This window comes from Sminthopsis crassicaudata, chromosome 4, assembly GCF_048593235.1.
Source record: "Sminthopsis crassicaudata isolate SCR6 chromosome 4, ASM4859323v1, whole genome shotgun sequence".
NCBI classification, from domain to species: Eukaryota; Metazoa; Chordata; class Mammalia; order Dasyuromorphia; family Dasyuridae; genus Sminthopsis; species Sminthopsis crassicaudata.
The window spans coordinates 395,242,664-396,244,339 of record NC_133620.1 but is presented as its reverse complement, the minus strand read 5'-3'; the positions used below and the strand labels follow the sequence as shown (position 1 = coordinate 396,244,339).

General features: G+C 34.1%; 3 protein-coding genes and 1 long non-coding RNA gene across 16 annotated transcripts; 3 read left to right on the top strand and 1 right to left on the bottom strand.

The window, feature by feature from the left end:
* The first annotated feature begins 27,203 nt into the window (after nt 1-27,203).
* AKT3 (AKT serine/threonine kinase 3) lies at nt 27,204-437,478 on the top strand. Of its 4 annotated transcripts, XM_074262534.1 has the most exons (15): nt 68,561-68,721; nt 91,474-91,904; nt 119,047-119,108; nt 241,405-241,530; nt 274,848-274,959; nt 279,410-279,554; nt 289,237-289,368; nt 324,878-324,943; nt 326,302-326,370; nt 353,785-353,907; nt 361,000-361,128; nt 374,582-374,796; nt 380,807-380,894; nt 428,291-428,393; nt 433,541-437,478. In XM_074262534.1, exons 2-15 carry the CDS (start codon nt 91,876-91,878, stop codon nt 433,624-433,626), a joined length of 1,485 nt encoding a protein of 494 aa, XP_074118635.1. In that variant the 5' UTR covers nt 68,561-68,721; nt 91,474-91,875; the 3' UTR covers nt 433,627-437,478. The 4 variants fall into 4 exon arrangements, with proteins under 4 accessions (XP_074118636.1, XP_074118635.1, XP_074118637.1 ...); XM_074262535.1 differs by lacking the exons at nt 91,474-91,904; nt 119,047-119,108 and adding an exon at nt 27,204-27,816; XM_074262536.1 differs by lacking the exons at nt 91,474-91,904; nt 119,047-119,108 and adding an exon at nt 157,943-158,026.
* A 15,161-nt stretch (nt 437,479-452,639) lies between these two features.
* On the bottom strand, nt 452,640-699,325 carry SDCCAG8 (SHH signaling and ciliogenesis regulator SDCCAG8). The gene is given in 19 exon segments (XM_074262533.1): nt 452,640-452,830; nt 454,895-455,021; nt 523,225-523,356; nt 535,329-535,437; nt 537,536-537,663; nt 570,076-570,218; nt 612,320-612,340; nt 612,343-612,438; nt 617,859-617,993; nt 625,903-626,055; nt 638,480-638,618; nt 652,731-652,913; nt 653,836-653,900; nt 662,028-662,156; nt 670,079-670,192; nt 673,051-673,164; nt 676,793-676,881; nt 676,997-677,152; nt 698,791-699,325. Coding segments are annotated over 19 exon segments (2,490 nt in total). The 5' UTR covers nt 699,134-699,325; the 3' UTR covers nt 452,640-452,716.
* Nucleotides 699,326-699,503: 178 nt separating this feature from the next.
* CEP170 (centrosomal protein 170) lies at nt 699,504-866,974 on the top strand. 10 transcript variants are annotated; one of them, XM_074262532.1, is made up of 20 exons: nt 699,953-700,086; nt 742,617-742,762; nt 768,409-768,498; nt 772,924-773,002; nt 783,023-783,081; nt 783,176-783,338; nt 786,780-786,914; nt 793,876-794,355; nt 801,875-802,041; nt 802,225-802,518; nt 820,805-820,954; nt 824,710-824,836; nt 826,824-828,668; nt 838,691-838,925; nt 847,958-848,105; nt 849,733-849,885; nt 860,917-861,005; nt 862,557-862,650; nt 863,254-863,305; nt 864,600-866,974. In XM_074262532.1, exons 2-20 carry the CDS (start codon nt 742,658-742,660, stop codon nt 864,887-864,889), a joined length of 4,755 nt encoding a protein of 1,584 aa, XP_074118633.1. In that variant the 5' UTR covers nt 699,953-700,086; nt 742,617-742,657; the 3' UTR covers nt 864,890-866,974. The 10 variants fall into 10 exon arrangements, with proteins under 10 accessions (XP_074118624.1, XP_074118633.1, XP_074118632.1 ...); XM_074262531.1 differs by having other exon boundaries at nt 772,924-773,005; nt 783,026-783,081; nt 847,958-848,135; XM_074262530.1 differs by having other exon boundaries at nt 772,924-773,005; nt 783,026-783,081; nt 801,872-802,041; nt 847,958-848,135.
* A 14,671-nt stretch (nt 866,975-881,645) lies between these two features.
* LOC141541402 (uncharacterized) lies at nt 881,646-891,881 on the top strand. The gene is made up of 2 exons (XR_012481777.1): nt 881,646-882,061; nt 891,290-891,881. It is a non-coding gene; the product is annotated as an uncharacterized LOC141541402 (long non-coding RNA).
* The last annotated feature ends 109,795 nt before the right edge of the window (nt 891,882-1,001,676 follow it).

Genomic DNA, 1,001,676 nt, shown 5'->3' with positions numbered 1-1,001,676 from the left:
GGACAAGGATACAACAATTTTCTTTTTAAATTTTAAGTTTTGACTTGTTCTCCTAAGAGTATGATAGTTAATAAAGGGAACATCCAAAGTCTCTCCCTATCAAGAGTCTACATTTTTCAAACTTTTTTTTTAGAGAAACTTGTTTCAAATTTAATTTTCAGAATTATTCTTATTAATTATACCCCACCCTATTTATTCTATTCTCTCTTTCCTTTTACTCTGAATTTCCTCAAAAGTGTTTTACTGGGGCAGCTAGGTGGTGCAGTGGATAAAGCACCAGCCCTGAAGTCAGCAGGACCTGCCTTCAAATCTGGCCTCAGACACTTAACACTTCCTAGCTGTGTGATCCTGAGCAAATCACTTAACCCCAATTGCCTCAGCAAAAAAAAAAAAAAAAAAAAAAAAAAAAAAAGTTAAAACTGTTTTACTTCTATCTCTTCTTGAAATCTGCCCTCTCTTCTGTCACCTCCCCTTCTTATCTGCTACCCCTACTATCCTGCACAGTAAGATAGATTTCTATATCCAATTGAATGTGTATATGTTATGCCCTCTTTGAAACATTTCTGATGAGATTAAATTTCACTCACTCTCCCTTAGTTCCCCCCTCTTCCCCTCAACTCTAAAAGCTTCATCTTACCTTTTAAATGTGTGATAATTTACCCCATTCTACCTTTCCCTTTCCCTTTCTTCCAATGCATTCCTCTTTCACCCTTAATTTTATTTTTTTTATTATCATTCCTTCAGATTCAACTAACACTTATGCCTTCTATTTATATGTATTATACTCAGTTTTGCTGGTTATGTGATTCTTGTTTATAATCTAGATCCTTTGCCCTTCAGAATATCATATTCCAAGATCTCTGATCCTTTAATGTAAAAGCTGCTAAATGATATGTTTTTCTGACTGTGCTCCAAGGTACTTGAATTGTTTCTGTCTGCCTGCAGTATTTTTTCCTTCACCTAGAAATTCTGAAATTTGACTATAATATTCCTGGGAGTTTTCATTTGGGGATCTCTTTCAGGCAGTGATTGATGGATTCTTCCATTTCTATTTTGCCTTCTAGTTATTACATGCCAGGGCAGTTTTATTTGATAATTTCTTAAAAGATATACAGAAGCTTATTTTGATCACAGCTTTCAGGTAGTCCATCAATTTTTTTTTCAACTTTGGCAATTTGCAAAAGTCTTTTTTTTTTTTTAATTTTTCAAAACATATGCATGGATAATTCTGCGACATTAACTCTTGCAAAACCTTGTGTTCCAATTTTCCTCCCCTTCCCTCAAGCCCTCCCCAAGATAGCAAATAGTTCAATATATGTTAAACATATATATGCATACATATTTATACAATTATTTTGCTGCCCAAGAAAAATCAAATCCGTCTGGAAAAAATGAGAAAAAAAATAAAATTCAAGCAAAAAACAACAAAAAGAGTGAAAACACTATGTTGTGAATCACACTCAGTTTCCATAGTCCTCTCTGAATGCAAATGGCTTTCTTCAACACAAGATCATTGAAACTAGTCTGAATCATCTCATTGTTGAAGAAAGTCATGTCCATCAGATTTGATCATTATATAATCTTCTTGTTGCTGTGTACAATGGTCTCCTGGTTCTGCTCATTTCACTTAGCATCAGTTCATGTAAGTCTGTCCAGGCTTCTCTGAAATCATTCTGCTGATCATTTCTTACAGAAAAATAATATTCCATAACATTCATATACCATAACTTATTCAGTAGTCCATTAATTTTTAAATTACCTCTTCTAGATCTATTTTCCAGGTCAGTTATTTTTCTTTTTTCTTTCTTTCTTTCTTTTTTCCTTCCTTCCTTCCTTCCTTCCTTCCTTCCTTCCTTCCTTCCTTCCTTCCTTCCTTCCTTCCTTCCTTCCTTCCTTCCTTCTTTCTTTCTTTCTTTCTTTCTTTCTTTCTTCTTTCTTTCTTTCTTTCTTTCTTTCTTTCTTTCTTTCTTTCTTTCTTTCTTTCTTTCTTTCTTTCTTTCTTTCTTTCTTTCTTTCTTTCTTTCTTTCTTTCTTTCTTTCTTTCTTTCTTTCTTTCTTTCTTTTGAAATACTATGGGAAAAAACAGAAATGCTATGGGAAATTTATTGTTGCACAGGAAGAATTGGATTTAGAAGGTAAAAATGACAGTGTTCCTTTTCTGGATGTAGCTGATTCTGTCCATCATTGATCAATTGGAATTGGATTAGCTCTTCTCTATGTTGAAGATATCCACTTCCATCAGAATACATCCTTGTACAGTATCATTGTTGAAGTGGATAATGATCTTCTGGTTCTGCTCGTTTCACTCAACATCAGTTGATGTAAGTCTCTCCAAGTCTCTCTGTATTTCTCCTGTTGGTCATTTCTTACAGAACAATAATATTCCATAACATTCATATACCATAATTTACCCAACCATTCTCCAATTGATGCACATCCATTCACCTTCCAGCTTCTAGCCACTATGAAAAGGGCTGCCACATTTTGGCACATACAGGTCCCTTTCCCTTCTTTAGTATTTCCTTGGGATATAAGCCCAGTAGTAATAGCACTGCTGGGTCAAAGGGTATGCACATTTTGATAACTTTTTGGGCATAATTCCAGATTGCTCTCCAGAATGGTTGGATTCTTTCACAACTCCACCAACAATGCATCAGTGCCCCAGTTTTCCCACAGCCCCTCCAACATTCATCATTATTTGTTCCTGTCATCTTAGCCAATCTGACAGGTGTGTAATGATATCTCAGAGTTGTCTTAATTTGCATTTCTCTGATCAATAGTGATTTGGAACACTCTTTCATATGAGTGGAAATAGTTTTAATTTCATCATCTGAAAATTGTCTGTTCATATCCTTTGACCATTAGAGAATGGCTTGATTTCTTATAAATTAAAGTCAATTCTCTGCATATTTTGGAGATGAGGCCTTTATCAGAACCTTTAACTGTAAAAATGTTTTCCCAATTTGTTACTTCCCTTCTAATCTTGTTTGCATTAGTTTTGTTTGTGCAGAAACTTTTTAATTTGGTGTAATCAAAATTTTCCATTTTGTGATCAATAATGGTCTCTAGTACTCTCTTGGACACAAACTCCTTCCTCCTCCACAAGTCTGAGAGGTAAACCATCCCATGTTCCTCCAATTTATTTATGATTTCGTTCTTTATGCCTAAATCTTGGACCCATTTTGATCTAATCTTAGTATGTGGTGTTAAATGTGGGTCCATGCCTAGTTTCTGCCATACTAATTTCCAGTTTTCCCAGCAGTTTTTGTCAAATAATGAATTCTTATCCCAAAATTTGGGATCTTTGGTTTGTCAAACACTAGATTGCTATTTTTATTCACTATCTTGCCCTGTGAACCTAACCTATGCCACTGATCAACTAGTCTATTTCTTAGCCAATACCAAATGGTTTTGGTGACTGTTGCTTTATAATATAGTTCTAGATCAGGTACAGCTAGACCACCTTCACTTAATTTTTTTTTCATTACATCCCTTGAAATTCTCGACCTTTTGTTGTTCCATATGAATTCTGTTGTTATTTTTTCTAGGTTATTTAAATAGTTTCTTGGAAGTCTGATTGGTATAGCATTAAATAAATAGATTAGTTTAGGGAGTATTGTCATCTTAATTATATTATGTCTATGATTTGCTGTTTTACCCAATCATTCTTTAGTATAAGATTACTTAGTTTCCAATTATTTTTTATCTATTTTCCCCTGGCTTTTTATTAAATGTAATTTTAATTGCATTGTGGTCTGAAAAAGATGCATTTACTATTTCTGCCTTACTGCATTTGATTTTGAGGTTTTTATGCCTTAGTATATGATCAATTTTTGTATAGGTTCCATGAACTGCTGAGAAGAAAGCATGCTCCTTTCTGTCTCCATTTAGCTTTCGCCAAAGATCTATCATATCAAACTTTTCTAGTATTCTATTTACCTCTTTGACTTCTTTCTTATTTATTTTGTGGTTTGATTTATCTAATTCTGAGAGTGCAAGGTTGAGATCTCCCACTATTATAGTTTTGCTATCTATTTCTTCTTGCAGCTCTCTTAATTTCTCTTTTAAGAATTTAGATACTGCACCACTTGGTGTGTATATGTTTAATATTGATACTGCTTCATTATTGATGCTACCCTTTAGCAGGATATAATGCCCTTCCTTATCTCTTTTAATTAGATCAATTTTTGTTTTTGCTTGATCTGAGATGAGGATGGCTACTCCTGCTTTTCTGGTTTTGCCTGAAGCATAATAGATTCTGCTCCACCCTTTTACTTTTAGTTTGAATGTCTCACCCTGTTTCAGGTGTGTTTCCTGTAAACAACATATAGTAGGATTTTGACTTTTAATCCAGTCTGCTAACTGCTTCCTCTTTATGAGGCAGTTTGCCCCATTCACATTTATGGTTAGAAGGACTAATTCTATATTGCTTGCCATCCTATTAACCCTTGCTTATGCTTTTCCCCTTTCCTTCCCTCTTACCCCCCTACCCAGTATTAAACTTGTGAACACCACTTGCTTTTCACAGCCCTCCCTTTTTAGTATCCCTCCCCCACCTTAAAGTTCCTCCCCTTATTTTACCCCTTTTCCTCACAATTTCTGTATTCCCTTCCCCTTAACTTACTCCTTCACTTTCACTTTTCAATGAAGTGGAAGAAGTTTCACCATAAATCGAATATGTCTATTGATACACACTATGTTCATCTCCCTCCTTTCTTTCTCTCAGATATAATAGGTTACCTTTGCCTCTTCATGAGATGTAGCACAATCACTTTACTCTTTTTTATGACATAATTTCCTTTCCACCTCTAGTTTCTAGGACAAATTATACATATGTTTTATACATATTTTTATAACAGAAGTATAGTTCTCAAGATTTCTTTTTACCTTTTTAGAAATCTCTTGAGTTCTGTATTTGAAGATCAAACATTTTATGTAGATCTGGTTTTTTCATCAAGAATAGATGGAATTCATTTATTTCGTTAAATGTCCATCTTCTTCCCTGGAAAACGATGCTCATTTTTGCTGGGTAAGTTATTCTTGGCTGCATACCAAGTTCCTTAGCCTTTCAGAATATCATGTTCCAGGCCCTGCGTTCTTTTAATGTGGACGCTGCTAGATCCTGGGTTATCCTTATTGTGGATCCTCCATATCTGAATTGTTTTTTCCTAGCAGCTTCCAGTATTTTATCTTTTGTCTGATGGTTCTTGAACTTGGCCACTATATTTCTTGGTGTTTTGATTTTAGGGTCCCTTTCAGTAGGTGATCAATGAATTTTTTCAATGTCTATTTTACCCTCTGTTTCCAAAATGTCTGGGCAGTTCTCTTTGATAATTTCCTCGAAAATAGTGTCCAAGCTTTTTTTTTCCTCGCATTTTTCAGGGAGTCCGATTATTCTCAAATTGTCTCTCCTGGATCTGTTTTCCAGGTCTGTTGTCTTTCTGGTAAGGTACTTGACATTCTTTTCAATTGTTTCATTTCTCTGGTTTTGCTTGACTACCTCTTAGTTTCTCCTTGAGTCATTCATTTCTACTTGTTCCATCTAATTTTCAATGATGTATTTTCTTCACTCACTTTTTTAATATCTCTTTGTAATTGTCCAATTGAGTTTTTATCTTCTATGGAATTTTTTTCCATTTTATCCATTTTATTTTTTAGAAAGCTGATTTCTTTTTCCAGCTCACTAATCCTGTTTTCCTTGGAGTTGTTTACCTTTTCCAGCTCACTAATCCTGTTTTCCTTGGAGTTGTTTACCTTTTCCAGCTCACTAATCTTGTTTCTCAATGATTTGATTTCTTTATCCACTCTGTCTTTGAATGCATGGGATGACTTCTCCAGGCTCTCTTGCCAAGCTTCCCTTTCCTTTTCCCATTTCTCTTCTAGCTCTCTTGTGAGAGCCTTTTTGATTTCCTCTAGGAGATTCTTTTGTATTGAGGAGCAGCTCATATCGCCCTTAGGGGATTCCTCTGGGGACAGTCTTTTTAGTCTCCTCAGTGTTTGAAGTCTGCTCTCTCTCCATACAAAAGCTGTCAATGGTTAGAGCCCTTTTGAATTTTTTGTTCATTTTGTCAGAGCGGGAATCAAAGAAAACAAATTGACAAGAGAAACAATTGGTCTGTTTTGGGGGGGATGGGGTTGGATGGTATTAATGGGCTTCCTCTACAGACTGGGGGGAGGTCAGCAGAGAGGCACTAACAGAACAGCGATGACTGTACTGAGTCTGTGCTCTGAGGCTCTGAGAACGCACTGAGCCACTCCAGGTGGGGGTTGGGGGTGGCCGGGATCTGAGAGATGCTAGCTTTCCGGGTTTTAATGTTCACCTCTGGTGTTTACACCCTCTCTGCTGCTCCTGGCTTGCTGCCAAGACGGAGCATCCACACTGGGGTAAAAGTCTTTTTGAAGAAAGACAGAGATCATACCCCTCCCCCCTCCGGTCTGAGCTGTGTGAGCTGTCTGTCTCCCTCTAGCTACCTGCCCTCAGTCTGCGCCCAATCTGTTTGACCCTCCCCCGAGCAAACACAGACCTTCTCTGGCGAATTTCAAGGATGTCATCTCTTGGTGATTATTTGTGGATTTCTTTCTGGTCAAGCATTAACTCTGAGGCTTGTCATGAATTAAGTCCTGAGAGAAAACGAGGAGCTCAAGCAGCTGTCTGCCTCCACGCCGCCATCTTGGCCGGAAGTCCCCTGACTATTTCTTTGACCTCTTAACCATATGGGGCTGAGAATCCTGAAAGCTGCTGCTGTTGCTACTGCTACTGATTCAGTGTCTGTGTTCCACTCTCATCCAGGTGGAATACACTTTTCCTGCTGACCTTCCAGGCTGGAAAATTGATTCACTCTATCTTATTGTAGATTCTGAAGTTCTAAAATTTGTTCCTAGTCATCATTTAAGGGTACTTGGGTTTGGGAGAGATCTCATCTGAGTCCCTGCCTTTATTCCACCATCTTTTAATTATAGTGCTTTTCTAACATACTGTATTTTTAAAAGAAGAAAAAATTACTGAACTTGTATTTATAAATATAGACACAATGATTAATCGGTTTAAAAATTAAACCATAGACTTCTGATATATTAGTTGGGACTTTTTAAAAACTCACCATTTTTCCTAGTATTTATCTAAAAACAGCTAATGTTAAGTTATTTTTACAGTACATCAATTTAAATACTTTTCATGTATTTTCATGTCTGAGGGTAACAGAATTTTAAAATTTGAAAGGACTTCAGAAGTAATATAGTCAATAATAGTCAATACTTGAAAAAGAATCCCTTCTACCATATACTGAACAAATAGCCATCCAATCTTTACTTCTACCAATTATTGAGAATTTCCTTCTTCTTTGGAGAAGCCAGCCCCAGTTTTGCATAGTTCTAAATCTTAGAGAGTTTTTTTTTGCTTAAAAATGCTTTTCTGTGACTTCAACCCATTGTTCCTAATAGAAGTAGAATAAATAATTTCCCTTTTCCATATAATAACATTTTACACACTTAACAAGAGCTAATACTTCTCTCTGATTAGTCTTTTCTTATCTTGGCCAATCTAAATATTGGATGATTTCAGGATTTAGACCTCTCCTGAGCCAACACTTATTTTATGAATGAGAAAACCCAATGTGTAAAATTAAGTGATTTGCTCAAGATCATTCTGACAGTAAGCATCAATGGCTGGATTTGAACCTAGTCCTCTGACGCCAGAAACATTCTCTTCCTTCTGCATCATACTGGTTGTTAGTCTTCTAACCTTCACAGCTTCTTTCTGCTAAAAGGACTGCAACTTTACAATGTTCTTCCTATCATTGTCTATCTAGAATGGAACATAGTATATCAAATAATCTGAGCAAGGCATGATACATGAGATGTCTTGGCTCACACATTTTGGGCACTATTTCTCTGCCTGAAAAAGGAACCAGAAGAATGTAGTAGGCTACAAATGTAGGAGCTAAAATATTTTAGAATAAGCGCATGCAAAAGCAAGACATGATGTGAAATAATAGGAATACTAGCCTTAGATTTAAAAGACCCAGTTCCATCTTTTCTACAACCAGTTGTGTTATATCACAAGGTAAACTCATCACCAGGAAAATTTACCATAATAGAGATTGCTTCAGTTCGGCTATCAGTACTCCTAGTTGTTGTTGCCTTTCTATTTGGATGGCTAGAGACAGAAAAGAAAAGAAAAGAAAAAGCCTCTTCCCATAGCTTCCTTTATATGGGCTCAAATTACCAGACATCTCCTCAGTTGACACCAAATGCTTTTGCTTTTGATGATTCTACTATCATCTCTATCATGCCCTGAGCTAAGTACCCTTTGTTACTCTTCCTCACCTCCTTTTCCTTCCCCTCACCCTCTTAGCAGAGTAGCCAGCAAATAGTTGATATTTAATAAATGTTTATATTGTCCCATGTCATCATCCAATCCTCCCCCTGAAAAAAAATTTTTCATCTTCTTGGGCTTCAGTTTCATTGTTGTTCAGAATTGTCTAATTCTTTGTAATCCCAATTGGTGTTTTCTTGACAAAGACACTAGAGAGGTTTGCCATTTTTTTCTCCAACTCTTTTTACAGATGAGGAAACTGAGATAAACAGAGTTAAGTGACTTGCCCAGGATCACACAGCTGGTAGGTGTCTGAGGTCAGTTTTGAACTGAAGAAAAAGAGTCTTCTTGACTCTAGACCCAGTGCTCTGTGCTCTATGGCACCACCTAGCTTCCCTCATTTCTTTATCTATAGAATAATAGCGGAAGCTTGAATTATTGTGCCACAGTTCTCTTTTATTATCCTGACTCAGTTTCCCTAAATTGTCCTGCCTCAGTTTCCCTAATTGTTCTGCCTCAGTTTATAATTGTTCTGTTCAATCCTGCAAGACCACCCCTCCCTCTTAATCAGAATAATTGATAAGGATAAAAGATCTTATATTTTGAATATCGGAATGCCTCTCCCCAGCCCAAGTTATCAGAATATCAGGTATCATCTTATCAAGATGCCTTTCCCCATCTCTGCGGTAGCTCTCCCCATTATGTCATCCCCATCTTTGGTGGCTCATCTTACCCTGTCAGAGTCCTATTCCCGCTCTCAGCACCCTGACTCCGCCTCGGTCTACCTCCTGTGTCTGAGCCATGTGTATATATGTCATTGAGAACTCAGATTGTTTGCTGGATTCTTGGAGACGATAGTTTCATTCAGCCCTGGGACCAAATCATCTATCCATTTGGTCCTAGTAAATCTCTCCCTTTCAAATAAAATATTAAATTGTTCTCTAATCTCTATCTTGCCTCAGTTTTTCCAGCATTACATTTTTGGGGCCCACCGAGATATTGGAAAATGAAAGCAGGATTAGAAAATAGAAACATTCCGGTCTCTGCCTTGGGCCTCAGGGGAGCTGGAGCTCTGAGGTCTTAGCCTGGAGAGGCCAGCCCTCTGGATTTTTTTTCCCAGAGTCTCCAGGAAAGAGAGTAGTTTTCTGCCACAACTGTGCCTGACAGCTGATGGTGAACACCTCCATTTGGCCAAGGGAGAATCTGGTCTGAAATCCCTGCAGGATAAGTTTTATGTTCAGTCTGATTCTGGGTCCCCAGAAAAAGTTGGGCTGAGGAGCCATACAACTCTGGGAAGTGCCAATAGGATGCTATGTTGCACTATCTGGTTCTGAGTACCTTTTAGTACTATCTAGTTATCTCTAGGCATTCTCTGTGAAGGCAGAGAAATGTAGCAAACTGGGGCTTGGAAGCCTAAAAAGGCTCCTGTTTGGATTCTGGGAGGGAAGACTCTCCAGCTGCAGCAACTACCCTCAGGACTATTCTAAGGTTTCCAGATAGCCCCTAGTCTGTGTGTTAAATGTTTTGCTTAATGTTATAACTGCACAGTTTATGTCTGTGTGATTTGTCTGTCTGTTTTGTTAATTTAAAAGCTCTGTTAAGTTTAAGAACAATGATTAAGAAATTCCCAAATTGGTTATTTCAATGTTGCAACTGAGCATAGTATAAACATTTGCTTGTGATTTTTAACTTTTTAACCTGTTGTATTAATTTGTGAGTAAAAGAAACAAAAAGGCAGATGGTTTTTCCTTGGAGCAGGTTTCCAGAACCTGCTAGAGTAAAGGGCAATAAAACCGTATCTGACTGAAACTTAGTCAGGAGAAAACATTTGTTAGGAATTTTAGGATGATTCTGAAATTGTGAGAAATAATTTTACTATTGCCTTTGCATGCCAGATTTGTTCTGAGTATTCTTTTATGCAGTTTTAAAATTGTGAGAAATAATTTTACTGTTGCCTATGCAGGCTAGATAAGTATAAGATCTTAAAGGAACAATAGTTTGTTAAAGAAGTTCTGTTAACTTGCCTGAAAGGGGTCATATGCCTCTAATTAGGTAAAGAAGGGTATGGCTTTTCTCAAAGCTCCAACTCTGGCCAAAGTTGGAGTTTAGGAAAAGTCCATTGGAAATAATGGCCACATGGGGCCAGAAAGAAAAAAAAAATGTGATGTTTAGTGAGATTCATTATTTGAAATATGATAGCAAAAGCAGTTTTATATTATTGAGAATTTAAAGCTGTATTTGATTGGATTTTAAGTTAAAATATAGGTTATTAAACAAAATGCTGGTAGCTTACCTTAGGGGAGGTCCTGTTTGTATCTCACTACTTAGATGGTATGTTGCTTTCTAGACGTATTGGGTAATTTGTAAATTATGAGTTATGCCTTAAAATTTTTTTCAGCTCTGTTGGATATATGTATAAGTTTTATGAAATTTGGTTCAAAGTTATTTGTGAATCTTGAAGTTTAAAGTTTAAAAAAAAGATTTAAAGACAAGGAATAAGAAAGATTGATTTGCAAAAGAATTAATAGTTTAAATGGAATATCTAGTATTAGTTTGGGAGTGTTTAAAGTGTGTTGGAGAAGGTTTGATCAAGTAGGCATTGGGAGGAGAGAGACAGAGTTAGGACAGGAAGAGATGGTGTGAGAGGAGAAAGAGAGAAAAAAATTGGCTTTCCAGAAGTAGGGAACAAAAAGGGACAAACCTCATTTTCCATGGAAAAGGAGATATCCCATGAGGTTGGAGCCTTTCTTTAGCTGGCAGATTGGATCCTGGGGTAAATGGCATCTTTAAAAGGTTAGCTGTGAGAAGTTGGGGTTGGGAAGCATGATGGAATAGGGGAAGGGTGACAATCTAATCTTCTTCCCCCCATTAAGATAGTGGCTTTTTTTTTTTTAAACAAACTGAAGTTCATTACTGGTTCAAATATGAATTGCTTCTACTGCTTAATTGATATTTTTAAGAATCTTTCAGATTATTTTATGTAGAATTGGGTATTCTGTATAAGTTTAATTGATTGTATCCTGAGGTTATGCCCATCATTTAAAGGGCTTATGAAATTAATAGTTTTTCCTTGTCCTTTTGAAAATTATTCTGTTAAATATGAAAGATAACTTGTGAACTTATTGAAACAAATTTCTTATTGTTATCAATGTGAGATTATGGTATTTCTAAAAGTTTTAATATTTTTAAGAACTTCTTGGATTCTTTTATGTGGTATTAGGATATTCTATCTAAGTTTTAATTGATTGTATTGGGTTAGCCTGAGGTCATTTAAAGAGCCTCGGAAAATAATATTTTTTTTGTCCTTTTGAAAATGTTTCTCTTATGGACAATATGCAATTTAGAATATTTGTGTAATGGGTATTTTAAAGCAAAATTATTTGTATGCATAATGTTCACTTATGAAACTGTCTACTTACTGAGAAATTCTTACTGTTATAAATAAAAGGTTATGGTAAATATCTGTTGAGGATTTATCTGAAACTTTGGTTAATGGGATTTGTTATTGGAAGTAAAGTTTCTTAGGCTTATAGTTAATGCTATTTGGGAGTTTTAAAGCTCCACCCTCTAACAGTTAATGGAATAATTAACTGCAGTAAAAATGAATTAAGTTTTAACTGCTTATGTTATGTTATAGTTGTGTCCTTGCAATTTTTTCCTTCTGTGACTGATTTCTATGATCAGAGCAATGGTCAATAGAAACTATTACAGCAATTCAATTATGTCATACCTTGTTATTTCCAATCTGGTTATATGTCATGTCTTGCTGGTTATATGTAATCATTATATCCTAAATACTTGGGCAAATGAGTATTTAGTCTGATCATCTATCTGTTACTGGATATTGTGTCTGGATATTGAAGTTTTTTTAAGGTTTCTAACTAATGAAAGGACAAAAGTCTAACAAAAGTCTATTGGGACTATAGCTGACAGCCATTTGCCTGTCTTGTGAAAAAAAAACCTATTAAGCTGCTGGCAAATTCATACTGGCCTCTTCTCATTTTGTATCAGTCTGTTCTAACGTTTATTTGTTAGATTTGTGTTTTTTGTCCTAGATTTTGGTCAAATTACAGGTATTGACTTGCTTCTGAGACCTAGATCAGCTTTGATTGCCAGCACTCCAGTACACACCACACATATTCTTTGCATGGACTGAGAGTCTCCTGCTAGTGCCCAAACTGAAGCAATTTTGAATGAAGCTTTGTCCCATACCCTTGATGGACTGATATAAGGGAATTTAGGAACTCTGATTGGATCATCCATTACTGTGTGTTTAAAATGTGGGATGGATTTGTTAAAATTGTGTAACTATTGCTGTATGTTTGAGGGAATTTTAGGAAACTTACTGTACTAGTCTGTTATGTATAGGAATTTTGATTCACTCTTAGGATTCATATGTAGAATAGTTATTTAATAATTCCTTTTCTGTGAGAAAAAAAAAGGGAAGAAGAAACTGGTTAGGAAATTGGGGAAACTGATGTATTTTTTAAGGCACTTCAGCCCCACTCCCTATCTCATTAGTTCAGATTGAGTTGGAAATCCCTTAAACAGTCCTTTTTGTTTTTACTCCTTGCTTAAAATTTACTGGACACTTATTTGCTGTTTATGTTTTAATTTTGAAATCCCTTATTATGCTGGAATTGCCCTGGCAGACTCAGTTTTGGGGATTATTTTTTTAGAAACAACCAGAAATCAGACACCTGTCTGGGAGTCTCTCTGATCTGTTTCTCCACTCCTGTTACCCCAGTTCCTTAATTAGTATTTCAGCATTCTCAAAGAACCTTGCAATTGCCTCTAATAGTTCGGGATTGCTTGCCTTGGTCTAACTGCATAATTTACTCAGAAATCTGAATCCTAGTAGCAGTTCCTGTTCTATAGTGAGGGGACAGTGGAGCTACTCTAGGCCCCACTTTTCCCCCCTTTTTGGAATCCCTAACAGACTTGGGGTGCCCCTCTTAGGAGGGGCAGCTGGACTGTCTCAAGTACTGCTAATTCCTATGTAAGCAGAGGCTGAGTTAAATGCACAAATGACTACAAACCTAACTCACAGTGAATTGTCCATCTCAAATTGGATTCTCTGGCTGAGATGTTACCCAACTGCAGAGAACCTGACATGCTTGCAACAGGGAGCCTTTTGTAATGCTGATTAACTTTGAGGTTATCAAGGAGAGACTTGTCTTTGCCATAAGTCCTTATATTTTTTCTAATTTTATTTTAATTTATTTGCTTTACATAGGGTTGGTCAAAATTATGGTGCCAAGACCTATCTAGAGGAAGGTAATTCAATGATTTAAATATTCAGAAGAGAGTGTGGAATGTTGTGCCATAGTTCTCTCAGTTTCTCTAATTATTCTGCCTCAGTTTATAATTGTGCTGCTCAATCCTGCAAAACCTTCCCTCCCTCTTAATCAAAATATTTGATAAGGATAAAAGATCTTATATTTTAGAATATCAGAATGCCTCTCCCCATCCCAAGCTATCAGAATATCAGATACTGTCTTATCAAGAAGCCTTTCCCCATCTCTGGAGTGCCTCCCCCCCCCAATTATGTCATCCCCATGTCTGGTGGCTCACCCCATCCTATCAGAGTCCTGTTCCTGCTCTCAGCATCCTGACTCCACCCCTGCCTTGGTTCTACCCCCTGTTTCTGAGCCACATGTATATATGTCATTGAGAACTCAGATTCTTTGCTGGATTCTTGGAGACAATAGTTTCATTCAGCTCTGGGACCAAACCCATGGATCCATTTGGTCCCAGTAAATCTTTCCCTTTCAAATAAAATATTAAATATTCTCTAATCTCTATCTTGACTCAGTTTCTCCGGCATTACAAAATAATGTTTTATGGTTCACATAAGATTTTATATACATACTCATACCATCATCCATTTCCCAGTGCTAAGCCTTTATCTTGGTTCTCCCCCATATTTGGAATGCCCTTTTTTCTTCATCCCACCTCTTAAAACCTTAATTTCCTTTAAAGATCAATTTAAATGCCTCTTCCTACATTTGGACTTTCCTAAAATTCCCCCTTAAGTACTGTCCCTTCTCAATCCCATTAAATTACTTATGTTTATTTTTATATTCGTATATGTGTTGATGTCTCCTCCTAGAAAAAAAATGTAAGCTTTCTAATTTCATTTGTTTTTATATCCCCAGTATCTGGCATATAATAGGAGCTTAATTTTACAGAAAAGGAAAGTGAAACTCAGAAAGAGGATAAATGACTTGCCTAGGTTTCCTTAGCTCAGAAATGTCTGAAATATGATTCAAAAAAATATGATTCAGTTTTTCCTGGCTCCAAGCTGAGAATTTTATGCACCACCAATTACCTTTCAAGTGTATAAGATCCTTTCCAATTCAAAAGTTTTTGTTGTTGTTTTGGGTCAGCCTTGTGATTTCATTTGTATGGGGTATGCCAGATGCTAATGCTAATGATGATTGTGACAATGATAATACATACTTGACTTAATAAGTGCTTGTTGAGTTGACAAATAACTAGCATTTACATAGCTCATTAAGGATTACAAAGTGCTTTACTACATTATTGCATATTAATGAAATGAGATTTATATCATTATTTTTGTCTGGAGCACTAAGAGATTGAATGAGGAGAAAGGCAATAAGTCCTACATAAATAACAACTATTATTATTAGTTCAAATCTAACTTCAGATATTTTCTAACTGACCCTAAGGAAGTCACAACTTCTGTCTGACTTAGTTTCTAGGATGTATGGGATCTTCAGGAGGACTAACACCTTTGGTATGAGGATTTGGTAAGCTCTTTCAGGGCTGCTCATCCATCTCAGGTGTCTACTTTTCCCCAACTCTCACTTGTGGCTCCAGAAGCTATAGCATGCTCAGTGGTCAGATCCTAGAAGTTATTTCTACCTATTTTTTATTATATTGTAAAATACTTAACAGCAGAAGTCACAAACATGCCTATTATTTTAAAATATTAAAAGACTTTGCTGATAGTATTAACAGCTAACATAAATCTTTAAGGTTTGCAAAGCATTTATAACATAAATACATATGTATGCACACACATATACATATACACATATACAAACACACACACATATATAAAATATTATTTAATACTCCTAACAACTCCCTGAGGTAGGTATTGTTATTATCTTTCTTTAGCAGGTGAAGAAACTCAGGCTGAGTAAGGTTAAACGATTAGGAATTCAATTATCTAATGAATAAATATAAATTAATTATCTACTTTCAGTTTTAAATGGAATGATAAGCCCAAGGCCACAAATACAGAACTTTATGGTTTTACTTTCTAAAGACCCTACTTTCTAAAAGTGCCCCTCCTCAAATATAAAATCAAATAGTACTTCAGGTATTTCCTAGAAAAATCTCTGTTCAAATATAGAGCAACCATGGGAAAACAGGGACTTTTTCAAGCATATGGCAGGCACATTGTATTGGGAAGGGATTTTTTGAAAGGTGAGTAGGGAGAGACCCACACAATGAATATGACTAATGTTTAATACATTGTTATTTGGTTGGAGTGCTTGGTCTCACTGCATGATCCATTTTGACCTGGGAAGCACATCGATAAGAATATTCTTTTGAATGAAAACAGAAAAGAGACAAAGAAACTTTAAAAAGCTTAACCTTTTTTGAATTTTTGTCCTAAAAATGCAGAACAAAGAGAACAGGCTTAGCTTTTATAATCCTATAGACTAAAGCTATGAAATAACTGGAAAATTTATTAGAACATATGATAGTCTATTTCTTCATGATATTCACTCTATATCCCAGGATTCTCAAGTTCTAAGTCAACAATGGTTCAAGTGAAAGAAATTGTCTATCAAACAAAATGTTATGAATGATCACTGAATATTTTCATAGAATTAAAGGTTTTTTATTCTTGGTGCCAAAACACATAAACTCTTTTATGCTTCCTCTCTTTAAATGATCTATTAAATAGAAATTTAAATTAAATTGAAGTAAAAGAATCCTTAAAATTTGTGGATTTTAAATTGTCATTGTAAGTAATAATATGTGCATTTGACAATTTGTTATTATCCAGAAACAGAGGAGGTTACTTTGATTTCTTGAAACACCTGCTAATCTTCTAAATATATTTTTCTGTTAATAACTGATCACTTTTTATATATGTAAATATATACACATGAATAGAAAACAGTGAAAATGCTAATAGCACAAAGAATATGCTCATCAAATTCCCACCTACTATAAGAGAGAAACCAGAATTATTTGACGGCACCTTTAAATTCAGATATTATGAGTAAATAAGTATAGATGGATTGGTGAAAAACAAGTCAGATACAACTTATTTTTTCTGTTGATTCTGAAAAGAATTATAATTTATAAATTATATATTAAAATAAATAACTACTATATTGTTGATGAAATCTTCTAGGACTAAAGACATTATCTACAAAGGCTAAATATTGCTAAATAGTTATTTTGGTCAGTGCCTGAAACTTAACATCAGATGAATCCACAGTCGGATTGCCTCTGAAATGATTGAACAACAAAAACATGTCCTAGACCCTGTGCTAGGATTTGGGGACACAGACAAAAGGAAGAATTTCCATGCCCTAGAAGAATTTATAATTTATGAATATATAGACTGATAAGCTGAAAGAGTCAGGAAAGCTTTTATGGCATTTCAGGTAAGCCTAGAAGGAAGCTAGAAGGGAAGGAGAAAGGAGCTAGAGTATTAGAAGGAATTGTGTTGTTCAGTAGTTTCCATCATGTCCAATGCTCTGTGACTTTATCTTGGCAAAGATACTGTAATGGTTTACCATTTTCTTCTCTAGTTTATTTTACAGAAGAGTAATTGAGTGACTTGCCCAGAGTCACATAGATAAGAAGTTATTTGAGTGGATTTGAAGTCAGGCTTCCTGACTCTAGGGCCAGCATTTTATCTATTGCAAGGAACAGTAAGAAGGTCAAATATAAACAACTATTATTTTTAAAGCCATTATCAATCTGATTGTAGAATATCTATCCAACCTTATTGAACATTACTCTCACTCATTCTAATGTTCTTGACAGTACATGACATTTCATCTCTATTCAATGCCTTTATATACATATACATTCATACATGTATATATATTCCCCTTTGTACCTTGTAGAATTCCTAGTTATATTTCAAAAATAGCTAAAGGGCCTTCTACAAGAAAACTATCTTGATTCTTTCTAATAATTTCTAGATGATAATGTTCATCCCCCAGAAATAAATCTGAATTTACTTTTTGTACATTTTATATTTAATTGTCTGTGAACTTATCATTTTCTTGAAATAAAATGTAAGCAAGTTGATGACAGGAATTATTTGATTTTTGTTTCTGTAAACACACAGTCTCTCATGGTATGTAGTACGTAGTAGTAACTAAATACATGTTTAATGAATGAATTATTTTAGAAACTCAATAAGAATTTTCTAGCTGGGAGGAATATAGAGGAAAAAATGCCTGCTAAACTTTGAGATAGGAGAGACTTGGATTTGAATCCTGACTCTTTTATTTACTATTGATGTAACACTAAACAAGTTATTTAACATATCTAGACTTCATTTTTCCATCTGAATAAAAAAAAATAATATTTATAGTACCTGCCTCAAAGGGTTATTGTAAGGAAACTACATAGTAACTCTTAAAGCCATATGTAAATGAGCTATTATTATTGCAATCATTACCAGGATCTAATGTAACTCCTCATCTTTCAGAGCAGAAGTTCATATAATTTGTCCTTGGTTAAAAGTTCATTAATAAGCAAAAGAGATATCATATAAATTGCAGTTGATTATATTTAATGAATTTAGTACACTGGTGTCTACAGAAAGAGATATTTACTTAGGCTGTGACTCATTATTACTCTGATAGCCCAAAAAAGATTAAAAATAATTTCCAATGGTTTCTCAAGTTATAATCAAAGTACAATTTAAGCACAGAATTAAGATTATCCTATTACCTAAATTAGTCCTCAGTGGTGAAGTACCCCAAATTGCCAGAGTTAAAGTCCTTCCTGCATGGCACAGTGGATAAAGACTTGGACCTAAAGTCAAGAAGGTATGAGTTCAAATTTGATCTCACTGTGTTACCCTGGGCAAGTGACATAACCTGTTTGCCTCTGATTCCTCAACTGTAAAATGGAGACAATAAAATAATTAACTCCCAGGATTGTTGTGGGGATAAAATGAAATAATATTTGTAAAGCACAATGCCTGGCATATAGTAAGAAGTATATCCTTCTCCCCACTTCAATTTCTACTATTAAGAAATGTAAACCCTAAAATATTGACAATCCTTTTCAAATAGAAGGCATTTAAGAAATTTTTATCATTGTTCTAGGTATTGTACTTAAGGAGTACAATTTACTGAATGAGAGGGATAAAAGGAAGGAAGAGGGTTGTATACATTGATAATTATGTAAAGTAATTTGAGGAGGGAGAAAGACTACTGATTGGATAGAGGAGGGAGAAGTCTGAAGGTAGGGAAGTCTCTTTAGCAGCTGAGAGTAGAAATATTTGGGAAACATTTGGAGAGAAAGTGAACTTGATGTGTGGGAGATGTCTTGGATAAATGCAAGATGGAATGAAAGATGGAATGTCAAATTCAGGGCATCTTTGTACACTGGTTCAGTTAGCTAGAATGGAAAATAAGTGAAGCAGAGACTAAATAAGGCTGGAGAGATAGGTTAGAATCATATTGTGGAGCACCTCAAGAGTGTCATATGAGTGGAGAGAAAGAGACACATAGGAATTCATGAGATATGGCCACAGACTAGATATGGGAAGATAAGGAAGATTTACAAAAGACTCTGAGGTTATGATATTCTGGGTAATTGAAAAGATAATAGGGTCCTCCACATAAACAAACCAATTTTTAGAATAGGATTAGGAGGGAAAATGATAAATTCCATTTCGGGTTTCTTGAGTTTGAACTGCTAATAAAAAATCCAAATGCTGATATCTAAAAGATAGTGGAGGTTTCCAGTAGGCAAAAGGTGATAAAGTACAAAATTCTAGGAGAGTGATTATGGTTGGTTTATTTATCTCTACCTATGAATAACTGGTAGAGAGAAGGTCCAGGACAGAGAAGAAAGGACATTAATGCTTAGAGAAGCATTTAGCTAAAACTTAGTTAAATAGAGAAGAGTAGAATTAGGTGAGAGTATTGTTATGGAATCTAAGGAAAATTAATATACAGAGTGGGGGAAGGGAGAAGGGTACTAGTTGATCATGTCAAGTGTTCTGTAGCCTCTAGGAAATATTCAAACATTAGAAAACTTCAGTGAACATTACTGAATGAAGCAACATTCACATTTACTAGCAAAGATAATAGCAGTGCATAGAATTACATGTCAAAATGACCAATTTAAGGATTTAATTTTGTTTTCAAAACTTATTATTTCTTGGAATGCCATTCATGGAATTTATATAAAGTATATTATGTACATAAATTTATTTATATTTATTATATTTGTAAGAAAGCTCAATTGCAGCAGACAGGATCACGAACACATAGCTATATCATGGCAATAAGTTACAAATATGATTAAATGGTGACTGCTTTTCTCCTCTGTCGTCCTGTCATTGATCCTGAAAATGCTAACCTTAATCTTCAAGTTGACTTTTCATCATTTCCTTATCTTATTTTTATATAAGTGAATTCTTTTGAATCAGTAATACCTCCATGTTGATTGTTAACCTTTAATTCTCTCTTTTTTTAAATAATAGTTTTTATTTTTTCAAAATAAATGCAAAGATAGTTTTCAACATTTACCTTTGCAAAACTTTGTGTTCCATATTTTCCCCTCCCTTCCTCATCCTCCAGGCAGCAAGTACTCCAGTATAGGTTAAACATGTACAATTCTTCTAAATATATTTCCACATTTATCATATTGCACAAGAAAAGGCAGATGAAAAAGGATCAAAAATGAGAGGAAAAAAAGAAAGCAGACAACAACAAAGAAGATGAAAATATCATGTGATCTTCATTCATTCCCCTCCACTTCTCTCTATCACAAGTTAATTGGAATTGACCTCATTGAGGTGATTATCAAATCACCTCATTGTTGAAAAGAACCAAGTCCATCACAGTTGATCATCATATAGTCTTATTGTTGTGTACAATGTTCTCTTGGTGCCACTCACTTCACTTAGCATCAATTCATCTAAGTTTCTCCAGGCCTTTCTGAATTATTCTGCTAATTGTTTCTTACAGAGCAATGATATCTCATTATATCCATATACTATTATTTATTCAGCCATTCCCCAACTGATATATATCCACCCTGTTTCCAGTTGCTTACCACTACAAAAAGAGCTGCTACAAACATTTTTGCACATACTGGTCCTTTCCCCATTTTTTATGATCTCTTTGTGATACAGATCCAGTAGAGCTACTGATCCATCCAAGCATATGCCCAGTTTGATAGCCTTTTGAGCATAGGTAAACCTTTAACTCTCAAAGAGAACAGCTACTTGGATAAATCACCAGGTCTGGATTCAGGAAGACCTGAGTTAAACCTGGCCTCAGACATCTACTAGCTGTGTCACTTCAAACAAGTCAGTTAATCTGTTTGTCTCAATTTCCTCATTTGTAAAATGGGGATAATAACAGCCTTACCTCACAGGACTGTTGTGAGGATCAAATGAGGTAATATTTGTAAAACACTTAGCACAGCATTTGAAACGTGAATCAACTGAATGGTTGATTAACTCTTTTCCTACCTGTCTAACCTCTCCTTGGTTTCATTTGCTGGATCTTCAACCAAATTATATCTATTAACAGTAGGTACTTCCCAAAACTGTCGTAGCCCCTTTTCTTTTTTTGTTAACACTATTTTACTTGGTGATCTTGTCAGTTTTCACAGGTTTTTCAATCATCTCTATGCAGATGACTCAGTCCATTTGTCCATTCTTAATCTCTCTGCTGATCTCAAATCTCACTTTTTCGACTGCCTATTAGAAATCTTAAACTGTATATCCTCTAGACAATTTAAATTCAATATATCTCTTTCCCCTCAAATCTTCCCTTCTCCCTTAATTTTAGCATTATGTGGAAGACACTACCATTCTCTCACTCATCTAGACTCAATATCATCCTCAGCTATTCCTTCTTACCTCCATACTTAATCAATTGCCAAGGTCTGTTGATTTTCTCTTTGTAGAATCTCTCATATATCTTTTTTCACCTTCTCTCTTCTGACCCTGCAACCATTCTGGTGCGGGTTCTCATCTAGCCTATGTCAACAACAGACTAGTTGGTTTCTGTGACTCGTCTTTATCCACTCCAATCCATCTTCTATTTCTCTAATGAAATTGATTTTCCTAAAGGTACTGGTATTATCATGTTGTTCTCCAGTCAACAAACTCCTGTGGCTTCAGTATCAAATGTAAAATCTTCAGTTTGGCTTTTAAAGTACCTCAGTTTTATGAGTGAAACAAGCAGAACTAGGTATACAGTGTACACAGTAACAGCATAGATCCAAGACAATTTTAATAACTTTGGATGGAAAATGCCAACTGCATCCAGAGAAAGAATTATGGAGACTGAATATAAGTCAATATATGCATGCTATGTTTACTTTTTTTCTTTTTCTTCTATTTTTTTTTCCCTCTCTCGTGGTTTTACCCTTTTGTTCTGATTTTTTTCCTCACATTATTCATAAGAAAATATGTAAAAATATAATGTACAAGTGTATAACAACAAAACAAACTAATAAATAACCACCATTGCTTTTTATGCACAGGGGAAAATAAAACATATTTTTTTAAAAAGTACCTCATAATCTGGCCCCTTCCTGCTTTTCTCATCTTCTTACATGTTACAACCTCTTCCCCTTCCCAATCATAGCATAAACTCTACCACCAGTGATTCTGGCCTTTGTGTTCTCCTTTCACAAGATATTCCATCTCTTAATTTCAGGATTTCTTATTGGCTCTCTCTTGGAACTTTCTCCTTACTCAGCTTCACCTTTTGGCTTCCTTGGCTTCCTACAAATTTTAGCTAAAATCCATTTTCTGCAAGAAGTCTTTTCCAATCCTCCTTAATCTCAGTGCTTTCCACCTGAGATTATCTGAGATTATCCTGTATATAGTTTATCTGTACATAATTGTTTACAAGTCCTCTTTCTCATTAATAATGGTATTTTTGCCTTTCTTTCTATCTCCAATGTCCCCAATTAGTACAATACCTGGCATATAATAGGTACCTAATAAATATTTGTTAAAAAATTGATTGACTAGCTTTAATAAGTAGAGTCCAAGGACACTTTAGGGATATTTCTGGGGATGATCTTATTGCTGGAGGGGGAAAGATAAGGAGAAGCTTACTTGGAGTATGATACTCCGGGACAGGATGTATCTTATCTGTAAGTAAACTTCCTATTTTAACTTTTTTTTTTCCTAACTAGCAGCTCAGCTTCGTTGTTTCCACCCAGCAATTAGAAGTTTGTGGTCACCCTTTGAATTTCAGTGCTCTTGGCTAAAGATCTTGCTGCCTTACCTCACAATTTTACTGCTATTTCATAATTTTGAGTTTTTCTCTTTAATCCAATTGATTCCAACAGGATATCATACCTGATCAATAGAACTTGAAAATCTCCCACTATCTTCTTCTTGAATAATATCTATGGCTATTTCCAACTTTCTCTGTGAATGGAGGAAAAGTTTTGCTCCTTCCCTTGTTCTATTCTATTCTTCTTACATTCACATAACCACCAGGTTTCAGAAAAAAATAAAACTAACCTCTTTCTCTTATAAAAGAAAAAGAGGGGCAGCTAGGTGGCACAGTGGATAGAGCACCAGCCTTGAATTCAGGAGGACTGGAGTTCAAATCTGGTCTCAGACACTTAACACTTCCTAGCTGTGTGACCCTGGGCAAGTCACTTAACCCCAGCCTAAAATTAAAAAAAAAGAAAAAGACTTCTGTTTTGGCAGAAATTGTTTGTCCATTCTTGCCACAATCTCAGGACCATACAATTTAGAACTGCAAAGAGGAGAGAACTAACATTTGTTAAGTATGGTACCAAGCATTGTGCCCAGAGTTTTACAAATTTCATCATTGTGTTGTCCTCTTACTACCACCACCACCACCACCAAACCAGCACCAGCACCAGCACCAGCACCATCACCACCACCACCACCATCATCATCATCATCATCATCATCATCATCATCATTTTCTTAGTGCCAAGCACTTTGTAGTTATTTATGACAAAACAGTGATAGGTATCATTTATCCCCATTTTACTGTTGAGGAAATTGTGGCACATAGAGGTTGTGCTTCAAGGAACTTAAATAATCTAATGTGACACCTTCATTTTATATATTAAAGTCTAGAGAAGCTAGTTTAGTATCACACAATAGTAACAAAAGAATCTGAATCTAGGTTCTTTGGTCCCAAATTAAATACTTTCTATTCCAATGCCAATTTATTTTATTTTTTATGCCAATTATTTTCAACCCTTTATAAATTTTCTCACTCAACATTCATTTAGTTGCATGCTGAGAATCAAATAGAAGTCTAAATATAGTCCAAACTTAAAATGAAAATGCATGAATAAAAATCTCATCGCTCACAATTGTTTTTCCCCAATATGCACTTTCCTTATTATATACATATTAGCTGTTCAATGTACTATGTCATAGGTAGGGACATTTCTAATAGTTCTTGTGTTGTGTGCTGTGGTAAAAGGGACAATACTTTTGTGGAAGGGGATCTCTGAATGAAGACTTACTTAACTGGAGCACAGTAAGGGAGTAAGATTGTCTCATTCCTGGGGTCTAAAGAAACCTGATATTTTATTGGTGTTATGAAGTGGTATATGAGTATACATTATATGACAGGATATTATATAAATGACAATTCATGACATTATTTTAGTTTGTTTCTTGTCCTGTTCTTCTGTTTTCTCACTAAAAGGTGGAAGGAAATCCCTCCTTCTCTGAAGAGATGTACTCTCTATGGTTCACAACATTGCTCGGTGAAAAGAGGAAATATAAACTATGTATGGCTGCTTCTTCATGATATCCTAAACTTCTCCAATTCTATCAATTCAGTCACAAGTGTCAATATTAGCAAACTTTATATTAACAGAAAAAAAATATTTTAAATGTTTTGAACATGTAGAGCTCTACTATGATTTTGCTATAAAAACAATGCAAAGTAGAAGAAAAATACAAGAACTTTATATTTAAAAAACAATAATTTGTAAAGAAATCCCAAACAAATCAATTATGGATTATTATATTTTAATTATGAATATTATAGTAAGTCATTGTTCATTCTAAGATTCAATACAACCTGATACAGTGTAACAAAGAAATTTTGAAACAATGTTGGTTCGAGATAAATTTTGTTCTCTCTCCAGTGTCAAACAGGAAACAAAACAAATTCCCAATTAATAGGGTGATTCAAAACAGTATACGTTTACTCAATGTTAAATTTTTTTCCTAAACTTTAGAATAAACTTTTAAATGGTACTTTCTTAAGTAAATAACTATTGTCTACAAAAGGTCAAATTCCCATAGAATAATTTTTTTATCTTTAAAGCAAGGAGCTTATTACTATACAGATATTTTATAGAAATGTTTCACCAACAAGAAATGGATTATAGGTCTGATTAATGTGACATGAAAGTATATGAGGACAACTAGAGAATGGAAAGTATTTCCAAAGTTTTCTCTTAAACTGCTGCAGGATAAAGAATTGTCACTGCTTGTGCTGGTTTTTAAAAAATCATATTTAAATTTATAATGTGGAATTCTATTGATCTTAAAAATAAAATTGATTTCTACTACTTGCTTGGTAATTATATAGAAAATATGTGGAAGAGATCAAAGTGAGGTAGGGGGAATCTAAAACTTCATTGATTAGGTAGGTATTTCTTGATTTTGTATTCTAACCAGAATCAAATAATTGTTTTAGGAGGGAACAAAATTTCCAAAAGAATGGGTAATGAAACCTTAACTTAAGGACTCTATTTCTCACAATTCAAAATCAGTAAGAAATTTAATTTTGTATACTTTTTAAAAATCAGTTTTCATTTCCTGGAAGTCCATTCCTAAAAGTTTTGTAGTCTGAACTAAAACTCCTTCTTTACAAGCCTTTCCAGAGCCTTCTTTATGTTAGTACTTTCCATCTGCTGATTATCCCCAATTTATTCTTTACAGTTGTTTGCATATTCTCTTCCCCTTTAAATTGTAAACTCTTTAAAACTAAACATATTTTTGGGCCTCTTTTTGTATACCCAGTGCTTACTTAGCACTTACTTAGTGCTTCTGACACATAATAATTGACTAATAATTGTTTATTGATCGCCTGTCTAGCGTATTAAAAATACATACATACTCTAGTACTACTCTGAGTAGAATGAGACAAGTCATGATGGAAATCTTGCTGGAAGATGCCTTGAGCCATATTTTTGAAGGAGGTGTAATGAATGAGCAGAGGCAGAGGGCACCCATTCCAAGAAAACAGAGGATGTCACAACAGTGGCAGAAACAAGCAAGTAATCCATGTTGGAAAGGTGCAATGTAATGTAGTGAGATTCGAGAGGAAGAAAAGCATAATGATAAAGTAATACAAGACTGAGGAATGATCCCCCCCAAAAAAAAAAAATTAAAGCAGTATAGTAGTACTTGTTTCAAAGTAGACCATATAACTTCAGGGTAAAGAATTTTAATTTTGCAAAGTTTACACATTTTAAGTATTCTACTCAAGAACCCATAGGGATTTCCTTTCATTGCAAATAAGTAAAAAAAACACAACACTGTAAAGTTAATTTAATAAAAGTCTATCTAAATTCCGAATCAGGAAAATCAAATCATTCTCGACCCTTTTGAGAAAGGTTCAGCTCCAAGACTGAGTCCATTCACCAATACAAATTGGTAAAGCATCTGCTTTCATACAATTCTGTAGAAAATCTTGCTATTTTGAAGTGCTATTTTGAGTGGAATTAAATAAAGGGCATATGATATTATCCCGCACAGATTCAAGGTGGTCATCCACTTTTGGGTCTATGGCACATCTTTCCACCCTACATTTTCAATGCCCAATTCTTCCCCTTTCTAGACTTGGTTCTCCTAGTGTGTGGATGCCCCGTCAAGCTCTCTTCGCTGCCAGAAGAGGAAGCCTAGCGTAGTTAGAGACCTGCAGGTGTCTAGTTCCCTCCGGCTCAGCGACTGGAGTCTGCAGGGTGGAGGACTGCAGAGGGAGAGACGGGAGGGGAGAAGATGCACTTTCACTGTTCCGAGGGGATGCATTTTAACTGCATGCAAAGAAGTGGGGGAGATGAGGGTGGGAAGGGAAGCGGGTTGTCTCAATCTGGGCGTCAAACCCCGCCATGGGCCTCGGAGGGGCGGGAAGCGAGGGAAGGCGCATGAGGGCGAAAGCGCAGAGAAGCCCCGGCTTGAGAACGACCCCCCCCTTCATTCCCCGACCCGGGTCTGTCTGGTGGGGAATGTTCTCGCGAGAGGGCGGGGGGAAGCGGAGGGCTCTGTATGTATGTGTCTGTTTGTCGCGCGCCCGCGCTCACGTGCAGTGGAGGAGCCCGGGCAGCCCCGGGTGTGGGGAGGTGGGGGGAAGCCGAGGACGAGGATTCGGACGGAGAGCGGAGGGGAGGAGGCGGCGGGGGCGGGCCGGGGGAAGGGGGAAGCCGCTCTCGTCCGCGCGCCGCGGTGAGCCAGTCCCTGACGTCAGGAGTTTTCCTCAAAGTCAACAACAAGCCCCGCGGCGGCGGCGGCGGCGACGGCGGCGACGGCAGGAGCACGGGCTCCCGTCCCGAAGGAAAGGGAGGAGGAGCAGACGGTGGCGGCCAGTGTTCTCGGAGAGGAGAAAGAGGAGGCGGCGGCCGCATCTCATCCCGCGCCGGCCCCGCACCGCCCCAGCCCTCGGAGCGGACTCCCGTAGCAGCGGCCGCCGAGGTTCGGGAAGCAGCCTCGCGGAGGGCGGGGCTCGTGGGCTGGGGCGGCCCCAGCTGCCTCCTCCTCCTCCTCCTCCTCATTCTTCTCCTCCTCCTCTTCCTCCTCCCCCTTCCCATCCGTGACCCAGGCTCCCCTCCCACCCTCCACCCCCAGCCCGGGTGGTGTTTTCTAGTGATGAATTGAATTTGTAGCCGATATCCGATTCCCATGTAGAGTCTCCGCCTCCCTCTCCTCCTCCGGCTCCTCCGCCGCCGCCGCCTCCTCCTCCCCCGCCTCGCTCCCTCCTCCCGCTCCCGCCGCCGTCGCCTCCTCCTCCTCCTGTTCCAGCTCTGCGGCCGGGCCGGGCTCCCTTCCTCCCTCCTTCCCTCCCCTCCAGCCCGCCCTCCCGCCGGCCACACCGGGCACTAGGGGGGCGTGAGGCACTGCGGGGTGGGGGGCGGACAGGAGGGGAGGAGGAGGAGGGAGGGAGGGGGGACCCCCAAGTCACCCCCTCTCCTCCCCCCGCCCCCCGGCTCCATCCTCTGCCGCCGCCGCCGGAGCAGCCGCGGTGCCGCCGCTGCCGCCGCCTTTGCAGGTAACAGCCTCCCCCTCCCCCCCATCTCCTCTGTCTTTCCTTTCCTCCGCTCCCGCCGCCCCCCCCATCCTCCCCCTTCTTCGGGCGGGGAGACGGCGGCGGGGCGGGGCGCTGTAGGGGGGGGGGATGTCTGGGCTGTCACCGCACCGGTGAGATGGGTGCCTGAGGCCGGCCAGCGGGACCGGGAATGGGGTGGGTAATGGAGGGATGGGGGGGGCGAACCGAGGGCAGGTTGTGGTGAAGGGGAGAGGATGGGGGTGGCCCCGCGTAAATGACACTCACTTGACATCCCCTTTCCTCTCGCTCCCCCCCCCCCGGAAACGGGAGGAGGAGGGAGGGGAGTGTGAATGGAGGGGATGGGGGGGAGGGTTATCTCTGGCCTAGCAGTACCGTCAGTGTCTGCCTCAGCCCCCAAAGCTCCTGCCTCTGCGCCACGCTCCCTCCCCTCCCCCCCTCCCGACCCGAGGCTCTCACCCGAGCCTACCCCGCGCCGTGGGCAGGGGGCCGCCTGGCCGGTCCTGGGGGAGAGGTTATATAATATGCCCCGCATCCCCCTGGCGTGTGGGTGTGTGTGTGTGTGCGTGCGCGCGCGTGTTTGGGTTGGGTCTGTGCGAGGGTGACTCCCGTGACTCCCCAGCGCCCTGTTTGCTTGTCTAGGGTGGGGAGGAAGAGGAGGTGAAGATGCCCCGCCGTCGTGTTTCTCCCTCCTCTCCCACCACCCCAGCGTGCACCGAAGGCTGGGGTTGTAAACGTGTTTGTCTGTGTTTTTAATAGTAGTGGGGTTTTGATCCACTCGGGAGTTGTGTGCTAAGAATAGAAATGTGCGGAAGATGCTGGGTTTGGCTTCTCCAATGATGCTGCCGCTATTAGCGGCGGCGGCGGCGGGTAGCGGCCGCTCTGGCTGCAAGTAAACAAACCAGTCGTCGTCCTCCTCGTCCCCCCCACCCCCTTCGTCCTCTTCCTCTTCGTCCCCCCCCCCCTTTCCTCGTCCTCGTCCTGCGCATAGGGTCTGCATCAGCAATGATGCTTGGTGGGGGCCCTTGGAGCCCAAAGTTTATGCCTAGTTGATTGGTTCGCAGTGAAGATCAAATCGTTATCACCTCTCGTTTGGGATTTCCCTTGAAAGTCACAACTCTGCTGCAGATAGTGAATCTGACAGGGGACAGGGTTTCAAATAACTGTACTTAGTGTTTACCCGATGAAAGCTGGGTAGATAACACATTTTGAAAGTCAAGTGCAGGATGACTCCAAGATACAGAATCAAATTCCTATGTATGTAGCATTTGGTTGAAATCCAAAATAATTACTGAAGTTTCTAAATGAAAAATCAAAGTATGAAATCTACTTAAAAAGTATGGCTGGATCAGCCACTGATAACAGTGAAGGGTTTAGAACTTAATGTAAAACAATTGGTTTATAATAGATAGTACATTGTTACATCAGTAATTTGCATGTCAATATCAGAAATATGTTCTGTATTATGAAAAGTATATTTTTATCCTGAATTCACATTAATGTTATGCATTGTAGTGTTCATTAGTTTTCCATTCAAAGTAAAATTTCTCTTGGAAAAATTTCTTCCCATAAGTTTTTGAGTAATCTGTGGTCAGTTATAAAATAATAGAATAAAGCTAGAGTAGAATAAGGTAGAAAAGTGCCTAAAAGACTGATACTCTTAAAGTTGTAGGATTTATAAAGGCTAGTCATCAAGTGCTTGAATGTCCCATGTGAATATGAACTTATAAAAGTTTCAGTAAACATAATTGGAGATACATGAAAGCAATTTTAAATGCATATTAAATAAATTACTAGTGTTACTTCTTTTATAGTGATTTGACAAAGTCATTTATGGTATTATTTTAGTCAGAAATTTCCTTTTATATAATTCATTATTTTGAATTTGAAATTTGACTTGAGCATATTCAACTTCCTGAGTTGACAGTATTTTTGATTAGATTCAGCTTCCAGTTATAGTGATTGCATTGTGTGACCGAGATAAACATTGGAATTTAAATGAATTTTAGTTTTTAGTTTTATGGCTATAGTTTAGGTATTCAGTGCATTTTTTCCTTAAATGTTTCAATTAATTAAATTAAATTAATCTTGCAGAAATGACTTGCAATTTGTGACTTCAAATTTTTATGTTCCTACTATTAATTTTTCTGTAATGATTATTTCATTTCTTTTAAAAACTCAGTTCCATTTTTTGATTTGAAAACCAAGTATTGCTATTGCTCTTTGATATGTGAAGATCAAACTGTAAAAATTGTTTCAAATGCTTATTTATAAAACTTTACGTGAAAGCTGTTATTTTCATATTTTCATTAAGGTTTGATTCAAGACTTTTAATGTTTGCATTTTATTTAAATGAGCATTATCCTTAGAAATCCATTAAAAATAAAGCCTACAAATGTGGAATATTAATGTTAGCTAAATTTTGTCTGGTGCACTGGCATTTTATTATTTGCTTCTTCTATTGTGTCTAGCATAGTGATTTATACATAATAGGAATTCAGTAAATATTTGTATTGATTATTTAATTGAAGTTCCCAGGTTTAATTATTATAGCTTCTTCATGTACTGCTTTTAAAACAGGAACATACCTCTTAAGACTTACATGAAAGAAAGTCAAGTACTTCTTTAAGGTCTACATACATGTGAAGAGGTAGTTTCTTTTTCTCTAAAGAAAGTTTCTTCAGTTTTAATTGTATTTGCTTCTAGAAAAGGTGAAGACATCAATGTTATAAGTTCTGCCTTTTTCTGATTTACATAATTGTATTTATAACACTGAAAAATAAAGTATTGTAGGTCAAAATATTTAGCTATGAATTGATAACAGAATACAAGGGCCAACATTCATTTTGACTAGTTTGAACCAGTACCTTTATTTTGTATTTTTTTTTTTTAGTTTTATTAAATCGGTGTGCAGTTGGAATTCACCTGTATGCAAGACTTTTTGAATCTGAATATTTAAATTATTTCAAGTTGATTTTTTTTTTTTAAATGTACACTGGAAAATATTCATCAAGTTACTATTTTGTAGTGTAGAATTATGGATAGTGATTATAAGGTATTTATAGTATATGTATATTTCACATATTTATGGAAAAAGTAGTCCAGATCATATGATGTTATGTTTTAAATTATGTGACTATGGATTTGGTCTGGTTTTCTAAAATCTATTAGTTTTAATTAAGTAATGTGACTTTTGTATTTAAATTTCTTATTTACTCTTATTGTAATAAACTTTATAGTGAAAATGTTGTGTTGGTAATGTAGGATAGTAATTCCTATAAAAGCAAATAAACAGAAATGAATCTTGATGGTTTTATTGAATAATGTATTATAATTCCTTTTTCTTCAAGTGTTTTAAATGTCAAATGAAGTTCCTTCAGTGCTTCTTAGCTCTTTATTGCAGTACCCTAAGTATTCCTTTAATTAGTTTTACTTGATATGAGTACTAGCTTCCAATAAACCTACTTCAGATTTTTATCCCTATTCTAAATAAATGAAGTAGTGGATTTTTTTTTTTTTTTTAAAGTATGCTTTCTTCTCAGTACACTTATTTCATTTTAGCTGCAGACAGCTCTGTTTCCAAATGGAATTATTACCTTGCCCTATACAATGAGGGAAAAAAATACTTTGTATCCATTGTTAAGGTTTACTAAACCTTATGGGGAATTTAAAATAAAAACAAGATTTGGTCTTTCAGGACAATCAGAATCAGAAATTCTTTTCAAATTTTAGGAGATGGGATGACAGCATAATGGCACTTAAGCTCAACATTTGACAAGTGAACTTGCATTCTAATTTAATTCTTGAATCTTTAACCTTTTTCCATGTTTGTCACCCAAATCAGATTCTCAGTTCTTTTGTGCAGATAACCCTATGTTTTACTGCTTTGTAATCCTCTTGGCTTCTGTGTGTAGCACAGTATTACAAGTTTAGCCGTTCAGAATACTAAAATTATTCATTTGGAAGAAATCTTAAAAATTTTTGAATGCCATCCCCTTTATGACGAAGAAATGGGTATTAAGAAGTTAGGGGGGTTGGTCAGAGTTAAGGAATAGTTGATAACAGAGATGGGATTAATCTCCAGAGTTCCAATACAGTATCTTTTGAAATGTTATTAGACGCTTTCCCTTCCTGCCTCTCCCCAAAAGGAAAAGATAAATCCAATCAATTTCAGTGATAGCAGATAGGTCAGTTTAATAGTTTATTTGACAAATATGCAGACAATAACTGGCTAGTTGAATTTTTTTAAACTTTTGAATTAGTTGTTTTCAAAATATAGACAAAAATCATGTCATGATGGAAAGCAAGAGAGATTTAGTAGGATTTTTCAAGTTATATTTATATAAGTGAAATAATAATAGTATGAGATTGTGCCAGTATGAGATTCACCATTTTTAAATTGGTTGTGTTACCAGTTGTTGAAATGAACAATGAAATAAATAGTTGTATCCATCAGGAGTCTAGTGAATCAGCTGATGTCCATCAATTTTGGTTGGTTGGTTGTTCAGAGGAACCAGAATTACTTGGAATGCAGTAAAAGATAGTAGAAACCATGATAAAGTTTGTTTCTTATTTCATTCACATGATTAAAACTAAACAAAAAAAAATGAGATGAGGAAGAAGAAAAAAATTCTTTGTAATGACAAATATATCTAAATTTCAAAGTGTTGGGAAATGAATTGTGTATTTGACAGATAAAGTAACTTTTCCTCTCCAACCATTTAACCTGCCCATAGATAATTTTTTTGCTATTGATACAGTCTGAAAAATTCAATGATGGGTAGAACTATGGAATGTTTTTTAAGAATTGGATTTATTTTCATTATATTGTAGAAATAAGAAGGATTAATCAAATATTTTTTACAATTATTTTCTGTGTTTGATATAGTTTTTTTATATGGTTAATCAAGGCTGTGTTCTCAACTTTTTCTTATTTTGGAGTTAAAAATACCTTTATGTTTTTATCCAAATTTACTGTTATATTCTAGAGAACACTTTTCTCACTATAATTTTAATATCAATAAATGTACCTTTAGTTGAATTATAGCAATTCTTGACAGTTTGTTTTTTATTTCCCATAACACTAAAATAATTATGCTAGTTGCTTTGGGGTATCTAGCTAAAGAATTAAGGCATATTTAGGACTTAAATATTTTTAAAATAAAAATTTGTGGACTCTGATATTTGGCATATTAAAAATACTAGCTTCTCTTGGATTGGTAAGGATCTAGTTGTCACTTTTGTGTGAAAAATAGTTCAGTATATTTGATAATCATTGTTACTGAGAGTCAGAAGGTATTGATTCACTGTTAATTTGCTGTGAGTCCTTGCAATATGATGCTATACTTCATTGAATAGTTTCCTTATTTGCAAGATGGGAAATTTGCTACCTGCCACTACCTATTTCATAAGATTATTATCCTGTTGAGGAAAAGAGCACTGGATTTGGAATCATAAGACCTTGGTTCATATTCTGGCATACTTCTCCTAATTTCCTTGTCTATAAAATCAGGGGTTAGTTTTTGATGACCTCCCCAGGCTTCCAAGAACTTAAATAGAATGTAAAAACTAGTATATTTCTGGATAAGGAAAATTTTTTTTATATACGTAGTACTATTATTTTGAGGAAAAGAGAACTCTTAAAGAGATAATGAGAGCAATTCTTCAGCATTACTTTAAAAAAATACTTTAAAAAATTACTAGAAAATGTATGGTTGCATACAGCAAGAAAATATGGGATTTATTTATTTCTAGCTTAAAGAATGCCTCTGGAACTTTGCTGTTTAGCTGTGTTTTAATTTGTAAAAAAAAATTCATTTATTTTAGGCTATTAGAGATTAAGATTAAATCGGAAATATAGAATGTTTTTTAAAGATTTGTAACTGGTATTAGATTGTAGTGGAAAGAATATTAGTTGTGGGATCAGAAAGCTTTGGTTTGAATCCCATTCTGTCCTAGTTGTATGATATTAGGCAAGTCACTTATTATTATTCATCTTGAAAATGAGAGTTGAGATATGTAGTTTCTAAGATACCTAAATTCCTCTACTGGAATTTAGATAAAATTATTTTCACTACCTCACTTGAACATATAAATCATTTAATAATTGCTACAGGTACTATGCCAGGCACTTTGGAAACAAAGACAAAAGAAAAGAAAGAAAAAGAATTTAAAAAAAAAGACACAAAGAAAAGAGAAAAACATAATTAAAAAAAAACAAAAACAAACAACCCCTGCTCTCTAGGACCTGGCATTCTACTTGGAAGTGAAACACTATGTTCACTGATAATTAAATACCAAAAAACAAACAAACAAAAAAAAAAAACTCCTATAAAATAAATACAAATGATAAATATTAAGGGAATGAAAAGAGCATTAACATCTTGGAAAATCCTATAGCAGGTGACACTTGAGTCAGTCTTTGAAAGAATTTCCAAGACATGGAGATGAGAGTGAGAGAAGATACAAAAGTTAAAATAAGAGAGAAAATGTTAAGTGGAAACAGAAGTAGGCTACTTTGGCTTTGTGTGAAGGAAAGTAATGTAAAAGTCTGAAAAGAGAGCTTGGAGTCATTCTAAAGGAAGAAACCTGGTTTTTACTAGCTCTGCAGTCAGGGGAACCTAGCTTCAGATACTGCTACCTATGTGACCTTAGGTAGGTCATGTAAGCTCCTTGGACTTCAGTTTCTTCATTGAAATACAAGGGGGTTGGGCTAGATGGTCTCTGAAGTCACTTTTAGATCTAGTTCTGTGACTTAAAGGCCAAAAAAGGGAGCAGTCACCAAGCATTTAATACCAGGTACTCTGCTAAATGATGAGGTTACAAAAAAAGACAAAAAATTGTTGCTTTTTCAAAGAGCTCACAGTTTGAGAAAGATAAAAGGTCAAACAACTGTATAAACAAAATATGTAAAGAATAAATTGAAGATAATCAACAGAGGGAAGGCTCTAGCATTAAAGGGGAATGGAAAAGACTTCTTCTAGAAGATAGGGTTTTCCTTGAGACTTAAAGGAATCCAAGAGGTGGAAATGAAGAGAAAGGAAATTCTAGCCAGGGAAAATGCACAGAAATGAAACATAGAATGTCTTATTTTTTCTTGGAACAGCCCAGGGCAGTAGTACTATTGTATTAAAATATATGGAGGAGTTGGGGTGCAGTGTATAAAGTGTGAGAAAACTGGAAGCTTAGGAGAGAGCCAGATTGTGAAGGGCTTTGAACACAAAAAACAGGATCAAAATAAACTAAAAAGAGAACTAGAGTAAAATTATGATAAAGAAGTCATTCACTGTCTTGTGGCGAGTGTTGGGAGGCTATTGTCAGTGGAGAGCAGAGTGTCTTGGCATAAAATGTAAGAAGATTGGAAAATCGAAGGTCAAGTTATAAAGGTCTTTGCTAACAGAGCATTTTATATTTGATCATGTCAGTGATAGAGAAATATTATTGAATAGTGGGGTAACGTAGTGGCATGTGTTTTAGGATCAATTTGATGAATGGAGAGACTTGATAAATGGAGTTTGTGCTGCATTTGAGAAGCATCTACTACTGAAGCTTCTTGATTTGGGAATAATAAAGTGAGGTGTATAGGGATAACCTAATGGCAAGATGGGTTGGAGAGGGCAAAGACTATAGTCGAAGACTAATTATGAAGCTGTGATCATAAAGAAGTGATAGATGTATGAGAGATGTGGAGGTAAAATTACCAAGTATTGGGCATCTGATAAAATTTATGGAGTGAAAGAAAGATGAAGCAAAGATGACTCCCGGTGTGTGAACCTGGGTAACTAGAAGGGTGGTCCTGAGCTGCTAATCCTGCTCTCTAGATAGTCCCTCTCTCTCCACTGTCTCTTTTGGTTACAACCAACTGTTCCTGAAGAAAGTCACAATACAAGATTTTATTTTATTCATAAAAAGTTGTGGTGCATAATCTTAAGCAGAACTTTACTACTTGACATTTCCATTGAATTTTATTGACTTCCTTTTTTTATTCCCCAGAGTAAGCTTTGAAACCCTTTTCCAAAACACCTCCTTATCCACCCAAATTACCTCCCTGCTCAAATTATAGTAGATCACTTAGATTTGGAATGGCTCTATGGTATGTTGGGAAGAGCTTTGGATCTGAAGAGCCATGATAAAATTCTGCCTTTGATCTAGTTAATGCTTTGGTTAACTTAACTTTAGTTTCTTCATTTGTAAAATGGGACATTTTCAATTAATTTAACAGCTCTTTGTACTTTATAATCTGTCCTGACTACAGTCACATCCATGCAAGAGAATCATAAAGTTGAGGCGGCATTATTTTCAAAAAAGATGTTTTTTACCTTTTAAAGCTGCCAGGGTTAAGAAAAAAAGCTACTTCATTTGTGCAATAGAAGAAACAAACTGATTTCTAAATACATGGGCTTCTTGAGAGACTGTTTTCCTTAATAGATAATCACAATAGAAATTTTTTCTTCTGTTAATTGGTTTAGGTTTTGTCATTGCTCTGCCTTATTTTCTTTTTTCTTCCCCCCCCCCCCCACATAGCTAATGGTTATAGTCAAAGAGATTGTATGTGTAAAGTACTTTGCAAACTATAAAGAACCATGTAAACGATACCTGTTATTACTATAAGAGCTTCCATCACAGAAAGTATTGAAACCTTGCAATGTATTCTCTTTGAGCCTATTTCTTTTATTCCTCAAAACTTCTGTATCATAATTTAATCTCTCCTTGTCATCTGGTCATAAAAGAAGTTATTGTGTTTATGACAAATTCTTGATCCTAATGTAAAAGAATGAAAATTAAAATGTTGTTAGAATCAAATCAGTTTAATAACCAATCTTGGTACCAGAGAAAAGAGGAAGAAACATGCTTTTCCCCTGTTAATATATGAGGAAGGGGGAGACAGTGGGTATAGTGTTGTGCATATTTTGTCAGAGATAGTTTCCTTGTGCTTAGAGTTTAGCTTACATTTTTGGGATGAGTCAAATGTTTTATATATATATATATGTTACATATACAAATCCACAAAATATATAGAAATTAAACACTGAACTAGTGATATAATCTCTTAGTGATCTAGCTAATTCTCTTAACACTAACTTGCAGGGGCAGCTAGGTGGCGCAGTGGATAGAGCACCAGCCTTGAATTCAGGAGGACCCGAGTTCAAATCTGCTCTCAGACACTTAACACTTCCTAGCTGTGTGACCCTGGGCAAGTCACTTAACCCTAGCCTCAGGGGAGGAAAAAAAATTTGGTGCCAGCCTTCATTGGTTTGAATTTCCTCATGGAAAAAGTTCTACAAAACAGTGAAGTTAGAATACCAGTACCAAAAAAAATTACTAATTGAGGGAGATAGGAATCTACCTATACTTAATGTTTTTGCTTTCATTCTATCCACTTTTTTTTTTTAAACTAACCAAAATATACTTCCTTGCAATCCACCTTCCACTTCTCTGTTGAAAAAGAAAGACAAAACCCTTGTAACAAATATGCATGGTCAAACAAAACATTTGGCCATGCCCAAAATGTGTCCTTTAGTATATCACCTCTCTGAGATCTAGATGTGTATATAAACAGCATGAGAATCCTGGAATTGTGGTTGGTCATTATGTTGATATATAGTCAATATGTCATTACATTTTTCTAAGTTGTTTGTTACTGTCTTTCTTTTTGCTTGTATTGGTACCTTGGCACTTGGTATAATGCTTGGCATGTTTAGTAAGTGTGTTTCCTAATTTATAATATTGGATAAATTGTTCTTCTGGTTTTGTTCACCACTTCAGTTTATATAAATTCTAGGAAATCTTCACAGGTTTCCTCTAAAACCTTATCCTTCATTATTTCTTTCAACACAATAGTATTTCATCACATTCATATATATTACTTTTTGTTTAGCTTTCCCCAGTTGATGAGCACCTTCTTTCTTTTCACTTCTTTGCCACCTTAGAGATATTATTAACTATTTTTTGTACATATTGTTTCTTTCCCTTTGCCTTTTTTAAAAATCTTTTTGGCAGTACAGACAATAATGGTGTATAAATTGTACTCTTTAGGCATAATTCTAAATTGCTTTCCAGAATTGTTGGACTAATATATAGATATATAATTTCACTGAGCATGAATATACCTGTTTTCCTGTAGTTCTTCTAACATTGCTTATTTTTGTTTTTTGTCGACTTTGCTGCCAAATTGGTGAGGTGAGATTAAATCTGAGAGATGCTTTAATTTGCATTTTTCCAACTATTAGTTGTTTAGAACATTTTTCTATGTGGCAATTAATTATATGAATTTCTGGATTATGGATAAAATTTTTGAAAATTGAAAATTTGAAAATTGTCTGTTGTAGATAGAGCAACAGCCCTGAAATCGGAAGGATCTGAGTTCAAATTTGAACTCAGTCACTTGACACTTCCTGGCTGTGTGATTTCAGGGGGGGAAATTGTTCATATTCTTTAATTACTTTTCAGTAGGGAATGGCTCTTATCCTTGTACATGTGAATCAATTCCTTATATATCTTAGAAATGAGACCTTTTTAAAGAAACTTACAACCTACATTTTTTCCCATTTTTCATCTAATTTGTTTTGTTTGTGCAGAATCTTTTTAATTCTATGTAATTAAAATGATCCCTTTTTTTGTTTGTTTGTTCTTTATGCTCCTTATATTAATCTCTTCTCCTATCTTTAAATCTGGAGGGTAATTTCTTCCTTGCTTCTATGGTTTGTTCATGATGTTATCCATTATGTCGAAGTCATGTACTTATTTGGGGCTTATCTTGGCATGAGATGTTGGTCTATACCTAACTACTGTATACCAAGATAAGCCCCAAGATAAGATATGACTGCTTCCCAATTAGTCCAGCAGATTTTGTGAAATAATAAACTATTTGGGTTTATCAAAAGGGCAGGGGCAGCTAGGTGGCACAGTGGATAGAGAGCATAGGGCTTGGAAATCAGGAAGACAAGAGAACAGCTCTGCCCTCACACACTAGCTCTGTAACCTTGGGCAAGTCAATTAACATTTGTCTCATTTCCTTTATCTGTAAAAGGAGGAATAATAAAAGCACCTACTTCCCAGGGTTGTTATAAGGATCTAATTTGAAATAATAATTGTAAAATGTTTTGCACAGTCACTGGCAAATAGTAAACAACTATATAAATGTTAGATTATTTATTTATTAATTTTAAAATCACCACTATCAAACTAAAAGGTCTGTGTTTGTTTTCACAATTAGTGAATTGACATATTTTATCAGTGTCATAACATTAGATGATTGCTGCTTTGTAGCATAGTTTGAGTTTTAATATTCTTAGGTTCTGTTTTGAGTGTTTTTGCATTATTTCCCTTGAGATTCTTTAATATCTTTTGCTCTTTCAGATGAATTTTGATATTCTTCAGGCTCTATAAAGCAATCCTTTGGTGATTTGACTTGAATGACATCAAATAAGTAAATTAATTTAGGTAGTATTTTAATTTTTATTATATTGGCATAACCTACTTATGAGCAATTTATTTCTAGTAGAATTTACATCTATTTGTGTAAAGAGTATTTTGTGGTTCTATTCATTTAATTCTTATATATCTCTTAGAAAGTAGACTCCTCCAAATTTTATAGATTCTGTAGTTCTTTTGAATGAAATAACTTTTTTTTTCCCTTTTCCTGATGGATTTTATTGGTAATATATAGAAATGTTGATGATTTATGTGGTTTTATTTTTTTTTATCTGTCAACATTGCTGCAGTTACTGTTTCATTTTATATTTTAGTTGACTCAGTTTTTCTCAATAAACCACCATCTTTACCAAAAAAAATTTGTTCTTTTTAGTTATTCCCTCAATTTCTTTATCTTGTCTTATTGCTATAGCTAGCATTTCTAATATTGAAAAGTGGTGGTGCAGCTAGGTAGAGCAGTGGATAGAGCACCAGCCTTGAATTCAGGAGGACCAGAGTTCAAATCTGGTCTCAGATACTTTATACTTCCTAGCTGTGTGACCCTAGGCAAGTCACTTAACCCCAGCCTTCCAAAAAAAAAAAAAAAAAAAAGTGGTGATGGTATTATTGGGTGTCTGAGCTTTACCCCTGATCTTAATGGAAAGACCTCTAATTTATTCCCTTTATATATGATTCTAGCTCCTGGTTTTAAATAGAAATTATATAAAAGAAAGATCTGTTCGTTCCAGTATGAGATAAATGTTGTCAAAAGCTTTTTCTGCATTTATTGATATAAATGACATGATTTTGGTTGGTTTTGTTATTTTATATAAGTATAAGCTGGTCAGTCATAGACCTATATTAGATATCATTTTTATTGTATTGTATTCCTTAAAAGATTTGCTTAATTTATTTGTTTTTCCACATTTGTGGAAGCACACTGTGCTGATTCAGTACATGACTAATTTTTATGATGGCGCTATACTCAGCAGTGATATTATAATGGTTTCTTTGATAATATTTTACTTTAAATGTTTGCTCAGTATTCATTAGGGATATTGTTGGTTTCTTATTTTGATACTTCCTTTTTTTTATATAAACACCATATTTGATTCATATGAGGATCATGGTAAGACTTCCCCTTCTTTTTTCCCAAACAGCTTATATAGTGTTAGAATTTTTTTTTTTAAATAAAAATGAGTGATAGGATTCAGCTATAAATCTATTTGGTTTCACGGTTTTTCTGTTTGATAGCTCATTTATGGTCTTTTCAGTTTCTTTTTCTGAGATTGGCTTATTTAAATCCACTGTTTGTTGCTCTATTAATCTTGACATTTTACATTTTTGTAAAAATTCATCCATTTCATTTAGATTTTCAGTGCATTGACATATCATCAAATAATAATAGTGTATAATCATTTGTCGTGATTTTACCTTTCCTATTTTTTGATGCTGCTAATTGATTTTCCTTTTTGAAAATCAAATTAACTAATGGTTCATATATTATTACTTACTTTTAAAACAGTTTGTTTTATTTATTTTTCCTTTTAAGTTTTGTTGCTCTCTTTTGTGATTTTCAGGATTTTTATTTGGGCTTAATTGATTTTTTTTTCTAAAAAAATTTAAGTGTAAGGGCAGCTAGGTGGCGCAGTGGATAGAAGCACCAGCCTTGAATTCAGGAGGACTAGAGTTCAAATTTGGTCTCAGACACTTAACATTTCCTAGCTGTGTGACCCTGGGCAAGTTACTTAACCCCAGCCTCAGGGGAAAAAAAAAATTGTCATTCTCCATTTGTTGATTAGTTCTTTCCTTTTTATTGATCAAAGTGTTTAGGGATAGAAAATTTTCCTTAACAACTACATTGACTACATTCTAAACATGCAACTTGTTACACATAGTATATCATTGTTGTAATCTTTAATGAAATTATTTTTCTAAAAATTTTTTTGATCTCCCAGTTTTTTAGGATTAAGTTATTTAGTTTTTAATTTTTAATAATTTCTTCAGCAGCTCTGTTTTTGACATCATTTTTATTGTATCGTATTCCTTAAAAGATTTGCTTAATTTATTTGTTTTTCCACATTTGGGGAATCACTGTCCTCCAGTACATGACTAATTTTTATGATGGTGCTATACTCAGGGGAGAAATACATGTTTCTTTCATTTCCCACTTAATCATTTATAACATGATATAACAACTAAGTTTTCTAAAAAACTTTCAGGTCTTTAACTTCTTTTAGATTTAGGTTTTTTTTTTTTTTTTCATTAGATTTATTTAGGTTCAAAAGTATTAAATAGAGAACCCCCACTACAATATTTTTATCATCAATTTCTCCTTATAACTTAGTTGAATAGGAACAGCCCAGGCAGCAGAACTAGACTGAATGGCCCCACTCATCCGCCTGGTCATTCTTAGTGAGGCTTTGCCCTGGTCTCAAGGACAAAAATTAGGGGAGTGGAATTTGGAACTGGGAAGATTTAAAGCTGATGAATTTCAGGAGAGCAAGTTGGGATGTGTGTGTGGGGGGGGAGGAGATCTTTGCACACATTGTGAACTTGACTGATTCCAGAAGCTGGATTCTTTGCCATTTAGTGCAAATATGTTTAATATTTATATTATGTGTTGTACCTTTCAGCATAATGTATTCCCTTATTTATTTCTTTTAATTAAATCTGTTTTGGCTGATACCTTGAGGTCATAATTGCTACCAGTGCCTTTTTAAAAACCTTAGCTGAAATATAATATATTTGCTTCAATTCTTTAAACTCTGAATCTTCATATCTTAAACGTGCTTCTTGAAAGCCCTTTACTCTTTGTCTAATTCTGCTGTCTAATCTGAACTGTTGTCTTTCCTTTTATGGGCAGATCCATCCCATTCACAATTATGATCACTATTTATCTCCCTCCATTCTATTCTTTTGTCTTCCACTTTAATGAAGAAGATAGTAAGCAAGAAATAGCAATATGCTTTAGGTTTATTGCAGTCTGCTTCTGTTCCCTTTGTTCAAAGCCCAATCATAAGTTCTTGCCTGTTAATCTCTTTTATATCTTTTTCTGGAGTCTTGTTGTTTTGGGATTAATTCCTTAGCCTGTTCTCCTACTTAATCTCCCTTACTTTCTTTCACTCTTTCCCTCCTGCTTTCTTACTAAATGAAACCTATTTCTGATCTTTTGTAAATATGCTTTCCTTTTTTGACCAATGTTGATGAAAAAAAGATGTCATTCTCCATCACTCTTTCCATGTTGTATAGTCTTCTTTTTGTGCAGATCAATTATGTGAAATAATTTTCCTTGCCTTAATTCTTATGCAGTATACCCCAATTACATTTATTTTTTTTTAACCTTTTTCTTTCTTCTTTTAAGCTCATCATAATACAACAGCAGCTCTCCTTGGCTCTTTTATTAGACTCCCTTTATAATCTTTGATGATATGGTTTGAAGGAAATATATTATAATAATCTTATTTTAAAATGTAAATAATTCATTCTTGTTTAGTTTCTTATTTCTTACTTGTATTTTTAATTTGCATCTTGACTTATATTTATTCTTGACTCTGTTCTTTTCATCAAGATTGCTTGGAAGTTCTCACTTTAATTAAAGTTTCATTTTTTTCCTCCTGTAGGATATTATTTTTGGGTAAGGTATTCTTTACTGTAAGCCTGTATATTTTGCCTTCTGGAAAATCACATTCTAAGATCTTTTTGACTATATAAGTGTGACTGCCAGATCCTGCATGCTTCTGACTAAGTCTGTGGTACTCATAGGAAGTTAGGAAGTAGAAATGAAAAGGGAGAACCTTGAAGAGCAGCTGATGAAAATGCTGGAGATGGAATACAATAAAAATTAGGAGGTAGAGTACAGTATGTGAGGAACAAGATTTATTTCAGAAAGTGACTGGTAGATTCTTTCTGCTTTCTCTTTGTCACATAGTTCTGAAAAATTTGGGTAGTTTTCTTTAATGATTTCTTGAAATATTATGTTAGAGATTTATATATTTATCTTTTATTGATGACTGTCAGATAGTCCCATTGCTTCTTAAATGCTTTCAACTTGATTACTTTCTGAAACAGTAATTTTTGATATGGGATGTTTTAGTTTTCTTCTTTCTTCAATTTTTTGGCTTTGTTTTGATATTTTTTATGATGTCATGGTGGGCACCTTTCACAGTTTTAAGAAATTGATTCCCTTGATATTTTTGATGTTTTCTTCTTTCAGATGAATTGTTATTTTTTGTTTTTTTTAGCTTTGTAAAATCACACTGAATAAATAGATTAATTTAGTTTGAATTACAATTTTTATTATACTGACTTGTCCTATTCATGAGCAGTATTTTCCCAGTTGTTTAAATCTGATGTTATTTGTGTGAAAAGTATTTTACAGTTGTGTTCATATGGTTTCTGGGTTTGTCTTGGTAGGTAGATTCCAATGTATTTTATATAGTCTACAGTTATTTTAAATGGAATTTCTCTTGTTGCTGGACAGTTGATAATATAGAGAAATGTTGTTTTTATGGGTTTATCTTGTATCTTGCTACTTTGCTAAAATTGTTAATTATTTTAAGTAGTTTTTTATTTGATTCTCTAGGATTGTCTAAGGGTAATATTGTATCTTTTACATTGATAGCTTTGTTTCTTCATTGCCTATTCTAATTCCTTTAATTTCTTGTTCTTATATTTCTATAGCTAATTTATCTCATCCAGTATTAATAATAGAGATGATAATGAGCATCCTTATACATCCAATACGATTTGGGAAGACTTCTTTGTATCTTATGCCTTTTATAGTTAATACTTTGATACTTTATAACAACTCCATTTATTTGTATGCTCTCTAATGTTTTTAGTAGAAATGGATGTTATATTTTGTCAAAAGTCTTTTCTGCATCTATTCAGTTAAATATGGTTTCTGTTGATTTTGTTATTAATATGGTCAGTTATATTGATGGTTTTCCTAATGTTGAATCAACTCGTATTCCTTGTATAAAACCACCCGATCATAGTATGTGATCCTTGAGATATATTGCTGTAATTTCTTTGCTAGTATTTTATTTAATTTTTTTGCATCAGTATTCATTAGGGAAATTGGTCTACTTTCCCCCCTGTGTTTTAGCTCTTCCTGGTTTAGGTTTTAACCTAAATTTTTTTTTTTTTGTTGTTGTTGTTGTTGTTGTTGTTGTTGTTGTTGTAAAAGCAATTTGGTAGACTCCCAGTTCACCTATTTTTTTTTTTTTTAATAGTCTATATAGTATTTCTTTAAATGATTTGTAAATTTTGCCTATGACTCCATCTGGTCTTGAACATTTTTTCTTATGAAATTCATTGATAGTTTGTGTAATTTCTTTTTCTAAGATTGAATTATTTAAGCATTTTATATCTTCTGTTGATTTAGGTAATTTATACTTTTGTAGATATTCACCTATTTCTTAGAGATTGTCAAATTTATTGGTATAAAATTGGACAAAATATCTCCTAACAATTGCTTTAATTTCCTCTTCATTGGTAGTGAATTAACCCCTTTCATTTTTGATAGCTTTCTCACTTTTTTATTTATTTATTTATATTAATTTTTATGATTATAACATTTTCTTTGACAGTACATATGCATAGGTAATTTTTTTTTTTACAACATTATCCCTTGTACTCCCTTCTGTTCTGAATTTTTCCCCTCTTTCCCTCCATCCCCTTCCCTAGATGGCAGGCATTCCCATACATATTAAATATCTTATAATATATCCTGGGTACAATATATATGTACAGAACCGAATTTTGTTGTTGTTGCAAAGGAAGGATTGTATTCAGAAGGTAAAAATAATCTGGGAAGAAAAACAAAACAAAACTAAAAAAAAAAAAATGCTCACAGTTTACACTCATTTCCCGGTGTTCCTTTTCTGGGTGTAGTTGTTTCTGTCCATCATTGATCAATTGGAATTGGATTAGCTCTTCTCTATGTCGAAGATATCAACTTCCATCAGAATACATCCTCATACAGTATCATTGTTGAAGTGTATAATGATCTTCTGGTTCTGTTCGTTTCACTTAGCATCAGTTGATGTAAGTCTCTCCAAGCCTCTCTGTATTCTTCCTGTTGGTCATTTCTTACAGAATAATAATATTCCATAACATTCATATACCGTAATTTACCCAACCATTCTCCAATTGATGGACATCCATTCATTTTCCAGTTTCTAGTCACTATGAAAAGGGCTGCCACAAACATTTTGGCACATACAGGTCCCTTTCCCTTCTTTAGTATTTCCTTGGGATATAAGCCCAGTAGTAGCACTGCTGGGTCAAAGGGTATGCACATTTTGATAACTTTTTGGGCCTAATTCCAGATTGCTCTCCAGAATGGTTGGATTCTTTCACAACTCCACCAACAATGCATCAGTGTCCCAGTTTTCCCACAGCCCCTCCAAATTCATCATTATTTGTTCCTGTCATCTTAGCCAATCTGACAGGTGTGTAATGATATCTCAGAATTGTCTTAATTTGCATTTCTCTGATCAATAGTGATTAGGAACGCTCTTTCATATGAGTGGAAATAGTTTTAATTTCATCATCTGAAAATTGTCTGTTCATATCCTTTGACCATTTATCAATTGGAGAATGGCTTGATTTCTTACAAATTAAAGTCAATTCTCTGTATATTTTGGAGATGAGGCCTTTATCAGAACCTTTAACTGTAAAAATGTTTTCCCAATTTGTTACTTCCCTTCTAATCTTGTTTGCATTAGTTTTGTTTGTGCAGAAACTTTTTAATTTGGTGTAATCAAAATGTTCTATTTTGTGATCAATAATGGTCTCTAGTTCTCCCTTGGACACAAACTCCTTCCTCCTCCACAAGTCTGAGAGGTAAACCATCCCATGTTCCTCCAATTTATTTATGATTTCATTCTTTATGCCTAAATCTTGGACCCATTTTGATCTTATCTTAGTATGTGGTGTTAAATGTGGGTCCATGCCTAGTTTCTGCCATGCTTTCTCACTTTTAATTTTATTAATCTCTTTTTTGATTTTTTTTTTTTTTTAGGATTGCAGTTTTGTGTTTAATTTAATTTATTTTATTTTATTTTAATTTAATTTAAATTAAATTTAAATCAGTTTAATTTAAAATTTGTTCTTTTGCATACCTAATTTATTGACCTGCTTTTTCTCTGTTTTATTAATAAGCAATTAGAGATATAAAAATTTCTCCTAAGTACTGCTCTGGGTGCATCCCATAAATTTTGATATATTTTGTCATTTTCTGTAGCGAGCTGTCGTCTCTAGAAGCTGCCGGATCGCTCTCTGGGAAGAGATCTGCTGTGTCTACTCAAATCTCTCAGACAGATTCTTCTTCCTGTAGTGAACCGTTGTCTCCAGGCAGTTGCTGTTAACTCTTGTCCTTAGAAGTGACTTCCCTTCCTGCAGAGAGCCCCATCAAGCCTGATGCAATGCAGAGTCTTTTCCTTGAATCCTGGCTCTGAATCTCCTCCAGCTCTTATCCTTCTCCAGGCAGACTCACTTTCCAGGCCCACTGTTGCTTTTTATCCTCCCAGAGAATGGGCGTGGGATAATGCAAGGGCTTCTGGGAAGAACCACTTCAGCCAATGGGCTTGCTCCTTCTATCAAGTCAACCTGAGTTCTCACCTTGTAATTGTCCAACCTGAATTCTCACCTTGTCACTATCCAGACAACCTCAGTTCTCACTTAGTAATCCTAACATCTCCCCCTTTCTTTTGATTTAGAATCATAGGACAGTCATGACCTTGAAACATAAATCCATCAATATGGGAAGTATTACAGATAATTACATAAATTACATAAGCACATAGTAACATAGTAATGTAACACATGCTAGAAGTATATAACATAATCATAATCAAATAATCATAAATTGAAAATTTATAAATGTCCATAAGTCCATTGTCCATTAGTCTCATCTTGTGTGAGGAAGTCCAATGATTCCTGCTGGTTTTTAAAGTTCTTTAACAGTCTTCTTATTATCCATGCTCTTTCAGTGTCAAATGTTTCTTAGATCTTCTCCTTTATTTTGAGGTCTTTCTCTTTTTCTGTCTCTCTCTGATGGACAAGGCGAATATGACTCGTTGGCACCCATCTGATTCCTTCTCCTGCTGAAGAAATACAAGCAAACCCTCTCCCCCAAGCAGTTAACCTATCTAATTACCTTCTATTTACCACTTTCTAAATCTCTTCTCATCATCTGGCAATTACATTGGAATTGTTTGCACTGGATACAGCCATGTTGGTTTAAAAGGCCTGTATTCTCCCCAAGTGTAATCCATTTTTGCAATCTGATTGCCTTTTGACTCACTTATCAGGTAATCCCTTTCTGCCATGTGATTGCTTTTCTGCTGGTTGATTAAATCAGAGTCCTGGCCTTCTAAAGGTTCTTTGGATGTAACATCAGCTGCCATCATGCCCAAGTCTTTTTTGCCTGGGGCCCTGGACCTGGGCCCCTCATCCCATTTCCCTGAATTATTCTACACTCTGATGCCCAATGGAGTCCTCTATTGCATTTTGGACATGGGGTTTTAGGTCTTCTTTCACCCTGTCTTCTCACTGTATCTTCATACCTACACTGAGCTCTTAGATGCCCAATTTTTCCACATTGAAAACATCACCGAGTTTCTCTAGAAGTCCCTTGCCAGGAGGGACCCTGCCTTTCCACATTCATCATTGTCCGGGTATAAAAAGCATTTGTTTCCACTGTAGCACAGCGTCTTATGATCTCCTCTAAAGGAGCATCTTTGTCTAATCCCCATATAATTCTTTTGCAAATCTCATTGGCATTTTCCTTAGCCAGATGTCTGGTCATTATTTCTGTAGCTGCATTTTCTCCAATAGTTCTTTTGACAGCAGTTTGCAAACGTCCCACAAAATCTGCAAAAGGTTCATTGGGACCTTGCTGTATTTTAGTGAAAGCCTCTCCACGATCTTTCTGTCCAGGGAGGACACCCCAAGCTTTTATTGCAGCCTTAGCAATTTGTTCATATATTGTCATGGTATAATTAATCTGTTCCGAATTCTCTCCATACTGACCTTCACCAGCTAAGTGCTCAAAAGTGAATTGTGTGTTAACTCCTATTTCCAAATTGCATCTGACTTGAATTTTACATAATTCATGAAATTCCGCAAGCCATAATAAATTTTCTCCAGGTTCCAGACATGTCCTTGCTATGGATTTCCAATCATTTGGGGTTAGGACTTCATAAGACAAACCATCTAGTAACATTTTGACATAAGCTGATGTAGCCCCATAAAGGGTACAACCTTTTTTCAAATCCTTAATTTTATTCAAATCTAAAGGTGCATATCTTCTCCTTTTTTTACCTACAGAGTCAATCTCTTCAATCACAGGATATGCATGTATAAAATCACTTATATCCTGTCCTTCTCTCTTAGCTTTAACCAATGCTTTTTCTAATCTTGTCATAGGCTTAGGCTGCTTCACAGGCAATTCTGTTTGTGTTTCTGCCTCTTCCTCTCCTCCTTCTTGCTCCACCCCTGAAGGGTTAATTGAGGGAGGAGATGGGAGGTGCTCCTGTTGCTGTTGCTCAGAATTGTACTTAACTTCATTGTTATCTGATTCATCCTTTTCACCTAGTTTAGTTGACACTTCCCCATTTTGCTCCTTCATCTCTTCCTTTAGAATAACATTTTTTAAAGCCATTTGGATTAAATTGTAGGTATGAATTGTATCTTTGGAAACTGAGTTTGGTCTGGAACCAAAGGGTAAAATGTCACAAAGGTAATTGTACTGTTCACCTAATTGCTCTCCTACTAATTTCCACTCATCTGGATCCAATTCTTCTTCCAGAGAAAAAGAAGGACATATGACCTTCACAGTTCTTAAAAGTTCAGTAATCTCCTCTAAAATTATAATCAAGCCTTGGCTTTTCATAACCTTGATGATGCTCTCTAAACATTTTCCTTGAACAGAAGGTGTTTGCCCCATTTCACTATAAGAGATTGCTGGTTTAGCCCTTAACAAGTTCCTTATTTATCTATTAGCACGCTCACTTAATCTTTAACAAAGTTTCCTCGTTACTCACGGTTCTGGGTCAGAGAGACTGAGATCTAGATCGGAAGCTTTTCCACTGGAATCAGGACCGTGTCTGTCCCTGTTCGGGTGCCAAATTGCGAAGGTCTGGTCTAGCTCCTCTTGTCAGGATAAGCAAAAGTCCTTGCCCCACGTTGGGCGCCAAATGCAACGAGCTGTCGTCTCTAGAAGCTGCCGGATAGCTCTCTGGGAAGAGATCTGCTGTGTCTACTCAAATCTCTCAGACAGATTCTTCTTCCTGTAGTGAACCGTTGTCTCCAGGCAGTTGCTGTTAACTCTTGTCCTTAGAAGTGACTTCCCTTCCTGCAGAGAGCCCCGTCAAGCCTGATGCAATGCAGAGTCTTTTCCTTGAATCCTGGCTCTGAATCTCCTCCAGCTCTTATCCTTCTCCAGGCAGACTCACTTTCCAGGCCCACTGTTGCTTTTTATCCTCCCAGAGAATGGGCGTGGGATAATGCAAGGGCTTCTGGGAAGAACCACTTCAGCCAATGGGCTTGCTCCTTCTATCAAGTCAACCTGAGTTCTCACCTTGTAATTGTCCAACCTGAATTCTCACCTTGTCACTATCCAGACAACCTCAGTTCTCACTTAGTAATCCTAACAATTTTCATTAATGAAATTATTGATTTTTCTGATTTATTTTTTGACCCATTCATTTTAAGGGTTAGATTATTTAATTTCTAATTATTTTTAATCTATTGTCTATCATTGAATGTAATTTTTTTCCCATTATGATCTGAAAAAGATGCATTTTCTACTTCTGGTTTTCTACATTTGATTGTGAGATTTTTATATCTTAAAATATCTATTTTTGTGCAAGTGCCATATACTGTTGAGAAAAGGTATATTCCTTTCTATATAGTTTTCTTTAGAGATCTATTATCTCTACCTTTTCCAGAGTTTTATTCACCTCCTTAATTTCTTTTTTGTTTATTTTTGGTTAGATTTATTTAGTTAAGGGGACGGGAGATTTTGGGTCCTCCATTACTATAGTTTTATTACCTATTATATTACTCATTTAACATCTTTAAAAATTTAGATGCTATGCTATTTTGGTATATATATCTATTATTGATATAGCTTGATTGTGATACCTTTCAGCCAGATATAGTTTCCTTCCTTATATATCTCTTTCACTTAGATCTTTTTTGCTTTTGCTTTGTCAATTGCTACCCCTTCTTTCTTTGCTTCAGTTGAAGCATAATAGACTCTGATCCAGCCCCTTACCTTTTCTCTGTGTGTATCCCTCTGCTTTAAATGTGTTTCTTATAAACAGCATATTGTAGGATTTTGCTTTTTAATCCATGCTGCTATGTACTTTTTTGGGGGCTGGGATGAGTTCATTCCATTCATATTTATAGTTGTAATAATAACCGCCTGGGTATTTTCTTTCAATGCTATTTCCCCCTTATTTATCTCACTCCTTTCTCTTTCCCTAAACTTTTCCTACTCACAAGTATTTTAATTTTGATTATTACTTTCCCTACTCTTACTTCTCTTTTATCACTTTCTTTTCCCTTTGTATTGTTCCCATCTCGTTTTACTTCCTTATAGGGAAAGATAGATTTCTATATCTGTCTGAGAGTATGTTATTCTCTTTTTGAGCCAATTTTGATGAGAGTGGGGTTTAAGCTTTGCCTCTTATTCTTTCATCTTCCTCTCTATTATAACATCTTTTTCATTCCTCTTTTATGCAGGATAATTGACCCTATTCAATTTCTTCTCTCCTTCCTGTATGGTTTTTCTTATCCCTTTATTTTTAGGGGGGGGGTTTATCATCCCATCAAAGTACCTTACATCCATATTCTCTGTCTATATATTTCTGCTAATTTCTATTGTAGTAATAAAGTTCTTAAGAGTTACAAAAATATTGCCATATAGAAATTTAATCAGTTTAATTAACCTTATTGAATTTCTTGTATTTTCTTTTTTTTATTTCTTTTTAACCTTTTTATGTCTCCCTTGAATCTTTTATGTGAAGGTCAAACTTTGCATTCAACTCTCATCTTTTAATTAGTGTTGTTGGAAAGTCCTCTATTTTATGTAATGCTTATATTTTTCTCTGAAAGATTTTTTTCAGTTTTGCTGGATAGGTAGGTTGTAATTGGTTGTAATTCTTTATCTTCTGATTTTTCACATTGTAAGCTTTTTTTTTTGTTGTTTTGTTTTGTTTTTTGTTTTAACATGTCAATTACTGTGTAATCCTGACTATAGTTCTGCCATATTTTAATTGTTTCTTTTTGGTTACCTGTAAAACTTTATTCTTGATCTGTGAGCTCTGCAATTTGGTTGTTTTCATATTAGGATCTCTTTCAGGCAGTTATTGGTAAATTCTTTCAATTTCTGTTTTTCCTTCTAGTTCTTACATTTCAGGATAGTTTTATTTGATAATTTCCTGAAAGATATTTTACAAGAACTTTGATTAGGTAGGCCAGTAAGTCTTTTATTATCTCTTTATGGGAGTATTTTCTAGGTTAGTTATTCTTCTAATGAGAAATTTCACATTTTCTCCCATTTTACTTTTTTGGTTTTGTTTTATTGTATCTTCATGTCTCATAGAATCACTAGTTCATACTTGCTCAATTCTGATTTTCAAGGAATTATTTTCTGCAGTGAGTTTTTGTATTTCATTTTCCATTTGGCCAGTGCTATTTTTTGGGGTAGTTATTTTCCTTGGTAAATTTTTGCATAACTTTCCCCATACTATTGACTAGTTTTTAGTGAATGTTTTGCTTTACACTCATTTCTTTCCCCAATTTTCATTTTAAAAAACTTTAATGTTCTTTCAGGAATTCTTTTTTTGTTTGAGATTAAATTACATTTTTCTTTTGAGGCTTAATATGTATCAATTTTGATTCTGTTTTCTAAGTTTATTCCTTGATTGTCCATATCACCAGAGTAATTTTCTGTAGTTAAATTATTTTTATTTGTTTTTATTTTTTCTCATTTTCTTCTGATTATTTTTGTCACTTGGTGTTTTTATATGAGAGTTGGGCTTAAGTCCTGTACTGTCCCAAGCTTTTCATGTTAGGAGCTTAAGGTCTTACTGCTGACTTAAACTGGGCTTTAAGGCTTAGCCTCTTGTTTTCACTGGAGTTTAGGTTATCTTTGTAGCATGTCCTGTAAGTATGTGGCCCTCTCCCTGTTAGCCTCTCTTGGATGTGAGATTCTGATGGGTTGCTATGATAATGGAGTCTTTCAGGTGACTGGCCCTGGAGGAGGATTCCCCTTGATGGTCTGCCCTGGGGAGCTAAGATTTGTTGATGGTTTGCTATGGAAACAACACCTCTCTGCTGGCATGCTCCTGGGACCATTTATTAATTCTGGGTCTAAGCTTCACTACTGGTCAGCAATGGGGTCATGGCTTTGCTGGGGATTTGTTGGGGGGTAGGGTTGATAGGGTGGGACCTTTCTGGACTGCTCAGACTGCTGATTTTCCTAGGGGCTGCTAGTTTACCAGAGGATGGGGCATTGCTAATGGATTGCCCTGGTCTTGGAGCCTTGCTGTAGACCTCTTCTTGTGAGGTTGACTGTTGCTGCTGCTCTTAGACTTCATATGTTTTTTCTACAGTTGATATCTGTACTTGCTCTTTGCACAAGATCAAGACTCTGTTTGCCAGATCTGGGACCTCTCTTTGCCCTATTGAACAACTGCTAGCTCTCATCTATTACGTGTGCTGGAAGGCTTCATGTTTCACAGCATACTTCTGTCCAGATTTGGTTCATTGTCCACCAACTTCTCTAATCTTTGTCCTATTACTTATACTTACTTGTACCTTCAAAAAAACAAACTGATTTTTTTCCCTTTGGATTTTTTGGTAATGATGTTTCTTTGTTGAAAGTTGGGCTATACTGCTTCCTCTTTCATCAAATTGGATCAAATTCCCTTGTGATCTACTTCCCTGTACTTATTGATTTACTGTAACTGTTCCCTGAAGAGTCATTGATGACTGGATTTTAAAAAATTGAAATAATGAATTTATTTTAAAAAAAACATATGATACTTGTTGAATCTTTCACTTCTAGTAGACTGGGACTGCCCTATGTTAGGTCTTCATTCCTTCATTAGTGTTTGGTCTTTATAATTTTGCTATATGTACTTTGGAGTTTTTGATGTGTAGTTCTTTCCATATAGTGCTATAGTTATTATATTTATTGTTTTCTTGGCTATGCTTCTTTCATTTTTAATGAGTTCATATAGATCTTTCCATGATTCTCTGTCCTCCATTCTCCCCCCCCCCCCTTTTTTTTTCTCTTTCTCTTTTTAAAAACAACACAGTAATACTCTATTGGGTGCCCAAATGGCACAGTGGATAGAGGGCTGGACCTGCAGTCAGGAAAACTTGAGTTCCAATCCAGCTTCAGATATTACTAGCTATGTGTGATCCTGGACAAGAATCTTGTTTGCTATAAGTTTCTTCATCTGTAAAATCAACAGGGGAAGAAAATGGCAGAAATCTCAAATGGGTTCACAAAGAGTCAGATGTGACTGAAAACCAACTAAATAACAACATTCTTAAATTCATGTGCCATAAATGGTTTAAATATTCTCCATTTAATGAACATCTACTTTCTTCCCAGATATTTTATACATTTTGTAGTTATTTGGAATGGGATTTTCTTTTCTATTTTTGCTTCTAGGATTTTGTTATTAAATGTAAATTCTGTGGATTTTGAGGATTTATTTTGTAGTCTGCAACTTTGCTGAAGCTATTGTCTCAGTTTATTTGCTGATTGCCTAGAAATTACCATCCTATCATCAGCAAATAAGGATAAATTTATCTCTTCTTTACATGTATTTCTTTCTTTAATTTCTTTTTCTTGTCTTATTGCTATTGCTAGAATTTGCAGAACTGATTCAAATAACAATTGGGAGACTGAATATCGTTGCTTTTCTCCAGTCTTTATTGGGAAAGGTTTTTAGCATATTACCATTGCATATAATACTTATTTTTAGTTTTAAATTTTTTTATGATGTTAAAAAAGTTTCTTCTATGTATATACTTTGTTACATATTTAGAATAAAAGTTATATAAATTTATGAAAGGGTATTGAGATCATGTGGGATTTTTTTTAAATTTTGGTTTTAATTCTGATTGTTTTTACCAATATTGAGCCATTGTTGCATTGCTAATAAAAATCTCACTAGGTCAAAAATGATTCTTGGATAAATCATTGTAGTCTGATAGGGATTTTGTTTAAAATTTTTTTTGAGATATTGTTCATTATATATTTTCTTTCCATTTCTATAGTTTTCTTTCTGTATTTTGTCTTTCCTTGTTTTAGGTATTAGAGCTTTATTTGTCTCAAAAAAAAAGATTCTAGTAGTGTTCTTTTTACAATAATTTTTTGTGTGGGTACTGATTATTCTTTAAAAGTTGCATAAACTTCTGTGAATACATCAGGTTTAGGAGTTTTTCTTTAGTAGTTTCTTTATAGCTAGATCTATTTTCTTTTCTGAGATTTCTTCTTAGGATATCTAGCTGGTATTTTATACTTTTGAAGATCCTCTTTTTCTTTTGTGTCCTCAGTTTTGTTAGCATGGACCTGTGCATTAATATGATTTGGTTATTCTTTTTATGTCTTATGGTGGTGTAATTTTATCTTGCAAATTTGCTATTTTATTGATTCCATTTTGTAACATCTTTTTAAACAGATTAGCTAAATAAAGATTTGTTAATTTTATTATTTAATAGAAACAACTTTTTGTTTTATTCATATTTTCTGTTTTTTGTTTCTAATTTATCTATTCCTCCAATAATCTCCTCTTTTTCTCTTTTGTTAAGATGTGTTTATAGTGATGTGATTTTCCCTTGAGGAGTACTTTACATGTATCCTAGAAAATTTGGTATGATGTTTTATCATATGCTTTGATCTGTATCCAGACTCATTGGTAATTTCCCTGTAGGTAGATAGCATTTTTTATTTTTTATTTTTTTTTAGTCCTTTGGAATTGTTTCAGATCATTACCTAAGTTATTCACATTTAATTATCATACATTTTTGCTATTACTGTTTCTGCTGATTTCATTTTGCATCAGTTATGTCTTTTCAGATTTTTCTGAAAGCATCCTGCTTGTCATTTCTTCTAGCACAGTAATATTCCATTATAATCATATACCATAAATTGTTTAGACATTCCCTAATTATGGGCATCCCTGCAATCTTCAGTTCTTAGCCACCATAAAAAAAGATGTTCTAAATATTTCTTTTCCTTTTTACATAGGTTATTTTCTTTTTTATTTTGATCTTGTTGGATACCTGCCTACAAGTGATGTTGCTAGGTTAGAGGGCATGTATAGTTTTATAGTCTTTCGGGCACGATTCCAAATTGTTCTCCACAATGGTTGGATCAATTTACATTTCTACCACCAGTTTTGCCACATCTTGTCCAACATTTGTCATTTTCCTTTTCTGTCATGTTAGCCACTTTGATGTGTGAGGTCATATCTCCGATTTGTTCTGCTTTGTATTTCTCTAATCAATAGTGATTTAGAGTATTTTTTCATTGATAGCTTTGATTTCTTCTGAAAACTGGCTATATATTCATATTATTTCACCATTTATCAATTGGGGAATGACTCATGATCTTATACATTTATCCATATTTGAGAAATGAGACCTATATCAGAGAAACTTGGTGTCAAAAATTTCCCCCAATTTTCTGTTTGTCTTAGATTAGATCTTGGTTGCATTGCTTTTATTTGTGAAAACTCTTTAATTTAATGTAATAAAAATTATCCTGAAATATTCTTTATATCTTATTGGGTCAGGGATTCTTCCCTTATCCATAGGTCTGACAGTAAAGATTTCTATACTCCCCTAATTTGCTTATTGTTTAAATAATATACCCATTTTGACCATATATTGATATATACAATGCTTTCCCAGAAGTTTTTGTCAAATAATGAGTTCTTGTCCTAAAAACTTGGATCTTTACATTTGTCAAAGACTATATTTTTGTGGTCATTTACTTTTTGTGAATTGTGTACCTGATCTACTGGTAGATCTATTGATCTTTCATTCAATTTCTTACCTAGAACCAGGTTATTTTTAACAATTACCTCTTTTGTAATACAGTTTGAGTATAGCTAGGCCACTTTCTTTCACATTTTATTTGATTGAGTCCTTTGACATTCTAATCCTTTTGCTTTTCCAGATGAATTTCATTATTACATTTTTTCTAGCTCTACAAATAGTAAATGGATAGTTTGATTGGTGTGCCAGTGAACAAATAATTAAATTTAGATATAATTGTCATTTCATTATGAGCAATTAACATTTTTCCACTGGCTGTGTGAAAAAATGTTTTGCAATTGTATTCATGTAGTATCTAGATTTGTCTTGGTGAGTAGACTCTCAAGTATTTTATATTATGTACAATTATTTTTAATAGAATTTTTTTTCTGTCTTTTCCTGCTGGATTTTGTTGATAATACATAAAAATGTTGGTGAATTATGCGGGTTTCTTTTTATATTCTGCAATTTTGCTAAAGTTGGTAGTTTCAACTAGGTTTTTAGTTAATTCTCTAGGATTTTTCAAGTATGACATCATATTGTCTGCAAAGAATGATAATTTTGTTTCATTATTGCCTATTCTAATTCTTCCATTTCTTTTTCTTCTCTTATTGGTATAGCTAGTATTTCTAGTACAACATGGCATAATTGGGTTGATAATGAGCATCTTTGCTTTATCCCTGATGTTATTGAGAAGGGTTCTACTTTTTCCCATTTACAGATAATGCTTGCTGATGGTTTTTGATAGACACTACTTTTCATTTTAAGGAAAGCTCCATGATTGTTTCCTATGCTTTTTAGCATTTTTAATAAAAAAATAGTGTTGTATTTTTCCAAAGTTTTTTCTGCATCTATTGATGATGTTATATAATTTCTATTGGTTTTGTTATTTATATGGTCAGTCATGTTAATTTTTCTTTTGCATTGCTGGTATAAATCCCATTTGGTCATAATATATGTTTTGTATAAGTTTTTATTATTAGAATAATTGTTCTTTAAATGTATGATAGAATTTCGCCTATAAATCCATGTGGTCTTGGGAATTTTTTTCCTTAGGGAACTCATTGACTTTTTCAATTTCTTTTTCTAAAATTGCTTATTTAACTTCTATTTTTTTTTTTTTTTGTAATGTGGCCAACTTATGTTTTTTTAGATATTCATCCGTTTTATTTAAATTTATTTATTTATTAAATTAAATTTATTGCCATAGAATCGGGTAAAGTAACTCCTAATTGTTGCTTTAATTTCCTCTTTGTTCGTGGTGAATTCGCCCTTTTTTATTTTTTGATAATGGTAATTTGGTTTTCTTCCTTTTATAAAAATCAAATTCACTAGGGGTAGCTAAATGGCACCTTTCAGTGAGATCTGAGTTCAAATTTGACTTTAAACACTTATTGTGTGTTTCTGGGCAAGTCACATATCCTCTTTTTGTGGTTTCCTATCTATAAAATGGGGATAATAATTAGCATCTATCTACCAGAGTTGTGAAGATCAAGTGAAATAATTTTATAATACTTATTAGCACAAAGTAGGTTCAATATAAATGTTAGCTCTTATTTTTAGGATAGTATTATTATTATCCCAAATTGTTTCCCAGAATGATTGTACTAAATTTTTAGTTTCCATTTCTATACAAACCCTCTAGCATTAACTATTCCAGTATTTTGTGTTTTTGTTTTTTTGCTGTCCTTTTACTATTTATGGTAAAATCTCAAAACTTTTATTCTGTATTTTTCATTAAATTAGTGATTTAATGATGCTTTCTTTCCTATGATTATTTCTAGTATGCAATTCTTTTTTCTTGAAAATTCTTTCGTTAATATCCTTTGACCATTCCTCTGTAGTTGAAGAGAGTTTGATCTTACATATTTCTGTTGTCATCCCTAATTATAGATATTTGTAATAAAGTTTTTTCCTCAGTCAATTGCTTTCCTGCTTATTTCACATATAGTGATTTTCTTTATATAAAAGTTTTTGACTTTCATATAAGTAAAACTATTTGGGCTTTTGCCTCTTCTTTGTTGGATAAGTATTCATACTCCCCATAATTATGAAAGATATTATCATGTGCTTCTTTCCTAAATTTTTTATGGTATGCACGATAATATTCAAATAGTTTTGGATTTATTGTGGAATACAACGGAAGGGGTTGGTCAAAGCTTTGCACGTTGTTTTCTAGCTTTCTCATCAGTTCTTAGGGAATTCTTTACAAGATTATTTATGTTATCAGATTTATCAAACATTGGGCTATTGAGTTTCATGATTTCTTATTCTTCCTTATCTAGTCTGTTCTGTGGATTTATTTTTGTAATTTTTTAACCAGTACTAAGTTGTTTTGATGATTATTTATAATAAAGTTTAAGATCTGTATGTGTTATTCTTTTATCTTTTTTTTTTATTATTTACATCAATAATCTAACTTTTGTCCTTCAGATGGTTTTACCTATCTCTGTAAAATATCCTTTTGGCAGTTTGTTTAGCATAACATTAACTGTAAATAAACTTTGATAGTATTGTTATTTAATTATATTGTAATGATGCAGTTTTGAGTCCTGAAAATCCTTTAGTTATTTAAGTTCTTTAGCTATTTTGTTTTTCAGCTATTTAATTTTCCTTGCTTCTCTGTTTATATTGTGAATTTTATTTTTATCACCTATGTATTCTATGTATGTCTTTTTTAGAAGCTATAGATTTTGAGTGGTTTTTTTTTTTTTTTTAATCTTTCAGCCTTTTGTTCTCCATTATATTAAATTGTTTAATCCAATTACATTTAAAGTAATAAGAGCTTGGCTTCAACTTGTGGTTTATGTGTCTAATTTTTTATTTTTCTTGAATTAAGATTTGTTTTTGTTTCCTTATATCATTTTTTTTTTTTTTTGGCTGAAGCAATTGGGGTTAAATAACTTGCCCAGGGTCACACAGCTAGGAAGTATTAAGTGTCTGAGATCAAGTTTGAACTCTAATCCTCCTGATTTCAGGATTGGTGCTCTATCCACTTTGCCACCTAGCTGCCCCTCCTTTATAACTTTTGTGAATATTTTATCAGTAGGATTATTTTTTTCTTAAATTCATGGACTTCCCCCCCCCCCCTGCATGCTCTTAATACCTTCCCTTGTTCCCTTTTATCTATTAATTTTTTTTCTGAATTTTGGAATTTTAATTATGATTTCACATTTTCAAATTATACCATTTTGGGCTGCATTTTGAACTCCTTTTATGTTTGAAATATATTTATTTTCATGTAGTTTCATTTATACTGTAAGCTTGTTGAGGTCAGTTGCTGACTTTTGCCCTTCTTTATATCTTTTTGTATCTTAACACAGTGTGCACATAGTAGGCACTTAATAAATGTTTATTGATTGATTTTTCTTTTAATTGTCTAATTATTTTTCTTTTTTTTCTTTTTTGGTCCTTTTGTATTCATCATAGCATTATAGTTTCTGAACTTCTTCTAATAATGAATCTCCATTTTATTACTTTTGTAAATATTGCCCCCATGCCCTTTTTCTTCCCTTGTTGTACCTCATTCTTAGAAGAATCAGTTCTTGAGGGAAATGAGAGAAGTATAGCGTCATGATGGACGTTTCCATGTGTCCTAAATTCTGCAGCCTTTATTCATCCTTTGCCTTTTCCATGGTCACTTGCAAACTCCTTAACCCCACCCCTATTTGCCATATAGTTGCTTCTCTAGGTTTATGTCCTTTCCACCATTCTGGGTACCACTTGCCCCCAGTAGTTCATAATTCCTTTGTTCTGTGTCAGGGTTATTATCTATGGATAATACTTTTCAGAGGAAATCATTTCTCACTTTCTGCAGATTAGACCCATTGTATTGTCTCTATCTCACAATATAGAATAAATCTCTTCCTCTGTGGGAGTGCCCTTGAATGGGATTCATTCCTCTCATTAGGTTGAAATCTTTCTCTTTCTTTCCTTTAAAAAAAAAAATTCCTTCCTTTGCCATCTATTATATTCTCCTCCAACACTTCTTCCTGAGAAACTTTGGGAATTTTCTTCCCTTTCTTCTTTACTCATGGATGGGGCTCTAGTTAGTGTATATCAACACTTTTCCAACTGTCTTCTCTTTTCACTTTTATTCACTTTCCCATATTCTTAGAGGTAGAAGCTGGGCAGAGGTTGTGGTGTTTTAGGCCTATTTTTCTACCATCTCTTCTATTCCTTTAAATTTTGCTTTCATTTTTATCCCCTAATGTTCTGTTTTTTTTTTTTTTTTTTTTTTTTGTTTGTTTTTTTGCTCTTACTGTTCCCTATGTTGTTGTTTTTAATTATCTCTAGAGATAGAGTACTCTATTTCATTATTTTTTTCCTTGGTAGTAGTATTTAATTTTCATATCTTTATATTATTTAAGGTAATGTCCTTTTAAAAAGTGATTATTAGATTCATATTTGCAAGTTAAGTCATTTTGGGTTGCTTCTCCACTTTTTTACTGGGTGCAAAATAGTCTTGTTATTTGATTTTCTTTTTCTTAGGTTTGAAGGCCTTTATCTTCTTTGCAGAATTGATTGTCATTGAAATTGTTGGATTTGACTACTTAAGTATCTTGAAGTTTGGAGCATAGGATACACACATATATTTATATATATATAGGAGATGATATGGAAATTATTCAAATTGGTGCTTTGTTTTCTGTGTAGAGAAGTTCATAGTAGTTTTTTTTTTTTTTTTAAAGTATTAATTCCTACATTCTGATGTTTAGGTGTTTTGATTTGTCCTCTTCTTCTTGGAGTACTACAATAATTCTTAGTTTCTATGCGTACTGTTTTTGAGATTATGGATTTTTATTCATATAGAGAGCGTGTGCTCTTGTATCTTTTTCTTTATTCTCTGTTTACTTCATTATATTTGTATTTCAGATCTCTTGTTTTTTTTTTTTTTCCCCCCTGAGGCTGGGCTTAAGTGACTTGCCCAGGGTCACACAGCTAGGAAGTGTTAAGTGTCTGAGAGCAGATTTGAACCCGGGTCCTCCTAAATTCAAGGCTGGTGCTCTATCCACTGCGCCACCTAGCTGCCCCAGATCTCTTGTTTTCTCTAGCTTTTTTTGGAGAGACTATAGATTCAGGTTTTTCTATTCTGCTAATTACTTCTGGCCATAAATTTTAATAATTTTTCCCTTCTAAATTTTCTTATTTTTAGTTTCTTTTCTTTCTTTCTTTTCTTTTCTTTTTCTTTTTCTTTTTTTTTTTTTTTTTTGGAAATATTGTGGTTCTATTCTGTCTTGGGGTTTTCTTGCATTAGACAATTTGAACCACTAAGTTGACTGCCATTTCCCAGAATCCTACAGAGACAGCCCAGAACCCTGATGCTTTGAAATAACAGTGCTTTCAGCCTGGTGTTTGGAGCTATCATCTTGGGACACAATCCCAGTAGAGCTGTAGCCTGGCACTTCTTTCCTCAGGTCTGATAACTGTGGCTTTTGAAGAATCAGAAAGTTCTTATTTGCAAAGTTATTGTCCCCGTGGACCAACATCAGAAGTAGATAAGATTTTATCAGTAGAAATGACATTAAAGAAGAGACATCAAAACCTGGTTTTCTCTTATACCCTAAGGACTTTTTTCATATTATTTGCAGCTGAAATTTTTCATCTGTCTTCTCCCCCATAAGAATGTGAGCTCCTTGAGAGTAGGGAATGATCTTACTTTTTTCTTCAAATCCCCAGTACCTAGCATAGTACTTTGAACACTGCCTGCCCTCTTTTCATTTTTCCCTTCCCTTCCTTCCTTTTCTCTCTCCTTTTCTTCTTTCCTCTTCTTTCCATTCCTCCTTTCATCCCTCACTTCCTTTCTCTCTCTTTCTCTCCCTCCCTCCTTCCTTCCTTCTATTTCCAGCAGGTATTGGTTCAATTTCTTTTGTCTTGTAATAATTAGAGAAGTGATTTTTTTGAGTTTTTATTACTCATCCCTATGATTTTAGTATTTTTTATTTAAATCCTGCTTGTGCTTCACTTTTTTTTTCCTTTTCATGATTTTTAAAATTATTTTTTATTATTTTAATAGTTTTTATTTCCAGATATATGCATGGGTAATTTTACAACATTGACATTTGCCAAACCTTTTGTCCTAATTTTTCTCCTCCTTCCCCCTCCCCCCATGGCAGGTTGAGCAATACATGTTAAATATGTTAGAGTATAAATTAAATACAATATATGTATACATGTCCAACAGTTCTTTTGCTGTACAAAAAGAATCGGATTTGAAATAGTGTACAATTAGCCTGTGAAGGAAATCCAAAATATAGGCAGACAAAAATAGAGGGATTGGGAATTCTATGTAGTGGTTCATAATCATCTCCTAGAGTTCTTTCGCTGGGTGTAGTTGGTTCATTTCATTACTTCTGTACTGGAACTGATTTGGTTCATCTCATTGTTGAAGAGGGCCACATCCATCAGATTTGATCATCATATTGTAGTGTTGTTGAAGTATATAATGATCTCCTGCTCCTGCTCATTTCACTCCGCATCAGTTCATGTAAGTCTCTCCACGCCTCTCTGAAATCATCCTGTTGGTTATTTCTTACAGAACAATAATATTCCATAATATTCATATACCACAATTTATTCAGCCATTCTCCAATTGATGGGCATCCATTCAATTCCAGTTTCTGGCCACCACAAAGAGGGCTGACACAAACATTCTTGCACATACAGGTCCCTTTCCCTTCTTTAAGATCTTTTTGGGATATAAGCCCAGTAGCAACACTGCTGGGTCAAAGGGTTTTGTGCTCCATTTTTTAATTAAAGATCTTTCTCTTACAATCTTTGATGGTTTTAGTCTTTTTCCTTGTATTCTACTATTTTATGATTCCTCCCTCATTTGATGATGTGCATATTTCTTAGGTTGGAAAAAAAAAAAGCTGCTACAATTGTTTCCCAAGTTGGAGTATTTTCCTTTCATTGGCTTTGGGTTCCTATGTTAAGTTGCTTCTGGGTGGACAACACTGCTCCTAACTGATTTACAGGTCTCTTCTTCAAACCTTGTAGTTGCGCACATTGTATTGTTGCTACAATTCTGTCAATTGGCTCTTTTCTGACTCTCTTGGCAATAATACTGCTATTGCTGCAGCATTCTAGATGACTCATATCTGAATGTCCATCTCCAACTTGTCCACTGAGCTAAAGCTTTTATCTCCAAATGCCTATTGAATCTCTACATCTGATTGGCCTCTTGTTATCTCAAACTAAACTTTGCATGAACCATTTTTTTTCACTAATAAACCTCATCTTATCTTTCACTTAATTATTCTTATCAGTGGCAACTGTATCAGTTTCCTGCATTCAAATCTCTGTGTTCCTTTTCTCTAAATTTCATATTCAAATTGTCACAGATTTCTAAAGATCTCTCTTTTTTAACAGTTCTTTAACAAAGGCGTGAGGTCTTTGTCTACTCTTCTTCCCCAATCTGTTCTTAGTATTCTGCTAGGTTAATCTTTCTTATTATTCTATCTAGAATTCTTAAGTGACTCTATATTGCCTCTCCATTAAACTTCATATTTGCTTAATTGATATTCAAGATTCATGCTAATTTGACATAATTATCTTTACCAGGTGTTTTTTTTTTTTATATTATTTTCTTTTTATGTATGTTATGCTAGAGCTACACTGTACAGAGTTCCTGTTATGTGAACATACTCTGTAGGTACATTTGTTCTTATACTTCCCTCTATCTAGAATACCCTCAGGAATACCCTCAGGAACTGTTTAATTTTTCCCAATCCATTTTAACTCAAGCCATTTTAAAAAATGTAAAATATTTTCTTCTTATTCCTTTCATGTATCCAGTAAGTCAAAGAAGGGGGAGGAGGGAATTAATGTTTATTAAGTGCTTTCTTTGTGCTGAGTGACTGTGTAAGGGCTTTACCATTGTTTCATCTAATCTCCACTTACTTAAAGGTGCTATTATTCCCACTTTACTGTTGAGGAAACAGGAAGACTATGTTTAAGTGACCTTCCCAAGTTCACATAACTATTATGAGTTACTGTTTCAGTATCAGTTTTCTAACTTGAACTTCTTAGAATTCTTAAAAAAAAAAAAAAAAGAGCCTATTTCTTATCCTTCTACTAAATTGTAACCTTAATATTAACCTGTTTGATGAACTGTTCACCAGTTACAGTATTGGTTAGAGGACCATCAGGTCTTACAATATGTTTTATCCTTTCTTAGCTTAAGTTTTTAGACAGTTACCATCTGTTTTGCTTTTAAGGATCACACCCTGGACCATTTTTCATTTATCTTACTATAGAATTCAATATATCTATATATCTCCTTGAGAGCATAGACTGTCTCATTTTACTATTTATATCCTTATTGCTTGAAACATAGTAAAGTTTAATAATTACTTATTCATTTATTCACGAGAGCTAATGTGACATATCTAAATGTTTGTCCTTTAATAGCTTAAACGTGGTTTATCACATAGATACTTAATACGCTATCAAACATAGCTTATGTTTCATGTTTAAATTAAGTTGGGGTTTGTTTTTTGGGGAGTAGACGTCTCTGAGGCATCTCTTTTTTTTCTTTGATTCTATTCAGTAAATCAAGTGTTTGCAGAGTAACTGCTATGTATATAGTGTAGAACACAAGACAGGCCTAAAATATGGTCTGTGCTTTCTTCTTTTTTCTTTCAATAGTATTTTATTTTTTTCAATTTCAGTATTCATTTTTGTAAAGTTTCAAGTCTCAAATTTTTCTTCTTTTCTCTTTTTATATTCCTCTTTCTTGCTCTTCCCCAAGACAGCAAGTAATCGGATAAGTTAAATATGTACAGTTGTACATATTGTGAAAGAAAAATCAGAATAAAAAGGAAATATCATAAAAAAAAAAAGCAAACCAAAAAAGAAAGAAAGAAAGGGAAATAAAGTGAAAATAGTGTGCTTTGATCCACATTCAGTCCTTATAGTACTTTTTCTGGGTGTGGATGGCATTTTCGATCCCAAATCTATTGAAATTGTCTTGGATCATTGTATTGCTGGGAAGAGCAAAGACTGTCATTCAGTTTTGCTGTTACTGTATATAGTGTTATCCTAGTTTTGCTCACTTAACTAACATTAGTTCATGTAAGTCTTTCCAGGCTTTCTGAAATCTGCCTGCTCATCATTTCTTAGAGAACAGTAATATTCCATTCCGCTATTAACTTACTAATTTCATTACATTATTACATGTAACTTATTCAGCCACTTCCCTTATACATACATATATACATACAAAAAAAAATTTGTTTAAACATATTTGCCCAAGTTGGTCTTTTTTTTTTTTTTTTTTTTTTTGGTTTTATGAGCTCTTTGGGATACATACCTAGTTAGAGGCACTGTTGGATCAAAGAGTGTATTAGTTTTGTAGCCCTTTGGACACAGTTCCAAATCACTCTCCAGAATAGTTGGATCATTTCACAACTCCACCAACAATGCATTTTTTTTAGGGACCTCTTTTATTGAACGTATCATCACAGGATTATAGAATCTTAGAGTTAGAGTGACTTTCAAAGATTATCTTTTCTTACCTCGACTCCAGTCTTGAATACGCTCTACAAAATTCATGATAAACAGTAATCATTTATCTCTTTTTGAAGACTTCCAAATACTGAGAATTAATTGTCTTTATGAGACTGCTTATTTAATTTTGGGACATAATGGTTAAGGAACTTTTACTTAATTTGGGGCATAATGGTTAGGGAACTTTTCATTAGTATTAGGCTGAAATTTTTCTTTTGGAAAGAGAAACTTAGAAATTTATGTAAAACTTTATTTCATTGTAAAGTTAGGGGAAAATGATGTTTTTGAGCAAATTAAAGAAGCCATTTATCAGGTTTTAAATTTTTTTTAAATTTTATTTTTTAGTCAATGATATGGAAGTAAAGCTAAACTTATTTTTGTTTTGTTAGTGTGGTAGTATCGGGTTTGAGCAGTGGTCTCAAAGTATAGATAATAGCAAGGGGTTGTGGTCAACCAGTCAAAGAGTAGAAGATTAGTTTTATTTCACCCTCCCTTCCATAAGCCAATTGTTTACAACATAATTATACTTAATCTACCCATAATCAGTCAGCACTTCAGACTTTCTTCATTCTTGGCTTTGCAAAATCCACTTTTCCTCTTTGTACATCAGTTGCAGTTAGGGTACCTATAGTAGTAGCTTCAGATGCCACTGGAAAAATTCTACCTACATTTTGTCCCCTCCCCTTGCTTCTACTTCTAGCTTGTAACTTCCTCAAGCTTTGGGTTTTAAATCAGTGATTCTTAAAAAGAAAAAGTAAGAAAAGAAAATTAAAAACTACACCTTCTTCCTTCTTTTTTATTTTGTATATGACAGAATGAGTCACACAGATAAGCAGGCATGAAGTTGTGAACTATATTACAGATTTCAATGTATTTTCATTGTCCTAAACTTACTCCTTTTCTAATTATCCTATTTCTGTTGGGGAACCTGCCTCCTTCTAGGAAACCAAGTTTCCAATCTAGGTAGCCTCTAATGAATGGTTCAACCTTTTTCATCTTGTATGTCCAAGTAATTATTAAACTTTGATGTTTCTATACCCACAACATTTTGAGGATCTATATTCTTTCTAATCACATAGCCACTATGTTAGGTTAGGCCCTCATCACATCAGCCTGAATTACATACTATGTACTTATGTTTTATGTACCATGTTTGTAATTGCTTCTATTGTCTCATATTTATTTATTCCTACTCCAATTCTTTGCACAGCTGCCAAAGAAATTTTCCTAAAGTGTAACTCTGACCTTACAGTTTCCCTTCTCCTCCCCTCCATTGCAATAGCTCCCTCTTTAATCTAGGATCATATAAATGTTGACATTTACCCTTTATAATCGGATCCTCACCTTCCTTTCCACCCCTATTTAATGTTTTTTTCTCCTTCCCACATTCTATAGTCAAACCAGTCTTGGAAGCTAGGTGAGCCAGCAGGTGAGAATCAAAACCTCTTCAAAAAGCCTCAGAAAAAAGCTGTGTGACCCCCCCTAGGCAAATAACTTAACCTCTATCAGTCTCTATTTCCTCCTCTGTAAAATGGTAATAAAATAATATCTAGGGCCTAGGGTTGTTTTGAAGATCAAATTAAATAATATTTGTAAAATGCCATAGAATGCTTTGATGATAATGATGTCAAATTGGCCATGCTGTTTCTCACACACAGACAAAAATACAATTAAAATATACAAAAATGAATAGGAAAGTAAAGGGTGATATCTTCCATTAAGCAGAATCATATGAAGGACAAATTATCTAAAATTATTTTGCTGAGTTGAACTGAGAACCAATTCACTTTTTCTTGTTTTTGTGTTGTGTGGTAAAGAGAAGAATATTACTTCTGTTGAACATATTGCATGTTCATTGACTTGTTATCTGTATTTGGTGTTTGTTATGTGTATCTTTAAAAAAGTATATCTTAAAAAAATTTTTTTTTTTGCTGTTTTGCTAGGTGTGTTACTAACAAACAGCAATTATAAGTGTGCTTATCCTGTAAGACATACACAAGAATTTAGATTACACTTTAATCTCCAGGAACCTTAAAATTTGTGCAGTTGGTATTGAGGGACTGGTAACATTAAAGATTTAGAGTTTAAATAGATTAGTTTAAGTGAATCACTACAGTCAGAAAGCTTTCCTGAAGACATGTAAAGTCAACATTTCCATAAACTGAACATATCTTGCAAATGTATACTGGTTTATTTTGTAATCACTTGTAGAATGTTAGCTATGAAATGATGAATTTTTTTGCCATGTATGGTAACTCATAAAGACTTTTCTTCTAATGTTTTGAATGACTATGACATGTACCTGTGGTGATAATTTACACGCTAATGAAGTGATGAATTCTTGTGTTATACCTGAAAAATTAAAACATTTAGCTTGGTTGCCTGAAATTATACAAATTTTGAGGAAAAAATAGGAAAAAAATTGTAAACTATTTTCAAACATTTATTTTCTATTCTTTAGAATCCAAAGCTTTATGTATCACTGTGATTTTCTTAACATTGTTTTTCAAATCAGAAATTTCATTATCAGTTGAAATATGTCACAAGATCAGGGAAGTACATTCGTTATAAAATTATTGAATAAATAAATTCTCTAGTTTGAAGAGCCAAACTTTTATGTGGGGTCAGGCAGTTGAAGACATTTACAAAGAATTGGTTGTTTGTTATTGCTGTATGAGTTGCAAGAATGGAAAAAAAAAGAAATTCTTTCTTCAATACTTCCTTCCAGGCTGAGTCATCACTAGAGAGTGGGAAGGGCAGCAGCAGCAAAAGAGAATCCAAACCCCAAAGCTGATATCTCAAAGTATCTTTTCTTGAAGTTGAGGGCTCAGAGAGGAGCCATCATGAGCGATGTTACCATTGTGAAAGAAGGTTGGGTTCAGAAGAGGGGTAAGTGCTAAACAAAACTGAAAATACGAGTAAGAGTAAAAATTAAATTGTTGGTAATAATTAGGGGTCTGTTGGGAATTGCTTGAAAAGAAAAATGTAATGCCTGGCATTTTATCTCACCCAGTTGACAAAATGAAACTTAAGATCTTATAGTATACTGTGTTTTCTAATTGGAAAAAATATTGTTATGCATGGACAATTTAGGTGTTGGCTTATATTTGAAAACATAATTTATGATTTGGCTACAAGTCAGACTTGACTTTTTGACTTTCAGTTGTACCTTATATATGTATTTTGAAGAAACTTAAATGTTTTGTGTTTTTCCAATGTGGTTCAAAGTGCTCCATTCTGAGTAAGTGACTCAGAATGACTCTTAACAGATTTAAAAAACACACACATACATACACACATGTATTTATAATTGTTCATAGTTTCAAATGTAGTGCTTGGGACCTTTGGATGCTCTATTTAAAAAAAAAATTAATGGGCTTTTTTAATTTGGGGGAGGCAGGTGGATGGAAGATAATCAGTATATATGTAGATCAGTAGAAACATGCTATAGATGATTGAGTCAAGTCATAGATGATAACAGATTTTTAAAAACTTGTATTTTAATTTTTATTATTCTATTTAAAATATTTCAAGAATAAAAATAACTTAATTTAAACCAAATAATTTAAATGTCATTTTATTGGCATAAAAATGAAATAGAAAAATGATATAAAGTAAAAATTTAACTTAACTGTAATCTCCATAAAATCACCTGAATATGGAGTAAATGTGTATTATAGAAATCTATTGATTTTAGTATAGTGGCTATGTAGTTACAATTTACTCACATACATTGAGTGGGATAGAACTATTTCATTCTCAGGATTTCAATGTTCCAATGTAGCTATCTTCTGTGTCAAAAGTTATTGGTAGGTATAGATTAGTTAAGTAAAACAAATTGATAATAGTGAATGAATGTAATATTTTTCTATTGAGAAAAGAGAGCTGTATTTCATCGTCTATTTTTCAGAAACAATTTGGACATTTAAAAAAAATCCGAGTTTACATGCCTTTTATCTGCTATTTTCTGAAACAGTAATAATAGGTAATCTGAATAGAAATATACACAGTTAGTTATTGAAGCATATTATATAATTTTCAGTATTATAAATAATTTAAAATATACCTTCAAAGTTTGGAATTGTATTCAGAACATACATTTGAAATCTTCTTTAGAAAGTACTTTTTCTAGTCCTAAATTTTGCTTGTGTTTTCTCTATATCCATGACAACTTTGATGATCTATTAAATAAAACTTTGCATTGGTAATATTTTACCACATTCTTGACTATTGCAATTGAACTACTGAAGAAAAATGTGCAAATTTTGCCTTCCAATTAAGAAATCATTGTTTGGAATCTTTTGGACACTATTGATTATATTATTAGTTAAGATATGCAATTTGTGATTTAGAGATAGTCAGCTTCATAAATAGATAGTTTCTTTCTGGGTTTTGAATACATCTTGATTCAATAGCTCCAAATTCAGCCCCAAACAAGCATGATATACATTTAGTTTAAAAGATGGGTGTTAATTTTATCCCCTAATATCAACATCATAACAGATTTCTATATTATATGTTCTCTGGACTTAATATAATTTTTTTTTGCATTTCTGATATAAATATGAAGCTAATGAATTACATACTCATTTCATATCAGTTAATCTTGAAAGACTAATTTTTTTTATTTTATTTTTTTAAGGAAATAGATTATTTCCTGATTTTGGTTACTAATGATAGATAAAATCCCTCCACATGAAAGAATTAGGATTATATTTTATAACAATTTAGTAGCAATAAATATCTAGTTAAGTGGTTATTACAGGTTTTCTTCATCCTGGATATTTACTCACTAGATTAATGTCACTGTAGTTCCTACCTCAGTACTAGTTTGTGCTTCACTCTGGGAGGCTGATCACTGAAGGTATAAAGTGCACAGTAAATGTATATAGGCCTCAATGTATTCATTTGCTGATAGTGATCAGTGTATTTTCTGAAGTGAATGCTAAGCATTTTGTTCTTTAGGTCTAATTTCTTTCTTTCTTTTTTATTTTATAATTATAACTTTTTTTTTTTTGACAGTACATATGCATGGGTAATTTTTTATAACATTATCCCTTGCACTCCTGTTCTGATTTTTCCCTTCCTTCCCTCTACCCTTCCCCTAGATGGCAGGCAGTCTTATACATGTTAGATATAGTATATTCTAGATACAATATATGTGTGCAAAACCGAATTTCTTGTTGCACAGGAAGAATTGGATTCAGAAGGTAAAAATAACCTTTAGGTCTAATTTCAAAGGAAATAATGCTGATATTATTCATCTTTAGAACTCAGTATAGTAACAATGTGAGTAATTTAGTGGATATAAAAAAGTTGCAAATCATAGAGAAATGTAAATTGACGTATTGTAAATGCAGGATTTTGCTGTTTTTTTGTTTTTTTAAACTGCTTTTTGGTGGTTGTACATTTAGGTATTATTTATTTACATAAAATTGGTTAAAATTTCTATTAGAGATTAATATATTCTTCAAATTATTGTCTTGTAATCTTTTTTTGTAACTAACTTTGTATAATTAAGCCTTAATTTTGGTAGGTAATTTGTGTTTTGCTCTAGGGCACCAAACTTAGAGGAGTCTGACCGCACTTGTAGTTCTTTAACAGGTAGAAACAACATAACTTTCTACCTAGTTAGCAAGAATAATTAATTAAAATGGGAATTGACTTAGATGGTAGGCTGCAATGAGCTGCTCTTCCTATTTTCACTTTTCATTTCCTTTTATCTTCCTCTACCCCCTCCTTCCCCCCCAATCCATGTTCTCCTTCCCTCATTAATTGAGGATATGACATTTTCCTTGGGAATGATTTTTGATACTTTTCTCAATCACAAAAGATCTTAGATATAGCTCTTTTGCATAATTACAAGACTTTTATTGCCAAGAATTATTTAAAAGGGTGAGGAAATTGCAAACATGTGTTTACTTCTTAGAACCATTATATTTAATGAATTGAATTGAATCTTAATGCTGTGTTCTTTTTTTGTAACCTTCGAGTGTTTCCATGTGATAGGGATTTCTTTCCAAAAATAAGTGATTTGAATTATATTGTACCTTGCAATATAGTTGTGTCACTGATATTTACGAACATTGTTCTCTGAAAATATCTGTCTCTCAAGTACTAATATGATTCATTTAAATGTTGTCTTTATGGAGATTTGTGGACTAAACTAGTAACAGTGGCATCAAAATAATATTGAGAATTAAGAATCTCTAAATAATCTTGCTGAATAAACTAATCCATTTTACTGTGTAAATTAAGATATTGGTAAATACTAAACCTTGGAAGTTTTAGTATTTGATCAAAGTTTTTACTTTTAATTGTGGCCTAATGAAATCTTAAAAATATATAGAACACAACTGAGATTCTTTTGGATTTTATTTGTGTAGAGATGTATGCCTTTTGTTTATATTTTATTCAAATCATGACTTCAGAAATAAGTTACTCAAGTGATTAAGGAGAATGAAAATGATAGCACCATTTCCTGTTTACTACACAGCAGCAAACTTTTCCCATAAAGAGTAGTGCAGTTTCATTGTAGAAATGACTGTATGATCACATGGTATGTTAGAAAAATTCACTTTGATTTTTGGGATTATAAATGGATCATAGATATGTGAAAATGAAGTGTTATTGTCTAATTACATTGAAAGCCTGAAATTTAGCTAATGTTTTGCTGCCCCAATATTGCCAGATTTTTTCAAGTAGCTCCAACTTTAAGAACTCAGCATATTCTTGAGAACACAAGAGAGTGTGATCTTTGTTTCTTTGGTAGTCTTTCTATTTGGTGTCCATTAGTTTAGGACACATTGAGTTTCTCCATATGATAGTGTGAAGAATAGAAAGACAGGAGATCTGCATTCATATATAAATACCATAACTTTTTGGGACTCTTAAAAGTACAGTTTCTAGAGTTTTTCTAGCATTTCCTTGGAAGATTTATAAAATATGGATATTACTATTAGTTATGTATTTCACAAAGTTGTTTTAAAGATCAGATAAGAAGATACAAAAATTATCCTGGGAAAAAAGTGAAGGGCCTTTACAGAATTTGGAACTAAAAAGGATCCTTGAAATCTAGTGCAGTTCCCTCAATTTACAAATATTGAAACTGAGACTCTTGGAGGTGAAGTGATTTAACCACATTTGATCATGTAGTAAACATCAGGGTATGAATTTCAACCAAATTCAGGATTCTGTTCATTATACCACACTTTGCTTATGTAGAAATTGTTACTAATTTTCTTCTAACTAGTCTTTAAAATATTGGCATTCTACAAGCTATTCTTGTTCATCTTTTTTTCTCTCTAAACTCATTTCTCCAGCAATCTACCATCATAACCTCAATACATTTTTATGTGGCCAGTAGTTATCTCTAGCCCTGATACTTCGTTGTCTTGAAAAACATGAATTTAAAATCTAACACTTATGTGGCCTTAGACAAGTAAATTCTTCTTTATACCTCATTTCCTAAAAAAATAGATTGATGATGGGGCAGCTAGGTGGCGCAGTGGATAGAGTACCAGCCTTGAACTCAGGAGGACCTGAGTTCAAATTTGGTCTCAGACACTTAACATTTCCTAGCTGTGTGACCCTGGGCAAGTCACTTAACCCCAGCCTCCAAAAAAAAAAAAAAAAAAAAAAGATTGATGATCTCTTGTTTTCTTCTAACTTTTCTTTTCTGTGATTCTTTTAGCTCTAGATTTTAATTTATAACTGAGTAGATTAGAAAAGCATTTGTTAAGCAACTAGTATATATGCCAAGCACTTGGTTAGGTGCTGGAGATACACATAGAAAATCAAGACATTGCATTCTTTCAAGAAGCTCACATTCTTACTGAGGTAGATGAATACAGGAAGATTAAGTACTGGTTTACAGAGTCATTTACAAGCGTTAATCTCATTGTATCCTTACTATCCCTGATAGGTTAATGCTATCATTATACCCATTTTATGGAATTCAGAAACTGTAGCAGAAAGCAGTTAAGTGACTTGACCATAATCATATAGCTAAGTAAGTGTCTGAGGCTGTATTTGAACTTGAGTCTTAATGAGTACAGTTCCAGCATTCTATCCCTTGTGCCTACCTGTTAGGTTCTTACTAAGTGCTAATTAGATAATGAGATATTAGGTTCTTACTAAGTGCTAAGTCGGTACTTAACAATTCTCTTGTTCTAGTCTTTACTAGGAGTTGAACCCCTTTGAATTCCTGGGGAGGAACTTGCATGCTTAGGAGGAGCAAGTTCATTGGTTGAAGTAATTTTTCCCAGAAGCCCTTGGGTTATCCCACGCCCATTCTCTGGGAGGATAAAAGAGGGCAGCTCTGGAGGAAAGGAAGAGTTTTGTCTGGACGAGACTTGAGGCTGCTCTCTGCAGGAAGGGAAGTCGGCTCTCTACAGGAAGAAGAATCTGTCTGAGAGATTTGAGTTGACACAGCAGATCTCCTCCCAGAGATCTTCTTCCATTTCAAATCTAATCTTGCCAATCAACAAACATTTTTAAAATGCATATTATGTATAGTATCATTGTGTTAAACTCCAGCAATACAAAGAAAGGCAAAAGAAGTTTCTGTTTTCAACATAGGAAAAAACCCCAAATGGGTCCATATAAGGCAAATAGAATAGATGGAAGGTCTAATCTTTACCAGTTCATCCTTCAAACCACTTCTGAATTAAACTTTTCATTATTAGAGACATTTTTTACAGAAGCTGAATGACCACTTGTTTGAAATGCAGTAGATAGACTTCATATTTTAGGTAGGAGGTTTGGATTAGATGATTTCTCAGATCCCTTCTATCTCTGAGCTTCTGTAATTCCTTTGGAATGTATCAGATCATATGATTTCAGAAATCAAACTCTTGGAGTGCTTCCCTGTTGCCTACAAATAAAGTACAAGAATTATGAAGGCAGAGCCTTCAAAGCCCTTCACAGTGTCCACAAAGAGTACCTCTTTCTTTCTAATCATACCACAATGTTAATCCACTATGAACTTTGTGCTTCAGCATAGTTGCTTTCCTTCTTATACATCCTTTCCTTTCTCTTAGAATCCCTCAGTAATGCCTGGATTAATCTTTGCTCCATATGTCTGAAGTTGTGCCTAAATCAAATGTTTAGAAAAACTTTTTGTTAACTTCAGACAGAATTTCTTTTTCTTTTTCAAACTTTTCATGGTACCTTGTTTTACATTTTAGTTATTTATATATGATTATTACTCCTATTAGATTTGAAGTTCTATTAAGAAAGTATCTCACTTTTTTTCTAACTTAGTGCCTAGTATATAGTATTTAATATGTTGGTTAAATTGAGAGCTCTGAATTGAATTGAGTAAAGAAAGAATTGGCTTTGTGCAAAAATAAGAGTTAATATTTAAATGCCACTTCATAACTTTATATATATGTATATACAAATATATATACATAAGTATGTGTCATTTATGTATTTGTGTGTATAGAAACAGAAGAGAATTTTATGTGAAACCATGAATTTCTTTTATGAAAGCTTGCTTATTATAAAAAGAATATAATAAATGCAATGCACTATTTTCAAAGTTTTCTTGTTTGTCTGAATTCCTTCTGAACTCCTTTTCTGAACATTTAAAAATGCTCGAATGACTTTTTTTCCTTTTAATTCTTTTTGTTGTTGTTGTTGTTGTTATTGGCAACACTATTGCCTACTTCCTTTTCCTCCTCAAATACCCCCTCAGTGAATAAAATAAAAGCACAATCCTATTAATAAATAAGTGTAGTTATGCAGAATAGCCCCAACATGTTTGTCATGCTTAAAAATATATGTCTAATTCTACATCTTGAATGCATCACCCCAGTCTCAGGAGTTGGGTAGCGTGCTTCATTAGTGATCTTACAGAATTATTGTTGGTCACTGCATTTATTGAAATTCTTAAATCTTTCAAAGTTGTTTCTTTACTATATTATTGTTATTGTTTTTGCTGACATGATCCTGTTGTGAGTTAATGTTTTCCTAGATTTGTGAAATCATTTCTTTCATTTCTTATGAAATAATACTTCATTTTACTCTGTAATTTATTCAGCCTTTTCTCAGTTGAAAGCTTATTCCTCCCTTCCTTCTCCCTTCCTTCCTTACTGTTCTTCTTCAGGTTTCATTAGGAATTTATTTAGTTTCCTTTGTCTTATAATACTTATTTAGAGAAGTCCTTAATAAATGTTTATTGAATTGATTTCTTATGTGCAAAGTATTTCTTAAAAACTTTAAAAAAATTTATGGTTTTTCTAGAAAGCTTTATTTAGAAAAAGTACAATGAACTTATCTCTAATTTCAGTTTGAACTGAACTAATTGATTACAACTATAATTGAGAAAAAGGTGAGAAATCAAATAAATTGTCAGTTTTAAAATATTATTTAAAATTTTTGACTTTTGTTTTTTATCAAGAGAATAGCATTTAAAAATTAATAAATCTTGACACTTAATGAGGTTTGTTCTGTAGGATCATTTTTTTAAACATTTCAGAAATATAATACATCTCACCTAATATTGATTTTCCTTAGTTATACTGCATTTTTTATTAACCTTGTTGCATAATGTTTCATAGGTGGATTGTTTGGTTAATGAGACTGTATTAGAGTCCATTAGTTAGCAAGAAGCTCCTATGGCAGAAAAGATGACTAGGTATACTGTCATCACAGAAGGAGGAAGCCAAACATCAAAAATCTTTTCACAGTTGTTGGGCTGAGTGGAATAATGTGTAATTCTTTGAGTTGCCCTCCATGCTATATTTGGAAACCCTCTAGTGCTCTTTCTTCCTCAGTTACTTAGCTCAACTGGCTAAGCAACTGTCTAAATTGCTATAGGGAGCAGCGAGAAGAGAGTACTCATGTTTTATGTGCTATAAATAGTTAAAAACCTAGTAAATTTCTGACATGGAGAATTGACAGCTGCTGTATGGTAAGCTGAAGAAAAGTAATTAATATAGAGAGGAATGCTTTGAAGATTGAAGTATAGCTTCAAATTACATGGCAAAGCAGTGGAATGTTGAGCTATAATAGTAGAAAACAAGACAGTGCTTTTTCTGCAAGAATAGTAATGAATGGAGTATTTTTTTTTTTAAAGACTATGTTGAGTTAGATAAGAACTCTTAGCGATCATTGAAAACAGTGGAGATGCCGCAAATAGTACTTATGGCTGCACCTGAAGTTTCCGTCTTGGAAGCATAGTAAGGACTATTGCGAAAACTTAAGTCTTTTGACTGAATCTTGATGTATAATCAATCAATAAACAATTATTAAGCATTTGCTATGGGCCAGGCAATGTGCTAAATGCTAGGGATACAAAAGGAGATAAAAGACAATTCCTTTCCTCAAGGAGCTCACCATCTAATAGAAGAGAGATTTCATGTAAAGATACTGTATACAAAGCAAGCTACATACAGGGTAAACTGGAAATAAGTAACAGGGAAGGCACGGGAATTAAAAGGGATTGGGGAAAGGCTTCCTGGGAAGTCAGTAGGTGGAGTAGAGGAGCAAATGTTTCAGTCAGGGGAGATAACCAGAAAGAATGCTCAGAGCCTAGAAATGTAGTGTTTTGTAAATGGAACTACCAGGAATCCTTTGTTACTGGATTGAAGAGTATGTGTTAGGGAGTAAGGTGTAAGAAGACTGGAAATGTAGGAAGGAAATAAATCATGAAGGATTTGAACATCAAACAGTACTTTATATTTGATCCTGAAGGTAATAGAAAGCCACTTTTTAAGTAGGAGTAAGGAGTGGGGGGGGGAGGATCAAATTCATTCTTTGGGAAAATCATTTTTAATAGCTGAATAGAGAATAGATTGAAATGGAAAGAGATTTGAGGCTGGCAGACAGAAACTCTCCCCCTCCTCTCATCCTTCCCATTTTAAGTAATTCAGATATGAGGTGAGGCTTACAATAAAGTAGTGGCAGTATCAGAGAAGAGAAAGGGGTATTATTGGATGTGGGTTCATGAAAGATATTGAGGCGTTGAGAAGTGACCCTTAGGTTATGAGCCTGAGGGCCTGAGAGGATGATGATAGCCTCTATAACAGAGTTAGGGAACATCTGGGCCATGGGCCATATAACGTCCATGAAATCATTGCTAAGACAACTATAGGCAATGATGAACTGAAAGCTAGGCACAACAACCTCCCACTGCTTGAGTTCTATAATTTGATAGTTATATAGGGCCCACAGAAGATGTTATAAATATTCAAATGGCCCTTGGCATTAAAAAAAAAAAAGTACTATAAAGTACTGCTTTATAGTAGTAGCTACTGTAGTAGAGAGGACTTAGGATAACAAATTCTCTTTGCGGCATGGTCAAATATATATATTTATTTTTATCATGACAATTATTATAAGTTATATGTTTATAGAATCAAAGCATTTAAAACTAGTAGAGGAAACCTCAGAGATCTTCAAGGTCAAACTTCTCATTTTATAGATGATGTCCCATTTATTAGTATCCCAAGCTTAAAGTTATATGAAATGGCTCTCCTATTTCTTTCCAACTTATCTTTTCTTTAGACTTTTCCATATGTCTTAATGGTACTGTCATGCTTCTAGTCACATGAATTTGCATCCTTAGCCATATCCTTGACCCTACTTTTTCCTTCAATTTCTAGTCATACCAAATGTTGTCATAATTTCTTTGTCCTTTCTATATTCTTTCTATATTTTTATTATAGCCTTTTGTTTTTCAAGATATATGCAAAAATATCAACATTCACACTTGCAAAATCTGGTGTTCCATGTTTTTCTCCCTCCCTCTCCACCTCCCCTTTCCCTAGACAGTAATTCAATATAGATTAAATAGGTGCAGTTCTAAATATATTTCCACATTTATCATGCTGTATAAGAAAAATAAGATCAAAAAGGGAAAAAAAATGAGAGGGAAAAAACAACCAAGCTAACAAGAAGAAGAAGATAGGTGAAAATACTATATTGTGGGAGGTGGCACCAAGATGGCAGAGTAAAGACATGAAATTGCCTAACCTCTACCCCAAACTGCTCCAAATTCCTTTAAAATAATAATTAAAGAAATTTTAGAGCAGTAGAACATTTTCCAGCTGAAGGCTACTTGGAAGGTCAGCAAAAAAGGTCCCTGGAACCAGGGTGGGAACCTAGCATGTATTCCCTGTGCAGGGTGCACCAAGGCCAGCCCACTCAGACTCCAGTGTCAGAAGTATTGCTAGAGGCTTCTGGGCCACTCTGTCTGGGAACACCAGGGAGGACTTGGAAAGCCAGTAGAGAGGGCAGTGGCACCAGGATGGAAGTCCAGCACACAATCCAACGCAAGCAGGTTGTTTCAGCACAGCTTTAGTCAGCAACAGTTACAATGGAATGGGGGCACTCCTAAGAGGTTCAGGGCAGGAAAAAAAGGCTTGTGATCAGGTCCTCAGAAGGATCTCTGAAAACAGCTGCACAAAGCCCCTGAAGCTTGGGACAGTACATCCTTCACCCTGGAAACAGAGTCCTACTTTAGAGTTAAAAGCTGAGTAATAAACCAGGAAAATGAACAGCCAACAAAAAAAGTTTCTGACCATTGAAAGTTATTATGATGACAAGAAAGATCAAAACCAATGCAGATGATGATAACAGAGTCAAAGCTCCTATATCCAAAGTCTCCAAAAAAAGTAAGAATTGGGCTCAAGCCAGGGAAGAACTCCAGAGCGATTTTGATAATCAAGTAAAAGAGATAGAGGAAAAATTAGGAAAAGAAGTGTGATCCAAAAGGAAATTCAAAAAGGAAAAGAATGCCTTAAAAAGTAAAATTGGCCAATTGAAAAAGGAGGTAAAATCACATTGAGGAAAATAATTGCTTAAAAAAAATAGAATTGAGCAAATGGAAGCTAATGACTTTAGGAGAAATTAAGACACAATAAAGCAAAACAAAAAAAAATAAGGAAAAAAGTTAAATATCTCATTGAAAAAACAACTGACCTGGAAAATAGATCCAGAAGAGAGATAATTTTAAAATTATTGGTCTACCTGAAAATCATGATCAACTGTCCTGAGATTCTAAGACCAATGGGTAAAATAGAAATTGAAGGAATCCATCAATTACCTCCTGAAAGAGATCCCAAGATAAAAACTCCCAAGAATAATGTAGCAAAATTCTGGAGCTCCCAGGTCAAGGAGAAAATATTGCAAGCATCCAGAAGGAAGCAATTTAAGTATAATGGAGCCACAGTCAGGATAACACAAGATTTAGCAGCTTTTACATTAAAGAACCAGAATGTTTTGGGACTATATTTCCAGAGGGTAGGATTACAACCAAGAATCCACCTACACAGAAAAACTGATCTTTCAGAGGAAAAGAGGTCATTTAACAAAAGAGAAGATTTTCTAACTTTGTGATGAGAACTAAGTGAAAAACTTTCAAATACAGGTTCTCTGGAGAAGCATAAGGAGGTAATCAGTAACGTGATATCATAAGGGACCCAATAAGTTTATCTGTTTACATTCCTATAGGAGAGGAGGATTTCTTGTTATTCATTAAAACTTTTTCATTGTTATGGCAGTTAGAAGGAGTATATATAGATAGAGGGCACAGGTGTGAGTTAAAAATGAAGGGATATCTTTTTTTTTTTTTTTTTTTTTTTTAATGATGAAACTAAGAGGTGAGGGAGAAAAAGGGAAAGGGAGAAATGGAATAGTCCCATCTCAGAAAAAGGAGTAGAACAAGCTATTAACCAACCCCCTAAGAAAAAATCCCCAGACCAGATGGATTTACATGTGAATTCTACCAAACATTTAAAGAACAACTAACTCCAATGCTATATAAATTATTTGAAAAAATAGGGAATGAAGGAGTCCTACCAAATTCCTTTTATGACACAGACATGGTACTGATACCTAAACCAGGTAGATTGAAAACTGAGAAAGAAAACTATAGACCAATTTCCTTAATGAATATTGATGCTAAAATCTTAAATAAGATATTAGCAAAAAGACTTCAGAAAATCATCCCCAGGATAATACACTATGATCAAGTAGGATTTATTCCAGGAATGCAGGGCTGGTTTAATATTAGGAAAACTATTAGTATAATTGACCATATTAATAATCAAATTAATAAAAACCATATGATCATCTCAATAGATGCAGAAAAAGCATTTGATAAAATCCAACATCCATTCCAACTAAAAACGCTTGAGAGTATAGGAATAAATGGACTATTCCTTAAAATAATGAGCATATATTTAAAACCTTCAGTAAACATCATATGTAATGGCAATAAACTAGACCCTTTCCCTATAAGATCAGGAGTGAAACAAGGTTGCCCACTATCACCATTACTTTTCAATATAGTACTAGAAACTCTAGCCTCGGCAATAAGAGCCGAGAAAGAGATTCAAGGAATTAGAGTAGGAAATGAGGAAATCAAATTATCACTTTTCACAGATGACATGATGGTATACTTAGAGAACCCCAAAGACTCTGCTAAAAAGCTATTAGAAATAATTCAGAATTTTAGCAAAGTTGCAGGATACAAAATAAATCCACATAAATCCTCAGCATTTTTATACATTAACAACACAATCCAACAGCAAGAGATACAAAGAGAAATTCCATTCAAAATAACAGTCGATAGTATAAAATATTTGGGAATATATCTACCAAAGGAGAGTCAGGAATTATATGAGCAAAATTACAAAACACTTGCCACAAAAATAAAGTCAGATTTAAATAATTGGAAAAACATTCAGTGCTCTTGGATAGGCCGAGCGAATATAATTAAGATGACAATACTCCCTAAACTAATCTATTTATTTAATGCTATACCAATCAGACTTCCAAGAAACTATTTAAATAACCTAGAAAAAATAACAACAGAATTCATATGGAAGAACAAAAGGTCGAGAAGTAATGAAAAAAAAAGTGAAGGTGGTCTAGCTGTACCTGATCTAGAACTATATTATAAAGCAACGACTGTTGCCATTTGGTATTGGCTAAGAAATAGACTAGTTGATCAGTGGCATAGGTTAGGTTCACAGGGCAAGATAGTGAATAAAGATAGCAATCTAGTGTTTGACAAACCCAAAGATCCCAAATTTTGGGATAAGAATTCATTATTTGACAAAAACTGCTGGGAAAACTGGAAATTAGTATGGCAGAAACTAGGCATGGACCCACATTTAATACCACATACTAAGATTAGATCAAAATGGGTCCAAGATTTAGGCATAAAGAACGAAATCATAAATAAATTGGAGGAACATGGGATGGTCTACCTCTCAGACTTGTGGAGGAGGAAGGAGTTTGTGTCCAAAGGAGAACTAGAGAACATTATTGATCACAAAATAGAAAATTTTGATTACACCATATTAAAAAGTTTCTGCACAAACAAAACTAATGCAAACAAGATTAGAAGGGAAGTAACAAATTGGGAAAACATTTTTACAGTTAAAGGTTCTGAAAAAGGCCTCATCTCCAAAATATACAGAGAATTGACTTTATAAGAAATTTATAATAATTTATATATTATATATAATATTTATATATTTATATATATATATAATTTATATATATAATATATATATATAATTTATATATATACTATATATTATAATATATTAATATATAATTAATAACATATTGTAATATATAATATAATATATATAATTTATTATAAGAAATTTATAATAATAAATAATATAATATAATTTATAAGAAATCAAGCCATTCTCCAATGGTCAAAGGATATGAACAGACAATTTTCAGATGATGAAATTAAAATTATTTCCACTCATATGAAAGAGTGTTCCTAATCACTATTGATCAGAGAAATGCAAATTAAGACAACTCTGAGATATCATTACACACCTGTCAGATTGGCTAAGATGACAGGAACAAATAATGATGAATGTTGGAGGGGCTGTGGGAAAACTGGGGCACTGATGCATTGTTGGTGGAGTTGTGAAAGAATCCAACCATTCTGGAGAGCAATCTGGAATTATGCCCAAAAAGTTATCAAAATGTGCATACCCTTTGACCCAGCCATACTACTATTGGGCTTATATCCCAAGGAAATACTAAAGAAGGGAAAGGGACCTGTATGTGCCAAAATGTTTGTGGCAGCCCTTTTCATAGTGACTAGAAACTGGAAAATGAATGGATGTCCATCAATTGGAGAATGGTTGGGTAAATTATGGTATATGAATGTTATGGAATATTATTGTTCTGTAAGAAATGACCAGCAGGAGGACTACAGAGAGGCTTGGAGAGACTTACATCAACTGATGCTAAGTGAAACGAGCAGAACCAGAAGATCATTATACACTTCAACAATGATACTGTACGAGGATGTATGCTGATGGAAGTGGATATCTTTAACATAGAGAAGAACTAATCCAATTCCAATTGATTAATGATGGACAGAAACAGCTACATCCAGAAAAGGAACACTGGGAAATGGGTGTAAACTGTTATTTTTACCTTCTGAATCCAATTCTTCCTGTGCAACAAGAAATTCGGTTCTACACACATATACTGTAATATATTTAACATGTATAAGACTGCCTGCCATCTGAGGGAGGGGGCTGGGGGAGGAAGGAAAAAAATCTGAACAGAAGTAAGTGCAAGGGATAATGTTGTAAAAAATTACCCATGCATATGTACTGTCAAAAAAAATTATAATTATAAAATAAAATAAAAATTAAATTTAAAAAAATGATGAAACTAAGAGGTGAGGGAGAAAGGGAAAGGGAGAAATGGAATGGTGCAAATTATCTGCCATAAAAAAGAGGCAAGAAAAAGCTTTTACAGTAGAGGGGAAGAGGGGGAGAAGGGGGAGTGAATAAATCTTATCCTCATCAGAATTGTCTCAAAGAGAAAATAACTTACACATTTAAATAGAGGTATATAAATCTAACCTCTAGGTAAATAGAGGGGTGAGACAGGGGAAGGGGGAAAGGGTGATAAAAGAGAGGGCATTTGGGGAGAGGGAATTGTTAATACTAAAATTTATGGAATGTGACAGGTGAAAGGAGAGAGAGAATAAATGAATGTAAATACAGTTAGCAATAGTAATTATAAAATGAACTATAAAGCAGGTTTCTGTGATAAGTCCTCATTTCTCAAACATAGAAGCAACTGAGTTCAATGTATACAAGTCATGCCCCAATTGATAAATTATCAAAAGATGATCTGTGCTCAGAGGGCTATAAAATCATGCATATCCTTTGACCTAATACCACCCCTAGTTAACATAAATACCAAAAGAGTTTTGAGGATAAAAAAGGAAAATAACCCATATTTTTAAAAAAAAAATTCTGTCAACTCTCTTCTTAGGGCCAAAAAAAAAAAAAAAAAAAGGAAATCAAGGGGATGCCAATCAATAGAGGAATGACTTAATAAATTGTGTGTGTTTATAACAGCATATTATTGTTCTTTGGGAAATTATGAGCAAGATGCTCTCAAGAAAAAAAAGAAGCCTGGAAATCTTCCATGAACTCAAGCAAAGTGAAGTGTACTGTATACAAAATAATAGCAATGGTCTGGGATGACCAGCTGTGAATGATTGCTATCCTCAGTAGTACAATCATTTGAGACTACTCTGATGATTTATGATGAAAAATTCTAGCCATACCCAAAGAGTGAACTGATTGTGATTATGTCTTTTTCTTTTCTCTTGTTTTCCTTTTTCCTTTCTCTTTTTTAAACTTAATTTTTCTTGAGGGTTTTTATTTTCCTTACGGTGGGAGATGTGTTTTTTTTCACAACTTGACTTTTATGGAAATGTTTTGCATAACTTAACAAGTGGTTTCTTAATTGTGGGTGGTGATAGGGGAGAGCATCTAGAACTCAAAAATTTTAAAAGCAAATGTAAAAGGGGGCAGCTAGGTGGCGCAGTGGATAGAGCATCAGCCTTGGATTCAGGAGGACCTGAGTTCAAATCTGGTCTTCCTAGCTGTGTGACCCTGGGCAAGTCACTTAACCCCAGCCTCAGAAAAAAAGAAAAGAAAAAAAAAAGCAAATGTAAAAAAATTGTTTTGATGTAACTGAGGAAAATATTAAATAAATAAAATTTTAAAAAAGAAAATACTGTTGCAATCCATATTCAGTTCCCATAGTTCTCTCTCTGGATGTAGAAGTCTCTCTCCATCACAAATCTATTGGTATTGGCCTAAATCATCTATCATCTCATTGTTGAAAACATGCTGTTTTAAAAAATAATATTTAAATTTTTTTCCCACTTGTAAAAACAATTTTAACAATTTTTAAATTTTTGGACTATTTCAATAGCCTTCCAATTGGTTTCCTTGCCTTGTGTTTTTCTCAGTACTGTTACAGCCTCTACAGAGCTGACAAAATGATTTTACTTTTAAAGCCCAGTTCTGACCAGATCACTCCTCTGTCCTTAGTAGGACTCCATTGACTCCAATGACTCCATTGCCTCTAAGATCAAATATAAAATCCAGTTTGAAATTTAAAGTCCTTCACAACCTGGTCCCTTCTTACCTTTCCACTCTTCTTATATTCATTCTTTTTCATTTACTCAGAAATTTTGTTAAACTAGACCATATGCTCTTCTTCATATGTGACACTCCATTTTTGTAGTATATTTTTACTGGCCACCGTTGTTGGAATGTTTGCTATCTTCACTTTTTGACTTCAACTTTCCTCAGCTTCTTTCAAGATTCAGCTTAGGCTCCATCTGGTATAGAAAGTCTATCTTGGTTAAGCTCCCTTCACCTTCATACTTCCATTTTATAATTTGTTGCTTATTCTGTGTTCCACCTTGTTCACATATGTTTTCCCTTTGCACTTGGGATTTTTTTCCGATTTTAATTCTTTGGCAACTATAGCCAATTAGCAAACATTTAGTAAAGGCTTACTATGTTCAAAGCACTATCCTAAGCATTGAACATACAAATACAAACAAAAAGACAACCCCTCACCCTAGTGAGCTTTCAGGGGGGGGGGGAGAGATACATAAAAGGCAAATTGAATGAGGGTTACTAGGGAAGTGGAGATACTCAGCATGGTGAGGCATGATGAAGAATTCCAAAGAAGTACAAAGTGATAGGAAATAAAGATATAGTTCGCTTGGGAAACTTCCTTAAATGGAGGTTCTGAAAGAAACCTTCACTCTCCAGAGGGAGGAACCCTAAGGCAGAGAGTAACTTCTAAAATCTGAGTTTCAGGACTAAATGATTTCCAGGATGAAAAGATTTCCCTAACATGATGGAGAAATCCAGAGGAATCTAGCTCCGGATGAAGTGATCTTTCAGAATGAAAAGAATATTGGAGCAAGATGCAGAATATCAGAGGAGTATACCCTTGTAGTAAATAAAGAATTCAACTATTGCATACACTACTAGAAAGATATTGGTATAAAAAATGGCCATTTCTTTGAAGGAGAAATTTGAAGTCTTAAAGAAATTCCTAAAGACAATCCAGTCTACTCTTCTTCCCTGCTTCAATTCTGGACCCAAATCATTGTCCATACCCTGTCAACTCCTCTGAGTAACATTTTTAAAGGCTTAAAATAAAAATAATCAAGGAGATTAATCATATAGAAACAGTAGTATCAAATCTCTACTAAACACTGTCCAACTGAGTATCATATTTTGGATAATAGAAATTCTTTATACACTTGGTTTTTCCCATACACATAGTTTGGTCATACTCTTTTGAATGATTATGGATCTGATTCAGCTTTTGTGATGTTCTAAGGCTAAAAGCAGTTATCAACTCTCATCTTTAAGCAATAACATGTGGACAGCCTCACTATCTATACACAATCTCTTTTCAATATAATTTCTGTTCTGGATTTCCTCTGTGGATGTGGAAAATATTTTCCTCTACTTTAAAAAACAGATTTTATTGATATCTCTTGTTTTTACATATCCTAAATATTTGCTGTTATCCCTCCTTATCCCAGAGAGCCATCTCATATCACCAAGATTATTTTTTCAAAAAGGAAAAAGAAGAGAAAGCAGAGAAAAGAAAGTAAAAAAAATCCCTAATTAATACATAAAGACACCCCTGTCATTATATATAATGTTCTACACCCATAAATCTCCTATTTCTTCAAAAGAATAAAGTGTTGTCTCTTATCTTTCGAACTAAGCTTTTTTCTTTTTAAATAAATTTGCAACCTTTGTTTTTGAATATTTTGATTATTTCCATTTATATTGTTTTAATTATATGTATTGTTTTATTTCATTAGCCTTTTTCCAATTCCTAGCTGCTACAAAAAGTAATACTATAAATATTTTGTTAACTATTGAGTTTTTTATAAGTGACCTTTTTGTGATAATATGTGTTCAACAGTGGGATTTTTAGTTCAACAGGGATAGACATTTTAGCCATTTTATATACATAATTCTAAACTGTATTCCAGAATGACTGTACTATTTTATAATTCCATCAGCAATTCATTATTGTAGTGTACAAACACTATTGCTGTGCATGCATTTTGTTTTATGTTACACCTGATATTAATAATTACATGTCCAAAATTGTCGTATCTTTCAGGGAATCTTTGTCTGGTTTTAACATAATTGTGGGAAATGCTACTTTACCAAATCAAATATGTATTGATATGTCATATACATGTCATATGTATTCATAGTCAATAGAGAAGTACAATAAGATCTTGAATTCCCTACATCTTGTAGTCACCTGTGTAATGGTAAAGATGTGTTAAAAGTGTGGAATGAGAGACAGATTCCAGGATTATGCTACAAGAAAGTTGAAATTGCCCTCTTCTTCAAATGGGAGGGTGAAGGAAGAGAAGTTCTGGACCATTCTCTCTCAAACCATAAATTAGATTTTCTAGTGCTGTCATCTTTTGAGCAAAGAAAGATCATATATGAGTATTTGTGCCAGTATCTTGTCTTTTAAAGAATACAGAGAGAAGGGCCCCCTAGGTGGCGCAATGGATAAAACACCAGCCCTGAAGTTAGGAGACCCTGATTTCAAATGTGACCTGAGTTACTTAACATTTCCTAACTGTGTGACCCTGGGCAAGTCACTTAATCCCGATTACCTCAGGGGAAAAAAAAATGCCGAGAGAAATGGCTCCTCCACTCCTCTGACAAAACACTGTTTGGCTTCATCACCCCCAACTAGTCCTCTGTCTATGAGGATATGCTTCAAAGAGAGGGACTCCTTGGATGCTTCCAAATGAAGCCTCATTAATAAGCTCGCTCAGTAAACTTATTAAAGAGTTCAGTAAATTGAAAAAGAATTATTATGTATGTATACATGTACACATACAAATATAAATAGACTTGGTGCCTAAAACATGAGAACATTGACATTACTGGTATGTATACTATAATTAATTCTGTGGGATTTCACAAAACAAAAGTTTTAGATTCTTCAAAATGCATTAAAATCAAATGGAAAAATAATTTTGTATTGACTTCTCTTAAGAACCTATAAGAGGATGACCAATTCTCTGATTGTTCAATTACCCATTCTATATAAATTAGAGTTTTAAAATATGCGTTTCAATTCTGGCTTTGTTCTAAGGTATTTTATTCCTAGTGCTTTAATCAAGATAATCATTTTTCCATTTATGCTTTGTATCATCTCTAGAGCAGGATAAGGAACATGGATCCACATTTGATCACATAGAAATAATACCAGAATTTTCCCACTATGAGATTATATAGTAAGCTTTTTCACTTGTCCAGAAAATTGATATTAAAATCATCCTAAACATACCCAACTTTACATACATGTTTTAAATTGGTGCTAGTTAACAAAAAAGTAAAACTCATAATTCTAATTGATAATGGCTTCTAAACCCACGTCAGTTTTTTGGGAAGTACTACACCATAATTTTAGCACATCAACATTTCCATTATAAAATTCAGATTTTCTGAGATTTATAATTTGGCAGTTTGAAATTTAATTAGATTGAAATGTGGTATAAAAATTATTAGCACACAGATAACATTCCTTATGAGTCCACAAGGTTGAATTTTTTGCCAACTCAGCCAAATTTTATCAAACAAAATGGCCAAAGTAAAAACATTTTATGGACATATTTACACAGACACATTTGATTTTTTTACATTAAAACTGAAAAAAAAAAAAACCCAAAAGATACCAGCAAAGTTAATTTTTAAATCATTGTTAAATTTATTTTTGATTTTAAATCATAAATAATCCAACCAAGTTAAAAAATGTAATGATCAAGTCAGTAGTAGACACATTTCCTTGAAACAAGAATCTCTTAGCTAGAGGTCTCAAACTGCTGGGTTGACCAAAGCAAATACCACCTTTCACCTTGTGTAACATGAGTTGAGTGTTTTGGGGGACAATTAAATAACTTAAGGTCTGAAAAACTACTTTTTATGTTTTTAGTTTAACTTTCTTTACTCTTGATCTTTAGGGAAAAGAAGAAAAAACATGGGAAAAAAGTTTTATATGTTTGTTGTATATATGTACATTATATGAATGGTATTAATAATGTCTGAGGCAGTATTTGAATTCTGGGCTTCCTAACGTTAAGCTCAGTGCTCTATCCACTGCCTAGCTGCCTAGACTAACTTCATATCCTTTTTCAACAAGATTATAAACTATAGTGTGGAATTGCCATGGTTAAATTTTTATCCTGATTTTAGTAAAGTTTTTGATAAACTATGCAGAACTTAGCACCATGTTTGGTGCAGAGTGGATGCTTAATTAGTGTTTATTAACTATTGATTGTCTCCTAATATTCTTGTAGAAAAAAATGGAGAGTTATGTGTTAGTGATATAAGCAGATTTGGAATTGGTTGGATTACCAGACTCAGAGTAGCTGTTAATGGTTCAATATCAAATGCTCTAATGTAGTATTTCAAAGATCTGTTCATGACCCTGTGCAATACAGTTTTATTAATGGCTTGAAGAAAGCCATATAGTATGCTCATAATCTGAAGATACCAGCAAAGTAGGAAGGATACTAATATAGTGTATAATAGAAACTATATCCAAAAATCTTGTTAGTTGCTTTGGACGTAATCTAATAAGATGAAATTCAACAAAAGTAAATGTAAAGTCTTATACTTGGGTACAAAAGAAAAATCAAGTTTACAAATAAAAGAGGAAAGATTTGTGAGTAGACAGCATTTTTCCCCAGTTTCTTTTTATTAAAGTTTTTTATTTACAAAACATATGCATAGGTAATTTTTCAACATTGACCCTTGCAAAACTTGTGTTCCAAATTTTCCCCTCCTTCCTCCCACTCCTTCCCCTATATGGCAGGTAATCCAATATATGTGTGTGTGTGTGTGTGTGTGTGTGTATACACACACACACACACATATATATATATTTATGTTAAATCTATGTATAAATATGTATACAGTTATCTTGCTGCACAAGAAAAATCAGATCAAGAAGGAAAAAAAAATCAGAAAGAAAACAAAATGCAAACAACAGAAAGAGTAAAATGCTATGTTGTGTTCCACACTTAGTTCCCACAGAACTGTCTCTGGGTGAAGATGGGTCTCTTCATCACAAGACCATTGGAAATGAACTGAATCAGCTCATTGTTGGAAAGAGCCACGTCTATTAAAATCGATCATCATATAATCTTGCTCTTTGTTGTTGTGTAACAATGATTTCCTAGTTCTGCTCATTTCACTTAACATCTGTTTATGCAAGTCTCCCCAGGCGTCTCTAAAATCATCCTGTGATTATTTCTTCTACAACAATAATATTCCATAACATTCATATACCATGACTTATTCAGCCATTCTCTCTGAGTGTTGAGCATCCACTCAGTTTCCAGTTTCTTGCCACTACCAAAAGGGCTGCCGCAAACATTTTTGCACATGTGGGTCCCTTTCCCCCTTTAAGATCTCTTTGGGATATAAGCCCAATAGAAACACTGTTAGGTCAAAGGGTATTCACAGTTTGATAACTTTTCCAAATTATTCTCCAAAATGATTGGATCTGTTCACAACACCAACAACAATGTCTTAGTGTCCTAGTTTTCCCACATGCCCTTCAACATTCATCATTATCTTTTCCTTTCATTTTAGCCAATCTGAGACAGCATTTAAAAAAAAAAAAAAAAAGATGAATTTTTGTTTGTTTGTTTGTTTGTTTAATTGGATTACAAGCTCCATTGTGACTTTGTAGCTAGAAAGGCTAATTTGATCTTTTGTTGAGTAGTATAATGGGAATAAGAAGAGTGTACCTCTAGGAGTATGGAGGTGGTAATCTCATCAAATCTATATCTGACATACATAATTGGAATTTAATGTTTGATTCTGCATACCATGGTTTAAGAGAATTTATTGATAAGTGGTAGAATATCCAGGAATGTAGCTAGGATGGTGAAGGACTTTGAATTCATGATAAATGGACAAAAGGGAAGAGAGTAGAGAGATTTTGTTATCCCACACTGCCATATCCTGCCTCATCTTCATCTTCCTTCCTCTGAAAGTCCTTTGGGTTTTGCATGTTTCCTGCCTGATCTTTACCCTCCAGAAGGAAGAGGAAAGGAGAGAAGAGGGGAGGAGAGTGCCTTATCATTCTATGTTGCCATCTTGTACCTAGATTCTAGAAGTCTCTTGCATAGTCCTTAGCCTCACTTGGAAGAAAAGAATATTTATTCTAGTACTGCTTCTGTAGAGAGGAGAGAGGATGCCATTCCAGCCATTCCATCTCAGGCCCTTTTGTTTTCTGCTTGCTTTCCAGACTCCTTTATGAAGAATTGAAGTGTCATTCATATAGCAGCCTTCTACATCTGGGGTGAAGGGAGAGAGGGTACCATTCCATCAAATTCTCAATCTAGTTTCTTGCCGTGGAAGAAGAAGACTATCACTACTCCTATTCTAAGTTCTTTTTGTCTCATCCATACTATCTAAGACTCTGAAAGGATTCCATCCTGAGATTAGAACACTATCAACACTGATAATATTTTTTAAAAATTTTAATTATATTTTCCAAAATACATTAAAAGATAGTTTTCAACATTATCTTTGCAAAACCTTATGTTCTATAATTTTCTCCCCCAATATATGTTATATGCAGTTCTTCTAAACATATTTCCACATTTATTATGTTGCAGAAGAAAAATCAAATCAGAAAGGAAAACAAATGAGAGCAAGAAAAAAACAACAACAAAGGTGAAAATACTATGTTTTGATCCCCATTCAGTCCCCATAGTCCTCTCTCTGGGTGCAGGTAGCTCTCTTCATCATAAGTCTATTGGAACTGGCCTGAATTACCTCGTTGTTGAAAAGAGCTACATCCATCAGAATTCATCATCACATAATCTTCTTGTTGCTCTCTTAGTTCTACAAATTTCACTCATCAGCAATTCTTGTAAAACTCTCCAGGTCTTTCTGAAATCATCCTGTTCATCATTTCTTATAGAACAAAAATATTTTATTACATTCATATACCATAAAAATGTTCAGCCATTCTCCAACCAATGGGCACCCATTCAGTTTCCAGTTTCTTGCCACTACAAATACGGCTGCTACAAACATCTTTTGCACATGTAGGTCCTTTTTTTATGATCTCTTTGTGATACAGAGTCAGTAGAGGCTATTGGATCAAAGGGCTATCAAAGCACAGTTTTGCAAAATGCAAAAAAACACATATGCAAAAGTTACTTCATGTAATCCTCATAATAATTCTGTAAGGTCAGTGCCATTATCATCTTTATTGTATAGATAAGGAAATTGAAGCTAAGAGGTTGAATCTGGTCACATACCTGATCTTAGATGGGATTTGAATTCAGGGTTTCCTGATACCAAATCTACTACTCTCTAAATGCTTATCTCTTTTATCATACATGATTATGAACACTCAAGATGACTAAATGTTTTATGAAATGTTGTTTCTTAGTACACATGATGACATTATTTCCCTTGTTTGCTTTTCTTAATAAAATCTGAGAACTCTTCTTCCATTCAGATTCCGTTTCTTTCATGTTTTGATTTCATTTACAGGAATATTGGGAATATTAATGTTATCCTTTTTGTCTTGTAGTGTGTGAACAAAAATCTCAAGAATTTCAACAATTAAATTTACATTAGTAGCATATGAATTATGATCTTTGGTGTTTTTTTTAATAATTATTAATGTGATTAAGATTTTTGCCTCTTCTTTTCACCATATTCCTTTGGGATTGGAAGGACTATAAAGCACTATACAGACGTTTTTGTCTGTTTTCATGAGTTACTGGAATCAAATAAAAATTAATTACTTCGTTAGTTTTTGGTAGTAGCATCTTAACTTTTTCTATCATATAAAAACCAATGAAGTGTAAATTTCTTGAAAATGTAGTAATAATTTTTCACTTGTTTTTTTTAAATAATTAGAAGTCTTAGATATTTAGTAGTCAACATTTATTCACAACCTGTCAATGATATTGTTCACAGATTGTCTGAAATATTGAAATAGTTTAACACACTTCTAAGAAAGACAAAGTACAGGCATCTGTTAACACTGAGTTGAAAAGTATACTGAAATTGATTTCCATTGTTTAAGGATACTTTTTAATGTCTTTTTAATATGCCAATGAGACTCAATCCTTTCTAAAATAATGTCCTGGGTTAGTGTGACACTTAAATATGAAAAAAGCACATATGCATGTTTGATTCTTAAATTGATTGTTCTTAGGCATTTTCATCTGAATAAGAAGTTGTATAAATACTTTTTAAAAAAGTATCCATATTATGATCCTTTTCTTGGGCAAAAGTCTTAGGAGTAAAATAGTCTATGGGGGTGAAGCAATAAGGAAAACATTTTTTACTTTAAAAACGGACTTATACATATTTGTGTAACCTTTAAAGTTCTGGGGAACAATTTAGATTTTCCCTGGCAATTTGGGTTTCCACACTAAGATTACATTTTATTCCCTTAGGATATTCCTAAGGGTTTGGTGATATTTTTCTGATGTTAATAGGTTTGAACCTCCCCCTTGTGGTATGTTCTCTTAAGCTATCTCCTTCTTCTATGTATTGATTATACTTCATTAGCATTTAAGTATCATTTAACCAATTAACAAAAGTCAGCCTTTTACAAAGAGATACTTCACTAAAAAGATACAGTAAAATAGAATCTTCTGAACATTCACCTATACCATTTGATTCTTTAGGAAAATGGACTCAGTCTCAGTGATTGCTACAAAGTAGATGCATATTCTCTCCTTTCCCCCTTTCTAATTCTTTATAGCTAATAGGCAGTGTTATTGCTCCTTTGCTTATATAAACTAGCATCTTGGTGACAGTCTGCTTGCTGGTTTCTTTGGGCTGTTCTTTTTACTAGACTCAATTGCTCATGAACTCTGGTCTGGCATAGACTCTGGCTCTTTGATCCCTATTCTCTCACAGGGTCACAGCCCATATCTGTTTCATCTTCAATACTTTTTCGCTTGAGGCAGGAAAGAAGGGACAAACAAGGGTATTATAATAATAATAATATTTTTAGTAATGATAATGGTAATAATTTTTAAAATTGCAAAAATAAAATAGCAGCTATCTTTGATAGCACTTAAATGTTTGCAAACCACAGCTATACTGCAAGAAAGAGGCTATTTTTCCATTTTACATATGAGGAAACTGAGGCTGGGAAATATTAAGTGACTTGTCCAGGGTCACACACAGCAAGTGTCTTAAGACGGGTTTTGAAGTCAGGCCTTACTCCAAGGCTGACCTTCTCTACTGTGCCCATGCAGTTGCCTCAACAGGCAACTTCTGCTATGGTTTATATTTGCGTCTTTGGATAGTAATGGTGTTCACCCCATCTGAATGCTCATGGTGATTATTGCCTCCATACTTTTATTGAATTTAGCTGGTAAAGTGCAGTTAAATAACTGGGATTTTTTTGTATGTATGTTTACTTCTGGCTCAGAATATAATTATAAAGCTTTTTCTCACTATAGAATAAAGGGGACTGGAAATAATCTTATAATATCTACAGATACTCCATGGCCCATAGAGGGATTAACATGTGAGATGTGCTTGTCAGGGCTGGGCTTTCATAGAATAGGCCTTGTTACACCTGTTTTGAAGTTAATTTTGAAACTTTGTTGTTTTTCCTTTCTCTCACAGGATCTTAGTATATCCTTGTCTTCTCTTGATTCTTTTCCATGTTAATTCATATACACTATGTAACAGGGACAAAGATGTTTTGCCTTAGTGACAGTAATATAGAGGAATTTTCCTATTCTTGCTCCTAATGCCTCCTCAAAGTTTCTTAAAAGCTTCTAGATAATATGCCTGATGTTAACTGACAAAGACATGAAAGGAATTAGAATAGCATATGAAAAGTGGTTGGTGTGCTTATCCACACTTCAAAATTTTGGACTGAATGAAAGGATATAGAACCTATACTTTGTAATGGAGAGACAAAAGAAATTTACTAACTTGATTGAATTAGAAATGAACTATTAGGAAAGGTCTTGATAGGTTCCTGAGGGCCTTTTTGTGTCTTTGTGTTATTATGGGTTTAACAAAAAAGCTAAAAATATGGTGATTAGTTTCCACAGCATGATGGACAATGAAATCATACAAAATATTGACCCAGTTATCCTCCCTTCTCCTGCTACTCTCCCAGGAAGGAAACTTCAGCAGCAGAGTAATGTTCCAGTAGATGGCAGCAACAATTCAGGAGAGAATCATGGAGACAATGTGAATCTTGAGTTAATGGTGGATGCTAAGGCAGGGGCAAGGTTAGATAGCTGAGGCAGTATCAAGGCAGTTACAGGGAGGGAATTAGGAATGAAGTTAAGTAATAGTAAAGAATGTGGCATCATACATTTATAGCTGGAATGGACCTTAGAAGCTATCTAATATATCTCTTTACTGTCCCCTCCTCAGATGTAGACTGAATCCCAGAAATGTAAAATGACAAAATCAGGCATGTCATTATCAGGAAGGCAAATAGAAGGATTCAGTATTGATGTTGAGGTCCTTAAGATGCTACTATATAGGTGAGTGCTCTTGCACTGATTGTTTTAAGATTTAAAACACTGAAGAGCAGCCTCTGAATGAGAGCCATAATAACTCAAATTCAACCCAACTATCCACAATTGAAAAACTAAGTGGATGAAGAATGCTTATGTTTAGACTGTGCTATCTAGTTGTAAGTACAGCTTATAGAATTGACATGAGCATATATATCTTGAATAATCAACTGGATTCAGGATAGATTAGAAAGAATAGATCAGAAAATTTCTGGTTTTAAAGAATAAAAATTTCCAGATTAAGAGCTTTGTGATACCATCTTATGTATCATTGTTCACATTTTCTTTAAAATACTTATATTTTCTTGTTGTGTTTAAACAATCAAGAATTTTTTTTTCTGATTCCCATAGATGTTAGTGCTTCCCCCCCCCCAAATTATATCAGATTTATTTAGCCATTGTGAGTGCAGGGATTTCTTCCCTCCCTCCCCCCCATTCTCTATGTCCTCACTACCTAGCATAATGCATTGAACAAAATAGGTGCCTAATAAATGCACATTGGATTGAAGCAAAGCATTGTCCTATGGTGATTTGTTAAGACACAATGATCCTTTGGCACTTTGATTGGAGGTTGTAGTTTTTCTCATTTTGATTTAGTAAGTGTTTGGGTATTTTTTATATTCTTTTGAAAAGTTTTGTAATTTATTTTCATTGTATTTTATTTATACATTTGTTATTTATTTAAAATATTTTGGGATTTTAATATTTGATTTGCTTATCATTATGGTCTTTCAGAATTCTACTAAAAATACATTGTGTTTTTACTTGTTTTACATAAGCATTTAAATAATGGTGGTGCAAAATACAGCTGAAATAGATGTTAGATTTCATTTACTCCAATTTCCTTAATTTTGCAGATAAGGCAACTGAGGTCTAGAGATGTGAAATGGATATCTCAAGGTCTTTGAAATGAAGCTACAAATTCTGATTCAAAGTTCAATATTCTTTCTATTGCATGACATTGAAAAAAAATTTAAATAAGCTCATCACCATAAGATTATAGATTTTGAATCAAAAAGAATATATATATTCAAGCTTCTCAATTTTTCAGATGAAGAAGGTGAGGCTCAGTGAGATTAAAATCATTTGCCCAGATTATGCAGACAATATGTGTTAATTTCAGCATTTGAACTTGGCTTCTATAATCCCAATTGTACTCTTTATACTCTACTTTTGCAACCTCAAATGTATTCTGTTACATAGTTAAATAGATTTTGATTGAATAGCTTAGTGATACTTTCAAATTAATTTGTATTTTGTTGGCCATAATTTCATCTACATACATTTGAAAAATAATATGTATTTTCATGTTATGTTTTTCAGCCTGCAAAAGTGTTTGGTTTTTCATTATATAGTTACGATTTTTGAAGCTGTTTTGCAGCTTTAAAAAATTAGAAATCTGATTGAAGTGATTGAAGTTTCAAACAATTAGATTCCATATTCATTTTAAAAATTTCAGTGCAACAAATGCAAAAAAATCCATTTTTATAGATATATTGTGGGAAAAGAATCAGGTCTTTTACAGTTTTATTGGACATTTTAAAGTAATTAGATCTGTGTGAATATCCGTTTCAAAGCATTTTTTTCAAAGTAGGTACAAAAGAAGCATTAATAATAGTTTCATTTCCATACTGATACAGGTGGCACTTTAATAGATGGGTTGTTGAATTTAATTCTATACAGAAACTATTGACACAGCATCAGTTATTCATACTACACATTTTGAAACTAAATAGATTAAAATAATTGTTGGATACATATAGATTTATGGAATCTTTGTAATAATGCTGTGTAGTCCACAAGGGATGATCTGGTCACTTTTGTTATAGGAATCCCAGGCCTTGTGATGAATTTTTTTTTACCTCCATTTAAATGTTTATAATCAATGAAAGAATTAAATTTATATGTAAATAGTATATGGAGGAAGGAGAAAATAGGAGAATAGCTTACATTTTCGGGGAAGAAGAGATATTACTGACATTTAATCTGGTAAGCTAAATGACACAAAACTGCCATTGCTGCTTTTTGGTGCTTTTTCTTCTTTGCTGCTCCTTTTAGATCTAAGGTAGGAATGATAAACCAGAGTTTCTGGTAAATACCATTAATGTTCGGAAGAAGGCAAACTTGGATTAAAAATATAACACGCAAATTTATTTTGGTGAATTAGTGATTCCTCAGTATGATTATTCCTTTCAGTCACAAAGATCATAATCCACTGTGGGAAGTCAATTGGTGACATTAAGTCCAGAGAGCAAATCATGACAAAAGGGATAAAAATATGACTCTCTACATTCTTTGCTGAGGTAGAATCAGAGAGATTTAGAAATATCTCATCTAGTTCACCATCTTAGACATCTTATATATTATACATCTTGAAAGAATGAAACAGAAGCATATATATGCTGTGTGTGTGTGTGTGTGTGTGTGTGTGTGTGTGTGTGTGTGTGTGTGTGTGTGTGTGTGTGTATATATATATATATATATATATATATATATATATATAGAGAGAGAGAGAGAGAGAGAGAGAGAGAGAGAGAGAGAGAGATGCATAGACATATTATCTATTTCCCTTTGTTTCATTTCTGTGGCTCCATTATATCAAGAATCTGAAATAATATTGCAATTATTCTAGGTAAAATTTGATTAGAAAATTATATCTCATTTACAAAATGCTATCAGCCAGACAAATGGTTTCTAGGCTTTCACAGTATAAGGATTGCTCTACTATTAAAAAAAAAAAAAATTAATGTTCTTTACATAGATGTAGAGCTGAAAGAGACCCTTGGAACTATTTGGTCTGGTCCCAACTGAGAATCAGTGAAGTTAGATAATTTATCTAAGTTTACACATGTAGTAAGCATCAGCATTAAGATTTGAATTTACACCTCTGACCTCAGACCCAGTGTTCTTTTCTCTTGTACCATACTATCTGTTAATTGAGTAAATATATTATGACAGAACTTATTTGATCTGAGATGAAACAGCTCAGTTTAAGGAACATTTGTTAATTCCTCTTAAATATACAACAGTTTCTGCCTTCAAGGAGTGTAGATAAGTGGAAAAGAGCTATACTTGATTGATTGTTACATAAATTATAATGTGATTAAGTGCATAGACTTGATTGGCTTGTGAGATATAAGGAAAGGAAAGCATATTTTCTATTTGAAGAGTAATTTGAGAAAACTTTGGGGAAAAGGTGATATCTTAGATTCTGGACCTTCAGACAGAGTAGGAGAAAACAGTATAGGTCAGCTGTATCCTGTTAGAAAAGGTAGAAAGGTAGTATTATGGTCCATATCTCCTTTGGGTTGAAAGTGAAATTTTTAAAACATTCTCTGTAAAAGATGTAGAAAAAGCGAAAAATGAAAATGAAAGACTTCTACCTAAAAAAAACCACAAAAAACTCAGGAAGAATTTAAGAGACCAAAAGAGAAATTGACCGACTCTGATACACAAGGTTAAAAGAAAAAAACAAAACAAAACACCTTTATACCAAAGGTGAAAAATGTTAGTATAAAGGCAAAACAACAATAACAAAAAAAACCCCAGTTGCTTGGGCTGACACTTCATTTAAGACAGAACAGAAAAAAATTGTAGACCTTCAAATTTAGAAGACTCTTGATCTCTCTCCTCCCTCTTAAAAAAATGGGGGGGGCAAACTAAGTAAGACATGCTTGAATTAACTGAGAATTACATAAAAGACCTTTCACTCTCTCATCTAAAAGAAACTTCACCTAAAGATGTTCATGGTAAAGGATAACTCAGGTATCTATGGTGAAAGAAAATAATAAAAGGGCTTAAAGAAAAGGTCTTCAACTTGATTTGGTTACCATTATATGGGAGAATTAGGATTCAACTCCTGAGGCCTCAGCAACAAAAATGGATAAACAAAAGAAACAAAAAATACTTTAATGATGGCAAGGAACTTGGAAGAGGGGAAAAACTCAACACCTGTAATCAAAAGGCAAAAATAGCTTGCTTGTAAGAACCTTAATCTTCTTTGAAGAAATGAAACAAGATTTTGAAAAAATATTTAAAAAAAAATGAGAGCATATATGTATACACACACACACACACACACACACACACACAGAAAGAATTGAGATAAAAGAATCAACAGCAACTCGTCAGAAGAGGTATAGAATTTTATTCTAGTCTCAAACTCACAAAAAATCAGAATGAACCAAATGGAAATTAATGACTCTGAAAAATAAGCAAAACAATAAAAAAAAAAAAAAAAAGCAAAGCCAAAAGAATAAGAAAATAGAGGAAGATCTAAACTTGAAAAACTTGAAAAGAGATCAAGGAGAGATAATTTGAGAATCATAGGATTATCTGAAATCCATGACTAAAAAAAGTTTTCTGAATATTGTATATCAAGATATCATTAAAGAAAAGAACTCAAACCTAGTAGAACAAGAGGCTGTGTAAAAATAGAAAAAAAGACTAAATGAAAATAAAATTTGAAATATAAATATTGAAGTTAAAAGAAAAAAAAAGTGAAAAATTCAAGTGGATTTTGTAACAATTAGCCAGTTAAGTGAAGCAAACAGATAAGTGGTACAGTAGATAGAGCATTTGATCTGGAAGACCTAAGTTCTAATTCACCCTCAGGTGCTTATTAGCTATCTGACCCCTGGCAAGTGATTTTTTTGACCTCAGTTTTCTTAGCTGTAAAATGGGAATACTAATAGCACTTATCTTCCAAAATTGTGAGAATTAAAAGAGAGAATGTTTTCAAAGAGTTTAACACAGTGCCTATTATGTGGTTAATTGTTTAATAAGTGAGTTTCCCCTTCCCTTTCTGTGGAGAAGATAAGATGGGGAATGTTAAAAAAGTTCAATCCTAATGTTATAAGTGGTCATAGAAATTGTCAATTAAGACAAGGGATCTATAAATAGTTTTTTTATTATTTGAAGATGCTATAAAAATGAGGAAGAGAGAAGAGGATACATAAAGGGAAAAAGAGAAAAGATAAATAAACTTGTTAAGACTTATAATCAAGTTGTGCAAGTTGAACTATATGCACTTAGGGAAATAAATGAGGGAGTGACTCTCACTTGAACTTTAGTTTCTTCTAAACTGGTCAGAGGAGAGCAGAATACACTTTTTTTTTGGAGAAATCATTTAATGAAACAGGAATATGGATAGGAAAAGGGAGAGATGATCTAAGGAAGAAAAAGCTATTAAGGGCCTACTATGTGCCAACCACAATCTTAAACACTTCTTACTCATTGTTGGGGTTTTGCCACACCACTTGTTGCAGTCTCACTGGAAACCGAAAGTTTCTTACCGCGCGCTGCTAGCTTCCTCCAGCCTTCGGACGTCTCCGGCCCCGCTTCTCTGAAGCGGGGAATAAGCAAACAGAGAGCCAACATGTAGCAGAGCTGTTCTTTATTGTCTGCTCCCCAAAATGTCTCCCCGAGCCGTTGCTGTTCCCTACTTTTATACAGAATCTTCTTGGACCCTCCCCGATTCCTCCCTTCATGGGCGGGGCCAGCTCCTTTAGCAATGCCTAGCTGTTTTTCTCCTTATATGGCCAGGCAACTCATAGTTCCACGCATCTACTGACACATAGCTCTATTAGTCAACCCAGAACCACATCCTGGAGATGACTGACATTAGGGTGGCTCCCTTCCACACAGGGGGCTCAGTTCCAGGTCCATTACAACCCATAACAACTCTGAAAAGTAGGTGCAATTATTATCCCAATTTTACAATTGAGGATACTAAGGAAAATGGAGGTTAAATAACTTGCTAAGCATCATATAGCTAGTAAGTGTCTGAAGCTTTATTTGAACTCATTTTCCTGACTCCAGACCAAGCGCTCTATCTATTGCACCACCTAGTTTTTCTTCACTAGGGGGAATAAAAGCCTGGAGCAAAAGACTATTTATAAGCAAAATAAATGTAAAGCTTGAAGAAGGGATAACAAAGAGAAAAGTGAAAAGAAAAAGGCAAAAGGTAATAACTTTGAATAAAAAAGGGAGTGAATAGTATAGAAAAGAAAATACAAGTCAATGAATAAGCATTTAAGAACTTACTATATAGTGTTTCCCCACACTGAGCTAAGTGCTGAGGATACAAAATGAGGCTACAAAATACTTAAACAGTTTGTGCCCTGCATCCATCTATTGGGGGAGTCCATAAGTAAACAAGGAACTAGAATTAGGTGGGTTTGGGAAAGATTTCCTTTCTACAATGAACTTCTTGTTGGGATTTGAAGGGAAGCCAGGAAGTGGAAATGAGGTGGATCATGGTAAACATGGGGAAGAATCACAAAAAATGCCTGGAGCCTAGAGATGCTTTTCATGGTACAGCAGGGAAGCTAGTTTTAGAGTCTGTGGTGAAGAGTAATATTTAAGAAGACATGAAAAGTAGGAGTGGGGCTTTGAAAGACTTTGAAGGACAAAAAGAGAATTAGAAGAGACTTATTGAAAGGATTACAATACAAAGGGGAATAAACAATTAACTGTCATAACTAAATGTGAAGGGGATGAACTCAACAGTAAAATGGAAGAGCTTAGCAAAAAGGATTAGAAAGCAAAATTCAGTAATATTTTGTTTACAAGAAATGTTCAAAACAGAGTCAAACAAGAGCAAAAAACTACAGCTCTATGAACATAAAAGAAGAGGAAGCAATTAAAATCAAAAAAGACAAGATCAAAAATAGAGATTTAAAATAATAAAAAAGAAAAACTACATTTTCCTGAAAGTTAATTTCAATAATTAGTATATATGTGCTCAGTTGAATAGCTTCTAAGTATTTTTTAAATGAATTGCAAGAAGAGTTGGAAAGACTAAAATAATAGAGGATCTCAATTTATCTCTTGTCAGCTTTAGATAATTAAACAACAACAAAAATAAATAAGAAAGGAAATAAGCATCCAAATAGAAGTTTTAAAAAGTATATATAAAAGAACTTTGGTGATTGATTATTGAATAGAAATAAAAAAGAGTAGATAGAGTAGCTCTGCTGTGCATGACATCTTTGCAAAACATTGATCATATCTTAGGACATAAAAACTTAACAAATGCAGAAAAGCATATGTACTATATATATATATATATATATATATATATATATATATATATATATATATATATATATATATATATATATATATATAATTTTTTATTACACTGCAATAAAATTTATGAAATAAATTGTTGTCACTTTTAAAATATTAAAAATCAAGAAAAGATTAAATAATTTAGTCCCAAAGAATTATTTATTCAAGGGAAATGATCAAAATGACATTTTATTAAAGATGGCAATGAGATAATATTCCATAATTTTGAGGATGTGACCAAAATATTCCTTATGGAAAATTCATATTTCTAAATAATCCAAATTTTGAAATAACAAAACACATGAATGAATGAAACAGTAGATTGGGAATACAACTAAAAATGTTAGAAAAAATGTTAAAAAGCCTCAATTAGGGCTCAATTAAAAAGTACTCAAATAATTACCAAAGTATAAATCCTGAAAAGTACTTAATTTAGTTGAAAACACATTTCTGAGTCGTAAAGAGCAGAAAATCAAATTACCAGTATTAAAAAGGAAAATTTGCAACAAATGAAAAGAATAAAGGGATAGTTACAAACTATTTTGTCTATATACAAACAATATTAACAACTTTTCATGTTTATGAAATTATAAAATATTCCAATTAACATGAGAAAACTTAATATATAAATATAATACTCCAAATTACTACAGTTAGAGAAATGCTAATTAAAGCAATTCTGAGATCCTACCTCATATTCATCAGTGTGGCAAAGATAACAAAATAAAAAATGATAATTGTTGGAGGGGATGAGGAGAAACAGATACAAAAGTGAAACATTGTTGGAGTGTAAAAAGCAGGAACATTGGAGAAATATACTTAAGGCACAGTATGATTGATTTAGTCCTACAACAAGGTGTTAACTCTGTAGAATCGATAAGACAATGGTTATCTAATTTTATATGTGCTTAGTACTTAATATAGTTCTACAAGATTGACATCTATTCTATAAGATTGACACCTATGATGATGTAATTATTATTTTTTTAATAATATTATCCCTTGTATTCATTTTTCCAAATTATCCCCTCCCTCCCTTCACTCCCTCCCCCCCCATGACAGGTAATCCCATACATTTTACATGTGTTACAATATAACCTAGATAGAATATATGTGTGTAAATGCCATTTTCTTGTTGCACATTAAGTATTAGCTTCCGAAGGTATAAGTAACCTGGGTAGATAGACAGTAGTGCTAACAATTTACATTCACTTCCCAGTGTTCCTTCTCTAGGTGTAGTTATTTCTGTCCATCATTGATCAACTGGAAGTGAGTTGGATCTTCTTTATGTTGAAGATAATCCACTTCCATCAGAATAACTCTTCAAACAGCATTGAAGTGTACAGCGATCTTCTGGTTCTGTTCATTTCACTCAGCATCAGTTGATGTAAGTCTCTCCAAGCCTCTCTGTATTCCTCCTGCTGGTCATTTCTTACAGAATAATAATATTCCATAACCTTCATATACCATAATTTACCCAACCATTCTCCAATTGATGGGCATCCATTCAACTTCCAGTTTCTAGCTACAACAAAAAGAGCTGCCACAAACATTTTGGCACATACAGGTCCTTTTCCACTCTTTAGTATTTCTTTGGGATATAATCCCAATAACAGCAATGCTGGGTCAAAGGGTATGCACAGTTTGATAACTTTTTGGGCATAGTTCCAAATTGCTCTCCAGAATGGCTGGATTCTTTCACAACTCCACCAGCAATGTATCAGTGTCCCAGTTTTCCCACATCCCCTCCAACATTCATCATTATTTGTTCCTGTCATCTTAGCTAATCTGACAGGTGTGTAGTGGTATCTCAGAGTTGTCTTTATTTGCATTTCTCTGATCAGTATGATTTGGAACACTCTTTCATATGAGTGGAAATAGTTTCAATTTCATATGATGATGTAATTATAATAGAGTATATAAGAGCCAACAAAGACTGGACAAGAGACATTTGTGGTGGTTGGCCTGTCCTTTATTTCTCCACTGAGACCAAGGCCCATCTGAAGACCCTCCAGAAAGCTAGTCTGGCCCCAGGCAAGGAAACAGACTGTAAAAGAGACAATAAAGACTATTGTACTTTATCCCTGATTATTCTTGTGGTGAAACAAAGGCTGGTCCCAAGATCTCCAGAAAGCTAACCAGAACATTACATTGGGGGACTTATGAGTATAATCATAATGGAAAGCCGTTGGGAAATTAGAAATACATAGATACTAAAAAAATGCATGACTTTGACTCATCTATCACTGCCAGACTTATAATCAAAAAAAAAAATAATAAAATAAAGAAAGAAGAAAATGCCCTTTATGAACGAAAATATCCATAACAATATGCGCCACCTCACTGCTTTGTTGTTTAGTTTACAAACTATTCTATTATGCTTACTGTTCTCAGCATTAGTTTAAAAAATCTTATATTTTTAGGGGTAGCTAAATGGTACAGTGGATAGAGCATCAGCCCTGAAGTCAGGAAGACCTGAGTTCAAATTTGGATCAGACATTTAATACTTCCTAGCTGTTTAACCCTGGAAAAGTCATTTAACCCCAATTGCCTCAGCAAATGAAACAAAACCAAAAAAACTTATGTGATATTGGAATGAATTATTTTAATATTTGATATATTTTGCTAGTAAAATTATCACATCTTTTGTTGATTTTCTTTTTTGGGAAGGGTAATAAAGTTTGGTTATGGCCTTTTCAATTTGCTTTCTAAAATTGGATTCTTTAAACTTTCTATTTCTTGTTTTGTTAATCTGAGCATTTCATAATTTTGCAAATATCCATCCATTTCATTTAGGTAGTAATTTTCTGGTATATAGTTGGGCAAAATACTTTGGGATAATTTATTTTTTATGAATTCCATATCATTTTTGATACCAGTGATTTGCTTTTCATCTTTATTTTCAAAAAAAATCAAATTAGCTAATGGTCTGTCTATATGTACACCTTCTTCTCCCACAAAAAATCCCCAATGTCTTATTCAAAAATTTTTCTTTATTTCAGTTTGGTAACCTATTTTGGGTTTTTAAAACTTATATTTTGATGTTTAATTGGAGTTTTAAAAATGTATTCGCTTTTTGTGTTTTTTTAGTTTTATGATTAGTACACTGATCTGTTTTTTCTTTTATTGATGAAAATATTTAGAGATATAAATTTTTTACTTGTAAGAATTTCTTTGATTGCATCCTCAATATTTTGATATATCTCTTCATTAATATCTGTGCTTCTTCCTTTGATCTGCTAGTTCTTTAAATCTCCATTTAATATCTGATCCTTTCATCAGCAGTCTTTTATTGGCTGTGTCTGTTTCATTGAGTTTAATAAAAAGTATGTTTATTATTTCTTTTTTTTTTTACATTAGTTTGAGAACTTTTATGCCCTGATCAATGAACAATTTTTGTAAATGTATTATGCATATATGAAAAGTATGTATATATTCCTTTCTGTTCTCATTCATTAATGATATATAAGTTTAAAGAATTCTATTCAGGTACTTAATTTTCAAAAAAAAATGTCTGTATTTTAAAAAGGTACACTGAAGCTTTCAAATATTAGTTTTCCTTTCTTATATTTTTCTAATTCATTTAGCTTTTCCTCTAGGTATTTAGTACTTTGGCATCTAGCATATATAATTTAAGTATTGAAATTCATTGTCTATGTGGCCTTAAAACATAATTCTTTTCCTTCTGTTATCTCATTTAATTAAGTCTCTTTTTGCTTTGGCTTGTCTGGAATCATAATGGCTATTCTTTTAAAATTTGAGTTCATCTGAAGTATAATAGATTTGTTCCAGCCCATTATTTTATTATGAATCTTTATGTTTTAAGGGTATTCGTTGTGATTAATTTTTTGTCTCTCAGTTTGTGGATGAATTCATTCACACTCATAGTTTTGATTATTATTATTACCTATTCTCACTCATACTTTTAAGTTTTTTGATTCTAGTGCCGTATTTTCAATAGGTTCTGCTTCTGCTTCTCTTTCTATTCTGTCCAGATCCCAGTTATACATTCTTCCTTTATTCTTCCTTTCCTCCATCCTCCCTTCCCTGCCTTCCTCTCTACCTCCTTTGCTTCTTCCCTCCCTCCCTCCTTTTTTCTTCCTCCCTTCCTTTTCCCTTCTGCTATAGTCTCTGATGTTAGTTTTGCTTATAATTTTTTGTAACATAGTCTTCCTCTTTTTTTTTCTCCTCTCTCTGTTGAGTTAAATGTTATTTTTTCATCCAATTCAATGTGTGTGTGTGTGTGTGTTTGTGTGTGTGAATATGTGTGTAAGTGTGTATTATGTTTAAGACACTACTTGATTTATTGATTTAGTAACCTTAACAACAAAAGGCCTCATCTTGTCTGTCCTGACCTGACTTGTCTGTGATGACTGCCATCAAAATCTCGTGTTCACTGTTTCTTTTGTTAGATGAATCATCTCTTAAATTATAGAATTTTGTCTTAAATTATAATCAATTATAATTATATATAATATATGTGTATATATTATATAATTATAATAATATATAATTATATTATAATTAAATTATTTGTCTTAAATCTCGTGTTCACTGTTTCTTTTGTTAAATGAATCATCTCTTAAATTATAGAATTTTGTCTTAAATTATAGAATTTTGTCTGGAATTTAAGTTAAGCTTACTAGTGTATTTTTGGCAGACTACATTCTCTTCATTTTGAAAACCAAGCCAATGGTTTTCCATGATCTTTGATCCCTGGCAATCATTTCTTTTAGTTTTTTTCAACTCCTTGTGAAATAATTCAAATGGGCCTGATGTTTGGAGTTATCATGGGCACCCAGGTAAGCATTTATTCTTTCTATATTTTTTTATTCATTTATTCATAGTGGTGGAGAATCTTTTTGTCTTTTTTGAGAAAACAGAAGCAAAATAGAATTGAATGTTTTCGTCTTCAAAAAGTTTTCTGTTTTCCTTGTTCTGTGACTTTTTTTTTTTTTTTTTTTTTTTGGTTCTTCACCTCTTTTGAGCAGTATCTTATTCAATCTAACTCTTTTTTTTCCAATATCAGATACTCAGATGGGTCTGTGAATTGATCAAATTTAGAAGTTTCCTGTTTTGGTGCTGACTTTGAAATCCACCCATATTACCTGTGTTGTATAGTTCTTGTCTGTGTCTTATAAATTTATCATAGGTGAAGGAAGGGAGGGAGGGAGGAAGGGAAAAAAGAAAGATTTATTTTAGTACTTACTATGTACCAGGTATTCTGCTAATTTTACAAATATTATCTAATTTCATCTTCATAACCACCCTGGAAGTGAGATATTACTATTATCCCTTTTTTACAGTTGAAGAAACAAGTTAAGTGATTTGCCCAGGATTACACAGCTAGTAAATATCTGGGACTGGCTTTGACCTTAGATCATTCTGATTTCAGACCCAGTGGTATTCACTCTACCCCTTGCTATCTACTATCATTTATTTTGCTGGAGACCTTCCTTACTTTCTCCAGATATCTCAAGGATACCTAGGGAAACATTTGGACTATCTCCCCATTTTCCTTTGCTTCTACCACATAATGTGTGTGTGTGTGTGTGTATATATATATATATATAATTTATTCTTACCACATATTTCTCTGATGGCATGATATATCTCAATTCCTCTTCCTCTGTTTGTTATTGGTTATGTGTTGCAATCTTTTCATACCCGTTTTGTATCTCTTCATTGCTTTATACATGCTATTTGTTTTCAGTTCTTTAGAGACTAGTATTACATGTCTTATAGGGCAACACCAAGTAGGATATTGTTATTAAAATGATGGAGCCTTTGCTTTCATATGAAGCTCAGGATCCTTAAAAGGAAATTTGCTATTTCTTGAAGGAAATCCAGACCACTTAGGCTCCTTCTATTCAATTCTGAGCCTAACTCATTTTCCATTTATACTGCTTACCCAGTACTACTGGGATAAGCTTTATAGGTTGTCTCTTCAAATGAATAATACAATTTTAGGCAATGAGAAATCTTCATTTATTTCTTTCCTATGGTCTGATCAAACTCTTTTGGGTGATCACAGATCTCTTCTAGGAGCCTTTGCAGTAATCTAGGAATTAATACAGTGAACCTAATATTATCTTTAAATGGAGCCTTCTGGATGACCTTATCATTTACATGGAAAGTGGAATCTTCAACTTGAACTCTTTGCTGGATTTCCTCTGGCATAAATATACATCAAAATCTTTCAAGATATCTTTAAAGGCATATTTAACAGAAATAATTTGGTTAAATTATCGGATCATAGCTAGCAGAAAAAGTGTAAAGCTAGAAATCATCTTAAGAGTCTGTCAGGTAGTCTTTGCTGTATTGAGTCAAATACTTTTATACTTTTTTCCTAATTAAAATAAACCCACAAATTAGAAATTTAAGTTAACAGCCAGAGACATATTTTTATTTTAAAGTAACTAGTAAGATTTTGAAGGACTCTCTTCCCTCCCTCTTCTTCCCTCCCTCACTCTCTCACTCCCCTCCTTCCTTTTATACACCCCTCCCCAATCATCTCTTTTCTTTAATTTTTTCCCCCTGAGGCTGAGGTTAAGTGACTTGCTCAGGGTCACACAGCTAGGAAGTGTTAAGTGTCTGAGATCAGATTTGAACTCGGGTCCTCCTGAATTCAGGGCTGGTGCTCTATCCATTGCACCAACTAGCTGCCCCCAATCATCTCTTTTCTAATGATTTAGAAAGAGTTCTACATTATTAAAGTGATATAGTTATCCCAAAAGTCTTAGTGCAGTTTTAAGATTTTTTTTTTTTTTTTTTTTACTGTGCATAAAATTTAATAGCTTAAAACTGCATTAACACTTTTTTTGGGCATACCCTGTGTATATAATATTTCAAGATATTATATGCTTCTCTAAGAAAAAAGCAACAACAATGATACTTTCAAACTGAAAAATAACCAGTATGTATAATATATAAAAGTTTTTTAAATGGCTTTTTTAAAAAACTGTATCTGTTTCTCTTTTGGATGTGGACCTGAAAATATATCCCTGCTTGAAATTTCCATTGTGGAAATTTCTTTTATTTGTATAGATGGAGAAATTATGTGTAATGTGTGTATGTAGATAGATAAATAGATTTTGGAGTAATATGTGTTATTTAGGTTAAGTGATTGGCCCAAATATCCTACTCACAGGTAGAAATTGAACTAAGATCTTTCTGACTTTTCAGGCTGCTTCTGGGATATAGCTATCAGTAAATGAACTAAATCTGCTTTAAAAGGAAGGAATGTAGAATATAAAATACTATTGAAAAAAATTTTTAAAGGAAGGAATAACCTTGGTGCTTACATAAATAACGTCGTTATACATGCAAGGACAGTGAGGGTTCCCTAGTACAGGAAATGATTAAAAAAAAAAACCCAAAAAACAAAAAACTTGTTGGCAGAATAGGTCACATAGTCCTTGACCTTTATATCATAATACTTTGAAATTTTCTTAAATATTTTGCAATTGGATAATAAACATCTTGATCTGATGAGAGATTTATTCTAGATTTTAGTCTTTGTAAAGAAAACTCAATCCAATTTGCTAAAAATATAGCTTAGTGTTTGGTAATGCTACTTTTAAAAAAAGAGCTTGTGATTTCCTTACAAATGCATAAAATTATAGAATGAGCTTAGCTTTATTAGCTGATAAACATGTTGATTCACTTGGCTCAAAGCTTCTAAATGGAGCCAAAGGGGCACAGATTGTTCTTTACCCCACCCATTGGTAGAATGTTTTTCCCCCCTTTCCTCCAAAGGGAGGGACATAAACTGGAACAAATGATTATTCTCCTTTCATCTATTCTCAAGAATGTTTAGGAGAGAAGGGGAGAACAATTTTTCCCTTTCCTTTTTTTTTTTTTTTTCTTTTGCTTGAGATAGGGAACATAGATGTTTTAACAGTATGGAAAAATTTGCAGGTCTTCATGGAGAAAGGAATGTAATGTATAATGGAGCAATAGTGACTTGGCTGATGCTTATTTATCATATTTCTGTTCTACAAGATGCATTTATATGCAGACATTGGGAAATATGTTTTAAAGAGTTGAGAGAAAGGGTAGATTGGATCCTGTGATTTAGGATTCTCCTGGGTAAGCTGGATATTTTAATATCCTAAGGGAGAATATTTTAATGAATGAATTTCTAATGACACAGTTGTGGTGAAGAAGATTATTTAAAGGGATGTATGTATAGTATGTATGTGTATAGAGCCTAGAGCAAATTGATTTTAAAGGGACATCTACTGAAATACAAGAGCAAATAACTGAGGATCATTAAAATTCAGTAGCATAGTTCAGGAACATTTTGACCCAGAATGAACTAGAACTGGACCATAATGCTTCTTTGTTACTTTAATTGTTAGGTATTACAACTATCTTTACCAACTCATTTTGTGCAGCTCTTGTCTGTATCTTATAAATCTTCCAGAGAAATACTTCTTAATATGGTAGAGGCCTTTCTTTTACTCCTTTAATATTGTGTGGACATTAACACAACACTTAAGCTTCTATCTCTTAATCTCTTTTGCTTTGGCTAATTCATCTTGTTTTCCAATGGTATATCTCTGAATGATGTAATTTATATGAGAATATCAGCGTGGATATATTTCTTATCATAGAGTGGTATATCAACTCTTCATTGGTTGTCAACAAGTCTTTCATTTTTAGAGAACCAGTAATTATATAAATATTTGCAGACTCAAAAAAAAAAAAAAAAAGTAGTTCCCTCAAAGGATTTGTAAAGAATCACAATCTAATTTCTATTGCTTATTATTTAAAGTTTTATATCTCTTTGGAAGAAACTTTGGTAATCTTACAAAATTCATTTTGGAGAATTTTATTTAAAAATAACAGATTTGATCTCAGACACTTAACACTTCCTAGCTGTGTGATCTTGGGTAAATCACTTAATCCCAATTGCCTCAGCCCTCCCAAAAAATTGAAAACATGTTTAAAGTCATATATATGTTTACATAGACATAACTTAGAGATACTGCAGATTTGTATTCCAACCATTATAATAAAGTAAATGTCACAATAAAGCCCAGTATTTATAAAAATAATATTTATTCTATATTATTATATATACTTATGTCATCTAAATATATTCACATATGCATATATATGTAACATGTATATTATATTTATGCTATGCTTTAGGATATTAAATATTTAATAGTATTATGTCTAAAAAAAAATCAGCATACATACCTCAGAATTGAATGGTAGTGGTGATAAAGACATCCTTGTTTCACTTCTGATCTTATTGGGAATGTATCCAACTTCTCTCTGTTACAAATGATATTTGCTCATGGTTTTAGATAGATGTTTGTTATTTTAAGGAAAACTCCCATTATTCCTATGCTCACTAGTGTTTTTATTAGGAATGGGTGCTGGTTATTCAATATTGTACTAGAAATGTTGGCTTTAGCAATAAGAAAAGAAAAAGAAATTAAAGGAATTAGAATAGGCAATAAGGAGATAAACTATACATTTCTTTTATATTTTATATATTATTTATATGTATCTGCAGATAATGTGATATTATACTTAGAGAATCCTAGAGAATCATCCAAAGGCTACTTGAAACAATTACCAGCTTTAGCAAAATTACAAGATATAAAATAAACCCATACAAATCTCAGCTATTCTATATATTACTGACAAAGCCCAGCAGTAAATGATAGAAAGAGAAATTCCATTTAAAATAATTGTAGACAAAATAAAATATTTGGCTGTCTACCTGCCAAAAAAAAATCCAAGAACTATATGAACACAGTTATAAAACACTTCTCACATAGATAAAGTCAGATCTAAACAATTAGAAAAATGTCAGTTGCTTATAGGTAGACTGAACTAATATAATCAAAATGACAATTCTGTCTAAATTGGTCTACTTGTTCAATTCCATACCAAACTGCCAAAGCATTATTTTATTGAGCTAGAAAAAAATAGCAATTCATCTGGAAGACCAAAGTCAAGAATATCAAGAGGATTAATGGGAAAAAAAAAATACAAAGGACAGTGGCCTAGCAATACCAGACCTAAAATTATATTATAAAACAGCAGTCATTAAAACCATTTGAAACTTGTTAAGAAATAAAGTTGTGGATCAGTAGAATAGGTTAGATACAAATGACACAATAATCAGTTACTATAAGTAATCTAGTTTTTGCTAAAACCCAAAACTCCAGTGTTTGGGATAAGAACTAATAGTTTCACAAAAGTTGTGGGAAAATTAGAAAATAATGTCAAACTCAGAATAGATAGATATTTCACACCCCATATCAAAATAAGATCAAAATTGGTATATGATTTGTGTATAAAGAGTGAAACCATAAGAAAATCAGGGGAACAAGGCATAGTTTACCTATCAGATCTTTGGAGTAGAAAGAAAGGAATCTATGATCAAAGAAGAACTAGAGAACATTATAAAATGCAAAATGGACAACATTGATTACATTAAATTAAAAAGTTTCTGCACAAACAAAATCCACACAAATAAGATTAAAAGATTACAAAGCTGGGGAAAAAATTTTAGCCACTATTGATGAAAAAGGCCTCATTTCTAAAGTACATAAAGAACTGTGTCAAAATTATAAGAATTCTAGTCATTCCCTAATTGAAAAGTTGTCAAAGGATATGAACAGACAATTTTCAGATGATGAAATTAAAGCCATCTATAGTTATATGAAAACATGCTCTAATAAATTAGTGATTTACTAATTACTATAGAGAAATACAAATTAAAACAGCTCCATAGCACTACCTTATACCTTTCAGATTGGCTAAGATAACAGAAAAAGATAATGAAAAATGTTGGAGGAGATGTGGGAAAATCAGGCCACTAATATATTTTTGGTGAAGTTGTGAAATGATCCAATCATTCTGAAAAACAATTTGGGACTATGCCCAAAGGGCTATAAAAGTGTGCATACCCAGCAGTGCCATTACTGAGTCTGTATGCCAAGGAAATCATAAAGGAGAGAAAAGGACCCACATGTGCAAAACAATGTTTGTAGCAGCTTTTTGTGGTACCAAAGAATTGGAAAGTGAGTAGATGCCCATCAGTTGAGGAATAACTGAATAAGTTATGGTATATGAAAGTAATGGAATATTATTCTATAAAGGTGATGAACAAGCTGATTTTAGAAAGTCCTGGAAAGATGTACATGAACTGATGATGAGGGAAACAAGCAGAACTAGGAATATATATTGTACACAATAACAGCAAGAATGTACAATGATTAACTGTGAAAGACTTTGTTCTCAATGGTTCATTGGTCCTAGGCAATGTCAATAGAAAATGCCATCTGCATCTAGAGAGAAAACTATGGGAATTGAATGTAAATCAACATAGGCTATGTTCATTTTTTTCCGTTTCTTCTGTTGTTTTTTTTTCTTATGTTATTTCCCTTTTGTTCTGATTTTTCTCTCCTAACACGATTCATGAAGAAATGTATATTTTAAAAAATTAATGTACATATGTAACTAGAAAAATAAAGAAAGCAATTCAATGCCTCAATTTTAAAATATTACAAAAAAATTATAAATAATTATTCAAGCCTTTAGTGAGTTATAATCTTTTTGCTGTTGGAGGATCTTGGTTTGATTTTGATGGCTGCTGAGTGATCAGAGTGATGATTGCTGAAGGTTGGATGGCAGAGGCAATTTCTTACAATAAGACAAAATGAAGTTCGCCACATCAGTTCCTTATTCCTTTCATTTGAACACTTAGAGGATTATTAGGGAACATTATTTCAATATTGTTGTGTCTCAATATGGAATAGGGAGGCCCAAGGAACAGGATAAAGATAGAGGAACACTCAGTTGGTGGAATAAACAGAACACATGCAACATTTATTGATTGTCTACCATCTTATATGAGTACATTTTGTAGTGCTGCAAAACAATGACAGTAGCAACATTAAAATTCACAGATCACCACAACAGATATAATAATAGTGAAAATTTTTGAAATATTGTGAGAATTAAAATGACAGAGACACTATTTGGTCACATGCTATTGGAAAACTGCTTATAAATTTGAGAGTTGTCAAAAACCTTTGATTTGTAAAAACACAATATCTTTGGAAGTGCAATGGGCATACCTCTAGTTAACCATCATGCTTTATGGAAGAATGAAATATACCTTTTTTAAAGAGTTATTTTGAAATATAAACAAAGTAGTAAAAGGGAAAGTTTTAGATGAACAATGGTTTTCTTTTTTTAACATTAATGTTTTTGAAATTATATATAAACAAAAATATTTAAAATTTTAAAAAAAACTTTTGATTTCCATATTTTCCCTTCCTTCTTTTCCTTTCCCCTCCCTAAAACAGTAAAACAGTATATAGATTTATACATGTGCAGTTATGAAAAACATTTCATTATATGAAAATCCAGATCAAAAAAATCCAAGATTAATAAACTTGAAAAAATATGCTTCAAGCTTCATTCAAACTTTATCTATTCTTATTCTGGAGCTGGGTAACATTTTCCATTATTAGTCCTTTTGGAATTACTTTGGAGGTCACTTTATTGCTGACAATAGTTGTCATTCACAGATGATCACACAATAATGCTCTTACTGTGTGTATTTGCCTCCTCATTTTGTTTTAATTCATACAAGTCTTCCCAAGTTTTCCTGAAAGCATCCTGTTTGTCTTTTCTTATAGTACAACAGTACTGTATCACAATCATATACCAAAGTTTGTTCGGCCATTCCCAACTTGATAGGTATCCCTTCAATTTCCAAATAAACACCACCATAAAAAGAGCTACTATATACATACATACATATATATATATATATATATATATATATATATTTTTTTTTTTTTTTTTTTTTTTTTTTTACAAATAGATTCTTTTCCTCCCTCCCTTTTTGAAACTCTCTTTGGGATACAGACCAACTTGAAGAAGAAGATGATGATGATAATGATGCTAGTGAGCATTTATATTTCTCTTCAAGGTTGACAAATTGTTTTACAAATATTATCTCATTTGATTTTTCACAAGAACCTTTGGAGCTAGATGGTGCTATTATTCAAATTTTATAGATGAGGAAACCAAGACAGAGGTTAAATGATTTGGCCAGGGTTACATGTGTAATAATGTTCTGAGATCAAATTCAGACTCATTTTCCTGAGTTGTTTCCACTGAGCCACTTGTTGCCAAAAAAATAGTCCATGCTCTCAGGGAGACATGTAAAACAACTATACAAACAAGATGTAGATGGGATAAATTGGAGACAATTTCAGAGGAATGGCACTAATTGAAGGATTAGAAAAATTTCTTATAGAGGGTGAAGCTTGACCTGAAACTTGAAGCAAGTCAAAGAATCTAGAGGTGAAAATTAAGAGGAAGAGTTTTAGGTATGGAAGATCAGTTTGACAGTTGACTGGAAGATATATTTCCAAGGTACTAAAAATGGGATGGATCCTAAAATGTAAAGGAACAACCAAAGATGAAAGATTCTTATGGTTGTGCCTAAACTAAGTCACTGAATAAATATTTTTTGAAATAAGTGTTTTTTTTTAAAAAAGAACTTTTTTTATGTAACTTGTCCTTAAAAATATATCATTTAAGAAAGCATCCTGAGGCAGAGATATATATTCTGGCATGTGCCAGGTAAGTCAAATCACCAGCAGTACCTTCTAGATGATTACCTCTTCTCATACTTCTATGAGTAACATTACTCTTCCAACCCTCTCTACCAAAACTTCTGAATAGGACAGTGTAGAGGGTGCATTTGAAAGTAAAGGAATGGATTAAAGTAATTGAAGATTTCCAAACCATTCATTTCCCAAAACAAAGCAACTCGGTGAAATAGGTGGAACAAGTGCTTTTTTTGGGCTCACAGAAAGAGTAACCTATGGAAATAGGAATCCACCCTCAGTTTTGTGCTTATATGCTCAGAGCTCTTTTCTGCTTATATTCAGAGATGAAGTGACTACTGATTTGGAAATAAAAGAAAATGTTTTGAATAATATTAAAAAGTTTAAAGGACTGTCCATTAAGATGAAAAGAGTTTTACTAAGTGTGGATACAGTACAAATATATATTTTTAAAAATCCCTGTCCTCAGAAAGCTTACACTTTAATAAGGGAAGACAACACATATGGAGAACAATAATCAGAAAAGAATGTTTTTGTTAGCAAGTCATATGGATGATAAGTGGAGTTAGGATAATTGATTGACAAATCCTCTCCAGGACTAATATAGCTGATTTAATTATTGTTTATGCAGTGAAGGCTGCTAAGATGACAGAGAACATCTTGGTAGTTCTAGGGGGCGCACCTAGACTTGTTGAATTCTCACCAGGGGCCCAATGTGGTAATTAAATGCCTTATTGGAGAATAAAGTTAGAATATAGTAGCATGACATGAGGATGTCAGGAATACTTCCGAGATGTCAGTTATTCATTATAGTGATCAATTTAATTATTAAGAAGGCAATTTATCTTTATTACAGTGCCTTAGGGGAAAATATGAATTAAAATTTTACAATGATTTTCTAGCAATAGACAATGGGTACTGGATTAGAAATCAGAAAATCAAGTTTTGCCAAGTCTTTGAAATTTTCTTATCTTTACCCTCTTTATAAGATATGGATAATTATACCTAACTGTGAGGTAGATTTTTTTTTTTGTAAATATCAAAGAAAAGCATATTTAAAGTGCTTTGGGGGAAAAAAACACACAGTATACAAATAAATGTAAAATCTTTCAGTACCTTCATGGTGTGGGTACTTCTGCCACCAATGTTTATTACAGCTCCTTCCTTCTTTGTGATTCTTTGTGAATTGCTGCAATTCCTCCCCTCCCAGAGTGTTTACTTGGTGGCCAACCTTCTCAAATTTTCAAGTTTAACTTAGTTGGTCCTTGGAGAACAGACATTTGAAGTTTTTCTAGCTTGATAGGCCTTGCCGGAGTTTATCACGTCCACCCTGCATGAAATCATTTGCTAAGGCAACTCTAAGGAATGACATAGCAACACTCCACTACTTGTGTTATATATAAGTTGATAATTTTGTATGACCTGCAGTTGATGTTATAAATATCCAAATAGCCCTTGGCATTAAAAAAAAAAAAAAAGAAAAGGTTCCCCAACTATCTTGTGTTGACATAAGCGTTAAGAACTTTTAAAAATTATTTCATGCTTTTATAAGGCATTGAAGTGTAACTGTAATAAAACTAGTTTCAAGATTTAAAGAATAGATATTCCATTTCAGAAAACTGGATTCTTCAGAGTACTCCTGCTGCCATTCTGAATAACTGAGTTATTGTCATTTTTATTAGATGTGTTATATTTTATTACAAGTGATGGTTAAAATGCAAAGACCTGGTAAATATTAGTGTATTTAATGTGTTTTGGGGCCATCCTGTTTCTCAGAAGGAACATCTAGCAGACTAATGTATCAATCTGAACCTGTGGAGATTCACTAAGGTATCCCAGTCTAATTATCCTTTCCATTATGAGAAAAAAAAGAGTTGGAAGAAATAGTGGGCAACAAAGACATTAGAAGTAGTGATGAAATGAATTTCAATTGATTTGAGTGAAAGTAGGCAAGAGGCCCAATGATATTCTTCCTATTTTTTTTTTTTTTGGATTTGTGCTTAACAATTAGCAAAAAGAAAATAAAACAATTATAGGTTTATAATTAGTTCTGAAGTACTTTTTGCCCTACCTCATTTATAGGCCTATTCTTCCTCTTCAGATGATATTATTTTTATTTTTAACATCTTTACTATCAGATATTTAGATTTATTGTTATTACTAAGATTTATGATATTATTTGGAATTATGGTGATTTTTTTTTATCCAAAAGTTATTTCATAACAAGAATTTTTCTGCTTTTGTTTAGCATAACCACATACATTTCAGTGTCTTATATATCAGATGGATTTTGGTGGTGAAGAGAGTCCAGGAGAGCAGCAGCATCTTTTAAGTCTTTATTGACCAAGAGAATTAAGGTTTTGTTTGTAGAGCTTCTAAATTTATTCTTTGAAAATTTTTGAATTTTCTACTATTGAGTATCCTTTCATATAATGAAACTTAAAGAAATTTTGCTCTACATTTCAAATTTCTAAATTCAGATTTTGCTTTTTAAGCAAACAAGTAGATTAGGGCTTCCAAAATTATCCTTTCTAGATCTATTAAGAATCCCATATTCTGTTATTTTTGGCAATAATTGTCTCCACATTTACTTTATAGAGACCTCTTTGGTGGAGCCTACAGGAGGAGAGGAAGCACAAGATTCATAAGATGGCGGGCGGGTGAGTGATTGAGAATTTGGACTGGGAATTGAAAAAAATAAGCAGTCATTGCTTCATAGCAACAGAAAAAAAAAATTGAATGAATATGGTTATCTTTTAGGTGACTTGGTGTGGGCCATAAAGACAGTGTATAAGACTTGATTCTTTTTATCCTAGTCTGTCATAGGAAGGGGGTTCAATTGTTGGAGCATTTGAACTAATAGTGTCTGGTAATTTGTATTTTGTGATTGTGGGTGGAGGGGGCTGGGAATACCAGTGTTAGATCCATGTGTTTAATGATAGCAATAAAATAACATTATTGAATGAGAAATTGTCAGATAAAATTAAGGTACATATTTTAATGGAAATTTTAGGGTTTTTATTTTTAAGGAAATACAAATTCTATATTTTGGTATATTTAATTTTAGTACCTTGGCAAAAAGACACATAAGTTCTGATTAAAGTATCATATGCTAAAGAGAAATTTAGAGAAATTAAAGACACAAAATTACAGTATCATAAAAATAGTAATAAATTCTATGGTCCAGAAGAGAAAAAAGTAAAATGTAAATTGTAAGCAAGTAGATTTACTTTAGTTCATGTAGCAGCAATGAAAAAAAACAAAAACAAAAACAATCTTAAAGCTATCCAAGAATAATGGTGATGAGTATATTTTGGAAGAGAAGAGAAAATCAAGTGTGATTGTGTGTGTGTGTGTGTGTGTGTGTGTGTGTGTGTGTGTGTGTGTGTGTGTGTGTGTATGACCTGCAATTCTGGGATTTTTAAATTGTGTGTAGTTTAAATTATAATCAACTTTTAAAAAATAGATCAGTTTTTAGAGAAAGTGGTTTCTAGACTTCATGTTTGAGAATCTATTTATTGGTGGAAATAAAAATTTTTTCTTTGTTCTCTAAATAAGATTTATTGATGCTTTCACACACACAATCATTTATAGAGATCATACACACACATTTCCTATTTCACTGAACCTTCCTATAACAAAGAAAAATCTATTAAGCAAATCCAAAAAGTTAGCATCTGTTTTTTGCAAAATTTCACAGCTTAAAGACCCTCAATTTGAAAAGAAGAAGTTTCATTTCATCATTGATTTTCTAAGACTAAGACTGCTCTTTAGGATTTCTGTTTGGTTTCCTTTTATTGTTTTTTTTTCATTTACATTTTTCTATCTATTTTTATACACTGTTCTTTTGGTTCTGTATACTTCATCACTTATTTCATTTTTCTCTGAATTCTTCATATTTTTGTTTCTTAGTATATAATAATAATTTGCATTAACATGGCACAGTCTGTCCTACAGTTCTTCAACAGGTACCTGATTTTTCTCCATTTTCTTTCTACCACAAAAAAATAATGCTATGAACACTTTACAATATATAGGGAATTCTGACTTTGATCTCTTTGTAAGGGTATGTTCCTAGTAACAGAAGCATAAAGTTAAAGTTTTTTTTAAAGTGACTGTTAGTTTAGTGTCTTTAATATTTCAAATGCTTTTCCAGGATAGTTATAAAGGTTCACAGATCTAACAATAGTATATAAATATACTATGTCTTTCCTCAAGTCACTCCAATAATAACTGTTTCTGCCTTTTATCTTCATTGTCAGTTTGATGTTTATGAAGAGAAATATCAAAATGGCTTTAATTTGTTACTTTTATCATTAGTGATTTAGAACAGTCTACAATTCTGTTGAAAATAACTTGTATTTGAATCCTTTAATTATGAATCTATTAAGGAATGACTCTTGGTCCTATATTAGTGGCATTTTCATGTATTACCCTTTGTCAGAAATATTTAATACAAATATTTTCCCCATTTTATAGTTTCTTTTATTCTAATTTCATTACTTTTATCTTTTCTAACATAAAATGTCAATTTTATCTTTCATCTGCTATTTCATTAAGATTTTCTCTATCTTGTGAAAATATTCTCTTCTGTTTCTTAATTTTGTTTTTATGTGGCTTTTTATATTTTGGTTGTGTATCCATTTGGAATTTATTATAGCATTTTAGATAAGATGCTAGCACAAATACAATTTCTGTTGAACTGTTTTCAATTTTTCCTAGTTCTCACCTAATAGATAGTCTTCTCCCTCTCCCCCTGGAATTTGTATTCTTTGGTAATATAAAAATTTAAAATACAAAACATAAGGCAATATGTGATTATTTTTCATACTTGCTTATCTTTTCCACTGATCTCATTATAATTGGTGAAAAAACATTTTTTGTCATTATTTGTCTTGAGAGTCTAAATTTCTAAATTAATTTTGTTATTGCTTGGTCTAGTTCCATGAGGTAAGCCCTTGGCAGTTTCATTGGTATAGTACTAAATCTGACGGCAATATAATTTTAATTATATTGCTACTGCCCAGCCAAGAATGATGATTATGGTTTTATACTTGTCTTGGTATCTTGCTATGTTGATACCAAAAGTGAATCTTAGTACTTATTTGAATGAGATTTCTCTATTAATTTCTTTTGTTTTAAAAAATTTATCTCTATATAAATGCTAATGATTTTATTTTATATTTCGATATTTTACTAAAGTTTTAATTACTTTGTTTTGTCTGCTATTACTTGGTATGGAGCTAGTTCTTCTATATAAACCATCATGCCATCTTCAAATAGGGATAATTTTATTTTCTTTTTGATCTTGTGAGGAATATTATTATTATCTCCATTTTAATTTGAAACTCAGAGAGCAATTAAAGTCATTTTCCCCAGCATCAAACATCTAGGAAATGGTGAAGGTCTTCCTGACTCATAATCTTGTGTTTTATCTACTGGGCTATCTAGCTATGGACATACTGGTTTTATTCCCATATTTATTGGGAAGCTTCCAACATCCTTCCATTGCATATAATTTTAGATGGGTCATTTCATGTCTGTGCTTTTAAAGGTTTAGCATAAAAGACTACTTGTATTATGGTTGCTATCATTTCGTTTTGCTAATTGTTTTCCTAGTGTGGATCCATCTTTATATCCATAGTATAACACCATCTCAGTTATAAGGAATACATCTAATCCTGTAGTAGTTTCTGTTAACTGCCATATAACCAAAAGACCCCAGGATTGTTTGATCTCCTTTTCTGATCATCATATTAACTAGAGCCTAGAACTTCTCTCTTACTTCTCCTCCTTATTTGTTACCACTAGAATCAAAGATCCCCTACAGCCTGCCCCTAGGGAGTTATTCTGCACAACCTTGAATGAAGACTAGATCAAGATTTCAAACTTGTCATCATCAGCTGTTATTTTCTAAGTTATAACAACCAACTGCTCCGTGGCTCTCCTCACAATCTCCATGATTCATAGTTCTAGGATGTGTAGATCAAAATCCATACTTATCCATATCCATTTCTCCTAAATTTCCTGTCCCACTGAACTCATTCATTTTTCTCTCTCTGGAAGCCATATTCTATGGCTACACACTTTTCATCTCTTTCTAGTATATCAGAAACCTGGTTTCCTCCAAAGCCTGCACATCTCTTTACTCTTTTCAGTACTAAATTTATCTGTCCTGATGACTGGCACATTGGATCTAGAGTAGCAATGCTTCTTTTTCTTTAGTGACACTTTCAGACTCTTCTACAAGCATCAGTTAGTAACCTTTTGTCCTTTGAGGTTCATTTTAAGGTGTGGTTAGGGGAGGATGGATGTGTAAAACCTATGGATATGCTGGCATCTAAATAATTTTTCTTCCTTTATCAAGGAGCTTGTAACTTAAATTTGGGGATAGTTATACCCTTGATTTTATTATTACACACAATTCTTACCACCACAATATGTAATTTTGATACTTTTCTCTGTGACTATAGATCATCTTTTTGTCTCCTCTGAGTCTTACCTATTCTTAATTCTCAATATCACCTCTAATATCTCTCTCTCTCTCTCTCTCTCTCTCTCTCTCTCTCTCTATGTGTGTATATATATATATGTATATATATATATATATATATATGTATATATATATATATATATATATATATATATATATATATATATATACTACTATACTATATCCCATTTTTTTCAGGCTGTCAACTTGCTCTGGCTTCACTCTCCTGCCTCCAAAATTCTTACTTGGTGGCTAACTAGATCAACTTTATTTTGCCCTTCAATCCTTGATTTCCTTATCCCTTTGTCCTATTCCTGCTTTTTTTCTCAGTCTCAATCCTGAATTATTTTAACCATCTGATTTCTCTATTCCTGTATTCCATATTGCTGAATTTTGTAGACTGCACCCTGGCCTTTCTCTACCATACCTCAGCCTTCATCTTGAATTTCAACATAGCCCTGGAAATCACTTACTGGAAATCTCCTTCAGCTTTTGTTGGCCTCTCCCTCTGAGTTGGATGGATTCTACCAGAACCTTAATTTATGGAGGATGCGTAAAGGAGGGATGTCTCATTCTTTTCTGGGCTGCCCTCTGGGCTTCTTCTGTAGCCCTATTTCCCTTTGCTTCCATTCTCTTTTCAGCTTCTTTTTTACGTGCTATCTTCATTCATTGGAATGTTGGCTTCTTGGGGGCAGGAATCATTTTTCTTTCTACTTGTTATTTGTATTTCTAGCACTTGGCACACTTTCTAGCATGTTGCTGTTGCTAAGTCATTTTATTTTTTAACTATATCTTACTCTTTGTGATTCCAGAGTCACATATGTTATATAATCTTTCTGATTTATACTATTTCTGTTTTATATTTAATATTCTATCTTTTTTGAATGTATATTTTATTTTGCTGAGCAACCTCACCTCTAGAAATAATCAAGTCACAAAGAAAAGGAGCATGGTGTGTTTTGGTAATTAACTGTCTCCTGAATCATGAATCTTGATTCTACATACCTTTTTTAGTTCAAGGCTTGTTCAGTTGATTAAGTCTATGTTTATACCTTTGTCTCCATCCAACTTTAAATGCTATTCAACCTGAGTTTTTTTGCCCATTTTCTTTTTTTTTTTTCCTCTGAGGCTGGGGTTAAGTGACTTGCCCAGGGTCACACAGCTAGGAAGTGTTAAGTGTCTGAGACTAGATTTGGACTCGGGTCCTCCTGAATTCAGGGCTGGTGCTCTATCCACTGTGCCACCTAGTTGCCCCCCATTTTCTTAATATGGGATGTAGTACTAGGAAACCCACCTTCACTTAGAGATTATCATTTCCTAAGATAATCTATTTCCAAGAAAAAAACTTACTATGAACTCTTTTAACTTTCACACCCTGTGAAAACGGGCTTTAATGTCCTTTTTTTCCCCTCTAGTATTTAGAATAATCTTTCATGCTTTTATATGTATAAAGCCCCTTCCCTCTCTAATCCATCTTCCACACAACTGCCAAGTTGATATTCCTAAATCACAGAATTACCTTTTGCATAAATTTTTGTAGCTTTTTCCTTCTCTAAGATAGAGAAGTCCTTTTTCATTTGACTTTCAATTACTTTCTAGGTTGATATATATACATATATATATATATATATATATAATTTTTTGTCCCCTCATGTCCTCCTAGTCAAATTGATCTGCTTGTTTACTATATATGACATTTATTTCTTATTTCTTCCAAACTGTTTTTCCTTTATGACCAAAATGTTCTATCCTTGAAATCCCTAGCTCCTTTCAGGATTGAATTCAAGTGCCACCTACTTAAAAAAAAAATCTTTCCCAATTCCATCAGTTGTCATTGCTCCTTATAAAAAATAATCTTTTGAATTCATTTTGTGCTTCTTGCGTTAATTTATCTGAGTATGTTACTTTCTTATACCCTGAGTAAAATAAAAGCTCTTTTAGGTCAGGGACTTTCTCACTTAGGAGTATTTATTCTCAGCCTCTAGCATAATGCCTGGCTTGTAGTAGGTTAGAGCTTTACTTTACTTTAGCCTTATGCCATAGCCATCCTCTTCTCCATTATACATATTGGGACACTAAAGAACTTAGAAACATTTAAGTTAGGTGGCAGTAAATCTTTCCTCCCCTCTTCCTCATTAGAATGACTTTTTTTTTAAATAAATTGTTCATTGATTTGTGTGTATAAAAATCACACTTCACTATTTATTTCTGTGTTGTATATTAAATTACTTCAAATTCACTTTTAATAAATACTGCCTTGAAGTACTGTTTGAGATCTGGTTTTTGAAAGGCCTCCTCTTCCCTTCCCATTTTTTTCATTATTACCTTTAAGACTCTTGAGCTTTGGTTTTTCCATATGAATTTCACTTTTTTTCCTTAGCTCTGTAAAATAACACTTTGGTCATTTGATTGATAAAGTATTAAATGAATTTAGGTAGTTGTCATTTTTATAATATTGTATTGACATACCTCTCAGCAATTAATTTTTTTCAATTATTTAGTTGTCTTTATTTCTACAAAGGTTAGGAAACTTAGGCATTTTTTTTAATTTGGGAGTTTTTCATTCATATTCCTTGAATATAATACTTGTTATCTTTATGTTACAACTTTGATTATAACATTTGGGGTGTTTCTTTTAGTTTTGAGATTGTGGGAAGGGCATTGCTTCATCTTACAAATCAAAAGACCCCATTTTGGGTATCAAAACATTTCTCAGACACATATATGCTAGTAGATATAGTATTATTACATTCTGAATAAGAAAAGTCATAAAAACTTAGGGGTTCTTTAATTTTATTTTATTAATCATACCAGCAGTTGCATACATTTGAAAAAACAATAATTCATATTTGTAAGACATGTTTACCTTAATCTTTAAAAGAGATGTTCTTTTTATTTGTGAGGTAAGTCTGGATTTATATAAAATCATAAAGAAGTTTTTTTAAAGCATTTTCCCACTTCTCTTTTTAAGACCTTGCCCCTTCATTCATGCCCATTCATTCCTTCCCTGAGTGAGCCTAGTGACCTTACATCTTAGTGTGCATATAAAACATTTTTATTGTAGTTACCTCTGGTACCTGCCTACCTTGTACTTTTCTGTGCCAGGTATGCCCCTTCCAGAATTTAAATAATCCATATGTTCGACTAGACCTTAGAGTATTGCTAGCTGCGCGAATCTCATGAAGAATCAACTAATAACAAATGATAATAGCTTAATTTGTTATATTTACCAGATATAACTATATTTTATCTGATTCCTAGAAATCAAGCCTTTGTTTCTTCCACATAAATCTTTAATGACATAATTTCAAATACTGTGCTATATAATTTCTTTTACATGTGTTATGATACTTTGGAATTCCATGTGAACTTAAATTGCTTGTATCTCAAGAAGAGGTATACTGGAATTTGGGATCTCTTGTTTAATACTCTTTAGAAAGTGAGGACTGATAGAAAAGTTTGGGAATCATCATTCAAGACTGAACATTTTTTTCTATTAACATTTATGAATATGTCATAAATGTTTATCGGCCTTGTAGTTGCAATTAATAAATTCTTTTCATATTGAATTTTATTAAACAATCTCTTGCAAGTATACTTATTCTCATGTGTACAGATAAGCTATTTTAGTAGATACAAAACAAAAAAGGTGTTAATCACCTCTTACACATATGTGAGTACTAAGTATTTGCTTTTCTCACAGTGTTAACTTGTTGGAAGATTTCCTAGCTGCTGTTCTCTTAGCTGGTCTGCCGTTCTGTTTGACTCCTCTGTGGAAACCATCAGGCTACTTTCTGTTTAGTAATTGAAAAACAAGATGATATTAGTAGTTTTATTTTTCCATTTCACCTCAAGAATTTGTATTTTGTATTTTTTCCTCTCTTTAATGTGTGAGCTTATTCTATGGTTGTTGCATTTGAATGTAAAAAAAATGTATATGATGCAGAAATGGACAAGATGGAAACTTACTGTTATTGTCACATAAAACTTTCCGTTTTATTGAAGATATGCTCAGGAGTATGAGAGCCTGTAATAGAGTTAACAGTAAGTGAAAGAGGAAAAATATTTTATGGATGATTCTTTTATGACTCATTACATATTTTCATCTAAACTTATTAACTCTATTTAAAAAAATAGAATTGAATAACTTTGTAATAATTTCTACCCACCCCTCAACATGACTGTGGAAATATTTGTATCTCTTTTGCTATATAATAGGACATCTTAAATGTTTTTCACTTGCTCCCCTTTTTGCCTGAGAAATTTTATGACCCTGAGTATATAAGTATGTAAAATAAGTATAAAAATCAAACATTTACTATTAATAAATCATAATTTTGTGGTCCCCATATTCAATTATGAGAACCTATAAAGGATTGTGAATCACATTTATCTGAGAATCTTAATATTATTCTTATTGAGTATAGCCAATTTATCTTTACATGGAGTTCCATGGCATAGCACATGCAATAGAAATTATATTAACTCACCTTTTGCCAGTGATGGCAAGTAGGAATGTCATAATTTTACTTTTTGGTATGTTAAGTTTCTTCTTTATCTGATATTTTACCCTTCATTGTATAGATTTGTAGTTTTTTTCTCTTATTTGGACTCTGAAAAAAGTTGTGTGTTTTTTGTTTTTTGTTTTTTTGGGGTTTTTTTGGGAAAAACAGTAATGTTTATTTTATGTTGGTGACATTGTTATTTGGTGTTGTGCAGAATACAAATAACTATTACCATGTTCAGTTCTAGGTATTATATGTTTGGGGTGTGTGTGATATGTTTAATAATATTTGTTTTTTCTAATTATACATAGAGATTTTTCAGCATTCACTTTAATAAGATTTTGAGTTCTCTAATTTTTTTCACTTTCACCCTTACCCCCACACCAAGGTAGCAGGCAGTTTTTTTATGTTATACTTGTACAGTCATATTATACATATTTCTACATTAGCAACATTGTGAAAGAAGAATCAGAACAAGTGGAAATAAACAAGAAAGAAAAAATTTTTTAAAGTGAAAATAGTATGCTTTTATCTGTATTCAGACTCCATAGTTCTTTTTCTGTACGTGGGTACTGTTTTCCATGATGGGTCTTTTGGAATTGGCTTTTATCATTACATTACTAAGGAGAACTAAATGTATCAAATTGATCACCTCACAATGTTGTTATTCTGTAGAATATTATCCTGGTTCTGTTCACTTCATTCAGCATCAGTTCATATTACATCTTTCCAGGTTTTTCTGAAATCTGCCTGCTCATTATTTCTTATAGGACAATAATATTCCATTACATTCATATACCACAACTTATTCAGCTCTCTCTATAATTGATGGATATCCTTTCAATTTCCAACTCTTTGCCACCACAAAAAGTTACATTAAATATATCTTTGAATTTGTGGGTCTCTTTCCTTTTCTTATGATCTCTTTGGGATATAGACCTAGTAATGGTATTGGTGGATTAAACATATGCATGGTTCGATTGCCTTTTAGGTATAGCTCAAATTGCTTCTCTGAATGGCCGGATCAGTTCACGACATCCACCAACCATGCATTAGTTTCAACTTTCATCATTTTCTTTTTCTGTCGTATATAACCAGTTTGATAAGTGTGAGGTGGTATTTCAGAGTTGTTTTAATTTGAATTTTTCTAATCATTGATTTAGAGTAGTTTTTCATATGACTAGATAGCTTTAATTTCTTCATCTGAAAACTGTCTATTCATATGCTTTGACCATTTATCAGTTATTTGACTCATTTCTCAATATATTTTAGAAATGAGACCTTCATCAAGGAGTCTTGCCCTTCAACTCCACTCAGAAACACTGTCTTGTTTGTCTAACTTAAGAGGAACACTTATTTTCCTTCAAGTCCTTATCTCTGCTTATAGGAATAGTTTGTCATTTCGATCTCTGCAATAACTTTTCTTTTCTTTTTTCTTTTTTTAATTTTCTTTTTTTTAATAATAGTTTTTATTTACCAGATATATGCATGGGTAATTTTACAGCATTGACAATTGCCAAACCTTTTGTTCTAATTTTTTCCCTCCTTCCTCCCCTCCACCCAAGATGGCAGGTTGACCAATACATGTTAAATATGTTAAAGTAAAAATTAAATACAATATATGTCCAAACAGTTGTTTTGCTGTACAAAAAGAATTGGACTTTGAAATAGTGTACAATTAGCCTATGAAGGAAATCCAAAATGCAGGCAGACAAAAATAGAGGGATTGGGAATTCTATGTAGTGGTTCATAGTCATCTTCCAGAGTTCTTTTGCTGGGTGTAGCTGGTTCAGTTCATTACTGCTCTATTGGAACTGCTTTGATTCATCTCATTGTTGAAAACGGCCACGTCCATCAGAATTGATCATCATATAGTATTGTTGTTGAAGTATATAATGATCTCCTGGTCCTACTCATTTCACTCAGCATCAGTTCATGTAAGTCTCTCCAGGCCTTTCTGAAATCATCCTGTTGGTCATTTCTTACAAAACAATATTCCATAATATGCATATACCACAATTTATTCAGCCAATCTCCAATTGATGGGCATCCTCATAGTTTCCAGTTTCTGGTCACTGCAAAGAGCTGCTCTGCAACAACTTTTCAATCTGTTCTCTTTATTCTTCTCAAACAGCCACTATGCTAGTGAAGCAGAGTGCATTGCACATAATAGGTACTTAATAAATATTAATTGATTGACTAAAATACATTTACTCTTTTATCTCCAGCTCTGCCTGGTTTCAACTCCTGCAGAACAAGATATCTCTGTACCAAGTACCTCCTGGTGTTACCTCTATCTTTCCCTTAACTCTATTAATCTCACTTTCTGGCCTCTTTGTATGTATTGTTTTTCACCTTTATAATGTAAACTCCTTTGAGGGGAGAGACTGCTTTTTAAATTATTATTATTATTTGCATCCCCAGCAGTTAGCACAAGTGCTGCCATACAGTTGGCATTTAATAAATGTTTATTGGATTTATTAGATTGATTTGACTTTGACTTTTTCACAGGAAAGATCAAATGGATGAAAAATGTCTATTGCTCAGATTTTAACATGCATTTGTATAAACATCCTGCAGAGCATATCCAACTATATTTGTATAAGTTGAGTGCAAAATTGAAAAGGAGGAAGAGAAAGACTGAATTGTTTTTGGGAAAAGCATAAAACTTATACGGACTCCAAAGCTTCCCATAACAGCAAAAATCTTTCATTTCAGTACATGGTTGTTTTGTGATAGCAAAACTGCACTATTGTCTCTGAAGAACTAAAGAGGAACATGATACAGAGGCCGTAGAAATGTAAATGGAGAGTGTGAGCAGGCTGCAGTATGTAATCAGTAAACTATTCTGAACATCAGAAGTGAAAGATGTGTTGTCAGACTAGTTATATAGCAAGAGAAGATGAGCTGATGGCAGCTTTTGGGAGGATGTGAATTAGAGGTTCACAAAATGATCACTCACAGGTAGATTGTGATCTTTATTGAAGAAAGAAATTCTGATGAAATTCCTAAATCAGTGAGATCACAGATCTATTTGTGTAATTGAATCTGATCATGTCATTCCCTCAGTAATCATCACTGCTGGCCGGTTAGGATCAAGTAGAAATTATTCTTTGGTATCTTAATACCCTGACTAATTGGTTCTAACCATTCTTTTTCATCCTTATTACATATATATATATTGTGTATACCACATCCTACAGCATATTTTCTCAATGTTCATCACACACAGCCCTCTGTTTCCTGTATTTACTTTTGTACTGGCTTGAGATGTACCCTTCTCTCCCTTTATCTCTTAGCATCTCTGGTTTCCCTAAACCTCAACTTGAATGTTAATGTTTCATGTACCTTTCTTGATCTATAGGAATCCATGTATGATTACTCACATGTGTGTCTGAACTCCTAATGGGCAGGAATTGTTTCTTATTTTTGTATTCCCATTTCTTAGCACTTAATAAATGTTATTTGTATGACTATATATAAGAAGTCCCTGACTTAATAGTAACTTAATCTTAGTAGTAACTCACAGATCTACCTTTCCCTTCTTACTGTATTACCAGAACTCCCTATATTCTTGATACGTGAATTGTTAGTAAAATAAGCAAATAAATAAGTAATAAATAAACAAACAAACAAATAAATAAGGCAAAGCTTTTAGATTCATCAGTAGAGAAAAGAAAGATGCCAGAAGAGAAGGAATGGTTTAAGTAATCCAAATCTAGGTATTACAAGCATTTAGTCAGTCAAAAAATATTTAGGTGCCTAGTACTTGGCAGTCATTGTACTAAGTATTAGGGTTCCTAAGAAAGACAAAAAGATAGTCCCTCCACTCCTGGAGTTCACTATATAATGGAGGAGATAGCAAACAGCTATGTATAAACAATCTTTTTACAGGATAAATAGAATATAATTTAATAGAAGAAGGGACTGTGTTTAAGAAGGATTGAGAAAGACTTCCTATAGAAGGTGGGATTGCTGTGTAGCTTTAAGTACTAGATGATTTTTCTGCACTAAAATATTTTGTTTGATTTTATCTAAAATTCAGTTAATTGAATGGCCAGAAATTCTATCTCTGAGAAGGTTTAAGAGAGTATCAGTCATTTTTCAACAGTAATATGCATCCCTCAGTTTGACTTAGAATTATAGTGCTTTACTACGATTCTAATTCCAAAGGTTGCTTCTAAACTCCAATTACATGATCCTAAATCCCACGACCAAATATTTAATCTCACCTCTTTATTTTATAGATGAGAAAATTGAGGCCCAGATACTTAGGGCAGACTCAGATTCCTTTTTATCCAAACACCTAGGTCATCTACATTGAGACAATGGAGGAAGGGAATTACAACTATATAGAGAGGGTAGTGATCGAGAAATGAAATATCATTTTGAAAAATTAATTACCCCAGACGTTAGAGCACAGTGACCACTTTGGGAACTTAGAATTTTCTAATATGAAAACATTTGCTTAATTAAAATATTTGTCTCATGCTATGTCCGTGCCTAGGAAAAGAAAGGAAAATTATCCTGTAGTACTGATACTGTTATGTAAAAAGTTGTTCTGCCAAATTTGTGTATGAATTATTGCTGAAAGAGCTAGAATTTGTTAGAGTAGTTAAAACTCCCCAAAGGTCAGTCATGTATATTTTCTGAACAAGTCCTAGTCTGGGAAAGGAGAAGGAAGAGCTTGAAATTTACTATGCTTAAAAACTTCTTGGTGATTCACCATTATAAAAATTGCCCAGAAGTGAACTTCTCTTGAAGACTGTGATTTCTTCTCTTTTTCTCACTTTGGTGATTTGACATGCTAGCTTCCCTGAAGTTAGCTGATTCACAGAAGTTTTAAAATCTGGTAACTTGCATGTCATTCTACAAGTCTATGCCCTTACAAAGAGGCTACCTGAAGAAAATTAAAATTATACATACTTCTCTCTTGACATTTTTCTGTTTCCCAAGTATAGCCATGAAATGATCTATTCTGTAAATGGATCTCATGTTTAATGTAACTTTTTTTCTTAAGGTTAATAAATAAATATAAACCAAAAATAAAAACATATGAATGAATTTATAATACTCAAAAATTACAGAATTCGACATCTGCCTAATGAGTGATGTTCTAAATGTTGCTAAATGATTAGTAGTAATTAAAAGGTTAAATAAAAGCTGAAGAAAGCTTTGAATTTTTAAATGTTTGCAACAGCTAGTAATATGACTGATGCAGACGTTTTTGTCAAAGTTGAAAAAGTTATAGCTAATTAATTTCTTGGGAGACATATGATGAAATTGTAGGTGTGATAACATATTTGAGTAACATATGGTCGTTATGGGGCACCTTTCTAATGACTGAGCAGCAAGTTAAATATAGACTTTTTAGTTTCTTTTCCTTCAATACCAGTTCTTTGTTACTATTTTTTTAAATGAATTTTTCTAACTAAAGTAGAGTGTACTTGGGATTAACCATTCAGAATGGAATTTTTTTGTGTGCGTTTTTAATTTAAATGTCATTTTAAGTTTATTTTAAATGTTGCTAATTTTAATTTGTCTTTAGCAGACATAATTTAATATATTTAAATATTAAATGTCAACTCTGTCAGTTGTCCAGTGAATAAACTTATAATTTAAGGTATTTTGACATTGTTTCATTTATATACTTTTTATGGGTAAGGACAAAACATCTTTAAGAGAACAGGTGTAAGATTACAACTAAGGTCTTTCATAAATTCATGTTTCCAAGAATGAATTTAAGATGGAATTCAACTAATTTTTGCCCTGTCCTAATGATAGTATGTAACATTTATGATAGTAAATTTTGAACTGATTTTTGAGGCAATTTAATTCTTCCTTTTATTCATCTTGCATTTGTAGTCTTTGTTTAAATTAATGTGAGTATAAATTGGTAGGTGGGTCAAAACTTGTCATTCATTCAAAATTATCTACAAAGAAATGAAAGTTTTGACTCTTCTGTGATTTAATTTCTTCTGTGTTGCAGAATTATCCACTGGAGGATGTTTTAGTTAACTTTTATTATGATATTACTGCTAAAGTGATGGTTAAGAAGACAAAATTAATCAACAATTGTATTCAAAATTAAAGAAATTCAGAGAAAGCAATATATATATATTAGGGAGGGTTGTCCACTTAAATTTCTACAAAAAGAACAATAAATATTCAATAATAGGATCAATAAACAGAAAACTGGCTTCCCTTCTCCCCTTCCCCCTTCCCTCCATGTTATTTTTTACTTAACACTATTTATCACATTGTTTATGAAGATCTACTTTATAGCTTTAAAACTAATTATTATAGATTGTTATAGCACAGTGTTAGAGCTAGTTTGAGCTTGAACACTTTTAGAATGATGTATCTAAATCTCTGTGATGATTTCTAGCAACATAAAATAAAATGAATAAAGGAATACATGAAGAAGTTAGTTTTACTTTTCATTGTGAAACAAACAGCTTTCAGTAAAATCTGAGTGCTCCTAATAAAATCTGGATTCAAATTCTAGCGTTGCAACTTTTCCTTGTGTGATTGTGGGCACCTCTATATGCTCAGTCCTACCTCTATAAAGTGAGGGATTTAATCTAATGACATTTAAGGTTCCATTTAGTTCGAGATCTATGACTTAAGTGATCCAGAAACATTTGGGGGGTAGCCTTTTGTTTTGACTGTTTTGACAACTTTCTACCAATTATAGTCCTGTTCTTAGAGCAAATTGTATGTACACAAGTGTCCACTAGGGGTTGCTGGAATATTTATGACTCAGGTGGCTTTTGACCCTTTTCCATGTAAAACAATAGAAAGGACATAAGTAAATTTTTGTTTAAAAAGAATGTAACTTTTTTATTCCTTTGATAAAATTTAGTTTGTGATACTTGTGAGTTTTCAGTTTTTAAGTTAAGGAGAATAGAGTCTGAAATGTTACTCAATGCCTATTACTCAATGCTTATTAAATAATTTGAGAAATTACTTTTGTATTTTGTATTTCTTTTGTAATTTATGCAATTAATCTAATAGCAACAATTTAACTGAAATGTTTGTAAATTTTATTAGTTAATGGTAGTTTAAATGGTATGAAATGCCAAGTTAGTATCTTAAAATAATTTATTTATTGATCATGCATTGGTAATAATGAAATGGTAAAAAAAAAAAATTGAAATAATGAAGTTGGAAATAATGAAATAAACCTTATATATTGAATGTCTTTTTTTTTTTTTTTTTTTTTTTTTTTTAAGTAAAGCATTAAATCATTCCAATAAAATATGTGTAGAAGATAGGCAGTACTTAATAGAGAATGTATGGTACTTTCAGTAGGAAGATTTCATTCTATAGCTGAGAAATAATATTAAGGTAGAATAATTTTTTTCATTCACAAATTAAAATGTCTTCCATTAAGGCTACTCTGCCTTTTTGTCATGAAGTAATTAAGTGGCAACTCCCTGTTCTAAAATTCAAAGTTAAAATTGACTATTAACACAAATAGGACAAAATCCTGAAAGCCATATTTTTCCTTAGAATATTCCTAGAACACAAAATGATTTCTGAGGATTTACATTTTAAATATAATATAAAAAAATCTTTACATTGCTATGCATAATTTTTGTTGCCAGATGTGATGAGGTTAGTGTTTCAACCATTCTTGTATCTTATTTTCAGAAATTGCTTATTAAGCCCTAAAGGGATTTGGGATTGAAGAGAAGGGTGTTAGAGAAAGTATGTGTTAAAAGTCTCATTAATACTATGAAAAAAGTCCTTTTTGTGAAGCATGATGAACTCTGTCACATCTAAGCATTTTTTGGATGCTTTCATCGCCATCTGTAGAGGGTGGATCATTGATTATGCATCAGTCAGATAAAAAAGATAATTTCGACATTATCTTTCCTTCTCTAAATATCTTCCTGCTGTAAAATAACATGATAGTTTGAGCAAATAATCACAAAATAGTTTCAAAGATGGGAGCAAAAAATATAAAATATATACAAAAAATTTAGACATTATTTTTTGTGAAGTGTAAAGCTGATAAAATTATTTCAATGAGTAGATTTTGAGGAGGAAAAATATTTTGGCCTTCCTAAATTAAGTTTAATAATATTAATGAACCAGTATTTTAAATTTCAGTCAGTTAATATTTATTTACCATATACCTGTTTTTTAAAAAGTTAAAATAAAAACTAAATTCTAACACAGATTTTTGTGGAAGTAGCAAGCTTATTTAAAAATATATGGAGTTTTAAAAGTAATAATTATGATGAATAGTTAGGTTTTAAAGTGTCCTGGCAAAAGTAGTTATTTTAACTTTTAGAGATGATCTTTGTTCCATAAGATCTTAAATAAGACATAATCCTGAAATTGTATTAGCTAGCTAATATATGATGAGAGATGTTTCAGGAAAGAAAAAGAAAAAAAAGTTAAGTGCTCCTATCTTCGTTCACATTTCTGAAAATGAAAAAGCTGTTTCTGGCATCTGCCAGGATTAACTACAATAAATACTTATGCTACCCAGATTAAGGTGACAGTATATTATAGAGTATGTTTAATTTAGATTACCTCCTCAATTCTGGTCCAGTAACATAGGCAGGCCTCACCTATAAAGCAGTTGTATAGAGACAAAGCATTCTTGCCCCACTTTACCATTCTGATTTCCTTGTCACTGGATACGAGTTGTGGATTTGTGAACCCTTGTAAATGTAGTACTCAATTACTAGCACAATGATTAATCCCCTTGAGAAGAATGCCCTGCTTTCAAGGCACTTTGTAGGTTCACATATGTTCAATCTAACTCTGAAGTTCCCATTGATGTTTCCTTTTTCTAAAGAAGTATCTGGGTCTCACTCTTTCAAATCACATTAGTGGAGGAGCAGCTAGGTGGCGCAGTGGATAGAGCACCAGCCCTGAAGTCAGAAGGCCCCGAGTTCAAATGTGATCTCAGACACTTAACACTTCCTAGCTGTGTGACCCTGGGCAAGTTACTTAACCCCAACCTCAGGGGGGAAAAAAATCACATTGGTGGATCAGGTTGCCAGAAGACAAAGGACAAGGGGAATGGATCTGAGTTTTAGAACTGTTGCTCATGAACTACTGGTTTGCTTTCCTTTGATCATCTACTAATAGTTTCAATTAATTTCAATTATTAACTGGATATAGAAAGAGTAGTGATATCCAAAACATTCCCTCCTAAACTTTTCTCTAGGCATATATGTGATCCCTGGGGAAGACAAGGCTTAAATAAAATACAAAGGCAGTAAAAGCCCACAAGTAGAGGATGTGTGGCAAAGTGATAACTCAAAATTCTTAGTTAATATGTAGCTTTTGCTCCTTACATAAAGTTCTCTGAAGTGCTTCTCTATGGTATATCTCTGCTGACTGGCATCCCTTTAGAGATCTCCATAGCTGGCATTTATTTTCTAGATGAAGGGGTTGTACTTTTTGAAGTTGCTTCTTCCTCCCTTAGGTATTAAAATGGAAAGGAAAGCTTATCATTGCTCTAACTAATTTTATAAGTAGTCCAAGTAAGGTCTCTTATCTTAACTAGTCATAAGTGCTTCCTGTGTGTTGTCACTTTTAATATAGTGGCTAGTAGACATTTTAAGCTTAACATGTTCAAAATAAAACTCTTCTTTTTCTAGTCTCACACATTCCTGTTTTTTCTATTACCATAGAGGGCAACACCATTTTCTCAATCACTCAAGCACAAAACCTAGGTATCATCAGTAATTCTCCATTATCTTTCACCCTTTGTATCCAATCCATTGTCAGGGCCTGTCAGTTTTACTTTGGAAACATCTTTGTAGCCCATTCTCTATCACTGCCTCCACTCTGATATAGAAACTTATCACCTCCTAACTAAGGTATTGCAATAACCTGCTGGGAGGTCTGCTTGCCTCAAGTATCTCATTTCAGACTTTACTCTATTCAGCCATCAAAGTGATTTACTAAAGTACAGGTCGAACCATTTCACCTCCATCTCCCCCACTTAAAAAGTTTCAATGGCCTCCCTATTGCCTCTTGGATTAAATATAAAATCCTATACATGGTATTGAAAGCCCTTCATTATCTATGCTTTCTCCCCATATAATTTTTTGATAACTTTTCTCCTCTCCATATAGTTTTTGATTCAGTAACACTGATATGTCCTGCCTCTTCTTTGAATAAGGTGCTCCTTTTTCTCAGGCTGTCTTTCATGTCTGGAATGCTCTCCCTCCTTTTTTCCACCTTCTGACTTCTCTGGCTTCTTTTAAGTTCCAATTAAAGTCCCAGCTTTTACAGGAAATCTTTCTGGTTCCTTCTTAGTTCTAGTGCAGGAAGTCTTTCCCGATCATTCTGAATTCTAGTGCCTTCCTTTTGTTAATTATTTTCTATTTATCCTAAATATAACTTATTATAAAGTTTTTGTTTTGTTGTTTCCCCCTTTAGATTGTGAGCCCCTTGAGAACAGGGTCTGTCTTTTGTCCCTTTTTGTAGCACAGTGCCTAGCAGAGAGTAGGCTCTAAGTGTGCTAAAAGTCCTATGATCCTTTCAAATTGATTAAAGACTGATCCTCACATTGCCAAGAGAATCTAGGAAAATTCCATGATATTTAATTAATTGATTAATTTGAGTGAGAGTTCTAGAACATCACCTATCTAATAGCTAGAGGATATATTTGATTCAAAGCAAATATATTTTTAAACAGAAGTAGCAGTAAAATATTTTCCCTATAAATGTGGGACAAATGCTTACAAATATACACCAACAGTGGAAAGAGTAGACATGGCATAGGTGTGACATGTAAACAAGGAACAAATGTGGTCAGAATGCATGTTTGTGAGAATGTACTTGCAGGAAATAACTGTTTATCAAGTATAGAGAGGGTTCCTTCTGTTATTATTATACTGGGTGTAGTCTTTCCTTGAATAAGTAGACATGAATTGAAGCTCTGTCATGTGTTGCTCCTTATTGGCCTCAAGTGGTTATTATGTACCAGGGGTCTACACAGGTTGCCTAGTCATTCCATTAGATGTGAAGATGTGGTAATTTCTGTTTTCCCCCTTCTGACTAGAATTTGCTCTCTTCCACACAAGAGGAGGAATGGTCTCTACCAGATATTTTTAAGGTAAATCTCAGTTCTTAATTATAGTTATTTTAATAAGAAAAAGAAAAAAATCTTAATGACTTTTTTTTTTTCTGATTATGAAAGAATCTTTGTTCTCAAAACCTAATTGAAATAGGTATTGTAATGTGCTGTTGTCTCCAGAAACTACCGGTTGCTCTCTGGGAGAAGATCTGCTGTGTCAACTCAAATCTCTCGGACAGATTCTTCTTCCTGTAGAGAACCGTTGTCTCCAGACAGTTGCCGTTAACTCTCATCCAGAGTAGTGACTTCCCTCTTTTATCCTCCCAGAGAATGGGCACGGGATAATGCAAGGGCGTCTGGGAAAAATTACTTCAACCAATGAACTTGCTCCTCCTAAGCATTCAAGCTTTTCCCCAGGAATTCACAAGTAAAAACTCCCAGTAAAGGCCGGAACTAGAGAACTGTTAAGTACTGACTTAGCACTTAGTAAGAACCTAATATCTCATTATCTCATTAGCACTTAGTAAGAACCTAACATCTCCCCCCTTGAAACATAAATACATCAATATGGGAGGCATTACACATAATTACATAGATTACATAAACACATAGTAACATAGTAATATAACACATGCTAGAAGTATATAACAAATAATATGATCAAATAATCATAAATTGAGAATTTATAAATGTCCATAAGTCCATTGTCCATTAGTTTCATCTTGTGTTAGGAAATCCAATGATTCCTGCTGGTTTTTAAAGTTCTTTAACAGTCTTCTTTTTAGCCATGCTCTTTCAGTGTCAGATGTTTCTTAGATTTTCTCCTTTGTTTTGAGGTCTTTCTCTTTTTCTGTTTCTCTCTGATGGACAAGGTGAATACGACTCATTGGCACCCATCTGATTCCTTCTCCATCTGAAGAAATACAAGCAAACCCTCTCCCCCAAGCAGTTAACCTATCTGGTCCCTTCCATTCACCACTTTCTGGGTCTCTCCACATCACCTGGCGATTATCTAAGAACAGTGGAGCTGCTTGCACTGGACACTGCCCTTCTGGTGGGTTATAAAACCTGTCTGCCGGAGCCAGTGCATCTTTGTCAAAAATTAGAAAATTAATGGTATAGAGAACTAAATTTAGAAGTTCTCTAGGATTACCTGTGGCTCCCCCTTTTTTTTTGTTTTTGGAGGAGTGTCTTAATGTCTCTGTTTCTTCTCTCTACTATTGCCTGACCTTGCGGTTTAAAAGGTATTCCAGTAGTGTGTAGAATCTTATACTGTGCACAGAAATGCGCAAAATGTTTAGAAGAATATGCAGGTCCATTATCTGTTTTTATTTCTTGTGGCACACCCATAATTGCAAATGCTTGGATAAGGAATTCAGTGACCACTAGGGCTGTCTCTTTTGCTATTGGCACTGCAAAAGTGAATCCTGAAAAAGTATCTACTACCACGTGGATGAAAATCAGACGACCAAAAGATTTATAGTGGATTTGCCAGATTTCATTGGGTCTCAAACCATGAGGATTCTTCCCTGGAGGGAGTATAGGAGCGTGGAAAGGAAGGCAAGCTAGCTACAAAAGGAGATTCCTGTTCCAGGCATTAATCTCTTTGGAACATACCAGTTAGCTAGTCCTTACTGACATAATCTATTTTTTTATTCTCTGGATTCTTATGTCCATAGTTAAGAATTGTCAGAAACTTCTTTCTAACTCAGTATAAAAATTTCTTGTAGCTTCTCACTTAAGGTCTTTCTGCTAAACTATCTATTTACATCAGTTTAGGACCAGCACTTACTGTTAAGGACTTTTCTGGTTCTTCACCCATCTATTTTTTCAGTTCTTGAAACTGCTTATGCTTTTTGAATTGTTTTTCTAGGTTCCTTTTGGAGAACAATTTGGAACTATGCTCAAAAAGTTATCAAACTGTGCATATACTCTTTGATACAGCAATGTTTCTACTGGGCTCATAGCCCAAAGGAGGGAAAGTGACCCACACGTGCAGAAATGTTTGTGGCAGCCCTTTTTGTAGTGGCCAGAAACTGGAAACTGAGTGGATGCCCATCAGTTGGAGAATAGCTGAATAATTTGTGGTATATGAATGTTATGGAATATTATTGTTCTATAAGAAATGACTAACAAGATGATTTCAGAAAGGCCTGGAGAGACTTACATGGATTGAAGCTAAGTGAAATGACTGAACCGGGAGATCATTATATACGCCAATAACAAGACTATATGATGTTCTGTTCTGATGGACATGGTTCTCTTCAACAATGAGATGATTCAAACCAGTTCCAATTTTTCAGTGGTGAAGAAAGCCATCTATACCCAGAGAGAGAGGCCTGTGGGAACTGAGTGTGAACCACAACATAGCATTTTCATGATATCTGTTTATTTTGGTTGCATTTCATTTTCCTTCTCAGGGTTTTTTTTTTCCCCTTCTAAAAATGATTTTTCTTGTGCCACAAGATAACTGTATAAATATGTATACATATATTGGATTTAACATATGTTTTAACATATTTAACATGTATTGGACTACCTGCCACCTAGGGAAGGGAGATGGTGGGAAGGAGGGAAAAATTTGGAACAGAAAGTTTTGCAAGGGTCAGTGTTGAAAAATTACCCATGTATATGTTTTGTAAATAAAAAGCTTTGATAAAAAAAATTAAAGAATTTTGCTACATTCTTCCCGAGAATAAGTCTTTTCCTGTGACCTTGCAAAGATTTTTAGCATAATACATTACACATAGTAGGCACTTAATAAGTGATAGATGATGGATACTATTCTTCCATATGCATAGTTCTCTGTTTTCTTCTTGATAGCACTTCCTATAGACCTCAACAACATTCCCAATTCACACTCTCCCCCACCTTCATTGTAGAGCACACTGCCTCATATTTTTACTAAAAAACAAAAGTAGGCCACTCACTGTTGGCTTCCTCTTTCTCTTTTTATGCATTTTAGAACTTCTTGATATTATGCTGTGTCCTCTCTTCTTTTACTCCAATTTCTGATCAAGATAGCTTTTTTCAATGTGGCTGATAGATCCTTGACTCATTCCTTCCTGTCTTCTCCAGCTAACTGGCCCAACAATCATTTCCCTCTCACTTTTTAACCTTTATTTTCTCCCTTACTTTTGATTCCTACAATCATTCTTAGTCTCACTTGTCCTTCATAAATCCTCACTTTATTTTAGCATCCCTTCAAGCTCTTGTTCTATGTTTCTTTCCTGCATAGCTGTATTCCTAGAAAAAAGTGACTATGGTTACTTCCATCTTCTTTCTCAGCCCTTTTCCCACTCTCAGCCCTTTTCAATTTGGTTTCCAGTACCATTACTCAACTGAAAGTGTTCTTTATATTTTCTAATTCTCTTATCTTTTTTTTTCCTTGTCTGTCTCTGTCTTTGTTTATCTCTTTTACAAATAAAGATTTTCTGTGAATATGTAGCATGGACATACTTCCCTACCCCCAATACCCAGGGGCATTTGTGCAACTTGGTTTTTAGCTTCACTTTCAGGAGTGGCACAGACAGATGGATCAGTATTCATCATTGTTACTCTTGAACTATGCCAACTAGGTCATTAGAGAATGATTGTCATGGACCGACTTCCACCAAAACTCAATAGAGACAAAGATTTCTGGTGGTTTTTTCTTCTGAATTTTGTACCATCTCTTTACTTCATAAAGAATAGACACAGCAAGGATAGAAGCAACAACAAATAGGTCCATGTTCTAGATATGAAGTCTGTTCTTGGAAAGAGTGAGTCCAAGGCCCTTCCCTGACTTGGAAGATCACAGTAGCATGTCCTCTAGTGAAAGAATCAGTGACCTTTTAATTGCCAAATTTGATGTCTTTTTCTGTGGTCTGAAAATCTTTCTTAATTTCTCTGCCTTTTTTGGCATTGTTGATCACCATTTCCTTCTAGGTATGCTCTCTTTTTTGTGTTTTTGTAATACTATTTTCTCCTTATTCTCCTCCTACCTGTCTGAGTGTTGTGTTTGTAATGGGTGAATCTGACAAAGGTCAATGCCTTGTTTGTTCAAGTTTAATGTTGAAATGAAATGAAGCACTCATAGGTCATTCGTAATCCACAAAAGAGGTTTTACTTGGCATAGCAGAGAAAGAATAGTACATTTCATAATCAGGAGACTGCATCAAAAGAAGCCATTTCAAAGGAAGGACAGCTTGATCCATGCCAACACTGTTCCAGGCCCCTTTCATTGTATACCCCCTTAGTATTTTCAAGAACTCCCAGGGGTTTAATTATGATCTCTATATTGATGACTTAAAATCTGTATATCCAGTGCCTTTTTTTTCTCTTGAAATATGACTCTTACATCACTTGCTAGTTATTTGACATTTCAAGTTGCATCATATAGCTTTATATCTATATTTATGTCTATATGTTTTAAACTCACATATTCAAACTAGAACCCACTGTTTTCTCCCATAATCACTCCTTTACAGAATTTACCAATTTTTATTAAGGCCAATACCATTGTTCCAGTCTCTCAGATTGGTAATTTTGATTTTGATCTTGTCTACTCACTCTCCCTTACCTCTCTCATATCCAGAGGTATTTCTTTCAGCATGATATATCTTACAATAAAAGTTCACATTATGATCACTTCTGTAGTGAACTATTGTAATGGCCTTGAAATTGGCCTCCTGGCTTCAATTCTTCTTCTACTTTAGTACATCTTCCTTCACATCCTGGTCTCAATCTTTCTTTTTAGTCTTATTATAGATTATGTTCCTTCTTGTTCATAGCCAAATTTCAGTCATACTGGTCCTGTCACTATTCCTTGTACACAGCTTTCCATCTCCGTTTTCCATGCCTTTGCTCTCCTTAAATAAGTTTCTTTCTTACCTCAGACTCTTAGAATCCCTCACTTTGTCCTCCTTAGTTCAAGCAGTTCTATATGAAGTCTTTAGTGATTTCCCCAGTAGCTACAGCCCTCCCTTCCTAAGTACCTTTTATTTATTATGTATCTGTTTAATGTATTACTATCTTCCCCAGCCTCCCCAGAAGCTCATTATCTTACTAAAGATAAATTAAGTAATAACAATGGATTGAGTATTGAGCCTGGAGAAAGGAAGACTTGAGTTTAGATCTGGCCTTAGATACTTATTAGCTTTGTGATCCTGGGCATGTCACTTTTACTCTACCTACTTCAATTTCCTCATTTGTAAATTGGGGAAAAGAATGGCACCTACCTCATAGTATTATTTTGAGGATCAAATGAAATATTTGTTTAAAAGAACAGGATTTAGCACAGTGCATAGCATATAGTAGTAACTATACAACTGCTTATTTTCTTCTTTCCCCTCAAATTATCTTGACTATAACTACTTGTATATTTTTAAAATTTATATTCACCTTATGTTGCATATATATATATATATATATATTTTTTTTTTTTTTATTTTGTACCTCCTTTATTTGAGTATAAGCTTTTTGTGATTAGAGATGGTTTCATTCTTTGTATGTCCAGGTATTAGCAACATACTTATACATAATAAGCCTTTAATAAATGTTTGTTTATTAGTTGAAGAGGATGTATTAAAAAAAAAAACTATAAGAATATGATGTGGGTTGAAGTCCCTTTAAGATTCATTTCTGATTCCCAACCCCCCCCCCCCCCCCCATGGTTGAAGAAGCTAGCACCTTTGATTCACAAATCTTTTTTTTTTTTTTTTTTTTTATTATTTATTCATTTTTCCAAATTACCCCCCCTCCCTCTATTCCCTCCCCCCGATGACAGGCAATCCCATACATTTTACATGTGTTACAATATAGTCTAGGTACAATACATGTGTGCGAATATCATTTTCTTGTTACACAATAAACATTAGAATCCGAAGGTACATGCAACCTGGGCAGACAGATATTAGTGCTAACAATTTACATTCACTTCCCAGTGTTTCTTCTCTGGGTGTAGCTACCTCTGTCCATCATTGATCAACTGGAAGTGAGTTGGATCTTCTTTATGTTGAAGATTTCCACTTCCATCAGAATACATCCTCATACAGTATTGTTGTTGAAGTGTACAGTGATCTTCTGGTTCTGCTCATTTCACTCAGCATCAGTTGATTTAAGTCTCTCCAGGCCTCTCTGTATTCTTCCTGCTGGTCATTTCTTACCGAGCAATAATATTCCATAACCTTCATATACCACAATTTACCCAACCATTCTCCAACTGATGGACATCCATTCATCTTCCAGTTTCTAGCTACAACAAAAAGAGCTGCCACAAACATTTTGGCACATATATGTTTCTTTCCGCTCTTTAGTATTTCTTTGGGATATAATCCCAGTAGTAGCGCTGCTGGGTCAAAGGGTATGCACAGTTTGATAACTTTTTGGGCATAATTCCAGATTGCTCTCCAGAATGGCTGGATTCTTTCGCAACTCCACCAGCAATGTATTAGTGTCCCAATTTCCCCACATCCCCTCCAACATTTATCATTATTTGTTCCTGTCATCTTAGCCAATCTGACAGGTGTGTAGTGGTATCTCAGAGTGGTCTTAATTTGCATTTCTCTGATCAGTAGTGATTTGGAACACTCTTTCATGTGAGTGGATATAGTTTCAATTTCTTCCACTGAGAATTGTCTGTTCATATCCTTTGACCATTTATCAATTGGAGAATGGTTCGGTTTCTTATAAATTAGGGTCAGTTCTCTATATATTTTGGAAATGAGACCTTTGTCAGAACCTTTCCTTTTAAAAATATTTTCCCAATTTGTTACTTCCCTTCTAATCTTGTTTGCATTAGTATTATTTGTACAGAAACTTTTTAGTTTGATGTAATCAAAATCTTCTATTTTGTGATCAATAATGATCTCTAGTTCTCCTCTGGTCATAAATTCCTTCATCCTCCACAAGTCTGAGAGGTAGATTATCCTCTGTTCCTCTAATCTATTTATTATCTCATTCTTTATGCCTAAATCATGGACCCATTTTGATCTTATCTTGGTATATGGTGTTAAGTGTGGATCCATATCTAATTTCTGCCATACTAATTTCCAGTTTTCTCAACAGTTTTTTCCGAATAATGAATTTTTATCCCTAATGTTGGAATCTTTGGGTTTGTCAAAGATTAGATTGCTATAGATGTACCCTTTTTTGTCCTTTGTATCTAATCTGTTCCACTGATCTACCGGTCTATTTCTTAGCCAATACCAAATGGTTTTGGTGACTGCTGCTATATAATATAGCTTTAGATCAGGTACACTTAGGCCACCTTCCTCTGAGTTTTTTTTCATTAGTTCCCTTGCAATTCTCGACCTTTTATTCTTCCATATGAATTTTGTTGTTATTTTTTCTAGGTCATTGAAATAGTTTCTTGGGAGTCTGATTGGTATAGCACTAAATAAATAGATTAGTTTGGGGAGTATTGTCATCTTTATTATATTCGCTCGGCCTATCCAAGAGCAATGAATGTCTTTCCAATTATTTAAATCTGATTTTATTTTTGTGGCAAGTGTTTTGTAATTTTTCTCATATAATTCCTGACTTTTCTTTGGTAGATGGATTCCCAAATATTTTATACTCTCAACATTTGTTTGGAATGGAATTTCTCTTTGTATCTCTTGCTGTTGCATTTTGTTAGTGATATATAAAAATGCCGAGGATTTATGTGGATTTATTTTGTATCCTGCCACTTTGCTGAAATTTTGAATTATTTCTAGTAGCTTTTTAGCAGAGTCTTTGGGGTTCTCTAAGTATACCATCATGTCATCTGCAAAAAGTGATAGTTTAATTTCCTCATTTCCTACTCTAATTCCTTGAATCTCTTTCTCGGCTCTTATTGCCGAGGCTAGCGTTTCTAGTACTATATTGAATAGTAATGGTGATAGTGGGCAACCTTGTTTCACTCCTGATCTTACTGGGAAAGGTTGCAGTTTATTTCTATTGCATATTATGCTTACTGAAGGTCTTAAATATATGCTCCTGATTATTCTAAGGAATAGTCCATTTATTCCTATACTCTCAAGAGTTTTTAGTAGGAATGGATGTTGGATTTTGTCAAATGCTTTTTCTGCATCTATTGAGATGATCATATGGTTCTTATTAATTTGATTATTAATATGGTCAATTATATTAATAGTTTTCCTAATATTAAACCAGCCCTGCATTCCTGGAATAAATCCTACTTGATCATAGTGTATTATCTTGGAAATGATTTTCTGAAGTCTTTTTGCTAATATCTTATTTAAGATTTTAGCATCAATATTCATTAAGGAGATTGGTCTATAATTTTCTTTCTCAGTTTTCGATCTACCTGGTTTAGGTATCAGTACCATGTCTGTGTCATAAAAGGAGTTTGGTAGGACTCCTTCATCCCCTATTTTTTCAAATAATTTATATAACATTGGGGCTAATTGTTCTTTAAATGTTTGGTAGAATTCACATGTGAATCCATCTGGCCCTGGGGATTTTTTCCTGGGGAGTTGATTAATAGCTTGTTCTATTTCTTTTTCTGAAATGGGACTATTTAAGCAATTTATCTCCTCCTCTGTTAATCTAGGGAGCCTATATTTTTGGAGGAAGTCATCCATTTCACTTAAGTTATCAAATTTATTGGCATAAAGTTGGGCAAAGTAACTCCTTATTATTTCTCTAATTTCCTCTTCATTGGTGGAAAGATCCCCCTTTTCATTGATTCACAAATCTTGATCAAAAGCACCCTTTTGAATTCCAATGATATTGGGGCCACCACCGGATCTGAGCTAACTTGGGCTGTCTCAGCCCCCACTCTAATGATCTGCTCAGGTTTCCCCAAACCCCTTCCTCCTTATCTAAAAACCCATTGAATTCTATTCAATTCTAACTGTGGCTGAAACCAGCCAGGAGCCTGGGACTCCACCCACCTTCAAAATTATAAAAAGGGGAACCCTGTAGCCCACTTTTGGCAGGAGCCCCAAACATGGCACCCTTACGTAGGCCATGCTAAGAGTTTCTGTCCACCCGGCATCAGCCTGGTCTTTCTACCTTCACCCTTACTTCCAAACCCCTACAATAAACCTTTTTTTAATCAACCTAGGTTTTTGGGCCTGTAAATTCCTTTACAGGGGACTCTGCATTTGTATCCTTGAACCGAAACAAAAGGGGTTACCCCTTACCTAACTCTCATCAAATAGGATGAGAGTAATAGGTTATTTAGGATTGGTAGAAATGGAGAAAACATCCACATTGATAAGTCCATAGATCCATTGGAAAAATGCTTAAGATTGGTCATATTAAATTTTAAAACTGAGACTGGTTTATAACTGAAGTTTTTTCAGAGAATTAAATTTGGCAAATGAATAAACCTTTATAAGGATTAATTGTTTAGCCTATTTTAGGGAAAAAATTAATTTAACAAACCTACTATTATGTGAAAATGAGGTAATGAACATGGGCAGTACATAATTTCCGTAACATTTATAGCATCAGCTACAAAGAAGGCTGAATTAGTGTCATCAAATACAAAGAATGTTCATTTCAATATCAAGGCTTTTCAGAAAGTACTGCTCATGGTTACTATAATGAATTCAACATTCAGGATCTGTATTATTTAAAGCTATTATGGTATGTTCAAACTTTAAGGAGGATGCCTTTTAATCTCCTGTTTTTGGATTTGACATTTTTGTTCTGTTTTTAGGACAGTATTTAAAAGTTTCCTTTATATTATAACATTCGAGTTCTTACATGAAAATTTAAGAGAAATTTAAAAGTATATCTACTAATAAACCAAATTATTAACTATGTAGGGCTTTTTTTAAAGGATTGAGCAAATCAAAAAAGATGTTTGCTTTTTCATAGAAATAGTTATAAAAAGGTAAAGGTTTTCCTGAATATAAATCAAAAGAAGAGAGAGAGAGAGAGAGAGAGAGAGAGAGAGAGAGAGAGAGAGAGAGAGAGAGAGAGAGAGAGAGAGAGAGAATATGAGAATGAGAATGGTTCAGTCTGTATTCAGACACAGTTACTTTTCTGGATGTGGATAGAATTTTTTCATCATAAGTTCTTCAAAGTAGTCATACATAATTGTACTTATAAGAATGGCATAGTCATTCACTATAACTGGTCATCCCAAAACATTGCTATTACTTTATATGTGGCACATTTCATTTTGTTTGAGTTCATGGAGGAGTTTCCAGGTTGTTTTTTTTTTTCCTGAGAAGCATCCTGCTCATCATTTCCCATGGAACAATAATAATCCATCATAAACACACATCATAGTTTATTAAGCCATTCCCCAATTGATAGACATCCTCTCAATTTACAATATTACCTTAAGAATAAGTTCCTTTTTTTTTTTTTTTTTTTTTGGCTGCACATAGGTCATTGTCTTTATTTTTTTCCCCTGAATCTCTTGATATTCATGCCAAGTTGTGGTGTTGTTAGGTCAAAGGATATGACGAATTTATCTTTTGAACATTTATTAATTGGAGAATGGCTCTTATTTTCTAAAATAAATTTGACTCAGGAGAAACTTATTTATTAAAGCTCATTATTTCATATATTTTCTGGAGCTAAGTAAAAGTGACAAGACAATACATGGTAATTCCTGGAAACTTTGCAATACTCCAATGAGTCCTTTGAGGGCCCTTGAGTTCCCAGGTAGAAAATCTATCGTGCCAATAGAATCAGCAAAACCCTTTTGAAGGACTTTGGGGAAAGACAAAAGGAAGGGACAAGGTTTATTAAACATAATAGAAGAAAATTATTTTAAATAATCATATATGGAGGAAGAGGGATGAGTCCTAAAGGTATGACAAGTGATCTTAAGCAAAAATTTACAAAGAAAATCCTTTCTAATTGACTCCTGGTCTATATTCTGTGAATCTCTAATCCTTTAATGACTTAGGCAATAATTAGGTGAGTCTGTAAATATTACCCTCTTGTATTCTCTTCAGTGACTTGATTTTATTCATCAGAATAAATAACCTAACTTAGGAAGAATACTATAAGTTTGCTTTGCATATTGAAAATACATGTTGAGTGCCTAGAAAAGGGAAAACTGTCTTGGTTATGGACTGCTCCTTTTGTAGTCAAAAATTTTAAAATACTGTTTTTAAAATGTTCCAGTTAAACTGCTCCTTAGTTACTTTTAAAATTAACTTTAGAGCTTGTTGTGATATGGGAGCCACCTGCCAGTGGCTTGCTGGAGGTTTAACTCAGTCAGACCTGTTGAATGGATCTCTTCATGTGACAGGATGATGATGATAAAAGGAGAGGCAGTTGAGTTGTCTGACCTCTTTCCTCTTGCCTCCAATTTATTTCATTCTCAGTACACAAGGAACAATTTCGAAGGCTGCTTTGCAACTCCTTCAAGGGTTATGATTCACAGCTGTGGAAGCTGTGAGAGAATTGACCTGTCCCTTCACTTAGGTGGCACGGTCCTTAACAATTCCGTTTTTTGTTTTATGGAAATGTGATTATTTTCCCCCACAGCATGGTCAGTAATTTGTGCATTGGCTGTTATCTATGTCCACATTCTGAGTCACATGCTCAGTCTGCCGGCTAGTGATAGCACTATCACCTCTGAATGGTTGTAAGGTAAGATACTATAGCAGGTATTGAAGCTTGTAAGATATCATGGAGGCAAATCAAACAGAGAAGAGGACTGTAGTCAGAACAAGCATTTTTCACAAGTCTTTTATCAGTCTCCTGGCTCAGCCTGGCCCACTTAATTACCCCGACTAAACAAGTTTTAAATAAAAGGTCTCTTATCCCTTTCCTTCCCTGCTGGTTACCAAAGGAATTCTGGGAGGATCCTACTCATGATCAGCTCTCAAGGGCTGCTGCTTCTTTGTTTCTTGTGATTCTTGTGCCCCACATTGGGCACCATATGTTGTGTCCGGATCAGCTCCTGGAGGATCTCGGAACCAGCGTTGGTCTCAGTGGAGGAATGAAGAAGGCATAAGACTCAGATGGTCAGAGATGGGAGTCCTTATTTTAAGTCCTCTCAGCCCTTAAATACCTTGGTATGATTACAGCACACTAAGTATGTGCCAACTAGAGAACCATTATATCTTATTACACTGAGCACCCTGCTATTGATATGTAAATGCCTCTCTTTATTGTAAGTATCCCTTGCTTCAAGTAGAACAGTGGTCAAACCCCCTTTGGTTTCTCAGGAAGAGTGAGAGCACCAAAGGGAAGTGGTCACATCCTCTCTGACTTCTCAGGAAGGGTAAGAGCACCAAAGGAAGGTGGGGAGCCAAACCAGACATTGTCAGCAGGTTCCCTTTGGGCTGAAGGGTCTTATACCTTACCTAGGTATAGGTATAAGGTATAAGAACTAGAAATTGAAGAATTGCTGATACAAGTTGTAGTGTATGAATGTAATGAAATACTATTGTGCTATAAGAAATTATGAGCAAGCAGATTTCACAAAAACCTAGAAAGACTTATATGAACTGATGTCGAGTGAAGTAAACAAAATCAGAATACTATAGACTGCAACAGCAGCATAATGCAGTGATCAACTATGATAGACTATGTTCTTCTCAGCAATATAATTATTGAAGGCAATTCCAAGACTCATGATGCATCCACATCCAGAAAAAGAACTATGAAGTCTCAATACAGATCAAAACATACTATTTTCACTTTTTTGTTGTTGGTTTTTTCCCCACATCATCTTTAGCATCTATCATTTTGTTTTTCCATCATATTAACCAATATGATCAGGTTGTGAAGTGGCACCTGAGTTGCTTTGATTTACATTTCTCTAATCATTAGTCATTTAGAGCATTTTTTCATGTGACTATATAAAGATTTAATTTCTTCATCTGAAAACTGCTTTGATGATTTATCAATTAGAGAAGGAAGTATATTCTTAGAAATTTGACTATTCTCTATACATTTGAAAAAATGAGACCATTATCTGAAATACTGATTGTGAAAATTATTTTCCATCTTTTCTGCTTTCCTTCTCACCTTAGTTGCATTTGGTTTTGTTGTGCAAAATCTTGTTAATTTAATGCAATTAAAATTATCCATTTTACCTTTCAGAATGTTCTCTGTCACTTATTTGGTCATAAATTCTTCTCTTCTCCAAATGTCCTTGCTCTTCTAATTTGCTTATGGTATCACTATTTATGTCCATTTTATATATATATATATATATATATATATATATATATATATATATATATATATATAAATTTTAAGTAGAATTGTCACTTTTATATTAGCTCCATGAGCAATTGATATTTGTCCAGTTATTTAGAACTGATTTTATCTGTGTGAAAAGTGTTTTGTAATTGTTTTCATATAGTTCCAGGATTTGTTTTGGCCAGCAGATTTCCAAATATTTGAATTCCAATTATTTTTAATGGAATTTCTCTGTTTCTTGCTGCTGAGCTTTACTGGTAATATATAGAAGTTCTAATGATTTTTGCGTATTTATTTTATATTTTGCAACTCTAGTAATTTTTTAGTTGATTATCCAGGATTCTCCAACTATTCCATATCATCTGTAGAGTCATAGTTTGTTTCCTCATTGCCTCTTCTAATTTCTTCACTTTCCTTTTCTTTCTCTTTTAGCTAAAGTCAATATTTCTGGTACAATATTAAATAATGAGGGTGATAATGGAAATCCTTGTTTTTGCTCCTGATCGTTTTGGTAGAGCTTCTAGATTATTCCCAATACATCTAGTGACAGTTTTAAATAGATATTACTTATCATTTTAAGGGAAAAGTCTATTTATTCTTATATTTCCTAGTGTTTTTTAAATAGGAATGGGTGCTATATTTTATCAAAAGCTTTTTCAGCATCTAATGAGATAATCATATGATTTGTTAGTTTTATTATTGATTTGATAAATTATGCCCACAGTTTTTCCTAATATTGAACCATTCTTGCATTCCTATCATATCCTATCACCTAATGTATTATCCTTGTGATAAACTGCTGCAATCCCTTTGCTAATATTTTATTTTAAAATTTGCAATATTCTTTCTTTTTCTTTTTTGGGAGGTAATTGGAGTTAAGTGACTTGATTCATCAGTACTCTTTAAGGAAATTGGTCTATAGCTTTTTTTCTTTGGTTTTATGTATTACATCAAGAAACATTAAATAATCAGTGTTAGCTCACTCAATGGGAAACTAGACTAAGATAGATTTGGTATTGGATCAGTGTTTTAACTAACTATTCTTAATTGAGAACAGATGAGTAAAACTTTGAAGGTTTTTAATCTCTCCTGTCCCAGTTTTCTATCCAAAAAAACAAGGTTATCTAAATGTTGGAAACCTTACTGTGGGAGCTCTTTCCACCAAAAAAATTATTATCAGCATCTGTTTGGGAGCTGATTGAGATTAAACAACTTTGGTATGGATCAAATAAGTGCCATAGATTAGATTTGAACTCTTCCTAATTTTAATCCGAAACCCACACTGACAAGTAGGACATAAAAAACAAACATAAGAACCTTAGTGATTGAGAATTAATGGCCTTTGACTTTCAAGTGGTAGATTTTAAATATTTTGTTGAGTTGAAATAGAGGTATATGGCTATTTATAGTAAAATAATAACAATTGTATAACTTTTTCCTTTATATTACCGTTTAAAGCCTACTTTCTTTATGATATTCATATTAAGTGGCTGGTAAATGTCATAAAAATGGGTCCTCTAATTCCAAAGGCAGTTTTAATCTGAAAATAAGTTAGATTAAGTAAATTGGAGTGGATTTTATTTGGAAAAGTTTAGGTGATATAAATATATTCTTATTTAAATTATAAATTTCTATATACAACATATAGCAATTAAAATGGTATGATACAGAAAATTATAATGAATATTATAAGAATTAAAACATTGCTTCTTTCAGCTTAATAAAATGATCATTAATTCAGACTTTAACATAAATTTCATAGCAACAAATTGAATTAAGTAGGAAGTAAAAATCAGTAAAAGGAATAAATAGATTTGTATTTTGTGGGAATAGTTATATTTGAAACCCAAACAGAAATATTAATATTAATATTATGGGGGTTTAGATTACTGGAGAACTGGATTAGTGAGGACATTCTGCCTTAATCTAACATGGGATGAAGAAAAGCTGTTTAAATGACATGGAAAATTCCAGTAGCAACTCCCAGTCACCTGAATAATGCCATTTAAGCTAGGTGAAAATATGAAAATGTGAAAATTGTGACTTCTAAAGACATTTTTTTAAAAAATAATTTTTATAAATAAAGGTCTGCATAAATGCCACTTAAAATGTTGAATAACATAATCAGTTTTGTGGTTTTTTATTTTCTGCCATTATCAATATGATAAAACAGTAATTCTTGGGAAAGGAAGAATTAACACACACACACACACAAAGATCAAGTAATTAAAGATATTCTTTCTTCTAACCTACTGGTCATAGATGAATAAAAAATAAATGATGAATAAAAGCAAGTTTATTAAGATGATATGGATATCAGAGAATTATGCCTTTCTTCAAGTAGTCAGACAATATTTTGATAAATATTTTATCATATCAAAAGTAAGAGAAAGAGAATCTTTATTTCCAAGTATTAAATATTACAATGATTTTTGTTTATAAGTATCTATTTGTTCTTCAAACTGGGTCACTTTGAGACCAACATGAGCATTTTTGAATGATAGTGGCACTTATTAATGTAAAAGATAGGGATTGAGCAGTGCTACAGATTGCTATTTTTAAATTTAAGGAAGGTGATAATACAGCTTTTGATAGGAAGATAAAGTAGATTTTAGTCAGTTATACAAATTCAACAAATACTGAATACCTATTAACTTCTAGATATTCTGATACTTTGCTACACTATGAATAAAAAGATTATATTTTTTTGAAATTTTTGATTCTAATAGATCCAATTTATTTATTTCTAACCAGCATGTAACAGGTTTTTTTTTTTTTTTTAATAAGAATGCAAATGATTTTTACTTTTGTATTTTGGAGTTTTAAGAGTTCCTTTTGTGAGATAAGCTAATCTGTAGTTTTGATTATGACCAATGTATGTCACAGAATAGGAAAATACCTGAAAATTTGTTGAAGTATTATACAAGATTGGATCAACAGGAATTTCTGGACAGCTTATTTTATACGTTGCTCAGGATTATCCCCTAGAATCCTGAGGGAGAAATAAGAGGCACCTCTGAGAACTCAGACTATCAATGTGGAAATGTTGAGTAAGTAGCCTTCTTGGGAGTGTTACCTTATTAACTAGGGCTGTTAGAGAGTGAATTGGTCTGCTCTTAGCTATTCTTCCCAATCCTGTCTAATCATTTCTATTCAGTAAATTTCAGAAAGTCTGCAATGGAAAGCTCATAAAAAGACAACAAAAGACTGGGAATGCATATATACAAAAGAAGTCTAGAAGAAAAGAAGCAAAAAACAATAATAAAATAAAATATACTCACTATGCAAGCAAAATATAGTGATAGAGGAGACAGAATGTATGAAGACAATCTAAAGATCAAGACTGTGCTGCAAGGTTGAACATGAGAGGAAAATAACAAAACCAAACCTTAATACCATAGTAAAGTAAAAGTAAAAAAGAGAACTGCCTAGAACTTTTGAACATAGAAAATTAAATACTAATTGAAAGACTTCATAGATCACCTCCAGGAGGAAACAAAAAACCTAAGACTGTAATCTAGTGGTTAAATTGAATAAATTTAATTCATTTCATAAACAAGTTCTATAAATCATTAAGAGAAAGATTTTCAAATAATCTAAGACTATTCTGCGTCCACTAGAAAAAAAGCAGAGGAAATGAACTATGTTCTAAAGAGCAATGGAGTTTAGGATGCAGCTCAGAGTGATTTATCATTCAAATCTGAACTTCATCATGCAGGACAAAATATAGACAATTGGTGATAAAGGAGAGTTTGAAATATTTTTAGAAAGAAAAGTGGAATGTGAGAGATTGCTTCTTGAACATCAAACAACACAAATGTAGAAAGTGAATAAATGCTTTAGGGAAAGATAGCAAGATTTCCTGACGTCAAATCCAGTGTTCTTCCCACTCTGTAACCTTTACTAGGTTCTCAAAAAGGGCAATTCATGTACTGAAAATGTTTGGAGACAATCATTATGTCACTGCTGTATGAAATCAATTTGAATTAACTTTCCCCACAAATATGTAGTCTTAAAAATATTTCTGGTCATTTTTGTACCAGTGATATAACATTCTTCATACATTGCCTTATAGTTTTTATATAAATAAGTAAAGATATTTTTCTTCAATCAAGAACATATATTTTATCCAGCTTTGTATTTTTTATCATATAGTGAGTGTTTTACATATATGTGCTTAAATAAGTGTTGAATATTTAGTTGAATGAGAGATTGGAAGAAGATCGGATTAGGGAATTAGGGAAGAAATTTCCTACTTAAGTGAAAAAGCTTGAAAACTGGATTCCTATAGAGAAGGTATTGAATAAGACCAGAAAAACCTCTCTTAAAGATATAGGGTGATGCATCACTGAATTGAACTTTAGAGTTAGGAAGACCTGAGTTCAAATTTGTCTTTAGAACCTTACTCAGTCAAAGGATATGAGCAGACAGTTTTCAGATGATGAAATTGAAATTATTTCTATTCCTATGAAAGAGTGTTCCAAATCACTATTGATCAGAGAAATGCAAATTAAGACAACTCTGAGATATCATTACACACCTGTCAGATTGGCTAAGATGACAGGAACAAATAACGATGAATGTTGGAGGGGATGTGGGAAAACTGGGACACTGATGCATTGTTGGTGGAGTTGTGAAAGAATCCAACCATTCTGGAGAGCAATCTGGAATTATGCCCAAAAAGTTATCAAAATGTGCATACCCTTTGATCCAGCAGTGCTACTACTGGGCTTATACCCCAAGGAAATACTAAAGAAGGGAAAGGGACCTGTATGTGCCAAAATGTTTGTGGCAACTCTTTTTGTAGTGGCTAGAAACTGGAAAATGAACGGATGTCCATCAACTGGAGAATGGTTGGGTAAATTATGGCATATGAATGTTATGGGATATTATTGTTCTGTAAGAAATGACCAGCAGGAGGAATGCAGAGAGGCCTGGAGAGACTTATATCAACTGATGCTGAGTGAAACGAGTAGAACTAGGGGATCATTATACACTTCAACAATGATACTGTATGAGGATGTATTCTGATGGAAGTGGATATCTTCAACATAGAGAAGAGCTAATCCAATTCCAATTGACCAATAGTGGACAGAATCAGCTACACCCAGAAAAGGGACACTGGGAAATGAGTGTAAACTGAGAGCATTGGGGTTTTTTTTGGGGTTTTTTTGTTTTTTTTCTCTTCCCAGATTATTTTTACCTTGCGAATACAATCCTTCCTTTGCAACAACAACAAAATTCGGTTCTGAACATATATGTTATACCTAAGATATACTATAAGATATTTAATATGTATGGGAATGCCTGCCATGTAGGGGAGGGGGTGGAGGGAAGGAGGGGAAAAACTCAGAACAGAAGGGAGTACAAGGGATAATGTTGTTAAAAAAAAAATAAAAAAACACAAAAAAAACTACCTGTACATATGTACTGTCAAAGAAAATGTTATAATTATAAAAATTAATTAAAAAAAAAAGAAAAGAAAAAAAGAACCTTATTCAGAAGCTAGACAAGTAATTTCACCTTTTTGTCTCAGTTTCTCTCCTGTAAAACAGGATAATAATAGCACCTTGCCTCTGGAATGAAAGAGAATAAGCATTTATTAAATACCTATTATGTGCCTGCTGCTGGGCATGGTTATTGGTGATTGTCCTTCATTCTTGAAGAAGACCAAAATGATATCATCACTGTTAAAGTTGAGTTAATCTTTGTCTAACTATGGGTTATTAGACCAATACAAGCTCAAGAATTCTCTGCCACAGGTCTGACAGAAATAATCCCTGTGAACATTTGGGGTAGACTCTAACTTTACACATCTCACATTTCTTCTGAGTTAATATATTTCTGCTTTGTTCCCAATTGATATACCCCTTCTTTGGGATGAGAGCACACCATTCTGGGCAGTCCTGTACCAGTGTGTTCCATGTTGTATAATCAGTTCTAAGGTTCCTAAGAGAGACCTTGAGAGTGTCCTTATATCACTTTTTCTGATCAACTTGTGAGCACTTGCCCTGTTAAATTCTTTATAAAAATCTTTTTAGCAAGCATATATTTGGCATTTGAACAATATGGCCAGCCCAACAGAATTGTTTCTCTGCAGTAGAGTTGAAATGCTTGGCAACTTAGTTTGATAAAAGACCTCAGTGTCGGGTAGGTGATCTTCAGAATCTTCCTAAGACAATTAAAATGGAAGTGATTTAGTCATAGTGCTGGTAGATTGTCCAGATTTCACAGACCATTCAGCAATGAGGGTTTCACAACTGGCTCTGTAGATCTTCAGTTTGGCACTCAGTCTAATATACCTCTTTTCTCCCACACTTTCTTTTGGAGCCTCCCAAACACTGAGCTAGCTCTGGCAATGCTTGTGTCAATCTCATTATCAATGTGGACATTCCTGGAAAGTGTACTACTAAGGTAAGTGAACTTATCCACAGCATTCAAAATTTCTCTATTTGTTGTAACTGATATGGATGGTGTGATGGTGTGATGCTGGCTGATGTTTTTTTTGGTGTTACTAATTAGGCCAAAATTAGTCCAAGCAGCAGAGAATTGATCCATACTTTATTGCATCTCAATTTCTTTGGCTGCATTGAGTGAGCAATCAAAGCAAAATGAAAAGTCATGCACTAGCATTCCCTCCATTTTACTTTTGGCTTTTAGCCTTTTCAAGTTGAAGAATTTGCCAATAGTCAATAGCTTATGTTGATGACATGTTTGTCCTCACTGAAGAAGGTGTTTGACACCATGGTTGAAAACATGGTAAAAGTCATGGGAGCAAGCACACAGCCTTATGACTGGGAAAGCTCAAGAGCTTTGTTCAAAACTCGGGCAAGCATGTCATCAAGTAATTGACATACTATATTGATAAACTTCATTGGGCAACTACATTTTGACATAATTTCCTGTAAGCCTCTTCTGAAGTCTTACTGACTCTCAGATAGATGATCTTTTTCCAGGTATAGGATATGCCTATTAAGGAGGACTCTGGCAAGAATACTGTCAGCAGTAAGATAGTGATCTTCTATGCCATTGCCACAAGAAAATCTATTTCCCTTACCTTTATAGATATGAACACTGGAGGCATCTTTGAACTCCTAGGGCATAATCTCCTCTTGCTATATAATCTGGAAATTTTCAGTCAGTTTTTGTTTAAGCAATGGAGCCTCACTTTGTAAATCTCCGTTGGAATAGAATCAGCACCAGGTGCTTTGCCACTGGAAAATAGTTTAATAGTATTCAAAATCTCTTCTTCAGTTGGAACTTTAGCTAGGGTGTAATTAATGTCAACCTGAGGTAAATGGTCAATAACTTCAGCATTAATTGATGATGGTCTATTGTGAACACTATGGAAGTGTTTTGCACATCTTTCTAGAATCATGTACTTATCACTAATCAATGTGACTCCATCAGAACTGAATAGTTGAAATGTACCATAGGTCTTTGACCCATAAAATAGCCTTAAATTCATTATAAAAAACATTTTGGGTTATCAGTATAAAACTGAATTTCATCTGCCTTCTAATTGAGCCAAGAATCCTGCATCATTCTTAAGTTTTGGTTTTACTTTTGATGATATTGACTGCTACCACCTTAAAGATGAATGAACCATCCTGCTGATACATCCTGTGGAGTTTTTGTTTTTCATCTAGCAGCTTCTGAATTTCCCCATCATTTTCATCAAAGCAGTCTTGATGTTTATGAGTGTTCTGACCCAGATATAAATGCAGTGCTAAATACCAAAGCTCTTGAAAGGGCTGGACAGCCCTTTTCTTGCTCCATGGTTGCCCACTCTGTTGGAATTTACCCTCCAAATTAGCAACAAAGTGTTCCTCTTAGAGAAGTGCTCATATTTATTAACATTAAATCTCCTGGTATTCTTTTTGCCTTGGGGCTGTCCCTTTTGTTGAACTTGAATATTTAGCTTGGAGAGGATATGTTCATTATCTGCACTTTGCTCCACACATTGCTTTTGTCACTTGCATCCTGAGTTGTCTCTTCTCCTTACAATTACACACTGTCTCATTTGACCCCTCCAAGTAACCATTGAAGGTAGATGATATTGTTATCATCTTTATTTTGCATTTGAGGAAACTGAGGCAGAGAGACTAAGTGACTCACCATGAGATATATAGTATATAGTATAGGAGATTGAACTTAAACTCAGATATTCCAAATTTCAGGTCCAGTGCTCCATTCTCTGTACTATCTGCTTTGTAAATCATAAAGTGCTATCTGAATGCTAAGTATTGTTATTTACAAGATAAAGTATGTAATTGTGTCAAGTAGATTGCTGGTATTTTATCAACTGACAGGCCTGGCCTGTCAAATTTGCCTTCATGCTATATCTTGGATATGCTTCCTTTTTCCTTCTCATTACTCTAGTACAGGTCCTCATCATTTCATGTCTGATCTTTTATAATAGCTTATTAATTGGTCTATCTGCCACAATCTCACCTCCAGTTCATTATACACCCAGCTTACCAAAGTGATTTCCCTAAAGTTTAGTTTTGAATATGTCACTCTTCTTATGCAGTAACTGTTGGCTTTTTATCACTTCAAGGATAAAGTACAAAATCCTTTGACATTCAAAACCCTTCATAATCTAGCACCTCTCCCTGCTTCCAGCCTTTTATGCTCTCCATCAATCCAGAGATACTGCTCTTTTTTGCTGTTCCTCAAATAAGACTCCTACTCTGGCTATTTCCATTGCCTTGTCCCTCATGCCTAGAATACCCTCCCTTTTCATCTATGCCTTCTGACTTTCCTGGGTTCTATTAAGTCCCAGCTAAAATCCCACCTTCTATAGGAAGCCTTTTCCTAATCATTCTTAATTCTAATTCTTTTTCAATTTATGATTTCCAGTTTGTACATGATTATTTGCATGTTGTATCCTCCATTAGATTGTGATTTCTTTGAGATCAAAGACTGTCTTTTACTTTCTTTGTATCCCCAGAGCTTATCATAGTGCCGGGCCTATAATAGATATTTGATAGAGATACTAGTTTATTGAAAATAATTTAATTTAGTTATGTGACTCCATAACTACCTTACATTTATACCACACTTTCAAAAACCTTCATAAATAACTCATCTCTGCTTAGATGATATAGTGGATAGACACTGGCCGTAGAGTCAAGAAGGACTTGAGTTCAAATTCCATGTCAGACACGTAACCTTATAAGCTGTGTGACCCTGAGCAAGTCACTTAACTCTTACTGCCTCCCCCCCCCCCAAAAAAAAAAAAACAACCAAACCAAAAAAACATCTAAAATATCTCATTAGATCTTCACATCAACTCTGGGAAGTAGTTGCTATTATTATCCTTTTACAGATTAGGAAACTGAGGAACAGAGAGAGGTTAATAGCTAACATTTATATAGTATTTACTATGTGCCAAGCATTATGCTAAGTATTTCACGGAAATATTGTACAAACATAGTAGAAATCATAAATTTATAGAAGGTGGGATTCACCAATGGAATCCAGGAAAGCCAGAAGGCAAAGATAAAGAAGGGAGAGCAAGGGGGACAAGCCAAAGGAAATGGCCAAAGTAGGAGATGCAGTGTCTTATTTGAGGAACAGCAAAGGGAGTAGAGTCTCTGGATTGCAGAATTCTAGAAGGATAGTATAAAGTTTAAGAAGGAGGGAAAAGTAGAACAAAGGAGGCTGGGAGAGATGCTAGGTTATGAAGAGATTTGAATGCCAAAGAAGATTTTGTACTTGATCCTTGAAGTGATAAGCCAAAAGAATTTATAGCCAAATAATGACAAATGTTGGAGGGGATGTGGGGAAATTGGGACACTAATACATTGCTGGTGGAGTTGTGAAAGAATCCAGCCATTCTGGAGAGCAATCTGGAATTATGCCCAAAAAGTTGTCAAACTGTGCATACCCTTTGACCCAGCAGCGCTACTACTGGGATTATATCCCAAAGAAATACTAAAGAGCGGAAAGAAACATATATGTGCCAAAATGTTTGTGGCAGCTCTTTTTGTTGTAGCTAGAAACTGGAAGATGAATGGATGTCCATCAGTTGGAGAATGGTTGGGTAAATTGTGGTATATGAAGGTTATAGAATATTATTGCTCGGTAAGAAATGACCAGCAGGAGGAATACAGAGAGGCCTGGAGAGACTTAAATCAACTGATGCTGAGTGAAATGAGCAGAACCAGAAGATCACTGTACACTTCAACAACAATACTGTATGAGGATGTATTCTGATGGAAGTGGAAATCTTCAACATAAAGAAGATCCAACTCACTTCCAGTTGATCAATGATGGACAGAGGTAGCTACACCCAGAGAAGAAACACTGGGAGGGGAATGTAAATTGTTAGCACTAATATCTGTCTGCCCAGGTTGCATGTACCTTCGGATTCTAATGTTTATTGTGCAACAAGAAAATGATATTCACACACATGTATTGTACCTAGACTATATTGTAACACATGTAAAATGTATGGTATTGCCTGTCGTTCGGGGGGAGGGAATAGAGGGAGGGGGGGTAATTTGGAAAAATGAATACAAGGGATAATATTATAAAAATATATATATATATATATATACATATATATATATAAAATAAAAAAATAAAAAAAATATTAAAAAAAAAAAAAAAAAAAAAAAAAAGAATTTATAGCCAAAAGAGTGATATGATCAGACCTAAACTTTAGAGAAATCACTTTGGTAGCTTTCTTTTGAGCCTTACCACAGTTCTGAGAAGTAGGTGCTGTTCTAGTGTCTATTTTACAAATGAAGAATCTGAACTATAAGTTCAGTTACTTGTCCTAGCTTCACAAAGCCAGGAAATGTTAAAATATACTTAAGGAGATATTTGAAATCAGATTTTCCTGACTCCAGGTTTCCTTGTTTTAACCAGTGTGACACCCGGTTGCCTCAGAGGTTGAAGTGTTTGAGATATAGCACCAGTACATGAGATTTATGTTGGCATGTGAAAGGTTGAGAGTTCGGTCATGTGAGGAATTCACAATGGCCCTTCTCTTTGGCAAAAGATAGCTTTATTTAGGAGCAAAGGTGACAGACAAAATGAAGATATACAGACATCAGAAATAATAAATGTGAAATAGAGTTGAGAAAGCACATAACAAGGAAAGGGATTTTTTGTTAGGTTCTTACTAAGTGCTAAGGTTCTAACAATGGAAAAGACGAGGTCTCTAATGGAACTTACAATTTACCAGGAGAAAGGAAATACTCCATGAGTGGGAGTATACCACTTATTGGCAGGCTTTATCAAAAAAGGGATTTAGCACCCCAAAAGAGTTATTAGCAAACATAAGGAGAAAGACACCATGAGGCTTGGAGAGAGAAATGAGGAGAAAAGCCACAAGGCAGAATGGGGCCATGATGGGCATAAATGAAAGAGGTTCAGTTAAGATGGCATGGGCTATGAACAGATTTATAGGGGAAATTTACTCTTGGGGGTTTGGCATAACTTGGATTTCTGACTGGATGCAGCAAGTTGGGATTTACCCAGGACCTCCACAGAGGGTGGGACTATTAAGATTAAACTGATCCTCATCAGTGCCCCTTCCTTGCCTGCCTCACAGAGTCATCTTATCAGTACTTCAGTCTTTCTCTGCCAACCCCACTTAGTGACTCAGGACTTTATCTGATGGATTTTACTTTTATTATTTTTAAAGTAATAAGAACAATGAAACATACTTAGGTTAGTTCTCTAAAGAGAAACAGTCTTTATTAGACTTCATTGTAGCTGTATTCTTTTGTATCTTGATGTGAAAGAACCTAAGGTGTTGACAGTGGAATACAGAGAAAGAATTTAGAGTTTTCTATCTCTATAAACAAATATTACATAATCAATTGGGTGTAACTTTTCAGTTGAATGGCTTTCTGACTATGGATACGTGAAATACGGTAGTTGGTTCATAGTCATTACTTTAGTAGTTATGTTTCCTTTACTCTGTGATTGTTTGGTTCTTAAAAAAAACCAAATCTTATTTCTCCTACCATGTAAAATGAATTTCTTAACACTGGCATAGATTTTGTGACATTATTTTAATTTAAATTATGTTATGATAAACATTATGTTCTGTGTAGATCATCACAAGAACTAAGTAAATTATTCATAATATTCATTTGATATTATAAAGCGAATTTTGTTTTTTCTGTTATTCAGTTAAAACACAAGTTGACATTCATTAATTATAAGATATTTATATCATATTCAATAAAGTTGGTTATATCAAAATGAGAATGGGATCGTGGTATTTTATATTTTGGAGAAATAAACAAGAAGTTAGATTTATATTTGTCATGTTTATCATAATGCCATTGGTAGTCTGTATTGTAATATTGTTCTTATTAGCTCATAATTTATTACCCAAAGTGCAGGAAAAATTTGTAGGTTTTACAACTAAAAAATTCTTCTAATAGAAAAACTAGACATTGTTTAAAATCATATTGGAAATAGTTAAAACAATTTCTATATTTTTAAATTTAAGTGCTTTATTGTCTTTTTTAAGACATGAGCTAGGATTCTTAGATGGATTTTTTTCATCTCTTAAACTTATGAAAGTAATTGGAACAGTTTATTAACTCCAAAGAAGCTTTTCTGTCTTAGGCCAATTTAATGATATGGGTAGTACTCTTACTTGGCATTCAGATCACAGTTAAGCACTGGTCAGCTTGTAGCCTACACTGAGTTTTAGGATTAGGCAAAGCCACTGACAAGGCAGCTCAGTTGTCAGGGTTGTTGAGAATATATTGTACAGAATTCTTTGAATACTTTGAATAATGGGGAGACTGAGTAGAAGTATTACTATGCAAATATAAATGAAAATTTTGTAGTGCTATTCTGTAAAAACAAACTTTTAAAAAAGAGCTTATTCATTGTTTCATCTTTTTGTTCAATTTGTATGCATCATAGATGTAATTGGAGTTTGAAATAAATTAGCTGCATAATTCACTAATCATAACACCAATCTGAAAAAATTTGACAAATAGAAATTTCGTGCTAATTTTTTGTAGGAAACCTTTTCTAATCCTCATTTGTTTAGTCTCTCCTTCTGATGATTATTTCCAGCTTATTCTTTGTATAGTTTATTTGTAGTTTGTGTACTGTCTCCTTCCTTAGACTGTGAGCTCCTTGAGAGTAGGGACTTTTCTTTTGCCATTCTTTGTATCCCTAGAGCTTAGTACAGTGACTGGCACATGGTAGGTTCTAAATTAATGTTTATTGATTCACTGGCTGACTGACTATAACTTGCCCCTTATTTTTTTATTTTTTTATTTTTTTGTTTTGTTTTTTTGTTTTTGTTTTTAAAGCTGATTTGAAGAACCTCTGTCTTTTTAATACATTCAATGAGGCAATATTACTCTGGTTACTGGAGCCCAGAGAATAATTTAGCCCTTCTGGAATGCTTTGATTGCCCCAATTAGTGTAAAGCCTCTGAAAGTTAAAGATAAAAAGCAGCTGAAGAGCTGTGTATAATGGTTGGTTAATCACTTCATTAGGATTCCAATGGGCTGTAATACAGGTGATATCATTGTTTATCCCACAATTAAAGAGAAAAAAGCATGGTATGGCAAAAATAGAACTTTTTTTTAAAGTTTTACATACAACAGACTTTCAAATAGACATCCCAAATTCTTTCTGAAGATGATTCCCTGCAAACAGTTTATCAGTTGTTAACAACAAAGATAGATGTGTTGTTTAGTTTTGATAGCATGGTATTAATATTGGCCATTTTAATTTAGGGGATTTTTATTGCCTCTTAGTGTTGTCTTTATTTGTTCATGGTAATTCTTATTCTTTTGTTTTCACTTTGTTCATTTTATATTTTTGGTACATATTTTACCTTGTTTGACTGAATTCATATTTATATTTTCTTTACTATTCCATGAATACATATTTCACAGGGTTTTTTTTTTAGCCATTCAAGTATCATTGAGCACATAATTTGTTTTTGCAAATAATGCTGTTATGTACATTTCTATGAATGCAAGTTCTGTTACTGTCAGTAACCCTGGAAATAATTCCTGGTAGTGGAATTGATAAGGTAAGATTTGGGGTACCCAAATGAAATTGAGGTCTAGTGGCAGGTTTGGAGTACAGGGGGTCAAATGGAGCTCCCCTGCAACTCAGGATTCGGCACAAGCATAGGGAGTTAAATAAGGTCTAGTGGCGGCACATGAGTCCCCTGTAAAGGAATTTACAGGCCCCAAAACCTAGATTGATAAAAGAGGTTTATTATGGGGTTTGGAAATAAAGTTAAAGTCTAGTTAATAAAAGTTGTTAAGTAAAGAGAAGAGGGCACCGGAAACAGTGTTCCGGTGACCAGAGAGTCCTTGGTGCCAGGCATGGTGCTGGCATATTTTGACCCTCTGCAAAAAGAGGACTCCAGCTTGGCTCTTTTATAATGAGAGATTTAGCTAAAGGGGCCTGTGGGTGGAGTCCCAAGATGGTTCAGATCTGATGGGGGCTGGGACAAGCCCAGATCTCCTATTGGAATTCAAAGGAGTGCTTTTGACCAGCATTTGTGAATCAAAGGTCCTACCTTCTAGAATTGATAATGCATCAGCTAGGAGGGGTTAGGAATCAGAAAGGAATAAATCAATCTGAAAGGATTAGTTTCTTAAAGGGACCACAACCTGCTTCATTCTCCCCTCAAGCAGTTAAAACTTAAATTCATTTAAGAGGAAAAAAAAGGACTTGGGGCAGAGTCTCTTATTGAGACAGAATTGAAGATTTTCTCCTTCAAGGATTTTCTGAGTTCCAGGTTCTCCTCTTAAGAATCTCTAGATCAAGGGGCAAGAACAATTTAATAAAATTTCTACTACAATTCCAAATTAATTATATAGACTAACTGAACCAATTCATAAATTATCAACAGTGAACTTTTGAGTCAACAGTGAGTTTTTCTTGTACTTTGCCATTTCTGCCAAAGTGGTATATATGAGGTTATTTTAAATTTTATTTCTCTAATTATTAGTGATTTTGAATAGTTATAAGATGGTTTATATTTCTTCTAAAAAAGCATTCATTATGACTTTGTTCTTATTTTTTACTTTGATGATTTTTTTCGCTTTTAAAAAATTAAATTAACTCTTATTAATATTTTTATTAGCTTTTTGTTTTCTCATTTTTTCAGTCTTGTTATAATAGCTCTTAATTTCCAGAATTTGAAACCCTGGGCTTGTTTAGGTATTACTTGTTGACATGTTGAGTTTTTGTTCTTAGTGTCATGAATGGTTCATGAATATTTTCAATATTTTTATTAACATAATTGCTTTATTTTTTGCAAGGATTATCTTAGATATATGTCATAAGTTTTTGTGTTTGGTCTTATAATAATAAAATTATAAATGTTGTAAATTACAAATGATATCTGCTGATATTCATTTCTTAGGTAATATCCTAGACTTAAAAGCTATAGGACATAGTTTGGGATTATAATTCAGCCATTTAATACTTTTGTAATCTTAACCAAATCACTTGATCTCTTTGGTACCAGTCTTATCTATAAAATCAAGGGATTGCACTATGTTAGATCTAAGTCTGATAAATCTGGGTTTTCTGTTGGGGTATTACTTATTGATAATAGTTTTTATTGTGTTATGTGATTTTGCCTTTCCCCAATTTTAGTGCTCTTTATTTTTTAGCATGTAATACTCTGTTTTTGTAAAATTTCCATTTGATGCCGAAAAATTAAGATTTTTAGTCATTAGACCACAAAAGATCATGTCTAGTTTTACTCAAATTTGATTCAGATCATTATCTCTTCTCTTGATTGATTTCAGCATTCTACACAAAGGGAAGTTTTGTTTAGCTTCATAAAAAGTTTTACAATCTTGCCCCAACTTATTTTTCTAGCTTTATTGTACATCACTTTCTCATATGAACTCTACAGTTTGATTGAGCCAATAGGACTTGTTTCCCAAAATTGACTGTTTTTTATGCATTCCAACTCTGTCTCATGGAAACCTCTTCCTTCAAGGTGCAGTTCAAACACCATTTTGCATATGAAGCCTTTATCTAAAGCCTATAAGGGCAGGTAGGTATTGTACGGTTTGGAGCACCAGCCCTAAAGTCAGGAGAACCTGTGAGGCGACTCAACAACAAAAAATGCTTTAGTTGCTGTTGTTGTTGTTTTTTTTTTTCCTTATTATTTTTCATTAGTTTTTAAAATTTTTTTTATTTTTAAAACATATGCATAGATAATTTTCAACTTTCACCCCTGCAAAACCTTGTGTTCCAAAATTTTTCTCCTTCCTTCCCCCCAGCTCTTCCTTTAGATAGCAATCCAATATATGTTAAACATGTGCAACTCCTCTATACATATTTCCACAATTGTCATGGTGCACAAGAAAAACAAAATCAAAAAGAATAAAAAATAGGAAAACAAAATGCAAGCAAGTAACAACAAAAAAAGTGAAAATACTATGGTGTGATCCACATTTAGTCTCCACAGTCCTCTCTGTGGCTGCAGATGGCTCTCTTCATCTATTGGAATTGGCCTGAATCATCTCATTATTCAAAAGAGCCACATCCTTCCAGATTGATCATTGTATAATCTTGCTGTTCCTGAATACAATGTTCTCTTGGTTCTATTCACTTCACAGTATCAGTTCATAAAAGTCTGTCCAGGTCTCTCTGAAATAAGCCTGCTGATCATTTCTTATAGAACAATAATATTCTATAATATTCACATACTATAACTTATTTAGCCATTCCCCAATTGATGGGCATCCACTCAGTTTCCAGTTTCTAGCCACTACAAAAATGGCTGCCACAAATATTTTTGCACATGTGGCTCCCTTTCTCTTTTAAGATCCTTAATCTCCTTTAAGGATGCAGGTCCAGGTCCACTCTGGATCAAAGGGTATGCACAGTTTGATAGCCCTTTGGGCATAGTAACAAATTGTTCTCCAAAAATAGTTGGATCAGTTTACAACTCCAGTAATAATGTATTCATTTGCATTTTTTTCATTCATTCTCTTGAAATTCTTAGCTTTTTATTCTTCCAGATGTACTTTTTTTTTTTTTCTAGTTTTGTAAAATAATTTCTTGGGACTTTGATTGGTATGACATCGTGTAACTTAGATTAATTTAGGTAGTATTGTCATTTTTATTATATTAGTTTGGCCTGCCCATGAGCACTTGATATTTTTCCAATTGATTAGATCTGACTTTATTTGTGTGAAGTGTTTTGTAATTCACATAATTCGTGACTTTGTCTTGACAGGTAGATTCCCAAATATTTTATGTAATCTACAGTTATTTTAACTCTAATTCCTTTAATTTCTTTTTTCTTCTCTTATTGCTAAAATTAACATTTCTAATATGATAATGAAGAGTAATGATGATAGTGGGCAACCTTGTTTCACTCCTGATGTTATTGGGAATGGTTCTAGTTTAAACCCCATTACAAATGAGGCTTGCTGATTGTTTTAAATAGATGCTACTGGTCATTTTAAGGAAAACTCCATTTATTCCTCTGCTTCCTAGTGCATTTAACAGGAATGTGTGTTGGATTTTGTCAAATGCTTTTTCTGCATCTATTGAGATGATCATATGATTTTTGTTAGTTTGGTTGTTGATATAGTAGTCAATTATGCTTATAGTTTTCCTAATATTGGAATCAGTTCTGCATTCCTGATATAAATCCTACTTGGTCATGTTACATTATCCTGAGAATAACTTGCTATAATCTCTTTGCTAATATTTTATTTAAAATTTTTGTATCAAAATTCATTAGGGAAATTGGTCTATAATATTCTGTTTTGAATCTACCCCAGGATTTTGGCTTTTAATCCAGTCTTCTGTCTACTTCTGTTTAGTGGGAGAATTCATCCCACTCACATTCACAGTTAAAATTACTAACTTTATTTCCTATCATTTTGTTTTCCCTCAAGTTATATTTTTCTCTTTTATTTCCTCTTTCCCCTTCTTCCCCATTGTTTTGCTTCTAACTACCAACTCCTTCAAGCAGCCCTTCCCCTCTTACAGCCCCTTGCCTTTCTTATCCTTTCCCCTTCTACTTCTGTTCTCTCTTCTATTAGTCTCCCCCTTTCCTTTCCCTTTTCCCCTCCTATTTCTCTATAATGTGAGACAAATTTCTCTGTGAGTTAAATATGTCTGATATTCTCACTTTGAGCCAAATCTAATGACAGTAAGGTTCACAAAATGCTAATTCCCCTCCATTCTTTCCCTCAATTGTAATAGATCTTATTTGTTTCTTCATGAAATGTAATTGACCCCATTTTATCTTCCCTTTCTCTAGTTTCTTTTTTATATCACAATAAAATCGAATTATACTTAAACACCTTCTAAGTATACCCATAACAGAGATACAGTTCTGAACATATCATCTTCCCATATAGGGATATAAACTTTAACTTTTAAAAGAAAAAAATATTTTTTTTTCTTTGCTTTTTACCTTTTTTATGCTTCTCTTTAATTCTGTATATGAAGATCATATTTTCTGTTCAGCTCTGGTCTTTTCATCAGAAATAAATGATTCATTGAATGTCCTTCCTTTTCCATGAAAAATATAATGCTTAATTTTGCTAGATAGTTGATTCTTGGCTGTAATTTAAGTTCTTTTGCCCTTTGGAATATCATATTCCAGGCCCTTGTGTCCTTTAAAATAGAAGCTGCTAGGTCCTGGATAATCCTGATTGTGACTTCTCAGTATTTGAATTGTTTCTTTCTGGCTCCTTACAGTATTTTCTCCTTCATCTGATAATTCTAAAATTTAGATACAGTATTCCTTGAAGTTTTCATTTTGGGGTCTCTTTCATGAGGTGATGGGTGAATTCTTTCGATGGCTATTTTTACTCTCCAGTTTTAGGATATCAAGGCAGTTATCCTGAAACATGTTGTCTTGGTGTAATGTCCTGGTTGGTTTTCCAGCCTTCATTTCAGCAGAGTAATCACCACAAGAATAGCCAGAGATAAAATCCAAAAGTCTTTATTGTCTCCTTGCTATCTGGCTTGGCTATCTTTCTGGAAGCCTTCAGACAGGACTTGGTTTCAGTGGGGGAAGAAGGAGGACAGTTCAGCCAACACAAAGGTGGGAGATGGAATGACTGTCTCTGGCTGAGTTTGTCCCAGCTTATATACTCTCTTATAATTACATCATCGTAAGTGTGAATCTTGTAGAATAGGTGTCACTCTTGTAGAACTATATTAAGTAAGTACGTGTACTGAATTAGAGAACTCTTAATCACCATATTAAACTAGATAACCATTGTCCTATCAATTCCACTTGTTGTAAGAATCCTTGCCTAAGTATATTTTTCCAGAGTTCTGGCCCATTATATCTTAGCTCTTTTTTCATCATGGTTTTCAGGAAGTCCTACAGTTCTTAGATTGTCTCTCCTAGATCTATTTTGCAGGTAAGTTGTTTTTCCAGTATGGTATTTTACATTTTTTTCTACCTTTTTCTTTTTTGGGGGAGGGGGAGGGGAGTTTTGTTTGATTGCTTCTTTAAGTCTCCTTGAGTCATTCACCTCCTTTTGCATTTGGCCAATTGAACTTCTAAATGAAATACTTTGTTTATTTAAATTTTTTTTTTTTTTTTACATTTCACAGAATTCTGTTTTTCAGCGAGTTGGTTTCTTCTTCCATTTCATCACATTTATTTTGTAAGGAGTATATGCTTTATCCATTTCGTCATATCTATTTTCTAAGGAGCTAGGTGCTTTTTCCATTTTTCTGAATCTGTTTTTAAAGGAATTTTCTTCAGATAATTTATTTTTCTTTTTCCAAACTCTTGCAAAGTTCTTATTTCCTTTGCCTATTTATCTTCTAACTCTCTTTTAAGATGCTTTTTGAATTCTTCTAAGAGAGCCTTGTGAGATGGGAATCAACTCATATCACTCTTGGAACTTCATCTGGAAATGATTTGCCTCTATTGTCCTCAGGTGTTGGGAACACAATATGTAACTTTGCTTTTCCTTGGTAGACCTTTTCTTCTCTTCTTGTGAGAGGATGATGGTGATTCAAGGAGACTGAGAGGTAGTTGCTGTTCTCAAATCTCCCCACTGAGAGACCATTGTGTTAGGTTCTTACTAAGTGCTAATGAGATAATTGATGTTTGAACAATTCTCTAGTTCTGGCCTTTAAAGGGAGTTTTACCCCTTTGAACTTCTGGGGAGGAGCTTAATGTTTAAAAGGAACAAGTTTATTGGTAAAATCAATTTTCCCACAAGCCCTTGTGTTATCCCATGCCCATTCTCTGGGAGGATAAAAGAGGGCGGCACTCTAGAGATGGAAAAATCTACTCTAGGTCAGAGTCTGGCCGGGAGATTGAGTTGAGACAGCAGATCTCCCAGAGAGTGATCAGCAGTCTCTGGAGACAACAGAACATTGCATATTGGCGTCCACAACATGGGACAAGGACTTATTCTGAGCCCTTCAGAGGAGCTAGTCCAGACCTTTGCATTTAAGGACTTATTCTGAGCCCTTCAAAGGAGCTAGACTGGACCTTTGCAATTTGGTGCCTGAATAGGGACCGACAAGATCCTGATTCTAGTGGAAAAGCCTCCAATCCAGATCTCAGTCTCTCTGACCCAGAAGTGTGAGTAACAAGGAAACTTTGTTTAACTTTGTTAAAGAGCTAAAGTAGAATTTCAGTGAAATGGGGCAAATGCCTTCTCTTCAAGGAAAATGTTTAAAGAGCATTATCAAGGATATGAAAAGCCGAGGATTGATTATAATTTTGGAGGAGATTACTGAACTTTTAAAAACTGTGCAGGTCATGTCCTTGTTTTTCTCTGGAAGAAGAATTGGATCTAGATGAATGGGAATTAGTAGGAAAGCATTAGGTGAACACCACAATTCCAAACCAAACCCAATTTCCAAAGATACACTTCATATCTACAATTTAATCCATATGGCTTTAAAAATTGTTATTCTAAAGGAAGAGAAGAAGGAGCAAAATGGGGAGGTGTCAACTAAACTAGGTGAAAAGGATGAACCAGATAACAATGAAGTTAAGTACAATTCTGAGAAACTGGAGCATTTCCCATCTCCTCCCTTCAGGGGTGGAGCAAGGAGGAGGAGGGGAAGAGGCAGAAATACAAACAGAATCACCTGTTAAGCAGCTTATGACAAGATTAGAAAAAGCATTGGTTAAAGCTAAGAAAGACAGGATATAAGTGATTTTATATATGCATGTCTTGTGATTGAAGATATTGACTGTGTAGGTCAAAAAAGGAGAAGATATGCACCTTTAGATTTGAATAAAATTAAAGATTTGAAAAAAGTTTGTACCCTTTATGGGGCTACATCAGCTTATGTTAAAATGTTACTAGATGGTTTGTCTTATGAAGTCCTAACCCCGAATGATTGGAAATCCATAGCAAGGACATGTCTGGAACCTGGACAGAATTTGTTATGGCTTGGGGAGTTTCATGAATTATGTAAGAACCAAGTCAGATTTAACACACAATTCACTTTTAAGCAATTAGCTGGTGAAGGTCAGTACGGAGAGAATTCAGAACAGATTATATATACCATGGCAGTGTATGAGCAAATTGCTAAGGCTGCAATAAAAGCTTGGGGTTCCCTCCCTGAGCAGAAAAATCAGGGAAAGGCTTTCACTAAAATAAAGCAAGGTCCCAATGAACCTTTTGCAGATTTTTTGGGACGTTTGCAAACTGCTGTCAAAAGAACCATTGGAGAAAATGCAGCTACAGAAATAATGACCAGACATCTGGCTAAGGAAAATGCCAATGAAATTTGCAAAAGAATTATATGGGGACTAGACAAAGATGCTTCTTTAGAAGAGATCATAAGACGCTGTGCTACAGTAGGAACAAATGCTTTGTACACCTGAACTATGATGAACATGGAAAGACAGGGTCCCTCCTGGCAAGGGACTTCTAGAGAAATTTAGTTGATGTTTCCAATGTGGAAAAATTGGACATCTAAGAGCTCAGTGTAGTTATGGAGGTAGAGTAAGAAGACAGGGTGAGAGAAGACCTAAAACACCATGTCCAAAATGCCACAAGGGTCTCCACTGGGCCTCCAAATGTAGATTGACCCAGGGAAATGAGAGGCAGGGCCCAGCTTCAGCCCCCCAAGTGGGGCATGATGGCATCCGAGGTTACATCCAGAGAATTTTAAGACATGATCAATCAGCCAAAAGGCAATCAGATGGAAGAAAGGGATTGAAAATTAGGAAAAATAGAGTTTTGTGCAGTAGAGACTACTGAGATACTCCCTAAAGAAGTGAAATCTGTTCCTGTTCAGCCTATGGATCCTTTGCCTCCGGGCACAGTAGGTTTGGCCATTTCACCTTCTAAGAGCGCTTACAAAACACTGTCTATTACACTGATGTGGGAAACTGGAGAATGTGTAGCTAATATCCCAGTCACTAACACAGGCAGACAACGTGTGATTTATCAACCAGGAGAAGTAGTAGCATCAGGCTTATTGTTATGTACCCCTAATAAGCAACCTGGTGATAGTCGCCCAGATTCTGACTCCAATGAACAAATCCAGGAATATATTGGACAGCAGCTGTGACAGCTGACCGACCTATGCTTACTATTTATATAAATGGAATACCATTTGAAGGATAGGTAGACATGGGTGCAGATCGTACAGTTATTAGAGGTGCCAATTGGCTCAGTCACTGGCCAAAGATTAAAGCAGACACCTACATGTCTGGGGTAGGAGGATCAATAGCTGCAGAAGTTAGTTCTAGGCCTTTGAGATGGATATTTGAAGGTGAAACAGGAGTTTTTACTCCTTTTGTGGTTGAAAAAATCCCCATCAATCTGTGGGGAAGAGACATTTTACACCAGATGGGATTACAAATAAGCACTTCAGCTTTTTAGGTAGAGCTACTGTTGAAGGCCTACCTGCACTTTCACCAGTTCCTATTCAGTGGAAGACTGATTCACCAGTGTGGGTAGAACAGTGGCCCTTAAGAAGTGGTATAAAATTCAGGCCTTATTAGACATAGTGAATGAACAACTTGACCAAGGACACTTGCGGCCTTCTCTAAGTCCTTGGAATTCCCCAGTATTTGTGGTGAAAAAGAAATCTGGAAAATGGAAGATGTTAACTGATCTAAGGAGAGTAAATAAACAGATGGAAACTATGGGAACTCTTCAACGTGGACTTCATCTCCTACTCAGTTGCCAAGAAAATGGCCTCTTTGGGTTATAGACATTAAGGATTGTTTCTATTCTATCCCTCTAGATAAGGAGGATTTGAAAAGATTTGCTTTTTCAGTGCCTAGTGTTAATTTGGCTGAGCCTATAAAAGATATGAATGGACAGTTTTGCCACAGGGAATGAAAAACAGCCCTACTATGTGCCAAATATATGTTGCTGCTGCTCTTGCTCCAGTAAGAAAAGCATTTCCAAAAGTTATATTGTTATATTATTTGGATGATATTTTGGGATGTGTGCACCTGAGGAACAAATGTTAGAAGCATGCCTACAAAAGACCATGGAAACACTAAAGTACTACAAACTGCATATAGCTACAGAAAAAATTCAAAGACATGCTCCTTTTCAATATTTAGGATATGAAGTATATCCTAAGACACTCACAGTATAAAAGCTTTCTTTAAGAACAGAGAAGTTGAACACCTTAAGTGATTTTCAAAAATTAATAGGAGATAGCCAATGGATGTGTCCAGTGTTAGACTTAACTACCAATCAACTGCAACCTCTGTATGACATTTTAAGGGGAGATGGTGCTTTAAATTCACCATGCCAGCTTACAAAAGAAGCACAAGAGCCTTTGAGAGAAGTTGAACTGGCTTTATCCAATGTGGTTGAAAGAGTCACTCAAAAACCCTTGGAAATACCAGTTTTTGCTACAAAAGAGGCACCCAGAGCAGTCCTTCATCAAGGAGACAGTGTGATTGAGTGGGTGAGCCTCCCAGCACAACCAGAACAGAGCCTTACTCCTTACCCAGTGCTTGTGGCTAGAATTTTATTAAAGGCCATTAAGAGAGTAGTACAATTATCTGGGGATAAGTCCTGAAAAAATATACATCCACTAACTACACTAACGCACAAATTAATGTATGCTGTGAGACCATCCCAGAAAGGGAAATTTTATTGGCCACAGCTCCAAATTTTGCACTTGGGTCTCCATTAAATTTAACCCAGCTACTACATAATTGACGATGGATTTTAGAAGAAAAGGTTTCTAAGGTTCCTCTTAAAGGACCAACAATCTTTACAGATGCCTCCAAAGAAAATATTTGTGCTGTATACTCTCATGATTTAACCATAAAGAGAGTAGTCAGGACTCCCTTTCAATCCACTGAGCAGAATGAATTATTTGCTATCATGCTAGCTCTTACTTATTACCCTGGAGATGTAAATATAATTACTGACTCAGCCTATTCAGTAGGTGTAGTACAAAGAATTGCTACAGCCCAAATAAAATTTGCAGCCTCTAATATTTATCAGCTCTTTAAGGAACTTCAAGAGCAAGTGAGAAAGCATCCAGGCAAGATTTATATCTTGCATGTCCACTCACATAGTGGACTTCCAGGTCCTATTTTTGATGGAAATTCAAAAGCAGACAGCTTTTTAACTATGTTAGCCAGTACCCCTTTATTTCAGGAAACACAAGAATCTCATTCTAAATATCATCAGGCTGCTCGAGCTTTACATTTACAATTTGGAATAACAAGAGAGGAAGCTAGGAGAATAGTAAAAAGCTGTACAGCTTGCCTTCCTTTCCACGCTCCTACACTCCCTCCAGGGAAGAATCCTCGTGGTTTGAGACCCAATGAAATCTGTCAAATGGATGTGATCCACTATAAATCTTTTGGTCATCTGTCTTTTATCCACGTGGTAGTAGATACCTTTTCAGGATTCACTTTTGTAGTGCCAACAGCAAAAGAGACAGCCCTAGTGGTCACTGAATTCCTTATCCAAGCATTTGCAATTGTGGGTGTGCCACAAGCAATAAAAACAGATAATGGACCTGCATATTCTTCTAAACATTTTGCATACTTTTGTGCACAGTATAAGATTCTACACACTACTGGAATACCTTTTAAACCGCAAGGTCAGGCAATAGTAGAGAGAAGAAACAGAGACATTAAGACACTCCTCCGAAAACAAAAAAAAGGGGGAGCCACAGGTAATCCTAGAGAACTTCTAAATTTAGTTCTCTATACCATTAATTTTCTAATTTTTGACAAAGATGCACTGGCTCTGGCAGACAGGTTTTATAACCCACCAGAAGGGCAGTGTCCAGTGCAAGCAGCTCCACTGTTCTTAGATAATCGCCAGGTGATGTGGAGAGACCCAGAAAGTGGTGAATGGAAGGGACCAGATAGGTTAACTGCTTGGGGGAGAGGGTTTGCTTGTATTTCTTCAGATGGAGAAGGAATCAGATGGGTGCCAATGAGTCATATTCGCCTTGTCCATCAGAGAGAGACAGAAAAAGAGAGAAATACCTCAAAACAAAGGAGAAAAATCTAAGAAACATCTGACACTGAAAGAGCATGGCTAAAAAGAAGACTGTTAAAGAACTTTAAAAACCAGCAGAAATCATTGGACTTCCTAACACAAGATGAGACTAATGGACAATGGACTTATGGACATTTATAAATTCTCAGTTTATGATTATTTGATCATGTTATTTGTTACATACTTCTAGCATATGTTATGTTACTATGTGTTTATGTAATTATGTGTAATGCCTCCCATATTGATGTATTTATGTTTCAAGGGGGGAGATGTTAGGTTCTTACTAAGTGCTAATGAGATAATTGTAGCGAGCTATCGTCTCCAGAAGCTGCCGGATCGCTCTCTGGGAAGAGATCTGCTGTGTCTACTCAAATCTTTAAGACAGATTCTTCTTCCTGTAGTGAACCGTTGTCTCCAGGCAGTTGCTGTTAACTCTTGTCCTTAGAAGTGACTTCCCTTCCTGCAGAGAGCCCCGTCAGGCCTGATGTAATGCAGAGAGTCTTCTTCTTTCTCTGAGAGTCCTCTCTTTTATTCTCCCAGAGAATGGGCGTGGGATAATGCAAGGGCTTCTGGGAAGAACCACCCCAGCCAATGGGCTTGCTCCTTCTATCAAGTCAACCTGAGTTCTCACCTTGTAATTGTCCAGAAAACCTGAATTCTCACCTTGTCACTGTCCAGACAACCTCAGTTCTCACTTAGTAATCCTAACATCTCCCCCTTTCTTTTGATTTAGAACATAGGACAGTCATGACCTTGAAACATAAATCCATCAATATGGGAAGTATTACAGATAATTACATAAATTACATAAGCATATAGTAACATAGTAACATAACGCATGCTAGAAGTATATAACATAATCAAATAATCATACATTGAAAATTTATAAATGTCCATAAGTCCATTGTCCATTAGTCTCATCTTGTGTGAGGAAGTCCAATGATTCCTGCTGGTTTTTAAAGTTCTTTAACAGTCTTTTTATTAGCCATGCTCTTTCGGTGTAAAATGTTTCTTAGATCTTCTCCTTTATTTTGAGGTCTTTCTCTTTTTCTGTCTCTCTCTGATGGATAAGGCGAATATGACTCGTTGGCACCCATCTGATTCCTTCTCCTGCTGAAGAAATACAAGCAAACCCTCTCTCCCAGGCATTTAACCTATCTAATTACCTTCTATTTACCACTTTCTAAATCTCTTCTCATCATCTGGCAATTACATTGGAATTGTTTGCACTGGACACAGCCCTGTTGGTTTAAAAGGTCTGTATTCTCCCCAAGTGTAATCCATTTTTGCAATCTGATTGCCTTTTGGTTGACTGATTGGGTAATCCCTTTCTGCCATGTGATTGCTTTTCTTCTGGTTGATTAAATCAGAGTCCTGGCCTTCTAAAGGCTCTTTGGGTGTAACATCAGCTGCCATCATGCCCCAAGTCTTTTTTGCCTGGGGCCCTGGACCTGGGCCCCTCATCCCATTTCCCTGAATTATTCTACACTCTGATGCCCAATGGAGTCCTCTGTTGCATTTTGGACATGGGGTTTTAGGTCTTCTTTCACCCTGTCTTCTCACTGTATCTCCATACCTACACTGAGCTCTTATATGTCCAATTTTTCCACATTGAAAACATCGCCGAGTTTCTCTAGAAGTCCCTTGCCATGAGGGACCCTGTCTTTCCACATTCATCATTGTCCGGGTGTAAAAAGCATTTGTTCCCACTGTAGCACAGCGTCTTATGATCTCCTCTAAAGGAGCATCTTTGTCTAATCCCCATATAATTCTTTTGCAAATCTCGTTGGCATTTTCCTTAGCCAGATGTCTGGTCATTATTTCTGTAGCTGAATTTTCTCCAATAGTTCTTTTGACAGCAGTTTGCAAACGTCCCACAAAATCTGCAAAAGGTTCATTGGGACCTTGCTGTATTTTAGTGAAAGCCTCTCCACGATCTTTCTGTCCAGGAAGGACACCCCAAGCTTTTATTGCAGCCTTAGCAATTTGTTCATATATTGTCATGGTATAATTAGTCTGTTCCGAATTCTCTCCATACTGACCTTCACCAGCTAAGTGCTCAAAAGTGAATTGTGTGTTAACTCCTATTTCCAAATTGCATCTGACTTGAATTTTACATAATTCATGAAATTCCGCAAGCCATAATAAATTTTCTCCAGGTTCCAGGCATATCCTTGCTATGGATTTCCAATCATTTGGGGTTAGGACTTCATAAGACAAACCATCTAGTAACATTTTGACATAAGCTGATGTAGTCCCATAAAGGGTACAACCTTTTTTCAAATCCTTAATTTTATTCAAATCTAAAGGTGCATATCTTCTCATTTTATGACCTACAGAATCAATATTTTCAATCACAGGATATGCATGTATAAAATCACTTATATCCTGTCCTTCTCTCTTAGCTTTAACCAATGCTTTTTCTAATCTTGTCATAGGCTTAGGCTGCTTCACAGGCAATTCTGTTTGTGTTTCTGCCTCTTCCCCTCTTTCTTCCTCCATCTCTGAAGGTGGGGTTGATGTGGGCCTGTCAATAATCTGTTCTCTAGGCAGGGTTGAAGCTTCTTCAAGAGAATCATACCATAATTCCTCATTTAAATCCTCTTGCTCTAGGGAAAGATCTTGATCTTTCCTTTTTTCCTCACACTTCCTCCTCTGTTCATTTTTAGAACTTTTCCTTCTCCTACAACTTGCTTGATAGTTTAAGGCTAATTGAACTATGTTGTAGATATAAAATACTTCTGCAGAAATTGAACGAGGCCCATTTTTTGCTTGAAATTCTTTCATTTCATATCCCACTAGCTTCCATTTATCTACATCTATCTTTTCTTCCTCTAAGAACCAAGGGGATGTGCGTCTTAATGCAGCCAAGAGTTTAGCAATCTGTACCCAGGTTACAAGTAAACTCTGCTCCTCAATTATCTTGATTATACTCTCTATAGTACCACTCCTGAATGGAGCTGAGGTTGCGTCTGGGGCTGAGGTTGAGTCGGCTGAGGTCCAGGGATTGAATATAGCTAACATCTGCCCCATTTCAGCTATAAGAGATTCCTGGTTTAGCCCTTAACAAGTTAAGTTCCTTATTTATCTATTAGCACGCTCACTTAATCTTTAACAAAGTTTCCTCGTTACTCACGGTTCTGGGTCAGAGAGACTGAGATCTAGATTGGAAGCTTTTCCACTGGAATCAGGACCGTGTCTGTCCCTGTTCGGGCGCCAAATTGCGAAGGTCTGGTCTAGCTCTTCTTGTCAGGATAAGCAAATGTCCTTGCCCCACGTGTGGACGCCAACTGTAGCGAGCTATCGTCTCCAGAAGCTGCCGGATCGCTCTCTGGGAAGAGATCTGCTGTGTCTACTCAAATCTTTAAGACAGATTCTTCTTCCTGTAGTGAACCGTTGTCTCCAGGCAGTTGCTGTTAACTCTTGTCCTTAGAAGTGACTTCCCTTCCTGCAGAGAGCCCCGTCAGGCCTGATGTAATGCAGAGAGTCTTCTTCTTTCTCTGAGAGTCCTCTCTTTTATTCTCCCAGAGAATGGGCGTGGGATAATGCAAGGGCTTCTGGGAAGAACCACCCCAGCCAATGGGCTTGCTCCTTCTATCAAGTCAACCTGAGTTCTCACCTTGTAATTGTCCAGAAAACCTGAATTCTCACCTTGTCACTGTCCAGACAACCTCAGTTCTCACTTAGTAATCCTAACAGATAATGAGATATTAGGTTCTTACTAAGTGCTAAGTCAGTACTTAACAATTCTCTAGTTCTGGTCTTTACTAGGAGTTTAACCCCTTTGAACTCCTAGGAAGGAGCTTGCATGCTTAGGAGGAGCAAGTTCATTGGTTGAAGTAATTTTTCCCAGAAGCCCTTGCATTATCCCACGTCCATTCTCTGGGAGGATAAAAGAGGGCAGCACTAGAGAGATGGAGGAATCTACTCTAGGTCAGAGTCTGGCCGGGAGATTGACTTGACAGCACATTTCCTCCCAGAGAGGGATCGGCAGTTTCTGAAGACAACAGAACTTTACACCATTGCATTGTCTGACCTCTCCAGGCAGCCCTCTTGTCTCAGAATGTGGAGAATTTCTCATCTCTCTGGAGGGTATCACTCCACCAAGGCTTGTCCTACTGCTTCTCAAGATTCACTGTGGCCAACCAGGTAGAAAACCTAGATGTTCTGAAGCTAGCTGGCCTTCAAGCAGCAGGTATCTAGTTCATCTCAGAGGGGCAGGGCCTGCAGAGCCGCTGCCTACAGGAATGTCTGAGGTCACTGCTGTGCACATGGCTTGGCAGGGCAACTTTAGGGGACAGTTCTCTTAACTACCCATGACCCATCTTCTAGACATTAATCCTTTCTAGATTGCTAGGACTAGCTATACTCAGTTGTCATGGGCTTTTAGAATCAATAGTAGTAAGATAACGACGAGCAGGACGGTCTCAGTAAAACCTGGATAATAGATATAGAGCAAAATGAGCAGAACCAGGAGGATGTTATACACACTAACAGTAACTATGATAGATATAGCTCTTCTCAGCAATGCAACGATCCAAGACAATTCAGAAAGACATGATGAAAAAGTGCTGTCCATCCCCAGAAAAAGAACTGTTGTAGTCGAAATGCAGATCAAAACCTACTTTTGTTCACTTCCCTTTATTTATTTATTTTTGGTCTGTGTCTTCTTTCATAATATGACTAATTATGGAAACATGTTTTGCATGACTTCACATCTTATAAACTTATCTCTCAAATTTCTTACTGCCTCAGGGAAGGGAAAGAAAAGCAAATTTGGACAATTTTTTTTTTTTTTTAATGGATGTTACAAGATTGTCTTTATATGTAATTGGGAAAAGGATCATTAAGAAAAAAAGAGAGAGAGGTTAGACAACCTCTGGGTTTGTCTTGGTGCAGGTAGACATCCAAATAGTTTATTTTATTTAGTTATTTTTTAGTGCATTATTTAGTTACTTTATTTAGTTATTCTCTTTCTATCTCTTACAAATAGACTTTGTTAATAATATTTAGAAATGCTGATGACTTATGTGGGTTTATTTTATACCCTGCAATTTTACTAAAGCTGTGAATTGTTTCTAGTAGGTTTTTGGATTATTTTCTAGGATTCTCTAAATATCATCATATTATCTGCAAATAGTGATAGTTTTATTTCCTCATTGCCAATTCTAATTCTTTTAATTTATTTTTCTTTTCTTATTGCTAAAGCCAACATAGTACAATGTTGAATAATAGTGGTGATAATGGGCATCCTTGTTTCAACTCTGATTTTATTGGGAATGTATAGTCTCTCTCCATTATAAGTAATGCTTGCTGTTGGTTTTAGATAAATGTTGTTTATTAACTTAAGCAAAATTCCCTTCATCCTTATGCTCTCTACTATTTTTTTAAAATAGAAATGAATGCTGTATTTTGTCAAAAACTTTTTCTGCATCTATTGAGATTATATGATTTCTGTTGGTTTTATTATTGATATGTTAGATTATGGTTATAGTTTTCCTGATATTGAACCAATCCTGCATTCATGATGTAAATCCCACTTGGTTGTAATGTGTTATCTTCTTGATAAGTTGCTGCAATCTCTTTGCTAATATTTTACTTAAAATTTTTGCATCAATATTCACTAGGGAGATTGGTCTGTAATTTTCTTTCTCTATTTTGGCTTTTCCTAGTTTAAGTATGAAAATCATATTTGTGTCATTGAAGGAATTTTTTACCTATTTTTCCAACTACTGTATTGGATGTAACTATTCTTTAAATGTTTGGTAGAATTCACTTGTAAATCCATCCAGTCCAGGAGATTTTTTCTTATGGAGTTCATTTATTAATTAGTTCAATAATTTTCTTAGTTTCAATTTTATTAATTTCACATTTGAGTTTCAGAATTTGGTATTGGGGATTTTAAATTTTTCCCCCCTATCTTTTTTAGTTGCATGCCCAATTAATTGATCCCTTCTTTCTTGATTTTATTAATATAGCTTTTTAGAGATAAAAAATTTCCCCTAAGAACTGTTTTGGCTGCATCACCTAGGTTTTGGCATATTGTTATGTTGGCATGTTGTCATTCTCTTGGATGAAATTATGGATCATTTCTGTGATTTGTTGTTTGACCTCATTTTTTAGAATTAGATTTCTTGAAGAATGCTATACAGGTTCTGTTTTTAGTCATGATCTTGAGGTAGGTCAATAATTTTTAAATTGTCTCTTCTGGATCTATTTTCCAGGTCAGCCATTTTTCCAATGATGTATTTCACATTCTCTTTAATTTTTTTTCCATTCTTTGTAGTTTGACTGATTCTTAATGTCTTTTACAGTCATTAGCTTTCATTTGCCCTGTTCTAGTTTTTATCATTTTCTTCAGTAAGCATTTGTCTCTTTTTCCATTTGATTAATTCAACTTTTAAAACTGTTGTTTTCTTCAGTGGATTTTCTTTGCATTTGGCCATTTGTATTTTTTAAGGAGTTGTCTTACTTTTCCAAGCTCGTTGACTGTCTCTTGCATATTGTTGTGATATGGGAGCCACCTGCCAGTGGCTGCTAGAGGTTTAACTCAGACCTATAGATTGGATGTCTTCATTTGAGAGGATGATGATGATACAAGGAAACTTGAGAGGCAGTTTCGTTCTCTAACTTCTCTCCTCTTCCCTCTGCCTCCAATTTATTTCATTCCCAGTGCACAAGCAACACTTGTGTAAGTAAAGGCTGATTTGCAACTCCTTCATGTGTTATGATTCACAACTGTGAAGGCTCTTGGAGAATTGACCTGCCACTTTACCTAGGCATGGTCCTTAACAGCATACCTCTGATTTCTCTTCCCAATTTTTCTTCTGCCTCTTTTGCCTTTTAAAATCTTTTATGAGCACTTCCAAGAAGCCTCTTTGGACTTGAGACTAATTCATATGACTCTTTGAGATTTCCTCTGTGGACATTTTGCTCTCCTCTTAATTGGTGTTTTGGTCTTCTATGTCACTATAACAACTTTCTATGATCAAGATTTTTTTCTGTTTCTTTTTTATTTTCTTTCCTTTCCCAAAGTTTGCCTTCTGAGTTGGGACTGGGTTCTACCTTAAGGTAGAACTACTGAACAAGGACTGAGGGTCTCAGTTGTTAATCTGCTATGATTAACACTGTGTGGTCAGGTCCAAGACCCCCTTCCCAGTTAACTAATCAGAGACATCACTAGGTACAAAGAGAAAGCATTTCTTTAATCCTTGCAGGGAAAGGTCCAGACACATCTGGGAGTCATCCCAATTCTGCCAGGGTTTAAAAGCTAAAGACTTGAGCCTTCTCATTGGATAGACTAAAAGGAGGTAATCATCTTTGACCAATGGTCACCAATGTTGGCTGCCTCCCACAGATCATGTCACTTCCTGCAAATTCCTGTATCTCAGAGTTCAAAGTTCATCCCTCTAGGAATCATATGACCTATCCAGGATCCCAGCTCTGGGAATAGAGATCATGTGACTCAATACTGAGAAATACTCATCCAATACTTCATCCAATCAGTCCCATTCAGTCTCCCCTCTTTCACCACTTTGAAGATTTCTTACTACAGTATATACATCTCACCTCAAGCAGTCCAGATTCATATGGGACAAAGGGACGAAGGTTTCATCTTCTGGAGCTGCTTCAGACTGACAAGGGTTGTATACCTGTCCCTACCCAGTGGGGTCTGGACTGAAAAAGGGAGATAAATGAGTTGTAGGCAGCAGCAGCAGCAGCAGCAGCAGCAGCATCTGGTACTTAATGTCAGAATCAGGTCTTAGGTGATTTGAGGTTGACCAAGTGGTTGGAAAAGATATAATAGCAGCAACCAGAAAGTCCTCCAGGACTAGGTTTCAAATTAAAATATCTGCATATTTGTATTGTGTTTTATATCTTCCACTGACCACTTGCTCTGATTTCAGACATTTGCTATCAGCTGTAGTTCCAAAAGATTTTATCTCTTACAGCAATTATCATTAATCAAAGCTACAGATGAATCTAGTTCTCAAGATCACAGAGATTCATTCTAGAAAGTTCACAGCTTATACAGTTTATCTTTCATATCTAAGTAGATGGTTCTAAATTCAAAATTATACAGATCATTTTGTTTTTAAAATACCCAATACAGAAAAAAAATTCTAAATTACATATTGTCCATCCTGTTTCTGCATAAAAGAAACTTTCAGATTTAACATTAATAGTTTCTTTATTTAAAAAAAAATTAAACTTTTGGAAATAATTATCAGAATTAAAATTATCTAAATTGTATTTAATTATCAAATCAGAATTCTGCTCTAGGTTTTTTTTTTTTAATCATATTCCTTAAACAAAGAGACCACTATATACTTAAATAACCATTAAATAATTTGCTCAAGAAAAATGAGATATCTTAGTAGAAATAAATTGCTTTCAGAAAACTTACAGTTCCAACAAAATTCTTAGAGCAGCTATAGACTTGAAAAATAAAACATTCAGTTATTAACACCACATAAATGTGGGCTGTTCCTTTAAACAGTAGAAGCAAGTAATGTTTGAACAAGGTAGGAGATGCAGTTTGTTAAAAAACAATGGTTACACTTAATGGAGGGAGGGGGATTAGATTGTCACCTGACAAGGCCCCTTTCCATGTGGTCACCCTTCCCCCACTCCATGCTTCCTAACCCCAACTTCTCACAACTAATCTTTTTAGGGTGCCATTTCCCCCAGGATCCAATATGCCAGCTAAATTCCCTCAACATCATGGCATTATCTCCTTTCCCATGGCAAATTGCAAATTCAATAGGGATTTGCTCCCTTTTGTCCCTATTTCTGGCAAGCCATTTTCCTCTCTTTCTTTCTCCTCTCACTTCCTGTCCCATTTTATCTCCTCCTGATGCTTACATGCTCAAACCTTCTCATACTTGAAACACACTCCCAAATCAATAACTCTTTTAACTAGATGCTCCATTTAAACTATTACTTGCTCCCTTCTCTTTAAATCTCTTTTTTTAAAAACTTTAAACTTTAAGATTTTGCAATTAACTAGTTTTGAACTAAATTTCAAAAAACGTATACATCTACCCAACAGAGCTGACAGATTTTTAAGGCATAACTCATAGTTTACAAATTACCTAATACTTCTAGAAAGCAACATACCATCTAAGTAGGGAGATATAATCACAACCTCCCCTAAGGTAAGCTACTGGCATTTTGTTTTAATAACCCATATTTTAACTTAAAATCCAATCAAATACAGCTTTAAATTCCCAATAATATAAAACTGTTTTTGCTATCATATTCCAAATAATGAATTTCACTAAATAGCATAATTTATTTTTCTCCTTCTGGCCCCATGTGGCCCTACTGCAGTCACGGAATAAGGAAGGAAAAGAAAGAAACTATCATCTTCTTTCTCTTTTTACTCTCTGCACGATCCTCCCAAATTTAGTTAAATTGCTTTGGAATTTTGAAATGACCAATTGCCAAATTCCCCAACCATTATTCCCAATGGACTTTTTCTAAATCAACAACTTTGGCCAGAGTTGGAGCCTACAGGAAAATCAGACCTTTCTCCCCCCCCCCCCCAACAAATTCTAGCCTACAGAACAAATGTTACAAAGATATTTTGCATAAAGACAAAGACAAAAATCACATGGAAGAGACTATCCCTTCCCCACTTTCCCACATACAACAAAAATACCCAACTGTACTTTCTTTTTTCTTTTTGCTCTGAAGATTTGAGTTGGACTGTCCCCTCTTAGAGCATTCAATCTCATCCCCTGGTCTTCAGCAAATGCACAGCTGACCCCCCAGTGGCTTGGCAGACCAGGGTCAGAAGGAGTTGCCTACCTTCCTAGCCAACCATAGGATGCCCCTTTTCTGTATCATTAATAGAACTCCTTAATCTGGCCCTCACCCTTTAATCTGTATCACCAAGGCCCACAAGGATAATTTAAGGGCACATTAACAGATAGTGCCTCTAGGATCATGCATGCATAAGTTACCTGGCTCTTTCTCACCCATGTTTCATCTTCTAAGACTTGTGTGCCTTCTGTTTGTATCTGAGTGTCTTGTCTCCCTAGGCCTTTTCTTCACAAAGAGGGAGGCTGAGAATCTGATCTTAAGGTTGGTTGAAGAACCCAATCTGGCACCTACCTTGAATCAAGATCCCAGACATCTCTCTGGGAAGCCACAGATCCCGGACTAGCCCCTAAACTGTGTGGGACAGGTGGGGTGCAAGACCCCCTTTTCAATGAACTAATCAGAGACAGCATCAGGAACAAAGAGAAAGCATTTATTTAATCCTTGCAGGGAGAGGCCCAGGCACACCTGAGAACCATCCCAATTCTGCCTTGTGCTCCTGGAACCTGGCCAACTTTCAGCTTGTCCAGGGTTTAAAAGCAAAAGACTGAGCCTTCTCATTGCATAGACTAAAAGGTCACCAATGTTAGCTGCCTCCCACAGGTCACATCACTTCCTGCAACTTCCTGTATCTTAAGGTTTTTAAAGTTCATTCCTCCAGAGATCAAATGACCTCTCCAAGCTCCCAGCTCTGGCAATAGGGACTATGTAACTCAATACTGAAAAATACTTTATCCAATCAGTCCCATTCAAGACCCCCTCACTGGCCTTCCTGGACAGTGTCTTAGTTGGGCTGAATACTATTATACTCCATTGAAATTGACCTTTATTTACATTTTCTCAGTCTATCTTGAGGTGGAAAATGGTTTCATGCTGTCACTCTGTTTAGAAGCTTGCTTTCATGTGATTTTTGAAGGAAGCTGGGAGAGCTTGCACAGCTTCCTGACTTTACTCTGCCATCTTAGCTCCACACCTGGAAGTCAGCTAAAGCTTATTTTAATGGTCATGTGTAATGTGCTGTCGTCTCCAGAAGCTGCCGGATCGCTCTCTGGGAAGAGATCTGCTGTGTCTTCTACTCAAATCTCTCCGATAGATTCTTCTTCCTGTAGTGAACCGTTGTCTCCAGGCAGTTGCTGTTAACTCTTGTCCTTAGAAGTGACTTCCCTTCCTGCAGAGAGCCCCGTCAAGCCTGATGCACTTCAGAGTCTTCTTCTTGAATCCTGGCTCTGAATCTCCTCCAGCTCTTATCCTTCTCCAGGCCGATCTGCTCTCTGCGCCCAGTGCTGTCTCTTTTTATCCTCCCAGAGAATGGGCGTGGGATAATGCAAGGGCTTCTGGGAAGAACCACCCCAGCCAATGAGCTTGCCCCCTCTATCAAGTCAACCTGAGTTCTCACCTTGTAATTGTCCAGAAAACGTCAGTTCTCACTTAGTAATCCTAACATCTCCCCCTTTCTTTTGATTTAGAACATAGGACAGTCATGACCTTGAAACATAAATCCATCAATATGGGAAGTATTACAGATAATTACATAAATGACCTTGAAACATAAATCCATCAATATGGGAAGTATTACAGATAATTACATGAATGACCTTGAAACATAAATCCATCAATATGGGAAGTATTACAGATAATTACATAAATTACATAAGCACATAGTAACATAGTAACATAACACATGCTAGAAGTATATAACATAATCAAATAATCATAAATTGAAAATTTATAAATGTCCATAAGTCCATTGTCCATTAGTCTCATCTTGTGTGAGGAAGTCCAATGATTCCTGCTGGTTTTAAAGTTCTTTAACAGTCTTTTTATTAGCCATGCTCTTTCGGTGTAAGATGTTTCTTAGATCTTCTCCTTTATTTTGAGGTCTTTCTCTTTTTCTGTCTCTCTCTGATGGACAAGGCGAATATGACTCGTTGGCACCCATCTGATTCCTTTTCCTGCTGAAGAAATACAAGCAAACCCTCTCTCCCAGGCAGTTAACCTATCTAATTACATTCTATTTACCACTTTCTAAATCTCTTCTCATCATCTGGAAATTACATTGGAGTTGTTTGCACTGGACACAGCCCTGTTGGTTTAAAAGGCCTGTATTCTCCCCAAGTGTAATCCATTTTTGCAATCTGATTGCCTTTTGGCTCACTTATCAGGTAATCCCTTTCTTCCATGTGATTGTTTTTCAGCTGATTGATTAAATCAGAGTCCTGGCCTTCTAAAGGCTCTTTGGGTGTAACATCAGCTGCCATCATGCCCCAAGTCTTTTTTGCCTGGGGCCCTGGACCTGGGCCCCTCATCCCATTTCCCTGAATTATTCTACACTCTGATGCCCAATGGAGTCTTCTGTTACATTTTGGACATGGGGTTTTAGGTCTTCTTTCACCCTGTCTTCTCACTCTATCTCCATATTTACACTGAGCTCTTAGATGTCCAATTTTTCCACATTGAAAACATCGCCGAGTTTCTCTAGAAGTCCCTTGCCAGGAGAGACCCTGTCTTTCCACATTCATCATAGTCTGGGTGTAAAAAGCATTTGTTCCCACTGTCGCACAGCGTCTTATGATCTCCTCTAAAGGAGCATCTTTGTCTAATCCCCATATAATCCTTTTGCAAATCTCATTGGCATTTTCCTTAGCCAGATGTCTGGTCATTATTTCTGTAGCTGAATTTTCTCCAATAGTTCTTTTGACAGCAGTTTGCAAACGTCCCACAAAATCTGCAAAAGGTTCATTGGGACCTTGCTGTATTTTAGTGAAAGCCTCTCCACGATCTTTCTGTCCAGGAAGGACACCCCAAGCTTTTATTGCAGCCTTAGCAATTTGTTCATATATTGTCATGGTATAATTAATCTGTTCCGAATTCTCTCCATACTGACCTTCACCAGCTAAGTGCTCAAAAGTGAATTGTGTGTTAACTCCTATTTCCAAATTGCATCTGACTTGAATTTTACATAATTCATGAAATTCCGCAAGCCATAATAAATTTTCTCCAGGTTCCAGACATGTCCTTGCTATGGATTTCCAATCATTTGGGGTTAGGACTTCATAAGACAAACCATCTAGTAACATTTTGACATAAGCTGATGTAGCCCCATAAAGGGTACAACCTTTTTTCAAATCCTTAATTTTATTCAAATCTAAAGGTGCATATCTTCTCCTTTTTTTACCTACAGAGTCAATCTCTTCAATCACAGGATATGCATGTATAAAATCACTTATATCCTGTCCTTCTCTCTTAGCTTTAACCAATGCTTTTTCTAATCTTGTCATAGGCTTAGGCTTCTTCACAGGCAATTCTGTTTGTGTTTCTGCCTCTTCTCCTCTTTCTTCCTCCATCTCTGAAGGTGGGGTTGATGTGGGCCTGTCAATAATCTGTTCTCTAGGCAGGGTTGAAGCTTCTTCAAGAGAATCATACCATAATTCCTCATTTAAATCCTCTTGCTCTAGGGAAAGATCTTGATCTTTCCTTTTTTCCTCACACTTCCTCCTCTGTTCATTTTTAGAACTTTTCCTTCTCCTACAACTTGCTTGATAGTTTGAGGCTAATTGAACTATGTTGTAGATATAAAATACTTCTGCAGAAATTGAACGAGGCCCATTTTTTGCTTGAAATTCTTTCATTTCATATCCCACTAGCTTCCATTTATCTACATCTATCTTTTCTTCCTCTAAGAACCAAGGGGATGTACGTCTTAATGCAGCCAAGAGTTTAGCAATCTGTACCCAGGTTACAAGTAAACTCTGCTCCTCAATTATCTTGATTATACTCTCTATAGTACCACTCCTGAATGGAGCTGAGGTTGCGTCTGGGGCTGAGGTTGAGTCGGCTGAGGTCCAGGGATTGAATATAGCTAACATCTGCCCCATTTCAGCTATAAGAGATTCCTGGTTTAGCCCTTAACAAGTTAAGTTCCTTATTTATCTATTAGCACGCTCACTTAATCTTTAACAAAGTTTCCTCGTTACTCACGGTTCTGGGTCAGAGAGACTGAGATCTAGATTGGAAGCTTTTCCACTGGAATCAGGACTGTGTCTGTCCCTGTTCGGGCGCCAAATTGTGAAGGTCTGGTCTAGCTCCTCTTGTCAGGATAAGCAAAAGTCCTTGCCCCACGTGTGGACGCCAATTGTAGCGAGCTATCGTCTCCAGAAGCTGCCGGATCGCTCTCTGGGAAGAGATCTGCTGTGTCTACTCAAATCTCTCAGACAGATTCTTCTTCCTGTAACGAACCGTTGTCTCCAGGCAGTTGCTGTTAACTCTTGTCCAAAGAAGTGACTTCCCTTCCTGCAGAGAGCCCCGTCAAGCCTGATGCAATTCGGAGTCTTCCTCTTTCTCTGAGAGTCCTCTTCTTTTATTCTCCCAGAGAATGGGCGTGGGATAATGCAAGGGCTTCTGGGAAGAACCACCCCAGCCAATGAGCTTGCCCCCTCTATCAAGTCAACCTGAGTTCTCACCTTGTAATTGTCCAGAAAACCTCAGTTCTCACTTAGTAATCCTAACAGTCATGCAATGTATGTAGCAGGAGGGGGAGGCATAATAAGGGGTATAAGTTGTAGGAAGGTAAGGAAAGAATGTTAAGCTCATTTTCCCAACCAATAGAGAGATGTGGGAGGGATTCTAGGGTATTTAGGGGAAAAAAAAAAAAAAAAAAAGCTGATCTGAGAGATGTGTGAGCTTTTCTCAAGCTTTGCACCCACTTTGTGCAAGAATTTATCTATCTATCTATCTATCTATCTATCTATCTATCTATCTATCTATCTATTTTAATGTTTGTGTAATAGGTTAAAAAAAATTTTTTTTTTGAATTTGGTTTGAAGTCAGTGGTTTTGTCATTATTATCTATTACTTTTGGGAAATCCTTTGTTCTTAGGCTTTTTTTCTTCCACTTTGATATCTTCCCACCCATTTCTTAATGCTTACTATAATTATTGAAGTTTTACTTAATAATTTTCTTTCTTTTTTCAGTTATTTCCATTGGACATAGAATTGTCTTGTAATGTTTAAATTTCTTTATTTAGCTTTTCCCTACCAACTTACAGAATTTGTTTGGCATTGGAATTGTTAAATCTCACTATACTATGTGACAACCCTGTAATCAATCTCTTTGATTGGTGTAATATTTTAGGTAGTAATGAAGTTCTAGATAGTAGTTCTGTATTACTTCTTTCATTATGGTGTTTAAGGTTTTGTATTTATTATGTTCTTCTTGAAGTTCTATGATCCTTTGTATGTAGATGTCTGTATACATTCCTTCTTCTTTCCTCCCCCCAAATCAATGGTCTTTGCTTGAATTCAAAACAAAACAAAACACCTTATGTTAATTTTGCTGTTTCTCTTCTTCCAGGTTGCCCTTCACTATATTTATATTTCCCATTTATACTTCTCTCTTTTGTCTTGTCTATTATTATAGAATCAAGTTTTTCTAGCCTGATTGTAAGACTATTCGGTTCTTACTAAGTGCTAAGTTGGTACTTAACAATTCTCTAGTTCTGGCCTTTAGGGGAGTTTTACTCCTGAGAACTCCTGGGGAGGAGCTTGCATGCTTAGGAGGAGCAAGTTCATTGGTTGAAGTAATTTTTCCCAGAAGCCCTTGCATTATCCCACACCCATTCTCTAGGAGGATGATTGAGGGCGGCACTTGAGAGATAGTGTCTTGTCTGGGCTAGACCTGGGGCGGCTCTCTGGAGGAAGGAGAGTCTGGCAGAGAGATAGAGTTAATGACAGCAGATCTCCTCTCCTCCCAGAGAGCGATCAACAGTTTCTGGAGACAACACCACATTACATAAGACCATAGCTCTATCAACTTACACTATGTAACTATGTGAGGAGATGCAAATACATAAATGAATAGAGGAAACAAAACAAAATAAATTGGAATGAATCCATGTAATTTATAGATAATGGTGTCCTGTTACTAATGGGAATATTTGTTGTACTGAATTTTGAAAAGGATTAGTTGATTTAATAAGGTGTCTTTTTTAAAAGGAAAGCTTGTAAGTACATGAATCAGCAATGGGCTCTGATTTTCGGAAATCCTGTTTCATTCTGATTCTTTGTGAGAATATGACTATACTAAAGTCCTTAAATTTGCCTGCTCTGTATTATTTTAAACTGGTTATCTTTTAAAATACTTTCCTCTGCCTTTTCTATTTCTTTTGCCCTAAATAATGCCTTTAGGATTGCTTCCTAGTAGCTGCTTTTTATGAATTGTATGTATCCTTTACACCAGCTATCTCCCCTAACCCCATCCAATTTGTGATGACCAAACTTTTTAATTTCGTCTAATCTATTTTTTCAGGAGTTTTCTTCAGTTTTCTGTTTTTCCTTTTTCAAACTCTCTTGCAAAGTTCTCATTTCCTTTTCTCCTTTTTCATCTAACTCTTTTTTAAGATCCTTTTTGAATTCTTCCAAGAGACCCTTGTGAGATAGGGAGTAGTAACTCATATCCCCTTTTGGGGCTTCATGTGGTGATGATTGCCTTTAAAATCCTCAGGGTTTGAGGTCTGTTCTTCTCTTTCTCCATAGAAGCTATCTGTGGTCAGAGTTCTTTTTGCTTTTTTTGTTCATTTTTTTTTTTAAGGTTGAGATGACTAAACTTTTTTATTCAAAAATAACCTGATTATTGTTCCTAACATATGGCTCAGCAATCTACCTACCTACGTTCTCCAATTCTGTTCTTTTGTCTAATTGTTTACATTTTCTTATTTTTCTTATCCTATATGATAACAATTTTATATAACATTTTTCCAATTTTATAAATTGCTTTGTATATATATCCTCTCATGTCTGATAAATGTTTCAAACTAAATATAACCAAGACTAAATTAATCTTTTCCTCCAGAGTTCTTTACTGCTTTACACAGTAAATACCTATTAAGTTTCTGCTGTACTGAAATAATATGATTGATTCTGTCCTTTTTATTGATCCTATTTTAAATTAATTTTTGTCCTTTAACTGCCTGTCATGATTCTTTGCCTCTGAACTTCATTCAGAAATTCAGATATTCCAAATTAAATTAATCCTATTCTCTTGTTAATCACTATTCTGTTCTTATTTTAAGAAAATCCCTTGAAGGATGCCTAGTTTGTCATCCAAAGAAGTTGGTCCACTATTTCTAAACACATAAGTGGATTCAAACCATGAACATTTCTTACTCTCAGTAGTCAAAGAGCAGATTGCTAGCTCTACATTCCTAATATCTAACCATTCATATTGGCCCCAAGCTTTAGAGCCGTAACTGCTTTTAACCAGTCATAACCTTCAGAAATCCTGTTCTTTGTTCCATACTCCCCAAACCAGTAAAGAGCTTTTTCCCCCTCATTTAGGATCTGATCTTAGTTTAGGAAGCTGAGATTCTATTTATTGTTAAATTCATGCTTTGCTAATAAAGTAATCATGCTTGAAACTTTGTGCTTCAGTATACCTTAATTTTAACTATTAAAACACCATCTCTGTATTACACAGGAATAAGTAAAAACCTTTAATGTTATTGGATATACAGTTTATAATAAAGTAGAGACTCCAGAACAGACATTATTATTTTTATTTTTAAAGTAGAGGAAACTGAATACTTTTATCTATTAAACAATTAAAAATGCAGATTTCTGTTCTTCACATCATGTGCTTTCAATCTTTTTATCTTCACATTCAATCTTTTGTTACTCTTTATTTTTTCTGTAATATTTTTAATACTTTCCCCTTCTTGGGGGCAGCGAGGTGGCACAGTGGATAGAGCACCAGCTTTGAATTCAGGAGGATCTGAGTTCAAATTTGATCTCAGATACTTAACACTTCCTAGCTGTATGACTCTGGGCAAGTTACTTGACCCCAGCCTCAGGGGAAAAAAAAAAAAAAAAGAATGTAAGCTTTTTGGTAAGAAACTTTTTCTTTTTCTCTTGTATTTGCATTCCTAATGCTTAGTACAAAGTCTGACATAGTAAGTGTCTTAATACTCCCTGCCTCTCTTTTCCTGCTTCCCTTTCTTCCTCTTTCTATCCCTTCTTTTTTCCCTGCTTTTCCCATTCTTCTCCCTACCCCCCAAGCCCAGGTATAGTCATTTATAGAAAAATTTTAAAAGTAAAAGAAAAAAGGCTTGAAAACTGGAAGAACAGATACACTTCTCAAGAGTTATGTCTTATTTTCCCATCTAGGGGCATAAACAGTTCAACCTTTAAATAATATGGTAGTGGTGGTGGTGGCGGTGTTTTTTCCCCCTGTTTACCTTTCTATGCTTCTCTTGAGTCCTATGTTTAAAGATCAAATTTTCCATGCAGTTTTGCTCTTTTCCATAGAAACGATTGAGTCTCCATTTGAGATCCGTCTCTTCATCTGAAAGATGATGCTCAATCTTGTGATGTAGTTGATTCTTTGCCTTCCAGAATATGATATTCCATGCCTTCTGATTCTTTATTTTTAGAAGTTACCAGATCCTCGATAATCCTGACTGTTGCTCTTAGATACTTGAATTGTTTTTTTTTCTGGAAGCTTATGATATTTTTTTCCTTGAAATTATAGTTCTAGAGTTTGCAACAATGTTACTTGTGATTTTTCTTGTGGAATCTCTGAAGGTGATCTATAGATTCTTTCAGTGACTGTTTTGCCCTCTGGTTTTTGAACATTAGAGCAATTTTCCTTGATGATCTCTTGAAGAATGCTATCTTGGCTCTTTTTTTGTTTTGTTTTGTTATTGCCTTTAGGTGTACCAGTCATTTTTAAATTGTCTCTCCTGGATTTATTTTCCAGGTCAACTATTTTTCCAATGAGGCATTTTACATTTTCTTCCTCTTTTTTCATTCTTTTTAGTTTGAGTAATTTTCGATATCTCATAAAGTCCCATTTGTCCAGTTCTAGTTTTTAACATGATTTTCTTCAGTTAGCTTTTATATATAGATTTTTTTCAGTTGATTTATTCTATTTTTCGAGATGTTGTTTTCTTCAGTAGATTTTTTTTTTTTTAATTTGGCTAATGGTATTTTTTAATGAATTGATTTCTGAATTTTCTTTTTTTTCATTTGGCCAGTTGTATTTTTTAAGGAATTGTTTTCTTCAGCGAATTATTGTCCTTTCTTTTCCAGGCTGTTGACTCTCTCTCTTGCATACCTCTCATTTCTTTTCCCAATTTTTCTTCTGCCTCTTTTATTTGCCTTTTAAAATCTTTTATGAGTACTTCCAAGAAGCCTCTTTAAACTTGAGACCCATTCATATCATCTTTTGAGATTTCCCATGTGGACATTTTGTCCTCTTCTGAGTTGGTGTTTTGGTCTTCCCTTGTCACCACAGTAGCTTTCTGTGGTTTAGGTCCTTTAATGTTTCTTACTAATTTTCTTCCTTTCTTTCCTCTTCTCCCCATTTTGTGACTTTTAGGGTCAAGCTCTGCTCCTGAAACAAAAGGGGCCTTGTTCCAAGCTTTTTGTTCTGCTCTGAGCTGTGGCTTTGAGCATAGGGGCCCCTTGGGTTTGGTGTCTTGCTCATAGCAAGGGGTAGCTTACCTGCACTCTCCAGTTAACAGCCTGGTTCCCACGGCAGTTTGCTTTCTGTGCTGTAACTTCCCCACTGCTCTTCTCTGCTGTTGAGCCAGGCCTGAGGGTCTGTTGTTGTTCTGCTGTGATTAAGATGCTCTCACTAGGGGCAGCTAGGTGGCGCAGCGGATAGAGCACCACCCCAGAGACACTTAACACTTCCTAGCTGTGTGACCCTGGGCAAGTCACTTAAGCCCAGCTTCAGGGGAAAAAAAAGATCCTCTCACTGGCTTTCCCAGGTACCATCTGAGCTGGGCTGGACATCCCTGGATCCCAGTGAAACTGATCTTTCTTGAAGTCCTTCCAGTCAGTATTGAGCTGGAGAGTAGTTTCATTCCATCAGACTGTTCAGAGGCTTTTTCATGTGCTTTTCAAGGGAAACATTGAAAGGTGGAGCAGCTTTTTGGCTTTACTCTGCCATGTTTTGAGGATCAAATGAGACAATTGTAAAATATTCAGCACAGTGTGTGGCACATAGTAGTTCCTATATAAATGTTGACTTTCATTAAAATGAAATAATATTTTTAGAGGAATTTGCTAATGTATATAAATGCAAGTTATTATCTGAAATAAAATGGGGATAATAGTGATGTAGTTGTAGTTCCAAATGATGTGGTTTGTAGGCACCAGATGTGATTTAGGAAAGCACCAAATATTGGGAGTTTGGTCACATGAACAATTCACAATGACCATTCTCTTTGGCAAAAGTATAAGTTTGTTTAGGAGAAGAGATTACAGACAAAATGAAGAGATACAATAGATAAAAAGAGTAGTGGTAAATATGAAATAGAGGTGGGAGAGCACATAAGAAGGAAAAAGAGATATTAATAACTTTTTATGGAAGAGATACAAGTTCCCTAGTGGAACTCACAATTAACCAGGAGAAAGGAAATACCCATGACATTATTTCTTGAATTTGGTCTAAACTTAAGACTTAGTTTTGTCTCATTTTGATACAGTTTATATGTAAAATCTGTACTTTATTAGTGCCATACTAATGTTTTAAAAAACCTGATCATTGGATTTTGATAATAATGTTTTACAATGAAGTGAGAATTTTAACTTTTAATATTTTGTCTTGATTAGATAAAGTGACCACTGGAGGCCAGCCTTTAGGGGTAGTTCTGAATTTAATTTCAACTTTTAAAAAAGGATGTCTCTCGAAATTTCCATATTTTGCCTCCCTTGATACTATTTTAAGGCTAGGTTGATTCCATTCAGATTGGCATGTTTGTTTGTGGTTTCATTTGTTATCCTGTATATATTTAAGTTGGAAGTGAAGTCAAGTCAATGCAACAAGCATTGATTAATCACCACTCCGGGCCAAGCATTCTAATTTGCAATGGGAAATACTCCCCCAAAAAGCAAAAACCTCCCTGTTTTCAAGCAACACACAATCCTAAATGAATGAGATATAGCCCAGTGCAAGCAATACATGTACCAGATAAATGGGAGATGATTCATTTATATTCCTTTGGAAGGAAGGCACCGACATTAAGGAATACTGGGAAAGGTTTATTTTAGAACATGGTTTTTTAGCTGATATTAGAAGGAAACGTAGAGGTAGAAGGGAAGAGGAAAATTCCAAGCATGAGGGATGATCAGTGGAAATGTATGACATTAGGAGACAGAGGTTCCTATTCAAGGAATTCTGAGGAGGCCAGAGTAGCTGAGTCACAAACAGTTTAAAGGATAATAATTTCATCTTGCTATTTTTTCATTTATCCATCAAGATTTTACAGTTTTTAATTTTTCAGTTCAAACCAGTGAATCTCTTGGTTTAATTTTATTGACTGTAATGCCGGAGACACTGAGGCAAGATAGAGATTAGAGAGTTTTTAATATTTTATTTGAAAGGGAGAGATTGTGCTGAGGGCATGATGCCCCCAGGACTGATGTCCAAAGTATCCAGCAACAATTAGGAACTGAGGCTGAACAATTCAGAGAAACCAAGGCAGGACAATTTAGGGAAACTGATTCAGGACAATGAAAGGGAACTGTGGCACAATATTGATCACTCAGGAAACAAGTTCCATTTGATCTTAACCCATTGACCATCCTTCAGTTTCCCATTAAAATATCTTTCTTTGAAATTCCTGGAATAAATTATTTCTCTGGATTTCTAACATGAAATCTTTTTGTGGGCACATAGCCTTAGGGTCAATTCCCAGAATTTAATGATTTCTGATAAATTTATTATATCTCATGGTGTCTTTTTAAAAGCCATCATAGTTTTCCCATAAATTGTTGTTAACATGCAAATTATCCGTTCTAGACTTCTGAACCACTCCTCCCAGATACTTATTTTTTTTATCAACTGAATGTTTATTAATATCTCTATACTTCTGCTTTAATATATAAAGTTATTTAATGTACTTCTTCCACCAAAACAAACTGCAGCTTTCTACATTTTATTAAATTGCTTTTCAAAGTTTAATTTGAATTAAAAAAATTATCATTTTGAATCCTACCTGGTAGTGAGTTTTGTAACTTAACTATACTGGCACTTGGAAAAGACTAAATCATTTGGTGGGTATTCAAATAGACCTTCTCTGGTGCCTCATTATGGTGTGAGTATAACCCAGAGTTTTTTTTAAGACTATCCCTATGAAAAACATCCTCTGTTATGGCTTACACTTTAGAGAGGAAAATCCTTTGTTATGAACATTAGAGTATCTAAAAATATTTAAGTTTCTCTGACCAGCATGTCATCTACAAAATGAGGAAGTTGGGAATGAAGATTTTTTTTTTTTTCTTTCTCTTAAGTAAATTTATGCTCTTAGTAAAGTCTTAAAATGATTCATTTTACTTGAAACATATGAATTGGCATCCATTGCTATCTGTACAGGTAGAATAAAGCAAAAGTGTAGGAAAGCTGCTAATTATAGTAATTGCAGCTGGTTTCAAAGTACTTCTAACAGTTTGTGCATAATGCTTACTTGAAAGCCTCAAATGGGTGCTAGTTGTGAAATAGAACACCTGTTTGTTGTTGAGCATGTGTTTATGCAGATGATTGTTGTTGTCAAAGCACCTTGATGCAGACTAGTCCTGTTTACATTTACATTCTCCCTGAAGGATTAACAGTGTTCTCTCAATAAATTTGCAGTCTATTCTCCTCTCCCTGGCTGCTGTTGAGAGGGTGGTGTGAAAGAGGCAACAAGTGCTTGCTAATCACTTGAATATACATAATTAGCGACAGTCTGGTGCACTGGATTCTTTGTACAGCCATAACAATACTGATTGGCAGCAACAGATAACAATGGTTCTGTCTAGTTGCAGTTGTTGAATGTATTTTGTTTTTTGTTCTCATTTTCTTGGACTTTATATTGTCATTATGCTGAAACTCCTCTCTTCTTCACTGTACTATATTAGTTTGAGCATTTTTGAGCCAGTAAAAATTAGAGGTTTTACAGATCTTGATATTGGCCAATAGCTGCAGTTCTTATTGAATTTTTATTTTAAATGAGTAAATCCCAAATACTTAAGCATTATTTCTACTTGATGGATAATTGAAATGAGTATCCACTGGTATTGAAACTAAGTTAAGTATCACCAGTTAATTATCAGTTTTAAACATGTACATCAGATGTACATGTTTAAATACATGTGTTTGTAGGGTAGGTCTTAGAATAATGACAGTTCTTAACTTCTTTACAGTGCTTTTCACAATATGACTAACTATATACTATTCGTTTTGGGGGCCTCTAGTTTCTGAATTGTACTACTCATTTGTCTCAGTGAAACATTTCATCACTTGTTTTAGAGGTTGCTTTTTCCAATCCTTTCTCCCTCTCTATCTGGAATCCTTAACTAACTTCAAGGCTCAGAACAAATTCTGTGTCCTGCAGCATGCCTTTTCTGATTCCCTCAATTGATACCTATCCCTGAATTATTTGTATTTGTTTTGTATATCTTTTGTAATTAGTCAAGTTAGCAAGCTTTTATTAAATGCTCACATGTTCAGTGCATTGTTAAGAACTGGGAATACAATGAAAGGCAAAAAATTGTCAATGCTCTTAAGAAACTCAAAGTCTGTCTACTCTTTATTTTATTTATTTATTTATTTTCTGAGGCTGGGGTTAAGTGATTTGCCCAGGGTCACACAGCTAGGAAGTGTTAAGTGTCTGACATCAAATTTGAACTCGGGTCCTCCTGAATTCAAGGCTGGTGCCTCTATCTGCCTACTCTTTATATTTTGTTGTTTATTTCCAGAGGAATATAAGTTCTTGTGGGTAGTGATTATCCATAATTCCAGACACAAAGCCTGATTTAGAGAACCTTAAAAATGCTTTCTAATTGAATTGAACCTGTTATTACATTAATTAATTAATTAATTAATTTTTTAAAAAATTTAAAAATTTTTTCAGCTTGAAATACAAATTAAATGCTTAAAGCTAAAATATTTACATTAGAAATATAGATATCTTCAGTAGTCTTGAAGGCACCCTGAAACTCTAAAAATCCTTGAAGGAGAAAATCTCTTTCAACTCTGCCTCAGAGAGGACCCAAGGGTAACAAGACAGTTTCATTTTTTTATCTAGGTGAGGCTGATTCTAGTCCTTAGGAAAAGAATTCCAACTATTCAAGAAACTCATTCTGTTCAAATTCCAGCTCAAGCTGTAACCCAGCTAGGAGATGAGCCAACTTGGGACTTCACCCCACTAGCCTCCTTCAGTTTATAGCCAAAGCTCCTATTATAAAAGAGCCAAGCTAAAATCCTCTCTTTGCAGAAGTTCCAAACATGCCATGCTATGTAATGCCATGCTAAGGAAGCCTCTGCTCACTGAAATATTGTTTTCCAGTGCTACTCTCTCTTAACCCTCACCTATTTCCCTAATGAGACTTTATGCCTCTCTGTTAGGATTTCTAACCTTACTTCCCAATCCCTATAATAAACCTCTTTTATGAATCTAGGTTTTGGGGTCTGTAAGTTCCTTTACAGAGAATCTCTGCTCTGCAAGAAGGGGGTTGCCCAAAACTCCCTACCTGTAACGTGCTCTCCTGGCAGTTACAATTACTAGTCTGTCCTAGACCCACCAGAGTACCTTTGACCACTGTCCTTTGCAGTGTGAACTCTACCTGGCTCGCCTCCTCTGAGGCCTTCTAAGGTCTCTGGCCACAATCTCTTGAATCTATAGCTTAATAACCGGTAGCGCACTCAAGAACAATCACGTGTAATCTTAAAAGCCTTTATTATACCTACTCACATAATGCCCTAACTGATGCCCTGACTTGTTGGTTCCCGGGTGAACACCTGGTCAGAAGACCCATGTGTTCACTACCAAAACCCTTACCTCTTTTGGCTATCCATCTTGGCTTGGCCACTCAGGCTAGGAGCCAGGGTGAACAGCAGGAGGTTAAAGAGGGCGGTTGCTGCCTGCAGTGGGCTTATATAGGGCCTGTGAGGTCACACACACAGCCAATCAGCGAGAGAGTCACCCATTACAAAACTATCTCAATATGGCCAGGATCCCGCCCAAGGGCAGTCCTAATATCCACAGAAAGTACTTCTGGGCCTCAATCCCGATGCACTGTGTCCGCCCATTTAAAGGGCCCTTACACCTACCCTTGCACCAAATCCCAAGGGGGTGCAGGGGAGCCAAACCTCTTCATTTGGTTCCCTGAACCCCAAACCTGCCACTAGACCTTATCATTTAACTTCCTGAACATCAGAAACCCTAATCTCATTTTGGTTCCCTAAATCTAGGCCTTATCATTTGGTTCCCAAAAAAAGGGGGAACCCCCAAAACTAAACCTCATCAGTCTTTCTTGAGGTACTGATGCAAAATTAGTTATAAATTTTCTCCTTTAACCCTAATATCCCATATCCACATCCCTTATTCTCATTTTTTTCTTAGAGATATCAATTTACATTTTCTCCACATTCCTATCTTGGAGACCTATTTAACTTCCTAGGAAGTTCTCTGTCTTTGTGTTTTCCCACCCTCCAAAAAAGTGCACAAACTTATTCTCCAGACTGGGTCCATTTTCTAATGATATGTGAAATGATTAGATTTCAAAATTCCTGGATTTTTTTTTTCCAGTTTATTTAGGTCTCTAACTAAAATGACTTTCACCTTGGTAAATGATATTTGAACTATAAGTGGAATGAGAGCATTTAAACTTACCTAGAGAAAAACTTTGTAATTGCTCTCTTTTGGGAGTTCTCGCCTAACAATAATATCCCAAACCAAGAATTGAGTTGCTTGTCCTGACAATAGATGATTTTTTTTTTTAAATTAAAGATTTTTATTTTTCAAAATATATGCATGGATAATTCTTTAACATTAACCCTTGCAAAACCATTCCAATCCCCCTCCTTCCCCTACCCCCTTCACTAAATGGCAAATAGTTCAATATATGTTAAACATAGTAGAAATTTATGTTAAATCTAATATATACTTATATCTTGCTACACAAGAAAAATTCAATCAAACCAGAAAAAAAGAAAAAAAAAGAAAACGCAGGAAACAACAATAAAAAGAGTGAAAATGTTGTGAATCACACTCAGTGTCCACAGTCCTCTCTTGGGGTGTAAATGGCTCTCTTCATCACAAGATAAAGAAATTATCTTTTTGTAAAGCCTTATTTAAAGTGTGTGCTTTGTTTTCTTGAAATTTGGAATGTCTAGAAAAACTCGGACATACAATCATCATATTTGCTCTACTGTGGGCCAAGTCACATGAATCCTGGTATGTTATTAAGGCCTTCATCTGACTCGAAAGTGTTTCATGAAACACACAGGCACCAAAGATACACTAATTATAAGAATTTACATGATGGGAGTGCAGATTTAACAGATTTGGAATCAAAGGATTTTTGTAACTTTAGGCAAATCACAACTTTTCAGTTTTAGATTCTTTGAAGTACTTAAACTCTTGAATCTGAAAACTTTTCCATATCTATATCCATAACCATACTAAAATGATAATATGAAATAATGAAATGAGAGCATAATGATTTGCCCATAATATCATTGTTGTCGAAATATTTTTGAAGCATAATATGGGCAATACTAAGATTATTCATTTTCAATTAAGTACAGTTTAAAATACATTCTATTTTAAGAAATCTGGCTCAATGTACTACATCCCACATTTATAAGTAATTGTGTTCATATGGCATACCATCAATCCTTGGATTGATTTGAGAAAATGACAGGATGGGCAGCAAGCATTGGTCTTGAAAATGGCTCTGGCCCTAAAAAGAGATAACATGCAGGATTTTGTATCTGATTAGGCCTGAATAGTGGGTGTGATTGGCTGAGAGAAATTGGAGCATTGATAAAATTGTTTCCTGGGGCAGGCTGGGAGAAGGCACTGATAGAGATAAATCTTGCTTCTAGACCCACTCTCTGTGGAGGTCATCTAGTCAGAAATCCAATTAGGTTAAGCCCCTGAGGGTCTACCCTTTGTGGGGAATTTGGGCAGTCTCGCCTTGGTCAAAAAGCTCAGTCACATCCTTGAAGCTAAATTTTCCCTATAAATCAGTTTATGGCCCATTCCATCACTGTTCCCCTGTTTTGGAACAGTCTACCATGACACTGTCTTCTGGTGTCTTTCTCCTCACCCTTCTCCTAATCTGTCAATGTCTTCTGGTGTCTACTCAATCCCACTTTCTCCTTTTTAGGGTGCTAAATCCGTTTTAGGATTTAGCCTTCTAGATAAGGGCATGCTCCAACCTATTGGGATATTTCTTTTCTATTGGGTACTTGTGAGTTCCACTAAGGAACTTGTCTTTTCCATCATTAATTATTCAAGCTCCTTTCTATGCTCTCCCAACTTTATTTTACATTTGCCATTCTTGGTGTCTCTTTTATCTCTTCATTTTATTTATAACCTCTTCTCCTAAATAAACCTGCTTTGTGGGACAATAGTGACCACTATAACAATCAGAAATCCGAGTATGAGTTTAGGAAAAAATGTCTTTCTTTCTCATTTGAAAGGGTGTGCAATCTCTGATATACAAAGTGGTTTTACAAAGAGATACCAGGAAAAATTCCCTTTTTTTATTCCCCAACTTGAATTCCCCTCCCTAAGCCCCTAGCTCTTTTCCCCATTGGTGGCTGGGGTTTCTAAAAAACGGGGTAAGAAAGCCTAAGCCTTGCGGGCCAGATGCAGCCTGATGAGGACGTTTATGAGGCCACCAGGTTATGGGAAATGGGCTGAGAGGTAGAGACAGAGTGTGACAGAGTGTGAGTTTTTGTTTTTACTATAGTCCAGCCCTCCAACAGTCTGAGGACTGGCCCCCAATTTAAAAAATTGTTAAGGGGGCAGAAGGTTTCCCACTCAATCCTGTTCCTGCCCCCAAGGAACTTCTAAAAGAGGTAGATAACAGTGGAAAGCTTGGGGGTAAAAGAACAAAAGATTCTTTTCAAATCTCAGGCCACCACGCCTGATTATAAAGCCCCAGTCCCTGCCCCTAAGGAGCTTACATTCTTATTATATTCTTTTGAATGAGATATGCTCCACACTACCCTGTGGGTTTCTATTCAATTTAAGTTTCATTTCTTCAGTTTCTTCAATAATTTTTATACTGTGGAAACCAAATGAATCCATTTCTCATACTACCTTTTGCCAAAGAGAATGGCCATTGTAAATTCTTCACATGACTGAACCCCAATATTTGGTGCTTCTCCTAAAGCTCAATACCTGGTTTCACATCATTTGCAACATCAGACACTTTATATCCAAAGAGCAGTAGGCAGTGTTGTCAGAGTCTTTTAATATATTTATTTACAAGTAAAAACATCAGTTTTCCATTAAAACAAAATGCCTATCCCATTTTTCTATTCTCCATGTAGATTTAACATCATGAAGGTAATATGGTAATGATAATGTTGAGGTTAGGAAAGGGACCCTAAAAGATTGGGGTTACAGACTGGTGTAGCAAGGTGTCTCAAAAGATTTGTAGGCTTCAACCCATTTCCTGGTCAAGGGACAAAAGTTGTTATAATGCCAATTGAAGTGGTCTAAATTCCAGAGAATTTAGCAAAGAAACCAAAGCACCGAGACACATTTATCTAGTACTTCATGTTATAGATATGCTAATTTTATGGTCCAGAGGTATGACCTAAGAGTAGTCTCTGGAATTTGGTCATCACTGACTAACCAAGAATGTTTTGTTGACAGATTGTTATTCTTAGATTGAGTGTGGGAATTAAGCAGGCTCCAAAGTCAGAAAATTAAAAATCACTGACTTATTGTTAGAACAGAAGCCCCCTAATTTTGGGGAACTCAAATCATTTGTCTCCCCTAAAAGCTATATTATATCACCGGGATTGGGATAACATATTCTAGTTTGAAATACAAGGCACATAAGAATTCACTATGGCATTCTCTTTGCCAGAAGGTACTTTTATTTACAAGAACTGGTTATGGACAAAATGAAGAAGTAAAATAGACACCATGAGTGGCAAATATAAAATATATTGGGACACCATTAGAAAGATTATAGTTAGCAAGGAAAAGGGTTTTAACAATTATTGGTGGAAAAGACCAGTTCCTCAGTGGAACTCATAATTAACCAGAAGGAAGGTGCCAGTTAAAGGAATATGCCATTGACTGGCAGGCTAAATCCATAGAGTTTAGCAGACTAATTCCAAAAGGGTTTTTCAAGGGAGGGGGATTATTCCAGTGATTGGCAAACTAACCTTAAAAGGGATTTAGCACCTTAAAAGAATTAGCTATATAGGAGAAAGACACCAAGAAGTAATAGGGGAAGAGGAGGAGAGGATAAGACACATGAGGCAGAATGCCATGGAAGGCTAAAGCAGATTTTAGCAAAGCTGACAAACCATGGGCAGATATAGAAAATTTCACTTTGAGGATCTGACATCATAACTTTCTAATTGAATACTGTAAGGTGGAATTTGCAAAGACCTCCTCTGGGGTGGAATTGTAATTGAAAAAAGTTTACTTAAGGCTGAGATGATCCTATCAGTTCCTGTTCTTGTTTGCCTCAAGGAATTATAATCTTATCAGTGCTTTAGGTTTTCTCTGCTAAGGCTTACCTAGCTACCCATAACATCATCAGTAAGAAAGAATGAAGTCTACAGTATTGGTGGGGATCTACCAGGAAATTGCCTCCATGCCAGAACTCAAATGTAACATTTTCCCATTTCTTTTTCTCCTCACTGCAAAGATGTCCAAGGATGGCATAGTAGTAGGATGCTTCATCTATATATATAATTCATACCCAGATTCTATTGTCAATTTCCTTGTTGTGAAAAGTTCTTACTAATCTCAATAAAAATGGGGCAAATCTTCTATTGATTTAACTCATTTGCACTAGTGTTTTTCTTTGTTGATTGAATCTGTAAATGACTATACCTCCAATCTGAAAATTTTTCTATATCTGCCAATGATTTCAAAAGAGCTTGCAGCATTTTTTTTACAGTAATCTCCCCCCCTTTTTTTTAGATCTGTTCATTATATTTATATAGAGAAGAAAACAATTAGGATTAATAGGTTTACAATTTACTTTAAGAATGAATGAAAAACATTCAACATTTAGTTCCCTTAAAATAGCATACTGCTTATTTGTAGTTTTTAACCTATCTTGTCCCTTTTCTTTAATCTCATCACATTTTTCCATATTAAAACGACTAGAATTGTCAATTCTGCTTCTTACTCTTTTCCTCATTTTCATTTTTATTTTTATATCTCCTGTGATTTAGAATTGGAAGGAATCTTAAGTATCTTTTAAAATATTCTTATTTTACTGATGACAAAACTCAGAGTCAGAATCAGAAATGATATTGTCCTAAAGTTACACAGTGACAGAGATGACTTAAAATTAGAACATTTAGAATTCTAGTCTCCCATTATTTTGGATCATTTGGATCAACAAACTATATAAACTTTTAGTTCCTCATTTTTTAATTTTTGCCTTGCCTCGTTTTTTTTACTCCAAGATGAAGCTTGTTATAATAATTAATTGCCTTTTGGTTTCCTGCTTTAGCATTCCATTTCTCTGGAACGAATATGGCATTTTGGGGGTTATTATTTCTAGAAGATGTTATAGGTCTTCATGAAACTTAACAACTTTGGCCTCTTCACCATTAGTGTTTGAAGTATAGACTTGGACTACTATGATGCTGAGTGGGGTTTGCCTTGGATTTGAACAGATTTTGTTCTGTCATTTTTTATATTACACAGCAGTATTGCTTTTCTCACCCATTTATTGGCTGTGAGGGCTACTCTATTTCTTCTAAGATATTCCCATAGTTGCACATATATTACTCACCTAAATTAAATTAACTTGTTTCTGGAAAGGCTGTATCAGTTGACTAATAATTCCCAGAAGATAATTGTTTTTGTTGCTACCACTCCCCTTTATGTTCTGGCTCCTCTGTTAATATGTAAAGTTAAAAAAGAAAAAGAAAAAAGCATGTAAGCTCTTTGAGGTCAGTGATTGTCTTAAACATTTTTTGTATCTATATTTTTATTGCTTATTGATTTTCATTCATTTATTTATTCATTCCTTTATCCTTTTCTGTAGGCCTGAATTACCTTTTCCCCTCATCTCACTCAGCTTGTAGAAATCTTTCCCTGTCCCTCTTGGTTTCTGCCTCCATGAAAGCTTACCAAATCACATGACATTATTGGTCATTTGTTTTGTGTTAGTAATTTTTCCAGATAGAATTTCTTCCATTAGATTGTATCCCTTATAGCACAAATCACCATAGATTTAAATCAGAAAGAAACCTTAGAGATAGTTTACTCTAATCCCTCCCTTTTACCCAAAACCCAGAGAGGTAGTGATCCCCCATGGTTATTACATGTGTTATAACAGCTGAAATTTGGATCCATGTCTTCTGCCAAATTCAATACTTTTCTACCATGCTATAGTTCAGGAACCAAAGAATAGAATAAAATTTATTCCCTTGTTGTGTGTAAAAGTTTTCCATTGGGAACTTATCTCCAAAATTATGTTTAGTGGTAATTGGAAACTATAATTCATGATAAATACATTAATTTTTACAAGTTTTTTAGTAAGACCTGTCACAAAGTAACATCAAGTTGTAGTGAAATGTTTATTTGAAAATTTTAGGATTTAGGATTTTTTTGTATTTATATCATTTGATTTTTGAATACTCTTTTCTTCTTCCCTTTTCATTGAGCTGTACTTGGTAACTTAGTAAATTAACAGAGAAGGGGGAAAAAAACAGTTCATCAAAATTAACACACACACAAACTGACTCGGAAAGTTTATCCAATATTCCATAACCATCTGCAAATATGTCTAAAAATTTGGGAGGAAGGTATATTTTCTTATTTCTTCTTCGGGGACAAATTTGCCCATTATAATTATACAGTATTCAGTTTCTTTTTTGTAGTTGATTTTCCTTTTATATATATTGTTATAGGCATCTTCTATATTATATTTTCTGGTTCTCCTTGATTCTTCATTAATTCATGTCTTTCTGAATTCTTTGTATTCTCATTTCTTATATGACACAGTTTGTTTAGTTATTCTTTTGAGGGCATTTGTTTTGTTTTTAGTTCTTTAACTCCAGAGTTTTGTAGTTGGATCCAGGTACATATGAACTACCTTTACTGACTCTGGTACACTGGTTACTTACTGTATTGCTCCCAGCCTCAGTTTCCTAACCTGTAAAATGTGGATAATAATAATAGGATTTACTTTACAATTTTGTTGTGAGGATCAAATGAAATAATATATTTAAAATACTAATGGGACCTTTTGCACAAGTTTGTTGTAAGGATCAAATGAGATAAAATATTTATAGTATGACTAATCTCGTTTTTGTCACATTTGTCAATTTCCTGATTGAAGGGGTGAAATTTCAGAATTGTTTTGAATTGCATTTTTCTTTTTGCTACTGATTTGAAGCAATCTCTCACATGTTTATTAATAGTTTTTGATTCTTTTTAGAATTACTTGTATTCTTTGCCCATAATCTTTGAGAAATATTAATAGTCATATATTTTCTTGGTTTCTTATATCACATTTTCATAGCTAAAGAAGCTGAGAATTAGAGGGATTGTGATCTACAGTAGATAAATCTACTAGAAATTATCAGTCTAGATTCTAAACTTGCTATCTGACTATAATTATGGTGAATTTTTCATTGTAACATGCTGCTGCCTACATTTTCTCCAGCTATGATTAACAATATTATTGATTAGTAATTTGTCACATGACCATTTTATATTGCTTTTTGTCATCTGAAAATAAAGTATGAACATTTTGTGAGGCTGTTAATGTAAGCAAACATGTAAGACTAAAGGTCTTTTCTGTCCCTTTAAACCTATGATACTTCTATACAGTCCAGTGCTTGCTTATAGTTTATTCTTTATGTTGAGTTACTTAATGGATTAAGAATAATAAATGTTTGCTGAGTGGGCAGTATGTATGTGTATAGCACTTATAAAGATCATTTTTATCCACAAATATGCTGTAAGCACGAGATGTAAAGACGCTTTCTTCTCTTTTTGTATATCACAGTGTTGGACACATAGTGGACTTTAGATTTTAAAAAAATCTTAACTATTTTTCTAATTATCTGCCTTTCTTCTCTTTCCTCTGACCTACTGAGTAAATAAATTAGGGAAAAAAAAACCCAATCCACAAGATAAAATTCTCATTCATAGCTGTATAATCTAGAAATACAATTTCTCATATTGGCTCTGTTGGGAGAAGGGTAGAATATTTTATCTTCCTTTTTTTTTTTTTTTTAGACTAGTGGCTTATCATTGCACTGATCAATGTTCTAAAGTCTTCCCACATTTTGGGGAGAGAGGGTGTGTAGTGGTGGTGGTGATGGTAAAGTATTATTATGTGTAGTTATTCTGTTTCTACTTATCTGTTCATCATGACTTCATAGTTCTCTCAGTTTCCTCTTAAATTGTCCATTTTTATCAGTTCTTATAGCTCAACAATATTCCATGTTACTTATATACCACTCTTTATAGGTCATGCCTTATATTCAAAATTTTTATAATATAAAAATAACTTCAAGATATATTTTCATAGATTTTTTTCTTTAATTTTTTAGGGGATTAGTCTTGCTTTGGTAGTGGTAGTGCTGTAACTGAATAATATGTACAACTTTTTGGGTGTAGTACTAAATTGCTTTCTAGAATGGCTAGACATAATTCACAGCTTTACCTACTATACAGTAAGTAGGGAAACTGTTTTCAACAGTTACTTCAACATTTATCATTTTCCTCCTCTGTCACCTTTTACAGTCTCATAAATGATACCTTAAAGTTGCTTTAAATTGCATTTCTTTATTATTAGTAATTGAGATCTTTTAACCTGAATATTGATAGCTTATATTTCCTTCTTTGAAAACTTCCATTTCATATTCTTTGGCCATTTATTTACTGGGGAAAGACTTATTCTTATGAATGAGAATTAACTCCTTATAGATTTTGTAAATGAGATCTTTATCAAAAACCTTTCTTGAAAGTTCCCCCCCCCACCATGTACTTAAAGAACTTTTGATTTTTACTTAGATTTGTTTATGCAAAATCTTTTAAATTTTATTTTATTATTGAAATTGTCCATTTTGAGAAATGGACAGGACAGAAAGTCTTTCCTGACTTTCTCTATTACTTGTTTAATCAGGAACTTTCCTCCTTTGTATATATCAATAAATAAATTTACTTCTTTTAATTTGTTTTTCTATCTAAGTTGTATATCCATTTAGAGCTTACTTGGTATACCATAGTAGACATTTAACAAATAACTTAATAATATTGGTTTTTGTTTTGCTATGGATTGAAATTTGGAAAGGAAACTCCTCTACAAATTCAGATCAATAATTATTTTCCATTTCTAACAGTAGAAGCTATTGTTTTATATTTTGTTTTAAAAAACCAATAGGTATGCAAAAAAATGAGGTAAAGTGATGATTTATTAATTATTAGAAATATGGGATTAGGACTTTATCTTTAGAAGAATGATTACCAGTGAAAAAAAAGAATATTAAAGCACTTAATTGCAATAGCTTATACATATTGTTTATAATAACATAAAGTTAACATTGTAAAGGACCACACCAATTATTTGCTTCCAGCTCTCTTTACAGTAAAGAAGCTGATGCCCATAGAGGTCAGTGACTTACTGAAAGTTATACCACTCTCTTGCCTCATTAAGAGGGGGGGGATATGAAATCAGTGCTTCTGCCACAGAAACCAATGCTTTTTAAGTGATTTTGTTAGGAGATATATTTTCAATTTGAATTTTGCAATAATAACTAAAAGAGCCCAAGACCTTTTGCCTTGTAAGGCAAATTTTATGTAATGTTTAGTCCCACAGTTTAGGTTCCTATAAGAAAAAAAATGTTTTATCTTTTGTTGTTGACTTTGGGGCTTTGAGCTTGGTTGGTTTTTACTTTAATATTATAAATATTTTTATGGTTAATGGATATGTACATATTTTTAGATTGTAGTTTTGTATGTAGGTATCTGAACCTTTAGTTGATGAGAGTTACTGATATGACACACCCCAGTTATCTGTAAATTCTATTTCACATTTAATTGGGAAGGGAGGGATGGCAGAGGAGAAAGAGAGGAAGCAATGGGGCTTTAAAGTAATCTAGCCTCAAAATCATAAATGTAATAAGTCATCTTTTCCGGGTCATATTAAAGAAGAAGACAGATTTGAAATATGGATTTTTTTTTTTTTTCTCCTGGTGACAGGCATCCATGAATAGTGATGAATCTAGGAAAACTTCTAGGCTAGACATGATCTTGACAGTTGGTGGACAGATGCTCCTGATTTGAGTGTGAGACTGAGGTACTCAGAAAGCACTTCAAAACACTCTCCTGTGCCAGCCAACTTTACTTTAGTTGTATGGGAGCTTAGTTTTTACCCTGGTAATAATGCTTTTTAAAGAGAGAATACAATAGGAACAGTGTGAAATATGTATAATTAATCATTCAGTTGGATGGCTATATAATTTATAGACTCCCCCAAATTTTGTTTTATATAAAAACTCATCATTTATATTAACAGGTAACCTAAAATAACATAAACCTGTAACTGAGTTTATATTGAACAATTTTTAAATAGAAAAGATGCTGTTGTACAGAGGTACTTAGTCACTTATAAAAGTTAAGTATGGTACTCGGTTTCCTATTTTTCTATCAAACTTGGAACTGAAAATTAAGGAAGATGAATGATATCATAAGGTTATATATGTAGAACATTATTGTGTAGACCATTATGGTTATTATTCTGTTTAGTTATATTTCATAATACTATTGTATTTTTTGTCCAGAATAGTAACTTTGCTACATTTGAAAATATAGTGAGTATTGAGTGTCTCCTTTGATGGGGCTTCTAAGTAAGGAATGCAATGATGAGGTGCTAGCCCATATTCAATCAAGATTCTTCTATTTTTGGAATTTATTCTCCCTGTTCATCTCAAAAAATTGACCTTCAACATGTGAAATTCTGAAGGGCCATCTGTTACATTAGACTTTGCCTAGGGGTGTCATGGCCACTGGAAATGATTAAGTTGAGTGAATGGGGAAGCCTCTTTATAACAAATTTTGATAATTGTATTGTTTTCTAGTTGTTGTTTTATTCATGTGCAAGATTTCAGAAGCATGCATGAAGTACATTTTCTGAATGAAAGAAAATGAGATTAATCTATTTTGGCAGAATTAGGATCTTGTATAAGCAAGCAAATTTAAGTTGCTGTTATTTGGATTCATATATTTTTTCTCTTCAGTTTTACATTATGGTGTGTTTGTCTTTTTTATGGTAATGACTGAATATAAGCATAATAAAATGGTAAAAATTTAAGCCAACTGTTCAGTACTTATAGCATGAATATAATAATTGTATTAAAATGTAGGAATTGTTCCTAATGTTAAACATTTAATCCATGAGAATAACATAATACCTCCTGTGACCTTTTAAACTATGTAAATTCTAGTAACTGTGAAGCTAAAATTTATTTTCTTTCAGAATTGTTAGAAATTGTTTGGATTGTATCATGCTTGGCTCTTTTAACGATTTTAATATGTAAGATGGAGAGATTTCAATTTGATACACAACTATCAAACCTTTCTTCCCCTTTTTAAACTTACCCTATTAAATTTCTATATACACTTCTTGACTCCTTGACAACAACAGTAAAAGAAAATGAATGTGGCATAGTCATTTTCATTCTGCTGTCTCTCAGAGACAATAGAAATATTGAGATTATCTTCAGCAAGTGTTTTGAAGACTTTACAAAGTTGTAGATTCAGAACTTTCTTAATTGGTATAAATTTGACTCGTTAACTGTGAATCATACTGCTCAGGAAAATTTTTTTTTTCCAGAAATATATTGGCTAAATATATGATATCTTTTTAGTATTAAAATGTTTTTTTAAATATTAGCTTCTTATTGGATCTTTAATGTAAAAGATAGTAAAGAAGTCAAAGACTTTCATATTCTTGAGTCCCTTATTATTTCTTCTTAGTACTCATAGTACACTTATACTACTGGGCATATTTCTTCTGTCATTAGGAATAGGAAGAATATCCTGAAAGATATTTAAAAAAAAAAAAAAAACAACTGGAGAAAGAGGGTAACTATGGATGATAAAAATCTGGAAAGGAGAGCCAACATGCTGGTTGACAGTATTAAAATTCAAAAAGATATTTGACAGGCTAAAATGATGAGCCAAGATGAATAAGATGAAATCTAGTAGAGGTTGATGGAGAAGATAGAAGTGTGTAGTAAGGATCACTGTTGCCCCCTTCTAATTTTTATCTTAGGAAAGGCAAAAAGGAATTTATTGCTTTCTCATGAGAAGGGACACATATACCTAGTGTGGATCAAAATAGCATCAGCAAGTGAGTGCAAAGGTGACCAGTCCTCAGCAAGTTTTTGTAGACCCTAAAGCAAGAATCCTCCCCACCGCCTGATTCTTTAGAGGTTACACAAGAACTTTTCCCAGCAACAAAAGAACAGGAAACAAATATGTTTGCGTAACAGGGAGGGAGACTTGTAGTCTCTACCTTCCCCCATCCTGAGTCACCAAGGGAAGTATGATGCGACTGAGGGGGCTTCAACAGTGGAAAGCTAGGGAAAAAAATAAAAGATTGTTTTCAAATTTTAGGCCATCACTTCCGATCCCAAAACCCAGTTCCTATCCCTAAGGAGCTTGCATTCTTTACTCTAGCCAATCACCCATGTCCCTGTGTGATTCAACCCTGCAATTTAAGTACCATTTCTCCAATTTAACCTTCACTACTGTGGAAACCAAACAAATAAATATCCATTTCTTACAGCCATCTTATTGCATTTTGCCTCTGGTAAAAGCTGTATCTGGAGTTTTCAGAAGGACATAGACAAATCAGAGTATATGTCTAAAAGAGGATGTCAGGATTAGTAAGATAACTCAAAACCATGCTCTATATGGATGAGTTGTTGGAGATATGGATGTTTAGAAGAAACTATTTTGTTGTGCTATAATTTCCTTTAATTGTTTTGCCTTGGTTTCCATGAATTATTCTGCCTCAGTATCTCTAAATTATTATGCTTTAATTCTGCCTCAGTTTCTCTAAATTATTATGCCTTAATTCCTTGAATATGTTCTGCTTCAATCCCTCTGGTTGCAACATCCCACTTCCTGACCATTAGAACTGATATAAATTAGGGCTATGAGCTCTATTAGCATTCCAGAGAGCCATAAATCGCAGATGACTTATCTAAGATACCTATATGGGACCCTCTGAATTAGACATCCTGGCTTCTAGCCTTTCAAGTTAACAAGATTTATGATCCTTCCTTACCCCCAACCTGTCAGAACTGAATTATGATCCATTCCTGGAAGTTCCTGCTCACCAGAACTCTAATCCCACCCTACTTTGTTCCCCTGATCACTGGAGCCCTATAAGAATCCCTGGAATTCTTAACTTGATGTTTTTAGATATGAGTTCAATCCAGCTCTGAGGCCAACATGGATCCTGTTTTGCCTCCAGGACAATCTTTCCTACTCAAAATATTAAAAATTCTCTTACTCTCTATCTTGCCTCAGTTTCTCCAGCATTATAATTTAAGAAAGGCTCTTTTAGAATTGTTTTTTGCATGGCCCTAGAGAGCACAACTTAGTGAAGAATGCCCAGACCAATTTTGTTTTCATATAACAAAAAATTGAATATAACCAGGAGGATGACCCTGAAGTTTATTAAGTTCTCCATTGCTAGGGGTTTAAAACAGACTACATGACCACTTATTTAGGATATGGTAAAGGCCCTTCTTGTCTAGATATGGGTTGAATTAGGTTATTGTTGAAGATCCTTCAACTTTGAGGTTTTATACTCTGGTTATATAATGTGAGGTACTGTGATATTACTGCTTCAGAATTGTTTTGTTCCCCCTAAAATGTTGTGTATAAAAGATCATGTATGTTTAAAATATGTATATATCAGATCTCTAGTTACAGGAAGAGTTTATGACAAGATATGACAAGAGTTTATGGCAAGAAATAGAGAACACCATGAAAATTAAAATGAGGTGTTTTTTGTTGTTGTTTGTTTGCTGAGGTAATTGGGATTAAGTAACTTGCCTGTGGTCACACAGTTTGTCTAAGGTTGGATTTAAACTCGGGTCCTCCTGACTTTAGGGCCTGCAATGTCACTCTATTCAAAATTTGAAGGAAAAGAGAACTGGGGGAAAAAAATTATACAGCAAATTTGTTTGATAAAGTCTCATTTTTGAAATATATAGGGACCTGAGCCAAATTTATAAAAAATATAAGCTAATCACTTCCTGTTAATAGTTGAAGGATATGAGTAGGTAATTTTCAGAAGAAGAAATAAAGCTATCAAGTCACATGAAAATACTCTAAATGACTCCTATTTAGAGAAATGCAATTAAACCACTTTGAGTTACTGTTTTACACCTACCAGATTGACTAATATGATAGAAAACAAAAATTAAAAATGATGGAGTGGAAAAATTGTGACATTAATGCACTACTAATGTAAACTAATCCAACTAATACAATTATGGAACTATGTCTAAAGGGCTATAAAACTCTGCATACCCTTTGACTCAGAGGTTCCACTACTAGATCTGTAGTTCAAAGAAATCAAAGAAGAGGAAAAATGACCTATTTGTATACACATATTTATAGCAGTTATTTTTTGGTAGCAAAATTGAAGGAATGCCTTTCTGCTGAATATTTGTTATAGTGATTGGAATACTATACTGGTATAAGAAATTATGAGCAGGATGATTTTAGAAAAAACCTGGGAAGACCTTTATGAACTGATATATGTACACTGGATACACAGTAATATGTACAGTAATGACGATTAACTGAAATATTTAAGTACTCTGAACAAGACAATTTCAAAGGACCCATGATTAAAAAAAAACAAATTATCCATTTTCAGAGAGGGAACAGATGAACTGAGTGTAGATTGAAGCATACTTTTTAAAACTTTAATTTTCTTTGGGAGGGATATGTATGTGTGGGTACATATGTATTTTCTCTTAAAACATGACTGACATGGAAATATGTTTACATTACTAAATGTGTATAATTGAAATATTATTGCTTGCCTTCTTAAGGAGTAGGGTAAGAGTGAGATGGAGATGGAGAATTTGGATTGAAAAATTTTAATGATAAAATTAACGTTTAAATTTTTTACATGTAATTGGAAATATTTAGTCAAATAGAAAAAGATAATGTAAACTTAACTTAACTTTATTAAATATGTTTGTAATGAATGACATAGACCAATCAGCAAGTTTTTTGGACGTTCTTTAGTCTCTTTAAGTTGTCCTTGTATCTTTGAGAAAGTTATAAAGACATTTTTGATTTGTTTCAAAAAATACAGTATTAATTTAGCTCCTCCTCTTTCTTCATTTCTCTGGTTAAGGATTAATTCACTTTAGCAAAAATTAAGTGGCTCTTAAACTCAAAGCAGTGTATTGAGTGGTGGGTATACAATCTTTGCCTTTAAGGAATTTACACTATACTGGAATTTCATGAAAGAAATTAAATCTGTTTTAAGACTTAGGGGTCTTGAAACTTGTATTTTGGCATTTTACCAGTATGATTGTTTAAGGATAAACTTTCTGTTAGTTAGACCTTCTTGTGACTAAAGACAAGCATCTGAATTACGTTCTAGAAATGAACTTGTTTCTCTTTTTTCTTGCCTGTGTCATAATAAAATTCTAGGGTCTCTTAATGTTTTTTTTTTTTTTTAATTAAACATCATTATTATTTGCAAGATTGTTCCTAGAGATGAAGATATTATTGATAGTGATCCTGGTGGTATGCATTTTTATTACACATGCATATTAAATAAAATAATAGGATTCTTTCTAATTATAATTGTCCATTGTTAGAACTCTTGAATCCTAGATCTTGAACATAACTTTACATCATTGGCAAATTTTTCAGTTATAATTTTATATAGTTCTGAATTGCAAGTGCTTTCTTACAAGTACATCATGTATAGTTAGTGAATCAACTCTTGATTTTTTAAAGCCATCTTGGCTATCTATTGCGACACACCTCTTATGCACTGTAATTCTTCTCGTTGCTGTTTGGAAGAAGTATAACTTTTGTGTTTTTGTTATGGTATAGGTACAGTGGTCCTCAAACTTTTTAAATAGGGGGCCAGTTCACTGTCCTTTAGACTGTTGGAGGGCCGGACTATTGTGAAAACAAAAACTCACACTCTGTCTCCACCCCTCAGCCCAGTCAAGAGCTTTTTTTCCTAAGTACTTTTTGGAGGCTCTTGTTATCACTATTGTTTTTAGATACATGACTTCCTGAATTTGGAATTTGTTTAATGATTTAGCTAATAAAATTTGGTGAAATTCTTTCTTAATATACCTTATAGTAAAGTGCATAATTATCCTGTCAAGTTTCAGACATTTTGCTTAAAGCATATTATAATAGAATGAGACTTATCAATTCCAAATATATCCTTTCCTTAACTTAATTTACACTAACATATATTTAACTTCTTCCTTGACCAAAAAAAATTTGAGTAATTTATGTATAATGAACATGTTAGTTATTTGACAGACAAACAACTCCAAGATATTTTAAGATAAAATCCAGCAGTTTTGTTTCCGTAGCAATATTGTTGTTCAGATTATTTCTATTTTTTTTTGTTTGTTTAATTATAATCTGTAACATCTACTGTATGACATTTAACCTTCATACCTTCTAAAACTACCTTTCATTTGTTTTGGTTTTGGTTTTGGTTTTGGTTTTGAGGTAAAGTGACTTTCCCAGGGTCATACTACTTGAAAGTGTTAAGTGTCTGAGGTTAGATTTGAACTCAGGGCTTCTTACTCCTTACTTCAGGCCTGGTGCTCTATCTACTGCACCAACTAGCTGCCCCAACTACCTTTCATTTTGGACCCATTAGTGTCAGATACTTTGATATCTATAACAAACTCTTCAACAGGATCTACAGATTGAATCTGGATATTATTTGGTTTCAGATCTATATGGCTGACATTATATAGAATTGTAGGTTTTACAATATGCTTTAAGTACATTTTATCATAAGAATGATCTCAGGGAAACTACCACAAGTTATTATCCTCTTTGTACTTATGATGAAGGTGAATGTCACAGAAGTAAAGAATTGAATCCAAGTCTTTTATAATTTCATGTTCAGAATCTTTTCCATTGAATTTTAACAGTCATCAAACATACTACACTTAAAGACTTGATCTTATCGCCTCTCCTGGATTCAACTATCATTTCTATGCTCATACTTCTAGAATCTATTTATCCAGTCCTAAAACTCTGTTGACCTCCAGTTTGCTATCTCACTGCCTTTTGTATACCTTGAACTGAAGCTTTTATCTTTCCTTCTCAAATCTTTCCCTTCCACACTTCTTTATTGTTGAGGAGGACACTACCCTTCTTTCCAGTTCCCCATCCTCAAAAACTAGGTGTGTTATCCTCTGACCCTCCTCCCCTAATAACCAACCTGTTGCCAAGACCTGTAGATTTTACTTTAAAATTGTAACAATTCTTACAAATATACCTTTTCTTCTTTGACAATGCCTTCGTGCAGTTTGGTCTGTCCTCCAAAGAAAGACCTTTCCCTATCCTCATCTGGTACACTAGCTCACCTCCAGAACACAATTAAAATCCTATTTAGCCACCTCACCTTATAGTCCTTTCTGACCTCCACAACCTTTCCATCCATTCCAATGATACTTAGTGTCCTTGAAGTTACTTGAATGAAACATTTTATCTCTTGACTCTGAGCATATTCACTGGCTATTTATTCCATCTCATCTCCATCTCTTGATTTCCTTCAGGTCCCAATTGATATCTTACCTTCTACAGGTAATAGTGGTTCCCAATCCCTTTTAATTCTAATACCTTTTCACTGTTATTTCCAATTTATTCTTGATGTAGTTTGTTTTTACATAATTATTTACATTCACAGACTGCTTTTTTCCTTTTTTGGAATCCCCAGTACTTAGCATTATACCTGGCATGTCCTATAGATTTAATAAATATTTAATAATTGATGTAATAAAAAATTGTTGTTTGTTTGACTTTAAGGAAGGCATTTTTATAATCTTTCTCCCTATTATCTTCTCAATCCACCCTCCCAGGTCACTCCCATAATAATAAACTCTGGTAGTTCCCTTTTACCTCTCTGATTGAATACAAATTCTTCTATTTACCATTTAAAACTCTTCACAACTTGCTTGTATCCTTGCCAACTTTGTTACATATAACTCTTCTGTAACCCAGCCAAACTGCTTGTGCTCTTACTCATACAAGATACTACATTTATTTCCTCTGTGCTCTTGTGTAGCAGCTCTGTCTCTTAAGGTTCCTTCAGGACCTGTCCGTTTAGCTAACTGCTAGTGCCTTCTCTTTCATTTCCCCTATTATATTTATTTTGCATGCATTTTGTATTTACTTATATGTATATGTTACACACTCCTCCCTGCCAAGTTCTATTTAAGGACTGGACTGTTTCATTTTTTTTGTTGTCTCCTGTAACTAGCACAAAGTCTGGTACATTGTATTTGATCTCTGCTTTTTGACTGATATTTAGTATTGCTTGATTCATTCAAACACTAAACATTAAGTTCCTTTTAATTGTAGTGCCTACCAAAGCTATATTGTAATGCCTTATCAAACAGTAAAGGTAACTTTGGGATCTTGAAGGTATACCAACAGAATGTAGACTCTGGCTTGTTCTACCAAACTGGAAAAGGCTCAAATATCCCAATTATAGATTTTGTATGATTTTTGGACTAGGGTATATGTCTGGAATCCCTTACCACAAAAACCCTGACATATACTTCCCTCTACCCCTTTCTGTTCTTCTTGGCCTTCCTCCCCCCACTCTCCATGGCAATTCATGAAGGCATCCAGATAAAAAGACTTTGGTGGCTTATGAGTTAGTTGCTTCAGTAGAAATACTTTTGATGAATTTCATGGATCCTTGATTATTTAAGTATTATGTATAAGAATTTGCTTCACAAAATAAATACTTAAGATACTGTGGCATTGATTTTGAAGAACCAAACCTTATACTGTGTTAGGCACTGTGATGTGATGGGGGACAATAAATTCTATAATTGAAGTTAGAGAGCTAAGGAAGCTGAAATGCTACCTTTGACATGGACTAGTTAGATGTCTGGGTGTGGTTAAGTTGTTTAACTTATCTGAGTTTTCATTTCCCCCTTTCAAAAGTGTAGCCTGTGATATCTGTAGTACTTAATTCACTGGATTGTTCCGTTGATTGAGTGAACCAATGCATACAAAGTACTTTGTAATACTGAAGATGCTAAAAATTTCAGCTGTTCATATTAATACTACAACAAAAATCTGATGGTATTGTCTGTCCTTCCTACAGAACTGAGATGTCAACCATTTTAATGTTGAACTTCATGTTTTTCCCCAAAATAACAAAAGTATTTGAAGTTGTTGTTTAGTAGGCCTAACTAATTGTGAGTTCATGTTTAATTGACAAATAACATTAATAACTCTCATATCTTCTTTCTTGTTTTTTTGTTTTTTTTTTTTCTACCTCCCGATTCAGACCAGATGAGTGAGACAGCTGTGGTACAATAGAAAATTACACTGGACTATGCTTCAGGAGATCTAATTTTGAGTCCTGTCTTTTTCACTAATGAGCTCTGTGAACTTAGGCTAGTAATGGTAACTTAAGCTGTCTGGAACTCAGTTTCCTCATTTGTGAAATGAGAAACTTGGACTAAATTCTAGTTTATAATGTCTCTTACATCTCTGACTGTCAATCTATTTGGGATAAAATGTAAATTCTGTTAAATTCTAAAGAAGTATAATAGGTTTTTTTTTTGCTGTTTTCTCCTCACTGAACCAAAGCAAACCAAATCAAACATCTAACCATAAGTATTTATGACAGGGAGAGGGGAAGCAGGTGAATTATAAAAATTTATACCCGTGTATTATTCCATTTTAAATTATAAGGAGCAGAAATGAAGATTGAGAAGAATGTTTATGCATGATTAAAATATAGTTTGTATCAGGTAGGAAAACACTGCATTTTTAGCTAAACAAATACACAGCAGAAACACAGCTGGCATTAACATGTCTTTTTCCTTGCAATTTACTTACTCATTATAGAAAAAAAGCAAATTATACAAATTCTTTTCACACTACTTTTGTCAGAAAAATATGGTGTTTTACTTCACATTGTAACTTGATCATTAATTTCATCAGTTCACTGAACTGCTTTACATACATTAACAGGTTTTAATATAATTTTGAAAAGTTTAGGTAATAATTATATATTTACATATCATATACTGTTATTGATTAAATGAGTGAATACTGGTTTAGTTTTTATATATATGATCTTTTAGTTATCAGTTTCTTTTTTAATTACTGTTTTAAAGGGTAAAATGTACAATCAAAAATCACATTTTGAAAACATATGTAACATAAAATGATTTAAATGTCAAGTTATCTGGTATAACTATACGTCCATTGAAAAGATTTCAGTCATTTTTTGGTCAAATATGCCAGGTGGTCTTCATAAAAGACCTTTTTAAACAGTAGTGCAAAGTTTTTGGAATAGCTCAGTGAGGCCATTACTGAAGTGCCATAGCTTTTTCTTCTGAAATTTTAAAAAAGGAGCTATACTTTAACTTACGATCCTAATTAAGAATCATTTTTTCATTCCTGTAAGATACCAATCATTTGTGATTGAGTTACAAAAAAAAAAATTTAAAAGTGGACTTGTTTAATTTTGTTTTCCATTTTACTAGATTGCAATGGTAGACCAATAAATTAAATCCAGGCAGTTCTATTGCTAATTATACACAACTTCTCTTGAGTATCAGATATTCAGATCCATTTTATGAATATGGGAGAGAGAATAACAACTGTAAAACAAAGCACTGTGCATGTAAGTGACTGTTAGCGTGCATTTCAGAAAGGATAAATGCTCACCATATGGTACAATTACTGTGTCCAAGTTTTCAAATTAGCTTCTCTCATCCTCCTTATTACTGTCTTTAAAAAGAGAGGAAAAAAACCCAACATGATTTATCTACTCTGCAGCAGAACTCTTGACGCAAAACAGCAGCCCAGTTCTGTCCAGTTTTTTTTTTTTCCTTAGCATAATAGAGGCTGTCGGACTTTTTTATACTAATTACTGTGTGAGCCTCAGATGAACCCCCTTCAATTCACAGGGCTTTGTTAAGGGAGGAGCTGTCAATGTGTCTGCCCGTTTGCAGCTGTGCTGTGGCTTTAGCTTGCTTAACATTATGCTGCTTTTTAGACTTGACAGAAGGGATTTTTTTTTTTTTTTTTTTTTTTTATTAAGGCAAAGCAGCCTTGTAGCGAAATGGTTTAAGCAGCTGCATTGTAGGGAAGCACAAAGAAGTTATTATTGTGTCTGTTTAGGGGGGTCGGATGGAGGGGGAGATATTCGGCTGCTGTTGATGCCGATTGTTGACTTGCCATCTGCCAGATAGGGAGAAGAAAAAAATGACAGCTCCAGCAGGGTGTTCAAGAGGTTGTTTGGAGAGACGCATAAACATGTGCAGATGTCGAACTGAATAATGGCTAGAACTTGAGACGGTTTATGATGCTGCTGATGTGTGTGCATATACAGAATGAATGTATGTGTAGATTTGGTTAAGAAAGGGTACATACCAATTATCATTGTTTTCTGCCTCCCTCCCCCATCCTTTTTTCTCCTCCTCCCCTCCCCGTTTTTATTCTGTTAATTAGTTCAGGAGTTTAATACTTCCTTTACCCCTCTGCTTGTTTTCAGTTCTAGGAAACAACTTCTCAAATAAATAAGAACTTTAAAAAATTTTTCTGAGTATTAAAGCCAACGTGTTTAGTACTTGTCTATAAATGATAACAGTAGCTTTTGATCAGGATGAAAATTAAGTGACTTCCCACTATCCTTCTCATTTATAACAATGCCATTAATAGTACACATACACCTATAATTCCTGCAAAACAAACAAACCAAAAAAACCCCCCAAAACTTAAATAAAACTGAGTTGATTTATTTTAATAAACAACCACTAGGGGCTAGGTAGAGACTACCAAATTTATTTCCATGTATAGTGCAATCACAATTTGAAGTCTTGAACAGGATATCACAATTTAGCTTATGTAACTTATTTTAGGAGCTGTTGAGCCAATGTGTAAGACAGGTATTTGTTAGTTGTGAATTATTTCACTGATATTTCTTTCCCACCTACTCTTGGCTATTAATTATGAGAGATGAAATAATCTTATTTTCTATTATACCATGTCTTGACATTCATTTTTATGTCTTTTATTTCACTTTCTTATTTCTTTCCTTTATCTTAATCAGTAATATTTTAAGAAGATACCCTAGTGCCAGGTAGACTTTGGAAATGTTACTGATTTTTTCTTGAACTTTCCATCACAACACTAAAAACCAAACAGCATAAAGGGAAAATAAGAACAAAATCATAAAAGTACTCGAGATATGTTTAGAAGCCTTGTGTCAACTTGTTCTGTTTTTGTCATTTGAGTTTGTTTGTAAAATATGATGGGGGGAAAAAGTTTTATGGTAAATTTATTTGAAGTGCATAAAGATGAAATTGTTTTAACTTTTAGGTATATATTTATTAATGTTTACATTATCAGTATTTAATGAAACTTTGGGAATGTAGTTGAAGGGCAGTAAACGAAAGATATTTTTCATCTCATTATTTATGGATCTGTATCTTTCTGAAGTAGATACAGGGTTTATGAAATGTTACCTGTGTTTTCTTTACATAAGGAAATTTTGTCTTGATCATGTCAGATAAACTTTGTTTAATTTTTTTTAATCAAGTGAATTGAAAAGAATCCACATGTAATGAAAATAACATCTAATGCTTTAATTAAAATTTTTTAATTTAAAAAGCATGTTTTAGTCACTTTAATTCTTACAATGGACATTACCTCCATTTTATAGGTGAGGAAACTTGAGTCTTATAAAGATTAATTGATATATTTAAGATGAGATAGTTAAGTGGCATTCTCTGGATGAACTGAAGTTCAAATTCCCAATCTTTCATCTTTGAGTTCCTTATTCTTTATCACCAGTATTATGTGATGGGTTAGACATTAATCTTTCTTTTTTATTTAACATGACTGGCTTGTTTGGAAGAACAGGATTCATGAATGGAAAAATGCTAATCAAGCACTTCTTATAAGTTAAAGTGCTGATTATACAAATAGGGAAATAGAGACAATCCTTGCTTTCAGGGAGTTCACATTTTATTGGAGGAGACAATATGTATAAGAATTCAATTGTAGGGTAGGTGAATAGATCAAGAAGTCCTAATTGTTTTCCTGGACTTGTCAAAGATTACATAATGAAAAGTTATTTTTATTTCATAGTTCTCATGTATTGTGTATTTCTTGATCAGTCAACAAACAGTTAATTAATTATCTACTATGTATTCAGTACTGTGCAGACAAAACAAAAGAGACTTAAGATAGTTACCTTGCTAAGTAGATGGAACAGGTGCAATCCAATTTTCTGATCCAGAAGTTCCTGTTGCATCAAGCACTGATTTGCCAAAGTGTGCAGTGAATGGCAGAGCAAAGATTAAAATGAAACTTCTTTGCTTTTTTCATCATATCTTTCTAGAAGGCCCATTACAAGCTAAACAATTTGATCAGGACTCACTGTACTGTGACTTTTAAAATTATATTAACTTTGCATTAATGCTCTCAGTTGTTGTGACCCAAGCACTTAAGTTCCTTCGTTCTCAGAGAGAATTGCACTATCTATTCATTTATTTTAGTAGAAAGTCATTTTATAAATTCAAAATTCACATTTTCACCAGACTATGGAAACATGTTACTACTAGCATAGCAAAATTTTAGTAAATTCTATTTTGAAAATAATTTCTTTATTTCAAATTATTTGAAAAGTTATGTTAGTACTTCATTAAATTTCCTGGACTGCTGTTTTCTCTTGGATGAAATGGGGGTGGGGATTTAGACTAACCAGTCTCTAGGGTTCCTTTCAGCTAGATCTGTGAATCTATAAGTTTGTTCCTATGCCTCATGAATTTTTTTTAATATCTATTTTGAAGAATTCTATCAGTAAGTATTGTTTTATCTTCACAACTTTCTTGTTTTACAGATAAAAAAAAACTCTAGCAAAATACATATACAAAAGAAAATCATGGGAATATTTTTTTTTTACTTTTATAAAAAGGTATAAAAGGAAATGCCTTATTGGTGTGAGGAAACTGTTAAATCTGATCAGAAATGAAACAAGTAAACATATGCTAAGAACTTACTATGTATTAGGCATTGTTGTAATATCACTATTTGTAAAAACAAATATTATCTTGCTTGATTCTCACAGCAGTCTTGGAAAGTAAGTGACATTTTTATCTCCATTTTATAACTGAGAAAATTCAGGCAGTGAGATTGAGTGATTTGCCCATCTGAACTGAGATCTTTTTTCCAGTGCCAGTGCCAGATCCACACCACCACTCTCCTTTAGGAGAATAGGGAGATTTATTTGGCTATTCCATTAAAATGCATTGTTATTATTTCTCTCTCTCCCTACTCTCCTACCCCAAATTTTGACCAAAACAATAGGAGTTTAGTGATTTGCCCAGAGTCACATAGCTAGTTTGTGTCAAATATCTGAGGCTGGATTTGAACTCAAGTCCTCCTTATTCCAGGACTGGTGTTCCATAATTACTGTGCCACCTAGCTGCCTTGGGTTATTAACTTTTTATGTTTCTTTAATAGAGTTTTTCCCAATAAGTATGTCTCCTTTATTGATTGATTGATTATAGGTAACTTAATTAAAAAATACAGGGTGGGGAAAAAAATGACCTCACATTCATGTTAAACTAGGTTTCCCATAATGTTCTCTCCACAACAAGCCTTAGAATTTATAAAGTAACTCATTTAAAGAGGTCAGATGTTGTGCCTGATGTCCCACAGGTGGTGATGATGAATGTCATCTAGGATCCAATCCTAGGCCTCCTGTTTTCAAGTCTGGCTTTGAAATTCTAGTTGTTAATTGTACTTGTGGATTTAATATTTGATCTAAAGAATACTTTACTTCCTATGTGTACTTTTAAGGTTACCTCATGAATTTTAAATCTATATCTGAATGCAGCAGTGGATGATATTAGCTTCAAAGATGTCAGTTTTTTAAAAAGTGTAATGAATTTAAGAAATCTGTTATATATTTGATGCAGTTATTGATACTAGTAAAATTTACAAATATCTAGAAATTACAGTGTAATTATATTAAAAAGTAACAAAATTTAAAGATTCGTAGATAAATCAGTCTTTATTACCTATATAGCAATATATACAGATAAGTAGAAATATTCCTTTAGGCTATTATTATGGAAATTTATCAGGAAACATTATAGCTAGAAGAAAATTTTTACCTATCAGAGAAACTTGACTTTGAGTCTTTTCTTGAATGACTCAAAAATTCAGAGATATTCAAGCTTCAGTTTAATATGAGTATATTTAAGTTGTCTTAGAAGGAAAAAAATAAGTAATGTAGTCCTTTCCCCAAATTCTGTTGACCAGTACAATTTAAAAAAGTATGCTTGACACTGATAAGCAGAGTTTCTTAGGCTTCTTGGTAAATGTTTTCTTTAATGGTTTTTATTTGGCTTTAAAGTGTTTTCTTTTTTTTAGAATAACTCATAGATAAGATCAGTATTATAGAACTTTTACTGACATAAGATGATTAAGAAAAAAATGATAAATAGAAAAAACCATTTTAGTGCTTGTTTTAAGCCTGGGCAAATCACTTGCTCCCTTAGCAGGAATAGGAAACACTGATGCAAAGTATATAATTGTATACTGTCAAAATGAAAAGTTCATGAAATAGTAGATATTGCTTCCTGGCTTCTCTCCTAAGTGATAGTTAAAACTAATTTTTACAATGGCCATGGGAACATTTCTTCATTTGTACTAGCTTCAGCTCTGTGAAGAGATTTCATTATATATCTATATTTTGCAAAAATAATTCAGAATTCATTGTAAACATAAAAGGAATTTCCTCTCCTATTTTACATATTACTTTCAAGTTTTAAAATAAAAGTTTTAATTTTTAACAAAATTTTAACACATGATTTGTATTTATAATCTCATACTTGTTATATAGAGGAGTCATAATTAGTGCTATATTACAAACAAGTATTTTCTTTCTTAAATAAGTAAAATTTATTAAATAAATGTGTTATTCTAGCTGTGCTAAAATACCTTTTTATGCTGTCCTGAATTCTAAATATGTTTGGGTTTTTTTTTTTTTTTTTTTTGAGCTATGTCAAACCTTTGACAGAATAGGTCAAAAGAATAGATAGCAATTCTGTTAGGACTGCTTCTTGAGAGCTTCTGAAAACTAAACATATTGACCATATTGACATATTGACCATAGATCACATAATGGTGGGTGATGTTTAAAGTTTTGTATTATACCTGTCATGCCCCTGGTTTCATTTGAGTAAGTTGCCCTGTAATCTATGCTTATGCTGAAAGCTCTTGAAATGAGTGCCAGAAGTCTTTTCTTTTTTATGATATATGAACTTTTGAGTGGTTTTAAAAGCATTTTACAGAAAACAAAAAGATAATTATTCATTTTAGTTTAAGCCAATTCTGTGTATTGATTAACTTTTCAAGAAAATGTAGAATCTGTATGAATTGTAATGATGTTGCAGATTCATTATGAGAATTGGATAGGTTCTGATTCCTTGCAATCCAAGATACATATATTTGCCTGCATTGGTATGTAGGTTCAGGGGATGGTTGGGGTGGCATCTGCCTTTAAGGAGAAAAATAGTATTCTCTACTTTCCATCTAAATATGATTATTTTTGGTTTATTCAAAAGTGATTCATCTAGAAAGTGTCTCCCACTTTTATATTAAAACCAAAAATGTGTAGATTAATGGTCTATTTTAGATATTTAATAAATATTGTAGCACATGTAGTATTTAGATATTCTAGGAAGTGTTCATGTTTTTCATTTTAGAGTGCTTTGGTTAATGGTATTAAAAATGTAGAGGCACTTTCCTCTTATTCTGATTTTTCTCTTAGTAATAGCTTCTCCTTTACAGGAAATGTTCTAAAAACAATTCTTACTATGTATTCAGCAATAGTTGTAATTATAGAATGATAAAAATACTTATAAAGAACAAACATAGCAATTTCAGTATTTTGTTAAGTGCCATGGTAGTAAAAATTCAGTTTCTGAAATTTCTATCCATGTGTTAGGTAACACTGCCCTCAGAGGGCCAAGGTAAGTAAATTCATTTTTTAACATTTAGATGCAGCATTTCTGGTATTTATCTGATTGTTAATTCCTCATAATTATAACAGGTGAAGAAAAACAAACATGCTGAACAGTTTAATTGTATTTAATTTCATTTATTTTTGCTGATATTGTTATTCTTTCTCATGTTTGTACATCATTCTGTGACAAAATGCTTAAACCAAAAATCAACTCACTCTAATGTCAAAGCATATGAATTGCCACATAAATTGCTCCAGTAGAGGATTTTGAAAAAAAATGCCTAGAGTTAAATTCTTGGAATAGGTTGTGGTGACACTTTGCTTCTATTTCTGTTGTATCTATTGGCAGCTGATTTTCATATATTGAAGCAATTTAAAACCTTATCATTTGATGATTTATTTTTTGTGTAGCTAATATATATTGAAACTTATTTTCTATTTCCTTACAGCATTAATGTAATGCTCTTTTCAAATATGATACAAATTTTTGGAAAAATTATCTGATCTGAAAAAAAGAACCCTCTTATTCCATAATACTTAAAATAACTAATATTGTTATTCATTGACATGTCTATGAATATAAAGCTTTTAACATTATTAATTGAAAGTTAATTAGCATAGTAACAGAATGGTGTAAAGAAAAGAGATTTACCAAGTTTATATTTTATATACCAAAGATCATGAATGTACTTTTTTCTCTATCAAAGAAATCACTGAATTTTTTTCATTCATTTAGCAGCCCCTGAAAAATGACTTTGGTCATTTAGTGGTTAATATTACATATTAATTAAATATTTATTAGTAAAACAAAATTCTTATTTTTTTTTGGTGATTTTCTAGGGTTTTACATTAAAAAACATTATTTAAAAATAAAAATATATATAAATTAATTACCATGATAATAGATAATAAGGGTAGCAGAAATAAACATAAAGAAAATCCCATATCAAAATCCCAACCCTCATTTTATCCAAACTATATGCCTCAGTTATCTCATTATGCTAATATGGAATAAAGGTTAAACTAAATAAATGAAAAGAAAGGTAATTATTAAATATCTATTATACACGTTATAGTTAAGCAAACAGGCAGTCATCTAGGGTATTACACAGATGGGGAATGCCATAAGGGAAATGTTAAATTTTTTATTAACGAATATGTTTGTAATAAATATTTTTAATTCCCTGTGAGCACATTAAAATAAATGATTGATAAAATCAGATTCTTCATATTTTAATGCCAGAAAACTCTACATCTATTGCATTTAATTATTTGTTTTGTGATTTGGTTGCAAGTCTCAGTGCCACTGGGGCCTAGTGCCCACATGGGAGCATTTTTTTCAACCTTTTCTTAGATAACACAAAGTAACTTTCAACCCTGATAATGAGTTCTCTTTTGCTGTGTAATGTCTTCTATATAGATAATTATTAAATATTTGGTTGATCCATAGTTTTGTCTTTAACCATACTTTTTAACCTGTCAATATTCATTTGTGTTTCTCCTTTCCCTTTCCTGATTCATCCTAGGATAAAAGTTTTTTAAGAAATAAGCAAATAGTTCAAAAGCATGAGAACAGAGGAGATATCCAAAACAGACTTATAATAATAAGGTATTTCATTCTTGGGTTCTACATTATGAGTTTGTGTATATGATAGGTGAGATCTTAGCAACCAGTTTTTTTTTTTTTTTTTTTAATCACTGTTGTGATGCACTTTCATTAGATAAACACAATGGGGAAATCTGTTTACAGTGAGGCTTCTCCATCTTTTTCCAAATTTTTCTTATGAAATAATTATTGTTATTTTTAACAGTTTGTAGAAGTATATATTTTTCTATAAATTGACAATTTTTCTGCAATTTTATTTGTTGTCTCTAGTGTAATTGTTATAAAATTGTTTGCTACATTATGAAGCCCATATTCTTTCAACTTTAATGTATTTATTTAAGTGCTTTTTTTGTTGTTTTAATTATTTTAAATATTGGAGGCAAAATGAAAATATCTTTAAAAATAAGGAAACTTTAAAACATCTTTTCATAGAATACCATTGTTTTGAAAGTTTCAAATTCTCTGACCAAGATTATTTTGTTAACATGATTCATGAGTTTCTTCAGTCTATTGTATAAAATTAGAGACCTCTTTCTACAATGCAATAAGCAGATTAAAAAGAAAGCATTGCTTTCACAATCTAGAAGGGAGTAGATGTAAGCAAAATAATAATTTAGCTTACATTTAACCCAGCAGGAAGCTGGGTACAGATTGACTAATTCTCCACAGCATATCTACTGCTATATAAACTAACCTAACAGTTTATTCTTCATTATATTGCCAAGATGTTATTTTTTCTGTTGGTTAGTTTGTGTAGACTCTTTGTTCTTAACTACAAACTCATTATAAAATATTCCTTTTTTGGGGGGGGTGTACAACTTGATTTCTGATTCCTTTAAGAAGATCATGTGTTGAGGTCAAAGTATATTTTCTATAAAATTTAAGCCAGTCTCTTGTTTACTGTGAACACATATCAGAAAATTTTTAAATAGTCCTATTTGAAATGAGCTATCACACCAGAAGAAAATTTCAAAACTGATTAAATACTGGCCAATCAACAATTCTAGGATCTCACAGAAGTTGGCATTCAAAGCATCTTGTGATAGTCTATGTGTAGGCATTTTTCTTATTATGGTTGCTTCAGCTTCAAAGGAAAGCATGAACCTTGGTCTCCTTAGGCAGTAGATAACTGAAAAGTATACTTAATATAAAAATGACAAGTTCATGCATTATGCAGTGGAAGCATGGTTTCCTGAATATAATGCAGCTTTTCAAAATAAGCATGAAGGAGCATATGTGGCAAAGCCGAGGAATGTGGGTGCATCTGGAAAGCTTTTAAGGCGCCTTGGAAGCACAGCACAGACTTCACCCAGACCGTCAGCATGTTCCATCTGGCCAGTTGCATTGGTGACACTGACCAGTACAAGAACAGACAAATCCTTCAGGGACTGCTTGCAACAGCTAGATAATCTGTGAGTGAGATCATTGCAAAAAGGAAAAGTAGAAGATTTGAGATTTGACCTCATCAATCAATATCTTCAGAAAACGATTTGAGAAAAAGACAAGCATGTTGAAAAACATGTGCAGTAGCTTAAAAATGGAAAATGTGAGGTATATTATAAATATTTTTAGATGAAAGAATATTACTGAAAATTGTACCTGGATCTTGGAGTAACTATCTCAGAATGTTTTTTCAAAGGAAACTTCATGTGGTCCTACATCATGGAATCAACATTGGAACAAATCCTCTTTTCATAAAATATCAAGAAATCAATGTGAGACCTAGAATTTAGTTTCATTTTGTTTTAGATGATAAATCTACAATCTAATAAATTTAGCAAATATTCATTGAGTACCTTCTGTGTACTAGGTTTTTCAGGTACAAAGAAGTATAACACAGTATATTCTCTCAACACAACCTATTTACTTGGTCTCCAGAATGAATGGATGAAGAAGTGGGTAAAGAAAGTCCTAGACTCTGAACTGTCATTGCTCAAATCACTTAGAATCCAGTCAAAATTTTAAAGTAATATTGAAAATGGTCATTGTTTTTTGACTCATATATAGTCTCTGTACTCATGAGATTTGGTGGAGTATTGGATGAGCAATAATATTAAAGGAAATGACAGGGGAGTGAGGTGCTAATGCTTTGTTGCATGTTTTGCAGCCATCAAGCATTTTTTGGAATAGATATCGACATCACTGCTCAAAGATGAATGATGACAACTGGCCAATGAATTGTGTTCCACAGACATCATCACAGAATTGAAAGCTCTCAATTTGCTACTGCAGGGAAAAGGAAAAAAAAATAAATGTGGACTTGCCTAAGAAATGAATGACAACTTGCTAAAATTTAGTTTTGGAGGGAAAAAAAAAAAGCACTTGAAAATGCTAAATATTTATTGAGCATTTACTATGTGGAAATACTTTCATTTTAAATATAATTTCAGGTTTAACTTCACCATTACACTGTTGACATATCCCTTTTAAAAAATTCAAAATTTTTTTGTCATGTCATGTGCATTTCTCCAAGATACTTATGGAACAGAATAATGAAGTCATTGAGAATAGTGTATTCTTCTTTTATCTGGACATTGAAACTCTTACTGGAGATGATTGAATTTTAGGGTTATCATAGTAATTTTAAAATTCTACGAGAAATTAGACTTAGTGTTTTTTATACTTGGATACTAAATGTTGATTCTATCAAACTATCAATATATTTTCCAATTACTATTTTCTTACATCACATGATACCAAAAAGTACACCATGAAAATTAAGTTTTTGTTCACAGTGATACTTATTTGTGAATCTTTTGTAAGAAATAGGAACTTAATTCTTCAGTATTATGTAGATAGTGTCTGTTGTACTCATCAATTACATCTAGACTTTCTATCTGTCATGAAACATGCAAATGGATCTTTACTGAGAGTAATAGGGCACATCCAGCAATAGCATACTGAGCCTTATCTTTTATTTGTGAAATTTTCCAAAGCTTTTATTTAAAGTATCTTTCTTTTTGATTAAATCAAATTCCTGAAATACTTGATTTCTTTGTATGATATATACTTGCACAAGGTTTTTTTTTAAATAATTAAAAAGTAACCATTTAAATAGATCTATATCTTTTATTCTTTCTCTGACAGATTATTTACTTTCTTAATATCTTATATCTGTGAAGATTTGGGCTATAACTTAAATAAAGAAAAAAAGTTAAGAAAAGCACATGATTCAGATCACTCTGTTATTTTGAAGTTGACTGCAATACTGGTGTTCTCCTGCACCAGTATTTATCTTATAAGATAAATCTACCATTGTATAAAAACTCTTATTAATTGAGAGGGTAACCATCTTCAGATTGAATGAAAGTTCTCATTTTATAGAAACACTGCTGAAAAAGTTCCATGATAATTTATGAAGATAGTTTAAAAATTTGGTAGATGGAAGGAAAAGATAGTTTAATTTTGAAAGGATTAAAAGAAAGTTGTCCTTGCATTCATCCTGGCAATGGATTCTAACAAAGAGGATGTCAGCATTTGCTTTTCCCTTGTAATTTCAATATCTTTCCCCTCTGTTTTGTTTTGTTTTTTCCTCTTAATCTCATGTTTGACTCTATTTCTTATGGCAAATAGAATTTGAGTTCTTTTTTAGCCTTGATAATAATGGTCATCTCTTTACAAAGAAGAGCTTGTAAGAAGCAAACATTCTTCCTGAGACAAACATTTGATTACAAATAGTATTTGCTTGATTTTCAATGGACACACAAGGATTAAAAATAGTAAACTGAATTTATAGGTGGTTATTTAAAACAAATAGGAAAAAGTACAATGGGATCATTTTTATGAAACTGGAACCTATTGATAGAACAACATTAAAATTCCGATGAAGAAGAATATAATCAATCTATCATTAGTATAGTATAAACCTTTTTCTTCCACCTACTACAAAATACTTGCTTTTGCTAATTCAGAGAGTCTTTGTCATAATAAACATGGTCTTTGATATTTTTAAGTAGCCATAGTGCCAGGATCATTTAGTAAGAAAATTCTGTGTCAGACATTATGCATAAAGTAGATGACTATGGGGAAAATACTGAGAATGACAATGTGAGATGTAAGTTAATACAAATTCACTAAAACTGAGAGGGTGCTAGAGTGGAAGAAGGATTGGATTTGGAATAAGAAGAACTCAATTGTAATCTTTTCCATAACTTCAGTGAGCCTGTTCTCATCTGTAAAATGGGATTTATACTTTAACTTAGCCATCTTTAGGCCTGAGAAGATCAAATGAAATGATGTCTTGAGAATTTTGTAAACACAAAATTCTGAAAATACATAGAAACTGTTACTATTGTTAAATTCAGTATAAAACTATCAGTCTCCTTTGTCAGGTTCTAATGGAAGAGATATTTCTGTTCAAGGTATGATTCTTTTTGCTAGCATTTTCCAAGATTCTTTGTAATACAAATGTTGGAATTCATCATCTGTGTCAAAATTAGAATGGTTGCAATCCATGCTTTTGCATGGATTTTGGTAAATTAGCAGATTTTTGGTAACATTAGTAAATTATTGAATAAACACTGTTAACTGATAGCACAACATTTAACATAATTTACTGCTAGAATAAGTAACTGAAATGTTTTAAAGTAACTATTCTCAACAAGTTTTATTCATTGTGATATCTTAACACCATAGCACCACAACCATATTTTGAGCATGACATATTTTTAATAATTTCCCATCAACTTTTGGGATTCTAAAATTGTGACAAGAACTAAAAAGTTTGATTTTTAATAACAGTAGCAACAAAAAACATTCATTGTAGCCACACTTATTTGTCATCTCTAATTTTATATAATTCAATTAATAATCATAGATTAAGCATCAAGAAGAAAGTACATGTTTGGACCAGTAAGTGATCATTACTCAGAGCATAATTAATGAAAGCAAGAAGTGTTAAGTTAGTGATGTCAGGATTGCTTATGCTCCATGAAATTTTTTTGGGGGGGTGTATAGGAGTCTGGATCAAAGATTACAATAATAGATGTGCAGAGAAGTATAATGTACTTTTATTGTCAACTTCAAGAGACCTCTATCAGGTAGAAACTTCTGATATCATGTATGCATTCCTTTCTTAGGCTTTATGAGTTAGATTTTTTTAATGCAATTAGAAAATATTTGAAAGAATAATATCTAGGTTATGAAAGCAAAAATTACTTTTTAGCTTCCTAGGGAATAGATAATTATAAAAAATAAAATATTTATACCCTGTGATCTGTTTTGCTGGTAGGTAATAATGATATGTTGAAGTTTCCAATATTTCAATAATTAAATGGAACTGTCTTATTTTGGAAAAAAAAATAATTTTAGTAATACAGTTGTGGGCGTTATTTATTTAACATTTTTCATGAATGTAGGGTACTGTCTTTTAACTTAGACCCTAATCAAGTTTACAGGTGTTGCATTTTTTTCTTGAATGAATATAGATGATTGATTTTGTTTTATTCTTTCCTTTTATAAACTGTTTCTGAAATATTTGGTTCACTATCGTACATTAAGAAAGCAGAACACTGATTGAATATCTTAAAGTGCTTCAAATAATCATCCTAAACACTAATTTTTATTGTACAATAGATAAAATTGGTGTGTATGCTTACTGATCCAAGGACATTGCTTTTTGAAAAATCCCTCGTTATTTACTTATGGTTTTTCTATTTTGATCAAATTGTAATGTAAGACATTCTTCTTAACATGAAAATTTTGGTAAGCTGTCTTTTGTCTAAGGTTTGATATTAATTTATGTGTAATTATAATATAATAGTACATTATAATAATATGGATTCATACTTTTCTGTACATAGATTTTTAAATAGGGATGTGCTTTTATTATATTTTCCTGGTTCTTAGCTCAGGGAATTAATCTTAAGTAATTGTCTCTTTTAACTGGCTGCTAGAAAATAAGAAAATTTAAGAAGGCAAGGAATTGTTATTATTTCACCTTTTCACTAGAGGGTTTTACTGTCAAATTTCACTTTCTCTCCTCTTATATACTACATTCTTTGATTACTATAATTTTGTACTTCAGTTAGATTTGGGTATGTAAGGACAAAACCATGGGATATAGGTAAGTGTTAGGTTCTTACTAAGTGAGTAAGCTCTAAAATGAAATCAGATTGTGATTTGCATTGTCATGGACTATAGATAAACTATTTAAAATTTTAAACTGTAATTTAGTCCACAGTGATAAATTCCCAGCCCTTGACACCATACTTTTTCATTTATAGTAATAATAACTTTCAGAAATATAATATTTAGCAAGGTATTAACATGTGGCATGATGTCTATTTTATATATTTGATTCGACAAATTAACAAAATCAAAACATTATTTGAAATTAGATAGCTATTAGAAAATTGGTTCAATAAAAGAGTAGGCTTCATAAGGAGAAATCTTGAAACCACAGGTTAACATGGCACTGGGATTATTTATGCATTGATTTGTCAGTCAAAAAAAAAAATAAATTAAAGGGAATAGTCCCTGACCACAAGGAACTCATATTCTATTAGTGAATGCAAACCTGAAAAGTATCTTGACACGTACAAAATATATACAGGTCAATGGAAAATAATTTTATTGGGAAAGGCATCACAAGCTCACTTTTTTTTTTTTTTTTTTAGTCCAACTCTGCTTTGTTAGGTTCTTTCAGAGGAACTAGCCCGGACTTCACACTGTTTCTTTAGTTTTTTTTTTTGTTTTTTTTGTTTTTTTTTTTTTTTTCTTTTTGTTTTTTTTTCTTCAGGCTATATTCTTTTTTCATAATCTCGCATCAGTCTTTCCTTTTTCTATTTTTTTTTCTCTACCACTCTGATCTATTTCTTTAAATTTTCTATAATTTCTTGTTTGGACTTGGAACCAATTAGTAATTTTCTTTGTGGCTGTGTTTGTAGCAGTTTTCATTGACCTGTCTTGAATTTATATCTGGTCTTCTCGCCACTGTAGTAGCTTTTTTGATCATGTTCCTTTTTTGTTCTTTGTTCATTTTCTAGCCTGTTTTTGATCTTGAACTTTATGTTAAAGTTGGGCTCTGCTTAATTTGGGGTATGGAGTCACTATGCCAAACTTCATGCTTTTTCATGATATTGTTTTCAGAACTCATTCTGGGGATTTACAAAGTTTTGATGCTTCTAAGATGGTAGGGGAGAGATGTAGTCACTCCTCTCCTGATTTGTGCTCTGATCTTTACTTAGGAAGACCCCTTGCTTCACTGTAGCTGTAGCATTCCTCTTAATTCTAGAACGCTGACCCTTGTTCTGCTTAATAAGTACTAATGAACCTTTCTGCCGTGCAACTGAAAGTAGGACTGTTCCTCCTTTGTGACTTATCACACGTACTCCTCTCCACCCTGGAATTGTAACCCCAAACGACTTATGGCAGTAGAATTACTGATCAGTGCCAGCTGCACTCAGTACCAGCAATTGGTCCTCTGGAAGCTCCTTCTGAGCAGACCCGTTTATCATCCTTATGCTGAAAGCTCCCAAAGCTACTGCTGCTTCTATTGGGTGCCATCCATCCACCATCCCCTCCTTACAGATTTCTCTTTTGGACTGCATAAGTTATGTCACCCTGCTGGGTTTTTTCCCCCCTTTTTTTGATTCTCCAAAAATTTTATTTGTAATGTTATTTTAAAGTTCAGAGAAAAATGTTGAGAGAGGTCATCTGGATCCCCACCTGTACTCAACCATCTTTCCTGCCTCCTTCAGCTGAGTCTTGAAGAAAACTAAAGAAGCTATGAAGTGGAGGTGAGGAGAGTGTTGTAAGTGTGAGAGCATTGTAGGTGTGAGGAGTTGATTTGGGAGATCACGAATTGGAGGTGAGGAGGAAGAATTCTAGGCTTAGGAGATAGGGAGTCAAAGTGCCTGAAGCTGGAAGATGAAATGTTTTGGGGTTGTTTTTTTTTTAATTAAAGCTTTTTATTTTTCAAAACATATGCATGGATCATTCTTCAACATTAGCCCTTGCAAAACCCTGTGTTCCAATTTCCTCCCTCTTCCCCCATGCCTTCCCCTAGATGGCAAGTAGTCCAATATAGGTTAAACATGATAGAAATATGTTAAATCCAATATATGCATACATATTTATACTATTATTATGCTGCACAAGAAAAAAAATAAGCAAAGAAGCAAAATAAAATGCAAGCAAACAACAAAAAGTGAAAAATGCTATGTTGTGGACCATACTCAGTTCCCACAATCCTCTCTCTGAGTGTAGTGTAAATGGCTCTTTTCATCACTGAACAATTAGAACTCATTTGAATCAGATGAAATGTTTTCTATGACCAATAGCAAAGAGGCCACTTGTCTCTAGTTCTCAGATTATGTTGGTTTGAAAGTGGGAAGGAAATAGGCTTTGATCATCAAACAGTATTTTATATTTGCTCTTTGGTCAGACCTGAACCTTAAGAAAACTGGTTTGTGAACGTAAGATGATGAACTGGAATATAGATAGAACTGAGGGAGGGAAGTCAACCAGAAGCCTATTGTGATATTCCAGATTGAGATAATCAAGTCCTTGGCCAAGGTGTTGGGAGGCAGAGGATATCTGAGTGATCTTAAAAAGAAAGAATCAGAAAAATTTTGGATTTTGGATGTCAATTTTAGTTGAATGTTGAGGTTTCATGTCAGATTGCAGAGAGGTTAACGATGTAGAATCAGTTGAAATAATAATTACAAGTTACGTTTCCAATGAGATGGTTTATTTGGAAAAATATATATATAAGCACTTTTTTTCTTGAGATATGAAATGTAAATTTTGCTAATTCTTATTTTTATAGAAATGATCAGCCAATGATATCTTGGAGTTATGTTTTAATTTTTTTTTTAAGGTACTTTTTGAGAGCTTTGAAAACCAGTTGAGCAATCATCCCTAGCTACTTAGCAGATAAAATATTTTAATTTTTTAGTATTTCTACTTAATGAATATGTGACTCATATGCAGGTGTTTTGAGTTTGTTTTCTTGCACTTAAGAATTTAAAATTCTCAAGGAAGATTGAAGTAAACAATTTTTTAAAAAATAAAATTTTTCTTGAACAAAAATGTTTTTCTTGAAATCATTACATTCAGTATTATTAAAACTAAGCACTCTTAGTCCTAAGTAGCATCCCCAATGCTCCAAAATCAATTTCAGTTACCCAGAATTTTTTTATGGCACTTGTGGTATCAAAATATTATGCAGATATACTGAGGTCATATGATTATAACTTAACTTAAATATGCCTCAATCAAATTATCAACCATGTACCATCTAGCTATCTATAGGAGAAATGATAAATTAAAAAAAATGTGGTGAGAACAGGACATTCCAGGTGGAAGGGATGAGATTAGACTTAGGGAACCAAAATGTGATTAGGGTTCCTGATGATCAGGGAGTTGAATGGTGAAGTTAGTGGCAGGTTCAGGGAACCAAATGAAGAGATTTGACTCCCCTAAATTCCCTTAGGATTCAGCATATGGGTAGGAAGTTTTGGGAATCCCCCTTTTTTGGCATTTTTCTGAGCTCAGAAACCATATATTGTCTGCATTATCCTCTCCACCTTGAAATGGATTTGGCCCTCTGGGTATATAATTTGTTAACCTCTAGATTAGAGAGATGCTCTGGAGGAAGAATTATCAGGATTTGGTAGTTAGTTCATCTTAAAGGGAATTTTGGATGATTCTTTGCTTTTGAGCCTATGAAACAGTTTTGAGGATTTTGCTATTATATTAGTTAAGTCAGAAGGAAGTGATTTTTGAGGAAGGACAAGAAATTTAACTTTTAGGTTAATAAAGGGACCTCTGAATGGAAACATATTAAGCAATTGAATTTAAGGGTACAGAATATCCAGGACTGTTAGAATTTATTAGGCTGTTGTCAAAAATCAGATTTATATCAGATATAGACCATGTTCATTAAATAGGGGTTAGAACATATAATGTTGGTCATTTAATTTGTTGTCAATTAGTTGCATGGTGTCTGTTTTTATTACTCAAGGAAGGCTTAAGATCATTTTATTTTACAAGGATGCAGTTTTGGACACTTTATGATGAGTTAATGTCTCAATAAATTATGCTATTTAAAAACCAATATTGCTTGAGTGGTCACTATTTCTTTTTTGTAGTATAGAAACTGGAATTACAGTGTGTACAACAATGCAGTGTGGCTGAAGAGAAATTATTTTGGCAGGATTTGATAGAGAAAACAATTTTGTGTGTGTGTGTATGTGCCCCTCCCACCCTTTTAAAGAAAATGACACAATTTGTTATAGATGGAAAAAATGTTATTAGGCATTCTTGTTGTGAGAAGTGTTTTTCATCAAAAATATTAATACTGTGTAAATAAATAATGAAGATTTGTTTTAATATATTGAAAATATGTTCTAACAACCATGTGATAAAATGAAAAACCTAATAAAATATGTACTCGAATGATTCCCCATATGAATAATGGTGCAGATGAATGCTCAAACTGTGAAATGATTTAAAACAAAACATGTTTGGTCTTTTATCGAATCTTAATTGTAGGCTCATGTATTTTCTTTTTTTTGAGATAAGTTGAATGAAAATTAGCCAACCAAATTTTTGGAGTCCAGTGTTATAGGATTTACATTGTACCACAATTTATTTTTCACATAAAAGCTGCTGTTCATTTCTTCAGAATTAACATGTGTGCTTTCCTCATGTAGGAGAATATATAAAAAACTGGAGGCCAAGATACTTCCTTTTGAAGACAGATGGCTCATTCATAGGATATAAGGAGAAACCTCAAGATGTGGATTTACCTTATCCCCTTAACAACTTTTCAGTGGCAAGTAAGTTAATTGCATTTCTATACTCATCCTTATATTTTTATTATTTATATGAGCTTATATATTGAATGCTTTATATAAGAGGAATGTAAAATACTTGATATGAGTTTCATAGCAGCATAAAATCTCCTTATCATTGTTGCTAGTCTTAAAAAAAATATGATTTGATATCCAAAAATAAATTTCCTATGAATTTGAATCTTATAGTAGGGGAATCTTTAAATCTGTATTTCAGATGTACCTAAAATAAGTAGGAGCAAAGACTTGAACTTAGGTGCTAAATTTCTGATAAAATATTGTGATCTCAACAAATTCATAGTTCTCTCATACTTTTTAATTGTAATAGAGTATTTTAAATTAGAAAATTAATAGCTATAGAAATTTTATATTCATTTATGTTTTTTCTTAATTTTCTAATCATTATCTCTGAAATTACTTCTATTTTAAAAGTATTTAGAAAATGTTAGCCATATTGTAAAATGGCACAAAATCAAACTAAGAGATTATTCACTAAGATAATCAAGCAATCAGTTCTTCAGACTGTGTGAATTTATTGATGAATCATTCAGAGTCTTTCTGTACTTATATAATAACAAAGAATATTTACATTTTCTCTGTGTTAATTAAAAAATTAAAAAAATTTCAAAAATTAATTGTATTTAGTGAGTTTTGAAGAAATAAGCATAGAAAAATCATTCTTATTGATATTAATAGTGTATTTCCATGTATTAACTCAATTTGGGAAAGAAATGAGAACTCTCGACTGTGAAACAAGAAAATAACATAGAAACCAAAATCAATAGTAGGACACTCCCTACTTTTTCTCATTTTTTTTTCAGTTACTTGCAAATTCAGGGTGGTGTGTGTGTGTGTGTGTGTGTGTGTGTGTGTGTGTGTGTGTGTGTGTGTGTGTGTGTGTGTGTGTTCGTAGTTTGTAGATTATAGATCTCGCTGAGATATATAAAGCCTAGGAAATGCTTCAGAATTGTGGATCCATTAAATAATCTTGGATGATGTAGTTGACTTTTTTCAAAAACTTTGTAAGTATATTATTAAGATCTCACTGTGTATTTAAATCTTTTAAACACACTGATGCCAGATGGATGTGGTGTTTTTAAAAATGACATCTTTCTCTCTTATCGAAAACTTCCAAGTTTTATTCACTCATAGAATCCTAAAATTAGACCTAAAGGGGACTTTAGAGATTACTTATCAGAATCCACATCCTCATTTTGCAGATAAGGAAACTAAGGCCCATTAATGTAAAGGAACTTGCAACTGGAAGCACAGATAAATAATAATAGAAACAGGGTTTCCTGACTCTCCCAGTTCAGTGCTACTTATATACCTGTTTCAAAAACACAAAATTTTTCTTAGATAAAAGTACTTGATATCTCTCATAGTCCTAGAAGTATTGTTTGTACTTTTTATTGACTTATTTTTCCTCAGATCTATTGTTTATTAATAATTCACATATCTAAGAAATGCCTTCATGGTATAATAGGAACATACTGAACCTTAGAGTCAAAGAATATGAATTTGAATTCCAGCCTTGCCATTTAAGTTGTTTGACCAATCAAGTTATTTAAACTTTCAATTTACTTATTTGTAAAATTAGGGGGTCAGACTAAATGACTCTTAATCACCTTGCAGCCTTAAATCTATATTCCTTTCACCTATTATATTCAACCTTAATGTATTACATTAGTTTCTATAAGTTTATGACACTGGCAATTGGTTTGCTTGAAATAATTTATAAAAATTTAGTAAGGCAGAGCTCCTTTATCCTTTGATCAAAATGCAGCATTTTTTTTGACCTTATGAAATTTCACACCCGAACAAATTTTAAAGACATACTGTATGTCATAGTCTGCCAACATCTGTTCCAACACTTCCACTGGCAGAATCTGAAATAAAATACTGCACTCTTGGGGAGAAATCCTTTTTAGTGACTGACAGTCAACTCATCCATGAAATAAATATTAGCCTACATCTGTAAGTCTTTCTATAACTGATATGTTAGAAGTAATTGGCTTCACTGACTTGAGTAAAGTAGTGTGAATTTAGCTTCTCTTTGTAAACTAATTCTTCAGATTTTAGACATTATTTCCATGAAATGGAAGCTAATCTAAATGTTCTACATGATTTGTCTTACATCTTTAATGAAAAATGGTCTGTAGTAAATACTTTAATTAATACAATTAAATTAATGTAGAATTAAATCACTCCATTGTACAAGACTTAAAAAAAAACAAGGCTTTTTCCCATGCAAAGACTTATTGCTATTCTTAGAAATAAATATTCCCAAAATAAAATAAAATTGAATATATAGCATTTCAAATTTTCATGAGAAGAGATGGATTTTTTAATATTTAAAGAATAAAATACATTTTTGTTGAATTTAAGAAGAAAATACAATCACTTCCACTAATACACACACATAAAATTTATGCCACCACTCCCTAAAAATCAACATAATGAAAGAGGAAAAATTGAATAAAAAAATGTGAAGAAGAACAAGAGTCAGAGGTCTGAGGGTTTTCTTCATTCTTTTGGAAGGGCCCATTATCAAATCACAACAGTCTGGTCCATGTGGAGGATGAGCCAAATCTTTGTAGTTCCTGGTGGGTCTCTTAATGCAAGGTGATGAAGAACCCAGAGTAGCACCAGGAGTATTAGCACTACAACACAGACAATAACAGTAACCTCTTCAGTATAGTCATAGATTTCCTCTTGTCAGTGTGAGGTGCTAGTGATGATCAGGAACATCAAGGACAGCACAGGGATACTTTTGATGCAGTCAGTAATTTGTCATTCAATTAGGATCATTTGTGATAAAGTAGCTAAGAGATCATAAGCTTCTTACCATGCAACTGATCTAATTAATAGTAAAGCTCTCCTTGTATTGCCCCTTACTTAGCATTCCTAGTACACTTACCAAAGCCTTGTCCTCTGAGAGTCATATCAGAGGAATAATATTTGTCCTTCTAGAGGTCTCTATAGATTTTCCATAAGGGCTAAATACAGACTTGTGGACAGTTAGGTGGCTCAGTGGACAGAATGCTGGGCCTGGCATCAAGAAGACTCATCTTTCTGAGTTCAAATTCAGCCTCAAATATTAGCTGGGTGACCATGGGTAAGTCACTTAACCCAGTTTGCCTCACTTTACTCATTTGTAAAATGAGAAAGAAATGGCAAACCTCTCCAGTCTTTTTGCCAAAACAAACAAACAAACAAACAAACAAAAAAACCCAAATAGGGTTATGAAGAGTCAGACAGGACTGAAACAACGGAACAATAATGAATACACATATGAGCATGTGCTGCAAAAACATGTAAAGAGCTAAAAAAGGAGAGTCTCCATAGTTCCACAAACTCAACTAATACATACACTTTCTTCTAAGTAAATGCCTACCCACCAGTCCCATACACACACACACACACACACACACACCATTCTATTAGAAACTGAGGCATCTTACAACAAACAATACTACTTCTTGGTTCCTCCAGTGTTTTCTGTGACATCTAAACTATTCCAGAGGCACAGAAGCCTGCCAATTGAGGGAGAAACTAAACTATTTCTCCACTGTATATAGAACTCTTGGAGAGTATTTGGTGACTAAGGCAGCTCTGTGTTGAGACTGGAAACCTCTTGCCCTGATATGCAATTGGAAGCAGGTTATTGAGAACCTCTTGGATTAGGTGGGCACATGGCATGTCATGGACTGGCACAAGGAGCTCTAATAGAGCAGGAATAGTTGCTTTTTTCCATAGGGGTACCATATAGCCTTTCCCCCAATATAACACCAATCTCTAAAATTAGGAAGATCCTGAGAGGGTTATGTTCGAAACTTATCAGATAAGTCTTCCTGGAGATTGGATACCAGACCAAAAGAACCCTTCTAGGATGGTACTGATTTGTCATAGTTAAAGGTTTTGTTTTTGTTATTTTTGGTCAATCAGATATATAACAATGCAATTTGACCATTAGCAAGGATTAATTTCTTGCCCTGAGATAGGAGAATATTATTCTGCCTGTTGGGCACAGATTGAGTGCTGTATTGATTTTGTCCAAAGCTAGAGGTATCAGGTGAACTTGTGCCCAATACAAGATTTTAAAAAATCTTTAAAGGTTCCCAGAGGTCTCCTTTACAATCTCCACAAAATCTTTCTTCTCCTTTAATTAAAATGACTTTTGGTTGAGTAAAAAAAAATTTAAAAGAAGGGATTAAGAGTAGGTGGAAGAAATTTGTAATTTCATTGTTTGAGGAAAAGAACTCCCAGTGAGGAGAATTATCCAACCACAGCAGATTAGCACCTGATCTTCAACTTGTAGTCTTAAAAGTTATTTGGGACACTGAGAGTTAAGTGATTTGTCCTGGGCCATATAACCATTATTACTCAAGAGTTAGGACTTGACTTTATGTTTTTAGTTACCAGTCACTCGAGGAACATTTATTAAGTACTTCTATGTTATTGGTCATTGTGCTAGGTGATGCGGATACACAGATCAAAAATGAAATAGCATCTACTCTGAAGGAGCTTACATCCTACTTGGGGAAATATACATGGCTATACACAATACATACATACACACATACATACATATTTAAGCATGTACCTAATAAATCGAGCCCCATTTGTTATCCCACCCAATTAAAAGCTTTGTTAGATTAGAATACTTCTTGTTTATATTAGTTAAGCACAAGGGTCAGTATCCCTGTGTTGTCCTTGATGTTCTTGGTCATCACTAGTACCATGGACCGGTGGGTAGGCATTTACTTGGAAGAAAGGGGATATTTTAGTTGAGTTTGTAGAACTACTGAGACCTTCCTTTTTTAGCCCTTTACATGTTTTTGTAGTGCATGCTCATATGTGTATTTATTGTTGTTCAGTTGTTTCAGTCCTGTCTGACTCTTCGTGACCCTATTTGTGTTTTGGGTGTTTTTGTTGTTTTTTGGGGGTATTTTTTTGGCAAAGAGATTGGAGAGGTTTGCCATTTATTTCTCATTTTAGGTCCTCCACTTAGAGCCAAATCATGTTATAAGAGAGTCATTTATATCACATATAAAAGAAGAGAGCTATTTCAAACCCAAATAAGAGATTTTCAGGGCCTGAATTACTGATGTTGGAGCAAACATGATCTTCCACATCACCTTTGAAAGACAAAAGTAGAATTGAACTTTGTCAGAGAAGAGAGAACTGCCAAGAAGTGTCTTCGAGTAGAACACACAGGATCAAGGAAGTCCTCAGAAAAAGTTAGTTCTTTTCCTCAGCTTCTATAAGGCCTGTCTGTGGACACACAACAGACTATAATTTACTGTTTATTTCTTTACCTGGATGCTTCCAATAAACCAAATTTGTTTCAATCACAGAGAAACCAGGGGCCAACAGAGGTAGACATAAAAGTAAAATTAAGCAGAAATCCTGTGTGTGAGGAGTTTTAACTGGAATTTCTGAGTGTGACTGAGTGCGGAACTTTTTGTCTAAAATCAACTTCTTAAAGATGATTGGAGGGGAACCAAATAAACCTTATGGACATTCTATTACACTGTAAACTTAAATTCATTATTGTACAAGAAGATTAAAATATGAAGAATAAATACGAGGTAGCTAAATTTTTTCTAAAATTTTGGCTTTAGGATACAAGTTGCTGGGGAGATTAGGAAAGACTTCCTAGGTAGTCTTACCTTCCGAGGTAGGCCTTAAGCTGTGTTTTAATGGAAGAAAAGTATCTGTGGAGTACAACTGAGCAGGGTTTGCATTTCAAGAATGAGGGGGTGACAAGTTCAGAGACAGACGAAATGACATCTGAGGAATAGAGAAGGCTGATTGCAGAATGCAGGAGTAATAGATATGGAGGTGAGTAAAAAAGGTGGAAATAAGATTCTATCTTAATAGACATTAAAAACCAAGCAGGGGAGTTTATTTTTGATCTTGAAGGTAGTCAAGAGCCACTAGAATTTATTTAGTGGTGGTGGGGTGTAGTCAGTTCTATACTTAAGGAATATTCCTTTCTTTTAGAAATTTCTTCTTTTTGCTGCCATGCTGATCTCCCAAATCAGATGTGGAGAACCTTTGTTATAAGGAAGAGTAACTATCCATTTGACTTCAGGCCTTCCATCTCCAAGTGTGCCTGTCCTTGAGGGAAAAGTTAGAGCAAATTCACTGGGAAGTGGGACTTTGATATTCTGCTATTCCTAATCTTCTTGCCTAATCTTCAGTCTTAGGAGGGAAGAAGAGTGAAATGGGGCCTCCCCTAAGACCATTTGTTTTCCATCTCATGCTGGAGCCCAATATCTGGCTTCCTCTAAGAAGAGTGGCAATTTCTATCCAATATAAACATTCTCACCTGCTTATGCTCTACACATTACAGTAACTTTTTACCCTTACAGGTCATTATCAACCCCATTGCCCACAATTCTATTCCCACCCCTCTTAACTGTCTCATTTTAAAATTCTAACCAAATGCTCCCTACTCCTTCCATTGTGCCCTCTGGAGTGCCTGTTCCACTATGCAACAAATTTCCCTTCACTTAAAATCTTTTCCTCTCCCACTTCTTCCATCTTTTAGCTCTTAACTCTTTTACCTGGCTCTCCACAGTGGCACATTCTCTCTGCCTGCATGTGTGTTTATTTTTCTCAGAGAAAAGAGAAAAGGTCAAGGGAAAAGAGTTGAATTATTTCTTGTTTCCCCATTGCTACCTCCAGGTTTTTCCCTTACCGGTATCAACTAGTAATCTTTTCTACTTAAAGATTCATGCCATTTATATCTCCCACTGAAACAGAATTCTAGTAGCTATTGTTTATAGATTTCCAAATCACTCCCCTTCCTTTCTCCAATGAATTTGGTACATGACATTTCTTTAATTCATTTACTTCTCATTACTCATTCTTTCCACTTTTTGGCATTCAAAAAGATTTATAACTCCTCCTACCTTTCCACTCGTACATGTTCCAGTCCAAAACATGTGATCTTACATCTAACTCTCTACCATGTACTCTTTGTTTCAGTGACACTGGCTATCCTAAAGTTTCAGGAACAAGACAGTTCATCTCTCAATTCCTGGCATTTTCTCGCTGACCCATGTATTTGTTCTTCCTCTTTGTCTCTGCCTCTTGGCTACTCTAGCTTTCTTTTAGTTCCAGTTAAGATCTCATCTCCTTCAGGAAGCTTTTTCCAGCCCCTCTTAATTCTAGTGCCTTTCCTCTTTTGATTATTTCCTGTATCTAATTCTTTTGTTCTTCCCTCACATTGGATTCTGGGCTTCTTGAGGGAAGCAACTATATTTTGCTTCCTTTTTTGTATCCCTAGTGCTTAGAATAGTTCCTCACACATAGTAGGTATTAAATAAATGTTTATTAATTAACTTCCAACTGCTGGGTATGTATTGTACTTTAATATGTTGACTAAATTTAGGACATATCCCTTATGGTTATCAAGACACACAAAACAAGTTCAAAAAGTTTGCAAAATCCTTTGCAAATTTAGTAGATGGTATTGAAAAAATAAGTTATATGATTTAATTAAGCATAACCAGTTATATATTTTTTATATTTGGGTCTATGTATGCACCCAGCTTGTTGAAGACTTTCTCTGAATTCAGCTAGATGTTAACTTATACAATAGATATACCAAGTCCATAAACCTTTGTTTCTACCAACATTTCTTGAAGCTGTCTCTTCCCCTTCTTCCTCTTTTCATTCACATAGCTGTTTACTTGGTCTTCCTTTTTCAAATCTTTGGATTTTTTTGAGGAATACTTTGCTTTTCCTCCCCCCCTTAATTTTCTTGTGTCTCTTACACATATATTTAAACAATGTGCAGTGTTCTTCCCATATAAACTTCTCAAGAGCAGAGACTACTTCACTTTGTCTTCACACTTCGAGAGTATATTGTAGTAGGCTGTTAAAAGATCTTGTTGATTGAGCACTGAACCCTACTCAGTGTTCTTCCAGCTCTGTCACCCTGTATAAGTTATATTCTAAAGGCCTCGTCCTGGAGAACTCAAGACTACCTCTATGCCAAGAAGAGGCACTGAATAGGGCTAGAAGATATTCCTAGAAATTTCACATAATTTGACAAAGATTTAATAAGAACCACTTCCATGGGGAGAAAATAGGCCTATATCTCAAGAGGTCTAAAGATTTTAGAGAAAATGAAGAGAATCCTTTTGAATGAGGAATAGTATACAATTGGGCAGAGAGGGCTGGTGAAAAAAAAAAGACATGGAGAAAAGTACGGTTGCTGTTTTAAAGTTTTATGGAGCACATTGCTCCTTTATCACAATGACGTTTCTGAACTATAATAAGGTCTTTCATTACAAGTTCAGCCTTTCTCATTCATTTGTTTTGTGCTTTGCTTCCTCTTTTACTAATTGCCTGCACAATAGCCTTTTAGCTAGGAAGTTTGTGTCATTTTTGACCAATTTGTTATTGTGTTCCTCTTTTCCCCAAATGCTGTAGAATCTATTACTATGGTGCAGTTTTAGAATAAAAAAAATAGGTAGAGTTTATTGAAATATACTAGAACAGTTTGTTGTTACTTGAATCACCCAACTAGCACCAGTCATTTCCCGTGAAAAGTTATCAATTAAGGTTTTCATTTGTGAAATGTTCTATATGGCATAGTAAGAAGTAAATATCTGAAGTAGACTACTGAAAATCTCTTGGTTAAAAATTATTTTTTCCGGTTATTATTTTAACTTAATCCTAGTGGTTTTACATACTTCTTTTAGTTATAAATGTAGATTTTTAAAGAATACAGATTGTAGAGAGCTAGCAAGGTTAGTACTCAAAGGAAAATTCCTCTATAAGAAATTATTTTATAGAAATATAGGGCATATAGAAAATATGCCCCACAGACATCCTTTATTTCATACCTACATCACAATTTCTCTTGATCAGCAATGACCAAATAACAAATATCTACTACTGCATTTGTAGTTCTCTGTAAGAAAATCCTGAACCTTTGTCAACTTATCAAACAAAACTTCTTCATTATTAGTGGTTCATTTGAATAAAAATTTAACTTAGCTTTTAATTTTTGTTAATTGTTAATAATAATAATGTTATTATATATTATACATGATAATAAAATTATTAATTTTAGGAGGAAAAGTGTCATCTAGTATTATGAAAGTCACAATATTCAACTTAAGTGCTTCATTATTGTATAGAGGTAATCTTGGACCCAGAAGACTGTAAGTGTACTCCAATCTCACCTATACCCTATGAAGCTGAAAGAACTTCAGGCATGGAGCCAGTGATAAGTCCTCACTGTCAACTAGGTTAGCTTTGTCAGATGGATTCATTATCAGATTAGTCACATAATGATGCATTTTTTAGTCATAGGACGTTTCAAAAATTATCTAGTAAGTTATAGGGAAGTTGCAGTCTACATCAGTAAGCATGTACTTTATACCAATGATGTTCTGGGATGTTAAAATGTCATGAAGACTTAGGTTATGAAGAAGTCTTATACAAAGTTTGCCCAATTTGCTTTACCACTTATACAAACAATTTAATATAAAGATGGGCAGAATTTGGAATAAAAAAACCTGATCTCAAATCCCTCTCTACTACTTGTTTGTCTTTAGGACCTTAATTATGAACTCTAAATCTTTTTACATCAGCTTATAATTTTTATTGCTTTGTCTGAAAACTGCCTGTTTGACCATTTATTGGGATATAATTTGTTTCTTATAAATTTGCTTCAATTCTTTATGTATCTGAGAATTGAAGCCTTTTATTGGAGAAATTTGTTCTTAGAGTTTATATGTTTTATATATATGTATGTATACATAACACACACACACACAGAGACACACAGAAATTTATATAGCATCCAAATTCTTAAAGGAAAAATTAAATAAATGAGTTACAAGAATAAACAAAGTGACCTCTACTTTTCCCTCTTAGAACTAAATAAATCCAATCAAAACAATAAGCAAAAAGTTAAGGAAATTAATAGAATTTTTAAAAAGATAGATATGATAGAACTTTGGAGAAAACTGAATGGGAATAGAAAGGAGTATATCTTATTTTTAGCTTCTTTACATGGCATCTTGATAATAATTGACCATTTTTGTGCAAAACCTCACAACCAAGTGCAGAAAAGCAGAAATATTAAATTCATTTTTTTTCAGATCATAATGCAATAAAATTACAATCAATAAAGGGTCATGGAAAATAGATTAAAATTAATTGGAAGTGAAATTATCTAATCTTAAAGAATGAGTGGATCAAAAAAACAAATCACAAACTCAATAATTTCATTAAAGAGAATGACAACTATGAGACAATATATAAAATATTAATGGAATTCAACCAAAGAAGTATATAAGGGAAAATTTATATCTCCAAACACTTTTATAGCAATAAAATAGAAAAAGAACAGATAAATTGGGCATGAAACAAAATTTAAAAAAAACTACAAAAGAAAGAACATACTAAAAATCCCCAATTAAACACAAATTAGAAATCCTGAAAATTAAAGGAAAGAAAAAATCCTTATTTCCCAGTTTGCTCATGGAATCTCCCATTATGTCTAAATCATGTATCCAGTTTGATATTATCTTGGAAAACAGTATAAAATATTAGTCCATACCTAATTTCTGCCAAATTGCTTTCCAATTTTTGTTAGATAGTTTGTTCTTGTTCCAAAACCTTGGGTATTTTGGCTTATCAGACACTAAGTTACTGTAGTTATTTACTGCTGTGTGTTATATACCTAATCTATTCCATTGCTCTATCACTGTCTCGTGGTGAGTAACAGATTGTTTTGATGATCAACATTTTCAAATAAAATTTTGAAGTTTGGTACTGGTAGGGCACCTTCATATACTTTTTTTCTTTATCGATTCCCTTGATATTCATCTTTTTTTGTTCTTCCAGATAAGTTGTTAACTGTTCTTTTTTGGCTGTATAAAATAATTTTTTGGCAATTTGAATGGTATGGTACTGAATAAGCAAATAAATTTAATTGGAATTGTCATTTTCAAGGTATTGGTTCAGCCTACCCATTATTAAATTAATATTTTCCTAATTGTTTAGAGATGACTTGTTTGGAGTGTTTTGTAATTGTGTTCATATAGTTCCTAGATTTGTCTTGGAAGGTAGACTATGACTACCAAGTATTTTATATTGTATGTATTTATTTTATATAATTTCTCTTTCTGTTTCTTGCTGCTGGACTTTATTGGTAATATATAGAAATGCTGATGCTTTATGTAGATATATTTTATATCCTGCAACTTTGCTGAAGTTGTTAATTATTTCAACTAGTATTTTAATTTAGTTTTTGGGGATTCTGCAAATATATCATCATGTTGTCTACAAAAAAAAATTATAGTTTTGCTTCCTCACTGACTATTCTAATTCCTCCAATTTCTTTTTCTTCTTTTATTGCTGTAACTAGCATTTTTAGTAAAATATCAGAAAGTAATGGTGATAATGGGCATGGCATCCTTTCTTTACCACTAATCTCATTTGAAAAGCTTCTAGCTTATCCCCATTATAATTAATGTTTGCAGATAGTTTTAAATAGTTACTACTTATTATTTTAAGGAAAGTTTCATTGATTCTCATGCTTTCTCATATTTTTCCTCTAAATTGTTGTATTTTTTTAAAAAAACCTTTGATATTTTTATGTGTTGCTCCAAGTTAGTATGTTAGTATTTTATTTAAATTTTTGCATCAAAATTCATTAGGAAAATTGATCTGTAGTTTTCTTTCTCGTTTTCTGTTCATGGTTTAGATATCAGCACCATATTTTTGTGATAAATGAATTTAGTAGTATTTCTGTTTTTCATATAGTTTGTTTTGGAATTAATTAATTGTACTTTAAATGTTTGATAGAATTCACTTGAAGATTTTTTTTCTTAGAGAACTTATTGATGGCTTGTTCAATTTCTTTTTCTAAAATAGTTATTTAAGTATTCTATTTACTCTTCTATTAATCTCTGCAGTTTACATTTTGGTGAATATTCATTTTATTTTGATCATTAGGTTTAATGTCATACAATTGGGTAAAATAATTTATAATAATTGCTTTAATATCTTCATTGGTAGTAAGTTCACTGTTTTCATTTTTCATACTGATAATTTTTTAAAAATCAAACTAATGGATTATCTCTTTTATTTTTCCCCATAAAATTAAGCTCTTGTTTTTATTAATTCAAAGTTTTTCTTTCAATATTATGAATCTTTTCTTTAATTCTTAAGAAATTATTTTCTTACTGAACTTTTGTATTTCTTTTACTGTTTGGCTTATTCTAATTTGTAATGAGTTCTTTGTTGATTTTTCATGTAACCAATTTTGGTTGTTTTTTTGGTTTTTGTTTTAAGAGTTCTTTTCTTCAGTGTCATGCCCTTTTTTTTCCCCTCCTTTTCCCATTTGTTTTTTTTTTTTTTCCGTGTGTGTGTGTGTGTGTGTGTGTGTGTGTGTGTGTGTGTGTGGCTTCTTTTTCCAAACTATTGGCTTTTTTCCATAATTTTTTTTTTTATCACTCTTATTTCTTTTTCCATTTTTTCCTTTACCTTTCTTATTTGATTTTTAAAATCTTTTTTTAAAAACTCTTTTAGGAATAGGGGGAACTGGTTTGTAATGTACATTTTTCTTTGAAGTGTTGCATATAGTTGTTTTGATTTCATTATCTTTTTCTAAGTTTGTCTTGACTTTCTAGTTACTATAGTAACTTTCTTTGATTATATTCATTTTTGTTGTTTACACATTTTTCAAGCCTATTTCTTTACTTTTAACTTTTAAGCAAAATTGGGCTTTGCTGTCTGGATAAAAGAGGCAAATGTTTCAGGGTTTTTTGCTGTTGTTTTCAGAGCTTCTTCTGGAGATCTGTAAGGTTTTGATTTTTCTAAGATGTTATGATATAAGGAGAAGTGTGGTCACTGTTCTCCTGGCCTGTACCCTGAGTTGTGAGTGATCACAAGCGTTTTTCTGTGACCTGAAACTGTGATCGAGGTCCCTGCTCCACTGTGGCCACAAGTCTTGTTATTCCTTATTTCCCTGAAAAGGTAACTCAGGTTCCTATGACCTCTGTGGCCACATGTTAATGCCTCTTTCTGCCTTGAACCTGAGACCAGCACTGCTATTACCTTGGGAGCAATCACAATTACTTTTCTCCATTCCGCAACCATAATTAGGTTTTCTGCTTGAAAGGGCCAGTGTGCCTACAGAGTCCCCTGTAGATATCACTCTGTCTTACCTTCTTACTTTCTGTGGACTAAGCTCCCAAAGTTGCTGCTGCCACTGATGATATAGCTGCTTTCTTATCTTATATTGAATTTTCTGGCCGTGACTCTGTGCTCTGAGCCACCACCATTCTGCTCACCTTCTAAGTTTTCTCCTGCTGAAAAACTGTTTCACCCTAACCTTTTGTTAATTTTGCTGCTCTAAATTTGATTTGAATCATTTTCTTGACTTATTTGGAAGGGGATTTGGAAGAGTTCAGGTTAATTCATGCCTTTGCTCTGTCATCTTGATTATGTTCCTGTTTATTCATTTTTTGTAAGTTACTGTAATATTTTGTAAAATATTGTAAGTAATTTGGCCGAGGTCACATAGGTTATAAAAAAACAGAACCAGGATTTCAGGTGAAAAATGAACAATAGAAAAGCTAAAGAAATGAAAAATTTCCCTTTTATTCACTTTTCTTTTTTTAACCTTATGCAAGGTAAATAGCCATATATTCTGAAGATCTTAAATTGGGATTGCTTAGAATTATTAAATTCAAATTTATGTTTATTAATGAAGAATAACTATTTTAGTATTTTACAAAAAGTATTTTTCAGTATGAATAGTTTGTCTCTAAAACATTTACCTTTTATAATTAAAAACAGAGATGCAAAAAATTATCTTATGTTAGATGCGTATTAGTGTTGGAAGAAATGTAGAATTATCTTGTCTTTTACTTCAACTCCCTATCTAAAACCTGAATTTCTTATGTAATTGCTTGTTCAGGTAGTCATACATATTTCATTTTAATACCGCTGATGATGGGGTTCTCCTTCCTACTCCCCTCATTAATACCCCTCCCCACCATCATTTCATATTTGGATGATTAATTTTGGGATAGCTCAATTTTTTGACACAATTGTACAGAATCACCTTCTCTCCTTGCATCTACACACATTAATCCTACCTCTCCATTCCAGAAACAAGCTTAATTAATTATTCATTATAATTATTATTCATGACAATCTTTTAGATATTTAAAGACTATTATCAGGTCTCTTCCATTAATTTATATAATAAAAACAATTTTAAAACTGCTTTCATTGAGCTTCCTCTTCTGTCCATTAACTTTTTTTTTTTTTGGCAATAACTTTTTAGGGTGGGGATATCACTATTACTACTGTTTTTTCTCTCCGACACCTGCCCTCTACTCCCATTATCTTGAGAGTAAGATGGTAGAAAAAGAAGTAATCTTAAAACAAATAAGCATAGTGAAGGAAAGAAATTGATTGTTTCCTCTTTTAATTCTTTCAAGTTAACTACCTCCAATTCATTCAGTTGAATCTCATTTGGCATGATTGTGAGACCCTTCCTTATGCTATTTGTCGTCTTCTGTATGTTCTACATATTATTACTATCTTTCCTAAAATATGGCATCCAGAACCAAATAATACACTCCAAATTAAGTCTAACCAGAGCATAATATAATAAATTTTCACTTCTATCTGGATACTGCTTTTCTTAAAATGTACTGATGTAAATCTTATCTGAACAAGAATCCTATGTATAGTATTCATGACAAGTATACACGTAACTTTTCCTGGAAGATTTTTAGTGAAAAGGACTTCATTACTTCCTAAGGCAAGTTATTCAATTATATTGAAATACAATGATCAAAATGTAGGAAAAAATACACAGACCTGAAGTTAAGATGTATTTGATGAAAATAATAGAGAAAGTTATTTGCTATGTACAGTCTAATGATTAAAAAATATTTATAGCCTTTGGACTTTAAAAAATTTTCCATTATATTCCATGACCAAAAAATAGCTTGGAAGCAGGTATCTCCCATGTACAAGTCCAGCTTATTAAGTTTAAAATCTTTCAATATAAATCACACTTAAAAATAATTTTAATAATAATTATGTACTAGGTAATATGGTAAATAATACTTCTATGTTTTTATTTTAATTTATTCTATGTTATATAAATTCCTATTATTTACTTTCTAGGGTATATATAGACATGTGCATATATATATATATATATATATATATATATATATATATATATATATATATATATATTTACACATATATATGTATATACATTTATATATCATTTATTTCCATGAATAATTAAGTACTTTGCATAACTTTTATATATTGAGTATTTTTCAAAAAGAGACAAAATATAATTTTTCTTGAAATTTAAGGAGAGGTAAATAATTTTCCTTGAAAATGTTTTGAAGTTTTATTCTATTCTTAGAAGATAGGTTTTGGTACTTAGAGATTTGACAGAATCTGACTACTGTGAGAAATGCTTATGTTGAAAATAGAAATAACATCTTTCTTTATAGTCCTTTTGTTTTTAAATTTAGGGATTTGGTTTCTCATGACCAAAATCACTTTGAAAATGAAAATGTTACTCTGGAAAATGTATGTTATTAATATGTAGAAAACTGAAACTTAGATCTTTCCTCATTTTCAGAGAACATCCAGTGTGTTATTGCCACTATATAGTAAGGCAATAAAGTTGAGAATTTAAAAAATTTAAAAATTTGTAATGCGAGCAAACTATATTAAAATTACCTGTCTCCTAAAATGGCATGTAATGTCACTTATTACCTCCTACCAAAAGTACTGTTAACTATTGGTTTATCTGCTGCCACTATTTAGTGGTCAAATTTATTTTCCCAAAATTCATCTGACTATGTCATCTCCCTATTTAGTTAACTTCAGTGGCTCTTTGGGCAGCTTGGTTGTGCAGTGAGTGGATAGAGTAGCTGAATCAGGAAGACTGGTTCATCTTCCTGAGTTTAAATTTGATCTCAGACACTTATTAGTTATGTTACCCCAGACAAATTACCTAATCCTATTTGCCTCTATTTGTTCATCTATAAATGAGGTAGAAAATGAAAAGGCAAATAACTCCAGTATTTTATCCAAGAAAACCCCAAAGAATATAACATGAGAGAACTATAACAAGTGGCTCTCAGTTATTGAATCAAATATAAAATCGCCTTTGGCTTACAAAACCCTGCATAACCTGATTTCCCTATCCTTCATCTTTCCATTCTTCTTATACCTTAAATCTTCTGTCTTTCTTCTCTATTCCAGTCTCTCTTTCCAAATCTTCAACTTGGAACTCTACAGTCTCTAACAAGACACTCTTCCTGATTGAGCATTTCCACTGGCTATCTATCATGTCTGGATTTCATTTTATTCAAGTCTCAACTAAAGTTTTCTTTTCCCCAATATAGTATCTTCCCTCTATTGATTATCTCCAATTTTTCCTATATAGATATAATATATGTGTGTGTCTTTTTATCTCCAATATTTAGTACAGTGCCTGGCAAGTAATAGATATTTAATTAAAATGCTGGTTGACTAATCGATCTCCTAATTGGTGGTCTTGCCTCAAGTTTTTTCCCCCACTTCAATTTGTCTTTCTTTTTTTTTTTCTTTTCTTTTTTACCTTAGTGATTTTCCTTGAAAGTTCAGATATTACCATTTCATTCCCATACTCAGTCAATTCTGATGGTTCCTATTTGCCTCTTAAGATCAAATATAAACTCATTTTGCTTTTAAAGTCCTTTATAATCTTATTTTTTATCACACTCATTGTTGATTATTTGCTTTCCAGCATAAAACAGTTCAGCCAAACTGATGTTTGTCAATGGAATGGTCTTCCCATCTCCATGTATGTGCAAGGAGAATGTACTATCACTCTTTACCTTTGTTTTATAGATTTTTTTTCCTGTTTCTTCAAGATTCAGCTCAAGCATCTTATTTTAAATGAACCCTTTCCAAATCATCCCAACTATCTATTATTCTATGTGTGCCTGTCTCACTTTATCTAACTTCCCATTTGTCTACACACACACACACACACACACACACACACACACACACACACACACACACACACACACTACAATTTAAGTTTCTTTTGTAATTCTTGTTGGTTTTGTTTTTTTTTTTTAATTTCATGCATTTGAAAATATTCTGAAACATCATTCATAGGCATTTTCCCATGAAAATATCAGTGTGGCATGTTCTTTACTCTGGTTATTACAAATAGCCAGAATTTAGGAAGTTCAAATAGAAATATTACACTTTTATTAACAATGCCCATAAGAGCTTAAAGTTTTCCATTAAAATGTGAATGAGCACACTGGTGATATAATTCTACTCTTCCCAACCCTCTGCCAGAAAGAAGGGAAGTTAATACTATCAGTCAGATTTTTGTTCTTTAAATTTTATTATTAATTCAAGTTAATTAGCATTAATGTTTTTCTCCCTACTCTCTTGCCCAATTGAATAATTCCAGCAAAAAGACTAAAATCTTCATTACAAATAGTTATATGAAGCAAATTCCCTTATCAGCTATGTCCAAAAATATATGTTATGCAGGATTTTTTAAACAATCACTTCGTGCCAAGGTGGGTTGCTGTCCTCTAGAGTACTAGTTCATCATCATTTCATTACTTAAGAGTCTAAATGCTTTCAAAGCTTTTCTTTATAATGTTTTTGTCATTGTATAAATTGGATTCTTGGTTCTGCTCACTTCATTCTGCATCAGTTCATCAAACTTTTCCCCTTTTCCTTTGAAACTTCCCATTACTTAATTATGATGGAATAATATTCTAGTAATGTATATGTTATAATTTCTTTAGTGATTCTTCAATAGGTGGGGACTTCTTAATTTTCATTTTTTTCGTAATATGAAGAAAGTTGTTGCAAACATTTTTGTCCTTTTTTTTTCCTTTTTATTTGGTCTCTTTGGGGTATATGCTTAGTAATGTTAGACTAGTTTAGTGACTTTTGGAACATAGTTCCAAATTGCTTTCCAGAATGGCTGAGCCAATACATAGCCCTACCATCTGCCTGTTTGTGAACCCGGTTTTCCATATGACCTCCAATATTTGTCATATTCCCCTTTTGTCATCATTGTCAGTTTGATAGGTGTGAAGTAGATCCTCACAGTTGTTTTAATTTGCATTTCTCTGATTTTTATTAAAATCTTTCTATAGACCAAATTATTGAAATAATTTGTGAAATTTCTTTATGCTTTGAAAAATGGAGATTAAATAGCTAATCAATGGGTATTTATTAAACATTCAATGTGAGCCAAGTACTATGGTAGATGATTAGTATGAAAATACAACAAGGTTATTGGACATAATATTATGAGCATATAGTGTAAAGACAATAAAGTATAAATAAATACAGAGTATTAGCTGGGAAAGAAGGAATTGACATTTGGAGGTATCAGAAAAGAAATTCTTTAAAATACCTATTCATATATTTTGATCATTTATCAAATTGAGGAACAGCTTTTTGTCAGAGAAATGTGCTTTACAGATTTCTCCTCCCCCAATTCTAAAGGACTTGTTATTTTAAAAATGTTATCCATCTTCAGAGAAGTAAAAAAATAAAACAAAACAAAACAAAACAAAAAACCTGAAGAATTCTGAATACAGATTGAAACATACTTCTTAAAAATACTTTTTTATTGCTTAATTTTGTTTGTGTTTTCTTTTGCAATGTGGCTAATATGGAAATATATTTGACATGATTTCACATGTATAAACCAGGCTAGGGTAGGGGAGAATACTTAGCAGGTTTATTTCTGAATTTTGTGGGCCTATTCCCTTCTTATAATGATTCTATTTCTTAATCAGTACTAAATCCTTTCAGTGTTTACTGCTTTGATGTATATTTTATGAAACAGTGCTATTTGATTCTTCTTTTTTTCTACTTTTTTCTTCCATTATTGCCTTTAGGATTACCTTGAGAAGTTTTTCCTTATTCAGATGACTTTGATGATTATTTGTCTATTTCTACAAAACAGTCCATTGGTAGTTTGATTGGTATAATATCAAATAAATTATTTGGGAAGTATTGTCTTTTTTATGAGATTATGATTCATTGTCAATGAGCAATGAAATTTCCCCCCATTTATTTCTCCATTTGGATTTGTATTGTTCCTGAGAGTGACTTGGTAGACTCACAAATTTATTTCATACAGTTTGTGGTTATTTTTAATATAAACTCTTTCTCTTTCTACTGGGCTTTATTTGCATGTAAGATTACTGATAATGTATGTAGGTTTATTTTATATTTCATATCTTTTGTTAAATTTTTTAGTTGTTTTAGTATATTTTAATTGATTGTGTTCTCTAAGTAAATCATTACCATATATATATAATTTTCCCATTTTAGAATATAAATAACTCTTCCCTACTTTGTCCTTCATGATTATTTTTGTTTATCTTCTTGTTTCTCTTAAGTCCTGTGATTTTACTTCAGAGTTTCTGTGAATCACTGGTCTTTTTATCAGGCATTCTTGGAAGTCCTTTATTTCCTTTTAAACCCATTTTTTTTCTCTAAGGATTATACTCAATTTTCTGGGTAAGTTAATTTTTAAGTATAAACCAAGACTGGACAGCTAGATGGTGCAGTGGATAGAGTGCTTGGCTTGAAATCAGGAAGACATTTTTATGAATTCAAATCTATCCTCAGACATTTACTTTCTATGATCTAAGCCTTTTTCTGTTGTCTGCTCATTTTACTAGCCTATTATTCGGCTTTTATCTCTTTGTTAAAGTAGGGTTCTGTTTTCCAGAGTGGAGCATGCATGCATTGTTGAAGCTTCAGGGATTTTGTGCAGCTACTTTCAGAGGTCTTTCTAGGGACCTGACCACAAGCTCTCTTTTCTGACCTGAAACTAACTATTCCCTGTATCTGTAAGATGTACTAAAGCAATAGTCTTTCCTCAGTATGAGTAAAAAGACCTATTGTGGGTTGGGGCCTCCAGAAGTTACCCCTGCCTATGCCCACTCTTGGTATGCTGATTTCTCAAGGCCTTCTCACTCTCCTGACAAACTTTTCCTCTTGACCTTTCAAGTGCTGTTTGGTGTCTCTGGGCTGAGGTCTAGAAACCGTCAATACTGCTGCTGATTCAGAGAATCATAGACCCATCCTGCTTTGCTGGTGTTAGGGCTAGGCTGGGGCCAGGCCAGACTGACATGGCCTATGCTGATGCTGCATGTTGAGCTGCTATCCTAGTGCCATAGACTTTTCCTGCTGACCTAAGTTATTTTCAGCTGGAAAATTGTTCTACTCCATTTTTTGAATATTCTGATGATTTAAAGTTTGTTGAAAATCATGCTTATTTGACTTTGGAGCTATTTTGGGGAGAGTGTGGTGAGTTTGTGCCTTTAGTCCACCATCTTGGTTGCACTTCCTCAGATACTAGTGATGTGATCCTAGACATGTTACTTAACCCTGTTTGTCTCAGTTTTCTCATTGGTAAAAAGAGCTTATGAAGGAATTGACATCACTTTATTATCTTTGCCAAGAAAACCCCAAATGGAGTCAAGATGAATTAGGAACCTAGGTTGAAACAACTCAACAATAAAAGCCAAGAATGATTTTTCCTTCTGCAACATTGAATTCTAAGTTCTGTGCTCCTTCATAGTGATGTCTGCTAAATTGTGTATGATCTTTTCTATGACTCCTTGCTATTTGAATTGTTTCTTTCTAGGTGATTCCAATATTTTTTTGTTAACCTGAAAGCTCTGGAGTTTGATTATAATGTTGTTGGGAGTTTTCATTTTATCCTCTTATTCTAAGAAAATATTTTCTTTTTTTTTATTATAGCTTTTTATTTACAAGATACACGTATGGGTAATTTTTCAGTATTGACAGTTGCAAAACCTGTTGGTCATTTCTTACAGAACAATAATGTTCCAGAACATTCATATACCACTATTTATTCAGCCATTCTCCAATTAAGGGGCATGCACTCAATATCCAGTTTCTTGCCACTACAAAGAGGGCTGCCACAAACATTTTTGCACAGGTCCCTTTCCTTTCTTTAAGGTCACTTTGAGATATAAGACCAGTAGTAATGCTGCTGGATCAAAGGGTATGCACAGTTTGATAACTTTTTGAGATACTTCCAAATCGCTTTCCAGAATGGCTGGATGTGTTCACAATTCCACCAACAATGTATCAGTGTCCCTGTTTTCCCACATCCCCTCCAACATTCAGCTTTATCTTTCCTTCTCATTCTAGCCAATCTGAAAGGTGTGTAGTGGTATCTCAGAGTTGTTCTTAATTTGTATTTCTCTGATTAATAATGACCCTTTTCATATGGCTAGAAATAGTTTCAATTTCTTCGTCTGAGAATTGTCTGTTCATATCCCTTGACCATTTATCAATTGGAGAATGCCTTGATTTCTTATAAATTACAGTCAATTCTCTATATATTTTGGAAATGAGGCCTGTATCAGAACCTTTGACTGTAAAAATGTTTTCCCTTTCTAATCTTGTCTGCAGTAGTTTTGTTTGTACAAAAACTTTTCAATTTGATATAATCAAAATTTTCTATTTTGTGATCAGTAATGAGCCCTAGTTCTTCTTTGGACATAAATTCCTTCCTCTTTCACAGGTCTGAGAGGTAAACTATATTGTGTTCTTCTAATTTATTTATAATCTCATTCTTTATGCCTAGGTCATGAACCCATTTTGACCTTATCTTGGGGTACAGTGTTAAGTGTGGGTCAATGTCTAGTTTCTGCCATAATAATTTCCAGTTTTCCCAGCAGTTTTTGTCAAAGAGTGAATTCCTATCCCAAAAGCTGGGGTCTTTGTGTTTGTCAAATGCTAGATTATTAAAGTTATTGACTATTTTATTATTTGAACCTAACCTGTTCCATTGATCAACTAGTCTATTTCTTAGCCAATATCAAATGGTTTTGGTAACCGCTGCTTTATAATATAATTTAAAATCTGGTACAGATAGGCCTCCTTTATTTGATTTTTTTTTTCATTAGTTCCCTTGAAATTCTTGACCTTTTGTTTTTCCATATGAACTTTGTTATTATTGTTTCTAGGTCATTAAAATAGTTTTTGGGGAGTCTGATTGATATAGTGCTAAATAAATAGATTAGTTTAGGTAGTATTATTTTTTTAATATTTTTTTGAATAAAAAGACCTATTGTGGGTTGTGGGAACAAATATTATATTTGCTTGCCCTATCCAACAGCATTTAATATTTTTCCAATTGGTTAGATTTGACTTTGTGTGGAAAGTGTTTTGTAGTTTTGATCATATAGTTCCTGTTTTCCCTTGGAGGAAGATTCCCAAATGTTTTATACTATTAGTAGTTACTTTAAATGGAATTTCTCTTTGTAACTAGTTGAATTTTTTTGGTGATGTATAAGAATGCTGATGGTTTATGTGGATTTATTTTGTATCCTGCAACTTTGCTAAAGGTGTGGATTATTTCTAATAGATTTTTGGTAGAATCTCTGGGGTTCTCTAAGTACACCATCATATCATTAGCAAAGAGTTATAATTTGGTAATTTATTACCTACTCTAATTCCTTTAATCTCTTTCTCAACTCTTATTGCCAAAGCTAGTATTTCTAATACAATTTTGAATAGTAATGGTGATAGTGGGCAACCTTGTTTCATTCCTGATCTTACTGGGAAAGGTTCCAGTTTATCTTCATTACATATGATGCTTACTGATGGTTTTAAGTAGATGCTACTGATTATTTTAAAGAAAAGTCCATTTATTCCTATATTCTCAAATGCTTTTAATAGGAATCGATGTTGGATTTTATCAAATGCTTTTTCTGTATTTATTGAGATAATTATATGGTTTTTGTTAATTTGGTTATTGGTATAGTCAATTATGCTAATAGTTTTCCTAATATTGAACTAGCCCTGCATTCCTGGTATAAATCCTAGTTGGTCATGGTGTATTATCCTGGACATGATTATCTGTAATCTCTGTTAATATTTTATTTAAGATTTTTGCATCAATATTCATTAGGGAGATTGGTTTATAGTTTTTGTTCTTTGTTTAAGTATCAGTATCATGTCTATGTCATAAAAGGAATTTGGTAGGAGTCCTCCATTCCTTATTTTTTCAAATAGTTTATGTAGTATTGGAGTTAATTATTCTTTAAATGTTTGGTAGAATTCACATGTAAATCAATTTGGTCCTGAGGATATTTTCTTAGGGAGTTCATTAATAGCTTGTTCTATTTCTTTTTCTGAAATGGGACTATTTAAGCAATTTACTTCCTCCTCGCAATTTACTTCCTCCTCTGTTAATCTGGGAAGTCTATATATTGAGGTAGTCATCCATTTCACTTAGGTTAAGTCACTCCTAATTATTGTTCTAATTTCCTCTTCATTGGTAGAAAGTTTTCCCTATTCATTTTTAATACTAACAACTTGATTTTCCTCTTTTGTTTTTCTAATCAGATTTACCAAAGGTGTATTTATTTTATTTTATTTTATTGTTTGTTTGTTTATTTTATAAAACCAACTCTTAGTTTTATTTATTAATTCAATAGTGTTTTTACTTACAGTTTTATCACTTTCTCCTTTTAATTTTAGAATTTCAAGTTTAATATTTTATTGGGGATTTTTAATTTACTCTTTTTCTAGCTTTTTAAGTTGCAAGCCCAATTCATTGATCTTCTCTTTCTCTATTTTATTCAAGTAAGCCTCTAAAGACATAAAATTTTCCCTTATTACCGCTTTGGCTCCATCCCACAAATTTTGGTATGATGTCTCATCATTGTCATTTTCTTGGGTAAAATTATTAATTGTGTCTATAATTTGCTGTTTCACTCAATCATTCTTTTAAGATGAGATTATTTAGTTTCCAATTACTTTTTAGTCTATTTACCCCTAGTTTTTTGTTGAATGTAGATTTTATTTCATCATGATCTGAAAAGAATGTATTTACTATTTCTGCCTTCCTGCATTTAATTTTGAGATCTTTATGTCCTAATATATGGTCAATTTTTGTATAGGTTCCATGAACTGCTGAGAACAAAGTATACTCCTTTCTGTCTCCATTCAATTTTCTCCAAAGATCTATCATACTTAATTTTTCTAACATTCTATTTACCACCTTAATTTATTTCTTTTGTGGTTTGATTTATCTAATTCTGAGAATTCAAGGTTGAGATCTCCTATTATAGTTGTGCTGTCTATTTCTTCTTGCAACTCTCAACTTCTCCTTTAGGAAGTTAGATGCTATACCACTTGGTGCATATATGTTTAGTATTGATATTGCTTCATTGTCTATGCTATCCTTTAGCAAGATATAGTTTCCTTCCTTATCTCTTTTAATTAGATCAATTTTTACTTTTGCTTGATCTGAGATAAGGATGGCTACTCCTGCTTTTTTGACTTCAACTGAAGCATAATAGATTCTGCTCCAGCCTTTTACCTTTACTCTGTATGTAACTCCCTGCTTTAAATGTCTTTCCTGTAAACAATATATTGCAGGGTTCTGGCTTTTGATCTAGTTTGCTATCTGCCTCCACTTTATGGGAGAGTTTATCCCATTCACATTTATGGTTAAAATGACTAATTCTGTATTTTCTGCCATCTTATTATCCCCATATTATGCTTTTCTTTTTCTTACCCTCTCTTCTTCCCTAGAAACTTTTCTTTTAAAAATTTTTGAAATATTCCATGTAGGTTTTTATTTTGGTCATGGTGTTCTTGTAATTTGATGATTCTTAAATTAGTTTTTCCTTATTCTCTTTTCTCATTTTTTTTCTATAAGATATATAATATTTTTCTTCTGTTTTGTCAGCCTTTTGTCTTTGTTTTAGTATTTTTTTGTTGTTGTTTCATGATCCCATTGCTCTATTCTTATTTTAGAGAATTTGTTTATTGGGAAAATTTTTCTACCACTTTTTCCAAGCTGCTAAATTTCTTTCCAATTCTTTCTTGCATAGGTCTCATTTTTTCCCCTCAGTTCTTCCCTCTAGCTGTCTCATTTCATTGGCAAAAATATTCTCAATATCTTTCTTCATCGTTTCTAGGAATTCTTGTTGCATTTGTGCCAAAGCCTTTCCTTAGGATTTTTCTTTTAGATTTGTTGGGGTCATTCTCTTCTTTTATCTTTTTTTTCCATGCCAACCTAATAGCTTTTTTGGTGGTTTTTGTGTGTTTGCTTGTTTACTCCTTTATCTAGCCACTTTATAATTTTGTACTTCATGTTGGGCTCAGGCACTATGAACTTCTGGAGAAAATGTCAGGATTAGTCCTATTTCTGCTTTCTTGGGTTATTGAGTGTTTTGTTCCAAGATTTCACAATTAAGGCTTAAGATCTGTGAGCTTTTATTGCTCCCAAAGTGGACTGATTCAGGGGAAAAAATACTGGTCATTAGTCCTGAATATTCCTTATCTGGTCTTGAGTCTGAGCATCAATAGATTGCTGCTGGACTCAATTATTTTATCTTCTTAGCATATTACTAGTTTAAAGTAATAGAAGTGTAAGCTTCTCTTTGATCTAGGGTTCTTCCTCTATTTTTTTCTCTATAGGCTGGAAGTGAGATTCTTCTCTTTCTGAGATACATTGCTGCAGTTGTTTTGTTTGTTTGTTTGTTTGTTTTGTTTTTTCTTTCTGTACTTGGTTCTTTGCCAGAATACTTAGAGGGCCTAAGACTACTCTGAGATACTGGTTCTCCATGTTGTGCAGCCTTAGGTGGTTAGTGAGCAACAGTGTTGCCTATTTGTGTCTGTCCCTTGTGTGTGTGTCCCCATGTAGATCTGACATGGGTCAGATACTGTTTATAGCTTTTCCTTGGGGAGAGAAGTGCTCTGCTCTTGTCCAGATCTTCATCAGCCTGTCTACAAACCTCCCTCTGTCTATTTTTATATGCTTACTGGGACTGTTACACATTGGGACTTTTTCTTGGATGTCTACAGTGGGATTCCATTTGGTAAATTTTCTAGATTTGTTTGAGGATATGTTGAGGGGGGAAACTCACTATACTTTTTCCTTCTCCTTTGTGATCTTGGATTTTCCTCCTTTTCTTTTTTTCTCAATTCCATTTGCTGCCACTTCTGGTACTGGTGTTTGTTTCATCAGTATTTCCTTAATTATCTTTTTCTCCATCATGATCTTTCCCCCTCTGCTTATTCCTTTCTTTTTTACTTTTGGGTTTAATGTATTTATACCACAATTTTTGCCATGTACGCACATGCATGAATGTGTTTCCACTATGAAAATGTGTTCTACATTTATGAGATAAGATGAAGTAAATTCACAAATATTCATTGTCTATTTTCCTCTATTACATACAAAAATAATTGCCCTGAACATTCCCTTCTGCCATGTTTAAAAACTCTGTACCTTTTGATTATATGATAATATTTCTCTTTTCTTCCTTTCTTTATCAGTATAATTCTCTCTCTCTCTCCTATTTCTGTTTTTTCCCTAAGATGATCATGATTGAGAAAACCTTCCATTTATCCCTTTGACCTTTATAATATGGTTCTAAGAAGATATGTTTATTATCCCAAAGTGAACAAACAACATGGAACAATTCATTTCTACATGGAATCTTTCAATTTCAACAAATATATTTATTTTGATTCTTAAATGTTTAATTTTGTCTTTTCATAAGGAATGCTTATGAATCCTTTAGTTAATTAAAGTCCGTTTTCCCCTCTTTTAGGATTATATTCTTATTTAAGCCCAGATATTTTGTCTTTTAGAGTATCATATTCCAGTCTTTTCTTTCTTTCATTTTGGTTGCCAAGAAGTCTTATGTAACTTCTTGAAACAGTATTCAAGTTTTATTATTATTTTTTGGTCATGATTTTTGGGGTGGCTGATTGTAATGCATTTTTTTTCTTTTTTTTTCTATTTTTTAAGTTGTTTCAGCTATTTTGTTTCTTACAGTTCTGTTTTTTTCCCAATCCTTTAATTTTATTTTAATGTTCTATTTATTTATTTGTTGTTTTATTATTGAAATTGCTTGTTGTAATTTTTAGAGCATTAAGTTCTTGTTTGTAATAAATCTATTCTCTTTAAAATTCTTTCTTCTTTAACTGTTTGATCTTTGTATTATTTTTTTTAATGTAGAATACACTTACAATTTATGTACCACTCATTTGACACTTGACACGTTTGTAGGCATTACTTGACATATCTCTTCAAAAGCAGTTAATGTTTCTTAGATTCTTCATAATATCTTGTATGTTATTGGCATGTTGACATGGCACAAATGCTGATGTCATTAAATTTTGACTATGCCATGTTGTTTTTGAATAGTAAGAATAAAATAACTGATTTTATTTCAAAAAACCTCTTAAGAATATTGTTTTATATATAGGTTTTCTTTTTGTTCAATATATAATTATTATTACTGAACTCATGGTAGTTCCTTGTCGATCTAATGCCATTTATTTTAAAATGGTAATTTTTTTTTTTTACTTGTAACAATGAATTTTACCTTTATTTTGGCTTTTTATTCTTTTCATTGGTTGATTAAAAACTGGAACTTAAATGGTTAAAATTGTTGAATTGAAACCTTAAACTTTTAAATAAAATCCGAACAGATGATCTCTAATTTTTAAAATTTATTTTATTTTTATTTTATTTTATTTTATTTTTTTGGAACTGGCAGGTTTCAGGCTCTCTAATTGGCTTCCCAGATTTACAGAGTAATTACTGCTTCAAGCAAACTTTGTCATCTGTGGTTCAGAATGGTGTAAAGTAAACAACGTTTTGAAATACAGCTTGTAGTTTGAGTTGCTCAGGAGAGTTTAACTAGCGTAACTAACTAATTTAAGTATGAGCCATAGTTCACTTGAAATTTAATAAAAAGTATTAAGCTGTGCTATATGATAAATAATAATAATTACTTTATATTTTTATAGTAATCATTGCTTATTTAGATATGTTGAATTATTTCTCCATATATAATATGTTCTCCATATATTTGCAAAAGTCTTTACAATTTTTTTCCTAAGGTTTTAAAATTATATTTGATTGAAGGTGATTGTGACCCTAGCAAAAGAAAAAATAGTTTTAAAAATCAAGTAATATGCTAGAAAGAGCTTGATAAAATCCCTTTTTTAAATATTTTGGGTCAGTGTGGTTTTTAAATAGTCTTAAAACTAATTGCTCCTTTTTATTTTTCTCTAGTTAGCATTTGTACATGTTTGTAATGTCTAGTTATGGAGAGCTGACAATAGAACTTAGAGAATTCATCTATTTCCTGACTCATTCAGTGTTTAAACAATAATTTAGAGTTCCAACTGTCTTTTGCTCTTTTGAATTTTAAACAACATTCTTTGAAATACATTACTGAAGTACTTCACGGTCAGTGACTCATTTAGCCAGGGAATGGCAACTAAAGTGGTAGCCTTGGGCTAAACTCTTAGCACTCATATATTCAAGCAATTAATACCCACTGAGAATTCAAAATGCTGTATTTTAAATAGTATTTAGAATGATGACTTTTAGAAATCATGTGTTGCACTAACCTTCATTTAATTGTAGTGCTTGAATGTTTTTGTTTCTGTTTTAATTTCAGAGAATTGTTTTGGTGAAATAATCTTGTAAGCTTCGGCCTTTAAAAAACTACATAATTTAACCAGATTAAAATATATAAAATGATAGGCTAGTATGCACACTTAAAGAATTGTTATTATTTATAGGTAGGAAAAATCTTGTTCTTGGGTTATATAAGATGGGATCTGGAAGTCAAAAAATGTGGCTGATAATTCTGCAAAACAGATAGGCTAAAAGAGTAAAACCACCAGTTGGTCTCTAGTGTGAAAACTAAAGTGGATCAGGTATCAGCAGTCAAAGGGTTACCCATCAAGATGATTCTTGACATTTAGCTAAGACAAAATTGAAAGTTAGAAAACTATTATTTTCTGTCAACTTTTCCAATTTCCCTTTCATATCTCTTATAATGCAATTCTGTGCTTAGATTTGTCTAGCGCCTTTATACTATTCTTTGATTGACCTGAATGCTACATTCCTAAGAGAAGAATCATGTTCCAGTGGAGTGAACACTAGATTTGGAACCAAAGTACCTGAGTTCATAGCTCACACCTGTTATTATCTATAATTTTGGACAATACTCCCAACCTTTCTGGATCATCTGGCTCTAAATCTATAGTCCTACTAGAACTCTGTGATAAGAATCATCCAGAATTTATTATTTGATACAGCTACCAGTCACCAAATAAACATGTAGAGATCGTTATTTGCAGATTTTATTTACTCTTGGAGCACAGGCTCATCTGTATGAAAAGTTAAAGAACCAATAGTATCAGCTTCAGCATTCTTATGTACAATGTGAATAAGTAAGCAACAAAGAAAAGTGGAATTTTACAGAAAGCAGGAGAGGAAGAGCTATACATGTTTTGGAACAAGTAACAGAAGGGGAAAGATACTGACATCTGCCAGCTGGTCAAAGCAGGAGCTGTGGCTTTTTTCCCAGACTTGATTCTGCAGGTGTTATGACCTTTGAATTTCCAGGAACAGTGTCTGGACACTCAAAATAGAGGCTTGGGCAGTGTCTTCTTTCTCCTAGTGGTGGCAAGAAGTCTGAGCCAGAGTTTTTCCCCCATAACAATCCTTCTCATCACAGTGGCAGCAAGAGGCCTGAGCCAGAAATTGTCTGGCACCTCAAATGATTTAAAATTAGTATTCTTCTATTCTTTATTTTAAAAACTACTCAGGTGTTTATTAACTGTTTACTATGTATGCAAGATTGTGTTAGGAGAGGAAGATGAAAATGAAGAGATTAAAAGTAAAAATTAGGCTTATGTGGTTCCTGCTCACAAGAAAGTTAAAATAAAGGTGAGGTCATAAATCAGATAATTTTTGACACTTTGCAAATACGTTTTATTCTATAGAGAGTGAACAAGTGTTGAACTTTGTAATATTAGCTAATTGTAAGTACAGTGGGAGATAAGAGTAGGTGAACAGATGTGCACTCTATTTATTAGACTAAATTCCATGAGGATAGACAGAGATTTTTATCTAAAATTATATCCCCCCTACAGTAGTCTTTTCAACATTTTAGATATTTAGGAAATATTTATCAAAATGAATTGAATAGAGAATTTAGGGGAGAATTAAGGAGATAGAATTTTATTGCAGGATAAGCAAGTCATAAGTAAATATGTGATATTTATACATTATTACTGTATAAATACACACACATACAATCTGTTCTTTTAAGCTTTTCCAAGAGAAAAAGAAATTCCTTAAAGTTTACTGCTTTTATGTTTATATAAATTGTAAAGAATTGAAATTGATTTTCATAAATAGTTTTTAGAATAAATGGACCAGTTGTAGAAATTGTATGTTGAGACAAAATGAAATATGAAAAGTTGAGAGTATTATTTATTTGAAAGAGAGAATGCCATAGGATACAGTCTATATAGTTGGAAGGACAAGTATGACTCAAGAACTGATAGGGTTTATGCAAGAACTAGAAAAAAATAGGGGGGTAAGTAAAAGCAAGTAGGAAAATAGATCAGATTTCCCTCTCATCAATCCTTTAACTTAGATCACATCAGTCCTTATGGATCTGTATTTAAACAAATTACTCCCTATGTTAATAATAATTGACATGCATATAATACTTGCCTTATTTTATCTTTGTCTAGCCCAAGTTTTTACCATCCATTACTCTTTCTACTGTATCACACAACTATTTTTTGTCTTACTATAAATGATAATTGTTTGTTCATTTACATGATACTGTATTCCAGGTTATAAGTGCTTTCTTTAGAAATGTTGTCTTGAACATATGTCTACTAAAGCACTACTTCCTCATCCACTTACTGGCCTTAACCCATTACTTTCATTTATTTATTCCTTTTAAAATCTTTCATTAAGTCATTTGACAAGTATTTATTGTGTGATTTCTAGATAATAAGGGGCTATGCTTGGGTACTGTATGTAGTACAAATTTATCATATGGTTTTTTCCCCTCTTAGAGCTGGACTTTAAAGGACATGAGGCTGTTAGGCAGAAAGAGGACTCGTAAGACAATTCCAGTTTGGGTAGAAAAAGATGTAGAATTAGGAAGGGATGTGGTAAGTTTGTGACACAAGAAATGAACCAATTTGCTAGGAAAGAAGGGGTTTTGTAGGGTATAACAAGAACTAAAAGCAAGTAAGAGTTGTGTTGTGGATAGATTGCTATACATACCAACTTGTTTGAACTTTATAGGAAATGTGGAACTATTAAAAGTTTTTGTGCAGGTAAGTAAAATGCATTTTTAAGAAGATTAATTTTATGTTGGCATGCAAAATTGATAGATGGAGGAATTCAGGTCTCTGAGAGTTTCAGGTAAAATTTGAAGTAGAAAAATGAATTGGAAATATCACAGTATTCTAAGCATAAAGTGATGTGTTAGCTTGACCAAAGGCTTATAATTTTCTTCTTTTTTGGAGAAATGATTGAAGGGACCACGAATCCAGGAGTTTCTGTTGTGTATACTTTGCAGTTCCTTATCAGTAAATAATAAATTCCAACATATAATTTAAAAAGCTGCCCTGTTTATATTTCCTTCCTTTGTACATTTTTAAAACAATGCTTCAATGACTCTTAGTTCTTTTAATTTTTGATAACCTTGCCCTGTAAATCAAATTGAGAAAAAGAATGAACAAAACCAAAATCCTTAGCAAATATATATCAACAATCAAAACCAGTTTCTGTATTGGCTATATCTGAAAATGTATGTCTCATTCAGCACCTTGAGTTTTCTGTTGGCATGTGATTCAGCAATATATGGTGTGCAGGAGTCAGCTCATACTTGCTTAAGAAATGATTTAAAATTTTTTCTGTATGAGCATTCACACCTCAAATCATAAAATACTATAGATTAGGATTTTATTTATTTATTGTTATGGTGATTGAATAGATTTAAGAAAGCAGCAGAGAAAAGTGGGTTGAGCAAACACTTCTCCCAAACTTGTTCTCCCTTTCCTTCCCAGAAAACCAGTTTAAAATGTAATATAATAACCTAAAATAAGTTGGGAATTATAATAAGGGAGGCTGGCAAATACTTAAATTAAAACTGTAGCTACATTCTCTGTGATAGCTAAAAAGTAGGAAAATAGTAGGTATCCATCAATTGAGGAATGGCTAAGTAAATTGTGATACCTGAATGTTATGGAATATAATTATGATATAAGAAACAATGTGTGTGATTCATAAAAGAGAAGCATGGAAAGATCTATAATGATTGATAGAGTTGAAATAAGCAAAGCCAAACCAATGCTATACACAGAGACAATAGCAACATAAATTGAAAGAATAACTACACGCCCCCAAATCAAAAGTAAATGTAACATCAAGATCAAGATAAAGTATTACTGGAGTAAACAAAGATGAGAAGAAACCTTCCTACCTTCACAGGTGTTACACACATTGCACATGGTTTTGAACTTTTTCAATGAATCAATCATTATGCCAATTTTCTTTTTCTTTTTCTTCTCTTAATTTTGTTCTATGGCATGACTTTCTAGGAGAAATATGAGAAAGGATACTTGCAATAACAGTGGCAATGTAAGAAACAGAAAATATCAATTTTTTAAAAATGAAGATTGAACTATAGCTGTAATTATTGTTTGATATACAGCATTTTGATTTCCATTAAACTCATTCAACAAACATTTATTGAGTACTTATATGCAAAATATTTTGTTAAGCATATATAATACAATTCTTGCTCTGAAGAAAATCTTTAGTCAGGAAGATGTGAAATATATAGGAATAAGTATAATGCAAGGCAATATGAGAGGAGGACCACAAAAATAGAATAAATGAACTGCTTTCTGAATTGATATGATTGGGTGATCAAAGAAGTCTTCTTACAAGAATTGGCATTTATTTTAGCTGCATCATTTAGGGTGAAGAAAATTTTGAAATGAGGAATAAGAGGAGGGGCGGATAGGTAGGAAGGGATGACATAAGTAAAGTATTAAAGTATATTCAGAGAATTTTGATTAGTCAGATTTGGACAAAAGAATATGACTTGGCCATAGTAGGAGGTCCCAATGACACAATATTGTAGTTCAGATTGTAAGAGGTTTTGGAAGCTTATGAGTTCCATTTTATTTGTAAGCAAAGCAAGGGGCAGTAAAGTTGTTAAAATTTTCCATAATACTTTAGTAGTTTGCTATGCAAAGTTATACATATATATCTTTTCCCCTATAATGTATAAATATATGCATTAAATAAAATACATGTATAAAAATTTTGCTGTTATTGGAGTAAATATATTTACAGAAACATCTTTTATTTCTAGAATGCCAGCTCATGAAAACAGAACGACCAAAGCCAAACACATTTATTATCAGATGCCTCCAGTGGACCACTGTTATAGAACGAACATTTCATGTGGATACTCCAGAGGAAAGGTCACTTTTTTTTTTTTTTAATTGGGGAGGGGTATCATTCAATCCACAAGTAGGTAATCTTTACCTTTATACCTATAAACATACTTTTGCAGAGTTGTCATTTGTTTCTTTGTGTTCTTTTTTTCAATCATGATAGATAAATAAGTATGAATTATAATAATACAGAAAGGTAAGAAATATTATTCTCTTCTTTTAAAAGTATTTTTTCTTTGTTGGATAATGTGAATTTGATTGTACATGTTCACTAACATTAATTTTTTTATGTTTGTTATCTGTCTTAGAACAATGCTACTTCAGTCTGACCTGTACGAATTTCTTGTTTAGCTTCTGTAGGACAAAACAATTTGAAATTTGTTTCAGACTATTTCATATTTATTAGATTCACAAATTTATCAGTAGTGTGTAGCTCATAAAAGAAAACAAACTTTTTGGAAATCAGACTTTCCCCCCCTATCTTCTGTTTCTCCACTTCAGTTTATCTTCCATTCAGCTACCAAAGTAAGGCTCCCCATTATCTCCAGGATCAAATAAATTTGTCTTGATATAATTTTTATGCCCTTCCATAACCTATCCCTCAACCTTGTATGTTTTCAATCTTTTTAACACTTTCTTTTAATGAAATTTATTTTCAGTTGCACTGGCCTTCTTACTGTTTGTTACAATTGATATTCTATCTCCCAAACCTGTTTTTTTTTAACTGGCTATCTGCCATGCCTGAAATGTTTTCAGATCAGTTAAATTTTCACCTTTTGCAAGAAGGTTTTCCAGGTCCCCTTTAATATCAGGATCTTTATTTAGTGTGTGTGTGTGTGTGTGTGTGTGTGTGTGTGTGTGTGTGTGTGTGTGCGTGCATAGAAACAGACAGAGAGAGAGAGCAGGCTTATAGTTTTTGTATTCTCTTCATCATCAGAATGTGAGGTTCTCGAGAACAGGGATTGCTTTTCCTTTTCTTTACATCCCCAGTGCTTAGTACAGTGCCTTGTAGATTGGTACATCATATGTATTTAATTTCCTGAGTATTAGCATTAACAAACTACTTCCATTGGAGAATTGATTAAATTCTGGATTGTCATTGTTCTGAGTTCAAATATGACACTTGAGGTTGTATTTATAAAAAGTGCTTACTTAGTATAATGCCTTGGGACATAGTAGGCATTCAGTAAATGTTTGTTCCTTTCTATCCCATGATATCCCCTCGTAAAAAAAAATGCATATGTGCATGTGCTTGCACACATACACACACACCCATTTGTGGTTTAAATCCTTAGGTAAAAATTGTAATGGCTCTCACTGGTGTGATCTGAGCAATGATGTTTACAGAGTTTAGAACACATCATGCAATTACACTAAGCACTCATTAATAAATAGCATATTATGCTCTTTGTAAGACAAAAACAATATTATTTTGTTTCTTTTAGTGGCTGTCTTTATCCCTCCTTTAGACAGTTATCTATTTCAGTTATTTCAGTTATCTATTTCAAACATTGAATAATCACCAAATCATTTATTGTTGACTTTTGAGTGTGTTTTTGCTGCTATATCAGGTGTTTGGAGAATTCATCATTCTTTTCCAAAATAGTGAAATCAATATTGCAAAAAAAACTTAAATAAAAAATATATTTATTATCTCTATACTATGCACTTTACTTCTATCTGTTCTATCTTCCCATTTTAGGAGTGAATTGAATTACTATTCAGATTGATCAAAAGCAACCCTTCTAAAGCAAACCTGAGGTGTTTGAAAATTATTACTGAAAACTTTTAAATTTACAATAGAAATTCTTTTTTTAAATTAATTTTATAATTATAAAATTTTTTTTGATAGTAGCATATGCATGAGTAATAAAAAAAAATTATCCCTTGTTCCAAATTTTTCCAAATTTTCCCCTCCCTCCCTCTACACCCTCCCCCCAATGATAGGCAATCCCATACATTTTAAATGTGTTACAGTATAACCTAGATACAATATATGCGTGTAAATCCAATTTTCTTGTTGCATGTTAAGAATTGGATTCCAAAGGTATATGTAACCTGGGTAGAAAGACAGTAGTGCTAACAGTTTACATTCAATTCCCAGTGTTCCTTCTCTGGGTGTAGTTGTTTCTGTCCATCACACAATAAAAAATTCTTAGGAACCACAGAGACTTCTGAACATCTTGTGTAAATTTATGAGGGAATGGAATATTCCATTTTTTGGTAGACTTCTCAGTTACTTACATAAGATTTAGAGCAGTAATATTGCTCTCAGTTTCTTTGTTGTTCAGATTGTGTGTGTGTGTGTGTGTGTGTGTGTTTTAATTTTAATTTTTTGCTTTTCTTTTTAAATATCCTAGGCAAATTCCATTATATTTTTTCCTTTCTTTGAATGTGTATTTCTTCATTCTGCCTTTTCCTTTAAACTGTTTTGTGCAAAGACCATAAGATTTTGCCATTTAAAATAGAATTTGAGATAAGATTCTTTTTTGCCTGGTCTGTTTGTTTTAGAAGTTTCTTACAATATTAGATACTTTTAGTTTAGTCCATATAGTTAATTTTTTTAGCTATTAAATTTTGGATTGATTTGGATTTTAGATATTTTGTTTTCTCAATAATTATGATGAGAGTTAGGAAAGGGGGAACCCCTTTTAGTTCAGCGCAAGGATACATAGTTAAATGAAGTCTAGTGATGGTGCAGAGTCCCCTGTAAAGGAATTTATAGGCCCGAAAACCTAGATTGATTAAACAAGGTTTATTGTAGAGTTTGGAAGTAAGAGTAAAAGGTAGGAAAACACCAGAGCTCCAGTGGCTCCACTGGTGGCTCCAGTGGGCAGAAATCCTTGACATGACCAGTGTAAGGATGCCATGTTTGGGACCTCTGCAAAGCGTGGACTCCAGGGTTGCCCCTTTTATAATGGGGGCTCTTGATGATCTTGAAGATGGGTGGAGTCCCAGGCTCCTGGCGGGTTTTCTGCCAGAGTCAGCATAGAATAGAATTCAATGGGTTTTCAGATAAGGAAGAAACTGTTTGTGGGAGTTGGGAAACCTGAGAAGATAGTGGAAGACTGAGAAAACCCAAGTTACCTCAGATCTAGTGGGGGCTGGGGAAAGCCCCGATATCATTGGAATTCAAAAGGGTGCTTTTTGTCCAGGATTTGTGAATCAAAAGATCCTAGCTTCTTCAGTCATGGGGGGGTTGGAAATCAGAAAGGTATCTTAAAGGGACCTCAACCCCCCATCAATTAGATATTAATTTGGTATTGTTCTATTCTGTTTCCCATATTTATTATACTATTCAGCTTCATTAGCATCTGGAAGTCTAGATGGCTTTTATAGTATTGTTGAGCTGAGGGAACCAGTCACCCTTATTTTAGATGTTTTATAGGAAGTGAGTTCAAATGATCCTGATTTCTAGCTCTTAACCCCCATAGAATTTCAGAGTAGCACATTATATTTCTAAAACTTAAGTCTGTTTTTAAAAAGAGGCTTAAAGTATTCTCTTTTAATTCCAGCTGGGCAATGCAAAGATCCTGATTATTATGCTTTTTAAAAGGATATAATTATACCAACAATTGAAATTTTGATGCAGTAAGCCATAATGTAAATTAATTATAGATAGTTCAGGAATTAATGGTACTGAGGTGGGGGTGAACTCTGAAATTGTGTCCCCTCTAGTCTGTAAAATAATCACTCTGAAACTGTTTCCTTTGATCTGTAAAAGAAGGGAGATTTGGGGTCACCCAGTCTGCAAGGAGGCATGTTTTCTAGATGGGCCTTTTTCTAAGATAAGCAGCATCATTCAGTTGAAAATATCAGGCAAATCACCTCCCATGAATCTTTTGGGTAGCCGTATCCCCATTCAGGAAACTCCAAATTCTGGAAAAAAAGTCTTCAAAGTAATTTCATTCAATTGGGAGATCTTGGTCTGATAATCAACTCAAATTGCCCCCCCAAGCCCCAAGATCTTCTCATAAAATAGGCTTCTGTTAACACATTCTTTGCAGATCTCCTCATTAAGAGAGAGCTTAGTGAAAAACAAAACTTCCTTTTTGCCACTAAGATTTCCTTTCATGAATTCTTTCACATTGAACCTGTGCCTCTGACCTCTGATCAAAGAGGGGATTCTCACATCAATTCTCTACCACTAGAACTGCATCAGTACTGCTTTTTGTATTGAAAAAAAAATTTAACTTCTATTATTTTGACTTCTTGATTACTCCCCTCCCTTCCTGTGTGCTCCCCCTCCCCCTCCCCTTCCCCCCTATACTGTCACACACATAACCACCAATCTTTAGCCTCTAATATTATACTCTTTTAGAATTAATCTTCTTTTCAAAACAAAATATATGTAAGTTGTCTTAGATTAATTTCCTTAACCGAGTTATACAAAAAATACAATTCCAAGTACATGGAAAGTATTTGTGCCATTTTTCCTAATCCTCTATTAATAGGAAGTTTCACTTACTATTCTTAGGGAAGAATGGACAGAAGCTATCCAGGCTGTAGCAGACAGACTTCAGAGGCAAGAAGAGGAAAGGATGAATTGTAGTCCTACTTCACAAATTGACAATATAGGAGAAGAGGAAATGGATGCTTCTACAACTCATCATAAAAGAAAGGTAGTAAAACACAATGATGCCTTGTTAGACTACTTGACACATTCCTAATTTGCCTAGAAGAAATATGCTAAAAAGTGCTATTTGTAAAAAAGGTGTCAGTCAGTTACCATATGATATGCAAACATATGGGTTACTTCTATTCAGGTGAGGCTAAACTCTCTCATGTTGTTTAAAAACAAATTGACTGCAATATCACTTTGTTTCTATGGTTCTGCACTTTTAGCACTGAATGTTGATGTGATTTTTTTGTTAAGGGATTGTGACTGATATGCCAAGAAGTACAAGGATACTGTTAAATACTGTATAACTTTAACTATACATTTGAATTTTTCTCCTTGTTATTTTTAATACTGTTTAGAAATTTTAAAATAAATGTCTTTCTCAAATGATTTGGTCCTTTTCCATTTGGCATTCTATATTCTTCAGAAATTAGAAACAGAAATGGTTCTGGTTTACTTCCTTGTTAGTGCCCTAACATCTCTGATGTCACCAGAAAAGTGAGCAGTCTGGGAAATAAAGCTTTTATTATATATATACATATATATATTTTTTTTTCTTGGAAAGCTGCTTCCCTTACCCATGGAGGATAAACAAAGCATTTTTTCCCTTTTGGTTTTAATCTACCAAATAATAGTTGTTCAGTTTATCTATTTTTATGATAGTGATACCTGGCTTCCTCCCCCCAAGGATTATAGAAAATTTAGAAGTAAATTACTTTGAATGGAAATAACATTTTAAGAGACATCTAGAGAAATAAGTATTGGTATTTTTATAATGCATTTGTTCTTAGTATAAGCTATCAATGATGAGAAGTAAACTGAGGTTCTAAACTGAAATGGGTCAGTTCCTTTTCTCTCTCTCCTTTCTTCCCCAAAGTTAACCAGGGTTCGGCAAAGGAATTTGCTACTTAGTGCTGTATGGAAACAAAGTCTTTATTGATAGTAAAGGGATAGACAGGCATTTGGCCTTTAGGAAGACCTAAACTGCCTGAAAAGGGAGCCGTCAGTTGATGGGCATTTGGCTGGTATACACCAAATGCAAAGATTTCATTTTTCAGCCTTCCTTATATACATACATGCTGACTAGAGTCATCAAAACAATGTTTGCACAGAGATGTTATCAAGAGGTTCCGGAGATATTTGTCAATAATACAAGAATTCTCTGTTGTAAATAAGACAAAAATTCTTTTTTGTTATCTCCTTCAGTCTCTCCCCAGAAAGGAATTTCAGATCATTAGAATGGGGGCTGAAAACCGAAACTAGCCCAAAGGAAGTTGAAGATTAAACAAGAAATATCAAAGGGGGCTACTGCCCCCAACATCAGGAGCTTATACTTGGGGGGAAATCTCAGCATCCTAGAATTGGAAAGGCCCTCCTCATAAGTCTCTTAAGATCCTCTACCCTTGGGAGCACTGAAAACTTGCAGCCCTCCAAAACTAGCTTTGAAAATAGAAACATGATAAGAGCAGGAAGCTTACCATAGTGCTTTCCCACCTCCTAAGGTGAATAGAGCCCCATTTTAACATAAAGATTGTAATGCCTGAGAAACTGAGCAAGATAGAGATTAGAGAGTATTTAATAATCTATTAAATAGAGAGATATATTGGGATCAAATTGGATCCATGGTTTGGTCCCAGGGCTGAATGAGACTATCTTCTCTAAGAATCCAACAAACAATCAGAGTTCTCAGTGACATATATTCACTTGGCTCAGACACAGAGGGTAGACTGAGGCAGGGGCGGAGTCAGGTGGAGTGAGCCTCTGGAGAGGGAATGACATAATCAGGGGGAGGTACCCTGGACATGGGGTGTAGCATCTTGATAAGACAGTAGCTGACATTCCAATAGCTTGGGGTGAGGAGAGGCATTCTGATATTCTAAAACATAAAATCTTTTATCCTCATCAAGTAATCTTATGAAGAGGGAGAGGAAGTTTTGCAGGACCGAATCAGACAGGATAATTAGGGAAACTGAGTCAGGACAATAAAAGAACTGTGACATAACAAGAATAAAGTGAAGAAATAGTTGGAAAAATAACAAAGCAAAACTTGATCATAAAAAATCTACTGCCATGACAGGGAAGATGAAGACAAACTTAGAACTCCTCAGTGAGGGGGAAAAAAAGTTACAAGCAAAGCCTCAGGAAAAAATGCTAATTAGACTCAAGAGCAGTTAGAATTTTTGTCAGAATTGAAAAAAGATGTAGTAGAGGAAAAATCTTGGGAGTGGGGGCGGAAATGGGAGGGAAAATTATGAAAAGAGAATTAACAGATTTGTAAAAGAGGTTAAAAAATGCTGAAGAAAATAAAATCTTAAAAAACAGAATTGGTCTAATTGTAAAACAAGGACAAAAATTCACTGAAGAAAAGAACCATTTTAAAAGCAGAGTAGACCAAAATGGAAAAATTGATGCAAAAATTCACTAAACAAAATAATTCCTTAAAAATTAGAATGAAATATCTGGAAAGTAATTTATTCTATAAGATTTCAAGAATCAATCAAATAAAGCTAAAAACAATGAAAAAAAAAAGAAGAAAATGTAAACTATTTCATTGAGAAAACAATTGACCAGAAAATAGATCAAGGAGGAATAATTTAAAAATAATTGGCCTACCTGAAAACCTTAAACAAAAAAGAGCCTAGATATCAATTTCAAAAAATTATTAAGGAAAACTGCCCTGATATTCTGATTCCAGAGGGCAAAATAGAAATTGAAAATATACTTATCACCTTTAGAAGGAGAACTATCTCATATCAAGGAGAAAATATTGCAAGCATGTAGGATGAAATTATATATTGTGGAGCCATAGTCAGAATAATATATACTTTAGGAGTTTACACAACAAGGGAGTAGAGGGCTTGGAATGTGATATTTTAGAGGGCAAAGGAGCTAATATTACACATAAATAACCTTTCATCTAAACTGAATATAATCCTTAAAAGGAAATATAGGTACTTCATAACAAAGGACTTACAAGCATTCCTGATAAAAACACCAGAACCGAATAAGAAATATGGTATTTAAACACAAGACTTTTGTGTTTCAAAAGAAGCACAAAAAGATGAAAATGAATTAAAACTATTTACATCATATTTGGGAAGATAATACATATTACTCCTAAGAATTTTTCTTATTATTAAGGCAGTTAGAAGAAATTTGTATGGACAGAGAACATTAATGTGAATTGATTTTATTGAGATAATCTCAGAAAAGAAATGTAGAGGTGAGAAAGAGGGTTACCCTGGAAGAAGAGAGGAAATCATCTCACCTAAAAGTAATGAGGGAAAGGAAAGGAGGAACCCCATTTCTCGGTGCATAGATAGTAAGAAAATCCCATGAGGCGCAGTGTCCCCTGTAAATGAATTTATAGGCCAAAAACCTAGATTGATAAATAAAAAGTTTATTGTAGAAATTTGGAAGTAAAGCTCAATTCGAAAGACACCAGGGCCAGAGGTGGCTGCTGGGTGGGCAGGAACCTTACATGGCTGGAAGGATACCATGTGTTGGCTGTGAGGGCTCCTGCAAAGAGAGTGCTCTGGCTCATTTCTTTTATACCTAGATGATGGGCAGTACCCCTCAAGTTCTTGGCGGGCTTTTCAGTTAGCTCAGATCAGATGAGGGCTGAGGGAAGCTGAGCTTATAGTGGGGCTGGGCCCAGATATTCAAAGGGTACCTTTGACCAGGATTTGTGAATCAAGGTCAGCCATGGGTTGGGCAATTAGAAAGGAATCTTAAAGGGACCTCAACCCCCATCAAAAGAAGCACACAAAGAAGAGTCTTTATAGTGAAGGGGGAAATGGGGGGGGGGTATGGCAGGCAGTGTTTAAACTCATTTTCATTGGAATTGGCTCAAAGAGAGAACAATACCTATACAAAATCTTGGTATAGAAATCTATCTTATCTATTAATGAAATAGGAAGGGGAAGGGAAAAAGAGATATGGGTGGTAGGCATTATAAAATATGGCAAGACCTATCTGAAGTGATAAGAACCAGGAAATCCTTATGTCAGAGTAACAGCAATGTTGTGATCCTCATCAGTTGTAAAAGACTGGACTAGTCTGATCATTTGGGGCAGTGAGATGATTCAGTAGATAGATCTGATCTTGGACCCTATATAGCTGTGTAACCCTGACCAAGTCACTTAACCCTGGTTACCCCAGTTTCTAATCTGTAACATGAGTTGGAGAAGAAAATGACAAACTACTGAAGTGTCTTTGCCAAGAAAATCCCATATGAGATCATGATGATTTGAACTTGACTAGAAACACTCTACAAAAAGAGAATTGATGAACTTTTAAGTACAAATTGAAGTATAGTTTTCTTGCCTTTTTTGGAGATATGCCTGTTTTCAAATATGTTTTCTGTGTTTTCTCATATATAATGAATATATTATTTGCCTTTTTAGTGTGTTGAGGAGTTAGGGAGGAAAGGAGAGAATCTGCAACTCAAAATTTAAAAAGAATATTTAAAATAATAAGTTTTTAAAAAAGAAAAAGTCATCAAAATACAGTTATTTCAGTATACAAAGAATGCCTTAATTTGAATTATGAATTTCCATTATGTGCAGGATAACTAGAAAATAATTTACAAAATGAAGGTGCTGGAATTAAAAGGATTCCTAAAGAAGGTGGGATTTTAGTTGAGACTTTAAGAAAGCTAGGAAAGCCATTAAGTAGAGATGAAGAAGGAGAGCATTCAAAATATGAGGTAAAGCTAGAGAAAAAGCCCAGAGCCAAGAGATGAGGTATCTTCTTTCTGGAGCATCCAGGAGGCCAGGATTCCTGGATCAAAGAATATGTGTTGGTCAGTGAGGTATAAGAAGAATGGGAAGGCTTAAGGTTAAGGGTTAAGTTTCGAAAGGCTTTGAATGTCTAACAAAATTATGTTATATTTGTTTTGGAAACAAGGAGCCACTGGAGATCACTGAATTGAAAGAGTATTGACATGATTGAACCTATGCTTTAGGAAAAAATCACTTTCCTGGTTGAATAGAGCTGGATTGGAATGGGGAGAATCCTGAGGCAGGTAGACCCATCAGCAGGCCAAGGCAGTATTTATTTTAGGCATGAGGTGATGAGAGAGTTTGCACTGGAGTGATGACCATCAGAGGAGAGAAAATGGATTTTATTGTTCCTTCAGTAAGACTCTTCACCTCCCAACTCCAGGTGTTTTTATTGGCTTTTTCTAAGCCTAGATTGCTCTCTCTCCTCATTTCCACCACCTGTCTTTTCTGGACTTCAACTTCCAGCTAAAATCCACTTTTCTATAGGAACTTCCTAATTACTCTTAGTTCTGGTATCTTCTATTTATCATTTCCAAACAATTCACAACACAGTTTTCCTCTGAATATCTCTGTTATTAAGGTTGGGGCTTTGAAAATGTCGTCTATTGAGAATCAAATTTCTATTTCTTATATCATTCTACTGTGCCAGGCTAGTATAGTAGTCTACTGGACTTGGAATTAGGGAATTTGAATTTACATTTACTTTTACCATGTTTTTACTTTTGGAATGTTGAGTATGTTACTTCATCACTCTGTGTCTCATTTTCCTCACCAGTTAAAAAAGGAGTTTGGATTAGATGAGAAGAGTTTTAATACTTAATGTAGTTAGGAGAGTAATTCCTTTAAATAAGTATACTCACAAAATTATCACTTTATACATGTCAGAGAATAATTACATAATTAAGTTACATAAATAAGATTTAAGTTTTAAATTTAAATTCTCTTATGTCATAAACTCAATATTTTTGAACAAACATTAAGAATATTTATACTATCATTATTTTCTAGGTACTTTTCATAGGAGGAAACACAAAGGAGAAGGGCAAGAAACGGAGAATTGATTTGTAGTTTTTGTACAGCATAGATGCAATAGTACCTAGATAGACAGACAGTACAAAAATGTTGCTGTGGTATGTTTGTTTTGGTAATTTCTGACAATCAGGAGGCTTATCTGGGGCTGTTGCTTGACAGAACGGAATTATCACTGCAGGTCTCTTATAATCTAGTCTGTTCTGGATTGGCTGAAAAATGATCCAAGAGTTATCCATTATGACATAAACTACTTATAAAATTATTAATTACAGGGTTTGGGATATATAATTTTATTTTTTAGGACAACTTTGCTGAAGTGTATCTTTTGTATCCTAAGTGGTATCTTGTTTTCTTTGCCTAAAAACAAAGATAAAATTATTTATTTGTAATAGAGTTTGAATTAAACTACTCTGAATATATACTTAATTTTAATATCTAAATTGTAAAATTAGATTATAGGTCTTATTTTTCTTCTCCTAATTGTGCCTTTTCTTTTTCTTTTATACTTTTAAATGGAATGTGTGCTTTCTTTGACTAGGAAATGTCAAAAGGAACATAAAGGATATAGAACATTAGATACTTTAGATAATAAGTCTTCAGAGTATCCAAGACATATAGCTTAATAAACTGGAATTATAATAATGAATTCTTAAAGACTGATTTAAAAGGCAGTTTTTATTCTCTCAATTTAAATAAAAATTTTTGTCTTGTCCTTGGACACCCAACACAAAGGAAAAACTTTACCTAAGCAGTGGCTAGAATACCATATCAAGTTATATTCAGATTGTAAATCCTGGACAAATAGTTTTTAATTTTGGCAGAAAATGAGCATTTGGTAACAGTGATGCTTTTTAAATATTCTGAAGAGTTTTGTCAAAATAGATCTGAAGTCTGTTTCTGACTTTGTCACTAGGTTTGTGGGTTTTTTTAACTAATATTTATTGCTATGCAAAATGCATATCACAAAAGAGGTTGACAATCAAATTGACAGAAGCTGTGAAATTCAAAATTAAGCTTGTCATATTTTCTTTTTACCTTATTATACCTAAGAATTTTAGTTCTTATGGCAAAATAACATATCAAATTTCATCTTTGTGAATTCAAAGCAATTTAGAGATTAAGTCATACTCAGTCTATGAATTAGATCAGAATGTAATTTGATATGCTAAAATATTTAGAACATATAATATACACATCATTTTATAGTGTTTTCAAATAACATATGAAGTACTTGCAACTGACACCTGAAACAGTAGAATATTGTGGAGATCTAAACTGTGTTGAGAATATTATCTGTGTAATTATACACAGTTTCATAATCTTTGTTTAAAAATGAGAATAAAAGTACTTAAAGAAGTTGGATTGTCCATTGAGGACATCTTAAGGAGCATACGCCTAGAGCCCTTCTGGAAACTTGTGGGTATATTATGGACATGGTGACTCCATATTTTGGTAGCATTTGAGACTCCTAAGCACCACATAGATGGAGGGAACCAAGGATTTCTTCATGTCTGTCACTGTACAATTATTGTTTCACCATGTTCTTGGAGTTCCATGAAATTACACAGAAACTTCTGGTCCTTATTTCCTGGGATGTCTTTTTTAGACCAGTTTGACCTATAATAAAATCAAGATGTTAAGAGTCAATAAACATTTATTAAGATTTACTATGTGTCAGGCACTATGTTAAATACTAGATATAACACAAAACAAAACAAAACAAAACAAAAAACAACAAACAATCCCACAAGATAGTTCTTGCCCTCAAGGTACATAAATGGAGGCATGATGAAGTCATGTGGCTATAGTGAGTTCCTGGAGATCATAAAATCCAAAAGATAAGCCAGGTAGGAAATAAATATGGTAAAGTTTTGGGGTGCCTGCTTCAAGGATTGGGAGAAACTCTAAGATGTCCACTCCTAGCCTCACCAAACAGAAGGAGGGAGAGTCACTAAGTTCATTGAGTGTAGTGTGAATTAATTTCATCTTGTGGAATGATAAATTTCTGGAGAAACTCATATTCGTGCTACACAAAGAATAATGATTCACACTACACAAAGAATAATGCCTATTCAAATGATGATCTTCTTTTAACTACATTAGACATTTAGATATCCATTTTTAATTATCATTTAGAAATTGGGCATGGCCATTAAACAAATAGCTTTTTTCACCCCCTGTACTACAAAATATATATTCACAATCAATGATATTTATCATTAACAAAAATTTTTGACTGCTATTGTATAAGACATTTTATGGAACTGCTGGGAACGTAGAAGATACAAAATATAATATTTAAGAATTATCTACTAGATTAGTAATAAAGGGAAAATAAAGTAAAAAAAAAATGTGAAGACAAAACAAATATCGTATTAACTATAAGATAAAGTCCAAGTACCTCACTAGCCTTTCATTCAAAGCCCTTTACAGTTCAATCTCTGGTTTCCTTTTCAAATTTTTCTCTTATCATTCTTCCACTTTAATCTTTCATGTTCCCCAAAATTATTCTCACTGTTTACCTAAATATTTCCCTTGCATTTCCATTTTCATGTAGGTACTCAGCTGGAATTCTACTTACTTAACTTCTCTATCAAAATTTTGTATGTTTTTAAAATAGAGAAAAGCTTAAATGCTACTATAACCTCTTTTTGAAAGTTTTCCCAAGCTGTCTAAGCATGACTAATATTGAACATCTCATTTCACTTTTAGTATGTATTTTAGCTATTTAGATACATATGTATGCATGCCTGCAGACCTTTGGAATTGTTTTAGACTTTTTCGTGCCCTCCCCCCAATAATAATAATAATTTGTAACATTTATGTAGCCCTTACTTTGTACCAGGCTCTGTATTATAAGTCCTTTATTATTTATCTCATTTGATCTTCACAATAACTGGGAGTTAATTGCTGTTATTATCCCTATTTTACAGGTAGGGAACCAAGCATTTAAATGACTTGCACAGAAACACATAGCTAGTAAATTTCTGAGGTCTGATTTGAACTCAGATTTTCCTGCCTCCAGGCCTAGTGCTCTTGGTACCACCCAGCTAATTCCATAAAAATCCAACATGGTATTTTTATTAGTATATATGTCCATTGATCAAAATGTAGTCATTTCCTCAAATAAAGCTTCATTCATTTATTTAAAAAATATATAACAAGCATCTGGTATATACTGGACCCTGTTATCAGAAGACTTAAAGACAAAAATGAAACAGACTCTACCTCAAAGAACTTACTAGGAAAAAATGTGACATACCCAAATGAGTCATCAAAGATAAAAGCGCATTTAAAGCAACAGAGGGGAGGGAGAACAGTTACAACTAAGGGAATTAGCAATGGCTTCCTACTGTAGGAAGTAGCTTTGAATGGACCCTAAAAGAACGCAAGAGATTTTAAGAGGAAAGGAGGGAATGTTTTCCAGAGGATGCCAGGCAGCATTTTCATATGTATTGTGGGTAGGAAATAAGATGTCATGTGTGGGAAACAAAAAGTATACTTTTTGGCTGAACCCAAAATGTATGAAGGAAAGTAATATGAGTTTATACTGAAATCATAAATTGGAGCCATATTTTTTAAATCTCTAAATAATAATTTGAGGCTTAAGTCTTATTTTGCTCTCTTAGTCATACAATGTTATAATGTCAATATTTAGTAGTCTGAAAATAGTTTGAATTTAGTTTTATATTTAAATATCTATTTGTTGTCTGTGCCTTTTTTATGTGATATTAAGAAAAATTTAAAACTTCTCCAGACATATCTATAAAAAGAGAGGTTTTAAAAATAAACTTTAGTTCCATGATAATTCTATGAACCATTCATTACTTATTTTTCATTATTTATTTTTCATGTGTCCCTTTCCAGACAATGAATGACTTTGACTATTTGAAACTATTGGGTAAAGGCACTTTTGGGAAAGTGATTTTGGTTCGAGAGAAGGCAAGTGGAAAATATTATGCTATGAAGATTTTGAAGAAAGAAGTAATTATTGCAAAGGTAAGCTATTTCCTCCTTCCATTAGAAAATTTATTTTTAGGAATCCTGTGAAATAGAAAATTGTACTCACTATCATGCAATAGATAAAATTGTGCTTCTATTAAAGTAAAATCTGATTTTTAATATTTACTTTATAATTTGGAAAATACATAATAACAATATAACTAATGATATTTTTAGAGAATAATGGTTTTGATTTAAATATGTCAAAAATGCAACATTATTTTTTTTGTGTAACTTATTGCGCCGATGGTACTAAAAACATTTTGCATTAAAAAGCACTGACATTCTGAATTCGATATAATACAGATTCAACATGCTATGATTAGAATTATTTAGCAAATTTATGCCCTTATAAGGAAGACAAAAAAAAATATCACTTTAAGGAAAATTTTACAAGTGATAACATTTATTAAAGGGGGTAGATTCTTGTGCTTATGAGGAAAGGTTACTAGTAAGTAGGCTTTGACATTCCATTGCATAGCCTTCTGAGCTCCCTTGATGATTATGTCAAATTTAAAACTTTTAAATAAAGCATCTTCTTAATTATTCTGGTCTCTGTCTCTTAGTACAGATTTATTTTATTTTAAATAAAATTTAATACCCTTATCAGTAGATACCCACTCTACTTGTTCTTGTGTTACCAAGAAATGATTTCCATTCTTATCAAGAATTCTGCCTTTGAGTCATTGTATATTATGTCTTGACATGGAATATTTGCTTTCATTCTGTAATGCCGGAGAAACTGAGGCAAGATAGAGATTAGAGTTTTTTTTAATATTTTATTAATTGGAGAGTTTAATTGACTGGACAGACTCTCGTCTCAAAGTATCCAGTAATGAATGGGGGAATGGTAAACACTTTTATAGCTCTTCAGACAAAGGAAAGGAAAAAGAGTGGGAAAATTAGAAACTTGTCAGGATGGGGGAAGTTATAAATTTTTACTAAAAGCCAGAGTCAGGATGTTTGAATAACAGAAGTAAAGATGTCAGTGAAGTATCCCAGATAGTCTTATCTTTTGGAATATTTTAGAGGGGCAGTGTCATAAATTCTTGGGGGCAGAAGGAGCTAGGAGTCAGGAAGGCTGATCTGCTCCTCATCTCCCATTGACAATTTATAAAGTTAGAGCAAATGGTCCTCAGTCTTAATGAACCAGGAGGATTTTATGACTTAGGGACTGAGGCAGAACAGTCAAGGAAACTGAGATAGAACAATTCATGGAAACTCAGTCAGGACAATGAGGGAAACTAGTGCAGGGAAACTGAGGTATAACAGCTCAAGGAGACTGTGGCATAACAATTCCTTGCACCAAACTGTATCTCTTCTTGATTCCCAAGTCTGTTCCAGCTTTACTACATTTTATTGTCCATTGTGTGTAAGTCAATATATTTGAGGCCATTGTTCTTTCCTGATGTAAATAAACCTGCTCTATGTTTACTGCCTTTGTTAGCCTAAGTGCTTGAAGACTAATTGAGAGAAATAAGCCATTAAGTCTTAACTCTTTGACCTAACTCAGTGGATCACTATTAATGTTTAATATACAGCTAATGTTCTCCTACTTGCTCCTCAATTTCTTTTTTTTTTTTTTTGTTTCTCTGTCCCAGACCATCAATGCATATAAGTAGCCATCCCCCCTGTAATTGTTTGACAATCTACTATTGCCATGGGAAAAGTTTGTTTAGAAAAAAGGAGGAGAATGTCTTGAAGTGAAAAAGAAACTGTAAAAGAGGAGATTTAAAGAGTAACATGATCTATATTAAGAACCATACCATAAATATATTACAAGAGAAGTAGATTACATATTTCTCTGGCCCATAGCTAGACGATGAATTCTTAATCCAGTTGGATGGAAGCAACTACAAAAGATAAAATAGATCATTTTAATTATATAGAATTTAGAAGCTTTTGCATATACTGGGTAGAGTACGAGACCTGGAGTTACTAGCTGTGTGATCCTGGAAAAGTCACCTAACCTCTGCCTGTGGCAGTTTCCTCATCTATAATATGGGAGTAATAATAGCACATAACCTCCTAGAATTGTTGTAAGGATCAAATTAGAATACTTGTAAAGCCCTTAGCATAGTACCTGGCACATTTTGACCCTTTTATAAATGTTAGCTATTATCATTATTATGTGTGAGATGAACTGGAGAGAGAAAGGAGCTCTCAGCAAAATAACTCCAATATTTTCAATCAAATATAAGACAGGTTCTCAGCTTAGAGGCTTGGGGAGGGGAGAGCCAGATTTAAGGAATGATAAAAGGTTTACAAAAGGTATGATAGTGGATATGAGAGTGAGTCAATTAAGAAAGACAACATTACTTTGCTACAGCTAGGATATAATTAATATTATGTAAAATTCATTTGTAGTGGACCCACTAAACAGGGTTTTATTATTTTCTTCAGCTTTGTTCAGCAGCCTATGAGTAAGAACAAAGGTAACATCTGCTGGGAATAATCCAAGGCTGAGGTTTGGCAGGGTAAGATCAAAATGACAGAATCAGAAGTAAAGGACTTGAAATAAGAGAACAGTATGGAGCTGAGCTGGCTTGCCAAGAGACCAGTAGAAGAAGAGAAGGACAGTATAATATTGGCATTCTTTGAAAGAAGAGATTGAGGGATCACAATGAGGACCAAAACCAAACAGGATTTGGGATTACAAGGCATCTGGGAAGGTGGAATGACAATAGATTGTGATAGGATAAAGAAATATTATAGGATGAACTTGGAAGTGGAAATAAGATGTCTGTAATATTTTCCCCAAAGAGTTCAGTGCTAGACATGAGGTCACTGACAAAAGAAAAGCTCCATGTGCAACAAAATATTCATAACAACACTTTTTATAGTAGCAAAGAAGTGGATGCAAGTAGAAACCTAGTTATTGGGAAATGACTAGATAAATTGAGCTACATGAATGTAGTGGGATATTATTGTCCCATAAGAAACTACAAGCATCCTGAGTACAAAGAAGATTATATGAAACTGATACCAAGGGAAGTAATCAGAGCCAAAGAAATAATATACATAATGATTATAACCAGAACAATAAATAACCACAAAATAATTCAAATTAAATACTGCAGAATTATAAAGGATGAACATGCTCTCAGAGCAGAAATATAATAACACACTTCCTTCTCTGTTGCAGAGATGGGAGGTCCACAAGTATAGAACATTGCATGTAATTTCAGATTTTTATAATAATTTTGCTGATTAATTCCCCCTTTCATTTAAAAAAAAATTTTGTTACAAGGAATGGATCTCTGGGGAGACTTGTGCTTCTCTCAGAAGAGATGTATATGAAGCAAATGATTTCAATAAAAATCTATTTACAAAAGAAACATGGTAGAAGGGAAAGCTAAATGGCACAGTGGACAAATGGGAATCAGGAAGATAACTTTTTGTGAATTCAGATCTGGTCTCAGATACTTCCTGTGTCACTGAACCTTGTTTCCTTCCATTTCCTCATCTATAAAATGAACTGAAGAAAGAAATAACACACCACCCTGTTATGGACCAGAACTCTGAAACAAGGATTCTTACAAGGTGTTAAATCAGTGGAATTGACTTAATAGTTCTCTAGTTCAGTACACGTATTTATTACTTAATATAGTTCCACAAGATTCACACCTTTGATAATGGAGTATATAACAGCCAGCAAAAGCTGAGACAGATTCATTCCATCGTACCTCTTTGTGGTGGCTGGAGGCTGAAGCACAGACCTTTGGACTCAGATTCATTCACTTCATCTCACCCTGCCTTGGTGGCTTCTGTCTTTATATCCATTTAATTGTCCTAATAATGAGAAAGTTGTCATAAGTTACAGGTATCATCTTCCCACATAGGAATATAAATAGTATATCCTTATTAAGTCTCTTATTTCCTTTTATCTTAATTAATTAATTAATTCCTATTATCTTAATTCTTTTTTTTTTTTTTTTTTTTTTTTTTTGCTTCTCTTGAGTCTTGTATTTGGAAGAAAAAAATTCTCTTCAGCTCTGGTCTTTTCATCAGGAGTGCTTGAAAGAACTCTTTCACTGAATCAATTTTTGAGTGGGTGATACTTGGTTGTATCCTACCTCCTTTTCTCTAGGGAATATCATTTCAAGCCCTTTGATCTTTTAATATAGAAGCTGCAAAACTTGTGGTATGTTGGCTGTGGCTCCACCATACTTGAATTGTTTCTTTTTTGACAGTTTGCAGTATTTTCTTTTTGGCCTGAGAGTTCTACAATTTAATAACGATGTTCCTGGGAGTTTTCATTTTGGGATCTCTTTCAGGAGGTGATTGATGGGTTCTTTCAGTTTCTACTTTACCCTCTGGTTCTAAAATATCATGACAGTTTTCCTTGATAATGTCCTGAAAAGGGTTGTCTGGGCATTATACTTTTTAAATTAAATTATCTCTTTAATTAAATTAAGTTAAATTATAGATCTATTTTCTACATCAATTGTTTTTCTGTTTCATTGTCTTTTTTTTTTTTTTTGGCTTTGTTTTATTGTTTTTTGATGACCCAGAGTTATTAGTTTTTTACTTTCTCAATTATGATTTTTTAATTAATTTTATAATTATAATTTTTTTGACAGTACATATGCATGGGTAATTTTTTTTTAACTTTATCCCTTGTATTCACTTTTCCAAATTTTCCCCTCCCTCCCTCTACTCCCTCCCCTAGATGACAGGCAATCCCATACATATTAAATGTATTACAGTATATCCTAGATACAATATATGTGTGTAAAATCAAATTTTTGTTGCACGGTCAGAATTGGATTCTCAAAGTATAAATAACCTGGGTAGAAAGACAATAGTGCAAACATTTTACACTCAATTCCCAGTGTTCCTTCTCTGGGTGTAGCTGTTTCTGTCCATCATTGATCAACTGGAACTGAATTCTCAATTATGATTTTAAGGAATTATTTTCTTTTGTGAAGTTTTGTGTCTCCTTTTCCATTTGGCCAATTCTGTTTTTTAAGTGAAAATATTTTTCAGTAAATTCTGCTTCAACTATTAGTGTCTTCAGCATTTTTATGACTCCTTTACCAATGTGCTGACTTTCCCCCCCCCCCCCCGTAATTTATTTGTTACTCTTATTTCTCTTTCAAATTTTTTCTCTACCTCTCTTACTTATTTTCAAATCCTTTTTGAGCTCTTCTGTGCCCTGAGACTAACTTGTATTTTTCTTTGAGGCTTTGGATATAGGAGTTTTATCTTTCCTATCTTCTTTGAGGCTTTGAATGTAGGAGTTTTGTCTTTGCTTTCTTCTTCTGAATGTGTGTTCTGATACACACTTTGAGAACCACTGCCATGAGTGTGTACAGGAAAGTGTTGTATAGTAACTCTTAAAAAAAACAGGCTGAAGCAAGATTCTGAAAAATTTTTGATATAAAGCAGAAGAGTTTGATTTGATTCTAGAGAGATAAGGAGGCAAATTAAGCTCTTTTAATAGGATATTAAAGTGATAGGACCTATAATTTAAGAATTATCAGTTTACTAGCTATGTGCAGCATAAATTAGAAAGGAGAAGATTTTAGGCTGGATGATCAATTATGAAAGAATTATACTGTTGGTGGTAATCAAAGATATGAAGACAAAAGTAGATTTGTTAAGTGAAAATCCTTTTTATTATATATATATATATATATATATATATATATATATATATATATATATATTAAAGCTTTTTATTTTCAACATATATGCATGAATAATTTTTCGACATTGATGCTTACATAACCTTGTGTTCCAAATTTTCCCATCCTTCCCCCATCCCCTACCTTAGATGGCAAATAATCCAATATATGTTATACATGTTAAAATATATTTTAAATCCAATATATGTAAATATATTTGTACAATTATCTTGATGCACAAGAAACATCAGATCAAAAAGGAAAGAAAATGAATAAGAAAACAAAATGCAAACAAACAACAACAAAAAGAGTGAGAATGATAAATTATGTTATGATCCACACTCAATTCCCACAGTCCTCTTTCTTGGGTGTAGATGGCTCTTTTATCATGAGATTATTGAAGCTGGCCTAAATCATCTCATGGTTGGAAAAAGCCACATCCATCAGAATTGATTGTCATATAATATTGTTGTTGCCGTGTACAATGATCTCCTGGTTCTGCTTGTTTCATTTAGCATCAGTTCATGTAAGTCTCTCCAGGCCTCTCTGAAATCATCCTGCTGATCATTTTTTATAGAACAATAATATTCCATAACATTCATATGCTACAATTTATTCAGCCATTCTCCAATTGATGGGCATCCATTCAATTTCCAGTTTCTAGCCACTACAAAAAAGGACTACTGCAAACATTTTTGCACATATGGGTCCCTTTCCCTCCTTTAAAATCTCTTTGGGATATAAGCCCAGTAATAATACTGTTGGATCAAAGGGTATGCACAGTTTGATAACTTTTTGAGTATAGTTCCCAATTGCTGTCCAGAATGGTTGAATCTGTTCACAATTCCACCAACAATGTATCAATGTTCCAGTTTTCCCACATCTTTTCCAGTCATCTTAGCCAATCTGAGAGGTATGTAGTGGTATCTCAGAGTTGTTTTAAGTTGTATTTCTCTGATCAGTAATGATTTGGAGCACCTTTTCATATAATTAGAAATAGTTTCAATTTCTTCATCTGAAAATTATCTGCTCATATCCTTTGACCATTTATTAATTGGAGAATAGATAGATAAGAATTGTTTTCTTATAAATTAGAGTCAATTCTCTATATATTTTGGAAATGAAGCCTCTATCAGTACCTTTCCCTTGTAATCTTGCCTGCATTAGTTTTGTTTGTACAAAAACTTTTTAACTTGATATGATCAAAATTTTCTATTTTGTGATCAATAATGATTTCTAGTTCTTCTTTGGTCATAAATTCCTTCCTCCTCCACAGGTCTGAGAAGTAAACTATCATATGTTTTTCTAATTTATTTATAATCTCATTCTTTATGCCTAGATCATGAATCCATTTTGACCTTATCTTGGTGTACAGTGTTAAGTGTGGGTCAATGCCTAGTTTCTACCATACTAATGTCCAATTTTCCCAGCAGTTTTTGTCAAACAGTGAATTCTTATCCCAAAAGCTGTGGTCTTTGGGTTTGTCAAACACTAGATTGTTATAGTTATTAACTATATAATATCACTCTTTATGTCTAAATCATGAACCCATTTCAACCTTATCTTGGTATGTGGTGTTAGGTGGGTCAATGTCTAGTTTCTTCCATATTAGTTTATGGAAATACTTTTTAAAAATATGGGAACGACAGATTTCTGGCCAGAGTTGGATTGTACATGAGTGCTGATGAAAAATATCTGGAGTCTTAGAAATATAGTCAATGGCTTTAAACAAAAAAAGGAAAGAAAGAGGAAAGTATTTATGTATATCAACGAAAGCAACTGCTATAGGCAGTAAGTAACTACGATGTAGGAAAAAGAACATCAATAGAAGCATGTGGAAATTTACACAGATGAAATCCAAGAAAGGTAACAAGAATGAAACCCATCATGTTACAAATCTTTAATAGAGTAAGAGCAACAGAAACTATCCCTAATTTAGAACTTCAGAGTTTATAGAGAGCTTGACTTGATTTGATTCTCACTACAATCCACTGATGTGTAGATACTCTTATTTTCCCCATTTTACAGATGAGAAAGGTGATAGTGATAGAGGTTGTTGATTGACTTGTTTCAGGGTACATTCTAAGTGAATATTTGAGGAAGTATTCAAGTTTAGTTCTTCTTTACTCCATCTCTGAATCTTTCCACTGTGCCAAGCTGGATCTAAAAGATCCCTAGTAAATCATGAAAATTAATCTGTTAGAAGTGGATGGAAGACCAGACTATGTCCTTTTTTTTTTTTTTTTTTTTTTTTTTTTTAAAATAAATAACAAACCTGGACCTTTTCCCTTGCAAAATCAGCAAGTTGAAAAAAATTAGCTTTTTGATATAGATCCCATCTCTATCTGTAGTTAAAGTTTTTCAAAGATTCTAAGTATTCATATGTCATTTTAATGTCTCTCCCAGGTTATGTAGCACAATTTATTTATAGTCATTATAAATTAGTGTGTAAAAAAAGTATCAACATGTTCTAACCACCAAGTTTTGTCACTCTTATTTTTAACTTTATATTTTGACAAGTTGCTTTTAAATTGCAATTAAAAATTATTGACATCTGTGTTTACTATTTTATCTTAACCATACCTTATCTTCATAGCAGTGATTAAATACTTTGTGAAAAAGAGCAATGCAAAATTTGCATTAAATAAATATTTTTCTGATTAAATGTAAAATATGGTAGAAAATTATTTTAAAATATATTAATACATTACTTTTATCCTAATTTTATCAAATGAATGTTGAGCAAGTATATTATTGTCTTTTATTTTTTAACATATCAATTTGTTAATCCTTTTGCAGAATTTAAAAGATTTTCTGTCATTGATAACAAATAAGAAATAGAAATTGATTTTTAAAAATATAAATCTGTTGGGCAGTATACTGTTGTCAGGGACCAAAATGATATTACTATGTTACAGTCAAGTTTGTATGTCTTACTATAGCTGATCAGATCAATAATGAGTTCAGAATGCTGTGCCACAAGACCGACACAGATATGAACATTTGGGATGGATTCTCTAATTTTGCTAATCTCAAATTTCTTCTAAGCTATTTCAATTCAGCTTTGCTCATAAGGCACAGTACCTTTCCTGAAGAGGGCACATCATGCTAGGTGGTCCTGTGCCAGTGTTTCCCATGTCATACAATCAATTCTAAAGTTCCTAAGAGTGACCTCAAGGGTATCTTTGTATTGTTTTTTTCTGACCATCTTGTGAGCACTTACCCTGTGTGAGTTCTCCATAAAATAGTCTTTTTGGCAAGTGCACATTTGGCATTCAAACAATGTGATCAGTCCAGTGGAGTTGTGCTCTGTGCAATAGAGTTGGAATTCCTGGCAGTTTAGTTTGAGGAAGGACTTCAATGTCTGATATCTTATCCTGAGAAGTGTTCTTCAGAATGTTCCTACAACAATTCAAATGGAAACGACTTGGTTTCCTGACATGGCACTAGAATACTCTCCAGGTTTCATGAGGTCAGTACAACAGCTCTATTGACCTTTAGTTTGGTAGTCTTGCCTCTCCCATGTGGAAATTTCCTTTGGAATCTCTCAAACACTGAACTAGATCTGCATATGTGTCAACCTCATTATTAAAGGGGACATACATCCCTGGAAAGTATGCTGCCACGGTAAGTGAACTTATCCATAGCATGCAAAACTTCTGTATTTGCTGTAACTGATGGTTAATGGAATATCTGTGTTTTCTTGGTATGAATTGTTACTTCAAAATTACTAGCAAAAGCAGCGGAGAATAGAGTGATAATTTGCTGCATCTCAGCTTCAGAAGCTGCTTTGAGAGCATAATTATCTGTAAACAAAAAATCATGTACAACACTCTCTCTTTTAATTTTGTTTTGTAATCTTTTCTTTTTTGTTGTTGTAATAGTCTCAATTTTAATTTTTTTATTAAAACTTTTTATTTTCAAAACATGCATAGGTAATTTTTCAACATTAACCTTGTGTTCCAATTTTCCTGACTTCCTCCCCTAAATGTCAAATTATCTAATACATGTTAAACATGATAAAAATATATGTTAAATGCAATTTATGCATACCTATTTATACAATTATCTTGCACAAGAAAATCAAATCAAAAATAAAAAAAAAAAAACAAGAAATAAAATAAAATTCAAAGCAAACAACAAAAAGAGTGAAATGCTGTGTTGTGATCCACATTCAGTTCCCAAAGTCCTCTTTCTGGATATAGATGGCTCTCTTCATCACAAGATCATTGGAATTGGTCTGAATCATTTCATTGTTGAAGAGAGCCATATCCATCAGAATTGATCATTGTATAATCCTGCTGTTGCCATGTAAAATGATCTTCTGGTTCTGCTCTTTCACTTAGCATCAGTTCATGTAAGTCTCTCCAGGCTTTCTGAAATCATTGTGCTGATCGTTTGTTATAGAACAATAATATTCCATAACATTCATATACAATAACTTATTCAGCCATTCTCCAGCTGATGGGCAGTCACTCAATTTCCAGTTCTTTGTCACTCCAAAAAGAGCTGTTACAAACATGTTTGCACATGTGAGTCCTTTCCCCTCTTTTATGATTTTCATAGGATGTAGACTCAGTAATGGCATTGCTGGTTTTGTAGCTTTTTGGGCATAGTTCCATATTGCTCTCCAAAATGCTTGGATCATTTCACAACTCCACCAACAATGCATTAGTGCTCCTGTTTTCCCACATCCCCTCCAACATTTATTATTCTCTTTTCCTGTCATCTTAGCTAATGTGGGAGGTGTGAGATAGTATCTTAAGTATCTTAGAGTTGTTTCAATTTGCATTTTTCTAATCAATAGTTATTTAGAGCATTTTCTATATGAATGTAGATGGCTTTCTTCAGCTGAAAATTATCTGTTCATATCCTTTGACCATTTATCAATTGGGGGAATGAATTATATTCTTATAAATTTGACATAGTTCTTCATATATTTTAGAAATGAGACCTTTATCAGAAATAGTGTCTGTAAAGATTTTTTTTCCTAATGTTTTACTTCTGTTTTAATTAATCTTGTTTGTGTTGGTTTTGTTTGTGCAAAACTTTTAAAGTTTATGTAATCAAAGTTGTCCATTTTACCTTTCATAATGTTGTCTAATTCTTATTTGGTCATAAATTCCTTCCTTCTTAAAAGATCTGATATGTAAATATACCTTGTTCTCCTAATTTGTTTATGGTATCATCCTTTTTGACCAAATCATGACTTTTTGGTCATGTCATGGCCAAAGTCTTTTTGACTTTATTTTGGTATGGGTTGTGAGATCTAGATCTATGCTGAGTTTCTGACATTATTTTCCTAATTTCCCAGCAATTTTTATCAAATAGTGAGTTCTTATTCTATCAAATACTAGATTGTTATAGGCTTATTGTCTCATGTGTCTCAAATCTATTCCACTGATCTATCACTCTTATTTCTTAAGTAGTACCAAGTGGTTTTAATGAATGTTGCTTTATAATATAGTTTCATATTTGGTAGTGCTAAGCCACCATTCTTTGTGTGTGTGTGTTTTTTTTTCTTTCTGTTAATTCCCTTGAAACTTTTGATATTCTAGATGGATTTTGTTATTAAGTAAAGTTTTGGCAGTTTGATTGGTTTGGCACTGAAAAAGTAGACCAATTTAAGCAGAATTGTCATTTTTATTATTTTAGCTCAGCCTAGCTATGAACAATTGATATTTTTCCATTTGTTTAGATCTGACTTTATTTGTGTGAGAAGTGTTTTGTAATTGTGTTTATATAGTTCTTGAATTTGTCTTGGCAGGTAGATCCCCAAGTATTTTATTTTGTCTACATTAATTTTAAATGGAATTTCTCTTTCTATCTCTTGTTAATGGGCCTTGTCAGTAATATATAGAAATACTGATGATTTGTATGGGTTTATTTTATATCCTGCAACTTGGCTAAAGCTGTAAATTGTTTCCAGTAGGTGTTTGGATTATTTTCTAGTATTCTCTAAGTATATCATCCTATCATCTGCAAAGAATAATGGTTTTATGTATCATGGTCAACCTGCCATCTGGTGAAGGTGGGGGGGAAGGGAAAAACTGGAACAAAAGGTTTTGCAATTGTCAATGCTGAAAAATTACCCATCCATAATGTCTTAAAAAGCTATTATAAAAAACAACAACAACAAAAAGAATTTCTTGGGAAAAAAAGAGTAATGTTTTGTTTCCTCATTGTCTATTCTAATTCCTTTAATTTGTTTTTCTTGTTGCTAAAGCCAATATTTCTAGTACGATGTTGAATAATAGTGATGACAGTGGACATCCTTGTTTCACCCCTGATCTTATTGGGAATGCATCCAACTTCTTTCCATTACAAATAATGCTTGCTGTAGATTTTAAATAGATACTGCTTATTATTCTAAGGAAAACTCCCTTTATGCCCATGCTCTCTAATGTTTTTAGTAGGCATGGATGTTCTATTTTGTCAAAAGTTTTTTCTTCATCTATTGAGATTATCATATGATTTCTATTGGTTTTGTTAATGATATGGTCGATTATGGTAATAGTTTTCCTAATATTGAACCAGCCCCGCATTCCTGGTATAAATATTATTTGGTCATGTGTATTATCCCGCTGATAAATTGCTGTAATTTCTTTGCTAATATTTTATTTGAAATTTTTGCATCGATATTCATTAGAGAGATTGGTCTGTAATTTTCTTTCTCTGTTTTGGCTCTTCCTGGTTTAGGTATCATTGCTATATTTATGTCATAAAAAGAATTTGGCAGGACTTCCTCTTTACCTATGTTTCTAGACAGTTTAAATAGTATTGGAATTCATTGTTTTTTTAAATCTTTGGTAGAATTCACTTATGAATACATCTGGCCCTTGAGATTTTTTTCTTAGGGAGTTCATTAATGACTTGTTCAGTTTTTTGGGGTTTTTTTGTTTGTTTTTTTCTAAAATGGGTCTATTTAAGTAATTTATTTCCTTTTCTGTTAACCTAGGCAGTTTATATTTTTGTAAATATTCATCCATTTCAGTTAGATTGCCAAACTTGCTACTGTACAGTTGGGCAAAATACCTCCTAATTAATTGCTTTAATTTCTTTTTTCATTGATGGTAAGTTCACCCTTTTCATTTTTGATGCTGATGATTGTTTTTTTCTTTAATTTTTGTGATCAAAGTAACCAAAGGTTTATTTTGTTGGTTTTTTTTCATAAACTCAACTCTTAGTTTTATTTATTAGTTTAATAATTTTCTTTGTTTATATTTTATTAATCTCCCCTTTGTGTTTCAGAATTTCTAATTTGGTATTGGGGATTTTTAATTTGTTCTTTTTCTACCTTTTTTAGTTGCAGGCCTAATTCATTGATCTCCTCTTTATTTTATTTATGTAACTATTTAAAGATACAAAATTTCTCAAGAACTGCTTTGATTGTATCCCATAAGTTTTGGTGTGTTGTCTTATTATTGTCATTTTCTTGGATAAAATTATGGATTATTTCTATGATTTGTTGTTTGGCCCATTCTTTGGCCATTCTTTAGAATTACATTACTTAATTTCCCATTAGTTTTTAGTCTATCTTTCCCTTATTGCATTGTGTTCTGAGAAGGAAGTGTTTATTATTTTTTTCCTTTTTGCATTTGATTAATGCCCTAAATCATGGTCAGTTTTTGTTAAGGTGCCTTGTACTGCTGAGAAAAAAAGTGTATCCCTTTCTTACCCTATTCAGTTTTCTTCAGCGGTCTATCATATTCAGGTTGTTATTAACTTCCCTAGTTTTCTTTCTTGTTTATTTTGTGGTTAAATTTGTCTGATTCTGAAAGGGAAAAGTTGAAATCGCTAACTAGAATAGTTTTGCTGTCTATTTCTTCCTGTAACTAGCTTAAAATCTCTAGAAATTTGCCTGCTCTACCATTTGGTGCATATGCATTTAGTATCATTACTACTTCATTATTTATTGTATCCTTTATCAAGATGTACTTTCTCATCTGTTTTAAAATAAGATCTATTTTTACTTTTGCCTTATTTGAGATCAGAATTGCTACCCCTGCTTTTTTTACTTTAGCTAAAGCATAATAAATTCTATTCTAGCCTTTTACCTTTATTCTGTTTGTCTCTCTGTACCAAATGTGTTTATTTTAAACAACATAGTGTAGGATTCTGTTTTTTAATCTACTATGCTATTTGTAGTTTTTCAACAGTGTTCCTTGGGGTTTTCCTTGTGGGATCTCTTTATGGTATCCTAAGTAATTACCTTTCCAGAGATGATTGATGGATTCTTTCAATGAGTATTTTCCCCTTTGATTTTTAGAATATTGGGGCAATTTCCTTAATTACTTCTTGTAGAGTGCTATCCAGACTCTCTTTTTTGGTCATGGCCTTTAGGTAGGCCAATGATTTTTAAATTGTCTGTTCTTTTTTTTTTTTTTTTTTCCCTTATTTTTTTAAATTTGTTTTGTTATTTATTTATTTATTTGTTTGTTTTGTTTTTTACTCCCCCCTTCCCCCGCTGGGGTTAAGTGACTTGCCCAGGGTCACACAGCTAGGAAGTGTTAACTGTCTGAGATCAGATTTGAACTCGGGTCCTCCTGAATTCAAGGTTGGTGCTCTATCCACTGCGCCACCTAGCTGCCCCCCTATATTGTCTGTTCTTGATCTATTTTCCAGATTGGCTATGGCCAATGAGATATTTCACATTTTCTTCCATTTTTTGATTCCTTTTAGTTTGTTTAACTGATTCTTGCTGTCTCACAAGGTCATTAGCTTCCATTTGCTCTGTTCCAATTTTTAATGTATGATTTTCTTCAGTTAGCTTTTGTATCTTTATTTCCATTTGGTCTATTCTACTATTTAAGTAATTGTTTTCTTCAATTTTTTTTTCTTCCTTTTCCAAACTGTTGGTTTTCTTTTGCAAAGCTTTCATTTCTTTTCTCATTTTTCTTCTAGCTCTCTTATTTGCCTTTTAAAAATCTTTTATAATCACTTCCAAGAAGCCTCTTTGCACCTCAGATCAATTCATATCATTCTTTGAGATTTTCCTGTGGGCATTTTGTTCTTATCTAAGTTTGTATTTTGATCTTCCCTGTCATCATAGTAGCTTTCTTTGATTAAGGCTCTTTTTTTGTTTTTTTGATTATTTTCTTTCATTCTCTTCCCTCCCTATTTTGTGACTTATATGGTTGAGCTCTGCTCCTGGAGTAAAAGGAATATTGTCTCAAGCTTCTTGCACAGCTCTGATTCGTGGTTTGGAGCATAGGAAGGTAGTCCCATCTGTTCTCACTAAGCAAGAGCTGGCAGTTTACCTTCCATGCTGGAACTGGAAGCCTACTGGTTTACTCTTGCTACTTACTGAACCAGGACCAAGGATCCCAGTTGCTGATCTGTTATTATGACCTTCTCTTTGGCTTTCCCAGGCACCGTCTGAGCTGAGCTGAACACCCTTTTCACCCCAATGAGACTGACACTTTTTGAAGACCTAATCTGTCTTGAGGGGGAAAGTGGTTTCATTCTGTCAGACTCTGTTCAGAATCTTAGTTTCATGTGATTTTGAAGGAAACTGGGAAAGGTCAAGTAGCTTCCTTGCTGTACTTAAGCCATCTTCTCTCAGCCCCCAGAATTCAGGATATTTATTTTGAAAATATCACATATATAGAAGTTACAAAACACTTCTCCCAAATGCCTTAGGGAAGATTCTCCCATATCATCTTGGTTTCTGGATAGAATAGTCTTAGACTTAAAAATGCTTTCTATGTAACTTTTGCCACATCAATTTCACTTCTGAATTCAGCTTAGGCAGTGGACAAGTTATTATGGCACTTTTTTGATTGCCTTTGATCTGTTAACATAATTTTATTGCTAGTCTCTAATTTGGGAATGGCTGGAGACAAAATAGCAGGCTAGAGACAGGAGTGCCAGCAAAAAAAAGTGGTGGTTTATTTTCAGAATGAGGAATGTGGTCTGCAAGCCCTCTTGAGAAGGGTTCCGCAGAGGTAAAAATTATATTATGTAAATCTTAAGTGGAAGGGTTGGGGATAAGGAATTCCAATTCAATCTTTACAATACAATTATATTGTATAATATACTACAGCTTAAACAGCAAGCCCATGAATTCAGGAGAAACAAGTGTTCTTAAGTCCTATGGGAACATTTCTTAATCAGAATTTTATGCTGGGACCAAATTCTGCAGTCTTTGATTTGCTGTCAGCAGGCAGACCAAACTGCACACGCTCTAAGGATTGAGTTCCATTGGCCAGGTCCCAGTTACTTGTAAATAATTATTAACATATAGTTAATTTGAAATGAATTCTAAGCAGTATGTATTAAGTTCAACCTAGATAATTTGGAGAAGCATTATCAAATTAGACATTGCAGGTTGACATTTTTTAACCACCCCAATTCACAGAGACCTTCTTTCTGCTAAGTTGCAGTGATTTTAATTATGTCAGTGGAAGGGATACTTGCCTTGATTAAATCACAGATTCTTGAAGTATTGAGATATGTTTAGTTTTATTGAAATAAAAGGTGAATTTTTAAAATTTGTCAGCAAACATTTTGTAACTAGTCTATATAAATGTGTCATAAAAATTGTTTTTAAACATATTTCAAAGTTTATCAATTGAATAAATTTGGTGCATTTTAGCATCTAACTTAAAAGTGAAATAAATGGAGATTTATTCTTGCTGAAAACACTTCTATATAGTTGGAGAAGGCTTTATTGTGGGGGAAGAATGTTTTGGAAACATCATCTCTTTTAGAGAAATATTTTAAAACTAAATAAAGGTTTGTTTTGCAATTTAAAATGAACACACAGTCAACCCTCAATTATCTGCACTAGTGAAGTGTAAAATTATTGTGGTTAATTGAAATATGCAAATAATTTACTTAGCAGATTTAGAGATGGAACCCAGTTTTTCATAATAAGAAAGCATGTTAAGGGAACTGAGTATGTGTCCCTGAAACTTCTTTAGATTTCAGTAGCTAGATTAAAGAATTCTAAACATATATTTTCCCTTCTCTTCATTCTTATGAAGAATTTAGTATAAGACTTCACTATGAATTATAATAAGCCAGAGTTTATAGTCTCACTCTAGGATTCCTTTCTCTGATCCACCAAAGCTTTTCATATGGTAGGAATTAATAAATGTTGTTGAATGTTATTGGAGTGCTAGACCTTTGCATCATTATATTCCACTAGCACTTAAAATGAATTCATAGTTCACTCTTAAAAACCTGCCCCACGTTCTAATTTGCATATTTTATTTATGGTGCTACTTTCTTTCAGTCATCTAGATGGGAGCGAGTTAAACACTTAAATTGTCCATAACCAAACTCATTATTTTTTCCCCAAATGTTTCCCTTTTACTGTCTTCTACTTTGAGAGCACCACTATTCTTCCAATCACCAAGTATCTAACACCTACCTCATTCACTTATCCATCACATTCATTCCAATGCCAAGTCTTATCAATTCTATCTTTACAACTTCTCATATTATATGCACTCTTCTCACCTTTGATAATGCCACCTAGCCTAGTGCAGGCCAATGATACCTCACACCTTTGGTTAAATCTCCCAGCCTCAAGCTCTCCCCACTTTAGTTAATTTTCCACCCAGCTACCACAGCATCCCATAAGTTATAAAGTGGTTTCCTGTTGCCTCCACAGTGAAATATAAAATTCTTTGTTTGGATTTTAAAATTCTTTATAAGCTATCCTATTCTTACTTTCTCATACCTTACTCTCTTTCAAGTATTCTTTGATCCAAGTACTTTGGCTTTCCTGCTGTTCCTTGCAGAAGTGCTCCATTTCTCAGTGCATTTTCATTGGCTGTCTTCCATGCCTGGAATTCTCTTCTTTCTCAGGTTCTCCTCCTGACTTCCCTTCAAAAGTCAGCTAAAATTTTACCTTATTTCCCATGTATGTATTCCCAGGTATTAATATAAATGCCTTTTCCATATCATTATCTCTAAATTATTTGTATGTGCCTTTTTTGTACATAAGTATTTGCATTTTGTCTCCTTCATTAGATTGTGAGGGCAATCAAGAAGGGCAGCAATTTATTTTTGCCTTTTCTTTATATCCCTAGCACTTAGTACAGTTCTTATGTTTATTAAATATTTAGTCAGTTATTTTTACTTGCTTCTTTTTATTCCATGTATCCCTTTCTTTTTTCCCTCAATAGTATTTTATTTTTCCAAATACATGTAAAGACAATTTTTAGCATTCATTTTATAAGATTTTGTGTCCTAAATTTTTCCCCTTTCTCCCTTACCTCCTCCGTCCCTAAGAAAGTAAGTGTTAAACATGTATAATACTTTTAAATATATTTCCATATTTGTCATGTTGCATGAGAAAAATAAGACCAAAACAAAACAAAACAAAACAAAACAAAAAGTGGTAAAAATCCTATGCTTTGATCCACATTCGGTCTCCATAGATGTTCTCTCTCTAGATGCACATGACACTTTCCATGCCAAGTCTATCAGAATTGTCTTGGACCACTGAATTTCTGGGAAGAACTTAAGTCTGTCATTGTTGATCATTGCACAATCTTGTTGTTACTATGTATAATGTTCTCCTGGTTTTGTTCATTTCACTCAGTCATGCATCTCTTGCTCTTCTTGGCAGTCCCTATTTTATGCATTACTCTTTTCTCTCTAATTTTATCCTATAGTAGTTAAGAAAAGACATTATTACCTCTTTCCCAATTGTTTCCTCTTCCACTCTTCTTTCAATTTTAGACTCTCCATCTCCTGCTGCACCTGTTCTTGGGGGTAGAGGAGTGGCACCCTCTACTTTGTGATGATTATTCTCACATCTTTTCATACCTTTCACATCCCAGTGAATGAATCCCTGTAGATCTTCATCCAAACTCTGTTTCATTACATCTCATCACCCAATTCCTCATTCCCATCCCTCTTAATCCTTCCATCCCAAAGTTTCATCCTAATTCTATCCACTCCTTCCACTGTAATTCTAGAATGACTGTTAACATGTGCAACAAACTTCTCTTCATCTTAAATCTATTCATTTATCACTCTTTCTATGTACCAGCACCTATTGAAATCTGACTATTCTGTAAGGCCACAGCTCTCTGACCACCCTCCCCATCACTGACTGAACTTCACTCATGCCTCTCAGCTTTTGGTCAGGACAGAGAAATTATAGTACATTTTGCTTCCCTTTGGTACTTCAAAGTTCTCCCTCTTTCTCCTTCACTGAGTAACCTCTTTTCTTTTGAGTTTCATGCTATTCGTATCTATCACCAAATCAAAATCCTGGTAGCTGTTGTCTACAGATTCCCTAGGTCACCTCCCTTCCTTCTCTGATGAGATCAATATCTCGCTTGCAATATTTCTCTCCTCCTTAACTCCTACCCTCTTAATAAGAGACTTCAACATAGATCTTGATACCCTGTTTAGGTTCTCAGTCTCCTCACTTCTGATAACCTACCCCTTCATCTTACACAAGGCACAAGGATGGTTGCACCCTTGAGCTTGCTGTCATCCACACACCTACCACTTTGATTCAACAATTCCAAAATTCTAACAAGGATCAGGAGCAGAATTTATTAGAATTTATTATTATAAATTAGAATTAATTTATTAGAAAAAAAGTAGAATCATTGATCTCAGAGTCAAACTTAAAGATTCAACCAAGAGAGAACTCTATATATATATGTAAATGCATTTGTATATATGTGTATATGTGTGCTTATAGATTTATATATGTGTAGGTATATATGTATGTATATAAATATGAATGTATGTATAAATGTACCTGTGCTTAACTGCTTACTGCTTGGGGAAGATAGAGAGAGATGGGGATGAAAGGGGGGAAAAAGAATAAAGTAAAAAGTGTACAGCAGAGAAGAAGACTACAAGGAAGCAAAGAAAAGATGGACAGTCATGAATATAATCCATTTTATATTATATATGCTTTTTTGAAATGGAAATTTATTATTCCATATTCCTCACTGATGTTCTGCTGACTACATGACAGTGTTTTGTTTGATTTTCCTTTTCTGTCTTTTTCTATTTTGGTTTTTTTTTTTGTATTTAGTATTAAATATATTATATGTATATATACATACATATATATAATTTTTAAAAGAATTTTAAAATTCTTTTTATCTAACCATACTCTTTTGATCTTTCCTGTCTTTTCTCTCATTACTCTATTCTTCATTCTCACTATGATCTCTAAAATCTATTCTTTCCCAAGACATCTTCTCTGCGTTAGCCACTCTATCCTTTACTCTTCTTTTTCCTTGGTGAACCAAATCAACTGTACACTGCCCTCTCTTAATTCCTAGTCCCCTTTTTCATGTCACTGATTACAACCAAGCAAGCCTCAGCTTTAGATCAATCCCACCATGCCTTGAAGCCTACAAATATGCTGCTGAATGAAGGAGAAAATCATACAACCTCTGGGTTCACTATATATTAATGCTACATAACTTCAACTAGGCCCTCACTGCTGCTAGGCAATCCTGCTATGCCTCTCTTATCAACTCACTGTCCCACTCTCCACACTTTATTATTCCTTCTCAAATCTTACCCCCAAAGAATTTCCTTCCTCTCCACCTACTTTTTCAATTAAGATCCTTGCCTCAGATGATGAAGAAAAAAGTTGAGGCCATTGACTGTAAACTTTTTGTCTTTTCTTATCTCTTATCCTCAAGTGATTTCTGCCACTTTCTTCACTTGATAAAGCAGCTTCCTTACCAAGACCAATTCTTAAACTTGTTCACTTGATCTTATTGCATCCCATATCCTTCAGTAGATTTCCACACATGTCATTCTGACTCTTTCACTTAAATTAAATTTCTCCTTTTCTCCTGGCTCATTTCCTACTGTTTCAAACATGTTTATGTCTCCTCTATCTTGAAAAACTCTCACTTGAAACTTTCATCTCACTTTACTATTGCCCTATATCTCTTCAGCCCTTCATAGCTAAACTCCTTGAAAAGGCCATCTGTAATAGTGCCTCTACTTTTTCTCCTCTCACTGTCTTAACACTTTACAATCTAATTTCTGATCTTATCATTCTACCAAAAATTACCTATTATCTTAGCTGCCAAATTCTATGACTTTTTCCTCAGTTCTCATTCTCCTTGACCTTTATGTAGTCTTTGACACTCAATCATTTTCTTCTCCGTCATAATCTCATTATATTTTCAAGACCCCATTCTCTCCTAGTTTTCCTGCCTAACACTTCATTTGTCCTCTTGGGCATTTTCTCTGGCTTTTCCTATCTCTGATATGGCTTCCCTTTCTTCATTGACTACTGAACTCCCCGCCTTCTCTTCAGTCCCAACTTAATTCCACTTTGCACAAGAAGCCTTTCCCAATCTCTCTTAATATATTCCTTGCTTAAAAACCCTTAATGATTTCCCTTTATATATATGTGATAAAGGAGAACTTTCTTAGCCTGGCATTCAAGGCGCACCACAATCCAACTCTAGTTTTTATTTCTACTCTTTATTTTACTGATTGACATTTAAAAATACTGTACTGTGGCCAAGCTGAACCACTGGGAATAGTGATATTTTTCTGTCCCATCGTATTAACTTTCTTTCTCCATGCACTTATTTATATTGCTATTTATATCCAATTTAGTTCCCTCAGTCATGAAAAACTTCAGTCATGGAACATTCTCTGAACACTTTCTTCTGCTTGGAATTCCTTATAACATTTTGGGTAGATTCTCTTTTGGAATCTTATATCAGATTTAATTGTGCATGTTTTCTCTCTTCTATTGGATTGAAAATTCTCTGAGAATAATCATGTCATTTTTCATCTATATATCTCTGTCATTCAGGACAGTGTCTGATGCATAATAGATCCTTAGAAAATCTTAGGAATTATATTGACTCTAAAGGACAGTATAATTTGGGGAATAAAAGCCTAATTCTGTGCTACTCCATTGAAATACTGTGAATCTTGTCTGGTCCTAATCTTTGCACTGGAAGTCTCCCATGTCTGTGACCTGTTCCCTCCTTTTCATTTGCCTTTCCTTGAGCCAAAAGTCTGTTCCCTCAAATTGTCAACTTAAATCTCTCCTCCCTTTGTTACATTCCGTAAGAACACCATCTACAGTTGATGCTTCTTTTTTTCCAATCTTCTAGCTCTCTACTGGGGTATATGGATTGTTTAGGGACAAGTAGCACTTCTGGTGTAAGGACTTGCCCAGCCCTTTTCATGACTGCTCATCCACCTTGCTGTCTACCTTCATCCAACTTAGCCATGGCTCTAAGAAGCTGTAACATTAGCAATGGTCACTTCATAGTAAACCAACTTGACAGACATGCTAGATTGAGGGTAACCCATAGGCTTCAGACCCATCAGTGAGTTGGAGGATATCTACCCCCATGCTTCTATGAAGGCCTCTCCCGGCAGAATGGGCAGATGACCGAGGGCCAGAAGTTAGCTAATTAGAATTTATTAGGCACCTCCATAATGTATGGGTATTCAAGGTTTGTTCAAAAAGGACTAGCACCTCTGGTTTGAGGATGACTACTGGCATTCACATCTCTTGCCTGTGGCTCCATCAAGCTGTAGCATAGACAGCAACCATACTCTGCAAACATATCTATAGATGAGCCAAAACAGATTGAGAATTACTGATGGTCTTCAAACCCTTGGTCAATAAGGGGAGGTGAATACCCTCTTGACTCTGCCTCCAAGAGTGTGGAATTGTGGGTTTCTGCCTTGTGAATCTCCCGGAAATCAATCCTAGTTCTGAATCTCCCGGAAGTGCATGAGAAGGCTTTTCCTTTAGACTTGTGAATCTCCCAACTGAATCCTGGCTCTGAATCTTCTCTCAGAGTGGGCTTGTCCTTTTATATGCTCTCTTAAAGGTATGAAGTCTTGATGTACAACAAGAAAATGGTATTTGCACACATATATTGTATCTAGGTTTTATTGTAACACATGTAGAATGCATGGGATTGCCTGTCATCAGGGGGAGGGAGTGGAGGGAGGGGGGGATAATTTGGAGGGATGAATACAAGGGATAATGTTGTGGAGAAAAATTGCTCATGCATATATACTGTGAAAAAAAATTCTAAAAAAAAAAAAAAAGGTATGAAGTCTAATGTGTGAACCAATGAGTGAAATCCTTTAAAATATAAACTCCTTTAAAGGTGTGAACTAAGTACATAAATACCTTCTAAGAATCCTAACAAGACAGAAGAAAACTCCCAAGTTCATTTGCTGCATCTTAGATGGCCATTACCAGCCATCTTTCATTTTTCTTTAATAGTATTTTATTTTCCGATTACATGTAAAAATAGTTTTCAACATTCATTTGATGCATTTCATCAGATTTTAAGTTCAAAAATTTTTCCTTCCTCCCTTAACTCCCCTCTCCTTGCGACAGCAAATAGTCAGATATAGGTTATACATGAATAATCATTCAGTATATTTTCATATTAGTCACATTGTGAGAGATAAATCAGAACAAAAGGGAAAAACAATGAGGAAAAAACAAATGAATAAACAAAAAGGTGAAAATGAATATGCTTTGATCTACATATAGTCATAGTTCTCTCTCTGGATGGGTAGGACTTTTTTCATCCCAAGTCTGTTGGAGTCTTTGTCTTGGATCTCTATATTGCTGCAAAGAATTAAGTCTTATCAATTGTTCATCATACAATATTTCTTCTACTGTGTACAATGTTCTGCTAGGTTTGCTCACCTCACTCGGTATTATTTTGTGTAATAAATACATAATACATAAATACATCATAATTTTATATAATCTTTCCAGGATTTCCTGAAATTTGCCTGCTAATCATGTCTTATAGAACAATAATATTCCATAACATTCATATACTGTAACTTAATCAGCCATACCTCAAGATGGGGTATCTACTCAGTTTCCAGTTCCTTGCCAGCACAAAAAGCTGCTACAAACATTTTTGTACATGTGGGTCCTTTCCTCTCATTTATAATTTCTTTATGATAAAGACCCAGTGGTCACACGCTGCATCAAAGGGTATGTATGTATAATTTTTAGAGCTCTTTGGGCATAGTCAACTCTTTATGCTCTCTCATCTCCCATATATAATTAGTTGCCAAGTCTTGAAGTACAAGAAGTTTCTTAAACTTCCTTCCTATGGCTTTGCTACTATTGTACTATATGCCTAATGATTTTTTTATTTTCCCAACCTAATGGCCTATTTTCAATCCTTATCCTTCTTGACTTTTGCATGACTTTATACCTAGACCACTGCAAAAGCCTTCTGATTAGTCTCCTTTAGTCTCTCCTACTCTCCATCTTCTATTCAGACTTTAAAGGAGTAAACATATAAAATTATATTTAATCTGTATCTCCTCATTTTGCAAGACGATACCAACTTTGGAATCCACACTTCAATATTCCCTTGTCATCTCATCCTCTGATTTGATATTTGATAGGAATTGGCTTGATCATTTCATTGTGAAGAGAGCCACATCCATCAGAATTGATCATCATATAGTCTTGTTGTTGCCGTGTATAATGATCTCCTGGTTCTGTCATGAGACAAATTTCTATACCAAACTAAGTATGTGTGTTATTTCCTCTTTGAGCCAAATCTAATGTGATTAAGGTTCAAACAATGCTCATCCTTCTTTTTTTCCCTCAACTGTAATAGGTCTTTTGTACCTCTTCATGTGACATAATTTATCCTATTTTTCTTCTACTTTCCTCTTCTTCTAGCACAATCCCTTGTGCACCCCTAATTTCTTTTTTGTCATCACTTTAAAGTCAACTTATACCTGCACTCTCTAAGATACCTCTTCTAAATGCTCTGACAAAAATACAGTTCTCAAGGGCTACACATATCATTATCCTGTGTAGGTATATAAACATTTTAACTTTTAACAAATACAATTTTTTTTCATTTACATTTTTATGATCCTCTTGTGTTTTATATTTGAAGATCAGATTTTCTGTTCAGCTCTGATCTTTTCATCAGAAATGATTTCCCCTATTTCATTATATGTCCATATTTTTCCCTGAAATACAGTGCTCAATTTTGCTGAGTAGTTTGGTGAATATAGTCCAAATTCCTTAACTTCTGGCAAGGCCTAATATTCTTTTGATTTTTTTTAATGTTGAAACTGCAAAGTCCTAGTTAATCCTGATTGTGGCTCCTTGATATTTGATTTGTTTCTTTCTGGATGCTTGCAGTATTTTCTCCTTGATATAATAATTCTGAAATTTAGCTATAATATTCTTTGGAGGCTTCAATTTGGGGTCTTTATCAAGAAATGATTGGTTGATTCTTTCAGTGATTATTTTACTCTCTTATCCTAGGATATCAGGTCAGTTTTTCTTGATGATTTCTTAAAAGATATTGTCTATGCTCTTTTTTCACTATGGTTTTCACATAGTCTAATAATTTTTAGTTTGTTTCTCCTGGATTTATCTTTCAGTTCCATTGTTTTTCCAAGTAAGTATTTTACATTTTCTTTATTTTTTAATTTTTTGGTTTTGTTTGATTACTTCTTAATTTATCATTGGGTCCAGTTCTAATTTTTAGTGAATTATTTCTTCAGTTAACTTTTTAAAAAATCTCCATTTGCATTTGGCCAACTGTACTTTTAAAGGAGTTGTTTTAATTCAATTATTTTTTTTGCTCATTTTGATAATTCTGTTTTTAAGAAGATATTTTCTTATCTATTTTGCCAAATTTATTTTTAAGGAGATGTCTTCAATTAGTTTCTGTCCTTCCTTTTCCAAACTGTTGGTTTTTCCCCAAAAACTTTCATAATTCTTCTGTGTAGTGGCCAGAACTCTGAAAGGGTATACTTGAATCTAAGACAGCAGGGTGCTTGTAGTTAAGTACCTACTGTGTGAGATGGTGGTTTCTCTATGCACGTACTTGATGTAATATGATGTGGTCAATCTAGTTGGTGTATACTTAGGGTAATGTGGTGATGTGATGTTCCACTGATGCACATGCCCAGTGTAGTGTGGGGATATAGTTGTGCTGGGGGTATTTAAGAGGAGTCCCAGGGACAGAGAGTTCTCTGAGCTGCAGCTCTTGGCAATAGCTCTCAGCCACAGAAGACTTCAGGCTTCATACTCCATTTTTGATCAGCCATGTGTCTACTCTTGCCTCCTTCACTTCACTCCCCCCACTAAGCCCAAAGTCTCAGGCTGATCCTGAGGCCACCAAAGAGCTAACCTGGATATTACACTTCTGCATAGTTCTCATTTCCTTCTATCTCTCTTTTAATATCTTTCTTTTTTAAAAAAGTCTTTTGAGCTAGAGACCAATCCCTTTGAGGATTCACCAGAAGTCATTTTGCCTTTTCTATCCTCTTCTGTGTTTGCATTCTGATCTTCCGTAACTCCATAGCAGTTATAATCATAGCTTTTTTTCCCCTTTTTTTGTTCATTTTAAAAAGTTGAGTTCTACCCTTAGAGCAGATTGTTCCATTGCAGGGGATGAGGGTTTCTTCACTGACTGTGCTGGGACCAGTGGTACTGCAGACTTTCCCACTGTACAGTGTGAGCCTGGCCAAGTCCCACCTTTATATTGGGGTTTGCAGACTTACAATTTGCTTTCTTTGGTGGCACTGGAGTTCTCACAACTGATCAGCTGGTCCTCTAACCTTCTAAACCCAGAAGAGAGTAGTCAGCACTGCTGTATTTTGTCTAAGAGTCTCCTGCCAGGTCCCCATAGCATTGGCCCACTGTGCCTACACTGGACTATATTTCCCCTGCCCAATTGAGATAATTCTTTTTTGAAATCCTTCCAAGATATATTAAACTGGAGAATTATTATGCTCTGAATGTTTATAGGTTCTGTCATCCAAAATTCTTTCAAAGACTTGAACTAGAGTTTATTTTGAAAGAAGTTGGAAAGAGCTTAGTCAATGTCCTGTCTATTCTGTGCCGTATTAGCTCTACCCTTCAGAGTATATCCCTTATTTATAAAGATAAATTATTGGGTTTTTAAAGTTACATTTATCTAAGCAATTCCTTAGATGATTTCCTCTGGTTCTAGAATATCAGAACATTTACCTTTGATAATTTCTTTTTTTTTTCTTTTTTCTTTTTTTATTTACAAAGCATATGCATGGGTAATTTTGCAATAGTGACCTTTGCAAAACTTTCTGTTCCAAATTTTCCTCTTCTTCACCCCACCCTCTGTCCTAGATGTCAGGTATTCCAATGCATGTTAAAATAGATGTTAAATCCTATATATATATATTTCCATACAGTTATTTTGTTGCACAAGAAAAAACAGATCTAAAAAGGAAAAAAAAAACCTGAGAAGGAAAACAAAAATGCAAGCAAACAACAACAGAAAGAGTGAAAATGCTATGTTGTAGTCCACCCTCAGTTCCCACAAATCTCTTTCCCTGGGTGTAGATGGCTCTCTTCATTACTGAACATTTGAAAGTGGTCTGAATCAATTCATTGTTGAAAAGAGCCACATCCATTAGAATTGATCATCTTATAGTCTTGTTCTTGCCGTGTATAATGATTTCCTGATTCTGCTCGTTTCACTTAGCATCAGTTCATATAAATTTTTCCAAGCCTCTCAGAAATCACCTGCTGGTATTCCATAACATTCATATACTATAACTTATTCAGCCATTCTCCAATTAATGGGCATCCATTCAGTTTCCAGTTTCTGGCCACTACAAAAAGGGCTGACACAAACATTTTTGCACATGTGGGTCCCTTTCCCTCCTTTAAGATCTTTTTGGGATATAAACTCAGTAGTAACACTGCTGGATCAAAGGGTATGCACAGTTTGATAACTTTTTGAGCATGGTTCCAAATTGCTCTCCAGAATGGTTAAATCTGTTCACAATTCTACCAACAATGCATCAGTGTCCCAGTTTTCCCACATCCCCTCCAACATTTGTCATTATCTTTTCCTGTCATCTTAGCCAATCTGAAAGGCATGTAGTAGTATCTCAGAATTATCTTGCATTTCTCTGATCAATAGTGATTTGTAGCATCTTTTCATATGACTAGAAATAGTTTCAATTTCTTCTTCTGAAAATTGTCTGTTCATATTGTTTGACCATTTATCAGTTTAAGAGTGGCTTGATTTCTTATAAATTTGAGTCAGTTCTAAATATATTTTAGAAATGAGGCTTTATAAGAATCTTTGAATATAAAAATGTTTTCCCAGTTTATCGTTTCCTTTCTAATCTATGTCTGCATTAATTTTGTTTGTACAAAACCTTAACTTAATATAATCAAAATTATATATTTTGTGATCAGTAATGATCTCTAGTTCTCCCTTTGGCCACAAATTTCTTCCTCTTCCATAGGTTGAGAGGTAAATTATCCTATGTTCTTCTAATTTATTTGTAATATCATTATTTATGCCTAGATCATGAACCCATTTTGACCTTATCTTGGTACACGGTGTTAAGTGTGGGTCAATGCCTAGTTTCTGCCATATTAGCTTCCAATTTTCCCAGCAGTTTTTGTCAAATAGTGAATTCTTATCACAAAAGTGGGTTTGTCAAACATTAGATTGCTATAGTTATTGACTACTTTGTCTTGTGTACCTGACCTATTCGACTGATCAACTAGTCTATTTCTTAGCCAGTACCAAATAGTTTTGATGACCGCTGTTTTATAGATAGTTTTGGATATGATAGAGCTAGGCCACCTTCATTTGATTTTTTTTTTTCATTAGTTCCCTTAAAATTCTTGACCTTTTGATCTTCCAGATGAATTTTGTTGTTATTTTTTCTAGGTCAGTAAAATAGTTTCTTGGAAGTTTCATTGGCATAGCACTAAATAAATAGATTAGTTTAGGGAGTATTGTCATCTTTATTATATTCTCTCGACCTATCCAAGAACATTTGATATTTTTCCAGTTGTTTAGGTCTGACTTTGTGTGGAAAGTATTTTGTAGTTTTGCTCATATAGTTCCTGACTTTCCCTTGGCAGATAGATTCCCAAATATTTTATATTATTGTCGGCTAATTTAAATGGAATTTCTCTTTGTATCTTTTGCTGTTGGATTTTGTTGGTGATGTATAAAAATGCTGATGATTTATGTGGATTTATGTTGTATCCTGCAACTTTGCTAAAGTTGTGGATTATTTCTAATAGCTTTTTAGTTGATTCTCTGGGGTTCTCTAAGTATACGATCATATCATCTGCAAAGAGTGATAATTTGGTTTCCTCATTATCTACTCTAATTATTTTAATCTCTTTTTCATCTCTTTTTACTAAAACTGGCATTTCTAATACATATTGAATAATAATGGTGATAGTGGGCAACATTGTTTCACCCCTAATCTTACTGGAAATGGTTCCAGTTTATCTCCATTACATATGATGCTTACTGACAGTTTTAAATAGATGCAACTGACTATTTTAAGGAAAAGTCCATTTATTCCTATACTCTTTAATGTTTTTAATAGGAATGGATATTGGATTTTATCAAATGCTTTTTCTGTATCTATTGAGATAATCATATGATTTTTGTTAATTTGGTTATTGATATAGTCAATTATGCTAATAGTTTTCCTAATATTGAACTAGCCCTGCATTCCTAGTATAAATCTTAGTTGGTCATGATGTATTATCCTGGAAATGATTTTCTGTAATCTCTTTGCTAATATTTTATTCAAGATTTTTGCATCAATATTCATTAGGGAGATTGGTCTATAGTTTTAGTTCTCTGTTTTCATCCTACCTGTTTAGGTATCTGTATCATGTCTGTGTCATAAAAGAAATTTGGTAAGAGTCCTCCATTCCTTATTTTTTCAAATAGTTTATATAATATTGGAGTTAATTATTCTTTAAATGTTTGGTAGAATTCACATGTAAATCAATTTGGTCCTGAGGATATTTTCTTAGGGAGTTCATTAATAGCTTTTTCTATTTCTTTTTCTGAAATGGGACTATTTAAGCAATTTACTTCCTCCTCTGTTAATCTGGGAAACCTATATATTATTTGAGGTAGTCATCCATTTCACTTAAATTATCAAATTTATTGTCATAAAGTTGGGCAAAGTAACTCCTAATTATTGCTCTTATTTCTTCTTCATTGGTGGAAAGTTCTCCCTTTTTATTTTTAAGACTAACAATTTGATTTTCCTCTTAACTTTTTCTAATAAAATTTACTAAATGTCTATTTTATGAGTTTTTAAATAAAACCAATTCTTAGTTTTATTTACTAATTCAATAGTTGTTTTTTTTTAGTTTCAACTTTATTAATCTCTCCTTTTATTTTTAGAATTTCAAGTTTGGTATTTGATCGGGGGTTTTTAATTTTGCTCTTTTTCTAGCATTTTTAATTGCAAGCCTAATTCATTGATCTTCTCTTTCTCTATTTTATGCAAGTAAGCCTCTAGATGTTTAAATTTTCCCCTTATTACCACTTTGGCTGCATCCCACAAATTTTGGTATGTTGTCTCATTATTGTCATTCTCTTGGATGAAATTATTGTGTCTATGATTTGTTTCACCCATTCATTCTTTAGCATGAGATTGTTTAGCTTCCAATTTTTTGGGGGGGTCTATTTTCCCCTGGCTTTTTATTGATTGTAATTTTTATTGCATTATGATCTGAAAAAATGCATTTACTATTTCTGCCTTCCTGCATTTGATTTTGAGGTTTTTATGTCCTAATATATGATCAATTTTTGTATAGGTTCCATGAACTGCTGAGAAGAAAGTGTACTCCTTTCTGTCTCCATTCAATTTTCTCTGAAGATCTATCATATCTAACTTTTCTAGTATCCTATTTACCTCTTTAACTTCTTTTTAATTTATTTTGTGGTTTGGTTTATCTAGTTCTGAGAGAGCAAGATTGAGATCTTCCACTATTATAGTTTTGCTGTCTATTTCTTCTTGCAGCTCTAATAACTTCTCCTTTAGGAATTTCCATGCTATACCACTTAGTGGCATTTAGTATTAATACTGGTTCATGATCTATGGTACCCTTTAGAAAGACATAGTTTCCTTCCTTATCTCTTTTATTTAGATCAATTTTTGTTTTTGCTTGATCTGAGATCAGGATGGCTACCCCTGCTTTTTTTAACTTCACCTGAAGCATAATAGGTTTTGCTCCAGCCTTTTACCCTTACTCTTTATGCATCACTCTGCTTTAAATGTGTTTCCTGTAAACAATATCTTATAGGATTCTGGCTTTTAGTCCAGTCTGCTATCAGTCTCGCCTATATGGGAGAGTTTACCCCATTCACACATTTAAAACTAATTCTGTATTTCCTGCCATCTTATTATCCCCAGATTATACTTTTGTCTTTCCTTTTGCCCTTTCCCTACTCCCCAGTATATAACTTATGAGCACCACTAGCCTCATGTAGCCCTTGCTTTTTAGAATCCCTCCCTTCCCTTAGAGTCTCTCACCCTTTCATATCTTTCCCCAACTATTTCTATTTTCCCTTCTATTTAGCCTACCCTTTCCCTTTTTGCTTTTCCCCTCCCTCTTTTTAGTAAGATGAGAGAATTTTCTCTGTAAACCAAATATGTCTAATATTTTCTCTTTGAGCCAGATCTAATGAGAGTAAAATTCACCCAATATTCATTCTCTTCCCTCCTTTCCCTCAATTATAATAGGTTTCCTTTGCTTCTTTGTGAGATGCAATTTCCCTCATTTTACCTCCACTTTTCCCTTTTTTCTGGTACAATCATCTTTCCACCTCTAGTTCCTTTTTTATAACAGTAAAATCAAATTATATATGCATTCTCTCTATGTATACCCATAACAGAAATACAGTTCTCAAGAGTTCTTTTTACCTTTTTATGCTTCTCTTGAGTCCTATATTTGGAGGTCTAATTTTTTGTTTAGCTCTGATCTTTTCACCAGAAATAAATGGAATTCATCTGTTTCATTGAATGTCCTACTTCTTCCATGGAAGAAAATGCTCAGTTTATCAGGGTAGTTTATTCTTTGCTGCATTCCAAGTTCCTTTGTCTTTTGGAATATCAGATTCCAGGCCCTTCAATCATTTAAGGTGGAAGCTGCTAGATCCTGAGTAATTCTTATTGTGACTTGGTATTTGAATTTTTTTTTCTGGCTGCTTGTGATCTTTTTTCCTTGGTGTGATAGTTCTGAAATTTAGCCACAATATTCCTTGGAGTTTTAATTTTGTGGTCTCTTTCAGGAGGTGTTCTGAATACATTTTTTCAATGGCTGTTTTACCTTCTGATTCTATGACATCAGGGCAGTGTTCTTTGATGATTTCCTGAAAAATAGTGTCTAGGCTCTTTTTTTCATCATGGTTTTCAGGAAGTCTAATAATCCTTAGATTGGCTCTCCTAGATCTATTTTTTCAGTTCAATTGTTTTCCCAAGTAGGTATTTTATATTTTATTTTATTTTTTCATTTTTTGGGCAGTTTCGCTTGACTGATTCTTAATGTCTTATCAAGTAATTCATTTCTATTTGTTCAGTTCTGATTTTTAGTGAATTATTTTCTTCATTTACTTTTTTTTTTACTTCTGTTTGTATTTGTCCAATTGAGTTTTAAAATGAGTTATTTTGTTCTGTGTAATTTTTTCCATTTCACAAATTCTGTTTTTTAAGGAGTTATTTTCTTTTATCCATTTTACAAATCCTGTTTTTTAAGGAGTTTTTTACCATTTCCAATTCACAAATTCTGTTTTCCTGGGAGTTTATTTATTTTTTTTTTTACCTTTTCCATTTCACAAATTCTGTTTTACTTGGAGTAAGTTTTTTTTCTTCTACTTTGTCAAATCTATCTTTTAATGAATGAGTTAGATGCCTTTTCCAAACTCTCTTGAAGAGTTTTCCTTTCTTTTCCCCATTTTTCCTTCTAGCTCTCTTTTGAGATTCTTTTTGATTTCTTCTAGGAGAACTTTATGTGGTGGGGAACAGGTTATATCACCCTTTGGGGCTTCATCTGGAGACAGTCTGCTTTTAGTGTCTTCAGGGTTTGAAATCGGTTCTTCTCTTTCACCATAGAAGCTATCTATAGCTTCTCTTTGCCTTTTTACTCATTTTTTTTTTAAATGTTGGGTTCTATTTTTAGGGCAAGGGAAGTTTTCCAAGTTTCCTCTACAGGCAACAGCAAAGGGGCTGTGGAGCAGGAGGGACTGCTCTGGGATCATACTGACTCACTTCTGGTGCTGGATGGGCGTGGCCAGGTCCCATGAGACTCTGGTGCTTTGGGGTTTACTCTTTACCTTTTGTGTTTATGTTGGATGTTTTCCTTCTTTTTAATTAATTTTAATAAAATTATTATTAAATTTTTTACAACATTATCCCTTGTACTCACTTCTGTTCTGAATTTTCCCCTCCTTCCCTCCATCCCCTCCTCTAGATAACAGGCAGTTTCATACATGTTAAATGTGTTATAGTATATCCTAGAAACAATATATGTGTGCAGAACCGAATTTCTTGTTGCACAGGAAGAATTGGATTCAGAAGGTAAAAATAACCTGGGAAGAAAGATAAAAATGCAAACAGTTTACAGTCATTTCCCAGTGTTCCTTCTCCGGGTGTACCTGATTCTATTTTTTTGGATGTTTTCTAACTTCTCTGCTGATATACTGGCTTTCCACCAGGGCAGAGTGGCTAAGACTGTGCTAGAGTCCTTCCCATAGAGTCTTCACCAACCGGAGTCTGCATTTACCTGTAGAAACCACACCCTGTCCCGGGTCTCTACAACATGTCATGTACAGGCATTCTATGCCTGGCCTCCCTCAGTGCCCAACCAAAACAGGCATTCTTCGAAATTATATCCTGCTGTTAATTTGCTGCACTCGCAATATTTATGAATTCTGCCATTCTAAAACTAATTCAGAGGCTGAATTTGGTAATTAGTTGAGGGTCCAGGGAGAAGATCAGAAAGAAGTGGGTGTGCTCTCTGCTATCTTGGCTCTTCCCCCCTGTAATTTCTTGAAAGGTAATGTCTATTTTTTTTTTTTTTTTTTTTTTTTTTTTAATATCATGGCTTTCAGATAGTCCAATAATCTCTAAATTATCTTTCCTGGATCTATTTCCTAGGTCAGTTGTTTTCGTAATGAGATATTTCACATTGTTTTTTTCCTTTTTCATTTTTTAAAAATTTTATTTTCTTCTTTCTTGATTACTCATAAAGTCATTATCTTTCAAATGCTCAATTCTAATTTTTAAGGAATTATTTTCCTCAGTGAACTTTTATACTTCCTTTTCTATTAGGCTAATTTTGCTTTTTTTATGGTATTTTTCTCCTCATTGGCTTTTTGTACTTTGTGCATCATCCTCATTTCTCTTCCCAATTTTTCCTTTACCTCTCTTACTTGATTTTCAAACTCCTTGTGCTCTTTCTTATTTTTCTTGGAGGGTTTGGAAGTAGACTTTTTGATTTTGTTGTCTTCTCTGTGTGTCTTTTGATTCATGTGATCTGGAAACTGTTACTTCCTTGTCACCATAGTCACTTTCTATGGTCAGAGTCTTTTCCAGTCTATTTTCAAACTTTTTGTTAAAGTAGGGTTCTATTTCCAGGATGGAAGATGCAATGTCCCATTGTAACATGCCCTCCTGTCAGTTACAATTACTAGTCTGCCCTAGTCCCAACAGAGTACCTTTGACCACTCACCTTTGCAGTGTCAACTCTACCCTACTCGCCTCCGCTGAGGCCTTCAAAGGTCTCTGGTCACGATCTCTGGAATCTATAGTTTAATAACCAGTAGCACGCTCAAGAACAGCCACGTGTAATCTTAAAAGCCTTTATTATACCCACTCACATAATGCCCTGACTTGTCAGCTCCCTAGTGAACACCTGGTCTGAAGACCCACGGGTTCTCTTCCTTACCTCTCGGCTATCCATCAGCTTGGCTTGGCTTGGCTACCCCAGGTTAGGGAGCTTTGTTAAAGAGCGCTAGGTTAAAGAGAGCGACTGCTGTCTGCAGTGGGTTTATAAAGGGCCTGTGAGGTCACACACACAGCCAAACAATGAGAGAGCGGTCACCCATTACAAAGCTATCTCAATATGGACAGGATCCCACCCACAGGGCAGTCCTATATGCACAGAGATTACTTCTGGGCCACTCAAATCTCTTGTTGCGCTGTGGTGCTGCCCATTTAAAGGGTCCTTACAATTCCTTTCTCTTGTTTTGCGGGAACTGCATCCTTACATCCCATGGTTCAGGATTTTGTCAACTGTTTTCAGAGATCCTTGTAAGTTCTAGTGTACTAATGCTTTCCTTTGCCCTGGTACTGTAAGCAGAACTAAATCCCTCATCTGAATATGAGCAAAACAAAGGAGTCTTGCCTCAGTGATAGCAAAAAGACCCTTCTAATCTTCTGCTCAGCTGATTCAGTGGCTCTCAAGGACTGCTCCTACTTTGCTGGGGCTGGAGTGTGCTTCTTCTCACCCTAGTTTGACAGATATTTCCTGCTGACCTTCCAAGTTGTCTTTAGCTAGAAAATTGTTTCAGTCTGTCTTTTTGTGGGTTTTGACTCTATAGCATTAGTTTAAAAGTCATTATTTAAAGATATTTGGAGGGGTTTGTGGAAGAGCTTGTTGAATCCCTGCCTTAGAATCCCTGCCTTTTCTTCCTCATCTTGTCTCTGCCTTCCTTGGATGCTTTTCTAAGCTTTTATGGACAGATCCTCTCATGGGAATCTGCTGAAGAATATCCTTTTGGCTAAGCAACAATTTGCCTTCCAGAATGGAAATATGTAGAAATGAGACATAGGAAAAGCACTTGATAGTAAATTTATATCTGTGTTTTGGTATAAGATGACTGGGGACTGAAACAGTCACCATGCAGCCATTTGAATTTCACAGTGATTTAACTATCTGGCTTCTTCTCATTACCATCATATCAAGAAAGGGAGCATGACTTTTCTTTTAAAATATTTTTTTTTCCCTCTGAATTTAACTTTGTGATTTAGAGGCAAATTAAAATCATAATCTTAATGCGCATGTTATGTAATCTTATAAATTTATCTTTTTCTTTTTCCAGGATGAAGTGGCACATACTCTAACAGAAAGTAGAGTGTTAAAAAACACTAGACACCCATTTTTAACAGTAAGTAACCTTAAACAATACGAATTTCTTTTCATCTTAAAACTTTGTTTTAATGATTATTCTATAAATTAATAAATAGACAAAAAATTTTAAATGCCCTTTATTTTAATCATTCCATTTGCTTAAAGTGAGCTTAAAAGAAGCTCTGAGTTTTTCAAAATTTTGGGAACATTTAGATAGGATCCCACATTTGAAAGGGACCTCTGATATCATCTTGTCCATTTAATTCACATGACTTTTACCAATCTGTATATATTTTGATTTGTGATCTTAATATGATTACCAGTGTTATATTAACATATTGAGAATCCTATTTGATTCATAATCTAAAAATATCAAAGAGAAAACTATCTGGGACTTTGAGAGAATGTCAACAAAAATTTGTAAATAAAAAGTCCACCTTAATTTTGAAAGCAAGACTGTAATATATTCATAAATAATTAATATTGCCTTAAAATAACCATTATAGAAATACATATTAGGCAAACTTATAGTGATTATGTCATAACTTAGCAGAGTATCAAATAGAAAAAATAAGAGGTAAGATATAGAACAATCATACACCAGGTATAAAACTAAGAGAGAGAGAGAGAGAGAATGAATGTGTATGTGTTTCTATGACATAACTATCCCTTCAATTAAATTGAGTACCTTACTTCTGCATTTCCTATGAAGTCATTTTGTCAGTCATGAAGTTCTGTTTATATTATAAATCCAAATGGGCCCACTGAAACTTAAGAAATTTTTCTAAAAAAAAAAAATGGCATTTGGGATTCTTTAGTTTATATGAAGCAGAATTTTACAAAGAAGTTTTTCTCCTATATTAATAGACCTATTTTTAATTTGTAGCTTGAACTATGTTAATGGCAGGTTATATAGAGATATATTTTGTAATAAATCCTTTTGAGTGACAATATTCATGTTGTACCTGTGTGCCATACTGGATTCAGTTAGTGAACTGAAATATTTAGAGGGAAAAAGTGATGGTGAAGACATTTTAAAAATCACACTCAGTATATTTAACTATCACTAAGAAAACGTGTCTCTACTGGAATAAAGTGAAAGTTGAAGTTCCAGGTAGCATGTATGAGGATTTTGGGGTCTCACAGTTAAGCACACAAAAATTTAAAATCCTATTAGTGTTAAAATTATTATAAGTTCAGAAATAAAGAACGTTTTTTCCATAAATACTCATTGTTGAGCTGGACAAAATTAGTCCAGATGCCTTAAGATCTCATCCATGCCCTTGAAATATGATATTAATGAAGTATTTCATAGAAGTTTTTAAGTTTCATACTTATAATGCTGACAGTGTGGGTCTACATTATGGACATAATTTTTTTCTTTTTTCTTTCAAGTCCTTGAAATATTCTTTCCAGACAAAAGATCGTTTGTGTTTTGTGATGGAGTACGTTAATGGAGGAGAGGTGAGTTAAAGAAATACGCTTAGCATATATGTATGTATGTTATCATTGGCATTCTTTTATATCCAGTTTATTAAAACATAGGTACAACAGCTCTTTATTATGTAGATTACATATAAATCAATATCTCTTACTGTTTGATAGTGACATAATTTTTTTTAAATAGATTTTCCAGGTGACAGGAAGAGAGAGAATAGTAATCATTTTGTCTTCATGGTCATTACTGCTGTGTTTAATTTTATAAAGTAATTTAACCCTTGTATGAGTGTTTCATTTCCTTTATCTCCTTGTGCATTTTCCATTTCTCATTTAAAATAAAACCTATTATCGGTATAGTTACTCAGAAACATTTTATTCTAGGAGAATTCTAAAATCCCTTATATAGTGTAGTCTGTAGCAATGATGTCAAACATAAAAAGAAAGAGAAGCCACTAATCCATACTTAAGAATCTGTGTGGGCTATGCAATTGACATAGTTTAAATCATAATGCTACCTGTGTTATATTGTATTTTTATTCATTTTGTTGAATATTTTCCAAATAAATTTTAATTTGCTTTGAGTTACACTTGGAAGTGTTGTGATTAGTGTGTTTGTCACCTCTTATTTATAGGAATAAATTATATTTTTTCCTCCAGAAAGAAAAATCTTACCTTGACTTGATAACCTAATTGTCTTCTGCATAGTTCTCTGAATCCATTGACTAGAAAAAAAAATTTATACTTCCTAAGTGCTAGCCTCTTTATTATTAATATTACATCATGGGTGACATAAAGATGAATAAGACTAACCTAATCTCATTTAACTTAAAATATCTACTAGGAGTGATAAGATGTATACAAACAACTACATTATAAAGTAAAAAGTAATTAGTTCTTAGATTTGTGTACAAGGAGTTTTGAAGAAGGAAGAGTTAAGACAGAGAGAGACTGGAAAAGAAAGTGGTCATGTAAATATTAGGATTTGAGTTAGACCTTTATAGATAAAGTAGTATTTGGACAGAGTAAACAAGAGAAAATTAGTATTATCAAAAGAGTTAATAATGTGACTAAAGGTAAAGAGGTAGCAAAGTATAGTACACACTATCAGAGAACTTTTAGGGATATAGAATTTGAGAAGTGAACAATTCTTTAAATAATGCCATGTCTGGAATTATGGGATTTCTCAATGGCTTAATATATAGGAATGAATTGACCAAACTAGTAACTCTGATCTTATACTGGAATGAAATGAGATACATACACATACACATGTGTGTATGTATATAAATACATAAATAAAATAGGTAAATACCAAGCCAGTCAATCAATAAGCATTTTTAAAATACCTCCCATGGTCCAGGAACTATTAGGTTTTGAGGATAGAGAGGCAAAAATGAGATAGTTCAAGATCTTACATTATATTTGGAGAAATAAGGTATAAACTATAAGACTTGAACAAAATTGACAAGAGGATTTGGGGTTGTGACATTAGCTGCTGGAAGAATCAAAAAAGGTCTCATATAGGGATTGATATTTCAGCTGAACTTTAATAGAGATTATGGATTCTAAGAGAGGGATGAAGAGGCAGTATGTTCTTAGCATGGAAGACAACTTGTAGATTAAAACATTGAGTGATCAAGTGTAGCCTAAAGTCAAAAGCTGAACATGTTTTAACTATAACACTTATGTGGTTCAAATCTTAATGTACACTTTTGAGTTTATAAAAGAACTATAATACATTTAGGATGTATTCTCATAAAAACTCCAACAATATCAATGAAACAAAAACCTGGACATTATTAATGATTGATCCCATCAGCCCCATCAGGTGTTGAAAGAGTAACAATTCCTATTAAAAATTAGGAAGAAGACTGGTAAACACTCTTGGAAGCCATAGTAACATGTTGGGATGCTATAGAAATACCCTTGAAGATTCAAACATCACTTTATTATACAACAATCAAGTCTCATTAAGAGGTTTGATGTTGGATTTGTCAAATGTAATCAAAAGAGGGTCAGCTATAGATGGAACCAATGAAATGAATGGAATCCAAAAGCCTATCATGAGCAGCATCCACATAGGCTTTGCCAAAAATATATCAATAAAGAAGTGCCAGCTTCTTTATACATACAACTCAGTTGTATTAATTTGCTTATCAGAGTGAATGGGTTTATGATGACACTTCTATACCAGGTCATTTCCACTAGAAATTAGTGGGATTTAGTGATTTCTGTAGATTTTGCCAGGAAAATATTCAAACAAAGGATTTGTACGCATCATTGAAGGGTGTAACAATTTAGTGCCTATTGAATAGTTCATAAAATATAACTTGATAACTAGATTTATACCTTAGTAGCTTCTTTTTTTCAAGGACTAGAAGTTGGTGAATCTTAATACTACAAATATTGACCTCAAAAAAATCTCAGAGAACTCAATAAACTTTCCTGGAATTAGATTGTTATCATAGACTAAATTGTTTTCACAATTCTTCAAGCATATAGTTAATTAATCAAAAACTTTAGAATAGCAATCTAATGAGTCATAATTTGTATTTGATTTGATTAGAATTCTGCCAAAGAAGTAGAATTCTGAGGATGTGTTCAGTGAATCTACATAATATGAATTTGGTTTTTTTTTTTGTAACTTGTTCAACTACACAATTGCACAGTTGTGAAGTCATTTTGCTGGGTCTGACTCTTCATGAGCCTGTTGACTCTATGTTGTCAAAGGGATTTTCTTGGCAAAAATACTACAGTAGTTTACCATTTACTTCTCCATTGGATTAAGACCAACAGAAATTTAAGTGCCCTGGTTTATTGTTTTGACCCCTGTTTTCAAAAAGGACCCTGATATCAAGGATATCAGTATGCTGTGACGTACAAGTGAGTTGTATTTAATTAAGTGAGGGAGGGGTGGGCAAGCCTGCCTCACTTTCCCCTCCAGAACCCCTCCAGGGTTCAGTAGCCAGATGTAGATCAAGATAGACTGGAGATGGCCATGTTACAAAATGGGAACCCTTGGCCTTTTTAAGCCAAGGTCTTCAGCAGGTCTCAGTTTGATTGAGGCCATACCCATTCAGAGATGAAGGGTAGGTAAGAGATGAGGCAGAGAGTGGCCTTTTTCACTTTGTCAAAACAACAACAGTAACTCCATACAGACGTGTGTGATTTGATTAGAATTTGATTTGTATGTGTGTGTGTGTGTGTGTGCGCGCACGCGCGTGTGTCTGTGTGTTTATGTGTGTGTGTCTGTGTGTCTCTGTGTATGAGGAAGGGAACCTTAAGATTTCTAGCCAAACAGAAACATTTACTTTTTTACATTTACCCTGGGCCAATCAGAGCCCAAACAATGACTAAATAGGATTTGACCTGGGATCTTTTGTTACTACAAGTCTACTAAGGGTCTGAGACTGGGTTTCAACTATATCTACTGAACCACCTAGCTTCTCCTTTCAACATTTTACCACTAGTTTTAAGACTTTAGAGATACCATATATAGCAAGAATGTCAGAGAGTATTAAGTTTAATATTAATGATAATAGTATAGAATAATAGTGGAAATATTAGGGCCCTGGCATGCTATGGTTCATGGGATCATGAATAGTTGGACATGATTGAACAATTAAACAACAATAAAATAACAAATATGAATTTGTAAAAGCATTCACATCTTCTGTAGTCCCCTGCCTCATATAATTTACAAACATTTTAATGAAAATAGTATATAGGAGCAAATAGTATATTGATATAGATAGAATATGTCAAAAAGTTCATTTGCACTTTCAGTCAACATTAAGTTTTATTTATTTATTTAATTTTTTAATTTTATTTTTTTCCTTAGGTTGGGGTTAAGTGATTTGCCCAGGGTCACACAGCTAGGAAGTGTTAAGTGTCTGAGACCAGATTTGAACTCTGGTCCTCCTGAATTCAAGGCTGGTGCTCTATCCACTGCGCCACCTAGCTGCCCCCAACATTAAGTTTTAACATCAAATCTTTGAGCTTAATTCTGTAGGTCAGGTAGAACTAGTAGATGAAGGTGACCCTAATCAATGCTTTGACTTTTCTCCAGACAAGACACATGGAATATGACATGCTTGTATATATTATGTGTGAATGAATGAATGATGAAAGACTTCCTAATATCCCAAAGTTCAATGGAAAAAAACATGTTGAAAACTTTTGTAATATTAAATATTACAGTCTTGGATTGAACAGGCTAAGTTAGTAGCTCATATCTTATATTGGAATGAAATGAGATACAGAGATTATCAATATACTAGTTTATAGGATTTATTAAATAGGATCAGTGTTGGTATATTTCTAGATAGAGGCCATGAGATTTCTAATGATGCATGATAATGGGATATTTTTATTATAGTGATGAATGACCAAATCTTTACTACCAATAATTATAGAATGCTGGTCCTCAAGGATCTTGGACTTGATGCAGATTTTGCAAGATACTATAGAAATTGTTTAACGTGTCACTGAGGATAACAAAAATATAACACCTATAAGATGTTTAAAAAAAGAGCAAGAATTATACCAGAAACGTGTTATCCTTCATAAAAGAAGTACATCTTTATACTACAAAATATCAACTTCAGAATATCCTTGAGAACCTAGCAAATAAATTATACTGTTAACAAATAACAAAAATCAAAACTTGCTAGCTATGATTCAGATATAACATTGACCCATATGAATTTTTTTTAAAATTGAATGTCTTTATCATTTTTTAAGTTCTGAACTGACTTCCTCCTTTCCTTCCTACTCTGCACTTAGGAAGGGCCATCATTTGACACAGATTTATAAATATATGTAAAACTGTACTATGCGTACTTCTATTAGTTCTTTCTCTGGAGGTGAATAACATCTTCCTTCATAAGTCCTTTATAATTGAGTTGAAAATTTATAATATGCAGAATAATTTGGTCATTCACAGTTTTGTTTTTCAAACTGTATTGCTTTTGCTATATGCAATGTTCTCTTGGTTCTGCTTACTTCACTTTTCATTATGTCATGTGAGTCTTTTCATGTTTTTCTAAAACCAATCAGCTCATTATTTCTTACAGTACAGTATCCATAATAATCATATACTAAAAACTTGATTAGTCATTCCCCAATTGATAGGCATCTCTTTAATCTCCAATTCTTTGCCATACAAAGAGAGTGACTATAAATATTTTAGAACATATGGGTTCTTTTTCTTTTTTCTCTAATCACTTTGGGAAACAGATGAGATATTATTCAAAGGGTATACAGTTTTATCATTCTTTGGGCATAATTCCAGAATAGTCTACAAAATGGTTGGATCAGTTCATTAGCTCCAACAGTAAATTCGTGTCCTCATTTTTCTATTTGTCATTTTTCTTTTGAGGTGTAAGTTGATATCTCAAAGTTGTTTCAATTTGCATTTCCTTAATCAATAATGAGTTAGAATCTTTTTTTTTTCATTTGGCTATATGTAATTTTGATTTCTTCATTGCAAAAATTCCTGTTCACATCCTTTATCAATTGGAGAAAGACTCATAATCTTATTTATTTGACAGAGTTTTCTATATATTTAAGATGAAACCTTTATCCAAGAAATTAGTTTTCTGCTTTCATTTTAGTTTTTGCTAAATTGGTTTCATTTGTACAATTTTTTTTAAATTTAATGCATCAAGATTATCTATTGTACATCTCACAATGCTCTGTGTAATTCTTGTTTATTCATAAATTATTCTCCTGTCAATAAGCCTGATATGTGCTGTGTTTCATCTTCTAGTTTTCTTGTGATATTTCCTTTCACACCTGGGTCATGCATCTATTTTACCTTATGTTGGTAAATGGATTCTTCCAGAAAGCTTTTCAGTTTTCAAAAAAAAAAAATTTTTTTTTCACTAAGCAGTGTATTCTTTTCCAACAAGTGTAAATCTTTATATTTATCGGACACAAGATTGACCCATGTGATTTAAATGGATTTCGCCTTATTGAATATTTAGTAATCTCCAAGTAGAATGAAAATTTTTCATAATTGTTTATTTATTGAAAGTAATCAAAATGATCTAGGAATGGAATAAAGTACAGATGGTGGCTTTTTCTGGAATAGTTTGTATATGAACTTTACTAAATATATGATTAGAAGAATTAATATGTTACTACTACTACTATTATTACTACTACTATCACCACCACTAACTTTAGATAAATTATGTTACTTGATGAATTCATGGAAAAAATATATGAATAGGAGATAGAGATGGTGAAGAGCATTTGGGTGAAATTCAGCAGAGGCAGAAATAAATATTACAAGATAGGATCATAGATTCAAAATACCACAAGGTAGTCAACAGAGGTAGATTTCATTGTATGTCCTCTGGATCTAATTTTAGTACCTATGCTATGTTTATAAATAGCTAGAAAAAAAGATGAGCTCATAAACTTTTCACTGAAAAATTATATAATAAGTTATGAGATACTTCATTTATTTGCACATCTGCTGGAGCTTATCTGATTGTTTCAGAAAATGAAGGATAGAGTGAGGGGAATTGTTATCTTGGATTTGTTTCTTCCAAAAAGATGAAACTGGTAACTGAAGTCGAAATGATGTGAACTTTGTACCCACAGTACAATTCCATCTTAACTTTTTTGACAGAAGAATATAATATGCCTTCTATTTTAGAAAAGTCAATATGAAAAAGACAAAGAAAAGAAAAGTACAATCTCTTTCTTTAAACTTTTATGAAATCCAATCCCAAATGAGAAAATCCTAAGAATGAAATTAAAAAACAAAACAGGAAACAATTCTTATGAAGAAGACGGGGGAATTTGTTTTAAGAGACTAATTTGAAAATACAAAAACTCATATACTGCAAGTTTGACACATTGAACAGTACATAGGACATAGACCTTAGAAAATTGGTATTTGAATCACATCTCTGATAGTTGCAGATGTTTAACATTTCATTTCACCAATTCATTTAACCATCTTCAACTTCAGTTTCCTTATTTAGAAAACAAGAATAATATTTTCAAAACCTCAGAGGTTTGTTGTGAGACTGAAAGGTTTAATGACGAAGTTCGACTATTCTGTTAAAAAAAAGAAGAAATTTCGTCTACCAAGTAAGATAGTAAAAAGACACACAGATTCAAGGTCAGGTAACAAGCCTGGGATGGTTCTGTAACCATATCAAAAACATTGAAACTCGAAATGAGATTAGGTTAGTAACAAATGCTTTTTTTAGCAATGGAAAAGGGTTTTTTTGTGGGTGTTTTTTTTTGGGGGGGGATGCAATAAGCAAAAGAACTATGAAAAGGATTAGGTTCACTGTACAAGGTAGATGGGACAATGATAATGACTTCTCTTTAATGCTGATGTTTTGTTTGTTTCAGCTTAAGAATAATTTTTGGACTAGAAATAGCAGAAGAGAAATGGCTAGTACAAAGTTACATGTCTGGTAGGTTAGAATTTTGTTATTATTTTTCTAGTTCTTTAAAATAATTTTTGGCAGTTTCATTGATATGGCACTGAAAAAGTAGACCAAATTAGGTAGAATTGTCATTTTTATTATTTTAGCCCTGCCTATCCATGAGCAGTTGATATTTTTTCAATGGTTTAGATCTGATTTTATTTGTGTGAGAAGTATTTTGTAATTGTTTTCATGAAGTTCCTGGGTTTGTCTTGGCAGGTAGACACTCAAATATTGCATTTATTTTATTTTGTTTATTGTTATTTTAAATGGAATTTCTCTTTCTATTTCTTGCTGCTGGGCTTTGTCAGTAATATATAGAAATACTAATGATTTGTGTAAGTTTATTTTGTATCCTACAACTTTGCTAAAGCTGTTAATTGTTTCAAGTAGTCTTTGGATTATTTTTTAGGATTCTCTAAATATATCATCATATCATCTGCAGAATGATAGTTTTATTTCCTCATTGCCTATTCTAATTCATTTAATTTTTTTTTCTTTTCTTATTGCTAAAGCCAGCATTTCTAGTGCAGTATTGAATAATATTGGTGATAATGGGCATCCTTGTTTCACACCTGATCTTATTGGGAATGTGTCCAGCTTCTTTCCATCACAACAAATTCTTGCTTATGGTTTTAGATAGATGCTTTTTATCATTTTAAGAAAAAAACTCTTATTCCTATGCTGTTTGGTGTTTTTGTAGGGATGAGTGCAATATTTAGATGAAAGCTTTTTTCACATCTATTGAAATTATCATATGATTTCTGTTAGTTTTGTTATTGATACAGTTGACTGTGGCAATAAGTTTGGTAGAATTCACTTCTAAATCCACCTGGCCCTTGAAATTTTTTCTTAGGGAGTTCATTGATGGCTTATTCAATTTCTTTTTTCTAAAATAATATTATTTAAGTAATTTATTTCCTCTTTACTTAATCTGGGCAATTTGTATTTTTATATGTATTCATCCATTTCAATTAGATTTTGTAAGATTTGTTGGCATACAGTTGGACAAAATAGCTCCTAATTATTGCTTTAATCTCTTTCATTGGTGATAAATTCATCCTTTTCATTTTTGATCCTGGTGATTTGGTTTTTTCTTATTTTTTCTCATCAAATTAACCAAAGCTTTATCTATTTTGTTGGGGTTTTTTCCATAATACTAATTCTTAGTTTATTAATTAGTTTGATAGTTTTCTTATTTTCAGTTTTATTAATTTCTCCCTTGATTTTCAGAATTCCTAATTTAGCACATAATGAGATTTAAATTTTTTTTTCTAGCTTTTTTAGTTGGATGTGCAATTCATTGAACTCTTTTTTTTTTTTTTTTTCTATTTTGGTCATATAACTATTTAGAAATCTAAAATTTCCACTAAGAACTGCTTTGAAAATAAAAAATTTAAATTTAAAAAATGAAAAAAAGTTCTGCTTTGACATAGGTTTTGTGGTGTTGTCCCATTATTGTCATTATTTTAGATGAAATTATTGATTGTTTCTATGATGTATTTGACCCAATTATTTTTTAAAATTCAATTATTTAATTTCCAATTGGTTTTTAGTCTATCTTTCCCTGGCCCCCTCCTGAATATAATTTTTATTGCATTGTGGTCTGAAAAGAAAGCATTTACTATTTCTGCCTTTGTGCATTTGATTGTGAGGATTTTATGCCCTAATATATGGCCACTTTTTGCATGGGTGCCATGTACTGCTGAGAAAAAGGTGGGTTCTTTTCTATCCCTTTTCAGTTTCTTACAGAGATCTATCATATCTAAGTTTTCTAAGATTCTATTAACCTCCTTAGTCTTTTTTTGTTTATCTGATTTTGAGAGATGGAGGTTGAGGTCCCTTACTAATATAGTTTTGCTGTCAATTTCTTCCTATAACTTGCTTTAAATTCTTCTTTGGAAATTTGGATGCTGTACCACTTGGTGCATATACATTTAGTATTGATACCACTTCATTGTCTGCAGTACCCCTTAACAAGATGTAGTTCACTTCCTTATCTCTTGTGCATCTGACTGTCAAATCAAGCATCCCAAATTTCCAGAAGCAAATCAATGCCATCCTGCAATGACAAGTATTCTACAATATAGTGGTTTCTGGGATTCAGTTTTCAGGAAGACTTCTTGCCTGATAAGAATGAACACAGTGCCAGCAGATCCATTGTGGCCCTTTCAAATTCCTTTCCCAGAACCAAGTAACCTTGACTTAAAGGTTTTTACTCCCACAAAACATGCCTTATATACTAGAGAAATACTTCAAGCTCCCTTTAATTGGTGTTTCCTTTGATCTGGGATAATTTGGGTAATTCCTTACCAAAAAGGACTTGGAGAAAAAGCAGTGATATTGAGTCTAACCCACAAGACCTCAAAACAAAGAGAGGAAGAAATTGTAATAATAAAAATTTAGACTTAATATGAAGAAAATATTAAAGTTAATCAAAAGAAAAAATTAGCTGATTTTGGAGGCATTAAGTTTCTTGAAATGAATGTCTTCGTTCTGGGGGCAGAGCCAAGATGGCAGAGTAAAGTCAAAAAGCTACTCCACCTTTCAATGTTTCCCTTGTAAAGCACATGAAAAAGCCTCTGAACAGTCTGATGGAATGAAACTATTCTCCAGCTCAATATTGATTGGAAGGACTTCAAGAAAGGTCAGTCTCACTGGGATCTAGGGGTGTTCAGCTCAGCTCAGATGGTGTCTGCGAAAGCCAGTGAGAATATCTTACAGCAAATCAACAACTGAGACCCTCAGGCCTGGTTCAATAGTAGAGCAGAGAAGTGGGGAAGCCCCCAGTTACAGCACAGAAAGAAAACTGCCAACCATGGGAACCAGGGTGTTGCCTGGAGAGTGCAGGTAGGGCTACCCTCTGCTGTGAGTAAGACACCAAACTCAAGGGGCCCCTGTGCTTAAAGTTATGGCTTAGAGCTGAACATAAAGTTTGGAACAAGGCCCCCTTTGCTACAGGAGCAAAGCTTGACCCTAAAAGTCACAAAATGGGGAGAAGAGAAGAGAGAAAGAAAATGAGCAAGAAACAGACAAGGATCTAAACCACAGAAAGCTACTGTGGTGACAGAGAAGACCAAAACACCAACTCAGAAGAGAACAAAATACCCACATAGGAAATCTCAAAAGATGATATGAATTGGTCTCAAGTTCAAAGAGGCTTCTTGGAAGTACTCATAAAAGATTTTAAAAGGCAAATAAAAGAGGCAGAAGAAAAATTGGGAAAAGGAATAAGAGGTATGCAAAAAAGAGTCAATAGCCTGGAAAAGGAAGGACAATAATTCACTGAAGAAAACAATTCCTTAAAAAATACAATTGGCCAAATGGAGGGGGGGGAAACACTGAAGAAAACAACACCTTCAAAAGTAGAATTAACCAAATGAAAAAAGAGGTACAAAAGATAACTGAAGAAAACCACACATTTAGACAACTGGGCAAATGGAAGCTAATGACTCTATGAGATATCAAGAATTGGTCAAATAAGCTAAAAAGAATGAAAAAATGGAAGAAAATGTAAAATGCCTCATAGAAAAACGTCTGACATAGAAAATATATGCAGGAGAGACAACTTTAAAATTATTGGTCTACCTAAAGGCAATGACAAAAAAAAAAAAAAAAAAAAAAAAAAAAAGGAACCTAGGTAACATTTTTCAAGAGATCATTAAGGAAAACTGCCAGTGAGTGATAGAGCCACCAACTGGTGTCTAATTATTCTTGTACAAAGTCAGGCCATCTCTATGAATCACTTCTCCTAGTGCTCATATGTGGCCCTTTTAATACTTGGCTCAACTTGCTTAGCTTGATCCTTTTCCCAGTGTCTTTTGGCCTGTTTGTTTCCCTATGCTGACCTGGACTAAAAAAGTACTATAATTTTCTTCTTAGATTTCTTTATTGGGACTCAGTTATGGTATTTTTTTCTAGATCTTTGTGAAATAGTTGTGTGGGAGAGCTCCACTGTATTTTTTCTGCTACTCTTTTTGGATGGTCTACTTTAAAGATATTCTTAAAATCTATTATTGAGTTTATATTTATGATGACTTCTTTAAAAAATAAAAACAAAAACAAAAACAAAAAAAATCTCTCTCATGTCCACTTTTGGGATTTTTTACTTCTTATTGGAATTTCTTTCCCTTTGTGTCTTTAGAATTTTATTCTTTCATCCTTCCTCATTAGTCTCCCAATAGAATTTTATGCCACATTCTTCAAATCAATTGTTCCAAAATATCAAAGTGTTTGACCCTGTGTTACTTATTATTTTAATCTGTGATTGCATAAAGACATAATCAGATTTTTTAGAAAATTTGCAGTTTTCACAAAGCCAGGAGAAATAGCTACTACATTGGGTAACAAATCAAGATACCAAAGAACCTGGAAAAATTAGAACAATAAAATGTAAAGGAGGTAAAGGTAAAACCTAGCATTTAGGATTTTTAAAAAGTCAATAACGATTAACATTTACATAGCACTTTAATATTTGCAAATAAGGAAAAAAAATTTGGTTTTTTTGTTTGATCCTCACAATAATCAGTTGTCTCAGTTTTATAGAAGAGGATGCCAAGGTCTAGAAGTTAAGTGTTTTGCTTATGGTTGTACAACCAGTGTCTGAGGCAAGATTCCAATTCAAGTCTTACTTATTCCAAAACCAACGTTTTTATTTACTGTGATACCTTCATTAAAATAGTGTACACAATGAATACAGAAATGTCAATAGAAAATATAATTATAGCTACATAATCAGAAATAAATAATATAAAAAGTATTACTTAGTATATGTAAGACTAACTGTGGTATATAAATATAATTGAATATCATTGTGTTATAATTGTGATGCATGTGATGTAAACAGAGCATATAGAACATGTAAAGATGAACATCATCTTTTGCAGAAAGAAGTAAGCTATCCCCAGGAAACAACATACACAATCTCTATAAGGTAAATAGAAAATGCAAAGAATAAAAAAATCAAAAGGGAATGGTGCAAAATTATGGTTTGAAAGATATTACAATCCTTTGGCAGAGAGAGAAGATCCACAAGTGTTATACATTTCTCTTCTTACAGAGTCAAATTCCAAGAGTCATTTCTTCTACTATTCACTTTTTAATTCCTGGCATTTAACTGAACTACTCCTTCCAAAGTTTGCCAATGACTTCTTAGATGCCCAATCCAAAAACCTTTTCTCAGTTCCCAATTTACTTGACATCTTTACATCTTTTTTACATTATCAACCATCCCAATTACTTGGACTACCTTTCTTCCAATTTTCTATGACATGGTTCTCTCCTTCCTTTCTGACAATTCATTATGATTCTCCTTTGCTAAATGATCTTACTTGTCACTAAGCAGTCATCCTGCAATGGTCTACACTAAGCCAGTTTCTCTTTTGTCTTTCTACACTTAGTGATTGCCCTTTGTAATCATCTCAGTTCACACATCATCTCTATATGGAAGTCTTTTAAATTTATATATATCCAGCTTATGCTTCTTTCTCAGACTTCAGTTCTACTTTACCAGCTGTTTGCTAGATATCTTCATCTATACCCTCTATTCAACATGTTAATAAAGGAATTTATATTTCTCCCCAGAATCTACCTAGTTCTGTTAACAAAACTATCACCTTTTGTCATCCACTTTGCCACTTTGATCAATTTTTTACCTAGACTATCTCAAGGTGTTTTTTTTTAATTATTTAAATCTTTTATTTTTTACAATTCTTCTTTCCTTATATATTTCTACTCATCTCCCTCTGATAAGTTATTCCTTGTAACAAGAAATAAAAAAGAGAAACTTCAATTAAGTAAAACTAATACATCAAATAAGTTCAACATTATACAATATTTTGCACCTATAGTATTAGTATTCTAACTGCAATGATGGAAGGTACTTATATTCACACTCACAAACACATACACACACATATATACATATTTGAGCAGAGAAATAGTTTGGTAGCTTAACTGTAAGACACATCAAGTGAGGACCTTGAATGTTAGGGAAAGGAGTGTGGACTTTATCATATAAGCAATAGAGAGAAAAAAAAGGGGCTTTTGATACCAAGGCTAGCACAATCAGGGATATGCTTTTAATCTGGCATTATAAATAAGATAAACTGAATAGGAAGAGAGTAGAGGCAGAAAGACTAATTGTAAGGATGGGTTTTAAAGATGATGAGTCTATAATATCCAGCCATACATTGAGGACAGTGAGCTATTTATTTTAGCTAGAGTATATGGAATGTAGTAGTATCAGATAGGTCTAAAAAAGCAAAATGATAGATGGTATGGATATCTTGAGTTGAAGATGCATATATGATCTTGGGAAACAGATCAGGAATGAAAGTCAAGATTTCTGAGTCATTTGATTAAAGATTATACTTAAAGTGATAGTGAGATTCCTTAAGAAGTTGTAGTTAACTTTGGGAAGAACATGGACAAGAATCTCACATAATGAGTGTGTATAGAAGGATTGTGCAGATTCATTTGCTTATTTGAGAGAGAATCATAGGATTATAAGTTTAGTTATGGGGAAAGGACTTTAACAATCATTGAGTCCAACTCCCTCATTTTGCAAATGAAATTGAAACCAAAAAAAAAAAAAAAGAGCCTTACATGAGGATAAATATTGTAAAAGGAAAAGCTGGAATTCAGTTAATTGATCCAATTTATTGAAATTGCTTATTAATTGGTTTTCCTACTTCTAGCCTTTCCCCTTATTAGTCTATACCCCACCCAAACAGCTATCTGATTATTCTGCTCATATCATTCCAAGTTCCAAAAGCCCTGTTCCTTATCAGATCAAGTACAAACTCCTTTGTCCCTTACATTTAGTGAGTGTAACAATCTGACTTGGCCCTACATTTCCATGTTTATTATTACTTAGTTCTCTCTATTATCCGCTACATTCCAGCCAAATTGGCATATCTATTAGTCCTTATTCATGGTATTCTTTCTTCTACCTTTGTGCCTTTGAACAGACTCTTTTCACACTTACTTCACCTCATAAATTCATTATTCTACCTAATTTCAAGCTCTGATATCCCATCCTATAAAATGCCTTTTGTGATCTCTTTTTCCCATACCACCAAATGTTTTTGATGAGATTGATATATATTTTGTATTTGCTTCTCTGTGTACATTTTCCACTCAAAACAAAATATTTTGTGAGGGAAGAGACTTTTCTAATTTTGTGTTTTTATCCCTTACACATAGCACAGTGCTTAATCTATAGTAAGTGCTTAAAATGTTTTTCAAATGAGTGAATGGATATGATGAATTAGTCATATTGCTATTTCCATTTTGTGGAATACATTCAAAATGCTTCTTGAAGTTTATTATTATTTTTGTGTACATTTTATCTCTATAGGTTCATTATTAACTCACATAGAAAAATTTTCATCTTTTGACATGATTTTTAGTTTCATTTCCCTCTTAAGATCCTCTTATTTTTCTTCACATTTTTCATTAGTTGGCTGGCAATTTGTCTTGAAAGAACTTTAACTTTTTGTAAGACAGAAGTGCTAGTAGTCAGAGCTCTACTTCTACTTACTTAGTAACTTAATGAAGGTGAGATTTGAGTGATTTTTAAATTAAAATCCATTTCTTGTCTATTGTTATCATTTTAAACTTTCTACTCAATTCATATGTTATATCCATTATCAAGAGTTTTTATAGCATATAACTCTATGCTATGGTTACTGTAATTATTAACAATATTTTAGGAGTCTGGTCAGAATTTTATTGTTTAAGCCAAAAGGATTCTGAAAACAGCGAATCAACTGTAATATATTCTTCAGAGTCTGTCATTAAGTTAAAAAAAAAAAAAAGGCCCTTAAAGTATGACTATCTTACAAAATGAAATATTCATTATCTTACATTTTCTGAAATTCAACTTGAATTAATACTGGATGGAATTAATGCCCAGAAATTTTAGCATGGTGATATACATTTAGCAAAATAAAAAGCAATATAAAACAATGCTTTAATTTAGGGATTCAGAAATGCAGTTTTGTTTTATTAGCATCTGTTGGCATCTATCAATGAATATGGTTTGGGAAAAAAAGTTTGACTAAATTTGGAAAAGGTAAAATTAAGCAAGTAAAATATTCTACTGTCATTATTTTTGCTTATTCTATCTTACCTGGAAAAATGGTAATTAATATAGCCAAACTATTGAATAAGACATTTTGATAAAAAATCCATATAAAGATTTGTATCTGCTTTGGAAGTATACAGATATGGAATGAATTGTTTTTTAATTGGAAAGTCATTGAAATTCATAAGTTCATTAGGCACAAGGGATAGCTTTTGCAACTCACTGTCATTCATAATTTAATGCCATGTGTATGTATGCTTTAATTTAAAGAGTCCATTTTCAACCCAGAAGAGGAAGTAGAAAATTGTCTTCTAGAATTTCCAGATTTTCTAATATTTATATCATTCTAACCTTAAGCTTAAACTTAATAGATTATCAACACCATTACCAGAGCTTTGCAGCAAATTAATCTTACAGAAAAATTTGTCACCTTTTATAAGATAAAATTTATTTTGGTTTCTGTTATGGGCTTGAAACAAGGTGCTAAGTCACTGGAATTGATAGAGACAATGCTTATGTACTTAGTACTTATTAGAGCTCACACCTTTAAGAGAGCATATGTAAGGAGGAGCTCCCATAAGCCCACTCTCTCGGAAGCTGAGTCAGTTTCATTTCAACTTCCACCTTTATGCTGCCTGGGAATTTAGGGACATTCAGAGCCAGGATTCAGTTGAGGAGATTCACAAGTTGAGGAGATTCACAACTCAGACAGAACTATAAACAGGAAGCTCTCAGGGCCAGACACAGAAACTCACAAGCCTAACTCTCCGAGGAGAAATCAGATTCATTCCCACTTCCACCGTTATGCTGGATGGAGACATTGGGAGGACGAGAGGCTGAAGCTGGCAGTGACAAAGGACTAGCAGCAAGAGCTCTGGGGAACGAAGGAGAGAGATAGGCCTCTAAGAAAGCTAACCTGGCCCAAGGAAGGAGAAAAGACTTTGAAAGAGAAAATAAAGGATCTTTAACTCTTGGTTGCATTTGAGATAATTATTGAACTGAACTGAAACTAAGGCTGCCTCCAGAAACTCCCCAAGAAACCTGCTCCCAGAGAAATTTACTTTTAAAGAGAATATTACAGGTTTCTACATTTTTGTTGAATGTATTTTATTGGACTCAAATAATAATCAAACGCACATTTTATATAAAAATGTGAGGTGATTTTAGTTTTTCCCCTTTTTCAGTTTACTTCTTTCAACTTACTATAGTGTTGTCTTTTGTGTGCCCATTATTTGTTGACATTTTTACATTAATTTTAAAATTGTAATAATCATTAAATTTAGCACTAAATAGCCATATTTATGTATTTAGTTCTGTGTTTAAAAAAAAAAAAGAATCTAGTCTTTTGATCCCCAATAAAGAAACCTCCTTCTATACAATTTATAGTTGCCTGAGACACTATTTGACTTATCCAAGGTCATTATTAAAGATGTCATAGGAATTATTTTCATTTTGCTTTTTGGTAATTAAAATATTTATTAAAAATGTTGAAGATTTGTGAATAAAAATACAGAAAACAGTCTATTTTGTATTACTTATTTTTTAAAACAATAACATTTTCCCTCTTTATATTTTTTCCCCATTTGTTTGAGGAAATGATCTTGCATTATTATATAATGAAAAAAGTATTTTTAAGCTACAAAGAGCCTGTTATAACTGCTTTGCTATGTATGTTTTAAAATTCTTCCAATTTAAAATCAATAAATTTTTTCATAATTTAAAATGATAGAACTTATTTATAATATATCACATTGCATTTAATTTTTTATGCATTAATATTACCCCTTTCCTGTCTTCCACCCTTCATCATTAAAAAAAGAAAAAAGGAAAAAAACTGACAAAGGTCATAAAATAAATAAAGGTGATATGATTGTCAATGAGATATTTGGGATATAGTATCTCTTTTTACTGCCTTGGAGCATTTTCATGGTTTGAGAAAGAATAGTAGAGGTAGGGCTCAAGAATTATAACCTATAGTTTGAAACTACTATTTATCAAACCTCCAATTGTAAGCTCAGGAACTCAGATATGATCTAGGACTCTTCCCTAAGGGCCTGCTTTAAATCTCAAAGCAGTTTTAATTCCCAAGCAGTTCAGTAATATCTGTCTTTCTTATTAGGATGAGAAACTCAGAGCTTCATAGATATAAATTACCTTACAGGTCATTTAATCCTGCCATTCATTTTTCCCAAAATTGTGGCCAAGAAAAGTCAAACACTTATTCAGGGTTAAATTGACTATTAAGCAGTAAAAAAAAAAAAAAAAAAGCTAAGTTTTGAACTCGAAAAGCAATATTCTTCCTACTAAATTCCTCACTGAAATTGTGCTTTATAAAGTTTAAAGTTAGATAAGGTAGTGTGGTTTTTTTGCATACTGATTTTTGTTTTGCATAATGTATGTCAGAATATGAATGGATAATAAAACATATTTCCTGAAATTAGCCAGAGAATTGTTGCATTAGGTTATTCTAAAACTGTAAGAATACTTTTATTAGTCATAAAATAATAATTTTAATTTTTACTATGTTGAATAAGTAATAATATTGAAACTACATGGGACAGGCATGTTTATTCATTCTATCTTAGGTTCAATTAGAGCTATCCGCTTCACCTTGGGTCTTTCTATTGGCCCCAGGGTGTGTTAATCAGCGTTATTGTACAGACTGTTATTCCTTATTGCTTAATTAATTAGTTGTCTTTAGGATATTCAACATCCTAGCTCAATCAATATTATGATAATGAATCTAATCATTGAAATTAATGAGACTTGTCTTAAACATATTGTACAATTCTCTGGATAGTGACTATTAAGTTATTACTAAAGATTTACAGAAAGAAAATCAATTTAGACTAGAATTTTTAATAGTTCTGAATTTGGGGAAATGCAAATATACATTAGCTGTAAAATGTACTGCATTGTACTAGTCTTAAAAAGAACCAGGATTACTATTCTAAATACAGCAATTTATTGTCACAGTAAACATTCTGATTTATGGTCAAATAAACAGATGTGCAAAAACAGTAGTTTGCTCACCATATATTTGCACAAAAGAGTTGGACATGACTGAACAGACTGAAGTACAACAATAGCTTATTAAGTTTAGTTCAGAACAAACAATACCTGAAGAATGGAAAAGGAAGGAATTCTAATTTTTATTATTAATGATTACTTACTATTGCCAGGCACTCTGCTACTTGTTTTTTTTATGAATATCTCATTTTATCCTCACAATAACCTTCTAAAGTAGGTACTATTATTATCCCGATTTTATAGTTTAGGACACTAAGGCAAGCATAATCCATTTAAAATTTTGCTCAAACTTGAAAATTCTTTTTAGTCTTTTTTTTTTTTTTTTTTTTTTTTTGCTGAGGCAATTGGGTTAAGTGCCCAGGGTCACATAGCTAGGAAGTGTTAAATATCTGATGCTAGATTTGAACTTAGGTCCTCCTGACTTCAGGGATAGTCCTCTATCCACTTTGCCACCCAACTAGGTGGCAACTACCCCCAAACTTGAAAATTCTAAAGGGAAAATCCTAGGTGACCTCATTTTTTCATTTGAACTACATAACTGCATATATTATAGGGCATCAGGTCTGTGTTGATTCCAATATAGATATTTTATTAAGATTTTTCATTTTAGTTTATTTTATTTTTCCCAATTATATGTAAAACAATTTTTTTTACTTAAAAAAAAACCTGAGTTCCAGATTCTCTTTTATTTCCTCCTCCAACCTTATTGTCCTCTGCCACTGAGAAGGCACATATGAAATTATGCAAAACATTTCTATAAAAGTTCTGTTGTAGAAAAAATCCTTCCTCCAAAAAAACTCTCAAGAAAAATAAAATTAAACAAAAAAAGAGTATGATTCAATCTATATTCAGACAAAATCAGTTTCTTCTCTGGGTAGAGATAGGATTTTTAATTATAAGTCCTTCAGAGTGGTTGTGGATTTTTGTATTGCTGAGAATAGCAAAGTCATTTATAGCTGATCATCCCACAACATTGCTACTACTTTGTATGTAGTAAATTTCATTTTGCATGATTTCTTGGAGGACTTTAAGGTTTTCTGAGAGTGTCCTGGTCATCATTTCTTATAGACCGATATTATTTCATCATAGTCACTTACCACAGTTTAGTCAGCCATTTTCCAATTGATGGATATGCCCTCAATTTCTGATTCTTTGTCCTGAAAAATGAGCAGCTATAAACGTTTTTGTATATGTAGATCCTTTTCTTTTCTTTTTTCTTCAACTTCTTTTGGGATACCAGCCTTGTAGTGTATTGTTAGGGTAGCCCTTTGGGCATAAATCATAGTTTTTGATAATTTATCGATTGGGGAATGGCCAAATACAAACATTTTAAAATCAAAACTTTTACATTATATACTTCAGCAACAGTACTGTATGATGATCAATTCTGATGGACGTGGCCATCTTCAAAATGAGATGAACCAAATCAGTTCCAGTAAAGCAGTAATGAACTGAATCAGCTAGACCCAGGGAAAGAACTCTGCGAGATGACTATGAACCACTACATAGAATTCCCAATCCCTCTATTTTTATCCGCCTGCATTTTTGATTTCCTTCACAGGCTAATTGTACACTATTTCAAAGTCTGATTCTTTTTGTACTGCAAAATGACTGGACATGTAAACATTTAACTTATACTTTACATATTTAACATGTGTTGGTCAACCTGCCATCTGGGGAAAGGGGTGGAGGGAAAGAGGGGAAAAGTTGGAACAAGAGGTTTTGCAATTGTCAATGCTGAAAATTTATCTATGCATGTATCTTGTAAATAAAGGATAATAATATAATAAAGAGGAATATTCAAAAAAATCAAAACTTCTACCTTAATTTTTATTATAGAGAAACATTTGTGAATTCCTTTTTTTTAATTTTTTTTATAATATTATCCCCTGTATTCATTTTTCCAAATTATCCACTCCCTCCCCCCGATGACAGGTAATCCCATACATTTTACATGTGTTACAATATAACCTAGATACAATATATGTGTGTAAATACCATTTTCTTGTTGCACATTAAGTATTAGCTTCTGAAGGTATAAGTAACCTGGGTAGATAGACAGTAGTGCTAACAATTTATATTCACTTCCCAGTGTTCCTTTTCTGGGTGTAGTTGTTTCTGTCCATCATTGATCAACTGGAAGTGAGTTGGCTCTTCTTTATGTTGAAGATTTCCACTTCCATCAGAATACATCCTCATACAGTATTGAAGTGTACAGTGATCTTCTGGTTCTGCTCATTTCACTCAGCATCAGTTGATGTAAGTCTCTCCAAACCTCTCTGTATTCCTCCTGCTGGTCATTTCTTACAGTAGAGTAATAGTATTCCATAATCTTCATATACCATAATTTACCCAACCATTCTCCAATTGATGGGCATCCATTCAACTTCCAGTTTCTAGCTACAACAAAAAGAGCTGCCACAAACATCTTGGCACATACAGGTCCCTTTCCGCTCTTTAGTATTTCTTTGGGATATAATCCCAATAACAGCAATGCTGGGTCAAAGGGTATGCACAGTTTGATAACTTTTTGGGCATAGTTCCAAATTGCTCTCCAGAATGGCTGGATTCTTTGTGAATTCCTTTTAACATGTAACACACACACACACATATATGTATATATATTATATGAAATTAAGCCTATACTTATGCTTAAAGTAGTATTTGGATATAAAATTCATTTTCGTAGCAACTCTGTATAGTTTAAACATTCTTAGAGAGTTGGCTAGGGCATTGAAAAAGTAAATCAATTGTTTAGATCTATAGTTTTCTAGCCACTCCTAAGTATTGCTTCATAACCTAGTATTTGTTAAATAAATGTTTAATATATACTTTTCAATCTTGCTTAATTACTTTCAAATTATCCAGTTTAAGTGGATTTTTCAAATTATTTGTATGCTTTTAGTTATTTAGTTGCATTCATGATTTTTACATTTATAACATAGTATGTGGAAAAGAATCTCCCTCTATCATTGACTATTTGTGGATTAGTAAAAGTCATTTGATACCAGACAAATATGGTAGAGTATACCTGTAATCCTTACAACTTTGGGAGGTTAAAGCTGGTAAATTGAGTTTGAGATATCTTAGCTGCAATAGGACTGATCCATTCTAAGCTGTGGCACTAATATGGTGAGATCAAAGACTCCAAAGTCTGTCTAAGCTGGGGCTGAATATCCTTTGGTAAGAAAAACAATAGGTTAAAGCTTTCATTCAGGTCATCATTGGAATCTACTCTGTGAGGGGCTGCTTGACTTCTAGCATGAGTGAGAAAGGGAGACTCACTTTTCATATTTCCACTACCAGCACCCCTCCAGTCATTTTGACCTTACCATAACTACAATTCATCATCTACAAATCAGTGGTTCCCTCTGCCCCCAAAAACTTATCCTATGCTCTATTTCAACTTATTTTTTTATTGTAGTAAGTTTATTTTTAACACACATTGCTTTATGAATCATGTTAGGAGAGAAAAATCAGCAAAAGGGAAAAATCATGGGAGAGATTTATTAAAAAAAAAAAAGAAGTGAACATGGCATATGTTGATTTACATTCAGTCTCCTTAGATCTTTTTCTTGATGCAGATGGCATTTTCTGTCAAGTCTATTGGGATTGCTTTGGATCACTGAGAAGAACCAAGTCTTTCATAGTTGATCATTGCATATTCTGTTGCTGTTATTGTGTACAATATATTCCTGGTTCTGCTTGTTTCACTCAGCATCATTTCATGTAATTCTTTTCAAATCTTTCTATAATCAGCTTGTTCATAATTTTAATAGAACAATATTTCATTACCTTCATGTACCACAAATTATTCAACCATTCCCTCATTGATGGGTATCCACTCCTTTTCCAAATCTTTGCTATCACAAAAAGAGCTGCTACAAACATTTTTTGCACATATAGGTCTTCCCCCCCCCCCCCCCCCCCGCTTTATGATTTCCTTGGAATAGAGACCCACTAATAGCACTGCTGGGTCAAATGATTTGCATAGTTTTATGGCCCTTTAGGCATAGTTCCAAATTGCTCTCTAGAATGGTTGGATCATTTCACAACTCTACCAACAATGCATCAGTGTCCCAGTTTTTCTACATCCCCTCCAACATTTATCATTCTTTTTTCCTGTCATCTTAGCCAATTTGCGAGGTGTTAGGTGATACATTTGCATTTCTCTAATCAATATTGATTTAGAACATTTTTCATATAATTATAGAGCACTTTAATTTTGTCATCTGAAAATTATTTCAGCTTACTTTCAAAATTATCTTAAACTTCAAAAACACTAACAATAAAACTATTAAAATAATTGAACACAAAACAGCACAGACATTTAAATAGGATGCACAAATAAAGAAAACTTTCAACAAATACAATCATATTGTTACAAATCTTTGATTTTTAATTTAAACTTGGTTTTCTCTATGATCTTGAACACTGAATGTATTTTTTGTTTTTTAATTCTTGTTTGTAAGTAAAAAACTGTTAAAGGGCTTAGCAAGATTTTCAGAGTTCTTCAGAAGCTCAGCATCAAGTCATTTCAGATAACTTTTTTTTCTTTGTCATTGACTTCATCTTTCTGTCCTGTGAAACTATAAAGGAAGGGCATAATTCATTCAAGTTTTTTAATCTATCCTTTTCCTACCTTCCACTGTTAGCAGCAATAAGAGCACAGAATATGTTTTTTTCTTCAATCAGACAGCTTCTTTCCATATGAAAACTACTTTTTTCCTTTTGCTCTTTTTTATCAGGGAAATTGTTTTTTTTTTTTTTTTTTTTATATATATATATATATATTTTATAATATTATCCCTTGTATTCATTTTTCCAATTTACCCCCCCTCCCTCTATTCCCTCCCCCCGACGACAGGCAATACCATACATTTTACATGTGTTACAATATAGTCTAGGTACAATACATGTGTGCGAATATCACTTTCTTGTTGCACAATAAACATTAGAATCCGAAGGTACATGCAACCTGGGCAGACAGATATTAGTGCTAACAATTTTCATTCCCCTCCCAGTGTTTCTTCTCTGGGTGCAGCTACCTCTGTCCATCATTGATCAACTGGAAGTGAGTTGGATCTTCTTTATGTTGAAGATTTCCACTTCCATCAGAATACATCCTCATACAGCATTGTTGTTGAAGTGTACAGTGATCTTCTGGTTCTGCTCATTTCACTCAGCATCAGTTGATTTAAGTCTCTCCAGGCCTCTCTATATTCCTCCTGCTGGTCATTTCTTACCGAGCAATAATATTCCATAACCTTCATATACCACAATTTACCCAACCATTCTCCAACTGATGGACATCCATTCATCCTCCAGTTTCTAGCTACAACAAAAAGAGCTGCCACAAACATTTTGGCACATATATGTCTCTTTCCGCTCTTTAGTATTTCTTTGGGATATAATCCCAGTAGTAGCGCTGCTGGGTCAAAGGGTATGCACAGTTTGATAACTTTTTGGGCATAATTCCAGATTGCTCTCCAGAATGGCTGGATTCTTTCACAACTCCACCAGCAATGTATTAGTGTCCCAGTTTCCCCACATCCCCTCCAACATTTGTCATTATTTGTTCCTGTCATCTTAGCCAATCTGACAGGTGTGTAGTGGTATCTCAGAGTGGTCTTAATTTGCATTTCTCTGATCAGTAGTGATTTGGAACACTCTTTCATGTGAGTGGATATAGTTTCAATTTCTTCCTCTGAGAATTGTCTGTTCATATCCTTTGACCATTTATCAATTGGAGAATGGTTCGGTTTCTTATAAATTTGGGTCAGTTCTCTATATATTTTGGAAATGAGACCTTTGTCAGAACCTTTGTTTTTAAAAATATTTTCCCAATTTGTTACTTCAGGGAAATTGTTTTAAAACTTCTTTCCAACTTTCTTGATTGTCTTGGAAATTTACTTTTAATTATTTCTGTAGCAGATATTGCACACAGGATCTGACATATCTTACATATTTCCTCTTGAGTTTGGAAAGGAACCACTTCTGTTTTCCAGATATAAATGCTTGCTAACTATAAAATAATTTTTTCCATAATGTATTTATGTAGCACTCACCTTAGACATATTTATTCAATACTGATTAATGACAATAACTATTCTTATATGGACGTTAACATCCATTATTTTACTTATCCCAGAGCCATGCAGAGTACCTTGTGTGTTGTAGTCAGTTATAGAATATTTGTTGAATTGATCCTATTGCTACTATGAGACTATATAATATACAACAGATATTAATCATCCCTCATTTTATAGGTAAGGATACTGAATCCTAGAGAGATGAGATGATTCTCAAAAAGGCAATAAAAGTTGATTGAAATCTCTCCTTTTTTCATTTTTCTTTTGCTGTGCCCACCAAGGCTGGCAACATGCCAGCATCTCATGAAACTTCATTAGTTAAAAGAACCAAAAATAAAAAAATTCATCTAATACCAATCAGTGTCGAGATCAATTAAAACTGGTTTCAACCATGAGACATTGACTACTGGGTGAGAAGATGATTTCAAGGTCCAATTTTTTGATGCCTAATGTTGGCTGTAGAAGCAATAAGAAGACAAAACGTTTTGCTTAATGGATTCAGGAAAATTGGTGCACAATGGCAAAGTGGTATAAGTGCTCTTGATTTGCAACAAGTCTTTCTGTGCTGAGGTTGCTCACAGTGTTTCCTCTTAGGAATCTTAACATTATTGATGAGTGATCAATTCAGTTAGCCATCTAGATCATTAATTCATGTGTTTTATCAAGGAATAAAAAGGAGTAAAATGCTTTGCACATTTTTATTTGTGCTAGGAAAAAACCTCAGACTACCAGAGACTTAGAGACAGTAAATGGGAGTAGTGACATTCAGACATAGTCCTTTAATGGCAGGCCCATTGTACTTTTGTCACATAATTTTTTGGGGGATAAATTATATATGTATATATTGTAGGTAAAATGATGGATAAAAAGACCAAAATATACAAAACCCCAGCTAACTCAGGGAGTAAATAATAAATGTTGAATGAGTGGTGTAGGCAAAGTATATACAATCAGGAGAAGAGCAAGTGTTATTAATTGAAAAAGTTGGTACTTAAACTGAGAATGAAAGTATTCAATTGACAGAGAAGAGGGTGTTTGGACATTTTTTGTGGAGGGAATAAAAAAACAGCAGTATATCAGGGAGAAATTAATATACAAGACATATACTATGTATAGTAAGTAGAGCAGTCTAATTAGAATTGAAAGTTTGTATAGAAAAGGAAAGACAAATAAAGGTATAAAGGGGACAGAGGTAATTTCTTTACCTCCTCTAATACTACTTTGCATATAGTGGCATGCATTTATAAATGGTTGTTGAATGAATAGATGAAAGACAAATTCAAGGTAGATTGTCTAGGATCATAAATACAAAGGTAAGCAATTTAAGTGAGGTTTCAAACAGAACAGATTGAAGTTATTTTACTGATTCTGGATTATTTTTATCAATGTATATAGAACTCTTAAAGACCATCTTCCCCATCCCTCCCACTCACCTCCAATATTTTAAAATATAAAAGAATGACTATTTTAATGAATGAGGCAGTTTTTTTGAGTAAATGATGCTAGCCTGGTTTTCCTAAAATTATATCATGATGCTATCTTTGCCTCCTTTTAATTCCTGCCGATACAAAATGTGAAAATGGACTTTATTCATTCATTATGTATATATAAAATCAAATAATCTAGTGAAAAGAGAAGAAAAAAGTTTATAAGCTCTCTGAAGGCAAGGACTATAGCTAACTTGGTTTTGCATTTCCTTTAGTGCCTCACACATAATAAACCCTTGCTTATTTGAATTAAATCAAATTGAACCATATTGCCATAATATTTTTTATCTGACACCAAATCTTCAAATAACTGAGAACATCTGGATTAGCAGAATTTTTCATTTTTTGGTATAGTTTAATGTCATGTCTATATTCAGAAGCAAATGGATGAATTCTAATGCAAATCAGTGAACAACTTGCTTATCTATAAAACAAGTACTTAAAAATAAATCTGCCATTGTCATACTGAATAAATTTAAATCATCTTTGACTCTGAAAAAGCTTTTATGTTTTTAATTGATATGTATTAGAAGTGGGCTAGTTTTAAAGCAAACTTTTATAATGGTTTTATAATTTAAAAATATTAGCCAATTATTTGTTTTTAAGGAATGGATAATTTAAGTAGTACATTTTCAAAATGAGAATAATAAACATTGAATACCAAATAAAAAGGAATAGCAAAGAATTTGCTCTGCATAGCTATTTTGTAGATCACTAAAATGAAGTTGAGAAATCACAATCTAGGGGAGTTTATTTTCTTGTATAATAATGAGTAGGTCATTGAGGAGCTATTTACTGATACCATTATGAACTTTTTGATTTTTCTAGTTAATTTTTTAAGCAGTGTCCAGATGAATGTCAACCTTTTTCCTGGTTAGTAGAAAAGTAATCAACTGAAAATCATATAACCCTATTTACGTTCAGTTATTTTAATAATATGATTCAATATCTCATTCTAATAAGAAAATGGTGAGAGACAAAATAAGAAGAGATACAGGATGACAATATAAACTTTTTTCCTCTGGTAACTGAAGGTTAAATGGGTAGCAAACAGAATGCCTTAAACAAGATTGGTATATTGATTAAAACGCTGATTTAACAGCTCGCAGTCTCCCCTTGGAAACCTGGAAAAGATAAGCCAGCTGCTGTCTAAGAGTGCTGAGTGTCCACTGAGAGTACACTATCTATCATCACAATATGGTGATGAGAGGTGTTTTATGTTTGTGTTAATTTCCCCCACTAAATCAGTAATTATTACAATCCTGTCCCTGCTGTTTACCCTGCAGCTGTTTTTCCATTTGTCGAGAGAGCGGGTGTTCTCTGAGGACCGCACACGCTTCTATGGTGCAGAAATTGTCTCCGCTTTGGACTATCTACATTCCGGAAAGATTGTGTACCGTGATCTCAAGGTAAAAAAAAAAAAAGTAATCAAATTTTGTTTTTTTCAGAGACTATGGGGACAAGCACAAAGTAATTACAAAGTTACACAGTTTTGAAAAAAAGCAGATTTGGTTTTGAGAAAAAAAACTGCTTGTAGAATTTGCTTCACAGCATAGAAAACAGTTTTATTTACTAGTATGAAGGCAGCTTCTGTATTTCTGAGTATTTGATGTGCAAATAAATGTCTCTTAACTATATGATCAATAGAAAAAAGTTTAATTTTTTTTTAAATAAATGCTTATCCTTAAGAATAATACTATGCATTTACTTAAAAATTAAGTAGATTCCATAGATTGGTAAAGCTCCTAAGATAATTATTTCTATTTGAGGATTTCATATGAAATCCTATACTTACAAAGAAACATTTATAGTAAATTATGATTTTTAAATAGGATATGATCTTAATTTTAGTTTCATTTGATTTTTTAAAAAGTTCTAACATTTTAAAAACATCTAGATACTAATAGTATTATATAGTTGCTGTTGATTTGTTCCTTCAGAAGCATTTGAGGATCTTTGTTAAAATACTTTCAGAATATGTTAAAGTTATACTCCCAACACCTTTATGTTCCAGCCCTTACTGATTTAAAAACATATATTGTACTATACTGTAAACAAACTAGCATGTGAAAATCAAGGTCTATAAAAATGAATAAATGAGCCAGTGCTAATTTTTGCTAAATATGAAATAGCAAATAATTCTTTTCAATTAAAAAGCACCCCAGTTTTTTATTTTATTATGATGTATTTGATTCACAAAAGTATCAGTCACAAATGACTTTTTAAGAATTCTTATTTTATATAATATGTCTATGTAGTTACATGTAAAAAATCTCCCATCATTTCATTCTTTATCCTGTGCCAATATTTCTCTACTAATTTAATTATTTCAGCTTTTTGGATTTTTTGGGTTGTACCCATATCATTCACCTTTAATTTCTGGATGGCAACACTTGGGAGAGATAGCTAGTACAGACAACAGTAGTACAAGATATTTATTTACAAAAATAAATAGAAGCATTTGCAATGGTATTTCAAAAAATAATGATAGGCTATTATTTTTAGGAAAGAACTATATTCCTCGTGATTAAAGAATGAGTAGTTGCATCAGAGCACTGTAGAAGATGGTGAAAGAGTTCATGTAGAATTCTATGATTTAGTTTATTTTGTCAAAGTTTTTAAGAAAGTTTCTCATATAACTAGAGAGAAAATGGAGAGATGTGAATCAGATAGTAATATAGTAAGTTGCATTCAGCATTGGTCAAATGATCAAACTCATAGTATATCATTAATGATTTAAAGTCAACATGGCAGAAAGTCTGTAGTGGAATATCTTTGCTCAGTAGTGTAATGTTTAAAATTTTTATTAATGATGTGGACAAGGGCAGAAATGGTATGATGGTCAAACTTGTAAAGGAAAAGGGAAGAGAAGAGGAAAGGAAAAGTTAGGAAGGGTTTCTAAACTGTATACTCTATATTTTCCACTACATTACTTTAAGTGACCTTAAACCTATGTCATATAACAATTGGTTGAAGGAACTACTAGTGATCTTGAGCCTGAAGGAGAGGAGATTTAAGGCAATACACTAGCTTTGTCCAAAATTTGTTCCTTTTGACCTTGGATGTCAGAAACAAGAAATGGAAAGAAGTTGTAAAGAGACGAATTTAGTCTTTGACATCAGGAAAAATTTCTTATTAAAACTGTCTAAAAATGGAACAATTTGCCATTAAAATGGTAAATTCCTCCTTCAACATGAATTTCTAGGAAGACATTTGATTTCTACTTATTGTATATGGGCTAGATTAGGTAGCCACTGAATTTCTCAAATTCTCTGACTTTGTGATATATTAGCTTAAGAATTATCCACATAGAAATGATTCTTAAATCCACTGAGACCACCAAGTGACAAAAAGAAATAGGGTCTTGGGGAACACTTAACTTGTATCTATGTTCTTTTGATTATATTACTTTAGACTTTATTTTATAGGTAAGTCTACTTTTTAAAGGGCACAATTTATTGATTTATTTTATTTATTTATTTTTGCTGAGGCAGTTGGGGTTAAGTGACTTGCCCAGGGTCACGAAACTAGAAAGTGTTAAGAATCTAGGCCAGATTTGAACTCAGTTCCTCCTGATTTCAGGGCTGGTACTCTATCCACAATGCCACCTAGCTTCCCCGAAAAGCACAAAATAAATGTGTTTGTATGTATGTAAATATATACATATCATACATACATTTACATGCACACACACATACATATTTACACATACATACATACATACATATTTATACTCATAACACACCATTCCAACTAATTACATGGATCCTAGATTTAAGCTAAAATAGACTCAAATACCATTTAGTACAGCTAAGGAAACTGACCCAAAGAGATTGTGACCCTCCTGGTAGTGGGGCCAGGATTCAAACTCAGGTGCAGCATAATTAGAGTGGAGAAGAGTTCTGGGGCTTAGAGTCAGGGAGACCTGCATTCAAATCCAGCCTCAGACATTTAATGGCTGTGTGACCCTGGCCAAATCACTTAAATTTGTGTGCCTTAGTTTCTTTGTCTGTAAAATTAGATAATCTAGAGAAGGAAATGGAAAATCACTCCAGTATCTTTGCCAAGAAAATTATAAATGAGGTCACAAAGTTTTAGACATGACTGAACAACAACAAAAGCTGTTCATTTCATATCTATCACTTAATCACTTTTTGTTGTTCTCCACTTGCCATTGAAGATATAGAACTAAACGAACAGTTGAATTTTCTAAAACACAGTGGCCAGTTCACATTTCTTGATCACTAAGGGTTCATCCTCACAGAGAATTCATTGAAATCTTATTTTTACAGTAGTAAATTGGAATGCTTCACACATATAAATAGGGAATAAAAAGTTGTCATAACAATAGACCTCAACTTCTTAAGGAAAAAGTTATAACTAATAGTTTGATATCATCATAAATGAACCTGGTAATAGGTATAGCTTTAGATAAGAAAAATCTAGGTTCAAGTCTTGTCTCCAGGGAGACTTGCCCTGAAACTGGGCAGTTTTGTTATCTTTAGTTATATAAGCAAGTTACTTAACCTTTCAAGGACCATGGTGGGGGCTTATCCATTTGCATCACAAGGTATTTTTTTTTACTTTAATTTTTCCATAGCAAAATGAAATAAATCTATTATAGCTCACCATACAAAAATATATTAAGTAGTAAATGAAAATCCGTAATATACACATCCAGATATATACAAAGTATCAGTGTTTGAAAAATATAGAAGGGATTCATTATTTAATAAAGTTATTTGAGAAAACTGGTTAGCAATTTGGCAGGGAATGGATTTAAACCTACAGCTTAAACCATATACCTTACTGAATTGTAGCCAGAATAGATTTTAAGGATTTTAAAAGGATGTAAGAATACAATAAACATGGAGAGATGACATGGAAGGAAAATGAAAAGGGCTTTTTTGAATAATAATCACTTGAAAAGATGTTCAACTTTAAGTTACAAATTAATAGCTTTAAATTGCAAAAATAATTAAAAGCAGTGGAATTAAATGTTGGTCTAGTTTGAGCAAATGGTATATTCATTCACTTTCTTGTAAAATTACAAATGTGTAGAATCATTCTGGAGAGCAATCTGACAATTAGAAAGAAACAATAACTATACATTTTGACCCAAGATTCAATGTTGCAAATATAGACCCTGAAAGTGTCTAATGGCATAATTTGTAGTTACCAAAAAAGAAATAACTTGAAGAAACCTAAATGTTCACAAATAAGGAAATTATTAAATACATTGTGGAACATTAATGTGACCAAATACAGAAATGTAGTTAATAACAAAAGTTTGGGAAATGTATAGAAATCTGGAAACACTGTTTTGAGATAATTATAAATTTTAAAAAGCAGAATAATCCACATCAAACACAGTGATATAAAAGGAAAATGAATGAAAATGGATAAAGAATCCTGATATAGACTGCAATGTACAGTGGCTAAGAAGTTAGTATGCTAATTTATTCATTGAAATCATATATATATGTAATTACAAAGCAAATTTATTTTTGTCATTTAGTATTTTTACCATAAATCATTTTTAAAAGTTAATAAAAAGCCTATTTTTGCTTAAACTTTATCTACATGTATTGATTTCATTATGAATAACTGAATAATATATAGAAAATATAATCTTAACAATAGCATTTTCATAAATAAGATAGCTTTATCAGAAGACTAGAATTTATTTTTATAAGAAATTATAGGGGCAGCTAGGTGGCGCACTGAATAGAGCACCAGCCTTGAATTCAGAAGGACCAGGGGTTCAAATCTGGTCTCAGACACTTAACACTTCCTAGCTGTGTGACCCTGGGCAAGTCACTTAACCCCAGCCTCGGGGGAGGAGGGGGAGGAAGAAATTATAGAAAAGTAACTGATGTAAAACTTCACTAAAGTTTTTGTTAATTTTCTAATCTTTTGGGTCATGGCCATTGCTTATCCCAAGATGTTTCTAAGTTTCTTTGTAGCTCTTAACATTACTTGAATAGTCATACATGGTCTAACCATACGTGGTTAGGTTACGCCTATAATTTAGACCTTTGTTAATTGCCGAAAAGATTTTGAAGTCCTAGGAATATAAGTATCTATATCTGGATCCCCAAAGCTGAGGCTCAGAGCATGGTTTCTTCTGTGGGACTCTTTCCTAATTGTAACAGTTTTGGGACTTTTATCCTCTCTGAAAGACTTTGTAGTACTTGTGGTTAAGAAGTCAGGCACTACAATTGTTTGTCTTATATTTGCTTTCATAAATTTCTGCCTTCTACTAGATATTTTGCTGCTAAAATGAAGAGAGGGCTCTCTGAGAAACCATTTATTGATGTGGTTTTAATAATCTTCCCAAACTATATACTATTAGCTTCAAGTGACAGCTATTAATCAGAATTCCAGAGATACCAATACTTTTTTTGAATTTAATATGATTATAACTATATATAATATAGGATAGTTGGAGATATAATTATATATAATTATATAGGATATAATATAGGAATATAATATGGATTATAAAAATCTTTGGGGGGTGAGATATATTGGTCAGTTTTTTAATAAGGTGCTTAAATAGATCAGTGATAGAATTTTTCTATTAGTAAAAGCACAAAGGTATAAATAAATAGCTTCTTTGCTCCAATCTGATATGATAGTTTTGGAGAGAGGAGGAACAGGCAAGAAAATTACCTAAGAATAACTACCTCATGACTTAGTATTTAATCTGAATCATAAAATCCACCATAACTACTGATAACATCCATTATTATTGCTTGTTAGGGCTTATTAAAGCCCTAAAAGTCAAAGATTCCTTCCTCATAGCTTCTCAAAGAAAACATGAAGAATAAATAATAACCCCTTAAATTATGATGATAGTTTAATATAGCTTCTTACAATTTTACCTCTTACAATCATGAGCCTGCCTGTTAAGACTGGTATAGACAGTCACAATAGGCATAAAATTCTCTAGCAATTAGTCATGTCAAAAAACCAGAATGAGCTACCTCAAGAGGCAGTGTGTCCTCCATCATTGAATATGTTATAAAGGACATTGTAAAGGATATTCCTATTCAGTTACAGATAGGACTAGATGTTTTCCTCTATGCCTTGCATTCATTTCCCATATCCAGTCTACTGCTGAGATCTCTTGTTCTTACTTGTGTCTTTTCATTATATCATCTCCTATCCTTCAATATTCTGTCCTTATTTGACTATTGCAAGAGCCTTCTGGTTAGTTTCTCTGATATAAGTTTCTTACCAGTTGAATTCATCATACCCTCAACCATCAAATTGACCTTTGTTAAGCTTAGATCTGACTCTGTCACCTATCCACACTCTTAGCTTAGTACCATGTTTGGCATGTTGTTGAGGCTTAATAAATGTTTACTGGCTGACACATTAATTGTAAAGATAAATCATAGGGCAAATAGGTGGTGGCTCAGGAGGTAGAGTGCTCGGCCTACAGTCAGGAAGACTCCTCTTCATGAATTCACATCCAATCTGAGATATTTACTAGCAGAGTGATCCCCAGGAAAATCACTTAACCCTTTTGGCTCAGTTTTCTTACTATAAAATGAGCTGGAGAAGGAAATAGCAAACCAATCAAATATCTTTGTCCCTAGATGGGATCACAAAGAGTTGGACACGACTGAAACACAATAATAAAAATCATAGATTCAAAATAACAGGTTTTGTGAGTAGAAGGTCTCATGACTTGAGTTGACTAGTTAATTGACTGATTACTGCTTCCCTTTTTGTGGTTAAATCTGTCAATTCTGTATCTAGGTATAGTTTTATTTACAGAATCACAATGATTTTTCACTTCTTACTGTAGATTTGACTCTGTGTGTTTGTATACATGTGTGTAAAATAAATGTGATCCATATATGTGTAATAAGAACAAATCAGAATCCTTTGTCTCTGTCTGTATTTATACCTACACAATTTACTTATGAGTCAAGGATGGATATTATCTCTCTATTTTTGTTTAATGTGAAAAAATGCATCAGAATTCCACTTTCCATACAGCTTTGGGTTTAAGTTGGATTTAAAGGGGGAAAAAACTGCAAAGATTTTGAAAAATAGTAGTTGGATTCCTATATCCTGTGGATAATTTTTAAAAGGATGCTTATCTAATTGAGATGATTTAGGAAAAGTTGTTAAGTACAAAATAGGAAGGGTTTATAAAAATTACAATCTTCTGTGTCTCTTAAAAATGGAGCTTGACAGAGGAAAAACTCTTAACCTTTCTAAGTTTCATAGTCTTGAGTTTTCACAACTTACATAAAAATGATTATTAAAGTTAATGTCTTTATTTTAGATGTCTATGATAATAATTCCGAAATATTTAATAATATACTTCTTTACCCTGTACAAAATAGGAACTTTATAATTTCATCCTTAATCTGTAGTCCTGAAAACTTTAGTGAACTTTGTCCACATTTCCCCCCTCCTAGAAAAATATGTATCTAAAACGAAAGACAGTTTTTAAACTCTCTTTCTTTCCTAATATACAGTTGGAAAATTTGATGTTGGATAAAGATGGCCATATAAAAATTACAGATTTTGGACTTTGCAAAGAAGGGATTACAGATGCAGCTACAATGAAGACGTTTTGTGGTACACCTGAATACCTTGCACCTGAGGTAGGTTATAGGAACTTAAAGGGAAAATTCCATGGTATCATAATTATTTATGACAAAATATTTAAACTTTTGAAAAAAATTTGAAAAATTAAAACCAAAGAATTTTATTTGATTTGTTCAAAATATTATTATGGTTTGATCAGTTCTTACATATTAAGGTACTAGCAATTCCATAATGAGAATTAAGGGTTTTTTTTTTCTTTTCATATGATTTATTTCTTGGATCTTTCTACCAAATATTGAATCATTACTTGGACTATCATATTTATCCCTGATAAATTTTGATTATATCAAACTATATAAGTTCTTCAATAAAACTATTGTTTGTGGTTTTAGAAACAAATAATCATAAATGATTTTACAACATAGGTGCTAATAGTATTTGACAGCAATTTATGTCACCAAGAAATTTCTTTTGCATATATCAAAATCATATAATATTCCTTAAAAGATATAACAGTACGCTGTTATTTACCTCTAATTATTAACATTAATCAAGACATAAAATATGAAGAAGTGTGTTGGCCAAAGACATTTGCCACTATTATGGAGAATATTCTATTTAGAATTGAGCTGTAGTAAGGATTTCCTAAAGATGTTAAGGTTCTCCAGATGCTGTTGTCTTTTGATGGCATAATGCTGATTATATCAAGCCTTGGAACATAAAGAGTCATTTAAGTGAGATCTATAAGCTGCCAAAAGAGTTAGGCCTCTCTACACTGGAAAAAAATAAATAGATGAGGAATGCCTATTTAGACTAAAATATGCAGTTGGATGGAGTTGGTCCCATCAGTATGTATGTTTTGGACAGACATTGCATAGACAGTGAGTTGGGCCCAGAACTGAACAGAAGGAGAAGAGCAGGCTGGATTATCGCCTTTGAAAATTGTGTGGTATGTTTAATGACTTCAAGTTTCTTCTTGAAACAAAGGCTCATTTAGAAAAAATAAGAGTATTCTTCTGGTGATGTTGCATGACTAAGATCCATGGAATTATACATTCACTGATAACATTGTTGAAGACTACCCTACGGAAGTGGAGCGGCATTTTATGAGGGTTAATGGGCTGCAACACAATTGCCAACCAAGAATAGTACAAAAGAAACAACATAAAGGATGTCTTAATATAAATGATTAAGAACAAAAGATCAACTGGCAAAGGATAACCTATGGATAGCCCAGGTGCTCTAGTGGAATCCCTGTAATGATAGGACTAGAGGTTTCCCCTGGAACTGAGTGGCAATTATATTTCAAAGAAATAACTATCAAGTCACTTGTATGTATTGTGGTACCAGAGATAGTCCTACCTTATCCTAATTAAGAACATTCTCTGTGGGTTTCCATTTTTTGTGAGTTACTAAGTTAAAAGCAATCCAAGATTTCTATGTATATGCATTGCTTTATTTCACCTTTTTACTGAGATAAAAAATTCAGAGGTGGGAAGAGAGTGGTTACTCCCATTCATTTTGCCATAGTAAGGTATAGTTTGTTATATAGTGCAGCTAAGGGGCAATTTTTTAAAACCGATTTAGTACCAATCTCAACATGTTAAAATAGATTTCCTTTTGAAGATTTATGGGAACTTATGGACAATATCCTCACAGAATAAGAGAGCTTGAATAGATTTCTGTCTAAATCAGAGGGTATACCTATTTTGAGGAGTTGAGAGCAATTAAAATATTCAAAATAAGAGAAAAAGTTTAAAAAGGTGAGATGGAGTACATTCCATACTGACTATATCATCTTGTTTAATGTCAAAGGAATACCTAGCTGTTTAAACATCTTCATAAGCAGAATGAGATGGGTATGACTACAGAAGCATTTATTGCCTTGGGACTTGAAGAGGGTAATATATTGCTTGAGATTGAAAGTTTTGAACTGCAGTAGCCAATTGGCAATCCTCACTAAGCCTGATACGAATGTTACATGCCTTCAAGAGGAGCATTAAAGAGCATACTGAAATAGTATAATGAAGTAATATTTGTAAAAATGCTTATTAGCCCAATGACTGACACGGAATCTTGTCCAGTTATGTCTGAATCTTTATGACTTTACAAACCATATCATCCAGGGTTTTTTTTCTTTTTTTTTTCCTTCCTCCCCCCCCCCAACTTCAGTGTCTTTAAAAAGAAAAGCCCAGGGCAGTTAGGTGGTACAGTGGATAGAGCACCAGTCTTGAAGTCAGAAGAACCTGAGTTCAAATCTGGCTTCATACACTTAATACTTCCTAGCTGTGTGACCCTGGGCAAGTCACTTAACCCCAATTGCCTCAGGGAAAAAGAAAAAAAAAGACTGAAGTTGTTCACCATTTTTTTCTCCAGTGCATGAAGGCAAACAGAGTTTAAGTGACTTACCCAGGATTACATAGCGAGTTTCAAAAGCTAGTTTTGAACTCAGGTCTTCCTAATTTGAGGCCCAGTGCTCTATCCATGAGCCACTTACCTGTTTTTTTTTAGCTAATACACAGTAGATCCTAAAAAATGCTTCCTTTTTCTCCTCCTTCCCAGCCTACTTAGAGTAGGTCAAAGCTTCCATGTTGGCATGGAGAATACATGGAGAATTAATAAGGAGACTCAGTCTCAAAAAATAAAATATACATACTAATAAGGACACCTACTGGATTGATCTTGAGGAATCAGAGGTCATAGTTTATATAATATAGCATTATTCAGCCAAAAAACAAAGAATGTTATAATTTAAAGGTCAAGGAATCATTTTTTTTCTATAAATGTGTTACAAAGGCTCTTTTAAAGAGAACATGATGATTGTTAAATATTGTGAAACAACTCTGGTTACACAATCTAAATGACTTATTAGCACTGATTATTATATTTCCACTGAAACATTCTAGTTTATTAGAGGTATAATTTGCATTAAGAAAATTTTGAATTTCCTGAAATCAAGTACTAATAATATTCATAACATTATTTGCAGAGACATCCAAAACATTCTTCCCTGAAATATGAAATATACTAGAATTAGAATTAGAATTTCAATTTCAGCTGATATATCTCTGAAAAATTCAGAGAACTCAGAGAAATTCAGAGTCTCTTGTATTAAGAATATATTTTGTGGGGCAGCTAGGTGGTGCAGTAGATAGAGCACCAACCCTGAAGTCAGAAGGACCTGGATTCAAATTTGTCCTCAGACACTTAACACTGCCTAGCTGTATGACCCTGGTCAAATCACTTAGCTCCAATTGCCTTAGCAAAAAAAAAAAAACAAAAACAAACAAACAAACCAAAAAAAAAAAAAAAAAAACAAAGAACATGTTTTGTTTCTTGTTTTTCAATTATTCATATTTTGTTAAAAAATCATTTTTATAGATTTTAATATCAAAATAAGATCACCTCCTAAAGGATTAGAAATATATAGTTTTGATGAATTGTCTCAAAAGGAAAATGGTGAATATCATTACTTTGGCTCCTGTTTGAAGTTGCTGATTCTAAAAATAACTAATTTTTCATAAAATTTTATTATGGACAATAATAGTGAGTAACTAAAGTGACACTTTTAACATGATGGTGGTTGCCCTGGGTTCTCAAAGGTTACTTGAGTAGAGTACTTGCTTTCAGAGGTTCTTCCATGCTGCTGTTTTTAATCCACAACATTTCATGAAGATTGTTTACCTTGTGGTTGAGATGTTAAGGAAGAATGTATTCCACAAATCTTTGAATTTTTGGAATATTTATCATCCACATCACTTAGATGACTCATCGTAGCTTAGAAAAAATTATGTTTTTTTAAAAAAGAAATAAAAGTTTGATTCAAGAGACTCATTATTTCTATAACATATTCCCTTGACTTTTTCCCCAGTGAAATCTACTCTTACTCCATTCTTTCTAACCCTCTATCTCTCCTTTAGTTTTCTTATCTCTGGTTCATTTGAGCCCTGAAAATAATGAATCTGTTATTTTCAGTGCTTAGTAGCTATAAGAATGGTAATCTTGTGCTTATTGTTTTGGGAGGAAGAGAGGGAAAAGAGGGGGGGAAAAAAAACAAAGTTTTTCAAATAGGTGAATTTTGAAAACTATCTTTACATGTCTTTGGACAAATGAAATACTACTTTAAAAAGAATAGTAATCTTGTCTCAGACTAGAAATATTTCCACATTATTACTATTTCTAACTGTTTCTTATTTCTGTTTACTCATTTCATGTTCTTATAGAATGGTATTATTTTACAAAATAAACTTTTTGTTGAAGGCTACTTCTTATTAAAGTCTCTTGCCTACCTTATAATACTTTGACATTTTAATACTTTGACATTGTTACAGTTTAGTCAAATGTTATAAATGTAAAATAATCAACGGATAAATGAAAGCATTCTACACCCTTTTGAGAAATTAGCTGCTTATATCTTTCAGATAAGTTACTTGAAATATTTTTAACATGTTCAAATTTCACATAGCCAAGATTGTTGTGTTCAATTGAAAAAGAATATTTAGAAGAATAATTTTTTTTCCTTGTCTGATTTTTAATTACATTTACGTTTGAAAGTAATTGCAGCTGGGTACAAAGATAAACATAATTAGTTTTTGTGTGCCATTCTTTGAAACTAAAATGTTAGAATGCCACTGTATCCTATTTTTCTTTGACAACATCAATTAATAAAGGCCAAGGCCTCTTCAGTTTGTAAAATTGATCTTTTGCTTTAAAAACTATGTTTTTAAGGGATTTTATAGATAGCCTTGGCAGACATATAAATAAGTGTAAGTATTACATGCAACATAGTAACATTTAAAATGCAGTAGTGGTAGAATTTTGAAAAGCTATTATGTTAGAATTTCTCATATTTACAAAGATTAAACTTGACCTGAAATAAAATTGACCCTACAAGTGTATTTTTTGCAATGAATATTGTATTTTCTCACCCGAAAAGTTATGGAATAAAGTAGAAATAACATGTAAACTCTTGCTGTTAAATTTACTATTTGGTATGGCTCTCATTGAATCTACACTGTTTTATGCGGTGCTAATTATTTAGAGTCTCAGCTTTGGTCTTGAGTTAGCAGTACCTGATCAACTTTCCAACTGTAAAACAGTTTGAAAATCAAATGTAGCTTACATGCAAGACCCAACAAAATTAAAAGTGTTAAGTACGTTTTGGCAGTTCACTTTTATTATGCCCAGTCCTCAAATGTACCAGCAGATAATCATCTGAATGTTAGTTATTTTTCACATGCTTATGTGATCACACAAAAAGTACATGCTAAAAAGAAGCAGATGGTGACAGATGGGGAAGGTTGAATAAGGTGGTTTTGGAAACCTAGAGAAATGTACTTCTGTAATCGTGTCAAAATAAAAATTATTTGATAGTCAAGTTAGAACTAACAGAAAGACATTACAAAAATGATTCAATTGTAAGGAAATGTATTTTAGTAAGGTTCAGCTGGTATTTAGAAAAACGTCTACAATTGTATTTCATCCAAGTGTAAAATATGATTTTTATTCAAGTAACGAAGGGCATTATTTTGAATTTTTTTTCTTACTTTTCTAAACACCTTTGGAAAGTACATTTACCTTCAGTTTTACCCAGCCTCTTTGGTGACTTATTTATACAATAACCTTAGCTTTGCCTTACTATAATAGAAAAACCTGAACTTACAACATTGGAATGGTTTTAATAACTTATTTTTAGTTAGTTAGAAATAATTTGCTCAAATATAACTTAATGCTCTAGGGCAAAATTTAAATAAATAAAATTTTGGAGATTAATAGATTTTGTTTATACTCAAATCCAGTGCTAGTAACTCAAATGTTCTTTATTTTTTTTATTAATTTTTATAATTATAACATTTTCTTTGACAGTACATATTCATAGGTAATTTTTTTTTTTACAACACTATCCCTTGTACTCCCTTCTGTTCCAAATTTTTCCCCTCCTTCCCTCTACCCCCTCCCCTAGATGGCAGGCATTCCCATACATATTAAATATCAAATGTTCTTTATGACTGATAAGAGGTTGAAGTACTAGGCAAATTAAGGGTAAAAGAGGTTATGTTGATTTTTTTTAATAAATAATTTAGTATTATATATAATAAATGTGATTGTTTTGTTTTTCCTTGGAGGATGCACTTATATTTTACCTATAATAAGTGACACAAAGTGTATCTGTCATTCTAAAGTATGAATATAGTCTAATCAGCATTTTATTTCTTGAGATTTTTTTTAAGGCTTCTAAAATTAAAGTCAAAAGAAAGTACATTAACTCCCCTAACCAAGAGGAAGAAATATCAGCATATATAATTTTGTGACAAGCATAAAGTTTTATACTGTCTTCCCTAAGAGTCCATAAGTCATGGTGAAATGGTGTCTTAAGGTTATGATTATGTTTTTACAAATTCCAAACTTTTTTGTGACAAGAAAAATCTCCAGCACTTAGCACAATGACTGAAATAAGTAGACTTTAAAAATATTTATTGACTGATGTATTTGGTCATGTTAAGTCAACAAGTCATCAAAGCATTTTATTAAGCCTCTCACATGTATCAATTCCTGTGGTAAGTTCTGGACAATACTAACATAATATATATATAAAGCTTTCTTCCACCTATACAAAAACATTTTTAACATATATATATATATATATATATATATATATATATATTCAAGAAAGTATTTAAATTTTCTAAGAATCTTCATTTATTGATAATTAAGTAGCATTTGTTTTCTTGAAGGCACTTTCAGATATTAATCTTCATGTTCCTATAAGTCTTATCTTTTAATCTGTGGTTGGGGAAAAGTAAGGGAAGAGATCACAGTGACCTTTTTAGGAGAGGTAACATTCATTTGAATTTTAATTCATATGACTGTCATCATAATTCATGATAGCACAAAGGCATCATGAGTGAAAATATTTAATATTTCATTTTCTTTACCAAACTACTATGTAATATTTATGGATCCTCCTAAACCACTACCTTTTCATCAGCTCTGATTCAAATATGAACTAAAATTACTTGTGTATCTAGTATAGAAGGAACCCTGTACAGTCTATAGCACCAAGGCAGTGTTTCCTTGATTTATGTGCTTAGCTCCCTTGGCTGTAATTCTCAGAATTCCTGTATCCATGCTCTTGCTTGGACAGCTTTATGATTCTGTAGCTTCTATATGAAGTCTAAATAAGAGCTTTTTGAAATCAGAGAACTGAAGACAAAATCATCACTTCTTCTGATCAGTCTGCAGCTTTCCTCACTGGTTTTTCCTAAAGTCTGATCTCATAAAAGCTATAACAAATTCTCTCTTGGGGTATTTGCAAAGATTAAACTAGTTGTGACACCAAAGGAGCCTGTGCACAATGGAACTGTAGGAAATAGGTACCTTTTAAAGTCATTTCATTGATAAAATTACATCTGAACCCATTTGACTTTTTTCTTCAAATATTTTTGCTGTTGAGCAGCTGTTTGCTTTTTATGTACATTGCCTTTGAAGTGTGTGTGTATGTATATTTGTATGTATGTACATATATATGTTATGGATAATCCCTACAACTTCGTACATTCTAATTCATAGCAATTTGGCATTTCATTTTCAGTCTCTTAGAAATTTTTATAGCAATTGAAAACTGTATAGGGGGAAATTTTTAAATGAAAAAAACAAAGAAGCCATATTATAAATGATACATCTTGTAGAAAAAAGGAATATATTCTCTATATTATATTATAAAGAGTTCAACTTCATGTAAAGAAATATTCTTTTTAAGCTAAATTAGAAGATCCTTAATGGTAATAATTTTGTTAACATGTACATTTGATAATAAAAGTACATGATGGGCTTATGTAGATAAGTCACCTGAAATACAAGGTTAATAGGCAACATTAAAAAAAAAATGAATTATCAGTAATTTTGTACATCTAAGTTCGCAGTTTACTTTCACAACATAGGTATGCAGACAGTTTGTTTAGATGTTTAATTTTTCCCCCCATCTGTTCTGTCAAAATTATTGATTGAGTAGTAAGTCACTCCAGGGCATGCATTATCTCCTTATAATTGCATGGTTTAGGTATACTGTGTGGCCTGTGAGCAAGATAAAAGAGATGTTCCTTCAGCCAACTTATAAATCTGAATTGGAATGAGAATGATTCATTCATTCATGATGTGAGGTGAGTCTTTTTTTAAGTTCCTTTAGTTAAATTTAATGTACTAAAAATGTCACGTTCTAAGGGTCTTTAATTTTACCATTTAAAATATAAAAAAATTTGTCTTAAGGGAAAAAAGCAATAGTTTTATAAAAGTCATTTAGAATGAAGTTTTAAAAAACACTTCTTTTTATCCAGTTATATAATCTACCTTTGGCCACTCTGAAGCTTTTATCTCAATATGGCAGAGAATGAAATAATTTCTGATTCTTAGTAAAAAAAAAAATTAAAAGAATAAAACTTTGCTTCTATTAATCAGTCATTAAGCATTTATTAAGTGCCTGTTATATGCCCAAAACTGTGCTGTATCCTGGGAGTACAGAGACAAAAATGAAATTAGTCTTGCTCTTGAAGAGTGGATCAGGGAGAGAAAACATATATTTAAGAATGTGCAGAATATGGGCCAAAAAGAAAGAACAAGGTAAATTGGGTGGATCAGGAAATGCTTCATGTAGAAGAATGTTAAGTAATATTCTTGTATTTTTATGTAACTTAACTGTATTATCATTGAGAGAAGACATGCTTCTTCCTCCCTCTTTTATTCCTATCTTGGAATCTGGCTAACTATAGTTGCTTCGTAAAGGTATACCAGTGACTGTTAAAGACTTTTGTATGGAGGGAGTCAATAAGCAGGATTGTTGTGTTTCATATACACTAATTATCTGTAATCAGAATTGCAACAAAGCATTGGTTCATCCTGGGTAAATTTTGAAAGTTGTAATCTCTAGAATGTGAAACTTGTGCAGATGATAGTGTCCAGTAGATGTTTTGAGCTTTCACTATAATACATGTAATTTAATTTAGCATAAAATATTAACACATCATTAAAGAACTAGTTTTCTCATCTTAATAATATGCTCAGCATGGCATGGTTAATAATACTTTAGTTTTGGAGTTGGGAAGAACTGAGTTCATGCTCTGACTTTTCATGTACTACTGAACTGTGTAACATTTAACTTTAGCGTCTCTAAGCAAGTCTTTAATCTTACAAATTGCACCTAAATTGTGGATCTTTTTTCATACTGGGTGTTCTTTACATCAACAAAGACACAGGTCTGGAAAACAAAGTATGCACTGATAATAATAACCACCATTTATGTAGCATGGTAGCACTTTAAAATTTGCAGTTGCTTTGCATATATATTCTATTTTTTTTACCTTCAACAACCCTGTGAGATAAGTGTTGTTGTTGTTATTATTTTGCAGTTGAGGAAACTAAAAGTAAGAGAGGTTAAATGATTTTCTCAGGGTCACACAAATACTAAATATCTGAGGTGAAATTTGACTTAACGTCCTCTCTTGGACTATTGTAATTTGAAATATAAAGTGAAAAAGATGTAAAATATATGTGGATTTAAAATTTTACTTTAAAGCTTTATGACAATGATTTTTGGAGCCAGGTTATCAGTATCAGAATTTTACTTGTATTGTGTGTGTGTGTGTGTGTGTGTGTGTGTGTGTGTGTGTGTGTGTGTGTGTGTGTGTATTTTCACAAGCCCCTATATTGATGCCTTATCCTGGTATAGAGGTGATTAGATGCTCCTGAAAGATATTTCAGGAAAGCACAAACAGGCAAATCTCACAAAGTTGTAAAGATGGTAAATGTGCCCCAGGATGAGTTAAAAGCCTTTATCTTTTGCCCAGCCTCAGAGCAATTCCATTTGGAAAGGTTTGTCACCTGAAGATTGGCCAACATTTCCCCCCCTAAGACAACAGCTCATTAAGATGACATACCAAATTAAGAAGGTTATGATTTTCTTTGGTGAAAGAAATATTAATGTCAACAAAACCACAAATTAAGTTTTAATGGGCATATTTTGACCTACAGCATTTTCATATCAATCGAGTAAATTGTATTTATTGGAATTTTACTGTATATTTTAGTATTTTTCACTTTTTTGTTACATCATTTGTTACATTTAAGTTTTAATTAATTCATATAACAATTAGGAAATAGTCCCAGGAGGCAGCTAGGTGGCACAGTGGATAGAACACCAGCCCTGAATTCAGGAGGACCAGAGTTCAAATCTGGTCTCAAACACTTAACACTTCCTAGCTGTGTGACCCTGGGCAAGTCACTTAACCCCAGCCTCAGGGAAAAAAAAAAAAAAAAGAAGGAAGAAATAGTCCCAGTTGAACCTTTTTGATGAGGAAAACCCACAGAGGCCAGAAAGAAAAGAGCCAGATATTAACATTGTATACCATTTAGTGTCATTTAAAGAAAGGTGATACAATTAAAGGAAAGAAGGAAATCTGTCTTTAAAAGATATAGTCTGTTGAATGAAGTGTGTTGTGTCATAAGTATATGAGTATGAAGTTGAACTGAAGTCTTAAATATCTTAAAAGATATAATTTGACAGTAAAGAATTCTCCATTAAAGGATTATGGAGGCTCTATGTTCAGGTTTTTTTTTTTTTTTTAATAATCTGTATAAATTGAGTTGGCATATAAAGCCAACAAAGAGTGCCTATTTTCCTCCAAATTAAATAATACTTAAGTTCTTATGAATATAGCTATAATACATGATTTATATATATATATACATAAATATACACATAGACATGAATATGCATACATATTATATATATATATATATATACACACACACAAACATATATATAATCCATCACTTAAAGATTGCATGCATGTTAAGAAGGAAACATTTATATTTTGGAAATTGTTGTTCATTTTATATTGTACAAGCTGTATAAAATCTATTTTACTTTAATTTGAAACAGATTTTTCTATAATGCAATTTAATTTTTTTCATTTGCTTATTTCTCTTCAAAAATAAAACCTTTTTTATGCAGTCACTTTCCCTTCTGGCTGTAAACCAGGTATTTAAACAAAAATAAAGGGTTGCCAGTTTTGCCAGCTGGGGATGAGAACCCGGCTGGTGATATGCGGGTTCGGGAGGCAGTTAATCCAGCTTTTATGCTTTTTATGGTTTTATGAAAAAAGAGGTTAAAAACCACATTTGGCTCTTTTTTTGGGACCACTGTTTTGTTGCTATTGTGGGAATGCAGTAAAAGATTTGCTGAGACCTAAAAATTTTTGTTGTTATTAAGTTAAATACTGTGTAAATTAGTTATGTCCCACATGCAGTATGCCTTTCTTATTGGCCATACATTATGTCCTTATGCAATAACCAAAAATCTGGGCCATTTAAAAGTTATGACTGGACAACTTATTCCAAGTTAAATATGCAAATAATCTTTTACTTTTTCACATTACTTTTTTTTTTAACTTTATTACCCCTAAGTTTTTTTTTCACGAGTGAAAATAAATGCTTAGCATTTAAAGTATTTTTTCCTCCAGAAGTATAAAGTTACGTTGTGAGACGACTTCTCCCTTATAATTTTTTACTTAGATTGTAAAGTACCAAAGGCTTTCTTTTTTAAAAGGAGGTGTTACATTCCTCCTTTCTTAAGGTAATGATTGTTTCCCTTAATTCTTTTTTTTTCCTGTCCACCAAAACAAAATGTAGTAGTTGCTTTCAGAATTCCTTAGATTCTGCCTAATCGAAATATTTTTCTTTTAAAAAGAATATTTGTAGGAAATAAAGTTGGGTGTGTGTGTGTGTGTGTGTGTGTGTGTGTGTGTGTGTGTAAAACGAATCTAGTTATTAACATAGCATCCACTCAGTAAATTCACATTTTATTAATTCATTTTAATTTCTTACTTTTGTTCATAAAAATTATTCAAATATGGGATGGCTCTTTGGTCTCTAGGTTTTGGTATAGATAGATAATTACTTTGTAGTCTATCCTTTGAACCCAGATTTAAACTTTAATTCAGACACTCTGGTCCCTATTCTTTTCTCCCTACCTCTCTAAGCAGTCAGAAACTAGAAAGAACATTGGATTTGGAATCAGTGGACCTGAGTTTGAATTTTGGTTCTATTTCATGTTATATAAGTGAATTTGGGCTTGTATACCACCTCTTTGGGCTTCAGTTTTTCTCATCTGTGAAATGAGTATATTTTAATAGATAACCTTTTAGTTCCCTTGGAACTCTAGGTTTAGTCTGTAATCCTTTTAATGATAACTCTTAGACTTCTAAAATGATTAAAAAGAAAAAAATAAAAGCATCATAAAATATAAACATTAAAAATCTGAACCATGAGCATAGCTGTATTAGTTTATCCTGTAGATTACTATGAACTCTTTTGAAATCATGGAGAATTTCTTTTAAGAAACTAGTTTATTCTATATAATGTCTTGGATCTGCATATTCTTTCCCTTTCTTTTTCATGTAATTGTTCTTTGATATTTTTTCTTCAAAATGTCTACTGGTATGAATGCTTTCTCCTTCTGGCTTAATATCTCTGGTAATTTTTTTCTCCAAAAGTAACAACATATATACATAATTATAAGATCATGTCTAAAAGGAAAGATCTGGTATTGGATGTTTACCATTTCCTTCTACATCATACATTTACAGAAAAAAATTTCTGAGTTGTATAAAAAAATCTCTTTTGTCTGGTTGCACATATCCATATCATGTAAAACACTGAAATAAAAAATGTGTTGTATTTAATATGGTTTTTCTTGACTTATTCAAGATAGTAAAATTTATTTTTAAACTTACTTTTATGTATAGCAAGATAATTTGAATGTCATTTTTATATACTAGGAATAAGTTTAAATGGATATTATATTTACTTAGCATAAAATTTTTGCCTTAATAAAATGGAGGTGTGGGCAATTAATATTTTCTTAATAAGCCAAAAGATGATGTGTTGAATTTCTATTTTTTCAAAGATTTTTCTTAAAAACTTCAACTGTTTAGGAATTTTGAGAGTTTAAAAAATTCATACAAAGGCTGTCAGTATGTATTCTTTCTTAAATTTTTTTTCTAGGCCCTATAAATAAAATCAGCTTGTTCTTTTTCTCTTCATCTTTTAGCAGGCGGAAAGTTCATGGATTTCACTAGGGAATTAAGGCCTATTAAAATTATTTCATTGGTATATCCTCAGACTAACCAGTGGCTTGAGATTTCACCAAAGGGAAATAACTAGCTACCACTGGCTGGAACCTTATTTCATTTTAATCCATTGGTGCTCTTATGATTGATTGACTTGACATGCTATATGGTTATGCTTGGCCTTTTGTATGGGTGCCCTGTGAATAGTTTCTGGTGTAACATGGGTCTTGTAACAGTCAAAGATGTGGTGGGATAAAAGGCCATGTGTGGGCAGCATCTCAGAGCTGCTCACCCAAGCATGGGAGGAATGGAACAATTTCAGTAAGAATGTGGGTTTCAGTGCAAGCCCTTAAACGTGGTTTAATTGTTTTCCTACTTTGTCTTTTAGGTCTTAGAAGACAATGACTATGGCCGTGCAGTAGACTGGTGGGGTCTGGGCGTTGTCATGTATGAAATGATGTGTGGGAGATTGCCTTTCTACAACCAGGATCATGAGAAGCTTTTTGAGCTAATACTAATGGAGGACATTAAATTTCCTCGAACTCTTTCTTCTGATGCAAAATCCTTACTTTCAGGACTCTTAATAAAAGATCCAAATAAACGGTAAGACTGAAATAATGCTTATAGAAAATAATTACACTCTTATGAAAGCTTTCCAGTCGGGTTCCTTTTGAAAAAAGTTCCAGATTATGCTTTTTTCATTTGACATCTAAGTTTAAAACATATATTTACTTTTTTTTTAAACCCAAACCTTATATTTCCTCAGTCTTCCCACAACATGAACATTAAGTAGAGCATTCTGAGCATCTGTATTCAGAAGGGCTGTGACACTTATGTTGCTGTCCATATTCCACTTGATGTTTCTTAAGTGTCCCCATGATTTGATTTCTTATATACCAGGCTACAATGTAGCCTTTCTTCTTTTGTGCTTCCTTTTCTTGGAAGTATTGTCATTTATAACAGATCAATATCCATCAATACTTCTATACTTTAGATAATCTAAAAAGTAGATAGTTGGAATATTTGAAAAACATGTTAATGTATATTTATACATAATTATATCTATATTTCATCTATTTAATAAACAGTTATTAAGAGCCTGCTATGTACTAGGCATTGTACTACACACGCTAGAGCATAAAGATAAATCTCAGCATATACCCTCCCTCAAGAAGTCTATGTTGTATTGGAAAGGAGAACAGGTGTGTGTGTGTATGTGTGTGTGTGTGTGTGTGTGTGTGTGTGTGTGTGTGTGTGTGTGTGTGTGTTTGTGCATACACACACATACATACCTTACATACATACATACACACATACACACACATGGCAACTACAGTACTGACAACTAGACCAGGAATTCTTTTAACTTTTTTTAGGGCATTGTACCACTTTGAAAATGTGATGAAGCCAGCAGGTCCCTTTTCAGATCATATATATTTTTTTAAAATAATAGCTTTTTAAACTTTAAATAAACTTTTAAAACTGGAAACAAGTTTAAGAACCTCTGAAACTAGAGAGAACATAGATCTTTTGTAGTAAGTGACATTTCAGCAGACTCTTGATGGTATCTAGGGGGATGCTCCAAGACATAGTGAGGAAAGAATGCAATCTAAATATGGTAGACAGTCTGTGCAAAGGCAGGAAATGTATAGAATGAAACATAGACCATTTTAACTGACATGTATGTGAAGAAGGATAATGTTAGAAAAAAGCCTTAAAGAGAAAGTTGAAATTCAGTTGTGAAAAACTTTTTAAAAAAAAAAAAAAAACAACACTTACCAGAAGAGTTTATATTTTGTATTCTTACAGGAAAAGGAGGAGCCATTAGAGCTTCTTGATCTAGTGATCATATAGTCACCATGCTTTTGGAATTTCAGTTTGGCCACTGTGTGTAGGAGAGAGTAAAGAAGAGAGCAAAAGTGAGCAGATAGTGGTGAGGAATTAGATGATTGGTTGTATTAGTGGAGAGAGGACATATGCAGGAGATGTTGGACAGATAGAATGTGCAAAACTTTGCAACTAATTGCTTATAGAAAATAAGAAATAAGGAGCAGTTAAAGATGATTTCTAAGTTGCATCCTTGTGTGACTAGAACAATGTGCTATGCCCTTAGTAGAATTATAGAAGTTAGGAAGAAGTAAATGAGGTTTTGGGGAAAATAATAAAAATAGCTAGCATTTATATAGTACATTAATGTTTGAAGTGATTTTACAAACATCTCATTTACTCTTTGCAATCTTGAATGTGGGTGCTGTTATTATCCCTCATTTTGCATTTAAGGAAAATGATGCAAATGTTAAGCTTCTTGCTCAGAGTCACATTTCAAGTGTTTTGAGTGAGGATTTGAACTGAAGTTTTCATGACTCCAAATCTAACATTTTATCTGTTGTTCCACCTGTTTTTCTGTAAAAAGGTTTTTTTTTGGGGGGGGCTCATATTATTTCTTCCCTTTATACCATTGAAGTACTACTTTATGTTTCTTTCTGGTAAATTCTTTTATTTAATTTTCATTGGCATATAAGGTTTCAGCCACACTTTTAACCTTTCTTTAAGAACTTGTCATGAGAAGAACCAGGAGATCTTTGTCCATGGCAATAAGAAGGTTATACAATGATCAATTCTGATGGATGTGGCTCTCTTCAACAAAGAGATGACTCAGACCAGTTCCACTTGTTCAGTGATGAAGAGAACCATCTTTACCCAGAGAGAGAACTGTGAGAACAAAGTGTGGAACACAACACAGCATTCTCACTCTCTCTGTTGTTATTTGCTTACATTTTATCTTCATTCTCATTTTTTTTCTGGTTTGATTTTATTTTTCTTGTACAACAAGATAATTGTATAAATATGTATGCATATATTGGATTTAACATATATTTCTACCATGTTTAACATATATTGGACTACTTGTCATCTAGGGAAGGGGGCAGGGGAAGGGGAGAAATTGGAACACAAGGTTGGGCAAGGGTTAATGTTGAAGAATTATCCATGCATATGTTTTGAAAATAAAAAGCTTTAATTTAAAAAAAAAAAAGAATTCATTTTATGACAGCATGGAAATTTTACTTATTATTATCTTTTATTTTAAATTAAGTTTATCCTGAAGTTCCATTTTGATCAGGACATATTTCACAGATTTTATTACTTTGAATAACAATGAATATTTCAGGCAGTCCATAGATGTTAGAAAACACTCTAAAAGGGCTGCATTTTTCTTTCACATAAATGTCAAAAAATATATCCATGATTTTGACTTGATTTTCTTGGTTGGCACCTATGCTTAGAAAGCATCTGTCAATGTGATGAGCTAGAAGGAGTACTTGATTTAAAACCAGAAGCCCACACTCTGCCATTTATAAGCCTTATGATCTAAGGCAAATCATTTTTGGATCTTCAGTTCCTTCATCTGTAAAAGTATCTGCTGTATCAGCCTCACAGGGTTAATTTCAGTTGTTATCATATTCACATATTTTGCTATCATAAATAAATCTTAAGTAACTATAAAGTTACATTAGTAATCTTTGAGAATTAAGGACTATTCTTGAAAGTTGAAAATAAAAGAAGGGCCTCTTCAGAGGAATTTTGTAGTTCAGTTTTCTCTCTTCTAACTTCTCTTTCCAAATTTCAACACAAACTTAATCTAACATAAACTTAAAATATTTTAAGCCTCCAATTCATTCATAGGTTGGCATAAGCTCATTAGTCTACAGCATCTGTCCTACATATTGATGGCTATATGTACACAGATACACACACACACACACACACACACACACACACACACACACACACACACACACACATATATATATATATACATATACATATATAATTTTAGGATCTTATATTTATAGTATCTTATATGTGCCAAATCATTCTTACTTTGGCCATTGGCCACCATGTACATATGTACATATATATATTTCTATATGTTTTCTTTTAGGAGTAACTTAGCCCTAGATTTATCCTTTTTATCTTATATTTGTATTGTCCCACAGCATTGAAAATATTTTTTAATGGAGAAATGTAAGACCTTAAATTTAGCATATAAAGGAAACTTAGAGATCATTTGGTCATTGCAATCTACATGTTTTGCAGATGAAGGGCCTGAAGTCCAAAGAAATTAAGTGTCATGTTAGGTCACGTTGTTATTGAACTAGACTAGATATAATCTCCTGCTTCCAAATCCAGCCAGCTTTTCACTGTATTAACTAACTCCTACCCTGAGGAAAGGGGCACTGATGTTTTGTTTTACCTGAAGCCAATAATACCAGGGGTTACATTTAAGATTTCTACTGTCATAGATTTAGGATCTGAAACTATCAGGGTTTTTAAAAACTCTTTTTTAATGTGTTACAAAGCCACAAAGATACATAATACTGTTAAAATGATCAGTACATGTGTTCCTTGAACTGAATAGAGACCTCTCAGAAAAAACATAATTCCATGTAAATATATTACATACTTTAAAGAAAGGGGGAATAATGGTTTCTGAGATATATGAATTTTAAGAGTTATGAATCTACAGATAATTGAGAATTTGCTTTGGGATCCATATCCTAGGATTTATAATTTATGAACACTAAAAAGAGAGAATTTATTTGAACTGAATGCCACAGATCAAAGTGGCTCCCTCTTTTAAGGAGTTTATATCTGTGATTTTATCCGTGTTTGAAGTTCTCAGGTGGGGGGGGGGAGCAGGAGTAAGAGGGAGGAGCAATTTCTCTCAGCCATACTAATAAGCAACTTCTCTTTAGTACATAGCCAGCATGTTCTTTGAGTCCCTGAGAAGTGAAATGGCTTGTCCAGGATCATGTAGCCAAACCCTGGTCTTACCAAAGCCAATTCTCTAGCTACAGTCCTATGCTGCCCTTCCTATTTTGTAACAACTGACAAGTTTGCAAGAATTTTACATATGTTGTCTCATAGGATTTCATAACAACCTTGTGAGATAGATATAATTATTATGCTCATTTTATAGATGAGGAAACTGAGGCACAGAGATTAAAAGATTTGTCCATACTCACAAAAGTAGCTTCTAAAACATAATTGCAAACTCAGACCTTTCTGATTCTACGTCTAACATTATGCACTGTGCCACCTAATTAATCACTAATTATTATATTAGTTGACTTTCAAGTCTGATAATAACACTTGTAAGTCATTTGGTAACTACAAATGAAGGCAACTATCAATATATAAACTTTTCATATTATGAAAGCATTTGATATATTTTTTTACTTCCTTAATTCTAAAGTATTCCTCGCCAGTTCTTTGGATATATTTTTAGATGTTGCATAATGTAGATGTTAAAGAATGGAAAATTCATTGACAACAGGAGGATGACTTAAGAAAATTTATAATTTTTAATGTATCAATTATGTAGACTTAAAACATCCACACTGCAAAAATTGTAGAAAACTATTAACTAGTGAAAGGAGATAGAAAACATTCTGAGTAAACTGTCATGAAAGTTTCTCAAAACATATTTCCTACTTCTATCCAAGAATCCAAGGTTTCTCTGCCCCCTTTTCAAAATACTTTCTATTGGGGGTCATTTCAGACTGTGAAGAAAGCCTGTCTACCTTCTCTTGGCCTGATTATTCCCTTTCAGCTTTCAAGAGATTCATATAGAAGTGAATTCTTCTATTTGATTCCTTCAGATTTTGTGTGCTTATAATACTAGCTCTGCTCTGGATTTTAAGAAGAGAAATGACCTATTTTTTAGTACCTCAATTTCTTTCCCTTTCTATTCTCCCCATATTCTTGGCATTTCTGAGAAGAGTTTGATTTCAGCTTTTTCATTGTCTCCTCAGAAATTCAAATAAGTCATTTAATTAAGCAACAAAATTATTCAGCATGTAATTATAAAGATATTGGTTTTCAAGGATAATGTGGGAAATCAATCTTGAGTGTATTATAAGCATACCTATTGTTGTCTGGATGAATAGTACCAAGAGCAAATTTCATCCAACCATAAGTTGGTATGCAGTTGAACTATATTTTTCAAAGAATATATTTTTATCACAATTGTGCTTAAGTAACAGTTATTGGTGTCAGCAACAAAAAGCATTTATTAAGTATCATCTGTGTATAAAGCACTTTGCTCAGCAAAGGGGGAACCCTTATGGAATAAAGCCTGCTAAAAATCAATTTCTTTCCTAACTACAAGTCATTCCCAACCACCATTTTGATACTTTGTTAAAATGTTTTTATGTATTAATATGTTTCAACATAGTAATAGTATGTATGAATTTAAGCCAGATACTGTTTTTTGGAAAGTGACTTAAAATCCTAAAATGAAAATTTCATAAATTAGTTTTTTTCCTAATGGTAGTCTTTTAATTAATTTTTCTACCCAGATTTTTAGCCATCATTAATGGCCTATATCTCAAGTCAAACATGATTTATGTATGGCCAAGCTATGTTTTGATTTGAAAATTGAGCTGGGGGGGGGCACATTTATGTTTTCAATTATGATGCTCAGAATGTATTCTGTTCTGGGAAGGTGCTTACTAATAGTTTGTCCAAGAATAGACTGTTATACAGTCTCAGTGAAACTTTCTTTGCTTATATAGTTAATATCTATTTAATCTTCTTTTTTCCCTGATAGCCTTGGTGGAGGTCCAGATGATGCAAAAGAAATTATGAGGCACAGTTTCTTTGTTGGTGTAAATTGGCAAGATGTGTATGATAAAAAGGTAGGAAATGCCTTATGGCAGAATATTCTATTTTGGGCTCATATGCTGAAATGAATGTACTACTAATTTATGAAAGAACACATGAGTTTTATTAGTTTACAAAAAATGTCATTGATTACTTTGAAGCTCAGATTGAAATTACCACTTAATTTCTTACCAATTTACTTTGGAGTTCATGATTTGGATGAGTCCCCAAACTACATTTTTCTTCCATAGTGAATATGATCAAGTAGTTGGTTTTCTTCTTGCTGATGTAAGAGAAATTTGTTCATTAGTTTCCTTTTTGTTTCTGATTTGGGAATCTCTGTGCATTTTGAAACATAAAGAACCAACAACATTAGATCTAATTACAAAACTTGCTTTTATTGCCATCTATTTATTATTCCTTATTTTTAAAGAACACTGTCATATTGGCTTAAACTCAACATCAGAGATAGAGTGTGATTGCTCTCAGCTGGCTTACATGTACCATTCATGAGTCTTCTTTGGGTTGCTTACAAGCCCAGATGAATTTATGTTAATATAGTATCACATCTTTCTCACTTAAACAGATATAACTCCTTTGCTGTCAATAATTTTTTTTCTGTGTTTGGAAAAGGAAAATTGTTCCTATTGTAATTCTTACGTGTATAATTAATCTTACTGCTAAGGCCTGGACATTGAGCGGAAGTATTTTAATTGATTTCGACATTTTGATTTATAGAAGCCTTTTTTAAAAAAGCTTAAAATAGTCTTTACAGGATTTAATAGGTCCTTTCCTATTCTGGTTTAATTCTTTTATTACATTTATTTCAAACTGCTGCCAATTTTATCATCTTTTTAAAACAACATCAACTAGTTATTTATTAACATTTAAATAAGCATTTTTTTATGTCAAGCATTCTAATTTCTTTGTGCTTACAGTAAAGCTAGAATGATGTCATCTATAATGAACACTTGTATTGCCACAGTGAAATCATATTAATATGTGTTAGTTTTTGTTATTATAGGCAATAAAAATGCTGTTATCCAGCTTGTTCCCTAGTGTTGATGAAATGAAGCAAAGTCATATGAAAGTTACATATCATGAAGTTATGCTCAAAGGTATTTTGAGAACAATACAAAACTCTTGCAGCTGATGAAGCTGTGTACATTTTCAAGACTCTCTTTCAATCGCTTCTGTCCACTAATGTGCTACCTTTAAGAAGTACATTAAGAATAAATGGAAGAGATTATGGAGAATTTTTTAAAAAGTCTGTTTAAGTGTTCTAAAGAAACTGAAGACAGAAACTAGTTTTATGTTCCAGAAACCTTATTTGTAGTCAGAATTTTCATTAGTACACAAAGTTAAAAGCTTCCACTGAATTCTGTCACATTGGCATATGTGGTCCAAATGATGAAAACTTAATCAAGTAGTGTGGCATTTCCTTAGGGTATTGTACACTGCTAGCAGTAATAATGGCCTCAAGTTTCAAAGCAAGGGAAAATAACAGTATTGTCAAGTCTTTGTGACACTGAATCTTGGTTCTGCCACAGTTGTAATTGCAGGTCCTTGAGAACTTCCATTCAGTCATCTTTGCTTATATGCTCTGCTCACTTCACTCAGCATCAGTTCATGTAAGTCTTTTCAGGTTTTTCTAAGATCCATCTGCTCCTCATTTCTCATAGAACAATAGTATTCTGTTACATTCATATAACACAGTTTGTTCAGTGGGTATCCCCTTGATTTCCAGTTCTTTACCACCAGAAAGAGAGCGCCATAAATATTTTTGTACATATGGGTCCTTTTCCATTTTTTATGATCTCTGCAATACAAACCAGCTGGGTGAAAGGATATACATAGTTCCAAATTGCTCTCCGGAATGGTTGGATCACTTCCCAATTCCACCAACAATGCATTAGTGTTCTGCTTTTTCCACATCCTTTCCAAAATTTATCATTTTCCTTTTTGGTCATATTAACCAATCTGATCCATGTGAGATGGTACCTTAGAGCTGTTTTAATTTACATTTCTCTAATTAGTAGTAATATAGAATATTTTAAGACTATAAATGGCTTTAATTTCTTCATAAGAAAATTACTTGTTCATATCCTTTGAACATTTATCAATTGAGGAATGACTTGTATTCCTCTATATATCTGATACAATTTTCTATATATTTTAGGCATGAGGCCTGTGATGTTCTGTTGTCTCTAAACTGTGATCCTTCTCTGGGAGGAAGTTTCTTGTTTTGTTTCTCTAGATTGTAAAGCTCTTATCAGAATGTCTCCAAATCCAAAGGTTAGTCTTCCAGCCTCCAGCCTCTCCTCTTCCCCAATGTCTCCAGCCAGCACAAAGGTAGACATGGGAGTGAATCAGACTCTACCTCCAAGAGTGTGGGATTGTGGGTTTCCCAGAATTCAATCCTAGTTGTGAATCTCCTGGAAGTCCATGAGCAGGCTTTTCCTTTAGACTTGTGAATCTGTTGGACTTGCGAATCCACTGAATCCTGGCTCTGAATCTCCTTGAGCTTCCCTAAAGTTCTCCCAGGAAGTCCTCTCGTTGCCCAGTCCAGACTGACTGACCCCACTGAATCTTGGCTCCTTATATCCTCCCAGAGAATGGGCTTGTGAGTACTCCCTGGGCTTGTGGGAGCTCCTTAAAGGACCAGTGAGTGAGCTCCTTTAAAGGTATAAACTCCCTCAAAGATTTGAACTCTTTTAAAGGTATGAACCAAGAAGATTACCTTGTCTCAAGTTCTGGCCCATAACATCTGTAAGAATCCTAACAGAAGCCTGTAATAGAAACACTGGCTATAAAGATTGTTTCCCAGCTTTCTGTTTCCTTTCTAATTTTGGTTGCATTGGCTTTGTGCAAAAAACTTTAAAATGTAATGGAATGGGGGGGCGGAGCCAAGATGGCGGAGAAGATACACGCCACTGTGTAAGCTCCTTTCTTCCCTCACAACCAACTAGATTTAATCAGCCTCAGAAATAGCGCTGGACTGATAGAATCCACAAGGACTGGAAGCACAACTTACCAGCTGAAGAGTATCTGGAGTTTCAGCAGGAAAGGTCAGCTCCCAGGGGAGGAAGAAGAGAGGCCAGCGCAGACGGTGGGGTAGTGGCACACTGCGCTGGTCGCGCTGGGGAGGGCTCTGGGATCAGAGAATCCACTGACATAAAAGAATCTGGCACAGGCTGTTAGCTCTTCTCTGCTTATAAAACAGCAGTTCAGAGGAGAAATATAAGCCACTTTAAAATTTAAAACTAGATTGGATCTTCCCGGATCCCAGGGGTGACTCAGCAGATCTCGGCACTAGGGGTGTGGCCTACAAAGGCAATCCAGGCTTTCGCCTCGGGGTAGTTAAGAGATTGAAGAGTGGGCGGGGCTGTAACTCATAGTGCCTGGCTCGGCTGGCTGGAGGCTGTGGAACGGAAGTCCCAGAAAAGCGGAACCTTTGAACTGGGGACCGAGGTTTCTGGCAGACACTTCCCAGTTTCATCACAGGGGCTTTTCACGTCACCTGCTGCAGACATCCACGCCCCACCGGGACACATAGGCTAGGCTTTGAGTCGCCTTAACTGTTCAGTCTCAACCTCAGGGAAGCCTCTAAAACACAGCGCCCTCAGGGCACAGCAGTGCTAGTCACCTCTGAGGCACTTCCAGGGAGGGGGTGGGGAACTCTCTCCCAGAGCTCTCTCTTAGCTCAGGTGCAGGGGCCACTGCATCCATCCGGTCTGGGAGGAAGCTGGTAAAGAAATAAATAAATAATTTCCTACCCCAAGGACAGACCCCAAAAGATTTTTTAAGTATGAGCAAGAAGCCCAAAAAAAACATAGATTCCTTCTACACAGAGAAAGAGCGGGTATCCAACCCCGAGGAAGTTAGCAGCAGAGAATCAGCAGATAACAACCTAAAGGGGAACGATTCCTGCCCCCCATCACATAACTCTCTCCTTGAAGAGACTATTAAAAAGTTAAGAGAGTTTGAAGAAAAATGGGGAAAGGAAAGGGAAGCTATGATAGAGAATAACAACGTCCTGAAATTGGAGTTGGAAAAAATAAAGATTTCACAGGAGATGCAGGGAAACAAAATTAGTGAATTAGAAAAGGTAAAAAAATCACAGGAAAATAGGATTTCTGAATTGGAGAAGATAAAAAAGTCCCAAGAAAATAGGATTTCTGAATTGGAAAAAGAAAATAATTCTCAAAAAAAAATTAGTGAAATGGAAAAAAATTCAATAGAGCAAAATAATTCATTTAAAAACGAAATTGGGCATTTACAAAAAGAACTAAAAACTGTGAAAGAAGAAAATAACTCCTTAAAAGTCAGGATGGAACAAATAGAAATGAATGATTCACAGAGAACCCAAGAATCAGTCAAACAAAACAAAAAAAAAAAAATGAGAAGCTGGAGAACAACGTCAAATACTTACTGGGAAAATCTATAGACCTGGAAAATAGATCTAGGAGAGATAATCTGCGGATTATTGGACTTCCCGAAAACTATGACCAAAAAAAGAGCCTAGATTCTATTTTACAGGAAATTATCAAAGAGAACAGTCCAGAGATATTAGAAACAGAGGGGAAAGTGGATGTTGAAAGAATTCATCGAACTCCTTCTGAAATAGACCCTAAAAAAAGAACACCACGGAATATTGTGGCTAAGCTGCAGAATTACCACACAAAGGAGAAAATCCTGCAAGCAGCTAGCAAAAAACAATTTAAATACCAAGGTGCCACAATAAGGGTCACACAAGATCTGGCTGCCTCCACATTAAAAGATAGAAGGGCCTGGAACTTGATATTCCGAAAGGCAAAAGATCAAGGATTGCAACCAAGAATAAACTACCCAGCTAAGTTTAGCATCTTTTTCCATGGAAGAAGATGGTCATTCAATGAAATAGAGGAATTCCATATGTTTCTAAGAAAAAAACCAGACTTAAACAAAAAAATTGATCTACATCCACAAGACTGAAGAGAAACAGAAAAAGGTACACAGAACCCTTGAGAACTGTAACGCTGTTGTGGGTATATAGAAAGTACGCATGGATAATTTGATTTTACTGATATAAAAGAAAAAAAAAGGAGGGGGTGTAGTAAAGGGAAGGGGGTAGTATCAGAAAAAGGGGAGGGAGTGATAAAAAGAGGGAAACTACATCCCAGGAAGAGGCATAGAAAATACACCATATCTGAGGGAATTTAGAGAGGGGGAGAATCATTGTGTAAATCTTACTCTCATCAGAAGAGGCTCAACGAGTAAATAATTGTCATATTTGTTTTTCAGAGAATTCTCTCTCACCTCATTAAAAGGGGGGAGAGGAAAAGGGAAAAGGAAAAGGAGAATAAGGGGAGGGAGAGGGGAGGGATACTAAAAAAAGGGAGGGCTGTGCGTCACAAGGGGGGTCTATAAATTAAATATTGGGGAAGGGGTTCAGGGGGGTCAAGGGAAAAAGCATAATCTGGGGATAATATGATGGCAGGAAATACAGAATTAGTAATTTTAACTGTAAATGTGAATGGGATGAATGCTCCCATCAAACAGAGACGGATAGCAGACTGGATCACAAATCAGAACCCTACAATATGTTGTTTACAGGAAACACACTTAAAGCAGGGAGGTACATATAGAGTAAAGGTAAAAGGTTGGAGCAGAATCTATTATGCTTCAGGTAAAGCCAGAAAAGCAGGGGTAGCTATCCTTATCTCAGATCAAGCAAAAGCAGAAGTTGATCTAATTAAAAGAGATAAGGAAGGAAACTATATCCTGCTGAAAGGTAGCATAAATAATGAAGCCATTTCGATACTAAACATATATGCACCAAGTGGTATAGCATCTAACTTTCTAAAGGAAAAGTTAAGAGAGTTGCAAGAAGAAATAGACAGTAAAACTATAATAGTGGGAGATCTCAACCTTGCACTCTCAGATTTAGACAAATCAAACCACAAAACAAACAAGAAAGAAATTTAAAAAGTAAATAGAACATTAGAAAAACTAGGTATGATAGACCTTTGGAGAAAACTGAATGGCAATAGAAAGGAATATACTTTCTTCTCAGCAGTTCATGGATCCTATACAAAAATTGACCATATATTAGGACATAAAGATCTCAAAATTAAATGTAGGAAGGCAGAAATAATAAATGCCTTCTTCTCAGACCACAATGCAATAAAAGCTACATTCACTAAAAAGTTAGGGATAAATAGACCAAAAAGTAATTGGAAACTGAATAATCTCATCTTAAAGAATGACTGGGTGAAAGAGCAAATTATACAAACAATAATTTCACCCATGATAATGACAATGATGAGACATCATACCAAAATCTGTGGGATGCAGCTAAAGCAGTAATAAGGGGAAATTTTATATCTTTAGAGGCTTATTTGAAGAAAATAGAGAAAGAGAAGATTAACGAATTGGGCTTGCAACTTAAAAGGCTAGAAAAAGACCAAATTAAAAACCCCCAACCAAAAATTAAACTTGAAATACAAAAATTAAAAGGAGAAATCAATAATATTGAAAGTAAAAATACTATTGAATTAATAAATAAAACCAAGAGTTGGTTTTATGAAAAAGCCAATAAAATAGATAAACCTTTGGTAAATCTGATCAGAAAAAAGAAAGAGGAAAATCAAATTGTTAGTCTTACAAATGAAAAGGGGGATCTTTCCATCAATGAAGAGGAAATTAGAGAAATAATGAGTTACTTTGCCCAACTTTATGCCAATAAATTTGATAACTTAAGTGAAATGGATGACTTCCTCCAAAAAATATAGGCTTCCTAGATTAACAGAGGAGGAAATAAATTGCTTAAATAGTCCCATTTCAGAAAAAGAAATAGAACAAGCTATTAATCAACTCCCCAGGAAAAAATCCCCTGGACCAGATGGATTTACATGTGAATTCTACCAAACATTTAAAGAACAATTAGCCCCAATGCTGTATAAACTATTTGAAAAAATAGGGAATGAAGGAGTCCTACCAAACTCCTTTTATGACACAGACATGGTACTGATACCTAAACCAGGTCGATCGAAAACTGAGAAAGAAAATTATAGACCAATTTCCTTAATGAATATTGATGCTAAAATCTTAAATAAGATATTAGCACAAAGACTTCAGAAAATCATCCCCAGGATAATACACTATGATCAAGTAGGATTCATAACAGGAATGCAGGGCTGGTTTAATATTAGGAAAACTATTAGTATAATTGACCATATTAATAATCAAATTAATAAAAACCATATGATCATCTCAATAGATGCAGAAAAAGCATTTGACAAAATCCAACATCCATTCCTACTAAAAACTCTTGAGAGTATAGGAATAAATGGATTATTCCTTAGAATAATCAGGAGCATATATTTAAGACCTTCGGTAAGCATAATATGCAATAGAAATAAACTGCAACCTTTCCCAGTAAGATCAGGAGTGAAACAAGGTTGCCCACTATCACCATTACTATTCAATATAGTACAGAAACGCTAGCCTCGGCAATAAGAGCCGAGAAAGAGATTCAAGGAATTAGAGTAGGAAATGAGGAAATCAAACTATCACTCTTTGCAGATGACATGATAGTATACTTAGAGAACCCCAAAGACTCTGCTAAAAAGCTATTAGAAATAATTCAGAATTTTAGCAAAGTGGCAGGATACAAAATAAATCTACATAAATCCTCAGCATTCTTATATATCACCAACAAAATGCAACAGCAAGAGATACAAAGAGAAATTCCATTCCAAACAAATGTTGAGAGTATAAAGTATTTGGGAATCCATCTACCAAAGAATAGTCAGGAATTATATGAGAAAAATTACAAAACACTTGCCACAAAAATAAAGTCAGATTTAAATAATTGGAAAGACATTCAGTGCTCTTGGATAGGCCGAGCGAATATAATAAAGATGGCAATACTCCCCAAACTAATCTATTTATTTAGTGCTATACCAATCAGACTCCCAAGAAACTATTTTAATGACCTAGAAAAAATAACAACAAAATTCATATGGAAGAATAAAAGGTCGAGAATTGCAAGGGAACTAATGAAAAAAAAAGTCAGAGGAAGGTGGTCTAAGTGTACCTGATCTAAAGCTATATTATATAGCAGCAGTCACCAAAACCATTTGGTATTGGCTAAGAAATAGAACGGTAGATCACTGGAACAGATTAGATACAAAGGACAAAAAAGGGTACATCTATAGCAATCTAATCTTTGACAAACCCAAAGATACCAACATTAGGTACAAAAATTCATTATTCGGAAGAAACTGTTGGGAAAACTGGAAATTAGTATGGCAGGAATTAAATATGGACCCACACTTAACACCATATACCAAGATAAGATCAAAATGGGTCCATGATTTAGGCATAAAGAATGAGATCATAAATAGATTAGAGGAACAGAGAATAGTCTACCTCTCAGACCTGTGGAGGAGGAAGGAATTTATGACCAGAGGAGAATTAGAGATCATTATTGATCACAAAATAGAAGATTTTGATTACATCAAACTAAAAAGTTTCTGTACAAACAATACTAATGCAAACAAGATTAGAAGGGAAGTAACAAATTGGGAAAATATTTTTAAAAGGAAAGGTTCTGACAAAGGTCTCATTTCCAAAATATATAGAGAACTGACTCTGATTTATAGGAAACCAAACCATTCTCCAATTGATAAATGGTCAAAGGATATGAACAGACAATTCTCAGATGATGAAATTGAAACTATTTCCACTCATATGAAAGAGTGTTCCAAATCACTATTGATCAGAGAAATGCAAATTAAGACAACTCTGAGATACCACTACACACCTGTCAGATTGGCTAAAATGACAGGAACAAATAATGATGAATGTTGGAGGGGATGTGGGAAAACTGGGACACTGATACATTGTTGGTGGAGTTGTGAAAGAATCCAGCCATTCTGGAGAGCAATTTGGAACTATGCCCAAAAAGTTGTCAAACTGTGCATACCCTTTGACCCAGCAGTGCTGTTATTGGGCTTATATCCCAAAGAAATACTAAAGAGTGGAAAGGGACCTGTATGTGCCAAAATGTTTGTGGCAGCTCTTTTTGTTGTAGCTAGAAACTGGAAGTTGAATGGATGTCCATCAGTTGGAGAATGGTTGGGTAAATTGTGGTATATGAAGGTTATGGAATACTATTGCTCTGTTAAAAATGACCAGCAGGAGGAATACAGAGAGGCTTGGAGAGACTTAAATCAACTATTGCTGAGTGAAATGAGCACAACCAGAAGATCACTATACACTTCACAATACTGTATGAGGATGTATTCTGATGGAAGTGGAAATCTTCAACATAAAGAAGATCCAACTCACTTCCAGTTGATCAATGATGGACAGAAATAACTATACCCAGAGAAGGAACACTGGGAACCGAATGTAAATTGTTAGCACTACTGTCTATCTACCCAGGTTACTTATACCTTCGGAAGCTAATAATTAACGTGCAACAAGAAAATGGTATTTACACACATATATTGTATCTAGGTTATATTGTAACACATGTAAAATGTATGGGATTACCTGCCATCGGGGGGAGGGAGTGGAGGGAGGGAGGGGATAATTTGGAAAAATGAATTAAAAAAAATGTAATGGAATCAAAATTATTCATCTTGCATTTCATAATGTTCTCTATCTCCTTTTTGTTCATAAATTCTTCCCTTTTCCATAGATCTGATAGGTAAACTATTCCTTGTTCTCCTAATGCTTATGGTATCATGTACCCATTTTGACCTTTTCTTGATATATCTGGTGAGCTGTTGGTCAATGGCTAGTTTCTGTCATAGTGTTTTCCAGTTTTCCCAGCAGTTTTTGTCAAATAAAGAATTCTTAGTTCAGAAGCTAGAATCTTTGGGCATATCTAACAATAGCTTTTTATAGTTATTGATTGCTGTGTCCTATGTACCTAACCTATTTTACTGATTCACCACTCTTTATTAGTCAGTACCAAATAATTTTGATGAATGCCACTTTATAATATAGTTTTAGATCTGGGATGGCTAGGCTACCTTTCTTTGCATTTCCTTGATATTCTTGACCTTAAATTCTCTTAGATGAATTTTGTTACTATTTTTCTAGCTCTATAAAATAATTTTTAGCAGTTTGGCATGGCACTGAATAAGTAAATTAATTTAGATAGAATTATCATTTTATTATATTAGCTTGGCCTACCCATGAGCAAATGATATTTTCCAATTGTTTAGATCTGATTTTATTTGTGCAAAAAGTATTTGATAAAGTTGTACATATAATTCTTGGCAGGTAGATTCTCAAATATTTATCTTGTGTGCTGTTATTTTAAGTGGCATTTCTCTTTCTATTTCTTGCTGCTGGGCTTTGTTGGCAATATATAGGCATGCTGTGATGATCTATGTAGCCTTATCTCATGTCTTGCAACTTCACTATTTAAAGTAGTTTTTTAGTTGATTTTCTTAAGTGTCATCATATTATCTGAAGAGAATGATGGCTTTATTTCTTCTTTACCTATTCCTTCAATTTCTCTTTCTTCTTTTATTGCTAAAATTAACATTTCTAGTACTTCATTGAATAATAGTAGTGATAACGGGCCTCCTTGCTTAATCCTGATGTTATTGGGAAAGCTTCTTATCTGTCTTTCATATAGATAGATAGTGCTTATTAATTTTTTAGATAAATATTGTTTGTCATTTTAAGGAAAACTCCATTTATTCCTCATGCCCTCTAGTGTTTTTTAATAGGAATGGGTGGTATATTTTTGTCAAAAGCTTTCCCATTTGTGGAAATAATCATATGATTACTGTTGGTTTTGTTATTGACTTGGTCAGTTATACTGATGGTTTTCCTAATATTGAACCAGCTCTGCATTCCTGGTATGAATCCCAACTGGTTATAATGTGTTATCCAGGTGATAAATTGCAATAATCTCTTTGCTAACATTTTATCTAAATTTTTTGCATTGATATTCATTAGGAAGATTGGTGTGTAATTTTCTTTCTCTTGTTTTGACTTTTCCTGATTTAAGTATTAGCACCAGATTGTGTCATAAAAAGAATTTGGTATCCAGATACCTTCTTTACCTATTTTTTCAAATAACTTATATAGAATTGGAATTAATTGGTCTTTATTAGAATTCAGTTGTGAATTCATCTGGTGCTGGAGATTTTTTTCTTAGGGATATCATTGATAACTTGTTTAATTTCTATTTAATTCTTGTTTAATTAAGTTTTTATTTCATCTTCAGTTAATTTGGTTAATTTATATTTTTGTAAATATTCATCTATTTTGCTTAGATTATTAGATTTATTGGCAGGTAGTATGGGAAAATAGCTCTTAATTATGTTTAATATCTTTTCATTAGTAATGAATTCAACCTTTTCATTTTTGATATTAGTAATTTGATTTTCTTTTTTTAAATCAAATAAACCAGTGGCTTATTCATCTTAATTTTTTTCACATAAAACAAGTTCTTAGTTTTATTTGTTAGTTCAGTAGTTTTCTTATTTTCAATTTTATTAATCTCTCCTTTGTTTTTCAGAATTTCTGAATTGGTATTTAATTAGAGATTTTTAATTTGTCCCTTTGCTAGCTTTTCAAATAGCATGGCCAATTCATTGGTCTCTTCTTTCTCTGTTTTATTCGTGTAAGCCTTTAGATGCATAAAATTTCTTCTGAAAACTGCTTTGGCTAAGTCATATAAGTTTGGGTATATTATTGTCTTATTATTATCATTCTCTTGGATGAAATTATTTACTATTTCTATTCATTGTTTGATCCACTTATTTTTTAAGATTAAATTATTTAATTTCCAATTCATTTTTAGTCTCTCTTTATATGGTTCTTTATTGCATGTAATTTTTATTGCATTATAATCTGAAAAGGCTTCATTTAACATTTCTGCCTTTCTGCATTTGATTGTGAGGTTTCTGTGCTTTAATATATGGTCAATTTTTGTGAAGATTCCATATATTGCTGAGGAAAAGGTTTATTCCTTTCTATCTCTATTCACTTTTCTCCAGAAGTCTACCATATCTAAATTTTCTAAAATTCTGTTTATCTCTTTAACTTCTTTCTTGTTGTGATTAGATTTATCTAATTCTGAGAGTGAGAGGTCGAGATCCCCCACTAATAATAGTTTTCCTCTCTCTTCTCTAAGAATTTGGATGCTATATCACTTGGTGCATATATATTTCATATTGATATTACTTTATTGTGTATGATATCTTTTAGCAAGATGTTAATTTCCTTCCTTATCTTTTAATTAGATCTGTCTGCTTTTGCTTTGTCTGAGACCTGGATTGCTATCTCTGTTTTTTTGTTTTTTTTTTTAAATTTCAATTGAAGGATTATATATTCTCCTCTAGCCTTTTATCCTTACTCATGCATATCTCTCTGCTTCAGATGTGTTTCTTGTAAACAACATATTGTAGGAGTCTGGTTTTTAATCCATTCTGCTATCTATTTCTGTTTTATGGGAGAGTTCATCCTATTCACATTTGTAGTTATGATTACAAGCTGTGTATTTCCCTCCATCCTATTTTCTTTCCTGTTTATATACTTTTTTCTCTTATCACCTGTCTCTCCTCAATAGTGTTTTGCTTCTGACCCATCTCTTCTCTTCTTCTATCCTTCCTTTTATCACCCTTCCTTCTTTCTCTGTCCCCCTTCCCCTACTGCTTCTGTCCTTCTTTCTATCCAGCCTTCCCTTTTCATTCTTCTTTCTCCTTATAATTTCCAAAAAGATAAGATCAATTTTATAACCAATAACCAATTAAGTTTCAAACAATGTTCATCCCCTATCTTCTTTCCCATTACTATAATAAATCTTTTGTGACTCTTCATGTGATCTAATTTATTCTACTTTATCTCCCCTTTCCTTTTCTTCCAGTACAATCCTTTTCCTATCCCTTAATGCCTTTTTTATATCATCACATCAAAATCAACTTATACCCATACTCTCTGTCTATATATGATCCTTCTGTCATAATAAAGATAGACTTCTCAAGAGTTAAAAGTATCATCTTCCCATGTAGAGATGTAAACATTTTTTCTTTCCTGTTTAACTTTTTTGCTTTTTTTGAGCCTTATATTTGAAAAATAAATTTTATTTCTGATCTTTTCATATTTTCAGTGAATGTCCATCTCTTCCTCTGAAAAAATTAATTTATTTTTTTTACTATAATACAAGCTTCTTTGTCCTTCTGAATATCATATTCCAGACCCTCCAATCCTTTAATATAGATGTTGCTAAATCCTTGGTAATCCTGACTGTGGCTCCTTGATATTTGAATTGTTTCTTTCTGGCTGCTTATAATATTTTCTCCTGACCCTATAATTCTGGACTTTAGCTATAATATTTCTTGGAGTTTTCTTGTGGGTTCTTTTTCAGGAGCGATTGATTGATTCTTTCAATGATTATGTTGTCTTCTGGTTCTTGGATATCAGGGCAGTTTTCTTTGATATTTCTCAAAAGGTCTATCTGAATGCTTTTTTTTTTTTTTTTTTTTTTTTTTTTTATCATGGCTTTCAGACAATTTAAGAATTCTTATTTTATCTCTCCTGGATCCATTTTCCAAGTCAGTTGTTTTCCAGTGTTAGCTTTCATTTGTCCAATTTCTTCTTCAGTTAGCTTTTTTACCTGCTTTCCTTTTTGGTTAATCCTACTGTTAATGGTGTTGTTTCTTCCATGGATTTTTTTTTTTGCATTTGGTAAATTGTATTTTTTTAAGGAATTGGTTTCTTCAGTCAATTTTTGTCCTTCCTTTTCTAAGCTGTTGACTCTTTCTTACATAACTCTTATTTATTTTTCCATCTTTTTCTTCTGCCTTTCTTATTTGACTCTTTTAGTAAGAGACCAATTTATATCCCCCTTTGAGGTTTTTGCTGGTAAACTTTTTTTTTCCTAACTTTTTTTTTCTTTTTCTTTCTTTTTTTGTGGGTTTTTGATTTTGAGCTCTGCTCCTGGGGTACAGCGGATGCTGTCCCAAACCTACGATGCAGCTTTGAGATTTGGAGTACTTTGAGCTTTGGCTTTGAACACTGGGGCCTCTGGTGTTTAGTGATTTGCTCACAGAGCTGGGATAGCCTGAAAGTCATGCCTGTTGTTGCCTGGTTTGCAGGGCTAGCAATTTTATTTCTGTATTGGGGACTTGAGCTTCAGCATTGGTCTGCTGTGCTGTTCAGTCAGAATTGAGGAGTCTTGATTGCTGATCAGTGTCATGGCTAATACCTTCTCACTAGATTGCCTAGAGACCATCTGAGTTGGGCTGTGCTTCTTTTTCACTCAAGTGAGACTGACCTTTCTTGAAGTCCTTCCAAGCCATCTTGAGCTGGAAATTGTTTCTTTCATTTGGTCTTTTTCTAGATTCTGATTTGATTTCCAATTGCTTCTGGGGAAAACTAGGGAGAGCTCAAGTAGCTTCCTGATTTCTATTATCTATGTTGGCTCTGCCCAAATATAAGCTTTAACATAGAAGGTTTTAACCTTATAATGTACAGGCATCTTTTCCTGACAAGGGAATGAAGAATAGCTCAATTAACACAAGGCTAAAAGGTAAGAAGGCCTTTGTTCTAATCTTGGAAATTTATCTTAATTGTGAACACAAGGTGATTAAAGAGTACCATGATCTTTGGTACTTATTAGCACATAGACTAGTTAAGATAAATTTTATTAGTCAAATGTAGAATCATAGCATTGAACTTAATCCTTAAAAAGAGATTCAGTAAGCTGGGAAAATAGCTGAATTGAATTCAGTATTGATAACCAGAACTGAAAGGACCATAATACAGAAAGCTTGAAACTGTGGTTCAGGAGTGAAGCCTCCCTCCACTCAATTCCTTAGAGCATCTCTTGGCACCACAGTGAGCAACTAAAGAAAAGTAGGGACGGGGCAAGGGCCTGAATGCTGAGAGGCTTTTCATGAGTCACTCTTTGGTTATATCCTCTCCAGCATTTTTCTAGGAATCTCAGAACTTCAGTCATGGTAGGTAGTTACAAAAAAGGTAATAGGACTCTTAGCCTTTTACCAGTTACATAGATGACAATATTATTGTTTATTGATCAGCCTTTATCCCTTCCTACAGAAAATGTAAAACATTAAAGATTTGTGCTTGAGCTAATTAATAGTCGAATTAATTCTTTCCTCATTTTTTTCTGAGAACTTGCTTTATAATACTCCAGAATTAATGGAAATTGGAGATTCCTTAGAAGCAAAATATGGGGTTACATAATTTTTTTTTGTTTTTTATTAATTTTACAATTAGAATTTTTTTTTACAGTACGTATGTTTTTACAACATTATCCCTTGCACTCACTTCTGTTTTGAATTTTCCCCTCCTTCCCTCCACCCCTTCCCTTAGATGGCAGGCAGTCCCATACATGTTTGTTTGTTGTTTTTTTTTTTTTTTTTTTTTCTGAGGTTGGGGTTAAGTGATTTGCCCAGGGGTCACAGAGCTAGGAAGTGATAAATGTCTGAGACCAGATTTGAACTCTGGTCCTCCTGAATTCAAGGCTGGTGCTCTATCCACTGCACCACCTAGCTGCCCCAGTCCCATACATGTTAAATGTGTTATAGTCTATCCTAGATACAATATATGTGTGCAGAACCGAATTTCTTGTTGCACAGGAAGAACTGGATTCAGAAGGTAAAAATAACCTGGGAAGAAAAACAAAAATGCAAAGAGTTTACACTCATTTCCCAGTGTTCCTTCTCTAGGTATAGCTGATTCTGTCCATCATTGATCAATTAGAACTGAATTAGATCTTCTCTTTGTTGAAAATATCTACTTCCATCAGAATATATTCTCATACATTATTGTTGTTGAAGTGTATAATAAATCAGGTTCTTCTCATTTCACTCAGCATTAGTTCATGCAAGTCTCTCCAAGCCCCTCTGTATTCATTCTGCTGGTCATTTCTTACAGAACAATAATATTCCATAGCATTCATATACCGTAATTTACCCAACTATTCTCCAATTGATGGACATCCATTCATTTTCTAGTTTCTAGCCACTACAAAAAGGGCTGCTTGCCACAAACATTTTGGCACATACAGGTCCCTTTCCACTCTTTAGTATTTCTTTGGGATATAAGCCCAGTAATAGCACTGCTGGATCAAAGGGTATGCACATTTTGATAACTTTTTGGGCATAATTCCAGATTGCTCTCCAGAATGGTTGGATTCTTTCACAACTCCACCAACAATGTATCAGTGTCCCAGTTTTCCCACAGCCCCTCCAGCATTCATCATTATTTGTTCCTGTCATCTTAGCCAATCTGACAGGTGTGTAGTGGTATCTCAGAGTTGTCTTAATTTGCATTTTTCTGATCAATAGTGATTTGGAACACTCTTTCATATGAGTGAAAATAGTTTCAATTTCACTATCTGAAAATTGTTCATATCCTTTGATCATTTATCAATTAGAGAATGGTTTGAGTTCTTATAAATTAGAGTCAGTTCTCTATATATTTTGGAAATTAGGCCTTTATAAGAACCTTTTAACTGTAAAAATATTTTCCCAGTTTGTTACTTCCCTTCTAATCTTGTTTGCACTAGTTTTGTTTGTACAAAAGCTTTTTAATTTGATGTAATCAACATTTTCTATTTTTTTGATCAATAATGATCTCTAGTTCTCCTTTGGTCACAAATTCCTTCCTCCTCCACAAGTCTGAAAAGTAAACTGTGTTATGTTCCTCTAATTTATTTATGATCTCATTCTTTTTTTTTTTTTTTTTTTTTTAATTTTTTATTTTATTTTATAATTATAACATTTTTTGACAGTACATATGCATGGGTAATTTTTTACAACATTATCCCTTGCACTTACTTCTATTCAGATTTTTTCCCTTCCTCCCCCAACCCCCTCCCCCAGATGGCAAGCAGTCTTATATATGTTAAATATATTACAGTATAATTTAGATACAATATATGTGTGTAGAACCGAATTTTTTGTTGCACAGGAAGAATTGGATTCAGAAGGTAAAAATAACAGTTTACATTCATTTCCCAGTGTTCCTTTTCTGGATGTAGCTGGTTCTGTCCATCATTAATCAATTGGAATTGGATTAGTTCTTCTCTATGTTGAAGAAATCCACTTCCATCAGCATACATCCTCGTACAGTATCATTGTTGAAGTGTATAATGATCTTCTGGTTCTGCTCGTTTCACTCAGCATCAGTTGATGTAAGTCTCTCCAAGCCTCTCTGTATTTCTCCTGTTGGTCATTTCTTATAGAACAATAATATTCCATAACATTCATATACCATAGTTTACCCAACCATTCTCCAATTGATGGACATCCATTCATCTTCCAGCTTCTAGCCACTATGAAAAGGGCTGCCACAAACATTTTGGCACATACAGGTCCCTTTCCCTTCTTTAGTAGTTCCTTGGGGTATAAGCCCAGTAGTAGTATGGCTGGGTCAAAGGGTATGCACATTTTGATAACTTTTTGGGCATAATTCCAGATTGCTCTCCAGAATGGTTGGATTCTTTCACAACTCCACCAACAATGCATCAGTGTCCCAGTTTTCCCACAGCCCCTCCAACATTCATCGTTATTTGTTTCTGTCATCTTAGCCAATCTGACAGGTGTGTAATGATACCTCAGAGTTGTCTTAATTTGCATTTCTCTGATCAATAGTGATTTGGAACACTCTTTCATATGACTGGAAATAGTTTTAATTTCATCATCTGAAAATTGTCTGTTCATATCCTTTGACCATTTATCAATTGGAGAATAGCTTGATTTCTTATAGATTAAAGTCAATTCTCTGTATATTTTGGAGATGAGGCCTTTATCAGAACCTTTAACTGTAAAAATTTTTTCCCAATTTGTTACTTCCCTTCTAATCTTGTTTGCATTAGTTTTGTTTGTGCAGAAACTTTTTAATTTGGTGTAATCAAAATGTTCTATTTTGTGATCAATAATGGTCTCTAGTTCTCCCTTGGACACAAACTCCTTCCTCCTCCACAAGTCTGAGAGGTAAACCATCCCATGTTCCTCCAATTTATTTATGATTTCGTTCTTTATGCCTAAATCTTGGACCCATTTAGATCTAATCTTAGTATGTGGTGTTAAATGTGGGTCCATGCCTAGTTTCTGCCATACTAATTTCCAGTTTTCCCAGCAGTTTTTGTCAAATAATGAATTCTTATCCCAAAATTTGGGATCTTTGGGTTTGTCAAAGATTAGATTGCTATTTTTATTCACTATCTTGTCCTGTGAACCTAACCTATGCCACTGATCAACTAGTCTATTTCTTAGCCAATACCAAATGGTTTTGGTGACTGTTGCTTTATAATATAGCTTTAAATCAGGTACACTTAGACCACCTTCCTCTGACTTTTTTTTCATTAGTTCCCTTGCAATTCTCGACCATTTATTCTTCCATATGAATTTTGTTGTTATTTTTTCTAGGTCATTAAAATAGTTTCTTGGGAGTCTGATTGGTATAGCACTAAATAAATAGATTAGTTTGGGGAGTATTGTCATCTTTATTATATTCGCTCGGCCTATCCAAGAACATTGAATGTCTTTCCAATTATTTAAATCTGACTTTATTTTTGTGGCAAGTGTTTCATAATTTTGCTCATATAATTCCTGACTTTTCTTTGGTAGATGGATTCCCAAATATTTTATACTTTCAACATTTGTTTGGAATGGAATTTCTCTTTGTATCTCTTGCTGTTGCATTTTGTTGGTGATGTATAAAAATGCTGAGGATTTATGTGGATTTATTTTGTATGCTGCGACTTTGCTAAAGTTGTGAATTATTTCTAATGAATTTTTATTAGAATCTCTAGGGTTCTCTAAGTATACCATCATATTATCTGCAAAGAGTGATAGTTTGGTTTCTTCATTACCTATTCTAATTCCTTTAATCTCTTTCTCGGCTCTTATTGCTGAGGCTAGCATTTCTAATACAATATTGAATAGTAATGGTGATAGTGGGCAACCTTGTTTCACTTCCTGATCTTACTGGGAAAGGTTCCAGTTTATCCCTATTACATATGATGTTTACTGACGGTTTTAAATATATGCTTCTGACTATTTTAAGGAATAGTCCATTTATTCCTATACTCTCAAGTGTTTTTAATAGTAATGGATGTTAGATTTTATCAAATGCTTTTTCTGCATCTATTGAGGTGATCATATGGTTTTTGTTAATTTGATTATTAATATGGTCAATTATACTAATAGTTTTTCTAATATTAAACCAGCCCTGCATTCCTGGTATAAATCCTACTTGATCATGGTGTATTATCCTGAGGATGATTTTCTGTAGTCTTTTTTCTAATATCCTATTTAAGATTTTAGATCAATATTCATTAGGGAGATTGGTCTATAATTTTCTTTCTCTGTTTTCAACCTGGTATCAGTATCATGTCTGTGTCATAAAAGGAATTTGGTAGGGCTTCTTCAATCCCTGTTTTTTCAAATAGTTTGTATAGCATTGGAGTTAATTGTTCTTTAAATGTTTGGTAGAATTCATGTAAATCCATCTGTTTCTGGGGATTTTTTCTTAGGGAGTTGGTTAATAGCTTGTTCTATTTCTTTTTCTGAAATAGGACTAGTTAGACTATTTACTTCTTCTTCTGTTAATTTGGGCAAGCTATATTTTTGAAGGTATTCTTCCATTTCATTTAAGTTATCGAATTTATTGGCATAAAGTTGGGCAAAGTAACTCCTAATTATTGTTCTAATTTCCATTTCATTAGTGGCAAGTTCTCCCTTTTCATTTTTAAGGCTAACAATTTGATTTTCCTCTTTCCTTTTTAAAATCAGATTTACTAAGGGTTTGTCTATTTTGTTGGTTTTTTCATAAAACCAATTCTTAGTTTTATTTACTAATTCAATAGTGTTTTTACTTTCAATTTTATTAATCTCTCCTTTTATTTTTAGAATTTCAAGTTTCATGTTTGTCTGGGGGGTTTTTAATTCGTTCCTTTTCTAGCATTTTTAGCTGTAATCCCAATTTATTGACCTTCTCTCTCTATTTTATTCAAGTAGGCCTTTAAAGATATAAAATTTCCCCTTATTACTGCTTTAGCTGCATCCCACAAATTTTGGTATGATGTCTCATTGTTGTCCTTATCTTGAGTGAAATTATTAATTGTTCTATAATTTGCTGTTTCACCCAATCTTTCTTTAAGATGAGATTATTTAGTTTCCAATTACTTTTTGGTCTATTTACCCCTAACTTTTTGTTGAATGTAGTTTTTATTACATCATGATCCAAAAAGAAAGCATTTACTATTTCTGCTTTCCTGCATTTAATTTTAAGATCTTTATGTCCTAATATATGGTCAGGTTTTGTATAGGTTCCATGAACTGCTGAGAAGAAAATATACTCCTTTCTGTCACCATTCAGTTTTCTCCAAAGATCTATCATACCTAATTTTTCTAATATGCTATTTACCTCTTTAATTTCTTTCTTATTTGTTTTGTGGTTTGATTTATCTAATTCTGAGAGTGCAAGGTTGAGATCTCCCACTAATATAGTTTTGCTGTCTATTTCTTCTTGCAACTCTCTTAACTTCTCCTTTAGGAAGTTAGATCTATACCACTTGGTACATATATGTTTAGTATTGATATTGCTTCATTGTCTATGCTACCCTTCTCTTTTAATTAGATCAATTTTTGCTTTTGCTTGATCTGAGATAAGGAGGACTATTCCTGCTTTTTTGACTTCACCTGAAGCATAATAGATTCTGCTCTAGCCTTTTACCTTTCCTCTATATGTATCTCCCTGCCTTAAATGTGTTTCCTTTAAACAACATATTGTAGGGTTCTGACTTTTGATCCAGTCTGCTATCCACCTTCGCTTAATGGGAGAATTCATCCCATTCGCATTTACAGTTAAAATTACTAATTCTGTATTTCCTGCTATCATATTATTCCCAGATTATGCTTTTTTTCCATGCCCCCCTGAACCGCTTCCCTAGTATTAAATTTATGGGCCCCACTTGCATCACGCAGCCCTCCCTCGTTAGTATCCCTGCCTCCTCCCTTTAAATCCCTTCCCCTTTTTTTGTACCCTTCCCTTATTACACTTTTCCTTTTCCCTTTCTCTCTCCCACTTTTTAATGAGGTGAGAGAGAATCCTCTATATTTTCTCTTTGAGCCAACTCTGATGAGAGTAAGATTCACACAGTGTTCCTCCCCCTTTCTAAATCCCCTCAGATATGATAGGTTTTCTTTGTCTCTTTGTCGGATGTAGTTTTCCTCTTTATATCTCCCCTTTTCATTTCTATTTCCCTTTTTTTATGTTATATCAGTAAAATCAAATTATACATGTGGATTTCATGTGTATCCACAACAGAAATACAGTTCTCAAGAGTTCTTTTTACCTTTTTCTGCTTCTATTGAGTCCTATGGTTGGAGATTAAATGTTTTGTTTAGATTTGGTTTTTTCCTTAGAAACAAATGAAATTAATCTGTTTCATTAAATGTCCATCTTCTTCCATAGAAGAAAATGCTCAGCTTAGCTGGGTAGTTTATTCTTGGTTGCATTCCAAGTTCTTTTGCCTTTCGGAATATCAGATTCCAGGCCCTTCAATCCTTTAACGTGAATGCAGCCAGATGTTGAGTGACCCTTATTGTGGCACCTCGCTATTTGAATTGTTTTTTCCTGGTTGCTTATAATATTTTTTCCTTAATCGATAGTTCTGAAATTTGGCCACAATATTCCATGGAATTTTGTTTTGTTTTGTTTTTAGGGTCTTTTTTCAGAAGGTGTTTGGTGAATTCTTGCAATGACTATTTTCCTTTCTGGTACTGTTATCTCTGGGCAATTCTCTTTGATGATTTCCTGTAAAATAGTATCTAGGTTCTTTTTTTCATCATAATTTTCAGGAAGTCCAATAATCCAATTTCTCCTAGATCTATTTTCCAAGAATGTTGTTTTTCCAAGTAGATATGTAATATTTCTTTCTATTTTTTAATTTTTTTGGTTTTGCTTGACTGATTCTTGATGTCTCAGGGAATCATTAGTTTCTATTTGTTGAATTCTGATTTTTCCACTTTTTTTTTTTTTTCTTCCTGAGGCTGGGGTTAAGTGACTCGCCCAGGGTCACACAGCTAAGAAGTGTCTGAGACCAGATTTGAACTCGGGTCCTCCTGAATTTAAGGCTGGTGCTCTATCCACTGCGCCACCTAGCTGCCCCTGAATTCTGATTTTTAATGAGTTATTTTCTTCATTAGCTTTTTTCACTTTTTGTGTATTTCCAATTGAGTTTTTTAATGAGTTGTTTTTCTCTATGGAATTTTTTTTTCCATTTCACTAATTTTTTTTTTTTTTTTAGTGAGTTATTTTCTTTTTCTAATTCACTGGGAGTTTATCTTTTCCAATTTATATTTCAGAAAGTTGTGACTCTCTTGCATAGCTTCTCTTTCCTTTCCCCATTTTTCTTCTCGCTTTCTTTTAAGATTTTTAATAGTCTCTTCTAGGAGAGCCTTTTGTGTTGGGGACCAACAGTTGTCTGGAGACCGTCTGCTATTAGTCTCCTCGGGGTTGAAAGCCTGCTCTCTTTCTGTATAGAAGCTATCAATTGTCCTTTTAATTTTTTTTTTTTACTCATTTTTTAAAGACTGTAGGGTCTGCCTTCAGGGCTAGGAGGTTACCAGCTTCCTCTGCAGAACAGGGATAGATGTCAACTGGCTACAAAAAGTGACCAGGTACTGGAGTGCTCTGGGAAATAGTTCCCCAATGGGAAGTGACTCAGTCCTCCATGGCCCAGCTGCAGGGGGTGTCCTGCTAAGATCCTGCTGTGTGGATTAATGACTGCCCTGAGGCAAGAGGCTGAGCAGTGAAAGTGTCACTATCCCAATCCAAAACCGGCTGTGGGGCTGTGGGGCTGTGGGGCTGTGGGGCTGCGGGTATTAGCATCTGACCAGCAAATAGCCCTGCACAGACCATAAGTATCTCTGCCCGGGAAGCATAGTCTCGCTCAGGAAATTCTGTTGCCCAAGGCTGAGCCCTCCCACTGTGCAGATTAGAGGTCCGTCCCCCCCTGTAGATTTGCAGTTGCCCTGACTGTACTTCAGAGTGCAACTTTCCAATTGAGCTAGTCTATGCTGAGTCCTTGGGGGGAAGGATACAGTTCTGGCATTTTTAGAGTACCTCTTACCTCTGGCTCTAATCTCTCTGTGGCTCCACTGCTTTATAATCAAGGCAAAGCAGTCAGCCTATGGCTACCCCTGTCCCTGGTCTGCTCAGGAGGCCAGTCTTTCCTATCTCCCTGCTTGCAGCTAGTCTGTTCTCGCCCCTCAGGACAAACCTGCTCTGGCAATCCTCCAGATTATCTTCATTGGACCTTTAATCTTCGTGAATTTCACCAGTCAAGCACTATTTTTGAGGCTGAATTCAAAGATTAGTAGTGAGGGCATGAGAGGAGCTTAAAGTGTGGAGTTTGCCTTCTCCTCCATCTTGGCTCTGCCCCCTCCCCTTTCTTTCTACATAATTTTCTAAACTTAAAATATCACCCATGCCAGGTGAGATAAATCTTTCAGTTAAAAAAAAAGAAAATTGACTTTTGCTCCCCAATATGATTGCTTTACAAAAATTAATAGGAATGGTAATATATATCACTGTGTCCTTTGCTTATCCTCCACCTCTGAAATTGTTCCTATTTTACTCCAAGCATTTTGATTTAGGAATTTCTAATTCCTCTTATGTTTGGTTCTTCCTCTAGATTTTTCCATTCTGCCATTACTTCTTCGTAGCGTCCATCTCTGATTCAGAAGGTCTCATACCTATTTGTCCATGGCTATCTTTCAGTGACTGAAAGGTTCCAACCTTAAGACTGTGTAGATAGAGTCTTCAGCTCCATCGTGCATCCTTGAATAGTCTTTCTGCATATGCCCTCCCTCACCTTGGGCTCTCTGCCTGTGCTTAGTTCATTTGAGAGACTTGACAGATTTGTTTGTCCCCTTTAAATGCCAAGTCCAAAGATAATATTCAACCTTATTGGATCAGCAAGGCTTTAAGCAAGGATACTTTTAACCCTATCAAGTGACTATAATAAAAATCTCCAAAGCGATCTCACATGTAGATGTAGAAGATGTTCACATTTAGTAAGAGAATGTTTTAAGTTGGAAAGGACTTTAAAGATCTTCTAGTTTCATCCTGTCCATTTAGAATTCAGGAAATGAGGGCTAGAGAAGTTAAATGAATTGTTGGAGTTTCTCTAGCTAAGTAATAGAGCAAGTACTCAAGCCCCAAATTTTCTGACTCAAAACACATCTGCTGTGTGGGGAGGTGTATTTTGTATTTTCCCTGTTGTTGTCCCTTGGGATTTACTAAATGTTGCTGAATTGAGTTTTTTAACATTTGACTGTTTTAGTTAGTGGATTTCTGGTCTATTGGGGGTATTCTCCTCTACAGATTACAGCTCTTTTTCTTTTTATATATTTCCAAGAGTATGTTTCTCTTTAATGCCACTTCTCTTATGCAAGACAATGTTACATAATTGACACAATTTTAGGGGTAATCTCAATTTGAACAAATATTAAAATATGCTGAGTTTCTTATCTCCCTGTAGTCTGCAGTACATACACATATTCGCCACACCCTCTTCCACCAGAGATGATTGCTCAATATAATAATGTTTAATTTTTAAAAATAATTGCATTAAATTTTAATAGATTAATTAACTAAAAAGACCAGGTACATTAATTGGCATAATTTTTTATTATCATTTTACTCTGAAATAATATTTATATTTTTTTTCTTAACCTATTTAATATTATAGGAGCCATTATTAAATTTAGATGGATGATAAATTGGGTAATAACATTCCAGACTTTTTAGTAGAAGGACTTATGTCACATATTTGGCCAACTATATATATAAATTGATTTGGAGCCATGCAGCGTTTGAATTGGTTTAATGGTGATTTACAAAAAAGGTGAAAAAAAGTCCTTACTTCGTAATTGTCTAATTTTTTTTTCCTTTTTTTTAAAAATTAATTTTATAATTATAAATTTTTTGACAGTACATATGTATGAGCAATTTTTTTTTTTTACAACATTATCCCTTGTAGTCATTTTTCCAAATTTTCCCCTCCCTCCCTCTACTCCCTCCCCTAGATGACAGGCAATCCCATATATTAAATGTGTTACAGTATAACCTAGATACAATATATGTGTGTAAATCCAATTTTCTTGTTGCACATTAAGAATTGGATTCCGAAGGTATAAGTAACCTGAGTAGAAAGACAGTAGTGTAAACAGTTTACTTCTGACTTTTGATCCAGTCTGCTATCTGCCTCTGTTTAATGGGAGAGTTTATCCGATTCACATTTACAGTTAATATTACTAATTCTGTATTTCCTGCCATCATATTATCCTGTGATTATGCTTTTTTTTCCCTTGTTCCCCCTGAACCCCTTCCCCAGTATTTAATTTATGGACCCACTTGTGACATGCAGCTCTCCCTTTTTAATATCCCTCCCCCCTCCTTTTAAGTCCCTTCCCCTTTCTTGTACCCTTCCGTTATTCCCCTTTTCCTTTCCCCTTTTCCTCTCCCCCCTTATAGTGAGGTGAAAAACAAAAAAGAGCCTACTCTGATGAGAGTAAAATTCACACAATGTTTCTCTTCGTCTCTAAATTCCCTCAGATGTGGTAGATTTTCTATGCCTCTTCCTGGGATGTAGTTTCCTGTCTCTCCTTTTCCTTTTTCTGAAACTGTCCCCTTATCGTTACTACTTCCCTTTTTTTATGTTATATCAGTAAAATCAAATTATCCATGTGGACTTTCTGTATATCCACAACATAGATACAGTTCTCAAGAATTCTTTTTACCTTTTTCTGCTTCTCTTGAGTCTTGTGGATATAGAACAAATTTTTTGTTTAAGTCTGTTTTTTTTCTTAGAAACAAATGGAATTCCTCTGTTTCATTAAATGACCATCTTCCATGGAAGAAAATGCTAAACTTAGCTTGGTAGTTTATTCTTGGTTGCAATCCTTGTTCTTTTGCCTTTTGGAATATCAGGTTCCAGGCCCTTCAATCCTTTAATGTGGAGGCAGCCAGATCTTGAGTGACCCTTATTGTGGCACTTTGATATTTGAATTATTTTTTCCTAACTGCTTGCAATATTTTTTCCTTTGTTTGATAGTTCTGCACTTTAGCCACTATGTTCCATGGAGTTCTTTTTTAAGGGTCTTTTTCAAAAGGTGTTTGATGAATTCTTTCAGCACCTATTTTCCCTTCTGTTTCTATTATCTCTGGACTGTTCTCTTTGATGATTTCCTGTAAAATAGAATCTAGGCTCTTTTTTTCATCATAGTTTTCGGGAAGTCCAATGATCCTCAGATTATCTCTCCTAGATCTATTTTCCAGGTCTATAGATTTTCCTAGTAAATATTTGACGTTATTCTCCAGCTTTTCTTTTTTTTGTTTTGTTTTGTTTGACTGATTCTTGGTTTCTCAGTGAATCATTCATTTCTCTTTGTTCAGTCCTGATTTTTAATGAGTTATTTTCTTCATTCACATTTTTAAAGTTCTTTTTGTATATGTCCAATTGAGTTTTTAAATGAATTATTTTGCTCTGTTGAATTTTTTCCATTTCAATAATTTTTTTTTAGTGAGTTATTTCCTTTTTTTCAAATCACAAATCCTACTTTCTTGGGAATTTTTTATCTTTTCCAATTCAGAAATCCTACTTTCCTATGATTTTTTTAACCTTTTCTAATTCACAAATTTTGTTTCCCTGCACCTCCTGTGAATTCTTTATTTTTTCCAACTCAAATTTCAGGATGTTGTTATTCTCTATCATAGCTTCTATTTCCTTTCCCCATTTTTCTTCAAACTCTCTTAACTTTTTAATAGTCTCTTCTAGGAGAGAGTTATGTGATGGGGGGCAGGTATCATTCCCCTTTACTGTGTTATCTGGAGACTGTCTGCTGTTAGCCTCCTCGGGGTTGGATACCTGCTCTTTCTCTGTATAGAAGGTGTCAATCGTTCTCTTCAGCTTCTTACTCATTGTTAACTCTCTGTGGGGAGTCTGCCCTTGGGTAAGAAATTTATCAGCTTCCTTCCAGACCAGATAGATGCATCAATCCTGTAAATGGACTAAGAGAGAACTCTGGGAGAGAGTTCCCCTCCCCCCCTCCCCGGAAATGCCACAGAGGTGGTTAGTACGGCTGCGCTGCAAGGAGTGTCCAGTGAGGAACCCCACTGTGTGGCCTAGTGACCAAAGCCTCCCTTGAGGCCGTGGATATTAGCAGCTGACGCAAAAAGCCCCTGCGTTCAAACTGGATGTCTGCCCGGAAACCATGGTCCCTGCTGCAGAGGTTCCACTGCTCTGGGAGTTCCTCTGCTGCTAGAATTCCACTGCCTCAGACTGAGCCCCCCGCACTATGTGGATTAGAGGCTGCTCTGGGCTGTGTCCCCCGCTGTTCAGGTTCTTGACTACCCCAAGGAGAAGCCCTGGACAGCAGAAGGCGGCTGCATAGCCATGCTGAGATTGGTGTTCGGTCACTTCCGGATTGGGGTGGTTCTAGGATTTGGCTTTATATTTTAAAGTAGCTTGATTCCTCTTCTGATCTGCTGTTTTATAAGCAGAGTAGAGCTCTCAGCCTATGCCAGATTCCTCTATCTCAGTGGCTTCTCTGATCCCAGAGTTCTCTCCAGCCCGTTTGGCACAATATGCTAGCACTTAACCCTGTCTGTGGTGATCTTTTTTTCCTCCCCTCAGAACCAACCTTTTCTGTTGAAATTCCAGATTCTCTTCAGCTGGTTAGTTGTGCTTATAATCCTTGTGGTTTTTATCAGTCCAGCGTTATTTTTGAGGCTGATTTAACTAGTTGTTAGTGAGGGAAGAAAGGAGCTTAGAAATTCGTGTGTATCTTCTCCGCTATCTTGGCTCTGCCGTAATTGTATTCTAAATTCCAACTTAATATTACTTCAAAATAGATGTACTATCCTAAAAGTTATAGTTATTACCAGCAACATCCTCTTTGTTTTGTAATAGATGGTAGCATTCAAATAGAAATAGAGCTTTGCATAACTATCATACTACTGCATCTGAATTGATAAAACAGAGAGTGGAAATCCAATCTCTAGAGCAGGGGTTCTCAAACTATGGCCCCCGGGGCCAGAGGCAGCCCGCCGGGTTATGGCAAATGGGCTGAGGGGCGGAGACTGAGTGTGAGTTTTTGTTTTTACTATAGTTGACCCTCCAACAGTCTGAGGGACAGTGAACTGGCCCCCTATTTTAAAAGTTTGAGGACCACTGCTCTAGACTCTAATTTTTATTTGGAGGATAACACTATAGTTAAATATAAATTCTGTTTTATGTATTTTCTGTAGCCCAAAGTGACCCAATTTTTTTATTGAGAATAATTTTTGTATATATGTATGTAATAATTTCAGAGCTTAGAATTCTTTCACATGGACTAATGAAAATTTTGCTTCTACGTTGAAATCTTCATGTAACATTATGAAATTCTTCTTGTCTTGGCTTCAGTTTAAGAAAATTGAATTCTTCAAATTTCTGTAAGATCTCATTATAAGAGGGCCTCACTATTGAATAATCCAATGACACATTCTAGCAGGGTTGCATCATAATATTATTCTTAATGTCATAAGTATAGTATTAAAGGAATATGTTCATTGACTAAAACTAAATTCATAATCAACCGTAGAGCTAGATATAGCATATCATGTTTTATCATTTTTGCAATAATATACTCTTAAAAATATTATTGATTGATAGTCCTTTTAATTTTTATCAATATCTTTTAACAGATGCTTACTTTTGAAGGCATATGGTAATTGACTACATCAGAAAACAAGTCACTGTTCTAAGAAGCATGTACATTTAAACATTAGGCATTGTCTGGGGAGAAAATTAAAGCAATGCTGCCCTATTTTCTCAAGACATTAAGAAAATAATAGTGGTAATATTTAAGTTGTTCTTGTCATCTTAAATTATATAAATAATAGTTTATTATAGAGCTATCAGTATCATCTCTGACAGTTGAAGGAGAAATTGGTTGCAAACATTATTGCAAATAGTAACTTTTGGTAAATAAAAAATACACTTTATCTATTGGTTTCTTCTGAATAGTGTTTATAAGTAACACAGAGAGAGAGATTTATGAATATTTTATTTAAATGATTTTGAATAAGGGCAATACTGATGTTTAACCTCAATTTATCATTCCACATTCCTTATTTACTAAATTTTAAAGTGGAAGCAGTTTTTTGTTTTCCACACAATCCTACTGTCTTCATACTTTAGTGGACTATACAAATATATTTTGACATTAGCTTAGAATGAAGTGATCTAGCACAGCAGCTTATTTGATCCAAAGTTCAGCTTGTGTTTCCACTGGAATGCAGCCCATCTGTTTTTCAATTTCCCTAGCCAATGAATTCTATAGTTAGGAGTTTATAGTTTGGAATTGAATGGATTTTCTTACCCTTCTTTTTTCAAATGTAACATTTTTTTAATTAGATGAAAATATTCAAGCAAAAATAAATTGTCTGAAAGTCATAATATTGAAAGAAATAGAAATCCTTGTCTGTGGGACCAAAAATATAGTTTTAGGTGCTCTTTTTGCATTTGTTTTTCTTTCCACAGGATGGTATAGTTTTTCTCATTTTTTAAAAACCATTTTTAAATGGACACATATCTCATAAGTAAGTATTCTGAACTCACTTTTTATACACAGGCAACTTCTGTGCTTCCTATCATGTCAGTTTTCATTTTCTTCTGGAGATGGTACCAAGATTCTAAATGCCAGTTCCCCTATTTCTTGACAAGATTTCTTCAAAACCCAGTAATATAATTAATTTTAGAGCGTCTTCTTCTAAAATTTAGGAGTTTCTTTGGAAAGCATCCTTAAAGGTGGCATATAGTGATCAGAGGGAGGCATTCTATAGAGTACTATCTTTGTCCTCTGGCAGTAAACCAGGTCTTTGCATTTAGGGCTTTAGGAAATCATTTAATCAGTTAGTTGTGAATATAAGTGTGAGGGAGCTGTGAAAAGAAATGGCTCATCATTTTTGGAAGTGTCAACTAAAATAAAAGGGGTTGTGGGGGTTTGAATAGTATCAATCCTACTGGACATAGGAGCTATTTCTTTTATTATTATTATTATTATTATTTTCTTAGTTTTGAACTTTATTGTTATTAGCTTATATTTTGTACAGAGTTCTATTTTTGTGGTATCTCTGTTAGTTACATCTTACTGATTGAAACAGATCTTGTGATTTTCAAATCAACAAATACTTGTTAAGTAGCTGTAATATATGAATACTTTTTGAAATTTTCTGCTTGGTATAAAAGAAATAGAAGGTTTTAAATCTTAGAATTTTAGAGTTAGAACCTATCTAACAGATTATCTGGTTTGAAAAGTAGAGGCAGTAGGGAGCCACTGACATTTATTAAGACAGGAAGTAACAAGGTTAGTATGTCTTAGCATCTGTTTTGCCAGCTGTGTAGAGGACAGATTGGAGAGGAGAGAGAATTGGAAGCAGGCAGAAAGACCATTTAAATGACAGTTATAATAGTTCAGGCTAAGGATCTGGCTATAAGGAACAAGGGAGAGGTGTTGGAGGATGTTGACAACTGATTGTATGTGGGAAAGAGAGTAGAGAATGAAAAATAATTCCTAGGCTGTGAATCCAAGTGATTCAGCTGGTGGTGCCCTTCACAGAGATAGGGAAGTTAGAAAGGGTAGTTCTAGTCACAGTCATTCTTTGAATATACTTTTGAAATGTCCATCAGAGATTTAGTGAAAATGTCCAACAAACATTTGGAAATATGGAACTGGTTATATAGATTTAAGTTTTCATTTGCATAGAGATGAATCCATTGGCACTGTTGAAATCACCAAGAAAGTGTAGAGAGAGAAGATGGTTTAGAAAAGTGCTGTGAGGTACATGGAAAGGCTATGGGACATAGACAATGCTAATGCAGAAGAGACTGATTCAATCACATGGACAGACAAAATCCATAACAGGGATTTCATGAAGAACCTTGGGCACAGAATTATCCAGAAGAAGGGAATGTAATATCAATAGGGAAATCAAAAAGAATGGCCTTTCTACAGAAAGGCCAGTGGATGTCACAGTGAAAAAATGTTTAGACTGCAGTTTTAGTTGGTAAATTCAGTAAATACTTACTTAGTAATTTCTCTTTGTAAGATATGAAAGCAAAATCATCCCTGCTTCTCAAGGAGCAGACAGGAGAGACAGAGACAGACTCAAAAACATTAACAGTATGGAGAGGACTCTGAGGTTCTATGGCCTTGGAAACTGAATTACCATGTTAATAGCTGTCAGTATAACAGATATAGAAAGTGAAAAGCCAAGCTCTTGCCTTTAGATGCATTTGCTGTTAGAGAAGATATTTTGAGAGAGGCAGTCCCAAAGTAGAATCTCCTACCTGGAGATTAAAGTATCATAACAGCTTGGGAATGAGGGTGAAGGAAGAGTGGAGAGAAAAGTGTTATGGAACTAGAAAGCCTATTTCTGCAACTTTTAAGTTGATCCTTTATCTGTCAAATTCAGAAAGGTTAGGATCCATTTTTGAACTCAGATGATGTTGGGGTGGAGTCTTTTTTAAGATGAAGTCAAATATTCTTATTTGGAAACATTTAAATCATTACAGCTCAACAGATTTCCTTTCATTTTCCTTTTGGGATTGCTTTTGTTTTGCTATACAAAGGAAGTGCTAACACTGATGAGATCACTATAATGATAGAAGTATAATAGTCTGGGTAAATATCAGTTGGGCCTACTCTTTATGCTCATATAGGACTCATATAGGATTCTTGAATGTATACCTCTCTTGAGATTACCTTTTACTTATTCTGTATATGATTTCCACAAACCTAATTATTTTCGATTTTAGCTTTTTCCATTAAAAAGTGAGCTCCTCTTCTGGGAACCAAAATGGCGGAGTAAGAAGTGAATCGCTTTAACTCTCCTGTGTTCACCTCTAGGAAATCATAAAATAATGTCCCAAGACAGGTTCTGGAACAGCAGAACCAGCAAGGTGGTTGGATGGAACAATCTTTTAACCCAGGAAACATGGAAAATCTGAAGAAGGGGTCCATGTCACTCAGGTAAAAAAGAGGAGCACAGTCTGGGACAGGAAGCTTCACAAAGAGCTGGTAGCAAACCTCACCTCAGCAAACTTGTCAAAAGATTCTGAAGTCTCAGTATGGTGGAATGGGAGAATGCCAACACTTGGACTCCCCACATGCCTTAGCCCAGCCAAGGGAGCTGGTAGACTCTAGTTCAAAGGTCCATCATGTGTTTTGGTGTAGCTTAGGCAACCTTAGGAAATGAATATCAAAGTAAAAATTTAGGAAAACTATCAACATAATTGACTATATCAATAACAAAACCCACAGAAATCATATGATTATCAACATAGTTGCTGAAAAAGCTTTTGATAAAATACAGCATCCATTCCTATTAAAAACACTAGAAAGTATAGAAATAAATGGAGTTTTGTAAAGTCTGGGTCAGCTCCCTTGAGGCCTCACAATCAGCCAGAGCCAGGATAGGCAAAAGCACTTGATCTTTAGGTGGAAAAGTGAAAGAGACAGACAAAACTGCCAGGAGTTTTGCTAAGGATCTAGAGTCCAGTATCTCCACCTTTCTCCTCCTCATCCTATAGCCAAAAACTAGAAAGTTTAGCTATAGAAATAAGAGAAGAGAAAAAGAAATCAAAGGAATTAAAATGGGCAATGAAGAAACAAAACTATCATTCTTTGTAGACGATATGATGGTGTACTTAGGGAACCCTAGAGCATCAACTAAAAATTTACTTGAAATAATTAACTTTAGCAAAGTTGCAGGATATAATCTCATGTAAATCATCAGCATTTTTTCTATGACTAACAAAACCCAGTGACAAGATAGAAAGAAATTCCATTATAAGTAACATTAAACAATATATAATACTTTGTAGTCTATCTGTCAAGACAAATCCAAGAACTATATGAACACAGTAACCTAAGACTTCACACAAAATTGGAAAGATATCAATTGCTTACAGATAGGCCAGGCCAATATTTTAAAAATAGTTGTACCTAAGTTGATTTACTTATTCTATAATTATAGAGTTAAAAAATTATAATAGAATTCATCTAGAAGAACAAAAGGTCAGGAATATCAAGGAAATTAATGAAAACAAATAGAAGGGGCCAAAATGGTGGAGAAGACACACGCATCATTCTAAGCCCCTCTTCTACCCTCACTACTAATTACCAAATTCAACTTCTGAAATAGTCCTTGACTGATAAAATCTACGAATATTGGGAGTACAACAAATTACCAGCCGAAGATAATCTGGAAGATCGCCAGAAAAGGTTTGTTCTGATCGGGCCGGGAGCAGCCAATGCAGGCAGGGAGGTAGAACACAGAGGCTAGCTCATTTGCAGGACAGCTACTATCCATACATCTATCCCTGCTCTGCAGAGAAAGCCAATAACCTCCTTGCCCTGAAGGCAGACCCTAAGGGCATTAAAAAAATGAATAAAAATGCCTAGTGAACTCTAATTATACATAGCTTCTATACAGAAAGAGAGCAACATTACTGTTCAATATTGTATTAAAAATTCTAGCTTTATCAATAAGCGTTGAGAAAGAGATTAAAGGAATTAGAGTAGGTAATGAGGAAACCAAATTATCACTCTTTGCAGATGATATGATGGTATATTTAGTGAACCCCAGAGATTCTACTAAAAAAGTATTAGAAATAATCCACAACTTTAGCAAAGTTGCAGGATACAAAATAAACCCACATAAATCATCAGCATTCTTATATATCACTAACAAAATCCAACAGTTAGAATTACAAGGAGAAATTCCATTAAAGTAACTGCTGATAGTATAAAATATTTGGGAATCTATCTGCCAAGGTAAGGTCAGGAACTATATGAGCAAAGCTAAAGCTACAAACACTTTCTACACAAATAAAGTCAGATCTAACCAATTGGAAAAATATTAAGTGCTCTTGGATAGGTCAAGCAAATGTAATAAAGATGACAAGACTACCTAAAACTAATCTATTTATTTAGCACTCTACCAATCAGACTCCCAAAAAACTATTTTAATGACTTAGAAAAAATAATAACAAAGTTCATATGGAAAAACAAAAGGTCAAGACTTTCAAGGGAATTAATGAAAAAAAAATCAAATGAAGGTAGCCTAGCTGTACCAGATCTAAAACTATATTATAAAGCAGTAGTTACCAAAACCATTTGGTATTGGCTAAGAAATAGACTAATTGATCAGTGGAATAAATTAGGCTTCACAGTACAAAATAGTCAATAACTTTAATAATCTAGTGTTTGACAAACTCAAATACCTCAGCTTTTTGGGATAAGAATTCACTGTTTAACAAAAACTTATGGGAAAATTGGAAATTAATATGGCAGAAACTAGGCATTGACCCTTACTTAACACTATACACCAAGATGAGGTCAAAATGGGTTCATGGTCTAGGCATAAAGAATGAGATTATAAATAAATTAGAAGAACATAGGCTAGTTTACCTCTCAGATCTGTGGAAGAGGAAGGAATTTGTGGCCAAAGAACTAGAGATCATTACTGCTCACAAAATAGAAAATTTTGATTATATCAAATTAAAAAAGCTTTTGTATAAACAAAACTAATACAGACAAAGATTAGAAGAGAAGCAATAAACTGAGAGAACATTTTTACCGTTAAAGGTTCTATTTTGATCCATTTTTGAACTCAGATGATGTTGGGGTGGAGTCTTTTTTAAGATGAAGTCAAATATTCTTATTTGGAAACATTTAAATCATTACAGCTCAACAGATTTCCTTTCATTTTCCTTTTGGGATTGCTTTTGTTTTGCTATACAAAGGAAGTGCTAACACTGATGAGATCACTATAATGATAGAAGTATAATAGTCTGGGTAAATATCAGTTGGGCCTACTCTTAGGAAAGCACAGGTTTAAAATCTCCAATTGAACACCAAATTGGAAATCTTGAAAATCAAAATATTAATATTGAAAGTAAAGACAAACAGCAACAAGGAAAAAAAGCTGTTGATAATAACAAGCAATGATAAAATTAAGAATTAGCTAATTTTATGAAAAAAATCATTAAGATAGATTAGGCATTAGTTAATTTGATTTTTTTTAAAAAAGAAGAAAATCAAATATTCAGCATCAAAAATAAAAAGGGTGAAGTCATCACCAATGAAGGAGAAATTAAAGCAATCAATAGAAAATATACTCAATTATATATGTCAATAAATCTGACCATCTGAGCAAAATTGATGACTTTACAATGACAAATTAACTAGATTATTAGATCAGAAAATAGAAATCCTAAATAATTCTGTCTTAGAAAGAGAAGTTGAATAAGCCATTAATGAAACTCACTAGGATAAAATTCCCTGGGGCCAAATTCTTCCGTGTGTGTGTGTGTGTGTGTGTGTGTGTGTGTGTGTGTGTGTGTTTGTGTGTGTGTGTATCTATCTATCTATCTATTTATTTATTTGTTTGTTTATTTATTTTTGATTGATATATAATTTGCTGAGGCAATTGGGGTTAAATAACTTGCCCAGTGGGTCACCAAACTAGAAAGTGTTAAGTGTCTGAGAGCAGATTTGAACTCGGGTCCTCCTGACTTCAGGGGCTTGGTACTCTATCCACTGTGCCACCTAGCTTCCCCTCTTCTCAAATATTTAAAGAACAATCAAAACTATTTTAAAAAAATAGGGTTAAGAAAGAATGCTCCCAAACTCCTTTTATGATACAAATATGGCACTGATACCTAAACCAGGAAAAATTTAAGATTGAGAAATGAAATTATGGCTCAGTTTCCCTAATGAATAGAGTTAAAGGTTCTGATAAACAATGATGGACAGAAATAACTACATCCAGAGAAGGAACACTGGGAAGTGAATGTAAATTGTTAGCACTATTGTCTATCTACCCAGGTTACTTATACCTTCGGAATCTAATACTTAATGTGCAACAAGAAAATGGTATTTACACACATATATTGTATCTAGGTTATATTGTAACACATGTAAAATGTATGGGATTGCTTGTCATCAGGGGGAGGGAGTGGAGGGAGGGGGGGATAATTTGGAAAAATGAATACAAGGGATAATGTTATAAAAAGTTGCTCATGCATATATACTGTGGGAAAAAATTCTAAATTAAAAAAAAAAAGGTTCTGATAAAGCCCTCATTTCCAAAATATATAGAGAATTGACTCTTAATTTATAAGAAATCAAGCTGTTCTCCAATGGATAAATGGTCAAAGGATATGAACAGACAATTTTCAGATGAAGAAATTGAAAGTATTTCTAGCCATATGAAAAGATGCTCCAAGTCATTATTAATCAGAGAAATGTGTATTAAGACAAGTCTGAGGTACCACTACACACCCCTCAGATTGGCTAGGATGACAGGAAAAGATAATGCTGAATGTTGGAGGGTATGTGGGAAAACTGGTAGAATTGTGAATACATTCAACCATTCTGGAGAGCAATTTGGAACTATGCTCAAAAAGTTATCAAACTGTGCATACCCTTTGATGCAACAGTGTTACTACTGGGCTTATATTCCAAAGAGATTTTTAAAGAAGGGAAAGGGACTTATATGTGCAAGAATATTTGTGGCAGCCCTCTTTGTAGTGGCCAGAAACTGGAAATTGAGTGGATGCCCATCAAGTGGAGAATGGATGAATAAATTATGGTATTTTAATGTTAGGGAATATTATCGTTCTGTTAGAAATGACCAGCAGGAGGATTTCAGAAAGGCCTGGAGAGACTTACATGAACTGATGCTGAGTGAAATGAGCAGGACCAGGAGATCATTATGCACTTCAGCAACAATACTATATGAGGATCAATTCTGATGGACCTGGCTCTCTTCAACAATGAGATAAACCAAATCAGTTACATTTGTTCAATAATGAATAAAACCAGCTACACCCAGTGAAAGAACTCTGGGAAATGAATGTGAACCACTACATAGCATTTCCAATCCCTGTTTTTGTCCACCTGCTTTTTTGCTTTCCTTCACAGGTTAATTTTACATTATTTCAAAGTCCAATTCTTGGGCAGCAAAATTAACTGTGTGTGTGTGTGTGTGTGTGTGTATAATTTAACATATACTTTAACATAATTAACATGTATTGATCTACCTGCCATCTGGGGGAGGGGGTAGTGGGAAGGAGGGGAAAAGTTGGAATAGAAGGTTTTGCAAGGGTGAATGCTGAAAAATTACCCATGCATATATCTTATAAATAAAAAGCTGTAGTAATAAAAAAAAGAAAATAAATAGAAGGGAAGATCACCTAGCAATACCAGATCTCAAACTATATTTATCATAAAGCAACAGTCATCAAAACTATCTGGTATCCAAGAACTAGAGTGGTGGATCACTGTAAAAACTTGGTACAAAAGACACAGTTATCAGTGACTATTGTAATGTAGTATTTGATAAACCAAAAGACTCCACCCAGCTTTTGGGATAAGAACTTACTATTTGACAATTGGAAAACAGTTGTAGGACACAAATGACGGGTAGAGCAACATCTCATACCATGTACCATGATAAAACCAAAATGGGTGCATGATTTGTACATAAAAAGGTTACTTCATAAGCAAATTAGAAGAGCAAGGAGTATATATTTTACCTAGAAAATCTATGGAGAGGGAGATAATTCGTGATCCAACAAGAAATAGGGAGCATTACAAAATACAAAATAGATCATTTTGATTATATTATGTTAAAAAGCTTTTGTACTAACAAAACTAAAGCAATCAAAATTAAAAGGAAAGTAGAAAGCTGGGAAACAATCTTTACAGCAATTATCTCTGATAAAAGCCTTGTTTCTCAAATATATAGAGAACCAAATCAGATTTTTAGGAATATAAGCCATAGGCAAAACATATGGTCAGTTTTCAGATGAAGAAATCAAAGCTATCTATAGGTATATGAATAAGTGTTCTAAATCACTTTTGTTTATAGAAATGCTGTAAGAGGTCCTGCCACCCTTCTCCCCCCCCCCTCAGCAGCTCTGAATGGCTCAGGTAATCTGAGGGTAGCCTTGTAAGAATGAACAAGATGGTGATGGGAGGAAGGGGCTCCACCCAGAGGAGTAATGTGGCAGTTCCCAGGAGAGGCATGCTGGACCTTAGAGGGGAGTACCTTGAATATCCTAATTAGGAAAGGAATGCACGCGCACATCATATCTATGTGTAGCTTCCTGTAGATATCATACTACTACTATAGTACAATAGGCTAGGATGTGATTATGTATGAAGTAGTAACTAGAAACAAGCACCAAGATTATATAAAAGGACCTGCAGTCTTTGTAATAAATAGAGTCTCACACCACCCCGGCTCTCGCCCCTCATTGCTTACAGTCTCATCATTTCAGGTAGATAGGCAGTGTTGGTCACATATGGCCTGTTCACTTGCAAGTTGGAGCCGTGACCCCTAACAAAATGCATCTCAAATCAGTTCTTAGATTCCACCTCACACCTATGAGGTTAGCTAATAGGATAAAAAGAGAAAGTCATGAATATTGGAGAGGATGTAGGAAAATTGGTTCACTAATGCACGATTGGTAGAGTTGTGAACTGATCCAGCCATTCCAGAAATCAATTTGGAAGTATGCCAAAAAGGCAACCAAACTGCATGCCCTTTGATCCAATAATACCACTACTAGATCTATATCCCAAAGATATAAATAAAAGGGAAAAGGACTTACATGTACAAAAAAAAAATAACAATTTCTTTCCAGTTTTGTATGTCATGTATTTACATTGTTGTAATCATCTCAACTTCTTGTAGTTATTATTGTTACTGGACCCAGAGGACTCTGGAGTGGAAAGTGAGGCAGGTGACCTTGCACAGCCCTCCCTCACTTAAATCCAATTCACTTGTATGTTATAGTGTCACCTCCCTGATGTCAGGGTTCTCTTCTAGAACAAACAAACAATGACCATCTCAATTATTGTTTTCTTTCTTACTTCATTTTAATTGGCATTTCTCTTTTTATCAGTAAATTGGAATATTCTTTTATATTGATAATAATATTTTACATTTCTTTTGAGAACTGTTCGTATCCTTTTATCACTTGGATATCTCATCTGGGAAATATGATGTAAAGTATTTTTTCCTTGTTTGAGCACTTCCTTTCTTATTCTGGATGTAATGATTTTATTTCTGTAGAAACTTTTCAGTTTCACATAATCAAAGCTACTTATATTGTCTCTGTGATTTATCTGATCTGATTTGTCTGATCAGTCATTCAGACACACTAACTTGACTCTAACATAATATCATTTTGGTCCTCTGAGAATGAACAACAACTACTATTCAATTGAGAGATGACTGAACAAGTTGTGGTATATGATTGTAAGGAAATACTATTGTGCTTTAAGAAATGATGAGCAGATGATTTCAGAAAAACATGGAAAGATTTAATGTAAACTGAGTGAAGTAACTAAAACCAGGAGAACATTGTACATGGTTTAACAACATCATTGCGTGATGATCAACTATGATTGACTTACCTCTTCTCAGTAATGCAACAATCCAAGACAATTCCAAAAGATTCATGGTGGAAAATGCTATGCACATCCGGAGAAAGAATTGTAAAGTCTGAATAGAGATCAAATTATACTATTTTCTGTTTCTTCTTTCACAGCAAGACTGATGTAGAAATATGTTTACTTGATTATATGTGTATAATCTATATCAAAATATAGGGGGGAGAGGAGCTCAGTTCCAATTTGAGTTAGAATTACAAAAAAAATGAATGTTGAAAACTATCTTTTCATGTTTTGCAAAAAATTCATTGAAACACTATTTACAAAGAATAAATAGCTTACAAAAATACATTTTTTCCATAGGAAATATATGTGTAAGTCATGTTTTGATTCTTCCTAATTGTTGACTGAGTCTTTGATTATTTGCTTATATTTTGATACTTTTTAAGACTTCATCATTACATTGAATATTCCAGAGGAATGTTACTTTTTAGGTTTTAAGGATTAGAAAGTAGTGTTTATTTTAGTTCCCTGGTCCATCACTCATTTCACTGGGGACATAATTTATTAACTGTATTCTAGCATCACAGGATTTGGCCTAGAGAACTTTCCATAGAGGTAAGCATATGTTCTGACTCCTTATTAAAAGACTTGCTGCTGGTTGGTTTATTGATCCTTGTGGTTTGAAAAATTATGTTGAAGATGATTGCTCTCTGGGCCAAGAAGAGCCATCTCCTAGGTAATCTATAAGAGCCTTAGAAAGCTTTACTCTCTTTTGCATACATTGATTTGGGAATGCTTGTACTCCCCTAGGACAGATGAGATAGTCAAATTTCCTGCCTTTCCTGTTATCACCCCAGAAGAAATAGTAACTCTGCCTTCCAGCCATTTCTGACACAATTCCTTAAGTTGTAGGGACCAAAAGACCAATAATTGAGTTGGAATATGTGTACATTGATAAGGAGCTAAAATCTATATCCTACTGAAAGGGGCTAAAGTACCTGCTCATTTCCCTGGGAAATATTCCAGTCTCCCCCACCACATAAATGCATTTTCTAGACTATTAGTATGACCTAATTGAAATGATTGAACCCCAGAGAAAAATTTGCTCCCCAGCTGGAAATAACTTTTATTTTTCATCAAATTCCTTTTGGAGTCATCAGAATTGATACCAAGAGTAGTAGTAACAAATGAAGACATATACATGCATACTAATTAGAGGACTAGTTTGGCAGACTTTAAATTATATTTGTCTCTGCTAGTATTTAGATACTGAGCTTTGTGTCCATCTCAGAATATAAGGTAGATTTTTATTCAGTACTTATTCTTAATTACACATTTTGGCATACCAATTAGAAATCTTTTCCTCTTGTGGTATATTAATCTCTTTTAATGCACAGAAGCAATTCTCAAATTAACATTTGTTTTGGTTAAAATTATAATCTTCCAGCAGCAATATTTTAAAAAGCAGAAATTTAAAGCTTAACAATTTAGGTTATAAATGGATATTTTTTCCAATCTAATATTCCCTCATCAACAGAACAATATAAAGTCTTCTGTACCTCTAGACTCTCTTTCTTTCTTATTAGCCTATTCAACCACTCTTGGACTCTACCTATTTTAGAAAAGATAGCATAATCACATTCCTCAAAGCAACCATCTGGCAAAGTTTTTCCATAAAGTTTAATGTCACAGCAGTAATACAACAATGAAGTGAACATTAGTTATCTAAAGACAAATACCACAAAAGAAAATACTGTTGTATTTTGCTTTGCCATTAAAGTTGTTTAATCTGTGATGATTGTACAGTTGTATACATGTTGATTTTTTTAAAATTTGGCTACTTGTAGGATAGATACCTTGGTTGAGATTTACATCATATGAAAATAATTGCTGAAAAGGAGTATATATAGTAGATTCTCCTTTGCTTGTAATATTTAGAGAATCAGCATTCCATTTTTTGTTGTTGTTGTTATTCAACTGTTTCAGTTGTGCTTGATTCTTTATGACCCTATTTGGAGGATTGGTTTTTTTTGTTTGTTTTGGTTTTTTGTTTTTTTTGGCAAAGATACTAGAGTGATTTGCCATTTTCTTTCTCTAGGCATTCTGGTTACTGATATAATGAAATATAGTCATTATCTGTTACCAAACATGTACAGTAATATACAGATTCTTGGATTTGGGGACAGGTAATCTGAGTTAAAATTTTGCCCATGCTCCTTTAAATAAGTTACTCACCTCTTTGAGCATCAGTTTTCTTTTTGTAAAATTAATAAATTGTAGTGGATGATTTTTGAGGGACATTCCAGCTTTTAAGTCTGTGATGCTATGAGCTATGATCTTATACATAGATATAATCCATACTTCACTGCTTTGGGTTTTGCCACTTAATTATTTAGTGCTGCTTAATAAATCCTCAGGTCTCTTAGTAATACTTGGTTGATGATCCTTCTATGGACACAAATCCTATGGATCCTTCCTATGGACACAATTAGCTTTTGCTGTTCCTTCTAATGCTGTGTAATCCATTCCTATATTTCATCTTATTCCCGTTGGAAACTGAAACTCTTTGGGAGCCTCTGGGACCTTATATTTTGTATTCTACTGCCTATCTTTCCTCAGAAAAGAGTAGTTAGAAGGGAAGTGGGAACCTTCTCATTGCTCTGACTGTGGTATTAAAGATGTGTTCCAGGCCCTCACAACTGATATAAGCATGCATTTTCTCATAGAAGTAATATTATAAATGGCATTTTGATCATGTAGTACCAAAAGTTCCATGGATCAGCTTTATCATTGGTTAATTTAGATTTGAGAACCCTGCTAACACTTTTTATTTTCTTTCCCTTTAGAATGTGAACACCTTCAGGGCAGGAGCATGTTTTGCCTTTCTTTGATTCTCTAGTACTCATAATTCTAGGTCATAGAAGAAGTTGTTTAATAAATGGTTGTTGACTGATATATATATATATATATATTTATATATATATATATATATAAATATATATATATATATATATATATATACATACATACACACATATACAGTTACTGGTATATTGAGTCCATCTGTCATATATGTTTTTGCCCATTTTATAGGGCTTGGAGCGAGTTTATCATTAAAAACACTTCTTATATCTAACTTGATAACATATTGTTGACCATATATGTGATTTATTTCATCCAGATACCTAAATGATATAATCTATAGAAAATAATTCTCTGTTTTGCATTTTAGACATAAGAATTTTAGAAAAAAATTTATTAGAGTTTAGGTAATAGCCTAGGAATGATGCCAAGTTTTAAAATGTTAGTAAACTTTAGAGAATTATGTTCACAGACCATTTAATCCTATGATCTCTTAAGAATTTTCTTTTCTCTCTTTATAAAGACGAATTGAAATAATCCAAAAATTCTCTTCCTTCTCTTAGTCTGATCACTTCAAGGAACAGTTACTCAGGGATTCTAATCATTTCATGGGGAAGGCCTGGATAGACTCAGGGAGAAATTAGTTAGAAACTGCTTAAGCTTTTGATAAAAATTATGTTAAAAAAAAAAGTAGGACATTATATCAGAATTGACAGGTAAGAAGAAAATAAAGACATGTCTAATTGAGATTAATTAGCCCAGAGACTTTTGATTAAAATATTGAAAAAATGCTTTATTATTAGAAGTTCTAAAAGAAGCTTTTAAGAAGTTATTATTGTCACTTTCCAACAGCCCCAATCCCATTGGGATGAAATATTTCAAAGAAATACAGTTAAAGTAAAACAAACTGACTCACTGACTGCCTAATTTTCCAATAGATGTTTTTTCTTTAGCTTCTACCCTGATTCTTTTCTCATTTTAGAGAAAAACAGTCAAAGAAAACTGACCATTACAGCAACCACTTGTATCAGCATATGACACATTGGATATCAAAAGTGTTCCCCCTACTGAAAAGAGAAATATGGCTTGATTTATGATATCTTTGTTAAAGTTTCCAAAATATATTGTGAAAGAAATCAAGGAGTACCTGAATATTGTTTATAGGTTGGAAATTCCCAAATCCTTTGACTAAAAGAAAATATACTTAACATGAAGGTGACTGAATATAATTAAATCTTTAAATTGAGAATCATTTCAAAATTTTGCCATACCTAAGTCATCATTTTATATAGTATTTTCTTTGTATAGTGCTAGGGAAAAAATGGAATTATTTCAGATTTCTGATAATTTGGATTAAGTGTAAAGAAAGTATATTGTCTTTTTCTTTTCCTGACGTATTTTTTAAAGCCACCAAATCACTACTTGACTAATAATGTACTTCAATACTTAAAAGCTTCATAATCTTATTAATGTGAAAGTGTCCCTTCTATTTCTTACTAAACAGATTAATGCATTACCATGAGACAATTAATTAAGTAATTAATGCTTCTGAAATGAACCAGGCTGTTAGATGTATATGCACTATAGACAAGATTTCTATCACCAAGTCCATTTTTAGCTTTTCCAGTTGCTTGAATTTGGAGTCTCCTGAACCCAAATTCATCTCCAAAGCCATAATGAGACAAAATTCTTCAGTCTTCATTTGCCGTGATATTTCTGTAGAAAATGAGAGTTTTGATCTCTGATGACTTGATTCAACCTCTTTAGTCTCAGACACGTCCCCTCCTCTTCTAATGTGAGGTGTAGAAAAAAACACTGGATTTAAAATTGGAGTCTGAATGCATCCCTGCAGAATTGCCATTCTTTGCTGGCCTCCACTGTCTCCTATGTAAAATGGCTCTAAATCTCTGATTCCTCTTCTTCCTCTTCTCCTTTCTCAGTGTGAGTGACCACCAAAGCTCTGCTCTCAACCTCCCTCTGTCTTTGACCGTAAAGACAGAGATATAGATGCAAATATACCTGAGTTCTCCCAATTGAGGCATCTCTCCCTCTTTCTTTCCTATGACCTCTAATCTAGCCTTTCCAGTTATCTATTGCACATTTCTCCTGTGCATACCTGCTACTGACCTCATCTTCTCCCCAATTTGCACTCTTTTTCTAATTTTCTTTTTTAAATTGATCTTTTTGGTCATTCATTCTTGAAACCTTAGAGCTTTCCTGAGATCTTCTCTCTTCCTCATTCTCCACAGCCAGTCATCAAGCCCTTTAGGGTTTACTTCAACAATTTGCATGTACCTTTTCCTCATAAAATGTTATCACTTCACCTAGGCCCTCTACTTCTCTTAGTATTCTATAATCTAATATATGGATTTTCTGTTTCCTGCCTCCACCTCCTTTAATCCTCTCCTCCCAAAGCTATCAAAATAACCTCTCCAGCACATGGTCTAACTATGTCACTGCCCTGATCAAAAACTTCTAGTTACTTCTTATTTACAATAGAATAGATGAAAGTATAGAATCCCTAGATTGGCATGGAGACAGGCAGACTAAATGACATGCCCAGGGCCATATGGATGATGTTTAGAGCAGAATTTGAACTTAGGTCTACCTAGGTCCTGTGGTGGGCTCCACTGTGTCATCTGGCTGCCCCAACTTTAGAATGCAAGGCTCTTGATTCTAAATCCATAGTCATATATGAGCAAGAGTACACCATGGAAAAAGCACTGGATAGAGAGTCTCAAGATCTAGGTTTGAATTATGGCCCTACCATCCATGTAACCTATTCAAGTCTTTAAAATGATCAGACCCATATTTCCTCAATGAGGTATCAGACTCAAAATGTATAACACTTTGCAATCACAAAGTCCTATAGAAATGCATTATTTTTATTTTAAATTTATTTCTTTTGATCACAAATGAATCATTTTACCATGCCATCAGATGCTTTTCATGGGTATTTGGGGTAAACTTTGCCCACTCTTTCCCCATCCTCACCCTTGGTAGTACCCTTAGTGCCAAGTCTGTCAAGATATTGGATAGCCAACTTGAGTTAACCTCCCAAAACTTCAGTTTGCTAAAATTGATCTCATTTACCAGGCAGTAATAGACTTTGTAAACTTAAATCAGCCTGATAGTATCTAACAGGCAACTTGTTAGTTCTAGGAATAGAGACAAAAATGAAAGTTTCTGTCCTCAAGGAGCTCACATTGCATGGGACTATTTATTTGAAAGTTAACTATCACAGCAGAGACTAAAAGCAGGGCTAATCTTTAAACTGCCATGGACAGACTACCTCAGGTGCACCCTGAAAGGCATCATGCATGTGTGTGCAGTGTTGAACTTGCTTCCATGTTGAAGAAGGTACACTTCCCTTCTACCTACTGAGTTGCTTTCTCATGTCAAATCATTCTGATGGAACAGTTAGAAAGAAATTTGTCCTGACAGCTTCTGTAGGTTTGCCTTGGTCCCTGGCAGAAGGCCCTATTCTAGGTGGGGGGATTATAGGGTACTGAGAGGGCAACCACATTATTTTATAGTATCTATTAACCATTGATAAATAGAAGCAGGATTAGATTAGGTCCCAAAAGAGCGCTTAGATGAATCCACAAGCCTCAAATGACAATTTGTGTATTTGGTTCTGAGGGGGAAAAAAAAAGATGAACGAGAAAGGAAATGAAAATTGCTTAGTTAAATGCTTGTCAAGAACTGAAATGTTGTGGTTTACTTTTAAAATGTGTTTTGAAATACCACCAAAACCTTTTATTATATTGACTGTCTATTGGAATAGTTTAAGTAGATTTACATTGTTGTTTCACATAAAATTTGATATCTTAGCAGTGACAATTTTTGATCAAAAGGCCCCCACACTAATTTGATCATATAATGTGGAATTCTGCTTTGGAGAAATTTTACCAAACACACCAATTTTGACTCTCATTCCTTTTCCCTCTCATATAAAAATGTTGTTCTGAAAAGGCCTTATTTTCCTCATGAATGAATGACTTTATATATGGTCTTTCCTTTATTTTTTCTGCTCAAGACATCACAATTTTTATATTAAAATAAAAGGAGATGTTTAAACAGGTTTTATCTGGATACCAGGACCAGCTTTACAGATAGTTGTTCCATTGATCATTTTTTTTTAATAGCCAAGGGAGCTGAAAGAGCATATGATCTCAACCTCTACCCAAAATTCTTTCTCTGTTCCTTCTCGAATTTTTTTCCACCTATACTGATCAGAGACAGTTGCATGGCAGAAATGTTTATGCTTATATATCTTATTAAGATAAAAAACAAGTTAATTTGCTTTATGAAATTAAAAAAGACTTCCTGCCAGTAGATTGAGGAAGTTCTATTATGAAAATATACTTCTCTTGCTAAGAAACTCAACCAGATAGCATAAAAATCAAAGGTTCATAGATTTCAAGCTTAAAAGGACCTTATACTCTATCTAGTCCATCCCTTCATTTTATAGATGAGAAATGGAGGCCAGGAAAAGTGAATTGACTTGTCCAGAATCACCATCTGAGACAGGATTTGAAGATGGGCCTTACATGAATAACACTCTTTCCCTTCCTGTCTCCCTCTCTCCCTCTCTCTCTCTTTCTCTCTCCCTTTATCTCTCCCTCCCTCCTTCCATTTGTCTCCCTCCTCTCTGTGCTAGGGAAAAAAAAAAAAAATATATATATATATATATATATATATATATATATATATATATATATATATATATATATATCAGTATTGACTCTTCACCCTGCTCCCTAACTAGGGAGAGAGAAGGAAACCACTCTCAAGTTCATTTCCTATCACAACAGCCAAAGTATCTACTCCTCTGCAGCTTCCTCCAAAACTCCTCTGAGTTGAAAAAATTCAAAAAAATTGAGGCACAAGAAAACTAAAGTAGTCTCATGCTCATACAGTGAATCAGCCAAATAGCCCTCTGCCAGCCACATCTAACTCACCATTTGGTGAGTGACTATATCTGTGTGGTACTTGCTCTTTGTTGTAATTAGCTTCACTGATGACACTTTGTTTCTTTGCTTCTTCAGCTGGTACCTCCTTTTAAACCTCAAGTAACATCTGAGACAGACACCAGATATTTTGATGAAGAATTTACAGCTCAGACAATTACAATAACACCGCCTGAAAAATGTAAGTAAATAGTAAGTAGTAAGTATAGTAAGGAAGGCACTATCTAGGATGGGGAAATCGAGCAGCATGTTTTACAATATAAAGATATTTAAATCTGAATTCAGCAGCAGGGTGAGTCTATTTATCTTAAGAATGTAGTCTTTCAATGAAAGTGGTAAATAAAATTAAAGATAAATAGAGAAACAGAAGGGAGAGAGCATTCACACACACACAAACACACACACACACAGTGAGAGAGGCAGCCAGACAGACACACATGGAGAGAGAGGAAGGGAGGTCTAGTTAGGATGAAAGTTTAGGATGAAAGATTATAACCTGAAATAATTTGAAATGTATCTGTCACTGATGCTTTCTTACTTTTTAACCCCTCCTGATTTGCTGCTGCACTACACTGCAGACCTCTAACCAGCAGTGTAAATGTGTTGTAAGCTGTTGTGATGCTTCAGATACCTTGTATAAGACACTTGAAGTCTTCTCTGATGAATCTGGAAGAGAAGCAGGCCCTGAATAAATGTACTCTAGTGGAAGATTCATTTTATCCCTGTTACTATCTGCTGCCAATTGCTGTTTCTCAGGGGTATGTGGATGTCACCATCAGTCCAGAAAAAATCAAACTTTGAGGAAATGAAAGAATTTTCAAAGAGTAAGACTATTTTGCACATGTAAAAGCCATGTCACACTATTTTAAGAAAGAGAAAAAGCTTTACCAGGTAGCTTGGGCCCAGCCCTCCTGCTTATGATCCGCAGTATTTAAAGATTTTCAATTTGCTGTACATTTGTTGATTTCACAATAGCTCTTGAAGGTAGATATTTCTATTTTATTGATGAAGAAAGGGAGACAGAGAGATTAAGGGGCTTACCCAATGTCACACAGCATCCAAGATAGAATTTGAAGCCAGATTTTTCTGACTCTCAAGTCCCAAAGTCTCATCCACCATGGTAACCAACTGCCTTTTACAGTAAGATTTAGAGTTGGAAGGAATCTAAGAGATTTTCTAGTTTCTGCTCATTTTATAGACAATGAAAAAGAGTTATTTGCCAAGTTTATACAGATCCCAAGTAAGAGAGCCAAAATTCTCTCCCAGTTCCTCTAACTTCAAATTCAGTGCTCAACTTCAACTTCAAATTCAGTGCTCTGACATCAGAAGGCATTTTTAATCATCTCTAGAAGACAATTTGAATTTTATACATTTGTGTTTCAGAAATTTTGGATAGGGGCAGCTAAGTGGCGCAGTAGATAGAGCACCAGCCTTGAATTCAGGAGGACCCGAGTTCAGATCTGGTCTCAGACACTTAACACTTCCTAGCTGTGTGACCCTGGGCAAGTCACTTAACCCCAGCCGGGCTGGGGGGGGAATTTTGGATATTAACATAAATTATAAACTCAGAGATCTCAAAATCTTTGAAGAATATTGGTTAGAATCTCAGAAAGATAGATTATAAGTTAGAAGAGTGAGATACATGAAACCCCCTCCCCCCAACTAAAATTCTTAGATAGACTTCTCAGCATCCACCCCCACCTGTAAGCCCGTCCAAGGCCGAGCCTGACCAGACAGGTACGGGCCTTGCCACGAGGCTCAGATTTCTGATGTGGCGTCCTTCCTGTGACATGGCGCTCAGAGATGGCCCAGAGACTACACAAAGACCCCTTGGATGAAATGGGACTCACGTTGTCCAACTGACAAATCTTGATGGGTACTTGGCTCCTATCCAGGAGATTCATGGAGGAGATCAAGTTGATTAGGTTCAGGAAAAGTTTTGTATCAGTCTGAGTTAAGAAAGAGATGATTGCCTCTCTGGTTGTGCTTTTTTGCTTAGCAGAGAAGGAGATGCTGAGTCTGCCCAGGTAGTGCTCCTGCTAGCCGTCTGGCTCAGATGCCAGTGCTGCTCTTGGCACCGGCTGTCAGATTATTTCTTGGTTCTCTATTGTAGAGTAATAGACTCATTGCTCATTAACTGCAGCCCCTGCATTGTAAATTGCCTTTCCATTACCTTCCGTGCATGTGCTGTGGTCGATGGGCATGTGCACTAAATGATGTTGTAACTCTAATCATTGGCTCTATCTTAGGCTCTCTCAAAGGACAACTGAAGGAGATTCAGACAAACATTGAACTGTGATTACAAGTAACATAATCTTTACTCCATGCCGCTTTAAAAAACAGAGCTGGTAGAAATCCAGGGTAATTCTTCTGGCTGTGCAGAGGCAGGCACAGAAGCTTTGTTCATAAAAGTCCACAACAGTTCCACTGGTTAGCGATTGTCTTCCCATTCACCGCTTCGCTCTGAAAATGCAGAATAAAATTATTTTTTTTTATTATGGACCAGCAGTTGGAGAGGCAAAAATTCCAGCTCCGACAAACAGCTGCAACAGCATGCCAAATTGTCCTTACTGTTGTTAATTAATTGAACAGATTTTGAAGACAAAGTATTATGTTGTTGGATCCATCGATGGCCTGCCACCTTTACTGTACTGAGGGATTTTCCTTGAGATCTGGTGGTTTGGCTTTTGTTGCCATAGAATTCAATTTGTTAAATTGATCAAGAAAACCAGGTAGTTTTCCATGTGTCCAGATACTAAGTAAGAGCAGTTAATATTTCTATATTCATCAATCCAGGGATTTTGCCTAAAGATCATCACTGGCATTATCTTTGTCAATTAGTTTTTTTTAACTATCAAGCCCACATTAAGTATCCCTCTGAATCTTAAGGACAGCCATATCCACATGTATGTACATACTTCATATATGTACATGTGCATAATTCTTCCTGAGGTCATATGTCATTACAACATCCAAGCCTGGAGATATAACCACGCTAGTCATTTTAAATTCCATGTAGTCTCCAATCCTACATTAGTACAGTAATTAATGTCTTGCTAGGGCAGAAGGACCTCTTCCTGCCTCCAGCTTCTCTTGAGGGCTCTTTTTATGTTTTTGCATTATCCCTCACTGCAGGGATGCCCGATGGAAGGTGAGCAAAGGGATAAAATGCTAAGAAATCACAGCCGTGTGACATCAGTAGGAAGCCTGGTGTCCCAGTAGGTGAAAATGCCACAGATAATGTAGCATGTGGATTTTCTTAATTAGAAAAATATTTTTATGAGGACAAGAAAGTTGCCTTCTCTGAATTCATAAGTAACGTAGAATCCTGTTGGCAGTGATTTGAATCTTCAGCAGAAGACGCTATGGGGCTTATACACTAAATGCAGGACTCCTTCCTGTCCCCTCATCAGAGGGACTGTCCATGTTGGACTCTAAGGCTGCTTTCTGTGGAGGCCTAATAAGATTATGACCTGTTTGTACTTCTCTTTGACTATGAGAGTTCAAATTACAGGCTTTCTACATCTTGAGAGTGCTTGAAATTTCTCAGCAAAACAGAGTTGTTTATATGGAAAAACTTTTTTAAAAATATGATTGACTCATGTTATAAAGATAACAGGGATTTTGGCTTCTGTGTCTTTATAGAATGAAGAATTTTATACATTGTGTCTCAACAGATATTATTCCCTACCCCTCATGAGACAATGAGTTCTGTGACATCCAACAACTAATAAGATATGTTTGTTATATAGCTTTCTTGGTAATGAATCATCTGATAAGAAAACAACATTTCCCCAACTAAAATAATCTACAGAAAATTAAAGTGGATTACTTCTAGGAAAGCAGATAGATGCTAATGGCACAGGCATTAGGTAGAAGGAAATTTGAGTCCTGCCCTAGTAGTACGAAGAAACATAGCCCCGAGACTTGGAGAGTTCTTGAACAAACTTCTAGTGTGTTATTATTCTATCAGGCCTACTATGCAGTTAATAAGGACCTGGTATCCCAAAATGATGAGGAATAGATTCTCATTCTTTTTGGGTTCACCCACTACCTTTATTACCAACATTATACCCATTTGGCTTGTAATATGTTGTTGTGTGAGTTCAGTTCTGAATGCTTCATTACTTCCCTCTTTGCCCTGGAAATTTGCTGTTAGATAACACACATGATGTGGAGGTGGTACAAGCTTGTGCAGAGCTTCTTTGATGAGATGCTCCTCCTCTTTGAGAGAGAAACTGAGGCACAGAAAGAAGGAAAGAATGTGCCTGCACAGGAGGAAGAGATTGGCATCAGGAGGTCCCCAACAAGTGTTTAATTTCTTGATTACTGCTTGATAGCTGTGCTTTGGGGTGCATTGTAGACACCCAACTGTAAATAATGTCACAATTTCTTGGATATTCTGGATTGAGAATTAAAAAAGAACAGAAAAATTGAGGCTTTATAAAAACAGAAGCTTCTCTTTCCTATGTTTTAGGAAAATATAAAGCATTCTTTGTTCTATAGCAAGGTTATTAAATGTCATATTTGTAGAACATGGTGCAAGTATATTATGAAGTATATTACAACAGTGGCCTAAAATGTGTCTCTTACTCTGTTTTTCCTGATATTTGTAAAAGAGGCAATAAAATGGCCAAGACAAGAGGAGGTTGGGAGAATGAAGTATCCCTGAAATGAACTGGGTATATTCAAAAGAATTGGGACTCACATAATGAAAAGGATAAGTATACAAAAGACTATTGAATAGACAATTATGACTGATTCTTCCACTTATACAGCAGAAAGAATAAAATGAAATGTGCTTTAAGGATAGAGGTAAGATTTAATTTAATGCTATGAATTTTTTGTTAAGAAGAGGTATGAATCACTAAACCTTTATGGAAGAAAGTAGTGAGATAGCAAATCCCTGAATATCTTTAAAATATGAATAATAAATTGTTATATTAATAGAAACAACAGAAGTACTGAATATGAGGACATTTTAAATGGAAACACTACTTTTTTAGTCATTTTGTAGATTTATCAATATAGTTCTCCTTGTTGCAGCTTACTTGCCTCATGAGTAATATTTAATCTTCACTGTGTGTTGATGTAGAATATTATAATAAGATGCTATTTAGTTAGAGGCTCTAAGTTTGTGGGGGAAAAAAAAGTAATCCTTAAAAAAGTCCAGTTGTAATTTAATGAAGAGCACAAGTATACGTAAGCCATGTGGGTTGGAACTTGATCCCTCTTTTGTGGATATCAGGGAAAACATAATCCTTGAGGTAAAGAGACTTTTTGTTGAAAAATTAATGTGAAGTTCAAAGTGTTATTTCATCCCCACAGATGATGAGGATGGTATGGACTGCATGGACAATGAGAGACGACCACATTTCCCACAGTTTTCCTACTCAGCAAGTGGACGAGAATAATCCTCTTGAGTTCTGCTGCACCACTGACATCCTAGGTCTTTTACCAACAGTGATTCCTGGGCATCACCACCAGTCCTAGCCATTCGCTGAGATAGCAGGAGCACTTTCAGACGTCACCCCCAATCCAGAGAGACCCCTCCCTCACCCCCGTCACACCCTCTCACAGGCACGCACACACAGAGACACAGACACACTTGCCTTTTTGTTTTTGCATGAACTTTTATCTCAGTCTTAAGGTCTCATGCTATTGCTGCTACCGTCTCACTATTATAGCAACCCTAAGAAGTAATTCTGCAATCTTTGGAAGTCATGAGTCCTCCATTGTACGTCTGTGCACCTGTTGTCATCTTTGGTTTCTCCCTCACCTCAGAGGTTAAAAAACAGATAAATTGGTTCTAGATGCATTTCTTAACTTTCTAGCAGGTGATCAGAATATCAATTAGACTAAGAAGACTTAGTTCCTAATGTTTTCTTGCATCTGTTTGTGCTGGTCCAAATAAGCAATTTGGAGAGGGTGGTGATATGCTTGTGCGAAGCTTGGATTAGGGCATATAAATACTTGAAGCAGGTATATGTCATTAACATCTGGCTGGAATTCATTTGGAAAGCATTTGAGCAAAGGACTTAACTGTTGCTATATATACATATATGCAAATATATGTATATATATATACACACATACATACATACACATATATATATGTGTATGTATGTATGTAGATAGATAGATATACATTCCTCATTGGCTACTGCTGAAGAAGTAGAGGGGCTAGAGTTGCCCAGTGTCACACTTAGGCTTCCAGATTTCATGTGCAATCATGGACAAATAAGCGTCACACAACCAAGGGATGAAGGTGGCATAAACTCAGCATTGTTAAAGTCCCTTGAACGGTTTAATGAAATGATTTGCACCAGAGAGCATTTTTCCATGTGCTTGGTATTTTAAATTTTTTTCCTTCTTGATGTACATCACACCTGATGGCTAAAGAATGTAGACAGGCAGAGGGATCCTGCTTTTCACCAAAACTTGTGCACCAAGAGAAACAGGTGTTTGCCTTCCATGTTTTAACTTTTACTTTGTTTTATGTGAATTATCTTTTCACAAATATTAAGATCTTTGAATGTCCTTTGGGGTTGGTTTTGTTTATATTGCAGTAGTATTTATTTTTTTAGTGATGAAGATTGCGTGTGTCCTCCTAGCAGATACAGCTGCAACTTCCATAGATTAGGCTTAAAGCAGTTTAGTTTGTCCTACATGCAAAGGAATGTACAAGCTGATGAGAATCATGCACTTTTTTCTCCTATATGGACATTTTGACAAGGCTCTGAAATTGTATACGCTGCATAGAATTTGGCTTCAGGGGAAGACAGATTGTCATTTAACCGCCTTGGTGCTGTCAATGGAGAGAGCCCAACCACCAGTACCAGGGAGTTAACAAAACAAACCAATGTTTTGCTCCTTGGAGAATTAATGTATTATGAAAGCCAGGCAGCAGAATAGAAGTGGTGGTCTGTTTGGGGCGAAGGAAACGCTTGCAAGTGGTTTGATACCAGAGTGAGGAGGAGAGAAGCACTTTACTTGGCGTACTGAACGTGAAGAGAGCGGATTGAAGACAGCAGCGCTGGCATGTACCAAGTAAGAAAGCCCAGCGTGTCTGGCCAGATCATGGTACATTAATCACTGAATTGTCATCAGGGAAAAAAAAAAAGAGCACCTCCAAGTTTTCTTTTTCTGTATATACTCATGTCCCCAAATCCCAACACTTTTTACTGAGTGGGGCATGTATGCAAACCTCATCTTTCTCCTTTATTAATGATCTTCATATTTAAACCCTCTGGTGCTAGGAGCTGAAGTTTTCCACAGTAGCCTATAAAGCCTACAGGGCTAGAAGGCTGCTTTTACTACCAGTAGAGGGAAATCCTTGCTCCATAGGATTATCATTGAAGTATTCTGGTTTCACAATGTTAGCAGCTCCCACAGTGACAAATGGCAGCATTATGTAGTATTATGATTGTGTGTATGAAAGAGCAAGTGACTTTTAGATAGAAAAAATAATATTCATATGCAGATGTCTTAGCTGCTTGATGCTGAAAGTACAGATTTAATGTGAGACCACTGCTGGCAGTGGCTATGCTGGGGCTGACAAGGGGGATAAAGGGCATTTTATTAAGGCAGCTAAGACATATTCAGACATAGACTTTATTCTAATTTTTCGTATTTCTGAGTGAAGTTCATATTTAATATTAAGTGGTCAATTTAAGCAAGGGATATCTCACTTTTGCTTATACTTATGGATTTCATCTTTTTACCTGGTGATGTATTATTGAGTTTTCATCTTTGGAAATGAAAGTAGGAATAGTGAGCACATCCTATAAGTTGTTTTGCACTCATTCCATAAGAAAGTACCAGATGAGCCGAGGACATTGAGAGCTGGGGACTGGCTGACAGACCATCCTGAGCATTTGCTCCTTTGAAATGCCCTCTGTGGACCAGCAGAAAGAAAGCCTGTCGCCCATATGCAAGGCACATCCACTAGTTTTGTTTTTTTCTGTTTTGTTTTTTATTTTTAAATCTTGAGATAAGTGTTCTTCATGACCTTGGCACAGGACACTTCCTAAAGATTAATGACTGGCTCTGACTGAGCCCCAGGCCATCAGCTTCTCCCAGCTGGCTCTTAGTCTCTAGCAACAGCCTGTGGTTCTCTGAACCCTGTGCTTAGCCACTCTGCTTCTGTAATCGCATAGTAAAGTTTGCATTTGAGTTTGATGAAATATTGGAAAGCTATTTCAGGTTGAATTTGAAAAAAGGAAAACTGTTTCCCGCATTGCTTTGAAGAAAATGGATGACTTATTCAGGACAAACAGAACATCTCTCTGTTAAAGAGTTTGGGAATCTCTAATTTTGTGCCCCAAATCATGTAAGCTGGGAAAAAAGGATGAAAATAAAGAAAAAATTGCAATGTTGAAAAGAGATTGGGGGGACTTGTATTTGCTCACAATTGTACTTTTAGAATTCTGGCAGGTAAAAAGGCTTTGGGACCTGGAAATCTTCAGTCATGGGATATTTCAGATGTGCTTGACTCCAGTTTGTACTGACTGTCACTTGAGAGTGCCCTCTTGTACTGCAGCCATCTTTGAGGAAGTCGGCTCTTTCTGTTTGGACTGGAGGCAGATTTGCACAGCTTTGCGTTCTACACTAACTGCATCTTCCAACACATTCCTGTTGCTTAAAAACATTATTCCAGTATTGTTTTCCATTTCCCACCCCTGGTTTCTAGCTTCTTAAAGCTGACTCTTCTTGCAGGGGCCATTGTGCTTCTCCTAGAGTACACAAGTAAGGTCCTTCCTTACTAACTGCAGGGTCTATCTATTACACCTCAATGTACACACTTTGCTGCTACTGTTTGTACTGTCTACAGTAGAATTTCCTTATCTTGCTCCTGGTAGTGCATTACAGGCAAGCATGAACTGTAAAGTATTTATTTAAATAAATAAATAAACAACCATAAATGACACCTCTAAATTGGTAATTGAATTACCTCCCTGTAGCTTTAGAGTTTGTGACATTTCTTGACCTTGCTAGTTCTTTTATTAGATCTGTGCAAGATCTAGTCATCTGGTTAAGGATTTTAAGCAGACATGACTATGAACCCAAGGAACTGTATTACTCTTACTGTCGGTCATACTTAAACTGTTTATTTCCTTAAGTATATGACCCACAAGGATGTGAAATAACTACAAGAAACTGTTTTTGTACACTGTACATCCTTAGTATTTTTACACGTATATGATAGGGATGCACATTATTTTCCTTCGTACAGACAGCTTAAATAAAGCACTATGTCAATCTGCTACTTCTCTGTTTATTATTATTGGCTGTTGTCTGTCATTTCTGAAAGATAAAGGTGGATATTTTTCGGCAAAAGAACTTTTTTTACAGTTATAATATTAACCACTGAAGATTAGGCTTCTCTGTAATAGAAATGTGATAGGAAGACATGAAATTCAGATGCAAATTAACCCCCCCCAAAAAAAATTTATTTTACTTCATTGGAGCAACTGCATTCTTTTACTTTGTTTTTCAGTATGGATTGCACCTAGAAAAGATAAATAGAAGTGGAGAACATATTCTTTCTACAGTGATAATCACGTAGCCAGCCCTGTCTAGGGACTGCGGGACAGAGTATTCTCATTTAGGAACTCATCCAGTTCCATGATTTCCAAAATTTTAGTCTCCACAGTCCTATGTAGATAATCATGCCAGCTTTGTATCTTTGAGAATGTTCTTGGTTTTCACTTTTTATTGGATATTTAAAGGCTTGACAGATGACAGATTTGTATGTAGGTCAGCAGAAGTACACTCCAGTTCACATGTAGAATCCTTCTAGAAGGTGACTCTTAAGGGATCTATAGTCTTCCACATGACTGTTTCTAGTATAATCTCATATGCTGACCAATGTAAATTAACATCAGTATTGTGACTGGGCCACATAAAAGCATAGACTTTGAGGACAGTAACATTCAAGAGTTGAAGGATTACATATTGTCAGATCAGATCCAAAGATACTCTTATATTTGCTTTCTTTAAACCTCTGGAGTTATTTCAGAAGACCAAAATGCAAATGTCTTAAGATTCTATTAAAATAAGATATTTAAAGTGACTTTTTGAAACTGTGTTGTTAAGAGTAAAATTAAGAATAATTGATAATCCACAGGACCATCTCAAAGGGGTTCCTCAGGATGGAGCGTGGCTTTTAACATCTATAGACACAAGAGTCAGATATTCTCAGGGCATGTTCAAGTCACTGTCTCCATACCTGATCTGAATATTTTTGACTAAACATTTCCTTATTGCATTATGACCAAAGTTTTAAAAAACTACTGATCAAAGATTAGGAGTGTGAAAGAGAATGAATGACAGTCATCAGCTCTAGCCTTGTTTTCTCATGTTGCACTTAAGTGCTTTATTTAAAAGAAGAAAAAGTGCTGGATTTGAAGTTGAAAAACCCATGTTTAAATTCTGGTTCTACCAGTTAAATCTCGTGTCACCTCAGGTAAGTCATCTCTCATCACTGGCCTCCAATTCCTCAGCTGTGAAATGTAAGGGCTTTTCAGATCTAACTCTGTTTCTCCACCTGACACTGTTTTCATCTCAAAACGTCTGAAGTATTGAGTCTCCAGTAACAAAAATTTCTATTAACATATCTAATATTGGATTGAGTAACTTAATCTCTTTGGCCTGAATTGTCACATTTGAAAAAAGAATAGTTGGTCTACATGCTTTCAGCACTTAATCCTGTGATGAACTCTACAAATTCTAACCTCTGTTCCTGTGACTAACAGACCATGCTGTTCTTTGTGCAGATCTGAGGTCTCATAGGAGTGCACTAATCAGCACTATTATCATTACTATTATTAAATTATTAAAATTAATTTTATTATTGGATATAGAGTTTTCTAAGATGTTGAACAAGATAGTAGCAAGTGGGAAAAATCTAGGCTATACTACAAAGAAAGAAGGCAGAAGAATGAGGTGGGCCAGGGTATGGGAAGTAAATTGTTTTTTACACAATTACTTCTTTGAAATGTGTACTTGGTTTTTTTTGGGTTTGTTTTTTTTTTCCAGTTTAGTGTCTATCAGTCACCATAGGTAAAAAGGTATCATTAGAACTAGAGGCTAAAAAAAGGTCGATTTTATTGAATTTCACGCACATCCTAAGAGTATAAAAGTGATCATTACAAAAGTAGCCTCAGAGCAGTGCCCAGAGCTGATCGGCCCACGTGGAGCACACGCTCCTTAGCCAATGTCAGACTTCAGTTTCAGTCCATCCGCACTGTAGGAAGCATTCTAGGAAACTGACCCGACTCTGGCTCCATTGGAGTCTGGCGAGAGGCACGGCACGGACAGCTTCGTGATGCATCACAGCATGGGGAGACACAAAACAGATGAATATGAACATCTCTTTGCAAACGATTTATTTCTGTTTCATCCAGGTCTGCAATTAGATTGTGGTGCGCTCAGCAACTGGAAGACAAACAATAATCAAAGTTAGTTTAAATGGCTTGTGTTCCGTTGATTGCCTTGTGACTCAACTTCCTGGTGTAATCACCTTTTCCTGCAGTTAAATTATCAGAAAGTAAGTTTCAGAAGTTAAAAGTGGAAATAGTATATAAACAAATGCTATCACAAAGGTTTATGCTTCCTCTTGACCTTACTCTGTCTGCAGATCAAAGACTTCACTCCATCTGAATACAAACCAAACTATTTTTTATGCTCCAAACCTGAAAAACAACCTGTGCTCTGGAAGTGTTTGTGCACCACATATATCAGTGTGGTTTGGGACTGGGATCAGGCCCGATCTCAGCTGCTTCCCCTTTCCAGAAATGAAGACTCTGGTTGGTTTGTACTGGATCTGTTTACCAAAAATTGTTCAGACCGTACAGAAGGCAGTTAACTGGAGAAAAACAGGACATGGGGTGTGTGCAGCTAACCACACTGATTGACAGAATCTCCCCTAACTTTCAAACTGGGTCTCTATGCATTTTCATTGACTTTGATAAAATTCACATGGAAACCTTTCCTGTGTCCTAGGAGAGGACTTTTGTGCATATTGTACCTTTAGCATCAAACAGTACCACGCAATTCCCTTCCATAGGTTTAAAATCACAAGATCCGTTTCAAAAGATTTTTTTTAACCCCACTGAAAACAAGCTTAGTTCCACTGAAAGGGCTTAATGTTTGTTTGACTCTTTGCTGATATGGATGGGGTACTGAATACATACCAGGGATTCCCAAGTGTGCCGTGTCCTAGAGTTAGTACTGTAAAGGAGATCACTGACAAATAGTAAATCTGTTTGTCAATTCATTCAAAAAACATTCAGTAAATACTAGGTGTAAAGCATTGTGGGGGAAACAACCCTCAAAACCCTTAGTAGTAGTTCCTAAGAATAATGCACAATTGAAGAAAAAGGGTTAAGTCAGTGGTAAAGGATTGCACTGCAGCTGGGATTGGCTGTGCTCCACAGTTAAAGTGGGAATAAATCATTTGCAATGAAAGAGGGGTTGCATTTCCCTGCATGAGCATTTTATATACTGGATCAAGTCAACACCTCAGGCAACATCACAGATGTGGAACCAATGCCATTTTACTTATTGAGCAATGCTCACTTATTGGGAGATTCCAAAATCAAGCAAGCAGTTAAGGATTTAGAATTTAACTCAAAGATCATGAAAACTAACTTCCTAGGGATATTGCTTTTCTTTTAAAAAAAAAATAGATAATTTTAATTTCATTTAGGGGAGAGGACAAATTCTGCAGTCTGAATATTTGTTGTATTACTATATTATGTGGTGTTTGTTTCAATTTAAGACAATATATCAAAACCTACAATATATGAAAAAGCTGTCATCTGCATCATATAGAGACAAGGAATAACTAACTGATTCTGTTCTCAAGGAGCTTAAAATCTTACAGAAGAAAAAGAACATATAGACACATAACTATGATGAGAGAAAGATGAGGTAAAAAAGAAATGGGCAAAGGGCTATGAGAAATTTGAGGGAAAAAATTAAAAGGTGTGTTAGCACAGGCTACAGTCGCATCTATACACTAGACGATTAAAGGAAAACCTGTCTGGTGGATAAGCCTGGTGGCCTCTGACTAGACTCTGATCCCAATAGCAAGCAGAGGCCTGACTTTGTAGCTTTTTCTTCTTTCTGTGCTAGGAAAATACACAATGATTAACTCCCAGGTAAGCTTAGCCAAGTGTAGGAAGCAGAAACCAGTACAAACTTTGTGCAAAAATATTTCTAGAGTTAGTTAAGAACTTTATTTTTGTTGTTTGTCATTGATAGGTTTGGATGCCCTTTTCCAAACAATTCTAATAGAATTGTTGTGTATGGTAGCTCAATTTAGAAATTAATTAGTATGCTCAATACTAATGAGATTAAAAATATTTCTTTAGTAATCTACTGTTAAGCCCCATTAAATATTTTTATGGGAAAAAGAAAAAAGAGAAAAAATGACCTCATAAATGAAAGCTGGAAGAGGGCTCGCCCTCAGTGTGGTTTCTTGGGTTTCCTTTTTTCTTAAACTCTGCAGAGGCAAGGCCTGCGGTCTCAGAGCGCTCACTACTGTCAAGTCTCTCACATGCCTGCTGACAGTCATTTTTGTCAGTTCTGTTGTTATGTGGCGTGAGTTGGGGTCTGTGTAATTTACTTATAGTCAAGCAACTCCACTCAGTCTACAAGTATTTTGCTACAACTCAAAAGTGCAGATATGAAAAGTATTTTATTTATTATGGCAGACACAAGTTACATGGTTGTAACAACTCCCAGCCTTAGTCTTTCCATGGAGCTCCCTGATAAGAAAGCTTTATAAAGCGATCCCATGGTTTAGTCTTGGACTATGTATTTTTTTCCTGGTAAACTGACTAGGTTAGTTGACTGAATGAGAAAAGTGTTGAACCAAGAATTGGTTCAATTTCCAATATTAGTCCCCTTTAGAGATAAGAGGAGAATAGGGAAGATATTTTTTCATCAGAAACAGTGATAGCTGACTAACAGAAAGCATGACACATCAAATAGCAGGATTTTTGTTTTAAATGAAAAGAATGAAAAGGACCTTCATAAAACATTAAAAGAAAAAAGCATTCTCCAAAATAAGTCGTCGTCCTATTGCTTGACTCCAAGAGCACTCTAGAGGTTTATCATCATGTGTCCCATTCTGTGCCAGCATTCACATGATCTTCCACATCGGTAAAATGATACTGGAGCTTCTTAACTCAGTAAGAACAAATGAAAATGAAGTCTCTAGCCTAGTATCTTCTTTGGCAAATGTCTACTTTTTAAGGCAGAGCCTTTTTTTATTTGATATGAATCAGCAGAGTAATGATTCCCTATTTAAAGATTCCCTCCAATATGTTGGGTCTTTAGAAGAGAATAAATATATTGGTCATGGATCTCACCTTGCCTCGGGGACACAGAATTCCGTGGCTGACAAAAATCAACCTCTTTTGCACTTGGAATCCATTAGACTGAGGTTCAGTTGCCGACTTAGGAATTTACTAACTTTAGCCCTAGGTTATGTCTCAGTTTCCTCATCTATAAAATGGAACTGATGAGCATCTAGGTGTGCTATAAGGATCAAATAGGAAAATAGACATAAAAGTACTTTTCAGACCACTGAAGCGTTTTCTTTTGTAAGCTAGTGTCATGTCAGAATTATGTCCAGATGAGGATTTCTAGAAATCTGCTTCTGTCCACTGCACTATTGCAATTATCACAAGCTAATTAGTTTCTGGTCTTCCTATCAGAGAACAGAGTACGTGGACTTTGGAAGGTAGGCATTCATCATATCCAGAAACTTTCAACCTCTTTGTTTTACAGCACTGTGACTGAAGATGCTAAGAACCGAAAAACAAACAAAATAGATCTTGTTCTCTCTGCCCTTGGCAAGTTGTTACCACCTTTTAGAGAGTGAGGATCCATAGCAAGCAACAGTGAAGGGGGGTGAGTGGGTTTCCATCTGTACTAGGCTCCCTGATCTCCAGCCTCTGGTATGGAGAGGAGAGGTCAGGCTCAATGAATGAATGATCTTTCCTCTCACTAAAATGCCCCCTGAAGAGGATAAGGAAAGTGATAGGAGAGCAAAAGGTCCAGGTCCTGCAGTACAGCTTCTGTCTCCTGCTGCTCCGTCTCCTATTCCCCAGACTTCATAAGGAAAGAGAGGGGAGAGCAGGAGCCTTCCATTTTTGTACAGCATGTCTCAGTCTCTTGCCTTCTCTCCGGCATCCCCTAATGAATACATACACACTCCTGGACATGCTCTGTACGTCCTGGGGATTAGGAGTGCCTGTTTGTTGGCTATCATCTAAATCCTGTTCTCCATCCCTCAAAGCCAGATTATTTCTCTCCCCTCATCCTTCCCACCCCAAAGTCCCAAACAAACACTGTGTGCCCCTTCCAATGTGCCCTCTCGAGTGCCAGTTACCATCTTAAATCTTTCTACTCCTGCCCTCTGGCAATCACTGAGATTGTTTCCTGCTGATACACCCTCCTCCCTGGTCACTGGGGTGCTGGTTGCGCTCATTCCTCTTGGCTCACAGGTGTCCTCCTTTGAGGACAGACCCCTTCCTTCAAGGACAGTTGTATCTGGCTCACAACCTTTGTCTCCTCCCCAACTCCTACCCTCAAATTAATTTGGCAGCTTCAACTCACACAATGATGCTTCGCTCTAACAAACACCCTCATCATCATTCAGTTCCTCAACCTCCCTTTTCAAGGTCTACTAACTTCACTTCCCTCCCACTCCTGCCAGTCATCCCTTTAATCTTACTACCAGTCACCCTAAGACACACCGCCTTCATGTTCAAGACCTCTGAAATCCTCCTGTCTGACCATACTCTGTGGTTTCTGACCCACCTCCTCTTCTGCCTTCCTATAAAACCTAGTTTTGTCTGTAACTGCCAATTCCTCAGCCTCTCACTTCTCTTCCAGGCTATCACCCCTGCTCTTACTCCGGCCTTTTTTCCAGCCCAACCCTTTGTGAACCGGCTCAATTCTACACTATCCCCTTCTCTGGAGCCAATGCATCCCCATCATGATGTTATTGTGGCCTGCACAACCTCAACCTCAGTCGCCACCTCCATTCCTGCATACCTGCTGCCCAACAAAAGTGAAGAAAAATGTCACAAACTATTTTAATGGGTCCTGCTACACAACCTCAACTAGACCCTCACAATTACAAGGCAGTTCTCCCTTATCTGCTCCCTGCCCCACTCTGTACGACAGCTTTCCCAAACTTCACTTCCATGCCTTTCGCAAACATCCCATGATTCCCACTGCCTTGTCCCTCTCTCATCTGAGAACCTTGCCCCACATGTTTTAGGAAATAAAAGAAGAGGCCATTCATGGGCATTCTTTGCTCTTCCTTCTCACCCCCTATCTACCAAATGCCTTCTCCCACTACATCTTCCTTCATTCCCCGCCCTGCCCTCCCCCCTTCCCCCCCCCCCCGGGCAAATGGTGGTCATACTTCTTGCCAAGGCAAACCTCTCTACCTGCACAAGCAATCCCATTCCATCCCATCTATCTCATAAGATTCGTCCTCTAACTTCCCCACTCTAACTTTTTAAAAATGCTTTTTATTTTATTTTCAGTTCTATATATGCTTCCTCCCTCTACCCTTCCTTCTACGGTCCACTGAAGTCATGCAAAATATTCCCACAGTAGCCATGTCACAAAAAAAGCAAGAAAAATAAAGACATTCTGCAGTCAGAGCTCAGAGAATCAATTTCTTCTGTATACTGGCTCCTTCTCTACTGTCTACAAATACACTTATGTCTGTCCCCTGCCTACCCCCAAATCCTACTTGATCCTTCCATTCCCACAAGTACTCTTATCTTCTGCCCTTTATGACTGAACTTGAGGAGGACATGCACAATCAGTGCTTCGGCTTCCTCTCCTCTCCCTTCAGCCCTGCAGTGTGACTTGTGACCTTAAAATTCCACCAAAACCTCTCTTTGATTTTCCAAAGATCTCTTAGTTGCCATGGCATTTCTCAGTCTTCATCCTTTATGACTTATCTGCAACCTTTGACACTGAGGACCCCCCTCGATAATTCTCTCGTGGGGCTTTTGGTACACTTCTTTCTCTTGGACCTCCTCCCTGCCAGACCTCTCCTCAGCCTCCACAACTGTGTGATTATTCTGGTCATGCCCACCCATGCCCCAAAGGCTCTCTCCTTGACCTGCTTCTCTTCTCCCTCCATACTAATTCACTTGATCTCATCAGCTTCCAAGATTTAATTATCTTTATGCAGCTGACTTGGTCTACCTATCCTTTCCACTCACTTTTCTACTGACCTCAAGAGTTTTGTGTTTTCTCTAAATGTCTTCCAGCTCAAACTGGAGGTCCAATAGACTTCTTAAACACAACAGGTCCAAAACCGAACTCACCATCTTTCCCCCTAACTCCCACCCCATCCTCTCAGTCCTGCAGGCTCAAAGCCCAGGGGATGTCCTCAAATCACGCTCCTATCCTTCATATCCAATCTGTTGCTGAGACAGTGATTTCACTGTTGCAAAATCCCTCTCATACATCCCCTTCTCCCTTACCTTGTTACAATGTCCTCATCACCTCCCATCTAAACTATCCCAATAGGCTGATATTGTGGTCTGCCTGCCACAAGCTTCTTCCCACTCCAGTCCATGCTCAATTTAGCTGCTAAAATGATTTTCTAACCATGTCATCCCCTCCCACTGATTTCCCATCAATCAATCACCTCCAGAATCAAATGGAGAATCTTCTCTGAGGCATCCAGAGTTTGTGGTCAAGCTCCTGCCCAGCCTCCCACCCCAATATTATCTGATCCAGTGATCCTGGCCCCTCTTGCTGTGGCACAAACAGGATATTCTTGTGGCAGTTCCTCTGACTGCCCCTCAAGCCTGGAATGCCATCTTCTCTCATCTCATCTCGACCTCTTGGCTTCCTTCAAGTCCCATCCAAAATGCCACTTTCTACAGAGTGTCTTTCTCCACTCTATTTAATTCTAGTGCCTCCCCTCTTTGTTATTTCTCTATTGTCCTTATTCCCTAATATAGGGGATGTTATTTTCCTATTCTGTGAACAGAATACTTGTACATTTTGTGTCTCCCTCACTGGACAGTGAACATCTCTCACTTTTCTTTGTAATATCAGAACTTAGTGTAGTGTCTAGCACATAACAGGTGTTAAATAAATGCTCATTGGCGGACTGCATAGTCAATTCAAGATTACATGGGGGACAACTAATTACTTCCATAGCTTATTACTTTCCTCCCCATGCTTTCGGCAAAGTGTTGGACCTAGGTCATGAGGGTACAACTCTGTTTATTTTAATCATCTCAGAATTAGTAATAATCTATTGGGAATTATATCATTTTCCTTCATTTTCCCTTCTGGTCATTTGGGATTCTTGAAATCAATATGAGCATGAACTTCCCTCCTGTTCTGTTTTTTCATCTCATTACTAATCTTAGAAGCTTCATAATCCCAATTGTATTTTATAAGTAGTTGGTAAAAAGAACCCAACTGGCCATAGTCAAAGTGGACTCAGGTCATCCTCCAAATCTTGGTTAAAATGTGTCCTTAAGAGTTGTTTTCCCCAGTTCAAAAACATAAAAATCTGGGTGTCTTGTTTTGTGCAGAGAATCTTGCTCAATCTACCTTCCATCTTGAGCCCACAAGTACCAAAGAGGATCTTTGGCATTCTCCCATTGCCATTGTATGTCCCCCAAGGGCAGCAGCTGCCTGGGGAAGGGAGGACACAGAGCCTTCTGCATCTTCTTTAGCAGTTACAATCTGCTGCACCAATGAAAGCTTCTGCCAGGAAGAAGGCATCCCATGTCCCATGTCTTCAAGACCTGAGACTTGGCTCTTTATATCCCAAGGAATTACAGATCTGCAGCAGGCAGAGAAATGCAATTACCAGGGAATGAAAAGATTTCCTTGCACGTAAACAGAAGATTGGTCTTTTCTTGACCCTTGTAATATAGCACCTTGGCTGAGGACTTTGTGCTTTCGATCACAGCCTAAAGCCAGTGAGAGATCGTAGTCCAGTTCTCTTGGTTTATATGTTGTGAGAATGGAAATCCAGGCAGGGTGGATCAGAAGGCTGCACAGCCTTTGCAGAAGAGAGGCGGATCACACTTATTGATGGATGTTCCACTACCTTTGTCTCATAGTACGTGCCAGCTGAAGAGGGCTCCTCCAGCAGCTGGTAGCATCCTGAGTCTGGAGTCTTACAGGCTTCCTTGAATCACAGAAGTCACGAGAACTTTCTCGGCACACAGGCAGGTGTCTGTGTTGTTATATGAACCACGTTTCCATGGTAAATAGATTTTCAGAGCTCCCGAGGGCTAGACAGTGTCTCTGACAGCAGAGAGTGGTGCCTCTGGCTGCCTCATGTTTGAAAGCGTTAAAAATAAAGGCAACGTTGACATTTGGGGTTGTAATGTGATGGAATTGCAGTCTTTTAAAGGCAAGAACCACTTATCTCGCTACATGTAATATTCAGTGTTTTGTTCACTTGTCTAATTGGATTAAAATATTTAGCTCCCTTTAAAATCTTGATTGTGAATTTGTATCACAAAATGTAATGTCTGACTTGGGAAGCAATAGATGGAACAAATGTATCTGAAGCAATATAAAATTCATTTTCCTTGCATGAAACTAAAGTTTGAAATTACTCACTCTTGGGCAAAATGAACTGTCAAAGGAAGAGCAGGTTTGGCTTAAATGGAAGCCTCTGTGCATTTCAATATTAATTATGCATAAAGCCCCAGTTTAAAAAGTTGCTAAAATGCACAGTATTTGAGATATATGTGGCAACTTCTCAGCAGGTCAGAGGATCTTGAAATTTGAAATGCAGTGTAGGGGTCTTATTTCTGCCTTCAAAAGCACCCTGGCAGCAGGGAGTTAATGACATTTTAGCTGCATATGTTCAAGTTTATTTTAAAAAATATGCAACAGTCACTTTGGTTGACAGTGTCTTGTACACAGTTTTGAAAGAATCAGGGCAAACTTTAACAGAGTCAGTTTTTATTTGAAAAATATTTTCTGGGAATGTATCAGTGTTTATTTTTGAGACTGACAATTCGGGTGAAAATCAGAATAAAAACAAAAAAACAACAATTTGGTTGAAATCAAATTGTTTGTTTTCATCTATTTGGAATTCTTTCCAAAAAATCTTGATTCAGGAGGAGGCTTTTTTTGAGTTTATTCAGCGTATTTGCTGTTATATTCAGGCACCATCTGTCCTGCAGGTAGCTAACTTTGTGAAAGATGGTTCTAAGGCAGCAAGGTGTAAGCTGAGGGCTCCTAGAAAGAAAGCAGGTCTAAGTGTGGTGTCGAGTAAAGAAGCTGAGCCATGCTTGCCTAGGTGTCCAATGCTTGTGATAACTCTCTCTAGCCAGGACCTCTTCAACCAAGTTTCCTCATCCACAGCTTCCTCACGTGCCATCATCTAAATCCTATGCCCTGTCAAAATTGTTAACATCCCCAATAAGTCTCTCTTTTTTCTTTCATTGGTTAATTTTTAGTTTGCTCATTGATTGGTTTGGAAGCATGAGATAATGTGGATCATTTTCAAAGTGGCCATATGTAATTGTCAAGGCTATTAATAAACCACTAATTTAGGTGACTATTTTAAGACAGTTTCAGAATCCTTTCAATAAAAACTTGTAGAAATGACTAAAACTGAAGAGACTTAAAAGGGAATAACTTCCTAGAATTAACACTTTAGATGGGATCAAATATCCTGTCTGGGATATTTGTTGGGTTACCAGAAAATGCAAAAAGCAAAATAAGTAAAGCCATATCCAAATTAAATTTTTAAAAAAGCAAACATTAAGAAAATCCTATAAATGTATAGATCACTTCTGTTTTTCCTTCCTCCCTCCCCCGCTTTTCCAGATGTCAAACTCCCCATGAAAAGACCCTTAACTCCCCACCAGCTGGCTCCCTACTTCCTGGCCAGCTGTTAAAGCCTCCAGGCTTTGAGTCACAAACCTCTGACCCTGCTCCCAGCTGTCAAGCTCTCCAGATGACTCTCTTTCTCTCCCTCAGCTGCCAAAGTCTTCCTCAGTTCCAGAGCTTAGGTACTTTAAGATAGAAATATTGTCCTTCCTTAAGAGGTCAGAAGAGGCTGTGATAGTTCATATTTTGCTCAGAGGAAAAGATAGTAAGAATAGGAAACAATTTCAAGCTTGTAGTGGTATAAAAGGAGGAAACAGAGAAACTGGTTTGTATATTGGAATGTTTCCAGAGATACATAGATTGATTATTCATGCAGTTAATTCATACAAGAATTAATGTATCCCTTTTTATGATATTTAAAATTTCTGTTGGAGGAGGGGTAAGATCTTGTGCTCAAAGATGAAAATCCTAAAGCCCTCTCTGTAATGAGAAGCCCCACAGGATTGAATCTGATCAGCCCTCACTAGGCTACTTAGCTGTTCAATAATACCACTGAAGGGAAATATGGGAATTCTCGTTGGCCAAAAATAATACTGACGTGGTTAAGTCTCTGAATGTCTCTTTCTGTTAGGTATCTTATGGTTCACATTTCAGAATTTAAACAGAAGTAATTTAATATAGCCTGGTTCTACTCTCTTACACTGGGCAGGAAAAGAAATCATTCTCCTCTTCCTGAGCCCAAATTCTATCCAATAAAGGCTATGGACTTTGGTGGTATAAACCCATAGCTATAGGGCCCATTGGCACCTAAAACTTAAATCCATCCAAGTGACAGCACCTCTATTTCAGAGCAGAGACATGTGAACAAACACCTGGATTCTTGGGTGTAGAGATGGACAGAGATTTGGTTCAATTATACTTTGCCTACAGGATGCAGATTTTTATATAGCCAAAAGACATCTCAGTTTGTTTCTGAGTGAAAACTTGTCTGCTAATGAAATGACCAGGTGGACAACCAGGACACTACATAAAATGTAACACTTGGCAAAACATTCCAAATTATTGTTGAAATATGGATGTTGCCTCTGGCTTTTTACTTTTTAATGTGTGGTGGTGTTTGTATATGTTGTGTGTTTTTAATGGTCATATGCCACCAGCCCACATTATTCTAAGATAGCTATGTAGGAAGAGAGACTAGAGTGTCTCATCTGCGACATTGAAGGGGCCGTTTGCTGTAGGTGACATTTCAATTGAAATTTTTAAATGTAAAAATCATAAATTACTGAGATAAATGAAAGTGGATGCAGTATCATATAACTATAAGATAGTTATATGTAATTCACCTGACTATATTCAACCATGGACAGAGATGATTATTGCTGTTGTCATATTGACATAAAACTTGCAGGTCTATACTGTAACTCTGTGAAGTGTTTATTATTCTTGATTTACAGATGAGAAAATTGAGTCAGTGATTTATACAGAGTCACATCCCTAGCACCAGAGCCAGAATATAATTCTCTTACAAACACACACACACACACACACACACACACACACACACACACACACACACTCTCTCTCTCTCTTCTTTCTTTCTCTGTCTCCCTTTGAAATTATGCTCTTGAAATCTTAATTCTGTTATATAGCTCAGCAGAGTGTGTAGAATTTAGCCATGCACCCAGTAAAAATAAAGAAATAAAAAGCCAACATTCTTGATAACAATGACTGTATCTTTCTTGTTCCAGGGCTGTCATCCTGCCTTCAAGAAAAAAAAAAGGGGGGGGATCTTAATATACCAGAAAGCAACATGGTGTGTGCTGTGCAGTCATATGTTTATGTTAAATAGCTGTCTTAGTTGTTTTAAATGGTTCATTGGAAGTTTCACTAACATGAAGCCCTTCTGCACTCTAGAATTCAACGAGCTTGTTCAATTGTAAAAATCCATCACAAGAGGTTGAAGCACACTGACACTGCCTGAGTCAAGTCTGGTGCCATTCCTGGGTGACAAACAGCCCTTCAGTTTATGGCTTCAGCTGAGAGCTTTCAAACCTGGATGGCTGCCTCCTCTTTGAACGCTCAAGTTTGCTACAGCACGAAGCCAAAATTTATCTCTCCCAAATTTCTTTTGTCATGTTCCTATTAAAATAACTCCAAATGTAATATCTGAATTTGAAAGGTTCCTTTAGAGATGAGCCAGATGGGCTGGTATCAGATACCACGAGCTGGTCAAATCACTTCTGTTGCTTCAGGCAGGGGAAGAAAGCCCTGCTGGCTGCTTCCAGAGGATGTGCTAGTTTTTTTTCTGCTGCATTTTCCTGAGAAGCTCACATAGTCCATGGGGCAATTAGGAGATTCTTAAAACCTTAAGAAAAGTCCTTAAAAGCACAGATGATTTTTACATTTAAAACTGACAGTGCTCAGGAGGCAGGAGGGGACTTAAAAGGCAAATCAGCTATTGCTATGGTCAAGTGAGGGAATGATTTTTGAGGCCAAAATTTGCTTCCATGGAGTCTCTCCCCCATTTGTTTGTATGGACGGGCTTTCAGCTGCAGAATAGCTAAGAGTTTTTAGGAACTTAATCTTGAGATGACAAGTGTCCAGGCCTGGAAAGGTGCATGCAACCTGGTAGCCTTCCCTCCATTACCCTAGGTAGGGCCTAGCTCTGGCTCTTGAGGTTAACAGAAACCTCCCTGCCTCCAGGCCTTGTGGAAGACACTGGGAATGATGGCTGACTGGGCCAGAGTCAAAGGCCTTTCTCCTATTCCTGTTGGCCCTGGTTCTGTGCCTTTTTCTCTCCTTCATGTCTGTCACTAGCTCTCCACCCCACAGAGGGATTTAGGGTTCCGGAGAGTGGGCCGGTGAGGAATTCTGTGCTGCACTTCCTGGGACAGATTGGACAGTCCCTAGAAGAGGGGATCACAAAGGGGAGGGAATCACATCGGTGCCCTGGAGGTCTCTGGTTCCTGAAAGGATGGAAGAGTTCTGTTGACATATTAGTCTTCAGTTATGTTGTCCCTATTAATAATACAAATCTACTTACTTTGATGAAAGTTTAATAAGAACCTGCATGTAATCCTATTCAGTAAATGAGAATGACTTTCAATTGGTGACCTCATTACCCTCAAAAAAAGTTCTAATGGGATGACAAGCACAGCAACTCTGAAAAGAACATGCACAGGACAGCCTGGCATAGGATTTGGGAGTCCAAAGCCTCAGATTCAAATCCTGATATCATATGTCATTTTTGTTTTGAAATTTCCTTCAACTTGCTGAGTCTCAATTTCCCCAAATGTGAATTGAGAGATAATAACTAAACCATATCATTAATAATAAAAATAATAATAAATGATGGATAATAACTACATCAGTTTATATACTTCCCAAGGTTATTTTAAGAAAAGGCCTTAAACAATGAAACTTCATGTAAAAATGAGCTATTGTTATTCCCACCCCATATCTTCACTCAAGCTGTCGCCTCTACCTGCCCTCCTCTTCCTTTTGACTTTTCAATTCCTCCCAATCTATAAAAGGACCAGTCCATGTACTTCAAGAGTATAGTGATGGGAAACATTTTAATTATGTGTGATAGTCTGCCGTTATACAGTGATGTGGAAAGAGCACCAAAACCCACTATGTAATCAGGAGACTTCTCAACATATTCGATGAGCCTGTAATTGTAGAATGAACCAATGAGGTTTGATCCAGCAAATCCAGATCGGCAAATCGAAAAATTTCCTTGAGTACCTGTGGTGTAGAACAAAGCTTCTTAAACGTGGGTCATGACCTCCACATGTGATCATGTAACAATGTAGGGGTTGTGAAATTATGATTTATCATCAGTAAATGCTTGATTTCTATATCTAATTTATATACCTATATATCCAGGGTCATGTAAAAATTTCTTGGATAAACAGGGGTTGTGAGAGGAAAAAGTTTCAACAGCCCTAGAATACAAAATGCTATTTTCATCTGGTAACAAGAAAAGCACAGAATACAAGAGGATTTAAATCCTGGGATTTTTCACTCGGCACTTTTGTGACACTGGACAGGCCCTCAGTTTCCTCATCAGTAAAATGAAGAGTTTAGATTAGATGCCTTCTGAGGTTCCCTCTAACTCTAAATCTATGATACTAAAATTAAGTGGAATATAGTTCAAGGATTGATTTTATATCAATCTACAAGCATCAAGTGCTTAGTGTGTTCAGCACTGTGCTAGGCACAGGGCCAAAAGTCCCAACATAGAAACTATTTCAGTGAGATTCTGTCCTCTTAAAATGACACTGATCTCTTCTTCCAAACTCAACAAAAGCTCCTGGTCATCAGTGTTTTTATACAGCATAAAGGTTTTACAAAGCCCCTTTCCCAAAACAAATCTATAAGGTTAATTATGGATAATTGTAGCCATATTCAATATAATGAAACAAACACAGGGAAATTCAATGACTTTGCCAGACACTGCAATGCAGGACTTCCATCTATTAAGATCCCTCTTTTTTCAATTAGGGGGCTTCTCCCTTAACACCAAATTTAAAGCGTTAGTGATACTACCTGATAACTGTGTCCTGTTGTTTCATGGGGTATAAAGAAAGGAGAACGGACTTAATAAGATATGGGTTCAGATCTCAGCTCTTGCAGTTATTGTGTGACTCTTGATAGCTTCCTGCTCTTGGCCTCAGTTTCCTAATCTGTAAAATGTGGATACCCTTTTTCACTATTTACCTCAAAAGAAAGTGCTTTGTAAACCTTAAAGTGCAATGTATTTTTTTGAGTTATTCATTTTAATTTCAATGTAGTTGGTTTGGATTCTAATTAGGTTGTAAGCTCTTGGAGGGTAAGAGACTGTATAATTAGGTTGTAAGCCCCTGGAAGGTAGGGTACTATAATTAGGTTTAAGCTACTGGAGGGTAGGAGACTATATAATTAGGGTTAAACTCCTGGAAGGTAGTGGACTACATAATTAAGTTGTAAGCTCTCCTGGAGGGTAGGGGACTATAATTAGGTTAAGCTCCTGGAGGGTAGGAGACTATATAATTAGGTTGTAAACTCCTGGAGATTAGGGGGCTATAATTAATAAATTTCTGGAGGGTAGGCAGCTATATAACTAGGTGGTAAATTCCAGAAGGTAGGGGACTATAATTAGGTGGTAAGCTCCTGAATGTAGGGGACTATATAATTAGGTTTCAAGGTCCTGGAGGATAGAGGACTACATAATTAGGTGGTAAGCTCCTGGAGGGTAGGAGAATATATTATTAGGTGGTAAACCCCTGGAGGGTAGAGGACTACATAATTAGGTGGTAAGCTCCTGGAGGGTAGGAGAATATATTATTAGGTGGTAAACCCCTGGAGGGTAGAGGACTACATAATTAGGTGGTAAGCTCCTGGAGGGAGGGGATTATATAATTTAGGTTGTAAACTTCAGGAGAGTAAGAGACTATAATGAGGGGTAGAGGACTAAGATAAACTCCTGGAGGGTAAGGGACCATCATAAGATTGTAAGCTCCTGGAGGGTAGGGGACTATTCATGTCGGAAACATTTCCTTTATTTCCTGCAGGGCCTGGGGCCCTCAAGGCTTGCAGAATGTTTTGGTCTTTGAAGACTGGCTTGATTTCTAAGGCAGTAGGGATTGGAGGAACAGAGAAAAGGTTTGGAGAAAGCTGAGAGAACTGGACTAGGAGGAGAGGAGGGAGGGAGAACAAGGCAACAAGGAAGGGGAAGTGGGGGGCAGGGAGAGCTCCTAGCGACTGCTCTATGTTGGCTTCTTCCCTGGATGCTTTCTCCCTTGGGCGTGGGGACTGGGGAGTGCGTACCTGGGATTTCAGTTTCTGCACCTCTTCCGTTAGAGTCTGCCGCTCCATGAAAAGCTCGTTCTGCTTCTTGAGGAGGAGAACCAGCTGTTGGGCAGTGGACTGGCAGTGCCTATCCAGCTGGTTTAACCTGGAGAAGAAGATAACATGGCGTCAGAGGGGCTTCCCAGCATGGAGCACTGGCCTGCTTTCCTGGGCCTGGCACTGATGCTAATGGGCCAGAAGTTTCCACATAACCCTCAGGTCCTCCCAGAATTGGAAGAATGGGATCTCAGAGCCCACATTGCAAACTACGGCTCCACCAGGATCCCTCTCCTTGTCAGTGCTTTCTCCCTATTCAAATGATCTTATCTTTAATTAGCTGGGTAAACTTTTAATGATCTCCGATGAACATCCAGGAGAACCTTTTTTTGTTTTGTCGTTGTATCTCCAGCACCCAGCACAAGGTCTTATGTAGAACAGAAGCCAGAGAGACCGATCCATACCCAAATAGAATTCAACATTATAAAGTATCTGATCGTTTTTCACTTAGCTTTTGCGTGAAGATCTTTCTTTAATGAGGGAGAGCTTCTCAGAACAGAGGTCCCTACCCCTTTTTATCTATAAATTGTTCTGGCAATCTGATGAAGCTTGGGGACCTTTTCAATTATTATCAATACCATCTCAAAATAATGCAATTGCCTAAAAGAAGACACTTAGCATTACAAGGGAAATCAGTAATATAAAAGAGTTATCAAAATGTTTCTTGCAAGTTCCCAGAACCGCTGAGATCTATCAACAAACTTCACTTAAGAATTGCTGCTCTAGATGAAAACCACATTTGGAAAATAGCAATTATTACAAAGTTGATAGGGCCTTGATTGGACTTGGAAACACAAAGACCTCGATCCAAATCTTGCCTCAAACACCTACTAGTCATCCTCTGTGCTCTAGGTTCTTAGTAAATCTGAGGAGGAGGTTCCCTTGGCCTCTAAATCTATGATCCTTTGATCCTTAGCTTTAATTTACTTGTCTGCATCATCCACTGCTCCTAATTATGGTCTCTTGCTCCAAGTTGCCTTTCCCACACCACTAATGGCCTTCAGGTACTTGGACTAAACCCTTTTCCCTCAGAAGTACATACACAGATACCCCAACTCTTCTCTTCACCAGCCCAAGCATCCCAATGCCTTTTGCCATTTGGAATGATCTGAAGCTCTTCACCCTCCTAAGCCACCCTTTTCTGACATTCGTGTAGTACTGAACACAGGATCCCATGTGGGGTCTGACTAGGATGGGGGAATATCACCCCCTTATTCCCTGGAACAGTGTGCCTCTTCTACGTAGCCTATTGTCACATTAGCATTTTGGCCAATATCACACAGTTAATTTTAAATTTTAGTCCACTAAAGTCTCTAGATATTTTCACAAGTTGCTATCTGGTCCTATTTGCTCAAAATTTGAACTTTTGAACCCAAGGATAAAAATATAATTATTAGTGTTAAATAGTATTGTATTTGGTTTGGCCTGGTATTCTAGTTTATCAAAATCTTTTCAATTCCTTCAATATATAAACTATCTCTTCCAGTTTGTCGTCAAATTCAACTGGGATATTCAACTGATGTTCATCCCAGTAAGTTCTGAAAGTGTGGTCTGGGGATTCCTAAAAGCCTTTCAGGGCGCTCTAAGAAATAAAAAACATTTATAATAATATTAGATAAGGTGCTTTAATTTCCAATACAGTAAGTATTGAGAGACACAATACCCCAAAACAAAAGCTCTCTGATGGGGGTAGGGTGGGAATACTCAATATTTTTTAAGAGTGTAAAGGGGTCTTGAGACCAAAATAGTTTGAGAATCACTGATTTAGCCCACAGCTGTCCATCTCTTCCACAAGGATAGCATGACATAATTTACCCAATGTTTTGCAGAAATCTAATTATCAATAGAATTCCCTTAATCTGCTAGGTTAGTAACCCAAAGAATAACAACAACAAAAATGAAATGAATTGTTGAATCTCATTTTACCAATGTAGAAACTCAGGTAATCTAATCCACACGGACAAAAGACTCTCATTTACCCCTTTGCTGACAGAAACATCTAGCCTTAGACTGTAGATAGACATCAGTGAGAAAGAACTTCATACCTCTCTTGACATTTCTAAAGCTTACAAAGCTTTCCCCTTGCATCAAGGCAAAATCTGCCATGCTGCATTATCATGTATGTGTGATGGAAACCCCTGATACTAAACAGATGATGAGCTAATATTCCCTTGACAGGCTATCAGCCAGCAGTTCAGAATCGCCCTCAGGTACATGTGGTTCTTGGAGAAGACATCAATCAGCCTGACATTTGTCTCTCTTCACAAGCCTCCAAAATCTGAGTGTAAATTATTCTTAATGAAATAGCAATTAGAAAATTTTAAGTTGAGAAAAACATGAAATACTAAAAAAAAAAGGGGGGGGAAAGTGTTAATAGGAAAACTACTTTTATTCTTGAATTTAATATGCTGGAGGAGGATGCAAATCACATAAAATCTTAAAGGTTGGGAGTGGAGAGAAGATGCAAACTGTGAACTAAATGTTTTCCATTATTAATCATTTAGTCAATCATGAGCTCCAGGACCAATGACCAGATGTCTTCAAAAATTTATTTGTCCTTCCTACTGCTTACGAGTTCTACTTTCTAGAGTTGCTAATTCAGTCAAATTCTTAGCCTTATTTATACATTGACTGCTTCTTCCTGCTAACAGGACATCTGTCTCACCCCTTTCTTTTATATTGGATCAGAAATGTAGCATTTAGGTAACATTAAATTGCACTGGCATTTACTCTTCAAATTCCAAATGACAAATCCCAAAGCATTGTTGAAAAAGGGCTCCCTTTATTTTGTATTTGAAAGTAAGTTCACTTTTTGTAGTGCATCAAAATACATTTTAGATCTGGTGAATGGAATTACAGGCTTAGAAATTTAAAAGTAGAAGAGAATGGGGTAGCTTTGTGTACAAAACACAAACTATAAGTCCTGGCTGGCATCAGTAAGTTTTCCTTGAAGGTGTATTTAACATTTATTTTTCATTTTTTTCTCTAATTACATGTAAAAACAATTTTTAACATTCATTCAATTTTGAGTTCCATATTCTGTCTTCACCTTCCCTTTCAATGAGATGCAAAGCAGTCTGATATGTTATACATGTGTAATCATATAAAACATTTCTATATTAGTTACTTGGTGGGGAGGAAAACTTGAACAAAAAAAGAAAGTGAAAAATAGTGCCCTTCAGTCCATACTCAGATGCCATCAGTTTTTTCTCTGGAAGGAGATGGTGTTTCTCATCATGAGTCTTTCAGACTGTCTCAGATCACTATAATGCTGAGAATAGCTAAGTCATTCACATTGATTATCACATAATAATTGCTATTCCTGTGCACAATATTCTCCTCACTTCACTCTGCATCAGCTCATATAACTCTTTCCAGATTTTTCTGTAATTATCCACTTGTCATTTCTTATGACACAAGAATATTTCATCACCATCATAAACTACAACTTGTTCAGCCATCTCAATCGATGAGCATGCCCTCTATTGCCAGTTCTTAGTCACTACTTTTTTTAGAGCTAGTAGAAATATTTTTGTAAAAATAGGGTTTTTCCCCTTTTTTTGGAACTCTATGAGATACTGACCTAGAAGTGGTATTGCTCAATAAAGGATGTTCAGTTTTATAGCCCAAGAAAGAGATGAAAAGTTCTTTAGGAGTTGATATTACAAAATGGCCCTGTCTTGCTTAAGCCACAACAAAGATCCCTGACAGTTTTCCACCTTGACCTGCCTAAAATGAGAGAACTGGCAGCATAAGAATAGTATTTCAGGGAGGTGAAAATGGTTTAAATTAGAATTTGAGGATGTCAAGATTAAATGACCTAAAATAACATTTATATTTTACAGATGAGGAAACTGAGATCTAAAGAGAAGTGGCTTGCCCAAGATCAAATAGCCTGTTAATTATACCCAATTATAGATATCTATCTTTTTCACAGATAAGTCTTGTGAATATAATGTTCTGAATTAAAATTAGATTATATTTTCTTGATTCTGGTTTTCTGTTTGTAGAAGAAAAAAATAGTAGCCTTCTAGGGAGGTAATGGACATTCTCAACCTGTGTTTTATTTCTCCCTCGTTTTCTGGCTTGAAATCAATCAGCTTTTCCCTTATAGTCATTATGGAAACCAAAGGCTAAGAGAATCAATGTATTTAGACCTAGAGAGGACCTTTGGGAAGATAGACTAAATTGAACAAAAACTTCCTTCTTTTAGTCTGATTCTTTCCCTTCCAAACAGCATCCTAGAAACTATGTGGATGAGGGTGGGAAGGATAATGGAAAGTCTACATACCTTCCATCTCCAAGGGAGCCATATAAAAATCATATCTGATCCTCCCCAGTATGGAAATTTTGGTTTGGGGACCTCATTTCACTCTCTCTCTAATCTATAAAACCTAGACACTGAATGGAGCTCCCTCTGCTTAATTTCTCAGCAACAACAAAACCAACAGAGCAGCCTGCACTTAGATTTTGGGCACTTACCTGTCCTAAGTTGATCAAACAGTGTAACTGCTCTGCCTCCACCCACTTCATGCAATTCTTTCTCAATGAATCTTCTTATCCTAAGACTTCAGTGGCAAAAGACTAAATTCATTTGTAACCATGGGTTTAAAAAAAAATGTGTATATACATATACACATGCGCACACATCTGAAATTAGTTTGGAGTACATATGTGTGTGTGTGTGTATACACACACACACACACACACACACATATGTACTCCAAACTAAAAATTTTTTACCAAGTTTCCTAATCAAATATAAGATACACTAAATCCCTGTTGTGATTCTCTAAGATTCATTCTTCACTATAGCCCAAATTAATAATGCCCTTCTTACCCTGTGTTATGTTTCTCCCTAGTTCTCTGGCTTAAAATCAATCTGCTTTTCCCTTATAGAGTCATTATGGAAAACAAAGGCTAAGAAAATCAATGGATTTAGACCTGACTATTTTAATTCCCTCATTTAAGAAATGTGAGAGCAATTGTGATCAAAATCATCTGATGTTAATCAATAATAGAGGAGTGGAGCAGCAGAATAGGCAAGACAAGGCAAAATCAAAAATAATGAAAGTCAATAACCTAGTGTTTAGTAAATCAAAATAGAAATTATTTAGGTAGGAATGTATGATTTGATTAACAATGCTGTTAAGAACTAAAAAAAATCTGACAAAATTAGGCTTAAACAAAAAATCATTTGTCATATTCCATAATCAGTTCAAAATAAATGTGACTTTTATATTGAAAATCATAACATAAAAATAGGAAGAGAAGCAGATTATATATACCTTTTCTTAGAGCCATGGATAGGAGTGTTCTTAACCAACAAGAGACAGAAACAATTACAAAGGATAAAAGCATTATTTGATTATATGAAATTTAAAAGCAGCTGCACAAACAAAATTAATTTATTTAGAATATGAAAGAGTAGTCAAATGGAAAAAAATTTTTTCTCAAACAAGAGTTTGGTATCTAAGACATATAAATAACTACCAAGTATGTGGGTATATGAAAATGCTATTCACCTATAGTTTACCTAGGTCAAAGAAAAATTTCAAAATAAAATAGTTATTTTAAAAGTTCCCACATATTCCAAATTTATTATAGCAATATTTTGTGTAGATCCCATTGGGTGGAGAATGGCAAAACCAATTGTGGTATATTGGTATATACACCACTGTAAGGAAATGTTAACATATTATATGAAATGAATATGATTGATACAGAGATGCATGGAAAGCTCCCCATGATCTGATGCAGAGTAAAGTAAGCAGAGCCATTAAAACAGCATACATGATGGCTACAATCATGTTAATGGAAAGAACCACCAAACAATAAAAAATAGTAATGAGAACCCCACAAAAATGAAAGGAGAATATATCTTTATCCCACTCCTTTGCAGAGATGAAAGGCATACAGGTTTTAGACATTGTATATGTTTTAGGATTAGATTTTTGCTGATATTTGCTCTTGCTTTTTGTTATCTGGAATTGCCCTCTAAGAGGGGAAGGGGATACTGGAAGAAATGTGATGATAAAAGATATCAGTAAAAAAAATGTATTTTAAAAATGAACAGGCCCAGGAAGGAAAGGCAATTTGTCCAGTCACATAGCTGCTGAGCCAGAATTAAAACTCCACTTTCCTATTCCAAATCTAATGCTCTTTCCATCACACCAAATGAGCGCCATCTTATTTCACTCTGAAGCCACAATCAATTATCAATAGAAACCACATGCATGTTTCCTCCTAAGGCTTCATTACAAAGACTAACAGCTTACCAGCTCAGGGACACTCACTATCCTTCAAGCCTAGTGTGATGTTGTGGAGATAAATGCAATGAGTTTAGAATCAGAAAAGTGGGGATCCAACCCTCAACTGCTACTTATTACTATTAGAAGACTGAGCAAAAACTAATTTAGAGATAATTCTAAAATTGCAGATCTGGGTTCAAACAAACATTTTACCAGACTCAGGAAGTGTGAGAAGGCAAGAGAGTTCACTCAGTACGGATCTGAGTGTTTTAATGGCTTGGGAGGACAAGCTGAGGCAACAGTGATATGGCAGTCCCGAAAGAGAATGTAATTTAAGATGACATTAAGAGAAGTCTCATGCTCAATGATGAGATGATTTCTGAGGCCCCTTTAACTAAAGTCTTTACTTCTCTGATCTCCACAGTTTATAATGCTGGGGAGAAAGATACTGATGATGCTGGAAAACAAAGAGACCTCTAATCCCCTGGTCTATGAACTGAACATATTTATTTACCACTTTTATTGTGCACCAAAGGGGATAGAGAGCTAGCCTTAGAATCATGAAGATGGAGATTCAAGTCAAAAACCGGACACCTAATGTATGGGTGACCCTTAGGCATGTCATGTAATCTCAGAGTTTTCAAGGCAACTCTCTAAGACCATGAGTTACAGAACAAGTTCCACTCTAAGGCAATGAAGAGAATTTCTCATTATCCCTATGTCAATGGAAGCAAAATCTAGTAACCACCTCCTCCCCCCCATGCCCCTCAAATTAAAAACCTCCTCTGTGGAAGACATCGGGCTAGGTAGGCAAAGGCAGATATGGTCTCTGGAGCATTTTTTCCAGCCAGACATTTATATTGGTAATTCATCAATTTGTGGCTAAGTATACTACATAGATATGGGATAGATTTTTCCCTCTTGTAAAATATAAAGGGTTAGATTATTCCATGAGCAGAGCAACCAGTAAGCAAGAGCTTCTTTTGAAGAATAAGATCAAATTACGTGTGTGACATTCTCTACCAAAAAAGGCACTCAGGGCTATCTCAGTCCCTGTGGATATCTGTGCATTGATTGGGCAGGAAAATGGTCATGTTCAGTAAACTGTTGAGATTTCCAGAAATTTATTTGAATCCAGTAAGCTCATTAAAGCCCCAACTGTTGAAAAGAGCCAATAACAAACCCCATTCAGGGAAGCACTATACCTTGCTCTGTAATTAGAAATGAGTCCAGCTTATGTCTGAATAATCTCTGTATGAGGATAAGGGAAGAGTCACTAAAAACTTCCTTATTCAAAGACTGAATAATAAGGCTTGAAACATTCCTGAGGGAAAGTGACACTGATTATATGTTTTGATACTCTGCGCAATATCTCTATCACTTACTGATTTTGCTTCATTTTTAGAGAGCTGAGTAGGAGTTTACCTTGATTATTCTTTAATCTATTTCCAAACCTTTTCAAAAATTCAACGATGTCACTTATCTTAAAAAAAAAAAAGTCTTTCTATTGGTCACTCAATATGTATATCAATTAAAGCAATGGTGGACACTGAAAAGAGGGAAAAAATACTGTTGTAATGAAATAGATTTGGGGAAAATTAAGTCTTGATAAGGAAATATATTTTACCTAACTGTTCAAGGGTTATCACCAAGTTTAGAGAAAACTGATTTTTTTTTTAAATGACAAAAATACTGTTTTCTAATAAGTCCTGCCATATATACTGAACAAGGCCAGGCTACATTTTCTAATGAATATCACATCATTACAGTACTAACTCCTTAAACATAATCTTTGTTCCTTAAACCAAATTCTTTCTTCAATTCTCCATTCTTCCCCTTTTATTTTATTTTTTTGATATAACCAGTGATGAATCATATATTATTCTAATTATATACCCTCTTAGTCAAATATACACTGGCACTTCTCCCCCTTAGTCCCCCAATTTGACATCTAGACTCATATCTATTTCTGTCCTACATTAAATATCCCTCTAGCTCATATCCATGATCTCTTCACATTCATTCTTAGTGATTCACAAGCTATACTACAGTTTTTCCTTTCTTGTTCCACCACCCAGCCAAACTCTCACATGTGGATGTGGATCTACTATAGATGTCTTGCCTGACACTTTTGTTTTGAGCAGTTTCACCTACATGCCAAACATATATTTAAACAAATAGTCTAGTAATAATATCAGGAAATAGAGCCAGAATAGTAGAGTGATTTTTATTGTAAGGAAATTCCACAGCTCTGGACATATGCAAAAAATGTAAATGAACAATATGCACAATTGGTTATAGTGAATATGATGGGCGAAATGGGTATATGATATACAAGAGAAACACTGATTGCCTATTTCTTCTTTTTGCTTCATAGCTATCAAAAACTGTCCTCTTCTTAACTCTTCCATCGTCATGATCTTGTATTAATTACCTCTCCCCTACTAATCAAATCTTCTAGCAACTTCCTTTTCTAGTCCATTCTCCCTGCTATGAAGCTAATCTTTTCATTTAACAGATCTGATCATATCTCTTATCTGATCATATCCTTCCTCCATCACTAAAAATCTTTGGAGGTTCTCCCTATTACCAACCAAAAAATAGTTTCAAACTCTTGACATCAGTCTTGCTCCTACTACCTTTCCTTATATCACATTACTTTTTTTCACACACATTTCCTGCACTATTCCTCCTTTCTACCATATTTGCTCACATGACAGGAATGCCTTTTCCCACTACATCTATAAGCTCAAATCTTATTCATTCTTCCAATATCCCTTAAAGAACCATTTTCTCCAAGAAAATGTCCTGAATATTCTGTCTCTTCCTTTAACTTCTACGATGCTATGTATTTATTTATGATGCACTTATCTTCTTCCATGCTCACTCTAAGACTCCAACATTTCCTCAACCAAAAAGCAGGTCCAGGGACTGCTCATGTGCCCTTCCCCCTTTCTGTCTTCACATTAGCCACCTGTCTAGACTCAAAGAGCCCCCTGCAATAGATTCCGAGAGAGATAAATCTCGGGCAGATAAACTGGTTGGTGGTTAGATGATCTTCTCCCTGTTATTCAGGAATCAATCAATCAAAATTACCTTTACTTTTATAAAAACAAACAAACAAAACAGCCCCCCCCCCCCAGTTCACTGCTCTATGGCTCCCTCAAAATCCTACAGGTTCTACATCTCAGGTTCTCAATGGCCACCAGACCCACCCATCCATGCTGGTCTCATGGGTCCCTGGACTACTCCGCCCTGTCCTTCCACCATGCTCTGGAACTTCCAATTTGTTGTTTTTAAATGCATTTCATATCAAATGCACATGTATGCATGAGAGGCACATGCTGTCACAGACATGTCTGCTTGACTGCTTCTCTGCGTTCATATCCCAGCTCTGACACTTAGTATAACTTAGGGCAAATCTCTAAAGATTAGTTTTTCTATTTGTAAAATGAGAAGATTGAGATTAAACTCAGTTAACTCCAAGTTCCCTTGAATTTAGGATCTTTGTTACTGTATCACGAGTTGAATTTTCTATATACCCGTGGTTCTCCTGCCTCCTTCCATCCCCTGAAAATGTAAGCACTTTGAGGGGAGAGATGGTTTAATCTTTGTCTCTGTACCCCAACACTCAGGACAATGTCTCACATAGATGGTAATACATTTTTTTATATTGAATTGATCTCCAGATTAGGAAAATAAAAAAATCATCAGATCATCCAATGCCTCCATCACTGCCCTCAATATCCCACAGGCCATAGCCCTGGGCAGCCGTCAGATCCTGGCCCGTTGGACTTTCCTCACAAAACATTGTCTAGCAAAGTACAAGGCTTCTCTAAATCAAGACATCAAGTCTGGCCATTTTTTTTTCTTGTTTTTTTTCTTGTTTAAATTTAAAAATGTGGACGCAACTAGCAGAATTGTGAGTTCCTAGGAAACCACGTACAGTCTAGCTACAGTGGAGACCAGTCAGGTTTTTCTCTGGGAAAGGCATCAACATCAAAAAGGAAAAGATTGAAAAGATTGCTGCATGTACTACTGCAAATGACCCCAGGCTTTGCAAAATACACAATGTGGATGAAATAACAACTAGGCATCATGCAACACTTCAAGGATCACAAAGTGATTTTTTTTTTCCTGTAAAGTGATCAGTAAAAAGTAATTTCCATCCCCATTTAGCAGATGAGGGAAAGGAAAACCTCAGAAATATTAACTGATCAGCTCGAGGTTGTGCAACTTATCATTTTCTCAAGGCGAGTGCCAAGTTCTAGCTTAGGCCTCCGGATCCCAAATACAGGCAGGGCTCACATGTTCATCCCTGGGGGCAATGACAAAGAAAAGCAGTCACAGATAATTCCAAATACTGGATTCTGAAATCACAAAATCTCAGAACTAGCAAAATTTTGCGGGTTTGTCTGAGCCCAAATTGCAGGTACACGTTCTACCAAAAACAAACCTGTGCACGTGTTCATACATCCATGCAAATTGTTAAGACATGTATGACCTATAAGTTTGACTACAGAACAGATGTGCCTTGCTTTAAATAATAAATATATTAGTGCAAAGTTCCATATAAATCAAAGCCTGTAAAATGACTTCCTTTTGAAGATACAAAAGGAGTTTGCCACTTCGTTAAAGGAACCCAATAGAGAATTCATTTTTTTGGTAAAGAAAGCAGTCGTCCCCATTTGGCCAATTTCGTAAGTTTGGACTCTGTTTAACTGCAAGAATGTCCCAGTACTACTTTGGCAGGAAGAAGCAATGTTAAAAGAATAGGAAAAGGAGATCTATGCACGTCACAGAAGGTATTTTCTCCTACAAAATGCTTTCCTGAAAGCTCTATTTTGGAAACAGAGTGGGGTAGAGAGGCAGTTGGTCTCATGAAAATGAAAATTTTCCCCACATCTACAGTATCCCTTTCTGGAGGACAAAGGACAAAACTAGTAAGGTGTCTAACAGTTCTCATTTAGGTATTAAATCCACAAGGCTTAGCTTCTTCTTTGATGTAACTGTGCTTTAATTCATCGTGGATTACAGGTTTTAGTAAACTCCATATTCAGCAGAAGTAGAGACATCTGGCTTTCCTCTTGCTGGTAGAAAAACTGCCTCCATGAGCTTTTGGTTTTTTTAATTTTCAACTGAAAATTAACTTTATGGTAGATAAACAGAAAGGTGAATCATTCTGCTCCTTTTTTGAAATGTCCTTAACCCCTACTCTATAAATTCCCATGGCTCCCTATTACTTCTAGAGTAAAACAAATTCTTCCACTAGGAATTTAAGACCTTTCTCTAGATTCACTAGACTCACTCTAGCTTTCTCGTATTATTTTTTATTTTATTATTTTTCTCGTATCTCCCACTCATGAACTCCACAGTGAGCCATGTTAACTTTCTTCTTGTTCCTCAAATTCCATTTTTCATCTCCATGCTTTTGTACTGGCTAACTCAATGCCTGGAGAATATTCTCTCCTCACCTTTCCCTTTCACAATCCCTAGGTTCCATTTAGGATCTGCTTATGACATAGAAAAAGTTCGAGACATTTCAGACTATCTAATCATTTTATTCATTTGGTAGTGGATGATTAATAAAAGGGGCTAGTGGCACTCTTGAATACCAAAGACTCCTCATGGAACTCACTCAACATTTATATGTCCTTGGAAGAAGTGGGTATTCCTAAGGGTGGAAATTAATTCTGATTGGTAAAACAAGTAATGAAAGAATGTGTATTATCATGAGGAATGGTTTTATTCTAATGAGGGTCAGGAGATAATTGATCTCATTCATAGACAAAGAGATTTATTTACATCCTTAGCATACCATATAATCTAGCAAAAGGGGGAATTCACTTCTACCCAGATCTAGTTGACTAAAACACAATGGGCTGAAATTCACCAAGTCAGCTAAACTGAGATTTTTTTTTTTTTTTTTTTTTTTTTTACCTTTGGATCTGATCTAAAATTTTCCAATTAAGTGAGTCTCACCCAATATTTTCTTCTTATTATTAGCCTTGTACTTCAAAGGCTATCTGAATAGCCTACAGAGGTTGATTTCTAAATGAGGAAAAGGAAGGGGAAAAACTTTGGTTCTAATTCAATAACTGGCTATTAATATAGGAAAGAAATAATCATTTCTCTTGCCCATATGAAGCCTTTCCTGACACTTTCCCATCCCTAACTGGCTACCTTACTTTGCATTTATTGTGTATATAATACCTATGTGGGTAATGCTGTCCCAATAGAATGTAAACTGCCTGAGGCCAAAAACCTGATTTTTTTTTCCTGTATAAATCCAGTGCCTAAGACACAATAGGTATTTAATAACTTTAAATGCTGCTTAATTGACTAATTGGTTGCTATCCTGATTTATTGCCAATATTGAAATTCCAGCAGATATAAAGGCCCTTGATTTGTCACTTTTCCATGTGATGAATTTCAATGAAGAAATTACATTAATTTAAAATAGTGTATTTTACTCTGAGATTTGAAAATTGGTATTGTTTTATATTATTTCATTAATTACATTAATGAATTAAAAACCAGGTATAACTAGTGAAAGTGGATAAGGATAACTATTACTTCAGTATCTGAATTTAACTACTGCTCTAGTGGTTGCTCAAGACTCAAGAGCATCCATCATTCAAAGGTGAAGGCAGTTTCAGATGGTTAATTTTAGATTTCCCAATGCCCAGATCTAACTCTGTTCAATGATTACTTGAATAGCTAATATGTGGTGGGCAATTCTAGAAATCATTTGCTCTTTAATTATGAGAAATTAGATTCCACTTTCATTTGCTATCCTATCAAATCCTTCTATTCACCACAAAGTCAGTTTTAAATATTTGTAGCTGGAAGTATATATGTTTATATAGTGTGTTTTCTGAGAAGAAAAAAAAAAAAACTTTCCCACTGCTTTCCAATACCTAACTATTGAAATAGCCTCCATAATTCATCTCCTGGCCTCCAATTTTGCTCCTCTGCAATGTTTCACAGCCTCTATACCCATACTTCTAAAGCTCAAGTCTGATCATGTATTCTCCTATTCAATGACTCTAAGAGCTCCTAAATGTCTCTATAATCAACCACAAACTCCTCTGTTTGTCACTTAAACCTTCCCAATTTAGTTCTAACATACCTTTTCCATTATTACTCTTTTTTTGCACACACATTCTTGCTATTTCTCACTCGTGTATTTCCATTTCATGATTTGGTGCCTCTGCAAGGCTGCATCTCCAGCTAGAAGGTGCTCCTTCCTCACCTCCACCTCTTAGTCTCATGAGTTCCTAATGCCCAGCTCAGATTCTGCCTTCTTCCTCTGTCTCTGTCTCTGTCTCTCTGTCTCTGTCTCTGTCTCTCTGTCTCTCTCTCTGTCTCTCTCTGTCTCTCTCTCTGTCTCTCTCTGTCTCTCTCTGTCTCTGTCTCTCTCTCTCTGTCTCTCTCTCTCTCTCTCTCTCTCTCTCTCTCTCTCTCTCACACACACACACACACACACACACACACACACACACACACACACACACACACACCTTAACCATTTAACCTTATTCTTCATTAGACTTTTTTAGCCAGAAATGGCTCTGTGGTTAGAGTACTGACCCTGGAGTCAGGAAGACTTCAAATTCAGCCTCAGACACAAAGCAGCTGTATCACCCTAGGCAAGTCACTTATTCTCTGTTTGCTTTAAACCACTGGAGAAGGGAATGGCAAACCCCTCTGGTGTAATTGCCAGGAAAACCTGTGGCCTTGGAACTAGTGGCTGGCTGTGCTCCATATGTCATGAAGAGTCAGCAATGACCCAAGGACTCAACAATCGCCTCTTTTTCATCCTGTTCCCTGCATTCCCTGACAGCTGGCATAAGCTCCTCCTTACCCCTACCCCTCAGAATCCTTCTCTTTCTCTAAGTACCAGTTCCTTAAGACAACTCTCCACAAAGCCTTTTTTCATCTCTTCAGCTGAAAGATGTTCCATCTTCAAATTCTCTAGGACATACTGTCTATAAAAATTGGTAGCATTTCCATAGGATTTTAGGGCTTGTAAAATGCTGCATGTACGGTCTCCCATAACAACCTTGTGAGGCAGGTACTACTATTACCCTCACTCAGAGATGACAAACTCAATGAGCTGACCAGTGTCACACAGCCAGTGTCAGAGGCAGAACCTGAATATAGCTTTACCTGATTCCAAGTACAAGTCTGCTTTTGCTTTCCTCAGTAAGGCTCTCAAGGTCACAATTGCACTCATCACTATCTCTCTGCTATTATTACATATCCCTATGTATGTCCTCCCAATCAGGCCTGAGGATTCTAATGGAGAGGGGAGTGTATTAGTAAATATACCTGTCTTCCCAGTACCAGGACAGTGCTTCCCATACAGTAAGCTGAATTGAAGCATTGTGCTCCATCTCCATGAGGGCAACAGTTATATTTTCTTTTATTAATCAATAGTGAATGCATAATTGAGACATAGCATGGTGTAGTAAGACCTGACTGGGGTTGTAGTCTAGACACTTGCTAGCTATGTGTTAATACCAGAAATATGTTACCTCCCCTCATGGAACTATGGTAAAATGAACTTATCTATATACAGTACTTGGCAAACTTTTGAGGGATTCATGCAAGTATTTATAATCACCATCATCATCATCATCACTATTATTGCCATTGTTACAACTTCATACACCTGTGAAATTTTCACCTTGCAATATAATCTCCATTTAGAGACAGAACTCATAATAAATTTGGATCAATGGGTGAATCTTTATGAATAGAAGCACAAATACATTTGTGATTATTGTCTCATGTATTTGCATTTGAATCTTCATTTGGGACACAAATGTGCTCAGAGCTTTTGGATTGGATCTGTGATTTTATTGATATGGGGAACTCTCAATAAAGAAAAGACTTCTACTAATGCACATGGTTGCTTTGTAACCCAGAAGGGCAGAGCATTGTGTAGGGGAATAGAGAAGGTAAAAGTGTTCAGGGCAAACCAGTATGTATCAGAGAAGGGTCTTGAATTCAGATTTTCCTACCTTTCAGGCCCAATTCTCTATCCACACTACCACATTATCTCCCCCAGGATCAGATGTGCTTAATAAATTACTGTTGACTGATAGATCCGATAAAGTTCATTCAATATTAATTTCTTAAGCATTTACTGTGTGCAAAGTACTATTAAGTGTTGAGGGGTGCAAAAATTACTTACTGCCAGATACCTGCTTTTGGAGAGATCGTAATCTAGAAAAATCAATTCCTGATATTTCATATAATTTTTAGAGTTGATAGAACCTTAGAGATCATCAAAGCAAAGCTAAACTCCAACTCTGGTTCCATTTCTCAAGAAATTCCCACAAGTCAAAAGAGAGAGTGAAAATAGACCTGAAGCTCAAGTAAAACTTAGTAAACATAATCTTTAATGAAATCAAAAAGTAGAATGAATACAAAGAGTAGAAAATGCTCTTATATAAATCACTCTTATTAAGTGACTTATATATATGCCACTCACTATATATTAAATCATTCTTACTATAAAGTGGCTTAAAATCATGGCCTCACTGTAGCTTTGTCAGTGCTAAGTGTCGGAATTATGACCCTGAACAAGAATGCTTATCCTGAAGGCGATGCTGGTTGGGTTCTAAGGGAGGATGCAAGGCCATTAAGCCGCTCTGGTCTCTCTTATGCCCACAAGCCTGTGTCGGAAGGAGGGAGAGATGCTGTTGCTTTTGTGCAGCCGGGTGATGGCTGTTGCTGCCCTTGATGCCTCCCAGCCCACCTGGCTGCCGTGGCCTAGTGGAATCAGAGGAGACCCACAGCCTCTCAATCACCAGGCTCAATCACCCGACTGCCTGCCCTGGCACACCTCTTAATTGGGTTTTAATCGAAGTAATCTGATAACTAGTCCTGGCTGTCCATGCTGGGACCGTGGGTACCGAAAGCTTCCTATTTAGCTCCTCTTGGAGTCTACACTGAGGCAGCCTCCCTGCTGACCCTTGTCAAAGAACCCCATCTGCTGGTTGCCACGGTAACTGAAGGGACTCATTGTAAGCAGGGAATGTGTCTCAGAAATAAAACGGGCAGCCAAAGGAATTCTGCTATGAGTAATAAATCACTTAGTAAAAAGGGGGTCCTTGCACAACTCTAAATGTTATGGTAATATGATTGTACAATTTTTCCAGACAGAGGATTCACAGTAGATCATGAAGATTGGCTCTGCTAACAGGCTGGTCTGAGAGTCAACAGAATCCAATACCTACAGAGCAATGTATGTGGAAGCATGAGGAAAGAACACCTCTATTAAATTACTTCCTAAGATTTGCACAGAAAACCCTAAGAGAATTCATTTTGGAAAAGTGAGAATATTACTTTGTCCAGACCTGCCGAGGTGTCCTGTGGCAGAAATTCCTTCAACCATGAAGATTAGAAACCCACTGGTAATGTGGTATTGGAAATTCACTTGGGATGTTGAAATGATGTCTATGGATCAAAGTCACAACTTGAACTTTGGTCTTTCGAACTCCCAAGATAACCTCTCTATTTCCCATACCACATTGCCTCTCTTATGCTCTGGGTGCTAGAGAGACATAAAGATATGTTTCTGGATGGAGAAAATGGATAGAGACAAAAATATGTTGTGTATATTCCCCCCAAATTATATTAGAAGTCAAGTGTGTACATATACATACACAGATATATACACATATTTTGCATGAATATTAAGCTTGCCTTGAGATGAAGGCTACAATGAAAGCAAACAAGTAATTAACTCATTGAACATAATCTTTGACAAAATCAAAAATTAGAATGAATACAAAGAGAGTAGAAAATTCACTCTTATATAAAGTAACTTAAAATCATAACCTCACTTGTAGCTTTGTCAATGCTAGGTGTTGTAATTATGATCCTAACTAGCATTATAGGGGAAATAACTGGTTGTTAAGTGTATAATATTAGGTGTTCCATAGGATCATCAAAGAGAAAAGGGTATTAAATTATTTTCTATAATATATTTCTCATAATATAGGGGAAATTTTTTCTTAATTTTTCTTGGTTAAATATGAGAGAAAAAGGTGAGAAGGGAGTAAAATAAAGACCATCTAGTGTCCAACTCACTTTGAATGATCTTGTAATATATATTTTGCTTTTTGTCCCTGGGAGTTTAAGGATTATTGTGTCTATTACAAAGCTTCTGAAGGTGCACTTCTTTTATAGAAGTGTTGCTTCTATAAAATCATATATCCCAGTTGCAGCTCTAAGGTGAGAATATGTTACCTATAGGCTGATTATCATAAATTTATAACTTTTGTAAAGCTAAAAATGATTTTAAAGATCACCTTGAAGAAGGAAAGGAGGGAAGGAAGAAAGAAGGGAGGGAGGAAAAGAGGAAGGAGGAAAGGAAAGAAGGGAGAAAGGAGGATGGAAGGAGGGAAATAAGCATTTAGAAAGCACCCAATATATGTAAGGCACAGTGCTAAATTCTTTAGGAATATTATCTCATTTGATCCTCACAACAACCCTGTGAAGTAGGTGCAATTTTTATTTCCATTTTTACATATGAAGTAACTGAGGTAAATAACCTCATTGTGTATTTGTCATAGAGCCTGGCTTTTATGCTTCTAGGCAGTTAATAAATCCTTCCTTCCTTCCTTCCTTCCTTCCTTCCTTCCTTCCTTCCTTCCTTCCTTCCTTCCTTCCTTCCTTCCTTCCTTCCTTCCTTCCTTCCTTCCTTCCTTCCTTCCTTCCTTCCTTCCTTCCTTCCTTCCTTCCTTCCTTCCTTCCTTCCTTCCTTCCTTCCTTCCTTCCTTCCTTCCTTCCTTCCTTCCTTCCTTCCTTCCTTCCTTCCTTCCTTCCTTCCTTCCTTCCTTCCTTCCTTCCTTCCTTTCTTCCTTCCTCCATTCCCTCCTTCTCTCCCTCTCTCTCTCCCTCCCTCTGTCCTTCCCTCCTCCCTCTCTCCTTTCCTTCCCTCCTCCCTCTCTTCCCCTCTCTCCTTCCTTCCTTCTTTCCTTCCTTCCTTCCCTCCCTCCCTCCTTCCTTTCTAACTTCCTTCCTTTCTTCCTTCCATCTTAATTGACTTGTTCAGAGACACACAGCTAGTAATCTCAGCTAAGGCTACATGTGAACTTAGGTCTTCTTGACTCCAGACTCAGCACTGTGCCACAGTTACCTCAATTCCTTCATTTTAAAAATGAGGCTCAGCAAATATAATAAAGATTAAAATGCTACCTAAACTAATCTATTTATTTAGTACTATACCAATCAAACTCCCAAGAACTATTTTACTGACCTAGAAATAACAAAATTCATCTGGAAGACAAAAGGTCAAGAATTTCAAGAGAATTAATGAAGAGAAAAACAAATGAAGGTGGCCTAGCTGTACCTGATCTAAAACTATATTATAAAGCAGTGACTGTCAAAACCATTTGGTACTGGCTAAGAAATAGAGAAGTTGAATATATTAGGTTCACAGAATAAAATAGTCAATCACTAGTATAGCAATCTAGTATTTGACAAACCCAAAGACCCCAGCTTTTGGGATAAAAATTCACTATTTGTTAAAAACTGCTGGAAAACTGGAAATTACTATGGCAGAATCTAGGCATTGATCCACACCTAACACTATATACCAAGATAAGGTCAGAAGAAGAAAGAAGCCAAAGAAAAAGGCACTTGGGTTCAACTGAAACGTTAGCCTGCTCCACCCAGAGAAGCACACTTTGTGAGAACCAACGGCAAGCAGCCTGAGCTGTTGGAACCAATCCCCTATGAATTCAGGGCATAAATGACTATTTAAAAAAAAAAAAGACCAATAAAGAAATTATTGGATTGTGGAAAAAAAAAAGAATTCACGTCATTCTCCAATTGATAAATGGTCAAAAGATATGAACAGACAATTTTGAGATGAAGAAATTGAAATTATTTGTAGTAATATGAAAAGATGCTCCAAGTCATTATTAATCAGAAAAATGCAAATTAAGACAACTGCTGAAATACCACTACACACCTGTTAGACTGGCTACAATGACAGGAAACAATAATGACCAATGTTAGAGGGGATGTGGAAAAACTGGGACACTGATACATTGTTGGTGGAATTGTAAATATATCCAGCCATTCTGGAGAGCAATTTGGAACTATGCTCAGAAAGTTATCAAACTGTGCATATCCTTTGACCCAGTAGTCTGGGCTTAATATCCCAAAGAGATCTTAAAGAAGGGAAAGGGACCCACATGTGCAAAAATGTTTATGGCAGCTCTTTTTGTTGTGGCAAGAAACTGGAAACTGAATGGATGCCCTTCAGTTGGAGAATGGTTGAATAAGTTATGGCATATGAATATTATGGAATATTATTGTTCTGTAAGAAACGATCAGCAGGATGAATTCAGAGAGTCCTGGAGAGACTTACATGAACTGATCCTGAGTGAAATGAGCAGAACCAGGAGATCATTGAACATGGCAACAAAAGACTATATGATGATCAGTTCTGATGGATGTGGCCCTCTTCAGCAATGAGATGATTCAAACCAATTCCAATTGTTCAGTGATGAAGAGAGCTACATACATCCAGAGAGATGCCCGTGGGAACTGAATGTGGACCACAACATAGCATTTCCCTCTTTCTGTTGTTATTTGTTTGCATTTTGTTTTCTTTCTTAGTTTTTTTTCCTTCTTGATCTGATTTTTCTTGTGCAGCAAGATAACAGTATAAATATATATATATACATATATGTGTATATATATATACATATACATATATATATATATATATATATATATATATATATATATATATATATATATATATATATATATATATATATATATATATATAATTGGATTTAACATATTTAACATGTATTGGACTACCTGCCAGTTAGGGGAGGGAGTAGGGGGAAGGAGGTGATAATTTGGAACAGAAGGCTTTGCAAGAGTTAATGTTGAAAAATTACCCATGCATATGTTTTGTAAATAAAAAGCTTTTAATAAAATTTTAAAAAGGAAAAAATAAAAGAAGACAAAAAAATAAAAATGAGGCTCAGGGAAGTGATATGATTTGGCAAGAGTCTGGTCAGTGTCTAAGGAGATATATAGTGCTCTTTTAACTAAACCACAATACCCAATCTGGTCATCAATCAAAACTAGGAAATGAATTTTAAGAAAAATTACTCAGAAATGCTCCTGGTTTCCACTTAATCCTGTCTATCAGCATTCCTTGGTAGGCCAGGAGGGTGACAGGGGAACGACTAGCCCTGGATGTCACATTATTTTCTTTTTCCCCATTCTCTCTTTTTCACATGAGTACACCAGGGACTGAGGAGCTAGGGGCAAAAAAATCATGTGATAGGAGTACACAAGAAGCTATGGTGGCAACCATTCATGCTATACACCCCTTCCCCTAAAGCACCAGGTTCTCCCGTTAGCAATGGGTAGGCAGTGAAGCAGGGTTTCGGTTTTCCCTCAACTTTTTTTTTCCATGCTCATGGGATGCTCTTGGATATAATTATCCATCAAGACTATTTCCTGTTATTTTTTTTCTTTTTTCAGAACAACTGCTACCCAGAAACACATTAGGGAAAGAGGAAAAAATTAACATCTTTGATCCTGGCAATAAAATATTTCAGCTTCAATGTTTCAGCAAATTCTATCTGTTCAAAGAAATAGGGAATGGTTGTGTGAACAGACTAGAGGCCCTTTATATTTTTTGTGGGATAGAAGCATATCCCTAAGGATCACTCATTTCTCATTTCCCTAATCCATACTTTTCAACAGCTGTGCTACTTTTAAGCCTTTAACAGAAAAAAAAAATCTACCTTTCACAAATTATAGTCTCTCTGTTGACCCACATATCTTAAGAGTTCCTTCTGGTGGGACTGAGGGAAAATCAATTAACCTTCTCCCTAAATCAATTCCCCTCCTCTGCAGCAATTTTTTGCCAACACTTTCAGCATGGCCAGTACTGTGCACGAAGTCAAATAGATGTTTTCCTGGGGCTGTTTTACCCTTCTTCTATGACAACCCTTTGCCTCCTTTTCTTTTTAGGCCCAAAGGCTGGGGGCGGGCAATCCTGCTCCCTCCCAGGATACACTTGGCAGGGCTTTGAACCAGAGCTCCTTGTTCCTGGAGAAGTGTGCTGCTGGGGGGAGAGAGATGTGATGAGCCTCCCATTTGGGAGGGGGCTGGGGAACAGAGCATCTGGCTCAGTTAGACATCATGGGGACTGTCAGAGGTCTGGGGTTTTGGCAGAAGGGAAGGGATTAAACAGAGAAGGTGGCAGTTGAGAAGGAGATATGAATGAAGCCTTCATTAACTCCCTGATGAAATTGTAAACAGATAATCTGAGTAAAGGGAAGTTTTGTTTCCCAGTGATGTGAAAGGTGCTCGATGACTTATATTTGGGTTTGTTGCTTGTTAGTAACTTACTTATAAATAAATAAATGAATCATTTGTTGATGAGAGTGTTGGGTCTCAAATTTCAGTCAAAAAAAATACAAAGAATACAGTTCTTTGTTGATAAAAGTGTAAAGCAATATGATAGGCAGATTTTTTTTAAGTGTCTAGCCTAGAATTTATTTCTGTCTTTGAAACCATCAAATTGCTCAAATGAATTTGCTGATAAATTGTGAGAATTTAATTCAAGGAGGATGAAAGAGGGAACCGTCTTTCCCAGCACCCAAATCAACACAGGAAATTTCTCCACCCTTTCTTCCCACTTAAAAAAAAAATCAAAACCCAAACCTCAAAAAACAAATTAAATTTGCATTTGTCTCTAAGTCCTAGAAAACTGGACTTGCAGGTTCCATGCAAACACTGTGTAAAGTCTTGATGAAGAACCTTCCTAGTTTCCCATGCATTGTTGATCCTGCCCCTTACAAGCTCACATTGTTTCCCTTATAAATTCCAATTCCAAATGCTTTGTCTCTGTTCACCATCCTTCTTTCTTTTTCCTTCTTCCAATCTTCAGACACTGGAACCTTTACATACACTGCCACTCTGAGACAGCACGGAATAATCAGTATATTAATTCAACTCTAACACAATCTGCCCAACCTGAACTCTTTCCTTCAGAAACAGTTTGCCTTTAAAAAGAAACTCCCAGCATGAACCTCATAAGAAGCGACATGAAGACAGTGCATGTGGTGCTTGGGCACACGGCATAGAATTAAAAGAGAATTTTTCACTTTGTTTCCTCAATGCCATGTGCGTAATGTACATGTGGACCAAACTGACATCAGACATTTAAAGAAAGGGAGAAAAAGGAGGGAGGAGGAGGGTGGTAGGGGAGGAGGGGTGCTGATAGGAGGGGGAAGGAGAGGGAGAAAATATGTTGATAAAAACAGTAACTTCTGTTAATCTACATTTTTCAGTCACTGTCTTAATTAAAAATGTTAAGAAATATGTTACGGTTTAATTGTACTGTTTTGGTAAATTCTAATGCAGAAAAATTTGGACTCCAGCAATTTGAGTGGCAGCTTCTAATCCCTATGGCAGTGAATCTTCCTATAGGCAGAGAGAATTACTCAAACACAATCAAAAGAGAAAAAATTGGGGGCAGGAGGATGTCCTATTGTGTAGTTTACATGTTAAATAATCACAAGTGTTTTCTTTATAACAAGCTTCTCCACACAAGACTGTAATATGAAGAAGTTACAAAGTCGTAATAAAATCCCAGTTCTTAAAATGGTGAGCATGACATTAACCCTGGGGAAACAAGGGGAAAACTGTTTGGTAAAATATGAGGAAGAATGAAAGATTTGTCCCATCCCCAACTATAAAGAATTCCAAGAACAAAATGACACTATTTTAAAGTTTTAAATGAGAAGATTGTCCTATGGAAAAGAGAACTAAAGCTAAAGTCTCTAAACTGAAGTGACCTTTGTTAAGATGACAAAAAGAATGTGCCTGAGCAACAAGTGCATTCAAAACGCTGACATGTAACCTGAATTTGGAGTTCTAGATTCTGTACCGTCATTCAGGAGCAGAGCTGACTTGTATAACTACCAGCTTTCATTCCTCTGCACTGTAAAGACAACTTTATTATATTTATAATCTGTTGTTTATAGATTAATGAATGGTATCATTCACAAAACAAAAACTAGAGATAGTTCTGCTCAGTCCAAAGGAGTTTTCAGGAAGTGATATATTCTGTAAGTTTCCTGGTGTTTTAGGAGATGGCAGCTGATTCACAAGGTGGGGGAGGGCAGAGGGCTCCAAGGACTGACACAGGGACATTAATTTCATCTCCATATTAGCAACTCCTTGCTGACCACAGCTCCCAGAGACCGTAATTTTGGGTCAGCTGTCTATGTCACACTAGGTGGTGGACACAGCTTAGGTCCTAAAGGATGAGATTCACAATTTTTGATCTGTGCCCTGCCAGAATTCGCTTAGGTCGGGTCCCAAACGGTTTGGGGAGACATAATCTGAGTGTATAACAAATGACTGGATTAGTCTGGTCAACCAACTGGTTCGAGTCATTTTGTTCCTTGAAGCCTAAATGTTTCTTTGACCAAAATGAGCAAATCAACTGATCATTTTGCTACTTTGAAACTATGACTCAGAGTATATCCAGAACATCAGATCTAGTCATTTATCACGTAGGGAAATCAGTGTCAGCTTTTCACTGATCAAAAAGGTATATTTTTCATGGACAGTCACCCTGAAACTGTTACAATGCAAAGAAATAACTTTGGAAGATGTTTTTAAATTGCCTACAAGCACAGATGAAATGAAACTAGTATCTGACTAAGAAAATACATCAATAAGGTTTTAATAAGTTCAGTTGTATGTCACTTTGGGAAGTCTCACAGCCCCTTCTCCCTTTACTCTTTTAAAGCAAGAGACCTGAACATAGAAGCCTTACTGATGACAAATGACATCTAATTGGTATGACACTGATATGTAGTATTTTGAGATTTAAAAATAAATCTGTCTATATATCTATTTTTCCCATTGGGATAGGAGTGAGAGTGGGATGTGGGGGTTGGGATTTCAAATGGATTCCAAATCTCTGGTCTCAAGGTTAAGTGATTCTATTATTTCAACTGATTTATAGTCTAAGTGCTATTTTTTTTTATTTTTATTTATTTATTTATTTATTTTTTTTGGCAAGCGATCAAAATATAAACTCTGCACAAGAACTCAACCATCCAAACTCTTCTAAAACAAACAGCACAGGTAAGAAGTGAAGGATTCTCTGAAATCCTTTTCCTTTACTACTGGGCTCTATTTCAAAGTTGATATTTAACTGCGGATGAGGCTGTGACAAGCAGGGTCTTCCTGCGGACGTCATCTCCTCTGGATCTCACGGACAGTAACTAATCTTGTTCCTACTCCCCACGGTCTCTGCTGGGGCATTTACTCCTGTAACTTTCACCACCTATGCAGCGACGATCAGTGTAACTGCCTTTGAATCCTGAGCAAACAGACTAAGGAACTCAAAACCACTGGACTGCGCCGCGGTTCGGGGGAATGAAAAGTGGGAGCAAACCCCGTCAGCTGCCGGGAATAGGACCGAGTGATCCGGAGAACGGGACTTCGGGTCAGCAGATCGGTAGACCGGGCTCTCTCTCCAGTGTGGAGCAGAGAGGATTTGTTCATTTTCATTAACAACCGACGACGGAGAGAGGATATGGGTGCTAGGGAGTTAGAAGCAGCCAGGAGCTTAATTATTAGTTAAAAAGTTCAGAGTCAAGTCTCCAAGTTTCCAGTACATTAGAAAAAGAATACATGATAATGGGGGGAGAAAGAAGCAGTACCCGCCTGAGGGCCAATTGCCTCTCCAGCAGCGGTAAGGCTGTTCCGAGGCTTGCAGTACCATTTGTTCCATTACACAATCTCCTGAAGCCTTTTAGAGAGAGCTAAAACAACTGCCTGTACCAAACACGACACATGGCTTTCCATCCCGACTCTGCGAATCCAGACGCTCCAACCATCTTTCTTTAAGATGCCATATGGTTGGCAGAAGCCTGTAGATCTAACAGCACATCTGCTTGCACGTCACTTCTCCCTTCCATCCCCCACTGAAAGAGAGATGGAGAGAGAGGAGGAGAAAGAGGAAGGAAGAAAGGGAGAGCGAAGATCTGTGTCTAGCCAAACACCGAATACGGGCATTCACGTTCGCACGCTTTGTATAAACGCTGGAGCCAACTTAAGGTCTGTTAGAAGAGGGACGGAAAAGAATCGAGGACTGGCTCCTCCCGTAGTAGGCTCGCCCAGCAGGGATGTAAAGTAGGTTAGAAAAACAAAGGGGATGGGGCACAGTCTTTCCAAAGGGGATTACTTGAAACCCATTTCATTGCACTCTCCTAAGAAGCGTATTGAGCGCTTTCTTGCCACGGAGAGGAAGAGCATCCTTTTCTTCTAGATGTGTGTGGCTTTTTTTTTTTTTTTTTTTTTTTTAGTTGTTCTTTTCACTCAGAGGTAGCCAGACAAGCTGAGAAACCGGCGCGTCCCAAATCCTGCTTTGTGAGCAAGCCCAGAGAGTCTGAGTGCTAATGAGCCTTCGGGAGCACGCCGACACCCCGCTTTTTGGGGATGAGGGGCAAAGATTACTGACACTGGTGAAATCCTGGTTGTGCTGGCAGGCAGGCGCCCCGCCGGCCCCGCTGGGATACGGCCCCCACGAGACGGGCTGCAAAAAGGACCAAAAGAACAATAGGGAAAGCCCCCCAGACTCTGGGTCCCTGACGGCTCCGTTCTGACCATTTATAACTTCATGCGCTTGGCGGCTCCAGCCAATGGGCGAACAGGTCTCTCCGAGCCTCCCTCGGAAGCCTGCTCCCCCGGGCCGCAGTCCGAGGCTCGCACCTAGGACCATCCGGCAGGGGGCCCAGCGGGACTGGGGCTGAGACACAGCCGGGGCCAAGTACCAACCTTGTGGTCGCAGAATCAAGGGACACGGGGTAGTTGGGAGGTGAGGCTCTCCATCTCTCTGCTCTACCTCCAGTCTCTGTCTCTTCAGGTCTAAAGCAAAAAAACAAAAAAACAACACACTTTGGCTAACTACCTGCCGGGGTGGGACCATTCAAGCTCTAAGGGACCCTGAGCTGCTGTTGGGATCGGTGTGATGGCAATCCAAGCACTGAAACTATGCTGAATAGCTCATTAATCAACAAGTGTTTATTTAGCCTTCCCTGTGGGCCCGGTACTGGCCAAACACACTGAATGAGTAATCTGCAAGAAAGAAGCTTAGGACATGATGGAATATAGATGTATTCATGCGAGGTAGCTAAAGTTCTACAGGGATATCCATATTTCCATAAGGACATAGGAATCTCTAGAGATAGATAGAATCTAAAGAGATGAGTAACTCTACCAATATATTGAAATATGTGGTTCTAGCTTGTCTTGTCCATGAGATTATAAGCTTCTTTTCTGCAAATAGCGATTGTTTCATTGAGTAGGGGGAGTGTCTATATTATGTGTGTGTATACACACACACGCACCATATATCATAGTAGTCTCTTTATGCCTGTCTATGAAACAAATATTAAACTAAATGAACCAATCGCTATTTGCATACATGCCCCCCACTTAATATATACACACATTATACATATATGTGGACAATACACACTTACATATGTGGACACACGTTATACACACATGCGTATATGCATGGACAATAAACACATATATACATGATAGACAAAGAGAAGCAGACAAATACATGTGCTATGGTGGGATAGAAGCTCAGGGGTTAAATATATAGATCTGAAAGACAATGGCATAGACATGACGAGAGACAGACAGACACAGAGGGAGGGAGGGAGAAGTAAAGTACGTAGGACAGAGCCTTGGGCCATACCCTAAGTTAGAAGTCAGGATCTGGATGACAAAATGACAAACAAGACTGAGAAGGAGCAGTTAGAAGGTAGAAAAACCAAGATAGAGCAGTGTCACACAAGTCTGGAGAGGACAGAGTGGTTGACAATGTCAAATGCAACAGATGGTTTGAGAAGGATGAGGAATGAAAAATGGTCATCAGATTTGGAAATTAAGAGATCACATGATTTTATGAACAGTGATAAGCAAACAGCAGCCCCCAGAACTTGAACCTGCTGCCCAAATACAGCCCTTGCCACAGCCTTTGCCACAGCCCTCTTTACCACCAGCTCCAACCATCAATCCCCTTCTAATTCAACTGAGAGAAGAGATGAGGTCAGAAGCCAGACTGCAAAGGATTGAGGAGAGGAAGTAAAAAAGAAAGTATAGATAGTTGTTTCTGGAAGTGACTAAAGAATGAGAGGACACATATAGGATAAGAGGAAACTTCTCATCTTCTAAAGCCATAGACCCTAAAAAGCACATGAATAAAGATGGATATCTGAGCATATAAAAAGCAAACTGATATGCCTAAAATCTCAAAAAATCATGATAGCAGATTAGCTATAAGAGAACTACTCTGTATTGAGTTTACCAGCAAGAAAGTATAGATCTTGAAGAGTCAAGTCAGAGTTTAACTGTGATCTCAAATGCAACTGAAAAATCCAGGTGACTAAATTAAAAACAAAAGATGAATTTATAACTTTAACATGAATGTATATATGTATGTGTGTATTATGCAAATAATAAAACATCTTAGAAAAAAAAGGCCCTAAATCTTGGACCTTGGTGCTGCTTTTCATCACTGTCTTGTCACTCCTTGCCACTCTCTAATTTGCCAAACCCACCATTGTTGTGGTCTTCCATTAGTGCACCATTAAAATGTAATGGAGCTGTTAGGGTAGGAACTGTCTTGTTGCCTCTATTTGCATCCTCAGCAGGAAGCAGAACAGCACAATAGATTCATGTGTCATTCATTATGTCATTAATACAGACTCTGCCCCTCTATCTATCTATCTATCAGAAGAGCTGGCTCTGAGTCATGGATCTCAATCTTGAGCAAGTCCATTAAATTCCCCATTTTCTTTAGCTACAAAATGAAGGCAATGGACTAAGTGCATTTTGCGAATTTCTGTTATCCAAATGCTGCTAGAACTTTTAAATTTCCATATCGCTAAAGTAAGGAAATTATCCCTTAGTCTTCAAATCCAGAAAGTTTTACTGAACCAACAAAGGCCACCTGCTAATGATGCACACACACACAACACACACACACACACACACACACACACACACACACATACACACACACATACACACACACGTGCATGCGTGTGTAATTACCCTCAAGTTATGGGGCTGATATTTGAACATATCCAACACAATGGGAATGCAAACATCAAAATGAGAACTGTCTTTCTTCAGAATCATCATGGTAGCAAGCTGGTCACTTCCAATGTTGTTCAGGACATTTTGGAGGCTCAAGATCTCTCATAACCCTAAAGTAGATCAAGCCTATAGGTCTAAGTTTTGGTTTCTCATAACCATGGACTAGAGTAGATCAAGCCTATAAGCCTAAGATTTCTTCAAAATCATGTGGTAGGGAAGGGAAAGAAAGATTTATAACCTGTGAACATTCCAGTTCCTAATCAGGGAACACAACCTATATATCCAATCAGAATGTATATGAGGGGTACTGGGGGTGGGTCTGGGTTTTTTCTTGGGTACTCTGAATAAAAGTTGCAAGTGGGCATGGAGGGGGTGCAGCTCTCTCCTGGCTCCGGACACATCCCTTTTGCTCGGAGTCTGGATGACCGCCTGGCCCTCATGAGGTTCTAATAAAGCTTTTGTCTTATACCTTGAGATGCCCCTGAGAGTTTAATTTGGATAAAATTGTCCCACACAAGGCCCTGTGACATTTTCTTTTGAATACTCAACCATGGCAAAGCTTCATTATTTTGAGCATGAATTTGATTTCAGGGAAAATCTAGAAAGTCAAAGGTAGTGTAACGTGGTAGTGGTGGGGAAACAGTTACCTTGGAATGCTGGATTTAAGAGTCAATGGATCTAAATTTGAATTCTGAGTTCTGAAACTTCGATCACTTCACCCATCTGGCACTTTTCTCAGGGGACAGAGAGAGAGGCTGTATTCACAGACCTGTAAGACCCATCTGAGATATCTATCTTCAAGATGATCTTGTGAATCTTAAGTCTAGTGAATAAGACCATGCTGGTTAAGAGGATATTTGGATAAGAGGAACAAAAGATAAAACAAAACTGAGATGTGACTGCTTGATTCTGGAGCCAATACCATAAGAAGAGTTGTTTTTTAAAAAATTATTATTATTTAAAAAAGAAAGACCTTTTCTGGAACAAACCTTTCATCTTTTAAGGTGACTCTCTGAAGGAGACAGCATGGTGTTTTTTTTTTTAATGTTTATATTATGATATGTTTGTTAAGATATCATCCTATTAACTTATATCCATACTTGTAGAGGGAAGGGAATAAGTATTTACACAGTACCTACTATGTGCCAGGCATTCTTCTAAGTGCTTTTTACAAATACTATTTCATCAGTTGATCCTTATAACAATCCCAGGAGGTAGGTGCTATTATTATGCCCTTTTTATAGCTGAGGAAACGGAAGCAGGTGGCAGTTAAGTAACTTGTCTACAAAGTGTCTGAGGCTGTATTTGAACTCAGTTCTTTCTCATTCTAAAACTGGCAATCTATCCACTGTAGACATTATCTGTACAGTACAACTTGCTTGTATTGGATCTAAGGAATAGTATTCCCCTGATAAGAGATATGAAAACTCAAGAATTTTAGAAAGGTTTTTAAAATATTGTTCTTTGAAATGCCATAAAAGTTTAAAGTGCTTTTAATGCCAACAAGTTAGTTGTTTTCTAGAGCTTCTCTAATGTATGAGCAGTTGGGGGCATACTCACATGCAGTTATTTTGGTTAGATCATTTCTGTTACATCTCATTCTGTGACTCCATTTGGAGTTTTCTTGGCAAGGACACTTCCTTTTTCAGCTCATTTTACAGGTGAGGAAACTGAGGCAAACACAATTAAGTGACTTGTCCATGGTCACACAGCTAATAAGTGTCTGAGGCTGGGTTTGAATTTAGAAAGAGTCTTCCCAACTCCAGACCAGAACTCTATCTACTGCACCACCTAGTATATGCTATATGGATCCAAGCCTTCTTGTGAGGTCTCTTACTACATTTCTTGCAGCCAGCATTGGAAAGGTCTCTTCACAACTATGGCTCTAGTGTGTGCATGAATTTCAAAAAAGAAAAGAAAAAAAGCACAGTTTGATATTATGTTTACAGAAAGTAATGCTTAAAAATTTAAATGAACCATGTAACATCATGGCTTGGAAGGAAAAAAGGAAGGGAGGGAGGGAGAGAGAGAAAGAGAGAGGGGGGAAGGAGGGAGACAGGCAGGGAGGGAGAGAAGGAAGAAGTAAGGGAGAGAGGGAAGGAGGAAGGAAGCTAAGAAGGAAGCTAGGAAGGAAGATATCGCAATGAAGATGAAAAAGAGGAAAGGAAGCAAAAACTATGTTTTTCTTCAGGGTTTGGTTAGTGAAGAAAGGGTTTATCAAAAACCTTGAAACTTAGAAACTTTGTGACCAACCATGATCTTTCAGAGGAGTCATGATGAAACATCTTTATAGAGAGATGATGGACTCAGATTATATACTGAACCTTTGATACAGCCAATGTAGGAATCTATTCTGCTTGACTATATTCACTATATATGTTTGCAAAAAGGAATTTTCTTTTTCTTTCCTCTTCAGTTGTAGGAGATAAGATAGGAGATGGAGAGAAGGAAGGAAGGGGAGCAGGAGAAATGATGAATTTCCTTAATTAAAGAAATACAATTTATTTTTAAAAAAGAAATATTTTGTTGCTTTCCTACCGGGGGATGATTCTCTTTCAGGGGAAAGCTCAAAAGAGCTATTTTTCTTGGCTATCAATATGAACAGCACTGGAAAGATATCTTGGTACTAGTCACTAGTCAGATGTTTTCTATGTATGTAAACTCACCTTGTCAAAAATCTTTCAATTAGTATTATATTCAATTTTAAAAATTGGACATCTGTAATTTGTAAGATCAAGAACTAAACTTTTTAGGATTGGGTTGGTTTCAATGTTAAATCTTTTATTTCAATGCAATTTCCAATTTCAAAGTAATTTTGGAGTAACATCAGGATATGATGATGCTGCGCAGCCAAACATTGTAATAATGCGTGTTGGAGACATAGTCAAAATTTAATGCAAATCAAGAGCACTTAAAAAAAAAAATTAATGCCTATCACCCTGGGCAAGTCACTTAACCCTATCTGCCTCACAAAAAAAGGAAGAAAAAAGAAAAAAAAGATTTAATGGCTATCTCTATTATAAAAGAGGTACTTTGTACACAGAGATTATATTTGAAGATGGCATGATTTGGCTCATAGTATATACAAATTTGTTTGATATATGGGATAAGTTATAAACATGAAATTTCATTACTCTTGAATTCCCTAGGGGAATTCCCTCTACCAATGCAGGTCAGTATCTTCTCAGTAACTTAGGAGCTTCCTATTTCAGAGAGATCAAACTAATTGTCTGTAAAAGCTCAAGTGCAAAATATAATAGGGAAAAAATGTTTAACAAAATGGATGGAAATGCAATACAACAAAGATAATGTTAACTTGTGTTTTTTAAATCTATTTTCATTTGAATATGACATTATTAGTTTAGCACTCTGAGAGGTCATTTGCCTAGAATCACAGAGTCAGTAATTTTCAAAGATGGACTTAGACTCTGGCCCTCTTGGCCCTGAGACCAGCCTTCTATCCACGATACCACAACTGCCTCTTTTATAAAATACAGCATATCTAAAATATAAATTATATAGGTTTGATGTATATCTATATCTATATCTATATACAGACATATATGTGGGTAAGTGTGTGTGTATGTAGGTTGAGAAAGTAAGTGTGTGTGTGTGTGTGTGTGTGTGTGTATGTGTGTGTGAGAGAGTGAGAGAGAGAAAATATTGTATATTCCTTAGTAACATAATTTTAAACTATTGTGAGATTCTTTGAAGGAGTCATACATGGCATAATAAATCAATATATAGCATATGTAAAATTTATAGGAACAAAATTACTGGTATATATTTGGAATCTGATCTAACATTAAAAGAATAGTTTTCTACCAAGAAAATATTGCTAAGAAAACATCACTTCGATAAAAATTAGTAGTCTAGAGAAGGCTTCCAAAATAAAAATTATTTGTAAAAGATGTTGGAACATTTGGAGATTGCTGTTTAGATGATGTGAAGAAATGTGAGTGAATGTAACAGAAATCTGGATTTATGGTTCACATATGTGCAGAAGTAGAGCATTCTCTTCAAATAAAGCCACTGTGTTTCTGATGCCAAAGCTACCTTTGTTACTGATATCACCATAAGAGAATGTTATATTCTGGGATAGTTTTCTTCAACAGACTTTGTTCTCATACTGCCTCATGTCAGGATTAAAGTCTCCTTCATCTGATTCCTTCAAGATCAATTTCTACAAGTCAAGGCTGTCTGCTCCAGCATCCTCTGCTCTCAGTTCCTTAAATCCATTCCTGTCACATGTAAATTTAGGCCAAGAGAGAAATTAAAAAAAAAAAAAAAGAAAAGGAAAGAAAAAGAAACAATCCTGACAGACAGTGCAATTTCTTATATTCCTTTAAAACTCATCTTTTATCACCTAGTTGGCCAGTGGCTTCTAATGTGGCTATGAAAGCACATCTCAGTCAATCTTTCCCAGTTCTGCTGGGGCTCCAGAAGAGGACATGTAACTTGTTTGGGGTTAGGAAGGGGCTTTCTATCTTACATTTATAAAATCTAGTATATATTGGGTTTTTTGGAAGATACTTAATACATGTCTCCAGCAATCCTCTTTAATACTGGATGCTTTCTTTCATGCTCCCCACACACTGGAGAAGCTAGCATACTCCTTCCTCTTCACTGCCATTTCCAGATCCACCCCTATGCACCTCACCTTTGTGGTTCAAGCAAACAATTATCTACCTGCATCCAGGGCATGCTGCCTCCTTCTTCAAAAAGGTTTGTACATGTCTGAGAGTCTTCTGCTCTTTTCCAACCCCTGCCCTAATATCTGGAGGACTCCAAATACAAATTAGTAATTGAAAAATTCTGGATTCTCAGTTTATTAACCTCCGTGAAGTCTGTGGCACCTTCACTCTACCTCAAGCGTCCACATGAATTATCAAACCTATGTTGGTCATCCCCTATAACTGTGTTATTGCTATAATCTAGGACAAGGTTTGATAAACTACATAAAAACCATAGTTAGATCACAGGTCACACTAATTTAGGATGGTGGGTTGCAGTTGACCTGTGGACCACTGTTCTTTGCTTCCTGATTTATATTTCTGAAAGTCCTTTCTATGATTAATCTCTTTTCTGCTTCATATTTCCTAAACCTAATTTGTGTCAGCATTACTTCCCCCAGTCCCTCTACCCCTCTTTACTGTCATGGTCCATCCCCCTTGATCTGGTCTCATTTTCCTTCTTTCACTTATTGATGGTTGACCAATCCCATTATGGACTTTCCTCTACCACTGAATTCTTCCCTTCCTCTTTTATAGCCACTCTCACCTTGCCAAACTTCAGCTTTGTGCTGTTCTTGATCTCTGCTCTCTAGTTTGCTATGTGCTAAGTTCTCTTTTTACTTCTTCCCTCCTAGATCTTTTCTCAAGGGGACTCTGTCTTAAGTTTTTATTCTTCTCTACTCCACGGCTAAAAATCCCTTTTCTTCCTCTCTCATCTTGATCTCTGATAAAAGTTTTTCCAAGACTGGCCTCTCTACCTGTGCTTATATGCCTACAGGAGTTTGCCTCTTCACTCATTCATTCTTGTTCATTTGTTGCCTTTCCCCTCTTTTTGCCCACCCCCTTCATAAAGTCATTTATTTAGCGGCTCAGAGGTCATCAAATATACCTCACAGTCCCCTTTTGTAACTCAGAAACTAGGACTCAGAAACACTGTCACCTAACCAAAGTGACACAATCTTCTGTTACCAAATCTGGTATTCTTTCCTCCATGCTATCGTTACTTATCACTGCTTCTTTTCTGCTCACTACAAACTGGTCTTGTAAATTTAACACCTTCACTTAACCCTACAAGTCCTTTAAGCTATTCTCCTGTATCTCTTTTTTCATCTCTGCACTCCTTTTCATTCATTTAATCAGAATTTCAACTCCAATACTTGAGTTTAGTACTCTAAGGTCGCCACTTGTAGCTGCTAACAAGCTCTTGTCCCTTTTCTTATTCTCCACCTTTCTGTGGCTTTTGATATTGTTAAAAAAAAAAAAAAACTCCCTTCTAGAAACTCTCTCCTCTTCTGATTCCAAGAGACTGTTACCTCATAATTTTCATCCTGTCTGACTGCTCCTTCTCAGCATTCTCTTTTTAAGAACATCCATCCATCGCCCGCCTACTAATTATGAGCATCTCCCAATGCTCTGTCCCTGTCTCATTCTTTTTCTGTTTCTACACTCTTTTTTGATTTTTTTTTAGCTCTCTTGAGTTTAATTACCATCTCTCCACAGATGACTCCCAAATATCTATATCCAGCTCTGAATGCCAGTCTCACATTGCCAACTGTCTGCTAGACATGTCCACATGGATGTCCCACTGGTATCTCAAATTCCACATGTCTAAAACAGACCTCTCATCCAACCTCCAAGTTTTCCTATTCCCTTGTTTCTATTGAGGGCACACTATCCTCCTAGATGACCAGGTTTTATAATCTCTGTGTCATCCTTATCACTTTTCTCTTCTTCATTCCCTTTATTTAATCAGTTTCTAAATTCCACTGGACTCTGTAACATCTTTCCCACATCTCACTGTGACCCATTCTCTTCATTACTAAAGCTTCTATCTTAGTTAAGGTTCTTGTCTCCTTTGGATTTGGACTCTTAATTATGCTTTATACTTTTCATCTTTCTCTTCTCCAATTCATCTTTACCAAACTGCCAAAATAATCTTCCCAAAGCATCTGGCTATGTTACTCTCCTACTCAAGACCTTTCAACAATTTCCTTTTTGTCATTACAATAAAACATGCACTCCATTGACTGGTATGTAAAGCCTTCCATGACCTGATTCTTAAGAAGTCGTCCAGACTTATTTTATATTACTTCCCTTCACACACTCTATATTCTAGACAAACTGATTTTATTAGCTACCCAAATGTTACATGTCCAGATTCTCTAGATCTCTTTCTTGGGATTTCTGGATGCCTTTTAGGCTCAAGTTTGGTGCCACGTCCTAAATGAAACTATTTCCTTTCTCCTCATTTGACTGTGTTCTCTCTCTTTTTAAATTATCTTATATTTATCTGTTTGTAGTGTTTGTATTTTAGTACCTGATTCATAAGTATATGCAAAACAGTTTCTTTCTGTTTTTATTTGTAGTCCTAATGCTGAGTTAGTAAAGTACCTGGCATCCAATAAATGCTTAATCAATGTTTGTTAAACTGAACTGAATGGCAACCACTATTTTATGGGAGCAGAACATCACTGTTAGTATAAAAAAAAATCAATGATCAAAATGATGTTATGCTGTGGTCTTCCTACATAATCGCATATGGGATAAAAACAGAAAACATTGGATTTGCTGTTTGCATATCTTCATTAAAATGACCTAGGAGCAATATTTGGTTGTTCCCCTTTAGATCGGCTATTATCACAGCATAATATGTCATAGGCTTCTTATTCTGTCAATAAACCTGATACTGAATAACTTAAAATAAAAAGCTATGCTGTCGTCTTTACTACTAGAAGACTAACAATTCTATGTTCCCTACTTTCATATATCATATACCCACATATCACACATTTAAAGCTGGAAAGAACCTTGGAGATCATATAGAACAACTTATTCATTTTATAGATGACAAAAATGAGGAATAAATAAATGAAGTGCCTTCCCCAATTAGGTTCACACACAGGTGGCAAGAGGCAAATGTAAAGGCAACCCCAGATTTAAACCCAAGGTCTCTGATTCTAAATCTGACTTTTTCCAAATGTATAAGAAAAGGTTACTCAACAAAATGAGAGATACAAAGAGTACAGGCAGACAGACAAACAGACACCGAAACAGAGAAATAGAGACAGAGAGACAGACACAAAGAGAGACAGAGACAAAGTGACAGGAGGGAGGGAAGAAGGGAGAAAGAAAGAGAATGATAGTGATGAGATGTGGTATTTATACATGAAATAAAAATATTGGTTTTCCATAGATAACAAAACTGACAATACAAATGAAGAATTGTTTGTGAAGAAAAGTAATTATCCTATTGGAATATCATTTTCAAAATCTAGACAAATTTCAAACTAAATTTCAAATATACATAAATGATAGTGTCTGAAAAATATCTATGGCTATAGATAAAATATATAGATAAAAAATCTTGAGATAAAGACTAAATCATGAGAGACTTTCTAGATTGACACCTTTTACAATTCTTTTTTTTTTCTTTCTTTCTTTCTAATCCCTCTCTCCCTTCAACATCAGATCAAGGATACTAATTCAATAAATAAATAAAATTCCACTGTTGGGGTATAGCCTCTTTGAAATTAGATATGCTTCTTAAACTGATATAGCAGATTATAAACAATCCAATATATAATTATACAATTATACAATAAACAAATATAAATAAGCAGATAAATAAACAATAATATTTTTATAAAATATACGATATTTTTTCACCCCCAATTAAAGTATTTTTGTACCTATTAGTTCACTAACACCCAGTTTTTCCCTTTTACATTGTTTTTCTAAGTTTCAGATCCACTCCAGATGATTCTCTTAAGTCTAATAGTTCTTTGAGTTCCAGTAACCAGCAGAAACTTAGTTCTGCTGGAATTAATTAATTCCAGTTAATTCTAGGCCTGCTGAAGAAGCTTTGAACAGTTTTCTTGGCCATCCTTACTTGGATGTTGTTATCCTGGTGAAAGTTCACTTGTTGTCTCAGAAGCTACCCTTTCACTCATGCTTGCCATGATAGTCCAGGAGTTTTGTGGTGGCTGCCCTTCAGTCTGGGAGCCGCCTGGTGTGTTCCAGTCAGTCCCTTTTTCTCATTAAGAGGTATAAAGTTAGAGGATAGAGGTTCACATCTCAGTTCCAATACTTCCCTGTGTGTTCTTGACCAAAATCACTTCATTGCTCTGGGACTCAAGTTTCCTTGAGTATTTTCTCTAGAATATTATCTCTACTTCTCAGAATTTAGTTCAAAATTATATGTTTTATCTCGTTCAGGCTAGGAAAAGTCATGAAATGTAAAGATAAAAGAACAATCCATGAACTTCTAACGTGGAATAAAAGCTCAGAAGAGATGTACTTTCAGACATTTCCATTTAACACAGTAGCCGACATAAATTAATAAGCAAAGATCCTAACCCTAAACTGGAAAAAACAATATGAAGTAACATATAGTATGAAAGTTTTACCACTAAAAATATACATCTAGACACATTTGTATCCTCAATATCCCAAATATGGTATGAGCAGAATTTGAATGAAAACAGACTTTCAGTAAAGGCAGGTATCACCCCCTTAGAATACACTTGCTTGATCTTTTTCATCAATTTCTTGTTTATTGTTCTACCTTACTTCCTACACACCTCACAGGGTGTTGTGAGGATTAGTTAAGTCAGTGAAGGCTTGAGATTTTCTAATGAAAGGTGTTATGTAAATACACAGTATTATTTTGTTTTTATTCCAGCATTACTGGTTTGAAATAGTTCAGTGTGTGCAAATATGTTTAATAATGTGTATTAATTTGATTTCCATAAATAGGGATCTCTAGGCATCTGAAGAAAGGAAGTGTCTGGTACTGGGATTTTACTAGCACAATGAAATAACTGATCCTAATCCCAACTGACTAATCAATCCTCTTTGGCCCTTTCTGACAGCCAAGATCACAATCCAGATGCCAAAATGGCTACTCTAAGGTGGCAGTCCTGGGATGTCCTGCAGTGCTAGAGGTTGTACCTCAAAAAGTAACACTAAACTCTTATCTCAAACAGAAAACAGGAATCAAAGAGTGTGCTGAAGCACTTCTACTGCAAGCAATTAGGCAAGGCTCTCAATGACACCATTTTCACAAATTCAAAGAAACACATTATTTATCTCCATACCTTTTATAGTTGTAAAACCACCTCATTCTATATGGGTGCCACCAATCTTTTGATTTTTACAGTTCTTCCCTCTGATCTTTTGTGATACCTCAACCCACTATATTAACAAACCTAAACCAAAGAAAAGGGTCAATCCTCAGCCCTTTTTTCCTAATAGCTAAAAATGCATCTATTCTCAGCCCAGCCACCTACAACTGCTGATTTTGTATCTAAATAAGGCAAAACTGATAACTCCCATCAGACTGTGGGCCTTCATATCAGAGATAATTTTTTTAAACAGTATGTGTGGGAATGTGAATACTTGGTAAAATGTCCCTTTCTCTCCTCCCCCATCACAGATGTTGAAGGGTCCTCTTCCATGAAAAATGTATTAAAAAGAGCAGCCTACAGCTCTATCATGTAGATGGATATCACGGAATTGCTGTCTAAATTCACAGCTTTTACAAAGTGGTGAGTTTAGTGAGAAAGTTTCACTGTTGGGTAAATTTAATATCTTCTGTGTCTTCATTTTAGCTCCCTATACACGAATCAGCTTAAAAACATCCCACCCACAAGATCTGCCACATGGACCAGCCAAAAAGGTTCAGAGGATAGAAGGATTTCAGGGGCAATTCTTTAGACAGATAGCAGGAACTTTAATATCTAAAGTACTTCCCCTCATGAAGACAGAAAAAAGAAGCCTCTTTGCCAAGAACTCTCCATCATCTATCCATTCTGTGCTTAGCAACATGTCTGGCACATATTGGACACTTAAGGAAGGCTAGCTCTCTGACCAATATTCTTATTTTCTTTCAGACCACTTTCCCCTCAGTTATGCTCCTTGAGAACAGGAACTATGTTATTTTCTTTTGTATGCCTAAGCTCTTACATTGTTCCCTGAACATTTTAAGTGTTTAATAAATATTTATTTAAACTGAATGGGAAGAGTGACCAAAAACTTTCCTTGAATGTTAGTTTATCTTAGGATAATTTAAATTGTAATCTACTATTCACAAATATCAGAATCTGATGATGCTGAAATCTTCCAGTGGTATTCATTACGTACCAGGTCTATCACAGAGAGAACACCAGAAAGAACTGGTTAAAAACTTGGTAGCAATAGCACAGACCGTGAGAATAATGGTATGAGAAGACATGAATTAAGAGTTCTTCTTTTGGAGTCCCTGATATTTTCAAAAAATATTTTGATAGCTATATTCCAATATAATTGTTTCCTTTTTAATCATATATATTTTCTTTTAATAATTTAATAACATTGTTCTGAGCAGGGGTTCAGAGGTTTCCTCAAAATGGAAAAAAAAATAAAAAGGTCCATGTATGTACATCACACTTATCAGAGATGGATTAAATGATAAATGATTCACTAGCTATAATGCAAAATGATAATGAAGACTGAAAATTGTATATATGATCAATAACTCTTTTTATAATCTTCCCTAAGCTTTTTTAAAACTTTGCTACCTCTCCAAAACCAGACATTCCCACTATGAAACAGTATACATCATCCACACTGATATGATGTGGTGGGTTCTAATTAAAAGATTGGGAACATAGGATGGAAACATGGGCATCCACATGGAAAGGGGGCGGAGGAGTTTTCTTCCTATGAAGCTGAAAACTGTTCTTTCTGCTTTTTATTCATCTGAAAGCTATATTTACCAGCAGCAAATAGAACAAAAGGGAGTACTACAGGGTAACCACTAAAAAAGAGGGTCTTGGAGTTTTTCAAATTAAAGTAAATTCATAGACAATGATCCAGGCTGTTAGCATCACTGGGATGCAAGTCTGGATGTAGGTACAGAGTAAAGGGGTAATGTAGCACAAACCACTCTGAAGATTATGCAATTGGAACTCCAACAGGTCAAAATTTTATTCACTTTAAAAGTCATACATGTAGATGTTATATATGCATATGTACAAGTTGCATGCATATATATGTATATGTAAATATATATTTAATATAATTCATATTATTATAGCAAATTTTTATATGAAAAGTGATGTAATCAAAAGGATCTTGGATTGGTAATCAAGAGACAAAGATTTTAGTCTTGACTCCATCATTGGCTTGCTACATGTGTGACTTTGGGTGGGTCTCCTAGCCTTTTTTTGGATTCAGTTTCCATATTGATAAAACCAAGTAATTGGGCTAAATAAAATGATCACTGAGCTCCTTTTCAGCACTGAAATTCCAGGGCAATCTGAGAATTCTGTGCTGTAAATCTTTCAACTTTACAGACTGGACATTCCTCAATGCTGGAATGAAGACTAAGACTTTGGGTTCTACCCTTTGAAACACTGTACTAATGGGGACCAAAAGGTTAGCAATTTCTTTCAGCTCACATGCTAGAATGATCAGACTGACCCTACACACTTTCTTTTTGATCAACCTTATATTTGACTGCATTTTTAGTAAATTATCCATGTAGTTGTATTTTGACAGCTCTCTTTACAGCAGTAAAACAAAATGTGTGCATCGCAAATGGCAAAGATTCAAATTTCAGCTCTGTTTATCCAAAATAGCACTGAACTGCTTCTGTACTTATGCTATACTGCCTACAGATTTACGGAAGGGGAGACAGATGGGATGAATTTAGCAGGGAAACAGCTGTGCCTTGAAGAAGAGACAAGCAAAACTTTTGCTATCAGGCTTCATTATGTATCAAGGTACGAGTAAAATGTGTATCCGTAAGGCAGCCAAAAAAGTGTTTTTCATTTGACTAGTGATAATTACCTTTTCTCAACAGCTGACAATGTTCTAAATAGCATTAAATAGGTATAATAATTAAGCAATAAGATACAACAGGCAGTAACTTGCTGGGGATTATAGCCCCCCTCAGGTGTATTGTGAGTTATAAGGCCCAAACGGCAACTGATTTCAGCTGCCTAAGAAATAGAGCCAACCCCAAGTCATCACTGCTGGGAGGGGGGGAAATGGGGAAAAAACCCATGTTCCTATAGAACCTTTCTGGAGGTGTGGATGGCTAGAGGTGTAGTACAGGATTGGTATCAACAGGGACAATATTAAAATGTAGGGAGGAGAGCATTTTACCATAAGTCTATTCACATGGTTTCTTAGTAATGGACTTAAATCATTTTATCCCCTCTCAGTATCATTCAGCTACAGATCAAACCCTTTTAAATTTTGTGGAAACACAAATGCAAGATATTCTTTTGTGAATGGCTTCCATTAGTATTAAGATGTTCAAATAAGAAAGCTAGATCTCTTCAAAATAAAAAATCTCTTCAAAATTCAGCCTAACACCTTATAGACTCAATCAACAGAGTGCTAGTTACATTATAAAAAAAAAAAAGCAGGGGGAGAAATAATTACATTTTTAGCAAGAGAAATGATGCTCTGCTTATTAACTGTAATTAAACTTTATAAAACATGGTTCCTTGGGAATAAGGACTTTGAAACAGACAACCAAGAAACAGAAACATGTAGACAACACATGTGACTGTCCTAACCACAGTGTAAAAGGCACTACTATTTCATGAACTTATGCATAAAAAATCTTTTCTGCTGCACTAGTGGCTAACACCAAGCTCCACCCATATCAATGACATTATTGTTGTCATAGCAACGAAGGGGAAAAAAGGCAGAGAGCGCCTAAAAAAAGCACAAGAGGCGAATGAAATAAGACGAGTATGTGCCATAAACATCGTATGTGATCATGAGATGTGGCGCCACAAAGCTTTCACTGACAAGCTGGGGATGACCACATTCCTCGTGAGTGGTAATACAATGCAGAGCGCTAACATATTCAAAAACATGTTCGAAGTGTTCAAAAGCAGCCGTGAACCCTTTCCTCTCGAGTCAAAGCTGTCTCAGTTTACTCTAAGCCCTGTGTCCGTACGTGTTTCCTTAGACATGACCATCCACTTCTGCAAATGGGGACAGTTGGTTGGGTTACCTCCCCCCCCACAACAGATGCCCACAACTTTTTATTTTTCATCCTCTTTGTATATCCTTTCTTCTATTTGTTTTTTCTATAACCCTAATCTCTACTCATGGTAATGTTTTAATTCGACTATTTCTCAGACCCCACCAAATATGTCTTACCTTCTTCTTGACCTCCGATTTAGGATTATTTGCTTATTATTATTATTATTATTATTATTATTATTATTATTATTATTTCTTCTTCTTCCTCTTCCTCTTCTTCTTCTTCTTCCTCTTCCTCTTCCTCTTCTTCTTCTTCTTCTTCTTCTTCCTCTTCTTCTTCCTCTTCCTCTTCCTCTTCTTCTTCCTCTTCCTCTTCCTCTTCCTCTTCTTCTTCCTCTCCTTCTTCCTCTCCTTCTTCCTCTTCCTCTTCTTCTTCCTCTTCCTCTTCCTCTTCTTCTTCCTCTTCTTCTTCCTCTTCTTCCTCTTCCTCTTCTTCTTCTTCTTCTTCTTCTTCTTCTTCTTCTTCTTCTTTTTTTTTTTTAATTTTTTGCTGAGGCAATTGGGGTTAAGTGACTTGCCCAGGGTCACACAGCTAGGAAGTGTTGAGTGTCTGAGACCAGAATTGAACTCCTGAATTCAGGGCTGGTGCTGTATCCACTGCGCCACCTAGGTGCCCCTTGCCCATTATTTTCTAACTCCAACCGAAACATTTCCTCTTTAGAATTAATATTATGAATTATCTTTCTACAACTCTCCAGGGATTGCCATTTATTTTTCCTACTCCTCTTGTCTCTCTACTCATTTATTACCAGGATAAAATTATTGATAGCTTTTTAATATTCTAGTACCATTATCATTAATTTCTCCTTGGTTAACTAATCAACATCTCTTACTAATTCACTTTAACTAAAATTGGTATTGTATATTTATTTACCATATGCAAAGTGCTATCTTAGGCACCAAGAGTGATATAAGGTTCTGGTGAAAACAAGAGGACAGAATTCCCTCTTGAGAACTTGTAATCATGCTGAATATTTTTACTATGATATTATATCTTAGCATGAAGGTACCATGAAAGCTATCTGTTAAGTTTAAAGCAAAATATTTAGCAAATTGTTTATTCAATAGTAAGCATACTCAGAAGAATATGTGGAAAAGAACAGGAGCATGTATTTAAAACAATTTTTGAATTCTATGTTTTCTCCCTCTCTTCTCTCCCTAAGTCCCTCCTTAATAAAGCAAGCAACTTGATATAGATTAAAAATGTGCAATCATACAAAACATAATTTCCATGTTAGTTGTGTTCTAAAAGAAAAAAAGACCAAAAAATCCCAAGGAAAAAAAAGAAAACTTTTGTTTCAGTTTGCACTCAGACTCCCTCAGTTCTTTCTGGAAGTAGATAAGTGTTTTTTGCCATAAACCCTTTAGAATTGTATTGGATCATCGCATTACTGAAAATAACTAAATCATTTGCAGTTGATCATCATAGAATATTCCTGTTACTGTATACAATGTTCTCTTGGTTCTATTCACTTTACTTTGCATCAATTCATCTAAGTCTTATCAATTCATCTAAGAACTTTCTAAAAGCCAAGAACTGCCTAAGCAAAAATCAGCTCAAGTGGTGAAAGCAACTTTCCTTTTGTTTATAAAAAGAAGTCTTAGTAACAGCAAGAAGTTTAGTGCAAAGGTCTATAGACTCCAAACTCTTAGAATGAAGGAAAGGAATTTCCAGAAGAAGCCAAGAAGCCTGGGAGCAGAGCACTAGGATCTGACCAGGAAAGGATAACTGTTTCTCTGGCTGAATTTCCCTAATACAAATGTTATGTATTGAATGATGACAAAAAAGCAAGACAAAAGGTTGTAATGTCTATGTGCATTATCCCTTGAATAGCACTAGATTCTGTTAGATCATTAGATATACTTAGATATATCTTCATCTACTTAGATATATCTTCCTAGAAGAGGATACACAGAAGTCATTTGGAGGCTCTCTTTATAAATGCTTGGAAATCTTATTTCAGACAAAGAAGTTTTCTTCATGCTTATGAATCTGCAGAAATTATTTAATGACCAACTATAGGCAATACTTCCTCATAGGATAAGTTGATTATCATCATAGTTTTGGGGTTTGTTAATGTGATAAATGGTAATAATAACTTTTGATTACTACCTAACAGAGTGGGTGGTAAGTACTACATGAAATTTTAAAAAAATATGCTTGAAGTTATAATTATATAACCACAAAACCTGCTGTCTTTTTGAAACAGAAGTTTTGAATGACAAATCAACTTGTCTAGGACAAAAGCTTTATAATGATAACCACAAAACATTGGATTAGATACTGCACTTTGACATTGTCTGTCAATATTACAAATGTCATTTCGGCACGAGAACAGAGACTAGCAGAAGGTTGAGAAACAAGTTCAATTTTTAAAAATGGATTTTGCCGGTTAGCAATACTAAGTTTTGTTTTTAATTTCAGGATTTTAGGTCCTGATAGGCAGAGCAAAGCAGATGCCTTTTTATTTTAAGGATGAATTCTTCTGTACATTTTGCACATGGCTCCTACATGACGTTTGGAACTCTTAGGCCTGAAGGTCCAAGTAAAATGAGTGGGAATTTGAGAAATCTTTCTATCCTCTGCTGGATGCCTGACAGTGAATTCTGTGCTTTGAAGCCAAAGCCAATTATGAAAAGATGTGGAAATTCAAATTAATTACATTTTGCTTTTTTATAATTTGCACTGTTGATGTGACACCCCCTTAAAGTCAGCAGCACACTGGGAACAAAACCAGTATCCTTAGTGTCTACTTGAGAAACAGTGCTGACAACTGCTGTATAAAAGCATTTGTAAGGTGCTTTTCATGAGGAAGAGTTATGAAGTAAATGATAAAACACTTGCTAGAAATGAAGATGCATTTAACAAAAAGAGAATGTACAGTTTTATCGATTGATCTAGGAACAATGGCAGATACTGTATTTGATTATGGTGTTGTAGGAATCAAACTAGAGAAGTGAGGAGAGCTAGGTACTAACCATATGCCCAAGATCAAGTCACATTAATGCTCTCAGCTTTAATTCTTCATAAGAGATTATATACATCCATCTTATCTACTTAACAAAGGACCCAATGGAATAACACATGCAAAGAGCAGTATAACAAACATAACAAATATAATATCTTTAAAAAACAACCTTGCTATGTTGCCCTTAACAAGGCTGAGCCAAGAGGCATCTAATTTGTATTTTTTAAATCAGTCAAAATCTTTCATCAGACATTGGGAAGAAGGTTGTGCCTATTTTAAAAAAAAATAAACAATATTCTGAAACATCTCTCTTCAGTAGTATATTATCGTTATGTATAGATTTGAAAAATAGTTGCTTCCATATAACAAATTGAAACTAAAATTTGTTTTGTTCAATTAAATTGTTGAATGAATGAAAAGAGTTCAAAAGCACTCATTTCTTTTGGCAGTGATATAAATACAGGCAGTATTAATGGCTCACTGGCTATTTTTTATATTAAATGTTTTAATAGGATTACATTACAGCTTAACCAGATTACATGATATTACTACAAATTTGTAGCTATCATTTTCTTTAGAATTCCTTACATTTTGAATCTTCCCTATTCTGTTGGGATTTGGGGTATAGAAGTGCTGAAGCCCAAAATATATTTATTTGGGTTTCAGGACTCTGTGTACAAGCAACAAAGTGTTGGGGTTTCATAACCAAATGTTGGGATGTAGGAGTATTGGACCCAAAAGTATATTGGGGTGCCACAAGATGTCTCAAAAGAATTTGTCGGCTTAGACCATCTCCAAATCAAGAAGCAAAGATTTTATTATGCTGCTAACAGCAGTATAATCCCTATGGGGTTTTTAGCAAAGAAAAAGAGTTTTAGCAATTATTGAAGAGAAAGACAATACCTAAGTTCCCTAGTGGAACTCACAATTAACCTAGTTTCTTTGTGTAGGAGAATGAAATTTTATAATATCTTCAGATTTTGTTGTTAATGTCCAGCATTGTTGTTTTGCTTCTTTCTTGTTTATTTGTTGCCTGAGAAAAGCTAGTTTTCTTTGTAGGAATGTTTTGAAAGTCTCTTTTTTTATTCAAAGTTTATCTTTTTATCATTAACAGTAAGCACAGGTTTGCAGAGTAGACTACCAGGATTGTACTCTTAAGGTGCTTTGCTCTTTGGACTATATTATTGTGTTCTTTCTAATGATTTCTGATAGGTGTTATTCAAATTTCCTTCCTTTTTATATTTGAAGGTCTTCTGGTTGCTAGTAGAATTTTGTGTTTGTTAGTATAATTGTGGATTTATTCAAATCATTAAATGGTTGGAGTTTGCAGCAGAGATTTTTGGTTTGGTTTATTTTTCTAGTGATAATCTGTGGATTCTTTTGATTGGCACTTTATTTTCATTCTTCAGAAATACTGGGTAGCTTTCTTGTATTATTTAGTGCATCATGGTGTTCAAGTTAACTTGTGTTCTTCTAGAAGAATTATAACCCATAAATCATTTCTATACACTCTGTCTAACATATATTGTGTTTATATGCAAATCACGTTTTCTCTTTTAATTGTATTTCTTTTTTGCTTCTCTTCTTCCAAATTGTGTTTTGCTCCTGTGCATCTGCCTTTCCATTCAATTATTCTTGTTTGTTTCTTTGCTGAGAGTTTCCATTATGGATTCAAATTTTTCTATTCTGCTAATTATTTCTCCTATAAATTGCCAAAACTTCTGCTTCATTTTTAATCTTATTTTAAATAAATTCAGGAATATCCTGCTGTGGTTCCATACTTTCTTGGGAATCCACAGAATCCTATCATCATCAGATGCTGATTCATTTTTTTTGTTTTGTTCTACAATATTTGTTTATAGAAGTCTGGATTCTTTTACCTGATCTGGAGACCAGATATCTTCCCTGTTGGTTTATTTGCTTATAATCTCAAATTTTAATTGAATGTTATTCCTCCTGAGATCCTTAGTCATTTCAATCATTTTTGTATTATTATAGGTCAATATATGATTCATGCCCTCTATGTGATTTCTGAAGGGGGGGGAAGGCAGGCAATCAGAATTGACACCAGGTGGATGCCAGGCTCTTTGATTCAGGCTTAGTGGAGTGCCACACAGCCACATGCCCAGGGATTCTCTCAGTTCCTCAATTCTCTGGCTGAGCTTTATCAGGACACAGAACACTACTGACAGAACTGCAATGGCAATTTTCTACTTTTACAATTTCCTTGGCAATAAGAGTAAGGTGAATGGGAGATTATTAGCTTTCTCTGTTTTCGGTTCATTTAATTGTAACCTTATTTGGCTCCTAGCTGTCCTAGACTGTGGAGATAGTCAACAAATAATTATTAAGCACCACTTACTATATGCCAGGCATTGTGTTAACCAATGAAAATACAAATATACAAGCAAAAAGAAACAATCTACCCACAAAGAGCTTGTATTCTAATCAGAAAAGACAACATAGAAAAAGGAGATGAAAAAGTCTGGAAGAGTAGAGAAATGAAGAGATGGCTCCCCTGGACTCCCTCCTTAAGTGGACTGCTGGGAGAGGACATCTAATCAGAGAGGGGGCCTCAGAGACAGAAGTTCAAGAAAGAAAAGTTACTTGCCCATAATGAAGGAGTCTGAGTGAGGCTATGCATCAGAGAAAATGTCTAGCCCACTATCTTATTAGGCACATTATCAAAGAATTTATTCATCCTCTTAGCACCATAGCCCAAGAGATTTTTCATCTAACACCACATTTTCCTCCAGTTGTGCAGAATTCTATTTCTTTGATGTGCTTATCATATTTCCATTTGTATTAGCCATAGATCTTGTCACCGCCATTAAAATGAACAGAGTGCAAAGCATAGAGGCAAGAATCTTGAGTTTAAAGTGTACCTATGACACTTCCAAGGTGAATGATCATGGCCAAGTCATTTAACTTTTTCAGACTCAGTCCCTTTCTCTCTGACTTGGAGTAATATTACCCATAGTACTTACCTCATAAGATTTGTTATGAGGCTTAAATGAACTTGTATAAAATATAGTGTAATGAATAGAGTGCTAGGATTAGGGACAAGAAGACTCATCTTCCTGAGTTCAAATCTGGCCTCAGACATTCACTTACTAGCTCTGTGACCCTGAACAAGTCATTTCACACTGTTTGCCTCAGTTTCCTCATCTGTAAAATGATCTGGAGAAGGAAATGGCCAACCACTCCAGTATCTTTGCCAAGAATAGAGTCATGAAGAAACAGACACAACTGAACAACAAGAACAACATGTAAAATGTGCTTTGCAAAATTTGAAGTTATGAATTTCAGCTGTCATTATTAGGGAGGTTATTATAAGTGGTGACTATATGTTTTTATTACAACCTAAATGTTCACACAATGCTCATACATAGTAGAATTACTATGTAGTCTTAAAAGACATTTTTTTGAATGAAAGAACTAAAGCAAAACACATGCCACGGATCCATTCAATTCTTGGATATTTGTCGCAAGTTATGATAAGTAACTGCAAAACAAAATTTAAAACTATTCACTAATTTAATAATTGTATAACAATATAGGTGACCAAAAAAGAACCTTGACATAATATTAAAAGATATAATCAAAAAAAATTTCCTGAAGTGATAGAATACAAGGAGGAAGAGTAGAAATAGAAAAAATTCACCAATCATTACCTCAAAGAGATCCTGCAAGGAAAACACATAGCAACATTACTGCTAAAATTTGAAATCCCAAATCAAAGAGAAAATTCTACAAGAAAAACTTCTATTTCTATTTACTAATTCTTTTTCACTGCCTACAAACATGAAAATCTTCACTGAATCCTACCATTCTTTCTATTGTTGTCCTCTAACTCTCCTTCGTTGCCAAATTCCATGAAAAAAGTCATCTACTATATTTATCAGCACACTCAGCTGAAATGGATCTCTTCAAAATCACCAATTATCTCAAACACCATTCTGCCATTTTTGACACAGCTGATTTGCCCTGTTCTCTGAATATAGACACTCTCTTTTAATCCTTCCCCAATCAGTTTGAATATTCCTTTTCAATCTTGTTTGCTGGAGCTTCATCCAGATCAGCACACTAACTATTGGTGTCTCCCAAAGGTCATCATGGACCTTCTTTTCTTTTCCCCATACACTATCTTATTTGATGATCTCAGCAACTCTCATAGATCCAACTTTCATCTGTAGAGAGTTGGTTACCATCTACATATCTAAACCCTCTAAGCTCCAGTCTCAAATTTCACTTGCTTTTTCTAGTCCAACTCCCAAGACCTTTGACGCCAGATTTAGTGCCTTTTCCTTTTCACTATATATCCTGCCTGAAATGTTTAATATAAACACTATTTTCATTACATAAACAACCCATTTGAATTCCTTTGAGAAAAATAATAATGAATTTTCTTTGTAACTGGAAAATAAGATATATCTGTTTTATAAGTCTGAATTTTAATATACTAGGTTTACTTAGAGTGAGATAAATCTGTTATATCTTTGTCTTTCTAACAAGCTGGATTTGGTGGGAAAAAGACTTTAAATTAGAGAAATCTTACTCAATTCTTTTCTAGTCTATACTAGTCACTCTAGTCTATACAAGTGAGTTTGGCTATATTGTGTTATTCAAACAGTCATAATTGGGCAACAAATATATTCATAAAAAAAGTTTTGAGATTTTTTTTCTTTTGGATCTTGAAGAAAATATTTAAAATCTTGTCATTTTTATTTAAATTTCTACTCTGGTAAAACAAGGAAATTCAGATTTCTCTTATATTATGAAATCATAAAATTTTATTCATGATTTCTTTACTTTGATGTGATGTACTTATAGGCATTTAATAATACATTCCTTGATTTAAACACGTGGCTTTTTCACCACAATAATTAAAATTCTATTTTAGTTACATACCTGGTGGACTAGGTTTAAATTCTGGAAATAAGAGCTTTGAATTTTGAAATTCAATATTACTGAAAAACAAAATCTGGATGATGTCAGAGAAAATACTGGCTGTGACCTTTGAGGGATAGTGGAGAAGAGAAGAAATGCCATAAATCTGGAAAGGAACAAGTATCAGATTGTCAAAATGGGAATAGTCTTTGAAAATTTATTTTACCATCTCTGATCTCATCAATGTGGGTCTAATCATGTATATTCCCACTACTAACTTCCTCCTTATGCTGTGTAGTTCTTGTCCATTTTCTCATCCTTCCTAGACCGGAAGGACCATCTACCTAATAGACTGTAGTCTTTTACCAACATGGCACTCAAGTTGTTATCTGTTAAGTCTTGCTCTCTCTGTAGGATTTTCTAAATCCTTTACTGACCATATCAGATGTTAGCTTTTAATATCACAAAAAAAAAAAAAAATCACTGTTGGTGACATGCCTATTTATGCCCATCATATGCACAGATTTGATTTGGAGTATACAATGTTTGATGGTTTGTGATCATATAGCAAACATCACTGTATCTGTTAAAATCGTGTTTTTCAGTCAGGAAGTCAGTAGCATGAAATTTCCAAATGCAATCTAGCCTGCTCTCTTCCTTATTAGCTTCAAATCTATAGCTTATCCACACATTTTCCATTTGTAATGACAATGCAAGACGTATGTAGTGATAGGATAACTTATTAGGTTGTCCACCAAATTGCATTTTACAATCTATATAATAAGCATTCATTATTCATCTGGGGAATACAGACATCTGCGGATAGACAGTCTGCAATAGATAGCCAATAAGGAATTACATGATCTGCTATAAATAACCAATAAGAACAGGAGTAAAGAATGCCATAAAGGATTCACATGACAGAAAAAACTGAATGGACACATCTTAAAGTGAAGGATGGCAGATTGTAAATGGATTAGGTACCGTTGCACATAAGGAATAAGTGTAGAAGGCCTCCAGCATTTTGGATGAACCCATTGTGGCAAACTTTTTTGGGAGAACCTGGATGAGAGGCTCATAGGATAGGTAGATATGATGGCTTACAATCTATATCTTTGTAGGAAACTCTCAACTGAATGGGATCACTTATCATTATGTGTAAATGAGATGTTATTATGCAACGTGTAGACTATTTCTTCCCAGCTTTGTGTCACTGATAAACACAAGAATGTCATCTATAGCTTTAAGTTGTTAATGTTAAGTAACACAGGCTCAAGCAAAGATGTCTAAAGCTCTCTACTAGAAACATCCTTCCATGTCAACAGTGAGTAATGATTTCATTTGGAGTTTGATTATTTAATCAGTTCTGAATCCCCCTAATTACTATAATCTAATTCGTATCTCTTCATTTTTGCTACAAGAATAACATAAAGACATTTTGTCAAAGACCTTACCAACATTTAGGTTAAAGTAGATACTGTTCATGCTATCATGGAAAGAGTTCCTGAGTTAAGGCCATTTAAGACACTTAAACTCTTTAGGTCTCTGAACTTTTTCTACTTTTTCAGTCTCTTACACTGTTATCCTCTCCACATACTTTACTATCCATTGACTTTAGTCTACTTGTTGTTCTTTTTTTAACAAAATGTTCCATTTCCAGGTACCATCTCTTGTCAGATTCCAAATTGCTTTCCAGAATAATCAGCCCATTTTACAACTCTACCAAATATTCTTTAGGTTCAAATAATTCCACAGCACCCCCAACATAGACCCCACTCTCATCTTTTGTGATTTTTGCCAATTTGCCAGGCATGGTGTAGCTTTAGGGTTATTTTGATTTACATTTGTTATTATTAATGATTTGAAGTATTCTTTCTCACTTGGTTGGTTTTCTGCAAACTGCTTCTATTCATTATTGAGTTAAGAAATTAAAATTTTCCCCTAACTGTGAAAAGTATGTAACCTATTTCTCTTTCAATTTTTACATTATGATCTTTAATATTCAGAGAATGTATTGATTGTAAATTTATTGTAAATTAATGGTAGAAAATGTTGGTTTAAATCTAATTTCTGCCAGTCCGCTTTTTAGTTGTTTAGTTGTTATTTTTCCCCCTAACAGCTCTTATCTATCAAAATGGTAGTTCTGTCCTATGTTATCTGTGGTTTGGAGCTTATCCCAACTTTGACTCATTTAATTCAATTATTTTTTATTCTAACTTTTCTAATTTGTTCCACTGCTCTTCTTTTCTTTCCCGTTTTATTTGTTTGTTTGTATGGTTGGTTTTTCATGTCCTTTTGATAATAATTTTTTTTTCCTGAGGCAATTGGAGTTAAGTGACTTGCCTAGGGTCACATAGCTAGGAAGTGTTAAGTATCTGAGACCAGATTTAAACTCAAGTCCTTCTAACTTCAGGGCTGGTGCTCTATCCATTGAGCAACCTAGCTGCCCTCGGATTTTGTTTTTCTTAGGTAGAAATGCTATTGATTTTTGTGGGTTTGTTTTCCATGTTTCCTTTAGTGAATTTAATTAATTTCTCAAATAAGTTTCTTGGCCATTTCTGTAATATTTTCAAAGTAAATCTTCATGTTATCAGAACACATCGTTTTTCTATTCTTTTCCCAATTTACGCTTTAAGTATCTTTGATTTATTTATGCCAGCATTTCTAGAACTATGTTAAATAACACAAGGCATCCTATCTGTATTCCCTTTGGTTAGCAATGAAACTTCTAAAACTTGTTTCCACATTGCATAAAATGCTAGCTTTTTTTATTTTTAGATAGATGCTTTCATTATATTTTAAAAGATTCCTCTATGTCTATACTTGGTAGTCTTTTTAGCTAATGTTGCATTTTGTCAAGGTTTTTGGGTAGCTATTGATTTAATAGAGTGATTTGGGGTGTTTTTGTTTTAATATGATCAATTATATTATTTGTCTTTCTACTTTTGAATCATATTTGTGTAGCAGATATATATTCAGCTTTAATAAAATGAATGATTTTCAGGGGATGATTTTCAGGGGATTGATTACTGTAATAAAATGTTTTATTTCTCAATTTTTATAAATAATTTATATGACGGGTATTAATAATTTATTAAAAATTTGAAAGAATTCTGTAAATAAATAAATCTGAAACAAGGGTTTTTTTTTAATTTAGTAGTTTATTTGAAGCTAGTTTAATTTCCTTTTCTAAGATTGTTTTTAATATACTCTTTTCAAAGTCAAAAATAGTTATTCCTTTGGACTCTTTCTCCTCACTTACTACCATTATCCAAACAATTCACAAGGTTTACTGGCTCTTTCCCCATAATACCTCTCACAGCAGTACCCTCCTTTCATTCACTCAGTCAATACCTTCCTCACTCAGGCCTATAATGCCTCTCACCTGGACAACAATAATAGCCTCCTAATTGATTTCCAAGCTTCAGGTCTTTCCCTTTTCATGATATTTCTAAAGGGAGGACTAATAACCTCCCTTTCCTCCTCAAGAAGCAACTGTGGATTCCAATGGCCTCTAGGATAAAATTAGATTCCACTGTTTGGTACTTAACATTCTTCAAAATGTAGTCGAAAGCCTATATTTCCAGGAATATATTACTGCACACTTCTTTACAATGTCTATGTTCCAATCAAATAAGTCTCCCTTGGTGTTTTGCCATACACATTTGTGATATGGCATGTATGTATGCCCTCCTTTCTTACCATATTCAAGTCAGGTGCTACTTGATCATCATTCTGGCTAAGGTATAATTATTATTTTTCTTTACTCTATGCATTTAGTATTTGTGCTCTTTTCTTTTCCCCCAAGAGAAAGTAAACTCTTCAAAAGCAATAATTTTGTTTTTATTTTTCTATTTAGCTAAATGCCAGGCATATAGCAGGTTCATAAATAAATGCTTCCTGTATGTATGAAGGAAAGAAATTTAGTTTGCTTCCAGTTTTTTTTTCAATTACAGATAATATTGCTAGGAAAATTTTGAAACACATAATTCTTTTTTGGTGTTTGATAGCAATGTAATTATTAGTTCAAAGAGCATGATTATTTTTATAATTTTTACTATGCTCTCCCCAAAAGATAAAATTCTATCAGCAATGAATGTCAGAGTACATGTTTCTCTACACCCTGGTCAGCATTAAGAGTTATGAACAGGGTATTATGCTATCCAAGCTGGTATTTATTCAAGCATATTTTATTAATTTAAAAAATTTTTTTCTGGACTATCTTGGGAGGGAGGGAGAACACACCTAGGGGGTATATGTGTGTGTGTGTGTGTGTGTGTGTGTGTGTGTGTGTGTGTGTGTCTGGGCTATCTTGAGAGGAAGGATAGAACAACCTAGATATGTATAATGTGTATATACACACACACATATACACACCTAGCTGTGTTCTCGTATACATACCTAGGTGTATTTTATCCTTTCTCCCAAGATAGCCCAGATATCGATAGATAGATATAAATATAGATATAGATATATGAAAATAACTTGAAAGTCTGAAAGAATTAATGGCATATAAGACCAAAAGAAAAAAAAGCAAGAGGTATAGAATCATTTAAAAACAATTCTAATATCTGTGATTTTCCCTTAGTCTTTACTCCAAATTGAACTGTGTCCACATTTTAATTTACAGCATTTTCAGTTCAAGCATTCCCATGAAACTTAAATCTATATTCTTAATTGTAATATATTCAGGCATTCTTAATAATGTCTTTCTTTTAAGATTTGAAAAGAACCTCAGAGGCCATTAAGTCCAATCTGCTCATTTCACACTTGAGATTCAGAGAAGTTAAAAGAATTTTTTACAGTTCCATAGCAAGAAGCACCAGAAGAAAGATCTGCACATAGACTATGCAGATTCCAAGCACAGCACTACACTCTTACCATTACAAAATTCTGCTTCATATACTGTTTTTAATACTATAGGAATAAACTTCCAAGAACCCTAAAATAATCGATTTTTTTCTTGTGGAATGTAGTGCCCCTCTTGTCAGAAACAGAAATCTGAGACAAATGGAGTGGTAACGTACAGAATCAAAGTACCCCCAAATTTTAGATGGATGCAGGTTCATCTCTGAGATAAAAGTCTAAATTAGAATAGGTCAGGGTGCCCAAAAGCTAGTCCAAGTCCACTGCTAGTCTGGACTAGTTCTTGATTTACAATGTCTACAAGTGCATTGATCAGTTCTTGGGTCTAGCTAGGAGTTAAATATAACACGGCCTTGTTACTCTCACTCAGAGGCAATTTATATTTCTGCGTGAGATAAGGGAAGTATAATCAATGAATCTATGCAATCTTTCATCTACCTACCCATCCATTCACTCATTCATTCATTCTCCATCCATCCAAAGATTCTAAGTAGAATGTATGTCACTATCCTCTCTTACATTTAGGTAACTATAAACTCGATCACAAAATCTTAAAGTAATCCTAAGAGATCTTGAAAGAGTTGGTATAAGCTTGAAAAGAGTGACTCAGGATATGCAGTAATCTGGTAATATAAATGGTGACATGGTAATGATTAACAATTCTATTGTGACATGAAAGACTATCCATTTTTGTGAAGACATTAGGCATAAATGGTTTGCTAAATGAAACAGTAAAAACAAGTTGAGTGGAGAAGTGGGAAGAGGTAGTTAAAAAAAAAAAAAAAAAAAAAAGAGATGATAGATGGAATGACATTCTCCATAGCCATAAAGAATGTTACATTGGATTAGATCCATGAACAATCTTCTATTTTGTTCCCCAAAGTAGCCTTAGGGGATTGTTCACGGCCTTTCATGACACATCCTCATAGGTTAGGAGATATCTACAAATCCTTTTAATAACCAGCTATAATCCATTAATTTCTCTAAATCCTCTTTTGAGCCTGTTTGGCTTTTCTACCTGTATGAGGTCTCATAGTAACAGGTCCTGCAGTGATTTTCTGCAGGGAAACAGACAACTAGTTTCCCCCTGTTAGTCAGGGACATTGTGCTCCAGAGCAGGCCTGTAAGGTCACTTTGCATTGTGTATAAAAGTGACTTATATATAGTAGACAAATAAATAAAAAGATTTGACCAGATAGTTTCTAAGGCCTCTTCTAGGACTTAATCTGAATTATATTGGACTGAATTCTTCCCGGTGAAACAATGACCTCCCCTCAGCTCTCTAATAAAGACATTCTGATGTTGATTGGGAAATGGTGTTATAGATGTATAGCTGTCACATGATGGTGGGACTATGACTTGCCCATTAGTAAAAGCATTTGAAAACTATGCTGAAAGGCCTTCTATAGATTTAATAGGAAAACTAGTCCTAGGAAATTCAGACTTTGGCCATTACTTAAAGCTGACTTGTCTGATTTTGGAATTCCCTCTGAAAGTAATCTAATTCTCATCTGCCTCAGTCCCAGTTGAACTCCCATCCTGACCATGTCTCACTGGGACATTCTTTTCCATCTCCCTGCCTTCTTTTTTTTCCCTGTTGGATTGTTCCTAAGAAATCTTATAGTCTGGAAAGAACTATGCAAAATTTAAGTCATAAGATCAATGTGAGTATCAATCAGTATAAAACAGACACTGTACTGTGAGTCAGGAGACCCAACTATGGCTCTACCCACCTTCCTGTGTAATAGACAAGTCATTTAACATCTCTTGGTCACATTTTCCTTTTTTTAAAATTAAGGGACTGAGCTAGTTAGACCAAGCTAGTTATCCTGCAAAGACAAGGCCATTTAGTATTCTTTTCAAACATTTGTTTCATTTAGAGAAGTGACGAAAGAATAAAATCTTTAAGAAAAATATTTTCATTATAAGAGTAATCATATATTCTTTGTGGGTGTGTGAGATAATTGGGAGCAACTATACATATATATAAATATATACATATATATATATATATATTCTTATGAAAAATAAAATAAGGGGCAGCTAGATGGCACAGTGGATAGAGCATCAGCCCTGAAGTCAGGAATACCTGAGTTCAAATTTGACCTTAGACACTTAACACTTCCTAGCTGTATGACCCTCAGCAAGTCATTTAACCCCAATTGCCTCAGCAAAAACAAACAAACAAACAAATAAATAAATAAATTATCTGGATATTTCAAAGTTGACACAAAAAACCCGAAAAATCAACCATTTCCTAACTTCCTACAGTTAACAAAACCTAAAGTTTGGCTGAAAAATCCATGTCCAAGAGAAAGTAAATGGCATTTTAAACCAACTCATTTGAAGCTCTTACTGATTTACATTTTACACTGCAACTTATAGAATGCAATAGCTCGGGGAATAATAACAGAGAATGCCAAAAAAATTTCTAAGTGATTTCTAGGTGAAAGCTTCATTTGTTTTGAACAATTCTTTTTCAAAAGGAGCATATACAAGGAAAAAATAAACCTAAAGAAACAGGAATAGCTTTGTGCAAATAGGCAGCAGAAAAAATATAATCAAAATAATGAGTCTTTCTGGAGAAGGTAGTTTCTTGAACAAATGTGTTTCCAAATCATCAGAAAATTATTAGTAATAATCTTGTTTTAAATGATGCATGACTTGCATAATTCTTTTCATTTTAATTATGAATTAGACAGAAATATTTCTAACATGCCCATTATGCTACAAAAATATGCAAACTGGATTCATGTACAAAGGCAAGAGGCTCAAATAAAAATATACATTAGCTTTCCAAACAGCCATTTGCCATTTAATTTAGTATGACAGTGGGAAAATATAACATAAGTGTAATATTCAGTTTATATCCTGTCTTGGATTGTATATCATCTTCAAGTTTGTTTTATGATTCAGCTATTCCAAGATGCTGAAAATATGTCATTAAAAATTAATGTGCTATCTTTTACAAAATACAAATTTTTTAAAATGGGGATATAAATAAAAAAATAATGAAAATAGCAAGCCAATTAATACTGAAGAGGGAGAGGAGGGATAAGAGCAGAGAGAAAGAGAAGAGAGAATGAAAGGGGAAATAGGAGGGAGGAGAAAGAGAGAGAGAGAGAGAGAGAGAGAGAGAGAGAGAGAGAGAGAGAGAGAGAGAGAGAGAGAGAGAGAGAAATTTTAAACATCCGATTTCTATTCTAGAACATGTATGAAAACAGACAGCAGAAGCCAAGTATGAGCTCAAGCTCTGACAGAATTTGTTTTCTTTGTTTCCATTATTTTACTCCATATTGCCTAATAATATTTCCTCTAGCATGCAATATTTTCCAAATAACACTACAAAAAATCAAAACTATAAATAACTGGTAGCATGAAAATGCTGAATTCTGATTGTTGACTTCTGCTATAGGGCTTTTCTGCAATGTAGGATAATGTAGAGATGAAGAATTCCCATTGCCGTATCCCATTTTCAAAGCCACACAATTGTGGGTACCAACCTTCTCCATCATCTCCCCATCTTTTCCCAACCATGACCTCATTAGAGAATATTTTTTCCTTGAAAGCAGTGTAAAATATTGGTTTAAGTAATGCATTTTTAGTCTATTTTAAAATAGCAATAATAAACAAGGACTGCCATAATTTTTCAGCAGCAGAGGGGCCAAACATCCCACAATCCTACATAAATGCTTTTTCTGAGCTTGCTTTTGTTATAAAGATCAGAATATATAAGATAGAATAGAATGGTACTATCTACTTCACTCTTTTATCCTCTTTTCTGTGGAAATTGGGAAACTGAGGGAAAACCATATTCTTATCAAACATATAGTTATGGTGACATAGCTGCCTCCACAACAAATTAAAACACAATGGAATCATCCCATGCCAAAGATAATAAGGGAACTATTTTCAAAATAGGAAAGATTTGTTTAACACAGATTATAAAGATACCTCTTTGCATTAGAATGAGTGTCCTTCTTTATTTCATACTGATTATTTTCTATAGAATTTAAATTGTACATAAAATTATAATTGCTAGCTTAATGCAAATTGATTGTCCCAATTATTGAGAAAGGATCTGAATTTTAATGGTCTCTTTTGCTGGACAGATGCCAGGCAAATCAGCAAAAATTCTAAATATCTCCAACTGTGGAGGTATAGGAGAAGCAGTTATACAGAGAAGGAAGGGTAGTTTGTTTGGCTGCTTTTTTTTCAAATGAGCAAGCTTTTGTCAGGGATGAGAAAATCAGCCTAACTTCCTCTGATAAAAGACTCTTTGACACAGTTACTTTGGGGTCATTTAATTTCATTTTGAAAGACGGCTAAATCATGTTATTGGGAGAACAAGTTTTTGTAGCAATGATAACTATCCATTTGCAAAGCCAAATATTCTTTCTATCTATGGATTAGGTTAGTCATGAAAAATTTGCCTTCTCTCCTAAAGGTAAAACCCATATAAAATGAGGCACATATTGTGTAATGTAGACATGGAGGAGGCAGGGTTGTTACAGCATTTCAATGGAAGGTGCAAACACAGCCGAGCCTCTTGGCTCAGAGTTCAAGCTCAAACATATCTCATTTTTATAAATCCAATGTCTACAAAGGAAAATAAATCTCCTTCTTATTTATAGTAACAGGAAAGAGCAGACTCCAGTTGTCTTGTGACCCAGATGGTTATAACGTTTTTATAGTTAAATTACAACCACTGATGCCTTAGGGATAGCTACATCTGCCCCAAATCCTGTAGGATCCTCTTAACCTTAGTTATCAGAATCTTAGATATAAAAAAAAACCTCTGCTTAATGATGTGATAAACTCTTTAGTGCATACACACCTTACCACAAAGCTACAGAATAATTTTTAGAGGATGATGGAAGCTCCCATAATAGTGACATTTTAGTAACTGAAAAGAGATGTTTTAAATAATACTTCAACATTTAAAATGACCTCTCTTCTCTCCTAGAAAAGGATAGTCAAGATTATCAGTTCAGATTCAGGGGAGTAAACAAAAATTCCTATTAACCTATTTTGCCTGAATTAAGTTTTCAAAATCCTAAAGAGCTAAGTCAAATATTTAATAATTTTATAAAAGTAAAAAAGTGAACTATTATTGAGAATTATGAAAGCAATGAGAAAGTAAGAGACATAGACTTAGAGATGCAACCAGTAAGAATACTTGGCTCAGAAGTTTTGCTTTATTGTATTGTATTTCCTCTTTTCTTGATACCAATTTTTGTTTGTTTGTTTGTTTTGTTTTGTTTTTTTCGTGGACACCACACATCATTAAGCTGGTAGGGAAGTTTTCTAGAATGCTTGTCCAAACTGATCTAACCTTAGCTCACACACATAATTTTCTTTTCACCAAGACTTTATGCTTTATGAAGAGCAAAGTCTACTTTTAGTTTTTTTTTTTATAATCAAAGGTAAATTTAACTCTAACCTCATTTTTCTAAATATGAAAAGTCCCTGGATTATAATGATATTTACTCCAACTTCAGCTACCAGAAATTGCAGAGAAATCCATAAAAATTATCTCTGCTTTATAATATGAGAAATCACTTAGTAATATCATTATTATATACCCAAATCTATACCATGGATATTATTGTGGGCTTATGGGATCAGAAACTGTTGTAAAATGAAATGTTTTAGGAACTAAAAGCTCATTTTTTTTAATGAGGTTTTAATTTTGAAAGAGCTCTACTTCTTTCCTTGAAAAGCTGGAAACAGTAAGAGATCAAATGATGTGAAAATAGGGAAGGGAAAAGACACAAAGAAGGTACAGATAAATTTGGAAAACAACATAATAATATAACATAAATTGTACATTTGGCATCTAAATACTAACTAATCCAATGCTCTGCCCCCACAATTTGCAAAAGACAGGCTGCTTGAGTTCCATTTAAGCAGCAAGTGTCAGTAATATATCATTTAGATGGATACCTATTTTATTTTAATGTCACATTTGGCTAGCAAATAAGCATTACAATTTACATTTTCTAGAAAAGAGTAACTGAAATGCCACTTTAATGCTTTCTGTTAAAAGAGATGCCTTTAAAAAATATCTTTTTCTAATCAAACTAGTGCGTTTTCCTTCTGCAATAAGAAAAGCACACAACTCTCCATTTTCTTTTATAGAAATTCTGTTCCCCTCCAGGAAAATAGCTTTAAAAAAATAGCTTCTAATCTCAGAAGAATTTTTTTGGGATCAAAAAGAGATGCTCATCTAAAACTGAAATTGATCTATATAAATCTCTATCAGCATCAACTTTGCATTCCATGGTTAAGAAAAACAAACTCTAACTTTTTACTTCTTTTCCACATATATGTGCATTCTACTAAATAAACAAAAACTAAATAACGCATTCGTGTTGTTGTTTTTTTTTCCTTCAAGAGTAGCTAGACATCAATTAGTCTGTTCAAAATTCCTTTCTTATATAATAAGGGGAAAAAATATTGGTATACTCGCAGTGGTCCTCAAACTTTTTAAATAGGGGGCCAGTTCACTGTCCCTCAGACTGTGGGAGGGCCGGACTATAGTAAAAACAAAAACTCACACTCTGTCTCTGCCCCTCAGCCCATTTGCCATTACCAGGTGGGCCACATCTGGCCCACAGGCTGTAGTTTGAGAACCCCTGCTCCACAGTATGCCCCATTACCTCTAATGCAATAGATAATGCTATAAGTACTTGATTTGGGAATTTAAACCTTTCATGGCCATCATATCAGAAACAAAAACAAAACAAAACAAAACGAAAACCACCAACTATATTGAAGCCTTTTCCAGAAAAAGCCACTAGTATAAACCCAAATCCAGGCCCAGTGATTTTCTGAGCACATTACTTAGAAGTTTTTAATTGGTCAAAAGCTTCATGACTCACAACTATACTTCTTTCCTCAGCAAAGTGAAAAATACATGCATGAGAATAATTAAGTTCAAAAGTGCTGTCTCTGCCTCTGACTATATTTTGGGATGCTTCAAAAATTTCTAAATATTTCAATGAATGTGCCTTCATTAAGTACCTACCTGTGTTAGCCACAAGGTTCAAAAAGACTAAAAGAATAAACAATCCCCATCCTATTTATATCCTTTCACTACAGCTCTCTCCCTCTGTAAAAACTGACATTTCAATGTCACCAAAAAAAAAAAAAAAACTTTAAGAGGGAAAAGAGGGAAAAAATCAAAAATACATTATTATCTTTAAAATTCAAAGATATTTTTAAAATCTAATTTTCATGTATTTCATTAAGTAATATTTTATTTAAAAAAACACCTCACAAACTAGCAAACTCCTGCCCGAAAAGACAGAAAAACCTAGAGGCCAGGCAAAGATCTGACATGGGGCAGCAACACTGTGGGGGCACGAGCATTGGAATCTCAGGCTTTCCATTTGATTGTCTGGCTGCTATAATTCTGGACAATTCATTTATCTATTCTTGTTGGTCTCAGTTTTCTTGTGTATAAAATAAAAGATTTGGGCTAGAGTAGCTCTAATCTATGGTACTAAGAATATAACATATAATAGTGTTTTAAAGTTAAACAAACATTTTTTAATCACCACAACTCTAACTCAAAGTGCTGCAAAAGTATTAGATCTAGGAGGGTGCTCTGGACCCAGTTCTGTTTGGCTTGTGAGAGCCAATTGTTTAAGTTTTCAGAGTGGACATTTTTAATTCAGAAATTGGCAAATGCTACAAGTCAAGTCTTGATTTATTATTTTGTTAATAATGAAGATAAATTTAAAAATGTGTGTGAATACATTTCTGTTCCCAGAGAGTTTTGTTGCTAAACATTTATCAGCACACTCTTAGTTATATCCCCTTTTAACAGATGAAGAAACAAATTCAGAAAAATTAAATGGATTGTCCTTAGGCATAAAGCCAGAAAAAGTTCAGAGTTGAACCAAGACTCCTGAGCACACATTTAACATTCTTTCCATTATAATTAAGTAGTGCCATAGGGACACTATGTAAAATCATCTGATTATTATTTATGGTATGTGTGCAGTCATCCTTTTGGATTTATTTAGCATTGACTCCAAAAAATCTAGCATTCATCATTAAGAATAAAAGGAAGTAAAACATAGTCTTTGCCCTCAAAAACTTGAAAAGTAAATTGCAATTTAAAAAGAAAATGACTCCTTGTAGATCCACATACACACATGAATTCAGAGGGCACCTAAGTAAATGCACCTGAAATTCTGTTAATGGACCAATAGAATAAACTGGCTCAGGATTTGTTAAGGAAGGCTTTGTCCTGGAGGTGAATTTCAAGTGGAATTTTGGAGGAAGAGGAAAATGAATCAGTTCAAGAATGGAGAGCACAGATTTCACAGAAGTGTTTTTGGCTAAGTTGGCTGCCTGAAGGAAAGACAGACTATTAACTAGTTCCCATGTGCTTGCTCCAGCAAAACCTTAAAGTTTATAGCCGACTAAATAATGATCAAGAAGTCTGGTGAAAACCCATAGATAACCACACAGAAGCCTGATAGCCTTAGGAAAAGGGGTTGCCATAAAATGAGGTCTGCCTTCTGCTGCAACCAGAGGAGGGCTAGAGATACATACACAGCCTATGAGACAAAATGTCTGGAGACAAAAAAGAATGAGGGACCTCTGAAGAAAGTCTCAGAAAACCCCAGGATGAGAACTCCAGATGGGTCAGAGAGCTGCAGCACCCAACCAGAAGAGAGATGCAGCCTTCACATTGGGACAAAGGAAGGCAAAGTTATGTAAGATCCCTAACACTTTGCCCTGAAACACCAAAGATTCCTGACTATTCTAAGCATTAAGTCTCAAGATTTAGGGTATCCCAATTGATAAATGGTCAAAGGATATGAATAATTTTTAGATGAAGAAATTAAAACCATTTCTAGACATATAATAAAACATTCTAAATGACTATTGATTAGTGAAATGTAAATTAAAACAACTCTGAGCTACTCACACCTCTCAGATTGACTAAGATGACAGAAAAGATAATGATAAATGATCTAGGGGATGTGGGAAAACTGGGACACTGATGCATTGTTGGTGGAATTGTGAATTGATCCAACCATTCTGGAGAGCAATCTGTAATTATGCCCAAAGGTCTATCAAACTCTGCATACCCTTTGATGCAGCAGTGTCTCTACAGGATCTGTATCCCAAAGAAATCATAATAGAGGGAAAAGAACCCCATGTGTACAAAACTGTTTATGGCAGCCCTTTTTGTAGAGGCAATGAACTGGAAACTGAGTGGATGCCCATCAGTTGGAGGATGACTGAATAAGTTATGGTGTATGAATATTAGGGAATATTACTGTTCTATAAGGAATGATGAATGGGATGATTTCAGAAAATTCAGGAAAGACTTATATGAACTGATGCTAAATAAAGTGAGTGGGACCAAGAAAACATTGTACACAGCAATAAAAAGATTTTGTTATGATAAACTGGACTTGGCTCTTCAACAATGAAGTGATTCAAAGCAATTCCAAAAGACTTGTGATGGAAAGAGCCATTTGCATCCAGACTGAGCTATGGAGACTGGAAGTGGATAAAAGGATGCTATTTTCACCTTTAAAAAAAGATTTAGGGACTTCTAACCCTAAAAAGTAGAGAACAATTCAAGAACCTTGGGTATTCAAGGTAGGACTAGGCAGAGTTTATAAGCCCAAAAATGATATAGATAGCAGACAGAGGTCTGCCCTGATGTAAAATCTCAACTCTGGAACTAAAGCTGGAGATTTGAGTAAATTAAAGAAAACAAACCCAATACAAAAATTATTACAAATATAGAAATTCCTTGAAAAAAGGTTTTTTTTAACCCCAACCCCATAACAACTGCAATTAGATACTCAAAAGGGGAAAAAAAGAGTTTTCTATAGGTCTACACAAATACTCAAAAGAAATGAAGTAAGAAATAATCAATATCTTAAAAAGGAAAGTGGTAAATCTTATTCAATAATTATGCTCCCTGTAAATCAAAACATATTTCCTTATTCTGAAAAAGGGAGTAAAAAGGGAAAGGACTAGAAACCAAGAGAGTGTCTTAGTTTGTCTTGTGCAGTCAGTGAATGGTTGAAAAAATTTGGTCCTATGAAGATAATGGAACACTACTGTGTCCTAAGAAATGATGGAGTTAATTTCAGAGAATCTTGGGTAGCATGAACTGATGCAAAATGAAATTAGCAGAACTAGGAAAATATTTTATACAAGGACTACTGAAGTATAAAGAAAACAACTTTAAAGGTCAAGAATTCAGATCAATGTAATGACCAACCATGTCTCTAAAGGATCTATAATGTATTTTTCACCTCCAGACCAAGAAGCAATAGACAGGTGAAGACATACATTTTTGGATATAGTCAGTGTATAGATTTGTTTTGCTTGGCTATATTTATTATTTTAGAAGAACTGTTCCCCCTAACTTTTTATTATTTCATTGAGGAAAAGGAGAAAAGACGGGCTTAGCAATACAATAATGATTGCCTAAAACATAAGGACTGTTGGAAGATTTTTAAAAATGTTCTCTTTTAAAGAGAATGGAAATACAAAAGGAAGCACAGACAAGTAGGATGGTTTCCAAAGTAATATGTAGATGCCATATACTTTGGTTCAAAATGGAGATTCACAGTTTAATAGAAAATCCTCTATTTTCTGCTTTACAAAAATGTTCTTTTTTTGTTATTTAAGTTCAGAATAAAAAAAAAATAAAGCATCACATGAGGAAAAAATGATCTGAGGGTACCTCATGAAGACTGGGAATGACACATACAAGATGTAGATAACTAAAGTAATCCTTAGGAAGTAAGCCTTTGGTACTGTAAGACTTCATCAGTGTTCAAGATGGAATATGACAGGAGATGAACACAGTTTAATGTGGGGGCTGAGCAGGGCAGAAACAAGGGCTTCAGGGAAATAAGAAAATGTAGAAGAAATTTGTGAGGATCATAAGCAAAGACTAGTAATCAATGGTTCAGTATCACTGGGAAATAACTGAGAAAAACTGTGACAGATGTAGGTAACATGCTGAGAGCAGTCTCACAAGGACTGATCTGAGATAGATATTATTTACTGCTTTTATCTATGATACGGATTAAAGAATTGAGAATATGCTCATTATGAATGCAGGCACACTAAACTGGGTGAAGATGTTAACAGCTCAGAAGACAGAAATAGAATGAAAAGTGACTGTAACAAATTTGATAAATTATTCACCAAAAAACCCAAGATACTGTTCAATACTTTAAGTGAAATATTACAAGTTAAAAATTCAACAAACTTTGGGGCCAGAAATAAGCTACACAAATCTAAGCATAAATCCTATTCTTTTGGTACAACTGATCTCAAGTAGATGGTAAGAAAGCAGAAACCAATGAAAAGCAATCTGGTTTGAAAATCCTTCAAAACAGTTTGGTTTTACTTTCTAGAAGATACTTTTCTTGATTCCCTCATTTCAGAGGCTTGTGCTCTCTTGAAATGACCTTGGATAATATCACATATACTTTGTATTTTTTTCTCTGTATGGTCTACTGTATTCCCTCAGTTAAAAATCAGCACATTTTGTCTCTGTGTGCCTAATTCCCAGCACAGTGCCTTGGCCATAGTAGGTAGGTAAAAAAAACATTGCTGCATTTATTTTTGAATCTGAGGATATAGGTTCAAAGTCTAGTTCTTCTTACCATCTACAGGATCTTGGGCAAGTCACTTCTCTCTGAGCATTGTCTGCCTCATTGCAAAATTAGAGATTCCTACCAGATGGACTCTAATCATTCCTTCCAGCGCTGAATCCTGTGGTTTGTTGTTATAAAATTCCATCTCTTGGATACCAATATTTCTCTAATTATATTGCCTGATTTTTTTTTTGCAATAACCCAAAAGGAACACAAAGGGGCATAAGCAGCAAGTGATTTGTGCATGAAAAGGGACTTTAAGACCTATCTGAGGTGAGCTGATTTTGTAGCAATAATGGCAAGCAAGAAATAGAATATCTAGTGATACATTATCACATTGAAGGTACTAAAAGAAATATGAGAAAACATTCCAGGCATTCTTCTATCAAGATTTTATGAGAACACATGGGCAAGAATCACAGAGGAGGAGAAGGAGGGTAAGATGGTGGCAGTTGTGGGATCTATATCATATAATATATCTACTAATAAAATCATGAATTCATCAAGGTTGGAGATGCAAAGTTGAAATTCAATACATTCCTTGGTCTTAAGAAGTTTATAAACTAATTAGGGATGGAACATCCAAAATGCATTATGTAACATTACTTGGAAAAATATTACATATGTAGCAGAAGTCAAACACTCCACCAATAAGCACTGATTGGTGTCAATATGCCAGCCACTGTGTTAAGTACTAGAAAAATAGCAGAAAAGATTTGGGGAGGAAGGAGTTCCTAGTACTTGGGAATATCAGGAAGATCTTATAAAAAAGGTGACATACAGATCAAATTACTGTTAAGTAATTTTAAGTTTTGAGAACATGTTTTTAAAAAAAGTATTTTGATATGAATCTAAAATAACTTTTTTTATTTGGGGGGCAAGAGAGAATTAAATGACTTATTCAAAGAATTACACAGCTAACAAATATCTGAGGCCAGATTTGGACTTAGGCCCTCCTGACTTTAGAGCTGATGTTCTATCTATTGCATCATTTTGTTGCCCCATAATAACTAATTTAAAATAGATAATACTGATAATAATAGCAAGTCCATAGTTCTCTTAAAAACTTATGTTACCTCACTGAACTTCATAACAAATGGGACAGAGAAGTACTTTATACATTTTTCTTTCATTTTGCAGATAAGGAAGCTAAGTAACTTGTTTTTGACCATAAAAGTAATAAATATATCAAGTGGTATTTCAACTAAAACCTTCTTGCTCTACCCACTATACCCCTCAAATCAAAAGCATGCTTGTTTAAAACAAAACACACGTGCTGAATAAGAAAAGTAACTTCTGGTCCATGTCAAAATGGTGTTATCCCATCAATTATTCATTGGCAAAGAACATAATTTGTTCAATGAACAATCAGATAAATAGTAAAATCAACCTACAAAAGCAATGCATATTGAGTATTATTCTAAGCCTTCAGTGAATGATAAAAAACAAAAATGGAATTGCTATTGTAAAATAGGAAAAGAACAGCCTGTGCATAGACAAGCATCAACTAATAGGCAATGATGATATAGTGCCTTCTTTTAAATATAATTCCAACCATTCTTCAAGTATCATCTTGTTTTTTTCCAAATATAATAAGGGCAATATAATGCATAAGGATTGATTAATAGAACATAGTACCTTAGCTTCATTCTGTCATGTATTTTTCCGTGCTGGATACATTGATCTTCCAATTCATTATTTCGTTTCTGCAGCTTTTCAAGTTTGTCTGTCATGTATTTGTTTTCATCATTAAGCTGGGAAACTTCACACCTAGAGAAGTAAAATCAGAAAAAGGTGATTTTAGCTAGTGATAGCTTCTACAAATACTCTCCATGTTAACATACACTCCATTACTTAAAAGAAGCAAAAAAAAAGTTTGTCAATTAAAAAGTCTCACCTGAGCAGACGAGTGATAAATCAGAAATATTAGTGGATATTACAACGCTTACTGAAGTTCTTTGCAACTGTAAAGATAAAACATCTGGATGGATGGATGAATGGATGAGATATTTACCCTAAAAGCCATCGGTCAGATGCCATCATGGCTACATTTTTTTCTTTATATATTTAGCTAATAAATGTCACCTAATTTCTAGAGCAATAAGTTTCAAAACTCATTCATCAAACATTAGTAGTTCTCATGATAATGAACATTTTAAAAAAGTTTTCTTTTAGACAGTTTCTGCCTTAGGGCAATCTTTTTTTGAGAATTTATTAAACTTGAACTATTCATCTAAGTTGGGATAAGAATTTAGATGTGTCCTGAACAAACTTAACTTATCAATGACTTCCTCCAGCCAATCTTTTACCTTTCAACTGCAACCCCTAGTTTGAGCTATCCCATATGCATGAAACTATCTCCTTTCCTATCTATCATATAATAGTTATATCATTCTTTTGGACAGAACTGAGATAGTATTTGTTCAGGGAACTCCCAGCATAGTAATGCCTTCTAATAACATACACTGGCAACTCTAGTGCATCTTAGAGAACTGGGGCCAGCACAGTCCAGGGGACAGGCAGCTGATTCTGGAGTCAGGAAAACTTGGGTTGGAGACCTGTCTCTGACACACCCTGGCTCTTTGACCCTGGGCAAGAGATCAAACAGCTCTTCAGGGTTCTAAGGGGTAGAGTTGTTACTGATCTACAGTGAAGGTGTGAGAGAAGAATTTTTCTTACCAGGAACAATGAAACCATAACTTTAGAACAAATGATGATGATCATTATAATAAATATATCATAAACATAAAATAATACATATATAATTATATTATAATAATCATTATTATTATGGCTGACTTTATGTAGTACTTTAAAGTTTACATAATTTCATTTAAGGACCATCATCATCAATCATTTTGACTCATGTCTTGCCACTGAACTCCTGAAAACTTCAGAGGAGAGAGTGAGGCTGATGAGTTTGCACAGCTCTGTCTCACTTAAATCCACTTCACTTGGGAATCAAGACATCATCTTACCAATGTCACTGTTCCTCTTCGAAAACAAAGGACAAACAACAACAGTATCATTTAGCCTTCAGAGCAACCCTATGAGGTAGACATACTTATATTTTAGAGATATATCACTTCACCTCTTTTGATTATACTTCAAAATTCAATTTAAACCCCAACCTTACCCATTCTTTTTTTTTTTCCTGAGGCAATTGGGTTAAATGACTTGCCAAGGATCACACAACTAGGAAGTGTTAAATGTGTGAGGCTCAGGTCCTCCTGACATCCAATGGCCTTTTTTCAGTTATCACCTTCCTTGACCTTTCTGTAACATTTGACATTGCTTATCATCTCTCTTTCTGCATTTTCATGATTCTATTTTCTCTTGGTTCTCCTCTTTCCTATCTGCCTATTTCATCAATGTCAGGGGTTCTGAACTTGAGATCCAAGAAGCATTAAAGAATCTTTGGATAGATTCGAGGGAAGTCTGTAAAACTTGACTGAGAAAAAATACATACATATTCAAAATAACATGTTTTCTTTGTAATCCTATGTATTTTATTTTGTTCATTGAAAACATGCTGAGGGGCAGCTAGGTGGTGCAGTGGATAAAGCACCAGCCCTAAAGTCAGGAGGACCTGAGTTCAAATCTGCTCTCAGACACTTAACGCTTCCTAGCTGTGTAACAGTGGGCAAGTCACTTAACCCCAAATGCCTCCTCAGGAAAAAGAAAAAAGAAAAAGAAAGAAAGAAAAACATGCTGAGAATGGATCCATTGGTTTTACTAGACCACCAAAGGAGTTCACAAGACAAACAAAAAAAAAGTTTAGAAACTGAGTTCTAAATCTTCTATGTACTGCCTCCTCTCTTTGACTCTTCATTCCACGTCACACTACGGTGTCAAATCAGTTGCCAAATCTTGCCATTTCTCTAAAACATCTCTCACCTATCATCCTTTTCTTTCCTTATCCAACTACCATCTTAGTTTAGGCCCTAATCACTTCTTGAGATTCCTAAAAGAGTCTAATAGGTCAACTCTCTTACCACTCCAAACAAACTTGCATACTACTACTGCCAAAGTGATTTCCCTTAAGCAAAGAACTAACTAGGTCACTCCTGTACAATCAACTACAGGGGCTCTATATTTCTTCTAGAATTAAAACCTTTCATAGTCTTGCCTCAATTTAACTTTCCACTTTCATTGTTCTTTACTTCCCCTCTGGTATTTGTGATCCAGCAAAATTGACCTTCTTTCTCTTTCTCACAGGTGATATTCCCTTCTTTCCGTTACTTCCATACTCTATATAAGCCATCCTCTATACCAAAGCTTCTTAAACTGTGGGTCATAACTCCATATGGGGTCACATAACTAAATGTGGAGGGCATGTAATTATGATTTTTTAGTAGTAAATGTTTGATTTGTAGACAGATTTTATATACCTATATGCCCATGGCCATGCAAAAATTTCTCTAGTGAAAATCTGGAAAGATTAAGAAGTCCAGCTCTATACTCAGAATCTGCTCTGCTTCAGCTACACACTATTAAAACCTGACTTTTCTTTCATGACAATTCAAGCACCACCTCCTTCTACATTTGAGGACTTTTCTGATTCTCCCCAATTGCTCAAGTGTTCTCCCTTTCAGATGATTGTGTATTTAACGGCTTCAGTCAACAAATGCATATTGATTAACAATCTCCTCAGCTCCCATGACTTTAATTTTGGGAGGCACTCAGTTATGCATCTAGCTCTATGCTCTCTCTCTCTCTCTCTACTGATCTCCAGCTCTGTTTAATCTCCATTAGGACTATCTATGCCTAGAACATGGTAAGAACTTAAAACTTTTTCATTAAATTTATTCACTCATTCACCACAAAAAGCTTCTTAGATATTTCCATCTGAATTAATCGTGTATTTCAAACTCAACATGTCCAAAATTGAACTCAAGTAAAGAACTTTAGATATATTCACAGCAAAGTTCACCCAAAACACTACCTGAAATATTGGAAAGAATGCTGAGATTGAAATCAATAAGACACTTAAGGTTCTGTCTCTGACACCTAGTAGCTATTTGTTAAGTGGGTCACTTAACATTTATCAGCTTAATTCAATTCCCTAGGACTAATCTACTAAAACAAAGATGGTTGTGGGGTGCTTGATGGAAGAGAATTCCCCAAGTGGACAAAAATTACAAATTACTAATGTATGGGCAGGAATATGTGAATAGATCACATTTATTCATGCCAATTTCATTATATTAAATTTGGCTAATATGGATTGAGGACTGGAAAGTCACTGCCTTTCCAAAAACCATCCAGATAATAATGTCCTCACCAAACCTCAAAGTCTTTCAGATTAAGCACCTATGACCAGGGTTTTAACTATATTTTCATCCCCCAGTGACTCCTCACTTTTATCTTTCATTAATGCCAGGACTTTCCTAGTTATTATCACAATGTAATTCAGTAATAGCAAAAATAGCAACAGCAACCACAAAAAAAAATTCACAGATTAGCAAATAATCACAAATCCATTAATTATGATGTGGCAGGGATAAATGAAAGGGAGAAGCTATCTGGATCTTTAACTATATCTTACAGACATTAATTATGAGGTAGAGAAAAGGTACAGAATTTGGAGTCAGAAAACCTGGGCTCTAGTATCACCTTTGTGACCCCAGGAAAGTCATTTCACTTCTATCTCAATTTTTTTTAATCTATAAAATGGAAATAATAATACCTTTAATGCCTATCTTTGGTTCAAATGTGATAATGTTTGTAAAGTGATATGATCATGTTGGATCTCTGTCCTTCAGGTTTCTCACAATGGTTGTTTTCTTCTCTGAACTTAACATATTCTAAATTGTATTACAGTTACTTATGTGCCAATCTTATTTTCCTTCTATATTAGAAGCTTCCCAACAGCAAGGCATATGTCTAGTTTTATCTTTGCATCTCCAGTACCCAACATAGTCAGTATCTCATTCATAAGATGTATTTAATGGGGTCATTTAATTGAAATGATTGAATTTACCAGCCAATTTTTCCAAGTTAAAAGCTATATTTGAGGAAATAGAGAGTACATGTATTTTAAAACTTTATACAATCTACTATTGTGAGAAAATCTAGTTTATTTTAAAGTTTTTAATATATAAATTTGTTTTTCTGATGTTTTTATAAAACAGCTAAATTTATAATACAATTACAATAAACATGAGTTGTAAGATATTTTATTGCTATAATTAGAATTACGATGATTGCTTTTTAAGGGGTGTTATATCACCTTAATTTTTATCTTTTTAAATCATGGTTTATTTTTTGGTAACAGTTTTCATGGACCAACGTTATTCTCCTGCTGTAGAATGTAATTTCTGTTTTATCCCAAGATAACATCAACCAAACATGCAGGAAAAATAGTTCAACCGAGTGTGTGTTCTTTACTTCAATTAAACTCACACAGTTGGATACCTACTGTTGCCAAAACAGTAATATAATTTATACATTATAGTCCACACAGTAAAACTACACTAAAAGTCATTTAACAATATTTATAACATCATAAAATACAGTGTTAAAATATATGAACTGCAATATGTACCAAAATTATAAAATTTGTTTCTCATCATCAGTGATTAAAACCAGGATCATTGCTCTAGCTTCAATACTCACAACCCTGGTGACAGATTAGAATTCAAATCTTAATGATCAATTTACAATTAACAAGATAGAAGTGAAACAAATTAAACCAACCATTATATATAATGAGACCCAATGGACTCCCATTGTTTCCCTTAATTACAAAACGCAAATCACAAATACACAATGGGCAGTATAAGACATCAATCCACAAGCCTAGCAACTCAGAAAGTGACAATCACAGAAAAAAAAAAAAAGTAGAAGAAGTAAAACCATGGAGACATCAGCTATCTGACTTTTTTTTTGCATTTATAAACACTAAAAAGTGGGGTTGGAGGGGGTGGGTAACCAGAAGAGCAAAGCTTATCTTCCTCTGGCTGGAAGAGATGCTCTCCTAAATGGTCAAAAGTCTTCTAATGTTAACTTTGAGAACAATGTAAAGTACTACTGATTCATATTTGTGAATGGTGAGAAGAAATAAACTGAATTTCATAAAGGAAAGCCACAGTGACAGACTGACAGCAAATTATGTTTCCTCCCTTTGAAACAAACTTAATTTTAATATTTGCTAGATGAGTCTATTCTTATAGGTTCACATAATACCAGTAAATGACGAATTTAATAAAATAATGCTAGTTGGCATTTTAATACCTTTTTAAAGGTTTGCCAAGCAATTTTTATACATTCACCCATTTGACCTTCATAAAAACGCTGTGAAAACAGATGTCAGATGTTCCTGACTTTGGGCTTGGTGCTCTATGCACTGAACCAATTCTTATCTCAATTTACAGAAGAGGAAGCCAAGACTGAGAGAGCATAAGTGACTTGTAAATAGTAGCATAGCTAATCAGTCCTTCCTAAGGTAAGACTATATTTCGGTCTTCCTGGCTCCATTCTCAGGGTTCTCTATCCATTACACCAGAACTTCTTAAACTTTTTTCCACTTGAGACCCCTTTGTCCAAGAAATTTTTACATGACCACAAGCATATCTATCTATCTATCTATCTATCTATCTATCTATCTATCTATCTATCTATCTATCTATCTATGATAGATAACACAAATCAAACATTTGCTGATAATAAATCATAAAGTAATTTATTTTAAAATAATTCTTTGGTATAAATATAATTTATTAAAGATGAGAGCAAATTTGCTTAATAGTAAGATGGATATGCTTCATTTATTTTACTAAAGAATTCAATATTGGCAGAATATTTGAAACCTTTTACTATTGCCTAATTTTTCACAACCCCATATGGGGTCACGACCCAGACCCACAGGGTTGGAGCCCTGAAGTCAGGAGGACCTGAGTTCAAATCTAGCCACTTAATGCTTTCTAAATGTGTGATCCTGAGTAAGTCACTTAACCCCAATTGCCATATATACACAAATAATAATAATAATAATAATAAAGAAGCTTTATACTATGCCACTTTGCTACTTCACTCACACACAGAGGCTGCAGGACATAGAATATTTATTTATTTTTAAATAGTTTTTATTTACCAGATATATGCATGGGTAATTTTACAACATTGACAATTGCCAAACCTTTTGTTGTAATTTTTCCCCTCCCCCCCAGATGGCAGGTTGACTAATACATGTTAAATATGTTAAAGTATAAATTAAATATACTATATGTATACAGGACATAGAATATTTAAATAATTTTAGTGTTAGAAAGGAATAGCACCCATAGAGACTTTCAGAGAGTAGTACCATGTTGGAGATTAAACACCTAGTGTGTATGAAGCACCGTGCTTTGTACAGATAGCTATAAAATAAAAAGACAAAGTCAGTTTTCAAGAAGGTTACATACAGTTGGTTTCCTTGGTGGGAAAGAAGATATACAGTGTTCCAAAAGTCATGGTACAGGTTTAAGCTACTAAAACTTAATAATTGGAACCAACTCAAAATACTTTTGTCGCACAGCCTACCATAAGAGTGGCAAAATATAGAGGATATAAGGAGATGAAAAGTCCAATATACCAGTTTTCCTACTGGTTCTGAAAAGCATGTACTTAACTGCCTAGATCTATTAGTAAGACAGATCATTTAATTTAGTGTGAATCACCTTATGTAGTAATGGACTGTGGATAATATAGAAATGTATCACTGAAATAAGGGAAAGAAAGTCTTAAAAGCAATCATATGTGCTTTATTTTGATGACAAGTATATAACAAATGTCACCTTTCATAAGAATTTATCAAATTCTACCTTTAGGAAAATCTAGAAGGAAATCTCTTATTACACTAAAATAAATATTTTGGGGCACTGGCCTGTTGAAATTTTAAAAGAACTCATTAATTCATTTAACAAACCCTTACTGGTTATTTCCTATGTTCAATCTCCCATAAATTATACTTATATGAAAGCCAAATAAGTCTGATGTATTTTTTTAAAAAACCCATAAAATGTGTCTCATTTCAAATTGCAATGAATATAAGGCACTTTTGAAGTTAAGCATAGGATATATACAGATTTCCTTCCTGTACAATAAAAAGAGAAATAAATAAAATCGATCTTAAAAAAGAAATAATCTTGGACTTTTGATGCAATGCTGACTATTTCAGTCTTCACACATGTTTCTCCTAAGGAGCCTAAAAGCAGAATTGGGCCCATTTTCTGAAAATCATAAATATAAATTCCACAGAAAGATCCACAGAAATCAGGTGAATAGCCTTAAAAAAAGAAAGAAAGAAAGAAAGAAAGAAAGAAAGAAAGAAAGAAAGAAAGAAAGAAAGAAAGAAAGAAAGAAAGAAAGAAAGAAAGAAAGAAAGAAAGAAAGAAAGAAAACTACATTTTCTTTATTTCTCTCTTTTTACTGACATTTAGTTTTTGTGGAATTTGGTGTTTGGAATTCTTGCTTTCTTTGCTATAGAAGATGATAGAGGACAGGATGAAAATAATAATGGCTCAGGTTGTAACAAAATTACTTAACACTTCTTCATTAACTGGTATTTGATTCTCAAACAACCCTTCTACAAAACAAATAGTGTGAACATCATTTCCCTCATTAGAGGTTATACCAGAGGACATCTTAGGTCCCTTGCAGCTCTTATAATCCATGATATTATACAATAGGAACACTGAGATTCAGAGAGGTTAACTGAATTAATAAAAGGTCACAAAACTCAATGTTCTAACTGGAACTTCCAACTCAAGCATACAGGTGTCACATTGAGATATGGTGCAATGGGAAGCATGCAGCGTTTATGTTCAGAGTAGCAGGGTTTCAATTCCACTCTACCATTCATGAGTTTTGGGACTCTAAGTAAAGGTTTTCTCATCTGTAAAATAAGGGGGCTGGATAAGATGACCCCCCTCCAGAAAAAACCAAAATCATGATCCTATGATCCAATGATTCCCAGTTCGTAATGAATTTCCTTAAGAGGGGAAAAGAATTACTCAAGTAAATAGGAATGTGGAAAAAACGTACTTTTTTGTGAGGTTGTAAAATATAAAGCAGTGGGTGACAGACTAGAGGGTTAAATTTGGAGTTAATTCAAATCTCGCCTCAGATATTTACCAGCTGTGTGACTCCAGGCAAATCACTTAACCATTGTCTGCCTCTGTTTCTTCATCAGTAAAATGCGAATCATGATAGCACCAATCTCCCAATTTTGTTGTGAAGATCAAACAAGATAATATGTATACAGCACTTTGCAAATTAAAATGCTATATATAGAGGCAACCAGGTAGTGTAGTGGATAGAGGACCAGCCCTGAAGTCAGGAGGATCTGAGTTTGACTCTGACTTGAGACACTTAACACTTCCTAGCTGTGTGACCCTGGGCAAGTCACTTAATACCAATTGCCTCAAAAAAAAAATTCTACACATAAATAAATGCTAGCTATTATAATTTTAGAGGCATCTCAAAGTTGTGTTTTTTTTAAAACATGTTTCCAAAACGAAAGTCAATCTCTTTTGCATCAAGGGTGTTTGGTGATGAGGAAAAATCCAACAACTTTACATCATAGATATATGGTATGATGAGAGCTAAATTTTCAACAAGTGGAATTATGGAGAACTTTATATTTTATCCCAGAGATAATAGAGAATATGAAATCTGTGGAGTATGTGAATGCTGGGATAAGACATATACTTAAGGAAAATTGCTTTGACAGCTTTGTTGAAGATGAATTGGACTGAGGTGAGATTTGAGGCAAAAAGGAGAAGGTAGCTATCAATGGCTAAAATTATAGAGAAGTCAAGAAAGGTGAACACTAAAAATACCACCAGATTTAATATATATATATCTTATACATTCATATTACAAATCATATTCTGCATTATACACAGTATATTTTAGAAATTAAATGTATTATTGCTTAAATTAATCAAAAAACCACTTTTAAAATACTTTTTAAAAGGAGAGAGCCTTGACTGTGGTCAGGAAAACATGAATTCAAATTCAGTCTCAGACACTTCCTAAACTGTGTGTCTCTGGGTAAGTCATTTAACACTTGTTTCCCTTGGTCTCATCTGTAAAATGGGAATAATAACACCACCTACCTTCTAGAGTTGTTGTGAGGATCAAGTGAGATAATAATTGTATTGTTTCTGGCACACAGTAAATGTTATGTAAACATTACTTATTATTTTTATTGTTACTACTACAAAGTCAAGATTAAGACCACAAGGAATCGGAGGCTGGGAGAAAGACACAAATTTTTAAATGAATAGATTAGATAAGGAAAAAGGTGGGAGAGATATATTAATAATTAAGGATATTTGGTGGCTTAGAAATAGTTTCACCTGGTTATTCTAGATCTCTGTGAAACTGATGCATATCCAATCTGCATCCCCATAAGATCCTGATAATTATTCTTGCCTGAAATTCTGTTATTATCCCTTTGACCAGAATTTTTGCCGTTATTATTTCACTGATTTCTTTTGAAAGAAGTAGCAAATGAAATGCAGCATCCCTATTTTAAATTGTTATATTCAGATATAGTGAGCTAAAAATTCCAAACATGATTTTTGAATTTTTATGATTCAAGTTAATTACATATAACATATATGTTCTGATGGTTGCTTGTATCATGCATCAATGAAAGTAAATCAAATGTCTCCAATCAATCAACCTAAAAAACTCCAAAACAACTAGAGATTCTTATGTTAGTCTTTTCTTTGGAGAAATAAATGAATTCCTATGACCTTGCCCCATCATAAAAAAAAACCCAAATCTTTAATTAATCTATGAAAATGGTACAAGTATCTTCAGATGGTGAGAGATAGTGGAGAATAAAAGGTCCTTGAATGCTATGGTCCATGGGCTCATGAAGAGTTGGACACAATTGAATGACTGAACAACAAGAAGAAGCAAATCTCTTCATTTCTTGTTCTCCATCATCCCTAATTAACATGCTTTCTATATGGTCCATGTCTGGTTGACAGTATGCCAGTTCCAGAATTCCTTGTGTCCTGCCTGAGTTTCTTTTGAAATCAGTTTGATAGTCATATGCTTTTCTAATTAGTCAAAACCAATCACTGTATTGTCTGATTAGACATGAGGGACTTTGATCATACACAGACCTTGTAAGAGGAAAGAGCAAGGCTTTTGGTACTCCTGGATTTTGTAGCTGCCCAAGAGAGATGCCATTTGCTAGTTTGCCACTTGTAGTTGTTGGATATTCAAGAAAAAAAATGTTCTAATCAAGAAGTAGTGTTCTGATGCTCTTGGAATTTTCTTTCTCAACATGGATACACAAAACATTGGGAGAAAATATTCTGGAAAAAAAAATGGAAGAGATGCAGATCTCTAGAACTATCTGCTTTATTTTATCAGATTGTTACATTATGTAACATTTATATGTAACATTTATTTTGACTTTCTCTTTTATAATGCTCAGTGAATTTTTGTACAATCCATGAAATTCTTTTTATACTCAAATTACATTTAAAAATTAGCTAAAAATTTAGCAAATATTGCTGTAGGAGGAATTTTAGGAATTAGCTATTTGTTTTGTAAATGAGAAGGAAGCTCATTGATTTAAACACGATCAAACAGTTACCTAGTATTAGATTTGGCATTGGTAGCCCAGTTTCTTCTCAGGTACCTTCAAAACTGCATTAATTCTTTCTATTTAACTAATGTACTTAGATTTGTATAGAAGATCTTTAATAAATACTTGTTGAATGATTGATTATAGTACCTAATCTAACCAAGGAAAAATAAATATTCTCTGGGAACATATGGCTGGCTATAAAAGCATGAAAAATAATTCACATAAAGGTCCAAATAAATAACAAGCTACAAAAGAGCATTGGCATTTCTCTGGTTGCTTCTTCCATAATAAAGCACATTTCAGAAATGATTGTGTTTCTGAAATATCCCCCTTCTATTGAGAGGAAACACCCACAATTAACTGAAATATATGACTAAAAGTTACTTCTTATTTGTTCATTAGGAGAGAGTGCTGATAATTTTGGTATAAAGTTGTTCTTTTTTAAAGTAAGATATTTACTGTGTTTCTATAAGAATATTTTGAAAAAGGAGAGGCAATAGACAGAATCAGGAAGACTGGTGTTGATATCCCTCTTTTGAAGTCTGTAGTTATATGAACCTGGGCAAGTCACTTATTTGGTTTCTCACTGTCTCAGGCAATAATACCCTAATTATTTATCTATAGGGTTATTGTGAGGAGCAGGTATGTATGTAAAGTACTTTACAAACCTTAAAGTACTATGTAAATGCTAGATATTACTATTATTATTACAATTTTAATCTATTAAGACTTATAAAGGTTTGTATTTCAGTTGAGAGAGTTCCACCAACATTAATTGAGAGTTCCCACAAACTGATAACATATTCAACTCCTTTGTGCACTGGCATATTTTGCTAAATAATTTTCCTTCTGAAATTTTCTCTTCTGTAATTACCCATTTCTTGTATCTGTTTTAGGGTGGTACATTGACAACACACACACACACACACACACACACACACACACACACACACGCAAAACCAGTAATGCAGATACAAAACATTCAAAAAGAGAATAGCATTTATTTTAAAGAATATTAGCATCCATAAGAGACAGTTCCATTTAATTATATAAAGAGTAGACAAAATGATTGTTCTACTTTTCAGAGGATAAATAATAGAAATCTCACAAATAAAGTATTATATGACCTATTTTGGCTTACCTGCTTTTGTCTGTGATTTCTTCCAATTTCTGGGCTAACAGACGGCATTCTTCTTTCAACTTTGCCATAAATGTATTCTGGGAGCTCAGCAATGAAAATCGTTCACTTTCTAGAAATAACAATATTCCCCCACCCCAAGCAATTAAGATGATTATGGTTGAAGCTTTGCAATGTTACCACATATGAAAAAATAGAGACCTTGTTTTTAATAGGTCATTTTCAGTGACTCAGATTCAAAAGGCATTTTCTACTTTTGTATAAATTTCCTGAGGAATTCAGTTTTGTAACTATCACAAAACTAACAAAGGCCTCAGTCACATATATGCTGATCAAATTTTTTAAAAATACATATCAAAATACCTTTGCAAAGCAACAGATGAATATCCTAATGCTAGTTATTTACAATGATTATTTGATTATAAATTCAAAGTTATCTAATTAGTTGTTCACAAATATAGAATGAGATAAATGAAACTTATTAGATAATTCTTTGGTATAATGCAGTTACTTCATGCACCATTTATGCTCATAGGTTTTCCCTATTGTATAGTCTTTTTATTCCTCAACTTTGAACAGGAAAGTATTTGCTTTCCCCTTTCCTCCTCTGTTCCTCCCATGATATTTTTCCCCTTGGAATATTGCTTTGGTAGGAACTACTTCAAAAACTTATTGATAGCACCTGAAGAAATGGAAATTACCTGTTAAAAAATGTGTTCAAAGAAGTGTTAAAGATGGTAAATTACTCTGGATCAAGCCTTCAGATGCTCTGCCTAAGGCTCCGTAATCACTGGGCCTCTGGTAGCAGTGGCAGCTTGGAAGAATTTATCCCATAATTTTTTCTCTCTCATATTGGTGGCAAAATAACCCATTAGGTCAAGTCTAGTCAGAATTTATTATTGTTAGCCATGGGCCAGTATAAGAACATATCTTTTTTTTTTTTTAAATTTGAAAAGATAATTACACAGCTCAATAGAATATAGATCAAAACTATATAGAACTAAGTTATTTAGCTAAAATCCTTTAGTTAATTTCTCCACAAGATGGGTAATATTAACCTGTGCATGCATGAATTATCAAACATTCTATATGAAGCATACAATAAAACATATAAGCTTTAGGTATAAAATAATTATTGATTGATAGTAGTGTACAAAACAAACTTTCTCAGTATTCTAAAAGTAACAATAAAATTTTTAGGAAAGAAATGACTAATCTTTTTCTCTGTTAATGGTACAACCTGCTTATAGAATCTATGGCACGAAATTCTAATAACTAATGGTTTTGTTTTGACCAATACTATCTGTAAACACACCCATCTGGACACTGAAAAGTTCTAAAGGTGACTGTGTCTGAACAAATCAAACGGCAGAGTTTGAAAGTACATTTTATTTTCAAATGAAAGGTAAAGAGTTACTGGCCAACTGAGTTTGCAAAAAGAAGCCAATGTGATGAAAGACGGCAGTTTTTAGCCAAGCTGCCAGCTGTGGTCAATGCCTTGTATTAGTGAATTTTAACAGCAGTCGCAATAACTTGAAGAATGCAAAGGATTAAACATCCTTTCTAGATTTGTTGGGGGGGGGGAGAGAGAGGGATCATACAAATGCTAAAAATGTTCGAGGCTGCAAAGATTAAATAAAGGAACATATCAATTTGGAGGCACTGAATTACATCCAGCTGCGACAGTGAATTAAGAACCGATTAATGGCTAAAGCTTTTCTCCAGTTTGGATGCTGAGGCAAACTCATTAGGCTTTTAGAGTAGCTATAATGTGTGTACTGTGGGAACTGTTCAATGCTATTCAGGAGACTTTAACTGTAAGCTCAGAGCATTTCCCGCAGAGCTTCTGATGCTATTTTCTTTATATAACATGTGTGCCTGAAAATCCAGCCAAAAACAAGCCCTTTGTTTTTCTACTTTGTTGTGGTCTCTCTCAGCTTTACGTTTCTTGAACACAGGTAAATAAACTCATAATCCAGATGGTGCAACAGATGTGAGAGCAGCATTCTGAAATCAACAGACAGTGGGCAATACTTTCCATTTTCTCTTTTAAACGCTAACTAATATGTAATTCGGAATCTCCGGTGTCGTTAGCATCTGCTCCCTTCGGCCAGCCAAAGGTTACAGGTGTTCCTGATGTCATTTCACAGTGAGGCGTGGGCCTAGCTTGTGAGTGAGTGCCCAGGCTCTAATCCTTCCCGACCACCTACCAGCTTTCTCATGCTGGGCTTCCATTTGCTGCATCTTCTGTGTCAGCTCCTGCTCTCTTTGCTGGGCCTGAAGGGCTTGGGCCTTTGCGTTACTGCTAAAGCTCTGCTGAATGCTTTCTTTTTCCAGCCTATAAAACAGAGGAAAAACACAAAAATTTAGCACTCACATGCACAAAGCCCCCACAAACAAAATCCCCCATAGTCTCACAGATAGCTGATACATAATAAATTGTTTAGCATAAAAGCATTTCATCTTCATCATAACTAGCCTCCCTCTTTTAGGAGAAAAAAATATTGACCTCCTACAATGTCAAATATTTGCCACAAACTTACTCTAAATGGACAAAAAGTAGAGTATTAAAAGTAAGGCTTTACAAATTCATTATAGCATAATCAAACAGTTGCTTAACACCTTCATTCAAAGCATAGTATTATTTATTAATACATGTTCATTTTAATTTGTTCTGTCAAATACAATGTGGCTAAAATGATGTTACAGATGGACATTGAATTCCACATTGAAAATGATATAAATGGACACTCAAAAGGATGACTATGGGAAGGTCTCATGATTTTTATGGTAGTTCAAATTTGGTCATAACATTTTAGTCTAATGTAGATTAGGAATGTGTGTTTTGCATCTTTAGTTAATCTTCTGCCATCCCCAAATGTTTCCTATTCTGATGCTGGTGTCGAAGGAGCCAGTAATTCAAAATAGCATGAACTTATGGCGAAGATAGAGAGTCTGGCTCCCTTTTCACATCACAAAGTTTTAATGAAAACTGAAATAATGGGAGGGAATCCATCCAGGAGCAAGTGAATGATCCTCTAGTGCCAAGTTGGTCTGTTTTCACTTACACATATTGACCCGTTGTGCTACATAAAGATAAGGAAAAGATGAAATTATAACTCTAGGGGTGGGATGAGAGGCGGGTAGGAAGGAGAACCATTTCTCTCAGGGTTGTGCATTGAAATCTCTTTTTAATGGTTTTAAAGGAGAGAACGTGAAGAAAACTAACAGACTGCTTTCTTTATTCCTCAGAAAAAATTTCCAGGGGCCTCTTGGGAATATGGATCCATAAACACAATTAGGAAATCAACTCTAAGACTTTACATAGAGCAATGTGTTTTATATCTTTCTAAATTCATCATGTGAGATTATGAATATTGTTACTTATGTTTTTGCCTGATCCTCAACTAATTTAAAATAAATTCTATGATGGTCCAGGGCTGCATTTTATATTGATAATAATTCAAATTGAACACTTTGAAGTATACGAAATAATTTTCCTCAAAACAACTCCATAAAATAGGTCATACAAATATTATTCATGTCATGCATGTCTAAGACTTGGAAATTGTTAGCATTATGTACACTATAAAATATTAAAATGATATTGATAAATAATAAATAAAATGTAGAAATAAAATTATATATGTCAGCTGTTATCATTATACATGTGGAGAATGTTATTGTGAAAGCAGCCCTAGCTCTGGAGTCCCAAGATCCAGGGCCTGAGCCTTGTGTGACACTGGGCACATACATCACTTAACCTTGCTTGATACATTTTGACATTTGTAAAATGAGGTGATAGCCTTTATATTCTCAGCACCTGTTATAGAGGGGATAATTAGCACTGTTTAGCAGTAAGAGTACATTTATCTCTCGTGTATCTTGCAACTTTAGATGCTATTATTTAGATTCTATTATTCCCATTGGAGAAACAGGCTCTGACAGGTCAAGAAATATGCCCATGGATCAACTTTGGTGGTGACCTGATCTTACCTGGCTCACTATACCATACCACAACACATAATTTAGTGCACTGCAATAAATCATGCTTAATATTTATTGACTATGGAAGAAATTAATGAATTCAATGTTCTACTGATGGTGGTATAGCCTCAGATGACATCACCAACTGATATCAATAGAACCTAAATGATATCACCATGTAATATAAGCATATCACATATGTGGGACTGGTGTTGTATGAGAAATAGAAGAAAATATTATGAGTTTTTTTTAATAGCACTTTCTGACTTACACAGATACTTCTACATATTGAACTATTTGTAGGAATTTCTCATCCATGCTTCCTTAATTTACTAATTGGGTTATTACATAGCTTTTGCCAATCCTAAACATAAATATTTTGAAAAGGCTAATATTATTGGCCCAGTATTGTTTTGGCACTTTAGCTCCTAGATTCTAACAGTTCAATATGTAGGATGGTGTTACAGCACCAATCCCAGGATGATAATGCACTTGTGCTTTACTCAGATAGAATCTTTGGTGCTTCATATTGAAGGTCCATGTTAATGGGGGAAATTTCCTTGGACAATATTCAGAATCTCACCTATTGTCAAATTCTTCACCATTGCAGTTTAAATCCATTTGAAAGTTATTTTAAGATAAGGAACTGAATGTAGTCATGTCAGGTTCAGGTAACTAGTCAATCAATCAATAAACATTTATTAAGTACCTACATATGCCAGGTACTTGCTAAGCACTTGAGAAACCAAAAAACTCAAAAGACAGTCCTGACCCTGGAGAGACAACATGCAACAAGCTATATTCATAATATTTAACTAATATTAGTTAAATATTAAGTAACTTGTATTTCCTGATCCTCTCTCCTTCCTCTCCTTCTTCCCCCCCTCTCTCTCCTTTCTTCCTTTCTTACTCTCTCCCCCTCTCTGTCTCTCTTTTTCCTCCTTTTCCCTCCCTTCTTTCTTTCTTCTTTCAACCTCTTTCCCTCTCTCATTCATCTTCAGGCTCCCTTATCTATTGGCTACTTTCTTGCTACCTAAAAACATTTTTTTGACTCTCCATTCTTTAAAAACATGCTCATTTGAACCTACCAGACCTACTTGCTACTGTTCTTTTTCCTTGCTTTCGTAGCTGAACTCTCTTCAGAAAGAATTCTACCATGAATGTCTCAATTTTTTCTTCTTTCACTCATTTCTAAGTCCTCTGCAATTTTATTCAACTAAAACTCTCTAAAATTACCAACAATTTCTCAATTGTCAAATGTAATCTCTCTGACACCTTCCATCCCTCTTTTCTGCTGGGATATTCACTCTTCTTCAAGGTTTCTCCTCTCTTGCTTCCCAAACAGTCCTTCTTCGTCACTGCTGGACTATCATCCCTGGCTTTTAGCTTAGTATCTGGTATTTTGCACTTAATTTAAAAAGAAGCCATTTTCACTAATTGTAGGTGTCCCCCAAAGTTCTGTCCTGAGCACTCTTTTCTTCTCCTTCTACACTATCTTGTTTGATAATTTTATTAGCTCCAATAGGTTCAATTATCATTTCCATGCAGATGATTGCTAGATATATATATATAGCTAGAACTCATTTTCCTCCTGAACTCCATTCTTGATTCATCAGCTGCCTTGTGGAAATTTTGAACTGGATGTTCCATTGACAATTCAAATTCAATATGTGCAAAATATAACTCAATCTTTCTGCCCAAGTCCTCCCATTCCAAACTTCCCTATTACTGTCAAAAGGCACCATCCTCCTTCCTGCTTGTAACATCAGTTTCATCCTTGAATCCTTCCCCTCTCTAATATGTTAATGAACATGAATAATGTTGCCAAGTCTTTTTTCTACCTTCTCAACAGGACCCAAGAATATCGCTTTTTCATTCGCATGCTGCCACTCCAGAGTGGTACAGTCTCTCATCATCCCATGCCTGGACTACACAATAGCCTGATGCTTGGTTCCTGCCTTAAGTCTCTCCTTGCCCCTAATTTATCCTTCAATAAATTATCAAAGTGATTTTCTTGAAGTACAGCTTTTACCACATTCCCCCTCTACTTAGTACATTCTAGTGGCACCTTATTATCTCCAGAATCAAATAAAAAATGTCTGTTTGACATTTAAAACCTTTTAAAACATGGCCCTTTCCTACCTCTTTCTGATCTTCTTACACTTTATTCACCTCTACATAATTATATAATCTAGATCCAGTAGCTTAATTGTTCTTTCTTCCACATAAGACATACTCCCCCAACTCCATGCTTTCCCTCAGTTTAAGTCAGCAATCTGACTTCCCTCATGATGCAGCTTAAAATCTACCTTGTGCAGGAAACTTTTCCCGGCCATTTCTCTTATCCTCATTCCCCTTTTCCCCACATTCTTTCTATCCTCTTAATGACTTGTCTCTGAAATACTTTCTTTTTACACTGAGTATATCTTGTATATAAACAGTTATTTCCCCCATTAGAATATGAGCTCTTTCAGATAGGAACTACATTTTTGGCTTTCTTTGTATCCCTAGTTTTTAGCACAGTGCTTGATATATTGTACTTAATAAATTTTTTTGACTGATTGATAAAATGATATATACATTTCTCAGACAAAGAAAGGGCATGGATTAGTTTTGATGATTATGCCTATTTTTATAAGAGAAGACTTTTATTTTGGGAGGCTGGGCAGGAGAAAATAGGGGGATGGATAATTGTCATAATAAAGTAAAAAAAAATCAAGGCAACAGTTAAAAATGCATAGGAAAGAGAAGTTGAGAAGTATATAAAGATAATCAAGACAATGTTTATACTATTACATTAAATGTAATAGGGATTTTTTTAAAAAGCAAATTGATTGTAAAACATTCATGGTATCGTATTCAATTATCTTTTTCTGTTCTTTACATAAGGATATGTTCAAGTTGATTGATATCTGACAGATTCATAATAAAAAAATCAACTGATGCAACTTTATGTCTTTCCCACTATTGGGAGAGAATACAATTATAAGAATGTGTGAAGTATTCTCTTATATTTGTATGAGAAAGAAAACAAACAGTTAAATCCCCAGGCAAATGTGTTGTGCTGGCATGGAACAGATATGTGATCCTTCTTCCCATCATAAGGACATCCATACCAGAAAACAAGTGTGATTTAAGGTAGTCAAAAGTTTTTACAATACAGCTATATGCATTCTGCTGTCCAAAAAGTGTAATGATATGGATCTCTGTTGAAAAGAAATCATTAGGAATTTAAAATATTGACAGTATAATTCCTGGTAGGGTCCACCATATCTAATTTCCTCTTCATTCATTTTAAGTTACCCAATTATTATAACTGAATTTGAAAAAGACCAATGAAGGCTACCACAGAGTACTATTTAGAACCAAAAGAAGAATAATAGTGTGTGTTTGGAATGTTGGAAAGAATGTGTAAAGCCCTAGGTTTATGATAAAAACTGCATTTGTATTATATAAAGGTATGAGCATACAGCTTAATATAGTTATTACAACTCCTTAATGACAAAAAACAAATTTAACAGCAAAACAATCAAATTTTGTTACACATTTCCAAACAGTTCTTTCAATCATTCTCCAACTTCTAATTTTCTCGGATTAATTTTCTCTGTTTTATATATAAATATTTGCTTTACAAAATGCTAAACTGTGGGCAACTATGTGTAACGGATAGTATAATTCTTGCCTCTCAAAAAATGTGGGAGAGGATAGAAGTGAAGTAAACATTTGGAACTGAAAATAAAAATTTTAAAAAAAGTTTATGCTTACTCTATGCTTACTTGTGTCTGTCTTCTATTCTGCCCCTCTGCTACTACATTTTAGTTCAGAGAAGATCCTCAGATCATCTAGAATTTTACAGATCTGATAAATCAATGAAGGCTAAGAAAATAGCCAAGGCCACATTTCTAGTTAGTGACAGAGCCAGGACCAGAAGTATTTATCTTTTCCCTGCCCATCATTATTTTTTCTAATAGTAGCTTTTTCTTTTCAAAATATATCAAAGATAATTTTCAACATTCACCTTTGTAAAACCTTGTATTTCAATTTTTTTCTCCTTTCTTCCCTCCCACATCCTCCCCTAGACAACAAGTAATCTAATATATATTAAGCATGTGGAATTCCTCGACACATATCACCACTTTTATCATAGAACCATTTTTACTAAAGGAAAATTGCATCCCTATTTGTCACTGCTCAATGGTGACTTTGAGACTTCAATCAAATACATACAACTTGACTTCTCATAAATCAAATACATGCTAATAATAAAATATGACATTTGTAAAATATTTAAAAATTCAGAACTTTATATATATGTGCATGTGTATATGTCTTCTACATGTATGCTAATTTGCTCCACAAACCTATGAAATAGATACTACAGGTATCACAACTCCATTTTACAGATGGAAAAACAAGCTTGGAAAGGTTAATAAATTATTCATGGTCACATATAGTGTAAGGATCAGAAATGGGAATACATTTTCTTGGCATTATAGTCCTTTTGTTGAACAAGAAAGTTAAAAATAAACCCCCAAATCAAACCAAGTGCCTTGTTATGCGCTTGTTTTATGTGGAACTTTGGGCATATTCTCAGATGTCTGGATAGTGTAATCTTAAGTCCCAGCTCTCTTTAAGAATGTCCATCAAGTTCTAAAAAATACTAATGGCCTAAAATATAACATATATATATATGTATATATACATATATATATATATATAAAACAAACTGTAGGGATCTCATGTGGGGTGTCATAACTGAATGTGGGGGTCATGATTTTATGATTTATTATCAGTAAATATTTGATTTGTATACTTGTTTTATATATCTGGAGTCGCATAAAAATTTCTTGGGCAAAAAGGGGTCATGAGTGGAAAAAATTTAAGAAACCCTGGCCTAAAAGAACTAAACCCCTAGGAATCCAAATTATTTAAAGAGCATGATTAAAGAATGAAGAGGAATATGGTCCGATGTACTATCTTTCAGTTTGGACTCAATATTAACAACTACATTTTAATATAATTCACAGTGAGAGATGTAGTTCTATTTTTAAAGAAGAAAATAATAGCATAGGATTAAAAGCATATAGAAATAAGGCCAAAAAATTCTCAATCACCAACTCAGAATTAATTATTCTCCCAATTACCACATCACAGCATTTATTTTTTGAATTTTGCTACTTGAACAAAACACATGTCAAAGAGCAAAGAATACTGAACACACTGCCTTGCATGAGCAATAGGATATGGTTCTTCAAAAAAGCAAAACCTCAATCTTACAGATGGAAAAATGAAAGAGTTCTTAAAATTTTACAATAAGGAATAAGGAAACATCCTGACAGGGATAATCTTTTACATAAATGGAAATGACATATGATCTGTGGATCCCAAGAAAGGTCTCTAACTCACAAAAATAGGACCTCACTAGTGTATCAGTGATACTTGAAATCTTATCAGTGGAAATTAATTCCCTGAAGTGAAAAGGTTCATAAATCATTTGCCTTAAAAATGTAGTATACTATATCAATTTTCAGGCATCCCTCTTGGTATGAATTAGTTTCATCAGCTCTTTTCCAAACTGATACTCAGATAATATAGAGCCAATGTTATCTATACAATCTGGTATATAAACTAATGTATCTTTAAGATTTGCAAAGCACTTTATAGATATTGTATGATTTTATTCTCATTACAACACTAGGAGGTAGATATTAATATAATTCCCTTTTTACAGTTTAGGAAACTGAGGTTAAGCAACTTATTCAGAGTAAGTGTCTGAGGGCAGATTTCTGGCTAATGCTTTATATTTACTATGTCACAGAGCAGATTATAAGATAAAAGAGTAGAAGAACAATGAATCTTTGGACATATGGAAGGTTGCTTAAAGAAGTAGAGGTTACAAAAGGAGGAGAGGTTGCAGTACACTGATGACAAACTTCATATCTTTCAGTTTTCCAAAGGTCAAGTCTGTAATCTAAATCTCAAGATCATTAGCTTATTCTTTTGTACCAATTAGTCTATAGTGCATTATAATGAAGCTCTTTTTAAAACTATAAATACCTATAACTTTGTTCTTAAAGTAGCCTATAAAATACTTTAATTTATTCCTTTTTAATTGTAAGATGATTTTCTACTTGAATGAAACAAAAGGGCATTTATTTTTAGCCAAGCTGATGCTTTTTATTCAGTTTATTAGTGAATGGATATTAATTCTCTCATCCTGTGGCCAGAAGGGAAGAAGTCAAACCAGGAAGAAAAAGCTTAGGTTGTCATAATGGACCACAAACTGTACATTAGTCAACTGTTATTTAAAAAGCTGACATGAAACTAAAATCTATTAATAGTAGATATGATATACACAAGCCAAAAAAGATCATTCCTTATTTGAAAACTAATTTAACCTCCACATTTTTATGAAAATTATTTATTTATATCCCTTTCATTTCTAAATATATCTTTCCCACCATCCTATATCCAGACCAAAAAAAACAAAAAAACAAAAAACCAAACCCTTGTCCCCAAGGATAAAAAAAGAGAGGGGAAAAAAGCAGGAAAAAATATTGAAGTAAACTAACTAGCACATCAACTGAGCTGTATATGCAATGTTCTACACTAAGAGCCTCTAAATCTGAAAAAGAGTGAGGCACATTTTCTCATCTCTGGGGCCAAGCTTGCCAACTTCTATATTTCAAGGCAATATATAGAAATGGGATGGGGTGTTAGAAAATAATAATCATTCACACAAATATAAAATTTTACAAAGCAGATACTTTTCATGCAACCAACCTATTAGGTGGATAGAACATGTATCCTCTTTTCTATATGAGGAAATTGAGGTCTACAAAGAACAAGTGATATATGCAATAGCAGACAAATAGTAAGTGCTGGAGCTGTATCTCAAATACAGTTTTTAACATTCAAAATCCAATGCTTTTTTAATGCTACATCATTGTGTTGTAAAAGCAGCAAAAATGAAATATAACACACATGATATATAATATGTAAGAAAACATGAGAAAAAGCTTCATAAAACTAAGAAAGACACTGAAATAGACTGTAATAGATGACACCCTGATCCTTCAGAAGACTCTCTTTTAGGAGTTTAGGCATGATACCCTAAAGAAAAGGGGACTAGATAAGACCACCATATTCATATCTACAAATTAACTTGGGAGATTTTTCAGAAAGGAAAAATACTATTTTATGGATAGAATACTAAATTTATTGCTTTCAGGGGGGAAATTCTGTTTATACTATTAACAAGGGTACATTTTCCTCTTATTTGAGCAGAGATGGAAACATGGGGAGGTGGAGAGTAGGAAAACACATGGGAACTCAATTCTGTAACCTCTCCTTCCTCCAGTATGCAAATGATTTAACAGTAACACACAGATTTCCTAGAGTAAATAATTTCTATTTCCATCACTGAGAAGTATGTCAGTGTTTCAGATACAATGTTTCAGAAATTCGTTATCAGGTCAGCAATGTACCACTACCAGGAAAAGCAGCAGAAAATAGAGACAAGAAGGTCACTTTTTCTCATAAAAGCAGCAAATAAAAAGTCATGCAAGAGCAAAACAAAGACATTTCCATCTTTATTGGAAAAATATCTATGTCCCAGAATGTCTAAAACCTTTGGAAATTTTATATTTCAAGTAAAAGGAAGCTCAGCACACATATAGATATTGACAATAAGGAAATGAGGAGCAATGTTGCTAGTATTTTCCCTCTATAGGTATTAGTATTTCTATAATAAACAATCAAGATATATTAGAAAGGTGCACCTGAGTACTAATTGGAGTTCTGACTGATTAAATCATTACTACATTCATTCATGAGGATCTTTTACTTAAAGATAAAATTCATACAACTTATCCACATACTTGAGGGGTAACACAAGAGCAATGAAAGAAAGGGAAAATAACTTCTAGTCTATATTACTGTGTTTCTAAGCAGTTTTAGTGTATTCCACATATGTAGCTAGATTTCTTATTTTGTAGCTTAAGTCTGAATTCAAGTGTAGAAAACAAGAACAAAGCAATATTTTGTAACTTAACAATTCTATTTAATTCAAACAGCATTGTCTAACATTGTGCTATGAGCTAGAAATACAAAGATCAAAACCAGCAAATAGTCTTTAACCAAGAACAACTTACAGTGCACTAGAGAATGTAATAAATACAGAAATAAGTACATTATGTGAAAAAGTGGAGGAGAACAGGGAACTTTTCACTGAGAAGGGAGCAACTGAAATGAAACTTGAAGTTAAGGATTCTGAGATGTAGTAATAGGCAAGGAATGAGTTCCTGGTATGGGGAATGGCTTGTAAAAAGGGAGGGAGGGAGGGAGCAGGATAACAGTATTAATTTCAGGGAGCCCCTAAATTCAACTCAATTTGCAGTACAATTGGGCTAAGAGATAGAGCATATCTGGTCTTTCCTTATTTTTTTTGAAGGAGAATATACATCTGAAAAGGAAAGAGGGAGCTCAATTAGGGAGGGCCTTAAACAGAGTATGGAGTTTTAATTTTATCCTAAAGTCAATGGGAAGCTACAAGAAAATGTTAAGGAAAGGAGACACAGGAAGATCAGCTTGGAAACTAGTATAGTAATTCAGTTAAGAAATGATGAAGATCTCAACTAGGACTATGACTATGTGAAAGGAGAAGTGTATATGTTAGGAAGTCAGATTATATAAAGGACTGAGAAGTGACTTGGATAGTGAAGAAGTAGAGGCAGTGAGTATAAAGTATTATAGTTAACTTCATAATTAGAGAAGAGGAACATTTTGCAGAGATAAGATGGCCAAGTGCAATGTTTTAAAGGTAGACCTGAGTAAGTTTATAAATAGAAAGGGAAAAGTGAGTAGTTAGCAACTGTCAAACAGGGAAGAATAGGAATGACTGACACACATTTCTAGATTTTTTATAACAAAAAATTTTGCAAACCTCTTTACCCATAAAAATTTTGAGGTACAAGCTGTCCCATTATCCTCATCTTACCTGTAAGAAAACTAAGGCTTGGTAAGTATAGAGTCCTTGCTCAGGACCACATAACTTTCAGAATCTGAAAGGACTTCAGAAAGATTTAGTCCAATATGTACCTGAACAGGGTTTCCCCTCCACAATGTCCCTGACAAGGAACCATTTAAGTTTCTACTAAAATCCCTTACAATGTCTAAAAGCTGAAGCAGCCTATTTCCTTCTTGTTGATGTTTAGTCATTTCAGTCATGTTTGGCTCTTCATGACCTATTTGGAGTTTTTCTTGGCAAAGATACTGGAATGATTTGCCATTTCCTTCTTTTTGCAGATGAGGAATGGGGCAAACAGGGTTAAGTGACTTGTCCAGGATCACATAACTAGTAGATCACACAAAGATGAGTCTTCCTAACTCTAGGCCCTGCACTCTATCTGTTGTATCACTTAACTGTTCTTATTTCCTTTATTGGTAAAAGGTTAAAAAAAATGACAAAAGCATCAGAATCAAAAATTAAAGCCAAATCGTCTCATTATAATGCTAGTGATTTTTCTATTAACCCTCCAAAATATGCCAAAATTGAGATGGATGTCTCTTGTTCACTTTTAAATAGTAGAAATATCTCTGTTTGCTTTATTTGATTTGGTTTTATCCATTCATTCCCTAGTCCTTGTTTTTCTCTTCTGAATCACTACCAGTTTTCTGTATTTTCTCTGATAATCACTCAGGTGAGCATATTTAAATCTAATAACACTTGGGAAATGCATTTTATGATATCTTTGTCAATTATGTATAGTAATCACAGTGAAATAATACAAAATTGTGACCACTGAAACTCAAATGTCTCAGGGATTTTCCTTTTTCAATATAATACTGCATAGATTTGTATTAATTATTTTATGGCAAGAAATATTTTATTGCAGAAATAAACACCTTGATTGATGCATATTTATGTAATAAAAAGATAAAATATATCACTTAGCTAGAAAGATATAATTAGGTGATTAAAATCAGAAATCAGAAATTTATCTTTTTAACAAATGAATAGGTAGAAAAATCCTTGGGACAACAAATGCAAACTGAAAAAGATCCTTGGACTCAAGAGTACAGAATAAAATTATATAGATACAGAGACACACACAACACACACACACACACACACACACACACACACACACACACATATATATACACTGTGTACATACACGTATGAGAACACACATATAGCCAATGTGAAATTGATTTTGCTTGATTATACATGTTTGCAACAAGGTTTTTGTTTTTCTTTTGTTTTCATTTGGAGGAAAGAGATAAGGCAGATTTATGCTGACTTTAAAAAATTAAACACATACATACATGTATGCATGTGTGTATTGAATCGAATTCAGTTATACTGAATACTTAATCTTAAACTACATGGAGGAAAAAGTTTCTAAAACATATTGACTTAGCAAAATAAATTACAATCATATAGGAAAAGAATAAGAATATGTCTTCCCTGTCAACTTGTCTGTTAGAAGACTCATTCTAAAAATGCTTTCAACAAACCTACAGAAGAGAAGCTTGCATTCAAATCCCTTCATCCAACAACAAAAAGCCGTCTTATTAATCTTCTGACATTCAACCTAAAATAATAATTGCAGGATAGCAACCATTTTTATTTGAGTCACATCAAAAGAGATGCATAGAATGAGGTAAAAATAATAAATGCACTTTGTAATAACTATTTTATCATAACTACTGCAGCAACATCTTATTGAGGAATGATCAGATATAGAAATTTTCCAAATCTATGAAATTTACTTCTCAAAATACCAAAACACTTTTCATGATGATATTTTGGCAGAAATATGGCTAAAATATAAATGTTTTGTGGTCATTAAGTTAAATTTTTCTAAATAAAAGTTTTCCCTACTGTCATATCTTTTAAGATATTTCATTTGATTTTGACACACTCACGAAGATACCTTATTGGGAGAGAATTTTAAAAACTGTATACAACAAGAAGAGTGGGATCTTGTATTCGCTATACTTTTCAGTCAATTGTGTGACTATAAAGTTGTATCACTTGAGAGAGCCTTCTTAAAAAAATTTTTTTTAAGGATCTCTCCTAGATATGGATGAAATCTATGGATAAAGATATTTTTATTTAAAATTTTGCAAAACTAGAATATGTAAACTTCTCTGTAATTTTCTCCACCAGTTCTCCTTTTGGGATGTGTGTATGAAACAACTAAATATTGAGACTTCCCCCCCACACACACTTTTGGTATATTCCCATTCCTTTTAGATATCTTAAGAACTGATCTCTCAAAATTCTCATAGCTGGGTCATCTTTAACAAGAATGCTTTTTGAATATACTTGAACTAATCATGGATTTCTTGCCATGTTGGCAATTTTTAGTGTCATTTCCACATTCTCATATGTCATGTTGGATACTGTGATGTTGGAATCCAAATGAGGAAGTTCCATTGTCTTTGTTGGAGAGAAGTATTTTTTAAAGAAATCTTTGTCAATTTTTGATTGAGAACTGAAAGAGACCTTAGAGATCATCTAATCTAACCATTTTGCAGAAAAGTAAACTGAAAAACTGAAAGGTTCACAGACTTGCCTAAAGTGAAGCCTATAGTAAATGAAAGGGCTAGATTTGAACTCATATCTTTGACCCCCAAGTCCATTGTTCTTTTTGTTGTTCTACAAGTACAATGATCTTTCTTCCACTTTGAATATCATACTCCCTTCATGAAAACATTGTTTTGGGATTTCAAGTGATCTCTGTGCAAATTGTGGAATAAACAAGGAGAAATTTTCACAGAGATCACTTGAAATCCCATAAAATCTATTTCTTAGAGAATTTGTTTTTAACCAAAGTTATTGAACTAGTCATAAAATTTTAGGGTTAGAAGGACTCAGAGATCACCTAGTTCAGTTTCTTATTTTTATAGAAAAATAAAGTAAGACTTGGAGAAATTAAGAGTCATGTTCAAGGTCACATAGTTAGCCAACCCAATGGTCTTCAGGTCCATCTTTTTAATGCTCCATCCTGCCCAATGACTTCAATTGATGCTATGCATGTAAAAGCATCACATAGATGGATATTATGAGAAGAAATTTTTAAATATCAAAGAAGTTAATAATTTCATTTTGTTTTATTTTGAGACTGGCTTTCCTTATCTTATTTAAACTAGAAATTTAGTGGCTGCTCATGAACTTAACTCCTGCAGATCAACAAGGAAGCTTTAAACTACACTCTTCTTTCTTTCCTCCTCCTCTTTCTTAGCGCTCTCTCTCTCTCTCTCTCTCTCTCTCTCTCTCTCTCTCTCTCTCTCTCTCTCTCTCTCTCTCTCTCTCTCTCTCTCTCTCTCTCTCTCTCTCTCTCTCTCAGCTTAGTGCAGACACTAATCTAGCCTATGATAGTTCCCAAGGTTCAAGAGATTTGCCAGTCTCAACCTTTCCAGCAGCAGGATGAAGGATATGGACCACTCATCCTGTTTTTCCTTAGGTAAATCATCTTAAAGTCACCATTAAAATCAGTTTTTAAAATAGATTTTAGTAAATAGAATTCATCAATAGAAAATTGAAAGGAAAAAAGAAAGGAGAAACAAAGGCAAGTGGTGTAAAACTAAAAACAACTAAAACAGTATTACCTTATTATACAGATGTAGATGATACAAGAAAACAGTTTTTTGGTAAATAGATTTTCTCTAAAACAAGCTCGTCCAAATATATGTTTATACCAGCAAATTAAATTATGAAATTCATGAAAAAAATTATTCTATACAGTTTGGTTGGCAAATCATAGGAAATTTTCTAATTGTGTACATAGATTGCAGACTCCTAATAAGTTAATATACACTTAATTGGAAAATCTTTATCATTTGCCAGTCTAACTGTCTGAAATTGTTAAATGTGAAATAACAGGCTATCTGAAAGATTTTCCCCACAGATTTTCCCCCTCCATCTCTAGTAATCATTTTCATATCAATGCTAGTTTCTACTAGGGATGGCAGTAAGTGGCTATTTTTGATGTTAAACTAAAGCTTTCAAGCTGAATCAAGAAGTCTAAACAGTTCACTTTTTGTCAATCAGTCTGTCAGTCAAATTAGTTAGCTATCCCTTTGTTGGCTGCTTTCAGTGATTTTAATATCTTGACAAAAAATATGGAATTCCAACAATTGGTGAATGGTTTAAAATTTATGAAATTTGTTGTAGTTGTTTTGTCAGAAAGTAGTACAAAAGGAGGAAGAGATTGAAATAGATTAAGAACTGATAAAAACTATCACAATAAAGCTACAGTTTATGATCATTAGAAGATCTTATTTGCATTAAAAATTCCTAAAGGGCCCCTTATTCTTCAAACCTCATGGAATGATGCATGGAGAAAGTATTTATATTTGGAGGAAGGAAAGAGGTAAAACTTTGAGCTCTAGACTTTTAATTTATGCCACTAACTTCAAGTACCTAGCAGTAGTAAAATTTATTTTCCAGAATACCAAATCCAACACATATCCTGTTATCCCAGTTTTTTAGTTTAAGGCAATATTCAGTGAATCACACTGTGAAAGAAATCCAAGTTCAATTAAACTGAGACTTATTAAGTACTTACTGTATGCAATATACTGTGCCAGACACTGGGAGGGTAAAAAACATGACAAATGACAGAGGCTTTCAATGAGATGGCAATTCAAAATGGGTATGCTAAGACAAGTGAATAAACTATATTAATTAGGAATCAGATACGTAGGAGACAGTGATAACTTTCATATGACTGAATCAAGGAAAGCTTTAAGGAGGGTTTAATACCTAACTTTATCTTGAAGAAGATTTTTTTTCTTAATGCCTGATAAGTTAATTTTCAGTAACTTTTCATAAATAAGGCTATAATTAAAGATATAAAAATGTCTGCTTAATCAAAGAAGGCAATAATAAACAATGATTTACTTTCATATTGTTCTAACTCTCTACTTAAGAGTTTCATGTATTCATATCTATATTCATAATATATCTGATATTTCTTGTTCCTATTTTTTAATGTTACTCTTCCTTCTTTACCATTTTCTCATTCATGGTGCTCTTTCTATCCTCAGAATTATTACTTTTTTCCTTGAATGTTACCATCATTTCTTGTAGTTATTGTTGAATATGTATTATCTCCACTACAAGATATAGAACATTAGTTATTTAAGGGAAGGGATATTTTTTGCTTTTCTTTGTATTCCCAGCACTTAGCACAGTGCCTGGAATATAATAAGTTTGTATTTGTAGACTTGTTGATTTGACAATACTGTAATCTAAAAGATGGAGCTTATTCTATTATTTAGATTAGTGTCTTGCAGAAAGAGGCTTAAAAACGGGGGGGGGGGGGGAAGAATCCATATTGATAAAGAAGGGGCGAGGAAATTAGATTAATTTTATGGCTGACAAACCATACTTTTAAGAAAGGAGCAAATAAATTGTATAGGCATCTGGCAGTTTTTTCAAGATAAATTAACTTAAGAGTTAAGGCCAAAGGCCCTAATTTCAAATCCTATCTCTGATGCTTACTTACCTGTGTAACCTTGGGCCAACCTCTCAAGTTCTCTAGGCCTCAGTGAACTCATTTATAAAATGAAGTGGTTGAACTAGATTGTCCTTTCCAGCACCAGAGCCAGAATTACACACTTATAGTTATGACTTGGGTTAAAAGCTCAGTTCTACTTATTACTTGTATGATAAGCATAAATCCCCGAATCTCTCTCAGGGCCCCAGCATCCTTTTCTATAAAATGAAAAAGTCAACTTATAAGACCTCTAAGGTCTCTTCCAGTATTAAACCTAAGTCCTTTTTATATGAACTAGAACTTTTTCTTAATATGTATTTAGTTTGAAAATTCTTAGATTTTATAAGGTTTTAAAAAAAAAACAACCACCTTTAAGGTTATATTTATCTGATTGGAGTAAAAAAGAGATGACTTACTGGTATTAGGCAGACCAAACATTTAAATAAATGTTAGGCTGAAACTATAATTTTCCTTTGAATGTCTCACATCATGTATGTAGCTGAAAACTGTTTCAGACTTGAGTCTATTATTCAAAAATTCTGAGCACTCAACTGAACATACAATACTAAGGTCTGAACATAGCACATCTCATCACAGAAATAGAACACCTCAACCTATGACCTTTACATAAAATTTTACTCCTTCACAAATCTCTATTTGTCACACTTTTCCTATATAACTCTGTGATGGGCATTATTCAATGCAGGTTAATTCTGTGTTGTTCTTTTTACCCAACAGTGTTAAAGTAATAAGAAATTATTGAGTGTTTTAAGGAGCTCAGACATTCTGATGGAAGAGTTTTACACTATGAAAACTAGAATATTATAACTGTAATAGCTAATAGTTAATACTTTACAATTTGCAAAGCACCATATATATGCTATCTTATTTGATCTTCAAAGTTCTGTGAAATAAAGTCTATTATCATTCTTGTCTTCCAGTTGAGGAAATTGAGACTGGAAAATGTTACGTGATTTGCCCAAGATCACATGATTAGAAAATATATGAGGGCAGAATTTGAATTTGGGTCTTCCTGACTTCCCAGTTGAACTCCCTGTCAAATGAATGACCTTGCTGAACAATTAATGATTTGAACCACTAGATTTTATTAGGGTAATGAATTGTGAAGGATTAGATGTTAGATAAAAACTTCTTGGGAAACAGTGTCAGATATAAAAAGGCAAATAAGTATAATTATGGGACTAGGTTAAATGAATATGCATTACAATATATAAATTTTTCTTCCTGGAGAAATGTTTTTTCCTTGAAAATTAGGTTAGTATGATCATCTAGACCCAAAGTATCTCCTCTACAAATAACTTAAAATTGATATCCATAGACTTCGTAAGAGTAGGTGAATATCTAATATAAGATAACAAAATGTTAATGGAAAAGTAAACTGTTTTTCTGAACTATGGCTATTATTTGTAATACCAAACAGTCTACCTCAAATAACAGATTTGTTCTACCTACACTGTGTTACAACAGGCAGTCAGGTGGCATAGTGTTGATAGAGTGTTAGCCCCAGCTTCAGAAGAACCTCAATTCAAATCTGTCCTCAGATACTTCCTAGTTAGTCACTTAATCATTTTTGCCTCAGTTTCCTCCTCTGCAAAATGAACTGGAGAAGGAAATGGCAAACCATTTCAGTATCTTTGCCAAGTAAACCCCAAATGGGATTACACAGGAGTTGGACACAATCAGCTAAAAAACAACCACACTGTTATAAAATATGAGAAGTTAAAAAAAAAAAAGTTAAGTGTGCTACTGCTTGGTATATTCATTATAAATATTTAATTTCTACAAAAAGTGTACTCAGACCTTGGAAGTAAATGTGGCTCAAAATGGTGGAGGTATTAAGGTAAAACAAACATTCTCCTGTTATTTCATTGTATCTTTTGCAAAGATTACTATTTTAGCTAATTTTTTCTGCATCATTCACTGGTGTTTGTTTGCTTCAACTGTGGTGAAGGGAGGCCCATGCAATAGTCACAGGAGACAACTGGACAAAAGTAAATAGTGCTTTGGTTTGAAGTGTAAAATATTTAATTTCCATAGATGGAAGAAAATGTAGAAGTCCTTCCTATGTCTCAGCATATCCTGTGTCTTAAATCATATTTGCATCTGCAGGTGTTTGCCTAAAGGCAGGTCATTGTGAGTCAATGAAAATCAGGACAGCCTCAGCAGCAGGAATTAACCTGCAGAATCATGGCAGAAAGAAGTATATTTTAAGATAGGATTATGCCAATGAAGACAGCAAATGACATTGCAAAATGAAATCAAAACAAAACAAAAAATCAATGAAATTCAATATACTAATACTATGTAAGGTTTGCTGAGATATTATAGATATCACCTAACAGTGGCTGAATTTATTTCCCATATGTGGCACAAATCTGAGACACCACAAAATAGATGTGAATTGATTGTTAACCCTCATTGTAAAGACTCTTCCTTTCCTGGTTGAGGACACAACTTCAGCATTATCCAAATTAAGAATCTGCTTAATGGAATTATAATACAAATGGACAGAGAGAGGAGCTTTTCTTCTTTTTTCCCCCCAAAAGATTCAAGTTTCAAATATCTATTCTTGATGATGTCAAGAGCCAGGATGAACGTATTTCAATTGCAACTTCCAAACTAAACTCACAAATTACTACCATTATGCTAAGTGCTAGCTACCCCACTGTGCAGTTTTGCTTTGTGAATTTTTACCTTCCTCTATGAACACTTTTAGCCACTGATCGCACAGCCTTTCAATGTTTTCTGCCTTTTCCTTTAAATAAACTGGCTCTGGCTCCTTCCATCTGGTTCCCCTTCCGTCAGCAACCCTGCACCTGTTCACACCTCCTCTCCTGTTGGATTCCACTGAACATTTCCTCCTCTGCCAGGGCTATTCTGGCACTTGCAACCTTTCTGTCATTCAATCCATCTGTCAGAAGTGAACTTTGTTTACCGCAAGCTTCTGCTTTCTTCCTCAAGAAGCAAAGCCCCTCAAGGTCATTGTCAAATGAACTGTCGGCATGGATTTAAATCCTCCTCTGCTAACCAGCAGAAGATGAAGTTCTCTACTGTAATATACTTGTGAAAATTACTTTTGGGTCTGGGAAGACAATAATTTAGAAGCAAAGTAGTAAGATATAGTATTTAATGATTATGTGTAAGATCAGAAAGATGTGATGCATTTTCTGTCCATGTATCTGCACTTCTCAGTATTGCATATTTATTATATGTACAAATAGCAAAATAAAGAAAAGATTTAAGCTACAACCCAAATATTTTAATTATGTTTACACTATTTAAAATGCATATTATATAGCCTAAATTAAGAAATTAAATAACTTCACTAGTTAATTAAACAATTAGTTAATTAAGAAAAATTCTACAATGAGAACATTTACATTGAATTTCCTTAAATGTAAAAAAAAGAGATGAATTAAAACAAAAGCGAATTCCTTCTTAATACAGAGCTTCATTATTTCTTTGAAAGAATCAGCTTGTAACATGTAAATACATTTTTGCACATTTTAGTTTAACCAGTAAGCACTTTGGAAAAAAAAATTACATTTTAAAATACATTGTCACAATGAATGCATCATCTCAATAAAGAAATATCATTGGTGTATAATAGGGTAAAGAGGTATTGTTACTCTTACAAATGAGGCATAATTTATATTGTCAACAGAATTGATTCTGTCATCAGTAGCAATTCAAGTATTCATTTATCCCTTCATAAACAGGACGTGAGAAAGATAAGACTACTGAATTATTTACATGTGTCTTAGGTAGACGTACACTTTAGGAAGGAAAATATATTAAAGAATATACTATATTTCATATTTCTTTTATCTGAAAAAGTTAATATAAGATTATTATTTATAAACAATACAATTTTGTTTCAGAGGAAAATATCTGTCAAAATGATTAACAAAATCCTTTTACTATAATGATCAAGAATTAATATGAAATATTTCATTTGTAAGAGAAAACATCCAGTTTCACATTTTACATGTGGCAAAGATTAATTCTTTATTACAATTTAACATTCATATTAAATGAATCTAATGAAACAAACACATTTCCCAAATTCTATGATAACTTATTTTAAAAAAAACAAAAAAAGGCTTTTCACTGCTATTCTCCGAGGATAGATTAGTAAGAGAATTAATCTTTAAAAATGATCAACAAATTCTTACTTTTTAAAATTTTAATGCTGAATGTAAAGTACAGAATAAGGAAATATTTATTGTTTAATATAAAATATAAAATTAAAAACTTTCAGGAATATTAGATAAAATATTCTTTAAAAAAGCAAAATAGTAAGAGATTCAACAATCAAGTAATCTAAATGAAGGAAATATTCTTTTTAGTGTTTTTATTTTTAATAACTATTCCAAATTATATATTGATCACATATAACATAAAAATATGCACTTTAACCTAACAATAAAACAATTCTTAAAGGTATATTTCTAAATAGATTACTTCTAATTAATTTATATCCACATGAATACAGTTTCAAAATGAATGCTACTTTAACACTATTTCTAATTTGCCTCTTGCAAATCTGGTGTTTTTTTCTTAATTTTAACTTTTTAAATGATCTTCACAGAAGAATAATCTTTCTCAGTAGTAGTTTGAACACGGTTACCTGGACACCTGCTTCTGAACTGCACTGAATGGGTAGTAGAAATTTGACTACTTTCAATTTTCAAGAGTCTCTGTTGCTGTACAAAAGAAAAGAATCATTAACAAACTACAATTTCAATAAAGCATCTTAAATAATTGTGAGGGAACTTTTCATTCTAATTAAACATAGTGCCTGTTACAAGTTAGAAAGATTTTGGAAAATAGTGTGATAGGAGTTTAAAGAAACTAAAAGCCACTCGGTTTAATACACATACAACATATACATATACATATACATATACATATACATATACATATACATATACATATACATATATATATATTCATATGTGTATACACACACACACACACTCTCTCTTTTTTTAAAACCTTTTCGTTCCCAAAATACTAAAAAAAAAAAAATAACACAAGGACATGATCAACATTATGCTTATCTCAAATGAAATCATCTAGGAATTCAATCTATAATATTAATCTTATTGGATTAAAGCACATAGTTATTGCTATATTAAAAAATAAAACTGGTCAAAGTTTTGAGAATTTACACTAATACTTGAAGCACTATTTTATACAAATGAGCCAACCAAAAGCCAATGAAGGACTGCTGCTAGCTCCTAAAACATGATGGTAAAGCAGTTCCGAAAGCCACTGCCAGATGAAGATATGGAGCAGATTTCCTTCAAATTCTTCAAGATTTGTCTTCCGACACCAGCACACAGCTTTATGATGTCAGTTAATACATCTCACCTCTATAATAAAACAGAGCAGTTAATGGATCTGCCTTCTGCATGAGATAAAACATTTCTGCTGTACTAGAAAGAGTTCTAGGTAAGGGAAAGAGCTATGATTTTTTTCCTCCACTTTATTGATTTTCTGATGCTATGTTCACAAAATCTGTTAAGAATAGAGATAATTCGTTCTTCCACCCCCTTCCTCAATTACCTTAAAGCAAGATCTCCTTTTCAGATGTGGAAATATTTGCAGAACTGCAGGACAAAGAACTGAGACATTTTCATAGAGTTGATCAAGGGGGGAAAAGGATTTGCAAGATTCTGTTAAGAATAAGCAGGGACTGAATGACAACTTTAAATCTGCCACAATCATTTACTAATGTGCTGCTATATCAAATAAGTCTAATTTTTTGACAGCACCAAATTAGATTTATTGCAGAAACTGCTGCATAAATAGCATATGGCTATGTTATACCACCTATTTCACATCCCGGTAATGTTTTCCCCTCCCCCTTCAAAAATGAATAAATTGAGCCAAGCTATAAACCTTCTGCAAAAAAGAAATATACAAGTTCAAAAACAGATGTAGGAGATTTGGATTTCTTTGTTAAAGGAATAATTTCTGCACTAATGCCCAATTCTACATTTTAAAATATCATACTAAATAATTATTTTATTGCATGGTTCAGGTCCCTTTTGAATTTTTAAAATCATTTTTTCTAATCTCATTTTTGAAGTTTTAAATTTAATTTATTCTAATATCCAACCTATTGTTTAAAGAAAAAGAAAAAAAGTACTAATTGCTTTTTTGAGTTAAATGTAACTCAGATTAATTCATTTTTTTAATTATTTTTAGAAATCAGATTACATACCTATACTGTACAGTTCCTTACTAGTTCTCAACTATGTAAAACACATGCAGAAGGAATTAAAGCAAAAAAAGTATTCTCCAACCTTCCCACAGTATTGCCAGGACAATTTTCCTGATGTATAACAAGCGAGACAACTCTCCATTTAATATGTTCTGTGTAATTTATTGTATGGTATATACTACAGGGTAGTAGTAGTAGTAGTAGTAGTAGTAGTAGTAGTAGTAGTAGTACATTTTCTACCCTACTAAATGAATATAAAAGAGAAAAGTTTCTTGGAAACTATGGTTGAAAACTCATTGGGGGAAGGGGGAGGGTAGGTCCAAAAACCAAATGCAGATATGGTAAATTTGTTTTACCCCAATTTTGCTATGACAAAACTGATATTTTTAAAATAACTAAGTCTAAGCATACTTCATGCATTGAAAAGACATTGCAAGGTCTTATCTCAGACCAATGGGCACACCACTGCAAACATCATGGCACTCTGCTACCCTGCAGACTCCCTCTCTGTGGTCAGTCTTCCCAGCTGCCCTATCTGTTACTGTCTGATTAGTTCTGCTAAGGAGCCCCTCCCCTGCCAGCTTTCAGTGCCATCTGTTCTACACAAGATGGCTGCTGCCCAGCAACCTAACACTGCCCTCCTACCTGGCACCCGGCTACCATCCTTACCCCAAAGTGCTAACACAGGTTCTCACTGCTGGCAGAGTCAGGATTTCATTACTACTACTTTGACAAGTGCAGGGTTGTTTGTAATTTCTCTTTTATCCTGATTTTGATTGTACAACCACCTCCCACTGATTCAGTTTGCTTCAGTTTTGTTGCTCACAGATTTTACTCTCCACATTAATCTCCCTCTGGCATGTTACTGCATCTGTTCCCTTTTTTATTATTAATTTTCAAATTCCCACCATTTTTGACAAAAAGGAGGTAATCTACACTCTGTTTCTGCCCATTTCATTTTCTTTAATTTGGAAGATAAGTATGAAAGCATGCCAAAGAAGTTAATTCTCCGTTAACAGTTTATTTTCTGGCATCCCCGCGCCTTTGTATATGAAAAACAGATAGGAATAAATGTTGACTGAATCACAACAACACAGTCGCAGCCATTCCTGAATTTAATGAAAAGCAAACATATGAAACAGAATCTAAAAAGTTTATTAGTTACATGAGTTGACTCATGCTGTCATTCTTCTTCCACTTTTAGCAAATAATTGTTTGTGCAAATGAGATTGGGTACGGGATCTGATTGAGTTAATCTATGGTTTTGACACCCCGTCTATCTCCTCAGCAAATGAATTTTATCTTTGATTAGTAAGAATACCACACTTTCTAAACCATACACTGTCAACTAATTCAATTCTAACAGGGAAATACAAAGAAACAAAATGCCTCACACACAGGAAAAAAACTAAAAGTAAAGTATTCTGTTAGAGTGAAATTTCTGAAAGGCAGAGCTGAACATAAAGCACTTAGGATATAGCACAGTTTCTAATTAGATATTTGTGTGAAAAAGACTGTAGCTTCAATGGCAGCAAAATGTTTTCTTAAAGATACATAAGTCCATTTAGAATCTGTAACAAGGAATAATATGAGAAAATGAGGACAAGAAATCAAAGAAATCAAATCAAGAAAGTTGATGGACTCTCTTTTCTCTACCTCCACCCCTCTACTATTATACACTTTAAAAAAAGATTAATTAAATAATTCCATAACTACCCTAAAGCACAATAGATTTGATAACTATATTGTGTATGAACATTAATTTATTATATATGGAAGGAGTTTAATAATAGCAATAGGATATCTGAATTATTATTACAATAACCATGTCTAAGATTTTTAGAACATTTACTTTAGATACTATAATTTTTATACATTACTTTTATTCTCAAAACATCCCTGTAAAAGCTTAATGAATAGAATGCAGAGCTTTCAATGTCTTTCCAAAGGGCCACAGTAGCTACTCAGAAGCAATATCCAAGCAAAATTAAGAAACAGTATCCAAATTTTATTTCTCAAAACCTAGGGACAGGTGAAAAGCTAAAAGTTGTATAGCTCTTTTAAACAACACTATCTTCCCTGCTCTTTATAATGTCTGTCCCTGCATACTCCACTTCTCTACCCATGGCTCCAACATGTTATTTGTTGGTTGGTTACTTTACCTCTATCTTGGTGGATGGTGAGCATTTCGCTACAGTGAAACATATTAACAATGATAATGTCTTACAGATGGTACACTGAACTGTCAGAACCCTTCCTTCCCCTCCCCCCCATAAGATATACTCTATGATCTAATTCCAAAGGACTTGGTGTAGTGGACATATAATGCCTCATTTTCCAGCTCACTGTCTCCTGATTTATGGCTTTTCCCTCCTTTCTATGTATATTTTTTTCTTTTTCCACTGACTGTCTCCCAAGTTGGGAATATTCTTAGTTTCCCCACCTTCTTTGAACTCCTATCTTCTAGAGGTTCCCTTCCAATTTGTCAGTCACTAAGCTATCAAACAGTTATCTTAAAGCATGAGTCTGACTGATACCTCAGTGAATTCTACTGGGTGCCTTTTACCTATAGGATCAAATATAACATCTTCTGATTTTTAAAGACCTTCATAAGCTGGTCCTTTCCTATCTTTCAAGTCTTCTCACAATTATTCCCCTCACATATCCTATTGTTCACTGACAATGAACTCACTGTTGTTTCTTATATAAAAACACTCCATATCTCCTGACTCCTCCATTTTTACTTGCTCTTCCCCATGTCTAGAATTCTCTCCCTAGTCATTTTTGCTTCTTGAAATCTCAGTTAAAAACTTTACTTTCTTCAGAGAAGTCTTTCCCAATCCTCTGAAAACTAATGCCTTCACTCTCTTGATTATCTCCAATTTATCATGTCTATATCTTGTTTGTATATAGTTTGCATGATGTCTCCATCATTATATTGAGAACGCCTTGAGAACAAACTCTTAACTTTTGTGGTTGTTCTTTGTATTCCTAGCACTTACCGCAATGCCTGGCACATAGTAGGTACTTAATAAATGCTTATTAACTGTACTTATTGGGCTCTCTAGCTGCTAGTGCATTCTCTTCTCAGACAACTTTCTATATAATCTATATAGTCTATGAGTACTCATTTCCCCCCTCAGAATATGAGTTTCTGGATTGCAATGCTTTGTATCTCCAGTGCTTAATACAGTGCCTATCACCTACTAAGTACTTGGTAAATGCTCAACACCTTTTAATTTTTATTATTTATTTTACTTTTAAATAAAATTTTAGATTTTTTTTTTAATAAAAAATTTCTAAATTAGTATCACTGGGTTAAATCTTTATAGAGTTTTAGTTCCATCTCTCTTGGCTGAACTTTGTTCTCATTTATGATCTGGAAAAGGACACAAGCACTATATTCTTTAAAGTATGAAGAAGAGAAAAATCTTTCTTCCTCTACTGTGACTCTTTAGATTTTCAGTTTATTGCTTTATGGGATGATTTTTATCACCCTAAAGAATTAGGATCCAAGGAACATTAAAAGGAGTCCTCTCAAAGATGAAATATGTGCCTTTGCTACATTTTGAACTTAACCCATCCTAGACTAGGTTTGCTGGCTATGACAATAAACAGGAGGAAGTAAACAGTGCAGACCTGCATCTTTTAGAGGAAGTTGGATGTGTTGGGGAAGGAGAAGGTGTGGGAGACAGTCTGTTTCCTTTGTGGCTTCTTGACAGACTATTTTGCTACTGGAAAGGGGAGGGAAGATAGGCCTCATTTAATTTAAAACAGCACCAAGGCCATCTATTTCCAGACTTCAAGACGTTGCTTGCACATATATCCATTTAAAATTATTTTGACACATTTTGACTAATTTATTCATGAAAGGAATACTAGAAAAATTAGCTTAATTTTAAATGGAAACATCAGATGAAAATTCTTGAAGCAAATAGGAGGAAAGAAAAATTTCAGCTAGAAACATGTTGAAGTTTTTTTATTTGTTTCTCTTGGTTTGTTGTCCAGACCTGTGATTTCATTGATTTAATTTTAATTCTTGGTAAGAAAATTCAATATTTCCTCATGATTGCATGATTAGAATTCATTCTCAATTATTATATCCATGATAGACTGATTTATGTAGATAATTTCAAAGAACAGGCAATTCAAAATTTATATATGTGTGTATGTGTATGTGTGTGAGTGCATATATATATATATGTTTATATATACATCTATATATATAAATACATATTGCTTCGAAATATGTTTTTAAACATATTTTAAGATGGATTATCTTTTGTTGTAATAGGAATACAACATTTATATATGGAACAGATTAGGGCTAGACTGGGAGAATGGTCATTGGAAATTTACAATATTTTAAATAAACTAACTAAGGCCTATTTGCAAAAGAGAATCAAACTAAAATTTCTTATTAGCCACCCCACCCAGTACAGCCCTAACCTGTTCCATGTATAAACATGTCTTATTCTCATTACAATAAAAGAAAATAATCTCTTTTAAAGCAAATGTCAATATAAAACAAAGCTATTTTCCTTATCTGATTCAAATTAGATCTCAAGATGAAAATAAAGAGTAAAAGAAGAGCTATATACAAAATAAACAAAGACAGAAAAATATGTCAAAGAAAATCAGCAAGAATTTGAGGACATTGATCTCCAATAATCTATCTATTAATAAATTGTATTCTAACTACTGATACATGATATGGACAATTCATAATTCTATTTCCTATTTCAATGAAATGCTAATACTATAGTTTAGTTATCTACTTATCAGGGCCATAGATAAAGTGATCTGGAGGGAATTTTGGTAGACACTCAATGCTTGTTGACTAATTGATGTAGTTCATAACATCAAGCCATTATTGCATTTTGAATAATTAGATAGCTCATTGCTTCAGTTATAGGAAGTTGTCTACCATTCACCCTTCTGTTTACAAAAAGAATATCTATGGAGAAGCACAGAAAAGAATGAAAGAATATGCCCATGTTCCTTCTAGGATCTATTCTAGTTTAATGAGCTGCCCTTGGAATACAATACAATACAATATTCTCTGTCCTTGAAAAAGCAGAGGAAGGCTCAGAGAAGCCAGTAATGTCCTCTTGATCTCCCACACAGAACTTTTCTCTTGAACTAAGACAATGATTCAGAAAGATGTTGTTTGGAAAAAGGATATAATTTTACCTCCTGATTAAGATTAACATGCCCTTATGATAGTTATCAAGTGTAGAACAGACAAATTGGACTCAACAAATGGGAAGAAGAATGGAAAACATTTTAAAACCATTATTTTAGTATGCTGTTCACATAATAATTTGATCCTTTCATGTCTTATGTCTTTTTTTTAAGTGTTGAATCTTATGTATACCCTTTAAAAACTAAATGTCAAAGGAATTTAAAAAACAAAAATTGTAAATAAAAATTCCAATGCCATATAAAATAAAAACCTCTTTTCCTATTTGCAGCAAAAATTAAAAAAGGAAAGAAGAAAAGAATAGCAAAATTAGTGAGATTTAAAGGAACCATGGGGAAATGTTCTGGGAAATTTCAAGTCAAACTGAAATTTTGTATTTCACCAAGATTTTGTATTACACCAGTAAGGAAGCTAGTAACTCTCCATTTCTACTATATTAAAAACATTTCATTTATGTTTCCAATTGTAATTTTTTTCTCTTAAAGAAAACAGTACAGTCAATCATAAGTATTTTTAGAGCATCCTATGTAGGAAGAGAAGGCATTGTGGAAGATACAATGCTATATAAAGTACTGTCCTTGCCCTGAGGGAGTTTACAACTTGGAGATCCAAATGACTGCTATTTTTATATTTAAACTATTTGTGACTATACATGTATGTCTACAAGGATGCATATAATATGTAATTAATTTATATAATAGAGTATTGGATAATCCTCATGACATGTAAATAACATTAAGACCTCTTGCCTCCTGTTTTCAAGAATGCAAACATGACATTAAAATATAACTCATTTTATTGGTATTTTTCCCAATTACAATTGGATGCATATTTATGCATAGAAATTTAGTATAATTGTTTCTTGAGATAACTGGAAACAAAATGGTATTAAAGAGTATGGCTCCATTCAAATAAAAATGTAGCTCGAGGAGTGGGATCAGTGAATGGATGTACTATATTATAGCTATTTGAATGCATTCTTCATTTCCAACTAGGGTGATGAAAAAAAATTCTATGAAAAAAGGTGGCCTCTTTCAGTTTAGCCTTGATGGATTCTGAGTGGTGTAAAGACATTCCAACTACAAGAATAAAAAAAGGAAAAGACAACAAACAACCAGGTATGTTAAGAAAAGTAAGAAAGTAGTTTCACTTGACAAAAGCAGATATATGGTTAACCTGGGATCCAAAGACCTTTACAGGATCTATAGGTAGATTTCAGAGAGTCCCTGAATTTTGAAGGAAAACAAAATTATTTCTTTACTTTCATTAATCTCTAATTGAAAATTAGCCTTTTTTTTTCAATTTGAATGTAGGAAACAACACTTATTCTGATAAAGATACCACAGATTTCACCATAAGTGAGGGTTCCATGACATAAGATTAAAAAGCTTTGATGTAAAGAATTAGTATGAGGTAATCTAGAACAGTAATATGAGGACAGGTGGTGGAGGACTTTTACCTAAATATTCAATAAAGTAGGTAAAAGGCTGTGAAAACTTCAAAGTGCTATCTAAATGTCAACTGACATTACTATGGTTGCAACTAAAACCTACTGTAAGAATCCTGATTTGGATGAATTCCTTAATACACTCAGAGCTTTTGTTTTTGTTTTTGTTTCTGTTCTGTTTCTTTTATTTTCTCGTAACAAATGGCTAACATTTGTTATGACATTTCATTTGGAAAATGGAAGAAACCCTAGATTTGGAAATCACAGGATCTAACTTCTACCATTGTAACTTTGGGCAGTCATATAACTTCTCAAGGACTTTTTTTTTTATATATAAAATAATGAAAGGCTAGACCAGAAGACATCTAAGGCCCTTTCCAAATCTAAATCTATGATCCTTCAGCTACAGCCACATATAGATGCAATAACCCTGTGTATTATTTGGAGAAAAAAAAACATTCCCTTTCCTATATAGGCTAACAGAGAAGTTATGTATAAATTCTTGTTGTGGCTATGTTTAGTAATTAGAACTCAGAAAATCTTAAGATTAAATATATATGTGTATATACATATACTCATGTTTGTATATTACAAATATGTATATATCATTTATCTATCTATTTATTAGACATAGTTAACCAAATGCCCTCTACTTAGTTCTTCTACCTTCTCATTCTCTCTTTCTCAACCCTCTACTTGTGAGTAAAAGAGGGTCACAGCCTTTTTTACAGTTTTAAGTGCCACCCTGATCTGGAATCTTAGAAGTAGATCAGGGAAGGTCATGGCTTTGCTTTTCTGGAAAGCAATTTATCTATATGGGGATTGTTGCTAAAAGATCACATGTAACATCTACTATAAAGCCTGATTACTCAAATAGAGTATATCAGAGGGGATTCTTCTGAATAAATGCTGAATTCCTAGGTTCTGTCTTTTGCTTTTCACAAACCTTCAAGGGAAAAATTCCTTAACATTGGCATGAAAGCATAAATCATATTTGAGAAGTAGGAATTTTTTCCCTCAGATGATCCACATATTTCTACTCTATCTCCTTTCCTTTCCTCTGAAGAAATGGATTCATTTTCATAGTTAAACTATTTTTCATGTAATTTTAAAATTACATTTTTGAACTTCTGTTTAGAACATGAAGTTTTAAATGTTTAAGTTGAAGCTATATGGTGATTAGCCACCTGCCTTGCATTTTGTTATTTTAGCAGCTGGTCTAAACTGAAATAGGAAAAAAAAAAAAAAAAGGTTCACAAGCATCAAATTGAATGTCTTTAATTTATTCAATGTACATTTATTGAACACTTACTGTGTGTGAAAGGCTCTGTCCTAGGCACTAAAGAAGATATACTGGATTAATTAAGAAATGTGGTGGGGGGAAAAATGCTTAGAAATTAGAATAAAGTGGTTTAAGAGTTGAAAACTTTTGTCAACAATCTTGTGTTTTACATGAAACGGGTGCATCTTCTCTAGACTCTGCATTTTTAATTCACCTACAATTTTATAAGCATTCATTTTGCCAAATATGTAGAGAAGGCTCAAAAGGAAGCTGTAATTAAGAAAAGAAAAATAATACCAAGAACTTGCTGGAAGTTCTATTTTTTATGACGCGAAGTATGTTGTTTTCTGAAACCAACAGAAAATCAACAGAAGATCAACAGAAAACAATTTTACAAAGTACTAAGGTGATATAAATATTCTCTAGGAAGAACAAAGAAACTAGATGTCAATCATCCATTTTTAGCAGTTGCTGCATCTTAATGTGCTGTCCGTCCTTGGGAAAAAAATCGTCTTGTCAGACTATACAAGCAAAGAAAAAACTGCACATGAAACTCTCTATGGACTTTTGACTTCTGAAATTAACTCTGTGAATAAGACAGAATGGTATAAGAACAAATCCAGAATTAATATTTATTTACTAGTCCTCAGATGCACTGAGACATTAAAAGCTGTCCATTTCTGTAGCAGAGCAATGCTTAATACACTAATAGTTGGTGCTCAATAGTAGGCTGACTTAGAAGAAACAATATTAACATTCTCATGATGAAATTAAATTCTAAAACTTCCAGGATTAAATAACTATATAAACTACACTGACAAGTTCCTGATTCTACAACTACTTTAAATTTGCATTAAAAGAACAGTTATTATTCTGCATTATTAAGCAATTTTTTTCCCTTGATAAAGTGTTTCAGCTATTGGGATTTTTCCAAGATATCACACATCTATAGATGGTATTATTTTGGATGTTTTTTTTTTTAATAAAGAAGAGCTTGGCATACCATTTGGATTATTATCATAACAAAATGTTTTGAAGAAAGTTTTATTTTAGCAGAACCAAAGGCATCTTAACACTACCCCAAAACTTTGGGAGGTTCATCAACCTCTAGAATATTTTTTCTCTCCAAATGCAGGCTGTTCAAGTGGTGCTTTCCTCCATCTGTTACTGTACCGTGTTCTGAATTATATTGTCATATTTAATGTAAAAGGGATCAGTCCCCATTTCATAGTTCAAATTCAACATGCTAGTGTGAATGGATGGCTGTTGTCTAACTGATTTTAGAACCTAGTATCATGAAGATTTGTATGTGTTTTGGTAGCAAGATTCTTTTTCTTTAAGGCCAACTGGAACCCTAAGATATATGAAGAATGTAGTTATTTGGCATGCAAATGAAAAAAAACATTATTAAAACTCAAAATATATAGCCACTAAAATGGAGATCTGAATCATTCAATACATTTATTTGATTGTTTTCTTTTCTTGCTTTAAAAATACATTCAGAATATTTGTTTCTTGTAATACTCTGATTCTTTTGGGGGACTTGTACATGACACTGACACTTAATAATTAAGACCTTCATATTACACTACAAGCAACAATATATTTTGCAACACATACTTAGCAACACTTTTTTCAACAGGCCAATAGCAGCAATCAGCTTAATCTCTAAATCTTATACCATCTACCCCTCAAATTTTGCATCTTATAACTCTTTTCAGTGTGCCTGGTATATCATATGTTACAGCTATTTCCACATTCTCCCCAAGTACCCATAATTCTCCCCAAAATGTTAACTCTGGGGCATGAGGCATGTCCTTTTGGCCGCTGTTTGAAAAGTGAATCACTAATACCTAAGAGTCCTTTAGAATAAAGATTGTGTTTTATAGAAGCCACATTCATCGTTCACATGTTTTGCTTCCACGTCTGCACTTTGCCTAATGTGCCTGAAAGCTGTGCATGGAGCGAATGACTAAGACTGTCTGTAACAACTGCCTGGACGCCTGTGGAAAAGAAGGAGTAGAAGGAAATGTGTGCTATGGCATTTAATAGGATTAGGGGGTACCTGGAGAGGTACAGTTGGTGCTCCGTTTTGCCCAGCAGCTCTGTCAGTTTTATGCACTCATCTCTGGCTCTTGCTCCATCCTGCTGTGCTTGTTCAATACGCTGCTTGTTTTCATTCAGTTCTAATTTCAGTTTCTCTATTTCCTTGGAAAGAAAAAAAATCATTCGTATAAAATCAATGCAATTACATTTTAAATTGCTTTTATTTACAACATAAATATAATGATCAGAAAATTTAAGTACTCTTCCTTTTTATGACAAAGGGAAAAGACTTGTCCAAAATGCAGATTAGTGAGATATTTTTAGATTGTCAAATAAAGACCCATTTTAAAAAATGAAACGATGAAATGGAAAACAATTTACTATTCCATTCCTAGATCTCTGCTTTTAATAATATTTCACCTCCTCAAATAGCAGGATTTTATTTTGCATTTGTGTATTGTATAATTATCTAGTTCATAAACAGGAATTATATATAAAAATTATTTGTTCCTTAGTATTCATATTTTGATTGCCATATGAAAGAGGCAAAATATTTTAAGATGTCTCCTACAGCAATATAGAATATTAAAATGGAACTGAGAGTACTAATATTAAGTATTTCACCAATTTAAATTTGGACAAAACATTGGACACAAGTTCTTTTAAGCCTCAACCAGGTATAGAGATTACTGAACTAATAGTCTTGAAAAAAATTGAAAGGACATTTTAGCTGTTTTAATAGAAAAACTATTCATATTTATCACATGAATAATCAGCACATTCTAATACTTATTTTCAGAAAGTTACAACCAATTGTCATTTAAATGTCTCCAAACACTCAGAACAATAAAATTTGAACATACACATATTTTAATGTTTAATTTAAAATTTTTTTCCGCAAAAGCTAACAAGTAAAAATAAAAGACAAAAATCTTTAATATAGCATTATCAAATCAATAGAACTACAAGAGATACATATTTTTTAAAAGAAGCAATATTTTCTAATCAGGCAAAGAGCAAAGGGCAATTTAAACACACAGAAATGCAAGATCCCATTTGGAGAAAAAAAAGTCCAGATTAAGTATAAGACTCAGAATTGTATTGTTAAGTGTCTTTTCAAAACCTCTTTATTCCTTTATTCAACTTTTAAATTTCAAAATAACTTACAACTATCATATTAAGAGATAAGCTATGCCCATGACAATTATTTATATTTTACTTTACAATTTATTATTCTTTTTATAATAAAGATTCCGTTTCTCCTTAACAAAATCACAGAATATTTAGAGGAATATGAAATAGACTTTGCACACATATACTGGAATATTTAAAGGAACAGTGCATATATATTCCTTTCATTAGTAACAGAAGCAACATAGAACAGCACAAAAAGATCTGGCTTTGAAGTTAGAAGACCTGGATTCCAGTCTCCACTCTTCCACTTACTAGCTATATATCACAGTAGGAAAGTTGCTTAATAACTCCAAGCTTCAGTAAATAGGAATAATAATACCACAGTATATAACTCATAGAATTTTCAAGGAGTTTTGTAAATTATCAAATTCTATATAAATGTGAGCTACTAACAGCTTATCCTGCTCCCCACCTCACTTCACTTCATGTTTTTTGGCCTTCATTTTCAATATTAGTTACAGATCAAAAAAGCAATTATATTGTTTTAATTGATTAAACTAAATAAAAATTATTTAATAAATTAATAAATATTTAATAAATTTTTAAAAATCATTTTATTAGAACCATATAATAGTATTAAACTTTATAAAATATTCATTCACAAACATTAAGATTGCCTCTCTATAAAAAAAAACATTGTACTATAATTTTAATTGGGCAGTTAAGTGATACTCCCCACTAAACAAATATTGGCTCTGGAATCGGGAGGAGCTGAGTTCAAATGCAGCCTGAGAAACTTACTAGCTATGTGCTCTAGTCAAGCCATTTAAATGGATTGCCTCCAAAACAAAACAAAACAAAATAAATATGATACTTCATTCTAATGTTTATAAGGTAAAGAGAAAGAATAGACCTAGACATATTAAAAGATAACAAATAATACAAGTTACAACTTAAAAAACTGAATAAGTAGTACAGACAAAAAGTCCTATAAACTTAAATCACCTGATAATAATGAATATCGTACTGCAAGATGTATTGATCAACAGTCAATTAAAACTGATAGATCATAGGGATGCTGTAGACATGGCAGAGCTGCAGCTCAGCAAGACCATTAATGGAATACTTTATGGCATCACTGGGGACAAGAAGGAATGTGGACTTTTGGTAGATTTAGAAATGATTGGATGAATGGAGTCAAAGAGAAATAATTAAAGGAAGTGGGTTGGTATAGGTTGAAGTTTTGATGAACCGATGACTGAATTTTAATATAATTAATTTCTTTTTGTATTCCTACTAGGTATTTTATTCATTTTCAAGCACTATTTTGATAACAGAGCCATAAAATTCACCAGATTACCAAAGGTCCATGACATACCTGCAAAAAAAAAAAAAATTAAGAAACTCTGACATAGTGTGCCTGTAATGTTCTCTCCCTTCTCACCTCAGGGATATGGAATCTCTCACTTCTTTTAACACACAGCTCAAACATTATTTTCTATCTGAAGCCTTTTCTGAATCCCTCCACGAGCAAATGTCTTCCCTTCTCCTAAGCTATTTTGTATTCACTTACTATTTATTCTCTATGTATACATCAATACATGAACATATGATCTTATTTATTTTTATCTATAAGATCCTTGAGAACAAGGACTGTTTCATTTCTGCCTAAAGCCCCAGAATCTGGCAAAAAACTAGGCAGGAATAGAGGAATGAATGAAACCTTGATTGACTGAATTGGAGTAGTCCTCCAATGCTTTGCTTTTGACATTATTTTCTTCAACATTTTTGATCAATTACTTAGTTGAAGAAAGAGATGGCATATTGTCTAATTTGTAGATAACAAAAACCTGGGAAGGACAGCTAAAGTGTTGGATGAAGGAACTGAGACTCAAAAAATTTCAACAGTCTGGAATGATGGGTTTTATCTAAGAAGTGCTATTTAATAAAGATAAATATAAAAGTCTACATTTAGACTGAGAAAAATTAATTGTATAGAGATACAAGATAGGGAAGATGCAGTTAAACCCCAATTAATGTAGAAAGGACATGGAATTTTGGTGAATACAAATACAATATAGATCAAAAGTATGACTTAGAACCAAAAACAGTTCATTCATCTTAGGTTACATTAAGAGAGACATTATGTTCTAGGTGTAAAAAGGGAGATAACAATAATACCAATCTCTGCCCTGATCAGGCCATAGCTGGAATATTATTCTCATTTTAAGTTGCCAAGTTTGAGTGTGATATTGGCAAGACAGTGTTCAATTAAAAAAAAAAGTTCACAAAAACTAGAATGATGAAGGGACTTAAAACTCTACCATACAACTGGTTAAAGGATATGGGAAATGTTTAACTTTGAGAAAATATAAAGTGACAAGATAACTGTCTCCAAATATATGAAAGACTGCCATGACTAAAATGGACTAGAGTTGCTCTGCTGAACTACAGAGAGCAAAATGAAGAATAACAAATAAAAATAAAAAGGATAATAGAACCCTGAAATATGTGGAAAATATTCTTAATAATTAGTTTTATAAAATGGGTTATTTTATGAGGTATTAAAAATTTCACATTTGTGGGGATTTGTATTATCTGGATGACCACTTGTTAGAGATGTTATAGAGAGAATTCCTTTCTAACCAATAACCTGCCAGTGAAACTTCAAATGTGTCTTGAAGAAATGTATAGTATTCAGGAAATACATATGAGGAAGGAGGTCATTCCAAATGGAGGGACTCAAATAAGCAAAGGCAGCAATTGAGACAAAAAATGAAAAAAAAAATTAGGTCATATGTAATAGAGCTTAAAAAGGACAACAATTAAAGAGAAAGGTTGAATTATTGAAATGAATAAAGTATTTAGGAGCTAATAGACAGACCGGTTTGGCTACCATTAAGGGGCTCTAGATAAGAACAGTAGTAGAGAAAATTAGAAAATTATGCAAGAGACTTTATGGCGAAGGGCCTGAAATAACAAGTTAAGTAATATTATAGTATACATGGAATTGTTTAAGTTTTTTGGATAGAGAATGACATAGAAAAGTAATATCTATCTTCATATTTTAGGAAAATTAATCTGAAAATGTATAGTATAGTATAAAGAGACTTACAGTGATATAGAAACACAAGTACTTACATTCTCTGGGTTCCCAACCCTGCCGTATCAGAAACTCTAACTTGGTCCCTTTTTTGGTCCTTCTATAGAAAGATTTCCAGATACAGTCCTCTCCTGAAAGATTGGCTTTAATTGACTATCTGATACCCTCTGAAGTATCCTATGATGGGAAGGCTCCATTCACCCTTGTCCATCATAATCATAATTACAATTTACATTAATTATTAGTATTCTAATACAATAGTGACTTTATTCTTTAGAATTTTGGACATAAAGTAACCATAACTTCACAGCTTATATCTAATAATCAAATTGCGTATTTTTCACCAACTATATATCAACAAATTTCTTGTTCTTCTGTGAAAAAGATCAATGTTTTTATCTGCATTTTCCTAACAAATAAAGGAATAAAGTGGTAGCCATAGAAAGTGATTTGCCTAAGGATACTTTCATGGGTTAAGAGATGAAAACTAGAATTCAAAAGGTTACTGATTCAATTCAGTAGTAGTACTTCCTCTCTAAAGCAATACTCATAATAGATAATATTTATACAGTATTTCAAGATTTGCAAAGTGCTTCATAGGTTATTTCACAATAGCATCATTTTTTAAAGTGCTGAATGAAAGTATACCATGCAATTTCAAATGACAAAACCTAGAGATAGTCAATGATCAAGAATTTAGAGGATAGATTACAGTCAACTCCTTAATATCCATATCAGCAAAAGGGATCTTTGGCACAGACAATCAAAATCAGCAAATAATCTGACCAGCTGGATCAGGGCTCTAGATCCACTCCTTCAGTGAGGGAAATTTGCCATGGCACCAACCCAGATGGGTGGAAGCAACTCTGCTGCCAGAAATGCCACTCTCCCATTGGCAGGATAAACTTCTGCATTGCCCAATTGGGTCAGGACCTCATCCCTATTCCACATGGTGCCCTAGGGATAAAAGATGTGGTCCTCATATAGGATGCATGCTGAATATGGTACACAACACACTGTATCATAGGTGCACAATTCATCTACAACATAGTGATTGGAGTGATTTTCTTTGGGAAAAAGCCAATAGGGGAAAAAAAATCCAGATTTGAAAAAAAACTGTTTAGGGAAGCAATATTTCTTTTTATACTTAACATAATATTGATCTTAAATTCCTAGTGAATTTAAAGCATTATGGGATTCCCATGAATTCAAATTATAGACAGTTTTTTAAGAATATAACAAATGTTAGTTAAGCATAGTTCTATCCCCAATAACAAGAACTGGATATAGTTCTAGAATCCTCAATGAACATATCTTTGGAATCATCACTGAACCTCTGAAGTAAAAATTTCTACATCTATTTCACCTGTTTTCTTGACTAAAATATTAGAAAAGAATAAATGTCTGAAGACAAAATTATCAAACTGAACATGCCTTAATCACATATAGAATGATTTTTGACTAAAAAAGAAGAAAGTAATATTTGGAAACCTTTACAATCTTATAGTTTTTTAAAATTTATACTATGTACCAAATCCTTTATGACTCTCTAAAAAGCTCTCTTATGGTCTCTGAGAAATCTTACAGCATCTCAAATCTATTTTTTGCAAGGAGGAGAAAAAGGGGGGCAGCAAGAAGAGAGAAAAGAGAAAAGGAGAGAAAATATGCAAGTTATAATTTTAAGGGAATGAACACAAGCCCTGAAAATTCAGGGAAGCAAAAAAAAAAAAAAAATCTTTACGGAAATATGAAGTAACAAATTTTGAAGTTACTACTAATGTAAGTTTATTTCATATGAATCCATGAAGGAACTTATGGAACTATCTGAAAATCTCTATGATAATACCTGAGAAAAAAAATTTTAATTCCATTTTATTTATAGAGGTATTGATGAAATCACACTAATAAATTGACATTACTAAATTCTTAACATATAGGTTGTTTTCACCCAAACAAATACAAAATTTTGCTTTGTGTTTTGTCAAAGTAAATTTACTGCAAAGGCAAGTTTTTTGTTATCATTTATATGAAACCAAGAGAGAACATTAATAACTATATATTTAAATACTTGATAAATATCTCAAAAACCCCTCTACATCATCATCTGTCCCTTTCTCTATCTACTTCAATCTCCAAAAAAAAAGCTCATCCTTCCACTTTTACAGTTCCTGTCTCTATTTGTGCCTTTAACTCCACTGCCTCCTAGAGTATCTACACTTCATCCTTCGTCTCCTCCTTTTCTATCTCCACCTCTCTTTGATTGCAAAGGGAATCTCTTTGGTTGCTGCTCTTCATCTTAGCTATCCCCATCACATCCTCAGTGGGTATTTTACTATTCAATTATCTAATTATAATCTAATATTTTCAAAATCATTTCTAATATTCTTTTGTAAAAATTATAGAAATTTACATTTATAGTTTCTTTGCTAAAATGATTCTTAAGGGCAAAAACATACTTTTATTTGTTGTTGTATACATAATGACTCTTAAACAATACCTCAAATTCATAAATTTCCCCATTTTAACATTTGTTGTGTACCTGGAATATTCATAGCACCATACTGAACATATTGAAAAACACAGAAGTAGCAAGATATGTTTTTTGCTCTTAAGTATGTCTAGGTTTACTTTTTGACATAGGGAAAAGACTTAAAATGCAGAGATGTCAAACAAAAGATAATAACTTTTAGTTAAAATCATGAAAACAAATGACTATATATCCTAACTCAATTAAATAATAAATATTTATCAAATGCCTATACTAGGTATAAAATGCTGGGCTAGAGGTTGAGCTGTATTAGAAATAATCCACTAGGGATTATTAGTAGAATAAGTTGACTCATGGATATTTACTATTTTGAGGAAATATTCCTAAAAAAATTAGGTATGATTGGGTGAAGAGTTGCTAATAAAGCCTTGAAAGATATAGTTTCTTGTCCTCCAATCTCAAATACTTCATCCTTCACAACTTGGTGGAATTCTTCCAGCAACTAAGCTTTCAGTTTCATACTATTAGAACCTAATAAAATGAAAGAAAAAGGGTACTTCCCTTTTCATCTCCATATTTCGACAGAAATGATTTATCTTCTTTTACTATTACGCCCTTCCAAAGACAAATACACTAACATACAACACATACAGAGACACCTCCCCAGTAGTTAGAGCACTTAAATCACACACCATAATTTCTATTGTTACAAGGCAGGATTCTGTTGGAGTAAGGGAAAGGAAATCCCTAGAAAATGATGAAACAAAAGAAAGGGGGAAAAAGATAAATATTTTCAAAGGGAAAACCATATCCCTGAACATATTTCAATCTTTTCATTCATAGAAGGTTCACTACTTCAAAAGATCATCCATTCTACTAATGCACACTTTAAAGCAGAAAATGCTGGGCCCAAATCTCCCCCTACTCCAAGTAACTTCAATATATGTTTTGTCTATAAAATCCAAACCAATCTAACATTGAGTAAGATCTTCCATGTATGAGGTGCTAGGGTAATTGCCAGAGATACAAAGATAAGAACAAAAAGAAAAAAAAGAAAAATACAAAAACTGCATTTAAGTCTACATACATTATATTGGGGAAGGAAGGGAGGAAGTATGGATACAAAAACAGAAATAAGTAAAAAAGGCAATCTGAGGAAAGAAAGAGTACTGACAATTGAGGAGATTAGGAAATACAAGTGCTAACTAAACTGACCTTTAAAAAAATTATAGGAGGGGTAGCTAGGTGGCGCAGTGGATAGAACACCAGCCCTGAATTCAGGAGGACCCGAGTTGATCTCAGACACTTAACACTTCCTAGCTGTGTGACCCTGGGCAAGTCACTTAACCCCAGCCTGGGGGGGGGGGGGAATTATAGGAATTCTAAGGAGTTTCTGTGAACAGAGAATACATTATAAACATTGTAAAGACATGATGAGTTCAAGAAATAGCTAGTAAGATAGTTTTATAAAGTGTATCAAGGGAAGTAACATAAGTTAATATAAAAAGGTAAAGAAGAAGCAAGATTATGGAAGACTTTGAATAGCAAAATGAGGAATTTGTATTTTATCCTTGAAGTAATAGGAGTAACTAAAAATTCTTGAGCTGGCAAGTGATGAAGTCAGATGTGCCTTAAGAATATTAATGTAGAAACTATATAAAGGGACTGGAAGACTGAATCAGTGGTGGCAGCAATAGCTTCCAGAGCTCTCAGTCCACAAACAGTAAGGTCAGAAGGAAATTACATGGATCTCTTTGCTGGCATTGGGTAAGGTATTGTTACATTGCTCATTCATGGATCCAGGTCACAGTCCTGAGAAACAGTCCCAAAGAGAGGAGGAGCAAAAGCATATCAGAGATTATGGCCACAGAGGAATGGGGACATTGGCCATAAGTCCAAACTTGAAAAGAGTATTTGTGGTTTATCACAGACCAAAGCATAGGCCAGAAGAGTAGTAAACATACCTCTTCTTAGATCACACTACCTTGGAAGAACTGAAAACTTACAAATGCCTAGAACTAGCTCTCAGAATAAGATCAAGAAAGGCCTGAAACTTGGGAAGTGTTGCCTTCTCTCCAAGAGTAAAGCTCAACTTTAACAGCAAGGTAAAAGTCAAGAAATAACAATGGAATAAAAACAAAAAAAAAAATAAAAAACATGATCATAGAAAGTTACTAGAGTGACAGGGAAGATCAAAGCACAAAAGCAGAAGAATATAACAAAGTCAAAACTACTATATCCAAAGATACAAAGGAAAATGTAAATTTGTCTCAGGTCCAAAAAACATTTGTAAAGAGCTCCAAAAGAATTTTTAAAATGAATTAAGAGAGGTAAAGGGAAAATTGGGAAAAGAAATGAGAGTAATACAAGAAAATAATGAAAAATTAGTCAACATTTTGGCGATAGAGGCACATCTCTATCCTCTTTATGCATATATTTAGTTACCAATAAACATTTCCACTTCCTTAAGTTACTGCTTTTACAATAAAGTTTCCATATTGTTTAAACATTTCTCTTGCCTGATTCTAGATACAAGATCATATCATTAATTTACCAGGTAAACTCTGACTCTAAAACTGAATATAATATTCCATGTATTCTGACATGTATTTATACAATGAAATAGTTAATTACTTTCCCTGTTCTAGAAATCACATGTAACTAATATGGACTATTTGCATTTAACTTTCCTGGAAGTACTTCATATTGAATATTCATATTGAGCTTGTAGTCAACTAAAATTTCCATGTTAAAAGTTTTCTGTTAAGTGTGGGCAAATTAGGTTTCCTTTATTTTTTATTATTTTTATTATTTTAACCTAAATTTATATGTTTAAGTCTAACTTTTAAACATTTATCTTTGTTAAATTTCATTTTCTCAGTTTCATTCTTTTAATCTTTGAAATTGTTTTTGAATCTTTATTCCATCATCCAATAATATTAGCTATTTCTCTTAGTATTATGCCATCTGCAAAGCAAATAATCATGTATTCAAAATCTTAATCCAAGTCTTAATACAGCCAAACATAGTACTGAAGAATCTTATAGTTATCTCAATTAACTATATTATTTGAGTACCACTTCCCCATTATGCAACAATATAGTCTTCCTTTTCAAGATCACAGATTTAAAACTAAAAGGGACCTCAGAGGTTAACAAAACGCCTTCAACTTTTACATGAGGAAAACTGATGTTCTCAGACATTAAATGTCTTCCATGGCAACAAAGTAAGCATTAGAGGATGAATTTGAACTGAGTCTTTCTGACTCCAGATTTAACATTCTACCCACTTTGGTCCAATGTGTACTCTCTCAAATGCCTCAGGACAACCAAGATGGTGGAAATATTGTGTATAGCATTCCCTTATCTTCCATTACAGTAATGTTATAACTTGTAACATGCACATATATGCTGTCCTTTTGCATATGAATATAATATTACTTGCAAAGTAAACATAAAGGCAGCAAGGTGGTTCAGTGTATAGAATGCTGGGTCTGGAATCAGGAAAACTGAGTTCCAATCTGGTCTCAGGCACTTGCTGTGTGATCCTAAGCAAGTCATGTTAGCCTGTTTGCCTCATTTTCCAGATCTGTAAAATGATATGGAAAAGGAAATCACAAAACCACTGAAGTACTTTTGCCAAGAAAACTCAAAATGGTTTCATGACTGAAAAACAATCAAACCAAAATTTGAACATAACCACATATAGATTTTGAGCAACAGGTGCATATTGTTTATAATATAAGTGTTATCTTTTGACTTGTAGTCACAGCTAATATTTGTGAAGATGACTAATTTAGTGATTCATGAAATTTTTACACCAATTCTATTTCATTATCTCAATACTGTTCAAAAAGTTATGCTTGGGAAATCCAGACTCTGACAGGTCCTATTAAATTGAAGAGGCTTAAGCCTAGAGTATAGGCTCAGTGACAGATTCTGCTTGTTTTTCCAAGACCAGTCTAGCTAATTTTGGATTCAGCACTAGGAGGCTCAGCATCAGTTGAATTATTTTGAATTCAAAAATTTATGTAAACTCTCTACTAATATGGAAGTGTTAAGATATGCTAAGTATTGAAATAAGAGTTTGATAAAAAAAAAAAAAAGTCATTTGGTTTTTCCTCTTCAAAAGAAATTTAGATCAACTATGGCAATTATCAACCCAAAATAAATAATATTCCATTTGAAAAATAAACATATAATCATTGGGAATTCCAGATCTTTTTAACTGATAAGGCTTTTAAGAGAAATTGTCTATAGGTCCTAAGAATTATGAAAAAGAAAAGATAGCCTTGTATCAAAAGTGGAATGGAAAAGGGATAGGATCTAAGTTGTTACTACATGTTCTTATGATATGTATTATGTTATGATATGATATGTATTAGTTTATAAATTAAAACACTTGTTTTTACAGGACTTATATTTAATTTTAAAAATCAGATCAGACCTGACTGAAAATGTTAATAACTTTTTTAAAATAGCGATCTCATTATTGTAGTGACATTCAAAAGAAAAATAAAATACAATGACATTCCTCTGAAGTCTACATGAAAGAGAAACAAATAGAACTTTTCTGAAGGGGCACAAATACCAAGAAATTGTTTCATGTCTTTTCTTTTCTCATTAAAGGGAATAATCTAGTTATTTCTAGTAGAAATATTCTTAAGGAAAATATGTTCTATAAATGCTTCTTCATTACCAAGTCATAAGAAAATTGATTACATCATGCTAAAGGTATTACTATTTTAAGTGGTCAATTTTCATCTGACATCTTGGTAAAGGGGAAAGAATGTTGGATTTGAGTCAGGAAGAGACAGGGGTTTTATATCCTTCTGCTATGTACTAAGAGTGTGACCAAAGGCAAATCCTTTAATCTTACTATTTCTTTATCATAAAATAGTGGTCATAGATTCAGAAGTAAACTAGTCCAACTCCCTCATTTAAGAGATGAGGAAAAACAAGCCCAGAAAGATTATGTGACTAGTAATAACCATAATTCTTAAATCATAGGTTTGTTTTGTATAAACATACACACACACAATATACACACAGTAATATCTGTAGAATTTAAATCACAGATTTGTTTTATATAAACACATATATAAAACATACACATACTAATACCTGTAGTATTTAAATCACAGGATTGTTTTATATGCAGAGATCTACTTAATAATGTTTTGCAAACATTAAAATGTTTTATAAATTTAAGCTTCTAATAGTACCAAAATTAAATAAGACTAGAGAGAGGGAGAACAATGAAAAGAACCCTTACACTAACATGCTTTCTCAAAAGATTCTTAAATTATCTCTGGAAGAGGATAAATACAAATACAAATAATGTAAAATGGAAATAACAATAGCAGTCACCTCTTAGGATTATTGTGAAGATCAAATGAGAAAAAAGTTTTAAAACATTTACAAATTAGAAAATTCTATATAAATGCTGGTGGTAATATTACTATTACTTCTCTATTCTATGTTCTGTGAGACTACTGAAATAAAGGCAAATTTTATAGAAAACTTCTGATGGAAGGAATACTGGATAACTAGGTGATAGAGCCATGGACCTGGAGTTGGGAAGATTCAAGATGAAATCTAACCTCAAATACTTATGAGATAGGTGACTCTGAGCAGTTACTTAACCTCTGTCTTAGTTTCCTCAAGTTTGTAAAAACAGGATAATAATAGCACCTAACTTCCAAGAGTTTTGTGAGATTCAAATGAGATTATATTTCTTGAGACTTTTAAACACCTCAAAGATAAGAGCTGAGATAAGATAAATGGGAAGGGGAAGAGAAGATAATATTTATAGATATTTGTGCCTGGTACCAAGCAAAATGCTGTACAAATATTATCTCATCTGAACTCACAACAATCTTGGAGAAGAAGAGGAGAGGTGCTATTAGTATCCCTATTTTACTCTGAAAAAAATTGAGTCTAATAGAGGTTAAGTGACTTGTCCATAATCATACTGCTAGTGTTTGAGGCTGCATTTAAATTCAGATCTTCCTGACTCCAGATCCAAAACTCTATTATATGCTTCACCCATCTGCCTCAAAGCAATGAAAACTTTTAAAGAATAAAAGAAATTTGATAAGGAAAAAAAAAACCCAAAAGGTAACCCAAAGGAAAAATTTTCAGATTCACATAAGGCAAAAGAAGACAATTCCATAATTTATTATTGCCTCTAACTAAACATTCTATCCAAGTCCTCAAAGCTCAAATTAATAAATATTTTAATGTACCTCACCAACTCTTAAAATAGAAATATTTCTCTCTACAAATCCATGCCAAAAAAGCAAACTAAACAATTCATTTCTTTGGCATGATATTTTTTTTCTTTCAACTGAGCATTTACTGGGATATAATAAAGAATGAAAATTGTTGTGAACTTCTTATAACATTATTATTCAGTTCTGGTACAAATTAAATTCAACACCATGATATATTTAGCAGGGTGGTACCTATAATCATTTAGTTATAAAATTTCCAGTATTCTTGTCCAATAAAACCCAACCAACATATTCTCATAGTTTGCTATGTTCTGTGATGATTTAGTTTCATTATCTGTAGAGTTATTGACTTACTCAATTCAACTGAAAATGAAATCAATCAAATTAAGTCAAAAAGTATTTGATAAACAGCTATTGTGCCTTAGGCACTGTGCTATTGTGCTATGCATGCTATGTGTGTGTGTGTGTGTATGTATATATATATATATATATATATATATATGTAGAGAGAGAGAGAAGGGGGGGGGGGGGCAAAAACACAGTCCTGCTTTCAAGAAGCATATTTTCTAATAGGCAGGGTAATATGACAACAACTATATAAAAACAAAATATAAACAAGATAAATTTGAACTATCAGATCATACTAGTATTATGGGAGGATCAAGAAAGGCTTCTTTTAGGCTAAATCAAGTTGTGATATGAAAATAGCTAGCCCTTTTGCTCTCATGTTACTGTGGCTAATATAACTAGAAACCTATAAAAATTTTAAAATAAAGTTGTGCAAAAAATTTTAGAAATATGTAAATGTATAAATAGTTAATAAATGAAAGTACTTAAGTAATAATATGTCTTACCAAATATTAAACTTGAAAATGTTTACTTAAATATATAAACATTTCTTAAAATAAAAAAGCCGAAAGTGCTTCTTTTCCCAAGATAACTTCTATTTTGCAAGAAGTAAAATAAAAATACACTTAAATGAGAAATTTATTATTCATTACAAGTTTTAGAATATGTATTTGATCTTTGTTGTTGCTGGGTGGATTTATAAAATTTTACATTGAGATTAAAAGTACTTAAATGTTCCAATTTCTAAAATAGTTAATTATAGAGTAAAAAAGTGTCTCAAATGATATGATTACTCTGTAGGATGTGTAAGACTTGTGTAGAAATGCAATTATTTCCATATTTCTACAAATAATGTCTTTTAAAAGTAAACATAATTATAGGTATAAGAACCAAATGATTAGATGTCCTTTTAGAATCAAAACAAAATAGTTGGGGTTAAAGTTAAATAAGGATTACTGATTATTATAAAAATCATAATAAATAGTAAAAAGGTGATTAGCAATATTATCCGAAAATATTCTAACTGTGGATTCTAAGGCTAATATATTTACCATCAAGTAAGAAAAACAATTCTAAGGAAAGAGATGGAGTCTCTTTTCAGTCCACCAGAAACTCTGGAATACTTTCCTAAACTTTGTTTTGTAATAATTAAATAAACTAATTTTAATAGATTAGAAATCTATTAGTAACCATGGTTTAGATAGCAGCTTCCCAAGAATTACTAGTTGAAATTTTATAGGGTGACATGAATCTTAAAACCTTTGGATAGCTTGGGATCATTTCATATCTAATTTCCAAAGATCCTAATCAGTATGGTAATGGAGGTATTTTTCCTTAAATACTATATGTACAAACAATTTACAAATAAAGATATATAAATATTTTATCAATAGATATAACTTTAGATATATATACACATATGTACATACCACACCTATCTTCAGTATATGTGTGTTTGTGTGTGTGTGGGGGGGTACTCATATATATCTGTGTGTATATATACATATATATATACTCTATAAAACAAAACTCCCCATAAAGTGAGAGCATGTATGACATGCTTCAGTACATCTTAGGATAGAAGGTAGTGATTGTTTTTTTATCCCAATCAATTATAAAAATAATGCCACTTGATATAACAACCAAAGTGCATCCTAGATAACAAGTACTTTGTTTTAGAAATTCATTTTAAAATGTAGAATATTCAAACTATTGAAATTATATCTCTGTTGACTTTATCTCCCAGATTCCTCTCCTTTAAGACGCTATTTAGTGACACAAGATTGGTTTTCTTCAACTGGAAAACTGGACAAGTAATACTTATTTTGTTGTAAGGTTTTGCCAATATTAATGATATGCTCATTTGTAAAGAAGGAACAATAAAATTTCATAATAAAACAAGATTTATTTTTAGGGCAATAATTGATTGGGGTAAAAAACCAACAACCATCTTCTGCCTTAGATATCCTGAAAAATGGCATACATGATCTCACTTTTTCTTTTCTTTTTTTTTTTTTTTTAAGAAAATTCACTTTAACTTTGAGTTTTATAACCATTTCTGCAAATTCCACTCTGGGAACTCAGTTTTGTTTGTTTGTTCGTTTGTTTACTTAAAGCTAAAGAATGAACTTCTTCCTACCACAAAGTGATTCAATAATTTTAATAATCATGCTTCCTTTCTATAATGCATAACTCTTTAGTCCCAATGCAACTTTCCACCTCAACACAAAAGATTAGGAAGCTGAAGCCCTTTATCTATTATTGAGAGGTCTTAACAGTATTCATTGCCTATTCCACATTGAAAGTTTAACAGTGCTCCAATTTTACATTTCTTTAACTTTTATAACTCAGTCCCAGACAGGAACAAGAAAGACAATTTCTTAATTACTTAAGTAAGACAATGATGTTAGGTTTGAAGGACAGATAGCAGTAGACAAGCTATGACAATGATAATAACAAAAATAATAATAGTGGTAGCATAGGTACAGGCCTATGATTTCATTGCTGTAAGGAACTCTTAGGAAAGAACAATCTACCAATGCCCATGGACTCCTGCATGGAGCTTATCTAGTCTTAAAGAGCTTGCTTACATTCCAGAACTATTTTATGCCAGAGATCAGACTTGAGCCCAATTTTCCTTATGAGAAGCCATATAGGGGGCAGCTAGGTGGCGGAGTGGATAGAGCACCAGCCCTGACTTCAGGACAGGAGTTCAAATCTGGTCTCAGACACTTAGCACTTCCTTGCTGTGTGATCCTGGGCAAGTCACTTAACCCCAGCCTCAAAAAAGAAAAAAAAAAAAAAGAGAAGCCATATAATGGGGCAGCTAGGTAGTATAATGGATGGAGCACCAGCCCTGAAGTCAGGAGGACCTGAGTTCAAATCTGACCTTAACAAATCTGGACACAACACTTCCTAGCTTCCCCAGGGTCACTTAACCCCAATTGCCTTGGCAAAAAAATAAAAATTAAAAAAAAATTTAAAAAGAGAGAGAGAGAGAGAAGAGCCAAGTGAATTATTGGTTTTTGCAACGATGTGGAATCACAAGAACCAAATTCAAATCCTACACTAGACAGTAATAACAGACTGAGCCTAGGCAAGTTACTTACAATTTCTCGGCTTCAATTTCCTCAGTTGTAAAGAGAGAATAATAATGTTATCTGTTTCAAATAGTTCTTGTGAGGGTAAATGAGATAATGTGTATAAAATGCTTTGCCAATTTTAGTGTGTCATACATATGTTAGTTGAAATTAAACATTATTTCTGACTGATCTCTATCCACTAAGCTATATTGATAATTAATATTTGTGTATCATTTTGTGTGAAGGGCTTATCATCTCTCAATTATAATCCTTCTCTGGGAGGAGGTTTCTTTTCTGTAAAATCCTTTTCTCTGTGAGCAGGTTTCTTGGGAAGCTTCTGGAGCCTCCAACCAGAGGGAAGGTAGAATCTGGAATCCTCTTCTTCCTGAATCCTGGCTCTGAATCTCCTCAAGCTTCCCTGAAGTTCTCCCGGGAAGTCTTGCTCTTCTCCCAGTCTACACTCTCTCCTTCCAGACTGCTGTCCAAACTCAATGTCCCGGGAGGCAGCCTTAGTAGCTCCTTATATCCTCCCAGAGAATGGGCTTGTGGGTACTTCCAGGGGCTTGTGGGAACTCCTTACTGACCAATAAGCAAGCTCCTTTAAAGTATTCCTTCAAAGGTGTAGACTCCCTTAAAGATATGAACTAAAGGTGTGAACTCTGAGCTAGAGAATTGTTAAGTACCAACTTAGCACTTAGTAAGAACCTAACAGTTTTGAAATTTGTTCTCCCTCTGAATAGGGTAAATATTACTGCTTCCATTTCACAGGTAAGAAAAATTAAGTCTGAGAAGTTAAGTAATTTAACTATGATCACACTATTAAATATCAAGACTGAACTTAAATGTGGACTTTGGAATCTCTCTACAATCATGGCAACTATCTCAGTGGTAATATTTGTTCTTCCTTAATGTATTCAAAATGTTTAAATATTTTACTGAAGAGCTTCTAATTGAAAAACAAACAAATCTTTAAGGCTATTTTAAATTGGCCTCATTTTGATAATATGATTATTATGTCAATTATTTTGAAATACTTTTGAGCATTGTAGTTACAAGTACGACTTCTGCCATCTCACTTTTCCTTCCCTATATACACACACATTATTAAGTTCCCCCCTGGTTCACTGTACTTGTCAGCAGCTGTCCAGAGTACCTGATGTGGACTTGTGAAAAGTCTGGGAAAAGCAAGTGAAGAAAATTGAAAAATGTATGCAAATCCAAAATAAATGCCATGAGAATAATAAAGGAAGACTTCAATTGTTAAAAAAAAAGCTTTGTATCAAATGTATATATAGATATAATATATATATGTATATCACATATATATATATCACACAAACTCGTATAACATATAAATACACATATGTATCTTCAGACATGTACACAGACAGCAAAAGCCATTTCCCAGGTTGAACTGCCAAATATTAACCACTGTGTAAAAGAAACTAATAGGAGAAATGATAATTTCTCCTTTCACAAAACCACACAGAAAACTGGCCAAGATTACAAAAAAAAATGGGAAAAACCCACACTAGAGAAGAAGCCTGTATACTGCTCCCAGAACTATGAATTGGCCCTAACATTCTGGAAAGCAAGTTAGAATTATTCTAAGAAAAATACTGAAATGTCTATGCCCTTTGAAGTAGAGATAGCACTGCTAAGAATATGCTCTAAAGAGGTTAAAGACAGATTTACAAATATCATGAAGACCTCAATGTTCATGGTAGCACTTTCTGTAGAAGCAAAGACTTGGAAACAATGTAGATAACTATCAACTGGGGAACAGCTAAAGAAATTATGATTATGAACATAATGGAATACTGCTGTCTTGAAAGATCAAAAGTGGGAAGAATTCAGAGGAGCATGAGAAAACTTATGTGATAACTGATATAAACAAAATATCTATATATTCCCAATGACCTAAAATGATAATCATTAACTTCAATACTGCAAATAGAAAGAATAAAAATCATAACCAAATGCCTAGTAATTATGATTGCCAAGTATTGTCCTGAAGAGATAATCACATAAGCTTCCTCCTTTCTATACAGAAGTGAGAACTATGGTTATGCAATACTACTAAACACTCCTAGACTTGGTGGATGTGTCTTTTAATATATATTCTTGCTTGCTTTCTTCTTTCTTTTTCTTAAAAAATCTTTGTTTAAGGGATAAGCTGCAGAGTAAGTCTGAGCAAGTGCTACACTTAAAAATAAAGGTGCTATTTAAAAGACATTAAAATAATTTCAAAGATAATGAACATTAAAAAAAATTGAAAGTTCACAAAATTGTAAGACTGGAAGGGACATTTATCCATCACTAATTTTCAGATTACATACACATCAATGATAATGGAGCTATGAACAGTTTCGACTATGCTGATAAACTATTTAGAACTATGGAACCAAAGGCACTAAACTGTAGTTTCATACTCTCTGATATAACAAAACCACCAAATATATGCCTCCCTAAAGAGGTCAAAGACAGTTGGAGAATGCAAGTATATAAGGAAAATAGCTTGGAAAGACTTAATAACTGTGATCAAAGCAATGACCAATCCTGACATCAGAAGACTAATGATGAAACATTCTTCTGGACTTTTAACAGAGAGATCAAAGTCCAAAGGTACAGAATGAGGCAAACCTTTTCAGTCACTGTCAATGGGTTCATTTGTTAACCTTACTCCACTTGCTATATAAATGAAGGCTTCTACTTGGGTTTGGTAGTGGATTGATGACAAATAATAGAGATGCAAAAAAAGAGTATTAATAAAATATTAAAATGGGCAGCTAGTTTCTGTAGTAGATAGAGCACCAGCCCTGAAGTCAGGAGAATCTGAGTTCAAATCTGGTCTCAGACACAACACATCCTAGCTGTGTGACTCTAGGCAAATTACTTAACCCCAAACATGAAAGGAAAGAAAAGAAAGAAAGAAAGAAAGAAAGAAAGAAAGAAAGAAAGAAAGAAAGAAAGAAAGAAAGAAAGAAAGAAAGAAAGAAAGAAAGAAAGAAAGAAAGAAAGAAAGAAAGAAAGAAAGAAAGAAAGAAAGAAAGAAAGAAAGAAAGAAAGAAAGAAAGAAAGAAAGAAAGAAAGAAAGAAAGAAAGAAAGAAAGAAAGAAAGAAAGAAAGAAAGAAAGAAAGAAAGAAAAGAAAAGAGAGAGAGAGGGAGAAAGAAAGAGAGAGAGAGAGAAAGAAAGAAAGAGAGAGGGAGAGAGGGAGAGAGGGAGAGAGAAAGGGAGAGGGAGAGGGAGAGGGAGAGGGAGAGGGAGAGGGAGAGGGAGAGGGAGAGGGAGAGGGAGAGGGAGAGGGAGAGGAGGGAGGAAGGAAGGAAGAAAGAAAAAGAAAGAGGAAGGAAGGAAGAAAGGAAGGAAGGAAGAAAGAAAGGAAGGAAGGAAGAAAGGAAGAAAAGAAAACTGAAAAAAAGAAAACCATACCACATAAATAGATCAACTTATTTACTATCTTGTTAAATTTAATTAACACTTAAAAATGAGCTTTTCGTGTAACAAGTTTTTAGTTTCATATGTAATCATTTTTCTTTTCATACTGAAATGTTTATATTTTTAAAAAGATTTTTAAATGAGAAAAAATGAATTAAGAGGAAAAGAAAAAAAAAATCCCAAACATATCACTTTTTGATTCTCTGACAAAGAATTCCCAGACAAGGAAGTTCCCTCTATTAATGGGAACTAGCACCTTCCCTGGATTTTAGTCAAGAGAGTTGCCTAGAACAGAAATGTCAAACTCACAAAGAAAATAAGGGACCACAAGACTACACTATTTATATCATAAGGATCCCTGCAGGGTATACAGCATGTTGACTTAAATAATCATATATTGAAATAGCATAAGTTTCATTCTATTTTTATTTTATAAATATTTCTCAATTACTTTTTAATCTATTCCCCAGTACATGGGAGTGTTGGAACAGCAGTTAGTTTGGGATTCTGTATTAGATACCTGTTCTAGAGCACTGAATGATCTCTCATTTGATTGTTTAATGAGGAACAATGGGAACAGATTGATCTAAGCAACCCTGGAGGTCCTTTACAATTTTAAGATTCTGTGATAAAAGAGTAAAGGTATTTCATTTTATTGTTCCTTTTTGTTTTTAACAATTTAAAAATGTTTTAAACAAATACAAAAAAGAAGAAAAAATTGCCAAACACTTAGTATAACATGAGAGAATTCAAAATATAAAGCAATAAATTTCTATTTTAAGAAAGCCTATATAATAAAATAAATAGTACCCATTATATTCAAAGCTGTTCCTCTTTTCTTTGCTTCCTTGTAGGCAAGAATTAAGTGTGTGTGTGTGTGTGTGTGTGTGTGTGTATTTATATATATATATATATATATATATATATATATATATATATATATAGTGTGTATGTGTATATATGCACGTGTGAATTGTATGTACATGTATGTATATATACATATTTATACATATATGTGTAATCTGTAGAAATCTATATCATACATATCTAAAATCTTTATCTATAATCAATACACACACGTACCCAGATATCCTCATATGCTCATATTTTTTATGATAAAGTAATATTTCAATCTTATACTATTTATTTTAAATAGCCTAAAACAATATTGATTATTATGGCTGACATAATTTCCCTATTTTTCTATTTTGATTAAATTTAATTTTATCTGAGATCATGATTACTAAGCTTGTTTTTTGTTTATTTAGCACATTTTACTCCTGATCTTCATTTTACATTGTGCATATCTCTCATTTTTATAATATTTTCTGAAAGCAACATACTGTTGAGTTCAAAATTTTCATCTACTACCTATTTTCATTTTATGGAGAAATTCATCCAATTTACATAATTACTAGTTGTTTATTATCTTCCTTCCTATTTTCCTCACAATCCTTTTATCACTATAATCCTATCCCTCCTTATCCTCTGCTTTGCTTCTAGTCCTCATCCCATTCCTATCTTCATGACATCTACTTGTATCTATTTTGCCCTATTACTTAATCTACAAACCCTCAAAGAATCTCTCCCTTATTCTTTAACCCCACCCTATTCCTTTGCTCTCATTTCTGTCTGAATTTAAACTTCTAAATCTTTCCAAACATATTTATATGTATTATTTTCTCTTCATCCCATTCCCATTAATCTATATACCCTTCTATGCTTTCCTTATCCTATTCACTCATTCTCTTTTTATAAATTTCAAAAACATTTATTCCCTTTAATCAACCCACTCCTCCAAGATTCCCTTTTATGCTCTCCCTCTACTCTATCCTCTTGCTTGCATTTCTTTTTTAATTAAGACTTTTATACCCATATATATATATATATATATATTGTTCTTTAGTCCATTCCTGATGAGTGTCAAGTTTCAGCACTACATACCCCCCCTGTACTACTTTTGTATCTATTTTTCTTTTTTCCCTCATTTGCATGAAATATTTGCTCCTTTTTCTCTCTCCCTGTATAGCATGAGTGTATGTATATACATACATGTATCTATATATACACACACACATTCTCACACCCATACACATACACATATTTTGATTTGCCCTATCAGACTCAGTTTAGTCCAAGATTTTCTTTCAAACTACCCAAATAAAATGACAGTCATAAAGGAACTAATATTTCCATATATAAAAAATAAATGATTTGATCTTATTGAGTCCCTTAATGTATACTTTATATTTCTCCTGATGCTTTATGTTGGATTTTCCCCTAAGTTCAGCTGTTTTTGTCACAAATATCTGAAAGTTGTTCAGTTCATTAAATATCCTTTTTTTTTCTCTTTCAGGATTATACTTAAATTTGCTGGATAAGTTACCCTTAGTTGTAACTCCAACTCTTTTGTTCCACAAAATAAAGTATTTTAAGACCTATAGTCCTTCAATGTAATAGCTACCAGATATTGTGTAATCCTTTTTGTAACTCCAACATATTTAAATTGTTTTCTTTCATGTTGCTTTCAATATTTTCTCTTTAACCTGAGAGCCTTTGAAACTTGGCTATGCTATTCCTGTAAGTATTTCTCCTAGGATCTCTTTCACTGATTTTTTCCCTATTTCTGCCTTGCCTTCTTGTTCTAGAATTTCAGGGCAATATTCCTTTATTGTAATAGTACATTGAAACTTTTAAAAATAATTTTCAGGCAGTTTGACTATTTTTATATTATTTCTCCTCAATCTGTTCTCCAGATCAGTATTTTTTTCTGATAAATCGTTTCACATTCTCTATTTTTTAACTTTTATATTAATAGTTGTGTCTTAAAACATCATTAGCTTCCCTTTGTCCAATTCTAATTTTCAAGAAACTCTTATTCCCTAAATTTAGGGATTTATATTTTAAATTGGTTGTCTTTTCATAATTTTCTTAGATTGCTCTTATTTTTTTCTTGATCTCTCTTATTTGATTTTTAAAGGTCCTTTTAAAAGTTCTTCTAAGAAATCTTTTCATGCTTAGAACCATTTTGAGTCCCTCATTGGGAAAAAAAAAAAAAAGTGATGTTGGTGGTGTTTTTTTTTTTTTTTTATCTTGGTTATCTCCTCCTCTATATATCCTCTAAATATGAATCCTGATGTTCTCTAACCCCATAGTAGCTATCTATGATTGGGTTCTTTTTCTTTTGCTTGGCTTTTTTTAAAGCAGTTATTTTTAAAGCAGTTTTGTATAACCAAGTTCTAGTCTCAAGATATGAGAAATTATGTCCCAAGTTTCAGGTAGTCCTTATTGTTATTTTCTGTGGTGAGTTCCAGGTTTCAACCTTGAGACTTTTCATTCCTAAGGTGTCCACAACCAGCAGAGTCCCCTTTGCTCCAGCATTCAGAGGTGTGCTAGCTCCTCTTTCCCACAGAAGCAGTCCAGCCCAAGATACATCTGGTCAGCACAGCCATGTTTGGCATCCCTTGATAACATAAGATCTTTCAGTCTTCTCCTACTCAGTGGTCAGACCCACACTGTAGGGGTAAAATATATCCACCCCTTTCTTTATATCCCCAAGTGTTACAGTCCCTGGCACATAAGTCCTTAATATAAATACTCATTGACTTGACATATCTGAATTGAGATTTGAATACAGATCTCCCTAATGTCAATTTTTGCCACTGACCTATACTGAGACATAGAACAGTGCCTATTAAATGTGTTGATTGATAATCAGAATGAAGTTAGATCAGTAATAACACTAAAATGTCTACTTCTCAAATGGGAGGATGTAGCAGGTGAACATTTCTTACTCTCCTTTGAACTAAAGGGAAGTTTTTCTGAGGGAAGCAAATACCAGGCAAATGTAAATACTATTAAAGTGAGAGAGGGAAGGATGACTGATTTAACTTCATTATTACTTTATATAATGGATATATTCCTGAAGTTTTACACAAATAACATTTTTGAGCAAATTTAATAATATGTGTGAAGTTCATTAGTATATTATTTAAAGAAATCCAGTAGAATGCAAGAACCTAAAGTAAGAAAAACTAGTTTACATCTATCTTTAAAGCCCACTTGATCGTTGTTTGGGTTCTGATTGACTCAGAATGGATATGAAATGTAATTGCTTCTGTTTTGGACAGAAATCCTGATGTTTCTCCCCTTTCAGATTGATAACTTTTTTACTAGGTATAAAAGGTCATTCTCTACCTCATTTCTTATGTAACTCTACTCACTGACTGGGTATGGGCTCAATCAAACTTATTGTTAAAGACCTTCGCTTAAAATTTAAAAGGCCAAGGTCTCCCCTTGCATCCTGATCTATACCCTGCCACTGGACCCAGATGGCTCTGGAAGGGAAAATAAGGCATGTGACTTTGCATAGCCTTCCATCACTTTCCAATTCACTTGCATTTCATGTAATCATCTCCCTGATGTCATGGTCATCCTCAAGAATGAAGGACAAACAACAGTATAAACAGAATAAGTGAGAAGTAATCTCAGAGGACAGGCACAAGCAATGAGAGAGAAAAAGAGAGTCTTCTTCTTAAAACTTAAGCTAACATTTGAGGAAAGCCAGGAAAATCAAGAGGCAAAGAGAAAGAGAATTCCAGATGTGGGAAGAGTCAGTGAAAAGGGCAAAGAATTTGGAAGAGGGATGTTCTGTGTAAAAGAAGCTGATTGTGTTAGAGTATAAGGAAGGGAATAAGCTACTGTAAAAAGAATGGAAAGGTAGAAAGAGAACAATTTGTAAAAAGCTTTAAAAGTCAAATAGAATTTTATATTTGATCCTGGAGAGGCATTAGTATTTATTTAATGGTGGGGGGAGGAAAGATTGTAACAGTCTGTAGACAAAAATTTTGATGAAGTAATGGATATGAATCACATGAGTATCAAAAGAGTAAAGGCTATTGAATGGTGGTGGTAAGTGCAAAAACCTGGAAATGGCAATAGAGAACAAGGAATATTCCAACTTTTCTGCTTAGGCCAATGAGCTGAGCAGAATCAGTGAAAATTAAGCCAGTATTGGAAAGGTTGGCCAGGAAGTTTGTATCATCTGGGAGGACCCAGATTTAATTGATTATTAAAAAGCAGAAATTGGAGAGGAAAAAATGCAGGCTAAGGGGAAATTTATGGCCTGTGGGACAGACATTCCAGGGAACATTGTAGAAGAGGTGGGTATCATTTGGCTGGGGCTTTGGGTGGAAGTATTATGAAAAATGAGGAAGAATGGGGAATAATTTAGGATTTAGATGATGACCTACAGAAATTCATATTCATTAATACACACACACATATATAGAGATAGATATAGATAAAATAGATGATGAGCAGATATGAAGATGTTTATAATTAAGTAGGAAATAATACTTCATTACCCAGAGGATGAGGAAAGCACAGAAACATGAGTAAGATGGGAAGACATTGCACAACTCTGCTCCAAAGACTGGAAATTAGGCAGAGGATGTACATCAAGAGATGGAAATCCCACCCTTGACTGACTTTTCTCTTCATGCTCCCTCAAGGAGCAGAGATAACAGGAGATGGAAGGTCTTTGGTCAGAGAAAGGTCTTATTGATGTGGTGCTGATTCATAACAACCATCTCTTGGGGGACTGGGCAAGAGGAGAAGGAAGATAGACAATTAGAAGATCTCAATCTCCTAACCAAAGAAGGCTATCAAAAATAGTTTAAGCACAAGGCAACAAAGACCTTTTAAGACATTGCTTAATCAATATCTTATGAATCTTTCTCCAATTTTCCCAGATCTGTGACACAGAGAAATCTTTGAATTTGAAATCAGAGAATCAGAAGTCTATGTGAATTTGGACAAATCTTTTAAACTCTCTTGATCTCAGGTACCTGGTTTATGAGACCACTTGTATCTTTAAATCCATGATCTAATGAATTTATTGTTAACATTTTCCTTACATCTTAAAAGTTTAAATATCAAGGCTATTTATGGCTGTCAAGCTAAAGATTTACATATCTAGAAGATATTTTAAATAAAAATATTTAAATGTTCTATATTATTGCCAAGTATTTAGGTAAAAAAAAAAAAACTGGAAGAAACTTGGTTGCAACTTTAGAAAAAGTTCCCTGAGTAAAGCAGTTAATTTTATAAGATATAATCAGTTAAATTAATATTTTAAAAGTAAATATTTATATTTATTCAGGGTTATAAAACATATTGCTTTACAAAAGAATCACAATTCTTACCATGACCTCATAAATGTGTAATCTGTAAAACATTCCATATAAACGTTTTGGTTTTATAAGATCACTTAATGAAGAATCTGATAAACCTTGGATGCACAAAGGAATCAAACAGCTAAAAACCATGATACTTCTCATTTCATATGTGTTTGCTAATTTATACAAAATAAATTTTACTATCTTTATTCTATTATAAACTACCAGGTAGCATAACAGATAGAGCAATGCATTTGGAATCAAGAAGACACAAGTACAAATGTTAGTTCAGATATTTAGTGTGTGAACCTGACAAGTCACTTAACTAGTGTTTGCCTCAGTTTCCTCATCTCTAAAACTTGGATATTAATAACACCTACTTATCAGAATTATTGAGGATTAAATGAAACACTTTGCAAATCTTCAAAAATTGTATCAATGCTATTATTACTCTTCTTGATTTTAAAAACGAATAAACTAGAATGGAAACATAGGTCTTAGAAAACCCAATTCCTGTTGGCTGATGCCTAGAACCTTACCATTAGAGTTTTATTCAGAGGATCATCTTTTAGTTTTAAGGGCTGCTAAAATTTTTGGATTGGCATTCAAGATCCTTCACACTATGGCTTCCATCTATCTTTTCAGCCTTTTTAACAACTTTCAACTTTTTAAGTTCCGAGACAACTGTACTTGCAGTCCCCCAAACACAAACCTCACTTCCCTGCTTATGCTGTTCTCCTTAGACCTAAATTGCCTTCCTCACTTCTGCTATCATAACATTCTTCTTTGCATTTTAGTTATTGGTTTATATTATTATTTCAAATAGATTGTAAGTTTTTTGGATGGACAGCATTTTATTTTGTATCTTCCACAATACCTAGTTTAATGCTGAATTCAATGGATTACACACAAATTGAGGTTTTTTTTAATGATTTCTTTAATGAATCTCAAAAAATATAACATTCTTCAATTCAAATAACATTTTATTTTTATTTTGAATACCTAGAAATTGGCATACTACCTTGCATCTAAAGTAGGTACTGAATATGTGCTTGTTAATTGAATTGAATAGATCAATTATGTACACCAGAAGTGTCAAATTTGCAGGCCACATGGCAAAACTCCAGAGTATCTGCTAGATTCAGATTAAAATGTAATTGGGAAATGCTTAACATAATAAATAAAAACACACCACTGAGGTGCATCTTAATGTTAGGCAGCATGGTGGAGTAGAAACAGCTCAGTGAATGCTTGAGTTTAGAGCAGTGATGTCAAACTCAGAAACATAGCATGTAGATAGCATGTTGATTTAGAAAACTACAAATTAACATTAACTATGTTGTATTATATTTTATTTGTTAAATGTCAAACATTATTAAATGTCAAATACTTCCTGATTCCATTTTATTGTGGTTTCAGCACAATGACCTGCAAGAGTTTGATACCTCTAGTCTAGATCAATTGCACCCTCTAGTCTTTTATTTAACATTATAAACAGCCACACTATGGGAACTATCAAAGATGAACAAAGAGGGAACATGCATGAACTAGTTTAATGTGCCCATTAAATACAAATTACAAAATTAAAGTGGCTCATTTAAGGATCATAGTATGTCAAAGCTAGAAAAGAATCTAAAGTCCTCTAGCCCAGCATTCTAGATAAAGAAATTGCAGGTGAAGAAATGGAGGACAGATAAATTGGAGTGACTTGTATGAAAGCACTGAGTTGAAATGATAGGAGGATTTTTCAAACTCAAGTCACAGAAAAATTCTGAAAAAAATCCCAGAAGTCATTTAAATTCAATCCCATTTCACCATTTTTTTAAAGTAGTTAGTATTAAGTAACTTGCCCAGGATCACACAAGGCAATCTGAACCTGAATTTGAACTCAGATCCTTCTGATTCCAGAGTCAGTGTTCTAGTCATATCGCTTAGCTGCCCCTACTCCTTTTTAAAATTATAAATGAGACAACTAAAGTCTTTTGATGTTTTCTCTTTCTATTAGATACTTATAATGACTAAAATAAACCCCAAAAAATGACCATTAAAAAAGTACTGACAACACATAGGTTTGAATCCCAATGTAAAAATTTACCAGATGTGTGATGGATCAGGACCAAGTTAATCTCTTTAAACCTCTATTTCTTCATGGTAAAATTGTAATAATACTTATGCTCCCTTCTCACAAAGGGTTCATGTGAGAAAAGTATTTGACAAGTGCTAAAACAATATACAAATGTGAGGAATTATTACTAAGTTTGAACATTTCTGAAAGGAGATTTATGTAGGTAAAAGGGCAAGATGGAAACTGAGCACCTGAGGAACAAGACTACTACTATTACATTAACATAGTGTATTTTTTCTAACATGTAAACAGAGAATCAAATGAAAATTAGTTATCTCTTGCTTGGGTGAGAAAAATACTTGGGTCACCTAATAAAAACAATATTTAAAATCTTTATTTAGATATAATAACTTCTGGCTAGCCAGAAACCACACTCCTAGGATTTATAATGTTCCCTAACCTGGGGAGAGGGAGGAAACCAATACTAGTTCAGCCTTCAGACAGGAGAAGAGATGTTTTCACATATATACTATGGCAGGAGTTTGGGTAAACTCTCCAATATAGAATGGAGAGGTGGCAGTTGTTCCATAAAGGCAGCCTGTATTTTCTACATGTTTTCCTCCCTTCTTTAAGATCATGACACATGACCTCTATGTAAATGGATGGACAAGATGGAAGGTGGATGACTGGTGTGTCTTTATTTGGGGACCTTGTTGACCTTGTTCTGAATACAAAGAGAAACAAATTGAGAGGGACATTTTGCATCATTCTTAATTTTGTTTTTTAAAAAATTTATTCAGCTAAAGAACACATTTGCAAGATTTAATATTATTTTTCATAATCATCTATGTTAGACCCTGTCCTAATATTACCTGAAGTCCCTTTGTTTGCAACAGGAAGATATAATGGATACCACTAAAGAAGTAAGGAACTTTCCTAACACAGGGCTGGGAGGTCACTATATAACCTATTATGAGAGAGTTGGGCTTTCTAAATAAGGGCATGAGAAGGAACTATTTCACAACTATCCTTCTAAATGCAGAATCACTATGAATATAGGTCACATTTTATAAATCTGCTCCATAAAAACAAGCCAATGTTATAGAGGAAGAAAAAAAAAAATAAACAAACCCAGTACTCTGAAAACTCTGACTTCTATGCTTTTTTTTACTTAAATTTTGCTTTTTTTTAACTTAAAGTCATCATGACTAGCCTTATTTTTCCCCAAACACTATTTTATTCTGTTTGTTACATGTGGAACTATTAACATGAATTGCTTTAAGAACTAGAAAAACATCGTTGAAAAGGGCTGGCAAATTGAAGCCATAAACAATTTTTTTCCCACATCATTGTCCACCTCACCTCCTCCCCTTAGTCAAGGGCACAAGCCATTGATTTTTCCAACTTTTAAAAAATCTTACTGTTTTCTTCATTTATCCCCATTCTCAGTAGCACTCAAAAGCCAATCCTTGTACCTTGACCAAGTCCAAAATTAAGAGACAAAAAAATGAAAATACTTGTAATGTGATGTTGTGGTTTTGTTATTATAACAAGAGTAAAAGATTTCAGAGATTTAACCTGAATTTTATAAAAATGGGAAAAAATGATGCCTATGCCTTTCTAGCATATTTTAATGAAAATTGCTAAAATATTTTAAGCTAAAAGTAATACACTTCTATTATTTTATTTTGTATTAAAAATACTTCATACTTCTAAAACCTACTATGTGTAGAAAACACTAATTCTTTACTCATGTTTCTTTGCTTTCTGTTTCTTCAAGTCATGCTCTCTAATAAATGGGCATACTCTTTTCCTTCTAAACCAGATCTCTTAGTTTGGCTTCACAAAAAAGCACTATGGACTTAGCTGGGGGAAGGAGGGAGAGGAAGTGAATTGCATCTTCATTTCAATATAATTGATTTTCTTTGCAATTCATATATCTTATTTTATTCATTGACTAATTCTGAGAAAGGGGGCTCATAAACTTCGTTTCCCAAAATGTCTAAGACACAAAAAAGGTTCAGAACCTCTGACTTTTAGCATAATTCTGATTCTCATCAAATCCCACAGGCTCTATCTATGTACAGATGATTCCTATATGTATATTATATAAATTTAATATAAATACATTTATATTGACAACATACCTTATTTATGTCTATTTATACATATACATAGATACATACACATACACACTATACATATTAAAGCATAAAACTATATGTACTAAAATTTTTGAAACACATCATATGTAGAAAATTTAATATCACCAATTCTATTTTAGACATCTCAAACTGGATGTCCTCTAGGTTTCAAACACAACATATCCAAAACAGAATTCAATACCTTTATTCCCGTAATTGTCCAATATTATGAGTTTTCCTCATACTATCAAAGGTACCACTTATCCTTTTTTAGGCATGTAAATTTGCACATCCAAAGTTTTCCTCATCTCCATACTCCCATACCATGCAAACGCCTAATTCCACTACCAAATCTTGCCAAATACTTTTACATCTCTTGTATATCCCCTTCTCTCCACTTGGAAAACTGTAACAATATTCGAAACGCTTGCCATCTCTTATCTTGCTTATCATCTTATCTCTATTCTAATAGCCTTTTAACCAGTTTCTTTAAGTTTCTTGCTACTTCAAATTTTACTCATTTGTCAAATCTAATTTTTTTCTAAAAATATGTCTCACCAAGTGTGTCTGTCTCTCCCCTTCCCTCTTTCCCTCTCCCTCTCTCTCTCTTTTACATTGGCTTCTCCCCCATGCCTTGAATACTCTCTCCATACCTCTACCTCTTAGCATCAGTGGTTCTTCTCAAATACAACTTGAGATCCTGAGATCTCCTAGTCCTCTTAGCTGCTAGTGCCTCCCCCTCTAAAGTTACTTTCCATCTACTCTGTGTAGATAACTCTGTGTAACTAAAATATTTATGAACATGTTGTTCTTTCCATGTGAGTAAGCAAGTTCCTGGAGAGCAAAGACTGTTTTGCATCCCTAGTATTTAGCACAATGCCTGAGACACAGCTTAATAAATATTTGCTTACTTGACTTCAGTCACATATCATTAATACAGTTACTATTTTTAACCACATTCAGTTGAGTGACTGAACACATTGTTCCATTGCTGAATTCTTACAACTACTTCTAATATCTCAAGTAAAAATGTGTATTTCAGTAAAAATCTCATTTTTATATTATAATATTTTAATAGGACTATAATTTTTGAAAAATGCAAGGCACTATTTTGCAATGATTTGAATTGTTTATAAACATTTTAATTTTCTAGTGAGTTTTGCATATATTTACATAATACACATAGATATGTGAATATATATGTGCTTACATATATACTATAGTTCACATGTTTAGAGGTATAATTTTACAAAAGCACTTTTTAGACATGTTTTTAAACTTTATAATACTCATATAAGATAAGTAATTAATATATTTTATCTCCACTTTACAGATGAGGAATATGAATCTCAGCAAGGCTAATTCTCATGCCCTTTGTCATGCATTATGAATATGTCACAATCTGAACCTTAATTTCTCATTGGTAAAATGAAGTTAATATTAGCTGTATGGTATTATATAACTTTTATCTAGCAATATACTGATTGTTTTCCAAGAATCATTCTCACTAAGTATAGAATGTCATCATTAGTAGGCTGGCCATTTGATGATGGAATTCTTTGGTCACTCCAACCTATGAAACATAGAAAAATACAAAATGGCCTTCAATCTTTTGTAGCACCCTTTTATTTCTGCAGTGAGCATGATAGGCAAAAAAAAGGGGGGCACTGAAGATGCTAAGAGCCACATTGTTTTTAGCCATTCCATAAAGTTTAACTTGGCTAATTGTAATCTAAATGTAAGGTACTTGTCCAAAAGTCTGTGTGGATAGACTACTGGAGAAACTGAAAAGATCAGTCCAATACTGCTTGTAAAAAAAAAAAAAAAAAAAAAAAAAGTGATGCTAAAAAAGGGAAGTTTTGGCTAATGGAAGGATGGCTTCAGTTTTGGAGAAGATGGACTCCTGGAATTATTTTTATATGATAGAAAGAGGAAATAAAAAACAGCAACTCATATTAAAGTGAAATAAATAATTATTTGCAAAAAGACAATTATAAAAATAATTGCAAAAAAGAGGTAGAATAACTCCATTGGGCTAAATAAAATAAAACAACATATACTTTGAAATCTGATCATTTCAATGCAAAGACTATATGGTGGCCAAGAAGAATTAAAATTTTTAAATGGCTCAGGAATAAGGAATTAAAAAAAAAAAAAAAAAAAAAAAAAGCTAAAAGCTCCATAGATTACAAAGATGCCTTGTGCCTCTATTTGGTGAATTCTTTGAGAAAAGAATTGATAGAATGGGACTTTATGAATAACAAGTTACATCTCAGAAAATGAAACATTATTTTTAAATACAGGAAATGATTTTTACAAGTCATTCCTGAATTTGTTATAAATTAATATAAATCTTTAAAAAAAAAATTTAAAAGCTAGCTTTCAGCTGAAACAATGCATTCCTGAAATACCATAATGATAATAAAAAAGGTAGAAGACAGAAAGACACAAAGTACTTTTACAAAGATGTCTACCAATGTATAGCAACTGACATAATTGGAATACCAAATACAATTAGTAACAATAGCTAAGATAGGGGCAGCTAAGTAGAATAGTGGATAGAATACTAAGTCTGGAATCAGAAAAACTCCTCCTCCCAAGTCCAAATTGAGCTTCAGACACAAGTTATATGAGTTTGGGCAAGTCACTTAATTCTGTTTGCATCATCCATAAAACAAGCTAGAGAATAAAATGGCAAAGTACTTGAATAACTTTGTCAAGAAAACCCCAAATGGGATGAGCAAGAGTTAGACATGATTGAAGTAAATGAATGATAACAAGAAGCATAAGTTGAAAAACATACCCAATTAAGATATGGTAAAAGGTCTCAGAAGATTGTACAATGTACACTCTTAAAAATCCACTTGAAAGAATGCTCTAGATCACTGGTAATCTAAGAAATTCAAATCCAAACTAACCTGGTTTCATTTCACAATTGACAAAAATGACAAAAGGTTGGCACAGTAATGTATTGTTTGTGGAATTGTGAATTAATAGCATTTTGGTAATCAATATAGAATAGTGAAAACAAAGTGACTAAAACTCTTTTGATGGGGATGAACTCTGAAACTGTATCCCCTTTAGGGGCAGCTAGGTGGCACAGTGGATAGAGCACCAGCCCTGGAGGACCCGAGTTCAAATCTGGTCTCAGACACTTAACACTTCCTAGGTGTGACCCTGGGCAAGTCACTTAACCCCAGCCTCAAAAAAAAAAAAAAAAAAAAAAAAAAGAAAAAAATAAAAAGAAACTGTATCCCCTTTAATCTGTAAAAGAAGGGAGATTCAGAGTCACAGGGAAAGCATATCTTCCCAGCAGCATCATTCAATTGGAGATTTTGCTCAAATCACCCTCCACTGATCTTTTGAGGGTAGCTGGATCCTTTTCAGGAAATTCTAGGCTCTGGGAAAAAGCCTTCAAAATGATTTTATTCAGTTGGAGATCTGGGCTTGATATTCCTATTAAGTGGCTTGAAACATCAAGATAAGTATTTAGGCCTGGGGGCATTGACTCTCTTTTCAACTGGAACCAAGCCTCAGACTGCCAATAAAAGACAATTTTGAACTCCAAATTTCTGTAGAAGTCCAAAGTAGGATTATGACTTGCCAAGGGAACTCTCTTCTTGGCACAGCTGCCTGCCAGGACTCTTGCCCACTGTGAAGATACGCTCTTCTCAGTGATAAGCTTTTCGTATTTCTCTGACAGCACCTTGCCACTGAGGAGTCTGTCTACCTAGCAAAGGGGCTTCTTGGTGACAATAAAAATCCCTTTTGCCATTCAGACTTTTTGGGTTCACAAATTCATTCACATTGGACCTGTGTGCCGACCAGAGGGGGTTCTCACATCAATTCTCTACCACTAGACCCATATCACTTTGACCCATGGATTCCACTAGTACACATATACCTCACCAGAAACTGACAAAAAGGCCCATGCACCCACAAATATTTATTTGCTTGTGGAAGCAAATAACCAAAAGCAAAGTTGATGCTGGGAAATGAGTAAACAAATCGTGGTAAAGAAATGTAATTAAATATTACTGTGCTACTAAAAATGATAAACTTGATTAATAAAGAGAATCATGGAAAGATTTTCACAAGTTTATACAGCAGGAAACAAGCAGAACCAAAAATTTATTAAAGCCCTAAAACAATATAAATGCAAAGATGAACCATAAAACAAATAAAAAAAATTAATGAAACAAAATTATACAGAATATAGTCCCCCAAAAGATGGAAGACACCGCCTTCCCACTATTTCTAAAGGCAGGGGTTGTCCATAAGTTGTGGGGAACATGGCATATCTTCATATTTTCTTTTAGATCCTCTAATCAGTTTTACTGATTTTTTCCTTTTCATCTTTTTCTTTTTTCTTGTAAAAAATTATTTTTTTATTGGGATGGTTCTCTGGGAAGGCTGAATGGGAAAATTTAGATAACATGAAAAAGAAAAGATATGACATTAATTAAACAAACAAACAAACCAGTGGATCTTTAGAAGTCACCTGATGTGAATTTTATTAAAATGAAATTTATTAATAAATATTCTGTGATCAGTAATAATAGATATTAGAGAAATCCTTGTGATTTGATGGATATTACAAGAATAAGCACTAGTTACCTCCAAATTAAGGTTCTCTTAAATTCAGGCTATTCCAAGATAATGTATTTTCCCTTAGTTTTAAACATTTTCCTTGTTCTCTATTTGCATCTTTAATTGTTTAATAGCCCTGTTCAGAGGGAAAAGGAATATTTCCTGTTTGTTGACTTTTTTTAAAAACAAGTTTTCAATGAATGGCATTTTTCTATACAATGGGTATTGAGTACTAGATGAAAATAATTATTTACATAATTGGTTATTTCCATTTATGGTAATTTCTGTATATACTACATTTCCTTTGAGTGGGAATACTCACAATGTTCTCAATTATTTTGAACAAGTTTTAAATAATCTGCTCTCTGAGTCCAATTCATTCAGTAAGTTGATAAAGTGATTTTGTATTTTGTTACTGGGAGTAAATACAAATGAAGAGAGCAATTTGGATTACTATCTAAACAGAAAATATAATTTCATAAAGTTAAGACTTAAAAAACTGTATAAATTGATACAGTCCATTTGTTCTGGGCAATTCTGTTCACACTTTAGTACCACAAATTTAAATTAAAAAAAAAACAAACAAACAAAAAACAAAACATGGCCTAAAGCAAACTACAGAAGAAAATAAAAAATAAATAAATGAATTCTACCTCAGTTTGACTATGATGGGAACAATTCTTTTAATTATATGGATTTTTAAAAGTTTTTTTTTTAAAAAGCTTTATTGCATCACACACATGGAACTAGGTTCTACCACAAGCTGTAGCCTACAACAAAACTGTACTATATTAGATTGTTATGTGTTGCTTTGCAACTTTTAAATTATTTCCCATAAATGTATTCTTCCTTTCCCCTTTTCCCCCAAGCAGATTCTGAAGGCTTCAGAAAGCAGGAACTATTTCTTCTGTTTCTTTTGTCACATTAACAGCTACTTCTGTGTAGAATAAGTACCCAATAATCATTATTGATTGGAAATAAAAGGAAGAAATAACAGACCTCACAAAAATGAAATTTCATGTGGGAGAGCAATTGATAGTCTTTATTTTAAACTAGAGAAAGACACTCTTATCAGTACTATGACAAGGTAAGGACTTGAGTGCACAAAACTAGAGACATAAAAATACATAAAATAGTATGTATTGTCCAAAACTTTACATGCATATTAAGATTAGGGTGATAAGATTTTATATTCTTTCCTCAGGCACAAAATTAATTGGTTATGGTGCTTCTGTATAAAAGGTATGATTCACTATACACTAATCCACTAATATATTATGCAGAAAAAAAAAAATGTGTCTGTCAGAAGTACAGCCCATTCTTTGTTAGAATATTAGCTGTAGTCAGATATAAGCTGTCTTTACAATAAAATAACTACCTTCTTTCTCCTCTACATACATGCATATCTAGTACTTTCCTAGAAACAAACAAGAGACTAAAGTCCAATTTTATTTAACTTTTATTAATATATTATTATATTATAATATACCATATCATCATAATTATGATACTATACTAATGTATATTAGACAATTATCATAATAATACATAATATAATATTATGGGTCCTAGAAAACAGAGGGAAATCCAAAATTCATTTAACAGACTTATTATATGCATATAATATTTTATCTTGTCATATTTATATTGTCATATATATCCTACTTTATATGACATTCAGGAAGTTTATAAAACCCATGAACTTTATGAGCCTCAAGAGGTCATCTAGGCCAGATTTGTCAAACTCCCAGGTTCACAGCCTCAGTGCTGAGTAAAAAGGATAAAAATGTTACAGGGAAATGTTTAACAAAACACAGTGTTAATTTGTGGTATTGGGGGTCAATATGTAGCAGGCAGGGATCTGATTCTATTTAAGTTTATAACCACCAATCTAGACCATCTCACATACCACCCCACTGAATCCCCCCCAAACCCAGAGCAAGAATAAGAAGTCACTCTTATTATTAAAAAAAAAAACACCAAAAAACTCTAATAAAAAGGAATTCCACAGAGCAAAATATAATAAATAGACAGAAATGGTTTATTATCTCCTCTATTAAGTCCAACATGTTTAGAGAGTTATGGGCTAGATTATAGAAACAATGAGTAGACCTTGAATGGCTTGACTCATAGGAACAAAAAGAGGATTCCTTAATGATTAGGGGTCTTCCTGGTAAAAGATCTTCAGTAGAGTGGCTGAGAATGTGTGCTTGGCATATTTAGAATTTCATCAGTTAAAGACATAAATGAATTTACAGGAGCCACAATGCTGCTGGAAGGCAGAATCAGAATTCAGAAATATCTTAGACTAGAGTTAACTGTTAAGTCAATTAAGATAATAATTAAGAAAAATGTGAAATATTGGCTTCATGAGAACAAGATAGCAAAGGAACAACTAGAAAGCAATTCATCTCAAAAGAGCTAGGGGTTTCAATGGATGGCAAACTCAACAGAAATCAAAAGTGTAAAATGTTAAGTTAAAAAACCACAAACACAAATCCAGACACAAAAGAGGTATGTATCAAAATAAGCCTAGCATCTAGGAATAGAGAGATTGCCAAGCTTGAGTTATTATTCTGTTCTAGCCTTGCAATAGCTGAAATCCTTTGTTCGATTCCTGAGGATATTTTAGGTTGAAGAGACCAACAGACTGGAAAGTGTCCAGATGAGAACCACCAAGTTGGTGAAAGGTCTTGAGTTTATGCCAAGTGAAAATTGGTTAAAGAAATTAGGAATATTTTGAGAAAATAAAACTCAGTGCAAGTCATGGTTATTGTCAAGTATCTGAGAGGCTGTCAGCTGGCAGGAGGATTTGATAGACTTTCCTACTGAGGTCATAAAGCTCTAGAATTGGAAAAGGACTCAATTTATCTAGTATAATCCCCTCATTTTTACAGATGAGGCAGGTGATACCCTGAGAATATACCCAAGAATACACAGATAATAAGAACCAGAAGTGAGATTCGAACCTAGGTCCTCTAACACCTGTCAGTGGGATTTTCCTCCCAACTGAAGGCACAATTAGAAGCAATGGGTGGGAGTGACAAAAGGGCAACTTTAAGCTTCATGTAATTAGAAACTTCCTAAATAACTATTCAATAATTTATTGCTAGGTATCCTGTAGAGATAATTCATTTTTTAGGGATAGGCTGGATTAGATGTCTGGGGAAGTCCCTTCCAACTGTGACATTGTTGACTTTCTTTAGTAATGATGAAGTCATTGTTTCTGTTTTGCAACACTGAAGAAAAAAATTTAAGTTCTTAAACATTTTAGAGTAATATGTTTCTATTTTTAAATAAAAATATACAATTCTTTTATTTTCTTTATCACAATTTTTTTCTAACCTCCAATCAATTTTTTTTCTCTCTTCTTTCATATTTTCTAGTTTCTCATACCCTCAGAATATAGAATTCAAGGGATCCACTGACTAAAATAGAATTTGAGAATTGTCTCACAGGTCTATGAATAATAATTCTTTAAGGGCATAATCTACTTTTTATATTTTAGTATCAAATTATTGAGTGTCATCAAATGTAGGTCTGAATAAACCACATATTCTTTTCTGCTATTGTTCTAAATGACAAACTGTGGACTACATTTATTTTACACTTACATATCACACTTTTACTTGCCAAACTTCTAATTAACAATATTTGTAATATACTGATATAATTTTGCATTTTATTTTTCTTCTATACTTCAATTCAGTCCCCATAAGTGGTAATTTCCATATAATATGATTCCATAAGTGGTAAATTCCATCTTTTAATTTACTGACTGAAAGTAGTAATAGCAGATAAACTATGGAATTTTAAACACAAAACTTAATAGTACTTCCTATATCCTCAACCAAATCAAAGCCAATTCCTTCCACACTGATAAATAAATAAGGATATTATAGCTAGTCATTTGCTCATTTTATAATACAATAGGCTAAACTAGCTGGTGACTGTGCCACATGATGTAATAGTTACTCCTGAATGAGTCCTATTTCACACACAAGTGGCTTCCAAAACCCAAAGGGCAAGGGCAATCCAGGTCCTGGAGAAACAATAAAATTTAGAAAATCCTTTTTAAAAAAATTCTTATTGAAGCATAATGAACATGGGATAGTATATTTGTAAGCATAAAAGAAATCCAATCCTCCTACCACTGCTGCTATTCACAAAGGTAAAGAGATGGAGCAAAGGCTATTCTTCCATTCTGCTTTGCATAAACTCAGATAGTTCCTTACAATCACAGGGATAGGACAGAGATAGTTCTGCCATTCTAGTGTTTGAAAGAATACCTTGCATTGGCCAAAGTTTCTTTATTTATACTTATCCAATTTAGAAAAACCAACAAAGGCTCTCAAAAACCAGAACATGAAAATATCATTTTTTTGCAATGTTAAGTCTCTGGAGCATAGGACTCTCACATTAAAAACAAATATTTTTAGCTTGTCTCAGACACTAAGGATCTCTGCTCTACACAGGATTATAGTTGAAGTAATATCCAACTTACCCCCCCCCCAGAAAAAAAAAAAAGTCCCCTACTGGACTACTTTTATATTTTCCTTAGCTTCTTGATAAGACAGCTTTGTCATCTTGGAAACAGACACAAGACTTAAAAAAAATTTTTTTGATCGAGTTTAATGATAACAACCAATTGTGCATTATAACAAATAAAAGAATGTGAGAGATTTTACTAGAACTTCACTTTATTTCATATAGAAAAATGACAGCATCCAATACAGATTAACGTATAAAAATTATACCGATTGTCTACAAACATAAAATTAAGCTCTAATTTAAAAAGAAAAGCCCAGATTTCTGATTTCCCTGTGCATCAAATATCTTTTCTGTTCATTAAGCATCCAACGAAGTTGACAGGAAACTTTGTAAAACTGACAAGATACAAAAGGTTCAATGGGAAGAACAATTTGGCCGTCAGTTTCCTTCATAATATAGGGAGGGAAAGGAAGGGAGAAATGCACGGTCATTGTTGCATTTTTTGACTTTTTGTTTCTACTTGAAATTGAGTGTCTGGGTTGGAGGGAAAATGACGATTTAATACTTGCTCTATTTAATAGACACACACACACACACACACACACACACACACACACACACTTCCCTTCCTCATTTTTACTATACCTCAGTTACATTCAGGTTTTCATCCTTCCTACCTTTAAAAATTTGAACAAGAATTCATATTAATCTGGAAAAATTAATAAAGTAATAAAATTGTAGCTAAATTTACATGAAAATGTTTTCTTGTTAAACAAAAAATGAATAGAAAAACAAAACATTTTATTATATATTTCTGGTATTGGTGCCTCAGTTATGATATGTCCAACTTTTAAAAGTCAAATGTAAATTTGTCTCTTGTGTGCAGATGGAAGCCACAGAAAAATACCTTTTTTGGTCTCTTAGCCAGAAGGTCGGGTCATGGTTGAAAGACCAAAGAAACAAATGGTATTTTGCCATTCCAAAACTATTCAGAAACAAGACTACCACTATCTGTCCTTTTAAAAAGCCTGTTCAATGAAATGCTGGTGACAAGCACCTTTGAGGATTCTTCACATTCTGTTAAAGATACAGGGCAAGACACACTCATTACTATGAGAGAGTTTTTTTATGCCCAATGCCATGCCCTCTTAAAGAGCAGAATTTCTATCTAAAATCTTACTTTGAAAAAATAATTCTAAGTATTAAGAATGTTCGACAAGATCAGAAAAATTTGAAACATTTTTAATCTATTTTTTTTAATTCTGAAATTTCACCCTCAAAATGTGTTTTAAATAGCAGTTACGGTACAATGTATAGATTGCTATAGGGAAAATAGATATTAATATATAGTTTACGTTTACTACAGTGAACTTTATAACAGGTGGAAGAGAAAAAAAGAAGTTTATTAATAGTATGCAAGGTAACAGAATTTTTCTCTGTTATATTTTTTTCTAGTTAATTAAGATATTATATCTAGAGTATGCTCTACAATACAATGGTAATAAAATGTATAAAAACACTCTACTTTAAAATTTTCCAGTTAATAAGTACACCAAGATGATATGATTTTTTTTTCAAAATCAGAAAAAATTTCCCGTTTTATTTCAATTTCACTAGGCCCTTAAGAAACCTAGTAAAAAAAAATTCTCAGATATGCTAAATAAACATACATACATTTAAAAAAAACATCTTTATGGAAAAATTATGAAATTTTTAAAGTTAAAATCTTTTTATATCTGACAGATAAGAAAAACTGAGGCCCAGAGAGGGACATGTGACCTTTTAAGATCACACAACAAACTCCTTCCAAAATAATTTTCACTGTCTTTTAGGGTAACCCTTTAAAAAAAAAAAAAACAATAATAATTTTTATTGATTTAAGTGCAAAAAGTGCACTATTTTTCTTTTGGATTATCTCTACTTTCAGGCAGAGATTATATATAAATTTTCAATTAATACTTGGGAGATATATTATGTCTAATTTTCCTCACTAACTGGGATATTTTTCCAGTTTATTTTTACTAAAAGAATTTAAAAAGTAAAAAATATAAAAATTATTAATATAATTATGCTTTTATATCTCCCTATATATGGGAAATTTTTATTGGAGTTCACCTCTAATAGCTATAATCATCTAAATACAAAAACAGTTTTTACTCAGAATGTCAAAACCAACTATTTATACAAATGATCATTATTGTACTGTTTTTTCTTTATGAGGACTAAATGATATTATGTAAAATATGCACATGATTATAGTATCTGTAAATAGTAGTGTGTTTCCATATTGAAAACATAAAAAACTAATAATCAGAAGTCAGCCAATGAGATGCCTCCTTGAGAAACTTCATCTCTCTCTCTCTTATGAATTAAAATTGATATAGACACATTCATTCAATAAAACACATAACAGTAAACTATCAGTTTAAATTGGAATTTTAGTAGCACTTCCCTTTCATATTTACAGTATTTCAAAGCTTCTTAAAACTAATGTACTCTGTGATTATCTAATGCATAAAAATTGGTTCCCACACTGCCAGCAATCAATTTGATTGACATGTTTATATATCACCTCATCTTGTCTTACAAATTTTAAACTTTTCAATTAATGTAAAAATTCATTTGGGTTGGTTTTTCAGAAGAAATTGGTATAGGAAACATTTTTTAATATTCAAAAATATATCAAAACTGTTATTTTATTTTTAGATGTACATTTATGACTGAGAAACGTGTTTAAAAAAGATAAAGAAATGAAGTAGTTTGTGTTTCATCATACTTCATGTGAAAGGTAATAAATAATATTTTTGCTATTATGAATGAATATTTAATTATATTAGCTGGCTTGTTTGCCACTGAGAGACAGTCTTATAATGAATTACCATAAACATGAATAATTCTAACTTTAGAAATAATTCTAGTAATGTCTTTAATAACTGCAAAGTTATGCCAGTATCATGTCTTACCTGGTCTTTAATTTTCAAGCTCCCTTAGAGTTTTTTGTTCTGTACTCTCTGTGCTCCTTTTCTGCCTCATCCTTCTTCATTTTGGTTTGATTCAACTGATAGCGCATTTCTCCACACACCTGTTAGATTGCAGAGACAACATGATATTTAATATGTAATCTATTGGGGATGTCTTCAATTAGATCTTTTGGTGCCCCCTAGAGGCTATTTAAAATAACTACAATTCTACCTCAATATTTAAGAAGGAAAGGGAGTATTTTTATTGTAGGAAGTCTTTTTGCAAATGAGAAAAATTAGATTTGAAGTTGATGCTTTCCCAACATTCATTGTGCAAGTTTTTAATTCATTATTATCATTATAATAAATTATAAAAATAATTCCATATATCATATTCTCAATATGCCCCATCATCTACTTTCAACTTGAACCAAGTTAACATTTAGAAATTTTTTTCTTTTTCAAGTTAATGTGTTTGAATAATAATTGTACATTATAGCATTATGCAAAATACTTAAATATTTAAATACTTAAGGATTTTTTCAAAATTACAACTTTCAAAAGCATTTTCCTAAGCAAAAAAAACAAAAAACAAACAAACAAAAAACCACAAAAACAAAAAAAACTATAAAAGCTAGGAGTTTCATTTTCTTATCTACATTTTTCTGCAATTTGAGAATACAGTGCCAGAATTTAGTTATGTACTCCTATCTTTGGTAACAACTTAAAACTTTACTAAGACATTATGCCTTGAATATTATGCAATTGAATTGCTAGGAAAACTATTTAATGAAGACTCTTTCGCAACAGAAATAGAATACAACTCAGAGAATGGAATATTAATAATAAACTTGTTATGAAAATATCTTGATTGTCATTCAAGAAAGACTTTTTGTCATATTAAACAGAAAAATATACCACCTTAAGGGTGTATTTCATGTCTTTCTCCATAATTTATACTTTATTTTTACATTTTAAATTTTCTGTGCCCTTTAAAGAGAAGAACTATACTATGTGGGTGGTTAAAAAGTAAAATTCAAATTAAGAAATATCAGGGAAGCAATAATGATGTAATACAATTCATTAATAGTTATATTTTAAACAAATTACAATTATCATGGTTATTTCAAATCACATTATTTCTATTTAATTATTATTTCTGATGCAAACTTAAGAGTTCAGCATTTCCACAAAAGATGAATTTTATGGATATTAGTGTGATTTGATAACATTAGAAACTCTTCATGTTTTTTCTGTCAAATGTTGCAGAAAAAACACTATAAAGCGTTCTTCCTTTTGAAAAATGAAGATCAATTACAAAATAGAGCAATGAATCAATAATAGATTCTTAACTATTGGCCTATAGAAACTAAAGGCAAGAATTAAGTTTTTAGAAATATTATTTTCAAATCAATAAATTTTCAATATTTGAAAATCTAACATGTTCATCCAAAAGTCTAAGATTTTACAGAAAGTTTTCAGTTTCAAATATTAAATAAGAAATTAAGAATGCCAAGGTGTGTATATGGGAAACCTAAAAACACAGAAAACCAGAATATTTGAAAGCCAATACTTGTTATAATGTTTAACATTTAAACAAACTTTTAAATAACATATTAAGCAACTTAAGTGATCATAAGTATATTAAAACTTCTTATGATTAATCATAAACTCTATGGACAGAATTGTTCAATTTTTTCTATGCTTACATTCTTACATTATAAACATTTATAAAAGTCTCAATTAGTTAGGATATGACAAAGTCTTTAAAACTAAAGAAAATAATAGAAAAATAATTATTACTTTTACCTAACATCTAAAAATTAATTATTTATAAAGCATTAGCGACATATAAATGTGTCAATATTTAAAGACACATTTGGACAACAAAAACGTAACGTTGAAAAATATATACTTTTCAAATTCTGGAATTGCACTCTGACAAGGAAATTTTAAATACTATTTTAACATATAAATCTAACCATCTAGAGTTACAAATCACTGCACAATTAGATATCAGATACATAGTTTATATCTCAAAAGCAATCTTTTTTTTTTTTTTTTTTTTTTTTTTTTCCTGAGGCTGGGGTTAAATGACTTGCCCAGAGTCACACAGCTAGGAAGTGTTAAGTGTCGTCTGAGACCACATTTGAACTTGGGTCCTCCTGAATTCAAGGCTGGTGCTCTATCCACTGCGCCACCTACCTGCCCCTCAAAAGCAATCTTAAGAGTAACTCATAAGTTAACTTAAGATGACTCATAGGCCTCTCTCTTCAAGAACAGTTATCTCTTCTATATCTGTAGAGGGCTGGAACTCTGGAGAAGTATACTTGAAACATGGATACTTAGAAAAAGGTGTTAACTAAGTGGAACTGTTGAGATAATGGTTCTCTAGTGTACATATACTTAGTACTTAGTATGGTGATGTGATGGTTCTCCAATTCACACATACTCAGTATGCTATAATGATGTAATTGTAAAAGGGTATTTAAGGGCTGAGACAACTGGGGACAGAGTCAGAGTGAACAGACTGTGAAGAAGACAATAAAGACTTTAGACTCTATTCCTGATTATCCTTGTGGCTATTCTGCTGAGACCAAGGCCCCTCAGAAGGACCTCTAGAAAGCTAATCAGGACATTACAAATATCCATAATAATTAGGCCTCAAACCTGGTCCTGCAGTGATTAGACACCCACTAGGCTCTAAATCATTTTACTTTTCACTATCATAAGTTATTACAAAATGTTTCATTATATTAAGGAAAAAAACTGATCCAAACTTTCACCCATGGGCTTCTCATTTTGTGCTGTGGATCCAGTCAGAATAAGTCTAAATTTTCTTTTATTTTTTAAAAATATTTTTTCTTTAAACATTTGAAAATCATTATCATACCCTACTCTTATTTAGACTAAACATTTTATAATTAATCTTGGTATGGTATAACATTCTCTCACTATAATGGTAATTCCCTTTGAGTACATTTTAGTTTGTCAATAGACTTCCTAAAAAAAAAAAAAAAAAAAAAGTGGTACTCCATACTGAACACAGAGGATTAGAAGTAGTCTATATATGAAAGAATATTTCAGTACCTTCAACTATCACAAGAGGTCTAACTTGCAATTTTGGTGCATACAGAGGAGCAAGGTATGACGCCACTGGTAAATTTACACCCCAGGAACAAGCCCAAATGGCTCCATTTTAGTCATAACTCTTCTTCTCTCTTTCTGGATATTAAATTTATATTAATTCAGCCTAAAAACCAATTAGCTTTTTTGGCTACTGTTTCATTCTGTTAACATAAATTGAGCAGAATAATATAAACTGCTGGCTGACCTTCCCCCCATCCTTTATTTATAATGTGGCTTTTCTGATCCCAAGTATAAGAAATTAAGCTTATCTTGATGAATTTTCTTTTTATTTGAGTCCATCAGTACAATCTACTGAGATTCTTTTGAATCCCAATGTTGTCATCCGTTTAACAGTTTGTGTCATCTGCAATTTTGATAAACATATCATCTTTAACTTCAGTTTAGACACTGAGACAAACATTAAGAATTCAGGGTCTAAATCAAGCAATCAACAAGCATTTATGTGGGGCATACAAAGTGCCACACACTGTTTTGGCACTGAAGATACGAGGACAAAAATAAAACTATTCTTTCTCAGAGACTTACATTCTATTTAGGGAAACTGTAAATTACATTCATATAAAGGTGAATTCAATACAAAAAAATAGTTTTTGCTGAGGAGGAACTAGCAGGTAATGAGGATCAAGAATGATTTCATGTAGAAGATAACATTGCAGTGCAGACTTGAAGCAAACTAAGGTTTTTATAAGCCATAGTTGAAGGAGTGATTCCTAAGCACAGGGAACCATCTGTGGGAAAAGCTGGACAGCGTATTATAGGTGTGAAGAACAATTAAGGTCAATTTGGTTGGAAAATGAAGAACATGAGGAGGAGTAACATATAATAAGATCAGAAAAACAGGTTGCAACTAAATTTTAATGTGTTTAAATGCCCTAAAGAGGAATTTATATTTGAGACTTGGGATAACAAGAAACCATTGGAGTTCGATTGAGATGGGGAATTGATTTGATCAGATTGGCATATTAGGAAAATTACTTGGGTAATTGATGAATTGAAGAAGGGAAAGCCTTGAGACAGGGAGAGAAATGGTGTTCATATAAAAAGAGATAAGGATCCAAATTACGGTGGTAGCTGCAGAGAAGGTGATAGCTAAGTAAATGAAGAGAATGAATAAGAGAGGTATGGTAGACTTGGAAATGAAATGAATATGGGAAGAAACTGAGAATGAGGAATCAAGTATGACAATGACGTCACAAACTAGAAATTACAAACACATTTTGCCCTTGAAAGAAATAGGGAACTTAGTAATAATATGGAAGTGGTATATAAAATCATGAGCTCTGTCTAGCCATATTCAGTTTAAGACCCTTAAATTCAATTCAATTGTTCAGTGGGCAGCTGGGAATGCAAAACTGGAGCAAAGAAGACCAGGACAATATATTTAGAAAGGAAGATATTTACATGGAAATAATTAAATGCATGTAAACTGTGTCCTTGTTTATAGATAGAAGATGTAGAAGAGGACTCTGGGTTAGACTCACAGTTAAGAGGTGAGATATATAAATGACTTAAAAACAAACTGAGAAGTAGCAGTGAGTCATATAGGAAAACTAAAAAAGATCAGTGTCAGAAAAATCCAGAATAAGAAATTAACTATTCAAATTGAAATTAAAAGATTACTGGTAATTTTGGAGAGAACTGTTTCAGCTGATTTATGAAACTGAAAGCAAGACTATGAAAATCTGAAATGTGAGTTAAAGAAAAGAAAGCAAGGGGCAGCTAGGTGGCATAATGGATAGAGCACTAGCCCTGAAGTCAGGAGGACCTGAGTTCGAATTTGACCTCAGACACTTAACACTTTCCAGCGGTGTGATCCTGGCCAAGTCACTTAAATCCAATTGCCTCAGCAAAAAAAAAAAAAAAAAAAAAAAAAAAAAAGCAAAATCAGGTGTGGCTTTTTTTTTTCCCTAAGAGTTTGCAGTAATTAGGAGAAAAGAAATAAGAGGGATAGTTTGAAGGGATGGCAGCATCTAAGGAGGATTTTTTAAGGATGGGAAAGATCTAAATATTTTCATAAGCAATATCAATTGGTTAGATATAAAATAAAAGATTATAATATTAGTAGGAACTAGTGAAAAGATCTATAAGGAAATGAAAGGGAAAGAGAGTAAGTCATTTTTCCAGTATATAATCCAGTTTGAGGTAAAAATAGTGAGTACATTTCCAAATTATAAGCAAATTACTATGTATTGCGAAAGCTAACTAAAAATCAGTATTATCTCTGACAAAATAATTCTTTTGGTTCACTTTTAAATGTTTAACAAAAATTCATTTTGGATTAACCCTATTAGTATCTACTAATTACTTCTGATATCAATGAGATAGTCACATTTTAATTTTATAGTCATATGGATATTTATTTCAGTAACATTTCCCCCCACAATCTTTTTACCTCTGTAAGTTCCACATCATGACAACTCAGTTGTTTTTGAGCTTCTTCTAATTGATTCGCTATTGAAAGCTTCTCTCTTGTAACTTTCTCCACCTGAGCTTCAAGTTGAGCCATATTCTGAGATAATGCAAGCATCTGTAAGAGGAAAGAAAGTCTCTGAGTAAAAAGGCACTTAAACAAAAATATTATACATTACTTAATAAAATAAAGCTCAATCCAACTATCAGGCTGAACCTTTGTGTTATTTCTCAATTACAACTCCTCTTGAAAAGAGGTGTATTAATTTACCTCCTATTTTTCCATGATTTATACCGTATACATTCATTCATTTTTCATGTCTTTAACCTAAATCTAAAATAAAATAAAGATTTAACATTTCTCCCTCAGGAGGATTTCTCCCAAAAATCTACAAAGACATCAAGGTTCACATGTTGCTCCATCTGGGTTAGAAATTTTAGAGCTTCAAACTGTGCATTATGGGCTTATAACCCAAAGAGATATTAAAGAAGGGAAAGGGACCTGTATGTACAAAAATTTTGTGGTAGCCCTTTTTGTAGTGGCTAGAAACTGGAAATTGAGTGCATGCCCATCAATTGGAGAACAGCTGAATAAATTGTGATATATGAATGTTATAGAATATTATTGTTCTGTAAGAAATGACAAGCAGGATATGAATACAGAGAAGCTTGGAGAGACTTACATGAACTGATGCTAAGAGAGATGAGCAGAACCAGGAGATCACTATACAATTCAACAACAATACTATATGAGGATCAATTCTGATGAAGTGGCTATCTTTGGCAATGAGAAGATCCAATTCAGTTCCATTTGATCAGTGACGAACAGAACCAGCTATACTCAGAGAAAGAACACTTGGAAATGAATGTAGACTACTTGCATTTTTTGTTTTTCTTCCTAGATTATTTTTACCTTCTTTCTAAATTTGATTTTTCTTGTGAAACAAGAGAACTGTATAAATATATATATATATATATATATATATATATATATATATATATATATAATATATATATATATTTTGTATTTAAGATATACTTTAACATATTTAACATGTATGAGGACTGCCTGCCATCTAGGGGTGGGGGTGGAGGGAAAAAAGGGAAAACTTGGAACAGAAGTGATTGCAAGGGTCAATGATGAAAAAATTTCCCACGCATATGTTCTGTCAATAAAAAGCTATAATAATAATAATAATAAGCCCAATTCTTGGAAGGATCCATAGAGATCCTTTTGTTCATCTTTTAAAAATGGGGCATATCTTTATGGTACTTTGCAATTAGGACTTCTCATAAAAACAGATAAATTGGAAACAGTGGTAGTTTAGTGAAGGTTGTTTATTTTCAAGGCCATTTAGCCTTGTATGAAAGTGATAAGAGAAGGGAGAAATTGCTAAGGAAGGTTGAAATTTGGAGGGAAATGAGCTTTTTCAGCTTAAATTAATTAAATAACAAAAATTTTAAGTGCCTGTTATAGGTTGGGCTCAAGTGTTAAGGACTTGAAATACAAGCCTAAAGAAATAATCTCTATTGTTAATGAGCTTATATTCTAATAGGAGAACTGAAAATAATCTGAATAAAGGTGAACTAAGAAAGGAGAAGAAAAAGGGAGAGAAGGAAGCAAGAGTGGTGAGGAAGAGGAAAAGAAGAGGTGGGAAGGAACAGAAAGAGAAACAGAAGAAGACATAGGAATAGTCAGATGGGTAAGGGCAAGAAGATTACCAGGAAAGAAGAGTACCACAAAAAAATCAGAGGAGACCATCTAAGAAGAAAGATTGGTCAGTAGTGGCAGATGAAGCAGAGAAGTCAATCAAGAGAGACTGAAGACTAAGAATAATTTGCTAAATTTGACAATTAAAAGATCATCGATAACTTAGGAAAGTGGAATTTCAGTTGGGTAAGGAAGTAGTAAGCCAGAATCCAAAAGTTTAAAGAAAGAAGGGGAGACAGTGAATGAAACCAGCTTTTTCAAGAAATATGCCTGAAAAAAAAAAAAAAAGAGGGAAGATAATAGGATTATTTGAGGGATGGTTCAATTTAGGGAAGTTTATTTTCTAGGACATGTTGACTTAAACTTGAATGAAGGCAATAGATAAGGGAGGAATTGTTAAAGGAAGGTTGAAGGTTGAAGGGTATCAGAGAGATATATATATACACATATATGTATATATTTATATATATCAGAGATGGGATTTCTGATTCTGAAATCAGTTCTCTATTTCACTACACTGTGCCATCTCTCACTAAATTAAATATAGTACAAAATTCTAATGATTTCCTTTGCATTTTTATTTCCTTAAAAATAATTAAGTTCTGCACTGAAGTCTCAAGACTTCAAATCTATTACTGTTTGTATCATACAGAAATACATAGGAGACCAGGAAAGTTATTATTTTTCTTGAGTCTTATTTACCTCATCTGTATTTATTTTAAGAATCTTTTATTGTTAATGTCCTATAATTCCACAAACAGATTTTAAGTATATACAAATGTAAATGTATGATAGAATTAAATTGATGGTGCATAAGAATTATATACAAATTGGCTGAAAATAGAAATTCTTTATTCTTAGGAATAATTATTCTTATGAATTACTCTTGAGTAATACTAATGAAGTGAACTACAAAATTCTTCCTAAAAGATTAAACTAGAAAGTATTCTTTGAAGAATCACTAATATCTAGAACATGCTGCTTTGGAGAAAATATTCTTATATTCATATACAATCTTAAAAACACTTTCTTGAATGAAGGAATTTATCGATAAATCTAGAATGTAAATTTTCTAAATAAATCTTGTGATTTTTTTTAAATAAAAATTATGTTTAAGATCATTATTATGATGGTATTATTTTACTTTAACCATTGTTATCTAATAGCAGCAAATCTTAATTGCCAACTATCATAAATTATATCTTCATTTAGGACAATCTGTGATTAAATACATGTTATAATCTTTTCAAAGACAATATGTTGAAATTTTTATTTTGCCAATTGTGACATGTCAGCCTCAAACTACAATACATAACTGACTTCTACTTTGCCGGTGATTCTCATCATTGCCCATTCCCCTCTGTGATTCAGGGCCTTTTCTGACCCATTTCCTATCTTCTCTCTCCTAGCATCCAGTTTCTGAGGTCTCCTCTCTTGTTGTCATATCCTCCTTTTCTCCATTTCTACCATCTGGAAACCAACAATGCAGAAGCCACAGGAGGTGCCCCAACTGCATCTGTTGCCAGGACAGAAGTAAGAAACACAGCTGCAGCACTGCTGGATTTCCAGAACACTGACATCAGGTAAGTCCTTTACTTTGACAGGGGCAGAGAGTTCATATAGAACAATCAGGCTAGGAGAAACTGGTATACATTTTTAAACTCTAATTCTTCCCCGTGTTCTGATCAGAGATTGTCAAGATGCACTTTGCTGAAGAAGGGATATAATTCCATTCAATGAACACTGATAGAATGCTTATTATGTGCTAGGAATTATGGTACAATGGGTAAGAGCCAGTTTAAAACATCTGGATTCAGGTCTTACCACTAATGAATACTAGTTGTGTGACTCTTAATAAATAAATTAGTTTTATGTGCCAAACAAAACAATGATAAAAACTCAAGAACAAATCCTATTCCTTATAGATGGCCCACAACAGGTAAATAATAATGTTTTGATTATAACATTCACATATCCAAATTACAAATGAAAAATAAGTAACTCCCCTTATAGACAAATTACTAAAAATTTTGGGGAAAAACGGATAAGGGAAAAAAAAAAGCAGCATACTCAAAACTGAATTCATTCCCCAGAAATCTTTTACTTCATAATTCTGCTACATGATCAGCCAGATTTTTTCTAAAAGTTGCTATCAAGGATGTATGTGATCAGAAAAGACAGAAATAGCAGCAATTAAGAATAATAAATGGACAGCTCAAGAATTTGCATAAAATATTAAAAGAACCAGAGAAAGGCTTCCAGGATGTTAAGTAGGTCCCTTAGGAAGGATTTATATATATGGAAAATTAAAAAACATAACCAAAAATTATACAATCTGCATGGAGATTATGCACTAGCAGAAAATATGTGATTTGCATTAGAAGAGAGTATTCGCACATCAATGAGATCATGGTTCCATTAAAATATTGAAATACCTTCTTTTAATTTTACTAGTGGCTACTGGAGATCCAACCCAGACCTGAAGAATGGAACTCCTCTTGTGAGAGGATGATACAAGGAGATTGAGAAGTAGTTTCTGTTCTCTGACCTCTCTCCTCTTTCCTCTGCCTTCAATTTATTTCATTTCTAGTTCTCAACACCTGTGTCAGCAAAGGCTACCTTGCAACTTCTTCAGATGCTATGATCCACAACTGTGGAGGCTCTCAGAAAATTGACCTGTCCCTTAACAATTCCCCATTTTTTACTGTTATTTTCCCTCCACAGCATGGTCCGCACACAGAGGAATGCAAGCAGCACTATCAACTCTGGATGCTTATAGCAGGTATTGATCTCATGGAGGCAAACTTTCAAATGGAGAAGAGGACTATAGTCAGAACAGGCATTTAAGTCTTGTTCTTCTTGTAATTCTTATGCTTCTTATACCCACGTTCAGGTGCCATATGCTGGAATACACAAGAGCCACCTGACAGTGGCTACCGGAGATCCAACCCATACCTGCAGAATGGATCTCCTTGTGTGAGATGATATAAGGAGACTGAGAGGCAGTTGCTGTTATCTGACTTCTCTGACTGAGAGGCCATTGCATTCTCTGACCTCTCTCCTCTTCCCTCTGACTCCAATTTATTTCATTCCTAATCCACAACACCCATGTTAACAAAGGCTGCCCTGCAACTTCTTCAGATGCTGTGATCCACAGCTGTGGAGGCTCTTGGAGAATTAATCTGCCCCTTAACACCAAAGTTTGTACTAAGTACAAAGGATAAAACTAGAAAAGTAAGCCGTCTCCTTCTATCAAGGATCTCACATTCTAACAGGAAGGGGAAGGGGGAGATAACATATATGGAAAGTTTCATTTAATGGGAAAATCCTATGGTCTTTAGGAAACAGTGGCAAAGATATTAAAGCCTTTTGTTTCATTTCCATTGATAAAACATTATATCCACATTTTAATATGTCAAACTCCTTAACAGTACTAAGAATTCTGGAATTTCTCCATCTTCAGCAGCTGTATATAGTTTCAGCAGAAACAATTGCTGGGTTTTATCTCCAGAGTGTAGGTAGTTTCAGCAGAAACAATTGCTGAGTTTTATCTCCAGAGAAACTGCCTCCTAAGATGATGGTTGAGCCCACTGGTCTGAAGTATGGCTATTCTCAAAGTTCTATGGTTTAGGGTAGTCCTCGTGAGGGAAAAATGATGGTCTAGAAGGTAGGGGCTGTCTCTCTCTTGGGCACTTCTGCTGCTTCAGTATGGTTGGCTTACCATGTATGTGTGACAGCTAGTTGGCAATTGATGGAGAGGGCTAGCCTTTTCTCTATCAGAGATTCTTCCCCTCGGCTAGAAGCAGGATAAATGATCTGGAAGGTGCTGTTACTCCCAAGGCTCCAGGGCCTATCACAGAGCTTGACTGCATATCTTACTGCTGACCAAAAAGATCATGTTTGCTGGTTGGGGTGATCTTTTTGGTGTTGCAGTAAATGTTGTGTGTGTGTGTGTGTGTGTGTGCTAAACTCATTAGGAAATATGTCGATGTCTGTGCCATTATCCATTTCACATATTCTGGTATTGTTCAAATAGATCCGGTCAGTTATTTTAGCTGCAGGGAAACCTTATTTTCATTCTTTTTTCCTCATTTATTTATTGACTTTATAAAGCATGTACCAGTTGTTTCATGTATGCTTAAGGTTCATTCTAAGTTGATGACCTGATTAGAGATGGCAAATTCAGAAATAACTCCCACATCAAAAACCAGTTTTCTGGTGATAAGCACAAAAATGAGATTAACATTTACAGTTGCTTCTGACTCTTCTAGAATAAAATATGCACCATATGTAAGTGTAGGTTTTTCTGTAATGGATGTCTTTAGCCTTTCATTTCTTAATCCTGTGCCACACTTTCCCCCACCATTTTTTTTTTTCCCCCTATTCTCTCTTCAAGCTACCTTGCTTTGAAGTCACTAAATATTGCAGCACATGCTGACTTCAAATTTGGAGAGTCTTATCAATACAATTCTTTTTAGAATTTCTAATTCATTCTCTGAAACAGATGCTGCTGTATAAGCTGCAATTATGCTCATGGTGGTCTTTTTGCTTATACATATAATGAGCACCATATATCTTGAAACTATCAAGGGAATTATTTTTCTTTTTGCCTTTGAGTGGATGATCAAAAAGTCTTTATTTACCTAAGGACAGTATAAATCATCTTCTATTTAGCTGTGATGCACTTATTTTCTGGCTTCATTAGAATGTAAATGATGGAACACTTCAAGAGTTGATTCACTGGCCTTTGAGTAAAGATGTTACACTGAGATTCATTCTTCAAATAAATTTATAGAAAGTCGCCAAATATTAAGGTTCTGACTATACCCTAGGTTCCACTTCTGTGTTGTATGACTCAAAAAGAAGATAGGAAGTGAGAATGGAAAGAACTGAACTATTTTGATTTTTTTCCCTTGGTTTTATAGACTGTTGTGGTCAACCTTCTCTTCCTAAGGAGGTAAATCGTCTTACAGCAAATAAAATCTGAAGCCTTTCCAACATAGGAAAAACCTGCTAGAGTTTTCATCCCTTTGATACAGTCTACTAAGAAATGATGATCATATGCTATTGCAGAAAATTACTTTTGTGGAGAATACAATCTTTTATGTAAAAATTAAAGTGACTGGGTCTGTATCCCAAAGAGATCATAAAAAAGGAAAAGGGGGGGCCGCTAGGTGGTGCAGTGGATAGAGCACCAGCCCTGAACTCAGGAGGACCCGAGTTCAAATCTGGTCTCAGACACTTAACACTTCCTAGCTGTGTGACCCTGGGCAAGTCACTTAACCCCAGCCTCAGAAAAAGAAAAAAAAAAGAAAAAAGGAAAAGGGCTCACATGTACAAAAATGTTTGTAGTAGTCCTTTTTTATAGTGGCAAGGAACTGAAAATTGAGTGGATGCCCATAACATGGGGGAATGGCTGAATTATGGTATATGAATATAATAGAATATTGTTTTATAGGAAATGGTGAGCAGGCTGGCTGATTTCAGAAAAACCTGAAAAGATTAGCATAAAGTGATACTGAGTGAAGTGAGCAGAACCAAGAAAACATCACACACAGCTACAATGAGATTATATGATGATCAACTGTGATGGACTTGGCTCTTTTAAATGACGATATGATTCAAGCCAATTCCAATAGACTTGTGATGGAAAGAGCCATCTGTATCTAGAGCAGTATGAAGACCTAATATGGATCAAAGCATGGTATTTTCATCTTTTCTATTGTTGTTGTTTCCTTGTTTTTTTTCTCATTTTTTTTTCTCTTTTGATCTGATTTTTCTTGCATGGCATGCCAAATATGGAAATATGTTTGGAAGAATTGCACATCTTCAATCTATATTGGATTACTTTATGTCAGAAGGGCAGGGAGGGGAAGAAAAATTTGGAACACAAAGTTTTGCACAGCTGAATGTCAAAAACTATCTTTATATGTATTTGAAAAAATAAAAAGCTACTGTTAAAAAAAATAAAGATTAAAGTGATATGAAGTTCTTGAATAAAAGCTCAAGAAAAAGCAAAATGTAAGAATACTGTCATAAACACCTAAAAGGGCAGCTAGGTGGCAGAGTAGATAGAGCACCAGCCCTGAAATCAGGAGGACCTAAGTTCAAATTGGCCTCAGACACTTAACATTTCTTAGCTGTGTGACCCTGGACAAGTAACTTAATCCCAATTGCCTCAGCAAAAAATTAAAAAAAAAAAAAATAAGACAAGGTTATAAATTTTAATTTTCTTTAATAAGGACTTGCTGATATCTAAGAAAGCACAACAACATATTTTCAACAACTACAGATTTAAATATTTAACACCAGTTACCGTTGCTCCCAGTTCTTCCCGTTCTTTTTTCATCTCTTGTCTCAAGGCCTCCTTTTCACCGAGTCGTTTCTCTTGCTGGATTATAAGCTCTTTTTCAAATCGACTTTTTTGTCTCTCCAGCTCAGTCTTAAACTGTTCACACTGAATTAAAACCTATTAGATAAGAATTAATGTAATTGCTGAGATACAAAATGTAAAAATGCAAGAGCCTAAATTTTAAGATATTTTTAAAAATAATTTGAAGGTTTTTGATTCTCATGTAAGTACTATCAGATCAAAAACATCAACCTTGACTATGAAGCAGAAGATGAAAAATAAAATCAGAGACAACTTTTTTTATATTTTAAGCAAATCTCATGTTTTTATGAGAGAGTTAACATAACATGAATAAACTGAGAAGTACAAGGATTTGGGAGTCTTAAATAGTAATATGATATAGGAATTTAGCCAAAAATGTTAGAAAAAAAACACTTTTCCTTTACTCACCTTGAGTATATATCTTTAAAATAAAATATGTAAACATTAGACAATTGCTTTTTTAACATGAATATGATATTTAGATAAAGAATAATTTAATAACCAATTTAGAAATATGTCATTGAATTTAAAATTATATGCAAGGTATTGTTGAGATTTTATGATAATCAACCTTCTTTAAATATATTTAAGTTATGCTTTGATTTACTATACTTTTATTAGTATAGTTGTTATAAAAACTAGGCAATATACTTATTAGTATAGTTATAAAAACTAGGTAATAAATTATAAGATAAAGTCACCCAAGTGAGACTATGTGATTGTAGAAAATGATACAGTATTTATTTCCTAGTTGAATTTTTATTTTTTTTAAATAGGGAAATTCTTACTTTGCTCATTTTAGTTTATTCAGGAAAAAAAAAAAGTCTCCTTTCCCCATCTTATATATTTTACAGAAATATAACATAAAAATAACACTAAACGGAATTGAGTGAGAAAACTAATTTTTTAAACCACATTTTAGTCTGAAGCAGCTCCTTAACCAAAATAATAATCTCATATTTCTGCTTTCCCTTTAATTTTTAAAAACCCATATCCCATACAAGATAACTTAATCAATGAGACAATTTAATAAGATTAATAAGAAATACTCTAAACTTGTTTTTTTTAAGTTTTGAGTAAGGATATGCTTCCCTCTAGTGAAAACTAGAATTAATACATTCTATCTTCAATCAGAGAACTCAATGAAGTATTGCTTCTCCTAGATCAGAATTTCTCTCATTTGAAAAACATAAAAATTATGATTTCCATGAAATTCTTCAGTAAAGTTTCTGTTTTCATGGCTTAAGGAATTAGATCACTAAGAATAGAGAAGTAAAATGAAGAAAATAATGAGAGAAGGAACTCTAATTTAGACTCCAATGCAAAATGTATCTGAGCTTGATCTTGGACTAATTCCCAAGCTAATCTATTCTTTCTTTTATATTTTTTGTTTTCCATGATCTCAGGCTAGCCACTTCCTTATCAATCTAATTCCACTGCTATTATCTTAGTTACACTAGTTACATTAACTACAATGTGAGTTGAATTTTTTGCCTAGTCTAGGTGTATATCACTACCACCTAGTACAATTGCTGGCAAAGGCAAAGTGCTTACTGAATTGAATTCCTCCAATACTCAGCCCCATCTAGCTCATTAGCTGTTCTGGCTCTAGTAACCACCTGGACTACTTCTCCTAACCAATGATTGCTCAGAATAGACAAGTAACACCCATAATTCCATCAATCACCAAGTAATTATTAAGTACCTAAAAATGCTCCCACACATTGTGGTAGGTGATAGGGATAAATACAAGGAACAAAACCTCTAATCTCAAGGAATTTATTGTAATGAAGGAAGACAACAAATACATATATAAGTATATACAGAAAAAGCGATAAAGAGAAAAAATACAAACTAATTCAATATCAACTCTTTTGAGACAGCTAAGTGGCATAGTGGATAAAACACTGAATCTCAGTTCCAATCAAGACATCTACTAGCTGTGGGACCCAGAGAAAGTCACTTCATTGCTTTAGTTTCCTCAATTGTAAAATGGGGACACTCACTGCAACTATCTCCCACCATTACATGAGAATCCTGAGATGATATTTGTAAGGCACTTAGCACAGTGCCTGATACAACATTATGAGCTTATATTAATGCTAGTTGGGAGTAGCAAAGTAGATGGAGGATCAAGAAAGACTTCATTTAAGTAATGCTTCAGCTCCAAGGATTCTATGAAGTAAAACTGAGGAAAGGATGCATTGCAAACCCAGCATATGGGTAGTTCATAGAGGATGGAAATGAGATGCTGCAGTTCAAGCAATTGAGAGACCAAAGTGTTTAGATTATGGAATTCCAGAGTAATAATAATGTACTGTAAGATTGAAAAGACAAGTTAAGGTAAGACAATGTGTTTATACTACATTAAATCCTAGAGGCAACAGGGAGCTACTAAAGTTTATTGAGTAAAAGAGTAACAAGGTCAGAGCTGTTTTAGGAAAATCACTGACTATAGTTAGAGTAATGAGAGTTTTTCCACAAGTCAACAAGCATTCATTAAACAATTCCCACATACCAGGCAATGTGCTAAGCAAAAGTAAGACAAATGGAAGTAGGGGAAAAAAAAAAAAAAAAAAAAAAAAAAAGATAGCCCCTGTCTCTAGGAGTCTATATTTTAAGGAGGAGGAGAGAAGGATGGAGAAAAACACATACAGGAAAAATAAAAGGAGAAGGAGTAAAGATTTACTAGAAAAAAGTCTGAAGTGCCTCAAGCCAATTAAAAAGCTAATGCTATAATAAAGGAGAAAAGTGAGGAGGGCTTGAACTTAGCTATAGCTATGTAAAAAAACAGCAGATGCTATGGACTAGAAGTTCAAGATTTGTCAGTTTAATTGCATATGTGGGGTAAGTAATAATGTGGAGCCCAGGGTAATGTTAAGGCTGGGAATGGGAAAGACTGGAAAAATGGTGGTGCTTTTAACAAAAATATACAAAAGTTTAGGGCAGGGTAGGGAAAGGATAATGATGTGTTAAATGATATGTTACATCTAAAACGTCTCTAGGACATTCAGTTTGAAATGCCTAATATTTAATTGATAATAGAGAACTAAAACTCAAGATGGAAACTAGACTGGAAATGGAGACCTGTAAGTCAGATACATAGCAACACTTGAACCCTTGTGAGTTCATGAGGTCACCAAGAGTGACTATGGAGAGAGAAAAGGAGAGAGCCTTGGACAGAGCTATCAGGAAAACTATAAGGAGTTATGATATGAAGAAAGATGCATTAAACAGGCAGGAAGAAAATCAACAAGATCACAAAAGCCCAGAGAGAAGAGAATATCCAACAGTCTCCCAAGAATGCAGCAAATAGGTTAAGAAAAATAAAGACTTGTTAAAAAATTAAGAAAGAAAGAAATACCATAAGATTTAGCAATTGATATCTTTCAGTGGGTAACTTTTCAGAAAGGGATTTCACTTAAGTGACTTGCCCAGGGTCACACAGTTGTACAACAGTATCTTGAAAGGATGGCTGTCACTAAAAAAGGTTGTTTAAAAACGAAGAAGTTTTGGACACATTTGAAAGGAATAAGAAGCTAACATACTGATTAAAGATAGGATGACTAAAGTTACAAGTTGCTAAAGAAACCTGGAGGGGCTCGATCAAGGACAAGTACAGAAAGAAATACTTGGCTAAGAGAAGTCCTTCCCTCCATAGTTAGAAGCTAAAGGAATGAAATCTAGGATGGGAGATAATGTCAAGATATTTTGAGATAAGGAAAAGGGGAGAAAAGGGAACTTACAATAAATAGCATTGATTATCATTGCTGAGAGAGAGGAGGTGTGGCAGGCTTGAAAAGATAAGAAAAGCTTACAGAGAGTGAAAAAGAGTTCTACTAGAGGGAAATAAAAAAGACTGCATTGTTGAAATGAGGACCCAGTCAAATTTATGATATACACTTTCAATACTACTGTGTAAATTCTTCCAGCTCTGTTTAGCAACAGTGGAGGAAGTAGATTATGGAAGTAATCCAGAGATGACACTGGCAAGGGAGGAGTGACAATAAGATCAGAAGGCAAGAGATGTGAAAACAGAGAATGACATAGATTTGAATTAGTTGACTATAGCTTCAAGACTGGCAAGGAAGGAAAATGAAATCAAAGGAGCAATAATGTCATGATCTAGAATTAAGGGTCAGAGGATGCTTAAGCAATGAAAGCAAAGGATAGGTTTAGATTTCTGGTTGGATAGAAGAATGTAAGTTATTTAGTCAGAGATATAACTGGAGTGGGCAATATAATTTATTCTACTCTATTATCTATTATATGCTTATCTTTTAAGACTGAGATGAAGTCATTTTATTTCATTTTTCTTTGGATATGGTTAATGTGGGAATCTGATATGATTGCCATATTATTTATGATGTGCATTTGTGTTGTCTTTCTTGCTTTTTCAATGGTAGAGGGAGGAGGAAACTGAAAATAAAACTGGTTAAAAATAAACAAAAATACTAATTGGCACATATAATGTTCTCTTCTCTAAAATGTAATCATTCTCTGGGAGCAGGTTTCTTTGGGAGCTTCTGGAAGCAGCCTTAGTTTTAGTTCAGTTCAATAATCCCAAATGCATCCAGGAGTTAAAAGTCCAGATTCTTTTATTTTCTCCTTCAAAGTCTTGTCTCTTTTCCTGGGGCTTGGCTAGCTTTAATAGAGGCCTATCTTTCTCCTTGGTTCCAAGAGCTTCCTCCGAATGTCTCCAAATCCAAAGGTTTGTCCTTCAGCCTCCAGCCAGCACAAAGGTGGAAGATGGAATGAATCTTCTCTGCCTCTGAGAGTGGGATTGTGGGCTTCTGACTTGTAAATCTCCCAGAAATCCAAGAGTGGGCTTGTCTCTTAGTGGGCTTGTGAGTCTGATCTTGAGAACTTCTTTCTTAAAGTTCTGCCCGACTTGTTAATCTCCTTGACTTGTGAATCTCCTCCTTATATATGCTCTCTAAAGGTGTAAACTCCTTTAAAGGTGTGAACTAAGTGCATAAGCATTGTCTCTATCAGTGACTTAGCACCTTGTTTCAAGTTCTGGGGAAAAAATATTAGAGAATACGAGTAATGCAATAGTAATGCTATGCAGCACAGTCTGTACAAATCTTCCTTTTTTTTTTTTTTTTTTTTTTTTAAAGCAACAAGTTTGCCACCCTGTCAAATTATGACTTTTTCTTATAAATTTCAAGATGAAAAGTTATCTTGAAGATTTGCTAATTTCACAATGGAAATATATGTTTTAATCTGGTAGAAGTAAAAGGAATATACTGACATATTCCCTTAAAACTAAGAATACTAATAGGGGAATAAAACTCATCTCACTAAGTGAGACGGCAGTCTGGAAGGATAACTTAGAGACGACCGGACCTTTACAATTTGGTGCCCACAATGTGGGGCAAGGACTTTTGCTTATCCTGACAAGGACTTATTCTGAGCCCTTCAGAGGAGCTAGCCCTGACCTTTACATTTTGGCGCCCGAACAGGGATCGACAAGATCCTGATTCCAGTGGAAAAGCCTCTGATCCAGATCTCAGTGGAAAAGTCTCTCTGACCCAGAAGTGTGAGTAACAAGGAAACTTTGTTAAACTTTTGTTAAACTTTGTTTAACTTTGTTAAAGAGCTAAAGTGAAATTTCAGTGAAATGGGACAAATGCCTTCTGTTCAAGGAAACTGTTTAGAGAGCATTATCAAGGTTATAAAAAGCCAAGGATTGATTATAATTTTGGAGGAGATTACTGAACTTTTAAAACTGTGCAGGTCATATGTCCTTGTTTTTCTCTGGAAAAAGAATTGGATCTAGATGAATGGGAATTAGTAGGAGAGCAATTAGGTGAACACTACAATTCCAAACCAAACTTAATTTCAAAGATACACTTCATACCTACAATTTGATCCAAGTGGCTTCTCTTCACTGAACAAGAAGTGGATAAGAACTATTCCAACTCAGAGAAAGATGACCTCGATGAGTGGCAGTGCATCATCAATGGAAATTATTTTGGCTGAAGAAACTCAGGCACTGGTTGCCAAAATGGGGGGATTTGTATATTTCCTTAACAGAATGGAAAGTGAGATGATAAAAATGGCAAAAGTTCACTTCAATCTAATCCGGTGGATGCTTAGGGTCATTAAGAGGTGCCAAGGAGAAGATAATTCAGATCAGAGACATAACTGAGAGTATGAAAAATCTAACAAAATTATTTTTTACAAGAAGTGTGCCATGCGTAAAGAAATTGAGAACTGTCAGAGCCAAATCAAAATTAAGATAGCATTGGTCAGGAGAAGTAAGACCCTGGCTCAAGAAGTAGGGGAAATGGTCAAAAAGGCTTCTAGAGAAGCAGCTTTTAGGTGTTCATGGGCAGCAGCCCAGGGACCAAAGGGGCCTATAATAAAAGAAGCCAGTGAATTGGAGTATATTTCTCTGAGTCTGTCTGGGAGACTGCCGTCTGGAAGGATAACTTAGAGACAACCGTCCCTTTACAACTAAGTATAACAAAAGCGCAACTTTTTTCATTTTAGCATAACATGTTATCATAAAGTGATATAAACATATTGAAAAGAATTTTTGGTTTCAGAGGAATAGCTATATTTTATCTTATCAAGTAGTTCACTCTAGGGCAAATTCTGTTTCTAACTATCAAAACAATAATTAAGGTAGGGCATCTGAGTCCTTAATCCTGGATGAGAAATTGCTACAGAGTAGGAAATTTAAAGGTTGTCTAATATTTATTTTGCTCCTCTAGGGGAAAAAAAGGTAAAGTAAATGATATGAGTAAAAATACTGGCAGAAAAGTTGATAGGATAGTAAGAGATCATATTCTAATAAGATATTTCCTGCTCACAGGGAGCTTATTTTCTATTTCTATATGTAATCACTTATTGAGCAATTAAAAAAAAGAACCAGTTATCAGGTCAAAGGGTCCTCATACAGATATACAGGCTGTTCTGGTCTAGTGAAGTAGTTCCCCTTCAGTGCCAGCAAGAATAGCCCTACAGGAGCTACCTTACCACACTTTATCTGAGCAGATCTATTGAAAAACCCCATTGTTCCCCTCTTCCAATACCCCCACTACTTATTCTGGTTCATATGACCAGGGGTGATAGGCAAAGGAGATCAAGTATAAACAATCTGGCCTAAAGAGTTCTGGCCTGGGAGCAAGGACTACTAGCTTCTAGTCCTTGTTCTGACAAGGATTCTAGGCCTGTTTGTTGTCTGTAAAATGGAGAATTTGAGCAAAATAGTGGCAGATCTAACAGTTTGTAAGTTGCGATTATCATTTGGTTATAATGCGTCTTTTCCTCAGCTCAGTTTCAATAAGATATCAATGAGTCATTTTCTGAGATGAGGCAAATCACTTCACATCTTTCTGCCTTAGTAGTATCTCCTATGAGCATTAAAAGATCCTTAAATTCCCTCCCAGGTCTAAGATGATGCTTTTATGAATAGGGGAGGGGGAAATCAGAGGAAAGGCTTCAGTTCCTTCATCAAAAAAAGCACCTATTTGGGGAAGGATTGCCATTTCCTTCTTTAACACCCAAGGAAAGGGGACCTCATATGCCATGAGGAAGATGACAAATGATCCCCGCACTTAATGATCAAAAACAATTAGCTCCAATACAAAAAGATCGCAAACTGGCTAAGGAACTTGGTATGCAGCCAAGAATAACTTACCCAGCAAGAATGAGCATTGTATTCCAGGGAAGAAGATGGACATTTAACGAAATAAATGAATTCCATCTATTCTTGATGAAAAAAACCAGACCTACATAAAATGTTTGATCTTCAAATACAGAACTCAAGAGATTTCTAAAAAGGTAAAAAGAAATCTTGAGAACTATAGTTCTGCCAAAAAAATATGTAAAGAACATATGTACAATTTGTCTTAGAAAGTAGAGGTGGAAAGGAAATTATATCATAAAAAAGTGTAAAGTGGTGGTACTACATCTCATGAAGAGGCAAAGGTAACCTATTATATCTGAGAGAAAGAAAGGAGGGAGATGAACATAGTGTGTATCAATAGACATATTTGATTTATGGTGAAACTTCTTCCACTTCATTGAAAAGTGAAAGGGAAGGAGTAAGCTAAGGGGAAGGGAATACAGAAATTGTGAGGAAAAGGGGTAAAATAAGAGGAGGAACTTTAAGGTGGGGGAGGGATCCTAAAAAGGGAGGGCTGTGAAAAGCAAGTGGTGTTTACCAGTTTAATACTGGGTAGGGGGGTAAGAGGGAAGAAAAGGGGAAAAGCATAAGCAGGGGTTAATAGGATGGCAAGCAATATAGAATTAGTCCTTCTAACCATAAATGTGAATGGGGCAAACTGCCTCATAAAGAGGAAGCAGTTAGCAGACTGGATTAAAAGTCAGAATCCTACTATATGTTGTTTACAGGAAACACACCTGAAACAGGGTGATACATTCAAACTAAAAGTAAAAGGGTGGAGCAGAATCTATTATGCTTCAGGCAAAACCAAAAAAGCAGGAGTAGCCATCCTCATCTCAGATCAAGCAAAAACAAAAATTGATCTAATTAAAAGAGATAAGGAAGGGCATTACATCCTGCTAAAGGGTAGCATCAATAATGAAGCAGTATCAATATTAAACATATAGGCACCAAGTGGTGCAGCATCTAAATTCTTAAAAGAGAAATTAAGAGAGCTCCAAGAAGAAATAGATAGCAAAACTATAATAGTGGTAGATCTCAACCTTGCACTCTCAGAATTAGATAAATCAAACCACAAAATAAATAAGAAAGAAGTCAAAGAGGTAAATAGAATACTAGAAAAGTTTGATATGATAGATCTTTGGCGAAAGCTAAATGGAGACAGAAAGGAGTATACTTTCTTCTCAGCAGTTCATGGAACCTATACAAAAATTGATCATATACTAGGGCATAAAAACCTCAAAATCAAATGCAGTAAGGCAGAAATAGTAAATGCATCCTTTTCAGACCACAATGCAATTAAAATTACATTTAATAAAAAGCCAGGGGAAAATAGACCCAAAAATAATTGGAAACTAAATAATCTTATACTAAAGAATGATTAGGTAAAACAGCAAATCATAGACATAATTAATAACTTCACCCAAGAAAATGACAATAATGAGACATCATACCAAAATGTGTGGGATACAGCCAAAGCACTAATAAGGGGAAGTTTTATATCTCTACAGGCCTACTTGCAAAAAATAGAGAAAGAGAGGGCCAACGAATTGGGCTTACAACTAAAATTGCTAGAAAAGGAACAAATTAAAAACCCCCAGACAAACACAAAACTTGAAATTCAAAAAATAAAAGGTGAGATTAATAAAATTGAAAGCAAAAAAACTATTGAATTAATTAATAAAACTAAGAATTGGTTCTATGAAAAAACCAACAAAATAGACAAACCTTTAGTAAACCTGACTAAAAAAAGGAAAGAGAAAAAGCAAATTGTTAGTCTTGAAAATGAAAAGGGTGAACTCACCACTAATGAAGAGGAAATTAGAACAATAGTTAGGAGCTACTTTGCTCAACTTTATGCCGATAAATTCGATAACTTAAATGAAATGGAAGAATACTTTCAAAAATATAGCTTGCCCAGATTAACAAGTAAGTAGTCTAAATAGTCCCATCTCAGAAAAAGAAATAAAACAAGCTATTAACCAACTTCCTAAGAAAAAGTCCCCAGGACCAGATGGATTTACATGTGAATTCTACCAAACATTTAAAGAATAACTAACTCCAATGCTATGTAAACTGTTTGAAAAAATAGGGATTGAAGGAGTCCTACCAAATTCCTTCTATGACACAGACGTGGTACTGATACCTAAACCAGGTAGATCGAAAACTGAGAAAGAAAACTATAGACCAATTTCCTTAATGAATATTGATGCTAAAATCTTAAATAAGATATTAGCAAATAAACTTCAGAAAATCACCCCCAGGATAATACACTATGACCAAGTGGGATTTATACCAGGAATGCAGAGCTGGTTTAATATAATTGACCATATTAATAATCAAATTAATAAAAACCATATGATCATCTCAATAGATGCAGAAAAAGCATTTGATAAAATCCAACATCCATTCCTACTAAAAATGCTTGAGAGTATAGGAATAAATGGACTATTCCTTAAAATAATAGCAAGCATATATTTAAAACCTTCAGTAAACATCATATGGAATGGCAAAAAGATCACAAACTGCTTGCTTTCTCTTCCGTGATGGAATGAACAGCCCCCTTTCTACCCGCCTCTTGGTTCACTGGAGTTTCTGACTCTTGCCAGACAGGGTTTTCTACCCTTCTGTTCCAAGAAGTCTTTTGGCACCCTGGTTATGGCCCTGCAGTTGGATAAATAGCTGATCCAAGTTATCTTCTATGATACTAGTCTCAAAAAATTAGCAATATTTCCATATATTCTAAGCTTCTAAACTCTCCTTGATACTATTTATTTTTCAACCAGTATCATTTCATGGAGTAGGAATTTTGTTGATGTTTAAAAAAAAAAAAAATCACTTTTTCCTAATCCTAAAAATGGACAAGTGGAAGAGAATAAAAAAGCCAAGCCTGAAATCATGAAGACCTGGATTCAAGTTCAACCTCTGTCCATGATGGCTGGGTGACTATGACCAACTAACTTCTTAGTGCTTGGGTTCCCCTCTAAGATTCTGTTACAGACAAGATGATCAACTGAACAAATGAAGCGAACACTTCCATAATCAGAATTCCTCACAACAATAAAATAACAGGTATGGGTCCCCCTCCCTGCCCAATCAAAAAAAAAAAAAAAAAATCATCAAAATTGTATCCTCTCCAATCTTGATCAATGTCACAAGTAGTTAAGAGTGTGTTCATTGTATTCAGGTAAAATTCTCAGGTTCCCAGCTCCCTCACTCATAGAACAGGAAAATTGGGCACAATCCTGTCCAGCTTTAAAGTTCAATACATGTCATCAATAGCGTTACATGATGGAGGACATTCACCCTTTTTCACATCTCTCTGAGAGGAGGTATTACTAGTCAATAAGCTTAGGATATCTAATATGAAACTTATTAAGTACACAAAAATTCATGTGAAATGGTCAATCATCAAAGTAAACCAAGTGCACAGTATTGAGTATCATAATTTTAAAGCTAGAAAGAACCATGAGACAAAAAGGTGATCTACATAGCATGTATAAGCAGGGTATAGTATACTAAATAGGTTTTTAAAAGGAACCATTTTAAAGAGAACTAAGAGTATAACAACTGAAGAGGTAACTTAATTACTATGATTAACAAAAATCAAATCTCAACATTATTGAAAAAATTTATTTCAGGAAAGAAGAAATAATTTTAAAGTTTTCTTTTTCTTTCTTTCTTTCTTTTTTTTTTTTTTTCCCTGAGGCTGGAGTTAAGTGACTTGCCCAGGGTCACACAGTTAGGAGGTGTTAAGTGTCTGAGATCACATTTGAACTCGGGTCCTCCTGAGTTCAGGGCTGGTGCTGTATCCACTGCGCCACCTAGCTGCCCCTAAAGTTTTCTTAAGTTACATGTATTTTCTTAACACTTCCCTCCTTCTATGTATAGGGCAGCTAGATGGTGCAGTGGATAGAGCACCAGCCCTGTCAGGAGGATCTGAGTTCAAATCCAGTCTCAGATACAACATGTCCTAGATACGTGATTCTGGACAAATCACTTAACCCCAATTGCCATGCAACAACAACAACAAAAAAGAAAGAACATTTCTGCATACAAGATTTTGATGTCAGGTTTATTTTGGTATTAACTTTTCCTTTCCCAATAAAATTGTCTAAAATGGTATATATCATAAAGAATACTTGACTAAGAATCAGAAAGTCTTGGTTTGAGTCTTGGCCCTCGATTTACAATCTATATGACATTCCGCAAGTCATACTAGCATTATTGGACATGTTTCCAAACTTATAAAAATTAAAAAGTTAGATTACATGACTTCTAACGTCCTTTCCCACTCTAATTCCATGACCTGATGATAGCATGTAAAAAAATCATGCTATGATTGGCTTGCAATACATTAATTCAACACTAGATGGTACCATAATATAAGATATTGAAGTACAGAATGCAATTCATTTCATGGAACAATAGCAATTTGCTTTAGGATTAAGTTAAATTTTATGTAATTTAACTTTCATAACATTGTAATGAAGCAGATTCCTTTTCTACACATATTATAAATCCCTTCACAACATACTCTAAAACTTACACACTCTAAAAAGAAAATAAAACCGTACACATATACACGTGCACACACGCGTATATGCACATATAAGCACGTAATACCTACTCTTCTAAATAATTTTTCAATACTGTAGCTCTTAGTGATGATTTACTAGAAATTTTTTTAAAGACTTGAGAAAATTCTCCAAAGGATAAAAAGAAATGGACAGAAAAACAGAAATCCATTGTGTAAATGGTGGCCATAGAGAGTACAATGACAGAAGAATCACAGAAGAAAATATCTAAAGAAAAAACAAGCTACTAGTAAGGCTGCCCCTTAGTCTCTGCTCCACTTACCTTGGTTTTCTCAAAGTTGGCTTCTTCTGTCATCAGGACAGCCTGTTTCACTTGCTCATAGGCATTGGATTCCATTTGCTGCATCTCTGACAAAGTCTTCCTTACTGTAACTAGCGCAGACATTAATTCATCTCTTTCCCTATCAGGAAAAGGAAAAATCCAGAGCAATAAACAATGAAGCATGAATATATTCTAAACATCACAATAGAGAAGAAATGAGAATTTAGATGCCAGCTTGACACATCTTTAAATGTCCCTAAAGAGAGAGAGAGTAGTAGATTAAAATTTTTTGAAAAAAAGCTGGAGTATTCAGTATTCATTGCAGAACGGTATCCAGGCATGACAATAAACTGTTATGTAGTAAGACTAGGATAAAGCTGCAAATTGAGTCTTAAGGAAATTAGAAGATATTAATCTAATTTGAAAAGGGCTAGGGGTAGCGGGAGGTAGGGTGGATTTGGGGATAGAAAAAAAAATAATGGGAAAACAGAGGCTATTCCTGATAAAGGAAGATAAGTATGTAGGAGGTAGTAGGTAGGAGTAAAACTGGTTTACTGTACGTTGCTTTTTCATTTGCTTGAAATCCATTCATCATTTCCTTTCCACAAAATACTATTTTCTTTCCCCTAAATTCAAATATGCTCCCCTTCCTACTCAAAGACCTTCTTCTTCAAGATAGCAAGACTGAATTACTATGGTCACTCACTAGTACAAGGGATGTTAAAGAAAAGCAAATATTTAAAACAGTCACTACCCTTATCCCATAGGAAACAGGCTTGCATTTTCTTCTTAAATGCTTTTCTTTTTCATTCTTGCCATATTCTGACTCTTGATGAGACGGGTTCCCTCCTAATGACATAGCCCTCTTGGCCACCTTTTCTAGCACTGCCTGTGTTTTCTGTCATTCCCTCTGCCTCTCTGAGGTGGAAAAGTTGGGAAATCTTTTGTTCCATTACCATTCAACAACCTGTCCTCCTCAATCCCTCTCTATCCTGCAATCAAGATTCTAGTAGACATTGCCTAGTGACCTTATACCTTTTCCTTTCTTCCATGAGTTTAGTGCCTGGATCAAAGCCATCTCCCCCTCTCCCCCAGTCTCCCAACCTCTGTCTTCATGGTAGAGGATTTGAATATATAGATAGATAGATAGATAGATAGATAGATAGATAGATAGATATTCCCTAACACACATGAATCTCAGTTTCTCACATCTTATTCAAGATCTTCTCTTTATTCTACTACTTCAGCCACAAAAGTCATGTCCTTGATCTTTCCAGGTATACAAATGTACCACTTTCATATTTATGAACGCTGAAATTTTTTTCCCTCCACTGCTCAGTTTTTTCCCCCAGGATAATTCTCCTATACTACTTAGACTCTCCTCCCTTCCCCACTGACCTCTTGGTAAACCATTTCACAATATCCTTTTCTCTACAGTTCTCTGCCCCAAGATTGAAGATCTTACCCTGCTAAACCTTACCTTAGATCATTTCCAAATTCCTCTGCCTTTGCTCTTATATATGTGCTGCTGAAAGCAGTTACAGAAAAACCTCAGGACTCTGTTGAGTCCATTACAAATTTATGTTATACAACCTCCAGTAAGAGTTCACTATGGGAAGGCAATCCTTTTACACACCCCTTCCCCAAATAAATTCACAATCCCAACTCACTGTAGACAATCTTCCAAATCTCATCTCTCTTCAAACCTCCCATAACTCTCAGCTGAGAGTGTTATCTTATATTTTACTGAAAAGACTTGGATCATTTCCAGAGAACTTCCTCTTCTTACCTCCTCTTCATTTCATAATATTCAGATGCCTTCTGCCACTGTCTCCTCTTTCACGTTGTATTGTAAGAAGAAGCCTTTTCCTTACTAAGGATTTTGCCTTAGTGATCCTATTACAATCTGTCTTCTCCAGTAAATTGCTGGCCCACCTCCAACTCATAATCCCTACTCTCACTTATCTTTAATCTCTCCCTATGTTATTTACCAAAAACATGCCAATGAGTTCCCCCATTCTAAAAATAATAATAATTAAATCTTGATCCATCTATCTCTGATAGCTATCATCTATATCTCTTCTGCCTTTGGGGTTAAACTCCATAAGAGACATTCTATAATAGTCAACCATTTATTAAGTGCTTACTAAGTGCAAAAAATTGTGCTACAAAGAAAGGTAACATTGAATGCAACAGATTGAATCCTAGAGAGTAGAAACTAATGAGAGAGAGAAGTGAAAACTACTACAGATACAACATGATCAACAATGATCAATTAGAAGGAGGAAATGAATTAGAATTAAGAGATTAGAAAAGGCTTCCTATAGAAAGTGGAATTTTAGTTGGGATTTGAAGAAAGCCAGGTGGTGAAATTAGCAAGGAGAATATTTTAGACTTAGAGGACAGTTAGTGAAAATGCCCGAATTTAGAAAAACACCAAGGAATCCAGTGTTACCAGATCTCTCAGAGTTTACACTGGAGATATATGTAAGCATTCTGGAAAGGTTTTTGGGAAATGGGTGGTTATAAAAGGCTTTGAACACCAAACAAAAGACATTATGCTTGATCTTGGAGGCCACAGGAAGCTGCTAGAGTTTACTGAGTGGGGAATAGGGTAACATAGGCAGACATGTTATGGGCCAGAACTTGAAACAAGGTACTAAAGTCAGTGGAAGTAATAGAGACAATAACTCTTAATTTAGCATGGTTCATTATAATTGATTTAATCGTACAAGGAGATATTATGGGCCAGTACCTTGAAACAAGGTACTAAGTGGAATTGAGGAGACAATGGTTAAATCTAGTTTAGCATTGATTTAATCCTACAACAAATAACGGTTTCCTAGTGATATAATGATTGGTGTATACTCAGTGTGGGACATATAAGGAGGAGCTGTCACAGCCAGAAAGGACAAGCACACTAGAAGCTCTTGGAGGCTGAGACATATTCATTCCATCATCCACCTTTGTACTGGCTGGAGGCTAAGCACAACCCTTGGAATTCAGGGAGATTCAGAAGCCAAGAAGGAGGCAGGAGCTCAAGCTCATGTAACCAAGCCTAGACTGAAAGGCTTTCCAGAAAGCTGCCCAGCCCCAGGATCTGGACTATAAGAAAGCTAAGCAGGCTGCAGGAAAGGAGACAAGACTTGGAAAGAGACAATAAAGATTTGGACCTTAATCCCTGGCTACATTTATGGTAATTACTGAACTGAAAAGAAGGCTTCCTCCAGAGACCCCATGAAAACCCCAACAAGAGAATATTTATTACATTTCAAAAAATATTACACAGACATATTTTAGGAAAATCTAAATTTTGTTAGCTGAGTGAAGGATGGGCTGGAGAGGGAAGAGACCTTGGGCAGGGAGCTAATAGCAGATTATTTTATTGATCCAAGTACAAGGTGATGAGGGCCTTTACAAAGATGGTGACAGTATCAGGAGGGAAGGGATATATAAGAAGTTAGAAAAGTAAAGCCATCAGGCTTCAGCAAAATATTGGATATGAAGAGTGAAAGGGATAATTCCAGGATGACACATAGATTCTGAGCCTGCAAGACTAGGTCAGAATATAATTGCCTTCCATAATAGGAAAAAATAGGAAAAAAGGGTCTCATGGTGGGGCAGATAACTTCAGTTTTGGACATGTGGAATGTAAGATGTCCAAAGTATATCCCACACTCTTTTCTCTGCCTTCATTCTTCTTCATCTCTTTGAACCCTCTGATGTTGTTGATCACTCTCTTTATCCTAATGCTCTCTTCTGTCTGGATTTTTGGAGACATTACTCTCTCCTGGGGGTTCTTCTACATATCTGACTATTCTTGCTTGCTCAATCTCCTTTGCTGGATCTTCACACAGGAAAAACTCTATCTCTGGGTTATCCTACAGGGTTCTGTCCTGCGCCCTCTTTTCTTCTCCCCTGATACTGATTCACCTGGTTATCTCCTCAGTTCCAATGGATTCAGTTATTATCTCAATTCTGCTAAATTTCAAATCACTTGGTTTAGCCCTAACCTCTCTCCCCCAGCTTAACTCCAGTCTCATATTTCCAATAGCTTATGGACCAACATCTACTATTTCATCCAGGGCCATCTCCAATTGTCTTGTTCTATGTTTTGCCACTGGATACAGATGGTTGTGGAGGGGAAAGTGAGGCAAGTGATCTTACTCAGCCCTCCCTCATTTAACTTCACTTTCATATCATGGCAACACCTCTCTGATGCCAGGGTCCTCATAAAGAATGAAGAACAACAATAACTGGACATCTAAACTGAAAGTCCTCAACATGCTCCCAAATGTGTTCATTCTCTTCTTCATTACCTACTTCCTAATTGATGTTACTTTTCTGCTCCCAGGGACCCAAGTTCACAGACTAACTGCTTCCCTAGACTCTTTACTCTCACCTTTCACATTCAATCATTTGCCAGAATTGTTGACTTTATCTCCTAAACATCTATTTCATACTTCTACTTCTCTCTCCTGACTGCCAGAATCAACTCACACCTGAGCTATTATCAAGAGCCTTCTAGTGGCTCCTCTTGCCACTGCTGCTGCTAGGGGGATAATGTGAACCCACTACTCAATAAATTCCACTGGCTTCCTATTGTCCTAGGGATTAAATACAAAATAATCTGGCTTTAGAATCCCTGCATAACTTAGACCCACTCTCCACATCCCAAGTCTTCTTGACACATTACACTCAATCCCTGCCGTGTATTCGGAAATCCAGTGATATTGGCTTATTTGCTTTTCCCCAAACAAAACAACTCCATCTTTTGGTTCTGGATATTTTAATGGCCTCATGCCTAGATTGTTTTTCATTCCTATCTCTAACTTCTGACTTCCCTGGCTTCAGGTTCCACCTAAAATTTCATCTTCTATAGAAAGCCTTTCCTAAGTCCTTTTAATTCAAGTTCCTTTCTTTTGTTGATTATTTCCAATTTATACTGGATATATTATAATATATCCAATTATATGTAATATAAATATATTATCCAATATATACATGTTTGCTTATACATGTAGTTCTTTACTGTAGAGGCATGGAACTCTGAAAAGGTATACTTGAATCAAGGGCAACAAGGTATAACAGGTATAACTTATAGTTAAGCACCTACTCAATGTGAGATAATGGTTCCCTACTTGATGTGATGGTGATGTAATGGTTGCACAATGCTCAGTGTGTTGTAGTGATGTAATCATACTGAGGTATTTGAGGGAGTCTCAGACAGAAGACTCTTTCAGCCATAGATACAGAGAAGATTTCAGGCTCCAGACTCCAGCCTTGAGGTAGCCCTCCTGCCTTCACTCCTCCATTAAGACCAAGGACTCAGGCTGATCCTGAGGTCCTCCAGAGAGCTAGTCCAGACATTACATTTTGATGTCCAACGTGGGTGCCTAGAAACGGTTTGGCCACCAAAATGTAATGTCCGGACTAGCTCTCCGGAGGACCTCAGGATCAGTCTGAGTCCTTGGTCTTAGAGGAGGAGTGAAGACTTTACATGAGCTCCTTGAGATGAGGGTCTATTTTCACTCTTTTTTTTTTGTATTCCTAGTGCCTGGCACATTGTTGGCAGTTGGGTAAATATTCACTCATTGACTGATATGAGAATAAGTTATCAAAACTAATATAATTTGGGTCATTGTTCATCAACTCTTAACATAATGTTCACAAGCCCACTAAAATGAAAACTGTTCCAGGAGGGGGTATAGAAAGTCTAAGGAGAAAGTAGATAACTAATTTCCAGGATGTTATAAAGGGGATTTCTGTTCTGTTATCTGTTATTCTAAATGATGTCAAAGATCCTTTCCAACTCTTAAGATACTATGAAATATTTATCAAAGGTATGAGTGAAATAAATGCCAAAATGTCTCAGAACAAAACCTAGGTAGAGTGGGATCTCGGAGCTTGATAAATTCTACATTCTTTGAATAAAAAGATTCCAAGATAATTTGGTTACACAAGATAATGGTTCACAAGTGGCCATTGGGCAAAAAGGAGAGCTGAAGAATTTAATCAATAAGTTGTACAAAAGAAAAAAACACATCTTAAACAAGGTGTTATTGACTAAGGAAAATGCTAAAATTGCCCAGAAATTCCCAATACAGAAAGTGTTTTAAAAGTCATTTAAAGGCAGAATAAGGAATGGACTTATAAATCCAATGTGTGTTTCTCTATAGGTTTTGGACTATTGTGAGACCTCCAATTTTAAAACTGTGGTTTTAAATTCAATTGGAATAACCGTTTACAGTTTAAAATTTGGCAATAAAAAGAAAAGTGCCTGCCAAGAAGCAACTTTAATTTTTCCTATTTTAGCTGGCTTAAAGAGAAAACTGAAGGTAGAATTTGGGTTTGTTGTTTTAATTCAAAGGTAGTACTGAAAAAATTTTTTAACATCAAATAGTTTTAAAATTTTGAGATATCTATAATTATAAAACACTAGTTTCATAGAACTTCAACTGCAAGTCATATAATACATGTGGGAACTTTTTCAAAGAGTAAAAATATGATACAGCTGACTTAAACAAAGAGTCATTTGTGATGTTAGATTAAATTACACTGCCTTTCTTGGGCCCAAGTTTAGAGTATTTCCCGTTGGAATTTCTTCACATAGGCAGGTTTTAAATGAAATTAATTTTGGTTAAATTTCAAAAAGAGAAAAAGGAGACAGCAAGAGACAATTACATAATTGCTATAATCCAAGTCAGAAAAACTAGATTCAATGCCATGACATTTAGGGCAACTTATTTAACATTTTTGTGCCTCAGTTTCCTCATCTCTAAAATGGATAACTTAATATTTTGCTAACTACAGACCTTAAAATATTATTAAAATGTAAACTTATTATTAAAACAAATGATATATGTATATGTATATCTAGGGGAGGGGATGAAGGGAAGGAGGAAAGGGAAAAATTTGGAACAAAGTTTTGCAAGGGTCAATGTGGAAAAATTACTCATGCATATGTTTTGTAAATAAAAAGCTTTAATAAAAATAAAGTAAAATAAATGATATAAAAGAACTATTAGTTCAAGTTAAATTTCATCAATAATGTAATTAAAATTATATCTATACCTGCAAATGACTCCTATAACCTGAAACAATGCTAAATTGCATTTCAGGTATCTAATTAAGAAATTATTTCACTGGGGGGCAGCTAGGTGGCACAGTGGATAGAGTACCATCCCTGAAGTCAGGAGGACCAACATTCAAATCTGACCTCTGACCTCAGACACTTAACACTTCCTAGCTGTGTGACCCTGGAGCAAGTCACTTAACTCCAATTGCCTCAGCATATTAAAAAACAAAACAAAACAAAACAAAACAAAAAAAAAATAAAAAAAAAAATAAGGAAAGAAAGAAATTACTTCACTGAAGAAAATAAAAGTATTTTATCATCTGATACCAAAATTGATACCCTGAATCAAAGTTCAAGCATGTTTGAATAGTTTAGTTCAGGCTCAAAGTTCTAAAACTCATTGAGAATATTAATGATTATACAATTAACTTATTATTTAGTTCTTAAGCATAACAGATTATAATAATGACAACATTTTAAACAGCTGCTCTCTAAGTGCATGTTGACAAGTGAAAAAATTGTTAATCAACTGAAATTGGAAAACTTCATTTTTTTATTCACAGTTTGCAAAAAACAAACAAATATATTACCTTCCATCTTTGGAGAAGCTACATAGTCTAATACAAAAAACACAACACTTGGAATCAAAATTCCCTGGCTTTATTCCCAACTTTTCTTTTTACTAGATGGGTTCAAATCATTTCAATTTCTTAAGCCTCAATTTTCCCATCTGTCATATGGAGATAACAGCACCTGTTCTACTTAGCACACATTTTTTTTTTTTCCCCCTCTGTGAGTCAAATAAGGCAATGTATAGGAAAATGTTTTATTAAAAAATAAAGTACTACTGTAGTAAAATGATTTATTAATATTACTTAAGATCAAGAAAAAAACACAGATGTGCCCAAAGAAAAAGGAAGTGATGTAAAAGTATTAAACCCTAGTTCATAATAGAGCAAAGCCAAGATGGTGAGAAAAGGCTATGACTGCTCTGAGCTCTTTTCAAACTCTTCCAAACACTTTTGGATATACCACAAAACAATTTCTAGAGCAATAGGATCCAGAAAGGGCAGAGCAAAATAATTTTTCATCAAAAAAAAAACAAAAAAAACAAAAAAAACTTAGGCCAGCAGGAAAGGTCTGTTGTACCTGGGTGGGAGATTATAAGCTAATGTATCTAATTAGTTTATATGATAGCAGCATGAAAAGAGAGAAACCCAAAGCACCATGCCATTGATTAATGTACTTTGTGTTGTGGGAAAAAAATAAAATTCATTAACTAATTATTTAAATCATGTTCACTGTAAATTCATAGGATGTACTTTTTGCCTAATGGATTAAAATCATCTCTCTCCCACATACAACTGTTAGGATTACTGGGTGAGAACTCAGTAAAAGAAGCTCGCTACATACAACTATATACAGAAAAAACTTGATGTATTGTTAATACTATATCCATTACAATCCAATAATGAACCAGAAACTATGAGCTATCCACTGGAAGACAGAAAACAATTTTCTAATTAAAGTCTTTTCAACATATAAAGTTTGGTGGGATGGTGAGAATAAGGTTGGATTTGGATAAAAATGAACTGTTTTCAAATTCTGCTTCTTCCACTTACTATTTAATTTATCCTAGGCAAGTCACTTACCCCCTACTAGGCCTCAGCTTTACTATTTGTGCAATAAGGATATTAAACTAGGTGATCTAAAGTCCTTCTGTGATTCAATGATCCCCATCTTCCATGCTAGATAGAAAAGTCACTGTTCTCAAGCAGCTTATATACTATGAAACAACATGGTCACATAGACCAAATACAGAATATATGCAAAGTAAAAAAGATCACTAGAGATTCTAAGAGGTGGGAAGGAGATGATAGCCCTTACAATGTTCAGAAGTAGAAGAAGCAGTATTACATAAGAGGCACAAAAATGTTTGATTGTTACATAGAGTTTATGAAGGGATATATTACATAATAAACCTGGAAAGATATTCTAAGGTAAGATAGTTAAAAGGCTTCAAATGACAAATAAATAGAGTAAGAAAACTAATGGAATTTTTTTAAGCAGGAGAATGAAATGGTCAAACTTGTATTTTAAAAACAATTTTGGTAGGTACATGGATGATGGAGGGAAAAGGAAAGAGACAAGAGGATACAGAGAGATGAGTCTGGAAGCTATTAGAATAGAATATTACTAGGGCCTAAACTAAGGTAATTATAAGAAGAAAAAAAGAACAAATGGGAAAAAAAATGTTATGGAGGTACAGAATCAATACAACTTGATAACTCATTAGATACTGGAAGTAGAGTGAAAAGGCTAATGACACAAAGATTGTGAATTTAAGGAATGAAAGACTGGTAATGCTCCTAACAGAACCAGAGGTGTTAAGGTACAGGTCTAGAAAGGAAAATATGATAATGAGTTGTGTGAGAAACAAGTTCAGTTTGAGATTCCTACTTGACATCCATTGGGAAATGTCCAGTAGGCAGTTGGTGATGTGGGAAAATGATTAAAACTGGATATTTTAATTTAGGAGTCATCTGCATAGCAATTGAAATATAAACACAGGAGATTATCTGTAACGTGCTGTTGTCTCCAGAAGCTGTCTACAAAGTCTACAAAAGACCATGGAAACACTAAAGTACTACGAACTGCATATAGTTACAGAAAAAATTCAAAGACATGCTCCTTTTCAATATTTAGGATATGAAGTATATCCTAAGACACTCACAGTACAAAAGCTTTCTTTAAGAACAGAGAAGTTGAACACCTTAAATGATTTCCAAAAATTAATAGGAGATAGCCAATGGATGCATCCAGTGTTAGGCTTAACTACCAATCAACTGCAACCTCTATATGACATTTTAAGGGGAGACAGTGCTTTAAATTCACCATCCCAGCTTACAAAAAAAGCACAAGAGGCTTTGAGAGAAGTTGAACTGGCTTTATCCAATGTAGTTGAAAGAGTCACTCAAAAACCCTTGGAAATACCAGTTTTTGCTACAAAAGAGGCACTCACAGCAGTCCTTCATCAAGGAGACAGTGTGATTGAGTGGGTGAACCTCCCAGCACAACCAGAACAAAGCCTTACTCCTTACCCAGTGCTTGTGGCTAGGATTTTATTAAAGGTTATTAAGAGAGTAATACAATTATCTGGAATAAGTCCTGAAAAAAATATACACATTCTATACTAACGCACAAATTAATGTATGCTGTGAGACCATCCCAGAATGGCAAATTTTATTGGCCACTGCTCCAAATTTTGCACTTGGGTCTCCATTAAAGATAACCCGGATACTACATAATTGGCGATGGATTTTTGAAGAAAAGATTTCTAAGGTTCCTCTTAAAGGACCAACAATCTTTACAGATGCCTCCAAAGAAAATATTTGTGCTGTATACTCTCATGATTTAACCATAAAGAGAGTAGTCAGGACTCCTTTTCAATCTACTCAACAGAATTAATTATTTGCTATCATGCTAGCTCTTACTTATTACCCTGGAGATGTAAATGTAATTACTGATTCAGCCTATTCAGTAGGTGTAGTACAAAGAATTGCCACAGCCCAAATAAAATTTGCAGCCTCTAATATTTATCAGCTCTTTAAGGAACTTCAAGAGCAAGTGAGAAAACATCCAGGCAAGATTTATATATTGCATGTCCACTCACATAGTAGACTTCCAGGTCCTATTTTTGATGGAAATTCAAAGGCAGATAGCCTTCTAACCATGTTAGCCAGTAGTCCTTTATTTCAGGAAGCACAAGAATCTCATTCTAAATATCATCAGGCTGCTTGAGCTTTACATTTACAATTTGGAATCACAAGAGAGGAAGCTAGGAGCATAGTAAAAAGCTGTACAGCTTGTCTTCCTTTCCATGCTCCTACACTGCCTCCAGGGAAGAATCCTCGTGGTTTAAGACCCAATGAAATCTGGCAAATGGATGTGACCCACTATAAATCTTTTGGTCGTCTGTCCATGTGGTAGTAGATACCTTTTCAGGATTCATTTTTGCAGTGCCAACCAGCCCGAGTGGTCACTGAATTCCTTATCCAAGCATTTGCAATTATGGGTGTGCCACAAGAAATAAAAACAGATAATGGACCTGCATATAATTCTAAACATTTTGCGCACTTCTGTGAGTAGTATAAGATATTATACATTACTGGAATACCTTTTAAACCGCAAGGTCAGGCAATAGTAGAGAGAAGAAACAGAGACATTAAGACACTCCTCCAAAAACAAAAGAAAGGGGGAGCCACAGGTAGCCCTAGAGAACTTCTAAATTTAGTTCTCTATACCATTAATTTTCTAATTTTTGACAAAGATGCACTGGCTCCGGCAGACAGGTTTTATAACCCACCAGAAGGGCAGTGTCCAGTGTGAGAAGCTCCACTGTCTTTAGATAATCACCAGGTGATGTGGAGACCCCCAGAAAGTGGTGAATGGAAGGGACCAGATAGGTTAACTGCCTGGGGGAAAGGGTTTGCTTGTATTTCTTCAGATGGAGAAGGAATCAGATGGGTGCCAACGAGTCGTATTCGCCTTGTCCATCGTAGAGAGACAGAAAAAGAGAAAGACCTCAAAACAAAGGAGAAAATCTAAGAAACATCTGACACTGAAAGAGCATGGCTAATAAGAAGACTGTTAAAGAACTTTAAAAACCAGCAGGAATCAATGGACTTCCTAACACAAGATGAGACTAATGGTCAATGGACTTATGGACATTTATAAATTCTCAATTTATGATTATTTGATCATGTTATTTGTTACATACTTCTAGCATGTATTATGTTACTATATTACTATGTGTTTATATAATCTATGTAATTATGTGTAATGCCTCCCATATTGATGGATTTATGTTTCAAGGTCATGACCACCCTATGTTCTAAATCAAAAGAAAGGGGGAGATGTTAGGTTCTTACTAAGTGCTAATGAGATAATGAGATATTAGGTTCTTACTAAGTGCTAAGTGCTAAGTCGGTACTTGACAATTTTCTAGTTCCGGCCTTTTCTGGGAGTTTGACTTGTGAATTTCTGGGGAAGAGCTTGCATGCTTAGGAGGAGCAAGTTCATTGGTTGAAGTAATTCTTCCCAGAAGCCCTTGCATTATCCCATGCCTATTCTCTGGGAGGATAAAAGAGGGTAGCTCTCGAGGAAAAGTGAGTCTCTGCTCTAGACCAGACTTGAGGCAGCTCTCTGCAGGAAGGGAAATCACTTCTCTGGACCAGAGTTAACGGCAACTGTCTGGAGACAACGGTTCTCTACAGGAAGAAGAATCTGTCCGAGAGATTTGAGTTGACACAGCAGATCTTCTCCCAGACAGCGATCGGCAGCTTCTGGAGATAGCAGCACGTTACAATTATCCACAAAGACATAATAGAAAGAAAAGCCCAATACAGAATTTTATACTATGCCCTTTGTCAAGGGGAAGTACACATGGCTGATGTCCCAGCATAGGAAAATAAGGGGTGATCAAAGAGTAAGAAAGAGAACCAAGACAGCAATGTCACAAAAATGCAAAGAGAAGAAAGGAGTGAACTTTGTCAAATAATGTAAGGAAAATCAAGGATAAAGACTAAGAAGAGATCCTTGTACTTTGCCACTAAAAGATCATTACCAATCTTGAATAGAAGGGTTCAGAGGAAGGATGAAGTTGGAAGCCAAATCAGAAAGTGTCATCAAGTGAGTAAAAAGAGAGAAGTAGAGGCAACAAGTGACCGAAATATATATGATCAGAATTTACTTACCTGTGCATGTGATAAAGAAGAAAACTTATTTGTTAGCATTCTTAGAAGGTGCTAAGTCACTGGAATAGACAGAGACAATAATTATCTAATTTAGCATGGTTGATCTGATACTAACAAGGAGATGTTATGGACCAGAACTTGAAACAAGGTACTGAGTGGAATTGAGGAGACAATGGTTAAATCTAATTTAGCATTGATTTAATCCTACTAACCTAATGATTTCTTAGTGATGAAATGATTGACATGCACTCAATGTGCAGCATATAAACAAGAAGCTCTCAGGGCCAAAGAGGACTTCGGGAGATTCAGAGTCAAGATTCATTCCAACTTCCACATTTGTGCTGGCTGGAGACATTGGGAGGAAGAGAGGCTGAAGCTGGCTGGAGACTGAAGGACAAACCTTTGGACTTGGAGACATTTGGAGGGAGCTCTTGAAACCAAGGAGAAAGATAGCCTCTATTAAAGCTAATCGGGCCCAGGAAAAGATTCAGGACTTTGAAGGACACAATAAAGGATCTGAACTCCTGGCTGAATTTGGGATTATTGAACTGAACTGAAAAGAAGGCTGCTCCCAGAAGCTTCCCAAGAAACCTGCTCCAAGAGAACATTTATATTTTAAAGAAGAGAACATCACACTTATTTCCATAGTTTTAAAAATATTCTTTAATTTTCTTCTCAAAACACATTTAAAACTAATTAATTTCTTTCCAATAATCCAATGATCAAATGCCTTTTAAGATGCTAATTTAAAACCAGAGTAGTGCTCTATCCATGGAGAAAAGAACTCTAAATAACTTTTTAAAAATTTTTCAATAGTGTTTTATTTTCCAAATACATGAAAAGACAATTTTCAACATTTGTTTTTGTAAGACTTTGTGTTCCAAATTTTTCTTCCTTACCTTTCCTCTCCCCAAAACAACAAGTAATCTGACATAGATATTTCATATTATCATGTCATATGTGCAATTTTTAAAAACATATTTCGGTATTTGTCATAGATCCCTCTTATTTGGCCAATGAGATCACTAAATAAAATAGTATGGTGGGAGAAGAAAAGACAGTTCAAAACAAAGCTCTAAGAGATATTCCCATTGTGTAACCTGTGTAAATCTATTACCATAAAAGTCCAAAACCAGCCAATACTTCATGAAAAGGAACAATAGAGTAGAATACATTTTTCATGCTATGATGAGAAATGAATGAGAGAGGAAAAGGGCTCATGGAAAACTTAAGATGAAACCAGAGAGGAGACCAGAAAAAAGGGAACAAGCCTGTCAAGATTTTGTGAGCACCATTTTCTCCATTAACCACAATGAAACCATGAAATCTGGAGTAGTCACTGATTTTAAAATCACATAGTTTTCAAAATTAGAAAAAAAAAAAAAAAAGATGTTAATATGCCTACATATATACTTACGTAGTCAATCTTTCAATGGTCTGGATGTGAGAATTGGTATGAGTTTGAGCAAGGACAGCTTCATGTTGAGAACATTTTAAGCAAAGACCACCAACACAGTTAGAAGCTGAAAGGGCAGATTCTTGATGCCTTAATTTCTTCTTGAGTTCTTCGCACATGTTCTGAGACTCAGACAAGTCTTTGCTAAAAAGAAGAAAACAGAAGATAAATCTTATAAATAAACCAATTTCAATATATGTAGCTTCATTTATATGGAATTTTTCCAAAAACAAATGCTAATTTCTTTACTTGTTAAATGGAAACATCTTGGATGAAGGAAATCTTTTTTCCCCCCCACTGAGGTAATTGGGTTAAGTGACTTGCCCAGGGTCACACAGCTAGGAAGTGTTAAACGTCGGAGCCCAAATTTGAACTCAGATCCTCCTAACTTTAGGGCTGGTGCTCTATCCACTGTGTCACCTAACTGTCCCCAAGGAAATCCTTTTAAACAACAATCCAACCAATATCAATTTTTTAAAAAGCCTTATGAAGCAATAAAGCTCAAAGGCTGAAAAAAATACTATAAATGTAATAAAGAACTCAAACTAACAAAAAGTTTGAATTTCTATAAAAGGAAATATTTTCATTTAATTTCCACTGAGAAAAATGCAGTGTTTTTCCAATAAGAGTGGTCTAAAAATCTAAAACCTTTCGTTTGCCAGTATAATAATGGTAAATGTATATCATTTGACAATAGAAAACAAGTCACAAGGTTTTAGAATTGTACAAGTTACAATTCCAAACATACAATACAAATTTGAGGCAAAATGAAGAAACTTATGCATATTTATAAAAATTCACCTTTTGGACTGGTGCATTCTTGTTGAAGTTTTTAGTCTATAAAATTTTAAACTGAAATTTGAAAAATATAGAGACAGTTTAGAACCTCTGAAATCAAATTACTGAATTATTTTGAGAAATGTCATTTCAAAAAACATAATACTTCTACCACCAGCAAACAATTTTTTGGCATATGTTAAAGTTTGCGATATTTGTTATTCCTGAATTTGCATTATATCTTTAGTTTTTTTAATAGATAGTTTAAATATAAATTATTTCACTTTACCTCAGTGTCTTGACTTGAGATTCTAATATTTCATTCTTTTCTTCATAAATAAGTTTTAACCTTTCCTTTAAAAAAGAAAAGAATATACATTAATATTTTTCCATGATCATATATTCTCACAGTGTTGGTTAACTCAAATTCAATTATCAAAAATGAATCTAATCATCTCTTCTACCCATCCAAAAAACCCTCCCCCCCAAAACCCTTTTTGGAAAGGAAATCTTTCCTTCTCCAACCCCTTTTATTATTCTGAAGTAAGTATTTTTTAAAACTGCATAAGCTGCTGCCATTTCTGTTACTCAAAGGATGAAATGATGAAGAACTATTCCTCAAGTCCTATTTCTGACATTTACAAAGAACTGAGTAAATATGCCCCTCCATAAACAATGTGGGAGAAGCATTTCATTAGATTTGCCAGAGCAACAAGCCTCCTTCCAATTTCTGCTTCTCTATATATCAAGGCTAGCTGCTCCTTGAAGTATTGTGACTCTAAAATATAAAAAAAAAAAAAAAAATTAAAAATCATTTTTTAAAAGAAAGCTAGCTTCACTAGGGGTGAATCTAGAACAAGAGCAGTTTCTCACTTAAAAGGTTCTTGAATGTTCAACAATGGTTACTGGAATAGTTTACAAACTAAACGTATTCAACAAGTTTAATGAAAGAATTATAAATGAAACGTATGAATATTAGTTAATACATACATTCTTACAAAAATTAATATTACATTTTGAACAATGAAACTCATATTTGTCATTAATAAATACATGGCAATATTCCTCACTTGGCTTAATTATTCACCACAAACCAACAATTTTTTCCTTAATTAGTTTTATTTCTTGCTAATTTTATATCATATTTTCATCATTTCTAATCAATTGTGCTAGGTATATAAAATAAAAAAGAGCCAAGAAACCCTGCTTTATCAATTAACAAAAAATAAAGAAAAATCAAACTATTTGGCATCAAAAGACATACATTTGAATTTGGGTTTATACTATGGACAAGTTATATGACCTGAGATAAGCAAATTAAGTAAAGCCTGTTTCCCCATTTGTAAGATAACATTTGTATTTCAAACTATATAAGACTGTAGTATTTATGGGAACAATAAATAGAAATGACAGAAAGGTATTTTAATACCTTGTAAAATTAGTGTGATTTAAATGTTGAACAGCAATCACTGTGTCTACCATAAGTTTGATATGTTCCATAAATTGGAAGAAAAATTAGAATTCTAGAGTTTTTATTTAAGGACAATCAAGCTTAGCTTAACTGAGAGTTAGTCTGTTTCTAATTAGGCAAAAATGTTGTATATGAAAACAGTATAATTTAAATAATTATCTTTTTGCTGGAGAACACTAATAAGCTCAAGAGAGGTAGGAGCTTTGTGTATTGCTGATTAATTCTGATTATCAGGGAGAAACTTGTCCTTGCCATAAGTCCTTGCATTGTTCTAGCTTTATTTTGGCTTTTATTTGGTTTATTTACTTTAGGTAGGGTTGGTCAAAATTATGATGTTAAAGCCTTCTAGAGGAAGGTAATTCAATGATTTGAATAGTTAGAAGAGAGAGAGTGTGTGGAATGTTGTGCCACAGTTCTCTTTGAATGTCCTGATCCAGTTTCCCTAATTGTCCTATTCAGTTACTCTGCCCTAGGTTATAACCATTCCCTCTTAATGTTTGATGGGATAAAGTTCGTTATCCATTTTAGACATCATTAGAATATCAGGAGCCTCTCCAGTACTTCCCTCCATTATGCCTGCCTCCATTATATCATCCTCCTCCTAGGTTCCTCCCCCCCATTAGGTCATCCCCATCCAGGTACCTCCCCCATTATGTCATTTTTCTTGTTACTCTATAAAAGAATCTTATCAGACAATCAGTGCTGGATTCTTTGAGACAATAGTCTCCTTCAGCCCTGGGACCAAACCATGGATCCATTTGGTCCCAGTAAATCTCTCCCATTTAATAAATTCTGTATTGGATACTCTCTAATCTCTATCTTGCTCAGTTTCTTCAGCATTACAGTAGGATAGCAGGGAGGAGAGAGTAGGATAATATACTTCTGGTCAGGTAACCTAGATTCAATTCTTACCTCCAACTATTCCTTACTATATGACTCTGGCCAAGTTAATATAGAAATATAAATTGTTATCATGCTTCTTCTAAGTACAAACATTTTTGAACTGAGGATAAAAATATGTAGATAACAAGAAATGAAAACCCAAGGAAATAGTGGAAAAGGTCAGACAGCAATCTCTGCCCCTAATAGTGTTCTGCCTCAGTTTCCCTAAATTGTTCTGCCTTAGTCTCTCTAGTGGTAAACCCCCTTACTGGCCATTTGGACTGAGATTATTAGGGCTGGAAGCCCTGACCACTAACATTCCAAAGAATCATAAATTGCAGATGGTTCCTGGTCCTCCCAACTTATCATATGATCCTTCCTCAACCTTTCAAAACCAAATTTATGGTCCTTTCCTGGAAGTTCCTGCTCACCATTGCTCTACCCATACCTTGCCTTTGTTTCCCTGACTGCTGGAGCCCTATAAGAGTCTCTCGCTCCCTGCTAGATGCTTTGAGACAAGAATCCAATCCAGCTGGCTGGGGTCAACATGGATTCTATTTTGCCCCCTGTCCAATTTCTCTGCCTAGAGCCTCTTATAAAATATTAAAAACTGTCTAATCTCTATCTTGCCTCAGCTTCTCCAGCATTATGACTGCACATTCTCTTGTGAATAACTGACTTCCTAAGATTTGGAGAGTAAACTTGTAGGAATAATTGCAGGGCTGCTCTCAGATATCTGAAAAATCTTAGGAAATAGAACTACATAACACAGAAAGACAAATGTCCTTATTTTCAAAGAAAAGAGGATAGAATATGAAAACTCTAGGTCAGTACACTTGATTCTCATTCACAAAAAATTCTAAGACTAAATGGTTTGTGAGTGGTTCTAATAATGGGCTTATAAATAATTTGTGAGCCCATGAAAATGAAAGCAGAGATCACTTAATTCTATCAGGCTTTCACTACTCTGTCCTGGTCTGACCTGAAGGCCTGTGAGGGGGAGAGGAATGTCTTTCCCTTACTCCCTCCACCAGTCCCTAATCCAGCTTGCCTTGTCCCAATAGGCCTGAAACAGCATTCCATCATGTAGTTTCAATGTTTAATTTGCCTGAGCTTCTCTCCCCATAGGTATCTGCCCCTACTCCCAGTTACATCCTTAGTACTGCCTAATGAGACCTGAGAGTACTACATACAGAGACCAGATCTTTAGAGTTAGTGAAAACCTACCTGAGCAGATTCCATGATCACTAACAATTCTCTACTGCATCACTTTAGTAATTCTCAACTCCCTGCTGTCGCTATTCAAACTCTTTTTACCACCCTTTCACCAGCTCATTGGAATGTGTGATCCATACTTAAATTTATATTCATCCTCAATATTTTCCTTCTTGACTTCCATCATCGAGTTCTCCCTGAAACCTGGCTTCTTCTCAGAACTCTTTTCAGCACTAGCTTCTTTTACCCAGGGCCATCTCCAATCATTCATATCTCTATCTGGCCACTGAACCCAGAGAGCTCTGGAGGAGAAAAGGAGGCAGGTGACCTTGCACAGCCTTCCCTCACTTCAATCCAATTCACCTACATGTCACAGCATCCCCTCCCTGATGTCATGGTCCTGTTTGAGAAGGAAGGACAAACAACAATTCAAGATCTGGCCCTGCCAAGTCTCAGCTTTGGATTGTTCCCATCATCTGCTATCCTCTCCTGTTCATGGGCTACTGTTGATTAAAGCCAGAGAACATCAAAAAACTATGTTAACTGGGGCCACCACCAATTTATGTCACATAACTCAACTGGATCTTCACTATGACAAGGTAATCCTTTTACACCTTCCTAATTGATTTTCTATCCTACTCAACACAATTTTTCTAAATCTTTTCATTTATCCTCAAACTTCTCATGGCTTCTCATCCCCTCACTATTTCCATTTATAACCTTGCCTCATATTTCAGTGAAAAAATGTTAAGCCATTTGCCAAGAACACCAATCTTTCTTCAAGTCCTGCCCTGCCAAAGCTTAGCACTCAGATGCCTTCTCTCATTTATTCCCTTTATTTCTGTCTATATGAAGTAGTATCCCCTCTCTCCTTTCCAAGAAAATCCCTCTACATGTTTAAGTGACTCCATCCCACCCTAATTTTTTCAAGATTGCCCACTCTATCATCCCCAATTTTTTTATATCTTCAATGCCTATTTGTCTGTTGACTATTTCCGTACAATCCATAAACATACTGAGGTCTCCTACATCCTTAAAAAACCTTGATTTGATCCATCCATCCCTATTAGTTATCACCCTATATTTCTCTGCCTTCTCTAGATAACTCCTTGAGAAGTTTGTCTAGAATGAGCCACTCTACTTTCTGTTCCTTCTCTTTACAAATCTCCATAGGCCAGCTTCTGACTTTATCATTCAATTGAAATTGCTCCCTCTAAGTTACTAATGATCTCATAATACTCCATATTAAGACTAACCTGTCTTTTCTTAATCCTTGTCCTCCTCGATCTTTCAGCAACTTTTGATATTAATGATCATTTTCTTCTACTTGTTACTCTCCTTCTCTCTAGATTTTTGTGACTATTTTATCCTGGTTCTCTTATTTGCCTGACTTTTCTTTCCCATTCTCCTTTGTTGGATCCTCATGGTGGCCATGCTTGCTAAAACTGGGTTTTGTCCTGGGCTCTCTTCTCTATACCATTTTACCTAGTGATCTCATGGTTCTTAAATCTACTTAATCTAAAGCCAGCCTCTCTGCTGACCTCCAGATATCCCAAACTGAATGTCCTACAGACATCTTAAACTCAGCATATCCTAAATTGAACTCATTATCTTTTCCCCTATGCCATATCTTCTTCCTATCTTTGCTATTACTGTTAAGGACAGCATCATCCTCTTAGTGCCCTGTCCCCCAAAATATTCTGTAACCCATGACCTTACACTGACTTTTTATTCTCAGCTATCCCCCATACCTACAATTTTCTCTCTCCTCTTCTCTACTTCCTATATTTCTTGGCTTCTTTCAAGAACTAGTTAAAATTCAATATATCACAGGAATCTTTTCCCCATTTCTCTTGGATTCCCCAATTTATTCTCTCACTCCTTCCTCTGCCTGTCTTCTCTGTCCCTCTCCCTCCTCTCCTCTTCCCCTCTGTCCCTCTTTCTCCCCTTCTTCTGTCCCCCCTCCCCCCTCTTCCGTTCCCCCTCTCTCTTCTGTCCCTCTCTTTTCTCCTCTTCTCTCCCTCTCTCCCCCTCCCCTTGTCTGTCTGTCTGTCTGTCTGTCTGTCTGTCTCTCTCTCTCTCTCTCTCTCCCTCTCCTCCTCTCTTTCTCCCCCCCTCTCTCCCCCTCTTCTGTTCCTCTCTCTCTCTCCTTCTCCTCTTTCCCTCTCTTCTCTGTCCCTCTCTTTCTCTCCTTTCTGTCCCTCTTCCCCCCCCCTCTCCCCCTTCTGTCCCTCTCTCTCTCCCTTTCTGTCCCTCTTTCTCTCTTTTCTGTCCCTCTCTCCCCCCTATTCTGTCCCTCTCTCCCCACTTTCTGTTCCTCTCTCCTTCTGTCCCTGTCTCTCCACCTTCTCCCTTTATACTCTCTCTCTCCCGTCTTTTACACACATATTTGCATGTTGTCTTTTTTATACTATGAGTTCTTAGAGATTAAAAACTGTTTTGATTTTTTAAAATTTGACTTTGTCTCTCATGGTAGGCACTCTTAAATAAAAGTTTGTTGATTTAATAGCCAGCAAAGGTTTGTAAAAGACAGGTCACATGAAAATAACCTCATTTCTTTCTTTGGCAAAGTAACTAGAAAATCACATCATGGGTATTCTGTATCTATAGTATATCTATACTGAATGCTCTCTGACATGCTAACCATGTCATATATTTGATATTCCCAAAACCCATAAATAAGTTTACTGCTGTATGTTCCCAAGCCTATATTGCTGGGATTTCAGCAAAACATATGAAAAAGTATTTTATACTATATTGGTTAAAAGGAAAGAAGATTTAGGTTAGTATTGTATTATAATACTATGTTTAGGAGGATATGGAACTGGATATGATAGATACTAAAGAGTAATAATATCAATGTGGAGTGAGGTATTTAGTGAGATGTCTTAAAGAACTGTCCTTGGCCCTATTTATTCTGTTCTATATTTTCATCAATAGTGGGAATGAAGAAATGGACAACAAGCTATTTAAAACTGCAGATGATGTGAAGATGGAGAGAAAAATAATGGATAAAAGTTTCATGATTCAAAAAGATTTCAATAGACTAGAATGATAAGCTGAATCACTTGAAATTGTAATTATAAAGGTCCAGATTAAAAAATAAAATTCACAAGTGAATGATGTCCTCAAATAAATATTAAGCAGCATGAATGACAACTGCAAAAATACTTAGCTAGACAAACCCATAAACAAGGTACATGGTTTTAGAACCCTATAAGTAATCAAGCCATTCTCCAATTGATAAATGGTCAAAGGATATGAACAGACAATTTTCAGATGATGAAATTAAAACTATTTCCACTCATATGAAAGAGTGTTCCAAATCACTATTGATCAGAGAAATGCAAATTAAGACAACTCTGAGATACCACTACACACCTGTCAGATTGGCTAAGATGACAGGAACAAATAACGATGAATGTTGGAGGAGCTGTGGAAAAACTGGGACACTGATGCATTGTTGGTGGAGTTGTGAAAGAATCCAACCATTCTGGAAAGCAATCTGGAATTATGCCCAAAAAGTTATCAAAATGTGCATACCCTTTGACCCAGCCATACTACTACTGGGCTTATACCCCAAGGAACTACTAAAGAAGGGAAAGGGACCTGTATGTGCCAAAATGTTTGTGGCAGCCCTTTTCATAGTGGCTAGAAGCTGGAAGATGAATGGATGTCCATCAATTGGAGAATGGTTGGGTAAACTATGGTATATGAATGTTATGGAATATTATTGTTCTATAAGAAATGACCAACAGGAGAACCCTATAAGTTCTTCTATATGATGATGTTCTGCCCCCCTCTCCAAAAAGCTTATCCCTAGGTTATATGTATTGAAAAATAGTAAGCACAACAAGAAAAGTGAAAGTTTCACCAAACAATGGACTCATACTATGTATATTATGAGGTGCTACATTTTAGCTTAAAAAATAATGGGAATACAACAAAAATAATGTTGGGGAACACACAAGCAGTAAACTTGTATATAAGTTCAATCAAAGGAACTAGAAATGTTCAAGCTAGAGAAGACTTAAGTGTCTAGAGGGCTTTCACATGAAAGAAGAGTAAGATTTGCCTTCTCAAAGGTCAGAATTAGTAGATGGATAGATGTTGCAGAAGGGTAAATTTTGCCTTAAAGTAAACTAAAAGCTTAGCTAAACAATTTGAGCTGTCCAAAAGTGGAATTTATTGTCTAAAGAAGTAGTAAATTTTCTCTAACTGAAGGTCTAACAGCAGAGGATAAATAAATACTTATTAGAGATGCTATACAAGAAATTCTTAGGCAGATTTGGGTTGTACTAAATAGTATTTAATATTATTTCCAATTTGCAACCTACTTTTGAGAAGTCAATGTATTTATTAAATAATAATATGGATAATTTTTTTATTTCATTGTAATTAGTATCTACTTAAAAATCAAAACAAAAACCAGCTTTAATAATAATTTTATTAAATAATTAAAATTATTGCTTCGCTTTTTGTAAAGAACATTCGGTTTTTGTTGATTCTGAGGTCAATTACTAAAACATATTTCATTTTTATCATATCAACATTAGAAGAGAATGGGGGCAGCTAGGTAGCGCAGTGGATAGAGCACCAGCCCTGAATTTAGGAGGACCCAAGTTCAAATCTGGTCTGAGACACTTAACACTTCCTACCTGTGTGACCCTGGGCAAGTCACTTAACCCCAGCCTGAGGTGGGGGGAAATTAGAAGAGAATATCTTTCTCTGCTCTCTTATTGTATCTATTGATTTCTAATCTTGTGGAAATAATAAAATTATCGCAGGAAATGAAAGTATTTCCAACTTTATATATCTGATCATACAGCATCATACTTCGAGAATACTAAGTTATGAACAAAAAAAGAAATCCAAAAATTAGAAATGAAAATAAAAATTATTTCATTACTCACAAGTTCTTGTTGCCATTTTTCCAGATCAGTAGTAGTTGATTTGACCTGTTCTAGGTCATCTGAAGTAATATGTGACTTGCTTCCTTGACATGTTCTTAAATCATCAGCTGACTTAATCCAAGAATTTCCCTGAATAAAAAAGTAATCATTTATTAGGATTAAAATTGAAAGTCAAATGGATACTGTGATATTAGGATCTAATTTTAAGAAGAAAAAATATGTATACATATATTGGGTAAATCATAATTTTAGGTCTGTACACTAGGAGATTTATGGGCCAAATCTTTTTAACTTTCAAGAAAAGTAATAGTGTGTTTTCTTCTAAATTATAGTTGGGGAAAGAAAATGGACTCTATCCATTTTTTTTCCTCAGAGGCTGGAAAATACACCAGCCTACAAAAAAAAAAAAAAAAAATCATATTAATAAGAGCAAACAGCTCTGAAGAGCTCTACTATGCTGTATGTAGGCTATTTACTTCAAATTCAATATGCCAGGCATAGGGCTGGGGGCTAGACCTAGAGAAGGAAAGATAAATCAAAAAATACCTACCCTAAAGAGTTTACATTTTATCGGGGACCAACATTTACAATACATATTTTCAGGGAACAAGAAATGGAGAGGGAATGTTGGGAGAGAAGGAACATATACCCCTCTTTCAAATACATAACGTGCTTATAGACTGATTATATGAAAGAGAAATAAAGTAAAATAAACTTGGAATGGCAAACTTGAGTCAAATTATGAAGAGTTTTAAATATGGAGTACAATAAAGAGGTATATCAGAGAAAGAAGGACTAAAGTTTTTGATCTGCAAAAGGATTTCAGATTATAGAAGTCAAACATTTATGGGTAATGTTAGGGTCAAGAATATGGCCATTCTATTGGGCAACTAGATGGTGCAGTGGATAGAATACTGGCTCTGAAATCAGGAGGACTTGAATTCAAATCTAGCCTTAGATACTTACTTGCTGTGTGACTCTGAGTAAGTCACTTAACCCCAAATGACTCACCATAATTTTTTTTTTTTTAATGCCCATTGTTGTATGTGGGAAAGGTGAAACAAAGATTTAAGTCATTAACATTGAAGATGTTGTTTACCTGGGAGGTAAGGATATTCAAGGGAACATCAACAGCTAAACTGAAGTCCCCATGCAGAGCAAATTAGGGAATTGGGAGGAGCTAGAATTGTTGTGGAAGGAAATGAATGGGAAGGTAAAAAGTGATAGGATTTTAAATGTATCAATTACGGGATGAAGTAGAGTTTTGTTAACTATTAGACTGGGAAACAGTAAGATTGGAGTAGGCTTCCTAAAGAACCTGAAAAAACAAAGAACAATAGCAATTAAGTTTCCCTTAAGTATCAGGAAAGAAGAATGATCAGATCCCCAGTGACCTTACTGAACTCACATTCAGCACTAGTTCATATGCCCCACCCCAAGGTAACAGGGATATTGCTTAATCAGATGATTTCCTGCAAAAGAGACAGGTTCTTGGCTCCTGCTTGCGCCTAATGCCAGAAACCTACTTCTGGACAAGATCCGGTGGCAAGAAGTCTTTTATCTGAGACTCTGGTCCAGCCTATGGGAAGTATGTAGGAGCTTTCGTCCTGTTGGGGAAGAGGCCCGAGTTCTGGGCATTCTATGACTATAAAGAGATGAGACACTGGCGATTTTCTTCTATCAATTGGTGAAGCAGAGCAGAGGATGATTTAGGTTCTAGGCTTGAACGCTGGTTCAGTGACTCAAGTAACTAGGCTGAAGAATGAAAGACTAGATATCCAAAGCTGGTCTGAGACCACCTTCACAATATCATGTCCCAGCCTGGGTTCAAAGGATGGCATTCTTTCAAGGCAGAAGAGTAAAATAGGACATTTTTTTGTTTGGTTGTTTGTTTTTTTTTTGGTTGGCGCAGGGAGGAAGAAAGAAAGGCAAAGGTATTTAAAGCTAGTACTAAAGATGGGCTAGGATATCAGCATCCACTCTTACTCCTAAATCCATGAGTGGTCTACCCTGCTGGCTCTGTGTTCTATGCTGTCAAGCTTACAAACTCTTGCCTTGTGGTCATTTTCCTGCTACCCAATGTTTTCATTTCCTACCTGTCTTACTTATAGAAGAATCTCTAAGTATTTAAGATTTATAAAGGATAAGAAACCTTTTAAAACTGCTGTAGCAAGGTCTAAACTACAACACTCTGAAGTGCTGAAAGTTGGAGGTAGCACTGATTCTTTCAAGCTGGAGACAAGAAAACTATCTTTAGCTTTTACTCCATTGGTTGTCAGCTTTTAGTATGAACTTTAGGTGATTTCTGGGAAAGTAAGGGCTTCAAGGTAGTTGTAGCTTAGTTTATCCTTTCAATTAAAATTCACCCCCATATTCAAAATAACTAGTTTTTTTTCCTAAATAAGTACATATAAATAACAAATTTTAAGTCAGAATGAGTATTGAAGATCTTTTTAAGGGAAGGCATAGGTGATACTTGGGAAATTTTCTACTTAAATATACATTTAAATTATCATATATTTTTAAAAACTATTAGCAAAGTCCAAACCCAGTGTTGTCTAAACAATCTGGAATTAATCCTACCATTTTTCAAGTTAACTTCTCTGAAAATGTCAGATTCAGCTACAATTTAAAAAAAAAACCTTAGCTACAGCTGGAATTATAATTCATCATAATAAAATAAGCAACTGGAAATCCTCTAAATCTCGTTCTGTTAATTAACATAAATTCAAATCAAGGTCTGAATTTTGGAGGAACAGAAAAGAAGCTATTTTCACTCAGAATGAGATAAGCTAAATATTGCTATATCATTTCTATGATATTTTATAAGAAGTCATTATCCATATTATGTATGGATAATGGACAATAGTTTTGTCAATGCATAAAAACTAAAATGATAAAATATTAATAGAGGTCAAAAGATAATAGTTATTGGCCCATTTAAATGAGAGGAATTCTGAGGAATTTTATTTTGCTTTAAATAAAAACATTAAGTACAGTGCTTCACAAAATGTAGTAAACATCTAGGAAATCTATTGATTTATTATAACTGATAGAGAAATAGCAACAGAGAAACAAAGAAATTAGAAAGAATAAAATATATCCAGTATAATTTTTTAAATGTGTATACATTGTTATATCAATTTTAAATTATTTGAAAATAAAATTATCAAAATACCAAATATAGAAAGGTATTCATATATATCTTTCTGAAACTACACCCATAAACACACACACAGAGACACACACACACACATATATTTAAGCCAATATTCTTTTTTCTTATTATAGCTTTTTATTTACAAGATATACGTATGGGCAATTTTTCAGCATTGACACTTACAAAACCTTTTGTTAATATTCTTTTTTCTATGTGAAAAGAAACATAGGTTTGCCACCACTTCCTTCTCCTTCTTGCCTTGTTTACTTCTCCCTCTGATTCATTAATCTGTCTCATTTCCTTTCTCATCTTACTTCCCAAATGTACTCACTTGCCAGCTTTAACTGGTATGCCACTACATGGCTGCTGAAAATATGAATAATTCAGTCATGTTTAGATAAGTGTATAATTAGAAAAGAAAAATGAAAAAGAAAAGTTCTTATAAAAATATATTTTATGTGAAATTTTTTTCAAATAGCCATTCAAATATGGCATTCAAAATTTAAAACAAGTGAAATGTTATCTATCAACAGCATAAATAATGTATATATTCAAGAATATAAAAACATTTTAAATAACAATTGATCATAAATTGAAAATGACTACTCAGAAGAAGCAACTAAAAAAAAAATCATCTACTCATTTATAATTAGGAGTAAGCACTACCAATTCCTTCTTATGAATGGCAGATTTAAACAATATGCCTTCTTTAGGGTTACCTTCAGGAATCATTCCAATAAAAGAATAGTTCCAGACCCCAAAAAAGAAAAAAAGCCTAAGTCCATAAGTCACTGGTTTCTTTAAACTACTTTAATTTTAAAGCAAAGGTAAAGATATTCACAACTAAAATATTTCAGAATCATCAGACAGAATGCTTCTATAAAAACTGAGAAAGTCTTTGATTAACCAATAATAATATAATAATTATAAATAATAATATAACCAATAATAATAAAGAATTCCTTTGATTAACCAATAATAATTATAGTTAACAAGTATGGGGAAAAGTAATGTTTTACCAAATGTCAGGAACTACATGTAATACTGATTTTATATATATATATATATATATATATATTTCCCCTGAGGCAATTGGGGTTAAGTGACTTGCCCAGGGTCACACAGCTAGGAAATACTAAGTGTCTGAGGCTGGATTTGAACTTAGATCTTCCTGACTTCAAGGCTGGTACTCTATCCACTGTGCCACCTAGCTGCCCCAAAATATATTATTTTTAAGACCATTTCAAAGGCCACCTAAAAACTCCATATCATAGTCACAAAATTTTAGAACTAAAAGAAAATTAAGAAATCATCTAGGCTACCATCTCTCCATTCAAGAGATGAACAAACTGAGGACCAGATATTAAAGGACTTATATATGTTTCACAAATAGTGAAAGGTTTAGGGAAGAACTCAGGTCCCTTTACTTCTGGTCTATTATTTATCTGCTGGGCTTCATGTTGGTATTCTCCAATTTAACAAAGGTTTACTTTCTCAAACCACCATAAAGTCAAGTCTAAATCTTAGCATGACTTGAAGCCATGGAAGATCTATCTAGAACAGGGCTCCTTACTAATACTTCAGCTTTATGATTCCCATTTTTTTTCCTAGAAGGAAAGATAAAAGACAAGCTTAGAGTTTGCCTTTGAACAGAGATATCGAACTCGCCTCCAAGCCTAGTTCACAAAACTCCAGGTACAGACAAAAAAACAAATAAACTTCAGAAATGTTTAACAAAACAGATAAAAATATAACAGAACAATGAAAATACTAATTTGTGGTTTTCTAAGTCAATATTGCTATCCATAGGGATTCTTTTTATTTGAGTTTGATACCAGGGATTCAGAGCTAATGAGCTGGTCTGCCATCTGTTAGGAGTTTGCCTTTCAGACATACTTAGCAATGTCTTGAATTAACAATTGACACCCAGTTACCTTCTGACTAATTGGTAGTGGGAGGGGGATTGCTAATAACTTTACTACTCACTCTCATTTTCAACAAATATATTAGGTCTCATAAAATGAGTATAGTCTCTGACACAGATGGAAATGGCAGATTTCTTTATGAATTAGGACAGGAAATCCTGATTTACAACTGAATCCTTGGAAAAAGGAGGTAGGCTATGGGGAAAAATTTAGACTCAAAGGTCCATGGTTCTAATTCTTGTTTTGTCATCTATGTGCATTTAAATGGGTCACTTAACATGTCCAAGTTTTCTCATCTGCAAAATAAGAAGGTAAATGACCTCTAATCAGAGAATCCAAGAATCTTAGAAGCTGTTTCATTTTAGACCTATACAAAAGGAATTCCTCTTATAATATCTGCTCTCCTAGAATGTTCTCTTCTCCTAGCTAAGCCCTCATAGTTCCTTCAACTTATCCTCACAGGACAGAGCCTCAAGACCTTTTTATCATTCTGGTTATGCTCCTTTTGATGCTCTTTAATTTCCTAAAGTCCTACTCAAAAACAGAGGCATCCGGATCTGAACACAAAATTGCATACGGGGTCCTACTCAAATCACAGTATTGATCATACCTCTTTATTTTTAGAAGAATGTCCCTCTTAAGCCTAAAATTGCATGTTTTTTCTTTAACATAATGCTACCAATAACAAGGATCTTGCAAGTCCAATGATCTTTTTCCCTATCTACTTTCTGATCCTTCTAAACTTGTGATGTTTTTTTAACAAGTGTGAAACTTGACCTTTAACCCTACTGAATTTCATCTTATGTTCAGCCAATCATAACTCGTTAAGATTTTCTTGCATCTTAAGTTATCCAGCCTGTCAGTTGTTACTTCCACTTGTGTCATTTCCAAATCCCATAAGCATGCCATCTGTGTCTTCATCCACCATCATTGGTAAAAATATCGAAAAGTCCAGTACCAAACACAGATCCCAGAGGCACTTTCTGGTAGACCTAATTCCTGTCAAATTTATATTCAATGATTAATATGCATTAACTGTGCTTGGTTGTTCAACAAGTTCCAAGTACATATTATTACTGTTTAGTTCACATGTCCATCTTTACAGAAATAGTATGAGATATTTTTTCAGATGTTTTGTTAAAAATATTCATCTGATCTACAAGTTTGTGTGTATGTGTGTATCACAAATATCACAAATAAAGGGTCACAATTATATTTGCCAATTCCTTCAGTTCCCAAGGATTTAGTTCATCTGAGCCAGGTGATTTAAGTTCATCATATTCCAACTTATACCTAGTTTGAATTCCTAGTTAATTTGTAGGTTCTGTCATTTCCTTTTTAATTGGGTCACTCTTCTTGGCAAAGGAAGCAGAAGCAAAATAAGACCCGAGTGACATTTGTTTTCTCCATTGTCAAAGACATCTCCATTCACTTACAATAGGGATCCTATTCTCTTTAACCTTCTTCCCACTAAAACAGTCAAAATATTTTTTTTGTTGTTGATTTTACCTTCTCTCATCAGTCTCAGCTCATTCTCAATATTCCCTCAGTCAGTATTCCTCCAACTATTTTTTACAGCATTCATAAAAATGTCTCACTGATGTTTTCATTTTGTTACTTGTCCTAACTTCTATCTTTTGTCTATATATAAATTTTTTTTAATTTTAAGTCAGTTGATCAATTCTCTGTACATTAACATTGTTTCTTCAAAAAATTCTCATTTTTACTCTTTACTGGAATTATCTCCTCTGGGTTAAAAACATTTCTTGAGTTTCCTATTCTTCCTTAGTTGACTTTCCCTATGGAAGTTTAATGTAAGAGAATCTTCCTGTCCTTACTCTGAAAATTCTGAAATTCATTTCCCAAATCTAGGGTCCATGTCAGACTATGTCTGACTTTTAATTCATTCTATAAGGCCCTTTCCAGGTTTAAATTTATTACCTCATGACTTTCATATATGGCAAAAACTGAAATAGAGGATGTAACATATCACCTTATCCTCAAGAGAGGAGGTTCCTAGAGTGTAGAAAGGACATGACTGGAAGCATATGAGTCAATGTAATTAGCATTAGTAGGCAGGTTATCAAGTCACAAATCTCATGGGATCTCATTTTCTTTTGACCTTCCTGTTTATCTTCCTTTCTAGTTCCCCAGAAGGGCAGAAGGTTGGCTCTCCTCAAGATCAGTGCTCTGCATTTGGCTTCCTTGTAGAGAGAAAACAAGTGGGATCACTTAAAAGTTAAAGAGTTAAAGCTTTCCAGTGATCCTCCCACAGTTCCCAAGTATCCATATAGCCTTCCCAAGCTTATAATAATATGTCTATGTGCATGGGACTCCTCCAAAAGTAATTTGGCACTTGGGTTGTTAGAGAATCAGTCCTCTTCCCATTAGTTCTGCAAAGTCCAAATAATTCAAAGGTAAATGAGGGCTAGAGGTGCTCCCCTACATTATGACTTAGTCACTGTTTGATTTTCTAGTTCCAGAGATACAACAGTGCCCTCTTCTCTCCAGATAGTTGGATTCAGGAGCTCTCACCTTCGGATATCTCAATTGCAGATATCCACAAGATTATGCTGTTCCTTGTCATTCTCAACACAGGGTAACACTTGGCTGCTATTCCAGGACCTCTCAAGGCCGTATCTGTCAGGCTAAGAGATGGGAATAGTTGATGCACAGGTTGCACCTCCCACCAATGACCAAAGTCCTTCCTTTCAAATCCTTGCCTGTGTGTTCTGGATAGAAATACAGAACTCTCTGAACTTCTGAGAGATTCTTCTTCCCCCATCTATAAACTCAATCCCACAGCAACACTGCAGCCTGACCCAATTAAACCATTCCCAATTAATGTCAGGATTTATTCAAGTAGATAGAAACAAAGTTCCAAGCAATGATTTCACTATTCAACTCTGAAAAACTATTCATGTCACCCTTAGTTACATTAAAAAAAAAAAAAAAAAATTACTCACAATACAGATTTGATCAGTTTTCTGCTCTGCTGATCTGGATTTCAACTCTTCTTGAAGCTTTTCATTTTCAAGCACAACTACACGTATTCTTTCTTTCATTCCAGATAGTTCTTCCTATAGACAGCAACAAAATCATACATGTGTTTAAATATATGTGTTCAAACTACTGAAGAGACTGCTTTTTCTTGCAGAATACCAGGATGCTTAATGCAACATAAAGAACTACTCTTATCTCCTAGATTTTATAATTTACATAAGCATTTCAAGTCTAAATAAAGACTTGAAATAGCAAATAGTCTTGAGATTGATGGTATTCTTTTCTTAGCTACTTGTGGACTTGATTGTTCCTTAACTACTACTTCCCCCCTCCCCCCTACCAAAAAAAAAAAGTGGTATTAGGGAAGTAGGACAAAAAGGATTTATCATCAGGAAGTAGGAAAAAGATTATCAAGATCATTCATAGATTGTTTAATTTTCTGAGGGAAATAAACAAGCATATTAATAAGCTATAACTGACTGATTTCAACTTGGTAAAAAAATCAACAAAGAGACAAAAATAGGGATATTAAAAGTATGGAAGAATGCAAACAGGTAGACACAAAAAAAATAGATGAAAGAGATTCAACAGAGAACTGTTAAAGAGGGAGAACATATAGTTGTCTTTGTAATCTAGGATAGGACATAATGAACATTAGAATAATACAGTTTAGAATTGCTAGTTTATGATCCAATCATTCTGGAGAGCAAAATGGAACTATACCCAAAAGGCTATCCAACTGTTTATACTCTTTGATCCAATACTGTCTCTACTGGGCCTGTATACCAAAGAGAATGATAAAGGAGATTATACGATGATCAGTTGTGATGGACATGGCTCTTTTCAAAGTGAGGTGATTCAGGCCAGTGCCAATGGTCTAGTGATGGAGAGCTATCTGCATCCAGAGAGAAGACTGTGGGAACTGAATGTGGATCACAACATGGTGTTTTCACCTTTTTTGTTGTTGTTTGCTGGCTTTTTGTTTTCTTTCCTCATTCTTTTTCCTTTTTGATATGATTTTTCTTGTGCAACATGATAATTGTGGAGTGTGTATAGAAGAACAGTACATGTTTAAAATATATTTCATTGTCTGTTTTCTGAGGATGGGGAAAAGAAGGGAGAAAAAAATTTGGAGTGCAGGATTTTGCAAGGGTGGATATTGAAAACTATCTTTGTATTTTGAAAATAAAAAGCTAAAAAAAAATAAAGAATTGCTAGTTTATTCAGCAAATGTTTACTAACCACCTGCTACACACAATACACTGTTAGGTTCTAGAAGAAGAGAAAAAAATGAATATTTTGCCCTTTTTATATTCAATGGCATGAGAAAACAAAAAGAAATAATACAAATTTGAATATGATAAATATTTGAGAAAAGTTTAAAACGTTACCAATTAAGATTTATTTTGCTTCTGTAAACTATACATTATGAAATGAATCTTGATCCAGAAAAGGTCAAAAGATTTCTTACAGTATCTAGGAATAGAAGTTAAGGAAATTTTCCATGTTTATGTCACTGATTTTGCAGAGAGATATTCAAGGGCACATTAATGTACCTAAAAGTTTATGGTGGAAATTTTTCTGTATTTGTATACAGAATGAGAAAGATTAGCTGAACAATATTCTGTGCCCCATCTCCATCTGCCCCCCCCAAAAAAACCAAAAAACCTTTGGATCTCAATTTTCTATACGTGCTATGTGAATCAATAGTATATTACAGAGCCTGTGTGCACGTGTGTGCCCATGGAGTGGGAAAGGGAGAAAAAAGGGTAGAGGATCAAGAGTGAATGAGGAAGGGAAGACCAGAGAAAGTGACAGGCTGAACATGAGACAACAGGAGAAGGAAATATGGATCTGATTTTATTAGGATATGGATGTGATCTGGGGCTAAATTATTAGTATCCAGAGAAAGAGACTTGGTATATCCACCTTGTCTTGGTAAGAATCGCCTACAGCACTGTCCACACTTCTAGGTGCCAGAGTTTTTAAGAAGGCTATTGACAAACTGATGTGCATCCAAAGAAAGGGGAATGAGAGGCTAAAGGCTATGGGCCATATGAGTGCCAGCCTAAGAAACTAAAGATGAAGGGAAAAAAAATGTTTAAAAGAAGACATTATTGGTAAATGAATTCAAATATCTGAAGGGTATTATATGAAAGGAGGATTTAATCCTGAGGATAAAACTTAAGAGTAATGAATAAAACCACAAAAAGGTAGACTTAAGCTCAATTTATAGAAAAGCTTGCTAACAAAAACTGTCTCAAAGGAGGATGGACTGCCTGCAGAAATATACTGGGTTCATCATTATGGGAGATCTTTAAGTATATTCTATCAGGGATGTTAAGAGATATCCTTATGTACTGGTTCAAGAACCCTTTGGACTAGATGACTCTAGTGGTTCACCCCAACTCAAGATTCTGTGATTATTATTTAATGAATATCACATCTTTGTGACTTCATGCTCCTACCACAGATGACTACTTATAGCTATTATATCTGAGCTAGCCCCATACTGTTCTATCTTATTTCATATTACTTCATATCAATATTTTTGTCTACTTCTGTGAGAAGTTCTAACTTCTTTAGATAAGAGGCAATTACTATGGTCAAAGCAAGTAATGAGGAGCTAAACTAAGGAAATTGCAGTGGGAGGAAAAAACGTAAAATTTTGCAGAAATGACATGGCTTGGCAACTGATGAGATATGGTATTATTTGTCAAAAACAATATCAATTCCATAAAGCAAGAGTAGAGAAAGGAGGAGAAAGAGTCAAAGACAAAACTAAAAATCTGTATGATTAAAAGAATAATGCCATCAACCAACAAATAAAGAAGTTAAAAGCAAAAACAAGTTTTAGGGAGAAGGTAGTAAATTCAATGAAACAACTTGATATAAATATATATTTTAAATTAAAAAAATCAAAACCCAAACTTACCTTACAAAACTTCACTTCTGCTTCTAAATGATGAGTATATTGGGATTGATCATTAATGATGGGAACAAGATCAAATATGGCAGGAAAACTTGCATTCTCATTTTCTGATGTTTTCTAAGGTGAAAGTTACATAGGTTAGCTAAATTTGGACTGAGTAGAATATTATTATCCTCATTCATTTGGGGGGGGGGTACTAGCACTGGGTATATACTGGACAAAAACAATGACTACTTTTTTGTGTAATTTCTATATAATCATTCTAAAAATTCTGTGAATGGGCAAAATTAGGGATATTGCTGTAAAGTTAAAGCAGCTCTACAAAGTACTATAAAAATGATAGGATAGCATATGATTATTAATATTCTGCCAATATTTGGTGGTACAACCTTCTCTAGAAATTATTATAGAACCAAGTTGATAGGGGAAATTCATCCTCCACTAACAAAATTTCAGTTTGACTCAACATTTAGTAAGTTCTATTGGTATGAACTACTTACTATTAAACTATATTGATACAAAGATAAAAATTAAATAATCCCTTTCCTCAGAGAGCATATTTTTCTAGAAGAATGCATTCCAATGGACTCCTAGAAAGATGTTCTCTTTATAAAGTGGCAAAGCCAATCAGCCAATGTTATTAAGTTGTATATCAGATGACATATTATTGAACAACTGAGACTCTAACACTCTACATATTATACATGTTATACATTATACTCATATATGCATATATATACACATACAAATACACACACACACACACACACACACATCCCACATCTAAATCTGTTTGACGTTTAATCAGTGACAGGAGAAATCAAAAGAAGTCAAAGCTTCCCACTTCTAAGCAACTAAGATCTCTACCTTGGAAGTAGAATCTATGCAGAGATGGACACAATCCTTCTCTGGTACCTCTGAGAATTGGCAACCAAAGTAAATAAATATTTGTGGTGACTTCATATGGCAACTAAACGATATAATCCCAAGTCAATGGAAGGAAACAACACACAGTCCTCCACAGCAGGATGTATTTGTTCAAGAAATGGGCTAAATGAGTAGAACTAAGAGATCATTATACACAGCAACAGCAAAAAGATCATTATACATAGCAACAGCAATATTATACAACAATCAGTTCTGTTGGATGTGATTCTTTCAACAATGAGATGATTGAAACCAGTTCCAATGGTCTTGTGATGAAAAGAGCCATCTACACCCAGAGAGAGAACTGTGGAAACTGAGTGTGGATCACAACATAGTATTTTCACTTTTTTTTTTTGTTCGCTTGCATTTTGTTTTCTTACTCATTTTCTTTCCTTTTTGATCTGATTTTTCTTATGTGGGAAGATATTTGTATAAATATGATTATATATATTAGATTTAACACATATTTTAACATGTATAACATATATTGGACTGCTTGTCTTCTAGGGAAGAGGGGTTGGAGGAAGGGGGAAAATTTGGAATACAAAGCTATGCAAGGGTCACTGTTGAAAAATTATCTGTGCATGTTTTGAAAATAAAAAGCTTTCCAAAAAAAAAAAAAGAAAAGAAAAGAAAAGAAAAAGAAATGGGCCGATTTTTTTCCTGCTATCTAAAGAACCTTGGCAAATTCACAAACTTTCACTGTCTAATTTTCTTCCTCTAGAAAATGAGAGTTATAATTAAAGATCTCTAAAGTCTGAGAAAGTTCTTTGTGAATATACAGAATCTAAGTCAATGGAAAAAAATTATAATTTTTAAATGCAAATTGCTGAGGTCACATTGAAAAATCTGTGTGTTCCCTGAAATAACAAATACATTAGGAATACGGCAATTTTTTTTTTTTATAACAAGTGGATTTTAGTGGACAAAAACAATATTCTTAGTTTGTCTTACTACATCTGTTTTAAATGTGAAAACATAACCATTATGTTTAAATTGTTAACATTTAACTCCAAATATTCTATTTTCTTACTTATGTATAATGAGGCATATATCCATGATGTATTATTAAAATTATTATGCTTTTTTGGGGGAAATAAAATGTTTTACCTATGTAACACTGATCAGTGTTCAAAATTTATCTTGGAGAAATGCTAGTTGATAGGTTTAGTTATTTCTTTTTTTCTTTGGTTTTAATTTTTAAAATGATGCCTTTCTTTTTTAGATCATAGTCATTTATATATAGTATTTATACCACCCTTCAATCACAGTGGGTTATTTGTGACAAGGAAAAGCAATTATTTCAAGAAAGAGTAATAACACATTGACCCATAAGATTAAAAAGTTCACCTAAGATGTACGTATATATATTACAGAAGGTAATATACACAGCCAAATACTCACTGGTAGTAATAAGTTGTCTGAATGACAATAGCATTTTATTTATTTTATTAAATTATTATGTAGTCATATTTATATTATTAAGATAAACTCATCAATGAAGCACAGATTTCTAAACCAGATATTAAGGAAGCAATTGTAGAGTTAAATGAAATGTTACTATAAATTTCTAACATAAATCTTTAATTCCTTAAAAAAAAAGAAATTAACATGTCACTGAGTCTCAGAATGATAGTTCAAGGGATCAAAATGTTTGCTTCATTATAGCAAAAAGATATTCCAAAATATGACTAATGGAATATTTTCCGCTTATATAGAATGTCATATCTTCCTAGAGTGCTTTCACATCAATTATTTAATCCTTAAAACAACTCTATAAGGAAGCCATGACAGATATCAACACCATTTTTCAGATGATGACATCAAAGCCCTGATATGCTTTAAAGTTAAATGCTTAAAGTTAAATAGCAAATAAATGGTACATTCAGGTCTCAAGCTTCAGAAGACCCTCCTACTTTTAATTTCATGTTCTACTATACATCTCTATTGACAAGAATTAAAATATATTGGTAGGCAATTAGAAAACATTTAGAAAAGGATAGGAGATGAACAATCTCATTAATAAATTATGTACATGCTTCAATTTCATTTTACCTAGTAATCAAATTAAAAATTAATGAGGTAGGTTAATTTTTTTTTTAGATTAAAAAAGAACAAACAAAAGCAAAAAGCCAAGAGAAGGGTATTTTGACTTTGAAGTTATCTTCTTTCTATATAAGATCAACCAGCCCCATTTTCACCCCTGTGTGATTATGATCACATTTCTTGGATGAAGTCAGTTCTTCACTTGCCTTGAGTACTTTGTGGCAAAGGTAACAAACACTGAACTGGAGAGGAATGATAAGCTAATGGTATTTGGGGATGATTGAATAACAGCTGATAGAGATTCTAAATGAACACTTTAATTAGCCTTTAAAAGGAAACTGACAGATTTGGAGAAGGACAGTCAAATCAAAAATGACTTCCTCTTTCTGTAGAAATCTAGACAGAACTCAGACCTTGAGGTTTCCAAAAATGTACCAAAGAGAATGAAGGGCACCCAAAGACTGAATTTATGAGTTGGGGTTCTGGGACGCAGGCTACCCATAACTTAAAGAGTCTCATGTTCTTGCTCACATTCTTATGAGAATTCTAACAGATAAAACCACAGGAATTCAAAGCACTAACAGTCCCTCCTATAGAGCAAATATAATGAAAAGTGACTTTTCAAAAATACAGGTCATTGTGGAATTTGTGTGAAAAAGGCTCGGAGCTGGCAATCAAGCTGGGTTACTAAAAGAGTGACAATGAATTAAATACAACTTATGTTAAAACAAAATCTATTGATTTTTATCAAGTTTTCAAAAGGAATACAAACCACCAAGGATGTCATTTTCCTTCTTCTTGGTGTGGATACTTCATTTTCCTTATTGTTCTGTTGCTTTAACAAGGCTTTAAGTTGGTTAACTAAAGGGGGGGAAAAAAAACCTTATTAGCTTTACCCTGGAACAGTGGCTGATCTTAGTCATTATAACATCATAATCCCTTAAATTCAAGAATCAGATTTAAGCACCAAACACACCTGCATCACTATGATGTAGTTCATGCCAAGTGGACCCACTCCCCTCAGTCCCAGTTTCATTACTGGACTCTTCATGTTCAAATTCATCTTCCCCAACTATGACATCACTTTCCTGGAGGGCACATTTCAGTTGGTGAATGCTTCTACTGGCACGTTCTGCAACAACAAATAAGCTTTTACCCAGAGTTGACACAAGCTACTAGGGTTGTACAGAAAGAAAATAAAATAAACTGGAATGGCAAACTTGAGCCAAATTATGAAGGGTTTTAAATAATGGGAAAAAAGCAAAACAATCCCTGCTCTCAAGAAACTCAAGATCTATAGGATGGGAGAAAGGGGAAACTGCATTCAAATAACTATCTACAAGCATGATATATAAAATGGAGATAACCTCTAGGTAAGGCATTAGCATTAAGAGATATGAGGAAGACTTCTTGAAGAAAGTGGGTCTTTAACCAAAATCTGAAGGAAGTCTAGAAAGCCAGGAAGAAGAGAAAAGCAAAGAGTACCCAATACAGAGGATCATCAGTAAAAATACATGGAGTGTACTAGGCAAGAAACAGCAAGGATTTTGGTATCACTGGATTGAAGGGTACATCGTAATAGAGGTAGGGAGAAGAGAGGTTCTGGGAAAGGTAGGGGAAGTAAATCATGATAAAAATAAAGGCAGAGCTAAACAATAAGAGATATTAGCTGCTGAGGGGTAGGACAAGGCAATATTAAAAAAATGACAATTCTATCCACGTTAAATTTACTTATTCAGGGTTACGCAAATCAAACCAGCAAAGAATTATTTTATAGAGCTAGAAAAAATAAAATTCATCTGGAAGAACAAAAGGTTAAGAACATCAAGAAAATAAATGGGGGGGAATGGGAAGAAAAGTTGTATCTAGCAGTACCTGATATCAAATTATATTATAAAATAGTAATCATCAAAACAATCTGGTACTGGTTAAGAAATGGAGGGGTGGATCATTGAATAGGTTAGGTACACAATTCACAATAGTGAATGACCCTGGTAATCTAGTATTTGATAAATTTAAAGTTTCAAGCTTTGGGGCATCAACTCACCATTTAACCAAAAAAAAAAAAAAAAACAAAAACAAAAACAAAAAAAACTACAAAAATTAGAAAGCAGTTTGGTAAAAAACTAGGCATTGATCAATATCTCACATCAAATACCAAGAAAGATCCAGATGGATAATCATTTAGACATAAAGATTAATACCATTAAGTAAACTAGGAAGCATCATAAAATATATCAGATTTGTGGGTGAAGGAAGAGTTTATGACCAAACAAGAGAGAGAGGATCACAGGAAGTAAAACGAATAATTTTGATTACATTAAATTAAAAAAGGTTTTGCACAAAACTAATGTAGTCAAAATCAAAAGGAAAGCAGAGGGGACCAGAGGGAGCAGAGGTGGGACCAGCATTTTACAAGTGTCCTCTGATAAAAGTTTCATTTCTTAAATGTATACAGAATTCAGTTAAATTTGTAAGAATATGACTCATCTCCCAAATTATAAATGGTCAAAGGATAGAAGCAGATAGTATTCAGAAGAAATCAAAATTAAAAAGAAAAACATTAAAAAATGCTCTAAATCACTATGAGAGAAATGAAAGTTAAAGTATATCACACCTCACTCCTATCAGATTGGCTAGCATGACAGAAAAGGAAAATGACAAAAGCTGAAGGAAGTGTGGAAAAACTGGAACAATAATGCACTGTTGAAACTATGCCTAAAAGGTTATAAAATGGTGTATGTTCTTTGACCCAGAAATATCACTTCCAATGTTGTTTCCCAAAGAGATCAAAGGGAAAGTACATACACATATATATGTGTGTGTGTCTATGTGTGTGTGTGTGTGTGTGTGTGTGTTTTACAAGAACTGATGTAAAGTGAACAGAACTGGGAGAATACTGTACTTAGTAATAATATTGTAATGATAATCAACTATGAAAGATTTAACTCCTGTGATCAAGACATTGATACAAGCAAATTCCATAGGACCCATGATAAAAAATACTATTTCCCTCCAGAAAGAAAACTGAAAAACTTTGAGCACAGACCAGAAGCATCCCTTTTATCCACCACTTTCTTTGTTTTTCTTCTTCTTGTATTCCTTTTCTTTTACAACATGGCAATGTTTTACATGACTTTATATGTATAATCAATATTCTATTGTTTGCCTTCTCAAGGGATGAGGGGAGAGAACTTGATACTTAAATTTTTAAAAGAGAATGGTAATTTTAAAAAATGTAACTAGAAAACATTAATGAAATAAACTATCTAAACAAATAACACTATATCTAAAAAGAAAAAAAGAATAGAAAGACAGGGCCTCTTACACAGAGCTCTAAATGACAGATATTTTATAATTGACTGTGAAGGTGAAAGGGAAACCTCTGGAGTTTATTAAAAAGGGAAAAGGATAGCATGATCAGATCTCTACTTTCAGAAGAATGAGATAACAGCAGAGAATGGACTGGAGAGAAAAGAAAATTCTAGTAGATAAAGCAACCAAAAAGCATGAGGTGATGAAAGCTTTTACCAAGGGAAGTGGTAATGTCAGAGAAGAGAATGGGGGTATATGAGATGATATGAAGCGAAAAATCAACATAAATTGGTAAATAATTAGATACAATGGATGAGATTATAAACTTTTTTTTCTTTTTTTTTTTTTTTCCTGAGACTAAGGTTAAGTGACTTCCCCAGGGTCACACAGCTAGGAAGTGTTAAGTGTCTGAGACCAGATTTGAACTTAGGTCCTCCTGAATTCCAGACTGGTGCTCTATCCATTGCGCCACCTAGATGCCCCGAGATCATAAACTTAAAGATTACACTGAGGTTGGGTGTCTAGGAAGATAGGATCTTTATGATGATAGAAAAGATAGTGGGATAAGGAAGAGTTTAAAAAGAAAAATAATGAGTTCTGTTTAAGATATTTTGAGTTTTAGAATCCATAGCACATCTAATTTAGGATGTCTAATAGGTAAATGGAGATAAGAAAGTAGAGAATGAAAAAGATTAGGGCTAGAAAAAGATAAACAGATATGAGAATCATCTAAATAAGATAACTGAATATATAGGATTTAAAGAGATCAAACAGCATAATAAAATAAGAGAAAAAACTGTCCAAAACACAGCCTTGAAAAATACTCATAATTAGTCATTGTAACCTGAAGATCTTGCAAAAGAAACTGAAGAAGAATGGTCAAATAGTCAAGAACCAAGGAACCAGTGTCATAAAACCTAAGACAGAAAAAGGGGCTGACAGTATCAAAAAAAAAAAAAAAAAAAAAAAAGTGCCTTTAAATCCTGAACTGATAAATTTAATGAAATATTATTGTATGTAAAGAATAACAAAAGAGATGATTTCAGAAAATCCTGGGCAGTATGAACTAATACAAAACAAAGTAAGTAGAACCAATTTAATTGGAAAAGCAATTATGATGCCAACTCCCTCTTTCCCCTCCCCCCAAAAAACCCCAACAACCCAAAAGAGTCATTGAAAAAACAAATTTTAATGCACAGAAAAGAAAAAAAAAATGAAGAAGGAAGCACAGGCTAGTTTTATTTTAACTATTTGACATTTAGTAAATATATATACATAATATATATTTATATACAGATATATATATACACACATAATGTACATTTTTTAGATATAAACTGGACTAGTAATTTCATGTCATTATTTTTGTTTTCTTCTGTATATTCAAAAGTGCTTATTTTTTGTTGATATTTAAAATTTAGAATTAAAAAAAATATAATTTGTTGTTCTAGCCACTTCTGATAACTATTAGTGAGTTTTCCTTTTTATCTTTTTAGATATGAACTGCTTCCTGGCCATGACTCCTAATCATACACTACTGTGCATTAACTAACTAATTTTCTAAAAGTAAGTACTATCTAATTAATTTCACCTTGTAAGATACCATAATTCCAGTTTGTCAAGAGCTTTTTGGATCCTGATGTAATCATTTAATGCTGTGAGAGAAAATATTACTTGGTAATGATTTTTTCATCAATAAAGTATGTAATTTAGGAATATTTTAAATTATTAATCCATAATTTTGTCTCCAAAGCACCTCACATGTAGAGAAATACAGATGGGTGATAGATAAAATGCCACAATAGGCAGGAGTCACTGAAAATTCATCTATTTGGTAAAATCTAAGCTTTTTTGCAACATCCAAGTAAAATTAGGATCATCCAAAGACATGATGAAAGACTATATAGAATAATGAAACGGAACTAAAGACACTAGATTATGGGGAAAAAAATAAATTAATACCTTTCCTTTAGTCCAAAAAACCTCTTTGAATTAACTGAGTAGATTTCACAAAGAATACAGCAGTACTACAATACTGTAATTTGCATGACAATATATGCCCTAGATTTTTTTTTAAAGCTTTTAAACTATTTAAAAAAAAATAAACTCACAAAATTTCCTGATTTGTGTTATTCACATATGCATGCATATAACATGTGCATGTTTAAACACACATTCAAAATCAGAGTAGAGCAAAATAAAAAATGCCTACCCATCTGTATGGATCCTTTTACTCAGACTTTTTGATACAAAGGAAACAAAGATTAACAAATCAATGAGCATTTATTCAAATTCATTAATCAGGTAGCATTTATTAACTGACAGCTATATGCCAAACCCTGTGCTAGCTAAATAAAACAGAACCTACAACTTCAAGGTACACATGTAAATATATAAAAACTAATTAAGAAATAATTTTCTGGCACAAGCACTAGGAGCTTGGCAGGAGGAAAGGAAAAATCAAAAGGTTTCATGCAGGAAATTGTGCATGAAATGTATCTTGAGTAAAAAAGGATTCTATAAGAGATGGAGGCAAGGGAAATGCAATCCAACCAAGTAGAATAAATAGCTTGCAAAAGTCATTTATTTATGTGATGTTAGAAGTGAGGAAAAAAAAAAACAAAAACCAAGGTCAGTTTGAGTGAACCAAAACAAGTATAAAGAGAAGTAATGTATATAAATTACAATTAGAAAAATATGGAGAGCAGCTTGATGCCCATGGATAGAGCCTTGACTGACCCTGAAGTCTGGAGGATCTGAGTTCAAATCTTGCCTCAGACAGTTAACCCTTACTAGCTATGTGACCCTGACAAGTCACTTAACCCTCACTGCCTCCCCCCAAAAAGGCCATTGAAATAACAAATAGAGGTGTTTGCAGCTGAATTTAGGATTTGGGGTAATAAGGAGCTAGTGGAGTTTTTTGAGCAAGGTAGTGTTTTAGTTAGACCTCTATTTTCTAAACATCAGGTGGGCAGCTATGGAAGACTAAGTGAAAAGGACAAAGAGTTGAAAATGAGAAATTAAGAGTAAAAGTCATTAAATTAAAAAACCTTTAGTAATTTTGGAAAGAGCCACTCCAGTTAAATAATGAGATTGGAACATTGTAAATTGTTCAATTAGAGAATTATTGTCCTGTGAAAAGGAGCATTTTTATTTTATCATCATTCCATCTAAGATAGGGACTAGGCCCTTGATTTCATTGGTATACGGACTTCCCAGAAAACAAAATTCCATCAAGCAATACAAGTTATCATTTTTTTTTTTTGATGCTTATATTTTTAGAGGATCGCTTCAGAAAGAGATATGACCTGCTTATAATTAATTCCTGCATATTTTTCAAAAACTTTTTATCTAAACCAGAAGTTTTTAATCTGGACTCCCTGAACCCAATTTGGTTAATCGCATTTCAATGTAGCTGTGATGCTGTTCCAGTAGTCTACAGGTTAGGATTCAGCGCTCTCACTGCTGCAGCACGGGTTCCCAGTTAGGGAACCATAAATATGATGCTGTTGAGTGGTCCAGATTCCTGGTGGTCTAGAGGTTTGTGGCTATAAAAGAGTTATTAAGAATCCCCATTAAATCAGCCACAGGTTTTAGGAGTAAAAGAATTCACTCATTCCCGAATATTAGTTGTAAAATGAAAGTTTATTTTTAGATAGAAATAGTTTCCAAGAGACTGACTTCTATTGAGGCAGATCTATGGAAAAGGAGTTTTACACTGAGAATGCAGTTCTCAGTGGACAGAAAGTCTTGGCAGCAAAGGGAGCTGCCAAGGTCCATCTGCAAAGACTTTAATTGATGGAAGCTTATTATATTGGGTATCTTGGTGGGGGTTGGGACAACAGGAGCAGATCAGAACCAGTGGGGACTAGGAGAGCACAAGTTAGCTCAGATCCAGTGGGGACTGGGACAAGCCTGGATCTCCTATTAGAATTCAAAGGGATGTTTTTGGACCAGTATTTGTAATTGAATCAAAGGCTCTGGCATCCTGGAAAGACAACTTGTCTGGGGAGGATATGCCTCAGCCAGGAGGGGCTGGGAATCTGTAAGGAATCACAGATCAATAGGAAATACAGTTTCTTAAAGGGACCACAACCCTTGTTATTCCTATGTATTTCACTTTGTGCATTTAAACATTATTATTATTATAGTGGAGAGGTCCACCAGATTTCCAAAGGACCTATCACACAAAAAAATTTAAGAATTCTAGATCTAAACAACCTTACTAAAACTTCTTTTCATTATCAAGATGACTCTTGGGGACAAATGCATATGTTTTATATTTATTGTTGCAACTTTTAGTGGATTATTATTATTATTTTTAATTAGCTACAAGTTCTCAAAAGCTTCAAGAAACCAAAAAATCAAACCAAACCAAACCAAAAAAACACACCAAAACCACGCCGCAGCAATCAAGGAAAAGGCAAAACTGCTACCTACACCAAAGTAAAATGGAAAAAGAAATAAACTGAGCAACCTACTTTGTAATTTATTTTCCAAATTATTTCAAGGTACAATTAGATGTGTTTATATATTAGTACTTAAAAAAAAAAAAAAAAAAAAAAAAGGAAATTACACTCAATTGATCAATATCTAACTTAGACAATTCTTTAAAATATCACCAAAGATGAAAAGTAATTGAAAGCCCATAAAAAGGAAACAATTAAACAACAAAAATATGTCCTTCAAGTTTACATTTTAGAAACCAAAGCAGAATTGACAAAATAAGTGTGCATATTATTATTGTCCCTTTGCAAGAGACAATATACTTGAATTTTATAAATATGAAGAAATCATTTTAATGCTTGTTAGCAAAAGGCATTCTCAATTAATATAAACACATGATAATTCTCAGCAAGGCAAAAGATCTTTCTAACAAGTGTCTACCGATGGAACAGAATTATTCTACTATAATAATTTCTTACGTATCAACATTAATAGTCTCAGATTTATATAATGAATGGTTAGAAGACCATCAAATCAACTACAATATTTAGTGATAGGAATCTAACTTACACTTCTATTTTCTAGTCTATTTTTAAAATGTTTTAGATTATTTTTTTAGAAAACTATTTTTATTCCTTTATTAAAGCCATTATCAAATGGTAATACCATTTACATAATTTTTCATATTACTGCAGTTACTTCTAATTAAGAGATATATATATTCAAAACATGGGGTCTTACTATAATAATTTCTCTTTTATGAAAAGGATCTCAACATGGTCTTAATTAAGCAAGTTAAGCAAAACAAGAAGAATTCTTATACTATGAATTTCTTAGATACAATTTTAAGAATACTAAATCACTGAGGCATGGAAGCATATATTTTCACACCAATTACCCATCAATGAATTTTAGAATTTTACTTTAAGAATTACCCTTGTTTTCAAAATAAAGGTATTAACCTCAAACATTTCTGATAGACCACAATTTGCCCTTCTCTTGAACAACTTGAGAAAACATATTACTTCCCTTATGAATAGAATCTCACATCATCTATAAATTTTAAGTTCTATTCATCTAATCTACATCCCTTCTTTAATATTTTCTTCTTATTCTGTTGCTTGTGTATATTATCAGTTCCCAATCATTGAATTACCATCTCTACACAGATGATCCTAGGCAAAGCCTAACCTACTGCAGGAGCTTCAAGTCTCATAAGATCAACTAACTCCCTCTCTTAGACATCTCAAACTGGATAGATGTCCCATGGGCATTTCAAAAACAGGACTGTTCTTTCCTTTAAAACCTTTCCCCCTCTTCTAAACTTCTACATCATTCTTCCAATCACCCAGGCTTACAACTTTGATGCCATCCTTAACTTCTCATATGCACACTGATGATCTTTTGTCAAGTTTAGTTATTCGTACCAACATAATATTTCTTCCTATATGTCATCTGATCCCTACTCATACAGGTACTCTCTTGGAACTTTCAACCATCACCTCATGCCTAGACTATTAGAAGAGCCTTCTGGACAGTCTCCCTATTACTTAATAGAACATGAAATCTTATAAGGTTCCTAAAATCCCTTTACAACCTATCCCCTTCCTTCCTTTTCAGGCTTCTTACTCTTTATTTTCCTGCTAGTATAGTACTACAAATTCTTGTGACATTAGCCTCTTAGCTATCCTTCAGAGAAGATTCTCCATGTCTTGATTAGTGCCTTTTCATTAGCTAACAACTTTGCCTAAAATCTGTCCTTTCTCCTTCAGGTGAAGGAGCCACCTTCTGGCTCAAAATTGAGATCAAATGTTTCTGCAGGAAACTTTCCAATCCTGTAATCCTTTCTCCTACCTTCTCACTCTGCCTTTCCTCGGAGATCAAGTTCCATTTATATTATATATGATTTTTGTAAAATATTTTGAATTACGACTCCCATAATTGGACTATGAACTAACTCCCTGAAGGCAGGGATCATATTGTTGCCTTTCTTTTTATTCCAATGCCAGGCACATTGTAAGTATGTAATACTTGTTGACTGACTAAAGAAGTATATAACAGCTGCTCAGAATTATCTGTATAATATTTAATGTTACTGATGTATATCAGCATAAATATAATACATGCTATAAGTACCTCATAGTGTAAATGTGATATAATTTATATCAAATTGTTTATCATTTTAGGGTGGGTGAAGGGAGAAAAAAATCTGGAACTCAAAATTTGTTTAAAATGAATGTTAAATTGTCTTTACATGAAATTGGAAAAAAACTATTTTAAAAATTAAAGTGTATATGTATATATATACGTATATATAGTTATGTTTAATTTATCTATGCACACATTATAAAGAATCATCACAATTAGATTTATTTTCTCCAAATTCATTCCCAAAGATTTCAGATAAAAATCACCATTTATAAAATTCATTTTATGACATGAAAATTCCTGTCAAATATAATTCTTATATCATTTATTTTCTGACAAACTAAATGTAAAAAAATTAATTCTCTCAAATTGTGAAACAGGATGAAGAAATCAGCATAACAGTAAATATATGATTATATCTCTCCCCAATCAATATTGAAACCTTGCTCTTTCCTGCACTAACAGCCAAGAATTCTAGCCCTTCCTTAACCCAGACAGTATTATCTCACCAGCACTAATAAGCACAATTCAATCGTTGACTGATTTAGTATATCAGCTTGGGAAAGAGCAGCAATACAGCTTCAAAAATAAAGAATTTTTTTTTAACCAGTTCTGAACTCTCCACCACTAAACAAATATGTGTTCCTTTCCCAAAAACTTCTCCTGTAATGATTGATGACTATGGCAGAAATGAAAATTTTCTATTTACTGAATGCTTTCTAAAGAGACAATAAGAAAATGAAGTTTAATAAATCATCAATTTAGGCAACAGACTATAAGACCCAACTATTTAGATTGTATGAATAAAGCAATTATCTTATTGTAACTCTTTGCTTGGCAATAGACAAGCCTGGCTAATAGTAAATATGTGTGTAGTAGAGCTGTCAAGTGATTTAGCCATAACAATGAAAAATTATTTGTTTATGTCTAAATTGGCTAAACAAAGAACCCATTTACTTTCCAGAGCAATAGTAGAAAAACTTGAGAAAAAAAACAAAACAAAACAAAACAAAACAAAAAAACCCTGACATGGAATATTTCTATACTTATTTTCCACCTCTATAAGATCAAAGTTATATATTTTATATTTGAGCAAAACACTCCTTTGCCAGTCAATATTCTTCTATAAAAGTAATCTTTCCTATTAGGATGAAATCTATTTGAAGGCAAGGACTATATTGCTTTTTGTATTTGTATTTTGAATGCACACTACAGTATCAGTCAGATTAAATGCATTTTCATCCATATCATTAGCTTTATATGCCATTAACCAGTGAAATTTAAAGCATCCAATGATTACATGCTACATTTTTGATGAGAATATCAGATTACCTAAGAGAAAAGTAGAGTATTTCCAAACGCAGAAAACACTCAAATTTAAAGAAAAATTGACAAGCTATTATTTTGTCAATGAAAAAAATAACTAAATTCTTTTAATAACAAAGAATTTTCTTGACTATATTGAAAGAGCACAAGTAGAACACTACTCCTTCCAAAGAAATTTAGAATTATCCCTGTAGGAATAAAGTCCTTTTTAGTTGTAAGGGTGGAAAAAGATTGGGTTGAATCAGGTGATTTATATTGAGACATCAATCAGCTATAGAAGGCTTTCTATAAGTGAATAAAAGAAAAGCTTTGTGATTGTATTTTTAAAAGAGGGGTGGAAAGCTACCTCCATTAGGGAAGAATGAAATTCAGTTTACAAATAGAAATGTGACTACTTAAAGTCATAGCGTTTAAGTATTTAAGATGTGACATCTAAAATTGCCATTAATTACCTTCATAAATAACATCCTAGCAGTTCCAGAATAAGCTACTTACCACTGTAAGAACAGAAAATGTTACCTAGTCATTTTGAAACATTTAAACATGCCTTTTTTTTCTTTAAATGTTCTTTCTGTCACCCATATAATATGTACCTTTTTTGCCTCTACAAGTTATTCAAGAAAGCTCTTTCCCCCTCCCCCTCTTAATTAATATGCAAATCATAATGTGCTACAGGAGTTTAGTACTATAAAATCTGGAGTAATTCTATACTATTGAATAGGGGGAAAAAAAACAAACACCCAAGGCATTCAATTATAGTGATCAACCTTCTAGTTTATCTTACTAGCCCTTTTCATAATCCCAGCTGCTGCATAGACTTTGGATGACTAACAGATAAAGTAGCTGGCCTAAAGAGTGTAATGCCAGAGAAACTGAGGCAGGATAGAGATTAGAGAACAATTTAATTATTAATTTATTGGAGAGTAAATCAATTGACTGGATTGGATTCTCGGGTCAAAATATCCAGCAGTGGATATCAGATACAAGACTCTTTTTATTCGGTAACAAGAAAAATGACATAATGGGGAGGTACTTCTAATAAGAATGACCTAATTGGAGGAGGCACCTAGGATGACATAATGGAGGGAGGTACAGAAGAGGCTCCTAATATTCTAATGATGTCTAAAATGGATAGACCTTTATCCCATCAAACATTAAAAAGGAAGGATTATAGCCTAGAGATATAAGACCTTTATCCCATCAAACTTTTAAGAGGGAATGATTATAGCCTGGGGTTTTATAACTGAGGTAAGAGGACTTCAAGGAGGCTAAGGCATAATAAGAGAATAATAATAATAATAATAATAATAATAATAATAATAATAATAATAATAATAATAATAATAATAATGTCAGCTACAGATTTATCTCAAAACATGAATTCTACTTTTAAAAATGTGCTTTCTTGTTCACTCATGTCTGCTTCTTCATGACTTCATTAGGGTTTTTTCTTGGGAAAGATATTCAATGGTTTGCCATTTCCTTCCATTCATTTTACAGATGAGAAAACTGAAGCAAATAGGGTTAATTGACTTCCTCAGGATCATATATCTGGTATGTTTCTGATGCAGAAAATGAATTTTCCTAACTCCAGGCCTACTATACTTCATTACCTTGATAACTTGCTGCTTCAGAATTTGTGCTAGTAAATTCGCTTGTTGACTAACCTTTTGACTTTCATATGCCCTAACAATTTACAACAAAAATGGTCAACCCAGTTGTGAATGAGTAGCCCACCAGTTAAATAAACAAAAATCTTTAGCTAAATCTTCTGCTACTTTAAAGGCCTCACAACTTTCACTATCCCCTAGCATCTTAAATGACTACTGATATTAACATTTCAATTAGCATTTCAGAGCCACACCTTAAATTAGCTTTCCTGACTTTTTTTTTTTTTTTGCCTGAAGCAGTAGTATTTTTTCTAAATATCTGAGTTCAAATCCAGCTTCAGATATTTACCCTGGACAAGTCACTTAAGCACTGTCTCAGTTTCCTCATCTGTAAATTGGGGACCAAAAAAAAAAAAAAAAAAAAAAAAAAAAAATACACTTATCTCCCAGCGTAGTAGCGAGAATCAAATACATTTGATGAGAGCTTTGAAAACTTTAAAGTGCTAGATAAATGCTATTCTTCTCATTATTATCCTATAAAGAGAAAGAAAAGTTGCCTTCCCCAAAACATCCTGTTTTCTTTTTGCCCTTCATTTTAAGAATTTTATAAATACCTATATGAATGTGACTTCTAAACCCTAGAAAACCCAATGGAGATAAATAGAAAATAATTTTTAATATCCTACTCACCAATTTTCACCAGCTTGGCCAATATGTCAAAGTATCATAGGCTCCTTTTTACTGTATCAGTCTTCCATTGCTCCTTTTCCTAACTTCTTCTACCCTCTGATTTTAAATAGACTTTTAAACATTCTCTTTCCCAGGCAGCTTTGAATAGTTGAGCCTTTCCTACTCAGAAAAAAGTCTAGTTATTCACCCATCATATACTATAAATTACTCACTTATGCTTTCTTTCGAGCTAAACACATGGTTCTGAATTACACTATTAAGAGTGGGGGAGTGGGGAAAGAAAAGAATGATCAGATACAGTTGAACTCCTGTCCATACAGAGGTGATAATAAGCATCTTTCTATTCTGGAATTCATGGGTATTCACCAACCTCCTTTTCCCTACATATGTATAGGATAGAGAAGATAAGCAGAGAAATTAAACAATAACAGCAAGATAAGAGACTGGCAACCTTCTGCTTTACAATTATCCTCAATATAATCCAATGAGGAAAAGCAAAACAAAACAAAACTGGCACTATTTACTATGGAAACCTATAGATAGGTATAATATACATAGCCAAAAGGAAGGGTAAATCCCAACACATTTTAGTATGAGACAAGAAGAAAGCTTTTTCTATGCCAATTACATCAGATTTTAGACATTGAGAACATTATAAAGAAACTGAAAACATATAGCATACACCTTTAGGTTATGTAACAACTCAAAGATATGCAAAGTGGCTAGCATAAGATTGAAGGGTAATCTGAATAAGAAAGTAAATATTTTGGAATGCAGTCTCTGGAAGGTCATTAATGATGCATAGAGGTTGGCAAATCAAGGAAATTTGGGATATGTATTATGCGATCCACACCTGGTATCTCTTTGGCACCAACTGAGAGGACTTATGCACCTGTCACTTTCTATTGGTAAAGAAATAAAATTATGTAGGTTGACATTGGATTCTGAGACCACGAATTAAGTAAAATCTCTAAAGGCCATTAAACTCTATCCTTAAAATTCAAATACTCCCAAGGCGCTTCAGGAGAAGCCTAACAAGTTTTGGCTGAAAAGAACAAAGGAAACAACACATTAGCCCACCTCACCCCATTGACTCAACCATGCTGCTGTTATAAATATCATTTCCTCCTGCTGAAAGTTGGGCAATGAGCCAAACTGTTCTGCCTTAGCAATAATGATGGGGGATTGGGAAGAACATTCTCCCTAGTCATTTCTGCTATAGTAGGGCTGGAATGTCTCTGTACAAGCTGTCAAGAAAGGGAAGAGTGCCCATTATATTCAATTGCTAATTCACAATCAGCTTTTAAATTTTTTTTAGACCTACCAGATGAAACAATAGTTCCACTTTAAAAATACATATTGGCAGAGCCTTTATCTAGCTTTAATGTCCTAATAAACTTCTGGCTCTTTGGTATAGCTTCATTTTAAAGTGAGTTCTGTAAGTGAACAAGAACATTTCCTTTCTTTCTTTTTTTTTTTTTTTTTATAAACAAGAACATTTTAAAGACACTATTTTTTAAATCAGAAATGGATATTCTATTATAAATAAACTGACACAGACTAACAGTCAGTAGAGTATATCAAAAACACTCCTTACTTCAGAGAAAGGAATAAAAATGCCCCTTTATTATTACTGTATCATTTTGCTGGGATTCTAGCCTTTTCAAAGACTGATTCTTTACTTACTATTTCATTGTTTTGGGATCTATCTTTGTATATTTTTTTCTGTCATTATTTTCCTTAGCTAGAAGGCAATCTGTGTTCCTGGAAGTCTCCCCTTTCAGATTTCCTAGTTTCCCTACCTTCTGCAAGAGAATTTTTCCATCTTCTCTACCCTCACTACCAACCATTACTACTTCTCCAAAGAGTTTAGCTCCCATTTATAATGTATATATTTTGCATGTATATAGTTTCATATTGTTTCTTAGTAGAATGTGAGCTCTCTGAGGGCAGGGATGATGTATTTGTCTTTTTTGTTTTTATATCCCCAGAGCTTAGCAAAGTGACTGACACATATTAAGCACTTAATTTTTTATTGCTAATCATAATAGATTAAAATTCAAATCCAATAATTTAGCCTTTTGTCATTCTCATTAAAAAAAGAAAAAGAAAAAAAAAACCACACCCCAGAAAACTGGTCTTGGAGATAGAAACTACCTGTTGCAGTAAGATTTTAGAATTCCTGTGAATTTACTACCAATAAGTAGTTTTCATATATGACATATATGTATATATTAAGCATATATTCATATACAGTATGTATAAATAAGAAATAGGGATATGTACCTTTTAAAACATGTCACTGGAAATCTAAATACAAGCATTTTATGGTATTATTTTAATACCTGTCTTCATTTGAAAATAAGATATATAGGGGCAGCTAGGATAGAGTGGATGGAGTACTGAGTTCAAATTTGTTCTCAGACACTTAATACTTCCCAGCTGTGTGACCCTGGGCAAGTCACTTAACTCCAATTGTCTCAGAAAAAAAAAAAAAAAAAGAAAAGAAGACATTTTTCCTATTAGAAAGTATGGTTGTGTGAAAAACTGACTTTTAAAAATGCTTGTGACCCATTTAATAGACATTCCAAGAGGGCTCATTATTTAACTACTTGTATTATTTGCATTCCCACAAAGCTTACAGCTCTAGTAAAATTTTTTCATGTGGTTTTACAAGACACTAAAATTTATTTTAAATGTATTATAAAACTTGAGTGTATTTTTGTGAACAAGTAATTATGAAAAAAAATATATAGATATGTTCTCACAGAAAGGATCCCAAGAAGAATGAAGATACATATAGGAAACAAAGAAAGTCTAGAAGATGGAAAACAAAAAGGTGAAAATAAAAATAAATCATCATTAAATTTATTATATATGTATATGTATTTATGTATTTAGAGATTTGAGAAATATTGTCACCTGTAAATCTACATATGCAGAACAGAAATTTAAGTAGGGCAAAGATCTGGATGATATCAGTTCTGCCTAACTCACTGACAAAATTATTGGCTAGAATAATACAGAAATTTCTTACATAAATAGATGTGCAGAAAACTGAGGAAAAGTGCCAACACTATGCAAAAACAAAGTCAACATTTGCTGTTGGTTTTCTTTTGCTAAATCAACTTAATAGGATTCAGAAAGTGACTTTAAAATTAAATCTAGTCTTTTCCCACACTCAATTTTTTTTTCCTCCTTTTCACTTATTATTCTGTACTTTTCTTTCAATAAAGTCCTTAGCTTCTTTTTTTTTTTTTTTTTTTTTTTTAGGCTGGGGTTAAGTGACTTGCCCAGGGTCACACAGCTAGGAAGTGTTAAGTGTCTGAGACCAGGTTTGAACTCTGGTCCTCCTGAATTCAAGGCTGGTGCTCTATCCACTGCGCCACCTAGCTGCCCCCAAGTCCTTAGCTTCTTAAGCATCATAAAAAGATAAAAGATAATAGATTTAAAAACCCACATATAAAACTATTATGTTTAAAGACAGATAGTATTTGTAGTTTGCTCTAACTGTATGTTTTTATTTCATCTTATAGGGGCTCATTCAACATTAACTTGTAAAGTCTTAGGGCTTTTGAGTGGGATTCAAAGGACTCTATAGAGTAGAGAGTCAGAGTTCCTGAACTGAAATCCTGTCACTACCACTTATTCTCTATGTGATCTTTATAAGTCATTTAAGATTTCTAGGCCAAAATTTCTTCAACTGCAAAATAAAAGTCTTCTAAGGTTTTTCCACAACTAAACTCATAATTCTATTATTTCCCAAAGCTAAAAATTTAAAAATGTCTAGCTTATTAAATAATACAGCAAATACTACATAACATTTATTTTCTGATTTATATAAGTTCCAATTGTGAATTTGGGCTTATGAAATGAGCAATATTAACTCTCTATCTTGAAATGCTCTATAAGAGGAAAGGGAAAAAGCATTATTAAACATCTATTTTGTGAAAGTGACAATTAGATGAAGTATTGAGCCTGGAGTCAGGAAGACTCATCTTTCTAATTTCAAATCTAATTTCAGACATTAACAAGCTGTGTGATCCTGGGCAATAACCCTATTTACCTCAAGTTTCTTCATTTGTAAAATTAGCTGAAAAAAGAAATGCAAACCACTGAAAAATATTTGCCAAGAAAACACCAAATTGGGGCATGATAATAATAATGTGCCAGGGGGGTGCTAGATGCTTTACAGATATTATCTCATTTGATCTTTACAATATATGGGAAAGGTGTTGTTTTCCTCATAGTTTAGGAAACTATGGTAGTCAGTGATTAAGTGAATTGCCCAAGGTCACATTGATAGTAAATGTCTTAAATTAAATTTGAACTCAGATTTTTCTGACTCCCATCCAGCACTTTTAACTACTATATCACCTACTTGCCTTTAATAACTAAGAATATTTCAAATGTATAACTGATATTTCTTTCTTTTATATTTTAGGTATCTCATTATTAAAGATTTTAGTTTTAAAGAATTAAAAAAGTTTAGAATTCAAAGGGAATTCAACAGCCACACTGCCTGGAAAAGTCTATACCTAAAAAGAATCCTCTTTATATTAAGATCTCCAATGAGGACACCATCACTTATGGACAGTTCTAAACTTGAGGAAGTTTTTCCTGATCACAAGTCTAAATTTGACTTTGTACATAGCTATACTTTGCTTTCAGGAAAAAACAAAACAAAACAAAACAAAACAAAACAAAACAAAACAAAAAAAACCCTCTTCATATTATAGCCTTTAGTATGTGAAGACATTATGTTTTCCAGTGGGTCTAAACACTCTCGGTTCCTTCATTTAACCTGACAGCTTTCCTCTGAACAATTCAGGACTTTAACTATGACCTTCTAAAACACTAGCACCTAGAAATTTAACAATCCTCCAGCTACAGTCTGACCAGGTCAGAGGAGAGCAGATCTATTACTACCTTATGTCTCTCTTTAATGTAGACCAAGTTAGTATCAGCTTTTCTGGATGCCACATTACACTTCCAACTCCGAATGGGCCTATAGTCCACTAAAACCCTCAGAGCTTTTTTTGACAATTTAAAGAATAAAATATGAAAAAAAAATAAGAGACAAAATATCTATTTATATATTTCTCTTCCCAACTCGATATTAAAATGTACTTAAAGCAGATGGTAATTATTTTTATTCAACTCTATTAAACAATCAAAATATTTTTATGAGCTATTTGGTAGACTCATAGATACATAGACAATGAAGATGAAGCAACCTTTAAAGGTCATATACAAATAGAAGTCAAGTCATGAACAAATAGATGAGATAGTCAACACTGAAATTGATTAATTACATGACCTTCAAATTATTATTTTAATTAGATAAATTATTTAACTACCATAAAGTTATATTGAGAAAGAAAAAATTGTCTTTGGTAAAATGTTAATAAGTCAAAAAGCCACAGGTGTTTAAAAAAAAAAAAATTGGGCTTCTATGACTAGCCAATCTTAGTTTCATATTTTTCACCCTTCTTTGAGCTCCTCTGTACCATTTGATAAATAACTTCTCCCATCCCTTCTAGACATCCTTTCCTGAATTTTCATTACACTCTTCCCTTGCTGCTACTTTTCCTATTTGTCTGGATAATGCTTCCCAGTTTTAGTTGCAGGATTATAATGTTTCATCCCTATGCCCTTTCCTTTCTCTCTAGATGAGCTCATCAGTTTCCATAAATCTCTATGTAAAATATATACTAGAGACATATATTCTCTTCTAATCAGGATTGAATTCCAGTCTTTTATCAACAACAGCCTTGCTGGAAATTTCTAATTGGATGATTCATTGGCATGTAAAAATCAATTATTTTTTAAAAAGGACGTATTTCCCCTTCATTTTAATCTCTTTTCCTAATTTCTCTACTTCTGGGAAGTTCAGTCATCATTCTTTTCAGCTTTTTAACTTTAGAGTCATCCTTTCTCACCCTCAATTCTCATATCCAATGATATAGGCCTTTTTTTTTTTTTTTTTTCTTTTAAACATCTGTGACAATAATGCTTGAATGAGAAAACAATTATGAAAATTTGGGAAAGTTGTAAAAGTTTCAGGGTTTTGATACAAAGATGGCCATAAGTGACATTTAAGTGATATTTTGACATGACTTCTAATTATAACCAAGTAGTCTTAACACCTTTGAAACTTAAAGCCTGTTTTTACTACTATTGTAGCTGACATAGCCATAGCCATTAAATGCATTTTATACTCTACAATCTTGCAGAATGACCACTCAAAATTGTGCTAGAATAAGGAAAAGATCTATGGGACAGAAATGATCAAGATTGATTCTATGTCATTTTTAATTGATCATATTTACAATTAATTTTTTCTTATTATTGCTTAAGTCATGTTTTTTATTTCTGAACTTAGTTCAGAAATTCAACCATGCTGTGATGAGTTGTTTAGAAACCCAGTTTCTCTGCTAATCACTCTTCCATTCTTGACTTAAGAAAATATTCGTTTTTTGAAAGCAGCAGGTATACCATGAAATCTGGTCCAGCATCTATATACCACCAAACTATCCTTCAAGGATAGATATCTGTTTCATTATCTATATGACCTTGCAGGTGGACTCAAATAATATTAGTCACTGGCAAGAAAGAGGGAGTTGTTGATTGTCTTTCATTCCTGATCTCCAACCAATCACACAGATTTCATGATTGATTACCTTGAACTCTTGTAACCAATCATAACTCCTTCCTTCCCCCTTTAAAGTTCTAGTCTTTGCTCTGTACTCCATAAAACCTATAAAAGAGAATTGTCCAGCTCATTCAGGGTTTTAGCTTTGTTGAGGAAGCCGAGATCCCATTTATTGGTAAATGTGCTAATTGTCATGCTCACAACTTTGGGCCCAGTTTACCTTAACTTTTAACTGTTATCAAATCACTCTAGAAATAGGTACTTCTATTTTTAAGTTTACGATTATTCTTCCCACTCCAATTCCCTCATCCAACAACTGTGATTTATGTTAGAAGCTAAGTAGCCAGTGAAGGAATCAGCTAACAATCATTAGTAACATGCAAACTCTTTTGGGATACACCCACAGATGACTTCTGCTCTATGAGACAGATCAATGCTTAAGCCTCACTACCATTTAGATGGCACCTTCCATAAATTTCATTGTATTAGAGGCCAGCATAAAATGAGATACATTCCACTGATAGCAAAAGTGAATGAACAAGGTAAATAAAAGTTTATTTCAAATTTCTGCTCTAGGAAAGTCAAGGATGGGGAAAAGTAGGTTTATATGAAGTTATAAATCTTGTTTACTCTATTTTAAATTCAATTCCTTAATTCTATGATTACATGTAATGAATAAATCAGTGCACTTAGAAGGCAGCAGTACATTACTAGTATGAGATCTTCAAAGTAATCTGTACTCTTTTTAGGTGAAGAAAGCTTTTCAAGACCAAAGCCATTAAAATGTAAAGAACACTGTAGGAAGACTGTGAGAACACCTCATATTTTGATCTGTTAGTTCCTGTCTAATTATAAAAGGGAATGGTGGTGCTAACTATATTTATACTTCTTTTGGTAAGTGGAAAAAAAAATTAAGGGAATGATAGACATTGAATGCCTCCTATTAAGATGGGATTAGGTCCAATTACAAGTTTAAGAAAGAAGAGCTTTGGAGAGATCATTAATAATTAATCATTAATTAAAAACAAAACACAAGATTAATTAGTACATTTTAACCAATCATATATTTATACAGTGATAAATTCTCAGGCATGGACATTCAAAACACAAATACAACAAAACTCCACACTATTTTGAAACTTTTATTCAGGAATATATGTTTACTTCAAGCATCTTTATTCCTCTCTAAAGAGGTAATTCTAACTTTATGTGATTTCAATATAGGAACTTCTAAATAAAATTTAACAAAAAATATTAGACAAAATATAAAATGTCCTGAAAAAAAATCTAAAAATCTTTGTTCTACTTCTACCTCTATTGATAAACTAACTTGTTTCTCCAGTTTAATTTTGCTATTTACAAAAAGAAGAAAAATACTTTCTACTATATATAGTGGATTATAACATATAACTTTAAAACATTAAAATATGATCTAATTGTGACTTTGAAAGTAAATATATTATAAAAATTCTAAGTATAATACAATTATTATTAAATGAGATATTACTACGCAGTGGAAGGATCAGTGGAGTTAGGTGTGTTTAGGTTAACGAGGAGCTGACCCCTTTATTATTGCATCAGCTGATTTTGACTGTTCTTTAACTGTCCAAGTGTAAAATGATACACTTACTTAGGGTATTTTCTAGGGGAAACAAAAGGAGTATTATCAGTGAGAGGGGGAGAAAATACTAACAAATATGCAAGGGAAGAAACCTTCAAAAAGCAAAATTTAATTAGAAAACTAGAAAGTTCGTCCTTTATTTTCACAAAAATTAAAAATATTTTTATTAAAATTTCTTGCTTTCAAATTAAACAGATCTCACTTCACTCATCAGATTCGGGAGGACATTAAATACAAATGACTCATTTTTAAATTCCTGCAATTTCCGTAGACAAAACCTTAGCTGTTTCCTAGTTGCGATCCCGTAAATTTATCATTGTTGAAAATTGAAAGAAACACCAGGTGACTCATTTATGAAGATAGCAAACAGGGCTCTCCATTTCCTATAGAAAACTTAAAATTTGGTGGCTAAGAACCCAATAGTTATATTTTATTCCATTAGATACCTACCCTGGGGCAACCATCTTTTCCAAGAGAACCTGGTAAAAGTAATAGTGCGCTTTGCTAATGGTTCTGGATTGATGTCTATAAAACCGAGTTTAGAAGACTACAGGAAGCAAAGACGCATTAAAGAGGAGTCTAACAAGAAATAATGGAATAAGTGGCAAAGTGGTTTAAGGCCTCTGGGGGGAAGATAATGAGGAAAGAGCTGGAGGGGATGAGGGGAGCATCCCGATAAAGAGGAGAAAAAGGACATACCTCAGAATAACTGGTTTTCATCTGGAGAAATTAACAATGTCCCAAATCCCCATCCTACTCAAACACCGGGCACCCAAGCCTTCCTCGGCGTTAGCCCAACCGCGTGGCGAGGAGGGACTCACACAAGTGTTGGAAAACACTATTCGGGAGGTACCCAGGAGAAAGGGTCAGGAACACCAGCCCTAAAGAACCCTGGGGAGGTCCAGGTCTGAGGCTGCAAAAGATTCGGAGCCTGAGGGCAGTGAACGACCGTAACTCACCCCTGAGGCTCCGCTGATAGTGCCCCAGAGCCTCCTCCAGGGCAGAGTCCCCTAGAGCCTCTTCCACGGTAGGATCCCTCAGGGGCTCCTCCCGAGTAGAGTCCCTTAGGGGCTCTTCCGGGGTAGGGATTCTCAGGGGCTCCTCCAAGGCAGGGTCACCCAGGGCCTTCTCCATGCAGTGACCCCCAGTTTGCAGACGCCCCAAGTATGGGGATGGATCTAGCAGAAACTCGGCGTCAGGCAATGGGCCGACACTCTCCCAGCTTCCAGACGTCGCTGTCAGAGGGGCGCATGAATAGTTGGAACTGGCTCGCGGGGGCGCTGTCCACCCACGAAACCCCATGATGGATAGTGGAAGTTGTAGTCCGACACATTCACGAACTGCTGGTTTCCAGCCCCCCAAAAGGCCCCCGTCTTACTACAATTCCCAGGAGTCACCGCGCATAAGCAAGCGGCGCTTTGGCCACCAAGCTCCCGTTGCCTAGATACAGCTTGGTGGCTCCGCCCTCTTTTTCCTCAGATTGCAGCTCTTCCCCCTCCCCCATCTCATTTCTTAGGCAGTTTGCACCACCTAACGACCAAGAACAAGCTTCTGAAGGCCTTTGGTCTACAGAGTAGGGGAAATGATTTTGATCCATGGGCTCCCACAGTTAAACGAATGAGAAAATATGACTACTTTTATACGGCTCCATCTTCGATCGCTACTACCAAAGGCAGCCTTGACTGGAGAGAAAAAACTCAATCTCAACCGTCAAAGGGGTGGAGTTCGTGGAGACTACAAATCCTAGCATGCCAAGCAAACAGGTCGGTGTTGTTGAGTTGGCGCACTGACCCCTGGGACCTGTAGTCCGTGTTGGTTGCAGTCGGAGCAAATGACAGTAGTTTCTTCATTGTTCCTGCTGGTCCTAGGGACACGCTTGCGCAGTGGGCTGCTGCGAAATCGTGTGGGTGGGACAACGACCCTCCAGGCAACTCCTTTTCATTGTCTGCCTTTGGCGCCTGCGCAGTAAGAGATAGCTGGGCGAGGAGGAGGGGCAGGGCCCCCTCTCCGGCCTCTCCTGACGCGCCTGCGCAGTGAGCGGCCGCTCTCTGCCGTTACCGCTATGTGTGGGGCGTGTGTGGAATAACGTTATTGCCGAGCACCGTGAAAGGAACTGGGAGTCCGGGGGCGACGGCAGCGACGACGACTACGACGACGACGGGTTGACGGGGGGGAGGGGGGGACGGCGTGCGAGAGACTCACGGGACGCGACGCGCCCCGCCTCCCCCGTCCGGTCCCTCTCGCTATGGTGAGGGGTAAGTGATGCGCTCCGCTCAGTCGTCGGGCTTAGTGATGGTGATGCATCCGCCGCCGCCGCCCCTTCTCCAGATCCTTTTTCCCGGAGATCCCCTAGTGGGCGGCTGGTTTTTCGGGGTGGGGGAGAGTGCAGCTGGGAGAGGAAAAAGGGGGGGTGCTGCTTTCCGGATGCTCCTCGCGCCGCGCCCCCCCTCCCCGTCCCGGGGGATTCGTCAGCCCCGCCTCCCGTCCTCCCCCCCCTTTTCTCTATTCCCTCCAGGCTCCCTTGGGCTTTGCTACTTTGGGCGGCCTCCGAGGTTGCCGGCTGACTCCTCCTCCTTTTAATGTGCATTTTATTCAATTTCTGTTCCCTGGCTTTGTGCCGCTCCTCCCACCACCTAAGTGGAGGGGCGCGAGGGGACAAATTGGCGGGCGTGAGGAAAGGAGCTGCTAAAGGCAGTGAATGGAGTTGGGGTCGAGATTGGTGCTCGGATTGAATGTTTGAAAGAAATTGCGGGGTGGGGTGTGTGTGTGTGTGTGTGTGTGTATGTGTGTGTGTGTGTGTGTGTGTTGTGTGTTGGGCGGGGTGGGGGCAATTTCTGTTGGTTAAAAAAAAGGGGGGGGTATGGGAGACCTGTCAAGCGCACGCTTGGCTGTGATTGCATCCCCAAATAGTCCTACCCTTTCCTAAACTAGAGGGAGGAGACTCTTCCTTGTCAGTTTCATTGTCTCCTAGATGTTCCTGTTGGGTTTTGGTATAGTTCCTTCCATATTATGCCCAGTATGGAACTGGAGGTTATGGAACTTGTTTCTGTCTTACATAAGCATTTTACTACGCGTGCCTTTTCTTTATTCTGGATTTCTTTTGTTTGTTTAGCTTGTAAGCCTCCGGAGGGCAGGGCCGATTATTTGAACGTCTGAAAGTGCTGCTGTGCCTAATATAAAGGCTACTTGATCAAATTAGGCTCCGCCGCAGGCCCAGCAATAGTTTGCGTGTGGGGGAATGAACAGAATTGTTTTCTTTTGTTTTTCTGTGGTGTGGGTAATATACACCAGCATTGCTTTTTGGAAAGAATTTCTTTGTTTTATTCTTACATCAGTCATGCCAATGGAATACTTCACCTGACTAGAAATATTTATCTGCCGTTTGTATTTTTTACTGAAAAATTATTGGGTAATAGAGGAATAGATAATATCTAGATGAAGTTTTTCATAATTCAATTAATAAGTATTATGGTCTATAATTGAATATTCTTATATTAGGTAGAGGAAAAGGAAGAAAGGATTAAAAAGTACACTGAGGAAGTATTCTAGGAAGAAACCAAGAGAAAGGGAGAAATGATATTTTGAATACACTATATAAGGTTGTTAGTCAATTATGAAAATACCAAATTGATAAAGAACGTATTTTCAGCCATTACGTGAAAGCCAGATTTGCAGTTACTGCTTTCCAACCTTTAAAATAATTGCCATGTGCTACAGTAATAGACTCACAGAATGTTAAGAAGGGATCTTATTCTGTATGCCATTTTTCCATATATATCTCTCTAAGATTATTATAGTACACTCCAGGTTCAGGTGTTGTTAAATTACAATATAGTATATATTCTTTAGATTATCTTTCACAATCAGAATAATTGATAACGATTTTGTATTAATTTTTTAATATAAAACCAAAGTTCTAGACAAATGAAGTTAGGTAAATGAAGACTTATGTGTAGGCATCATTAATTTGTGGAAAAATGTGTTCTAGTCCTTAAAAAAAACTTTTATCTGAAAATAATTTGTTATCTATGCTCAGCTTCTGTATAAGTGATCGAATCTTGGTCCTTTTATCTTCTCTCCTCCCTTCCCCAATCTGTGAAGTCTTTAGGAACTCCAGCTAGAGAAAGTTCCCTCTACCAAAGCCAATTAGCAGTTGTTTGTTACTAAGAGTTTTAGAGGTTTCCTGAAGTACTGAGAGATTAAATTACATTACTTGTTTAGGTCTTTGAACACTTGTCTAGAGTCCTTGCTTCTTATTGGTAATATAAATGTTTGCAATTTTAGCAACCATATTGAATACATAAGAACCAAAAAGAAGTTAAACAAAATAATAAAAATAGCTAGCAATAGAGCTTTAAAGTTTTGCTAAGCACGTTACCTATATCATCATTAAGTAATCTCATCAGCTCTATGAAGGAAGTAACATCCCCATTTTAAATATGAGATAACAGACTGAGGGGTTTCAGTGACTTGCTCAAAGTCAGATAGCTTCTGAGGAAGGGAAGAGAAAGAAGAGTAGAGAGTGAGAAGTAGATTGGCGAATGGTATGAACATAGCAGTAGTCCTAAATGACTTTGAGACTTTTTCTCTGCTTACAGGTACTCACCAATCTGAAAAGAGACATGATAAATCACCCAAGATAGGTACTTAGTAATTTGTTGAAAAGGAAATGCTAAAGAGTAGTAGGGCATTTCAGTCTGTAAACTTCATGCATTTTACTGATTATTTTTATATGTTGCTTTGGGATTTCCCTATTTACAAATATATATACCCTTTGATGACTTATGATTTTTCCTGAGTAATTGCCTAAGATTTCAGTGTTAGAACTTCTGTGTAATCCTATATTCACAGTTTTATCAGCTAGGAATTTTATGTTATTTCCTTGGAATTAAATAATTATTTCTTTGTTACAGTTTTAGTCTTATCCTAATGAAAGGAGTAACTTCTTAGTAAGATTTAACATGTATTAATATAAAAGTTAAGATTTAAAATTCTAAAAAATATCATGAGTTGCTGCTGTGCCTTATTTTCTGTGACTATTACTGACTTGAAGAGGTGCCTAAAAATAATGGACTGAGGCAAGAAACTTGATTTTGATTACTTAACTGGGACTTTACTAGCAGTGTGGTCTTGAATAAGAAAATTGGGCAAATTGTACTTGAAGTATGTACTTAACAGATTGTTATAAAGAAAGCATATAAATGAGTTATTAATATTCTTTTTCTTTTTTCTTTCAGAATTAGAATTGATGTAATTGAGATCACATAGAGAAACTATTGTCACTTTAATCATTATATACTGGGAATTTAATGCTGATAAAGAATTTAAAGATTCTTTTTAACAGATTTTTTTTGTAGAAAGAGTTTCTTGAAATTATGAAATCACCCAAGTTTTCTTTTTGAGCTTTTGGATATTAGTAACTGCATCATAGTTTATCATTTGAAAACTTTCTGGCTAATACAGCTAATGTAATATTTAGTTTCTGAATTTTACTCTTTGTCAGATAAGTTGTATTTCACGATTTGGGAAAAAAAAAATTGAAGACTAAAACAGTATGTGACTACTGCTAGATGGGTAGAGAACTATCTATGGTATTGCCAATACTTCTAAAATGAAAGCTCATTAAAGTTTTTTTGTTTTTTGTTTTTTTAAAGATACTTGGGATGAACTTGTGGTCTCAGATACCAGTGGTTCCTTCAGTAGCACAGATTGCAATGTATTCAGGTTTTTTAATGCTGTGCTACTCTTGTTTGAGACTTTCTTTGCTTACAGGCTGTCCATGGACCCGTCCTCTCCAGATATTTCTTTCATCATTTCCTTTAATTTACTCTTGTGAATTCTTTTTTTGTAATATGCTGAAGCCTACTTGGGCCAGTTTTATGTATCTCTTAATACTCTTTTAGTAACTACCAACTGTTTTTTGTTTTTGTTTTTGTTTTTGTTTTTGTTTTTTTCTGGAGAATTGGTGATCTTTGAAGATGGATGCTAAAAAATGAACCACTGTTTCAGAGAGAAATTTGGCTTCTTAAAAACACTGGGCAAAAGGCAATCTCTAACTCACCAACAGGCATTTTATAAATCAATTTAAATTAAATAAAATAAATTAAAATTAATTATTTACTATGTTTTAAGCATTGGATATTTAAACAAAACAAAACAAAACAAAAAAACATTTCCTGCCCCCTGGGAGCTTACATTCTAATGGGAGAGATGTGTGTATAAATATACTTAAAAAATAGGTGGAAGATAACTTCAAAAGAGAAGGCAAAATATCCTTCTCAAGAGACTGGAAAGTGCTTTTGTTAGAAGGCAGTATTTTTTGATTCTTGAAGGAAGCCACAGTTCTAAGAGGAAAGGAGAACATTCTGGACAAGGGAAACAGCCACTGAAAAGGACTGGAGGCAATAGATGGAATGTCATGTGTGACAAATGACAAAAGGGCAGTATGCTTGGACAATAGTGGATGTGAAGAGGGCATAAAATAAATATAAGGCTGAAAAGTCATAAAAGAGTTCAATTGGGAACAATTCTATGGCCAATTCATTATACATCTGCACTGTCTCTCAAGGCTATCTACCCTCATGGGACAAAGTCTTTTGAGTTTTCAATCTAAGGATATCATAGTCTGAAAATAGGCATTCTAAATTCATTTGGGTTTTCCTGTGTGGATAGTTAGACCAAATGCTTTTTGAATAATTATAGGTATCTTTTAGATATTGCAGCATTTCATGACATAGTCAGTGCAATGTGAGCAGAAACATATAGAGGAATTCATCTATCATGGGAATTTGATCTTTACTTTTGTACTTTATAGAATATCATCCATGACTCTAGCAAACACTTTAGGTAAGCACATCACTTTCTTTTACACCTTGATTGATATTAGTAATAGATTATTTCTCTCATCTTAGGTGATTTTGACATCATAAATAGTAAGAATCACTGAAAAATAATTTTGCAAAATGACTATAAAATATATGTACTATAAAATGTGATACTTACTTTAATTCAAATAAATATGCTTTAATTCATGTTTTATCTTGTACTTATACTTTTCCATAATATGCCATATGTAGTACTATTTATGACATTTGAAAGGTAGTATTTTTAAAAGTTACAATTGATTTAAGAGATGTTCTTATCTATGTATTTATGAAAACTAACAAAGTTGTTACTGAACTGCATAGTTACTGAAATCTCATCTTAACTCATGACTTGTTTAGCTTTGGCATTAAAAACATAATTATTGGGTCCATGGTTTTATATGAGGCAGTCTAAAGAGGAACAGTATTTCCTATATTTGGACCAGCGTGTTTGTTTTAATAGGAAATTTTTGTGTATGTTGAATTGAGAGGAGTGGTGTTTGAAAAATAGTGGGGAAAGTAGTTCTACTCTGCTGGGATCAAACCACATTTGATTAAATTTTAGGAAAGATGAAGACAACCTAGATGGAATCCCTGAGAGATTGACAAGGATGGTGAAGGAACTAGAGAATTTGGCTTTAAAACATTATTTGAAAAAACTAGAACTACTTATCCTGGAGAAGAGAATTATTTAGGACTTTCTGTCTGTCTTCAAGTATTAAAATGCTATCATATGCAATAAGGACTAGACTTGACTAAACTTGTTTGGCCCCAGAGGACAGAAAAAAGTAGGAACAATAGTCAGAAGTTTTAAAGAAATTTAGGCTTGATGTAATTACTTAATAGAGCTGTCTAAAAGTGGTATCTTCTGCTTCAGGAAATAGTAGATACTCCTTAGAAAATAGGGGATTGTTCAGATGTCAGTGACACTTCCATTCAATAACCCCAATGGGTTTTCTTGTCAGAGGTATTTGATGGTTTGCTATTTACTTCTCCAGGTCATGTAACAGATGAGTAAAATGAGGCAGTTAAGTGACTTGCCCAGGGTCACTCAGTCAGTTAAATAGCAATTGTTTCTGTTCCTGCTAGAAACTCTGAGATTAATCTTTCCCTCCCAGACTGATTCTTTGGGGCAGTCAAATTAGGCCAACTTTTACCTCAATTTTTAGTCACTGAATGGGTGTTGCCTCAGACACTGCTTCCGAGGTATCACCAGTCATCCTGATCTGTATTTTGCCATTGGACCCAGATGGATCTGGAGAAAAGAGAGAATCTGGTGACTTTGCCTAGCCCTGCCTCACTTAAATCCAGTTTACCTACAAGTTAAACTATTACCTTCCTGATGTCCTTGGTCCTCTTCCAAAACAAAGGACAAGTGACCCAGCTATCACTATCCTTATGACAGATTCATCACTACTATCTTTGTTATTTTCTATGTCCAAGATCTCAGATAATTAACAGCATGTAAAGTCACAGGACTGTGTTAGGGCCATATATGCTGAAAAAGACACCTAAAAACAACAGACCCTAGAACTTAAGCTGCTTAGACCCAGAGGTCTAACCTGCCTCATGATTTCTTCTTCTTTTTTTTTTCCTAAGAAAATCAATTCTGTAATAAGAATAGAATGAGCTAACTTTGCCAGCACCAGTTTGAAAGTTCTGCTCCTCTTAAGTTTTATGTTCTGATTCAAATTAGTCAACTATACAATGATAGCATAGTTTGGTACACTTCTAAGAACTTTAGATATCTTCATTGTTGCTTCATTTGCTTTAGTGAAGTAAATATGTAAGGAAAATGTTCCTCCATTTCTTAGAGCTGGATAAAAGCACAAAGCTAAATTAGTAATGACATTTAAACTTCATCATAGTCATAGAATGAATGTTGAGTTGACATTTCAGTAATTATCTCAATTAATATAACCTTTCATTCTATTTAAGAATCCCTTATAGTCCAAGAGCTTCTACTTTTGAATACTTCTGCAGATGGAGAACTCACAATGTCCTATAAGCATTTTATAGACTCTTTGGGTTTATAGATGAAAAGAGATCTTACTCCTCGTTTTTAAAAGTAAAGATACTGTGTTGTTTTTTGTGCTATTTGCTTAGCTTCTCTGTACTTTCCATATAATATAAAATGAGGTGTTTGGACTTGTAGTGGAAGAAGCAAAGACTATGGGATCAAATTTGTGTTGGATCTCAGCTCTCCTAGTTGACCATCTATATAATCTTGGGGAAATCATTAAACATTTCTGGGCCTCAGTTTACTCATCTAAAAAAGGTGAAGGGATTGGAATAGGGTTTCTTTCTGCTCAAATATTCTGATTGTAACAAAGCATGTAATTACAGATAATTTACAGCTTGTGGATAATGTTGAATCTGGAATCAGAAATACCCGAGTTTAGTTCTAGTCTTAAACACTTAACTGTGGGCAAGTCATTCAACATCTTTTAAAAATAGTTATAACAGCATCTCCCCCTCCCTTCTTCCCCCCACCTCTGGCCTTAGATATTGTAAGAATCAAATGTAATAATATTTGTAAAGCCCAAAGTATTAGTACCTAGTATATTGAAGCTGATATATTTATTCCCTTCTCCTTCCTTACAGTTCTCTCCAATCCTGTACCTATTAGGGCTTCAGTATAAACAGGGTCTTTAAAAGGTCCCTTAGTTCATCTTATCATCCCTTTTGAATGTAAGTTCAGGAATTTTTATACATCTCTAAAATTATCTTGGTAATTTGGACAAATCCTACAAGCTTGTTGAGATATTTAAAAATTGTCATTTTTTTTTCATCCTGGAATTCATATTGTTAGTACGTTGAACAAAGCAATTCAGAACAGCTAAAAATGAAGACATAGGACAGATAAAACTTGGTATTTGCAGCTGTGTTCCCTTAGTCTGGTATATTCAAACCTGGTTTATCTCCCTGCTGATAAAGGAACTAGCAAGTTTGAATAGAGGAAGGAAGAATCAAAAAGGATCATGATTACTGTAAAGTGGTGGAGGCTTGGGGGGTACCTGGAAGCTATCTCATGCAATGGATAGAAAATTGGCCTGTAGTCAAAAAGATGTGAATTCACATTCAACCTCAAACCCTCTGGAGTTATGCCACCTTGAGCAAGGGCTTTACCCTTTCTATATCTCAGTTTCCTCTACTATGAAGTGGAGATAATTGTACTTAACTTTCAGGACAATTTTGAGGATCAAATCAGATATCTGTAAAATGCTTATCATAGTGCCTGGTGCATAAGTTTGTTCCCTTCTCTGGGCCTTTCACACTCTTGTACTTGTATTGGTGTTTTGTCCATTCCTAGGAGGCACTCCAAGAGATGATGTTTCTGTGTGTTTGCATAGGATGTTTTGTAGGTCTATGTTTATGTTCCTAAATTGTCATGAGTTCTGATCATAGCTGTCACTGAAGGGTTAATATCATCTCTGTTTCTTCAGATTCTGTGGAAGCTGATAAATAACTTATGAAGAAGCCACCTTCATTCTTTTTATGATGTGTGTATGAACTGGTAATGTGACACATATTAGCTATCTAACCTAGCTTTGTTCTCTGTAGAATGGACATAACTTTATCTCTTTATTTTAGTCATGAATTACATGACTGAACAGCATGAGGCCCTAAAAAGCTTTTCATTAAACCAATGAAATATATTTCCAAAATAAAATGAATAAAATAAATACTAAATATAATAAAATTTCCTAAAAAAAATTAAAAAGTGATTAGAAATAATAATAGGCAAGATACAGCATGAGCTAAATGAAACCTATTGAAAAAATTGTTATTAATTCTCTGACATTTTGCAGTGTTAAAGAAATAAAGGATAGTTAATTTTTGAGAATTTCTATTAATATGAAATGCCTGAAAGACCAATTAAGGTATTGCCAATTTTTTAAAGGGACAGATACTTCTTTTTCCATCTATTTTCTCCCCTGAAAAGGAGGCTAGCTTTTATGTTGAAAATTAAAGAACAAAAATAGGTTATTGAGAGTGGATAGCTAAAATAAAGAAGGGAATATTGATGCATCATCTTAGATTATTGAGAGTGGGTAGCCAAAAATAAAAAAGGAATATTGATGCATTACCTTGTTGCCTTTCATGAATTCAAGTCACCTGATCTGATGAACTATATATACATCTTTCCATACTGAAAGAATTAATATGTGATTACCAAATGTCTATTACAGTAGTACACTATGTATTTGAAATATCATGGAAAACCATGAAGATGCTACAAGACTGACAAAGGACATTTGTCTGACTTTTCGGAAAAAGGGAAGAACATACTTCTTCAAATTGATAGGCGTATGAGCTTGATTTCAATTCCTGGGAAAACTGTAAAATAGGCCAACAAAAGATGATTATAAAGAGATATTAAGGATAGGCCATACCCGACTATTCTTTTTTTTTTTTTTTTTAACATAACTATTTAACTGATGTTTCAGAGGATTGTTCTTGGTACAGTTTGTCTAGATTTTATCAAAGCTTTTGATAAGTATTCATACAGTTCTTTTAAAAAAGTTAGAGAGATATGAACTAGTCATAATAAATTTTGATAAAATTCAAAACTGATTGAATGGCTGAATTCAGAGTAGTTGTTAATGATCCCTCCAGTATCAACTTGACAGGGATGTCTCCAGTAATATGTCCTAGTGATCTATATTTTAATCCCTGTGCTGTTTAGCTTTTTTAATGTAATAAAGCTATAGATGACATGCTTCTCTGATTTGAGAATAATACAAACTGAGAACAGATAATTAACACAATGACAATTAGAATGCAAAGAAGTCTTTATAGGTTTAAATAATTGATTGAAGCTAATAAAAGGAAATTCAAAATGTAAAGTCTTTAAAAATCAGTTTCCTAAATGTATAAGAGGAGAAGGCCTGGTCAATAGATGACAATTTGAAAAAGATGTGGAGATTTTGAAGAATTGCAAGTTCAACATGAGTCATCACTGTCATGTGACAGCCAGAAAATCCCCTTGAGAAATTTGATTTGATGAAGAAAGATTTTTGCTTCCAGGAAAAAAACATGATAGTCCCTCTAGTCACCGTTATAGAGAGAACACATTTGGAGTATTGTGTTCAGTTCTGAATGGCACAGTTTAAGGACTGATAAATGGAGGTTAAGATAACAAGGAGATGGCAACCAGGCTTTGAGTACATGCTACTTAAGAACAGATTGAAAGAAATAGGAACATTAGACATTTTCTGTTTGATCCCAAAGGAATGTACATATACAAGTTATAAAGATTTAAATTTAGACACAGTTGAATTGTAATGCCACAGTCTCCTTGAACTGCCCTACCTCAGTCATTCTGCCCCAAACCTCAGATTATCATACCATCCTTCCCTCTAGATCATCAGAATATTTGATAAGGATAAAAGATCTTATAGAATATCAGATGCTCCTCCCCATTCCAATCTATTAAGAATAGCAGATCAGTTACTTTTCTCCATTAGAATATCAGAATACTAATAGAATACTTTCCCATTTCCAGTGCCTCCCCATTATGTCATCCCCATCCTCTTCCCATTATGTCATTGTTTCTGTCTCTCTATAAAAAAAATCTGTACCCCACATTTGATCCTGGATACTTGGAGAGTCCAATCCAGTCCATTGATTTGCTCTCCAATAAATTAAATTATTATAACTCTCTGACCTCTATCTTGCTTCAGTTTCTCCGGCATTACAGAACTTTCCAAAAGTGAATTAGACTATTTAAGAAGGTAATAAGTTGTCCTTAATTGGAAGGCTTCAAGAAGAATTTGAATGATCATATATAGGTCATGTTATAATATGAATTTCTTTTTGGATATGGGTTGAAGTTGGCTTCTCAAATTCAGGACCTTTCTCAACTAAAATTATGTGATTCTGAATTCTATAAATTAAAGAAATAAGAACATTCCTATAAAAAAGTGGTAGTACCTTCTGAGATTTATAATCAGTCTTCTATGTATCATATCTGCACATAGTTATTAAATATTTTCACTTTTTAGACGGTGAGCTCTTTTACAGCTGAGATGGATTTATTTTATTTTTATTTATTTATTTTTGCCTTTGTATGTTCAGGGTTTGATAGCATATTTGACATGTTGTAAATGTTTAATAGATGCTTGTTGACTTGTTGACTATGCCATGGAAAATCTTAACAGAAATTATCAATTTGATTATTATCAAATTATTATTTATTTGAAATTTATGATAACCATATGACTTTAAAAGAACGGGGTATTATGGGCAAGTAAATATCACCTATGTTTACTTTATTATAGATGCTATTTTTCATATGTTTATCAAGAATACTATATGTAATGATCAAACTAGTGAAATTAACTTTAAATAATAATCCAAGCATCTCTTTTATTTGTCTTTGGAATTTTTTTCCCCATCTATGTACAAATGTGGGTTTTTCTAAGTAGGGGATTCCTAATATAAAATCTCAACAATTTGGCACACAACCATAACTTTTTCCTTTTTTTTCCCCTATAATATCTGACTCTTTGTGACTTAATTTTCTTGACAAAGATAACTGCAGTGGTTTGCCACTTCTCTCACCAGTTCATTTTTATGAAAAAGGAAACTGAGACAAATGGGTCATAACAGCCATTAAAAACCTGGGGCCGGATTTGAACTCAGGAAGTCTTTCTGACTTCAGGCACACTATCCCCACTGTGCCACCTCGATGCCCAGTAACTAAACTTCTAAGATGATGTTCTGGATTCAAGTCGAGTGCCTTATTTTATACCTGTCATGTATGCTGCACTATACTAACAATGATTGTTTTTCAAAATGAGATGGAATCACAGTTAGATATTGAAGTGACTTTATTAAGCATCTAATTCAGTTTCCTAATTTTAACAATGAAGACATCTGAGGTAAAATGACTTGCCCATAGTCGCACAGAATGTAAATGGTAGAATTGAGATGATTAGGCATCTTCTAATTCTAAACACTTTAAGATTCCAAATAATTATCATATGTTGGAAAAATATATTTATAATAAGATAATTTGGTTTCAAGTCTTAGGATACTATTACAGGTCCACCAATTTGTATTAGAAAAATGAGAAAATTCATTGTTTAAATTTTAAATGATACCAAGTTGAATTAATAAGAGCCACAATACAGTTAATGTGACAGCATACAAGTTAGGCAAACATTTTAAGCTTTCTGTGCCCATTAGTCTGCACTTGCCTCTTTCTATATGGATATGCTATATTGCTACATACTGCATAAATAAGAGTTGTGTTACTAGCATTTTTTAATATTCGTTAACAAAATAGAAAAAAGGAACTTCAGATAGAAATGTTGACCATGCAAAAAAAGAAGAGGCTTGTTAGTACATTTGGGCAAAAATTTGATGTAATTGATTGACATGAATGTGATCATAGTAACTCTAAAATTGAATAAGATCATGAAAATCCTGATTCAATGGTACAGAATATTATCAATATTCAGGTGAAATAAAAAAGAAAAAAAGCAGAATTGCCTTAGTTTTTTGTGGTTTGCAAATGAATAAAAATATTACAGGGTTAGAAAAGGACAGTCTTTTTTTAGCCATATGGATTGAAAAAATTGTAATGAAAAATGTATTTTCATCAGAGTAGCCTTTTAGACAAAAGCTTCACATTTAAGGCAGTTTGAAAAAAACAACAATCCAATAATGGACAGTGAAAGAATTTGCTGCAGGTATGAGTTGGTTTGATCACTTTAAAATTTGAGTTCATTTACATAATGTTAAAATTATGGAGAAAAGATCAGTGCAGATTGTGAAAGCTACATATTCTGTTTTAAAATAATCAAAGAAAGTGAATGTGTAAATCAACAAATTTGTAATGTGAATGAAACAGGCTTAGTCTGGAAAAGAATGCCTTCCAGAATTTCCCTTACTAAGAAAGGAAATAACACCTGGATTTAAAGTAAAGTTAGCTTGACCCTTTATTTGGAAGGTAATGCAGAAGAGAATTTTAAATTAAAACCAGGACAAACTTAACTGTCTCTAAATTGTTGCTCTTGGAGAGAATACAATTGTCAATTCCTGGTAGTTCTTTGACAGTCAAACAAGCGTGGATGGGTAAACCTGTTTTTGAAAACTGGTGTTGTTTTTTAACTCAGCAGTTGAAAAATGTTGCAAGGACAACAATATTATTTCTTGAAACTTTATTGATTTTTGATAATGCCCCAGTTCATCAAGCTGCAGTTGGCTCATTGTATGAGAATGGGAACATACAAATTCATCAAGAAAGCTTTTATACCTATCAGCATTTGTATGAAGTTTTGAAGAGAGAGGATTGTTCAGTCAATTCTGCTGAAATACTTTAAGCAATAATAACTTTTTCATCATGTAATCACGCAGGATTATCTTTAGACATGATATTCATGAATTTTTATAAAAATTAATATTCTAATTTGCTTCCTGAAAATATTGTTTATAATAAACTTGAATCAGACACCTTTTTAAAAAATATGCTGCTAAAGTGAATTTGGAATGTGTTTTTCTCATCTACTGTTGTGCTAATAAATAGATTTTTAAAACTTATTTACAGAAATTTTATTGCATGTTTTCAAGCTGGAATCAATTTGGCATATTTTATGTGTAACTTCAAATAATGTGAATTTAAATAATTTACTAATTATTGGGATTATATGCACTAATCAAGACTTAGTTATTAATGGAAGTTGTCAATTATTATAACTTGTGACTTTGTCATATCATTTAACTTCTCTTAGAGGCAAGTGACATCATCTGCAAAAAAAAAAAAAAGAATGTTAGATTAGATTTATCAATTTTGGTTTCAATAACAAGCATTTATTAAACATCTAGTATATGCCAGGCATCATGCTAGAAAGTAGATATATAAAAAAATGAGATAGTCCTTGCTCAGTTCCTTTTATAAGATTATTTACCAAGATATTGATAGCATCTATTAATATAGATCTGTAATCTCCTCAACTTGGTTGTTTTCTTCCAACAGTGCAGATCACAGCCCACCCACTCATTTTGTGAATGTGAGTTTTTATCCATGTCATCATGCAAATCTTCTACAAGGGATCTATATAACATACTTGGATCCTTCCTTTTTTGCATGGATACAACTAGAGCAAATATAGACTATTCACTGGCTCTCTTATTATTAAAAAAAATTAATTTATTTAAAACTTAAAAACAAGATAGGGGGAAATTTTTCCATGTGCACAGTAGTTCAAAAGAGAGAATTCAAAATATAAAACAAATATCCATTTCAAAAAAGCCCATTTCATACTATAATTTGTATTCAGAATTGTTTGGTTTTTTTTTTGCTTCCTTGTAGATTTTCTTTTTTTCTCTGTGCTTTTTCACTTTTTTTTTTCCCCTCTTCTTCCTCCCCCTTCCCAAGAAAGTTACAATCAAGCATGAAGATACACGTGTATACATTGATATCTATAATCATACATACATATATATGCATCACTGTTCTTGTTTGTCCTTTATTTCTCTGAAGATGGATAACATTTTCCTTCATAAGTCTTTATCTTATTTTTCTAAATCCATCAACTCATCATTTCCTGCAGCATAGTAATATTCTAACCTTATACTTCATAGTTATTTAAAATTGCCTAAAATAATATTGATTAACATGGCTGACAATAAGGTAGTTTCCCTATTTTTCTCTTTTGATTAAATCTATTTTCACTTTAAGTTTGTAAGAGGTCATGATTCCTACCCATGTTTTTTTTTTAACCTAATAAATTCTACTTCTAATCTTTATATTAATTTATTTGTATCTCTTTATTTCCTTTCCCTCCTGACTCCCACTTCTAATACTACTTTGCCCTCCTATTACTTACCCCTGCCAAGGATCCCTCACTTTTTCTCTCTCTTCACCCTTTTTTTGCCCTCTTCTTTCTTTTTTTCTTTTCTTTTCTTTTCTTTTCTTTTCTTTTCTTTTCTTTTCTTTTCTTTTCTTTTCTTTTCTTTTCTTTTCTTTTCTTTTCTTTTCTTTTCTTTTCTTTTCTTTTCTTTTCTTTTCTTTTCTTTTCTTTTCTTTTCTTTTCTTTTCTTTTCTTTTCTTTTCTTTTCTTTTCTTTTCTTTTCTTTTCTTTTTTCTTTTTTCTTTTCTTGGCTGGGGTTAACTGACTTGCCCAGAGTCACACAGTTAGGAAGTATTCAGTGTCTGAGACCAGATTTGAACTCTGGTCCTCCTGCATTCAGGGCTGGTGCTCTATCCACTGCGCCACCTAGCTCCCCCTGCCTTCTTGTTTCTGACTGAATTTAGAAGATTTTTATAGCCTTCCAAATATATAGTTATTTCCTCTTTATCCCATTCCCAATAATTTACACACCTGTTTATACCTACCACCTCCCTTAGTACTTTTGCTATATGACTAGCCTATTTTCTATATCTCTCATCACATTGTTCTCCTGTACAATTTAGTGTGTGCCAATAGATAAAATACTGGACTCAAGAATCAAAAGTCTTCTGCAAATACTTAATAGCTATATAATCCTGGACAAAGCTTTTCACTGCTATGTACTTCACTTTTTTAAATCTAAAATGGGCAAGAATAATAAACAGCTATTGCACAGAGTTATTGTCTAATTCAAATGAGATGATGTATGTAATGCATTTGATAAAGTTTCAGGTACCACATAAATGCATGCATATTCACACTTACCCAGTAGTTCTTTCTTTGGGTGAGTTATTGCCTTTTTCTTTAGAATCTATTGTTTTCAATTATTTAAAGGCCATTTTTGACATTCTATTGACATTCCTATGCAATAAGAATTTATTAAACATGTACTTTGGGCCATGGTGCTACTAGGTTCTGGGAATCCATAAGATTTAATTATAAAGGGCTTTCATATATGGTTTTTTTTCCAGTTGATTTTAATGGTGATCACAAATTATACAGTTCTATGTATTTTCCTTCAAATAATATACATGAAGAAACATGTTTAAAGAAATGGATCCAGCATAAAATCTAGGTCATTGTATAATAGAAAGTTCATCATACTTAAGACTCAAAAGACCTGTATATGTATGTTGTGGTTACTCCACAGATACGTATTTACTGAATCAATAATCTAGACCTGAGAGTCTTTAAAAATAGTCTAGAAATGATAATCATTTGAGTAAATATCCTGCAGATTACTAAAAAAAAAAAACCCCAAAGTATCAAAACCCTCATGAAATTGTTTTTCTATTTATGATGTGAATAAATACTTATTTTTTAATAAAAGCTAAATATAACTTATTGATATTCCACCAAAAGCATCATCAATGTGCCTGAGGGTTTTTTTTTGGTTTGTTTTTTTTAAAGTTTGAGTTGAATAGAAATGGGTTAGGTGATTAAAAATTGTGAATCTGAATTCACATCACCTTGTGGTTGAACAGGTCAAGCTCATGAGTTAAGAGCTCATGCACTCTTTTGGGAAAGCATTACTGTAGTTAGTTTTCAGTTGGTATATATAGACTAATGTGTAAGAATCTTCTATTAAGACCTTCTTGCCTGTGAACTATGCTATCCAATCCATGTATGATTTTGTTTTTTGTGGGTGGGTCTGGAATAGGGGTGAGGAGGAGTGTTAGGATTACTAGGTGAGAACTCAGGTTGTCTGGACAGTGACAAGGTGAGAATTCAGGTTGTCTGGACAATTACAAGATGAGAACTCAGGTTGACTTGATAGAAGGAGCAAGCTCATTGGCTGAAGTGGTTCTTCCCAGAAGCCCTTACATTATCCCACGCCCATTCTCTGGGAGGATAAAAGAGACAACATTGGGCCTGGAGAGCAGATTGGACTGGAGAAGGACAAGAGTCAAAGAAGAGAAGACTCTGCACTACATCTGGCTTGACGCAGCTCTCTGCAGGAAGGGAAGTTGGCTCTCTGCAGGAAGGGAAGTCACTTCTCTGGACAAGAGTTAACAGCAACTGCCTGGAGACAACGGTTCGTTACAGGAAGAAGAATCTGTCTGAGAGATTTGAGTAGACACAGCAGATCTCTTCCCAGAGAGCGATCCGGCAGCTTCTGGAGACGACAGCTCGCTACAGAGGAGAGATGGGAATATATTAAATTTAGTGTAGCCACAAACCTGTATGAAGTCCTTTGTCAAAGGAAATACTTGCAGATGGGCTAGTTTTAGGTATGAGCAGAGATGGACTTTATATGGCCACATTACTGGTTGAATGTGGTTGAGAAAGTGATTATTTCCATCCAGCTTAGTTGAGTGTAGCTGTGTAGCTAGGTCTGGTCAGTTCTAACAATTTAGTATTTATTTCAAAAACAAGCTGTGCATAGTAGAGATTCCAGTATATAAAATTCTCTTTTTCTGTTCTTTTTATATGGAGAAGTTAATGGTTATTTAAATCTGTCAAGTTCATAATAAAAAGAAAATTGCAAAAAAAAATCAATTTTAGAAGACCAATGTCAAAATTGGCACGAATATATAAACAGCCAGAACTTATTTTTCTAATATAGAGACAACTCATATGAGTTTGGAACAAATATCTTGGTATGAATCCAAACAAAGCACAGCTGTGGACTTGCCTTTTTTTTTTTTTTTTTTTTGTTTTGTTTATTGACTGTTTTCCACAAAGGAGGGTGAGAATAAAATAATTATTTTTCATAAGTATACCATTTCTTTCTCTTAGTTTTGGATATACTGACACTTAATAGTGTTTTGCTTTGAATCTTGTGGCTTTTTTAAGCATGAAGAAAGAAATTATATGTTAGTACCAAGTGTTGGAGATTTGGGCATTTCACTTTCTTTATTATCTCCAGTGCTCAGGACTGTGCCTGAAACATAGTTAGTGTATAAGTACTTGTGAATTTACTGAAGACTCCTCATTCTCACTACATAACCATTTTACCTCTTTTCTATTTATGCATGTCCTAGATTATATCTTTTGCATGAATTTTAGAGTACAAGTTAATCCTACTTTAAGGCATCGTATTTTTTTTTTTTTTTTTTTTTTTTTTTTTTTTTTTTTTTTTTTTTTTTTTTTGTTCTTTGGATTACTTACATTTGCAGTTCTTCCTTATGGTGAGACATAAGTTAGGAGTTGCTTGTTACTGAAGAGGAATCTTAAGTCTCAGGATCCAGATTGGAAGCTGTGGAGAAGAGGCAGGAAAGCAGAGATTGATTGACTGCTGTTAGGAAGTTAAGAATCTGAAAAGGAAGAGAGGGAAAAGGAAAGTTTGTTTTCCTCATTCCAGCTACACTGAAAAACATGACTTCCTTTCCCCATTCAAAGTTAACTAACTCTCTCTCTCTCTCTGTGTCTCTGTCTCTCTCACTATCTCTCTCTCTCTTTCTCTCTCTCTCTCTCTCTCTCTTTCTCTCTCTCTCTCTCTCTCTCTCTCTCTCTCTCTCTCTCTCTCTCTCTCTCTCTCTCTCTCTCTATATATATATATATATATATATATATATATATATATATATATATATATATATATATATATAAATATATAATATGCTAAAAATTTAAGGAGAAGAGGACTTCTTTGTGCAAAATTACTGCCCAGCAGGATCCAGATATCAAGAAAACTTTCAGCCAGTTATTCATATTTCAGTATGGTTTAGGCCAAATCACCTTGCCTAGTCTAAAAACTAACAGGAGAATTGGGAAATATAGTTGAAAAACGAAGAATTGGAGCATCAACCATAATAAAAAAAAAAAGGAAAAATTTATAGAAAATAGGGAGACTTTTTGGTACCTATTAGATGGTGTGATAATAATGGGTTCCTTAGAGGGTAAAGGAAGAAGGAAACACAAGGCACAAAAATGGAAATGAGAGAAGATAAAAGAAATAGTGAGATTTTATACAAACAAAATTTTTATTTTTAAATGGCCAGATGAGTCTTCCATAAATATAGGAAATTTTTCTTTTTCATGCTTGGGTGTGTCTGTTTATGAAGGGACAGATGAAACCTGCTAAGTTGGAACTCTTCCTGTCAGCAGTTTTAATGTCAAATGTTTAAGTTTAATTTCTCAAAAATGAGGGGAAAGATTTTTCAAACGTTTAATAGAAGCTAGATGTACAGTCAGTCACTACTTCCAGTTTCTTTGCAGTTTAACCTTCTGTACATTTCATCTTGCCAAATGTCATCCTAGATTTCCCTTTTTGACTTTTTCAAATTGTGAGCATTTTATTGATGCATGTTATCTCAAATTGAACTGCAGACTGCTTTTTAATTTTTTTTTAGAAGTTAAGGGAATTTTGAACATCTTGTAAGTCCAACTCTTCCCCTCTTTTTTGCAGATTGAGAAGGAAATGGCAGTCCAGAGAAGCAATAAGATTTTTCTAGGGCCCCATTAATGGAGGAACTATGATTTAATCCCTATGCTTGAGTCTAATAATCTTCCTACAATATGTGATACCTTCTATGAGCCCAACCCCACTCTTAGTACTGTGGAGCTTACAAAGGAAAAAGTTTATAATTTTGTTAAGATTGAAGACTCACAAACATGAAGTAGCTAGGAATGGCTGCACTGAGACATAATGGCAAAAGTAATATTTTTGGAGTCAGAGATGCTGGGTTTCAGTTCTGGGTGTGTTGATCACTATTTATGAATCTTAAAAGAATTCCTTTACCTCTCTTAGCCATAGCTTTTCTGAGATAGGGAGTTTGGACTAGAAAGCTCCTGTCTTCCTGCTCTAAATCTATGAACAATAAATATCAAACAGTACATACTCTTATTTTCATTGGCTTTGAATATACTTTATGAATTTTAATTATCTAATTAAAGTTGAAGGATTCCAAACTCAGCACATTTCTACATAATATATTTGACATACTATAATAATAATTTTGGGACACTTCTGCTTGCAACAGGAAGGTTTACTTCGAGCCAAAAAAAGAGAGCTATTCAACCTTTAATAAACATCTTTAATTTGTTTAAGAAACTCTACATTCAAAAGTACAGAAAGGGGGGCAGCTAAATGGTGCACTGCTCTATACACTGGTGCAGTGTATAGAGCACCAGACCTGAAGTCAGAAGGACCCGAGTTCAAATCTGGTGTCAGACACTTAACACTTCCTAGCTGTATGATCCTGGGAGAATCACTTTACCCCAATTGCCTTAGCAAAAAACAAAAAAAAATACAGAAGGCATAGATTTTATTAATTACATATGTGATATCGTGTACCTATTTCTGTTTCTAGAGTATTGTGCTTATATGCATGTTTATTAGTTACAAGGTTTCTTGTATAACTAGTGTAGATGTCCATTTTGTAAGACTTGAAACAAATTTGATACTTTGTATTATCATTAAAAAGTTTGTAGTTGAGTCTTGGCTTTTATGGGATAAGAATGATACTAATATATATTATCTGATACTAAATCTTTCATAAGCATAACTCTAAATTGTACCTTTTTGCTCAAGGGAAAATAGTTTACTTTATGATCCACTTCACCATGTAACTTTCACAATCATATTATATTGAACTACATATGTAATATGAACTCTTTATTGCTAAATTGAGTAGAGAAGAGAAATTCAATTACATTAATTTTGTATGTTTTCTTTTAAATGTCTTTTGAAGTGAGAATGACTATAGGGAGAAGAAATGATGAAAAAATTTAAAAGCACATCTTGTCAGCTATGTACCTGGCTCAGTATATATACTTGGGCCTTGTAAGTCTAGCTTCGAGAAGTTACTACTCTGGTTATCATAAATCCTCTTTCCCCTACCTACCACAGCTCCCCATGCTTATAAACATTAGGAATAAAATTTCTAAATAGCTACGCTGTATCTTTTAAGTAACATTAAAGTTATATCCTCCTATACTATGTTCCATTATAACATTGAGGTGACTAAGTTCTCAAAGGCTTTGCTAGTAAAGTACAATCTCTTTTCTTTTTCTTTCTCTTCTTTTTTCTTTTCCTTTCTTTTCTTTTTTCCTCTTTTCTGTCCTCTCCTCCCTTCCCCTTCCCTCTCTTCTCTTTCCTTCCCCTTCCCCTCCCTCTTCTTTTCTTTCTTGCTAAAGCAATTGTGGTTAAGTGACTTGCCCAGGATCACACAGCTAGGAAGTGTTGTGTCTAAAACCAGATTTGAATTCAGGCCTCCTGAATTCAGGGCTGGTGATCTATCCATTTTGTCACTTAGCTGTCCTTTCATTCTTTTTGAATATTTTCTTTCATGTGTATTAGTGTTACTTATAAAGGTATAGCCAAGTAACAGAAAAGTACAACCCACACTCATTGACAACAGCTCCATCACAGATTTAGGAAAAACTCTAGAAGAAGTTGTGATGGACAAATACAATTAAAAAAAAAAAAATCAGTCCTTTTTCCAACTCAGAAGTGAGAGAGGGACTATGTGTCAAGACAGTAATACCTTCCAAATCCAACATAGATCTTTTACTGTCTACCCAGTTCTAGGTCTCAGATCCTAGCAGACTGAAGAGAGGGGACCAATGCCTAAAATAATTTCTCCTTTGTGAGAAGTGATTCTGTGTCCTACATACTGAACAAGTTCAGATGGATGTAGCAACTATATGGATGGGACTTGAGAAGAAGAATGGACTACTAGACCAATCTAAGTCTTCTCTGGATTAATCAGGGCAGGACAGGAGTTCAACATTAGAGGGAAGCCAATATTGGCTAATAATGAGTTGAGACCAGCTACAATCTACTAGAACTCCAGCTAGAACAAGCCCACAGACCTGTTGATCAGATTCAAACACAGGTAACATTGCAGCACTCAGAAGAGGAGAACTCTGATGATAGTCTTTAATCTGCATTAGAAGAAGACTTGGATATTCTTAGCTTGAGCTTTATGGATCACTAAAGAAAGACAATAGCCAGGACCATCCTAGACATTCCCTTTAGAAGGGTGAAGAGCCCAAACCTAATATAGATTGAAATCAGGAAGTTAACTGTGGAAGACTGAATGAAGAATCCTACCATAATGTTGACACAGACATTTAAAACACAAATCCCAAGAGAATTATTCCAAAACACAGCTTTCATTTTAATCAGTTTAGGCACAAGTTTAACTAGAATTCCTAGAAAACATGAAGTAAGAGATTTTTGTTTAATTTAATTTTTAAATTAAAATTTTTTTAAATGAAATGAAAGCACTAGAAAAAAATTGGGAAGCAATGAGAGCTACGGAAGAAAGAATTAGAAATTAACAATTTAGCACAATACATGCAAAAGTTTATCCAGTGAGCAAATGCCTTGAAAATTAGAAAGAACCAAATCAAAATTAATAATCCCAACATATAATAAAGAAATATCAAAATAAAAAGATTGAAATAACAAGACAATATGTCAGGTATTTAAGAGCAAAAATAATTGACCTGAAACATAAAACAAGAAGAGATCATTTTAAAAATCATTAGACTACCTGAAAGTTAGGACTAAAATTAAAAAAAAAAAAAAAAAAAAAAAAAAAAGCAAGCTTGGATATTATATTTCAAGAACTCATAAAAGAAAGTTCTCAGATCTCTTAGAATCATAAGATAAAGTAGAATTAGAAAGAATCCATTAGGTGCCACCTGAAAGAAAAAAAAAAACAAAAAACCTCAAGGTAAAAACTTCCAGGAATTTCATACTCCAAATCCAGAGTTTTCTGACTGAAGAAAAAAAAGCAAGCTGCTAGAAAATTCAGATACTATTAGCAACTACTACAAAGGAGGGGAAGAGACAAGGATACTATACATTTCAGGGGGCAAAAAATATAGGCATACCCATGTAAATTGCGTATTAAGTAAAAGTTATGGTGATTAATAGTATGTATCTCAAGGGTTTTTGAGAGGATCAAATGAGGCAATATTGATTTAAAAATTACTACTTAGAACAGTGCCTGGCACAAGGTAGGTGTATATAAATGCTTATTTCTTTCTCTTGATTCCTTTATCTCATTTTTTCATTAATTTTCTTCTCTTTCTTCCTATTCTATATTTTTATTCTTTAGCTCATGATCATTATATTTATTTTGTACTTAGTCTTTGTGTTTATCATCAAATGAAAACTTCTCAAGTACCTGTTTTTAATTATCTTTTAGACAGTTCCTGTTTTTATAACTTTTAAAATCTTGCTCCATTATCCTTTTTTTCCCTTCCTTGTGTCTCACTTTTAGAAGAATCACTTTCTATAGGAGTGATATGGGAGATAAGAGAGGAAAGTTGCCTCGTGGTAGAAATTGTCCTATGTGTCTGATTATATGGTATATTTCTATACCTACAGTTTCTGTGATCTTTTTTATTTTCATCTGCCATGGAATCTATCTTGTTTTCTTGTACTTCTGGTTGCTGATTCCCCATCTCCCAGGGATACTTATTATGGAGGCACAGTACTTTCTAAAAGTTAGTGGTCTTTGTGTACCAATTCCTGCAGATTTTATCCATTATAAAGTTCTCATGTCTCATTTCAAAATAAATCTCTATTCCATTCTTCATTAAAACCTTATTTCTTCCTTCCCCTAGTTGAATGGAAAATTTCTCCTTTTAATCCCTTTCTTCTGTAAGTCTTTCTTGTTTCTAAGAGATTTCAGTTTGTTTTTTCTTCATTGCTTACTATTGACTTTATTGGATTATATCAGCCTCCCATTTTTTTCTGGGAGCATTCAGGATTCTTAAAATTTACATTTTATTTACTATATTCAGAAGTTTGGAGCACTTTTCTTGGTTTTTTTTTTTTTTTTTTTTTTTTTAATTGCATTTTGGTGTTCAGGTTTTTTGACTTGTCTATTCTTCCAGGAGATCCATTAATCCTTAGCTGTTTCTATGCATCTTATTTTTGAGACTAATAAATATATACAAATACAATCAAATAAATATAAATAAAATATATTTACAAAAAGAAAAAGATACTTTGATTCCATATCCCAATTTGGAGTTTTTTTCATGGCTGACTCTAAGCTTTGGAATACTTTCTTTCCAACTTTTATCCTGTGAGTTTCCTTCAAGTCCTGGCTAAAATTAGGAAGTGTTTCTCAGTCCCTCTTAATTCTAGTGTTTTTCTTCTGTTGACTATTTCCAAATATATCCTGTATATACCTTGTTTCTACAGAGTTGTATATTACTTTTTATTGTATTCCTAATGTTTAGCACAGTGCCTGGCACATAGTGGGTGCTTAATAAATGTTCTTTGAGTGACTGTTTATTGACTATTTGCTTCTCTTCTATTTTTTCTGTTCATGAAAAAAAGTTTGTTAAATATTTTAAACTATTTTATTTTAAATTTTTAAAATTAAAATTTAATATTTAAAAAGTTTTAAATATTTCATTTAAAAAAATTGAGTCTTAATTCTTTCCCACCACTTTCCTACCTTTTGAGAAGGTAAAATAGTATGATAGGACTAGATAGGGAGACATTAATTTTTTTTTCTTCTCTGCCTCAGGTGACATCTTGGGGGAAAGTAACTGGCTTCTAGTCCAACTGGATACTAGTCCACTTTATTTCAAATCTTGTACATCCCTTTAGCATTATCATAAGCATTAAATAATAATAAAGCATTCGGTATTTATAAAGAACTTTACAAAGATCCCCTCCTATTCTCTTAATAACCCTGTTATATAAGTGCTGCTATTATTCTCATTTTATACATCAGGAAATTGAGACATAGCTTAAAGTTTCTGGCCTAGGGTCATACAATTAGTTACATCTGACAATATGTTGTTTATAAGAGACATACTTGAAACATATTTACATTGATTAAAATGAGGGGTTAGAACAAAATCTGTTGTGCAAGGATAGCAAGCTATGATTTTAGAAAAAAGCTGAAAAAAAGATAAAATAAAGAAATTAAATTATAATAAATTAATATGATAATGAATGAATTAGTATCAATACTTAATATAGTATATACAGCTAAGAGCATGCATTTATATACTTAAGAGACAAGGTAAATAGGAAGGACTATAATAATGGAGGACTTCAGTGTACTATTTTACTAGACATAATTAAGCAACAAAAAAAGAAAGAATAACTCATATTAATAATATAAATAATAACTATATGATTATATCAATAGATGTTTGAAAGCCTTATTGACAAAATATAGCATCAATTTCTCTTAAAAACTTTAGAAATTATAATAACCAATTAACTTTTCCTTAATGCATTAAATAATATATATCTAATTATTCACTATATTTCTAAATAAATAAATAAATATATGTATATATGTATATATTCTAATATCTATCTAGATTCCTATGTGATAAACATTTAAGACCTTTCCAGTAATTTCTGGGACAAAGTAAATATGCTGAGTAATAGTATCAGAAATGCTAGTTATAGCAATAAGAGAAGAAAGAGAAATAAGGTAATAAATCTATACATAAAGGAAGCACAATTATCAAATTTTGCAAATTATAAATTACCTAAACAGTGCTGAAGGACCAACTAAAATAACTTAAAAGAGTTGCATGATATCAAATTCACATAAATTATCAATAGCAATATTCCTATATGTAGCCAGAAAAACACTCAGGAAAAGTTAGAAATAATGAGTCCAATAATTATAAAACACTCTAAGGAAATAAATACTAGAATAATTGGATAAACATTAATTGCCCATTGGGTATATTGAGCCAATATAATAAAATTGACACCACTATCTAAAATTTAATCAGATAGCAGTCATTATCAAAATAATGTTTTATTCAGTGAAAAAAAAAAGTTCATATTGGGGAATAGGCAAGAATTGTAAGACTAATAATAAAAAAGAGAAAGAATGGAGTCTTATCAGTACCAAATTCCAAACTATATTACAAAATAATAATAATGAAAATAAGTTGGAATTTGTTTAAAAAAAAAATTGATCAGTTAGTACAAAGTTAGGTATACAGTGTTCAAAAGCAAAGAAGCATAGAAAGAAATTAAAGTGACATAAAGCCAAAGACCTTATGCATTGATAGTAGGACTCATTTCAAAAACTTCTGCAAAACTGGAATGGCAATCTTGGAAAAATAAATTTTTGATTAATACCTTACTCCATATTCCAAAAATATGTTGTTAAATGGACATGACCTAAAATTAAAAGGTCACATCGTAAATAAATTAGAGGAACAAGGAAGCAATTACCCTAAAGATGTTTGGACAGAAGGCTCTTTCATGACTATGCAACTGATCGGATCACATTTGAAAAAAGAACAATTTTGATTATATAAAATTTTATATTTAGTATAAACAAAGGAAGAAATTCAAGCTATCTATAACCACAAAAAAGATGCTTAAGTCTTTGATAACTAATGAAAATTAAAGACAGTTTAGAAATTCTCCCTCATATCAGCCTGGTAAAGATGATAGTAGAAAATGATAGTTGCTGAAAGTGCTACAGAAAAAACAGTCACACTAGTAACATGCCATTCTGGAAAACAATTTGGAACAGGGCCTCAAAAATTACCAAATTATGCATATCCTTTGACATTACAATACTACCATTAGGCCACATTCCCTAAGAGATTCAGGAGAGAAAAAAAAAAAAAAAGACTTTTATAGAAATATTTTTTGATAGTTAAATTTGAAAACTAAAGGATTTTGTTAATTTATTGGAGAATGGCTAAAAAAATTGTGTTTGATTGTAATGAATATTACTATTCCATAAGGAATGTTGAAGTAAACAGTTTCAGAGGAAACTGGGAGAACCTCTTTTGTAGTTCCTCCCCCCAAACTTAATATATATATATTTTTACATTCATTTTTGTAAGATGTTGAATTTCGGGGGCAGCTAGGTGGCACAGTGTATAAATTTGTACTGGACCTGAGTTCAAATGTGACCTCAGACCTTAACACTTCCTAGCTGTGTGACCCTGGGCAACTCACTTAACCCCAATTGCCTCAGGGGAGGGATAAAGATTCTGAGTTTCAACGTCCCTAAAACAGCAGGAAATCTGATATAGATTATACATTTGCAATAATTTTAAATCTATTTCCATGTTAGCAGTGTTCTGAAAGAAAAACAAAAGGGGAAAATGAGAAAAAAAAAAGAAAAAGTGGAAATAATATGCTTCAATCCACATTCAGTCCCCATAGAGCTTTCTCTGGATGTGGACAGAATTTTTTATCCCAAGTCTATAAGAATTGTCTTTTATCACTGTTGCTGAGAACAGCTAAGTCCATCATAATTGATTACAATATTCTCCTGGTTCTGCTCACTTTACTCAGCATCAGTTCATTTGTCTTCTAGGCCTTTCTGAAATCAGCCTGCTCATCATTTCATATAAAACCATAATATTCCATTACAATCATATACCAAAATTTATTCAGCCATTCCCTAATTAATGGGCATGTACTGAACTTCTAATTTTTTGCCATTAAAAAAAGAACTGCTACAAACATTTTCGTACCTGTGGGTCCTTTCCCCTCTTTTATGATCTCTTTGGGATGATATAGACATTAGTAATGATATTGCTGGATCAAAGGGTATGCCTTTGGGCATAGTTCCAAATTGCTCTTCAGAATAGCTGTATCATTTCATAACTCTTTCAATAATGCATTAGTGTTCTAGTTTTCCCACACTCCCTCCAACATTTATCATTTTCTTTTTTCTATCATCTTAGCCATTCTGATAGTTGTGAGATGCTACCTAAGAATTGTTTTAATTTGCATTTGTCTAATCAGTAGTAATTTAAAGCATTTTTTATCTGATTGTATGTAGATGGCTTTAATTTCTTCATCATTTGGGGAATAATTAGTATTCTTATGGATTTATCTCAGTGCTCCATATATATGTTAGGAAGCTTTTATCAAAAACATTGGCTGTAAAAATTATTTTCCAGCTTTCTGCTTTCCTGTAATCTTGGTTGCATTAGTTTTGTTTGTGATTAACTTAATGGAATTAAAATTATCCATTTTGCATTTTTCAATGTTCTCTATTTCTTGTTTGGTCATGAATTCTTCCCTTCTCCAAAGATCTGACAGACTATCCCTTGCTCCACTAATTGGCTTATAGTATCACCATTTATAGCTAAATCATGAACCTTTTTTGACCTTATCTTGATATAGGGTATGAAATGTTGATCAATACTATTTTCTAGTTTTCCCAGCAATTTTTATCAAATACTGAGTTCTTATCACAGAAGCTGGAGTCCATTAGGTTTATTAAACAGTAGATTACAATAGTGATTGACTGTTGTGTCCTGTAATCTATTCACTCATTCTATTAGCCAAATGGTCTGGTACAGTTAGGCCACCTTCCTTTGCATTTTTTTTTTTTTTTTTGCATATTTTTTTTCAGATGAATTTTATTGTTTTTTCTGCTTCTGTTGTCAAAGTCCAGCTCCAGTGAAAGGCACCAGGCGGAAAATATGCTTGGCAGTCTTCATTTTATTAATCTGAGTGCCACCATATCACCATTTGCTTTTCAGAGTCAGTATACAATCCAAACTTTAACATTTCTGTATCCATCTTAACTATTAACATCAAGATGCTTATCAACGCAGTTGCAAAGAGCACAGTTGTGATTCTCATCAACATCAACAGATTACTTCCGGCCAAGATGGCGGCGTGGAGGCAGACAGCTGCTTGAGCTCCTCGTTTTCTCTCAGAACTTACTTCATGACAAGCCTCTGACTTAATGCTTGACCCAGAAAGAAATCCACAAATAATCACCAAGAGAAGACATCCTTGAAAGTCGCCAGAAAAGGTCTGTGTTCGTTCGGGGGAGGGTCAATCAGACTGGGCGCAGACTGAGGGCAGACAGCCAGAGCAAGACAGGCAGCCCACACAGCTCAGACCGGAGGGGGAGGGGTGTGATCTCTGCCGTTTCTGCGAAAGGGCTTTTGCCCCAGTGTGGATGCTCCGTCTTGGCAGCAAGCCAGGAGCAGCAGAGAGGGTGTAAACACCGGAGGTGAAGATTAAAACCCCAGAAAGCCAGCGTCTCTCAGAGCCCGGCCACCCCCAACCCCCACCTGGACTGACTCGGTGCGTTCTCAGAGCCTCAGAGCGCAGACTCAGTACAGTCATTGCTGTTCTGTTAGTGGCTCTCTGCTGCCCTACCCCCAGTCTGTAGAGGAAGCCCATTAATAACATCCAGCCCTATCCCCCGCAAAACAGACCAATTGTTTCTCTTGTCAGTTTGTTTTCTTTGATTCCTACTCTGACAAAATGAACAAAAAATTCAAAAGGGCTCTAACCATTGACAGCTTCTGTGTGGAGAGGGAGCAGACTTCAAATGCTGAGGAGACTAGGAACAGAATGTCCCCAGATGTATCCCCTGGGAGGGATATAAGCTGCTCCTCAATACAGAAGAACCTCATAGAGGAAATCAAAAAGGCTCTCACAAGAGAGCTGGAAGAGAAATGGGAAAAGGAAAGGGAAGCTTGGCAAGAGAGCCTGGAGAAGTCATGCCATGCATTCAAAGACAGAATGGATAAAGAAATCAAATCATTGAGAAACAAGATTAGTGAGCTGGAAAAGGTAAACAACTCCAAGGAAAACAGGATTAGTGAGCTGGAAAAGGTAAACAACTCCAAGGAAAACAGGATTAGTGAGCTGGAAAAGGTAAACAACTCCATGGAAAACAGGATTAGAGAGCTGGAAAAAGAAATCAGCTCTCTAAAAAATAAAATGGATAAAATGGAAAAAAATTCCATAGAAGATAAAAACTCAATTGGACAATTACAAAGAGATATAAAAAAAGTGAGTGAAGAAAATACATCATTGAAAATTAGACTGGAACAAGTAGAAATGAATGACTCAAGGAGAAACCAAGAGGGAGTCAAGCAAAACCAGAGAAATGAAACAATTGAAAAGACTGTCAAGTACCTTACCAGAAAGACAATAGACCTGGAAAACAGATCCAGGAGAGACAATTTGAGAATAATCGGACTCCCTGAAAAATGGGAGGAAAAAAAGAGCTTGGACACCATTTTCGAGGAAATTATCAAAGAGAACTGCCCAGACGTTTTGGAAACAGAGGGTAAAATAGACATTGAGAAAATTCATCGATCACCTACTGAAAGGGACCCTAAAATCAAAACGCCAAGAAATATAGTGGCCAAGTTCAAGAACCATCAGACAAAGGAAAAGATATTGGAAGCTGCTAGAAAAAAACAATTCAGATATAGAGGATCCACAATAAGGATAACACAGGATCTAGCAGCGTCCACATTAAAAGAACGCAGGGCCTGGAACATGATATTCCGAAAGGCTAAGGAACTTGGTATGCAGCCAAGAATAACTTACCCAGCAAGAATGAGCATCGTTTTCCAGGGAAGAAGATGGACATTTAACGAAATAAATGAATTCCATCTATTTTTGATGAAAAAACCAGACCTACATAAGAGGTTTGATCTTCAAATACAGAACTCAAGAGACTTCTAAAAAAGGTAAAAAGAAATATTGAGAACTATACTTCTGTCAAAAAAATATGTAAAGAACATATGTACAATTTGTCTTAGAAACTAGAGGAGGAAAGGAGATTATATCATAAAAAAGTATAAAGTGGTGGTACTACATCTCATGAAGAGGCAAAGGTAACCTATTATATCTGAGAGAAAGAAAGGAGGGAGATGAACATAGCGTGTATCAATAGACATATTCGATTTATGGTGAAACTTCTTCCACTTCATTGAAAAGTGAAAGGGAAGGAGTAAACTAAGGGGAAGGGAATACAGTAATTTCGAGGAAAAGGGGTAAAATAAGGGGAGGATCTTTAAGGTGGGGGAGGGATCCTAAAAAGGGAGGGCTGTGAAAAGCAAGTGGTGTTTACCAGTTTAATACTGGATAGGAGGGTAAAAGGGAAGGAAAGGGGAAAAGCATAAGCAGGGGTTAATAGGATGGCAAGCAATATAGAATTAGTCCTTCTAACCATAAATGTGAATGGGGCAAACTGCCTCAAAAAGAGGAAGCAGTTAGCAGACTGGATTAAAAGTCAGAATCCTACTATATGTTGTTTACAGGAAACACACCTGAAACAGGATGAGACACTCAAACTAAAAGTAAAAGGGTGGAGCAGAATCTATTATGCTTCAGGCAAAACCAAAAAAGCGGGAGTAGCCATCCTCATCTCAGATCAAGCAAAAACAAAAATTGATCTAATTAAAAGAGATAAGGAAGGGCATTATATCCTGCTAAAGGGAAGCATCAATAGTGAAGCAGTATCAATATTAAACATGTATGCACCAAGTGGTGCAGCATCTAAATTCTTAAAAGAGAAATTAAGAGAGCTGCAAGAGGAAATAGATAGCAAAACTATAATAGCGGGAGATCTCAACCTTGCACTATCAGAATTAGATAAATCAAACCACAAAATAAATAAGAAAGAAGTCAAAGAGGTAAATAGAATACTAGAAAAGTTTGATATGATAGATCTTTGGCGAAAGCTAAATGGAGACAGAAAGGAATATACTTTCTTCTCAGCAGTTCATGGAACCTATACAAAAATTGATCATATACTAGGGCATAAAAACCTCAAAATCAAATGCAGTAAGGCAGAAATAGTAAATGCATCCTTTTCAGACCATAATGCAATCAAAATAACATTTAATAAAAAGCCAGGGGAAAATAGACCAAAAAATAATTGGAAACTAAATAATCTTATACTAAAGAATGATTGGGTAAAACAGCAAATCATAGACATAATTAATAACTTCACCCAAGAAAATGACAATAATGAGACATCATACCAAAATGTGTGGGATACAGCCAAAGCAGTAATTAGGGGAAGTTTTATATCTCTACAGGCCTACCTGCATAAAATAGAGAAAGAGAGGGCCAACGAATTGGGTTTACAACTAAAATTGCTAGAAAAGGAACAAATTAAAAACCCCCAGACAAACACAAAACTTGAAATTCAAAAAATAAAAGGTGAGATTAATAAAATTGAAAGTAAAAAAACTATTGAATTAATTAATAAAACTAAGAGTTGGTTCTATGAAAAAACCAACAAAATAGACAAACCCTTAGTAAACCTGATTAAAAAAAGGAAAGAGAAAAAGCAAATTGATAGTCTTGAAAATGAAAAGGGGGAACTCACCACTAATGAAGAGGAAATTAGAACAATAGTTAGGAGCTACTTTGCTCAACTTTATGCCGATAAATTCGATAACTTAAATGAAATGGAAGAATACCTTCAAAAATATAGCTTGCCCAGATTAACAGAGGAAGAAGTAAGTAGTCTAAATAGTCCCATCTCAGAAAAAGAAATAGACCAAGCTATTAACCAACTTCCTAAGAAAAAGTCCCCAGGACCAGATGGATTTACATGTGAATTCTACCAAACATTTAAAGAATAACTAACTCCAATGCTATGTAAACTGTTTGAAAAAATAGGGATTGAAGGAGTCCTACCAAATTCCTTCTATGACACAGACGTGGTACTGATACCTAAACCAGGTAGATCGAAAACTGAGAAAGAAAACTATAGACCAATTTCCTTAATGAATATTGATGCTAAAATCTTAAATAAGATATTAGCAAATAGACTTCAGAAAATCATCCCCAGGATAATACACTATGACCAAGTGGGATTTATACCAGGAATGCAGGGCTGGTTTAATATTAGGAAAACTATTAGTATAATTGACCATATTAATAATCAAATTAATAAAAACCATATGATCATCTCAATAGATGCAGAAAAAGCATTTGATAAAATCCAACATCCATTCCTACTAAAAACGCTTGAGAGTATAGGAATAAATGGACTATTCCTTAAAATAATAAGGAGCATATATTTAAAACCTACAGTAAACATCATATGTAATGGTGATAAACTAGAACCTTTCCCTGTAAGATCAGGAGTGAAACAAGGTTGCCCACTATCACCATTACTATTCAATATAGTACTAGAAACTCTAGCCTTGGCAATAAGAGCCGAGAAAGAGATCCAAGGAATTAGAGTAGGAAATGAAGAAATCAAATTGTCACTTTTCGCAGATGACATGATGGTATACTTAGAGAACCCCAAAGACTCTGCTAAAAAGCTATTAGAAATAATTCAGAATTTTAGCAAAGTCGCAGGATACAAAATAAATCCACATAAATCCTCAGGATTTTTATACATTACCAACACAATCCAACAGCAAGAGATACAAAGAGAAATTCCATTCAAAATAACAGTCGATAGTATCAAATATTTGGGAATATATCTACCAAAGGAGAGTCAGGAATTATATGAGCAAAATTACAAAACACTTGCCACAAAAATAAAGTCAGATTTAAATAATTGGAAAGACATTCAATGTTCTTGGATAGGCCGAGCGAATATAATAAAGATGACAATACTCCCCAAACTAATCTATTTATTTAGTGCTATACCAATCAGACTCCCAAGAAACTATTTTAATGACCTAGAAAAAATAACAACAAAATTCATATGGAAGAATAAAAGGTCGAGAATTGCAAGGGAACTAATGAAAAAAAAGTCAGAGGAAGGTGGTCTAAGTGTACCTGATTTAAAGCTATATTATAAAGCAACAGTCACCAAAACCATTTGGTATTGGCTAAGAAATAGACTAGTTGATCAGTGGCATAGGTTAGGTTCACAGGACAAGATAGTGAATAAAAATAGCAATCTAATCTTTGACAAACCCAAAGATCCCAAATTTTGGGATAAGAATTCATTATTTAACAAAAACTGCTGGGAAAACTGGAAATTAGTATGGCAGAAACTAGGCATGGACCCACATTTAACACCACATACTAAGATTAGATCAAAATGGGTCCAAGATTTAGGCATAAAGAACGAAATCATAAATAAATTGGAGGAACATGGGATGGTTTACCTCTCAGACTTGTGGAGGAGGAAGGAGTTTGTGTCCAAGGGAGAACTAGAGACCATTATTGATCACAAAATAGAACATTTTGATTACACCAAATTAAAAAGTTTCTGCACAAACAAAACTAATGCAAACAAGATTAGAAGGGAAGTAACAAATTGGGAAAAAATTTTTACAGTTAAAGGTTCTGATAAAGGCCTCATCTCCAAAATATACAGAGAATTGACTTTAATTTATAAGAAATCAAGCCATTCTCCAATTGATAAATGGTCAAAGGATATGAACAGACAATTTTCAGATGATGAAATTAAAACTATTTCCACTCATATGAAAGAGTGTTCCAAATCACTATTGATCAGAGAAATGCAAATTAAGACAACTCTGAGGTATCATTACACACCTGTCAGATTGGCTAAGATGACAGGAATAAATAACGATGAATGTTGGAGGGGCTGTGGGAAAACTGGGACACTGATGCATTGTTGGTGGAGTTGTGAAAGAATCCAACCATTCTGGAGAGCAATCTGGAATTATGCCCAAAAAGTTATCAAAATGTGCATACCCTTTGACCCAGCCATACTACTACTGGGCTTATACCCCAAGGAACTACTAGAGAAGGGAAAGGGTCCTGTATGTGCCAAAATGTTTGTGGCAGCCCTTTTCATAGTGGCTAGAAGCTGGAAGATGAATGGATGTCCATCAATTGGAGAATGGTTGGGTAAACTATGGTATATGAATGTTATGGAATATTATTGTTCTATAAGAAATGACCAACAGGAGAAATACAGAGAGGCTTGGAGTGACTTACATCAACTGATGCTGAGTGAAACGAGCAGAACCAGAAGATCATTATACACTTCAACAATGATACTGTACGAGGATGTATGCTGATGGAAGTGGATTTCTTCAACATAGAGAAGAACTAATCCAATTCCAATTGAGTAATGATGGACAGAACCAGCTACATCCAGAAAAGGAACACTGGGAAATGAATGTAAACTGTTATTTTTACCTTCTGAATCCAATTCTTCCTGTGCAACAAAAAATTCGGTTCTACACACATATATTGTATCTAAATTATACTGTAATATATTTAACATATATAAGACTGCTTGCCATCTGGGGGAGGGGGTTGGGGGAGGAAGGGAAAAAATCTGAATAGAAGTAAGTGCAAGGGATAATGTTGTAAAAAATTACCCATGCATATGTATTGTCAAAAAATGTTATAATTATAAAATAAAATAAAAAATTAAAAAAAAAAAAAAAAAAAACATCAACAGATTGTAAACAGTTCAGTTGTGATATTTTATCACTACAGAGCAGAAATTATCATACCAATGTATTTACCTCAAGTATGAGTTTGATAGTTAAAGTGCTTTGTTCCTGTCCTAAATTTACCAAATATGTCTTTGATTCATTACATAGAATAGAATGCTTTTGTTCCTGTCTATGGCATTTTCCATCAAGATTTACCAGGTTTACCTTTACAGTTGTTTATTAGGAAGATGCTGAGCCTATAAGTCTGAATAAATAGCCCTAACAGAGAGTTAGTCTCAAAGAAGACTTAGACTGGACTCTTGCTGTTTATGGAGTTATTCAATACTGGCCCTCTACATTCTATAAAATATTTTTTGACAGGTTGATTGGTATGGCATTGAATAAGTAGAATAAGTAGATTAGGTAGAATTGTTATTTTTATATATACTAGTTTGCCCAGTCCATGAGCAAATGATATTTTCTCAATTTTTTAGATCTGATTTTATTTGTGTGAAAAGTGTTTTTTAATTATATACAAAATTGACAAGGAAACTCCCAAATATTATATAATGTCTGTGGTTATTTTAAATGGGATTTCTCTGTTGTTCTCCCCCCTCTCTTAAGACAGCAAGTATCTGATAATCAGTTAAAAGTATGTAATTATTCTAAAAAATGGTGTTCTTGGTTGATTTTCTGGAAATTTCTGGACCAGCCTTAGTTTCAGTACAGTAATCTCCATGAGAATAGCCAGGTGTTAAAGTCCAAATTCTTTATTGTCTTCTTGCCTGGGGCTGGGCAGCTTTGTGGAGATCCTTTCAGACCAGCCTTGGTCTCACTGGGTGAAGTGCAGGAGGCCAGCCACCATGGTGGTGTGAGATGAAGTAAATGAATGTCTCTCCTTGGCTCTGAGAATTTGAGCTCCTGCCTTCAGTCCTCTTTGTCTTTTCTGGCTCTCACTCTAGCTGAGTTGTCCCAACTTTATATGCTCTTTTAATTACATCATACGTGTGAATCTTGTAGAACTATGTACATGTACTGAACTAGAAAACTATTAATCACCATGCTAAACTAGATAACCATTGTCTCATCAATTCCATTGAGTAAGAATGTAAGAATTATAAGAATCCTGTTTCAAGTACAAGAGTTCTGGCCCATAACATCTCCTGCTTTCTTTTGTTTTAGAACATAGGTGGGTCATGCCCTCCCTGACTTCTTAAAAAAGGGGTTGAAAATACCAAAGGAAATGGGGGAATCAAACCAGATTAGTGTGTAGATTCTGAAGAGTCTCTCTTCAAACAGGTATACATAAATCCATCCACATGGGAGGTGTTACATAAGCATATAACAATATAGTACAGGCTAGTAGTGATGTAACAAATAACATGAATCAACATGAAGAATTATACACGTCCATAAGTCTACAAATAGTCCAAAATCAATCTATTGTCCATTACTTCATGTGTCAGGGAATCCAATGATTCCTGCTTGTTTTATTTAAAGTTATGTAAAAGTCTTAACAATTTTTCATCTCAGGGAATCCAATGATTCCTGTGGGTTTTGAAGTTCAATCTCATTATCAGCTATGCTTTTTCAGTGTCAGATGTTTTTTAGGTCTTCTCCTTGTTTCGAGGTTTTTCTCTTTTTTGTCTCTGATGGACAAGGTGAATATGGCTCGTTGGCACCCATCTGATTCCTTTTCCATATGTAGAGATACAAGCAAACCATTTTCCCCAAGCTATTAACCTATCTGGTCCCATTTAACATTTTTAGGATTTCTCCTCATCACCTGGAGATTATATTGGAGCTGCTTGCACTGGACACTGCCCTTTTATTGGGTTAAAAAGCCTGTATTCTCCCCAATTGTACTCCCTTTCTCCCATCTGATTGCTTTTTTGATGGATTGATCTTATCAGAGTATTGAACTTGTAAAGACTCTCTAGGGTGTAACCTGGGCTGCCATCATGCCCCACCAGTTTTTTTTTGTTTGAACTGGGCCCCGCCTCTCATTTCCCTGGGTCAGTCTATATTCTGAGGCCCAATGGAAACCCTTGTTGCATTTTGGACATGGGGTATGGATCTTGTTCTCCCATACTGTCCTCTCACTCTATCTCTATGCCTACATTGAGCTTTCAGGTGCCCTACTTTACAACACTGAAAGCATTGACAAGTCTCTCTGGAAGTCCCTTGCCAAGAGAGACCCACCCTGTCTTCCCATGTTCTGTGTCATAGCCTGGGTGTAAAAGGCATTTGTGTCCACTGTGGCACAGCATCTTATGATCCCCTCTAAAGGAACATCGTTGTGTAGTCCCAGAATATTAATTCTACAAACCTCATTATCATTTTCTCTAGCAAGTTGTTTGATCATTATTCCTGCTGCAGCATTTTCACCAATGGTTCTTGTGACAGCTATCTTAAGACATCCCACAAAATCAGCAAAAGGTTCATTTGGACCTTGCTCTATTTTCGTGAAGGCTTCCCCTCTATCTTTTGCTGGGAGGGAGTCCCATGCTTTGATAGCAGCAGCAGCAATTTGCTCATATGCTATCAAAGGGTAATTAATCCATGTTGAAGTGTCTGCATACTGACCTTTACCTGCTAGTTGGTCAAAGGTAATTGGAGTATTAACTCCAGTTTGCTTATTGCATTGAGCGTGTATTCTACAGAGTTCACTATACTTCAAAAGCCACAAGTTTTGTCCAGGTTCTAAATATGCCCAATCACTAGGGGTCAAAATTTCATAAACCAAATTCTCTAGTACCATCTTAACATAAGATGATGTAGCCCCCAAAAGAATGCAACCCTTTTTCAAATCCTTGATTTTTTCCAAATCAAAAGGAGTGTATCTTTTCCTTTGTTTATCTGAAAAATCAAATTCTTCAATCACAGGGTATGCTTCTATTAAATCAAATATATCCTTTCCTTTTTTTTTTTTTTTTTTTTTTTTTTGCTTTAATTAGTGCCTTTTATAATCTTGTCATAGGCTGCCTCATGAGTAGTGCTGATTGTGTCACTGCCCCTCCCCCTCCTCCTTCTCCCTTCACCCATGAAGGGTTAATTAAGGGGGAGAGGGTCATGAGATGGGGAAATGCTCTAATGGCTCCTGCTATGAAGCACCACACTCCTTAATTTCATCAGAATTATACTTAACTCCATTCTTATCTGACTTCTTCATCTTTTTTACCTAGTTTGTCAGTATCTTCCCCCTCCTCTTCTTTCTTCTTTTTTCTTATTCTAATACTTAATTTCGTAAAGCCAATTGTATTAGGTTATAGAATGTTTCTTTAGGAATTGAATCAGGACCATTATCATTGTAATATTCATTTAATTGCTCTCCTACTAATTCCCACTCCTTTGGATCTAATTCTTTTTCCTTAGAGAATCAAGAAGATGTGTATTGTAATGTTTCTAAATGTTCAGTTATCTGCTCCCAAGTTACAATCAAACCTTGTTTTTTTAAATCAGTTTAACTAAGCTTTCTATACATTTTCCTGGAGGTAGAAAAGAAGGCTGTTTTCTAAACATATGTCCCATTTCAGCTGAAACACTCTTTAGCTCTTAACAAAGTTTCCTTCTTGTCTATTTTTGTACTTATCCTAATTCTATGTCATGAAGACTTTTTTCACTGAACTCAGGATCCTTTCAGTCTGGACTGCTGATTGTAAATCCTTAGTCCCACATTTGGACACCAAAATGAAGTTCTTGTTGGTTTTCTGGAGGTCTTGGAGCAGCCTTGGTAGAGTAGTCACCATGAGAATAGCCAGGGATAAAGTCCAAATTCTTTATTGTCTCCTTGCCTGGATCTGGGCAGCTTTCTGGAGACCCTTCAGACAACCCTTGGTCTCGGTGCAGGAGGGCAGCCAATCATGGTGGTGTGAGATAGCTTGAATGTCTCTGAGTCTGAACCAATCTTTCCCAAAGTGCAGGAAAAAGAAGAGCCACCAAGAGGCTGATGAAGATGGAATGAATCTCAAGGCCAGTCCTTGCTGGCTGTTATATACTCTATTATATTATCATAAGTGTGAATCTTGTGGGCAAATCACTTAACCCAAATTGCCTCAGCAAAAAAGAAGAAAAAGAGCCCTGACCACAGAGAGCTACTATGGCAACAGGGAAGATCAAAATAGAAATTCAGAAGAGGACAGCAATGGTAAAACATAGAAAGCCTCAAAGGGGAATATAAATTGGTCTCAAGCCAATTGGAAGAACTCAAAAAGGATTTTAAATATCAGATAAGTAGAAGAGAAATGGGAGAAAGACATGAGAGTTACACAGGAGAATTATGGGAAAAATCTCAACAATTTGGAAAAGAACAAAAATTGACTAAAAAAAACAACTCCTTAAAAAATAATTTGGCAAAATGGGGAGGGGGAGATATACTGGAGAAAATAATTCCTTAAGAAATTATCCATATAATAATAATATAATAATCCATATAATAAAGGAGGTAAAAAAATCTAACCAAAGAAAATAATTCATTAAAAAAATAGAATTAGATAATTGGAAGTAAATGACACATCAAGAGTCAATCAAGGAAAAAAAGTTTTCTATATACTAAGCTATGAATTTTCCTTATAAGTACTCTCATTTCTTTTCCAATTTTTTTTACTCAAGATTTCCAATTTTTTACTTAAGAATAATAATTCTATCATTTATGGTTTTTAAATGTTTCCTTCATTTTTTTTCAGACATTTTGATTGATCTTATAACCAGATTGTTTTTCTTTGAGACTCTGCTTGTAGGTGTTCTTGACTATGTCTTTTCTGTGTTTGTCTTGTGCATACCTGACTCCATAATATTCCTTTATAATGGCTGTCCCATCCTTTCCCCTTTATTTCCTGAGTTGGGACTTTGTTTTTTGGCCTGACTCTATGAGTTTCTGGAGGAATTGCCAATGTTGTTATATTTGGCCCTATCTTCTCTTGGCTCCTGATTTTATTTTCTTCATGAATTGAGTGCTGTGTTATACTTACCAGATTACTCAAGCCAGCCACCTGTATACTTTTGGTTTACCCTTCAATGGTCTGATTTAGGAGGAAATCTAATTATTATCTTCTTTGCTTGAGCTTTATAAGTGCCAGACTTTGGTTTGGGACTGACAACACAATTGTATATTTGCTTTCCAGTTGGAATTCCAGGATTGGTCCCAGCTATTATTAGCTAATTGAAATCTCTGTAAGTTTGAAGAGACAGCAATACATATTCAACTTTGATCTTGATTACTCAACTACATGTCCATAAAACCAAGTTTGTGTGTTGAATTCACAGTTGCCACTTGCTTCATTTTTATTGCTTTCCCCTTAGCTTCAAGCTTTCAAGGATTACTCTTGTCTATGCTGGATTCTGAGCTAGGACAGACCCATGTGCATGGCCATATTCTTGCTGCTGCTGCTTCTTCTTCTTTTTTTTTTTTTCCTGAGGCTTGAGTTAAGTGACTTGCCCAGGGTCACACAGCTAGGAAGTGTTAAGTGTCTGAGACTAGATTTGAACTCCGGTCCTCCTGAATTCAGGGCTGGTGCTCTATCCACTGTGCCACCTAGCTGCCCCGATATCCTTGCTTCTTGATGTAGGATGGACATAGCTTTTTTGGCTCCAGCTTGTTCACCATGCCTGCATCCTTTGTATAAGACTTTTTTCCTCTGAAACAGCCTTTCTGCAAACTGTATTAAAGTTTTGTGTCCATAGTGATAGTTTCCATAGAATCTGCAGTGTAATTCTTAGATTCCAATGTATTCTGGACATCTTTTTTGGTGTAATTTTATTTCGATCATATTTGTCATTTCTTTATCTAGAATCCTATTCAGATATTTAGTTGGGTATATATTGGACATCTGAACTTTTTAACAATTTTTGTGTCTTAATTGGACTTCTATATGAATACAGAATAAATATAAAAATGCAATTTGAAATTTTACTTTATGGTGTGCATATTGGCAATAATGAATCAACAAAATTGAGAACATTCAATGTCAAAGGGGTTATATATTCATATGCACACACTAATACTTTATTGGAGATACTGAGTTGATTCATTATGTGGTACAGTTTGAAATTGTGCAAGAAAAGTGACAAAATGGGAATATAGTTTGATCCAGAAATGTAGCCTTTGAACGTTTATCCTAAGGAAGTCAAAACAAAAACAATAATCCAGTTTATGAAGTATCCCAAAAGTTTTAGCGCAGTTTAAAAGCTATGATAGGGTTAAAGCTACTAACATTTATAGTTTTAAGCTAACATTTAAAACTTTTAATAATTTAAAACTGGACTAAAACTTTGAGGAATGGTTCTTATAACAAAATATTCAAAATAGCACTTTTTAAAGTGGGACAGATCTAGAAACAAAATTGATACCAAGGTATATGAATGTAATAGAATATTGTTGTATAGCAGAATATGAAGTATTCTGAAAAGCCTGGGAAGAGTTGTATGGAAGGATGCATAGTAAAATAGTGACTATAACAGCATAAATAAAAAGAACTTGACCTCTTAGTAATTTAAAAATCAGTGGTGACCCCAAAGATCAGATAATGAAATATCCATCTCCTTGTGGTAGATTAATGGGGAACTTATCAGGACAGAATATTTCCTCCAGTTACTGCTTAAATTTAGCTTTGAATAATGAGGTTTGACATGTTTTTTGTTTGTTTTTTCTGATTTTTTTAGTTGATTCAGAACCTGTGATTTCATTGTTACAAAGGGAGTTCACAATGTAGAAACTCTCCCTATACAGTTATGGCAAGCTTTCCCAGTTTACAATGCTTGAGTGTCACTCAGTATAAAAGTTAAGCATTTTGTTTTGGGGACATTGGTTGGTTGGTTGTTGTTCTTCATTCTCAAAGAGGACCAAAATGAGATCACTATATTAGAGTTGAGTTACAGTGTGTTCATCTATGTCTGATTAGATCAATATGAGCTCAGAATGCTCTGCTCTGCCACAAGTCAGATACATGATCATTTGGGGTGGCTTCTCTAACTTAGCCCATAACTTGTTGTTTTTTTTTTTTTTTTTTTTTTTTCTGAACTAATTCAATGACTTTTTTCTTAATATTCAGGCATGCACATCATAAACTATATTTAAATTGACTTCCTCTTGTGAAATTTGTCGTGATTCTGGATTAATATCCTTGAGTTATGATATCAAATGTATTGAGAATTGCTCTCAGTCCAATATGACAGAAAAGACAGATGGAAAACTATAAAGCAGCTGCAGTAAGGACTTTATTGAATTGAGAGAAGTAGAATTTCACGCACATTGTCACTAACAATGTTACATAGTTTGAGAGGTAGGATCATAAATTAGTTTATTTGTGCTTTTCTTTAGTAACTGATTATTTAGATTAAATCAATTCTTTCATATATAAATAATGTTTAATATTGTTCATTAGAATGATATTTTGTTAAATTTTGCCATTTCATGATATTTTATTTTGCAAATTCAAATAGAATCTAATATTTTCATGGAAAATAAATTGAGGATCTTGGGCTTTATCTATGAAAAGACTAGGTGCCATTGTTGTACTCACCAATCCTTTACTAAGTAAGCAGAATTTAAATTGTATTTGTTTAAACTGTTTCAAATGATTCACTTTTTTTTGGATAAAATGTTTTCATTATCTTTATATGCAGTGAGATTTCTTGATGTCTACATGCTATAAATATTGCTTTAGTATTAATGCACACATGACAGTTATTAATAATTAAGAATTATATTAAAAGCTTTTCCTTGTGTCAAGCATTTAGTAGTTGAATGCCTACTTTTTTTTTTCTTAGTGTCTTATTTTAAAAATTAAATTTCTAATGAAATATTTTGGTTTATTTGACTAATATTAATCCAGTAACTGGTTTCAGTTCCATTGGAAAAAAATTCATTTAAAGAAGCAGACATGATACTGAGTAGTACTTATTTGAATTCTATTATATGATTACTCAGCTTTTTTTGAGTACTGACTATAGCTAAAAATATCTGAATGTGTTTTTCTTTGCTTCTCTCTGCAGGATGACGTAGTCTTGCCAGAGACTTAGAAGCTGAGCAGAAAATGAGCTTAACATCTTGGTTTTTGGTGAGCAGTGGAGGCACCCGCCACAGGCTGCCACGAGAAATGATTTTTGTTGGAAGAGATGACTGTGAACTAATGTTGCAGGTAATTTGCATTAGCCTTTATTCCATATGGGTCCACTTAAAGTTTAAAAGTTTTACACAAGATTGTTCTATATCATTTTGAGAGCTATAATGCTTTCAAGAACTACTCTTAAGTTTTTAAGAAGGTATCCCAAAATATTAGTGTTCTTTTAAGCTTTAAAAGTTTAGAATTTCACTAAAACTTTTGTAATAAGGTGACAATTCCAAGTAACATTTTGAAATTAAGAGAGCACTGTTAAAAATTGAATTCTAATTTTTTTCTTTTGTTAACTCATTTTTTTGTAGGTAAGAGTAAAAGGACATTTAAAAAACTATGTATGATGGTTTAATTGCTGCATTTAGTGCTTTTCATTATAGTGCTTCCCAATAGCATAATGAAGAAAGCTTTTACTAAAGTGCTTTCATAGGTTAAGATGTCTTAAATCTTTGAAGTATCTTTGAGAAGTAATCTTGGAAGTATCTGAGTATAATTGTGGTCAAGATATTTAGCCCTAAATGAACTGCAAATCCTTTTTTTTTTTTTTTTTTTTTTGCTGAGGCAATTGGAGTTGTGACTTGTCCAGTGAGGAAGTGCTAAGTATCTAAGATGAGATTTGAACTTGGGTCCTCCTGATTTCAGAGCTGGTGCTCTATCCATTGCATCACCTATCAGCCCCCAAATCCATATTTTTTCAATAGGTTTTTCAACTTTACTGTGTTAAATTATAATGACCTGTAGAATATTAAAGATGAAAGAGATCTCAGATATTAATTAGTCATTTTTAAAACAATTTATTTTTAATACACATTGCTTTATAAATCATTTTGGGAGAGAAAAATCAGAGCAAAAGGGTAAAGCTATGAAAGAAAAAAATGGAAAAGGAGAAATGAGCATAGCATGTCTTGATTTATATTCAATCTCCATAATTCTTTTTCTGGATGCAGATGGCATTTTCTGACCAAAGTCTGTTGGGATTGCCTTGGATCATTGAACTACTGAGAAAAACCAAGTCTTTCATAATTGATCATTGCACATTCTTGCTGTTACTGTGTTCAGTGTATTCCTGGTTCTGCTTATTTCATTCAGCATCAGTTTGTGTAACTCTTTCCAGGCCTTTCTAAAACACAGACTGTTCATCATTTTTATAAAACAATAATTAATATTCCATTATCTTCATGTAATATAGCTTATTCAGCCATTCCCCAGTTGTTGGGCATCTACACATTTTCCAATTCTTTGCTACCACAAAAAGAGCTGCTCCAAACATTTTTGTACATATGGGACCTTTTCCCTCCTTTCTGATTACCTTGGTATTTAGATCCAGTAGTGGCACTGCTGGGTCAAAGGGTATACAGAGTTTGCCTTGGAGCATAGTTATAAATGGTTCTTCAGAATGGTTGGATCATTTCATAACTCCCACAACAGGTCTAAGTCTCTCCAGGCCCCTCTGAAATCATTCTGTTGGTTGTTTCTTAAAGGACCATAATATTCTCTAGCATTCATATACCATAATTTATTCAGCCATTCTCTAATTGATGGGCATCCATTCAGTTTCCAGTTTCTTGCCACTACAAAAAGGGCTACCACAAACATTTTGCACATTTCTTTGAAATATAAGCCCAGTAGAAACACTGTTGGGTCAAAGGATAGGCACAGTTTGATAACTTTTTGAGCATAGTTCCAAATCGCTCTCCAGAATGGCTGGCATCCGTTCACGGTTCCACCAATTTATCAGTGTCCCAGGTTACTATAATCATTGACTATTTTGTCCTGTGAACCTAACCAGTTCCATTGATCAACTAGTCTATTTCTTATCCATAACCAAATGGTTTTGATAACTACTGCTATATATAATATAGTAACAATAGTATATAGTTTATAACATAGTATAATATGTAATAGTATATTAGTATATTATATGTAATATATATGTTATATGAAATATAACATATATATTACATATAATAGTATATAATATATAGTATATGATATACATAGCATAATATATAATAATTAAAATAGTTTTAGATCCGGTACAGCTAGGCCACCTTCATTTGTTGTTGTTGTTGTTGTTGTTGTTTTATTCCCTTGAAATTCTTGACCATCTTCCAGATGAATTTTGTTATTTTTTTCTAGGTCAATAAAATAGTTTTTTGGGAGTTTGATTGATGTAGCACTAAATAAATAGATTAGTTTAGGTAGTATTGTCATCTTTATTATATTCACTTGACCTATCCAAGAGCACTTGATATTTTTCCAATTGTTTAGATTTGATTATTTGTGTGGAAATTGTTTTCTAGTTTTTCTCATAGTTCCTACTTTCCCTTGGCAGTTAGATTTCTCTTTGTATCTCTTGCTGTTGGATTTTGTTAGTGAATAACTAGTCATTCTTAAGGTACAAATGGGAATCACTACACCACATTACTGAGAAATAACAACCAGTCCTTACCTTGAAGACTAGGGATAAGGAATCTCTTACTTCCCAAGAGACCCCATTTCAATTTTAGATAGTTTTAGATAGTTGGAAATGTTTTGGTATAGTTGAAAGAGCATTGACTTTTTACTCAAAGAATCCAAATTCTGTTTCTAGCTCTTCTTCTTTTTTTTTTTTTTTTTTTTTTTCTTTTTTTTTTTTCTAGCTCTTCTTCTTACTGGGTGACTTTAGGTAAATTCTCTTTTCTAGGTCTCAGTTTCTACAACAATAAGGGATTTAGATTAAATAATCTTGAGGGTAGCTTGGTACAGAGTGCTAGATTTAGAATAAGATGACCTGAGTTCACATTTTTCTACTGCTGCTTACTTGGACATATCATTTAACCTCTCTTTCGGCCTAATTTTTTTTCATCTGGAAAATAAAGGGACTCTTTTGGAATTTGAACTTGAATTCAGGATTTCTTAAATCTTGGGATCTTTGCTTGAAATTTTTGATAGCTGTAATTCACAATAATTGGTTTAGTAATACTATGCATTTAAAAGCATTATTCTAAAAAGAGTGCCATATGTTTCACTAAAGTATCCAAGAGGTACATGATATAAAACATGTTAACCCCAAATCAGATATTATCAAGCAATAGTTTGTAAAGTATAGCATTTACAGACGTAAGTATCATATACTCCAATTTTTGAGGGAAGAGAATAGTAGAACTCTCGCCTCTCAAGTCCTAGATGCTATACATTAATTACTTATGTACCTTCAGATCATATTGGTTCTTCTGATTTGCATATTGAGTTTGGAATCCACTAAAACTTCTAGATCCATCTCAGATCAATTGCTTTCTTTTCCTATTTTCACCTTAATTGACTTTTTTTTAAGCTCAAATGGAAGATTAGATTTTTTTTCACTGTTACCTGTCAAAATCTTTTTGCATCCTAACCCAGTCATCATCTGTGATAACTATCCTTTCCATTTTTTAGTCATCTGCAAAATTAATAAGCTGCCTAGCCATCCTTTTGTTGAAATCATTGTGTAAAATCACTAAGCAGTTCAGGGCATGCACCAGGGGGTTTTTATTTGGAGAAGCAGCTTAAACTGATATTGAACAATTATTACCTACTTTTTACTATCTTTCATAGTTGGAATGGATCTCAGAAATAGTCATCCAGGCTAACCTACACCCAAAAGAAGAAGAAGACTGATGTATGGGAAAGAACTGTGGAATATGGAGTTAGGTGACCTTAATTTGAGTCTTGTGTCAGCTAATACTAACTTTAAATTTGGACAAGTCATTTAACCTTTTTAGGCATCACCTTCATTATTTGTAACATGAGGAGTTTGAATTAGACTTTTGCTAAGGTTTCTTACAACTCTGTCCAATAGAGAAAGCCCTGAGATCAGGAAGATGTGACCCCAAATCCTCACCCCAGGCAAGATATTTAACCATTCTGTGCCTCCTTCCTCAGGTATAAAATGAGGATAATAACAGCCTCTGCTTCTCAGAGTGATTAAGGACAAAAAGAGGTAATTCATGTAAAGAACTAGGTACACTCTACCACGCTGCATAAATACTGTTATTTTTGTTATGATTCAGAAGAAGAATCCCCTCTAAAACATCTTGAATAAGTCCTCATCTAGTTTACTGTGCAGAGAAGATTCTGAGAAGATAGTGGAATAGATCAGAGAATACCAATCTCTCCAGATTTACCACTACCAGATTAAAATTGTGCCTTGGAGCAAATGTAGAATAATTAAAAACAATAAGGCAGAGTTCTTGATGGCACATCAGGAGAAGGAAGACCTGAAGCCAGAGGCACTATCACTGTCCCCTAGAACTGGAAGTGATTATAGTAACATGCTCTCATTTAAAAAGGGGGGGGGGGACAAAGAAGAAAGAACCAACTATAGAAAATTACTATGGGAATAAGGAAGACCAGGACTCATCTTCAAGGTTCATCTCTTCTACCACAAAGAGTAATGTTAAATGGTCCACCTGTCCCAAAAGAATTGATATTAAAAATCAAATAAGAGAGATCAAAAACTTTTTTTTTTTTAAACTCCAAGGAAAATATGATAAAGAAAGGAAAGTCAATCAATTGGAAAAGGAGATCTAGAATCTTAAGGACGAAAAGGACTCCTTGAAAACTAAAATTGGTGATGGATCAGCCAATTCCTCACCGCCCCCACTTCCCTCCCCTCGCCACCATAGTCTTGTCTTTGCTGTATATATTTGAGATTAGTTTTTATTCCTTGTGAAGATGATATACTATTTTTGTTAAGTGTTTATGTGAGGCTCTGCAGGGCTGCTGTGTGGTGAACACATGGGGAGATGGTTCCCCCTTCCCCCATTTAACCCCATCCTCCCTCTTCAGTGCCCCTAGGCATAGGGGAGACTGATTACTCCCCAGCCCAGGCCTAGGAGTCTTCCCTCCCCCATATCCTGATTCTTTGAAATAGTCTGTGTGATGGTGGAAGTGCAGTTCAACTAATAAAATGTGTTTGATTTGCAAAAAAAAAACGAAAAAAAAAAAACTAGAATTGGGCCAGGGAAAGTTAGTTGGTGAAGTTATAAGACTAAGAAATTATAAAATATAAAGAAAAAAAAAATAGAAGAGAATGTGAGACATAAGAAAAAGAACAGATCTGGAAAACAGATCACAAAGAGAAAACATACAAATAATTGGATTACCTGAAAGCCACTTTCAAAAAAAAAAAATCTTGATACAATAATATAATAAATAATTAAAAAATATATTCCTGAAGTATTAGAACAAGAGGGAAAAATACAAATAGAAAAAAGTCCACTACCTGATGGAATCAAAGAAAACTTACACATTATTTCAAAATTCCAAAACTTGCAGATCAAGGAGAAAATCTTGCAAGCAACAAGAAAAAAAAATTCAAATATGATGGAGCCACAATTAGAATCACACAAGCCTTAACAAGTGATTACAGATCTTGAAACGCCATATATTGAAGAGCAAAAGAATGGGTTGTGGCTAAAAAAATCATATCCAGCAAAAGAGGGAAAAAGGGGGAAAAACGGAATTAAGGTAAAAAGTGTACAGCAGAAAACAAAAGAAAAGGAAGCAAGGAAAAGATGAATATCTCTAAACACAACATGCAGTACTTATAGATATTCTTGAATTTTGAATACTCACATCTGCTTTGCACATGGCAATGTATTTTTTTTTTTAAATAAATTTTTAAAAAGTTAAAAAAAATGCTTGTGGGACACTCAGGTAGAGATGTCCAGTGAGCATTTAGTATGTAGATAAAGTCAAGAGAAAAGAGTTCAGAATAAAGCTCTGAGGCTCATAGCTGTTATGGGCAGGAACTTGAATTAAGATTCTAAATCAGTAGAATTGATAGAGATAGTAGCTATCTAATTTAGCATGGTTCAGTATAATTGATTTAATCCTATAAGATGTTATAGGCCAGAACTTAAAATCAGGTATTAAGTGGTATTGAGACAACAGTTAAATCTAGTTTACCATTGATTTAATCCTACAACAAATAATGATTTCCTAGTAATATAATGATTGGTGTATACTCAGTGTGGAACATAAACAAGAAGTTCTCAGGGCCAGAAGGACAAGCACATTACAAGCTCTTGGAGGCTGAGACAGATTCATTCCATCTTCCACCTTTGTTGTGGCTGGAGGCCTCAAGCACAAGCTCTTGGAATTTGAGGAGATTCAGAAGCCAGAGCTCAAGCTCTCAGAACCAAGACTACAGAAGGCCTCTAAAAAAGCTAACTGGACTGCAGGAAAGGAGACAAGACTTTGAAGGAGACAATAAAGGATTTGGACTTTAAACTCCTGGCTGCATTTGGGGTGATTACTAAACTGAAACTAAGGCTGCCTCTAGAGACCCCAAGAAAACCCCAAAAAGAGATTATTATATTTTAGAGAAGAATATTACACATAGCCACACATAGGGGTAGAATATGAGTCATGATTATGCAAACAAAATGAAAAGTATTAGGTGAGAAGAAAACTTTGTTTCATAAAGCAGTCTATTAAATTTATGGTTCTCTATATGGGGGGAGGAGGGAGGGAACAAGTGTCAAATTCTATTGAGAGATCAAGAAAAATAAGGACTAAGGAAAAATGCACTACATTTGATCATTAAAAAATCTTTGCTATCCTTGTAGACAGCAATTTCAGGTAAGTGGTGAAGTTGGAAAGTAATTGCAAAAGGTTAAATATAAGTAGAAAATGGGAAGGTGGTTGCAGGCCCTGAAGATGAGTGCTTCCTATGGTCCATTTTATCTGGCCAGCTTCACCCATGCTCTATTATATTCTATTTCCATCTTCTCAAAAACTATCTTAATGTCCAGAGCAGAAAAAATATCATAGAGAACTTTAAATTTTCTGTTTTTCCTTAAGGTAAAGTATGTACTTGAAGTCCTTTTTTCAAATAAAAACAATTTAGATATTTGAAGATAATAATCAAACTTTCTATTTCTGTATAATTTTTTTTTTTTACTCTCTTCAAAACATACTTATAAATTGCTGAAAAAGTGCTGATCTGCAATTAGTTGAGGGAGATTCCTCGTTCATTTCCATATATCAATAAAATCACAGGTTCAGTCCTTAACTCTTCATCTAGTATGTCAATAAAACACATTAGAAGATAACTGTAAATCTTTTTGTTAGTGTTTCTTTTAAATTATACTTGCCACAGTTCTTCCAAGATGTGCATTATTAAGTTTTTCAGCCTAAGGGCAGGATTTATATTTGTCCCCATTACATTTCATCTTATTTTAGTTCCCTTTCTTTTGTCATCTCTCTTGATTTAAAACCAAGCCTCACAAAAAAAGTTTCCTCAGTGTTCTCAGGTTTTGCCTTGTTAGTCAATTTTCAATATTAGGGTTACTGTAAGTCATTCTTGTAAGTCATTCTTCTTTTCCTTTTCTCTGTATACTTGTTAAGTATACAGAGTGAATCCTAAACAAACATTTTGAATTTTCTTTTATTTATTCTTGTATTCTCTAGTAATTAGAAAATCACTGCTATACAAAGTACATTAATTCTTTCCGATGATGATAATGCTATTTGCTTCTCTGCAGATATTGATTAAATGATATTCTACTCCTATCAGATAATTTCCTAGATTGCTTAAGTTAAACATAATTGGTACATATATAGTTTTAAATTTGCCCTACTTTGCCTGGCTATCTTAATCCAATCCAGTAAACAATTATTAAATGCTTGCTAGATGTCAGGTGCTTTTCTAAGCTGTGAGTATACAAGTAATAAAGATGATTTCTGTCTTAAGGGAAATTGGGGAAAAAGACTATACACAAAAGAGACTATATACAATAGTTTGCTTCCTTCTTGCAGATCAAGGGAGGAAGGGGAAGTAACAGGGAGGAGAATCTTGTTCCTTAGAGTTGAAATCAGGGAAAACAGCAGATGTAGAGAGGGGTAAACCACAAAGTCCATTTTCTGAAAGGCATTGAAAAGTGTTTGGTGCTCCACAGTATTCAACCCTCCAAGGAGAGGTGAGTGGAAACAGAAGGGAGAAGTAGTGTCAGTCAGAACTTGAGTTCCCAGCATGGTTATGAGATCATTGTGGGAGAAAGAGGGCATATTGTTTCCTGAAGTTGAAACCGGGGCAGTGCAGCAGAGGCAGAGTATGGTTAGAGCTCAAGAATGTGGGAAAAAAAAAAATAATTGAAGTTGAGAATCTAAATTAATGCTGTCCAACAGCATTCTATATTTTATAATCTAAGTGCTTAATAAATGTATATTGAAATAATGAATATGTTTTTGCTTTCAGAATAATTGGAAGTTTAACATTCTCATTAATTATGTCACTTATGGTCTTCACATGCCATTAGCTGCCATAATCAATCCATTTGACATCATAGAAAGTTGCAGTGTTGCTGTGAAAGGGACAATTTAGAGAAATTTATGTCTCTTGAGATAAAATTTGTTTCTAACTTTATCCTAGTGATTATTTAAAAAACCTTAAATATAAGTTTCAAAGCAAAATGCTGTATTTCTGGGTGAGTAATGCACTCAATCAAAAGATACTTTTCACACTGGTAATGACCTTAGAGGTCACATAAAATAAATACCTCATTATTAGGTTAGAAAACTAAAGCCCAAGAATACTTAAGGAAATTTTTAAGTTGCTCAGTGGCAGAGTTGAAACTACAACCCCAGTTTTCAGAGTTAACTGTCTAGTGTTTTGTCCATTAAAATACTATTCAATGTGTTTTAATTATCTTGAAATATTTTTGTAATATTAAAACCATAAAAAATCACAATATCAAGTTCTGAAATTACTGTAAATTACAGAAATTACTGCAAAATAAATAAATAACAATTTATTAGGGCTTACTATATAACTAAGTACAGTATTAAGTACTAGTGATAATAAATATAAAAATTATAACAATCCCTGCTATCAAAGAGTTTTATTTATTGGTCAACAAATACATATAAGTAGTCAATGTATATTTCACTTTGGAAAGTTAGGATTTAATGAATGGAACCATAGGGAAGTTAAACTGATTTTTTTTTTTTTAATGGTGGCAGTGGTAGGATTGATTTGGTTATTTTTGTTTAGTTGTTTCAGTTATGTTCTGTGCCCCATTTGGGGTTTTCTTGGCAAAAACACTGGAATGACTTGCCATTTCCTTTTTCTGCTCATTTTATAGATGAGGAAACAGAGATAGACAAGGTTAAGTGACTTGTTCACCTTCAGCTAAGAAGTGTCTGAAGTCAGATTTGAGCTCTTGAGTCTTCCTGATTCAAGACTTGATGCTCCATCCACTGTATATTATCTAGTTGGATCATTTGATTATGGTTCAAGAATTTTGAAGAAGAGTTTGTGAGGAATAGCAGCAAGGTATATGACTGTAAGATCTGTGAAGAGTTAAAAAAAAAAAGCACAGTTATCTAAAATCGAAAATCGTTAGTTGCAGGATATCCAGAACTGAATGGGTTAAATTTTTCAGTGCTTTAAATTTGAGTTGACTATAGATTATAAATGGAAATTCAAGTGTCTGTTGAGTAATTTTATTAGCCCCTCATGCTTTATTGATGGATCTTGGGTCACTGTCAACCCCCTTAAGACTGCAAATCAGTTATCATTCTGTATTGATAGAATTTATCCATTAAGAACTCCTTATACCAATGAAATCACAGCTCTTCATAGATAAAGAGCATTCCAAAAAAAGTGTCTATCTTCAGGACACTGACTTTTAACCTTGGGGAAGGGGAGAGAAGAGACCCTGTAAGAAGTCCAGTGTAAACTTGATTATTTTAGGAGGGACCCCACCACTAACAACTGGAATTTTTTTCTGGTGGAGATTTGGCATAAGGAAAACCTTTGCAAAGCTAGGATGGCAGAAAATGGCTAAAATTAGGAGCATCAAGGAGGTCACCTTGGCTAGATAGTAGAATTTGTGAAGGAGAGTTAATATGTATTAAATGGGGAAAAAAATCTGAAATAGGATTGAGAACGGCCTGTAAATGTCAAATTAAGTCGTTTTTGTTTTTCTCCTAAAGGCAAAGGCAATAAGGACTGCATTAAAGTAGGGAAGGAGGGAAGTAACATAATTAGACTTTTAAAAAATATTTTATTTGAATAAATAGTGAACTTGCATGATTCCTCAGGAGTTAACTAATTTGGCTTGGTTACTTAGACTCCACCCTCAAAATCTTCTTGGCCTTTCTCTGATAGCAGCAGGCTGCTTTTAGCCTTGCATTAGATACCAGTGTATATTCTGAAAGGATCCATAATTAGATTGGCATTTTGGTCATCTGGTAGTCTAAACTGATGCTGAATATTAAGATAGTTGTGCTTACGACTGAAGAATTGGTCTTAAATAAGCAAGTAAGAGAAAATTTTATTTTGATATTATTTTCATTTTGTGTTTTCCTCCTGTTTTGTTTTGGTTTTTGTCATTTTCTTCTTTATAGTATTGTATGCTAATTTGGCTCATTTTTATTTTTTGCTGTTATTTCTCTATATAGTAAATGGATTGCTTTGACTTTTTAGTTTCATGGTGATTGTAATGAATTTTGAAAATATGTAAATGCTGAACACATGTAGATTTATGGAATAAGGTTTGATGAATTTTAATTATTTTTAGATTTTAAAAAATATTTGAACTTTTTATAACTTATTGGTACTTTAATATTATGAAGATTGAAGAATGAAATGTGATTAATGTGACTACATACCTATTATTTAAGGGACAGTTTTCTCATGAAGTTTTGTCAAACTGATTTGTATTTGTTGTTGAATTGTCATATTTGTAATGTGTTTAAAGCCAATTGATAGCTACATTTAACTATGTATATTAATAATTGTTTTTAGTGCAACTAATTGGTATTTCTTTATCCATATGGATTTTTAATTTAAATTGTCCCGTGCTTGTTTTTCATCATGTATCATGGTACATTTGGCATGTATACCATTGTAGCAGAGAAGACATGTGATCCATGTGATCTCTATGTTCATATGATACTCTGATTATAGAATTTTACTGTTATTTAAAAAAACCCACTGATTAAACTTTTATTTACATCTGAATTTTTATTTTCTCTTTCCAAAATAGTCAATCAACCTTGTTTAACATGGAATATGTGGTAATTGAAGGTAATTTAAAGGTTAAAAAGAGTGACTTAAGTGGAGATTCATGGATTTGATTTCCAAGTTTATAACTTGTTAGGTGGCCTTGGATACATTAATTAGTTTTATTGTGCCTGTTTACTTATTTCTAGGAAAAAAAAGACTAATAATATTATATTTCATAAGACTTCTTACATATAAATTAATCTTTTGAAAGCCTCAAATAAAAAGTGTTCTATGCCATATATAATTGCTAAGTGATAATTATTTTAGAATTTGTGATTTTTAATTATACTCTTAATGTGAGAAGATATTTCATGAAATGTACCTATGATTTAAGGGTATAGTGGATAGAGTATCAAATCTGGAGCCAGAAAAACTTACCTTTCTGAGTTCAAATCTGGCCTCAGAGACTTACAGCTATTTACCCAGTAGGTAAGTCAATTTCCTCATCTGTAAAATGACCTGGAGAAGGACATGGCAAAGCATGCCATTATCTTGCCAAGAAAACCCCAAATGGGGTCATGAAGAGTCAGGCAGGACTGAAACAACTGAAGAATAACACAGATCAAATTTAGAGCTTTCATATGGATAGATTCAAGGGTTGGATTAGTTGGCCACATTCCATGGCCTATGTTCTATGAAAGTTAGCTATTTAATACTATGTGGTAAATTCCTATTTATTTCATATGTAAATAAAGTAGAATTGTCTTCAAAAAAGCAAATTGTATCTAAATTATTTTAATTTTCTTTTTCTCATTTTAAAATTCGAATTAGGGAGTACCAATAATTTTTAAAGTTCTATTTTCTAATGTAGAGAACCACCATCTGGTAGCTACATCTCTAATGTAGAGAACTAATACTATGCTAATTAGAAAACATATCATTAATTATTTTTGCAGATGTGTCTCTGGGAAGTAAGGTAGATGCCACTAAACTTCTGCAGTTTCATCTATTTGTTTTCAGTCTTATTTATTAATAAAGTAATCTGCATTTATTACTAACGTAACCTAACCAGGTTAGAGCAGTCTCCAGAATTGATTTAAAGGAATCTAGACAAACATTCAGAATTTTTGAGGATGGGGTAGACATGGCTATATTTATAGGGGGGAAGGGAAGCAACCCAGTAGGCAGGAAGTATTTGAAAATTAAGGAAAGTGGGGATGATAGAGGAGGCTATCTGCTGAAGAAGACAGGATGGAATGGGATCACCTATACATGTAAAGAGGGTTTGCCTTAGAAAGGAGAAGGGCCATCACTTTATGAAAGAAAAAAAAAAAGATGGTTGAAGGAAATAGTTATAAAAAATTAGAATAGGGGGAATAGGAGCTCTGCTGATAGGCTCACTTTTTTTAGTGAATTATGAAGATAAAGTTCTCAACTCAGAGAGGGGCATGTGGGAAGTTTTGAGAAGGGATAAGAAAAATTTGAAAAAAAAACCCAACAATGTGTCTAGGAGTTATAAAGAACCATTTGAGATCTTGTATCATGAATTTGTAGTTGACTCAGTTTTATGATTAGTGGAAGCCAGTAGCCACAGCATATGCTAGGAAAATACTCCAACTCTAAGGACTATATTGTTTTGTTATTTTGTTCAGTCATTTGTCAGTCATGTCTGACTTTTTGACTCTATTTGGACTTTCTTGGCAAAGATACTGAAATGGTTTTCCTTCTTAGAGCTCACTTTACAGGTGAGAAAATGAGGGAAATAGAATTAAATCACTTGGCTAGGATCACATAGTTGGTAAGTGTTTGAGGCCAGATTTGAATTCAGAAAGATGATTTTTCCTGATTTTTAAGAGCAGTGCTCTGAGTATAATGCCACTTCGCTATATATAGATTGCATCTTTTCTCTGAAGATGCACAACTCTTTCAAATACATAGGATGCCTTTAATTTTTATGAATTAGGAAATGACCAGTAGTGTTTATTCCTTGGTGGAGAAATAGATCCTTATTTGAATAATGCTAGTTACTGAATATGTCAGTTATAAAGCTTTACTGACTCCAGGAAAAAATGAAAGGAAGGAGAATTGGCCAATTTTAATTTTTTTTTTCCTTTCCAGTATTTCAACATACAAACAGAAAAAAATCATTGGTTCTTATTTTGATGATGAGGATACTTAATGGCTTTGTAACTAACCCCAACTGTAGGCTGACAATTGTGGTTTTAGAGCTGCCATTAAATAATATAATTTAAACAAATATGCCTTAATTATTCCTTTCTTGAGCTCAATGGAGTAGTATTTCTAATATAATATACTTAAAATGATATGGTAAATTTCATATGAAATGCATAGATAATTGTGAAGATAACTTTACAATGTGTCCCATCCTAATACTGTCTCCCAGGTCTACTATGGGAATGTGAGTTTACATATCTGGAAATAAAATAGCTTTAAGGCTTTTCAAGATAGGTAAAAATAACTCTCCCTTCCCACTCCCTCATTTTTTCTTGCTCCCTCAATGGAAGGATGTGTGGGTGAGTGTAGTTTGAGTTTTCTTAGTTCCTACACAGGATGCTCAAGCTAAATGATACCCCACATATGTATTTGGGTAAAATAATTTAAAGTATACATCTCTGGTGTGTATTATGTTTTCTTATATAAATTATACATTTATGCATATGTATTCTATTAATTGTAATTTTATTTCTAAAATTTACCAAAAAAATAAAAAGATGAAAAATATTTGATCATAGATTTGATAGGAAATTACTAGAATTTGAGTAGGGAATGGTGTGATCTTAAGAAAAAATTACTTTAGCAGCTGCCTGAACAAAGGATTTAAGTCAGGAAGACCAATTAAGATGCTGTTGCAAAATTCCTAGAGAGAAATGTTGAGGAAGGAAACCCAAAATAATGTGGAATTTAAGATAGAACAGTATAGGGCAAATCATCTAAAAAGGTCTTCCTTGAAATTCCCAGTTTATCTTGTGGCCTCCCAAAATGAAAAGAAGACAGAACTCTTAAATCACTATTTTAAAAATAGATTTATTTTCACTTGTTAACTTCTCAGTTAGGATTTTTGCATCCCACACATTCTAACCTGTTTAGGATCTCCAGGTAGTAGGAGCTCATTGCCTTCTTAGGAAATAAATTCCATTTCTGTTCTGATATAATTGTTAAGAAAGTTTTCTTTATATTTGAACTGAAATCTCCTTTATAACTCCCATACCTTGATTTTAATTTGCCCTCTAGGGCTTAAGTAGAAGATATTTAACCTATTAAACCCTATGACAAAACTTTTCACTATGCATGGACGTATACTTCTTTTATTACAGGCAGTTAGTGGCACTGAACCTCGAGTCAGGAAGACCCGAGTGGAAATTTGTCCCCAGATACATAACTAGTTGTATGACTCTGTCCAAGTCACTTAACCTGTTTGCTTTTGGATTCTTTTTTTTAATGGGGAGGACAATATCACCTGTGGGGATGATGATAATAGCACCTACCTTGCAGGATTGTTGTTGCAGATCAAATAATGTGATGTTGAAAAAAATGCTTAGCTTCATATATAGTATATACTATATACTTATTCCTTTCCATTTTCCTTTTTTTTTATTTTATTTTTTTTTTATTTCTCTTGTCAAACACATTATAAAAACTGCTTCATATTGATCTTAACACTAAAATTGCCTAGGTCTTTTATACATGAACTACTTTTGAATTAAATATTTACCCTTCCAGTATTTGTACAATTTATATTTTTAAAATAAGATTTTAACTTTATCCTTATTGAATTTGATGTATTTTAATGTTTTACTTTAGCTGTTTGAGATTTTTATAGGGTCCCTCTTGTGTTCCTTTCTGAATATTCCCCATCTTCATGAAATAAAGCATTTAGAACTTAATACAACATGGGGGCAAAGACTCTGTAACAAAAGAATTTCCCATTAATTGGGTAATACTTGAACTAACTGTTTTGTATGAATGTGATAAAACGTAATTGTGCTATTAGAAATGAGCATGGAGATGAAGAAGCAGAGTTCCTATATCTTCTATTGGCATGACTGAATCCAATTTAATTAAATTTAAACCATATATAAACAGAGGTAAACATTCATATACTCAGTTATTAATAGAGAACCAAGCCTTTCTATGCCAATCTAATAGTGCCCCAGTTATTTTCCTTTATTTAATATTGCACTGCAGGTCTCAAGAATTTTTTTTTTCAGGGGCAGCTAGATGATGCAGTGGATAGATCATGCGCCCTGAAGTCAGAAGCACCTGATTTGAAATTCACACTCAGACTTAACTCATACTAGCTCTGTGACCCTGGGCAAGTCACTTAACTCCAATTACCTCAACCTCCCCCCCAAAAAATTCTTTTTTCCTAAAAGCATTATCAAAAACAATGTCCTCTAACACTCCTAGACCTCAGACACATCACCAAATTGGGTAGTGAAAAGAGACAATGGAAAAGTCTCTGATGAATTGGAAGCTTTGAGTGGCTTCCATTTATAGGAGATAGCCAACAGAAAACAAAAGAGGATCTCCCCTCAGGAATTGGCTGCATAAACAGAACAGGTTACCCTTTTAGGAACAAATTGACACAAAACAGGGAAATAAACAGGACAGTAATAAAATCTCTTAATGACCTATTAAAAAAAATGGGAGTCTAAAGCTTGAAAAAAGTACAGAACTCTTGGGAAACCTCCTTCAATTTCAGACTAGAGATTTACATGGAATCTCCATTTCCATTGATCTGAATCAGAAGAGAAGCGAATGGTTTATAGCTTTCCCTCATTTAAATGACTTTTCATAATATACGAATAGTATCAGGGAAAAACTTCATGACTGCCTATTTAATGTAAGATAAAGATGAGAAGCTATTGTATTGTTATAGACCATGTCATTAGGAGACCAGTGGATTTAACTTCTCTTCTGTTGGCCCAGTGAACTCTGCTTAGAAGCAGTTTTTAGCTAGTATGGAAGTAGGAGTGGAAAAGTAAAAACAGGATCACAAAATTTGTTAGCAAGCATGAAGTAACAATGTTTCCTTTGGGTGAGATAAAGATAGAGTACTAAGTTGCTAAATATAGCTTCTCACTGGGAGAAGACTACTGAAATGAGAAATAAAATGAGAAGAACCTCTCAGTGGGAGTAGGCCTCAGAAGTGAGGCACTGTTTTCTACTAGCCACAGTTCATACAATGCCCAGGAAAGCCCAGTATAGAAAATGTTTTGCTTCCCCAAATGTTCTTTCCGGTTTTTTTGTGCAGACACAGACTTTTCCTTATATTCTGATCCCCTACAGAAAGGAGCTAGAATCCTTGCTCTACTCAGACCCTGAGGCCCACTTTCATCTTTCCTGTGGGAATGGACCAGACTTCTTCAAGTCCCCTCCTTTGCAGAGAGAACATGGTTGTTGTCACTGCTAGGAGGAGCAGGGTATTATCAACTAGAATTTCTAGTAAGGTGGAGGATTACTGGATTCCTATCTCTCCTCTGGATCCTTGGACACTATCTTCCTTATCAGTGTACCAGGATCCTCTGGCCTTACCATGTCCCATGTTATTATGCCCTTAGGACTTTTATGCCTTATCTGCTATACACTTGAACCTTCATATATGTAGTAGTAATAGTTACCATATATACACACAGATTTATTTCACTTACTGTGTGCCAGATACTTTGTTAAACATTTTACAATTATTTATAACAATCCCATGAGGTAGATGCTATTATTATTTCCATTTTACAAATGAGGAAGCTCAAACAGAGGTTATGTCTTCTTACTCAGTCACACAGCTAGAAATGTGAAAGGCTAAATTTGCACTTGGGTTTCCATGACTCTCGACCTATTTCTTGTTGTCCTATGCTACCTAGCTAGCTGTTCCAATAAATGTATCTCTTCCAGTTGAAGTATAGCTTTCCTTGAGAGCAAGGGACTGTCTCCTTTTTCCCCTTTTTCTCTAACAGGTAGTAAAAACCTAAGAAGTACTTTTTCATTCATTCATTCATTATTAAAGTCTTAGCAACTAAAGTCTAAACACATAGAAATAAAAAGAATTGCTTAATTCATACATTGAAATGTAGACTAGTTTAAAAATGAAGTCATGGAAATCAAGAAAGGAAAGATATAGGAGCTCTTTTTTTTTTTTTTTTCTCCTTGTCATACTTTTTCTTTCTTTTTTTTTTTTTTAATAGTTTTTTATATACAAAACATATGCATGGGTAATTTTTCAACATTGACCCTTGCAAAAACTTGTTTCAGCTTTTCCCCTCCTTCCCTCTACCCCCTCCCTTAGATGGCAGGTAGTCCTATACATGTTAAATACAATATATGTATATATGTTTATAGTTATCTTGTGGCACAGGAAAGATTAAATTTAGAAAGAAGGTAAAAAATAACCTGAGAAGAAAAAAACAAAAATGTAAGCAAACAATAACAGAAAGAGTGGAAATGTTGTGTTCATTACAGGTCAATTGGAACTGATTTGGATCCTCTCATTGTTGAAGAGAGCCACATCCATCACAATTGATTATCATGTAGTATTATTGTTGAAGTGTATAATGATCTCCTGGTTCTGCTCATTTCACTTAGCATCAATTCATATACCACAGTTTATTCAGCCATTGTCCAAATGGTAGGCATCCCTTCAATTTCCATCCACTACAAAAAGGTTGCCACAAACATTTTGGCACATACAAGTCCCTTTCCCTTCTTTAATATCTCTTTGGAATATAAGCCCAGTAGTAACATTGCTGGATCACAGTTTGATAACTTTTTGAACATAGTTCCAAATTGCTCTCCAGAATGGTTGGATATATTCACAATTCCACCAACACTGTATCAATGTCCCAGTTTTCAAACATCCCCTCCAACATTCGTCATTATCTTTTCCTTTCATCCTAGCCAATCTGACAGGTATATAATGGTATCTCAGAGTTGTCTTAATTTGCACTTCTCTCATCAATAGTGATTTAGAGCACCTTTTCATATAACTAGAAATTGTTTCAATTTCTTCATCTGAAAATTGTCTGTTCATATCCTTTGATCATTTATCAATTGTAGAATGCCTTGATTTCTTAAAAATTAGAGTCAATTCTCTATATGTTTTGAAGATGAGGCCTTTATCAGAACTTTTAGCTGTAAAAATGTTTTCCCGGTTTATTGCTTCCCTTCTAATCATGTCTACATTAGTTTTATTTGTACAAAAGCTTTTTAACTTAATATAATCAAAATTTTCTATTTTGTGATCAGTAATCTTCCCTTTCCTTTTTCCTCCACAGAGCTGAGAGGTAAACAATCCAATGTTCTTCTAATTTATTTGTTAATCTCATTCTTTATGCCTAGATCATGAACCCATTTTGATCTTCTTATCTTGGTGTATAATGTTAAGTATGGGTCAATGCCTAATTTCTGTCATACTAATTTCCAATTTTCCCAGCAATTTTTGTCAAATAATGAATTCTTATCCCAAAAGCTGGGGTCTTTGGGTTTGTCAAACACTAGATTGTTACAGTTATTGACTATTTTGTTCTATGAACCTAACCTATTCCACTGATCAACTAGTCTTATTTCTTAGCCAATACCAAATGGTTTTGGTAACTGCTGCTTTATAATATAGTTTTAGATCAGGTACAGCTAGGCCACCTTCATTTGATTTTTTTTTTTCATTAGTTCCCTTGAAATTCTTGATTTTTTGTTCTTCCAGATGAATTTTGTTGTTATTTTTTCTAGGTCATTAAAATAGTTTCTTGGGAGTCTGATTGATACAGCACTAAATAAATAGATTAGTTTAGGTAGTATTGTCATCTTTATTATATTGGTCATGGTGTATTATCCTGGAGATGATTTTCTGTAATCTTTTTGCTAAGATTTTATTTAAGATTTTTGCATCGATATTCATTACGGAGATTGGTCTATAATTTTCTTTCTCTTTTTTAGTCCTACTTTAGACAGTATCATGTCTGTGTCATAAAAGGAATTTGGTAGGACTCCTTCATTCCTTATTTTTTCAAATAGTTTATATAGCATTGAAGTTAATGGTTCTTTAAATGTTTGGTAGAATCCTCATGTGTGGTACGGAAATGGTGAGGGGTCACCATTTAATAAAAAAAGCTGGAGAGATCTCTAGAGTAAAGCAAAGTTTATTGTGCATTCTCTCCAGAAGGGCATCCCACCCCTCGAGCAGACAAAGGAAGAGAGGAAGTGCCTCCTGTGGGCAGGACAGCACCTTTAAAACCCTAATGCAAAACACCCCCTCCCACCAGTGACCCTCATCTTCATTGGCTGAGAGTCTTACATTCTAAATGCGAGATCTACCCAGGAAATTGAACTTGATCAGTAAGTACATAGTTGCCCATATATTTGACTGAAATAGGGAGGAAATTGTGTCATGCGAGGATAGCAGGAAGGGGACTCAAATCATGTCCTTGACTCAATCCTCAAAGTCCTTCAGGCCTACTCAAACTCTGAAGTAGAGGAAGCCTTACTCGATTTTCACAATTGTCTTGAAAAGATCTCACCTCATCTCATTCACTCATGTAAATCCATCTGGTCCTGGAAATTTTTTTTTAGAGAGTTGATTAATAGCTTGTTCTATTTCTTTTTCTAAAATGGGACTATTTAACCAATTTACTTCTTCCTCTGTTAATCTGGGCAACCTATATTTTTGAAGTTATTCATCCATTTCTTTTAGTTATCAAATTTATTGGCATAAAGGTGGACAAAGTAACTCCTAATTATTGTTCTAATTTCCTTTTCATTAGTGGAAATTTCTCCCTTTTCATTTTTAAGACTAACAATTTGAATTTCCTATTTCCTTTTCTAATCAAATTTACCAAGGGCTTATCTATTTTGTTGTTTTTTGCATAAAATCAACTCTTAGTTCTATTTATTAATTCAATAGTTTTTTTACTTTCAATTTTATTGATCTCTCCTTTTATTTTTACAATTTCAAGTTTAGTGTTTAGGGTTTTTTAATTTGGTCTTTTTCTAGCTTTTTTAGTTGTAAGCCCAATTCATTGATTTTCTCTTTCTCTATTTTATGCAAGTAGGCCACTAGAGATATAAAATTCTCCTAATTACCACCTTGGCTGAATCCTACACATTTTGGTATGACGTCTCATTGTTGTCATTCTTTTGGGTGAAATTATTAATTGTGTCTATGATTTGCTGTTTCACCCAATCATTTCTTTAGGATGAGATTAATTAGTTTATAATTACTTTTTGGTCCATTTTCCCCTGGCTTTTTATTGAATGTAATTTTTATTGCATCGTGATCTGAGAGGGATGCATTTACTATTTCTGCCTTTCTGCATTTGAATTTGAGGTCTTTTATGTCCTAATATATGGTTGATTTTTGTATAGGTTTCATGAATTGCTGAGAAGAAAGTGCACTCCTTTCTGTCTCCATTCAGTTTTCTCCAAAGATCTATCATACCTAACTTTTCTAGTGTTTTATTTAACTCTTTAACTTCTTCTTATTTATTTTGTGGTTTTATCTAGTTCTGAGAGTGCAAGATTGAGATCTCCCACAATTATAGTTTTGCTGTCTATTTCTTCTTGCATCTCTCTTAACTTTTCTAGGAATTTAGATGCTATACCATTTGGTGCATTTATGTTTAGTGTTGATATTGCTTCATTATGCTGCCCTTTAGCAAGATATACTGCCCTTCCTTATCTCTTTTAATTAGATCCATTTTTGCTTTTGCTTGATCTGAGATCTGATTGGCTACCCTTACTTTTTTGACTTCACCTGAAGCATAATAGATTCTGCTCCAGCCTTTTACTTTTATTCTGTATGTAGCACCCTGCTTCAAGTGTGTTTCAGATACAGGATCTCTTTATTTCTTTGCCTTCACATGAATAATTCAAAGAAATAGAGAAAGACATAGATAGAGACAGCATGAAATAAGCAAAATGTGGAAGAAATGAGCCTCCTTGTTAGAGAAGGGGAAGTGAAGAATAAAATAAAATTTTGGATGGTGTATTCTGTGTTATCAAAACAATGTGTCGTTTTGTTTTGCTTAATATATTTTCCTTTGTTATATGGTAAAAGGGGGAAATGAAATATCTGGAACTAACAATAATTTAAAAACAAAAAACTTTGGCATGGGTAGGTAGGTGGTATACTGGGTAGAACTCTGGCCCTGGAGTCAAGAGAACTTGGATTCAAATCTGAATTCAGACACTAGCTCTGTAACCCTGGGCAAGACGTTAACCCCAATTGCCTCCAAAAGTAAAAATAAAAACAAAAGGCATCAATAATTTTTTAAAATTTAAATTTTTTTTAATTTTAAAGAAGAAAATATAGTCTGACTGGCACTGAGTATGTATAGTAGGACTAGTACTTAGATTTTATTTTTGTATCTCTAATGTATAGTAGTGGCTAGTACACATTACGGGCTTATTAAATGCTTGTTGGCTGAGACCTGTTGCATGCCTTTCTTGATATTGATAATCAGAACATCATTGAATAAAATTTGCCTTTTTGGTATTTAATATATGCATAGGACAGTTTCTGGAAGAAAAACTTTAATATTATGTTTCTCTCTCCTCCCCCCCCCCCAATCATAAACTTTTTTGTTTTTGTTGTTATAGTAACCACAAACAATAAATAGCAGAATCTTGCATTCTCCAAGTTTTCAGTCACTTGTGTGATTGTGATAAAGTATTCTACTATAGAAAATCATTCATGAAAGCCTATTTCTTAAATATCAGGAATACCCTTTAATGCTTACATAGATCATTTTAATGTTTTTATAGAAGCTAGAAAGTAAGGTTGGTTGGGGCTGATGTCTTACTTGCCTTTTTTTGGCAAGAACTTAAATTTTTTTTTTTTTTTTTTGGTCGTTATTGCCCTTTTAACTTAGTGTTTTCAGAAGTGGATTATTCCTAGATATTTCTTTAATTTTTGATTTGGCACAAAAAATTTTCAACTTTATCTTATGTGCCATTTGCAATTCATAAAAGTATATTGAAGACTGTGCTATTGATTTGAAATAGGGTAGTTGCACTATCACTAATAATGAATGAAAATAGTTGTTTGTAAAGGATAAACAATAGCAAGTCTTTTATTTTTCATGTTTGTAGTCCTCAAGTCAATTGCAGCTATAAATATTCTCAGGATGATTTGATTTAATTGTGTCTCTGCCAAGCTTCCTGTAGAATTGTTTTCTATTCCCCTGATCTCTACTGCTTTGTGAGATGATGCTGTTTATAATCTGTTACTACCTCACTCTGTAAAATTTTGTGAATGAGTTTATATTTTAAATAAATGTTGACCTTAGTAACATGTAGCCATTGTTTGTAATAGCTGTTTTCTTTGTCTTAAAGATTTTGAGATTCCTGGAAATTTTCTTTGCCCCATAATTTCAGTATTTAACAGATTGCCAAGGCAGTGTGTTAACATGGTAGAGAAGCAACTTCAAAATCAAGAAAACTTGCGTTGAAGTACTGCCTCTGATATATTTTGACTCTGTCTCAGCCTTTGTTATTTTGCCTCTCAGTGCTCTAGCCCAGAGGTCTCAAACTCAAGACCTACATAGCTGCTTAGTGTACCAAACCAGATTAAAATGTTATTGGGAGATGTAAAGTTATAAAATAAAAATTCATTGCAATATGAATAATATTAAATTGTGCTTTTCAGTATGCAATTTGCAGAAATGTATTTTCTATTTGAGACACCACTGCCAGAGGCAATTCACCAAAATTATAAATTACAGAGAAAGTACTGCCTGTATTGTTAGGAGTTCCTCAGCTAAGAATTCCTCATATAAAATTGTCATCAATTCCTAATTGTATACTAGCTTGTGTATTGTTTCAGCTAGATTGTAAACTCCTTAAACTCATGGACCATATGTTATACTTTGTGCCATTTAGTTGTGCCATGCTATTTTGTCAGTAAATACTTTTTTAATGTTTAAAAGTCTTTTCCTTCCCCACAAAGTTGTAGAGGAATGTAGTGATTTGTCTTCTGAATACAAAGTGCAAAGAATATACTTCCTGAGTAACTAACATTGGCTAATGTTTTTGCTAATTTTTTTTGCTGATTTTTACTAATTTTGTTTCAGTCTGTAGTTCATCCTGAATATATACCATAAATGATATATTTTTAAAAGAACAACCAATCATTAGACCAAAGTACATGCATATCTACTACAAACACATTTATTTGAGGTTGGATATATCTGGTTTCCTTTTTATCATGTTCTTTTCAAATCTAGAAAAATAAAAAATAGGAGCATTGCTTGGAAATAAGAGGTTATCTTTACTCATTTTATAAATTATACCTTATTTGGTAATTTAGCCAATAGTATTACAGCCTACTTTGATCCCTTCATTCCTTTAGGAAGTCCTTTACAAATAGAACTTTAAGAATTTACATCTCAGAATTTAGACTACAGTTTTTCTAATGTCAATTAAGTCAGATTGGAAGAGAAAACCAACAGTAGAAAAAAAGGAGTTCAGTAGGGATAGTTACTTATATGAGAATAAAAACATATTGACAATTTACTTTTAGTAGTAGTTCACCCAATTAAAAAAAATTATTACAAATTCTTATGGAAGAACAAAAGGTTGAGAATTTCAAGGGAATTAATGAAAAAAAAAAATCAAATGAAGGTGGCCTAGCTATACCTGATCTAAAGCTATATTATAAAGCAACAGTTACCAAAACCATTTGGTATTGGCTAAGAAATAGATTAGTTGATTAATGGAATGCTTAGGTTCACAAGATATAATAGTCAATAGCAATCTAGTGTTGGACAAACCAAAAAATCCTAACTTTTGGGATAAGAATTCACTATTTGACAAAAACTGCTGGGAAAACTGGAAATTAGTATGGCAGAAATTAGACATGGACCCACACTTAATACCATATACCAAGATAAGATCAAAATGGGTCCATGATTTAGGCATAAAGAATGAGATCATAAATAAATTAGAGGATATTAAAGATAGTTTAATTAATTAAAGATAGTTTACCTCTCAGACTTGTGGAGGAGGAAGAAAAACTAGAGATCATTATTGATCACAAAATAGAAAATTTTAATTACATCAAATTAAAAAGCCTTTGTACAAACAAAACTAATGCAACCAAGATTAGAAAGGAAGCAACAAACTGGGAAAACATTTTTACAGTTAAAGGTTCTGTTAAAGGCCTCATTTCCAAAATATATAGAGATTTGAATCTAATTTATAAGAAATCAAGCCATTCTCCAATTGATAAATGGTCAAAGGATATGAACAGACAATTTTCAGAAACTATTTCCATTCATATGAAAGAGTGTTCCAAATCACTATTGATCAGAGAAATGCAAATTAAGACAACTCTGAGATATCACTACACACCTGTCAGATTGGCTAAGATGACAGGAAAAAATAATAATGAATGTTGGAGGGGGTGTGGGAAAACTGGGACACTAATGCATTGTTGGTGGAGTTGTGAAAGAATCTAGCCATTCTGGAGAGCAATTTGGATCTATGCCCAAAAAGTTATCCAACTGTGCATACCCTTTGATCCAACAGTGCTACTACTGGGCTTATATCCCAAGGAAATACTAAAGAAGGGAAAGGGACTTGTATGTGCCAAAATGTTTGTGGCAGCCCTTTTTGTAGTGGCTAGAAACTGGAAAATGAATCAATGCCTATCAATTGGAGAATGTTTGGATAAATTGTGGTATATGAATGTTATGGAATATTATTGTTCTGTAAGAAATGACCAGCAGGATGAATACAGAGAGGCTTGGAGAGACTTACATGAACTGATGCTAAGTGAAATGAGTAGAACCAAATCATTATACACTTCAACAAAGATACTGTATGAGGATGTATTCTGATGGAAGTGGATATGTTAGACAAAGAGAAGATCTAATTCAATTCCAACTGATCAATGATGGACAGAATCAGCCACACCCAAAAAAGGAACACTGGGAAATGAATGTAAACTGTTTGCACTTTTGTTTTTCTTCCCAGGTTATTTTAACCTTCTGAATCCAATTTTCCCTGTGCAACAAGAGAACGGTTTTGCACACATATATTGTATCTAGGATATTACCATAACACAATTAACATCTATAAGACTGCTTGCCATCTAGAAGAGGGGGTGGAGGGAGGGAAGGGAAAAGTCTGAACAGAAGTAAGTGCAGGAGATAATAATGTTGTAAAAAATTACCCAGGCACATGTTCTGTCAATAAAAAGTTACAATTTAAAAAAAAAAGGAAAAAAAAAAGAATGAAGGACAAACAATAAAACAAAAAAACAAAAAACAAAAATAATCATTAAACAAAGGTGACTATTTTCTAAAAAAAATATGTGACCTTATAAAATTTTTGTGTTTTTTAGCTTCAGTAAAGTTAGGTTCACGTATTATGAAACACAAAAACTTATGGTGATAGATACTTGTTAGGATATATATATATATATATATACACTTAATATTAGGCTATTTTTCACATTTCTGATTTTAATCTTAATTTTAATATACTTTAATTTTAACTTCAACACATTATATCATTTATTTCCATATATTAGTCATAAAATAATTTAAAAATCTTTGTATTTGGGGTTCTTTATTTTTTGAATTGCCTTGGTTTTTTTTATTTGTTTGTTTGGGTTGTTTTTTTTTTTTTTTTTTTTTTTTTACTAATATTAGTCTTTAAGCCACTTTTTCCCATTGTTTTTCAGTCACGCAGTGTGGATAAACAACATGCTGTAGTCAACTATGATGCCTCTACAGATGAACACTTAGTAAAGGATTTGGGTAGTCTTAATGGGGTAAGTTAACAGTTACATGTGTCTTCATTATTTTATTCACCACTATCCTGAAAATGTTTTTAAAAAGGCCCTAAATGTCTCCTTTCCTCAAAAATCTGTTATTCTTAACTTAGCATTCTCTTACACTAATATTGATAATCTAACACTAGTATACATGCCCCCCCCTTTTTTTTTTTAATTGGTGGTATTAAAATATTATGCCCAGAACTGAACACAATGCTGTAAATGCAGAATAACCAAAATATACTAATAACAGGGCCTGGAAACTGTATCTCTTTATGTAACCTTCCATAGCATTAGCCTTTGGTTAACTCCTTGAGTTTGTAACCCAGGAATACGTAGATCCTTTTCACATAATCTGTTCTCTTAAATATATTTTCCCATGTTATATTTATAGGGCTTTGGGAATATTTACTCTGTTGTTTAGTGTAATATCTATCTTCAGTGTCTTTGTTAGTCAAACATTTAACTAGATGTTCCAGGAATTGTTCTAAATTCTAGAGAAGCAAAGAGATGTAAAAACACAGTTCTTGCCATCACCGAGCTCACATTCTACTGGAGAGTAGGTAGTATAATGTATTGAATTTCACATACTTCAGTATTTTAACTTTAATCAATATCTATTTGTGCGTATACATGCAAACACACACACACACACACACACACACACACACACACACACACACACGATAAATATAAAGTAGTTAACTACAAGGTTGTTTGGGAAAGAAGGGCCTTAGCAGATTGCAAAACACTTCATGTAAATAAGCTTTGTCTTAAAGGAAAGAAAGTGACTTGAGGCACTGGGATAAGGAAAGAGGGTGTTTGTACTATCTCTTACATAAAACTTCTTCCCACATCCTCCTAGCTGCTTGTTTCCTTTCCTTTCCACTTTACCTTGTCTTTTACCTTGCCATCTCAGTTACATTTATTTAACACCAACAATAAAAAAGTGAATAAATATAAAGTAGTTAAATGCATAATAATTTGGAGAAAAGAGGCACTAATAATTGGGATTCAAGAAAGGGTTTCATGCAAAAGACATTTTTGAGCTGTCTTAAAAAGAAAAGAGAATCTCTATAAATTGGAGGTTAAAAAGTACAAGTGCATTCTAGGTATGGACTCCACACTTAGAGATGGAGGAGTCACATGTGAGGGAAAGAAAACAGGCCAGTTTGGCTTAATAATTTAATTCAAGAATGAAGGAAGGACTAATGTCTAGTTGTATTAGGAAAACAGATTGAGGCCAGATTGTCTATGTTAGAGCTTTATAGCTCAGCAAAAAAAGTTTATATTTTATCAGAGAAACAATAGGAATCTGCTGGAGTTGTTTGCTTGGGTAAAATTATTTTCATAGTAATGTGTAGGGCCAGAGTAAAGAGAGACTAGAGTTTGACCCAGGGAAATGAAATAATCCAAGTCAGTTCTGGAAAGCAATTTTAAATTATACCAGTAAATTATTAAACTCTGCATTACTTTTGACCATCTATTACCTCTTTCCAAAAAAAAAAAAAAAAAAAAGAGGCAACATTTATATATGCAAAATTATTCTTTAATAGGAAACAAAAACTGGAAACCAAAGGAGGAAGAATCACTAAACAAATTATGATATATGAAAGTAATAGAATATTATTATCCCATAAGAAATGCTGAAAGTTTTAGACGAAACTGGAAAGATCTTAATGAACAAAGTGAAAGCAAAGTGAAGTAATGAGCAGACTAGAGAACAGTTTGCTCAATGACAACAGAAAGAAAAAAACAACAACTTTGAGAGACTTTAGAAATGTGATCAGTGATATGAGAAACTACTAGTCTTGAAACCTGAAGATAGTTATCAACAATATTCTGCCTTGGGGTGGAGAAAAAAAAAAGAAAATTCATAAAAAATTACACAATCCAGCAAAATAAATATCTACATTAGTCATACATATATTATTCAGCATTTTGAGCTTTTTTTTTCCTTTTAATTGGTCAATGAAGGAAATGTGGTGGAATTATTTAATTCACAGTCAATGAGGGGCTAGACATAAGATGGTGCATATGAGATCCAGGTACTTAGGTGAAAGTAGACACATTCACTTTCTTGTAATTGATTGTGGGGTGGGATGAGGAAGAGTGTGGAATCTCAGATAAAAAAACAAACAAACAAACAAACAAAAAACAGTGTTCAGGAAACCCACCAAAAAAATCAGCAACAAATTTAACAAAATTATAAAGATCAAGTGGAAGACATGAGAAGATACCCCAACCTACCCCTTGGAGGAGGTGGGGACACACAATTTTATACATTGTACATGTTTTTAGACTTTTTCTATGTCTGAATCAGTTATAGTAATTTCTCCCCCCCCTCTCTAAGAAGCAAAGACATTTATCATATGAAATGGTTAGGAAAGGAAGGGATTCAGGCAACACTATTTGATGTAATAAACAGAAAACATTAATAAAAATTATTTTTAGAAACTGACACAAAAGTAAGCAAAAAGATGGTCACTGTGCTAAAGAAACTTATATTCTAATGGAGTATGTGTGATGTAATATAGCAATGATTTTGTAGTCCCCTAATTTTAGGGGGGCTTTTGTTCTAACAATAAATCAGTAATCCTAAATCTTCTGGATTTGGTTATGGGTTTGTAGTCTGCCTCAGGAAACTCCCATACTCAATCTTGTCTTATTCTGAATGTACCACTCCTCAATTCATTGCTGACTGATAATCTAGTCTGGTACCTCTGGGCCATAGAATTAGCAAGTCAATAATAGAAAGCTGGATGAATGTGTCTCCTTGCTTCTGTTTCTCTGCTAGATTCTTTTGGAATTTAATTTGCTTGTAATCTGTAAACTTAAAAAAAATTTTTTTTAAGGAAATGGGTTCAAACCTGCAAATTTTTTTGAGATATCTCATGATACCTGTTTGTGAACCCAAACTTTTGGGGTCCCTTCCCAACCTCATCATGTGGGAGAGATAATCCCAAAATATATACATGTAAGATATATACAGAGTAAATGGAATTTAGTCTTTTAGTTAAGGCCCTAGCAACATGGTACAAGGGAGAGTCAGAAATCCTTCTTACTGAAGCTGGAATATGTAGTATTTTGTAAATATTTAGGGCTCTATAAAAATACATTAATGATTAGTACTGTTTTTTTTTTATTTGGGAGATAACCTCCCAAAGTGACAAAATTGATGAGGTTTAGATTTAGGGAACCAAAATGAGATTAGGGTTTCTGGTGGTTAGAGAGTTAAATGATAAGGTCTAGTGGCAGGTTCGGGTTTCAGAGAACCAAATGGAGAGGTCTAGCTCCCCTGTAACCCCTTGGGATTCGGTGCAAAGGTAGGGAGTTTTGGGGACTCCCTTCTGGCGGAACAGAGGTTCTCTGTAAAGGAATTTACAGACCCAAAAACCTAGATTGATAAAAGAGGTTTATTATGAGGATTGGAAGTAAGGTTAGAAATCCTGACAGGCATAAAGTCTGGTTAGGGAAATAGGTGAGGATAAAGAGAGAATGGCACTAGAAAGAGTATTCCAGTGGACAGAGGCTCCTTGGCATAGCATGGCATGTTTGGCACCTCTGCAAAGAGAAGGTTTTAGTGTGGCTCTTTTTATAATAAGAGCTTTGGCTACAAGTTGAAGGGGGCTTGAGGGTGGAGTCCCAAGTTGGGTTTTAGCTTGAGCTAGAATTTGAATTGAATTCAATGAGTTTCAGGACTGAGCTGACCCCACCGAAATAACAAGAATGAAATTGTCCCTCTGAGCAGGGTCCCTTATTGAGGCATAGTTGAAGGAGATTTTCTCCTTCAAGGATTTTCAGAGTTTTGGGGTCCCCTCTTCAAAATGACAAAAGTTATGTTTGCTATTTAGTACATTTGAGGTACCCCATATATATTAATTTTTCTTCATAATTTATTTGATGCTTGTAGGTATACTATAGAGTATAGGACTCAGAAAGACCTGAGTTCACATTGCGAGTTAGATACTTACAAGCTCTTGTATTGTATTGACAGTTTTGCCATCTATGAAATGGGATTAATAATTTTACCTGCATCATATAGTTGTGAGGATCCAATGAGAGAATATATATTAAAGTGCTTTACAAATTTTAAAGCACTATATAAATACTAACTTTTGGTAATATTTACCTTTTACTATTTACTATTTGCTCTTTAATCATTCCTAATATGGTAATATCATTATGAAGTTTCAGCAGCAGCAGCAGCAATAATGGGGAAGACTTTTTTGCAAACTTAATATGGAATTCTCAACTAGAAGGCAGTTACAGTATTACCACTGTGTCTTATCTTAACTCAGGTTATCAGCTTTTTGGCATCCGGTATTAACTTTGTACTAGCTTTGCCTCAGCTTTACTAAAAATGAAGTAATTATTCTTAATAACTTAATATCCATTCTCTCTCATTTTGTTCTCTTCTAGACTTTTGTGAATGATGTAAGGATTCCAGAACAGACTTATATCACCTTGAAACTTGAGGATAAACTAAGATTTGGATATGATATCCTTATAAAATGTGATTTGTAAAATTTTTACAATTTTTCTTTTTAAAGCTTCATTGTGTTCTTCTTAATTATTAAATTTATTTAAACTTTATGGTTGTAATTGAATGTTTGTCAACTATAAATATATTCATAATGTATATTAGAAAAATTATTTGCCTATTATTCTCCTTTCCCCAGTAGAATATGTGGTTTTAAAACTTTTTTTTGCTTCTTTCTAGTTTAATGAAAATGACCTGGGGAGAAACAGTGGAAGTAACTTTTGATGTTCACTTTTTTTATGCTTTCTTATAGAACATTATTTTGTAATCCTACTGCATATGAAAGTTCTTCACTTTCAACAATCCTGGAAATATTGACAGGTGAATGATGTATCAATGCCAGCCACCAGTTTCCTGATAGAAAGTTGTGTCTAAGCACTACCTTTTTATCCTTACTCCTGATCTGACTTAACACTGCATTTTCTTCAAACGCCTTCACAACCCCGTGTCTCACAGATTGGGGGAAAAAAAGAACCCAATAAAATCAGTATCTTAAGATTATTTTTTTTCAGAGTGGAATCTCAGAACTGAATAAGATAAGTTCTGCAATCTGCTATAAAATTTAGAATAAGGAACTTGTAGGGGAAGGAATAAAAACATAGGTTGAAGAATGATGAAAATACCTTTTTTCCATATGGCAAATAAGCAGAGGAAAAATATTTAATTCTCTTTCTACTTTGAGTGCACCTATTCGACATTATACATAGTAACATTCTGCTTCAAAGTATTTAATTTCCTAAATTATTTCTTTCTTCTTCTTGTAAGTATTAAAGCTTGAAATATAAAATATTTAATAATCTGTTAAACTTAATATTGGTTTGGTAGAATATTAAGACCCTATGGAAATATTCACTTTAAGTGAGATATTTAATGCTGAGAGGAAGTGAAAAATAACTGAAAATAAACATTTTCTGAAAGAGGAAATACAGCTTTTAGATGGTTTTTGAATTTAGTTTTTATATGAAATTGATATTTCAGTTTATGGTAAACAGTTATGAATTTACATAAAACTTTATATTATAATTTGAAAGAATGTAAGAAATGAGATAGAATTATTAAGTATAAAATTTTAAGCTACATGTTTTAGAATTTAAAAATCATTCATATTCAATTGATTACAGTAAGTATAATGCTTGACTAATTAATTTTCTACTTGTAGAGTTCTCTTCCAGAAAGAAACTGAAAGTGCTTTTTGTATTTTGTATTTGAAAGTGTATTTGCAGTTCTCTTTTAATTTCTAATATCTAAAGTATATTATATAACTTATATTAGGATCTTTTAAATTAAAGATTATTACAAATAAGATGAATCATGTTTTGAAAATGAAAAACTAAGAAGCAATTCACCTGTCTATCGAAATATATAAATTTTCTTTTCAGATCGTTAACATTTCTCCCCCTTTTTTGCCTTACTATGTCCATCTGTTCTTTTCCTTAAAATGTCAGATAATTATAATCATCATTTTGTAGACAGATAAATACAGACAACTAAAGAATCTTTTCAAGGTTGTGTGATCAAGGGCAAAAGCAATAGTAGAATTCAGATGCTCTGATTTAAAAGTAAATTATGCTTCTTCTCCTTGATCTGTGTTTTCTTATTTTTACACTGCTTGACAGGAAATGAGGTTTTTTTGTTTTTTGTTTTTTGAGCAGTATCCATAGGCAATTTTGCAAGCACTGCATAACTGTTATACTTTAGAGGTTTCATTACAATGATAGAAATTCAACTGTTACAGTTTACAATATTATTTTAGATAAAATCTGAAGAAGTAGCATTTTGACATTAATAAAATTAATCTTAAGAGTTAAGAGTTCTTATATATATCATAAAATTTAAATTTAAAATTTATCAGTTACTTTGATTTTTTTCCCTTCTTGGTCCTTTTTTTCCTGTTTTTTTCCTCAGATGAATGTCATGTAAAATAAAAGACACAAATTAAAAATAAGTGTATGTTTAGCCATTTTTGCAAATCTTTTGGCCAGAGAATATCCCAGAACCATAGAGTCTCAAGATTGAATAGAGCCTCAGAGACTCTCGTGAAAAGACTCATATTTGGAAAAAGAAAACCCACTATAAATACTCAAATGTTGCCCAGAATCCTTTGTTCTAATGACTTTAGTGAAGAAAAATCCATGCTATTCAAGAAAGATTATACAATTTTTTTAGAACTCATTTTCAAGAAATTTTTCTTTATATCAAACATTAATTTGCCTTTCTGCAACTTCCACTGAAGCACATTATTGTTGTCGATGTTCATTTGTATGGCAGTGTCTGTTTCACTATTCAATAGAACATAGCATACCAGCCCCTTCTACCTTTCACTTACTCAAAGTCTCTCCAAACTCATGTTTTGTTTTGTTTTGTTTTGTTTTTTTCCATGACACTTTCTGTTCATCTCTTCCTGACATTTTTGCCTTCAATCTTTCCCAACATCAAGATCTTTTCCATTATGCCCTGTTTTCTTATCCTATGGCCAAAGTATTCAAGTTCTAGCTTAAATGTTTGAACTTCCAGTGAATAGTCTGAATTTAATTGATTGAATTTAATCTGATTTGATCTTGCTGTCTAAGGACTCTCAAAAATCTTCTCTGGCATTACAGTTTGGTTCTGTGACTTTTAATTTCCTTACAGTCCAACTCTCACATCCATATGTTGCTGCTAAAGAGCCCTAGATTTGACTACACAGACCTTTGTGTGACAGGGTAGTGTTTTTGCTTTTTAGTATGCTGTTCAGATTTACCAGAATTTTCTTTCCAAGCCAAGAGTCTTTTAATTTCTTGACTACAGTCATCATTTACAGCGATCTTTGAGCCCAAAAATATGAAGTCTTACACTGTTCCATTTCTTTTCTATTTGCAAGGAAGTGATTTGACCAATTGTGAAGATCTTAGTTTTATTGATGTTAAACTTTAAGCCAACTTAGACACTCTTCCCTTTCACCTATCATCTTTGCATATCTAAGGTATTGAAATCTCCTAGCAATCTTAATTCTGACTTTTCATTTAGCCCTGGCCATTTAGCCACATTATGTATTCTACATACAAGTTAAATAAAGTGGAAATAGGTACAACTTTGTTATACATCTTTTCCAGTCTCAAATCAATCAGTTGTTCCTTTTTTGGTTCTAACTTGTTTCCTTAGCCCTCATACAGGTTCCTCAGGAGACATGTAAATTGATCTGATACTCTCATCTCTTTTAGGACTTAGCACATTTTGTTGTGATCCACATGGTCAGTGTATATCTGTGAAGAAATAGATGTTTTTGTTTATTTTTCTGGTGTTCCCATGTTTTTTTAATAGTCCATTGAATTTAACTATTTGGGCTTTAGTTTCTCTATCTCAGAAATCAACCTGCTCATCTTATAATTACTGGTTCACATATTGCTAAAGCCTATAACTTGGATGGTATGTATTTAGTAATTTGAACATTTCTTGCCATTGCCCTTCTTTAAGGTTGGAATGTAAACTGATATTTTCTAATCTATTCTAAATTTGCTGGCATATTGAGTGCAACCCTTTAACAGTATCATTTTTTAGGATTTCAAATAGTTCACTACCTAGAATTCCTTCTGTGCTTCCTAAGGCTTACTTAATCATTCTCCAGCATATCTTCTGGTTCTAGATAAATAACCACACCTTCATGGTTATCAGTGATGTTAAGATATTTCTTGTATAATGCTTCTGGAAATTCTTGCCCCTTCCTCTTAATCTCTTCTACTTTTGTCAAGTCCCTATTGTTTTGTCTTTTATCATGTCTACTTTTGCATGTAATATTTATTCCCTTGATAACTCTAATTTCCTTGAAGAGATCTCTTGTCTTTTCTATTCTGTTGTTCTATTTCTTTGCATTGCTCATTAAAAAAAACAGAAAAAAAAAAACAAAACTCTTCTTGTTTTTCTCTAGAGCTGGGCTTCTTAAACTTCCACTTGCCACCCTTTTTTGCCAGAGAAATTTTTACATGATCTCAAATATATAGGTATTTAAAATAAGTGTACAAATCAAACATTTATTGATAATAAATCATAAATTTACAACTCCCACATTCAGGTACAAGACCACATTTGGAATTGCAAACCACAATTTAAAAGCTGGGTCCTAGTATATAGTACCAGAAACATAGTTGAAGCCTAATAAGTATATTTGAATGATCAGTTACTTTAAGTTCTGTCTTCTGGGACCTAACAGTACAAGCTTATCAGTTTCCTTAACCAGTTTGACTAAGGCTTATCACTTCTCTTAAAAGTAACCTATGGTATTACCAATTTTCTTAGTTGCCATAATATGTTGTTGACTTGAGCTTATGCACTTCTTGAAAATTTCCATTATATTAACTCGTACAAGGAAAACAGAGAGCAAAGAGAAGGTAAAACAAGGTTAGTGGGTCAGTACCTTCACATGAAGTTAATGTAGCATGATTAGGTGGTAAGTCTTTGTGATCATTTTTCTTCCCTTTAATAATCATGAATTGAAGTTTACTCTACCATAATTTTGACAGAATAGATTTTCTTTACTTTTTTTTTTTTTTTTTTTTTTTTTTAATCAAGGCATTTTCTCGAATCCTCTTGTATTTCTCTCATGCTCTATATTTTCCTTCAGTGGTTCAGTGTTGATCCCTAGCTTCTTGCATATGTGTAATATAGTCTGTCTTAAACCTGTTGACTTAAATTTATCAAGGACAACTGAATATTTTCTTATCTTATTTAGTGTTTTTAGTTTAGACATTTTTTGTTCTGTTGATCTTTTTCTTAGAAGAGAAAACAATAGCAAAATAAGAGTTAAAATATTTTCATCTTCTGTTTCTTATTATCATTGTTTCATCTACCGAGCAAGGATGCTATAGTTTTCCTACTATAACATTAATTTTTTTTATCAGCCTCTTTTTTTTATGCATTCTGATACTCTTATTCCAATTGACTCAAGACCTTGTCACAATAATTTATTTCCCCATTACCTACTCTTACACATTTTATACGTACCTTTAAAAATCAATATTATATTCTGTGTTCTTTGTATGTCCACTAAACCTCTTTTCTCCTCACCCAATTTGTTTTTCTTTATGTTTTTCAAATTTTGTTTTCAGATTTTCATCCTTCCTGGACTAACTTGTTGTATAGAAATTTAAGTTCATAGGATTCTAGCTTTCCTTTCTGAGAATGCTTTTTTTCCGTCCTAAAAAATGTTAATCAATTGATAGTAAACCTGGCTTTTCTCTTATGTATCACAACTTTTACAATGGATTGTTTATTGCTTCATAGTAGTCAATTATTTACATTCTGGCAATTTATTTCCCCTCATTGGCATGACTCAAGTCTTATAGCAGTTATCTTTTTGTTAATTTCTGAATCTGTTAAGGTAGAAAATTATCTTTAGGCCATCCAAGATAATATCAACTATTTTGCTTTTGAGAGAGATCTAGTAGAAAGATCAATATAATCTATCACAACCATATCATACCTTTTATAAGTGGTTTGTGATATTTTCTGAAGTGCTTCATCCATTTCCTCTTTTCTGTCTTATGTGTGTACTTTGATGACAGTATTAATTCTGTTGCTCCCTTCATAAATCTTCACCCAAACACTCCCTACCATACATCTACTTGTTCACAATTTCATGGCATTGAAAAGAATTTGAGGGAATTTGTATCATGGTTAGGAGTTTGGCATAGAAACACAAAAACAGAAAGAAAGGATAAAAAGAAAGCTTTCTGGATTAAAATAGTGATCTTGAAGAACAGTGAAGTAGCTGCTGGAATTTCCAATTAATTTCTGCTGGTTAATGAAAAGTCTATTAAGATTAGTTTCAGTATAGACAAATTTAGGGGAAATGATATAAGCTATATTTGTAGGATGAGGAATTCTTAAGCCATGAGACAGTAAATTTAGAGTTGTTGGTTAGTTGGAAGGAAAAAAGGAATTATCACCCAGTATTTCCTTATAATCTTAAGAAGTAAGGGCAGCTAGGTGGCACAGTGGATAGAGCACCAGCCTTGAATTCAGGAGGACCCGAGTTCAAATCTGATCTCAGACACTTAACACTTCCTAGCTGTGTGACCCTGGGCAAGTCACTTAACCCCAGCCCGGGGTGGGGGGGGGTGGGGGTGTGAGAGGTAAATGATATTGTTATTCCCATTTTCTAGTCGAGGAAACTTGGGAGTTAAATGATTTGTCCAGAGTTACCCAGAGCTAGTACCTGATTGAGAGATTTGAATACCCATCTTCCTGAACCCAATCTCCATACATTATTCATTGTGCTATTTGTTGTTTGTCCCTTATTTTCAAAGAGAACCATGACGGCAGGAAAGAGGGAAACCATGACATACAAGTGAATTGGATTTAAGTGAGGGAGAGCTGGGCAAGGTTACCTGCCTCACTTTCCCGCCAGAGCCATCTGGGTTCAGTGACTAGATACAGATCAAGATGCCTGGAAGTGGCGTTGAACAAAATAGGAGACCTTGGCCTCTTTAAGCTAAGGTTTTTAACAGGTTTCAGTTTGACTGAGACTGCATCCATTCTGTGATTAAGTCTAGTTAGCAATTGTGACAAAGAATCTCCTCTTTAACCTAGTCCAGAAAAGATTTAGACAAATAAATAAATGAATGAAAGAATCTGGGAGGGGACACCCCTCAAGAGTTTCTGGCCAAAGAGGAGATGACTGGTATTCAATCTGAATCAATCAGGATTCTTATAATTGCCAAATGAAGTTTGGCCTAAGACCATTGGTGGCCAATTGGTTTATCAGGTTGACTAATATAAATCTGTTAACTTGTTCATTCTAAGAAGGCTATCACATAGCTACAGATTTTTCTGGGACGTCTGGAATATAGGTAGTGTATGTTAATGGCTACTTTTGAAATGCCTTATGATTTTTATCCTTCTTGTCCCTGACAAAAAGAAGCCTTTTAACACCAAAAAATAATGGGACAATTACAATATAGAACTAGACTGTTTTTTTTTTTTTCTTTGAAGACATTGGCCCAATGATAGTCAAACTGACCAAACCAACATTAAAAAATTAAAAACAAAATTAAATTATCCTGTCCTTGTACAAAATCATGATGCATATGTACATGGTGCTTTGGAGTAAATCCATTGTGTTTCTGCTTGCTATTCATTTCAACTCAGCAGAGAGTTCCATCTAAAGAATAAATCAAAAGAAAGCTAAAAATTTTAATGCTTATAGGGCTTTTTACCACAAAGCAGTGACAAAAAAATACTTTGTTAAGATGAATTATGAAAAAATGAGAAAAATATGTCAATTTTAGTTGTAGGAAACAACCTTTGAAATATGAAAGGTAGAAATTTAGAGCAAATGCTAGAAAAACAGCAAAAATATATTGTAACCTTGCTTTCTCATCTTGAGAGAGATATAGAACAAAAAAATAGAAATATATATAAGAAGACTTAGAAAAACAGTAAAATCCTAGGTTCATGATGAGTTGTAAATGGAAAACTAAAATGTTTTAGGAAACACCCCTGATCTTGAGATTGATATTATGTAATCTAAAAATACTTAATCACAAATTTTTCTGTCATTGTACAGTTTGAGATGTCATTGTATAGATTGAGATTAATCTCAATTAAAGACTAAAAGAATAATTAATTAAAAATTAATGGGTATTGTTTTCTGGGCAGTTTTTAGGTTCTTATGCAAAGGCTATTTCAGTGGAGAGTAAGAGTAAGCTTTGGTAGAGTCTTATCAAGCTCTAAAATTATTGAGAATGATTCTACTACATTGGCTACATCACTTAGGGGGATAAGTTTTTCATTAACAGCAACTCTTGAAGGTTTTTTATCAAGAGAAATTGAGTGACAAAATTTTGGAGACCAAATTGTATTTCCCTTTCTCTGTTATCTAGTCCCTGTTAGAGAACCAGTGAAATTCAGTGTAACATCTCCCTGCAGTACTGCAACTAGGGTTTTTTAAAATTTATTTTTGTATTTATTGAACAGGAAATTAAATAGAACTCCTGGAAATTGTCTTCTAACCTTCAATCTGTAACTGCTTTAGAAGTGTATTCTGAGAATATAGGTTAAAGTGATACAGATTAGACCATAAATTTTAGATTCTATCTTCTTAAGTCATGCTCTTTTCAAAATTCTTTTGGATGCATAAGCTGGTTCCAACTCTTCCATTTCCTTTGTTGAAATTCTGAATTATGATAGTTGTTGTGAGCAGATTGTAGCATTTCTTATACCTCTGCAATTTGTTTCAGTCATTTTCACTTGTGTCTGACCTGGTGAGTAATAGAATTCCATCTGGATGTGCTGTTTAGTAATCACTGATGAGATATTTCCTTTTACATTGACATGATTAGTTAGCAGTCTTATTGGAGCCAGATGCTTTGATTTCATTGTTGGCTATCTTTGGCTTCTTGTGAAGACTCTTTGTACTTTTAGAATGATCTAGATACTTGGATGAAATCAGATGAAGATAGTAAATATTCATAAATGCTTATTGCATTTTCAGATTTTAAAAAACTTTTTCCTCTTACATAAAAGAAAGCCACTGAATTTTATTCTGAGAATATGCATTTTTCCTAAAAATTCGACATTAAAGGGAACATATAATGTTTTGTGTTTTTAAAATTGCCTGAGTTCTTCATTATTTGGTATAATTTTCTTTATTTCTTTATTTTTCTATTTGCAAAGTGGTTTTATTAATATTTCTTCAGTAAAGTATGTTAGAATATTAATGGCAATGACCACTATATGAAATGAAAAAGAATACTATTATTCTTATTTCCTCACAAAAAAATAACAAATCTTATGGATACAGATTTCATTCGCTGATTATTGCCTGACATATTCAAATAGCAAAAAAGCTAGGGAATTAGTGTGACCCAGAAACAGAAGGGCTTTTCTTTTCTTTTCTTTTCTTTTTTTTTTACTTTTTCTTTTTTTATTAATTTTATAATTATAAATTTTTTTTATACTCCCTCCCCTAAATGACAGGCAATCCCATACATTTTACATGTATTACAGTATAACCTAGATACAATGTATGTGTGTAAATCCAATTTTCTTGTTGCACGTTAAGTATTGGATTCCGAAGGTATAAGTAACCTGGGTAGATAGACAGTAGTGCTGATATTTTACATTCAATTCCAAGTGTTCCTTCTCTGGGTGTAATTGTTTCTGTCCATCATTGATCAGCTGGAAGTGAGTTGGATCTTCTTTATGTTGAAGATATCCACTTCCACCAGAATACATCTTCATACAGTATGTTGTTGAAGTGTATAGTGATCTTCTGGTTCTGCTCATTTCACTCAGCATCAGTTCATGCAAGTCTCTCCAGGCCTTTCTGAATTCATCCTGCTGGTCATATCTTACAGAGCAATAATATTCCATAACCTTCATATACCATAATTTATCCAACCATTCTCCAATTGATGGACATCCATTCATCTTCCAGTTTCTAGCTACTACGAAAAGGGCTGCCACAAACATTTTGGCACATATAGGTCCCTTTCCCCTCTTTAGTATTTCTTTGGGATATAAGCCCAGTAGTAGCACTGCTGGATCAAAGGGTATGCACAGTTTGATAACTTTTTGGGCATAGTTCCAAAATGGCCTGATTCTTTCACAACTCCACCAACAATGTATTAGTGTCCCAGTTTCCCCACATCCCCTCCAACATTCATCATTATTTGTTCCTGTCATCTTAGCCAATCTGACAGGTATGTAGTGATATCTCAGAGTTGTCTTAATTTGCATTTCTCTGATCAGTGTGATTTGGAACACTCTCATATGAGTGGATATAATTTCAATTTCATCATCTGAGAATTGTCTGTTCATATCCTTTGACCATTTATCAATTGGAGAATGGTTTGATTTCTTATAAATTAGGATCAATTCTCTATATATTTTGGAAATGAGACCTTTATCAGAACCTTTAACTGTAAAAATATTTTCTATTTGGTATAATTTTAAATAACTTGCCACAATTTTAAAATTCTATCCTTCCTTAGCCCAATGTACATACTAATCTTTTTACTGTAGTCCGAGGTGAAATGAGGGTCCCTGAGGAAGCCCTTAAGGTAAAAGTCTTGATTTTTCTTTTTCTTTTTTTAAAAGTACTGTTAGTAGATTTCACTCATAGATGTTTTTCTTCCATATTAAAATGCCCCATAGCATGAGAAGTTTTCAAGTCAACTTCAATTGTCCCAGAAATCTTCAGAAGCAGAATTATCAAAATCAACAACCTCCAAAAGTGTGGAATCAAAAGTGGCAGATGCTGCAACAGAGGTGCAGCATAAAGCTACAGAAACATTAAAGTCTGAGGAAAAATCCATGGGTAAGTTACCATCTTGGGAAAGTATCATGTTACTCCTCATAATTTCAAATCTGTTGTATTGCTTCTTTTAATAAATAGTGCTTCAATGTTGAATATTGGATGTATGAACAATTTAGCACTTAGTAATTGTTTCATGATACAAATTATTTCAGTATTTGGTTTTGCCCATGCAGATTTGAATTCCTTAAGCCTTTCTTTCAGAGAGTTTTACATATATTATTTTTATTGACTTCATCCTTTGAGTTGGTCACTATTTAAAAGGATTATATAGCCTCAAGTTACTTCCAGTTCTTCCATTCCCCCATCACATTTCAACTCTTTTTAAGAGAGAGGGCTTAGATCTTTATTGTATTTCCTCTTTAGGTTTCCCCTGATCTGAAAGACTTCCTGGTTCTAAAGAATGTCACTAATGATTTAGAAAACCCCTTGAGTCAGTGCTTTCAGTAGTAGATTTTACTGCTTTCAGTCAGTAAAATTTCTTGTTCAGTTTTCTTGTACAGAGAAATTCATACATAGATGTTTATGTAGTATGTTTAAATAACTAGGGAAATTTACAAAAAAAGTATTTTAATGATAAGCTATTTCACATTTTCTTGTCCCAATATGTTTTTCTTCCAAAACAATAATCACTGTAGTGACTTCTTTATAAGGGTTTAATCAAAGAAATTATTTACAGTGCCAGAATCCAAAGGGTACATTTTTAGTACATTGGCAGACATCCAGAAATTTTCAAAAATCTATCCATGTTGATTTAGTTGTACTCAAAATTTCACTTATCCTCTAGGGTTTAAATTCGCTTTCTGGGTTTTGTTCAGTTGTTTCAGTTATACCCATCTACTGTGATTGTAGTTGCGGCTTTCTTGGCAAAAATACCGAATAGATTGCCATTTCCTTTTCCAGCTCATTTTGGAAACTAAAGTCAACATGGTTAAGTTCCTTGCCCAGAGACACATAGCTAATAAGTGTCTGAGGCCAGATTTAAACTGAAATCTGTCTGATTCCAGGCTCAGCTTTACCGCTTCACCTAGCTATTCTAGATATTTGGTATTTCAGATTTTAAAATGGTCAAGTTGGTTGCTAGTGCCAGAATTTTCCCATTTCTATTTTTCATAGATCATCAGTGTTGCTGAAGCATTTCTCAGCAGAGCTGATCTCACTCTTAACAGCATAATCATTGCCTGGTTTCTCTTACCAAACCTTGACAGAGATTTTTTCCTTTCTGATTTATTCCTTCTGTCTTCATCTATTCCTCATTGTTCCACCCCCGTTTGTGGACCATGAGATGCACGAATGAGGTTCTTTTAAGAAAGACTTTTCTAGTATTACTTACAGATGAATTGACAATTGACAAAATTAATATATGAGCAAGCTAGAATTTAGATATTTTGAAAAGCAGTTTTGCCTTGGTGAAACTGCTTGATTAGGAATCAAAAGACCTCTCAAATCCCATCTATTACATTTGAACAATTTGTATGATATTGGGCAAAATACTTAATCTCTTAAGGCCTTTGTATCCTTAGCTTTAAAATAATAATTCCTAAGTTTCCTTCCAGCTCTAAATACATAAATCTAAAAGAACATTTGGGAGTATAGATAAAAAGAGCAATATAGCTTAGCTGAATGGATAGAAATATCCTTCTTTTAGAGTCAGAAAACCTAGATTTAATTCTTGTCTCTGATGTATAATAATTGTGGGCATCACACTTAGCATTTTTTTTTCCCTGAGCAATTGAGGTTAAGTGATTTGCCTAGGGTCATATAGCTAGGAAGTTATCTAAGATCCAATTTGAACCCAGATCCTCTGACTTCAGGGCTTGTACTCTTATCTACTACACCACCTTAGCATTTTAGTACCCTAGGCAACTTTTTAAGACTTTGCACAAAGAATTGCTGATTTGCATTGATGGAAGAAATTTTCATGCCAGGAATTCTTTCATGGATGGAAATTATACCACTTGGTAAAATAAAAATTAATTGAAGCATCCTAACATTAATTATAGAAAATTTTCTTCTTGTTTGTTTTCTAATATTATCTAATAGACCCTAGGTTTGAAATATATGAAAAGTGTTAGTTAGCTAAAGACAATTGTACTTTGTCAAACTGATATAATCATCACTTTAAGTGATTTGCCAAAGTTCATTGATCATACAGGATTACATATTTAGAAATGGAAGGAATACTAGAGATTATAGCTAGTCCATCCAGTTCCCTCAATTTACACATCTCTCATTTGTAAAGTAGTGCACTTTGTGAAATTTCCATTCAGAACTTTGTTTAGTGATATTCCTTTTAATATTTCTTATAGAAAGCCTATATCTTCTGGAGTACTTTGGAAATCATACAAAAATTATTTTTTACTTTGTATTTTTTAGATTTCATTTTTGTAGTGATATTTTATGAAAGAAAGAATCTTAAGTATATATATTTGAGGATTTTTGCATTAGCAGGTATTAGGCATTTCATAATTCATATGATAAGACATACTAAACTGAGGTTCTGTGGAAGGTATTAAAATAGTTGGAAAACATATATTAAATGTCTACTTTGAGCCAGGAATTATGCTAAGCTCTGGAATATGAATTCTTATTTTGTGTGTGTGTGTGTGTGTGTGTGTGTATTACTATATATTATTATGTATTATGTATATAATATTACATGATATGTATTATATATTGTGTGTACATATATATCTCAAAGAGTTCACAATCTAATGGGAAGTAATATGCAAACAATTATATACACTCAATCCATATGGAAGATAAGTTGGAAATTATGAAGAAAGGAATGTACTGGGACACAGTGTATAAGGGGAAGGATTTAAGGTATAAACAGACTGAATATGGATAGGGAAAGAAAGGTTATTTTGCCAGTGGAGTTTATATTTGATCCTAGAAGTGATCGGGAGCCACTGGTGGTATTTAATGTGTGGTAGTTAACATGATCCCATCTATAGTTTTAGAAAATCACTTATGTAGTGAGTGGAAGATGGGTTGGAATGCAAAGAAATTCATGTCAGGGAGAGCAAGTCTGGGTGGTTAAAGGAGAGTTGATTATTAAAATATTGTCACCTTGATTCAGCTAAATTAGCAGGCCTAGTGTCTTTTTGTTATAGTGTTTCATCCATAAATAAGTCTTACAAAAATGCTTGTAGGTGGGTGTTGTACTCAGATTAGCAGATGGTACTATTTAGCATGCCAGTTTGAGAACAAGAAAAATAGAATTTCCAAATATTTGACCATATTCACACTAAATAAAGTCTGTTCAAAATAGGATGCTATTAAATTTATAATACAATATAACTAGTAGGTCATAGCTTGATTCTGCTCTTAATAAATAAAGCACCCAAGCTCTTTAAGTGTTTTATATTAGGTTATCTTTTATTTATTTTTTTTTTAATAGTCAAAAGAGTTCAATTTCTATCCTTTGAAATGTGTCTCTAGATCTTTCTGCTATGCCCCGTGGTACTCCATTGTATGGACAGCCATCTTGGTGGGGTGATGATGAAGCTGATGAAGAAAATGCTTTCAAACAAGATGGGAAACCTGAAGAAAAAATCAATGATACTGGAGCTTCAGGTAAAAAGATATCAAATTTTATGAATTTTGGTGTTTCTTGTATAGTAGATGTAGAAATGTAGGGAAAAAATGCTTCTCGAATTATATTTAAATTCAAATTTCAGAGTAATTTACTATAATTATTATCTGTAATCTGCCTTCCTGGCAGTTACAGTTACTAGTCTGCCCTAAGCCAACAGAGTACCTTTGGCCACTGACCTTTGCAGTGTCAACTCTACCCGGCTCTCTTCCTCTGAGGCCTTCAAAGGTATTTGGCCACGATCTCTTGAATCTATAGTTTAATAACGAGTAGCATGCTCAAGACCAGCCAAGTGTAATCTTAAAAGCCTTTATTATACCTGCTCACATAATGCCCTGACTTGTCAGCTCCCTAGTGAACACCTGATCTGAAGAGCCATGTGTTCTCTACCACAACTCCTTACCTCTTGGCTTGGCTACCTCAGGTTAGGGAGCCAGGTTAAAGAGCGCCAGGTTAAAGACAGCCACTGCTGTCTGCAGTGGGCTTATAAAGGGCCTGTGAGGTCACACAACACAGCCAATCAGCGAGAGAGATGTCACCCATTACAAGCTATCTCGATATGGACAGGATCCCACCCACAGGGTAGTCCTGTATCCACAGAGATTACTTCTGTGCCACTCAATCTCCTGTTGTGCTGTGGCGCCGCCCATTTAAAGGGCCCTTACAATTCCCTTCTCTTGTTTTGTGGGAACCGCATCCTTACAATTATCCTTTTGCTTTGCTTTAATATGATTTCATTTTAAGCTAGAAAATTTAAATTATTTTAAATGATCCATGCTCTAAATCATTCAAAAGTACATACATATATATTTTTAAAGAACTGTTGTATTACAAAACTGTAAAATTCAGGTGTAATTTGTATGTAATCTTACTATCTGAATAGCCAGCTATTCTGTAAGTATTTTAGAGATATTTAAAATATTTGCTGTGGTTAAAATATTGTGTAATTAAGTCATGTTTAATTTAAACATGACTAATTTTTATGTTACATTTTTTTCTTGAGAATAATAGTTCATGATCCGGCTATTTTGGAAAGCAATTTGGAATTATGTCCAAAGAACAATAAAACTTAACTGATAGGTGTGTATCCCAGAGACTTCCAAAAAAAGGGAAAAGGACCTTTTGTACAAAAATATAGCAGCTCTTTTTTGTGATGACTAAGAATTGAAAATCAAAGGGGTGACATCAATTGAAGAATGACTACAAGCTGTGATATATGATTGTAATGGAATATTATTGTGCTATTAAAAAAACCTAGAAAGACTTACATGAACTGATGCATAATGAAATGAACATAACAGGAGAATGTTATGTATATGCACATAATCTGCAAACCATCAAAGGCATCTTTGTTTTTTGGGTTGTTTTTTTATAAATAGCTTTTTATTTACAAGATATATGCCTGGGTAATTTTTCACCATTGACAATTGCAAAATCTTTTGTTCCAACTTTTCCCCTCCTTCTCCTCACCCCTTCCCAGATGGCAGGTTGAACAATACATGTTATATATGTTAAAGTATAAGTTAAATACAATTTTATTTATATTTATTTATATATATATATATTTTATATATATATATAGACATGTCCAAACAGTTATTTTGCTATACAAAAAAAAAATTGTGAACAATTAGCCTGTTAGCCTGTGAAGGAAATCAAAAATGCAGGTGGACAAAGATAGAGGGATTGAGAATTCTATGTGGTTCATAGTCATCTCCCAGAGTTCTTTCACTGGGTGTAGCTGGTTCAATTCATTACTTTTCTATTAGAACTGATTTGGTTCATCTCATTGTTGAAAATGGCCACATCCATCAAAATTGATCATCATATAGTATTTTGTTGAAGTATACAATGATCTCCTGGTCCTACTCATTTCACTCAGCATCAGTTCATACAAATCTCTCCAGGCCTTTCTGAAATCATCCTGCTGGTCATTTCTTACAAAACAATAATATTCTGGGGTGGCTAGGTGGCGCAGTGGATAGAGCACCAGCCTTGAATTCAGGAGGACCCGAGTTCAAATGTGGTCTCAGACACTTAACACTTCCTAGCTGTGTGACTCTGGGCAAGTCACTTAACCCCAGCCTCAGGAAAAAAAAAAAACAAAAAATAATAATATTCCATAATATTCATATACCCCAATTTATTCAGCCATTGTCCAATTGATGGTTATCCATTCTGTTTCCAGTTTCTGGTCATTACAAAGAAGGCTGCCACAAACTTGTACATATAGGTCCCTTTCCCTTCCTCAAAATCTCTTTGGGATATAAGCCCAGTAGTAATACTGCTGGATCAAAGGATATGCACAGTTTGATAACTTTTTGAGTATAGTTCCAAATTGCTCTCCAGAATGGCTGGATGTATTCACAACTCCACCAACAATGTATCAGTGTCCCAGTTTTCCCACATCCCCTCCAACGGAATGCATTATCTTTCCTTGTCATTCTAGCCAATCTGAAAGGTGTGTAGTAGTATCTCAGAGGTGCAAAGACATCTTTGTTGAAGATAATCAAAAGGGAGCTGCAGCTAGGAGTTGAAATGAAACCATTATTCCACAATGGGTCACATTTTAAAACTTGTACAATATACTGTACAGTACACACAATGCAAGAACTCACTTATTGTTTGTTTACTTTAAAAAAGTTTTTGCCTTGATCAAGAAAATAATACTTTAAAAGACTTTCCCAACAGGGAATCCCTCATGCATATAGCAGAATCGAGTAATTTTTAAAAAATGTACAACATTCTTTAAGAGCTATAACAATAAAGATAACTTTGTGGTAATCACTGGCTTAAGAGAGAGAAATGTTCGCCAAAGGTGTTGACTCTAACACATTGAAATTAATCAAGGAATAAGAGAAGGATTTCCATATAGTGGTGCTGAGGCCCTTCAGATGCTCCTTTTTGTAGATGACATCGTGCTATTTGCATCAGTCCCCAGCATGTGGCATAATTTCCTAAGATCCATAATCATTTCAAAAACTTTGGCCTTTGTGCCAGAAAAAGTGGATAAAAATGTCAGTTGTCTAGATTGATATACAATGAAGTAGAAAAACTATGGCAGTAATGATATAAATATTTTGGACAGACTGCAAATAGAAAGTGAACTGAGACTTGAAATAACAATAGAAGGATGAAGAAAGTCTAGAGTGCTTTTGTGAGATTGCTCTAAACGTCTTCCTAAAATAATGGTCTATATTTGTAAGTTCAGTGCTCTTTTAATTATATTGTACTTTTATAGTACACAGGTCTTTGGGAATATGGTTGTATCTGTTATGTTAAGTGGCATTTCCATGATAATTTAAAGTTTGCCAAGGGCATCAGGGAGCAGCCAGGATCTGAAAACAGTATTTCAGATGTGGATCACATTTTACAATTGTATGATAGATTTTAATGGTACAGAAAAGACAAGAACCTTCACACATACTCTCAAACATTCATTTTCTTATTGTTTATTGAACTGTGAGATGAGTGCCAAAGGTATTAATGTCTTCATTTAATAGTTGAGGAAAAAACTGATACTCAGATTGTGATTTTCTCATGGTCACACAAAACTAATAAGTTCCAAAACCAGGAATCAAATCCCAGTCTTCCTGACTCCAAATTCTGTATCCTATCTGCCCCTCAATAAATGATATTTCTATAACAGTTACATAGATGGAAAAGGGACTAGATTTGAAAGTCACAATACCTGTTTTCTAGCTCTAGCCCAATCACTTAATTATTCAGGACATTGATTGATTAATTTAACTTCTCTAAACTTTATCTGTGAACTGAGAACAGTAATCTTTGAATTGCCTAGTTCACAATTTGAGAATTAAATAAAAATATATTTTAAAGATTTTATAACCATAGGGAGCTTTATAAATAGAGAGGGAGAGCCTGGGCCTGTTATTTCATTAGGATAAGGAATTCCAGATGAGAAAATACCTTCTAACAATTTAGGTCAATAACTTCCTTACATCTTAAGGTCTTAGAGAATTGCCTGTAGTACAAGTTTAAATGAATTTGAGTTATAATTATCATTATTCTTTATATTATACAATGCTGTGCTTTGCCACTTTTTTTGGTAACATCTATTTTAGTTATTTTCTGTTTTGGAAAACTTAGATGAGTGGCTTTTACTCAAACAATATTATATATTAAGCTGATGTTCACATTCCTTTGAAGAAATGGAAAAGTGAAAGGAATTATTTTGAGATTTGACAACCTTTGAAAAGTTTATTAAGGAGAGCTAGAGGAAAGAGACTTATCCTCTAATCATCTCTCAGAAAAAAGGAAGCCTACAGAGAAGCTAGCATCTTTATTTTTGACTTTACAAAGCAGACTATGCTCTAACTGAACATTATTAACTATAATATGACAGACACTGTCCTAAGTGCTGGTTATACAAAGAAAGACAAAAAAAAATCTCCTACCTTTGAGAATCATACTTAGTAATGTTAGAAGTAATTGACACTGTATAGAAATCCTTAAATGTTAGTTCAAAAAGTGAGTAAATAAATACATGAAAAATTTAAAGTTGGCCTATATCTCAAATATGATAGCAATCTAGATTTTCCATACTAGAACTAATTCCTTACCATTTGAGTGAGTTAGACAATAGCATTGTTAAGGAGCTAATCTCTAAACTCCTTCCACTTTTATTGTCCTGATCTTTCTAGCTCTAGAACAAATGTGTAGTATTATAAATAGTAATGGAACAATGATTTTCTTACTGAAAATTTGTTTCATATGTTTTAAAGGAAAAATATAATGTAAATATATCAGTTCTAAAACTATGATTATACCATAACAAATTTTTGAGAATTGCAATTCATTTCTAGTTTAATTAAATTTACCATTTGACTTGTTATTTAGTGTTAAGTATAATTTTATGCTGATTTCTTTCTATATTGGTAATTTGTGTATGCTATTATGTATGTAAATAAATTTCTAATAAAGAAAATATTTAGATTAATATTCTGACTAAAAATGTAAAAGGGGCTATGAGGATAGTTTGGAATTGCTAAGATCTTGTACCTTGGAACCTGTGATACCAATAATCAGAGAATAGGGGTCACATTGGCCAAATATATAGTCCAAATTCTGGCTGAAAGAAAAAAATAAATAATTTGGGATTAAATTTTATCCTGTAACCAAAAGATATCTACTTTTTGAATATTTTTCTGAAGGAACCAATGCTAGTATTTAACGATCACCCTCTAGAATTTTTTAAAACTAAAACAAAATTTAAGAAGACAAATTTTTCTTTTTTGGTATTGGTAGAATTGAACCTAACTCATAGGATTTTTAATCTGGAAGTGACTTTAGAGATTATCCAGTCCAACTCCATAATGTTTTAAACATTAGGAAACTTGGAGAGGTTACATAACTTTATCCAAGATCACAGAGATTCTAGGTGGCAAAGCCAGGATTTGAAACAGGCGTTCTGATTGTAAATACAGCATTCTTTGCACTAAACCACATATAATTTCCCCATTGAAAAATGACTAAAAACATTTAGTTTGTATTCAGTGCCTTTTCTTTTCTGAGTTCTGCTTTCGAGTGGTATAGGGGTAGAATAAGAGGATACATAGAGATAAATCGTCTTAAAGCATGGAAATTCCTTCAAAGAGGAAGAAATTACTTTGCCACTATCTTGCTTATTAGGATATGTTTTTTTTGTTTGCTGAATAATGAAGCACTTCCGTGCTTTTGTGTTTTGAGTTTTGCATCTTTGACCTTAAGACATAATGAAATTTAGTTAATTTTGGAGCACAAAATATGTTTTTTTTTTAGTATTATCTAGAAATCTAAATCTAAATCATTTTAATTTCCATAGCAACAGTGAACTAGTATCCACAAGTTTATTTATTCTTTGTTATTGACTACTAGTAGAACTAAGTTTTATAATTCCACTTTATTTTGAAATGGTGACATCCATGAATAAACATTTTTCCTTTATGGAAATGAAGGTCAGTTTTATTGTGGAGAAATTATATAATTTTCTATTTTTACTATATTTTCATACCAATTCTTTGATTTTTGAGCTACAGACAAATGCGAATACATAAGTGCTTTTATTTTGCTATATTATACTTGATTAAAATACATGAAATTATTTTAAAATCAATATTAATGAAAACACCAAATTAATGCCTCAATAATTTTCATGTCATTCATTACCAAAGTAATACCTCCTTAATGATAAAGCAGGATGGTTCAGTAGGATAACTTTTAAAACATCTTTTATAATATTGACTTGATGTTTTAATTCTCATGTTTATATGTCTTTTGTCCTTTGAAATTCCACTCAACTTTGAATTTACTTTTGCATATAAAAATTTAACAAAAATCTTTTCTATTCTTTATTGACTTGATGTTTTAGTTCTCATGTTTATATCTTTTGTCCTTTGAAATTCCACTCAACTTTGAATTTACCTTTGCATACAAAAATTTAGCAATAATCTGTTCCATTCTTTATTAGAAAATTCATACCTTTTTATACTGAAAAGTCAAGTTATTTTAAGCAACATTTTCATCTAAATTGAAATTCCAATTCTATTCCATTGCATTTTGATGAATTCTAATTCAAAGAGGGAAAAAAACCATAAGATTAACAGTGACATGCCCATTATTGGCCTGTTTTTCTTAGCTTTGGTGCCTTGTATCTTTTGCTTAAAATTGGATATACTCTTACTTAAAATGGATATAATGTAAGTTTTGATAATTCCATAAGAAAGAATTCACTTAGTTTGGCATTCTTACCAAGTAAGTTTTGTCTTTCTTCAGTATTGTTCATTCCTCGGTATGAATAATAGTTTCTGAGTTCATACACTCAGACCTTCTATTTAGATTCCTTGTCTTTCGGGTTTTAAAGGTAAGTGGTCTTTATAGGATTTCTTGTAAATTCCCTGAAATTCCCCAATATTTTGAATTTTCTTTTATTTTTCTCATTAGGGTGCAGCATAAATGCCAAACATGTTGAGGAGCAATCTGTAACTGCAAATGAAGAAGTGCTTTATCCTTTCTGTAGGGAACCAAGTTATTTTGAAATCCCTACAAAAGAATTCCAGCAACCATCACAAATAACAGAGAGCACCATTCATGAAATTCCCACAAAAGACATACAAAGCTCCCATGCAGCAGGTGCAGGGCATGCTTCATTTACCATTGAATTTGATGATAATGCCCCAGGCAAAGTAACTATTAGAGACCATGTGACAAAATTTACTCCTGATCAGCGCCATAAGTCAAAGAAGTCCTCTCCTTCAGGAGCTCAAGACCTTCCTGGAATTCAGACTGGAATGATGGCACCAGAAAATAAAGTTGCTGACTGGCTGGCACAGAATAATCCTCCTCGAATGATTTGGGAAGGAACAGAGGAGGACTCCAAAAGTATTAAAAGTGATGTTCCAGTTTACTTGAAAAGGTTGAAAGGTAAAGTTAATCCCTCAGTTCTTATTTTGTGGTAAAGAAAATTAAATAATCTTGCAGTGACCATAATGTGTATTGTAGTGTGAATTATTATAGGGTAGATTAAAGTTTTTTATTCTGTTTAACATGAAAAGCAAGCAACAGTCACCATCCAACTTTACAATTGTTAATAATAAATCGCCTTCATTTACTTTTTTCCTTTTCCCCTTTCCTTTCTGTTTTCCTTATTTGGGGAAAGGGCAAAAAGGTAGGGAGGGTCTGGTTTTATGATTTCATTGGTATGTACTGGGAAGGAAATTCCTTCCACTAAGATCAGTGACTATTTTACAACTTAAAATATTAGGGAATTGTTGGAGGAGGATGAAAAGTTAAATTAATTGTCCAAAAGTAAGTTAAACTGTCAGAAGTGAGACTTGAACACAGATCTCAACACTTTTAGATTATACTGCCTATTTTCTTGTGAAAGCCAAATTGCTGGTGTTAGTTGACTTGTATATTATTCAACATACTTATTTATTTCCCATAAGAAGTAAAGTATGTTGTAGTAAATGTCACAAAACCCAACATTAGATATATTATTGAGTTAAAATGATGGAAGTGAAGGATTTAAGCAAAATTAAGGGCTATGATAATACTTTTATTAAAATTCTAGGCTTTGGATGAGATTTTAAATTATTTGGATAAGCATAAGAGTTACATATTTATAAAAATGACAGTACTATTTAGTATATTTTCAAATGGATATTAATTATTAAAAAGCAGAATTATATATGGAAATATAGATACTATATTTTACCTAATTTTTTTTATAAAATATATTTTATGTTGAATGCAGATTAACATATTTAGATGTTTGCTTGTGAGATGCTTCTCATGTTTTATAAATGTAATACTAGTGAAAGGTAGGTAGATTTTTACAATGGAAATACAGGCATATTTCAACCAAATTATACAATTGATTTTTTCTTCGTTTGCTACTTAAATATTTTCAAAGTGAAAACTAATTAGGATTAACTGGAGAGTTTTATTACTATGATTTTTATTTGTAAAACCATCTTTAAGTATCCTGAATTTTATTGGAAAATAAATATTAGTCTTACAATATATTGTATTTATCCTGCTATATTTCAGAGTATTTATAATGTATTATAATTTTACTTTCACTATTAGGTGAGATTAACCAGGACACAAAATATTGTCAATTGGAGTTCTGCCAGTTTGATGGAAGAATAGGAGGCTGTCATGTCGCCTTTTTCTACTGGCCCCACATAAGACTGGTTCACTTCCAAGTCAATTCAGCAAGCATTTATTAAGCATCTTTTATTTTCAAGGCACTGTGCTGAGCACTGAGGGTAAAAAGAAAGGCAAAATAAATATTTATCAAGTACCTACTATGTGCTAGAAGAGATACAACATTTAGAGAAGAATTGGTCACTAACCTCATCTAGGAATGAGGACATGATACATTGATTAATTTAGTACTTGATAAGTACATAAAAAAGAATCACAGAAAATGTTATGTGAGGTCAGAGTAAGAGAAAGATCATAAATATATGACTTTGCCATATATTTGTGTGTACTATGAGATCATTTGAGTCTTTTTAAATTCAAAAGTCTTTAGTGACATGACCATTGATATTTCCAACTATATTTTTGAAGCATAACTAAAATTTAGGAATACTGAAATAAAGTTCATAATCATAACTGATCCTTCAAGATAAGGCTAATTGTATTAGCAGCTAGTTTATACTATGATATCATAGTATGTATATATTTTATAGGATTTTTCATCAAAATACATTTTTAAAAGTTTTAGCTTCAAAGAGTAGGCTTTAGTTATCTAAAAAAAATCATTATGGGTTTGGCAAAGTGAGTCATTATTATATATGTATAAATGGTAATCACAAAATAGCAGTATTGTCAGGTTATCATCTCTGTTGCTTTTACCAAGTTTTAAATTGTTCCTTATTAGATCTTCAGATTAGAAAAGAACTTATAATTATTAAATTGTATAATTAACCAGCATAAAACTACTGTCAAAACTTAAATGAAAGAGCTAAGTAAGTACTGATGAGTTTAACAAATGTTTGAAAATATTGTAATTGACAGTTTAGTTTTATTTTGTACCATGCTGACTTGATATCTTTTATTATCATAGTCTTAAGAGATGAATATACTTCTGCTTTCTAGCTAATATCAAGGTTATAAATTATCTTGAAAAGAAAAGACTAGCAAGGAAAATTAGGATTGTTTAAAAAAATCCTTCATTACTTTATTACTTCTGTTGTTGACAGCTAAATTCATGAGGAACCTGTTAAAGTAATCCCATAGGATTACTTAGGAATTACTTAGGAATACATATCTTTTTTTCCTAATCAGCTCAAAATAGTTTCCCCCAAAAGATAACACAAAACAAAGACAGTTTTATTGTTATTAAGCTCATGTAATATAAATGCTTAGTGATGAGTTTGTTTGTTTTTTTTAATTTATTTGGGGGTTTTTCTTTTGGCTATGAATCAATATATAACAACTCCATTTAAAAATATTTGGAGATGAAAACTCAATCATTAAAATTAGTTTTCTACTAATTGTAAATTACCATTAAGAAATTTTGTTGTGGGTGATTCTTAACACACACTGAATTGAATAAAGCCAGAAAGACAGACATCTGAATAGATACCTATCATAATAGGGGATAATAAAAGGAAGAACCATTGATAAAGGTGGGTTTTTTTTTTATTATTTATAAAAAGAATGTTGCATAGTGCACATTGAATTTGTATTTTAGTGACATTTTGATGACCAGAAAACCCATTAAGTTAGTGCATTATCTGGATAAACAGTTAAGTTTTTAGTTTTTCTAAAGGAAACCTTTGTTCTGTAAAATAAATATTTCTATTAATTTGTATTGAGATGAAACTTTTTTTTTGAAAATTTTTATGTAGTGTTTTGTATTCTAAAAAAATTATATATGTTGTAGTTGTTGCTATAAGCCTGATAGAGATACCCAAATAATTGAGGAAGAATTCAGATTTGGTGAAGGTAAACACTAGACTTGGGAGTAGCAAGCCCAATTTCTAAACCTCTAGGAAAGTTCTATCACCCAGTTTCTATATATTTAGATAAAGTAGGTGAACTAATAATACATTATGACTACAGATGAGGAAATTGAAATGAGCTGCCCAAAGATGTTGGCAAAAAACTTAAATTTGAGCTCATATCCTACTGACTGCATTTTAGGGCCTTTTCTGCCACAATCCACAAAGTCTCAATTCTCTACAATGCCTTTAGAACAGATTATTTCTTTATAACTGTCAATTTGAAAAAATAACAGAAAAAAATTAGAATTTCATTAATTCAAGTAATTATTTTCAGTTCTAAAGATGTAGACATACTTTTAAAATATAACTAAATACAACCTGTGATATAAGTTATAAAGTTTCATGTTCATCCTTAATTGTTATGCTGGTAAATTTTGATTTCTGTTTTCTATTCAGTAGTTAGAAAGACTGGTATGGGCTTCATGTAGAATTCATTATTTCAGTTCAGTTTTAAAGAAAACCAAGAATTTTAAGAAGTAGAGGTGAGAAGGGAGTGCTTCCCAGTCATTGGAGAGTATATATTTGTTGCCTTCAAAAAGCACATAGATGAGAGATGGAAGTAGCATTTTTGAAGAACAGTAAAACGATCAGTTTGGCTAGACCATAATATTCACGAAAAGAAGTATGATGCAGTAGTAATATAAAGGGTGGTTGGGATTAGTTTATGAAGGGCTCTTAATGCAAAGAAAATTATCATAGATAAAATAGGGAGCCATAATTTATTGAATAAAGGAGTAACATGGTTAGACTTAAGAAAAATCAGCTATATGAAGGACATATTGGAATGAAGAGAGACTTGAAGTAAGAAGAATTAGTGGAACATGCCAGTGCTTCAACCAAGGTACCTGAAGATAATAGGCCTGAAATAGAGCATTAACTATGTTGCTGGGGGGAGGAGGAGGGTTTGTGGAGGGACTAGATGACAAAAATGACAAATGTTGTTAGTGCCATGATTTGTCAAGTAATTAGATGAGTATTGTAAGTGAAAGGGAAGAGGAATTGGTATGATGTCAAATTAGAAAGTTGGTTGACTAGGTGTCTTAGCAGAGAGAGAGAGGGAAGGAAAGAAGGAAGTATGATAGAAGGGATAATTTGGAAGGAAAGATAATTATTTTGGTTTTTAATATATTGAGTTACTGATATGGAACTCAGGAGAGAGGCTGAGACTGGGCATTTAGATTTAAGAGCTATCAGTATAAAGGAGATTATTAAACTTGGGGTAGCTAATGAAATCTTCAAGAGATAGTATTGGGAGAAGAGTTGACTAGGAAAGAGCCTGGGGATACACCCACAATTGGAGTCCTGGGTATGTAAATGGTGTTTTGGTAAAGAAGACTAAGGACAAGCACATGAAAATAGAGACTGTCCACAAGGGTAGCGTGGTAATTAATGTCCAGTATTGCAGAGAGAAAAAGAAAGATGAAGACTGAGAAAATGCCATTAAATTTGGCAATTAAATATATTTTTGAGAGAGCAGTTCCAGTTGAGTGATAAAGTCATAATCCTACTTTCAAAGGGCTGGAAAATGGATGAAAAGGTAGGAAGAGAAGGCAAGTATATAAATATATATATATAGCTTTTCTAGGATTTTAGTGAGAAAAGGAAAAGTGATAAAGGATGGTAGCTCAGAGGGTTAGTAGAATCTAGTGAAAGGGTGTTTTATTAAAATTATGAAATGCTTATGCTTGTTTGTGGGTAACAGGAAAGGAGATAGTAAATTGGTAGATTGGGATTAAAAATTATGGAAGATGATTATCATGTGGACAGATCTGCCAGAGTAGATGGAAGGGAATGGGTTCAGACAAGAACTTAGCCTGGAAGAAAATAAGGGGACACACAGTGGATACTAGAGTAAAGCAAAAGAGAAGAGGAGTTGATATCAAGGGATTGTGAGATCATGTTCTTTCCTTGAGTCTTCAAGGAAATCTACCCCAATTTCTTTAGTTATCATGTTTTATGATCTTGAGAGCTTTTGACTCTTCTCTTTGATGCTCTTTTCTCTATAGGTTATTATGGCACTGCTCTTAACCTGATCATCTTCCTGCCCATTTGACTTCTCCAGTCCTATGACTCTTCATCTAGGTCACATCCACTAACTATGGATGGCCCCCAACAGTCTGTCCATGAAACTTTTCCCCTCTACTATCTCATGTGGTTTTCTACTATATCATGTGATTTCTTCAGCTTCTATGGATTCATTAATTGTCTGTGCAATTGATTATCTCATCAATCTGTACAGTCCTAACATCTCATCTCCAGCAACCTGTTGGGCAACTAGTGTCCTAAAGACATATTCACACACACACACACACACACACACACACACACACACACACACACCCTTTTCCTCATTTCAACTTTCAGAGGCATCACTATCAAAGTTATTTAAGCTGAATGTCAGTCTTTGATTCCTTTTATTTAATCCACATATTCATATCCCATAGTTTCTATCTTCAAACATTTCTTACAGATGATTTCTCTCTCCACTTTTGTACCATTGTGCAGACTCTCATCATCTTACTTAGGAATTATCACAGCATTCTGGTCAGTTTCTGTGAATTAAAGTTTTTTCTGCTCTATTCTCTCTTCAGTTAATTGCCAAAGTATTCTTCCTAAAGTGTGGGCCATGACTATGTCTTCTAATCAGTAAGCTTCTTTTTCTTCCTATTACCTCCAAGATCTTAGTTTTCATTTATTAATGCTCTCTATAACCTAGCCCCTTCTTAACATTTCTTGTCTTCTTCCTCTTTATTGTCCTCCACTAGAATTCAGTGATTCCTCACTTGTCATTCCTCATCTCTCTATTCAGCTCTTCATTTCTCAAATATCCTTCCTCCTTCTACCTCTTAGATTCTTTGACTTCAAATATTAACTAAAATCTCACCTTCTATATATGAGGTTTTTGTCAGTCTTCCCCAGTTTTGTTGGCACTCCACTTCCCACTAGTGCATTTACTTTGCAGTTATTATTCATGCATGCTGTATATTACTTACAACATTAGAATATTGTATAGAAGCCTTATTTTTCCTCTCTTTATATCCTCAGCATTTAGCACATAGTAAGGACTTAAAATAGAGTGTCCATAATTGATCTTTGTGGATGTGGTTTTGCTCTGGTTAATAAACTCTACTCTTGCACAGTATATTTCTCTTAATGTGACGCAAGATAACTCTACAAATTAGTTTCCAAACTTTTTTGGAAGGATAAAAGTAACCAAGAGTGTTAAATGTTTAACAACTAACTTTGCAGGGGGAAGGATGTACACACAAATATACTTTTAAGTTTAATCTGCATTAGTAATATTTTTTCCATCATTTTCTGAAATCTGTAGTCAATTAATCAAACAATAAAACAAGCCTTGATTTATACTGTTTGCTGATTTCTGAGATGTGAATACCTTAAAAATTTAGCAGTTCTTTGGAATGTAGGACAGTACTGAAAATAAACTTTTAATTGAAATTCTGCCTTTTCATGTTGTAATTTATCATTACTTGCTATAGTTTATATAAAGACAAATAAAAATGTTACTAGCTAGCATGTTTATAGTATGTTTTCAAGTCACATTACTTATATTATCATTTGATCCTCATAACAATCCTGTAAAGTGATTGCTAATTAATATCTGCATTTTATAGGTGAAGAAAATGTAATGGAAAGGTTATGATTTGTTAAGTGGCATACACCTAAGGTCTGAGAGAGTATTTGAATTCAAATCTTTCAGACTTCCAATTTTAACATTCTACTGTGTCACCTAATTTTTTTTATCTTCGTAGAAAATACTTTGATATATGGCTCTAGATAATACCATAAAAGTTTCCTATGTTTATTGTTCAGTAGATATGCAGTAAATTTACAGTAAAGTTATAATGTTTAACTTTAGCTTTAGCAAGTTAAAGTTAAATTTTTAAAAATTAACATTGGAGTCCTATTACTCAAAGTATGAAGGCATTTATCATTACTGTTTGATTAAATAGTTCTTCCTTTTAGTTCTGCTTAGAATTATTAAGATCAAATTTCAGATTATTTAAATAGACTCAAGATATAAATAAAGGTGTTTGTTTATTATAATTTTAAATACAAAACAATATAGATTATATGGTGTTATGGATTATTTTTATTTTTTAACAAATCATGATTAAGAATTTATAGTGTTGAAATTTAGGTGAAAGTAAATAATTGTATTGATGTATTTCTGATGGGTAGGTAAAGTACATTATTGTTTGGCTAACAGGAACTAGACTATCTTAATTATTAAATTCGAGGGAAGTATGCAGAACCTTTTATTGAAGGGAACATAGAAATCTTGAATAAAATCAGAGCAAAAAAAAAAACAAGACTTCTCTGTTTTTTGTATATGATATATGTGTGATTTTTTTCCTCCCCATCTTAGCATCATGATATGTTTTTCTTTGTGTCAGTAGGAAATAAACATGATGATGGCACACAGAGCGATTCAGAAAATGCTGGAGCACACAGGCATTGTAGTAAGCGAGCAGTTCTTGAGGAACATTTAAGGCGTCACCACACAGAACAGAAAAAACTACATCAGAAGGCCCAGTCCACAGAAAAACATCAAGAACAAGTTGTTGTAAGTCAAACTGCTTTTATGATTGAATTCTTTGAAGATAATCCCAGAAAAAGACGATCATATTCTTTTACTCAGAGTGCAGGAGCCTTGTGTCAGGAAACTCCTTATTCAACACCACATGCAAAACTTGAGAAAGCAAAACCTACATCAGCAGATGCCAAAGTAGTTTCTTTTTCTTTACAGACTAGCTCTGCGCGACACAGAGCAGGGCATGGTGTTCTACATGGAAAACTATTAAAACAGAAATCAGAAGAGCCATCAATGTCAATACCTTTCCTACAAACGTCATTGTTAAGAAGTTCAGGCAGCCTTGGGCATAGACCAAACCAAGAGATGGATAAAAAATTAAAAATTCAGCCTGCTTCTGCTGCCTCTGAAAGGGACAATGATGATGATCAAAGTGACAAGGGCACCTACACCATTGAACTAGAAAATCCCAACAGTGAAGAAGTAGAAGCTCGGAAAATGATTGACAAGGTACGCAACTGAAAATAGAGAAATGAATTTTATTTTTAAATTACTGATTTTGGAATTATGTTAAATTAAAACAAAGAGCATACAGTATCGGTGCTTTTTTGTTCTGGCAAACTTCTACAAAACTTGACAATGATTCTAGAATGAATATGATTTAGTTATACTTGTGGAATTCTAGTTACCTGAGTTTTCATATGTAAAATTATTTTTGCGGGGTTAAAATATTGGAACCTGTAATTTAACAGTGTGGTAAATTGTGCTATTAGCTCCCATGGCAAATGCTAGTTTTGTAAATACTGAAAACTCAGCCAATGATTTTTAAGCATAAATTTATGCTTCTTATTTTCATTTCAATAATAGTTATGAATGTTATATTTTTAACAACTTTTTCTGTATTTTATTTTGTTACTTTCCACATACTGATGCTTTATGAGTTGAAAAAAATATTAGTGAGAGGGGCAGCTAAGTGGCACAGTGGATAGAGCACCAGTCCTGAAGTCAGGAGGACCTGAGTTCAAATGTGGCCTCAGATGCTTAACATTTCCTAGCTGTGTGACCCTGGGCAAGTTGTTTAACCCCATTGCCTCAGCAAAATAAATAAATAAAGATTTAAAATATATATATGAGAATAATAATAATAGTAAAGCCTATAGCATTTCTGTAGCACTTTAAGGTTTACTTTATATTATCTCATTTAATTCTTATAATCCTGGGAAATCTTTTTTTATTATCCTCATTTTAAGGTTGAAGAAACAGCCTGAGGTTACAAGATTTGTTTAGGGTGATATCACTAGTAGTTTTATTGAGGCAGAATTTAAATGTCTTGACTACAAAGCCAGTACTATATGCACTGTGCCACCCTGCTATGTTTTTTAGCTATTTTTTTTCTTTAGATCTCTAAATACTACTATAAAGGCTTCAGAGTTATTCATCTATTTCTTATAATTGCTTTTAAATGTTACTGATCTAGCCCAAATATTTCCCTTTTCTATGTTCATTTCAAATTTAAAGAGAATGTAAGTCTTCCACTTATTGCGGTACTAGGAGGTTAACTTTAATACTGTATCATCTCTAGCTATTGATTTCATTATAAAAGAAATGTAAAGACATCAGTGTTATCCCATGTTCTTACAACAACAACATTTGGAAAATGAGTCATGGCATTCCAAGTTTTTTAAGTGGCAAATTATTATTTTTCCTCCCAATTTATTTTTTAAAAATCCCCATTTTCTCTTTATTTTTAAATTGAAATATTTTTAAAATTCATTTTTGATTATAATATAAAAGCATGAAATAGAGTTTAAAAATCAATTAAGGCTTGGTAAGACACTTTGATGATATGTTATACATTCTTATACTTCTTAAAAGGTTAAATTTCAATGTAGATATTTTCTACAAGCTATAATGAATTAACTAAGTTAATTAAGCTTTCTTCTTTAAAGGCAAACAGTTGTTTTAAATACTTTGTGCTGGCCTATTTTTATAACTTTGAAACTATCTTACCATTTTTGCTTCAAAGGTTTTAATTTTGCCTTTTCACACTCAAATTTTGTTATTTTTTTCCTGCCAAATAATTACTGTTTTCCACACCTGACCTAAATAATTTATATGTTCTTGCACTTTAATTATTATAAACATAATTTATATTTTCCTATACAAAGTAGAGTTTTCAAGCTATGATATGATACAAATGAGTCAGATATGATTGATTTCTAAAAGTGTAAAAATGATACAGAGCTATGAATCAAGTAGGGATCTGATAGACCACTTGAAATCGTCATATACCAAGTAGTTTGCCACATAAAGAAATAGCATAATTTATACATAGTGTAAGAGTAAAACTTGTAGGAAACAGTGAAGGTGGTAATTTTATCACATATTTAAAGTCATTAAAACTTAAAAACGACTACACAGAAGTCCAAATAATTGCCTCTATATCCTTTCAAGCTTTTCTATAGGAAAGATGAAAAAGTCTAATAATTCATGCTTTAAAATTTTAAATCATATTTTTTGACTCCTTAACCAAAACATACTTTTACATTGCAACTTTTTTTTTTCTTTTTTATGCTAAATCTTGGTTGAAAAGTCAAATTATAGGCAAGGTGAAGGACTAATATTCATGTCATCACTGGGAGATTCACTTTATTCAATCTATTTAAAACAACTGTGTTCACATTCCTTTATCTTTTCAGGATTTTAGTTTTTCAAGATCTAGATCATGTAAAATTCTATGTTCTGTGATTCTTTAGGGGCTCTGAATTACAACTCTGCCACTTGCTTATTTGTGACTTTGGATGCATCATTTTTCTGTTCTTCATTTTCATCTTTTGGAGTAAGAAACTTACAAGTACATAATGTGTAATGGCAAGTCCATTTTATACTTGAACTTCAATTTATCTGTAAAACAGGAGATTGAACAAGATCATCTCTAAGATCAATTTCCACATTCAGTGGGTCTCAGAATATAGTAATTCTTCATGAATCATTTCTATCTTAAAATGGAACCAAGGTGATAAAACAGATACATCTGCTCCCATTATCTCCTCTTGCATAACTAACTCCTTCATTCATGTTCTTGCCAATTTTTGCTGGTTTTATTGAACTGGGTTTCTTATTGTTTTCTGTCTCATACATATTTTCCATTCTCAATTTGTTGCCCAGTGATTTTCCTTTAGCTCAGTTCTAACCATTTAAGTCCTCTACTCAGTAAAATTCCTTTTGTTCCCTATTGCCTGTGAGATAAAATTGAAATTCCCCTGTTGAGTTTTTAAAGACCTTGATATATTGGCACTAATTTGTCTTCTAGCTTCATTCCACGTGGTTCCTTTCCCCTCACTCTATGTGGTCCAGTTAAACTGACCTTCTATTTCTTGCATGTAGTTCTCTTGTCTCCTTGTTTCCAAACCTTTAAGATTAGTTATTTCACATTCCTTGAATGCATCTCAGCCCCTCTCTGCTTCAAAGGATCCTTTACTTCTTTCAAGAACCAAAACAAACTTTGCCTGCCCAAATGGTAGTGACATCCCTTCTTAATATTCTGCTCAGTATTGCCTGTACCTCTCTGCCATTCTAGCTCTTCCTTCCCTCTCCCTTCTCATCCTTTATTCCCATTTCATTCCCATCAAAGTAGCGACCAAGATTAGGCCTTGGTAGCAAGGCTATTTTCTGCCATTTTCAGATCAATCAGAAACTTTATAGTAGTTGTAGAAGTTTAAGGAAAAATAAATGGTGGCAACAGACAGCCATAATAGAGGAGAAATCACATCTTTCTAAAACTGTGCTTCATGACACCTTTTGGTCCTAGATTATCCTTCTCAGACATTTTTCACTGGCTATGATAGTCATAGGTTTTTGTTTTCTTAGCCTCCTACTACTACCTTCTCTTTAATGATATCCCTCCTTCATTTCTTTTCAGTAATATCTTCTCTTATCTTGGGCTTTTCTCAACACAAGTATCAGAAATATAGTTGTTTAAGCTTATAGAGTAGAATTCAGATTGAGTTTAAAATAAATACACCATGGGTAGAAAGGTAGTAGAGAGTTGTTATTCCTAAATGTCGATGCAGAGGCTAACCTATAGAAATTTTTTGCTAGTATCAAAACTCAAGGAGCTAAAATCCTTGTTTCTTAAAACTTATGGACTTAATTGGCTCTTCTTCTTGTCCCAAGTGATTATTCTTTTTCTACCTCCCAAGTAGATGGGAACCTAGGTCTTAGTCTTAGAAGGACTGAACAGTTTGAGTTGTATTTGTTTATTTATTGTTTACTTTTTCATTTTTGTCCTAATCTTGAAAAAATGATAGAGAAGAAAACAGATCACATAGTTATTAGAATACTTTTTAAGTATTTGTTAATCTCACGTGAGAGTCTCATCCGATAACCATGAAATAATCATATTACAGAAGATTTAGGTCATATAAATTATGATAGTCCAATTATAAATAACATCAGAAGAAAAAATAAGTCTCACCCAAAAAAGAATGGCTTAGGTGCTTCTTCTTGGTAATTCATAAAAAGAGTTAGTGGAAAAAGTAGTCACCCAATTTTTGTTGCCCTACTGTCCTATTTTGAATTCCTCTGTAAAGGAACTCTGTTTATGACCTCTTTCTCCAAGCCAAGTGATCTGGGATCATCTTCCAAAGCCCATTTCATGCCAGGGAATGCTTAAAGCTACCATTTAAATTTTATATCATCATAAGAAGCATAAACAACATAGCAGTAATCCAACCCAGAAGTTCACTTAATAGCAACCTTTGACAAATACAAAATGTTCCCGAATTCCACTTTCATCAATAGCTTCTGCTAATGCTAAATGCTAAAAAAAATACTCTAGGAAAGTAATCACTTATCATCTGGGTCTTCCAAAATCAGATCAGGCTATTGGTAGACTTTTTCCTTTGGAAAGTCAGCCATCTATTCATGATAACTGTATTGTCACTGGATCACTCAGGAAATTTCCAAATTGATTACCACAGATCACCTGTGACTCAGCTCAATAGGCCCATGGGAAAGCAACATGTTGGTGAACCTGGTAAAGCCAAGCCTAGTCTTTCTGCTTTAGCAACAATCCCTTGCCTACTGTTTTCCTACTTAAGAAGTACACTAGATGCCCGAGCATTTCTTCCTTCCTTATTCCTTCTTTATACTCTTCCCCTTTCCTTTTCTTTTTATCTTCTTACTTAATCCCTCAGATTAGACAGGCTATTTAAATGTATAAATAATTGTATTGTATATTTTTAAAAAAGGAAAGAAACCCAAAGCAAAACTCTAGGGGGGGGAAAAACCCAAAACCAAACTTATTATTTTCAACTATGCTAGTTTCCTATGTGCTGCAACCTTAGAAACTTTGTTTACTTTGTACTCAGGGAAATTGAGTGGCTTTTATAAAAAAGTTAATGGAGTTACTTTTATTATGTATCCAAATAATTGTGATTTTGTTAGAGATTACACATTCATACATATTAGAGTGATAGAATTGTTTATTCCTACTTCACCATGAAGCATGAAGAAAGATTATGAAGATGTCAGTAGAAACACAACAAAGACTTTCTAGCTGACCAGGAGTTCTGGAAAAGTCAGCTAAAGATATTTTTCTCATTAGTTCCACCAACTTAAGCTGGATAGGACTTTTTGTGGGCATTATGAAAAAGATTCTAGTCATATTTAGTATTATCGTATGTGTGCATTGGGTAAGTTATGTGGGAATCGAGACAACTACTGATTCATGGTCCCATTTTATGCTCATTCCAGGCATACATACCCTTTTAGAAGGGTGGGCAAAATCACTGACATTGTTTTAAATTGTTATAACATCTCTCACTTTTTTTTGACATACAGTGTTAATAGATAAGTGAACTGGGCCCAGACCTGAATAAGATTAGGAGTATGAAGTAGATTGCTTTTCAAAAATTTTATTTGTTTAACGGTTTCAGACTTTTCTGTGGAAAAAGTCCCTTTTCAAAAAATAGCAGTATTTTTCCAATGATACTGTTTGGTTATAAATCATAGACTACCTTGGTCTTTTAAGTAATTAAAATCGTAGGCAACCAAAGAACAAGAAAAATTTCATGAGTTTGAGTTGTCAATAAAATAATATCCACAATGAATTATGTAGGACAAAGGGCATAAAGAGATATATATGATCAAAAAAGACATGGGATAATCATGAAGCAAGAGTAAAGGCTAACCAGGGCAGCAGGTAATGGCATTCCAACAATGTAAAGAGATCTAAAAGAAATTCCTCCAACAGGCTGGATAAACTCCCTTATGAAGCATGTTTTTGTTTTTGTTTTTTTTGTTTTGTTTTGTTTTGTTTTGTTTTTTACTGAAAGGCAATTGGGGTTAAGTGACTTGCTCAGGGTTACACAACTAGTGAGCATTAAGTGACTGAGGCTGGATTTGAATTCAGGCCTTCCTAATTTTTTAGCCAGTGCTTTATCCATTAGGCTATGTGGCTGCCCTTTAATGGAATAATTAAGAAATGCCCTGAACAAGGTATAGGTAAGGTGTTTCCCTTAAGATATTTCTCAAAGAACCAGCCTGGCTAATAATGTTATGATACATTTTGCTCATACAAGTGGAAGTATAAGGCTTAATTTGAGGCATTTGTTGGCTGGAATATGCAGAGTGGTGGCAAAGGATACCATAAAATTTTGGTCATCCTTGGTTATGATGGTCTGAATTAAATGCATGAAGAGGACAGTATCTACTGTCCTGAATACTGAAAATACTGAATACTGAAAATTCCCTTGGACAAGGTCCATTGACTTGAGTTCTCTGCTTTTCTTTTCTATTGAATCATAGACTTGCTGGGTTTTCCTTCTGTCCTACATAGTAAGGTAGTTTATCCTCTAATGGTAGTCTAATCTGTATATAGAAATTAGAGACAAATATTATTTCCAGTCTTAATTCATGCATGATATTAGAAGTGGGAGAAAGTATAGTGAAACATTACTTACCCTCAACAACTCATTTCTTACTTGGTGTACATAAGTAAATATGCAGAGACCTACTTATCCACATGTGCAGCATTAGTGTGCTGAATAGTGGGGCTTTGGACATGGACTCATGAAAGCCTTAGTTCATATCCCATCTCACTTCAAAACTTCATGGGAAGCTTCAAAAACATGGGAAAGTCACTTAATCTTTCTTTACCTTTCTTAACATCAAGGTTCTGTAAACTGAAGGAATTTGGAATTTATGACCTTCAAAAGCCCTACTAGCATTACAATTGTGATCCTAATTTTGGATGGGAATATAATACGTTCTAGGAAAATTATTAGAAAAAGCCTCAGAAATGAAGTGTTATATATTTCATACAAGATGTGGAATAGCATTAGCTAGAATATTTAAAGAAGAAGAAAGATTTAATGGTTGTTGATGAATCAAGGTAACTTATTTCGTACCTTTAATTAAGTCAGGGATTCTTAAAAGTCTGTGAATAGATTTTAGGGGGTCCATGAATATGGATGAGAAAAATTTGCTTATTTTCAATAACCTGTAACTGAAATTTATCTTTCCCTTCCATTATTAATTATTGAAAATATATATATTCTGAGAAAGGCTCAGAAAGTTTCACGACACTGCCAAAAGAATTCCAGTATTGCCCCCCAAAAGTTAATAACCCCTGTCTTAAGTGATTGTTTGAAGATTACAGATAAGATCCATATAAGCTTCTAGGATGTTATAAAAAGCACTACTTTTTTATTCAGGTTTTCCAAAATTAAATTTCCCTGATGTAGACCTGACTCTCTCTTTTCTCTATTATGCTTACGAGTGAGAAGTGTGACAGACATACTGCATGTCTGCCAGCTGGCCCCATTCTTTGGCCATCTAACCTCTTGTAACAAAGTTTCTCTATAGAAGGTGAAAGTCCTCCAGATGCTCTTGTGTGCCACCAACCACATTGCCCAGTGGTCAGTTCTCCTGTAATAACTAAAATAGGATCTTTTAGAAAACAGGTTTTTTTTCTTTGGGGGGAGTGAAGGGAGAGGAAGTACAAATAAGAGAAATATTGTTCCTTTCCTTGAAAAGCTTAAAATTTAATGGGAAAAGACAGCATACAAAAGCAAGCTGACAAGAAGGTTGGGGGTATTTTTTTAAATAGATTTTTGAGTTTTATTGAAATATTATAATCATATCAAGTAATAAATTATCATAGCTTTGACATTGAAGCCATACAAATTTTAGAAGGAATATTTCAAAAATGTACTAATATAGACTTGTTCCTAGATGCTACCCCATTGCTCTAAAGGCCTTTTCAGGTGTTCAGATTTCCCATGAGCATGTGTACTGATTTCTTTCATTATAACTTAGAGAGTCTATAATGTTGTTACTTTTATAGTTTGTTGAACAATTGCATTTTAAAGTTATACTTTGGGAAAACATTATCTCTCATATTTGTCTTGTGCATACAGGAGAGCTGTGTTTTGTCATCTTTGTAAAATAATTTAAACCCTCCAATATAAAACATGGGTGAACATTTCAGATTTTATTTTTAGACTCAAGGGAGGTTGGTGCTTTCTGAATCTTTTCAAATAAGAGAATCTCTTAATTTGCTAAAAAGTGAAGTTTGTGAAGTACTATTCTTACTTGCCACATACTACCAATGTTAGATTTTGTCACATTCAACAAAATATAACAACTAAAAAGAGGGTTTTCCTGCTAAAACTACAAGGCAGACAATATTAGACTTATTTTCACAAGTATCAATAAAAATAAAAATCAATAAAAATTTAACTTCCAGTAAGCTTTGTTCATTTAGTGAGAGGTGTCATGTCAATAAATTTCTCTTTCTATTTCTCATAATGAACATGGTATAAAAGAAATAGCCCTTAATACTCAGAAAGCTGAAAGCTGAATTCTGTTAACAGATTTACATTACATAAGTCACTTAAACTAAGTGAGTTATGAGGAATTGTTGTTAGTCTCTGTTTCTCCTATTGCAAAATTAAAATATTTGACTATATTAACCTCAAATGCTTTATCAGCTCTAAAATTCTATTATTTGAAGTATTCACTGAAGGCCTCTTAATTATATAAGTGTAATGAATACTATTTAGCTTAGTTCATTTGTCTATGATCCTGATTCTATAAGCATCAATTGAAAAGCCTCAGAATTGGAAAAGAATTCAGAGACCATGTAGTTTAACTTGTCTCTGAAAAATAATCTACCTAATAATGTATCAGAAAGTGGTTATTCATATTTTGTTTGAAATCATCTCTTTAGTATTAACCCATGACCTCCTTGGATGGCCCATTATCTACTCATGTATGAAGCTTTTCTTCACCAGAAGCATGAAAAAACACATGGCCAACCATAAATCCTTAAAGCAATCTGCCAAGAACCATTCCTCATTATTCATTAGGTCCAGAGCTTTCACTAGTGTCATATCTATCTAACTCTGCTATTGTATAGCTCAACCAAATCAGATTTTCAAAATTGAAAAAAAATTGGCAAAACAAAGCAACCTTGAAAAAAAAGATCACATGTAAAAGATACTCATTAAGCAATCATCTAGCTTTTCCTTTAAGACCTCCATTGATGGGAATCCTACCTCTTGGAGGCAGATCATTTCCATTAAAAATACCAGATTATTTCCATTAAAAAATACTAGCTACCATTTATATAATAAAGTTTGCTAAGTCCTGTATAAATATCTCATTTTAGCTTTACAACAACCTTTGGAGTTAAATTGTTATTGGTAGGATAACAATTATCATCTCTATTTTACAGATGAGGAAACAGATTAAGTGATTTGCCCAGTGTCATACAGCTAAATTTATCCAAGTATTTCTCTTTTCTTTAACTTCCCTAGTTGCTGCATGAACTCAATACCTTTCACAATCTTGATCATAAACTTCATCACTTCTGGACACCTTACAGTTTATTTTTATCCTAACACAGTAGTACCCAGAAATGAAAACATTCCAGATGTGGCCCATTTCAGATTATAGGAAGCTATGGTCTTACCGCATCCCAAAATTGTATTCACCTTTTTGCCTTTTTGCCATACATTGAACTTGCACTCTACTAAATCCCCAGATATTTTTAAGAGAAATGATCTTGTTTCCCCTCATCTTTTGAAGTAGTTTTAAACTCTTATATCTAAGATCTTATATTTAACCTAAGTCCAGTATTCTAGCCTACCATAACTATGTTAGGTATTCTCCCAGATTTGTGTCATTTGAAAATTCAATGAGAAAATCTATATCAAGATGCCATGATGTTTAGCAAGAAAAAAAAAAAGAAAAAGGCATTTCATATTTCAAATAAACTATCCCAAATTCAAGTCTAATAAGCGAATATTCACAGGTTCTTGTTTGAGAGGTAAATAAACTGCTTGGCAGAGCTGTTTTTATCCATAACTAATAATAATAAAAAAAATATCTTTTTTTACTTGATATATTTGAATATGAAATGCTTTTTTCTTTTCTTTTTTTTTTTTTTTTTCTTGTTAAACATCATGTCATCTGTCTATGGTATTTTTGACTTGATCATCTTGATATAAATTTAGATCATCAGTACTTTAATAAAATGAAGTATGTACTTGACACAACATGGATTTTTAAAGGTGAAAATATTTATTAGAATGATTAAATAAAAAAAACCCAAAAGATTAAACTGTAGGAGAAATATCTTTACTACAGAAAAACTCTCCAGAGAGACATCTAATGAAATCTTGAGTACCAATTGAGACATTATTTATTTATCTATTTTCCTTTTATTTTATTTTATTTTTTTTACAACATGACTGATTTGGAATATGTTTTGTATAATTTTTTTTAAAAGTTTTGCTTCCTTTTTTAATTTTATAATTATAACTTCTTTTTTTTTCACAGTACATATGCATGGGTAATTTTTTATTACATTATCCCTTGCACTCACTTCTGTTCCAATTTTTCCCTTCCTTCCCTTCACCCCTTTCCCTAAATGGCAGGCAGTCTTATACATGCTAGATATGTTATAGTATATTCTGGATACATATGTGTGCAGAACCAAATTTCTTGTTGTACAGGAATAATTGGATTCAGAAGATAAAAATAACCTGGGAAGAAAAACAAAAATGCAAACTTTTACACTCATTTCCCAGTGTGCCTTCTCTGGGTGTAGCTGTTTCATTGATCAATTGGAACTGAATTAGATCTTCTCTTTGTCGAAGATATCCACTGCCATCGGAATACGTCTTCATACAGTATTGTTATTGAAGTGTATTATGATTTCCTGGTTCTGCTCATTTCACTCAGTATCATTTCATGTAAATCTCTCCAACCCTCTCTGTATTCATCCTGCTGGTCATTTCTCACAGAACAGTAATATTCCATAACATTCATATACCACAATTTACCCAACTATTCTCCAATTGATGGGCATCCATTCATTTTCCAGTTTCTAGCCACTACAAAAAGGACTGCCACAAACATTTTGGCACATACAAGTCCCTTTCCCTTCTTTAGTATTTCTTTGGGATATAAGCCCAGTAGTAGCACTGCTGGGTCAAAGGGTATGCACAGTTTGATAACTTTTGGGGCATAATTTCAAATTGCTCTCCAGAATGACTGGATTCTTTCACAACTCCACCAACAATGCATCAGTGTCCCAGTTTTCCCACATGCCCTCCAACATTCATCATTATTTTTTCCTGTCATCTTAGCCAATCTGACAGGTATGTAGTGGTATCTCAGAGTTGTCTTAATTTGCATTTCTTTGATCAATAGTGATTTGGAACACTTTCATATGAGTGGAAATAGTTTCAATTTCATCATCTGAAAATTGTTCATATCCTTTGATCATTCATATATCAAACTTAAAACTCCAGGAATTCCACTGAATCTCCAAGGTCTTAGAGCTACAATTCATAATTTTCCAACCCCAAGTTTCTAAAGATCAAAAATGGAGATGGAACACAAAAACCATCTTATTATCAAGAGTTCACCATTTTAATAGTTAATATCTTAATCATACTATGAACGTGAAGTGAAATTATCGGATCTTATATAGCAAGAAAATTTTAAGTAGAAAGGACTGCTAGAAAAATATTTTTGTTAAATGTATCTTCTAATAATGTTTAGAATTACAAGATTGTTGTTTCCGGAGACCATCTTAATGTTTAGCCATGGTTTTAAATGTTCCTGATAACATATGCAAGTAAACACTTCCCAATTCTTTTTTGCATCTGTGCTCTTTTATTTCTTAAAATTTGACTTCCTTTTTTTATAGGGTGGCAGTGAGGAAACATTGTAAATTTAGTTCATAATGCCATAAATGAAATATGCCAGTTGTTTCTCCCTTTTAATCTACTTTATTAATTAATTTAAATTTAATGGTCTAAATAAATTCTCCTGGATTTTAAGACACTGTAAAATACTTCACAATTTAATTGATATACAAATAGATGAAACCTATCAAAACTCAATTTATTCCTTTAGTCAAATTAACTGAAATGTGTTTTGTGTTTGTGTATCCATACACACATACACACACACATATATATATATATATGTATGTATGCACAAAAGCATATTTATAGCATAACATATACCTATGTGCCTTATGATAAGTAAACATTTATACATACATGCATTGAAAAGTTATAATTTGAGAATATCTAATGGGGAAAATAACGTTTTAAGGAATTTGAAAATATCAAACTACTGAATTTAGGATATGGTACTTTATTTAACTAAGGGATTATGCTTTCCTTTATAATTATTTTGCAAATATATTGACTCTCTGCTTATTAAAAAAAATCTGGGAATATAATTTTTACAAATACTATTTTCTCAAACTTCTGGAATTATTCATAGGAAAAAGAAGAGGTTTTGTTTTGTTTTGTTTTTTGTTTTTGGACACTGTTCTAAAGTTCCTTGTCTAGATTTTTCAGTAAAATAATTTCTTGATCTCATATGTGATCATATTTGTGTTAGATATGGTCTAGTAAAAATATCTATAAAGAATAGATATTGCAAGTTAATAGTTAAAAGGAACATTAAACATAGATTTGATGTTTCTGTGAATCTATTTTTGTATTGATACACTTTTACCTTCTTAAAAGAAAATATAAGAAGTCCAAAGCTATGTAGAAAAGAGAGGTAAAGTATTAGGGGAGGCAAGATGAAGGGAAGAGAAAAGCCAGTCTTTTGCTTAAAAAACTTTTAAAAGGAACATGGTTCCTTAGTTTTTTAGACTTGTAATTCAACATTTTCTTGATAATTTAGTGCCATTTAAGCATGAGTTTTTGTACTGTCTTTTTGTACTGATTTCCTGAGGAGATCTAAAGATTGTGTCCCTGTGTAATGAATATATCCTGAATTCTATGCTATTTGAGTTATTTCTGCCTTACACTTTTTGTTTTGTTTTGTTTTTCTTATCTTCTTTGTTGTCAGTTATATTGCATTTCATTACTGTTTATGTGAGTGCCTGTATCCTCATATTAGATTTTCTGGACTCACTCAGAGTCCTAGACCTCTGAAAATTTTAGAGGTTTCTAGGGAGTGTGGACTCACATTCCACATAGACATAGATCCCAGATTATTAAAAGAAAAAGAAAAAAAATGCGATAGAATCACGGAAGTGAGTGAAATACGGGAAATGGATCCATTCAATCATAATCTTTAAGATTTATTTAAATAACAAGAATACTTTTCTTTTTTTTAAAATTTTAACATTTTTTATTTACCAGATATTTGCATGGGTAATTTTACAACATTGACAATTGCCAAACAATTTGTTCCAATTTTTCCCCTCCTTCCCCCCCCCCCCCAGATGGCAGGTTGACCAATACATGTTAAATATGTTAGAGTATAAATTAAATACAATATATGTATACGTGACCAGACAGTTGTTTTGCTGAACAAAAAGATTCAGACTTTGAAATAGTGTACATTTAGCCTGTGTAGGAAATCCAAAATGCAGGCAGACAAAATTAGAGGGATTGGCAATTCTATGTAGTGGTTCATAGTCATCTCCCAAAGTTCTTTTGCTCAGTGTAGCTGGTTCAGTTCATTACTGCTCTATTGGAACTGATTTGGTTCATCTCATTGTTGGAGAGGGCCTCGTCCATCAAAATTGATCATTGTATAATATTGTTGAAGTACATAATGATCTCCTAGTCCTACTCATTTCACTCGGCATCAGATCATGTAAGTCTCTCCAGGCCTTTCTGAAATCATCCTGTTGGTCATTTCTTACAGAACAATAATATTCCATAATATTCATATACCACAATTTATTCAACCAATCTCCAATTGATGGGCATCCACGTAGTTTCCAGTTTCTGGCCAACACAAAGAGGGCTGCCACAAACAACAAGAATACTTTTCAAATGATTTTTATCTTGTATATGTTATAATAATTCCAAATCATAATCACATGATACTTTTTGGTTAAAAATTATTTCATTTATCTTCATAACATCCCTGTGTTATAGGTATCAGTACTTGCATTATTGTTCTCTTTTGACAGATGAGAAAATTGAAAGTCGTGAAAGTAGCTAGACCAAGATGAACCAAGTGTTATAATTTCAGTGTTTTTTTGAGCTTTGCTGCTTTTTAGATTAATTATTTATGGAAATATAAGTTGATAATTCTATTAAACCCTGTATTTTATATTAGGACCAAATCAAATACATATTAAAAATTAAAATGAGATGGCATAATGCAATAGAAAATATCTTAAATTTGGAGTAACAAGTTATAATTTCAGATAAATAATTATGTAATTACTTCTGTTACTCTGAGTAAGCCATTTAATCTAAGTTTCCAACATTTGTAAGTGGAAGAGATTACATTAAATGATATCTGAGATTCCTTTTTAATCTATTCTCAAATAGATTTTTAATCATTCTCCTATGGATGTCCCAATGATGCCAATTTCAACCCTTCCATACCTTTTCATTCTTTGCGGTTCTTGTCCATTCCTACCATGAAGTTACCATGGGGGAAGAAAAAGGTATGTAGTATAGTGAGGGAGTATTGACTACTCAATACATTTGTTGCTTTCCTAGGTTTTCTTGACATTGTAGAATAGCAATGGAATGTATAGTATCTCTTGGTTATCTCCAAATCAACCCTTCCCTTCTTTTTTATATATAATTTCAGAAGCTTCATTAAATGTATTTTTAATTTCCTTAAGCATGTATTGTTCATTGATCACTACTTATGTGAATACATAGTGATCATATTCAAGAATTTTGCTAAAAATGCTGTGGAGGATTAAAATATGAGTAAAATGTGGTTTTTTTCCCCCTTATTTGTAAGCTCTCAGGAAATTCTTTCTCAATGTAAATTCAAAAAAATCTTACATTGTAATTAAAATTACGATTTATATCTGCACTTATTTTTTATTTTAATCTTTGCACCATTTTAAGCTGTAATTACCAAAGACAATAGGTGGGAATTGTGGATATAACAGACTAGATCTGGAATCAGAAAAACCTGAGTTCAAAGCCTTTTCTACTAGCTACATGACCCTAGGAAAATCACTTAGCCTTAGTTTCTGCCTTAGTTTCCTTATATGTAAAATGGGGATAATAATAGCAACTTTTTCCTAGGGATTTTGTGAGAATCAAATGAAATAATATTTGTAATGACTTCACAAAATGTAAAGCACTCCATAAATGCTAGCTGCTGCTGTTGCTTTTCTTGGGAAACATTGTGCTTCATCAAAGGCACCAGCCATCCAGCCCATCTCAGAGTTTAAAGCCCTAATAGGTAAATATGGGAAGAAAGTATTGCCTTCCTAGTTATCAACTTCACTTTGCTAGCGTACAGATGTGGTTTTTTTTAAGGTATCCATTATGGATCTGAAATTATCAAAAGTTGTTTTGAAGCTCTTTGTACTTTAACCTTATCTTATCTATGGGATAAGAAATCTCTTAGGTTTGTTAATAACCCAGTGTACTAAATACTACTTAGATACACTACTTTAAACTTCATTGTCTCCTCTTTCTATTACGCTGAGATTTGATAAATAGTTTCATATTTTGGGATTTTATCCATTTCAAATGATAAGTTCTCCTTTACTTTATGAACTAATTTTAATAAATCAGAAAAGAAATTAGAATAAATGGAAATCTAGAATTTTTTTACTCTTCTTCAAGGTACTATGGAAAGGAGGGGAGGGGAAGTATACAAAACAAATCTAGGGGAGATGAGTAGGAAATGAGTCCATTATGCCATTTAATATTTTAATAGTTTTTATTTACCAGATATATGCATGGGTAATTTTACAACACTGACAATTGCCAAATCTTTTCTAATTTTTCCCCTCCTTCCCCCCTCCCCCCAGATGGCAGGTTGACCAATACATGTTAAATATGTTAGAGTATAAATTAAATATATGTATACATGTCCAAACAGTTGTTTTGCTGTACAAAAAGAATCAGACTTTGAAATAGTGTACAATTTGCCTGTGAAGGAAATCCAAAATGCAGGCGGACAAAATTAGAGGGATTGGGAATTCTATGTATTGGTTCTTAATCATCTCCTAGGGTTCTTTCACTGGGTGTAGCTGTTTCAGTTCATTCTCTATTGGAACTGATTTGGTTCATCTCATTGTTGAAAATGGCCACATTCATCAGAATTGATCATCATATAGTATTGTTGTTGAAGTATACATATTGCTATTTTAAAGGCATTTTGGTGTAGAGTAAGTAGACTTCTGGAGATCTGGCTTCTATTGTTTTCTTTGCCATTAATTCATTTTTGTGACATTGGACAAATTACTTGTCTTACTAATCCTTATTTTCCTTAGCTGTAAAATTTTGAGAGATAATCAGATTCATAGACAGAGGTAGAAGAGACTTCATATAACATCTAGGCAAAACTCTTATCCAGATCATGAATTTAACTCTGATAACCTTAACTAATTCTAGTTATACAACCTGGGTTTGAAAATCTTTAGTGCTGAACATACTTTCCTGCCTTGAGATAATCTGTTCCATTTTTAGACAGAAATAATTGTTAGGAAATTTTACCTTGTATTGAGTTAGAATCTGTCTCACTTTAAACCTCTACTCATTAGTTTTAGTTCTGTCCAAACAAAACATTATTACTCTTCTACATGACAACTTTTAAAAAAATTATTATTATTATAGTTTTTTATTTACAAAACATGCATAGGTAATGTTTCAACATTGATCCTTGCAAAACTTTTTGTTCCAAATTTTCTCCTCTTTCCCCCCCATCCCCTCCCCTAGATGGCAGGTAGTCCAATACATGTTAAATATGCATAACAACCTTTTAATGATTTTTAGACAGCTCCCATAAACCTTTTAATCTCTTTTTAGATTAATATCTCTTTAATAGTTTAATATGACCTTCAAAAGCAAGGTTTTGTTTCCCTGATTTACTAGTTGCTTCCTTGAGAAGCTTCAGTCTGTTAATTTTCTTTCTAAAATGTGGAATTCACTATGTGTCCTGACTAAGACAGAATATCATGTCTTACATGAAAGATTCTCATGAATCAGAATATCATGATTCAGCGTATAGTGTACTCTCTCTCTTTTGAAGACTAGACTCTGGTTAGTAGAAATTAAAATCATATTAGTTACTTTGATTATAACACAATTCATTTTGAACTTGTAATCAATCCATTAGACTGCTTTCAATGAAACAATTTGTCTATCCCATAAGACACTGAACTTTCATCTTGTTAGCTTCTACCTGTCATTCTAGTTTGTTGAGGTTTTTTTGGTTTTGATTTTGATTTTTTTATTTTTTGGAGGATAGGGTGGGATGAGTACTAATTGTTATCATTGTATCAGCTAATTCTCTTAATTTTTTGTCACGTGCAAACTTGATAAATCTGCAGCTTTCATCTAGCACATTGATATAAATTCTGGATTTAATAGAGTCAAGCAAAGAAAAATCAACAGCATTCCTCAAGAGACTTCCTTTTAGATTGACATAAGATTATAAGACTTTTATAATCTAGAATTAGTTCCAACTTCTGACTTAACTGTTCAGTTATCTATACCACATTTACCCATCTCATCTACAAGTATATCATGTGAAAAATTATCAAATGCCCTTCTGAAATCTAAATATGCTAGATATATTATGTCCCTGGCTTTCTCTTTACCTAATAACCTACTAAGCTCATCTTTCTGACATAATCAATTTACTGTAAAAATACTATAAAATACTGTTCTAATGGTATTTCAGTACTTTACTCTCCAACCAGTGAATTAGATATCATAGATTTTAGACAAAATTTCCTCCCCTTTAATAGCAACAAAGTGGAAAGCAGTGACTGTTGGAAAAACTCAAATAGTTTTGATGGTTAAGATTATTGACTTGGTGATAGAATTAACTCAGGACAGTTACAGTTTACAGATATTAACAAACTACATATTAAGTTTTAATTTTATAATTTGAGAGATTTGTCAAATTAATTTTGTATTTATGTTTGTAATAATCTTGTTTAACTGTGTCATAAATAAGAGGAAAAGGAAAGAATAAATGCTTCTTTGGTCAGATTTTCTTATTTTTCTGTAAATGTTGGGAAATGTTTTGAAGAGACTTTAATTTTAATGCTTAGATATATCTTCTTGTACCTGACCAAATTAATCTTTTCAAATAAATTTTCTGACATGTACTTATAGACAGGATTTATATCATTTAGAAGACAATTTTTATTCCTAAAATGAGCTTGTTGATTTTATTTTTCTCTTTTAGGTTGGTTTATTTAAAAAGTGGCCTTCTATACAGTTAATATTGCCATCCATTCTATAACCTCATGCTTAGGCATTCCTTTTTAATCTATATAATAATTGGTTTCATTTCACAGGTCTTTGGAGTAGATGACGGTCAGGATTATAATAGGCCTGTTATCAATGAAAACCAGAAAGATTTAATAAAAGATTGGGCTCTGAATTCTGCTGCAGTAGTAACAGAAGAAAAAAAAACACTGATTCCATCTGGATTTCTTGATTCTGAGGTAGAATTCTGTTCCTGATGATTAACTCTTTCTCTATGTAAAAACATGTATTTCTCCTCCCCCCACCCCCAAATTTTTTTTAAAAAATTTTGAGTGATTAGGAAGTTTTTTGTAAAACAACATTTAGACATCTAGTTTTTACAAGATTTTTGGGATGTACTTTTAGATTGTGCAGTTTTGCTGTTCAATATTTTTTCAGTTGAGATGGATTAAAATGAAATTAATTCAGTAAAGATTTTTGAGCAATAATAATGTTACTAATAACTGGGGGGTTTAGATTTCTTTAAAGCTTATAAAGAACTTTATATATATATATTGGTTCATTTAATCCTCCCAAAAATCCTCCCACAGATGAATAGACATTTTTATCCTTACTTTATAGAAAAGAAAAAAATGAGACTCAGAGATATTATGAGTTACTCAAAGTTGCACAGCTACATGAGTATGAGAGGTAGAATATGAACCTAGCTCATTCCACAGCAGTAGTCTTTCATTTACTATGCTCACCATGACATTAGATAGTAAGGGAAAAATGTTTTTTTTCTTACAAATAATAAACTGAGACTCTGCCTTCTGGGAAGTGATTGTGTACTTGCAAATATGAGACTTATAATCACATATAGAAAAGTGTGGCATAGATCAAAGAGATCTCATGTGGGGATCAGAGTATCCAAGCTCTCATTTGATTTGACTCTGACTCTCAGGAAGTCATTGGCCCTCTCTAAACCTGTTTCCACATCTTTAGTAGCTTTAGTAGCTAAGAGGACAGGTGATAGAATTTGCCAACTCTGACATTACCTCTGTAACTTGGAGCGAATCCCTGAACCTTTCTGGACCTAAAGTTCTTCATCTGAAAAACAAGGGAGTTGAACTTGACAACCTCTAGGTCCTTTCTAGCACTAAATCAGTGATTCTAAGAGTTGATTATCTTTAAGTTCCCCCCCACCCCCAAGCTCTCATTCAGTAAGTTCTTTGACCATGGGAACAACCATAAACTAGTGAGGTATATCATACACACACACACACACACTCTCTCTCTCCCCTCCCCTCCCCTCCCCTCCCCTCCCCTCCTTTCCCCTCCCCCTCCCCTCCCTTCCCCTCTCTCTCTCTCACCTAAAAGAGATCCACATAGTAAGAATACTTCTAGTGTCCTGTAAGTTTAAGTCAGAGAAGATGCCTTGAGGGGAAGTATTAATACAGTCCTATGATGAGGTACATTCAAACATGTTAAATATGAAAATTGTAGATTGTCTGTTCCTCAGAAGTCATTAAAGACCAAAATGGATCAGTTGATATATTTATGTTGTAATAGTATGTGAAAACCTAGGACTCTTATATTGCCTAGTAAATTTACTTATATCTGTTATAAACAAAGTATTTACTGTGACTGAAAATTGATGTTAATTAATGTCTTTGCTTTAGAACACTTGTCTCATGAATATGTTATTCAATAAAAGTGTCTATAAGAAAACATTATTTTTTTATATATTTTTACCTATCCTTAACTTGTTTCTTTGTGGGTAGGTTGCATGTATGTTGTCTTTTTCTTTCTTTCTTTTTTTTTTTTTAAATAGCTGCTTTTTTGAGAATGAATGAATTGTTTCCCATCTGGTGATTGTGAACCAGAGTGAGCCTTATAGAACAACAAGCTGCAAGTTTATGCTTGCTCAGTGGAACAAACTGGCTTCAGTATTCAAGATTGTGTACGAAGACATCTGTAACAAAATATTATAGCACTGTGATTTAAGAAATAGCAAGGTTTTTGTTCAGATTATATGGACCAAGTCAATGAATCTAAGTATTGCTCAGTGAATGTTTACAAATTTTGAGGGATGATAGATTGATATTTTACCAAGTTTTCATCATATCTTCTATAGACAAAATAGTGACAGAGTGGCATCTTTACTTTCTTTCTTTCTTTTTTTTTTCTCTTCTGAGTCTGGGGTTAAGTGACTTGCCCAGGGTCACACAGCAGGGAAGTGTTAAATGTCTTGAGACCAGATTTGAACTCGGGTCCTCCTGAATTCAGGGCTGGTGCTCTATCCACTGCACCACCTAGCGGCCCCTGCATTTTTACTTTCAATGGCATTTTAAATGATGTACCTGCTTACAAGGCTATAATGTCTTATTAAAAAGCAGTGTTTAAACTTTCTCTAGAAATTGTGATTTTAAAGAAATCTTGGTTTATGTATATTTTTAAAACAGAGGATTCATAAACTTTTTTTTCTTTTAATGTTTTGTTTTCAATTCAAAATGATTTTCATCATTTTAGTTTTATTTATTTCTTCTCTTTATATTTTTACATTCCATCTTTTGTTTTGCAGAAACCCATTAAGAAAATAGGTGTAACAGATATAAATTAATTTATATTTTTTTCAAAATAAGGTCTTAATTATAATTTTATATTGTACAGGAAGCATTCTAATTCATATATTCAAATTGCATTGACCACTAAGCTCTCAGATTAAGTTCATAATATTTTTCATTTAAAGTAAGGTTATTGTTCACACATTTAACAAGTAATGTACACCAGAGACCTCAGCAATGATAAGCCATTTTAGGGACTAAACTCCATTTAATTCAGGTATTATTGGGCAACAAGGTATTCTAGTAGAACATTTATCTGAGGGTCAGATATGAAGGATTTATCCCAGGCCAAATGCAGCCTCCTTCTCTACCCCTTGAAATTTCCCAAGAGTTTTACTTGATGATGGAAACAATAACTTGATGATGGAAAATTTCTTGCTACTACTTAATTAATTAATCATTTAATAAATACCTTTTATGTACAAGATCCAAATATCCAATAGGATCCTGAAATGGCTTCCTGGTATAGAGTATACAGAATTCCTCCCATCAATCAAACAATAAGCATTATTTAATGCCTGTAGTGTGTATCACCTTCTGTGCTAAGTAGTGGGAATAGAAAAGACAAAAATAAAAGAGCTCTTGCCTTGAAGGAGCTTATTTTTCTAACAGTAGGAACATTTAAGAATGTATTAAAAATAAATAACAAGGTCATTTGGCAAGAGAAGAGAATTAGAAAAGGCTTACTAATTGTTGGTTTTAATTCAGAGCCATTCAAAAATTATTTTGTGCCAGTGAACTTATCTAACATCCCAGGAAGTTTTAAACTTAAATTCTTATACTTCAAGAACAATGTGGATTTTAAATAACAAATAAAAATATATACTACATTTCAAAAGACCCAGACTTTTCACTCAGGTAGCATACTAAATCAGGCCATCATTTCTGGGGGTTTTGTTTTTTGTTTTTTTGTTTTGTTTTGTTTTGTTTTTAACCATCTCTTAAGTCTTACTCCAGGTCTCATTGTGTTGTAAAGGTGAGTGACCTTGGATTACAAGGCAGTGCCAACAGAATTTCTACCATGGTCTGTCAAACTGAGAAGGCTTTAAGTACATAACCAGTAGTTTTAAAAGAATTACATTTCTGATCATCAAATAATGGCTTCATCTACACATCCCCTTTATAGCAACTCATAAGGATTATTTACCAAAGAGTTGCAGTCTGCATTGGTGGAAAGACTTATCCTTACCAATGAAACCACAGATCTTGGAAATACTGAAGTCAATGGAATTGGGGGAAGAATTAAAAATATTAAGATCACTGTTAATTTCTGATGATTACTGTTATGGAAATGTATGTAACTATACATAATGTGAATACAGTTGAATTTTAGATTTTAAAAAAATCCATTGGTTTAATAAAAATAGAATATTTTTTTCTTTTTATAGGAAGGTACCACTTCATCTGGAAATAAGAGATGGGTTTCACAGTGGGCTAGTTTAGCTGCTAATCATACAAGACATGACCAAGAAGATAGGACGATGGAGTTGTCTGCATCTGCACCTATAGAAAATGGTATTTTAAATCATTTTCATACATGACAGTTTTTATATTAAAAATCTAGATTATTTATCACAGATTCGTGTTAATACATTTCTATGATACTGACACCAAATTTGTCAATTCATTTTGAATATTAGGGAAATATTAGAAAACATTATTCTATCTCTAAATGATGAAACAGAATTTTCTTCAGTCATTGAGAAAAGTTGCTACTTAATCAGTTGGCAGAAGAATTTAAAAATAAGTAAAAGTTGTCAAGTTCTCACATATATACATCCCTGAATTCTAGTTCATTTCCTATTACTCTGTTTTCAGAAGAAATGAAAAATAAGGCTCTGTGTCATAGTCAGAAACTTGAATTCTATTCCCAACTTCAGAATTAGCTGAATCAGTGATCTTAAGCAAATCACTTAAAATTGAGCCACCTGTAGATCTTGCAAATTTATTTGAAGAATCGAAAAACATAGTACATTTTTCAATTTACAGTCCAGGAAGGGAATGGCAGAATAGTTGAATTAATTGACTCAAGAATTAATTAGAAAATTGTTAGATATTAACTAAGAAAAATAAAATTTCATCATTTTTTGAAAATGATTTCATTGGCATCTTATTTGTATCATACTAAGAGATTTACTAAACTGCTAATTAAAATGATGAAATTTATGTATTAAACAAATATTTGAATGCTTACAGAATCGCTAGCTTATATGTAACACTTTAAGCTTTTCAAAATACAACTCTGAGAGGTAAATATTATTATTGTTATTCTCATGTTACAAATGAGAAAAGTGAAGCTGACAAATGTCAAGTGATTTGTCTAGAGCCACACAGCCAATAAGGTTATACACTACCTTCAGAAAATCATTAGGTGCTTGCTATGGAGGACACAAAAATAAATAACATGTATCCCTGACCACAGAGATTATAACAAAGGATGGATAACATATATGTATAAAAATTGAACCTAAAATCACTCAGTTAAAACTGAAAAGACATCTCAAAGGCCACCGAGACATCTCTCTCATTTTTTATATGATAAAGTTTATTTTACAGGTAGTAAATGGCAGAAGTAAGATTTCTACCAGGATCTTTTAATGTCCCATTTAATGTGCTTTCCATTCTCCACATTCTCTCTCTCTCTCTTTTTTCAAAGTTTCAGAAGTGGATTTCAAATCTGGGTCAAATGTCCATGTACAGTTTCAAGGTTGCCCTCTTATCTTCTGTGTCACATAGTCCTGCACAGTAATAATACATGATTCTGTATGATTAAATGTTACAGAGAGGATAATATAAATAATAAATGCTTTAGGGAGACATCACTATGGATTGTAGAAAAAATTTTCCTTTACTAGGAATGTTACCCTATGTAATTTAAATGCAGAAATCTTGATCTATTTTTTCTAGTCTTAATTCACCCCCTTTAATAACACGCCATTCCCCAAGTCTTGTGGAATCCAAATTCATTTTATGCAGAATATTTTGCTAAGTGTCAGTTTTTCCCATGCTCACCTATGGTAAAGTGTAAGTGAACTCTCTGAAGCAAATTTTGTTTGTCCAAAGGCTTTATTGTAGGAAAAGATACAAAAACAAAGGTATACTAAACTTCCCTTCACTAAAACAGAGTAGAAAAGTGCATTAACACATGTGTCTACATGTATATGTGTGCCCATACGTTCATACACACATACATTTCTATCTCATTGGGATTTTACTTTTTTAATTCATGCATTAAAACCTATTTATACATCTCAAATCTGCATGATTTTTGTTGAAAATGTTGTTTACCTAAGATCATATAGCCTTGAAAAAGACAGTGTTGGTACTAGATCCAAGGTCTTGGTTCCCATATGTATATTCTTTCTATAACAGAAAGCTGTCTTTCCTTATGTGCTTTAAAACCTTTTTCTGCTACATTTACCAATAATTGCCTATATTGTCATTATGTGTAATTTCTTGTAGAGATATTTTCTGTTAAGTTCATTTTATTTTTAATCTGTAGATACTGACATCAGTGAGTCTGGAATTTCTGTGAGAAGCACTGGATCAACCACTTCCTTGACTAGTCAGGGGGAGAGAAAAAGAAGGACTCTTCCTCAGCTTCCAAATGAAGATAAATCTACTGAAAGTAGCAGAGCAAAGGTTCTACCTTTGCGGTCAGAGATAGGTGAGAAACAAGACACAGAACTTCAGGAGAAGGAAGCCCCAACACAAACATCCCCAAAAGAGCGGCAAGATGCTGACAGAGTTCTAGGGAAAATGAACAGAACTGTGAATGGTCAGACTTTGAAAAGTGTTGGAGATACCAAAACCCTATTTCATCTGAACACTTGTGCTCCTGGGAAAGAGAAAAGTGAAACTGACAGAGAAGCCTCTTTGGTAAAGCAAGCACTGGCCAAAATTCAAGAACAGGAGCAAAAGGACCAGGCACAGTGGACACCTACTAAATTAGCTTCCTCAAAACATGCTCCAGGACAAGGAGAGAAAGGGAAGGAGGAACCTGTTAGACAAGGGACTCATGTACTAGAAAAAGCCCTGGGCCAGCCTACAAATAAAGGAGAAAGATTGGTACAAAGTGAAGGCAAGAGAAGAAAGCCTGAAGAAATTCTAAAAAGTCAAACTTCCAAAGGGCCAGGAGGAGACAAGAAGGAATCTGCAAAGTCCTTAGTGAGACAGGGAAGCTTTACTATTGAAAAACCTAGCACAAACATACCTATAGAACTTATTCCTCATATTAACAAACAAACTGCATCTACTCCCCCTTCTTTTGCATTAACATCTATAAGCAGCAGAATACGAGAGAGAAGTGACTCAGTAGATACTGATTCTAGTATGGATACAACTCTCATTTTAAAAGATACAGAAGCAGTAATGGCTTTTCTTGAAGCTAAGTTGAGAGATGAGAACAAAACTGATGAAGGCCCAGATACTCCAAGTTATAATAGAGATAATTCTATTTCACCAGAATCAGATGTAGACACAGCTAGTACAATCAGTTTGGTTACTGGAGACACAGAAAGAAAAACAACCCAAAAACGAAGAAGTTTGACTAGTCTTTATAAAGATAGATGCTCCACAAGCTCTCCTTCCAAAGATGCTGCAAAATCATCATCTTCAAGTACTAGAGAAAAAGTTGAAAAGAAAACAAAAAGTCGTTCTACTGATATTGGGTCAAGAGCAGAAGGTCGTAAACTTGTTCAATCAAGTGGAAGAATAAGACAGCCTTCAGTCGATTTAACAGATGATGATCAAACCTCTAGTGTACCTCATTCTGCTATTTCTGATATTATGTCATCTGATCAGGAAACTTACTCTAATAAATCTCATGGGAGGGCTCCATTTACCACAACAGATGAACATACACATTCCAAACTAGATGGCTCCAAAATAGCTAAATCTAAGACTTCTCCTGTTGCAACTGGTTCATCTAGTAAATCAACTACTCTTCCAAGACCACGGCCTACCAGGACTTCTCTCTTACGAAGAGCACGACTTGGTGAGGCTTCAGACAGTGAACTTGCTGATGCTGACAAAGCATCTGTTGCTTCTGAGGTATCCACAACCAGTTCTACATCAAAACCTCCAACAGGAAGACGAAATATCTCAAGAATTGACTTATTGGCTCAGCCTCGTAGAACAAGACTTGGTTCATTATCAGCCCGAAGTGACTCTGAAGCAACTATATCTAGAAGTAGTGCCTCTTCACGTACTCAAGAATCCATTGTTAGAAGTGGTACAAGATTAAACCAATCTGATAAATTTTCTCCCAGAATTAGAGCTAATAGTATTTCACGACTCTCTGACTCCAAAATCAGAAGTTTGACTTCAACACATAGCTCTCCTTCAGGTAAATTTCATCCATTCTTTTTACAGTATATAATATTTTTTCCAGGTGTTATTCTTTCCCCATAAAAGAAATTACTTTATCTTGCTTTTTCAAAGTGTTTTATATATAAGATCAATTTGAGCAGGATTTTTTTTTTTAATCTTCCATTGCTTTGTTCATCTCAGTAAACTATAATCTAATGTCCTCATTATACAAATAAGGAAATTGAGGCAATTTTTAAGTACCTAGATGTAAAACAGTTATTGATAGTTCAAAAATACTTTTAAATTCATTTTAAAGAATTTGCATAAAAATGTGATTGGTAAAGGATTTGGATTTACATTGACACCCCTCCCCCCAAATTAAGTTATGAATAATTTATATGTTATATGTTGGGAACTGATTTATATTATTAAAAAGAATGATTTTGCCTTTAGAATATTTACATAGTTTGTTAATCCAGAATGGATTCTGATTTATTTTTCATCTAAAATGAATAATATGCATTTTCTAGAAATGAATGACTCATTCTGTTCCAAAATACATTTAGATCTATTTTTTTTCCATAAATCATAACACTGTCATTCATTTATTTTATTATTATTTTGATGACTGTATTCTTATGGATGTGACATATAAAAGCTTACCTATATAACTCTAAATAATACTTCCCTGTCATCCCAGGATGAGAGAGTCAGATGGATGATTTATTAAACACTTAGATGCCAGGTAACAAAAAGAAGAGTGAATGGGATGCAGAGAGCAAGACTGTGGTGTAGAGCTATTTGGAGATAGAATTGACATGTGAATAACAAATTCTTCTTTTTTTTTTCCCCACCTTGATCCTATATAGTTTTCTTAATCCTGAAAAACAAATAACTATCACTAAGAAAGTAGTATATTCCTTTCATAATTTTTGAATAATTCATAATCTCCCAGATAAAATACTTAGTCTTTTTCTTCATATCCAGAGTTGATGCTACGAACAGTATTAAAAAGATATGATTGTGAGATAATGTGGCTGTTTTGTGGCTGGCTTCTGAGCAAAGCTATATTATTCTCTGGTCACATTTCATAGACTAGTACTTCAGAGGGAGAAAATTAGCCACTATTGCATAATTGAATGAAAATTTGTGTCTATGAAAATTGAATGTTAGAGGAAATGAGGATACCTGCTATCACTAATGCCACAAGATTAATTGGAAGCCCAGAAGCATCACAAAATGTTATTTTTATACTTCTGCATATTTTTCTACACATAGACTCTTTGTAATGGTGTCATCAGTGATCTGTGATGCCAGTAACATTTGTTGGAGGTGGTAGTTCATTGCCATCTTCGTCATTGTTTTTATTTTTTCAATTAATCCTAATGTTCTTTTTTCTTTATATCTTATGCATTGATTGTAGCCTACTTTGGGGATTTTAAAAGTCTTAAAAAAGGCTCAGAATCATATACATATTTTTGTGGGGACATATCCAATGGCTTTCCCTCTTAGATTTATGCTACTTTGGCTCAGAAAGAACCATTATATTTTATCCATATGTCTCATCTTGATACTTATTTTGCTGCCCTGCTTTCAGTCTTCCTACTTTAGTCTGTCATATAATAGAATATTATCCATCCCTAACATTTATCACACAGAGAATCTCTTTTCAAATCACTATACCTTACAGACTTTATACAATGCATTTAAATGTTAACATGAGCTAATTATAAAATTAGAAAACCAGCCATGATTCAAAAGTAGGTATAATTAGTCATATCTATATTATTCATATCTTGCTTACTGTTCTTTATCTTTGATAATTAAATTGCTCATTTTTATACCTTTGTACATTATTGGATATTGCAAAATTTCATTAATTTTCAAGTGATTTTTTAGCTTAAAGAATTTATTTGGTTGAATATAGGGATTTCTCAGGGGAGACTCCTACAATCCATTAGTTATCTTCAAGTCTAATCTCAAAACATAAACAATAGCCATAATCCTAGAAGTTTTATACTGGGAGGATACTTAGAAAACATTCAGTTCAATAATTTTCATCATAAAGACCTACAGAGGATGACTTCCCTGAAATCATATAACTTAAAGACAAGAGCTAGAATACAAAACTTGGTGCCTTGACTTCCCAGTTTTGTGCTCTGTTACTGTACATCGTAAGGCCTCATATATGCAGTCTTTCAGAAGACAGTTGCCAAAAATCCTAGATTAATTCATTGTAAAACCATTAACTATATTGTAAATTTAATATATTATAAATAAACATAATTTATTTCTTTTGCAACTTTTTTCTCTCTTTTGGCACTAAGAATTTGTTCGTTATTCTAAAAGAATGGAACTTTAAGTGACATTTTGACTGAGAAAAGGAAGTTAATGATCTTGCACATAATTGAGAAGAAATTTAGTCATGAACTTTCTAGTGATGGAGCACATGCTAAACAGTTTTCTTATTTTATTTCTTGAAGGTGATACAGATGAAATCTTTGAAATCCTGTGGCATGTCTATTTATGATGGTTGTATTTCTTTGAGTAACAAGGGAAAAATCAAAGTTTCTTGGCTTTTTTAAAAGAACAGCAAAGTTTTATTCAAATCAATATGAAATCAAAATAGACTGATATAAGTAGATCTGGAAAACAGTGCCCAAGGATGTGTGATACTGTTACTGTTAATTGCTTAGATCTCATGATCAATACTGAGATCATTATTATTTCACTACTATTTGTCAGTGTGGGTAGAAAAAGGAAAATTCTGACCTCTTGCTTCTTTACTTTGTTCTGATAAAATTTGTTTTCATTATCTAATAAGTATTTGCTGTTAAAAATCCCTTTGGTGATCCTTGGATTTCGAATTATAGTGAATAATTGCCTCAGCAGTTTTTCATAAATTGATTATTATTACAAGATTGTTAAAGCTTATTTTTTTCCTTAAAACTTATAAAAAATTTTTTTGACAAATTCCATATTACTTTTAAAATGGTTACTGGCATCATATATACAAGCACACAGATAAAATGAGTGATATGAATTATTAATTAAAAGTTTTGGTTTTCCTAAAATTGTAAAGATTTAGCAGAAGGAAAATAGGTTTTTATGGAAATAATTATTTAAAACCTTAAAGAGCACATTTTGGGATATGTAATATTGTATATTGATTTCTAAAAACATATTTGTTTGATTATGCTCTTCAACTTAAAAGCTGATGTAGAACTCAGCATGTATTGTGTGAAGTGTATATATTTTGTCATTAAAATCATGAGACCAATTGTGGAAGATTTTTATTACTGTTTAGAGTACTTCACATTTTTTGAAAAGTATTTGTGTATTCAGTAGATAGGAATTTATATTGAGGACAAATGATTGTTAATTAGAAAAGAAATAAAAGTATTTTGTGATAATAAGCATGGATATATCTATAATAATATAGCAGTTTCTTTCCGATATTCTTTAGCTATGGCTCATTCCAAGTTTATATATTGAGTGTAATAGTATGACATTTATTAACAATGGTGAAAAAACATAATATAATTATAATATTTTAAAAATAAAATAAACTACAGATAAACTACTAAGAATAAATTTTGCAATAAGTCTGTAGTCTCTAGTATTTAGTAAAGAGAAGATAGTAAACAGTAAGCCAAAAACAGCATTTTCAATGCAAGTATTCCATCTAAAAATCCTGATATGCCTCTAAGTTTCAATTACATTGTCAATAAGATTTTAAAAGAAGTCTATCAAAAAGTGCAAAGTTGTTATTGTCTTAAATTGTTTTAGATAAGTACTATAAAACTCATGGGGGGGGGGGAATGAACTTTATTCCCCAAACTTCATAAATAGAAATCTTATTAGTATGTTAAACATAGTTTTTCAAAACTAGAGTACACTTTGAAATGTGAAAAGATTTCTTTTAAAAAAAAAAAAAAAAACAACTGAATAATCATGAAGTACTTTAGGCATAATGGAAAGAGCCCTAGACTCTATCACCATGTGCAGACTTGTGGCTCTATTCCTCGCTTGATTCTATGACTCTCATTTTCCTTATAAGTGCAGTGAAGTTAGATGATTTCTAAGGTCATTTTCAAATCTTTTAAGTCTGTTTTTCTATAAATGAGCTTAGAGAACCGAAGATAGAAATACCTATCTGTATTCTACTAGCCAGTTGTGTGACCTAGGGTAGGATATGTAACCTTTTAATATCTCAAGTTTCCTCATCTGCAAAATGAAATTAAACTAAATGATCTTTATGTGGTCTTCCATCTCTAAAACTTTTTAGTTGGAAATTTCCTCTGAATCAGCTAGACATCATTAAGGGTTAGACTTAGCTTAGATCAAAACACTGCACCTTCAATAAGTCAAAAATACAGAAAGAAAAAGCAGAACATTTCACAAATTCTTGAAAAATGACAGGTAAAGGTGAGTTAAAAGTTTGAATGTTTGTTAGTCCACCCTCTTGTTTAATTGCCTAATTTCTTTGTCCATTTTCAAACTTTTTCCATTATTTTCACCTGTATTAAATTTCTAATATATAATCCATGTCCACGCTGATTTTGTCCTTTCTATTAAGATTCTTGCTAAATGATACAGAGACAATTTCAGATTTATTCTCTATAAAAATACATGTATAGTACACAGTCAGACAATCAGTAAACATTTATTAAATGCCTAGTATAAACTAAACACTCTCCTAAGCTTAGCTGGGAATACACACACACACACACACACACACACACACACACACACACACACACACACACACACACACACACACACACACACACACGGGCCAAAGTCAGTCCATGCTCTCAAGGAACTTAACAACTAGTGCATTCCATTGGATCAATAGAACGCTTTTTGTTGCCATTTCCTTTGTTTCCAAATCTTCATAAATCTATTCTGGAATTTCTTGGTTAAAGATGTTGGAATGGTTTGCCATTTCCTTTTCCAGTGGATTAAGGCAGAGGCAGAGGTACCGAGGTACCCAGAATCACACAGCTAATGTCTAGGGCAGTAATTGAATTCAGGAAGATAAGTCCTCCTAACTCTAGGGCAGGCACAATATCCACTTTGTCACCTAGCTGTCTTTACTATAACTGTTAGTTAACTGCAATTTTTGATAAACCAGTACTCTGAATTTTTCCTAATTTGCTCTGAATAACAGTGATTTTTGTTTTTGGATTGAGGGTTATTTCTTTTTTTTTTTTTTTTTTTTTTTGGAGGGGGGGGGGTTGGACCATATCAGGGATATTTAATATCATGAGTTATACTTTTCATATTCTTTTTTTTTTTAATCTTCAATTTTTCTTCCTTTAATTACTAACATTAATCCTAATCTTCAACCATCTTAAAAAACTTTTTTTTTTTTTTTTTAATTAAAAACTGTTTGCTGATAGTCCCTACTCTGAAAAATACTATAGCTGTTACTAACCAAGGCTATCAGTCTCCCTAAGGAAAAGTTACTGTTGAAGCTTTAGTGCTTGGCAGGGTTACTCTATTAGAGTAAAATTCATAGTCCTTTCTTCATTTTAATAGCAAAAAAAAAAAATCTGTCTAAAGGGGCAAGTTGTGAAAGTTAATATATTCCTAAATGTCTTGGTTACTGACAGTTAAATTTTCAAATATTTCTTAGTACTCTTCCCTTCCCCCCCCCAAAAAAAAATCAGTTTATTAGCAAGAATTTATTAAATGCATTGTGCCAGGCCCTAGGACTATAAATGTAAATATAAGACAGTTTTTTGCCCTCAAGAAGCTTGAATTGTATTTGGGGCATACAAACATATATGAGGAAATTTTATCCCATGATTAAGAAGTATTATTCAAAGAGGACAATTTTAGTTTAGGAAATCAGATGTTATGAGTGAAGGCATAAAACTGTAGTATTCATGACATATATATCCTTTGCAGTAACAATAGAAATATTGAATCATATATAACCAGAACTAGCAAAAGATGGAAGATGGATTAAAGCAGAAAAATGCAGATTGAAGAATGTCCCTATTGAATGAATGCCTGACTTTGATTTGAGATATGGGATTTGGGATAAGAGAGTGGGATGAGTTGTTTTCTTACACATTGACAGCCAACTGGAATAGCTCACCTTCAGAGCAGAGGCCCAGAACTCAGTGAATTAATTCTACTGAGGAGTGAAGAGGTGGTTGAAATCAGTCACAAACATGTATTAAGCTCCTGCTATGTCCTAAGCATTATGCTAGGTCCTGGATACAAAAGCAAGATTGAATAGCACCCGTTTTCAAGGATCATATACTATTGGGGGAAATAGCATTTATACATAAAAAATAAATAAATAAATAGAAAGTAATTTTGAGGGAGGAAACACAAGCTATGAAGAGAATTAGGAAAGCTCTTACATAGGAGGTGTTAGCATTTGAACTGAACCTTAAAGGGAACTAGAATCAACAAGTATTTTCTGTAAATATTAATATTTATTAAATACCTACTGTGTATAAAATGCTGAGATGTAGGCCCTGAAGATACAAGCTAAAGGTAAAACAATCCCTGCCTTCAAGAAGTTCACATTCAGGGGTAGCTAGGTGGCCCAATGGATAGAGCACCAGCCCTGAAGACAGGAGGACCTGAGTTCAAATTTGTCCTCAGACACTTAACACTTCCTAATTGTGTGACCTGGAGTTCCTGGCCTCAGACACTTCCTAGCTATGTGACCCCAATTGCCTCAGGAAAAAAAAAAAAGATCACATTCTATAGAAGAAGACATGTAGACCTATATAGTATTCCCACAAAATTGACATTAGATTATTTGGGATAGAAGGGCAAAAACAACCTAGAGAATCTGAGTCTAGAAAAAAAAACAATAGGGATTTCAGAAGATGGAGAGGAAGTGGGTGTGCATATTCCAGAAGCAGCAACAAGGGAAATAAGAAGGATAGAGGCTTTCTTTATAAAAGTATGGAGGTGGGTAATGGAGTGCCTTTAGATGAGAAGTAGTAGAAAGGTGTAATTAATGAACCATAAAGTGCATGAAGGGGAAAAACATGTAATAAGGCTGATAAGTCTGATTGAGGCAATGTTTTAAGAATTTTGATTGCCTTATAGAGGAAGTTATATGATAAAGAGCCGCTAAAATTTGGAGAATGACATAATATACTCTTGAAAAAAAATCACTTTGGCTATCATATGAAAGATGGATTGAAGTGAGAAAACTATTGCAGTAGTTAGGCCAAAAGTGATATGAGGCAGAGATAGGGTAGTGGCTATGTGGATGGAGGGGACAGATACATAATTTTATAATACATAATTTATAATAACCAGTGGAATATGTGTCAGGTGAGAGTAAGAACATTAAATATATAAAAGATAACTGTATATTCAACTTGTCCTTTTTTCATATATAATAAATGGTATGTAGTAGTACATTACTTATTTAGTGATTTGAGAATTATCCTTTTATTTTAAATTTAATTATTTGATCTCTTATTTCAGTTTTTAAAAATTGATGGCAACTCTTTAATTTCCTTTCTTAAAAAAAATCACATTTTTAATGCAAGTTTTCTAAAAGTCTATTTCTCAGGATAATCTATCTTAATTTGTTATATTCCATGTAGTGATTTTTCCCCCTTTTTAATATGAATTTATTACTGGGTTTTCTTTTTTGGTTTCTATATCCTCTATCAATTCTTAAAAATAAGAATTGTTTCATAGTATCCATACTGATATGGACCTTTGATATAATCTATGTGACTTTGCACAAGGAACTTAATGTTCTAAGTCTTCCAGGTCTAGACTTATGAACATAGAAGCTTCTTTATAAGTTTGCAAACTATAACACAACCATGACTTAATGGAGAAATCATAAGGAGTTGCCAAGTCTAACAATCAGGAAGTTGCCAAGTAATAAAAGCTAAATAATTTTCTTAGAGTTATACAGCTAGTGACTAAAGTAGGATTTGAATCAAGGTCTTCCTGACTCCCAGGCCACCACTCTATTAATGGCATGTTTGAAATGAAATGTAAGTGTAAATGTAAAATACCATAACTTGCTCTTAAAGAGAGAAGTATAAACAAATAAAAAAACCTGTGTTAAGTGCAACAGAGGGATTCAGAGAAAGTGTGTATGTTGTGAACTCCTTTGACAATGTAGTGAAACCTGTGGACTTTTCAAAGTGTTTTAAATTTATAAAATAAAATGTATGTGATAGTGAAGGAAACCAATTATATAGAAATCTGTATTTTTTTTTCCCTTCCCAAATTCATAAATCCCTAGAGATCTAGCCACAGATGCCTTTAGGGATCTCATATTAAGAAAACATTAATCTAGAGGAATCAAAGAAATCTGAATTGAAAAGATGATACTTGAGATGAATCTTTAAAGAAGAAAGGAACTTCAACAGATGGGTGTGGCTCTTTATACATATGGAGGATAGTATGCACAAAGATGAAAAAAGGAAATGAAGATAAAGGGGAATCCTGTTTTGGTTAGAACTTAGAGCACACAAAGAGGAATAGTTTTAGAGAAAGTTGTTAAGATGGTAGTCTTTGAATGCCAAAATTAGTAATTTATACTTTATTTGATAGTGCAAAACTATTGAATGTTTTTTAATAGAGAAGTGACATAGAACAATGTGTCCTAAAAGTAGGAAGCATTGTAAAAGATGAATTGAGAGAGAATAATCAAGAGAAATGTCTAATATGAGATGGTTGTTAATAATCCAGGTGAAAAGTGAGCAGACTTTGAACTTAGGTAGCTTGGAGAAAAGAAGCAGTAAATCTGCCAAATGGGTGTACTTTGTGATAAATCACTGAATTTGGGTTTACATTTCTTCAGAGAATTTAGATTAGAATAAGATAGATCTGAAAATGTCATATCACCCTTGTGTACAGCCTCCAACCCACCCTTAATACCCCCCCCAAAAAAATAGTTACTTTGGAAAAGAAGAGGGTTTAGAATAATTCCAAAAACAAAGGGCTCAACTAGTAATAGGACAGTTAGAATTTATTCCAGGTAGATATATGCTACTCACCCTTATTACTGTTAAAAAACCAAAAGATCATAGGATTTAGAATTGGAAAACACCTTAGAGATCATTTAGTTTAAGCCCTCTCTTTTAGGCTCCTCATATAGTAATCCATAATCTGAGAAAAGGAGCTGTTCTATAAATAAATATTAGCAGTCTTTTCTGTTCTTCATCTCTTCATAAATTACTATGTATTATTTTCATATTAACAGGAGTCATATCTTTGTATTAATTGGGATCCTAGTTTTTCAGGTGCTTCAGCAATTCTATTTTTCCAAATGTATCCGCTGACCTTAAAACTAAGAAAATGATTACCACTTCTCTGACCCATTCACAGGAGCTTGTGTTTTAAGTGGTTGTGTAAACACTCTGTACCTGAGTCCTGTTCTTCGTAGATTTTTTTGCCATTACTTATTTTCACCATCATTTCAGTGCCAGAAGAGCAGATTTGAACCCAGAAAAAATATTTTTTTACCATAAATTGTTGTATTATTTACCCTCTTAAAAGATTTATTCCAACCTTAGCATTACAGGATGTTGAGTGATGGAGGTAATGTTTTTCTGCCATAATTGCATAATTTCCACTGCTGGAATTATGCACATTTGTATGCTGGGAAAAGAGGGTTATTATTGCCATCTCTATGTTGGAAGTCCTTGTAGCATGTAAAAATCTTTTCCCCATCACTTTTTTGTCATCATTTTTTTATATCCATATTTTAATTCAAATGAGAAAATATATTTTATAATCAAATCATATAGCCTATCTATTAGTGGAGCTTGCTTATTCATTATCACTGGAATTTTTCATTTGAATGTCTATTCACTATTCTCCAAAAACCTTGTCTTTTAATTCTTGTTGATTGTTTTTCACTCACAGCAATGCAATATCTTTATCATTAAGGGCTAGTAGACAAAAGGTTATTGTAAGGTATGTAGATAATTATTACTGAAAATTGTGTTGTGTTTTCTGTCATGGTGTTTTTTTAAATATCATGACTATGTAATTTTCTTTAAATGGTAACATAATAATTCTTTTTTAATGATTAAACAAATTTAGTAAATTCAAGATGGAGGCGCTTTCCTACTGATTATGCTTCCACCTCAGAAGATGAATTTGGATCAAACCGTAATTCCCCTAAACATACCCGTCTGCGTACTTCTCCAGCCCTGAAAACCCCTCGAATGCCGAGCACTGGCGCAGCCACGCACGCTAGTTCTTCATTCAAGCATCGAATAAAAGAACAGGAAGACTACATTCGGGATTGGACTGCTCACCGAGAAGAAATAGCCAGGTTGGTTTTAATGAAACATCCTTAAAAAGCTAAAATTTAAATCCACCTTTATAACATGAAATGATAGGAATATTGTGATATTTGACAATGATAGAAGTTACATTCACCAGAGAACTTAGTTTTGTTGATAATTTTATTCTTTATCTGGATTTTTTTAAACTGAAGTTGTTAATAAGTGACTGAATTAATTAATATAACTTTCTAGCCATTTTTGATGTTTGTTATGATTATGGTTAGTGTAATGTCCTACCCCCAAAAAGCAATATAGGGAGCATTAATAATAATAATAAATTTTGTGCTTAAATCAGTGACTAACTTAAAAGTATAGCCGTATAAAGATAGCTAAGCGTTATCACTTTGTGGGATTATCAGTTTTGAACTTGATTCATTTTCAGAAATAATGGTAGGAGTTCATTATCTACAATTAATCTAATCTTTTATTTTCAGTAACCTCGTCAAAATGTATTGATTTTGATCAGTAAAAAGTTACATTAATTTATTATAAATTTTTGAAATATGTAAGTAAAGGGAAAATTGACGTCAATAGCATAAAATTTTATAGAGTTTTCTAAGTATAATGTTTAATTCATAGATTTTATGGTAATTTAAGTGTTTAAGAAAGGAAATACTCAAGCAGAATTGTAATGTGCATGGGTATTAAGTTTGAAAGGTTGTAAAAGGTCTTAAATCTTTTATAAAATATTGATTTAATAAAGTATTGGTTTTCAGTGTGACCTAAATATCTTAAGATATGTTAAAAAATTTTTATTTCTTTTTGTTATTTATAAACAGACCATTCATAGATTTTTTAAGATAGAAGGGAAAAGATCAAGGATAATTTTGTATAAAATCTTAAAAGTTGGTGTGATCTTAGAAGTTATCTAACGATCTTCTTCCCAGAGCAAGAATATCCCTTGCAACAGCCCTAATAAAATAATAAAAATCTATTAATTCAATACTTCTTGTGATAGGAAACACTTTAAAAGGTAGACCATAACATGGTTGAGTAGTTTTAATTGTTAAAATTATTAAATTTAAAATTGTTAATTGAGTAGTTTAATTGTTAATTGTTAAAAATTGGCTCTTATGAGCCAAAATCTGGCTCCTTATCCCTTTCATCTTTTGGACCTAGTGCTGCCCTCTTGGTTCATACAAAATTAGTCTTCTCTAAAGAGATAAAATGATTTGTTTAAAGTCACAGAGGTGACAAAACTAGAATTTGTGCCCATCTTCTCTAGTTTTCTAATCAGCACTATTTATGAGCTAGATATTGGGGTAGTTAAGTAAATTCAGAACAACTTTAATAGCAGTATGTAAAGACTAACCTTAGAGCTGTTGTCCTGAAAGATAAGTTAAGGCATCTGTCTTTGTCTCTCTATCCTTGTTAATTTTTTTTTTTCAGTGCTTTAAAGACATAGATGTCATTCTTACCCAGTTTTCAAAAGACACAAAATGAGGGGAAAGATTTCAGAACACTGGTTTAACATCTAATAAAATGAATTTTAATAGAGATAAATACAAAATCTTAGACTTGTTTTTAGACTTAAAAGTCACAGGCACAAGATTTGGTGAATATGATTAGATTTTTTTTTTTCTTTTTTCTGAAAAAGATCTGGGGATTTTAGCAATCCTGACAGTTGAACATTGATCCCAGATTTTGCCTGTTTTTTCTTTATGATTTTGGGTAGCATTGGGGAGGCTTGGGGTAAGACTTAGAATATAATAGTCCTGTTGTTGTTCACCTCACTCATACTACAGTGGACTATTGTGTTGAGTTCTGAAGTTCACATTGGTTAGCAAAAAATCATCCAAAGGAAGGCAACCAGGATGGTAAAGGTGCTAGATATATATGAAGATTAGTTGAAACAAGAATCTTATAAGCTTTACTACTATATTCATCAGATTTTCACTTTCATAGAAATGGTATCTGACAGTAGTCCAGAAATTGAGTCCTTTTTAATCCTTGTTATTCGATATAATTTGTTTTCTTAGAAAATATACATATGCCAGGGCTGAGGGAATAAAGAGAGCAATGGATTGGAATCAGGAAATTTTTAATCTTTCCTCAGATACTTACTAGTTATTATAGCCCTGGAAAAGTCATTAAACTATCTGCCTTATTTTCTTTATCTGAAAAATTAAGAGTTTGACTGAGTGACTGTGACTTTTTGTTACCATTTTAAGTGGATTTTTAAGTCACATTTTGCCATATAACTGTGATCCTCCAACTACATTTATCAAATATAATATGATCCTGAAATAAAGCCTTTTAATTCTAACATATTGTTATTTTAAATTATTGATCAGCAATATTAATCTGATGCTTCAATATATATAGAACTATATACACTGCACAACTATATCAAAGAAAATAAAAACAAAAAGCTGTAATATGTCATTTGACAATGATCCAAAAGAAGAATTATCTTCATATGACAGTGCAGTTGTCAATTACATAAAAATGAAAAACAACTGAAAATGAAAAATGAAAAACATTGTCACTAACAAAACTTCACCAAGCTGTGTGTATTATGTTCCCTTTCACAGACACGAGGCAAATCAGATAAATGATTGAATTGAAGCAAAAAATAATGTCCCATTTCTTCTTGTTTTCATATTCTCTGGCCCTGTTTCTTTTCTTTTTATTCTTTCTGTTCTACCTTCCTGATATACTTTTTGTATAGCTCTAAAAAACTCCTTTGAACATTTTTTGGGGTAGTAGTGTATAGGAAAGGTAGAAGAATAATGGAAAGGAAAATGAATTACAGAGCCACAGGTTTTCTTGAAAGACCACCTAAAAGTTTCCCATTTAATATTACTTTGTTTAGTTCTTAACTTCCAGTTGGAAAAAAAATACCTGGGGCATCTAGATAGCACAGTGCCTAGAGCACTGATCCTGAAGTCAGTTATGTTCAGTGAAATTCAAATGTGACCTCAGACATTTAACATTCATTAGCTGTATGATTCTGGGCTAGTCTTTTAATCTCAATTTTCTCACCAAAGAAAAATGCAGGGACCTGATAGAAATCTTGAATTTTATCTTCTATTGTCTAGTATTAAGTTAAAAGAGGGAGAGTTTGCTGCCCTAAGGCTTGACTTGGATCTTTGTTAAAGTAAATAGCACATTTCTTTGTTAACTGGCAGTTTCTTTTCTTTTGATGGTATCAAAAATACTTCCTTCATCATAGTCATTTTTCCTTAATTTTGTCTGGGATGTCTTGAGGAAGTGAATCTCAAATTATAATGCAAATTGAAAGCCAATAATAAGCCAGATTTTTCTTTAAATTTTTTTTTAAGGAATACTTTATGCAAAATCACTGAGCAATAAAATTTGACAGTATAAAATCTATCATAAGAATGAATTATAGTAAATTATAAAATCATTAAGCCTAATTCTTTATAAATATGTAAAATATGTTGTATGTGGAACAAACCAAATTTAATATACTGTCATCTTTAAGATTGTGTTTCCAAGAATATTTCAGCAACACATCATTTTCCTTATACCATTTATTTTTTTTAAAGACCTATAAAAATAGTTTATTAAAGAAGAAATATCATTGTTAGCCAACTATATAGTTGGGATATAGCCAACATAAGTAGCTTGAATTTACTTACAGCCATCCTTCTCAACTGAAATTCAGCAAGTATTAAGTGTCTAATGCTAAATGCCAAGGATAAAAATTTATACAGTCCCTTCCTTTATAATTAGCATCCTTCTGAAGGTAGAGAAGGATTAGGATTTGACATGTACACAATAAATATATGATACAAGGTAATGTTGAGGTATGAGAAATGAGGATGAGAGATCCCCTGGCCAGTGTGGCAGGTTTGTAATCCCGAATACAGGCCAGGTATGTGGCTAAAAATGGGTTTATTAAACTAAGAAGCAGCAACTTCCCAGCAAGCCTGATCCTGAAAGGATTTTTAGCCAAGGTTTAGGATACAACTTTTGTTTATTTTGGGTTTTTACGGCGTGAGACTGGGGAGCAATCTACAGATGAATTTGAGGGACTAATTTTCAATTCTATAAAGGATGGTGATTATACTCCAGGCCAAGATCTCTAATTGAATTGTAGATGGAGATCACTATGGGAGTTTCCCCTAGGGACAGGAGGGTGTGGCCCCTCCCAGAGGCCAAGAGGGGTTGAGATTTTAGGGTTTTTCTAACCCAGGTCTATCCCCCAAAGATCAGGGGGACACAGTTTACATCAGATATGAGATCAAAGAAGAAATCCTGAAAGAATACTCTAGGAAAATTTGAGTAAAATACTTTCAATCCCTTGTAGGGACCAGGAAAACTTAAATGTGTGCCAAATATTACATATAAGGTGTCTGCATATACGGACTATTATCCATCTGAAATCCTTTTTAAGACTAGTGTGTCCTAAACTTGCAGCTTTTGAGAAATATGTATTGTTCAGAGATTTTTTTAAAAACATGAACTTCAATGAAGTTTGAGGAAGCTCACTATTAAAATTAAAAAACAAAAACAAAACAAAACATTTTTTGCTCTCTTTTTCAACTAACTACGAAGCTGCCAAAAGCATTTGGGTTTAAGTGACTTGCCCAGGGCCACATAGGTAGTTTCTGAAGCTGGATTTGAACTAAAATACTCCTGACTAAAACACTGATACTGTATCCACTGTATCATCTAACTACCCTTCTCCCAAACTTTTCAGCAAAGAAAACTTATAAAAGTTTAAAGTTAATAGCTGCTTTAATTTGTTAATTTGTTACTAAGCCACAGCGATTGATTTGGACATAGTCAAGGTTATAGACTAATTAATGTCTGACCCTAACTTTCATGTTTATTGAAAACTACAAACTCTTCTTACATAGGAAAGAACATTACCTTAGAAATAAGTTATAATAAGTGCAAAAAAAGTGGAATTTTTAAAAACTAACCTCTAGTTTCAGAAAAACTTTAATTTTTGTATCAATTTGACAAATAGATCTTAGAAAATATATGCTTTTATATTTTTATCATTTAAAAGATCACTTCCATATTATAAAATTGTTGTGACTTCAATATTAAGCCTGATTTTAAAGCATTATGTATTTTTAAAATGAAGTCTAGAATTCAGCTAGGTAGCACAGGCCTGGGGTCAGGAAGTTTTGAGCTCAAATCTGTTTTCAGACATTTACTTAATTATATGACTCTGAGGAAGGTATTTCATGTCTGTCTGTTTCCTCATCTCTAAAATAAGGATTAATAGTAAGTAAGCACTTCCACTGTTGTGAGAATCAAATGACTAAATGTAAAGTGTATAACAGAACTCTACAAATAGGAAGCACTATATAAATATTAGTTACTATCATCATTATTTTTATTATAAAGGAAAAATATCTTTCAATGTCAACTTTAAACTACAAGTATTGAGGTAACATTGGGTGATTTGTCTATATTTATAATGTATGGATAGCTCAATATGTACTTATTTTTTCCATTATCCACCATCTCTAAAAAAGGAATCTTTTAAAGCAAACTACAAAAAAATAAGTACATAATGGAAAAAATGTATTGCTTGTATCCTTATTAAATTTAAATTTTTTTAATTAACAAAAATCTTTTTTTCTCCTGCTACCTCCTTGCTTTCTCCCTTCCCCCACTTTGGGAAAGAAAAAAATCCTTGTGATTAAAATGCATGGTCAAGCAAAACAAATTGTCACTTTGGTTATATCCAAAAATTATGTCTCAGTCTGTGTCATGAGTCCATTACTATTCTGTCAAGAATATGTTTGATTGTGGATACTATGAAGTTGTGGTTGGTCATTTGGTTGATAAGATCTTTCAAACTCTTTCAGAGTTTTTGCTCTTTCCATTGTTGTGTTATATAAATTGTTCTCCTGGTTCTGCTCACTACTGTCTTCATCAGTTTAAAAAATCTTACCAGGTTTATTGGAAAGTGCCCATAATTTCTTACAGCATATTAACATCCCATTTTATTCATATACTATAATTCATTCAACTATTCCCCAATTGGTAGAAATCCTTTGTTTGCAGTTCTTTGCTACCATAAAAAGAGCTGTTATAAATATACACAGCGCCTTATTTCTCAACAGGGCATTTAATGGACCTGTATTCCCACAGCCTCTCCTATCTCTTTAGTTTTTAAAAATTAATTTATATTGCCTTCATTATCATTAGATTGATTAGAATTTTTACAAAATTATGCATTGGAAGGTTTAAAATTTGGAGCTTTTGGATAAATTGATGCTTTCGTGTCGATGATCTCATAAATATTTGCTCATTTCTACCTAATTTTCTTCAGGAAATTAGAAGGACAAGAATTTAATTAGCTATTGGAACTTGTTAACTTAGAAAAATAATATAGTAGTAATTATCCAATTCCAATTTACATTGACTATATAGTCTTGTCTTTTTTCATATGGAATTGAACAATATTTGAGTGTTAATAGCTTTTTAAATATCTTCAGTAGCTATTAAATATCAGTTGCAGGAATCTTTAAGTTAACCTAGAATCTGAACTTTTAAAAAAAAAATTTTAAACTGCATTTCAGTATTTTTTTTTATAATCTTGTGCATATATAAGGGACTCATTACCAAAAAAAAAAAAAAAAAAAGAAAAAAAAAAGAAAAAGCTATGAACCTCTGTTCTATTATATATATGGCCTGGCCAAAGAAAATACTAGAAAGAAGTAAATTTTTTTCTTTTTCTTTGTATGTGTGTAGCATATAGCATGCCTAGAAAAGTTGCCCCACTTTTAAAATACTTTATAGATTTTCATCATTAACATATGATTCTCACTAATATATTGAGGTTTACTGGTCTTCTGAAGCAGGGCTTTATTTTCATTAGTGATCCCTTTTCGCTCAACAAATTTTTATGTCCCTCATCTTGAATCTGAACTGAAGTGTTTGGGGCTGTGATAGTGCACTGTGCACTCAACTAACAAAGCCCAAAACATCTCAGATACATCTTATGTAACTAGGGAACATGAGTATAGAGGCAGCTGTCATATCTGGTACTACAGTGCCACTGTTATATTACTATTCCCATTAGGCTTAATCTATTGCCCCCTGGCTTCACATGACATGTAGTTTCTCCCTGATATGCAGTATAATGACTAGTACTTTGTTGTCTTTTAGGAATTATTCTTCTGATTGCATGTTCATTGTTGTGCTGAACATATAGTTAAGGTGATGCGGGTTGTGGTCCCTTTAAGATTCCTTTCTGATTCCCAACCCCTCATAGCTGGAGAAGCTAGGACCTTTGATTCACAAATCCTGGTGGAAACCACCCTTTTGAATTCCAATAGGAGATATCCAGGCTGTCACAGCCCCAGCCCCCATTCTAATGATCTTCTCATGTTTCCCAACCCCCACCTAGCAAATTCTAGCCCTTGCTGAAACCCAGTAAGGAACCAACCTGGGACTCCACCCATAGGCCTCTTTAGCCAAATCTCTCCTTATAAAAGAGCCAAGCTGGAATTATCTCTTTGCTGAGGGTCAAAACATGTCAGCTCTCTGTCCGGAACTTCTGATGTCCTCCTCTCTTTACCTAACATCTTTTATTAAGTAGACTTTACTTCCAAACCCCATAATAAACCTTTTTTATCAATCTAGGTTTTAGGGCCTATAAATTCCTTTACAGGGGATTCTTGCACCACTACTAGACCTCATTTAACTCTGTATCCTTGCACCAAATACAAAGGGGTTGCAGGGAAGCGCTATTTGACTCCCTGTACCCCGAACCTGCCACTAGACCTTAATAAACCCTAATTCCTTTAGTTACCCTTTATCTAGAGCTCATCAAAGGCATTTTTCTATTACAAACTTCTGGGCACCTCATTTGTCTAGAATGACCAGAGAGGCAAGAAGCAGCAAAAACTGAGGATAAAATCTTAGAAAAGCTCATTTAAGCATCAGGAAGAGATGGAGTCATCACAAACATGTAGAGAAAACAAAAACTTAATGTCTTATAAGACAGTAGAGAATAGACTAACAAATATGAGGACCTAGTTTAAGTACTAAATAGAAGTCTAGGAAGATGATAATTGAGTAGTCATTGGTTCAGGCAATTAGAAAGGTACATGTAACCATAAAAAAAACAAATTTTCGGTCTCTTAGTAGGACCAGAAACTATATTGTAATAGATTAAATAATAAGCGAATGTTGATGTAAAAGTGGGAATATTACATATAAACGATTCTTAGGGTGAATTAAACATAAAGTATATGGATATGAAAGTAAAATTTTCTTCACACTTGAAATTGTGATTTTTTTTTTCATCTAAATCACTAGATAATTTTTAAATTATTTTGTTTTATGATATTTTAATTATAGAATTTTCCATTTTATTTTAGTTTAATGAACATTTACTGAGTACTTTATTTATATGGCATATTAATTAAACTAAATCAAAAAAGTAAGAATCACTTGGTAAAGAAACTATTATGATTCATATTACAAAGTTCCTAAATTGATGTTTGCTTTATCATCTTTGTAGCTTCTCTTTTGAAATTTCATATTATTATTTACTGTCAGAATTTACAGTCAGTTTAAGACAGTGTCATTAGGATTTAGTCAGCTTCTCTGAAAAAATCTGAAATGTATGAAAGGATCTATACCTCCATTTTATCTAAAAATACCATAGATAATTTGCTATGCTTCAAGAAAGAATGACTTTAATCTTTCACTAATTATATGTGATTACAAAAATTCTGTTTTATAGCCAATTTTAAAACATGAATTCAATTTTGAAAACTATTAGTAGAATTTTATTTTAGCTCTTCTAAGTTTTTTGGTTTACTAAATTAGCTGATTATCACTATTTCTGAGTCTTTAAAATATATTTTCAATATGATATCTTGTTGAAAAAATTTTAATTCTATTTTTAGAAAATGTAAATTTATGACTTAAGTCAGAACTTTGTTTTCCAAAAAACTTGAAATTTTGGCTTAAGAAACTTTTAAAATTTGATTTATATAATTATTTTCCTATTATGAATACTTCTAATTTTGCTTTTTTAAAAATAATTGAACTGCTTTTTTGAAATCCTTACCAGGATCAGCCAAGATCTCGCTCTCATTGCTCGAGAAATCAATGACGTAGCAGGAGAGATCGACTCTGTAACTTCATCGGGCACTGCCCCTAGTACCACAGTAAGCACTGCCGCCACCACCCCTGGTTCTGCCATAGACACTAGAGAAGAGGTAGGAGATCTTCATGGAGAGATGCATAAGGTTCTTCCTTTTCTTGATTTCTTTTGCTTTTAGCTTTTTGCAGAGTTTGTTTCAGCTATGCCTTCCCTCCTCGTGTGCATGAACCTCTGCATTTTCCTCCTTTAATATATATTTCTTAACAAAACTAGTAAGGACTGCTATCAGATCCATGGTGACTCTAAAACCTTAGAAGGTATTATCTTTTAAAACATGCATCTTGTTCATTAATCATTAGTTACTTATCCATGACTCATATAAACTTGAACATGAAAAAAAGCATCTGAAAATGGATGCATCTGAATATATTTGAAGTTCAGGTTTTTTAGAAACACAAAATTGACCTCTATAGTATATATATATTATAGATAAGAAAATATGTTTTAAAGAGATAATCAAGAAATCCCTTATTATTAATACTTCAAAAAAAGAGACAAAAATAAATACTAGTTTTCTAAGTTCACAGGTTCTAACTTGTTAGATTTGCCTTGGACCATAATTTATATTGGTTGACATTTCCAAGTTTCATGAAATGATATATTACATTATGGTTTTAAATGGCTAATTGTTTTGACAAATTTAAATCCAGTAAATAAAATACTGCTATTTTTTTCTTCTATTGCCTTTTCTATGCTACTTTTTATAGTCTTGTTTTTTAGTGTTGATTTTTGTTGTTGTCGTCTCATTCCTAACTATATGGCAAATAATGTTTGTTTCATTTTTTTGAATTGTTTTATCGTATTAGTCACCTATAAATGTATGAAAAAATGAAATTATTGTTTTTGTAAAAAATAAAGGCTATTGGTGGCAAAACAGATATAATTTTTCTGGTGCATTATAAATGAGCAAATATTATTTTCTCAGGTGAATTACTAAATTTCATCTAATGACATAAATATACATTTTCTCAGTCCCAGTAAAATTAATCATATTCCATTTAATAATCCTTTTTTTCCATTTTGTTTTCTGTCAAAATCTGAGTTACTGTATAGTTTGTGTACATGATATACTGTAGATGGCAGTATCTCATTTTAGCTAGATGTCTTTTCTGTAAAATTATAAGTCTGACTAGTAAAGACTAAAATATCTGTTTGTGGATTACTTTTTAATTTTCCTTTTGTCAATTGAAATTTGTAATTTAATGTATCTTATGAAGAGAATTGGCAGCACCATTTGGGGGAGAAAAAAGAAATAAACTTATTTTACGCTGGTAAAGCAATGTGAGTAAAATTAACTCATTGTCTCTGTATATAACTCAACTTTTATTTTATCTACCATCTGTTTTCCACATGGGGGCAATCATATCCATGGGAGGATAACATTTAATATATATTGTATATTATATATAAATATAACTACTTCTCTCTAAATATAGATAACACATGTATTTTTGATATTTCAAAATCAGAATCCATATATTCTGTTAAAATCATGTAATTGTCATATAAAAGTAAATGCATGTTGTAAAGTACACATAAAACAATAATAGGATTATTGGAGATCTCACATTTTTATTATTAAGAAAAAGGTCAATCTAATCATAACAATCATAATATTAGTATCAATTAATTTATTATAAATTATACTTTCCTCACAGCTGTTCTTTTCTCTGTCCTTTTAGTTGGTTGATCGTGTGTTTGATGAAAGTCTCAACTTCCGAAAAATCCCTCCATTAGTTCATTCTAAACCACCAGAAGGGAACAATAGACCTCAAGTAACAGAGAATCCAGAACATTTAACAATTACAAGGCGAAGAACTTGGAGCAGAGATGAAGTGAGTATGTTAGTTTGAAACAGTTATTTAAAATAAAGGATAACGTAAAAGAAATTTATAATGAAACTCCCAAATTGAGATCTAATCAATGCAGTCATTTCCTTTGATAGTATAAATCAGGGCTTCTTAAACTTTTTTTACTCATAATACCTTTTCACCTAAGAAATTGTTACAATTCAGGTATACAAATCAAATATTTACTTATAGTAAATCATGATTTCATTACCCTCACATTTAGTTATGAGACCCCCTATATGGGATCACAAACCATAGTTTGAGAAGCTGTGGTATAGATCATACCCCATCCATACTTTCCCATGTGGTGTGGAACTTGTCTGTAGTGGTATTTGAGATTCTACCCAATACTTTGGGCCTTCCTCTCATTTTTTCAACCTTGAATTGACACTTTTTTTTTTTTTAAGGGTATATATATTGATTACCTCTTCTTACATTTTTTTCCTAGTCTATATATCTCGAAAAACTCTTTTACTTCTTTTACGTGATTTCATGTTTAAGATGTTTTGTTGTTTGCTCAGACTAAACATGTGCTTCTCCTTTATCCTTTAATTGAATTGACTCTATAGAATATGTAGTATTCCATGGCTCATAGCCCTGAAGCAACACTGTAAAAATATTGCTATTACAAAGATGCTAACTTATTTTACAGAGAAGTTTGGTGGCATTAAAAACACTGCACATTTTCTCAAAAGCAATCCAGCCTATTTTCCTCTTCCAGTTTAATTCAAACATGGTTTTGTCTATGTAGATCTGTCATATGTATGTATATAACATACATACATATGTATTGTATGTCATTACATGCTCTTTTCCTTGTGTAAATCAGCAAAATTATTTGAATTATTATGCATCTGACTATTCAGAGAACCTCAAATAATAAATATCAGGTAGCACATGTAATTGGTATGTATATTCTCTACAAATGTGTTTGCCATTCTAATGAGAGCAGAGAGTCACATCAAGTGATTTACTATGAGTGATGATGTCTTCCGTGTGCTATTATCTTCCAGTTTTTTCTTGCATTTCTCTCACTTCTTTTCTAGTGCTTTCATTTCATTTATAAAAAAAAAATTTTTTTTTAATTTTTGCTTCATCTTTTCTAGGAATTCTAGTTAAATTTTTGACCAAACCCTTTTTCCTCTGGTGCTTTATGAATATTTTGTAATTAATTTTTTTCCTCTGGGTTCCTGTTTTGAGTTTCCCTACCACTATAACAGCTCTGTGTGATAGTATTCATTTTTAGTTGTTCATTTTTCTAGACTTTTTTGTGACTTCACACTTGATGATAGGGCTGAACCCTGTTACTCCTTTGGAGGAAAGTTCTGAATCGATTCCAATGATACCCTTTCTTAGGGTATTGCATGTTGTGTTTTTGCAGGATCTCAGCGATAATTTGAGTGCTTACAAAGTCTCCGTACTGTCCAGATCAATCTTATCAAGGGCCAGATTGCTCCTCACCAAGTTTTTTCTCTGAATTTGGGTTTAAGCAACAGTAGACAACTGCTGGACTCTGCAGCCCCATGCAGCCAGTTAGAAAACTGTTGGTTCAGAGTGGCAGATTCATAGGCTCTTTTTTTGTCCCCTTTAATCCTTTGCGGGCCTAGATGAGAACCTGCTTTGTTTCTAGAATCTGAGCCACACAGCTGTTGCTAGCATCTGATCTTCCTCCTTTCTAGGCACCTACCAGTATAGTGCCCATGGCCTCTTTTATCAAGTAATCTCACTCCTATACACATTACCTTCTTAGTTCATCCTCTATCTGTGCCTATAAGTTATGGGAAATAGGATGGAAAAGCTGCTAATTTTCACCTGTCATTGATAAGGGTCTAGTAGTGCCTTAGTATAGGTCTGGCGACTATTCTTGCCTTTGTATATATAATCTTTCCCTGTGTTCTGTAGTGTCTTTCATGTGATGTGTTTGTGTCCCAAACCCATCTTCATTGTTTATATATGGACTTCCTTGTCTCTCTGTCTGTCAGCTTGGGCTAGACAAAGACTCATACCTTTTTCTGCATTTCCTCATAACAATTTGATCTGATACATTAGCTTAGAGCTGGTTGGCTTCTTACCATTACAACATCTTGGTTCTGTGTCTCTAGCAGCTTGTTCAAACAGGTTAAGCTGGAATCATTTTCATTCCACACAAACTTTTTCCTAAATTTTTTTTTCATTTTATTATTTTGATTGCATTAACTCTGATTTTTTCTGAAATGAATTGGTAGTCTGATTTACACAGATAGTTGATTCAGGAATTTTCCACCTGACAAATTACAATCAATTTTATTTTTGCTACACTATTTTGCATTCTCTCCATAAACTCCTAACTTTTTTCATAGGAAAAAAAATCACACAATATAAATGTGCAACTTCCATGTAAACCACCATATATTTGTTTCTTCTTATTACTGAACTATTTTCAAAGATGATTGTATATCTCTGCCCCTATTAACCTTTGGATTGAAAAACTTTGGGTGAAAATATAAGGGATTTAATATGGAGGATCATACTGAATTCTTCATAGAATTTATCTACCTCATAGAGGATTGTTTTATACTCTTCTTAGCTTCCAGGAGACTACTGCCAAAGAATATATCACTTAGGTAATGAGCCTTTACATTTACCCAGATAATAGGATGAGATTAAGGAAGAGAGTAGTAAGCAAGTTAAAATAAACTTCCTCTAGGATGAGTAATATATGTAACAAAAGGAAACTTTTTTATCTGCTTATTTTTCAACTATTGTTGAGACCATTTCATTTTATAAAGTGTATATAAACTATTTTATAAACATAACATCTATGTATAGCTATATATATCGTTTATAATAATCAAATTGCTAAACCTAACAAGGATTTGAATTTTTTATAATCTCATACAAAAATTATATAACAGAAATATATTCCTGTGTACTCCTTACTATAACTTATCCATTGATCTGTATCCTCCTTATTTCTTTAGCTTTTCCAGGATCTTGTTGTAATAATCTTTGTTTTTCCTAAATCTTCAATCTCCTCCTTTCAGCTGCTTCTCACATGATCTTCCTACAAACATGCTTAAGTTTCTCAAATCCAAAAAGAATCTTCATCCTGGACATAAAATCTAACTCAGCTACAGTGCATTCTCTATCTTCTGCTTCATGGCTAAACAGTTTAAAACAATTTTCCCATGCTTCCACTTCCTCACTGTCTAATAATATATATTCTGTTTTGCATCTTCACCATTTCTCAGAAACTTCTCAAAGATCCCTAGAACCTCCTAATGACCAAAGTCAGTTGCATTTTTTTTCTAACTTAACCATTATTAGTTTCTTTGTAGCATTAGGGTAATCTCTTTCCATTGGCTTCAGAGACCCCACTCTCTCCTTGTTTTCTAAGCTTTCAGATTTTATTATATATTCAGAAATAAACATATATGTATATATGTGTGTGTGTATGTGTGTGTATAATTCTCATAATTCTGTATTTCTAGTCTTAACTTATATCCTGAGGTCCAAACTAGTATTTGGAAGCACAGTAATACAGGGAAATTAACACCATCTCTAGAGTCAGAGAATCTGGGTTCAAATTTCACTTAGCACTAACTACCAGTAAGCACAGTCTACCAATATGACATTGGGCAAGTCCTTTAACCTCAATAGTTATTACTTTTCTCATCTTCAAGATAGTTATCTTGTACTTCTACCTTTGCTTTTATGATTTTCAACTTCTTAAAAGATATTTCTGCTTGAAAATCCGGCCAGCACCTTACATTTGGTGTCTGTAAAACTGACCCATATTATTAAACCAGCAGGTTTCTTCTTCAGGGTTTCATTTTTTCTGTTAGCACTGCCCCCTTTTACCCAGACTTTCTTCTTTAAAATGTCATCTTTAAGATGATCCTTGCCTCTCCTTTTTCTCCTTCAGCTATCACATACAATCAGTAATGACTGTAGTTCGTATTTATATAGTGTTTAGTACAATTTATGCCCATTTTAGGAAAAAAACAAAACAAAACTGAAACTCAGAGGGAAAGTGATTTGCCTATGATTACATCACCAGTAAGTGTTACCTGTTCTTATTAGTTTCTAGCTATCTCCTCTAGCAGATTGATCCCTCTGACATCCCCATTCTTTTATTTCTCTTCAGTTTTATCTATTTAGTGGCTACTTCCCTGATGTCTTAAAAGTATTTCCACATACTTCTTCAACCTCTATAAAAAAAATTCTACTAGTTTTGCTAATCATACTTGATAGTTCCTAATAGTTTGTTTTTTTCTGTTTTTGGTTTATTCACTGATTACTTTTCTATTTTTAAGAAGTTTTAACATCACTGATGCAATAGATAAAAAGCTGTCTTCAGAATTAGGAATACCTCAAATCAAGTCCTCTTCCTGACAAATGTGTGGTTTAATGGACTCTATTTTCTACTTGAATTTGATTGTTCTATTTCCATTTCTACCATTATAACCCTTTATTTATATGTTTAATTTTTTTAAAAAAAGAAACTTTGCTTCCCCAACCAAGATAAGTGAAGTTGTGCTTACTAACTTTTCCCACTCCTTCATTTTTTAATTTGAATACTGCTCTTTATCATAGTTATAAGAAATAATGTTATTCTGCTTCCCTCCTTCTTAAGTATTTCTGCTTGATATTCAAGCACATAGCTGATCTCTCTTTGTTCAGTCCCTGACCCTTAGAAAAATAATGGAACTCCACAGAAACAAGTCTCTTCTCCCTTTTCAAAAGTGCTAGAAGGATTCTGGGTTGATGGTGGACTAGGTTGGTAAATTCCAAGTTCCCCTAAATTCCCCAACAAATAGAACAAATTTGTGCCTCAGAGTGAATCTATATAGAGTGGTGAAAAATAAAGAATTTGGGCAGAAGAGAAATCCTCCTGATACAATCTAAGAAAATCTGAAGAAAGATCCTGGCCTGAGATTTAACCTGAAGTGCAGACACCTGAAAGCTCAGCAGAAACATGTAATAGGGAATCTTCAGACAAGCTGGATATATCTGGAGCCTCAGCAGGAACTACAAAGACTTTCACTTCCTGGACTGAATGATCAGGACAATAAAATAATTGGACTGCCTGAAAGTTGTGACCAAAAAGAGAACCTTGACAAGAATGTAAGAAATAATCCAAGAAAATTGTCCTGGAATGATAGAACATGAGAATAGAACATGAGAGGAAAGTAGAAATAGGAAAAAAATCCACCAATTATCACCTCAAAGATCTTTTTGTGGAAAACAGAAATATTATTGCCAAATTTCAAAACCTGCAGATCAAAGAAAAAACTTTGTAAGAAATAAGAAAAAAACAATTCGAATAGCTGGAGATACAATTAGAATTGTACAAGACCTATCAGAAGCTATAAAATTTGTTTTTTTTTTTTTACATGGGAAATGTATAATTTTATGTTTAAGATTTACATCAACAAATAGGGTAAGCTCAAAAGAAAGATTGACAGAGCAAAGGTAAAAATAGTCATCATTATACAAATTAGGTACAAAGGAAGAATAGAAATAGAGGCACTATAGGGGGGAGGAGGAGGGTTCATAATTCTGAAAATCTACTCACAACAGGAATGGTACAATAGGCAGCACTATATATATATACCATTAAGGGTATAGTACCCTCCAAAATCTATAAAGAAATAAGGGGGGTAGAGATAGGTGGATGAAGAAGCAAAGGGTGAGGGAAGAAAACAAGAGAAGGATCCCTAGGTAGAGGGAGATTAAGTAATGGTAAGCCAAGTTATGAGCAAAAAATTTTGACCAAAAAGAGAACTATGACTCAATAATTCAGAAAATAATCTAAGAAAATTGTCTTGGAGTGATAAAACATGAGGGGAAAATAGAAATACCTCAGGACCTGGAGTCATATCTACCTATGATCAAAAGAACTAAGCCTTTGGCCAAAAATATATCCAGCAAAATTGAACCTTCAACGAACTCAGATTTTCTGGACTTTCTATCAACCAAACCCAAGTGTAACAGAAAAATTAACATGATAAGAGCCAATGTGAAAGATCAATTTTAAGAAACATGGACAAGGGGTAGCTAGGTGGCACAGTGGATAGAGCACCAGCCTTGAATTCAGGAGGACCCGAGTTCAAATCTGATCTCAGACACTTAGCACTTTCTAGCTGTGTGACCCTGGGAAGTCACTTAACCCCAGCCTCAGGAAAAAAAGAAAAAGAAAAACAAAAAGAAAAAAGAAACATGGACAAACTGTTTAAACATGGATAAGTTTTTCATATATAAATAAATATTAGCTGTGTTGCACTCAGTTTCCTTGTCTGTAAAATGGGAATAATAATAGCAATGTGACTCTCAGAGTTATTGGGAGGATTACACGTTAAAAATATAAAGTGTTTAGCATAGTACCTTGCACACAGTAAGCACTATATAAAGTTAGATACTATCATTATTTTTAAATGTTTTATTGACAATTAATATTCAGGTTTTTTGTGTTATCTTTTTGGGAGATGCTCAGTGATGATAAAATATAGCACTAAATGTATATCAGCATGCTCAAAAGCACTAGGAAAGGATCTAGTAGGTAGAGTTTGGAGAATTTGGGGCAAAGAGTGAGAGAAGATTGAGCTGGAGAAAGCTGGAAAGGATGGGATCGAGGACAAATATAGTAGAGTTATCCTTGAAAGGTGAAGGAGAAGGATTGTCTTATTAGAGAGCCAGGAAAATAAGGGGAAATTAGGAGGTTGACATTAAGAGTTTTTAGGATAAAATAAAAGGAACATTTGCATTCATATTTTCATTTTGTGGCTACATTCGACCAAGATTTTAAAAACTGTTTGAGATGATGATAGAGTCAGACAAAATTGAACAATGAACATCTGGGAGAAGTTGGAATTTGGGGCATCCAGATAGTGCAGTGGATAGAGCACTATCTGGCTTGGAGTCAGGAAGACTCATCTTCCTGAGATTAAATCTGGCTTCAAACACTTCCTAATTGTGTGATCCTTTAGGCAAATTACTTAACAGTGGAAAGTTTGCCTCAGTTTTCTTAAATGTAAAATTGTAGCAGGCATAGTCCCTTTAAGATTCCTTGTCTGATCTACCTTTGGGACAAGATATTCTTAGGGGAAAAGATCCGTATCTGAGCCAGTTTGGGCTGTACCCAGCCCCCAGTTGGTTTGGGTTTTCAGCCCCCTTTGATACAATTGATACAAGATCTGGTCAAAACTAGTTTGGGCTTGTATCCAGCCCCCTTACCGGATCTGAGCTGGCTTGGATAAAGCCCTCCAAAAATCTGACCTTCAAGGAATTAACCTGAGCTCCGCCCATTGCTTCTTCAAGCAGATAAAAAGAGCAAAGCTAGAATTATCTTTGGGTCAGATATTTGAAAGATGCCAGCCAAGATTCTTGCGTCAGAGATTCTCTGTCCCCTCCGCTTTCGACGTATATCTTCCTCCATCTAATGCCTTTTACTAACTAGACCTTAACCTTGCTTCCAAACCTGGCAATAAACATCTTTTTACCCATCTAGGTTTTCGGCCTGTAAATTCATTTACAGGGGACTCTCGCTGCCACTAGACTTGATTTAACTTTGTATCCTTGCACCAAATCCTAAGGGAGTTGCAGGGGAGCTCCATGTGACTCCCTGTACCCTGAATCCTGCCACTAGGCCTCACTTAATCCTATTGAGGTATATACCTCATTATTAGGTATTTACCTCATGATTTGGTTCAAGTTACCTCATCATTTTGAAGTTCCCTATTACCTCATCAAAATGAGCTGGGGAAAAAAATAGCAAACCATTTCAGTATCTGTGCCAAGAAAATCACAACCGTGGTAACAGAGTTGAACACAACTGAATGAGAGAGAAATAGATTTTGGCCTGAAATTTTCACTCTTTGTCTGAAGCCTCCCAATCAATTTTTTTTAATTAAAAATTTTTTTTTATTTATTTTAATCAATTTCTACCCTACTTCTTATTCTACCTCAATCTCCTACATTCCATTGAAACAAGCAAAAAGCCTATTACATACATTTGTAATCATTCAAAACAAATGTCCACCTTGGCTAATTTAAATTTAAATCATTCTAAAATCTAAGCTCTTCATCTTTCCTATCAAGAGGTGGGCATGTTTTATTATTAGTTCCTTGGAATCATATTTAGTCATTACTCTGACAAATGTTAAACAGAATAGAATTCCATCACATTTTTATACCATAATTTGTTCATTCCTCAATGTAGAATTATTTCCCTCACTTTCACATTCTTTGCTGCCTTTAAAAGAGCTACAAATATTTTCATACATCCTTAGTTTCTTTTGCTTAGAACTAAACCCTTACCTATTAATTCCCTAAACCATTTTAAAATCAGTAAGTCATTTAACTTTGGCATCTAGATAACTTTGTTTTATAGTTTCATAGGATACTAAACTTCTGTTTTCTAACTTTATCCTATACTATATACTGCCATATGTTGACACATACCATGTAATATTGTCCTAAACAATGCTGTTTTTCAAAAACATTAGTTAATAAACTATAAGTTCTACCATTAACACCCCCAATCCCATTGTAAAGCTGTTCAATAATTTATCTTATCATATTCTCATTTCTAATTCAGTGGGTTTTTTTTTAGAAGTGTTGACATTTAAGATTCCTTAAATCTGAGTTCTCCTCTTAAGTATTTCCCATTTTTGACAAAAACTCCGATATTCTCACTGTCACTAAACTCTTAAATTCTTCTTTACTTTGTGTTACATTTCTGTTTCTCTGTATTCTCTGCTAACCCAGAATTTCTTGATAATCTTCTTCACTGTCCCCTATTATATTCCTTTATTGTTTCTTTCCCACTACTCCTGAAGGCTAATCTAGTTATTGTTGTATCCTTGAAGCATTGCATTTTTGAAGAAAATCCCCAAGTCAAATGGATTTGAATGACTTCAGATTCACATTTTCTGTTATTACAACTCTTTATCAAATTTAGGAAAATAATAATATTGTTTCTTGTTGTCAATATATTAATCTACTTAAAACCTTTCTTAGGATAATTCTTACTTTTTCATGTCCTCCATATCTTTTCCCTTTGCAAAAGTTATATTTGTTACATTTGCAGTTAAATTATTATTTCTATACTGTGAAGACAGGAAATACCAAACATGAACTTTCTCAGATATTTAGGAAATCCTTGTTCTAATTTAACAATCACTAACTGTCCATTCTTTCTGATTGCCAAAGATCTCTTCCATAATTTGATGTCTCCTACTCTGATTTATCTCCTCTTTAATATTCTGATGAGCTTTAATGTCTATACCTCAAAATTCAGCAATTATCAATTCTTTAATAAATGTTTTTTTTGCTAGTATTCCTTATATTTTTGTTTTTGTTTCTTTAACAAATGTGGCTAATTCTCAATGAAAAATAATGAAGTCTTTATTTTCACACAGCTTGTTTTCATTCAGAACCAATTACAATATTTTACATGATTAAAACTTAGAAGAGTGCAAATTTACATACACACAGCCTCTTCAGGGTATTCATTATTTGTGCTATCAAGGTCTAGCTGTTAGCTCAATTCAGGGACCATTTCTTAGGCTACTTATTTATCCCTCAGAGAGCCTAGAAAAGTATTCACAACCTACAAAGTCCTCAGTAAACTAGCTGATGAATTGTAATATCTTTGCTTTGAGCAAAGATATATTATATAAAAGCCATGGCACACTGAAGACTGACATAAAAGGAAAATGTGAATCTACATCTTAAAAGTAAGGATGGAAAGAGTTATGAATTCAGAATAGCTGGGAAAGAGAGCTTAGAGAGTTAAGTCCTGTTTCTGCATTTACCAGCTTTTTGATGGTCAACCATTTAATTCTTTGACAGTGTAAATGGTAATCCAGAATCCTGAGACTTGGGGGCTTCAGAACTTAGTGGGTGACCAGAACAATATGGTTTGGTCCAATATGGTTAAGACCATGGTAGATAACATAAATTCAGAAGTTAAGGAGTATTAATGAAACAGAATACCAAAGCCATAACAATGAATTTTGTCAATATTAAATGCGCTCAGCATCAAATTATATAGCTGCTACATCCATGTATATGCTAAATGTGTTATCTCAATTCTGAGTAAACCACTCTGTCAGAGTGACAAAGGAAAAAAGTATATATCATTGAATGGTATGTGATATGTTTGTGTGTATGCACTCATGCACATGTGTGCAAAAACACATATAAAACATAATTTTAAGAAGGATTCTGTAACCTTCACCAGACTGTCAAAAGGAACCAAAGACCCATAAGAACAACAATGTGTAGCACATAGCAAAGTTTTCTCTCCTTTAAGCTTCATCTAGATATTCTCTGCCACTTCTCTCTCAAATGCCTGAATTTCCACAAAGGCTGGCATATAATGTAGGTAGTCTTATTCCGCATTTTTTCTCATTTATATTTTTAAACAAAACATGCTGCATTGTCTTATTTATTCCAAGCATGAGTTGAAGTCTATAAAAAATCATTGCTGTTTTGGAAAGTATATTTGTTCTTTGCATCCACTATATTGTTGTTATTGTTGCTGTTACAGTGATTAGCATTTACAGAGTACAGCTAAAATAACTTTTCTGCTTATTTTTATATGTATAATATGTAACTTTATTATGATTTTTTTTTTCTGATCCTGAACCCTGAAGTCATTTTTCTGAGCCTCTCATGCACTGGGAATTTGTGGGCCACTCTACTGCTATTTTTCCTATCTTATCGACTATGTATCATTCCTAACTTTTTTTTTTTTTAACACACACTTTTATACTGTTAGAAATAATGAAAATATATAAAGTTAATATTTTTAGTGAAAGGGATGAATACTTATTATTAATGGTTTGATAGTCATGACAATACATTTGATATTAGTTTCAGAAAAATTAATTTGCATTTTGTCAAATCAGTTTTAAGTTCAATATTATTTCATTCCTTGATTCTAGGCATTGTATTTTGGGTAGAGAGTAAACATATTGGATTGTTTTTTACAACAATGTAAATGGTTTCTTTTTCCTTTTAATTTTTCAGGTTATGGGAGATAATTTATTATTGTCATCAGTTTTTCAGTTCTCTCGGAAGATAAGACAATCTATAGACAAGACAGCTGGAAAGATCAGGTAGTATCTTATGCTTCAGGTTCATAGAATTTTTCATTACTTATTTGTTTAACCCATTATTTTTTGAAAAAAGTGTTTTGTTTTTTTGTTTTTTTTAGAAATTTTTAGAAAGCTTTGTTCAGATACCTCAGCCAACAAATATTTCGGTGACAGGGTGATTATCCCTTTCTTCTTGGGTGGGCTTTTAAATTTTTCTTTTTTTAAAATTTGAAATCCATATTTGGTTCAAATTTTTTCTGAATACAAATTCTTAAAAATTTCTTTAAAAATATTTATTTTTTAGTATTTTACTTTTTCAAACACATGTAATGGTAGTTTCCAAACATTCATTTTTCTGAAACTTCATGTCCCAAATTTTTCTCCTTTCTGTTCTTGTCTCTCCCCTCCCCAGAGCAATCTGATGGGAGATTAAATATATGTTATTCTTTTAAACATATTTCCATGTATCTCATATTGTACAAGAAAAATCAGAATAAAAGGGAAAAAAAAAACCAAGAAGAAAATCAAACAAAAAAAAGGTGAAATTTCTCTGTTTTGATCCACATTTAGTCTCCATAGTTCTCTCTGGATGTAAAGGGCATTTTCCATTCTAAGTCTATTGGAATTGAATCACCATATTGTTGAGAAGAGCCAAATCCATCACAATTGATTATCACATAAATCTTATTGTTACTGTGTACAATAATCTCTTGGTTCTGCTTATTTCACTCAGCATCAATTCATGCAAGTCTTTTCAGGCTTTTCTGAAATCAGCCTGCTCATCATTTTTTATAGAACAATAATATTCCATTATCATATTCATATATTATAACTTATTCAGCTATTCCTCAACAGATGGGCATCTAACTTAATTTTTAGTTCCTTGTCACTATAAAAAGAGCTGCTGCTAACATTTTTGCACATGTGGGTTCTTTTTCCTTTTTTTATGATCTCTTTTGGGATATAGACTCAGTAGTGACACTGCTGGATTAAAGGGTATGCAGATTTTGATTGCCCTTTGGACATCAGTTTATAGATCCACCAACAATGTATTAGTGTCCCAGTTTTCCCACATCCCTTCCAGCATTTATTCTTATCTTTTTCTGTTACCTTAGCCCATCTGAGAATTGTGAAGTAGTACCCCAGAACTGTCTAAAGTCATATTTCTCTAAAGAATAGTGATTTGGAGCATTTAAAAATAATATTGAATATATTGCTGTTAAAATTGACTAATAAGGAGCAGCTAGGTGGCGCAGTGGATGGAGCACCAGCCCTGAATTCAGGAGGACCCGAGTTCAAATGTGATCTCAGACACTTAACACTTCCTAACTGTGTGACCCTGGGCAAGTCACTTAACCCAGCCTCAAAAAAATAAATAAATGAATAAATAAATAAATAAATAAAAATTGACTAATAAAATTGCAATATTGTCTGTTCTTAATTATAACAGTATGTTTTCTCAGTTTGAAATTCAAATTTTCCCAAATGTTGATTGTTTTTATGTTAATTAAAACACCACAAATATGAGTTTAAAATATGAAGAATAAAATGTTTTCATTTTCCCAATTTTAGAATACTATTTAAAGATAAAGATCGGAATTGGGAAGAAATAGAGACAAAGTTACGAGCTGAAAGTGAAGTTCCTATTGTGAAAACTTCAAGCATGGTATGGAAGCTCTTTTTTGAGGGGAGAATTTCAGAAATTATATATTGTTCAACCTTTTTTTTTTTTTTTTTTTTTTTTGCAAACTGATGTAAATGATTGGGATAAGTTTTCCATGAGCTTTCTCTTTGAAGTTAAAATATTGATAGTGTCAGGATTTGGAAGAGGAAAATCTTTGGGGCTTTTCATTATTCTATAGTGAGCAGTATGAAGTCATTGAAAAAAGAGATAGTACTTATTGCCATCTTCATGGTTACCGGAATTGAAATATTCTTTTTGAGAAGTTGGTAATTCTTATGTACAGTCATAATACCAAGGTCTCCATCATTTATCCATTTTCCATATAAAAATTCTTAGACATCAGGCAGCATACATGGATAAAGTTGTTATAAAGTTGATCAAAATCTCATTTGACAAAGTGGAATTCTTGTTTGAATTTAAAACCCTTTAAATTTAGAGCTCCCCTTCTTTGGGTTTTTATAATTCCTACTCTTGTTAACATTCATATGGTAGCATATAATGTTCATTATGCCAGGAGAATGAGACCATAAATATATTTTTGATACAATTTTCGTGTTAATAAATGCTAATTTTGATCCTTTTCAGGAGATTTCTTCCATCTTACAAGAGCTAAAAAGAGTTGAAAAACAATTACAAGGTAGACATATTTCTAATTTGTTTTTAAGGGGGGAAAAGTGATTGTGCAGGAAGTTTTCTTGAGAACAATTAGAATTATTTTATTTCTTAGATATCACTTTTTAAACTTTGCTAAATTTTTAGCTAGAAATTAGAAATGTAGAGCTCTGCATATAAAAATTCTAAAAACCCTTTGAATTCAAAATAACATACAGACATTTGAAGCTAATTGAAAATCAAATCTCTTCTTCCATTCTTAGTTCTTAGTAAAGTTCATATGAAATTTATATTATCAGTTAATTCACAGAAACACTGTCAAATATTTATTTATACTTTTACATGAAAGTGTTTTTTTCTAGATTGTTATTTTCTGTTTGTAGGTAAGCTGTATATAAATATATATTTTATATTGCAACTGTATTTTGGAAATTCTTTTATTTCAGTTGCAATCCATACTGTCATGGTTTTAAATAATAACAAAGCAAGGAGATGGGTATTCAAATTACACATTTGTCTAAGACTCATAGATCCATTATATATTATATATTATAACTATTGTATCATAATATAATATAATGTAATATAATAGTGTCTCTTTTACCTTCTCCAGCTGTGCTGGAGAAGAAGAGGGGCAAGAGAATAAAAGTAAGACAGTAAGACAGTAGATTAGTGAGATCATAAGGTCCAATCCTTCTCCCTATTCTTAATGTCAGAAAATTCTTTTCATAATACATCATTTTTTTTTTTTTTGGATGTCATTTTGTATATGCTCCAGAGAAGACTGTAGTTGACAGTAATGCACAAGAAAGTACAATTTTCAAATCTAGGGAGATGCAGTTTGCAAATGTTTCTCATAGTACACAAATATCTCAATTCCCAGACTCATTCAAAGGAAGGCAACAGCCACTAATTGCTTGTTGTTCATAGTGAAATAAAAAAGAGTAACAGGAGAGAAGTGTTCTTTGGCGTTCGATGTAAAGATTCCAAAGAAGGTTCACTTACCTTCTGAAATGTCCCATGGTGTTGGACATGTGAACACTCTGGTGTAGTGGGGACATTAACAATTGATCTGGAGTTCAGAATAAAAAGAAGCACAAGTATGGAGGAGTGAGTGGCATATTCAGAAAATGAATCATTAGAAATAATGAATAGTTCTGTTTCTAGTGTTAAAAATGTTAGCTTGGTTGACAGTTTACCCATTAGAATTACCAATTGTGAAAGGAGATTATCTGAATGATAAAAAGTAATTTTTAGTTTTCTAATTTTCATGATAGTAAAACTTAAATCTTTTCTTTTCAATTGCCACTTTTTTCCAGTGATCAATGCTATGATTGACCCAGATGGAACTTTGGAAGCTCTAAACAATTTGGGATTCCCTAGTGCTGTCTTACCAGCCCAGCCAAAACAGAAATCTAGTCCTGGGAATAACCATGAAGGCCCGGCTCAGACCTCACCTCTTTGCCAACCAGAAACTAGGCCTCTTCGTCCCACTGACATCTCAGTTTCAGCTGAATTTGACAATGTAGAATCTGAGGCTGATTTCAGTATACATTTCAATAGATTCAACCCAGAAGGAGAAGAAGAGGATGTCACTGTACATGAATGACTTATTCTTTATTGTTTTTTAAAATTACTTAAATGTGGAATGCTTAGGAATATTGAAAAGGGTCATGATGTTGATTTATACAAAACAAAGTAGCTTGGTCACCCGCAATATGTTCACAGTTGTCTTTTTATTGGGAATACTTGGACTGTCTCCTTAGTCTCTTCAGAACTATTAAGATAGCTATCTGCACAAAGGAGGAAAAGCAGGCTCCTGGCAGCTTTCTTTGCCCTTAGTGATTCTTGTATACTTTGCAAACAGAAAATTTAAAACTGCAGCTTTCTCTTCTTAGATAATTGGTTTTGGTTTTGATTTTGTTTTTTTAAGACCTTATGTGACCTGCAAGCAGACTTACATTGAACAGATCTGAAACTCCCAAGTTTCCTGTGCCAAGCTACCCTCTGAAATGGACTTCTTTTCAGTTTGTACAGATTTCTTAAACAGTTATATTTGTTTCTGAATATTAGGATTTATATTAGGATACAATACCTTTGGGTACAATGACACATTACTGTTCACAGTAAGACAGATACTATAGTGCTTTCATTCTTGTGTCCTGAACTTTTCCAACAGATATGTGATTTATATAACTTGGTTGCTACGTAAATTGTCCTGAGATTTACAAAGTTTAACTATTATGTTTGCACTAAGAATTTGCTGGGAGTGGTAGGTGGACTTGTCTATATATCCATAAGGACTACCATTCTTTTTATGTACATAGATAATGCTGTATTTGTTTTAACCCACAGTGTTTCACTCCACTTTCTGAAAACTCAATCTGGCTCTTTTTCTTTTTCTCTTTTTTAAAAAATGAAAGTAGGAAGATTTCATCATCCATTTCAGTCCAGGTGGCTATTGGAATGATAAAAACAAATTTAAACAGATAGGTGGAGTATATTTTTAAAGAGAAGAACATGTATATTGGTGCAAATAGACTCTCCGGTGTTACCAAGTTTCTATGTGACAGTTTTTAAAAATTTCTCTTGGAATGATCATGAAATATAAAATTCTTCTTTAGGACTTGAAGAACCAATAGTCATAACTTAGCTGATTGATAGTCTCACATAAATAGCTTCTATATGTTTCCCTGTAGACTCGATAGTAAATCCCTGTCTCTGCTCTATACATTTATAAGAAATTGGGAAGACAACTACTAACATAAAACTTTTGGCTAAAACCACTGAATAGAAAGTCTGTGAAAATATCCTATATAAACTCATTTTCCTTTTGTCATCCCAATAAGGTAACATTTGGATATGTTTAAAAAAAAGTAATTGACCTTGTGTTTCCAGAACACTATAATTTGGAGAAATCTTAATTCTGTTAACTATAACTATAGTAGGCTTGAATTTTCCCTTGATTATTATCAGTCTCTAACTCTAATGGTTAAAAATAAAATTTTTGCAGCTTTTATGAAATGGTCTTTAATATTTCAGCAATAATTCTATACTATAATTGTTTAAGAAAAATACTCAGTCTGTACATTTTAACAGGATTACTACAGGATTACTGAAGTCTTGTAAAGTTGGACCAGGGAATAAAAATGCAAAAACCTTTTTTGTAGCAATGTAAAAAAACAAAAAACAAAAAAAAACCTGTTGTATAATGTATCTCATATTTTTTCTTTAAATCTAAAAACAAAATAGAATATTCATATAAAGCTAAATTCTCCACTCTATCAAAGGAAGTCTCAAAATGGTTTTAGAAAAAATGAAAGGAAAGGATATAAAAAATTAAAAAGAATAAATAAGATGTTGAAACAGGGTTGGTTCACATAAAAAAAAAAGATTAAGCAAAATAATTACCATCATTTCTTCTTTTCTTCAATATTTGGGTACTGAATTTAACTATATGGAAGTGGAAGGTAAGGAGTTATTTAGAAAAATATTACTCTTTAGAATTGTCTCAAGATTTTTTTTCAAGAGTTTACACAGTTTTGTTTGATGATAAGCATTTGGCCTTTTACTATGTTATTATTTTGTATGAACACATTATTCTCCTTATTTATTTTTGTTACATTTATTACCTATGTTATTTTGTTATGCATTTACAAGCTCCATTTTTAAATAAAGTGTTTCTGGAACTTTATGTAATGTTTGTATACATTTAATTTCTTGTATCCTTTGGGATTATTGATCTCTTAACTTGTTAGACAAGGCTTAGCAAAAACAATCTGAAAACTCATAGTAGGATAAGATCACTGTTTTTTGGAGTCCTTAAAAAAAAAATAAATGGTAGTCAGTCATTGTTGTAAAGACCATTTTTGATTTTCCATTTTACTCCTGGTCTAACAGTGCCATACACACACACACACACACACACACACACACACACACACACACACACAATGGATATTTTTTACTAATTTTAACTCATGGGTAGTTTTCATATTTAATTCTGGCTACATCCTAGGTGCTAAATTAATGCTTGTTTCACTCTTCCATGTCTCCTTCAAAGCAAAAGAACCATGTATTTCATAAAATCTTATGTGTCTCTTGTAGTAGCTCATAGTCATCCCTACTTTCTCTGAACTTAGCCATAATGCATAATCAAATACTTGAAAAATACTTGGGTATTTCTTTTATTTCTTACATGTATTTTATTGCCCTAAGAAAATTGTAAGTTAGTTGAGGACAAGACCTATGTATTTATTTTTAAGAATAATAATCCCAAAGCACCCAATCAATTGACATACATAGTACGTACTCGAAAATAACTTTTTGAATTTATTTAAAATCTAGTAATAATCTGAAAGAAAATCATTGTTTACCTTTATCTCAAAAAAATGGTCATTATAGATGGGGCACTTGTTGAGTCATTTTTCCTGCTTAATTATAATTCAGACCCTCTAAAAATCTAAGACTTTAAAAATAATTGTTAAGAATTAATTAGTAATTGTTACGGAAATTCAAATGTTCACAACATGCCCAAGAGATACAGTGGCTCAGTGGATAAATATTGTTGACAGTGGGATTCAGGAAGGCCTGACTAAAAGCTTTGCCTCTGATACAGATTATGTGATCACATGGTCACCTCATTTAAGGAGCAGAAGTTCTGATCTGTATTGGTAGAGCTGATAAATACAAATTACAGGTATGTCTAATCAAAATAATAATAATAATACAACTTTCGAATCTGCTACAGGTTTTAATTTAGAAGGTTCATTAGATTTTTCAAAAAGTCACAGAACCCTGAGGCTTCAGGAACTTAGATTTTTTTTTTTTCATTTTAAAGATAAAGTAACAAAAGTCCAGAGAATTTTAAATGACTTAAATAAAATCTTCCAAGCTAATGAATTAGGATTGAAACTAAGATTTCAACTCTAATTCTTGTCGCTGGATTATATAGAATCTTGAAAATACTTCCAAGTATATACAAATACCTATTAAGAGTTTGACAAAACCAAAATCATTCCCCTTAAGCTTATAAATATCTTTGAAATTTAATCTATTTTAATTAAAATGTTAGTTTCCTTAAATTTCAGAATTTCTGTTGCTAAAAGGACCATATTACTAACTCAATCTAAAAAATACTTTCCTTTACGAGATGGATAGCAAATGGTCCAATAGAATTTATTTGAAGTGGGGAAGAGCCCAGTTCCTCTGAGGAATTCTTTCTACTTTGGGAATTGTTATTTTCTATGTAGGGAGTTTATGTCTAACAATACTTTATCAGTTAATTGAAACTTCTCCAAGTTATCAATGATTTCTGACTTGCCAGATCTGATAGTCTGTTATGTGTCCTTCTCTGCATATCTTATATTTGTTGTTGTTGACCACTTTCTCTTTGATATTTCTTCTTAGATACTCCTAGATACTACTTAGATACTCCTAGATATTCTGTGTTTCCATGGTGCTATTCTCTGCTTGGTTCTCCCTTTACCTATCTGGCTGTCCCTCAGTTTCAAGTCTTGGCTCCTTATCCACGATCACTGTTTCAGGACTTCTTTTCTTCTTCTTTTATATTTAATAATTTCAGCAGTTATCATGGGTTTATTATATCTTGTGGGAGATGCCCCCCTCCTCATCTTCATAATCCTTCTACAATATCTCCCCTTACCTTCACTCCTAGATGATCAATTACCTATTGGACATTTCAAACTGGATGTTAAACAAGACAATCTAAAATGGAAATCATTGTTTTCTCCAAAACCTTTTCTGTTCTCTGCAACAGGGTAGTGGCTTTTCTTCCCAGGTTACTTTGTATTTAATTCATTTAAAATTGTCTCTTCCCATTAAATTAAGATCTTTGCAAGTAGGAATTAGTTCATTTTTTGTATTTCATTTTTTGTACTAACACAGTGTTTGAAACATAGAAGAATATTAATAAATATAACTCCAGCCCACACTTGATCTCTTCTTCTCTGAATTATTTTAGTACCACTCAGCTTATTTAGGTATTCAGTTCTCTAATTTTACAAAAGGACAGGAAATATTACAACACTTTTAGTTTCAATTCTCACTTAATAGTGTTCTTTACCTTCAAAACTCTTGAATTTAGATATTGGCCTCATTTCTGTTAAGGTTAGGAAAGAGTTAAATACATAAATTTCTTTTAAAAGCCAATAAAAAGGGACAGCTAAATGGCCCAGGGGATAGAGTACTAGCCCTGAAGTCTGGAGGATTTGAGTTCAGATCTGAATTCAGACACTACGCTATTTGTGTGATCCCTGGCTACTCACTTAACTCCAATTATCTCATCTCCACCTCCACCCCCAAAATGCCAATTAAGTGCTAAAACAATCCTGTTAAGGTTTAGCTAACTCTTTGGAAAGCTTTCGTCTCATTCTCATTTTCAACCATACATCTCTCCAGCTATAATTTTCTAGATTTTCCTAGAATGCTTTGTTTATGTCTCTGACATTTGACCTTGCATCTGTGCAAATACCTCCTCACACTCTTCCCTCCCACCCATAATTGTAGGTTAAGCTTTTCTGAAGCTGGGACTTTTTATCTTGGAATCTTACATGTGACTTTCACAGTTGCTTACCAAATGAATACTTAACCATTGACTCTCCAAAACTCCACAACACACTTTTAAGATTAATCTTCTTTTTTAATATTCTAAGTCTAAACAATCAACCAAACAAAAAGTCAAACTCTGATTTATAGCATTTGCTAATTTCTGAGAATGTAAATGCTCACATTGAAAATGCAACTAACAGCTTTTGTGAACCATTGAGAGCGAGATCCAATACACTTATATAGTAGAGAGTGATCTCAATGGGAGATCAGGGAAGTTTGCAGTGGCAAGTGGCAATTTTCCCTACATCTTTGCTAGAGGATTGCTCAGAACTTTGAGAGTTTGTGTGACTTTCTTAAGATGGAATAGTCACTGTGTCAAAAAAAAAAAAAGATATTTGAATGAGGTATTCAAGGCCAGCTACTAACTGATATAATAGAAAAGAACTTTTTTTGGAGTAAGAAGACTAGGTTAAAAATCATTTACTACTTGTATTACTTTGGGCTAGTCACTGACATTCCTAATTTCCTCATCTATAGGAGAGAGCTGAAATAAATGATCTCTAAAAATATTTGCTGAACTGAATATATGTTTTCTCTCTTCATTCTATTCTTCTAGCACTTTGAATTTCTCTAACTTCATATTTTTGCTACCATAACTGTTCATATTTTATCCCTTCTCTCCATTCTCCCCAAGAGTGGAAGGTAAAAATTCTTTTCTTTGTCTTTGTATCCCACACCATTTCATAGCACAATAAACACAGTAAGTATGCAATAAATAGCTTCTGAATAGATGAAGGTTTTTTTTTTCTCTCCAGTAAGATTATAAAATCTTTAAAATCAAGAATTATTTTTTTCATTATTTTTAAAACACCCCTCTCTCCACCATGGTATCTAATATAGAAGTTGGATGTATACTCAAATATTACAAGTACTTTGTAAGTTATATACCAATATCTGGACACAGCATTTCATTTAGAAGGAACCATCAGGTTAAAAACCAAGTCATAAAAATCACAATTTCCTTGAAGATGATAACAATGAAATACATAACAAAATTTTTACAATGCAGCCAAAGTAGTTTTTATGGGAGAATTTGTATGTCCAAACACTTTCATCAACAAAAGAGAAACCACAGACCAATAAATTAATTTTGAACAAATTAAAAACCAAATCACAATTACACCAAAACCTTTAAGTCTCTTCAAAAAGAAATTAACAAAAAACTAGGTGTGTTTTTTTTTTTTTGGGGGGGGGAAGGAATAACAGCTAATTTATTTTAAAAAGAAAAACTAAATTACCAGCTTCAAAAATGAAGAACAAATCATAAGTAATGAAAAACAAATCATAGATAATGAAAAAATAAAGGAAATTATATGAAACTATTTTGCTCAATTATATGCCATTAAAACTGAAAATTTTTTAAATAATGATTACAAAAATATAACATTAATAGAACAAGAAATAGAGGACTTGAATGACCCTGAGGCAATTGGGGTTAAGTGACTTGCCCAGGATCACACAGGAAGTATTAAATGTCTGAGGCCAAATTTGAATTCAGGTCCTCCTGACTAAAGGGCTGGTACTCAATTTACTGCACCATCTAGCTGCCCGAATTTACAAGTAAATGTTTTAGGAACAATATAATACACAAACTATTTGCAAAAATAGCAGAAGAAGGGATCGCACTGAATTCCTCCTAATACACAAATATGATCTTGATATTTGAATTAGGGAAAGTCAAACAAAAAGAAAGCTATAGACTAATATCTATAGAGAAGTATTGTGAAAGTAATCAAACAAATAAAATATTAGTAAAGAAAGATTATACACTATCACCAAGTTGGATACAGGGAAAGTAACTATAAAAATAAAGAATTAAAAAAGCAACAACAAAAAAAAGCAACAAAAATCATATCAATTCATATAGACAAGGCTTTTGACAAAATAAAATGCTCATTTCTATTAAAAGAAAACACAAGAAACTAATAAGCAAAAACACACTAGAAAGCATGGAATAAATGCATCTTTCCTTAACATGAGGAAGAGCACATATCTATATCAAGAGCTAGCATTATGTACAATGGAGATAAACTATAGCTCTGTCTACTAAGATCACGTTTGAAGTCATGCTTTTCATTATCAGCACTTCTACTTAATATAGTACTGGAAATATTAGTTATAGCAAATACAAAAAAACAAAAAACCTAAGGAAATAAACATAGGCAAAGAAAAAAACAATCATTTTTTTACAGATTAAATCATGATATATGTAGAAAATACTAGAAAGTAAACTAAAATTAAATCTCAAAAGCACTTATATAATCCTTTGACTTCATTTTAGGTTTATTACTTCTACTTAATATAACCCTCTGTCAAAAAAACAAAATGACTAGTCTTAAAAAAAAAATAATCAAAAAAACATTTCGCATTTTAAAATCCGCCCTCTTTTCATCCCCCATTATTTTTCTGGATAAAGCTAGATAATACTTTGTTCAAACAAATATTTTATCACATGATTTTGTGGGAGTCTGATTGTAATTTCAGCTATGTAAAGAGCTGTCCAAATGGAAACTCCCTTTATCAATGCAAACCAACAAATACTTTGTAACATGTTTTTTTAAAAGTTATCTGGAGGACTGAGAGATTAAGTAAATTCAAAAGTTCATCAAAATCATGTGTCAGACATAATACATAGATCATATAAATCTTCCTGAAGAAAGGGAGGAAATAAAAATTTATATAGTCTATTCTATTTTAGGTACCATGCTAAGCATTTTTTTTTTATGTTTATTGTGTCTGTTTTACAAATATTACCTCTTTTTTTTTTTTTTTTTTTTTTGCAACATCACTAAGGAGTAGGTGCTATTATCCCCTTTTTGTTTTTGTTGACTGCAATCCCAATTCATCCCCTGTATATCCAACTACCTGACCCCAATACCTGGCTTCTATTTACTATTTTGAGACACTTCTCTACAGAAATAATGATTTTAAAAGATTTTTCAAATAATTTTTGGGGTCCACACTTGTTTTTCTTGATATAGGGAATTCCCAGAGGAGAAAATCCTTTTACTATAAAGGTTTGGAATTTCTCTACATACAGAGAGTTGCCTAGAGCACTGTTAAAGAAGAAGAACCTAAAACTAGAGAAATTAAAGAGAAAACTAAAACTTGAGAAAATTATAACCCTTGTTTAGGCCATACAGGTAGTAAGCAGAAGAGCAGAGATTAAAACATGAATTTTCCAACTTCAAATTCAGCATGTTTACCAGGAACCCACCCTTTCCTTTCCTGCAAGGAAAGTACTTTGTAATGCTGAAAGTTCTACATAAACGTGAGCTGTTATTCAACATTGGAATAGGGAACTAGGCCTGTGATTTAATTATTATGAGGAATGCTCAGTTAAAGAAAATCACTCTGTCAATGCAGGTCAGCACCTTTTCTATAAATTGTGTACAAATAGAACTTCGGAGAGTTAAGTGAGTATCCAGGATCACACAGACATGATGGAACAGAATGAGACTTGAACTCAGTTTAGCTCAGTATTTATTATGTCATGTTACATCTCATGCTATTTTGATTATTATTATTAATAATATTTAATGCTCATTAAATTTATTCATTATACACATTAATTAAATCATCCCTTAATATTTAACATTTGTTGAATGATCTATTGATTAAATAATGGTAATTATTTCATAGATTTGCTAACATTTAATTATTCATTTCAGGCTGGCTATATGACTCTGGACAAGTCACTTGGCAGGGATCAAGGGAAATGTTTGAGATTATAAATTATGAAGTAAATTCTAATCTACATCGGTAGGTGGAGTTTCCTATTAGTAAACTCTCTGCAGCAATGAAATCACAAGTTCAGATCAAAACCAAAATAAGTCTAAATTTACCATAAGAAAGAGCAGAGGCATACTTACATAGAAGAAAACCAGCCCCAAAATATGTCCTGAAAGTCCTAAAAGTAGGTATATTTCTTTTTTTTTTAAAATTTATTTATTTTATAATTATAAAATTTTTTGACAGTATATATGCATGAGTAATTTTTTTATAACATTATCCCTTGTAATCATTTTTCCAAATTATCCCCTCCCTCCCTCTACTCCCTCCCCCCGATGACAGGTAAATCCCATACATTTTACATGTGTTACAGTACAACCTAGATACAATATATGTGTGTAAATACCATTTTCTTGTTGCACGTTAAGTATTAGATTCCGAAGGTATAAGTAACCTGGGTAGATAGACAGTAGTGCTAACAATTTACATTCACTTCCCAGTGTTCCTTCTCTGGGTGTAGTTATTTCTGTCCATCATTGATCAACTGGAAGTGAGTTGGATCTTCTTTATGTTGAAGATATCCACTTCCATCAGAATACATCTTCATACAGCATTGAAGTGTATAATGATCTTCTGGTTCTGTTCATTTCACTCAGCATCAGTTGATGTAAGTCTCTCCAAGCCTCTCTGTATTCCTCCTGCTGGTCATTTCTTACAGAGCAATAATATTCCATAACCTTCATATACCATAATTTACCCAACCATTCTCCAATTGATGGACATCCATTCATCTTCCAGTTTCTAGCTACAACAAAAAGAGCTGCCACAAACATTTTGGCACATACAGGTCCCTTTCCCTTCTTTAGTATTTCCTTGGGATATAAGCCCAATAGCAGCAATGCTGGATCAAAGGGTATGCACAGTTTGATAACTTTTTGGGCATAGTTCCAAATTGCTCTCCAGAATGGCTGGATTCTTTCACAATTCCACCAACAATGCATCAGTGTCCCAGTTTTCCCACAGCCCCTCCAACATTCATCATTATTTGTTCCTGTCATCTTAGCCAACCTGACAGGTGTGTAGTGGTATCTCAGAGTTGTCTTAATTTGCATTTCTCTGATCAGTAGTGATTTGGAACACTCATATGAGTGGATATAATTTCAATTTCATCATCTGAGAATTGTCTGTTCATATCCTTTGACCATTTATCAATTGGAGAATGGTTTGATTTCTTACAAATTAGGGTCAGTTCTCTATATATTTTGGAAATGAGACCTTTATCAGAACCTTTAACTGTAAAAATATTTTCCCAATTTGTTACTTCCCTTCTAATCTTGTTTGCATTAGTATTGTTTGTACAGAAACTTTTTAGTTTGATGTAATAAAAATCTTCTATTTTGTGATCAATAATGATCTCTAATTCTCCTCTGGTCATAAATTCCTTCCTCCTCCACAAGTCTGAGAGGTAGATTATCCTCTGTTCCTCTAATCTATTTATGATCTCATTCTTTATGCCTAAATCATGGACCCATTTTGATCTTATCTTGGTATATGGTGTTAAGTGTGGATCCATATCTAATTTCTGCCATACTAATTTCCAGTTTTCCCAACAGTTTTTTTCAAATAATGAATTTTTATCCCTAATGTTGGTATCTTTGGGTTTGTCAAAGACTAGATTGCTATAGATGTACCCTTTTTTGTCCTTTGTACCTAATCTGTTCCACTGATCGACTGGTGTATTTCTTAGCCAATACCAAATGGTTTTGGTGACTGCTGCTATATAATATAGCTTTAGATCAGGTACACCTAGACCACCTTCATCTGACTTTTTTTTTCATTAGTTCCCTTGAAATTCTCGACCTTTTATTCTTCCATATGAATTTTGTTGTTATTTTTTCTAGGTCATTAAAATAGTTTCTTGGGAGTCTGATTGGTATAGCACTAAATAAATAGATTAGTTTGGGGAGTATTGTCATCTTTATTATATTCGCTCGGCCTATCCAGGAGCACTGAATGTCTTTCCAATTATTTAAATCTGACTTTATTTTTGTGGCAAGTGTTTCGTAATTTTGCTCATATAATTCCTGACTTTTCTTTGGTAGATAGATTCCCAAATATTTTATACTCTCAACATTTGTTTGGAATGGAATTTCTCTTTGTATCTCTTGCTGTTGCATTTTGTTGGTGATATATAAAAATGCTGAGGATTTATGTGGATTTATTTTGTATCCTGCCACTTTGCTAAAATTCTGAATTATTTCTAATAGCTTTTTAGCAGAGTCTTTGGGGTTCCATCATGTCATCTGCAAAGAGTGATAGTTTGATTTCCTCATTTCAAAAGTAGGTATATTTCTAAAAGCACCAGACTGAAAACAAGTTTACTTCCCTTGACTCCTCAACTCTCTTTTATACATTTTAAAAATAATTTTGCCCTATAATTTACTCATTCTGACAAGAACTTCCTCTTCACATGAACATTTTCTACACATACTCCTGCTCCTGGGTGTACCCTTTAATCTATAATCTCTAGATAATATGCTCAGTTAAACCACTAATTGTCTCATTCTCAGGCACCACACAGATATCTCTTTTCCTTTTTCTCACCCCATCCTGGCCCCACCTCTCTATTGTGACGAGGAGAGTTATAATCAAATTAGCACTATTCATGCCTTTAGAAAAGGACCTATCAATTGACTCCCTATTGTTCCATTCATCATCTGATTTCCCAAATAAAACTTAATTTTTTTATCCACTATTTCCTTATAGGTGTTATCTCCAACTATTATAATTTAAGTTCTTTGAGGGCTGGAACTATCTCATTTTATATCCCCAGCACTTTCATTGACCTTGGCACATGGTAAATACTTAACTGATGCTTTTCATAATTCATTATATACTATGGGACCTGTTCCCTGGGGACACATCAAATCATTGTAATTATTGAGTCCCTAATCTTTACAAGTTCAACACTAAGAGCTTAGGGAGACAAAGCAATCCTTAGGGAGATTTGGTGTTCATTTAGAGAAATAAGCAGAATGTACTTTTGGAAGAAAGAAAGGTGCAAGTACAATAGTGTTCCATTTAAAGACAGTGCCCAAATTTAAATCCTGGCTGGCCTATTTTTAGGTTATGTAACCTGTGCCTCAGTTGCCTTATTTGTAAAAATAAGAATTGGATTGGAGGATGTCATCAGTTCCTTGCAGTTCTAAATCTATTAATTCTATCACCTAAAGTGATTTTTAAAGCCATAATGTGATCAAGTAAAAAAAGGATTGGTTCAGGACTTTAGCAAATTATATTTTTAGCAGCAAGAAACGTAGTAGGGAGCAGTCAATAATGACATCATCGAGCTTGACTGAATTGTGGGTAGAATTTGTAGTACACCAATACCATTCACTTCATTCATTCAAACATTCAACATCATTTAATTCAGTCCTCTAGGTGCTGCTATAGGGCAGAATGTTAATATAGCTGCTGTGTCAGAGAAAGTAATTTTAGAGCTTGAAGAAAATAGAGAAACCATCTAAACCAACCCATTTATTTGACAGATGAGGAAACTAAAACTTGAAGAGAAAAAGTAGGCCTACATTGTGTAGTGAGAGCCCTGGGACTTTACCCTGGTTTTCTAATTCTTAATTTAGTGCTTCATCCACTATACTAATACTGTCAAATAATAAATAATCAAATAAGTGAATGAATGAATAAACAAATAAAATAAGGCATCTTTTTCAAGGGTAGCTTACAATCTAGTTAGAGAAAGAAAAAAACATAGGGTAACAGTACAGTAGTCTAACTCAAACCATACCTGAACAACTTTTATCATACATAATTTAAGCTCTTCATTAAGTGCTTATTGAATTGAATTGAACAAGAAAACTCTAAACAACATATTCAAATGATATTTAACCTTTGCTTGAAGACCAAAGAAGGAGAATCCCACTACTTCTTGAGGAAGTTTTGACATATTTCAGTTAGCTACACTATTTAAGGATCATTTCTGTGGATTAGGCCTTAACTATCCTATAAGTAACTTCCAATCATTGTTCCTACTTCTGTTTTCTGTGCCCAGGAAGAACAATCCTTCTTTGGTCAGAATTTGAAGCCCACTATCATGTCTCACCACAGTTGTGTATTCTCCAGGACAAACATCCTGAGGTTGGTTATTGGTTCCTAGACATTATACTTCTCTTAATTGAAGGCTAAAATTACATCAGTTGTTGGTGCTGCCATATTAAACTGCTAGCTCAATTTTTATTTCAAAGCAACATTTAAACCTTGTCAGGATAATATACATTGAAGCCTTACTTTAATGCTTTCCCCAAAGTCCTTGCTACAAGAAGTTCTTATGAGCCAGTAAAACTACCTTACCAGTATCCCCTGTTGTATTCTAGACCAAACCTAAAAGTATTGTGTTCAGTTTCAGGTGATGCATTTTGGTATTGTCATTGCAATGTTGGTGAGAGTACTTGAAACTATGAAGTATCTATTTATTCATTCAGTCATATCCAATTCTTCATGTGTATGTGGACTGATGAAACATGGAATTTTCTTGGTAAAAATATTGGAGTGGTTTGCCACTTCCTTCTCCAGTTTTATGTAAGTCTAAGTTAAGTGAATTACCCAGAGTCACACAGATAGTGTCTGGGGTCAGACAGAAACAGAGAGACAGGGAGCATGCAAAAGACAAAGGGTATCCATGCTATGTCAAGAGATCTGTCTTTTAACTTCATCATTCCACCCAAACTGTCCTCTCCAAAGTTGCCAATGTCCTTCTAATGGCCAAATGTCCAATGATCTTTTCTAGATCTTGATTCTTCTTAACCTTACTACAACTTTTCCCAATGGTGATTACCCTCTTTTTCTTGATATTCAAAATTTTCCAAGTTTTCAGGATGCTCCTCTCCCCTCGTTTTCTTCTTACATATCAGACTGTTTCTTGTTGATCTTACTGTGTTTTCATCCAAGTCATGCTCATCAGATCAAACATATCTCACAGAGTTCTTATTCCTATTTTGCTTCACTTGGTGATCTCATCAGCTCCTATGGATTTAATTATCATTTCTATATGGATGATTCTCAAATCTACTCTCCTACTCTTAACCTCTACTCTGTCTATTTTTTGCTAGTCTGTTTTTCAGACATCTCAAACTAGCGATCCAATAGTGAACTCAACATGTCCAAAACTTGTTATCTTTCCCCTTGAACCTCTCCCACCTTCTAAACCTTCCTAGTACTTTCATGGTCATCACTATCCTCCCAGTCCTCCAGCCATCAAAGAGATCTCATCCTTAAGTCCTTATCTCTTACTCCCCTATCACACACACACACACACACACACACACACACACACACACACACACACACACACACATCAAATCTATTGCCAATTTTACCTTTGCAACATTTCTCAAGTACGCCTCTTTCTCTGCTCTGATATTCCTTGCTCTGATGCAAGTTCTCATTACTTCACCCTTGAGCTATGGCAATAACCTATTGATGTATCTGTCTGCTACAAATCTCTCCCTAAACTAATCCATCAGCTGCCAAATTAATTTTCCTAAAGCTCAGGTCAGACTATGCCACTTTTCTACTCAATAAACTTCAGTGGTTTCCTATTACCTCTGGGATCAAATGCCAAATCCTTTGTTTGGCATTTAAAGCCCTTCCTAATCAATGTCCTTCTATCCCTAACTTTCAAGGCTTCTTACACCTTGCTTTTCCATGAAAAAGACATTACATCTCTGGGCTCCAGAAATTTTTTCTGGCTATCTTCATCTCCTGTATCTTGAATGTTACTTCTCATCTTTTCCTCCTGGCTTCTTTGGTTTCCATCAAGTCCTAACTAAAATCCTATCTTTAGCAGAAAGCTTTCCCCAACCCATCTTAATTCTAGTGCCATCTCTATGTTAATTATCTCATTTATTCTGGATATAGATTGTACATATATTTGTGGGGGTTTTTTGTCCCTCTTTAGAAAGTGAGTTCCTTTTGATTAGGGACTATATATATATATATATATATATATATTTTTTTTTTTTTTTTTTGGCACTTCAATACTTAACTACAGTGCCTAGTACCTAGTAGGTTCTTAATAAGTGCTTATTTTGGCTAATATGGAAATTTATTTTACATGACCAAATTTTTAATAGATTTTATATTTCTTTAATTTGGCAAGAGGAGGGGTAAAGAGGAGAGAACTTGACATAGAGGGGTAAAAAGGCTCTAGCATAGGGGTTGGAACCCTTGAAGATTATTGAGAAGATGTGAAGAAAAAACAAAAATGTGTTATAAACTGTATCACTGAATGGATTACCTATATCAATGAGATTACATCCATTGAAGCACCAAATAGGATTTCAGTGAGTCTCCAGAATTTTTTAAGTTTATTCAGCTTAATAAGTGTTATTTTATTTATTAAGTGTTATTATATTTATTAAGCTCTCTAGATTTGTATGGCTATGGTAATATTAAGGAATTTAAAGAATTTGTTGTGATTATTGTTGTTGAGTTGTTTCAGTCCTGTTCCAATTGGAATTAGAGAGGATTAAATCAGGGCAGGCTTCCTGCAAGAAGTTTATTTTCTTGTGTATCTGAAAAGTTCTGGATATAGGTGAAGGAAGGAGACAGGGAGGTTATTCCAGGCAGAGAGAATGTCAAAAAAAAAAAAAAAAAAATGAAGGTGAGAGCACTCTAGGCAAAAAATTGGACTACAGCCTAAAAGATAGAGCATCAGTGTTTCTCTGTCCATTAAACATTGCTGCCAGATACTGACTTAGAGGAAAATGATCTAATATGTTTTTTTAAATTTTGTGGAATGCTCTGTGTACTACAGAACAGGGTGTTACACTTGAACTGTTATAATACCCTGTTACAATCCAATCCTTCTTTGTGAAAGTTATTTTATCTCCCAGGGTTACAGTGAGATTATATGATCTCTTTTTAGTTATAAATACTTAAATTCAGATCCAAATATTGTAGTTAAGGATGAAATTTGAGGAAATAAAAACCCAAATTGCAGATGACTTATGGGTAACTTAAAACTTACAGCACTGGGACAGCTTTTTTGTATGTATTTTCATAAAATTTCCATTATTCTTTTACTTCTACACTATGGTAGGTGTCTTGATAGAATCCTTATCCTGAAGTCATGAAACCTTAGATTCAAATCTTGTCTAACATTTATAGTAGCATGTGACCATGGACAAGTCATTTAATTTTTTTGAATCTGGGTTTATGGGTGTTCAGGGAGAACTAGCATCTCTGGTGTGAGCCTTTTCAGGGCTGATTATCCACCTTTGGTGTCCACCTTCACCCAACTCTCACTTGTGACTCCAATAAGCCATGTACAGTATTATGTACAGCAGCCATACCCTGTTAAAATTATCTCGGGAAACAGGATAAATCAGATTAAGGGTAACTGGCAAACCACAAATCCATTAATGAATTAGAGAGATGTCTACCCCATGAAGACTTCCCCCAGTGAAATGGGTAGATGAAAACAATTTGTTCCAACAGTCATATAGATAACTGAAGTAAGTGCTATGGAGCACTAAAAGCTTGGTCAGACATGGAAGATGCCAAGGTCATCTACTGTGTCCTAGGCCATTGCCAGTTGTCTTGAATTGAGTGAGTAAGGCTAACAAGTTTATACAACTCTTCCTTACTTATATCCAGTTCACACACCAGTTAAGACATTATCCATGATATCTTTGGTAGTCTGTGCTCCTGGCTATGTTACTTATACACCTGAGTTTCTATTTCTAGCAAGAGGAGTTTGTGAGAACATAAAAGATGTAAAATGTTAGGATTACTAAGTGAGAACTCGGGTTGTCTGGATAGTGACGAGGTGAGAATTCAGGTTGGACAATTACAAGGTGAGAACTCAGGTTGACTTGATAGAAGGAGCAAGCCCATTGGCTGAAGTGGTTCTTCCCAGAAGCCCTTGCATTATCCCACACCCATTGTCTGGGAGAATAAAAGAGAGAGCACTGGGCCCAGAGAGCAGATCGGCCTGGAGAAGGATAAGAGCTGGAGGAGATTCAGAGCCAGGATTCAAGAGAAAGACTCTGCATTGCATCAGGCTTGACGGGGCTCTCTGAAGGAAGGGAAGTCTCTTCTTTGGACAAGAGTTAACAGCAACTGCCTGGAGACAACGGTTCGCTACAGGTAGAAGAATCGGAGAGATTTGAGTAGACACAGCAGATCTCTTCCCAGAGAGCGATCCAGCAGCTTCTGGAGACGACAGCTCGCTACAGTAAAACTGTTGAGAGTTTAAATCATTATTTAAAGGCAAGGAAGAGACTTGAATACTCAGGCATGATAATGACATATTTATGGAGAACTTCAGTATTATAGAAGATAAAAAACTAAATATAGAGCCTGGCCTGCACTACTCTTAAAGGAAACTCTAGCAGTATAGGTACCTGCTTTTAAATCAATTCTCTGATTAAATGAGTTACTCTGCAAACTCTGAAGTGCTATATAAATGCTACTGCTATGATTGTTATTGTTATCATTGGTAGTCTTAGGAGTTGCCTGGACTAATAGGGAAATGTTTTTTGCATGACTTTATATGTATAATGAGTATCATATTACTTCTTTCTCAGTGGGTGGGTAAGGGGTTGGGAGATGAGAAAACATTTGGAACTAAAAAAAAAAAAATTAAATGTTAAATAAATTGAATTAAAAAAAAAAAAAAAAACATTGCCTAGAGCTTTGAAAAGTTAAGAAAAGGGACCCACAGCCAATGTGTCAGAGGAAAGGTTTGGACCCTGGATTCAGACCTTGGCTTCAATGATAGTTCTCTGTCCACCACACCACTTCATCTGAAGGGCTAATGTTACGAAATCTCACCTCTTGCTAGAAAAATCATCTTTGCTGAATTTGTGCATACTTAGGTAGAAAACTTCCTTTAAGTCAACATGTATGTTAGCATTCGTGACATCCGTTTCTCCTTCTCACCTCATCCCAACCTCTCCCTGTCATGCCTTCTTGTCCCTGCTGCTGCACACTTCCAATCACACCTCTGGAGACAAGTTTTTGCACTTGTACCTTGGGATCATCCTTTCCTAATTGGTGAGAGCCTATATCTCTACCTGGTCCTAGAACCAGGACCAAGCCTTACCATACCTCTCTTATCTGCTATATTGACACTGAACTCCACTCTAACTCCTCTTACACCTCTTCATCTGGGTTATTCAGTCATTTTTCATGATTTCATTTTGGGATTTTCTTGGTGAAGACACTGGAGTGATTTGCCATTTTCTTCATCAGCTCAGCTTTACAGATAAGGAAACTGAGGCAAATAAGGTTAAATCACTTCTCCAAGATTACATAGCTAATAAATATCTGAGGTTAGATTTGAACTCAGGTCTTCCTGACTTTTGGAAAGGACAAATCAAGTGATTGTCCTATTGCTCTACTCACTGTCCAATCAGACCAAAACCCCTTTCCCTAGCGAAATCTCCCCTATAAAAATTGTTTTTCACATTAGAATGTAAACTCATTTAGAAAAGGGATTCACTTTCTTTTGTATTTGTATCCCTGGTGCTTGATATAGCACTTAGCACATAATAAGTCTTCAATCTAAGCTTTTCATTCATCCATTCTCTCTTGATCAAAATCATTTTTCTATTCAGCATAGTTCTATCCCCAAAGCATCACATTATCTAATGCCTAAGAGAAACTGAATTGTTGTCTGAGAAGTTCTCTATAAAATCCTTCCCTGGAAGTGTAATGTGTTTTTTTAAATCTTTCAGAAAATGCTACTATAATAGGTATTTAATAAATGCTTTTTGATTGATTGATTATGGGAGTTTTAAAGAGGAGTATTACCTTGGGGAATGTTTGAGGCTGGATTTGAACTCAGGACTTCTTGAGTCTAGGTTCAGTTTATCCACTGCATCACCAACTGCCCCCATGAATATACTTTCAAGGAGGAGGCAGCTAGCTGACAGTACATTGAATAGATCCCTGGGCCTTCAATCAGGAGGAGCTGGCTATATCTGACCTCAGTCCCTTACTAGTTGTGTCACCCTGAGCAGGTCATTTAACCTCAATAATGACAGAACCCACCTGCCAGAGTGGTTGTGAAGATTAAATTAAATAGTATTTGTAAAAAGCCTGGCACATAGTGGACCTTTAATAAATACTTGTTCTCTCCCCATCCTAGGCAGAAGGAGCGATGTATTCTTGAACTAGTATTTATAGAGAAGGTAATAAGAAATAGTGGGATGGGGGAGTAAGGCAAAAGAAATCTCCCACGACAGACTCTTCAGGCTGGGTTTCCTTCCAGAAAAAGTTATGACACTGATGACAGAGTGCTAATGTTAATAATAAAAACAAAAGTATGGCTCCCGGCCTTATGCCATTTTTCTTTCTCAGTTTTAGCTCTTATTTCCCTGGGACCTGTTGATAAAAGGTCACTCCCCTGTCCCCTCTAATCCATTAACTTGGCTTCCTAATGTTGCATCTTCTGATAGTGACAATAAACCTCTGAGATATATGTCCCTGGGGCAATTTTTCACAAAGCACCAGGGAAATGTCAATCCTCATGCTTTCCACTGACAGCTGCTTCATCTTCTGGCTCATTGATAAATTGAGGTTAGAACTCAAAGTGGAAGGAACCTTAAAAGCCAAAGTTCATCATTTTACAGATGAGAAAACTGAGGTCTTCCTCTTGGGAAAAATGAAAATGTAAAAACAGTAAGAAGAAAACAAAGCTGCAAATACACCAAATGGGCTGTTTACCCCTAAGCTTTGCTTCAGGACAAAGTGATGGAAAAAAGGAACAAACTCTGAATTGTTCTAACGTCTATAATTATAGTTCTGAAGTCATTCTTGATTTTAAGTGAGTCTCAGATTTCCCTACTGCCATTTTATGCTTCTCTTCTTTGGTTTTCCACTATTTTTTTTTCCCTTAGAGATACAATGTTGTTATTTCCCCAAGTTTCCAAACCATGAAACTTAAAAATTAATCAAGTAACTGAGTGGGCTTCCAAATATCACTTTTAGGAAAGAAAGGGATGTATTACAAGAAAATAAACATTGGTAATGAATGACAGCCTGTGTGTACAAAGAAGATGGACTGCTAGACCCAGAGGTGAAAAAGGCTAGATTCAAGCAGCAGTGTTGATCACTTAAATTCTCAGAACCTTTGTTTCTTCAGCTATAAAAGATTGTATCTCACTATTTCACTAAGGTCTTGTGAGGCTCAAATGAGATTGTAGACATGAGGTAATATTTAATATTCAACTTCAAATTAACTACCATTAGTAACAATAACTGATATTTACATATTTTGCTATAAGGGTGTAGCTAGACCTCCGCACCTCCCAATACTCTTCCAGGTTCTTTTTTCCCTTTTTCAAAAAGATGCACTTCCCTCAAAGCTGTAGGCAAAGAAATAGCCACACCACTGTAACTCACACTCAATATCTTAAGAGTGATCCTGGTGGGGGAAATACACTTATTCTCATAAGTTTAGTTCCTAAGACTCCACCAATGTGCTTCCAAGGTGCACAAATTAATCTTAAGAACACCACTAACTCTTAAATAAGAAATATTTATTAAACAAGATGATAAAATCACAAATAAATGTATGATAGTATTTACTAAATGGAAAGTAAAAGCATGAATAATCAAAGCATAAGAATTTAATGTAAAGTTGAGTCACCCTCTTCCACAAAATTCATACAACTTACAAAATCTAGTAGTAAGGCATGAAAACTGGGGAAACTGGTGTGACTGGGAAAATTCAGGTATCTGATCTTTTTTGGGGGAGTCTAAAACTGTATGTCATTTGTTAGCCAAGATCACTCCTTTTCTGACCCTCTCTGGCTCTCATGCTGGGTAAAAACTTTTCTCTGCTACTCTTGGACCTCTAAATCAATATTAATCTCCTTTACCTAGCAGCTTTCATCCTGTTCTTTCTAAGTCTATTCCCTTGACTAGCTACTGAGCAGTGCAGAAATTTTTTAATGAAAACCAGTTCCTTGTCATCCTAAGATGTACAGATTTGTTCAAATCTTGTCTTTGAGAAGTTTTCACCCTTTAAGTCACAGAGGACAATAAAGAACAATATAAGTAAGCCTTTGAAAGACTTCCCCTTTCTCTTGCTCCTTACCCATAGCAGAGCTCTTTTAGTCAGCAGTGATTACTTCCAATCCCATACACTCCCTAAAGGAACAATCAAATGCCTATTGTCACCCAATTTCAGATTCTGTTAGTCTCTCAACTCCCCAGACTTCTGCTTCCTTCTTTTGATTTCTCTGCTTTAATAAGCACCTTCTCTTAGTTCCCCTGATCTCTTTCCTGCCTGTCATCTATCTTTTCTGTCTCCAAATTCTGACCAGATTTTGATTGTCTAATTTGTCTTCTAACACCTCAAATAAGGACCTCTTCATGTTGTATCAAGCTCTTTTTCACTGAGGTTGAGAAATCACAAATTCACATTTCTGAAGAAAACAAAAATAGTAATCATAGGTTTATAAGGACAATCCATTGTTAGATTGGATCAAGCAGGTTATTGTGCTGCTATATTGGCACACCCTCTGACTTGCAGTTATTTCTACCAGTTCTGGTTGCCAGTGAATGACTTTGATGGATCTCCTATTCTCATCCATCACCTGGACATTCTCTTCTGAGAATACTTGGTTTGCCTAAGATCAGGAAAGAATAGACACAAAAGAGAGAAATCATTTATTATTGGAAACAAGGCTTTTGAACAGGGAAAATGTGTCATAGCAGTTTCTAAAAATCATCTTCATTCAAAACCTACCAGGGAAGAGAGATCACCATCACCGACTTGATATTTTTATTTGTAAACTCAATTCTAATTCAGCCTCTCCATATCAGTCATTCTTCCAGTTTCTTAATCAGATAATTTTTCATCACTTTACAATTCTCAGTTGTTCATTGCTGGTAGAAGATTAACCTAAACCTCTCTGTGTTGGAAAGATACCATATTCTAATGGGAAAGGGTTGCTCTATCAGGAATGTTCAGACAAAGACTCTCATCATCATCTACAGAGAGAATGAGAAGGTTAGTCCCAAAACAGATCTTTGTAGCCATTTATCTTCAATAAACTTTCAAATCTCCCAAATGTCCTGTAAATCAACTGCTAGGAAAAGAGGCACAGTAGCTATCAATCATTAATTTTGTCTCTGAGAAGGGACTACTTTCTTTTTTATTTATAAAACTCTTTTTTTTTCCCCCTAAACTATCTTTCTTTACACTTTATGTAATTTCCCCCCTGTTCCTTCCCATCCTTTGCTCCAGCAAATAAAGGAGAAATGCCTTATATTTCTATGCTTGATGGTTATAAAGTAATTATATATATATATTAGTTAATATATTAGTATATGTATATATATTAGTTAAAGGCAGCATGGTATAGTGTTTTTGGAATCAAATGAACTGTGTTTGAATCTTATGCTACTTATTTTAATGCTTTGGGGGATCTTCTCTGTGTATTCATTTTTTATCTATAGAATATGGAAATTAGACTAGGGGACCTTTGAGATCCTTTTTTGCTAGATTCTAGATTCTAGAAACTATGGCCCTCTGTTCATTGCAACAAGCATGATTCCCGTCTTAAGATGAGGACGTGTGATCTGAGAGAGGTAAAGTGATTTTCTCATGATCAGATAGCTACCAGGGGGAAGAGCTGAAATTTGTTCATAGGATTTGATTCATAGGATCATAGACATAGAATTACAAGGGACCTTAATGGCTATCTCGTCTAACTCCTTCATTTTGCTGATTAAAAAAAAAAAAAAAGCACAGAGAGAACCTGCTGAAGGCCAGATATCTAGTTAAGTGTCTGAAGTAGAATCTGAATCCAACAGCAGGCTGCTTCTTTTGGCTCCCAAGTTCAAAGCTTTTTTCTCTAAATCAAGGTTTCTCTCTGCTAATATATTCAATATTACATAGAAATTCCCAAGTTTGGAAGAAAATTAGTTTGTCTCAAAGACAAAAAAAAAAAAAAAATACATAATTTAAGATTTAACTCCACGATCACTTGCCCCTTTCTCTTTAAATTTTAACTTGAAGTGTAAGAAATACAATAATGAATTGCTTTAAATTGATAGCAAATTTTTTTGGCAAGTTTAACAAAGAGAGTAATTCATTGGATTGACTTGGCACAATACTTGATGGAGGCAAAATGTAATACCACAAAAATTCTGGCACAGAGCATCTTTTCTGAAACTACATTACTAAAATTACATGAAAGAAGAAATTCATAGAGAACAAATCCATTAAATCAGAAATTCATGCAGCTGGAAGGGACTTGTAAGGATCATATAATATATTCTACTTTCTACTCCATTTTTAGTAGAAAAGAATTTCCTGGCAGTGAGGACTTTTCAAACATTGCCTTGAGCATGGAGGAATGAAATTCAGAGAGCACAAATGGAAATTATTCTGTGACAGAGAAAATGAGGAACTGTCTAAAAGAGACCAATGTGGTTACACAAAGGAGTTCATTGACCAACTGAGATTTTTAAGAGGATGAAAATAAGAGTAGATAACTAATGATGAATCTAAAAGAATGGTATGATTCTGCAAGAATAATGGCAAGAATGCTTATACTAAGAGTGAGCTATGTCTGAGATAGAATGCACAGAATGAGCTTTTCATTTTTAAAAAATGTATTGAATGTTTGGGGGAAAATAAAGAAAGGTTAGAAGTACTTCTTGGGGTGTATGGAATTATGATAATGAATAACAGAAAAAGCTTATGTTTCTCTACCTAGGAAGATGATCTTTAGATAAAAATGGTTAAAAAAAATTAAGAACCAACATTAGTGAATAGATGGTAAGAAGGAACTTGGCTGTCCTTTATATGACCAAATAATTAGTACCAAGGGAAAAACATTCCAAAACAACTTGTAGATATGATTATTGAGTCAGTGATTTTTAAAAGAGCACAAGGAGGTGCCAAAAGCTTGCAATGTGAGAAAATATTTCCTTTTTTTTCTTTTTAAATAAAGAGCATAGTTTTCCAGTTTACAATTGTGTGTCCTTGGCTTTTTTAAAAAAATTCTGGTATCAAAACCAAAATATTAAGAGGTATTAGTGGACCCACATTAGACAAATGTAACCAAAAAAAATAATAAAAAGAAGTTAAAGACATGAATAGAATTTTAGGAAAGTTAAATATGATAGATATCCAGTAACTATTGAATGAAAATGGAAAGAATCTTATATTTTGTTAGCACCTTCACAGACATTTACCATAAATTAAGTCATAAAAATCTCACAAACAAATGCAACCCCCCCAGAAATTTTGTATCTATCCTTTACTTACTGCAATGTAATAGAAATTATGCTCAATAAAGGACAATTGAAAAAATGATTAAAAATTAAAGACATTCTCTTACCCAGTAATACCACTACTAGAGAATAAAAGAAAAAGAAAATGATTCACTTGTACAAAAACATTTATGGCATCCTTTTTGTGGTGACAAAAAAATTGAAAATTGAGCCTATTAATAGGGGAATGGCTAAACAAATTGTGCTATAGGATACAGGGATGAGATGACATATTATTGTGCTATAAGAAAGGGAAACTTAAATGAACTGATGCAAAGTGAAATGAAGAGAACTAGAACATTATACACAGTAATTTAGCAATATTGTGATAATAATAAACTGTGAAAGACTTAGCCACTCTAATCAATTCAATAATCTAGGATAATTCCAAAGGATTCATGTTGAATAATGTTATCCATTTCAGAAACAAAACAAAACAACAACAAAAAAGACAAACAAACACTGATAGAGTCTGAGTGAAGACTTTCAGTTTTTTTCTTTTGCAGAAAGGCTAATGTGGAAATGCTTTGTATGACTTCATATGCATAATGGGTATCATATTTCTTGACTTCTCTGTGGGTGGGGTAGAAGAAGGAGGAAGGGAGAGAATTCAGAACTGAAAATAAAAAAATTAATTGGAGACTAAGTAACATAATTCTGAAGAATTGGTGAATCAAAAAACAAATCATGGAAATAATTGACAATTTCATTTATGCTATATGAATCACTATTTTATCTATTTAAAATAGAGTCAGCATTATATGTAATGGGGATAAACCAGAATCCTTTATAATAAGATCATTAGTAAATCAAGGAAGTTCATTATCCCTACTGGTAATCAATGTAATGGTAGAAAATTAGCTATAGCTATTATATATTGTATAGCTATACATTGAAGAAAGAAGTATAAAAAAAGAAGAAACAAAATTATTTGGTTTTGCTCCTAATGGGTTCATAAAAGCATGCAAAAATATAAACTGATGCAAAGTAAAGTAAATAGGAAGGTGTACTAATCACAACAAAGTAAATTGAAAAAAATTATAATAAGAAAAACAATTGAAACAATATTTTAAATTATTTAAAAAAAAACAAAAACTAGTCTGGCTTCAAAGGAGAAACTTCCCTTTGTAGAAGGACAATGTTCCATATGTATCTTCTTATATTGATTGGTTTACTGATTTTTAAAAAATTTCTCTCCCTTCTTCCTCTTCTTCTGTGGGGAAAAAAGCTCCCATATTAAGGGGGAATCTAGGCAATATAAAAATAAAGTATATTAATAAAATCTATTTTAAAAATTTAATCTACAGAGTAAGTTCTTGTCAATCATAGCCTGATTCTTTCTAGACCACAATGTTGGATACTCTAATTGTTACATTATCTTTCCTTTGGAGAGGAGTGACTTTTGTTGACCAAACCCCTTTACTCAAGTTGCAGTAGGACAGTTACAAACAAGTACAAAAAAGTTCTAAAATTCTGCTTTTAATATGAGTCATTTGAAGGACCTGTACTGTTCCAGGAATTCAGTGGGGATTCAGTCTGGAACTGTGTAGGTCAGTCCATGAAAAATTAGCCTATCAAAGAAGAAAATCAATATTCTTAGTATTTCCAAATTGCTCTTTAGATAGCCAGACTCATGAGGCTATTGTATAATATGATCCATCTACATAGCACTTTTCATCCCCAAAACACCTTCTACACACTTATTTCATGAATTAATTGCAGTACCTAAACTTCGAAGGGTAAATTGTATTTACTGGAAAAAGAAAAAAAAAATCACATATTATAATTTAAGGAACACAGGAAAGTCCCTTCTTGCCAATAAAGCCAGCACGAGTACAGGCAAGCAAGTCAGAAGCCTATAAATACCCTGATCAGAGATGCTGTAGAACCACCTAAAACTTGCCACTGTTAATGTGGGTGAGGGGCAATGTCAGGTAGCCCAAAGTGCCCAGACAGGGAATCTCCTTATGTGTCAGAAACCCTTAGCATATTGAAACATGACAGCCAGCAATATTCTGACTACAAAGCCCCAGGGAAGCTGAATTCATCAAAACTAAATTACAGATGTCAGCATCAGGGGTGGGATAGGTTCTCAACTTGGAAGTCCATGAACTTATATTAATTTTTTTATAATTGCATTTCAATATAATTAGTTTTATTTATACCCAAATTTCTTTGCTTTTTAATTTTTTTTAAAAAAAGTATTCTTTAAAAGAGTCCATAGGCTTGGCCAGACATTGCCAAAAGGGTCCATAGCACAAAGCAATGGTTAAGAATCCACACTATAACAGTACCTGAAATCTGTATCATGCTGTATTTCTGTGCCTTGCAGGAAAGAATTCAGAGTGTTTGAATGAAGAAGCTTAAAGAGAGAGTCAGAAATTCTCAGTACTCTGATCATCCTGACCATAAATGAGAAGCTTGAGAACAGGAAGCACTGTAAGTAACGAGGTCCAGGGGGACCAGAAGTCAGCAGCAATATGACCTCAGATGCTCCAGAAGATTTTGGAGAATGTAGTACTGAGAACCTGGATCAGCATCAGATTGGGGAAAGAAAGGAAGTGAGGAATCCAAAACGTGTCAAAACTCTGAGCCAGACACAACAAGTGAATAGAAGTCAAAAAGAGAAGCTAAGGAAATCAAAGTCAGGCTCAAATAGACGCTGATGATCCTATCCACAAAGGAGTTGCACCAGATCATAGTACAAAGCCCCAATCAGGAACTGAAGCTGGAAATATTAGTGAGTAGAAGATATTAAATACTATAAAGAAATACTATCAGTCAAGAGATGCCAAGAGATAATCTCAGAAGAGTACACTGCAACAACTACAGGCAGAGAATCAGAGTTAAAAATGACTTGATTACAAAGACTACAAGGTTACTTGTCAGAAATGAAACAAAAATTAAACAATAAAATTTTAAATGAAGTAAGATCTCTAGAAGAATTGGGAGGAGAATAAATAGATTAGAACAGATATTAGAAAGATTTCTTTAACATTACCCCTGGAAATTTGAATGGAGCTAAAAGAACACAATGTATACATGAAAATACCATAACTAGAAAAACAAAATCAAAAAATTATCAAAAAAGAAAGAAAAAGATGGAAAGAAAGCTTAAGATTTCTATTGTCAAAAATCACTGATAAGAAAAACAGGTGAAGGAGAAATCATTTGAAATTCGTGAAACCCTGAAAAGCATGACTAAAAAAAAAAATCTGCTTTCAATATTAGTTTTTTAAAAATCATGAATGAAAATTGACCATGTCTAATAGAACCAGGAGAGAAAGGAAACTTAGAATCTATTGATCAATGCTAAATGAAAGGAGCAGGTAGGTAGCACAGTGGACTGAGTGTCAGACCTGGAGTTAGGGGGACTTGAGTTCAAATATGGTTTCAAAGTTTTATTAGTTGCATGACCCTAGGCAATGCTATTTTATAGTTTTCTTCAGTTTCTCATCTTAAAATGGGAATAATAATAGTATTCAGCTCTCAGAGTTGTCAGGATAAAGATCAATTAAGATAATAACCACAAAGTTTATATAATTACAAATTATATATATGTGTATATGTGTGTATATTCACACAATAGTACAGTGCCTGGCACATAGTAAGCCATATATAAAAATATTGACTCCTATTATTATTGTTATTAGGGTACTTTAGTGGGTAGAGAGCTGGACCTAGAGTCAGGAAGATCTGATTTCAAAACTTGCTTCAGATACTTATTAGCTATGTGACTCTGGACAAGTTACCCATATTTTCCTCAGTTTTCTCATCTATAAAATGAGCTGGAGAAGGAAATGGTAAACCTTTTCAGTGTCTTTGCCAATAAAATTTCAAATGGAGTCATGAAAAGTCAGAAGTGATTAAACAACACATCATCATCATCATCACATCATTATTATTATTATTATTATTATTATTATTATTATTATTATTATTATCCCCATATGAAAACTCCCAGAAAAAGTTGCCAAAATTCAGAGCTTCAATTTTTCAGAAAAAAAATACTTCAAGCAGTCAGTTAGACATTCAGTGTCATACAAGGAACTGGAAACTGAGTGGCTGCCCATCAGTTGGAGAATGGCTGAATAAGTTATGGTGTGTGAATGTTATGGAATGTAATGTTCTGGCTAGATTTCTGGAGGTCCTTGGGATCATCCTGAGTCCTTGGTCTTAGTGGAGAAGTGATGAAGGCAGGAGAGCCGCCAGGAGGCTGGTCAAAAATAGTGTCTCTATTTCCATTAAATACCTCAGTATGATTACATTATTACAGCACACTAAGTATGTGTGAACTAGAAAACCATTACATCACCATACTAAGTACTAAATATATGTGAATTAGAGAACCATCATCTCATCAGTCACACTGAATTAACACCCTTCTGTAAGTATTCTTGCTTTAAGTAGACTTTTCCAGAGTCCACACAGACATAGACACAGACACACAGACACACACAGACACCAGACAGACAGACAGACAGACAGACAGACACACACACACACACACACACACACACGAAGAGAGTTTGATATAGACATACCCAACAAGGAAGTAGATTTGGATAGAGAAAAGGAAGAGAGCAATTTAAGAGCAGAAGTAAAGTGGGGGGAAATTAATTGCAAGCAAAACAAATTTTAACATCAGAGAATACATGATAAATGGGAAGTTAGAAAAAAAGAAAATGTGCTTAAAGGACAAAATAAATCATAGGAAGAAATAAGTAGTAAAACTATAATATTTGATGACCTCAGTGTACCCTTTTCAGATATGGACTTATCTGATAGAAATATAATAAATGACTTAAGCACCTGAATAAAATTTTAGAAAAGTTAGATATTACAAATAATTTTTTTTGTTAGTAGACAGAGATAGAAAGGAATTTGTGTGTGTACATCTATCTATGTGTATATATATATATATATGTATACACACACATATATATATGGCATATCTTGTATATATATATATATGTTGTCTATATAGCACTATATTAATTATATATGTGCATTATATATATTTGCTATCCTGTATATATATGTGTGTATGTATATATACACACATATATATATACAGGATAGCAAACAAAGCACTAAAATAAAAATTATGAAAAACAAAGAAGATATGAACAAATATTAATGCATCCGACCCTTAGAGTTGATAAAACTAAAAGCTAACAAAAACTAACAACCTAACACAACACACACACACACATTTATATAGATATAGCTGTTTTTTAGCTCTTTATGGAACCTTTTCAAAAACTGATCATGTTCTAGAGACTAAATTTAAGATATAGAAATAAATTATTTTAAATCCTGAAAATTATAAAATTAGGAATGTTGAATGAATCCTTTATTAATCACAATCAATAAACAATCATTAAGTATTTACTATGTGCCAGGTACTATACTAAGTACGGGGAAATAAAAATATCATAGAAAAGAAAGTTTCTGCACCTAAAGAGCTTATATTCTAAGAGGAAGAAAACACATGAAAAGGAAGCTTAAAATCATGAGTAGGAATATGCTTGTGGGAGGGTGGTAACTAAAAGCAGATAATCAGGCATGGCTATACTTCCTGAGGCCTGGTAGCTAAGAGCAATAAAATGATAATTTAAAAAGGGCCTTTGAAGAAAGGATTAGTATTTAGATAGAAATTAAATAATTTAAAGAAATGGTGAGTAAAAGAATAAACCATGGAAACAACAGATAATTTCATCAAAGAAAATGAGAAAATATATTTTAAAAATTTTGTATGCAGCCAAAGCAGTCCTGAGGGGGAAATTAATATCTCTAAACACTTTGAACAATAAAAAAGGGAAAGTAAAGATCACAAAACTCAAAAATAACAAATGAAAAACCTTAATCTAAGCACTAAAATAAAAACTGTGGAACACAAAAATGAGATAAACAAAATTGAATGTGTTAATCCATTAAATTGATAAAATTAGAAGCTGATTTTTAAATTAAAATCACTTAATAAAATTATTGAGTTCTTAGCATACTTAATTAAATAAAAAGAGACAGGAAAATAAAAATTACAAAATCAAAAATGAAAATGAAAAAGTCACAAAAAATGAAGGCCTTCTTTTCCCTTATAATACTTTGCCCAGTCACATGCCAATACAAATGATAAAGGACATGGACAGATATTTATTTACACATCTATAAACTCAAATTTAAAAAATAAGAATTAGAGATTAAGGAAACCAGTCTCAGAAAGAAAAAACCAGACAAGTCACAGATTAGCTCCCAAAGAAGAAAATCCTAGGACCATATGGGAATTTACAAATAAATTATGTTAAACTTTTGTAGTATGTTTTTGCAATATATTTGTCCCCAATACTATGTAAATTGTTTATAAAAATATAACAAGACAGGTTCTCACAAAATTCCATCTATTTTATGAATATGGTCTTGTTAGCTACATCAGGAAAAGAGAAAAAATTCTAGACTTCAATGAATAGCAATTCAAAAATTTTGAATGAGACATAAACAAGAAGGTTATAGCAATATCTAAAAAACTTTAATCAACATCACCAGGTTAGATTTATATCAGGACAAGAAGAGTGGTTCAATATCAGGAAAACAATAAAAGAGGAAACAAAATAATCACTTTTTGAAGATGATATGATGGTCTATCCAGGAAATCTGAGATTCAATGAAAAAATTAAAATAATTCATTATTATTTAATTGTAGTTATTTAAGTTAGTTATACTGACTTCAGAAAAGTAGCAGGAAGTAAAACAAACCAATTAAAACCCCCCACTAAATTTCCTAATGATAATAAAATCCAAAGGAAGGATAGGAAAAAGTCCATTCAAAATTATTATGGAATATATATTTGGTGGTCCACCTAACAAGACATTTAAAGATTGGAGTTGGAAGAGAAAGAAGTAAGCATACATGCCCCTCTCCTCTCCTACCCCCCCCTAGTCAATTGGGGTTAAGTGACTTGCCCAGGGTCACTCAGCTAGGAAGTGTTACATGTTAGAGGTCACATTTGAACTCAGGTCTTCCTGACTTCAGGGCTGGTGCTCTATTCACTGTGCCATTAGCTGACCCCATACATATAGTTTTGATGTGGATATTTGATTTATATGTTAGAGTTTTAATTATACTACCTCACTATGAAAGGGAAAGGGGGAAAAAAAGTATTTTAAAGTACCTACCTCCAGCAATATATTAAGCACTTTAGAAACATTTTCATTTGATCGTTACAACAATCTTGGAGGGTAAGTGCTATTATTATCCTCATTTTACATTTGAGGAAACTGAGGCAAACAGAAGTTGCAATTATCTCAGGTTCACACAGCTGATTAAATGGCTGGGACTACATTTGAATTTAGGTCTTCCTGATTCCAGGTCCAGTGCTACCTTCTGCCACCCATCTATCAGTTCTCAGGAGAAGAATCTAAGCCATCAACAACCATATTAAAATACTCTGTATCTCTGATAAAAGCAAATTTGTGACTTGAAACCCATTAAATTGGCAAAAATGTAAAAAACATGGCAACTGAAGGAGTACATGTAGGAAAATAATAATATTGATGCAATATTGGTGGGACTGTGAATTGTTTCATCCATTTTGGAAAGCAATTTGGAATGATACTCCAAAAAAGTCTATACATACTTAATTTTTAACCCAATGATACCATTAGTAGGTATCTGGCTTGAAAAAATAAAAGAAGGAAAGTATTCATAAGTACAAAAATATTCCTAGCAACATTCAAGTGATAAAGTGGTATCAAAGAACAGGAAAATAGATGGGCACCTATCAGTTGGGGAATGATTGAATACATTATGTATGTATTAATGTAATATTAATGAATATTATTGTGCCATAAAAATAAGAGTTTCAGAGGAAAATAAGACTTGCATGAACTAGTGTAGAACGAAATAAAAATAACCAGAAGAGCATTTTATAGAATAAATAAAATATTGGAAAGAGCAACAGCTTTGAAAGAAAAGACTTTGAAAGATAGAACTTGCTACATATTTTATTTAGGATAGTGGGGATGGACAGGGCTTCTTAAACGTTTTCTACTCACAAACCCTTTTCTCTTTAGAAATTTTTATGCTATCCCACTTTATAGATACATAAAATAGGTATACAAATCAAACATTTTCTGATAACAAATTATAATTTCATAACCCCCACATTCAGTTACATGACCTCAAATGAGATTGCAACCTACAGTTTAAGAAGCTTTGGACTGGAGGTACAGAATGAGAAGAGAGTCTAGAATGCATTTTCTAACTTGGCTAATATTGGCTAATAGAATAGTTTTTCTTGACTAAAATAAGATTCATTACTTATTTCAAAGGATTTTTCTAGGGATGCAAAATGGGCAGCAAAGAGGACCTAGGAATAGCGATATCAAACATAGCAAGAAAAGAATGTTATTGAGCATTTTTTTAATGTACAGAAGAAAATAGAAGAAAGTTCAAAGTTGAAGACAAAATCAGGAAAGCATTTGTGTTTTTTTAAGAAAAATTAATTAAAAAAAAAAGTGGGAACTTCCGAGTTGAGGCTTGAAATATACAATGTCCTCTTGAGAATCATAGATTTAGGAGTAGTTAACAAGTCCCCAATGACACATATATTTTTCTAGTTCCCCCCCCCCCCCCCCCCCCCCGCCAAAGTACAACATTTTTAGCACATCTTTTATGTTCAAAATTATTTCCTAATTGATTGATTGAAATACAAATGTATTGTTGTGAATATTCAGATTCAGAAGAGATGGAGGAGATAGCTATATTATCTTTCAAAATGGTAACTATCTTAGAGAAAAGAAAATACATTTTAAAGTTCTGTTCCAGGAGTCAGTGCCTCTGGCAGTGCTGTGGTGCTTGTACCTGGCACGATAGGGTCGCATCTGCTCTTGTGGCTCCCCCATTGACTCCTGTAGCATTAATAGAGACCACCCATATGCCAGAAGTTGGCAGTTGATCAGCTCCATGAAGGTGGGTCTGCTGTCAGGGCAGAACCTAGGGGAACAATGCCTGATTTACTTCAGGGCAGGCATGCTAGAAACCAGCAGATGGGGCCCAAACATAATTGATTATTTTCTCTCTGGCTGGATAACCTCAGAGAGTTGAGGTTATCCAATTTTCTGACCCTTGCTTAGGTGCCTAGCCAAACCACAAGACTGGGAAATTTCAGAACAGAAATTCTACTTCCTAACTATGAGGTTGTTTAAGTAATTTCAAAAGATAAGGAGTCAAGAAATAGAAAAGTATATAAATTAACAGGAAAGGGATAAAGAGGGTGGCTTAGGATAAAGTGGGGTATAGAAAGTGCTTAGATTAAAGGTAATGGGATGAGATAAAGAAGTAGGAAAAGGGTTGGGGAAAAAGATAAGAGTGACTGATGGAAAGGAAGGTTAAATAATAGGAAAGCGAGTTAAGGAGCAGAATTAAAGTGGAAGGGTTAGCAGAGATAAGAAATAAAAGACACACACAAACACAATAACCCCAATGATCAGGAGTAGGATTTATTAGAAAAAAATGTAGGGGTAGTAATTGATGTCAGACAAAATCAAACAATAATACAATCAACAGAGAAATCTACATTATATATCAGCCATACCAATATTGTTTTAGATGAATGTCTATATATGTGTATATGCATGTGTACATATACATATACATAAATATAATATATAAATGATGTGTGCATGTATATATATATATATATGTATATATATATATATATATATATATATATATATAGAGAGAGAGAGAGAGAGAGAGAGAGAGAGAGAGAGAGAGAGAGTACATAGGTATATATATATATCTAGCTATATGCACATCTATGTATACATAAATATATCCATGCTCAACTATAGCCTGCTTGGGAGAGGGTAAGGGAAGGAAAGAGGAGAAAAAGAATAAAATAAAAGGTGCACAGCAGAGATCAAAAGAATAACCTACAAGGAAGCAAATATGGGATGCTCATGAACATAATGTAAGATATATGCTTTCTTGAAATGGAAATTTATTATTATATATTTTAAATACTTCCTGATATTCTGTTGGGCACAAGACAATGTTTTATTTTGTTTTTATTTTTTCCTTTTTTCTGTATCTTTTTTCTATTTTGTTTTTGTTTAAAATAAATTCATTTTTTAAAAGATGAGAAATTTATTGAACACAGATCTTAGAGATCCTCTAGTCCAAAACCTTCATTTTTCAAATGAGAACTTTTTTAGTCTTCTTACAATTCCCCTGTACTCTCTCTCCCCTCCCTTCAATCTGTGACACAGCTACAATCATCTAACTTGCTGTTTCTCACAAATGATATTCCACGTCTCAGATCTCTGTCATTGCACTGGCTGTCCCCTAAGCAGGTTCCCTCATTTCCAACTCTAAGTTTTCCCTGGCTTCCTTCAAGAATCTTTTTGAATCTAACTTTCTGCAGAAGGCCTTTCTTTGTGTTTCCCTCTCTCTATCCAGCTAGAGCCTTCCCTCTGAGATTAGCTTCTATCTATTCTAAATACACATAGCAAGTATTCTTGGACCTCATTCTACCAAAACCAGGTATCTCCCTTCTGTTCTGAATTTTTCCCCTCCTTCCCTCAACGCCGTCCCCTAGATGGCAGGCATTCCCATACATATTAAATATGTTTGTTATAGTATATCCTAGGTACAATATATATGTGCAGAACCGAATTTTGTTGTTGTTGTTGTTGTTGTTGCAAAGGAAGAATTGGTAAAAATAATCTGGGGAGAAAAACAAAAAATGCTAACATTTACACTCATTTCCCAGTGTTCCTTTTCTGGGTGTAGCTGATTCTGTCCATCACTGATCATTTGGAATTGGATTAGCTCTTTTCTATGTTGAAGATATCCACTTCCATCAGAATACATCCTCATACAGTATCATTGTTGAAGTGTATAATGGTCTCCTGGTTCTGCTCGTTTCACTCAGCATCAGTTGATGTAAGTCTCTCCAAGCTTCTCTGTATTCATCCTGCTGGTCATTTCTTACAGAACAATAATATTCCATAACATTCATATACCATAATTTACCCATCCATTCTCCAATTGATGGACATCCATTCATTTTCCAGTTTCTAGCTACAACAAAAAGATCTGCCACAAACATTTTGGCACATACAGGTCCCTTTCCCCTCTTTAGTATTTCTTTGGGATATAATCCCAATAACAGCAATGCTGGGTCAAAGGGTATGCACAGTTTGATAACTTTTTGGGCATAGTTCCAAATTACTCTCCAGAATGGTTGGATTCTTTCACAACTCCACCAACAATGCATCAGTGTCCCAGTTTTCCCACATCCCCTCCAACATTTATCATTATTTGTTCCTGTCATCTTAGCCAATCTGACAGGTGTGTAGTGGTATCTCAGAGTGGTCTTAATTTGCATTTCTCTGATCAGTAGTGATTTCGAGCTTTCATATGAGTGGATATAATTTGAATTTCATAATCTGAAAATTGTCTGTTCATATCCTTTTGTAACGTGCTCTCCTGGCAGTTACAATTACTAGTCTGTCCTAGACCCACCAGAGTACCTTTGACCACTGTCCTTTGCAGTGTGAGCTCTACCCGGCTCGCCTCCTCTGAGGCCTTCTAAGGTCTCTGGTCACAATCTCTTGAATCTATAGCTTAGTAACCGGTAGCGCACTCAAGAACAACCATGTGTAATCTTAAAAGCCTTTATTATACCTACTCACATAATGCCTTAACTGATGCCCTGACTTGTTGGTTCCCTAGTGAACACCTGGTCAGAAGACACTACCAAAATCCTTACCTCTTTCGGCTACCCATCTTGGCTTGGCCACCCAGGCTGGTGAGCCAGGGTGAACAGCAGGAGGTTAAAAAGGGCGGTTGCTGCCTGCAGTGGGCTTATATAGGGCCTGTGAGGTCACACACACAGCCAATCAGCGAGAGAGTCACCCATTACAAAACTATCTCAATATGGCCAGGATCCCGCCCAAGGGCAGTCCTAATATCCACAGAAATTACTTCTGGGCCTCAATCCCGATGCACTGTGTCCGCCCCTTTAAAGGGCCCTTACAATTCCCTTTCTCTTGTTTTGCGGGAACCGCACATCTCACCAAGCTAAACTTTTAGCACCAGCTATAGTTCACTTGGTCCATGAGATGACAGAGTGTTATGCCCAAGGAGGTACAAAGCAGCAGATCAGTAAACAGAAGTATGACAATGAGAACCAGGCTTAACAGTGGCCCAAATGTTCAACCCATTCATCAAAGTCATACTCGAGATAATAGGCCAAAGAGGTTGGACGCCAATGAGGTAGGATGTCAACACTGAGGTGGGAAGTCAACAAGGTAAAACATCACAATTCTAGTTAACAAATATCAGTAGGTAGGTTGTCACAATTCTAGTTACATTTATCACAGTTCTAGACCAATTCTAGTTTCTTACAATTTTCTGTTGCACTTGTCACAATCCTAGAGCAATTCTAGTTTATCACAATTCTCAATTGCATTTTTCACAATTCTAGAACAATTCTAGCTTATCACAATTCTCTATTGCACTTTTCACAATCCTAGAGCAATTCTAGTTTATCACAATTCTCAATTGCACTTTTCACAATTCTAGAACAATTCTAGCTTATCACAATTCTCTATTGCACTTTTCACAATTCTAGAACAATTCTAGTTTCACAGGTGCACATAAGCAGTCATGTCCAGTAACATTGTCTCAATAACAATGGCAGGTGGGTGTGTTGGTTTTTCACCCACTAATTTAAAAGCATAGTCCTTCAATAGAAAGCATAGGGCAAAGCCTCTTCCCAGGCCACCATATGGCAAGTGGCCACGGGAGAAGCAAGCAGGCCCATTGTCCATTTACAGTCTTTATATTGCGTATCACCCAAAACAGTCCATTTCAGCTGCAACACTGGAACTGTGTCTGCTGTCTCTGGTGTCATGGTCAGGAGGGGCATTGCTGCCATCAGCGTCTGAAGGGCTGCGGACATCTGGCTGGTCTCTCTGGACTGTTGTCTGGTCCTTCTCTTGGATCCCCAGGTTACAAATGTCTCTGGTGGGGATGAACTCTGCTGCTGGATCTGCACCTAGGAAGGAATGTCCCCGGGGCCCAACTTGGGCCTTTCCAAATGCCATCCAGGCCTTTCCACATCACAGTGGAAACAAAGTGGTTGTCAAAAAGATTAACAAAAGTCAGACAAAAGTTAGTCAGTCTGTCACTTAGCTGCACTTTCTGTGTATGCCCGAAGTGCATTGCTAAGGTAAAATGCAAAGAATTTAAAAATGTAAAACCAAAATAATTTAAAAGTGTAAAACCGAAATAGATTAAAAATATAAAACCAAAATAACTTTAAAATGTAAAATCAAAATACTTTGAAGATGTAAAATCAAAAATGTTTAAAAATGTAAAATCAAAATTTAAAAATTGTAAGCAATCACATATCCCAAAATTCCCTTCTCTTGTTTAGAAGAGAAGATCTTGGGGATAGTCTGTGCAGTAATGACTTTACTAACACTCGGCTATATCCCTGAATTCTTTTGCCTAAAAATCAAAAGTTTGAGTTTCTGATACCGAATTGTACTCCAGGAGTGTGAATCAATAAATCTGATATTACTTTTCCTCCTGGGTCAAAGATCACACACTGTCTATTTATTCTAGTGATTAAAACAGCAATTTTCCAACCCATTCTAGACATAAACACTGTTTTATAAGTACCCGTAGGGGGTTGGGAAATCAAGCTCACCTGTGGAAGTGGAAAATCCACGAGGTAAGAAAAGAGGAGTTTCAAATCTCCAAAGACGATCCTAGCAGTTTTACAAGTATAAAACTCCACTCTCTCTAACTGCAAGGTCTTGTCCCTGTAAGGTTTCTTAGAAATTAACTCAACTGTATTTTTAAAACTTTTCTGATTATACTCAATACCCCACAATTCCTTTATGCCTTGGGGCATAAAGCCTACTCCGGTCCTTTGAAAAGACACAGGAGTTTTGAATGGATTAATGGGCAGTACTGATGGTATTATCTCCCTTCCTTTTCCTCCTCCCCCTACTCCCTTGGCCCAAGAAGGTGAGGCAGAGGGAAGAATTGGAAAATCCCCCAAAGGCTGATTTAAAATCAAACCTGAGCTTTGCACATAAAAAGAACTAAACTTCTTCTCAATGGAAGAGTAATCAATACATTCCTTAAAACAACAATGCACAAGGTAAACCAACAAAACGCTAAGAAGAATTTCTACAACTGAAGTCCATGTGATTCGTTTATTTCCTTCCTTAGTTTCTGCCACTGGTTTGAACTCTTCCTGTTCTATCTGTAGTAACCTAGCTTTTTCTTCTTTCTCTATCTCCATCTGTAGTTTAACCTGCAATTCCAGCAACTCTTGCTGTGGCATTTTATACTCTCTACTGTCATACATACGCATTAGCTCTAGGTTGCTCCCTCTCCTAGCTCTATTTACTGGGTGTGGGGATAGCCTTTGTGGAGCTTGATTACAAGCTTCCTGCTGTTCTTCAGTGGTGATCTTTGTTAAAAGATCTTCCATCTGGCTCTTTAACCTCTTTATATAATAAGCATTATGTTCAGCTGTGTCCTTGAGCCTGATCCCAGATTTACCTGGGTCCATATTGCTTCTCTGTCTTCCCTCTTAAGTGGCGTTTCTACCGGATCTTTCAGAATCTTAATTCTGAATATTAAATATTTTCAAAACCTGATAATTCCTTATGTGCCCCACGTTAGGCGCCATTTGTATCGTGCTCTCCTGGCAGTTACAATTACTAGTCTGTCCTAGACCCACCAGAGTACCTTTGACCACTGTCCTTTGCAGTGTGAGCTCTACCCGGCTCGCCTCCTCTGAGGCCTTCTAAGGTCTCTGGTCACAATCTCTTGAATCTATAGCTTAGTAACCGGTAGCGCACTCAAGAACAACCACGTGTAATCTTAAAAGCCTTTATTATACCTACTCACATAATGCCTTAACTGATACCCTGACTTGTTGGTTCCCTAGTGAACACCTGGTCAGAAGACCCATGTGTTCACTACCAAAATCCTTACCTCTTTCGGCTACCCATCTTGGCTTGGCCACCCAGGCTGGTGAGCCAGGGTGAACAGCAGGAGGTTAAAGAGGGCGGTTGCTGCCTGCAGTGGGCTTATATAGGGCCTGTGAGGTCACACACACAGCCAATCAGCGAGAGAGTCACCCATTACAAAACTATCTCAATATGGCCAGGATCCCGCCCAAGGGCAGTCCTAATATCCACAGAAATTACTTCTGGGCCTCAATCCCGATGCACTGTGTCCGCCCCTTTAAAGGGCCCTTACATCCTTTGACCATTTATCAATTGGAGAATGGCTTGATTTCTTATAAATTAAAGTCAATTCTCTGTATATTTTGGAGATGAAGGCCCAAGTTCTTTCACCTTTCAGCACAAGTGTCAAAAACACAGCCCTGGAACTGAGTATGACTGCAGAACTCCTGAAAGCATCAGGATCCAGATTAAAATGTAATTGAAAAATGTTTAACAAAATACATAAAAATACAATATAGCACAGATGATGTTACTTTGTGGGTTCAAAGTCAAAATGAAGCCACAGGAATCCAGCTTTGACACTCTGGATTATAATATTTTCTCTAACCAGGTGCCCTCAGCAAAAGAGATACCACTTCTTGTAAAGCATATCACTTTCATCTCCTTGTTTTCAGAAACAACCATTAAACCATCTAGTCCTGGGCCAACTGTGAGGAATGATTAATAAAATATCTACTTACTCAATGGCTTCCTTTTTTATTATCATTCTACAGCATGTGGGTGAATTTCTCAGAGACATTTAAGATGAGAAAGCTTACATTTTCACAAGTCAAAAAGTAGGGGTGGTGATTATGGACTGATGATTTGATTTTGAATATACTGAAAAGATGAATTTTTAGATATAGTCAGAATAATTCAAAGGGACTTTTGCATATCAAAGAAGGTGTGAAATAAATATGCCTTCTTGGTAGTAGCAAGTTCACAAAAGAAGAACAGCTCCCTTCATAGTACTAACATTTTCTCACTACTTGTGAATTTCACTTTATTCCTGGGAATTAAAAGAAGTCACATTTTCTTACAGAAGTATCATATGTCCATATTCATTCATTCTATGGAGCCAAAGTTTAGCAGAATGCTGGCCCCCCCATCAAACTTAGATCACCTATAATCAATCTCAAAGGTGGAATTGATCTCAGAGACCATCTATTCAACCATCCCTTAATTGGAATCTTTTCTACAACATTCTCATTCTTTGTTTGAACACCTCCACTGACAGGGAGCTCATTATCTGGTGAAGCCATTTATCCCATTCTGCTTTTAAGCAGCTCTAATTGTGAAAATTTTCTTTATATTAAGCTAAAATCTGTTTTTCTGCCTCTTTCATTTATTGATCCTTTTTGTTGTTGTTGTTCTGAGCTTTTATTTTATCAATTCAGTGACAAATATTTATTAAGCACCTACTACATCTAATAATATATCATCAGATTTGCAGAAGACACAAAAATGAAGGAAAGGGAAGAGAATAAGTATTTATATAGGGCCAACTATGTGCCAGGCACCATACTAAGTGCTTTAAAAAATATTTCATTTAAATCTTACAACAACTTTGCAAGTATTATTGTTTTCCCCTTTTTATAAAAAAAACTTAGGTAAGGAAATGTTTAGTGACTTCTCAGGGTCAAATAGCTAAGTGTCTGAAACTATATTTGTTATTATTTTTTTCTAGCTTTACAAAATTGTTGTTTTGACAGTTTGATTGGCATGGCATTGAATAAATAGATGAATTTAGGTAGAATTCTCATTTTTTTAATATTAGATCAGCCTATCCATGAGCAACTGATATTTTCCCAGTTGACTAATCTAATTTTATTTGTGTGAAAAGTGTTTTGTAATTGTGTTCATATAGTTCCTGGGTTTGTCTTGGTAAATAGATTTTCAAGTACTTTATATTATCTACCATTATTAAATGGACTTTTGCTTTCTATATCTTGCTGCTGGGTTTTGTTTGTAATATATAATAAAACAGTGATTTATGTGGGTTTATTTTATATCCTGCAACTTTGCTAAAGTTGTTAATTGTTTCAAGCAGCTTTTAGTTGATTCTCTAGGATTCTCTAAATATACCATCATATCATCTACAAAGAGTGATATTTTGTGTCCTTGTTTGCCTATGCTAATTTCTTCTGAAGCCACAAGTCTTCCTGAGTCCAACTCCAGAATTCTGTCTACTATATTACCTAGCTGCTGACACAGTGAATGACAGTATAGAGGGCTGGCAACAAGCAGATATCCTAATAATCTATGCAGGGGTTAACATACTCTCTGTGCAGCTGTGGATTGATGTGCAGTAGAATCACCACTCTTCTGCAACCAGGGTTGAGAATAGGATGCATTGACCTATTAGATTGAACAAGTGCAGCTAGCACAAAGATGTAATAAATCTGGAAGTTACTTATGTGAACAAATAAGCATCAGGAAAACATGTTTGATATAAATTCAAAATAATCTTGGTGATGAAGGCGTGGAAACAGGAACAAGGCAGCACAAACTAGATAATTTATGGTTATGTTGTGGTATGCAGATTGTTATTGCTAGTTACTGTTTAATATTAATGTCTAGCTACAATGGAACAGTGGAATATACATTATATAACTTAGAGATATCTGATGTTATTGCAACACTACTTAAATAGTATATAAACCCTGACCCTCAGAAAGATAAATGAACTTCATTAATCAAATTGTGTGCCTATCCCATATCATATTTTCTCCTCAATGAGGCCCTTGAGTGGGTCTCATGACAGACTCAATAGGATAGAACATTGGGGTTGAATATAATAATATGAAATTTAATATAGATAAATGTTTTATTTTGCCTTTGGTTTCAAAAACATCAGCATCAGGAATTCAAAACAAGGGAGGAATAGATAGAAACTGTTTTAGGAAAGGGGATTGTGCTAAGAGAGTGAAATAAGGCAAGAAACTTCTTGTTCTCCCAAATTCCCACAGAAATAATTTAAAATAATGCTTCAAAGTAAATTTTAGAGTGGCAGAAATGAAAATCAGGGTAAAATAGTTCTCTGGCCCCAAGCTTCTTAAACTATGGGTTGGTACTCTATATTCACATAACTAAATGTGGGTATTGTGAAATGATGATCTATTATGAACAAATGTTTTATTTATATGCTTTTTTACTTATCTATATATATACATAGTCAGGCAAAAATTTTTTGAGGAAAAAGGGGTCATTAGTGGAAAAAATTTAAGAAACTCTAGTGCTCTAGACTAAGGCAACTTGGAAGGACATTAAGAAAGATCTGACCTTCTGGGAAAGAGGGATTCTCTGGCATGATCCTGGACAGAAACTGCTGAATCAACAACTAGGGCAACTTTGTCTGAGGCAGCCTTAGCTCCATGAACTTTCTTTAGCTCCATAGATAGTACTGGGGTTGGACAGATGATTAGAGGAAGATTGTGGGAAACCTCTGCTGACTAAGATCCCAGGCATACGGATCAGAAGGGGTTCTAGGATGTGATTGTGAGGAGGAAAAGCAAACACACTTATGTGGCAAAAGGGAAGGAACCTGCTAGTTATGTTCCCTCACAGGAGAGCAGAGCCCCTAGTTTCAATTCCAAAGCAGAAGAGTGAGTTGACATTTGAAGTGCCTAAGTGTTAGGATTCTTACAAGGTGCTAAGTCGGTTGTCTAATTTAGCATGGTACTTAAACAGTTCTCTATTTCAGAGTTCACACCTTTCACACCTTTAAAAGAGCATATAAAAGGACAAGCCCACTGGAAGCTGGAGGAGATTCAGAGTCAAGATTCATTCCCACTTTTACCTTTGTGCTGGCTGGAGACATTTGGACAAGAGCTCTTGGGAACCAAGGAGAGAGGAAGGCCTCCAGAAAACTAGTTGAACCCCAAGTGAAGAAGATAAGATTTTGGAAGAGACAATAAAGTATTTGGACTTTAACTCCTGGCTGCATTTGAGGTGATTATTGAAACTGAAATGAAACTAAGGCTGCCTCCAGAAGCTCCCCAAGAAATCTGCTCTCAGAGAAGGTTATAATTTAGAAAAGAAGATTATACCTAAGGAACAAGACTCCCTGAAATGGCAGTGGTTCTAAGTCACACATCTAGGAAGTATTAAGTGTCTGAAGCCAAATTTGAACTCAGATCCTCCTGATTACAGGGCTCTCTCCACTACACCACCTAGCTGCCCCAATAAATGTACTTATTAAAGAGAATGATAACAATGAGACAACATATCAAAACTTATAGAAGCAAAAGCAGTAATCAGAGGAAAATTTCTGTCTCTAAATGCTTGTGTTAATTAGACAGGGAAAAAAGTAATTAATGAATTGGTGGTACAAAACTAAAAACTAAAAAAAAAATTAGAAAAAAGAACAAATTAGAAATTCCCAATTAAATACCAAATTGGGAATCCTAAAAATGGAAAGTTGAGATCAACATAATTGGATATAAGAAAACTATTTGATTAATAAATAAAAATATGAGTTGGTTTTATAGGAAAAAACCTAATAAAATAGGTAAACCATTAGTTAATATGATTTTTTAAAGAAGAGAAAAAAAACAAAACCACTACCATCAAAAAATAAAAGGACAAACACACCACTAGAAATGTTAACAATACTAATAAAAGAAGAAAAAGAAATTGAAACGATCAGAATGAGCAATGAGATAAAACTTTTTGCAGATGATTTTACACTTTAGATGAATACTAAAGATTCACCTAAAAAGCTAGATAAAAATGAATAATTTTAGCAAAGTAGCAGAAAATAAACCCACACAAATCATCAGCATTTCTATGTATCACCAAGAACATTCTGTAAGAAGAAATAGTTCATCTAAAATAACGTAGACAATATGAAATACCTGGGAATATACCTGCAAAGGAACTACATGAACATAATTATAAAACACTTTTTATACAAATAGAGTCAGATTTATAAAATTGGAGAAATATTAATTGTTCATGAATGTGCTGAGCCAATATAATAAAAATGACTTGCTTATTCAGTGCCAAGCCTTAATTGATTTGGCAAATCAAATTATCAAAAAATTATTTTATTAAGGTAGAAAAATTCATTTGGAAGGGCAAGAGATCAAACATATCAAAGGAATTAGTGAAAAAAGTGTAAAGAAAGGAAGTCTAACAGTGGCAGATCTTAAACTGTATTATAAGATGGTAATTATTAAACTGTCTTGTACTAGCAAAGAAATAGAATAGTGAACTAGTGAAATGGAGTAGACATATAATATAGAGTAGCGTCTGATAACTTTAGATAAAAATTTAAGCCTTTGGGATAAGAATTCATTGTTTTGTAAGAGCTGTTGGGAAAACTATACAACAGTGGCAGAAACTAGATAAATACCAATATCTTACACCATTTACCAGAATAAACTCTAAATGAATATATGACATAGCCATAAATGGAGACACCAGAAGTAGATTCAAAGAACATGGACTTTTCTATTCCTATCAGATTGATGACTAAGAGAAAAATTGATGAATAAACAAATGTTAGGGAACATTATGAGATGTAAAATGAATAATTTTGAGTGTATTAAATTACAAAGACTTTTGTACAGATAAAATTCATGTAATCAATCAATATTAGAAGGAAAGCAGAAAATTGGGGGAAAATTTATGGATGGTTTCTCAAATAAAAGCACTATTTTTCAAATATAAAGAACTTTGTCAAATTTAAAAGAAGATGAGTCAATTTCTCAGTTGATAATTGGTTAAAAGATAGGAATAGGCAGTTTTTAAAAGAAGAAATAAAATTCATAATCATATGAAAGAAGACTTAATTATTATTGATTAAAGAAATGCAAATTAAAACAACTTTGAAATACCATCTCACATATATCAAACTAAAATAACAGAAAGAAAACATCACAAATATTGGAGGGGATATGGAAAAATTGAAACACTAATGCACTATTGGTAGAACTGTCAACTGATCTAACAATTTTCGAGAACAATTTATAATTATAGCCAAAGAGTTATACAATTATATACTCTTTAATCCAGAAATATCACTACTTGCTCTATTTCCAAAAGTGATGAGGGGAAAAGGAAAAGATCTTGTATATTCTAAAACTTTTATACTCTAAAACTCTCTTTGTGGTGGCAAAAAAAAAAAAAATTGGAAATAAAGGGAATGCCCATATATTGCGGAATGGCTTGCTAAGTTGTGGTATATGATTGTGACATAATAGTATTGTTCTATAAGAAATGATTAGCAGGTTGACTTTAGGAAAATATGGGAAAATTTGCACTAAATAATAAATTGTGAAATGAACATAACCAAAAGAACATTATATACATTAAGAGTAATATTGTTCAAAGAGTAAATGTGAATGACTAAGCTATTCTGTATAACATACTATTGAGACATGGTACAGAAGTTGGCTCTAAAGGAAATCATTTACCTCCAGAGAAAGAACAGATATCTGGAACTATGCATTCTATAATTTCACATATATCTGTGTCAAATGTTGTTCTTCTCTAGTTTGGTTTTGGGAGAGAGGAAAATATCTTGGAATCAAATGTAACAAAAATTAACAAATTAATTTTTAAAAAAAGAAAAAAAAGACCTGCATATTTAATGGATTGCCAGTTCAATATGACTCAGCATGTGATATGGCACTTGTCCCAATTATGGATCAACTTCTGGAGCAGCTCAGGATCTGAGGCTTTAAATAATCCTTTTTATAAAGAATATGCAAATAACTCCAAGTAAAAGCAGTTCCCAAGGTGTTTTTTTCCCTTCTTTTTTTTTTTCTTATAACTTTTTATTTACAAGATATATGCATGTGTAATTTTTCAGCATTGATCCTTGTAAAACTTTCTGTTCCAACTTTTCCCCTTCTTCTCCTCCCCCCCCCCCAGATGGCAGGTAGACCAATATAGGTTAGATATGTTAAAGTATCTGTTAAATACAATATATGAATACATATCCATACAGTTATTTTGCTGTACAAGAAGAATTGGACTTTGAAATAATGTAAAATTAACCTAGAAAGGAAATAAAAAATGCAAGTGGACAAAAACAGAGGAATTGGAAATGCTATGTAGTGGTTCACACTCATTCCTCAGAGTTCTTTCACTGGGTAGCTGGTTCTATTCATTATTGAACAAATGGAACTGATTTGGTTCTTCTCATTGTTGAAGAGAGTTACATTCATCAGAATTGATCATCATATAGTATTGTTGTTGAAGTATATAATGATTTCCTGGTCCTGCTCATTTTACTCAGCATCAGTTCATGTAAGTCTCTCCAGGTCTTACTGAAATCCTCTTACTGGTCATTTCTTACAGAACAATAATATTCCATAACATTGATATACCACAATTTATTCAGCCATTCTCCAATTGATAGGCATCCACTCAATTTCCAATTTCTAGCCACTACAAAGAGGACTGCTACAAACATTCTTGCATATACAGGTCCCTTTTCCTTCTTTAAGATCTCTTTGGGATATAAGCCCAGTAGTAACACTGCTGGATCAAAGAGTATGCACAGTTTGATAACTTTTTGAGCATAGTTCCAAATTGCTCTCTAGAATGGCTTGATGTAGTCATAATTCCACCAACAAAGCACTTTTCCCTTATTATTCTTTTTCTTTTCCTTTTCTTCTTCCACTTTTAAATGAGGTGAGAGAAGTTTCTCTGTAAACCAAATATGTCAATTATTTTCTCTTTGAGCCAAATCTGATGAGAGTAAGATTCACACAATGTTCCTCCCTGTCCCTAAATTCCCTCAGATATCATAGGTTTCCTTTGCCTCTTTGTGGGATGTAGTTTCTCTCTTTTTATCTCCCCTTTTCCCTTTTTCTGATACTATTCCCTTTCCACTTCTACTTCTCTTTTTTTAATATTATATCAGTAAAATCATTTTATAATTCATTCTTTATATATGTCCATAACAGAAATATAGTTCTCAAGAGTTCTTTTTACCTTTTTTCTGCTTCTCTTGAGTCCTATAGGTAGAGGTCAAATTTTTTGTTTAGCTCTGATTTTTTCATTAAAAACAAATGGAATTCACCTATTTCATTAAATGTCCATTTTCTTCCCTGGAAAGAAAATGCTCAGCTTAGCTGTGTAGATTATTCTTGGCTGCATTCCAAGTTCTTTTGCCTTTCGGAATATCAGATTCCAGGCCCTTCAATCCTTTAATGTGGAAGCAGCTAGATTCTGAGTGATCCTTATTGTGGCTCTTTGGGATTTGAATTGTTTTTTTTTCTGGCTGCTTGTAATATATTTTCCTTAGCCTGATAGTTCTGAAATTTAGCCACAATATTCCTTGGAGTTTTTATTTTAGGGTCTCTTTCAGAAGGTTTTCAATGAATTCTTTCAATGCCTTTTTAACCTTCTGATTCTATTACATCTGGGCAGTTCTCTTTGATGATTTCCTGTAAAATAGTATCTAGGCTCTTTTTTTCATCATGATTTTCAGGAAATCCAATAATCCTTAGATTATCTCTCCTAGATCTATGTTCCAGATCTGTTGTTTTTCCAAGTAGATATTTAACATTTTTTTCTATTTTTTTTTTCATTTTTTTGGTTTTGCTTGACTGATTCTTGTTGTCTCAACAAATCATTCATTTCTATTCAGTTCTGATTTTTAATGAATTATTTTCTTCATTAGCTTTTTAACCTTCTTTTTGTATATGTTCAATTGCATTTTTGAATGAGTTGTTTTGCTCTATGGAATTTTTTCCATGTCACTAATTTTTTTTTTTACTGAATTATTTTCTTTTTCCAATTCACAAATTCGGTTTCCTTGGGAATTATTTACCTTTTCCAATTCACATTTCAGGAAGTTGTTTTCTTTTTCTACTTTATCAATTTTTTCTTTTAGTGAGTTATATGCCTTTTCCATACTCTCTTTCAGAGCTTCTCTTTCCTTTCTCCATTTTTCTTCTAGTTCTATTTTAAGATCTTATATAATTTCTAATAAGAGAGTCTTGTGGGATGAGAACCAGATTACATCCCCCTTTGGAGTTTTCTCTGGAAACTATCTGCTATTAGTCTCCTCAAGGTTAAAAACCTGCTCTCTTTCTGTATAGAAGTTACCAATGGTTAGCATACACTTGGCTATTTTACTCATTTTTAAAAAAAGCCCTTAGGGTCTGCCTTCAGGGCAAGGAAGTTACCAACTTCCTCTGCAGAACAGGAATAGATATATGAGTAAGGGAAATCTAAAGAGAGGCAACATAGCATTCTAAGAAGAGGGCTGGAGTACTGTGTGAACTACAATTCACTCAGACATTTATTTACTTCAGTTTTTCCAGCTGCAAAAAAATGTATATGACCTTATATGACCTGACTCATGGGCTTTTGTTGAAGAAAAGGCTTTACAAGAGGCAGACTGATTGTTATTTTAACCTTACTGTTTGGCTACATACTATTTTTTAAAAAGAGGCATTTAAGTTTAGAAATCTCTTCAATATGGCTTCAAACCTCACAATTCAAAGGACTCTGTTCTCCCCAAAGTTACTAGCGACTTTTTGATTGCCAAATGTAATGGACTTTTCCTTAATCCTTCTTGATTTTTCCATTTCCCCCTCTTCCCTCTAGAGCCAATCAGTTAAGTGACTTGCCCAAGCTCATATATATGGTTTGAAGCTAGATTTGAAATCAGGTCCTCCTGATTCCAGGGTCAGTGCTCTGTCTATTTATTGTGCCACTTAATTTCCCTCTAGGTCTTTTTGTAATTCACTGATCATGATTGCTTCCTGGATACTCTGTTCTGCTGAAGTTTTTTTTGTGACCTTCCTCTCTTCTGATTCTCATCTTTGATGGTCCTTCTTAGTCTCCTTTTCTGGATCTTTGCCCAAGTAATGCCTCCTAATTGTGAATGTCATTCAAGGCTCTGGCTGCAGCCTCTTCTTTTTGTATCTATTTTATTTAAATCCCATGTGTTTAATCATCATCCCTATTAATATAATTTTCATATCAATATATCCTGTCCTAACCTCTCCCCTGCCTCATAGATTGCCTTTTGGACATCTAAATTGAAAGCCTTGTAGGCATATCAAATTTCACACATCCAAAATAGATCTGGTTATCTTTCCCCCTCCCTCCAAGTTCTCTTTCTCCTAAATTTCCCCCCAGGGTCCCAACCTCAGCATCATCCTTGATTCCTCATTCTTGAATATCCCACACATCCAATATGTTCTTATATTGTGTTATTTTTACCTCACAATATCTCTTGTATAGGTTCCTTTATCTCTATTCACATAGGCATCACCCTATAAAGTCCCTTGTCATGTTTTGCCTGGACTACTGCAATAGTCTTCTAATTGATTTCCTGACTTACTCAAACTTGACCATGTCACTCCCTTATTCAATAAACTGCAATGGTTCCTTATTACCTCCAGAATAAATAACAAATCCTCCATCCTCAATTTGACACTTGAAAGTCCTTTACAATCCAGCCTTTTTTTCCCACTCTTTCCATTCTTATACTTTACTCACCTCAATTAATTTCAATCCAGCTACATTGGCTTGTGTTTCATATTATACTCCATATCTTTGCATTGATTCTCCCTCATACCTGAAATGCACTACCTCTTCCCTTTAATTCCTAATTTCCTAGCTTCCTCTAAGACTCCTTCCTTCAAGATTTTCTAGCTATAATATTTATGTATACAAACACACACACACAGAGGTATACATATATATTATAATTACATAAATAATGTTTTATACACATAGTTATTGGCATATTAGCTCCCCCATTAGATTGTGAGTTTGAAAACAAAAACAGTGTTTTTGCTTTTATTTAAAACCTAGTGCTTATCACACTGCCTGGCACAAGATAAGGTAGTTAGATTGTTATTATAGATTGCTAGAAGCAGCCTTAGCCTAGATTGTTAGATTAAATCATTCTATAAACTGTGCTGTTGTAGTATTGCATGGTCTCTAAGATCATACAGTAAGAATTTGTTTTTGAAAAATATAGTAAAGGGCTTCACTCGACATAGAACATATGTTTATTTCAATGTTACCACCCCCAAGGCCATTAATTTCCATTTCAATATGCATATTTATTTTGGACACTACACAACCTGATGATAATAGGGATTTGCTATTTAATGCCCTAGAGAAGAGATGAAGTCAATGAATGATTAGGGACCAATTAACAGGCTCTAGAGAAGAGAACTTCTAGAAAAAGAGAACTAGAAAAAGTGACCCAAGTCCTAATTCAAAAGATGGGTCAAGGTAAGTTAAAAACTCTTAGAATAATCAAGTCCTAGCATTAGGCAGAAAGTGGATAGTGGAGTTCATGGCAGTGAACTAAAATAGGGGAAGTCAATATGATGTCAGGGACATGAAACTTTAAAGAGGTAAAAGAGGTTTTCATGATCAAAAATGTTTGAACCAACAAAACTTGTCGGAATGCCTCAGTGACTCTCCAAAGACTCAAGAGATCTATTAGAAGTAGACAGGCAGTAAGTAACTCAGTAAGAGAATTTTATTCTAGATATATGTTTTCCATGACCTATGAGAGAATGACCTTTTTCATCCCTTTGTAGAATTTATATCTATAATTTTTACTATGAGAGGTAATGTGATTAGGTGGTTAGTGAACCAACTTCCAAGTTGGGAAGACTTATGTTGTTTCAGTTTCTTACAAGTACAGGCTAGTTTGGGTCAAGTCACTTTGCTACTCTGCTCCAGGCAACTATTTTATAGGACTATAAATATCTGAAGTTCTCTGTGTCAGTGAAATTACATGTCCTGTACCTATTCTAATATTTGTGTATATGTGTAAAGCATTTTTGATAATGAAAATATGCAATAAAATTCTAGAAGATAATAATTTCCCAGTGGGGAGATGGAACATCTGTGTTATGAGTCAGCAAAGAGAACTTAGAAGATGACAGAACTGGTATAGTGAGCTGGGAAAGATCTGATCATTCATTAATATTAAGGAACATTGTGATCAGAATATGCTGGTTGACTGAATTACTCCTAATTCTGCTGAAACTGAATCACAAAATCTGATTCAACCACTTCTATAATGCTTAGGTCAACTACACAAAACCCTACTGGGCAGGACCCCACAAATGTTGTTTCTAACAGGCAATTAAGGACTTTCTAGACCTGTTTTCATTTAGGGACAGACTGTTTCCCACTGGCTCCGTTCAAATGTCTTACTTCACTACTGACAACTTGTATATTTTAGATTACCCTGAAAAAGCCATATAAGTTAACTCTGTATCCTAAGAGGCTAAGACTGCTACTAGCAAACAGTCTTCATTCTTGTGCTAATAAGCTTATTTTTCTTTCAGTTTTATGACTCACTGTATTTGACCTCCAGGAGTCTTACTGGTGGGCAAGATTCTTCTCGAGTGCTCAAGAAATGCAATCTGAGAAATCCCCTTCCACTGAATTTGGAACCTATCAGTCATCTTTCTTTTGTGAATGTTTATTGAGGTAGTCATATGCCTTGGACAAGAAAAAGGAATTTTATGAGGGAGAGGGATTTGAAATAGGGAGAAACTGAATCTACTTTTGATTGTGGAAGAATGACATGATCAGTCAATTAATAAACATTTATTATATGCTTATCATATGCCAGAAACTGTGGTAAGTGCTACGGATACAATGACAAAAGTGAAATAGTCTTAGCCCTCAAGGACTGAGAAGCCCTCAAAATCTATGAACCTGATTCTTTACTCTATTACTGATTTAGCTCTTATCTAAGTTAGACACCTCTCTTCATATTCTTCCTGAAGTTTCTAGGCATATTTTTTGTTTGGGAGCCAAATATTTCAGATTTCATCTGGCTTTTGAGATATGGAAGTATCCTTCTAATCTCCCTCCGTACCTCTTTTTCTAGACAGGAGAAACTGAGCCAAAGTGATTAATTTTCATCTCAGAGGAAATATACAGAGGAAAATACTGTTAGGATCTCAATATTCTTTCTCACTGTCCCAAAAGAAAGCCAAAGGTCAAGCTGTTATCATCCTTAATCTTACTAATGAACAGCTTTGGATTCATGAAGGTCTCTAAACTTTCTTGAATCTGTTTTCATATTTGGCCTGTGCAGTCTTCTGGGAACAGCAGATTTGGAATTTATTACCAGCTCATGGTACAGCTGAATACTCCCTTCAGTAAAACTTACATATTAAAAACTGGATTTACCCACACAAAATTAACCATGACAAGAAAAATTCACTAGCCTACTACTACTATTACTACTACTTATTCCTCCTCTTCCTTTTCCTCCTTCACACACACACATACACACACACACACACACACACACACACACACACACACACACACACTAGACTATACAGTCAAGTTGGTGGAACAGTGGATAGAGTGCTGTTCCTAGAATCAGGAAGATTCATTTTTATGAGTTCAAATCTGGCCTCAGACACTTATTTGCTATGTGACCTTAGCCAAGTTACTTACCTCTATTTGCTTCATTTTCTTCATCTGTAAAATGAGCTGGAGAAGGAAATGACAAACCAATCCAATATCTTTGCCAAGAAAACTTTAAATGGGATCACAGTGTTGGATGTGATTAAAAAATATCCGAGTAGACAGATCTTTTTTTGAAGATGAGAATATAAAGATATAAACAAACACAAAGTCACTTGATGTCAGCATGCTTACATTCTTGTGTGGATAAATGTGGGGGAGAGGGAAGAGATATTAATATATAAACTGATACAAGATAGTTTGAGAAGAGAGAGGGCACTAGTGACTAGAGAGGATGGGAGAGCCCTAGGATAAGAGAAGGTATTTGCATGGACACTGAGGATTTATATATTTGGCAACACTCACTTTGGTTTTATTCACATTGGCTTTTCCAATATGCCCCAAGTAAAGTCATCATTGGTAAATCTCCTCAATTTATAAGATCCACTCAGACTTGTTACTCACTCCATTAGAATAATTCCCTGCTGTGGGGGTCAAATCTCAGACATTTCATTTCCCACAAGACTGCATTTAGTTTGGATTTCTCAATATGAATAGTGTCATCCTCTATCCCTTTTCAGTTTTCTTTTGTCTTCCACCAGAAGATTGTAAGCTCCCAGAAGGCAGAGGTTTATTTTATTTTATTTTGTTATTTGTGTTTCCTGCTTTGGCACACAGTAGGTGACTAATAAATATTCATTGACTCTTTGATTTAATTTGGAAGAAAACAAAGGATTTTAAAAAGAAAGTGGGTGGTGGTGGGGACACATAGAAATAGAAGACAGAATACTGAATTTGGGGTATAGCATGGGAGTTTGGCTGGGATGGAGAATATAAGAGTTCATTATGTAAGTGAACAAGTCTGGCAAGGTCAACTACAGGTAGCCTATAGTGGGCTTTATAAAAGTGGGTCTCGGGGCAGCTAGGTGGCGTAATGGATAGAGCACCAGCCTTGAATTCAGGAGGACCCGAGTTCAAATCTGGTCTCAGACACTTAACACTTCCTAGCTGTGTGACCTTGGGCAAGTCACTTAACCCCAGCCTCAACAAAAAAAAAAAAAAAAAAAAAAAAAAAAAAAAAAAAAAAAAAAAAAAAAATAAAAGTGGGTCTCCATTTTGCAACAGGACTTGCTATTAAATTTCTTCAAACAGCAAGCTCCCCTTTTTACAATGCTTCTATTTACATGCAATTTTTTGGAAACATCTCCAGTGTTTTCCTTTGCTTGTATTAAAAGGTGACCAGTATTTAAGCACTTCATTAGCTTAAAGCCACAGCTCAGCTGGGATGTCAGAGTGCAGCCTGTGTTCAGCATGGTCTCCTGGTGTATAATCCCTGAGCTGGGTCTTATCTTTAAGTGCAGAATTGGAGCAGGGTTTGGGGTGAGCTGCTGTGCAGGCAACTCATGCCCCAGAAAAATAATGATGTTTTGGGGGGCTAGAAAATAGTCTCTTAAAGCCCAGTCAGTCTTTTAACCTCATTTGTTGTTTTTTCTTCTCACTCTATTTCCTGAGATCTTTTTAAATACAAAAAAGCAGGGGGAGAGAGGATATAATTAACATGGGGTGCTTCGTTTCTAGTCAGCATGTGAATACTAAGTCCCATATGGCAATGCAGATTTTTAATTTAGCTATGTGCTCGAATTATTTATTGATCCCCATTAAACTCCCCTAACATATTCTGGCTTCATATTCTGGCCTGCATTTTCTGCACACTCTTTTAAAAATGACATCTGCATTATAAAGAGGGCCGTCTGTTTAACTACATTATGACTGTTGACTTTCTGGGAATGCCATTTGTCTCAGCTTGATTTTGGGCTGTTCAGCAGTAGCCAGTAATTAGGGGCAGATGAAGGCCAGTTCTTAGAGGCTTCCTTTGCCTCCCCCTTTAAGTGTCAAACTTGAGGGGGTTCAGATCTGTTACAGCAATAAGCAATGGTCTGATGTTTTTCCATAGGAGGAAGATGCTAATGAATACAGAGTCCAGAGAATATCAAAATAGAAATGTGGGTAGTGAGGGAACACAACTGGACAGGAAGACAAAGAATAAATTGACAAGTTTAGGGTGTGTGTGTGTTTAGTTTAGTGGAAATGGAAGGAGGGGCAATGAACTAAAGTAGGAAAAACTAGTTTTCATGGACCTAATCAAACATAGATGAATTCACGATAAATAATTAGGACAGACAGGAAGAGATATTTATCAAGGAAATAGGGCGAACAAGGTCCAATGTTTAGGGAGTATCAGGCAACACAGATTTGATGGTACAGTGCTGATTTTGGAGCTAGAAAAATAGACTTTCAATCCCTGCCTAGTTACTTAGTTATTTGCTACCTGTATGATCTTAGGCAATGTAGTTAGTTAACTTTTCTAATTTTTCCTTCCAAAAAAAAAATCATTTTACACAATTATAGGGTTAGACAAAATGATCTCTAAGCACTCTTCTACTTTGAAGTCTCTGACCTCATCTTAGGAAACTTGGAAAACAATGGCAGTATATCCTGACTTCAAATTCTGCTTCAGGTAGCTACTAGCTGAATCTGGACAAATCACTTAACTTGTCTTTATGACCTCATTTGGGGTTTTCTTGGCACATACTGGAGCAGTTGCCATTTCCTTTTCTAGCTCATTTTACAGAAAAAGAAACTGAGGAAAATAAGGTTAGGTGACTTAACTTAACTTCCAAGGTCACACAGCTAGGATCTGAGGCTGGATTTGAACTCATAATGAGTCGTCCTAACTCCAGGATAATGCTCTATCTACTGGGCCACCCCACTGCTTGTGTATCACCCTTCTCTAAAAGCATCTTATCTGTAGAATGAGGATAATAATAGCATCTATATCACAAAGTTTATAACAGGCTTGAAATAGATGAAGTAGTCAAAGATCTATGTAAATGTAGGTTATTATTAGAAAGAGATCCTAACTTACAGATCTTAGTGCCAAGCTCCCTTGTCTATCATTTTAATTTAATTCCATGCCTAATTCTAATTTCTTTTGAGTCAAACTCTAGCTCCTGACCCTGAATCAGGGCACTGGCCACTTCGCTCTATTTTTCTATATATCTCCATCTCAGACCCAGAAGTGGTTTTTTAAGTGTATAGATGAGCTCAAAGCCACAGGTAGAGACAATCCTCAGTACTTGATTGGAGTGGCAGAGTGGGAATTAGGGGAAAGGAAAAGCAGTCCCTGAAAGAGAGCTTCTTATATTACATACTCATTAGTAACACTAATTAATGAACTCCACCTGTTTGTCCAATGAAGTCTGTCACTGTTAATTTATAACCTGTGACATTCTTCAGCAAGCCAAATTTGAGAATTTAAAGGGATCAATGGTGATTTTGTGTGTGTGTGTGTGTGTGTGTGTGTGTGTGTGTGTGTGTGTGTGTGTGTATAGAACTGAGGAGGGAGGAGGACATTCGTGGCCATCATTAGGATTACTCTGGAAGCTGCAAAAGCTATTGCTATCTACAATCATGCACCTCCCCATGGGAATCATAGTGAAATCAAAGACTTGCGATTACAACAAAAAATTGCCAGGGATTGTCATTTACCATTTAGGAATATGGCTCTAAAAATCTCATTAATCTTCAGTTAGTAGCAAATAAATAGTTCTCCACCCACCTACCCCCACCACATTATTTTTTTAATTGTTGCCTGGTTCTCATTCTGAGAAGCTATTAGTCTGTTTTGAGCAAATACAATTACATCAGCAGACAAAGAAATGCAATGCATGTTTGCATAAAGGTGTCCAATATAATCCAACCAAAGGTACTGTCTTTGAATTTTCTGACTGATGGCTTAAGTGCATTCTACCTTGAGAGGAACCATCCTTGAGGTATCACTGACCCACCACAGGTATTATTAACTTGATCTTCCTGAAAAATGACACACTCACACAAATATCCTGCTTGATTATTATAAAGCGCTGCATTGCAAAGATAATTAGGTAAAGACTGTAAAAATCAAGAGACATGTAGAATGGAGGGGTTAGAAAACAGATTTCCCAACCACTGGGGATGTACGAAGAGGAAACAGGTATTTAACTTCATAAATCTAGTCTTTATCAAGATTAGGCTCATTAATTCTCTCTTCTGAGGGGTTTTGGGGGAATTTCCAGGAAGTTATAGAATTGATTTTGGTTTGGGATTAGGGAGATGAAAAGGGAATTACTTTTTTTTTTTTTCTCATTTGTGATTTCTTTTTTTAAATCTTATTTAAATTTTTTTTCCCAATGGTATTTTATTTTTCTAGAGACATGTAAAGATAATTTTTGTAAGACTTTGTTTTCCAAGTTTTTCTCCATTCCTCCCTTATCTCTACCTCAAGACAGTAAACAATCTGATATGGGTTAAATATGTTCAATCTGAAAAGAAAATTATTTATTTTTATCTTTTTTTTTTTTCTTTTGTGAGGTTAAGTGACTTGCCCAGGTCATACAGCTAGGAAGTATTAAGGGTCAGAGGCCTCATTTGAACTCAAGTCCCCTCCAGAGCGACTGCTTTATTCACCACACCATCTAGCTGCTCCTGAAAAGGGAATTAATTATTTTTTTTTAAATTTTTTATTATATATATATTTTTTATAATATTATCCCTTGTATTCATTTTTCCAAATTACCCCCCCTCCCTCTATTCCCTCCCTCCGATGACAGGCAATACCATACATTTTACATGTGTTACAATATAGTCTAGGTACAATATATGTGTGTGAATATCATTTTCTTGTTGCACAATAAACATTAGAATCCGAAGGTACATGCAACCTGGGCAGACAGATATTAGTGCTAACAATTTACATTCACTTCCCAGTGTTCCTTCTCTGGGTGTAGTTATTTCTGTCCATCATTGATCAACTGGAAGTGAGTTGGATCTTCTTTATGTTGAAGATTTCCACTTCCATCAGAATACATCCTCATACAGTATTGTTGTTGAAGTGTATAATGATCTTCTGGTTCTGTTCATTTCACTCAGCATCAGTTGATTTAAGTCTCTCCAGGCCTCTCTGTATTCCTCCTGCTGGTCATTTCTTACAGAGCAATAATAGGGAATTAATTATTTAGAATGTTATCAGTGGTTTTAAAAAGCAACACAGTGGAGTTGTTAGAATACTAGATTGGAATCAGAAAGTCTTGGGTTTGAAGTCTGCCTCATATTCTTACTGGTTGTGTTTCTGACAACAAATTAATTGCCTTTCCAATTCTCAGTCTCTCCATCCATAAAATGGGAATGATAATGGTCCCTTTCTCATGGGGTTGTTCTGAAGCTCAAATGAAATAATGTAGAATGGAACAGTGGGAATAGCTCTGGTTGAGACTAGAGTCAGAGGATCTAGATTCAAATCCTCCCTTTGCCACCCATTACCTTGTGTGACCCCAATTGGGCTAATTTCTCAATTTTGAATTCTCAATTTCTCAAAATGAAGGACTTGGACTAAATGCCCACGGTCCTCTTTAGCTCTGCTCTGGCTGCATAACTGCTATCTTTTCTTAAGGGTTCCTCATACCTTGGAAATATTGAGTGGAGGACTGGGTAGCTATTCCCATAAGATATAATTTTTTTTTTTTTTCTGTCCATTAACTGGATTCCTGATACTTTATATTTTCTGCTAGAAGGCCATTCTCTCTTTTGAAATTGAAATACCACACCAAGGTATCTTCTCAGATTACTGATATTTCCACTGTACATATTTTGTGTTTAGAGACTTGCTTGAGTGTTTCCCTCATTAGAGTGTGAGCTTCCTGATAGCAAGGACTATGTTTTGGCTTTTCTTTTCTATCTCCCCTGAAACCCCACATACACTTCACACAGTGTGTGGAAATCATAAAGATTTATCAAATGCTTTGATTCTTGATTGTCAAAGTTCACTTTTGGTTCAAAGAACTTCACTTGTTTTAATAAAATGCACCCTATGGATTCACAACTATTTCTTCAGAGCCAGAGGAAGAACTTGTGTGAGGTTGGCCAAGGCCGTAACATCTGGATTGTGTGTTTTTTACAGGGGTGAATGGGGAATTTTCCCAGTTGTAGAGAAAATGTGTAAAACCTGGAGGAAAGATCTCTTGAAAAAAAAAAAGTGACATTAGAGGTCAAAGAAAAGGAGTTGAAAGATTGTATAACTAGATCCTCTGTTGGAATACACAGGAGTTGTTGGAATACATGGGAGCCACCTGAATGGCTGCTGGAGATCCAACCCAGATCTGCAGAATGGATCTCCTCTTGTGAGAGGATGATTCAAGGAGACTGAGAGGTAGTGGCTGTTCTCTGACTGAGAGGCCTCTCTCCTCTTCCCTCTGCCTCCAATTTATCTCATTCCCAGTCCGCAACACCTGTGTCAGCAAAGGCTGCCCTGCAACTTCTTTAGGTGCTGGGATCTACAGCTGTGGAGGCTCTCGGAGAATTGACCTGTCCCTTAACAATCCTCAGTGTATATTTTACTTAATAACAGAATAAGCACTTTGATTCTACCTTGAAGGTCTCCACAATCGAAATAAGTGGAGCTAAAAAGGTGGGTAAATAGATAGACAGCTGGGTATTATAGGGAATAGGGTGATAGGGACTGTTAGAGAAACTCCTTTTTTTCTGAGTTCAAAATTGCCCTCAAACACTTCCTAGTTGTGTGACTCTGGGCAAGTCATTTAACGTAAAATGAGCTGAAGAAGGAAGTGGCAAATACTCCTTTTTTTTTTTTTTTTTTTTTGTCAGAAGGTCAGACAGAATTGAATAACAACAGACTCTGAAGCTGTCTTTTATTTAATAATAGGATAAACCCACTGATTCCATCTTAAAGGAAGTCTCCACTATCAGGAAAACCTTTTGTTCTACTTGGATATTCTGTACAAGTTACACCTGCAAGGTCAAGAAAGTTCCTCTGCAGCCCACTCAATCACTTGATATCCATCCTATTGCTTGAACTCCCCAATAAAGTAATTGAGCAACCTCACCAGAGGCCTTTTTTTGCCTCTCTCTTAATACTTTGAAGTTTTTACCCATTTGTCAAAGGCCCAGTAACTAATACTGTTTAAACTTTTATTTTCTAGCCTTGCCTTTTGGTTTATTGACCTCCAGTCAAACTCAGGATCCAGGTGGGAGAAGTTACTCTTTAGGAGGATCTTACATCTCTGGCTTAAGGGATTGCTGAAAACAATTATTTCATTTTCACCATGCCTCAGAGAGATTATCTGACATAATCTCACAGGAGCTTTGGTTCCTGAGAAAAAGGAGATGGTCCTGGGAAAATGGTCTTTGGATTGTTGCCAGGAGAGATGTCTATTTTTCTCATTTTGCTTTTCCGCCCCTTTTACCATTGAATTCTTTTTATTCTGTACTCAAGATAAACCTCAAGAAAGATTAGTGAACAATATGTGATAGCAGAAAGAATTTATTTACACAGGTACTTCATATTAGCTATCTATTTCAGACCTTTACTTTTTTTAGATCTCTTTTTTGATGAAGAATCAGTAAATAGAGTCAACTGTCCTAGAAAATTTTCCAGAAATGTCACAATTCTTTGTCATTTTAGATTTTCCCCCCTTTTCCAATTACCCCAGATTTTTTGAAAGGCCAACTCCCTGCATTTATAAACAATTGCAGTTTTCTGAAGAAGTTCCTAAATAGAGTAGGTTATTGTAAATCATTGTACCGTGGATTTGGTCACACCACTTTTAGTTGCTTTATAAATATAGACATGGGAAAAACAGAATTTAATAGTATTACTATGGTATAGAAGAGAAAAGGTGAGAACTAATGTAAATATTAGGATATCCATTTCATACTATTATTTTAATGTGTTTAATGTTGATTAATTTAAGCAAAACACTTTGCAAAATTTATAGCTATATAATGTAAGTCTTATCACCATTTTATCCCTACCCCATTCATAATCTTTTGTTCTTTTGGGATAATTGGGAATAGGATAAATGCACCAATTGCTTCTCTTTTTTCTTTTAAAAATATTTATTTAAAACCAAAAACAAAATAGAAAAAAAAGAGAGAAAAGGCAAAATATAAAAACAAAACAAAATAAAATAAAACATTGTCATGTGCTTAGCAGAGCATCAGAGATAATTCAAAATATATAACAATATATTTCTAGTTCAAGAAATCAGAGGTAATAATAGAAGAGATTATATTCTTGAATGTCCAGCTTTTTTTTTTTTCTTCCTTGTAGGTTATTCTTTTGTTCTCTGTTGAGTACTTTTTACTTTATTCTTTTTTTTCTCATTCATTCCCCACATTTTTCCCCCTAAAAATATAGTTAAACCCAGGCATATTTCTATATACATATATGTGTACATACACACATATATACATATGCATTTATTGTAGCTGATGACAAATTCTATACAATTCTAATCATAACTCCAATATATGTACATTTTTTTCTTGCAAAATTTTCTCTTTGATCTGGGGGTTTCCAAATTTGGCAATAATATTCCTATGCATTTTCTATGTGGGATCTCTTTGAAGTGGGGTTGGTGGACTTTTTCTATTTCTACTTTGCCCTGTTGTATCACTTTAAGAAAATTTTCTTTAATTATCTCTTGAATTATTGTGTCAAGGTTTGTTTTTTTTTTTTGTCTCAGCTTTCACATAGTCCCATTATTCTTAGATTTCCTTATCTTGATCTGTTCTCCAAATCTGTTGTTTTTTTAATACGATATTTCACATTCTGTTCTATTTTTTTCATTCTTTATATTTTGCTTTGTTATTTCTTGATCTCTTATAGTTTCACTGATTTCTCCTTATGGAATTCCAAATTTTAGAGATTTATTTTCTTTTTTAAAGACTCTGTATCTCCCTTTTTGGTTGGCTAACTTTTTTCTTTCATAATTTTCTGGTTTTTCTCGCATGGTTCTTTTAAAATTTTTTTTTCAGTTTTTCTTCAATCTTTCTTAGTTGATTTTTAGAATTATTTTTTAACTTTTCTATAAGTTCTTTCTAGATAGGTAGCCATTTTAATATTACTCTTTCAAGTAGAAGAGGTATTTTTTATTTTACGGTACTCTGATGACAATGAATCCAGGTCCTCCCTCTTTCTATAGGTAACTTTCTTTGATTTGGTTCTTTCTTCTTTGCCTGTTCATTATTATTATTTAAAAAAAAAGAAAACTATTAGTATAAACATCTCTAATCATGGAGTGAGAAAGTTGTTGTCCCTGGCTTGACTTCAGTTCTCCCATCAGACCTGGAACCCCAAAACAAAAACTCCTCCCTCCTGCAAGTGCTTGTAACCAGCATCCTTGTCCCACTGCTCCTGCATTCATCTGGTGTCCCAGTTCTTTTTCACTATGCAGCACAGGATGGTATTCCTTTTTTTTTTTTTTTTTTTTTTTTTTAATTTTATAATTATACATTTTTGACAGTATATATGCATGAGTAATTTTTTTTTATAACATTATCCCTTGTATTCATTTTTCCAGATTTTCCCCTCCCTCCCTCTACTCCCTCCCCTTGATGACAGGCAATCTCATACATTTTATATGTGTTACAGTATAACCTAGATATAATATATGTGTGTAAATCCAATTTTCTTGTTGCACGTTAAGTATTAGATTCCGAAGGTATAAGTAACCTGGGTAGATAGTAGCGCTAACAATTTACATTCACTTCCCAGTGTTCCATCTCTGGGTGTAGTTGTTTCTGTCCATCATTGATCAACTGGAAGTGAGTTGGATCTTTTTTATGTTGAAGATACAGGATGTTATTCCTAATCAGTAGAGATTCCTTCAGTCTTCCCCGACTCAGGACACTGACTTCTAAGGCTGCCAGTGAGGTAAAAGTTCCTATGGATGTGTCTGAGGCTACAAATCCAGTTAGCCCAGTTCATTGTTTCAGGAGAACTAGACTGAAGGTGTTTTCACTTCACATTGGCCATACCTCCTTCCTGGTATCTTTCTTAGGATCTTTTCTGGTTGTCCCAGGAGGACCACTATTTTGCCCCAAATCTTGTTTATTTTTGTTATTCTACATTTGCCCTGAGGTACTATTTTGCCTTTCTTTGTGGAGATCTGGATAACTTAGAATTTTCTATCCTACTATACCATTTTTCTGGCATGTCATTGACAGACTGTACATATTTGAAAGGCATATAATAGTGTAGTCATCACAACAACTTTGTGGACCTTCAGTTACATGTTAATGTATTCTGATAATTCCAGCCTCCCATGTTTTCTTTAGGAACATCCCGAATGCTGAGCTAGATCTGGCAATGCACGGATCAATTCCATCATCTATGTGGGCAACACCCAGGTAAGTGAACAGCATTCAAAATTTCTCCATTTACTGTGCAACCAACGGTTCCATATATGGATGGTGTGGTGCTAGCTGGTAGAGGACCTCTGTTTTCTTGTGTTGATTGTCAGGCCAAAATTACCAGTCAGCAATGGTAGAGCAGAGCAGGAGGAGTTTTCAGACACTTGGTGTACAGGTCTGCATTTGCTAATTTGAGCCAAGAACACCCTTAATCATCAGAATTAATTTGATGAAAACGATGGGAAAATTCAGAAGCTGGTAAATGAGAAATGAGAATTTCACAGGGTTTATCAGTGGGATAGCATGTCTGGATTCAAGAAGACAGAATTTAACTCCCTTAAAAGCAAAGTACAAGTAAAGCTTAGAAAGATGCAGGATTTGGGGCCAGCTGGGTGGCTCAGTGGATAGAGCACCAGCCTTGAATTCAGGAGGACCAGAGTTCAAACCTGGTCTCAGACACTTAATACTTCCTAGCTGTGTGACCCTGGGCAAGTCACTTAACCCCAGCCTTAGGGGGGGGGGAAAAAAAAGATGTAGGATTCATGGTTCAGAGAAAAGGCAGATGAGATTCAATTCTGCACTGATAGCAATAATTGTGAGCACTTCTATGATCCCCTGAAGACAATTTATGGGCCAAAAACCTCTAGTGTATTTCAACTTTTCAGTGCTGGAGAAATGGGCTGAGTACTTCCATAGTATTCTTAACAGACTGTCATCAAACAATGTTGAAGCCATAGCCATATGCCTGGGGTTATAATCAGTTCTTTTCTAACTGAACCTCCAATTGTAGAAGAGGTACTGAATGCCATCAAAATCCTTTCAAGTGGCAAAGTATCATCTTAGAAGAGATTTACAAGGCAGGAGGGGCATGAGGAAACTGATTGAAATATTTCAGATTGTATTGCATTATCTCATAAGAAAGAGATATCTCTGCTAAGAAAAAGGAAATAGGCTGTCTTGTGACAACTACAATGTTTGCTGCTCAAAAACTCCAAGGGAAATATCAAGAGCAGAACAGAGATCTGTCTACATTTGTCAATCTGACCAATGCCTTTGATGCTACTATCAGTCATCAATGCTTTCGAAAGATCATGTAAAATTGGGTTGCTCAGAGAAGTTCAGCATTATTTTCTAGTTTCATGATGGCATACTCCTACAGGTTCTGGATGAAGGGAGATGCTCTCATGTTTCCCTAGTCACCAAAGGCATGAAGCAGGTTTGTGTCTTTACTCTCATGCTCTTCAGCATATTTTCTGTGATGTGGTTAGATAGAATAGTATCAAGATCAGATTCTTGAAAAGGCTATAAGACAAGATGAAGGGGAGTTGATGAATAGTTTTTTTTTGTTTTTGTTTTTGTTTTTTCAGATGATTGTGCAGTCAAGGCAGCCTCTGAGGTCAAAATGCAACAGAGTATGGATTGATTCTCTGCTACCTGTGCTAATTTTGGCAGGATAATCAAGTCCTATGTAACCCAAATCTCAAAGCCCATTGACAAGGAACTCTTTCTTCATTGGCAGAGATGGGTTACTCAGTGCCTTATATCTCTTTAAGAGATGAGGTTGGTGAGGGCTAGAGAGAAGAGACCTTGTTTTTTTTTTTTTTTTTTTTTTTTTTTCTGGCTTCCAGCTTTATGAGAGAAGATGAACCGTTCTGAACTCTCTTTAGGTCCTTAAATTGAGAGAAAAATTCTGGGAAGGAGCTGATAAATAGAAAAACTGGCAATCTCTATCATGTTCTTATCCCCAGTTTATTACACTAAAAATTTCAGGAAATTTTCCATGGATTGAGATCTGAGCCTTTCTTGGTTAAATTGCATTATCTCTCTCACAAAAGAAGAGCTTATTTGTTTTGTATTATCTGGTATATATTCTTTGTGTACTTCCTTTGATCTCTGCTTTGCTAAAGACTTATATAAATGGGATTTATTTACTATATGTGTCCATTGTGGAACTGGTATCTAGAGGGAAGGGACTCAAATTTTAATTATAGAATTTGGGATACTCTTTCATTATTAAGGGCCAGAGAATGGAAGTTCTTATTGAATATAAAAATTATTTCTCCTAGACTAAATTATTTAAGGGAGTAAATAGATATAATTCTAGCCTGGTAACCCCTATCTCTGAGAACAGAAGAGTCAACATCTGGCCCTAACCTCCTGCTTCCCCTCTTGGTAGGAATCAAAGTCTCCTGTGGAGGAGATTCTAAAAACATACACTTTTGTCTTCCCCGTGAGTCTCATCAAAATAACTTCATCTACTTGGGCAAAATAAAAGCTGTATTCCACAACATACTGTTTCTTACTCCCCTGCTAGCCTCCCTCCCCAAACATTTTCTCTTATACTTAACTGAATGGTCTACTTCTCATTAACAGCTCCATAGCTAAGCTTCTATTCTTTTGTTACATTACAACATTTTTCAAAGAATATAACATCTTAATGTTATGCTGACACATAAGGTTTGTTGAGAATTTCTGTTGGATAAATTCATGAGAATTTATAGTTTATCTTTTCCATAAAAGCATTATATGGCTTGATCATGACATTTCTTTATGAGAGTCCCTTTGTTAGTGTCTGTAGAGACTCTTAAACTGTATTTCATCATTTCTCCCCAATATTTTTAGGCATTTTTACTGTATGATTCTTTGAAATATGCTATTCAGTTTTTTTTTTCATAGTTTACTGGAAATCTTATCCTTCAATTTACTCCTGGGATATTCTCTTTAAGTTCAATAACCTTGGTTTCTAGAGCTTGGAGGCTTTTCTCAAAGCTTGTTGTCTAATTTTATTCAAGTAATTTTCCTCCTATCTCTGAATTTTTTTGTTCCAATTATGTCATTTTCTTTTTTTAGGTAACATATATTTTTAGAGAATGTTTGTGTCACTTGTTCTAAATTCTCTGCTCTTTTTGGTTTTATTACTTTCTTCAGTCCAAATTCTTGATGTGTTTTCAATCTTACTTTAGTTCTTCCACTGTTATTAGAATCTTAAGAGCACATATATAAGATTGAGAAGAGACTCTAGAAGCCATCTGAGGTCACTCAACCCAAAACCTTCCTTTAGAGGGGACAGAACCTGAATACTGAACTCTTCTTTGTACCTCTGCTTGGTCTCATCTCTATGGAACAAGATGTCTCTCCTAGTCTTTGACAACCACCAAAAATCTCCTCATTTTGCTCTTTAGCTCAGCTTTGAATATTCTCATCACTTCCCCCACTTCCTCACTCCTCCTTTCCTTCTGATTGAAGGGCTACATAGTAGAGCACTAAATTCTATCTTTATAGAGCACTAAACTTTTCCTTTATAGAGGGCAGAACCTGGACTTTGCAACTTACTCCATTCAACTCCACTGAACAAGATTGCTGCTTTTAGAATATTCTGCCCTCCTTTCTAGCTTCTTTTGTGTGTCTTCCCTCATTAGATTGTAAACTTCTGGGCAGGAACTGCTTTTCTTTTCCTTATTTGTATCTTCAGATATAAATAATAAGCACATAAGAGATACTTAGTAAATATTTATTGAATTGAATTTACCCTAATCCACTCTTCCCCTCTTCTTCTTCTCCAGCATTTGTACATATGAAGCAACAGAGACCCAGAGATTAAATAGTTTTCCTAAGATCCAACTAATTGATACAACTAAGATTTAGATCATGATGCTTCAAAGCTTTCATGCTTTATATTTGGTCCTGTCATCTCTTTAGAACCACTCTAAAGGTCCTTGGAGTTGCTCCATTTTTGGTATTGTAATAGTTTCACTTTCCTCACATTTTTTGACTTTATAAAGAATTTAAAATTACACCAGCCACTTCCAACTTGAGGTCTTAGGACAGTGTGGTGGGAATATCAGTAGGGAATGCTAGAACCAATGAGCTAGGAAAGAAAGCCATCTTCTGTTATTTGGTAGGAATTAATTTGTGGTGACATTTAATTTCTTATCATTTTTTGTTACTGTTTTTAGCATATTGTTGAATGTCTTTCTTCATGATACGAGGGAGTTGAAATTGCCCTTTCTGATGTCATCTTGCAGCCTTTTTCTACTTAATTAGCAATAGTGGAGTGAAAATAACATTGGAATTAAAGTTCAAAGATCTGGGTTCAAGTTCTATATTAAATACTTAGTAGATGTGGGACCTTGGGTTTGTCAGTCCATCTGAACTTCCTTTTCTTACTTTATAAATTTGTGATAATATAAACTACCTATTCACCAGAATTGAGGCCTTTCCAAATGCCTCTGAACCCTGGTGCCTTTCCTTTATGGATTATTTTTTTTTATTGATCCTACATAGTACATAGTTATTTGCACAATGCCTTCATTTTGACTATCTTTTGCCTTTCTTTGTAGTCCCAGAGCTAAGTACTGTAGATAGACCCTTAATAAATGCTCATTGACTGACTTGCTTTGAGAAGGTTTTCTGATTCTGCTCATGGACCACAGGGATAACTTTGTACATTCACTCATATAGGAGCATAGAATGTCAGAACTGGAAGGAATTGAAGCAATCATTAGGGCAGCTATTTCATTTTACAAAGGATGTTGTGATAGTGAAAAGAGCACAGAATTGGAGCCTTAGTTATATTGTGTCCTAGTCATTTGAATTTGGACCAGTTGCCTAATGTACACTAATTATTGATAATAACACTTGTCCTACCTAATTTATAAAGCTGCTAGGTGGTGCAGTGATAGAGCAATGGGCCTGAATTCAAGAAGACTCATCTTCCCGAGTTCAGATCCAGAATCAGGTACTTCCTAGCTTTGTGATGCTGAACAAATCATTTAATCCTGTTTGTTTCAGTTTCCTCATCTGTAAAATGAATCACAGAATGGCAAATCACTTCAATATTTTTGCCAAAAAAGAAAAAAGACTAAATGGCATCATGATGAGTTGCTGAAATGATTGAACAACAAAAACAACAATCTAACTCAGAATTAAAAGAAAAGAACTTTGTAGTTCATAAAATGCCCTAAGATGTAAAATATTATAATTTTGGATAAAAAAAGAGGCCAGGAAAGGTGACAACTTGTCCGTTTACATAGCTAGTTGGAGGCTGAACCTGGAAAATGTTCTGAAATCAAATCAATGTTCTCTGGCCTATACAGCCCACTTTTTAATTTTTATTTAATTTTTGTTTGTTCTTGATGTTGATTGGAGTGTAAGCAGTTTCAGTAGACTTGGAGGAGGAAGAATTCACATAGTCCCTTCAGTATCAAGATCTGAGAAAATATTTTAGACCAGCTGTCAAAACAAGGGGAAGGAAGCAGTGTAGTCCCACTGTGCTATTTGACAGGCTGTTGTGAGTCTGAGCATGGAAAGCAGATAGATACAGGCTCTAATGGTCTGCCAGTGATGTTTAAGGTTCAGAAAGAATGTATGTGTTGGGATAAGATGATAAACTTGAAATAAGATCAGGGAAAGGACACCGCCTTCAGAGTTCCCTGAATGTTCAGAACATCAAGACTGCAGGGGGCTTCACATATATCAAAGTAAACTTCAGGTTTATTCAATAATTGGTAAGTGAGAAATTCCCAGAGCATCTTTAATAAGCTCTGAGCAGCAGAGAGTGTGAGAAGAATCTGATTAACCAAGTGGGATATGATGGCCAATCTGTCTTGCAACATTAACTTACTAATAATGTTAACAGGTTAAATCTTCTGCAGAGTGTTAATGCTCTAACCACAAAGAAGCTTGCTTGAGTTTGGTTGGCTAAAGGGCCAACCTTGAGTGTCATTCTTACAAGTCCATCATTCTGCTTTTACCTGGCCTGTGAAATGGAGAGTGACGAGGGACCTTGCTTCATCCAAGTTAGAATATAAGATCCTTGAGGGCAGATATTGTTTCAGTTTGGTCTTTGTAGCCACAACTGGGAAGGCATTGTTGTATACTGGATAGGGAGCCAGACTCAAAGCCAAGAAGACCTTGGTTCATCCCTATGGACAGCATGATCTTTGAGAAGTTAGTTATTTTCTCAGTGTTCTAGACAATGCTCCATGATTGTAAGTTGTAGAGAAGGTACCTACCTGAAACAGTAAAAGAGTTTTTTTCACTGGGAGCTCTCTATGCTAATGAAATCACAGATTTAGTTTCTGTCAGTATTCTAAGCCCAACACAAAACAGAGTTCCTAAGAAAATAGTCAGTACTTATTAAGTACTTATTAATCAATTGGAGAAAATTTGTATTTAGATAATAGGATCACAGATTTAGAGTGAAAGGGATCTTGATGATCAGCTACACTAACCCCCTCATTATACAGATGAGGAGACAGGCTCAGAGAGGATAAATGACTTGGGCCTCAGAGACCATTCATCTAACAAATAACTAAATGATAATCTCCTCTATCACATACCTGACAAATGACCATTCAGAATTTGTTTGAGATCTGTAATGAAAGGAATCTTATTATCTCTCAAGAAAGCGTAACTATTATTGGACCTCTCTGATTATTAGGTGCAAATATATTATTATGTTACATATTATATTATTTATAGCAATATGATATAAATTAACATAATAATATAATATAATACAATGATGTAATAATAATATAATCCAATGGGTTATATATTATGGTATATTATTATGTACCATTTTGTTATATTAGGCACAAATTTGCTTCTCTGCTATTTTTGTCCATTGCTCCTAGTTTTTTGCCTTCTGGGGCCAAGCAGATGTCTATCTAATACATTCTTCCACATTCCATGCCTGTAAATACTTGGAAAAAAAATTATCATGTGTATAAAAGGGCTTGCCTGCCCATACCAGATCTTCAAACAAGGACTTACTTTGTTTCCCTGAGTTCCCACATGATCTCCACTTATTTTTTTTATTAAAGCTTTTTATTTTCAAAACGTATGCATGGGTAATTTTTCAACATTGGCCCTTACAAATTGGCCCTTGTGTTTAAATTTTCCCCACCTTCCCTCACTCCTTCCCCTAGGCAAGTAATCCAATATATGTTAAACATGTTAAAATATATGTTAAATCCAATATATGTAAATATATTTATACAGTAATCTTGCTGCACAAGAAAAACCAGATCAAAAAAAAAAAAAAAAAAAAAGAGAGAATGAAAAAAATGCAAGCAAACAACAACAAAAAGAGTGAAAATGCTATGTTGTTATCTATACTTAGTTCCCAAAGTCCTCTCTCTGGGTGTAGATGGCTCTCTTCATCCCAAGATCATTGGAACTGGCCTCAATCCATTTCACAGTTGGAAAAAGTCGCCTCCATCAGAATTGATCATCGTATAGTCTTCTTGTTGCTGTGTACAATGATCTCCTGGTTCTGCTCATTTCACTCAGCATCTGTTGATGTAAGTCTCTCCAGGCCTCTCTGTATTGATCCTGCTGGTCATTTCTTACAGAACAATAATTTTCCATAACATTCATGCACCATAACTTATTCAGCCATTCCCCAACTGATGAGCATCAACTCAGTTTCCAGTTTCTTGTCACTACAAAGGGCTATAGCCTCCATCTATTGACTACATTTCCAGAAAGGTGCTGCATATCTAAAACTTATCAAACTAAGATGGTCTCTCTTTTTTCCTGGTGCACTTTTTCTTGAGTGCTTTCTTATTGTGCTCAGAGAGCAAAGGTTACAGTTTACTCAAATTACGCATGCAATATGAACAGAACTGGGTCTCTGTTCTGTGTTGTTTATCCTTCTCAGTTTTAAGTGCTGGCAATGATTCTTTTTGTAACATGGGAGTTCCAGCCATGTTGATCTTGGAGCCAAGGTTGTAGTAAGCTAGCCCATCTTGAATGTGTCTAGCACTCAAGCCTAAAGAAGACTTTGGATTTCTAATTGGAATTATGCCCTATAAGCACTGAACTAAACTATGAACCGAATCTTCTTCACCTTCCCAGATAATGAGGTGATGCAATGAGATGGATCAGGATAATTAAGCACCACATGTTGGGAATATAAGTTTATGTATTCGTAATTATTGCTGTTCAGTCATGTCTAATATTTTTTACTTCTTTGGGAGTTTTCTTGAGAGAAATAATGTAATGGTTTGTCATTTCCTTCTTCAGCTTATTTTATAGATGAGGAATCTGAGGCAAACAATTACTCAGGGTCACATAGTGTCTGGGGTCATATTTGAACTTGGGTCATCTTGATTCCAGATCCTATGCTCTATGCACTATATCACCAAGCTACTCTATTTGTGTTTGCCCTTTGAAATAGATATTGATTTGTAAAAGCTAAGCTATTAGTGGCTAAGTGAACCTGGGATGCAGTGAACCACCCCCTATAAGTGGAGGAAACAGCATTAGTGGAGGCTGAAACTATTGTCAGAGAGTCTAGAGGCCCCTGACCTTAGTTTTGAAGAGATTGTGAGCTTTCAGGCAATAAGAGACAGAATGGTCAATATTATATATGCCTTCATTTCTCTTTGACATCTTCCGGTTCCTTCACCTGATCCAAATATGGCATGACTTTGAGGATCTTCACCATTTCCCTTATCATTTTCCCTTAACATTTTATTAGGATTGATACTCCATCTTGACACAGTCTGCCACATTTTAGTCAATGAGTAGATCATTTTCATAATTATCTGTGACTAAAACCATTCACCACTTGATGATACTTAGCAATTGTTTTTGAGGATAATAATCAAAGCTTTGCTTCTTGATAGCACTGACCAGCACTGAATAGTATAACCTCAAAAAACTCAGGATCACCTCCAAACACTACAAAGAGACATTAAAACAAGAGTTTAGTGAGATAGGATTGAGTCAATAAATTATAAATTTATTACATTTTCCAGAGCATCTATGAAAAGTTGGGTATGTGCTAAGCTTGGAATTAAGAAGACTCATTTTCCCGTGTTCAAATATGGCCTCAGACACTAGTTGTGTGATCCTGGTCACTTTACCTTATTTATAACAGTTTCCTTATCTATAGCATGAGCTGGAGAACAAATGGCAAACATTTTCAGTATCTTTGCCAAGAAAGCTCCAAATGAGGTCATGAGGAATTGGACATGACTGAAAAAATGCTGAAAAACAAAACAATACTGAATACATTTACACTGGAGAACATAGAGGAAGGATTTGTGTCATTGTGGTCTCAATGAACAAATATTGAAGATGTCTGGTTTTCATGCTAAATATCTATCTCCAGTACACTGGTTGAATAAACAACTAACTAGGTCCTCCTTATGTTTCTGTGTCTAGGTTGCAAGTTTTAATCATAATATTAATAGCAAGGTAGTATGAATCATACTTTTGAAGCTTTTGAATTAAATGTAGTCATGTGCATACAGATACACAGACTTACATTGCCAGAAATTATGGATGTCTCAAGCATATTTTAATTCCAATTTGCCATTCCTTTCCAAGGACTGCACTTGGTACATATATTTCCTCTCTTCTCATGAACTATGTTAAGAAATAAAATGTCAGTACTTTTAAATTAAAGGGCCAGATAACCCAAAGGAGCATAATAAAAGGAAAATAATCTTCCAATAATAAGTCAAATGAAAAAGTCATTAAGCATTTCTAGACTTCAGGTGCTATATTATTACTTGACAGAATTTATAAGAATAGGGGAAATATTGGTTCTCAGCCTTGCTTGGTTACAATATTGCTAATATTTTATATTGTAGCCAATTAAAAGCAAACTAAATACAGCTCATATTTCTATACTACTATAAGATTTACAGAAAATGCTATACTCACAAGGAGCCTGTGAGGTAGTAATTGTAATCACCCTAATTTTTTAGATGAGGAAACAAAAAGAAATAAAGCAAGTTTTCAAAGGTTAAGTGAGAATCACACCCAAGTCTCTCTTAAACCTTTACATGCAACCTTCTTCTTGCTGTCTCATAAAACCAAATCAAGAAAAGAAAATAAAGAAAAATCACAGACCAAGCTGATGACTGCTTCCTCTGAGTCTTATAGAATTGGACAAGAAGTAAGAAAATAGGCATTCCTAGTTTTGTTAGTAACCTGCTATGTGAACTTGGATAAATTACTTGAGACAACATGGGAATCTTTGCATCTTATTAGGAAGGCTTTGCACTAGCCTACATCAAAGATTCAAAATGGGCTCTAAAAGTTAAGGAGCTTCATTCTCTCTCATGCCCAAGGCACTTTTTGGTTAGCTACTTAGAAGTGCTTTTATGCCTTAAGAGTACTGTGGTAACCTTTGATACACTACATCTTAGACCCACATTACAAATTAAATACTTGTTTGAAAATCTGTGGATAAAACAAACATTTGGAATGACAATTTCCTACTGATATCCATTATAATTTTTTTAATTTTGAATTTTAAAACCAACCCTTATCTTTAATATTTCCACTTACACAAAACATAAAAAGATTGTATATAAAGCCATGAATCTGATACAACTTGCTTTTAAAAAAAGTTTATGATAAATTCAGCATATTACTTTCTTTTTAAAACAAATTCCTTTCCTACTAAATAGTATTTTGTTTTTTCCAATTATATGTAAAAGTAATTTTCAACATACTTTTTATAATATTTTGAGTTTCAATTTTTTTCTACCTTCTTCTTTCCTTTTTCTCCAAGATGTCAAGCAACCTGATACAGATTATACATGTACAATCATGTTAAAAATACTTCCACATTTGTCATATTGTAGAACATTAATTTCAAAACTATCCTTCTCACTTGTGTTTCTTTCTGAACTTTCTTCTGTTCTATTCATTTAAAAATGTTTCAATGCTGCATTGCTTGTGGAGTTGTGAACGAATCCAACCATTCTGGAGAGCAATCTGGAATTATGCCCAAAAAGTTATCAAAATGTGCATACCTTTTGACCCAGCAGTGCTACTACTGGGCTTTTATCCCAAAGAGATCTTAAAGAAGGGAAAGGGACCTGTATGTGCAAAAATGTTTGTGGCAGCTCTCTTTGTAGTGGCCAGAAACTGGAAACTACGTGGATGCCCATCAAATGGAGAATGGCTGAATAAATTATGGTATATGAATATTATGGAATATTATTGTTCTGTAAGAAATGACCCCAGGATGATTTCAGAAAGGCCTGGAGAGACTTACATGAACTGATGCTGAGTGAAGTGAGCAGAACCAGGAGATCATTACACACTTCAACAACAATCCTGTATGAGGATGTATTCTGATGAAAGTGGATATCTTCCACAAAGAGAAGATCTAATTCAGTTCTAATTGATCAGTGATGGACAGAATCAGCCACACCCAGAAAAGGAACACTAGGAAATGAGTGTAAACTGTTTGCACTTTTGTTTTTCTTCTCAGGTTATTTTTACTTTCTAAATCCATTTCTCCGTGTGCAACAAGAGAACTGTATGGTTCGCACACATATATTGTATCTAGGAAATACTATAACATAATTAACATGTATAAGACTACTTGCCATCTAGGGAAGGGGGTGGAGGAAGGGAAGGGAAAAATCAGAACAGAAGTAAGTGCAAGGGATAATGTTGTAAAAAAATTACCCAGGCATATGTTCTGTCAATAAAAAATTATAATTAAAAAAAATTTCAATGCTCCTCTTTTTTGGCATTATTATTGTCCTGTTTTACCCAACTGTCGCCTTTTCTAATTAAACAAAAATCTAACAAATAAATATATATAGTCAAGTAAAATAGGCATATGTGTTTGTATGTATATACATATCTCACAAAAAAATAAATATAGTAAAGTAAAACACATTCCCTCATTGGCTGTCTAGGATGTGTATTTCTTCCTGCACTTTGAATTCATGACCTCTCTCTAAGTAATTGGTGGGTAGCAGATCCTATATATCTTGTTTGTAGATGGTTGTTTGCATGTTGCCTCCCTCATTAGACTTTTAGTTCTTTGATAGCAGGGACTGATTTGTTTGTTCTTGTCTCTTTGGTGACGTCAGCCACATTGTAGGTGCTTAATAAATACTTTTTGACTGATTTATGAGAGATAAAAATATAAAAGTTTTTCAAAGTTTTTAAAAAATAATGTTGCTGTCCTTATACAAAGTATTCTGCTGCTTCTTCTCAATTCACTCTAGATCTGTTCATACTTTGAGGATTCTCTGAAATTATCTTTTCTGGTCATTTTTTATAGCGTGATAGTGTTTTGTTTCCTTCATATATCATAGTTTGTTCAGCTATTCCCCAATTTATGGATATCCCTTTATATACACATCTCTCCTCTTCTTTCCTTTCCTAAACTTCAGAGCAGAAATAATCCACTTCCAGATACTTTATTTTAGTAATTCAAGTCCTTTGAAAACACCAAAGTCTGAAAGGACATTTCATCTCCTTCTATTAAAATGTCAACATTATATCATTTTATATCTTCCTTCAATTGCTCAAACAGATTTCTCTTTCTTGGTATCTCTTGACCCTTATGTTTGTATTCCTGTCTCTGATCTTTTCTTTAGAAATACTTGAAAATCCTCTATTTCATTAGACCATTAAAAGTGCTCTCTTTAGGATCCTACTCACATTTACAGAGAAAGTTAATCTTGATTGTAAGTCTATATCTTTTGTCTTTTGGAATAATATATCTCAAGATTTCCTCTTATTTATAGTAGAAGCTGCCAGATCTTATATGATCCTGACTGTGGTTCCTTAGTGCTTGAATTCTTGTTTTCTAGATATTGGAATTATTTTTTTCTTTGATTTGGAAGCTTTGGATTTTGGCTATGATGGTCCTGGGACTTTTTAATTGGGGTTTCTTTTAGGAGGTTACCATTCATTCTTCTATTATCACTTTGTCTTCTGGTTCCAATAGATCTGGGCAGTTTCCATTTGTGATTTCTTGAAATATCGTGTCCACTTTTTAAAAAAAAATCATAGTTTTTTGAGACTCTAATGAATTTTAAATGATTTCTCCTTGATTTATTTTCCAGATTCATTATTTTGGTAATAGGTATCATATCTTTTCTTATATTTTTATTTTATCAAAATATTTCTTGAGCCATTAATTTCTGTTGGATCTATTCCAGTTTTTAGGGAGTTCATTGATTGGCACTTCTGGTCTAAGCTATTTATTTTCTTTATTATTTTCTTTCAGATGTTATATTTCATTTTTTATTCTTTCCTTAATTTCTTTTATGCATACATATAGTACTTGTGAAAAATCTAGTTTTTATTTGAGTCTCTTCCTTAATTGTTATTATGTTATCGCTTCCTTCTAGGTTAGATTTTTGGCCATTTCTGAATTTACAATGATTCTATAGTAGTCATTGTCTTCTTTAATTTATTTATACCTCCTGGCCTTAGTTCCTGAAATGTGACTTTATGTCAAGGCTAGGGTCTGTTTTTAGGTGGAATATTTAGCCTTACTTGGTCTTGACTCAGGTCATGTTGACTCCTGAGCAGACTACTGCCTGTCAGAAGTATGCTTTTCTCAGCCCCCACATCATTGAGGTTTAAAGTGCTGGATCTTCATGACTCTTTATGATACTCAGAACATAGTGTTGGGGATCTCAAAGGCTAAGAGGATATCCTGGTCTGAGTAATATCACACTTTGACTAGATATTATTTCTTTAGTTCCTAAGGCCCATGCTATGGATTTTTGACTCTATGAGGGGCCTTCTTGGGATAGTTCCTTGCTCTTTCTTTTAAGATACAGAACTAAGCAAACTATATGTGTCACTGACACATCTTTGATAGTGCTGGGAAATGGTCATTTATTTGCCCAAGAGTGCTGACCATGATATAGGCCCTCTTTCCTATTGCCTTTTTATGTAGTTTTGGAATGAAAAAAAGCCATTTCCTCTAGTTTCTCATTGGAACTAGTAGTTTTATTTTGTGTGGTGATTTGTAAGCTTTTGATGGAGTAGATATGTGGGAGGTAGACTGTCTGTCTCTGTTAAGACAGCCATCTTGGCCCACAGTTCAACATCCACATTCATTATAACCTCAGAAGTACAATATGATGGGGGGGGGAGGAGAAGTTTGTAAGACATAATAAAATTCCTCTAAAGAATCCTTATATTTACTGTTTTTATGCTGCTATGTATATTAAATTTTCTCATATGAGTGTTCTGAGAACAAATCCAGAAAATAATGACTTCACATCTTTGCATACTTATAAAAAAAATAGAAAGAAAGGCAGGCAGAAGGACTAGACCTATGATTTCATTAATATAGGGAATTCCTAGATGAAAAAGCTATCTTTCCCACTGCAGGCTGGCGTTTTCTCAAAAACTTAGAGAATAACCTAGACCACTGAAAAGATAAGTGATTTGTCCACAATCACACAAGATGATCTATATCAGAGAGCTCAAAGACCAGCTTTCTATTTATGCAATGTTGTCTCTCTCTAAATTAAAATCACATAAACAAAAAATAGTATACATTTATTTCTCATTTCATTTGAGTTATGGTGACTTATTGAACATAGTAAGCAACAGTGTTGTTGATTGCATTGTTCTAAGTATTTACCAGAATTCACAAGTTGGAAGAGTTCCAGTAAAGTGATTTTATTTATTTATTTTTTTCAAGCAGGGCTTCCGGGTAACATACTGAACTCAGTTTTCTTAAATGCACACAGTGAAAGAGAAGAAAAAGTAATTTTTTTTTTTACAAAGGAAAAACATTCTGAGATACTCTTTGAATCCTCATTACAAATTATTATTTTTCAAATAACTATTAGAAGTGCTTAGATAAACATTTAAATGCTGATTTGGGAGGGAGGAAGAAGAGGAAGATAGGATTGATGATCTTTGAAGTTCATTAAATTTCCTCAATTACCTTGAAGTTTGTTTTGACTCCATCAGAAATATATATACAGTGTTTATGAACCATCCATCTATGTAAACTGAATTGGCATTCTAATTGATTAAATATTGGGTAAATGTATAAAAAACAAGTTTTCCTGTCTTGGTCAGTAATGCAGAACTAGACTATACAAAAAGAATAGAACCTTCATTGTCTGAACGGTAAATGCCTATTTCTTTTGCACCTTTTATTACCTGGGACTGATTCACAGCTGGGCTTGAAATCAAGAAGACCTAAATCTGAATTCCACCTCAGATACTACATATATAATTCTACACAAGCCATTTAACCTTTCTGAGTCTCAATTATCTAACTTGTAAAATAATTATGGCACTTATTTGTCATGGATGTTGAATCAAATGACAATGAATTAAGTAGAAAACCTTATAAATCTTGAAAAACTAAATAAAATGATCATGATGTTGGGCAAAATTGCAATGGATTTTTTTTTTAAATGATATAATAAAAAGAATGTTGTTCTGGTTGTGAAGACCTTTGGATCCTAGGGCCTCCTTCTTTAGTGTGTAAATTTGGGAAAGGCTCTATCTCTCTGGATTTCAATTTCATCATCACTCTGTACTGCTTTTCAATCATATCTTTCTGTCGATACCTCTATTCACTTGGCTTAGCATAGGATTTGGCACATAATTTATATTTAATCAATGCTTTTCATCCATTCATTCATTCAGATGTAGGGGATATTCAAGGAAGACTAGCACTTCTGGTGTGAGGGCCTGCCAAGGCCTTTTCAGGGCTGCTTATTCACTTTGGAGTCCACAGGACTCCCATTTATCTCATCTGTGGCTCCAAGATGTGAAGCCTGCTTCAGTCACCTTCCTGCCTGTGGAGTATTTAGAGCCTAATCAGACATCCAAAAAAGGCCACTGCATCCTGGATTATCACCAATTGTCTTGACCTTTGTCTTACATTGAACTTTGATGATTTTGGAAGAGAGAGTGAGATTGGGACTGATGACTTTGTGCAACTCTGCATCACTTCAATTCATGCATGAGTCAAGACATCACCCAGAGGACAGAGGACATTGGTTCTCTTTAAGAGTGGAGAATAACATGCATTTATTCATTCTTCTGTAAAATGAAGGGTTCTAGCTTGGTGATCTGTGAGGTGATTTCCAAATTTAGCATTCTCTAATTCCAGTAGAACAGAAACTTTTTTGGGTAGGGATTGTTTCATTTTCTCCAATATTTATCTCCAATATTTAGCACATAGTAGGTGCTTCATAAATACATATCATTATGAGGAAAATCCTCATATCTCAGCTTCTCAGTGTTCCTGACCTTTTTTTGTTCTTACAAATTGGAATTCTGCAGATTGAAATAATTGTAAGACTATAAATCAAAAAGAATCCTTTCTTCCTGAATATCTTTGTGGTTAAAATGAAATTTGGTCCAGTTTGATGAGAACAATGGGATTATAATAGAACTGCTTTCCTGGGTGTTTTCTGCTGGATTCATTCTTTAAGGAAAAGAATTTCAAGCCTAAAAATATCAGATGAATAAAAAGGAAAAATGTAAAAAAATTTTCAAAAGGTATTTTAATGGCTGTGAGAACTGCAGAAATACTAACCTTGCACAACTAGAGATAGCTCTGAGAAAATGCTGAGTATGACAATAGGAAGGTGAAACCTAACCAGCAGATGCATTTTAGAAAAGTACAAGTGGATATAAAAACATGAGGTTGATTGGCCCCCAAATGATTGCTCAATATTGGGGGGGGGTGAAATCTAAGGTATGAAATAATTTATTTCACATTAAAATGACTGCAACAGATTCTGAATAACTCAGCAAACAAATCTCTGAAAATATCCAGTCCTGAAATTCCTCCTCCATAGGGGTTTAGGACATAAATGATATCCTAAGACATAAAGTAGACAACTATCTTTTACCAGGAGAAGAAAAAATGTGAGAAACTCCCAGCAGGAGGAAATTGGAGGAGTTGGAAAAGAACTGTGGTGATGTGAGCTTCTGAAAAAATGAACTTGAGTTGTTATTTTGTCTAAAACAGGGAAGTTTTCCTCTTAGCTCAGCAACCAAGTCCCCATTTTGTAACTGATTATCTCTTCTGCATTTTTTGTCAAACAGACATTTTAAGTGATAATTGTTTGTGGGAGGTGGCAGGGCAGAGTTCACTTCCTCTTCACTCCCAAATATAATTAATTGTGTACTTTTAAAATTTCTTGTTGAATGTTTAAAGGCTACTACTTGTCTTAATTTGCTTTATGTTTTTCCATCTGATTCTTTGAATTGTTTGTGCTTTATTAGTCTCGTGTGTGCATGCTACTGTTGTCATCCTACTTCTTTAATCTCCTGCTCCATGAAATTGTTTTAGCTTTAAGTGAGATACATTTCAGTTATTAATCTTTCATATCTCCCCCATGATAGAATCTGAATTTTTAAAATACAGCCTTAACTGACCTTTAAAGAAACTAAAGTTTCTAAAAATCATCCAAACACAGAGATGAGGATTTCTTAACTTTTTTTTTTTTTTTTTTTTTTTAATGAAATTCTCCTTTGGTAGCCTGATGAAAACAATATATAGCTCAGAATAATGTGGTTTTTTTTTTTTAATTAAAAATGTTTTTGTGTGTGAGTGTGAGGCAATTGGGATTAAGTGACTTTCCCAGGATCATACAGCTAGTATTAAATGTTTAAGGCCGGATTTGAACTTAGGCTTCCTGACTCCAGGGCTGATGCTCTATCCACTATGCTATCTAGCTTCCCCTGGAATAGTGTATTTAAATGCATATAATAAAATACATAGGAATAGAAAATAAATCATTATATGTATCACATGAAATCAGAATTTAAGATATGATATGAAAACTTACCAAGAAGCTAGTAGCTTGTCTGAACTAAGCAATTCTAAACTCCCAACTTGTCTTACAACTTGAGATTTATCAAGGGATCAACACAGCCCTGGATGTGTTGGTGGAAGAGAGGGATCATTCCTTCTTTCCTAATATCACTGTCACAAAATGATATATTTTGTGACACTGCATTGGTAAAGACAACTATCCCTATCTGACCTATTATCAGATGAACTCTAGAAGCTGAAAGTTATCAGGGTTCTTTCAAATGTCCCCAACATTAACTGATGCTTGGGACACCATAAATTCTATTCTGTCTCAAGTGGCCTGGCTCTTGCCAGCAGTTTCTAGGCTATCCACTCCAAGTCTACGGGGGGACTGACAGAGAGTGAGGGGGGCCCTTTACAAACTGAAGGGCAGCACAACCCCTCCTAGGCAAACAGTCCTGTCTATGTAATCTTCAATCGGCTTCTCTGTAATGATCACATGAGAATGTGCAGTCTCTTTGTTTTACCCACTTGTTAATAGTGATGTCAGTAGCTATATCCTCTTTCTGTTAATCCCCCAAGGCTGCATAAACCACAGATCTTTTCTCCCTTTGGCACCTTGGGGTTGGGAAAAAATACACAGGCATGGCGTCATCACCAAGGTGGCCAGTAGGTATTGTACTAGAATCTTGTAACTATAGAGCATTCTATAATCACAAGTTTTTATTAGCAGTTTCTGTAAGATCATTTAGAACCAGATAATATCTCTCTTCTACATACTTTAAGGGACATTTAATTTATAGATAGAGAGACTTATTTATACCATCACTTTACTATAAAGGGGATAAAGGAAGGGAATAAGCACTAGTACCTTCTATGTGGCAGGTACTGTATTAGTCATTTTACAAATATCCTCACACTAGCCTTGAAAGTAATTGCAATTATTATCATTATTTTATAGTTGAGGCAAACAGATCAAGTTATTTGCCCAGGGACACATAGTTACTAAAAGTCTGAGGCTAGACATAAAATCAGTTTTTCTGGACCCTGACTCTGCATTCTATTCATAATGTCACCAGCTGCCTCAGCAAAATATGAGACAAAGTTCTTTGCAGAGAGAATGGGAAAAGAGGGAGCCAAGGAAGATTGGAGAAGGAATGAATTTGGAAAAGTCACTGTGGTGACAGGGATAGCATATTGATTAGGGAGACATAGAAGTATTGGCTTGCTACAGTGAGGGCTCCATTAAGGTTATGTAACTCAAAATTGTAATGGAACCAGTAAGCTTTAAAGAGCTCCATTTAGCAATGTATATAGGAAAAAAAGGCAGAAGAAAATGTGGGAGTAATCTCTCGCTTGTTCAATAGGACAAAAGGATGAGGGGCTCACTATAAGAGGACCATGTAGTTCATCAGGTGCTCAAGATGGGGACAGAAGGAGAGAGTAGCTTGTGCATGATAGTGGTCTGGTAAAAAACTAAGAAGTGGTGAAATTGGAGATCACAGAGTGTATGAATAACAGGATTAGAGCATACAAGGTAAAGAGGTGTAATGGCAACAGATTATGACAGATAAAGGAATTTCATAGTTCATGAAACATGCAAGTGGAACACTTGTGGGTGATGGCAAGATCAAGGATATGTCCATCTCTGTGTATAATTGAGGTTGGGTAGGGAAGTAAGTCATGGAAAATGAGTAAGTTAAGAAATTGGGAGCTGAGGGAGTATATTAATATTTAAGTTAAACTTCTTTAATATGAAGGCAGAAATTGGGGAGGAAAAAGTATAATCTAGATATTGAAATCTTTAAGGAAGGAAGTAGAGAATCCTGGAGAATGGTAGACAGTAGCCACAACAGTCTTGATTGTGTGATTAATATAGATTGTATGAGCTTCCAAGGAGAAAAGGTTATACTGAGTGATGGTAATAACCCAAAAAAGGTAATAGTGAACAAGTTGTAATAACCTCCCCAATATGTGTACACACATTTACACACAGACACATATATCATCACACACAATTCAATATTAATACTGTATTCTCTTTTTTCAGGCTATTTTCTACAAGGAATTTTATTCCATTTAACAGTAGTAACCATTTCTAGATTGGAAAGATAGATGTCCTAACTGGCATAATTCCCTAACTCCTGTGATGTGAGTTCAGGTAACATTTAGAAGATTCCTTAAGAAGAAAATCACAATATGTAAAAATAGTTTGTATTAACCTTCTCAGTGGATCAGATGAGTCCTCTTTCTAATCACTTCAGGTAGATGAATGAAGAGGAGACTGCTCTTAAGAATCAATAACACATTTATATCAGAGATGGGGAAGGTACTGATTGAAACAAGAGAACAGTTATTTTTTGCTAAAATGTTAGGTACCTCTGTTCTCCAAGAAAAGCTCTTTTGTCCTTGATCCACCTCTCCCAGGAAGTCTTTTAGGAGCCTGGAAAGAGCTTTTTAGAGCACAGAAATATTATTTCTTAGTATTTCTGGAAAAACTAAAAAGGAGGTTTTTAATATATTCCACATCTGAAACCACATGTTTCATCATTTCTTAAGGCAATGTAATATTTCCTTACTGATTCAGCCATTCCCCAATCATGAGTACCCCAGTAGTTTGAGTTCCTTGCTATTACAAGAAGAGCTGCTATAAATATTTTTAATATGTAAATTTTTCTTATCTTTTTTTATTTCTTTGGGTTATAAGGTGGTGTTGTCAAGTCAATCAATTGATCAATAAACATTTCTTAAACACCTACTATGTGTCAGGCACTAGGCTGAGTGCTAAGATACAAAGAGAAGCCAAAAATAATCCCTGTTCTCAAGCAGTTTATAATCTAATGAGGGATATAAAATTTATTGACATTTTGGGCACAGTTCCAAATTACTTTTCAGAATGTCAGGACCAATTCCATCAATGGTGCATTAGCTCACCTTCCTCATTTAAAGATGAGAAAATTGAAGCCCAGAAAATTAACATTCCCAAGATTACACAATTAATTAATGACAGAATTAAGTCTGGTGCCTAGATTGCTTGATTTCTAGTCAAATGCTTTTCCAACTAGAGCTATTTGAAGGCAGCTATGTCATGCCCCTTTAGACTTATTTTCCTCCCCTGATGGATTCCAGGACCTAGTATCTCTTTTTCTGAACACATTATTTTTTGTCAGTACAATGGTAAGAGCCCTGGCTCAGGAGTTAGAGAACCTGGGTTTCAAAAGCCTTCCCTGTAACCACATTGACTATGTGATTTTGGATGTCATTCATTTATCATCCTCAATTTCCTTAGCTGTAAAACAAATTGGACCTTGTGACCTCTGAAGTCACTTCCAGCTTTCTATGAGTCTGTGAACCAAAAATACTCCTCCGGATGAGCTCTGTCCATTTATGATTACCATCTTTGATCTTAATGAAGTCTCAGCTTGCATTAGCTTCCCCCTTTCCTCCCCCCAGCATCTATATAATATTGTTGGCTCATATTGACTATGTGGTAAGCTAAAAAGCTCAGGTATTTTTCTTCCATCCTGGCACTTGTACAATTGATTTTTTTTTTCAACTGAAATGCAGGACTGTGTAATTATCCCTGTAAAATTGCATCTTGTTGGTTTCAGCCCATCATTCTAGGCAGTCAAGATAATTTTGAATCTAGTTTTTATAATCCATCATATTAAATATCTCTCATGGTTTTGTGTCATCTGCAAATTTAATTAGCTTGCCTGCTATGTCTTCATCCAAGTCTTTGATAAAAATATTGACTTGAACAGGCCCAAACAGTCCACTAGAGATTTTCCCTCCTGTTCAGATCAATCCAACCAACACTCTTTTAGGTAATCAAGACTGAGCTGACTGGGTAAGCATGAAACTGGGCTGATTGGATCACTGTAAGTTCACAGCAATCCTTTTATTCTTCTCTGATTGACTTCCTATTATTCTCCCCACAGAGGCTGCTTTAAATCTCCTTTTTTTTCTTGTCCTAAATGACACTTCCAACACATCCTCTCTCTATGTAGATGATCTCATTTCCTTTACTGAGAAGACAGACCATTAATTCTCCTCTACATCATAAAATATCTTCATATCTTCACTGATAAACTCTTAGTTCTCTGTAGTCTCCTGGGATCAAGTGGTTACTGATTCCCTTAACAGCTTTTCCCTTCCCCTCCCCTATTATCTTTCATCTACCCTGTGTGTATGTATGTATGTGTATATACCTTGTATCTACCTAATTGTTTATATACTTCCTCCATTAGAATGTATGCTGCTGCACTGCAGAGACTGTTTTTACCTTTGATTAATGAAGGGACTCAGGAACAGGTGTGGCCTGCTGAGCTGATGGGATTACCAAAGAAAGAAGCTAGAGATTCTGTTTCCAGAATGGATGGGCAAACTCTCTGATTAGGACCATGAGCAGATTCTGTCATTGGTTCAAGTCTGATAAGTATGTGATGATGAAGAGGAGCTTTTTTGATTGATTATAGAGCTGAAACTGGGGTACATTCAAAAGACACTAATTAGACAAAGTGAACCGGCCCTCATTCCTTCTTGGTTCTTTTCAAACGAAGAGGCAAGTATCAACACTCAATGGGGAGATGGAGGTCTCAGTCCTTTATTGCCCTATTAGGATCAAGGATCCTGTGAGCTCATGGCCCTGTTCCTGCTTCTGTTCTTTCTATTCTGCTGCTTTTAGATGGAAGAGAGGGAAGATGACTACTGCCTTGTGAACCCTGAAATGTTAGGAAAGCAAGCTACTAGAGAGCTGAGAATTGGATCCACACCAAGATTTGCTAGGTGACACAGGATAAGCAACCTGTCAATCCAATCCACAGTAACAGAGACATGAATGCTTTCATCCATTGGCGATGCTATATTTGGAAGTGAACTCGGTGGATTGTACACTGTGCAGAAACTAGTTTAAGTGTGAATCCTCTCTCCCCTGAGAGATCCCAGGTGCTCTAGTGGAGGGTATAAATCCTAGATTTTGGGTTGTTGTTGTTTGTCCTTCATTTATGAAGAGGATCGTGACATCAGGGAGGTGATGCCATGGAGTACAAGCAGGATTGTACATCTTTTCTAACTATAACTTTGAAGTATTATATTTATGACAATTGGCTAAATGGAACTGGGGTATTATGGCAGCTAACATTCCAGTATAATCATACTGGAATATGAGCTTAATTAGTTGTCGTTTGTCCTTCATTCTCAAAGAGGACCATGACATCAGGAAGGTGATGCTATGACACACAAGGGAGTTGAATTTGAGTGAGGGAGGACTGGGCAAGGTCACTTGCCTCACTTTTCCCCTCTAGAGCCCTCTGGGTCCAGTGGCAAGATATATAGATCAAGATGACTAGAGATGATTGTGGATGAAATGAGAGACCTGGACCTTTTTAAACTAAGGTCTTCAATAGATCTCACTTTGACAGAAGATGCATTCATTCAGTGCTTAAAGGTAGGTAGCAATGAGGCAAAGAATCTCCTCTTTCACCTAGTTCAAAAAATAAAAATAAATAAATTAAAAAATGAATGAATCTAAGAGGGTTCTCACTCAGGGTTTCTGGCCAAAGAGGAGATTTACATTCAATCTGAGTCAATCAGGACTTAATTTAAAGCATTAGAGAAGACAACTCCTCACACTAAGACAGTTCAAAGTATTGCTCATTTGAGTTCCTAGGCCTAGACATCTGGCACAAAGTAACTGCTTAATAAATAATTGCTGCCAGCCAGTATGGAAAAGTCTAAAGGAGCTTGCTTTTGGAAAAAGATGATGCCATGTAATGGAAGGGTCTTGGTCCTCCATTGGGAACATATGTAGAACTTTGCCTACTTTAATTGATATTATAATTATAATAAACTTTGCCCCTTGACTTGGAGGTGGGTTTGAACCTGAAAATTCTTTTGAGACACCTTGTGATGCAGGGATGGAACCCCAACTTTTTTGGGTCCCCTTGAATCCCAACAGTAGGATAATGACTGGGTGCAGGATCAGAATTGGGGTACATTCAAAGGCTACTAACTTCAGAATGAGACCCACTCTTCCTCTTTTCATGTCTGATTGGCATTTACAACAGAAAGATGAGTTACAGTGAGCCATTGGACTTAGGAGGGGCCTTAAGAGCTGGTGGCCTTGTTATGGTTTGCATCTCTATTGTATTGATTCCTTTATAATTTTATGTGAAGGAGAATTGGAGATAGTTACAACCTTGAGAATTTCAAAAGTTTAGAATATGACAAGAAGTTAGGGGAATTTAGTTCATGCCAGGATTTGCTAAGCATGGGTGATAAAGGAATATCATTTATTGGCTCTTTCACCTTTGGGAGTAAACCTGGTGGGTGCTATGTAGAAACTGCTATAAGTTTGACCCTACTCTTCCCAGGGACTGAAATGATAGAAGAAGGAAAGAAGGGAAGGGAGGATGGAAGAAAGGAAGGTGAAAGGGAGAAAAAGGAGAAGGGGAAGGAAAGGAACTAGGAAACTTTTATTAAGGACCTAACATGTGTCCAGCATTGTTAAGTGCTTTACAAATATAATCTCAATTTATAAATTATCCCTTATTTATAAATATTATCATCACAACCACCCCAGAAAGTTGGTGCCATTATTAACCCACATTTTATAGTTGAGGAAATAGACATATTGGGGTAAAGCACAACTAACAAATAAATATCTGAGGCTGCATTTGAACTCATATGTTTTTATCTCCAGGTCCAGTACTCTATGCATTTCATCAGCTATCAAGCTCTCTAGGGTAGAGTGTGCTTCCAGGTGTTGAGGAGAAATGTTTGTGCTTATTTTCTCATGTATTTTCAGCAAATTTCCCTTTGTAGAACTTAATTGATATTTATTGGTTTAATAAGTCTGGGTAGTTATTAGGGAAAGACTACCAGAAAGGGAGCTTAATTGAAGAAGCCCTTGAAAAGGAATTAGGGGTACCTCTGAAATCCAGTGGGGAAGATATAGCTGGACCAACCTGGATTAGTTAGCCCAGAGTGTCACTGCATATGACACTGAGCTCTCAAGTTTTTCCCCCCAACAGCTCCTTTTTCTCCTCCTAACTTTGCTATTTACTTATTTGTTTTTTGGGTGGTGCCATTATCTTGGATCAGGAGGATAAAAGCATTAACATTTCATTTGTAAAACAAAGGTGCTTAAATTTCCTTTTGTCTCTGAATCCCTCTAGCCTTTTCCTTCCTCTATACCTCATATCCTATATCCTTCCCTTCTTTCCCACTTACACAGCCATTATTCTAATTCAGATATAATCATTTCAGACATTTAATACTATAATAACCTCCTAATCTCCTTGTCTACAGTAGTTCTTTTTAATCTACCACTTATACAACTGCTGAAATACTATTCCTAATACATAGATTTGACACTCTCTCCTCTGTTCTTCTCTTCTTTTAAGCTTTCTATTGCTTATAAGATAAAATAATAAAATATTAATACTAAATAAAATAATTTTAATAACATGATGTTATGGATTTATATATTAATAAAGTAATACTTTAAAAATAATCATTTAATAATATAAAATAAAAACATTTAGATGATATTTGAGGGAATGGTTTGGTAAATTACATTAACATGCATGTAATGGAATTTCCTTTTATTGTCCTGCCTCAGTTTCCCTAAATTGTTCTGCCTCGGTTCCTTTTTGAGTTGTTCTGCCTCAATCCTTCTGGTTGCAACCCGACCCCCACCCCCAACTATTTAGGATTGATATAACTAGCTGTCAGAACTGTAAATGTGTAATCTCAAGATAAGGGAGAGCTCAGACATTCTAACTCCTAAATTCTCCTAAATTATTATTATTATTATTATTTTTTCCCCTGAGGCTGGGGTTAAGTGACTTGCCCAGGGTCACACAGCTAGGAAGTGTTAAGTGTCTGAGACCAGATTTGAACTTGGGTCCTCCTGAATTCAAGGCTGGTGCTCTCTCCACTGCGCCACCTAGCTGCCCCTAGTTCTCCTAAATTATCAAAAATTTATGGTCTTCACCTTCCACCCTGTCAGAACTGGATTGATGGTCAGTCCCTGGAAATTCCCCTATTTACCAGTGTTCAGACTTAACCCCTTTGTCCCTGAGTTTTGAAAAGATATAAAATTATTGGAATCTCACATTCTATGCTGCTGCTGAAGCTGAGGCTGCTGTTGAATGCTTTGAGACATCAGCCCTGGGACTAAAATGGATCCTTTAGTCACAGAAAATCTCTCCCTCTCAGAAATCCAAATAAAATATTAAAAACTCTCATCTCTATTTTGCCTCCGTTTTTCTGGCATTACAGAATCTTGCTGGGGAAGATACAAAGGATAGGAAGAATTTAGTGAATGATGAAAAAATGGAGATGAACTGAAGAAAATTAAAAAAAAACTCAGGGAAGTAAATATATAAAATGAGTATAACAATATAGGAAAAATAATTTAGCTGAACGTCTAGTGGATACAATACTGGACCCAGGGTCAGGAAGATCCAAGTTCCTATCAAGCTATAGACACTAATAGTGTGATCCTAGGCAGGTCACTTTACCTTTATTTGTTTTAGTTTCCTCAATTGTAAAATTAGGATGATAATAATAGCATCTCTGTTGTTGCATTGTGGACATACTTTTTTTTTTTGATATATTCCTTCCCTTCTCCCATCCATAGCTGTCGCCTGATGGAGATTTAAGGAGAAAAAGAAAGTTTTAGTAAAACTAATCAGTGCATTCACTGTGCCTGACAATATATGCATTAGGCCCCTCCTGTGATCTCTTATCTCTGCAAGGAAGGCAAATTTTCTAAATTCTTACCCAGGTTCACACTTAATTATTATAATTATATACTGTGCAGTTAGATTTATTTTTTTTTTTTTGGCTTATATTGTTCTACCATTTTGACTCCCATCTCCCTTAAGACCCTGATGGGAACTCATTGTCTGATTTAACAACTGAAACATTACCTATACAACTCTTTTCCAATAAAATATGAAATTCTTGAGAGCAAAGACTATCTTACTTTTCTGTTTGTATACCTAATACTTAATGCAGTGCTTTTCACACAGTAAGAGGTTAATAAACCCTTCCAAAATTTGGAATTTTATAAAATGTAATGCAAGGCTAGAGAAGAGATTATTAAGAAAAGTTATCTTGGGCTGTTCTACACTTTGAGCTAAAGGTGGCACCAGCATGTTTTACAGAGCAGCCTGGCTCTGATATTATCATTCTTCCCTTTCCTTCCTTCTACCACCTGGTCCCCAAAGACACACACAGACATACACATATAGATCCAAATGGGTCCATGTGATGTAAATCATCCTGGGCAGCTCTGCTTTTATGCGGGATTAGCATGCCAGGCTGTTTTTTATTTTGGAAAGCTAAATAAAACCCCCACTCATTTCATCCATCCCAAAGAATTCGCTGTGTTCCATAACTGCTATGATATTGGGGGAAATAAAACAAGTGGGGCCATTTAGATCATGAAGCCAAATATGGATGTTAATTTTTCAGGAAGTTAAGCTTCAGGATCATGGTAATGACTTCAGCATAGACCCTGTTTGTTAGTCTTAATCTGATGACTAGAACATAGTGGATTATTAGGGTGTCTGAAGGATGGAGCTCACCCTATGTCTCTCAGGAGGCTGCCTGCTATTAATTTACTGCTCAGCTCCCAAGGCTGAAATCTGGAATTTAACACAGGATTGATCTGACTATTTCTCTTCCTCTCACTAGAAAGGAAATTTGAAATAGACCTTTTAAATTCCTTGTGTTAACAGGAACTGTCAAAGATTCAATAGTAAGTAGTGAATGAGAGGAAAAGGCAGTATTTGGCTCAAAAAGGAAATAACATACATTCACTAGAGATACAGAAATCTATCTTACTGTGCAGAAAAATAGGAGGGGAATGGAATATGGGAAGGGAGGATATTGGGGGAGGGAGTGGTCAGTAGCAAAATACTTTTGAAGAAGGACAAGGCCAAAGGAGAGAAAATAAATGGATATTATTGTTCTCTGGGAAATGATGAGCAGTATGTCTCAGGAAAAAAAACAAACTTGGGAAAATCTTCCATAAATAACATGAAATATCCTATATACAAAGTAATAGTAATGTTCTGGGATGACCAGCTGTAAATGACTTTGTACTCTGAAGAATTTATGATGAAAAATCCTATCCATACCCAGAAAAGCAACTGATTGTGTCTGAATACAGTTCGAAGAATTCTCCATTTCTTTTTCTATCTCTCTTTATTTTTAACTTTTTTGAGAGTTTTTATTTTCATTACTGTGGGAGAGCTATGCTTCCTTTTACAACTTGACTTTTTGGAAATATTTTGTATAACTTCACATGTGGTTTCTTAATTGTAGGTGGGGATAAGGGAGAGAACCTAGAATTCAGAAATCTTAAAAACAAATGTTAAAAAAATTGCTTTGAGGGGCAGCTAGGTAGCACAGTGGATGGAGCACCAGCCCTGAATTCAGGAGGACCCCAGTTCAGATCTGGTCTCAGACACCTAACACTTCCTAGTTGTGTGACCCTGGGCAAGTCACTTAACCCCAGCCTGGGGGGGGGGAATTGCTTTGAGAAGAATATTAAATAAATTAATTAATTTAAACAATAATTAAAAAAAAAAAAAAGAAAAAGAAAATGGCAATATTGTGGATCCAAGGGCTTTTTCTTGGGTGGAAGTTCTTTGGTTGGAGGTACTACCTAATTCTCATTTTACTGTCTTTTGGTGATAAGTCTCCAAGAAAATTTCATTCTTATAGCAATACATCTTTTACACAAAGAGAAGAGGCACTATCAGGCCTTTTTTTTTTTTTTTTTTTTTATTGGCAGTTTACCTTTTCTTAGACTCTATAAATCCTATGGCATATATTAAATACTCAGGCTTGAAGGCTGGCTTCTCTGGAAAGTTACATATTAAGATCTCCAGGAGACTAACATTTGAGATAAGAGTTGGTGGTTGATTCTAAGTTGCCTTCTACCAGAGATTGGAGGGCACCAACAGCCTCAGAGATCAGAAACATTAAATTGACACAGATTAAACTTGTTATGTACATGAAAAAAAAAAAAAGAGAGCTATACATAATAAAGATCTGTACACAAATTAGCTAGCATTATCTAGTTCTTTAAGCTTGCAACAGCCATTTACACATATTATCCTATTCTCACCCTAACTCTGTGATGTAAATATTATTGTTACTATTTTTACAGAAAAGGAAACTGAGTTGAAATTTTACCTTAGACTTACTACCAGTATGACCCTAACAAAATTGGAGCAAACCTCTACACCATAGTACAAATGGCTGTAATTTTGTTTGAGAATATGTGATATGTAACACTATGGGGGGAAGAGAAGAACTTGATTCATTTGGTCTTATAAAATACTTCTGACATATCTTCATGAGATAGTATAGTCAGATAAAATTTGACACTTGGTAATGAACCTGTTTTTCTACTTTATCAAAATTATTTCTCTTTGGGTTTTTAAAATTTCATTCTTGACAGTTTTCCATTCCTTCTTAGATGAAAGGTATTTAATAGACTCCTGGATTTTTTTCTTGGACCTTTAAAAATATTTTTTTTTTTCATGAATTCTAAGTTGGAAGAGTCCCTCTACCCATAAAGTTATAATCCCAGTAACTAGTTTCCCCATGTTAATGAAAGTATCCTTCAAAGGATTCCTATTCCTCTTATAGGAAGAAATCATCTTTAAGAAAGAAATTTTTATCCACTGGGCTTTAGACAGAGAGAGATATAGACAATTTGAAGTCCTCAATTACAATTATATCATATCTTCAGGCCAGTTTTATGCTGTTTTTATTAGATTCCTCATTCATTTCCACTGACATTTACCCTGATGTTCCTCAAGATGGTTTCCTCATTTCCTTATTCCCCCAATCCTTGGTTTCCCATTTATAGGATTATAAAGATAAAAACAGAAAAAAGGAAGAATGAATTTCTTAGTATAAGAAGAGATAACATTATAGAATTGATTCCTCAATAGGAATCCTTAAGTCAATTAGAGATACGAGGACACCAACAGATCATTCAACTATATTGTCTGAAATAATGTTAAATGTTTAATGCATTTATGTTGTTGTTCATGGTTTTCAGTTGTGAACCACTCTTTGTGACCCCATTTTGGGTTTCCTTGATAAATATACTGAAGTCATTTTGCTATTTTCTTCTTCATTTCATTTTACAGATGAGAAAACTGAGGTAAAGAGGATTAGATAACTTGCCCAGGGTCACATAACTAGGGAGTATCTTAGGCCAGTTGCTATTCACTGTACTACTTAGCTGCCCCAGTGTATCTTTAGACTCATGACCTGAAAATGAGAGCTGGAAATGACTTTAGATATCATCTAATCAAATCCCTTCATTAGAAGAATAAGGAAATTGATAATCAGAGAGTTTAAGGGATTTGACTAAAGCCATAAAAGTAGTAAGGTGCAGGGCTATAAATTAAAATCCAAGGTCTCTGATTTCAGTGCTATTTTTACTATATCATTATTACCAAATATCAGTAATACTATATAAATTATTTCCCAGAACTGCAACTCTAGGTTTACATAGAATTCAATAGAAGGGGCTTCTGATAAATTGCTCTCTTCTATTTTTGTCACTACCTAGATTCTCCCTAGGAAACAATATTAATTTGGCTTGTATTCTCCTTATCCAAGTTTTCCTCTAGGAATATCAAATAGAAAAAGTAAAGGTCTCTCAGCTCTTGTGCAAATGTGCAGCCTAACAAGTCTCAGATTATGACCAGACCTGATCCCAGCTAGAAGTAAATAAAAAAGACTCACATCTAAGCCCAGAAATGATCAAGATAGTTCTCCTTTTAAAATGATGTCTTCTCTCTTCTTCACACAGGATATTCTACTGACTGTCCCTGGAGCTTGCAGTATGTGACACAGTAGATAAAGCAGGGTATCTGGAGTCAAGAAGACCTGAATTAAATGTCAGTTGTGTGTGATCCTACTCATGTCACTTAACCTCTGCCTGCCTCAGTTTCTTCTTTTGTAATTTATCTCCCAGTCTTGTAGTGAGGATCAAATGAGATAATAGTGTTTTGTAAACCCTAAAGTGGCATATAATTGCTAGTTATCATCATCATCATCAACAAGAGCCATAAAAATGGTTAACCAAATTCAAAACTAGGAGTCACAGAAAAATATATAAAATGTGCATGTATTATTCTAAGTACAAAAGAAGAAAGTTTTATATTCTTTCCTCAGATGCAAGTCATAGCACTGGTATTAACAGGGAGATTGTGAAATAACAGTGGCATGGGCAATGGTACAAAGGAATGATTTATATAGAGAGAATCTGATAGTTTCAAATCTGTTCATTAGATTTATAGACAAAAAGACTAAGAAAAACCAATAGTTTTTTGCCATTTTGCCTATTCAGCTAGTTATAAATATGAAAAATGAATTGATAAGATGGATAGATCATTACATCATCATCTATTAATTAACATGACTATAAGGCATTTGACCAATCTAAAGTGAGACTAAAAATGGATGGGGGGAAAAAAAAAGAAGAATGATGTCAATATTCAAAAACATTATTTCAAAGTTAACATTGTTCTAACTTGACTAAGCTCATGTCTAGGAACATCAATAACTGAAAACGATTTTCTAGAAATATTTTTGTCCTTACTTCCTCAACAGACAAACCATGGACCACAAGTTTCTGTGAATGTGGCTGTTCTCCTCAGAGACTCTGGAGAAAGAGGTCACTGTGTGCCAGACTCCAAGGTGGCAATCCTATGTTATCTTTTGGTCCCAGGACCCATTGATAACACATGAACTTGTAATAGGTTCAACTCCTTCTGGAGAACAGTAGCAAAATGTGAAAAAAATCCTGAAGGCTGATGTGATTATTCTTGTTGTTTGCCTTTTGTTCTTGAAGAGGATTTTGATTTCAGGGAAGTGATACCATGGGCTGCAAGTGAATTGAATTGAAATGAGAAAGGGCTATGCAGAGTTACCAGTTTCACTTTCTCCTCTGGAGTCATCTGGGTCCAATGGCAAGGCAAAGATAGGACAACTGGAGATGACCTTGGATGCATTGGGAGATAGAAAAGCCCCAATAGTCTTCCAAATTCCTTCTGCTCCCCATTGAATGCTACCCATTGACTGAAATTTCCAGCAATCATAATTCTCTTCTTTGTATTTTGTGGAATCAACCCATCAAAGGCAATTGTTTCTGGGAGAGGCAACCCCTTAGCAAGGAAGAAGGTATCAGCTGGTAGATCTTTTGTATAGAGTGTGAATAAAAATAGAAGGAATTAATTGACTCAGGTGAGAATGAAGGTATTTTGGGGGAATATAGAATAAGAGATAGTGTCAAAGACAAATATTATAGTTTTTCCTGGAATTAGTAATAACATCTCCTTCTAGAATTATTCACACTCTATACAAAAGATCTACCAGCTGATACTTAGTACTTAGCATGGTGATGTAATGATTCTCTAAGTTCATGCATACTATGCTATAATGATGTAATTGTAATAGAGTAAATAAGGACCAACCAGGACTGGAAGAGAGACATCCCATCTCCCATCATCCTGGTGGCTCTCCTGCCTCCTGCATCTGCATTCCTCCATTAAGACCAAAGCCATTCCTGAAGATCCCCAGAAAGCTATCTAGGCCCCAGGCTAAGGAGATAGACTGTGAAGGAGATAATAAAGACTTTGGACTTTATTCCTGACTATTCTTATGGTGATTATTCTGCTTAAGCCAAGGCCCATTTGGAGGGCCTCCAGAAAGCTAACCAGAACCTTACTTGTAGATATGTAGGAAATTGGGAGAATTGTATAAGCTGTCAAAGTTTTTTTTTGTTTTTTTGTGGTCAATTTTGCTTTATTATTTTTCCTTGTTTCAAAGGAAAGTGTACTATGATGGGATGGGGTTGGTTGTATGTTGAGAAATTAAATTATTGTAGCATAAAATTTTTCAATAAAAAACCAAAAAGATAGTGTCCTAAGATTTCCTTCCAACCAAAAAGATTTCTTTTTTTCTTTTTTAAATGGTGACAACATGCTAGTTAAAATCCCATCCCTCATGCAAACCTCACTGAAAACAGATCCATTGCTGCCTCAGGTCATACTTCGAGGAAAACTACTATTTAACTTGCTTCCTATAAACTTCAAGATTAAACACTACAATGATAGAGGTCTATAATGATTTCCTTAAATTTGTGTTTCCAAATCCTGGCTATAACATGGACCAGTAAAATCACTAAGTTCTGTACCCCTGGTAACTCCATTCTCTAAAGCCTTAAGTGGTCTAGGAACAAGAATCAGGAGCCAGGAAGAGGCAAGACACACAAAGAGAAAATCTCTTATAAAGTTTATAGGCTTTGATAAGCAAGGACCTTTGATAGAAAACATTTTTCAGACCCAGAAATATATGCCCATGACTAGTGCCAGCTTATGGCCTTCTGCTTTATGAAAACTGTCTTAGATGACTATTACTGACTTAGAGACTATTAAGCAAACCTAACCCAAATGTTGAAACTATTGAAGTCTAGCTTTGTTTTTCCTCTTTCCTCTTGAAGCATACTGTACTTCCCCCTCCCCTTTTCAGCTGACATTGCTGAGAAAATTGAGATCATTGAATATAAGGTCCTTCTTTTCCATTCCCTTCACCTTGACATCATCTTCCACTCTTGCCTCCTTTTCCCCATGACGAGATTGGCCTTTTCCTTGACAAGATTAATCTCTCTACATGTGTGCTTCAGTTCCATCATTCTCAGAAGATTTTAATGCCAATCACTTCCCTCCCTATTTATTGGTTCTCTTTCCTACTGCCTTTAGACTTGCCCAACTTTTCCTTATCCTTAAAAAAATCTGCATTAAATCCAATCATTCCCTCAAGTCATCATCCTAGACCATTTTTCCCTTTTTCTAGTCCAGATAGGGAAAAACTATTTCTACTCACTACATTTATTTTTTTCCTCTCAGTCATTCCTATATTTTTCATTCTAGCTTCTTAACTTAGTGCTCAGTTGAAAGTGCTCCCTCCAATGCTCTCTTAATTGATATATTTTTTCCCTGTTTTCTTTTTCCCCAGTTTTTCTTCTTGCTTTTGACATTGTTGACCTTCTCCCTCTCTGGATTCTCTAGTGACTCTGTTTTTCCAAAACAAACAAACAAACAAACAAAAAAAACACCTTTTATTTGATTCATCTAGTCACGCTTCAGCTTCCTTATTAGGTTCCTTAATTGTGGTCTTCTCCAAAGTTCTTCCCAAACCGTCTTCTCTTTCTATACTCTCAGTATTTTATTTTAATTATCATCTTTATGCATATATTTATATCATCTTTATGCATATTTTAATTATCATCTTTATGCATAAAATCCCACATTTATATATAAATCTCTCATCTTTCCCTAAAATTCAGCCTCAGTTTTCTTATTTGTGAAATGGGAGTGATAATTACCCTGCATACCTACTGTGAGTAGAATACTTAATAAATACTAAATAAGATAAATCTTAGTTATTATTATCTGCAGTTATGGCACTCCAAGCAGGAGAAAAATGGTTAGGAAAAAGATTGGGAATGAGGGAGGGTTATCTTCTCAATTCCTAGAAATCAAACCAGTAGACAGACTGCCTACTCATGAGGCCAGCCAGTTTTTATTTTGATGATCTTCTGTTATCTGATCATGCTTAATAATTAACACAATGGATATATTTACCACATTTAGTTCAAAAGTTGCTCAGAAAGCATTAAATCAAGAATTTATTGCAGCAGAATTCTTTTGGGAATAAGAGCCTCCCTTTCCCCCCCTCCCAATTAGATATTTTATTACTTAATGAGGCTTTTTTATTTTCTAGTGAGAAACTGAGTTTGAATTATAAGGAAATTAGATTCTGTCCTGCCCATACCACTTAGTAGTATGGTAATAGTAGTGCAGAGACTTTAGTCAAGTTATTTTTACTCACTGAATATCAGTTTCTCTAAAATGGGGATAATCTATTCTGCTTATCTTCTAGGATTTCTGTGAAGATTAAAGGACACAAAGAATGTAAAACACTTTTAAAACTGTAGAGTATTATACAAAAAAAAGTAAGGTATATTATTTTGTTTCAGAATTTCAGTTCTATCTTGGAGGGCCCTGGGAGAAAGTATACAGTGTGTGTATTTTCTCCCAGTGCCCCCGTGATAGAGCTGAAATCTATCTATCTATCTATCTATCTATCTATCTATCTATCTATCTATCTATCTATCTATCTAAATATTTCCACATTCACACAATCACACATAGATCTACTTTCTCCCAGTACCCACTCAAGATAGAGCTGAGATCCATCTTTCTCTCTCCTTCTTTCTCTACACATCACACACACATACACACACAGACATTACAGGGTTTTAAAAAATTATCCAGATCTAGATAGAAAGAAATATTATATAAAAATACTGGACAATATCTCACAAGCATCTGATGCAATTTTGTTTTTAGAGGATTTGGCTTTGTTTATTCTGCAGACATTTTTCCCTACCTTGAGAAAAAGACATTGTTTAGATTCAGAGTGCACCTTCAGGGACACAGGAATATGGCATATGCCAGGTAGGTCAAAGCAACTTAAGAACTAACTCTCCTCAGACTATCATGGATTCTGAACTCAGGAGTCCCGAGAATAATAGTTATCCCTTAAATTGTGGTTTCATTTTTAAAAAGGGAATTTCTAGGGAATTCTACAATACACTGGGGCATCAGTCAATGAACATTTATTAAGCACTTACTATGTGTACACTGTGTTAAGGATGGAGGATACAGGGAATACCTGCCATCTAGGGGAGGGGATGGAGGGAAGGAGGGGAAAATTTAGGAACAGAAGGGAGTACAAGGGATAATGTTGTAAAAAAAAAAATACCTATACATATGTACTGTCAAAGAAAATGTTATAATTATAAAAATTAATAATAAAAAAAAGGCTGGAGGATACAAAGAAAAAGCAAAACAATCCCTATTCTCAAGGACTTTTCATTCTAGTCAGGGAGACAACATATATTTTATATATGCATATTAAAACACAAGATAAATATAGATTATATGGGTGGGGGGGTTTGAGTAGTGAGGTGTAGGGTAGGGGCAGGAAAAGGAAATTTCTGGTGAGTGATAAATTTTGAACAAAGCAACTATGGATTATAAGGCTCAGATATTGAGAAGAATGTTCCAAGCATGGGAAATAACTAATACAAAAGTATGGAGAGAGGAGATAGTAGCCTGTATCAGAAAGAGCAAATAGGCAGCAATGGCTGGATCATAGACTATGTAGAGAGGAGTAGAATGTAAGAAGATTGGAAAGGTAGAAAAGGATCAGGCTATAAGGAGTTCTAAATGCTAAACAAAGAATTTAAAATTTCACCCTAGAGGTAGTAGGGAACCAGAGTTTAATGAGTAGGGAATGACATAGATTTATGTTTTAGGAGGAATCCTTTTGGTAGCTGAGCAGAGAATGGATTGGAGTAGGAGACAGGGAAATCCACTTAAAGGTTGTTACAACAGTTCAGATGAGAAGTGATGAGGGCCTGACCTAAGATGGTGGCTATGGGAATAGAGAGAAAGGGGACCATTGAGAGATGGTGTAGAAAAAAGAAATTAAAAGATTTAGTAATTCATTGGAGAAGAGGTGAGGGTAATTCTAGTTTATAAATCAGGACGACTGGAAAGATGGTGATGTTCTTGACAAAAACAGAAAAGATGGGAAGAGTAAAAGGTGTTTTGGGTAAAAAAAAAAAGACTGTTTTCAACATGTTTAGTTTAAAATGCCTATATATCAACTTGAGGTGTTTAAAAGGCAGTTGGCAGAGCGCAGGGGAGAGCTAATAATGCTAGATTTTAGTTCTGGAAATCATCTATATAGAAATGATAATTGACTCCATGGGAGATGATAAGATCTTCAAGTGGGAGAATAAAGAGAGAAAGGACTTGGTGATACCTACAATTAAGTCTATGATGGAATGAATATCTAGCACAAGAAACTAAGAAGGAATGATCAGTTAGATGTGGAAAAATAGAACAGTTATAAAAACACAGAGAGAGTAGTCAAAAGAAAAAGGTGGTCAACAATGGCAGACGTTTAAAAAAGGATATGGTTTGGGAAGAAGTGACTAGATTTGATAATTAAAGTATCACTAAGTTTTCTATTTCCAATGGCCTTGGAGTAAGAGAGTCCATGTTAGAGTGAGATGCAGCCTGAGAGAGAAGTGATTACCATGAGATCACACAGCTCATTTTTTTTTTCAGAACCATTTTTATATTAAAACCTAGATTTTCAATCTGTCGTTCAGCATTATCTCACCCTTATTCTGAAGATAGAGACAAGGAAAACTTTGCAAATCATTGAAATTTCTAGATTAAAGCATGGTGTAATAGACCATGAATGATACTTTTTTTTAAATCCATCTCCTTTCTTTGGCCCCAGCTGTCCTACTTGATGACACCAGAATAGCTGATTAAATGGATTTATTCCACTGAATTGATTAAATTGAATCGACAGCATTCACTTTTTTTAGTGTCCCCTCTCTCCTTTCTTTCCTATTCTGTAAAGTCAGAATGGATGTATCTACCTACAGCATCCTCGGGAACTGTGGGAGTTGAATGCTGCCCTATGATACTTGGTGATCCCTGGGGAAATATAGGGTGTTAACTGTATCTGCACTAAAGATTATGGCTTTCAGAGGCAGAGCTCTTAGCAGCTGTCACTTTGAATGATGTGATAATTGGTGATAATAGTGATGATGATAACACTATAATCATGCTTTGTACTTCCCTTCTCATCCGGTAATCTCAAAGTGATTTCTCCTTACCTGAAATGGTGTGTCATTTATAATGAGAGAAAAAGGCCAGATGTTGAGGTGTGGGGGTCCTAGGTGACAAAATGGTGCAAAAGGTCTTGTTTGCTTTAATATCTCTAGCAGAGAATTGATTCCTATTTTTCCATCATATTATAAGCAGAAACCTCCAGTAAATCTTAGGCTAGTAGGAGGAAAGAGGAATCAAGCCTTTAGATTTTAGGGATCAAATGCTCTCATTCCTACTATAATCACAAATTAGTGCATCCTGTTCTACCTTACCAGCAACAATTGGTCATTTAGCAATTGCTTCAATATTGTCAGAGAGGGAGAGCCCACACCCTTCCTAAGATAGCCTGTCCCACTTTTGCATGGTTCTAATTATTAGGAGATTTCTTTAAAACAAGCTAAAATTTTCCTCTTTGCAATTTGAAATTGTTATTTCTAGTTCTACTGAGGGCTGAGAAGAAAAAAAATCACAGTGTCTGATATATAGTAGGTGTTTAATAAATGCTTATTAATTGTTTTATATATATATATATATATATATATATATATGCTCATATGCTTGAAGATAACGACCAGATGTGCAAATGCCTTTTTCTCCTTCAGAGTTTTCTTTTCTTCAGGGTTAACCTCTCCCACCCCCCAGATTTCTTCACTGATCATGATGTGGTAAGGGGCTGTCCCCCATGTATAGTATGGGATTGTCATTGTATGGCTCAAGGTAGAATAAACATTTCTTCTCTCTCTCCACTCTTCTCCAAGAAGACTAATTCCTCTGAGATTTGTCAAGTACATAGAACACCAAGGGAAACCTCTAATATACAGATCTATTAAAAAGGATTTCTATATAATGAAAACAGAATCTCTAATATAATTTTAAAAATATGACACACAGCTTGTCTTGAAAAGAAGATGGCAATGGATTACCTCTCACCTGGGCCCAGTTAATGCTACCTTGACGTGAGGCCATGTGCATTCCTAGCAGGAAAAAAGAGAGAGAAAATTGTAGCTTCTCTGCCACAAGAAAGCCTTCTATTTTCTCTCTACAGTGAAGTTGAGAACTCAGTTTGCTCAATACCAAAAGAGCCAGGATAAGGAGACACAAAGAGAGTCTCTGCTCAGTTGAAAAGAGAGAGAAGAAGGTCAAGACCTGGGTCTTTTTCTCCTGGTCAACTCAGGTCGTTTGCTTATAGTCATGTTTCTTCCTGCTAGGATCTAAAGCTGATTTTTAGCTCTTTCTTGGAGGAGCCAAGTGGGAGAAGAGCATTTTATCTGTACTTGAAGACAGGAAGCTTAGCTTATAATCATGCTTCCAAAAATTAATTTCTGTATGATCAAAATTGTCACTTTATTTTTTTTGAGACTCATTTTCCTTACCTGGTACCTATCTTACATCACTGTTGTGAAGTACAAATGAAATGGCATATGGAAGCTGCTTTACAAATTTTAAAATATTAATATATATTAAATATATTAGTTAATATTATTGTGCAATGCAGTTCATATCAAAGGAATCTTATGAATTAATAAACACTTATTATGTGCCTGTTATGTACCAGGAAATATGCATAAAGAAAAATCCCTCCTCTCCTCAAACTGGGATTTATTGGGAACCACTACTTCCTGAGATTTATTTTTCTGGCTGACTTGGGGTATATTAAGGTTACTTTATGTTTCCCTTCAATTTCTTTGTCATAGCAGCCCAGCTGGTAATCTTAACAGAATCTGCCATTTAACTCCTAGTCCATTCTTCTTTTCACAGGATCAAACTACCCTGGAGAACATAACTGGAGATGTGAAAGGAATTTAGCACCATCTTTCTCTTCCTGTTTTTTCAGGGCTCCTTGAGGAATGTGTGTGTTTTGGGATGAACTCTATAAGTTCCTGGTATGGAGAGCTGGTAATGTTTGTTTGCCCTTTGCACAGGGCTTGGAACAAGTACCATTTTGATAAATGTTCAGCCCCATTTCTATCTGCCTAGTTTTCTTAGCAATTGCCCTTATGACACCTTTTCCAAATGCCTGTTCTGCTTTGTGTTGGATCCCCTGAGATATTTCTCACCCCTAATTATACTAGTAAAAGCTTTTGGAAGGGGTCTCAGCAGCTGTTCTCACAAGTAACGGAACTTGTAAGTGATGGCTCCTAGGAACAGTAACTCTAGGAAATTCCTAGCAGCAATTTCTTATTTTTGGTCCTCGAGCCCCTTAGTGGCTTGATGACTCAATGTTGCATTTCCTTTACCTTATCTACAGAGCAGGTCATACTCCCTATGGAATGCTCTGGGAACAGATGGTAGTCATTGCTAGGGTAGGTTGGGGGAGAGGAGGAAAGGAAAACAAACAAACAAACAAAAACCCAAACAAATTTACATGGTAACTTTATTATATATATTTAAAAGGAATAACAAGTTATACATAATATAGTTTCACATACAATTTACTATATTATGGAAATGCTTGTGTTATTTCATAAGTGAAAAATAAAATCAAATTTAAAAGATCAAAATAAACTAAAGAAAATTAGAAAAGGTCCGTTCTAAATATCCTAGAGTTATTCTAGGGAAAAAACAAACAAACAGAAACAATGTCCTAGGTATTGAGGTAGTTATACAATTTAAGTTAAGACCTGAGATCTATCCTCTTGGAGCTTAGTTAGAAGGGAAACATTCCTGTGTAACGCTTTGCTGACCTTTCCAACACCTAAGGAGTTGTACCATCTCTTGACTCCATGTGCTCAAATTAAATACCTTAATCTCAAAATTGCCTCTTTCTCTCCTGGTCATTTCATGATAGGAAAACATTACTCCTCTCTACCAGTATTTGAACTCAGGTATCTAGCAGATCAGATTCTTTTTTTATATTTCTCTCCCTAAGTCACAAGATAGCTACCATTCCCCAATGTAGATATGTAATCCAAACTCTAATCATAATTATATTTTACAAATGTTTCTGGACAGTAATGGTGCTGTCATAGTAGAAATAGCACTAGTTTTGAAATCAAAGGATGTGAGTTCAAATTCTAACTCTGCTGCCATTAACTATGTGATTCTGGGTACTCCACAACTTCTGATTTTCTTTTCTTTTCTTTTTGGCTTAAGTATAAACATATGTTTTAAATTTTCTTTTTTTTTTTTTGCCTTTTTTACTTTTTTAATTAATTTTATAATTATAACTTTTTTTTTGACAGTACATATACATGGGCAATTTTTTACAACATTATCCCTTGCACTCACTTCTGTTTAGAATTTTCCCCTCCTTCCCTCCACCCCCTCCCCTAGATGGCAGGCAGTCCCATACATGTTAAATATATTATAATATATCCTAGATACAATACATGTGTACAGAACCGAATTTCTTGTTGCACAGGAAGAATTGGATTCAGAAGGTAAAGATAACCTGGAACGAATTCTTTTCTTTTAAAATTTTTTTTTTTTTTTTTTTTTTTTTTTTGGCTGAGGCAATTGTGGTTAAGTGACTTGCCCAGGGTCACACAGCTAGGACGTGTTAAATCTGAAGTCAAATTTGAACTCAGGTCCTTCTAACTTCAGGGCTGGTGCTCTATCCACTGCACCACCTAGGGGACACCCTTCTAATTTTCTAATTAAGAAAATAAATGCCTCCCTAAGATATTTTCATTCTAGATCTTATGATCCTTATTGGTTGAGATGTGGAACACTTGCATGGTTCTTAATAGTGAGTGATGAAAAATATATTATTGTTTTTGATACCTCTGCCTCAGCATTAAATAATTGGCTATAAAAACAAAACAAAACAAAACTGCCTTTTCAACCCTTTGCCAAAGTTGTTCTGTCTCAGCCCATCTTATAGAATGGAACTTTGGGAAGGCTCCACATTCCACTTGACCAAAGGCCACCCCATGATTATTGGTTGCTAGATAATAGTGACCCAGACTATTTTCTCTTTCACTTTGGGTGTTACTTTTTTTACCCCTATATTCCAGAAGGGCATTCCTATCTCAGAGAAGGATTTTTATGTGGAGAAGTTTCTCGGGAATGTTCTTAAGAACATATCACCTTTCCTGAGCATAGAGGTTACCTGTTGTACAATGTTTTTGATAGTTGTACAATTTGGCAATTTTATTGTTTTTCCTTTGGGGATTAGCAAAACATAGGATAGTATAGACAATTTCCACAAAGATTTTCTGAATCTCTGTGATGTCCGGCAAATAGGGGAAAATTTTCAGGAGTAGTTAAGTCAGTACTTCTCTTTCCCTACTTCTTCAAAGAATAAGAATGTATAGATTATAGGTATCTAGTCAAGTAATTGGGGGCAGCTAGTAATTGGTATATTGGATAGAGAGCCATGCCTGTAGTCCAAAAGACTCACGATCCTGAGTCCAGAAATCTCAGATACTAATTAGCTGTGTGACATTTAATCTTGTTTGCCTCAGTTTCCTCAGCTATAAAATGAGCAGGAAAAGAAAAATGGTAAACCATTCTAGTATCTTTGTGGGGAAAAAAAGCCTAAATGGGGTCTCAAGGAATCAGACACAACTGAACAGCAACAAAACCCAAATTATTCCTTCCCATTTGTAAGTATCAACATTATTTATATTTTATAGATTGGAAAACTAAAGCTTAGAGCTAAAGATGCTGCTCCAGGTTACTTAGAAAATGATTGAGTTGGGACTTGAATCTGAAGCCAGCTCCCTTAGATAAAAATATTAATAAATTGTGAGTTTTAAAAAATACTTTTTTTTCTTTCTTACTATATGTGTGAGTTTTCTTTCCTCTTCTGTCCCTGGAAAGCTTGCATGGGATCTTTGCTCAGTGCTCAATGGAAGTGTCATTTTCTTTCAGCACCATCAGCTTACCTTTAGCTTTGGTTTACTCTGAGTTTGTAGGCTGAGGGGGCTTTCCATAAGAACATCTGCATCCCCCCACTGTCACAAAGCCTTAGGCAAAGAGATGCAGACACTGTAACAGAAAAAAAAAAAAAAAAAAAAAAAGCTCCATTGCTTCAATCCAAAAGCTTAACTAGCACTTTCCAAAGGTGGTGCATGTAATTTCAGTCCCCTGGGGCTGGAGAAGAAAGAGAGGTCATTTCTTTGGGAATCACATCAGCTTGTTGCCATTGATGAGAGGTATTTCAAGGTTCTGCCACAGACTGACGGGGGAAGTTTCTCATTTGCTTTGGATGGAAATCAGCAATAATCTTTGCATGATCTGAAGCTGCGTTAAAATTCATGCTAAGAAATCAGCATATATATTAGGAACTTGCTATCTCTTTTCGTCTCAGTGGAGAGGGCACGACAGTAATAAAAACAGGTGCAGGACCGTAATGAACTTGTCCCGCTGCTCTAGAATTGCAGCATTCATTTGCCTCTAAAGCTGTAAGTTTAAATACACCATCTGAAAGGCACACAAAGGCTCTGAGAAATTACATCAGAGAGGCCAGTGCTTTGGAACCTCGGGTGGGGGTACGTGTGAGCTTTTATCCTTTCTGTCATTAATGGATAGTACTGATGTCTCTGCACTCTAACTGCATTCAATTTAACTGTATTTCCTTTCCCCTCCTCCTGGAAATGAATAGAAATAAAAGCAGGGAGCTTGTTTATTGAGATGTGGGCATGTAAAATGAAAAATAAGATTTTCAGAAGGGAAATAACAATAATTACTGTATCAGACTGTTATTGGCAAATGCAAAAATCTGGGAATATAACCTAACCTAACTGGATTGCTCTTTGATTAGTTACTGAAGTAGCATGGGTCCTCCATTAGCCCTTAATAGCTGTTATATTTTCAGATGGTTAAACCCTGGCTGGCATGTGAATTCTTTGGGGGCCCTTCAGTGACTCCCTGTTACCTATTGAGTGAATGGACGGATAAAGCATTTATTGAGCACTTACTAAATAGAAAAGTAAGACAATCCTGGGTCTCAAAATGTTCACTTTCTAATGGAGGAAACAACACATAATATAGAGCAGTTGGTTGAGTACCTGAGTGCTTGGCCTGTTGACAGGCAGATTTCACTTGAAATTTGGTTTTTGAAACATATCGATGTGACTCTGAGTGAGTTACTTAACTCCTTTCTGCCTCAATTTCCTGAATTGTAAAATGGGAAATAAGAATAGCACCCTACTCAACGGGCTATTGTGAGAATCAAATGGGTTAATATTTATTTAAAAAAAATGCACATAGTAGGTAGCATATAAATACTAATTCCCTCCTCTATTCCCCCACATTTAATTCATATAGAAAAGTCTTATAGTGCTTGGGCTTTCTGGCCAAAATAGATGTTAATACCTCTTTAATGTCATTCTCACTAATAAAATTTTATTAATTTCCAATGTTGAACCATTTGACAGGGCCAAGAACCTTGGTGGTGAAATTATGTATAAGAGCCTACCTTTGGCATTAAAGACACTCCACAATCTGGCTCCAACCTCTCTCTATTTGGCCTGGGCTCCTACTATTTCCCAATATATACTTTATATTCCAGACAAACTCAATTACTCTGTGAGCCCCATTCTTGTTCTGTCCTCTCACAGTGCAGTGCTTTGCTCATGTCATAATGATAGAATGGACTTTTCCTCTTCTTGCATTGTTAAAATCCCTACCTACCTTCAATGCCCAGTTTAGCTGCTATGTCCTTGATGAGGTTTTTGCTGACTATCCCCATGGGAATCTGGTCATGTGGGATATGTGGGGAGAGACTGAGGACAGATAAATGCATCTTCATCATTATGAGACCCAGGAGATGGTGATGTCTCCTTGAAATCTTTTAGAGTACTTAGTCTGGAATCTTTACCTTCTCTCTCCCTTCATGTTTTTTTTAAACTTGTTTTCCATGCATTAGATTGCAGGATTACTGAAATAAAGGTTTTCTTTGTATTTGTTTTTAATTTAATTTAATTTTATCTTTGTTTTTCTGATATCTAGTTTTATGCCTTGACCATAAGGTTAAGTATAAGTACTGTCGCTGTGATAAATGTAGAAAGAATGTCCTAGAGAGGAGGCTCACTTTACCAAAATAGGCCATCATATTCTCTTCTCTGTAAATTACAGTCTTGCCTAGAATAATAAGTGATCAAATGACTTGCCAAGTATCACATATCAGGTAACAAAGGTGAAACTGGAATCTAGGTCACCTTGGCTTTGACACCAATTGTCTATCTACTATACCATGCTTCCTATCTTGCACATAGCAGGTCTTTAATAAATATTTGCTGATGGAATTTAATTTTGGGGGGAGAAAAACCAACCTGAAATATCAATTTGAACTTGTGATCTCTACTCTTCTGGAATGTGAAATGAGTGATCCAGAAAGAGATCCTTTGTATCCTTCTTTGAAAACCAGGTATCAATCTTATCCTTTGTACTTATTTTTTAACATGTGACAGTGCATCATATAGTAAAAAAGGAAAAAGACCTTTATGTACAAAAATTTTCAGAGCATGGTGGCAAAGAATTGGACATTGAGGGGAGTCAATCAAGTGGGGAATGACCGAACAATTTGTGGTATATAATTGTAGTGGGATACTAAGAAATGATGAGCAGGATGCTTTCAGAAAAACCTGCATGAACTGAGGGAAAATGAAATGAGAGAACACTATACACAGTAAGAGCAAGATTATAGGATGATCAAGTCTGAATGACTTTGCTATTCTCAGTCATACAATGATCTAAGACAATTCCCAAAGGACTTATCGTAAAAAAAGCGAATGATGGAGACTGAGTATAGATTGATGCACACCCTTTTTAAACTCTATTTTTCTTGTATAATTTTTTTGCCTGTTTTCTTTCACAGTATAACTAATGTGGAAATACGTTTTGCATAACTACATATGTACAACTTAAATTGCTTGGAGGGAGGGAAGGATGGAGAGAATTTGGAACTTAAATTTTAAGAAAAAAATGTTAAAAATAGATTTTGCATCTAATTGGGAAAAACATTTAAATTATAAAAACATTGCGTTACACAGAGCTCTGTGACTAGTTAGCTAGCTCCCTTGTTTTTATATCCAAATACTCATGTGACTAAGGTCAGGGCTTCAATCCCATAAATTCCAGTTAGCTTTATTCTGTTTTATGATTATAAATTGCTCTCCTAGCTCTTGCCCACTTATCTACTGAAATTTGTTGGTCCTAGTGAGGCAATATGATGTAGTGAATAGAGGATTAGACTTGGAGTCAGGAAGACTTAAATTTAAGTCTTTTCTTGTGTTTACAAACTGAGTCACCTGCGTCTTTTTTTTTTTTTTTTTTTGAGGCAATTGGGGTTAAATGACTTGCTCAGGGTCACACAGCTAGGAAGTGTTAAGTGTCTGAGATCAGATTTGAACTCAGGTCCTCCCGAATTCAAGGCTGGTGCTCTATCCACTGCGCCACCTAGCTGTCCCAATCTCACTTTTCTTAATTGTAAAATGAGGACAGTATCATCAGCTCCATATGCTACTCATGTGAGGGTCCTTGTGAGAATAAGATAGGGTGAATTTTGTAAAGTGCTATATAAAGACTGGCTATTATCCAGCACCCAGCATATGGCAAACACTACAAGTGCTTATCTTTTGAGTGATGGATCATACGGCAAGTATGAGAGAATGGGGATAGATCAATGCAGATCCATCACTATGGAAGAAAGAACAATGAAAACTGGCAAGCTCTGCTTCTGGAAGGTTTATCCTATTACCTCCAAACTGGAAAGATTTAACAACATCAGTTTGTAGGATGGTCAATATAAAATCATTTTAGTCATTTGGACATCTTCTGGTAAATGAGCTTTGGCACATGAACGAAAGACATATAGCAGGGAGAGGAAAAACAAGAGAAACCAAATTAACTGCCTGGATTGCTAGAGATTGAATTCTGTGCAAAACAAACTAGCAATTCCTACCCTTCTCTAATGGTTTAGTCCAATGATCTGCTTTGAAATGGATAGAACCATTATTCAAAGTAGATGAGCTCTGGTAGAAGTCTCTGGGGTCTTTCTGTTAAGGAGGACAAAGAAATGAGAAGCATCAGTTCAAGCAACAATGAAGAAATGAATCCTAGCAAATTTTTCAGTATAGACTCTCAGGATCATCAGCTTGGATTCTTTGTTTGGAGGACCATCTTAAAGAAGCTCACTTCGAACCCTACAGTCATTTTCACTGTTTATTACACAGTGTTAATTATAAATTCTGCAGTGTTCCAAGACTGGATGAAAGGAACACTGATCGTCATCCTCCTTCTTCTTATAATGGTCCTAATCTACATTCGTTGATAGTCTGGTACAAGACAGATGGAACATTCGAAATGGCAGTGAACCTTTTAAAAGTCATTGCATGCACTTTGGCACAGATGCTGAGGATTTCTGTTGAGCCCACATTGAAGAAAGAATCATTGTGCAGATTTAATTATCTGTCAGACTCCCAGAAAGTGTATCTTCACAATCAATGTGTAGTCTCTAATTTTTTTTTTTTTTTTTGCAAAGCAAGGGATGGAGGTGGGGACAGGGTCACGCTTGGGCAGTCTGCCAGGACTCTGAGTCTGGAAGCAAGTCTTCAGCTTACAGTGGACATAAAGTGCAGGGATAGTCATTTAAGACCAGTGCTGAGGTAGAGTAATTTAAGAACAGGACACCTCAGTAACACTCTACTGCCCAGAAGGAGAGATGGGCACCATGGGAGTATTGAATAAAAGTACAAGCAGAGTGTTTTCCTTTGATAAAAATGCTATTGATGAGTTAACACTATTGTGTGAGATTCACTGGGGCCAAATGCCATGGACAGCTCCTTTCTGTGTACGTACATCAGTTGTCCAGGTACACAAACCCAGAGAAGTTTAAACAATAAAATGGCTACAGATGTTGGTGTGTTTTGTTGTTTGCTCACATATATATTTCCCAGCTATCTTTAAGAACACATTTTTACTGTAGGACTGTTGTAGATGCTCAATGAATAAAAGACCACAAGGCCACAGCCTGGGGGAGAGAATTACCTTGGAGGCTGACGTTAAAAAATAAACTTTCATTTGTTTCTCTAGATGAAGTTCAGTTCTCTAATATTACTACATTAAAGCCTTCTAACAGAAGCATTTTTATTTCTTCTTCTTTACTCCTCAAAATCTCTTAAAATCTTTACTTAACCTGTTCCCTTTTGTTCCAATCTCAGGGAATGAGGATAACCCCTTTATTTATAAAGGATAACCCTTTTATTCATGTCCTTGATTTCCTCATTTTCTATATCCTATGGGAACTTGACCTGTCAACCATTCCCTGCTCTGTTGATGTTAATCTCTTCCTATTTTTTTCTTTTTACTTCCTCAGATGTCTACAAATAGGCTTCACTTAACACTGCCATTCCCTCAATCTATTATCTTATATCTTTCTTCCCTTTCACTTGTAGATAAGGCTAGCCTTAGTCTTTACTGGAGGCTTTTGTTTCCTCATGCCTGCTTACTATATAACCCCTTGCAAAGTGACTTCCATCTGTACCACTCTACTGAAAATACTTTCACAAAAGGGGTCAATAATTTCTTTAAAATTATTATGAATATATTTTGGTTTTATATTGATCAATTTCTCTCTTTTTTTCCCCTTTGCATTGCACAGAAAGCTATCCCCTATTAAGAAAAAACAGAAAAGGGGGAAGAAAAAATAGCCCAACAATACCCAAAAGTGAATTATTAAAGTCTGACATCATCGTCATCATCATTGCTAATATTTATATAACTCTTACTGTGGTGAGGGCTTTACAAACATTATTTCATTTGATTTTCACAACAACCCTGGGAGATGCTAAATTATCTTTTTTTTTTTTTTGCTGAGGCCATTGGAGTTAAATGACTTGCTAAGAAATGTGAAGTGTTAAACATCTAGACCAGATTTGAACTCCTGAAGTCAGGAGATATTATTGCATGTCTGACCATTTGTGACTCCATTTGGGAACCACATTCTTGGCAAAGACACTAGAATGGTTTGCTATTTTCTTCTCCAGATCATTTTATAGAAGAGGAAATTGAAGAGAGGGTTAAGTAACTTGCCACAGTTAGTAAAGTTTAAGATTAGTTTTGCACTCAGGTCTTAACTCCAGCTCCTGTGCCCTGTCCACTGAGCCACCTAACTGTCCTGTTAAGTACTTAATAAATGCTTTTTGACTACTAGAGGAAGGAGGGGCAATTTGCAAGAGTTTAAACATATATATAACAGAACTAGGGTCAGTGGAAGCTCAAGGAGCAACAGGAAAGTAGTTCAGTGTTTTATTGTCGCAAAAGTGGACTAATTTTCTATGATCTAGATATATTACTTTAGACAGATCACATTATATCTCTGACCTCAGTTTCCTCATGTGTAACATGGAGATACCTATCCTAATTACCTTAATGGATTATGAAGCTCAAATTAGGGTTTTTTGAAAATAAAGTTACAATTAATCTGTGAACATAGGCTACTAATCCATTTCTTACATACTTTCCATGAACTTTGGCTGAATAGGTTATATAACAATAGTTGATATGATTTGGTTTCAAAATGGAGAAGCTAGTCAAAACTTCTATGCTGATCAATATTGTGAATGAGCCTGTGAGTTATCATGTTAATTCTAACCTGGAGAAATAAGGAGACCTAGACAGGCTCAAACAACCAAAAAACCAGGTAAGCTACCTCTCTCCCAAATATACCTTCTTTTTATGCTGTTCCATTGGCTTAATTTTTTGAAATGTGCAGAATAATAAGGAAGAGGTGAAATTTAAAGAGAGAGGATCTGGATTTGAATCCTGCTTATGTGATTTATTTACCTGTGTATGATCTTGGGAAAAATCATTTAGCTTTCAGGGTTCCAGTTTTCTTCTCTGTGGTGTTTGTCACAGTGCTTTGCCTAATTAATGCTAGCGGAGTTCCCATAGGCCTCAAACATTGCCTTTATTGCTAGCAGGTTTTCCCTCATTTTGGGGAATTTTTTTTTTTTGGACAGGAAGTTGGGTTTAAGTGACTTGCCCAGGGTCACACAGCTAGGCAGTGTTAGGTGTCTGAGGCTGCATTCTGACTCCAAGGCCAATGCTCTATCTATAGTGTCTTCTAGCTATCTCTCCCCCTCTCCCTGCCCCTGTCTCCCCAAAATTTAAAAATATTCCAGAAATTATAGTGTTTTCCATTGAAATTTCCATTACTCGCAGTTGTGATTTTTCTTTAAAAATAAATTACTTTTTTGAGGGCTTCAAATCGTTTTAGTACTATCTCTTACTTTTAACCTCAGTGTATCCCCTTTTATGTATACCTACTCAGAAATACTTAGTATAAATAATAAAAAAGAAAGAGGATATAAAATCTAACCAATATGTTGGTTAAATCCAATATATATCATTTTCTATACCAAAAGTTTCTTTTTTGGCATAATATCTTTTATTTTCATTTATTTATATATTTGGGCAAAAATATCGCTTCAAGGAAGGGAGGGAAGAGTATTCCCATTTCTCATTTTTGGGGCTAAGTTAGTCATTAAATTTTTTTTTCATTGACATTATTATATTTGGGCATCGTTTTCATGATTCTGCTTACTTTGCAAGTATTTGTGTAAAACTGGGGACACTGATGAAAAACTGTCCCTCATTAGTCAGAAATATCACCTTGTACTCATCCCTTCCTCTGTTTCTCTGTAGTTTTCATATTCATCATGTCTTTTAGTTGATGGGTATCTGATACTTCCTCTCTCTCCATCTTTTTTTTCCCCCTGAGGAAATTGGAGTTAAGTGACTTGCCCAGGGTCACACAACTAGGAAGTGTTAAGTGTCTGATTTGAACTCAGGTCCTCCTGACTTCAGGGCTGGTGCTCTACCCACTGCACCACCTAGCTGTCCTGCTTCTCTCCTCCCTCAATATCTTTAATCCAGTATTTTATTTCCATGAAAAATATTAATTAGCTCTTTTTCTAAGCAGTTTGGTATAGTGAAAAAGCACCATAATTATAGTCAGGAAAGGCTTGTGTGAGAGTTTTGCCTCTGATACTCACAACACAAAGGCAAACCACTTAATTTCTTTGTTCCTCAGTTGCTTCACCTAAAAAAATATAGCTAATAACAAAAATATAGCATTTACCTCATAGGATTGTTGTGAACGTTAAATAAGACTGCATATAAAATGTTTTGCAAACCTTAAAATGCTATATAAATGTCAGTTATAATAATTAATAGTATACAGAGGAAGTATGGTCTAGTAAATAGAGGTCTGGTCCCCGTAGTCACTAATACCTAACTCAGATTCTACTTCTTATCTATCTATCCTATCTATCTATCTATCTATCTATCACATTTTCTGTCTGTCCATCCATCTATGTATCTATCTCCCTGTGTATGTATCTGTCCATCTATCCATTCATTCATCTATAATCTGTCTGTCTTTCTGACTATTCACTCATCTATGTATCTCTCTCACTCTCTATGTATGTATGCATTTGTCTGTCTATCCATTTATCTATCCATCTATCTATTTGTCTATCTGTCTGTTTCTCCATCCGTCTGTCTGTCCATCCATCCATTTATGTATCTATCTATGTATCCACCTATCTATGTGACCTTGGACAACTCCAACTCTCTGTGGCTATAAATCACTCATGAGTTACCGTGCATAGAAGAGATGAGATTCCATAATGGGAGTTCCCCATGGTGATGAAGTCATAGATCTGGACCTAAATTATTATTAAGGTGCCTTTCTGATCGAAGTTCAGTGAGTAAATGGAAATGTTGCTGAACTATGTCCATCCCTTAATCATTGGTTTATAAATCACTGGGAAAATGCAGGAGAATTGTATTTTGTTCAAATTGCACAATTTTATATTTGAATTGCTCTAATAGTCAGAAATGCTACCTTCCATCCATCCTTTCCTCTCAGACCTGAATAAGAGTATAATTTCCTTCACACAGATGCAGTTACCTTCTTGAAACTTTATATACGGATTGTTGTTATTACTGTTATTGTTCAGTTGTATTCAAGTCTTTGTGACTGTATGGACCACAACATGACAATAATACCCATTGGATTTTCTTGGCAAAGATACCAGAGTGGTTTGTCATTTCTATTTCCAGTAGATTAAGTGAAATAAATAAGTGACTTGCTCAGAGTCACACAACTAATAAGTGATTGAGGCCACATTTGAACTCAAAACTTGACTCCAAATCCAATGCTCTATCTCTTGAGCCTTCTAATTGCTTCCACCTAGAATATAGTAATTCCCTTCTGAAGTGGTATGGGTACTGATCTCTAGTATGATAGTGTGGAGGACTTGGCTCAGGTCCCATTTTTTTTTCTTTTATGAACAACATGGGGGTCCTGTCAGAAGATAAGAGAACAGATATGCTCCCTAAGCATATTTTCCTCCTGCATCTCTTTCTCAGTCTGATCACAGAATAAATGTGACTTGGAAGATAGTGACTCTCAGAATCAGAGTAATTTTAAAGGGTCTGCATGGAGCCAATTCTTCTTAGAATCCCAAAACCTCATGGAGGAGGGACCTCAGAAGAAGGACTCTCATGTATCATAATGCAGCTGATGCCCCCTGGATCATACCCTATTGAGTGTTCATCTAGCCTCTACTTGAAGGCCTCTAGTATGAAGGAGCCTAGGATACCCTGAGACAACCCATTTCATTTTTCAACAGTGCTAATTGTCAAGCAGTCCAACATCTAGCATATTGGATAGAATGCCAGGACTCAAGTCAAGTCTGGCCTTAAACTCTTACTGTGTGAACTTGGAAAAGTCACTTATTCCTATTTGCCTCAGTTTCCTCATCTGTAGAATGAGCTGGAGAAGTAAATGGCAAACCTCTCTGGGATTTTTGCCATGAAAACCTCAAATGGGGTCAAGAAGAGTCAGACAACTGAAAAATAACAAGGACTCAAGAATTGTTAGAAATTGTTTTTTTGACTAATGACTAAATTAAATTCTTGACAACATATCAATTGCCTAAATAATTTCCCTCTGATTTGAATTGCTTTCTCTATGACAAACCTTCAAATATTGGAATATAGCTTTCTTAAGAGGGAGCTCTTTTCTAAGTCCCTAAATTCATTTAGTCTAAATCAAGGTCTGTGACCATTTGGTGGCCTTCCTTTGGACTCTCTCAGTGTCCTGTCTAAAATGACTGAACATAATGATTTAGTTGTGGTTTGATCAGGGCAGAGTACAACAGACCCATTACCACTCTCATTCCTGAAACTCTGCCTTTCAAAGAAGCCTATGATCACATTAACTTGCCAGGATGACATATCACACTTTTGATTTATATGGGGCTCAGAGTACATGAAAACTCTTAAATCTTTTTCAGAGGAACCATTCCCTAAGCATATTTTCCTCATCTTGTACTGTTGAAAACTGATTTTAACCTTCCTTAAGACTAGTGCTTGAGAAAGCAAAGTGGAAGAATGGAAAATTTTGGATTTAAATCAAAGGATTTGACTTACAAGCTTGATTCTGTGACAGTTAATTGTGCGACTTTTGTGAAAGCCACTTAACTTTCTGGGACTCAATTTTCTCATCTATGAAATGAAGGGATTTGGGTGAGATAGTCATTAAGGGCTTCTTCCCATTGTAAATATATGATCTTCTGATGATGTTTATACTATTATACCTAGCTAGCCCCCAACCATGCTTTACGTCTAGTTTAGCCTCAGAAAACTAGTACCTTTCCAGGAAGTACTTTTTTGCTTTATATTCCTTCCCAGGAATATTTCTATCAGTCCTGTAACTGTCCCTTTTCTTTTCATGGAATAGCTATCCTCCTGACTCGACCTCCAGATACCATGCCCTACCTCCCTTGGTAGTTAATCTATTCTGCCAAGGAACTCTGCCCTGGGGCTGAGCTGCTCTAATGGGTGAGTGAATGAGCCTGAACTCCCTGAACCCACAATTTCTAACTGTCCCCAAACCATGCTGCACATTCCATTTAGCCACAGGGAAGCAGAGCCTACCAGTGCATTTCACCATCTGTCCTTCTGTGTCCCTCCCTGACCCCCTGCTCTTCCTTGCAGTTTTTTTCTCTGGGATCAGTAGTGAAATCATTTCTACCACTATTACTAGAAAAGGATGGCTCCATTCACAATCCCTGGAACTCTGCAGTCTGAAATTCCCTTTCCTAGTCATCATTCTTCTTCTTATATGTATTACCCCTTTATGTATTCCAGATACTATGTGAGATACTAGGGAAAGAAAGGCAAAAATAAAAGTTCCTGCCTCTAAGAAACTTATTGGGGGTGTGATTAAATAAGCATATATAAATATATTCAAAATAAATTCATAAATAAATATATGCAAAACAAATCCAAGTTGTTTGTTTTTTTTTTTAAAGGGGGAGAGCACTAGTAGTTCGGATAGATTAGTGAAATCTTGATGGAGAAGATAATACTTAAGCTGAATTTTGAAGGAAATAAGATATGTGAGTGAGAAGTGAGGAGAGAGTATATTCTAGGAATAGGACAAGTGTGAATTAAGAGTAGGATACTGGGTGTGAGGAAGAGCAAGAAGGTTAGTTTGACTGGATTGAATATAAGCTCTTTTGAGAACAAGGTCCGACAAGTAGAAGAAACTTTTTAAAATACTCATCCATCTGTCTTAAAATTTACATTACTGTATTTGACCTAATAGACTATCTTTCTAAGATCTTTTTGGATCTTGGCTGTCATCTAAAGTGTTACATATTCCTCCAAGATGTGTACTACTTGAACATTTTTTGAGTATGTTATATATGTCTTTAACCAACTCATTGATTAAAAATTATACAGGACAAAGCATAGATTCCTTTGGTATTCTACTAGAGACCTTCTTCTAAGCTGATATGCAACCATACTGTACTTTTTCAACTGATTCTGAATCTACACAATTATACTACTGTCTAGCTCACATCTTGTCACATCTTATTTTTGAAAACGATAGCTTGAGAGACTGTGTTCAATGCTTTACAAGTACCTGTACACTAAAGGTGCTTGATTTATCTTAATACTAAGGGGTGATGAATTGTTCTACATTGATAGCCTGGCTTGTATTAATGAATGAATGAAAAAAGTTTTATAAGTCACTTATGTACCAAGTACTGTGCTCAGTGTTGAGATGGCATACAGAAAAACTGAGGTAGTCACTCCTCTCAAGGAATTCACATTAATTAGGGGATATAATCATAAAAGAATGCTCAGCTTCAGGGCACACGGAAAGGCCCTAAATTCTTAAATGTGCAGCATCAGGTTGGATATAAAGGTCCAGGAGTCCTATAACTAGGTTAGATGACATTCTGGAATACTTCGGGGCACAGAAACAGGACAGATGGTGAAGCCTTGAAGATGTTGGGAGTTAGTGACAAGGCAGATGGTAAAGGCTAGTGATGCTCCATGTTTCTGAAAGGAATCAAGTTATTGTTTCCCATCTCATCGAAGCCATGTGAGCAGTCAAGCAGCAAAGGGCAAGGCTGGCTCCTTGATAGCTATGTGTTCTCTCTGCCTGTCATATGGAAAGTTTTTGTTACTAGAGGGTGAGACCAAGATAAAGGAAAAAGGGAACCCCTAGTGTCAGATTCTCCTGCTTGTTCCTAAACTACCTGACCTGAAATTCTGACAATTTTGTGGCGTGGAATAGATGACCTTGAGATTCAAGAAATTCCTGGCTTATGCTAAATCACTCATTTAATCAACAAGATGTTAAGAAATTTGATGAATCAAGTTCTTGCATTTTCTTCTACCTGAGTCCAAATTGTTTAGTTTTTTCAGTCACTGGCCCTAATGATAAGGACTAGTCAACAATTCCCAAATAGTCCTCTACATACTCCATTATATAATTCTAGTTCCTGGAATACAATAATCCTATCCCTGTACTTTTGCCCTGGATGTTCCCCTGTCTAAAACGCTCTGCCTCTTCATTTCCACTTCTTGATTTTCTTGGCTTCCTTCAATATTCAACTCAAATTCCACTTTCAGTAGGAGGTCCTACCCTTCTTTCTTTGGATTATTTTCATCAAGAGTGTGTCTTATAGATAGCTATCTCTCCCATTAGTTTATGAACTACTTGAGGGTAGTAAATATTTTTGTCTTTATATTCCTGACACTTGGCACAGTGCCTGGCACATAGTGAGATCTTAATAAATTCTGATTAACTGACTGACTACCACCAGCTCAATCTATTGGTATTTGCTTATACTAGTGTACTTCTGCATCCCAAAAGTCATCTGGAGGATAGAGTGAAGCTGATGACTTTGCACAGCTCTGCTTCATTTAAATCAAATTCACTTTTGAGTCAAGACATCATCCTTGTGTCATTGATGCTCTTTGAGAATGAAGGACAGACAACAACCCCAAAGTCCACTAAAGCTTCTCCTTGGCTATGTCTTCTCTCAGCATTTCTAGGTTGAGAGGCAGGAGCAAATGGTATAGTGGTTTGATGTGATGGGGACATGTTTCTAATGCTTCTTTATGCCTCCCTTCATCGATTGCTCTTGAATGCCCAGTTGCTCTATGGTTCAAGCTCCCATCTTTGTCAAGCTTGTACAGCCAGTAACAGTGTTAGTTTGGACAAGATTTCCTAGAATTTCATGGGGCTTTCTATATCTAGTATCAAGGGAGTGATTTGATTTGTGTTTTAGGATGGATGCAGATCAAAGTCAATAATCAACCTGATTAAAAATTGAGGTGTGCCTATGGGGATGTATTGTTTGAAATTAGAAATGAGTTTTTATTCTCATCAGTTCAATGTTGGCCCACCAAATTCTCCTTAAATTGGTTTGTTAATATTGGCTTATCTTAATGGAGGTTCCCACTCAGCCTTTCTTACACAGTCCTTCCCCTGGTAGAATTGATAGGTGGATCTAATGCTTGGAAGCTACTATAGAGTATGTTATGACTTATGAGCATCTCAGAGTTCCTGTAGGAAATACTAAAGTCATTTCTCAGAGGTTAACACCTTTTAATAGGTTAGCACATAGTAGCCATCTGTCTCATCTCTTGGTGACTAATTTCCTGCTTGGAGAAGAACTCATAGGTCCTAGTTCATAGAGAATTAGAACTGGATATTATATACAATATACAACTTAATCTTGGTTATTCATTTGAGAAAATTTGAACCTGGTGAGGTAAAGGGACTTGCAGATAGTAGATTGTATTACCTTGTTTAGGTAAAGTAACTTGGACCGGTGACAGGTTTAGAATCTGACCTGAGTTCAAAATCTGGCCTCAGACATTTAACTAGCTGTTTGATGATCCTGGGCAGTTAATCTCTGTCTGCCTCAGTTTCTCCATATGCAAAGTGAGGATAATAATAGCAGTTATCACCCAGAAATCTTGTATTGCAGATATAATTATATTACTCTAATTGTGATATTATTAAAGTCAATCCAGGTTATTTGCATTATAATCACGTGTATATAGAAGATAAAATGAGATAATATTAGTTAAGCTCTTAATAAATGCTTATTTCCCTCTTTAGAGGAGCATAGAATCATAGATTTAGGGCTTGAAGGAGCCTGAGACACCATTGTCCAAATTCATCATTTTGTAGATGAAACAGGCACAGAAAAGCTAAGTGATTTACCAAGTGTCTGAGACTAGATTTAAATTTAGATTTTGCCTCCTGAGTCCAGAGTGCTATTCACTTTGCCATGCTGCAGAGACCCAGAGATAGCTTCATTTGGGTAATGAACCTGGGAAAATCAGAAATCAAACAAAGAAACTTATTGGGGGAGGAGCATTTAACTGGTAGTTTTTGTAAAGAATTGGGGATAGAATCCATTTATGTTTAAAAGCAAGAAGTTTACGTGCATGCCTAAGAAAATTTGTTCTTAATTTTTCATGTTCTGCTTTGTTTTTACTTGCCATTGTTCAGCCATTTCATCATGAGTTTACGACCCCATTTGGTGTTTTCTTGGCAAAAATACTGGAGTGGTTTGCCATTTGCTTCTCCAACTCATGAGAAAACAGAGGCAAACAGGGGTAAGTGACTTAACCAAGCTCACAGAGTGAGAAGCTAGCTGTGTGCAGATTTGAATCCAGAAAGATGGGTCTTCCTGACTCCAGGCTTGACACTCTATCCACTGTGCTACCTAACTGCCTCATGTTTTTATGTGTATTTATACATATTTTTAAATGTTAGTAGGGTTTTGAAAAGGTTGGACATGTCCTGCGCCTATTGGACTAATAAAAGTGCAGACCCTTGGAGCTGTCTGTCCCAGGAAAACAATGTTGCTTGGTTTAGCTCTTGATATTCTGAACCTAAATTTCTGATTGTCCCTATGGACTTTGGAGAGTGTCCATCAGTGCTCCCAGTTTGCAGGAGCTGATAGAGCGGTATTTGCTGAGAAAAGAGCAAAAGGTAGCCAAGAGCAGGGCTGAGTACAGGATCTGCTCTATGCTGAGCCTGAGCAGATTTCATTTTGCCAGAGACACCAGGGAGAACAAAAAATGCTGAATTGTTAGAGGCTAAAGGTATGTGAGAAACCAGAGCTGGTAATTCTTACTTGATGTTGGCATAAGGACCAGAAACTTAAAGAAATGTTTGCAGTTGGGTAATAGCAACAACTGGGATCCAAGGAAAGTAGATAGAGACATATTCTGGGGTTAGATTTCATGGATTTGATACTGATTTTTTTTTTTTTTCTAATGGACATAGTTGTTTGTCCTTCCTTCTTGAAGAGCCACAAACATAACATCAGGGATGTGATACTGTGACATGCAAATAAATTATATTTGAATGAAGGAGGGTTATATGCAAGGTCACCTGCCTCACTTTCTCCTTCAGAGCCATCTGGGTGCAGTGACCAGATATAGATCAGGATGACTGGAGATGGTCCTGGTTAAAATATTGGCCTTTTTTAGGTTAAGAACTTCAACAGGTCTCAGTTTGAGGCTGCACGTATCCAGGGATTAAGGCTAGGTAGCAATTGAGAAAGAATCTCCACTTTACCTTTCCATAAAAAATCTAAATGCATGCATGTATGCATGCATGCATGAATGAATGAATCTGGGAGAGGAAGAACTTCGGGGTTTCTGGCCAAAGAAGAAATGACTGCTATTTACATTCAAACTGAGTCAATCAGGACCCAAACAATGACCAAAGGGGGCTTGGCCTAGAACTTAGGTGATTAATTAGAATCATATTAGTCTTGGTTTAAGGCCTGGTCTTAGACAGAAATCTAGCTGTAAACCTAAAAATATTTTGGGAGGATTCAGGGGGAAGGAGGGAAGGAGGGAAAGAAGGAAGGAAGAAAAGAGGGAAGAAAGGAAGGATGGAAGAAAAGAAAGAAGGAAGGGCAGAAGAGAAGGAGGGAGGAAGGAAGGAAGGAAGTCAATCTTCCAATTTTTTATTATGTAAATAGTTGCCTTCATTTGCTACATTCAGCATTTTGTGGTTTTATGATACCCTCTGGTCCTTTGTGGCCAGTCTTGTCTTCCTCTGATTTTCTCTAAATTTGCTACAGCTGAGCAACCCGGGTGTAGCTGCTCACAGTGTATCCCTTTGGAGAGACTAGATGGTAGGTAGGGTGCTGAAATTGGAGTCAGAGTTACTATGGTTCAAATCCTACCTCAGACATTTATTAACTTGGGCAGGTCATTTAAGTGACTTACATTCCTCATCTAAAAAAGGTGGGAGTTGAACTAAATGACATTGGAATTCCCTTCCAGCTCTATTTTTTGTGCTCCCCTGAGACATCTTCTAGCTCTTACTGTCATCCTTTAAAATGTTGTTTTAAAAGAATTTATCAATAGTATTTGATATTTAATTTTCAAAATTTTGAATTCTATTTTTCCCCTACCTCCTTTTTCTATCTGGTAGAGAATATACTGTATAATCATATTAAACATATTTATGTTGTGTTATTAGTGATGTTGTGAAAAAAGAATCAGAACAAAAAAGAGAAAACACAAGAAAAAGAAAACAATTACAAAAAAGGTAAAAAAAGTATTCTTCAATCTGCATTGAATGAATAGTTCTTTCTCTAGATGTGAGTAGCATTTTTCATCATGAATCTTTTAGAATTGTCTTAGATCCTTATGTTACTGAAAAGAACAAAGTCTAGCAAGATTAATTATCTGCACAATGTTGCTGTTGTGTACTTTGTTCTCCTAGTTCTATTCACTTTACTCAGCATCAATTTATGTAAGTCTTTCTAGGTTTTTCTGAAATCTATGTGCTCTTCATTTCTCATAGAACAATAGAATTCCATCACATTTATATATTACAGTTTGTTCAGCCATTCCCCAATTGATGGATATCCCTTTAATTTCCAATTCTTTGCCACCACAAAGAGAGCTGCTATAATCATTTTTATACATGTGGGTCCTTTCCCAATTTTTATGATCTCTTTTGGACTTAGACCTAGTAGAAGTACTGCTGGGTCAAAGAATGCACAGTTTTATAACCTTTAGAGCAGAGTTCCAAATAATGGTTGATCAATTTGCAACTTCACCAACAATGTATTAATGTTCCAATTTTCCCCACATCCTCTGCAACATAAAATGATATTTTCTATTCCCTTTGGACACATGACAAAAAAAAAAAAACACCTTACATAAGACACCTTTCTATTATTTCTTTTATGTTTTTCATTTTTATAAATAGTGAGAATGGTGCAAATATGGGTGTGACTCAATTCCTCTGGCACTATTGCTTTTGGAATTAAAATTTTAAAGGTTTCAACAGTTAAAATTAGCTGTAGACAACCTAAAAACCATGTCATTTTTTTTTGCCATTTTTCAACCATAACTACAAAATTACTGTCATTATTAATAAGCTATCTCGGGGAAAAGATTTTGTAACTCTCTTTAAGAACTTTTTTTGTATCTAAGAAGTCGCAGAGTTTTGTCCACCCCCTCACCTTCCATATGTGAACAGCAGGAAAAACTCAAGGGAATAGGGTCTTTTTTTCAGCCTTTCATCATTTTCATTCCAATTTTTTTTCATCCCCTCTTGAGGCAGGCAGCAATCCCAAATGGGTCACAGCCCTCAGAACCAGAGGGATTACTGGAATTGGGATTTTTTTTTTTTTTTTTTTTTTTTTTTTGTGCTGTTCTTGCACAGTTGTAGAAGGAAGAGCTGTTGGAAGGCATAAATGAATTGCCTTTAATGGAGTCACGTACTGAGATGTGCTATGCTATTTATATCCAAGAAAAAGACATAAATTGTACTTTATATATTTGGATCTCATGCGAGATATGCTGCTGTCTTTCCTATTAAAAGAGTATCTGGATGATGGCATTATTAATACTCAGGTACCAAGCCTATGGCCAAGGAGAGGATGTTCCTTGCTCAGGCTAATATACAGAATGGATCTGAGTTGAGGCCAGGGAAACCATTTAGCCTCAGCTTCAGATTCAGAAGAAGTCTCAAATTTAGTGGGTAATAGCATCTGAATGGTCTCATCAGACTTTTTATCCACTGTGACATTGCACAAAAGTCAGATTTTCCCTTCAATTATTATCATATCTGCATAGAAAAGAAGGTTAGAAAAGCATTTGTTAAATTAAAAAAAAATACAAATTGTGCCTCCCATTTTTAAATGTTCTATTTTAATTTTGTGCTGATTTTTAATTATGATTAGAGACTGCAAAGGCAGTCTCTGGGCAGACAAAACTAGGCTCTGTCTGGGGCATCAATAAGCCAGTCCATCTGGAACGTTTATGACTGAATAGTCAAAGTGTTCTGGCCTTTGGTCATGGCTATATAATGTGGGCGGTGAAATTTAGAACTCTTAAAAATGCAGATTGTTAGGTAAGACAACTGAGGAAGGGTTAATGGGAATTTACTTATTATAATTGTTTCATTGTAGATGAATAGATAAGGAATCCAGGGCTCAGAGAAACTGATTTGTCTAAGAAAGAAATAAAATGATTTGTCCAAGATCACACAGCTAATTGTTGGGAGACCCAGTGCTATGTCCCAGGAGTTCTGACTAGTTCGGTGGTCTGCCACTACACCATAATGTTTTCTGATGATATTCTTTCTTTGTAATTTTTCATATCCTTTGTATTTCATTCATCTTCTACTTAGCCAAATTTTCTTTCCTACTTTTCCTTGTATACAGTAAATAAACATTTATTGTTGTTTTAGTTGTTTTCCAGTTGTTTCTCACTCTTCTTGACCCCTTTTAGGATTTTCTTGGCAAAGATTCTGGGGGGGATTTTCCATTTCCTCCTCTAGCTTATTTTACTGATGAAACTGAGGTAAACAAGGTTAAGTGTCCAGGATCATAACAGTTAATAAGTGTCAAAGACACTCTACTTTATCCACTTTAATCCTTTATATAATATCTGGTATGTGTCAGGCACTGTGCTAACTTCTATATCTCATTTGATCCTCACAACTACCCTGTGAAGTAGGTGCTGCTATTTTCCTCATTTATTATTCCTCATTTTATAATTGAGGAAATGGAGGTAAAAAGAGGCAAAGTGATTTATTCACTAATAGAAAGTGTCTCAGGTTGCATTTGAACTCATGTCTTCTTGACTATAGGCACAAAACTCTAACCACTATTCAATCAGCTGTTTCTTTATCTCTAATTCTATGTCTTTGTATCAGCTGTCATCCATGCCTAAAGTACTACTTTTTCTTGACTCTTGCCTTATAATACCCTTAGTTTCCATCAAGTCTCACCTCTAATCTATAAAAAGCCTTTCTCAATTCCCCCCCCCCCCATATCTATTTCTTTTAAGTTTCTTTTTCATCTATTTGGAAGGTATCTCATATGGACCTACTTATATATATGTTCTCTCCCCCATTGGAATTGAAGTTTGTATTCCCGGCACTTATTATAGTGCCTGACATACAATAAGCACTTAATTAAGGTTTATTGACTCCTTGAATGAATTAAAGGAAGAATTTACCTGGATTGTAAACATGGCAGAATACAACAGAATTATAGATTTAGGACGGAAGGGATACCAAAGGTCATCTAGTACAACATCTAATCACCTTTTGAGTCCTGTATAAAACAACTTCAATTAAGTGGTCATTCAGCTTTTGCTTAAATGCCTCTAATGAAAAGGAGCTCACTTGAAGTAGCCCATTCCTTTTGCAAATAGTTCTAAGTCACATTGAGCTTAAGTCAATCTTCCTATAACTGTCACATATTTGTTCTAAACCTGTTGTCAGGGGGCAAGCAGAACCAGTCCAATCTTTCACATGTCTACCCTTCAAAATATTTCATATCTCTTCCAAAGTCTCTCTTCTTCAGGTGAGATGTACTAGCTTTTTCAACAAATCATTTTATCTTTTTAGAATTGTCTTTCACTTGGTTTCTTTACTCCCCTTAGCATGTTTTAGCTCGTCAATGTCCCTGCTAAAATAGTGGTCACCAAAAAATGGATTCATGACTCCAAATACATTCTGATGATGAAAGACAAAATACAGTGGACCTATCATTTTCCTTGTTGTGGAGACAGAACTTCTGCTTATGTAGCCTTGGAATGTAATAACTTTTTGAGATGTCACATCATATTGCTAACAGTGACACTGAGTTTACTCTCCATGAGGTCTTTTTCATATGAAATGTCTCCTAGCAATGGCTTCCCAGTTTCATATTTGTGCTGCTGATTTTTGTTTTTTGTTTTTTGTGTGTGTGCTGCTGATTTAAAAAAAATCAAATTCAGAATTTAATCCCTATTTGTTTTCATCTTTTAAGATTCGTCCCATTGCCATGACCTATTGAAAACTTTGTATATTTTTATTTGATCATTCAATATATTTACTCACAGATTTAGATAGCATGACATTTTTTCACCAGGCACTGATTAAAAAGTTTAAAAGAATTGGGTCAAAGAGATCCCTAGAACACTTTATTAATAATAATAATAACAAAATGCTTTGCAAATATATTTCATTTCATCTTCAGTAACCCAGAGAGGTAGGCCTTATTATTATTTCTCTTTCTCAGATTAAAAAAAAATTGAGGAAAACAAAAATGAAATGACTTGTTCAATGTCCCCTAGTTAGTCAGCATGTAAAAATTAATTTAAACCCAGTTCTTTCTGACTCTGACTCTAGCCCCCTATCCATTGTATTGCCTAGCTGCCTCTATTGGAACCCTTCCTCAAGTTGACTCCATAATGCTACACTATCTTTCAATTTATATGAATTACTTTTATCTGCAAGAGCATAGAAAGAATTTGTCAAATTCTTTGCTGATTTGTCCTAGTAACCTTTCTTTAAAAAACATTGAGGTTAATCTAGCGTGACTTGTTCCTAATGATCTCCTGCTGCCTCTTAGTGATCACTTACTCTATTTCAAAGTACTCATAAACAGTCCTTTCTGTCATCCATTTTACCATTTTATCAGAAATAGATGTCAAACTCTTGAACCTATAGTTTGAAGTAGCAACTTTTCCCTTTTTGATAAAACAAAATATTTGTACATTTATAGTATATAGCTCTTCACAGTAGTTAAAAGATTATTGATAATGGTTCAGCAATCACATCCATAAGGTTTTATTTTTCCAATATTTGCATATGTAATTAATAAATCATGAATATCAGTGCCTGAGGCACTAAGTATATAAGTTCCTTGAGAGCAGAGACACTATTTCAGTTCAGTTTTTGTATCCCCAGGGTCTACCATATAGTAGGTACTAGATGGATGCTTGTAGATTGCTTGATTATAGGAATAGGGTCAAAAGGAAATTTGAAAGCCACTTCTTCTAATAGTCTTATTTTACAGAGAGAAAACTGGGGCTTGGAGAGGTAAATAAATTTAACTTCATATAGGGAAGAGAACATAGAGCTGTGAATCAAAGGTAGTTCCTTTAATTCCAAATTTAGAGATCCTTCATGTTATTTTTTTGCTCAGTGACACATTTATTGAAAGCAGTTGGGTGTTCTTTTCTCAATTCCTTAGTTAACGGGCATTTTAATGACAAGTTCATCATTTTTGTTCTATGTTTCCTAGTCCAAAGACCATTTTTGCATGAAGAAAAGTGGAACTCAATGGAATTCAGCCATCTTCCCAACACACCAGATATAAATCTTGTGATTGATAGACAGATTCTCCCATCTCTCTCCTTTGCAGGAATCACCATCAATATACCACTCATAGGTGGTACAAATGAATAGAGTAGTGAACCTGGAGTCTGCCCTCAAGACACTTAATAGCTGTGTCATCTTGAGCAAATCATTTAACCTCTATTTGCTTCATTTTCTTCAATCCTAAAAGGGAGGCAATATTGGTACCTCCTAGCTATTGTGAGGATCCAATGAAATTATATATATATAATATGTATGTATGTATATTACTTTGCATGTTTTCTGGCATATAGTAGGCACTACATAAATGCTAGTGGTTATCATAATTATTAATTTCCTATATGTAAATATATTCTGGGACTCTTTTTTGGGTTCTTTTCTATGTTTATTTATTTATTTTTGGTATCATCAGCTCCTATGGATTTAACCATCATTTCCCTATAGAATACTCGCAAATTTCTCATTTTTCTCCTTAGCTCGCTTCAAATTTCTAGCTGTCTCCTGAACATCTCCTTATGGCATATCCCATAAGCATCTCACACATAGGCTGGCTAAAAAAGAACTCTACCATTCCCCCAAACCTTTTCCTAATTTCTATAATGGCTCTCCATTCTTGACCTATGAGTAGTTTTCAGTTCTTCACTTACTTACCCTGCCTTTCCTCCCCTATTCCCTTCATATCCAATGGGTTGCTTGGTGATATCACTTCCTTGACATCTGGATCTGCCCCTCTTCTTTATGCACATCACAACCATTCTGGTCCAGGCCTTAATTAACACTTGCCTGGAATATTGCAGTAGACTCCTAATTGTTTTCTTTATATCAAGGATCTTCCCTGACCTCCCTCTCTCTAATTTCTCTTCTATACTGTTGCCCAATGATTATTCCTGAAGTATAAGACTGATCACATCACTAATCTACCTAAGTAGCTTTGGGGAATCCTCGATGCCTATGGGATAAAAATACAAACTATTTTGTTCATATTTAAAACATTTTACCTTTTCAGTCTACCTTCAGGTTAATTATCTGGATTACTTTTACCCACTCTATTGCCTGCATGTGAAATTCTATCTCCCACCTCCATGCCTTTATATAGGCTGTATATCATACCTGATATGCTCTTTCCTCTTTGTCTCTTTTCATGAAAGCCCAGGTTCCCTTCCAATCTCAGCCTCAGTCTCACTTCCTCCAAGGTACATTTCCTGATTCTTATAGGCAAATTAGTTTGTGCATGTATGTGTGTGTATACACATATGTGTTTGTATATGTACATATGTATGTATGTACACACACATATAATCTTGTATTTATTTGTATATATGTTGTATTTCTACTCTACTCCACCTTTGCAAAACAGAATTCATTGAGGTCAAAGATTCTAAAATTTTTGTCTTTGTATTTCTAGGACCTCGTATAATGTTGTGCACATAATAGGTAGTTAATATTGAACATAGCCAGAAAAAAATTCATCTTTATCAATTTTAGCCTATTTTTTCCTTCTTCCTTCCCTCTCCCTTCCTTCTTCCCTTTCCTCTCTTCCTCTTTTCCTCCCTCCCTCCCTCCCTTCATCTCTCCCTCCTTCAATCCCTTCCTCTTCTTCTCTCACTCCTCCTTCCCTCCCTCCCTCTCTCCTTCTTTCTTCCTCCCTTCTCCTTCCTTCTTTCCTCCCTTCTTTTTCTTCCTTCCATCCCTCCCATTTCCTCCTTCCCTCTCTTCCTCCTTCTTTCTCCTTCCCTTCCTCCCTCCCTCTTTTCCTCCCTCCCTTCTTTCCCTTTCTTCCTTCCTGCCTTACTTCTCTTTCCTTCTTGCCTTCTCTTTTATTTCCTTCCTTTCCTCCTTCCTCTCTCCCTTCCTTTTAAACAAATTGTCCTTTGCTCTCTTCCAATTAGGAGTGGTATTACATGAAGCCTAAGTATTATTCATTTTTGTATTCCTTCCGATGTACTGCCCAGGACAGTGTTCTGGGTTTAGTTTGTGCTCAACCCCTGAATTAATGAATGTTAATGAGAGGAACTCCACTGTGATGGAAAGAGCAATTTGGAAGAAAAAAAATGAGAGTGCATGGAGGGATGGGGTATCAAGGATTTTAAATAATCATTTCCAGCCTTTCCTGCTTTGATTGATTTTCAGCCATTGTGCATTTACTGAGCTATCTGCTAGGTAGATGGCAATAGTCAATACAAAGAAGAAGCAAAAATATTTAATGAGAAATAAAGTATCAGGATCTGATCATCAATAATGGTGTGTGTATGGCAAAGTCCAGCCACACTTAAATATTTTATCTTGTAATTTATGTACAGAGAATAAAACCAAAGCCGCTTTTTTATGGTGACATACTATAGAGACCCAATGCCAAGAACAGCCTCAATGGAAACCACTAATGGGAAAGCGGGGAGACAATGTCAGAGAGAACAAATATAAACAAGGAAATAAGCCAGGCAATTCTCTGGGTGAAAATTATAGTGTTCCACCTTTTGAAGCAATGAGTCTGTTTCTCCCTTTGTCAGGTAACATCTGGCCCTAGTCTCTGTCCTGATCCCTTTACTTTCCATTCCTGCTAGCTCTACCTAGGATAACCACCCACTGGTTCTTGCCTTCCCAGGAAACATACAGAGGCTTCCTGATTGAAGCACAGGCTTTATTCATTAACAAGCTATTTTCTTGCTGCGGATTTTCTCTACTCTCTGTGTTTCTGAATTCATGCTTCTTGAAGTCTTTGAGTGGGTCCTAATCCTTATCATCCAGCATCTTTGCCTGGCCTTACTTATCCCTTCTTGGACATCCACTTATTCTGAGTGCTTCATGTCTACAGCCCAGACTATTTCCTATTCATTCATGTTCTTTTCCCCTCGTGCTTGCAGATTTCAGACTCAATTTTCTGCCTGGATTCTGTGACCTGATTCCTTTATCTATACTTACATATCCCCAGTGTACCCCATGTGTGATATTGTAGAAAAAGCATGGACTCTGGAGTCAGCAGTTTCATCTCTAATGTCCCCTTGACTTTCGACCACAGCTTCTTTGATCTGCTGAAGCAACTAGTGGCTCAACAGAGAGAATAGAATGCTGGTCCTGGAATAAGGAAAATCCAAATGCAAACTTCAGATCATTCTTAGTTGTATGATCCTGGGAAGTCACTTGATCTCACTGTGTTTCAGTTCCCTCCAATTTAAAATGAGATTGATAAATAATAGCATTTATCTTGCAGGGTTGTGAGGATCACATGAAATAATGATTGCAAAGTGTTTAGCTCAAATCATGGCATGTAGTAGATATGATATAAATATTTATTTTCTTTCTTCTTTGTTTACATGTCTACTGACTCAGACTGCCTTATCTATTACATACTTCAGCTTTGGTCCTGATTTGATGTCTTCCTTTCTTTCCAAACTTGGCAGTGGCTTCCCAGGCTACAATGACCTGCCTTACTTACACAACTTTTCTGCTTTTTATAACCTATCTTGATAGCCTCACTTTACTTTTTACCTGTCTTCCTTTGACATTTTAAAACTACAGTTGCTACAAGGCTTGTATATCACACCCACTAAGTAATTCTGACATAACAGGGAGTTTCCAATATTCTTTGAAAAGTATGGTTTTTTCTAGGCATCCATGTAGATATATATAAGTCATTTGGAGACAGGGCAGTTTCTGTTTCCCTGGCATAAATTGTAATTTTCTTTTGACTGAAAGTGTTGTTTTCATAACAATAAAACTGTGCCCAGGAAGTGCCCATCAGGTAGCAGAAGTGACTGATGAAAACAGACCAGATAATGAGGCACTTTTGCTGTCTTTTGTATAAGATGTTCCTGATTCAGTGTCAATAAATAATTCACTCTGAATTTTTTCCCCATAGCAGAAATGGCTTGAGTAAGATATTTTCAATTTATCTACATCCAGTCTTTGTGACAAGTTCAAAAGTCAAGTCAACAAGTATTTATTCAGTGATTTCTATATGCTTGGAAATGTGTTAATCACTGGGGATCAAAGAAAGGCAATGTCTAATCAGTGATAGACATATATAATAATATTGGCTGGTTTTAATGGTTCATCTTGGGATTTCAAAATAAAATGAACTAATCAATATTAACATTAAGGCATGCAACAAGACTCTGCCCTTGGCCTTGCTCTGTTTGACCTTTAAAACAATGACTTGTTTAACTTAATTTCCAGATCTCTTACTTGTCAAACCTCATGGGTGTTTATTTGACCACATTCTCTTAGGGGTCCTCTCTGGAGTTTTACAATTCTGCTTGTTCTCTCTTGTTTTTCTTTTTATCTTCATGACCATTTCTTCTCTGGCTCCTTTGCTAGATTGTCATCCACATCACAGCTTCTAATACTGATATATTCATCATGATCCTTCTCTTATTTTTTTCTTCTCTATTTTCTCTCAGTGACCTCATCAATACAAATTGGTTAGATAATGTCTATGCTGATGACCTTCAAATTGATACTCAGTTTTATTGTTTCTTCTGATCTACATTATCAACATCACCAACTACTTAGTGGCCATTTCAAACTGGATGTCCAGAGACATCTCAAACTCATCATGTTCATAACAGAATTCCTTTTTTCCCCTTCCCCAAACTTATCTCTCTTCTGAGTTTCTCATACTATTGTGTGTCTAATTGATCAGTGTCAACTTGATACCATCTATAATTCCTCACAGTTATTCAAATACATGCCTCCGATATCCACTCTGTGACTGTTATTGCTTTTACCCTTACACCATTTTGTTTCTGACCCCTTCTCTCTATTTACAAAGTCACTGTTCTCTATCAAAACCTCATCATTTTCCTGGAATGTTGTAATTGCCTCCCAATTGGATTTTTTTTTTTTCGCCTTAAGCATTTCCCTATTCCAGTCTAATAAAGGGAAGGTTGCATTATGTCACTTCTCTATTTAATAAACTCCAAAGACTATCTATGACCTCTAACATAAACTATGGATTACTTTGCTTGGTATATAAAACCCCTTACAATCTGCACTCTAATTACCTTTCAGTCTTATGCATTATACTCCCTCATGCATGCTATGGCTCAATCAAATTGTCCTTATTGTTCTTCACAATTTATCTCCCATCTTTATGCTTTGGCAGTGACTGTCCCTCATTTTTGTAATTCCTTCCTTGCCACCTTTACCTCTCAGAATCCCTAGTTTTCCTCAGAGCGAGCTCAGGTGTTACCTTCTATAAGAAGTCTTTATTGATACCGTAGCTGTTACCACCTTCCTTTTAAAATCACACTTATATCTATTACCTATGTATACTTGTTGCTTCTCTTGACTAGATGTCAAATTCCTCAGGGCCAGAAAGTGTTTTATTTTTGTCTTTGTATTACGATTCATAAAGCATCTCTCTTTGACCTTCGCTTTCCTGGATCTTCCCCATCACAATTCACAGTTGCAAGAAATTTTGGCAAGCATACATCTTTCCTTGTTTTTTGCTTTAATGATGTTTATAAGTAGAGGGCCCCTGAATAGGTTGTTTTTTTTTTTTTTTCTCTTATGTCTCCTGAAGAATCTTGAATGCTTTTAATGTATGAATGGGACCTACTTTGCCACAAAATAGCCTATGAGGTAGTATTTTGTTCTGCTGAATCCAATGGGTTTTTTCCCCCCATAATCCATAAACAACAAGGATAATGAGACCTTAAATTACCTGTATCTTTCAGTTATTTGTGAAATGGCAAAGATATTATTAAATATTTCTTGCTTATTTTTACTAAGACTCTCATCAATTGATTTGCAAAGGTTTTGTTTAGATTAGATAATTATCATGTAAGACTTCATTTTTGATATCTTTTCAGTCACTTTTTTGTTATTAATGAAATATAAGATTTTTTTTTTTCTACACCTTTGGTAGCTTCTTCTTTCCCTGGTACATAGTTAGTAATTCTGGTTGATTAGGATAAAGTCATGGATCACAGAATTGAACACAAGATTTTGGGCTGAAAAAACCTTAGAAGTCATCTACTCTGACCCCTTCATTTTCCAGATGAGGAACGCAAAGCCTGGGGAAGTGAAGTAAATGGCTAAAAATGATCTATCTAGCCTGCAGCCCCTAGGTTTTATGCCATACTAACTTCAGTCAATTCTCTTAGTAAAATTGCCAAACTAATAGCAGCCTTTTCAGGTTTTGTTTCTGTTGCCATGTTCTTTGAATTTTTCTAGCCATAACCTGTAGGTCAGTATTGAGTAAGTTTGGAGTCAGGAAGATGTTGATTCAGTTATACCTAAGATGCTTACTAATTGTGTCTTGTCACTCCCCTTTCTGAGCCTTAGTTATCTTATCTATAAGATGAGAGTAATAAAGTGCATTCAAGGCTGAATCCCTTCCAGCTGTAAATCTAAATTAATGGACTAAATATTCAATAAGATATCTTCCTCACAATAAGAGGTGCACAGAAAGGAAAAGTTTAGGGAGTGATGGAAGGAAACTATGGTGGCTGGGAAAATTTCAGTACTCATAGAAGTAGCACATGATCCCTTCTTGCTTCCATTGATTTATTCCTATAGATAGTAATACCCTATCCACCTTGAGCTAATCTCTCTGGTTGAATGGTTTATCCAAAGTATTTGAAAGCAAAAGAGTCAGCACAGAGGTATAGTCTGTTCTTATCATGTCATGATTGTGTCCCTGTTGTTAAGTCTCTAGCTAACAGCTTAGAGCTATTCTATTATTTGATATTTCTCCATTTCTCTCTTTTAAGTAAGGGAAGGCTCCTGAAACATCCCTTTAGGTTATTTAGATTCTCATAATCTGAGAGTGCCGGATTCTAGATTCAATGTGATTAATGTAGTTACCCTGTATGTACACACATCTTAAATTGCCAAATGACAGTGTGTCTAGCCAGACCTTGTCAACTTTCTCCTTCTGCTCAAAACCCTAGGCAAAGTCCAGATCCCTTTCAACTTTGAGAATGACTTCTTTGGCCATCAGCAAGTACCAGGTGATACCAGAGGTACTTATTTGGATATCAGTGTTGATATTTAGCATTCAATTTGCAAAATATTTTACATGCATTATATTATTTGATCACCACAACTGCTATATGAGATGAGAGGTAGTATTATCCTCATTTTACACATGAATAAATTGAGGCTCGGAAGAGCCAAAAAAACTTGCTTATAGTTAAACAGATCCTGAGGCAAGGTGTGATCCAATTTCTCCAAATACCAAGCCATATTTCTATCTAATATTCCACACTGCCCTTAAAGGTCATTCTCTTAACTTGTTTCCAAAGGCTAGGGAGTACTTTATGCCATAGAAGTCTAGGTTTCTACATGAAAAAAAAGATGAAAGCATTAAACTTGATATTCTTTGTAGAGTAGCATGCAAATTATATATTAGAAGTTTACTAATAGCCTAAAAGTCCCTAAAAGGAGAGCTCAGCTCAATTTCTAATATATTGGGTACTGATGAGAGAGGCTAGTTTCGTGGAAATGCTTTTTAATTTTTACTTGCATATTACCCATACTAAAGAAAAAGAAGAAGAAAAAAATTGTTGTGAAGGAGATTCCATTGATCTCAGAGATAACTCAGTAAGGGAATCTCTTTTATGACGCATTAATCCATCTGTCAACAATAATTTTTATTAGATATTTACATGGCTAGCAGTGGGGATCATACTCTACCAGATTGCTGTGGAGAAGCCCCAAAGCTGTAGTTTTCTTTCCCTTCATCATCAAAGAGAAAATTGTTGATTGAATGGAAATTCTTTTGATGAACTGACTTCAACTACTATAAGGGTTGACACTAGATGAGATTTGAGTCACTGAAAGAATATCTGAAGTGAAAGGAGACAAAGAATCTAGGACCTAGGAATGAATTGTTACCTTAGCTACCCATGAAAGTCAGGACAGAATCAAAATGGACAACTCAAGGATAAGAGGCAGAGACAGCAGGGCACTATGCACTATGTCTGGGATTAAAAAAAAAAAAAAAAGAACACTGGTTTGCTTACCTCTATTATTATCCATCTGACTTTGGGTAAAGTACAATTTCTCTGAGTTCCACTTTCTTCCTGTGTAAAATGTATGGTCTCTCTATACAGAAGGGAATCTCAGAAGAGGTCTTTAATCTCTTCCTTACCACTCATTCTCCTGCAATCTCTTTTCCATCTTATTCTGTTAGGAGAAGCTTCTGGTGAAAAGGAAGGCCTACTGGACAGAGTATATTTTTCACAGAGCAAGTGTAATTAGACCAGACAAAAACAAAGCTTCTAAATTGTACACACTAATTAAATGCAAACTCTGCCAGCCGTGGTGCTGTCGTGTTTGTAAATTTGAACAAGGGAGAATTGGAAAACAGCAAAGCCAAGGTTGTCATAGCAGCATTCACTCATGCAGCCTGTGCTGGGTGTCCTACTAAGGAATAGAACAGATACGTGATTGGTTTTAGGATTTTCTTATTCAGCAGCTTGAAAAAAGACACTTTGAAATTTCCTTGTCTTTTCCAATGAGTTCTGTCAGAAAGGTCTGGCTGCATTTGAAATTTGGTGGTTTTTAAGCCATCAGGATACCAAAGTGCCAATAAGGAAGATGGAACTGTGTGCCTTTTAACTCTCCCCCAAGGGAGGAGAAGTCACAGCCTGTTTGACTAAGATAATGATAGTTTTAAAATTTTCAAAGTTTTTTTAATATTTGATATAATTATCTGTGGTGATTAAGGCCATTGGTTTTATTGTTATTCAGCAATTCAGTTGTGGCTGACTTTTTATAACCCCCACGGATGCTAACGCTGTCTTTGGAGTTTTCTAGACAAAAATATTGAAGTTATTTGTCATTGTTTCTTTAGTGGACTAAGGCAAACAATAGAATTTGAATGTCTTGCTGAGGGTCACACAGTAAGTGTCTGAGGCTAGATTTGTGTGCAGGTCTTCCAATTTCATGCCAAATGTTCTATTCACTAAGCCACTTAGTTACCTCCTGGATATTTTTGGGTTAATTAAATGGGAAAATTTTAATAGATGGTGATATTGAGTCAGGTTCTAGAGGGGTGGTAATCTGGCCATAGACCCACAGATAGTAAGTATCATAGGTAGGATGTGAACTCAGGTATTTCCAGTTCCAAGCCTGACATCACCAAAGTAGATGATATAAAATAATGGCATTGAAGGAATAGAAAGATGGAAATTCAAATCTGAATTTTCTGACAAGTTTAAAGTTTTTTCCACTGTGCTGTGCTATCTCTCAGAATATTACAAAGAGCTTTCTAAACCTTATCCCTGAGAAGAGATTACAAAGATTTGCTGCCTCATGGGACAATTGGGCATTTTTCAGTATTTTTGGGTACCTGGCACTTTTTGGACTCATTTCTAAGAATACTAAGAAAAGAAGAAATTGTGCTGATCTGGCATGCAAGGAATTTTCTCAGAATTCTTTGGTTTGCTTGTCAAATACTGAATGTAGGTTACACTTGAGCTTGGAAAAGTAATGAGCAAGTGAAAAACACAAGTTTATTTTACAAATGGTTGTACAAACTGAAAAATAGCGTTATGCCTTATATCCATTTTGCACTTGGGCAATATCACAGTCATGGTCAAAATTTTGCTTTTAATTTTTTTGAGGGGGGGAACATGAATCTTTTGGAGTACTTGTGGACAGTGAACCTCCCTTTTAGGAAAGTATTTTTATTAATGCCTTAAAAATATCCTCATAGTTTTCTTATCTAGCTTTCTTCCACTCCCCATCCTGAGATTCATTCTATATGACAACTTTTTTTTATTAAAGCTTTTTAT

Bases quoted from the DNA above. Each gene is read 5' to 3' on its own strand.
- CEP170 (XM_074262523.1), top strand. From the start codon at position 742,658: ATGAGCTTAACATCTTGGTTTTTGGTGAGCAGTGGAGGCACCCGCCAC. The intron at 802,519-820,804 runs GTACGCAACTGA...TTCATTTCACAG, and splicing joins CTCGGAAAATGATTGACAAG to GTCTTTGGAGTAGATGACGG. The intron at 820,955-824,709 runs GTAGAATTCTGT...TTCTTTTTATAG, and splicing joins CTGGATTTCTTGATTCTGAG to GAAGGTACCACTTCATCTGG.
- AKT3 (XM_074262534.1), top strand. From the start codon at position 91,876: ATGAGAGCAAGAAAAAAACAACAACAAAG. The intron at 361,129-374,581 runs GTAGGTTATAGG...TTTGTCTTTTAG, and splicing joins CTGAATACCTTGCACCTGAG to GTCTTAGAAGACAATGACTA. The intron at 428,394-433,540 runs GTAAGTAAATAG...TCATCCCCACAG, and splicing joins AATAACACCGCCTGAAAAAT to ATGATGAGGATGGTATGGAC.